The sequence below is a fragment of the Lycorma delicatula genome, chromosome 3 (assembly GCF_047948215.1).
Source record: "Lycorma delicatula isolate Av1 chromosome 3, ASM4794821v1, whole genome shotgun sequence".
In the NCBI taxonomy this organism is placed as follows: domain Eukaryota; kingdom Metazoa; phylum Arthropoda; class Insecta; order Hemiptera; family Fulgoridae; genus Lycorma; species Lycorma delicatula.
Genome location: NC_134457.1, coordinates 168,925,160 through 170,016,651, shown reverse-complemented (window position 1 = coordinate 170,016,651; position 1,091,492 = coordinate 168,925,160). Strand labels below are relative to the sequence as shown.

Genomic DNA, 1,091,492 nt, shown 5'->3' with positions numbered 1-1,091,492 from the left:
ACCACCCTAATTGAATGACTAATTACCAAATTTATCATATACATCAAAATAAAAGATATTAAGACAGATTCGCTTTATAATTTTTTCATCCAGATTAGGATGCCAAATTAAAATAACTTGATCAAAAATTCAACAATTTTCTCAAGAATTCTTAAGACTTGAAACTATAACTACAGTGGCTTCTTCAAAACAAACAATATAGTACTACATTCAGAGTTGTACCTTACTGTGCAATGCCTTATCAGTAAAAGCATCTTCAAGGAAAGAATTTTGTTTAAAAACATTTCATTACAATGAATAAACATTGAAAAGTATTTTTTTTGAAATAATAATTGCCTTTACACAGTCATTTTTAATATAGTTTAAAACAATCATTTCAAAGACACTTAATGTTAAACATTGCCAATAGTAATATAACCTCAGTGAGTGAGATCACCTATGATCTCACCATTTATGTTCCATTTACTTCTGTTGGATTATATAATTCTATGATAGGTTATAAATTAAAACATTATGAAGTGTTTATAAACATTATATTAACACTAAAAAACAGTTGAAGTTCATACTGTTCAAAAGACCTACAGAATTTCTTAGGAAAAATCTCATAAAAGTTGTAAATATACAAATATGTATTTAGAGCACGTAACACTTTTTGGCAGTAACAGTAGATAAAAATCCTGAAAGAAAAACAACAGAACCTTCAGAATTTGAATTACATTGTTCAATGTTGAAGATTTTGTACCTAATTAAAAAAAAAAAAGTTTAAAACATTCGTTCTCAACGTGGGCGATAATGCCCCCTTTGAAAATTGGAGGCATTCAAGCTGTCTAGGAAGGTGATGGCTGATAGGAAGGTGACAGCAAAAATTATGTTTTCCTGATATTTCAAATTAAAATTAAATACCTACTAAAGTATTTTTCAATTGAAAGCTTTGTTTTAATTATTGTATTGTTATATTGAAATGCTATCACTATTGTTATATAACTATATATCGTCATTCATTCTGTGAAACCTCCTATGTGTCTCAAAAATCAATTTTGAGTTATATATCACTGGGATCAGCTTTTCAAACTCTGCAAGTCTATGAAATCCCTTATGTGGTGAAAAAATTGTAGCTAATGCTATAATGAAAAAAGAAATCTCCTAAGCAAAAACAGAATATTTCTCAACTTTAGAAACCTCTTATGTAACATTAATCCACATGGGAGTTTCCTCTATTTGATATTGTTATGTTGATAGATGGCTTAGGGGGAAATATGTTACGTGAACCAGATGTTACTTAAGAGATTTCACACAATAAGCTTCATAAAGTTTTGTTCACTACCATATTATTAGCTTTTATCTTTTTTCTTTCAGGTACCCCAGATCATTCCAGATCTGTTGAAGGTATATTGAAAGCAGTGGTAGGTGCAAATGCTAGTATTGAATTAGTTCAACAAAATGGATCATCTTTTGATGAAGCCAATGAAGATAGAATTCTTTTTTGTAATTTACTGATACCTATTTCAGGTAACACTGCTGTCTATAACTTTTTAGATTTTTAACAATGAATATTCACAAGAAAACAAGAGTTCCTCAGAAAGCATTACTATCAATAATACTGTTGCTGAAGAAAAAAAAACGAGATACTCGATGAAAAGATTACAGATCAGGCATTCCAATTTGAAAATTCATTGATGTTCTTTCTGATGAATCAGTATAACTGAGGTTGTGGAAGACCACCTGGAATTTATTGATATATTTGTCTCAAAAAACACACCAAATAATAATTCAAGAGCTATTTCACCATTGATAGACTCAGATGTTGTAAGTTGGCTCAAATATTCCTACTGCGACTAACACCTTTGATGGTTAGAAAGCAAAAACATTTAGTGTTACAGAGATAAAAAACCATGAAACATAGATTAAAAAAACAAAACAAAACAAAAACATAGAGCTTCAGGAAAAGAGTATTTGGGAGATAAAAGAGTTGGAACAAAAGTTGTAGGAACAATTGTAAAGAAAGCTAGGTCCCTAAAAGGTAGATGTATCCACGTCTTATTACCCGAACCTTCGAAAAGAACAAATCAAACTTTCTTGTGCACTACGGTATCTGATACAAAGCGACAAGAAATATTTAATCATTTTTGACATAGTCCTACCTCATGGAAAGAAAAACAAACATTTGTGACAACTTTAGTTAATTCAAGGCCCATTATTAAAAGAAGCTCCACCAAAATACCAACATCTGCAGGAGCTTAAAGATAAAGACTTTTGGCCCTTCTAGATGGTCTTCCATTCAGTTGTGCAGGAAAAAGAGGAGCATTTTTAGTTTGTAAACGTAATCGTAATGGTAATGGTAATAATTCAATACAAAGTTTAATTTTTTATTCACAAAAGTCTGATTATGTTACATTATTAATTTTTCAGTTAGTAACATAAGAAACTAATTAAATATCTCTTGTAATGTTACTATAAGTTTGTAACTGTTACTGTAATTTTTAAGAGTGTTTTTATATTTACAGTGTACTAATGAAGCAACAGTTATTCATTAAACCTAATGGTAATTAACTAATTAAATATCTATTGTGAGTGTTTTGTGAGTAATGTCTTTTACTTTCAATCTCTACAATTATTTTGTTTCCTAGTAATTTCAATAATTAAGAAAAACATTTTATAATATAAACCTAATAATATCATGAACACTTGTACTAGGTTTCAGTTTAAGAAAAAAAAACAGGCAAAATTAATCCAACTATAACTAAAACACCCACGAATAAAGTTCAAAAGGCTCTATGTAGCCGATCACGATTGTTTGAAATCACCTACGTAGCAAAATAAACATATATGTATTTTTTTGAATTGTATATAATCTTCTAAGCGAGTAGTAGATGAAAAAAAGGATTTATCTTAAAACAGGTAATTAGAAATCTTAGATTAAATTTATGATATAACTGTAATATTACATTCTGTTAATTCAATTTCAAAGGTTTTTCTGCTTACCTGAAAAATTTAGGTTTTTGCAGATAGGAGATTACATAGAATGAATGATGAGATATATATATCGCATATGCCACATTTAAAAACAATTGCAGTTGCTGCTTTTAAGAGTACATCTTAAAAACAGCAACTGCAATCATTATTTTTAACAGGTGGTAAGTTTTAGGCTAGAAACGTTTTGATTCTCAATGTGGGTGGTGGGTGAAAAAGTTTAAGAATCAATTGTTTAAAAAAACATTACATAAAAAAAAAAAAAAATTGTGAATATTTACACTGTACAACTATGCTGGCCAGGGTTTTGAATGAGGTTTGTCAAGCTCTTCATCATTTGGCCATTAACATTTTACTTTACTTTATAATCTTCAATTTCCAGGATCTTATTCTGCACATTATTGTGGAATCATCATACTGTTAAGGATTTGTGGTAGGATATTATCTAACCCAAGCCTCCCTCCCACTGCTGAGTTAATTATAATTTAGTAATGGAAAGAATGATCTACCATAAGATATAATGTTAAGAATTAATTAACATAATGGTATTTATTAAACACATTGAGATCAAATGGTAAGTAGAATTTTGGACAAGTGTTAAAGTGACATAACTTGAACTTATAATCACAAAAAAATAAATTTTGAGTTGTATTGTAAAAGGGAAAAGTTAAAATTTGTTTTAAAACAATTAAAACAAAATTACAAACCTTGGGGGAAAACTGATTCATTAACCTCTTCCATTTTTTCTTCCTTTAAAACTCTGAATTCTAGTTTTAATTGTCTAAATAAGATTTTAATTTTAATTAATGAGTACATATTAGCTTTATAGTTTGACTACCAGTTTCAAATTAATGAAGCTCTTGCTTACAAAATGCCTTATGCAGCTAATTACTGTCTCATTCTCATATAATCCAAGAAGCCAATAATTAACTAAAATTGACATCGAAGAAAAATTACATTAATCTGAATAACTTTAGTTTTGTAATTTTTGCATTTCACAAAAGCATTATTACAAATGTTTATAAAAAGTTTATAAAAAAAATATTTGAGGCTTACATTTAGGTAATTTGTGTGAGGAAGTAAATGTAAATGTTCAAGCATTTCGTAAAGTACAAGTATTAAACACTAACCAAACCATTCATAGATAGCTTTCTTGCTCCTATCTAAGGTGCTTATCCGTCCGGATCCCTCCCTTTACATAGAAATACATGCCGACCTCGTTTTCCACGTTACCGGCGTGTTAATCTGTTGAATGGTTAACCTTGCTGGGGACAGCCTATCAGATCCAGACTCGCTTAGCACATGTCCTTCCCGCACTCCTCACAGGTTCATCATATGTCGAGTTTCACCATTGCCACCATAAGTAAGCCCTGATTCCCCACTGATGCGTGTGGGTGGAGAAAACATAATAGCCATAGCGTGAACCCCCCCCCCCCCTAATTACACGGTGCCAGTTTTTTGGGATCACCTAACTGAAAACACGATGGGTTAATCGGAAACCGTGAATGAAATGATAATGAATAACCGGCGCAGTAAAATTGGAGAAATTGCAAGTGAAGATAACGACTGCGAAAGTATTGTGTATGCGAATTCTTTAAAGATAAGCTTGGTTACCCCAACATGTGTCACATCTGTTGACCGACAACCACAGACATCAAGTTTTCGCATCAGCTCTTTTATTTTCATCAACAATATTCCATGACTGGTCCACATGTTTTGAAAGAAATCCGCATGCTGGATGAGAGCTGGGTGCTACATTACACTATTTAAACTGAATGAGAAACACATAAATGGATACACAAAAATACAGGCAGTCAAAAGATATATATAAACATGTAGGTTTGTCTTAAAAATATATGTTTGTTTAATAGACTGGCTGTACCTTACATTCTGATCGTCCCTCTTATTGTACTCACTGTCAAGCAGTCCTCAAAGCATCCATTTATAAATAAGTAGGGTGTTAAATGATAACAATGACATCTGAAACAACAAAAAAAATAATAATTTATAAGTATTTTAATAGTCTTAAACAAAAATTTATGATTTTATTATTAATTTATGTGCGTATTATCGAATAAAATCTATTAATCGTATAATAAATAAAAACTGTTAGTTAATGTGAAGATGGTAACAAAACAGTACATTACCGCTATTTAAATTATACTGAACATGATATATTAATCAGCTCGAAAGTCTTGAAAGTGGCATAATTTTAAAATAAGTACAGTACTTAAATGACAAATCATGCATCTGAAACACAAATAAACATATTTTTTAAATCTCAAACAATAATCAAATATAATATTAATTAACTATACATGGATGTTTTACAATAAAATCTTATAATTTTAAATCAATATGTTTAAACCAACAAAAAATATAGCACTAAGTTACTGAGAAAAATGTTTACTACCGTTATGGAATTAATACTGAACATCATGTATTAGTCACACCGAACAGCTCTTTGAAATAGGATGAATTTAATATTAAGCAAACATTTCTATACATGTAACATATGTACCTGAAAACAAAAAAAAGAATTTTATTCATCAGAAATATTATCTTCATGATATTAATGAAACAATAGTTATATTATCTAATAATCATCATAAAAAAATTATTATTACCTGTTAGAAAATATGCTGATGATAGTGAATACGTATCACAAATATTTTCTTGAATTTTAGGATCTGCATTAGAATCAGGCTGTACTTTTGAAGGGGTGATCGTATATTTGTATCCTAAGAACATTCTTTTTAACAATGCGTCAACTAAGCACACACAGAACATGCTCAATACATATGCAAAAACCAAATAACTACACAACTCACTCTACTAAAGCTAACCGAACAACTAAACCAAGGCAATACAGTAACCTAAACATTTATTAATGAATAGAGTTCTACAAACAGTTAAACATAGCATATATGATATTACAAAAATATCAGAATTAAAGAAAATCGCCATAAATATTATTTAACGCGAGAAGTAAATTGTATGATCCGGAATTGGAACTTTTCCAAAAAACATGCATGAAAAATATTTTTTTTCCTCCTATTTTCAAGATATAGTCATGTTTTACATACCTTTTATACAGCTAATCCTACAATATAATAATCAATAAAAAAAATTAAAATCCTGTTTCTAATAACTTTCACCAAAGTGTACTGTTTGGGATACGAACACGACTTAAAACTGAAACATAACCGAAAAAATTAAATGCATAAAAAACCTGAAATACACACATGTATAAAAATATATGAATAAAAAATAAACACAACCTACAGTGGGACTTACCTGGGCGAACACGATATTTTTCTTAAAATACCATGAATATATTTATTATACGAATATTCACATATTTAAAAATATATATAAATAAGTTTGATGATAAATCTGTAAAATAATTAGTTTAACATACTGGAAAAAGAACCACCTGCTACGAAATAAATATTCCTCCTTTCAGTTGATAGTATTACATTAACAGAGATAAATATTTAAGTAAAGTTAACGGTGTTCAAATAATCCACAGTCTTTAACCTATTAAGTAAATTGCCTGTATCGTACCTGTAACAATAGAACAAAAGAATTATGTTAAAAGAATAATTTTGTAATTTTTTTAATAGTTATAAAAAACAACACATCTGCAACACCATTCAAAACATAATCGTTTAATCAATCACCACAAATTATAATCATGAGAAAAAGTACAAAACCCTATTTATTAATAAAATAAAAAGAAAATTACTATTTGTCAAAAATAAATATTTCATAACTATTAAATATATAAGCAACAATTACACCGTATCTTTCAAAATCTACAAATTCAGAATTCAGTTAAAAATATACTATCTAATAGAACTGCAGATTTAAATCTTGCACTGATAAAATTAGCTACTTACGACAGTATTTAAGAAAAGAACGTAATATATTCTGAATATGAGCCAAAACGGGCCAGAACTACAATTTTTCGAAATAACACGATCCCAGCGCCACCTACCGGATCCATTTTTTACAAAAATATTTCGTTTATCTTAACTAATATATATTTTTCACTTTTCTACAAATATAGAGATGAAAGAAACTAAACATGAATATAAAATTATATTTCATTAAAATTAAAATCTCTTGATATAAATGAAAAATATAGTAGCTCAGAGCATAAATAATGTAATGCGGTGTAACTATTGTATGTTTCTATCTCTTAAATGATTTAAATTTTTTGTTACGAATAAAAAGGGGAAGTTCCGTCAGACTTCAAAAAAAGTGTTATATTCATGATACCAAAGAAAGCAGGAGCAGATAAATGTGAAGAATACAGAACAATTAGTTTAACTAGTTGTGCATCAAAAATTTTAATTAGAATTCTATACAGAAGAATTCGGAGGAGAGTGGAAGAAGTGTTAGAAGAAGACCAATTTGGTTTCAGGAAAAGTATAGTGACAAGAGAAGCAATTTTAAGCCTCAGATTAATAGCAGAAGGGAGATTAAAGAAAAACAAACCGACATACTTGGCATTTATAGACGTAGAAAAGGCATTCGATAACGTAAGACTAGAATAAAATATTCAACATTTTAAATAAACTACGGTTCAAATACGGAGATATAAGAACAATTTCTAACATTTACAGGAACCAAACAGCAACAGTAATAATTGAAGAACATAAGAAAGAAGCCGTAATAAGAAACGGAGTCCGAGAAGGATGTTCCCATCTCAGTTACCTTTTAATCTTTACATGGAACTAGCAGTTAATGATGTTAAAGAACAATTTAGATTCGGAGTAACAGTACAAGGTGAAAAGATAAAGATGCTAAGATTTGCTGATGATATAGTAATTCTAGCCGAGAGTAAAAAGGATTTAGAAGAAACAATGAACGGCATAGATGAAGTCCTACACAAGAACTATCGCATGAAAATAAACAAGAACAAAACAAAAGTAATGAAATGTTGGAGTGTCGCTTTATATGGAAGTGAAACTTGGACAATCGGAGTATCTGAGAAGAAAAGATTAGAAGCTTTTGAAATGTGGTGCTATAGGAGAATGTTAAAAATCAGATGGGTGGATAAAGTGACAAATGAAGAGGTATTGCGATAAATAGATGAAGAAAGAAGCATTTGGAAAAATATAGTTAAAAGACGAGACAGACTTATAGGCCACATACTAAGGCATCCTGGAATAGTCGCTTTAATATTGGAAGGACAGGTAGAAGGAAAAAATTGTATAGGCAGGCTACGTTTGGAATATGTAAAACAAATTGTTAGGGATGTAGGATGTAGAGGGTATACTGAAATGAAACGAGTAGCACTAGATAGGGAATCTTGGAGAGCTGCATCAAACCAGTCAAATGACTGAAGACAAAAAAAAACAAATTAGATAGGTATCTGTTATTCCTTTTACTTTTATTTACCTATATAATTATATATATATATATATATTGCTACTAGGTTATTCCAAGATTTCTCAATGTATATTTATAATTTAATAATATTATTGTAACATGAATATGCATTAAATCATCATTCTGAATATGTTCTAGTCCCAACTGACTAATAAAGTATTTGCTGTCTTAACTTACTATTCCATCTTTCCTAAATTGCTCTTAAGTCTCCTCTTATTTCTTTTCTAGGTGGCATACAAAACCAGTCTAAGGTATATCCATCTGGTAAACCGGCACCTTCTCCTAAAATCTAAAATATAAATCTTTTCTAATTCAACAGCTTAAGTACAAAATACTATAACTTCTGATAAATGAACTTTTACAAATAACTGTGTAACAAGTACAGAATTGAAAACAATATCATTTTCAGTATTTTTTCTCATTGTGCCTACACATCATAATATGTCATAATTCTTCATTTTATAATAAATATTTATTTTGAAACCATCAAGAATAGCAGTGAAGTTTTTTTACTTAGAACAATATGTTATTTTGTTTCTTGAAATCGCCTTAAAATCTCTTAATTTTATCAATTCACTGATTAAGAAAAACATTTGAGAAGCTCAAAACATTTCAGAGGTTCTCAATTCATCTTTCAATTTTTTATGTTCATTGCAGATTTCTCTTAGTATCCCGTTGCAAATTGTTTCACATAACTGAAGTAGAAAACTTTACAATGAAAAATTATATCGTCTACGTAATTAATTTTCTGTATAAAAATTTAAGAAACTTCATCGGAAAAATCTTAAGTAAAATTAATACACATTCCTACATTATAGAAATCCATAAAATCTTGCTCGCACAGTAGTCCCATTACGTTCATCAAATTCCTTATCTTATTTTTGTTAAGTTTCAGGTTTTTCACCTGTGTGTTTCATGAAAACATTCTATTTTTATAATATGGCAGCATTTTTGTAAGCCCATAAAATAAAGAAAAACAAAAAAAATGGTAAACTAAAGAAGTTAACTTTTAAAAACTAATATATAGATTGACTTAAGAAACATATCTAAAAAAATACCTTTTCAATTCTTTAAATTTTTAATTTCTGATCATTATCCAAAATTAATGGTTACCTGATTTAATCTTGTGGAAATAAAAAAAATTATTTTCTTTTTACTTTTTTATATGTTTTGAAGTCGACCATTAAATTCTCCATTAAATTCCTTCATTAAATTCCATTAAATTCTTTAATAAGAGCTGTCCATATTTTCAAGAGTTTCTAGAATTTGAGACCAGACGACACATCCTGGAAAATCTTAAAGCACTACAACCTCACAATTCAGTATTGTATTGTATTGTCTGTTTTCACAAAGGTCATTATAGTTTTTTTTTGTCTTCAGTCATTTGACTGGTTTGATGCAGCTCTCCAAGATTCCATATCTAGTGCTAGTCGTTTCATTTCGGTATAACCCCTAAATCCTAGTAACATCATAGTAACAAAAATTTTTAATTTAATTTTGTCTACTGCTATTATGTAATGTAGATGTTTTTGGTCTCATTTGTGTAGTCTTGATTGACTCAGGCAGTCAAACTTTTGCGCATATGTTTGCTCACAAATCAGGACTTCAACTCAAAAGATTTACCTATTTCAGGCATAATGTATTAGTTGAATCTGATTATAGTGTAGTACTTACAACTAATTTATTTATATTTTAATTGGAGTCCAATTTTATTTAAATCTTATTTTGTCAACTCCGGCTAGATTATTCAACAATTCTTAAAGGAGAATATTCAAATATTCCAACTTCCGTTCTGCCAAAATTATTTTGTATGACCTATTTAAATTCTTAAATTTGGAAAATCTAAAATCAAACATTTGTCTTTTCATCCGAACAATACATATCTTTATCATTATCATTCATTCCATCCTCATCAGTCCATTTTGGTAGCTTATGGGAGAGCACAATTAAAACTGTGAAATATCAATATCATCAACCTGTCTTAATCTCATCCCATTTCTACTGTTTCTACAGATCATAGGGACCCAGAACCATTATCACCTGGACATTTTCTTATTGGTTGTGCACTTATGTCTATCGGAGACATTATCTCATATTGGAGAAATGTTACTGATTGAGAATATTAAAATAATTTAGTTAATATATTTATTATTGTATGTTAATGTGCTTTAAATTGTGATTTATATTATGGTCATAAATGTTACTTAATGTAATATTCTGTATATTTATATCTTACTCATATGCTCTTCTAACACTACTCCGCACACACACACACGCGCGCGCGCGCGCACGCATTATATGCATATGTTAGATGCAATAAGTCACTAATCATTATTTACACTTTCTATCCAATGGCACCATGGTTAGTTACTCGGACCACTGGACACATCTACTGAGTCACGTTATAGATTATAGGTACAAGTATGCAAGAATACATACATTATGTACATTATCACGAAGCAATTAATAACTTATAAATTCACCTTCCTTTAAAATGTTACACAAAACATTACTAAATTTATATCTGTTCCAGCTAGACAGTATGTTTAACATACATTTATTTAAAAATGGGTAAACTAAAGTATGAAATTATTGTGATTTAATATGATTAATTAATTCAATGTAAATTTAAAAGTAAATAAAGAAAGTGTAAATTATCCATAGTTGATTTGGCAATTAGTGTATTCTATTACCACAGCTAACATATAGATAGAATGTCTGTACACAAAGAGTTTCAGTGATAATGATTGATAATTAAATTATGAATGATAAATTTTGTAACAAGTATTGTGAGAAAAGACTTGAGTAGGTACACCACTAATTGATATGATGAATGAATTTAAAGGTTTTTAAATAAGTCAAGTCCGATACTAATTTCAGATTGATAGCTTTGTTAGAAAGACTAAGCGTGAGATAAGCCTTATCAATGAAACACAAAAAGCATGACAAGAATTGATTTAAAACCTTGTTCTTCTGCCTGCCATGAAGAATCACAATTTGACAAATTGAATCACATTACTATTTATAAATGAGAAATCAATGGATTCATTATTGAAATTACCTAGTAAACTTCAACATTTACCAAAATACCAAAGATTATTAAAGATTGGTCAACTCTAATCTAAAATATACAATTATTTGATGTCCTGCTAATATATCTTTGATAGCATTTATTATAATAGGATGTGTTTCAGTGTATCATAATTGCCAATAACAGCAAATGATGTAGCATTAAGAAATTGTGTTCATCGAACTGCAATTAAATTTACACTGCTTAATAGACGAACAGATATTCTTAATAAATTTAAATAAAGATCTTTTATGTTTTCATTGGTATTATTAACAACTACTTTGTTTGTTTTAACTTCATCTAATAGATGTTTCAACTCAATTTGAAATTGAATTGCAATTCAAGCTGTTGCAACAATATGTCTTCAACACAGAACTTATTTCATATTTTAAAAACTAGGCTGATGTGAACATCTCTTATTTTACCTTTTCATAGTCATTTGAGATCTTTATTTAATACTGAAAATAACCTAGCAAAAATCTTGTATGCAGTAGCATATTTGTTAGGTCATTGCTCTAACCCGTAAAATGAATAATTCAAATTTTAATAAATTATTTGGCATACTGGTGTATAAATGATTACTAGATCGGGTTATACTTGTTCAGATCCATTCCTAATCTTAATAGTCTATATTATTAAGTGTTGACCTTATAAATGGTAACTTATAAATGGTAACTTCAATAAAAACCTTACATTAATATTTGTTATATTGTAAATATATAAGAACTCAAAAATAATATTTCATCATAAAAAGTTATTTGTAAATTTAATTTCTATTTATTGTTAATGAATAGAAAACATTAAAATCTCCATAACAGTTTATCTTGAAACCAATAGAGAATTTTATAAAAGTTATTTTAACCACCTTTGCCATTCCTGTCAATATCAAATACATGACTGTTCTCACTGCGCAGTTTAAAGAATTTTAAATAACTGAAAAAATGTTAAATTTTACAGTATTATAATAATCTTCACTTATTCCACAATTAAATTAAGTTAATGAAAGTACCTCTTTGTATAGCAATTGTTTTTAATAATAAAAATAAATTAAAATAATATGAATTTTTGCAAACCAAATTCCTTTGATTTGGAAATTTCCAATATCCTTTCTTTGTTATTAATAATGAATTTAAGTACTGAATTGTAGAACCTTCAATATCCGTGGTCGGAGGACCAAAATATGTTCGAATAACTAACCCGTTTCGGTGTAATACCTCGTAGGTGTTACCCCTTAGGTGTAATTAATCTACATAATAAATTTGCTGGTTCATATTTTGTAATAAATAAGATATTGTCCAGTTGATGATTAAATATTAATTTTAATAAGTTATAACGACCATTACATGTTAACATTTAAATAATTTTACATTACATTATTGAAAAAAAATATACATTAATGAGTGTGTATGTTGACAGTACGAGCTCTAAATTTAGCCTGAACAGTGCATTAATAATGAATTACTAATATACAATATCAGCTGATAAAATAGGCTAGCTGAATATACAAATTTAGTTACTTTTACAAAAGAGTAAGAAGTTTACATATTTATAGATTTGTAAGAAGAAATATCAATTAAATGCCAACAACTTAACAAGTAAGAAGCAATTCTTTTAATTATAAAAATAATGAAGAATTGATATTTGAGTCTGAACACCTATAATCAAGACTGGGATATCTTTAAATGTGTTGTTAATGATGCAGGAGAAGATGTGTCCAGTGGTCCTAACAACCAATAGTAATAGATCAAAAAAATGTACTGCAGCCTCACTACCTTTGAAGTATTGTGTTGGGTTACATGAAACCAGTCTGGTCTGATTACAGTGGATTTGTTCTATTTTTTTAGTAATATCTCTGTAAATAAAAAATAAACTAAAATATCTATAAAAATAAAAATTTTTGTAATCTACTGTTAAGATTAATTAAAATGTTGTAGTGGCATGAAATTGACATTATTTTTGAATAAACTTTTCTAGGTTAGAAAAGAAATATTATTTTATAAACTACAAATATTGCTCGGTAATTGAAATCAGTAAAACTAGAAACTAATTTATCACCGCATCGATGGCAAAGGCGTACTATTCTGTTGTATGGAAGATCCGAGTTCGATTCTTGGCTTTGATCAAGAAAGTGAATAACGAATCGGTCCCAACTAAAGATTTTAAATCATCTAAAATTATATAATAATTGTTTTTAATACATAAACCACACTTTACTTACCCCAGAGTTCAGTACGTTTAGATTGAGCAATAATTTTATATCCTCAGTTAATTATTTTATTGTTCTATTAACCTAAAATTTATTATCAGTCGCGTAACTTCTTTCTGTTTGTTTATTTTTGGGATATTACTTCACCGGTATTATAAATAGAAAACAATTTTTAGAAAAGTTTGAGAATACGAAATAGTTCATTTATTTTGTAAAAATAAGAGTGCAAATTGTATTTTAAAATTAATTTCGTGATAAGAATGCATACAATAGGCAAACAAAAATAATGACACTTATTTTAAGCTATATTAAAATAATATTAATGTAACAAATTACTTACTTCAATCGATAACGAGGGCCATCTATTTAAAATAAGCAATGTATAAGATATAATAATAACAATAATAATAGTTAAACAAGACAGACTAGACACGAGGATCTAAATTGAACTGTCAGTCAACCCAAGATGACCGCTGGTTCCATAAGCTTCATTCCCTGTCACACACATAATTTTCTTTGTCGCTCCCCACCACTGCAATTACCGTCATTTCCTGATAAAAAAATTTCTTCAAACGTCACAGCAAAATAAATTATGAAAATAAGCGCACTCTCTAAAATGTACATCCTACGCTGCACTGTTTCATCTCATAACAAGCGACCGACCGACAGTTTAATATTAATTTTTTCCAGATTTGACAACTTAATAATTATACAAAATAATAATTGAAACCAAATTTTCGTTTAAACGTATATACACGTTAACAAAGGAACGTAACCAACGGTAATAAGGTTTTCAATTATTTCTTTTTACCTAATTCAAAAATTATATTTAGAGATCACAAAGTAACTTATAATTTTTCGCGTCTCATTTCATTTTTCAATCGATTTGTAACCTCGGTAACGGAATAGAGAAACCGGCTGATGTTCTGAAAGTCACAGGTTTGGTTCTCGATTTAGACACCGGATCACAATTTGTTTAACCAGGTTTCACATATTAGACATAAGAGTAAACTGAAGGTCTTGGGTTCAGTTCTCAGTTTAGAATTAGTAATAATTACACCTACGTATAATGCTTGTGAGAAAACAACACAAAACTAATTAAATAAATGAGCCGGTGAAAGCAAACATAAAGTTACATATTTTTATTTTTTAATTGTTTAATTATTTTGTTAATCGTCACTAAAAATCACATTCTATAAAATTTCAGACTATTTATCTTCCATCGCGTGTATTGTTTATTAAATTTTAATTCACTTCAAAATTTCAATACCGCACACAACCTCCAACCGAATATAGTGAATATTTAACAATAATAAATTATTGAATTAAAATAGTATTATCGTTTCTGCGAGCAGAAAAAGTCAGATTTTGTACTCGACGAGTTGAAGCATATATAATTTCCATTTCTTATGGTTACAACTTCTGAACTATTCTTTGTTCAAAACAAATTTTGTCAAATGGAGAACATAATATCGATTTTAAATATTTTAGGAATTTTTTATTTATTTTTTATTAATAATAGTAAAATTATAATATACTGATTCGTTATTAAATTTTAAAAAAATAATAATAAAAATTTTACCATAATATTAAAAATTATTTTTTTTAATCATCTTCCTTACTGGTTAGCTTGGAATATGTATTCTATGTAATGTATTAAATAAGGCAAATGCAATGCAGCGATTTATCTGATGCCAAATTTGGCGGGTTCGGGGCCAAGGGGGAAGAAAAATCAGGTCAACTAAAAATCAAATGGCAACATAGCATCTGTCAATCGCAAAATGTTAGAACTGTGTTCATATACACCTCCCTATTAAGAACTCACTCACGCGCGCACAATTTTAATTATATATAAACACTGAAATATACTATTCTATACAAATATAATTTTTTTTCTCACTCAAAATCTGTTTTAGCTAAACCTTTGTAATTATAAAAATAATGTATTTGTAAAAATACAAATGTATTTGTAAAATAATAATTGATAAAATTTTCACATCGTATTTAATCAGTTTTAATACACGAGATTCAATTTATTAATAGTAAAAATAAACAGTATAAAAAAAGATGGCTTCGGAACAACGTTAGAAGAAGGGTAGAAAAAAATTACTACTGTGGTAAAGTATTGGAGACTGTGAGAGGGAGTGTGCTTAGAGAATGGAACAAGATAGCATTACTATTCTGAATGCATTTGACTCTCTCCTCCTTCCACCTGGTTCGTCAAAAACAACTGCGTGTGTCAAAATGTGTGTGTTACGTTAATGAAAAATTATATTTGTTTATAATATTATTAGAGCTGTTTCTATTATATTCAGCGATGTAGGAAAATAAACAAATCTTACACTGTAATATTATCTAACATTTTCTTTTTGATAATTTATTAATCGAATAAAAGTGTTTTTAACGATTAACGTTGTCATACAGTAAAAGTTTATTTCATTACGATCTGTTGTGGTGGTTTTAAAACGGTATCAAATTTTGTTTACTTGATTATTTATATTTGGCGTATTCAATGTATTTAGATGTATTTTACGTGAATCTAAACAACTGTTAAGAAAATAATTATACGTGTAAACTAGGTAAGGTCTTTCAAATAATAATATTTTGTAATAACAAGAATAGTACACAAACAATATGATTTATTGACAAGAAGGTTAACTTATTGGCAGGAATAATGGGAATTTAACGTACTACCACTGGCACATTTTGTTTTGGCAAAAATTATTATTTTTAGCTCAGCCAAATATATTTTTATTCTTGTTATTTTAATTAAAATTAAGTACAGATTACTTTATAAAAATATGTAATTAAAATAATTTGATTTCAAGTAAGTACCGATACACTAGAAGAGGGGTTGCTGATTCTTTTGTAGACCGTTTTATTTACGTATTATTATTTCTATTTAAATGTGCTTTACTTATTATTTCGGGTATCAATATTTTATTAAAGTTCTGTTTTTTGTTTAAAAAAATTTAGATTTCTGTTAATAACAAAACATTTTGCCTGTGTCTACATTTGGTGATTAATAATTAGCTATCTATTTTAAAAAGGTAAATTGCCTTTGTTGTTCAGTTTGAAATACTTTACAAATATTTTCTCACCTTTCTTGAAACTTACATTGATGTGTTCTGTAGATCAAAACTGTAGGTTTTTATGTTAGATGGTCAGACTTATTAATTTTTTTCGGAAGGGTAAGTTGACTTTATCAGCAACGAGATTTTGCCATTTAGCGCATCAAAAAAATTGTTATTGTCTTCGCGTTACTATAACAAATTCTCAATTGACCCATCTAAATTAATTAATTAACGAATATGCTTTATTTTTGTCTTAATATAAACAGTTTAGGTTACCGAATTTTCTTCTTTTTTTGTATGAAACGACAGAACCTAATGAGAAAAATAATAAGACATGAAATAATTGTTAACGACATTGATCTCAAACACAACACACATACACGCGCGCACACACACACACATTTCATGGCGGGTAGTAGCACCTTTCTCTTCAATCAGAAAAGTTTTGAATTCAAATTAAAAATATATATATATATATATATAATTATACACAGGCACGTAGCTAGGAATTTTTTTTCCGGCGGGGAATAAGGGGGCTGATGATGATTATAAAATAATAACAATGAAAATCATTTTATATTAAGTTTTTCTTTGAACAAAACCTATTCGTATTCAATGTTCGTTAACCCCTTGGAAATCGACTTCGATAAATACATCTGATTGCTTCTTTGTATTCATATTTCTCGAGAAATATGAATATTCATATTTACATTTTCTCGAGAAATCATTGAAATTATTTCACGGTGCGATTCTGATCGATTAAAGCGAACCGATCCCGACTGTCGGTTAGAAATACCTCTTTTTGTTGTAAAACTTATTTATTAAATAAAAAATACCATTTTAAATATATTATTATTGTAAATATTTTAAAAGTAAACGACATATTAATGTAATGTTTATTCTAAAATTTAAACCAAATAATTCTATGTTAATATAGAACTATAAGTAACAAAAAACGACATTAAAACAAAATAAACGATAAAGAAAAAGAGCGGAATAACTTTATATAGTGTGATTACGGGAGACGTATATAAGGACAAAAGAAATAGTTTATATTGTGTAATTGCTTTGTGTGCATTAATACGGCTAGCTTCTATACCCGGCTCGTTTGCTGTTTTTCTCATACGTTATTTCTCTCTTTCTGTACGATTCGTACCGCACAGTCATCTGAACTACTACATGCACCAAAACATGTGTCGGTTTAGACATAGACATTCGATGTAGACGATATCTCTCGATATATACAACTACATTAAATCTAGTAAAAGAAGTTTTAGGTTATTTATCGCATGTTTTTTTTATTTATATACTAGTGATAAGGATGAGGTTTAAACTGTAGTAAACATTCCGGGGGTCATAAGAAGAAAGAAAAGTAATAGCGAATTAATATTATATATTTTATTATATAATTTGTCAAATATAGTACAATAATTTATTTAATTCGTACAAACAAATTTAATGCCGAGTCCGCTAGATAAAAATTTGCTTTCTAAGATTACAAAGTAAAATAACTTATTTTAAGTACGAGTACAATAAAAATAGGAAAACCGGTTTATTTTGTGGATTAATCTTGTTATTTAAAATCATATTATTATAGGGATTTTAATTATAAGATTATCGGTTAACCGACTTCTCTCGTTCATTTATCCGAACGTTCGCGTTGTTTTCAGTATTCTTAAGTTAACATTAAAAAAATCTCTTTGTTTCCCTTTCTGTAGCTGAAATAACATTAAAATATCTAAATTGAAGTAAATGTTTTTTTTTTAAATTAATATCTGGAAAGGAGTCAAATTCATTTCTGAATTTAAAGAAATTCTTTCACGATTTGTTTTTAAACGAATTCCACATGTATATAATTTTAGATATGTATTTTTAAATGCCGGGTGTAATATTAACGGATCTAAATCTATCAAAAACATGTAAATCTTGATATATGTTTCATTAAACTAGTTGAATAAATAAGATGAACAGGTTAATTTTATTCTGAATTCCAAGTAGTATATTCATAATGTGTTGGAAGGTAGGTAAGATAAGGTAGATTTTATTAGAAAGCTGCCTATTGTAATGGATACCATGATTCGACTTTGGGAAAATTTCGTTATATCTTCGCGTTTCACATCCTCCAAACTCCAAAGCCACCGTCAGCTCAAAAGCATATGTATACATTTATATAAATATATATATTTAACTTTTTCGTGTACACAATAACTGTCGTAATTTTCCGCAAATCATTTTCAAATTGTTCCCTAAAAAAAAAATGCTACTCAAAATATCGAACGAGTTTGTTAACGGCCAAAATCGGACCATGGGGATGGAAATAGGCGGCTTTTTCGAAAAAACAAAATATTGCTATAACCTTTTTATTAAGTAAAATATCGAATTCGTTTGTTATTATCGAATAATTCTGAAAAACGACAAAAAATATTTGTTTTTCTTTCTTTTCTTACAAGCACTTTTTCAGGATATAGTAAGTTAGCGATGTGAAATTTAATATTATTTCTATATTTGATGTTGTAGTCAGGTGCCTGTGTAGGCTATATGAGAGGGTGACTCTAATGGCATCAAGTTTGAACTCGCTCACCATTGTTACTAGTTGCAGAAGTACATATGAAAAATATACCACTACTCAGTCAACTTAACTCGGTTTGAGATTACGTTGTTTGTTTTCGATATTAAATTGAGCGTAACTAAAAAACGATTCAATCAATCTTCATAAAATTTTCTTGTGCACAACTTCAGATACATTACGACAGCATATCTAAATTTCAACGAAATCGGTCTAATAGTAGTGAAGATTTTTGAGTGTAAGTATTTTACAAGTTGGCCTACATATACATATATATAAAAGGAAACTGATTTGTATTTTAGTATTCCTCATACCTTAAATCGTTAAGAAAATTAATTTTCTCCCCTCAATCTCACCGTACGACAGAAAATAATACCGTACTTTTCTTTGAAAATTCGGTAAAAATACCCTAGTGTACGTATATAGTGTATATATATATATATATATAATTTCCCCTTTTGCCGGATCTCAAGCTACTAAAGGGTTTTCCCCTCAACAGACAAATACTTTAATAAGAAAAATTTAGTGGAACGTTAAAATATGTAAGTAAGTGATTTGTATTAAAAAACTATTCTATTCTTTGAGAAACTTTTTAAGATTTGGCATCCAAGGGGACTACATCTCCCCACCCCTTTAAAAAATTTCGAAAAAAATTTAATTACACCAATTACTGATATTCAAAAATCATCACTCTGCAGACATAAGAAAACTCATAATTGATAAAAAAAAGGGGGTAAAAATTATACTTCTTGTCCACCTCCTAAAATGGTTGCACCTCCTTTAGAATGGTTGTACCGTAATACATAAGCAAAGTTACATGATAATTGAATGGAATGATCTATTTAGTACAAGACGTTTTGACTTTCAGTCCAGAGATTTAAAAGAGAAAATCATTTTTTTTTGCTCTTTTTTTTCTCCTTTTTAGAGTTTAGAATAATATCAAACATAAACAGACATAAAAAATCGAGTTACTGGATTGCTAAGGTCCATATCTCACCGCCAATTTTGATCAATCATTATAAAAATAAAACGGCATGAATTTTTTTATATTCAGAAATACGAGTATCTTGCCAAATTTTATTTCATCCTGTGTGCAGATATAAAGCAAAAACTAAGACAACATATATACAGAATTGTTCATGTGTTTTTTTTTTTTAGAGATGTCATGGAATTTCAAGTTCTGCAACAACTCTGACGTGTAAAAATCTTATCCAATTTGTACGCAGGGCTTGCTTCAATCGCCACCACCCATCGACCCTTCTTAGACTCCAGGAAGGGAACTAATATCCCGTTCCTGGGCTTCCTCTGCGATCATAATTATGCATATGAGAATAATACTAATTAATAACAATTAAAGCCTATTCAATTTATAAAAACTAATAGTGTGTTGAATTTCTTCAGAGCAATAGTGTGTTAAGTACAGGACTCAAAACCTTTTGTTCAGAATTAAATTCTCTACAAGTTTTGTTTAAAAGTTTTACTCATTTAACAAAATTATTGTACGTCTAACATAAAAGACAGGATTTTTACCCCAATTTATTCAATCTCACAGCAGAATTCTCAATAGCACCTGCATATACGGTTCTGGGACCTATTTGATTCCGTTTTTTCAGGTTAAAAACAAAACAATTCACTAATTTTGTCCCTTAATTAACGTATTAAAAATTCCAGTATGACATTATTTCACCGGGGTAGCTGAAATCCCTATCTCCGTTACTTTTTAATCTTTACATGGAACTAGCAGTTAATGATGTTAAAGAACAATTTAGATTCGGAGTAACAGTACAAGGTGAAAAGATAAAGATGCTACGATTTGCTGATGATATAGTAATTCTAGCCGAGAGTAAAAAGGATTTAGAAGAAACAATGAATGGCATAGATGAAGTCCTACGCAAGAACTATTGCATGAAAATAAACAAGAACAAAAGAAAAGTAATGAAATGTAGTAGAAATAACAAAGATGGACCACTGAATGTGAAAATAGGAGGAGAAAAGATTATGGAGGTAGAAGAATTTTGTTATTTGGGAAGTAGAATTACTAAAGATGGACGAAGCAGGACGATATAAAATGCCGAATAGCAAAAGCTAAACGAGCCTTCAGTAAGAAATATAATTTGTTTACATCAAAAATTAATTAAAATGTCAGGAAAAGATTTTTGAAAGTGTATGTTTGGAGTGTCGCTTTATAAGGAAGTGAAACTTGGACGATTGGAGTATCTGAGAAGAAAAGATTAGAAGCTTTTGAAATGCGGTGCTATAGGAGAATGTTAAAAATCAGATGGGTGGATAAAGTGACAAACGAAGAGGCATTGCGGCAAATAGATGAAGAAAGAAGCATTTGGAAAAATATAGTTAAAAGAAGAGACAGACTTATAGGCCACATACTAAGGCATCCTGGAATAGTCGCTTTAATATTGGAAGGACAGGTAGAAGGGAAAAATTGTGTAGGCAGGCCACGTTTGGAATATGTAAAACAAATTGTTAGGGATGTAGGATGTAGAGGGTACACTGAAATGAAATGATTAGCACTAGATAGGGAATCTTGGAGAGCTGCATCAAACCAGTCAAATGACTGAAGACAAAAAAAAAAGCTGAAATCCTACGTAACTCGCAAACGAAACAATTTAGGACAAATGTTTATTATTAATTTTTTCCATTATCTTCGCGAGTAGAATAGGTTGTGAAAGTTCCTGTAGAAATTTGTGATACACTTTGTATAAGTAAATAATTGTATATATAATATAGATAATACATTACCGTGAAGATAAAAATTTATTTGAAATTCAATGCGTCAGTTGTATAAATTCTTTTTTCTATAACTGATGAATGATTCACCATAGAACCTTGCAAAAAAGTTACTACAAAGAAATGTCAAAATAAAAATTTTAAGCATACGGAAAATGTTACGCCTGACCGCTATTCGAATCTGGGACCTCCAGAAGAAATGGCGAGACGTTACCACTCCGCCACGGTAATCAGAAGAGTGGTATATGCTTAATTTATTGTATCAGTACGTTTTCTAAAACGTTTTTAATTTAATTCTTTTAATATTAATCTATTTTTTTTTCTTTAAATAAACATGTTTATGTTTATCACTTTATTTTACAGGTATTTTAATAACGTCATTTTGGAACTCTGGAGAATATTCAAAAGACTGTGACCGACCAGTTAAAAGCCCTACCAGTTGAAGCCTTCCAGCGCTGCTACTAGGAGTGGGAACAACGACTCCGCCGGTGCATAGCTGCCCAAGGGAACTACTTTGAAGGGGATAATATTGTTGTTTGAAAAAAAATAACTTTGGTAAGTTCTCGCATACCTCGTAAGCGTATTTCATATTAGTAGCGATGATGGGTTAAGTACAATTTACCGGTCTTAAATTGTGGAATCGACAGATGCGTAATTCCCGTAGAACCAACGGACGCGTTAAGCGCTACAGATTTTTCATCTAATTAAGCTATCTTTGCAGGAAGTTTGTCAGTCGTTGCAGTATCTTCTTCCAAAAGGGCAAATCTCTTATTCCATCATTCTATTCCAAATCATTCCTTACCATCCCAATAAAAGTTAGCTTCTTGTCTGTCAACAATGTAGCAAGAAACAAACTTGTAAACCGATTGTCAAAGTTACTTTTCTGTTTGTATTAACAACTGGTTCTTAGGTTTGTTCTTCGAAGTCATCTATTTTTACTTTCTTGTACGAATTAATGTGATCGCGAAAAATTCATTTTGACTAGTTTCGGCGTGACGTCTGTATCTCGCACAACTCAAAAACGATTAGCCGTAGGATGTTAAAATTTCGGATCTAGTTATACACCCCCGTTTTTGATTGCAATCAACTGTACCAAAAATCTGGATTTTGGACTTTTTCATAACTGCAGCAACAAGTTTCAATAAGAACTTATTGGTACCACTTATAAGTGGTACTTATTTTCATTAGTTTCAGTTTAATTAATGAAAAATTTGGATCATACAAGGAAACCGTTTTTTTTTTTTTTTAATTTAAATGTATTGATTTATTAAACTCAGATTGTAATAAATAATAATCCAATATGAAAAAAATATATAATTTAATATAAGTACAAGCAAGTCCTACTGTGAATGTTACAATCTTTTTTGAGAAACCTCCTATGGCCCAATGAGATATGGATGAAATGTAAAATGAGGGAAAATTTAAAATAAAAGGTCAACAATTCCTGGGATGTGTTGTTAATCGAAATTCAACCATTAAAGTAAACTGATACACTATATACTATTCAAATACGTAAAAAAAGTAACTTACTTATACTAGGATTTGAACCTCAGAACCTTTGATTCGAAAATCAGTTGTTAAGTAATTTAAGCATTAGACCAGTCTGATGAAGCTTTACGCCATATTTGGCAAGTATATTGAATCAATGAACAATTCTCACGATATCCATGTAATATTCATCTTCAGTAACAAATTCAGGTATTATAATAATTTTTAATATTTGCCATAAAATATTTCCCTAATTGCCGCTAGTTTATTGCTTCTGATCACATGTGAAATATGATCGAATGTAACAGGTATTAAAAGAAATAAATATCTATATAACTTCCTACAGCTCTAGGTAATAGCATACCACTCCCATGTTCTTTTGTCATTAAGAAAACCTCTTTTTTTATGTTTAATAAGATTCAGAGTAAAGCTCTTTCTGTTTCTGTTTAGCCCCCAGAACCATTGTTAAGATTACTTTAGAGGAAATCATTAATGTGAATGGAGTGTAGTCTTGTAGTCTCAGGTCGACCATCCCCAAGATGTGCGATTAATTGAAACAGCACCAAAGAACATTAGTATCTATGATCTAGTATTGAGATTTGTATAAAAATAACTACCTTACTAGGATTTGAACCTTAATCATTATTTATAGAGATTGGTATACACAGGTAATTTTATTAAGCATGGCCCATTGTTATAAGTACATAATTATAGTTAATTTACAAAAGCCAATTGCTGCTAAGCAGTCTTTTGTATATTAACTATAATTATGTACACAGGTATTTAATGACAACATAAAAATTGATAAAGTTTTGTTTTGTATAGGTACAACCTGACTGTACCACATAATGATAGCAGTCCATCCCTGAATTTGGTTTGAATTTATTTACATTAAATTAGGATTTCACACATTATTATTTTAAGGATGTGGTGGTGCAAAGGATGCACACTTGTTTGGTTTAATGGGTTTTATAACATTTTTATTTATTACTAACTTATTTTATAATAATTACTAGTTCATAACCAGTTTTAAATTATTTATAAATTCTTTGTTTATGTGTGTGCATGTTTTATTAGTGCTTGTAATTTTTTACATTACAGAAAAAAAAAACTTTTTTAATAAAATTAAACTCTCATATTATGTGGATATACATGTTTTAATTACATAAAACAATCAATATTGTAAATTTAAAAAAAATTATTTATGAGATGAGAAAACAAACAAAAAGTGTCACAACATAAGTACTTCTCATTATGAAAGGTTAATTTGTTATCACCATATAAAAAATTATGTTTAACTGTGACTATATTTAATCAGTTTTTGCAAAGATATATTCTTTTGTAAGATAAGATTTTACATGTTGATACAACAAAAAAATAATTGATATATGGCAAAAACAAAGTTGTTTCTTAGTTGTTTTTAGAAATAATTTATTTAGGTGATAATTATTTTTATCAATTAAGGTATTCTTTGTTTAAAAAAAAAGTTTTTTTAATTTGTAGTCCTACAAAATATTTTTCTAGTTACTGTGCTTATAATTCCAGTTGCGTATTACATATTTTATATTATATATTTGGAATCGTGTATATATATATATATATATACACACACACTAGTATACAGTTAAAATATCCAATAAGAATTGAAAAGAAAGTTTTCTAGATTAATTTTTGTTTTTTAATCCAATAACTTCATGAAGTCAATGACTGTTGACTTTGATAAAGTCATCTGCTCTAAAGGCAACTCTTCTCAGATGAGTCATGCAAGCACAAGATTTCTACTATCTATATAATAATTAGCTACAGTTTATTTATATAGTCAGTTATTTTAGTTAGAATTAATTTATTTGAAAAAAAAATGGTAATGCTGACTAATTAGTTGCAGTAGAATATATAACAAAAAAAGATTATATTATTTTTCAATCAAAAAGATTATTTCTTTGACTTAAAAGTCAGGAAAAGTCACTAAACTAATAAGCCATAAAAAATACATATTTTTATGAAAAATGATTGCTTTATTACTACAATAATTTAAGTAAAGTTAATTTCAGAATGTGCAGACATGGAAAAGACTGAATCTAAAGTAGCAACTTTAACACACACGAGAGCAGGGCATTGTGGGATCAGTTTCTTCAAGCATCTTGCACTTACAGTACACTTTGATGGAGATCCTCACCACTCAGGAGAATTTGTGTATAATATTTACAAGCAATATATATATTTCAAATGCTTGAGATTATTTTAATGCAATAATCTACAGACTGCAATTCCATGTACAAGCCTTCAGACTTTTAGAGTAGATTATCAAACAAATAGAAAATTAGAAGGCAATAGCACATTAGAATACTTGATGATTTTCTAGTAAACATCTTTAAATTATTAATTTATATAAAAAATGTTTAATATAACATGATTAAGGTTAAAGTATATTAGGTACTGTACACATAATGATTATACATGTTCTGACACAAAACAGTTACTTCCAAATGATACTGCTATTCCAAGCTATTTCGAAAAAATGGGTCATAAGCACTAAGAGATTTAAAGATTGACTGCCATGACAGTTATGTTAGCGCCATTATTGCTATAAGGGGTTATCATACCCCCCAGATAAAAGTGTCGCTACTGCATTGAAGGGTTATACAATCCCTCACATCAGCTAATAAGAGAAACAGATTGGGTGTGTTCAGATATTCATACAGCACCAGCACATATATATTAAACTGCGTAAAACACTCCAAAGAATATGAAAGTGCCTTAGAATTAGGAAAGCATGATTTTAGTAAATTTTACAACCCACTAAATCAAAATAATAAAATCTTACCTATTCCCTAGGAACAACTTACTAAACAATAATGTTTTCATAACTTTTTATTACATTGGTTGAATAGACAATGTAATTTTAATTTATGAGATTTGTAACAGATCAAGATGTATGTTTTCTGTTGTGGTTTGTGATTTGTTTATTTGATGTAGTTACAAAGTATGATTATAAACAAACATGTATATTACCAATTTTGATAAATTAATTACCAATATGCTTTAATAAAACACATGCTGCAAAAACCTAAGTAGACAAGAAAACAAAATTAAATGGGTGATGTGCTTTAGTGAATTTTACATTTAGTGTTTTATAGCGTATTTTCTTATATCCCAGTAGATATAAGATATAAGAAAAGATATAAGAAAAGTCTTTTAAAAGATTCGAGTCGTACAAAATTACGGTGAACAATATTTCTGCAGATCCTAATTTATTAAACAACATAATTTTTAGCGGTGAGGTTATATATTTTTTTTTAACTGCTATTTAAATCTCTATAATCGTCGACACCGTACGATAAAAGTACACGTAAAAATAAGTAATCAAATCTTTTATTTTAATCGGTACATACCGATCGCGTCATTATAACGTGAATTATAAAAATCAAAATTTAAATTACAAAATAAATAATAGCTGTCATTAACGCCCGTATTTATTATTTAAAATATAAACACGATATGAAGATACCGAATAAAACAAATATTTATAAAACGATTCACAATTCAGAAGGCATTAATAAAAATTATTAAACAAATATTAATGTACGCGTTCAACGGAAAACAGTTAATTCCGGATTTTTAAAAAACTTTTAATTATTATTATCGTTCGGGTTTCGGTGAAGGTTTTATTCGATCTATAGGTGGACCCTTTATTTTAGCAGATGTAAACTGAATTCGAATCTTTTCTTACGGTTACACGGTTTTTGTTTTATTATTACGCACGCTCGGTTTTCTATTTTTGTGTAATCTTCTCGGTTTTGTAATTTGATCTATAATTATTTTTTATTTTAATTCGTGATTTTTATTGTTTTGTCTTATTTATGTTTATTTATTCGTAATATTTCCGTAGGGGGAGGAAAAACGTCTGCCAGCCGCCGTCAGGCCGGCTAACGGCAGTGCAGGGCTCTCACCCGCTAACAAACCTCCCCTCTTATCAAGCAGGGGCCGGATCTAAGCCGTACCGTATGTACAGACCGTGCATGATCACCCAGGCGCTCTACTATCGGAATACGGATGACCGGAAGGCGTCCACAAATCCCGCCACCCGTCACGCCAAGCCGTGCAGAGATCGTCAGTTGCTTCGTTTCTGTCCTGTCCGGCCGCTATTGAAGCTCTCATTTGCGATTGTAAGCGGCTATAAACGTCTAATACGTCACAGCGGTCGTCTACGTCACAGTGTATTTCCACAGTTAGTATGTCTCTTATTTTTGTAATAATCTTCCAGAGGGTTCTATTCTCATTCATTATTGATTCTGTTTGTCCATAAGATTTTTAACATTTGGCTATCGAGTTATGTCTTAAATACTTCTAAATACTTTCTCTTAAATTTTTTTTGAGTTTATATGTGTCTGTGCATAGCATTCTCTCTCTCTCTCTCTCTCTCTCTCTCTCTCTCTCTCTCTCTCTCTGTGTGTGTGTGTGTGTGTGTGTGTGTGTCTCTGTCTCTCTCTCTCTCTCTGTGTGTGTGTGTGTGTGTGTGTGTGTGTGTGTGCATTTTTATGTAACTGATTAATAAATAAAAAAGTTGTATTAGACTTATTTCTTCGCAAAAATTGGATGATTTTTGAACGAGTTCAGAAATTGGATCGGATTTAGTTCAATGTTTTTCCTTTTATTAAAAATGGTTGTCGTAGATATTTTTCATATTTTATATACAGATACGGTTGGGGTACCCGTACGTAGAAATACAATAAGAGAGGTTTTCTCTAAAGGTCGTTTCATCGCAAAAAAATGGATTCTGAAAACATTATAAATATCTATTATTTCTCTTAAACTAAATACCTTATACTACTTCTCTATACGATCGCCGCATGCATTAAGACATTTATCGTAGCGATACACCAACTTCATTATACCGTCGTCATATTCTTCCGCCGCCGGTCCATTTAGCCACTGATTAACTGCATTTTTAAGTTCATCGTCACCCGCGCGAATCGCTTACCGCTCAAACATTCTTACACTTTCCCAAACGAATGGTAATCAGAAGGAGGTAAGTTCGGACTCTACGGTGGGATCGTAAATTTCCCATCCAAATGTTCTCAGTAAATTACGTGTCAGACCCGCAAGATGTGGACATGCATTATCGTGCAGCAGGAAGACGCCGTCGGTCAGCCGCCCACGTCGCCGATTTTGAACGGCGTGCCATAACTTATGTAAAGTTTCGCAGTAGGCTTCTGCATTTATAGTCGTTCCACGCGGCATGAAATCGATCACTTTTATGCCAAACCGATCCCAAAAGACTGTGGCCATCATTTTAGTACAAATGTCTGTGGCTTGACCTTTGTCGGTCTCTCTCTCTTTTACTGTTTAGCCTCCGGTAACTACCGTTTAGCTAATTCTTCAGAGGATGAATGAGGATGAAGTGTAGTCTTGTACATTCTCAGTTCGACCGTTCCTGAGATGTGTGGTTAATTGAAACCCGACCGTCAAAGAACACCGGTATCCACGATCTAGTATTCAAATCCGTGTAAAAATAACTGGCTTTACTAGGACTTGAACGCTGGAACTCTCGACTTCCAAATCAGCTGATTTGGAACCAGACCTTTGTCGGTCTGGTTGGTGATTAAGGATGACGCCATTCGCTTGACTGTCGTTTTCTCCTTGGCACGTAATATGAAATCCACGTTTCAATGCCGGTAACAATCGAATTAAGAAACTCGTCGCCTTTTTCTGAGTAGCGCATCTTAAATTCCAAAGCAGAGATTCCATTCGGATTTTTTTGTGATGTTTAACGTCCAGCAGTAATCGGCTAGCATGTTAGCATTCCGTTTCCATTTATAGCAGCTTTGCATCACCAAATTGTCTCGGTGGAAACGTTCACTGTGTTCATCACTTACGTCTCCGAGGTTGACCGGGGAAAAATCCAGATGCGAGTGGAGGAAATGTATTTTCAAAGACATATTACATCCCACAGCTCTGTACGAAGCAACAAGTTGATTAACAATATTGTGGTTATTGTCGAATCTTTATTTGCGAGAAGAGTTTTGCAAACGTCTTTAAATGAAGCCCAAGCAGCACATTCTACATTATTTAACATCGAGTTAAATACATCATCTTTGACCGATTCTTTTATTTGAGAAATTTTCAATTTATAAAATTCATTATTTAAAAAAATCATTTAAACAAAAAAAATCAAGTAAAAAAACACTACTTTTTACGTAACATTACTTTCTAAAATCTAAACATACTGTAAAATATCGTTCATTGCAATCTGCAATTAGGCCTGTGCCTCGCTGTGAAATTATTCAATTTCCTGAGCCACCTGTGAATGTATATTTTGAAAGCAGCGATGAAGAATCAGGCAGTACTGAAGAAGACAACAATGATTTCGATTTTGAATTACCTTCCGATACCGCATCTCATATCACAAGGTAAATTAAACGACTCGGTTAGGGACTTAAACTTATCAAAAAATCAAGCTGAATTGTTAGGATCAAAACCGCAAGGTTGGAATCTACTTCAAAAAAATACTAATATTTAGGGTTTTCGAAACTGACAAAAAGAATTTTTTCAATAGTTTATCGATGAAAATAATTCGGTTTACTGGATAAACATTGATGAGCTTATGTCACATTTAGGACAAGTGCGATTTCATTCCATTCCATTCCATCATTAAGGCTGTAAGATAGAAATTGATACGAGTCTATAAATCGATACGATATTTTATTCTAGAGTCAAAGATCAACAATATAAAGAACGATTGACAGCTGACGTCATGTTATAAGAAACGGGATTCCCCATGACGTCATCAGCGGTATATATAATAAAATACAATAGGTAAAACCTCATGGAGCATCTCAAGCATATGTTTTACGACGAATGTTTGTCACTAAATCAACTGTTTCAACATGTAAATTTAACGTGAACACACATTCATTATTGAAAGCAACCGTTCTTTAATATATTCGAATAAACCCGTGAAAAAACACGTCCAGATTCAATCGTCAATTTCTTAGTTGGTTCTTTGCTGTAATTTTGGACGCATCTCAAAGCCGTGTTTTGCTATATATTTTGCAGTAAAACCACTCTTTCAGCGAGTAAATTTAACTACAAACAGGGGATAATCTTGGAAAACATACGTTGAGGTTCTGCCTCAACTTAGACTAAAGGGGCAAAGGTCAACATGACGATTGAATCTGGACATATTATACTACTAATTATCCAATTAATTAAGTTTTTAGCTGTTTTGGACTAAGCACTCTTTTCTAGTTTAACTCTCAATTAAAAGTAACGATCGATTACTTTTCCTGGGCACTCTTAATTTTTTTTTTTAATATTAGTCATTTAATTTAATTGTTTATGCTATTTGCATATTTACTTGAATGAAATTCTCAGTACGTTAAATAATTTAAACAATATATTTTTAAAAAAAACAATTTCTGAATCTTGGTTACCGCTGATATAATTAATAAATTATTATAAAAGTAAAAATCCACCTTACCAGCAAATTAAATGTGTCTTTCTAGATTTTCCAGTTCTAAGAGCATCGTCAGGAAAATAAAATAATGTTATAAAATAAAGTCAAAAAATTAAAATGATTAAGCAGTCATGGCCATCAACTGCCATACTAGTTAACCGTCATGACTGCTTAATCATTTTAATTTTTTGACTTTATTTTATAACATTATTTTATTTTCCTGACGATGGTCTAAGCACTGAAAGATCAAGAGAGACACAATTAATTTGCCGGTAAGGTGGATTTTCATAATTTTAATAATTTAGAAAACATACAAAAATATAATTATCACTTTTGTGCATAATACATAATACGTAGGAGGAAATTGAAGTAGAACATTGAAATATGTGAAGATGCATGTAAAGAATATTTATGTATAAAAATCATTCTACTCTTTGAGTAAAATTTAGAGAAACGGAACTTAAGGTGATCGTATCTCTCCACGACCCTGAGTTACTGTGCTAAAATGAATTGGCATCAATGCTCCATATACAAAACCATTCTCACAAATTTCATCCAAATCCCTCCCTCCGATTTAAAGATATCAACAAAAAAAAAAGTAAAACAAATAAAATAAAAAAAAAAACATTTATACATGTGTATGTAAATCTTTCTGAGAATTTTGAATGCTAAAATTATAGATATTTTTTTTTGTTTTTGAAATGTGATCTGCCAAAACTCCGAGAAGTAACATTTAACCAGATTGTCAAACATTCACATGCATTGTATAATGCAACACCAAATGCTGTTATTATTAGTTGTAATAATGTTATGACTCGTATGCTATTATAGCTAAACAGTTCAAGTATATAGCCAGGAAATGAAAAATATTAAAAAATGTAGATATACTATCTGTCAAAGCCAAGCCTGCTCTTAACTGGAGCGAGCAGAATACCCTACACTTTAACAATCGTTACCACCAATATATTGCTATTTCAGCAATCAAACAGGTTAAAAACGTGTCTGACAGTGATATCATTTTTTTTTTTTACCCACCGGGTTGGTCTAGTGGTTAACGCGTCTTCCCAAATCAGCTGATTTGGAAGCCGAGAGTTCCAGCATTCAAGTCCTAGTAAAGCCAGTTATTTTTAAACGGATTTGAATACTAGATCGTGGATACCGGTGTTCTTTGGCGGTCGGGTTTCAATTAACCACACATCTCAGGAATTGTCGAACTGAGAATGTACAAGACTACACTTCATTTACACTCACACATATCATCATCTGAAGAATTATCTAAACGGTAGTTACCGGAGGCTAAACAGGAAAAGAAAAGTGATATCATTTTATTAAAAACAAACTTCACATCATTTCAGTATAATCACGCATTTTATATAACTATATTAATGTGATGTTAACTGTTTGAATAGAAAATAACACTTTGTTGAATGTATCAGTAATGCTCGGCGACTGTTCAATTTGTTTACCGTGATTTTATTATGACAGTGGGTCACTCGGGAACAACATATGAAATATATTTTTTTTTTATCTATGATACGTAGTTTAGTAAGGAAGACAGTTTTGGAATGTAATTCGTTAATTTACTTGACTTGACACGGAAAAGTCAGTATTCTGACCGATCTTATTTTGTTACTAATGATTTCTTCGGTGAAGTTTTACTTTAGAAAGGAATAAACCAATAGAAAGGAAAAAATGTGCCAAATGCCGAACTGAAGGAGGTAGTATTAGTTGCAGTAGTTAAAGAAACCCGATTGTTCTACCCATCCATACAATGGACCCTACTTATCTCACTTGCACAACGTTTACTATCGAATGATCCTTCAGCACCTTATGCAGGACAAAAACTTGGTTACAGTCAGCAATGACAGAAAATCGGCTTGTCGGTCTTTGCATGATAAGTGTGCATAAAAAGAGTGTTCTGGAAGCTAAAAATAAATTTGAGAAAGAAATTTTGTCAGGATTAACACAGAACTCTCATAGGGTAGTGCTGAGTTATGATTTAGATAGTTTCGAATAGCATTCCAATTATTACTTTTGGCGTTTTAAAATGTTCAAATAAAACCATTTTTTAACAAAAAACATTTTCATATTTTCCCCCTGGAGAAAATCCTGGCTACTGCTTATGTTATTATTCAACTGCACTTGCCATCCTGTTCCCAGAGGTTTATTTTTTATAAATAAAGTAATAGTATCAGATGTTTTGTAAACAGTGAATGAGGATGTCTTGAAAAGATTCGTGTATTAAATGAGATAGAAAATAATATAACAAGTTACTACATAAATCTAATTTTATGGTAGTATTAAAGTAATATTTTAAACCCTTATTTATTAAGAACAAATTTTGTTCTGTTTTAATTTCAAATATCAAAGTACCGACTAATGTTTAATAGTACTAATTCTAGTTTGATTTCATTTTCTCTCTCTATTTTCTTTGATAACTTTATCTCGCAACTGTATTTAATAAACATACTGCTACATTTAGTGTTTGGTTAAGTAGTTTATATTCAGTTTATGTAGTTCTAAAATTCTTCATGAAGCCCAAACCAGTCCTCAGCTGATTCCTTAGTATCTAGAAGAAAAGCATATATTTGAGGTGGTCAAAACATTAAATAAATAATGCATAAGATTTTTGAATAAGCTTGTATTGTGGTCAACGTGAGAACTTCTCAATCTAGTGTTCAGCCAGATGCCTGTTAGATCCAAACCAAGGACACTATGAGGATCAGCTTGAGTTGATGTATCCTGGTTTTTGGGATTTGATCAGTACATCTTTGACTATGGATCTACCCGTGACTCTTTAACATAGTTTGTAGTTGTAGTATCTCAAACTAGGACTGTAGGGTCCTTAATTAAACACACATTACTTACATATATATATATATATATAGTGTGTGTGTGTATTTTATAAACACAACTTTGTTGTATGCAGTCATAAATTATTACATCAAATGCACCGATTGTTTAAAGAATGTATTTATTTATTTTATTAATTCCCATGACCATTATTTTTTTTAGGTGCCTTATTTAATAACTTAATTTATGTTTATGTAAATATCCTTTAATTATTTATTTCTAATATATAAAACTATTCAGTTGTAGGTATTTTTAAACAAAAATATTTTACAATACAAAATATTAAACTTCACCGTCAGTGGTTATCAGTTTAAAGAACCTACATCTTCAAACCCTGAATGTATTGGTCTTAGGTACTGTTTGCAACATCAAAATATTCACACATATGTAAGTTCTGAAATATCTAATTAGCCTTCTCTTTATGGTTAATAGCATTACAAAAAAAGTTTTGCTTGTAATGATTTATAGTGTATATTTTGTGTAAAAGTATTTAAATATATTGTGTGTAAAGAGTTTACCATTTATTAAACTATTTTATTTATATAGTCACCTATATATGAAAATGGTCAAAATTCAAAAAAAAAACACAAAACCTTTTTATTTTCCCCATAACTTTAACATTTGTCTATCCTGATGTATATTTGTTCAGTCCAAAAATTTATTTGTTGAATAAAGTTCAAAAGCTGCTGTAATATTTTAGCTAAAGCCTGCAGCTGTTTTAATTTTTTATTTTATTTTATAAAAATTATTTACTTTGGAAAAAACCATTATTAATTTTTAAGATTATTAAATTTGAAGCTATATTCAAATAAATAATATTTCAAATTGACCAGACCGTTTAACCACTTATTAATTACTGAACGGTTATACTCGTGGCAGTAGCAGGGTCCAAATTGCTGGAATATAAGTTGTAAATGTTGTAGATGAGGAAAAGAAAAACTTTCCGATATATCGAGGTAAATGTTCATAAAAGAAAAATGAAGTAATTCTCACCAATGTCACTTGTCACACATTAATTTTCAAACTGTCCTGATGTGCTCAGCATTGTAATGGGGGTTTTCTGAACCCCAGAATCTGATGTTTTATTTACCTTTAAAAGTAAATGAAAAGTAGCCTCATAAGATCGAGTTATTTCAATTAAGATAATTGTCATCATCAAACAATCAAGCAGAATTCTTACAATTAATCCTATCTTGTTGTGTGATTGGTGGCACTATTTGACAAGAACAAATTTTAAAAGGTTCCTTAACACATTATGAGTAATTGAACGAGGAATGTTTAATTCAGGTGCTGCTTGTTGTGTTGACTTGTGCCAACTGTATAAGTCCTTAAATAATAATGAAATAATAAGTACTTATGCTAATTCAACTTTTTTCCCTTCAAACATTTCATATGTTCAACAGTTTCCAATGCTATTCACAGGCCGTAATTGTGGTGATCTTTAAATCACGTTTTGTAGTTAAATTGAACCACAGTGTCCTATTGTTTCAAAAAACCAGTCAATACATTTTCAAATTTTCTTTAATCCATTGTCACTCGATAAACATTGATGTAGATATAGTAGCGTATTAATTAGAATTTGGTCGGTAAAGTTTAGTACTTTTTCATTCCTCCATTTATTTGGTATTACAATAAAATTATTGATTTTATTTGTGACTATTAAGAATTATAATAAAATATATGTTGTGAGTAAATTGCAATTTACTCACAACATAGGTACCAATTTATCTATGCGGTATGAATTATAAATAAATTCTGGGAAAAGAAACAACTCCCGCAGTCCTTCAGAACTGTTATGGGAAACAAAAAATAACAAAACCAGTTGTATTAGTAAATATGCTGGAACAGGATAATAACAGAATAGCGTAGTGCATTAATGAATTCAATTCAAAGAAGATCGCATTAATGAATTCGAAAATAAAAGTACACGTAAGCAACTTAATATTTAAAAGGTTTACTATAACATGAATGATGCTACTTATACATCTATTGTGCACAATTCCTGTCAAAAAATTTAAGAGGCTCTTGATATCCATGTGCATGGTTTGGGAGCTGCTAAAGTAACAGATTTAGTATATCTCTCATATGCAATTCAGATGGTGGTTTGAATTATTCAAATAACAATTAAATAACCCATAATGACTTTTATCCAGATACATGGCAAGAAGGTCTTTATTGTAGAACATGTAGGAAGAGATTAAGAAATTATAGCTCCAAAAGAAAGTATTGATAACGGATCGTTTAGTATGGTTTTTGTCAGTGATTGTTTATCAGTGAATAGAACAGTGTTTGCCTGATCAATAAATTAAAACTGCAGTTAAGTGGCAAGGACAGTGCTGATAAGTCATAACGGATGCTAGGGTATAAAATAAGGGAGGTTTTAAAGAGGATACTGAAGAGAACTGAAAGTGGTCGTGGAAAAAGTAATTAACTATTTAATGAAGGTCAACTGGTGGATGAAGAGGAAGGAAGTATAAATATTCAATGATAGCATTTAATATTACGATGTACTTTTTGTATTACTTGCCTGAAAGTTAAAGATTATATTCCCTTTTTAAATTATTGAAGATTTTTATACTCACTAATACATGTGAAACAGAATTTAGAGTGGTTTATGCAGTGTTTTCAAGAAAATAACACTTTGTGAGAGCCAGAATATTAGAAATCACATATACTATAGAGCGCAAAAAGGAATTTTTAACAAATTATAAATAAGGATATGTTTTTCCTATGTTTTTTTGTGTAACTTTTAAATGCGATAATGAATTTTAATGAATTAAAATTAATAACTATAAATATTATGTTTTATCAACCTGGTTTACGTAATCAGCAACTGGAAGTCAGAAAAAGATGGAAAGGAAATACATACAGGTACATTAAATGTAGAAACATTTTTGCAAACAAAGAAGTTAGAAAATTTTAAAAGAGAGTGAACGTAAACATAGAAGTAATGGAACTGGAGTAAATAAAGTGAAATGAGAAAGGATGAAGTTATTAGAAGATGATGTTACAATTCAGGAAGTAAAAAAGTAGAAGTGATGTAGGAATAATTCTAAAAAAAAGAAATTTAGTTTACTAGGATAGTTTTTACTAATGATAGGAAAAGTGCCGTCAGAATGAGAATAAACCCAGCAACCTGCTTTCAATAAAAGTTTATATGGCAACTAATCAATATGAAGATGGTACAATTGAAGTACTGTATTAAGAGAAAGAGAAAATTATGGAAGAGTAATATAAATATTGTTATAGAATAATAATATGGAAACTGGTGCTGTAAGGCACCCAAACGTACTTTGGAGGGATGAACAAGCGAAAGGAAACAACTGAGAACATGTAATGAAAGTGGAGGAAGGATAATAAATACTACAAAATATACTAATAATAATGGTAATAATATAAGGCTAGTAAAAAACCTACAAAAGAAGGCTGGAGATTTCAAAATCTCCAACTTCTTTGGTAGTTTTTTAGAAATCTGCTGGAGATGAAAACAGATAAAAAACTGACTATTTATTTTCAGAAGAGAAATTGAGAAATGCAATGAATCAGATATGTAGACTGCCAGGTGCTTTTATTGATAGTGATCATAACAGTGCGTTCAAAAAGTCACTCTATATTTTAGAATCATGTGGTGCATTCTGGTCTTTTTATGTTAGGTTGGTTGCCCATGGTTCATTGGGTATTGCTCAGTGATAAACTAAGACATTAGATGTGATTTATTGAATATTCTTTTTTTCATTTTGTGTTGTTTCGTTTATCAGAATCAACAGTTGTGAGAAAACAAATGATTCTTTTAATAGAGGAATACGCTTTTCACGAAAGACACTGAACATGCCTTTCAAGAAGGTGACAAGTATACTGAATTAGTGAAGCGCAATTTTTCTGAAAAGTTTTCAGATACTTGCTGTTCCTAAATGCAATGCATTTCAAACTCTTATCGAAAAATTTCGAACAACAGGCTCTGCTGAAGATGCTGATCAAAGTGGAAGACCACCTAAATTAACAAACAGATATTTCAGATGCTATGGCAGAAAGTCCATCAAAGCTAATGCGTAAGTTAGCGAAGCAGCAAGATATCAGACATGCTAACACACATAAAGGTGTAAGAAAAGATGTGAAACTCTTTTCCTACAAAGTAATGTGTATTCAAGAACTGAAACCAACAGATCATGCCAAAAGACTAAATTATTGTAAATAGTTTAAACGTTTTATTGACCAAAATTGCATAGGTATACTGAAGGTTAGGTTTTTTACAGAAAGAGTGGTTTCAACTGGGAGGATATATTAAATTACAAAATATACAACTGTGTTTGACTACTAACCTCTTCTGAATTGCATGAACAATCTTTATATGACGCAAAAATTGCAGACTGGTGTGATGTGAACAGAATGCGCATTGCGAGTTCAATTGTTTTTGAAAATACAGTTGATAGTGGTCATTATTGAACTGTTTTAATAACTTTCATTAATCAGTTAACAGAAGTGGAAATCAATCATGGCTATCCCAACAAGATAGTGTCACAGCTAAGAGGTCAATGATTTTTTATGAAATATCATTGGTAAACAAACCATTTTGAGGGCTTTTTGGCCTGCACAATTGCCTAGTTAGACTCCCCCATATTACTTTCTATGGAGGCAGTAAAAATAGCAGTGTATCGCAACAGAACACACACAATTGACAAACTAAAAACTACAATAACAGCATACGAGACATTCCAGTACATCAGTTAGTTAATGTGTAGGAAAACAAACTGAAACATGTGCAACGTTGTATTAATGTTTGAAGAGGTCATTTTCAACACCTTTTATAAACTATTTCAGTTATTGTAATATCCATTACTTTAAAATAATGAAATAAACATGCAAAGTAATAATTAAGAAAGTTTGTTTATTACACTCCCATAATTCCAGTGCACAGCAACTTTCCAAATGCACTGTAATTATGGTAGTAGTAATAAAAGTAATATTAAAGGGAGTTAGTTAAAAGAGCTGAGAAATTAACTAAATGGAGGGTGGAACAAATTGCATCAATTGGATAAGAGAGAATTTGGTTTGCTTGGCATTTCCCCCACCACCACCACCACATTTGGTCGCCTTAAAGCTTAAGACTGAATGTCTGTGCCACAAACAGCTACTGAGCCTCAAAACATTTAGCAGCCAGTGTTCCAACTAGCTTCTAGAGCTAAAAATGTAAGAAAATAGGCAATTAAAAAAAAAACAGCAAGGTTGAAGAAGTTGAGATGTTCTACAGGAAATTGAATAATGAATCAATAAGATTCAAAAAGCAAATGAGAAATGTCTTGCAGATGAATTATCACATACAAAACATTTAGAAAGAAATGGATAATATGAACTACGTGTAAAAAAAAGGAAAAGGAAACGGATATACTTAAATGGTGGAAGACATATACAGTAGAATTGTACTGATCTTATAGAAAACCACATAATCTTCCTGTAAAAGATCAAGTACAAATGTAACAGGATGAAGTAGGAGCATCAATCAGAAAATAAAAAAGTAATGAGGAGAGTGAACAAATTTAGAATCTTGATTAGATTATGGACAGGCTTAATTCAGAATAGGAAACCTAATTGTCCAAGAGATATCGTGGGGAGAAGGATTGACTAAAACATTGCTAGAAGGATCAGCAGAAGGTGAAAAGAAGAGAGGCCTAAAAGATCAAGAATGATAAAAATTAAAAGAAGTTGGATCTACAAAGAACTAAAATTTTTTGTTGAAAATATAAAGCAATAAGAATCATCCATGGTGCAAGGGCCATATATCAGACAAGTATGAAAATCATGATGAGTTGTGAAAATAATAATCTGTTTAGCTTTCAAACTTAGCAGCCTGTTGAAGAACAGGTTAAAACAACCACTAAATTAATCCCTTTTATGTTTAAGAATTCACTTTATTCTGCTATATTTTGTTCATTTGTCATAATTGACAAACTTCCAACATCCTTGACATAATCATTTAACTTTGTGAAAAGTTCAAGTCATTTTTCAAATCAAAGAATCATTTGTGTTTTTTACATACTAGATTTATACCTTACAGGTAGATGATTACAACTTATATCACAGATTCAATTAACTCTCTCTTTCTCTTCTGTTTAGCCTCTGGAACCATTGCAAGGTGGTTCCACCTTATTACAGTGGAACCACCTATATATATCCTGAGTCAGGAAATATCATCCTGATTCATTTATATCAGGATGATATATATGAATGTAAATGAAGTGTAGTTTGCAGTCTTAGGTCGACCCTTCCTGAGATGTGGTTAATTAAAACCCAACCACCAAAGAACACTTGTATCCACAATCTAGTATTCAAATCCACACAAAAGTAACTGAGTTTACTAGGATTTAAATTTAACACTCTTAACTTTGAAATCAGCTGATTTGTGACAAGTTAACCACTAGACCAGCCTCTCTCTTTTTTCCTGTTTAGCCTCCGGTAACTACCGTTTAGATAATACTTCAGAGGATGAATGAGGATGATATGTATGAGTGTAAATGAAGTGTAGTCTTGTACATTCTCAGTTCGACCATTCCTGAGATGTGCGGTTAATTGAAACCCAACCACCAAAGAACACCGGTATCCACAATCTAGTATTCAAATCCGTGTAAAAATAACTGGCTTTACTAGGACTTGAATGCTGGAACTCTCGGCTTCCAAATCAGCTGATTTGGGAAGATGCGTTCACCACTAGACCAACCCGGTGGGTTACTAGACCAGCCTGGTGGGCTACATTCAATTAACTACTCTTCATCATATTAACTCACATGTATATCTGATCTGTCTAAGGAACATTACAATACTTTCTTCATTGATTCATTGAATTAATTAAAAAAGAAAATAATGTATGTCTTTTATTATTATAATATAACTTTACATATAATTATTCAGCAATAGAATAATGAACGCTATGCTCTTTTATGTTGTAACGTTCCTTTCATTTGAAAAGCTGAAAAAGAAATAGTGCCAATGCAACTTTTATCAAATTCACTGTGCACTTCTATGCATACAAACGTAAATATAACAGTTGTGTTTACAAAGATGAATCAGTACAAATAAATCGTATTTCTAACGGAATTTATTAAAAAATAAACAATTGGGCACTTTTAGATTAAGCAGCAGTTTTAACAACAGACAAATAATTTAATGGCTTTTATTTGCACAAAGTATTTTTAGATATATTACAATAACGGTTTTAAAATGCTACATTAAAATGAATGAAAGTAAATAAGTTCTATAACATCCACTTTACATCTATAACATCCAAGGAATTTGTCCTGTAGCAGCCCCTTTAAATAACACCTGTATAACAGTTCTTTAGCTAACCTTTTTCCTTTTGTATACTGACAATGTACTTGCAGATTTAAATTTCTGACTTCTAATATCAGACAAAATTTTCAGTTACTTACATGATGAAATTTTCAAAATTTACAACATTTAAAAATCTTTATTTCATCTGTAGTTTTGTGAAAAATATAATTTAACTTTTGTGAGGGAGCTGTTTATAATTGTAGCCCAAGTAAATGTTATTCTTAAAAGACCAAAAAAAGAAAATTAGGAAAAAAATTATAATTAAATGGATATAAAAATAAAGACAGGAAAATATTTATTTCAAACTGAATAGTTTTGGATTTCACAAACTTTAGTCCAGGAGAGTAATATTCCACACCTTATAAATAGTAAACTTTGTTGCTATTTTAACAGCTATGGATGATATAAGAAAAAGATTGAAGCAAAAAGATAAGGAAGAAATACCATCTTGAATATTACTTGCTACTGGCTTCATAATATGGACACTGTGAAAATCAAGGGGTACTGGACATCTGGAATATAGAAATTAGTACAAAGATATTCAAGGTAATAGTGTATACAAATTGTTGCAATGTAAAAGAAATGCATATATTTGGATACAGTCATTACAGAAAGTAGAAGGTTTAAGGGGCAAGAATACAAAAGATGAGCCATTTCAAACATTCTTTATAAGAGTTGTTGAAGCACAGATACGTGCCTTTAGATTTCTAACTGCCTGTAAATCATACTAGTCACTGATCTTGACATAAAAATTAGGAACATAAGTTCAAATAAGTAGTAAAGATAGAAGTAAGCTACAAATGTCAAAATAAAGTTTTTGATGCGTGTAACAGGGAAAACTTGCAACCAAATGACTGCTACTTTGTTTTGTTTCAAATCATGATCCCCATTGGTGACATAAACACAGTAAGAATAATTTAATAAATATTTCATGGAAACTGATTCAGCATTCATAGAGAGTGGCAGCGATAAACAGAAATACAATACGATTACATTTAACTCCTCAAGGTGTAATCGATTTAAGAGTTATTAATTACATTATTTTTTTTTTTTTAAGGTTTTTAGGGCCATCGACTACTTTGGTCATTAGTGACACTGAATCACTCCTTGACTCGACATTTCCTGTACTATTTCTTCTTCTGTACAGTTTAGAAGATCACGGCAAACAACAACTCCTCTGCATGTGTTAAGGGTGCTATGCGGTTACATAGATACAGCAAATTCACCGATCTTCTTCAATGCCTGGACTTTCTGGCGTTGACTGTCGTTAATAGTTTCGACGTGCAATCCATTAAAAGTCTTCCGGATTTCTTTAACGGGACCATCAGCACAATTAGCAATCTCTCTAGCGATTAAGAATGGACTGACCTTTTGGAAGTTTCCATTCTCCTTTAATTAAAAATCTTGGTTTGGGAACATTGTTTCCAAACAACAAGTTTCTCAATTCTCTACTGATTCTGTCAGCATCTTTCTTGATTTTATCTGACTCCTTACTCTTTTTCCTCTTTGCTTGTGGCGAATCGGCGGTTTCTAAACGAGGGTATTTACGTGCACCCTCTGCCACGATTGGTGTTCAAGTGTATTCATTTGAAATTATCCCTTCTGTAGCAAGGCTAGCCGCTGGTGTACACACCCACTCCAGGGCTACTAACCTTGGAGGTCCGATCCGGTACTCCGGTGGAACCGGCATATGTCCTGGCAGAGAGCGAATACGCAATCTCTGCACTGACTCCAGGCTCCTACTCAACGAAGCTTTCAGAGCTCCCATGCACCGACATACATGGCCACCATTGCTACATGCTTGCCATCGCAGGGGGCATGTGGACAACGGAAGGGTCTCCGTTAAACCTGCAATAACATTGACCCTGGCCGCCACATCACCAGCTCTAAATATGGTGTGAGTCCATTTCCAAATCGTTTATTTGTCCATGTCCTACAGGTGGCCGAAAAATCCAGTCCGTCTGGTGACCTGAAGTTAGAAACAGGTCAAAAGTAAAAAAGCAAAACCGAGGAATTTACTCGGAACCCAGTTAGCCAGCTATGCGTATTGTACATAAGTACAGCTGTTGCCGCCCTGGACGTGGAACGTAGATGTTGTGTTCCGGACGTGGGGATTACCTAACTCAGGAGTTATTATTATTATTATTATTATTATTACTCTGCCAAAAAAAGGGATGTTATCCTCGCTGCCGCTGGTGAGTTGGTGGTAGCTGAGAAATTCAACTCCAGGGCGGTAGACTGGGATATGGCGCATACCAACTCCAGAGGGAAATACATTCTGGACATGGTGGCACGTACTGGACTCGTGATTCTCAGTACAGGGAACACGACGACGTTTCGCTGCCCAGGATATTTGGAAACCATTCTTGATATTACCCTCGCCTCCTAAGAGCTGGTCACGCTCGTTCAGGACTGTAGAGTTCTCGAGGATTATAGCGGTAGCAACCACCAATATATCTCATTTAGAGCCATAGATGGTACACGAGAGCGCCCGGGGCCCCCACGGCTGGTGAAAAGATATAACGTCAACAAAATCGACGAGAATAAATTCAACAGAAAGATCTCCTCAGGGGTGGTAGCCCCTGAAAACTTCACCAACGGGGGACGGGGGGGCCGAAGCACCAGAAGCGACCCGTGTACTGGTGGACACCGGAGATTGCGGGGTTCCGCCGAGAGTGTATTCGACTAAGACGAGTTGCGCAACGTGCGAGGAATCGCATAGACGCGAACGCCAGGTCAGCCGAGTATAAGACGGCAAAGGTTCGTCTCCGTCGAGCCATCAACGTGAGCAAGGCACGCTGCTGGAGCGAACTGACGGAGACCGTGGATGCAGACCCTTGGGGGCTAGGTTACAAGATAGTAACTCGGCGATTGGGGATTTCGCGGTCACCAGCTCCACTAGACGAGGCTAAAGCGGAACACGTCGTTAAGATGTTGTTCCCGGCCCACTCGGTCCGTGCCGAGCGGGACTTCAGCGACATGGGCGACTTCCCTATCTTCTCGATGGAGGAACTGGAAGGAGTCCTACGATCGCTGAAAAGCAAAAAAGCCTCTGGTCCCGACGGTATACCGGCCGAGGTACTCAAACTAGTGGGGCGCTGCAGCCACCGTCTTCTACTAGATATCTATAATGCATGTCTGAAGGCTGAGTCTTTTAGCGCCAGGTGGAAGACCGCGCGTCTTGTGCTAATTCCCAAGGGAAAACAAAACCCAGAGTCGCCGTCCTCCTACCTCCTCCTACCGCCCATTGTGTATGCTTGACACAGCTGGGAAGGTATTGGAGAAGCTGTTAAAAGACCGGTTACGGCGATGAATCAGGCAGGTGGCCTCTCACCTAACCAGTACGGTTTCCGGCAGGGTCGGTCGACCCTAGACGCAATTCAGAAGGTTGTTGAGGCAGTGCGGCGAGCAGAGGACCACAATCATTTTTTGCGACGTGTTGGACGTAACGTTACGTTGGACGTAAAAAACGCGTTCAACTCCGCACGGTGGAGCGTAATGATTCGGGCCCTGGAGCATTCATTCCATGTGCCTCAATATCTTCTCAGAATGGTAGACGCATACCTGAGGAACCGCGGTCTCATTTACGAGACCGCAGCAGGCTGGCGTAGGACTACGATAACGTCAGGGGCGGCGCAGGGGTCGATTCTCGGCCCCGACCTTTGGAACGCCGTCTCCGATGGCTTGCTGAGGCTGGAGATGCCTAAAGAATCTGCCTTGGTCGGGTACGCTGACGACGTTGCGCTACTTGTCGCAGACCGGGACGTGGAGTGCGCCCAACTGAGGCTCAGTCGAGCCATGCACAGAGTGGGTGCCTGGTTGGACGATCATGGATTGTCTCTAGCCCTCAGCAAAACGGAGATCGAGGTTCTCACAAAGAAGCGTATCGACAGCCTTCTCTCTCTGCGGGTCGGGGTAGAGGTTGTCGAAACTAAGCCGGCCACAAAGTACCTCGATATGATGATCGACTAGAAACTCAGCTTTGCCGAGCAGCTTCGTACAGCCGCCGACAAAGCTGCGAGAGCCGTAACTGCTCTCAGCCGGCTTATGGCGAATGTCGGCGGACCGAAGGCCAGCAGACGGCGATTGCTGGTGTCCACGGTGCATTCCATCCTGTTATACGGATGGGAAGTGTGAGCCAAGGCATTAAGAGTTGCGAGAAACCGGAAGCGGCTCGCGCAGGTGCAACGCACCGCAGCCTTGCGAGTCGCTTCCGCGTATCGGACGGTCTCCGAGCCTGCAGTACTTGTGGTCACCGGCGTCATACCCGTTGCTACTTTAGCAAGGGAGCGCCAGGTGATCTACAGGAGGCGACGGGCAGGCGAAGACCGGGTGATCGTTGCCAACGAGGAACGCACTCGCACGTTCCTCGCACGGCAAGAGACCTGGGACCACGAAACCAGAGGACGATGGACCGCATGGCTTATCCCTCTGGTCAGACCGTGGACGGAGCGACGGCATGGAGAAGTGGAGTACTACACGACCCAATTTTTAACGGGTCACGGGTATTTCCGCGCTTACCTCCATGTCATAGGGAGAGCAGCGCCGTCCCCCGACTGCCTGTATTGCCCCGGTGTACGGGACGACGCTGAGCACACCTTTTTCAAATGTGCTCGGTGGGCGGCAGATCGAGGGACACTAGAGGCGGATACCGGAGCACCGAGTCCCCACAACGTGGTTGCGATGATGCTCCGTGACCTGAGTAGCTGGGAAAGTGTAGCCCGATTCGTCGGCAACATTCTCAGGGCCAAAAAGGTTGACCTGGATAGTCCTGAAAATTAGGTAGCACCTAATCAGGCTAGTATAGGAGGACTCGACCGGAAGTAATGTGTTAAACGGTTCCGGGTCGAGTCCTGGTAGAAAGGGGGTGGTTTTAGTCGGTAGTCTGCTGATAGTGATTGGATAATACCATCAGCGGGAGCCCGACACTCAGTGCGTAAATGCATTTCCACCTCACTCCTCAAAAAAAAAAAAAAAAATTATTATTATTATTATTATTAGTGGTCGACCTGAGACTATACAAGAATATACTTCATTTACATTCAATCATATTATCTCCATCAATTTTCTGAAATAATACTTTATAGTGGTTCCAGAGGCTAAACAGAAATAAATATTAATAAATAAATATTCTCCAAGGAAATTTCCAACTCCAAGCGATCAGAAAAAAACCACTCGATTGAAAATTCCTAAAAAGCTATAACATTAAAGGCAATGCAAATGGATTATAAATGATACTACTTCACATAAGGTGCACTAATTGTTACCTTACCGTTATCAATTATGAAAATTTTGCAAAATACTCAATTTTCTGCTACTTGTATTTGATGCTTCTATCATTTAAATTTCTTATAAGTATCGGTTCTGTCAGTATCAAAAAAGTTAATTACTGAATCGTTCCTTCACGAATGACTATTTTACCTATTTTCCCATAAAATTCTCCTAGAAATATAACTCTTAATTGTGAACAATATAATTCATTAAATTGTATATTACTTCGTTTTAAATGTGTTTTAGGAAAGAAATTTAGAAGAATACTTTATACATCGGTTTTTTAAAAAACAGAAGTGACTAACGGGGGAAGCATTGAAAATGCTGCTGATGAGTGATTCTGTTTAATAGTAGAAGCATCCTACAGCTGTTACAAAATTAAATACAGCATCCTATAAAAAATATTTTAAAAAATTAATTAAAAGTGTAATTATATAGCGAATTAAAATTTTATTGTTACAATAAAAACAAAAGTAACAAAAAGTGCTTAACTATCCTTTAACCGTTTCTTTTTTTAAAATTTTTATTTTACTTCTGAAGCAAAACAGCAAAGCATCTAGAGAACTTTAGATTTCTAGTGTGTCGTATAAATAAAAGTTAATAATAATTAAACTATTCCGTTTAGTGAACTCTTGTATACCGGTTAAAAATGTTAATTTCGACCTAAAATATTCAGCTTTTATTATTGGATTATTTGGTGAATAATCAAAAATTAAAAAGAAACAATCATACAGGAAAAAGAAAGATAACATAAAGATATATATCTCAAAAAACGACAAGAAGATGAGTATGAACGGGAAGAAAATGTTAAAACCAAAGACAGAATAAAAAGATTAAGAGAGGATGATGAATATAAAGAGAGAGAAAATTTGAAAACTAGAGAACGAGTACGCAAATTAAGATCAGAAGAATTATATCAAACCGAAGAGCGATTAAATGATCGGTAACAAAAAACAAAACGAAATCACGATCAACGATTACGATTTTATTAAAAAAAAAAAAAACTATCGATTAACTTGCATAGATGCATATTTAATATGTTGATAGCGTATGATAACCGTTAAAATTGACCGAAATTCAAACTCGGAGCCTTACAGCAATAATGAAAAACATTATTCCACAATGGCGGTAGCAAATTATTTTTACGTCTTAAAAAATACAATAACATATTTTCCTGTCTTTTAACTCCTTCATCTGCATGTGATATCGGCTGTGATAACACGTGTCTGCTTGTGTCAGACGTGAATGGCACAAAGTTTGGAGAGAGTTAACAACGAAATTCAACGCCGTGAAGGACTCTCCTCGATAGTAAAATTTTGAGAAACGAAGAATGTGCTATTAAGCCCTGCTGTGTTTTCTTTATGAAACGGATCTCTTTTACAGTACTTAAATTTAATTTTAGACGGCATTTCTTCCGGATATAAGTTTCTGTATCCGGAGAGAAAATTTATTTAGTTATTTTGTTTTTACGTCTGTTTTGAACCGAACGGGACTTTTAACACCCCATGCGGTCGAGGAGCTTTTATCAAGGACTAAGTATCGGTTTCTATGCGTGCGATCTTTGTGATTTTATATTTTCTTCTTGTGTTGTCCTTTCAAGCCGATAGGGGCTCTTTACACCTTTATCAGTAAATTTATTATCTTTTAGTTATAGTTTTATTTTAAGAATTGACAACGCCTAATGACCTTGATAATCGACGCCCGATAATTTAAGAAAAAATTAATAACGTGCTGTTTCTGATTAAAAACCAGAATTTTTTTTCTTTTCGATAATTTTAAAGACTAAAATAATGGAGTCTATTATTTTATAAAATTTATAAACGTAACATCGCGATCTTTTTGAAATCTTAATAATATTTTTGATAATTAATTAATTCCGTAGATTTTATTAAAACTTAAATAGTATAAATATTTTAAACGTACTTTATAAATATTTTGGATATTAAGTTTTAAATAGTTCATTAAATATTATTTTCTATTAATTTAAAAAAAAAAAACGGTAGTTTGTACTCGATTTCGTATTGGCATTACGCGCGCACACTCACGCGCAAATACGCACGCACGCGCACACACATTCATTTTAATATAAATTTCTTTTTTATGGTCATCTTGCATAACATCTCGGTAAATGGAAAAGAAAAGTCTTTTTTACTTATTAATTTATCAGAAATATTATTTATTAAACATTCCTTTTTTTATTAGCACTACTAAATTTGTATATCTATTAATTTCAATAATGTCTACAAATTCGTATTAAGTACGTAAAATTTTTATTGATTAATTTACCTGTTCTTTAATTGAATAATGTTTATATTAAAAATTGTTGATAAAAACCCATGTATATACATGCATGTGTGTATGTGTGTGTACTTTTATTGTTAAATTTTCACATTTATAACGGTTAGTAAATATATTATTTTATTTATTTGTTACCACATATATGCCTAATTTAATATCTGCAGACGACAACGGTAACAACTCTGGTTAACTTGAGCACGGTATATGTACGCGCTGGTACAAGCATCACTCCCGCCGCGCAGATGACCGCGTAGTTCTCCCACAATAGCGACGCTGCGGCCCCACCACTCTCAGGCTCCGATAAAAGAGCGTGCACGACAGTGAATTTTCAATTCATCGTCGAAGACCAAGAAGAAGAAGTAGAAGAAGGTGAAGGAAGACAGAAGAAGTTCCCTGGCCGCACAACGTGGCACCTCCCGGGGATGCCAAGATCCCCGCCGGAGCAGTAGGCCTGGCCGGCCCGCCGAGGTAGCCGCTGGGCGCGGACGCTACCTTCCGGCTCTAGCTCGCCGGGTTTCAATCGCCCTGGCCGGCTGACTCAGCGACAGTAGCCGGTCTAGCGTGGGATCGCATGGGGAGTAGCGCGCCGGCGAAGGACAACCGACGCCGACCCGACATTGCGGGGCTCTGGCAGCCATCAGTGTCACGCTGTAGCGGGAACCCAACTGCCGCCGAGGGAAAGCCCGGTCAGACTTCAACGGGCGAGCCGCTACTCTCCGACTTTGCCGGAGACCAGCTTCCGGACCCAACAGCTCTTCTCAGAGCCAACGCAAAAAACGACCCTTTAAAGGCTACCATAAGGTTAGTAAGTGCGAGGTGCCATCGAAGCCATTCTGCGACAATACATAAGATATATTATTTCTTTTGCTGTTTTTTTCGCGATTCATAAATTTTCTCAAAAAAAATTACTATAAATAAATGTAAAACTGTAATTTAGTCCGTCATATATATTAAGAAAAAAGGAAATACAGAAACTATAATTCAATAAAATTGTTGAATTTGGAATATCAGATAGTACTGTGAATATTCTTAATGATAATGCCACTTCTAAGTTGATCGGGGAAAACGTTCCTTTAAATTTTTTTCATTTTTTTTTTAACCTGTAACAATAAAATATTGTCATTCAATAACAATCTATATAATATAAAATACAAACTGCGAGGAGAAAGAAAATAAAATTAAGTGAAAAAAATGTCACGTATTACAAAAAAATAAAAATTTAATAGTTATGTGACAAATAGGGTAAATAATTACAATAGCATTTCACAACTTCCAGTAAATTACAAGAATCATTGAAAAATTATTCAAAGGAGAATTAAAACTTTTGCGGACTAACAACTCTGTGAATATGAAGGGGGTTTGAAAAGAGCAGATTTTTGTCACTCAGAACAAATCTTTATTTTAATGTCGATAGTACGATGTCTTAACTTTTAAGTCTCGATAGACAGAAACTCCGTAACTTTAAAAGATATAAGACTAAATTCTAAGATTTTAAATCAAATTAAAAGGCCGTAACAAAAAAAATTTAAAAAGAAAAATACACGGGAGGTATTTCAAAATCTATCAAAATCGAAACGGGACAAGCTCTTGCTGTTTCTATTTAGTTGTATTTTTAGATAAAGTAATTTGTGAATGGCGAAAAGGAATCGAAAACCTAAAACTTCTAATCGCAGGAATCGTAAAAAAATACAAAGCAATGTCGACGGACGTATTTCTTTGGCAGATGATTTAGCGATCTTCGCCGGTAATGTAAACACAGCCCGAAAACAAAACTAAGTTTTGAAGAAAATCGCTGGAATAACTTAACGTAAGATTTCATTTGAAAAAAACGGAAAATATAAATGAATACCCCAGAGAAACAGAAACAAATTTGTAAAACTTAAAGCGGTGGAATAATTTAAATATCTAAGCGAAGACAGAAAAAAGAACTAAATTTAATGTCTTTAAAAAATCGGGCAAATAAAATGGAAATAATTTTAAAACTAACAGAAGTCATAGGAACAATCAATTTCTTAGAATTTAGACAATGCAACACGGATATACTTTCCGAATACTTTTCGCGGCAAAAATATAATATAACCGCAGAAGTCTAGAGAATATTTTTATAAAATAATGAAAGATTACGATGAAAAAAATATTAAAAATAGTTTATGAATTAACGTGGAAATTTGTAGAAAATTTGAAAACATAATCGACACAATTAAAAAGAAAATAGGAACGAAGGAAGAAAGATCGATAAGAAATATTTTCAACTTCTTCGATAATTTTAAAAGTAAAGACTTTTAGAGATCGGGATAAGAGAAGAAGACATATTAAACGGGGAAATTATCAAGAATATGTACGTGGATTTAAAAAATGGCTCAAAACGGAAGAGAAAATAACAATAGAATCACAAAACAACACAGAAAATACTAAGGAAAATGATGACTGAACAAGTGAAAAATATTAAAGCCTAGAAAATAAAATTTAATTTTTCACGCGGTTCAGAAATAAACAATTCGAAAAAAGCTAATAAAAGGTATTTAAATTATTGTATTTTTTAAGGTAAAAAACATAAGGGACCAATATTTATAGGAATACTTAAAAATATTAAGTAAAAAATACATAAAGTCTATTTTGAAAGAAATATAAATTGGACGAAAAACCAACGACTTCTAAACGTTTGTATCGAAGACATAATTCAACGTCTGTATTGAAAGAAAATTATATTTTATCGTTACTTGTGTTATAAAGGTGGATCTACAAGAAATGTCTGTCCTTGAGAAAAAAATTTGTAAAAATTCTATAGGCGAGAAACTTTCAAAATCTAAAATTGTTTAGAAAGACTATTGGCTTCATTTGCATTAATGTTTTGGGTGAGATATTAAGTTTTTACACTATTATAAAACTTAGCATATTTATACATCATTTTGTGACAATCAGCATAAAATGTATACCTATTTATAAATACAAAATATTTTTCAGTATTCTTCTTTAGAAGACCGCTTTTAGTAAATTACTTTTTAAACTATTTAGTTTTGTTTTTAAAACAAAAAAGTGTTGACCGATAAAAATCCTAGTTTTCCCGTGAAAGAGGTTAATTTTTTCCAGATAGACAACCTACTTATACTTTAATGTGCAGCTCCTCGATACTTCATTGTTATATTAACAATTTATCCTAACCTGGTTATCCTGTTTAATTAACATAGTAATAAAAAAAAATTAATAATTTCCATAAAAAATGTACGAAATTATGCTTACAGTTTTTGAATACATTTGCTTCACGTAAACACTGAATACACTGCATTTATTTTATTTATTTATAACAGTCTTTCTCAAAGTGGGCGATAACGCCCCCTTGGGGGCGTTTGAAACCTAGAGGGGGGGGCGTTAAGGGGCCCAGAAAAAATGGGGGGCGTTGATATGGGTTAGGGGGGGATGTATAATTTGTAGTATTTTAAATTTCACTAAAATTAAAACCCACCTACTACACAAGTACGAATAATTAGTTTATATTTCTACCCTGTATGATGTTATATAAACTTAAAATACTTAACATAGATTTCGTAGCTATGACGGGGTGTCAAAAAGGATTTATATCGTACTTAAAAAACAAAATTCCTGATGCGATTGCTGTACATTGCGTTATACATCGACAGCATTTAGTTGCTAGAAATTTAAGCGAACGACTATTTCAATCATTGCAACATGTCATCAGAGCGGCCAATAAAATCCGAAACAACTCTTTAAATGACAGATTATTTAATCAGCTTTGTGTTGATAATAATGAAGATTTCAACAGATTGATCTTTCACACAGAAGTGCGTTGGCTATCAAATGGAAATTGTCCGACTCGTTTTTACAATCTGGTTGACTCTGTCATAGAGTTCTTGGAAAACAAAGACACAGAATCGCGCGAAAACCTCATCGCATCAAAGAATGATATCGCATACCTGACAGACCTTTATACGTCGCTTAATGATATGAATCTCCAACTTCAAGGCGATGACTTGAACTTAATAAAAACAAAAATGTCGTCGCTGCTTTCGTAGCCGAGCTGCTCTTACACAAGAAGAATATCGGCAGACGTGAGTTCCATAATTTTGCCAATTTATCAGTATCCTGCAACAACGACGACTTGCTCGTCTACTGCCAACATTTGGAAATTTTCACAGTGATTTCATCGAAAGATTCCAGGACATTTTGAAATTGGAAATACCGACCGGGTGTTAGATCCTTTTTCAAATGCCAACATAGCAATATCATCCCGGTTGGAAGAAGAACTTATAGAACCGACAACGAACGAGGAAATAAAAATCAAATACAAAAATGGCTACCGACAATTTTGGCTACAAAAGTCAATTCCGCAGTTGTACCCCGGATTGTGGTCTATCGTTGAACGATTTTTGATAGCATTCCCATCGTCATATTTGTGTGAACGTGGATTTAGCGCTGTGACAACGCTGCTTACTAAAAAGAGAAATCATTTGCAGGTTACCAAACGCGGCGACTTACGACTGTTTTTAAGTAAAATCGAACCTGATATCAACAAACTTATTAAATATCATCAAATTCATCCGTCTCATTAGATTAGTATAAAGACGAAAACCGATTACATATTTATATTGTTTCTTTTAATTTGATTAAAATATTGGGTTTTATTTGTTCTCACTGGTAAAAATTTTTAGTTTAGAATGTAAGTTTAAACATCAGAACCGACTAATATAACTAAATTAATTAAAGTAATGAAATTGTGGTTTTTAAGTTTTAGGGGTGTATAAAAAATGGGGGCGCTGAAAAATAATTGATTTTCAAAGGGGGCGGTAAAAGAAATAAGTTTGATAATCACTGATTTATAGTATATGTGTGTCATTGAAGAGCGGTATGAATGTTTCATAATACTTTTATTAATAGTCAAAAATAAAGGGTTTATTAGGTTCAGACTCGCTCAACGTACACCTTAAATATTAAGCTAGTTGTTCAATTATCAGCAAGAAACAGTCAAAAATATAATTTCAGGTGGTTTGCAACAATACAAATAATATACCGGGTCTTCAGGTGTTAGCATATTCATGATGGATAATCGAGTAAGATCAGATCTGTATTAATAGAACTGATTACGAGGTAGAAGTGTTTAACGTTAAAGAAAAGGAATATTTAATAAAAACGGGTAATCTACCCCTCAAGGTAGTTTATTATCATGTCTTGGACTAAATTTTTGGAGAAAGGAAGAGCACATCTATTGATACAGAGATTAGAGGGATAATACATGGCAGTGAAATATGAACGAGTATATATAAATGTATAAAGGGAAAATAATTATGAAGTCATGATATTTGAAAAACAAATATATGTTGATCTTCAGAGAAAAATTAACAATTAGGTTCAAACTTTGTTTTAAAATTTTAAATTATACTCGATTAAAATTAAATTCAATAAATTAAAAAATCGATTACTTTATTTACTTTGATTAAATTTAAATTATGTAACTTGACCGGATTAAACCAAAAGTAAATTTTAAGGAGTTCACGTTGTGCTATTTAAATTACTATTGCTCAGAGTAGTCTGTAAAACTTTACTAGCAAAAAAAAAAATATCGGATTACATAAGTATTTTATTATTTAATTTTGGAGAAACAACCGTGGTGGTTAGCACAGGAATAACCACGGTGGGGCAAGGTAGGGTGCTCTTCTACCCCCTGGCTCATTTAGTTAAACAAAAAATTATACATTAATATCAATAAGTTATAATAGTATTAACGCGGTAAGAAAGCATGTTTAAATCGTGGCGGGAGCGGTCTCTAGTGAACGAGTGGGGAATTGGCGGTTCAAGGTCTTGAAAATATAGAGAATGTTCGAGGATGGATTTAGCGGGAAATTTGTAGCAACCTAAAATGTTCAGGAAACGCCAAGTCTGTTTTTTGGTTTGTAATAATAGTGATTTAGATGTCGTTTTTATTATTGAAATTTTAAGAAAAATCATACGATACTAAATAAGGAAATAATAACAATATGCCCACTCTAATAATTTTGAGTAACGATTGAAAATTGTAATTAGCTATTTTTTCAGTTCTCCTAATTAGATGATTTCGAATTTTGAAATGTTTGATTTTACAAATAGCTACATCTGCTAAATGCAAATAATGAAATACCATTTTACAGTTACCATACCGTTTAGTTTTATTAAAAAAATACCATCATTCAGTAACAGCCCTGCGGCAACGCAGTGCCAAATACCTGCAGAGACTTGAAAATCATGCAAACCACTTTGCAATTAATCTACTCGATAACAGCAAGGACGTCCAACGGTTGGGATGTGTCCATGCACTCGAATTAGGATCTGCGTAACAGTCTGGAGTCTGACAGGTTTAGTAGTATGGTATTTAATTTCTTTGTTTTTGCAGTTTCTTTTGTTCTTTTTTTTCTTTTTACCCTTTGTTATTAATGTTTGTTTTTGTGGACGATGTGATGCTGAAATTATTGTTTTGTAATTTACGACTGAGCTTGAAATTTCATATTGGACTAAGTTTACTTGCAACAATTTATCGTGTATTTCTTATTTTGGGGGTTCCTTTAATGACCCTCTTTCACATGCTTTTGTCAGTAGACTTACTTATGTCTCCGGAGGAGAGCTGATTTTAATTATAATTGTTATTGAAGAAAAAAAAATCCAAAATAATAAAAAACATTAAAGTTCGATAACTAATAATGAACGGTTCAAAATTCATAATAATCCAAATTTTTGTTGTTATCAACTTCAATTACTACAAAAACTAAGGTTTTCAAAACACAATCTTGATATAGAAATTTTTAACTTTAAATCAAAACCAAATTGGTTCAGATTAATTTCATTCTGTGCACAGCTAACATTCTGCTAGATTTGACCATTCTACCATTTTGTTTGTGTTTTTTCTACATATTCACTTGTACACTTTTGTACAAATTGAAAAAAAAATGGCATGTTAGATGGTTTTGAAACCCAATAAACCCGTATTTAGGTTAAGAATATTTTTCACGAACAAAAAACGAATTTTTACTGATTTTCAAAACGCTGTAATTTTGTGAAAAGTTATTATATGGAGACGATAAAAAAAAAAAACATTTTTAAGGTTGAAGTTTCTAGTAGAGATTCCGTTCAGAATCTTAAATTCTTAATCGCTTTATTTTTTTGGGGAAGTATAGTAGTAGTAGTTATTTCCTTTTACGGAGACAGAAGAGGAAACAACCAGATACGCGAAAGCGATAGCGGCGGAGAAGAAAAATCGAAACAGAATTTTGGTGAAAAATCATGTGGAACTTCGCTACCATCTGGTTATGTTGTACAGAATCAAACGTATTTTGATATCCATGTTATCAAAGTTATAACTTTGCTACGGATGCTGGGCGATTAAAAATAAAATTCAAATACAGCTGGTTGGAGGATTATGCTCCTCAGCTGGCGAACTCCAAAAAATTAAAGGGCATCTTTTGCATTTACTGTGTGTTGTTTCCACCGACTAATGCGATTGATGTTTTGAGTCATTTCATAGTGAGGCCCATTATTCGCTATAAAGACATGCACGAATTCGTGGAATTTCATACATCTCAGTGATATAAATCGGCGGCCACAGCACAAAATTATTTTATTGAAAATATAGCCGTTGATGTACATCTGATTTCTGTCCACCAGCATGAAATAGAAGCAAACAAGAAAATTGTTGCATCAATAATTTCGACTGTGATGTTTTTTTGTACACGTGACCTACCTTTATGGGGCAAAGAAAATCATGAAGGTGTTTTTGAAGACTTAATCAAATTCAAAATTGACGCTGGTGGCCACATTATATAAATAGCACATAGAAAAACTCCCCTTGTCAACACGGATTCAAAATGAAATAATCTGCCTGTGTGGCGACCTCGTTAGAGACGAAATCACTACTGACGTAAAGAAAGCATGTGCTTACAGTATCCTGACGGACGAGAACAGTGAAATATCAGGGAAAGAACAACTTTCCATCGGGATTAGATTTTTTGACGAAGAAAAGATGATCGTGAGGAATTTCTAGGTTTTGTAGAGTCGACTGACATAGATGCAAAATCGGCAGCATCTGTAATTATCAACTTTGTAGAAAAAGGTAGGACAAAACGTGCGTCGGACAAGGATACGATGGGTGTTCCAGTATGGCAGGAAAGGATGGTGGTGTCCAGATAATTATTCGAGAAAAGTATACGAGAGCGTTATAAATAGATTGTCTCCAATGAGATTTTCAAGGGCATTATGTTATCTATAAAAAAAATGTGACAGTAATAGTTTTCGTAATTACACCAGAGTTTGCCTATTTATTAACATTATGACACGTATATCATCTGATTCATACAAACAAGGCCACTTTAACAAAAAGCCAGTTTGTCAGTTGGGTTTGTCACTTGTAAGTAAAATGTTATTAAACGTATTAATTGGTTAATTTAATCTATTAATTGATCTTATTATATTTTTTGCAAAACCAAACTTACCAATCTTTTAAATAATATAAAGTTTGTTTGATTTTATAAGCATTCAAAGTAAAAATAAATCAAATGGACAACCAACTTAGTAAAGTGTCAACAAATAATGTCCAAACAAGTAGATTACTAATTCTTTCTTTTGATTAAGAATATTTATTTTAATTTTTTTATATGGGATCTTTACTGTGTTCATTATTGGCACAGCCAATGTAATGTAATGAACACCATTATTGTTAGAGAAAGCATCTATTAGTGACATTTATTCCTTTGATGATTTATGTATGTATCACAAGAAGAATTGTAATGTAAAACAAAAAATTTATATATTTTTTTTACTGATGTATTTTCACAAAAACTAGTAATTTACAGTTTAACAATAGATTTAAATATTACTGAGAAATTATTTTCCAATCACAATATCATTAATAATAAAGGCAAACAAATTTCAAACCTTATTATTCAATATAACCTTTCTTTAAATAATGTTTTCAAACACTATCCAAGAACTTCCCTCCTGGTTATAAGCCCGTATTTGAAACCAAATATTAACACATAGCAGTTAACGAAGTTTATACAAAAAAAAATTTAGAACATTCTATCAGTTTTTATTTTTGTAATTACAAAGGTTTTGCTATAACAAATTTGAATGAGAAAAAAATAAATTTATACAGAGTAATACATTTCAATATATATAATTAAAATTGTGCGCGCGTGTGTGATTATACAAATAAATAAATAATTAAATTAATATATTATTTATAAAGAGATAATAAGGTTTACTTAAACTGAAAATTACTTCAAAATTATGTAAGACACCCGTTCGGTTCGGTTAACGTACAGACATTAATATTTTTAATAGGGAGTTGTATTCATAAAACACACTTCTAACATTTACTGATGCTATGACAGACGCTATGTTGCCATTTAAACTGATTTTTTTCCCGCCTTGCCAGTGTACTCGCCACAGTTGGGTATCAGATAAATCGCTGCGTTGCATTTGTCTTATATCTTATTCAATTCATTTTCATAGAATAAATCTTCCAACAACCTAACCAGTAAGGAAATGAAGAAAAAAATTTTTTTATTACTTATGGTAAAATTTTATAATTTTTTTCTTAATTTAATAACGAATCATTATATTATCATTTTACTATTTTTTATAAAAAAAAATATATAAAAAAAATAAATAAATTTCCAACAATATTTAAAGTTGATGTTATATATTTTCCATTTGCAATACGGTTGTACTACTTATTTGATATTTGTCGTTTATGTAGTAGTATTAAAAACTTAAAAAATCATACTTAACGTTTTTATTTTATATAATACAGCTAATAAAATAATCACTGATTTTATAAATCCGACGTTTCAGTTAACCGGACCTACATATTTTATTTACTCGTAAAATTTACATAAATTATTGCTTATTGCAGTATTCGAATTATTTTAAAGATTTTCTTGTTATAAGATTCAGAGATTAATTATGATTCAAATTATCTGAGATTAATGTTTATTAAAACGTCGATTATTCGGACCTCCATATCAAACATTTTGCGACTTAAAAGCGATGACAAATCTACAAGAACTTTAACAAATCTTAAATAAGTTTTTTTGTAATTTTTTAAGTTGTATAAATTTTAAGTTGTATATCGCTTTTCAGATTTCAACCAAAATATTCATTTTGACCATCCCTGAATCCATTTGACAGTTTCGGCGTGACCTCTGTACTTATGTATGTATCTCGCATTACTTAAAAACTATTAACCGTAGTATGTTGAAATTTTGGATTTAGGACTGTTGTAACATCTAGTTGTGCACTTCTCCTTTTTATTGCAATCGACTGAACCAAAAGTGTCCAAAAAAAGCCCACTATTTCTTAACTGCAGTAATAAGCCCTGATTGAGAGCTTTTCAACGATATATCATAAATGGTACTTATTTTCATTGGTTCCAGAGTTATAGCCAAGTAAAAGTTTAATGAAATATTTGGATTTTACAAGGAGAAGGCACATCGGTTTGAATCAGACTTCATCTCCTTTTTTTAACTTCTTTTATTTAAATATGTTGATTTATTAGTTTATTAAACTCACATTGTAAAAAAACTTTTACTATGAATAATAATTCAGTAATAACCAAAAAGAAAAAAATATCATGAATTTTTATGAAATAAAATTACATACTTTTTCATTTTAAAAAAACGTGTAAATATAATTTAATTTATTAACCTGTGATTGTAAAAAAATTACAATAAATAATAATTCAATAATATGAAGAAAAAAAAATCAAAAAATTCTTTATTAAAGAATTAGAGGATCGTATTTCACTTTCAAATGAAATAAGTTTATACCAAATGAAGCAAAAAATGTGTATATGTAATTTAATAGGCATACAAGGAAGTCATGTGGTGTCCCACATCAATTTTTTTTTTAATTATGACAATGAGGTAGATAAATATTTTCGTACGTAAAAAATTATCGGGATTCGGATCCAGAACCTTTTGGATATAAATCAATTTTGTGATACATTTAATCTGATAAAGTAAAATGAAGTGTACATTGTTTTGTCAACCAGAACGGTAGTAATAAAAAAAAAAGAAAATTGTATCCTGTTACCATTTTAATACGTATTATGTGTTGACTGTTAGTGAAGCGTGTCAATTGATTTAATTTCTAATGCAGTAAATTTTTTGTAAAAAAATACTCTTCCCGTACATTTTTTGGGTCAATGAAATCAAAAGAATGAATTCGTGATGTACAAAAAATTTCAAGTTTTAAGTCTGTTGCGTAATTAAAGAATAATGGAGTGCGCGCGCGCTCACACACACACACACACACACAATGTTTTATTAACTTACTCGTATGTATTGTTAAACCAGTCAGAGTGACGTTGCATCTGAATTAACGTTCTTTTTGTATAGTAAAGAATTCTGGGTTCGATTTCCGGTTACGTTATCTTACATTATTATCAAAATTCATAACATGAAAAATTAAAAATCATAACCTAAATAAAATTGGGTGAATAGTAACTGACGTTTGTCGGCCTCCGTGGCGCGAGTGATAGTGTCTTAGCCTTTTGTCCGGAGGTCCCGGGTTCGAATCCCGGTTAGGCATGGCATTTTTACACGCTACAAAATTATCATTTCATCTCATCTTGTGAAGCAAATACATAACGGATGGCCCGAGGAAAGGAACAAATATATATATACTTTGTATGTTGTCAATACGATTAAAATAAATTAAAAAAAAAGAAATGGTTATAAAAATATTCGTTTTATTTATTCAGAGATAATTTTACAAATTATACTGCGCTATCGTAGACAAAACTGCTCGCCGACGCGCTGTCTACTACTCCAGTTGCTATGAGACGTACAACTGTTTCAAGGTTAAACTACACAACTGCCGTCTCGAACGCGCGGCTGCATAAAGCACGTTTAACAATAATAATAATTTACAAATGTTTAATACTGTCTAAAGTAAAGTCATTCGGTTTATTTCTTTTTCACACCCTCCGAGATTTTTATTCTACTTTTTATTTTTTTATCATTTTTATTTATTTATTTTATATTTTAAATACACGTATAAGCAGCATAAATTGGTGTCGAAGCCGATAATATCAACCCTCATCTCTCCAGTATATAAGTTTTTTTTTTGTTTTTTTAATGGTTTTATAAATAAATTTAAATGTATGGAGACCAAATTGATTCTAAACTAAGTATTTTATAAATATTAAAAATGCGATTGTGTTTTGAAATGTGATTATGTTATGAGAGTCGATCCCAGGATCTTCAACTTAAGCTTTTTTTAATAATGATACTCGGGTATATATTACTAATTGAACTCAACCGGAAATCAAACACAAGACCGTTCACCATATCTCTCGATTTTTTTTTAAATATTGTTTTTTAACATTAATGCATAGTATTTTTGAATTAAACTGTATTAAAAAAATAAAAATAAAACTGTTCTGAAGGAAGATCAAGTCTATTCTTTAACGTTACTTAATATTTATTTTTACATTTAGTATGTGATTTTGTGCTGAAACCTAGAATCGAAATCGCGACTTTCAACTTGTCAGTCTTCTTTAATAGGTCTTTAATAAGTCTTTCTTTAATAGGTAATATCAAAATAAGTATTTTTAAAACCAAGAATCGAACCCACTTACTTCCAATTACACCAATCTTTTTTCTTTCCTTTTTTAGGTTTTTTAATTAACTTAGTTATATAGACAAAACCTACATTAGAAAAATTGAACTCTGTGAGAATCAAATTGAGTCTAAATTTACGTACTTATTTTTTTTATAAGGATTATGCGTGCAATTTATAATAGAATCTTCAATTTACGGTTATTTTTTTAATGCGTAAATCTCATACAGATATTACACATATGGAGTGTTGTCCAAGCTGTAACCGAAGCCGAAAGATTAAATATAAAATTAATACAAAAAATTTAATCTTTTTTAAAAATAATTCCTAAATTCTTTTTTGAACAGAGGAAGGTTAAGAAGTGTAACGATAATAACTGAAAAATATATAACACTTCAACTCGACGAGTACAAAACCTGGCTTACTCGCAGAAATGAATTTACTATTTTAATTCAATATTTATTATATTAGGTTGGAGGTTGTGTGTGGAAGTATGGTATTGACATTTTGAAGTGAATTAAAATTTTAAGCCTGACCGGTATACGAAACCGGGATCTTTCGGATGAAAGGGAAGATATTACTACTCCATCTCGGCGATTGGCGAGGTGATTAGTTGATACGTGCTGAAGTATTAATTACATTAACTTATAAAGTTAAAAGAATTGTAATAAAAAGAACAAAGATAGAAGATAAAAAGTATAAACTTCTATAGGATGTGATTTTTAGTGAAGATCTAACAAAATAATTAAATAATTTTTTTTTTAAGTAACAGTAACAGTACAAGTAAGTAAGTAACGGAGTAACAGTACAAGGTGAAAAGATAAAGATGCTACGATTTGCTGACGATATAGTAATTCTAGCAGAGAGTAAAAAGGATTTAGAAGAAACAATGAACGGCATAGATGAAGTCCTACGCAAGAACTATCGCATGAAAATTAACAAGAACAAAACGAAAGTAATGAAATGTAGTAGAAATAACAAAGATGGACCGCTGAATGTGAAAATAGGAGGAGAAAAGATTACGGAGGTAGAAGAATTTTGTTATTTGGGAAGTAGTATTACTAAAGATGGACGAAGCAAGAGCGACATAAAATGCCGAATAGCACAAGCTAAACGAGCCTTCAGTAAGAAATATAATTTGCTTACATCAAAAATTAATTGAAATGTCAGGAAAAGATTTTTGAAAGTGTATGTTTGGAGTGTCGCTTTATATGGAAGTGAAACTTGGACGATCGGAGTATATGAGAAGAAAATATTAGAAGCTTTTGAAATGCGGTGCTATAGGAGATTGTTAAAAATCAGACGGGTGGATAAAGTGACAAATGAAGAGGTATTGCGGCAAATAGATGAAGAAAGAAGCATTTGGAAAAATATAGTTAAAAGAAGAGACAGACTTATAGGCCACATACTAAGGCATCCTGGAATAGTCGCTTTAATATTGAAAGGACAGGTAGAAGGAAAAAATTGTGTAGGCAGGCAACGTTTGGAATATGTAAAACAAATTGTTAGGGATGTAGGATGTAGAGGGTATGCTGAAATGAAACGACTAGCACTAGATAGGGAATCTTGAAGAGCTGCATTAAACCAGTCAAATGACTGAAGACAAAAAAAAGAAAGGGATTTACGACAAACATTTGTTTTATAAGTCATTACTTACGTCTTAAATACGGTAACAATATATTTCAAATTTTATAAAAATCAGATGCCATTCCATAACAACTGTATTATCATGCAATTCTAAACAGATATGAAAATAATCCCGTTATTTAAAGGCTATTCTGTGAAACGAGAATACAGATCTATGATAATTATGTTAATACATTAAAATAAGTTTAGTATTACACAAAGTGAAATGTAGAAAATTATTATTTTAACCAGCATTAATGAAAAAATATTCTAAAATACGTTTCGCAAGCATTTATAGTGTTTTGTTTACTTTCCTTTTCTATCTTCAACGGTGTTCATTTTCCTTCGGCTGATCATATTACCGTACGGAGTAAATTAAAGTTTGGAAACAGGTTGAAACCGTGTATGGTACTTACGTATTAACGCCACCGCAGCTACAGCTTTATTTAAAAACAAAGTATTGTTTTTAAATTTTTAACCGAAATCCGGTGGAAAATGGGCCGATAAAGAGTTTAACATAGATTCAAAACAGTATCTTTATTAATTTTAATAAATGGTTATTTATACTTATTTATTTTATAAATATAATTTAACCTACGCTCGCTTCGCTCGCTAACCTTGATTAATTTACAGGAGTGTTTTGATTATTTAAATAATAAATGATTGCAATAATTACTGAATTTATTAAATAAATACGGTGTTAATTAATCAAGGTTAGCGAGCGTAGGTTAAGTTTGGTTAAAGTATATTTATAAAATAAATAACCATTTATTAAAATTAATAAAGAGACTATTCATTTTCCACCGAAATCCGATTGACTACTATGTTTTTAAATAAAGCTGTAGCTGCGGTGGCGTTAATACGTAAGTACCCCGTGGAATACTAGGAAGTAGAAATAAATATGGATCTACGTAGTTAAAAAATTTCTACTTTATGAAACTTTGAAATCTTTTGTCAGCCATCTTGAATCCGCCATATTGAATATATATATATATATATATATATATATATATTTTAAACAGGAAACGATACGTGATTGTAATTGAATGTATTACGGGAAAAACAATGGCGAAAACCATTTGTCGATCAACGCTCTCGCCTTTTAATTATGAGCAATGAAATTTTGAAAAACGGAAAAATCGCGATAGAAATAAAACGAGTTAAAATTCCCCCGTAGTAACTTTTTTATTACGTTTTACCTTCAGAATTACATCCAATGACAAACATTATTCACTAACTAATTAATTAGATTCGCCTAATTAGGGTCATATTTTATTTAGGCACATTTGTTAACGATTAAAAAATTTTTTTTTTTTTTTTTTGTCTTCAGTCATTTGACTGGTTTGATGCAGCTCTCCAAGATTCCCTATCTAGTGCTAGTCGTTTCATTTCAGTATACCCTAAACATCCTACATCCCCAACAATTTGTTTTACATACTCCAAACGTGGATTAAAAAATAACATTTGAATAACATTAAAATCTGGAGTTAAGCTTCCCTCATCACCCCTAACATATGGGAAAAACATCAATCGGTAGGTAAGGATTTTCAAATAAAAATACAAATTGACTGTACTATCAGAAGAATAAAATACATATACATACACAAACATGCACGGGCGCACGCAAACTCACACAAAAATACAAACAAAAATCAACAATAATTTGATGTTTATAAAGGATTAGGACACACACACACAGAGAGAAAGAAAGAAAGAATGAAAAAGAGAGAGTGTGAGAGAGAGTGACCGAGCGAGAGAGGGGTTTTAAACAAATTATTCAATACTACTTTTTAAAATATAATACAAAAACGTAATACTTTACATTCTATATTAACTATATAATTAAAAAACGAAACATAGGTGACCACTTAAAAATTAAATATATACGTATTTTAATTAAAATCCTTATGTTTTAATAATTATGCATTAGATAGAACAAATAAAATATGTAAAAAAAAATACATACCAAGATGTTAAAATAAAGAGTTAATTTTCTCTACACAAAGCAACACACACATTGATGATACGTAAATTTAAACCTCGACTGGATCGGGTGAGTTAGACTGTATACTGTATGTTCGTTCATCTCCGCGTACAATCGGTGATCTTCGGTTATACACGTTTTCTTAACTTGAACAATATAGATTAATGTTACTGTTCTTGTGGTAAAGTTTTATATGAATTACGTAACACACGTGCGCGCACCCTCACATATACACTCGAGATCTATTTAAAACAAAATAAATGATTAAATAAATCTTACAATAAATTGTTAAACATAATTTAAAATTCATTGTATGCGTAAATATTTTTATTTATTAATAACAGTTAAATAGCTAAATAAAGGTTTATTAAAAACAAAAAAAAATAGATTAATATCAAAAAATTAAATTAAAAAACCATTTAGAAATCGAACCCAGGTTTTAGAAAATATACTGATATAAATTAAGCATACCACTCTTCTGATCACCGTAGCGGAGTGGTAGCCTCTCGGCATTTCATCTGGAGGTCCAAGATTCGAATTGTAATCAAAATATATTTGATTACATATAAAAAATTATTTTAAAAAAACTTAACTAATATTTATATTAACATTAATAAAAAAAGGAGACATATTATAAAACCCCTGCAAAAAGTAAAAAGTAAGAATTAAAACAAATTGAAAATTTTAAACAAAAAAGTATAAAATATTAACAAATATAAAAAATAAAAGAATACCTTGTGATCTGGGGGTGTCCAAGTTAAAAATCGATCCAGAGACCTTCAGTACATTAGTCATTTGCTGTACTATCTCTACTAACTGTGTTACGATAACAGTATATTATCAAAATGAAAATGAGACACAGTTAAATATTTTGTTCAATGTTAACAGCTAATTACTATATAAGAACGAAGTAAGACAAAATCTGAACAAACATAGATTAAATTTCAAACATTACTTTTTGTTAGATTAATAAAAAATAAATCACTCTTTGTGTGTGTGTGTGTGTGCGCGCGCGCGCGCGTAAAGTAGTAATCGGCTACGATAGATAAATTTAGAAATAATGAAATCATATCATTACATCCTTATGTACCACTCGTTAATCTTTTCTATAATCTATAATAATTTGTAGTTCAGCTGTTTTTCTTTAAAATAATTAGCTATTGAAGAAGTTACAATCTAATTGTGGAAAATTCTTCACGTACTAATCTGGAATCGAACCCAAAACCTTTGGTATATTATGTAGCAAGGAAGTACGCTTTCTGTGACACGGTCGCGGCGACATTACATTTTTATTGTTAATTATAATATTCGATTTTTTAAATTTCTGCTTTAAATTAAAATAAATGTTTAGTAAAAAAGAAAAAATTATAAAAGCACGCACGCGAATGTACTTTTATATATATGTGCAATAATCACGTTTACGTGCGTGGTTATAATTAATTGAATATTAGGTAAAATTAAATAATTGACAGCCTCCTCATCATTACTCGTTTATGTACCGTTAGCCATGTTCTTTAGCTAACAGATACAAGTGAATTTAAAAAATTGCTTTCATTTATTCATTAGTCTAGTCTTTTTTTAATAAAAAAAAGTAAAAAAAATGAAAAAGAAATTAGAACAAACATTTTGGCTAAATTTTTGTCGAAAAAAAATTAATAATAAATCTGACCATGTAACATAAAAACCGACCGTTTTGATCTACAGAACATATCAATGTAAATTTCAAGAAAAGTGAGAAAATATTTCTAAGTATTTCATATGAATAACAAAGGCAATTTATCTTTCTAAAATAGATAGCTAATTTATTAATTACCAAATGCAGACACAGGCAAACGGTTTTGTTGTTAAACAGAAATCTAAATTTTTAAAACAAAAAACAGAACTTCAATAGAATATTGAAACCCGAAATAATTAATAAGTAGTGCACATTTAAATTGAAATATTACGTAAATAAAACGTTTAGTCTACAAAAGATTCAGCAAAACCCCTCTTATAGTGTATCGGTACTTACTTGAAAGCAAATTATATTAGTTACATATTTTTATAAAGTAATCTGTACTTAATTTTAATTAAAATAACAAGAATAAAAATATATTTGGCTAACCTAAAAATAATCATTTTTGCCAAAATAAAATGTCTAGTTCATTAAACTCCCAAATTCCTCCAATATGTTAACCAATATAATCACATTATTTAATTGTGTACTAATTTCTTATTACAAAATATTATAATTTGAAAGAACTTACCTCATTTACACGTAGAATTATTTTCTATACGGTTGTCAGATTCACGTAAAATATATTTAAATATACTGAATTCTCTAAATACAAATAATCAAATAAACAAAATTTGATAACGGTTTTAAAAACACAACTACGAATCGTGAAGAAATAAACTTTATTTACTGTATCCACAACGTTAATCTTTAATAACACTTTTAATATATTAATCACTTTTAATAGATTAATATCAGAAAGAAAATGTTAGATAATATTATTATGTAAGATTTTTTGATTTTTTTACATCGCTGAATATAATGGAAACAGCTAATAATATTATAATCAATTATAATTTTTCATCAACGTAACACACATTTTGATCTACGTAGTTGTTTTGATGAATTTCGAAGCGAACCAAGGAGAGAACGTGAGAGTCAAATGCATTCACATTCAGACTTTTATTGAAGATAAATGAAGTTGTGTAAGTCTCGACATTTGTTATATTACACGGTTCTGGAAGCAGGTCGTGTTAAATGTAATTAAAATATTTAATATTTCCTTTTTTAAATATGAATGGAGATTCAGGCAATTCCGATTGTCATTTAGTATTTTTGTTTTATTTCACCAATACGTAACGTTAAATTTTTTTTGTTAATCGATGCGTTCCCGTAAGCTGCGAGGTAACATTTTTGAAAAAAGAATGCAACATAGTAAAATTTCTTATGTGAATGTGTTTACTTTCAATAACAAAGTTTAATATTAAACTGTCTGTGTCGGTCGGTCGATCGTTATTATGAGAAATGAAACTACAGTGTAGGACATTTTAGATGGTGTGGGTACTTTCATAATTATTTAGCTGTGGCAGTTGAGAAATTAGTTGTTGAGCGACGGAAATTGCAGTGGTGGGGAGCGACAAAGATATTACATATGTGCAGTATGGAATCCAGCGGCCATCACGGGTTGATTACACAGTTCATTGACTGCGGTAAGTAATTTTATATTATTTTAATATAGCATAAAATAAGTATCATTATTTTTGTAACTATAGTTTACCTATTGTACCCATACTTATCACGTAATAAATTTTATAATACAATTTGCACTCTTATTTTTACAAAATAAATTAACTAATTCGTATAGCCAAACATTTCTAACATTGTTTTCTAATTCTAATACCGGCAAAATAATACCCCAAAAATAAACCAACAGAAATGAAATGACTTATAAATTTTTCGTTATCCTGGTTATAAGTTTTACGTTAATCGACCAATAAAATAATCGAGGAAATAAAATTATTGAACAGTCTAAACGAACTGGTTAAGCAAAGTTTGTTTTATGTGTTAAAAATAATTATTTTAATGCTCTCATGTAACCCGACACAATACTTCAAAGTTAGAGAGGCTGTGGTACATTTTTCCTAATCTATTACTGTTTGTTATTAGGATTATTAGACATCTTCTCTTGCACCATTAACCAAACATTTAAAGAAATCCTAGTTGCTATAGTTTATAGGTGTTCAGACTCAAGTATCAATTCTTCTTTATTAGTTATTTCTTCTACTTGATAAAGTATGAAATTGTTACAAATTTCAAATCAACAGCTGACATTTACTTAATATTTCTTATAAATCTATAAATAAATAAACTGTTTCATTCTTCTTACTCTTTTATAAAAGTAAATATTCAGCTAGCCTATCATATCAACTGATAATATTAGTAATTCATTTTTATTAAGGTACTGTTCAGCCTAAATTTAGAGCTCTTACTGACAACATACACACACATTAACATGTATCTTTTTTATCAATAATGTAAAATTATTTAAATGTTAACATTAAAATAACTTATCATCAACTGGACAATGTCTTTTATTGACAACAAAATATGAACCGGAAAAGTTAATATGTAGGTTAATTACACCTAACTGAGATATTACACCGAAGCGGTTAGTTATTCAAACATATTTTGCTCCTCAAACACGGTTATTGAAGGTTCTACAATTCAATACTTAAATTCATAATTAATACCAGAGAAATGATATTGGAGTTTCAGATATATTAATCATTGGAATTGGGTTTGCAACAATTCATATTTAAATTTATCTTTATTATTATCCAAAACAATTTGTATACAAGAGGTACTTTCATTAACTTTAATTTAATTGTGGAATAAGTGAAGGTTGATACTGTAAAATTTAACATTTTTTCAGCTATTTTATCAAAGTTTTTTTCTTATCTGCTTTTTTTTCTTAAGTTTTTTTTCTTATAAGCTAGTAAATTAGTATTAGAAATACTAATAAACTAGCTTAAATATAGGATCAATGCCACTTTTTTTTTGTCTTCAGTCATTTGACTGGTTTGATGCAGCTCTCCAAGATTCCCTATCTAGTGCTAGTCGTTTCATTTTGGTATACCCCCTACTATATTTTTAATTAACTCTTCTTTCTACAGTAGTAATCTATGCCTTTGTAATTGTCATTTCAGACATTGTAAAAAGACAGGAGGAAATGTTATAAGTACAGCGACTTAAAACAAACTAATAGTAACTTACTGAGACAGGCTTTCTTGCGTGACCCCACATCAAAATGAAATAAAGTTTATTGAGAATGGACCTGATACAAGGTCCTCAGATATTATTTGCAAACAAGTTTTCTTCAAATTTATTCCCGTCAAATATTCCATATATTCCTACATCTACTTCAGAATTAAAAAACACGATTCAAACAAAGTTTAAGTAGAGAATAGTTTAGAATTTAAACATTTTGTTCAAGGTAGAAAAAATTATTTATAGAGAAGATATCTAAAAATATTAAGAGATAAATTATTATGGAAATTTTAAATGTCTTATATTCATTAAGAATAAATAAAAATTAGATTTTGCTATTGAGAACCAAATTTACAAATACCTTTTTATGATGAAATATTATTTTTGAGTCCTTATATATTTACAATGTAAGGTTTTTATTGAATTTACCATTTTATTTCAATTCACATAATTTTCAATTGATTATGAGAAACATTAAAGAAATTTTTCATCTGCTTTAAAAGTTATATAAAGCACAAGTTTTGATTAACAAATATTTATGAATGTGTGACAAGTATCAATGTAGGTCTGCATATTTTAGATAACAATACAGAAAAAACATTCTTTGGAAATTAACAATTTATTATAAGTTCAACAATTAATTATACAGACCGTTAAGGTTAGGAATGGATCTAAACAAGTGTAATCCTGATCTAGTAATAAAATTTATTTGATTTGAATGATAGTAAATGATTTGCTATCATTTATATACTACTATGCTAAATAATTTATTAAAATTTAAATTATCATTCATTTTATGGGTTACAGAGCAATGACCAATGAAAAGGTAAAGTAAAAGAGATGTTTACATCAATCTAAGATTTAAAATATGAAATAACTGCTTATATAAGCGTTATATAAGCGATTCGCATAACGTGAAAATGTTTCCTGCGAAAATGAATATGCAAATCGTCATTTTCCCAGAAACACACAATAACTGAAGGAATTTATCTCGACATGATAAGTGAATGGCTAACGCTTCAACTTGATGACGACATTGAGAACTTAATTCTTGTACAAGATGGAGGAGATCCGCTTCACCGGGACAAACAGGTTAGAAATTATATTGAAATATGTTCTAAGAGATGGGTTTGGTCGAGCGACTGACGAAAACGTGGCGTTGATCTGATAAGTCCACGCATAATGCCTTGGGATTGTTTTTTATGGGGTTTTAAAACGACTGAAAATTTTCCTCTTCCAGTGAGTGTAGATGACTTAAAACTGCATGTCAGAAATGCCGTTTGTATTGTTGAAGGAGATAAGCTTTTAAATATTTGGGATTACTTGGACTGCTATATCGTTATCTATTTTGGGACTCGCAGCTTACACACGGGATAATTAGATAAAATCTACAGAAATTTCGGTTTTTTCTTTTGCTTTTTTTTTAAGGGTTATTGGGGAAAATAAAGAAAAAGTTCTTATAAACATAGGTTTGGATACTCTTCGTTAGCGAGTGTCGGCTGGCGAATGTTTTCGTCCTCATCGCTTCCTCTTCGGTAAAATTATGCCAGACTCTAATTCCAGAGGCTTAAATTAAGGGCTAAATTTTGCGGTTTTATATTAAATTTGACCTGAAAAAGTTTTTAAAAATAATTCCCAGAACTCTATTTTTAGTAATTTTCGATAAAAATGAGGTAAACTACAAAATTTGTGGTCGAAAAAACATATATTATATTTTGTGAAAAATAACTTTGTTAAATGGCTAATAAACACGTTACAGGTTTAAATAAAACCGTACAGAATTTTGTGTAACTTCACAGAAACTATAAATATAAATGTAAGAATTCTGAAGTTTATTTAAAACAAAATATTTCAAAATGTGGCAGATTTTAATTAGGCATTAAACGAAGGAAAATGTTATTTAACAGCAATAAATATTTGCCGCTAATCAAATGCAAAACCTTATCGTTGGAATCAGTATTGTTAAATAAAATATTTCAAATAAATTTAAATTTTAATTAACTTTAAAAATGACTAATTGATTGTTTTATTGATAGTTCGTTTATTTTTCTAAAATATTTAATTCTTTTTTTTTTGTAATTTTGTTTCGTTAGTAACCCTGAAAAAAGGTTTTTTTTGAATTTTTTTTTGTATTTCTTCGTACAAGAGTTGTATATCCATAAAAGAATTTATGAACAACCATAAAACTGTAAGATATGTATAGTCTAAAACTCTTTTTATAATTACACTGCCGCTTGTGCTAAAAAAAAGAAATTTTCAATTTTAATAAAGCGTATATAAAAGCCAATTCTGACCGGAATTCGAACCCAGAACTTTCTGTCTACCAGTACTACCTACAATTCTGGTAATAATAACTAATAGACTTACTTACAGGGCTTTAATGAAACGCTCCTGTAACCAGACGGATAAATGAATGATGGACTGTATCGAGCGGTGACCCGTGTACGGACTAATAAGCTACGCATCTGTTGTCTACGCTGTAATATAAAAAAATGTATAAAATGTAATGTAAAAAAATAAATACTTCATTTTATTTTGTTTGAATAAAATTTTATTCCAATAATACTAGTATAAAGGATCCTTTAATTAAAATAACTAACAAAAGTAAATTTATTTGAAAATATTCAGCGATTTACAAAGTAAATGTCCATGAACTGGTAAAATGATTGTTTTCTATTTTGTATGAACCGTTTAAAACGGTTTACTTTAGAGAAATATAAATATTTAAATTTTTATTACCGATTTATTTAAAACTTTTCTCGACCTCTGTAAATATTAATTTTATAATATCGCCGTAGGTGGTTATAAAGTAAAAGTTGGAAACTGCAAATCGAAAAGCATTTAGATTTTAAAAGGGTAATTATGATTTATTTAATTTACGAGAAAAATTATATCGATATATTTATAGTTTGTATGCAATAAAAATATAAATTTATGTATTTAGTTTGTTCTTTAGAAAAATTATTTAAATTAATATAAAATTCAATAGAAGTAGTAGAATTTTTTTTTTGAAAACTTAATATAATTTTAGAACGTCTGCATTCATTTTTGCTAAATGATATTAAATTTTATTTATATACTAGCAGACCCGGAAAAGCTTCGCTATGTTAGATTTGAGTATATATATATATATATATATATAGAGAGAGAGAGAGAGAGAGAGAGAGTGAGAGAGAGAGAGTTTAAATGAACACAATTGTAAATAGATAAAAAAATTAAAAAACTAAACTTGACAAATTTTACCTTTCACTTATTCTCCTTCCCCTTTTCCCTTTCCAACTTCTCCCTTTCACCCTTCCCCTCTCCCAGTTTCCTTTTTTCCCTTTCCTGTTTTCCCCTTTTCTCTTTCCCCTTTTTCCCTTTTGTCCGCGCGTAAATCGGTCATTTAGTTTTTTGGTCTTTAGCGGACACACATACGAACTGTCTTTTATATTATGTATATTTATATATATATATATATATATATATAGAATAAAAAAGTCTATTTGTATATTTCTTTGTTTGTTTCGTAAATATCTCGACACCGGCCCCAGCTAGCGGGTATAATTTTTACAAAAATATTTCTTTTCACGTAACTAATATTCATATTCTGAATACGAACCAAATCGGTCCGTAAATATAATTTTTCTAATATCTCAACCCCAGCGCCAGCTAACGGTTCCATTTTTTGCAGAGATAATTCTTTCCGTGCAAGTAACACGTATTCTGAATACGAGGCAAATCGGACCGTAAATACAATTTTTCAAAATATCTCGATACCAGCACCACCTAGGGGGTCCAAACAAATTCAGAAACCTTAGCGAGCGTGCGTCCAACCTTTCTCCAAGTTTCATCGCTATCGGATGAACGGGATAGGAAGGCATAAGAGACATACAGACAGACAAACATTCATTTTTATATATATAGATTTAATTGGCGTACAAGGAAGTCATGTCGTGTACACATCGATTCTTTTTCAGATCAAAACTAAATAAAACTACGATTTGATTTAGTTAATTTCGAAAATAGTATGAATTTTGAGGCGGATAAGATTTCGGAAACTATAATTGCAAAAAGAAGTATTTGTACGAGATATGAATTTTTTTCTTTATTAACGCGTGTAGAACAACATATCCTGTAAATTCTTCTCCATTCTTAATAATACACTTTGTTCAAAGCTGATCACAGGGCTACATTAAAATTTATTTTTAATAAATCTATAAAAACGATTGACAATATTATTTACGTTATTTTCTGGTTATCTACTTTATTAATAATCTACATTAAAAACTATCATATGTTTTTACATTTTATTACTCTCCAGTAGTTTACATTTAATTTTTTTTTTTAATTATGATGATTTCTGCCGAATAAATTTGGTTATTTGTTATATACAAAGAGTTTTACAAAAAAAAAAAAAAAAAAAAAAACGGAATGTGTTCTAAAATTTAAAATAAAAAAAAAAAATACATAAATATGAATCTTGAAGTGCTGCGTTTTCGAGTAATAATTTATGAATTATTTCAGCCTGATTTTTTTTTCTGAGGATAAAATAAAATCTATATTGAAAACTTTGTAATTTAAATGGAGATATTTGATTGTTCCTTTGATATTTAACTGGAAAAATTGAATAAAAAATGTCCAGAAGAGAATGGAATGCTTAATCATTTTTTTAAATATTAAAAAATTTACTTTTGTTTGTAGAGTACAAACACTACTTTTAATCTAGAAGATTCTAAGTTCGAATCGCGGTTAGGTTTTCATATATTTTAACATGCTAAAACAATTTTTCTTATCCGGTATAAAAAAAAATAATTATTAAAAATAAATCCATTAAAATAAAAAAAAATAGATTGTAATAAAATCTTTACGGGAAGGAAACGAAGCTATATAAATATATTACTAGGATGAAAAATTATGATGCAAGTGTTATCGCACATAAAAAAATATAACAAGACGGTCAGGAACCGCTTTGCTGGCCGCTCCCGTGTTACTAGAGAGCCTCCTAAAATTTTTAAATTTACCATCTGTTAAAAACAATAATTACAATTACTGTTTTTAAGATGCTTTTTTTCTAAACGGCAATTGCAATTATTATTTTTAAACATGGCGTATCTTAGGTTAAGCTGAGAGCGGGTGATACTCGGTCCGGTCACAGTCTTTCAATAGATTTAAATGCCTCGGCACAAAATGAAGGAAAGCCAAAAACTGTGACGCTACATTAAAGACTTCACAATTTATCATTAAAGCTAAATCATCTATATGAAAACCCTTTTTTTTATTTATTTTATCGCTACGTTGCTTAGATAGGGAGATATGCAGCGTTAAAAACAAAAGTAGCCTTTTACCTTTAAAATGGAACATTTCCGTTTAGCAAAATCGGAAAAAAGAAATTAAATGTAAAATTTTAAGATTTAAACTATTTTATTGCAGTTCACTTCTTTCTTTTTCCTGTTTAGCCTCCGGTAACTACTTTTCAGATAATACTTCAGAGGATGAATGAGGATGATATGTATGAGTGTGTACATGAAGTGTATGTAATCATCTTTTACAGTCTCAGTTCGACCGTTCCTGAGATGTGTTAATTGAAACCCGACCACCAAAGAACACCGGTATCTACGATCCGGTATCCAAATCCGTGTAAAAATAACTTACTTTAGTAGGATTTGAACGCTAGAACTCTCGATTTCCAAATCAGCTGATTTGGGAAGACGCGTTCACCGCTAGACCAACCCGGTGGGTTATTGCAGTCGCTGATAAACTTTATTTCCCCTATGGGCTCGATCAAACACGGAGAAATACTTTTAAATTTTTTTAAATGTTTTTTCTCGCCGATCTTTTTTTTAATTTGATTATTTGTTTAAATCTGAAGTATACGGTCAAGAAGATTATTCAAGCTTTAATTTTTTATTTATTTGCCTTTTTAGACCTGTCGGTTGCAAAATTAAAGTAGTTTGATCAGAATCATTTTTTATCGTGACACATAGGTGTCCTTCTAATTTTTACTTCTTGTACGAAGTAAAGGAAGTATAACGATCAGAACAAATTTCGGTTTTCATATTTCAACGGAACTATTCATTTTGACTAGTTTCGGCGTGACGTCTGTACGTACGTATGTATCTCGAATAACTCAAAAACGATTAGCTGTAGGATGTTGAAGTTTTGGATTTAGGACTATTGTAACTTCTAGTTGTCTACCTCCTCTTTTGATTGCAATCGACTGGACCAAAAGCGTTCAAAAAAACGCAAGATCAATAAAATTTGGATTTTGGACTTTTTCTTAACTGCAGTAAAAAGTCCTCATCGATAGCTTTTCAATGATATATGATAAGTGGTACTTATTTTCATCGGTTCCAGAGTTATAGAAAAATTAAATTTTAATTAATGAAATAATTAAATTCGGTACGAATCCGACTTCGTCTCCTTTTTTTTATCATTTTTTTTAAATTGATTTGTTAATAATTATTAACATCTGATTGTAAAAAAAAATTACGATAAATAATAATTCAGTAATAACAATAAAATTTTTAAAAAATGAAAACCTTTCAAAAGTTATTAATGAAATAAAATTTTACGTACTTTTCATTTAAAAAACTGTGTATATGTAATTTAATAGGCGAACAAGGAAGTCAGGTAGTGTCCGCATCAGATTTTTTATGATTAATTCACCATATAAGATAGAAACTTCTGCGTGGGAATATAAAACGGAAATTTTGTAGACTATCTGGCCGGGATTCAAACCCGGGACCTCCGAATAAATGGCTGAGACGCACTATTATTCCGACATGTGACCGGAGGAGTGGTATAATTTAAATGTTATATAGATCCGCACTTCTGTATTCCCTCTAATATCCCTCAATTTAATATATGAAACCGATTTTACTTTTAATATTTTATATTTTATACTTTATTTATTATTTATTTATTTATTATTTTATATTTTATATTTTTACTTTTAATATCTTTTTTTTTGTCTTTAGTCATTTGACTGGTTCGATGCAGCTCTCCAAGATTCTCTATTTATTGCCAGTCGTTTCAATTTCTTTTACATATTCCAAACGTCGCCTGCCTGCACAATTTTTCCCATCTACCTTTCCCTCCAATTTTAAAACGACTATTCCAGCAAGCCTTAATGTGGCCTATAAGTCTATCTCTTCTTTTAACTATATTTTCCAAGTATGTCGGTTTGTTTTTCTTTAATCTTCCTTCTACTATTAATCTGAGGCCTAAAATCGCTTCCCTTGTCCCTATACTTTTTCTGAAACCAAATTGATCTTCTCCTAACACTTCTTCCATTCTCTTCTGAATTCTTCTGTACAGAATTCTAGTTAAGATTTTTGATGCGCGGCTAGTTAAGCTAATTGTTCTGTGTTCTTCACATTTATCTGCTCCTCCTTTCTTTGGTATCGTGACTACAACACTCTTTTTGAAGTCTGACGTAACTTACCCTTTTTCCTAAATATTACCCACCGGTTTAATATTAACCTATTAAAATGTGATATTTGAGGAATGTTCAAATTGTACAATTTTAACATAGGTGTGGAACAGAAAAGTCTATTGAAAAAAAAATTGTTTAACCTTTTCCCATCACAATGCTCCGCGCTTCTTAGCGCTCCGCAAAAATAGTTGGTATCTGATTGCCTCTCTTCATAGTCTTATGCTACCCTCTTGTGAAAAAATTTTCAAAAAATTACAGTATATTAACGAGATTTAACAGATTCTGACAAAAAAAAAACCTTACGATTGGATATTTTTTATGCCTGTAACAACAAAAAAATTGAAACCGTACAAAAATTACAATAATTTAATTGCAGAATTTTTTTTGCGCATTTCTACCGCGTTTTTTATTAGCGAATTTTTTTTTTTTTTTATTTGTGTTTATGAAACATAGTTTGCTGATTAAAAAAAAAATACTTTCAAGCAAATCGGTTGAAAGTTTGGCAAAATATGATGAAAAACCCGTGTCATAAATTACAGATTAATTAGCATATCAGTTTCGAGAAATTTTTATAGTTATTTATTTTTTCTTAGCGTTACATATAATGTAAAATTTATTTTAAAAATTATAAGACTTCCTTAGAGCATTTATTACGTAAAAAAACTTTTTTTACAACAGAGTATTGCTGTTACACGCCACGGGGGGGGGGGGGGCAATAGAGTTCATGAAACGCATAATAATTACCCCAGTAATTACAAGCTATTCGGTACAAACAACAGTTATTTTTTATGTTACTATGTATATAAAATCGTAATATATATTATATATATATAATATATAAAATAAGAAATTACGAGCGCGCACTAGTTTTTACACCAACATATAAATCGCAATATGGAAGATTCCCCAAAAAAACAAAAGAATGAAATAGATGAAAAATAATAAATAACCTAAACAAATAAAATGAAGTAATAAATTTATAAATAAAAAGCTCTTACCCCTAGTTGGTGATATTTTGGCGTGTGTGATACACGAGAAAGCATCCATCTATACAGAGTGGTACCTCACAAGCCACACACCTCCAGACTGATCTTACGCGAATGCCGTTTGCCGAGCACACAACGCATTGTCTAAAACTGTTTGTTCCCTCACGTTTAGGAAAATGTCTTGCTTCACAACTTTCAAGACGTAAAAATTCACGATTTCTTACATAAGATCCTCGTGCAGAATACCTCGTAGGAGATGATGAAACAAGCCCTTTCAAAACCTCATTTCGAAACCATCAGAAGGATTGGTTCTTCTCCATCTTATTGCCGTATTATTTATTATTTATTGTAAGCCGTATAAGCATTGACAAGGAGCATATCAAAAATGTGGAAAAAGAGCATATCAAAAATGTGGAAAAAAAGTTTTTTCGTCCATTTTGTCATGCGCCTATGTAAGTAATAGCTTGAAGACAGAAGATAAGATTGATCAACAGCCCCCATATAATTATTGTAATCTACAATCATTACAGGTCTCACGACATTTTCTGTACCGTGAATTGTTACACTGTATTTACCCTCTTCAGCAGGCCCATGAATAGAAGACAGAAGTGTTACCATTCGCTTGTCATTGAATAGAATACAAGATATTCCATCCAGTGTCGTACGACAGGCTAACCGGTGTCTGGTCAAACCTAATTGTTTACGTCTGTTTCGTGTGAATTCAGCTGGCATTCCAGCACGATTGGATCGAGCTGTTCCACAAGCTAGAATTCCCACATCTTTCAGTCGTCGATATAATTGCAGGGATGAAAAAAAATTTTCCATATACAAATGATATCCACAATTTTCATAACCTGCAATTAGATTGATAACTACGTTCAGTAATTTTTTCGTTTACATTTTGTTCCTCTCGTTGTCTCCCGAGATATACATTCATATCCAATGTGTACCCAGAATTATCGAAAAGTCTGTAAACCTTTATCCCAAAGCGCTTTCGTTTACTAGGTATATACTGCCGAAACAAGACTCTACCCTTGTAGGCGCATAAAACCTCATCAACTACAATTTGTTGTCGTGGATTACAGAGTTCACGAGATTTCTGACGAGCAATTTAAAATATTTCGCGTACTCTCCAGAGACGGTCATAGTTACCAGTTTGCATTTCTGATTCTATTGGTGGATCCTGGTTAGTGAAGTGTAAATACTTCAAAATATGAAGAAAGACAGTTCTCGGTAATGTATTCCCAAACCAAGCGAAATGGGAAACCTCGTCAGTTGACCAGTATTCTTGTAAAGTGTGTCTTACAGTATGACCCATTTCCAGGATGATTGCAAAGAAACGTTTCATCTGGGCAAGACTAACGTCACCTTGAATTCTGTCCTTAGGTAATGGCCTATCAGGTCTACGGCTTTGAAAATACAAATTAGTTTGTGATGTTACTTTTTCAAGGATAGCCCCAAAAAACAACATAGATACGGCAAACGGCGTCTGCCCATGAATACGGGGATCAGGAATATATTCAGGCACATTGTGTAAATTCCTACGACGCTTCTTAGGCCGACCTCTCTTATGAGGAGCGGATTTAGCCAAAAGGTCGGGATTCTTTACAAATGCACCTGGTTCCGGACCCATAAAAGGCAAACTGTTTAGTGTGTCATATTTACACCTATCAGTACAAACTAACCAGGGATTTCCAAGAACCGGCAGACGACCTTCCAACTCGTAACCTTCGTCATCTGTAACTATTTCGTCATTTTGGGCCCGGTCAGTTGGATTTTCTTGTAACTCCGCCGTGTCAAGTTCCTCATCTTGGAGAGGAAATTCAACAGCTGGTTGCATTTCAACATCCAACTGCACTGGAGAACGATAATGGATTTCATGAAATATATTACCGTTTCCTTCAGCATGTGGATGTAGAAATGAACCGGCTACATTTATTTTCTGTTCCGTGTCAGTATCACTAATCGAATGACCTGGATCATCATCGTCGCTACTAAAATTCAGGAGATGCGGTTCCGAAAAATCGTTACTCCTAATTTCAGTATTTTTGATGTCGTCCAAGCCCTCAAGGTCGTCACTGTCATTTTCGTCATAATCTGAAAGTTCTTCGTCAAGAGCAAACCTAATCTGTTCGTCATTCATTGTCTCGATAAAATAAAAATTACGGCAAATAAAAAAAAATCACAAATTTAAAAAAAACGCCCTATATGTGAAAAAAATCGCACTGAATAAAAAAAAAACCGATGTAATTTTGAAAAAATAATGAAATAATATATTACCAACGGAACGCCGGTTTGCGATAGTAAGTTACTTACTGCAGTTCACTCGTACTCACTCACACAATAAAGTACATATGTTAGTATAAAGAAAGAGATTCAGTAAAAACTACGTTTTATAAAAATCCCCTCCACTTAAAAGGCTATTCGGATTGACAAAAAACTATTTTTACTGTATACTGTTATTCATTACGAATCGGTATGTGTTTCATTGATGCCGATATCTTTTGTCTGAAAAGATTTATTAGGCCTCAAATAAAAGTGACACATTTATGACCACAAATTCCTTTTTTTTTTGTGTGTGCCGTATAACATAACTTATTATGTGTTTCAATACATCGTTTTGTTGCTAATATAATAAGCTAGTTTTGTAAATAATAAATAAATCCGTAACCCTCATAGCAATTATAATACACCAGTCACACACACACACACAAGCACATTTCTGAGAAAAAAATGGTCATATTCTTTCTTGTCCAAATAAAACATTTTAATTCGTATAACTATAGTTCAAATTGTATAATAAAACTGATTTCTTTGTGTATATAAAAAAATATAACCGACTTAGATCCCATATAAAATGATTTTGTAACAGCGTTTTAAAACTGTCACCGCACAGAGCCACTTTACTGGCTTCCTGATCTGAAAAGGTTAAAATTTTAATAACAAATCATTTTTATTTGTCTTTTTTTATCCGGTATTGATTTACATGTTATTTAAAACCCTCCAACTAGTAAAAAGATAGACATCGACGACAAAATGTTGTCAATTATATTTTTTCATCGTCAAATGAAAACGCGTAATGAAAATTAATAGATCTCATTTTATATTTAATTATTTTACGCCATTAACATTACATAATTACAATAGCAATGTTATATCTTTGCAGATTAGTTTGAAACTTAATAATTTACTTCAAAATGTAGGTACATTATTACGCATTTCCTAGTTTAATTTTTACATGTCCGTGTAGTTATATTGTTAGGTGTAAAAATAGTATCGTTATTTAGGATGATAATTAAACCCACCGGATCGGTCTAGTGGTTAAAGCGTCTTCGCAAATCAGCTGATTTGGAAGTCGAGAGTTACAGCGATCAAATCCTAGTAAATCCAGTTATTTTTACACGGATTTGAATACTAGATCGTGGATACCGGTGTTCTTTGGTGGTTGGGTTTCAATTAACCGCACATCTCAGGAACGGTCGAACTGAGAATGTACAAGGAAGGACTACACTTCCTTTACACTCATTCATATCATCCTCATTCATCCTCTGAAGAATTATCTAAACGGTAGTTACCGGAGGCTAACCAGAAAAAAGAAAAAGGATGATAATTAAGTATAAAAACGGTTCATGTTTTAAATCGAGGGATACTAGGAGATATAAACAAGTGGAGAGCTATATATAATTAAAAATTTTGTTAAATATCTTCATTCCTAAAGTCTTCAGTTAAAATTTGGACCAGGTCTACAGATCTGTCTCCTTTAGGTTATTTTTGGGGTTATGTCAAATATAACGTATGCGTCACCGTGAAAGACCGATATCTGGCAAATTGTGGACGTTCTCCGGGAAATGTCAACACGTACCAATATATCGTTGAAAAATCGAAAATATTTATTTATTCCGACCTAAGCCGGTATACGTCAACAAAAACAGATAAGCTCCGGTGGGATCAAAACGATACTAAAAATTAAAAAAAAAAAAATCTGTAGGTAAATAAATAGATTACGAGAAACCCTTATAAAAAATCTGATGTGAACACATGTCTTTCTTGTACGCCTATTAAATTACTTATACACATTTTTAAATTAATACGTAAAATTTTATTTCCCAAATAACTTCTGATTTTTTCCCATATTTTTTTTATTGTTATTATTTATTGTAATAAGTTTTTACAATCAGATTAATAATTATTAATAAATTAATATATTTAAATAAAAAAAAAAAAAAGTTAAAAAGGAGATGAAGCTGGATTCGAACCGATGCGCCTTCCCTTTGTAAGATCCAAATGTTTCATTAATTAAAATTTTATTCGGCTCTAATTCCGGAACCGATAAAAATAAGTACCGCTTATAATATAACGTTGAAATCTCTTAATGAGGACTTATTACTGTGGTCCAAATCCAAATTCTTTGATTTTGGTTTTTGTGGACGCTTTTGGTCCAGTCGATTGAAATCAAAAGGGGAAGTGCACAACTAGATGCTACAACAGTCCTAAATCCAAAATTTCAATATCTTACGGTTAATCGGTTTTGAGTTATACGTACGTACAGACGTCACGCCGAAACTAGTCAAAATAGATTCAAGGATGATAAAAATGGATATTTCCGTTGATATCTGAAAACCGACATTTTTCGCCATACTTACTTTACTTCGTACAAGGAAGTATTAAATTTAAGCCAAACATAATCTACGTTTGCTCAGCCCACCGGGCGGGTTTAGCGGTTAATTCGCATTTTTTAAACCTAAATTTTTTTTATTAGTGCTTGTCACGAGTGTAATAATAATTATGCATTTTTATTAATTAATTATTTTATTGTTGTTATTAAGATAAAAGTTAGCGCTATATTTTCCGCTAAGATCACTATATTAGTATTTTGAGTACCGTTTACCTTTCTTTAATATATGTCGACGCGTTTTGGAATAACTTCATTATCAAAACTTACTGCACTAATAGTTTTAAAATTCTGTTAATCGTTATATAGCGTATAGTCAACGTCCCTCCCTTTATTTGACGTCATCTGGCCTTCTTCTTGTTTATTTGTTATTAACGGTTTTAATTATATTTATATATTTCCTCTTTTCAATAAATTAAGGTTGTTAAAAAGGACATCCGTCTTTTCGTTTAGTTGTTACTTTTAATTTAAAGATTTCTAAATTCTCTTAAACGATCGATGTTCTTGGTTTAACGCTTTTGAGAATTAGTTTTTTCGATTCTTCTATGTCCTTTTTCTACTAAACGCGTTGTATAATTAGAATCGTTTTTTGATTTTTAAAATATCTCACGTGTTCGTCATATCTTAATTTCAATCTTTTTCCTGTTTGTCCAGTATATGTCGCATCGCATTTGCATTTTATTATGTATATACCATTACTGTTATATATATATCTTTTTCTTCCGTGTTACTATTAAAAATCTTTTTCAGTATATTATTTGTATTTATAGCCGTTTTTATAACTAGTATAATACGATATAAGATCTAAAAATATAAAACAAATATTAATAATCTAGAATTTGAAATTTATAGAAACGAAACTTATACAGATAACATCGTAGCTTACGATTCGAATCGCCCGATGGAGAATAAATTAGCGGCTTTTAGATTCACGATAGATGGACTACGTAAATTACCGTTAAAGAAATCGGCATATAAAAAGTCGTGTGAGACTGTATCGGGACGCACAGCCGTCTATAACGTTAACGTGAAACGTTATAGACCTTGAATGAAATTCCTTCGAGCTAGAGTTAAATGGGAGAGCCGCAGTCATATTTTTTTTAACAAAACTGAAAGTCTCCGAAGGAGAATTTTAGTTCCTTCATTTGGCCGACTTTACAGATAAATTGGTCGGTCTGTTCATCGGCAAGTAACTTTTAGTGTATCGGATCGAAATAAAAACAAAACGTTGATCGCGTACTAAATTTAATTTTAACGTAAAACAGACAATAAATGGTACACGATATTTATTTCGACTAATATTCGACGTCAATTTTGTTCAACATCGGTCTGTGATATGAGAAATAAGAGACATAAGGCATAATAAGCGATGGTACAGGTTCTCGCGCCGTCGGCGTAATTCGCCGACCGCGCCGTGCAGTTTTGCGACGCTTCCGAAACAGTCTCGCTCGCTCGGGATCGGACATCTGGGTACCTGTACGTGGCTCATAACCTCCCCTTTTCCAACGATATGCGTAATTTATATTTCCGGCTGAGTTTTGCGCGGGCTGAGGCTGACATAGAATCTTCATACTTTGTTAGAGTTTAATTAATTTTTTTACGCGTAAATATTGTTTAAAATACACTTATTATTACTTAAATCGATGTATCTCCACCGATTGTAAACGCAAATACACGAAACACCTCGCGATTACGTCTAAGTCGTGACCTACACTGAATGAAAATGAGCAAAAGCGCCGGTTTTACCGGATCTGCGCTGTGCCCGCTCCCCGCCAATCCGCTAGCCAGTGATACAAACTCAAAGCTGTATCGGCGAGCTGACCGTGTAAGTTATAAAATGACACCGCTTGAGACTAATAGTTAGGGAGTTATTAAGGCAGGACGATATAGTCCTTTTCGTTACGCTACAAATTTCTGTTCTGGTACCCGTATGTTTCGGTGTGATTTTAAAGACGTTTCACGTCAAAAAGAGTTAAACAATATTTTTTCATATAGCAGAAAAATAACGGGTATCAAAAAGAAATGATCAGAAAAACAAATAAAAATAGAAATAAAAGAAATGAAATTAAAAGAACAAACGATAAATAAACCTGTAAATGGAGTAAATTAAATTTTATCGAGTAAGAAATTTGTCCATTTAAACAATTCTTTAGTAAGTATATATACCTATTCGAGTACCCCCCCGCACTTTTTTTCTTGGAATCTGAGAGAAAAAATAAGGGTGCGGGGATTTAATTATAATTTTAATTATTAACATCCTGTTCATATTATCGATAGGAACGAAGTTACGGTATTTTTATAAAACCAATTCATTCTGTATAGGCTGCATCCGGTTCTAATGACGCTACAGTTACAGTATCGGTTACCCATCGTCGTCTTGTCTATTCGCCATAGTCGTTGTACTGTTTGTATATGTGGTTATGTGCGTTTTATCTGTTTAGTTTATGTTGTAAGTTTAATACGGTGATTTATTTTAATTACGGCATTTAAATGAGTACAAAAGGACAGCGTCTACCATCTTTTACGGTAAATGAAAAACTGCGCGTTATAGAAGAGGCTGAAAAAATTGGAAATCGGGCGGTAGGAAGAAAATTTGACGTAGATGAAAACTGCATTCGAGACTTGCGTACGAAGAAACGACTTCTGGTGAAAGGCGCCGGTAATAAAAGGGCTTTTCGTGGTTTAAAACCAAAATACACAGACGTAGAAAAAAATTGTAGGGCTTTATGGAAAAAAGGAAATGCGGTTATGCTGTCACGACAGAATTTTGTCGATCGTATGCTCGTGAAATCGCTAAATCGTTGAATAAAGTTGATTTTAAAGCGAGCCGTGGATGGATAACACGTTTTTTTTTTTCAAGAAATGATATGTCAATAAGACGAAAGACGACCGTTTCTCAACGATTTCCAGACGCTTATGAACAACAAATATTACGTTTTCACAAATACATGATAAATCTTAGAAAAGATTTAGCGTAAGAAAATTTCTTTCTTACGCCTACAGAAGGAATCAAAAGCCCAGATTTTAACCGGATTTGTGTTTGGATAACGTATTTCCACGGAATTAGTAAAAAATGCGGAATGTAATGAACTTGATGGTAGTAAAGACGATTTACCTTTGGCAGAGCGGCGTCGAGACTACCGGTAACTCTTCTACAACCATTGACAGTGACGGTGATTAATTAAAAATAAAACCCCATATTAAAAAGCGAATTGAATTATCTTTTTCATCGTGGTACTTTCTTTTCGTTTTACTGGCCTACTGATTCTGAGCTAAACTAGTACTTACGGTAATTAATTATGAATGTAATATTAATATTGTAATTTAAATGAACGAATTAAACGCTTTACTTTCTGAATATTTTCGTATTTTTTTAATCATATCTATTGCACTTTAAAATACCGGTATGTACTCGATTTTTTTTTTAGATTTTCGGTCCAGAAAATCGTGGCGCGGGGCTTATTATGTGGCGAGGGGTACTCGAATAAATACGGTATATATTTTTATATTATAATAAAATTAAAAGATAAATGCTGTGAATAATAACAAATAAACAGGAAGAGGAAGGTCCGATAAGGTATGACATCAAATAATGGGAGGGGCATTGACTTAACGTTATACAAGAAAACTGGGAGAGGGGTGAGGGAAAACGGTGAAAGGAAAAAGTTGGAAAGGGAAAAGAGAATAAGTGAAAGGTAAAATTTGTGAAGTTCAGTTTTTAATTTGTTTTATCAAATTTTCAATTGCGTTCATTTAAACTCTCTCTCTATCAATATCTCTCTCTCTCTCTCTCTCTATATATATATATATATATATATATATAAAAGCATTGCCGCTTCTGCTAGTATCAAATAAGTATGAACAGTGGTCACGTACAAGTAATTTGTTATATAGTTTTTTTATATGCTATTGACCTTGAAAACATTACATATAATAGCGTCTGTATTTTTGTTTTGACTACACTGTCAGTTTTAACTGAAATTGGACCGTGTTGACGTTGCTTTGTTGCTCATTTTTATTGCGACGCACAGATTAAGAAAATAAAACTTATATCTGTAATAGCTTTTGTAAATTCCATAGATATTAAATTCGTATAAAAAAAAATTAGAACAAGATCCTTCATTTGCTGGCATATTTCTGTCTTAATTCTTTGATTTTTTTTTCATTTTTAGCAATTAGATAGAGATTTTTAATTACTGTGTTTAATCCCTTATTTGTTCTTTATTTTAGTCGAAAACCATATTATTATGCCCTTTATTTTTTCACTAAACCTTTGTTATTTTACCCCTTAATTTTTTCTTTCGCATTTTTTTTTGACAATTAAATTTGACAAAAACTAATTTAAGTACTTATTTAAGTACTTTTCTTATCGTTCAGTTTAATGACGAAAAGTATATAACGAACCTACTGGACGTGATGTTGACTGAAATATGTGCATATACATCTCCTATGTATGTAGTGAATGTTATGTTAACTGACAGCGGTGTTGAAGAGATCGTTTGCCGAATTAATAATTCTTTCACGGGCCCGGATTATATTCATCCTCTTTTAGTGAAGAAATACTCTGCCGTTTTGTGTGGTATTTAACTAAGCTCTTCGATCGTGTATATGTAACGTATAATAAAATTAAACTAATGTAATTTATAAAAACTAGGAAGCCTAGACTATAAGTCTGTCTCTTCTTTTAACTATATTTTTCCAAATGCTTCTTTCTTCATCTATTTGCCGCAATACCTCTTCATTTGTCACTTTACCCACCCGTCTGATTTTTAACATTCTCCTATAGCACCAAATTTCAAAAGCTTCTAACCTTTTCTTCTCAGATACTCCGATCGTCCAAGTTTCACTTCCATATAAAGCGACACTCCAAACATACACTTTCAAAAATCTTTTCCTGACATTTAAATTAATTTTTGATGTAAACAAATTATATTTCTTACTGAAGGCTCGTTTAGCTTGTGCTATTCGGCATTTTATATCGCTCCTGCTTCGTCCATCTTCAGTAATTCTATTTCCCAAATAACAAAATTCTTCTACCTCCATAATCTTTCTCCTCCTATTTTCACATTCAACGGTCCATCTTTGTTATTTCTACTTCATTTCATTACTTTTCTTTTGTTCTTGTTTATTTTCACGCGATAGTTCTTGCGTAGGACTTCATCTATGCCGTTCATTATTTCGTCTAAATCCTTTTTACTCTCGGCTAGAATTACTATATCATCAGCATATCGTAGCATCTTTATCTTTTCACCTTGTACTGTTACTCCGAATCTAAATTGTTCTTTAACATCATTAACTGCTAGTTCCATGTAAAGATTAAAAAGTAACGGAGACAGGGAAAACCCTTGTCGGACTCCCTTGCTTATTACGGCTTCTTTCTTATGTTCTTCAATTGTTACTGTTGCTGTTTGGTTCCTGTACATGTTAGCAATTGTTCTTCTATCTCTGTATTTGAACCCTAATTTTTTTAAAATGCTGAACATTTTATTCCAGTCTACGTTATCGAATGCCTTTTCTAGGTCTATAAACGCCAAGTATGTCGGTTTGTTTTTCTTTAATCTTCCTTCTACTATTAATCTGAGGCCTAAAATTGCTTTAAGGCCTAAAATTTCAGTAATATTAAAATAAAATTTTGAATATATGTACGGTGTAACAAAAAACTGTAAAGTGGTACTAAAAATGCAGTGTGTAGAAATTTTCTTGTATAATTAGTTTAACAAAGGCCTAAATATACATTGTTTTTGCTAAATGAATTAAAAAAAAAATCAGTTAAAAAATCCAGTAGAATAAAGATCGATAAAAAAGTTCTTTTGAAACAAGTATTTATTTGAATAATCTTTAAATTTTTCTAGTAATGTATTATTATTATTTTTTAATTACTTAGTGCAAATTTAAGCGTTGTAGTTAGTTGGACATCTGGAAAACTGATGCTCCACCGTGTTAACTTTTCATTATGTAAATTTTGGATTTACATGTCAGCTCTATGACGCCATTTTTTCCCTTACTTTGAGTAAGTGTCCTTTTATTTTTGATTACTGTATGGAGTTTTCGCTACAACAAATTAGACGGTTGTCTTTAATTATGCCAAACGTATGAAAAGCCTCATCGCTAAATAAAATATTATTAGGATTATTTTCAATACGGTGATTACCTCTGTAGCAAACTGATATCATTGGCGGCAGTCATTTGATTTAATGTGAAGAAGCGGTTGTAATGTGCACTTGAAAATGGAGCGTTTATGACCGATGTTGTGAACGGTAGAAAAATGAATCTTCAGTCCGTAACTAGATCGCATAATAGACTTATCTGGCAGTGAATGTATCGCTTACTTGATCCACAGTCTCTTAACTGACTGAAACCTGATGATTTCCGGTTTGTGAAACCCATCTTCTGGTCTCTTAAAGTCATATCTTTGGAATACAATAGATTTGGATGTAGGAGAATCGACATTCAATTCGGTTCACACAAGCCGTTGAATACGCATAACCGATTAAAGCAAAGCATAAACTGAACATTTTTTGTGGGGGGGGGGTCCACATCTTGATGGACTGCAATTGCATTCGATTAGGTTTGTGTGCACGCGCATATTCTACTGAATCTGAGAGTATACCGAACAAATCTTTGAGATATATTCTGTCGTTTGAGCCTACAGTTAAGAGATTACAGTGACCGATTTCTTAACTGTAGGCCATTAGTTTTGGATGCTTTCAGCCCAGACATCCTGTGTGTACAAAATTTTATGTATATGAAACGTATGGGTTTGTAGGTCTGATCAACATGTATATAGATAAAACGTGAATAAATATATATTTACCTGTTATAAATTTGCCAAATAGTTTTGTTTTCCTAAAACATGTATACGATAATAAAATTTCAGCCAAATGTGTAAATATACCGCAAGATAAGTAAAGTTCCTTCTTATAACTTATAAGATAAGTTAACTCATCGACGATTAATTAATATCCAAAACCGTATTGATTATGAATATGTTTAAAATATTCAATATTTTTATACGTGTTTAGTCGCTTTTTACAAGGTACGATACTTAATTTTATTGTAATTCAAATAGTTTTACGTTAAAAATAATTACCTTTGAATTATTAGTTATTTTTAATTTACAGGTTATTATTGATAAAGGCACCTACAAGGGAAGTACCAAGAATCGCATTACTCGTAAGAGGTGTGTAAATAATTCAGTATATGATGGAATTATAAAAGAAAAATCCAATGAATATAAGCGTGCATACGGTGAATGTTACAATAGAAAATTTAGCCAAGGATATAAATGGTGAAAATAAGATACTTACGCGGAATGATTTTAAAACACGCCTTATTACACGTAACAAAGAGAAAAATTACGTATGTAAATTTTGTCAAAAGTCATTCAATTATAAATGTTATTTAGGGAGACGTGTTAATATTCATAAAAATGAGAGAAATTATGTTTGCGACTTTTGTCAATTGTCATTTAATTTTAAAAGCGATTTAAAGAAACATCTTAATATTCATATAAAAGAGAAAATTTATATTTGTACCTTTTGTCAGAAGTTTTTTAATCAAAGATCTCATTTAGAATTACATTTAAGTATTCATACTAAGGAGAAAAATTATATTTGTAACTTCTGCCAAAAGTCATTAATCGCATTTGTGATTTTAAAAAACACATTTATTTCCACTCTAAACAAAAAATTAATGTTTGTAACATTGATCAAAAATCTTTTAAGTCTTATAAGCGTGGCATTATCGGTATATAATATTATTTGTACGTAGAAAATCTTTATTTTAGAAAGACATTTTAACGTTAATTAGAGAATCATTTTGACCTTTAAAAATCGTATAGTAAGAAAATCGATTAAGGAAAAACTAATAGCGTTCTTTCAAGCGCGTATGATTTTTAAAATTCGTATAACAAAACTTATCTGATGTTTATAATTTAACATTACATTTTTCTCATTTTTGTATGTTACAACTAAAGGTGGAGAGGTTTCTACCTTGTACGCTTCAAACATAGATTTATATATTACTGTATTTTAATAATGTACGGGTATGTTTATGAACATTTTAAGCCCAGAACCACGGCAATCAGAAAATGCGGTGTAAAAATGAGAGCGTAAAGTTCTTAAGCGGGACTTGTTATACAAATCACAAGTTACATCTGTTTTTCTTGAACGTTTTTTTTCTCAAGTGCATTTTCACAAATAACCGTGATCTTGAATGAATTTAAGGCTTCGTTCTGATTTTATATTAAAGTTAACTTTATATCGCGTGTTTTACATTTTAGTAATGTTTTCAAACAATAAAACCGCACAAGAAGTGTGTAATCTGATATCTGTGCCGCAACTAGTTTCAATGTTTTCCTCCGTGCTTTTATGAATACCATCTTTTAATTGTATTCTTTATACGATTAAAAGTGTCAAAAGCCTCATTACCTTATGTTTGATTTTAACGGTTCTGAAAATTCAAAATAAGTTAAGTATAGATTATTTGTAAGCGCCTGCAAATATTTTCAGTCTGTCTGTTTTATAAAAGATAAAATACGATTTATCAGTATCTTTTGTATTTTAAAATGTTTTTTAAAAATGACGTGTAATCTTACCCTTTCCATTTAAACTGTTTAGTGTCCTAACTACGGGGGGTTTGAGTATGGTGGCCTCATATCAAAAAATAGATTGTTATGAATTGTAGCATTTATAAAAATTTCATTTTTCCATATGTAATGGTCGAATAGTTATTACTGTATGCGTTTATACTACTCCTTATACCTACTACTCCTTATACTACTCCTTACTCCTTATACTATTATGTTATTAGTGTAATCTTGTAATCTTTACACTAATTGATGATTAACTAATCATCATAATTTTAAGAGTTGCACAGTTATTGAGTCCCCCTCCCCCTGGATGCTTCATTATTTTTTTGAGATCATTTTATATAGTTTTTATTTGGGAAACTTAAATTTTCTTTAGTTTAAATCTTTTATATTATCCAAAAATAATAAAAAATGTCTTATTTGTTTTCATTTTTATTTATATCATTTTTCTCACAATTAAATTCTCTACAAAGTTAAGTAGATTTTTTTTTGTTTATCGGTAAATAACAAAGTTACTTTATCCCAAACCTAAAAAAGTGTATTTTCCAACAAAACATTTTGTGTTTTTTTTTTAAACCTAAGTGAGAGATAGGTCTGGGACCATTTTTATTTTATTTTTTTACATCAAAAACTATTGCACCAAATTTACCCCTTGATTTATACCCAAGAATTTTAGTACTGTTTAATTTCATAGAGAAAGGAGAAAGCCGGGGTAAATATTTTGCGGGCCAAAAGTTGCTTATAACCTGTTTTCTGACCTATGTTTATATGAATTTTTTTATATTGTCTATAGAATCATCTCCCGATAGATTGCCGTGAAATCTTTAATAACTATGTATATATATTTTTCAAACATATTTACCGCTCTATCAAATGAAGCGACTTAAACTATTATAATATTAAAAACACCAGACACTTGTCAGAATAAAAAGGTAAAAAAGAAAGATTAACATAAAACACAAGTAATTAAGTTATATAATACATTTTTTCAAAGTAGTTTCCTTCTGTTACCGCACTCTCTTGCCAGTTTTTATAAACTTGTAAACATTTCTAGAATCCATTTTCAGATGCACCCGCATTTTTCATCGCATCAGCCATCATGTCATCGGCATTTTCATATCTTTCTTCTTCAGAACATTTTTAAGCGAGGAAACAAATAAACAATAAGCAGGTGCCAACTCAAAAAACTACGTTGGATGCTCCAGAGTTCGTACATAGTCTCGTGCCAGGTATTACGATGAGCGTGGATATGTACTGTTGCATTATCCTGCAAAAGAAAACAATCCTTTATTTCCTATTCTTCAAGTTAAATTCTTTCTAACACTCTACTGCAATTCTGTGCTTTGGCCTCCAAAAAGCCCAAATTTGACATCCTCTAAACATTTTGTACAAGGATATGTTTAAAACATTGTCTACAGTAAAAAAATCAGGGATGTACTTTTATGATAATACATCACCACTGCTATTTTGCCACAGTTAAGCCTGCGATGATCCATCAGTCCTGGGCACAAGTTGATTATCATCTGGATGTTTGTACAGCAACTGACGCAGCTCATACTGGAATATTCTAAGGTATGTAGAAAACTTTGAGTCGGTGAATTTTTAAAAAAAATATTTGTTTGATTATCTTTAGAAGTTTCTGAGATATGATTTTTTTTAAATTGAAGCAACTTTTTTCGATGACCTGTATTTCTTATGCGGTAGATTTTATAATGCACAGAATAATTAGGAAAAATTACACAACCGATCTGCATACATAACCACAGTTATTCATGCTAACCATAAATGACAGTGACTTACAAATAGTGTTGTGATTTTACACCGCTAATATTGCAGCGTATCTATGACACATAATTACACATATAATTTAAGAAAAAATTAAGAATTTATTAAGTGATAATTATCATCAAGTAAAGAGAATGAAAAATGTGATGGTGTGACAAATAAAATGCATTAGCAGCAAATAAATATGAAGCAAAGTATTTTTAAACTTATGTATATGAATATGAAAAATATCTCAATATCAGTAGTAGCAATTTAGGGAGGTGAGTAAAGTTATAAAACAGTACAATGAACTGAATTTCTTATTACTTCACAAATTTATACTTTTGTAATAACATGTAATAATTTATTTGTTTTACATAACAAAATAAAACTACAAATGTGTGTGTGTACTATTGAGAATAATGGGCTTAAAATTACTAGGTTTTAATGATCTGCCAGTAAAGAGAATGAATAATTTTAAATTTAATCAAATTTATATTTTCAAACAAAAATCAGTAAAATTTTGTAAAATATTACTTAAATTTTTAATGATGAAAATAATTATAATTTCATTACTATTAATATTAAAAAAAAACTTTTTTCATACCAAGCTAAGACAAAAATTAAAATACATCTACAAATTTGTTTCTTTTACTTCATTATTACAATTAACTATATATATAATTTATCAATTCAAATATATAATTGACCCTTCTATTTTAATTCTAGGATAAATGAGTTTTTACATACCAAAAGAATGTGCAAAAACTTTTACAAATGAAATTATTTCAAATTTAAATTTACAATTTGTTAAAAGTTGTCTATTTCTGTTTAAAATATGTTAATTTAATTTATTCATTTATTTTGTCGATAAAATAGAACTTTAATGAAAAACATTATTTTATATCAGTTGTCATTAGCTTGTTCTAATAACAGCAAGAAAGATTCTGTTAAAAAATTATCATTTCCACTAATCGTACTGTGTATAGTAGGATATTTTAAAAATAATTTTATTTTTATTATTTCATTTTTTTTTTAATTTATAATCTACAACCATGTAAATAACTATCTATCATGCTTGGAATGATTTTCTAATAAAAAAATCATTGATGTACAACATTTGTATTGGAAATCTTTTATTTCAAATCAGGTGAGATGTTCACAAACTCTGATAGTTATTATAATATCATATGATTTACACACAATATTATTATTGACATCAATAAAATGTTAATTTGAAAGTAATGCAATATTTGGGGAAGAAATGAAAAAGTAATGCGAGAAAATAAAATATGTGTTAACCGAGTCACTAAAGATAAGTCACCTCAAAAAAATTTACTACAGCAAATAAATTATTGGAATGGGCTTAGAAAAATATATAAAATAAAAAGGGAGTGCCACAGCATGGAAATTAGCGATTAACTATGTAATTTGTAACAAATTCAGGAAATTTATTTTGTTTTTCATCAATAGCGGCTTTATTTTTAATCGCATGTAAAAATAAAGAGCACCAATAGATAGCTGAGAATTTTCTAAGAGCAAACCTAAAATTGCTAGCAAATTTTACAATAAGTACCAAAATCTTGCCACAGCTACCACACATAACTCGAGGGCATGCAATAAATAAACTTTGGTAACTCAGTTCCTATTAGATAATTAAAAAATGAAAAGGTACAGATTCATAAGACTCAAGGCTATAGATTAGTCAATCTTTTAAAGTATTTTTAATTCTGATCGCCTTTTAATCCAGATAATGTGAAAATTTGCAAGTTGTTGATAAAACTCTTATAACAATAAACAAATTGCAAAAAATTAAAAATTCAATATAGCATTTTGTCTTGAGCTTACTACCTATTAGTTCCATTCGGTATAACTCTTTTATTTGTTTATTTATCGTCATTTGAAAATTTATTTTTTAAGAAAAAGTGTGTTTTGGTACCTTGGCTAATGGTCAAAAGAGATCATTATTAATTCAGATTATTCATTTAAAAAGTATTTTAATTGTTAATTGTAAGGCAAAACACATGTACTTTATGGCAGAGATGGTTTTTCAAAAAATTTCAATAGGAAGTAAAAAATATCGAGTTTTTCATTTATTGAAAATCGATGAAATTATTAATTTATCCATTTAGTCTATGATATAAGATTTATCGGTGCCTTTATTTTTACATGCGATTAAAAATAAAGCAAAAAATTAAAACTTTTTTCCTTAATTTGTTAATAAACAAATTAAATAATTATTCGCTCATGTTTGCTAGGACACACTTTTATTCTATATACTTCTTCCAAACCCATTCCAACAATTTATTTTCTGTAGTGAATTTTTTCAAGGTATATGCTCCATGAGAATATTTGGTGCTCTATGTGCTTCTTATTCAAACATTTTCAAAAATAAAATTACACCTCCTTTTCATCTGAATTTACACGACTGGATTTCTTTCTGTTTTCAAAAATGAAAACTACATTGAAAGGAAACTGTTTCCAAATAATGTGAGATAAAAAAAATTTACTATTGAATATATAGATATACTTCTACAGTAAAAAAAAAAAAACCTATTACAGTCTGAGAACACTAGTTCAAAGGTGATAAATCTAACTAAACTGTACAAACATAAATAAAAAATTTTGTTTTGCTGTAGGCAAACTTCTTATCAATAAACAATATTATAATAGTTTAACGTTACCTGAAGTCGTGTCTATTTTTTTGACTCTGGTACCACATTACAAATTAGAAATACGTATAAAGAAAATTATTTTATAAATACTTAATCATTTTACAATAATAACAGAAATCTTATTTAAAATCACAGAGATAAAATATTTATTAATATCTAATTTTATAATATAATTAACATATCGATTACGATTAACTCATTAAGCAGGTCATTCCCAGTTCTTATACTGCAAGAATGTAATCGAGTAAAAGCTACATATAAAAACTAACCAAACATACTACTTTATACAATTTTAATATTAGTTTATATACCTGCCGGTTAAAAAAGTACAGGGTTTAAACTTAACCAGTTTTTTATTCAAGTTACATAAACTGACTTTATTTAACAAAAATTAATTTTTTTGTACAGTATATTCTTTTAAGAAAACATTTTTCTTATTAAACCTATACCTAAATTACATACGCTATCCTTCTAGATATTTAAAAAGGATTAATCAAAGTACCTTTTTGATTTTATGGAAAAAGAAGTGTGCCAAATGATTTTGTATAGTGTGAGATAATATATACAAATCTGGATCATGGACAGTCAAAAAAAAGTAACCAAATTTTATTCAGGATGTTTTTTATTAGATATATTTTGAAATCTACAGAGGGGTCCAAAACGATGTACTCACTGTTTGCTAGTCCATATCTCATGACAAATCTGACTTAAAGTGACAATTTTTGGCACTAAGAGAGGCTTATGGTATGTGTTAGAAATGACCACCAGCAGCTTCTATACAACGCCCATGGTGCCAAACTGCACACCAAACTACAGCTGTTAGTGTATCTGGCATAATGGCAGCACACAGCTATGACTTTTTCACGTAGGTCATTCATTGATTGTTGCAGATTTTTGTCAATACATGTCAGTTTTGACGGTCCCCCAGAGGTAGAAATCCGGAAGTGTCAAATCAGGAGACCAAGATGGGTATTCAACAGCATCTCAACCCATCCACCCACATCCAGGTAGTTTTATTGAGATACAACCTGACATCTAGATGGTAGTGAGGCGGGCCTCTGTCACCATACAGATTTTGGATGGCAGGCGAAATCCTTGTCTGAAGCATATCAAGATACGCACCACCAGTTACAGTACCCTAGAAGAAGAAGGGATCAATCAAACCATGCACTTAAAGACTACACCATACAGCAACCCCTGATAGATTCACTGCCCTGTCCACATGAGCGTGAGGATTTTCAGGAGCCCTGAAAATCATGACGCTCCTGAACCATGTGGGCTCCTGATTTTCAGGAGCCCACAGGAGTACCGTTAATTTTGAATTGCGCCTCATCAGTCCACACAAACTTCCCTGCAAATTCCTCATCCTCATCAACCATGTGCAGAAACCATTCACAGTACTCCATCCTTCGATCTGGGTCGTCACAGTCTTGGAATGTACGCTTTCCACTCTTCAGAATGTGTCTTACACTTGACCGGCTCACCCCACATTTGCGTGCTCTCTGGTTCACTGATTTTTACAGTGATCGAGCAAAATGTTGCAACACCGCAGCACTGGATGCTGGACCTGTAGCTGTTCACGTTTGGTCAGATTTATCCTTATTCCAAACTCTATCTGCCACTGGCACTGTACCTCATGAATGTTCTTGTACTTCTAGTACCACTTCAGTACAGCCTTGCATTCAACAAACGATAAGCGAACCTCAGCCATTGTTACTACTTGACTGTCTTCTGCTGCACTAGCTAATATGACTGACTCATTCCACTACTGGCATAAATTGCCAGCTCTGCCTACCACAACAAACTTAATATCTTACAACTACACATTACATTAGTGAGTGTAAGTCTTTTTGTTTAGATACTATTTAATTATAAACAGTGAATACATTTTTTTGGACTCCCTCTGTATTATTGTTTCTGGTTTTCTAAACAAATTTGAAATGATTTTTTTTTAAACAAAAATGAAATTCTAAAAAACTTTGATATTACATTTTCTAACTAATATTTTTACAATTACAGTTTACATTATGAAATTATTTTAAAACAAACAAAGAAATCAGAAAATCTCTTTGAATTCATTTAAAATAATTTATTAATGTATATTGTACAATAAGGATATTGTTATGTGGTATTTGCTGTAAAAATTCATTAAAAAATTAGTTTTTGTCCTGTTGGAGATAATTGTAAAAAAATAAAACGGAATTACCTAGCTTGGTTAGAAGTCAGTATTAAAATACTTGTATATTTATTATACAAGAGTTAAAAAAGAGATTAAAGTAAAAACTAATTGGTTTTTTCTGAACTAGGAATAAAATTAAAAAAAAAAAAAATTAAGATCAATGACTATATTTGTATAAATACTGAATTTTCAACATTATTACATATTAAAAAATATTTAAACTCAATAAATACACAATGTTTTTTTTTCCATGCAAATATATGATAAAAGGTGCGACATAAAAACTTGACGGTTTTAATTAGCTGACAGCACAGGCAGTAAATGGAAGGGAAAATAGGTAGGGCCAACTTCCTACACAGTGCCATTTTGACAACAATGGAAGTGCAGTCGTGTTCATTGTATTAATTTTTTCAAGAATGGTGAGTCTTCTGTTACTACCCAGCGACAGTTCTGCCTACACTTCAGTGCTGAACGTTGAGGTCATATTCCATCCTGTAACACAATTTTTTTACAAGTACAGAATTTTATAGTAAATGTTCAGTTTTAAAAACAGAACCAATCTGAAGATCAAGGTCAGCAGGAGATCGGAGAACATCGAGCATGTTAACAAAGCAGTGGAAACTACCTCCCATCGCTTCAAAATTACCTGATACCCAAACTTCAAAAGAGATCCATTACTCGCAAGTCAATTTAGTAAGTGTTAGGGCAACTATAAGCCCAGCTACCGCTGCAATGGATTATTTGAAACAGAAATTTCTTGCGTGCCTAATCTTTTGATGTAGATAATGTTGCTTGGCCTTCTTTCATTCGGCACATGTGATTTTTTCCTATACAGGTTTCTTAAATCCAAAATATACTTGAATAAACCCTGTAATTTGAATGAAGTTAAAAAGGCCATAAGTCAATTACCAACTGCTGCATAAAGCACTGCCTGGTGAACATCATTTGAACAATATAATTTTTAAAACTTAACTTTTTTTTCATACTGTTTGTATAACTGAGAAATGCAATTACACTAACGACACCATATCGGGAAAATAAATTTTAAAATATGTTCAGTAATTAAACTGTTGTCCGTTAAAAAACAATCAAATTTTTATAATGCACCCAACATTATTATAATCTTTATTTATTATTTTTAGTTATAAACCACTTATTTAAATTAAACTGCATACAAAATACGATGCAAAAATCATTTCACAGACAATTTTAAGTGTAAACATTCATATAATATTAGCAACTTATTAAGAACAATTATCAAAGATTTATATAAATGCTACTACATCCCCATCACTTATTCCAACTACAACATGTATTACTTTTTTTCCCACAACTAAAATGACTGATAATCTTATCGGTTCCTTCCTCTAGTTCCTTTGTATAATAAGACAAAATAATATATTTAAACATAATATTTTGAGTGAAAACAAATAAAAGCAGCTAGGTAAGGTAACCGACAGAATTGGAGTTCATTTTAGGAACAAAAGTAAAGGTAAGACATGACTGTGTTAGTGATGAGGTTAGAAAATATTACTGAATTATGATGCAGCTTCATATTTGTTACAAAATGAAATATTACGTCCGATACTGTTTGGAATAGTCTATACGATGGTTGTTTATCTTTAAAAAAAAATTTGCCAATAATATTATACATACATGGTCTTTTATTATGCATATATAGGATAATTTTATTATTATCAATATTAATATAAAATAGAGTAAATAAAACATCGTCTCAACCGAGACATCTTTAGATCCTTTGAGATCAATTTCAGTCTTGATTTTTTAACACAACTTAGACGCACATCTTTCTAATGCGATTATAATAAATCTAAAAACGAAAAAATAAATGGAGATAGGTAAATAATATTTACTCTTTATAAATATACAATTTATCCCTGATTTTAACGTCAATACTTGTTCATTTTATAAAACTCTCCTATGTTTTTAATACGATTAAATAAATTTACAGTGTGAAACAATTAAAAGAAAATAATAAACAAATAAACTACTTGAAACTATAAAAAAAACATATATCACCGATTAAATTCAGATTTATTTTATTCATTTGGAATATTTTATCTTTCTACTACCAGAATCTCATTTTTAGATTATTTAACAGATAGACTACCAATGACACATTTGAATAAAGGTGGGCCATGTGAACCAAACACGAGTCACAGTTCAAGATTTACTTCCAACCCTTATGCTGCATTACTGCATCGCATAACAATGCATTACAAAATAAATTTCAAAATTATAACCTCACAGAATATAGTAGTTTATTTACCCTGCTTTCTCCCCCAAGTGAATCGTGTTAATTCTTAAATATTAATAGATATATAAGATAGAAGACTAAGGAGTAAAACAATTTTTTTTCTTTAAAAGAAAAAGTAAATTTAATGAGCTGTCATTAAAATTTTGATGATAAACAGAAACCATATTTTATGGAAATAATTATTAATTTAGCATTTACCATATTTTACTTTAAAAATTTTATTTCAATTACATTATGATTTTACAACAAGAAAATAGTTTCTTATTAGAAATCATTCAATTTACTGTAAAATCTAAAAAACAACTTCCTTTCCATGTCCGATAAAAATTTGAACAACAAAACTTATCAAAAGCAGTCAAAGGTTCATTTCAGCAGAACCAACAGCATTTACTGACACATTGTCATCAGGCTCATCTACATACATCAGGCAGAATATTGAACCTGTATTTAAAGTTTTAGAAGATTATGCTCATCGAGGGCTGTATTTTATTACTAGTTACTGCGATTTTAAAACGTTACAACAAAATTATTTAAATGTTCTTCAAAGATGAACCAAACAATTATCCAATTATAATTAAAATATTCAAATGCGATAGCCCGAATGGAAACGTTCACAGATATTATATGGCAGTAATTTTTTTTTATATAATAATATTACAATTTTATAAACTAATACATTTAAATCATAAATAACACTTATTTTTTTACATTCTATAACAGAGAATTTCATAAATACTGTTCTTATCATCTATTATCCACAACTTAAAATTTCCCACATCGTAGATTTCTACATATGCATATACACGTATTAAAAAAAATAATAAATATAACTTGGGTTGGATTGTATTTATTTAATCCAGAATTTTCACACACTACTACAATTAATATTAAGAACTTAATTAAACAAAATATTATGTTAAGTGGATTTTATCCACTATTTTTTTTTTAACCATCTTGCAAATTCTATACTAAATTTAATCTTATGCATCTAATTTTAAACATAATTTTATAATAAAACTTAGATTGTAAAAAAAAATCAATAATTTTACATTATGCAGATGTAAATTTAAAAATTTTATAAATCAATCTGATTTTTTTCTACTGAACAGAATTACATAATCAACAGTAATCGAATTTGACCTGGCACCATCAAATTCAAATAAACAAGTTTATAATGCAGGCCTACCTATATTAATTCAAACTGGCTTAGCCTGAACAACATTTTTTTATTATTTTTTTTTTAAAGTACATAATTTGTTTTTCCATGTGTTTTTTTTACCTATTTACTACAATTTTTTTCTTCTAGTAGTTGTCATTCTATAAATAGTCAATAATTAATAATTAATTAAGAGAAATTGTACATCTATTATTTCATTATTTTTTTCTAATATATATATATATATATATATATATATACTTTACATGCATATGTATACACACCTTACTAAACAAAACACTTTGTCAATATATTATTAATTGGCCTCCTGTGCCGAAAACAACAATCTTCACTTTCATATCGATATATTTCTGATTACGTTGTAAACTGGATTATGGTGTTTATAACGACGATGATGACAAAGAAGATGTTAATAATGATAACAGCGATAAACAACAGCAATGAAGATGATGCTGCTGGAACCACGTAGACACAGGTATTACTTACATCTGTAAAAACAAAACATTGATAAAAGAAAAATGTAAACAATAACAATCATTGTTCAATGCAACAAACGGTTACTCCAAAATTAAACTATTAAACTTCTATAATTACACCACTTAAATTTCAATATAACAAAATGGTCATTGCAGAAGAAAGACTGTTTTCTTTTTCTCATAAAACCATAAATTAATAAACAAGGGTTCAATAATTAAAGAAATGAATGACTGTAGAGAGATAATTATTTATTCTATAACAATGGAACTAATAATACTTTTCAACATAATCCCCAGCGACACTTAAGTATTTGTCGCATATTTTTTGTCAGCTTTGTTATTCCAGTAGTAAAAAATTCTTCACCTCATTGCCTAAGACATTTTTGTACTGAAATCTTGACCGGCTTATTGTCATAAATTCGGTGTCATATAAAAACTCTTTGAAAGGACCAACCAAACAAAAGTTTATCGGTGCAAGTTTAGAATGTAAGGCCGATGTGGTAACACATTCCACCCTGACTTTTGAATAGTTTTGAGCTGTATGGGAACAAGCATTTCATGCAAAATAATAAGGCATTTTGAAAGAAAACCAGGATGTTTTCTTCTATTTCGCTTTATATTTTAGATTATCACAAAAGTACTTGCTGCTGACTGTAGATTGTTCTTCCAAATAATTGCAATAATTTTGAACTTTAGCAGCTTTTACTGTGAGCAGAGGACAGTGGCCTCCTTGTTCCCCAAATTTGTCTAGCTGCAATTTTTTCCTTAAGGTTATTTAAAGGATTGAAGTTTATAAATCAAACTTCTCCACTATCGATAACCGAGTGTGAAAATTCACAATAAGAGACTGAAGTCATCGAAAACATTTTGTGTCAGGTGACTCTCAGCATGACTTTAGCATTGATGCATCAGCTCAACAAATAAAAAAAGATAAAAAGATTGAAGTGATTAAAGTCTATATTAATTGTTCATATAAAATAAATGAAATAATATTAATGTAAATATATAAACATAAAAAAATCATAAAAAGACAATTTATAATTCCGAAGGCGGTAATGAAAATTAATTTTGAGCATACATTTATATATATTTTGTTCAGAATGCAGTTCAATTGTGCTTCTTTTTTGTAATTAGTATTATTTGAAAATTTATCGACAGAGGAACGTTGTTTCTGTAAAAGAAAATTATTTAATTGTATTATAAATAAATTGGTGGGAAGATTTTTTTAAAATGATTCAGTAATTCAGAATCACAATAAGCCCCTTACTTGTAAGATGACGTATTGTGTTGAGTTATATGAAAACAGAACTGTTGTCTGGTTCAGTTAACAATTTTTTTTTTCAGCAAAGATTGCGTATTCATAAATAGAAACACAAGAATAGAATAAGCTATTAATTTTCTAAATATAGGTCTACACGATTCATACTTATAAACACCAGAGAATGATCTGACAGCCCTACAAAGAATGAACCCTAACAGACTATGTGCACACTTTAAAAATCTAAAAAATAATAACAACTGACTAGAGAAACTGAGAGAGACAGAAGAAATGAAAATAATTCAGGAAGACTACAAAGAACATTTACTGTGAGAAAGAATTGCAAAATATCTGTTTCCAGGAAAACAAAAACCACGGAAAAAATATTTTTTACCCGGACAGAAGAAAAAAGTAAAATACTGGAAAACGATGAAGGAGATATGGAAGAAAAAGAAACTGAGCAAGTGAAATAACATGTATATAAAAAAAATTGATCTAACAAGCGAGATTAGAACTACAATTTAACCAAACATAAATCATGTAAACTTTCTGATATTAATATAGTTATTTAACCCCCTTACCGGTTTTTGACAATATAATTTGTCAATAACTACCTTGATAAAATAATTTATCATCCGCTTTTTTGCTGAAAAGTGCTACTGACGAAATAATTTGTCAATATGAATTGACTTTATTTATTCGTTTTGTTGATATGTTGCTGCAATGTGCAAGATTAAAAAAATTTTTAATCTTTTTAATTATTATGACTATATGTTTTTATATATTTACAACTATAAGTTTTAAATTTTAATGTGTGATTTTTAAAAAGAATATGTTTTATTAACTGATGATGGGGGAAACCCTCGAAAGCGCTTTTATATAATAACAACATACTTAAGGTGAGGCATTATTGAATTCTGTACTATTGGTGGTAAACTTTTTATACTTTTGTCTTTGACATAATCAGTACAGAGGGGAAATACAGACAAATCCAATAACAAAAAAAAGACTGATTCTTCTAAGATATACATATACAGAAACAATATATATATATATATTTGTCTGTCTGTTGTTAATGCATCAAGTGAGAATCAACTGACCAATTACTTTCAAATTGGCAGGATACATTCATCTTATCCCAGAGAAGCTTTTAAACCATCACCCAAGGCCCTGGCTGCCTTGTAAGTTAAAATATAACTTAACTTTGCCCCCAAGGTGGGTGAAATTATTTATTAAAGATACTCATTAAGGAAAGGAAAAAATAGACTAATCCTTTTACTTTATTATTATATTTCTGCACCTTGCAAAAAAATAAGAATTTTTTCATCGTCAAAGGTGTGTGTCCTTTATTTACCATAGTTCCCATTATTCTCCCTTTTGTAATTTAGGTCCTTTTTCAGATTTCTGAAAAGCCTGAATACTATAACTATTATTTATCAGTATTATTCTCATAACCATGAGAATAACATACAGTGCGGGGGAGTCTAGGATATGGAGTCGTCTGGTGAGATGGAAATGGCCACTGAAGCAAAATCTGCAGGTGTCTAGGACACCAGTTCCCCTGGAAAATTGGGAATGGCAATCGAAGCGATTTCTGCAGCCATGGGGTAGACCTTGAGGTGCCCCTGAGTTGGCTCTGGGATTCTCGCATGGGTTGACCTGAGCCTCGAATGGTCCAGGTTCTGGTTAGACGGTTAGTCTCTTATAAGAGACCTAACATGTGTTATCCCTTTGGGCAACCAAGTTACAGGGTTACAAAAATTAGAAAAAGTTTTAAATGATTATATTTGAATATACACTTTTAATAACATTATAATATTGTACAAATATAAAACCCTCTGCGCTACTATCATATTTTTGAAATTGCACTAGCTAGGGAAGTTATGTCTAAACATCCATTTTTAAAAAGAAAATAATCTATCCCCAACTTTTTATTTATTCCGTTGAGTTGTTTCAACTGGCTTACTATTCTGCTAAATAAGTTAATGGCTTTTGACTACAAATTTACCTTCTTTTTTAACTGAATCTATATATTTACAATAAAACCACATCATGTCAGCTGAGGCTATTATCACTAAAATAATTGTGATGTTGAGCAAACCTATTTTCATATACTGAGAGAATATTAATAGTCGACCAAAAAATACACCATTTGTTTTTTAATAAAACAGAACAATAAGTTATATTTACATATTTGTCTAATATACACATTTATAATGAAATTGATGTACTTAATGCAGTTATAAAGTCATGGAATATTTTACTGTAGGGTAAGCTACAAAAATTGAAATTTGATAGATAGGATTTATCCTATTATGTGACTCACAGAAGCAGTAGCTGGAAAAATACCAGCAACCAATAGAAAAAATCTTTACATAACTCTATTATTAGACAATAAAATAATGAAAAATTCAGCTGGATAGTAGGAAGAGAATGAGTAAGAAATGGAAAGAAATGAAGGAAGTTTTGCAATGTATATACCATTCAAAAGAATGTTGATTTACAAATTTCAAATGGGTAGTTTAAAAAACTACTTTTGGTTACAAAATGTAAACAAAATTAAAATTTTATCCAAATTTTGCTTTGCTAATGAATGAATTGAACTATACTGGGTCTAGTTTTCCTGCACACTTTAAACATTCACAACATGTCTAGTAATTATACCACTTAATAGAATTCATTTTATTTTGGTTCAAAATTTCATCTATTTAAATGTGATAAAGCAATTATTTTGTGCAGTTTTCAGTAAAATGAAATTTAACAAAAAATGACAAAAAGAATTCATTAAAGCAGATGGAAAAAAAGTAATTTTATGTACTACAAGCAAGTATACTTCAGAATCAATTTCTGTGTCCATCTGAGTATAAAAAACAAAATACTTATCTGTTTGGAATTTGGTACAAAAATTTATTTCATCAATATTGTAACATAAGCACTCTGTGCATTTACAAGTTTGTCATAAAAAAATACATATTAAAATATTTGATTCTGTAGCTAGTGAGCATTTTTATATATACTTTTACTCAGATATACAAATGACTTATTTTACAACAATCAAGCTACATATAGACTTTTTTAAATAAAAAATATTACGTATTAAACAATTTAGTTATTAATAATCAGTTTATGCATTTATTTTATAAACTATTGTAAAGTTTATTTAAATCCTCATGTTATGACAACCTTCGTAATTTGAAGGATCCTCTTGTTAATATCAATGTTATGTTAATTCTCAATAATCAGTGGTAGGCAGATGAATTGTAGAAGAAATCTTGCCAATATTAATTGTGATAAAAAAAGGGGTGAACAGCTTTGTAAAATCTATAAAGTAATTCTGCATGGATGTAAGCCACCTTATGAAGTTCATGGAGAAAAAATTACTACATGACATTATCTGTGGAAATTTTGCAAGGAATAAATTAATTTAAAAAATTTGTATACTTTGTAAAATGCCTTTCCTTCCTCAATAATAAGTAGTGATAAGTTTAGGATTAGATTTAAACTTAGACTTGCCCTGTGAGCAGTACAGAGTTACTAGAGGATAATTTTACAAAAAAAAAATATTTTATGTATCTACATTTTTTTCCGTTAACAGTAATTCAATTTAGGTGACTGCATTTCATTTCTTTCTGATCTGCGCTAATTGTACAATACTTGTACTCTATCTGACCGTGTACTATACTCTTCACAGCAAATGAAACATTTTAACCTTTGTCTTCTGTGATTTAAATGATTTCTTTTATTATTTTTAGGCTTTCAATAGTTACAGAGGTATTAGACCTGAATAAAAGTATTTTTTTTTTAACATGAAACTAAGACTCTTTCTAGATATATGCATGTTATTATTCTTCAACATCTTTATGAAACTATTACCCATGCACATTTTCAGTGCTTTTGCAGAAATTTATATTATTGTTAACAGTATTCAATTTGAAGGGGTTAGCAAAACACATTATTGTATAATTAAATATACATTCATCTCTTTGTGTTAATAATGTTGCCGTTTTGTCTTATATAATGTAAGTAATTATGAATTGCACATTTTTCAAGCATCTTGAGTTAATAACTTTTGTAAACTATGTGTAACATATAGAATGTGATAAAATAATTTGTTTCAGTCTTGAATAGTCATAAGCAAAGGGTGATTCTATTGTATGTGGAGCCTGTTTATATGTTTTGCTCATTATCAGTAGATCTGTTTTTACAATATATTATTTAGTGCAGCAAATACAGTGTTATGGTACGTTTCAAGAAGAATCCGCAGGTCCCGGGTTCAAATCCCGGTCAGGCAAAGCGTTTTCACACACTAAAAAAACGATCATTCAACTCATCTTCTGAAGTAATACCTAACAGTGAAATGAAAAGAATACAGAACAATGAAAAGAAGATGCCTGCAGTCGATCTGTAGTTAGTCAGTTATCGTTGTAGTGTTAGTTGTTAGATGGCGCCACTGAAAGGAGAAAATAAATAAATTAAAATGTACTTTATATAATAAATATTAATACTTACTTACTTTATATAATCTTATAAAATTTAATCTACATAGGTTAAGTTTGGTTCGATTATATTTATTTAGTTATTTATATAAATTTATTTTACACTGCACCTTCAATTTACGTGGATGTTACGTTCCGGAAAGTATCCGCGTATAATGAATCACGTAAATTGAGATACATTTAATGCAGAAATACAGGTTAGGAAACCAAATATAGGATGTTAAGTTATACAATAAATTACTGTACTTTATTTTACTGTTACAATATCATTTATTATTTTAATCAGATTACAGTACAATGTATGTATTTAAAAAGAAAAAAATATGTACTATTTATTTTCTCCTTTCAGTGGCGCCATCTAACAACTGACAACTACAGATAGGCTGCGGTCACCTTCTTCAATTACCGTGATTATGTGGTTGATAAATTCTTACTTTAATGTTTTTCTCAATACGATCAAGCTTTAAAACACCATATAATTAATTTTTATGACTACGTAACCGAGGCACTCGGTTTAAAATTCTACTTTTAGTAATTTAAGTTTTGTAGATGAGGCAGACAACATACCCACCAGCTGCTAGCGCTATTTAGTAGATCGTGTGAACTAGGCAGTAGTGTGCATGTTTACTTGGCGGTATAAGTACAGTGATTCCAGGTTATGTTTGCTAGGTAACGGTAAGAAGTTACAGTTTTTTCTCGTAACATATGTTGTATTGTTTTTTTTGTGCGTTTATTTCGATTAAACCTTAATTTTAATCTTAATTAAATTTATAATTTTGGAGTACAAATTTTAGGTTAGGACTTCTTAATTACAACGAATTGTTCGAATAATAAATATATTATTTTTTACTTCTGTTATGTGTATAATTATGGCAAATTTACTGAATATGATAGTTAGATGTGAAACCCATCATTTTTCATCTGCTAATCCACTCTATAATCTCTTTACCGGCTCCACATGCTTTTAGAATTTATTTTACTATTTCAGCCATAAATTTCCTTGGAACTCCAAAAGATCACATATTAAATCCATGAAATTGAAATTGTGGCATAGTTTTTGTAAGATATTTGCTGAGGAGTGCCAAAAAATACTCGCATCCATTGCTTGATGAAGCTACAAACCACTGTCCTTTAAATTTTATAGTTGCTGCTGGTTTTGAGCTTGTGTGTAAAGGCAAATTCAATTACTGCTACCGGCTTGCCAGGCTTGATGTTGCTGCAGATGTGAGTGTAGGGGTACTGGTAAATGTAGTCTGGAGTATTCAGGTTGACCATTCCTAAAATGTGTAGTTAATTCAAACCACTAAAGAAAACTGGTCTCCACAGTCCAGCATTCTAATCTATATAAAAGCAACTGCTTTTGCAGGGACTTAAACCTTAGAAATCTCTACATCAAAAATCAGCTGATTTTGTGATGATGAGTTTAAACTACTAGATAAACCCGGCAGGTTACAAAAATTAGTAATACAAGCAAACTGTTGTAGGACTAACATATTTTTGATAAATAGAATCATTTCACTGAAGTATTGAGCATTCTTAATGTTTTACTGTATTACCAAAGTGTTACATGTAAATTTTTGTATTTTAAATAAGGAAGTTATCTCACATTAAGTAACAGCCCCCTATTACTTTGGAGTGCTTTATAAAGATTATTAACCTTGACTACCAGTCAGTGGTAACCTTCATTTAGAATGCAAGGGTGTATGTTATGTTTGTATACTTACTTGTTAGGTGACATAACCAAAAAGATTTTAGGTGGCCTGAAATAAATTGAGTCACGCTTGAAACAGGCTTATCAATTCTCAAGGTAACGCATGTCTGGCTTAGTATCATTGGTGTTAAAAAGTCATAAATTTGGAGCAACAAACTCTATCATCTTTTTTCATTTGTGTACGTTTGCACATTTTCATATTTTGTACACTTGATTTTAGCAAAAATTTATATGTTCATTAAAAATTCATTAATTTGGTAAGAAAGGAAGCAAGTAACAAGAAAACAGTTTTTAATAAAAATAAAAAAATAAAAACTTTTGTAATTACGAGATTTTTTAGTTAAATATGCGCACATTGTACTTAACTACATTTTTAGGTACTTGTGCATTAACCATCGCGCATATTTTTTTTACATATACAGCTGTATGTTTCTATAAATTTGATTAAACCCGTGATTTTGCATAATCACTGATGAATTTGTTTAATCGTCTCCAATGTCACCACATAATCTTGAAGCTTGTGCATGGGATATGGAAATGGAATTTTGTAGCGTATGAAAAATGCCATGTCTGACTGGGATTCGAACTCGGGACCTCTGATTGAAATATTTATAATACTTCTATATTCAATGTTAATTAGACAAGGAGTGTAGGTTATGATTGGTTAGATTATCATAACCTAAAAAATATATGTGCTGGTTAATGCACAAATATCCATTTTTATTACCTTTCCATTTTGTGTTGCTGTATTAGATTTTAAATAGTTTTGATTAGAAGAAAAAGTAACCTATAATTGATGATTTTTTTAATACATCGTCACCTCTGTAATAAAATGAGGGACAGTTATAGAGAAGATTCAGTTTAGCAATATCTATGTTGCTAAAACGAATCCGTTGGCCAATTACATTAATTGCAGCTTTATTTTCATGTGGTATTATTGTTGGACTTAATCGGTCCTTAGAAAAAGCTGTTGATCTGTAATGCATTACACTTCCATAATCATAAGGCATTGTTTCTGTTAAGTCTGGTGAAGTCTTCTTGTAAAAATTAAATTCTCTTCCTAAAAACAGAAGAAAAGAATGGTTAACCTATAAATTAGTTTTTTTATGAAAAATTGAACTATATGCTTGTTCATTGGATGCAAGGTAAACCTATTTTGTCTTTGAACAAGTGTGAATTGTATTGTACATTGTTTGAAATAAAAATAAAAGAAATTTTAAATTGTTGAACTATAGCTAAGGTAGTTAGAATAAAACTTTTAAAACCTTCATTTAAAGTGTTCTGAGCTAATAATTTTTTTTTTAATTTAAAAAAAATCTGCTGTATTAAATGTTATAAATCAATGTGGTATTTACTACAATAGATCGCATGCAAGAAAATGCTCAAAAGCCAGCTGTAATGGAGCATTTCTTTGAAACTGATCAGTTTTATTGAACAGCATTAGAGAACCATTAAGAATTTTAAATCTCTCTTATTATCCCCCTTACATTTTTTCTCATGCTATTTCTGTCATTCTTAAGATGAATTTTTAACTTATTCATCCCAAAAGGAGGGGGGTGCATTAGTTTTTAGCTGTTTTAGCTTCAGTCATTTGTATTTATTTTACTATTATTCTAAAAAGTGTTAAAAGTACTCAATAATAAGAAATTTTAAGTACAGTCTTTCATAAGAACTGTTTATTTGTAAATTAGTTTAGTATTATTTTGTTTGTTTTATTATTATATAAAATGTAAATAAAAAAGAAAAAGTTAATTTACTAATTCTGTTATGTATAATATTTATGATCTAAATTACCATCTAACTGCAAAGCTTTAGTAAAGTTTTGTAATTGGTTTTTGATTGTTCTCGAACATTAGAAAAACTCTCAAGAATCGTTTAGCGTAGCTCTTTGTTTCCAGTACTTGTATTTACTAATGTTTCCAATCAAATCTCTCAGTATATAAATTAATATTATGTAATATTAATATCAATAAATAAATGTATATTATGTAATATACATTAATATTATACATTACATAACTTATTTCATACAGAAAGTGGTTCAAATGTTCTCTATTTTCCTGAATACTATGTGTTTTATATTTATTTTTCTAAAGGTATCCCCCTATCTGCCCTATTACCATGTTTTTCTTTTGGATCTGTTACTGTGGTTCTGTTTTTTATATTCATTACACTTCAGTAAAGGTATCGTTAGTTGAATATTAAATCTTTGTGCTTTGAATCTATCATGAACTAAGGAGGTGGTAATATTTGCTCAGAAGAGTTATTTAGCAATTTTAAATTATTTATCTTGCAATTTAAATTATTGACTTTTTTGTGGTGACTATAATTTTATCTACATTTTTCTTTAAATAATATGGAATCATTAATCCTCGGAATACCAAGCTTTCTTTTGTTGCACTGATTACAAGGGGATACCATATTTCCTGGGTTTTCTTTCATATAAATATTGAAAGGGCAATGTCCTCAAAAAAGACTCACCATTTCATCTAGTTATATTTATTTCAGGCTTGTAAAACATCATGAAACTGTTGTTTACTTTTTCAAACATTTTTACAGAAGGCAGTTAACTTATTTATTTTTTGATTGGTCTGAATTTTTTTATTATCAAAATGTATAAATTTTAACAACACTTGAAATCTTATTCAATTCATTGTACTGTAGTAGTCACATCGACCATTCACAGGGGACCACAAGTTAACATACTTACTGGTGTATCTCTGTTAGTTCCCATACTGCCCAGTTTATTGGCAACCCTATAAATGCATGTAATTCAGTTTCATTTGTCAGTTGTGTATTACATCTTACTGCCTCATTGTTTGTATGTAAAACAACAAATTAGATGGCAAATGATGATATAAATAAATTGAGAGCATCTTGGGTTGTTGAAATGATATCCAGTGTCTTTTACACCAGGATGTCATTTTACAATGTTTGCCACATTCCATCTAGTAATTTTAGGTGTACATACAACCGACCAGACTTGGCTACAAATTTTTGGAACGTTCTTCCTTTCTCATAAGCATTATCATCACATTTATGTTCACTTCTAAAGTCTAAAATATCATCTTCATTTTCACTCACCACTTCCCCATACTAATACTTCACACTCACTATCAGATTGCATCATAAAACTATAGATAAATGGGTTACTAAAACCACAGATAAATTCCCGGATTCCTAGAACTCATTTCTTATTTGTGCATAAACAAAACTGCAACATAATAGAAACTGATGAATAACAAATATCCAAGATGGCTGTAAATGAAACATTACATTAGTTGATGCAAATTGCAGGTTTACCATAATACTAACAAAAAATTATGGCATAATAAAAACATTGTCTAAATAAGCCCTATATTAGTTAAAAATGAATCTTTAAAGAAATAGAGCTCTTGTATGTTGTAAAAATACTAGTAGTTTAAAAAATTGACATTTGTATGTGTAAAAAAAAATTGTCACACTGATACCAAGAAGGGGGTTTCAAGAGCCCACTTGTAACTTTTCTATCTGTTAAAGCGTAGAAATGTGCATTTTTCATATTTCTTTTACCTTTTCCGCAAAAGTGATTTTTCTTGATACATAGCTTAATAGTAATGATATTAAAACAAACAATTTATTTAAAGTCGATGAAAACATAAGGTGTGGGCAGTTGGAACCCCGCTTGATATTCCAATGGTTAAACCTCAACCATATTTTCAGTTAAAAATAAGAAAATGTATTTAATCTTGTGTGCATATCATCAGCACACCTTAGTGTATGCACATGGGTGGATACTTAGTTTTTCACAGAACAAATAACAAGCAAAAAAGATTTATTTTATACCTCTTGCTACATTTCCCCATATGATATTAACGTATTTGTCCCTATCATATCTTGTGTGTTCATGCCAGAATCCAAGAGCATGCAGTAGTTCATGTTGAATGGTACCGGTTCTTTGACATTTGTAACCTCCAAGGAACAAGTGGAGTGGGCCGTCAACTGCGTAATAACCAATTGGTGATGCACACCTGTTTTTATAACAAAAGACAAATTTAAAATATTTTCCATAATCAGGTGCTATTTGAAAATGAGGAATTTTGTGACATTAGGAATACTGTTATTATGTAAAACTGATCTTTTTGTTTGCTTTGTTATTGCCCATGGATGTTAAATATCTAATTTAAAATAAATTTAAATGGATTATTTTGCATTCTTGAAGTAGGTTGACATTGGAATTCACTGGCCAAAAAAAATAAAAGTTATAAAAAATGAATTAAAGTAAATTACATGAATATTAATTTTACAAAATTAGAAAAAAAAAATCATTTTTATGAATAAGGTATCATTTCTTAGTCATATGAGTAAGTCAGAGTGAATCTGAATTTTATGAAATTTTAAATTGTTAAATATTTGAGACATTACATGATAGTGAATCATAATCAGATTGTTGAATCCCACTATCCTCGTACATTGGACTATTGAATCTTACTTTGTATGGCTCTTTTTTTTAATTCTTGTTTTATAATAAATATTTTAAGCTTCTCTGTATGTAGTTTTGTTGGCATTGTAATTCCAGCCAATTTGTAGCTCTATTTTGCAAGATCATACTTATTCAGAATCTTATCAAGATTAAGTTTATTTTTATTAATTTTCTGTAAAATGGAATTTCAAATTAGAAGATTACAATGGTTAAAAATGTCCAACGCAAATGGGTGGTGTTTCCAGGTAAGTTTTAGAAATGTTGTAATAAATAACTTTGAACTAGCCAAGAATATGGCTATCAATCTGATATAGTAATCTAAAACTATTGGTCTGTCAGTGTTATTATGAAATGTTAGCATTCAGGGTGTATGTTTGAACACAGATAAGATAGATTTTTAATTTTGCACTTTTATGTAACGTTAGTTTTAAATATTACCTTTTCATTTCATTCATTCCACCTTTTTTATTATGCTTTTCTTTTGTCTGAAGTGTTGAAGTATTAAAAATAAACTGTGATAATGAAGTCTGTAAAAGTAGACAAAGAATGTTGTAGAGAATGAATGAAGTGTAAGAAGAAATACACTAGCAAATAAGAAATGTTCTAGCAAACGTGTGAAACTACATATGCAAAGAAGATTTTGGTTCTGTTTGACATGTCATCACAAATAACTGATAAGAATGCACACTATATTGTCAGTTTCTAGTGTCAAGAACAAGTCTGTATATAGTTTCAGTTCTACCACAAATTTTTGGGTTGTTATTTAAATGAAAGATATAGCTTTTTCTCTGTATAAAGTTGTATACTTATAAAGACTCATTTATTATTATTTCTTCTTTGTAGGAGCACAATTAACTATTGGTTAATCGTAACCAAATTACACTTTCTAGGAATTTTGATTATTAAATTTTTTTTCCATGTGTGTGTGTTGTATATTTGAAAAAGTAACTTCCACAAAGAAAAATTAAACAAATTTATAGTAAAATTGAAATCAGTGGTTTCTGCTAAAGATACTAATGCTATTTTCAACACAGTAATAAAAACTTTAAAAATTGTATCCGGTTAAGAAACGTTTTAAGTTTCCTAAGATTAGTTTTTTTATTTTTATTAATCTAATTAAGTATTGAGTTATGCATGGTAGAACAATAATAAAACACTTATAGAATAACTAACTTAAAAAATATAAAACAAATTTCAAAAACTTACTAAAACATAATATTCTTTCAGTTCTTCTAATTTTCACTCGGACATTGATGCCAAATGTAAACTAATAATTACCACCAGCTTACTAACATCATAATCATACTAACATCATAAACGGGGAAATAGAGTTGATGTTTAAGATTTGATGTTTCTAGACATTCTGCTTATAATTCAAGAGCATTGATGAATATCTTCAAATAATTTTTGTAGATATGTACTGTTGATTAAAATATTTTATTTCATGATAAAAAATACATAAGCTAACACAAATAAGATCACCAGAGGAGGTTTCTCTATAATATAAAAAAGAATCATTAAAATAGAATTTATTGAAGAGGAAGGCTTAAAGGTAAAAAGATTGAGAATTTTCTCGTTTTATTGACTGAAAGTCATGAAATCAACATGAAACATGAACTAAAAAATCATTGAAATAAACACAGTTTTGAAACCTGATTATGAAAGGTAAACCTTTATGAGGGTACCGCTCATAATATGAATTTGAATGAAATTATTTACAGTCTAAAAGTGTGATGTTTATGCATGCATTTTTACCAATTGTTTGATAGTAGTAACTTTAGTTAAAGCAGTATTTTATGATATTTAACAACAAAAACTGCTAATTATGCATCAGACTTTTCTGCATTAAATTTTTTTTTAAAGAAACTGGACCTCATTTTACTAAGGAATGATTTTAAATAAAAATTGGTGGTTAAATATTCCGCTCCTGGGTAAATTTTTTCAATTAATCACTATTTGTAAAAGTTCAATAACTTCTTGGCCAAACAAGAGCTCCCACTTACACATTTTTAAATATTGAAAACTCAGTCTAGTAACACTGTAAAGTAGTAATTTTGAATTTCTATTCAAGGTTTGGATTCTCATGGTTGAATTGTATTTTCATTGTGGGCCACAGTCATTGGAATCATTCCACCCTCTTGCAAAAGGGTAAATAGAGTTGATTGTTTCCTGACAGCTCCAGAAATGGCATTTCTTGCTATTTTAGGATGTTAAGATTTAATATTTTTTTAGATATTCTGCCTATAATTCAAGAGCATTGATGAAAACGTGCAAAAGTTTCTAAATCAAACTTAAAATTATTAAAATTTCATTTCAAAATGGTTCTAATTATGATTATTAGTGAATTTTTACTTATGTAAATTCCATGAATGGAAATGTATAAATAAAAAATTATTTTGTTTTTTACTAACCAATAAAGCTGGTAGTATATTTATGTGAATTAATATTTTTAAGTTACAAATTCTTACCCTATTTTTGGTATATTTCTGAAATATATATAAGTTGTTGTTGTTGAATCACGACGTTTAAATTTTATGCATGTGTATTTCTTGAAATCTATTATGGCTTCTTCAATTAATTGTATTTGTTCATGACTAAATTCGTTCATTGCATAATCGTAGAGCAGTGTTTTATTTGGCCATAGTGCTTCATCATTCACCAGATTATTAATTGTTCTCAACTGAAAACCAATAAAACTATTAAAATTCTTTTATTTAAATAAAAAAAAATGTGTGTGTGTGCGTGTGCACACACATTTGCATGACTTATCTTTTTAATTTAATTAACCAGAAATGTATAATTATATCTTCTTAATTAATAAAATTTTAGTAATGATTTGTTAAGTGTATGACTTGCTTCACTATTATATTGTACTATTACCACCATGCATGTTTGGTAGTTAATTTTTAAATTATGATTGATTTTCTATATACTAGCACTGTATTAGATCTTTTCATAGTACTGTGCAGTTTTTTATCAGTGGTGTTGTAGGGTAGTACTGCATTAGTACCCATCTTTGAGCGGCTCTTTTGTTATTTGGTTGAATTTGTTCAGTCTGTGTAATATGTTTTCTTGTCAAATTTAATGGGTTTGTAAATTTCTTATTGTTTGAGTGTGCAGTTTGAAACTTTATTTGCTGTGTGTAATTTGTGTGTTGTGTGCATCTGTTTGTGTGTATGTGTTTGCTGCCTGGTTTTTATTAAGAGGTTATGTGATGCCTAAGTGTGTTCATTGTTTGCTTATGATTCTGAAAATAGCACGATGACATTTTTTCCTGTAACATTTTTGTGGACATTTGTTGGCTGTTAGCATTTTGTATTCTTTGTTCTAGATGTGTTTTTTTATTTTGTTTGACATAAATAATTTGAGTATTTTGCCCTTAACAAGTGTTAAATTTTTTTATTTATTGAACTTTTTATGGAAGTTGATAGCTAACTTGGATGTCCATACAGAAATGCAATGCTATCAGCATTGGAAGACACTATAATAGATTTTTCTTCTCATTTAAAGTATATTTCTGATGTAAAAGAATTGTAAAAGTATTTCTTCCAAAAGTCTAGAAAAAGTTAAACTTTCCATTGGTAAGCTGAGATGTGTTATATTATTACTATCTCTTGTTTTCCTACAGAGAGTAAACAGACCGATTTTTGTGTTGTGAATTTAATTGTTAGTGTATAAGTTAACCATTTTATTTTCTTACAATTAATCAAATGATTATAAAATTCATATCACAAGAACATTTCCAGATGGATAAAGATCTAAAGCATAATTTTATTTTTATCGTACAAGACACTTGTAAAACTCATCCTTGATGTGCTCACTCATGTAGCTAACTACTGTGGAACATAATTTTTTCATTAGTTTAGATAACATCTCATATCAGGCTTATGAGGAAACTAAGGCATGAAGTAGTTTCCTTTTTCACTCGGCTAAACATAGCCTGCCAAGACCATCAAAAGCAGATGATAATTTTAGATTTAATTACATTAAAAAATTTTTTTTCATGAAATTTGATATATATAATTTTTATTTATTTTTTATAATTTGAAAATTCATGTAATTTCAAAAGTACTGATACTGAATGCAAGTAATAAGAATTATATTAGACAATTTATTTAATTTTGATCATCAAGCGGGTCAAAAAAATTATTTTTATGTGTAGTTTCTGTTTATCAAAGTACAATTAAGTACGTATTCTGAATTGAAACGTATAATCAGTCAGTCAACTGTGTTTTAACTAATGGGGCATGTATTGTAAACAGTGTTTCATCTGTACAGGATTTAGTTTAATATTTTTTTAATTTTTTTGTGTATTGCCATCTGATTTTTTGCAAGTTATTTATTTAACATTTTTATTTAGTAGAATTGTAAGTCTATAATCTAGTACGGGTGAACTAGTGAAGAAAAATCTGCAAATAATTCCAATTTTAACTAGTTAACTAAGTTTTTAGGTAATTTCTTACATTTTTTCTTATTCAGGAAAGAAATATTTTACATGATAAACAATAGTTCATTTATTGTAATAACTCTTGCACTTATAATAATCATTACTGTGTAAATAATTCATGTTATCGTTTGTTTCCCTTATACTTACAAATGCGATGTTAAAATAAACATTGCTTGTTATTATTGCAATTATTTCAAGTGTTTGTTGCTATTACTGTCACACTTGTTGGCAATGTGATACAAGTCACAAGTAGTTTCCAAAAATGTCATACCTAGGAACTTGCTATCATGATCATCATTACTATCGCAGTAAATGACTGAAAGTGTTTCAAACTTCAGATACTTTCACATAACCGCTGTAAGACTGATAGTACAAAGCAACAAATTGCTGCGATCATTAGCCACCAATATATGTCAACAATATATTGTGAAATTGCAATGACCGAATGACAATTAATGAGAACACTATTAAATCTGGCATTGGGCATTGGCATTTTACTTTTATAACTTTCAATTACCAGGAAATTATTCCCTGGTGTTCAATATCATTCTCAGTATTGCATGTGGAACATCAGATTGTGAGTAATACATTTTACCATCTTACACAAAATTCAGTCCATTATATAATCAAACTGGAGAATGAAATTCTGCATACAGATATTATCGATGCCTAGTATATATTAAATGTAGATACTTTCTTACATTTTCATTCAGTTTCTGATTACCTCATTCCGTGAATTTTAGCAATAAATTCAATATTATAGTTTTTAATATTAAAACTTGCAAACAAGAAATGACCGTGTAAAGTTTTTATTTTATTGTACTAGTATGGTCGCAGAACCCACCAGGTTGGTCTAGTGGTCTTCCCAAATCAGCTGATTTGGAAGCCGGGAGTTACAGCGTTCAAGTACTAGTAAAGCCAGTTATTTTTACACGGATTTGAATACTAGATCGTGGATACCGGTGTTCTTTGGTGGTTGGGTTTCAATTAACCACACATCTCGGGAATGGTCGAACTTGAAATTGTACAAGACTACACTTCATTGACACTCATACATATCATCCTCTGAAGAATTATCTAAACGGTAGTTACCGGAGGCTAAACAGGAAAAAAGAAAAGAGTTGTAAATCGGTCGGTTTTTTCGTAATCGTTCCGTTGTACCTATTTTTGTTGCATTTTTCTAATCGTTTCATGAACATGGAAAAGCGTTTCACATACGACGTAGACTTTAAACGCAAGGTTATTTTATGCGTTGAACAGATCGGAAATCGTGCCGCCGGTAAACAGTTTTCTGTAAACGAAGCGAATGTGCATCGGTGGCGCAGTATGAAAGAGAAATTATTTGCGTGTAAACGATCGAAGAAATATATTTCGGGACCAAAACACGGAAAATATCCGGAAATCGATGCTGCTGTTTCGGCCTATTTCAAGGAACTCTACACAAAATGTCTTCCAGTGACAAGAGATCGACTGATGTTAAAGCTCAAGAAAATTTCCAGGAATAATGGTCTTCAGTTTAAAGCTAACCGTAGATAATATGAGAAATTCATGAAAAGGCAGTGTCTGTCATCGCGTCGCAAAAACTCCATTTGTCAGAAATTACCATCAGACTACGAGCATAAATTAGTGCGATATCAACGTTACGTAATCGATCTACAATTAAAGAAACAATACAGTCGCACTCAAGTTGCTAATGCCGATGAAGTTTCTGGGTTCTTTGATATGCCACCAAATTACACCGTAAGTGAGAAGGGACAAAACAATTAACGGTAAAACCAACTGGATATGAGAAAGTAAGAGTAGCTGTTACGTTGAGTGCTATTGCCGACGGAAGTAAATTATCGTCTTATGTAATTGTGAATAGGAAGACTGTACCAAAAGAAAGGTTGTGTGATGGTACAATTGTTCGAGCTCAACAGAACGTCTGGATGACCAGCGATTTAATGCAATATCGGTTAGGATGTCTATGGGAACGTAGACCGGATGGACTTCGGTAACGAAACAGTAGGCTACGTTAGAGTTGGATGCTTTGCGTGGTCATGTGTCTGATAACATCAAAACAAAACTGACAAACGGAAAATGTGATTTAGTTGTAATTCCTGAAGGTACGACAAGTCAATTACAACCACTGGATATCGGGGTTAATAAATCTTTTAAATATCGTATTCGTGCACAGTACAATCAGTGGTTGACTGGAAAACAATCATCCTCTTACACCGAGCGATAAAATTAAGCGATCCGTCAGCAGCTACGTAGAATGGATTTTGAAAGCTTGGAACGATTTTCGATCAGAAATAGTTAAAAAGTCATTCTTGAAGTGCTGTTTGTCGAATGCATCGGGTGGTTCTGAAGACGATGTATTTTGGAACCACAGTTACGCAAATGAAACTGACGACGACGACGATTCGACCACAACATACTGTTTAATCACGGGAAATTACTTGATTAGTGATAAAATACAGGACACAGCTAAATACGTACGTAGCTTATTAGATTACATTTGAGGTACTGCAATACAGAATATAGTGTTAAGTGCTTTCGATTTAGATGTTTTACTGCGTATTTGGATTATTCAATAAATTGTTATAAGTAGCTACTATTTAACTTTTTATATTCGAGTTTCAAAATAGAATAAACTTAATGAAAAACACTGATATATACAGAATACTTAAATGACACTGCGATTTATAATAAATAAATTATACAGTATTTTAATATTTCTGTTGTATTTTTTTTTTTCCAGAAATTATCTACTAGATTTAGGGTGCGTCTTAAATTCGAACTACGGTAGTAGTCTGTATACTAACCGCTACCTACACGGAGTTTATCAGCTTTTTTTTTTCAGTTTAGATCTGCAAAAAAATTGCTGCTTCTTAAAAAAACTGATGAGAGAAATTTAACATGAATTGATAATCTCTCGCTTAGAATATTCAGTTCTGTTTTTTGGGATTATCATTTAAATAAAATTTAGAAGTAGTTTTCTGGCAACTAGAAATCAGTTAGGTGTACGGTACAAAAAAAAAGAAATTTATTGGCAATATTTTAATGGCCTGTAATTTAATTTATTCCGTTATTTACTTGTGAAGCGATGAAATCAATTGTAGGCAAACAATTGATTTTAAAAGAAAATGACAATAATAATTATACTGAAGAAATTATCCAAGTCCTTAGAACGTTTGAATAAAGAATTTTTTTGGACATTTCTTTTTGAATTTTTAAAATTAATTAGTATCTGTGATAATAAAACATGTTTTATAAAGTGGCCATCGCTGGGTTCACAGCTTTTAATTGAAAAAGGTTTTAAATATTTTTGAAGGATTTTTTCCCTCCTTAATCTTAAAATAAGTTAGAACGGTATACTCAATACCGATGGATGAGTATACTCATCCATCGATTAGAAAAAAGTTCAGTATTTGAATGGGTTTGAATGGGGTTTGTTTATTAGGTAATTTCTTTTTTAATTCGGTTGCGGTTAATAATCGTACTCTGTAATTTAATAGTAACTTTTGATTGCCTATTATCTATTTATTTACTTCTGATTTACTGTAACAGTAAATAAAATTTTGAAAAAGGTATGTAAAAAAATTAACTTCACCCCGTAATTAATGTTGTATTCCACAGAATTAAACGTATAATTTATGGGTTTAGGGGATAATAATCAGGAACATAAAAATTGTTTCCATTATTTGTATCATTATTGTTTTTTTAGATTGCAATTAATAACGAAGTAAATTTTCAAAATTGGTACTGCGGAGCGAAAAGAAAATACACATCCGATAAATCATCAAATCGGTCTGTGGTTTTTAAAGCATCGTTACCGCTAAATCGATACCGTTAGTTGTTTTTGCTAACAAAGTTTAATCCTAAGGTTTGTTTCAACAAATCACAGTTGTACTTTTAGTTTGACGTCGCTTCTAAAGCGGTCAGAAAAGTGTTGAAATATAGGTGCTTAATAATAATACATTATTACCTCCGATATATGTTTCGGCAGCATGATGATATCGCCTTCGAATAAGTCATCGCTATCTTTTTCGTCATCATATTCTTGTTGTTCAGCGAATCGATCCGTTGCTTTTGTACAGTGGAATTCTAACAAATAATAATTTACGAAACACAATAGAAAATAAAAACTGTTATTATCCATGTGTCATATTAATTTTGTTACATTAATAACAGTAGTGTAATCGCCTTGCCGGATTAAAACTAAATGCTTAAATATATCTTCAAACTGAATTTCTTCGCGTAGGTACGCATAAAACTTGTTGCTGTTTAAAAGTTATCTTTTAGGAGCTTTTGATAGTGTACCGTTTTTGTTTGTGTTCTTTGTTCTTCACTTAATTAGCATTCCCGATGGTTTATCTCATTACTGATATACTAATTCGAATTTAATTAAAAACGTATTAGTGAAGCGTTATGCTCTTATCTTTATAAGAACAGTATAACGTTTTTCGGCTGTATATGAATTATTACGTGCTCAATTGTACATACGTTGCATTGTGCGCGGATAATCTTTTAAGCAAGGGTTTAGCATAAACTTCAGTCTGCTGCTTTGTAACTGTACAGATCTTGGTTTAAAATCAAAGTTAAGATGCAATAATATTTGCACATTATTTAATGTTTCTGTAGTATGGTGATCAAAGGAGTTCAATTAACACACTTAAAAATTATAAAAATTGATGAGGACACCACATGACTTTCATGTACGCCTATTTACATATCCACATTTTTTTTAAACGAAAAGTTCATAAAATTTTATTTCATTAATAACTTCTGATATTTTTCCATATTTTTTTTTATTGAATTATTTATTGTAAAACTTTTTGCAATCAGAGGTTAATAATTAATAAATCAATACATCTAAATTAAAAAAAAGAGATGAAATCGGATTCGAATGGATGTGCCTTCCCCTTGTAACATCCGAATATTTCATTAATTAAAATTTTATTTGGCTGTAACTCTGGAACCAATGAAAAGAAGTACCATTTATGTTATTGTTGAAAAGCTCTCCATCAGGGCTATCCAACGGCTAATCGTTTTTTAGTTATGTGAGATACATACGTACGTACGTACGACGTCACGCCGAAACTATTCAAAATGGATTCAGGGATGGTCAAATTGAATATTTCCGTTTAAATCTGAAAACCGAAATTTTTCGCGATCACAATACTTTCTTTACTTCCTACAAGGAAGTAAAAATTATTAATTTAGGGACAAAACATGTTCAGTTACATTGTGTGAAGAAGTAATCGATCTGTATGTAATTTTCACAAATTCTAGTTTTACGTTTTTTACGCAAAAATATTTTCAATTACGCCCAAAATAGCAAAATTTATTTAAGAATTAAATTAACTGGTGGCCTGGTCACCTGCCTACCTAACTGATAAATTTTTAATTAAAAAGTGGTAGTTACCGATCAAAGGTTATGGGGAAGTGTTCTTGATCATTTGTGTTTTTTTTTTTTTTTGTTTATTAACGACTGTCTTAAAATCTTGATCTGTTCATTATACTCCTTTTCGTGGACGACACAACTGTATCTATATCTGAAGATAATTATTTAAAAGGAATTAACAATTTTATGACTTCAGCTCAAAAAATTATTGACTGGATGGATAGATTGTAACTTTCTAACTCTAAATATTGATACAATCGTTGCATCGTGCTTATCGGTGGATGTAACATTACTGATAGCGTGGATAGAATTATCATTAATGATAACGATAGTATTTCTGTTGCCCACAAAGCGAAATTTCTGGGTGTTGTATTACATGACTAGTTCTTGTGGGATAATCAAATTGATTTCGTTTGTAACAAAATCAAACAGTACTGTTTTGTTCTGAAGCGCCGTAATAAAACGCCAAGCTTGTCATCATTATTAAATATTTATTATGCCTACATACATTCTTGTGTAACGTTCTCTTTTGGGGCTTCCTCACAGGGTTTTTAAGATATAGAGATTGACTGTAAGATCATTAACTGGCGTCAAGTATGGATCATTTAGACCGATATTTAGAAAATTAAATATTTAAGAAAAAAACAATATCCAACAACACAGAACTATTTTTACGTAACTCAACACAATTTTTTGGCTTACCAGAAAGGGCCATCATATTGTTTTCGTTGCCGTTTCTAATACATTTTTGAACATTTCAAAAATGTTCCCAACAATTTATTTTAAAATATATTTTTAAAAATCTTCTTTTACAGAATCAATATTCTGTCAATAAATTTTTAAATATTAATTTAAAAATACAAAAAAAAAAAAAATTAACGTTTAACGTGTATATAAATTTGTTCTCAAAATAATTAATTTTCAGTAACAGCTTCTGAATTGTAAATTATTTTGTAGAAATTACTTGTATATTATGTATTTACCTTAACATTATTTCGTGTTTTTGTATTTAAATAAATATAATTAAATAGAATAGTCTGGGGGCGGAGCTCCTTGGACTGACTCCCACTATGTTTATTTTCATCATGCATATGAGAATAATAATATTGATAAATAACAATTAAAATCTGTTCAGTTTATAAAACTAACAGTATATTGTAATTTCTTCAGAACAACACTTTCGACAGCACAGGATCTAAAACGTTGAGTGATCTGATGTCTGCGGGTTTCAGGATAGTCAGCTCTCATCTTAAAAATAGTATTGCTGGTTACCCGTCCTTCATACATGTAAAAAAGTATTTTGCACGGTTCTTAGCGTTACCCGACAGACAATAAGAGGATTTGATCGTACTTCGTTTTTCATTTTTGTCAATTTTTCCCATTTTATCTTTTTAATCAAGTAACTGGTGGACAAAAACATTATTTGAAGGTCTTATTTCGCCCTTTCAAGATTGTGGCCGTTTTAATGACTGGCGGTAACAAGCGGATTGATTACGTTCTTTGCTGATATTCATCTTTACTACGGCCAAACCGTTAGTCAAATCGAAACCAAAAGAATAAAAAGCCTTTTTTGCATTTAAGTTTTTTTTTAGTTTATTTGAATATTATTTGGAGACCTTAAAATTATTTGATTTTTATACATTTTCTTTTTAATACCAGTAATAAAAAAAAAAACTGACAACACAGTCGTAAGACTTTCCCGGCGGCTTTTTTGTGATGCACGCCTTACAGACGTATAACCTAATCTAAAATATTTATCATTTTATTTAAATATATTTTTTGTTTATTTAATTCAATGATTCTAATTAAAGCGCACGTGTAAACCCTATTTCATTCGTGCGGGTGTGGCAGTACTAGCAGCTACTGTAAATACGTTTTTACACGTTAAATATTATTCATTTATTTAATTCTACCGCTTACCTGTGACATCATAACATAGCAGAAGAGTGCAACAGTTTTATGTCAGTGCTACACTAGCGCGCTCCTTGTGGTGAGAGGGGATACTATTAACGTAGTATACCCACTAAGCCACTAGTTTATTTAGAGCATCTTTTGTAGTGGGGGTGCGATTTTGCAAAACTTTTTTTGCAAATATTATTATTTTTTAATTTTTAACAAATTTTCCTTAGAAAAATAAGACCTTAATTGGCGAAATCTCGAGATACTGAGGGTAACCTTTCTCTACAGCTACACCTTTTAAATTGAAAATTTAATGACATCAATGCCCCATATATAGAATTAATCTGACCAAGTTTGATCAAGCTCTGTCCAGCAGTTCTACAGATATAAGGCGATTTAGAGGGCGACACCGAACATACACACGTGACCGATTACATAACTTTCCCTTCTAAAGCTATAGTGAGAATAACGGCTCACGCTAGAAGGGAAAGTAATAAATAAAATAAATGAATTAGCAATAAAATCATTGTCCGTAAAATAGGATGGTGCGTGGTTTTGTTGTATGTGCTCGCATTTTGTAATTTAGCTGCTGTTGGCGTAGAGCGGACCAATGGTGTTGCGCCGGGCGGCTGCGCGCAGCGCACGATTTTTTCATTCGTTTGAAGGATTTATACTTCTTGATACGAACGATTTATCTAAAATTATATTTGTATTTTGGGGATAAAAAAGGAAAACACTGGGGTCAGAGCTGTATTAAAAAATTTGAACTCAATATTCAGAAAGCGGTGGGCCGTAGGCCCGCCTTTTTCCTAGTATCTTTTTATTCAGAGAGTTTCATCACTCAGCTCGCTTAACTTTTTTAGTCACATCGCACACAGTAACAGTGGCAGTGACTATATTGGTTGACCCGCTGCGCCGTTCAATGACGCACATTTAAAGCTACTTTTCTTGATAACCAAAAGAGATACCGAATAAGACAGAAAGGATTTTTTTGTAGAAAATTTAATTTCAAATACTACAAGTGGTTGTGGTTTCCGAATTCGATTTGATTGACGGTTTGATCATAGTAAAGTTGAATATCGGCAAGGAACATAATCCGGTTGTTACTGCCAGCTATTAAAACGGCCACAATCTTGAAAAGGTGAAATATTTCATAACCGTAATAGTTCTATGTTCTTTCTAGGTATAAAAACTATGTTCATGCAAAATTTCATCTCAATCGGTTGAGTGGGTTTTTGCATGAAAAAGTAACAGACTTACAGAAACCACTACAGTACAATTAAATATATATTTATATATAGTGTAACAAGACCAGTGTAACAGACCTGAATAACAGATTCCTGCCAATTAAGAAGAAAGTAGTAGAAAATATAATAATGGACGGAATCCAGAAGGGGACTAAAAGGAATCCTTTTTCTAAGGGTAACAAGTCTGTTTAACAATCGTTCTTTGTAATACTGATCAATGACATATCCACCACTGATGTTCTATGAGAAGAATTACTGGACCAGAGTAGGAATTCATGGGAAAATGTAAGGACTCTGACGTTGGTATTCATGCTTCAACTTGGGACTGGTTCTGCAGGTCAAGAGGATAGAAATATAAATATTCTAGGAAAGACAAGTTAGGTCAGTTTAAGTGAGGAGTTATTACACGAGTCAGTGAAGAAGCAAGATTGTGCATTTTTGTACATGTTAAGTGATGTTACAAGCATTCTGTGAGATCAGAGGTGACTGATGAGTGAGTATTGACAGTTAGTGAAAGTGATAAAGTATTGAACTCAATAAATTGTTAAATTGATAAATAGTTGATAAATTGGTAGGGTAGTTTTATTTATAAATAGTTAAGGTATATGTGCAGAGAATAGAATTGAATGAACTTAATACTTGTCTTTTATATTGTATTGTTGTAGTTAATACAGGACTAGATGTTAAAGGTGTAAATGTTAGCAGTCAGTATAATGTCTTTTGTCAATTGAACTGAATTCTGGTTTTTACAATTTACTACCTGTAAATAAATTCTGACCTTGTATTTAAATTCTATCTTGTATGTAATCATTGTTTATTATTATTACTGACAGTTGACATTATTGTTATTATTATTTGTTATTGTTTATTATTATTGTCATTTTTGTTATTGCTGATTGGTCTTATTTTATGTATGTTCTACATTGTTAAACTAATTGTAATTATATAAACATTCTTAAATTGTTAATCTTTCAATATACTGATTGAGCCGTGAACACGCGACAGTATATATATATATATTTTTTTTTTATAAATAATAACAATGGTACACTTAATTACATCCAGTTTTTATCTTATAATTTGTTGATATTTATGTTGGACGTGATCTACAGAGTGATTCAGGAGAAAAAGGGAAATAATTTATGATCTGATACTAGAACTTGAAATAAACCCACCGGTTTGGTCTGGTGGTGAATGCGTCTTTCCAAATTAGCTGATTTGGAAGGAGAAAGTTCCAGCGCGTTCAAGTCCTAGTAAAGTCAGTTATTTTTACACGGATTTGAATACTAGATTGTGGATTTGAATACTGGATTGTGTTCTTTGGTGGTTGGGTTTCAATTAATCACACATCTCAGGAATGGTCGAACTGAGACTGTACTAGACTACACTCCATTTACACTCATACATATCATCCTCTGAAGTATTATCTGAAAGGTAATTACCAGAGGCTAAACAGGAAAAAGAAAAAGAGCTTGACATAAGAAAAAAAATTATATAAAAATAGTACGAAAACACTTTGTTATTGAGTTGCGGTTGGTGAAAAATTTCACCTGGATTTCATTCCCCCTGTGAAATGACGTCATAGTAAAATTTTTAAGGTGTTATATGAGGGGTAAATTTGATAGTTTGTTATGATTTTTGACTGGGAGAATCAAATAAAACAGCTAACAGAACTGTATCTTCCATAGTTTTCATATCTAACATAAAACAGAAAAATTTGGTGATGAAGAACTTTTTTTAGGTTTGAAGTACAATAACTTTATTAAATGACTAATAATGCATAAATTTTATTATAAAAACTTGTAGAGAATTTAATTCTGAAAAATATTTGTATAATTGAAGTCTATGAAAAACAAAAACAATCAACTTTTATTATTAAAAACAAAACTTTACAGAATAATGAATTTGTAAAAATTAAATATGGCTGATGGTAGTACAATAAGTATAGACCTTTGAAAAATTAAATCGGCGACACTAATTGTATGCTTCAATTTTATGTTGGATATCATGAAAATTGCAGGAGATCCAGTTTGGGTGCTGTTTATATGATTTTTCAGGTCAAAAACTTAGAAACCATCAAGTTTACACCTTATATAGTGCCTTAAAAATTTCGGTATGTCTTCATTTCACCAGAGAAACTGAAATCCAGGCGAAATTTTTCGCTAGTCATAACTTTATAACAAAGCATTTTTCGCTGTATGTATGTATAGCATTTTTGCTTATTTCAAACTAGAATCAGTTACCAAATTATTTCCTTTTTCTACTGAATAATTCTATATTATTTATTATTACATACTGATAAAGCGATTTTTTTTTAACTTGGTTGTTTGCAGTTTTTGTTAAAAAAAACATGAAAAAATTTGCCATAATAAAAGTTATCCATTAATAACTAAACAATGGTTTGATGAATAAAATGATTTCATGGATTTTACAAATTTCACCTAGCTTTCACTTAAAGTAGGCAACATTAGCGTAATGAAAGCAATTTACACACGCACATGTATATATATATATATATATATATATATTTTAAATTGTCAGTTTACAATATCTGTCAAAATTCCTGTTTTTACCTTATTTATTTATTTATTTTCTTTGTTTCAGATATTAATTCACTTTGTAATGGATAAAAAAAGAGATAATGGCAGTCCACAAACTGCAAATGGCTCATCCTCTGTTTGTTTACATGGAGAAGATTGTTATAGGCAGAACCCTAAGCACTTTGAGGAGTATTCACATCCTCACTGCAAGTACCACTTATTTTTAGATTGGTGTATAATAAGTGTATTAAATTTGCATTATATCCATTTTATAGCGATATGTTTAATGTTATTTATAATTAATTCATTATTTAGTTTTGCATTATTATGTTTTAAATATTTTACTGATCTATTAATTAAAGGGTTACAAGTTCCTATTTTTTTATTCCAAGGCTGAAATGAGTTGAAATATATATTATAGTGTCTTGTTTAGTCGGTTTTTTTGTATATGTCTATGTCAGTTTTATTATTGATAAAATTTTTGTTAATGTTCATATCCAGATAATTAATACTATTATTATTTTCCCTGTTTAAAGTAAATTTAATATCATTTAAAGAATTCATTTCTTCAATTATTGTATCCTCTTCATTACTAAACTGTTAATTATAAATTATTAATATATCGTCTACATATCTTTTCTGTAAAACAATTTTGTGTTTGTTAATTACATTAGGCAGAAGAGTGTTTTCCAATTCATTCATAAAGATGCTAACCATAATAGCAGAAAGGGATGATCCCATAGCTAGAACATTTTCTTGTTGATAACATTTATTGTTAAACTTAAAATAATTATATTTAACATAATTTTAATAAATTTGTTTCATATATTATTATCTATTTTTAATTTGGTCAATGTATTATTAATAATATTTATAGTTTTATTAGTGTCAGTATTTATGTACATGTTTTTTTATATCTAGTGTTATAAATTTAGTTGTATTTATATTATTATAAAAATATTTATATTTATAGAAATTATTTTATCCAAACACTTAATTAATTCCTTACAGTTTTTTTGAATCTGCACCAAAACACGATCATATTTATGTGGTATTTGAATGGACCTACAGGTGGCGTATATAATAAGACATAATATCGCAGATGGAAAAGCAATCAAAGCACATAAATATGAATTCTTTGATGTAATATCGGTATTGGTTTTTATGAATATACTTGTATAGTATTATAGAACAAATTTGTATTATATTTAGAAATTAATATTGTAGAAGCAGGTGCCAATTCAAAAAAGTGTCTATGGAATTAATTATTTGGACAAATTATTTTTTACATTTTAGCATACTTTGATGTTCCAATTTTTTTTTTGTAAGTACTTATTATGGTTAATTAATTTGTAAATATAATATTTTTCTAATTCTTCTCATATATTACAATTTTTGTTATTATAATCTCAGATTTTGTGAAATAATCTTTGTTTGTCATTTTGTAGTTATTAGTTCTGCCAATAGTGTTATGGAATATGTAATTTTTTATTGTGTTCTTTTTGGCACTTCATTTATGAATTTTGTTGTTATTTATGATCTTAGAGATTAAATTAAGAATTTTGTTAGGAGAAATGGTTCCAGAAAAATATTTTATGTTAAAAGATTGAATGTATTAATTCATGATTATTAAGATTAAACTCTGTCTGCATGTTTTATTTTAATGATTCTGCAGTTTTTTCATGATGAGATAAAATAGCTTAATACAGATGAGGTGGGCTTGTTTGTATCAGGAGTTTTTTAAATAATAATATGATGTATTAAAGTTTTTTTTGTTCAGTTGTAGAGTTTGTGAATAAATATTAATTTCTCTAGATGTTATTTTTTGCCTTATTTATGTTAATCATGAGGCTTTTTAGGTGTTCATTAATTGAAGGGGCAAAGAAATGTCAAGTCCATCTTGACAGCTTTGTATATTCTTCTCCTAAAAGGAAATTAAGATCTTTAACTTTAAAAAAGTGAAAATTTGTCAAATTGGTTGTGTAGTTGTGATATTATCTTTCAAAAATAAACAATCTACTTGCTTGTGTATTCGTATAGAGACTGTTCAGTCTCTATATGAATACTACATGTATGACTGTTCAGTCATACAACAGGTTGTAACTCCAAATAAAGTTCTGCAGTTGGTCTTGTCCAGTTTCAGGCTTGACTAAACTTTTAAGAAAGTGCCTTTTAATTGAACTCTGGTTACCAAGGCTTAGAGATTCAGAGATTTAAATCTGTCACAGGTTTTGTTTACTAATTTTCTGACAACATCCTGTTGTCCAGTAACAGTTTTTTAACACTGTACAGTGAAGTAAACATGCTACACCTTACTCAGAAATTGAATAATATTAATTTTCAGGTATTGTTTGTTATAGCACAGTATGCTTCATAAATTATATTCATATAGATTTGATTTAGCTTTTAGAAGTGATGAATTTGTTAGAAAATATTTTTTGTGCAATATTATAATAAATTAAGTTAATTTACTGTAAATCTGTTTTTTCTTAGTGGAAGACCTAATATCAAAAATGTCAGAAGATGAAATAAAATATCCGCCTGGCTATAAGCAAAAAATAAGTAAACGTATTCTAGACCTTCAAATTGGTTTTCAAAGAAATATAAAAAAATATGGTGTTGCTGTTAAAAATGATAATTTGCCAAGTAATGAAAACAGATCTACCAAAACCAATAAAAGTAATCATTCTAATTCTTCAGTTAGTTCATCTTTAGCAAGTGTAGCCACAGTTTCACATTCAAGGTGAGAAAAATGATTGTATTAAAATTATGTTATAATAAAATTTTATTTTTTAATAGATTTATTTTCTCAATTGTATAATCTATTGTTTAAGTTGGATTCACACGTAGCCCACATTTTTACCTTGCTGGATATTATGAAGCCTTACTAAGGAAAATGTAGTAATTCACATGTAGCACAACTGTTGGTAGATTAAGCCAATGGATTAAAATGTAATTTTAAAATTTCATTTATCTAGTCCTTCATTAGTGGTATAAAATTTATTTATAATCATAGTGATATTAATCTGATAACTGACGAGCATAGATGTGTGCAGATTTTCTTAAAATGAATCAACAGCAGAATAAGTTTATTGTATTAAATTTTATTTACTTTTCATGGCTGTTTTTCTTGCATGAGTGATTTTGTATGATGCTTTATTACATTCTAGTAGATAAAAGTAAAGTATAACAGTACTGAAGATTTAAGTTGTAAAGTGTTAAACAGTTTTAATACTTTTTAAATTTTTTACTCATAGATGAGTGAGCCTAGTGTGCTCTGTTTGAAAATGGCAAATAATAACCTCCTCTCGACAATTATTCCTGCATGAGGAGCTCCACGGTGACACTGTGTTCTTAACTGGACGAAATTTATTTTTGATAGTAGCATTCCATTCACTTGGCAAAAAAAGCCTCTTTTGCTACACTATCCAGTCTTTTGCCTGAAATTCCAGTCTCACAGTTATATTATGTTGAGTCATTTGAGAAATAACATAGTCAACCTTACAGACAATAGGGTGTCTGGAGTACATGTCACCATTTGCCTGTAAGGCACTCATGGAATCTGAGCAGACAAATAAATGTTGAAATGTTGGGCTAATTATATTTAAGACCTTACTAATAGCTTACAGCTTTGCATTGAAAATACTGATGATACTGGGTAAGTCAAACGTGTATGTTTTGTTGCTAACCAAAAAAGCACAACCAACAGAATTAACATTGGTAGAGCCATCCGTATATATTATAGCATCAGAATTTACGCTATTCATAAGATTATGGAATCTTTCTCTAATTTAACTGGATTTGTGTTCTTATGATAGTATCAAAGACTAAAGCAGTAATTTACTAGAGAAGGCTACCAAGGACGATAATAACATGAAGCAACAGTAAGAACTGGAGGTAATTGTACATTTAGAGCTAGGCGCTGAGCTCTGATCCTCTAGTGGAGCAGTAGATGATAGCCTCATCTCAACATGCTGATTAGAGATTACTGCATCAAAGGTGGTTGCACTGTAATGCAAGCTACAAAGGAGCAAATCATTTGCTTTCATCAATTCAAAAGAGATGATTTACCACTGCCCACCAGCAGACTTGCCACATGGCTTAAGTGAAAAACCACAGGGCTTTTTGCCTGTAGCAAGGCAAATAAATGAATGATCGACTGCATTGAGGGTCTTTAGAGCAGTGGCCTGAACTGACAAATAAGCCATGCAGTCATAGTCTAAGGTGGAATGGACCAGAGCTCAGTAGAAGCGCAACATGTATATACGATTGGCTGTCCCAATGAGTATTAGACAGAACTATCAACATGTCTAATATTTTTAGACATTTTACCTTCAGCCCTTAAAATGTGTTACCTATGTCAGTTGTTGGTTAAACCACGGTCCTAGAAATCTAATCTGTGTGCATATTTCAACTGATTCACCATGTAAAAACAGTTGAGGGTCAACATATTTCTTCAATCAGGAAAAGCAAATGCATTTCATTTTCTCTGGAGAAAACATGCATCCAGTCGTTTTACACCACGATTCTGAACGGATTATTGTGTATTGAAGCCTGTCTTTCTCCTGTAGCTAGAATTTTAAATGATATGTAAATTGAAAAATAATCTACAAATAAAGAATACATAACGGGTTTTAACTTGCAGCTTGTTATACTATTTATGGCTATGGCAAACAAAGTAATACTTTGGACACTTCCCTTGGTACTCTGTTTTCTAGGGTGAAACCTTCGGATACCTTCTGATTCTCGAACTCAAAAGGACTGACTACTGAGAAAACCCCTGATAAATGCAAGGAAATTTCCTTGTGTACCCCATTCATTAAGTGTATTTAGGATTCCTCTTCTACACGCCATGTTGTACGCCTTTTACAAATTGAAAAATACAGCAACCAGGCATTGGTGAAGTAAAAAGGCATTGTGAATTACAGTTTCCAGGATAACTATGTGATCAACAGATGATTTACGTAGAAACTGCATTGTACTGGGGTAGTTAGGACGTTTCTTTCAAGGTATCACACTAGATGATGCTGTTTACCATTTGTTCCATCACCTTACACATAGTACTGGTCAAGGATGTAGGATGATAAATTGTGGGGCATGATTTATCTTTACCAGGTTTCAGTATGGTTTTTTACCAGGCTTCACTAATGCTTCACCAAGTATCTGGAAACACCTGGTCAAAGAATATTCTATTATAGATACACAAAAGATGTAGTGCAGTATCTGGGAGGTGTGGTAGGTAACATACTGAGCATGATATTATCATTTCCAAGGGAAGTGTCATGAGAATTCTTCAAGGCATACCTTAGCTCAATATAAGAAAATGGTATGTTTAATTCATTTTGCAGGTGTCCAATCAGAAATGATATTTTTTATCTGCTATTTATGTGTCACAAACTCAGAAGATTATGATGATGTAAGTGAAACTGTCCTAAGTAATTTTCCAAATGTGTTCACCACATCAATTGATGTGGTAACAAGGATTCTGCTACAACAGTTCAATAGGCTGCGGTGACTGTACTAATCCACATATGGCCCAAACCCTTCTCCATACAACAGATGATGGTGTTGTCTGAGAAATGGAGTTAACATAATTCAGCCAAGATTTTTGTTAAGCACAATGAAACACTCAACGGCAAATAGCCCTCGCATTGCGGAAGGCACTGAGCAATTCAGTCATAGGTCTTTGATTGAAATTATTAAAGCCCTGCACTGGTCTCTTACCTCAAGCCTGCAGTTTTCATCCTACCAAGGAACACCTTAGCTTTGCAGATGTTAAAGGGATGAATTCATTTGCGCTGAAGGGAATTTGGTATATAAAGTTAGCAAGTTTGTAGATCGTGCTACCACTCTTGTCATACTGGCCAAAGGAATCCTTGTATCTGATCCAGTCTGCTTTCTGAACCACCCACCTCCATGGGTGACTCTGAGGTAATCACTATTACTGACTGAGATAACAACTGGTCTATGATCGCTTCCAAAGAAATTTTTGGAGACACATCAGATAAGTCATGGAAGTAGAACATATGATGCATGAAAATGAAGAAGATACAAACATGTCATTTCATAGTTCAATAAGCGGAGATCTAAGTTCTGCCTCAGTTGATCATCTATATTGCCTTGGGAAGAACGTGATGTTGAGCCACATGATAATGATTGGCATTGAAATTGGCAACTACTAGGCATGTTAAAGGAGTCTGGGAAAATAGACTGGACAGATCATTTTAACAGATTTTGGAATTTGGAGAAAGGTATAAGTTGCAGATATTCATTTTGAATGGCGCTAATAACTTCACTGAAACTGCAGGGATATTAGTTGCTAGCAGAATATGGACGGCTGTTAAGTTTTTAGAGGAAAACAGCTACACCTTCACATCCTCTCCCCTCAGTTTGATGGTCATGTCTTTGATGGACATTCCTTCGAAAGGACATATTATCTCGGGAATGGAAGTGAGTCTCCTGCAGACACAGTATTAAAAGATTTTCTTCTTTTAGTAGGATTTCAATATCTTCAAGAAGAGAACGGATACTGCAAACATTCCAATGAATAATATAGGTACCCATAAAAATATTCTTCTCTTATTATATGCAAAACTCTGCATGTAGATTATTTGTCAAATACAATCCCGCTTTTCTTTTTGCTACTGATAACATTTAAGTAGTGTTTTGCTTTTTCAGGCACTTCATCGGCCTCTATATCCTTGAGATGGGAGTGGGGACTTGGAAGCTTGGAAGGTCAAAGATACTGTACCAGTAGCTAGTTTTTAGTAAATTTCTTCATAGGGATCTTATTAGTTTGCTGCGTTGTTGGTGCAGTGGGAAATTTCGTTGGTGGTAGTTTAATTGAAATGGTTTTCGGTAAGCCACTTTCAGACTTTGTAACAAAAGTTGCCTTCTTGCCAGTACTCAATGCTGTAATAGCAGCCGTGAGGGACTTTACTTGGTCTGATAAAACTTCTTACAAGATCTGGATTCATTCTCTTTTTGTATATTGTTTGAAGAGAGAGCTTGAACAAAAAACCAGGTTACACCAAAGTTTTACACCAGGTTGAACAAGGTTCCCCATGCTGTGGGCTTTCTGTAGTCTGTTGAGCCACAGGAAAGGGAATGTTCTGTTCAGTATGGATCTTCAAAATAGTTTTCTGTTTTTTGTAAATGGACCATTCTTGAGACCTTGCTGAGTGTGGACCTTTACAGTTTGCACATTTTTCTATCTCAGCGCATGTGATGTCATCATGTCCCATACAGCTGCAATGCACACAAACTTGTTCTTTTGTCCAACCATCTTTGTTGCGGCCAAAACCCTGACACTGGAAGCAGCATTTGGAATTAGGTATATATGGTCATATGTGGATACTAAGGTAACCTACTTTTATTCTGTCAGGAATAGTCTGACTTGAAAAGGTTAGAATTAGTGAGGATACTTGTACATCAACGCTATTCTCCCTTCTCATTATCCTCTGCACTGACTGTGGTGACAAATCATTTGTAATTTCAGATGATAGCCAAGTTACAGCAAAAAATAATAACCCCCTTGATGAAATTCAGCCTCTTATGGGGTTCCACTACCACTCTGTCTTTCCCTACATATTAAAGGGCTAACAGTTTTCAGCATTGTTCTTCAATATTTAATTCAATAAGCAGGATGCCTTTTCTTAGCTTTTTAACAGATTTTGGAAAACTGCAAGCTTTTACAATACACTTATTTATCAGGAAGGGAGAAACTTTATCAAACAGTTTACCTTCCTCGCTGTATCTCATTACAAGAAACCTTACACAGGAAAATTTCACCCCCTCTGTAATGTTTCTTGTTTCCTCACCACTAGCTAAATCTTCGGCTGACAATGTTGGCTGAAGTCTCTTGTAACTCCCGGGTTTGTTGGTTTTACAGGTGGACCAACAACCACTGAAAAATTTTTAAGTGGGATTGACATTCATTTCCCATGACGATGTAACTGACTACTCTAGCAGAACTTGCATGTACTGGGGCTAGGGCTGCATACAACTGAGTTACCTGGTGCCTAGAGGACATCGTTAAGACTTACTACGTAGAGCCATCCACTCATTTATGGTTTATTAGGCTGAAATAAAAGTAACTGTGCATATTTGGGAATGGTGGTAAATATGTTCTGTTAGATAAAACAATAATTGACTCCTGACTTAATATGAATAATTATTAAAAATTCCAGTAATTAATATGTACTGCTAAAACTACTTGGTCATCGGTTAGAATTCAAAAACTCTTTTACGTTTTTTCTTTACTTCAATGTGGGGTATCATCCCCTGAATTCTGAAATAGTTTTTGTAAACACTGTATAGGTTGAAATGTGTTGCAAATTACATAACCAGAGCAACATAACTATTAGTACTACATTTCATTTTGTTGTATGATTAACAATTTCATGAAAATTATTGCATTCTTTTGCATTTTTGTGATTATGAAATGTAACTATTATTTGTTAAAAACCCAAGTGTGAACATGTTCAATAGTGTTTTGTTTTGTTATTACTGATTACTAGTATTACTACTGCTACTATTTTATAATGTAACACTAGTAATGTCCATCTTACAGTATATTGCTAACAGTTTTTGATTTTACATTTTTTGAGTATTTCATTTTTTTTGTAAATATTTTTAAATCGTATGTGAACTCTTACATTAAAAACAAAGTTTTTTGTTATTTATTAGTTTTTAATTTATTAGATTTATTCTATTTTATGATTATTTTATATATGTCTTGGTACTTCTGTAATAAACAAGCCTTTTAGAGTTTTTCTCTGTTGTGAATATGTATGTATAGTTATAATTTGTTTAATGTGTATTTATATATCTTAAGAATAAAATATACTATTTAGATGGTTTTTTAATTGACTCTTAGTGATTATATCTGAATGATAGGTAGTGATATTGGGTTAAATTAAGATTTTGTATGTTTGAGGAGTTTAGTAATTAGAATGTTAAAAATAATTATTTTATAAGAAGCATTTGTGGTAAGTAAACCAGTAAAACCTTATGGTAAATTAGCAGCAGTGGATATAACTTTTCATGTTATATTAAGACTAATGGTTGAGTTAAGGAATATTAATATATGTTTAAAATATATTTCATGTTGTTTATAATCTGTGTTACTTGTATAAAATTGTTAGTGGATCGTTATTTGGTAATTTTTATTTTTATTTGAAAGAACTACTTCTGCATCCAGAAACTTTCCCTACCATAATTTGATGTTCCTTAAGAAATATGCTAATACGTAACAATAATCTAATCTGTAATTGGTAATCAATAATTAAATCATCTAACATTAGAAATCTTACCAACTTATAAAAAATAAAAAGAATTCTATTAAATTTGTTAATGAAGTGATATCAACATTGATACCATGCAAGAAGCAAGCTGATTTTATCAATAGGTTAACAATTGTCTCCAGTGTTTGCTCCTCAGAAAACCAAATTGTCTCATTATTGAAATTCTGTTTTCTTGCAAGTGATCCATTAATTTATTTCACTTTTTATAAAAATGTTCTAATTTTTTTATTCACTTGGTGCAACCATTTGAATTGTGGATTATTACTTCATTCATGTCAAGTAACAAATCCAAATTGCAAGTCCTGAATTGTCAGTGTATTAAAACTTCTAGTTTAATGTAATCAATTTATGTTTTAAAGTTTCTAAAATATAATTTCACATAATGCTAAATTATTGATTAGTAATTGCAATATTTTTAAAAATTATGTTAAAGATAATTTATTGTTAAGTAATAACTAAATTAAAATTTAGTTTAAGTAATTTAACTAAATTACTTAACATGTAATTTAGTTAATACTTAACTAAATTTATACTAAATTTAGTATAAGGAATATATTCTTTTTATATAAAGAAATAAAAAGAATTTATTTCTTTTTATATATTCTTATAAAGTGTTTTCTATTTTATAGAGGAGAAAGTAGTTCTAAAAACAATACACAGGCTCAGAATTATCGATGTGTTGTTATGGATAGGGTAAAAAATAATATTGATGGTAAATGGAATGATGCTGCTCCATATTATTTCTTTTTATCAGCTATTTCAGATTCTAAAGAAACACATACTGAACGTCTGACTGTTCACTTTCCAGGTAAGATGATATTTTTGTAACATCTCATGTGTTACATTTAGGTTAGCGATTGCAGTACTGGATCAAAAATAAATTGCTGGTATTCTGTATTTTTTTAAACATTGTACCAGAATACTAGTTTTAATGCCAATATTAGGGCTTTTTCAAAAAAAGGTACAGAAACACAGTTTTTCGTTGCGTATTTATGAGTTATGTCCAAAAAAATGCATAAACTCAAAAAATAAACAATTTTGTTAAGTACAAGTATAAAATAAAGGAGCCATGTAGTGTTATTATTAAGAAAAGTAAATATCACATAAAAATCTTGTTGTGGTGTAGTCTGTTACGTATAATATCTATTAAAAAAAACAACTAATTTATTAACTGCATATTTTTGAAATGTGATTGTAAAAAACATAATGCATGTATTGAACTGTCATTAAGCCTGAAATGCATTTTTGTGCATAAATTACTTACAGTTGAAAATGCGTTTTCTGCATCCATGTTGGTTAGTATGCTGTTAATAATGAGCAATATACTTCCTTTAAATATTTTCTTCGAAATTCTTTATCTTCCAACAACTCAGTCTCTCATATAACTGTTTTGAATAAATCTGTTTTTTGTATTATTGCTTGTGGCAGTTTTTTATTTATAACTAATTGTAATTTCTTTTTGAGAGACAATTCTTTTCCGATATTGACATCAACGTCATCTTCAACGAATTCTTCTGGATAGGTTTTTTGTTTGCTTTTCATAAATCCTATTTGTGCAAATTTAATTAATTTAATGATGAAATTTAATTTAATTTGATGAATTTAATTAAATTTGACATTGTTTAGCTTCTTTTTTCCTTTTCGTTTTCTTTTCTAAAGTCGTTGTTATTATGTAAATACTTTAAAATATTTTCTGTCTGGTTCACTATGCCGTTCCTCCATGCGAATTTTCAGTGCACTGTGTAATTCCTCAGTTAGTGGCATGTCCTGATCTTTAAGTGATTACAACATAAAATTTATTGTTGCATTCACTGTTAATAAATTGGAATCCTTCCGACATAATGCCTCCACAGCCAGCTCTATTGGAAGCAGAGTTGATACAGTTTTAGATATTAAATTGAATTCAGTGTCGGAAAAATTGGATTTTTTAATTTCAAAAATTGTTCCATCATTATGAGCAAACTGTTCCAGTGTGTTTTAGAATTTAACATTAGCATAAGTTCTTTTTTCATTTCAGAAGTATATATTTTTGTAAAACAGCATTTTCAGTAGGGAAACATTTAAATATCTTAACAACTTCTTGACTTTTCTTAATTTTAGGAAGCAATCCTTGGTAAATTGATATTTCATCCTCATTACTATTATCTTCTTCATATCCAAATAAGGTATTTCTAACAGTTGCATTATTATTTTCTTCAGTGTTTTGCCTCTTCTGCACCTGATTTTGTTGATATAGCACATTGATTACTCCAAGTTGAATTCCATGAGCATAGCATAGTTGCTGATTTGCATCAATTAACATCCAAACTTTTTTCATCACCATTGCTCTATCAATAGTTGTGCAGACAATATCTTCTTTCAGAGATAACCCATATTCATCGAATTTGCAGTTAACTACTTTTACACATTTTGTAGAAGCATACTTTCTGAGACAAGTGTGAGTCCTACATCCCAAATTTTATTTTCTGAATGAATATTTATATTTAAATAACGACTGGTTTATATACTTGTCCATTCATCAAATGTGAGACTAAATTTGAATTACAAAATACTTTGAATGGCAAACCATTTAATGCTGTCATTCTAGATAAAGCATCATCGAAACAGTCATTTTTCTATTAAAAAAAATCTGTATTTTCTGACGTCTTTGGTTTAGTAATATCATTTTTAAGTGAGTTAGAGTTTGTCTCAGATTCTTCCTTTTCAAAATATTAATATTATGACGTGTTTTTAAATGCCTATGTAGTCCGCTTTTACTTCCTTCAAAAACTTTAATAATCCTTGAACATGTTTTTCATCTTGCCAGCATATTTTTTCATCATAAAACCAAGTCGAAGTATTGTTGACAGATTATTTTTATGTTCTTTCAAATCATTATTATTTGTTACTGATAAATAAAACTTAAAACAAATTGTTGCAAATGTAAATGTTTTGAAGAATAAAGTCTAATATAAAATGTGTACTAATTTGTGAAAAAGGAACTCGCCAATTTAAAAAAATATCTCATTGTTTAAACATTTAAAACACTATGCACAATTTCACTACAATATAAAATGTGAGGTTAGGTTTCATACATGCTTCATACTTGACTTTGACATTACGCAGACAAAGAGAGGAGATCAGAACGGAAGTGAGACAGCAAATGATTAATGTTGGTGCTGCCACATCGATGATAAAATACATATTTCAAATAACAGTAGATCCCCAATAAGTTAAATTAAACTCTTTAAAAAAAAATATTTACTATTTATAGCTAATACTGAAAATATCAGTATTTTAACTTAGTAAATACCGGTTTCATGAAATTGCAAAATAGCATGAAATGCTGGTATTTAGTATACCAGTGTACTGATATTGCAATCACTAATTTAGATGTTTATTAATATAGTTTTTGATTTATTAGATTTTTTAAAATTTTATATGCATCATTGTATTTATCTTGTCTAATTTGAGATTAGATATATGATTAAAAATCCCTCTTTAGATATTATTATATATATAATATTATATAATATAAACATATAATATTATGTATGTTTCCCATTGCTCTTTTTTTTTCTTTCCCTGATCCTATTTCCTTTCTTCCAGTGGTGTTCTTTTTGTGAATTGTGCAGCCTAGGGATCAAGCTGGAGATTCTCCTATCCAGTGACTGAACAAAAACTAAACTGGGGTTTAGTTTTAAGTGTTATCAAGACAAGAGCTGCTAATTCCCTCTAATAGAAATAATAATGAATACATTAATTTGTTTTTACAAATATCCATATTAAGTAATAAACATTTGTATTAAAACTTTCCATGAAATGATTTTAAATCTCATCAATCTGATATACTTATATTTTGTACTCTTGTTATACAGGTTATAACTTTTTTATTTTGCCATGTTATTCTCTTTTTCCTGTAATTAAGACTACTTCATTTATTTAGATTGATTTATATATGTTGTACAGTAATTTTTTTATTAAAGAATGATCATTTATTCTAAAATGAAAATTAATCATAATTTTCTTTTTATAAGTTTTTTTTTTTAAATATTGGATGTACCAGATCCAGATACTTATAAAACAGAAATAATTACGAGGAGAGGAAGGCTGATAAATTTGTAGTTGAAATGCTGTACTGAGAGCTGTGATAGTGAACTAGTGTTGTGTGCACATTTTACCAATGTTTGATACAGGCAGCCAAGTCAAGTTGGGAGAGCAAATTCTGTATTAATTTATGACTAAAAAAACAAGTTTTAATTTACTGTATTGTACATGCAAACCATTAAACTAAAAATCAAAACTACAATATACCATATAGGATTTTTTTCAGACACAAATAACAGTAAGTTTCACATGGAAAAGCTTCTTTATTCTAAAATTTTATTATCAACTGATTTTAAGCTTATAAGGTTGAGTGTCTTAGTAATGATAATCAATCGTTAAATTTACATTAAATTTATTTTTTCAGAGCTTCTTGACCCAAAGCTTGGTGATCTAAAAGCATCATTGCAGTTTACATTTATGGTGGAGATTGGATGGTTGTTAGCTCAGTATCACATTATGGGACATAAGTAAGGCTTACTTCAGAATTTACAGTTTTATTTTATTATTAATTAGCATATGTAAATGTTGTATTTATGGTCAGAACCTGATCAAGTCCTTATCAGTTTTTTAATGTTATTTTTTTAATGGCTCAGTCATATTTTATGTAAAGTATACAGTACATTCAATTATGACCGTTAAAGTAACCTTTTATAGGAAGTAACATGAGGTGTCATGCACCTTACTTGTTTTGATTCAGTCATATATGAATCAAATATAAAAATTCTTAATTCTGTTTAAGAATTGAACCTGCTAATCTTGTATCATTTGCTGTTACCGGCTTATTCTATTTTTTTCTTAAAAAAATGTACAAGTAATTCACTTGCTCATTCATCAATTTTCTTCCTGAACCCTTTGCCTTAGAAAATTGAAATATATTGGTGGTATCCATTAGTCCAAAACAACCGTTTTAAATATTTTAAAAGTATTTAACTCTCTAAATTTATTATGGGTAAAATGAGCTTACTAATCAAACTTATTGAACTAACTTATTTACAAAATAATTTACTACTGTGAAAAAAAATACAAAATTGTAGATTTTGATTTATTTTTACATATTATTCAGTTACTATAATAGTGAATCTGTAAGATTAAAATGTTTACAATACCTCATTAAATTTTCATATTTGTAATATTTCGTATAGCTTAAATTATGAAAACCAGCATAGTTGTTACACAAAAGTTATTGTGAGAATCTATAATCCATATCTTTCTTAAGATTCTTTAGAAAAATCTTAAGCGTGTAAAGTGGGACAAAACCCTTCTCTCTTTGAAATATTTACTAAAAACTCTACTAATATGATCTGAGTTTATTTAGATTCATTAACATATATTTACTTTAAAAAATAAAGATTTTTTTAACCATCAAGACAGTTATAATTACTTAACCTGAAGTTATCCAGTAGTAATCCAATATTACTGTAATCCAATGTTATCTATTTACATAAATTACCACTCTGATAAAAGTTTTATATTCAGTAGATATTTGATTTTTAGTGATTGAAAGTTCAGATTGAGTTTTAAATTCTAGTATTTTTTTTTAATTGGTGATAGTAATGATAAAAACAAGAACATTCAGGTTATAGTAGTAATCAAAAATTCTGTGTTACTTTTTTCTTTTTTTTTATCTCCAGGACCATTGTTAGGTATTACTTCAGAGGATGAGATGAATGATTTGTAGCGTGTGTGAAAATGCCATGTCTGTCTAGGATTTGAACCCAGGACCTCTGGATGAAAGGCCAAGATGTTATCACTTGCACCATGGAGGCCGGCTGTCTTACTGTTTAAAAAGTTATTTTTTGTTGGTGTGCATGCACGCGTACACACATACACACATTTTCATTTATCCCAGTAACTCCCAGATCCCTAGACCTAGGGAACTGAAAATTTTCAAGAGGATTCTTAGGTCTTAAAGAATACCAAGAATGTTTTACAAAATGATACTCTCAAATATGTGCAGAAATGATAATGTGGTGATTGTGATTTTGAAAAGCTTAACATAATGAACATGAAGACTATATTCTATGTTCAGAATTTTAAAAGGCTCTTCTGAGTTATTTATTTCTATTTAATCAGTTATGTACTTTAAAATCATTTTGTATAGTTAATCATTATTAAGGTATGTAGAGGAGATGTATGTAAATTAATAATCTTGTCATATGTGCTTAATATATTTATATTTATAAATTTAGAGCATGTGTATGCATAAATATTTAAATCACAACTTTCCATTAGTTTTGCACCAAGTATCTTCTTTTTTTAATTTTTTAAGTAAATTATGTTCAGCTAAAAATGAACATCAGAATACTTTGTTCAAAAATATTATTGTACCCGTATATGTAAATGAGAAAGATTGTTTATTTACTTTTATTTTGAGTGGAATAATATTAAATACTAAAAAAGATATAGAACTTAATGAAAGACTATCAGAGGAAAGGATGACTTCATTCTTTTTTTGTGATTCGCAGAGCTCTGTAATATAATTTGTCGCTGGGATCATGCTATCTACTCAGTTCATCTGTAATTTTTTGAAATAACTGGAAGAGGACATTCAGTACTAATGACCTCTGAATTGGTTGTTTCATCATTACCTTGCTTGCTTTCACTAGTTTTTGAAATGCACTAGTTATGTTGCCATTTCAACATGATTGATGTTTTTCATTCTCATAACACTTAGTGTGATCAAAGAAATTTCTTTCTTTTCCTGAAGATAAGATTCTAGCTGAGGAATCACTATTTTAATAATATTTTAGTCATCATTTTGATGTTTCAATTCAGCATGTATCATAATTAAAATTATTGCTTAATTAATGTTTAATTGTTTGCTTAATTTGTTGCTTAAGGAAGAAAGGACTTCCTGATAGCATGCTAAGGATACATAAACCCTGGGAGCAATGAATCCCTGTGCAATTTGACTATTTGAAATTGATACAACTGTCTTTAAAAGTAGTACATTATTTATTTTTATAAGCGTAGTCTTGAAATGTTTGTCATATTTATACTATATTTAGACTAGATTAATTATTGTAACATTTTATTTTTTTTATTTTAGAGGCAAACCAATGACACTGGTATATGGTGAGGGTGATGATGATATGGCAAGATGTCCTCCACATGTTACACCTCTATTAATTAAGTGTCCTAGTCCATTTGGAACACATCACACGTGAGTAAATTAAAATTACTTTCAATATTATGTTTTAAGACTAGTGTGTATAAATGTCTTTATGTGTTAAAACAGTTCTAAATTTATTTTTGTTGTGATTGAATGTTTCAAAGTTTTGATGTGATTATTGTGAAATGAATATCTATATATCATTATTACACCACCAAGTATAGAATGGTTGCTGATCTTGGATTCAATACATGACAAGTGTCAGCCATATCTTTCATCCATCTTATATGCCTTATTAAAGCGTGTGTGAAGCTTTTCCAAAGTCGTCCAGAATAAGTTATACTTATACTGAAGACTCTATGTGTAAATTGTTGTGTTATTATGTGATAAGGCATTAAAAGTAAACTTTTATTTATATAGCCATGTGTTCACGGCTTGATCAGGATATTGAAAGACTAACAATTAAAAATATCTATATGATTACAATTTATTAGTTTAAGAACAAAAAAAAATAAGATAAATCAATAATAATAATAGTGAATAACAACATCAATAATAATAATAAATGTCAATAGTAATAATAACACTGGTCAACATGATTTTTGTCTCATGAGTACCATTAGGTGTACTTAATGCAGTTTTTATCCTGTTTTCAAATATGTATTTGGAATTTCTCCATCACCTACAGTTTTTTTATTTTAATTTTTTTAAATATTTTAAAACGTTTTTCATCCATTTGTCCATTGTCAAGTAAAACCTCCTAGAGCATTGTAAATATGATGGAACCAAATGAGGTAATTTAAACTGTACAACAGTAGCAACGCTACTGTTGTGCAGGTTCAGATGTGTATAATCATGTACAAATGTGATCTAGTGTAGCATACATTCATCGGAACAATGCCAGTTGTGAGATACTAGTGAACCAGTAAATACGTCATTGTGAGTGCTTTGTGTGTCTGAATTATTGTTATTACATATTTACAACTTTATTTCTTTTAATTAGTCATTAATTACAAAATGCCTAGAGTTTGTTTAAATCATCCTAACAATTTTTGTTATATATGTGGTGAAGTGACGCTCAAGTCCCAAAGGCAAAACCTTACTCCATTAGTAAAAATGTATTATGAACTTTATTTTGGGTGTAAAGTTGGAGACTAAACAAGGGCCTGGGCCCCACATATCTGTTGTTTACAGTGTTCTACGCTTCTCACTGCATGGGAAAAAGTTACATGCCACTTGCTATCCCTAAGATTTGAGGGAATCCAAAGATCATTCTTCTGATGTGTTATCTTTGCTTAACAAACATTAAAACATACAAAAATCAAAACATACAGTGGTGTACCCTAACTTACAATCTGCAATGAGACCAGTTCCACACTGCAAAGAATTGCCCATATCAAACCCTCCAGAACATGTAGCATTAGATGAAGAGAGCTCAGAGTCTGATGGAAGTAAGGAAGAAAAAGAAAAAAATTCTGGTTATACAGTTTTTGAACAAAACAGTTCATCTGAGCCTCATTTACTGACTCAAGAAAATTTTAACAATCTCATTTGAGATTTAAAGTTATCCAAAAAACAGTCTTAAATGCTTACTTCGTGGCTAAAAGGATAGAATTTTCAAAAGAATACAAAGATATGTACTTATCATAATCGTCATTCTGAATTTAAAGGCTACTTTTCTGAAGAAAGTGGCTTAGTGTTTTGTAATGAGATTTATTCTCTTATGGAGACACTTTGTAATGAACATAACTCAACAGAATGAAGCTTGTTCATTGATTCCTCTAAAGTTAGTTTAAAAGCTGTGCTTTTGCATAATGGCTGGCAATAATTTCCCATCAGTACCTGTGGCTTATACTCCTAGTATGAAAAAACATGAAACTTTAAATTTATATTGGAAAAGCTTCAATATGCAGTGTATAAATGGAATATTTTTGGTGACTTGAAGGTAATTGCACTTGTTCTTGGTCTGCAGCTTGGTTACACAAAGTACTGTTGTTTTTTTGTGTGAATGGGGTAGTAGAAACAGAAAAAACTATTTCATTAGAAAAGAATGGCCTAAACATGAATCACTCATTCCTGAACAGAAAAATGTGAAAAAAACCCATTGTGTAATCCTAAAAATGTGTATCTATCTCCACTACATATCAATCTAGAATTAATGAAGAATTTTGTCAAGGCCATGGACAATACTCCTTGTTTCATGTACTTAATACTGAAGTTTCCTAAAATTAGTGATGCAAAAATTAAAGAAGGAATATTTGTGAGTCCATAAATATGATCACTAATGCCTGACCAAAAATTTGATGAACTATTGAATCCACCAGAGAAAGCAGCTTAACAAGGATTCAGAAATGTTACTAAGAGTTTTTTGGGAAATCAACAGGCAGAAAATTACTGTGATATTGTCAACAATCTTGTAACATCTTATAAAAATTTGGGTTGTAATATGTCCTTAAAAGTACACTTCCTGCACTTGCATGTAAATTTCTTCCTGGAAAAACTTGGTGTAGTGAGCAGTAAGAACAGGAAATACTTTATCAGGAGATTTCAGCCATGGGAAAAGAGGTATCAAGGCAAATGGAATCCTAATATGCTGGCTGATTATTGTTGGACCATGAAGAGGAGTGCTCAACAGGTGAAATATGGCAAAAATCGTCATTTCTTACTTCCAAGGCGAGTCAAATGTTTGAATAGAACTACCGTAACAATCTATGAATGAGTTAAATACTTTATCTTTTTCATTAATTGTTTATCAATAACTCACCAAAAAACTTCCTGCATTCACTGTCCACACTAGAATGCTTGTGATGTCAGATTGAATACACCCTGGAGCACTACATGCTTAATCTTGCTTCCTACTGACTGATTGTCCAACTGGTCTGAACAGTGTTTATATACCCTGACCTGCAGAACAGGGTACATTCCTTAACTGTTGAAGCATGAAAATTATCGTCCACACCCTTACATTTGCCCATAAATTCCTACCCTAGTCCAGTAATCTTTCTCATTGAACCTCTGTTGCTGGTGTGCCATTGACAGTATTACATAGAATGATTGTTAAACAGATCTGTTGGCCTCTCTTTTTTCCATTTAGCCTCTCGAATAATCATAAGGTATTACTTCACAGAATGAATGAGGATGATGTATATGAATGTAAATGATTCATTATTAAAATATTCAAATCTGTATAAAAGTAACTTGGTCTGAGAAAAGGATTCCTCTTTGCCTCCTGAATTCCTTTCATTGTTATTTTCTCTTACTTTTTTCTTAATTGGAAGAAATCTGTTATCCAGGTATAACCCACTGGGTTGGCCTAATGGTGAATGTGTCTTCGCAAATCAGCTGATTTGGAAGTTGAGAGTTCCAGTGCTCAAGTCCTAGTAAAAGCAATTATTTTTGTATGGATTTGAACACTAGATCATGAATACCGTTATTCTTTGGTGGTTGGGTTTCAATCAACCTGACATTCTCAGAAATGGTCAACCTGAGACTGTACAAGAACTACACTCATACATATGTCATCCTCTGAAGTAATACCTGACAGTAATTCCCGGAGGTTAAACAGGAAAAAAGGAAGGTCCATCTTTATACTGTTCTTGTTAAAATATTGTAAGATTTTGAACATGTATTTTCTGCATTTGTACAAGGAAGATGTGATAGGTAAAAACAATGCCAAACCTGGCGGAGGAAATGAACCCGAGACCAAATGATCTACAAGCCAACATGTTAACTTTTACACAATTTTTTTGACCTACCTTTTTTTTTTGTACAAATAGAGACTCGAGTTGAAATTGATATGTATATCAAGCTTAAACGTTAAGTTGTATTAGTCTCTATATTGTTATTTAAATAAAGTTGCAAGACTTGAGGTTTATCTGCAGTGGTATAATTCTGTAACAAAAAGAAAGAATTCAGGAAGAAAGTGTGATTATTTAAAGTTTAGATAATTTTGTATTTTCTATTTTAAAATTGGCTTCACTTCTTGTCTTTGTGATGCTTGTTTTTAGATTAAATACTCAAAAAACTAAATTTATTTCTTTAAATACAAATACAACTATTTATTGTATAGAATATGAATATTGAAGGAAAGATTTACTTCACTTCTATAATTTTTTTTTTTTTTTACTTCTGCAGAATACTATTAATGTAGAGAATTAATTATTTTTAGTGTTTGTGTAGAAATCAGTATTTTATTATACAACATTAGAAACAATAGAAGTAGTAAGGACAGGAATCTCAGTTAATGTAACTGGTAGTTTGTCTTCGACAGTTCCCTAGTATTTAGAATAAGATCTGTTAAGATACATTAATACTAGGGATAATGTTCCCTAGTTTTGTTACCTGATTTGTTGTGAACATCATCAGTCAAGCAGGTTTTTTTCAAAATTATTTATTTACTTATAAAAATTATTTTTGAGCTAAGCAAGGTCCTATTTTAAGCAGATCTTTTGGCATTTTGTTTGTTGATGTGTTTGTAATGTAATTATGGGTGAATTTGTTTTTTTTTTTTTTTTTATGAAATTATTAAGTGGAATGATGCTGTGTAACAAATTTTATAAAATTTTCTTATTTCAAAATAGCAACCAGTACAGTTCTAAGGCTTATAATTTGAAACATGATGCTTTAATGAATGATTTTATCAAATTTCAAAGCCCATTTCCAGTGTGGAGAATTACATTTTCTACAATTCTGCTTAAGCAGTAATTCTCTACCTATAATGGTAACATATTTTTTTATGGAAAATAAGTATTTACTGAAGTAAAAAAACACTTGCACAATAATGTACAATATTTAATTTTAAAGAGAGAATATGAAATTTAAATGTTTATTAGATTACTTATTTGGGTGCTATCTTTTTTAATAAGGAGCAGTGGAGAGGAGTAATAGATGTGTTACTATTGCCGACAGCTGAACATATAGTTTTCCTTCTATCCCTGAAGCAACTTTACTGTGCACCCTTCCTTGGGAAATATTTAGACTGCTTAGTGTTTGTACTACAGCTGACTAGGTAGCATCATTTCTGTCTTTAACCACTGTACTGTGATTTAATTAGCATTAGCATATTGCCCCTGCTAGACTTAACCAGTGTGCTTTGCTTTACACATATGTTTTCACTTCATTAATTCAATTTCATACAGCTCAATTTATTAAATTATGTTCAAAATCGTCTACTGTTTGCTGAAACGTGTATATGTAAAATAAATAACATGTTTAACAGAAGTTTAGAAGCTTAACAGAAATTTACTTAGTGTGATGATATCTAAGGCTCATACACCTACACTATATTTTGCACAGAGAAAAGTGAAGCCTAATTTTAGAACCACATACTTTATCAATGCAAACAGATAGAAATTTTATGGTCTTTTTAGTTTATTCTCTGAATTTAATCAACTGTAATATTCATTATAATTTGTTTTTGTGTTTTAAATTTACAGCGTCTAATGAATAGATGACTATTAGTTTTTTTTTAACATTAAATGTTAGTAAATTAATTTTTAATTCATATTTTGATTTTTTTTTTGTTTTTTATTTATTATAATTATGTATGGTTCTAAAAGCCAGGATAAATTTTTTTCTGCAGTATAGAAAGGAAGTACTGAAAACTACAAAGGTTGTGTTGCTCTACAAAAAAATATATTCTTGAAATAAAACCGACTTAAAAATCAGATCAATATAATAATCCTTTTTCTTTTTTAAATTTTGATTTTTTGAAATCAACATCAAATTAAAACAACTACAACACTTGCTTACCTGTAATTTGGTAAATTACTTGCTTACCCGTAAATTTAAAGATAAATTGAAACAGTTTTATTTTTTACTTTTTAGCTGTTTTGATATGTCTTACAGTTATTTTAATTTTATTTAAAATGTACACAGGTCTACAAAAAAAAAAAAATGAAACAATAACAATTTGCAAGAACTGCAAAGGCAGTAATCTGCATCTTGATAAAAATAAGATAAAGAAGGGAGAGAATTAATGTACTAGTGTCAAACATGAATAAAGGCCCTCTGCGATGTAGGAAATTCTTTTTGTTCTCTAATTTTATTAAAGTTTTACATGAAAGTAGTTTGAATTTTAGAAATATCATTAATCTATACCAAACTAGAGTAATTAATAAAATGACAAACAATGAAAATATACTTCCAATCATATACACAATCATGTAATTTCTCATCAAAATATTTTCAACTGAAGATGTCTGAAAGAACCTTACTAGTGATCATTAGAAGAACAACCAGATATAAAAAAGAATTTCAATTCAAAACGACCAAAAATTTTAAAATAATTATTCAACACTAATATACAAAATTAAGATTCTTTTCTATTCGGAGAAAATAAATAAATTTTAAAAATTAAAAAAAAATTACTGAAATTGGTGCATTTAGTTATAAGGAGTAAGACTTAAACAAAAATAATAATAAAAAATATATTGGTCAGATGGAGAATCTTTTTTTTTCTATATTGATTAAAAGAGAATATCTTTTTTAAACCAAGACCATATTTTTTTATTTAACTTTTTTTTGTCAGTATTCTTTACAAAATGAAATGGCTTAATGATTTTACATGAAATATGGTCTGTTTTTCTTAATTTAGTTAGGCAGAGTGTATTAAATTTAAGGATTTTAATTAAAGAGTATACTAACTTCTGATAAAAGAAGGTAACCTCTGATCAACTCTCATTATTAAAGTGACAAAATTATTTTTTTTTGCAAATGTAATTGCAGTGGTTAGATCCAGTGTGATTTAAAACTGATAAATGATAGTATAAACCCTTGAATCCAAACTAGATGAAACTGGAACTGGATGTGATTTGAATGAATAAAACCCTGAATAATCTGGAAAGTCCTTACAGCCTTTAGAGATCATAATAATGTAATTTGTAAAATAGAGAAATTATTTATATTTAAATCATTTTTCATGTTCATATTAATAATAAATTCAGACTTTTGTAATAAGAGCAGTTTGAAGAAAATAGGCCTATAAAATAGGAACTAAACCATTTTATTTGAAAAAAAATTGAATTTTTTTACTAATTTTTTACTTTTTAATATCAAATTAAAAAATCAATCAAAAATTATGAATGAAATGCAGTCCTGAAGTTTTATTAAAAATAAATAATGTATGTATTTTATTAAGATCATATCAATCATTTGGGTGTCTGGATTAATGAGATCTAAATATATGGAGTTTTACTAGATATCTTGATGTTCACTTATTTAAAAAAAAAACAAATTAAATTTTATATTTTATGATAAAATATAAAATAAAAAAGTAAATAAAGATATGATAAAATAAAAATATAAAATATTTATTTAGTAGAATTTCATTATGTTTTAATAACTAAAAGTTATATTAATGGAAATAATATAATTTTAATAAAATTAAGTTGTTTTGTTGTTAAGAGGTCATATGTATTTCCTCAGATAAACGCTATGAATAAAAATAAATTAAAAAAGAATGTTTAGTAAAACAGTGTTGACAATGTAAGTGTGCCATCAATACATTTTTGTTTAAGTGAATGAAATTAATTATATTTTTATATGATTTTTTTTCAAGTGGAAGTATTTATTTCTTTCTTTTTTTTGTATAGGAAGATGTCAATAATGTTGTATACAGACAATAGCTTAAGAGTTATTGTATGTACTGGTAATTTGGTTGAATCTGATTGGGACAACCGAACTCAAGGGTAAATATTTTTATCTTTTCTGATTTATATATTATTAGGAAAGTATAAATTATTAGTTTAAAAACTTGAGGTGTAACCTTTGGTTATGCCTTTAGGGATTTCTATTGTAGTTATTATTTTATGCAGTACCTATAATGTATGAGGATTGTTCAATAATTAAATACTGAATGGCAACTGCGGAAAAACTATTTAATAGAATACACTGTAACTGCCTGATATTCAAGTTGACACCTTTGACAGAAAATATCAACTGTTTGAAAAGAATTTTCATTATCATATCCTCTGTTGTTTGTTTCAAATTGTTAGCTCGGCTGGAAAAATAGCATACTGTTGAAGTGGATTGAACAGATTTAACAGTTTCAGAAAACATGTCACTGAATTTTATCATAGCGGAAATCTCAACGGATGCTTTGCAAAATTGCATTAATGATCTTATTTGCAAGGGCAGATGTAAAAGTTTGGAAAACTGCTGAAATTTTTAGTGTGAGTCTTGGCACTGTCCGTTCCATTATTCTTATTAGCTGAATTACTGCAAAATGTTTTCAAGATTGTGAGTTCCATGACAGTTGGCTCAAAATCACAAAGACTTCACATTTGTATGGAACTTAAACTACAGTTTTTAATGGAAGATAAGGCTTGTTGTTTAAGTTACATAATACTTGTAATGTAACTTGTGATGAAACTTGGACTTATAATTTTGAGTCAGAATCCAAATGTCAGAGTATGGAGTGGAAACATCCCGAGTTTGGTCCACAAGAAAAAATTGAAAAACTGAGTTACCTGGTAAGATAAAACTAACAAGTTTTTGGAACTATAAAGGTCTAATTTATTGCAATTATTTAAAAGAAGATACAATCAACAATGAATAGTATTTTGACATGCTAGAAAACAAAGTAAAACCCTCAATAAGAAGAAAATTTCCTAATTCTCACTCAAAAGCCGTAATTCTTCTGCTTGGTAATGCCCTTAAGATGCTCAAAAAGATGTGGGAAGCTATACAAAAGTTGGATTGGAAAGTGTTGCCACATCGACCTTTCAGCCCTAATCTTGCACCATCAAATTTTTTTTTTGGTCTTCAAAGAAATTTTATGTGGTATCAAGTTTAGCAGCAATGAGAAGATCGAGAATGCAGTACAAGGATGGCTCGGACATCAGAGTAAACGGTTGTTTACTTCTGGAAAAAACAACTTAGGAAAGATAGGACAAGTGTCTAAATGTAACTTGGGGTTATGTTGAAAGGTAGTGTTAGTTTCATTGAAATTGAATAATAATGTCATTTTTTCTATTGTCATTTTTCTCTTTAATTATGCACTTTTGGTCCCATGTTGTGGGTTTGAATATAATTATACATTAAATATAAATGTGTGGTAGTTTTTAGAGCGAGGTTGGACTGTATGTTCATAGGTGATGAATGAAGATAATTCCTTGTTGCTTGTTGAATAATGGTGTAATAAATTGTCATCTTGACAGTTAATGAAATGAATTGTAACATAACGTATAACTTGACATATAAAAATAAAAAAAATATAAAATTAAATAAAACATTAATGCTAACGTTCATCCGAACAAAGAATGAAGTCCATCCGGACTAAGAGTATGATGTGACTGCCTTGGATCAGATTCGAGCGCCAAATGCTAGTATGAGCGGAACTCTCTGGTGAGTGCTAGCATCTACTAGATTGCAGCACTGGACGGCTCGACGTGGAACGGAACAATGTGGAATAGGCTGAATAAATGAGATACCATGTTATAAATAATAATTTGTTGAGAGCGCTGATGATTAATGTTGCAACTCATAACAGTTATGAGGTTTTCAATAACTATAACCTAGAATTCATTTGGTTTTTGATCAGGAACAGAGTAGATAATGAAATTGATAATCAGCACTTTTGATGGTTCACATTAACTGTTTGATTTATCAAAGACATTCAACATTGACCCCACAAACTCATTCTTATTGTTATATGGAATAAATAATAAAGAAACGCATTCAAAGATACAAAACTAAAGGATATGTAAAACTTTTATTATGCTGAAATTTTATTAAATGTTACAAAGAAAAATAACTATTTGAGAATATTTTTTAATTATCATTGTTTAATAGTTTAAATTTGGTAGCCGATTTATATAACTTTGATGTATTATTTTTTATCTATATTTTTTTTGGGGTAGTGTCTGGATTAGTCCTCGTTGCCCTCCACTGAAAGAAGGTGTGGACACTGGTTCAGGGGATTCACTAACACATTTCAAGAAGGATTTATTACAGTATATTTCTTCTTACAAACAACCAGGACTTCAGGAATGGGTGGGCCATATACGTCGCACTGATTTCTCTGAAATTAGGTTTGTTTATAATATAAATTTACTTATTTTATTTTATATTTTTCATTTTAGTATTGAAAATATTGAATATTTGATTTTATTTATACATTTTTCTGTTGAAATAAAAAAAATTATATATATATATATAAAATAGTTTTCACGCACATATGCACACAGTCGAACCGCTATGTAACAAACCTCGATTTTACAAATTTTTTTACTGCACTGTGACATGTTAATAAAGCTACATATAAATTTACTTCTCTTATATAACGTATTCATACCTCTTTATAATCAAATGGTGACATACTGCATATTATCATAATACATTATGTAGTAAAATACAGCAATTTTTATAAAATATTTTTTTTTTTTAAATAATGACATTAAATTTACTATTTTGGACATTTAAGTGAGTTTAAGGCAGTTATTCTTTTGATTTTTGTACCTGTATACAAACACAAAGTATTCTTGACTACAGTCAAGAATGACAGGTTATTTTTATTGAACAGGTAATGTGAAAATTCTCAAGCTTCTCTTATAATCCATTAACAATAGAATTTTAACAAAACATTTAAATACATGTTCTGCAGTTACTGACTGCCTATACATTAAAGTAGCGGCATTTCCTGAAATCCATTAACTAATGCAGAGCACTAAAATTATTGTGCAAACTTTTATTCATTTGTCTTAAGTTTTTTAAGACATATATCTATAGTATGTAGACATAAAAAATAGAATTCTTAGAAAACATTTAACACATACTCCCTCTATTGTTTAGTGCATACATACAGTTCAGCAATAATATTTCCTGGGATTAATTCAGTTGGTCTTTATAGTTGGATTATGTTAGTTGTTATCGTATAGTATTGTACTGTACTGTTTCTTTAGTGTGTCATATACAATGTCAAAACAAAAGTACCTTAGTGCTTTGGAAAAGATTTGCATTATACACTAAGTTGACAAAGATGTTAAAAAAAAGGTATCACGCAAAAGTTTGGAATCCCACCATTATCAACAATTTTAAAAAATTGGGATGTGATACTACAAGAACCAGACCAGTGTAAAGAAAATCTAGTGAGAAAAAAGTAAAAGATAGCATATATGATAATATCAATGAAGCCATTTTAAAGTGGATGACAGTGATGTGCAAAATAAAGCTTCTGGGACATAAGCTTCTGGAAATAAAGCTTCTGGTTATCTGGGACATAAATTAAAGAAAAATGACTGGAATTTGGAGCTGCATTAGGACAAAGATTTCCAGGCCAGCAATGGGTGATTAAGGAAGCTTTTAAAAAACCATTGTGTTATTCATAAAGTAATTTATGGAAAAAGTGCTAGTGCCAGTGTAAGTGACTGTAAAACTGGGAAGCAGACTGTGTTGAAACCGATTTTAGAAGAATATCCGCAAAAAGACATTTTCAATGTGGACGAGACAGTTTTATTTTTCAAATGTTTACCTGACAAAATGTTAACTTTTTAAATTATTTGTGCTTTGGTAGTAAACAAAGTAAATTAAGAATTATGGTGTTAATGGCTCCAAACATGCTAGGGACTGAAAGATTAAAATGTTGGTAATTGAAAAAAGTAAAACTGTGTTGTTTTTGAAGAGTTAGATCTCTAGAGGTAGACTACACTTTAACAAAAAGGGGTGGTTGACTACCGACATTTTTAAAAATTGGGTAAAAAACTGGACAAACAAATTATCAGACAGAAAAGAAAAATTTTACTTTTTATTGATAATTGTACGGCACGTCCTCAAGACATTAATTGTGTATTAAATAACTTAATAGTATATTTCCCACCAAAATTAACATCACTTATACAACCAATAGATCAGGGGGTAATTAAAAATCTTAAATTGCACTACAAAAAAAGAATCCTGAAAAAATTGTTGTAACCATTGTAGAGAACAACAAGACTGTCTCTGTTAATATTGTTGACCTCCAGGAGTGCATTTCTGAATTATCAAAAGTAAAAGGTGTTAGTGATGAAACATGATGTAAACATGTTTAACATGAAACATGTTAGTAAATGATTTGGTAGAATGACAAAACCCAAAAAATAATCATTTAGAATACCTATCCATATATTCAGGGAAAATCTTTGTTGCTGGCTACTTTGGAAGGTACCATGAGAAGTCTCATTACTCTAGATACGCTGGTTGTGATCATTTTAAAAAGCTATTCCTGTTGAAACAAACTTCATTTTTACATTATTAACATGATCATCAGTAATAGTCGCTGTGTAAAATTATTCAAAAGTAAAAAAATTAATGTCAATTGTTTTATTATTTTGTAATGTTAAATTTTATTGTGAGAAGATTATTACTTAATTTGATATTAATTTACAATTTTAGAATTAACAATAAATAAAAACAATATGTAATCAAATTGAACGTAAAGTGGAGGACATGAAAACAGATACAGAATTCATCAATTTTCTGCCATAACTACTTGTTAAACAATTTTTAAAAATAAAATGACATTTTATTCAAAATAAAAGGCTTAATGTTTTAGTAAAAACATACATTTTGATAGAACTTATATTTCTGGAGATATAATGGCTTGAAAAGTAAACATAGCCACCATTTTGTAATTTGGAAAGTATTTAAGTCCTGATTTTTTGGCTAATTTTAAAACTTTATTACAAAGATGCTTACAAAATATTAATGTGATTCCTCTATCCAAACTTGAGATATAAATTTTTATATAAAAATAATGGGGAGAGAACGAAGGAGAAATTTCCATTTTTCGTAATGATATTTTTTGTTTAGTTTTACAAGTGGAATTCAAAAAAGTACAGCCAGTTCACCATTTTAGAAGCACACTATTTATATATATATATATATAAAATGAAATATAAACCACCAAAACAGAGTAGTAGTTAAATTAATCTTACTGTATTCATTTCCAAGAATCAATTTTCACAGTAAACCCCCATCTTCAGTTAGTATTGAATTCTATAATTTATATTATATATAATTCTTTTAAAAATTTTGTTATTTTAGATAGTTATGTTTTAAAAATGTTGAATTTAGTATTATGAACGCATATACAAATTTTGCTGTTCTGTACTGTAATCTGTGTTAAATTTTATTAACACATTGTTAATAAATATATATGTGTATATATATTTCTTCATTTTTCGGTCAGGCTGTTTTGAGTGCCCCACGCCATCTATATTTTAGCTTGTAGTAGCTTTTATTTCTCTAACGAGATTTTGATCTAACTTAAGAATCTACCGATCATTAAAACACATTACTTATTAGTTTATTAGACACCTGTTTATTTCTTTAAATTAATTCATCATTAGTAACTTGATTATATGATAAATAAATAATTATTTTATGACAATTACCTGTGACTTATGATATTACAAAAACTACCAGAGAAAATATTAAGTTTATAATTAATTTTTGATTTTTTAACTATATAATTGTATTACTTGTACCATAACAAATATACCAATTTGAATTGAGAACTTCTCTTATAGTACAAAAACCATTTGTTCGCATTAGATAATAAATATACTTATAATTTTATATTACTACAGAAAAATTTATTTGGATGAATTTTAATTAAAAGAATTGTATTTGTTTGGGAAAAGAGTAATATACATAATATTTACAAATCAGTGAATAAATTTAAACTGATCTTCAAATAACCCAAAATCAGTACTTAATAAAATTATAAATAATAGAAATAAGTACTAATTAAGTGATTTGTTGCACTTTTGATGGTTTACATAATAAAGGAATTCTCATTTTATTTATTTTTATAGAGTGTTTTTTGTGGCATCTATACCTGGTACATATAAGGAACTAGAGAATGATTATTGGTCTCAGGGCAAGATAATGTATATTCTTAAACGTCATGCCACAATAAAGCCATCATCTGCTGCTAGAGATTGGCAAATAATTACACAGTGTTCCTCTATTGGTAGCCTTGGACCACAACCAAATTCTTGGCTCACTGGTCAAATTATGACAACCTTCAGTGCTGGGCAAGGACTTAATTTTCCATCTACTTCAATCAATGTGGTAAGCTATATTATTTTATAATCCAATTTTATCAATGTTTGCTCTGATATAAGAGTATTTTTTATTTCTATATTACTTGAGTAGGTACTAATGATTATATAATATTTGGTTGCTCACTGAATGTAAATACTGGTTGTATAATACTTAGGAAAAAAACAGCTATTGTGTGGAAATTTTTGCTACAAGAGATCCAGTGGTAATTCTCTTATATTTCTTATCAAAAGTACCCTTTCTTTTTCAGTAGCCATTTCCTGTTGCCATAGGGTCAAGTATGCCTACTATATCAAGGCATTTAAAACAATGTTTGTTAATTGATTGAATTTTTAACAGCCAAAAAAAAAAGAAAATCCTAGTGGTGTTCATTGTCATTTACAAGTCGTTTATGGTGGTGAAATTGTTGATTGAGCTACAGTGAGTGGGTAGGCAATATAATTCTGTGCATAGGGAACTGCTAAAGAACATTAATACATTCTGAGGTTGATCTCATAGTTGTCAACTAGTTTGTATGACTAATGAAAAGCATCAGGAGATGGTGGAAGAATTGATTCAAAGTGACCAAACAGCATATCACCATTCAGTTACGTAATTGAAAGGTTAATTTTTTGGTAATATTAGTCCACCAAAAATCAGTTTGCCATGAATGCAGTGCAAACTCGCCAAAGAGAACAACTGATTATGAATTCAGTGTTGTGACAGGAGAAGAAAGTGGTTGCATCATTATGGCTTAAAAGGAAGAAAAGGCAAAGAATTGGAGTATTAGGACTTTGGTTCCTTGTAATCCAAGAAATTCAAAGCACAACTGCTTATAATAAACCTAACCTTGACACTGTTCTGGGATGCCAAAAAATTATGCAAAAAGAGTACCTGGAGCCTACAGAGATTGTGAATTCTGTGCAGTACACAGAACCATTAAACACTTTTTATTTTTTTTTGTTTTATTTGAATGTGTTGTTCCATTTGTGAGTTATTAATGAATTTATATTGCTTTTTATTCACCCCTTGTATAATTTAAGAAAACTGTTTCTCATAATTTTTTTTATGTATAATATTATTTTATATCTATAAATAAAAAAAAAAAATTATACTTGAAATAATAAAAAAGATTACATTAGATATAAAGGGTATTAGGAAAGTTTAGCCATACAACTTTATTTTTTATAAATTTTCAAAGTAATTTCTACCATATAATATACATGTATCCATCCTTTGAAATGGGTTCCTTCAAACAAACCCTGCCATGTATTGTCAGAAATTTAGGTGTATTCATCATCTCAACTCCTTAGGAGGTCATCATCGCTTGCAAATTTACCTCCCTTTTAGTCTCTACTTTAACTGGGTAACAGCATGGTCACATGGAGCAAGATAGGATTGTAGGGAGAGTGTTGTAACAATTTTAATCCAGTGTTGGCCAAATACTCCAAGTAAACTTTTGGAGTGTTATTGTGGTAAAGAAACCATTTGTCCATCCTTGAGTTTGGTCACCTTCTTAATAGCTATGAGAATTTTAGAAAGGCATACGATTCAGTATACCACTTCCCTGTAACTGTCTTCTGAGTTTCCACCATAACTTTCTCTAAAACTCCTCTTTTACTAAAAGTTAAAGCCACCAATTTCTTCTTCACTGATCTGAATTTTCAAACAGCAATGAGGATCTCCTCATCTTTAAAACTCACACTTTGTTCTGAGCCTCATTCAGGACATCATAATAGTACAGCCAAGTTATGTCATCTGTCACAATAATGTTCACAAAGGGAGATAGCCCATTTTCAAACTTTTTTGCCGTTTATGGCACCATGAAACACAACGTGCCATCTGATTGTTGGTCAAGTTATGCGGTGGTTTATAATTAGAAGGTGATGCCAGAGAATAGCACAAACTGCTGGGACATTGATGCTTAAGGGCACCTATATTTGGTGGTAGGTCGCATGCTTGTCTGTGTCAAGTGTTTTTTGTACTTTAGCAATGTTTCCGTCAATCACAGACAAAGCCAGTTGACCTGACATTGAAGCATCCTCAAGGCCAAAATTTCCTCTTTCAATCTCTTGGTACTACCTATATAGTGTAGGATGAGGACAACTTTCTCCAAGCACAGGAGTCATTTCCTTTAAACACTGATTAGTACATAACCCACGTACAAAATTGCCCAGTATCAGTTCTTAACCTTGATGGTATCACTACCTCTATTCACCAATGTAGCTAAAAAGCAGATGACAAGAGTGGCTAAAATACAGGTTGGGACCTTTCTAAACATGTGTTAATTTGTAATCCCCTGTGATGATTCATTCTGTCACATTACAAAACTTTTCTAGTGCCCTTTCTTAATTGGCCAAATAAAAGCATTAAAAAATATTATTTTATAAGATCCCTGTCATGGAATCTTATTCTTTAAGACTTCAGGGGTTGGTGTCCGCATATTCCTAGCCTCTGCAGCTGTCACATACACTATACCAAGAACACTACACAAATTACAACATATACGTTTACACAACAACACCTTACACTTTCTCTTCTTGCACTTACAATTGGTGGTGTTGCGACACCTTACGTAATGCAACCGTAACCCAAGGTGGAGATTATCATACCGATGGGTGGATGGCTCTACGTAGGGAATCTCAAATGATGTTCTCTGGGCACCTGGACGAACCCAGTTGTATTTAGCTCTAGCTCCAGTATGCGTGTGCTCTGCTGGAGTGGTCTGTTATATCACCACTACTTATGGGAACTATATGGCAGTTCTTAATAAAACTCTTTTGTTGGTTGTTGATCCACTTGAACCAAAAAAATGGAGGTCTGAAATGACCTCCAATGACTGACATGTTCAGCTGAAGATGTGTCTAGCAATAAGGAGACAGAGCCTATGTTATCTAATGTAAGATTTCTTTTAGTGAAATGCAAGGAACAGGGATTATTCTCTAAGGTTTCCCCCTTTTTAATAAATAAATGCTAAACTACTATCTATCAACTACTACTATCAAGCTACTACTATCAACTTCAGATAGTAGTAGCTTGTGGCTCATCGAAATTAATCAAAAAGCTTAGGAGTAACGCCCTCTGGATTTAGGTGAATAATAATGAATACTGGAAACTCGTAGCCCTTAGGTACATATGGAAAGAGGAAGTGATAGTGAGCCACATAACATGCTAAATTTTAGCAAGGTAGTGATCTTTTCCCATGACTTGGCTGATTTTGAACTATTTGAGATATCAGAAGAGCTGTTACTGCAGTTTGTCACTTCTGTGTAGAGGTTCATGAGGAAGGATAATGGTGTTGAATTGCCACCATTCTCACTTATCTTAACCTTTTCTGCTCCAACTGTTCCAAGAGAATAAGAATTGGTTACTTATCTGTCTGTGTGCGACCATATATTCCTAACCTGACATGCTACTTTCAGTGTTAGGGTTTTGGGCACAACAAAATTGGTTGCACTACGAAGCAAGTTTGTGTATGTTGTAGCTGTACAGGACATGACAATAGCGCTTGCACAGAAGCTGAAGTGTATAAACTGTAAGGATTCACTTTCAGAAGATCCTTGAGAATGCCCTGTTTATTAAGTGGAACAGGCTACATTGAGGATTTATATTGAGCAGAAAGTCTCCTTTCCTGTGGCTCATCAGGAATACAAAAAATTCCCTCACTATGAGAATTCTTGTAATGCCCAGTGTTAGTTTTGCACAGGTTCTTTCTAACAATGTGCAAAAGAATAATGAGTGTGCATTGTGCAGAGAACCAACAAAATTTGTGCAGACTTTGTCAAACCAGGTACAATCCCTCACCTTTGCTATTGCATTGTTGAGCACTGGTAAGAAGAAGGATAGTTTTGGTGGAAAGACTGGCAATGGTGTACTGAAATCAACTTCAGATAGTAAAGCATCAAATAAAACTCCTGCTGCACCAACAACGCAGCACACTACTAAGATCCCACTGAAGTGATGTATAAAAAAGGCATCACCTGGTATGGTATCACTTGCCACCTAAGCATCCAAATCCCCATCGCCATCTTGAGGTCTTTTTGAGGATAAGGAGGTGGATGAAGTACCAAAAGAAGCTAAGCACTTTCTGAAACTTTTAAACAAAAAAGAAAAATTGGATAGTATTCCACAAGTAGTTTGTAAGCAGAAGTTTAATATATAACAAGAAAAATGTATTTCCAATGGCTACAAATATTATTCTGTGGAATATTGAAATCCTTCCAAAGGAAGAAAATCCTTTATTACTGTGCATTAGACTCGCCTTTGTCTACAGGATATGTCCTTTCGCAGATACTTTTGTGAAAGATGCAACTGTCAAACTGAGGGTATAGGACAAGAAGGTTTGGCTGTTTCCTAAAGGAAATAATGTTGGCCATACGGATACCACTGGATACAAACATCTCTGCAGTCTCAGTGATCTCAGTGATTATAGTTGATCGACGGAGGCAGAACTTAGATCTCTGCTTATTAAATGGTGGAATATACACATATATGTCATCTTCATATGGTACATCTTCGTGCATCGATCTATCCTTATGTTCAGCAACCTTACACCCATGTCTTACCTGGTGTGTTTCTAAAAACTTCTTTGGAAGTGATCATAGATTAGTCGTAATCTCAGTTTGTAATAGTGATTTGCCTCAGAGTCAGCCACACAGATGTATGGTTCAGAAAGTGGACTGAATCAGATACAAGGATTCCTTTGTGGTAAATAATGTAATATAAATATAAAATAATATTTTCGCTGTGCTGAACAGATGACCTAAAAAAAATAATACCAAATGGAAAATGATTACACAGTGTACAATGTAGGTGGAAGACAAATCTAGTATTAACAGTTAGTTTTTTCATTTTGTTGAATTTATTACTTTATTGTTAAAAATTTTGCTTCAAACATAAAAGTACTTCTATATAAATTACATGATGCAGAAGTAAATTGTGAAAAAAAACCATGACGGTGTCCCATTTATTTTCCGTTCTTCATCAATGATATTGTTCTTGATGTTCTACAGAATATGAAGATGGTAGAAAAGAACCGGTTGTTAGTAAATACTTAAGCAAAGATTTTCAGATTTGGAAATTCATATTTCCAAAAGATCATTTTATTTGGACATTTTTCTTGATATTCAAGATGTGCAACTACAGTATTTCCATTGCAGTACCCATACACAAAAAAAGGTTATCCCTAATTGTGCCTACACATCTACAACTGCCAAACTGTTTTGTTGTTATGCAGGCATAATTATGTCTGTATATTCTTGTTTGAAAATTGAAAAGGCAATTTTAGAAAGTGAGACTCGATTTTATTCAATTTTGAAAGCATACAAAACGATCCAAATATAATGAGGGTTGTCTGAAAAGTTTTGAGGCTAACATAAAAAGATGTATTTTTTCTGTCAACTATAGTTTTATTTTTCGACAAAGTCTCCTTTCAATTTGAAACACTTTTTCCAGCAATGCACTAATCTCTTTAACCCTTCCAAAACGTAGGTAGCGACTTTCTCCGCAAAATAGGTGTTTACGTATGCAGTAACCTCCTTGTCCTATGAAAATCTCTTTCCTCCCAGCGAAACTTGAAGTTCGGGAAACAAGATATGTCGCTTGGGGCCAGATTTGGTGAATACAGTGAGTCAACCAATTTAAAGTGCAACTCATGAATTTTAGCCATGGAGATTGTCGTAGTGTGAGCAGGCGCATTGTTCTGATGAAAAAGCATTTTCTTCTTCTTCAAATGTGGTCATTTTTTTTTACAATTTCTGCCTTCAGCTTGTCAAGTAATGATGCGTAATACTGTCCCATTATTGTTTTACCTTTTTTAATATAATTGGAAAACAAAATTCCTTTAGTTTTCAAAAACTAATATATGTATAAAACTTTAATATATGTATGACGTCGATTACGATAAACAATGGTTAAAACATTTTTACCGTATACAAATAGCGAATACATTTAAAGTTTTTAAACACGAAATATAGCTTTTTTTCGTAAATAATGAAACTTCTTAGCAGCTAGTTTTATAGTATGTGTATGTAATTACTTTTTGATGTATCAAAAAATATTAATTGTTAACAATTATTTTGCTGTGCAAAAATTAAAACGGTGTATTTTTGCTTAAAATAATTTTTCATTTTATTTTCATTTATTTCTGCTGATTTTCATTAAGGATGACGAAGCTAATGCCAACTCAAAAAAACAGTCATCATCTTTTCGGCCAATGGAACCGTCTTTGCCTTTTTTAGAGCAGGTTCACCCTTTGCAATCCATGGTTTTGACTGTTGGTTCGTCTCAGGAGTGGTGGATCCATGTTTCATCTACAGTTATGAATCGACGCAAAAAAATCTGACTCATTTTGCTTAAACTGCTCCAGCAGGGCCTTGGAAATGTTCATTTGAATGCATTTTTGGTCCAAAGTGAGCAAACGTGGCACCCAACGCGCAGATAGCGTACACATATCCAATTCTTTAGTTAATATATGACAAACATGTTCTTTCAATATGGCCATATCCTCTACTATCTCTCTAACCTTAATTCGTCGGTCATCCAGTACCATTTGGTAAACTTTTTCAATGATATCGATGGTGGTTGCCGTTTTTGGCCATCCCAAGCACTCATCATCAACTAAGCTGGTATGACCATGTTTAAATTCAGCTGCCCGTCTTTTCACAGTGGCAAATGATGTGACAGAGTCCCCGTAAACAGCATCCAACTGTTTTAATTTGTGTATATGTATTGACTTTCAAATACAAGTATTTATTCATGGCACGATATTATATTTTTTCCCCATTTTCACAAAAACACCCACAATGACTTACTCAAATGATTATCAAACAACAATTGAGCGTCCAAAATGGCTGAAATTTCAATGATTACTTTTCAAAACATGCACAAATATATCCTGACAAGTGCTGCCATCTTCATGTTGAGGCTCAAAACTTTTCAGACAACCTTCGTACAACAAATTGTAATTGTTTTCAGCTCTTAATACTCTCAACTTACAAAATAAAAAATTCTTCAATTTATTTTTTCATATCTGTTCTTAAATAATGAATTTTCATTTCGTAATATTTTTACAGAATACAATGAAATTTAAATAACACTATTATTTTTATTTATATTTAACTTTCCTTTTTATTTATTTTTAATGATTTATTTGATTTCTAGATATTTTTCTGTTTAATGAAAATTATTTTTTGGTTGAATTATTTTTGTTTTGTTTTAAAATTATAGTGCAATATTTAGTCTTATTTTGGACTGTTTTATTTTTATAAAAATCATTTTTCATAAACTTGTCTCATGTTAAGTTGACATTACTTGTATAAATTTTCTTGAATTAGGTTCTTTACAAATTTTGTTGTAAAATTGTGTTTTTAATTGGCAATATAAGAACCTAAAAAATTGGATCTTGTGAAAACGTTTTTGTTTTTTTACAGTAATCTCATATATTATTAGAGATACAGTTGTGAGCATGTTCTACTCAATTTCTCAGTTGAAAAATTATATGAATCCATCAAATTTATCCCCCTTAATTTAAATTTCAAATATATCAGTATAGCTTCATTTTACCCTTTGAGAAGAAATGGGGAGGACCAACATTTTTTTGCCAGCTATAGCTTAAAAACAAAGTGTTTCCAAACCAATGCTTATATGAATCTTTATGTTTATTTTCACTTATAGAAAATGTCTACTTCAAATTATTTAAATTTCGCTATGAGATACCTTGTACAAAACCCAGACAGAACTGACTAACTTATAAAAAGGAAAAATACAAATTTATGTTCTCTGTAATTAGATGCAGTAGTAAACAAATATTGTTTTATTTTTGTTTCTTATTTTTCATATTAGCCCAGTGGGCTTGGTCTAGTGGTTAACTCATCATAAATCAGCTGATTTCAAAGTTCAGAGTTCCAAACTTCAAATTCTAGTAAAGGCAGTTACTTTTATATGGATTTTAATACTAAATCATTGATTCTGGTGTTCTTTGTTGGTTGGGTTTCAATTAACCACACATCTCTGGAATGGTCGACTCTAGACTACAAGACTACACTTCATTTACATTCATCATATCATCCTCATTCATCCTCTGAAGTAATACCTTATGGTGGTTCTAGAGGCTAAACAGAAAATAGAGACTTATTTTTTATATTAAATATTCTCATTGCATTATTAATAATAATTATTGATCAGGACTATTTCTTTTTAGTTTTTAATTTAAGTTCTAAGTAATAAGACTGAATATGATCTAAAACTGAAAAATGGCTTGGTTGTTAAATTCTGTTTTATTACCATATCAAGCGATTCATTTATTTGTATTGATAATATATGAAATGCAGAGTAATTCAAAATGATACTTGATTTCATAACACTATATTCCATATTAAGAACTAATGACAAATGTGAAGTATATTATATTTGATAATACTCACAATAAGTTTTACAGATACAATTCATAAATGTTCAATGTAGCCCCCTCTGGCTGCACAGCACACATCTAAGCAGTAGCTGAACTCATCCCACATGCGAGGAAACATATCTTGTTTTATTGAGTTCACCACTGCTGTGATACAGTTCTGCAGGTCAGCCAAATTTGTTGGTAGAGGTGGTACATAAACTGCATCTTTCACAAACCCCCACAAGAAAAAAGTCACATGGCATGAGATCAGATGATCTTGGAGAACAGAACTAGTGAGCTTGGAGGGAAAATATCCTGGTACATTATCGCAGTAACTATATATTCTGCAAAAAGAATGGTCCAAAAACCTTTGTTTGGAATTGGGCACAAAACATATTAACCTTGGGGGAGTTTCTCTTGTTGCACTGCATCATGGGGATTTTATAGACATCCATATGCAAACATTGTGTCTCTTACACTGAGATGGAATGTCGCTTCATCACTAAAAATTAAACGTGGAAGAAAAGTGTCATCCTCCATGTTTTTAAACATTTGATCACAAAATTCAACATGTTTTGGTTTGTCGTGTCTGCGAAGAGCCTGTAAAAGTTGTAGGTGGTATGGCTTCAAAAGTAAACAACGCCTCAAAATACGCCAGACAGTTATTTGAGGTATTCAAAATTCTCTGCTTGCTTTATGAATCGACTTTCTTGAGCTTCATACAAAGATTTCTTCAATTTGTCTCATGTTCTCTGCCGTAAGTGGTCGGCCTGTACCCCTGCCTTTACAGAGACACCATTTGTTCAAACTTGTGAAACCAACAACATATGCTTTTTCTTGTTAGAGGGTCACTGTTAAATCGGAGAAGAAATGTACGCTGTACTGCATTTGCCAGGTGAGATTTACTTTACTCAAGAGCACAGAAAACCTTATGTTGCACTATAGCCATCTTACAACTGACGCATAATTACGGTGCAAGCACTAGCAGTCATTTATGCCATTACGTACTCTTTAGTGATGTTATTTGAAACTTTTGGACCAACTCTCTCAACTACTACGTAAATCAGTCAGGTACAATATATACTTCAGGAAGTGTAGAGTTTCTAAATTGAGTCAATCATTTAGAATTGCCCTAGAATAAATTCTGCATTTCATTTTAAAGTATTTGTATATAAGAGTAGCTAAAATTAAAATATGATAAAATTAACTCTGATGGCTAATTTATTATTAACATAGGATTATTGTTATTATTTCGTTAAAAATTATAAATAGAGACCGGATTATATGCATTTGCATATTAAGCCCATTCTCACTGTTTATTGCATATTTTCGCTATATTTACAATATTTTTGGGTAGGGTACCTAGTTAATAAATGAAATCTTACATTATAGCCGGCCAAACCTATTAGCCGCATGGGTCTTGGAGCGCATTTACCAGCTGGGCATCTATGGTTTTGGTAGGACAATATTATTATGAGGCCAAATAAAACACAGACTCACATGAGACAAAGATGGATGATACCTTTCTGCATCACGCATGCTTACTGCAGCACTCCTCCCACTAGGTAATTAAATTACCCAAGTTATATTGTTGTTGTGCTTATTGCATTAGTTTAATTTTTTATTTATGTGAGCAAAGTTTAATGTGAACCTTGTCTCCCGAAAAAAAAGTGCCTCTTCATAGATAGCTGACTATCCGGAACATTTACATATGACAGAAATGTTTTATATTGTCGAGTTTGCAAGAAAAATATTTTGTACACAAAATGTTTCAAATAAACCAGCATGTCAAGACAAGTCTTCATATCGCAGGATTGCAGAAGAAAGGCCCATAAGAATAACTTATAACAGCGGCAAGTAGCGGTGATTTCACTTCAAAAGGTAAAAAAAAAACTACTTTAGCATGGATTTATGTGAAGCATTGCTTACAAGTAATATTCCTCTTCACAGACCTACAAATCCTACCTTCAAAGATTTTCTATGAAAATATTGCCTGAATCAAAATATACCAGATGAATCAACATTGCGTAAAGATTACATACTAACAATTTACCTACATGTTCTGGAAGAAATATGCAATGAACTGAAGGAGCATTATTTTGATTTCAGCCAACGAAACTACTGATAGTTGTGGCCGTTAAATTGTGAATTTAATTGTAGACTAGAGACTTCTTTTTCCTATCTGGTGGCCTAAAAAGATCTTTAAAAGACAAATCATTCTACGATCACCAGATTTGTGAATGAGCGTATTAAAAAATATTTCCTGAATCTTCTGCAGATGAAAGATTGTTTATATTTCTCTCAGATTTTGCTTCCGGTATCAAGACAGCTAAAGCTCTCTAAGTATTTTATCTCAATTTGATTCATGTGATGTGCTTTGCTCATGGAGTACATCGATTCGCTGAAGAAGTATGATCCACATTTGGGAATGTAAATAAACTGATTTCATCAACAAAGAAAATGTTTCTTAAGGCACCTGCTTGTAATAAGGCGTATAAAGAAAAACTGTCAAATGTGCCTTTACTTCCTGAACCAGTGGTAACATGGGGAACGTGGCTGGCTATTCTGTTTTACAATGAACATTTCAAAGCCATCAAAGGTGTACTAAACAATTTTTATAGTGCAGAGGCTATGGCATATGTCAGTCCAAGGAAGCGTTTAACGATTCTAGTATAAAAAAAAAAAAAAACATAGCTATGATTAGCACTCATTTTTCCCACATACCTGCGAGTATTAAAAAACTTGAAACTCAAAGTTTGGTGTTGACTGAATTTATTCAGTAATTGAATAAAATCCGTCAAATGAACTCCACATAACCAGCGGTATTCCCTAAAGAAAAATTAGAAAATATTTTGAACAATAACCCAGGCTTGAACCTTGGTCAAATTGATAGTTTTATTAATGGGATGAGTGAACTTTTGCCAGAAACAATAAGTGTTAACATAGCACCCAAATTCAAATACTGCCCAGTTACCTCAGTGGATGTTGAATGATCCTTTTCCACTTTTAAAAATATTTTGAGTGATCGAAGACACACTCTTACTACTGAACATTTGTAACAGTACTTGATTGTTTACGTTTACAAAAGTTACAAAATGTTAAATAATTCTTAATTATCAAATTTATTGATATATTATTCAACTGCTTACTAATTGTATGCTGATTTTGAAATAAAAAAAACTAAAAATGACTATATTTTATTATTTAAAGCTGCATATTTTGACAATTTTCATACATATTTCAAGCATTTTATGTTGCTTATAATCCGATCTTTAATTATAAATTAGTAGGTATGCTCAGCAAAAGAAAGTTAACAAAAGCTATTGTGATAGTAAATGCAAGGTTATCAACATTATGATTGTACTGAGAAGAGTTATACTTAACTGTTACAAAGAATTTTGTAAAGCCAATTATCAGAACTAAATAGATTTTAAATAAAAACTGTTATAAATGTAACAGAATTCTAATTTTGTAATAAGAATTATTATTTTTTAATTTTATAAAAATGCAGTACATTTGTTTCAACCAAAAAAAAGATTAACTTTACATTATGTTAAATAATGCAATAGTTTAGAAATGCAACATTAAAAAAAAGTTATTTTCTTGTGATTGTGAATAGCATAGTGAAAGATTTAAAAAAAAATCCTATTAAATAGGATTTTACAATAAATGTCATTTCATTAAAAAAAAAAAAAAAAAAAGACTTGTTAAGGTCCAGAACCCACTACAACCAAATCAAAACAGGATGGGAATCCGTATTTTTTATTGCAACAGCTGGTATATGACACGAGCAAATTAATTTTCATTGCAAGATGTTTAGTTTCTCTGTCAGTCTTTGTGATTCTTCAGATATACTGGACTTGGAAGGATGTACAGCACAAATACCAAAATGAAAATGAAGTTATTCAAAAAAAGTTTGTTAAACAAGAGAAATATATATTAAATTTTATGACACCAGTTAGTTATGCATTAAATACTAACACTTTCTCTGTTAATTTTATGTGCTCAGTGGCAGTGTTTTAATTTACAGATATATCCTAGTTTTGAAGATGTAGCTGCTAGTCATGATGGTTTACTTGGAGGTGCTTGCCTTCCTTATTCACGAAAAACACACCAGAAACAATTGTGGCTTCATAACTACTTAAAGTAAGTATATATATATTAATAAATACCATTTTATTAATTTTAAAAATATATAATTCATACATAAATCCTTATGATGGTACAATAAACATTCATTTTTTGCAGTGAAGTATTTTCTGTAACTTTGTTACATTGACTTGATCAAGACTTGATATAAGATCTTGTCTGATGGTTGTAATGGTTCATTATACTCAAATCAGTTACTTTTACATTTACTTTAATTTAAAAAAATCTTACTTAAAATAACAACTTGAAACAGTACCTAGATACAATTTTACATTGTATCATTTATTTTAAAAATTCCACTTGTTAATTAATTTACAAAGTACATTTTATAGTACAAAATATTCTACGCTTTTTTTGTTTTAAATCATTGAAATTAGTTTATTGCATTTGATACGATTTATTTAGTTTGTTTTATACATCCCATTTTCAACAGCCTGTAAAATCCAGCTTAACATGATAAGAAATAAAGTTCAGGACGTTTCAAACACTTTTTTTCTTTTTTACTTTTTACTTTTAAACAATTACTGCTTATTAATTTAACATTTTTAGTGTATATTAATATCCCAGGCAGCATTCATATTTCCTCCATTTAATAATTACTTGATATTCCTGATATAACAGTTTATTTAATAATAAACACTTAAATTCCCTCCCTTTCATAACAGTACGATTGATAATAATTCTTGATTCCAGTTGCATGAGCATTATCATTAACACCAATTGTATTACATCTAAAAATGTTACTTACTTGTAACTAACTCTATGAACTATATATAATTGACTTTTAGTTCTGCATATATCATTTTAAATAATCTTTTCATATTTTTTTAGTGAGTGGAAGAGTGATAAAAGGTATAGAACCAAAGCGATGCCTCATATTAAAACATATTGCAGAGTGTCGCCTGATTATAAAAATTTATCGTGGTTCCTGTTAACTAGTGCTAATCTATCAAAAGCTGCATGGGGCAATTCAAAAACTCCTGGAAAAAATTATGTTATGTCATATGAAGCTGGTGTACTCTTTCTTCCAAAATTTTTGGTAATTATGAAGTTAATGTTGATATTTTCATATTTATTTATTGATTACAACAGGTATAACAGGTTTATATTAATTGATTAGTATTAAACAGGTGCTTGATTGTAATTTTTTCTGATGATGGTGTAGGGATGAAAAAATTTTAAATTATCGCAGAAATTAAAATCAGCACATGTAATCAAGGCTGACTGTTTTGTAAAGTAGTCAGCTATTTTTATTGATTACTGTGGGATTCTTAGTGCAATGTGACACCTGTTACTGCTCACTTGTAATTTTATTTTGATTTTTAAGTCCCCATCGAAGATAAATTGATAATCTTTTTTAAATTAAAGTTAAAAAAAGAATATCATCTATGATTGATGATGAAAATGATATATTACTTATCTGACAGGTAGCTTTCTACCTAATAATGAAACGTTTTTTAATACAAGTATCATTAAAAGATTTGTTAGTAGCAGTATTACGAATAATATTATTTATAAAATGTATATATACATGTCTGGTATTGCAACTATTTCATGGCAAACAATAAAGGACTGCTATATAGTCTACAACAGTTTAAAGAATTTTTAAAGTGATTAATAGTAATGGAAATGGCATATATTAGTGGAGAGATTGGTAAGGGAAGTGACAAAATTTGAGTTGGATCAGTGTTCTGCTCTACCATTTTGTTGGTATAATTTTTTTTTAAATAGTGATGGTTCCAGTGTTAAAACAGAAAGAACTTTTCGTTAAAAAAATTAAAATTTAATAATTTTTTATTTATGACAATCACTGATGAAAATGATGTAAATTTGAGATTTACCTTTTATAATTTTTGAGTACAAAGTATATAAATGTTTAAAATATGTACTAAATCTACTACAGATATTTGTCCAGGGGTACTGGGACTTCTTGGACATAATGCAGATTGTTGTAATTATGAAACCTTTTTACTAATCTCCTAATTTTAATATAAAACTAATGTTTACATTATTTATGATGCATATTTTTAAAATTATAAACACCATTCACATGAAATATTATGTTGAAACATATGTAGGTTTGCAGCTGTTAATACCTAATATTTTAATTTGTAATTACTGATAAACACAAGAGAGCTAAAATTATAATTTATATATGAGTTTTACAGGTTTTCCATAACCTTTGTCCAGAAGTCTGTCAATGAAGTGAAAGACATCTAATGTTAATGCAGTCAGTAAATAACCTTTATACTTATATTTAAATTTGTGTCAGGGGGTCTACTATAGCCTCCTGAACAGCATACTATGGTTTAGGATATAAACATAAAATTCCCTTCATGTCATGAAGACTGACTTTGGGATAACTCAAGAAAACAAGTTGAGGTCACATTCCATAATCTTCATTTCCTTCAGAACACCCCCAAATTTCTCAGCTACATTAAGATCTGGAGGTTATCTGGTCATTCATCACTTTCATAGAAGTCAGTACTACTTTTTTGCTTCAGTTTCTGTGTTTTCATTTGACTTTGTACACCAGGTTTTGTCATAAATAAAATTAACTTCTGGATTAACGGTTATTGGTATCAACAAAATGGAATGTATTTTGTTGTTAAATAAGCTCCTGAAATATTCATTATTTCAATATTTATCCTTTTCTTTGGTAAATCACATAATTTTCTTTATTATGAAACCAGATAAATATTTTGACAACTCAGTTTCGTAAAACTTCTGGTAACATTCATCATCTGAAGGAATAATAATTCGTTCAAAGAGATTGTCTGGATATAGGTACTTCAAGTTCCGAAAGTCCGCATATAAATTTGACTGGAAAAAGATGCGATGTAAAATTATAACTTTACATATTTGTTAGGAAGTAATCACCAAACCATATCCAATCATCATTGTTTTAACACTGTTTATCACTGTTTCAAAGATGGAAAAGATTTTTTTCCTCTCAGAGTTTTGATGAACATCCTTTACTGACTTCAACTTTGTAGTTTTTATTATCCTTTTTCCAGGTTCAAGTAACCCAATTACAATACCCATCAGTAATCCATTTGTGATTGATAAGTTTCACTCCAGCCACTGTCTCAAAAACATATTAGCTTGCATTTGATCAACAAATCATTAACCTTTAGATTTATTCATACATTTACTATGGTTGAGGTATTACTAAATGCATAAAAAAATGATATTTCTCTAGAATAATTTCTAATATGATATACATCATCAGCTTTCTTCAAACTGATAAAAGCCTGGACAATTAAAAAAATAATTCAATTGAAATAATTTTTTTTGAACCTATTAGAAAGTAAATGGTTTAAAAACTGTTTGATAATATAATATTTTACTTTCTAATAAGTTCAAAAAAAAATTATTTCAATTGAATAAATTTAAAACTATTTAAAAACTATTTTAATTTAATTTTTGTAAAAATTATTAAATATTTTTTTTTTAATGAAAAAGATTGTTTCTAATCTCCGAATCATTAAATTATATTAAAAAATTTTTTGTTGAAGGTAAATAAGGACACGTTACCGATACACAACGATACAGCTGAAGGTGTTCCTGTGTTTCCAATGCCATACGATCTTCCACTTACGCCATATAAGAAGTCTGATATACCTTGGTTTTTTGAAAACTTCTGTTGATAAATGCATTTATATTATTACTATTATTTATTTTTTTTAATGTACTGCCATTTTGTATTTTAAAAATATCATTTTATATTAAGTGTTATATTGTAAAAATGGTTATTTTTATTTACAGCTTTGTTACTGATAAACTTGCTTGCAAATTTATTTATATTGCTCTTATTTATTTTAGTATTACCCTGTTTATTTTATAATAATCTATTTCCTGTTCTGAGCAAATTAACATTCCTAAATAAAACACCCACTTGATTATTAATCTGTTCACTTATAGTTTTTCACTATTTTTAATTCTAAATTTTCTGAAACATTCAATCTTCTTCCTTTTGCACAATTGGGAATCAGTTTCAAAGTCCTATATTTTCAATGGATGTGTCCTTTTATTAAATGTGTAGCATAGTTAGAATCTTGTTTTCCGTACTTAAAAGATCTCATACGTTTATTAAACCTTAATTTTAACTTTCTTCCCATTCGTCCAATGTATATTGCATCACATTAACATTTTATTTTGTATAAACCATTATTGCTATAAATATCCTTTTTTTCTATGTTTTTATTAAAAATCTGAAGTGTATTATTTGTATTTACAGCCATATTTATGTTAAAAATGGCTTACTGAAAAATTGTTTGATCAGGTAAACTTCTTTCTCTGTAAATGTTAATCTAGTCCATTTATAGGTTTCTTTATTGTTTGTTTTTTTAATTCAACTTCTTTTATTTTTTATCATTCTTTTAATTGTTACTTTTTTAAGCCATTTTCTACTGTATGAAAAATAGTGTTAATTTTTTTTATAGGCTATTTTTTTTAATAGCAAAGTTTAATCTACCTATCATATATCTGAAAGTCGCTTATTTATATTTCATCAGAAAATTTGCCAAGTGGAAGAAGCACCTGTACAGTGAGTTTTGAAAATTGAGTATATCTGAAATGCATCAACATATGGAATTTAATTATGACAAAGCTAAGAAAGGTAGATAATTTTACTCTATTCAAAATTTATGATAATCTTAGGTATCTTATGATAATCTTAATATATATATATATATATATATTATAATGATTTTTTTAATCATTATTACTTACTTCCAAAATCTCTAAATTATTTTTTCAATCAGAAATACTATAACTACTACACCCTCACATTGAGACACTCTTGTTAAGCAACAGACAGCCTGTCTCGAGGCTGAAAAATTCCCTGGACCACCATCAAGCAAGCCTCTCTCAATCTGAACTGGGTGGGAATTGCTAACAAACTCTCTACCAGGTCCTCTGATTCCAAAGACTCCAGACCCTGATCCAAAATTTGAAGTCTGGTCAAAAGAAAGTCAGTAAATTTATTCCAGTCGGCTGGCCTGTACAGGAAGTGACCCTGCTGAACTGGAATGTTACATCGGTAGCGCTCATTTGAGCCACCAACAATCTCGTAAATAATCAGTCGATGATCACTCTGGCTATCATCCACCACCTTTCAGTTACAGACATTGGCAGGAATAAACCCACCAATGGTAACATTGATGTTCATTCCACCAAATAACCAACGTCCATGTATATAACCTGTGTAGGTGGGCAGCTCACCTGGTACATTGAGTACCTGTAGACTCTGTTGGGCTAAAAAGCCCTCAATTAATTCACCGACGTAATCTGTGAAGCTGTCTGCCACAGTAGTGACATAGCATTCACATCCACACCAATCAGAATTGGACTGGTATCAGCGAATCATAGGACTTTATCCCAGATCTTAAGATGACAATCAGGAGGGTCTATACTGAAAGTATGAAATTGCAACATATAGATGCAAGTTTTTGAACATTCACACAGGCATGATGATTCACACAGCTGATGTGCCATTAGAACCACAATTGACTTCTTCGCAAAATGTTTGCTTTTGTGAAATGTCTGCAGTTTAAAAAATCTCTGCAATTCTTAATCTTCAGGCACTACATAAGTATAATATACTCAGAACATTTGACCAATTTAAAAATCAATACAAAAAAAAAATAACATGCGATAACTCTAATAGAAAAGAAAGAAAAAAATAGTACCTGTTGTGGTAAGTACTTTTTATAAGAAAGACACAAGTCAAATGACACTACTAGAGTTTAGTGAACTTGCAGGTGAAATATCTGAAATGCTAGTGAATATTTGATGAGTGTAATAAAAAAGCACTCATTACAAAGTAAGTTGCTTGTGTGTAAATATTACACAATAATACAAAGTAATATTTGCTTGTGTTAGTCCTAGAAACTGATGAGATTTCAGCTGCAGAAGCAAGTACTTTTTTTTTAAACCTCCAGAACCATTGTTATGTATTACTTGAGTGGATGAGATGAATGACAGTTTTTGTAGCGTGTGAAAATGCCATGCCTGACAGGGATTTGAACCCAGGACCTCCGGATGAAAGGCCGAGACGCTATCACTTGTGCCATGCAGGCCAGCACAGAAGAAGCAACTACTGCCTACACTGATTTGCTTTCTAAACTTAGAGAAAGACAATCATTACTTTTTGTAGCATTCTCTGTAAAACAGCTACTATCATAATTAAACAAAATGGTATGATTAATGAGGAAATGTCTTTGAGTAGTGTTTTGTCTTTTAATGCATCTGCCACCACTTATTGGAAGAATGGGAAAGTAGCTTTGATGGAGTAAATAAATTTCCATATCTTAGTTTAAAAGGTTCACTTGATTGGCCATAACAAAAAAACGCAAGTAAGTAAACATTATTAATGAGAATTCTATAAACTCTGTTGAGCTATTTGATGAAAGAACTTCCATAAACCTTACCATTGAAAAACTCAAACCGCATTGTTTAGAAAAAGAAAGAAACCAAGAACCAATTACTAATGTACAGAAATGGCAGTTAGTTTTTGATGCTCTTGAACAAAACAACACAGCCTATACAAATATGTTTAAATTGGTAGAGTTTTGCTTGTGTTTGCCAGGAACCTGTGCTCCACTTGAAAGAATTTTTTCGATAATGAACAATATTTGGAATGCAGAAAGGGGAAGACTAGAAGTACTGACAGTGAAACAGTTAAAAAACAAAATATAATTGCCAAATGACATGCTCAGAATTTTATGATAAAATTAAAGGGGCAGAGCTTTTTTGAATAAATGCATCTAAAGTGAAAAGTACAGGAAATCTGATGGTAAAAAAGATGAGACATATGCAGTTACTGGACCTAGTACAAGCAAATAGACTTTGGTTTAATTTAATAATAACATAATATACATTTGTGTTTCTTTTTGTGTGTAAATTGAGTAAATTTAAGCTACATTACTTCCAATTATTTTTGTTACATTCTTAAGTACAGGGGTATGTTCTTATCTGTTGTTTATTTTTTATCCAATTCCTATAATATTACTATTTATATTAAATAAGTAAATTCAACTCACATATGTAGTATTAAAAAGTTAATTTCAAATAAATTATTTGGAAAACTTCTACTATGTTATTATAACAAAGTCAACATGTCCTCACTTTTGATGATCTGTCGGCTTTATTCACAATAAAGGACTCAGTAACACTTAAAAATCATGGTAAGCGTAACTATGATAGACATATAACCTTGTTCTTATGTTGATACAATTCATTCCTTCAATGAGTTGAAAGCAAAATTCAGCAAGTATTTTTCCACAGCAGACTGTAAATTGTAATTGTTTAAAAACAGAAAACCTATGTTGCAATATTGAAAAAATAAATTAATTTTTTTATAACTTTATGAATTTTCAAATTCAACAAACATGATAAGGTGGGTTAAATTGTAATAATTAACTACAACTGTCAGCCTCCGTGGCACAAGTGGTAGCATCTTGGTCTTTCATCCAGAGGTCCTGGGTTCAAATCCTGGTCAGCATGGCATTGCATACATGCTACAAATCATTCATATCATCCTCTAACACAATACCTAACGGTGGTCCTGGAGATTAAAAAAATGAATAAAAAATTAATTTCAACAATTATTTGTTTAAGATGTTAAAACCTTTTTGATGCTTTTCTTTGACATGGATGAAACTGTGTAAAATTATTATTTTAAATTAAAGCATTCTAAAATTTTCTTTAAATGTACCCAAAATGAGTTTATTAATCAAAGTGACAAACATAATTATATAAGTATAAAATTGTTATCAGTATTCAGATAACTTCGTTTCATATAAATAACAGCTAAGCAAAAACATTTTCAATGGGTCGCGAGTTTTTGAAATGGTAACGCGGTATTTTTGTCGTATTGAATTTAGGCATTTAATTTTTTTCTTACATTTTTAAATGGTTCTAAAAATTGATTAAATCGAAAACCAAAAAATTCAGCGGCTAAAAACGTAACTTAATTTTTTATGATACATTAAAATATTCTGTAAGAATATAATTTTAAACATATAAATAACTATTTGAGAATACATTTTATGTGATAGATTCTATTTTATTTCGGAATGATAGAGGTATTTATATATCTGTTGTCAATATGTCTGGTGGACTTGTTTTTTAATTAGTCAACTTTTTTTGGGCTAATATCGAGTGTTGTTCCCTGTTGTCGTTGGTCGTTGCCAGGCGTTTGTTGGAGGTGTTCGCATTTATTGCTTCATGCTATTTATTGAAGTGCTCAATTCTCTGAAAGCATTACAGCATTACTGTTGTGATGTCTTCAGGGACAATTGTGTTTCATTTTACAGTAATCAATGGCAGTGTTTGAGAATAACGCTCGAAGAAAAGTTTGTTTAGATGATACGATAGAGTTACGTTGTTTGATAGTAAATACACAATACATACGAGGTCATACGGTAAGCTTCGTTATGAAGTTTATGTTTTTTGATTGGTTATTGAAATACTTCGGTAACCGGTAACTGTACTTGCAGAAGTTTTATTATTATTAATAACAAATTAAGATGATATAGAAATTATGATTAGTTACATTTGACAATAGCTCTTGTGTAGTTGCGTAATTTACTTAATGTTCATAACCTACAAACGTCATTTATTTTGAGTAGTTAATGAAATTTATAATTACGTATTAGTATTAATTAAAAGTTAGCTGCATTCGTAGAATCGGAAATGGTATTCCGGTGTTTGTTGTAATGTTTGATAATTAGCCTGAAAATATATTTTTAAAACGATACATTTAAAAATGTTAAAAATTCATAAAAGTCTAATTAAAATATTGCAGTTGATAAATGCTACTCCAAATCCCGTGACATTTTTTCCTGATCTGTAGCAGCTAGATTTAAATGTACCGTAGAGTTTAGCAGAAACGTTTTGTGTTGATAGGAGTTTATTGAAGGATGCTTGAATCAAACAAAATCATTTTATAATTATAGTTTATTCAAACCTAATTTTGTGCAGGTGTATAGTTTATCATTTTCTGATTTTTTCCCTCATACTTTTATTTACCAAAACTTACTACAGAAACATCTGTTACCAATCACTTATTTTGAACTTTTTTTCTGATTGCACTAGTAGTACGTTAGATAATGTTTTTTATGATCGTATGAAAGATTAATTTTGTTTTTATACTCGTTTGAAATATGTGAGTTTCATAAATTAAAATAAAACTACATCGTCTCCTATACCCCAAAATTCCTTTATAATATTCCGTTTCTGGGTAATAAATATCCAACAATCAAATTGAAGTTATTGGATAATGAAAAATGTTTCTTTTGTAAAAGGTTTGTTTGACAAAATAAACATTATAAGTCAATTTTAAAAAAATATATGCATTTTGTAATTAATACACTTATTACCAATAAGTGTATTTAATTTTGCAAGTTTTACTTTCTTCACACATTGAGGATTAGATCCTCAATTGTAAATTGTTTAAAATTATATTTAGTAATCTAAAATATTCATAACAAATTATAAAATTTTATTAAAGACATGGTAAAGTGTTAGTACATTGTTTAAAAATCATGCCCTGACTTGGTAAATATTCAATTTAATGTTTATCATCAAGGGTACAATGACAATCTGCCATTGATGTTCATTGAATCATTACAATGGAGATAGTATTGGTTGTAGAGATTATCTAACCTTACCATAGTAAGTTCGTAAGATGAAAACTTCCTTCTCCTCCAGCTATATGTTTAATGTACTCCCTCAACATAATAAGGTTGAATAGCATATGTTGGATTCATTAGTTTTGTACTATGGATGATCTAGTTGATCACATGCAATGGCAGACAGGTAATAGTGGTGCAACCAGGAATAAGCAAGCAAAATATGGCTTGTTGAAATTTTCATAGGACTTGATAGCTGATTTATTCATTCATTTACATAGGGAAAATTGCAAGGATGTGAATTCATATGCACATTTTTTGATAGTGTGTAATGAAGCAAAAACGTTTACTTTCATTTTCAAACATTACTGTGTCCCAGTTGTAATAACATTATACATGTTAAATTTTTCATATTTTCTAATTATCTCAAAAATAAAAATAATGAATTTTGTTTTTATTTCAAAAAATATGTTTCAACTGAAATAAGAATAGATATATAGTCAGTAACACTAATCAACAAAATTTAATTTTTTGTTTGTTAAATGAGAGTGAATGGCTGATTTTTTAAAGTATCTTTTATGCTGATTTCATATGTTATTTTTTTAAAATAAAAAATGTTTGGTGAATGTAATATGATAATACATTACATGCATTTTGTAGTCACCTAAAATCTGTTTCTTTTGGATTTTCTGCTGTAATTTGCTGTAGGTTGATCCCTCGTTAGATTCCAAAACTAGTCGGCTAACATTTTTGGGTTCCATTTTCCCTGGTAACGTATTTCCATTGCAGATATCTCCAGATGAAAGCATTCTCCATGTTAATCACTAATAGTGCCGAGATTGTTAGGGAAAAAAAACGGATGTGAATGTAAATGGATTTTGAGTGACATAATTACACCCACGTTCTTTGTAGTTCTGAAGGAGTTCACTCACAACTTCTCTGTAGTTATTGGCCTTACAGTTTCCAAGGAAGTTGTTTACCACATTTTGAAATTATTTCCAAGCAGCAAACTGCAAGTCATTCAAACATTCTTCAAACCCGGATCATTTGTTAGTTTTCTTATTTGCGGTCCAACAAATATACTTTCCTTTATTTTAGCATCCCTTATTTTAGGAATTTGTTTTTTAAAAACTGAAACTCTGCACCATTATGATGCATTGATTTAACAAAATTTTTGAGTAAACTTAGCTTAATGTGTCGTAGTGGTAGATAAACCTTTTCTGATGGTAGATAAAACTTTTACTAATGCCTGACTAACAACATTCTTCTCTCTTGTACTCAGTACCTCTCTCTTTGGCCACTGCTTTTTTATATAATGGTTCTTCCTATCCCTGTTGTCCCACTCCTACAAAAAGCAACAAAATGTAGAAAACTGCTATTAATTCACAAATATGTCATAAATGTTTCTCATACTGAATCCTGCTCAATAAAAGTTTCATATTTTCATAAGACTCCTTCTTTTGAACAGTAACTAATGATATTGATAGGTATTTATTTTCAATGTGAAGTAAAACTGCTTTCAAAAAAATAAGCTTTGACGAGTCTATAAAATGTCAGGATGGTGTATATGTCCCAAAGCTTCCAGTAAAGTTCCACATCATTACAGTATGCTAAGGTTTCATACTGAGTGAAGAAGTGTTCAAATTCTGACTGTCTGTCACGGAAAGCACTTATTTTAGTGTTTGGTTGTAAAAAATGCCATCTTTTTCAGTCTTGATGTCAGTATTTCTGCTTGATTCTTTGATAAATTTAGATCATGAACTAGAGCATTTAATTCTGATTTATTAAAATGGGTTCTCAGTAAATTTTCTTAAAAGTTTGGATCTCTTTCTTCATCACTAAAAGTTAGCACAAGATTTGACATCTTCATCCAAGTTCCATGTTTTTGGTGGTACTGGAATTGGAAGCTCTTGGGTATGTGGCACTGGCCGCATGGTAGAGGGAATATCAGGGTATTTAACAGTACGTCTAGTTTTAGCTGTTATCCCAGAATTCTTTTTACACAAAAATAAAAGTTGGTGGTGTGATCCTTCGGTTTTCTCCAAACCATTGGAATTGCACTCTACTGAACAACACACCCGCAAACACAAAAGTCAGCTACAAAACTGAATGTTACACACTTGAAAACTTGCAGTTGATTGAGAATTAAAAATATCTCTCTAGTTTGCATGATAGTTTATAAGTAAATATAATAATGACAGAAATAACTAATGAGTGGATTATATGTTTACAGTAAGATGAAAATTCTTGTTCATTCATTTTAATTAGTGTGTAAATATTAAACATGATTACTAATGTCTAACAATTCAATGTGACAACAATTAAGGGACTGTGATAAATAAACAAAAGCTATTTAGTTGATAAATAATATAATAAAATACGTTCATAAAGTGCTGTGCTTGTGGAGTTCATGCACGATACTATCAGAAAATGAGAATGCTAGTTACAAAAAAACTAAGGCTGATAAAAGAATTCTGATTTCATGTTTAAAATCAGCATAAAAAATACTTTAAGAATCAGTTATTCATTCTCATTTAACAAAATCATTGTTGATCAGTGTAATTATTGAATGTTTTACTATTGTAAAACATTCTGATTGAGCTAGAAAATAAGAAAGAGAGGTATTAGGCAGTTAATATACTTAAATTAATATTTCTAGATTAATTTAGTATTGTATATGTGATGTTTTGCTAATATTTTAAGGTTTTTTTTTCATTAATGGGTGGTATTGATTTTAAGTAAAAATTGTAAAAATGAAATTTTTTGTTCTCTTCATGAATTTTAATTAATAATTTCATTTAATTTTGGTTATGTAACAAAAAAATTGCAAGACATTGACAGAAAAGTGAATTTAGTTAGAGTTCGTTTAAATTTTTATTAAATTAAAATTTTTTTAATTCATACAGTTACAGAAGGCAGATACACTATTCATTATAGCTAGTTTCCTTTTTACACGACTTCCCAAAAAGGAGTGTAGTGTTTTTAGGGTGTATGTATGTATGTTTGTTCCACTGTAGCAGCTCAACAGCCCAACCGATTTAGATGTATGACCCCGTGTTGGAATGGAATCCTTATGTTTTGGGGATCGTAAGGTATATAAATATGTATGTTTAATTGTAATGACAAGGCAAAAAAAAAAAAAGTATATATATGATAAGTGGATAATCAATAGTATTTTCAGTATTGATTTATTTATATCGAAAATAGTTGTGTTTAAAGATATGCTACAATATTGAATGAATGAATTACAGAAGTAAAATTTATTAATTTATTTTATTATTATTATTACTGTTGTTATTTATTATTTTAAAAATCTATCAGATGAATGAGTCATTTTTGAATAACTCGCATTTTATGTATGAGATACGTGGTTTCCAAATCATTTAGGATGAAGCGTTGAGATGCAAGTAAATCAAAAACAACTCATTCATCTGATAGATCTTTCAACTCTGTCATGTGATAGACCAAATGATCAATTTTATTCATGTAACCAACGTTTTTATACAACTGTTCAAAAAGGAGTGTAAATTGTTTATATTTGTGTTTTATATTTATTGTTTATTTATGTATGGTTGTACGTTTGTTTCATTGTACCAGCTCTCAACGGCCGAACCGATTTAGATGTATGACCACATGTTGGAATCCTTACGTTACCGGGAGTGTCATAGGTTAAATATAAAAATGATTAATGTACAAAATTGTCATCCGCATGCTTTTCCCTATCCTGTATTGAAGAGCAATATTTGTCAGGAATGTTTTTTCGGCAGTTGTGTTTTTTAATTTTCATTGTTTATTTCTTGTTTAATTATTGCTTCTTGAAATTTTGAATGCAGAATAGCTATGTTTAATTGATTATATTAACTATTATGTTATTTCTACATTGAGAGTGATTGTTTATTTTACTTAATGTGACCAGAGTAATTAATGTTTGTAGTATGAATATAGTTACAAATATTCCTAAAAATGGTTCTTGTAGTTTCTATTTGAATTTAAAGTACCTAAATGAATTTTTACATTTTTCCTCACCACATAGTTTTATAAACTCTTTTACAGATAATAAAGTAAAACATGTTTTTTATTATCTTATTAAGTTTATTTTTTTTTTTATTAAGGAGCATTTCTAAAGAAAACTTAAATTACCCCCACAGGATAAGGGAGACCCCAAAATAAAAAAAAAATGTTTATCTGTAATTTGCAAATTTTGATGCTTAAATCTTACTTTTGCAATCATTATAATCAATAAAAAAGCCCAGTTGATATGGAGGTTCCAAAATTTTTAAAAATTCAGAAACTTTGTATTGTTACTTATATTTAAACATTTTTTATGAAAATAAAAATAGGACTTTATTGAATGAATTATACAATTATTACAAATATATTGTATAATACAATTATACAAATATATTATAGTTTATATACATATTATATATAAACTATTATTATATTATAATAAGATTAATATTAATACATTTATAATATATATATGAACATTATGTTAATCCAATCAAATCTAATTACAGTATAATGTAATAAAATAGGATGAATACCTACTTTATTCCAAGCATGGAATGAAGTATTTAATTCAAGCTCTATATATTTTTTCAAATCATTCATAACAAATTACACATTAAAATTGAAATTAAAAATCCTATACTATACATTAGATTTAAAATTAAAAATTGTTAAAATATCCTTTATCAAATTAAAACTAAAAATTTTTAAATTCAAAATTTTTTTTAAAATTTAAATTAAAATTAAAAATTGCATATAAAATTATATATATATATATATATATATATAGAGAGAGAGAGAGAGAAATATAGTGTCATTTAATAAAATTAAATTAAAAAGTCAGTTAAAATCAATAATAAAAGTAAAATAGAAATCCATATGGACTAGCTAGCCAAAGTTATATGTGACTCTGTGACTTGTGTCTCATAACTTTGGCTAGCTAGTCCATGTGGATTTCTATTTTATTTTTATTATTGATTTTAACTTTGACTTTTTAATTTTTTAACAAAGATAAATGTTCTAATTTTATACTATATTAAAGGTAATTTTGGATTGAGAATGGTCCTGCTCGGTACAGTTAATCATCTGTCAACTGTATTTGAATTAAACATAAAAGTAATGAAATGTTTGATGATGATATACAATTCTTGAATAAAAAAAATGTGATGTATTTTATACTTCTTATTATCACTTAACATTTTAATTATTTAATTTTATAAATAAATTTAAAAAAATGTAAAATAAAAAGTAATAAAATGCTGTTATCAATTAGAAAGGAAACATATTCTTGCAGCTTTAGCAGCTGGTTAATTTGTTAATAATTATCCTATGCTACTCCTTTTTCATTTGGGAGACCCAACAGGCCTGTGTAGTAGATTAGTTCCTAATTATCATGTGGTAAAATTGATGGGGGAAGATCATGAGTCCCAAGACGGATTCTTATTATTATATTCTTCATAGGATTGTGCTTCTGTTTTGTGTCTCTTGCTTGTGGGAGAGTCTACCCTCTCCCTATTTTCTCTCTTTCCTTATCCTTGCTTTCTTCCTCCTGATAATACAACAAGGAAGCACTGATTTCCAGGGCAGCATTTATGAAAACAAAAGGTTCACTCTCCTTATGCTTGTATCTATTTCATAAATACACTATAGAACCTTGTAGCTCTGAGCTATGGCTTGTAATCCTATCAGTATACATTATAAAAAGAACATCATGTTAATAACCTATATTACTCCTTTACATCTATTTTAAACATTCACTTTAAACATCATCATTTTAAACACTTTTAGTGCAGATTGTGGTGTCTACTTATGAATATAACATGTTCTTACCATTCTAACTGATTTCATTACATTTACTTACTACATACTGTTTAGGACTTGAATCATAGCATCTGATAAAAATAATCTGTTTGAGGAAGAATGTGAAAAAATCACATTGCTATTCTCTTAAATGAAGTTTGAACTTATGATAATAAACTAAGGTTGTATTTAGAAAATAACATCATTTTAGGTAAATTAGTCCACCAGCAAAGATATGAACAGCCTAAGCATTATGATGGAACAAGGGAAATTGTGGAAGAACCTTGATTAGAATAGCATTACAAAATACACAATCGCAGTAAGTGAGTTTGGCCTCACATAAAAGATGAGGCTAAACTCTAGAAAACGATTCTACTTAACATACTGAAGAAAAAATGTCCCGTGAACATAGGCCCAAAAACGCATTTTGTGTCTGCCATTTTTTGTGTTTTTTAAGAAAAAGATATTTTTTAAAGCACGGTTGGAGATAATGCAATAAAATTTTGTACTTTATTTTAAACTAACATTTTTTAATAGGAAAAACAATAACTATAGTCTTCATTGACTAATGAATAAATAAATTTCAAAATGGCAGTTGTTTTAATTTTTCAATATTAAAGAGCTTAGGAATTATTGGATATGTCAAATTGTATTGTACTTTAAAAATTATGAAGCATTTTTTTGTGAACAAAACTACATCTTAGTCATAAAAATCCGATGACAAACAACAGAGTTATTGCAAAAAGTTAAACTAAACTGATATGGCAGCCATTTTGTTTTTTTATTGTGATTTATTATCGTGGTTTCTGATTAAAATTGTTAATCATAGCAATAAAATTTAGCAATAATTTTAGAAAAAGTCAACAAATAGTATCTTTATTTTTCCTATTAAAAAATGTTAGTTTTATATATATATATATATATTTTTTTTTATATAGGTTGTTAAATTCTGTGTTAATACATGAAAATAATCAATACTAGTATATAAAGTAACAGTAACAAATATATAAACATAATAAATAAATTAAGTCATTACAAAAGAAAAACATTACTTAGAAGGTAGTTACAATGACTTAGATTGTGGATAATGGGAAGGGACATTATAACACATTATTATTTTTACATATTAAACAAAAATGATGAAAATTCAGATTTTTAAATAAGCTTTTTATTTAGTATTATTTTTAAATGTTATTTTTTTAATAAAAAAATTAAAGATTTTCAACAGAGTTATGTGGGCTTTATAAAAGGAAATATTTTATTTTAAATAAACTGGTGGGCAGTTCTTTACATGTAATTAAATATGTATTAATAAAATAATGATATATGCTTATCTCCTGGCAGAGTAGTCGCATCTCTGCCTTTCATCCTTAAGTTCTGGGTTTGAGTTCCAATAGGCATGTCATTTTTCATACTCCTAAAAATATTATTTATAATCCAACACAGTAACTGTTACTGGGCATTAGCCTGTTATTTTTTATGAATAATAAACCTCTTTCTCATAGAGCAAAATGTCATGCTTACATAAAAATAGTTCTACTATATGATTTTATAGAGATAGATCTTATTTTTTTGGACTTTTTCTTTTCTTTCACTTTTACACAACTGCCCAGAAAGAAGTATAATGTATTTAGGGTGTATGTTTGTTCCACCATAGCAGCTCAACCAGCTGAACCGATTTAGATGTATGACCCTGTGCTGGAATCCTTGTTACTGGGAGTGTCATAGGATACATAAATATGTGTATGTATATATACATTTTAAAAAATTTGAAAAAATCTGTCAGATGAATGAGTCGTTTTTGAATAACTCAATACAACATCTCAACGCTTCATTCTGAATGATTCAGAAACCTTGTATCTTATACGTATGAAGTTCTTGTCTTACTAGTGTTTTTACACGACTGCCCAAAAAGTATTGTATGTATATTTGTTCAACCGTAGTAGCTCAACGACTGAACTAATTATCACCTCCACACTTTAATTATCCTATGTTAAAGAGCAATTTTTTTTTGGCTGTTATGTTGTTTAAATTTTAATATTTGTTGCTTGTTTTTATGATAAGAAATTTACTTCAGTGAGTTGTGTTGTAACGTTACTCATATTAAATATTTGTTTCTAGTTCATTAATTTCTTTTTTCTAGCTAATTTTGTCTGTTTCAGGAGTATGTAATAAAAGTTTGTAAAGGTTGTGGTAACGATAAGTGTTGGAAAGTTTATAAAAGGTACAATGACTTTGTTGCACTACACCATGCATTACAGGCATCATCTCTTAACCTACCATTACCTCCAAAAAAGTATATTAATAATCTTGATAGAGAATTCATAGCTGAAAGACAGGCTGGCCTACAGGTAAATATCATTTACAAATTCCTAAAATTTACTTATTTCAAAGTTGTTATCATTATGCGAATAATATTGATCAATATTTTTAATTATGTATTGGTATCATCATTATTAACCTTCAGTGGAGTTTTTTTGGCTGAGCAGTTTATCCTTAAATTTGTTATATTTCCTGTGCTGTAAATTAGTAGAATAAAGATACCACTGCTTTTGAGGGATCATGGAGAAGGTTGCTGATATTTTGCTTCAAGGAGGCTTTGAATTAATGCTTTGGTTGGGATTGTTTGCCTTGTTTTGAAGTTCTTCTACGGGTAGATCATTTTTTTTTCATACACTATTTCTGTAATTTTTTTATTTCTTCCTCCCTGTTTGTGTTATATGGGTTCTAGTTAATGCTATATGGATTCATGACATGATTGTTTAGTTTTAAGTGTCCTGATGGAAAGGATCTGGCTATATACTATCTAGAAGCTGTAGAAAAATTCCTTTTACCATTTGGTATACATTTAAAAATTTTTTTTATTACATATGATTTTTTTCACTAGATCTGTTAGATGTCCCATCCAGAGTATCTTGCTTTTCTTACCATTTTTGTAAATTTTTTATGTAAGTATGTAATCAGTTTGAAATATATCCATGTAATATGATAATGATTTTTAATGGTTTATGTGAATCATTTGGTTATCTTCTTGTGATTTTTGAAATGTGTTAGCTTATATCAGATAATTCTTCATTCAGAAATTACCTGCATTGCCCTTTTATTATTTTCAGTCCAGCTGTTGCTGATATTTTGCCATGATTACTTTCACCCACTACTATAAAATTTCAGTCACTTAATATAATGCTGATGCTTGTTTTTTCATAATTCGTGGTGCTACACTTATAGTATTCTTTTCATCAATATATATATTGGGTTGTTGGCTTATATTCTTGAATTATCATTAAAGTCTTTTTACCTCAACCTTTACAACAGTCACTTATTATACACATTAAACTTTCTTCTTTCCTTAAGTTCCTTTCCCAAAAGTTGGTTTCTGTTATGATCATGTAAATTAGTTTTTTTTATGACTGCAAGTGTTAGTTGGTAATCAATCCTGCTTTCTTGTTTTTGGTGTTGAGGGGTGATAATTTTTGGTTGTTCCCCCTTCAGTTTAAAAAAAAAAAATCACCTCAGATCTTTTGGGTTATTGTGTGGTATTGCATGTATTGTACTGACATTAAATTTTCTTTATGGTTTACTGGTGCATCCTGTTTAATTAGTTATATATTAATTATATGTTTTTAAAAATGTTAGTTATCTTCATTTTTTGGAAATTTAAAGTCGGCTAGCATGAAGTAGCAGTAGTATTTTTGTGTGTGTTTGTGCATAACTTTTACATTTACAGTAATCAAACTTCCTGTTATTTTTTTTGTTGCATTTTTGTATTTAAATTTAATAAAAATCCATTGTTATTGGTGGTAATCATTTAATCATTATCTGAAAGAGTCTTAATTATTTAATATAGCTCATCACATTAGGAAATTGCAAGTAAGTATAGGATTAACAAAATATTTCTGTGAGATGATTTATTCAAAAACAAAATCAAAATATTATTTAATTTTTTGTTATTCAGAATCTGCCAGGCATTCTGAACTATTGGAATGTTTTGAAGTTCATTGTCTAATCATGCTGCATAATGTTATTTTAGATTACATTCTGATAATTCATTATGTATCACTTTGACTTTTAAATATATTGTTGAATTGGAGTAGGTAAAACTGTTCTGTACAGCTTGTAATGTGATGTTTTATGTTCTATTTAATTTTTTTGTGGTTTAGGTTCTCATTGGAGTCAATAATTTCTGGGAATTTTTCTTCTTTTCCCAATACTCTCCATTCTTTTAGCCCTCTGGAGTCTCTGTTACTCTGTGATATTGTAATTTCTCTGTTTCAGAATTTAATTTTTTCTTGTTTTAAAGGATAATTTTTTCTTCCATGTTCAAAAAAATTTTAATCAAATTAAATCTTTATACTTAATGTTTGTGGAGATTTTCAGTTGTTTGATTATTAGCATTTTTCCGCAGTTCTACTGTTAATTTTTAAGAGTTTGCTGATCTTACTTCTTTTATGGTTAGAGGGATGATATTTTCCAAAGATGTTTTATTTTTTTGTTTGAAGGTTGAAGTTTAAGAGATTACAGTTCAATAACTTCTGAAAGTGATTTGCTAATATTTGTGCATTCTCCATATTATTTCAGTTTCTCTTCCTTATTTTTAAGTATTAGGGTTGGAGGGGGAATATTTATAAAGGCGGGATTTAAAATTTTTATAAAAGTCTATTTATGTTTGTTAAATTCTTCTTCGATAGTATCTAGGATAGATTTTTGATGCTTGCACTTCACTCTTCTTATCTTTTTTGCTGCCTTTTTTCATTCCTCTAGCAGGTTTTTAAAAGATTCTCTGGTCTCCTTGTTTTGATGGTACTCTTGGAAGCTACTCTTGGTGGCATTTTTTATGATCTCAAAACATTCTTTGTTCCACCACTGATGTTTTTCTTTGTATTTGGTGGAGCGTTTTCTTCAGCAGTTGAGTTTACTGGTCAGTTCTTCTAGTCTGTTGTTCAGTAGGGTTTTAGTTGATTCTTTGAATGTGTGATTGTTTATTATTTTTGTGGGTTCGTATTTTCTTTTTTCTTAGAATTTATTATTGTTTATAGACTTTCATTTTGGGATTAGTTTTTTTTTATTTTTGAAATGTAGTGATCCGAGTGTATGTCAACTCTTCTTAATACTTTTACATTATAGATTTCTTCATGATAGTTTTTGTCCATTGCATGGTCTAGTTTATTTTTCTCTTAAATCCTGAAGTCTTCAATATTAGGTTGTTTTCTTGGCAGAGGTTTATCAATCTTAGTTCATTTCTATTTGTATGTTTATGTGCTCTCCATCTTCCTGTAATGTTTCTGAATTTCTTTCTAGATCAATTCATGCGTTAGACCCCCACCAGGATTTTTATGTGATTATCAGGAGTATCACTTAACGAGTGATCAATTTCTTCGCAAAATTCTTCAGTATTTAGTTCCTCTTTTGCTTTTACATTTTTATTGTTAGGGCATGGACATTTGTTATCATATAGGTCTTATTTGTCGCTTTAAAGGTCAATCTTGAATCTGAGTGCTATCTTTTCTGGTCATTGCCAAACGGTGGAATTTTCCTAAAAGACTTTTCCATCTTTGACTCTCAGCTTGTCAACCACTATGGAAATAAATTTTCAGCTACTTTTAATAGAATAAATATATTACTAATAATTGTTAAATTAATTTTGATTGATATAAATATTAATTATAATGTTATTCTTTTACTTCTAACTTTTAGTTAATAAATTAATTAGTATTTTCTTCAATTGAAGCAGTACACAAAAAGAGTAAATTGTGTTTTAAATTAATGATTCTTAATAATGCTTCAATAAAGATACTAATAAAGATACTATTTGTGAATGAGACTGCTTATAGTGTTTTATAGTTAATGCTTACACATAATTGTATTATTATGCAACATTTATGAAGTGTGATTATAATTTAAAATTATTTATTTTTTTCAGAAATATTTAAATATAGTTCTAATGAATCCTATATTAGCATGTTCATTGCCAGTTAAAAAGTTTTTAGATCCTGAAAATTACACCATTCCTTTTCAAGGTAATTTTTTTGTAATTATAATTTTATTTGTTTTAATTAACTAATAATTTTTGTTACTACATATTTGACTGAGAAATCTGTAAATTCATGGTTTTAGATGAAAGAAAATTACCACATCACATTTACATTAAAGTGATAAAATGAAGCATCTTGACCATGAATGCTATAATAGTCTCTTTGCTTACTGTCTGAAAGGTTCTGAGTTCAAATTCTGGTGACATAGCATTTTCACACTACAGAATCCACATCTCTTTTCCAAAAAAATAGAGGTTAACTTTGTTTGTTTGTTAGCCTGTAGGTACCACTGTGAATGTGTAATAATTAAATACATTTTTTTTAGCTATATGTTATTTAACCAAAGCCTCTTAATTTATTTTCCTAAGCGTACGAGTTGTTGTTATCAGTGTCTGGACACAAAATTATTGGACTCCAGTAATTTTATCTCCATTGTGCCCATTGGAAGAGATGGGCAAAAACCTTTTGTAGTAATTTGAAGGCCTGCTGAAGAATATATAGATGCAAAACACCCTCGTTAACATCTTTTCTGAAACAAGGTATAGCTAAAAAATGAAAAATGTGTAGTTATTTTTCTGTAGACGGTGAATATTAAATAAAGATTTTTGGTAATTTGTGATTTCAAAAAAATTTCAATTTTTGTAAGAATTTTTTTGCTAAAACAAGATCTGAAATTTTGGAATGAAAATCTGAAATTTTATTTTGGCCAAAACTACCCCACCCCTTCAATAAGCCTTCAATTACTGATATTGAAAATATAGATCCAAAATACTCCCATTAACTCCTTTTCTGAAGCAAAATATAATTTAAAAAAATAATATTTAGTAATGTTTTTTTGGAGGGGTAAAACTTCTTTAAGTAATTTGTGATCTCAATAAAATTTTTCTAAGAAAACGTTTTGCTTAAGTGTCTCAGTAAAGATTTAAAATTATATTTTGGCCAAAATTCCCCACTGCTTTTTAAAATTTTTGTAAAAAATTAATACTTTCTTTCCCCTTCCCAAAGGTGTAGTACCAGTGTACCAAAGTAAATAACATAGGCCAGTTCCAGTTCAAGCAAAGGTCAAGATCGCCTGACATCACAGGTTAGGGAAGAGATGTTGCCTCAGGTGTGTGGTGTCAGAGATGTGGATGTCTCAGTTTTTCCCTGGATGCACAGTGAAGTCCACCAGTGCCTGGACAAGATATTTATACTGAAAATAAATGTTAAAAATTGACAATTAAAAATGAATTAAAAACTAAAATCCTGCATAAAAATACTGCATAAAAGGATAAGGTCTCTGACAGGCTAAAAACAAAATAAAATCACAAGGAAATATTACATTAATAATCTCAGTTAAAATATTAGAATTACCATATTTTATAAGCTAAATGGTGTAAATAGCTGAAATGCACTACAGAAAATTTAAATATATGAATATAAATGGACGACCCAAAGAAATCATAAAACATAAGATAACATCATTTCATTACCTCCTAGCATATTTTGCGTGTTAGCCCCTACTTTAAACTTGTAATGCAATGCTGCATAACAGGTAATTCACAAGGATGTGGTGAATATAAGAAAGTGGATCATATTCTTAAAGTATATTTTTTCATTTAAAATATATGTGTAAACTACTTCTTGCTTGAGCTTAATTTTAATTCTTATTATAGTCTAGCAAATAAAGAAATACATCTGAACTTAGACTGCACAAATTCTCATAAATAATTCAGTATGTGTCAAACCAAAGCTTATTTCTTTCTCTTTTGTACTTGTTTATAAAGAATTTATTCAAAGAACAATAAATGTGATGTTTACATACTTGAAGGATTTTTGTGGTCATTTTTTATATGTACCATTTCTGACCTCTAGAATTTCAACAAAATTTTTAATTAAATGTGATGATGTATTTTAAAAGAAGGACCCCCCCTACTACCTTCATCCTCAACTTTCAGATAGTTTCATTAAATATATATCTTGACGTAGCAAATGTTTAAAAAAATTGTTACCTTTACATCTTGTTGCAATATTGAAATGATTTTTTTCTCATTAATAAACAGTTGTACAACAGAAATTGAACAATAAAGCTGTTCTTAAAGGAAGATTCATATCTGTAGAAAATTGAAGTAAAATGGAAATGTCTATAAATTCCAAGATATGATCATTTTTTGGTATATAATCAAGTACACTGACTTGGTTATTTATGTTAGAGAATCAAGTACACACTCCATGACTATGTAAATTGCAGCCTATCAAATTATCAATATCAAAACATCAATAAGTTATTAATAGTAAAGATGTTACTTTTAGAAATAACATCTTTTTTTTTATCTACTCTTAAAGTACATTTAGGACAGTTATAAAGACATGGTCAAATAAAATTTATATATTAAACCAAATTATTTGGAAATACTTTTAAAAGTAGCCCAATTAACAATGACTTCGGTAATATGTGTTACTGAATGGACCGGTATGACTTCTGTAATATGTGTTATTTGACTACTTATACTAGTTTCAATTTTTTTTTATTGTTCTCATATACTGTTAAATTGAAATTCAATATTTACTCTTGCATACATGAGTGTGCATCATGTATATACACAAAATGCAAGAAAAACTGAAAATTGCTGTATCATTTTTTTCTTCTATTAAAACAGAGAAAACAAGGTGAGACAACTGCAAAATACTCCACTTATAGTTTTCAGTTTATTTTGCAGACATTTGATTTATTGAAAATGGTAACATATATTATTGTTTATTATTACAACTGCTCATATTTGTTTTGTTTCTATTATAACATATGTTGTTTTAAAACAAATTTATTTTGTTACTGCTATAACTAAATAATAAACAAGTTATCAACAGTTAATACATTATAATATAGTTCATGTATGAGTGCGCATGTGCATGCGCACACGTGTGATTGTAATTATGGCCAATTAATTATCAGTTATTACAATTAAAGGAGCATAATTGTAATCATATAAACACACGCACCCATTACAATTATATTCATGCGCATAATTATAATTGTTCTTAAATAAATGTAATTTACATAAAACTGGTAGTTTACAACCATTATACTAATTGAAATATTGGCCTGAATGAAACAATTGTTTTTGTTGATAATGAATAAGTTTTCACATAACCTTAAATTAAATAATTAACTTGAGCTGCAAAATAAATAAAATCATTAATAGTTTTATGAAATGTGAATTATTTATTAAAAACAAATAAAAATTATTTGCTTTAATGTTGATGTAATCTAAAAAGGTTAATATATGTTTATAAGCAGCTACATTTCAGTAATAATTCAATGAACAGTGGGTGGTGACCAACATGGGGAAGTCATGATTGACAATGGAACAAGCCACTGAACAGAAGTTTTGAAATGAATTTGATTTTTAATTGACTTCACTCTTTCTTTTTAATATAAGTCCGAATTTCGAATGTTTATTTTAATGTGTTTTAAAACTTGTTATTAATGTGAAAAAATCATTTTGTTAACGCAACATAATATGAAGATAGTAACTTTTTATTTGAAGACCCACTCAAGCCAAAATATTGGATGAAGTGACTTGAAACTTATGAGGATCTATACTTTTAACATATGTAAACACCACATTCTGCAAAAATTGTTTGTCAAAGTTCTAGAGGCTAGAAATAGATAGTATATAGAAGTAAGGTGGCAAAAATTGTGTTTCATGCATTTTCCTAGAAAATATTAATTGTTTATGTTTGTTGTTGTTTGAATAAGTTCTTTATAAATTAATGTAGAAAGGAACAAGCTTTGGTTTGATATATGAGGCATGTTTTTAAAGCAAGTACCATTTTGAAAATTAAAAAAAAACAAGTACACTATTCTTAACAATTTTGTTTTTACGTGAAAGCCTGTACTTTAATCTACTTTTCTACAGAATTGCCACCAATATTAAGGCACTTGTATCATGCAACCAGATTTTGAACTCCGTCATCATAGAAGTCTGCCGCCTGACTTAATAACTACTGCAACATGGTTGCTTTGACACCATCATCGTCAATAATTTAAGCGTTTGGTCACAATTTTATAGACAACAGTTCCTGAAACTTGAGGAAACTCTTTAGATAGTGAAGAAATCATAAAGCGTCTGTTCTCTCTCACTTTTTCATCAACTTTCTCCACCAAATCTTCAGTAATGACAAAAACTTGTCATTTATAAAGAACTTATTCAAACTACAACAAACATAAACAATTAATATTTTCTAGGAAAATGCATGAAACACAATTTTTGCCGCCTTACTTCTATATACTATCTATTTCTAGCCTCTAGAACTTTGACAAACAATTTTTGCAGAATGTAGTGTTTACATATGTTAAAAGTATAGATCCTCATAAGTTTCAAGTCACTTCATCCAATATTTTGGCTTGAGTGGGTCTTCAAATAAAAAGTTCATCTTCATATTATGTTGCGTTAACAAAATGATTTTTTCACATTAATAACAAGTTTTGTCCATTCCATTCCTCATTATGAACATTGTGGTGGTCATCTTTAAAAGCTCTAACCCATTTTCGTACTATTCTATCACTCATAAAGTTTTTTCCATACACTTTACTGATCCGATGATGAATTTCAGCTGCTTTCACATCATTAGGACTAAGAAAACGAATCACATCATATATTTAATGGTCGGCAGATTTCTTGACTAGCAGAGGCATTTTAAATACTCACAAACAAACATAAACACAGTTGAATATTTCCGTAATGGCATCTGTGGCTTGCCAACAGATGCAGGTACACAGTGCGCATGTATGGAATACCAACCACAGCGTAATTTCAAAACAGTACTTTTTAAAAACATGCCTTATATATTGATTTTTTGATTTTTTTATTACGGTTTATTGAGAAACGATTTCAGTCTAAATTCAGGTGCATTGATTTTCATTTGCTAGACCAAAAGGAAGTGTCTGTTATAATTATTATAGGTAATATTAAAAAACAAACTATTTTATCAGCTATATAAATTGTAGTTTTGTTTATTTTTATTTTGTTGTTTGTTTTATTAATTTAGAGTTGGCTTTACAGTATGTGTCAATAGCACTTAGAGGGGATTTAGATTTTGATGTTGTTAAGTCAATACCAGATATAGGATGGCGTATTCGTAAACATTATTTTCAAGTTAAAAAAAAGAATGTATCTAACAGTTCAAATATGAAAGATGAATATATATTATCTTGGTGTGAATATGGACCAGATAAATATGTTAGTGACAAGGATATGCATGCTCTTTTTAAGTCTCTGTCAACTTTACAGGTATGTGTGAAAATTTACAATCATATTTTTATATTAGTCTTGTATAGTTTATAGTTGATCAGTCAGTTGTTTACTTTAATAATTAACTTTGTTATCTGTAAATTAATTGTAAAGATAAAAATTATTTGTTATTTCTGTTCGAATTTAGCAGTAATTTCGTTTTAATTGTTACACATTTTTTTCTTTCAGATTAAAAAAAAATTTAATTAGGAATTAAAAATTCATCAAAATAGTAATATTGTTTCTCTAAAGGAAAATCTCTTAATTATATTTTTAATAAATTGGTGAGAAGACCTTTTTTAAATGGTTCAGTAATTTATTGAAATGGCTACAGAAGCATAATAAGGTCCTTTCCATACGCTCAAATATTGTTTTGTTGCACAACAAACATTCTGTTATTTGGCTTTGTAGAGTGATGGACATGTTATTTTTTTGAGAAAAATGACTGATTATTTTGAATAATTAATATAAATCCATGGATTCAAAATCTTTTTATATAAATTTGCAAGTTTATACTAAGTTGACTATAATGGTTCATTCATAGGGGATCTTTTTAATTATTAATTTCAGTATGGTAGATTGCATTTTCAGGAAAAATATGATGCATTATGCACAGCCCCTAACCAACCAATTTTTCATTGTGAAGAAAATGCCAAAAATTGCAATTACTATATTTATTTTATAAGAAAAACAGACCTCCCCCGTCTTATTACCTTACACTGATTGATATGTGCAGGATAGATCAAAATTAGAAAAATTATTAAATAAATTGAATTTTGTAAATAAATAACTAATTTTATTATTAAATCAATCATCCAGCATTGGATTTTAATCAATTTCTGTAACCATTTCATAAATTCCTGTTCTCCTTTTCTTATCTTTCTTGCTATTTTTGTGATACATTCCCATTCTACCTATAGTTATCCTTATCTTTTTTTCCTTTCTAACTCTGCTTCGAATACCTGCCATGGCTTTTTGTTGTAATCCATTCTTCTTAATTGACGATATATTGTAGTTGTAGAGTTTTAGTTCTTTTTTACTATCATGAAGATTTAAATCTTGAAATCACTATCAGTAACATTTATTGTCACCCAGTTTGGCACTAAGATATTCCCTTACATCTTGCTTAGTATAGAATTAAATGTAAATAAAGTAAAAATGTTTCATAGTTTTTTAGGCAAATGAAGTGTTTAAGTTGACCAAAGTTTTTAGATTCAACCACAAAACACCTAAAAGTTTTGTATACTTTCCAGAAATCATGAAGCCAAGTATACATGTTTTAACTGTTCTGACAGGTTGCCAAGTTAAAAATGTTCCAGATTGTACATGTACTATTGAATGATGTCCTCCAATATTAAAAGAGATAAATATTTTATAGTAAGAAGTAGAAATTAAAATTTTAAGTGATTTGAAATCAAAGCCCATTTCACTAGTAAAATAATAAATATCAATTTGGAACTTTGTTGGCAGGGCAATCATATGTAAAAAAAAGTGAATTATTTCCATATTTTGTAATCAATGAGTATAGATGATAAGAACAATGTGAAAATTACAGATTTATTTGATTTTACTGTTCCTAATGGGAGATGAAAATATTGTTTATGTCTTGGGTTATCCATTTAAGTACTAATCTTTTTATATATTTTTTTGTGTATTATAGATAATGAAAAATTAATGTAAAACATTAAAAATAAATAATTATCCTACGTAGTAGATGATGTAAAAAGATATTTGTGAATTAAAGATAAAAATACTCAAAAACCACTAAACTCAATTTAAGGAGAACACAGTTTGATGTGGTTGGCACACCGATCTTAACCATATGAAAGAAAAATGAGTCACTTTTGAAATTACAGTAGAATGTTATAATATTAACATTTGATAGTGGATGTATAGATTTTATTTTTGTGGAAACATTTAAGATTAATACTTGAGTAATTGATAGAAAATTTATCTTTCTATCAATTTAAAAATATGTTGTTTTTTTAATATTGATTATATACAGGCTTACATTATTATACTTATGTTATATTTATTTTGAATTTAGCATAGGAATATATCAGAGATTGAATCCTGTGGTTCTGTTGAGAGCGGTGCATATGTTATCAGAAAGTTAAAACCAGAAGGCACACTAAGGGATTTAATATGTCATGCCAAACCAAAGTTACCTTTCTTAAAAAAGTATGCAAATCCAAAACAATGTAGTGCCTTGCCAACACAAAAAGTTATTTTTTATTGTAGTCAAATACTTCATGTTTTAGTATTTCTAAAGGATAAAGGAATACTGTACGGTGAGTGTGTTCCTGTATTTTTCAGTTTGTTTGTCTTAAGAAGTTTCAGTTGTGTAATTTTTATATATGAGTATTTTGTTTTAGTTGGTAAAAGATCTGTGCTTTAAAGGCTTATAATTTCAGATTTTTTCATTTTTTAGGTATTTCTTTAATAGGTCAGGATGATTTTTAGTTTAATTCTTTTAAGTGGTTTTTAAAATTTGAAGTTAAAAAATTGAACGTTTACATGAGAAATACAAAGAAAACAATTTTTTAATCTATTTAAACAACTAAAAAAAAAAGTAGAAATAAAATAGATTTTTGGTTTCATTTAACTTTATTCGGTTTTAATTTAATTAAGTTCAACCAAGATCAACAATAAAAGAATATAAATATAATTTTAAGAATATCATTATGTTAATATCAATAATACTTAACCTTCATACATTGTTGCTGCAAAAAACTAGTGCATAGAGAATACAGAAGTTATGTAGTCTGAAACAGTGGCAATAGAATAAAAAAATATCTAGGCATTCAGTATATTTTATTTCCTGCAACAGTAGAGAATTACTAGAGAATTTTTAAATAAAGACAGTCATATATTTTTATTTTTTGCTCAAAATTGTCAGACTATCAAAATGAGCTATTGGGATTAATATGTATTTTATATAAAAGTGTAAAAAGATGTAAAAAGATTTATAAAATATATTAGTTCATTTCTTGAAAACTACCTAACCAATTTTCATGAAACTGAAGTTAAATGATTGAATTGCAGTTCAATTAAATCTGTAGACTGCTTCAGGTAATTATGCTACATCTTACTGCAGCTATAAATGTAAGTTTATTACAATTACATTGTATATTTGTAAGTTTATTACAAAACTATCAGAGGTAAAGCAGAGTTTTATTTTGAAAACAGGTAATTTAACTGTATTTCTAGCTCAAGATAACTGAAATTTTAAGTTTTAGTAATTAACTAATTATGAACCTGCCAATAAATGAAAAATGTTCATTATAAATAAGTTTTTTCTTCTTTTTTTTAATGAGAATGGGAAAAGTATATTTTTATTATTTATTTGTTACATTTCTTGTTTACTAATGTGTTTTCTAAATGGTTTGTTCCCCTTTTTTTATAATAGGTAATCTGCATACTGGCAACATTAGTATTGAAAATGATATTGTGAAGTTATTGGATATTGAAAATGGGATATTAGGTGTGCCATCATATTATCGTCCATTTTTCATGCAGCATCGTAAAATATCAACATTAGAGGCAGTTGATGTATATTGTTTTGGTCATGTATTGTATGAAATGTTGTTTGGTCGGCCTCTACAAGTACCTGTCTGTGATAATTATTTACCTGATAGCTGCCCAACTGAATTGAGTAAGAAATTTTTTCTATGAGCACTTTTTATTATCAATAATTTAATATGTTAAGTTATTGAAATTATATAATATTGGATGTACTGGTTGTATTAGACTTAATGATACTTAGTTTTGGGAGAATGGTTAAGGATCAACAAAACTGTTCAAACTGTTGAATCAACAAATCAGGTGGTTAAAGCTTTATTAATGCACTCCTGTTTCTCTTCGTGTGCAATGTTAAATAAATGAATATTTTATTACTGTTTTGTATAATTTGATCTCCTTATTTCAGAAATGTAAAATTATGTAAAAATATTAAGCAATATTATAAAAGAAGTAATAAAAGATAGTTGCAGAAGTAAGTGAAAGAAGAAAAGGAAGTTCTTGTTGTACTTGTAGCTATAATTGTACAGGGCACTAGTACTGTTTAAATAACTATGCCTTAATTATTCTGAACTTACGGCGCTAGATCATTTATGTCTTTAAATAAGTTGATTGTTTATCAACTTGTTTATGTTGTCTATTGAAAATATGTTTATTTAACACGTGTTTATGTTGATTATAATATATTTACACAGGATATCCTTTACATTTTATGTTAGGTTATATTATGTTTAAATAGTGTACATGTAATTCATTATGTCCTTATTAGTAGAATAATATATTTATATTTACTAAGAGTTAAGTTACATGTTTGTATTAGAGTAACAATACAATAAGAAAAAGATAATATAAATATCAGCTGTTAAACTCATTAACTTAAATAAGAAATTTTATGTGTTTTATGAAGTAAGAAGAATAGACAGACAGTTTGTTTACCATTAAATAAAGAGAAAACAAAACATGGTACTGAACAAGTACAACCATTTTATACCAATGCTTACACTTTTATTCTAAAATTGGTATTCATATGTTGAAGTTGCTATTCATATGGAGGTTTGAATATTGTTATTAACTCATTGAATGATTTGAAACCTTGATTTTCTTGAATTATATTAGTTGTTATAGGTTTTGAGTATATGGTGTTCAATAAGATATGAATTATTTTGTTAGCTTCATGCTAACTTTATATCAAAGTAAACATTTTCTTTTTAATAGAAAAAAAAGCTATTTAAAATAACCTAAAGATTTCAAATTACATCTATTGAATATATAAAACTCAATTTTGCAATAATTAAATAAATGCTGAATAATCTGAAGAATCACATTACATTATTGTTCATCATATTACATATTAAAGTATGAGTTTGTAAAATAACATGGATATTATTGTTTGAAGAATTCTTTTTCAGTAAAATAATTTATTAATTTTTACTTAAATGTGTGTTAGTTTATAAAATAATTATAAATACACATCTATTAATAGAAGTTGTAATTTTAAAATCTATTTTTATAAATCTATAACAAAAGAAACTTCACCTCAACAATTTTTAGTTGCTTTTCATTTTTAGGTTATTACATTATATTTGAAGCTTATACATTCTTTTTTATGTTTGTTTATAATTATTCTATTTGTAATTATTTTCGTACTTATCTTGATTTGTTTATTTAATTTTGGTGAATGAACCCTTTTTGCAACCTCCTTAAATTTAGATTCCAAGAGGGATAATAAAGATATCAGTTTTTAGTTTTATAACTTTTGTTAAACCCTTGAATAGGAAACAAAGTCAGCAGACAGCTCCATTGGCAGATGTTGTAACCACATTGAGCCCCACTAAAGTCCCAGCTACCAAATGGTATTTCAGATAGAACTGTACTGGCAGCTGACAGAATTCTTATGTAATCTATCTATCCAATTAAGAGAAGGTGAATAATATGAAAGGGACTACTTACTGGACCTCTTAATATTTTATATTTGTAGTCTTGCATACTGTTGCTTATAAAATGTTTTAAGTTCTTTTATGGCATTTTTTTTTTATTGTATTTACAAAATTAAGCATCTGATTTATCTTAAATACAAAGGGGAATAGGGAAGTATTGCATTGACTTAATTTTTTTATAATTTTTCAATATAATTTCCATCATATATTATACACTTCTCCATCCCTTGAAACCAGTCTTCAAAGAAACCCTACCATGATAAATCAGAGATCTGAACACACCCTTGGTCCCAAGCCCTTAGGAGATCATCATTACTTGTTAAATGCCTCCCTTTCAATCTTTTCTTCACCTGGGGAAACAGTGTGAAGTCACATTGAACGAGTCAGCAGTGTAGAGAGGGTGCTCTAATAGTTTTTTTCCAGTGCTGGTCAGTTACTCTAAGCAAAATTTGGAGCGGTGCATTGGAACATTAACTTGGTGAAATCTTGTGTCCATCCTTGAGATTGGGCGCAGTTTCTTGAGAGCTTTGACAACTCACAACTGTCTTGTGAGTTTCCAACTCACTCTAAAACTCCTCTTGCACCAAAAATACATTCACAATTCTCTTCATCTCTGATCTGGATTTTCGAACGCTCTCAGGGGCCTCCTCATTTCAAACACCCACACTTTGTTCTGAGTCTTGGTCAGGATATCATAGTAGTACAATCAGGTTTTGTCACCTGTCGCAATACTATTGATGTAGAGAAATTTCTCATTTTCAAACTTTTTCAGTATTTCACAGCATCATGAAGCTTGATGTTACATCTGACTGTTGGTCAAGTTGTATAGCACTCAAAGGCACTGCATTCTAACTTGAGATAATCTCGCAGAAAAGCATGAACTGCTGGTGCATAATGCTCAAGGACACCTCTACTATGGTGGTATGTCACATACCATGGTGCTATGTCACTTACCACCAAATGTTTTGTCAAGCATTTTTTATACTTCTTTGTTTGTATCAAGCAGCAATGTTTTCCCTTAGTCACAGATGAAGACAATCAGCTTGATCTTGGAATGTCCTTAAGGCTAAAATTCCCTCTTTCAAACTCTCCCTACCACCTAAATATTGTACAATGAGGAAAATCCTCTCCAAGCACAGGAGTCATTTCCTTTAAACACTTATCAGCTGTTAACCCATGCACAAATTTGCGCAGTATTCAGTTTTCAACCCTGACAATATTATTACCTCTTCACGAACACAGCTAAAATGTAAATTACACTGAGATGTTGACTGGAGTGGCTACAGTGCAGGATGGGACCTGTCTGAACATGGGCTAACTTGTACTAGCATAAGTTTTGATACTTATAATAAAAAAAGGAGAGATTGACTTATATGTTGGAGCTTAATATGTTTGCTTACTGTACCCACAGTTCTGTAGGTGACTTGAGTTCTTTCCAGTAGCTTGTTTGTCAAATTTCTGGCTTATTTAAAGAATAGATTTTTTAAATATAATTCCATCTTTAAAGAATATATAATGAAACAATTATAAAAAAAAAAATAGTTTTTATTTGGGAAAAAATTTACTAAAAATTATATTATCTGTTGTGGAGGAAAGTTGTAATTGAATCACAGAAATATTTTTTTCATGTAATAATAAGACTTTAAATGTTAATTTATTTCAGTGTAACAATTTTTTTTTTAAATATTAATTTCAAATATAAATATCCAGAGTAATCAATTTTGAAACTTATTAGTATTGTTTGCTATTTATGGTTGATAAGAAACAAAGATTCATTATATTTGTTCATAGACCATGACCACGGTCTATGACACCATAATAGGTGTCATATATCATGTTTTAATATTTATATAACCTTATTTTTTGTTAACAAAAGGATCTTATTTAGAAGAAAGAACATGGGAAGCACAATTAGCGTGTAATAAATTTGAACATTAATTTTGTACACTCTGTCAAGCAATATTTGAATGTTGTCATAATAAATTTTTCTCTGTAAAACAAAATTTACTTTTATATACAAAGGTAAATCAAATATAAATTGGAATTTTTGTTTTATAATTTATTGAAGAATAATAAAAATACATACTATATTATTTTTGTACATAATTTCCTCTTTCAGAAACACATTTTTCCCAGCGAAAAATGAAGGTGGGGTGACGTCAATCAATTACGCACGAACACTTCAACAGCAGCATAGTCATCAAATTTCTGTCCTCCAAATGCTTCTTTTAGTGGCCCAAACAAATGATAATCACAGGATGATAAGTCTGGACTATATGGAGGGTGCTCCAGTTTAGTCCAGAATAAGGATGTAATTTTTTCTTGAGTTAGAGTGCATGGTATGGGGCCCAGCATTATGAAGCAGAATGATGTCTTGGATTGGAAACTGATTTCTTTTTTGACAGTGCGAGTTTTGCTTGTCTTAAAGTTGGCAGTAGTACGTAGAATTCACTATACAAAATTCATTGAGAAAATCAATATGCAAAATAACTTTGAAATCAAAAGATGCTGTGGTCAGAACCTTTCCATCTGATAGTCAAGTTTTGGTTTTAATGGATGCAGTTTCTCTGTTTTTTCGCCACTTCATACTTGCCTGTTTTGATTCTGGAGAGTAATGTGCACCCAAGTTTCATCACAGGTTATGATTCAATCCAAAAAAAATTCTTCGGCTTGGTAACTACTCCACAATTGCTGGCACCTCTAGCTGGACCTCTAGTCAATTGAACTTTTTTGACCTTCAGTGAGAAGGTGAGGGACCCATCGTGCTGTCACTTTTTAAATCCAAGATCACCAATAATGATTGCCTGAGTACTGCTGTAGCTTATTCCGATAGCAGAAGCAGTTTCTCCAATTGTTAATCGATGGTCATTCTCAATAAGGCGATAAACTATGAGAGTATTTTCAGCAGTAGCTTGTCTTTGGGTGACATTTTTAACCTCATTTTCAACTGGTTCTTGTCCTTCTGAAAACTGTTTATGCCAATCATTGTACACTTGAGCCTTTTTAAGTGCGTTGTCTCTGAACTGTGCCTGAAGTCTTCTCAAAATTGCAGTGGTTTCACACCCTCTGCCGTGAGAAATTTAATAATAATACGTTGCACAGTGTGTGATGATACCTTCTGCTCTGACATTGTGATAGTGACTAGAAAAAAGTAGTGAGCTGGATTTTTAAGAGTGGGATCCCCTCCATGCATCCCTATGTAGAATAATGAGAAGCCACGCCCCTCTCCATTAATTGTGAATCAATGACAACAAAAATTCCGGTTTATATTTGATTCACCCTCATATGATTTATAAGGGTTATCTGAAATGGAAATGGAAAAAGTTAAGTATTTGGGATACACCTAATAAATGTTGTGCAGCAAATGTGTTTAAATACTTTTAATTTTTCTTGTTTAGTCTTATGAATTACAAACCTTAATTGGTTTACAGAGACATAAATTAGATAAATAGTTAATTAAAAAGAAAATTCTAATTCAGTGATTTATTTTCGTGTGATTTTCATATGTATTATCATTTATTAGTAAAATAAAAAAAGTACTAAGTGTTGGTAGATTATCTCTTTATTTTTTTTGATAATGTTTATATTTTATACTAATCATTAACATTTTTTTTTTTATTTACATTGTATTTGGATCCTGCTTCATTATTGTTTGATTTTAATTTCTTTCCAAGTTTGCAACTTTTAACAAAGGATTGCATATTGTATGCTTTACTTTCATTACAAAAATACCAAGAAGCTAACATTAAAATCAAAATATGTTATTAAAGGATCAATAAATTTGAAGATTAGTAGCAATGATGGATGTAATAATTTACAAAACATGTTGGATTTTGATACCTATGTGTGTGCTCTCATAAATTTATACTGTGTGTACTTAAGAGCTTGCTGTGCTTTATGGAAAGGTCATGAAATAAGTGATGAATACAGTCATCAGAAATTTGAACTTATCTGTATGACAGGTCCCAATTTGTCTCTTTAGTCCTACATCTTGCTCTTTAAAGAAGTTTAATTACATGTCAACCTGTATGTTATAGTTATGGTAGTTTAATTTGTTTTTTGATACACTTTTACTTTAGCACTTTAATGGCATTCATATAAAAAACCTTTTTTTTTTTAACAGGAAATAAAGATGCATAGTGAATGATGTAGTTGAGTTATGACTAAAATTACTTTTTCTTCATTACAAGAAAATTATTTTAATTTTTCACTTTGTTAGTAAAAATGGTAAATAAGGAATATATAGTACAGCTTTTTCATATTATTTCTCATTTATATCCTTTACAATAAAGTTGCAATTTGTAAGTTTTAAAATATATCTTTATATGAATGCAGGTTTATATATTTTATTACTATTTTTGTATTTATTTTTAATCTTTTTAATTATGATAATAATGTTTCTTTACTTTTTCAGGGACAGTATTAGAGGGAATCTTGTCACCAAATGCTTGTAGATCAGGCTTACCAACTTTAGAATCTCTAATAAGTATGCCTGTGTTTTCCAGCATACATTATAGTTTGCCAGAACGTCCTCATATTAAACTCTCTACTCATGTGAAAGAAATACTTAAAGAATCTTGCAATAAGTTTGTGGCAAGAATGGAAGATGAACAAAAAAAAGTAAGTGATGTGAAAAATTTATATCATTTTTGTGATATAAAATGCGTCTTGTAAATTACCTAAATACATAACAAAGGTTGAGATTGGAGATTTAAATATTTGTTACTTATTCACTGTACTTAAAAATTTTCTGCATTTAATGTTATTACAAAGTTCAGTAAGTTTCCTTTTTAATACTGTGAGATTTCACTATAATGAATTCCATTTTAAAATTACATTACAGTAAAACTTGAATAAATTTTTGCTGGTTATTGCAATAGATACAACCAAAGTTTAAGAAACCTTATTCTATGAGGGTTATTTTTTTTTTAAGGTCCGATCGGTCACGAAATTAAAACCACAGTGAAAATAAAAAATTGTTTATTTGTAACAAGTACTTAAATAGTTACGTTATTTCTCTACATAGTCGCCACTCCGATTTAGACATTTGTCATAGCGTGGTACCAACTTTCCAATACCCTCGTCATAGAACAGAGCCGCCTGTGTTTTCACCCATGTTTCTACGCTGGTCTGCAGCTCAATGTCTGTGCCAAAATGTTGTCCTCCTAGCCAGCATATCATGTAACCAAAGAGGTGAAAATTGGATGGAGCCAAGTCTCCAAACACTTCCCAACGAAAACGCTGCAGGAGCTTCTTTGTTACAGCTGCAGTGTGCGGCTGAGCATTGTCATAGAGAAAGACAGTGCCTGATGACAACATTCCTCTTCGCTTATTCTGAATTGCCCTTCGTAGGGCAATTCAGAATTCTTCGTTGAAGAGTCACGCAGTATAAGACTGCAGTGATGATCGTACCACGTTCCATGAATTCCACCAAGAGCTGCAGACCAGCGTAGAAACATGGCTGAAAACACAGGCGGCTCCGCTCTATGACGAGGGTATTGGAAAGTTGGTACTACGCTATGACAATGTCTAAATCAGAGTGGCGACTATGTAGAGAAATAGCGTAACTATATAAGTACTTGTTACAAATAAAAAAGTTTTTATTTTCCCTGTGGTTTTAATTTCGTGACCGATTGGACCTTGAAAAAAAATAATCCTTGTATAAAAGTAATGTGAAAGAAAAAGCAAACAATTTTATAATGTAACGAAGGTTTTATTATTCATATGTGATTAACTGTTACTTAATAGATTATTAATATATTATTTTAATAGATTATTTCTGAGGAAATGCTATTAGAATTTATGTTACATTTCCTTTGCATAAAATAAACAATGGGCCTGGTGAATAAAAATAAATAATACCTTTTACTTTGTGTTTTTCAAGTACATACTGAAGAAAATGAGAATAAAAAATAAGTATTTACTAGTGACTGTACTTGACTTGGCAGCACATTTGTGTTTTGAATGAACTATTTAGATATGAAATGAATGTATAAGGCTATTAAAGTTAGATGTTCAACTGTTTGTTAGATGATGTATACATAGGTTATCATTAAGTGAATAAAATAAAAATACATTGAAACATGTTTGAATGCATTCTATAAGTATACACTTTCTTATGTCAGTTAGTACTGATTACTTCCGGTACTACTAACTTCATCTGCCAGTACTAACTGGTCAGTACTAGTAAACCTATTGTTACCACAAAGACCAGTACTTACTTTCATGCATTACGCCTTAATTTATTTGACAAGTGCTTACTTTGTCATTTCCCTTCCTTTTAGTCACGTCTGTCTCAACATTTGCATATATATATATATATATGTGTGTGTAGTATAGTTAATATTAATATATATGTATATATTTTTTTTGTCTAAAATTAATATATATAAATAACATATCAATCACACATACTGTGTGTGTGTGTGTGTGTCCATCCAGAATGGAAACGTGTAAAACAGGGAATCCTGTTACCCCACTTAGATACCAAAACTTTTCCTGATTTGATGAAAGGAAATTTATTCCTTCAGTTTTGTTTTGTTGAGCTTATAGCTACAATTTAATTTTAATTTGTTAGTTTATTAAGAGTGCTGTATAGTGGTTTTTTTAAAATATAGATCTTAATGAGTATTTACCATTTACAAGTTTAATAGTTTATAATTATTACAGCGCTAAAATATTCTATTTCTGTGTTCATTTTAAATGCAATTTTTTTAACCTTTGTAGGATTTTATTTCATAGAAAATGTCAGTTTAAAAAAAAATGTGGCTACATGCTGAAACTTGTGAAAAAATAATTAATTTGGCAAACAAGTAAGAATTATTTCTTAGTTATTTTAAAACTTTTTTGGCCATTTTTAGATTAAAGGAATCGAAAGAAATATTACATAACATATATTTTGTTTACTTCAAAGTAAAGTGAAAATACGTTATTTAATATCTAACCAAGAAGAGCTTTTACCCAATAGCAGCCACTTAATGATAGTTGTAATTTATTACATATGAGAAATTCCAAGCCTGACTGGGATTTGAACCCAGTACCTTGAGTAGATAAAAGCCGAAATTGTTACCTCTCTGCCATGGAAATTGTCAGATAATACAGACGAAACTAGTAAAAAGGAAGTTTAGTATATATTTTAATAACCAGTTTTTCAAGATTGTCATAAAAAAGTATACACACAGTATGTCTAAAAAGTTCCCAAACTAAATTAAATAAAATTACAAATTTAAAGATAAATGAATTTACTCACATCAGCCCTCTACATAGATCCCTTCTCTAGTTGTATGCTCGTTGCAGCACCGGTAGAGCCTGTCAAATGCTCTGGAGAAATCACTTTGTGGAATCGCCTTCAACTGCTCAGTACAAGCCCTTTGAATGGCTGGAATATCATTGAAAAAGCAGCCTTTTATCTTCAACTTGAGTTTTGGGAACAGAAAATAGTCTGCTGGAGCCAAGTTGAGTGAATAGGACTGGTGGGATAAGACGGTGATTTGATTTACAGCTTAATAACATGGTAAAACTGTTGCCATGTGTACTGGGGCATTGTTGTGCAAGAGAGTCCAACTGCTCGAATCCTAGTGCTTGGGCCAGATTCGATGAATGCGGCGCATCAGGTGTTTCATTACTTCCAAATAGAATTTAGAATTCACGGTTTGACCAGTTGGGACAAATTCATGATGAATCAGGCTCTTTGAGTCGAAGAATACAATCAACATCGTTTTCTCTCTTGATTTTTGCTGGCTGACTCACCAGTTTTTGTGCTCCAGGACTCAACCAAGCAGGAGATTGACGCTTCATTTGAGGATCATTCATGAAGCACCAGCTTTCATTCCCCAGTTACAATTATTTTCAAAAAATTTGAGTTGCTATCAGCAGTTTCAACTAAGCCTTGAGCACAAGAAAGACGCACCTGATTTTGTTCTTTGGTCAAGAAGTGTGGAACGAAACAAGAGCACACCTTTTGGCAGATCATTTTTTCTGTTAAGAGTTGTGTGTACCACATTATTACCACTTTTTAGCTCTTCTGCTATGTCCCAAAAGGTAAGATGAGGTTGTTCGAGCACTTTCACAATGTTTTCTTCGTGAACAGCTGTTGATGGCCTACTGTTTCATTCATCATCCAACGAGACTCTATACCATCTTTAAACTGCTTCCACCATGTGTGTGTTGTAGTACGAGATGTGACTTCATCACTAATGCTTGCTGTATCATAGAATAAGTTTCAATGAAAGATCTTTGAAGTCAAAGAATCATTCTTCTCTGTTTCATGCTGAAAGCTTGCACAAGGTCACATGAACACAATGTACGCGATCGAGTATAACTCGCGGCTGGAGTGATGAAATTTTATACACACACTTGTTATACATCGTACTACATAGATCCTTGGTTGTCCGAGAGATGGCGCGATACTTGTATTGACTACAGAAATTTAGTTTGGGAACTTGTCATACTTACTGTGTGAGTAAACCTAATAATCAAATGCAGGTACATTCTTCTAATATATACTATTCAAAGATAGCTTAATGAAAAAAGGGATAAACTTTATCATGATTTCATTTTTGACATTAAAAATTTCACATTGAAAAGATACATATTTCAGACCAACATTTTATTCAAAACATAATTGGGAAACAGGACCAAATGCTGGATTTTAGTTTGTAATCTACACATCACATTTATATCATTGCGAGAAACATTATATAAAGCCATAAGGACTTAGTTCAAATATGGCATAATATTAATGTGGATTATTTGTAATCATATGACTGGCAATAGAAAGTTTGAGAAAATTACTGAAGTCAGTAATGTGCAATCTAGACTGAAATGACAAGAAAATCTTTAAACTCTGATTATTGTTATTTGAACTGAAGGTTTATTTAAGAGAAAAAGAGGAACTAAAAGAGAATGTTAAAATAATTTTAAAACCCTGATAGACATTCTCCATTGATCTCAAATAAAACTAAAACAGACTAATTATTGAGCAATTAAGAAAATCTGTTGCAGTACAGAAGTATAATTTAATTACCTACATGGAGGCAGATTTCTTAAATTTGATGATTTGGTGATTGAACTTTTTGATGCATTGACTGTAAAATCCTGATCCTGTATTAAACTATGTTGCACAGGCTTTTGCGTTATTATGACAATTTTTAAGCTTCAACTAACTTATTCTATTTTGATTCTTTCATATATATTTGTTAATGTTTGTGTGTAAAAAATGTGTTATATTAACTGCAGCTGAATTACTCAAAACTTATTTTTGTATTTTTTTCAGATTCGTCATCAAAAAAGACTGGTTAAAATGCAGCAAGTATTAAGTGGAGAGGGTGATCAAAAGATTGAAAGAAAGAAGAATAAAGCAGTAAGTTGATTATGATTGGATTTTGTATCAGTTAAATTTTAAAATTTAAATTATTTATTACATTTGTGCCCATACTTTAATAGAACTTTAACTAGTTAGATATCAAATTGATATTTGTGGAGCTGTGTCACAGGTGAATTTATTATTTTCTGTTCCCTCATGCTGACTGGTCAGACTTTCATCTATGTTAATTTTTTATACATTCTGTGGCTTTACAGATTATTTATTATAATGTTTTGTCGATTTCTCTGGTAGACGAATGTAATTAATATATATATATATATAATTACTTAGTTAATTATAGAGATGTATTTATCCATTCATTTCTCTTCTATTTTTGTCTATTTAAATGAAATAGGCCTGTGTTTTCACATTTGGATATAAGCTTTTCAAAAATGTAAAATGGTAACAATAAACTTAAGTCAGATATGGAGAGAAATAAATAGACTGATCTGTTCACAGATTCATTTGAATATCAACAGACTCAATTTCTTTTATAATTTATTTTTGTAACATTTTTCTGTAGCAGTTATAAATCACATATATTTTATAATCTATAGTAAAGAATTATTTCAAATTTGTATGTAATGAACAGAAAAAAAATTTATCTGAAAGCATTGAAAATTCAGTAAAAATTCTTAATTTAATAACAGTTTATATTAGGAATTTTTGTTTTTTATAATTACTTTTTTTAATATAATTACAAAAAAGATTATTTTCAGTTATCAGTGTTACATTAATGTGATGGAAAAAAATCAGTGGCTCACTTTGCTCTCTACCAATAGTTTATCATTAACGTGTGTAATTCGTAGTAAAAATATTTAAATTTTACTATTTAAATTGTACTGAAAATATATTTTAAAACATAGCTAATGATTTTTTATCAGTACAACCTGATTTTTTATCAGTACAACCTGGATCAAAGTTCTCAGGCCCACTGTGAGAAGCTCCAGAGTTGTTAGAAGTAAACCTCTCTACATGATAATACTATATTGTAATACAGTAGACTCGCGACTATCCTGTCTCCATCTTATCCAGTTCGACATAATTACGTACAATATGTACAAAATAAGTAAATAAAATTGCTTAGTTTTGAATGAAAACAACTTGTTGCAACAATTGTTGCAGATGTTATATGATAGTTGTCTGAGGTGTGGGAAGAGATACTGGGCATATTGCTTATGAGGTCATGGAAATTATTAGTAGATCATAAGGCCAGTAACAAGTGGGAAATTGTAGAAAACACCAGTGTTACAAAGAAATTACAAAAGAAAACAATGAACTTGTTTCATTGCTGTAAAATTTCCCAGGCGGCTGATTTGAAGGATATCACAGAATGGATGGAGCAGGATGAAGTTGAAGAAATAACTGGTGATGATATAGTTGTGATGGTATTAAATGAACAGACAAGTGAAGAACCTTCGAAGAAACACCCAATCTGTTACTGCACTGTGAACCTCTTAAGGTGATAGAGACCTCGCTAAAGTCACAGGAAGAAGTGACACCAGCAGAATCATGTGCTTATGTAAATAGCAAGACCTTTAAGCAAGGAAGAGAATGCAGCAGATAATGCAAACTTCAATCAAAGACTTTTAAGTTTTAAATTAAGTAAGTCGGTATGTACTGTATATTTTTATTGACATTAATACAGTACATTAAGCATTCAGATTATAGAGTATGTTTTTCATTAACATAAATTAAATTTAGAATGTTTCTGTTTTTATCTTTGCTTCATGACACAAATAATTTTTAAAAAATGCACTGTAATACAGTAATTAGTTTTTTAAAATATACTGTATCTGAAACAAGGCTATATTTTGCAGTACAGTATGTATGTATAAAGATCGTCAAACTCATGGTAAATCATTAAATTTTGAACTTTGCCAAATCTGGCTTTTTTGCTATCTGACCTGGCTGCCTGCCCTATTAGGTTGGATAGTCGTGAGTCTACTGTATTAATTACTTATAATCCATAATCAAATATATCTTATTTTCTACTTGTTCTGCTGTTCTACATTAGTGATGTACCAACTCACAATTAGGCTTGTTTGTGTACTTTCAATATAACATTATCTAAGCTTTAGTGAGTTGTCATAAATATTCTTTTAGCTTTGTGTGTAGTTAAAATTCCAAATTTTGTTTGTAGTTAAAATTCCAAATTTTGTTTGTAGTTAAAATTCCTATCAAGCCAATTTTTAATTTTTATTGCCATTTTGTAATATTATTTTTATCTAAAATTTTAAATAGATGCTGTTAAGCCTTGCTTAATTCATGGTTTTAATTTTGTACTTTATATTCATGGAATTATTTGTACACTTTTTTACCTTAATTTCATTCAGAACTTCATCCCATATCTTTTCATTCGGTGCCTGAAAAAACTTTTTTTTCATGTGACATTGAGTTTTAATATTTAAAGATGTTATGTAATAGTTAATCATTTTATTTTTGAAAAATTTCAAAATGGATCTAGCTATTGGAAACTTGATTGGCCTTAGATTTCCAAATATCTTGAGTTGTGGAATACTGTTGTACTCTATTAAGTCATAGTTATTAATTCCTGACATTAATTAATAATTATCACTAATAAAATTTATAGATTTTGTTCTGTGAAATATAATTATTCAAAACAGTATGTTTTATTGAGTTTTAATCATAGATTTCTATTTTGTATTGTTATTTAGAAGACTGTGGAAAAGAAAATTAGTGCTGATCAGACATCTCAGATTAATGGTCATGACACCAATAACTATGGCCTTACTAATAACGGAATATCACCAGAAAGATCAGATAGCCCAAACAGCACAAGCACCGCCACCTCTGCTGGAACGTTAACTCCTCCTGCTGGTAAAACTTTTCCTCGTACAGTTTACTATGATTTTTTTCACAGTGTATTTTGATTGACAAAATGATTAATTGTTCACATTTACTTTTATCCAATAAGGAATTTAGAAAGGTTCTTAATAATTCTGGATTTCATAAATTTGTTGCATAAATTAAAACTGCATCGTGCATATATAATTACCTATTAATGTTCTTTAAAGGTTAAGAAATCATGTTTAGTCATGAAGTCATGATTTGCTTTTGAATTAGATTGCTTTTCAAATTTATATATGGAAATAAAACTATGAAAAACTAAAATCATAAAAGTATACTAACTAGATACGAGGTGTTACCCAAAAGTTTGGGGAATTTGAATTTTGTGCACGAACCATTGCTGGTACGACCTGCTGCCGCTAGATGTGGCTAACAGTACTCTTTGTGAATCAGTGTTCCAACAGCTATGACTGTGAGAGGCTGCATTGTTGACTTTCGTGCGGTTGTGTAACGTTGTGTTTTACTGCTTCGGCGAAGTTCTAAATGCCAGATTTTAAAGAGCAAAGAACCTGCATCAAATTTTGCTTCATACTTAAAAAACTGGTGCAGAAACCCATCGCATGTTTGTGGAAGCATTTGGTGACAATGCTATGAGTAAAAGTAAAACTTTTTGTGGTATAAACGATTCAAAGATGGACGAACGACAGTTGATGACGATGAGCGTTCAGGAAGACCATCAATAAGCGCAATACTGGAAAACATCGCGAAAGTGTGAGAGGCCATTGTTGCAGATTGTAGACAAGCAATCCGTGATGTTTGTGCAATTATACAAATGTCATATGGGTCCGTGCAACGCATCTTGTTGGACAGCTTGAACATGAGATGCATTGCTGCAAAATTCATACCAGTTGAACAGTGAACAGAAATAAAATCGATAGCTGTCAGTAATGAATTGAAAAATTCAGCAAGATATGACCCTAACTTCATCTCCAACATCATAACCGGTGATGAGACATGGGTGTACGGGTATGACTCTGAAACTAAGCAGCAGTCGTCGCAGTGGAAGTCGCCAAGTTCATGATGATTGTTTTTTTCCACATCAAAGGCATTATCCATAAGGAATTTGTTCCTCTTGGTCAAACTGTCAATGGGATGTTCTATTGTGAAGTTTTGAAGCGGTCACGTGAAAGCATTAGGCGCAAACATTCAGATCTGTGGGGTAACAACAGCTGGGTTCTGCACCATGACAATGCGCACACATCGCTAGCCGTACGGAATTTCTTGGCTTCCAAAAAGATTGTAGTGATTCCCCACCCACCCTATACGCCTGACCTTGCCCCATACGACGTTTTTCTCTTTCTGAAAATAAAATTTCAATTGAAAGGCTGTTGTTTTAACACAATTGAGGAAATTCAGGAAGAACCACAGAACGTGCTTTGAATACTTACACCTGCAGACTTCCAGGGATGCATGGAATCATGGGAAAAACGCTGGGATCACTGTATCAATGCCCAACCGGAGACAGTGGAAATTATAAGTTATGGAGAGCTATTTTATTTTTTGGTAAAATTCCCCAAACTTTTGGGTAGCACTTCGTATAGTGTAATTATAAAATTATAATTAGTTGCTAATATCATTACTCAAATTTATTCAGTATTAATTTCAGTTAAGGGAACTTGTTTATATAAATAGTATTTTCTGCTTAAAAACATGATCTTTTTTATATTTGCGTTATAGCTGTCAATATTATTTTTATTCTTAGCTTTTTAAGATCTATACATAATAAATATATAAAGGTTTAATAAATCCTGAAAGGCCTTTTTTTTTGGGATGCTCATAGACTTTCAGCAGATTAACCTTAAAATCTTTAGCTTAAATTGTTGCCCTTTGAAAGAGGATTTCAGTTTAAGAGATTTAAAAAATATATTGAAGCCCACGACAGGTAAGTAGAGGATGGCTTATGTTGTATATGATTGGGTTCGTTCATTCAAAAGTGGATGAAGAAACGTGCATGACGAAGAAAGTAGTGGCTGTCCATCTGTGGTCAATCATGAACTGGTTCAAAAGATTGATGTCAAATTGCGTGAAAAATCGACGATTTACCATCTTGGAGCTTTCTGTTGAATTCCCGCAAATTTCTAGAACTGTTTTGTTCGAGATTTTGTGATGGAAAAGTTAGGCTACCATAACTTCCATAAGTAAGGAACAGGTGGGAGATTTTTTGGCAGCTGGAATTTCTAAGTTAGTGACAAGGTATGATAAGTGCCTAAATTTAAATTGTAATTATGTTGTAAAGTAGAGGAAAGATGTAGTTGTAAGATATATATAATAAAATGTATTATTTACCTACAACTGTGTTTTATTTATAACCAACTGGAGGTGGTTACTTTCCAAATGGCCCTCGTATGTAAACAAAATATATTTCAAACTAAATTTCATAGCTGGTTGCAAACATATAAAGAAATGAACTTTTTTGATGTTGTCAACACAAAAGCAAAATAATCTTTCTTATTATATATAAAATTATTAGTCATTAGTCATTATTGTTGTTCGCAGGGTCTCAAATCTGAGCCCATAAGGTAAATTATTTGTTTTAAAAGTATGATTCACAGACTAGCTCACTCGGATGTAAGAGCACTCTCATTGACATAGTCGTAGACAAAATAAAAACAAGATAAACAAAAGAGAAAATACATCATGTTAATATATATAAACAAAAGACTTTCAGAAAGATTTAAAAAAAACTTTCTCTGCTTACATTGTGAGCTTTAGAACAATAAACTATTACACACAAAAAACAATCATCAAATAAGTATAGAGCCCTTTATTATAAGGGAATGTATAAACTGAACAACTTCAACTGTATAGTGTTCTCCATTTGTTAAATTGGACACAGATTCAAACATAAATGTGGTAAAAAATGAAATTCCTGGATAGGAATACAGGGTCATACGTGCCTCTTTTTTTTTTGCAACTTAAGCTGTATTTCTATTTGGAAGACAGCATTGACACAAATTCTGTGTTTTGGATGGCATGTTTAATACTGATTATTTGTAATTGAAGTTTTCTTCATGGGTTTGCTATCCTGTTTCTCTTGCTTTTGTTCCAAATGGGGAATTAAGTTAATTCCCCATTTTATATGGGGAATTAACTTAATGTTCCTGGAAATAGTCTGATCTGCCTTTAATAATCTGTTTCAGCTATTTGCAGGGTTTCAGTAAGAATCTAAAGGTTTCTCTTGTTAATGTACTGTTCTTTAAGTGCCCACATTAGTAAGTTCTATGATTTAGTTGAAGGAGTTTTAACACAATACTAATTAATCTTTAAGTCATAACTTAAACATGTCTCAAAGATATGAAGACATCCATAACTCAAGACTATTTTGCCAAAGAACTTCAAAGATGTTTTTATTAAATGGATATAATTTGTTTAGGAATATTTGTGATTGTAAGAGATGGTAGAGATTGCTATGTTTTAAATTCAACTTAGGGCAACAGTTATTTATTCTCAATTATATTGCTTATGGTCTGAATTTATGTTGTTTTTTCCATATTGTTTAATCAAATTAAAAAAAATTATCTGTTTTGTTACTAATCACTAAAAATTGGTTTTACATCAGATCTTGAGGGTCCTCTTAGTCTAATCCTGAATGATTCGTATTAATTTTGAGGGTGATATCAGGCAAATCATGCTTGGTGAATCATGAGTAGTTTCATGTGTCTGGTTTGACTGCTAGTATTCAGTTTTTTGCATTTATGAAAGTATAAATAGAAATGAAATTAAATAGTGATGAATTTCTACATGATTTGCATTTCATTGTTTGGAATTCTACTTTATTATGAAATGTTATATGGATCCTGCTAGATCTAGATCTATATAGTGTTATGGCCAGTAAGAGTTAGAAAGAATTTTCCTTGAGCGACTTTGGCGATGTGTGGGGCCAGAGGTTCAGCTTGAGCAGTTCGGGTTCAAAGAGGGCCACTTGACGACCTCCAACTAGTTCGACTGGTGGGTAGGCTTGTCGGAAGCTTCAACAGGAAAGTGGTGACTAGCCGTTTTCTTGTATGTGGCTAAAACCTTTGATAAAGTTTGGCATGACAGCCTACTATATAAACTTGCTTATACAATGGTCCCTGGCTGCCACATCAAGCTAATATGTTCTTACCTACTGGGAAGACAGTTTGCAGTATATGTTGGGGGATCCTTATCAACTACCAGTGTGTTAACTGCTGGGGTTCTGCAAGGAGCAGTCCTTTCGCCAATTCTGTACACTGCATGTACAAACAATATGTCATTGTAGGAAAGTGACAACACCTCTTTATACACTGATGATACAGCATGTTACTACATATCCCGAAATGCCACTCCAGTGGCAGCTGGATTTACTGGAGCCGGATTTTTGTGTCCATGCTATTCACATGCAACGTTCTCCAACCAGACTGTTGGAAATCTCAGGGGAAAAATACACTTTGAGACAAAAGTTAAGTATCTGCTAGTGGTCCTGGATAAACGGCTTACCTTTGGGGAACATGTAAAATATGTGACGTAGAGGGCAAAGGCCATCAGGGCTTCCCTATATCCAGTCCTTAATCAAGCCAAACTCATTTTGCTGGTGACTAAGATATATACTGACTCTGTCTTGCAAATTCTGACATATACCTACCCAGCATGGGAGGAGGCTGTGTAGTGCTTCATGTTCCAGAAAAAGCTGGAGGTCGTCCAAAACGTGGCACTGTGGATGATTTTCAGAGCACCAATGTTTGTCAGAAATGCCACTCTTTGCTACGAAATGGACATAAAAACTGTCAGAAGTGGGTTTAGTACAAGCACATGGACTGTTCAGGAGAGTGGCTGTGTCCGAGCACAGCCGTGTCACGTACATCTGCCAAGAGGACCCTACGCCGCATGGTGTGAGGAAAAGGCCTCACGCCATGTCAGATAAACCACCATGAAAAAGTGGGACAAGGGTTTGTGTTTGATAAACCAGAACAGGAGTCTACATCAAGTGAGCTAACACTGAACTCCCAGAAATGGTTGCGGGCCTTTAAAAAAAGAAGGTTATTAAAAAGGGATGTCCGTATAAAGTTTTTATATTGCACATAAAGCTGTTACAGTTCATAAATGTATGGACATACGGTTGTTTTTTTTACCAAAATTAAATCAATTTTATTTACCCCACTCCAGTATCATACAATACTACAGAAAGAGAAAGTATAATATAACACCCTAACTAGAGCTTAACGAATAATTAAACATTTAATTGTATTTTATTCAAATTAAATGTAAAATAAATACTTGAACCAATATTAATTTAATGTACCCCCATTATAATATCCTACAATAGTTTAGATAAAATTTAATGTCCTAATGAGTACTTAATAATAATTGAACAATTAATAATTGAATGGTTTTCTTGTATTATGCTCTGCAGGTGTCCTTAACAGGAAATAGATAAGATGCTGCTCTCTGGCCGGACCCTTTTTATTATCTACGGTCAAGTTAGTGGAAGTCTTCAGTTGGATAAACAAAATAAAATATCTTTAAACATTTTATTCAAAATCCATTGACTTGGTATTATGTTGATCCCATCCTAATTTAATATTCTTTATTACTAAAGGAAATATATCTTACCTGACCAGTGTTAACTACTAGTAAGTAGAACACTTAATTATTCAAAATAATAATTAAATAAATTGTTGTTTACTTTCAACTTTTATTGAAAACATCTGAATCTAAGCCCATATCATCCTAATTAATATTTTTCAACATTATTAGGGTTTTTCTTGCGCACGTGCGAGCGGGAATGTTAAGAGCAATTTTGCCGTGCTTCCTAAAAATTAAATTTTATAAAAATTTAATATGTAGGTAGGTTGAAACATGACAGGTTTGTCATATTGTCCTTAACGAGATCTGTTATATCTTTCTTGCATTATAGAAAATGCCTTTTATTATGTCTGTTTCAGGTAAACTAGCACAATGATGGTGGCCACGCAATCCCTTCCAAACCCTTCCCGGACACATGTGTGTCTTGAAGCTTCCTCCAAACACTAGGGCCTACACAGAAGGAAAATTCCTGTTAAGACTGAAATGCGGTAGCACTGAAAGAACTTCAGAGGACGGATTGAAGGGGAATATTGCTGGGAGTACAAACCATATACACACTTTCCCTGTATCAGCCCCAGTCAATTATTTCTCATTGGTTTAAAGGACCTGAACGCAAATACCAAATCCATCCGTAAATAAAATAAAACAAATAAAATTTATAACTGCCACTAAACAAAATAACCCACCAGATAAAATAAAAAGACACAGCAACAAGGGACATTTGTCCAGGTTCTGCAGTTAGTAGGTAGAAAACAAACTTCCGCTATCCTTGCGTTCTGTTCTGTTCCGACCAGTAAGATTGAACCATAAGTGCACCTATTATAATAGTGTAATGGGCTAACTATCCTGGAGTTAGTTGTAATCGGGATACATCTGTTATGAAGATGTATGTTTATCTGTGATTAAACATTTAAAACATCAGCGGAGAAATGCTAAGATTAAGTTATGTATTCTTTTTTTAATTGGTGATTGGAGACATTTAAGTTATGGATGCACAGAAGGATAAAAAAAAGATTGAACACTTTTTGCTAAGTTGTAAACAGGTAAAGCTGCTACCAGAGATTAAACTACTGGTTGCTTCATTAATTTTTTATGAGACATTTTATTTATTGGAACTATATTTTTATTTCTTTAAATTTAATTTTTTATTGTTTTAGTTGTCCCACCTCCACCCATTGCACCTTCATTCACATTGTCATCACCAGTTGAGACAGCAGTAGACCAAGAAGGAGCTGTTGTGGATGATAAAAGAAGTGCTTTACTGGGATCAATTTGTAATTTTGATAAATCAACACTTCGAAGAACCAAAAAAACCTCATAGTTACCTAATTTTATTACGAGGTAATTTGACATGTTATTGTCTTGAATTATACTTTTTTTTTTCATTGAATTAATATTTTTCTTAAAAATTTTTTATTCTATGAATTTTTTGTATACCACCTTTATCATATAAAATAAGATATAAGCCTTCAAAACAGTAAATAGATAAATTAAATTTACCATATTAATTCATTATTAATGCATTTATATATGTTTTTTTTTTTTAAATTTCAAATGATTCATTAACATATTGACTGACCACTGTGTTAATAACATTATTAAATTTATAAAATTTTTACCCCTATATACCATCACCCCCAAAACTCACTGGGCTATCAAAATTACATAAAATAAATAATCTTATAAGACCTTTAATAAATTTTTAACCTTTAACAAAACCTGTATATTTTGTAGTTAAACTACATAGAATAAAAATAAATTTTGCCTGTAAATATAACTTAAAAATTGGTTACTAAGTCATAAATAAATTAAATTCTATTAAAGTAAATTATGACACAAAAACAGTTAGTTTTGATATCACTAACATGTACTTTAATATACTAATTGACAAGACAGTAGAAATAATAAAAAGTAGATTAAATGAAACCCTGGAATACACCTTGCATTAATAACTATTTATGAAACATTTGTCTTCAAAATTAGTTTGAGTATGAGAAAACGTCTTTAAAAACAAGTGGGATTGCTTACTATTATATTTATACAAGAATTTGAAAGTAATTTGATCGATGGCATATTAAATAAATATTATTGTGGATAAGATATGTAGATGATATTTTAGGCATATAAATAATAAATATTTGACCATTTTTAAACTTGATAATTACAATAAGAATTTAAATTTTCATAAAAAATATAAAATAACTGAAAAATACATTTTTTAGATATTGAAATCAAAATAAACATAGCGTATGTAGAAACATCAGTTTATAAAAAACCCACATCAAATAATATTACAATATATTTAAATTCTAACCGCCCAAGGTCATAAAAGATTAATACATATTAAAACATATTTAAAGATATTCATCTTACAAAAAACAATAAAAAATATATGAAATAAAATAAAGAACCAATTAATAGTTGTGATGATGAAATTAAGAAAAAAATTAGAAGATAAAATACCAAGATAATTAATTATACTAAAATACAATAACAAACAAAGATTAATAATAATAGTTTTTACCTAAAATACAATTACACAAATAAAATAATAGAAAAAATTATTAATGTATATGATAAAAAAATTATAAAAAAGCATATAAACCAAAATAATCACATTACAAAATATTTAAAAAATATCAATCATAAAAATAAGAGAAAAAATTAAGAGGAGTATATAAAATTAAGTGTAATGAATGCAATGATATTTATGCTTGTAAAACAAATAGATCATTTAAAAAAAGATTTATAGGACATTACACAGCATACAAAAATAAAAAAAAGAGGTAAATCTAATGTAGCTGATCGTTTGTTAGAATACAAAGATATTTTTTTTCAACTTTTATGACTATATAGGATCACTTTATCATTATCCAAGTCTCTGTAGGGACTGTTTCGGCCTTACAACCTCCCAATACGTTTTCATACATTCTGATCTTCATGCCCTTTCTGCTGTTGAAAATGTCTGTGTTGTAATTTCTTTACGAGTGTGAAATGAGTATTTTTGTTGTCCTTGATTTTTTCATTTAATTTTGTTTTTTCTGTGATGTCTTCTGGTATAAGCCAATTTCCTTCAGATCCTCTCTTATTTCTCTGATCCATCTGCATCTTGTCTGTGTTTTTCGAGTCAAGTTTGTACTGTATCAGCTGTTACAGAAGTCTCTAATTTTGCAACTTCATGATGTGTCCAAAGAATCTTAATCTCCTTTTACACATGGTATCGGAGATTGGATCTAACTCTTGTATACAACTTTGTTGGGCACGACCCATCATTTTCCATCTTTCTGGTACTTTTTGTTGTTGCAGGTTCTTCTGATTTTCAGTCTTTGATTGTTCATTCAGGTGGGAGAGTGTTTTTGCTGCTTATGTGTTTTCCAGTTTTGTAACTGTGTTGTAGTGTCTTGTTGAATTTATGGGTAGACATGTTTTACTGTAGATGTACCAGGTTAATTTATGTGGCTTAGCTAGTTTTTGTTTGGTTGAGGTTTTTTCATTTAGGTTGTTTATTATTTTTCTGAGGTATTTAAATTGGGTACGGTTTTGACTTTATTACCATATATGTTTACGTCTTTTAATTATGTTGGTTTTTGGGGCATAATTTCTGTCTTTTCAAATGTTATTTTGAGGCCAATTTTATTTGCAGCATTTTGAAGTTCTTAGTATCTGTGTTTTAGCTTCATCGATATTGTTTGGTAGCAGTGCCAAGTGTTGTTTTTGGTAGGAGTGAGATTCCCCTGTAGTTTGTTAGGGTCCATTTTGTGTAGCAGGTGGATGAGGACTGTTGTCTAGTGTTCTGGTAGTTTTTCTTTGATCCAGGTGTTGAGAAGCTGTTGATGAAGGGCGATTTTTGCTGGTCTTCCTGCATGTTTCAAGATCTATACAAAGGTCTGTTCTTCTCCCGCCACTTTATAATTCTTTATCTTGCTCAGGAATTGGTAGACTTTTATTGTGGGAGGGTTGAGGTTTTCAGGTGGTATTGTTATTAGGGTGCTGATGTTGAAGTTCAGGAGTTCTCTTAGTTCTTCACAATTGTGGGAGTCTCTAGACTGAGTTTGTTGAATTCTGTTGATTTCAGTGTGTCTTTATGGTATTGTCTTTTTATTCTCCTTAGGATTTGGGTGTTTTTTTCCTTTATTTTACTAGATTTTGGAAGGATGTTTCTGATTGGTGTAACAGCCACGTTTGATGTCTCTTCTCCACTGTTTCATTATACTTGCTGTTCCACCATTGATATTCTTTATGGAGTTTTATTGGGGCCAATTCTGTGATTTGTTTAAGGTTGTTGACTACGTCTTCGAGTTTATCCATGGTTGTTATTTTTTCGGTTGCTTTTTGGTGATCTTCAATTTTGATTAATTAAAAGGGATCTATTTTTCTTTTAGTTTTAGGGGCTTGGTTTTGTTGATTCCTTTGAGGAGTGAATTTAATCTTATTTTTAACTATGTAGTGATCTGAGCCTGTGTCTACTCCTTGGAGGATTTTACATTGTAGATCTCTTTGTGGTGGTGTTTGTTGATGAAGACATAATGCAGTTGCCATTCTCCTTAAGTATAGTTGTTTCCAGGTATTGAGGTTTTCTCTTGAAATATATGGATTTTGAGATTAGGTTGCAGTTTCTCCAGAGATCTATGACTGTCATCTGTTTTCATATGTTCTCTTTTGGACAGGCCATTTTCCAATGATTTCGCAGTCGTCTTTCTCTGCCTAATTTGGCATTAAAGTCTCCGATTAGTTATTTAACTTGATTTTTGGAGATGTTATTTATGGTCTGGTCGAGTAGGTCCCAGAACTTTTATGTTTCTTTATGATCTTTTGGAGATTTTTTTTATTATTAGTGGGCGAGTGGGTATTTATTTTGGTGTAGATTTTATTAGGTACTTTTAGGGTGAGTGTTGAGATTCTCTTGGGGATTGTGATTGGAATTATTATACACAGTTTATTATTTTGAGGCTGACCAAAAAGCCTGTTCCAAACTGTGTTATTACTAATATAGTAAACATATTATGCAGTAAACATAATATTACTGATAAAAAAATTATAAATAGTGTTTATGATAAGAAAATGAATACGCTTAAAAAATATAAGTATAAACAAAAATGAAAAAATTATGAACCACTAGATCACGTTCATATATGATGATTTAATTTAAAACATAATAAAATTGCAATCTATTAGTTGGAAATAATAATAATAGTTGGAACAAAGGAAAATATACTACATTTTAAACATTATATCATTCCAGTACTGGACAGCAAAATTTAGTTATGTGTTCATACTATTTAAAATTTTTAAAACCAGAGATATATTTTTAGAAAAGATATATAAATAAATGTAAACTTAAAACGTTTGTTCCTATGTATCTTTACAATAATTTTTTTTAAAGGTTTTTTTTTAAATATGTGTTAATATATATTAAATTATAATTTGTATAATTGTATGAAATAATTAAATTCTTATTTTAAATTCTTTATTTAAAAAAAGTTCTCATTTCAGGCCTACAGACTTGATATCTGCTACTAATTTATTTATTACAGAAATTACAATAAAAAATTCTATGTATGCTCTTTCAAACTACAGAAATCTGTAAGAGCAAAATCAAAATTTACATTTTAGAAAAGTCTATTAAAGCACTATTGCATGGTATTGAATTGTGAGATTTATTGAGCGATAATTATGTGGAAGAGATAAATATGCTGTCAAAAATTTGTGAAATTTATATTCTATCTAGAGTGGTATCATTTCCTTGGTATTTAAAGTGAAGAAATTCTTGGTTGAGATTCTTAGAATCTGTAGTAAAGATGAGTATCATTGTTGCTGAATTCTTTGCTGAGATAATAGCACAAGATTTTACTACAAAAGTGCTTAGCTAAAGTGTTTAATATGAGTTCACATTGATTGCAGTACTATCTGATTCAAATTAAAAAACAAAAAAACAACAACTTTGTATCCTAATTTTTTATTAGATATATGAAGTTAATTACAAATAATTGTTTTGGTAAGTATTGCTGAATATGATTTTTTCCGATTTTTGTTTAGGTAGATGCTTGTGCAGTCTATAGTGTTGGCTACATTGTGCATTTTCTACAGTATCGAATTGTGGGGTGAATCTTTTATATTGATGTAGCCTAATCAAATCTTCTGTTTTTAAATATTTTTATTAAATTTTATATTATATTAATCAAGATGCTGTTATTGTAATTAATAAATATTATTTATTCCATTTGTAGTTGATATCATTCATTGTTATTTTTCAAACTGGTTGCTTGTATTTGTAGAATTTGGATGTATTACTTTAAGATTCAGTTTTTAAAACCATTAGTAATTTGTCCATCTAAACAGTAAATACAACGAATATATTTTTACTATACCGGTTTATTTTGTATTTATTTTTACAGCTCTTCCATCATTTCATTTTTTAATTAGTTCTTAATTTTAAAAATTGCATATTTATTATGAACTTCGTAGAAAAGTTGGCAAAATAACATTACTTTTTTGTTAGTTCTTTATCTTTCCATATTCTTGATGCTCATGTAAGTTTTAAAATTCACTCTTTGTTAAAAAAGAGCTGTTTGTAGAAGTACCTCCAAAAGCATGTTATTCACAACAACAAAAAACAATGAATATATTGGTAAGAATTTATTGTATTTTACTGCTTAGGTGGATTTTTTTTTAATATTATTAAATTATGAACCAGTGGTGGTATTATACACTATAAGTATAACAAAATCATATATACAATATATTATAACAATATACTAATAATATATAAACCATTGTGCTCTTAGTGTTCAGTGTAGCAGCAGTTGTTTGGTGTTCCTAGGTTTCATAAATAATTTTGCTGTAATTGAACATGACCATAGTTTGGAAATTAAAGAATAATAAATTGAAAACATCTTGTTAAAAGTGAAATGTTGCATTCGTTTGTTATGTGTTTTCAAATTATAAGTAAAGTAAAATTTATAACGATAGAGGAATTTGCTTAGAAATCTTTAAGATTATCAGTCTTTGTTGATACATTGGTTGAAGGATAGATATTTTATATGTATATTCTTTGATGTGTTTGAATTTAAAAATAGGAACATCAAATTCAGTTAATAATAAGGGTTTTTTTAAAAATAAATTTTCATTTAGATTATTTTTCATATAAGATTTAATCATCAACGTTAGAAAAATATAATCTTTGTTTCATTTATAAAATCATTTTATCAGTAAAATATAGTGTTTTGTATAATTTGTTAGGTTTTTAACATTAGTGAACTAACCTTAGATTGTGTAACATTCATGTATTTTATTTTTATATTTATAGTGAATGCATTTATTATATCATTATAGGCTGGGGATACATTGACATAATTAATATCTGATGAAAAGAGTGCAACTTGAGTTGCAAAATTAAATTAATTTAAATTAAACCTTTTTATAAACAAATGTATATCGTCTTATCTATGAGATACATGTTCATTCACATATTTCTTGTTAACTTGTATAAGTACATTATACAATTATAGAAGCGTATATGTATTTAATGTATGTAGAAGCATATATGCACTCATGCAATGGATTGAATTTTAATGCAACACTACTGCTGCTGTTTTAAAATTAAATGGGTAAAATATTATTGTAATTTTTTGTAAATTTAGTTAGCTGTCTTAGAAATTGAATGTAAAAAAAAAATTTGTATCCATTGTCACAGACATTACCTGTATGTTCACATGTCCCCCCAAACTTATGGTGTGTTGATAAGGCTGGGTATTTGAAATATATGGTCTATTCAGAATCGGTGCTCTTATTTGATGATTATATTATTTATTGTAAATATTTAATTATTTTATCTTGTGTATCATAAAAGCTTCTACTGTTAAAATTAATTTTAGGTTATAGTTTTGTTGTTACTTGTTAAATAATATTATATTTATATAAAATTACTAGCTGGTCAGGGCTTGCTTCGCTTGCCTGATCGTCTAGCCAGGTGGTTGCGCCTTCTGTACCCCTGATGCGTTAGTTATCCTCATGGTTGTGAGAGTATTAAATACTTTACAGATATTCATTAAAGAAAAAAAAATAAGTGAGTCATTTTACTTCATTATATCTCTGTTGCCATGGTGACAGAACTATAATGAAGTAAAAGTATTAATTTTTTTTAATGAATATCTTAACGTTACTCTTATCTTAGCTCCCAAGAGGGCTAGGGCCTCGATCTGTGGCTTAAAACCTTTCCTGGGGTAACAAATGTATCCTGAAAATTTGAAAGTGGTTGGTCAATCAGTTGTTTCTTGCGTGATGCTGTTGTAAACAAACAAACAAACTTTTGCATTTATATAAAAGATGCATCTGAAATGTAATAATTAATGTATCTTCATGTATGTTATGCGGCTGCATCTTCCAGTTTTACAGCTTTTTAGGTACTGTTTATTTTATGTTCTGTTATTAGGTGTGTAATTCTTTGAGCTTTTTCTATAGCTGGTAAATATTCATCTTTTCAGAAAACTGATACTTTTCATCAGGTTATATAGTGATCAGCATACTGCACCGAAACATCTAAAGCAGCTGATTTTTGTCCCTATTCCTTCTAAGAATTTGACATATTTTTCACCTGTCATCTCATTCAACTCATTTTCCTTAAAATGCATATCATAAAAATAAAGTTATTACTGTAAAAATGTTTTGGATTTTTATCTGTTAAAGGTTAAAAAGCTGATGGTTGTATGCACTCTCCGTATTTCATTTTTTCCTAATTCACAACATTATATTTTACTGTAACATACAATAAAACATGTTTGTATTAGCAACATATTCTGACAGTCTTGTTCTGTTGTTTTGTACGTTACTTACTTCAGTGTAAGTGAAAAACTACAATAAATATTGTGCTAGATTTTATGTGCCTTCCTGAAAAAGGGTAAAAAAGGTGCTTCCCTTATTTTTCTTATTATATTTTTACATGTCAATCCATTGGGTAATTTATTTATTTCCTACCTTTTTAGCAATCTTGGCTCTAATCCATTAAACATAGATTAATGTCCACTTCATTATTCTTTTTCTAGTTGAATTCATTGCCTGTAATTTATAAAAGAGGAAGTGTATTATTTAACATATCCGCTTAAAAATTTTCAGAACTCTTTAGTCTCTCGATTCATGTAAGGCCCAGAGAACTTTTCCTGCTAAAGGCTTTAGTTATTTTATTATAATTATATGACAAAATAAGTACAAAACTAAAGAAATTTGTTAATCTAGTGCTAAATTTGTGTTAAAATAGCTTTCTTGTTTTCACAGAATAAAACTATTGAGCTTTACAATAATATATTTGTGTGGTTATTTATTTAAAATTTATTAAAATATAAAATTATATCAGTTAATATAATTAAGTATTAAATATTATTTTAAATATTTTTAATGTTAATTTACTGTGTTTATGATCGTGGATGGGTGTTTTTGTGTTGCTGGGAACACATTATATGCATTTCTAGTTCTAATCCACAGACTCTTCTGTTGTAACAACATTCTTCAAGTATTTTAAGCACTATTCTGTTAGTCTTCTACTGCCAGCTCTGTTTTTCATAATCAAATTTCCTTCTCCCTTTGTTCTGTGGGTTTTTAAGAGCACATCTGCTTGAACTATTGTAGTCTTTGTTAATTTGGATATCAAATTTTACTGTATAATCCACCATTCAGTTGTACATGTTCACTTGTTCTAACTACTTTTTCTTTTGTCTCTGACTTGCCCTTAATGCTATCTTTGTTAACTAATCGGTAAACATCACACTAAAAATCTCTGTTATAAAACTATCTTATATCATTGCAGAATTTTCATTCTCATCTTCACTTTCAACCAAAACTTATCTAGTTTTTTGTATTTTTGGGATGTTTTAGCAGTTCACATTCCGGTTTTTATTTGCATATATAATTTCATTAGAGTAAACTATCGAGATATCTGATTGAAGGATTATTTATCTCCAAGAATTTCACAAGATAACATCTTATAATTTCACCTTCATTTTTGGGCTGCTGGGGTAGTTGGCATATGCTGAAGATAATCTTTATTTAGTGGTTTTAAGATAAGACCCTTATGCAACTTATGCCATTGACTTTTACTGATATGTCAACATTTGTTTTCTTTTCTTGCAGTTGCTGCAATCAGTGCTATGGTTATTCCATCATCTTCTGAAACTTTCACATATTCATTTAGCTGTAACATGATTAAATGATATAGGTTGCATCATTGTCACTTGCAGCAGGAAGATGATAAGCGTTAAGTGTTGCAGTAAAAACTGTAAAAACTTGATTTAATAAATATATCCAATTGTTTGGCTTACTTCACATCCTAAGACATGAAGATAGTCTGAAGTTCCTCTACATTCTGAAGAGCCTTTTAGAACTTTGTAAATTTGCTAATTATACTACTAGTTACTCAATGGCCAAATATTCATTAATAATAACATGGAAGTATCATGAATAGCAAGCTTTAATTACAGTTGAGAGTTGTGCAGGAAAGGATATTACAGTTATCCAGTTACCTTATATAGGGTACCTATTACATTTTATTGCACTTAAAGTATTTTCAAGATATTTAATAGTTAGTACACATGCTTACCCAGTTACTAAAAATCTTTATTTTCAATAATGATGTAAGATAATGCAAATTTTTCTTGGAAAAATTAAATCTAGGATCAGTTGAAAGAATATTATGTTAATGAATATGGAGATTTATATAAATTTATGAACATTTGATTGAACATCAAGAGATACAAACTTGTTAGTTTGATTTTTTATGGAAGTGAAATGTCTGTTTTCTAGTATATTTAGGCTGCAACCTATTTTCATGTTTTGACAATTGGACAACTTACATGCGCGTATTAACACAAATTATATTTATAGATTTTTTACAAAATCGTGACAATATTCTACACACACATGCGTGCGCACCCACTCACCCACGCATACACACACACATCAGTTCCATAAAAACAACTGTAAAACCTCTAAATAATTCTACAGATTTTATGTCTTATTTCACTGATTTGTCTGAATTTTTTATGTTTTCCATGTTAATTTTTTACTCAGAACAGATATGTTAAAGATAAATTTGTAATTTTTTTTTATTTCTGTTTTATTTTTTATATATGTATATTGAATATATCCATTTGTTAAGAAAATTTGTATTAATATTTGCTGTAATTTTTATCAATATAAATATGTACAACATGTTATTTTTTTGTTTAATGCTGGTTTCAGTAAGTTTTTAATGACTCACTATTGAACTCTTGTAATTATGTAGTTACATGCTGTAAGTATTTTTATATTAAGTTAATTTTGCATTTAGACTCAATTCAGTTTATGAATATCCCTGTTGAATTCATTAAATTTTCTGAACAGTGTACTTTTATATTGCTTTGAGGTGCAAGTTGTCTTTTTTCTTTAAAAGTAATTAGTAATAAAAATACTGTTTTCTATAACAAATGTGTACTTTAATTCATTGGTGAACTTTTAAATGTAAAAATCAGTTCTGTATGTAAATTTGTGATGTATGTACTGTATATATATATATATATATATATATATATTTAGTTTAGTAAAATATTATTTATTTGTTCATATTGCTGCAAAATTTATAAAGTTTATAAGTTGTATAACTTTTATCTTATCACAATAATACAATCTTATTTATTTGAATCATTAAACAATAAAAACACTCTAAATGATTGAAGTTCCTTATCATGTGTGCAATGTAATTTCATCTTTAAACTGGCCAAAGAGGCTTTTCTTCTATTTCGGTGTATATTTGGTGTATAATCCCTTTGAACTTAGTTTTTAACAAATATTAGAGTTATTTTATTCATAGTTCACAGATGACTGATGTATCGTTCTTTTAATACTTATATATTTCTTTATTAATTTGTTAAATATTTTTAGTCTATATTTTTTGTGGCATTAATTTGTTTTAAAATATTAGTTGGAATCTTGTTAAAATTATACGATTAATTTTATATAATTTATATTATAGTTAGCCGTTCATGTTATTATTATTGTTATTGTTATTATTGTTAATTTTATTGTAAATTCTACAAGTGCCAATGATTAGTAAATTAAGCTATAATAATTATTAAATTAAAAATTTAACCTTTGTCATAATAAAATCACAATATGGAAATTTAAACCAACTTGTATTAGCACAGCCATCTCGTTATATGAGTAGGGTTGTTTTTTGTTTTTTTTTAAATGAGGTTTTTATTCCCAAATTATTTGCAACATACAGTTTTATTTTTTATAATCCAATTCATTGATAAAATAGGTAAATTTAATTAACTCTTTTATAAATTATACACCGTATGGGATTTATAGCATGTCAACAGATTATTGATGTTGTTTATACTTTCTGAATCCTAATCATGATCTTAAATTTACATTTGAATTAGCTTATCTCTTGTCCTTCAGATCACACTGTAATTAGGTCATAATTTTTCCAACAAATAAGTTACAGTATTAAGTGTAGATTCACATTAATATAAAATATTTTATTTTTATTTATGACTTGAAAGTATTGATTAAAAAAGTAGAAAACAAAATAACAATAAGCAGGTAACTGTGATAATTAATCTAACAAAAATTGAAATGTAGACAAATTTGCTACTTTTTTGTGGTTTATTACAGATTTACAATTTATAACAGATAGCTTTAAAAATATTTCAGAAAAAATTGCTAGTCATCAATTATGTTTGTATATTATCATATGAACAAGGTATTTCAGTAATAAAGGCATTAGGAGTTATTTTTACAGTGTGACACAGTTCTAACTGATAAGTGTTCTGACTGATACTCATTCTGCTGAGCCACAGTTCAGTTGATGCTAGAAACCAAAAAATTAGTATTCAGTATTCTAAATTTTACTTAATTGTTGTAAGCATATAATAAATATTACTTCATTATTTGGATGTTGTGAATGATCTGTTGATAAAACTTTGTATTTTTACAGTATGACTCATTTCAGAATAAATTGCTGATACTTAAAGTTGGATTAAATTTAAAATTCATATATTTAAATTTATTATAATTAATCTTATAAATGTTTTTAATGTTATAATTGTGTGTGTACCTTGTGTCCATAAGAATGTGTCTGTTATTTACTAATTGATAGTATGAATTCATTCCATTTAATAAAAACATTACAAACTTTGGTATGAGGGTCATATTATGTTTTAATATTAAAAGTAATTTAACTTTATTTAAGCAAACAAATTTTTTTTTTTTAATTAGATTTTGTTTAAACATATTAACTGTGGATCTCTTATAATGTATGTAGTAATTTTGTTCAATACTAAATGTAATGTGTATGTTAGTTTTATGTTGTACTTTTTAAGTTTTATTGCTAAACTATAACTGGGGAAACTAAAAAATTGCTGGACAAATTTATTATCGCTGTTTGTTTGCTAAATCACTTGATTTATAAATTTGTATTGTAGTGTTCTCAACTTTTTTACTTCTAGTAATTAGCTAGACAGGCAGTCTGTCTGTCTCATTGTTACATATATGAAAAAATCTATATTATGTGATTAAATGAAAAATGGGAATTTTTGTGTTTGTAGATATTCAAACTTGAACTTTTATTACCTTTTCTTCTTTTTTTTCTGTTGAACATTTAGGCTTTTTGTGTGATGAAAGACAAGAAATGTTTCATCATTTTGTGTTTAAACATGAAGCAGTTTATTATATAACAATACAATTTAGTGGATCCACAGTTGCATGCAAAATTAATAGTTATTTGTTATCTTTTATCTTGCTGCTTATTTATCAGACTAATTATAATAATAATATTACTGTTTGCAGAAAAATTCCCAGTGTACTAAAATTATGTTATTGTATTTATTAAAATACACAAAGGAGGTGAAACTGAAATTACTGATAAAACAGAGTTAAGTGACTAAAATAAAACTGGATTGTTACGAATGATTTTTAACTGTGGGACATTAGATTAACATTAGATCATTTTTGAAAATTAGTTTTTATTAATTTTTCATTAAATGTTTTTTCGAAGGGTAATTTGCCTGGTGTTTTCCTCCTCCATTCTGTAATTCGTTCTTTTCCTAATCCGTTATGAACAGTGAATAGTGTGTTTGAATGATGATTGGTCTGAGAAAGATGCAGTATAACTTCATTACAATAATAAATATCAGTATTACTTAAAAATAACAATTTTTTTAAGGTAGTGCTATGCAATTGAAATCATGTGAAAGTGTTCATGTCAGTATTGAGATATTAATATCAATAATTTTATTTTAAACACTACTTACTTAAATTTTCAAATTTAGTTGCTTCTAAAAATGTAATAATTTTTGTTTTATAAATAAACTAGCCAGTCAGGGCTTTCATCGCTCACCCGACCATCTAGTCAGGGGCTCTGCCCCCTGTACCCCGATGCATTTGTTATCCTCATGGTTGCGAGAATATTAAATACTTTTCAGATATTCATTGGACCAAGGGGTCTTGGACCTTGATCTATGGGTTAAAACCTTACCTGGACTTATACAAATATATTTTGAAAATTTGAAAGCATAGGTTGTTTGTTCTCTTGTGATGCTGTTGCAAGCAAACAAATAGACAAACTTTTGCATTTATATATAAGATTTAAAATGTGTTAATTTATTTTTTTATATGTTTATGAACTTGTGTTGTCTTTATTGCAGCTGTAATACAATTTCTTGTTAAGTTGCTTGTTATTAAGTGAAATTAGTTGTTTTTATTATACACAATATATGATGCTATGTTCTCTGTTGTAAAATATTTTTTTTTTGTTGCTTTTAAAACTAAAATTTTTTAACATTAACATGTAATTATCGTTAGTTGATAATTCAGTTAAATTATAATAAAATACAGTTACTATTCTATATGTTTATTCAGAAAGTGTATAATTATAAAATATTGTATTAAACCTGCTTGACTAAGAAATGTTACCATAAATTAAGTAAAAAATAAATTGGAATATTATTCTATGTAATTTTTGGTTCCAGATATTTACAAAAATAAAGTTGATTCATACTGCTTCTTACACAATTTTCTCACATTCATTTATTCAATATTAAAAATTGTGTACGGTATGGTATCATCTTATGTACCTGTTGAATCACAACCTAGTTAGTAGAAATCGATACACCAAAATTACTTGAAATTTTCCAGTCATGTTAGTAACAACAGTTGATTCATTAGTGTTATTTATGTTGTATAGATTTAGTTGTGAAAAATTATTATTATTACATGAGGATCAGTGAAAAATTACTGGATGTATTTCACATGAATTCACAAATTCAAATTGTGAATTTGAAATAAATAAACTACAGTAGTAAACGCCACAGGACTAAATTTCATAATACATAACACTTAAAAGTAGTGCATGTTTGAAATAAACCTTTTTCACTTAAAATGGCAATGTAGGTTTGTAAGTAAACCTAAATATTTTTATATTCGATTAAAATATTGTTTGTACTGAATTGCGTCCCTTAAGCCATTACAGATTAGAAATATTGGCCCGAGGGTGAAAAAAGGTTTAAGTCTTCTGATATAATAACTTTGATTATCTAAATTTCAACAATTCTGTTTACTTATTTGTATATAGATTGTTTGATCAAATTAACATAAAAATAATGATAATTTTTGTAATTAATCAACCTAAATTAGTTATATAATGGAAATTCTTTTGTTTAAACCTTTTAATTATACAATCACTGATGACGGTTACATTCAAGTAACTAAAATTATTTAGTGCATTAAGTACACCAATGAAGTACTATACGAGTCATATGTAATGTGGTATCTCAAAAGACCCTACATACAGATGGGGGTTATATAGGAAACAAAATTTTGAAAATAAGTTATCTTTAACCAAACTCAAAAAGGAAGCATTTAATTCATATTACAAGATAATGATTTTCTATTTTAAATAACAGGTAGCACTTATAGATTAACCTAGATACCTTTTTATAGATTGTAGGAGTATGTACTGGAATTTTTTGTGTATAAAAAATGCCATGGCTGACTGGGATTATATCCTAAGACTATTTGGATGAAAAACTGAATTTGCAACCTCTCTGTCTCTGAGGGCTGCAAAAATGTTAATGTTATTCTCAAGAAGAACTCTATCTCTTTCTGGGAATAATTTGTGTCTCATGTCATCACCTACAACCAGTATGGAATTTAATATACCAATTACTTGCGAGTCAAATCATTTTTTAATTCAGCTTAATCATGGATCTATTGTTTATTTATTCATTGGTACACTAAAGAACAAATAAAAATTCAACATTTTTATCTGTACACTTTTAATTATTCTATTAGTTTTTTTTTTGTGGTATTCCAAATGACAGAATTTCCTTCTGAATGAGACGTAACAGAGTAATATAAATTGACTATTCTTAGATATGACTTAAAAACATTAGTGTTTCTCTTAATAAATCACAAATTTTCATGTTTTACTAACCACTGATCTTATGAGTGATTTGAATTAAAGTCTGATGAAAATTGATCAATCAGTTTGCTAATTTACTTTAAAACAATAATAGATTTATTAAATATGTGAAGTCTTTTTTCCCCTATTTAGCATCCAGGAATCATCAGGCATTATTTAAGAGGATGATAGTATGAGTGTAGTCTTGTACAGTCTCAGGTCGACCATTTCTGAGATGTGTGGTTAATTGAAACCCAACCACCAAAGAACACCGGTGTCCACGATCATGACATTTTTTTATAAATGTTTTGATAGTATTATTTTGCATTTTGATAGTATAAAAAAAATGAATTTACCTTTATTCTTATCGTATACTGAAAATAGATTTATTGTTTCGCCTTACAAACTTAAATTTAAATCAATGAGGTGGATATCTGATAAGTAGGCAAGTGCATTGATCCACAGCTCATCTGTCATTCATTCACAGAGTTCAAAATAGGTATCCTTTAGGAACACCTGCACCTCTGAATGAATGTCAAATAATCTGCTTAATATTTCTTATTTTGAAGCCATCTCACTTTCTGTGTGTGGCAGTGACTAAATACATCCACTACCCACTTCAGAACACAGTTTAGAGAATAAACAAAAGCTTAATGACCAAGATTTAATAAATTGACCCCCTGGAGAACATGTTTAAATTGTTCAGATATAGCAATATCTCCATGTTTTCCAGTCAGCTTGAACACCAGAACAAAAATCAATGCACTGCTTCCAGTTCAATCCATTTTCTGTAAAAAAAAGTCGTACAGCTTTTTTAATATCTCATCGGTGGTAGTTTGTATTGATAGCTCATAAAAAATTAATAATCATCCTTAATTGTACTTTAAGTACATACCATACCTAAACAATAAGTTGAGCATAGATTCTTACATCTATGCTTTCATCGAGTTGTATGATGAAAAAACCACTATTTTTGCTTTGAGTTATTACGTTCCCGTTAATGTATAATGCATGCTTTCAATTGTGCGGTGCTCTGCATCATTTGACAGTGGTATCATATCTAGCTGTTTAGCTGACGATTCACCCAAAATACAAGTCACCATATTTTTCGTAGCCGGTAACAACAGCTCTTGACAGATTGTATGAGCTTTCCACATTTTGTATTTGCTATTCTTAAGCTCGCTAAGAAAGGTACCTCAATTGCTTTTTGAATACTGCCTATAAAAGACTGCATCATTTTCTTTTACCATTTTATTTCTGACAATTTTTGAACAAAATAAACCTTTGGTTTGTTTTCTAACATTGAATGTTTAGTACTACACTGCTGTTTTTTTGGTTTGAAAGAATTTCAAAACATATACATCAAGGTCATGCGTGACTATATCTGCTTGTCAATGAGGACTGATAACTGCAGTTAAAAAAAAAAAATCCAAAAAAATGGATTTTGGGCTTTTTTCGAGACACTTTTGGTCCAGTCGATTGCAATCAAAAGGGGAGATGCACAACTAGATGTAACAACAGTCCTAAAAACAAAATTTCAAAATTCTACAGCTAATTGTTTTTGAGTTATGCTGGATACATACATATGTACGTACATATATATGAAAGTACAGACATCATGCTGAAACTAGTCAAAATGGATTCAGGGATTGCCAAAATGAATATTTCATTTGAAATTAGAAAACCAAAATTTTTGTGATCACAATTCTTCCTTTACTTGTACAAGGAAGTAAAAACTGTGTGTAGATTGATAATATAATAAAACTATTTGTTTTAGTAAATCATTTTTTTTTCCTAATATGTACATTGCAATCTATTCAGCTAGTGTATAGTAAGCAATCCTCCCTCTGGCAATAAAGATGAGGATGATATGTATGACATTAATATAAATGAGGTGTAGTCTTGTAAACAGACTCAGACTGATCATTACTGAGACATATAGTTAATTGAACTCCATCCATCAAAGTAAACCTTATTTAAATTTGGTCTAGTATTAAAATTCATAACCACCGGGTTGGTCTAGTGGTGAACGCGTCTTCCCAAATCAGCTGATTTGGAAGTCGAGAGTTCCAGCGTTCAAGTCCTAGTAAAGCCAGCTATTTTTACACGGACTTGAATACTTGATCGTGGATACCGGTGTTCTTTGGTGGTTGGGTTTCAATTAACCACACATCTCAGGTATGGTCGAACTGAGAATGTACAAGACTACACTTCATTCACACTCATACATATCATCCTCTGAAGTATTATCTGAAACGGTAGTTACCGGAGGCTAAACAGGAAAAAGAAAAGAGTATTAAAATTCATAAAAGTATGTCATAAAAATTATTTTTACGTGATAATCTGAAAATTGTTTTGGAAAAATTTTAATTAAAAATTAAAGGAATGAATTGCATTTAATTGAAAATAAAAAATTGTAATGAAAGTCCTGTAATAACTTAACAATAAAATCCACAAAAATATGAATAAGGTTAAAAATTGGTTAATAAAAAATAGAATTAAATTATTGCTGCTGCATTTACTTTCAAGAAATATCTTTGTATGTTAGGTATTATTTGGTTTGAAGAAATCCCTAGTGTAACAAATTTAGACCTAACAGATTACAATGATATTAAATTTTTTGATCAAATTATTTCAACTTGGTATTCTAATTTGGATGAAATTTTTAAAATGATTCATTCCAAGATCTATTACTTACACTGATGTCCCTCATAAAAATTCAGCCAAAAATTATTTGACTAGAGCATTCTTAAATATTAATGTGTAAATTTCTACTGAGTTGATGCAAAAGAGGTAGGAACTAGTAGAAAAAAGAAAACTATTTGTTTCTGATAAGCCAGAATAAATTTTAAAGAATTATGATTTGGTTGGTTTGCATATTATATTTTATTTTTACTAATAAAAATGTACAGAATTTTAATATTCACATTTATTTAAAATTTTATCATTCATTTTTTTTTCTAAATCAACATAATTGTGTGAGTCTTTCAAAATCAATTCCTTTTTTTATATTACAAGGTGTGTGAGAAAAGTAATGAGATTGGTAACACTTCCAGCAGCTCGTACTGAGCATGTTCAGCAAACACATTTTTTTTGACAGCGCCATCAGTGAAGTTGTGTTTTTGTTGTGTGTTAACGAAAATGGAGCATCGGAATTAAGAACAACGTTGTACAATCAAGTTTTGTGTTAAACTTGGGGAATCCGCGAGTGTGACCTTTGAAAAGTTGAAACAGGCCTATGGGGAACATTGCTTATCAAGAGCACAAGTTTTCCACCGGCACAAATCATTTTTGGAAGGCCGAGAACATGTTGAAGATCAACCTCGCTCAAGGAGACCTTCAACTTCAAAATGTGACGAAAACGTTGAGCATATGAGATCAGACTGTCGTGCAACAATAAGGATGATGAGTGAATAGTTAAATTTAAACACTTTCATCGTACATGAAATTTTGACAGATGATTTGGACATGCGAAATCGGTGCCAAAAAACCTCACAATGGAACAAAAGGACAATCGAAGAAACATGTGCGTTGAGAGGATTGACAATGACCAAGAATTCTTCAGTCGTGTGAACACAGGTGATGAATCCTGGATATTTGAGTACGATCCTGAAACAAAGCGGCAAAGCGAAGAGTGGCACATTCTGTTATCTCCTGTACTGAAAAAATGTCGAATGAGCAAATCTAAGATCAAAACCATGCTGATTTGCTTTTTTGACAGTAGGGGTATCGTGCATAAAAAATTTGTTCCTCCAGGACAAACTGTCAACCAAGTGTTTTACAAAGGTGTCCTTGAAAGGCTCAGGAAAAGAGTGATTTGCGTGAGACCAGACATTGCAGACAAGTGGATGCTTCATCATGACAATGCCCTGTGTCACACGGCCATTTCCATCAAGGAATTTTTGACCTCAAAACGCATTCCACTTTCAATGTCTTTTGCTTTGTTTTTATTTTTACTAATTTCATTTATTATGGTTTTTCAAAAATTAATTATTTATTTTAGTTGATCAGTAAGCATAATTATTATGACTTTCTTGGTTACAGCTTTATTGCTACTGTAGGAATGTAGCTCTAAATGGTTCGTTTAGCGATCGGCCAAAAGTTTGGTTATCAGGGTTTTTGCAGATGTTGAAGATTCAAGAGCCCCATACTGAAAAAACGTAAAAGTTAATAGAAATTTCAGAAAAACATACCTATGTACATTTGTATACTGTGATATATTTTGATTAATATCTTCTGAGTAGCTCAACATAAATTTTTCAAAAATGGCTCAAAAATTTTCTATATCTGGGGAATTAAATTTTTAATATAATTAGAATAGGAGAGGGAAGTTTTGCCATTTTCAGTTTTTGACTTCTTGAATAGCAGTCGTAGAAAACTCAGTTTTAGTTTGAAAGAAGTACTTATTAACCTATTTAAATTCCAAAGTTTTAAGTCAGTCAGATTAAAGGTTGGGGGATAATATTCAACATTATTTCAAAACAGTTTTTACCTTATATTTTGAAAACACGTTGAACAAAATTGTTACAAGCTCTGCTATTGGTATTTTTCAGTTTTATTTTATTTCAACTAAGCAAATCTAAAAATTGGGATTTGATGAATTTATTTATTAATGTTGTGAGACCAGGAGTATGAAATTAGTGTTACTGTGAAATGTAAATTTAGCTTAAAAACATTTAAACCACTGAAATCTCCAATTCAGATTGTCCACAACTTAATGCACACTGGCTCTTATATAGGTTGGATAAATTAAACATATTCAAAGAAAATAAAGACAACATGAACAATAAACAAATTAAGAGTTAACTCCAATAAAAAAAATATTTAGGGGAGTGGATAACCAACCATTCAATGTTATGGATGAAAACCTTTTCAAAAAGATTTTTAATAAATTCAGAAAAAGTATTATATAGCAGCCCTTCTTTGTTGTTTATCAATGATTATTGATAAAGTAGGTTTCCTTCCTACCTAATTCTTGTTTATTATATACATTTTTTTCCTAATGTGTTTGTTTTGCAATCTGTTCAACTAGTGAACAATAAGCCAACCCCCCACCCCACCCCATGGTCAAATGAGACGATGACCTGTAAATGAAGTTTGTCTTGTACTAACCTGAGATGTGTGGTTAATGGAACTCCAACCACCAAAGTACCCTGGTATCACTGTCTAGTATTCAAATCCATACAAAAGAAACTAGCTTTTATTAGGATTCAAACCTCAGCAGAATCTTCGACTTCAAAAATCAGCTGTTAAACAACTGATTTTTGATGAGTAACCGTTAATATATTAAACCGTTATATATATTTGATAACAACATTTTTCTAATTAATTTTGAAAGCAGGTAATGCTGGGCTACAGTCAATTTCTCCAGTATTATATATTTATGAGCCTAATGCTCCTTCTTTCTAGTTTCAATCTTTCTTTTAGTTTGTCCTAAACTTTCATTCTAATTTGAAATTATTGTTTTTACAAATCAGTTTCTAGACATGACCATGGTAACATTGAAGTTACAATTTTTAAAATAATTATTACTTTGTTGCTATATGGAGAGTAATATGCAGGTTTAAAGATATACAATTTGTAAAAAAACCATAGCTCTTTATTTGTATTTCTTACTGTTATGAAAAAATGTGTACTAATTGTGAGTCATATTCAGTATCTGTTCAGTAATCTATTTTTTGTGATTACTAATATTACAGGAATTAATAATTTAAGTTAAGAAATAGAAATTCTAGTTAACATAAAGAATAAGAACAAGAATGGTGTTATTCAAATTACATTTTATTACTCAACTTTAATATAATTCAACATAAATATTCTTTTATTACTTGAAAAAGTCACTAAATATTACTCATTCGTTTTATATATATATTTTTATAAACTGTTAATATTATAAATCTTTGTTCATGGTGTTAGTCACCATGCCTTAACTGTTAATGCATACACTATGGATCTCAGCAAATTATCTGATTTCTGATTTTTTTTTTTTAGTTTCATATTAATTCAGTTTCTGAAAAAAGTTATTTTCAATTATTAATAAAAATTAAAAAAAACTATGAAAAGTATAAATTATTATTAAAAATAATTGCTCAAAATAATCGAGTTTACTTAAATAATTACCAGGTGGAATCTAGTTTTTTTTAATGTAATATTTCTTTCATATTTCATTAGTTTACTAGTTAATATTATCTGTGGTGATGTTGGGTCAACAGCTGTGTTGAAGACACTATTGAAGTGGCAACACTGAATGATAACATATTATGTAACCAACACAATAATAACAAAGCTAATATATTAAATGAACTGTTTGATAACCCTGCTGAACCAGTTTGCATTGCAGCTGGACTCTCTCCTGTAAAAAAATAATAACTATATAAAAGTGAGGAATAAAATTCTTAAATTGTTATCCTATTGAACACCATAAATAATTTTAATTATTTACCTAGTTAGGTAAAACCAAATTACATATGCTAATCCTTTACACATGCTCAATGTAAAGCAGTAACTTCTTAATATAGTTACAGAAATATACAATATACAAGATGATACTTCAATTAGCAAGATAAGGTAGCATACCAACTAGAGAATCATTCATCAAGCCGCAAATTTTAACCAGTTTGGATTGGTTGTCAACCAACATGTAGATAATAAAGTTATCATCTTTAATGTTTTTTGTCATTATGTTGGGTGAATATGAGAAAGACTGTAATCCAAATACCAAATATAAATTCTAAAAAAACTTTTAAAAATTACTGGATCATTTGACTATCAGATCAGATCGTAACTAGAAGTTTAGGTAACAGTGTCAAGTCTAAAATATATATTTTGGCATAATAATTTAAAATTTATTTTATCAAAAACAAAAAGAATTGTTATTTTGCTTTTTAAAATGTTGAAATCATGAAATTAATTACATTTAATAGACTAATAAATTGTTTTCACCAGTAATTTATGATTGAGTATTTTTTAATAAAAAAAAAGTAGGTATTACAACTGAGGTTAAGACTGTTTTCTGCTAAGTTTACTTCTTCTTCTGAAAAAAATTTTACTGTTAAAAAGATGTGCTTTTAAGAGTTTCAAGATTTTTGAATAATTTGTTATATCAAAATTTAGGTGTTTATTGTCTTTAACATTAGCATAAACTCGTTTTTAACAACATTTTGATGTATGAAAAAACACACATGCAGACATGAAGCTATCAAAATGATTATTTTAGTAGAAGAAAAAAACACTGAAATCTATGAAAAGAATGTGAAAATATTTTGTAGATATTTAATGTATATGGAAATATTTAGTCAACAAACGACATTATATATATTTGTAAATCTAATTAAACATTACAACTTTTCAGGAAATATGATTGCAGTGATTTGATGTAATCAGACATAGCAGTTTAGCAAACACCATTACATCACATCAAATGACTGTGGATTTGGCATTCATGGGACAAATAAAGTTTTTGTTGCTTAAGAAACATGATATGCAACATAAGAACAATGGCATAGGCACAGGCTGTCAAAGAACTCAACTGAAAACATTCTTGGTGTAATAATTCATTGATCTAAATAAAATACATTTCTGTAAATAAAAAGTGCCAGTAAGATTCGATCAACAAAGTAATTATTTACATTTATTATTGACAAGTAATTATTTACACCAAACAATAAGAACTAACACTTTGTAAAGCAGAAAATCATAAAAATAATCCAGGTGAAAGTGAATCCATGAATTGAAATCAGGTGTTAGTTGATCAAATATATAACTTATCTGTATCAGCCAAATTTTTATCTATTATACTACTACTTCTATATACTAGTTTAAATTATATTACAATGTACAATCAATTAGGACAGACATGACATAATGTAGCATTATCAGATAATATGAAGAATGTATACATTACTATGTTAAACTCTAAGATATGATCAGCAAAGGCATTTACTCTCATTAGCAATTCCTTCAGTGATTTTTAATGTGCTATAGCTTGGTAACAACAATTAATTTTTCCTCTGCTCAGTGCTTACATTTTAAAAAACTTATCAGGATTAATCAAATAGTCTGTAAAATCCAGCTGAATAAGATATTATTTGCTGGCTACATCACTTTATTCTGTATGGAATTTACAATCAAAACTGATTTGTGCCAAAATAAGCTATGAATCATTGGTTTTTGAATGAAATTTCTGATAAAGAAGTATTAATTTTAATTTGTCCTCAATTTTTATTATATTTATTAGCATTTTTAATTTTGCGTGTTGTCCTTTACATTACCTAAACTGAAAACTACCCAATGCTACAGCTCCCTTCATCTAAGTAATGAAATCAGGACAAATTCCAGTTTAAGGGTTAAACCATAAAAAAAAAGAAACATTCTCTTATTACTTAATATTTTCAACTAATTTGGTAATTTAAGTATCTGAAGAAAGAATACAATTCTTTAGATCACCGAGTCAAATCTATATGCTGTTAACATTTATTAATGACTATATTAGTTGACATTATTTTATAAATTTATTAAAAGAAAGAAGTTTAATGCCAATCTCATCATAATCATTAATTTAACTAGTAGGCATGGACTTATCCTGTGTTGAAGTTATTTATAATCAGTTTTTGATGATAAATTATCTAGGTGTCACTATCAAATTAAATTACTTTACCTTTTAAAATGTGAACTTGAACGCTGGCAAGATCAGCATTAGAAGGGCTGCAAGAATATTTGCCAGAATCTGGCTGTTGAGCATGTTGCACCAGTAAATAAGATTTTGTAATATCTCCTTTTTCAGTAATTACACTTACTCCACCTCTATTACTGTCGTAGCTTATCACCTGAAACAAATAATTATTTCTTTAAAAAATACACTAATATGTATATCAATTATATGTTGTTATATATCATTAACATGATAAAAAATTTATATTCAAAGAGAATGTTAATACCTACACTCCTTAAGTAATTTATGATATCAATAATTTTCTGAAAAGTGGTTTAAATATTAAATAAAATCTGAGAGTCCTATGATATCCTGTCAGCCTTAGTACATTATATAATAAGTGATTAGGTGTAATGCTGAAATTTATTAGTTTTTTAACTCGCACGTTGTCATTTACAAACTATATTACTCCTTCATAGAACCTCTGTTCTTATATAGTAAGGTCTGGTAAAGTGATTGTGTAGTTAATAACTTGACCATTGAATATCAATATTTGACTACAAAAATTATGATTAGCATTGCTGATTTAAAAGAAAACAAGAAAGATGTCTGATTTACTAATGTAAAAATAAATAAAGATTGTAGCAGTTTTCAGAGTATAATGAGAAAATCTCATTTTTCCTCTAGCAACAGAAGCAATAAGTTGTAACACATGCAAATTTAAATAAATAAATGAATAGAATAGGTCACTCTTGAAGGAAAATAAGCTGTGTGTATGTGGTATAAGGTGTATCTAAATCTGCTAGCAGAGGCTCTCAAAACAAAAATGTTATAATTTATTCACAGAAAAGAACTACTAAAAAAAATTCTCAATCATGATCTACTCTCCTGAGGAGAATTAGCCCAAATTAAAAGAAATAACTTATATTAAATTGTTTCTATAAAATTAGTGTCTAAAATAAATTAATTGTTTGCAAAGGTAAATAAAATATTTAAGTAAGAAAATGTTAGATAGATTTTCCCAAGTAACAACTTTTCACCAAAAAGTTACAATTATGTATGAAAGGAAATTTGTACTATATCACAAAATTTTGCTCAACACTGAAATTCAGAATACTCTGAATGAAAGATTGAGATGGTTCCTCTTTGCCATAGCCATATGTTGTTAGGAGCTACAAATATACAGCACAAAAGATTGTGGGTGACAATTTGCTACAAGCCATCTTTGAAATTGACACAACTGTTCTCAAGATAACAAGCATTGCATGCCAGCCTTACCTTACTAAGGAATGCAAAGTGTGAAGTGCTTCACTGAGCCAAACAAATTATAGCACATTATTATCATTATGCCAGTCCTAACCAAATCCAGAATATTTTTAGTGCTACAAGTGATTCTTTCATTCTGTTCATCACAGGGAATGGTTATATAGGGTGATAACAAATATATAATTGTAGTGAATGGTTATATAGTGAACATCATTATTCTTGAAAAAGCAACTCTTACTAATGCCTCAGACCTCAAGTACTTTACACACATCACAGCCATAAGAAAAACTGTAAGGATTAATAAGGATGTAGGGAACTGTTAAAAATTTAAGCCCAAAAAAATAGAATTAGTTTCCTGAACAGTGAATAAGCTTTACAGCTACTTGGATGGAGCCAGATTACTATTTAATTAAATTCAGTAATAAAAAAAATTCCCATCATAAACATCCTAGCATTCTAAACTGTAATTATTTTAGAGTATAAGTAGCTTGCTAGATTATAAACAATTCATCTACATATGAACCACAATAAACAAGGGTAATAACAGTCTCAAATCCCAGGTACTAAAAATAATCTACGCCAAAATTCTTCAAATAATAAAATTTTCAAATATTTTATCAAATCCCTTGAAGGATTGCATAATTTTTTCATGTAAGGCCATCACCCAGATTAATTTAAGACAAGTTATGCAACTAATTTGTCCAGTTATATACATGCTTTCTACATGGTCATCACATTACCATTAACCAGTAACATCATGCACTGATTTTATAGCTCTATATCTTTATTTTATAGCTCTATATGATATTTAAGTTTAAAGAATTTGACAAAAAAATTGTTTGGTTTTAAATTAATTTATTATTATCCTGCTATAACTAAATTATACAATGAGATTATTTAAGTCAGCTTGCTGGATTAAAAACAATTCATGCACAATCTCAAAATGCAAAATCCATTTAAAAATCAAGTAAGATTAGAGATTTTGTAATTACAGGAAAAGTTTGGTCCTGCCCTTAAAACAAGTTGTAATTGTTAATTTATGTTTCATCTAATCTTTATATGTATCTTTTTTTTAAAAAAAAAACCTTTTGTCCAAAATCAACTGAACTGGTAGGTGGACAGCTTTATTTTGTGTAAAATTTCAAAGTAATGTTCTATAACGGGTAACTTTGGACGTAAACTTTAATTAAAAAACAATTATATAGTATCTATTTAATATCAAAAAGTACAAAGATTATATAAAATGAACTTAAATATGATTATTATCTTTGAATTACATTTTTTTAGAAATACAATTTGTTAAAAATTTAATTGCACTTATTCCTTACACAAATACAAAGTAATCAGCTCTAGAATAAAATTGATCTATAGTTCATACGGAAATGCATATATGCATTTGATTGATATGCATTTTAGTGGTTTAACAACACACTTATAATGATCAAGTTTAATGTTTGCTTCATCTTCCTCATTCAGAAAACATACATATTTATGGCTTTTGTAGATTTTCTCATGAATGAACATTTCAACTGACTTTTTCCCTACAATTTTACAAAGAAATTTATTTTGTATGCTTCTGTTATTTTACTTCATGTAGCTGAGCTCAACTTAACATTATTGAGCTGATCTCGTAACAAAATTATTGTCATTTAGGCTTTCACAATCAGTATTCACAAATTCTTCATTTTCTTTTACAAGCACTGATGTCTCAGAATCATCAACCTCATCTAATGAGATTACAAATCTTCATTTGCAGCTTCATCTTGTTCAGGTTTCGTAGCTTTTTTCTTTTGTGTTCCGGTTATTGGTAGTTGAGGATCCTCAGAATTGCTAACACTTCATCCAGCAGGGTTGTTCATCTTAACTCTCTTCTGCCTTAATAAGACAGGAGTTATTTCTTTCTCATATAGCTTTTTAAGAATGACTCAAATATATTATCAGTAGATCACATTCTGATTTGGGTCAGCAGTGGCTGGTTAAGAAATGTGTTTTAAGATATGGATTGTAAAGATGAATTCCTATTTCTTTAAATCCTGCAATTAAATTTTTTTCTCCATTGCCATGTTCATTCATATCATCCAGACACTTCTTTAATAATCTAGGCAAAAGTCTTTAGGAATTTTTCCTATGTTTTTTAACTTCCATTCAGTCAAAACTATTCTTCATTTAGATTTCAAATCCCTAAAGCATACAGCAATGTTAACTAGCTGTGTAGTATGAGTGCTGTTAAAAAAAAAATTTAATATTATTTTCTTTTAAGGAAGATATGATTTAAAAAGTTGTTGCAGCTCTTCTGCAACAACTTTCTTAAGTTGCTTTTTAGAATAATTTGCTTAGGATCTTCCACCAATTTTTTCTTATTTAGAAATGACAGTTATTCTTCTTTTTCACCCGTTATTCAGAAACTGCAGTTATTCCATCAGTAAGCAAATTTTAAGTAATATTAACTATATAAACAATAGATCAGCAGAGTTTTATTAATTAAGTTAAATGTCTACCCAGTGGAGTGGCTTTGAACATGTCCAAAGTCACCCATCTCAGTGCACAAAGGAATAAATGAAGCAAAATATAATTTGAGGTTATTAAATACCAGTTTTGGCAAAACTTAGGTTATAAAAAATCAACTAATTAAACATGAGATAGACAAATGGAAATTAAATTCTAATTACTTTCTTGTCTACAGGAAGAGGTCAGAAGACATAAAATTCTGGTTAATTTATGATTTAAACTTTAAAAAATTCAACTACAAAATCAGTTGTAAGAGTACAAAATCACAGTTCAGAACCCAGAGTTGCCATCAATAACTTGAAAGTAACAAAAATATTGTACAGTAGACATCTCAAAATCAACAAAAAAGTTTCTTTTTTTTTGTTGAGTCACCAGTTTTTACAGTACTGCAACATTGTCTGCTGCTAAGAATCCCTTACACCTTTTCCATGGGAGAATATGATGGATGGTATCTACAGTTAGCATTTCAACCAGCAATTCTTGTCCTAAAAATACTACATATTCCTTCTTATAATTTTATATCTTAAGTAATTAAATATCAGAACATTCATATATACCCTTAACAGTAATAGAATAAAGCTCAATTACTGCCTTTTGATCCTTATACCATTTTAAGTCTTGATTATTGAAATTTACATTCTTTAAATGTAAATCAGTATGTAATAAATTAAATTTTATTAAACTTCATCAATATGATTAAGAGATAAAAATCACAGAACTGACCAGTGACAAAAGATTTTTTTTTTTTTTACAAAAATATATTAAGAATGAAGGTAAATTATAATAAAGACTAAAGAAATGATCTAAATATTGAAATATGTCTCTCAGATGGTGATTTGTATTCTATTAATGTATTTGATCATTCTTTTATTGTGATTCTGATAATTAATAATATGCAATGATATCAAGGATGAGATACGAGGGTAAATCAAATATAAACGGGATTTATGTTCCTGAGCGTTTACGGTTGGTAGGACTGGGGCCCGCGCTTCTAGTATGCTTGGGTGGGGTCATTTGGTGTGGGGAAAGGCAACCTTTCCATACTCCCAACCAATTCGTCAGTAACGCTCACAATGTCGGAGCAACAGGTGCAGCGTTCTACTACGCAACGCATAATTATAAAATTTCTTGCTCGTGAAGGAGTTCAAGCGACGGAAATTTTCCGGAGATTGACTGCACAGTTCGGGGACCAAACATTGTCAAGGACTCGTGTGTTAAAGAGTTCAAGGAAGGACGAGAATGAGTGGAAAATCAGAAACGCGATCGTCGTTCTCGGACCAACATTACAGACGAAAACATTCGCTCGCGCGGTTCGAGACATTCTTGAAGACGATTGACGGGTGAGAGTATCCGAAATTGTAGAACAGGTCGGAATAAGTTATGGGAGCTGTCAAGCAATCATCACAAACGACCTACAATTCCGTAAAGTGTGTGGCAGATGGATCCCTCGCCTTTTGACTGCAGATCAGAAGTTGAGACGTTTGGAGGTCTGTCAGAGGCTTACAGCAAGGTTTTGCGAAAGAAGGTGATGCATTTGAGTCGGATCATCACCTGCGATGAAACATGGGTCCATCACTACACTCCCCAGTCGAAACAAGCCTGTATGGAGTGGCGGAGGAAAGGGAGGGCAACCCCAGTGAAAGCTAAGACTCTACTGTCAGCTAGCAAGGTTCTTTCAACTGTTTTTTTCGACCGGCGAGGCATTTTACTCATTGATTTTTTGCATTAGCGACTCACAATCAGTACTGCTTACTATTGCGAGCTGTTGAACAAGGTGAGGGCTGCATATGCCAAAAAAGAGAAGACCATCGATTCGAGAGACCATCCTTCTCCACAAGAATGCCAGGCCCCATACTGCAGCTCTAACGGTCTCAAAACTAGAAGAAATGCACTGGACTCCACTTAATCCTCTTCCCCATAGCCCGGACTTATCGCCCTGCGATTTTCATTTGTTTGGGCCTGTTAAAGAAGCTCTAGGAGGGCAATGATTTGATGATGATGAGGACATGGAGGGATTTGTACGCAATTGATTGCTGACACAACCAGGTTCATTCTACGATGTTACAATAAAAACCTTCTTTCTTGCTGGGAAAAATGTATTTCTAAGGCAGGGAAACTATGTAGAAAAATAAATTATATTTGCCTTTTATTTTTCAATAAATAAATTTAAAAAAATATCCTGTTTATATCAGATTTACCTTTGTATTAATATATGTTAATATATAATATATCAAGGTGTATGCAAATTTACAATAAATTTAGTAATTATTATTTTGTAATTGCTCATGATAAATGTTATATTTCCATACAGCAATACTACTCTAGTACTGAATTAATTAATTGTTTGTTTTGCTCTGACTGCTGCAACTTAACATCCAGCAGTTTTCTCCATCTTTTAGCCAGGCAAACCTTAGCTACTAATGAACAAGCAAAAAATAAAATGAAAGAAAGTTTAATGTAACAACTGGTTTTCACACAACAGATTAATTTTTACATTTTCTCAGTATTTTATGGTATTAGCTGTAATTTAGAAATTTATAGTTATCAAATACCTCATCTTCATGATACCAGAATATGAAAGCAGGTGGTTGAGGACTGTATAATACAATACATGTTAAATTAATTGTACTTCCATGGTCTATATGGAGATCAGGACCACCTAATATAACAGCACGAGGAACTGAAAAAAAACAAAAAACAAATAATGAATTACATAGTCTAAAAGAAAAACAACTAAATTAAAAGTATATATTGATTTATTAAATCAAACTTTCCTTTAGCAAATCTAAATGAGTTTTACACATAAATAGCCACTTTGTGGCATAAGTCTTTGTTAGTTGTCATTCATGATTCTCAGTTGTTGTTAAGTACTCACAATAAATTTATTTTAAATATTTTTAATGTTTAAACTGCTTTTAATAATTAAATATAATCTCTATAACAGAATTTGAACTACTATGTTTAGATAGTACATACTTTAATTTTCACCATATTCTGTTTGTACTGAATTACTATGGTTTTTAAATCATTAATTGTTGTGTGATACTTTATACGCAATTGGCAGTGATTTCTACAATGGACAAGTAATATCATTAAAATTTATTTTTAATAATTTTATTGATGAGTCCAATAACCTGTAACTTTTTGTGGAAAGCATAGAATATCATATCAGTATACAATAATACAATATCAATACAATATACAATATCATATTTCAAGATATTTTTACTTATCTTTGTGGAGAAATTTTATTTGTGGTTAATTTTTGAAGAGAACAGATAATACCAGCTAAAAATATAATTATCAATAATTATTTGTTTAACAGTATAATGAAACTTGATAACACTTTTAAAATTATGGAATAAATGTTGCACTTTTAAAATACTGGAAATTTTTCTTTGATAAGCCCTTTCAAATTTATTAAGAGGAATATTTTTAGTATTCACTGGATTATTACTTACACTGCTATTAGTGGCCCAATCATTATGTATAAGTATATTAAAAAGAATACTTTTTTTTTTATGCGTGGATAATCATCCAGATTTTAGACTGTCAAACTGAAATGGAGTTGTTCATCATTAATGGGAGCAAGATAAATAGAGTAATGGGGTGGATAAATATAGTGTTTTCTTTCTTTCCAAAAGCACAAAGCGGTAATAAAAAAGCACAAATGATAATGACTGATTCAATAGCTAGAGGAAAGTGCATGTGAAAAAATATTCCTCAGCATGAAGTGATTAGAGATACAGATTACCTATAACAAAAGTTTCAAGTATAAAAGAAACATTCAAAATTATTGAATTTATTGTAAAGAAAACAAGAAATCATTCAAGTTAGTTTGAACTTAAAACCAATTCCTATAAATTTATAAATGTGAGATTCCAGATGGGCCTCCCACCTCATTGTAACTGTACATACATATATATATATATATATATATATATATATATATACATAAATTAGGAAATCATAGTAAAATTTTCAGGTTAATAGAATGAAATAGCAAAACATAAAAAATAATTTTGAAACTCCTACAGTTGTGTTATATCCTTCCTTGTAAGAGCTGAAAACTTTTCCTGCCTTGAAATGCTCCATTTAGAAAAAAATAAGAAAACTATGTTGGTAGAATGATAAAAAAAGACTTAAAATATATTTATAGAATTTAAATATACTGAATTATATATTATAATTTAAATATATTTTAATATAATAATAGAATTTAAAATATATTTATTTGACTTTTTCAACTTTTATGGGAGAGTGCTTCTTAAAAAATACATTTCAATGTTAATATTTTTTAATAAATTAAAAAAATTATCCACAAGTAAAATATTAAAGTCTAACTCCTATCTAAATATCAAATCCCTATGAAGTTGAACAATTTTTTTTTTTTAATGTAGTAGAATCTGTTTCCTTAATATACATACTATGAATAAGAGATAAAATTTAATTAATGTAGGTTAAACTCTTCTAAAGATGTAAAAATGACCACCAACACACAAGTGTATATCATAATAAAGTAAATTTTATGTAAAATCAATTGGTAGGCTAATGGAAAAAAGTGGAAATGAAATATATTTTAAATATAAAATATTGACCCAAAGCTTTTACCCAGAAAAATAACAGAGAAATCTTTTCTGAATAAAATAATTTTATATACATACCTTCTTCCGAACTAAAATTTATTTGCCTCAGTAAAATTAAATGATAGAAAGAGTTAATACATCTTCACCCAATTGCTAAGGATCACTTTTGAGAAATGATTATTTATGGGCTTTTTTTCTAAATTCATGTTAATTTTTTCCTAAGCAAATTTACCAGAAATATATTTATATGCAGACTTTTTTTAAAGGTTTTAATTTTTTTTGGAACCAAAAGATAGTGTTTTGGACCTTGAAACATTAAAATATAAAGGAAAAGCAGGGTCATTTAATATTGCCAGCAGAGTACTTTCTACTTATATCTGCTGTTTTCCATTATAGCCAATGAAATGGCACTTTCTTTAATCAGTAGCTATACAAATTATTCAGTACTTTCTTTTCTTATAACTCTGAATGTTTCTACTCAACACTCAGAATGGAAAACATTATTACAGCATTATCGTAACTTTTAAAATTATTATAAGAAAGTCAGTTTGTACTCAATTCTCTTTATAAACTATTACCTAAAATTATAACATACAAGTACTTGTTACTTATTAGAAGTAAATTATGAAAAATTATTGGTTTATTAAAATACTTTTATTTTTTGTAAGTCATTTGACTGGTTTCATTTATTCTTCTCCATTCTGTGACAATCTTTTAATTTCAATACATGTGTTTGTTATGTGTAACAATTTTAAATATTTATAACCTATATTCAGTAAATAAATTTAATCTAATCATTTACAATACTGCTAATTCCTGTTGGTCTTTTGGTATAATTACAAACAAACAAACAACTTAAAATTCTATTCAGTGATCTGCACTAAGGCTCTAATTCAATATATTCTCTAGAACTTAGTGCAGACTGTGATATACAATATACTAAACAACCAAACACAACAAAGATTGAAATTCAATTACATAATTAAAAGGTTTCTCACTCTTTATAAGGCAGTCACTGCTGGCAACATGCTACCAGATATCTCACTGAAAGGGGAGCTGAAATAGATCTAAAGGTTTAGGTCTAGGTTTAGAAGTACAATTTTATTAATTTGAAACTGACTTTTTTAATATTTAATCATTTTGAATGGTTTTATTATTTGATTCAAAATAGATCTTACCTTTAGCCGTCTAATGACTTCATTTCTTTGGTTTTGTTTTGTATTAAGTGATATTTGATTATATTTCATAATGGCATAAGCTAAATTATTTAGATTTTATATATTGGAGTGATTGTTGTTATTTTTTAAGTTTCATTTTTTTAATAAACACCCTGCAGTACTTCATTGATATAACAAAAGTCATTGGATGTATGTGGTATTTTAATTTATGTGGTAGAACATTGGTTTGCTTTAAATTGTTTCTGTTTTTTTTTTCTACATACTACCATTGCTGCTTCACTACTATTTTTAAAATCAGAGACTATTGTTACTGTAGTTGTCTATAACTATTGAATATAATCTATTTACCTTTTTCAAATTTAAGATTTGAATTTTATTTTCAAGAGTTTATATACTCTTAAAGAAAAAATGAAAAATAAAAACATTTCATGAATTAACATACCGACAACATTTAGATTAATGAAAAGACTTCGTACAGGTTGTGTACTGATTTGACATTCATAAATGCCAGAATCTCTTTTCTGTGCCCATTTGATTTGAAGTATCCAGTTATCATTAATGCGATTATTAACAGCCATAAATCTTTGATCGGATGTATATGTGTAACTTCCTACCGTTAATATATGAATATCTCTGTGCCTTACCCATGATACCTGTAACAAAGATGATATGAATTAATGAATTTTACTTTATTTAATTTTCTTTTTTTAATACTAAATTGCTTCTTTTAATATTTTATTTTATTTTGTAAAACTTGATGGAATGGCTTTTTTGTTACCTGGTCATTAGTTCATCATTAAGAAGTGACAGAATTTAATTAAATGTGTTGTCAGTGGCAGATCAAGAGAGGTGGAACAATTGCTGCTTAAATCTTTGATGTATTTAAATATTTTGAATTTATATTAAAAGTGAAATATAATTTTTCACTTGATACTTGAATTCAATGTTTCCACAAGTATTCAAATAACTAATACTGTTTTTACAACTATGAGAATAAAAATCTGATCAGTAAAAAAAGTCTAACCCTGTCCTGAAATCACAGTATAGGTCAAATTGACTGTTTAAAACACATTTTAACACTGATGCATGTGAAGTAAAATTGATACTAATTTATTCATAACATTAGAGTATGTGATTATGTTTTTTGGTTGAATGGTGGCCAAAGATGAAGATGGGAAAAGATATACTGTGTTTTTGGATGTGTGCTTTACCATTATATATTTATTTAAAATTCAATTTTTTATGATCTTTGAATTTGTAAGGCTGTTTTCTTGATCCTATATACATGATTTTTCCCCAGTATTTATTTTTCTTTATTGTTATTAATTTATAATATTTGTTAATTATCATCAATACTTGTAACATTTTGGCAAATCTTATTTATATATTTAATTATATTGAACAACTTTTTTTATAATTGTGAGAGTATTCTGAAAACCTTTTTGAATGACAGATGGTTTTACTAATACATATTTGCTTGTATTTATTTTATTTGACTAAGTGAATAAATTAATTTTTTTTGTGTAGTTGAATACATATTTGCAACATGTGTTTTATGGTATTTTTGTTTCATCCTAGTTGTGTGTTTCATCTATAATTTTTTGATCATAAGTCTTTTGATTTATATTTTCTAGGTTTATTAACTACTATTTTTCTTTTATTAGCTAATTAAGTAATTGATAAATTCTTCAAAATGTGAAGAATTATTTCCTGATATAATCAGAAAAAATATTCGAATGATTGATTTAATCCTACAAATTAATATTAAATATTCTCACAATAATCACTCAAATTCTTTTAACATTCTTTTGGCTTCAATTAATTTTTATTTGTATTTTTTTGTTGAAATATTTTACTGCAATTTTAATCTGATTTTCACACTACACTGGTTTCTTTCATGTCATATACCGCTATTATTTGTATTACTAGAAGACATTTTTACATTTCATTTTGTCTCTCCCCAATCTGCCCATTACAGCATTTGGATTATTTCCTCTCTAAATCTTATAATAGTCTGTATCTCTGTGTAAGGATTGACTCAATGAAGAATACTATGTAGACGATCTGATTTTGGAAGAAAAGTATTATATTGTTGGTTACCTTTCATGAAAATCTTTAGTAGGATTTATGGTTTTTAAGTATACATTTAACCCATCGGGTTGGTCAAGTGGTTAATGCGTCTTCCCAAATCAGCTGATTTGGAAGTTGAGAGTTCCAGCATTCAAGTTCTAGTAAAGTCAGTTATTTTTACACGGATTTGAATACTAGATCGTGGATACTGGTGTTCTTTGGTGGTTGGGTTTCAATTAACCACACATCTCAGGAATGGTTGAACTGAGACTGTAAAAGACTACACTTCATTTACACTCATACTATCATCCTCATTCATCCTTTGAAGGATTCATATCTGAATGGTAATTACTGGAGGCTAAACACGAAAGAGAAAGAAAGTATACACTTAACATAAATATATTTTATTTTTTCTGTTTAGCCTCCAGAACCACCATATGGCATTACTTCAGAGGATGAATAAGGATGATATGTATGAATGTGAATGAAGTGTAGTTTTGTACAGTCTCAGGTCGACCACTCCTGAGGTGTGTGGTTAATTGGAACCCAACCACCAAAGGTGTTCATGATCTAGTATAAATATATTATGGTTGAAAAATATGAAATTGATGTATTTAATGTGTGCTGTGTAAATGTATGAAGCCAATGTTTATAATTAGAAAACCACAGCACCCATCATGGTGGTATTAGACTCAGGTTAATGAATTCCCATACTATCAGAATGAAAAGAGATTCTGAAGGGAAATAAAATTAATTTTCTTATAAGTAAATGTAAGTATTATTCTGCAGATTAACATAAACTTATTGAACAGAAAGCACTTTTGTTAACAACATGTATTTAAAAATATTTATTTAATATTTTGCGATCACTCTGCCTCTATTTAAATGTACATTAATATTTCTAAGTATTTTGCATTTTTGGGTTTCAATTAACCACACATCTCAGGAATGGTTGAACTGAAACTGTACAAGACTACACTTCATTTATACTCATACATATCATCTTCATTATTCGTCCTCTGAAGTATTATCTGAATACGATAATTACTGGAGTCTAAACAGAAAAAACAGAACAGCAAAAAGAGGAATTATCAGATAAAAGAGCAAATTTGAAAACATTAATTATTATTTGTACAGATTACTGGTTGAGGGGCTGTACTTACAAACCTCCTAAGCATCTCTTTCATAGGCTAATGTGAATGGATATTAAATTCTAGTTTGCAAAAGTATTTATAACACAGAAATATTTTTTAGTATTTATTTCACAAAAATATCAATAAAATGATATAAGAAAAATGTAGAGGATTAAAGAATGTATTTATACTTTTGAATTCTTCCGAATTTATAGTGCAACATGTTAATAAAAATATAGATCTTAATAAGTTGGTAAAACCTGATAGTTTTACAATTCTTGTAAATTATCTCAGGGATTATTTTCCTGTAAACTTAATTATGTAAAGTAAGAATAAATTACAAAATTTAAAGCTACATTCAATAATAAAAACAGGGAACATTAGTTTTTGTAGATCACCAATTTTAAACAATGGTAGGTGAATTTTCATAGCATATTGGCATTTGTTGATGGCTAATTATCATAGCATGTGACATGAAAAATAAGTTGAAACATAGCCAAGAGAGACAATATTATTAACATGCCATTAATAAATGGTAATGTCTGTAATAGAGTGGAAGTGATGAGAGGATTATATAAAAGAGTGAAGACACTTTGATGCTGTGGGATAAATAAATGCAATAAACAAGAACTAAATAAGAGGTATGTAGGGGATTGGAGGAACCATGATGGAGTAGTATGTTGGAATGTATCCTCTTAGAGTCGAAAAAAATGTTTTATAGAGAAAAGTTGTTTAAAATTTGATGGACATTCTGTTTTGTATGTATAGAGAAAAAATAGTCATTACCCCTCAAAAATACAATCTATATTAAGGTAAGGTTTCTATTGGTTCAAAATGATCCAAAATCATTTTTTTATCATCAATTATTTTGTATTTAGGTGAAATTTGTATATATTTTTTTCTCATTCATTAGTGTACGTAACATGTATATTTTCATGTTTATATTTATAAAATTTTTATCTGTAAAATATATAATAATTATGCAGTTTTTTTTATGATTACTAGTCCTGTGCATAATGTATTTGTAATTAAATTGGTTCTTAGATTTAATTTTTTTTTGTTTTTCTGTTTTATTTATTGAAGTATTTGATATTGTTCATAAAAAATTATTACAACCAGTTTCATGTGCTAATAAACTAATTTCATAATTTAAAACTCTTCTTCTTGTTGGATTTTTAAAAATAATTAAATATTTAAATACTAGATGTGTTACATTTTGTTTATAAATTAATGATAGATTTTATATGAGTATCTGCCAAATTCTTCATAAATTTTATATAAACATAATTACAGCTGCCGGCCTCCATAGCGCAAGTGCCACAGCCTTTCATCTGGAGATACTGGGTTCGAATCCCAGTATCACACGCGCATTTGAATCACACACGCTACAAATCATTCATCTCATCCTCTGAATTATACCTAACGGTGGTCCTGGAGGTTAACAAAAAAAATAATAAATAAATATAATTACAGTTAATAATAACAATGAATTTGTATAGGTAGTAGATAAAATTACTATTTTATTCTGTGACTGAAATGATAAAACCAAAAATTAAATTTCTAAGGTGATTAAATAATTAAAATTATTCACTGTTGATTGAGTGAAATAAATTAACTCGCAAAGTAAATTAATAAAGTAATTAAATCACAATTATCTATGATTATATTATGGAGTAATTTATATTAATCATTAATTGATTTAATAATCAATTAGGTGAACAAATTATTAATAAAAACAATTATTTTCATTCTATTCAGAATTATTTTTCCTATCTTCAGTCTTTCAAAAATAATAAATACAATTCTTACTGTATATTAAAAAAAAATGTCAAAAATCTCTTATTGCATAATTTTTTTTAGATATCTTCTTTTTACTATGTGTTATATAACTGCATTGTTAATTTTGATAAAGGAAGTTAATAATGCAAAAAGTAGGGAATGAAGTACAATACATGATTAATAACAAAAGCCATCGTAATACAATCCTAAATTAACTATTATTAAGGGGGAAAGCAAAGCTTTGAATACAATTCTTGAATACACAGAACGGTAGTAATAGGGGAAATGGAACAGTAGGGGAAAAGGAAAGTTGAGAGAATACTGGGTTTTATTCTGTTAGATTTAAGTGAATTACTACCACTACAGAACAGAGTAGGGTTGAAACTAAGTCAGAGATAATACACAAGAACAACAAATGCCACATAAGGTATTTAGAACCTGCAGTATGTACAATATATTTTGTAGTATATTCATTGCTGTATTAACAAACAAAAGAAGCACATATAACAATGACTAGAGTGTATTATAAATACGCATATCCAATTTTAAATATGGAACGCACGGCTGTTAGAAGTTTGAATATAATGTCAGCTCAGCGTTACAGAGTAAAAGGAATTCTAAACATAAAATTTCTGAACAGAGTTCACATTTAATATTACATTAATGAAAAAATTTGATATGTTTAGCCAAAGAAACATTAAAGAGGGTTAAACATCATCATTTATTACATACTAGCTGTACCCGCCACGCTTCGCTGTGGCACATTGTGGTTGCATGGATGAGAAATGAGAAACAAAACAAAGCATACGTTTCATAGAAGTTTAATTTTGCAATACTTGTGGATATACAATATTTTATGTTTTTCCACTGTCTGCGTAGATATAAAGGCTATCTGGTTTGCCAACTCGGGAACACGCACATACAGTTGTCCATGTGAGAAGCAATCCGCATCTAAATCTAAACCACACAATTCTAAAGACTGACCTTGAAAGGCCCCCGTTAAAATCGTTATTTAACAATTTCGTTATACGAAATTTCCGTTATACGTTATTCATCAATTTCTTAACTGCAAGTCGCGTGCCGTTGCAGAGTTTTGGCTGATTAATATTCCGCAACAGGATAATTGGCACACCTATTTTCATTTTTAATATGTGTGGTGGCATTTGAAAATATTGTACGTGGGAGTCTCGATGATTTGCATGTTTAATGGCAATTTCAGAGCAGTCCTTCCACCTGGTAACAATGTCACAGCTATTCCCCGACGAATCAAGAGCTATGTCATTTTTTGATCGAACCGTTGCTAGAATCAATCTAATGAGGAATGTTTTCCCAGTCCCTCCTGTGCATCCAAGAAGAAGGTCCCCCCAACTCCGTCATTTATCATTTGCATTATGCGATCATAAATGTCTTTCTGTTCACGCGTTAATTTGGGAATGTTTGATTGGACATATGACTGAAGATCACCAATGTTGTAACTCTGTTCACGGCGTAAACCCACATCAAATGAAGGAATCGCAGCTCGGGTGGGTGCTGGCATTCCTAATTGACTAAGAACTTTATTTGCATTAGCTAAGCACTTGTCTTCAATATTTATCAATGCTTCGTTGTAAATGCCTTCTGTAAATTCAGACAAAAGTGAATATTTGACCTAACAAAGGATTTTTTGGTCATTATGTAGGGATATTATTTTCTGTGTATTTGGTTATTTCGATTTTTTTGTTTGCATAGTCTTAAGTCTATCTGGGCTATAACAAAGTTGGGTGTTCTAATTTATTTACTGTAAGTCATCCTTCTTGGTGGCTTTTTTTTTGTTTTGGTGTTTATTTTTTGTTTTTTTTTTTAATAAAATACAGATGTTTTAGCTGTTAAATATAATTCAAAGAAATTTGTTACTTAATCAGTTGTGATTTTGTTTACATTGGCAACGGCCATACGGGCTCTTTGTGATTGGTCGTTGTGTTTGACAGCGGCCATCTTGCATTGATCTGATTGGTTTTCCTTTGTTTACATTTCCAAATTAAAAATGTTCAAATTAAAAATAGATAGATAGATTTATTAAAAATAGATGAAAACAATCTTTGATGCGGGTTATATATCGTGCTAAAATTTGAGCTCAATCGGTGCAGAACATTTTGAGTTTTTGAAGCGTACACAAACGAACTTAACATTTTTATATATATATATAGATTACAAATAATGAACACTATTATTTACAGATAACAAATTAATATTTAATTATAATTTTTGTAATATTAGTTTTTCAAATTAATCAATACAGAATTTTAAATGATCTTATTGATAATGGCTTATGTAACATAAAAATGTATAATATAATAAATAAATTGTATCTCAGTTTAATTAATTAAATTCAACAATATTGTTCCGCAATACTTAAGTCATCTCAGAGGCTGCCTAGAAACTTGAAGGGTACAATCACCAGAATCAAAATAGCTTTGGTGTTTTAAGTTTCCCTGTTTTCTATTGATATTTAATGAATAATAACTAATTATAGCAGTCCAGTTCTATATAATAAAAACACGATTGCTTGATTAAATAAAATTTTGAAAACAAATTAAGACAATTAACTTTCCAATTGCCTTTTTTTTTTGAAAAATTATTCAGAATTTATTACTGCATTTTATCATAAAAAAAAGACGATGTGGACACCACATAACTTTTTTGTATGCCTATTAATTTACATATCCACATTTTTTTTTAAAATGAAAAGTACATAAAATTTTATTTCATTAATAATGTCTGATATTTTTTATATTTTTATTTTTTATTTGTTATTGTTATTATTGAATAATTATTTATTGTAAAACTTTTTTACAGTCGCAGGTTAATAATTATTAATAAATCAATATATTTAAATAAAAAAAAGGAGATGGATTTGAACCGATGTGTCTTCCCCTTGTAAAATCCAAATTTTCACTAATTAAAGTTTTATTTGGCTATAACTCTGGAACCAATGAAAATAAGTACCACTTATGATATATCGTTGAAAAGCTCTTAATGAGAGCTTATTACTGCAGTTAAAAAAAAGTCCAAAATCCAAATTTTTTGGATTTTGGGCTTTTTTGGTCACTTTTGGTTCAGTCGATTGCAATCAAACGGGGAGGTGCATAACTTTATGTTACAACAGTCCTAAATCCAAAATTTCAGCATCCTACGGCTAATCGTTTTTGAGTTATTCGAGATACATACATACATACAGACGTCACGCCGAAACTAGCCAAAATGGATTCAGGGATTGTCAAAATGAATATTTCCGTTGAAATCAGAAAACCAAAATTTTTTGCCATCACAATACTTTCTTTACTACGGACAAGGAAGTAAATATAAGTAATGTATTTATGGGCTAAATAGTAGTGATAAAAATATATTTATCATATGGTGATTCTATTATGTATGAAATATCTATTATGTTTGAAATATCTTTATTACATACATACATACAAATAAAGAACAAATTGAATCGACCGTTTTTATTAGTTTGTTCAAAACTGAAAGTGTATTTGGTAAATTGGTTTTCATAGACTATGGAGGTTAAAGATTGCAGGATACTACAGTTTTCCCCGTAAGATAAAAATATTGATAAAAAAATAAATACAAAGAGTAAAGAGTAAGAGTATAAATACAAAAGAGAATTAATTGATCTAAATTGTTCTATTCAAAATAGAGTGTCTGTTATTTAATATGTAATTATTTAAATTAAAATTAGGAGTAATGCTAATTAATTTTCATAATGTAATAAGTGATGTTAAGTTAAAATTATTCAACAGAGATAGTATTTAAATGATTATGAACATATCAAACATGTTTGTTGTATTAGAATCTAAGTATGAAAATTTTATTTATTATCGATGATTATAGATTTTCCCAGTCGTAATTGTTTTATTATAAATCTTCTTCTTCTAACTAGTATTAAAGATCAGGTCTGTCCTTATCTTGTAAGATTTGTTTAGAATATTGTCATTATATCTTCCTGTCAGAAAAAGATTTGGAGTTTAGGCATAGTCTACTTTTGCTATTTTTAATTTTGTAGTCTTGCTTAAATTTGTTTATATGACATTTTTTCCATGAAACAGCAAGCAGCATCATTATCTTTGTTTACATATTTAAATTACTAACCTGTCGTCACATGTTCCATATTCATGTTATATGAATATAACATGAATATATCATGTACATATTTCCATATTTAGTCTTCATTTATAAATACTTTTAATGTTTAACGATAAAAAAATAATTGAAACGGCCAACTTATTTGACTTTTTTTTTTATATCACGTAATCATCCTGAAATATGCTATCTGTAATTAATGATTACAAGTGTTATGTTAGTGACTTAATTGTACTATATTTTTGTAATACGCGTAACCGATATTATATTACACGATGACATGGAACCAAGAACACAAGCCAAACATGAAGATGTGAGTTGTAGCCACTGATTTTCTACAGACAGAAGACATATACTCGTATTATGTGCAACAGTTGCATTCTTATTAAAATGTTTATAAAACAATCACATCTAATTCATTGGCGGTTGAGATGTACTGATTACTTACCCGTATGAGAGTTTTTCTAAAAAATGATAAAATACAATTTAATACACTATTTATTTATACACAGCATAATATAAATTTACAATTGATATCTATATTTTACAACAAATTATTTTTAATTAATTAAGATAGTTCACCAGAACTTGATACAGAGTACACCGTATATTATTTAAATAACATATTTTATTTATATCGTATAAAATATTCATAAAAAATGCATATTTATAAGTAGTATAGTTATGCCGATTCTGGGGCAAGGTCAAAGGTTAAAAATGTTGACATCTTAAAAAAAATTCCATAGAGGAAATAGGTCATACCACGTGATCGGATAATTTTAGGGAAATATGCACAATGCACGTGCTTGCTGACATTGTAATAACCTTATTTAGTACTTTCAAAGTTATCAAATGATAATATATTTGCGTCATTATCAATGATTAACGGTTTTGTATAAATACCCGACAAATTTTCATGTATTCATTCCACGTCCTGATCTTGTTATACTGCTACTGCACGGTATTTACGTCATCCAGGATTCTATCAATTATTTCTTTACAATACTTCATTCAGGCGAGTGAAATAATACGTAATTTAAATAATTATACGCTTTAGTTAGTAATAGTAATAATTTTAAAAAATTATACTCATTAAATAATTTTAGGGATAATTACTGAAGTACTTATAGAATTTCCATAATAATTATTATGTCTGTTTAATTCCAGATTAATTAGTAATTACATATTAGAAAATAAAATTAATATTGTTAGAGTTAGAATGGAACTGTTTAAATAATTATACTTATTCTAGTTTAATTTCGATAGGAGATGTTTTAAAACAAATAAATATATGTATTTGCTTAATTCCAACTTAATTATGTATTAGCTTTAAAATAGAATGGATTATCTATTAAATTTAAAATGGTATTAGATTGAAAATGGAATTATTTAATTATGTATTAGATTTAAGTTATAATGAAATAGCGCTCTTTCATTATAACGCTTTATTAGTTACTATATCAATAACATGATTTATTCATATATTTTCGTTTTTTATTTCATATTAGAAAATAAAATTAGAATTAAAATATAACTGTTTAAATATTATTAACATGTAATAGTTTAATTTCGATAAAATATACTTTAAATAAAATAATTATTTGAATTTGTTTAATTCCGACTTAATTACTAAATTAATAAACACTAATTAATTAGTGTTATGTTGAAACTAGTTTATTAATCATAAATGAAACTATTTGCATTATCTTCTTACTTCTCATATACTTTTATTTTAAAAGATATACAGCTGTTGCAGATCACATTGTATATATCTTAGTTTAACAGTAATTATATAATAACAAAAAAATTAAAAAAAGGTCTAATATAAATACATAATAATGAATGGAATAGTATTTACTTACTGTTTTATTTCCCAAGTTACGAACTATGCAGGAAAGGTAAGCAGTTTTCCCAAGCAGTGCAGTAACATTTGTAGGTGTCAATGGATCAAAGTATGGCTGAGGACCGCTAATAGTACCACTAGTAGGTGGTGGTGGAGGGGGTGATGTATCTGCTGATACAACCAAGTTAATACTAGATGACCCTTGGCTGCTTCCAGTGTATGAGCTATCTAAAAAAAAACAAACATAAAAGAAATTGATATTTTATATATATATAGTGGTTAATTATTATATTTATATACAGTGTCCCATGAAGAAATGGAGAAACTTTCAGGACATATTCTACTGGTGAAAATAATGAAAAAAAGCTCATACAAACGTAGGTATGGAAACGTTTTGTTTTCGAGTTACGGCTAGCGAAAGATTTCACCCGGATTTCAGCACTTCTAATAAAAAATAAGCCCTACTCTAAACCCAAAATAAGAAGTAAAGTTGGTGATCTCTTATGTAATTTGAGAACTTAACTCCAGTAGGTTTTAAGATATCCGATGTAAAATACAAAATTCGGTGTCGAAAAAAGTTTTTTTAATTTTGTAGAACAGTAGCTTTGTTAAACGACTAATAAATGCGGAAGATTTAATATCAAAATTTGAAGAGAATTCAATTATGAGAAATTAATGTAAATATAGCTGATAAAAAGTAAATAAAAACTTTTAAAAATCCGACTTTTACTTTCTCGTACAAAGTAAAAGAAGTATTGTGATCGCGAAAAATTTCGGTTTTCAGATTTCAATAGAAATATCCATTTTCACCATCCCTGAATCCATTTTGACTAGTTTCGGCGTGACGTCTACGTACGTATGTTTGTATATCGTATAACTCAAAAACGATTAGCCGTAGGATGTTGAAATTTTGGATTTAGGACATTTGTAATATCTAGTTCTGCAACTCCCATTTTGATTGCAATCGACTGGACCAAAAGTGTCCAAAAAAGCTCAAAATCCAAAAATTTGGATTTTTGATTTTTTCTTAATTGCAGTAATAAGCCCTCATTGAGAGCTTTTCAACAATGTATCATAAATGGTACTTATTTTCATTGGTTCCAGAGTTATAGCCAAATAAAATTTGAATTAATGAAATATTTGGATCTTACAAGGGAAAGGCACATCGGTTCGAATCTGACTTCATCTCCATTTTTTTTTAACTTTTTTTTTTTTTAATTTAATTAAATTTATTTATTAAAAATTATTAACCTCTGATTGTAAAAAAATTACAATAAAAAATAATGAAAAAAAGAAGAAAAAAAAGAATAATATTAAAGTTATTAATGAAATAAAATTTTATGTACTTTTCATTAAAAAAAAAAAAATGTGTATAAGTAATGTAATACGCGTACAAAGAAGTCATGTAGTGTCCACATCAGGTATTTTATTGAAGCAAAACAGACGAAAAATAAACAGAAAATCATTATTATTTTTCTGTACCAAATAAACATTATTCTTAATATAGCATAGAAAAAAAAAGTAAATAAATAAATAAAAATAAAATACATGAAATGATAAATGGTAACAGAGTAACAGACCTCAGTTACAGTAATTGTTCGAAATTTTCTCCTTACAATGTACAAAGCACTCTCCCTAATGTAAAATATTTCCGTACCACCTCAGGATCGTTTCGTATAATTACATAGCGTTTCGTATTTTAATGAATAACTCTTGTTAACTCTTATTTTTTTCTTTTTGAAGAAGAGTTAGAGTATTTCTTCTTCTTTTCTTTTTGTTAGTATACTATCATTTTCATATAGTTCCAAATTAAATAATCTAGTGGCGTTAAGTCAGGTGATCGTGGTAGCCAATCGATTGGTCCACTACATCCAATCCAGTTTAAGAAATTAGCATTCAAGTGATTTCTAGCTACTAAAGAAAAATGGAGCGTTACAACATCGTGCTGGAAAATCATTTGCAGTCTAGTTTGTAAAGTTTCATCCCCCAAAAAATCCGGCAAATTATTTTTCAAGAAATGAAAGTATGCATCTCTCGTAAGGTTTTCATTGAAAACAAATGGTCCCAGAATTTTGTCATAAATAATGCTATATCAAACCATTAATGTGAAATTTATGTTGGAAACTAGTTTCTATAGTACTATGTGGATTATCTTCGCTCCACAAATTATTATTTTTAAAACTGAATGCTCCGTTAATCGCAAAAGTGGCTTCATCGGTAAATAAAACTGAATTTACCTTATCAGCGTTGTCTAGAAGCCAATGACAGAAGTAATCGTTGGAGGAAAATCTGTTGGCTGAAAATTTTGAACCTTATGTAGGCGGTAAAGGTAAAGGTGCTCTTTCTGTAGGATGTGCTACATTTTTTTTTTTTTTGACAAAACTGTGCGACATGAAATTCGCCTTGTACTAGTGTCTAGGCTACGCTGAATCACACGATGTTCATCATTACCACGATGATTTACGTGGTGTTTAACAGAAAACGAACACGTTGGAAAAGGTCCTTTCGTCTTTCGTTCGTAAATGCTGATACACTGAAGAAAAGTTTTTTTTGTATATAGAATCAGCCTTCCAGGAAATTTCTCCTGATATTCATATCGAGCAACTTCAGAATTTCCGTTACAAAATCCCTAAAGAAAAATTATATTGGCATATTCCTCATTAGAAAATTGAAACAGTATTTTTACACTACGATATAACACTACACTTCCTTTAACTGTATGGTAATTTATGACGACAGATTCAAACGAAATACACAACTTCATTCTTGACCTGCTGTTAGTATTGCCAACCTGTACAATACATTTTTTTTTTTAAATATTTCTAACGCAACATACATTTCAATTCAGTTTTTAATGTAATTATTCGTTTTACCTGTGTAAATTATTGAATATACACAGATAAAATATTGTTTTATAAATTTTGTATTTTTTTTAAAATTGTTTTCAGTAATTTGGGTTTTTGTTTTTAAAAAGAATTTTTATTAGGTACAGAAAGAATGATACGACTTTCTTGCTATTTTTCGTCTGTTTTGCTTCATTAAAAAACCGACTTTTAAAAGTTTTTATTTACTTTTATTGGCTAAGCTATTGTACTACAAATCAAAAAAAATCTTGTTTTTCGACACCAAATTTTGTGTTTTACATCAGATATCTTAAAAATGACTGGATTTATAGTTCTGGTACCTGTTTTACCCTATCTCCCACCTCAAATTACATAAGAAATTACATAAGAACATTACTTCTTATTTTGGATCCCCAATGTTTTTCAATCAGGACAACGCGGCTCACATTACATTGTCTGTCAAGACGTTTCTAGCTAAGTATAATATCCTAGTGTTAGTCACTTTATTCTCCTGACCTGGCACCATGTGACTTTTATCTGTTCCCCAAGGTCAAATCTGCATTTATATTAACATTGACTTATATGTACAGAAAATTACAAAGAAATGATTGTTCATAATTTAGAATAGAATAAAAGAATATGCTGACCAGCCAAACATCATTTGGACTAGGTATTAGATATCTTGATTTAAATATCATTTTTCTTTATCTGTTCCTTTTCTAGTTTTACAAAAGAGAAATTTAGGCTACAAAAAATGATATATGACATAAAAAATTGAGATAGAGACCATCATATTGTAACTCATTTTGCAAAAATAAAAGTTTCTTCAACAAAATTTATAAAAAAAAATAAATAATAGGAACAACATTTAATCAATCAATACAGTTTTAAAAATTATTATTCTTAAATATGACATAGTATAAGCATGAAAATAAATTATATCCAGTCAATTGATTTTTGGAGCTGAGAAAATGATATCCTCAATTTATATTTAAATTAAATTGCAATATCAAATCATTAAAAAAAATATTTTTACACAGCTAGTGAAATTTTTATCACAATATCTTTTTCTTAAGATAAATGCAGATGAATTGTTTGGGAAAAAATTATAAATATCAAAGACTAGTGAATCTCCTTTTTACAAAACTTCTTGAAAAGAGGTATAATGTATTTAGGGTGTATGTATGTGTATGTTTGTCCCACATAGCAGCTCAATGGCTGATGACCATGTATTTAGATGTATGACCCCACAATGGAATCCTTATGTAACCGGGAATGTCATAGGATATATATATATATTATGTTTAAATAAATTTAAAAAAAACGTTATACTATATACAAAATTGTCACCTGCACACTCTTTAATTATCCTATATTAATAATTATTCTATATTAAAAAGTAATGTATATTTCTGGCAGTTGTGTTTTTAATATTTTATAATAATTGTATATTTTTCCAGTGAAGGAGAGCTATCAAAATTGAATTTTTGTTGGGGAAGCTTTTTACACTTTAAAACAAGTATATATGTATTATATTTTGAGTATTATACTATATTGTTAATGAAATACATTGTTAGCATATAGCCACAATAGAAGCGGTGAGCAGTGAGTAGTTCACAATGAACAGCAGTACAAAGCTGCAAGTTTATGTATAACAGTTATGATCTGTAAAAGTAATTTAAATAGAAACAATTATATAAATTTTATATGCCTTTGTAGGTAAATAGAGGTAATGCAATGATATTAATTTTATTTTTCTGTTGTTTTATGTGGAAAAAAAGCTGTGTGATTATGAAATCCATTGCCTGCTACTCATATCATAGTTCCAACCTATCATTTGATTTTGATCATTTAATATTATGTAGGAATACTGGAAAGATTTCACCTTTCTCTATTTCCCCCTTCTTATTGGTTTTAATATAACATTAAAATATGCATAAAATTTTAATTGTACCAATCAAAAACAGGTGCACGGTTTCAATTTAATCTGCCATAAATAGGCTGTTTGCCTGGTAACTTAATACATTCTTGGAAAATATGATACAGTATATGCTCAGTTCGATCCAATTTAATGTAATGGAAGCGATTTTAAAATGATTAATGGAAAACAATTCAGTACAAAAAATTGATTTGAAAGCAATAACAGTTACAGTTTCAGAGACAGCTGGTCTATCATTCATGGTTTGAATAATGAGATCAATCTTGTTCAGTGGAATGGGAGATAGAAAAATGTCAATCAAGCTCAAAAGCAAACACAAATAATAAAACAATAATATTAAGGAATCGTAGGATTAAAAAAAGTTTGAATAAGATGAACTATTTTTCATAGTAATTGTTAAATATATGAAATACTTAATTTTTAAATTCTTATTTAATTTTCCTCATTAAAATAAAATATATATATATATATATATGTATTTAACATACTCGGTAATAGTTAGTATTTTGTTAAAAAATTGTTTAAGCAGTAAATTTAGCTCAAGATCTATTTTTTATATCTATAATAAATTTCAAAACTAGTTAGAGGACATGTCTACTGATAACTTGAAAATGCCATTAAATGGTTCCATTGCTCCACATTTACACAGCTTGATTTACAAGAATGCTGATGAAGGAGGTGTATAACAGCTCAAAAAAGTTCTGTTGGAATATATTTCCATATATTTAGAACATAAATCATGTCGTAGATCAGCATGACAAAATGAGATTTACAATTTTACAAAATAATCTAAACGCCTATCTACTCTGTAAGTACTAGAAATATTTTCAGATAGTTTTTAATTATTTATGAACCACCTCATTGAGTAGTTCCTATTAATTTAATTATAATTAATTAAAATTTCATGCTGTAAAATAATCTGATATCTTCACCTCTTTCTATTTCTGTAACAAATCTGAGTGTTACAATAGCTTCATAGAAGAAAACACTCCTTGGTCCTCCTTGGCTCCTTGCTATATTAAAGTAGTAAATATATTTTACAAATAATTTTCAGTCTTTGAAACGCAATCGATTGGGTGAGAGCAGTGTTATGCAAAAATAGGGTGGTTTTTTCAGGTAGTCTAAACATAACTTGCACAGTAGTGCAATTTTATGTTACTACCAAAATAAATTACACATTTCAATTTATTGAAATAAATAATTTTGCCCAATTTTGACTTCCAAGCATTTCTCCTGTGTTAATTAAATAACATATATATATATATTTTAACATACAAAATATTTATGTACAGAATTTAGGTATTTATTAAAGTTTATAGAGAGAGAGAAAGTGAGAGAGAGAGAGGGACTGAGGGGGGGTGACCGAGAGAGGTGAACTCCACAGCATGTTCTAAAATTATTTCTATTATTACAGGCATAAAGTGAGTGAGTTAAACCCATCTTTTATTATAATAATAATAAAATTGAAAATAGAAATTCATAGTTAGTCAACTCCTTGAATAAAATAGGTAAATCCCTGAAAAAAATAGGTAACTACTGTTACCTATTTTTTCTTTACTTTCATCTACGTATTATTCGTATTATAAGTGATTGTTTTAAGTCTCTTGTATATGGTTTAACTGGAATTCTATGAATTAATCCTTTTAATAAATTCTCTTATTCTAAGTTTTACATATAATAAATTTAATAATCAGCATGATGGAATATAATTATACTCTTTAAAAATATAAAAAAATTATGTCAAAGTTTCAAATTGCAGGGAATCTTTCATGAGATCTTTTTTAAACTAATTATGTAGCTTCATCAACAGTGGAGTCACTGGTGCAACTTAACCATTTTAAAATTAGTGCAATTATTTGCAGAACTATCAGTAATTCTACTGATAAAAGAGTTGCATAATTAAATGACTCTAAAAGAACAATTTCCAATTATTAATAATTTTTAAAACATTTTCAAAGTGCAACAAATCATTTAACTATTTGTCAGAGTATAATTTAACAGTAGAATTGTTAAATTATTATGAATTACGATTGTAATGGTTTTATTAACAAATAGTTTATCATTATTGTTGTAACATTATTATTTATTCATTATCAATAATAAATTAATTATACTATTGGATAAATATGTATGGATAAATTGATGGGATAAATTATACTTACAAATATAATAAATTAAATTTAAATATTCTCTTAATTAAACTAAAATAGTTTAGTAAACGTTACTATAACAATTTACTGTGTATAAGAATAAGCGTATAAGAATTATGGTTTCACTATCTATTGTTTGATCATTCATACTTATTTACGTATATATTACTCATTTTGTCTTTGTTATTAAAATGTGTGTATATAAAGAGCATGTTGAAGGATATACTATAATAAATGAATCCTTGAGAAAACAGAAAATTGTCTCCTACAAGTCAATGGCTCTTCAACACCTGAATATCTTAAGAAGTAGCATTTTGGAAATTGGAGGGTGAAAGAAAGCTACATTTAGTTGAAAGTGTAAAGCTATATTTTTAATGCAGTAGTTTCTCTAGGTCATGAAAGTTAGAAATACTGAGTATGTAGTTCGCTACATATATTTGATATATTTTAGCGGAAAATGACCGCAGTAGTTACGTAATAATCAATGCCAACTAAAACAATTATTCGATTATCATTTTAATTTTTCTATGTTAAAATTAAACAGAATAAATGTTATAATTTCATACAATTTGTTACATTACTGTTATTGACTAAAATTTTTTTTCTTTAAATTTGATAAAGAACCTTTCATACAATAAAATTTATTTTTTTGTATTTAAATTTTATTACTTAGATAATCTTTGTTTTATAATTTCGTTGAAGACTATCTAATCTTTTGAAATTAGATAGTGCAAATTAAACAATATGCACTAGTTATTTGATGAGAAATGCAGAATTTTGCAAGCGAATTCAGATGAGAGCTAGTTTTCAAAAAGGCATAATTAAACAAAACTGTATTTAAAAGTACATATATTTTACATTAAACTGATATCCAGTTGATTAATTGAAGTTAGTGATGTATAATTATGTGATCAGATAATTAAGTAATTTACTTTATTAATTTAATATATAAAAAAAAAGTCTTGAATAATATGTTTAGTGTTCCCAGAACACTGTGGTACTATGGGGAGGTTTGAATTGAATGCAGTTAAATCCCAGCAGATTGGTATGGATCAAAATTCAAATTGAAACCATGAATAATTTAAACTATTCTGTAACTATAGTACGATTAATAAAATCAATAATAATATTATTATTATTTACTTTTTGTTTATTAATCTAGTTGTAGGACTCCTAATCACCCCTACACACTATCTCTAATATCAAACATAGAACAATTATTCAGAGAAACATTGAACTCATACACGAATACTAATAACTTAGAGAAATTACATCTGTACCTATAAAGCAACTTGTCCTGACCGACTGACTGAGTCATCAACGCCCAACAAAAACTACTGAATATAAATTGATGCAAATTTGTATACAAGTTCTTCTTACGGTGTAAGTGTCCACTAAGAAAGAATTTTTTTGAAATTCTGAGTTTAAAGGGTTAAAATAGAGGAACAATAGAATTTATTATTGTTTTAATTTCTCGGTAAGTAAAAAATGAAGATATCAACTTGATTTTTGGTAAGTGATTCTTCAAGTTGGTATCTAAAATCGAATTTCTGAATTTGTTAAATTCCGAGTTAAAGGGTTAAAATGGATTTAGAATTGTTTTTGAAACCCGGCTATTTACTTTTTCTAAATTTATCGGTAACAATAGAAGATATAAACTTGATTTTTCGTGTGTGTTATTTTCATGTAAATATATAAAAATGAATTTCTAGATTTTTCGAAATTCGACCATTAAAGTAAGGAAGAAAAGAAAAAAATTGAACAATGATTACAAATTTTCCTCTTTTCCGACTATACTAAACGAGATATTCATTACAGTATTTTTTTTTTTTTGGTAAGCGGGTACCATTTTTTTCTCTTATTTTTCTTCAGAAAATAAAGAAATAACCGAATATTTTTTTTTTGTTTGTTTTTTAATAACCAAATTAACCTCGGAAAAATACTTTTTATTAAAGTAACCTTATAACCCAATAAACTCGTTTAAGTAACTTTAATTAGACGAGGTTAGCGAGCGAAGCGAGCGTAGGTTATATTTTATTATACAACAATGATGGCTACTAACTGTTTTCCACTCACGTGTAATAAAAACGTTTTCCAGCCTTTCTCGACCGCTTCGTCCTTTTTCAATAACTAATTTCATTTGATGTATTTTTTACAAACTCCTCCAGAATGTATAATTAAAAAAAAAAGAAAAAAGTGGTACCCGCTTACCGAAAAAAATCTGGCAAATACTCTTCAATTAAATATCTAAAAACCATTTTCGCGTATTTTTTAATTTCAATTTTTTAAAGGTGCGACGGTACCTTTAGCAAACGGGCCCGGTGGCTCAACCAACACAGTCACTACTCTCCCTGTTACTGTCTGTGCGATGCAACTGGCTGCACCTGCCTCCGGTTACTTGACTAAAAAACATAAAATAAAAAGAGATTGAGCAAGACTGGAAGCGCAAGTAACCATGCAGCGCAGTGAAACCGCGACAGGGATGCTAGTATATATATATATATATATATATATATATATATATATATATATTGTACTGTTTAATTACACAGAGGGAGAAAAAAGCAGGGCTTAATGTTTCACGAGCCGAAACTCGCTAACGAACCATTTCTCACCTATGTTTTATGAACTTTTTTTATTATTTTTTACTATCGAATTAACTCCTGAGAGATTGCCGTGCAATTTGGAATCATTATGTATAAAGTATGTATCACGAAGTTTTCCCAGAACTTTCATAACGTATTTTATTAGTGAAAATAATTGAAAAAGTTTATATAAGGATATGTTCTAAAATGCTTCGTTTGCGAGTTACGGCTAGTGAAAGATTTCGCTCGGATTTCAGCTACCCGGTAAAATGAGATCGTACTGACATTTTTAGGATGTTAATTTAAGAGCAGAATTAGTGATTTCTTATGGTTATTGATCTGAAAAATCTAATAAGGTTGGTCCAAGAACCATATCCGCAGTAGTTTTTAAGAAATCTGGAGTGAAAACCAATAAATTGGGGTAAAAACCCTGTTTTTTTTTTGACGTACAATAACTCTGTTAAGTTGGTTATAAACAAATAAGAATTTTTAAAAAAGTTTGAAAAAGTTTAATTCTGAACGAAATGGTGTAAGAAAAAATTAATTTGGTTTAAGATTAAGTTGAATTAAACAAAGAAAGAAAAATTCGTATTCTATTTGGAAACATTATATTACTACAGAAAAGTACTTTTTTAATGTAAACAAAAACCAAATTCTTTTTTGGTGATGGTAGTAAAAATTTGTAAAAACAGAATTTATTGTTAAAAAAATTAAAAATAACTGAAAATTACACAATTGTAAAACAAAAATTACTTTGAGAATAATGTTTTATTAATGACTGAAATTCAGTAAATTATTTGAAAAATTATTATTTCAAAGCTGCCAATAAAATAACAACAGCTGATCAACAATGCTCGATGCTGTATTAGCGTTTAGTTCATTCTGTAAGGTGCATGAAGTGTATCGAGTACTGTGAACTCTGCTGTCGTTAGCGAAGTTTTTATGTGAATTCTAGTTTTAGTTTAAAATGTAATCGGTTTGCCGTTGAAGTAATACTGTACTTATTTACAACAAAGGGATACGCTGATATGACATTCATTTTGGGTGTGTGTAATGGTAATGCTACAGCTGCTGCAGTAGAATATGAAGTACGTTTTCCTAATCGCAGGATTCCAGATCTCAAAACAATTAATGTGACTTTTCGCAATCTTCGGGAAACAGGTTCACTACCTAGCATTCATATAGCTACGAACGATCTGTCCAACACTGTTATTGATGAAACTATTATCGATGCAGTTCAGCGCACTCCATGTATCAGTACACGATCTTTCTATGCGGATCGGAGTTTCGTATTTGTTAGTTTGGAGGACATTTAAACAAATAAAGTTTTATCTTTATCATACACAGCCAGTTCAATATCTACACCCAGGAGTCGGTCCGCTTCGCTTGGAGTTCTGCAACTGCTGGAATACAAATCGACAACTCTACAGGTATGTTTTGTTTACTAACTAGGCAAATTTCACTCGAGATGGTCTCAACAACTTACGCAATGAGCATACACGGACTGAAGTAAATCCTTATGAAGCGGTGAAAGGCAATTTTAAACACTGATTTAGCGTCGCTGTACAGTGCGGCTTTCTTCACAATCAGCTGTTTGGACCGTTCATTTTATCTGGACGCTTAAATTCTGAGTTCTACTTGCACTTTTTTAAGAAGAAACTATTCTACTTGAACATGTTCCTTAAGCGCTGAGACGCAAAGTATACTTCTAGCACGATAGCGCGCCTCCCCACTTGTGCCGTTATCTCTCACTTAAATCATAATTTCTACGAGAAATGGATCGGCCGCGAAGGTCACCAAGATCGCCTGATCTCTAACACCTTCAGATTTTTACGATTGGGGATGGATGAAAAATATTGTAAATGTAACAAAAATACGTTCTCGTGAAGAATTAATTGATCGCATTATGGACGTGGCTGAGCAACTTAAGGACATTACAGAAGATAAAAAGAGCAACAAAAGAAGTACGTAGAGAAGCGTGCCAAGAAATGAGTTGAAAATGGCGGGCTCATTTTTGAACATTTGTTCTAAACTGTTCGTATAATGCACTTAGGTCTAGTGTACCGTTTCCAAATAAAATTCGAAATTTTCTAACTTTTCTTTGTTTTATTCAATTTATCTTACACAACTTTGTTTAGAATTAAATTCTTTATAAGTTTTGTTTAAAAGTTTTATGTGTTTATTACTCATTTAACAAATTTATTGTACGTCAAACATAAAAGAAACAGGGTGTTTTAGTTCAATTTATTGGTTTTCCCCCAGATTTCTCAAAACCTTCGGCAGATTCGGTTCTTGTACCTATTTTATTAGATTTTTCAGGTCAAAAAGTAAAAAAAAAAAAAAATCGCTTATTATGCTTCTAAATTAACGTCCTAAAAATTTCAGCACGATCTCATCTCATTTTACCGGGGTAGCTGAAATCCGAGCAAAATCTTTCACTAGCCGTAACTCGCAAACGAAGCATTTTAGGATATATATTTAGCATTTAGGATATATATTATTTATTAAGGTGAACTTTTTCAATTATTTTCGAGATTAGAATAGATTATGAAAGTTCTGCGAGAACTTCATGGTACACTTTGTATACAGAGTGATTCCAAATTACAAGCCAATCTCTCGGGAGATGTTCTATAGCTAAAAATAAGAATAAGTGCATATAAACATAGATAAGAAAATTGTTCGTTAGCGAGTTTCGGCTCGCAAAACATTAAGCCCTGCTTTGTACTCCATCTGTGAAATTAAAGCGCATTAAAGTTCTTGGGCTACTAATCAATTGGTAAATTTGACGGTTTTTAATGCTTTTTGATCTAAGGAATTTAATAAAAGCGGTCTGAGACCTCCATCTCATTCAAGTTTTAAGAAAAACGAGGTAAAACATGAAAACGTTTTGTCAAAAAATACACTTGTTCAGGTTTCGAAAATATATAATATATATATATTTCATCTCATTTTCATCACGCTATTATTTATGAGTCTACTTTTAAATTTTGGCATTCTCTCGTTAAAAAAGTCAATTTTTTAACATATGTTATTAGTCATTTCAATACATCTATTCAGTGGTGATATTTCCTTATCAATATTTGCAACTTTTTATACCTTCTGATAAGTCCATAATATGAGGTCTGTAAATAAAGTAATGAGACTGGTTCAGAAAAACATTTTATTTACAATCCAGTTATACATGGACTCTTATCACCTTTGAAATAAATAGTTCCCTTGGGAAGCCACACAACGCTTCAAACGGTTTTCTCATTCTTCATAGCAGTGTTGGAACTCAGAAACCAGAATATCCTTACATTTACATTTTTTTTAATGCTTTCTACTGTTCCAAAATGGTGTCCTTTGAGGTGTTTTTTAAAGTTGGAAACAGGAAAAAGTTGCAGCGACTCAAGTCAGGTGAATAAGGTGGTTGAGGAAATAAAGGAATGTTTTTCTTTGCCAAAAACTCAGTAATTGAGAGTTCAGTGTAACAAAGTGTATTATCACGATACAGCATCCAGTTGTCTTTGATGGCTGATCTCACGCAGGCAACTCTTTTCCACTGTCTTTCAAGAATTTCTTGATAAACATATTGATTTACAGTCTGTCCTGTAGGCAAAATTTCCTAATGGACAATGCCATTAGTATTGAAGAAACAAATTAGCATGGTTTTGATTTGCTCATTTTGCTTTTTTGGAACATGGTGAATTTGAAGTGTCCCACTCCTTGTTCTGGCATTTTGTTTCTGGGTCATACTCAAATACCTAAGGTTCATCACCAGTAGTAACATTTTTTAGAAAATCAGGATCAGTTTCAATTCGCCCTAGAAGATCGTAGCACACTTCAATCCTGTTGGTTTTCTGTTCAACAGTGAGGTTTTCTGAAACCAATTTTGCACAAACTTTTTTCATGTCAATTCGTTTGTCAAAATTTGATTGGACTGTAGTATGGTTCAAATTCAATTGTTCTGCAATCATTCTGACAATTAATTGCCGGTCGTACTGTATAAAGTCTCTGATTCACTCAACATTGTCATCACTTTTTGGCGTTAATGGTCTTCCAGAGCATGGATTGTGCGCAATTGATTCCTGGCCATCTGAAAATGCTTTAAACACCTAAAAACATGGGACCATGACAAAGCATCTTCTCCATACACCCTTATCAAATTTTGAAAAAGTTTCAATAGCATTCTCACTGAGTTTAACCCAAAACTTGATTGCACAACTTTGCTCATAATTTGTATCCCTCATTTTAGTAAAGCACAACAAAAACTCGTTTCATGAAAAGTTTGTTTATGTCTCATGTGGCAACAATAGACTAAAAATATTGTAACCTAATATAAATCAGCTGTTTATATAACTATATGTTTACTAGTAATTTTACAATGTTGCCACTTTGGCTGCTGAAAAAAAACTAGTCTCATTACTTTATTTATAGTCCTTGTATACTCTCAGTCCTAAAGTAAAAATATCACCATCAACATAATTATGCTATAATTTATATATATATATACTGCATCAACATTTCTGCACCTCACATGAAGAAGGTGTTGATTTCATGAGACTGCAATATTTATCATAATTCTCATCCAATTGTAAACCTTTACCAGTTAATATCTGCAGAAACCTCTTTTGAACTTCCTTTTGAGCAGAAGTATAGTACCAATTGCTATTTCAAATATTTTAACAGTATTACAGCACCAATCTAACATTTGTCTGAAACAGCTGAATAACTGACTCAGCAAACTGGAAGTTTCTACTAATACACTGGATTATCCAGGATTCTTTCTGACCCTAGAAACTTCCTACTGATATGTTCAGTAAATAGAAACCGTTCATCAATATGAACACCCACATCCAATATAGAATCGACACATTTATCATGCCCAATCAGGTAATAAAAATTTAAGCAGAAGTGTTTTTGAGCATAAAAGGTAACTGCTGTTTTGCTTATGTTCAAATTCATAAGGTTCTTTATGGGCCACAGACAACCTTGTTTATATTAAATATTCTACTGCTGAGACAGGAGTGAATCCTATTTTATTCTTCTGTGAACTCTAAGTCTATGAAGCTTACTCAGCAAAAAACTCTTGGGAATGATGTCAAACACTTTAAGTCAAATATATTGTATCAATCTGATCTCTATTAAAACAGTAGGCATAACAAAATTTATCATGTCCATAAGGTTAGTAAAATTTGACCATTGTGGAAAAAATCATATGTTCAGGTACAATGACAACACAAACAGTTATCCAAATAAACATGAATAATTTTCTCAAAAACTTTTAAAACCACACAAAAACAGAAATAGATCAGTAATTACTAATCTCATTCAGATTTCCTACTTATGAACCGGAGTAACAAGTTCCTGCTTCTACACTTTTGGAAAATCTCCTGTTTTCAGACTTCAGTTAAGTATTCAACACAGAACTAGAGCAATCAGGTCACTAATTTCCTTGATAATGATTGCAGAAAACTTATCTATCTATCAATACCAACTGCAGCTGTGACATTCAAAGTACAAATTGCACACTGTACATCAGAAACAGTTATCAAAGGGATGTCAACATCTCCATCATTGATATCATCCAGACTTGGATAAACATCAGTAGGACAATAGACTGAGTGAAAATATTCACCAAAGTGCTTGCATAATAGTCCAGAATCATAATTAATACATACATATAGTATACTGCATGCAGAGTGCTATATGTTCCGATTCTTTAAGCACACTAACTGCTATTCGGAACAACAACATGGCGGATGTCCTTATCACAAACATCCTGTATATTCTATATGGTATTATACTGAATGGGACAGCAATGTGTACTGAAATGGAAATGTAGACGAAGCTGCCAGAATGGCAAGAATTTTTAAGAATATGGATGTAATCTCTATTTGTGTAGTGGATGTTAAAAACCATCTAACTAATGCTCAGAAACATGTGGAGTAATGAATGAAGAAGACATAGTACAAAATTAAATGCAATTAAAACTACTTCATATAAATGGAAGAGCGATGGGAAATTGACTCGTCGAGAACAAGTGGGTGTGATCAAACTCAGAATCGGTCACACACGAATAACAAATTTATATTTAACTTGAGAAGAAAGACCAATGTGCAGAGTATGTGATAAACCACGTACTACTAAACATCAACCAGAAGAATGTATAATATATATAAACTTATGGAAGAGGTATAAACTAAGAAATAATATTGCTACTGATTTAGAAAATGACAAAGAAGAAAAAATAGTTGTTTACTTACATCCAGCAGACTACTAACAAGTTTATAGAAAGTCTTTGATGAAGTCAGTATGAGATATGTTTGACTGACTGAAAATCTTCTATGTGAAGGCATTTTTACCTGAACATAGAGTTCTCATATTTATATGGTATTGTCAAGACTTTTTTTGTGCATTTTATTTTACTAGTGTTCAGTGTTTAAGTTTTATTTTTGTGTTTTGTGTAAATATCAGGCTCTTTACACTGTAAATGTTATATGTTACATTAATTTATTTTTGTGTTTTATTGAAGTGTAACCCTGTTCATTCTTACATTTGACAATCTTGCTGATGATTTAATTCTTTTTCAAAAACTGTGACAAGAGCAATGACCTTAGACATAGATGTGCAAATAACCCCTCCAAAAAAATTATTGTTAATATTTATATCTTTATCAATATAATGACCTGGCTTGCCTTAATTTATAATTCAGGAAAAATAAACTAACTGAAGAGGCTGGAAAAAATTGAATAGGAATAATGGATAGTAAAGGAAAGTCTTGTTGAATGTTTTGTTTTTGTGCTAGTTATGGGCATTAATGCAGATCACAGAGAAATAGAATAAAAATTAAATCTTTTTAAAAATAAACTACTGCTTATAATTTTACTCTTTCTAATCTTGTTTTTAGTCTCATTAAGGGTTAGAATTTTTTCTAAACATAGAACTAGAAAAATAAAAAAACAAATTAAAAAGTAAAAAAAAAAATATAAATATTTTGGTCTTTTATTTTAAATTATATATTTTAAATTTCTAAATTTTTATATTTTAAATTTCCGTTTTTGAAGTCAGTGCTGAATTAAGAATAAATAATACCAGTAATTTATTAACCCTTTACTGCCAGTTACAATAGTAATTCATTAAGATTGTTTGAATGGACCTATTTTGTTAACTTCTTTTTTTTAGTGAGTTTGTGAAGTTGTCTTTACTATATCTTTATTTTCAATTTAGTTATATGCAAAATTATAAAAATATTTGTTATGAATATTTCTGTTTACTTTCTTCAACAAATTAAGTCTTTCTAAAAAAAGAATTTTGATGTTCAATTTCTTAAAAACAATACATATAATTAAATCTTTAATAAATTTGAAGCGATAGGGAATAATAATTTCTTCTCTGTGTACTTTAAGCACCTCTGTTCAGAAGTAAAAAAATATTAAGTAAAATTACTATTTTTCAGTGTAAAGGATTCCAAATTATTATTGACTGCTCTATTTCGTAAATACAGATATTTTATAAATACAGCTGAGCTAACTGAGCTTTCACAATAGGGTGGTGTTTTAACTTTTATTTTACAACTAATTTTGAATATAAACAATATTTGATGAATTGAGACTGCATTACACACCTGAAAAGTGTATAGAAGTAAAACCTAATGTAGACATTAAAGTAAATTAGCACATAAAAACTCTGCCTCTGTGGTAATTTTTTTACTTGGTTGGGTAAGGAGAATAAATTTATGTACTGTGTGTTTGTTGATTGCAGCTCTAAGATAGTTACACCAACTTTCATGATTAAGGGCTCTTTAATACCAATCCTATAAGAGACAATGGGTACTGTTGATTTGAATTTAAGGTTTTTTCAAAATTTATATTAAATAATATGGCTTAAAAATGAGTTATAAAAGAATATACAATTTTTTCTATAAGGCTACACAACTACAGAAATCATGGAGAATACAGAATAGTGAAGTTCTAAAAATATTAATAGCAATTGTAATATTTCTACATTCTTCTTTGTCATAAAGTTCTAATTTTTGTTTGTTCTAATTCAAAAAATTCTGTTCTATTTTTTCAAGTGGATGTAGAATAAAATTTATTAACTCTGATCCAGCAAAGAAAGAAGGGAGCTCCAAAGATCGAATTTCTTAGGCATACTCCTAGCAGTTTCAGGAAAAAATGCCTTGCAGATTTTCATTGATCTATTACTGTAATTTACAAACAGCATCTTATCTATAGAGTAACTTTTTAAAATGATTCTTGAACATACATCTCCAGTTACAAAACTAATAATTTTTTAAGACTATGTCTTCTCAATCCCAATAAAAGAATTAGAAAGTGTTTTTACAAAGATTTCTTAGTAAAAATGCTATAAACGTGTGTTACAAGTTTGATTTACAACATTTCTTCAGAAATTCATTGATTTATTTCAGTTCTGGTAAATTTATGCTCATGTCATAGAATTATAATATCAATTTATGGAGTTCTTGGTCTCCTGGTCAGAAGTCAGTCCTCTCACTATTCTGAATTCCTGAGTCCCCATATATCCATGTAATTCTGTATTTTTGAAGGAGATATCTAAAATACTTAATAGCATTTCATACTAGAAAAAGATTAAATTGCTCAGTTAAATATTTAAGTACTTAAATATTAAGTTGCCAAAGTATTGAAGTGTTACAAATTATCTGGCAATATGATTATATGTTTATCTACACAACCCAGATCGAGAAACAAAATCAAGCATATGTAAGTATTTAAAGTATATCTGCCTGTAAGATTTTAGTATGTTTTCCAAAACTGAAAGTAAGACTAACCTTTAGAACTCACCATAAATCCCAGCTTTATCTTTTACCTTGCCCATAAATGCAAGTCGTCTTGTAAAAGACAGTTTGTTTGGAATAATTTTTGATATCTATTAATTCTCTTTACTTGGAACTTTGAATTTCTTTGTAAGAAGAGGTCAGATTTAATTTTCATAATAGAATTATAACCATCCTATTAATTGTAACTTAGTACTTCACCAGTGTGGAGTAGGCTGCTAGTCTTAACAGCTGAGTATATCATTAAGGAGGTTCAAACTCGCTAGATTATTTACCATTCATTTATATAAACTTAGTGCAATATTGAAATCAACTCATATCAATATATTATTAAATATTACAACATAGAACATGCTAACAAATGAAATGGTGCATGCTTTTTCTAAATAAAATGATTTTAAATAAAACTTACCAGAATATTTTCCAACAAATAAAAGAAGCAACAATGTTATACACAAAATAGAGCCCATCACACAGAGTATCCGTATTCCGATCTTTCAATCAAATCATTTTGATTAGTCACTTAGTTTATTGTGTAATTCACATATCAATATTTTAATTCTCAACAAATTTCTATTGATGTATGTTTCTGAATGAGAAAATATTAAAAATGATAGTAACACATTTTCATAATTAATGAAACACCCATTTTGTTTTGTCATAGTATAAATAAGTTCAACTTGTTTACCTTAGAATTAAACATCTTTTGAGGAAATATTAGTAAAAAATTTTAATTGATATAACATTACAGGCATTAGTCCAGTTACAGTTGACAGTCAGCATTGTCCAGACTCTGATTGATCAGTACTAATCAGTACCATTAACTTAACTGCAATGGCAAAAATATTCCACTAGCATAAGAAATCAGATTCAAATAAAATTAATTACAATAAAGACTAGTTAAACTTATAGTGAATAAATACAAACAGTAAATGTAATGTGGTACTACTGAGTCATGGCTTATTAGTAAAATATTTTTCTGATAAAAAAGAAATTATGTGGTGTTCTAAACAGAGAACTTGCAAATTTGTTTATTTGGATTCTACTTTATCAGAGACACTAAGATTAATGTAGTCACTGACAGAGAGCCTTCTTGTTTATGCTTATATTCAGTTTAAGAGGGCTTTATATATGCACTTTTACACTTCTTTTGTAAAAATTATTTTCATTGGCATACTGAGAGTAGGGTGAATAAAAATCTGAACCTTTGACTCTAATATAATTTCAGATCTACAACATTTTAGAAGGGAAAGGTGTTCATTTAAAAGGAATGAAATAAAAAAACATATCAATTAAGTTACTGTATTTCATAACAATTTTTATTTTTAGATACTACGCTGTATGAAAATATCTCTATAAAATTTTTCCTCTTTTGTAAGATGCCGTTATTGCAAAAATTTCTCTATGTAAGATGGTTCCACTTTTTGCATCACAATTATGAGTGTCTAAATTTCTTTCAAAATCTGTCTAAAATAGATTATTGTGTCATAAATAAATAAGAATTTTCATTGATTGCACATATTTTAAGATTCCTTACTGGTTTAATATTTCCTTACCTCTACCCAGGTATCTAATTACTTTTTACTGTAACCTAAAAATTCTTCAAAATGCTATCTTCATCAAAAGCAGATTTTGATAAAAATTCCTATAATACTACTCAGTAATGTAGAGTTTCAAAATTAATATTGGGGTTTTAAAGTTATGTAATATTTATTAAGTTTTATTTACATTGATAAATTGTATATGAAATGAAAGAGCAACTCAGTTTTTCCTATAAGTGTTCAAAGTGAGTACCATTAGTCAGATAGCACACATCCAGCCGATAGGAGAGTTCATCCCATATTTTAATCAGCAAGTCTGGAGTAATTGATGCGATAGCTGCTTCAGTCCTGTGTGTCAAGTCAGGTAGGTCAGCAGGTAATGATGGCACATACTCTTGATCCTTTATAAATCCCCAAAGCAAAAAAAAAAATTGCACAGGGTCAGATCGGGTGAACGTGGAAGCCATGGCAAACAAGCCTTGTCATCTGGTTTCTGGGAGAATTTCATTCAACCAATCACGTACAGTGTTATGCCCTATGTATGTATAAGCACTGTGGAACTGCAGCACTCCCTATTCCCACTTGATATTATCGATAAAATTTAATATAATGAGTCCTTTTTTCTTTAATTCTTTCTTTATACTTATACAATATATAATCCTTAATCTTAATGTCAGTGGCCATCCCTCAGTTTATGAAAAAGATACAAAAATGTTTTCATGGAACTGTGCATTTCACAGTTCCAGCGACATGGTGTTTGGCTGTTATGCACATGCACACGTAGGAAGCTGCAAGGGAGAGAGAGAGAGCACTGTCGCTCCCGCAGTGCTAACCCTGGGGTGCTGGTGGAAGGTAGTTTTTTTTTACTGTGTATGGAACGTTCCTTGTTCGTTCCCTTTTCTAGTTTTGTCAGTGGAAGGAATATGAAAGTTGTTCAGTTGTTTTTTTTAATAGTGATCAGAAGATGGTGGAAAGCAAGGGCTCTTTGATTGCCAAATGTGTCCAAAAACACGCTGGAAGGGCAAAAGAGAAGATAATTAGTAAAAACTAATTATGTATTTGTTTCTGTGTACATAGAAAGTTAAATAAAGCACCTATAGTGTTTAGTATACTGACTATAGTGTTTTTAAGCGGACATTTTATTAAATTATTATCTAATAATACTAAGAAATATTATCTGTATTGACATTTTATTATTTATTCGGTTAAATCGTACCATATTCTTGAATGTGATAAAGTGTAGAATTAGATTATTACCCTGCTTCCTGCTATTCTATTCGATTCATTTTTTCGGTTGTTTTATTTTATAGAAAACTTTAACCGTGGCCTTGAAATGCCAGAAAAAATTTTCTGGAGCAGCACCCTCACTAATTTCAGCTAGGAAGCCCACCATCTTGTTGCTAAATATATTTCTGTGGTTCATATTGCAGTTGAAGAAAGACTTTCAAGGCCGGATTTCCTAGGACTAGGCACAAAAGACGCTCTTACACGTTCAACGTTGTCTTCGGACAAACTCGGTCGTCCTGTGCTCTTTCCTTTACAAATACAGCGAATGATTTCAAATTGCTTATACCATTTACGAATGTTTTTGTCACCCGGGGGTCACAACGTAACTTCTAACGGGACGCACGTTGAACAGTAATTGCAGATTCACACTTCACAAACTACAGAACACAGAACGCTTTCTGTTGGGGGGTCGTCATCATCGCTACTAGCGCTTTCAAGCGGAAGGTACAGGAAATTTTTGTGAGCTTGCACGTAGCTAAAACTGTTGCTCTTTCATTTTTATAGCTGAGGTGAAACTTGAGAAATATTACATAGCTTTAAAAATCCCAATATTCATTTTGAAACACTCTGTATATTGAGATTTTCAATAATTAGTAAATTAGTCTTATTATTTTTACCTAGCCAAACCTAGATGTTAATGTTAGAGGAAAAATATCTAAGTGTATTTTTTTTGTAAATATAACGGTCATTCCAAAAGAAATAATGATCATCAGTAACTACACAAAATAATTTTCTAATTAAATACTATAATAAATCATATTTTATGGTATAACTATTTATTTTCTCATTTCTATTTTTATTTTTTAAATTAACTTTTCTCATTAAGTTTTTCTTTTTTATAAAATGGTATGTGTCTTTTTATAATACTTTATGTACTAAACTACTATTTTATATTCAAGTACTTCCTCTTATTTATTTTGTAATAAATCAAACTTTATTTTCATTTATTTCTAGATAACACTGAAAGAGATTTTTTTTTCAACATGTATACTATAAAAGTTTTAATATATGTTGTGCCAGAATTGCACAGATAGATAGTATTAGTCTTTCTGACTGGGAAAATGATGGAGGCTAGGCTGAATTTTAACAACTTAATACTTTAGCAATAAAGGTTTCTTCATACTGTTCCTGGCAATCAGTCTGTTATGGGGTCCTAATTAACAGCGCATCTTGGCCTGGTAATTTATGGATATAACAAGCTGACTTGTTACATGAACAAAGGATGCAGCTACCCACAGCTCCAAATCAAGAAAGCTGTGCTAAATATCTGAAGACTTTTGCAATATCACATTTGTCAATCAAAACTACCTACATATATTATGAATGAATTTCATCAGGGATGTATTGTCAATGTTAAGTATTGTTTTAAATGTTTTTTTTTATTTGAACGTCGATTGTAACTATTTCATATTTATATTAAAACTAAAACTAGGCTTTGGAATTTAGGTAGTACAGATAGGTAACATTAGCCTTTCTGACTGGAAAGATGACAGAGGGTAGGCTGAATTTTAACAAGAAAAGTTTCTTGATACTGCTCCTGGCTATCAGTCTGTTATTGGAGAGTAATTAGTTTCATACTGATTGTAACTAATTGACATTTATATTAAAATTAAAACTGGGTCTTGGAATATTTCAGCTAATATTTTCACACAAACTGTCTGTTTATACATATTTGTGTGTGAATATAAGATTGTAGCTAAGTACCGTTAACACTTCAATAATTTAGGACTAAAAATATGTAGCTACTTCCATCTCTCATTTGTTTTACCCATTGTTTCGTGGCTACATGACATAATTTAAACCATTGATTGACTGTACTTGTTAAACTTATTTTCTCCAATTTTGTTAGACCTATTCTCCAAACTAATAGGTCTATATTCTTCTTATAGTCTTATAAACGAATAGATCTGCTTTCATGTAGATTTACTTTCAGTAATTTTTAATAGATCATGTTATACTTTTTAAAGCAAATTGTTAATTAAAATTTCTAATTCCCTAAATTATTTTAGAACTGACTAAATAAAAGATTTGTTGTTTTTCAAAGACTTATCGAGATCAAATTCAAACATGGATTTGAATCTCTTGTATCATTACAGAAACTGTTTGATGACAACATTATTTTGGTAACTTTGAAGTGTAAAAAGTAATAACACTTTTTAAAATGATAATTTCAGTAGGATCAAATAAAAGGTAGATGTTTTAAAACATCTACCTTTTATTAGGTAAGATGTTTTAAAACATCTACCTTTTTGAATGTATTTGCTTTATCTTAAAGAAAGATAAAACATATTTTTATTCACTAACAACTGACTTCAGGGAGGGAAATAATAATAAAAGATTAACCACAAATGTAAACATCTACAATATCTACACCTCTGATTGTTCAGAGAAAGTAAAATAATGAAAACCCCTATTACAGCTTTTCCCTTCCTTTAAGTAAACTGAGTTTTGCCAATTTCCAGTAATTCTGTGATTGGAATTCATTAAAAAAATCAACTTGTAATTTGTTTTAAAATAATTCACTATTAGGAAGTGCTACAAATGGTAAACTGTTCCGTCAATTGGTTTAAGATAATTATTGACCTTTTATAAATTTGATTAACATTTTTATTTATTATTTTTGAAATTTTAAACCTACTGATATGAAATGATGAGCAGCAAAGATAAATGAAATTAGACCTAAACACAAAAAAAGAAAAATTGATGAATTTCTATCCAGTAAATACAAAATTAATAAAATTTTAATTGTTGAATTGTGCTTACGTTCTATTGTTAGACATGAATATAAACCTAGTGCACTCGGCTTTAATATATTTTATTTTAATAAAACGTTCCTATCATCCTGGTCAGGCATGGTATTTTTCATACACTACAAATTTCCATTCTCATAGAGCAAAATGACCGAAGAAGTCGATGCCCGCATGTCAAAAAGAAATTCCAAAAAGAGTTAAATAATCTCTATTTCCCAGCATCCGTAATCTTTTTGGGATGTAGTCTTTATTATGAATTAAAGAAATAAAAAGAGAATGAATTCTAATTTTAAAATTTACAACCCGAAATAACCTCTTTCTCACTTCAAACTAATGTTGATATCAGATCCTTAATAAAGCTTCAAGTACTACAAAACATAATATCGCTTATAAAGATAAACCAGCACGGAAGTAAGTTTTATTGCCCTCGAATCATTTTCCTTTGGTAAGGGAAATTACATTCCTTAAAAAATTCATGTTTTAACTTTTTTCATATGATTTATATGACGGTGCTTTATTTATTCAAATCTGCCCAATAAAATTACAAAAAGTAAGATTTAAAAAAAGGTTTAACGTTTTAAATATGTTACAATAATATAATATGTTATTAATATAATTCAATCGGTTAAGAATTTACACCTGACTACTACACTTATTTAAAATTATATTAATTTTATAACAAAAATTTCGAAAAAATATAGGCTAATCTACAATAAAAACCCGTGCATTTCCATTATATTTAGCAAACGAGTAAACGTGCTCTTCTGACTCCACGGTTACTTAGAGAACTAATGTAATTTTTTAAAAAATGGTTACAGATTTCATTCCATTTTTCACCAACACGAGACTTTTTATGCTATCGGTAATTATTTTATAGCAATAGTAATTAAAACCTTTTATTTATCAATATAAAGAAATACTCAACTAATCTCATGTCAAATAATTTTTTTTTTAAATTATAGAAAAACAAATTAGTTAAACAAGCAAATTAAAAACAAATCTAATTATATAACGAGTGATAATTCTTTAGGAAATATGTTATTGTAAAAATCCGACTATTGAAAAATATGACTGAATGAATAATAACCTATTAACTGATGCTAGTAGAAATACATTTACATAACATCTCATCCATCTCAACTATTTCATTTCTAATCGGAGTAGACAGCTAAACATTTTTCTAATTAGAAAAGTATTATTCGTAACCAATTAAAATTGTATGTTTCGATTTTTATTAATGATTCTTTACGTTTAACAGAGACTGTATACCAGTGGAAAACGTACTAAGTCAGTAGTTATGATTTTACGGTTATGATTGCCGTACCTCATAAATGTCAATTGTATTAGCTCGGTAAAAAATATCAAATAAAACGATATTTATGGAGTCACGATTACGACTATTAAGGAGTTTTAATTATACTAAAGTTGAGAGACAAACGAATGATTATCTAAGGAATGGTAATTTGTTATCATCATCGTTAATTGGCTATTTTTATGACAACTTACAGTAATTACTGCTTCAAATGCAAATAGTAGTTTTAATCGGATCCGAAAGATTTATAGGATACTTTGATCGTTTTGATTTAATTAACGGAAATATTTTACGACTATTTGGGTTGAGACCGTAGAAAACTGATTGTAAAACAGTCAATATTTTCTAAGCCTTTATAATTTCAAGTTGTCGAAGGACATTATTACTAATTGATTGAATTTAATGCGTTGTTTTAAAATATTGAGATTTGTTCATTTATAGAGTATTTTTAACTCTGACTTGTATTTATATCAATTTACATACCTGTTACATAACAGTACTCAAGTTATTTTATATGTGGATAGTCGATTGATGTTTATCTCTAGAATTACCACAATGAGAAATTTTAAGTATACTTATACATTTAAATTAGTCAAAATGTAACTAAAATAAACTGAATCAAGAGATTATGAATTATTTAGTTAAAATTCTATTTTCCGCTTTTGATAATGATACATGCATTAATTACCTAAGTTATCACTATTTGAAGTAAATATATTTATCTGAGTGGATTCACAAAAAGATTTTTAATAGTTTGAATGTGGATTTATAACAGAATAAAAGAAATTATAACAGAATAAAAGAATTGAGTTCGAACTCAATTTCCAATTTTTTAAATGATACGTATATTAATTGCCTGTTATCACTACTTGAAGTAAGTATTTTTACCAAAGTGGGGGAGTCACAAAAAAATTTTCAATAATCTGATTAAGGATTTAAAACAGACATATATTTAATATTAAACTATCACTTACATATAAAATAACAGCGAGTTTTTATGAATACATGTAAAATTTTTTTACTGAAAAATTGACGCCATGCATGTAATATATTTGAATTTTATGATATTCCACCACAAAATAACAACCACGGAAACATTAAGTTAAATTTTATACTTATTTTGTTAACCTTGACTGCTTGAATTTTTAAAAAGGAAAGATTTTGTAACTTAACAATACAGTTACCGTAAAACGATTTGAAAATTATTTGAAGTCGCAAAAAACAATTTATTGCGATAAGGTGTAGAAATTTTTATACTTTAATTTTATGACCATAATTTATTTAAAAAATAAAATTAAGGTCAATAAACATCTTTAAATAAAGATTAAGTGCTTGAAATCTTAGTAATATATATAATAAAAATTAGAGAGATTATTAATATTACCCATATTGTTTCAATTTTTCTTAGAGCATGGTCATCTCAGTTTTTTTACTATAAATATATGTAAAAATATTTTTTTTATTACACAAGAAAATAGTTATATTTACAATGAATTTGCTATATTAATATTATTTGATAAAAATATTTTCATAAGAAACTGTCAGTAAAGTATATTAAAAAATATTTTTTTAATTGATTATGAATAAGGGTTTGTATTTTGTAATTTAGATTTACTTTAACCTAATTATTAAAACCCTTCAACTTCATATTTAATCCGATTAATAACTTTACGTCTTTGATGTTATATATATTTTTCAACACCACAAGGACCGTGACAACACAAAAAGATGAAAAAAATACTGTAATTGCACGAAAATAATCGCTTTAGAAAACGGAACACTATACCGTTCACTTGTCCGTTAATTACGCGTTAAACTACACGAATACATAAATAAACGATTAACATTTATCGCACCGGATATATAAAATAAAAAACGTCCGTGGACCGTCATCACTTCGAGGACTTACTGAGAGGGTGCGGCGTCACAACGCTGCTACGAGGCGGCGTCCGAACCGGCCTGTTCATCCCCACTATTTTCAGAATCCAGGAACCCATTGATTGTAACCCCCATCGCCTTCCAGTGGCTTAGCTCTTGTGCTCTCACTGCTCACAGCTTCCGTACCGCCCGAACGCGCACGCGTCTACTACACATGTATACGCACGCACAAATACTTGTTTACAAAATGTGTTAAACTATCCACCCTCTTTCTTTATAATCGTATAAAAACGTTAATATAAAATATATTTTGAAAATTTATTAATTACTGGAAAAAAAAAATTACTGAAATATTTTTAAAGAATATTATTTTTGTAAGAAAATACTATTTTTATAAAGCTAAAAAGAAGATAAGCAAAACTTATTTAAAATTTAAAAATCCATTAAATTTTTCTCATTTCTAAAATTGGTGGATCCAACTGGGCAACCATTACTTTTAATAACAGATAGCATATATTAACAGAGTTTATTTTATCATATAATCATCAAAATTTATGAGTAGAGTACCTCTTTGAAGACCATCAGATAACATATTTTCCATATTATATTCAGTTATTCAAACAGGCAATTAATTTGCTTTGTAATAAAACTATCAGCTTCAAACAAACCGATTGATTTAAATCATTTAATTATATAATACTTCTGCTCTTCAGAAAAAGTTTAGTAAAATACTTTTTCAAAAATCACTTTTGTTTAGTTGAAAAAATGTACAATTCGTTGTCCTTTTCAGTACCGGTTCAAGTTTTTAAAACCTCAGCTTTGTTCTGCAGTGTGACCTGACTGTCTCAGTGCAATCCTGACCGAAAATATTGTTTTTTGTTCAGGAAGTGCTTATTCTATTTAACTGTAAAACCTAAGAACTAGAAGAAGAAGCTATTACTGAGAAGAAGCTTACTGCCCACCTGTTACTTTATCTTGCCTCATTACTTAACTTTAGTATTTACTAACTGAATTTTAAAGTATCTCGTAAAAGTTTTGGTACATTCAATGGATTATTATATTTGCTAGTTATTCATAATTCCTTGCTTTATTAATTATTAACTCATCGGTTTTATCTTTGTGTATAAGGACACAATGAAATATTGTCTAACAAATTTTATTATACGTCTTTGTGGAGAACGTTTGTGGTTAGACCAATTAGGAAATGGAATTATAAATAATTGTATAAAATTATTAACAGTTTCTGAATCGATTAATCAAAAATTTATAAACCTTTGTGACAACGAACAACTGAAATCATACATAACAGTACATTTTTAAAAGCTAACTTCATAATATTTTTAGTAGTGTTTGTAAACATCCTCAGCGATTCAGTCACAGAGGATGGTGTTTGTGATTATAAAAACATTTTATTATGAAATTTGGTTAAACATTTCTTCGTCAAATTTATAAAGATTAAATTAATATAGTCGTCAACGCTTTCGCGTTATCATCGCCCGGGTTAAAATAATAAGAGACTTCTTGGATATTAAAATACTCGTATTAGCAAAACACGGTTAAAACTATGATGAAAACTAAGATAATAACAGGAATAAAAATGAAACAGTAAAAGAGACTCAACAATTTGGATAACACATGAAACGTGGTTAACAAAATATCAAACTTTTGTCGGGTTAAATCTTATTAAGTATATTAGTTCTTTTTAAAAGTAATAATATCCGGTATTGTACATTCTTGTCATTTCCTAGGACGCGCCGTATATTCCTCGGGAATTTAAATTACCAACGTAAGGCTGCAGAGCATATGCAGTCCGCAAGGATGTGGTTCACAGTCACTCGACATCGGACGCACGTGATGCGCTCTCCGCTGACATCAGATATCTGTGAATAGCTTTGGTACGTCCTAATCGCAACCGACACTGGACCACTTCCTCTCGGCGAATTTTCCTGTATGAAGAGTCCTATGGTAACACCATGTCTTTTATGTGTCGGAGTTTATTATCCGCTGTAGCAGTCCAGTCATCTTGCCACCTTCGTAGAAGTGTATGTTTAATGGAATTGATGAAATCGGTAGTTGTAACTCGAGTGGAGAAAGACCGTTGGCTACATGCATCTATAGCAGCGGAATCGGCACGTTTGTTACCCACGATTCCCACATGGCTAGGGATACAGTAGAAATTCATCTTTGTGTTGTGACGATTTAATTGAGCGATTGTATTTTGTATTTACGTAACAATAGGATGTCTGGAATACAAATCCTCTAAAGCTTGGATAGAACTATACGAATCACTATAGATAAGGATGTGACGATATTCTGATCTAATGATAGATATTCAAGGCCATTTTGATGGCGTACAGTTCAGCATTAGACACTTGTACTACCAGGTAGACAAACACATAAGTTTTGTCGTTTACAAAAAAAGCGAATCCTACGGTATCATTCTGCTTCGACCCATCTGTGTATACTACTACGTCTGGGTTTGTCTCTGATAGAAAATGGTAAAATGTTTGCTGAAAGACGAGAGTACTTGTAAATTTTTTATTATACACGGTGAGATCGTCATTAAAATTAATGGGATCAAGTCTCCATGGGGGATATGTTCAGGGATAGGTTGGGAAAATAGATATGGTGGGTCAAAATGTAGAAGGTACATTAATCGGCCGGTACGGACACCCATTGGTGCTGTATTACGTGGATGGTTTTTATGCCGTTGGAAATGAAGGTTTGCGAGAACTGCTTTAAGAACCGGATGATTTGGTTATCGTATAATTCAAGTAAAGTAAGATGCTACTAGCTGGTCCTGCCTATCCCAAAGTGATGGCTCATTGCAATCAACAAGTATGCCTGCGACAGGGCTTGATCTAAACGCACCAGTGGCAATAAGAAAAAAATAGGGGTGTATACCATCCAGCATATTAAGTACGGTATGACGCGCTGAATAGTAGACAATACCACCATAGTCTAATCGGGATCGGACTAAAGAATTATAAAAAACGTAACATATATGATCGGTCAGCCCCCCACTTGATGTTGCTAGAATTTTTAAACATTTAGCCATTAACTGTTTAATGTGTTTGGCCTACGTAAGATGACTGTCAAAAAAGTAAACCTAGAAATTTAACGTCAGGAGAGTTAACAGTTGGCTCTCCATTGAGCAGAACTTGTGGACTGAAACGGTCTCGCAGACGAGAAAAGACTACACATTTTATTTTCTCCGGTGAAAACGTGAAGCCGGTGACTTTGGATCAAGTTTCAAGGCAACATATAGTATTCTGTAGTAGTCTCTCAGCTACGGCTGTTGAACGAGTCGTGGTATATGTAAATATACCAAAATTATCAACAGATAGTGAACATGAAACAGATTACATTTAGTAATCTGTTTCATGGCTATAGTAAACAAGATGACACTTAATACACTTCCTTGAGGCACTACATTCTCCATGGTAACACTACTCGACACAGAATCTCCAACACGAACACGTATTGAAAGGTCATTTAGGATACCCCTAATAAAGGCAAACATATTACCCACGACTCCCCGTTCTTTAAGGGTGTTTAGAGTACCTCGTCACCAGGCTGTGTCGTACGCCATCCTGATGTCAAAGAAAATAGCAACGAGTTGCTGGCGGAACAGAAAGGCACTTTGGATAGCTTTTTCTAGTGATACTAAATGATCAACAGAAGATTGTCCTTCGTGGAAACCACATTATTCTGGAGATATCAGACTGTGGTTCTCTAAATATCAGGTGAGCTTTCAGTTCACCATTCTCTTCATCTTTTTGCACAAAACGCTCGTCAAGGAGATAGGTTGGTAGTATGAGGAGTTCTACCAGGTTTAAGGACTGGTACCACAATTGCTTCCGACCAGATGGATGGAAAGACTTGCGTGGAGAACAAAACATTATATATACGCAGTAGGTGATGAAGGACCGAATTGGGAATGTTTGAAAGCATACTGTGACGGATGTTATCAGGTCCAGGGGAGATGTCACGTGAGTTTTGTAATGCATGCGATAGCTCGTTGATTGCAAAGGGAGTATTTAATTCGCCGAACGAATCGCCAATTTTTAACGGTATCTTTTCCATTCGTATCTTATATCTCTGGAATTCATTAGTATAAGATGAAGTTGAGGACACTGAACAAAAACAATCAGCTAGGTTAGTAGCAATTATAGAAGATGACGTAAGGAGTTCTATTTCATGAATAAGGCGAAGGATGACTGTTTGTGGGATCCGCGAATTGCAGGAAGTTTTCTCCACACAGTAGACATGGAAGTAGTGCGTGAGATGGTATAAACTTAATTCCTCCATGACTTTCTCCTAGCTTGAATGAATACGCGACGACATTCCGCTCTAGATATACGATGTAGATTTAGATGTTCATTTGTAGATCTACGATTAAATTTATGCAGAGCCTGCGGTCGTGTTTTGGCAATTATCATTCCACGAGGAATGAAAGAACGCCTTGTATTTCCTGATGTTTGTGAAATTAATCTACTAATTCTCGAGTACCAGGGAAGTAAAAGAGGAAAGTTGATGTAGGACGTCAGCACTATCGCCATATTGTGATGGGAAGGCTTTATAGTAATGTTCCAATTTGCTCTTTCAACAATCCACATCCGTGGTCTTTTGTTCACCGCGCGGTCGGCACCAAAAGCAATAATAATTGATTTTGTATCATTTTAACGGGACAGAGATCTCTGTGGCGACTGCAGGGGTGTGGGTATCTTTGTAGCCGATACCCTGTCCTGGATGAAGATAGCAACCCCGTCACTTTCTCTTCTATCAACAAGTTGTATTTCTTACAGAAATAGCTTCTGCGGGTTACTGCATCTTTTTGTAGAAGATGCGTTACCTGGAAGCACATTACTAAAGGTTCTTGTGGACGTATCAGTATCTAACATCTTTAATCTGGGAACGAAGCCTTCAAACGTTCCACTGGATAATGTTCATAGATGGAAGTAACTATATATATATATATATCAAATTTTGGATATATAAAATTTATTGATAGGTGATTCTGATTTTCTGTTGTAATTAACATTGTGTGCAGATTATTTATTGAATATAATTCGGTTTTTCTTTCTTGTGTTTATATCTTTTACGATTTTCTTGGCTTCTTTGGGCACTTTATCCCCTACCTCGCGGGGACCTCGAGATGGTGGAGGGGATTTGGAAGCCTGTGGAGCTGGAGATACTGTACCAGGCATTGATGTTTTAATAGATCTCTTTAAAGGGATCTTTTTACTTTGCTGCGTAGGTGATACAGCGGGGATTTTATTTGGCGGTTTAGAGATTAAAGTAGTTTTCGATAAACCACTCTCGGTTTTTCCATTAATAATATCTTTATTCTTGCCTTTACTCTTACATAGCTCTGAAATAGTTGCTGTGAGCGAGGCAACTTTATCAGACAAAATTTGATAGAGCTGTTTTAATTCACTGCGTGTTCCACACTGTTTTATTACCTGCATTTGCAGGAGCTTGGCTTCATGTAGTGGTAGCAAAAGAGACGTCTGAATGATCTAGGTTCCGGGAGTTCAGTGTCATTTTGTATTGTGCGGCCGGAAATGATAGTTTCTGCTCTGTACAACTTTTTGAATTGCTTTTTCTTCTTTAAAAATTGGACAATCTCTCTAGCGAGTAGAATGCAATCCTCCGCAGTAAATACATTTTTCTTCCTCCTATTAGTCAGTATCTTTGTGGCCTTTTTTTGCACATCTAGCACATATTACAGTGTTCGGGCAAGAAGTTGTGGTATGGCCATATCTTTGACATTGGAAACATCACCGTGGGTTACGGATGAATGATTAACCCACCAGGATGGTCTAATGGTGAACGCGTCTTCCCAAATCAGTTGATTTAGAAGTCGAGAGTTCCAGCGTTCAAGTCCTTGTAAAAACAGTTAGTTTTCTACGGATTTCAATACTAGATCGTGATACCAGTGTTCTTTGATGGTTGGGTTTCAATTAACCACGCATCTTAGGAATGGTCAAACTGGGACTGTACAAGACTACACTTCATTTATACTCATACATATTATCTTCATTCATCCTCTGAAGTAATACCTGAATGGTAATTCCCGGAGGCTAAACAGGAAAAGAAAGGGATGACTGGTCATACTCTAACCAACAGGTATCCTACTTTAATTTTTTCCAGTGGTGTAGGAAGTTGAAGATTAAAATAAAGGAGAGAACTTGTATCCCACTCCGATGTTTCATTATTCTTTTCACCTCTATAACACCATGGGAACGAAGCTCTTCGGCAACTTCGTATGGCTCTAATGTCCATCTGAAGAAGATCCCAGCAAAAAATTACTCCTCTGTTAGCATTCAAGGTTTTATGACATACCGCACTAATACTTATATCGCTCATATTGGTTAAATGTAAGAGCGATGTACTCTGCTCATCATTGAAAGTCTCTATTAGTACTGACCCGTCTCTCCGCTTTCTTATATTCTTGGGGGAGCGGCTTGAACTATTGATCAGGAAAGGTGAAACCTTCCTGATTATTGCGTAGAACTACAAATATGATATTTGCATATTGCAGGTGTGATTTGTCACCATTTAAATTATTATTTACCTCAGGAGAATTATCATCAAACAAAGTTGATTGAGATCTTTTCACGAGACTAATATTTATGGTTTTTCAGATGGACTACCAACCATCACGGGGTTTATCTGTGGAGTACTAATTTTGATCCCACGAGTACCGGGGAAATATAGGACCACCTCTACAGAGCCCAAATGTACAGAGGCTAGAGCTAAATACAACTGGGTTTGCCCAGGTACCCAGAGGACATCGTTCAAGACTTATACGTAGATTTATCCACCTATCAGCATGATAGTTTCTACATCGGGTTACAGTTGCATTTTATAAGGTGTCACAACACCACTGAATGTAAATGTAATGAGAAACAGTGTAGAATGTTGTTGTGTAATTGGTGTAGTGTAATATGGTGTTCTTGGTGTAGTATATGTGCATACCGTAAAGTGTTCTGCAGCTCTGTGTGTAGTGGAAAGGCAAGCTGCAAAAGCTAGGACTGTGGGGCTACCAACCCCCAAAGTCTTAAAGAATAAGACTCCCCATTGGGGAAACATGGAGTAAAAAGTGGAAAATTTGTTAATCCCTTATATTTATTTAATTTTTCCTTTTATAAAAAAAAATTATATTTAATGTTAAAAATGACTTATTCTTTAGGTGTTTTTGGACAATTCTTTCTCAAAGGATTGAAAAATAATCATTTAAATCAGACACGTTATCAACTTGAAGAAATACAAAACTGTACAAAAAAAAGTTGAAATTAATTCACAATAATATAAGCATGATATTGTGTAAATCAATAATTTAAAAAATTACATCCAAGTTAATTACTTAAAAAAAAAATTTAATGGAAAATATCCATTTTCAATGTACATTTTAAATTATACGTAATGATGTCAAGAAAATTTAATAAAATATGAATTACTTAATTGAGTTTAGACAATGAAAGATTTATGATGTTTCATTCTTATATAGGGGTGAGTTATGAGAAAAAAAACAAAATTTAATTCTTCATAAGTTAAGTTTTATTTGTATATTTTTTTATTATTATTTTTGGTTGGAGTATAACAACAATTTAAAACCTAATTTACAATTTTTTATTTATAAATACTATTTACATGTTATATTTTTTAAATTTATTATTGTGAAAGGTTAATCATATTTTAATCAAAAAAAGAAAATAATTAACTTCTTATGGTGATTGTCTCACTGATGATTACTGGAATACCACTTAGAAGAGCAACTCTGTGAAGATAAAATATCTATATTGTGAAGTCTATGGACAACAAGCCTACTGACTGACCAATGTCAGTCAGTAGGCTGAAATTTAGGATTTTTTAGATTTACTTTTTATAAATGTGTTGGACAAGAATATATTGCATTGAAAGCTGGCTAACTAATTCATCAGACTACACTTCTAGATATACAATAATGGATGTAAATATTGCACAGAAAAAATTTATATAGATGTTTATATTACTTATAAACAATGATTTGAAGTATAGTGATAATGGTGAAACACAACTCAGGATATTATTACTCTCATTCAGCAAAGTGGGTGACATACTAATCCCTATTAACATCCAAGAGAAATAGGTTTCAATTACTTGTACAAAATAACTGATAAAATCTTTAAAAAAAGAGATGACTTCAGAAGAAATATTAGCAGACTATTAGACCTCCTGGGAATAAAATAAGATTTAATAACAAATATTTATGAAAATTAATATGTGAAGTAAAGTATGAAACTTAAAATATGCATAGAAAATTTATTTATAAAAATTGTAATTTTATTAAACTGTTATGCTGAATGATAAAAAATTAAATACTACTCCTGGTTCACGGTGTCACATATTAGATATGAAACTATTTTATGAAGTGCCACATCATGTTGTAATTTACAAAATATTTTTAAAATCTAGAAAATTGCCATTAGAACTCTGTTTTGAGACAAAGGTAACCATGCGCAAGGTTGATATGCAATTCTAAATTTGTACATATTATGAAACTATTATGTATATAAAATCTTTAGCTTTATAAAAGAATGAAGATATTCACTATAATTATCATATTACAAGACATAGGTCAATATTCACATTGAAAAACACAATTTAATGTTGTTTTAGATCCCATCTTGCATGGGAATAAATAATTAGAAAAATATTTAAATATAGTAAAAATTTTAAATATAGAATTCATTCAGTATCATTAAAGACATTTTTAATTGATAATGAATGTATTCTATTCAGTTGATAAATTACTTTCCTCATAGAACTAGATTTTCTGTATTAAATTATGCTGTAATTAACATAATATATATTACTGAAATCGTATTAGTGTTAAATATATTAAATTTTATTGGTAATGTCTTTTTCTTTAGCTGTAGGTTTCTTTGTCTATTCATACACCTCTTTGATTAAAAAGAAATGGGTACCTCCAAAAGAAAACATTTAAAACTGAGGTGTGAATTTTTGTTTCCAATTTATGACAATACAGATGACATTGAATTTAACAATTCATCAGTTTTGTCTGTTGAAAGGAGCCCTAACCATTGTATGTGGTTTACACTTCTGTGGTTAAATATGTTGCAAAAATTGAAGTAGATTTAAATAGACTTTTCAGTTATAATGTGGCAACAATTATTTTAAGACAACCTTTATTTTATAAGTCAAGTGATGGCCATCCCAATTTAAAGATTGTGGTGAATACTGGAGATTTTGAAATACGGTTAGTTTCCACACAATGTTATTTAACTGTAAATAATAATCTGCACATTAAAATTCAAAGTTTTGCAATTTATTATATATTACTTTATAGAAATTAATCATTCTAAGATTCATATTATTCTTCTGTACTGATAAATTAAGACAAGACATGTCTTATTTCAACATTCTGTACTAGGTACTTTATTTTAATAGCAATATACATACATACATATATATATATATATATATATACATAAAGTGAAGTTGATGTTTCAGTTATCTTTCAATGGATACCATCTCACATTGGAATTGAAGAAAATGGGAAAATTGACTCATTGGCGAATGTGGAACCCTAATAATCATGAATAAAACATGTAACTTATCATATCACTTCATTAAAAATGTTATTAACTGAAGGTTTAAACGAAAGTTCCTGAACTATCTAACACCTCAGATGGAAGGTAAATAGTATACAGCTGTAATTAATGGCAAGAATATAATTCCTGACAACCCTTGAAGGAAATCTGAGGTAGTCTTCAGGATGATTATGGGTCATTACTGCCTTGCAAAACATCTTTACTAGGATGAGAATCCTTGCATCTCCTGAGTGTGTTATCTGTAGAAATGAAAGGTCTGTTATGAATTCGCGACATTTAAGAGTATGTAAAGAACTGATTCATTATAGAAATATGTCTAATGGAACACTACTGCAAGGCTAGAAATTTAATGACATTGTATCAATGGCTTGAGCATTGAATAAATAATAATAATTATATATTTACAGTATATATATATATATATATATATATATATATATATATATATATATATATATATATATATATATATATATATATATATATATATATAATAGCTAAACTCTACTCTTTGGTTAGAAAAATATAAAAAAAGGAAGGGTTTTCTGCTTTTGTTTGTTGACTTAATGAATTGCATTAGAAAATTTTCTATTAATTTGGATAATTTTCTAACTTATTTAGTTTATATATAATATATAATATATAATATATAATTACGGTATATATATATATATATATATATATATATATATATATATATATATATACCGTAATTCTTCGAATTTAAGATGTTAGCGAATTTAAGACACACCCTTAAATTTAGTAGATAATTTCTGGAAAAAATAAAAATCCAATATAAATATTAAAATACTGTGTAATTTATTTATTATAAATTACAATAAGTCATATAAGTATTTTGTATATATATATATATATCATCAGTATTTTTCATTAAGTTTATTCTATTTTGAAAAATAAATATAAAATGTTAAATAGTAGCCGCTTACAACAATTTATTGAATAATACAAATATGTAGTAAAATACCTAAATCGAAAGCACTTAACACACTATATTTTGTATTATAGTACCTCAGATGTAAAGTAGTTAGCTACGTACGTATTTAGCTTTATAAGAACGGTATTTTATCACTAATCACAATAATTTTTCCTGTCTCGTTATCTTTCTATGTTATTGTCGAGTCGTCGTCAATTTCATATGAGTCGGATACGTTTGCATCAAACTGTTTCCAAAGTACATCGACTTTAGAATCATCCGTTGCATTCGACAAGCACCACTTCAAGAATGACTTTTTAATTATTTCTGTTGGCAAATCGTTCGAAATCCATTCTACAATCGTAGCTGCTGATTCTCATTTAATTTTGCCGCTCGGTTTAAGGGGATGATCGTTTTCAGTCAACCACTGATTGTACTGCGCACAAATACGATTTTTAAAAGATTAATTAACTCCGATATCCAGTGATTGTAATTGTCTTGTCATACCTCCAGGAATTACATACAACTAAATCACATTTACCGTTTGTCAGTTTTGTTTTAATGTAATCAGACAAATGACCACGAAAAGCATCCAACACTAACGTACTGTTTCGTTACCGAAGTCCATCCGATCTACGTTCCCACACACTCCTAACCGATCTTGCATTAAATCGGTCGTCATCCAAAAGTTCTGTTGAGCTCAAACAATTATACCATCACAGAATCTTTCTTTTGGCACAGTTTTCCTGTTCACAATTACATAAGGCGATAATTTATTTCCGTCGGCAGTAGCACTCAACGTAACAGTTACTCTTACTTTCTCATATCGAACTGGTTTTACCGTTACTTGTTTTTTCCCTTTTCACTTACAGTGTAATTTGGTGACATATCAAAGAACCCAGAAACTTCATCAGCATTACCAATTTGACTGTGACTGTATTGTTTCTTTAATCGAAGATCGATTACGTAACTTTGATATCGCACTAATTTATGCACGTAATCTAATGGTAACTTCTGGCAAATGAAGTTTCTGCGACGCAATGACAGACATTGCATTTTCATGAATTTCTCACACCATCTACGGCTAGCTTTAAATTGAAGACCATTATTCGTGGCAATTTTCCTGGTCTTTAACATCAATCGATCCTTGTCACTGGAAGACATTTTGTGTGGAGTTCCTTGAAATAGGCCGAAACAGCAGCATCGATTTCCTGATATTTTCCGTGTTTTGGTCCCGAAATATATTTCTTCGTTCGGTTACACGCAAATAATTTCTCTTTCATACTACGCCATCGACGCACATTCGCTTCGTTTACCGAGAACTGTTTATCGGCGGCATGATTTCCGATCTATTCAGCGCGTAAAATAACTTTGCGTTTAAAGTCTGCGTCCTATGTGAAACACCTTTCCATGTTCATGAAACGGTTAGAAAAACACAACAAATAGATAGAACGAACAGTTACAAAAAAAACGGACCGATTTACAACTACAATAGCGCTTGTTCAACATCGAATGGATATTAGACAGGAAACGTGAAAGAACGTTTGTCATCATGCTTAGAGCACATGCACAAATTCCAAAACGATGACTCATCACTAAGTTACAATGTCAACAGCGATAAAGCTGCTGAAATGTAAAGCTCTTCGATTTGAGTCATCTTTCTACAAATTTGTGTACGTTCTGTACACGATGACAAATGAGAATATTTATCACTGTGTGAAATAATTCACATTTCCTGTCTGGTCTCTATTCAATGTTGAACAGGCATTCGACTTTCAACTGAAAACACCCCTTGAATATAAAATGCACCTGACATTTTGACCCTTTAATCTGTAAAAAAAGTGCAAGTTAAATTTGAAACATATATTTTATATATATATATATATAGCTGAATGTACATATATACAGCAGCATGCAAATTAATCCGAACACAGATGTAAAAAGTAGATTTACTTACAAAAAAAAATCATACCAGTACAACTTGTAAGATTAATTTCGAAGTATTAATATGTCCTCCTTTATCCATAATCACTTCACGTACTCAAATTTGATCGATTCAAAAGTGTACTACATATTTTTTTGGTTTCATCATGAAAGTATATCGTTATTATTGCTTTAATAAGGTCAATTTTTCAGGCACTATTCACTTTTCTATACGACTTTTAGAGTCGTTTTTTGATTATTGCTCAAAAATTAGAAAATTCCATGTAATAAAATATGTCTTTTAAGAAAAAAACATTTCAATGTTAAATTAATAAATAGTTCATCACTTCAGTATCTTTATTTTGGGTAGTTCTCACTCATAAAAGTAGTTGTTTTTTTTTTTTTTTAATAAAAAAATCCCTTTTTCAGTGTAACTATTTTAAATAAATATGATTAATATTTATCTTTTATCTAAGTTAAGAATTAAGTGAATACACTTATCAAAACAGCACAGTTTTTTCACTGTGTTGATATGATGTTGGATGGTTAGGGATAATATCATACCATCACATTTAACATTAATTTTTTTTTTTTTTGTTGACAGTAGATTCCTCACATAAGCTTGAAGCTTCAGTGCAATGGGAATATGAAATAGAAATTTTGTAATGTTTGAAAAATGCTATACCTGCCTGGAGTTTGAATCCAGGACCTCCAGATGAATTGTATAAAATGGAATCGTGACTTTGCTACAAAATTTCATAAAATGATTGTTTCTTACAGAGAACCAAACTTACAGAAATGAGTGGTCTTAACGTACTATGATTGTAAATAATAATTTGCATATTAGAAGCAAACAATTAATTTATGACAACAGAATGATGTTGGTAGATAACCTAAAAATGATAGTAAATGGAATATTATAAGATAGTTATAAATATGTTATTAATGTGTAGATGTTTAAATATGAGTGAAAATATCTTAAGTTGTGTAAACATTTTGTGTTTCTACAACAGTAGAACTTTGGTAACAAGGAAGCATATCTTAATTTTTTATAGATCAGATGGTGACATAATGGCTGTCCTAATTTGAATGTGGTAACCGTTATAGATTTTGTAATAACTTTAACATTTTTTTTTTTTACAATTTATTCATAAATATGAAGATTCATGTTAAAAATTGCCACAATTTAAATAATAATTATTTTGATTGGCCAAAACTAAGATGGTGTAAAGTTTATGAACAAATTAATAAAAAAAAACAGTTACTTGTACAGAAATTACTTAGACCCTATATCTTTATAAATGACTTGAAGAGAAGTTGTAGATAAAATAAAAAGATTGTTTACAAACATTTTATTAACTGTAACAATAGCAACAACATTAGATTACATTAATTCAGGTTTAGACTTGGTTTCATTAATCTTCTACATAATTTTTATTTGGAACACATATTTTTGTCAAGTAATCTAATATTGTTTTGTTTTGTTCATGCATGTATGTGCTCCTGTGAAATTTGCAAATTTGACGTTTTCTATAACCAAAACACCCCTCTTTAGCAATGACATCCACTTCTATATAACAACCTTCTTTAGACAAGGATTAAATCTGGGTGTTAAATAATGCATATTTAAGTGCTCTGAATTAATCCAACTACTATTATTGCAAAATAAAATTCTTAAAAGTTTTATTAAAAATGTATTTATTAAAAAAAAATTTTTGATTTTATTAAAAATTACTGGAATTTATTAGTCTACAGCAAAAACAAAGTGAAAACTCATACATAATTTTTTATTATTTAGAAAAATGGAATGACCTAAAACATTTTAAAACTATATTCACTACAGATGTTTATTTTATTACTATCCACCATTATATTAAACTAAGCATAAAAAATTGTAGCCAATAAAAAAAAAATTCTAAGCTAACATAGGATGAAACTAACTGAATAAATTGTAACCAGACTGTGGGTGTTACTGCATGTGATTGTTCAAATGACTTCCAACAGTACAAGAGTTAAATATTAACCTAAAATTCAGAAGAGGAAAATACAACAAAAAAAGCATTGTGGTTCATATAACCAAGTGAGCATATAAATCTACTTGCTATTTTTAACCACTGACTCACTTTGTGACCTCAGTTACAAAATACAAAGAATAAAATATTCTTTATTTCTATTTATTACATAAAAATTAAAATATAAAACTACACATAAAATTAAAATACACTAACTATATTAGAAAAAAAGACATATCAGAACATCTGCTTCCTTACAGTTATTTAAAACTAACTAACCATTTTTTGCAGTCACAACTTATCTCCCAAAAGAGAAAATCTATCATCATTGTATTTTTCTTTGATGTTAAGTTAAAGTCTGAAAAAAAGGTCATAATAATCTAATACAGCTACTTTTTTACCACAGCTTTTAAAAGTTAATAACCAAAACCAGTTCACTGGACAAATTTTCATTACTTAGCTTTGTTCTTATCCACCACCTACATGCTGAATTAACAATCACAATGAATAAAAGAGTAGAAACATGTCTTTCACAATAAAAATGAGTAATGCATTTCTTTGCCATAAGCAGGATAACAATAACTGGAAAAACCCCTTTTTTCTGACCTCTGTGGCCGAGTAGGTAGTTTCAACATTTCTTTTGGAGGTCCCGGGTCTGAATTCCGGTCAGACATGGCATCTTTTCATACGCTACCAATTTCCACCAGGCTAATGTAACCGTAGCTTTTGATGCCCACTCTTTCATAATAAAAAAAGAAGATTTTAAAGTATTAAAAAATATTTTAAACATAACTTGATGTCGGTATCAGAGACAACTTCAATCAACCATGAGTTTCATTAAAAACTGATTAGGAGTAGTACCTTGAGAAATTGTTTGATCTTTGTTTATGTTGTATATAAAGTATTTATCATGCCCATAACACATGTGAATCTTATTATACAGGATTATAATGTAATTTTTTTTTAAATTCAAGTAGTGGGATATAATTATGATCTAAAAAGACAAGAAACTATATACATCGTTTGTCTAGGGGAAAACTCTAATTTACAAATATTGATAACAGTATAAAAATAATGATACTGCTATACTACTAAATAAAGTGAATCCTACTATGGGGTAAAATTACAGATTTTAGTTCATAACATAGGAAGGAAACTACCCATTAATTTGTTTTGTATTTCAGGAAGGTTTGTAGATCCAGGTTTACCTTAAGTTTTTCAGTTGTAAAGGTCATTTAAAAAAAAAATACAATTCTAGACAAATCCATAGGCAAAAGCAGGAAAGAAGTATCAATAAGAAAGGATATTCTACCCATGGACAAACTGCACCATCTCAGTGAGGTATTTTACCCCTTTCCAGGTAGCAGGGGCTTGTCCACTTGTCTGCTCACAATCCTTTCAGAGATTAAAGTATTTTTTACCTGAAGTAGAAGAAAAAATTACTCATCACATACCATCTTAAATTATATGCTTTTGTCTTTCTCCAGAAATGAAAGAATAGGCTCAGGTTTCTTGAAGAAACCTGAGCCTATTCCTAGATTAACAGATAGATGTAACTAGATATAATTCTACCCTATTCCTAGATAAGTGTAAGTTGTGAAAGTGATCATTTTAAATACATAGTAAAATGTTGTTCTCCTTTGCAGATTTTAGTGGCAAACTGGTAGTGTCTCGGCCTTTCATCCAGAGGTCCCAGGTTCAAATTTTGGCCAGGCATGGCATTTTTCATGTTACAAATTTTCATTGTCATATTTCCCAAGCACAAGCTTCTTTGTAATTTTCTATGGTGAATTAATTCATCAGCCAAAAAAAGAAAGATAGATTTTTACTATATTCATCCCTAGTTGTTTTAACATAGGTCAAGAAAAACCCCGGACGACAAATGAGACATTTTAAATACTCACACCAATATATGTCATGTTATTTTAAATGCAAATTCATCAGTCAAAAAAAAGAGATAGACTTTTTACTACATTCATTCCTAGTTGTTTTAACATAGGTCAAGAAAAACCCCCAGAGGATAAAGAGACATTTTAAACACACCTTTACATATCATGTTATTTTAAATGCAAATAAGATGAGAAAAATGGTGTAAAGAAAAATCACTAAAGTATCCCAAGCTATAAATAACAGGATGACAATGTTCAGATTTATATAATTTAAAAATTTCTTTCATATAAAAAATTTCATATTATATTAAAAATAATTAATTAATATAATTTCATATTTTTGAAAAATTGTACATCAGTTAATTCTATACTACATCTTGAGGTTTTGTTATGTGGATAATATTTATTATATACCTTGTAGGAAATAATCTTTTTTCTTTTTCCTGTTTAGCCTCCGGTAACTACCGTTCAGATAATACTTCAGCAGATGATATGTATGAGAGTAAATGAAGTGTAGTCTTGTACATTCTCAGTTCGACCATTTCTGAGATGTGTGGTTAATTGAAACCCAACCACCAAAGAACACCGACATCCACGATCTAGTATTCAAGTCCGCGTAAAAATAACTGGCTTTACTAGGACTTGAACGCTGGAATTCTCGACTTCCAAATCAGCTGATTTGGGAAGATGGGTTCACCACTAGACCAACCCGGTGGGTTGTAGGAAATAATCTAAAAATAATAAACCTACCACTTTAAACAATCCTTCCAGGAAAATTAAAAATCTAGCATAATTAGCAACCAAAATTAGATGATATCCCATTACATTGATTATTTTTAAAAACACAACCAAAAATGGTTTGAATTTTAGGAATGACTTAATCTTAATTTATTTTCAAAAATAAAAATATCATTCATCCACTGACAATATGCTGCTCCATTAATTTGGCTGGATACAAAGTACACTTTTTGATTTCTGATGTTGGTTTGGATTTCCATTCTACAATCTATATTTCTATTTAACATGAATGAGACTTCATGAGTAAAAATTATACTGTTTAATAACATAAGTATGTTATCCATAATAATCTGCCAATCTTGAAGGTGGAACTTCTATCCAGAAGTTCTGGGTTCAAGCCTTCATCAGATTTAGCATTTTTACACACTATTGTGCTAAGATCTGCATCAATGCTGTTCATAATTCACAAAACATAACCCTATGATCAAAATCATCCTCCTCAAGTTCATGGACCAAATTAATTATTAAGAGTTGAGATTTATTTATTGTTGTTTAAATCATTTTCCTTTGTCTTAGATCATGTTCTTTTTTACTCTTGTTTGAGTACAGCAATGGATATTTACAATAATATTTTGCATTAAATCTAATGATAAGTGATCTAGTCTCCTAGTGTTTTTTTTAATTTTAATGATCTTAATGCTTTCTGTTTTTTCAAAGTACTGAATCATTCTGTACTTTCATACTTTTACATTAATTCTAAATTTTTACTTTTGTTTGGTAATAACTTACAAATTATTTCCATCCTGTGAATATTATTTTAAAAATGTCTTTGATGTCAATAAGGTCATCATCAAGATGAAAGGCTTTGATAACAGAGTAAGTCGTATTATAAAGTTAGTGAATTGTTTCAAACAATGCTCGTTTTCAAACAGAGGCATGAATTAAGACAAGCACTGAGCAACTCACTAACTTCATAATGTGACCTAACCCTATTATCAAAGCCTCTCATTTGAAGATAATGTCCCTGTTAACATAAAAGACATTTTGAAAATACTGTTAATAGTAACACTTGATAATAAGTTCATACTTATTATCAAGCAAAAGTAAAAATACTAAGTTTGTTGTTTGTATCAAACAAAATACATCATTCACATAAACTATCAATGTAAAAATGAGACACTTTAAAGGATATCTTTATAACAATGAAGCTAACTCCAATTCAGACAGCAATTAACAAGTTTAATATCTGAAAATTTAATTAATTTTTTTAAATCAGATTTTATATAATTTAGGGTTACCTTGGAATTGATAACATGTTAATCATTGTTCTTAATTGTTTTACTGCAAATTTAATGGTATTTTTAAATTATTTGAATCATTATTTAAAAAGCTTTATTTAACCTTATGATGTATGTATCATGTCAGAACCAAATGGTGCTTTCATCTTCTCACTAGGCTTAAATCTACTATTTAGCAGATCTAAGTTTATTTTAGGCATTTAGTGTGATCTTCTATAAGAGATGAAAGCCATACAATTAACTATTTTGCAGTTAAATTGCATTTAAATAGAGATTAGAATTTTGTCTCAACTGTATATTTACACATTTTGTAAATATAATATACTTACTTTCAGAATATAGTTTTATTGATAATATCCATTTATGCAGTGTATTTGATTCTGAAAATTACAAATATCAGAATTGCCTCAGGAGAAGGTTCATCTGAGCTTACACAAAATGAAAACTTTTATAAACATCATTCTCATTTTTGAGTATATTTCTCAGAAATGAAAAGATATTTCCATTAACTTAGGTTAGTGGTCATTGTTACTGATAATTAACTCACATGACAACTCTTATTTGATGCTGCATAAGCCAGCTTTGAAGACATTTTATGGTGTAACTAAGTGAATTTGAAAAATGAAGGTATTGTAATTGTTTTTTGTGGTTAGAGTTCAATTTAAGGCACTGCTCAAGTATCTGTTACCTTAGCCTGAATATTACTGCTTTACTTCACTTGAAGTGCTGGAAATAAGTAAAATTTGAACAAAATATTTTTATGAAGAAGCATTATTCAACAGAGAACTATTTCCTAATTTAAAATTTATGGCAAAAATATTAAGAATCCATTAAAATAAGGAGTATTTAATGTTATTAGTTTGAAGGGTGGTATGATCTTAATGATATTAGCATTAGCAGCTACACAAAAGCTATGAAGAGGTATATACTGGTGAGGTGTTCAATGCCAAGATTTATGAGATAGCTGATTGTTACCTTTCTCTTCAGAACAAAGTAATGACAAAATCATTTATACGACAAAATTAAGATACTTCATGACATGTATTGACAAATTATTATCAATCAGCAGTTGTTACAATCCAAAGAAAGAAAAAGAAGTTTGAAATTGTAGAGAGGAAATAGTTTGATTATGGTTTTTCAACATTTACTATGAAAGATTTCTAAAACTGATCGTAAAAACTATTATTCTAAATACATAATGTTATTTAATGAATATTATTCAATAATAATAATTTTAATAACTGTTACTATATTCAATAACATGTACACTTAAATCAGTATAATTTTTCATTTTATATAACATATACTGTAAAACAGAAATAATTAAATAATAATTAATTAATATATTATCAATTAATATATAAAACAACTTTTTTCAAATAACTTAAAAAAATAAAAAATAAATGAATGAAAACAATAATTATTGTCTTTGCAGACATTTTTTATTATGAAAATATTAATAAACAACAACTCATTTTTCATATCATCATAATACTGTGATAATAAATGAAGATAATGTCTTCTGTAAATTAACATAAATTCTTCACTTTGTCCATTATTCATCACTAGAACTATTAATTATCAATTATCTGCCTTAAACTTCTCTTGAATAAGAAACACCACTTGAATCAAACATGCATTAGTTTAATCATTAAAGCACCATGATTATGTTATAATTATTGTGTTTATAGTAATAGTAATAATATCAATAAAATATAACATTACTTGTAGTTAATTAATAAATTGATCAAATACATTATTTAAATAATATTAATAATTATATCAATATTAATTACAAAATATACATTAATATTTTCTTTATAAACATATACAATACACAATTAATTCTTAATTTTTCATTAATTTCTACTATCATAAATCTAATAATGATAACTATATAAATAATAGTTAATATTTAATGACATATGGTTGTTAAACAATTAGCTGATATAATTCTATTAAATTAAGCTATTTTTAATATTAAAATACGTATATGTGTATAGTTAATGACTGAATAAAATAAAATGGTATGCCTAAAAATGTGTCATTTTTATAGTACAGAAGCCAAATTAATACTCTAACCTAAGTCATAATATGAATAATTAATACAATTTTCCATCCCAAATAGATTACAATTTTGATTGTTGTTCGTTTTAATACTCTCTACCTCAGAATATTTCTAATAATAATAATAATAATAATAATAATAATAATAATAATACAGGGAAAAAATAGTTCATTTTATGTTAAAAATTATAACATTAATAAATTAATTTTAATCTTCACAATCTTTAAAATGTTGTCTTTTTTCAAATATTCTTAATGCTGATGTTCTATCAGATTAATCTTAATGATTCTTTTATTTTTTGTAAAAAATTCTTTTGATTTTGTGATAAAATAAAAATAGGTGTACAGAATGAGCTATTTATATCAAATATATTGTTATTACTCTCAGACCCTTAATATTTTAATTAATTTACAATCCCTATTGCAGTGTTGATGGGAAATATATAATATAATATCATGTAACACGCAATTCAAATTTTGAATGAAGATAAATTTTTAATTTTATTCTAATAAGAAACTTCACAAAAAATGAATTTGGAAAATACAGTGCACTCTTAACATTATTTCAATTCAAATAAATAACAAGTGTAAAATTTATTTTATCTTTCAAAAAGTAAAAGCGAATATAAGGCAGAAAATATATTTTAAGAAAGTATTTTACAAAAATATTATTTTCAGAGAAATACATAGAGTCAGGAGAGGTGGCAGAATGTTAAAGAGGGAAGTTGGAGTTTTAAATTCATCCTCAATTTTTCAGTCTGGGTCAATAGAAAGTATGGGGAGGTGGACTTCTGGGCAGCTCAGTGGGTGACGGGTCATGGGTAGTATTGGGTTTACCTCTGCAGGATTGGCAGAAGACAGACTGATTGCTGTCAGTACTGTGGGGAGGTAGACATGGTGGGGCACACCTTTTTCGAGTGCCCCAGGTGGAGAGAAGAGAGGTCTTGAGACAGTTTGGACTCACTGGAGGGAGTTGTGCGGTTGAAACTCTCGTCCAGTAAGGGATGGAATACTTGCATTAACTGGTTCAGGAGAGTGCTTTGGCAGAAACATTAGAAGAACAAGAGGAGGATAGCAGGATGTTGGAAGAGGGTGGCGATGGGCCTTCGGGGGTGGGTGGTGGTGGTGCCTCGGCATTGTTCATTGATGGCACCCGCAAGATGAGTTCCTTGCCATCTGAGGCTGACATCACTGAGCGGGTTCACGACATAAACACGTGTAAACATAGTCTACATATATATATATATTGCTTGTAAATATGGTGTGAATGAGGAGTAAATATTTTTGTATGAATGTGATGGGTGTCTGCAAAACATGCGGTGTTGAAGTTATGCCTTTGATGGCAATTTGAGCACCACGTTGCATGAAGGAGTGGTTGTTTAGTGGATCCCACCATGATAGGCGGTGAATCCTAGACACCCAGTATGTATGGACTGCTGGGCATTTGGTTTAGGTAAATTTTAACACTTCCAATGAAAAAAAAAAGATTTGATACAGCATAATTATAAATTCATTACCACAGAAATTATTGCAAAATTAAATCTACTACTTAGATTGATGTATCATAGTCATGAATATTATAACAGAATCATTTCTATGAGCACATGTTTATTTACTAATGATAAATGATTACAAATTATAAATAAATGCATTAAAAATAAGAGGAAATTTATGAAATTGACTAGGAAACAACAATGATGTTGGGGATAAAATGAAAAAATAAAAATCAGAATCAATAAAATCTGAGGCTAAAAACCTTTTATAATGACAAGTGCATATTACAGCAAAACTATCTGAAACATGAATAGAAAAACACAGATAATCAGATGATGTGTGCAAAGATCGAAACTGTGTAATAAAAAAAAGAAAAAAATAGTGGAGAAATTCTAATTTAAGAAGAAACAGAACAGGTTATGAATGCGTCAGTGAAAAAATACATTTTCAATAGAGGTAAAACTTTAACCTTGAGACTCATAATAACATTTATGAAAATGACAAGACCTAAATAAAAAAATCGCTCTTTTCAAGAAACAAGGTATCAGCAAGTTTGACTTACATTAACAACTAAAAATTAAGTATATGACAATACAATTACAGAGAAATTGTAACTGTTTTAAACATACAAATTAAAAGGTAAATAATTAAAACCTTTCTCCTCGTTTATTTAATTGCTTGTTTTCTTCATTTATTTTACAGACTTATTTTACAGTTACTAATTATGCATATTACAGAGAAGATTACAATAGCAATTATATTTTATTCTTTTAGTTATCTGTTAATTAAGTACATAGTTATTTAGACGTATAACTATCAACAAACAATTTTAAAAAAAAATAATAATACAGGAATTGTTCATTTAAGTCTTACACTTTTAATAAATTAGAACCTGAAAATTTGGCATTACAAGGCAGTTAAAAAAACAATTATTAAATAACAGTGCTAGCTGTTCATGCTCCCAGACTAATCCTCAAGTTAAAATTCGATGTACAATGTCATTCATGCCATCAACTAGGGATAATAAACAATTACAGTGATATTTTTTTTAAATAAATTGGGTGAATGATAGATTTTTAAATTTTATCCATCTCTTATATACAGCGCTTAAGAAACATCAGTTTTTATTACTACAGTCAATGGTGATCTTTGAACATAATAGGTTTTTACATAACTGGAAAACAACATAAAGGTGATGTAATATCTGTAAATTTCTATCAGAAATACAACAGCCTAATTTTTTTCTAGTTGTTATATGTAAGTGCATATAAAATAGATTTATGATTAGTTATTTGTAATTAAATTAATCAGTTATATTAGATGTTTGTTGTTATTTTTAGTGTTGTTTATATGACATTTAACACAGCAATTTTTTTAGAGAAAATTATTCTAAAGATAATGAATTCTGTTTTTATTTCAGTTTTAATTAGTAATCATTGTTTTTCTGATTTATATAAAAGTGTTTGCAACTGGAGATTAGAAGAGATTTGTCTTAGTAATAAAACAAATTTATTTTGATACTATTATTTTTAAGAGCATTTATTTTTAATTACAAAGGTATTTTAAACTATATTTTTTATTTGTTAGTGGTAATTTTATTGTTTATTATATTTCTTTTTGAAGTTGAATATTAGCTATAGTAGTGAATGGACGTATTGTTTTTGTTGTCTCTATTGCAATTATTAGTCCTAATTAGCCATGTTTGTATTTTACATGCACAAACAGAAATTTACTAATATATTTATAACATTTACTCAAATAATTTTTCTTACTTTTCTTTATAAATTTTCCTTTTTTTAATTAGTTATTTATTTTTGTGAATTTCAAATGGGTAAATTTGTGATGTCACAAATTTTGTAAGGTGATAAACAAGGATGTTCTCAATGTTCACCAGAGAATATTTTCACTCTTTAAAATGTAATTTCAGATGTCCAAGTTTAGAATTACTGGAAGCCTTGGAAGGTATAATCACAAAAGTATTTAACGAGAAATTAAGGACTTTGGTTATTAAGAATGACTTTGTGAACTAATCGACTGACATTTGCAGCATAATTGAACAGAACAATATGCTGAAAGTAGAGGTTCAGCATTTAAGAGAAGAAAATACATTAATTAATTAAAATACATTAAAACTAGGTTAGAGACTCTTGAAAATCATGCTCAAAAAAATAATTTAATTTTCAAAGGCTTGAAATATAACAATAAAAGGGACTGTCATGACATGGTGAAAGAATTTTGATGACAGTACTGAAGTGTGACAGACAGATAATAGTACTGAGCTCACCTACTAGGAAAAAGAAAAGACAATACACCAATTATTGTCCTCATTCCTGCAGAGAGTGACATTGCTTGTATATTGGAGATTACAAGGAAAGGAACTGATTTCACTGTGAATAAAAAATTTTGTGCTGATACAATAATGAAAAGGGGAAAGCGCTTTGAAAACAGATCACTGTTTTCAAAGACAGAAAACAGCAGCTGTTTTCTGTCACAAACAGCTGTTTGTGACAGAAAAATGCTGTTCATCCTAATTATCTGTTGGTGGAAAAAAGAGGTTTTATTGGTCATCTGATATGAAGCCAGAAAAGAAGATGAAGCTGTAAAATTGTGTGAAATACTTAATCATGACTTTACAGAAATTATTAAGGACATAAAGGAGAATAAGAATATTAAGTAGCATGAGGTTGTCTGCCAAGATAATGATAATGGATGTGTGAGCATGTTGTTGCATAATGTAGTGGGTCTCAGTAGTAAGTTATTATGTTTTGATTTTTTACTTTTTATTAAAAAGTATGAAGTTTTCTGTATGTATCGAAACACATGTTAAAAGACAGAAGTGTGAGGTTAATGATACATTTTTTTCAGATTGTAAAACAGCCTGGATATCTATCACTAGAATTTCTGGTTGTGGCAGAGGCTGTGATGGATTAATGATAGCTTTTAAAATTGGTTCTAGGATTGGATATTTTTGTGAATTTCAGAATGTAGCAGGGAAACCGATGTTACTGATAAAGTATGATAATTATAAAATGTTTTATGTGGTGCCGGTTTACCTTAGTGGGAGTAGTACATGGGAACCAATCCATTGGATTGGTCTAGTGGTGAATTCATCATCACAAATCAGCTGATTTCAAAGTTGAGATTTCAAATCCTAGTAGAGGCAGTTACTTTTGTAGGTTTGAATACTACATTGTGAGTACCAGTGTTCTATGGGGTTGGGTTTTCAATTAACCACACATCTCAGGAATGGTCAACCTAATACTGTACAAGACTACCCACTTCATTTACATTCATACATACCATCCTTTGAAGTAATATCTTACAGTGCTTCCAGAGGCTAAACAGAAAAAGAAAGAAAAGTGCATGGGTAAGAAATTTTCTAGTACCCTGGGCTACAATGAGGTATGTGTATGGTGTATACAGAGATTGATGAGAAATCTCAGAACAACTGTGGATCAAAACAGGGATGTTTTTTGTTACCCTTACTTTTTTCTTTATTTATCAATGATCTAATAGGTTGTTTGGAGGAAGATTTGTGGTTTGAATGCTTAAATGTCAGAGGATGTTTGTACACAAATGATGGTAATTTTTGTTGTATCTTCAAAAGCCCTCAAAAAAATGATAAAAATTTGAAGAATTATTGTGAGAGATGGGGAATAAGAGTAAATATGGATAAAACAAAGAACATGGTATTCAGGAAGGGTAGGTGACTAGCAGCACATGAGAGATGGCAATAGGGAGGGCAATAGATTGAAATTGTAAATAAATATACATATTTTGGCATGGCATTCAGGCCTTTGTTATTGTTTTGCACTCATGTAAATGAAAAAGTGACAGTGTAAATAATATGTGGAATAATATGGTTATTAAAAATGAAATTCCATTGAAAATACGTTTCAGATATTTGATGATGTGACAAGAGCAGTGATGAATTATGGAAGATAAGTTTGGGGTTATACTGCATATAAGGAATTGGAGGCACTGCAGAAATTTTTTGTTAAAAAGTTATTCATGTTACGCCTAATTACTTGATTCATTTAGAAACCGGGAGGGAACTGATATTTTATTATATTTTCCAGCTTCATTATAATTATACATTAAAACACAATGCAAGATAAGATGCCTGCCACATATATTAGCCATTAAATTAATTAAAAATGGATAGAGTGGTACAATGAATGGTTGCATTTGTGTGAGAAGTATGAAAATGAAATAAGTAATGATGTGACTGGTGTAGTATTATGCAAAAAACAGCTTTGCAGTTTGCCAAACAATAAGAGAAATGATTTTTGGGAAAAATGTGGGCAATGGGCACAGAGAACACAGTTTAATTCAATGTATAGCTGTTTAACATCAGATCTGACTAGTAGAAATTATTTTAAGGGTAATTTTAAATTTACTAGAAACTATATGTTTGTTGTTTTCAAATCCCAGCTTGCGCTGTGGTATTTTAGCCTGGGAAAGGAAGGAGTACAACATTTATATACGTTATGTAATAAAAAAGAATAAGAAAAATTTTATTGAAAAATGTCCAGTACTTAATGAGAAAATATTGACTAAACTGGGCACCACCATGTTAAATAAAAATCCAGCAGGTCATATTTGAATTATTAAATAGTAGTGACTGGAAGGAATTGACAGGATTTGTTAGATCAGCATGGACATATAAAAAACTCTAGGGAATATAATATATAAGGTAAATATGTGTGAACTAAGCATCTCTCTCTTTCACACACACTCACTCTCTCTCTCTCTCTGCGCACGCGCGTGTTTTGAGGCCAACTGTTTTTAGTTTTTTTAGTAGCTGAGGCCCATTGCACTTTTTATCTGTTTATTTATTTTGTATAATTTTTTTGCATTGAGTATATTTTTTACTTATGTCTGTTTACAAACAGAGTCTTTTTATCACAACAAAGATAAAGAATATAATTATTAACTTAATTATTAATAAATATCATTAAATGAAGAAAAATTCTGATCTGTTTTGTTACTTATTTACACTAGTTGCTGTGGTAAGTTGTTCTGGTAAGCTTTAGTCTTTAGTTTCGGTTATTTTACTCTTTTATCATTATTACTGTTGTTATTTTATGGGTTTTTCCTTTCTTCTTTTTGTTTTATTAATTATTACAAAGAGAGAGTCAATGGTTTATTTATTTATTTTTATCTCAACTTGGCAGATAGCCGATGACAGTCATATGTATAAAATTTTGTTTCCTTCTTTTGTTACTTTTATTGCATGTATTATTATTTAAGAAAATAAGTTTTATTATTATTATTATAAACAGGGATTTAGAATACATTACAAAATATAACTGAACAGTTTTATATCAAAGTTAAATAAATTTTTCATGCCTTATATTTATGAATAAAACAATTTTATATTTTATTGGTTATAAGATAATAATGAAAAAAAATTTTTGATCAGCAAGATGAAATTTGATTATACTTTTTAAAAACTAACTAAAAACCAGCTTCTCAAATCCTAAATACATGGAATTAAGCTTCCAGAAGACAATTTATAAGCTGTTATGCATTTCTACATCAACTGTATTACAGGTATAGCTGTTAGAGCTTGTGAGGAATGATTCCAAACACATTAAGAGTGGTTTTTTAAAAATAATTAATAAACAAGTAGAATATTAATAAACGAGTAGAATGTAATCAGTTAAGATGAAATTTATTTTAGATAATTTTTATTTATGCAATCAGTTAACATTAGTTCATATTTACTTTTCAATAATCAATAAACTCTGCAGAGCTCCACGTTGGAGTGATAGTATCCTGGCTTTTCATCCCAAGGGTCCTGGGTTTGAATTCCAGATAGGAATGAAATTTTCCATATGGTGCTAAATTTCTATTCCATATTCCCATGAGTAAGCTTCAGGAAGCTTTATCTTTATTAATCATACAAAAAAGAAAAAGTAAGTATGTAAATTTTCACATAATATGTGTATTAATTATTAATGAACACATTTGGACTCATGATCCAAATAAATCCAAAAAGACTAAATAAACAAATTTTCACAAAACTTTGGAGAATAAAAATTCAAACATGCCACATAAAGCAGATGAAAGATGAACCTCAAAACCTAAGGATAAAAGAGGAGAACTGTTTAGGTAGAATGAATTTTAGAGAAATAATTTATAATGCAAAGACTCATGTGGATAAAGGAAGAAAGAGTACCAGAAGAAAATGGACTGAAGAAGAAAAATGGGTGGACTTTGAGAAAATGAAGGAAATATGGAAAAGAAGCAAAACAAAATGATATTGACATGGTTCCTAGTAAGTTGCTTCAAGGGGAAAAAAATAGATAAAAAATAAAAACATTACAAAGTATAAAAATCTGGCAGAAAAATTATCTTTGTAGAAAATAAATCTATTTGTTGTATTACAACAAAAGAAAACAGAGTTTGATCTTACTTTTTTAATGATGGAAGAAACACTGAGATTTATTTTAATGAACATTTATTTATTTATTTATTAACTGTTCATTGAAGGCACTCTTCTTAACTCTTAACAGACTTATAAATATAAATAGATATTTATATAAACATAAAAATCTTAGACTAATTTTTTGTGAGTTAAATTGTTGTCGATAACCACTGACAGAATGAAAATCTAATTTTAATCTCGACATCTTCTAGATGTCTAGTTAAAAATGAAGATTTTTATTTCATCCACTGCCGGAAAATAACTTTCATTACTAAATGAACAGATTATATCACCAAGATTGCACATTACAAGAAAAATTAACTCAATTATGTTATTTACATGAACATACTCTTTCCCTACCGTCATATCAGCCATGCACTACCAAACACATAATTCTAAAATTCTTTAGTTGGCTATTTGGTGCATGTATTAAATTAGGGGAAAGAATAGTAGGAAAATAATCAAAATATAAGCAAAATTTTAATAAATTAATTAGGTTTCATAACATTATGTAAAATTAATTTTTTAACTTATAATACTAATACTACAAAATAATTTTTAATTACATGGAATTTTGATTTTAATTACACACAATAAACCACTGAAACCTTTTTCATTTTTAACTTACTCTAGTTGTAATATAATAAATATTAATTATTTATTCTTATATACAAAAATATACATTATGTACTTTAAATTTATCACATAGATAAAAATAATCATTCATTTTATCATATTTACAATGTTATTTATTATTATATGAGTGTATATATTACTTACAAAGAGAATTACATTTTGTCTTAAATATATTTTTGAACATACATGTAAGAAAGCAAATAAATAGTTTTTTAATCTTTTTAATATTATAATTAAATTATCGCACATTTAGACATTTAATGGAGTTTTTCATTAACTCTTTTAAAGTCAGGATTCTATCTATTGTAAATCATGAATTGTGCAACACCACTTTTGAAAACTGTTTCAGTGCTCATGAGAAGTCTTTAGGCTTTTCTTATGCCTATGATGATACAGCTCAATTATGCACAATTGGGCTTACTGCAATGAAATTATGCATATATTAACATTTAGTTTTTCCTTGAATGGATTTATCACAGAATATAGAACACACATCGAACTGTGCAACAACCTTTACAATGATTTTTTTTAATAATAATTTAATCCTTTTTTAAATTCTTTTTTAAAAAAATTCCATAAATATGTATCACAATGCTATGAGCATTTTCAAAAAATATTTATGTTTCTAAAAAGAAACAGGAAACAATCTATGTGACATTGGTGTTTTAAACACTCTGTAAGTAAGAATTATGTATAAATCTAGTGAACAAATGAGATATAATTTCATTTGACTCATTTTGACAAAATCATTACATAATGTACCATTTAATATAATTCAGTCACTAAAGAATATTCATGGGAATATTATACGAGTATTTAGCTGTCTGAATGTTTAGATTTAAACATGGGCAAAGTATCTAATAGAAGAGCTTTATAGACATAAAGTGACAATAATGCAGTTAGTTACCAGATTGGAAAATTAATAATTAGTGTATTTAAAAAAAAACATATTTATATGATACCTTGTATTATCACAGTTTACTTATCATTACATTTTATGCATTACACAAAAAAATAAAAGGAAAGCTTGTTAGGTATAATATTCTTAATAATTCTGTGTAAAAAAATGTTTTTCAAAATTATTGCCTTCTGTATTAAACATTGTTAGATTCAATAATTCACTTGGCTACAGTCCATTTCAAAAGTATCTATTTCTAAAAGAATCATAGATAAACTTTGCAGTTATTTCTTCAAAATATAAAAAATTAAATGAAATTAAATCAACATAATACCATTAGAGTAAATAATAATGAATAATGGTAATCAATTAAGTATTATTTAGCTGCCCTAGCTTTTCTCCATGAAAGAAAAGCCTTTTGAAGAATATCCAGCCATTAAAACGCTAATTAAAAAGATTCAGAAACTGAACAGATATTGAAAGTGTAATCTCAGTACTTTGCTAACATGTCTGTATCATCACACAATAACTACATCACATAAAACTATTATGAGTAAAAATACCTTCTTCTCTTTTCTCTCTACTCTTCCTCCACTGCAGCTTTCTTTTGATTCTCAATACTTGAGTACATACATTTGATACATTTCAAACTGCTAAATAAAGAATCATTAAATAAAAGCAATATTTTCTCTTTTCAGCTAGTAGAATGCCTATAAAATAATTATACATTCAACTAATTCCTGAATCTTGAAATGTTATAGACATAGTTATAGGTTTATAATAACAATAATGGAGATAAACTGTAAATGTACTATCGAATAATAGAAATTTTAGATATAAGTTAATCAGTGAATTAAATTGGCTATGGAAATATTCTCATATTTACAAAGAAAAAAATGACTTTCAAAAATTCATGATAACAGGAAAAATAATTAAATAACTGTATTTAAAGTTAATTATATATATATTTTTTATAATCACAGTAACATAAATACATATAAAGTTATTAAGTTTTATACAAAAAAGAAACCAAATCAATATAACTGTTATCTAAAGTAAAAATTGTTAGTAATCTGTACATGCACACAACTAAAAATGTAAAAATATAAAGCTTGTAAAATAATTAATTACATTAATAAATATTTTATTATCAATCGTAGAAAAGGTACAGGGTAATAGTTAATGAACTAGCATTATTTGAAAACAATGTTATGCTACTGAAGAATTACTCAGTTAATGTACAAATAATACCACTATTGTAGAAATAAATATAAAAATAATAATTTTATGTATTTAAACAGAATAATTGCATATAGCACTTACTATTATACTAAATATATTACATTATATCGCTACATTATCTGATCTAATCAAATCTTTTCTATTACTCTTCACTGAATTAAGACCAAGACAAAAATATTTAACTCCATATTATTATTCTGTTACTTATTCATTAAATAGTACAGTATTCGTTATCTGCTGCAACATATTATGTCAATTTAAAACCATGGAAAATGACTGTTCTTAAAATCGAGAATGCTAATTCCAATTCTGATTACATATTAAAACATATATTTTCTTTTAAGAACATCTTTTCTAATAATCTGTACTTCAGGATGAATGAAGACTTGCTACAATAGAAATTTACCTGTAGATAGTAATTTTGTGCTTTTCCCTTTATATAACTTCAGTACATAAACTGTTAGTTTATTGTTAAATATAATGAATCAAGGTTAAAATAATGATATATATGTACAGAGTCCGTGTACTAATGATGTTCAAAGATAGCAGCATGAATTGCGCACAATAAAGTTCTGTAAGTTCTGGTGCAGCCACTTCTTCATAATAATTAGTATTTTTATATAATAATAATAATCAGTACTTGTCATTATGCTATTTATATAATTATAGTTCAGTTATTTTTTAGCTATTATTTCACTATCCTTTACTTATTAAATGCATGCTGTTTTACAATGCAAATTTGATTAATTAATGTTTTTTAACTGTAATTTTCTGTAAAATAATAACCTTCATTTCAGTTACTTGTTTTACTGCAGTATTATTAATAAAATTATAAAAATAAAAAATAATAAAATGCACAGATAAAACTAAACTTTTCTTAGTTTTTAATCTCTCATTTCATTTTTAATAAATAATTACATTAACCAGCCTTATCTTTTCCCCAAAATAGTCTTTATACTTATAGTTTATAGCAACTCCCAAATCTACATTGTAAATATTTACAGACTCAGAATAAAGAAATTAGATTCATATTAAAACTGTGGATATAGTTGTATTAATATATATTTATTAATTATTGAAGATAAAATGGATGTATATGAGGGAAGTTACAGAAAAAGGTTTTGTAAGTACTATAGCTGTAACATAAAAGGAGAAAATAGATACACAGCAAAGTAAAAGAGTTAACTGTGTATGCCATAAAACATTATGATTTATTGATATACAATAAATTAATTTTAAATCTGTTAATCACAGTGTCAATAATGCAACTTCTAATGTTGCATTAAAATAGTCTATAATCACTTAAAAAAATAATTGTTTTCAACTGTTTCAGTAGTGAGAAACTGTTTCACATAATAATAATTTTTTATTCATTCAAAACTACATAATATTATTGATTTCATTAAGATAATAATGTTATTTACTACTAATGTAAATTTAATTACTTTTTATACACTGCATGTGTACAGAAATATCTCTACACCATTTGAAGTGCAACAATAAATATGTTAGTGACTCGCTCACTATCAATAGAAAAATTATTTTAGAATTGCCTTCTAAACTATTTTTAATATTATTAGTATCATAACAAAATAGTATAACATATAAAACATATTTCAGTATATAATTGTAAATGGAATGAAATAAGTTGGAAATTTTATAAACTGAAATTAGTCGCAAATATTATAAATATTCTTAACGTATGAGCAGTTTGTACCACAACATTCTTTCATTTATTATATCAGACAGCTCTACTATATTTTGTTATAATTGGCATACGTATTTGTAATTCTTTACAAATTAATTTATGAACAAATGTAGCCTTGCTCTAATTAATCATGATCAAATACATAATGATGAGAATGACTACGTGTTAGTTGTTCTGTGCCTCAGGTTTAATTTCACTTTACCATCAGCAATTCGTTTCATTAAGCTCCAAGCTTCTATTCTTGACATTGAAGTAACATCTGTTCCGTTTACAGCCAATAATTCATCACCAGCAAATAGTTCACCACTTTTTTCTGCACAGCCTCCTAAGATAAAACAAAGAATAAATAAATAAATTAGGAAAGCATAACAAAATAACTGAATTAGTGAATATTTAAATTTTATTTTGAATGTAATTTTCCAGCATGGTTTTAAAAAAGAATGTTAATGGGAAGTGAAATAAAATTGTTTATGACAAGAATCATGTATAACATTTGTTGATTACGTGCTAAATCTATCTTTGTTAAAAATAGTTATTACAGAGTAAAGGTAAGTGCAAAATATTTCATTATGATTGTGGAGATAAATGGGAAAAAATAAATGAATGGATGAAATAAAAAAGTGAAATAGTTAAGAGTAACAGAAAAAGCTAGAGTAATAAAAAAAGAAGAAAATAATATACAATCTAAAAAAGAAAAAAATAACAGATCAAGTGTTATCCTCTGAAGGTAAATATATTTCTAGGAAAACTATTACTAATGAGGTTTTTGGCAAATTTACATGTAAATGAGCATAAGACATATTAACTTTGAAGTAATATCAATTTCATTTGGCTAACATTAATGATTCAGACAATTTTCATGTAGTAAAAACTAAAAATAAAACATTTAAAAAAAGGTCTCAACTAAATGTCCTCGATTTTTCTCACTCCTGAGGAGCTTCCTTCATTCTCTTATAGCTTCTTCTCTTGTCTGTAAGCCTCTTCCCTTGTCATAATACTATTTTTCCTTTCCTACCCTGCCTTTCATGTTACCTTCTATGACTTTCATTGAAGGCAATTTTTGGTTGTAGGGGTATGCTATATCCAAGATGTTTTCTGCTTCTTTATTATATTCATAAAATTCTTCTCTTCTATTTTTTTATTTCCTCATTTTTTATACCAATTTCACATTTCCATTTTTCTCTACAACCATAATTTTAAAATTGGCAATGTAGTTTTTATTTTTTATGACCATTCAAAGCTCAAATCTTAATGATATCTCACTAAGTGATATCTCGTTCATTACTTAAGTAATGAGTTAAGTATTAAGTAGTAAGTCAATTCCTCAGTTCAGTCATCATCTTACTTACTACCAGCAATCCTTTCATCTCTTTCTCACAGTTATTCTGTATTTTAATTCCTCTATACAACTTCCACTCCAAGTCATCAGTTTCCCAAATAGCTTTACCATACAATAATGTTTCCTTCCAGCAATATACTTTCTTATCAATTTCCATTCATCCTACATTTACCATAATTCTGAATTCTTTCCACACCTTTACAATGCTCCTTATTATACACTCCTCTGATTCTGCCAACACTATATTCTTGATTGTCTTTAATCTTGCTCTTCTGTTATGACTTATTATACATGTAAAATATTAGCTTAAAAAAAGTCAGCAATCATTTTTCTGATATGTATACTACCCACAAAAATTAAAATATATTTTTTGACACCTGTATAGAAATTTTATAAGTACCACAATTGTATTTTTAAACACATAGCAATTATTTCATGATTTTTCTTTTTAAGGAGATGTAATGCTAAGAAAGGTAAGAATAATGAACTGTCAAAAATGATGATTAATCTGGCATTGCATTCACTTGCTGCAAATGTTTCTCACCTGATCTATGATATGCAAAATATGTTAGACCACTATATATATTTTATATGTATAGAATCTTACATTATATTCAAAACATGACTGTTTATACCCAGTTGATACAAATAGTAGAAATAAAAACAGATTGACAAAAAATGTGAAAAATCAGTGTAAAGAAAAAAATATTTAAAAATGCAGATTTTTTAATTTTATGTTATATTATCTATTTAAGGCATTCAAAAGATGATTTTTTCATTTTCAAGAAAACACCATAATTAGGCTTACCATATTTTTTTGGATCCAACCTAGGACATATTTTTGAAAATACTTAAAAGTCTTAACAGTTTACTGAAACATTAAATTTGATTTATTCAGTTGTATTTTTCACCAACCCCAAGTTGTGTTTTTTTTTTTCAGTCAACCCCTTTCTGTAGATCAACTGTTCCCTGTAATTGAAAAAAACTCTCTCAACTGGAGCAGATGTCCCATGCAAAGACATCAAAAACTCAACTATTTTAGAAATATTGCAACTAGAAATATCAACACATTAAAAAATGCTTTCCACTTCTCTTCAATAGTATCTGGTACTTTTTCAGAATATGGGCCACAACCTACCCTTTGGTTTTGAATCACCTGGTTCAACAATGTACGTTCATCAAATAGGTCATCAATATTTATGGAATCTTTTATAGTTTCACTAAACTTGTGCACTCTCTTCTAAATCAGACCAGGAAATTTCAGTTCATAAATTTATCCACTGAAACTTACTAACTTTATCAAAACTGGTTCTCCACAACTTTAGTATTGGATACTAGAATTATAAAAATTGTTTATGCTTGAGAAGAATTTCTGTTCCTGAACATCATTATTTTCTTTTTGAGTGCATAGCAATTCTTTGGCAGAAGATGATATAAATTTGTGGGTTTTTCTTTCCTGAAGTTGACAAATTAATTCAGAATATGTCTGAAATGCTTCTGTTTCTGTGTCAGAATTACCTTCCAATTTCAGAACTAATTATTAAATAACTGTAGACTACCATATAAAATTTTCAAAAACTGTTCACTTTCTGGATTTTCTAAAAAAATCAAATAATTTTGGGCACTTGTCACAAGATAAGAAGTATGATTTTAAAAGTAAGGAATTCTATCCATCAAAAATGGAAAGAATTCTTTTTATTGCAGGAACTTCAACCTTGTGCTGCTATGAGACAATACTTTTTTGTAATCTGTTTCCACAAATTCACAGCACTCTTTAAGTTTTGTTACTCTTACTTTTATATGTGAAAATATTTATAAACTTTATAATAACTTCTATGTCCAGGGTTAGAGAATCACATGCTGTTTGTACTGAATTGTGTACAATGTGGGCTGAACAACCAATTCCTAAAATAGGTCTAAATCATTTTTAACTTTTCTGAACACATTTTCATTCCCCTTTCTCTTCACATCACCATAATTATTGTTAGTGTAATCAGCAGTATAACAAACCAACTTTTTTCAAGTTTGTATTTATTCACACACTGCAAAAGATACTAAGTTAAAATTTGAGCAGTTTCACCTGACACTTCATCAAAATTTAAAAGTTTAACTTCAATTCCCTCCTCCAGACTGAAATATGTACAACAAGCAGAACAAGTTTTATTTCACTTCTGTTTGAGCTATCCATCGTTACTGTTACATAATTAATGCTTTCCAAAGAATGCAACACATTATCAAATATAAATGGTGAAATTATGTTAACAATAATTGCTTTGGTTTTGGTTCTAGCAGATGAAAATTTTGGGTCATATAACTTTTTAATCAGTTTAGATGTACAGTCTGATGTTTTTTGAAACTGAATTTGTGTCTAGCAGTGTTGTATGAAAATGCAGCTTCTTTAGCAGCATACTCCAGATCACTGTTATTGTGTTTATTGTTACTGTCATTACACAATTTCAAAAATTTGTATTCCTGTTGCAGGTTAACATTAAACACACATTTTCTTTTGCCCATTGCTAAACGATAGACAAAAAATGAATAGAGATATAATTATCAAAAATGTGTAGACAAGTTACCTTTACACACAAAAACAATATAAATACATTGCCCTTGTTGTGTTGCCAAATGACTAAGTAAAAGGTTGTGGTGAGATCGGTAGCCACGCCTCTGTCAAAATCGACATCAGCACTTGCTCCAAGGTCAGCTGAGAGATGCACGGCCATAAGAAAATGTTTAAAAACACGATGTTAAACATATAGGTCTAAAATTTTAAAAAATCCTTGCCAGTCATAAAATTCTCAAACCCCAGACTTTTTTGTAATCCTGGACATTACCAGTCCCTGAACAGCACTAAGAAACCAGGACTGTCCAGGTTAATCTCGGACATATAGTAAGCCTAACCATAATGATCAAGTTAATTGTCTCATTTAAGAATTATAATGTTTTATTGAAATTGGTGATTAGACACAGCAAAGTCTGGTCAAAAGATATGCAAGCACTTTTTTTGTACCAACAACTGTTTTATATATGAGAACAAAGTTATATGACCTAAATCCTTAACAAAAACAATTTAGTCTGACAGCATTAAAATAAAAAAGTTTATTATATATCTATTGTTTGGAGTGTCGCTTTATATGGAAGTGAAGCTTGGACAATCTGAGAATCTGAGAAGAAAAGATTAGAAGCTTTTGAAATGTGGTGCTATAGGAGAATGTTAAAAATCAGATGGGTGGATAAAGTGACAAATAAAGAGGTATTGCGGCAAATAGATGAAGAAAGAACCATTTGGAAAAATATAGTTAAAAGAAGAGACAGACTTATAGGCCACATACTAAGGCATCCTGGAATATTCGCTTTAATATTGGAAGGACAGGTAGAAGGAAAAAATTGTGTAGACAGGCCATATTTGCAATATGTAAAACAAATTGTTAGGGATGTAGGATACAGGGGATATACTGAAATGAAACGACTAGCACTAGAGAGGGAATCTTGGAGAGCTGCATCAAACCAGTCAAATGACTGAAGACAAAAAAAATATATATCTATCAGAGGCTGTTAAAGAGATCCAACATATAACACCATAAACTTACGGCAAAATGGAAATATGACAAAAAAAAAATCATGAAAGACATATTACTTCGAGACAATTTTATTACTTATTTATTAACAAATGCAATTTGTTGCATTTTTTCTAGTTTCTATTTGAGCACACCAAACTTCCAAATTCATAATTAGTTCCACAACAAAACCTTAAAATGGTTTTATAAACTTCAGTAGGTAACAATATTATAGCAGTACTATATTAAATCATTTAGTAATAAATTCAACAGAAAAACAACAATAAAGATAAACAAACTACATAAATTAGATGAGAATTTCATATTTTCTTCAATAAAAAAAAATTACCATGGAAAAAAAAATAATGCATTTATGTTTGCACTGATAATACTTTATCAGTAACAATTTAGATAACAAACAGACAGACAGATTAAACAGTAGTCTCCAAACGTAATGAAACTAAAAGAGCATTGTATTTGTCTATATACCATATTTTTATGATTATCAGTGATTTCAGTATTTTTTCTCTTAATTGTCTGGTCAAAGGTGGAAGTCCAAATATACAGTACCACCAAATATATGTATTATAAAATACCTGTGAATATCTTCTTTATTGTAAGCGGCATGTCACCAAGAGGTGAATCTTTTCCTCCTTCTAAACTGAATCCAAGTCCTGCACCATCTTTGTTGAGACAGACCGTAACAGCAGGACCCCATGAGACATTTTCTAAACAAAATGATAAAGAGTTAAATGTTTTCAATGATATGATCTGTGAAACATAACATGTAACATAATAAAAAACAGAAAAAACACCCAAAAAACATTTACATTAAGTGAAGATCACCTTAATACATTATAAAAGTTTCAAAAACTAATATATACTACTCTAAAACTTTATTATTCAAACATATTACTAAATTAGTAGATTTATAAATCTTTCATACAATCTAGTGATGATGAATGCTTTAAAAAACATGAGTTAAAGCTTTTAAGAATGCTTTAAAAGCACAACATTATAATTTTAAATTTGCATTGTGTGTATAGTAGAGAAATTCTTATTAACTGAGCTAGAACTCAATATACTTCAGTAATTATTGGAATGTTACCTTTATAAATTAAATAGGAAAACACTAACTTTGGCATACAGAAGGTTTAAGATTTGATTCCTAGCTTGGGCCTGGCACTTTTTCATTACAAAAAAATTATTTCATTACTTATCAAGTAAAATACTTATTTAGGAGAAAAACCATAATAATATTCTTGCATGCTGTTTTCCCGAAATTTATGCTGGAAGGAGATCTCTTACTATCACTATACAGTTTGTTAGAAAAAAGGAAGAGAGAAATATTATTTTCTGATAATAATTAAAAAATGGTTGAAATACTGTGCTGCAATAATAGTGCTATAACACAAGTTTGTCATAAAAATATGATATTTATTTTTTGCAAATAAAAAAGTTTGCAGTTTCTTTATTAAGTCTGGCCTCTGGGTTCATGAACAAAAACATATTGTTTTTTACAAGTCAGTAAATTCAACTTAATTTAAAATGGATGTTCATAAAATTTAAATTTGGTGTATATTTGGATAAAAACAATTCTTTTGTACATATAGGTAGATTTATACTGTAAAAAATGTTAACAAATAAATAAAAATAAATCAAATATAAAAAAGTATTATAAGAAGCTGAAACTGTCAGTGTACTACACAGCAGTGGGCAAACAATTTTCCAATAATGGAGACTGTAGGCTGTACTGATAAGAGTATTGTAATAAAAAACATAATTCTTTTGAAATTTGATCTCAATCTGGTAACTTTACTCAACAAAGATTCATTTACTCTTTTTTGAACTAATAATAATTCTTATTTTTCTCCCAACTTTAGTTTAACATTCTTTATATATGTATGTATATGGTCACATATACATAAATTTTTTTCTAAAAATTGTTGATTTAAAACATTTTTTAAAGACAAATCTTTCTGAAACAACACTTACCTGAATATACTTCAACTGAAGAATGCATTTCTTTATAGAATAAAAGTTTGTAGTAAAAGCATGGGTGGGAGATTTGCTTTATTTTAATAATATAAATATTGCTTATTGAATCATTATTCACTCTCTATATTGTTATATATTAATCATAAAATAAAATAAATAGAAGTACATTATAAATTAAGTATGAATAAATCATTATTATTAATGCTTGCTGTTATTGATGGCATTGCTAAGTAAGAAAATAATAATGTTACCTGATAAGTAGTATAGTGCATAATAAACAGTAACAAGTTATTACTGCATTTACAAATATTGTAAAATTTGCAATGAAATATTAATAAGTATATTATAGGTAGAATAACGTTTAACAGAAAAGTAAATAGTAGCAGTGGATTTTTTTTATTAACAATAAAGAAAACACTTTTTTAAACAATATAATAACATAAAATCTGGATTACCTTACTTTGTATATAAAAACAGAATTTCAAGTAACTGGGGTCATTTATTCAAGATTCAAATTTCCCTATGAACCATAGACATAAAAGCCTTTAATATCTTTGGAGTTTTGCTAAAAATTAGTTACTTTGAAGTTGATTATTTTCCTATCAACCAATCAGTTGTTTTCTAATTAATTTTTAAAAATGTAGAAACAACAAATCTGAACTGAATTGTTGTCTGTGATGACACATGTTCTAATATCAGTTCAAAATTTAAATATTTTAACTACTAAACTCAAATCTGTAATTTAAGTTAATTTATAAATTTGTAATTTGAGTTGGTTTAAGCATCTTGTCATTTGATATATACAAAATAATTGGAGTATGCAAAATTACATATAAAACTAATAATAGGGAAAGAGTAATGTAAGTATAAAATAATAATAAAATCTACTACAATTGAATAAATGATTAAAAACAAACTTTTTTATTCTTAAGTATCTATTGAACATAAAGTTTACTAAAGATGTACTTGATTCTAGTATATAAAAAATGGCATAGTACAGTGATGACAAACTTAATGTAAAGTTGAAATAAGAAACAATGAATACACAGAAAATGGATAGATTAAATTAGATTATTTATTGATCATAATATTGGAGGATAGATCTTTCTGTATTCTTATTGTTATATTATTATTACTTTTAGCTTCATAAAAATACCTTTTTCTGTTAATGGTTGTTCTACAGTTACATCTACTGGTTGTTCTGGAATTCGAGGAGGTCGTAAATTATTTCGAAGACTTGCAACTAGTGGATCCTCTTGGTTATCAGATTGTTGTCCTTCAGGACGCCACCTTGATACAACTAACACGACCTCTGGTCTTGGTGCCTGAAAAATAAAATTTCAAATTAAGTTATCTATATAAATAAAAATGTAAATGTCTGTTTGTTCAAAATTTAATTCTCCAAAAGTTCTTCACCGATTGCCTTGAAATTTTGACACAACTTTGCATTCGGATATACGCATGTTTTTACATACCTACTATTTATATACCGAAGATATCACACCTGTGACAGGTAAAAACATGCTTTTTTGAAAAACAGTGCTATCTGTTGGGCATAAAGCAAAGCATGCTATACTAAATATTTTACAATTCCATTTTAATGTTTCTGATATGTGTGTCCGCTACAGACTAAAATACTGGACTGATTTATACGTGGGGAAAATGGAGAAAGGGGAAAATTGAAAGAGGTAAAAGGGAAGAAGGGAAAAGTGGAAAAAAGAAAAAAGGAAAAAAACAGGGAAAAAGAGATAAAAGAAAAGGGGAAATGGGAAAGAGGAAGAGAAAATGGGGGAAATGGAATATGGTAATAATGAAAATGGGGAAAAGGAAAATGGTGAAAGAAGGGAAAGGGAAAAGGGAGAAAGGGTAAAAGAGAAAAAGGGAAAGGTTAAATTTTGTGAAGTTCTGTAATGTTCATTTTGTTAATGTTTTATCAAACTTTCAATTGTGTTGATTTAATCTATATATACTCAAATCTAGCAATAGCGAAACATTGCTGGGTCTGCTAGTTATTAATATAGTGTTTATTTATATACAGTGTCCTTTCAAATTTCCGGATGCTTATATTTGAGATAATGTCATAAACTGAACCCCAATTTGCAAGCAAGGTATGGGAATGAACAAAATGTAATGTAGAAAAAAGCAACAGAGGAGAAGAGGTACTGTTGAAATCAGCATGTGGTTATTATGTTTAAACAGAAATATTGAAGCAATAGTTAAAATTAGCTGAGTTTCAAAACAATATAGAAACTCTTACAGTACACAATATGCAATAAACAACTTCTGTAGCTGATGATGCTAGATTCACATCATTGAAAAATTTAAATTATTTGTGAAGTATTCAAAAAAGTGAATTGATTATGATTTTAAAAATTATTTAAATGATTTGTAGAATAAAACAATATTTGTTTATGATGTTCTTACTGCATGATGGTTAACTAGTTCCAGTTTTGATTCTATTCAGAGATCTGGCATTTGAATGATTTTAAATAACATTAAAAAAAAGTTACTCCAATGGAGATATATATGTTGTAACTATTCTATACATATTTAAAAATTGGTACATGAACATAACTACATATATTAAGAAACATTTTATACAATTTAAAAAATGATAAAAATATCAGTTTCATTAACTTCAATTTGAGGAAACTTTCCTGTATTCACTTAAATTTAATTTATTTTTATCTGTATTTGTAGGAATTATAATTTTTTTCATTTAACCATCAATATCTTAAGAACATAAGACTTCATTTTAATGAACCCAAAATCAAAAATAAGATGTAAAATATTTTAAAATTTTATTTGCTAGCATTTTTTATTTGTCACTCATAGAGTATAGAATTAATTGGCTAATAAATGTTAATCTCAATTTTTTGCTTCTTACAGTAGTGATTATCTTTATTTGACATATGGGGGATTGATATCTTTAAATACAATAAAGTAGCAAATGTAATGATAGATATCAATCTATTTGTGATAAAGCAGTTTCAACTTTGCATATAAAAATAAAATATTTTAATCAATTAGATAAATAATCAATATTATGTTTATTAGAGGTCAGAGATCTTAGTTTGAGGTATTATTGGTACTCAAGAAGAGCATATTTACTATGATGAGAGGCACTCCTAGTGAACTACAGAACAGATGATATCATTGTTTTGCTATCATATGAGTTCAACTGCTATCATATTACTTTAAATAATCAGTTAAATAATTTGACAGACTGTGTTTTATTTCTTTTTGTATTCATAACAAATACTGCATGAAATTAATTCATAAATTTTAAAAGTAAACAAAATACATACACTTATCAAGATAAATGATACTTTTTATGCTGTATTAACTGACGAGTTATTGTTTGAGTATAGTGATTCTATGATGTAAAATAATTTGTTCTTAATTCTGGCAAAAATGGAATATAACGTAAAATAATACATTCCAGTGAATATAACTATAGTATATACACTAATTTAATAAGGGTCATTTTTATTTTATTGTAACATTAAAAATTTAATTTCATTAATTAGTGTTTAAAATATTAGATTTTGAAATATAGAACATTTTTTACAAACTTTAATATATAATCTCTTTGTTTTAAATAAGATAAATGGGGATTTTATGAATTAAAAGCTTATTATTAATTTCATCTTTTATGGCTGCATAAGATCACTTTAGTCAGTTCGTTATCCAAGTCTCTTTGAAGGGACTATTCGGGCCTTGCACTCCTCCCAGTGATTTTTCATATGTTCTGATTGCCATCTGCATGTTGAAAATGTTTGTGTAGTGAGTTTTTTCTTGTGAGTGTGGAGTGACTATTTTAGCTCTTGATTTTTAAAAAAATTATCTTGTCTGTGGTGTCTTCTGATGTAAGGCCAATTTCCTTCAGATCCTCTCTTATTTCTCTGATCCATCTGCATCCTGTCTTGGTGTTTTTCAAGTCGAGATTGTAGTATACCAGCTGCTTCAGAACTTAAATCTTGCATCCTCATGATATAAGAATGATATAAAGAATCCTAGTCTCCTCTTATGTATGATATCCATGATGGATTCTAACTCTTTGTACGTGACTTTGTTGGGCACATTCCACCACTCCTGTCTTTCTGGTACTTTTTGTTGATGCAGGTTCTTCTAATTCTTCTTTTGATCTTTTGGAGTCTGTCAGTCTTTGATTATTTGTTTAGGTGGAAGAGTGTTTCTGAGAGGTGAAAGAAGAGTGCAGCATATGTGGTTTCTGATTTTATAACTGTGTTGTAGTGTCTTACTTTTGCGTTTATGAATAGACATTTTTTACTGTAGGTGAACCAGGTTAATTTTTGTGCTTTAGTGAGTTTTTCTTCATATTTTGAGGTCAATTTTATTTGCAATGTTTTGGGAGTTCTAATATCTGAGTTTTAGCTTTCTCTATGATGTTTGTTAGCAGTGCAATGACATTGGCGAAATCAAAGAAGTTTCTTTTGATTTTTTGGACTATTTTTATTTTTGGAGTGCTTTTATTGAGCCATTCCCTCATTACCATTCTCACAGTGCAGTTGAGAGTCATCGCCTTGCCGCAGTCTGTTTTGATTTCAAATATTTCCAAGAGTTTGCTTCTGAATTTCAATTTTGACTTGTTTGTGTGGGTTAGTTTTATGATATTTATTAATTTGGGATGTAGTTAAAGGTATCTTAGAATTTTTAGTAAGGATTCTCTGTGGATGCTTTCCTGACATCTACAAATGTTATCTCCATGTCTCTGCTTCTTTTTCTGTTATAATCCATTATTAGCTTGAGACTCATGATCCAGTCTGAACAGCTCCTCCAGGGTCTGAAACCTCCTTAGTGTTCTACTTCTTTCTCAAGTTGTAAATCGGTCCTGTTGAAGATGATTCTTGAAAGGATTTTGTATGCTGTATCTAGTAGTGGGCTTCCCCTGTAGTTGTTAGGGCCTATTTTGTTTGTTTTTTTGTGTAGAAAGTGGGTGAGAGCTCTCGTCAACTGTTCTGGTAGTTCTTCTTTGATCCAGATGTTGGCAAGCTGTTGATGAAGTGTGATTTTTGCCGATCATCCTGCATGTTTCCAGATCTCTACAAAGGTCTGATCTTCTCCCATAGCTTTGCAATTCTTCATCTCACCCAGTAGTTGGTAGATTCCTATTATTGTGGGAGGGTTGATGTTTTCTGGTGATGTTGTTGTTGGGGTTTAGGTTAAAGTTTAGGAACCCGCCGGCTTGGTCTAGTGGTGAATGCGTCTTCCCAAATCAGCTGATTTGAAAGTTGAGAGTTCCGGTGTTCAAGTCCTAGTGAGTCAGTTATTTTTATAAGGATTTGAATACTAGATCGTGGATATCAGTGTTCTTTTGTGGTTGGGTTTCAATTAACCACACATCTCAGGAATGGTTGAACTGAGACTGTACAAGACTACACTTCATTTACACTCATACATATCATCCTCATTAATCCTCTAAAGTATTATCTGAAAGGTAATTATCGGAGGCCAAACAGGAAAAAGAAAGAAAGAAAGGTCAAAGTTTAGGAGTTTTGTTGGTTCTTTGCAATTTAGGAATTTGTTGAAATAGTTGTGTTCTGTGTTGTCTATATCAGGATGAAAAGGTTATATCAATAACTATAAAAAAGTATAGTTTTAACAAATGTACTCAAACACAACTGTAGCACATAAATAAATATAATTCTTTGGAAAATTACTGAATATAAATGAATTACTTTCATACTAATGGTGCCCTTCTTCTAATGGCCTTTTAGAGCTATTTACCAGCCCTTTTTCAGTGGAGTATCTGGTAGCAATAAAAACTTGAAAGTGAGCTACTTAATATTCAATAATTGTTAAGTATTATCAAGTTTTCATCATGCAGTTAATTATTACCAGGTAGTATTTACTGTTATTACAGTACATAAAAGATTCAGTTTTGTTTGGTTTTGATTAACCCAAACCAAACTGAATTTGAAAGGTTGGCAGAAGACTGAACAAACAACAAACTTTTTAATGCAGCAGAAAGAGATTAAATTTAAATTGATTTAAAAAAAAGTAATTTGTAACCAAAGGTAAAAAAAAAATCTACTTCAGGTAATCTCAAATGAAAAAAGAGAGAATAACAGCATTAGCATAATCCTTTGGCAACATCTTATACAAACATCCTCGAGTATAAAAAAGAATTGAGCAAAGTACACTTTCTGTTTATTATCATAGTAATATAATTTAATTTATTTGAAACTCAGTTCTATGATAAATTTATACAAAGTGTAATAGGTTTTTAGCCATAAAGAGTTACCATGAAAAGTGATTTTATTTATTGATAAAACTCCAACATATTCACAAATGGAATTTAGGTGAATTTTGGTGAAGTGGAATTTATAAAAAATTCTACCCACCATTACCAATCTGATGCAACCAATGGATCACAACACGTGCTGTAAAAAGTAATTTTCATGGAATTTTATTATGCATTGAATATCATTAAAAATCCCATTTTTAGTAATAATAAATATGAAAAATATTTTTTACTATTATGCCCAAACATGGCAGAAACTAACATTTGGAACAAACATACTAGAAAGTATTAAACATTTTTTTAATACTTTCTATGTAATATGCTTCTGGTTAAAAATAAATTTCTTACATTTTTGAGATTTTTGGTGAAATTCCTGATGTTTTAGAGAAAAGCAAGCTGTATCTTATGATCATGCAGATAAAATCATGTACATATTCTTTCCCTTAATTATTGGTACCTCCAAACAATGTAGTTGCTTACAGTAAGAGTTAGGCATTTCAGATTTTATTTTTTTCCACTAAAGACACGAATCAATAACCACCAAGGTAGTTGTTATGAAATTTTAGTATGACAGCAGGAAAAAAGTCAACTAAGAATGAATTCAAAATAAAATCTCTGATCTCTTTAAAAAGAAAAAAAAATACATTATACTCTCATTTTCATGCACAAAACTGTGATTTAACTTTCAGTTAACAAGGTTTTTATAAATTTTTTCTATTGTGTACTTTTAATATTTACAATAATTTTCTGGTATGTACAGAAATTTATAAGATGTTGAAGTTAAATTTTTGGAACTGGAAAATAGTTTCATTTTTCACTTAACTTTTTAAATTACATAAAAAGACAGTATATAAGACACACACACACACTCTCTCTCTCTCTCTCTCTCTCTCTCTCTCTCTCTCTCTCTCTCTCTCTCTCTCTACATATGGGTGTGTGTGTGTGTGTGTGTGTGTGTGTGTGTGTATTTATTTTTTATTTTTGAAAGTGTACAAGCCAAGTTTTTAGCATGTATTCATTTTTATGTCATGTGGCTTGTACATATACATATAAGAACAACTTCAATGAACTTAAGGAGGAAACTGGATTCCTTCTTTTGCCAAATTTTTTTTTAACTAGATATGTATGGAATTCAGTTCTCATCTGACTTTTATAACTCTTTGTTAAATATAGTAAATTATAGCTTTTATAAAATATTTTGTTATATCCTACGTTACTACTGAAGGCTTTATCTGTTTTTTACATTCATGTTATTTTAATATGATATTCATTTCTATGGCAGTTATTAATTACTTTTAAACATATAAATCACCTTGAGTATAGTAAGCGATTCTCGATGAGTCATGCCTTTCATGCTACGTCCATTAATTGATAGTATTCTGTCTCCTTTTTGTATGCGACCATCTCGATCAGCAGGACTACCAGCCAAAACCTTATGAACCTAAAAGTTGAAAATTTAAAACCTTTAATAATACAAAAAATTAATATGAAATTATTATGAAGTGATATCAAACAAATATTTTCTGAACACGGAGTTGAAATTAGTTGGAATTCATTTATATCATTACAATAATTTTTAATACCTCGCTAAGTAGTATTCAGTTCTGTACAGTTGCTGGCATGACAAACAAACTGAACACAGTTTATTTCTTACAAATAAACTTTAGACTATGACTAAATATAGTACATGTTTACAAAAATAGTCATACATAACTAAACGAGTTACATGTGGCCTTGTTAAAAAATCCCTCTTCATCAGACTGCATACTTTATTGATTATTTTGTTTAACATCAGAAATCTATGAGAATGTTTATTTTTCAAACTTACGTACCCATTTTACTTTAACTTATGTAATTTACAGAAATCTATTTACAGTTCATTATCTCTTTGTCTCAGGACTGAAATTATTATTATTATTGGTTGAAAGGATCAGACAAATGAGGAAGATGGTGGAAACAAACAATGAGAAAATTACATAGATATTGAAATTCAAATTGTTAAGAAGTCATAATTTAAATTAATTCAAACAAATATGACTAAATACTGAATGATGTTTATCATAATCATAATTTTTTCATATGTATACTCATATATATATATATATATATTTCTCTATTCCTTTTCTGAAATATGTAATATACTCACCAACTAAGAGATGCGTCAAAAGGAATTATCCAGAAATACGAAAAACAAACAGTTGTAGATAGTACATCAGTACATCATCAGTTTTTATAGGTCAAACAATATGAAAATTTTAGATAATTTACCATATTTTCTTGACATTAGCCACTAATTATTTCACCTTGCTCAGAATTGATTCTGAAATTGCAGTAATATTAGGACCTGAAAGAAGTCATCTAGCTATCAAGAAATCAAGAAGCTCAGTTTTCAAAGAATAGGTACAAGTTTACAAAAATTAATGTTCAAAAATGTGTTTAGCTGAAAAGAACTACTTTTAAGAAAATGAACAAATCTTTTTACTGTACACTTTTGAATACTGAATTTACACATTGAACAATTATGAAGCGGTATGTAAACAGACAAATAATTTTTATTTATTTATTCATTATTTCTCCTCTCCTCTTTTTTACATAATTTCATAGCTACATTATATTTTCATACAAAAAACATTCTTATATCAAATTAATTGTTAGTTGTACTTAAAACCTAGTAACACTAGTTACTAGTTTATAAACATGACATGTTAATAATGATAATAAACATTTATCATAGATTAATTTAAAAATACTTATGTAGTAATAAGCAAAGTTTTATTATAAAGTTCAATGTCATATATACATATATTTGTAATTTGATAATTAATGGTAGTTTGCATGTCAGTAGAGACAAAAGTAAATGTAAAGAGGGATTTGAGATGTGGCTGTGAAAAGATAAAACTGAGAATAAGGTAGTTGACAAGAGTTCAAAATAAATCACAGAGGAAGAAAGTTTGAGCAAAATCTTGAAAAAATAAACTGGTGGACGAGAAGAGTTAGAGAGTCATTTATTAAGCTATCAAAAGTGAGTTAATTTGATAATGATAAACTTTTAAGATAAATAATTTAACAAATGTATCTTTAATAAAAAAAAAAAAACGTTACCGTTATTTCTTTAGCCTCATAATCAGCACCACCAGCTAAAGTGATTCCAACACTTCCACCTGAAGTATCTCTATGCAATATTACTACTAGAACTTCATGGCTGCAACCACTGCCACCAGTAGTCTCTTCTAAAGTTTGATTGGCGTCATCAATAAGCTGCTGTAACTCCTTTATAACACAAGTAATTGGACTATATTAAAAATCATAGCAACATAAGATAATCAATCAATTTTTGCATAAATATATTTCAATTGTAATATTAAAACTAGATATATTTAAAAAAATAAAATTGTAAATATATTTAAATTAATTCTTTTAGGTAGAGCTAGAATAAGTGAATCAAGGCATCAGCCCCCAGACCTCATCATTTTAATTAGTTTCATCACACCAAAAATATTATTTAAAAGTACATAAAAGACACTTTGTCTATTTATAGTACTTCTAGTTAGGCATCATAAGGGTCTCACCTTATATAAACATTACTCCCTTGTAGCATGCAATACTAAAGTACTCTACTTTACAAAGTAAAGTGTTTCACCACATTTTAATTCATAGACTCAGATTTCTGAACTAGTTAATCTACTCGTTATTATATAAAAAAATTCTTATGAAGAATAAATCTTTCTGCAATAAAAATCCTTCTATTGATGAATTAAGATTGTAGTCTATTAGAAAGAAGAAATAAAAAGAAAAAAAACAGTGGAGCAGTGAAAATTTTCATAGAAGTTCATTTTTACCAGCTCTCCCAGGATTCAGTGAGTACACAACACAGTAAAAAGTGTTGGTAATTTTATGAATGGGAGGGAGGGGACACATTTGTTTTCAAACATCATTAAAAATTTAAGTTTATAAAAAAAAGCCATATCTATTTTAAAAGTATTAAAATTCCGCAGTCTGTTTTCTGTCAGTGGCTAAGTAACAAAAGTTGGTTGAAGTAAAATATTTGAAATATTTTCCTTCTGAAAAATGTAATTTTAATTCTTCTTTTATTATTCACTTGAAAACAAATTTTACATGGAAAAACTGTTTAAAATGAAACTGATAGCTTCCAAATTAGCTTTTATTTGATTTCTATCCATTACTTTATGACAAAAACTAGCCACGTTAAGTCAAAAAAATTTTTTTTATAAAGAAATAGTACTATGTAATAAAAATAACTCATTATAAAGTGATTAAAAAAAAATTAGTATGACATTTTAGATACACCAGCACACACAATAGCAGAAAAATTAATTCAGAGAATTTCTATGTATATGTTTTTATTTAGGTAAAAAAAAATAATAATTGTAATACTATGTCCTGCATTTTTATATTCTGTTCATTCACTTGTTTTGGTATTGATTGATTCAATGACTGACTGTCTTACTTAATTTTTTCATCATGAAATTATACTTCTATCACATATTCTGTCAAATTAGGTTTTATAGAGTAATCTGACGAGCAATTTTTAAAAATTTTTATCGATGCCACAGTTCTATTACTGGGTTTATATGCATATCTGGGGAAGTTGCCTAACTGATGAAGCCCTTATAATTTTTTCCTGAAAAGAATTCCATTGCTTTGTGAATTGTGTGACAAGGAGCAAGGTCTTGGAGGAAATCAGATTTTCATTTTGTACCTATGTAATTATTTGATATTCAAAATATAAAAATAACTATTATTCTACACTGTTCCTTCAACAGGTACTGACATACCTGGTCCTTCTTATGTAAAACTACCTCAAAATATTTTATTGGACTAAAATTCAGAGGACTGATACATATGAGCAGGAGACAATTCAGTGTCTGATGATTTTCTTACAAAAAAATCCTCTGGCTCTCATCTAAAAAACAACACATTTTCCATTGTCCAATCCTTGAACTTTTGTGCCCAGTAAAACATCTTTTTCAATTTTTTAAAATTTTAAAATTTATGTTTTTGCTGGTTCTCTTATCTTCCTTCCAGCTTCCAGCAGCCTATCTCCAACTGTCCTGATATGAACATTCATGCTCCTGACTTCTAAGTAATGCTTTAAGTTTATCAATTTATTATATAATTATTATTTTTAGCCTTGGATTTATTACACTCTTTCTGATTAATAAAGGATCTAATAATAAAGGAATTGTTTTATATTTACATCCACATTTCCCTTAAAAAGTAGAAGAAAATGATGCAAACTTTATGACTATACCTGCCCCACACTTCTTTCTTGTGCTAACTTCTCTGTAATACATTTGCATTCTACAACTAAATGCCAAACATAGATAATTTCCTTGAGGTTGTATTCATTTCATTGCAATAAAATAAATAAGGAATTTACAATATTTTCAGCAAAAAGAAAGATAAAAACACTAAAAAACAGATGAGAAATAAAAAATAACAGACCATAAAAGCAATAAAAAACCTCTCATAATCTCAAACACTTACTTCAGGCTGTAAGACATGTGAAACCAAGGCTAAGAAAGAAGGAAAAAATCGTTGGATTCATTTTTCTGCTATTGGGACATATTCTCCATAGAAAACACATTAGTACAGGGCAAACAGTTTTATATTATTAAATATACGCCTTAGTATGAGTAATATGAAACAAAAATAAATAAATAAACAAAACCCAAAGAACTTACCTGTTGTGAAATAAGACTTGTGGATGATGCCAATGAAGTGATACTTCCAAACTGTTGTTCCTTTTGTAGATTTGTTATTGAATCATAGTGAGTGGATGTAGGTGCACAACTATCCTCACTTGTTGTGGAATCTAGAGACGAGACTCTTGCATGGATATGGTTAAGATTACTATTATTAAAATGATTAGAACCATTTGATACAGGTGGTGTCTTTACAATCCTGCTACTGATATTACTAACAGATGGAACATCTGGTTTTTCAAATGCTTTTCTAATGTCATTAACACTAACTGAGTGTCTACTGTTTGTAGATAATTTGACTGAAGAAGGTGAAAGTTTCGTATTAACATTTTCTTTGCTTCTGGAATTGTTTCTCTCTTGTTTATTATTGTTTATAATATAATCAACATCATTATCATCATAAACATCATTGTACATTTCTTTCTTTGATTTACTGCCAGCTGAATCCAGACTAATTGATTGTGATGGTAATTTTGAAACAGTTTTACTGCTTTTAACAGGACTAACACTATTACTGTTATTGATTCTTCTATTCAGTTTGTCATCAATATTTGAATTATTACATTTATTATTATTACTATTATTATTATTATTATTATTATTACTATTATCATTATTGTTATTTTTATTATTACTACTATGACTATTAGAATTTTTCAGATTATTTTCTTTTGTTATTCTTTTAATAAAAGGTTTTGAAGGAAGGTCACTTTCTTCAATTGTGGACTCACTATCTCTTCTATTATTTTTATTATTAATAAATACATTGTTTATATCTTCCTTAAAAACACTGTTATCACATTTTATTTTGGTATTATTTTCACCATTATTATCTTTATTGTAAGATATTTTAGAATCTGTAGGATAATCAAAATCAATTCCATCCATACTTGGTGGACTGCTACTACTACTTGTATCTGAAAATTTTGACTCCAACTCATTAGGAAGTGAATCGGGTCCATCAGTTACTTCCATTTCTACATAGGCTACTTTTGTTGAAGGAATGACAGGGAAATCTTTCTCACATGATGATGGAGATAATAACTGATAATGTATCATATCATTTTCATTCATGCTCGTTAATGCCGCTTCTTCATTTATACCTTCTTCTTCTTCTTCTTCTTCTTCTTCTTCTTCTTCTTCTTTCTTTAATGTTTTATTAAGTTTATTGATAAAATTATTGTTCTCATTATCTTTCTCATTTTCATTTTTATCACAGTGAACATTACCATCAGTTATGTCGTTTGAATTAGGATTTTCAAATTTCCTTCTGATTAATGGTGAACCTACTTTTAAATCTTGTCCGCTGCTGTACCTAGCCGATGATAAAACATTTTTCCTGTTTATGGCTTCAACGCTTTGAGCTTTCAATACTCTTCTATTTAAACTATCGCTAGAAGAACTGCTGCAGCTAGCTTGTGATCCTGAAGTTAGGGTCGATCCAGTAGAAGATGCCGCTGATGCTGTTGTTTCGGATGATAATGTTCTTCTTAAAGTTCTTCTATCACCACTGCTAGTAGAATTTGATGGTGAAACGAGTAAGTGTTGGCATTCTGAACTCAATGACGACTGTTCATCATCGTTAACTCTTTGATGATTGTCAGGCAGTGGTGAAGTCGGGGGTGAAAAATCATGTGAAATACTTGATCTGCTTGAACTAACTGCTGAATCATTATCACTTTCTTCTCCACCCGACCTCCTAGAATCAGCAGATAAATGATTTTTACTACAATTTGACATTTTTATTAATGGTGTTACATGTGGCTCATTTATACCACATTTATCATTATTACTGACACTATTATTAATTTTATAATTAGACTGTCTAGACTTCATTGAATCTTTTTCCTGCCTGGTAGACATCATTTTAATGTCAGGAGAACTAGCAGTACTGCTAACAAATTCAAAACTTACATCCGATCTTGTAGGAGACGTTATACTTTCTAATGATTTTGGCGGTTCATTATTCTGTACTAACGAAGGTGTATAAGAAATATCTGATGATTGATAATTTATGCAATTATTCTGTTGACTATTCAATTTGGTGTGTTTATTTGATGATTTGTTATAATTATTTGTAACAAAATTATTATTATTGCTGTTGTCAAAATAAGGTCTTAATTCTTCACGACTTGAACTTAATGATGATGAAACTGATGATGCAGAAGATGAGATTCCATAAAGTGCCAATGATTTTCTTTTAAATGCCGGAGAGTACTTTGGTAGATCATTCACAGTGGCTGCTTCATTCTTCCATGGTGGTGAAGTCATCAGACTTTGAGGAGTAGTCGGTGACTTAATGTTGTTTGGACTTAAAAAGTTACACCCTATTTTATTATTATATGAACTGAAACAATTTCTTGAATCAGTGCTAACAGAATTACCATTTTTCTTTGATGGTAAAACAGAATCTTTGCTGATAATTTCTGGAAGATCAACAATGGTCTGTTGCATAAGAGGTACTTCAGCTACTTTTTCTGGTATAACTAATCCTCTTAATTTTGAAATGCTACGTCTTCGTTGCTCAATAAGAGCATTTAGAGAAGCCCTTCTTGCTTCTTCTGTGCTGGATTTGTTCAATGAATTTGGCACACATTTATTTAAATTAGAGCCGACATCGACAAGACTTTGAGAACGTGAATGTAATTTACTTCCGACAGTAAAACTCATTGCTCGTGACAAACCTGGCTTATTGTCTAGACTAGGAGGTTGTGTCGAAGTCAATGACGTTTTCCGTTCTGTGTGGTGTTTCCTAGGCAGTGTACTTGAATATCCGACCGCATAAGAAGGAGAAACAGTGGGTGATAAGGATGACTCAGGAGAACATGAAGAATATGCTGATGATGAACACGACGATGATGATGACAAGGCAAGATCCACTGAACTCTGAGCTCTATTTACAAAATCTAAAGCGTTTGACGCAATTTTATTTTGCTTCCCTGTAACATCTACCATACTATTGTAAGTCGATCCACCCTTCTTCATAGTCGATCTACAGTTTGGATTAGAAGAATCTGACTGATGTAGACCTGATGTGACTTTATCTACAGACATTACTGACTTTGAGAGATTTCTAACGGAAGGTAAGGTACTGGAAGAATCTGTTCCATTAAATACATCTTCTGAACTTTTAAACCTATTGAGTTTCCTAATAGCAGCCGGTTGACTACACGGTGAAACAGGTGATTCGTCGTTTACGTTGGAGAACATGGCAATTTTATCTCTGACGCTCTTTTCACTTTTTTCGTCGTTACGCCAACAGGCTGAACGTCCATGCGGTTTTAACGGTATTTCATCAGAATTTGATGTTATAGAACCACTCGAATACTTTCTTAAAGGCTCTTGTTCGTCTACAGTATTCGGATGGAACTGTTTCATAATTACTGGTGGCGGGGAACAAGGTAAAGGCGGAGGTGGATGCATTTTTGAATTTGGATCCGGAAGAATCCCTTTTTTAATGTTCGGCGGATCAGGACAAGGTTCCTGGTAGTTGGGAGGAAATTCGTGGCCATCGGGCGGCATCCGAGAAAAGCTCGGGGGTGGCGACAAATTCAGGGTGGCAGCAACAGACGAAGCCGAGTCCATAGCTGCATGTGAACCTGAAATAAAGAGAGAAAACTTATTACACTCTGTGTTATTCTTCTAGAGAATGTTATTTTCAGGAATGTTTATCAGTCACATCAGTTTGCCAACAACCGTTTGGTTATGACTCCTAATAACAAAATTATTCTTTTTCAATCATACTTAATAGTAAACATCTGTCAATAAAGTACTGATCTAAAGTTAAAGTCAACCACAATTTTGTATAAAAAAATGCCAAGAAACAAACTGGATAAGAATAAAATTTGTGAATTTTTAAGTAAAAAAGGTGGAGATGAGCAAGAGTTGAATTCCAATTCCGATAAAATCTTGGCATTTCTTTATATTCGTTCAATTCTTATCGTGTCTAATAAACATACTTTTAAAAGGTTCTTCGCAACTTTGGGAATAAAAAAATTAAAATTGTGTCTGCAAAAGATACTGATGTACACCTCAGGGATTAGTGAGATGAAGAAAGCAGATTTTTATATTAAAAAATAAAAAATACTACAGTTAAAGGAAGTAAACGAGACGGAAGATATATTTCAATGGATATGTTTAATAAAAACAACGTTAGTGGGAACAGAGGTAAAAGTGTACAAGTAAAGGAGAGGACTACATTTAGGTCGAGATTAAACTTGCAACGGTTAGAAAAGATCAGCTAACATGATAACTGTTCTATTAGAGTTCAGGAGCCCGGTTGGAAGTTGAAATTTCGTTAACAGTTGTCTTTCTTTCTGTAAGATGAATTTTTAAATTTAACTCTAAAACTGATTTTTCTAAAATACGGCCCCCAAACCATGATGATCCTAAAAATACAGTTATTCTCTCTGGATTTTACAGAATTTCTTTCTGGGGAGTGTAAGTGGAAATTAGGATAATAAATCTGTTCCCCTCAAATATGATTACGAATATTTACATTCAAAAGATAAATAGCAGGATGAAAGGAAACTATTCTGAAAATACTGATAATTTATATTCTGTATTTATTTTATCTAATGCAAAATTAAAATAAATAATTCCTGTTAGACGGAAAATTTGGTTAGGTTTTAATTACGTCAGGCAAAGATGCCGTTAGAATAATACTCAGATTGTGTATTAAGATGAATATAAACATCACCAGATTATTTTACTTTAAAATAGAACCCAAGGAGTTGATACACGACAAAATAAATCGTTAACTAGTGTATTAAACTAGTATCCATCCGGATCGAAAGATGAATGAAACGCAGCCGAGGGAGCAGGGGGGGTCGATTGTAATTCGCAGAGGGACCGCCATATAAGGTGCCGACTTGTTACGAGTTACAGCCACTTTTACTTTTCTTTTGAAACGACGCACAACAATCGAGCGACTGATTAATGATTTGTCATAATGAATTCTTTTATTCTTTTAACAAGAATGCAACCGCAGTTTCTGAGGTCAACTAGTCAGCCGGCAGACTAATGTTAGCCATCAGATTTACTGTCCCCGCCCCACATTAGCAGAATAGGCCCCCCACACTTCTTACATAACTCAAGGAAAAATAAAACGACGAAGATCTCAAAAAGGATTTAGACTAAAGGACTGTTCAATCACGACAGTTTAATTTTTATTTGCAAATTAACCGACTGTTTATTTTGTAGATAAAAAACATCCCTTTCATTCGCGCGAAACATTTATTTCAATTATCCTTTGTGTGTCTTTTATTGTCTCTCTTTCTGTTGAAAAGGAAGTAAAAACAAACTTTTTTAACGAAATGGAATTACTTTTCTACCATGCTTTCTTACAAACAACATTTTCTGACACTTACAAATCAAAACAAATTAAGGCTTCATAAAGAATACTAAATTAAGGGTAAACATCTGTGTTATTCTAACTCGTCTTTAACTCTTATAGGAACACGCTTTCTCATGTGTGCAAATGATTTTACATAATAATTATTATTATTTCGCGTATAATTGATGACAATTTATTGTCGTTATTATTTTTTTTAAGTAAAAAATTAACATCTCCATTTTCTACGTTAATTTTGTTATCAAGGAATGGGGAAAAGTTTAACGATCAAAATTATAATTTAGACGAAATCTCGAGATACTGAGGGTAACCTTACTCTACAGCCTCACTCCCTTTACCTTTTAAGCTGAAAATTTAATGGCATCAATTCTCATTTATAGAAGTAATCTGACGATCCATCGTTCATCAAAATCGGTCCATAGTTCTGGAGACATAAGGTGATTTAGAGGCCAACCCGAACACACACACGTACTTACGAACATTAACATCCGGAAAATTTCCATCCGGTTTTTTGGGTTCCTTAGATGTCAAAAGTCAAAATCCGGTGAAAACCGGATATGCCCAAATTGGACCGATTACAATACTTTCCGTTCTAGAGCTATAGCTCTACTACAGCGCTATCTAGACGGGAAATTAAAAAAAATACTGGGTGAAGGACTTACTAATAATTTGAAATACAGATACAAAAAGATACTAAATAAAGATACAGATACTTTATTTTGAAATAATTACAAAATAAATAATTCAGAAGCGGTAATGAAAATTATTTGAGCACATAATTATGATTACGACTCACGAAGATGCAGAGGATTCAGATTTTTTTTTAATTTTATTTATCAGTGTTTCTTAAAAACTTTATAAAAGAGTAATATTGTTTCTATTAAAGAAAATCCTTTACTTTAATTTCAGATAAATAAATGTTATTAAAAACAATGCTTATTATACCAGCATACGCGCGCGCGCACACACCCACCCACACATTATTTGCCGATGGGTACTTACATATTTATGAACGCTTAACCAAATACAGAAATTATCTATTGTGGAATATTCCAAGTAAAATCAATATTAAAAGATAATTTGAATAGCCGTAATAAAATGCTTATTTCTAACGTATCTCCTTCAGTTAAATATTTTTGCAGCATCTAAAACGAACTGAAATATATGCATAAAAAAGTTTTTGGTTTTCTGAGCATTTTTAATATATTTTACTATTGCACTTTCTGCAAAAATTAACGTAGCATTTAATTAAATTTTTATTTTGAAATATAATCCTATCTCGTCACAATTGATTTTACATTCTATACAAATACAAAATATTTTATTCTAAATTTTCTTAATGAGTTTATGAAAACAAATATACTACATTTTTTTATTTTTTAAATAAAAAATATTTTTGATTGAATTAATAATTATTTGGAAAATAGTTGTAACTGAAAAACTTTCGGTAGAAATATGCCCAAAATGATCAAGGACTGTGTAAAAAAGAATAGATATTAGAAATTTATAATAGTACATTTTTTAGAAGTTTTCGTATTTTATACAAGTGCTAATTCTGAATAATAATGAAAAGTATTCAAACAAAAGAAATTTTCTTTTGTTTTCCTTTAGTTTTATGGAAAAGAATTTAATTAACTAGATCAATCAAAAAAAAAAACGTTTGTGCAATAAAATTTATTTTTTTTATAATTATTTTGGAGCGCGTCTTTTAGCTTTAAACTTATCGGGAAATACGCATATATAGTATAACCAGTATAGAAAGTGAGAACAATGTAAAAACGGTGTAAAAGTCACTCGTGGTTAGAATTTTATTTTCCATTGTTGTAATTTATGACCGAGTTGTATAAACCCTGAGTTACACGTGTTAAAAATTTACGGTACTTGTACATTAATTGGGGTGCATATTTTTTTATATATATACAGCATGCACATATATTTTACATTACATACGCTTTATAATATACAGCTATTACATACACATACGAGTTCTGTAAATAAAGTAATGAGACTAATTTTTCTTTGGCAGCCAAAGTGGGAATACCGTAAAGTTACTAGTAATCATATGGTTATTTGAACAACTGATTTATATGAGGTATTAATATTTTTACTCTACTGTTACCATGTGAGACGTAAACAATCTGTTTGTGAAACGAGTTTTTGTTGTACATTACAAATATGAGTGACACTAATTATGAGCAACGTTGTGCAATCAAGTTTCGTGTTAAACTCTGTGAGAATCAAACTTTTTCAAAATTGAAAAGGGGGTATAGAAATGACGCTCTGTCACGAATCCAAGTTTTTAGGTTGTTTAAAGTATTTTCAGATGGCCGGGAATCAGTTACGTCCCAAAAAAGCAAAAATGAGCAAATCAAAAATTAAAACTATGCTAATTTGTTTCTTTGATACTAATGGCATTGTCCATAAGGAGATTTGCCTACAGGACAGATTATAAATCAATATGTTTGCTTGACATTCTTGAAAGACTGCAGAAAAGAGTTGCCCGCGTGAGTCAAGTCAAAGACAACTGGATGGTGCATCATGACAATTGAACTTGTCACACTGTACTCTCAATTAATGAGTTTTTGGCAAAGAAAAACATTCCTGTAGTTCCTCAATCACCTTATTTACCTGACTTGAGTCCCTGCGACTTTTTCCTATTCCCGACTTTAAAAAAGCACCACAAAAGGCACCAATTTGGAACAATAGAGAACATAAAAAAAATGTAACCGACCATCTGAGGGATATTCCAGTATCTGAGTTCCAACACTGCTGTGAAGAGTGGGAAAACCGTTTTTTAAAGCGTTGCATGGCTTCCCAAGGGAACTATTTCGAAGGTGATAGAGTTCATGTATAATTGGATAGTAAATAAAAAGTTTTTCTAAACCAATTTCATTACTTTATTTACAGACCTCGTATATAGCTATTATATATTATTATTATTCATTATTTTTGTTTTGCGCGCTGTTATCGAAGTTATTTTATTTCTCGTCATCTCCAGTGGATTTTTGGGGAATTTGCAAAGATCTAAATCAAATGTTCATTGTCGTATTCTGCAAAAACGCTGCTGAGAATTATTAAAAAAAAGGTTGAATCGGGATCGATCACCGTATCGGATTGTTGGCGTGGTTATCGGCTTGATGAACTGGTGGCGGCTAGTTCACTCATCTACAAGTTAACCGTCGTTTCAATTTCATCAACCCGGAGATGAGATCACATACTCAGCATATAGAAAGAATGTGGGGATCAGTTAAATGGAGGAACATAAAACACCGGGGTACCGTTCGACGTTTTGAGTGTACCTCACATTTTGAGTGTGTACCTCACACTCAAAATTAAAAACAAATGTAGACAAAAATTTTAGCATATTATAGACATTAATTTTTTCTCAGCTTTTCAGCAAATAAAACAGAGATCCATAGAAAATTTAAAAATAAAATAACCGAATAAGTGAATTTTAAAGTAAAAGTATACTCCATGTTTACTCAAAAATTGTTTAATCTTTTTACTTTTCCGTCTAGATAGTGATGTAGCTCTAGAAGGGAAAGTACTGTAATCGAGAAAGATGAGAATTTGCGGTTTTCACCGGATCTTGACGCGTTGACACCTAAGGAATCCTTAGGTAGAAAAAACCAAAAAACCGGATGGAAATTTTCCGGATGTAAATGTTTGTATGTGTGTGTGTTCGATATTCGCCTCTAAATCACCTTACATCTCCAGGGCTATGGAACCGATTTTGAGCAAACTTGGTCAGATTACTTCTATGTATGATGGGGCATTGTATGTTGCCATTAAATTTTTAAATTAAAAGGTCGAAAAAATGAGACTGTAGAGTAAGGTTACCCTCAGTATCTCAAGATTTCGCGTAATTAAGGTCATAGTTTTCTTAGGCACATTTTTAAATTCAAAAATAACAATATCTGCAAAAACGTTTTTGAAAAATTGTACCCCTACCCCTAAAAATGCTGTTGTATTCGTCTGCTATGTTGTGACATCACACGTGGGCGGTAGAATTAAATAAATGTATAATATTTAAAGTGTAAAAAAGTAACTTGGTCAGACTGGGTTTCAAACTCGATCGCCCGTTCTACTCGGTACATGGTGCGATAAGCCTCGCGGCTACACCAGTTTGCCGACCTTAGCACTATTTGTTCTATGTACGTTGTGAAATTACATTAGTTAGTGCCGACCATCACCGCTAGTACCACCACACCCAACCCGAATTAAATTATGCGCGCGCGCTTTAGTTAGAATCATTGAATTAAATAAACGAAAAAGTATTATATTTAAATAAAATTAAAAATATTTTTAATTAAGTCGTGTGTGTAAGGCGTGTATCAAAAACAAACCACAGTTGTAGGATTTTCCCAGAACGTGGTTTTAGCCGCTTACCGGGAAAGACCTACAATTTTGTTGTCAGCTTTTTTTCTCTTTTGAAATAATTCGGAACAAATTTACTAACATGGAGAAAAAATCTGATGTGGACACCACACGATTTCGTTTTACGCCTATTCAATTACATATACACATTTTTAAAATACATAAAATTTTATTTCACTAATAACTTCTGATTTTTTTCATTTTTTATTACTATTATTGAATTATTATTTATTATAATTTTTTTTTATTATCAGAGGTTAATAATTATTAATAAATCATTATATTTAAATTAAAAAAAGAAAGTTAAAAAAAAGGAAATGAACTCGAATTCGAACCGATGTGCATTCCCCTTGTAAGATCAAAATATTTCATTAATTAAAATGTTATTTGGCTATAACTCTGGAACCAATAAAAATAAGTACTACTTATGATATATCGTTGAAAAGCTGTCAATGAGAGCTTATTACTGCAGTTAAGAAAAAGTTCAAAATCCATTTTTTTTTTTTGGAATTTGGCCTTTTTTTGGACATTTGTGGTCAAGTCGATTGCAATAAAAAGGGGAAGTGGACAACTAGATGTTACAACAGTCCTAAACCCAAAATTTCGACATTCTACAACTAATCGTTTTTGAATTATGCGAGATCCATACATAAGTATATACGTACGTACAAACGTCACCCCGAAACTAGTCAAAATGGATATTTCCGTTGAAATCTGAAAACCTAAAATTTTCGCGATCACATTATTTCTTTTACTTCGTACAAGGAAATAAAAACTTTAAAAATGATTGTAAATCCAACAGAAGAAAGCAAGACAAATCAGAAAATAAAAATTCATGAAATACAAATAATTTTCAGTGTACATAAAGACATTAAATTACAAGAATTTAGATACAAATTACATTTAATCATACAACTTCTTACTACAAAGAAAAGTAGTGCAAGAACGATGCAATTAAATACAAAAATTTAACAATACTAACATTTTTCTTATTTTCAAAACGGAAAGAAATCCGTTATTAGATTATAAGAAATTTATCTAAATAATAAAAGAGCAAATCACACATATATCCTAGCACTACAGACAAAATATTAGAAAACATAAAATGTTTCGTCGATATTTTATTATCAACACCAAATGTAGATTTTTTTTAATTCACACAAGATAATTTTATAGAAGAAGAAAGTAAAATTTCTATTATAATCGTGTAATCACGTTGATGATTCTTACCACGTTTACACGCGAAAATAAGTAAGTGATAATAATAATTTATTGTTTTCATTTGGGATAAAAACTCGCACATATTTGATTTCTTGTTAAAACAATAATACATGTATACTAGCTTCTCAGAGAACTTAAACGATTTTTCTCTCCTTCTTGATAGGATTATTTTCCCTCTCTTGCTGAAAATGAATGAAAGTCATAGCATACACAGATTAAACCTTGTGAGATTATTTTTCTGTTGTAAAATAACAGATGTCGATAAAATAAATAACAAATATATGATTTCCGTAGTGTGTTGAAATTAATCGGTTTATTTAGCCTTGAAAATTTAATAATGTTTGGAAGAATAACGGAACATCAACACTTTATTTTCCAGGTTGAGATAATTTTTTTTAATTTATAAAAATTTTACAAATGTAATATAAGAAAAAACGCATCTCAATTCAAATTTTGAACAAGTATAATTGCAGGGTTTCAGAAAATCTTTTGATTGCTTGGTTAATGGTTAACACACGTTTTCTTTCAATCAGTTTCTTCTGGTGACAGCTGATTCATCAACATTTACGCAAATATTTTTCTTTTCACCGCATTCTGCGTAATGAAAATTGGATTAAAAGGTAAAACTTTTTAATTATAGTTAATATATTTTTAAAAAACCGTTTACCATCAAATGAATTTGACGCGTACAAATTAATTAATTTGAATTAATGAATTAATTTTAACCCTCAGAAACACACATTATTCGTCATATTTGTAACAATAATTAAAACTTCACATGTTAATTGTAAGAAATTTATGATATTTGCGTAATTATAACAGCTGGTCCTCATATATTTAAAATTATGTTTATATACTTATACTAACGAGCCATGCTTAACAAAATTATAACATTTTTTGAATGAATTCAGCTGAAGGTTAAAAAAGTTTGACAAGATTTAGAAATCTCAGGGGAGGTAAAAGAAAAATAGTGTAATGAATGATAACAATGATAAATTATGTGTAAGGAACTGGAATGGAAAAGAGAACAAAAAAAGAAATTTTACGGATACAGAGGATCTGCGTAGTAACAAATGATGATAAGAATAAAATAAAAAGTAATCTAGGATACAAAAAATTGATAAAAAAAATCTTCAACGGAATTATGAACCGATGTAATGGTGAAGGCACTTTACTATTAACTAATGATATCAAGTGAAACCGTTTCTTACATTCGTTAACTTAAATATCACTTTCATTTCGTATGATGCGCTTAACACACAATGAAATATTATTATGGATATAATAACAACACCTACTCGTATATAGTTAAAACATGTACCGTTTTTCATTAAAATTTCACTTTCTAATATCTTTCTCGTAATATCATTGAATGTTACTACAACAGGGTTTTACGAGAATAACTGTTAAAAAAATTATTCTTCGTAGCATAAATAAAATTCAATCAGATACCGCCGACTGTTATACTCGTAAAGGGGGAAAACTAACGAATTTCAATAAGAATAATCCTCTCTAACTCGAGTATTAAATAATATTTTTTCCAAATATTCGATCCCACAAACGGGTTAAATTTTATTAAAATATTTTTTAATTTATTCTAGTAAGCTCACACCATCTTACCGATTTTCAACCGGTATTGGATTAAAAATCTGTTTAATAATCATCCTGATTCCGAACTGCTGCTCCGATTTGAATCTTAAACATCTGTATTTAAAAATGAGAATAGACAATAGGAAAATCCGTTTTTCTTCTACACTAAATAACTACAAATAAATCTTTATTCTGATCAGAATAGAGAAACATATCATACAGATCGCTTCAATAAGATAAATTATAAAAGATAAATAATAAGTAGAGGTGTTTAAGGTGTATATTATTTATTTAAATAAATGCATATAATAATGCTAAGGAAGATACATTGAATATAAAAAGAAAGTACTACAGAATAATAATACTCACAATTCAGGTGCTGCTATTGAAAATTATTTTGAGCACTTATTTACGTAACGTTGAACGGGATGCAGATTTTTTTCTTATTAATTAATATTAGTTAAAAATGTATCAGGAGAGTAATTTATTTCCGTAAAAGCAGATATTTTAATTATATTTTAAATAGATATGAGAAAAGATTTTTCAAATGGTTCAGCAATTTATTAAAAAAGGCAATGGAAGTATAATAAAGCTCTATCTTGTAAGTTGAAGTATTGTGTTGAATTACACGAAATAGTTCTTTTTTCTAGTTTGGTAAAAGTGGATATTGTTATTTTTAAACAATAAGTGACCACATTCATAAATATAAACCCAAGGATAGGTTATAATACTTCATTTTCTAAATATAGTTCAACACGATTCTTATTTATGGGTGCCAGATAAATATCTTACAAACTCTTTCTGACTTTTTGAGGAAGCCCGAAGAAACATTATATTTTATACGAGAATATTTGTAGGCGTAAAAAATACTTAATAATGATGAAAAACTTCACGTTTTATCAAGGCACTTCAGAGCAAAACAATACGGCTCGATTTTGTGATAAATGAAATCAATTTGACCATTCCAGGAGGTCTTGTCATTTAATATAATACCTAGAAGTTTCGTTTTGTCGGCAACAGAAATACTATTATTATCATTAATGGGAATTCTATCTACGCAATGAGCAATGTTGCGTCTACCTGAGAAACACAATGCAACATTTTATCCGTATTTAAATTCAGATAGTTTCAATCCATCCAGTAAATAATTTGTTGAGCTATAATACAATTTCTCATTTCCTTTTAAATAATTATTTTCCGATATAGGTACAGTTGTGTTGGCTGCGAAAATGGTTATAATGAATGGCTCAAGATTTTGAGGCAGATCATTAGTACGCAATAAAAAAAAAAGCAGGGAACCGAAAACAGTTCACTGAGGCACTCCGCGTTCTACATCTTGAAATAAGGACCTAAATTTTACATGTATATTATCAAAGGATGACATTTCAACTAGAACTGCTTGTTTACGATCGGTAAGGTATGACTAACCATTTATAAACAGTTCCTCTGACACCATATTTACCAAGATTTTTCATCATTAAAAGATGTAAGATTAAATCGAATACTTTAATGAGATCACAAAAAATTGAAAATTTAATCTTTTGTTAACTACGGAATTTAAAATATTTTCCAAAAACTGGGAAATGGCTGTCAGTTGACAAATTTTTCCTAAAAAATTCAATTTTTCATAATTTTTTTCAAATTCTTTGGAAAATACCAACCATAATGAACACAGAGATGTTTATACCATTGTCTTCGCCTGCAAAGCTTTCAGCTTTATTGAACAGGTAGAAATATAATTTCTCTGAGAAAAAAAGTATAACTGGTGCAAAATACGAGTATAAAAACATATTATTAATAATTCTTGTAATAAAATATATAATTTACGACGATATTAAGGAAGATTGTTATGCGGCATTGATGGCGGGGAGGGGCTAATGTAGCTGAACGCACGTGACTGCGTACGCGTCACATAAAATCAAAGCGAAGAAGAATCACTCTTCGTAGCAAATCAAGAAAGGATTTACACATCGAGGGTCAACGAACGATTGTATACAATTATAATTATAATGTTTATTATTATACCATAACCATAAGATGACGATGCGCATAAAAGTAATTAATAAACACTTAAATTAAAAATAAACACCTCCTACAGAACGCTGCCTATAAATAGAACTTAAGTTAACAACAAGTTTCAGTATATTGTATCGCGAGATAAAAATAAACATAAAGAAAAATGTAAGTAATATTGTTTCACCCACGAACTATTATCGGGCGATGCAGTAATGAAAATAATTAGAACCATAAAAAATTTGCTTCTAGGATGGTGTTTTCAGAATACACTATATAAAATTACAAAAGATAGTTCCTGTATCTTCTGTTTACAACTAACAATGATGGAAAATGCCAACTGTGTTCAGGTGAATAATAATACAATTACTAATTACTTGAAATAAATATGTAATCATTGGTCATTAAAATTGAAAGTTTACGTATGCAAATGTGAATTGAGTTTACTGGTATTTTACTGTTAATGAAGATAAAAAACCAGTTTCCTTAATACATTTATTTGAGACTTACATTGAAATGTAGAATATTTATGTCTTGGCACAAATTCGGTGATTCACCGAAGGTTTACCGGTTGATGATCAGGTTATAATTATTCCTATAGAGATTATTTCCTTTCCATCTTTCACTTTGAGTTCAACAACCAGCTAAACTAAAGTAACCACCTATAAAAAGACTAAAAATATCACCTTGGCCTAACAACAATGTATTTCGCGACAATTTAAATAGGATCGGCATGTCAAAAATGTATTTATTACTTAAAATCGAAATAATTTAACATTTATATATATATAATAAGACATATTTTACTTAAAAATACTATCTTTGCTAATCTCTTGGGTTAACAAATCAACTATACAAACTTATGAATTAAATTCACTACGTTTCACTTAGAATTCTCTAAGCTTCCTCAGGTGACAATACACATTCATACATATAGCATACAAAAATATTTTACATACTCTGGATATGTATTGTCACTTGAGGAAGCTTAGAGAATTCTAAGTGAAACGTAGTGAATTTAATTTATAAGTTTGTATAGTTGATTGGTTAATCCAGGAGATTAATAAAAATAATATTTTAAATAAAATATGTCTTGTTATATTTAATTCTATCCAATCAAGAGGAAAATAAATTTAAATAAATTACATTTAAGTTAATATATACATATGAGTAGAAATAACAAAGATGGACCACTGAATGTGAAAATAGGAGGAGAAAAGATTATGGAAGTAGAAGAATTTTGTTATTTGGGAAGTAGAATTACTAAAGATGGACGAAGCAGAAGCGATATAAAATGCCGAATATTACAAGCTTAACGAGCCTTCAGTAAGAAATATAATTTTTTTACATCAAAAATTAATTTAAATGTCAGGAAAAGATTTTTGAAAGTGTATGCTTGGAGTGTCGCTTTATATGGAAGTGAAACTTGGACGATCGGAGTATCTGAGAAGAAAAGATTAGAAGCTTTTGAAATGTGGTGCTATAGGAGAATGTTAAAAATCAGATGGGTGGATAAAGTGACAAATGGAGAGGTATTGCGATAAATAGATGAAGAAAGAAGCATTTGGAAAAATATAGTTAAAAGAAGAGACAGACTTATAGGCCACATACTAAGGCATCCTGGAATAGTCGCTTTAATATTGGAAGGACAGGTAGAAGGGAAAAATTGTGTAGCCAGGCCACGTTTGGAATATGTAAAACAAATTGTTAGGGATGTAGGATGTAGAGGGTATACTGAAATGAAACGACTAGCACTAGATAGGGAATCTTGGAGAGCTGCATCAAACCAGTCAAATGACTGAAGAAAAAAAAACATACATATATATAATTCCAGCTCATTTAGACATTGGTAACATAAATTTTAAATCAGTTATCAACAGACAACGCCTTTTTGTTTTACAGGACTGCCTGTGTACACAATTTACTACATAAGAAATGTACTGACTTTATTAAAATGAAAACAAATGATAAACTTATTTTGTCATTTTTATTTACTATTAGGTACAATAAATTTAAGTACTATTTCATTATAATTAGTATTTCATAATATATGTTGTAAAACAGTGCTATTAATAAAGTAGTCTCTGCATAATCTGGTTAACTTGTCCAAAATTATACTGTCAGTTATTAAAATCAGATCGAATAATCGTGTTGTGTAGTTTAGGGTTAATATCAGGCTAAATAAAAATAGGTAAGGTAATTACGTAATAGGTAATATTAGGTAGTCAAAAAGAATTGTATCTTTTGCGAACGAGATAGCGTTAGTGTGTTCTGGCAAAAGTTGAGGAAGACCGTGTAAGCAGCAATGACATCGCCAATAACCTAAACAACCATTACCAAACTGTTTTAAAACCATTTGGAGAAAGCTGGCTACACAAAGAAGCTCGATATTTGGGTGCCACATAATCAGAGTCAAGAAAATTTACTCGACTGAATTTCTATCTGCGAATCTCTACTAAATGTAACGAAATCGAGCCATTTTTAAAGCGATTGATCACAACTGATGAAAACTGGATAACCTACAACAACAATGTGCGAGAAAGATAGTGGTCAAAGCGAAGAGAGGCTCCACAGCCTAGGAAGGTTATTCTGTGTGAAGGGATTGGAAGGGCATCGTGCATCACGAGCTGCTGCCACCAGGCAGATCGGTAGACTTAGTCCTGTACTGTCAACAATTAACGCAATTGCACCTTTACTTCTTCTGTTTAGCCTCCGGAACCACCGTATTACTTTAGAGGATGAATGAGGATGATATGTATGAATGTAAATTGAAGTGTAGTCTTGTACAATCTCAGGTCTACTATTCCGGAGATGTGTGGTCAATTGAAACCCATCCACCAAAGAACACCGGTATCTACGATCTAGTATTCAAATCCATATAAAAGTAAATGACTTAACTAGGATTTGAAATTAGAACTCTCGACTTCGAAATCAGCTGATTTGCGAAGACGGGTTTTTTACCATTAGACCAATCCGGTGGGTTAATGCAGTTACTCCTAGCAATTCAAAAGAAACGGCCTGAACTGCTGAACAGAAAGGTTGTCGTATACCACGCTGACAACACCAGACCGCATACATCTTTAACGACCCATCAGAAATTGAGAGAACCTGATTTGGAGGTTTTAATATATCCATCGTATAGCCCGGACCTGGCACCATCATTTGTTTTGGTCACTGCAGAGTCCCTGAAAGGTGTTTATTTCAAAAGAGTTCTGTGAAAACCAAGTGTCGCAATGTTTTGACTAGGAACCACAGAAGTTCTATAGTAACGGGATTATGGCGTTGCCAGAAAAGTGGCAGAAGGTCATCGACAAAAATTGTGCACATGTGGTCTCATAATGTTATTATCCAATGACAATAAATATATTCTAAATTTTGGCTTCCAAAGACACTTTTTAGACAACCTGATATTATTACAATAAATTGTTTTTTCAGAGAGCTGAAGATGTATTATCAACTATCATTGATCGTGCAGTTACGGCACTGATTCCTATTTCCACATTTCCAATTCCTATTTTGATTTTGGTACTTAACATGAACTAAAAATACATAAAAAAAATACTTTTTTTTTAGAAGTTTTTTCTTGATGATATCGCCACATGAGTTTAAAGCTTGGGCGTGCGATATAGAAATGGAATTGTGTGGCGAATGAAAAATGACATGCCTGATCGGGATTCGTACCCGGGGCCTCCGAATAAAAGGCCGAGACGCTACCACTCTACCACGGAGATCGACAAGTTTATTTATTATCAAATTCTGAATGAAAGTATAATTTCCGTCTTTTTATTCTTATCGTCTTAATTTGTTAATCTATATCACTCAAAAAGTTAACTACGAATGTTTTCTCGGACTTATTTTCTTAATGTACCAAGGAAGAGTAAGAAAAAAACCTTGAAGTGGAATATTTCTCTACAAAAAATGTTTTTAAAAATTAGAATTTAATAATCAAATATTTAAATTATTTAATATATCACATATTTTTTGGAAACTTGAGAATAAATCAAGATGATGTTGAAAATAAGAAAATTTAATTCATTAAATCGACTGAATTCGTCAAAATTTCTTTTCTCTGGTATTTTTTTTCTCGACTAATTCCTTTAGGAATGTGCAATTTGCAATTATCGATAACATAATCGTACCTTAACTAGTCGTATTAGATATGATTCTAAAAACTTACAATCAATTGAACTAACGATATTAAGAATTCCAACGGAAATAACAATTATTAATATAGCTGAATTTTATGAATTCTAATTTATTTTTTATAAGTATAAAATTTTTTTTATTAAAATAGTTTATAATCAAGTAGATTCGAACAGATGCGCACAAGAAATATAGATTAGAATGTAAAATAATCAGGTTATTTTATACGTGGCCGATAAAAGAGAAAAAGAGTGAGAGAATAACTGGTACCGCGACGCATTTAAATATACAATATTTCAATGCAACCGGGATAAAATGATTTAAAGGTCGTTATGATAAATGCGTTCCGGAAAAAAAATCCTTACCTTCAGTAACACAGCAGAGTAATATTGTAGTCATAAAAGTTGTCGATCATATAACATAACATAATATTTCTAAAATTAAATAACTCTTTTAAGACCGAAAGACATATTTTTCAAGATCATATCAATACGTAAGAATGAAAAATACTAAATCTGTTCTTCATTACAAAATTACGAGGTACTCTTTTAGATTTCTTTTTCTTGGGCGAAAACGCTTTCGAGTTATCATCGCCCGGACACGATATATTAGTTCTAAATAAATAAATGTTAAAAATTGACAGGAAAAAGCCTGTAACGTATGGTAAAAGCGAAATAAAAACACAAAGATACATCAGATTACTAATCTAAATTAAAATATACCATCTGCTGTGCAGCAAATGGCATAAATAGCTGAAACACATTACACTAAATTCAATTATTTGAATATAAACGAACGACCCTAAGAAATCGTAAAACAGAAGTAAACATCAATTCATCATCCTCCAGCATAGCTTGCATGTTAGCCCCTAGTTTAGACTTTCGACGCAATGCCACATAACAGATACAATCTACAAGTATATACTGTAGTTGTACTGTTAGTTGGCAGTGGCAGCGTGCACAAACGAATGCATCTTTTTGTCATCAGATATCCATGAGTGAGCCTAGTGTGCCCTATTCGCAAACTGCAAACAATAACGTATTCTCGACGGTTATTTCTACATGAGGAGCTCCACGGTGACACAGTGTTATTAATTGGGCGAAGTCTATTGCTGATCATAGCATTCAGTTCACTTTGCTACTCATCATGAACCACCATCCTCAGAAAACAGACAAAATCGTTCGAAACAATGCGATTGGTGAAAGGAGGATGGAACCAAGTCTCTTTTGTCGCACTATCGGCGCTCTCATTGCCTGAAATTCCAATATGGTTGGGGATCCAATAGAAGCTCACAGCTGTATTACGTTGAATCCATTTGCGAAATAACACTGAATCTCACAGACAATAGGGTATTTGTAGTACATATCACTAATCGCCTGTAAGGCACTCATGGAATCTGAGAAAACAAGTACATGTCTAAATGTTAGGCTAATTATATTTAAGGCCTTATTAATAGCATACAGCTCCTCAACGAAAATAATGACGGTGCTGAGAAGGCCAAACATGTATGTTCTGTTGCCAATCACAAGAGCACAACCAACCTAATTAACGTTTTTAGAGCCGTCCGTATAAACTACACCTCAGGATTCATGTTATTTATAACATTATAAAATTTTTTTCTACTTCTGTAGAGATTATCTTCAATTTTATGTAGAGACTCCTTCTCTCACCGCACTTATTAAAAAAGTCTAGAAACTTGAATTTTTTCAGCAGAAATACTAGTGAAAAAAAAGTACCTCTTAATCGGACAGACCGAATTCCAGCTCATCATGTCTGTAAATTCAAAAGAAGTTATTGTAAAAATTCATAATTGACTCTTTGTATAGGTTAATTCTATTTAACATATCCTGAACTACTGCACTCACACAGACCGTGGAATGTAATCTAGGGGTGAATACTTTTAATCTTTGTAAACAAAGTACGTTTGTTTAAAAATGAATATCGAGTTTTTAAAGTTATGTGATAACTTAAAAACCACGGCAAACAAGCCCTGTCATCTGGTCCCCGGTCACCAATCCAGCGGTCGAGGAGAATTTCATTCAAGCGATCACGTACGGCATTTTGCTAGTGAGGAGGCGCACCATCCTGTTGCCAAATAAAGTTCTGTGGTTCTTATTGCAGTTGAGGAAAAATTTCTTAGGACGGATTTCCTAGGACTACGCATTAAAGACTGTCTTCCACGTTCAACATTGTCTTCGGACACATTCCATTCTCCTGTACTATTCCCTTTACAAATACAACCAGTGGTTCCAAATGGACCGTCTATGAATGTTATTGTCACTCGGAGGACCACAACGGAACTTCAAATAGAACGCACGTTGAACGGTAATTACAGATTCACACTTTGCAACTGCAAAACACAGAACGTTTTCCCACCGTTGGGAGGGGGGGGGGGGTTTCTCCATCTTTACTTTTAGCGTTTTCTAGAGGAAGATACAGAAAACAGTTTGTGAGCTTGCGCACAGCTAAAACTGTTTGAGTTTCTAATTAATTTTATGTATAATTACTAATCAATATACCTGAAACTGGAAAAATATTACACAGCTTTAAAACCCCGATATTCATTTTGAAACACTCTACAAAGACTAAAAGTAAATAATACACTCTATCTCTGCACTTGACATTTAATTTCTCATTCTTAGTCAATATTTCTGATGTATGTAGAAATTTATACGGTTTTTAAAAAGACAGATTTTATAGCTAATTATAATAAACCTAAAAATTAAAAACAGATAAATATATTTTAATAAGGCAAGTGTACTTCAAAATAATTTAACAATTATTTAAACCTGCAACATTTGATTTAAACTATTCCCAGCGTTGCTATCCCAGAGATAAACTATTACACCAGAGATAAACAGAACTACAAACAAAAAACCTGACCTTTTATTTGCGATCAGATTATAGTAATATTCGATTAAATATTATTTGTTTCACATAATCCTTATATTCTTTCTTTATTTTTTCTAACATAAATACGGAATATTATTCTACTTACATATAAAATACTTTTAAGAAAAAGTTAAACTTACCCGAATTAAAATGGTTAGGAGGAAGTTCATCAATATGGAATAGAGAGCCGAAGGGCAATATTACAGTATGAATATTAATGAAATTGTCAAAAGATGAATACGGTATACTAAAAAAAATAAATATTGATACAAGTTACAGAACAGTAGCCTGTGTTAAATAATTCAGTTTGCAACGGCCGAGCGGTTAATAAGTTGCTCTTTAATGCTAAAAGGCAGGAGAAACGGAGGTACTATATTTTGTATACGTATATGTGAACTCATGCGCGTGGGAGCGTCTGGAAAATGTCAGTCGCCTCCGCTTTCAACAATACTGTTTAATGCAATTCATTTTTGAAAGAGTAATTTGTCTTCGGTTAACAACTACAACAAATACGGTCATCGTTTTAGTCTTCTTCATCTTCATTTTCATCATCGTATTCATCTTTGTCTTGTTTATCTTCAAATCTTTTTTCTTTCTTTCCATTTTTTAATGCCGTTACCGGAGGTCAAACGACCGATCGACCGTCCAAAGCGAACGAACAACGGATATACAACTAGGAGTAAAACACGTACAGACCCGATATGTCAATGTCTAAACCAGATATTTATTCACTCAGTCATCCACTCTAGTAAATATATGCCGAGTCATTCGCGGGGGCACAGCTCCCAACTCTATTACTTTTTGACCGATGACTTCATCAACAGTCTTCTACTTTGTTTATTTATATATATATTACATTCAAGTTAACATTCCTAATTATTATTATGATAAAAATAAAAGATTAACAATAATAACAAAATAATTACTCTGTACATAATTTACGCACGGTGATATATCAAAACGACGTTGATGGAGAATTTCTTGAGTTTTGAACTTTCTTGTTATTTGCCCTAATGAAGAAGTGATCCAAAAGAATGTCATGGATTCGAAAGGTAGCCAAATAACGTTAATAAATAATATTAAGCAGAACGAGTATTATTTGAACCATGTAGCTATTATATAAACTAAAATAGTACCTATAAAATAGTAGTATTAATTAATAATTAGTAAGTAGTAATAAGTGCATCCGGAGGTCCCGGGTTTGAATCCCGGTCAGGTGTGGTATTTACACACACGCTAAAAAATCATTCATCCCATCCTCTGAAGCAATATCTAACGGTGGTCCTGGAGGTTAAAAAAAATAAGAGTAGTAATAAGTAATTAATGATACGTAAGTAGTTTAATAATAGTAATTTATAAAATAGTAGTACCTATCAGTTTTTATTCTTAACTAAAGGGTTCTAAGAAAATCGTTTACGATTTTTTTGGAATTTTTTTTCCAATCGAATTGACAAATTGTAAGTTGCTATCATTTAAGTAATTACGAAATATAACAGTAAAACGTAAAAGTAAAAAATGGAATTTTTTTTAAAATTATCTTGAAAGAAACTAAGTCACGCACTGACCAAAATTGCATCGTCACCTTCTGGTAAAATTGGCTCAGTATTCTGGTTAAGTTAACGAGTTGTAGTTATTTTTTTTGATGTAGATTACGAAAGAAACAAACATTACAGCCGATCACGTACTTTATAAATAAAAGATGTCAACGAAAGCAATGAGAGTTATAAATTATTTTTGTTAAGGAAGAAGAAAATTACATTATTTCGAGATAGTGGCATTTTCAGGTCCAGTAATGAGTTTAGAACTTTACAAATAACAACTAATGTTTTATTTTTTTTTTAACTGGCATACATTCACTGACACAACAGAATACAGAAATACAGATACCGATACCTTATTCATGAAAATTTGGATTAATTAAAATGTTATTCAAAATCAATCATTATTCAAATACTGCTTTTTATTATTTTTTCTTACATGTACTTTGTAATCTGTTTAACTACTGAACAATAAGGAACCCCCCAACGGCCAATGAGATGAGGATATGCATAACATTCAAATGATGTGTAGTCTTTTACAGACAAAGGCCGACCATTCCTGAGACGTAAGGTTACTTGAACCCCAACACCAAAATACACCGGCATCCAATGCTAATGTAAAAGCAGTAAAACACCCAAAAAAGAAAACTTGGGCAGAGCGAGTTCCAGCTCATCATGTTCGTAAATTCAAAAGAAGTCATTGTAAAAATTTAAAATTGGGAAGAAAATTGAGATTTTGATATTGAGTCATCAGATAACCATGAGTATGCCTACTGCGCCCTAATCGCAAACGGAAAATAATAACCTCCTCTTGACGCTTATTTCTGCATAAGGAGATCTACGATGACACAGTGTTTTTAATTGGGTTTAATTGGCCGTTTGTGCTCGCTGCGACTGCCAACTAACAGTGCACCACATCCTTGTGGATTGTATTAGTTATGCGGCATAGCGACGCAAGTTTAATCTAGGCGCTAACATGCGAACTACGCTAGGGAAAGGCTCTCTCCCAATCGATTTAGTGGTGAAAGTTCGGGCAGTTATGTGTAGATTGCGAAGAGGCCGGGAGGCCGAGGTATTTGGGATGCGGTTTCGGGCCGGGTCAGTACCGGAACGGAACGGTGATCACAATGCACCGGATCAAAATTTCGTTCAGTTGCCCATCTCCCGCCTGCGGAAGAGGCTGCAGAGCTTCGCGATGGAACCATGGCAGCTGGAAGGGGACATCACGACTAAGGGGAAGATCCCTGTAAAAGTTTATACGGGATCTGGGAGGATGGCATGCCTCGAGTTCGTTTTTAAGGGCAAAGGGTGTCCAGGTGCTCACCAACCATGTTAATTTGAACCAATATCTGTTTCGGTTCCGCCTGGCAACTGATGAGCTGTGCGTCTGCGGGGAGGTCCAGTCAAATGAACACCTGATGTTTGACTACTCTGCTCTTGGAGGGGCCAGAGACCGGGCCACCCTGGAATTTAGAGGTCAAGGGGAAAATTGGCCACTCACAAGTGGCGAGTCAATGTGGCGAGGGCCGCATTGTCGGATCGTGTGAGAGTTCCTTGATGCGGTTGCTATGTTCAACCGACATCAGTAGTTTACTTAAGGGAAAGACTCCTAACGCATTGATTTGGGAAGCTAACCTTGAGATATATGGCTGACCACCAGCCATTCAGGGCTCCAAGCGCTTTAATGTGGTGGAGAGGTACTTGTTGGCATTCAGCGACCTAGGCGTGGCAGCGAATTGCTGTCTTGACAAAGTAAATTTTGGATGTCATATATATTTTTTTTAGTTGACCGGGTGCGCCTACCCATTTTAGTAAATATATGACAAGCGAGTGGTTGGGACACGTAAGCCGGTGGTGTATGGCACCGCGCATAGTCCAATCACGCTGTTAGGTAAGCTCTAGGAGCTATTTAGGACACTGATCGCTAAACTCTTTCGAGGCTCAGTAATCTTTTGTGGCACAGACATTCGGTCTTATGCTTTAGGGCGACCGAATGGAGTGGTGGCGGGAGAAATGCCAAGCAAATTAATGCAAATTATGCTAGTGGTTAGTTTAAGCTTTACAGCTGAATTTTTATGAGGTATATCAGGGCGTTCATTACCTGAGATTTCAATATGGCTGGGGATCCAACAGAAGCTCACACTAGTATAGTGTCACAACAGAATAGAAACACAGATGAATATACTTTATTCATGAAAATTCAGATTACTTTAATTGCTATAAAATCAATGATTTATTCAAATACTGTTTTTTAATTTTTTTCCTTATATGTACGTTGTAATTTGTTAAATTAGTAAACGGTAAGCAACCCCCTGCCACACGGACCAGTGAGATAAAATGATAAAAGATAATACCACGGTGCGGTAGTCAGAAAATTAACTTATTAATGATTTTTTTTTTGTTGTTGGTTTTTTGTATCCACTGCCAAATCCGTATAAAAGCAACTAACTTTTACCTGGATTTGAACCTTAGAACCTTCGTTTTCGAAAATCAGCTGTTAAACAACTGATTTGCAACGGTTAGTTTACTATTAGACCAACCCGGTGGGCTAAATAATATTGTTTAGACTTTAATTTATGTAACAGGTTTTTTTTCTTTTTTTTTTTTGGTAACAAGGTCGATATATTTTTATTAATTCACAGTGATTCAATTTAAATTTTCACTTCTTACCATTTTCCCCGTTTTTCAAGCACTTTTATTTGATACCCCAATCGGCAAGTATAATTTTTTTTTAAAGAATGGCGTCTACTGGTTACACTGTTTATAAATGTTACTTGGGTAATGAATTTTTTTTTAATAATTGGTATATTGATTAGCATCCTGGTTTCTAGATCGGCTGGTCTCAGGCGTTCGATTTCCGGAGAAGGTCTTGAAAAATAAAAATAACATATTTTATTTTAAGAAAAAAAAGAATTTCCATAAATTTTCAACCTAGTTACAATTTTCTTTGTAATAAAAATAAATAAAACCAAACATACAGGAACAATTTGCATGAAAAATTTGGTATGGTTCTTTTTTATAATTATTTAGTTTGTATTTCTTTACAATTCACTATGCTTGGATTAAAAATTAGTATTATAAAATAGCGGAAGAAACATAAAGAGTGGTTGGGGGCGAGTGACTTGGTTTTTTATCTCGTAAAGTAAATAGTATGATTTTAACAGCAGTACGACTATGGCTTGTGTTATTGTAAGTTGTGTGCGGTATTAAAAGTTAACGGGAATATCAAGTTCGTAAAATTACTTTCGGTTGACAGTTTTATAGGCAGAACAAGTATGATCTAGAATAAGGATCTAGATGAAGAATAAGAAATGGAGCGGGCCTCCTCTTTTAATACAAATGGCAGTTCAGCGCAACTTATATTAAAGCCGGTGATAGAAATCACAGTTCGGAAGCAAAGCACCATCTGTAGTACAATAGCTTCTGTATTACCTGCAGTAATAAAGATTATACTGAACTAAACTAAAACCACCCACAGACAAAAAAAAAAATACTTAAATTAAAATAAAACAGTACAATTTATGTGTATCTACGTAAATTATAAGATTAAAATTATTTGTAAAAACCACACACAAAGAAGTATGGTATAATACGTGCGCGCGCGCACACACATATACACATTCACACTGTCAAATTTATGTCCTCTGAATTGAGGTGAGTTCATTTAAAAGCATATTGAATATACATTGAATAAAATGAAAAAAAAAACCGACCAAACGCTATTTCTTATTTTTACTTCCTTGTACGAAGTAAAGGAAGTATTATAATGGCAAAAACTTTCAGTTTTCAGATTTCAAAGGAAATATCCATTTTGACCATCCCTGAACCCATCTTGATTAGTTTCGGCGTGACATCTGTACGTATCTCGCATAACTCAAAAACGATTTTCCGTATAATGTTGAAATTTTGGATTTAGGACTACTGTAACATCTAGTTGTGCACCTTCCCTTCTGATTGCAATCGACTGGACCAAGTGTCCAAAAAAGCTCAAAATCTAAAAAAAATTGGATTTTGGACTTTTTTAAACTGCAGTAATAAGCCCTCATTTAGAGCTTTTCAACGATATATATGTGGTTCTTATCTTCATTGATTCCAGAGTTATAGCTAAATAAAATTTTAATTAATGAAATGTTCTGATCTTACCAGGGGGAGGCACATCGGTTCAAATCCGACATCTTCTCCTTTTTTCAACTTTTCTTTTTTTAATTTAAATATATGATGATTTTTTTATTAATAATTATTAACCTCTGGTTGTAAAAGAAAAAATTAAAATAAATAATAATTCATCAAAAAAAAAAAGTTGAAAAACATCAGAAGTTATTAATGAAATAAAATTTTACGTAATTTTCATTTTAAAAAAAATGTGTATATGTAATTCTATAGGCGTACAAGGAAGTCATGTGGTGTACACATCAGAGTTTTTTGTTAAGTTAAATGACAAAACTGGTTTGTGTGGAATCTTATAGGTTAAATAAATAATTATGGGTGTTCCGATTAGAAGTTGTAGGAGATATTTTTGATACTCTAGGAATTACGTCCAAATCTAAATCAACGAAGATTTTTAAAGAATTTTAATGTCAGTAATAAATGCGCACTTCTAAAATTTGAAAGGGAATTTGATAAGAAATACTGAATTACAAATGGTGAAATTAGAACAGATCAACTTTCAAAATATAAGTGGGCGTACATCTACGTTTAGTGCACTGATCTCAGTAAATAAATAAATAAATAAAACTTTCGTAAAGAACATTTATTATTGTCAATTAAAATTTAAACGGATTTTTAAAAATTTAATTTTAAATTTTCGTCACGGTCTATTGGAAGTTTTTAAAACCTAATAAATTTCATTTTTGTTATAAAACTAACAAAAAGGTTTGCTTGTATTCAAGTAAAGAAATTAAAAAATGCTCCTCATAAAATATTGCCTACCGATAGAGAAGTCCGACCTCCTTTCAAGTCAAAAGAGGTTCCGGAACGTCAAATTAAGGCATATATTGGTATTCGAATCGCAGTGGTCGGTCTTGTAATAGTAAGAGGACGAAACATAAATCTCTTTAAATTAGAAACTTGGCTTCACCTTTCTTGCTAATTACTCAAAAAATTTAGATCAATACGGTAGTCAGTAAATTTCCTTATTAAAAATCCAGTTTAAAATTTAACAAATTTAAACGATTCGATTTCAAATTAACGAAAAATCTTTTTCTAAAAAATCTGATGTGGACATCACATGACTTCCTTATACGCATATTAAATTACATATACACATTCTTTTAAAATGAAAAGTACAGAAAATTTTATTTCATTAATAACTTCTGATATATTTCATATTTCTTTTTTATTGTTACTAATGAATTATTATTTATCGTAAAAATATTTTTACAATCACTAGAAGTTAATTATTAACTTCTAATAATAAATTCGAACCAATGTGCCTTCCGCTTGTAAGATCCAAATATTTCATTAATTAAAATTTTATTTGGCTGTAACTCTGAAACCAATGTAAAGTACCACTTATGATATATCGTTGAAAAATTCTCAGTGAGGGCTTATTACTATCGTTAAGAAGTACAAAATCCTATTTTTTTTTATTTTTGGCTTTTTTTGGCCACTTTTGGTCCAATTGATTGCAATGAAAAGGTATGTATTCAAGATACATACGTACACATATACGTACGTACAAACGTCACGTGGAAACTAGTCCAAATGGAATTTAGGGATGGTGAAAATGGATATTTCCGTTGAAATCTGAAAACCGAAATTTTTCGTGATCACAATACTTCCTTAACTTCGTACAAAGAAGTAAAAACCTTTCTGTGCTAATTACCAGAATTTTTTTTAGTGGGGTAACAGTAAGCGCTATTGTTAATGGTACCGTTTTAAAAAAACCTTTTAATATACACTAAGAGATTGTTTCGGTGCATAATTTTGACATTTAAGAAAGAAACAAGACACACACACACACACACACAAAGAGAGAGAGAGAGAGAGAGAGAGAGAGAGAGAGAGAGAGAGAGAGAGAGAGAGATATTAACCATAACAAACAAATTTTACGCATATCACATTAAAATCAAATCTCAACTTATTTAATAAGAAGTTTACATACTAAATTTGACAAAAAAAAAATTAAACGAAAAAACACGCACATATATGATACATTATTTCATTACTTAGTAAAGGGTTTCCTAAAATTTTAAGGTGGGTACAATTAACATCAGCTTTACCGGTAAATCTATTAAGGAAGATGCTGAGAAATAGCTCCAAAAATTGCTTTGAATGAAAAATTTTAATTTACGTGAAAACGAGTAGTATATAATTTTTAACTACTTTAATGTATTAAATGTTTATTCATTTTGTATCAATACATTATAATTTAACATTTTCTTTGCAGTCAAAGATTCATAAACATCGGATTTGTAAACCATTTTTCAATGAAGATATCGTATGGGACGTTAATGTGAGACGAGTTTTCGGTATTTCGGAGTCAGCCGCGGAATTGGAAGTACAAAAGGAAGAAACCCTCGATTAGGTTTTAAGGAACAAAGATTGCAAGGGGCGGTTCTCTTCTGTATCTGTAAGGCCCATAAATAATATGCAGTTCCTCTTTTTAGAGAAGTTTTTTACAAGGAAAAAGCTTTCTTGGTCAAACTAGGCAAATCAAAGAAAAAAATTAAGAACTTACTATTGATGGATTAACAAAATATTTCTCATACTAAAAATGTAAAAAAAAAAATTATACAAACAAAATTATTGAAGTTCACATGTTCAAGGGTTGAAATAATCTAAATTTAATAAAAATCTGCTGGATTTTTTTCCAGCAAATAAAAACCGTAATAAATACACGAATTAACAGTTTTACATAAATTAAAATCAGTTTTTAAAATCTGTAAAAAAAATTTTACTCTTTCATGCTACACAGCAAATATTCTATAATAACATTTTCCATAGTTATTATAAAATTGTTGTGACCATATTACATTATTTACAGGCTACGTACATAATTTTACTACATATAGAACGAATGTAATTTTACGGATAGAGATCATCAAGATGATGAAGACAAGATAATACAAATTAATTGGGTTATGCAGAGCAAAAGCGTATTAGTCTTAAAATTTTGTATTGTGTTGTAAGATGTTACTATAATACAAAAAAATACAGCAAAAAAATCAACGAATAAGTATAACAAATTAGATAGGGCAAGGAATAGAAGTAAAATGTGTACTACACAAAAATATAAAAAGAAACAAAAGGTTTGCCGTTGTGCGGCGGGCGGTGAGTTCAGCGAAAGGTCATAACCGGCACACTGAGAAATATACCGGAACAAATATACCACGACAGTCGTAAGAAAGAGTCGGCAGTGAAACAATATAAATGAAATGGAAACGCTAGGATAAGATAGAAAGATGGATGATAGATAGGCAGGAGAGTTAAAAATTAGCAGAAAGAGAAAGAAACGGTGCTGAATAAAGGAGAGGATGATGAGCGAGTGTCCGGTACCCGGTACATCGGCACTCTGTACAGTGAATGGTGGCGGTGGCGTTCGGTAAATTCGTCACGTGAATGTACTATACATAGTATAAAGTACGACTGTAAGAGAAGGGGAATTACGGACATTATTTCTTAGTTATGCGCCGAATGCCAGTCGCCGTTGTCCGCATACTATTCATCTGCACATTACATCTAGTCAGGAACTACAGCTAAATTACCCAAATTATGTAGCTCGAATTATCACCTTTTTAGCTATTGTTAAATAAATACAGTTACGTCGTAAAACATTTCTTATTTTAATAAGATTTTTAATTTAATTTCAGTGTTGTAGAGGCCCATCTAAACTTTTCACTTTCTTTTTCCTGTTTAGCCTCCGGTAATTACCTTTCAGATAATACTTCAGAGGATGATATGTATGAGTGTAGTCTTGTACAGTCTCAGTTCGACCACTTCTGAGATGTGTGGTTAATTGAAACCCAACCACCAAAGAACACCGGTATCCACGATCTGGTATTCAAATCCGTGTAAAAATTAGTGACTTTACTAGGACTCGACTTCCAAATCAGCTGATTTGGGAAGACGCGTTAACCACAAGACCAAGCCGGTGGATTAGGTCTATCTAAACTGATAGACCTAATAGTCTAAATGTATGATATATCCACTTTTACTTTCTTGTAAGAAGTAAAGGAAGTATTGTGATCGCTAAAAATTTTGATTTTCAGATGTTAAGGGAATCCATTTTGACCATCCCTGAATCCATTTTGATTAGTTTCGGCGTGACGTCTGTACGTACACATGTACATATTAGACGTATGTTAAAATTTTGGATTTAGGACTGCTGTAACATCTAGTTGTGCACCTCCCCTTTTGATTGTAACCAAATGGACCAAAAAGTGTCCAAAAATATCCAAAATCTAAAAGATTTGGATTTTGAACTTTTTCTTAACTGTAGCCCTCAATGAGGGCTTTTCAATGATGTATCGTAAGTGGTACTTGGTTCCAGAGTTATAGCCAAATAACATTTTAATTAATGAAATATTTGGATCTTACAAGGGGAAGGCACATCGGCTTGAATTTATTTCCTTTTTTTTTAAATTTTTTTAAATATAAATATATTGATTTTTTAATAATTATTAACCTCTGATTGCAAAAAAAAAAGTTTTACGATAAATAATCATTCAATAATAAAAAATAAATAAAAATTAATATAATGCAAAAATACTAAAAGTTATTAAAAAAAAATTACGTACTTTTAATTTTCCATGTAATTCAATAGGTGTACTGTGTATATGTAATTTGATAGGCGTACAGGGAAGTTATGTGGTATCCACATCAGATCTTTTGTCAAGACATGAGTTAGAATTCCGATCTATTTAAAATTGAAATGTTTTAAAAAAATAAAAATAAAGAAAATAGCTAATCTTGTAACTATTTTTTTTTTTTTTTTTTAATTAAAAATTTTTTATTTAGTGAGAAATAAAACAACAGGGATAATGATTTCAAGAAAAAAAATCAGATTGTTTACCCTGATAATAAACGACAATTTCACAAATAATTTTGTTTAGGTTGAGAATTTTTTTATTAAAAAGTATAAGGATATTTTATAAATAAAATAATTATGTCAGGCTTGACATAACGTAAGGATTGATTAAAAAGTTCAGTTTGGGTAGAGTTTGGTGGCAGGTTGACAGTCTAGAACGAAGGATTGAAGTAAACGTATGTTCAGATAAATTACGAACAAATTTTTGATCCGGTTATAATCTTTATTCTTTTACATAAAATTTGACCGATAAATAATTTATTTAATCAAATTATAAGGCCGAAGAAAAAAATTCTTTCAGGATTTTCATGATTTGCTACTTCGATATAAGTGTCGCTCGCCTTTGTAAAGAAGAGGGGTGTCTGCAAAAGGTTTTATAGTTTGCTTTAGTAATTCCAGATGCTACACGATTCAGGGTATGGGGAAGGTTGTTCTTTACGTAATCCTGCACCTGCTGTTGAATGGATATTTTATTTCTGGAGGCAAAACAATTTTTGTTGTAGCACATAATGAAACTGATCAACGCAAAATCGGTGGTCAGTAATGTGCTACTCTCATGCGGTGTAAAAATGCATTTATTTATTAATTTTTTTCAGATTATTTGTAGTAATTAAATAAATCTCAATTTTCCAACATAAATAAAAAATTAACTACTATATGCTATATAAGATTACTATACATAATTGATCATATAAAATCTAACTAATCATAAAAATTACAAACCTATATGAAAGACATAACCGTAGTGATTTTAGGGGATCTGACATAAATCCCAATTCATTAACAAATCCTTCAAGAATTACAAACATTCCATCATGCCAGGATTACTAGGGTAAATTAAAAATGAAGTAGTCTCCCATTGTCTTCTTCACTGAGCCAAATGTAGTTTTGCATGTTAGCACTCCAATCCTGACGAATTTCTGCATGCGACACCTTCACTCTGTTCATTACAGGGAATAGCTGTATAATTAACATTATTACTTTCAGAGAAAGTAACTTTTAATTTATGCCTCATGTACTTCAGGTACTTAAAATGCGTCACAACCGTAAGAAAGGCTGGAACAAATACTGATTTGCTGGGGCAGCAACAAACGAATATGTCTCTTTCCGTTGTAAAACAATGCGTTACCCTATTTCAACTCTGCAAGATATTCAACCCTGCGTACGGAGACCATCTGTCGGCTTGATCTTATCGGGTGGGCGTTGGATCTCCGTGTAAACTGGAGGAGCCAGGCCGAATGGGCAATAGTGGAGAGTTTTATAGTGTTCTTAGCAAAGGAAAGGATTACTGAAGAGATCTAGAGCTCTGCTTGGATTTCTCTTGTATTCTGTTTTTGTTGATGTTTTGTTTTATAAATTATGTTTTTGTTGTTGTTGTTGTTCTTTGTTTTGTTTCAATATTAACGTGTTGTTATCGTTCTGTGTAAGTTAGGTATTTTCAGTCACTTTAGACTCGGTGAGATGTGTTTTGTTTTGAGTTTATTTAATAGTGGTACACCGATGGGGATGTCACTCGTGGCATTCGCATCGGTGGCTTCCTGGTCGAGGCGGACTGGAATATGTCAAAAGCCGAGATTTCGAAGATGACCTCCGGTAAAGTCCATAAGGGTTCGGATCGGAGGGGGCGGCGGAGGATGTCTTCCCCTACGGGGTCAGGATGCAAGGTAAATAAATAAGTCGTTAATCGGTAAAAGCAGAAGCTAAGCTTATACATCAGTAACCACTACTCGAAGGCAAATAATCAGACACTAACAATTTTACTCACCAAGAAAAACGGAAATAGAAAATAAATAATTTATCTATTTTTATTTATTTTTCATTGGTTTTAACAGTGCCTTCTCTCAATACAAATGAGGTTGCATACCTTTTTAATACACAATATATTTTTTTTAAATTATAATTATTAAGTTAAAATAATAAATAGTAGAGCTTTGTGGCATTCTGTCCTTGAAAAGGTAATTAAACTGCCAAAAAACTAATAATTTAACTATAATAATAAATATTCGTACACTATATAACAAAACTAAAGTAGGTTAAAATAGCTATATAACACTTAAGTAATTAAGCAATATAACAGAGTATTAAACTGATATTTTTTGCTGTAACTCGTGTATTTGTCGTACACTCTTTGCGTCACGGACCTCCAGTTTCTCTTTGACAAAGCCATCAGTTTAAAAGTAATTTGGTAAAATAATTATTAAGTTATTTAATTTAATGATGAGAAAGTGGTATGAAGGTGATAAAACGTTTAAATTAATATTGTGATCGGATCCCAAAATTTAAAATATAATAGGGCGTATATCATAAGTGACAGAAAAATCTCGTTGCATTAATAAAATATTCGAACAGGGAATGTGTAAAAAGAAAAATGTATATTTTTTAAGCATTTAATTTAGTTAATTTATATAACGATTGAATTAAATAACTTACCTATTTCATATTTGCGTACAAACTTTAAATAACCACTTATGTTTTATCAATATGTAAAAAAAAAAAAAAAACAGCTTACCAAATTCCAGTTTAATTTCCTCGAGCGTTTTCGGCTATTCTGCCATCTTCAAGAGGAATATAATTATGATTAAAATTATAAAACTACCATTATATATGTATAAAAAACTGATCGTCATCTTATTCGTCACAAGTTAAAGTTTAAGTCTAAGTGACTACGTCCGTATTGTAATAGTTTCTCAATTGTTATGAGCTCTGTAAATTGTGGAATCAATTTAGTCAAGTTAATTATTATTGTTTATTATCTGCTTATACAAAATATTATCATCGAACTTAGTTGTTAATTTATTAATTTGCTATTATTATTATTGTATATATGAAATTTTTCGAGATTAAAATTGTTATAATAATCATTAGAATAATTCAATATTTCCATAAATTTATTTGAATCATAATTATGCTTATTTTCCAATATATGTTTAGCGAAATTTGAACGGTCTTTATATTTCTTTGTTATACAGTTAATGTGTTTCTTAATTCTAATTATAAATGATAGATTGGTCATTTATCTATATATATATATGATTCCATTTTAAATATCAACAAAAATTATTTGGTAGAAGTACTTTAAATTTCAATGTCCACATCATTAAAGAAGTTGGGTTCTCGAGTGCGAATATTATATGAATACATTAAGAAAATCTGAAAGGGGTGTCTTCATGATTAAAGAGAAAGTCAGAAACTTATATGCATTAAAGTTAGGATTCCTTTTAATCTCCTCTTAATTATTTTCAGATCTGTGTATATATATGGCTTGCTAGAACGGTGCTGAGGATAACGAGACATATAAATGTATTCTTAACGTTATCTGATAGGGGAAGGTTTGTGTAAAAATCGACCTGGTGAGCGAGTTTCCTGTCCAGGTGACTACACAAGCAACGGTTTTAAGTACGTAGCGCGTAAAGCCGGATCTTCTAATCTTTCCTAGCATAAGATAAATACCCATGAAGAAACAATAAATTTAATTTCTAATTGCAGTGCGTTCAATAACTTCATTTTATAATTTACGTAAGTGGCAAATACATAAGTATGAAGTTACATATTTCATATTTAAAACAATGTTAAAGGTAAACCAAAACAAAATATTTAAAATAAACTTTCATCTATATATGATATCTGAAAATACATTAAAATTTTTTTCACATCAAATTTTCGTAAGATTCATATAATTTCAAAAAGACTTCTTTTTTTTAATTCTTAAATTTTTTGTCACGTCCAACCGTGTGTGAAAGATTGAACCAAATAAAAACAAATTTTATCAGCGTCTGTTCATATATTAGTTACGGACCGTGAGAAAAATAAATCTTTTGTTTGATTTTAGTACATATTGCATGCGGGGGTAAAAAAAGGGAAAGTAATAACAAAAGACACGGGGGTTGTCATTAAGTATACGTGATCGAGCATTAATCTTAGTTCAGTTTTCCCTGAAATACGACATCAAGCGTACACTAACATCGAGCTGTGCTGTCACACTCCTTTTACACTTACAACATCCAGTGTGACAAATTGGCTTCAATTTGAAATGCAGCAAAACCAACTCAATATAATTAAATTCAAGCAAGCGGTAAACTAAATTAAATTATGTGTAACTTTAGAAAAAAACTTACAATAAACTAAAGAGAAATTAATTTAAATGCACTTTTTTTTTAACTTTTATGAATTTTAATAAAAATTAATTAATTAATTAAAATGAAATGTAAACTTTTACAGCAAAAGCGATATTTAAATCAGAGGAAAACGTCAGTTGGAGTTAATCGTATAATCAGTTAAAGGAAATCGATTGAAGAAAAGGGAAGAAAAAACTGAGAAAGATTTAAAAAACTTACAATTGCAAAGTACTCTTAAATAGAGTAAGATACTGTATTACATATATTTGAGAAAAACCTGCTTACATTAGGTGACAAATAAATTGATTAAAAATACATGGCCGCATTAAATTTTTAGGGTTGGACATAAAATTACCCCATTCTTAAAAAGAAACATGTTAGTTTAGGTTTTTGTTGGTTGAATTAATAATTTGATAACGAATCGATGATTCTTATGCAAGTTCTTTTAAATTAATACTACAAATTACAGGTTTTGTATACTGGTTAAAGTTGTCATCGCAAAATAAGCTGATTTCGAAGTCGACAGTTCTAAGGTTCGAGTCCTTATAAAGGCAGTTGCTTTTAAATGAATTTGAATAATAGATTGTGGATACCGGTGTTCTTTGGTGCTTGGGTTTCAATTAACCACATCGGGAAGGCATGGCAAACAACCCGTAAAACCTGCCAAGAAAATTCCAAGGAACTGGAATCACGAAAGGTCGAACATGATTGAATGGTTAAATTCATTTATTTCATTATTACAGAGAAAAGTTCATAAAATATATGTAAGACCCTCCATTTTAGATACTCTTTACGAATTTTAATGCAAATCGCTTTTAAACAAAAGCAGAATAAGTTCTTAGATATAAAAAACATCAGCACATCAACTCTATGTAAAATCAAAGAATTGAAATTTTAGGAAAAATGTATTTTACATTAATTTTTTTGGCTAGCTAGATGGTTAATCCATCAATATCGCGTGTTCTGTTTGTGAGGAGGAGAGGTAACTTCTCGCGTGTTCAACTTCATGGAGTTTTCATCTCGCATATTAATAGCGTGCGATACTTACGACTGCATATGGATATTCGTCTGACGTGGTGGAGCATGTCAGGGAGAAAAGGGTGCGGCTTAACATTAAGTTCAGGAAGATATACTGATTGCTAGGCAGGATGTCGCAACTCTCATTATATACCAAGCAACTGCTATACTCATCGATCCTGAAACTGATTTAAACTTACGGATCCAACTAAGGGATACGACAAGCGAGAGTATCATCGAAGTCGTACTGCGATTTCAGAACAAATTATTACCAACAGTTTGAGAGGAGATACGGCAATTCCGTACAAGATAAAAATGAGACTGAACAAACATGTGAACTGGCTCGCGGCTACCTCCTGGGTAACAGGGAAGACATTAGGCACCTAAAGCGACTGCATAATTAGATCTGTAAATTCTCCGAGATTTGAAGTAAATCAGCTACTCAAGGGTGTTGTACAAAATTCTTCATTTTGTTTCTCCAGTTACTTTTGTTAGTTCTTTGATTTGTTTCACTGTTTCTCTGTTTGATTAGTTTTTCTTTGTGTTATTGATAAGACTATGTTTTGGTGATCTCTTTGCTTTCTATCTTCTGAATTTGATCAATGATTTTTGGACTCATCTTTGTATATAGTTATGTTTATTATATATATCTATGTATACTGAATGTATACACATACAGTTCTTTGAGGGATTTTATTTAGAAATCGCTCCCTGCGTGTCATTTTTTAATTATGGTTCCGGTAAACTGGAACCGATTGTAAATTAAACATTCGGAAAAAAAATTGCTGAAAATTTTGAAAATACAACGGTTTTTGGAAAATTACTAAAAAAAATAAAATATGTTTCATATTTTTCAGTAAATGTTCACTTTCTTAAATCGTTATCAGATTAAAACAAAATAGAGATATTAATTGATTTTTTTTTTACTTTTTAGTGATTTTATTTTTATTTAAGGTTGTGTTTTTTTTTAGTTTTGATTAAGTAAAATGTGAATTGACCATGAAACAATGCTGCCCGTTTGAAAATATATAAAAAAGAAGGCAGAGGTAAAGGAATTATTACTAAGGATGAGTTATTGTTGTCTGGAATGCAAAATGAATAAATTACTTAATATATATATATAATAAAAGGAATGAATATTTTTTTAAATCAGTTTTTGATTTATTTTATACATTAGTACGTTGAATGCGAATCTTCACACTAATTTTCTAGAAATTTCGACTGAATACTTCAGGCTAAATATCATTACTCGGTAAAAACACAATATTGAGTAATTTAATGATAATGTTTTTTACTTCCTTGTACAAAGTAAATAAAGTATTGTGATCGCAAAAAATTTCGGTTTCCAGATTTCAACGGAAATATTCATTTTGACCATCCCTGAATCCATTTTGACTAGTTTCGGCGTGACGTCTGAACGTACGTACGTATGTATCTCGCATAAATCAAAAACAATTAGCCGTAGGATGTTGAAATTTTGGATTTAGGACTGTTGTAACATCAAGTTGTGCACAATAGTGTCCAAAAAAGCCCAAAATCCCCAAAAATTCGGATTTTGGACTTTTTCTTAACTGCAGTAATAAGTTCTCATCGAGCGCTTTTCAACGATACATCATAAGTGGCACTTATTTTCATTGGTTTCAGAATTATAGCGAAATAAAATTTTAATCATGAAATATTTGGATGTTCCAAAGGGAAGGTACATCGGTTCGAATCCGACTTCATCTCCTTTTTTTAACTTTTATTTTTTTTGATTTAAATATATTGATTTATTAATAATTATTAACCCCTGATTGTAAAATTTTTTACAAAAAATAATAATTCAATAATAACAAGAAAAAGAATATGAAAAATTATCAGAAGTTATTAATGAAATAAAATTTTCTGTACTTTTCATTTTAAAAAAAAATGTGTATATGTAATTTAATAAGATGTACAAGGAAGTCATGTACTGTTCACATCAGATTTATTCTTTTTGTTTGGTCTCAAAATAAAATTTACAATCGCTTACACTATTACAGAAACCATAAGTAAATATGATCACATACAATCATATCATAGAAGCTCCTCAAAAGTTGCTAACTAATATTCCTACACAGAACATTTAATGTAAGTATACACATAAAGTAACGTCAGCGTTGTTATTGTAAAAATTATTTGATGATGTTAAAATAAATATTTCTTCAAATCATCGATGTAGACCACACAATTTTTCGTTTTAAAGATTATTTAAGTTGTAGAAGAAACTTATTATGGGATTACAGATATAAACTTTGCTAAATAAGAAATGAATCGTTAAAATTGATACATCATTGATTAGAACGTAAAGACTAAGAACATAAAAAACCTACAAGCCAAACAGTTTATAAGTAGAATCCATCGTTTTTTTTTTTTTGAATTGGTTAATGTAGTAGTTATCAATTTAGTATTATAATATATAATACATACTAAACATTATTTTTCATTGTAATACGATTATTCTGAGTTGTCTAACTTTTGAAATTTTTTTTGGAAAATTTAAGCTATATTTTACTACAAAAAGGGAATTAAATAAATAAACAGTTCATATTAAAATATTAAGGGTGTGTGTGCGTGTAAAAAATTTGAATTGCATTTATCTATGTGTAATTTCTACACACACTCGTAGGAAATACATACACAAACAGGTATTACACACACGCGCGCGCACACATACATATATTTTTTCTGCTTAAATTGTCGGTTTTTTTTTTGCAGATATGATATTTTATCACAAAAAATTGCATAATTCAGCCTATGCATGCATGCACCTTGCATTTCTCCTTGCACATAATCCGCTGCTTAGTCATAATTTATGCATGAGTAAACTGAAATTTTTCAATTGAACTTTCATGGCACGAAATTACCATAACTAATGTTCTTTTCCATACTTGTGAACAAACCAAAACATCCTTGAAAGATAAAAGTATACTAAATCTTTACTTATAACAACAATAAAAAAAAATTGTTCTACAATTCAAGCAAGAAACTTATTTCCAGTGACTAATTTTTTCTCAAAGTTTAATATACATTGTACGAAATAAACTCATATAAAACGTAAGCCAAGCGATTCAAACAGAAATAAAACTACAGCAAAAAAAAAAATTAATAGTATTACTCAACCCTCGCTAAAACATAATCCATACCTTTAACTTAACGGGTGGGTCTACAACATACTTCCACTCACCTTGAATTTTAAATATTATACTGCGTAGGCACAAAATGACTCATAATACCTCATGGTTTTATTTATTTATCTCTAAATTTTTCTAAGTTAAATGTATGCTAATTTAAAATTTTATAAAAGGTTTTTGTTACGGAATTACATTATAAAAATATTAGTTTATTTAAATGTCTTCAAAAAAAAAAAAATTTTTAATAAAAAAAAATTCATCGTTCATATTGGTAATTATGTAATATCATATGATTTAAATTACTTTGTTTGTTATAAAACCTATTGAAATGTCATGTTATAATATTATGTGTTGCAGAAACCGGTTGATAAATTTATTATAAATATATCTGTATCTGTGTCATAAGTGTAATAATAGTGATCTTTACCTTTATCGTTTGTTTTGCAAATAGCACTGTATCAAGAATTGTCAATGATATCATGAATTGTCAAGCTGATTCTTAAAAAGAACAATTGTAGAACTGATAATATTAAATTTAGAATTCGTTGCAAGATAATGCAATTTAAAATAAATGATATACATGGAAATAAAAGTTTTCATGCTTTATTTTTACACCGTTTATTTCAACAATGAACATTTATAAATTACCCAACATGGTATTTAAAAACATGGAAATTTCCACGCTTCAAAAAGAATTTAAATACTTTAGCAAGCATCACAAAAAAAAAAATTCTTAAAATATCACAAAAATTCAGAAACTGTAAATCATATTAATTACTTTGAAACGACTCTACAGTTGACGAAAAGATTAGTACAGAAATATTTAAACAAATTTCAGAACCACACAGTGGCAGCTCATGTATAAGTGCTGTGGAACTGCAGCATTCCCTATTTCCACTTTATATTATCGATAACATTTAATATAATGAGTCCTTTTTTCTTTAATTCTTTCTTTGTATTTGTACATACAATCCTTAAGCTTAATTTCAGTAGCTATTTCCCAGTGTATGAAAAAGATACAAAAATCTTTTATGGAACTGTGCGATACACAGTTCCAGCGGCGTGGTGTTTGGCTGTTGTGCGCATGCGGACATAGGAAGCTGCACGCAAGGCTGCGAGAGACAGAGAACACTCTCCTTCCCGCAGTGCCGACCCTTGCGTTCTGGTGGAAGGTACTTTTTTTTTACTCCGCGTGTGTTGTGCTTAAAAACCGTGTACCATATTCTTGAATGAGATAAGCTGTAGAATTAGATTATTATCCAGCTTCCAGCTATTCTTGTTTATTAATTTTTTTCGGTTCTTTTATTTTACAGTAAATTTTAACCATGGCCTTGAAAAGGCCCAGAAAAAATTTCTGGAGCAGCACCCCCTGCTAATTGTAGCTACCAGCCGCCACTACTACAATAACTTATATATAAATAAAGATTAGGGAGATCAATTTAAAATATCAGCCACTCAACAGATTATTTATGGAATTATATTATATTTACAGCATTAAAAGGTATACAATTGCTTGTATTACAAAAATGAAAATAAAAATATTGTGACGATAAAAGTATGTTTTAATCAATCATTTTAACTGTTAACAATTTTATCCGTAGTTAATCATTAATTAGGAAATTTCTCATGATTTTTCAGTTTAACTCAGAATTTGCATGCTAAACATGGCATTTTTCATTTAGATCTCTTTAAAAGTGAACTTTCAACCAATCTTCTAGACAACTATGATTATATGAATGTGTGAGACGTGAATTTTCTTCATTTAGGCTCACTATTCTTGAGACAACAATGTTAAAAAAAAAATAAAATGATTAAAAATTTCGAACCAAATTGTATCACCAAAAGGAACATGCTTATAAAGTAACAGTAATTATATTTATATATAAATTTTCACCTACAGTCCAAGGGATACCTGTTTTAAAATAGGCATACTTGAAATTTTTCTGTATGATTGCTAATCTTTGCTTTAATGCCTCCAGAGTGTTATCAGAAGTGATTATTTCGTTATGCGCCAGTTGAAAAAGATGTGCTTGAATTTTTATTAAAAATAATTGCAAAAATATTCATAAAAAAGTTCCGTAGAAAAATTTCCTAGACCTTCTTAATTAATAGATTTAAAATTTTCAAAATGCATTTGAAAGTTTAAGTGCTCTTCTATAGGTAATTAAATTTTCAAGTATCTAGAGACTTTATTTCAGGCTCTACACAATTTGGAAAAATCGCTTTTTTTAAATCTGGATTGCAAAATTAATTGCAAAAACTGTCAGACCAATTTTGTTAAAATTTGGCGTGTTGGTTTATCATATCAAAAAGTTCTTTCAGGCAAAATCTGAAGATCCTATATATAAGTACTCGAAAAAAATTCCCAAAAAATTTTAATCTTTTTTTCATTTTTTTTGACAGTTATTGCTATTTTTGCATCTATAATAACGTATTTTTCGATTGCAACCGATGATATTGTGCGTAAAATTTAATAACAAAACCTTTTTCTCTCTCGATATTTTCTCTAAATTGAACAGTTATCGAGTTATCTAGGGAAATAGGAGAAAAAAATGGATATTTTTGCGATCCTTTTACATTTTGTTTAATAAAAATTGAAATAGATCTTTTTCAACTGGCGCATAACGAAATAATATTTTCTAATAATATTACGAAGGCATTAAAGTAAAAATTAGCGATCATATAGAAAAAATACAACCCAAAACAGATACTGCCTGTATTACTAGGGTTTTGATTTAACAGTACAAATTATGATAAGATAATTCATGATTTTATTCACTTATTTGGTACAGTTATCTATACGCAGTAGATTGACTTCAACTATCAAGCGTATTTTAAAAACGAACTATTTCGTTTTCCAATCGATTTAAATAGAATTTACTGAACAGTTAGTTTTACAGATTATAATAAGTGGATATTGAGATCGGTAAAAGGGTTCGGAAGAGAGGAACAGAATGTATTGAATTTAATGGAATAAGATTAGATCGAATATGGCCCAACCACTTTTTCACGCTGTAAACAATATTAAAAAAATAAGTTCGGTTATTAAATTATTGAAAAAATCTCATAACCCATTAATAGTGTATAAAATTAGCTTTCAGAAAAATGAATGTAAAAAACAATTTTAACAAAAATAAATTAATGAATATATCTGAACTGTAGCTAGATAATCACTTTTAGTCTTCTTGTTCACTTATAGTTAATTTTAATTTACTTTTTAACGACAGATAAAAAAAAAGTATAACCGTCACGAAGTTTTGAATGTGCGGAGTAAAAATTTTAATTTAAGCTAACCTATAAATTATAAAGTAACGTTAAAGAATTACGTGAAACAGATTTCCGCTTGGAGATAGAAGTATTGACTATCAAGTGCAGCGGCGGTAATTTCAGTAGTACGGCTACCGAACATAAGGCAGCAAGAGATGTCCAATTCAGGAGAGGTGGCTGCCCAGCTGCTGACTGCATCGAAAGCACATTAATCCGATGACGGGACCGATCGAATTTTGCGCGATGTGAGACCGATCTAAAGAATTTTACGGTCGAAAGCATCTACTTTTTTTACGTTACGCCTCTTCTTCCTAACTTAAACTAAGAAAAAGATCATCGAATAAAATAACAATCGCACAAATTCAACGGAAAGAAACCTCCAGAAAGATCCGGTTAAAAGAAAACGGAGGTGATAAACTAACTTTTAATGCGACCCAAATAAATTTTGTAGATATCTCAAATCATAGTTGCACTTCATCGGCTACTTAAAAGCAAACCTTCACTTTCCAACGAAAATTCATAAATTTATTTGTGATACAAAAGAATAAGTCACATATTATTGAAAGCCAGGTCGTACTAATTTCACCAGAGCTCAAATCTGTTACGGTCAGAATATTAAGTGTTAACTCTTTCTTGTAGCATTTTAATACTTACAATTAAATTACGATATAAAAGGATAAGATTATTTTAAAAGTAGTAAGTAAAATGTAATGTTTTTCTTCGAAGATTACATTTATTCAAACTAGTGTTAATGATTAAAAACCATCACAAGAAATACATCTTTTAACTACACGTCAGCTGTTTTATGTGCAATGTGTCCCACGAATACGCTTTTGATTTAGTATCATTCGCTCATTCCCCCACCGATTCTATTGAAACTTTACAAATCTTTTAACGAAGGTTCAAAAAATGTTCTGTGAAAATTTCAACCTTCTTGAATTTATAAAAAAAAAAAAAAAAAATGGCGGCTTAAACATCAATTTCAGATAAAACACATTTTTATACAATACAAAATAGCTGGTAAAAATGATTAAAAACAGACGATGTGTTGTTAAATAGCTGTTAAAATTGAATACAGCAAGTTAATAATTGGTTATAATCATGACTAATTATCTAACTGTTGTTATTATTCTATTTCTAATTATCATCTGTTTTTAATCATTTTTACCAGCTATTTTTTAATGAATAAAAAGTCTGGCTTATCTAAAATTGATGTTTCTATTTGAAAGCTGCCATTTTGTTTCTGTAAATACTAGATGGTTGAAATTTTCACAGAACAATATTTGAACCTTCGCTATAAATAAGGTCCATAAAGTTTCAATAAAATCAGTGGGGGAATGGGCTGATGATATTATATCAAAAGCGTATACCACTTCGTTTGATACAAGATACAGTAATAAAAATTATTTAAAAAAGAAAACACGCAACCGGAAACAGAGTGACATCGATTACTGAAAAAACTTACTTAGAGAGGTCTCTCTGTCGTTTACCTCACAATAAAATTAAAAAAAGTAAATAATTTATTTTTAAATATATTTATCAAATAAAAATTTATTTGATTTTATCACTATCACAATTTTTCTAATAATAAGAAATGAAGACTAGTATATCATACGTTCATTTAAAATTAAATAAAAAAAAAAGCAAAAATCAATATTCTTTTCTTGCAAACCTTCAATTTTTATAGATAGTGATTTCATATTGTTTTCATAGCAGTTTAAAAGACAAGCGAGGGAAAATTGTCAACCACTGTGGAAAGGTAACTCTTTCCCTTTCATTCGGTTTGCCAGTGTTTCAGGTTTGTACTTTGACAGGTATAACGTTTTTCTCGTGCTAGAACAAAATACCACATCATATTCTAAAATTTATGCGATGAATTATTCATGTAATAATTGTAAAAATATATAAGAATTACATAACTATCGAACAAGCCGATAAATATCGAGTGCGTTAGTGTAATACAATTAGATTAAAATAGACATAATTAGCTATTCACCGGCGACTTCTTGCGCGAGTAAGTAGGTAATTTAATTTTAAAATTAAATTAGAAAAAAATGTGAAAATGAATTATTGTTCTTATCGTACCGGGTGGATATTTGCGTTTTACTAAACTCGATAGCTTTACAGATTTTGTAAAATATGTATAGAATTTAAATATTTAATTGAAATTAAGAAACAATAAAAAGAGAGTGAGAGAAAGAGCCGGTCGCCATCCATACTATACATCTGTGGCACGATATTTTTCTATATATAAACGATAATTGTTATTTTACAAAAAAATTCCACAAGAAAATGGTTTATTTAAATAGAAGTCATTTCTGAATTTACAGTTGTCATGAGTGTTAAAAACCAACGGGATAGGTGATCTCTTATAATTTTGGCGTGAGACGTCTTTAAAACTATACCGAAACATACGGGTACCAAAACAGATATTTGTAGTGTTACGAAAAGGTCTATATCGTCCTGCCATAATAACTCCCTAACTATCTATAAAACATCATGAAACTAATCAAAAACATCATAAAACTAATGACATCGCATTTACGTCTCTGAGACGTAAATGCGATGTCATTTTATAACTTACATGGTCAGCTCGCCGATACGACTTTGAGTTTGCGTCACCGATGAGGGGGTTGGTGGAGAAGGGGTACAGCGCAGAACTGGCGGTCTCGCTCATTTCCATTCAGTGTAGCTCACTGCTTAGACATGATAGCGAGGTGATTCATGTGTTTAGAGTTTGTTGAGCTAGATAGATTTAAGTAATAATAAATGTATTTTGGACAATATTTATGTCTAAGAAATTAAAGTAAACATGTAATAAAGTATAAAAATTCAATATTTCAGTCTCATCCCGCGCAAAAGCCAGCGGAAATATAAATTACGCATATCGTTGAAAAAAGAAGGTTATGGGCCACGCACAAGTACACCAACGTCCGATGCCGAACAATCGAGACTGTTTCGGGAGCGTCGCAAAGCTGGCACGGCGCGCTCAGTGAACGACGTCAACGGTGTGAACACATCTACCGCTTTGGCCAAGGAATTTTAGTTCCATTTAAAGAATTCCTTGGCAATTTAAAAGGAATTTAGTTCCAACTAAAATTTTCCATTGGAGACTTCCAGTTTTGTTAAAAAATACGTCGGTGGCTCTCCCATTTAACTCTAGAGATTAGTTGATCGGTCTCTAGCTCGGAGGAACTTGATCCAAGGGCTGTAACGTTTCACGTTAAACAACGGCCATGCGCCCCGACATAACCCCACCCGATTTTTATCACTGAGTCATACTAATATAACTTGGTTATTCCAAACGAAAATTACGAGTAATATTTTTTTTATTGCAATTCAACTTTTACATCTTAAAAATAAGTATTTAATATTTTTAAAGAATTTAAAAGAATACAAAGAGGAAAAAATAAAATTGGAGAATAGCCGGATCGACTTCTTCTTCCGATTATTTGGAATAATTAAAAAGGTTGATAAAATGTCTGAAAAATCTTGTTGATTGACTAAATTTGATCAGTCTGTTTACTATTTTACAGATTTTATCCCATACAGATTTTAATAAAGTATTAAATTTAATTATAATAAATCGATTAACTTTAAATTTAAAATTAATTTAATAAATTCTAATGAGATATAAACTCTAGATAGTTATCAGTAACCAGCAACTTTATTTTCCAAGACGAAGGTTCTCAGGTTCAAATCCTGATAAGATTTGATTGCATTTTTACGGATTTTAATGCTAAAAAGAGGATACCGTTGTACTTTGGTGGTTGAGGTTTAACTAATCACATATCTCAAGAATAGTCGGCCGCAGTCTATATAATACAACACTTCATCTACATGTATCATCTTCATCTCACTGGGCCGGGAAGGGGGTTGCTTATTGTTCTTTAGTTGGACAAATTGCAACGTACATACTAGGAGAAAATATGAATGATAATAAAAAAAAGTAATAAAGATCTCAAATTATATCTAAAAGCAATTGTGAAAATAAAAAATACAGTTTAAAAACTTTAGAAATCGTTATATTTTAAGAAGCAGCTGAACTTGAGGAAGTATTATGTTTGGAGTGCATTTTAGAATGGAATGGAACACAAGGATAGCAGGAGATTTATGTATCCCTCCTACTAATTGCAGAGTCAGAACAGACGTCCCTTGCTGCTAGGTCTTCTTATTATCGGGCGGGTATTTGTTTATCTTTGTCAGTTAACATTAATTTTTTTTATGGACGGACTTGTTGACTGCGTTCCGATCTTACAGAATAGTTTGAAACTTTACTTGTGCTGACGTTGGGAACTAGCAATGCATTTGCGTCGTTCTCCCGGCACCATTTCCCTTCTTTCCGTCAACTGAAGATCTATCGGTGCTAGCGACTTTCTGCCAATCAGGAATGCGCCTGATGAGACTCTAGTTCTTTGATGTGTATTTGTTGTAGGATGCAATGCACTTTCCTCGCCGGAGGGAGTTACACGTACGGACGATGAACTAAATTATAAGTTGAAGGAAAGGTAGTGCGTATGTGAATCATGGATGCTAAGAAAAAGGGAAGAAGAAAGGATGGAGCCATTAGGAATGTGGGGATGGAGAAAATTAGAAATGTAGAAATAAGAAGCGTAAGAAGGGAAAGAAGCTTAATCAGAAAAAAACTAAAAATGAAAAAGCTAATTGGCTACGATATATTATGGGATAAGAAGTATCAGTAGAAACCCCAAACAAGATAGAGAGAGAAAGATTAACAATCTTAATTGATCTAAAAGGAAACAGGAGCTATCAAGAACATGTTTTGCTAGAAATAAAAGAAAATGAAGCTCATGGTGGATAGCGTCTGTATCAGGACAGATTACATTATGATAATCAATACATTTCATTTGTTACTACATAAAAATAATTATTTATTTTATTTTTCTGTTACTTAAAAGTGTAAAAGTAGAAGAAGAGTATAAAAACCAGAGAAGTCAGTCGACAACATTGCCGTTTAGTTGTTTCACGTACCACTGTAAAAAGATTTACGTATTTTCTACTAAAACTTGTTGACCAATTCATTTTCGATAAATTATATGGCATAACTAAACATTTTAAAAGAAAAAAAATTAAATATAACCCATCGGGTTGGTCTAGTGGTAAACTTGTCGTCGTAAATCAGCTGATTTCGAAGTAGAAGTTCTCAGGTTCAAATCCTAATAAAGGCAGTCACTTTTATTCGGATTTGAATACGAGATTGTGGATACCGGTGTTCTTCGGTGGTTGGGATTCAATTAATTACAAGTCTCAGGAGTAGTCGACTTGAGTTTGTTCAAGAATACAAATCTACCACTACAGTAACATTACACAGATAAGTCGCTAATGACTTTATTTGCTGATGCGACTATAAAAAATAAATACATGATGAGATATCCGGTACCAACGTTTTGTTGCATAAATTAAACGTAAGTAAACGAAGAAAAATTAATTACGGTGTGTAATATTACTTTTATCACATTCTAATTTGTTTTCTTTAATTAAAAATATATTGTTGTTTCTTTCAATATAATTTAAAAGAATAAAGGAGAAAAAAATCGAATCAGAGAACAATCGGTGGGTTTTAATAACCGTTTGATTGAATTTTTAAATTTTGTATCAGGTTTGATACGGTATCAGATTGATAAAGATATTAAAAAATATAAACACTTATTAGCAGACTTCATTTTATCAGTCCCTTATTTTTCAATGGAATTAAAAATATAATTGGTAAATTATCAATTAAGAAAATATCAGTTTAGGTACAATTTGTCGATTGCTTAAGACTATTCATCCCTCACGTACATAATTATTTTGAAATCATACCTAAATGATGGACATTTTTAATAATTTTAAATTAAATTTCATAATTAAGATGCAATAATAATTTCATTGGAGTTTTACTGCATTTAATCGTATAAAAAAGGAAATTAAAAACCAGAGCGAAATTAATTAATCGAACTCAAATGTCGTTGTACTGGAATCGTTAATAGAAATCTCTTCTGACCGTGAATGTCATGGAGAACGTCATGGATGTCATGTTCACAATGAATGTCATGGATGAATTTTTGGAGAAAAAATTGAAAGTCACTAGTATCTCCACTACAAATTAAGTGACTTATGGCATCAATTTTTGTAAATCATATTTTACTGGCGTTTTTTAGGAATATTATATTTACAAACATATTTGCTCTTGTATCTTTTTAAAGGAAACGTGTTATTTTTTTTAGTAAATTATTCGTGCAAAATGTTCGTACCTGATATGTTTTTAATGGCTTAAGGTGTTTTGTTACGAAAAAGGGAATTGTTTTAATTTTTTTAGTTTAGTTCTTGTTTCTACACTATTTAAAGGAAAAAACGCAGATGTATTTTTTATAAAATTTAATTTTATAGACCGACTGGATAGTATAATTTTCACTTTTCGTATACTGTTTTTTTTTTAAGTTAGTCTGTTATATCAATGAATTAATTAATTAAATGATCGGCTTTACCTTAATCTACAGTTTATATTTCCAGATCTTCAAAATTGTCTTGGTTTTTCTTAAAGCAGGGACAGAATAAAATAAATAATTTACAGTCAAAGAGTTTTTTCATTTGGTTCAATAATACCAGATAAAGAGGCGAACAGTCACTAAAAAATGAGTAGACACCTGCCTGCATTCCCTATTTACTTAGGATGCAGAGGGAAAGGCAGGTGGACTCTAATGGCGACCGCAGACATGGGTATTGTCTGGTAAAATTAACTTAACTTCCGATAGCCGGAACACTCACTTTTTAAATTTTCAAATTCTAATAAATAAAATCAAGAGAACATGATATTGTTAAGCCTAGTTTATAAAAATTATTCAGAAACTTAAATAAAACTTTAAAAAATTGTCTTTCTAACGCTATTAGATTTTGCTTACGTTATAATAAAACATTTTAATTTGTATAATATTTTCATAGTGATTTAATAACCGAAAAAATTCAAATTAGAAAAGATTTCGAACATACCTTATTTTCCGCGATCCAACAATTATTTCCAGAAATACTTTTTTACTTTATTGTAATAATTTCAACAAAATCAATTTATTGTTATAAAAAAAATATTAATTAATACTTCAAATAAAAAGCAAATCTCAATTCTAAATAATTTTATTCTTCTGAAACTCTTAAATTTCAGTGATTCACAACCTTTTTTCAGATATGATAACTAGTCCACACGCCATAAAAATCTTAACTTTTAGAACATGCAAATAGCCAACTTCTAAATAATATTTAAAATTAAACACCAAAATTTTCCACGTTCTCGTAATCCTTTTTAAAAACATAACCTATAACAGGTACAGTACGCCAAATCTAAAATCTTAACAATCAAAAGCACCAATTAAACTAAAAACTAGAAAATTTTAAATTTTGGATACCCCACAGTTTCAGAATCACATAAAAAACTGTTATTTTTTTCGATGAACTTATTTTTTATCTACTACAAAATATATATAAATATATATTGATATAATATATCTATATATACATATATTATATGCATAATATCTATTAAAAAAAATATATTTAAAATTTTTATCTATTACATTCAAACGTGTGGTAGTTTCTTTTCCATTTCTTTTGGAAAATCTTTACGAAGGTTTTGGGTTTAAATCCCGTCTAATGATATGGAATTTTTCTCAAATGTTACTGTAATTGGGTGGTATGATTTTAGATGTGAAAATAAAATAAAAGCTAACGTATCATTATGGCCGTTTCGTAAAATGAATCGAGAATTAAAATAAAAATAAAATGAGTTTTACGGATTACGTAAAATAAATTCATGTTACAATTTAATGGAAAGCATAATAACAGACTTTCACGTAAACTATCATTCACAATCGCCCGCTAATGTAACTAAACTACCTTAATCTCCCACCTGTGCATGTATATTTAACGTCTTCATCTATCAGCTATTATGTGATAACGGATGAACAACATTTAAATTCAAATAAAAGTAATATTTTTATTTGGATTCGAACGGTTTAATGAATAAAGAACATCGTCTAACAACGGGCAACAATTTTCCAATCAATTTATATAGTTGATCAATCAAATTTAAGTTAATTTTAGTTATAGAATTGTTCTGAACCAGATCAACTTTTAGGTTAACTAGATTGATATACTATTATGAGATTACATTCTGCGTTTATTAAAATATGGAACTTTTCAGGAAATATTTTTGAGTCGTAATAAAAATCCCAAAAGCTAAAAAAAAAAAAAAATACAACAAATAGTTTAAATCTGCAAATAACGAAATGATTTTTTTTATTGTAACAAAAGTTTATTTTCTTTTTATTTCAGTAAAGATCAAGTTAAGTAACTTCCTAGACCGTAAACCAATCTTATCTGTTTTAGAAGTCAGAACTACAGCCTATAATTTAAAACAAAACAAATAACCAAGCATCGTTTTTCTAGTGTGCAGGTTTACTTATATACTACATTATAGCTTATAACTATTTACATCCGCATTACCGAACGTAATCTAACAACAAATTATTTCGACTATCTTCCGTCGTAACGGTTTAAAACTAAATAAACCTTTCTTATATTAAATGAACAAAGACTTAAACAAAAATATAAACAAATTCTCAGATAAATCTCCAAAAACCTTTGTTTTTTTGATTATTTCCACTGTCAAATAATGTTAAATTCACCATGAATAACCAGTCTACAACATAAACAGCAGCTATTAATCAGTCCAGTCTATTTAAGTTGTAGCTATTTGATCGTTATTTAGTAGAAAATGCCATACTAACCTCGATCTTTTGAAATTGAGAATAATTTCAAAAATTTCGGCCATTTAATTTATAGATTTTAGTTTTTTTTCATTAAGTTTTTCCATTCAATTTACCGATCGTGATTAAAATCTCCTAACAAAAGTTGAAACTAAATTTTCTTAGACATATAAACTTAGAAATTATAACAGATATGCTGTAATTATTTCAGTTACTTATAAGTAGGTTACGTAGACCCTCCACGTAGTTATTGGTATTAAAGAGTTAAATCACCGGCGTGACAACGCTGTGATTAAATCAGTTATATTTAAATTTAAAAAATTATTTTAAAATGTAAATTAATGCAGTAGTTAATTAATACTAACCAAGGTAAAAACTTTGAAGTTATGACAAAAGTTTACATTATCTCTGCAGAAAAAGTTAGTTTAATCATAATTATTATTTTAAATACGGTATAAATTTTAATATTACTATTGATACATCACCAAACAGAATGACCAGTAAATTCCAGTAAATACTTATATGTATCCATGAATCTGCTCTGCAGTAAACATACCTGAAAGTAGAAAAGATACAAAACAAATTAAAATACGTCTAAGATAAATACAAAATTTAATAAAACAGAATAAAATTTGATCCGATATATGTCAACTTTTCAAGGAGTAGCATTTTAACTAAATGAAGGAAGGATGAAAAAACTGCCAACAAAGATAAATTTAATAAAATAATTCTACCAAGTCATCGAAGTTACACAAAATTTTGAGCGCAAAAAAAAATTAAAAAAATTTTAGTTGGATGAATATAAGCGTTCTTTCTGATATTTAATAGTTAAACAGTAGAGCTTTTAAAAGTATAAAACTTATTAAAAATCTATTTCAAATTTAAGAAACCTTTTTTATAATTCAGTACAGATTAGTTGTATATTGTAATCAGTCAAAAATCATTATTGACGAAAATACTGTTTCTTTCAAAATTCAGGAAATATGTAAAATAAATAATGGGACGGATTAAATAATGGGAATCATTTAAAAAAAAGAAGTTATTTATTTATCTTTATTTAGGCTATTTAAGTATCTCTACTTATAAAACTACTTGTCCTGACTGACTGAATCATCAATGCCCAATAAAAGCTACTGAAGATAAATTGATGAAAGTTTGTAAACACGTTCTTCTTACGGTGTAAGTACACACTAAGAAAGACAATTTTGAAATTTTAGATAACAACATTAATATCTAAGATAGCAATAGAGACCTTCATACTGATATGACGGATGTTAACTTTATTTTACCTTTGACAATTAATTGTTATATTTTTATTCTTTAATAATTCAATTTAGTATAATTAATGATATGTGAAGTAAATAATTATAATGTGTAAGACTCGAGTATTACTATTAAAGATTGTTGGTAAGTGGAAAATATTATATATATAATTATATATTAATAACGGGCCATGCTTAATGAAATTCATTAACTAGAAATTGACTAAAAAATGAACGGTTAATGTAAGAAAATTTTACTGTTTGTAAACGATTCTGTAGTACGAATTTCAGTTTTAAAAAATGAATTGGTAAGTAACCGAAACAGTTTATATCCATAAACTTAATGAATATAAACATTAACAGATCTTCAGGAAGATTTAACAAATAGTCTCAGAAGGTTTTGTAACAATCCACTGAAATTAAGTATAAAATTTCATTAGAAAAGGTTTATGAGGTATGGAAATATTCTGGTATTTTCTGTATGTCGCTGAAGCAACTGTAACACAGTTTTTATATACATATTATTATTTGTTAGTTTTATTATTATATTTATATATAATTATTTTTTTGTCCGAATTTACTTATAGGATATTGCAGTAGATTATTTCGAATTGTTCATATTTTCAGCACTGTTGTAATTTTTTCATTATTTATTTTATAAAAAATAAATTAGAGTATGATTCATATGTTTATAATTAGGTAAATGTGGAGAATGTCATACCCAACTGGGTTTTTTTCATGTTTGGTGAGTATTTTAATTCCGTGATCACCTTGAATCATTTTTTCCTGTTATCAGGTATTTACTGGAATATTTAAATTTCAATATCACACAATTTATTACAAAAAATTTAATCTATCACTGTTCATTTATATTGCACTGTACAAATACCCTTTGATACAGACATATATTATAGTTTGTACAGCATTATAGCTTCGCATACACCCTTATATATAACATGCATGGTTCTGTAATTAAGTCCCAAATCGGGATGAATTGCTCTCCAAACACCGAAGAAAGCATTTTTGGCAGCATATTGAAGTTGCTCCTTGAATCGAAGATTCTCATCAAGGATAACACCTAGATACTATATATACGTATCTAGTATCTAGATACTTCGTAGCCCATTCTTGGAAAGTGCCAGATATGCAAGTATTTGGACGACAGGAACTTATTGGTATACAGCAAACTCTTCGCTACTCGGAATGTTTCTGCGAAGAGAGTTCTTATATGTTCAGACACGTTAAGTGCAGTTACTGCCATTCGGAACAAGAACGTGAACGTGAATGATGTCCTTATTGCAAATATCCTGTCCATTTTATATGTTTTAAATCGATGAGAGTAGCGATGTATATTTGCATCGCAAATGCAGGAAACGCTTTCGTTTCCTGCAAAAGCGCAGACGAAGCTGCCAGAACGGTAACAGTCTGCGATAACTTGGATATAATTCCTGTTCGAGTGGCAAATGCTAAAAGTTGTCTAACACAGTAAGAAACAGGTGGAATAATGAATGCTAAAAATTAAATACAAAACTAAACGCATTTAAAACTTCTCCACATAAATGAAAGAGCGACGTGAAGTTGACTCGCCGAGAATAAGTAGCGGTGATCAGACTCAGAATCGGTCACATGCGAATAACAAATTCAAATTTGTTAACTGGCGTAGTTACCAGTGTCCGGTGTTTGTAATAAACTGATTACAGTCAAGCATCTAATGAAAGAGTGTACCATATATGAGGACCTCAGAAAGAGATTCGGGCTAATAAATAATATTGGTGCTGATTTGGAAAATGGAAAAGAAGAAAAAATACTTGCTTATCTGCACGCCAGTGGACTACTAACAAGCCTATAATTCAATCCAATTTGTTGTGTTTAAGGTGGTTTTACTGTAAGTGAAGTAGTTTTTGAATGAATATGACATTTTTTAATAACTGTATTGCTAAGACTTCCGTTTTTCCTTTTTTGATTTTATTTTAGTATCAGGGCCCTTTACACCCTGTAAATGTTATCAGTGTATTAATATATAAGAGTGTCTAAATGCTTTGTGTTGTTTTTATGGTGTTCTTAAGTAAAATGTAAGGGCCCTTTACACCCTTACATATGACGAATCGTGTGGTGGTTTAATTTCTATTTTAAAGCATACTGACCATAGAAGTAGATGCCAATATAAAAAAAAATAATAATAAAAAATAAATAAAACGGGAAAACATTAAAATAAATATAATTTTTTTATTTATTAACGTAATCGTAAAAGTATATAAAACTGTCAAATAATCTGATTATACTGGAGTCAGAGTTGGAAATAACTTTTATTAAAAATAACAAACGATTAATTATTTATTACCTTATTGAGTTTGATAGCAGCGTCAAGTTGGGCTTTTTGTAGAGTGCCGAGTATAAAAAAAGGAGTTTTCGCATAGATTCATACGTAGATCATCATATTCATATTCTTAATCGTTAGCACAGTACCAGTTGATGCCTACTAGAAACCCACAGAACACCTCGGCGAAGAAGAAATAATGGACAATCAAAAGCAATTAATAATGAAGAGAATGACGATCTGGTAGCAGAGGGACCGCGAAATGACACAAACACACCCATCCAAAAGGATTACCTAAAGTCAGTTCAGGTTATGGTTGTTTATTCATTGCGATTGTATAATCCAAAGGAAATCGGAATTAGATATTTCATCCAGAATAGTTACTTTTCTAATTAACAATAATAACTTTAACGGTTTTTATATATATCAACTCTAAAGAGTTACTTTTCTTCTAAATATAAAATTCGAGAACAATCTGTTCACGAACGGTTTAGTCGTAAGCAAAGCCGTTAATCAAACTTCAATAATAATCTAAGTAGATTTTTGTATCTTGATCCTATAACATCACAAAATATCTGTCATAACAGCTGGTGAAGATATCAACTTGCTCAACGATGGGGGTTTTAGGTTTTGTTTTTCGTAAACGGGATACTAAGTTACTTATTTAGAAATGAAGAAGAAGACATCTCGAGTAGGATATTGTTTGAAGTTTATTGATAATGATTGAATATAATTTTATTAAAATTATTATCTCCTTCACTTATTAGAAGAATAGTCTTTAATTAAGGTATATCATGAGTTAATTAAAAAAAAAATGAATGATTTAAAAATAGAACACATTGTTAAAAAAAAATTAACTTATGAATTCTCTCTCGCTGTAGTGTGTGTGTTTGTATTGGAGTAGAACCCATTTAGTTGTTTCATCATATCTTTACATTTCCTTTTCGGTTTATACAAATACATGGAACCATTAACTACTAAAGATACAACAATAATATATATATATATATATATATATATATATATATATATACATCGTCCATCTTCACCACATTTGCATCCGAAAAAAGCTGTCGCAAAGATAGATATAAATAAGTACTCCTGTATGATAGCCCACACACAAGAAACCCACGTAGTAATGTAAAGACTCAAGTTATACGAAAATAAAAAAAAACTGCAAAAGAATTAAAATACAATATATCATGATTGATGCGTTTTCCATTAACAAAAAAAAAATTTGTTTTATTTAAACATCATTTTATAATACACAAAAAAATAACAAATTGCTTTTTTATACAAAATAAATAATCATATGCGATACATTAATAAAATATTTGTTTGTATTTCAAAATAGCATTGGTTTATATTAAGAAAAGAACAATAATTTTACTACATGTATTCATTAAAAATTTGAAGTTTTATACAATATTACCTTCCGGCCTACTATTAAACTAGTAAGATTAAAAATAAATAACTGATAAAAGTCGATCGTAAATAGAATAGAGTAAATAAAATAAATAAATATAAATTAACGCACAGTTTACTTAATTATACGTATAAAAATTATGGAATTTCTTTATTTATGAAATAATCTACAATTTAAAGTGATTCATCATAGAAAATAATATAAATATTCAATAAATTAGGACAATATCATTAAGTAAATTTATTTAAAGATATATAAACTTTCATAAAACCCAAAGTTGAGGTGCAGTAATTACAGCGATACTGTTCACGTCTCATTGAGAAAACAAACCTAAAAGCTACTATATAAATCAGATTTATCAATATAAATCATTTTTTTCAAATTTTTATTTACGATCGGTTACATTTTTGTAGGAAACATAAATAAATTGTATCATATATATATTAAAAAGGAGACCCCATAGAAATTCCTCAAAAACTATATACTAATACTATGTAGAACTGGGGGTAGAACGTAAAAGTACAAAAGATAGCTTTGAAGAAATGTTTTATTAGTAATACGTTAAAAATTAATAACAAAAATCATAAAAACAGCAAATTAATGAAACACTTAAAAAGAAAAAAAAGAAAATAAACGGCAAAGTGGTTAAAGTGAATTTAGCCGAAGTTAAAATTTCAAACTGAAACGTTATTTTCTTCCTTGATGTACCGTAGACCCAAATATTCGTGGATTTCACTATTTTTTTTTTTCAAACTTCGACGCCTCAGCTATACAACTCGCTAGTTTGTTATAAAATCACTGTATGATTTCAACACTTGATTTTATTGTTATCTTCTATAAATAAACCCCATTTATTCATATTGGTTTCAAAATAGCTGAACATAAAAGTAGCTGCTTATTAGACAAAGATAACTCAGACGTCCTGTCCAGCAACCAGTACATTTCCTTCAACTCTATGTTGTTTCTTTCTCTTCTCCCTTACATGAATCTTTCACCCAAAAGACGATTCAGATGAAAACCAAGGTAACGAACACTTTCAGTATGCAGGATTAAAACGCCGTCAAGGTGAACTCTTGGACAGTCTCGTCTCCTAATTGTGAACGTCACACGGTTCGATGTAACTTGATTAACCCTTATCTTCTATGTACCCAGAGCCACCTGTTGATTAGATTTAATTCGGATTCTAGATTACTTAAGGCCAGAGTTGGATTGTCATCAACAGCCAGAATAGCCATATCATCGGCAAAAAAAGCCACAGTGACTACATTCTCAACTGGAAGATCGGCAGTGAAGATACATTATAAATAAGGTCTCAGTTCTAAGTCGGGAACCCCAAATTAGTTTTAAAGAATGAAAATAATACTTGATTATATCTTACATGGAGAAACGCTCCAGTTAGCTACGAAGAACAAGGTTTGAGAACAAGTTTGAGGAAGATTCTTTTAAATTATCTTCAATAAATTTAACAATGTAAATTTGACCAAAAAAAAAACAATTTAATTCTTTAATTAACAAAAACAATGTTTTTAAAACGCACAACTTTTTAAAGATTTTTCGTAATAATACAGAATATTAAGGATTTTTTTTTAAATAGCAAAGTAAATGAAATTTTAAAATTATCAGGGAATAAGGAGAAAGGTGATTAAAAGGAAGGAATATGGAGAAAGGTGGTTTGTAAAAGGCAAATCCACTTAACAATAAATGGTGTAGATAGTAACTGTCGTATACATGCAGATGTATATATAAATATATATGTATATTTGTTCGTAATCCTTTAACATACTTTAACAAAAAAAAATTCAATTCAACAATTTAAGACAGCTAATATTGCCTCATCCACGGGAAAACTCCAGCCAGATTCAAAATAAAATTAACAAAAACTACTGAAGTAAATACTAATTTCTCAACATTAAATTCTCTATAACTTTTGAAAATAAATTTTACGCATTTATTAATTATTTAATACAGTGTTTGTATTACAACGTGTTTTTCGTCAACAAATATTTCTGTTTTATATCGATATTATGAAAACTACAGTAGATATGGTTCTGAAACCTATTTTATTCTATTTATCAAGTTAAAAACTATAAGAAACCATCAAGTTTACTCCTTAATTTGGGTTTCTAAAATTTCAGTACGGTTTTATTTCAATCTTTGCCCAGGAATCAGGGCGAAATTATTCGTTAGCCGCAACTCGCTAACGGAACGTCCCCGAACCCACGTTTATGTGTTTTTTTTTCGTTATCATCGCTAATAGAATGACCTCAGAAAGCACCGGTAATACTACGTGAATCACTCTGTGTAACAAAATACTCTTTCATAACCTATAAAATTATTAAATAATTTAATATATACATTATATTAAGGAAGGAAAGAAGGGATTCTCAAAATAACCAATGGACTTATATGATTTAACTAAACTTAACATGAAATGACTACATACATACATTTTTTAAAAAGTAAGCGTGTAATTATTAAAAAAATCCAAAATAAAACTTTGGAATGCTGCAGTGCCAAGCAAAAAAAAAATAAAAAATACTTTTTAAGTTTCGTTAATTTAGAATGTTACATCATATATTAGAATATAAGTATAGATCAAATCCAATGTCGTCCAATTTTTATTCTAAATTTATGTATTTAAAGTTGTTCTGTCAAAACTATAGTCTAATTGATTCCTGTCGTCTATTGGAATTCAAAATGTAACTTAATGTAGCTTAAGGTATTCAAGCCTTACATAAGCAGTGTTAATTTGATAAAAAATTTTATTTTGATTTAATTTTTTTTAAAAGAATTAACAGTAATCTGTTTATATAAAGTGGAATGTTTGACAACACAAATTCCAATAACCAAATTATTGAGGTTTTTAAAATCATTAGACTTGACCGACGGTCCTATAGTTTTGTATCAAGACTGTTTCACACACAAGTGTAAAATAAATTAAAAAAGAATAATAAACAAGTTACATAAATCTACTCGTATACGAGCAGCTGGTGGACGCGGTCCGCTTGTCTTAGGCAGGAATAAAACAGGATGAAATATCTCATAATATGTAGGCCTCTGAAGCTAGTAGTGTCTGTTGAGAGAGTAGACGTTAATAGGGAATGGGAATGCCAGGCACTTCCTGTTTTAAAAAATCACAAAGAGAGCAATAGTGGGAGGGAATCTGGGCGGGGTAGAGTGTGGGGTGTAAGACATTGAGTTCGGGTGGTCAAGAGATCGTTTGATCCACATTCGAATACGTTAATAACAGTATATGGGTATAGTACCCATCACTATAACCTTTTTAAATAACTATTCGTACAACTTGCAATAAATCACCGGTACGATAAAATGATACGGTAATAATATATTGTAAAATTAGAATATTTCAGCTACATTAAATTTTTATTAGCTCTACAGTCATGAAAATTCACGTTTATACTTCATTAAACTAAAACATATGTTATGCTTTATGTCTAACAATAGAAAAAAATCTTGTCTGTTTTAATATTTTAATGAACTCATTGCATGCGTTTAATTATTTGTTATACTTTATAATATAAATAACGGATAAATTTCAATTATTATGTAAAATAGTATTATCTGGATCAACAATTATGTAGGATGAATGGGGAACATACGATTCAGAATCTCAGAACTAAAATCACCTTCAAGGTTCAGTGAACCTTGTTAAAATCTAAGCCCACAAATAAGTTACGTACGTACTGGGCCATACGTAAATCATATTAACAAAAAGTAAGCATAAACAGAGAATTGTTGGATTAGTAACAAGGTACTATTCCAACAATGTTGGAATTCATCTGGCGTCAGGGTGAAAAAAATGTGGACTTTAATGAGCAGATATCTAGTGATATTGCAGCATACTGATTTCCGTCTTTATAAATTTCATACCAGTTAATGATTTCATCGATAAACATATCAGTTAACTCGAGGCTTGTTGACTGATAACAAATAAGATCCTGAAAAACATACATCAATTTTTCGGGATCTTATGGAAGGGATATTAAAGATACGTAGTCAAAGGTTCCAAAAGTAGCAGTTAAAAAACCAAAAGCTCAAAGAAAAAAGTGGCAAAATCTGCTAAATTATTGTTTGAATAATAATAATATACAGTTTTAAAACATTCTCAAGACAAAGAAAACAGAGTATCTAATAAAATTAATATACGTCTAGTAACTGCAAGCCACTATCGATTAATCAGTGACATGATGCCGAAAGTAAACAAAATTGCACTACTAAATAATACCTAAGTTCCATAATGTAATAAACGAAATGTTTTTCAAATATCCTTACCGAAACGACAAAAATATTCTAAGTTACTATTAATGTTTTTAGGGGGGAGGTTTTTTTATTAATAGAGTCGCTGATTGAAACATTTATTTTTTTACATATTTATCATCGATGATACGGCAATAAAGGGTAGGATGTATCGTGTACATTGAAATCAAATTATAAAGTAAGGTTAATAAAAAGTAGAATGTGTTACCTACGAAAATTTTGGCATATGTATACCGATTTCTATAACCATAATGGTTATAGACAACCGCAGCTATTTCTTAAAGTGACATAGGTTTTTCAAGAACAAGAAGTATCCTACGCCTAGTTTACTTGGAAAATTGAGGCGCGAAGTAGTTTCCCGTCGTCTTCTTTACTGAGTTGAATTACTACTCCACCCACTTTGTGAAAAAGGTTATTCAGTTCTACAAGTGATTCCACCTCGCTCGCCACGGGAAGTGATTGTGTAATGTAAAATATAGTTAAACAACATTGTTACTTATTATTATAATTACCGAAAGCAATGCTTACGTAAACTTCTATATTGAATTTGATATGTCATTTTGGTTTCCGAAAGGATTTTTTTAAATTTTAACACCTATTTCCCAAAAGAATTTTATTCGGGAAATTCATTTCCTGGTATAAACAAAAGTTTTTGAGATAGAACAACAATTCCGGTTTTATTGTTGGCGGAGTTACGTGTTTTCCTATGCAAAATTTAATCGAAGTTAATTGATTCAACTTCAACGACGGTCCAACACGTTAAGAAAGGATAGAAAATACAAATTTTTATTTTTAAATTCACTCTTTTTGAAAGAGAATCTTACTTTAACCATTCCTATTTAAAGGTTCCTCAAAACTCATTAAATCGATGTAAATACCGAGATCTAAATTTTTATGAAATGAAAAAGTTTTATTACCTCAGTCAGAATTAATTAATTATCAACTAATTAAGTATTATTTTAGATTAAACTTAAATAAAAACTAAATTATATTAAAAAAACAAATAAATTGGAATGTTTCAAAACGTATGTATAAAAATTATATACGAAAATTTATTCGAGTGTTAAAATTTGCAGACGTTAAATAATTTATTTATAGCTTCTGGTGATAATTTTTACAAATTTGCTTTTAGCTGACACCTTCATTAAATGCAACCGCACCTATAATTTGTCGGTAAAAGCGCTCGACAGACCTCACGCAACGTTCATCAAGTTAATTCTACTGTATGTTTATCATTAACTTTGCAGTTGTTGCATAAATAGTCGCCGCATTTTATAGTTTAAAAATCGTAAATTACATTAAATATGGCTGAAACAAGTATCTTTGGTATTAGAAAAAGGTTAAGCCTATTTACGAATATATGAAGGTTACACCTCAACTCGCTTCGTTCACCAACCCCAGTGAAGGAATTTCTTTCCGGTACCTCAACGTTCCGCAACATGTATCCCCACGGTACCAAACTCATCTTTATATAAGCTTTTAATACCACGCCAAAGTTACATTTCTGAAATTAACATTTTAATAAAAGAAATAAAAAATAATTGACAAAACTGTAATCCTTTTCTGGCTTGGATATTTATTCTTATGTAGTGGAAAAATAATGATTCATGAAAATAAAAAAACATTTTTTTAAATTAAAAAACCTTTTAACCTTTTTAGGTTTCCCACCTTCAATATTGTTCTCAAAGTATTTTTCTTTTGATCAGTTGCACTTTTTATCTAGGAAGATAAAAAAATATAAAAATTCGGTTAAAAAATATGCGATAAATAAAAATATAGTTTTTTTCAATTTTTGGAGAACGGGAATATTGGTGAAAATTTTTTTAATAATGCTAAGATAAGCGCATAAACGTAAGTGCTGAGCCTTAAAATAAAGGTTAGGTTTGAAAGATTTTTAGAAAATTGATCCCAAAAAACTATCTACCCCCAACTCCTGGAGCTATTGACTTCAAAATTTTACTAATTGCACTACATACGAGTTTCTGTATCAAATTTCATCAAAATCGGTTTATCCAATAAAGGATTATTAAGCTTCAAACACGTCACCACACGAACATATGTACGTGTGTACAAAAATAACATTAACCTCCCCTTTTTTTATTTTTTTGGGGTCCCTGGGTCATGAAACGACGATAAATGCAAAAATATTTATACCTCATTTTTTATTGATTACCATACTTTCCTTTTTCAGCATACATTTAGAGCTATGATGTTATGAAAGTAAAACTAATTGTATCAACGGATTTGGAAGAATATTAATAATTCACAGAATAATTACGTGTACGTAACAATGTTTTTGCAAACGTGATTTTGTCATCTATATCTATTGAAAAGTAAAATTTAGACAAATAAAAATATAATTTTACAAATAATCAAAATAAAACATGATTTTATATTAAAAACAGTATATTTAAACAGTGTTTAAATGATAATCACGTAGTAGAAGAAATTAATAACAAATAAATAATTCATTTCAATAAATAAAAAAACGAATGAAAAACAAGCTTTTAGAATTAAAATTATATCTTACGAAAAATTTTATTACACTAAAACGTAAAGAAATTTAACCTAACGTTTCACGTTATTTCCTAACAACAAGTTAGGAAATAACTTATGATAACGATAAATGATCTTAGTAACGCCTGAAAGAATAGTTATTAATTACCAAAGAAGTTACAAAAGCTGTTATGATTTTCTTGAGTTTTGTGGCTTATATATTCGCATACAAATCAAAGAATTATGAAAACTTATACAAGAGTCGATAACTGTGTGTAGTTGATATGGGAAAACAAAGTCGTCCATACTTATGTGTAATTATATAACTAATAATAAAATATTTATTGAATCGTCTGTCATTTGACTGGCTTGATGTTATTTTCCATTACTTTATGTTATATTATATTATATAACTATTATATAAATTTTAATGTTTCAAAAAAATGAAAAAAAAAAAAAATACATTTTGCCGGCATATATTATTTCCTACGACACAGTTTCAGTAGTACTAAATATTTTACAAAGGAAGTTAACGGCAATTATAACTTCCCGCCAAAAATTAGTACGAAAAAATGTGATCAATTAGCGAATATTATTTGCAAAATAATTAATCAACGATTAGGTTAATAAATTAATGATGCATAGTTTTTTGCATCGCCAAACTTGGTACAGTGGTAAAATTGTAAATTAGTAATTTTTGTAGTTAATGAAAAGTGTCCTTTTAGGCACTGAAATATTAATATCAGGTGGTTTAAATTATTAATTGATTAATCGTTTTAGGATGTTACAGAATTAATATTCTTATCTAATTAAGGGTTGTAATTGCTAATTATTTAAGTAAATATGTTAGTGGCATATTCTGTAAGTTGGACAAAAATTAACGATCTTTCCCAGGTTTGAAATTGTTCACAACTGCTGAATTCTAATAATGCAGAAATGTGTTTTACAGACTGTTATGAGGCAATACCACGATTCCATCTACCGAGAGTTTTATGACGATTAAAATGGTAATAGTTAAATATTCACATCAAAACTAAGTAAATAAATTAAACTTATTTCTTTAAATAATTAATTCTGTTGTTTGAGTTCAACAACCGAATGGTACTGTTTTGGGAACAACCGGCGTAAAAATGAAAAATATAGTTTATTGAGCTGCAGTATTATCTTTAAGTAATGGAAAATAAGAAATTTACAAAAAGGTCAATATTATAATGCAATTGTACAAAAACGAAAGTGTACGATATAAATAAACTAATAAACGTTAATAAGCAGTTCAAGTTTACCTTTTTATCTTTAAAAGTATGCGGAAAACTCGTTGTAGTCGAACATATATATATATATATATATATATATATATATATATATATATATATATATATATATATATATAATAGGCCTACACCCAAACAACCTCAACTCTGAGTGAGATACAAATAGTTTGACACAAGTCTATGTAATTAATATGTCACACCTTGAACTTAAAAAGAGGCGAAACAAAAGACATCTAAAACGTCCTTTACTAATAAAGCTACAGGGTATGTCTTATTTTTGTATCATTGATATTATTATTACTACTTTTGTTTTTATTATAATAATTATGGTGAATTTACATGTATATAACATTAACACACACCACGCATACATTTTCTTCTTTTTTTTATCTACAATATATTTGCATACAACACATTCTTTTATTATTTTTTTATTTATTGATGCTTTTACCCTTTTAACAAACCGGATAGAAGTCATATCTATTTAAATATGAACAAATCTACAACAGAAATATATTTCAATTATCGGAATTTCAAAGAAAAAAAAAATATATATAAAGATAGATAATTTACTACTTTAAAACACTGGTACGAAAATAATAGTTAAAAAAAGGAACTGACATGATTATAGGAAGTTTATCAATAAATGAATAAGACGAACATTAACAAAAGATAAATATTAGAAATTAAAAACCACCACTGCCAAAAAAAACATTACTCTTTAATATAAGATAATTAAAGACCGTATTTTGTATGTAATATTTGTGTACAGTAAAATTTTTTTTAAATTTATTTAAACATATCACACACTCATTTTCGGGCAGTCGTGTAATAATAAATTATTAGAGTACAAACCATAGTGAGTATGTTTCAAAAGTAAATTAAAAATATTTTAATTTTTCAGAGGTCTAAATTTACTGTTCTAAAAAAAGCAGTTTTTCATTTTTACAAGTTAATCAGATTTTTTTTAAAAGTTTATTATTAATAATTTTTTTTTTCTTTTCCATAGACTTTATTAAAACAATCTTCTCAGAATAAAATCTTCTACATGTTTGATTATAAAATTTACGCGTTTATTAATCATTTAACAAACCTAAAAAATGTATTTTGTCACCAAATTTTTCTGTTTTTCGTTGGATATCATGAAAAACTACGAGAATTACAGTTCTTGGACTTATTTTAGTCGATTTTTCAGGTCAAAAAATATAAGAAACCATCAAGTTTACCCCTCATACACTGAAATTTTACCGGTGGAACTGAAATCCGCGCAAAATCTTTCGCTAGCCGTAACTCAATAACAAAGCGCTTTTGGTTAGTTTTTTGTTATAAACTTTTTTCCTTATTTCAAGCTCCAGAATCAATACTTAAATTATTTCTCTTCCCTTTTGAATCACCAGTATATATATATGCAGCTTGTGACAGTATATATATATGCAGCTTGTGACATTCCCGGTAACGTAAGGATTTCAACGCGGGATCATACATCTAAATCAGTCAGCCGTTGAGCTGCTACGGTGAAAAAAACATACATATATACACATTAAATACATTACACTACTTTTTGGGCAGTCGTGCACAAAGCGCTTTCCCAATCAGAAGAGTTAGTGTTAAATGAATACGAGTCAACACCTTCAGAGTGCAACTAAAATATACATTTATAATAAATGGGTGTTCTCTATTCGATACCAATAATGCAAATTCTTAATTTGATCCAAGTTAGTTTTAATAAATTATAATTTTTAGTTAAGATGAGATCACAACATATCCGGTATCATGAAGCACATAGTATTATTACGGTAACCTGTAATGTTCAATATAATTATGATCCTTCTTGGAATTATTCCAGGCAGCTCAATATCTTCTATCATATGGAATTTCAAACTCAACATTATAAGCATACCCCAGAAAAGTCAATCAAATTTAAGTTTTGTATATTTTTATGAAAACTATTTGATTGGAGTATATTAAAATCTTAGTTCTAAATTTAGACTTTGAGATAAATTGTTTGGAAAACGATGTTTTTTACACCTGGTAATTTTTCTCTCGACAGAAATAAAAAATAATTTAAAACTTTTTTCGATGATTTACGGGACTCCAACAAGTATTCACCATATTTAAAAGACATTTTCACCATCCTTCTACCTGACAATAGAAAATAATAAATGTTATCTTTTAACTATTAAAGAATTGTTAAGGTCCTTGAACAAGTAACTGCGGATGTTTGGTTAATTAAATTTAACGGTTAACATGTGCATACGGTGCGGTCTACTTTCATCCATACTCCTCCCACTGTTTATAGTTATTCTGTACAGTTTAATAAACTTTTCTTTTAACTATTTATAAAAAAATGTCAGCAAAAACAAATTGGCCTTGACACCGGTGCGAGTTCATAATTTGATCACATAATATGTAAACATGTAAGATATTTACATTAATTTAGATTTATCCATACAAATATAACGAATAAAAATATTTCTATGTATATACAGAATGTTTCTAAAATGGTGGACTAGCTGTATTTTATCGAATTCTACTTATAAAACTAAACAAAAAGTATTCTTAGGAAAAATGGCAATTTCTCCTTCGCTCTACCTCTGCCCGCCATTTTTATTATTTTTATATCAAAATTTATATCTCAAGTTCGGATAGAGGAATCACTTTAATATTTAGTAAGCGTCTTAGTAATAAATTTTTAAAATTGCAAAAATTCAGTACTTAAATTTATAATTCACAAATTATAAAATGGCGGCCATGTTTATTATTCAATCTGTTATATCTCCATAAATATTAGGTTTATCAAAAGGTATGTTTGATAAAATATTACCCCTTTTATTTTGAACAAAATTACATTTTATTTTTTAAATCTGTTAACAAATAGTCGAGTTATGGCAGAAAATTTTTGTAATTTTATGTCTGTTTTCATGTCCTCCACTTTACGTTCAATTCGATTAAATATTAATTGTTTTTATTTATTGTTAATTCTAGTATCGTAAATCAGTATAAAATTAAGTAATAATTTTCGCACAATAAAATTTGATATTAAATAATTTCCTCTAACCAAAGACTGCGTGTAAAGACTCACTCAAGCAATGATCTGAGCGAATAGTCTAATTGAAGTTAGATATAGTTTTTGTTTGAAACTGTCGGTGTGAGAGGAAGCCGCGGGGATCGCGCTTCCGCGAATCGGTTAATTTGAGAGTTGAGGGTTTTATGTAAGTTATGGTGGGTAGTGGTGGTTGGAAAAGACCATGCGAAGGCGATAGTAGGCTGTGTAAATACGCTGATGTAAATGTCCATCAGCGTATTTACCAATTTTAAGTATTTTTGAAAATTTTAAGCTGTGATGGTTATATTTTCTCTATAATACACATTTAATAAAGATTTTATACAGGATTAGGTCGAATTAGTTTAAGACAACCATCTAGAACGGTTAATTTAGTGCTTACGATCAAAATATACCGATAACGAGTCACTGAAATCCAATGAAAAGTAACAAAATATTTAATTAGATGTGAACCGAATTCAGCAGTATTAGCCGGTAATACAATAATATTGCATTATTATTATTGTATTAGCCGGTTGTCAATAATTCTAATCGGTGAGTAAATGATTTTTTCCACGATAGAATTAAAATAAACCCCATAAAAGGTTAAATAATGAAAAATAAAATAAATTATTTTTATTCATTATTTTTTATTTACTTTTAAGTACAGCTTGTCCCGCTCAGACCGCTTAATTCAATGCGGTTATGACATTAATAGGCAGAAATACAACAGGCGGTGGTTAATCCAGTTTTATTTCTTACTTTTTTTTTAAAGAAAGATTGATGTTGCTAATAATTGCGAAATTTAATTTATTCTAGATTCCCGGTTTGCCCACAATAAGTCGTGTATTAATTATTAACCCAGTGACCAATAATCATTATTATTACAAATGAGATAAAAGAATTTATCCGATCGAGAATGCTGTCAAAATAAATAAAAAAATGTAAGTAAATTTATTCATGTAAAGTATATCAGATACCGATTACAACATTAATAAATATAAGCATATATGAAATAAAAATATTCCAAGCGATATTACTTTTAAATGAATTTTATCATTTACGAATTCATACTCCATAACGAGCAGCAATGCAATAAGGAGCATTGAATAAAATGAATTGGAATGAGATACCGGGAGGTATCAGGCGATGCACGATTCCCACGAGATAAGTAACACTTTTATTAATAATAATATTATATTATTATTATGTTAACTAGGAACAAGAGAGGAAAAAGTAGATAGGGAGGAAATTGCCAAACAGGGAGTGAGATCCTTATGATTATTCGTCGCGGCCGAGCGAACTACATTTGCAACAGGAGGTAGAGTTGTAGGCAGACAAGATGGGTAGGTAAGTGCCGTACCGTAAGGTCTTTCTTATATAGTTCGCGTTTCCGACGGATGGGAGCATTCGGTCATGGTATACTTCGGGCAGGATTTAACTTTCACTTTCTTCTTCTTCTTTTTATTATCATTAGTATTATTATAAACAACGTAAACAAAATTATAACGACATTATACCTTTAGGAAAAGAAATCACTACAATATTTATCTTCATCGAATGGGATAAAAATAAATCTATATACGTATATAAACAAATAATAAAGCACGCACATATGTCTTAATGTTAATAATGTGGTTAAAATAATGGAAAAGAAGCTCAAAAGTGAATTAAGGATAGGACGAATCCAGCAAAACTTCTCCCAAACAAGCAAAAAAGGCACTAGATTGTCACATATTCATTGACAATCTGTTATATATATATATATATATATAGAATTACATTATTCCCACAGTCCCTACCTACCCACCGAACGGCGAAAAATTTGTTTTTCCAATTTTCAAACTGATTTTTCGTGTGTAAAAAATGTACACACTTTCATATTTTGATTGAGGGTCATTCTCAATTCCAATTTATTATAAATTAATTACTTCTTCTTCTTGTTAATAACAAAACATTATAATTAACGAAAAATTAAACCATATATTTTAATATTTTAGGACGTTCAAATACTTTTAATACAATAAAAGTATAATAACAGAACATATGATAAAATAATTTACTTTTTTCAGTGAAATCAAAAAATAAATATATAAATCTATTTAAAACTGAAATAAAAATTTATTAACTCCACTATTTTTCTTGGTCTGTTTAGAACAGTTAACGGAAAAAATTATACTGTAGTATAATGGTAACAATAAGATGGCCTGATACCATTGAAAGTAAGATATTTCACAAAAAGCTACTCGATGTAAAAAAAGAACATATGCAAAAATAACCTCTAGTTAAAGAATGGAGAATCCACAACAATTTAATTTGGAAACCAATGGATCTACAAAGGAATAAAGCTGTAAAGTAAAAAATAACGTTATAAGTAAACAGGAAACCCAACCCCAAACAAAGACTGACATTGCTCACTATACTGTCCCCTTCTAAGTCGTTACAGACTATATAAAAGAATATATCTAGCCGGTTATAATTCTTACGTTAACTAAATGAACTCGGCTTATTACAAGGGCATTCTATCTGCAGGGTAAATGCTAGGATTATGTAAAAAAAAAAATGTAGTTTTCAGCAAATATAAATACATAATCTTAACGACACAATCACAACAAAAGCCCAACTCACTTTTTTTTGGGATATTCCTAATTAAAATTATTAATTATGTTTATATCAGATATTTAAAAACATCTTAAAAATGATCACAGTGGGGAAAAAATAGAGGAATAAGATAAAATTAGACCACGCCCAGGGATGGTAACAGAAAGTAGCCATCTCAGTTTAAGATGATTAATATTAATTGCTATATTAATTAAGTTAAAAGTTAAACTAATTTTTTGTCATAAAGAAAAATATAATTACTGAATGTGGAGATACAGATAATTTTTCCACCAGTGTATACAACAGCAAATACAAGATTCAAAGATAGTAAATACTACTATAATCACATCGTCATGTGGTATGTAGCCGACAGTTAAATATAATATACTTACCTGAAAGATAACAGGTTAAAGATTCGAATTTCACTTTTAAAATAAAGAATCAAAACAAAGAATCCAACTGCTGGCCACCACCTGAAATATAACCTAATAAGCCTACACTTGTCTCTTATGAAATAAGTTTATAATAACTTGTTCGTAATGGTTTCAGGGAAAGTGCTATACAATGGTTACTCTAATTAAAACCGGAACAATTCTACCACATTCTCAGTTTATATCCTATTTCGCTGGATTAATCAAAGCAGATTTTTTAAAAAGTTTATATATATATATATATATATATATATATATATATATAAAGATAATACATATATAAATGTATTATCTTGCGCGCATGTACACACACACACACACACATATATATATAAACATGTATGTATTAGTATTTTCAGTGCTTAGCTGAGTTATCCAGAGTTAAAAAGGTTATCACATCCTATTGTTACGTTAATGTAATTGTTGTGTTAATTTCACCAGTGTGAGGAGATAAAAAAAATTATTATTATTATTATTATTCCCTCATTTCTGAACCAAAAGTAAAAACATATATATTTTCCATTTTGATGAAAATTAATAAAGCAGCTTTAGCTTTTTCATCCGATTAATTTAATTATACAACATTTTCCTAAATACCAAGCAGATTAACCTTTTACAGGTATTGTACTGAACTACATCCGTAATGATAATTTCAATTAAAAAAAAGAAAAAAACAAAACAAAAAACGACGATATTACAGTAAAATCATAATAAAGCGCATCAACGGTGATTATTAAGCTTTAATCTCAGTGTAACGCATTTGTTACAGTACAGTTTGGTTGCTGAATGTTGTATTAACAACACTATCTCACTCTATATACATATACATATATATTTAATAAGGAAATTTTCACAGTACAGACAACGTTACATTCTTTTATTTTTAAAAAAGTGGATGAATTCATGTTCAAAAATAATATTGGTTAAGAGATAAAAAATATAAGTAAAAAAGGAATATAAACAGATATATAAGAAGTATTTAAAGAATGCTCCATGATCCGTGCACAATTTAAGTTTAAGTAACCGTCATGGAATGAATTAAAAGGTCACCTCGCATAGATAAACAAAATTATTGTCCATTAAAATTAGTTAAAAACAAAAAAAAAAAAAATTGCAATAAATAATCTACTAGTTTTCTAATCTTATCTTAAGTTAGAATTAAAGCAAAACTAATTTAATATATTATTAAAAAAAACTATTTAAAACGTAACAAATTGAAAGTAATTAATTTTTTAATCATCTCGTGCGAATAATTTTTAAACTTGTAATTTTTAAAAACAGTTTTAATTACCGAGTGATAGGATTACAATTTGTGATATTTAAAATTAAAAAAAAAAAAATTGGTAATAAATTTAAAAAAGACGACTAAAAAAAGACCGACTTTTTGTATTTAATTTTTTTTCTCTTGAAGAATTAACAACTCATTCTAGCCTACTAAAGGGATTTGTATATGTATGTCTGTCTGTCTATGTGTACGTCCGTCCTTTTTTTGTTCTCGTTATTTTCCCCGCACCCCAGAGCCGGATTCCCACTTAAGCATACACACAGCTCCAGAGGGAGGGGGGTGCCAGTGCCTCAAACCACCTGAGCAGCAGTAACCTTGGGCCCAGCTATGCCATTCCGAAGGCCCCACCCAGGCAGCCGGGACTCGATCTTTTCATGCCGTGCCCCTAGCAAGGAGATCCCAAAGGAGTTCCCTCACCGGGACTTTACGATGCCTTCGCTTCAAATGGGGGATCCCCGAAGTGATCTTTTCCTTATTTTTCCTTTTTTTTTCTCTGATCCTCCTCCCAAAAAAATTCAAAATCCGGCGCCTATGCCTAAACCGATCTAAACCAAATTTAATTGGGAAGATTTACTGATAATTTTTCGCTTTTCCTTGATCAATTTTCATCATTAAAAAAAAAAAAAACATTTTTACACAAGAATAAAGCTGTAATTAAAGATCAATTTTGAACACCTAATAATCTCACTCCGAGACGCCGTCCGCCAGGGCAACCCGCCCGGAGGTCGTAGCTGAAGAGGGCGTACCGTAGGCACGCCAGGAGAAGCTAGTTCTTGTATAAAATTTTACAGAAAAAAAATTTGATCCATAAAAAATAATTACACGTCAAAAAAGCAAAAAAAATTAAAAACGACTAGTTTCAACTCATTTACCATTGTAACTCTGTACCATTGTAACTAAAATAATTTTTCGGCAGTTATTAAATTGAGTGTAACTCAAGAACGACTAAACCAATTTTCATAAAATCTTCCCATGCACAACTTCAGATAAACTGCTAGAGCGTATCTAAATTTCAATGAAATTGATTTAATAGTTTTGGAAATTTTGGAGACCCAGAATTTTATACATAGGCATAAAAAATGAAACCTGATTTTAAGTAAATGGTATTTTCGTACTCCTCATACTTCAAAATGTAAAGAAAATACCATACTTTTCTTCAAAAAGTCGTAAAAAAGGAAACCAACAAAAAAAAACACTTTTACGTCAATAAAAAATGAATTATCATCAGTAATTATAATAATTATTTTGTTTTATAGACATCTAAAAGTTTACTTTTATAAAATTTAATGATAATAACTTGTCTTCTTGACTTCCATTTTTAAAGAATTTCTTTTGCGCTTGTTTTCTAGGTTGCATTACCCTTTTTTTTCAAAGGTAAAGGATAGATACAAAGTAAAGGATCTTTATAAATATAACTAATTATAATTTGTAGAAATTTAAAAATGAAATAAATGCTTATGGCTTTTTTCAGCAACTAGTCTGTTAGATAGTACGAGTTTACCTTCGAGCTAATCAGTTGTTACTAGGTTCGATTTCAAAGAAAAATTAGGAATTTTTTATCAACAATTTTGTTATCATAAAAATAAAACAGTTGAAAATCGGGTGCTTGTTGTGATGAAAGAAAGTTTTTTTTTTATATAACTGTGTAAAACATAACAATTTATCTTTTATACGAGAAATATAACAATATTTACAACAGAAAAATGTAATTTAATTTCTTTAGCTGGCAACACTAATCAACCAGGTAACATTCAAAATCAAGTCATATCCTGATATGTTTCAAAATTTCATATCTGGTTTGATGCTTTTCAACAATTACACAAAATATTCAATAACCTTTTCAAAAAATACATACAAACGTATAGAATATTGATGCCGAAAGTTCAAAACGGATTCATAAACTATAAAAACGCAAAAAATAAAGTTACTAATTTTTATATTTATTATATACATTTTGATAAATAGCATTTAAGTCGAAGATAATTATTAAATAATATAATATGTTCATATTGTATTATTTATAATATAATAACTCACTGTTAATAACTTTTTTTTAATGATAAGCCATACAATAAATTTATATTTTGGTTTTTTCTTCATGACTGCTCGAATAGTTTCGGTAATTCACTCAAAATATTTTTTGATGAAGTCAAATGTGGGTGTTTTGAGTATTAATGATCTGAAGATAAACCTAAATTAAAAAAGTTTTTCAAAAGATGAAACTTTTACGAACAAGCGATCTTATGATACAACAATTCGATTAAAAAAAGGAGAGTTTTTGATTTTATAATACCCCAAATTCAAAAGTGGAAAAAAGAAAATATAATACATCACGGCAAAAATATATCGTCTCTTTCAATACGATCAGCTGAAATTGCTTTATATAACTTTAATTTTATCGAGCTGAGATCCAAAGCAGTCTCAAGCGAAAAATTCAGAATATATTATACATTTCTATCGTATCATCTTAACGAATCGTAAAGGAAAAAAGCGCTCAGTTATCACAAAGTCCAAAATGTGTAAATTTACACCTAAAAAAATGATGCGAACAAAACAGGAGCAATGCTATCGCATATCGACTCACATTCATCATGATCACATCGTTCTTTCTGATCTACGCTAGTCATCGGCAGTAATGAGCGTACAGTCTTCCTGTTACCATGGTAACGATCGCTCGTTATAACAAACAAAATAACAAAGACTTAGAAAAATTACGTTACGAAACTTTTATCATTTAACAGACAACTCGATCAAATTTAAAGGTCAGAACCATTATTATAAATAATAACAATAATAATAAAAAATATAATACATAATAATCTTTTTAGTAAATGTAACAGCATCAATTTATGTTATAAGTTAGTTTTTAGATAGTAAATTAATAAATTTAATTTACACCACTTCGTCATTTAATCAGAAAACTAACTGTTGCTGAGGAAAATAACCTGTAATAAAACTACAGTAACGAGTTCAAGGTATTATTCACAACAAATCCCTTTTACTAATTATTAAGAAAGAGGGTTTTAAATTAAGTACCGTAAGCGATCAGTGAAACTATAGGAATTTAAGAAAATAATGAAAAATGAAAAAATAATCAGCGTACAGTTCTCAACGTAGGGAAACTGATATAAAATAAAGGACATTAATCTAATATGTTCAAAAATATTCGCTAAAATTTCTTGTAAAGTAACTTGACACTCGTGAATTAGACCAACGCCCAGTCCATGTATAGTTACTGTGCTTCGGTGTAACATTCATCCATATTCTAGTCCGTAAATTAAACAGTCATTCAAAAGTTGACGCAAATTTCTATAAAAAATACATCTTCTCTTAAGATCTATAGTGGTGTATGCAATGTTCTATTTTTCCAAAACTTGATCATCAATCTATTGCCTTACATTACCTGTTTCAGTAAATTCTATGACTGTGAAACGTAAAGCTGCAGAGGTAGACAACCGGTAACACTTCACTTCTTATTTTCCGTAGTAAGTCTAGCAGCTATAATATTGTAAGTATGATGCCGTTTTCGGTAGTGACTGTGGTGCATTTCACATCACCTACAACCGTATGAAAATATGGTTATGAAAACGACCGACGAAACATTATTAAGTGTACTTCTATATAGGATATTATTAAATTTGGGCTCATATTTTTAGCACCAGTAAACGATGTTTTTTTAAAACTACGAAAAAATTAATTTTTTGGTTTTAAAAATTCCACGATATCGGCATCATATTGGTCTGATTAAATTCATATGTATATACATAGTAATGTAACCAGCAAAAATGGATACATACAGAAAGGATACGGTAGCCCGAAAACAGGTTTTTTTCAAACCCGTGATCCCAGGTTCGAATCCCAGCCAGGCATGGCATTTTTCATACAAAATTTCTATCTCATATTCTCATATCTCAACAAGCTGTAAAACTTATATGGTGAATTAATCATAGAACAATAAAGTTCTTATATTAACGATGCGAAACGCGAATAAAAGGTTGTTATTATAGTAAATTTCGCTCAGACAGTTAAAATAGAAAATTGTATAAGCAAAATACAGATTAAAATAAATTTTAATCTGTATTTATCTATATCCAAGAGTATTGTTAAATAGAGATTAAAATACACTGTATTTTTATATTCAAGAATATATTGTTATCTAGAACATTAAATTTCTGCAAGATACATTTAAAGCACCAAATAATTTAAAATAGATTTATTTTCTGTTTAAAGCCCAGTGTTTCATTTTTTAAATTTCAAAGATATTGTAAAAATAAAACTACTCTGAGGTCTTCATATTGATGCAATATCAAAGTTGAATAAAAATAATCCATAAAAAATCAGATACGTTGTAATTATAATCTATGTAAATGGATATGTACATTAATAACTATAACAAATACTCTACAGTCTCACTCCAAAATTATCAAAGAAAATTTCAGAATACCCGAAAATATTCTTTTAGGTAGATTTCATAAGAAAGCTACCTATAGTAATGGGTACCATGATTTGACTTTCGGAAAATTTCGACATTTCTTTGAATTTTACATCCCCCAGAACGCAAAACCACCGTCAGTTCAAAAATTTATATATATATATATTTCATTTTCTTGTGGACACGATAACTGCCGTAATTTTGCGCCAATAACTTTCAAATTGATACATAAAATATAACGACCCAAAATATCGATCGAGTTCGTTAATGGGCAAAATCGGACCATGTGGGGGGGGGGTGGAAATGGGAGGGCTTTTTCAAAATCACAAAATGTCACTATAACTTTCTTATTAAGTAAAATGTCAAATTCGTTTAAAGTACCTTCTATTATTTGGATAAGGGCCTAAAACTTATATAAGTAAAGTTTTTCCATATCACCAACCATTGGTCCAGGGGGTGGAAAAAATGGGGTTTCGAAGACAAAGAAAATCATACCTACCTCCCTTAATAGTCACAGTATCAAATAGGTTTAAAGTGGTCTTATTAGTCATCTAAACGTTACCTAAAACGTTTGTCTGAAACAATTTTTGATATGACCAACCCTTACGGCAAGAGAAGATTAAAATATTGCTGGAATTGTAAGAAGATGGGGCTTGAATGCTAAACATGAGAAACATTTTTTCACATGCAACCGTTGTCGTATTGAGTAAATTTGAAGTTTTTCCTAACTTTAAGGTGGAAATCTTTTTTATCCCCTACTTAACACCGGTGAAATCTACCTTCGCGTTCCGGCGTGCCGAGAGGAACTTTTTTTTTAATTAGATAATTTTCATTTTTGATAATTCTAGAATTATAAGAAACTCCTTTTACTTGTAGTTAAAGATCAAAATAAACACATGTGTGCTTCATATCAATATTTATTTTAAATGCATTTTTTGTTTTTATGTATTGCATAAAGACGCTAAAAATATTTTCTTTAGATAAAATTTCATACGTTATTAATAATTTATATATTACGATAGTCGCAAAACAAGTAATAGAAGCTAATACTTATTAGGAATTGTATATCTTATACTGACCTACATATTTATGAAAAAATGCAGTTGGCGCAAGTGTAAAACCTTACGGCATATGCATTTATATAAAATAAATATTTTTACATAAACTAAGTATTAAGTAAACAAAAGTATAATTGTGATAATAATTTTACAAATCATATGGAATTTCAGTTTGGGCCGAGTCAGATATTCAAACTAAAACTGAAAAGTTTTTAATTTCCTAATTCTCAATCGGTAACAATAGGGTACCCGTTTCGTCGTGCTCAGAGACTGCAGTTTGGATGTAGATTATATTTGGTCTTTTTTCCTTCCACTCACTCACTCACTGTATTAGTATTTGACAAAAATTAATTCATTTAATAAAATAACTCATCGGAATTTTGATACTGAATGCTCATTATTCTGTAAAATTAGGATGAAGAAAGATTTACTTTTTATAAATAAAAAAATAAAAAACTATACCAATAAAATATTAAGTAAAAACAAGCAGAATAAGTTTCATGAAGAAAATAATATCTTTTTCCCTAACTATGGATTATAATTGTTTAAAAAAAAATTAAATAACTAGTGAAATCATTCGATCTAAAATTCATTTTTATATTGAATCCATGAGATTTAAATAATAATAATAATAATATATATTCCCTTATGAAACAGACTGCTTTTATTTGTCGGAGTACCTGAGAAGAAAATTTTAGAAACTTTTGAAGTGCAGTGATATAGGAGAATGTTAAAAATCAGATGTGTGGATAAAGCGACAAGTGAAGAGGTGTTGCGGCAAATAGATGAAGAAAGAAGCATTTGAAAAAATATAGTTAAAAGAAGAGAGGCCACTTATTAAGGCATCCTGGAATAGTCGCTTTAATATTGGAGGGACAGGTTGTAGGAAAAGATTGTACAGGCAGTCAACGTTTAGATTATGTAAAACAAATTGTTAGGGATGTAGGGAGTACACGGAAATGAAACGACTAGCACTAGATAGGGAATCTTAGAGACCTGCATCAAACCAGTCAAATGACTGAAGACAAAAAAATAAATTATTATAATATTTCTAATTTCGAAAAATATCATATTTCCTGTAATAATAAAAATTAAATTAATGAACAAAAATAGTTTAAAGATGATATATTAGTTAAAAATATACTAAATATAAGAAATATTAATTTAATCTAATAATTTTATCCTTGATAAAATGGTTCCGTTTGATTTCATGTAATCCATAAGAGTACGTATATATTCCTTCAGTATACTGTTAGGACTGGACAGTCAAAACTATTAAAACATTTTAACGTATGATTTTTTAATTTTTTTGACTTGTGTAATATTTTTAACTCCTGATGATGGCTTTCAAGTAAGCTGAAAGATAAATTTATTTCAATATGCTAGTAAGGTGGATTTTAGTAATTGTTAATATTATCCAAAAAAATTACAATGAAATTGTAAACGGTACGGTAAGAGTCTCGTAGATATCATTCTTGCGCTCAAAAAACAAAAATTTCTGTAATATAAATTAGTGTAGGAAGATGTTGAAGAAATTCCCTTACGTAATAAAATATAATTCGTCGAATTATAAGGGAATTCGTCATTCCCTTATGTAATAAAATATAACGAATTAATTTTCCACAACGAATAAATAACTTTGACGTTGTCTAATACAAATTTAAACCCATAAAATAGAATTTGTATTCCTTTCATAATTTCACTTTTTCGGCCAATATAATATTTAAAATTAACTCGGCCAATATAATAAAATAAACATACACTTATACAAAAAATATAACCCAAAAAATATCGTTTTTTAGATGTGTCTTCATTAATATTAGAGGCGTTTTTTATGACTTAAGGAAGACACACACACACACACAGAGAGAGAGAGAGAGAGAGAGAGAGAGTATTTAATACTAGATCAATATATTTTCTTTAGCTGAAAGCTTCCTTCACGAAAGGAATTTTGTGATTAATAATTTAAATTAGTACACTGACTGTTGACTAATAGAACGTTAAATTCAAAGGAGAAAAATAAGTCATCACGAGTAAACTAGTGAAACCACTGAATACAACTTTAGATGCTCAAATACAGAATATATTGTGCGCATACGCGCGCGTGTGTAATGTATGTGTTCGTGTGTAATGTATTATAGACTACATGTATAAGTGATAAAGGTAAAGGTAGGAGCGGGCGTGCAGTCCAGTCCAGCCCCGAACCGGACCAGTCCCGGTCAGAGCAAACTCAAGAGATCAGGAGAGGTTGAATAAGAAGAAGAAAAAGAGGAAGAAGAACCCGTTACTTCACAACCGCGATTCATTATTCTATTCTTAATACACTTCGACCTCGCCCCCCGCGCTCCCAATCAACTCAAGCATTCTCTCTTAACCAGGACTTCACTGCAGTCCATTGGAAGACAAAGCCAAATCTATAATGAAAATACAATCATCTAAAGAACTACATATTCACATAACGCACGAGCAACTACACACCCACACTCGATTCAATGTATGTATGAGTGTATGCTCAATAGATTTATTTATCAACAACAGTATTAAAAATAACAATTTGGAAAACATTAATCTTAATTAAAAGAGAAGCAAAGATTTTTTAAGACCACATAGTAATTAGTAATTTTAGATTGACGACGGCAGGTTAAAAAATAATAAACTCTTAAGTTTTCAAAAATTCAGCCTAAAAATTACGAGGTAAACAATTGCTTACCCAATTAATTAAAGAAAGATTTTTGATTTTTTTCTTTTACTGATTGATTTTATCAAATCCCTGATCTACGAAAAGAATCCTACTTGTAAATTAAAAAATATGCCTAAAATAATTCGGACTAATACATCGAGGACCAGGAAGTTCGGTCCGGTGACCAAACTAGGTTTGGCACATTAATGTAGATATCACTATCTCTAAAATTCTTTATTTTTAAATATATTATTACCTTTAAAAAAAAATATAGATAAAAATCTTGAGAAAATGTTCAATATCACGAGGGTGCCTAAATATAGCAATGCAAAACAAATACGAGTAACGTGCAAGACATTTTCTCTTTCTGTACAATTCTTATGTTGGAACATGTTAACACAAAACTAAGAATAGGATCCAAAATATTTTGATATTACTTCTAAAAATAATTTATATTAGTTCAACTATAAAATTATATTTTTAATTGAACTCGAATGCCAATTTATCGGAATACTTTACGTAATGGGATTCAATTAATGCTATTACTTCAAGAATGTTTAATAAATGAACTGTAATAACTGTTAAACTATAATATGTCAAACAAACTGTTGAAAGATAATAAAATTAATTAAGAAAAAAAAAGTTCAACTCCACTTTAGTCATTACAGACAACCGCATATCGTAAAGTGTTGAAGTAAAACTAAAGAAAACAGTAAATACGAGAAATTAAGATATTCCTTTCTACTAATCAAAAATATTTCTAGCGGTAATTATTTCTTTCCTGTATAAATAAACAAGGATAAAGATTATTAAAAAAAAGAAGTATCCTGTCCTTCAAAATGAATCGTCATTGTCGCTCTACGTTAAAAGTAATTTAATGAAAAGAGAAAAATAAAAAAAGTCTACTATTGCTGTCCGTGCTTATGCTCATCCTTGACAATGACAACGCAAAAAGTACAATGATGCAGGAATTGAACAACGGTGACGGTAAATTTAAAACACGTGCAAGAAAAAAATGAATAACCACCCTCATGTAATCTTTAAATTTTAAACAACAGTCGGCTACAGCCACCAATAGTTGTGAATCCTGCGTTAAACGAAGCAACGTTACAAAGCACATTTAATAATGATTGAAATTAAAAGGTCTGATGCGGACACAGCGCATGACTTCTTTCTCTACTTGCATGCAGTTCTTTGTTTTTTGTCCCGTAATTGCAAATAACATGAATTTCAAAATAAATATACGATGATCGTTTTCTTATTTATCGTGTTATATTTTCTCTGCTTATTAAGTGCTTTCATTGAAATTCATAAAAACAAAAAATGAAGACTTAATTAAATAATGTAAATATATCATGAATAATACGAATAAATGATTTTTGTAATACACTCAAAATTATGACAATTTAACCTAACAGTAAAATTGTCTCAATTGTTGAAAAACATCCCACGCTAATTTTCTGAAAATTCCAATAACATTCATAAAAATGATATATATATATATATAAATTTGTCAAAAATGATCTATTAAATTTTTATTTACATTAAGAATCTATAACTGAATGGGTACAACTTTCTACAATAGATAAGTAACAAGAAGCCTGTGTTAGGCTTAAAAGGGAAACTTAATAATAAAATGGTTTCCCTTAGCCTTCTCCAACAAGGTAAATGTACTATCAGTACCTTAATTCCGCTGGAATTCCGATGATATTTAGCCTAACAAGTGGACGTCCATTCTGTTGACTAAAGGGGCTGGCTGTATAATAAACATCATAACGCTCAGAGAAAATTAACAACGTTGAAGGAAAATAGAAGTTTCAGCATTCTTATAGAATCGGTTGAGATATAGTTTTATAGAAAAACTTTAAATTTTCATAAAAGTTATTTTGGGTCAATGTAAGAGCCATTGGTTAAACGGTTAATTTTCTTACTAAACTCGATTAAGTATACCGATCACTTCTACAACTATTGTGGTGATTCGATTTTTGAGCTCACCATAACTATTTCCTTTCTACCGACTGCTTCAAAATTTTTAAGTCCCTCTTTATGTTTATAAAATTTTAAAAATATTACCTCGATTTTTCTGTCGGCATGTTGCTTGAACCATTAGCAAAAAACTTGCATGATAAATTTTTTTTTAGTTTTTAGGATTTTCAGTAAGCGTATTACAAAAAAATTCAGTTTTAAAAATATAGTTAAATCATTTTGCATATACTTTGCTTTTTCATTAAAAGCAAATAACATTTTTTTTTAGAAATATTCTCAGGAAATATTTTTTTCGATGGAATGGTTTCCCATTCTAAGAATAAATAAGAGATGGTAATCAAAGAATTCGTTACCATTTCTTATTCAATTAGTAAATTATAAAGATTAATTTTTACGAATATGAAATAAAAGTACATTTAAAAAAATTTGGATAAATAAAATTAATTACGTTAATCAAAACAAAAAAAAAAAAATTGATGTGGACATCACATGAGTTTCTTGTACGTCTATAAAATTATATATACACATTTTTTTTACAGTCAGAGGTTAATTAAAATATATTAATAAATCAATACATTTAAATTAAAAAAAAAAGTTAAAAAAGTTTTTAAAAAATCGTTTACAATCAGAGGTAATTAATTATAAATATATCAATATATTTAAATTTAAAAAAAAGTTAAAAAAAAGGAAATGAAGTCGGATTCGAACCGATGTGCCTTCCCCTTGTACGATCCAAATATTTTATTAATTAAAATTTTATATGGTTATCTGGAACCAATGAAAATAAGTACCACTTATATCGTTGAAAAGCTCTCAATGAGAGCTGATTACTGCAGTTAAAAAGTCCAAAAAAAAGTTAAAAGTTCGGGCTTTTTTGGATACTTTTGGTCCAGTCGATTACAATCAAAAGGGGAGGTGTACAAACTAGATGTTACAGCAGTCCTAAATCCAAAATTTCAACATCCTACGGCTAATTGAGTTATGCGAGATACATACATACGTCACGCCAAAACTAGTCAAAATGCATTCAGGGATGGTCAAAATGGATATTTCTGTTGAAATGTGAAAATAGAAATTTTTCGCGATCACTTTAATACTTATAAATACTTTCTTTACTTCGTACAAGGATGTAAAAATCAGAATATTCTGAAACTACTATTGAAGCAAGTTACCTTTGTAGATTAGATACCCAGAATCAGTTAGAAAATTCCCGGACCATTGATAAACTTATGGCTGAATTTTTTAAAAGTTAGATTTAGCCTAACTTGAGTTTTTAAGAATTAGTCTTTTTAATCATTATTAGCATTTTTAACGCTGCTAAATCAATTTCAATAAATTTTTTATAAAATTTTAGGAACATCAGAAATGTTGCTCATGCTACCTTACGAAACAAATAACCGATTTTAACAATAACATTCCGAATAAGAAAGAACCATATTGTAAGATAATAAAAACTTCATTTCAATCGTACATATGTACATGTCAAAACATAGTGTAATTAGGTACCTGAAACAAAGCACTACGTAACCGAATAATAAGGATAAATAATTTTATTTTTCTACTGCTGTTATTATTATTATTATTACTTAGTTTTATTATGCGGAAGGAAAGGAATTTAAGCCGCTAAATTATATTAGAAGTATGTGTTGGTATTTGCTGTGAAAATATTATATTATATTAAATGTAACTAAAAAACCACAACGTAAACTATTCCATCAGCATCACCACCATCACCGAATAACAAAATTCAATCCTACATGTACTTGAGGCTAGCTACATACATAGCTTATCTATTTGACCGCTACACTACCTGCACCGGTTATTAAAGTATTCCTTAAAACCGCCGTCTGAAAAATGCAGCAATCCTTTGTAATAATATTTCATGGTCAACAAATAGAATATTTATGGTACACTATTATGTTGTTGGTTCAATAACACCATAATGCGTACGGTACGATATAACCGACCGAGCTTTCTTTTCTGATCCACAAATACCGTCCTTATACATGAGTATGTTCAGTTTTAATCTGAAAGCTATTTGATATATCTAACGTTACCATCGACTGTTGTAAAAAGCCTAGACAGCGTTAGCGAAATGTCACCTAAACTTTATAATGAGGCCGATTAATTTATTTTTTTTATTTTTCCTTACAATTTGTTTATTTATAATCGGTTCGAGTAAGGAACCATAAGTATATCGTATTACAAAAAGCACATGATGAGGGTATCCAACGAACACCCTCAATAAAACGAACATATACATAAAGATATAAAATAAAGTACATACATACACATATAATCATATTTGCACTGAATAAAACCATAGAGGTATAAGAGTTCAAAGAGGTCTAATGAAAAAAAAATTGTAACATCATTAAAAAATACACAAAGACAAATAAATAGCAATATAACAAGCTTATGGAGATAAATGGAAAGAGGCTAGGCTCCTCATCATGGCATAGAAAGATGCTCATCACATATGTGATATTGAATCAACTTAACAATCACTCAGATTCCCTCAAGTGCAGAACATGTAGGCGTTTCAATCCCTGATCATCCTCGCTGTTGTCTAGGAGTTAACTGCTAGAAAGTTCATATGATTATCTAACCGTTGTCTATATTTTGAACCGAACCGTTTGAACTCTTCGCAAACATAAGATAATTCTACGTAGTCGTGAATTTCTTCGTTCCGTGCGAACCACGATGCCAAAGTAATGGAACTCGCCAACTTATTCGAGAAATGTATAATCTCATCATTTTCCTTGCTCGTTATACCACATATTTCTTTATCATATGGTTTTAAAATCAGTTTGTATATTAAAAGTTTGTTGGACCGTGACAAGGGTGAATTCCTTAACCCTCGTGTTTAACTGTTTTCTTTTTTCTCTCACGAGGAAACTTCCACGTTTTTTTTTTATTTAAATAAAATTTTATCCGCTAAATATTTATTCATAAAACATGTGATGTATATTATATGCTGAATAGTACTTATATTAAATTACCTAAAATATTGTACATAATATTGAGAATGAATAGTGGTTTTCATTAGTTGTAGAGAATATTGAAGTTGTATTCATTATTTAGTAATTTTGCGTTGTATCCAGAAATTTAGATGTTTTATTTTAAATACCATTGAAGTCAGAAATAAACACTGTAACAGATTATATTTCTTACTGCCTGAAAAACCTTTGGATAAGCTGGTTATTTTCTTAAAAATTAAAACGTTATAAAAAGATCCTTTTATTACACTGCATAAAATTTATTTTTTCCTTTTTTTGCTGTAGAACAAAAATTTACAATTAGTTTCTCCTGACGAAACCATAAGTAAATATGTTAAAATATAACACATGAGGGAAGGCCATCCAATGATGAACTCCCCCAGCCACAAAAAAAAAATTAGTAAATGATTATAATAATAGTAAACGTCCATGTTAACAAATATACTTATAATAACACTAAGCTGTAACTTGACACTAATAATGTGATAAGTATCATTATTGGGTTCTATAACTTACCCAATTTATGGATTACATGAGAATTAATACATTCAGTTTGACCGGCATGTTTTTTATCAAATAAAAATCATAATGAACATATAAATACAGTTAGATAAACGAACGATTAAAAAAATTAAACAGACATAAATAAAACGCTGATAAAATGCAACAATGGAAACAAAAAAATAGTAACAGAAATAGATAAATGCATAAAGTTACAAAAAGTACCAAAAAAACGTAAATAGAATATCTTCAACGACCATCACCAATGTCTAGCACATGAACCCTTTTTTATTGTCTAATGTCCATCATCGTTGTCTAGCAAGTTCAAAGCAAGGGGATTTACATAATAAATTTTTAACTTAGATTTTAGTTGTTATAAAAGAAATATACATGCGTCTTCTAAAACTGGTAATTATCCTTGTAATTATTTTATGTTATAAAATTGTATTACTTAAAATCAAACAGGGTAATATTGTATTAAAAGTTTTAAATGTTAGTTAAATAGCTCAATAACTGCATGATTAAGAAATTTATGTAAAAAAATTACAGTTAGTCTGTACAAAAAAAAATGAAATAATTTTTTCCACAGTTATTCTGAAGTGTACTAATGCAATTAAATTAATATTCTATTTTTTATCTTAATACTGGAACCCTAGAGATATAAGCTTTTTACTCATATCGTAATGAAAAATATGCAGTGTAATAAATAAAGGCAAAATAATGTCATTCTTCTATGAGAAACCTAACCCAAGACCGTGTGTACTAAAGGCACCAATAATTCCGGCCTTTATATCAATAATAGATTTTAAAAAAATTAAATAAAACATAAAATGTAGAAGTTTTTCCAGAATACGAGAAAAAAATAAAATTTATGAACTTAAAAACTATATGGTTTGTTTGGTTACATTCTGATAAACAAGGGAAAAAAGGAGGTGGTTCTTCTTTTTTATTGTAGGGACTCTTTTCAAAAATTAATTACGTGGTTACGGGCATCTATACCAAGTATTTATAAAGATAAAAATGTAAACTAAAAAATTAGCATACCTTCATTATGCTCTTATTGAGAAGTATTTGTCAGTTTGCATAATTGTAACCAAGTTATTTTCCATAACTGGCTATACTTTTTTGGGGGGAGGGAGACGATTTTTTTTTCAAGAAATAAAAATAAGCTCAAAGATAAAATTTGAACTTATCAAACTGTCTCAATTTTAAACAACACTGAATTCTCGTAAAACCTTTTTTATAGTACTTACAGCAGACACATTATATATTTCTTTGTTACTGCTACATCTTTTCAGGTTAAGGATATTAATGTATTTTAAATTATTAATGCGGTTGAATTTTCAACGGGTAAAAGGCATTAACCGCAGTATAAAGGTACCGTTACAAAATATAATTATTTATATTATAAAATTAAAAATTACTTTATTTATTGGTCTCTATATACAGATTAATAAATTTAGTGTTGTCAATTAATTATAAGGAAGGACACTTTATACAGTAATAGTCATAAGTTGTGCAACAAGACAATAAGAAGTATGATAGAATAGATTTAAAAATAGATGACGTAACCCAAGGAGAGAGAGAGATGAAGAATATTATTAATAATAAAAAAAGAACAACCTGCAAAGCGATACACAACAATGGTATCAAATGACATAATGTCGGTGTTTGAATGAGGCCTACGTATATGTAATTAATACATAAAATAAATGTTTACACCCACCACAATTAAAATTAAGCGAATTAATTCCCTTATTATCCGACAAGAAGAAATGCATGAGCTATTATTTATGAATAATCTATTATAAAATAAGTTTTATTATTTAAAACAAAAACCTCCATTATCTATTTTTTGTGTCACTGAATATAAAACTAAGCGGATACGACAAAAACAGGGCATATTAATCTCAAGTACTATTAAGGACTCCACCCCTGCTCCACCCGTTGGCGATTATAAACTGTCCAAACTAAGGCCTCACCCTGCAACATCAACCCTGTCAATGATTCTCAAGTAGAGTGATCCAATGTCATTCAAGAAGAAACAGTACACTAAGGGTATTATTTCTTCACTGAATGTAAATTCTTGTTTATATGAAAACAAGAAAAATATAGGAAACATTTGTGTGAAATAACATTCTAATGATGACCCTAATAAATTCAGAAACCAATATAAGTCAGTTTTGAGTAACCGTTAGTCATTACCGTTTTTATGATCAACTATCTCAATTCATTCCATCATTTCACCTACCTCTGTTTTGGAGTGTTGGTGTGGTGTTTTTGTCTTTTATCCAGAAAATTCAACATTAATTCCAATCAGGTTTGATATTTTTCATACGAAAACTATTTATCATAAAAAAAAAAATAAAATAAGAAGGAATTATGAAACTGGGTTAAGCCTGTAGTTACCGGAGAGAGTAGAAATAAATAAAATACATTCGCCAATACGTAAGTGAAATAGTTGTGAAGACTTCACTTTGATGTACATTTACAACCTTCTGTTCTCAATTGTTATAACTGTGTGCAAGGGTATGTGATCTGTACATAAATACACACACACACACACGCGTGCGCACGTTCGCTCGCTCGCTCAGTCACTCAATCACACATATAAATATGTAAGTTTGAGATTTCGTACTGATTCCTGGACAGAGTGAAATAAACCCATACTGAAATTCTAGGAACACAAATGAAGGAGTAAACTTTATGGTTTTTGACCTGAAATACTAATAAAATAGATTTCAGAACTATACCTCAGATAGTTTTCATAATATCAAACGTAAAACAGAAAAATTTGTTGTCTAAAAACACGTTTTTTTACTTTGTAATACAAAATGTTTGTTAAAATACTAATAAGCGTAAAATTTATTATGAAAACTTGTAGATAATTTAATTATGAGAAAGTTGATTTAAATAGCTCAGTAAAAACCAATACAAGTGACGAAATTTGATTTTATTTCACTCATTGCCGAGGAATCAAAGCAAAATCTTTCGCTAGCCATAGCTCGCTAGTGAAGCGTTTCCGGACCCACATTTAATGATCTTTTCACATTATTTTCACGAGTAGAATGAGCTCTGAAACCGCCGGTAACATTACGTGAAACACCCTATATATATTTATATAATTAAAATACTCAGCCTTAAGAAATCGGAAAAATATGCCTAAATATTAAAATTTTTTCTTTCGATTCAATTTGAATCAATTCATATAACAGATTGGACAAAAAAAAAGTTGATTAAAATGTCTAGGGACTTTCGGTTTCACTCTCATGTCACTACGTGTTCTAAACATATCGAATTTGTCTCTTCATCAGAATTACCTTTACTTTTAGCTTACAAGAAATAATTCTAAAATTTAATGTGCGTAGTTACAGTAGCAGTTTTTAACACCATCATCGATTATAAAAATATTAGTTTTAGCATTTATTTTAAAATGATATTATCCTGTTATTAACTAGAATTAAAAAAATATTAAAAATAATAAAGATTTTTTATTACTAGGGTAATAAAATACGTCTACGTTTTCGCCTAACTGTAAATAAAGTTGTATTAAATCTTTGTATCTTAAATAAGTCTCTAATTTAGCAATGACATATTTCCCTGAGTCATATAAAATGTGTGTGAGAACCAATAAAATTTATATTAACGTCATGTGAAGTCCTGGATATTGCATTTTATAATTTGTAATACCAAACTTCTTATTTAATCATGCATAAAACTTCTTATTTCATCACGCTTTATCGATTGGAATAGATTTTACGTTATTTAGGAATAAAATCAATTCGATGAGTTATACTCAGCTAATGGTTGACTGGGTAGTTATTTACTACAGTACAACCTTCTTCTATTCCTAACGGAATAGAAGAAGGTTCTAAAGATATTTAATGGCATTCATTTTTTTTTCATGTAAAAGCAGTGAAAATCTTGCTTGAAAATGCTGATTATATAGATTTTGCGAATACGAAAACTTTCTTTTCTCATCAACAATTGTGAAATGCACCCTTTTTCAATGAAATAACGACCTATGTACTTTTCATATTTTAGTTAAAAATCCTATCAGACGTTACACAAAAAAGCTTATTTGGCTTAACCGAATGGACATAAAATGTTGCCCATTTTTGCCATATCTCAACACATTATTTATCAAATCGCTTACTACTGTTTCCTCAACTAATTACAGCTCATATTTGCGTATATAAAATATTAAAAGTTTTAAGCTGAAACTGATCAGCCTACTTTATAACAAATAATGTTCTTTAACCAATTTCAAGTGAAAATTCTACCACTGTTATAAAATTGGATCGATTTTCATAATTGTGAAGAAGTTTAGATTACAAAAATTTTAAAATAGGTTACATTTACATAAACCTTTAGTAAATTGGATCAGATGATGATAAGGAGTCCTCAGCGAAACTCCTCAAAAATTACACTCTAGTACAATAAAAACTTTTATGACATTCACATACAATTAACAATTATGAATGACACTCAACATCACTAGAACAATAGAAAGCAAAATAAGATATAAGTAGAAGTAAAAAAGATGATGAATCAATGTAAAATAAGAAATAAAAAAAAGTATATGTAACAATTTGAAATTAAATGTCGAATTGATATTGCACAATACTCACAGTCAAAGTTACTATAGACCCATTAAGACACTACAGGGACACGTCTAGAAGTGCAGTCGGTTCGACCTTCTAATGTCATCCCCATTGTTTAGTAGGTTTACTGCCAATTGATTTGTTTAATAGTTAAGCCGTTTTTCGTATTTTGAACTGAAACGTTTTATCTCCTCCCACACGGACCGTAAACCTGAATGATCATGGATCTCATTGCTCCTTGTAAACCAAGATGTCTCTATTTAAACCTACTCAGGTAATGAGTGTAAACCTCACTATTTTGGAACTTCTGTAGGATGTCGCAGTGCCCCATAGTTCGATACCATAGGTCTAGTTAAGTTTCAGAATTGTTGAATATACCAGCAGCTTATTAGACAAGGACAAACGAGAACGTCTGCCTAATAACCAGAACATTTCCTTTAACTTTATCTCAAGTGGCCTTCTCTTCTCTCTTGTATGAACTTTCACGTTAGTCGACGGTCAAGCTGTAGATGTAAGTATCTTACACTCTCAGTTTGCGGAATAACAACGGTATCAAGGTCGTCGTCTGATGCCCAGCTGTGGGCAGTCATACTCCTCATCTTGAATGACGCATTGTTCGATTTTACTTGGTTAACGCGTATTTTCCATACACTCAGTCACCTGTTGATTAAATCCAACTCAAATTGCAGGCTATTCGATGCTATCTATAGTTGGGCTGTAATTACAAATAACTCCAAAAATTTCTCGTTGTATTTTAAAACTTATTTTTTTTACATTTTAGAATTTTTTTATCGTTTACATATGAATAGATTGATTCTGGAAATAGTGATTGCAGATAAACAATTTTTTTCGTAATACTAAGTTCAGATTATCAGTTACTATATCAGGAATGAACTAAACCTTTAAAACTTCTTATTTTTATGTTATTCTACACCAAACACTAAGGAAAAATGATAGAAAATCGAATGATTGTAGTGAAACATGTTATTAAAACTTAGAATTAATTAGTAAAAAGCAGCAGACATTTTTTCAATTAAAACTTTTAAACTAATATTATACACACTGAACAGTAAATCTGCAATTAATTTACGATAGAAATTTAAATTCTGAAGAATTTGTAATCTGGATACAGCAATTTGAAGTGATGGTATTATCTATTTATTTTAATCTCTTGCCTACAGTAAACACTGTAACAAACAACAATAAACACCCGATCCTCATTGATGGAACAGGATACATAACGTGCATCACTACGGATTACCTGGCTTTTCCAAGAATTCAAACTGCGCGATAACAAACAGATAGCAATAACAGATAACAGATAGGCCATAAAAATATATTGAAAAAAACAATCATTGTAAGAATGTGGATGTATAAGTGTGTATTGGTTAACTGGAAATTTATTTTACTATATTATTTACGAGTTCTTCTAGATATATTTTTACACTTTAATTTTTTTTTTATCGCATAACTTTAATACCTGACTCTTTCGAATTGTTTTTGTTATATTCTTTTACTTCACTTTTCTATGCAATTTTCACTTCCATGAAACCAAGATTCGCAAGTAAATAATAATATTCTTACTTAAAGCATTAAAAAAAAAAACAACCAACTCTATTCAACGGCTTGTTATATTCGTAATTTCACAATAGTAGCCATGATTTTGTTAGACTACCTGTTAACTTTTTGAAATTTTGCTGTAAGAAGTCTCTTGAATATTTTGTATCTTTTATTTTTAAATCTTCAAAATAAATAATTCCAAACAGGATTGTTTTTTTAAAGAAAATTTATCTATCGAGTTATTTTATTAGTAATATATTTATTTGTAAGGGGAGGTACAACTGTATGACATTCTGAACTTCTATTATTGAACAAAAATCTTTGGCGAGTTTCCTCCATTGAAATATCAAGTTAGTCAGAATCTGTCCCCCAATGAAGTTATATAAAGCAAGTGCCGCCTTCTACATCCTAATTACAACAGAAGATAATCACATGCCTTCCTTTTATGGCTGTAATTCACAAACTCTGTGGCATCAAACTTAACCGTGAAGTATCAGCTGCTATTTACAACTGATTGAAAGTAGGAAGTAGCATCTTTTCCTAATAGTTACATAGATATCAGAATAACCCCAAGGATATCCTAGGAACTCAGAGCAAATTTTAGTGGTATTCATTCATCAGAATTGTCAGGTGCCAATCAAAATCCAGCTGAAATTCAACATGTGTATAAGAGTCCTCCCCGGCACCGATGGTGTTTCATCAATTGTAACAGATTTTTGTCGGTAACGCAATCTTACCAAAGCGAATTTGTACTAAATATGGTAGGCTGTGCTTTTTAAGCAGCAAAAAATATTTAATGGAAATTTACTCAGAAGAATTCTAAACTACAGATAATTTTTAAAAAAAAAGAAGCAAAATGTAAATTAATTAATTACCGAGGAAGATAGAAAGAGCGAGTGGAAAAGTTTTGAAGCAAAAAAAAAAAAAAAGTAGATTTGGTCGGTGCGTAATTAAAAATTAAATGTTTTGTATTAGATTTGAGTATCTGAAATATATTTCTATTTTAACAAATATCAGATTTCCCTGAGTCACATATAATATGCGTGAGATCAAGTGAAATTTATATTAACATCACGTAAATTCCTGGATACTGGATTTTGGGGCGCTGTTTTGGGAGGTGCAATGGGGTGCTTTTATAATATTTTTACAAACAATTATCCGATTTTCAAAATTCAAATGGGGAATTTTTTAGAAGCTTGAAGGCTAACTTTTGCATGCAACAGGTACACTCTCGATCTAAAAGATCACTGTTATTCGAAAATATTATTATATCTTTGCAACCAATCTAACTTTTAAAAATTTGGAAAAAATTATGGTTTATACAAAAACTATATACAAAACTGTCGCTCTCACGCTCTTTTATATCCTATATTAAAAGCAATTTTTTTTTTTGGCAATTAAATTTTTTTAATATTTATCTCTTGTTTTCATCGGTTGCAATAAATGTATTACGTTACATAGGAACAAAATCAATTACTCAGTTTATCAGAACCTTATAAATATCAAGTTATTCAGTCAGCAATAGGAAAAGCATAAAATTTCTAACAGCTTCAATTACTGTTCGGAAATATGCTTTGTACGCCTACTGATGTCTTAATTATTGCAATCGTACAACAATCTAATTCTAATCGATAATAATAGTATTAAGATTAATTAAAAATAATAAATGTACGATATAATAGAAGAACAATTTTATCAAAGCACCAAAAGGCACGTTCATAAATAATGAATTACGCATAACGGTAGTAACGGCGAACAATCCGTTATTAAAACAAACGCAGATGTGAGATGAGATGAGATGAGTTATGCCGATGTGTGTTTGTATACGAAGAGTAGTTATGTGTGACAAACAGTAAGAGAAGTTACCAGCTGTCGTAGTCGCAAATTCCTTAACTGCTTTAATCATCTGTTCAATGATAATTAAGCAGGCAGGCACTAGTTGTTTCAATTCTTTTCAAGATAAGTTTTTATGTTAACAAACGGCTATCTATCTAAAAGAATGACAATAGAAATAAACTATATCTATAAAACGTTGTTTGTTAATTGATATAACAGACATCAATCCCCTCTTCAAAAAAAAAAAGATTCCCTCCATTCACTAACATAATTTTAAAAGACAATTTAACATACCACATTAAAATGAAAGCTGAATTACGATTGAATAGATTTTTTTTCATGACTTATTGACGTTGATCGTAGTAATCAGTCCTAGATAAAATATCTATTAAATTCAAATTGAAGTCAGATTAATTGAACGATTGTATGTTTGAATGTATTTACTATCTACTAAGTTCGGATTTTGATGTTCTCATTTTTTTTAATATTCTCAAAAAAAAAGTTTGTTATACTGATACACCAAAACGATCAAAAATTTATTTTTTGAACTTAAAAAGTGTTTTGTTCAGAAATGTAAAAGAAAAAATTCTTTGATTTTCCGGACTAAAATGTAAATTTTTGGGTTTTTCTTAATTTTCTTGGATTCTTAACACACTACACATTTTATTCTATACATTCTACACATTTTAATTGTGATTTTGTACTCACATTATTTTGATAATTTTTCTTTCATTGTACATATTTTTGTTTTTCACAACAAAACGGGTTGATCGATTAGTTACAATATTTTTCACAGTTTTCCCTTAGCTGCGAAACATGTAAAACATGTGATATATATATATATATAAACATAAAGTATCAGTCAGAGAGTTGTTATATTTATGAATAAATGTTCATTATACAGTTAACCTCTAAGGTTAACGCAATTAATGAATCATTTTTACAAGTGAACATCACTTGTATTTTGATGGGCTTACCATGATGATTTGAAAGTTTATTAGAATTAATTAATACGTTAAGAAAAAAGTACTTTGATTCCATTTCTCTAATAAGTTTACCAAAGGAAGTTAGTTATTCTTAGTCGCGACAAAACTAATTTCAGAATTGATTTGTGACAGACATGATAAGTTGAATGTCAACTGCACACTTATAGTACATACCAAATAGATATAGCCTAATAAATGTAGCTAATCTAATCATACTAACTAATAACATGTCTCATGTAACTGTAATTTTTTTAATTAAAAGCTTTATGGTCTGATCTTTGATTATCAATTAAAGATTGAAGAAGTTTCGTTTGGACTAAATTTTCAGATTTTATTTCAAAATGCTTATCAATTGCGAACCATAATTTAAAGTTAAAAATCAAAAGCTAAAACGGAACAGACGGGAACTATTTAGAAAGTAATTTTAAATCCTTATTTCAAAGTTTCAAACGACAATCTTTTTTTTTTAATTATTCACACTTCTTCAATGTTCCGATTCCAAGATCTCAAGACCGTAAATATTTGGGTTTTCATCTTAATCGACGACTTACTTGAGCGAAACATATCACCTCTAAGCGGAAACAGTTGGATGTCAAGTTTAAACACATAACTGGCTGGTAGGAAATAGATCTCGGCTTTCAGCAGAAAGTAAATTCTTGATTTACAAATCCGTTTTGAAGCCTGTTTGGACTTACGGGCTTGAATTGTGGGGTACAGCGTGCAACTCCAGTATTGACATGAACGCTTCCAAACAAAAACACTGCGGAAAATGCTCAAGATACTCGGATTCATAACTAATAGCTTTATATATAATGACCTTGTTGCTAACCGTTCGGCAGGAAATCTCTCAACTTACGGTATTAAAATCGTTTGGATCGGCCCCGGAATTATTCGGTGGTTAAATTGTTAGATACGATTACTGATGTTTCAAGATTGCTGAGGAACAATATTCTTAGTTTGCCTTATCGCTTCAATTAGGTGACTTTATGGTCTGGCCGCAAGGAGTGCTCATCTATTCCATTATTAAATCGTAAGCCGCTGGGTCCCATACCAGACTAAACTGGAACTCCTCATCTCACCCGAAATACAAATAAGCTTCTTTCTTTTAAATAATTTATGTAACGATCACTTATAATCAGTGTAAAGATTTTGGCGATTTTAGCTAAAGTTTCATAGTAATATGAAGAGATCGTACATATAAAATAAACGCTGTCAAAACTTTCTATGTTATAACTGTAGATCAATTAAATATACTAATATCAGTGTTATTGGAAAAAAAAATTATCAGAATGAAAATTCAAACGTTTTTTTAAATAAATATTACCAATTTGCAAGCTCTGTAACCATGCAGTACAATTTAGCTTACAAAAATAATAATATAAATAATGTAAGTAGGCTAATATTTACACACACATTTATGTGTGTGTGTGTGTGTGTGTATAAAGCAATGTTTTATACATTCTATGTTTCTTATTCGATTGTTTTTCCTAGTTTTCTATTTTATTTTCTACAATTTTAATTTTACTATTTTAAAATATTGAACTATGTGAATATATACATCGCTTTGTTTAACAAAAAAAAAAAAAAAAACAAAGTGTACGTACAAATCTAAATCTTATTTTTGGTATAAAATGTGATTTTACACCATTTAATTTTATTCAAATAAAAGACCAAGAGGAAATCTGATGAAGAGGAAATCTAAAGACGATGATACATTACGTTTCCAAATTATCGCTCGTATAGTAAGCATCATTAAAATTTTCAAACAGCCAATCTTCAACGCACTCATTAAAGGGATTTGAAATATACAGTAACAGGGAAGTGTGATTTAATGTAATAAAATCACGTTATGGCTGTGAAAACCCTTTCATTGAATTACAATCGTGATTATTAACATCGTAAACTTACATTAGGCCTATAAGAATCTAATTAAACTAAATAAAAAGCGTGCAAAATTTTGTATTATGTTACGTTATTTAAAAAAAAATGTATTTACCTAGATTGTTAGTTTATTTTTATATTACAGAACAATAAAATAAAAATGAGCAAAAATAAAATTGCGGTCTGCTATCTTTTGTTTGAACATTATACTTATGTAAGCTTTTTATTTGTTTATGAATTTATTTAAAATTTATTATCGTATCATATTATATGTATTATTATCTAGTTCTTGTAGCAGAACAAAGCATTATAATATTATTAGGGGTAAATAAACAAACAGAAGAGATAAATATTATTACGGTTAAGCATATAATCTACCCGTAATTTAATATGGTTAATTTTATTTAAAATTACAACAAACAATTTTTCATTACATCGATAAAGTAATACTATTACTTTCATAATTATAAACATTTCTGTAGGTTTTTTCGGATTAGTAGTGAATTTTGTAGTGTACAACTTATTGCTATATTTATCAATTCATAATTATTTTAAAATAAGCCTAGACTCATTTAAATCTCATATAAAAATTGTTTTGCACAAAGTAATTTTAAATATAATTTCCATTCACAATTGTTATGTAACTCTACCGACCTTTGTAAAACGTTTTGACAAAAAATTGTTAAAAAATTATTACCCGGTTAGAGTTTTCTGTAAAAGTACAAAAACTATGTTTTAAATAGAGCCTTTGAAAATATTTTAATCATAAACTATTATCCCACATACGAATAATAATTAATTAACTGTACAGATACGTGTTAACTACCGGAGCCATTGAAGATATAACTTAATTCCTAATTTTTAAAAAATAATCGTATTCCAGTTGCTAGTTTGTTAACCTATTAAAGTGTATATACACACACGAAAGAATTTACATATTTTGTTTAATGCTATTACTTATATAATTAAACAATTACGTTACTATGAAATGAAATGAAATCAATTTATTACTTAAGCAGGGATAATTAACTTGTCTAATTGCTTATTGCTTTTGCAGGCTATATTCTTCACAGCAGCGTTGAAGATTCATAAATAGTTTTTAAAACGTTTACAAAACATTAACACAGATAAAAACAATCGACAATTTACATGTTTTCCCACTTAAAACATTTTTTAATTGTTAAATACATTGACCACAAAATTAAATCTTTTTATATTTTATGTATTTTATATTTTTTAATTTTCTTACAAAATATTTTATGAATCATCTTTTGCTGAAAATGATGATTAGCGATCTGCAGCGTTATTTATTTAATTTGTAAGAATAAATTAAACAGACCCGGCGTAAACAGTAAATATATAATTATGTATATTCTAAAAAGATAAAAAAAATCATTTTTTTCCTGTAATACTAAATAATCTTTTTTCAAGGTGTACCTTGAAAAGGTATGAAAATGAGTACAATAAATTAAAAAAAAATTAAAATTAACTTTTGTTAAGCTTTCTTTTAAAATTAACCCAAAACAAGTAAATACACAAAAAAGAAAAGTCGCACATAGATATAATTCTATCGAAAGAGAATTTAAGCTACAGTTTAGTGCTTGAACTACAAGTAAGTTTAAAAATATTTTTTTTAAACCAGCCTTTCTTAAAAAAAAAACTTAGAATAAACAAACCTTATAATGGCAGTAAAAACAATTAAAAGCACGTTTATATAACATTTTAAAATGAAATTTTCAATAGAAATATTTTTTACGTAAAAAAAACGCAACAAACATTTTACATGACTTTTTATACAGTCAATGTCAGAATTCCATTTCAGAAGATGTGAGTGTACCCAGATTTTTATCGAAATTAAAAGTACGCAGTAAAAAAAATATTTTTCAAAACAAATTAATCAATAAATTTGATAATGTAGAACTATATTTAATTATATTTAATATTTACACTATGGTTAAACGTAAAATCACAATTATAATATTAATAATAGAATTATTATTAATATCTTCAATAGAACTTAAAATTCGAAGTAAATCGATTCAATGACTAAAGTTAGAAACAGAAAATTTGTTTAACCAACTATTTAACATGCTGTCTGCTACATTTCTAAAAGAAAGATGGTGGACCCCTCATGACTTCCTTGAACTCCTATTAAATTACATACACACATTTTTTTAAAATGAAAAATACAGAAAATTTTGTTTCATTAATAACTTCAGATATTTTTTCGTATCGTTATTATTGAATTTATTATTAATTTTTTTTACAATCTAAGGTTAATAATTATTAATAAATTAGCATATTTAAATTGAAAAAAAGTTTAAAAAACGAAAGGAGATGGTCTGATACGAACCTATGTGCTTCCTCTTGTAAGATCCAAATATTTCATTAATTAAAATTTTATATGGCTTTAACTCTGGAACCAATGAAAATAAGTACCACTTATGATATGTCGGTGAAACGCTCTCAATGAGAGCTTATTACTGCAGTTAACAAAAGGTCCAAAATCCAAATTTATTGGATTTTAGACGTGTTGAACACTTCGGTTTGGTCCATTCGATTGCAATCAAAAGAGGAGGTGCACAACTAGATGTTACCACAGTCCTAAATCCAAAATTTCATCATCCTACGGCTAATCCTTTTTAAGTTATTCGACATACATACGGTCGTACAGACGTCACGACGAAACTAGTCAAAATGGATTATGGATGGTCAAAATGGCTATTTCCTTTCAAATCTCGGAACCGAAATTTGTCCGATCACAATACTTCCTTTACTTCGTAGAAGGAAGTAAAAATCAAATTTGGATTGTTAGTCTGTTATAGCAAACCTTAATTTTTTTTTTCTTAAATCGGTTTAAACGATTTTATTCAAAATCAGTAAAAATACACAGACAGATTAGCGATTGTATTCGTGAAGAATAATTGAAAAATTAAGTTCAATAAATTTGAAATAAACAAAAAAAATAAACTAAATATGCGTAATCTAAACAAATATATTTCTCCGCCCGACAGTACACACGATGAGATTGAAATTAGGTACATATTAACTAAGTTATATTACTGCAACTGTCTATCTTTTATAAAGGTTCAACATATTCATAAATGAATAAGTTCACTTTAAAAAACCGCACATGAAATATTTTAATAAACCTCAATTACATATTATATTTGAAAGAATAAAATTAATTTTACACGTTGTTTAATAAAATTGAAATTGATAGTACAGTTTATTTTACGTATGAATTATTTGCCTAATAGAGTTTAGGCAAATGATAAAATAATTTCGTAATTACACTTATTCTTTAAGTTTTTGTTAACAATTGATTTGAATGTTATTTTCTGTCTTTCCTAACATTGTCATTCTTTAAAATTCTTTTTATCACTTTAGTGCTAAACGTAGTTTTAAGAATGGAGGTACTCCGAAACTACAAATGTTAGTGTGACAGTGCTAGAAAGGGCAAAAAATAACACTTATATCAATTACGATAATCCTAGCGGAAATATAAAATATTGTGAAACTTTTTTCACTCTTCCGTTTTATAATTTATTACAAGATTCTATGGAAATGCAAAAAAATAAAAATGTGCAACGATAAAATTTCACGCGTTAATAAAATACTGATATAAATTATGTAAAGAATTCAATTAAAAATGATAACATTGATCTCTAACTTACAGATTTAATATGAATTATGGATTGATATGAGTCGTGAATGAAATCATTTTAAATCTCATTTTCATTGTGTAATAAATATGATAAAAGGAAAAAATATATATTACAAAACATTATTCAACAGCCACGTATAAACATAAAATCTATACAACTAAAAGAATAGAATAATTTTAAATATTACAGGGATAAGATATCTTTACCTAATTTAAAGAAGTAGGTAGATAATGACTGTATAATTGTATTGTAATTTATATTTAATATTAATTAGTACTTAATATTTCAAATATTAAACAAAATTATATTTTAAAAATCATGAATAATCAAAAAATTTACAAAAGGTAGATTGTATTAAAGAAAAAACTTAAATTAGATAAAAAAATCCCAGAATGCATAACCTATAATATAAATATCCGTTAGGCCATAAAACTTGTTTCAGCATGTTTGGACTCTGTGTTATGATGTACGCGCTTGTTGGATACAGCTCCACTGTTCTTCAACTGGTAAAGGTTTACTACTTATACAAACAGCTATAAATTAATAAGAGGGGTTAACAAACTCAAAAGTATATTATAAATAACACAAATGGCTACGCTACCAAATATTACAATCAATCATTATGTTTATTTTTTATCGATTTACTTTTATTTTTTTACGCCTACGTAGTTATTATGACGTAAAACAGACAGAAATCAACAAGTTTTGACAAAACTTCTTTATGAAAGGATTTAACCCGTTAAAAATCAACAACAATCCTATGTTTACGGTTGATACCAGTTTATTAGATTTTCACAATATCCTGAAATAAATTTTTTATTCATGTCTGAAAACTACTTTATAACACAGTATGCTGTATTCAATAGAAGCGTGACATTTTTCTTGTTGAGATTTAATTCTTCCTGCCAGAGTTCCATTAATTGACCCTACAACAAAGTCATAATGATAACACGCGTAATCAAACATTTTTATTAAAGAAGACCTTGAGCTTTGTACATAAAAATTATATTTTTAACAAGAAATAGTAGTAAGTTTAATTTAAACCTTTTTTTTTAATACTTCCTTCATTTTATTTTTACGAATCCGTATGATTAATTTTTTGAGGAAGCATGTTTCCTTACATTCTGAATGTGAGACGTAAAAATACACGCGCAACAAAAACGTTAACGGATTTCGAAGGAAATTTATTCAAAAAATTTATCATTATAAGTTTTTATTTTCTGAAATAATTTTTTTTTTTAATTTTCTAATCAATGTAGAATTAGACCTAAATAAATGCTAAGTTTACATTTGGGATGCTGAAAAGTAACATTTCTATCTGGACATTAAAGAAAACTTTACATACAGTGTATGATTTCATAACAGTATGGTCTAATCATAAGATCTACGGAAAAAATTACCACAGGGCTTATATATAATAAACATAACACATTTAAGGCTTCATTATTTTCACACAATAATTTTTCAAAAAAATAAAAAATACAAATATAATAAATTTGATAAAATCAGTATATAAATACCTGTTTTGAGATCATGTGATATTTAAATAATTATATATAATTTATCTTATCACTGCACATTTATAACAGACACATTAACAATTAACTCATAATTAAAGAATGCACAAAAATATACTAATTTACGAACATAAATAATGAATGTTTTAACACATCAAGATAAAAAAAAAAAAAAATAATAAAAGTTATATACAAGGAGGGAGGATCAACGTTAAAAAACTTAATACAGAACACGAACGTGCACCGGCTGCGACACAACGAAGATACAAAAGTGAAGACTGAAACAAGAAAGCGACTATGACCAGACGTTTCTCCCCACCAGTCACCACTACCACCGACTAAGACCACAGAACACCTGGAGTAGAGGGGATAAACGAAGAGAAGCAAAGCAAAGGTATGCGCGCGATCGGTACGCGATCTGGACGATGCACAAATGACTCACCGGAACAAACCAACATTTCTGGTTCAAAAGATTCGCGCAGGTCACCGGCCGGCTACAAACTCTTATGGTAGGGAGGAATAACCAAGGGAAAAGGGGAAAAGAGAAAGAACTCCGAGAGGAGGAACATTACAAGATTTGTCAGCATATAATACAATACTATAATAAAATAAAATAAAAAAATTTATAACGACCTTCAGACAAACTTCAAAATAGTATCATCATCAGTAGCGTTAAATAAAAATAAATAAATACGTAATAAAAAATAATACGTATATGTAATAAAACTCCGTTCATCCGAATCCTGATAAACAAATTACTTTCTTTTAACAAATATTACGAAATAATTAATCGTTTAAAAAATATATATGTATATTCAAGATGTATTTTCCTTATTTGTTTTAATTAAATGATATTACGATACTGTTTAACATGCAATAAAATATCAAATGTTTAGTAGAATTATTTTTAATGTGATCTGTAAGTTTAAATTGTTTAAGTGTAATAAAGATAAAGTGTAATCATAACACAAAACTGTCATTCACAAATAAAATAATAATTTAACAAACGTTTTATTGTATAAGATGACAAAAAATGATAATGTAATTTAAACAAAAAAATTTCGTCTTTATTAAAACTTAATATTTTTATCATTTTTGTATTAATTCACTTTTTCACTATTTAACTTTTTTAGGTTTTATTGTATGATTGATTTCAATTTTTGAGTAGGTTTTTGGAATTTCGTAGCCAAAATTTTTCACATTTTTTTTCGCTAATCATTATACTTTAAAATATTATTTGGTTGTATATTTAACGTTAATTAGACGAGGTTAGCGAGCGTAGGTTAGGTTAAATACTCGTACGTACGAATCCGTGTACTGACGCGAATCATAAGCTCGCTAACCTCGTCTAACTAATGTTAAATATACAAATTACAACAATTTGTTTTGCAGTAAAATTCCGGTAAGTACCCATTTTTGAGAACCAAAATCTTTTTAGACTACATGAAATTTATGTAAGTTAGAAAATAGGACGAATTTTTTTAATTGTACATTTTTTATACTGAATTTACAATATGCTGTTATGAAGCGCCGGTTAGTAAAAAATAAAAATATATAAAATATCTTTTATTTAAATAATAATTTACGGTTGTGTGCTTTCCGGTGAAAAAATGAATTACAGAACAAATGAAGTTTCACTTTTATTTTGTCAAAATAATAACTTTTTCACTGCATGTCAATACATTAACATAATACTTTCACTTTTGCATACTTTTAAATTTAGCACGTAGGGTATACATTTGTCAGTGTGTTATTAATTAAACATGTCTATAAACCATGTATCTTACGAAAATAGGAATATATAAACTCACGTAAGAACACAATGTCCACTTCGGTGTTACAACTATTCCACAAATCATAGGTTAATTTGAAATACTGTGGAAAAAACGGTTGTATAAACCTTTATCCAGGTTTTTTACGGTTAAATATTACTGCATTTGTTAAGTATGGGGAACAGATGCTATTACCAAAGAATCGAGAATCAACTGACTTTTACAAGTATGATTACTTAAATTATATATGAGGTCGGTGATTAAAGTATAGGCAAATGAACGGGTAATTATTAAATAGATATTCAGATCGTTATATTACATAGCAGGCATGGGTAGATTAATTGACGGATAAATAAACTGCCTAAAAACGTTTTCCTGTTGGGTTGATGGAAATCGTATTAAATATTGATCACGGTAATTTCACAAAATTAGTTTTAAAAAAAAAGATAAATAATTCATATTTAAAGTTAACATCATACACAAAAATTGTATATATGAAATAATAATAAACCAAACATTTGAGAATATAATTAAACCAATAATCTTGTTTTTTGTTTTTTTTTTATTTATTGACAATCGGTTACATTTTTATATTAACCTTAAGTAAATTACTCGTGTATCACATATCACAATAAAAAGAAATCCCATTGAAATTTCTCAAAAATGATATATTAGTACTATATGGAACCTTGAGAGTAGAACATAGTACTCGAGTGTAAAACAGTAACAAGAATTATAAAAAATATCAGATTGATAAAATAGTTGGAAAAGAAAAAACAGACCAAAAAATGAAAAATGAAAGTAAAAACAGAAAAGAAGGAAATGAAGGACTGATTAATGCACAACACTCAGCGGGTGTAATTACATATAGATTTACTGAGATCCAAAACGTGTAGCGGTTTAAGTTTTCTAAAATTCTCACCGTTGTCTAGGAGGTTTACGACCAAGTAGTTAACGTGTCATTTAGTCGAAGATCATATTTCAAACTGAATCGTTGTATTTCTTCCTTAAATAAACCCAGATATTCATGGATTTCAATGATTTAGCAAACCACGGTGCCTCGCTAGTTTGTTCTGAAACCGCTGGATGATTTCAATATTTGACTTGTTTGCCGTGCCCCATAGCTGGATGCCGTATTTCCATATTGGTTTCAAGGTAGCCGAGTAAAAATGTAGTTTATTAGACAAAGATAACTCAGATCGGCAACCAGTACATTTCCTTAAACTTCATATTAAGTTGCTTTCTCTTCTCCCTCACATTAACCTTCCACGTCAAACGACGATCCAGGTCGTTTGAACTATACTTTCTGTATGCGGGGTTAAAGTGACTCGTGAGCAGTGTCCTCTCCTCACTGTCAGTGTCACATGGCTCGAAAAAACTTGATTAACACCTCCATGTACTCAGGCACCTCTCATTAAATTTCATGTAATTTAAAACAATAAATAAAGCTAAAAATCTGATTATGAAATAATATCTAATCAATCCAAAACATCGGTTAGCAAATAAATTTAAAAAAATATTTCCCATCTTTCGCATTTGGGGAAACCTAAGTTCAGTTCTAGAAATGTTTGATGATACTTCCGTAAACTAACTGTACAACTATTGCCTAACGTTAAATCATATGATAATTGAATGTGTACATTGTGAGTAATAGTGACAAATTTAAACTATCAAACAAAAATGATCGTATCTTATTTGATTGCTTAATCGAAGTAGAAAAACTGTAAATTACTAAGTTATTATACTTTCATATTAAATTGACGTACGACACTCTCATCAGCGTATCTAATTTTGTATTTATTTACAACTAGCGTTAACCACAAATTAAATTATTAATATAAACGGGTAATAATAAATTTTATTACGTGAAATTATTTTTAAATAGTTGTTTTAGATTATTACTGAGGAAAAAGAAGAAAGTAACACAAAAAATTAAAAAATGTATTAAATTAAAATTTAACGTCCAATTTAAAAAAGTGATTTTCTTGTTAATTTTCTAAAAAATAAAATTTAAGAGAGAGAGAAATTTAAGTTTCTAAACAAAATGAAGACAGCACGCCCCCAACAAATATTTTGAAATCTTACGTATATAGCTCAAAATTTAAAAATAATTTTTATTAACTAAATTAACAAAACATTTTCATAAAAACGGATAAGTAGTTCAGGAGTAACCACCTGATCAAATAGAGTTTAATTTTTACGCCTATAACTGTTTGTGTTTTCCTCGGTAAATTACTTATTTCAGTACGGCTTAAAAACTTTTAATGGAATGATACTCCTTTTCTGTTGTTATTTAATTAATACATACAGCTCTGTACTGAACTATTTTGTATATTATTATTGTAGTAATAATTTTTATTAATAGCCTTTTAAAATATATATTCGAAATTAGAAAACGCTCAGAAACGTTCATAAAAATGTATTTAAAATTTAAATTGATTGCCACTTTTATTATTAGGTAGTTATCATCAGTAAATGCTGAAGAATTAGGATAAAAGAACAAAATGTTTAGTAGAAATAAAAGAAAAATAATAATGTTTTTTATATATTATTAACAACTAAATAAATTATATTTACGAATACTACAAAAAGAGATTATTTTATATTTATTAAGTAAAAATCACTCTTGACAACAAAAAAACCTACGAAGTAAGATTACGGTTTTTATCAAAAGTTAATTTAATTTTTTTAACACAAGCACAACTCTTCTTTGTGTTTGGTAAGAATTGTTTATCTAGTTTTATTATTTATTTATTATTTCATCATAACAGTTTTTGTTAATTATTATTTTTTTTTACTTTTAACTCTTATTTTTTAGTACTGATGATAATTATTTTACAATCCAAATGGTGATCTATTTTAAAATTTTATATGATATTTTTATTAATTCTTTCTCACCATTTTGTAATTTTGAACTTATCAATATTTTAACAACCGTTTAGCCCTTTCTTTGTATCTAAGATTTTATAAATAAATCTATAGAGAAAATGTTTTAAAATTATCAAAATTAATAAAATATAATCAATAACTCGTAAGATTAATCGACGAATAGGAAAGTTTTTGAAAACAATTTTTGGTAAAAATTATGAGATAACGGACATAAAAAATACTACTTAACGTGCCCGGTTTCTAGGACAGCGAAATGTAAAACACGGCGTAACATGCAACCATCGGCTCAGTAGAAAAGTCAAGGTCTTAGTCCGTGTGCATGATACGAAGAAAAGCAACTATAGTGCGAGTATTAAACAGCGATGGATGTCAGCAAGCAGCCTCTGTCAGGATGTCGATCGTATTCCTACACCAGTAAAGTGAACGAAGACAGTGCATGCAATGTATATGTCGCATTGACGTTTAGCCTTGGAAAGAAAAAGAAAGAATGCGGGGAGACAAAAGTCCGGGATTTGTCTATCTATCTTTCTTTCTAGTGACAAAACTAACCTAGTGATATTGTAATTCAATCGAAAGTAATTTAATATAACTCAATTCATGTTATGCCAACAATCACTAAATTACATGTAACACGACAGGAGCCAATATTTGTTGTTATTTAACTGAACAAGCCTACTTTCAAAAATATCTGGCACGCGCGCGCGTGTTTAGGTATATATGTGTGCATATATCTTAGTCCTACTTTGAAAAAAAAGAGTCCCAGTAACTATATTTATATGTGAAAATGTTCAGATGAAACAGAATTTTAACTAATTCAAAAATTTAAAATATCTTTTGAAGCAAAATATCGTTCAGATTGTCGTCAGTTGGAAACTTAACCAAACTTACCCTACGCTCGCTAACCTTGACTAATTAACAGGAGTGTTTTGATTATTTAAATAATAAATAATTGCTATACTTACAGAATTTATTAAATAAATACTCAAAAAATTACGGTGTTAATTAGTCAAGGTTAGCGAGCGAATTGAGCGTAGGTTAAGTTTGGTTAAATTATATTTATAAAATAAATAAATATAAATAACCATTTATTAAAATTAATAAAGAGACTATTCATTTTCCACCGAAATCCGATTGACTACTTTGATTTTAAATAAAGCTGTAGCTGCGGTGGCGTTAATACGTAAGTACCCAAAATTTACGTTAAGTCATAATTTTATATAATTAAAATCTTTGAAATAAAAATGGTTTTATGAATTTTTGTAAAACGGATAATGATATACGTGTTAGTGAATAGAGATATGAATTATTTAATGAATGTTTAATAATATATAAATGTTAAATTTTTTATTTTTGTTAATGTAACAAAATTTTTATCGATTAAATCTATACTCTTCTTTTGAATAGAATATAAAATTATTGATCACGAATTTAATACTAATTTTTTCTTTGTGTTCAATATAACGATGGAGTCAAACTTACTTAAAAAATTATTAAAAGTTTGAATAATATGAAACTACAGAAAAACGTTAAAGGTTTGAAATTAGTGGTGTTACAAAACCTATCATACATTAATCCATTTTTTTTTTGGTTCCTTGTACAAGGAAGTATTGTAATCACGAAAAATGTCGGTTTTCAGATTTCAACGGAAATGTCCATTTTGGAGCTATCCAAAATCCATTTTGACTAGTTTTGGCGTGAGATACGTACGTACGTATTATCTCGTATAACTCAAAAACAATTAGCCGTAGAATGTTGAAATTTTTTATTTAGAACTGTTGTAACATCTAGTTGAGCATCTCCACTTTTTATTGCAATCAACCGGACCAAAAGTGTCCAAAAAAGCCCAAAATCCAACAAAAATAAAGATTTTGGACTTTTCTTAACTGCAGTAATAAGCCCTCACTGAGAGCTTTTCAATGAAAGCATATGTGGTAATTATTTTCATTGGTTCTAGAGTTATAACCAAATAAATTTTTAATTAATGAAATATTTTGATCTTACAAGGGAAAAGCGAATCAGATTTCATTTCCTTTTTTTAACTTTTTTTTTTTTAAATTTAAATATATTGATTTATGAATAATTTCATAAATCAAATAAAAATTTCATAAATTTATGAATAAATTTTACAACCGCCGTTGTAAAAAAAAGTTTTGCCATAAATAATTCAATAATAACTATAAAAATAAAAAATAAAATATGAAAAAATTTGAAGTTATTAGTGAAATAAAATTTTATGTACTTTTAAAAATGTGAATATAATAGGCGTACAAGGAAGTCATGTAGTGTCCACATCAATTTTTTTCTATTATACCTCTGAAACTATTTTATCTTAATCTAACAAAATACATTAATATTATTTTAACGGCTATTTCTTATCTCTTATTAGTTTATAATATTTCAGTGGAAAATTGTAACAAAATTTGATGGCTTCCATAAACAAAATATAAATTAAGAAAATAGTTATATAATATTACAAATTATAATTAATGATATTATTCACTGTTAATAATAATAGAAACTATTTAAAAATTCCAAAAATGTAGCCCCCGGGCTGGTCTAGTGGTTAAATTGTCGTCCAAATCACTTGTTTATTAGCTGGTTTTTGAAGTCGAAGGTTCTGAGGTTCAAATCCTAGTAACACTTTATTAATTACTATATTATTAATTCCTGTGAAAAATTGATTTAGTTTTAATATGATTCGTATTTTTATATGGATTTGAATACTAGATAGTGAAAGGATAACGGTGTACTTCGGTGGATGGAGTTCAATTAATCACACGTCTCAGGAATGGTCGGCCTTATTCTGTACAAGATTACACCTCATTTACATGTCATATAAATCATCATTTCATTGGGTCGTGGGAAGGTTGCGTATTGTTCACTAGTCGAACAGATTGCAGCGTAAAGATTAGGAGGAAAAATTCCGAAAAGTAATGAAAAAAAAAACTGTTTATATAAGAAGATTGGTTCATTTATTAGTGCTAATTTGTTAGAAAAATAGTGGAAACAGTGTACCAAGTCATTGTGGGGAATTAGGATTATTAATCGGTATTGTACTTGTATTACGAATAATCTTTGCTTAAATTGAATTTTTTAAAAGTAAAAGGTTTTATTCAACATTTATTGAACTTAACCTATTATCTATATAATCTATTATCTATAGGTTGTATTGGAAAAACTGTTTTCTGTTCATAATGATGACGGCGATACGATCAATACCTGTAAACAATAATTTTCAGAAGAGGAAACGAGGATCAATAATAACCGGAGAGCAACACGTCGTAAATTGATGAGAGACGATATAATTGAGAGTTTTAGCGATTTCTCAGGGAGTGAAGAAACATTGTGAGTTTCCAAGCAAACAATATACCACGGCAAACTATACCTACTTTGCTCACACCAAGGGTTCGCAAACTGTTTTTAATAATGACTTAACATCTTCAAATCAATATGAATACCTTCCTATGGAAAAGGCTGGCAAGCAAACTAACCAGAAAGAGAATGTTAAACCCCCACCAATAATCTTGTATCGTATCACTGTTATGTTAAAAGTCTATTAAATGTTAGAAACAATGGTGACCAAAGCCGACTGCAGTGTGTGTATGATTAAAAGAAAACAACTGCGAATAAATATGAAAAACACAGACGCTTATAAAAAGGGTTATTCAATTGATCAGAGAATGAAACATTATAGGACGTATCTCTACCAGAAAAGACAAGAGCGCGTTTCGGGTAATTCTAAGGAATTTACATTACTCGATTCCGATCAATGTGATCGAAGAAGGGATTAAAAATCAACGACGCAGCATTCGAAATATTTGTAACGCTTGCAATCGGATTACAAAAGAACCGATACCGACTTTGTTATTAACCTGGCACCAGAAGATAATAATAAAGAAATATTCAGTTTGAGATATATTTCCAACTGTAATGTTAGGTTTGAAGAATCTAGGAGGTCTCCAAAACCCACCGGTTGGTATAGTGGTGAACGCGTCTTTGCAAATCAGCTGATTTCGAAGATGAGAGTTCCAGCGTTCAAGTCCTAGTAAAGGCAGTTACTTTTATACGGATTTAAATACTAAATCGTGGATACCGGTGTTCTTTGGTGGCTGGGTTTCAATTAACCACACATCTCAGCAATGGTCGACCTGAGACTGTACAAGACTACACTTCACTTACGCTCATACATATCATCCTCTGAAGTAATACCTGACGGTAATTCCCGGATGCTAAAACAGGAAAAAGGAAGGAGGTCTCCTGAGATTTTCCAATGTATGCGTTGCCAGCAATATGGGCATAGTAAAGATAATTGTATGAGACTACCGTTGTGTGAAACCGTGTGCATAGAACCTCGGATTGTCAGAAGAAAGATAGAAATACTTCGCTTACCTGTTCATTGTGTTATTTAGACCATCTCCCGAACTATAAAGGATATAAGGAGATTCTAGAAAGGAAGAATAGATTACGCACAAAAAAACACTTCTCCTAGAACCTTTCAAGGTGTACAGGACAGATACTTTAAAATGAATAACAACTTCCCCGCTGAATCAGGGATCAACTAGGAATGTGAATGCTCATCTTGGCTCAACTTGGAATTTTCAACCTCAGTCATTTGCTCAGAAAGTGATGCGTAACAAAGTTGATGATTCTTCTACAGAGGATAAATTTCAGAAGTCGATGTTGAACAACGCTACGGTTTTCTAATGCAAAAAATCGGGAACTTCATAGGTCTACTGACTAAAGTGATAGCTAAATTCTGCTGATGGCCAAGGATTTGAGAATCGCGACAAATCATATGCAACTATCCGTATAGACGCTGGGCCCCCATGGTGGTACTGCGCTTCTGATCAAAAATGTGTACATTGAGGAGTATTACTTATGTTGTGTTTAGTCATACTATCTATTAACATTGTTTAATTAATTATTAATGATTTTGATGTCGGTTGTTAAATTTTATTCTATTTTCTCACTTATTACTATTATTTTTGATCTTATTTATTGTCTCATTTGATTACTTCTTTTTAATTTAAAAAAAATTATTAATTTTTATTTGTTCCGTTATCCATCATAGTGCTGGTACACTCTCATTATGTGTTATTGTTGAGAAATAACGTATATTATTAATCTTTGTATTCGACGAGGAGTACCATTGAATAATTTTCATTCATGTTATAGTTTGTAAACCGATTTGCTTATGGTTTCAAAGTGTGTAGGAAACCGATTGTAAATAAAACATAATAGCAAAAAAAAGGAAGAAAATCTCAAACATTATCGCGATTCGAATATCAAAATTACGAGTTGAAAGTAGAGAAGCTACAACTCGGTCATGGAGGCCGAAAGTTTACTTATGAACCCGTCATCCAACTCGTATTTATTCTACTTATTTATAAATTAAAAATCAGTTTATTTAATTATTAGTTTTAACTGCTTTGATAAAAAATATTACAAAATACAAATAAAATGTAGGCTGTTTATTTGTGTTAAATTTATTATTTAATTGTTTTGTATAATTTGACGACAACTTCTAAAAATAGACGATTAAATATTTACATTACAGATAGTAAGGCTAATGTTCATTTGAAGATACGTAGACAGAAGTACAATTTCTGAATTAAATAGGGTGATTTCCTTCAAAAACCGTCATTAGCATTAACTCACTGTATGTTATATATACGGAGCGATTAATCCATATGTGAGTATGTATAATAGGATATAATTAATAGCAAACGGTAAAAATACATTACTGATTTATAAATTGAATAAAATTAGATACGTTGTTTTTAAAATACTTTGTATGACATAATTTTATGCATGTATTTTAACAAGGAAGATGAGATGAATGGAAATTATAGTTAAAAAATGACCGGCAAACTTTTGTCGGGAATCATACTCACGAATCGCTGTTCTCAAGCCGACATAGCGACTACAAACTATCCTGCCAGTTGATGATGTGATAACATGTCTATCTTGTCACATCACTTTTTCTTTGCTTGCGTGAATTTTAAACATTCTCGTTAAATTTAGCATACCGACGAAAATTCTAAAAAATAAAACTATAGAATATATATAGCAGATTTCCGGTAATACGAAATTTTTTAATCTCAAATTCTAAGCAGTAACGGAATTTTAGTACATGATAATCCTAGATAAAATAATTTTATCCCAAAATGTTTTCTTTTTTGAAACTGATGAAAAAGATTTATTTCAAAATAGTTATGAAACGAAAGTGAATCTAATTAAAAAACAAAAGGAAAAATGAAAAATTGGTTTTTCTGTACAAAAAAGTTATTAACGTGTATGTTATAGTTTTGCAATATTTTATGCAATAAAATTCTGCATTTAGCCAATTTCACTTAAGATTGATTGTTTATTACAATAAAGTTTTATTTTATTGCATGTATGAAAAAAATATATAAAAAAAGAATTGTACGCATTAATACTTAAAAAAAAAATAAATAAATAAATAAAATAAAAAGAAATTCATTTTTCAAAAATAACTTATTTCTACAATAATCAAAAATACTTAACTTAAACGTGTTTTTCTTTATAAAATCATTTAGAAATGTAGTTCCATATTTAGTTTTAAAAAAAATTAATATCTGCTTTTATCTGTTAAATTAATTATTTTAAAAAGTATTATTATAAAGTTTAATTTTGTTTAACGTAAATAAACGTTGAATCCGAGGAACGATGCTATCGGTGCTGGGACATAGGACACCGGGCAGGGTCCTGCAGCGGCTCCAATAAAAGAGGGCGTTGTTTTAATTGTGAAGCTGAGGGGCACCTCCGGAAGGACAGCCAAACGGAGGCTAAATGTTCGTTAAGTAACACTCGCGGGCATTCACTTGGGGGTCGGGGCTGCAGGGCCAGCAGCAAAATATGATTCCCATATTTTGCTGCTGGCCTTAAGGTTTGCTTGTGGAGAACCTAAGGTTGGGACGGCCCCGTTCAGGAGAGGTGGACCGCTTAGGTGTCCCACTTGTTGACTGGACAGGACTCTCTTATGTCTTCAATATGGGGGGTGGGCAAAGTAAGACCGTAGTCCCGGTAGGGGATCCCTTTGGGGTCGCCTATTTGAGGCGTGGAATCAAGACCGGAGTCCCGGTGAGGTAGTTGTGAACTGACGAGGTAGTTTGAAGGGATGGCACTCCCTGGAGGTGAGTAAATGCTTAATTGCAAAGCCAGCTCCGGGGGGGGGGGGAGAGATAAACAAATGATATACTCAACAAAAAAAATTGAACAAAAAGCAAGTATTTATTTATAATTTAATTTTTGATTCTTGGATTTAAGAGTATACAACCTTCTTAGTTCCGGATTAAACACTAATCTGAAACAGTCAATTTCAGTTTCACTAATCTGAAACAGGCTTGGTTATAAAAAGTTCGGATTATCGGGTATCGGCTGAATAAATTAATTAAAATTAAAACGACCCACTTAAATCTACCGATACAGCATTACATCAACGCATACCTGTTGAAATAAAACACCTACATACCAACATGTTAATAGAATAAAATAAAATATCTAAAGACAAAAACGAATTTATTTTATTTCCGTAATTAATGAACTACAAATAAATATTTCTATCAAAACATATACCAAGAAAACAATAGTAATAATACCCTGCTGCGTGTATTTATATAATTTATCTTATTCTGAATACCAGGGTGAAAACATATAACATTTATTAATTTGTAATGAAATAAATGCCCTTGATATTTGCCAACATATTATTTATGCTCATGTAAATGCGTTTGTGTGTATGCGAATGTAGGCATGTAAAAATAATATTCGCTACTTGGCATAACATTGTTATTAGTAATGTATAAAATTGTCCGCTAAATCAATAACAAAAAGGTCAGAAGGAATTTCAATACCGACACTACCTTAAGGATTTCATCAGTTTCCGTTATTTATCTCGCTCAGACAACGTATATCGATCTAAAGGACAGTCAGTTTCCATATTTGATACTTAACAATACTAATGTTTTTATTATTATTAACACCATATTATTAAAATAAGGAGCGACTTTGTAATTATTATCGAATATATAAATGTTAAATAATAAAACAATCCAGTTGAAATTTAATTATCGTTTACTGAATTATCGTCAGGTTTTATAAACGATTATTACAATAAATAATTATCTCCTACACATTTGAGAAGAGTTTAAAACGTCGTCTATTTTCCACATTCCTTATTATTTTTTTCCACGAATCGTAGAGCCTGTTGCAAACCACAAAAAGTTTGAAGGGGAAATGATTGACGTAGGAGGAGGAAGAAAGAACAGAAGATAAGTGGCGCGGAAGGTATTATACTACGTACGAACATTGATCTGAATTGCTACTAATTAAATTAATTTTTTTTCACGACATATTCTTTTAAACCCGCCCAAATTTTTTCAATCGGATTTAAGTCCGAGAACATAAAGGCAATCTCAAATTACTGTGACCTTTATCATTTAAAACTGAATCGATTTTAAATGATGTAACAGTCAGCTTAAACAGTTTAATTAAACTGTACAGTTTTGGTTTCAACATTATATTTGTAAATGACAAGTTATTTTGTATAAGCCAATCGATCATGTCTGCTTTTCGCGTATTCGAATTTAGAGCGCGGTTCAGATACACGTTATGGTACGAAGCACTATCTATGACGATAACTGAATTAGAGGGTAGATTATGCATTAACTGTTGTTTTAGCCACTGTTCGTAATCAACAGAATTTATAACGTTTTGTGTGCTAGATTTCAATATAAGAAGCGCGTTCTTGACAAACTCATTTTCAAAACCAGCATGAACAATGCAAGCACGTTTGTCCTTAAAAATCGGAGAAGTAAAGTTGCGGTCAGAACCGTCACTCCAAGATATTGGTTTGGTATGTAGTGGCATGTACGTAGGATTGTGGGTACTCTTTAATAGCCTTTAAATAACGTAGCCTCAGTTCCGTTTTTCTAATTTTCCTATTAAAATTTTCCTGTTATCTATAGTTTTTTTTCCCATTTGAACCACATGTGTTTTGCTATTGGGCTATAAGGCAAAAGACTTCATTAAAAATTGATTTTTTTACGACAGGTACTAACGATCGAAGAATATCGCGTTCATCTTTATTAATATGAAAATTATAAATAGTTTCACGAATGACACTTTTATCAAAGTGTGCTAAAGCCTGATCGGGATTAATTTTTTCTTCGTTTAAAATTTTTTGAACACTACTGACTGAAATTCCGTAGCTTAGGTGATACGTTTCTGAACTTGTTTAAGAAGGATCGGTCTATCTTGAATTTCCTTTGTCATAAAATTAAAAACATTAAACACAACTTCTTTCGTTTCTTTTTTTATCCTTCTTTTTCCCCTGCCACCCAGGGCGGGATCCTCATTTACGCATAAACACGGCTCTGGGAGGTGCCATCGCCTCTAACTACAGGGAAGGAGCAGCGCCAGGCCGTCCGTTCCCACCGTTCCCAGCCGTCCCAACCCAGTAGTCCCTGATCGGAGGGTCCATCGCCCTTTACGAGCAGCGTCCCACCGAGTTTTCCGTTCAGCAGTCATCGTCTCAAACGAGTCCTTTCGATCGCCTCCTTCGTAGAACCTCACCCTGTGTCGGGCCAGCTGCTGCAGTGGGATGAAACCCGCAACAACCATGACTGCCCCTGTGGACACGGACCTATACGCCGCTGTCACCCGGAGCGCGATTCGGCGTTGAACCCTCTCCTGCAAGCGTCGGTTGCGCCCAACTTCCAGTGCCCTGGGACTTTGTACAGGGCCACAGAATTACCACATGCGCATACAGGGGACGCTCCGAAGTACTTGCGGCCACCACTCTTCCCATCAGCTTGCTCAGTCCAGTCACCATCCGGTCTGGCTTCTGGTTTGCTTCCTGTACGTGGGTTGTGAATGTTCGCCGGGGGTCCATCCATATGCCGAGGTATTTGATCGACTCTCGAAAATCTACCGGGTGATCCCCAACCCGAAGGATAATTGGTGTTAACCTCCACCTCCCCGTCAGCACAATCACCCTCGCCTTCTCCGGAGCCAAGAGCAGGCCGTTCCGGTCCAACTAGCTCCGCACTTGTTCAATGGTTTCATTTGCGGCCAGTTCCACATCAACCTCCCTCTTCGCCATGACCAGTAGGGCAAGGGACTTCTCTCGTTTGGTAATAGATAAGTTTATGCCCCCCCCCCCAATTTTTTTTTTGTATAACCCCACTACTTTCACCTTCCACTATAATAAAGTGGAATTATAGTACTATCGTAAGTTAAACTTATTGTAATGTAAAGAAACAAAATTTGTTAATAGAAAATGTAAAAATTAAAAAAGTAACGAAACCGATAATATTCGTAAATAAAACAAAGTTAACGATGTTTTTACAAAAGTAATATAACACACTCATACAAATACAGTAAGAAATAACTACGACAGCGAAGAAGCAACTAACTTACCGGGTTGGTCTAGTGGTTAACGCGTCTTCCCAAATCAGCTGATTTGGAAGTCGAGAGTTACAGCGTTCAAGTCCTAGTAAAGCCAGATGTTTTTACATGGATTTGAATACTAGATCGTGGATACCGGTGTTCTTTGGTGGTTGGGTTTCAATTAACCACACATCTCAGGTACGGTCGAACTGAGAATGTACAAGACTACACTTCATTTACACTCATACATATCATCCTCATTCATCCTCTGAAGAATTATCTAAACGGTAGTTACCGGAGGCTAAACAGGAAAAAGATAGCGAAGAAGCAACTGAACCAATGCATACCCTACTGCAAAAAGTGTATTATTTCTACGGAAACGCTTCAAGGATAAACGTATTGTGGTTTGCAACAAGCTCTAACCGGATGTTAAATCTTAAACAGCTATCAAAAAATAAACACTAAAATGTGTCCATTACGTACAGTTATTCACTTTTGATTTCTATTTCTCCAAAGATTAAATAGAAATTAAAAAGTGATTTATATTTTTAGTTACAATTTGGAATACAATTACCATGTTGTTGATTATATATATCAATAAATACTACTACAACGTTTGATATCAGAGTTGTATTTATAAGGATAAACCCCATTTTTTTAATTGATTATACATAGATTGTAACTTTATGGACCGAAAGACAATTAAAAGTCAATCGTTGTTCATATTTATAAATTTAAATGTATTTAGTGTAACATAATTTTTTTTTGTAAACAAAATAGTGAAAATTTTATTATAGAAGCATCGAAAGAATTAAATAAAAATAAAACTAATGTACTCATACAATCAAAATTTATTTTAAGACATACTGGTGTTATTAACCTTTTTCCTTAAAATTATTTTTCAGACACTTCTTATTTTGTTTGATAAAAATAAATAAATATAAAATCAAAATTTACATATTTATGTATATAAAAAAGTTTACCTACTTTTCTTCATTTTAGAAAAAAAAATTGTTTCTCCCGATGAATCATCACGTAAATTTTCGCCATTACTTTAGAATGTATATTTATATTTTTACATTTATCTAATTTCAAAATGTGGTAAATCAATAAGCATTAATCATTCTTGAGAAAATCCCATCATAGACTTACTAGAATAAGTAAGTATTAAAGTTTTTTTTTTTTGACATGCAATGCTATACCCGCCGAAATGCAACTGATATTAAAAAAGAAACTGGTTTTATATGCACATCATTATTCTCAGAGAAAACATCTCAGATTATTGACACTTATATTTCAAATGATTTAAATGCGCCAATCATAAGAAAGACTGGGACATACAGTGAGTGAAAGCAAGAAAGAAAAATTATGTCTCTTGCTAACATGAAACGATGGCTCGTAATATATTTCCAATATTAGTATGAATCTATGCTTATCAATAGTTAATAAATAAAATGTATTATTATCTGTAATCAAACAGTAAAATAATAACAAAAATATTTTTTTTTTAATTTTCAAACCGATACATCATTTCTTAAGTGAAATATGATCGGAATGAAATAATAAAAACAAAAAGATGATGAGTGGAGAATTGATTCTATTATTGTTATTATCATCATTTATTTTTCAGGAAGAGATATCCTACCGGTACGTTAAGAACAACGAATAGGATAAAAAAAAGCGGGTGAGAGAATGTCGGTAGAGACCTATTCTGATCGATGATGACTCATACACCATTATACGGCAGTTGCAATCCAGTCAGATGATACATCCAACCTGTATTAGTGGCGTGATCATAAATTCTTTATTCTTAACCTCTAGTTTAGTTGGTAGACCTGATACCATCGAAATTAATAACAATAAATGATCAAGAGTTTGGCAGCAATCTGATAATTTGATATTAAAAAAAAAAAAAATACCATTTAAAATTTAAAAAGATATTGTTAAATAATGTAATCATTTACTTTTATCTTTATCTACACTTTTTTTTTAACTAGTATTGTATTACACTTAATATGTATTTTTACATAAGGAACAATAGTTTGTTACAAATTCAGGGTTTTTTTAACTTCGGTGATTGCGGAAACCGATTTATTGAAGTGGATTTTTTTAGAAGCGTGTTTAAAAAATCCCAGAAATGTGCAAAGTACAGTATTACGGAACACTATTAATTGCTATTACAGCAATAACTGAAAAAAAGATTAATAGCTGCAATAATATTCTAAGTGGTAAGAAAAAATACTCTGAAGAATAGCACAGTACAAATTTAAATTAATAGAATCTCTGAAGAAGATTTAGAGAAAAACCAAGAAAGTGATAGTTCGATTATGTAAAGGAATACTTCCTAAAAAAAGAGTGGATAAAGTTTTCAAAGAAAGATGGTGGAATTAATCATACTCATCTAAGGTCAAAGTAAATTTTTATACGTTCTAGAGAGTGATCTAGAGTAGAAAAACTAATTTCTTTAAAAAAGAAGGCAAAGAATTTTTTCAGGAAATTACAACATTTTAAATTGATTTGTAAAGACAATAGTTGCAATTTAGAATACCTAGGAAAGATAATAACAAGAGATAAATATTAAAAGTTAAAAAACACGACTGCCAAGAAAAAACACATAGCTCTTTAACATAGGATAATTATTAATGTAAAATTATTAAAGAGCGTGCGGGAACGTACTGTGTGTGTTTATATATATATGGATATATCGCAAGGAAATGATGAAAACGAAGATTCAATCAAATTCGTAAGGTAGAAAAGTAATCAATTCACAAAAGATGGTTAAAATTACAACTCTGTGTGGTGATTTCTCTAAAGAAAGTAAGTGATTTGATCAAATCCCTTAACTGTTTTATTGCAAAGATGAAATAATGTTGTTTTGATATTAAAAGTATTTATTTAGTAAACCATGCATTATTAAATGTAGAGTAGCTAATACAACAATAGTCATTGAAACACAAATTATTTATTCGAAACTAACAAAAGAAATAGGTACTTAAGCTGATATTTTTAAAAACAAAAAGGATATTTTTAGTGAATGTAAATAAATAATACTGTTCTTTCATTTTTATTAAAACACGTTGTTGATTTGTGACATCTCGAGTTACAAAATACGTTACTTTTTTACAGGCACATTTTTGTGTTACATTATATTTTGGATTGTTCACAGAAAAACTTCATAAATCCTTGACCTCCAAATAAGGATAATTATCCTACAATCTCACGCAGACTTAGGTTGGTCCGTGGAACTGTTTCGGTAAAACAAGCGGTTTAAAAGTTTAAGTTAAGTTTAAAAGTTAAGTTTAAAAATCGACTTATTTCACCTTTTCACTAAAACAGTTAAGGGATTTTATTAAATCACTTACTTTCTTTAGGAAAATCACCCCACAGAGTCATAATTTTAGCATCTTCCGTGAATTGATCATCTATAGGGATTTGATCAAATCTCCGTTTTTATCATCTCCCTGCGACATATGTACAGCCTTTGACACTCCTGGTAACGTAAGAATTCCAACACAGAGTCATATGTTTAAATCGGTTCAGCCGCTGAGCTGCTACAGTAGAACAAACATACATATATAAACCCTAAATACATTACACTCCTTTTTGGGCAGTCGTGTAAAAAGTAATCGATTTTTAGAAATCATTTTAAAAATACAAAAAGAAGAAAACAAAAGTACAAAACTTAGTAAAAATTCCATTAATACCTTAATCTAAAATTATATGAAATTATTAATTAATTGACGGTCATTAGTTTTTTCTAAGATTAATTTCATTATAATAATATAAGTAATTAATTTAAATAAAATTGAAGTAATCTGAGTAATTTCTTAAGGCATTCCTTCTATGTAAATTACTGCTTTATTTTATAACATACTGAGTCTCTTCTTCTTAAGCAACGTTCAAATGTTAAAAAAAATAAATAACATATTTAAAGCATTCTTTTTTAACCGGGAAGGAACAAGTATTACTAATGTAGTTAAACGAGGCTCTGCTGTACTTTAAATAAAGGTAAGAAATACTGGATTCCTTGATATGATCTCTATATAGAAATACGTAAATAAATATAAATTTATATTGCAACGAGATGTAAACGTTATGTAGAATAACTACACTACTTGTGAATGCATTCTACATTCTGTTAATAAATGTATTTGGAGTCGGTATGGCCGTAGTGAACCTACTCGTATTATTACATATAGTTAGTCTTTTAAGTATATATATATATATATATATATATATATATATATATATATATATATACTTAAAATATATATATATATAGATATGAACAGAACAGTTATTTATTCATGTCTTTTATTTTCTTCATATAACGTTAATAACAATCGTAATGGAAGTTGACCAAGGAAGGAGATACGGATAGCGAGGTCGGCCACACGATGACAGTCATCGCTTATTATTTTCGCCGCGCGAGACAATCCTTAGATTTATGTGTCTACAATCACAACCATGCATTGTCGTCGACACAAGTCTCAGTACCTCTTCGTCGCGGTACAACCAACTTATAATCCTATTTGATGACTAGATAATAATAATATTACAATACTAAAACTACAATCCATATATTGTGTGAATAAAAGATTAAAAAAGGTCATCAAATATTTGCTTGATGAATTGGAAAATGAACACTTTTTGTCTTGAATTTTTATTTTTATTTCGGATTCGAATTAAGAATCTATAGAGAATTACAAAAAATATACAAATGGCCGCGATTGGCCTCGGGTTAACCTCAAAATGGCCGCCAATTGTAATAATCATTACGCAATAACGGTGTAAGCTATCAAGTTAGTTCAAACGCGTTAATACAAGATTTACTAAAACGCATAAAATATATAATTATCAATATTGTAAATTAACTGGAAGACCTCAAAATGACGGAATAACTAATTTTTTAATAATTGAATAAACCATAAACCCGCCAAAACACGAGAAAAGTTAATTATATAACTTAGCGTAAGTAGAAGATAGAGATAATAACTTTGTTAGAAGTGAATTAATAATTAAGAACAGTAATAATAATAACAATGTTCGTTCGGGAAATTTTTACTAGATTTTTCATTGATAACTGATTTTACAATTGAATTATAATAAAAAAAAATATTTATTTTTAATCTTTAATAGGAATTCCACTGTTTTCAGTTGAAAGAAATTAAATGATCATATATCCCTTTTATCAATTTCAAATCGGCATGTATGAAATATCCCTTGTACGATTATGATAAATAATGCCTTAATTCATCAAAATCGGTAGAACATATTTTCCTTTCAACCAAAGTCGAGTAAAGAAGGTTTTGTTGAAATCAGAACAAAACCTTTTCTTAATAAGGAAGATTCTGGGTTCAAATCCCGACCAGGTAAGGCACTTTGCATACACTACAAAATTCAAACCTCAATAAAAAAAAATTCAAGTTACTATAACTGAACATAAGATGTAGTTGCCAATGTGAGTAATTAATACTCTCATTAAATTTGCCGTAAGAAAGTTCAAAATCGCTATTTTAATTATAACATGGCTTAACGTTGATTTGCATAACTATTACTACTAAAATAATGTAACTGTTAAAAATATAAGACAGGTATGTTAACAAAGAAAAAAGTTAATTTATATTTACAAAATTTGATTATTCTTTAACTTTCTTTCTGAGCAATAAAGAAAAACACCTATATCGGAAACAAATGAAGTTCAGAACAATTGAGAAGGTGAATCGAATATGTGCTGCAAAGTAGAAAAAACACGATGAAAATCCAATCTTTTTTAATTTGAATCTAATTTTGTATGAGTAATAGTATCTATAAGAAATATTTTTACAAAAAGAAAAAAAAAATATTACATTACGTTACATTAATAAATATTAAACAAAAGAAACTGACATCTGAAAAAAATGGAAATCATGAAAAGTGAGTATTAAAAAATTCATGATTAGACTTTTTTAATGATTTTTTTAGTTTCTTCTAGTGCCATAAGAAAACGATCTGAAAATAAATGAGACAGATAACAAAAGCAGACTAACAAAGCGTAATATTTTTCAAAAAGCAGTTTACTCACGTCCTAGACTGATCAACACTTTAATTTCAGACAGATTTCAGAAACAGAGAATTGGGGAAACTGGAGACGTTAATTCAAAAGTAATACATAGGTTTGAGTTTAAACTATTCTAATAATAGTAAAGATAATATCAAGCTATATTATTAGCCTAAAAGCGACCGAAAATATTCTGCAAGTCTGTATTATGACTAAATTAGTAAAAGGGACGAAATAAATGCGCTGTACTAGCGTTTAATAAATCTCGGAATTCAATAGGTCCAAGGCATTCATAGGTCATTTTATTCTAGGCTACTGGTTGTTTTATCTTCACAAAAAAGTGAAACTTTGGACGTCATAAAAAAAATAGATGATGTAGAATTAAAGACTACAGAGATCTTAAATGAAATATAACCGCAACACTATACAACAGCCACAACAATAATGCAATCTTAACCGCAATGCTACCGAAATTCAGTGACGCTTTATTTCATCTTAATCAAAATAAACAAAAATTAAAAAAAAACGAAAAACTAACAATGACAGAGCTAAATATAACACACACAAATCAATAACGGCAAAATGTACGAAATTACATATATAATATTTTTATTCTACATGGCTATTAATTTTTTTTTATTGGTATTCCTTAGCCTGAATAAAAACATTTATTCCAGTTAATACAATATCTAAATGCTCACTTATAAATATTATTACTAATTTTTAAAAAAATCATGACCAAAATATTTGCATATAAACCCTTTATAATGTGTTTTTTGTACTATTTTTGATGTATAATTTTAAAACTACGTAAGAAAAATTAATTTTTATAATTTAATAATTTTTTTTAGATTTTTACCGAGAAATAATAAGATACAGTGGAAGAAACAACTGCAATAAGGAGCATGACCATTACAAAAGCATTTAATACTCTTTTGCATGTAACTTACTGTATCACTGAGATATGAATAATTTACGAAAGACTATCAGAAAAGTTTTCCTGGTAGTTCATGTTCCCTTTTTTCAACTTCTGCCAGTGCTACGGATGTTAAGAAAACTGAATACAAAGAAAGAGAGAGATGGCTGCCACGCAGCAATGCGTGTATATTATACTGTTCTAGATCTTTTGCTCCCACCTAATCTTAAAAAAAAAAATGTAAAAGGGTCATGAAGGAAATAAAGTTTTCTTTTAAAACGGACGAAAAGGTATGTCCTCTTTTAGGAAAGAGTACAAACGCTTCTCAAAAGCATGCAATACAGCACAATCATTGTTTAAAAAAAATAATACGAGGGTTATTTTTTTTCAAGGTCCGATCGGTCATGAAATTAAAACCACAGAGAAAATAAAATTTTTTTTATTTGTAACAAGTACTTACATAGTTATGCTATTTGTCTACATAGTGGCAACTCCGATTTAGACATTTGTCGTAGCGTGGTACCAACTTTCCAATACCCTAGTCATAGAACGGAGCCGCCTGTGTTTTCAGCCATGTTTCTAGGCTGGTCTGCAGATTGATGTCTGTGCCAAACTTTTGTCCTCCTAGCCAGCCAGTGTTTCATGTGAGCAAAGAGGTGAAAATAAGATGGAACCAAGTTCGGCCTATATGGTGGGTGAATAAGAATAAGCGGAGAGGAATTTTATCATCAAGAATTGTCTTTCTCCATGCTCGGCCGCAAACTGCAGCTGTAACAAATAAGCTCCTGCAGCGTTTTCGTTGGGAAGTGTTTGATCATCCATTCTTTGTGTTTTAACCAATCATAAGGTGAGAGTAATTCTTATCTTTATCGGGCATAAAATTCCAACCAATCGTATTCGTTGTTTTTTAACCAATCATAAGCTGAGTGTAATTCTTATCATCATCATAAGTGAAATTCGCACACTGCAGCTGTAACAAATAAGCTCCTGCAGCGTTTTCGTTGGGAAGTGTTTGATCATCCATTCTTTGTGTTTTAACCAATCATAAAGTGAGAGTAATTCTTATCATTATCAGGCATGAAATTCCCCCCAATTGTATTCTTTCTTTTTTAACCAATCATAAGGTGAGAGTAATTCTTATCTTTATCGGGCATAAAATTCCAACCAATCGTATTCGTTGTTTTTTAACCAATCATAAGCTGAGTGTAATTCTTATCATCATCATAAGTGAAATTCGCACACTGCAGCTGTAACAAATAAGCTCCTGCAGCGTTTTCGTTGGGAAGTGTTTGATCATCCATTCTTTGTGTTTTAACCAATCATAAAGTGAGAGTAATTCTTATCATTATCAGGCATGAAATTCCCCCCAATTGTATTCTTTCTTTTTAAACCAATCATAAGGTGAGAGTAATTCTTATCTTTATCGGGCATAAAATTCCAACCAATCGTATTCGTTGTTTTTTAACCAATCATAAGCTGAGTGTAATTCTTATCATCATCATAAGTGAAATTCGCACACTGCAGCTGTAACAAATAAGCTCCTGCAGCGTTTTCGTTGGGAAGTGTTTGATCAGCCATCATCCAGCCCGGACTGTGCTCCATTCGATTTTCACCTCCTTGCTCACATGAAACGCTGGCTAGGAGGCCAAACGTTTGGCACAGACATCGAGCTGCAGACCAGCGTAGAAACATGGCTGAAAACACAGGCGGCTCCGTTCTCTGACGAGGGTATTGGAAAGTTGATACCACGCTACGACAAATGTCTAAATCGGAGTGGCGACTATGTAGAGAAATAGCGTAACTATGTTAGTACTTATTACAAATAAAAAAAAAATTTTTCACTGTGGTTTTAATTTCGGGTCCGATCGGACCTTGAAAAAAAATAACCCTCGTATTTGTACAACCATTTAATTCTGGAATACTGAAAAGCGGTGGTATAATTTTCTAAAAGAAACCCGAGATTAGGAGCAGTTTTTCATTTATTTTATTTTTCTTGAAACATTTGTATGTATCACAGTAATGTAATAAAAAAAAAACCATAATTAAATGAAACACTGAATAATATTAATTTCCTCTCTACTGAAACAGATATTTTTTTAATTAATTTTGAAACCACCGGGCTGGTCTATTGGTAAACTCGTCATCGCAAATCAATTGTTTAATAGCTGATTTCGGTTTCCCCAAAAAGAAGTGTAGTGTATTTAGGATGTATGTATGCATGTTTGTTCCACTGTAGCAGCTCAACGGCTGAACCATATAGATGTATGGCCCCCACAATGAAATTCTTATAATATCGAGAGTGTCGTAGGCTATATATATATATTATATGTTTAAATTTAGAAAATTTGAAAACAAAATTATATTGTCTACAAAATTATCCTATATGAGTACTTATTCTGTACTAAAAGCAATGTTCGTTAGCAATAGTTTTTTTTTTTGGCAGTCCGGATTTTTAATATTTATATTTGGATTTGAATACTAAAACATTGGATACCGGTTTACTTTGGTGGTTGGGGTTCAATTAACCACACATCTCAGGAATGATCGACCTAAGTCTGTACAAGACTACACCTTATTTACATGCCATGTATAACATTCATCTCATTGTGCCATGCTCCTCCGCCTTGGTTGCTTATTGTTCAGAATATTTTTTTCAGTTGAAAATACCCCCAAGGCAACCAGTCCGGCAATTAAGCATCACTCAGTCACCTCAGGGTGTCGTGGCATCAGCCTGCCATCCCTGTCTCTGTAGGGGCATCCCACCAGGATTTCCCTAGCGTCATCAGGACACGCCGACTTCCTTTTCTGGATAGCCAGCCCATCCCTCAGCTGAAGAGCTACCCTTCCCGTCCCTAACCTTTTCTTTTCTTTTTCCTGTTTAGCCTCCGGTAACTACCGTTTAGATAATTCTTCAGAGGATGAATGAGGATGATATGTATGAGTGTAAATGAAGTGTAGTCTTGTACAGTCTCAGTTCGACCATTCCTGAGATGTGTGGTTAATTGAAACCCAACCACCAAAGAACACCAGTATCCACGATCTAGTATTCAAATCCATGTAAAAATATCTGACTTTACTAGGACTTGAACGCTGTAACTCTCGACTTCCAAATCACCTGATTTGGGAAGACGCGTTAACCACTAGACCAACCCGGTGGGTCCCGTCCCTAACCTAAGAAGCATTAAGTGTGCGTTGCGCACATCTGGTGCTTAACCCACGCGATTCGTCCCCTTAGACCTTAAGGCTCCTCCATACCATCATCAGGTAGCTCCGACCGCGTCCACTCTTGCATGTGGGCAGACCACAACTCTTAGGTATTACCTCCCTAGCCCTAGACGTTGCCACGCTTTGTCTCAGGCTTTACTATTAGTAGTAGATGCACTTCGGTTCCATGAAAGGCAGTGAGTGGAAGCCATTGTTTAGTAGTCGAAAAGATTGCAACGTAAAAATTAGGAATTTAAAAAAAAAAAAATGTTGAAACCGCTCTATGAAACCAATAATCGGAGAATTTTCAAAAAATACGTAACCGACTTATAAAACTAGGATTTTAAATATACTTAAATACTCATGGTTTATTTAATCTTTTCATGAAATTATGGTACATTGAAATTGCGGAACCGAAAAAACAGGCGAAAAACGATTGAGTTTTTATAAGTAAATTACTTTAATTCCAATTTATTTTCTTCAAATATATTTACATTTAAAAAAAATAATGTAGAAAAATTAAATTTTAATATAGCATAAGTTTTTTTTTCCATCAAGAGGTTCATAAAATATAATTCTTCAAAGACATGCTTTTCATTTCGTAACGAATACTATCATTTGGCGTAAGTCTACTGTTATCGGATGTGACTAAGCTGCCAATCGTAGACAGTTTTTTTTTTTAACTTTGACGTCAAAGTTCCGTAGATAAGTGACATATGTTTACATATTAAAACTCAATAATGAAACATCGACAAACAAGAAACGTTGTTTGCATGCCAGTTGATTAGCTGATAATTCTCTGTACAACTTGTTTACTCTTTTTATAACCATGATGAGAAAATCCAATAAATATAGACTGAAATTAGGAAATTATTTTTTCTGTTCGTGGTTTTCTCTAAATATTAATATTTTAATTTACCCGTAAGTTTTCGGGAGAGAATCAGGTAATGATTAAAATATATATATATATTTTTTTTTAACAAAGAACGATTGATTATTTTCACACTTATATTCGTATCTATGTATAAAACCTTTTAATTTTCAATGTAAATAAATTGTACTAAGCTATATTAACACACATGCAGAAATAAAAATGTCTTGCATTCGCGTTTTTCTTTGCGACCTGAATGATGATAAAATCAATGATTAGTAGGTCTAAATAAGGAAACAAAAGTGGGTTCGGAGAATTGTTTTTGCAAGTAGGCTAATGTCAGTAATTAAATTTTTTTTATTTGTAAAAAACTGTATTGTTGAATTGTTTCGCCTTGTGCTTTTATTCAATAAATAGCATCATTATATTTTATTTTTTTAATCGTTGAAGAAAAGCTGAGCATTACTTAAAATATTAGAAAAAAAGTAATAAATAATATTATGATTATGACAACTTAAATGACGATAGACAACAATGATTACTGGGTTCATTTCTATTGTCCTTTTTTTTATTAAAACTGTAATCGCTATGAAGGTCAAATTCTTGGCTGGTTTTTGCGACTGTTCATTAAATAAAAAGCGAAAAGAAAAAATTAAGGAAAAACATTTTAGACATTCCATTCCAATCCTTTCTTTCCAACTGAATTATCATGGTTTATATATTTTTTCTCTTTTTGTTTTCTTTTTAAGCCGATATAATAAGGTGTTGCATAGTGTTTCCGAGGTCGAATAATATAATCCATTAATGCATTACACAGGTGTACTTATTCACACATAGAATTGGATCAAAATATATTTAAAAAACTTCCATATGTTTTATCAATTTTCTATCCAAGTTAAAAAATAAACATTTATTTCTTCTCATTATCCTAAAATTCTGAAATTCACGAAAAAAAATTAAAAAAGGTAATATGAAAATTTGAAAGTTGATCTTGGACTTATATGGGAGTATAACGAATTAAACCTAATCTTCTTCTATGAGATATCCAAAAAGAAAAGTTCTAAACTTTTCAAAACATCGTTATATCGTTTTAAGGAACAAAAATTTGATTGTAGATGTAAAAAAAAAAAAACTGACAAAGTAAATATATCCAAGTTTACCAGTTTTAAATTTCATTCATGTTTCATCATAAATAATTAAGTAAAGGACCCTAAAAAAGAATATTAAAATTTCAGTTTATTATGAATACGAACCTAATTCGAAATGCTTGTCCTTGTAAGTAAATTTAGATAGTATTTTGTAAAAGCTGAAACTACCCTAAATTTTATTAATATCTTCCATGTTTCGAATTTAAAACAAGATTTATTGCCTATCAAGATGGAAAATAAAGATTAATCCAGCTAAATGTACGCATATTACGTTTGCAATGAGGAGTGGTAACTACTCGCGAGTTTAGCTTAATGGTGTTTTCATTCCACATGCTAACAGTTTGTGATACTTAGGACTACATCTGGATCGCCGTGTGACGTAAAGGAGTCATGTCAGGAAGAAAAGGATGTAGCTTAACATTAAGTTCAGGGAGATGTATTGGTTGTTAAGCTGGAAGTCGCAACTATCATTATCTAACAAGCAATTGTTGTACTCAGCGGTCCTGTAACCGAGTTGGACAAACGGAGTCCAACTGTGGGGTACAACAAGCGAGAGTAACATCGAAATCGTACATCGATTCTAGAATAAACTATTCAGAAATATAACAGAAGCGCCGTGGTATGCGAAAAATATCGAAATACACGATTATCTGGGATTGTCAACCGTTCGAGAAGAGATACGGCGATTACAAGATAAAAGATGAGACTCAACAAGCACGAACTGGGTCCTGGTTAACCTCCTGGACAACATCGAGAGCGTAAGGCGCCTAAAGCGATTGCACGTTTTAAATTTGTAAGTTATCCGAGATTTGAGGTAAATCAGATACCCTAAGCGTTTTGTGCATCGTCAAAATTTTTCATTTCGTTTCTCTTATCTTTTACATTTTATGTTCTGAACTTGATCAGTGTTCTTTGGACTCATCTTTGGGGATGTACTTATTTATGTTTATTATATTTTTACGTATACTACGAGTAAACAGATACGTGTACGTAAACAGATCTTTGAGGGATTTCAATGGAAACCCCCCCCTCAGCATGTAATTTTTTTATCAGAGTTACTTACGGTTCCGGTAAATTGGAACCGATTGTAAATTAATGCGGAAAAAAATTAAACTATTTCTGTATTAAATGAGTGGTCTATTTAAACATTTTAGCAGAATTAGTGTAAAAGAGATTCAAGTCAAGATATAATCTACAGCATATTGTTATTTTAGATTAAACATAATCTATTTTCGTCAGTTTTTGGGATGAGATTTGTTAACAGTTACGATTGTTATGATTTTTTTCATGTTTTATTAATTTATGAATGCTTCCAAACTCTGTAAAAGGATTTTTAAAAAATAGGGTTCTTTTCATTATTTACAAAGTTAAAATTCTTCTACCCTTAATTAGTTTAAAAAAACGTTCATGGATAAATATTTGTTAACTTAGGAATTTAAAAAGGCCAAGTGCTCACACTGCAAACAAATATTTCCTTTTCTGACAACGCAGAACATTATAATCACAATTATTTGAAATTAGAATTTTTTGTCTGGAATAATAATATTTTATACGAACAAAATACGTAAAACCGCATCAGTTTAAATGGCGAGACCTGTTAATGACTACATAAATTCTCCCCCTCCTGAAATAGAAACAACTATTATAGAAGGAAGTTGGAATGTTAAGAAAAAATCTACAGGAATTTAATAAAAATATACAGGATAAGGAATCTTAGCGGAAATACTTTTATTGAAACCTGTCTAAATATAAATGCATTCTTCTATTACAGAGGAAGAATAATTAATTTAAAATAATTAAAAGTTAAATTGCTCTTACTTAGATGTTTGTATAATGCAACTTATTATTTATCAAAAACCGTTTTCTTAATGTAAAAATAAAACAAAAAGGAAAATATTTCGTTAATCATCGGTTAATCTTATATTGTTAATATGTTACTCATCGTCGAGAAAGGTCACCCAGTTGTGAATCATCAAGGATTGAAACAACAACTAAAAATACTATTATGGTATTTGCGTAAATTTATCAGGATAATTATTTATGACAAAGATCATTCGAATATCCATTCAGATCAACTACCCATTCTGTGAAAAAAACAGACATACATCATGTTAGATTAGGTACAATTCACAAAACACTAAATAAACAACCAAGTTTAACTAGCAGAAGATAAATGATCATTATCTCTTTAACATCTAAATCACTCACTATAAACGGAAATATTTATTAATTTCTTATGATTAAAATATATCCATTTTTTTACTCATTTTATGGAATATTAATTTTATTAAAATTTCAGACAATTTTTGCTATAAAATAAATGGAAGAGAAAATACTGGGAAAAGTTAATATTAATAAAGGAGCTGATTCATTTTGAAATTTGAAGGCCTACGTTATAATTTTCATTAAGATAAATTTATTTTATCTTAAGCAGCAAAAAAAGAATCTTCTATGATATTCTGAAATTTTTCAATTATAAATATCTAAATTTTCTTAAACAAGAAAGTATAACTTATCACTTTTAAATCTTGCAAATGATAAGATTTTAGATATACCAACCGTACTCACTGGGTTGGTCTAGTGGTGAACTTCGTCATCGCAAATCAGCTGATTTCAAAATCGAGAGTTCTAAGGTTCAAATCCTAGTAAAAGCAGTTACCTTTATACGGCGATTTGAATACTAAATTGTGGATACTGGTTTACTTTGGTGGCTCGGTTTCAATTAACCACATATCTTAGGAACGGTTGACCTGAGAATTTACAAAATTATCCTTAATTTACATTCATATATATCATTCTGATTCATCCTCTGAAGTAACCTTAAGGTGGTTTTGGAGTTTAAACAGAAAAAAGAAAGATATACTAACCGTCTGTTAAATCTCACTTTTTAGAAGTATTTAGAACCGCATCCAACTTCTTTATGTCTTAATTAAAACCTTTCATCAGATAAGATAGTATACCAAAAATTAAAGAGGAAAGGATTTCTGCATTTAAAACACTAAAAAAGGTGAAATTCATTGTCTATTATCCTGGTAGTCGTAATTTATTTTTAGATATGAATATGAATCATTCTGAACGTGAAAGAATTTTAATTATGAAGAGTTTTTTTTATTAAACTTCCTTTTTCATATTCTAAGGGAATATTTTAATTTTTATCGTTGCTACATCTATTTGAATTAAGAAATTATTTATCTCTAACGAATTTTTCTGTACATCGACAAATATCCTTTTTGGTATTGATAAAGAAAATACTTCGGAAACTATTTAAGGTAAATTTTGTGATACATTTACTATAAATCTATCAGAATGAGTTTTGTAGAAGTATATGCTACAAATTACAAAAAGAAAAAACTGAGTATGTAATTACAACAAAACAGTAAACAGTTCTCTTTAATGAGGAAAGAGAAGCAGTTTAAATGGTAAAAGATCATGCATTATATTGTAGTCATTGTGTTTGAAGCATTTTTAATAGTTAAAAAAGACAAAATTTGATAAAAAGAAGAGACAACACCTTAAAACTGTACTGACAAGCGGAAAAGAATCATTATACTTTACATTTATTTTCGGTAATACAAGAAAATTATATATACTTGGCAAGAATAGCTATGTAGATCAACAACCTATAAGAATATAAAAAAGTAAGGCCCACTACACCAACAATACAAAGGTTGTACGCATGAGCAAGGCCAAGGTATAGACTGCTTCCGCTGCACAAGCTTTTCCTCACTGAACCAATTCCCACAGTATCAAACAACTAACCGTACACATATGCATGAATGTGTGTGTGTGCGTGCGCGCGCGTAATAAATTTGTAGTTAAAAAACTACCGATCCATGACTTCAACAGGCAATTACTCACTTAGTAATACTATAAATACATGTAATTCTTACTAATTCATAAATCTATCACCAGAAAAAATTTATTACGTTTATTCTAAGCAAGGAAATTTTTATTCTATGAGTTTATATGATTTTTATGCAAAGTAGTAGTAAAACGCACCGATGAACAAAAGAATTTACTTCACTTAATAATGGCAAATTATGATAGAATTATATTAATTTTTTGTTAATATTCATAGCAAATAACTAGTGAATACTTATTCGGTAATGTATGATTTTGAGAAGAATAAAACTGCTATTATGCCATCAATTTGAACCTAACGTAAAATAAATGATGATCGACATTCGTGTTCGGCTTCATAAAGCATTAAAATGATATAATGGTAACATTAATGAAGCTCAATCCTTCCTTCAATTTATTATCTTTTACATAAGGAGTGGCGGACCCAGAAGGTTGGACATGAGGGCCGTGGCCCCCCAAAGGCCCGAAGGCGTTGCAGTTTGAAAACCCACTTGAAAAGAATTGAAACATTTTACCAATACTGTATTGTCAAAATAACCAGTTGCAAGTTGCAACTTTGTAATTAACGGGAATATATCTTTTTTCTTAATAGATAATTAAGAGAGGCTGACGTCACATGCTCTAATGCATATTCATAACGACATGCAAGTTAATATATATCGCGTTATTGATCGGTATGCTAAGATGCGTAATCATCCAGATGAATTTATTTTGTAAATAGAATATTGTATGAAGTAAAATGTATAAATCTTTGGATTGTAATGGATTACTTATAAATATTAAAATTAATGAACAAATAAATATCAACTTAATTTAAATCATCTTATTATTTTTTATTCCATCTTATATAATCTTGATTGTTTGCATGGCAGTTTTGAGTAAAGTTGTTTGGACTATACAGTCAGAGCTTAAAATTAATTTTGTTTCTGCAGTTCCCGTGAGTGTCACTTCGAAAAGTTTACAGCTTAATTTTTATAAATCGAAATAAAACTGAAGAAACTTAAACACGTTGAAGTTTTGCCGAAACCGTCCCTTTTTGCCTCTTTTATAGCAATACTAATGATTGGCTAAACGATTTTTTGTGTTTAAAAATAGTTGAGAAATAGTACAGAATAGTTCTATTATATGTATAATAATTATATAAATAAATTATATTATACTATTATTATATTATACATTTTTATAACTATAAAAATAGTTCACTTTTGTTTATCCAGTAAAAGTGTATGAAATATTATATAGGCAACCTAATTAGAAGAAAGAATGAAAATGTGACCCCTTGCCACTCCCCAGATGGTCCCCCAAATTCAGTTTCCGGGTTTGCCCCCTGACATAATGTAATATAAAAAAAAATTTATCTAATCCTTCTTTGTTTTCGAAATAAAGAAAATTACTCAAGATGTAAAAAAATCTGGGAAATTTAGCTTAAATAAGCGTGATATTTCGTGTTGAAGATCCAGATAACCTCGGAAGGGAAAGTGGGGATTTATTCAGCAATGGCCCTCTGAATTATTTATAACATTTACACTTATTTTGTAAATGTAAAAAAAAATGGAATAGATCCAAAATTTCCGTTAATATTAATGTATTCAAAAGTACGAAATTATTTTTTTAAATGTACAATTACGAAGTAATATTGAATTATAATTCATTAATGCAATGTGTTATTTTTATTAGTAACCAGCAGACCCGGTAATGATTCCCTGTTGCTAGATTTGAGTATATATATATATATATATATATATAGATTAAATGGATATAATTGAAAGTTTGATAAAACATTAAAAAACTGAACATTACAGAACTTCACAAAATTTAACTTTTCACATTTTTCTATTTCCCTTTTCACTTTTCCCTTTCCCCCTTTCTCTTTCCCCCTTTCCGTTGTCATCTGTCACCCTTTCCCTTTTCCTCTTCCCCCTTTTCATTTTCTTCCTGTTCACCCTTTTCAATTATCTTTTTTCTCTTTTTCCCGCGCGTAAATCAGCCCAGCAGTTTTCATACAGCGGACACAGATACAAACATTGCCTTTTATACATATAGAAGAAGAACGTCTGTTCGTATATTTTTTTTGTTTCGTAAATATCTCGACACCGGCGCCACCTAGCGACTATAGTTTTTGCAAAAAAATTTCTTATTCACGGAACTAATGTATATTCTGAATATAAGCCAAATCGGTCCGTAAATAAATTTTTTCAAAATATCGCAACCCCAGCGCCATCTAGCGGGTCCAAACTAATTCAGAAACCTTCGCGGTCATGTACACAACTCAGTCTCATCGCAATCGGATGAATGGTATAGGAACGCATGCGGGACAAAAAAATACAAACATTCATTTTTACTTCCTAGTATGAAGTAAAGGAAGTATTGTGATCGCGAAAGATTCGGTTATTAGATTTCAAAGGAGATATCCATTTTGACCATTCTTGAATCCATTCTGACTAGTTTCGGCGTGACGTCTGTACGTACGTACGTATGTATCTCGCATAACTCAAAAACGATTAGCCGTAGAATGTTGAAATTTTGGATTTCGAATTGTTGTAACATCTTGCTGTGCACCTCCCCGTTTGCTTGCAATCGACTGAACCAAAAATGTCAAAAGTAACCCAAAATTCAAAACAATTTGGATTTTGAACTTTTGCTTATCTACACTAGTAAGCCCTCATTGAGAGATTTTCAATTTTATATCATAAGTACTTATTTTCATTGGTTCCAGAGTTATAGCCAAATGAAATTTTAATCAATGAGATATTTGGATCTTACAAGGGGAAGGCACATCGGTTCGAATCAGACTTCATCTCTTTTTTTTTAATTTAAATATATTGATTTATTAATAATTATTAATTTCTGATTGTAAAAACATTTTACGGTAGATAATAACAATTCAGTAATAACAACAAAAAAAAATTAAAAGTTAATAATAAAATAACATTTTATGTACTTTTCATTTAAAAAAAATGTGTGTATGTAATTTAATAGGCGTACAAGAAAGTCAAAATATAGATCGAAAATAAAATCAAAATAAAGATTGATAAAATCTTATTTTCTCGTATATTTGAGATAGGATTTATTTTTGAGCCCATTCTCTGTTATTATATAATAAAATTAAAATAAAAAATAAAAAAATTAAAAAAATACAATTTATCTAAAGCCTATAAAGAGGAATTCAGATATTTGTAATTCGTTCAAATTAAAATAATTTTCCTTTTTAGCTCAATTTTGAATCATAAAATTTTCTTGATATTTTATTCAACGCAATAAGTAAACATCTTGGAAAGGTGCTCCAATAGAACAAAACTGATCGTGTCGTACCTCTCTCTTTTTCCTGTTTAGCCTCCCGGAATTACCGTTCAGGTATTACTTCAGAGGATGAATGAGGATGATGTGTATGAGTGTAAATGAAGTGTAGTCTTGTACATTCTCAGTTCGACCATTCCTGAGATGTGTGGTTGATTGAAACCCAACCACCAAAGAACATCGGTATCCACGATCTAGTATTCAGATCCGTATAAAAGTAACGACCTAATCGTGTCGAATCTACCCGGATAATTTTTGCACGCTCTTCATTATTCCCGTAATGACAATGATGATCCTTTAAGAATTGTACATCCCTACTTTAGGCATCGTTAATCTTATTTCCTGAAGAAAATAAAATTTTTTGTAGTGTATATTAAGCTGATCAATACAAAAACAGTGAAAAGAGCCCGCATATCCATTACTAAAAATTTCGCAATATCCCCAGATGATGTGAGCAAGATAAACACCCGCTGTCTAAAGGGACATTAAAGTTATACTTGTAATAAAGTTGTTTGCTTTATCCTACGCTTCCTTTTTAAACAGATCGTCTTTCCTCAGCATCCAATTTTTTCCCTTATCCTTGATTCTTTCTTATCCAGTTTGAAATTTTTGGTGTAATTCATGTAATCGGTAGATCCATATTGAGGATGTGAGGACCAGAACCGACGGCGATACAAGGTTGGTTTGATCAGGTGACGAAGTTTTAAGTAGTTGTCCGAGATCTGTTTTCTACAAAGTTGGTGGCTATAATGCGGGTTTATCTTTATTTTCCCTAAATAAAGTTTCCCAAGAAAATGTATAGAACCGTGAAAAAAAGAGGACTGATTAAATGTTACAGATCAGCGAAGGGTCGGATGATTTCTCTTTGAGAAAAAGTTAACATTAAAGAATATTTTACGTCGTACTGATTCTAACTTCAAGATATTCTATTAGCTAATATTTGGTTCGTTTGTATGGCTCATTTATAATTCCGATAAAAAAGATTAATTAGATAACATTTTCAATTACATTACACTGAATACTCCGACCGTTGAATCCGAGATTATAAAATTACATTTTTAAGAATATAAAACATCGAACAACATTGATAATATTACATAGTGTTATTAAATATCATATTAGTTACTGTTTATTTGGATAGCTTTTCTCATGGAAAACTCTAGGATTAGAAAACAAAACTAGCGTTGATAGAACTCAAATCGCGAAGGAGAAGGACTAAAAATATAGAGATATTTAATCAGAGTAATATCCTACTAATTTATATTTTCACTAATATTCTGTAGTTGTAATCCGTTTGTTATTTTGATAAGATTCTGTGTTTCTTAATTTACAATTCCAGAAATTTTATAAATTATCTGTAAACTATAACTTTCCAGATATAACCAAAAAAGTGCCAAGGAAAGTGTTATGCTGTAACACGAGTTACAAGATTTGAAATAATCTGAGCTATTTAAGGAAATCATGTAAATATTTAAATCTTCTTCTTCTTCTTCTTCTTCTAGATGTTAGATGTCATACCCGGTCAATGAACGTCATCATTGTTATGCCACCAAAAATTCCACCGAACTCAGACTTACATTGTATAGAATTCTGATGGATGTGATGTGCTTATTGTTCTAGGATGTTTTGCTCGCACAGTTTCCTTATATACCAAAAAGAGGACTGTATTCTTCTTGTCTCATAACTATAATAATAAGGAAATTTTAAAATTTTAATCGATCTCAAAAATCTTTTGTTCGACTATACTCTTAATTTGTTATTAGAAGTTCAAAATATCCAAATTTAAAACTCCTAAAATAGTATACAATTAGCTATTTTTAACATCATAAAGTAAGATGGAATAGCTAAAATATCTCAATAGATATTAGTTATTATTTAAATAATGATAAATAAAAAATCATAATTACCAATATACACTTTTCATTGTACAAGTACAATAACTTCGTAATCAATGCGCTGAGAAGATAAAAACAAGAGACGTCCTTCAAAATGTTGATAAAACAATGAATTATTCCATTAATAACACGAAGTATTGTTACAAAATATTGTATAATTTTCAAAATGTAGGCCAAATCTCTAATTTGTTTTCTAAATATTTCGATTGAATCACCGGACGCCAGTTAGCCTTTAAAACAATATAAATATTAACTTAATTAAAATATCAGACTTAACTACATAATTTTTATAAGAAGAAAATAATTAATTAATTATAAAATGAAATAAAAGTTAAAATACACTTACTGATCAGTAAGATAATCCGAGTAGATTAAATCAAAGGAAATCTAACAAATATTAACGGTAAAATTGCAATTAAAAGCGGAAATATTACGCACGAAACTTGTTTAATTCTGTACAAACGAAAGGTACGTTTTATGATAGAAAAAGAATAGATGAGCAGATAGAAAAAAAAAATTAAAATAGATAAATGTACACACGAGCACAAATTAATCGTTATAAAGACAGACTGAGATTAAATCTTGTCCTTACAACATAAATAATTAAAAATATCTCATTGACATTAAAGAAATAATTTTTTATCAATTAGCACATTTTATTACGTTTTTAACAAGCATATATAAACTCATGTATTTTACAATAAACATAAAGAAACTCTTGTTTGCATGCAAGTTAATAAAACACGCTAGTATAAAATAATTGTGTGAAAAAGATTGAGGGCAAAAGAAATCGTACGAAAAGTACTTTCAAAAGAATTTTCGTTGTTTTTTTAATTATGCACGATTAGATCTCTTTAAATTAATTTGTTAATTAGACTAGAGTTAAATTTGTTTTAACACAATCAAACCTATTTCAAGATGTCAATAAATTAATCTTCTTTTTTTCTTATAATTAATTTAGTATAAGCTAAGAATATAAAGTAATCGATCGATTTTAAATACTTTACTTATTTTTTTATTACTTTTTATGAGATACAAAATTATTTAGGTTTACGGTCCGTGCGGGACGAGATACAACGGCAACGTTTCAGTTCTAAGTACGAACTGCGCCCTAACGCACAAATGAGAAAGCAGTGGACCTTCTAAAAAAATGGGGATGATGTTGGAAGGTTGAACCGACCTACGTTCTAGACCTAAGTGTCCTTAGTAGCGTTCAAATATTTTCTATAAATTTCAAAATTCTTTTTTATTCCTAAATTTTAGGAATAAAACTACTTCAACATTTTCCAGTGAATTTTAAGTTTATTGTAATTAAGTTTTAAAAAACATGTTGCGATATAAGTTTATTCATTAACGAGGAATTACAAATAACTGAATGTCTAAATAAAGGACAATATATGTTTATATATAAAATAAAAAAACCCTCAGAAGATATGAAAGAACGTAGCTTATAATGCAATAAGAAACGTAATTTTAAATATTTTTCTTCAGTAAAATATACCTCATATATAAATTAAATTTAGTGCAACTGCAATTTAGATTACATAGAATATAGGCAAAAACAATAAAGAAAAGTGTTGCTTTAAAAAATAATTCAATCCCGCATTGAACGAATATGGGATTGAAATAGGAGACGAACTAGCTAGAATAATCCTTTAATTTTTATTAGTCTATTTAAATGCACATGTAGATCTTTTAGCTTCTTATTTTAGATAATATGTTAATTTTGAATAAATAAGTAATTTAAATTAAAAGATCAATAATTAAACACAATATTTTGTTTACCAATCAATCTGCCGCTTGCATCATCTATGAACAATGCTCTGAACAAATTGCACAAAATATTAGATGCTTGATACTATCTCTATATCTTCATGATAAGTATATGTGGTGTCAGCAATGAATTTTTTAAGCCTCCGGGTCTGCCGTTAAGATTTTTTCAGAGGATGAGATGAAATGACAATTTTTAGCGTGTGAAAATGCCATGCCTGACCGGGATTCCAACCCGGGATTACCGGATGAAAGGTCGAGACGCTATCACTCGCGCCACGGAGACCGGCTGCAGTGTTTAGTCTACAAAAACTTCATCGTAAAAAATGCAAAAAAAAAATAAAATAAAATAAAAATGCCAAAAAATCGAAAACTGAAGCCGTCATAAATATATTGGATAAACGATTAAGTTTTGCAATTAATTACCCAAGCATTATTAAAATATATAAAATAGATTAACTTTAATTATACACCAATAATACAATACAAAATTATTATTCGGGTTGAATTCGTAGCATAGTTTTTTCTCAAAGTATTTAATATTATAAATAACTTATAGTACTTACAAACTAAAATATGAAACGTCAGATTCTTTCTCTTATGTAGATTTTTTAAGCAGGTACCTGAAACAAAAAAGAAAAAAAATCATATCAGTATAATAATATCATGTTTAAACAAAATTGGATTAAAAAATATTGTATTGTAATATATTTAATAGTTATTCATAATTCTTATGCAAAACCACATACTGGCGTAATTATTTATAAGGCAAAAACTGTAAGAAAAGTACCATATTTACAATTTGTAAACCATATGGTTTATTTTTTCTTTACTTAACAAGTTTTAAGTATAAACCACATAAAAAAATGTAATAAAATCCAGTTCCAAAAATCTACACTAAAAATAATATTTTTTCTTTAAATTTAAGCTTTTCGTAGTAGGTGCAAATTTAAAACTACCTATTCATCTTTAATTTGGATACTTATTAACCTTTAATTTGGTATCGGCTTCAAAAGCCAAATATTTAAGGAAGAATCTGAAAATTAAATCGTATTATTCTTTAACTTTTAGTTCAGTTTTACGGTTTTGAAAGTTCGTTATATTTTTTGTTTATAAAGTTATCTCATTTTATATTTTTACTTAAAATATGGATGGATAGTTGTGAACATATATTTACAGCTAAAAATTTATTTTACATTATCAAACGTTTTGTCTAAACAAATTTCATTACACAAACGTTGAAAAAATGGGGATAAATCTGAATTTTAAAAAAATAAGCCAGATCCGAAGAAATGATGTAAAAATGCGGCTATTAAGCTATTTAGAATGCTAGAACATGTCATTATTTTATTGTAAGTTTTCCAGTTAAATTTCCTGAATTTTCCAGCAAAAAATACTCAAAATGTTAAGATTAGCAAGAATAAGGGATGATGGTGGCAAGAATAGTGATGATATCTTGTACAGTCTCAAGCTGACCATTCCTTACACGTTTGATTAATTGAACCGAAATTACCAAAGTAGATCGTATCCACTTTCTATTATTCAAATCCGTGTAAAAGTAACGAACATTTGCTAGCATTTGCCCCTCAGAACCTTCGACTTTGAAAATCAGCTGTTAAACAACTGATTTGCGAAGACGTTAACCAATAGACCAGCCCGGTGGGCTATTAAATACATAAATAAATAAAACATCCAATGACTTGAAAAATAAATGAATATCGCATTTTTGGGCTTTTCTGATTGGAGATTCTAATCTTCCGCACGTCACCCTCGCTCATATCTTATTATGTCTTATATAAACCAGAAAGAAGAAATAGTAAAATGTGAAAGCAGTTTAAAAAAGAGGAATAGAATAGAACACCAAATAATTAGATCTATTATTTCATAAATGTCTTAGGAAATGAAATGAAATTGTTATATAATTCCTTGGTGTGGTTCTCCAAGAGAATTCTTTACAAAATGAATAATCTTTTTTCGTTAAATAACACATCATTTACCGAGTGTAGGTAAGAATAATTTATTCAATTCTTTAGAACTACAGTGTTTCCAAAGAACAATTACAAATGTATAAAATAAGAGATGTCAAATGACAAAGAAAAAGTTAATGCAATCAATTTTAGATTTCTCCCGATTTACAATAATTGAAATCCTAGATTTTTATTGATTAATAGAGATATATTTTAAATAAAGAATGGATACAACTACCAGTCCCTAATAAAAGTATCTTAATAACGGTAACTTATTGATAGTTATACGGACACAAATAAATATATATGTAAAAATGAGAATTAAAAATAAATTTTATAGCAGTTACGTAACCTAATTGTAATATAAGATAATAATTACAGTTGTATTACGCGCTTTGTGACATAAGATCCTATTTTATTATTAATTATTTAATCTTAACAATTCTGATTGAACGTCGAATTTAATGACATCCATTTGTTTGCCTAGGCGTTGTGGTATGAGGTAGTTATGAAGAAGGACAACCAGTGGTATATCATCAGTGACTTGTAAAAAAAGACACAATGTGTAGTGTATAAGTAAAATAAAAAAAAATCCTCTGACCACGCTTCTAAATGATAACTAATCTTTTGTAAGTACGTGGTGAAAGTCTATACACTTAGTTGTTTTAATATTTGTCTGACAACTGTATCAAGCATTAAAACAGACAGTTTAATTTTTTTTTTTTGCTGCTGCGTTCAATTTACAATCGGTTCCAATTTACCGGAACCATAAGTAAATTTGAGTACAAACAAAAATGACATGCAGAGAGGAGTTTAATCCGCCAAAGAATTCTATACGTATATATATGTATACTATCTTATAAGTATGTTTAAATATAGAATAAATATAAATAGTACAGACTAAGTTGAGTCCAAAAATTAAAGCCCAAAGTTCAGAACATAAAAAGCATAGAAAACACCAGAAAATAAAAAAATAATACAAAGAACCAGTGAAACAAATTGAAGAACCAACAGAAGTAAGTCTAACGTAATGAAAACTTTTGATAAAGCACATCATCCTAGGGTAGCTGTTTACCTCAAATCTGGGAAAACTTACTGATCCAATATATGCAGTCGCTTTAGGCGCATAACGTCCTCACTGTTATCCAGGAGGTTAACCGCGAGCCCATTCATATGTTTGCTCATTCTCATATTGTATCTTGTACCAAATTGCCGTATCTCCTCCAGAATGGCTGACAATCTCACATAATCGTGTATGTCGCTGTTTTTCGCAAACCACAGCGCTTCTGTTATATTTCTCAATATTTTGTTTTGAAATCGCTGCACGACTTCGATTTTACTCTCGGTTGTCGTACCCTATAATTGAATTCCTTAGATCAAAATCGATTTCAGAACCGCAGAGTATAGCAGTTTTTTGTTAGATAATGATAGTTGCGACCCCCTGCATAGAAACCAGTACATCACCCTAAACTTAATGTTAGGCTGCATCCTTTTCGCCCTGAGATGACGTCTCCACGTCGAACGGAGATCCAGATGTATTCAGAGGTATCGCACGCTGTTAGCATGCGAAATGAAAACGCTATTAAGTTGAGCTCGCAGGCAGTTCCCCTCCTCATCAAAATCATATTTCTGTAATAATAAATGGGTAGTCATATTAGCGATATGCGGCTCTTGCGGAGGGGGGGGGGCAGTGACCGGGTCATCCTGGAACTTAGAAGTCAAGGGGAAAATTAGCCACCCACAAGCAGCGAGTCAATGTGGTGAGAACCGCATTGACGGACCGTGTGGGAGTTCCTAGATGCGGTTGTTTTGTTCAACTGGCATCAGTAGTTTGCTTAAGGGAAATACTCTTACACCATTGCCGTGGGAAGCTAACCCTGAGTATGGCTGACCACCAGCCAATTATTATGGCTCCAAGCGCTATAAATTGGTGGACAGGTACTTACTTGTTGGCATTCACCGACCCAGGGGTGGCAGCGAATTGCTGCCTAGATGAAATAAATTTTATTGTGGATGACATATATATATTTAGTAGTTGAAGGGGTGCCCCTACCCATTTTAATTTATGACAAGTGAGCGGTTGGGACACGTAAGCCGATGGTGTATGGCACCACGCTTAGACCGCTCACGCTGTTAGGTAAGATCTAGCAGCTATGTTAGGATGTTGATCGCTAAACTGCCGTTTAGCTCAGTTGCACAGTTTGTGCTCAGTTGCACAGCTCAGTTGCCGTTTGTGGCACAAACATTTGGTTTTATGTTTTAGGGCGACCGAATGTGGTGGTGGTGAGAGAAATGCCAAGCAAACCAATATTAGCGATATGTTTTGGTAAGTTATTTCATTTAATGGTTATTTAATCGATTTCAGAAAGGAAAAATTAAATTTAGAATGTAATTTAAACAAAAATAAAACGGCTTAAATCCTAATACATAAATGTATCGAGTAAAAAAAAAGTAATTTTAATCAGTTAATAAACTTTGTTACTCACTGGTATGCAGCGGGTAATTAAAAACGAAATAAATTTTTTTTAATTTTCCAATAATTTAAATATTTGTCGTAAAATTATATACGTTACAAAAAAAAATCTTAAAAGAAATTCGTATAATGTTTTATTTCTCAATGTTAAAGTTTTGAAACTAGAGGGCTAGTTTAGTTTGAGATATCTTGATATCTAGAAAGCACTGAAAAAGAGAGGAAGATGATCTGATGGTGCCAAGACTTTGACATAGGATCAGGAGGGATGGGGAATTCTCTACACATTTATGTCAGCAACAGAAAATGAACAGAATACTTAATTTACGTCGACAGAAAACTTAATTATAAAATGATCACGGTTTTTTTACCGGACATATCCTTTTATTTGATAGGATAAATTGGTTGGCAATGAAGTTTAATTAACTTTCTAGATTTAATTTTTTTCCTAAATTCTGACTGCTTGGAGAGGATTGATTGATTAAATAGTATTTTAGTTATTACGTATTTCTCTTCGGGTTTGCATCTTCACAATTACGCTTTGCACCATTTGCATCGACTTTTTGTAAAAAAAAATAATAATAATAATAATAATAATGAAAATGACTAATCACTCAAAATAGATACGATAAAAAAATTAAAAAAAACCATTAGTAATATAAGTATTTATCATTCTATGCAAATTTTTAATAATCTATCTAACAATAATTGGTTTTTGTGTTGGAATATTTACTCCGTTCAAACAAAGAATTATGTAATCCTACTCAATAGGATCAAATACAAATAAATTTATCTTTCCCTTTTTTTCAATAATACGGGTGATTCGTAATTTTAAAACATGTTAAACAGTGCCTATATCTTGCATAGTTTATCGAGTCTGAAGTACGTAAGCTTAGGTCAAATCGTTGACGAAATAATACAACTGACACGAATCTGAACATTTCATTAATCACATTTAGTGTTGATCATACTTTTTTTTTTTAATCTGAGACATTGACTGAATAATATTCTTAATTGTAGAAGTTGATAATGCAATCTGACAAATAATATTTATTTCACTGGTCTTCCTATGTCCTATAGAATAAAGTTTGAAAAAAAAAATTAATAATAATCATAATAAGAAGTTAACAAATAATTGACAAGCCTTTCAAGGTAAATGTAAAAATCCATGTCCTAAATCGTGTTCTACCATGACTCTTTAACTTTAATCTTTTTGAAAAGCTAACTGACTTACACCATCTGCCTATCTGTATTTGATAGTTGTATTTTTTTACTCCTGGAGCCACTAAAAGGAGTTTAAATAACTTTTCAGTTAAATAAGATATTTTTATAATTAAAGCAATTATACTTTTAAAAGTTATAACATTTTATTATTTAGCACACGAAAATAAACTTATAATTGCTTTATTTTTAAAAAGTATACATTTTTTCATAATGAATTAAATTTTGATTTAACAGTATCTAAACCCAGCAAAAATATTTGTAAGAAGAAAATTGGTTTGTAAGTTATTAATGCAATATATTTTTTATATTTTTAAGAGGTTTACATTAACGTAAATTCCAAATATATAAAACGTTTTTTTCTGCGAGTTTTATTCGATTTCAAAGAAGGATATCATTCTACTTGTTTTGTATTTTTTATGTATCTTCAAAGAAGTATTATTTGACCTTGAACTTATTTTCGTTTATATTTTAATGAGGAAGATGAGATGGGTGAAACGATAAGAATACTATACTATTGCCAGGCACTGGACCCGAGGATAGCATATCTGGAAGGCAGTGATTATGATAATCACTTTTTTTAACCGTATTATTTTATTTTTTTATAATCTAGATGGCATGTGTTTTTAAAAGAAATATTACACGGCCTATACAGACGATTTGAATTATTTATTTATTTTATATTATTTTTTGATTGTTGCTTAAAACTGGATTATTATAGGATAATAAAAATGGGATGATTTATATCATTCCTATATTAAAAATATCTTCCTGCTAAACTTAGTGGGAGAAAGTAAGATAAAAAGAATAGTACATATTCTAGCATTTTAGACAGCGTTTTTTCAGGCTCGGTAGTTGTCTACGTTTTTTCTCTTGACTCTTTTTCTTTTTTAAATCATGACTTAGGTTCTTCGACTTTTATTTGTTACAAACAACTCTTTTTCATACGGTTTGGTTTTTTTATTAAGTCTACCAATGTGTTAATAAAAATTAAAAATAAAATATGTGACAAAAAAAAACTTAAGCTTAAACGTAATAAAGAATGAAAAATAATGTTTTATTTAAATTCTTACATTCCGTCTTTTTGAAGTCAGCTCCCGTTTAGGGATTAATAATTTGTTTGTAGTTGTTAATTTAAATTTGGTCACGACTTAAAATGTTAAAATTTAAAGAATTGAAAGAGTAGTATTTTTTGCGATTTATTGTATATTTTAAAAAATCGTCTTATATTTTATTAAATATTTTTTATTTTTCAACACTTTTGCAAGGATGTTTAGTCATTAAATAAAATTTTATGTAAACTATATGGACAAAAAGCTAATCAGAAGTTAAGTGAAACTTTCTTAGTTTTCTAAGCAATTAATAATCCATGTTTAAAACAATATAAAAATTTTGCTTAAAAAAATCAAATGTAGCATTAAAATAGTGACTTAGAGTTTTGTTCTTTGTTAAACTTCCCTTAAAAATAATGGATAAATATGAATTTTAAAGCGGAAATAAATTTAAGCACACATTAACTGTGAAGTTATTTTATAAATTTAGCTTTGAAATATTGAAAACTACTTGTTGTTTACATCATACAAAAGTAAAATTGTATTCGTTTAATATTATCTCTGAGGACTATTTTCAGGTAGACATACAATGATGACTTAACCGTAATGCTTGTAAGCGACCTGACATGAATCACTAATCACATCCAGAATTACACAGCCCATAAAAAATTACAAGCATTTCATGATAGACTAAATAAACAAAAAGAAGAGTGAATTAGTTTTAAGGTGCCTTTTTTACTGAACCGAACATCGAGTTGCACGTTATCATACCGAACCTACCAAAATGCAAAAGATACTCATCGCTACAAGTGACACCTACACTTTCTTGTATAGTGAGCATCTTTACTCTCAGCCTAAGCAACCCTGACTAATACTTCTAAAACCCTAAAACATGTAGGATGCCCTTTCATCCACTTCCTCTAATTTTTTATTAATTATAATTAATAAATATAAAGATGATCAACAGCAGTATTATTAATCAGACTGCTCTCAGTTAACTGATCCTGAGTTCGAATCCCATTAAGAATCAACGCATTTTTTCATTTCATTATCACAAAAATTGTAAGAAAAATAAGTTTCTCTAATTCGACCATCAATCTTTAACGATTTAATAATTAAATACATTAAGTAAATTAGTGTTACACATAAAACTGGTATTACACAATGATAATTTAAAATAAAAACTAATTTTTATTCTGGAATTATATTCCAAAGTGTTTTTTAAAACGTTTTAACTTAAAATGGATTGCATCGTACGTAACTTCCTAGACGCAAACATATTTAGGTTTTTTCTAGAATGCATTTCCCTAAAGGATTTATCTCAGTCTTGTTTATCTCGATGATGATAATATTATGCAGAGATGAGGCAAAATATTTCAGTCAGGTTCATGTACAGTTTAGACCACCCTTGAAATTTATTTGTTTATGTAGAATGTGTGTGTGTACGCGCGCGCGCTGGGAAAAAAATTAAAGGATCCGGCAAGTTTAACTGTACTAGCATATTATATAACGGCCATAACTACTAAAAACTTAAAACAGCATCAACAAAAAGCATCAAATTCCTTTACTGAAGATAATGACTGAGGTCATTATGGTGCAAAATTATACGGCTGACATTTAAAACAAATTGGTTGCAATACCACCTGAATACTTAACTGCGAACATCTTTTACATCATTCTGTTCGCTGACACAAAATAAGAAATAGTGTAATACTGAAAAATAAACTAATCGAAATCATTGAAAATGGACACTGCTTATCCTTTAATCACGTTGTTCTACAAATCGTTTGTCTCAGATCGTTAAAAAAAACTGCCCAGCGTTTTAATTTCAAGTTATCTTCATATTTTCTTATTTACTGCAAAAAAAATTAAAGGCACCAAAAATTTTAACAAATTCGGGAATTTATAGGACATACTACAAAGAAAAAGAAAATCACATGTTTAAGATTAATTAATAATTTCATGTTGTACATTTATAAAATTAAACTTTTTCCAATAAATTGTTTAAAATATTTCTGTTTTTCAAATGTTTTGCGTTTCGTATAAAACTCAAGCAGATTAGTTTTCATTAAAAAAGAGTTTTAATAAGCAATTTTCTTTACGAAATCTTTGTCTTAAAAAATATTTTTTATTTTGAAATGTATTTAGTCCTGAAATTAGACAAATTTAATGAATTTTCAGTGATTTTAGTTATTAATTAAAATTGCTACTATAATTAAAATTATAAACAACAAATACTGAATAATAGTGTAAGGTTATAAATTAAAAAAAAAAACTAATTTCTACTTAAGTTAACTTTATTTAAAAATAGATGTATACTGTTTACAGCGAGCATCATTAATCTCAGCCAAACCAATACTGACTAATGTCTCTTTTGATGCTTTACATGCGTCCCAGACATAATAAAACTTAGGACGAATAGGTCCTTAGAACGAAGTTATAAATTAATGTACCCTTTTCTGTAAATAGCGTGTTTTATACCATGCCTCAATACCACTTTCTTATTGTTAAAAATGATAAAATATTTAAAAAAATTTCATTTTGTTAATTATATTACAAACTGTCTATATGTAGTTTGTTTCCAGCTCATGGGCCAGTATACATATATATTATGACAAATATATTTGCATTTGTATTAAATCGACTTGCTTTTATTTGCTTAAATATCAGGAAAAAATGGCCAAACTGATTCACTTAAAAATTGCAGTATATTAACCCTGAAATATTAATTTTTTAATTATTTGTAGGACGTCTACTCGCTGAATAAAAAGTAATCTATTTTTTTTACTATCGCATAATGAAGTGAAAAATCATTGAAATTTCTCAAAGAACGGTATATGTATGCATACGTATACATATTTTAAACAGTATACATAAATATGTATTAAACAAAAATAAGATCATACAAAGATGAGTCCAAAGAACACTGATCAAAGTCCAAAGTTCAGAACATCATAAAAAGTAAAGAAAACACAAAAAATAGTCATATCTATAACAAAGAATAATTAATCAACAAAGAAACAGTGAAACAAATTAAAGAACCAACAAAAGTAAGTGGGGAAACAAAATGAAACATTTTGACGATGCTCAAGGTTTCTGCTGATATACCTCAAATCTCGAAGATCTAACATATCTAATAATGCAGTCGAGCTCCTAACGCCCTCGATGTTATCCAGAAGGTTAACCAAGAGCCAGTTCACATGTTTATTTAGTGTAGTTTAGTATCTTGTACTGAATCGTCATATGTCCTCTTGAACGGTTGGTAATCCCAAACAATCATGTATTTCGGTGTTTTCCGTAAGACACTTCTGTTATTTCTCAATAGATTGTTCTGGAATCACTGTACGACTTCGATGTTACTCTCGCTTGTCGTACCTTACAGTTGGATTCTGTAGGCCCAAATCTGCCTCAGAACCGTTGAGTATAGCAATTGCTTGTTAGATAACGGTAGCTGTGACCCCCTGCTTAGCAACCAGTACATCTCCCTGAGCTTAATGTTAAGCTGCGTCCTTTTCTCTCTGACATGACTCCTTCACGTCAGACGGCAATCCAGATGCAGTCGTAGGTATCGAACGCTGTTAGAATACGGGATGAAAACGCCATTAAGTTGAACTCGCGGGCAGTTACTCCTCCTCACTGCAAGCGTAACTTAGCCCGATTAAATTTCATCTTCCATCTAGCTATATGGAAGTCGTCTCCCACTCAGTGTGATACGACATTTAGAGAAACTGGAAGCTTAGTTTCACAAAACGGAAATCATCCAAAAGTTTCAGTTAATAACGCGACTGTGCATCGTATACGCGATGCATTCACTGCCATTCCTGAAAAGGTAATTAGTTAACTCCAGATTCCTCGTTCCACTGTTCACAACATTGATAATAAGCAGCTCCGTTTGCGAGCGTACATGTTACAACTACTTCATCGCATTAAACCAAATGATCGCCAACTACGACATCAGTTTGCTGCAAAAGCAATGCACCGTGTCGAAAACAGTCCTAATTATCTTGATAAGTTATTACTTTTTTCTTTATTTTTTCCTGTTTAGCCTCGGGGAATCACCGTTTATTATTCAGAGGATGTTATGTATGAGTGTAAATGAAGTGTAGTCTTTACAGTCTCAGGTCGACCATTTCTGAGTTGTGTGGTTAATTGGAACCCAAACACCAAAGAACACCGGTATCCACGATCTAGTATTCAAATCTGTATAAAAGTAACTGCCTTTACTAGGATTTGGATGTTGGAACTCTCGACTTCAAAATTAGCTGATTTGCGAAGACGCGTTCACCACTAAACCAATCCAGTGAGTGATACGTTGTTATTTACTGATGAGATAACCATATGTGCGGGAAAGTAAACAGAAAAAATTGTAGAGTTTATGGTATTGAAAACCCCCATCCTATAATCGAAAATGAAAGGGACTCACCGAAAGTCAATGTCTGGTTAGAACTGCACAAAAAGTCGTCATCGGTCCGTTTTCTTTTTCACAGAACTGCTGCAAGAGAACACTTGTATCTCGACATACTAGAGTACTTTGTTTCTCAGGATCCTGCAGGTTTCAGTTTCCAACAAGAAGGTGTTTCACCAAACTTTCTTCGAGATGTTACTATGTTCTTAAACAACACTCTCTTCGGATGTTGGATCGGGCGAGAAGGTTCAACTGCAAGGCCGCCTAGATCTCAAGACATCACTCCTCAGACTTTTTTTCTTAGGGATTTATTAAAAGTTGTTTGTACCAAAGAAAGGTTTGAGATTTGGACGTTTTAAACAAATAATTGTTGAAACTGTCAGTCTAATAATATCGCAGATACTCTTAAACACCTGGCAAAAGTTAGATTATCGTCTAGACGTCTGTTGAGATACAGAAGTTGTACAATTGAACTTGCCTAACCTACATTAAAACTTGGTAAGTTGTTGTGTTTATTAAAAAAAAAAAAAGATATTAAATTATATTAACTGGTTTTCTTAATATAAATTGTTATTTTTGGATATCTTTACCTGGAGATCCTATATTTGTATATATTTCTATCAAATAAAAAATATCGAATATATTGTTCTTAATTTTACCCTTGCCCACGATGATATTTCTTCTACTATGATATTTCGGCTCCTAAGATCGTAATTTTAAGATCATCAGATATAAAGTGATGTAGTTTCTAACAGACATAATCTAATTAATGAATGTTATGGTACGGGATAAGTTTTACGATATACTTTTATTTATTAACGAACATTACTGAAAAACAACAAGTCATTCTTGTGAAAAACATTTTTACACTAAAATAGAGTTTTATAGTATCATATCAAAGTTAATGAAATATATTAAAGACAAGAAAATTAGGTGATTTAAATGTTAAAAAAGAGAACATGATATTAATGAACATTCAGGAAATGTTTATTTACTTTTTCGTAGAAAAATTTTAAAGTAGAAAATTTAAAAATTTTAAATTTCAATATGGGAAAAACCAAGATAGCTCTCACTTAGAAAAGAAATATGGCGGTATCTACCACAAAATTGTAGAATTTTTTTAGAGAAAATAAAAGCACCTGGATAGCGAAAAAAAGTCGATAAGAAAAAACAGAAATAAAGTGTTTTTAAATACTATACAAGAAGAAGAATAAAATTTAGATAGAATGGTTAATTACGAAATAAAGAACTTTTAAAACGAATTATAAAAGAAAGGTTTATGAAAAAATCTTGCATAAACAAAAAATTGATGCCATGTGCTTACAGTATAAAAGTTATCTTCAACTACTATACAGGTTATACCGTATAACATAGTCGTACAAGTATAAAGGCTCTTAAAAGCAAGAACAAAATTTAGAATATATTTAACAGATAGTTGAGAATGAAAAATTTAGTAACAATGTCGAGGTTAAGAGATAGCGTAGAGCAAAAGGTTTTGCAAAGTGCATCAAACCAGTCAAACAACTAATGAAAAAAAAAAAAATGAAATACTACAAATAGCTTATACCATCCGACCTAATTTATTGTATAATTAAAAGAACAGTTTCAAAGGAACTGAAAAATAAATAATGTCATTAATTTTACGAGTGTCGCTAGTATAAGCATACACATCTATTTCATCCTCGAAGGTGCTACCGAAGCGAAAAATATTATGGAAATATTAAACAGAAAACGACACGGGCTGTAGTACCAACGCTAAGCTTAAGAGAATAACTAACCAAACTACTTCTGACTAATCTACGACTCGATAATTAAGAAAAAAACAGGCATCTTTACGAGTATTTACCGTTTTCTTCCGCATTCTAATAAAGGAAATGGGAAATACTAATGCTATTTGGATATTACAGTAGATTCCTTGAATAGTGTAGTCTTCCTTGAAGAGTGAATCTAACATAATATCTACTATGTTCGACAAAATTGAGTAATTTTGATATTACAATAGACTAAATACCAAGGATTGATTTCCTGTGTTAATGAAAATGAAATAGCAACAAAATTACTTTCAAATAGATCGTTATGTGTACCTTATAAGAGAAAATACATCTGTTGTATTTTTTTATACAATTTATGAACTACAAAATCTTAGATTAAAGAGTTTAAAACGTCTGCCTCGACCGGATAGAATTCTTTTAAAAAGTGAATTGATGTAAGGAATAATAGCGTAATGGAATTTTATTATTGAATACGATTCAGGAAACGACAAATCAATCAATATTTGTTATAAAATCTATAGTAAACTGACGTTGAATAGTCTATTAGATTATCTATGAATTCAGTCAATCGCTTGAAATATAATACGCTGAATGGCACACACCTTTTAATAGGAACATTACAGATCGGGAGTAGATGGAATATAGGAGGAGAGCACCCATCAAAATTGTGAATAAAGAATCACCTATTCGCTATCAACTACTACCATTCATATGTTTTGACAGGTTTTCACAAGAACTTTCACGATCACGAAGTGAACCGATAACTTAGACAACTATAACAAATAATGAAAATAAAGACCATATTCACAATGGAATCATTTACATTTCCTACCACGACCAAACCACTCGTGAATTGGAAATGAAATGGGAAAAGTAAATTATTACAACAACAATATAAGCAGTAAGCATTCAGTAGTATTGTGTATAGCCTATGTACACGATCCGGCAAAAAGTGAAATAGATAAAATACAAATGGGCTGGACTACATAAATAAATAAAACATGCAAATCATTATCAGAAGGTCACACTCAACGACGAAAAAAAATTACACCCCAGTATTTGTACGACTTTCTTTTCGAATAAGTTTTTAAAAATTAGATTGTATTGTTATTTATTTAAGTCTATATATTTATAGACTTAAATAAGTATATATATTTATATGTATTTTCTAAATTAGATAAACACGATAAAATAATAATATAACATTATAACGTAATCTAATATATTAAACCATATATAAAACAACCATATATTAAACAATTAAAAATAAATATTCTGGTCAACATTTCGGATAAAATGATGAGCTCATTCAAGTGTTAATATAACAAACATAAGTCTACGTTATTTATTTTATTAGCTACCTAACCTACTGGACGAAATCAGAAGATTGTGCGTTATACCTTAATGCAAAAATCTAATGTGAACACCACATCACTTCTTTGTATGCCTATTAAATTACATACACACATTTTTTGTTGCACTTCATTTAAACTTATTTCATTTGAAAGTAAGATGCGATTCTCCAATTCTTTAATAAAGTGGACAATTACACAATTGCATTGTGGTGACACATATTGCATCATTTTTTTTTTTGTGGTGTCCGTATCAGCATTTTATGTTAATTTTGTTTCACGTCGGTCAAGTAATTATGTGGTGTAAATGAGGACGTGTCGGATCCGTAACCCTGAATACACCGGTTCGAATCCGACTTCATGTACATTTAACTTCGGGATTTTTTCATATTTTTTGTTTTCTATTGTTATTACTAAATTATTATTTATTGTAATTTTTTTTACAATCAGTGGTTAATAATTATGAATAAATCAATATATTTAAATTTTAAAAAAAAGTTAAAAAAAAATGTATGTTTAGTCGGATTCGAACTACGTGCCTTTTCCTTGTAAGCTCCAAATATCTCGTTAATTAAAATTCAGATGAAAATAAGAACCACTTATGATAGATATATCGTTGAAAATCTCTCAAAGAGGGCTTATTACTGCAGTTAAAAAGTCCAATATTTTTTAATTTGGGCTTATTGGACACTTGACTGGACTATTGGTCCAGTCGATTGCAATCAAAAGGGGAGGTGCACAACTAGATGTTACAACTGACCTAAATCCAAAATTTCAACATTCTACGGCTAATCATTTTTGAGTTACGCCAGATACATACGTACGTACAGACGTCACGCCGAAATTAGTCAAAATGGATTCAGCGATGATCAAAATGGATATTTCGGTTGAAAACTGAAATTTTTCGTGACCACAATACTTCCTTTACTTTGTACAAGGAATTAACAAATCAATATGGATATACAATGATTTTTTTTTCTTTTCGTTCCGACCACTACGGATCACGTTTGCATAGTTTTGACTTCTTTTTATTTTCCTAAACGGTTTTTATTCTAGTGTTCTGATGTCGCCTTTCTTCTACCCATTTATTTAGGTCTATACTCTTCTTTTTCTTTCTCTCTGGAAACTTTCATTCTCGAATCACTTTTCTAAATTTATCTCTGTCTTTAAACAGATCATTAGAAATGTTTAGTGTTTTTAGATCTGTTTCTATTTCTTTAAAGTGGTAGGTCTTAGTGGCTCTGTTTATGTAGAAATCAAATATTTGTTTTGTCAACCTTTGGTTGTTCATTCTGCATAAATGACTACTGATATAATAGATGAATCTTTTACTTTATATATATATATATATATATATATAGAGAGAGAGAGAGAGAGAGAGAGAGAGAGAGAGAGAGGGAGAGATATTATATAGATTTAGATTATATATGCACTTTAGCATCGGGTAGAGATACGAATAAAAAGAAAAGGGTACCGCCTCAGCATTTACTTGGATGACTCAAGAATAACCATGGGAAAACCTTGATCAGAATAGCATCATAAAATACAAAGTTAATAACTTACATGAATAATCAAAATAATACAAATACAATATAGAAATAATTTTAAATATGTTAAGATGCTAAATATATAAAATAACTACAAAATACATCATAGTTCAAAAGACGTTAATGAAAGTTATTTGAGCGAACATGTTCTTTGACGTTAATAAAAGATGCAGAAAATTCAGAATTATCTTTATTCATGATGAAGTAAAAAAAATCAGCAAATCTCACTTTTCATCTATTTTTTATTTTACTTTAAGTTGCATCAAAAATCATAATCATTTTGTACTAAATTCCAATACCTTACAATTATATAACATAAAGGAAAATCTCACGTTTCACTTCGTTGATCTGCGGGAACCGGTCTATTAAACAGAATTCCGCAGAATCACCTTCAGAGTTACAATAATTTTTCTTTTTAAAATGTGTGGCTAATCATTTACTTTCTCTTTCCGGTATTAGATTCGGATATGCAATTATTTCTCATTAAGTTTAGAATTACATCGGTAGTTCTTGATATCTGTATTAGATTTGTATTTTGTTTTCCGTATGATTTCCACGAACTAAATTAATTTCAATATGTAACTGATTAAGATAGCTTATTTTGGTAACTGAAAACTGTCTTTTAAATTCGTTAAACTATGTATTTATTATGTATTTTCATTATTAATTAGCTAGTAAAATTCTATTATAATATTTAGTTAGCTTTTGTAATAATATTATTATACAAACAGATTAAAGGTGTGTTAATACTTTGGCTTAAAAACAGAATTACAATTTTTTTGATTTTCAGAAAAATACATTAGTAAATTCTTCAAATATAAAGTAAGACATTCAACAATATTTTTTTCTTCTAAAATATGAGCAATAATATTTAGTTCACTAATTATTTTTTTGTTGTCTCAATAAGACAACAAAAAAATTTTATATATTTTAAAAAAGTTTTGTTGTTTTAGTATTATTTCTGTACGTCTTTAAAATTGATTAAATTTTTTTTTAATACAATTTTTTTTTGTATTGTAAATAAGTAATTAAACAGACTGCATGTTAACAGTAAATTAAGTTATTAATGTTAAGATTTTTTTCATTAATACTTATTCTTTTTTTTCACTATTAACAAAATTTAAAAATTGCGAACTATAAATATAAGTCCATAGTAAGGAAAAGCGGAAAATTATATTTTTCAAGCGTTAGTTTACTCAATGTCGTCACAATTCAGTAGTTATTTAACAGCTGATTTTTGATATCTAAGGTTCTGAGGTTCAAATTCTAGTAAATTTTAGTTGTTTTTGTACGTATTTGAATACTAGACAGTAGATACCGATGTATTTATGGTGGGGTTCAATTAATTACACGTTTCAGGAATGGTCGGCCTGAATCTGTACAAGACTAGACTCGTTTACATATTACACATATCATCCTCATCTCATTGGGCCGCGGGGGAGTTGCTTATTGTTCACTAGCTGAATAGATTCAACACACACATTAGGAAAAAATAAATTTTATTTGAATAATTTGAAGTAGAATGGATGTAAAGAATATATAACGTATATGATCTTGTTCAAATCCTAAATATATAAAATTGTTTTATTGTAACCTAGCTAATATAATTTTTTTTTTTTTGGCAATCTAGAACCGACTAAGAAGGATAAGGTAAAATTATTTAAGATATATCATTTAAAACATTGGATAAAATTATTTCAGAATTTTTCAAAGTAGGCTATGGACCGACCACACAGGTGAACAGCTGGCTTAGACCAGATGGCAAATAATATTAAATAATATATCACTACAAATATGGCATCTGCTGGGCGACTCGATTACAAGCCACACTTGAGACGACACCGCTTTTTTTAAGCACCCTAAATAAGTGGGTGGTCTCCTGCAATATAAAATTTATATCATAACATTGCTATCATTTGCCGAGTTGTATTTTACAGAATATTCTAAGGATATGTTACAGAATATTCTTCTACGTCTTTCTGTCATTCCAAGGAAAATATATTTTCTATCTGGCATTAGTAACAACGTTTTAGCTTCTATCGTAAATAAATTTACTAACATTAGTAGTAAATAATTCCCTTCTTCAATAAATAATAGGTTACTTATGATAGGAATTATTTTATTACAACAGATAGTCTCGTAATGAAGTCAAGTTTGTTAATTAGATACAAAACGGCAACACTTATTCCAGCGGATGGCACTGTCGTCATTGAGACTTAGCTCATCCTCTTTGTAAATACCGCAAACAGTAATTAATTAATTAACTTAGTGAAATACAAAGAAATATTTTCAATTATTAACTCAAACAAATAAATCATTTAATTGTAAAGAAAATTAGAAGGAAGATAGCTAAAAGAAATTGGTGCGATGTTGGTGGGGAAAAGAACTCTTCTTTAACTTTTAATTCCAATTCATTGCAATGAATCACTTATTATTTACATTATATTTTGTGACACTCGAAAAATTACGGGAAATTTTGTAAACATTAAAGTAAAATTATATAAAGAAGTTTTTTTTAGTAAATTAATAATACAATAAAACTAAAATACAATAATTTTCACAAAAGTCTGATTTCAATTATATAATTAAGTTTGATTTATTATTATTACAAATAAAATGGAATAGAGATATTTTTTTCAATGGGCATAATCTGATGATAATTCAATTTTCTTCACGAATTTTTTAATAAATATTTTCATTTTCTGAGTAGGTTATCAATTCGACCATAACATAAAAAAAATACCGCTTCAGTTTGAGTTGCAACATTTTTTTCAAAAAATAGAAACAGTTCCTAAATGAATTGGCTGTTTTTTTTTTTTAATGCAATCTACAATACATTCGTTAATTAATTTAATTTTTAAACATGTGTAAACATCTTATACATATAAAAAAAAAGAAAAAAAGATTATAATTCGCTTACTTAAAAACATCCTATTCCTTACAAATAACATCCTTTACATAAACTTCATTTCGCTACACGCTTTAGGTAAGTTTATTACAAAGTTCACTCATCCTCCACAGGAACACCTCCACAAGAATTCGATTAACCTCTAGCCGGATTTGAAACTTCATCTCCTGAGTTGTAAAGGAGTGTTTCAGTATTCACAAACCCACTTAGGAAAAAACTTATTAACTTCGACGTAAAAATTTTATGAAATATGTAGAGTTAATGTATGTCAAAATTTTTATTTTTACCTTCCTCAATTTCAGTTCGTCTAGTTAGTTATTTCGACAAGTAACAAGTTAAACTCATCCTTGACTGGGATTCGAACCAGGGACCTTCAAATCAAAGACAGAGACGCTACCCATTCGCCACGGAGATTGGTGGATCACAATGGAAAGCACTTACATGCTTTCTTCCATTATCTAGACCAAAAAAAAAAAGGCTTTGTAGCAAGCTTTAGGTAGCAGTAAAGCTTCGACCTTTAGCAAATCAAACGAACTAGTAGTCTAAACCAAACCGTGTGATTCATTGACAGATCTTAGCAATAAACGGTAGAAGCATAATTTATTTTTATATATAAAACTGAACCTGAACTTTTGTTTTATTTGATTTCATTAAAACCTTTTTTATACGTGATTTTTAAGTAATTAAACACTTTTTAAAATATGTATTGTTGCTAAGATAATGAAATAAATATCTAAAATTTGATGATGATAAAAGTAAATGCTACATTTAATTTCAATGTAACCTGTATTCCTATAAAAAATTTCTTCACAGATCACATATATATTTTGAGTTGTTTAAAAATAAGAAACTTAAAAATCGCATATTCAAAAGAATAGTATAAAAATATTGTTTTATTTATTTTTATTTAAAAATAAATTGTAATTTTTTTCGTTTAAATACATTTTTTTAATTCATACAGAAAAGTCATTTCTGTTATGGATCAGTAATTTTTTTTGTAATATGATTTTTTCCGATGACTTGTTACAAAATATTTTTAGATCAACATCGTTTTTTTTTGTTATCGCGCGCACATACATAAATATCTATGTATATTTTTTCCAAAAGAAGATTATTTTATAAGTAAGATTATGAACAATTTTGCGAGAGAGCTGCTCGAACGGTTGAAGTAGAGGTCAAGAATAGCAATAAAATCAAATATATAACTTTGAATTTTATTCAATATTGAATAAACACTACCTATAATGTGAGTAAAAAATTTCCGCTTTTCGATGAATTCCTACGACATTGATAATAAGGAAGAAATATTACTGCCAATAAGGGAGTTGGGTGGAATGGTTTATTATTAAGAAAGCTAGGTGGAGGTTTAGGCAGTTCATTTTCTGGTCGCGCACATTTCAATTATATAAAATAGGTGTGTAACAAAATAAAAACAATGAATGGCGTCTGAAACAAATCACTAATACTCAAAGGCTGCCAAATGTTTCTCCAACAAGCATCTGCCAATTTATTCACGTCCAAACCAATATCGCATGCATGTATATTTATTTAGAAAGCATAGAAACCACTTCCCACAACTGGTTTAAGTAATATATAACAATGTATTGATAAATGGATAAAAGGCGTGTTCTGTTATACATTTATCATTTCCGGCGGTGATATCACCATCTTTTAAAAATTACAATTTATCCGACATACGCTTTATATCAGCTGTATGTTTCGTCCATTAATTAATTAAAATTTTGAGGAAAAAAAATTTTGTCATCAGGAATAAACGAATTTTTTAGATTAGCTTAATATTTTCTGAAGTCAATCATAACATAAATTCATATGAAGAATTTTTTTCTGCATATCACTAAAGATTACTAGGTAATCTTTTTTCATTTTTTGCGCTTGAATAAACAGCCTTAAAAAAACGTGTAATTTTCACTCTACTTGGTATTTTCGGTTGAAATTATTTTAATGTAATTAATACCTATCAGCGTTTTGTATCTGAATCTTCAGGATAGTGTAGATAAAATAATATTAATTTAGTGCAGCAATTTTTTAAATCTCTCCCTTCATTATATACCTTCATATCTATACATGTACAGATAATTATAATTCTATAATTTTTGGTTTTTGATTTAAAGTTAAGAAATAGAATTACATACTGATCAAACATCAAACAGTTTGGGAAAATAAATTGACTCGGTTTTAACATAGTTTGGATTCTTGGAACTCCTTTATTGAAAGGTTCTTTATTAGTACGTTTGAAAAAGTCTTCGTTATTTTGCTGCAGAACTTAACTGAGTTGTAGTAGAAGGGAAACTTATGAAAAAAAATACAAACTTTCTAAATAAATAATGTACCTTTCCGACTTAGCTTGGGATTGTAGGGAAAATATTAGAGAGAAGTGATAAAAGGGGAATGGAAAACAGAGAGAAAGGACGCTGTCAGTTACGTAATTGTAATATTAAAACATTTAATGAAAATATAAAGCAAAAGTGAAAAAATGATAAAAGTAATTAAACTACTTCAAATGTAGCTTTGTGGTATAATTGCAAAGAACAATAAATCTTGCGTTCCAATATATTTAAAAATATTTCTACGCTTTACATAGTTTGCGAGATTATATAACACCTTTCTTATGTAGATACATCAAATTTACCTTCACGCATATTCAGAGATAACATCGGCTCATTGAATTACTCGCAAAAAAATATTCTTATTCTTAGAACAAATAGAAAAAAAAATGATAAGGCCATAACAGAAGCGTGACAAATAATAAGTACAAAAGTTTGGCTGACACAAACAGTAAGCTTAGATTTGATGCTTGACATGCAAGTCCTGCTCGACCGGTACAAGGCGAGGGCGTTACCTGGGAGAAATGGAGGTGTGTGTATATACTAGATATAACGATTTCCCACACAATACAACACAGAGAAGAGATCTGCGTACAGATTAGTAAAAGTACGTAGGTTCCTATCTATATAACATGTCAAACTGCAACAACTCAGCAGGGAGGGTGCAGCTGAAACAAAACGTAATAAAATATAAAGAATGACTTGTACAAAAAAAATAAATAATAAAAATCAAAGAGTAATTTACTTATGTCAAAAATGAAATATAAGTTAAAAAAATAGGGAAAGTTTGTTTAATTTGCAAACATTTTTATTAGCGCAAAATAAGTAAACGCTGGTTTAGAGCAGCGAATTTCAAGTTTTGAATTCATAATTTTGAATGGATGTAGAAGGGTCTATCGAGAAAATAATAGAAAAGCTTCTCCCCAGAGAAAAATTATTAGACTAAGCTTTAGAATGAGTAGATTTAGTGCAGCTATTACCATGAAAGACCGATATTTGGCAAATTTCTATATTCTCCGGTGAATTCTTTTTCTTTTTTTTTTTGTTATACCAAATACGTCGGTGAAAGACAGAAATATTTGTTTATTCGGGCCTTCACCGGTTGTTTCGACAAGCACAGATTAGTTAGGGTGGGGATCGAAACTATAACTATAAATTAAAAAAAAAATTAGCCGATACCAATCTTTAAGGTAAGTCGATTACAAGAAACCTTAATAAAAAAAAAGTTTAAATTTAAAAGTCAAGTGATTTATACTTTCGTTAAGATGCTGGAAAATTATTATTATTTTTTTTTTAAATTAATCATTTATTTTACAATTATGTCAAAAGAAAATACCTTGTTAGGGATGATCAACCTATTGGTATAAAAAGTATTATTAAGTTAAGATTCGAATTAAAATTACAAAGAATATACTTTATCATGTATAGTTAAAAATCTAAACATTGTGTTCAGAATCAAACACTCTAAATATATATAAAGACATGCTACTATAAAAATTAACGGTATAAAAATTAAAGTTTATCTTTGAAGGACTTTAGTAAAAAAGAGAAAAAAAGTGTAGGGTAGCACTGAACAAAAATAAGGAAAAAGGAACAAAAAAAACGAAAAGTAAATACTCAGATTTACTTTCTCCTTTTCTCGCAAAGGGCAGAGAGATGTTAAAATGTTGTAGACAAAAACTGTTGTTGTCTCATAATGACTTCACAAATACGATACAATAGTGACCGACTCATTACAACACCCTCGTCTTCTGCCATATACAAAGAATTATAATAGTCAGTGCATCTGGCACTACACACCCTAAGCATAAGTCAAACTCGTGTACACAACCCCAGGCACAGTCGTTCTTTGTAAACATCTACTACCATATATATATATATATATATATATATATAAGACTGGTGTGCATATAATATATATATATATATATATATATATATATATATATTGTACCCATTATTTCACTCTAAACAATTTTTTTTCTTGTTAAATAAAATCAGAATATTCACATTTATTTAAATATATATATATATATATTTATATAATTTTTATTCTTTTTTTTTTAAAATGAATGTCTGTCTAATATAAATGAAATAGAGTACAAAATATGGTGTTTGTATTTTCTGTGATATAATAATTGAGTAATCCAAAGCTGATGCATTATGCTGATGTAGATCGTTACGTCAAACTAACATGTATGCCAATAATAATTTATAATAACGGTTTGTAGCGGACGGAAATTTAACACGATGTTTATATATATATCTTCTCTTTTGAATAAATTATATAAACCTAAAAAAAAAAATAAATAAATAAAAATCCTTGGAAATCTTTTATCTTTTGATGTGTTATAATACAAACATAACACACATACACACACACACACACACACACACACACACACACACACACACACACACACACACACACACACACACACACACACACTTGAAAGATAAAAATATTGACGTTATTAATATTTTGTAATTACATGTAAAATTAATTCACAAATGTTTAATAAGAATACATAATGAAAAAAACTAATGCTGACACGAAAAAAAAACAAAATGAATGGAGAACTGTTACCTTCCACTATTATTAATTAATTATTAAATAACTACACTCTACTATTAATCATAAAAATCCTTAATCAAAAAATCATAAAAATTAAGTATTTCATATATTTTAATCTTTTTCTGTACATTTCTTTTATGGATTGTTATTACATTTAACCGTTCAACAAGTTTGTGTTTTTTTTCTGGTAATAAACTAAAAAAATAAAAATAATGTATACAGAAATATGAATCATTTTCATAATATAAAATTATCAATCGATTTCTTGTTATAGCTAGTATTATTTTATTATAGCTAGTATAAAAATTCAGAATTACTCTAATTTCTTCAGGATATTAAATCGCCTGAATGGTGACAAAGAAATAGCAGTTTTTTCCTAGTTCAACATTATAGTTCAGCAACTGCCTTGACCAATCCTAGCCTGACCACACCAATCATTGAATATCAGTTCATAGTTCATCAATGTTCGACGACAAAAATCTAATAAAAAAGGCGTTAAAAACAGACATGAAAAAAACAATAACTTCTTAATTATTTTTAAATTTCAATTTAAGTCGGCGTCAAAAATAACAGAATATTTGCTTTTAATTAACAACATTAAATAGCCGAAATTTTGAGAGAAATAAAAAAAATATTATTTTCATACATCAGTGCGTTTTCTTGGATTCTGGGTTTTATGTTTATTCTACTTAAACATTTTTAATTTTATGTTTACTTAACTACGGGTTTTAAAAAAATCGTTGCCCGTATAAAAAAATTCGTTCCCTTGAAAATAATAAAGGTAAAAATTTGCAGCTCTTTGTAGATATATGTAAATTTTGCAAGTGTTAGCGAATCGGCCTTTTCATCCGGGGGTCCCAGGTTCGAATCCCGGTCTGGCACGAAATTTCTCATACACTAGAAATTATATATTTATATATTTATAAACACGATGACGATGTAGAGAGGTTGCGGCCGAGTGTATTCTAAAACTTCCGGAATGCATGAACATAAATTATTTTTAACCAAAGTATTCCAATTTTTTTTTGGAATTTTCACTCGAAATTGCATTAAATATTAAAATGACATCGTTATATTTATAAATCAAGACAACGTAATTTATAATTTAAAAGATACAAAAGAAGACTTACATTTGGAAACACAAGAAGAATTTTCTATACAAAATAAAAATGTAATTGAAATCCGTCATTTGGTGTATATGTAACTCTGAAAGACCGATATCTGGCAAATGTCGATATTCACTTTTGAATGTCGACACATAGCAAATAACTCGGCGAAAGACCGAAATATTTGCTTATTACCGGTAAATATTTACTTATTATTACCGGACCTTTGCCGGTATACGTCGACACAGATAAACGCTGGAGGGGGTCGAAACGGAGAAATTAAACACAAAAATCACCAATGTCAGTCTTTAAGGTAAATAGATTACGAGAAAACCTCGTAAAAAAAAGAAAGTTTAAATTTAAGCCAAACATAACCTACGTTCGCTTCGCTCGCTAACCTCGTCTAATTAACGTGAAATATACAAATTATGTATGTTATTCTCCGACACTGCAGGCGATAATTTAAATTAGGTTCAGCAGCAATATTAAAAGATAACTTTAAGAATGTTATTAGCGTCAGTACTAATTATTTATCTTTTTAAGATTTTAAAGGTATTTGATTTACGAGAATTTTTTCATGAATTCTCAGTTTATAAAAATTAATGATTGAAAAGTTAAAGTGAAAAACGTTTTAAATTGAACAATTGTAAATAATATAAATAAAAAAGATAATTTAAAATAATTTGTTACCGGTATTCCTTAATTCCAATGAATACTGTAATTTTTCGATTTCCGAACTAATATTAATCTCTTAAAATTTTTCACAAAAGAGTAACTTTACATATAGATTAAAATCAAATATATTTCCGGAAATAAATTATGAACTATTTCAAAAAAGCTTATAAATTTTTGATTTTAAGATGGTTAGAATTATATAATAAAAAAACAGATATCTTTTTTGAATTGCTATAGGAATTTTTCCTCAGTTTATTTTCTTTTTCTTTTAATTTCCTGGTCGATGAAAATATGACTGCCAAATTCCATCATCGTAAATCGTTAATAAATGACCCTATTTGAGCAGAAAAAGATTATATACAGAAATTTATTCTTTATGTTTTCTCACTCTCTCTCTCTACATATATATATATATATAAATATAAATAAAATTATTATTACTATTATTATCAGAGCTGGTTTTACAATCGCTGTTAAGGAAGGTGTGAAACAAACGATCGTAATTAACACAAAACTGATAAAACAAAAAACATGTAGGATAAGACCCTTGACTCGGATGTAGAAGATAATCAAGAATAACCCACGTTGTTATATTTAACGGGGATTTCAAACCACACATACAGATATACATGTAAGCAACATCAATAAAAAAAAAAGGAAAAAGCTGAAGTAGCTTCTGTGGTCATGGAGATAGTAGCTAGTGCACTCTGCAGGCTACAACTACGAACTACCTAATCCTACCAAAATAGGAAACTGTTAATGAGAAAAGATGTTTAACTTTTGTTTTGTTTATCACTTTTACATTATTATAAATAACGGTTCAATCTAATCATTAAAATTGTATTTTAAAAATAAATAACGTGTTACTTCAAAGCTCAGAACTCAAAACAATAAAGTAATCTTTAATTAACGAAAAATGAATTATATTATAAAGAATATTCAACCGGATTTATACCGTAAGATCTATAGAATTAATAATATTTAGATCTTATTTAGGATACAAATAATCCACAATACTTTTAATTGAAATAAAATTTGGGTTTAGGAACTTTAATAATTTAGTTTTTGTTTGCTTAACACGTACAAAACACTTCAATAGTGTGTTAAGTACTAAACACCCAATTCCTTTTCATATTAATTAATTAGGCCACACAGGTATTAACCAAATCAAAATAATTTTTTTGATGAGGCTGATGACATGAAGTTTTGTTACATTTGAGAATCAAGGATTCTAATTTAAGGTTTTTTAGACCACTAATAATTTTAACCGCTTGTAAGATTTAATATACAGTATATCATTCACATACACCATACTTACACCAGTGAAGAACTTCAAACAGATTACATATCCTACGGGTGATTATTAGAGTTATAGTATATCTTTGCCGATGAGTTTGTGCTTAACAACTTACTTCATAATGAATTAATGATACTGTGAATGCAATTAATTTATTCTTCATTCATTATATACTATTATAATACAAATTACATTATTATATTACATTATGTACTGAACTACTAAATTTTATTTCAGTTCATTAATTTTTTTTTTAACTGAGGAAAAATGAAAGAAAAACATCCTACTTTAATTCATTTTTAACTTTGAGTTTACTCCTTAAAAACGTAAAAAATAATTTTTGTAATATATCTTTTTAATTATTACATAATATGAAATTTTATTTTATTTTCCTAATGTGTGGGTTGTAATCTGTTCAACTAGTAAACAATAAACAACCTCCCATGGTCCAATGAGATGAGGATGATATGTATAACATGTAAATAAGGTGTAGTCTTGTACAGATTCACAGTCGACCATTCTTAAGACGTGTGGTTAATTGAATCCCAACCACCAAAGTACATCGGTATCCATTGTCTAGTATTCAAATCCGTAAAAAAACGATTTAATTTTACTAGGCTTTGAACATCAGAACTTTTGACTTCTAAAATCAGTTATTAATCAATTGATTTGCGACAGAATAACGTGAAAAATTGAATAGAATTTTCTAAAATGTCTAAATTTGGGAATGTATTTGACAAATTAAAAGTGTTTTTTTTTATCAACGGTTTTTCAGTTACCGGAGATTTTGCAAACAGTAAGTATTTTAATACGTTTAAGAGTTCCTTTAATTTTTTAAAGATTCCAGCAAAATAGAAATCGGTTAACAAAAAAGCGATCGGGGAATAAAATAAGCCTACGTCAGGAATTTTAGTATTATTGTGATCAAAATATTAAGTTTCAAATTCATCGTAAAGATATAACGCAATTCTGCAAGCATTCAGCGCGGTCATAAAATTTTATTAGAGTAACATTGAAATGAGCTCGTTTTATAATACGACTATTTGCTAAAATGAGCAGGCCTTTGCAATCAGATTAGATTATTATTAAAGAGTTACTTCCTTCAGCAACATCCGCAGTTTCAATCTATGGTAATAACTAAGCTATGGAATATAAGTATACAATATTCTAAAATTAAAAATCCTAGCCTCATCATAAATTTAATAATCACCGTCAAGTTAAGTTTAATAAATATTAGAAAATTCCATATATCATCAGCGAATACATTATAAAAATCATATCTCTTTCTTTTAATAAACCTATTTTCTAAGCAAAAGGTAGGAAATTGAAAAAAATTTAGATAAATGACATAAAACTTTGATGGAATATATTGAGAAAAAAATTTGAATTATTTTGTTTCGAACAAATAAACTATTTGATGAACAGGTGAATCTGAAGGCGTGATATCACACAGATTACTATGAATCTCCATAGTCAGATAAGAATTTTTATAAATGAGCCGTTACGAATATTAAATATAAATATCTAATGATGATCTTATACGAAGTCTGAACTCATGTTCTGCCCCCTGAAAAACTAATGGTGTGATTTACCAACGACTAATATAAAGATAATAAAATTTTAATTTATAGGAAAAGATCTTTTTAAACGATATAGATAAGAGTCTTCTAGGTTTAATTCATTTGATGATAGAGGGAATAGATGGTAAACACAGATTGGGGTTACAGATTGAAGAAACAACTAAGTACATTGAAATTAAAACGTTAGCACAGAACAGAGAGGAATTGTGAGTAGCATCAAATCAGTTAAACGACTGATGACTTCTAATTTAAGATAGGAGACTTTTTAATTTACTAGAACATTATTTTTATTACGTCAATAACCGTAAAGTTTTGATGACAAATATAAGACATATGTCACTCTTGAAAATTATAAATTATTCTAAAGAATAAAAAATGACATATGCCACAACAGAGAAAGAGAAAATATTTCATTTTTTTATTGAAAGACATCGCCATGCTGAAACCTCATATGTAGATTATGTATATTCCCCCCCCCCCATAATTTATACGTTGAAATCTGTACAACTAGTGAACAATAAGCAACGGGCCCCAGAGCCCAATGAGATGAGAATGATATGTAAGACATGTAAATGAGGTGTAGTCTCCGTATATATTCAGGCCGACCATTCCTGAGACGTGTAATTAATTAAACTCCACCAAAAATACACCGGTGTCCACTGTCTAGTATTAAATCTGTATAAAAAGAACTAACCTTTACTAGGATTTGAACCCAAAGAATCTTTGATTTCGAAAATCAGCTGTTAAACAACTGATTTGCGACGACGAGTTAATCACTAGACCAGGTGGGTTATTTATATTTAACCAAACAAATGGCATTTTCACACTACTCTTTATTGGAACTGACTGTAAGTTGGACTTATTATTATAAGAAAAACCATCTATTATTAGTGCTTTTTGTACCTCAGATGTTTTACATATCGTACAACCGTAAGAGAGACTGGGACAGATTAAAGAAAAAAAAACGTAATATTTCCTATTAATAAACAATTTCAAACATTGTCAGTAGGGGAATATTCGAAGACAATGTAAATTAAAATAAAGAAATATACTTCAGTTTACAAATGTAATATATTATAACGTATAATTTAATAGAAAATACACTCATACAAGTATACATTATCTCAAAAATCATTGTTACCGTAAAATAAAACAGTTGAAGGGAAGTGATTCAAATTAGGCATATATTATTAAGTTTCAAATACCCACAAGCGTACTGTAAAGGGTAGGAACTTGCGCGCGCATGTATGCACGCACACAAGTACGAACATACACGCACACGCACGCACGCACGGTATGCAGACTCAGAACAAAGAGACGTGATAGATGGTGCGTAACGGTGATTTGTCGGTCAGAAGAGCATAAAATCACCCGATACAAACCGCAGCCGATAAAAATAAATTGCAACAGAATGGCAGGCAGGCTTCGCCTTGTTCCACCCGAACAACACACTAAACAAGTAGCGCCGCCCGGATGTTGGTATACTAGTTTTGTGACTACCGCCGATACGGTGGCAATAGCCCAGTCAATTTTCATTTTTATGTATTTTTTTATTTCAGTCTGGAAATTAAGAAACTGAGAATCGTCTTATTTTTTAACAATACACAATTTACTCAGGCTTATTCAGTTTTAAAAGCAGCTTTTTTAAAAAAGCAAAATTCGAAACATATCTGAATATAGTTATTAAAACCTAATTTTGCACATTTTTTTTTATACTTAATATATATACATATATATGTAAAGATCAGTCGGTCGGGACCCAAGTGAACCCCGGGCCGAGGCTTCTCGTGGACACGGAGCCTACCCTATCGCCATAGAGCACGCTTCGCTCGCCGTTCTCGTCTAGCCAGAGGGGTCTGTCCTCTGGTTTCCAGCAGTGTTCGTTACCCTCAAGGTTATGAGAATTATACTGATAAATAACAATGAAAATATTCAGATTTTATAGAAACCTAAGAAGAAACTAAATTACAAAAGACAGAACAGTAGCAACTGCGTAACTAAAGTAAACACACCTTTGACGACGAAAAATTCATAACTTATTTCTATTACCATGGTGACAGAAATATAATAATGAATTAAAAGGATTAATCTTTTTTACCTATAATGAAAATCATTAATTCAAAACTACAACCCCCAAAGGAGCTAAGGCCTAGATTTATGGCTGAAAATCTTCTCTAGAAAAACATGACTGTATCCTGCAAATTTTAAAGCAGTCGTCGGTTGGTTCTCGCGTAGTGCCAGAACAAACAGACAGGCAGACAAACAAATTTTCAGATTTTTATATCGAGGGGCGTCGTTAGCGTTCCATCTGGCAAATATGACAACGTCAGAGACAGGTGCAGTCGCTATCTATATAATCTTTAAAATAGAGTACCCTCCGTATCTTCAAATTCATTTTATTAAATAAATAAGAATGATGTGTTTATGAATGACTGTGTTTAAGAATCCTGAATAAAACGTAATCTTATGCTCAAAACAGTTTTTCGATTAGCATTCTTTTATTTTTATTGGAGAACATAAGTCACACAGTAACTATTATAAAAATATTCTAACTTCAGAATTTTTCCGATCGAAATCAGCTGATGCTAATCGGTCAAGAACGACTCAGGAACCACTCAACCAATTTGCCGGCCTCCGTGGCGCGAGTAGTAACGTCTCGGCCTTTCATCCGGAGGTCCCGTGTTTGAATCCCGGTCAGGCATGCCATTTTTCATACGCTACAAATCATTCATTTTATCCTAAGCAATCGTAAGCAATACCTTACGATGAGTCCGGAGGTTAAGACAAAAAAATTACATAAAATTTTAACATGAATATCTAGATTTCAATGAAACAGATTATACATAGGCGTATATATATATATATATAAATCAAATCCAGTCAAGTATTTTTCATGATTTATTTAATATTTATACTGAACTCTGTTCACACATATAACTACGCTTTTTCAAAACAGAAATTTTTCGCCGAATTTATTTTCAAGATAAGTACGTGATAATTCTCTTCTTTTTTTTATAAAAACAAATTATTTGTGAGCAAGTATACTACGTGAAAAGGTAAATAAATTACGCATAAATTAATGCGTATATATGCACACGCATACGTATACATCCGTTTAGTCTGCATAAATTTTATGGCATTTTCCAAAATAATTCTTTGGGTTGATTCATTTTTTGATTTCTTTCACGTCACTTTGCTAAATAATATTTTACAGCTGAATTATAGTTATGTATAACATTTGTCAATTTCTTTTCAGGGATGAAACTGAAAAAGAGGTAAGAAAAGGTTCTAAATTTGACTTGTATGCATTTAAGAAATTTTTTTGGGCCTTTACTCTTGGATTTTACGATACTGATCAAACGTATTATTTCAAAAAGGAAGTTCTTCTGTTATTCCGAACAACGTTTTTTTAGATAAATATAAAGAGAAAACTTTTAAAACGAAAAATTGATCTTCGTAAACAATTTGACGATAATTTTTAATTAAAAATAAATATAAAAAATATAACACTGAAAGAACATATACAAAGTAGAAGATAATTTTTTTTTTAAATTCTTTAAGTAAGGCTTACAGGAATGTTAAGTAAATTATTGGTGGTTTTGTAATTTAAAGATAACTAACAGAAAATTGAAAAATAATTATTTTTATTACAGTGCGGTTTATTTAACAAAGTATTATTTTTTCAATATTTGTTTTATTAAAAGACGAAAGTTGTTAAATATAAAAAAAAGTTGTTGAAAATGAAATTTACAAACGTTTATTTATATTTTCTTTAATAGGAACACATTAGCTATTTATTTAATAAGAAAGAACTGTTAACCAGAGCAATGTTGGATAATTATACTAAAAATAAAATTACATGAAAATAAAAAATTGGCTACTTAAAAGAGAACAACTGAACATAAGAAAAAATATTTTTAGTGCATAATAGACTACAGATATGTAAAACAAGAACAAAATTTAAGATGAGCTACATGCAAATTCGCGATTAAATTTGCATATAAATTTGGCAAACATAAAATTATTGTAATCAATCTACTTATCTTCTTAATAATGTTTATACGACTACCCGCAGGCAATATAATATTACATTATAATACTCTGTAAATGAATTATATCTTCAGTCCGGACAGCATCTTTTAAACGAAAACATGATTAAATTGATTCCTGATAAATAAACTTTTGCCTACACCTTTCATATAATAAATACATAAATATGTCAGATTTCTTAAAATTTGTGTAAATCCACACCATGTACATTTATATAAAGATTGTAGCAAAAAAAAAAAAATCGTATAGTAAGTAGTATTTTTTTTTTTTTTGTAGTATAAATAAAAATTATTGTGATTGTAGCGGAAAAGTTGTCTACCTTTTGTTCTGCGAATTTCTAATAGTAAACGATGATCACTTTTATGTAATTTGGGTTTATATGTTCATAAACCCTAAGTACTTGAAATAACCGTTTTATTTCAAGAACTGGAGTCACAAAATTTATGAAGCCAACAACAGTTCCTTAAGATTTTTGTCAGTATGAGATCAAACTGTATTTTTATTACAATTAAAACATTCCTCTAAAAGTGTTTCATTCTTTTGGAGAGAAGGTTCACTAATAGTGGAGAGTCCTCTATATGCTCTAACGCAAAAAAAAAATTAAACTAAATTGTACACATCTTTTACTGGTGTTATTTCTACTAACTACTAATTAAAGTGATTTTTCAGGTGTAAGAATTAGATTACACTCTAGAGGAAAATAATATTTTTCATTTTTTCTTTTTGCTAATATATTTAGATAATAAATTTTGCAATTGTGTGGATATAGCCCACACAAAATCGTTGAATAATAATGTGTTACATCTAAGTAAAGATTACATGATTTCCCCGAATAATTGTGTGCAGTTGTTATGAAAGAACGTACATCAACAGCTACAGGTCATTAGCCCAGAGGAAATTGATAGCATATGCAAAGATGCCATGCCTGATCAGGATTCGAACCCGGGACCTCCACACGAAATGCTGAGACGCTACCTACTCAGCCACAGAGGTCGGCAATTGTAACATAAGGAATATGTTACACACCCTTACATAGTATTTTATTTTATTTTCTCTGAGAATAAAGTACCCTTTCCCAACACCCATCCCTTTTCCTAATCATTAGTTTCTTTTCCTCTATAGTTTGTTGTATAGGTGTAAAGTCCAAAATGTAATCGCTACAACCTCGGTTTAGTAAATGTAATGCCTAGAGCCCGACTGAGTAACTTCGTTTTCGTACGGTAATAGTAAATAATAAGTCTACTTGTAGTTAAAGCGCCTATCAACGGAACTTGAACTTTATAATAATTCCTCCTAAAATAAACAAGAAAAATACACTACGCTGTTGTCATCAGTTTTACTAACGTTTACAAATAAGTTTACAGTAAAAATTGAAGAGATCGAAATGTTTTAATCTTTAAAGTGAAAGCAAAAGTCTAAGGTAAGTTTGTATTATAATTTTTTCCTCCCATCATTATTAATAATATAACTCTGTTAATTGTTGGTTAATTTTTTATATAGAATAGACAGGGAGAGCGAGGGAGAGAGAGATTGATTGTTCTGATTCTAGTAGAAAATCTTCAAATTTTTTAACTTTAATTTTGAGAATTTTTAACAATAGGCGACGGTATCTTTATAGCAAATACATATTTTAATCGTTATGTCTCCAAAGATGGCCTATTAACTCTTGGTAAATTAGTAGCACATTATTCTTAAAAATGTTATTTATTATATTAACTGAATACTCCTCAAGTCCACAACAGACTAAATAACTGTTTTTAGTAATCTATTTTATTGAGTTTCAGTCGATATTAATAGAATACCATTAATTTAAGTCTAACGGTGAATTATTATAATTTAACATACGGTCATAGAGATCTAATTGAAATCACACTGTTAACTAAACGTAGATCTTGCAACATCAAGAAACAGCAACTAGCGCAGTACCTGAAGTTCCAGGTACTGGGTTTATTGAACCTGTTTAACCATACCAGTAGCAGAATTTTGTAAATTCTGTGGCTGATATGATATGACAGATTTAATAAAATGGACGCCAGAATTTTCTGTAAAAATACCAGGAGGCAGAGAAATTGCTCGTTACCTCTCGTTAAAATACATTATATAAAGATTTTTCTTAAGATATTCATAATTTGAATAAAGATCAGTAATATTTAACATAATTAGAATAAGCTAATGTCGTAAAAATATAATATCTAAAAATATATTAATACCATAAGTAAAACGTAATATATTGGTAATAATAATTACTGCAATATTATTAAGGTTTATTTCTTTTTTCAGTCAAGTTTTATTCGAATGGACGCAAATAAAATTTAAAATTATTTTACGTACATATCTTTTTTTTTAAATTTACAATTTAAACTAGGCATTAATTTAATGATTCGGATTGAAATAACTTTACGACAAAATAATGATTTTAATTGCTAAGGTTAATTAAGTTAATAAAATCATTTATGTATCGATGAAATAAGTAAGTTACAGACTGTTTATCAGATTATTCTTTATATTATAAAGCATTAAAGAAATAAAATTAAGAATAATTTATTTAACACAAGTAGTCTAAATATATCGGAGTTAGCGTGACCGTTTGAAAAGAAATAAACAAGACATAAAACACACACGTATTAAATTTATACAAACCGGTTGCAGCATGCGTGACAACCACTCTTAAAAAAATAAATTTAAAAAACGAATAAAAAGAGCAAAAACGAATTAAAATCGATAGCGTTCAAGAAAAATGAAGAGGCAGGGATAAGATAAAGGAGAAATAGTGAGACAGAAAGTAGTGTTGTCCGTCCACTAGCAGCAGAAAACAAGTCTTCTATCAGCTAAAAAGTTCAAGACCAGTAGCCAGTAACCGCTTTAGTCTGGCTACTAAGCTAAACACAGAACACACCACAATTGACAGGGTAGAAGCTGTGTTGCCGACATTGCAGTATTACCCTCGATCGACTCTACTCGGTAGTTACGTCTCCTTGTACCTATCAGATGTAGACGAACCGATGTAACTGGTAAACAATAGTCTTGTTTTTATTATGTTGCAACACGTACCTCGGTCATTGTTTAGGTTATTTTCTAGGTTTTGTACTGATGTGTTGCATTTTATTTTATGTTCGCGAATAAAGATACCAGAAGGTAGCCTTGTGTTATTATTCATAAAACAGACCTGCATAGTAAACGATTGCGACACAAGAATGTTAGTGTCTACAAAAATGTCCATGAAGCATCTTTTCACGTTTGCAAAATAAAAATAAAAACCTTCATAAAAAATATACAAATAGAATAATCATCGTTAAAGTATAGAAAAAATTAGTTAACTGAAAAATAGCAATTAAAAGCCAGATTCAGGTTTTGCCAAAAATTTGTATTAGTCCAGACGGTATCTGTTTTAAAAAGGGTATATTTGGACTTTTTCTATATGATCGCTAATTTTTGCTTCAATGCCTCCGGAATATCACCAGAAATGATTATTTCGTTATGTGCCAGTTGAAAGAGGTGTACTTAAATTTTTACTAAAAAAAAAAAATTAAAAAATTGGGTAAATGTCCATTTTTTCTTCTATTTACCTAGATAACTCGATAACTGTTCATTTTAGAGAAAAGATCGAGAGAAAAAATTTTGCTATTAAATTTTAAATACAATATCGTCGGTTTCAAATCAGAAAATACGGTATTATTAATGCAAAAATAAGAACAACTGTCAAAAAAATTAAAAAAAAAAAATCTTTGGAAATTTGTTGAGTAATATACGTACGACCTTCAAATTTTTCCTCAAAGAACTTATTGATATGATAAAAAAGCAACACGCTAATTTCCAATAAAATTGGTCGGATAGTTTTTGCACAATAATTTTGTAATCCAAATTTAAAAAAAAGCAATTTTTCCAAATAGCGTAGAGCCTGAAAAAGTTTCTAGTAAGTTGAGTGATCTTTTATCATATAAAAGATCACTCAACTTTTCAAGTGCATTTTGAAAAATTTTAATTAATTAATTAGAAAAGGCTAGGGAATTTTTCTAGACATACTTGTAATATTTTTGCTTTTAATCAAATTGAATATCTTCACGAATTTTAATTTAAATTGATTTTAAAAAGCACAGCTTAAAAGTACTCGAAAAGAGCTTATTTTAAAAAAAGAAAGGTTTCCATTCGTTAATTATTTCCGGAAATATAACAGATCAAATTTGACCACCATTGCGCAACTTCTGGAATAAATTAATATCGTACATTAATAGACCAATACTTAGCAATAATTCGCGCTTGCCAGTATGGTACTTAAACATTTTAGCTTACAGGACATTGATTTAAAACAAACAAAAAAAAAATTATTTTTTTTTAAATTTGCAATTTTTTAAAAATTGCATGTTTGAAAATTGTTCCTAGGCTGTTCTGATTAACCTATTTAATTATATCCTATATAATATGTATTTATATACCTATATAATTAAACATTATTGTTTTTAAAGGAACCAACAAAAAATGCATCAGTTTAACTTAAAAACTACAATTCCAAATTACAGGCAAATATAGAAAAATTCCAAGTAACACAAGTAGTATCTTTTCATTAGACATTCATAACAAGTTGAACATTATGTAATAAACATATCTATTTACTGTTTGCAAATACACAGTAATGTGATTAAAAAAAGATAATTATCGAAAAAGAAAGAATTTATCTTGTTTTTACAATAATTTTTAATATCAGAATTTAAATAATTCTAATTCATAACACCTAACTTCCTTAATTTTTTTGCAAGCATATATGATAATTTCTAAAAAACCATCACAGCTTTTAATAAATCGCAGAAGAAGGAATATAATTAATTGATAAACTGATTTAATATCAGGCGTTAAAAATTTCATAGTTGAATTTTTCTCTAAATACTATAAAAATTATAAATAACAATTCAACTACTAATCTTATCTGATACATATATAAAAATTAATGTTTGTAAGTTTGTTGCGTATGCGTTTCTATACCATTCATACGATTGCGATGAAACTTTGGTGAGTTGTACGCACGCTCGCGAAGGTTTCTGAAACAGTTTTGACCCGCTAGGTGGCGCTGGGATCGAGATACTTCGAAAAATTGTATTTATGGTCCAATTGGGCTCATATTCAGAATATGAATTACATACATGAAAAGAAATACCTCTCCAAAAAATGGACTTGCTAGATGGCACTCGGGTTGAGATATTTGGAAAAATTTCATTTATGGTCCGATTTGGCTCATATTTAGAATATATATTAGTTACGTGAAAAGAAATATTTTTGCGAAAAGTAGAAAAAGGAAAAAGTGGAAAAGGGAAGAAGAGAAGAAAGGGAAAGAGGGAAAGGTTAAATTTTATGAAGATTCCGTTATGTTCAGTTTTTTAATGTTTTATCAAACTTTCAATTCTGTTCATTTAAATCTATACATATACTCAAATCTAGCAATAGCGAAGCAATGACGGATCAGCTAGTTATTAAAACATTTTTAATAGACCTAAATTAAAATTTTAAAAATGTTATTAGTATACTTCAAAAAAATTATTTAAAATATTAAAAAAAAATGAAAATTGTACTTAGTGAATTTTATTCTACAAGAAAAACAAACACTCATAAAAAAAATTAAACCTGATTAAAAAATTTTTCAATAATTATAATGAATACACATTTAAAAATATCTGCAAGAAAAAATTACCGCAATTAAAAATTTATAACCAATATTCTTAAAAAAAGTAATATAATCTTAATAATAATTTTGCCCACAGATTTTTTAAAAATAATTATTTCCAAGTATAAACAGCTTTTTAATTTTATAAGAATTTCTAAACAGGTCTTTTTTTAAAATAAAAACCTAAAAATTTTACAGCGGTCACAATAAGCCAGCGACATATTATTTTAATTAACTTCATCTAATCTTTAACAACATAAAAACATGAACAGGCAGAGTAAATAAGATTGAATGTTAAAAGTCCGAGTAATTTCATAAGATAGACTGTGCCTCAATTAAACGAGACATTCATTATCGGTTAGCGAGCGAAGTAGACGTCGCAGTAGCAAAAGAACTAAAAGGAATTTAAACGACGAAAAGGACTGTGGGAAACCTTAACGCTGGTATACGACTCTATACGTTAACTCATTCAGCCAATCGGAAAACAGATTCTCTCAACGAAGTCGACTCACGATTGCGGATCGGTAATAATCTAAAAAACGTACGTGCGTGCGAGTGGACGTACTTGCACGTTTATATATTTGTTTTTTTTTCTTTAATTTCAAATGAATGACAAATATAAATAAATACGTTTAGACTACTATAACCTCTCTTTTTAAATGGAATTATGTACTTTAAAATTAATAATTCTAGCACACAAAAATTATCATAAATCTTTTTTGACCGTAATTTTCTATATCGATGTTTACGTATTGATATTAAAATCTCGATCCAAACGAAGAAAGAATCCATAGCTTTTTTTTTCTTTAATATTAAACCGTATTACAATAATATTATTTTATAGATAAATAAAATAAAGTCAGATAGATTTAACTGTGAAAACTCCGTGGGTTTTTTAATAAAACAACATATTTCAGAATTCCAGAAGGAAAACTTCTTCAGTTAGCGAAAACGTTTTATAATTAATAATGCTGAAATTGTAGAATGAATATAAATGAAGTTTTCAACAACAAATGTTGGTCACTTTAGGAGGGTGTACGTTTAGAAATCTACAGATGCACTCTTTGGATTTTACTGCAAAACTAGAATTTTTAGGCATTTTTAATAATTAAAAAATTGAAATAACAAATCATTCATGTTTATTTTGTCTTATATTATATTTTTGTCTTATTATTTTAATTATGAAATAATTTATAATAAATCGTCCTTTAAAATATAACATTAAATAAAATAGATTAAAAAAAAAAATACCGAGGTATTTAAATAACCGATTTTAAAATAAACTCATTAAAATTAAAATAAAAAGTAGTCACTAATTTGTTAATTACATGACTGCCCAAAAAGGCGTGTACTGTACTTCGAGTATTTATGTATGTATGTTTGTTTGCTCCACCGTAGCACCTCAACGGCTGAACCGATTAACATATATGACACTCCCTACGTTGGAATCCTTACGTTACCGGGAGTCTCATATATAATAGGCTATATAAAAATGTTTTATATATATATATATATATATATATATATATATATATATATATGTGTGTGTGTGTGTGTGTGTGTGTGAGTGTGCGTGTGTTAAAATAAATTAATTTTTTTTTTTTTTATAAAACGACACAGCAACTTTACAATCTGTTCAGCAAGATAATTGAACAATAAGTAAATAAGATCTATATTTGAACTAACATTAAGTAGTCACAGACCCATTGGCTGGTTAACGGTAACAACGAAATGAATAGAGAGCACTCTGTATAGCCAGACCATAAACTTTCCTAACTGAAACGTAAAAGCAAACCAAGCAGAATATTGTTCCTTAGCAATCTTGAAAAATCACTGGTCGTCCAATAAATTGACCGCCAAATAATTCGGGTGCCGATCCAAACGATTCTGATACCGTAGGCTGACCAGAGAGATTTCCTGCCGAACGTTTATTCGAGCAATATACGAGGCTATTACTTATGTACCAGGGTATATTTAGCATTTTTTGTCTGGTAGCGTTCAATTATGTCAATACTGGAGTTGCATGCTGTACCCCACAATTCAAGCCCGTAAATCCAAACAGGCTTCAAAATTGATTTATAAATCAATAATTTACTGTAAGCCGTGATCTATATCCTATCAGCTAGTACATATTTTTAAAGTTGAGATTCAACTGTTTCCGCTTAGATTTGATATGTTTTGCCCAAGTAATTCATCGGTCAAGATGAAACCCCAAATATTTACAGTCCTGAGATCTCGGAATCGGAACATTGAAGATAGAAACAGGAGGACAGTGTTTAAAAAGTTTGTAAAAATTGTACTATAAACAAAATTGTCACCAGCAGGCTCTTTAATTATCCTATATTGCAGAGCAATTTTTTTTTAGCAGTAGTGTTTTTTTAAATTTTTAATATTTGTCTCTTGTTTCAATTTTTTGAAGTAGACGTCAAATTAAATCCAAAAATTTACCAATCCTTAATCTGTTACCGACTTAAAAGTTAAAAATAAAGAAAAATTACATAAGAATAATTTTTTAGGTATTTCTGAAATCAGTTTTCTTATATTTTTAATTACAATATTTTGTTTTTACTTTTGTTTATTAGCGTTATTTTTATTTGTAAATTTTTTAATTTTAATTTAAAATATAGTTCTGGTTACAATAAACATTCTCCATATAACAAATATCCTCCAAAAGAAATATAATAAAGGGATATGTGTCTCAATAGATACTAGGAAAAGCGTTAGAGAAGATTTAACGTAACACCTAATGAACACGAACTAAGGTGTACTAGAATGCGCTAATATATACTATATTTTACCTCAAGTTTTCCAAAGGTTCCATGAAAATTGCGTGAAAGTACTTTGAAAATCAAAAGGACTTCAGGCTGCTTTTTTTAACAATCCAATTCTAAGTAATGAGACTGCAAACAAAGATTTTAAAAAAATCTTCAAGTGATAGTGAAAAAATTTTCTGTAAGTTCTTTCATCGATGTTATTTGAAGGAAATCTGCTTGAGAACCACAAGAAATACGTTTACAAAATAAAGAGATCAATGGGCTTAAATAAAAAGGGTTCAAAAAGAATCGTAGGGGAGAACTGAAAACTCCTCTTCTTTTTGAAGTCTGTTAAAATTATAAAATAATACAATCATTTTGTCGAACTTAGAAGCTGTTTAGCTTGCTAATAGGGCTACGAACTGAAACGTAAACTGCATGATTTCAGTTATTTTATAAACTAAAATTTACTACCAGTCCACTATAAAACTTTTTCGAACAATTTATTATCTATTTTATCGAACAGGTTGATTTTTAAATAAATGATATACAACAACCAATACTTATTCCAATACAAAAAAAAAACAACAAAAAAAACTAGTATTACAGTACATATTTTAAACCAGGGAAAAAATATGAAAGGGTTATGTACTTAATTTACATTGCAAGCGTTCAAAGCTGTTTAGCAAAATAATTATGTACGTACAAGTTACCTTGAGAAGGAACCTAGTAGTGCGAACACAAGTGATTTATGCTATTTCTTCCAGTGATTTATTTCTAGCGTTACGTTAAGTAATGAACTTTACTTGGACAAGTGTGATTCTTATGTATGAGGTACTGAACCTTTGTATATTTTAATGAGGGGTTTCGTCAGGGATCTCTCTCCACATGATTATCATGACTCAAATTTACTTATGGTCACCTATGAGGTACCGATTGTAAATGCTAACGTTGGACAAAAAAAAAAAGAAAAAGTTATTACTTTTTTATGATTACTTCACAAAAACGCTCGAAGCTTCTACCATGGGAATATTAAATAAAAAAGTCTGTTTCAAAAAACAAGGCCTTGTAAACTCTTAGTGTTATTTCATATTACTCAATTTTTTATTTATTAAAACCGTTACAGCAGTACATTAAAAAAAAAAAAACTAGTGATTTGACATTAATTTGAACATATTCTTTATTTATTATTCTTAATGTGTACGTTGCAATTTGTTCTACAAGTGAACAAATTATCTCCAATAATGGCAAATATCTCCAGTGAGATGAAATTACGTACAGTATATAAATGAAGTGTAGTCTGGTACACACTCAGGCCGATTATTCCTGAGATATGTGGTTAATTAAACCTCAACCACCAAAGTATACCGGTATCCATTGTTTAGCATTTAAATCCGTATAAAAACAACTAATTTTTGCTAGAATTCGAACCTGAGAACTTTCGACTTCGAAAATCAGCTGTTTTGCGACGACGAGTTTAACCAAAAGATCAGTTTATAAGCTTATAAATATTTAAATAAGACTAACAGAACAGAAACAGCTGATGGTTTTATAAAAGAATTGATATGGAAACCACATGACTTCCTTTACTTTTCTTTTTTTTCCTTGTACGCCTATTAAATTACATATACACATTTTTTGAAAATGAAAAGTACATAAAATTTTATTTCATTAACAACTTCTGATATTTTTTCATACTTTTTTTTGTTATTATTAAATTATTATTCATCGTAAATTTTTTTACATTAAGAGGTTAATTTATTCATAAAGGTTATTCATAAATCAATGTATTTTTAAATTAAAAAACAAAAACAAGTTAAAAAAAGGAGATGAAATCTGATTATAACCGTTGTGCCTTCTCCTAAGATCCAAATATTTCATTAGTTAAAATTTTATTTGGCTCTTAATTCTGAAACCAATAAAAATAAGTACCACTTATGATATATCGTTGAAAAAAGTCCAAAATCCAAATGTTTTGGATTTTGGGGTTTTTTTGGACATTTTTGGTCCAGTCAATTGTAATCAAACGGGGAGGTACACAACTAGATGTTATAATAGTTCTAAATCCAAAATTTCAACATTCTACGGCTAATCATTTTTTAGCTATGCGAGATACGTAAATGCGTACGTATGTACGTACAGACGTCACACAGAAACTAGTCGAAATGATTCAGTGATGGTCAAAATAAATATTTTCGTTGAAATCTGAAAGCCGAAATTTTTCGCGATTACAATATTTCCTTATACTTCGTCCAATGAAGTAAAAAAGGTGTTGGGTGGGATAAATATTTAGGATTGATAAATTTATAACTGATATTATTTTGAAAGAAGAGAAAGAAATTAATTAATATTTTTTTCCTGAAAGAAAGCCAGAATAGATATAAGTGTGACACTGCTACATTACTATCAATTTAATACTTCATCCATTTAAAATACTAACTGGAGTAGTTTATTCATACACAGAACATGACTTGAAATATAGACTAGGTAATGGCCAAACTTATTTTTATTTTTTAGACCGATGAAGTAATTCACCTCACCAGAGAAACTTACAAAGAAGCTTGTACTTGGGAATATGAAATTGGAAATTTGTAGAATATAAAAATTCCCTGCCTGACCGGGATTTCAACCCGGGACCTCCGAATTAAAGATCGAGACGCTACCACTCCGCCACGGAGATCAACATAACATCATCTTTTCATATTTTTCTTAAAAAAAGAAAAGTTGAAATTATCTCTGTCAAAGATTGGATGCTATTTTCCAAAATTGTGGCCTTATGTATGGCTGTACGAATTTTAAAATTTAAAGTTTAAGAATTATTTCGGAAACATTTATGTCTCAAATATATAAAACGTCTTTTGTTTCTGTTTTATTTAAAGAAAATTCGGTCTTGCATGAAAATCCTTATAAAAATGTATTAAATATTACACCAACAATATGTAATTCTAAGTAATTTCACCTAAATAATATCTTCTAAATATTTCTCCTATTTAATTTTTTCAAATAGTATGTAAGTAGTACACCGACCCATCATGATAATTTAAATAACATCAAAAAAAGCAATTATTGTAAATGTATTTAAACATTAATCTATTTCATTAATTTTATATTTAAACTTTTGCAACAGAACTTCGAATCAAATTGTATAATAAATCGTTTTCTAAAACTTCTAAATATTTCAGTCGTCTTTCTGATCATTCTTATTGCTGCTGCTATTACCACATGGTCTAAGCTGATGTTAATAATGGACAGTTTTTATTAGTTAAGCAGACACTGTTAAGAATGTTGTCAAAAATTAATTGATACATTCTAATTATTTATCTAAAAAGAATAAAAGTTTTCAAGCATTTTCGGTTCACAGGTAAAAGAAGCGGTTACCGATTCAAAGTAAAATTTATTTTCTAGATCTAGACATCTAAGGGAAAAATGGGATCAAAGACTACGAGTTACTTGTTACGTGTGATGGTTTTCAATACAATTTATATTATAGAACGCAAAGTATATTAAAACTGTGTTAAATAATTAATTACTTGGAGAGATCATGTAAGGAAGAAAAGAAGATTGCTTGACATTACGTTTAAAAGGCTGTAATGATAATGTGGATATTGGGTAAGAAATCTCAATTTTCTTTGCCCAACAAGGTTCTTCTACATCTTGAATGGACTTACGGAATCGGAGCATAACCAGTAACAGCAAAGTGGAGCTCATTCAACGGTTCCAAAATAAAATACTACGGAACATAACACAGCGCCGTGGTTCGCGAGGAATACTGAGATACACGATTACACAGGAATTCCGTACATTCCAGAAGTTGAACGCCTAGTTTCAACATACGTGGCCAGGTTGGAAAAGCATGTTAATCATCTAGCTTTGAATTTACTTGATAGCAGTGCAGATGTTAGGAAGCTGAAAAAGTTCCATGCGGTTTTTCTGGTTGATAGACAGTTATGATCGGGTTTGTTGGAAATAGAATTCTTGTTATTGTTTTATTTTCGGTTATTCAAATTTATGGATGCTTGCGTTCATTATTTATCTATGGCTACCTTGAAGTTATTGTTTTATCTATTGTTGTTCTATTTACGTGTCCGACTTGATTAATGGCGTGAAGATATGTATTAGTTCTGTATTTAACTACATTATCACGTTATCTCATAGGTACTTGTATTTATTCATATTAATTGTTTTATACTCGTTGTGGATTATCACTGGATGATCTTATTTGAAGTTATATGGAAGCTGATTTCAAAAAAAAAAACGAATTCATAAAAAAAAAATAATTACACTTTAAATCAAGTGAAATTTAATTTATTTTTTTAACAAAATTACAAAAAATCCGAGCTCTATTTTCCTTTCGGTTCAACATCCAAATAGAAGATTGTTGTAGAATGAAATAGAGGAGCATTACCCTGTAGTCATCATTTATTTATATAATTTGTAAGTTTGTTCCGTGTTACGTCATTAATGTAAAAAAACACAGCCACGAAACAAAAACAAATAATTTAAACCTGGTGCAAGTTTAGTAAAATCTTGTGGATGCCGCTTATGAACAATTTTTCCAATTTAATATTAGTTTATTTAAGACATTTTTTGTAAAAGAGAAATATGAGAAAAGAATAACACTGAAAAAGATAGAAAGAAAGATCCCAAGTTTCATCATTACCGCCGTGTTTTATTTGTAATAACGGGTCCGTTGTAAAATGAGACGAACATAATAATAATAAAAAGTACATTTGCTACTGTGCATTGCGTTGCGCATAGCATAAATTGATGTCGTTTATTGCCAGTGTTTCGCGGAACATAATGAGAATGACTGCTACTATACCACATTGCTGTTATTATTAATACAATTTTGTTAGCGGAGGAGAATAAAAAGAAGAAAAGATGAGTAATGCACAGTAGCGCTGATGAACCTCTCTTCTACCCTACTAACTGCTCTCTCTGTAAGCTACTTCGTACTCCACACCATGTCTCCCGACTGAAGACGGTATATACAGTAAATGAAACTGAGCTGAACGTTGTACGACGTTCATAAACGGTTCCTTGTCCTCTTGAAATATAAGCCTATTCGGTATTTCTTTGAAGTCTGCGATCATTTTAATACGATACGACATGAGAGTATATCAGACAGTTACATAGAAGGAATGCTGTATAGATAACAGTTCTTCCTTAGTTCTAACTTAGCCAGTGTTATGATTATATCATATCATATATTTAAATAACACTGCATTCGTTGCTCTGTAATCTGTACTCTATAGAATACAACAAAACTAATAGCGTCATGTCTTTGCTGATGAATTTTAAACTTAACAGCTCGTTTTACAATAGCGGTAAAAATGATGGGATGCTTATGTTATTCCGCAAACAATTTTCTCTTACATCCACAATTTTATTTCATTTATAAATATTTGCTTAAAAATAAATGAAAAATAAAGAAAAGTCTCCTTTTTTATTATGATTTTACAAGTAAAACTATTGAAAAATAGTTCCGCTGATCTTTACAGCGGAGTGGTAGCGTCTCGGCCTTTCATCCGTAGATCCCGAGCTCGAATCACGATGTGGCATGGCATTTTTCATTCATAGGCATGGCTAAAAAATTCCATTTCCATATCACACGCAGAAGCTTCATGCTTATGTAGCGATATAAAAAAAATATATATGATACATGGCATTTTATACCTTTATCTATGTAATAAATTTTTTTTCCATTTCCTCACGAAATTTTGCCATTTACTGATCTATGGTATTCTTATATCATACATTTTTTACGTAAAATTAGCTCCTTCAGGAGTGATTACTCCGTGAAAACTAATACATTCGTTTTGAAAAGATGAACGAGATAATGTAAGTGATTTAAAGATGTAACGAGTGATTTTAAATAGCCGAGAATAGTAAATTAAATTTAACAATCTTTTTCTTTCATATAATAAGGGTTTTTTACAAATGTACAATCTGAAAATGTTTTTAACTAAAAACTCGTAGGTGCAGTTTGTTTAGTTCTGCGATTGTGTTATTTATCACATGGATTATTATTCTTTCAAAACTAAATAATAAAAGTGTAATTTTAGATTCAAAAAAAGAAAAGATTTAGAAAAAGAAGAAGACAAGTTCACTATTGTAAATTACTAAGATGTACATTGTGCATTTCAATTTATCGCTTTGGCTTGTTCATTGCATCCGATGAAGTAAATCATATCTCAATTTCATCCGTCAATCAATACTTTTGTGAACAACCAATCACCTACATCGGATAATAAGTAAACGTGAAAGGGATTAATGAGGAGAAGCAAGATACTCTAAAACATGATAATTTCGCCAGGAAAACATTTTAGAAGTCTTAAAGTAATTAAAAAATTGTACAAAAAAAGTTGTAACTTTTAAACTCACCAATTTTTAGCGCCACAAAGAAAATAAAGTCCTTTTAAAACTAATTAAGAACTCCTTTGCAGATAGTACATACCTGTAACAAAAATGAAAAAAATTATGTCGAATACTATAACAAACTAGTTATTAAAAAATCGAACAAAGAGCTTACATACAAAAACTTTTAATATAAAAATACCTTTTATCTTTGCTCTCGTCCTTGAGTCTCAAATTACACACATTTTAATGCATGCATATTAGATAATTCTTTTATTTTCCATTGCATAATAAAAAAAAAAAAAATTAAAAAGTGACGTATTTTCATTGCACCGAAGAAACTATTTATAAAATATTTCATCTTTTTATACATTCTACTAAAATTATTGCTAATTAAACATAAAAAAATAAGTCGCTGCAGTGATTATCACATTACAAAATGTGATAATCACTTTTATATTATATTAATTTTCATTAAATAAAATTTAAAGAACATTACCAGGATTAATTAATAATGAAGCTAAAAAAATAAGAACAGAATTGAAAATAATATACTCGTATATCGAGATATTATGTCTAGAATGGAATTGGCCCTTTTCTTGAAAATTCAACTCTTGTATGTTTTTAGACTAATCAGAAAATAATAAAATATAGTAGGGTTGAATCTGAACAAAACCTTTAATTTAAATAATATCTCTGATAATAATTTAAAAATATATGATTTTTAATATATATATATATATATATATATATAAGGTTGAAAAATAAATAAAATGTTAATTTTTATCATTCAGAAAGGTCTACATTTTATATTCAATGAAATTATCGCGAAGGTCCAGCAATATTAATGTCACATGTAAATGATAGTAAGCCTTTCTACGGAAGAAAATTCCTCTTAAAATTCCAATCGATGAGATGGGCACGAGATGGAAATTTTAATTAAATATTCTACAATTTTTTTTCATCAGATTCAGTAAGGTACCTGATTTTCCACATAATTATACCATGCAAGATATCATGAAGACAATTATCTTAGAGGAATTTTCGCAATATTTTGTATTTCCGCTAGGATTATCATAATTGATTTCAGTGTTATTTTCTGCCATTCCTAGCAATCTCACACTAACATTCGTAGTTGATGCGTTTCGTGGTACCACCATTCTCAAAACTACTTTTAGCATTGATCCTGAGTTGAGATCGTCAAATAAATAACGACGAATAAATAATTTATAATTCTGAAATTTATAAACAGTATAGAATAAAAAGACAATTAGAACAAAAATGGAGTATACCACATAAAATGTGATTGTTACGTGATGTATATTGGTTAAACGGGAAGAACGTTTAAAGCAAGAAGATTTAATGAATATATAAGATCGTATAAATACGAGAAAAAAAGATTCAAATTATGCAACACATTTGATAGAAAAAGGATATATTCCCAATGAATTTAAAAAATCCATGAAAATATTATATAATGCAAAAAAAAGGAAAACGTTTAAATATTCTAAAAAAAAACATGGAAATATTCAAGCAAAATTAAAAGGACAAGTGATAATTAATGAACGAACAAACACTCAATCCGATGTAATATTTAAAAATCTAAAATTGTTAAAATGAAGAATCAGAAGGATTTTCAAGAAATTGTATAACCGTTAGAGCGGGAGGGTCAAGCAGAAGAGGCCGTAACTGCAGAGATGGTAATGGAAGGAGCTTAACATCGCAATTTATTCGACGATCTCAACTCAGGAAAACTCAGTGCTAAAAGTAACTTTGAGAATGATAGTACTCCGAAACGCGTCAATTACGAATGTTGAGTGACAAAACTAGGAAGGGCAGAAAATAACAAAAATCAATTATTGTAGATGACTCCACCTCAATGAAATTCCATAATTTCGAAAAGGTAAATAAAGAAGATAATACAATGAATATTTATTTTGTGGTTTACAGCAATGTAGATCATAAATCATCTTTATCCGTAAGCAAAACTAAATCTGTCCATTTTTAAGCCTCTATTCATCTTCTTCAACAATCTAGAATGAATGCCCATCGAACTTGGGTGGGCTAGAAAGCCATCCATCAAATTAAAAATATCTTCAGATTAGAAATATACTGATGAGTACCAATTCTTCCTTTTATAAATTACTACCCATTAATCCAATCACGAAGGAATTTTTTCAACGTTTAAGTTCAACTTTAAAGAAAAAACGGTAACTCTAATTTCAAATATAGCTAATGATAATTGATAAAAGTAAAAATAAATAGTCTAAGTTACATTATAATTATTTATTTATGACATTTTTACACTAATATCTTATAATTTATCGGAAAGTATTTAAAAAAAAAAAATCACATTTATACAACGGACATTTCAATACGAATGACTAATGATTTAATAATTTGTAAAGTAATTATTGTAATTTGATTTTAGTACTGCGTGAGACCACCCGCAATTTTAATAACAATCAACTTACAATCTTTTTGCCATCAAATAAAATGTTCAGTTAGTTACACACAAACATACAGCTTAAGATTTACTTATAACAACATAATCACAGCGATGACCGATATGCTTCCTGTTCAGTGCTTACTTGATCACAAGTCCTTCGAACACATAATCGAATCGCATACTTTTAATATAAAATAAAGTTTAAATTACCCTTAATATAGAAATATACATTAAGATACTTAATAAACTGAAAAAAATTATTAGTAATAAAATAATGGTTCCTAAAATAGTGATGGATAAATTTTGAAATTACTTAATACCCAAAAAATACATGACCTTTTGAAAAAAAAAAGGAACAGAAATGAATATAAGCAGGTTTAGTACCAAGTACGTTGTGTCTAAGCAGAAGAAAATCCATTGTATTTTTACTGTTTATAACTTTTGTAAACCGTATTTAAAACCGCAGTTTCTGACCTTTTCCTGTGCAACATCTATCAAAGAAATATGTTGTTCGAACATAAGATTTAAATTAAATATGAAAATATTTAAAGTAGACTGTACGTACTCGTATTTTAAATCGTGTGACTTCCGAAAATTACATAATCATTTCCAAGAATTTCATATCAAGCTTATAACGGATAATGAGGAGTTTTCTTCTTGTTTTCTTCTTCAGAGAACCGAATATATGGTTGTATATACACTGTATATATATGGTTGTATATATATGCACTGTAACCCATTACAGTGCAGATTATTTTCAGCACTTCTAGTGACACCTTTAAATTGATAACCGCAGGGATCAATTTAAAGGGCTGCACAGAGAACATCATTACAAAACGAGAAAGCGATTGTGATGGGTGCCTTAACTTCAGATATTTGCAGTACTTCACAGTAATAGTAAAAGAATACACTAGGATTGATAATGTGAATTAAAAAATTAATGAACATTCTTTCTGTTGTGAAGCGTTATTAATAAATTACAAAAAAGATATACAAATGTTGCTATGCTATTTACACAACAGTACAGACAGTTTTAGTAATACACTAAAATAAGCTTATCATAAAAACAGTCGCAAAGCAAGTCAAAAATAATTAGTAATTATGGATTGCGTTTGACGGAATTTTTAAAAAAAATCAGGAAATAAGTCGGTTATATACCAATGAAAAAATTATTAACGTGGTTTTTTAAATCCTTAGTCCATCAAACTAAGAAACTACGGAGTGGCTCACCGTTCATATTGCTCACTGCTGCTGGAAAAGATACGGAGGATAAGCCGTGGTAGGGATCGTCCGGTACGTTCTTTCGTGGTGGGATGACCTTAGTCGTAGGCGAGTGTGGAACGACGTCGGATACGAGTGCTTTTACTGTCGAAGAGCTTTTGTTAGCTTATGTATGGGTTCACAAACGTTCACACACTGGTAAAACATTATGGATGACTTTAAATCCGTAGATTTAAAATCATTAAAATCCTTTTCCTTTAAACAATTTCCTTTAAAATACTTTGATTTTGGGAAGTCGTCACTATCACAGCAAACGTTACTGACATGGGAAAAGAAGGCTTTTTCAACGGGAAGTATTCCTAATGCTCCACAGAGTGGGAGGCCGAGCACTCGATCAGACTGCTCGCAACGTGTGTTGCTGTGGAGGCATCGATTCAACAAACACGATAAAATCAACGCGCAAACGTTCTTATTAGGCATTTCAAGATTGACAATGCAAGACCATATACGGATGGACTTGTAAGTTAAATGTTTTTGTCCAACCACAGTTAATGAATTGAGTAACAATGACCTTGATCGACGTGTTTATGATGTTATTTATTGTTTGAACATTTTCCGAAAGAAAACGATAGTCATGTTCGCAGACAAGTGTGTGATTTATCGAAGCTCTCGTAACCGAAATGTTTTTTTCTGGGTGAAAGACAATCCTCAATTTTTGAGGAATCGATCACCAACCTCCTCATATTATGATTTGGGCTGAGATGACAGCTGAACATCTCTTTAGTCCTTATTTTTCGTTGCCACAGTTAATAAACGCAGTTGTCCGAAAAGATCGACGGGTGGTTGCTTCCAGAATTAACGGCAAAAGGGATCACTGACATTATTACGTTTCAGCAAAACGGTGCTGCAGCACATTTTGCTTTGAATTTTCACAGATGTCTCATTGAAATCTTTTCGAACGTTGGATCAGAAGAGTTACCGGCTTCAATGTCATGGCCAGCAAGAAGCTTTAACCTCACCATTCCTGAAAATACACTCTGGGGTTTTGTAAAAGAAGAGATCCGAAAACGCAGATACATCAACAACGGCAGCTTCAAGACGCTGCTTGGTCAGCATTTGAAATTATCATCCCTAATACGTCGTCGCGGATTAACAACCGGACAGGGAGGTACATACAACTGCGGTTTGAACATTATGGAACCTACACAGGAGTTTTAGATCCATAGAAGGTAAGCTGCACCTATTCCAATAATTTAATAACTAGCGTAAAAGGACTTTCCGGTTATCGTGTAGATAAAAAGTCTGAGACAAAGTTAGGTTCACACAGATCGTACTAAACAAAACAAAATGTTTTCAGTGGTTTTACCGTTCTGTTCATTCTATACTCGGTAAACTCAAATTTTCCTACAGATAACTAACTATCCCTTGATTAATTTCAGCGCTAGGATGAGTCTATTAACCAAACAAGTACACTGAACTCGCTTCCCAAAAAATATTGTAAACGTGAAAATCAGCCAAAAAAAACCTGTTGAAAACTTTTTCAAATATATATAAATTTGCATGCAATTGAATTTCAATTCAAGAAAAAATTGAGTTCTAGTGAAATGACTGTTACATAGATGTTTTTAAATTATTTTTCTTGATTTTTCAATAAATAGGTTTCTCTAATTTAATTTTAAAAATAATATAATTATAATAAAAGATTTGATATGAATTTATGTTTTATTGGCATTTGACAATTTTTAAAACAAGACGTCAATAAAACATTATATCAATAAACCATTATATTCGTGTTCAAAAATCGTTAATCAGATAATCAATATAGGTTATTTAGTTAGTTTACTCTCTTATATTTCTACATACTAAAAATTTAACTGAAAAAAATCATAAATTATAAAATATTATATAATGTTAACTCACGACCTGATTAGTAATCTAAAAGCAAACACATATTATTAACTAGCTCATAAATACTTCCTTTATCAATGCCAATTTCATTTTGAATATAAAGCAAGGTAAATAGCATACGCTGAATTACTTTATTTACCTTCTCCACGTAAAATAGCATTAATAAAAGGTGTTTTACACCTTTCGCTATTTAATTCTTGTGAAGTAATTCCAAAGTAGGCAATAAAACGTTGCCTGTGAAAGTTAAAAAATAAATTAAATATTTAACTACCTATAAAAAATTATTGTTAGGCTAAATTAACATGTAAAGTTACAAGTAAATCATAATTCTTATACTAGTTTTTTTATGATAAAACAAAAGAAGTTTTTACTGCTAAACTAAATAAATAAAATCACGATCACTATCTTTTAATATTTAAAGAATTATTCTGGATTAGTTAGATATGCTACCCGCCCCAGCATTATTACGTTAGTTCACCAGTATGCTGTTTCTCCTTTATTGCGTGTATTGTTTACTACGAAGACGTATCCACCTGACAAATTACATGATGAATGGAGGCATATATTTCCAGTTCTTAGGATTCTCTCAATCTAGGATAGTCTTTTTTATTTTTTATTCACTTCGTAAATCAATCTCTGAGTTTAATAATTAAAAAGTCACTACATAATGGAGGACGTTTTGAATTATTATTGCCTATACTAAAAATAAAAATTATTATTAAATATTATGATAGCCTACATTAAAATATTACTAAAAGTAAAGGAAAACAACAAAATTTAAATGTATTAAAATTTTAAATCCAGTGAATACATATTAATTCAAAACAGCATACGAGACACATTCTAGTTAACGTTTATCCTCGTACATTACACAGAATTTTTAACCTTGGTGAAGAATCAGTATAGCATTTACCAAAGGTAAGAGTTGGTTCTAAAGACAAAAATATATTTAATTTGATATAAATAGGATTAATTTTAATGTAGAATTAAGTGCGAAAATTTCGAAAATAAGTGACTACTTCTTTTCTGGAGAGTGGAGTATTTCAAGACGCATAGCGATAGAGTCATTGTAATAAGGATAAATTCAAAACCTAAACCGACAACGATTGTTAACGTCTATATGCCTACAAGCGCCCATGATGATGATGAGGTAGAATGTGTATACGAAGAGATTGATGAAGCAATTAAACACGTAAAAGGAGATGAAAATTTAATAATAGTTGGAGATTGGAATGCAAGCATTGGAAAAGGCAAGGAAGGAAATATAGTGGGTGAATACGGGCTGGGCAAAAGGAATGAAAGAGGGGACCGACTTATAGAGTTTTGCACGAAGTATAATTTAGTAATTGCCAACACCCAATTTAAAAATCATAATAGAAGAATATACACTTGGAAAAAGCCAGGCGATACTGGAAGGTATCAGATAGATTATATCATGGTTAAGCAAAGATTTAGAAATCAACTCGTTGACTGCAAAACTTACCCTGGAGCAGACCTTGATAGCGACCATAATTTGGTGATAATGAAATGTAGATTGGGGCTTAAAAACCTGAAGAAAAGGTGTCAGATGAATCGGTGGAATTTAGAGAAGCTTGAGGAAGAGGAGGTAAAGAAGATTTTTGAGGAGGACATCGCTAGAGGTCTGAGTAAAAAAGATAAGATAGAAAATGTAGAAGAAGAATGGGAGAATGTTAAAAAGGAAATTCTTAAATCAGCAGAAGCGAACTTAGGCGGAATAAAGAGAACTGGTAGAAAACCTTGGGTTTCAGACGATATATTGCAGCTGATGGATGAACGTAGAAAATATAAGAATGCTAGTGATGAAGAAAGTAAAAGGAACTATCGGCAATTAAGAAATGCTATAAACAGGAAGTGCAAACTGGCGAAAGAAGAGTGGATTAAAGAAAAGTGTTCAGAAGTGGAAAGAGAAATGAACATTGGTAAAATAGACGGAGCATACAGGAAAGTTAAGGAAAATTTTGGGGTACATAAATTAAAATCTAATAATGTGTTAAACAAAGATGGTACACCTATATATAATACGAAAGGTAAAGTCGATAGATGGTGGAATATATTGAAGAGTTATACGGAGGAAATGAATTAGAAAATGGTTTTATAGAGGAAGAAGAGGAAGTTGAGGAGGATGAAATGGGAGAAACAATACTGAGATCTGAATTTAAGAGAGCATTAAAAGATTTAAATGGCAGAAAGGCTCCTGGAATAGACGGAATACCTGTAGAATTACTGCGCAGTGCAGGGGAGGAGGCGATTGATAGATTATACAAACTGGTGTGTAATATTTATGAAAAAGGGGAATTTCCGTCAGACTTCAAAAAAAGTGTTATAGTAATGATACCAAAGAAATCAGGGGCAGATAAATGTGAAGAATACAGAACAATTAGTTTAACTAGTCATGCATCAAAAATCTTAACTAGAATTCTATACAGAAGAATTGAGAGGAGAGTGGAGGAAGTGTTAGGAGAAGACCAATTTGGTTTCAGGAAAAGTATAGGGACACGGGAAGCAATTTTAGGCCTCAGATTAATAGTAGAAGGAAGATTAAAGAAAAACAAACCAACATACTTGGCGTTTATAGACCTAGAAAAGGCATTCGATAACGTAGACTGGAATAAAATGTTCAGCATTTTAAAAAAATTAGGGTTCAAATACAGAGATAGAAGAACAATTGCTAACATGTACAGGAACCAAACAGCAACAGTAGCAATTGAAGAACATAAGAAAGAAGCCATAATAAGAAAGGGAGTCCGACAAGGATGTTCTCTATCTCCGTTACTTTTTAATCTTTACATGGAACTAGCAGTTAATGATGTTAAAGAACAATTTAGATTCGGAGTAACAGTACAAGGTGAAAAGATAAAGATGCTACGATTTGCTGATGATATAGTAATTCTAGCCGAGAATAAAAAGGATTTAGAAGAAACAATGAACGGCATAGATGAAGTCCTACGCAAGAACTATCGCATGAAAATAAACAAGAACAAAACAAAAGTAATGAAATGTAGTAGAAATAACAAAGATGGACCACTGAATGTGAAAATAGGAGGAGAAAAGATTATGGAGGTAGAAGAATTTTGTTATTTGGGAAGTAGAATTACTAAAGATGGACGAAGCAGGAGCGATATAAAATGCCGAATAGCACAAGCTAAACGAGCCTTCAGTAAGAAATATAAGCTGTTTACATCAAAAATTAATTTAAATGTCAGGAAAAGATTTTTGAAAGTGTATGTTTGGAGTGTCGCTTTATATGGAAGTGAAACTTGGACAATCGGAGTATCTGAGAAGAAAAGGTTAGAAGCTTTTGAAATGTGGTGCTATAGGAGAATGTTAAAAATCAGATGGGTGGATAAAGTGACAAATGAGGAGGTATTGCGGCAAATAGATGAAGAAAGAAGCATTTGGAAAAATATAGTTAAAAGAAGAGACAGACTTACAGGCCACATACTAAGGCATCCTGGAATAGTCGCTTTAATTTTGGAAGGACAGGTAGAAGGGAAAAATTGTGTAGGCAGGCCACGTTTGGAATATGTAAAACAAATTGTTAGGGATGTAGGATGTAGAGGGTATACTGAAATGAAACGACTAGCACTAGATAGGGAATCTTGGAGAGCTGCATCAAACCAGTCAAGTGACTGAAGACAAAAAAAAAAAAAAAAAACTTCTTTTCTTCAGTCTTCATCTCATCTAGTTTAGGGCTGTCAATAATTTTATGAAATAAACATAACACTTTACCAAAGGCAATAACGGTTCGAGAATTATTTTACAGAAAATTTCTGTGGTGGTGTAGAATTCAGGTTCAGATTCAAGATAGGATTTTTTTTAATCTGATGATGCATGCCGACATACATCATTTGTATTTGCTTAATAAATTGTGAGTGATGGAAATATTCCCAATAGAAGTAAGAAATTTAAACTGTGACTTTCGGTTTATTAATTAGTTGTTATAACAACTGAGGTATGGAGGATCTGAATTTTTGATCGATATTTTCTGCTAATTACGATTAAATAACAGTATTCTTTCCGAACAGATCATCCTGCATATGAACTACTTTTTTTTTCTTTTTCCGTTTAGCCTCCGGAACCACCGTAAGGTATTACTTCAGAGGATGAGTGAGTATGATATGTATAAATTTAGATGAAGTGCAGTCTTGTACAGTCACAGGTCGACCATTCTTGAGATGTGTGGTTAACTGAAACCTAACCACCAAGGAACACCGGTATCCACGATCTAGTAGTATTCAAATCCGTATAAAAGTAACTGGTTTTACTTGGATTTGAACCTTAAAATTCTCGACTTTGAAATCAGGCGATTTGCGATGGCAAGTTCACCGCTAGATCAAACCCGGTGGGTGCATATGAAATACTCCTAACTTAAACTACATTTAGCCTAGAGTGAGGCAGTAGAATCTCAAAATATCTAAATTATAATTAAAGAAGTAAAAAAAAACTGAACAGCAGAAAAAACAGTCGGGATTAACAGCCTAATAAGCAGAAAAAACCCTTTCGTCACGCTGGAAGGCGGAGGTAGACTTCACCAGTGCTAAGTAGGGGATAAAAATGATTTCCACCTTAAAGTTAAGAAACACTTCAAATTTACTCAATTCGACAATGGTTACACGTGAAAAAAGTTTTACATGTTTAGCATACGACAAGCCTCATTTCGTACAATTCTAGCAACATTTTGGTCATTCCTTGCCGTAAGGGTTGGTCATATCAAAACTTTTTTCAGACAAAAGTTTAAGGTAATGTTTAGAGGACTAACGACCACTTTAAACCGATTCGATACTGTGCCTATTATATTATTATTATATTATTTCTCTTCGAAACCCCATTTTTCCACTCCCTGAGCCAAAGGTTGATGATATAAAATAAACTTTACTTAGACAAGTTTTAGGCCCTTATCTAAAAAATAGTACGAACTTTAAAAGAATTCGATATTTTACTTAATAAGAAAGTTATAGCGATATTTTGTTTTTTTCGAAAAAGCCCCCCATTTCCACCCCGACGGTCCAAATTTGTCCAGTAATGAACTCGACAAAGATTTTGGGTTGTTATATTTTATGTATCAATTTGAAAGTGATTGGCGCAAAATTACGGCAGTTAGCGTGTCCACAACAAAGTGAAATATATATATATAGGAATTTAATATGGAATATTTTAACCACATTGAATTTATAATAGAATAAACATAAAATAGACGAGATTATTAATTCGACCCTTGATTTTATATTTTTTATGTTCAGGCCTTATTCACAAAAAACTGCATCGATATCGATGTTTCTTTTTTTATTCTTTAATGAAAGTTACCGGATAGTTCCATGTAGCGTTCTCTCCACTTGCATAAGAGAAAGATAAACCAACAGTGTAACATTTAAATCAAAATTAAATAGTCTCATAGGCGATTTAAAGATTTTTTATATTAACACTACTTTGTATTTATTACAGCGTATATAGCCTCATGTCAGACTAATATTTAAAGTATTTTAACGTTAAACTCAAAAAAAATATCACTGGAAAATTTGAGTCGAAAAATTATAAATGTTCCTATAGATCAGAATATCTTTGCTCACGCTTAGTGGTATTTTAACTCATGTTTTAAATAAAATAAAATTTAAAAGTAATAATAATAAATGTAAAAACAGTTGCTTTCATATGGATTTGAATGCTTTTTTACTATGGATACAGTTGTTCTTTGATGTTGGGTTTCAAATAACCATACGTCTCAGGAGTGGTCGACCGAGTTTATTCCAGACTAAATGTTTACCGGTACATTTTACACTTAGATTGCACTACTTCTGCAGCTACGTTAGGCCTGGCAAGCCGGTAGCCACAATTGCATTTGTCTACACACACCCACCTACCCAGATTACTCGTCCCGACATCACGGACAGGAGTCCGGAACAGAGCCCAGCAGAGATGCGTCCTGAAAGGCAGCCATAACAGAAGTGGATGAAGAGCTTCTACACAACCCTTCCTTTAAAACTTACATATAAATTAACTTAAATCAGCAATTGCGACTCCTCCGGAGAAGGGGGCGCAATGCTCCCTCCATATAGTTGGTGCCCCGTTGTGGCGTATTCCTGCTAGCCTATGAAGCGTTAGCACCGAAAGGACTTCAGTGGACGGTCTGAAGGGGAATTACGTCGGGAGGACAGGTTTCATAAGCCTAGCCTTCCGCGGTCAGCCCATAAAATGGGTTCGATAACGCTGGTTTAACAACGAATTGGAATGCAATTAAATCCGTCCTTAAAAATACTAAATATTAAATAAGACAAAACTTGAAAAATTAGACCCGTCACTTAAAATAAACCTTTTAAAAACACACCCGATTGAATCATCCAGGAGCAAGGGACTCTGTCCAGGTTCTGCGATACGTAGGGAGAATCTATAAACTCCCGCCAACTTTGCATTCCATTCCATTCCTACCCAGATCGGGCAGAATCTGGAAAACTGGTTGGAAAAACAAACAAAATAATAATAAAAATCAATTTTAAAAACGCAGAAAAATTAACTCTTGTTTAAATTTTGACTTATTGAAGTTCAAGCCAGATTAAGGATTTGTAAGTTGCTGGCTATTGATATAGCGTCTCAGATCTCAAAAAGTCAAAATTTAAGGAAGAACTGAAAAGCATAATTTTTTTTTTTTTAATAAATTTTTATTAGCAATTTAAGAAATTCTTTTTTTTACGTTTATTTAATTTTTGTTATTCTTTAAATACATGTAATTTTTTCTATGAAAACTTTAATCAATAGAATTTATTTTCAGTACCAGGACAGTTTATTATGTCATTAATTATAATTATTATTTATGTTAATTTTTTTTCTTTGAAAATAAAACTAACAATGTCAAAAAATGTTGACTTAAATTGCTAAATAGATGAAGCACAATGTAATAAATTTACAAGTATACTTTTAGGCAATCTGTCATTTGAGTGGTTTTATTCTATTGTGTCTATTCTTTCTATTCTGTAGTAATATTTTTGCTAACATCGCAAATGTATGTTAGGGATATATATATATATATATATATCCCTAAAATAAATCTGGGTGCCTGAGTATATGGATCACTGCTGCTCATTTTTTCAAAATTCTTTCACAATTTTTCTATTATCTTGTTCGTCTTAAAAGCTTGCCATTTAAATTTAAAATTCTTCCATAAAATAACCAACAATTATTTTAAAATTATAAAAGATACAATTTATTATAAATTCGATAACCTACCAAAAACTTAAATGGAAGTGGAAAGGTCTACTCTATTATCTAAGATCGAACCAGGCTGAATGAAGAAATTTATAAATAACTTAGTTTTAAAATATTCTCATTACTCTATGCATTAATTCAAAATATATATATATATATATATCACAACTTAAAAATATCAGTTTAAAACAGTTAAAATTAATTATAGAATTTAGTTGCCGCTTCTGCTAAAATAAAAAAGAATGCAACTTTTTATCGATTGGAATATCTGACAAGTGTTGGATGCCAAAGAATTTAAGAATCGGAACTGAATTGCAAAATAAAATAAATACATGGGAACAGAAAAAAAAACGAAAGAATGTTGTAAAACGCTCAGATGATTCGGGTGGGAACGACAAACAATACATGTTACAGATCACTGTCAGTTTGCGTCCGGCTAGGTGTAGTACAGTGTAAGGAAGGCTTCTTGCCAGATGCACTTAACATAAAATGAGGGCGGCTCGGAATGCAATGGGCTGGGCAGTGTGTTGGGTGCCGGGCGCTGCTGGGCGATGAGGCGTGCAAAGCACCATAAACAGAATGTCTTACGTCACGTGATGTGGGCTCAATCAACCAATTTCATTTTAAATTGAATGGCAAGTAATTTTCTATTGTTATATTTTGCATAATTATGAAATCTGGAACATATAGTGTAACACTAATAAGTACGTAACAACAAACAAGACCGTACTGACTGTAATAAATATGGTAAATGGCACTAGGTTATTCTGTACGGGCTGCATTAATAAAACATAAAAATGCGTATAACTAAATGCAAAATAAAATCTATAACATTCATTGAACGCTAAACGAAAATACTAGAAAAAGTAGAGCAAGAAATATAAAAAAAAGAAAATTAAAATGAACATTTAACACAGCTGCCGCGTACAATTATCTTGGAAAAAATGTAAAAAAAATTTTCATTCTATTTCCGATAAGCTTTTTTACAAGATATTGTGTTATGGTGTTTTCAATTAAAACATTATAACACATACAGAGAGTATTATAGTACTATCTAGATAATAATGAATGACGCATAAATCTGCAGAAGATTTATATTGTAATAAATAATCCCCAGCTTTTGTTTTTTCCTTTAAGAATTTCAATTATTAAAACTGAAACTAAAAAAGAAAAATTGCACCTATACAGTGAATAAAAGGAAAAAATTTTATAAAAAAAAAACGATCAAATATTTTACATTCTAAATAAAATCCTACTTTATCAAAAGACAGATAAAAAGGAATAATACTAGAACATTTTTATGAATCTACTTATGATTTTCTAATTCAAGTAAAGAACTGTACTGCAATTTCCACTTAAATAACTTTGAATATGATTGATTAAATTACCCTAAACCAAATAAGTAAACTATCCAAATGTCCGATACTTACTAAGAGAATAATAGAAAAATGATGGTGAGACTAATTATGGAAAACCAAAAAAAAATTAATGAATTTTCAGTATTCTCTCAAACAATTATTTCTGCTATTTTCAAAAATTAGAGTTAAATTCTCATTTAATAACATGTGTAATTACTATTATTATTATTATTATTTATATAAAATTATTATAATAATTGGTGTTAAACCAAAATTATTTAAAAAAGTTTCTTTCTACCCTCTCTATTTTCCAGGTTTCTTCTTTATTATTCAGATTGTTACATTTATAAAAATACCTGCATATTCAGAATCCGAATTATACATACTCCTATAAAAAGATTTGATTTAAAAATTTTTTGGGGGGGAAATTGAAGAAACCCTTTCTATTTATTATTTTTTTCGAATAACCCGTATAGAGGGTACGATAAATCAACTTTGGTTATGTTTCCTTTGTGACCATACTTTTTTCATCCGTCCAGGGTCGTTCCTTCTCTTCTTGTGTTCACTTCCTTCCTCAGGTTGATTTTTCCTTTCCTGAAAACCTGCGCTATCTTAATTACCTATCTAAAAAGGACTGTCTTTTATTGTATCTGTGTTTATTCTAATGTTTTTCTTTTTTTTCTATTTTCCAAAACCATGTGGGCTTGGATTTATAACTTCTTAGCAAGTTAAAAATCTGTTTAGTTAATCTGCCCTACCCTTCTTATGTATATGTTCGTAGAATCGTAACCTTCTTTTCCTTATAACATCTCTCAGTTTTTCAACTTTCAAATACAGTTCCCTATTAGGACGTAATTTGAATTCCGATTCCCAGCTACTTTAAGGTACTAGTATTTTCCTCAGAATTTTTCTTTTGATCTTTTCTAATTTCAAGATCTCCAATTTTGGCTAGTTTTAGTGTTTTTGCTGCGTAAATTATTCCAGATGTAACCATTGTTTGACAAACCTACCGGGTTGGTCTAGTGTTAAACGCGTCTTCCCAAATCAGTTGATTTGAAAGTCGAGAGTTCCAGCGTTCAAGTCCTAGTAAAGTCAGTTATTTTTACACGGATTTGAATACTAGATCGTGGATACTGGTGTTCTTTGTTGGTTAGGTTTCACAACCACATATCTCAGAAATGGTCGACCTGAGACTGTACAAGACTACAGTTCACTTACACCCCATACACATTATCCTCATTCATCATCTGAAGTAATACCTGACGTTGATTTCCGAAGGCTAAAGAGGAAAAAACCAAAAAAAAAACCGCTGTTTGACAATGTCTCACTCAGTTTTGTGTTTCGTGATGGAATGTCTTTTTATTCTTGTAATGCGAAATGCTCTTTCCATTTTTTTTATTCTAGTTTCTATCGTCATGTTTTGTTTTGTGTTCTTGGATGTTAATTCTACAAAATATTTAAAGCAATTCGTTTTAGATATATATTTCTTACTTATGAAGATGCATCGTTGACGTTTGTCATGAACGGTGTTTTTTCAAAGGACGTTTGTATTTCTACTTTGGTCCTTGTTTTTATTATGTTATTATAATAATTTATTATATTATTTTTAAAGTGAAAAACCAAATAGGTTACTTTTACCTGAGAAACACGAGTTCTATATTATTTCATATTACTAAAACGTTTAATGAAATTTTGATAAAAACTTATAAAATATAGTGCACACAAAAAAAAACCATTATTTGAATTTATAATAAAAAATGAAGAAAATACATTAAAGTATCATCTTACAGTGTAATGTACAGACTAGACTACAAATTAATAAAGTAGAAATTGTAAAGTTGTTATGAGAAAATCTTTCACTTTCTTTTCAAATTATGTAACTACTTTGTTGGCTTTATATATTTGTAAAGTTTCAACGGTACTGAAAGCAAGAAATGTAGGAAAAAAGGAAAAGCTTAGAACAGTAAGGAAAAAGAGTAGACCGAAGTAATATCTAATATTAAATCCATTGAAAAATCAGTGAACACGAAAGTTTTCCTCCTAACCACTCCAATTGTTTTTTTGTATGATTCCTGTTTTGATACAAGAAGTCAACATCAGTTTTACTGAAGGTTTGAGTACCTTCAGTCAAAATTATGGAACATTTAAAACGTAAAAGTATTTGAACATTAAAGATAATGAACATTTAACTAATCAAATTTTTTCAGGTTCCTAATGAAAAAATTGAAAAAAATCCTATGAAAAGTTTTTCCCTAATGAAAAAAATTTGTTTTTATTTGCAGCAAACACAAATGCGTTAAGTAAACGTCTAAAACACTTCAGTTTTCTTTGTAATTGATAAAAAATAGAGGAATTGAATCTTACGTACACAGTAAGATTCATTTCATCTTCATAATCAACGTTAAAGATTTTTACAAATAATAAGTGTAGGATAACGGTATACCTTTACTTGAACGTACATAACTATTGATCTCAGTAAATGAAAAATAATCGGTGAATATAACAATGACAAAATAAACTAGAATTTTCCTGACAGATCCTTAAATAAATTTTAAATTACTTAGGATGTTGCAGTTATAGTTATGGAAATTTTTTACTAGAAATATTTTATGTTAAAGTCAACATCAATAACGTGTTTACGTGCGTATGTTTAGGTAGGAAAAGTACGTATAAAAGGTTAAACTAACTTAGGTTACATACCAAGAGAACTGAAAGAGGCAAAGGAGGCTGGTTAGTTGTAGCAAAACAACTTGTAACAACAAAACAAGTACGGCGTACGTTTTATCTATCTCTTACGGAGATCTGCAATATGTACTGAGTAGGTATAGGTAACGTAATTAATAGTTAATTTTATAATTTCACTTCAATCGAGAGGGTAAAGGAAACAAAAAGTAAATCGGAACCTGTTTTAGTGCACATAATACACAGGTGTGGGCCTGGTACCGGATTCCAAGTTACGTCATTCTGGGGCCGTGTACATCAACAACACACACACGCGCGCGTGCGCGCGCATACACATACACACAGGAACACATAGCTACTTAAATTGATCTTTTGCGATGAAACGACTGCAGAAAACTCCAGACAATAAAGATAAAAAAGTAATATAAAAGAAAACATTTAAAAAAATCTCATGTTACATTATTTCAAAAATCAAAGGTCAATACCCTCATCTCTAACATCTTAGATCTTGCCCTTTAATAAATATTTCACTTATTTTCATTTTGTCTTATTTCTTTTTTTTTTAATTACAAAAATATCTTATACATACGCTTTAAATAATCTATATATATATATATAAATGTTAAGTTCGTTTGTGTACGGCTTCAAAAACTCAAAATGTTCTGCACCGATTGAGCTCAAATTTTAGCACGATATATAACCCGCATAAAAGATTGTTTTCATCTATTTTTAATACATCTATCTATCTATTTTTAATTTGTACATTTTTAATTTGGAAATGTAAACAAAGGAAAACCAATCAGATCAATGCAAGATGGCCGCTGTCAAACACAACGACCAAATTTCTTTGAATTATATTTAACAGCTAAAACATCTGTATTTTATTAAAAAAAAAAACACGATAAAAAAAAATTTTAGCACGATATATAACCCGCATCAAAGATTGTTTTCATCTATTTTTAATAAATCAATCTATCTATTTTTAATTTGTACAGTTTTTTAATAAATAAGAGGCTAATAAATCAGATGGAAATGTAAACAAAGGAAAACCAATCAGATCAATGCAAGATGGTCGCTGTCAAACACAACGACCAATCACAAAGAGCCCGTATGGCCGTGCCTATGTAAACAAAATCACAACTGATTAAGTAACAAATTTCTTTGAATTATATTTAACAGCTAATACATATGATTTTATTAAAAAAAAAAAAACACCAAAACAAAAAGAAAGCCACCAAGAAGGATGACTTACAGTAAATAAATTAAAACACCCAACTTTCTTATAGCCCAGATAGACTGAAGACTATGCAAACAAAAAAAGTAGAAATACCCAAATACACAGAAAATAATATCCCTAAATAATGACCAAACAATCGTTTTTTGGTCATTTAGCGTTCTTTGCTACGTAAAAGCAAAGAACATAATTCACAAATAGTAACACTGAAACCACACAACAAAGTGTTTTTGTTTTTTCTAACCTCCGAAACCACCGTTATGCATTGCTTCAGATGAAGATATGAATGATTTATAGCGAATGAAAATGCCATGCCTGACCGGGATTCCAACTCGGAACCACCGGATTAAAGTCCGAGACGTTACCACTCGCGCCACGGAGGCCGGCAAACACATTCGTTAGGAGCCGAATAAAAACACGACTTACCAATATGGCGTTGTGTGTCAAACCAATTTTATACGGACTATAATTACTTTTAATACGCGAAACCCTTTGCAATGAATGAACATTAACTTAAACCTCTTCAAAAATTATTCCTTTTGAACTAAGCCACATTTTGATATCATTGTTTTTCTATAACACGGCTGGAATTCTTTTCGTTTAATGATAAGAAGCGTTGTCGAAGACAATAACCGAATTCTCTTCCAAAGGACATAATACACCGCTAAACTATTTCTAAATAATTCAAATTCGTGTAATTTTTTTACGAATCGCGTTTTTATCAAAATCTCACCTTTTTCTCAATTGACCTGCGGGGTTTTGTTTTCTTTGGAGACCGTAATTCATTAGTAGATTTATACTCGAGAATCACGTTGTACACTGAAGCAGAACAACTTCTACTTACGTTAGCAGTTTATTAATATCTGAAATCAACGCCGTTTGATTATTCTGTAATTTGTAAGCATTACTCTGCTTTTGTAAGCATTTAGATTGATGTGTTTTTTCGCACAACATAAGGGCTATTTTTTCGCAGCCCACAAATCTTTATATATAAAAATGTTAAGTTCGTTTGTGTACGCTTCAAAAACTCAAAATGTTCTGCACCGATTGAGCTCAAATTTTAGCACGATATATAATCCGCATCAAAGATTGTTTTTATCTATTTTCCGCATTAGTCACATACCTGCGACTGCGAGAAAACAGTTTTTTTAACGGTCAGCTGTGTACCAGTGACCGCGCCATCTGCCGGAAGCGAGGGGAACACTCGCCATACTAGCTAACGACAACCGCAGTCACATGTGAAACAATACCTGTACCCAATTACATTGTTTATTAACAAAAAAAAAAAAAAAAACGTATCCACTTGCATCTGATTCAGGTTATCATACAATCTGAATTAAATATTCACTTTAATCGAGGTACTTTTGTTTGATCGTGTCGTGATTGAGCTGCGCCTTTCACCAAGCTCTGAATTTATTAGAAAACGACCAACAGTGGGATATATGTATTAATGATGCGTGCAACACTGCACATCCAAACCAAATTCGCGCATTATTCGCAATTATATTGACCGCTTGCTTCCCTTCATCTCCCACAGAGTTATGGGAAAGATATCGATCGCATATGGCTGAGGATATTTTGCATAGAGTACGCCTAGAAAATACCAATATGACCATGGAATTTACAGAAGGCATTTACAACGAAGCATTGATAAATATTGAAGATAAGTGCTTAGCTATTGCAAATAAAGTTCTTAGTCAATTGGGAATGCCAGCACCCACCCGAGCTGCGATTGCTTCATTTGATGTGGATTTACGCCGTGAACACAGTTACAACATTGGTGATCTTCAGTCATATTCCAATCAAACATTCCCAAATTAACGCGTGAACAGAAAGGCATTTATGATCGCATAATGCAAATGAAATGACGGAGTTGGGGGGACCTTCTTCTTGGATGCGCCAGGAGGAACTGGGAAAACATTTCTCATTAGATTGATTCTAGCAACGGTTCGATAAAAAAATGACAATTATCCTGTTGCGGAATATTAATCAGCCAAAACTCTGCAACGGCACGCGACTTGCAGTTAAGAAATTGATGAATAACGTAGTGGAAGCAACGATTTAACGGGGCCTTTCAAAGTTGAAGATGTCCTCATTCCTCGAATACCCATGATCCCCACCGATACACCATTTTAATTTAAAAGATTGCAATTCCCAATTCGATTGGCATTTGCAATCATAATCAATAAAGCTCAAGGTCAATTTTTAGAATTGTGTGATTTAGATTTAGATGCGGATTACTTCTCACATGGGCAACTGTATGTTGCGTGTTCCCGAGTCGGCAAACCAGATAGCCTTTATATCTACGCAGATAGTGGAAAAACAAAAAAATATTGTATATCCACAAGTATTGCAAAATTAAACTTCTATGAAACGTATGCTTTGTTTTGTTTCTCATTTCTCATCCATGCAACCACAATGTGCCACAGCGAAGCGTGGGAGGTAGAGCTAGTATTCTATAAAATTAAAATTTTTCAAACCCACCGGGTTGGTCTAATGGAAAACTCGTCGTCGTAAATCAGCTGATTTCGAAGTTGAAGTTCTCAGGTTCAAATCCTAATAAAAATAGTTACTTTTCATTTGGATTTGAATACTAGATCGTGGATACCGGTGTTCTTTGGTGGTTGGGTTTTCAATTATCCAAACGTCTCAGGAATAGTTGACCTGAGTTTGTTCAAGACTACAAATTTACCGGTACAGTTACATTACACTGATAAGTCGCTAATGACTTTAATTGTTGATGCGACTATAAATAAAAAAAAGTATTAAAAACAAGTTTTCTAAATAGATTTTAAAATATAACTATTTATAAATAAAGCTACAGTAGATAGGTTAAATAAATAGATTATTTATTTATAAAAATATAATTTATTAAAATAATTTCTTTTTTTTGTGGATGATTAATTTACCATATAAGCTCGAAGCTTGTTCATGAAAATATGAAATGGAAATTTTGTAGCGAATGAAAAATTCTATGGCTGACTGGGATTCGAACTTGGGACCTCCGGATGTAAGGCCGAGACGTTACCATTCTGCCGCGGAGATTGACAATTATAGCGATAAATAAGTACAAATTATAAATTTTTATGATGATTCTAAAAAAATAACAAATATTAATAATGTAAAAAAATGCGGCACAAGAAAAAATATGAAGTAACAGCCAACATCCATTCCCAATTTTCTTTATTTTTCCCAGAAGGTGAAATTCATAAAATTTACGACTGGATATATTGCTAAATTATCAATTATGTTACAAAGGTTAGTCAGTTGGAAACAGTAACATTATTAACTATTGTACACCATGATACATGGGTGTAGAAAATTTCAAGCCAAGAGGATTCGAACCCAAACTCCTTCAGCAAGGTAAACAGAGATTGGCTAAAGATCGGATTAGTGGTACTCTAATAACTTATTTATAACTAAAAATATTTGTATTAAAAAAGTATTGGTTTTAAACTACTTATAAAAACAAGCAATGTTTTTGACGTATTTTAATAATGGAAATAAAAAACCCTTCTTATTTTTTGTACTATCTATAATGATAGAATTTGAATTTAAAAGTTAAAAAATATATTGAATAAAATTATAACGCTTTTGAAAAGAGTAAACATAAATTTTTAAATAATTTTCGATTACAAAAGTCTTTTCTAGATTTCCTTCGGGAAAACGAAATTTTTTTTTTGGTTTTATTTATGCGACATGTATCATACAAGAAAAAATGTATTACATATATATTTTTCCGTCCATTTAGCACATATTTCTGAAAATGTGAATCGAGAGAAAATTATTCTCAGAAAATTAGATTTAAAAATAATAAAAATAAATTACGTCATCATGAGTGAAAAAATAAAATATTGACTAGAACAATTCAGTATAGCAGTCAAAAGGGATTGTTTATTTCTTAAGAAATAGGAAACTAAGTAATTTCAAGTAGACTGCATGATATAAATCCGCGTTTATGACCTTTACAATAGCTATTATGACCCCTTATTAGCTGGAACAAGACCAAGAAATCGAGCTGTATTTTAAAGTGGGACAGATCCATTCACCCTTACTTCAAAACTGTTCTAATACACTCTCGATTATTGCCCAGATAGCTAAAGCAGTCGGTCACATTCTAAAGTGGATGTGGATAACGGATAAACTTACACGAACATTTAATCGAACTATTGATATTCTGCTATAATTATTTACAGAACGCTATTGTCCTGTCCGTATCAAGGACACGCAAGTGTAGCTTTTTTATTGTAGCCTAGCATCATCCTTGTCGACCTTAACCTCAGAGGCTGGCTTATTTGTCTGTCAGTCCGTCGGCTCATCAGTTTGTCATCAGAACTGCAGTTTAATATATTGACCTTTAAAGGTCATTCGAAATTCTCATGTTATCTTTACTGGATACTAACATATGTTTATAAATAATACCATAGTTTTACCGAACATAGTTTGATTCCAATATACTACAAACTTTTCTTCACTGGTTAATCATTTATAGAAAGTTTCATGAAGTTTACTACAAGCGATAAAGAAGAATTCCAAAATATTTAGTGTGTCAGTTAAGAATCGATCATTACATAGTTAAATAATTAAAGCAGGTTTTTATCGAGTCAAATTTCATTTCATCCACGTTCTCTAATCTTTTAAAATTACAATTCTGAAGCCTATATAATATCAACAAGAAAAGTTGACTGATTTAAATTTGGTCGGAGCAGGGATTATAAAACAGTAAAAAATTCAAAAAGATGAAAAGAAATTGATCCTAAAATAAATTTTCATAGATGTATAAAAGGTTTAAATCTAGTTTTTGAATCTGTGGTAGCTACTCAGGCAATGTCCCAGATAGATAAGCGATAGATAAGAGATTGAGCTCTCTTTCAAATGAATCGAATCTTTTTATTTAATGATTATATGAAGGCGATACATATTTTCATCTAGCTGCCTTCAGATGGATGATTGCATACGCATCGGCTTCGAACAGATCTGTTAAAATTTCGATTTACGAAAGATTGCAGCGTAATCCATAAAGTTGAAAGAAACAGATGAATAAAAAAAATTTGACAGTTGAGGACGCGACTTTCTTGAAAGAATATAGATAATATATACAACTGGTTGTGAGAAGTGTGAAATGTAACGTTGGGGAAAGGTAACAATAGGTCACAAAAAAAAACGAAGTCATCTAAAAGTAATCATTATAGAACAATTAATGATGAAAAAAGATTAATAATATTATAAATATGAATTTACAGCTTGTTCTAACATGACTACAATGAGAAGAAAATAACTAGCAGATATATAAAATTACAAAGATCGATATAAACAATGTACGTTGCGGTTATCTGTAAAACGGTATTGCTGTATATACCTACACTTAAGCTAAACAGTACTAACACTCTGTAGCAGACATACATACACGCCACATGAGGTCACTTTATAAACGCCATCAAGGTCAAAGATCCGTTAAGAATAAACAGAAAGAAACAATTGCAATCATATACACAAACACACATACACAGAAATCATCATCATCATCTAAATACATACTATGCATACAATAGCAAAATTTGGCACTTGAATTGGCGATGAGAAGCCAAAGTGACCGAACTCAGTTCGTCGGCTGGATTAATATGGATAGAGAGGTCAGCCTCCTCTTCAGCGTTTGAGGTGTTCATTGGATTTCCCTAACAAAAGAAAAAATCTGGTCATGTGCCAGAATATTATGCGTTTATATTATTCCAGCACCCACCTTTTTGTAGTTTGACATTCCTACTCATCATAAATTCATCAGGTTAACTCAAAACCTGGGAAAATATAGAATATGTAAATTATAGGCTATAATCTTAAGATTATATTAGGCTAAATATAGCTGCGTATTCGTGAATCAAACCTCCATTAAATAAAAATTTTGTACAAGTATCATCCAAACACCCAGTTTGGATGATAATCCAGAACCCGGATTAGATAGCAACCCTTATTACCTGATGGTTTCATAACGCCTGGACATCTCAGATAGTAACATCCTGAAAATTGGGAGGTGTAAAACAAGGAAAAATGTCAAAGAAAATTTACTTGTGAAAATTCGGTTTCTACAGATAACCGAAGTTAAAGATACGTTGATTTTTTTGTTTTTTTAGAGTTAAATGATCACTTCTCTAGTCAATTTATCACTGGTTGGATGCGCAGTAGTTAGCAACAAAGGTGATCAGACACCTTTTATTAGCCGGGTGCTGCGTTACCCTATGGTAAGATACGATTAAAGACATAATTAATTAGAAATTACTAGAAAAAGATCTGCTATTAGAATCACTGTTACTTTTCACCGTTGGTATTTAATTAACGGCCGTTAGAAATTAAGAAAACTATCTGCTAAGTAATATAAAAACAGAACCCAGTAATCAATTTTAGAATAAAACTTTAAAAAAATTCGCTTCTACAATATTAAACGGCGTAATTAGACAATTATGGTTTTACTTCTTGAAATAATGTTCAGTAGATATTTTCCAAAGATGTAACGGCAGAGAATTTTATAATTCGTGAAGGAATGCATCAAATTTATTTTATGTTCATTTTTATTATTTTCTATAGTACAAATTTGAAAAGATAACTATCTAAAAGTTAGCGAACAGTACGTCGATCTTTTATGTTACAACATAAAACATCGTGTTATGCCATTTCATCGCATCCCACATGCCTTCTATTAGTTGTATTTAAATATTCTCTTCAGGAATCTAAAAAAATAAAATCAAGATTTATGGTTGGTTACCCTTCGAATTTAATACCTAGTTGCAAACATTCCTCAAATTATACACAAATTATATATATATATCGTACTTTCTAACATTTTTTCATTTTGGAAGAAATCTTGTTTTTCATTTTTGTTTAATTAGTAGTAATCAGTTAATATAATAGATTAGTTATTAAGTTTTAGATTAGAAGTTACTAAAATGGTTAATATTTGTCTTTCCGCGGAAGTCGACAATTTAAGGATAAACAAGACCATTTATTTATACTTAAACACTAATGACTTCTAGATCAGTTTTTTTTATTTATTGTTAGTTTGAATTTAACAATATACCCGGGCCTGCTCAAGGTGCTAAACAGCTGTGTCCGAATTAAAAAGCCGCACTAAACGTCTGGAGACAAGTGAAGTATCATACAGATCAACCGGTTTATATAAGTTTACCGATGTAAATCCTGTAACAATATAAATACAAGTGAAAAATAGCTTGTTTCAATAATTATTTAGAAGGTAACATAAAGTTATAAGACAAAATGAATTAAAAATTAGTTTAAAAAATAGTAAAAAAAGACAATAGATAAGAAATAAGCCTTTTGGAAAACGCTTATAAAAATAAAGGCTGATTTCACGATGATAATTAAAGAATCATATTTGAAACAATGTAAAACTATTTTTTTTTCTTGTTCTGCGTTCAGAATTAAGTTAAAGTTAAATAAGCTTATTTACTCGTAAACGAATCGTTTAGCAATCTTTCTGCACCAGAAAGGACAATTCTTGATTTTTTAAAAACCGAAATACGGAGTAAAATTTGGACTAAATCCGGGATGTAACGAGAAAAACAAGATAATCAAAATCCAGAAATCATTAAGATTAGATTGAATATCATATGATTAAATTTCAATTGTGGTTTCATTTTCTTCTTATTTTTAATTTTAAAAAGAAATATTAAAAAAAAAATGTATAAGAAACTGGAAAATATATTACTTATTGTTTTAATTTATCTATCAATTTACTGATAATTTATTTATAAAATTCAGTACAGAAATTCAAATTACATAGTATTTAAATAAATAAAAAATCTGCTTTCAAAATGCAATGAGCAGGTGAAACCATCAATTTAAACATTAAACTGTACAAATATAAATGCCAAATAAGGTAATGTCAACAAAAAAAACTTTATAATTGATTCAAAATCTAATGTACTATCGATATAAATTATTCAAATCATAATCTTGCTATACATAAGCAACTATATAAAGAAACCTTTTTTAAGTACATCTGTAGAATTAAAGTTCTAGAAATCAGTATTAAACGCCACCAATAATAATCAGATCAGTATTATAAATACTCTTTTTGATTAACCACAGACAGATAAATATATAGATTCTTAGAACAATGCCTGGTATTATACAAAAATGGAATAAAATACAAATAAATTTTTATTTTTATAGATCAACAGTAATACTTGCTTTAAATTTGTCATTGTTTATTTCTACATTACTTACTGTATAAACAAAAAATAAAAAATAAATAAAATATGTATTGTATAAAGTTTAAAAATATTATATTTTATATAATAATATTATGTATGTAACATTACATAACATAATACAGATTAAGAAACATAAAACCGAACCCATAACATAACCGTTGCAGAATCGGTAGGTTATGTTGGAATGAAATTTTATGAATGATACAGATAATTTGAATAAGAAAAACATAAAACGTAATTTAAATGTTGCATTTACTTACCTTATTGTTACAAAGGTGCTCAAAATGACCACCCTTCGCATCGATGCACTTTTGTGCTAGACTGATCATATTGAGAATCGTCTGTCCCAAACGTTGTTATCAATCGCGTTGATTTCTCGTTGAATGTTCACATTCAGTTCATCAATATTGTGCGGATTAGATGCATAAACTATAACTTTGGGGAACGTGGAGGCCACCGTCCTCTGCTGACAGCTCGTTCATTTGTGAAAGCTGCATGAACGCGATTCATTATGTATGACAACGTTTGATGTATGACACGTTGCTCCGTCTTGTTGGAAGAAGCTGTATTGTTTTGCAATATCAGTTAATTGTGCATAGAATTTTCGAAAATTGTGAGGTAAACTTGTGTATTGACAGTCCGGTCAAAAAATATTGGTCCCACTAAATTACTGGAAATCGTACGAAATTTCCCTCGTGAAGTGGACGCTCGAATATCTCGGCAGGATTCCTCGTCATCCAGTATCTGGTGTTCTGCGAATTAACATGGCCGGATAAATGAAGCCAACTGCAATAATCAAGTCATTTCGATTTGTCTGACTCCTTCAATTGCTGCACGCTTGTAACGCGGGATGATTTCAATTTTAATTCACGAAGAATTTTACAAGATGTGTAAAACAATAATCAGATTGTTGGGATAATGATTTTTTTGAACTGGCAGTAATCCTCCTTTCAATATCGGCAATGGCCTGGACAGTCCTAACGGAAGGTTGCCTATTTTGTTTTGCACTTGAAACTGTACCTATTGTACGCCATTTTTTAACTAAATCTGTATGCTACTCTTTGCTGGGATACAGGCATTCGGAAATTTTTCTACGAATAGTTGACGTGATTCTTCAAACGATCCAGAACGTATGTAGGCCTCAACTACAGCTATCCTTTCCTGGATTTAATAAGGAGGCATTTTACACAAACACAACTGCACTCACAATACTGCACTACTACAAAACGTATACTGCACTGACACGTAACCACCTGACAAAGACAGCAACAATCAGTAGTAACATATACATTTACTAGTCGCGCTAGTTGAGAGTTTTTCATAAATAGTGTTGGGTAGTGGTTTCATTATGAGTTTGGTTTTATGTTGTTTACCCAGTATTTTATATTGTATCAATGTTTAAATATGTTTAAATTATAAAAACGTGTAAAATTTTAGGGATATATAAATATTTTTTTCTTTCTAATGTGTACGTTGCAATCTGTTCAACTAGTGAACAATAAACAACCACCGACACCTACCCCCCCCCCCCCACGATCAAATGTGATGAGTGTGATACGTATGACATGCGATGAAATATAGTCTTGTACAGACTCAAGACCTCAACCTTTTCTGAGATTTGTGGTTAATTGAACCCCAACCACCAAAGTACACCGATATCCACTGGTCTAGTATTAAAAATTAACTCTTACTAGGATTTGAACCTAAGAAGAAGCTTCAACTTCGAAAACTGGCTGTTAAACAAGTGACTTTGTGATAACGATTTTACCGTTAGACCAGGCCGGTGGGCTATATTGTGAAATATGAATTTTTTTTTCTATTAATTTTTTTGTAATGATGAATTAATTCACCACAGAAGCTTCAGAGGCTTGTACTTGAGAATTTGGAAGTGGAATTTTGAAGAGTATGAAAAAGCCATCTGACCAGGATTCGAACCCGGATCCCCGCATGAAAGGCCGGGACGCTATTATTCCCCCGCGAAAATCATGGCGGAGACAAACCTCATTAGTAAATGAGGGTTTTTCAAATAGATTGTCAACAAAGAATTCATAGAAATCACTAAATGCTTCAAATAACAGTCTGCTGTATTACTTACTCCAAACAGTTATTAAATAGATTAACTGACTGCGTAGTGCATAATAAATTAATCTTGACTATATACCACGTAATATTTTTTTTTTAAATTATAGTTTATAAAAAAGCTGCCTAAGTTTTATTAGAGTTATAAATATATGGACCTTACTTCAGGAGTTAATAAAAAATGCGAAAATATTTTACATTACTAGCAAGAGTCAAACTTGTTAAAATTAAACTAGCTCAGTTAAAATTAAAATTCTAAGCATTGTTATAATATGAAAAGTAACTTTTTATTATGAATCACAATTTTTCTACTTTATAAATAAATTAAAATACTTTGTCATTCAAACTAGTGAGATTTTTTAAATCACTATAATTTTTTTAGGGTAATCATACGTAAAGGTAAAGACAACTTGAAGAATTTGGGTAAAAGAACGCCGCTTATTTTGTAACAGGATCAATAAAATATAAATTGAAAAGGCAGTATTAAACTTAAATTCTCAGCATTTGGTAATGTAGTAATGGAAAATTTCATTAAAAAAATTCAATTTTATAAATAAATATATTGGACAACTGATGTTTATAAATCATAAGAAATTCATTTCCTACAGCAAAATGATCAGATAACCGGACATGTTACACGATCACCATCCTAAATTCATCGGCAATCATAACCCTTTCTCTCCAGCAGAAATAATACGTTTTAATACTCAAATTAACCGGCTATATGATTCGAATCAATTCCTATTTTTCTTGTTTAAGGTTCTAACTCTCGATCATGGATGCACTAGAAAATACCGTTTCATAGAATGATTTTATTGATAATAACAAAATGATCACTTGTAGGAAGTTATTAGTAATATAAACAACACTAGTAATGCTGCATTTTCAAAAATAAAGAGAGATAGATGAGTAACAAAATCGATTAAAGGAATGAAAAACTTTCACTGCCGATGGACATCACATTATGTTATATAAAATATTTTGCTTCGATTTCATATCTTCATTATTAACTTATTATTTATAAATAACAGTTCTGAGTATAATAAATTAATTTCAAACTTTCTTAAAAAAATAAAAAAATTATCCGTACGATAAAACCTAGGAGAAAACTTTCTTTAACTGTCTGAAACAGACAACAGCGTCTGATGGTGTCAATATATATTTTTGTTAATGTGTCTTCGAATAGGTTAAATTTATTACTAAACTGCTTTCTGCTGTCTGATATATTTTTGATAACAACATATCTAAAGTAGTCTTAAAGCAGTAGTTAAAATATATAAAGTATTATACAGAGTGATTACAGATGAAATATACACTTTCGATAGCTTATTAAACATTTATTTTTTAAGAGTTGAGATGATTACTTACGTAAAGACTACTCTTTAAGTTTTTATTTATAAATTGTTCACTGTGTGCACTGTTTGTAACACGACAGATTGCAACACGGTAGTCTAATTCGTTTCAATCACATGCAAGCGCATGCCGGTCAACCGTAGCAACAGCAACTGCGTTGTTTTAAATCGTCTACAGAAAGGAGCGGTACAAAACCTTTGTCGTTTACATAACCCCATAAAAAGTTGTCGCGAGGCGTTAAGGTTGGACTATGTGGTGGCCAACGTTTAAACACCATGGTTTCCTCACTTGCGAGGCCAATCCATCTTCTGGAAAGGCGTTTATCCAGATAATTTCTGACCTGTAAGTGCCAGTGAGGCGGAGCTTCATCTTATACAAAAATGAAGTTGCCACTATCTTCCTCGAGTTAAGGCACAGGCCATTCACTTAACATGTCCAAATAAATTACTCTGGTTACTGTCACTTCGTAAAAAAAGAACACCCTTTCACGAGATACAGCGCAAAACACGTTCACTTTAGGGGAATCGTGTATGAGTTGTAAAGTTTCTCTTGGGGTTTCTGTACCCCATATTCTTACATTATGTCTATTACTGTTTCCACTAATGTGAAACGTACATTCATCACCAAAACTTAGGCGATGAAAAAAGCCATCGTTATTTTCAATATATTCCTGCAATTCCACACAAAAATGTTTACGAAAGACTTTTTCGTCAACATGTAAACTTTGTACTAACTGTAATTTATAAGGCGCTATTTTCAAACGTGTCCGCAGAATTTTCCAGACGGTCGGTTGAGAAATTTGCAATTCTAAACTCGCTGATCTAGACGACTTGCCTGGGCTACGTTGATACAAATCACGAACACGATTGATTTGTCTTTCGAAATAGATCTTCAGCAGTTTTCTTTTTACCCAGACACCCTGTGTTTTGAAATTGTTTAATCCAGTCGTAGATTGATTTTCTTGTTGGTGGTGATTTACCATATTTTGTTCTGAAATGTGGCTGCACGACAGTAACCGAGTTTGTTTAGGCTAATTCGAGCACACAAATAGCTTTCTCTGCTATAGTAGCTGCCATCTTCCCAAACTGGTAACATGAAACATCAATCAGTGAAATTAGCAGTAGAGCAGATATACCAACATAAACTTTAAAAAATTCTCTGTAAAACCGTATCTTTTACTCTATTCACACACACCAGTTTAATTTTTGATATGTTATCGAAAGTGTATATTTCATTTGTAATCACCAAGTATAATCCTGTATACTACACAATGTGTATGCTTTTTATCTAACTCTTTTTCCAATAAAATTACAAAAAAATAATTATTTTTACTGCTTTTTATTGTAAATTTACTTTAAGCCTGCATAAAATCTACATTAATTACTTCGTTTCCCACAGTCACTCAATTGCAATATTCTTGATCAAAATGTTTTTAGGTTTTTGACTCATTTTTCAAGAAATTTCTTTTGCATAATAAAAAAGAAAACCGTTTAAAAATATTATATTATACCTTTTGAAAATATGGCATATTGCAAATATGATGCAATTTTCAATATGCAATATGGCAAATTGAAAATATGGCATAATAGCATGGTTAAAATTAAATATTTATATTAAAGATGACCAAGGTATAAAAAAAAAAATTGACAAAAATATTTTCAATAAAATTAATGTATTAATTGATTGGCGTTAACTTCCATTTATTCGCTAGTTTGAAGATGACCACCTACAAATGTGTACTGAAGCGAATTGATCTTTTACAGGGTTCAGCTCTAACGATTGTATAGTGATTCTAGCATCAAAAATGTTGAACTATTCCAATATCAGATCATTACAGACACTTCAAAGTCCAATGGATCAACAGTAAGAAATATGTGTCAGAATATTTTAATATTTCTAAAGAAAAATACAGAAATTTCCAAGATTCACCGACAGATATCATCGTACGTTACACAAATTATTTGACTCTTAATCTGTTGAAAAATAGATAAACTAGCTTTAAAAGACTAAAAGTAACAGTGTACACAATTTAATGTAGAGAATCCTGAATTATGTAGTTTCTGTTATTATTTTTAATTGTCTCCTGTGTGTGTATGTGTGTGTTGCACCCATAAATAATGTCATTGTTCAGTTAGTAATACATAATTTAATCATTGTTGAATATGTAAATTTTTCTTATTTATTGTTATTGTTCATCTAGTTACTACGTTTAATTTCAAAGGATTGTAATTTTGCTGATTACACAAAAACAAAAAGATATATATATATATATATATTCTAAATTTTATTTTATTTCATATTTGTGCTTTAGAATATCTTTACTTTCCCGGCATCATAGCTCTAGAGCTATGCTTCAAAAACCCCAAAAAACAAATAAAAAGGAGGGGAGTAATGTTCGTACGAACGTATGTACGTGCTGGCGTGTTTGAAGAACTTTTGACTGGATAAACCGATTTTCACGAAATTTTGTACAAAGATTCAAGATATGAGGTAATTTCTTGGCAAAATTTTGGGTCGATATCTCCCGGGTGTGGATGAGGGGGTTTATTGGTCAATTTTCTCAAAATTTTTCAAACTTAACCCCACTTTACATCAGTAAATGTGTATATGCTTATCTTACCATTTTTTAAACATTTGCTCCAAAGTTCCCCCTTTCTCAACAATTGAATAAAATTTATCTACTTATTTATTGTATATTTTTTAACTTATTTTTTTATGTTTTCCTAAGCATAGCGGTAGTGCAGGCGACCCCAAAAAAATACTTTGGGGAAAATATTGGGGGTGGGGAGCCGATCAAAATTTTAAAATATCGATCTTTTAAATTGTTAAAGTTATTTTTGGTTTATTTAAAAATATAATGATAATTTTACAATAAAATTTAATCAAAATATTACCCACACCCCAAAAAAGAAATATTAGATAACTTATTAGTTGTAAAATGTTTTGTGGAATTTTGCTTACTTTTTTACATTTAACATAGTAAACGTAGAAAAATCAAAAATGTTTCTTGGAAGGTAATTTTGGCGGGGGGGAAGCGAAAAAATTAAAAACATACCGAATTTTCAAATTTTTTTTTTTATTAAATATATAATGATTATTTTTACCATAAAACTTCATCGTAAATTACCCCCGCTCCAAAAAAGAAATCTTAGGTGACTTTTTTCAACTATAATTATTTTTCCACCACATAAGAATAAATAACCAATGTCAGAAGAGTATAACAACTTTTTTGTCAACTTCTTTAAATGAATTTTTATCAATATAAAAATTCCAAAAGGATAGTTAGTTCCAATCTAAATTATAAGAAAAAATCTTTTTCAAAAAATTTGTTGAAATATATACATTTGTAACCTCATTTTCCTTTTTAAATTGTTTGAATATTAAAAAAATATTTATTTTTAAATATTTCTTAATAAAAAAAATCACAAGAAAAAAATTTCTTAAAGAATTAAATCACAAGAAAAACTACTCGTCAAAGAAAAATTTTACAATTTTACGAGGAAAATGATAATAAATATTACGCAAATTTATCTTTAAACTACTAATTTCTGGTAAAATAGCACATCAATGAATAAATCGCAATAAAAGCCTTTCATCATGAAGGGCCTGGACCCCATAAATACCTTACTTTAAATTTTAATACTGTCCAAATTTCAAACAGAAATAAGATAAACTCACCGAAAAACAACTGTCAAGATCAGTTTAACTGTAGTTACATAATAAGCAAACGAATTTGAATGTAATTAAAACAGATAATTTGAATATAATTTTTGTGAAATATATAGACAGCTGAATATTGAAAATTAAAGAAAAAACACAACTAAATTCTTGTATAAATCGGTTAAATTATTTTTCTTAGACAATTTTCTTCAGTAAGTTTTTTCTTAATTTCTTTAAGAAGGGTTATTCCTTTTTTTATTCGAAATAATTTATAATGAATTCAAACACAGTTAGCATTAATTATTCTGTAACTAACTAAATTACTGAAAATTTAAGGAAAAACAAAATAAAAAAATTCGAAGAAAAAATAAAACAATAAAAGTAGTTAAAGGAAAGAAGAGTTTATTTAAACAAAGTAAAGATAAGAAAAAAACTTTGTCAACGTATTATTTGCGCTATATTTACGCTAAATTGAATTAAAATTTAAAAAAAAAAAACATAGTACAGTAACAACAAGTAATTTATCTTTTAAACATGTGGTATGAAAAAAAGCGAGAATGAGTTTAAGTAATGCATAAAAAAAAGTTAATATGTAGCCTGAATCGTTTTTTTCCGACACGATCACCATTTTGGTCCACATCGCATGCATGATTATCTTCAATTCCTTTTATTCCCAATTCTTTATGTCAAGGATCTATTTGTAAACTGTAAGTTTTACTGTATGTATACAGCAAACAACGCGAATAACGATTATCAATGCGATGTCAGTATTTCACAAACGGAATACTACAAAAAAACAGAGAAGGAATGAGAGAGAATCCGGACGCCTTCTAGCGGTTAAAAATTTACATTACCGTAAATAAGGTAACTAAAGAAAGACATCTGCAGGCCACAGAACTTACCTCTATTATCTACCTTCAATTTGCATCTTAATTGTATACAAATCAACGACATACATGGCCAACTTATTTTCCCCTCCCCCATCTAATCTTTACATTCTTCTTTCTCTTTCTCTCCTAACACCTATCACCATCGACCTTTGTTCAGAACGTTCACTCTAACGCCTTCATACTTGCACAATGATAATCTATTTAGTTTGCATACAAACACGTGCGCGCGCGCACTCAGGTTATATCACATTTTTCTACAATGGTTCTCTCGCATACGGCATCTTTTTAGTTGCTGTAAATATAATTATACTACTTCTTAAAATTCCTCAAAGATTTTTTTGTAATCGACATTTCATTGTCTCGATGCAATTTTTTATTTCTTTCTATTCAGCAGTAATATTAAACTTCAAACAGTTTATTATAATCCATTCCCTCAACCATCTTACTTAATTTGTTTTTTTTTTTTGGACGCAAAACGTAGAGTCGTTGTAGCACCTAAGCAATGCTTCTACAATAAATATAGTAGCTCAACACCAGACGCTAAGTATCCCGAATGTATAAACAAAATAACATTAATATAAAACTAATAAAATTAACGATCAAAACATAAAATATCACAAGCAAAATAGCAAAAATCTAAAACACATTACAATAGTTATTAAATATTCGAATATAGACGCACGGACTTAAGAAATTGTCATATTTTTCCCTAAAATAGTTCGGATTTCAGCCGCTAATTTAAATCTCCGACTCAATGCCGCATAACAGATACAGTCAACAAGGATGTGTACCGTTAGCTGGCAGTCGCAGCGAACGCAAACGAGTGCATCGGTCTGGTTCATGAGATGTCCATGAATGAGTCCTAGTGTGCCCTAATCACAAACGGCAAGTAATAACCTTCTCTCGACGGTTATTCCTGAATGAAGAGCTCCGCGATGACACAGAGTTCTTAACTGGACGAAGTTTATTGTTGATAATAGCATTCCATTTACTCTGCCACTCATCATGAACCACCCTCTTCAGAAAACAGACAAGATCGTCCGAAACAATGCAGTTAGTTAATGGAGGCTGCAAACAAGCCTCTTTTGTCGCTCACTGCCTGAAATTCCAATGTGGTTGGAGATCTGCAGAAGCTCACACTTCTGTTACGCAGAGCCGTTTCACAAATAATAGACTGTGTCTCGCAGACAACAGGCTGTCCGGAGTTCATGTCACTAATAGTATGCAAGGCATTCGTGGAATCTGAACAGACAAGTACGTCTCGAAATGTTGGGTTAATTATATTTAAGGCCTCATTAATAGCACACAGCTCCGCGATAAAACCACTGACGATACTCGAAAGGCCAAACATGTGTGTTCTATCGCAACTAAAAAAGCACAAGAAACAGCCGTCTGTATAAAATATAGCACACGATTCATGCTACTAACAATATTATAAATTTTTCTCCTAAGATAACCGGATTCGTGTTCTTTTTTTGATATCGACAAACACTAACGCAATAATTTACGAGAGAAGGCCAAATTGGCTTATTTATTTGTTCTAATTTTCTGCTACTGAGCGGGGAAAATATATAAAAAATTATTTAATGAAGAAAGGAGTTCATTATTTTAACGTTACCTTTCTCAAACTTGAAATGTATTTCAAGTTAAAATATCTGAAGTAGCATTATTCATTGCTGTTATTAAAATATTAATTGCTATTATTTTTTCTCATAAGATCACTGTAATTCCTTCGTTGAATGCTGTTTACCTTTCTTAGATTCATTCTTTTTGTAAACTTCTTGTACTCTTGGGTACAATAAGTTTTAACAGTGAAGTGGTTCCGAAACGTGTCAACATGTGATAAAAGAGTGAAGCTAAGAAAAGTAAACAGTACTCAACGTAGCATTATTCATAGTTATTTTTTCTGAGTAGTTATGTTTATTATATAGCCAATTTGTGTGATGATAAAAATGGTTTTCTTTGTATATCTAAATATCACTTCTGTTTCTGAGAGCTTGGTATGCTGATAAGCAACAGTATATTTGGCTCATTGATGAACGCAAAGGAAGGGAAATTATTTTTTCCAGTAATCATGACGTGAGATCTTGTTATTCTTAAGAATGGGTACGCAATTTTCATAAGCGATTTGTGTACAAATTAAATTGCCTACACCTGTTAAATTATAGTAGCCAGAATAAAAGCATATTATTTTACTTTAAAATATTAAATCCTTCCTCTCCCACAACTCCCTCTTTATATGTATTCTGTTTACTGTAATCAAACGGAAAATCTTTCTGTTTTCTACTTCATAAAATCTCTTTTTATTAATTCATCGTACATTCTATAATCTTCGACATCGATTTTAAAAACTTATGAATTCTTTGCCTTCTCCAATACCATTTTATCTACTTCTTTTTACTCAAGGATGAATATTTACCATCGATAAAAAAATAAATCATAACAAAATTATCTCTATTTTTAAATCTATTCCGTACTGTTTAATTTGTTTTCTGTCTAAAAGATTGTCTTGGTTGTGGTAGTCCGCAATTAACGTCTGCCTTGTTTGTTGTATTACATCGTTGCTACTAAAATATAAAAAAATTAAAATTCTGGTCTGATAAATAAAAATTTTAATCAGGCATGTCTATTTTACCGGTTAAAAAAGGAACTATACTAGCGTTTGCTCAAAAGATCGATGAATTCGATTGAAAAACCGCACTAAAAAAATGTCAATTCTTTTTAATTCGAAATTATATTTTTAAATTTCTCTTTATATTTAGTTTTTTAAAGGTCAGCATAATTTAAAAACAATTATTTTTAAGGTAAAAGTGATGTGTTTCGCAAAAATAGTTCTGTTTAGTTTGATGATAATAAATACTGCTCTTGTTAAACGACGCCCAAAAAAGAGTGTAATGTATCTAGGGTGTATATATATATATATATGTATATATATATATATATGTATGTATGTTTGTTCCACTGTAGCAGCTCAACAGCTGAACAGATTTAGATGTATGGCACTGCGTTGGAATCCTTATATTACCGGGAGTGTCAGTAGAGGAAATTTGCCGGTTGAAGCACGAACTATAATGAATTGAATTAATGAACTGCGAGCTTTATCACTGTGTGTGCTGGATTTGAACTGAATGAATCGAATCAATTGAATGAATATTAGAGAAATAATAGAATTAAATTTACTTATACAAAATAATATTAAATAAATTTCTAAAAAAATGTTTAAGAATAATGGGCTTCCCGTGAGAACCGCGTATGAGGTTAGAGTAGTGAGGTGATGCAAGCATTTCGTCCGAGCCTAGAACAATCTTCCCCATCAACTGGTAACAAACGAAGTGTCTCTGGGGCGCTGTTTTTGAAGGTGCAATGGGGTGCTCTCATAATATTTCTGCAAACAATCGTCAGATTTTCAAAATTCAAACTTAGTTTTTGTTAGTTGGTTGAAGGCTAACATTTGCATGCATCAGGTACACTTTCGATCTAACAGATCACGGTTATTCAGAAACATTGTTATATCTTCGCAACCAATCATCCTATTTTCAAAATTCAAAAGGGATATTTGCTAGTACAGTAATACAAAATCACGGTGGAAGCAAAACAGAACAAATACTATTACAGGACTGTCCAAAAAGGAGTGTAATGTATTTAGGATGCATGCATGTATGTATGTTTGTTCCACCGCAACCTCAACTGCTGAACCGATTTAGATTTATGACCCCGCGTTGGAATCTTTACGTTACCGTGAGTATCACAGGCTGTGTAAATATATGTTTAAATAAATTTAAAAAATTTGAAAACAAAACTCTACTATATACAAAATTGTCACCCGCTGGCTCTTTAATTACTACATCCTGTAACAAAGAACAATGTTATTCTGGCAGTCGTGTTTCGTTTTTATTTTTAATATTTATCTCTTGTTTAGGATAATAGTTTTTTTTTCAATGATATATCCGTAAGTATAAACTCATGGAAATGATAGGAATTTTAATTTACTAAATACCGGACCATAATATTCATATTCCCGGAAGCTTAATCTAAAAAACTGTTGGATGAGACTATATTGATTAATTTAACGTTTCATATTTAAAAAGATTTATTAACTAAAGAATTGAGTAATTTTTCAATTCCATAAATACTACAAAGAAATAATCATCCAGTTCTACATTTTTTTATTAAGAGTTAGTCCTCGCCAACACTAAGATCATAAACCATAAACACAAATTAACAAATTATTTTTAGGTGTAAAGAAATATGTTTTAACCTTGCAGGAAAATTGTGATTAAAGCTAAAATAACGGAAATTAAAATTGCGAGAATAAGAAAAATAAATACAGTTAATAAAAACCCTGTTCTTTTAATATGAATAGATAATTAAAATAAGTAAAATTGATAAAAAATTTGCGAGAAAAATATAGGAATTAATTACATCGTGTATTTTAAATTTGAATACTATATATGCAGTTCAGCTTGAAACAATAAAAAAGCTGTAGTAAATATTAAAACAAAAAACCTTCACATGTTTTTATGTTTAAGTGAACTAAACTGTGTGTAATTAAATATTTACACTGTTAAGCTCTTCAGAAGATATTGCAATAAGTGGAATAATAACAGCGTTATGAATATGAAAGATAACAGGTAAAGGAAAAAAATAAAAACATATCACGCAATTTGCATTCTAAAAACATAGCCTAATTGATAATAATAATAAAAATAATAATTTCCAATCACACTATTGCATTTGCGCGCGCGCACAGAGAGAGAGAGAGACCTATTAAAAAATTAAACAGGTATTATATAAATAAAGTTTACATGGCCATTTATATGCCTAATTTAATATCGGCGGGAAAACACGGTGGCAACTCAGATGCGATCCGGCGCACAGTATACGGATGCGCTGATACAAGCATCACTACTACCTCGGCGCAGATGACCGCGCAGTTCTCCCACCATAATGGTGCTGCAGCTCCACCAGTCTCCGGCTCGAATAAAAGAGCGTGCACGAGAGTGAATTTTCAATTCATCGTCTACCACCACCTGGAGAAGACCAAGAAGAAGAAGAAGATGGAAGAAGACAGAAGTTCCCTGGCCGCCTCAACGTGGGACCTCCCGGTGGATGCCAACATCCCCGCCGGAGCAGTAGGCCTGGCCGGCCCGCCTAGGGAGCCGTTGGACGCGAACGCTACCTTCCCGCTCCAGCTCGCCGGGCTTGAATCGCCCTGGCCGGCGGACTCAGCAGCAGTAGCCGGCCCAGCTGGGATCGCTTGGAAAGAACCGTCTCGGCCGCGCTGGTGAAGGATGACCGACGCCGACCCGATACTGCAGGGCTCTGGGGGCCACCACTACCACGCAGTAGTGGGAACCCAACTGCCGCTGAGGGAAAGCCCGGTGTGACTTCAATAGACGAGTCGCAACTCCCCGACTTCGCCGGAGACCAGCTTCCGGACTCAACAGCTCTTCTCAGAGCTAATGCAACAAACGGCCCTTTTCAGGGCCACTACAAGGTTACGAATTACGAGCCGTCGAAGCCATTCGACGAGAGCAGCCCTTCTCAGGGCTACCATAAGGTTAGTAATTACAACGACCTGTCGAAGTCAATCGACGACAAAAACGGCCCTTTTAAGGGCTACCATAAACTTAGTAAGTACCACGTGCCGTCGAAGCCATTCGGCGACAAAATATAAAATGTGCTTATCTAAACTTAATAGTAAAAAACCTATCTAATACGAATTCAAAAGTTACCATTTTGGTACTGATAGTTACGAATATTACTCGTATTTTATTTAACTTCAAAGCAGAAATCTCTAAAATAGTTCGTAGGTGTAGTTTTATAGCTGCTATTATTGGGTAGAATAGGTTAGAACATATTTTTAGGTTTTGGTTAACATATTAACTGTAAAACCTGCTCAGTCTTAGGTCTTATAATATCTAACATTTGGTCTTGTATAATAACCCACAAAAAATAGTCATAAGACAAAAAAGTCTGGACTTCTTGGTGGCCACCATATCAAGGCCATGTTTTTGTCACTTGCACGAAAAATCCAATCTCTTGCAAGGTGTTCGTAAACCTCTATGAACCTGTACATCCTGATCTCCGTAGGGAAAAACACACGCCTTGTGACGCTCCCGGTCTCCAGACCATTCCTTCCGTTCTTATCCCTGATGAACTTTACCGGAGGTCGTCTTTTAGACCCACTAAACGTAATAATACAACACATTCATAAGTTTTCTTTCTTTCAGGATCCCACCGATGCAAATGACCAGGTAGGAAATTCCATCAGTGTATTTACACAACTTGCTATCGCCTTCGTATGGCTTCTTCCAACCAAGACCACCTACCATAACTTACAACCCTCACCTACCAAATTAACCGAATCGCAGAAGCGCGATCCCAGCGCCTTCCTCTAACACCAAAGATTTCACACAAAACTCTTCCTATATCTAACTTCAATTAGACAATGCAGTATGATCATTACTTGTTTGAAACGCTGAAAATACTATCCTAAAAACCTTTTTTCGATAGAAGTCATCTTGCTAGACTGGTTATGCATCTCACTAGTTATTGGCATCAACAGCAGTTGTACAAAGTTAAAAACATTCTCTCTTTAACCGTATTAGTTACTCTCATTACAAATAAAAGCTACACTTTTTCTATTAACCATCAAACACATCATCTCCAAGTGTCATTGTATATCGTTTTATTTTCTTACTTCACTCAAAATTCAAATTAATTATTTCGATTTCTGCTTATTTTTTACTATGTAATAACAACAAACCGGTTAAAACGTATCTGTATTCTTACTCTTGTTTAATTTTTAGACTATACAAAACTCAACTGTGAAACAGTGCCTATTTTTCCAAACGAAGAATATATTTAATTATTATTTTGTAAATTATACTCTCAAAATGGATTTGGCAAAGAATTTTTGCAGAAATTCTACGCCGAAAAAAATATTTAAGAAATTTAAAAAAAAATTTCACAATTAAACAACTTCTGTACGAACTTAATTTTAATTTAGAACGGAAATACATCAACTGGAAGTATGACAATTTAAATAGTGATTTATAAATACATTATAAAAAAATATAAATTTCACGTAGATTTTGAAGAATAGTTTTGTGGATTCTGTTCTGTATAGTCTTGAAAACCTAATTCCCCCAAAAATTACTTTAAAACACATTTTAACGACTTGGTCAACACAACCATGTGTTGACCATGGTATCCACGAACGACATGGTCGGGCCCGGATACCTTGCCCTAGGGGTTAGAGGCAGGCTCTGAAACGATCCGTTAAAGTGGACAATCCCCTGGACTGTGCTATGCTTCACGATTAATAGAGCCTAGGGGGTAGGAAAGCAAGCTACAGAAAAAAGAAAAAAATTAAATATGCCCTATACAGTCCAATAAATTCTAGGAGAAAATGTTTAAAACGTTAGTAGAGAAATTTAAGGAATTTTCCGCACTTAAACTTTTACTCAGCAATAGTAGTTTAATAAACTATAATAAACAGCCGTGAAATAAGTACAATCAAAGTAGTTTGAACGCTTGAGAAATCATTTTCAGAAGAATTGTATTACGGTTGTAGCTAAATCTTTTAAACAAATAGGACAAAAAATACATATTTACTTCCTAAAAACCACATTTTTGGATTATTATAAAACAAAAATATTTGAATCAAAATTTTTCTGGATCACAAAATCAAACATTTAGAAATAAAAGCCAGTTATATTTTCTTACTCTTAAATAAAGATACTAAATTCTATCAACCAGGTAACATAAAAATTAAAATTTGAGTCACAAAATTATATTTATGTATTATGAAATTAAGTTTTAATTGGCCACAGGTAATATCTGTAGGTTAAAAACATCTTATAAAATACTTCTGAAACAGAAAACGATAGATAAGTCATATCTTTTGCATTTGAAATATCCAGATTTAACTGGAAAATTTATGTAGATATAAAGCTAAATTATTGCAATGGCTAATCATAATTAAATAATACAAACAACATTAAATAACTGCAATTTCTGCTACGTAACAATGCTATGCTTATATACTTATTTTTAAATGGAGAATAACAGGACATTTATGAGTAAATGTAGATAAAAGTGAAAGGAAAAAATGCATAGTTTACTAGTATAAACCAGACAAAATACCGGTATAAGGCATCGACCATAATAATACTACTATATTTATCAGATTTTTTTATTTTGTTTTATTAGAACGCCGCATGTATTCATATGTGTATAATGTAGTCCTTTAATGTAAACACAAACAACAGAATTCAATTTCAAGGTCTAATACAATAATTTATCACACTTAAATAATATCATGAACAAGGATGTACAAGGATAAACATCTTTTGTGTTACAGAGATTCTCATTTAATTTACTATTAATGGAAGGTCGTAGCGGTAAAACAATGTAAAATTGCTTAAGGGTTCATGAAAATTACACTAGCATTGTTATACTATAATAAAAAATTAGCTTTGAAAATGTCTACATATTCAAATTTTTGTCCGCTTTTTTGTTATTCGCTCTGAATATAATGAAACGCTTCTAGACATGTCAAAGATATGAAACTGAAAAGATCAAAGATACAAACAAAACAAATCTTTTGATATCTGATAGTTTCATTTAGTGCATACAGAAAAAAGGAGTTTAATTATTATAAGTTATTTAAATTCAAGATATTAGTTTTTTTTTCAAAATTTAACATGTATTCCAGTACAATTTTATTGATTAATGAACATGTGATAAATTTTATGGCAACGTAGAGAATGATACGTAATGAAAAGGCAATATCATCTCAATTTACGTATTTTCCTGCTGAGTCGAAGAAGTGTTAATTCGTTGATTCCCATTAAAAATAAAAATAAAAAAAGGTTCATTAATTTGCTGCTTTTAATCGTTTTGATCTTTCTTACGATTGTGACGCGTGCAAGAAAGATGAACTGTAAAGCTTGAATAGCGGCATTAATCAGAATTGTTTTATCTGAAAAAAAGAAACTGAAGCTGTTATTTTTTCTGTTTGACACAATCATATACAACAAGAAAATACCCAAAATTTCCAAAAATTCCCAACATTTTTCACTGAAAAATGTTGGGAATTTTTGGTAAACCACTTTCGCTTTTTCTAGTAAGCTTGTCATGAGATGCATATTATTTTAGGAAATGGAGTACCAATTCAATCTATTTTATGAGATATAATACACAATCGTTTAAATATTTTAGATTTTAAATGTTACATTATGAAGAAAGTATTTTTTATTTATCATGATAAAGAAAAACAAAATCCAGAAAATCAGCAGATTTTCGTCGTAACTTAAGCTAATTAAGTTGTCAGCTGATTTCAAAGTCGAGAGTTCTCATGTTCAAATCCTAATAAAGGTAGTTGCTTTTATTCAGATTTTAATACTAGATCGTGGATACCGGTGTTCTCAGATGGTTGGGTTTCAATTAACCATATGCCTCAGAAATGATCGACCTGAGTTTGTTCAAGCCGACATTTATCGTTACAGTTACGTTACACTGATAAATCGTTAATGACTAACTGTTGATCTGAATATAAATAGAAATATTAAAAAAATAAAACCAGAATTTATAAGAAATTCTAAAATATTGAAATAAAGAGAAAAGAATCAATAGAAATATAAAGATGCCATTGATTTATCAAAAAATAAAAGGTTTTGTATATTATAAAAAAAGACAGTTCCTAACCAGTCTTTTCTCTGAAACATACATCAGAAAGGACAGTCCTCTGCTCAAAAATATTAAAATATAATAGTTATATTAACCACGGACCAAATGTTAAAAGTAGAACAAAGATATTTTTTAACGTACGAATAATAAAAAAAATACAGATTTCCGAAATCAAAATAATCTCTCTTTTAAAAAACCCTTAATTTGTTCCATATAGTTCAAATGATTTTTGTAAGATTATTATTTATTTTTCATATTTAAACAAGAGAAATCGTTATGATATCGGGGAACATACATAGCTTTTAAAATTCCTTTAAAAAAAAAAGAAAGGAAATATTGTTAATAAATGCAAGATAATTTATTGCAATAATTAATTTTGATATTATAATGAAAAATATAAGAAAGAAGCCAAATGAATATATTTACTAAACTCAGTTTGTTATTGTATTTTATTACATAATAGAATATCTTTATTCGTCTAAAAATGTGTTCCAGTATGTAATCACATCGGAATGAGCACTGTAGACTAATAAAACATGGCTTCTTTCCGTCATAAGTTATAAATGGACACCAGACAACACGGCTTCATTACTTAGACTAATAAATACTTAAAGGTAGTCTACACTTGAAAACTTCAAATCGTACATGCATTTAAAACGTGATTTCAGTTCTAGTTGCCTATATAATACTCTTACTATCTGCAGGCAATATCATCATAACGTATTAATATATAATTTAGCATAAAATGAAGTTCGCACACACGGGCACGCACGCACATTTAAGTGCAAACAATGTAGTTCTCAGTTAAATTAAAATGGAATAAATTACTTAAGAGGAATCGCAGTTAACTATATTTTATAATTTAGTTTTAAATAAACTACAAACATAGATTTATTATATAATTTATAGGTTTAAAGTATAATTTAAAAAATAAATTTTTTCCAACATAATAGTACAAGTAAAGGTGATTTAAAAGGCATTGTTTTTTATGTATGTGTCCAGTTACCCTTCTCACTACTTAAATGGAGACATACTACTAACGTATCACAATGTACACCCAACCTATATACTTCAAAGTAATTGGAATTTTATTGGGTGAGTAACATCCTTTGTACACACTAAGAAATTCTTCAAAAATTCAAATCTTGACAGATAAAACTAGGGGTTAGAAAGAGTTACCGTAAATATAAATTCTTGCACTTTCTAAACTGTAAGAAAACAAGCAAAAATTATAGATTATTGTTTATTTTACTTACTGTTCACCAAGAAGAACTTTTAATTATAAATTATAGTTAAAAGGTTTTCAGACCTACCAAATAAAATTCCCAAATTATATTAAATTTCTGCGTAAGTTAAATTGTAGAATTCGGCATAATTTTATTAGAGAAAATATGGAAAAATATAAAACCAGATCTTTAAACTGCCCGTAATTTAAAAAAAAAAAGAGTCAAAAAGCAAATAATATAGCTGTATAGAATTAACCATATAAAACGGATTATTTATTAGCATTACTACTATAAAAATATATATTTATTAAGTCACTTTTGATGTATAATTTATTTAAAAAAGTTAACAGAGTTCAGTTTTTAAACAAAAAAAACCTTGTAAATATAACCAACAAAACTTAAAAAAAAAAAATGACGTTTAGAATTTTATTTTAACGACTTATTTTTATACACCAAGTGTAAGTTATAATTTATACTTACTTATACCTAAGAAAATTACACTACATTTAGATGTGCTTCATAACGATACCAAATGAACACGACTCAAGGGAAATTTTATGTATCTATTAATGAATACAAGTAAATTTTATAAGTTTATGATTTACATAATTATTATGAATGCAACTCTACAGCCTGTGGTTCTAAAAGAAGTAAAATTTTATAGGAGTTATATTTAGATCCTAACCATCGGGTAAGAACACTATTTTTTTAATTCCATCCTGAAAAACAAATTTTATTTATATTGTGGTTATTCACTCGTTTGTACGCCAACACAGTCCATATGGTCGTTTTAGAATTTTAGAATAACTCTCTTCAGTTATGTTTCTTACAAAAATTTTGTGTACCAAAAGAAACCGTTGCAAAGCCTTATAAAATGAACGATAAGTCTATAACGTTTCAATAACTGAGTTTGATCTTTTTGGAGGATATCAGTAAACTTAATAGATTTTTGGGATATTTTGAACATTTCTTTGTCCCACATTCTTATCGGTCTTAGACTCGATGGAATCAACTATTGGTCTTTAACTCCGCTTATCATTTTTTGTGAAATTGTTTGACTTCTAAGAAAAAAAAGGAAAATGATTAGGTTTTACGTATATGCATATGTTGGGTTATGTACTATAACCCAACAACTTGTAGTTGAAATGTTAAGAGACATTAAATCACTCCCAAAAATAGTATAATAATTCCCGATAATAAAAAGGATTCTACCTATATTTGATTTACCAGAGAAAGTAAAGACTGAAGTATTTTCTCAATTCTTTTCTTCACGGAGTTGAATGTTACTATCCTTGTATATTAGCATGCCGGTTCCATTGAATTTAGTTGACTTTTAGCTCTCAAATAATACTTTTCACTGTATTCATCATAAAAACTGGCTGTGTATTGAACAACATTATTTTCAGAAAAAATAAATCTGACTAGTACTCCTTGTACTTCACATGCTTGCGTGTGTTACAACTAAAAGAAAAACTGGACAATTAGAATAAAGATAATATCTATGCATCCCTTTTTTTGAAAACAATGCATTTATTGTACTACTGTTTTAATTCAACGGGGGGAAACAATTAGATATATATTTATTTATATTTAAATACAAACATAATCTCTTTTACAATTAAAGAGCAATGATAAGGTGATCGATATAAATTGGAGAAAAAAACCGTTTACAAAAAGTTTACAAAAATGTAAAAAGAGGCCATTTCGATTGTTAAATAATTATCAGCAATAGACGGTAAGGAAAAATATAAAGACATGTATATAAAATAAATAAAACTAAAATTTTGTCATTGCATGTGATTCCAATAAAAAGCGTAAATTTGGTTTTAAAATATCTGAACTATTTAAACATTCAATTTAGACTATCCATCACGATTTGGTGCATGTCTCTTTTAACTTAAGAAAGATGAAGACAGCGCGAATTTTAGATCAGTCAATGAGATATCTTCGTTCGTGAAATAAAGGGTCAGGGATAACAGTTTAGCTTCATGATCCAAAACTTTTACAGAAGTTTTTTTAACACAATTATGCTGCTAGATGTTGATCCAAAAAAAAATCGATTTAAAAAATTGAACAAAACAACCCTACTTTTCAGAATAAAATAGGAGAAGGTTGGAAGAAAACATGGATAAAAATTACACACTCCTCTCCAGACAGGATTAACGTAAAGAATATTATTTTTAAACCCATAAATTTAACTTACTGTGACTACATGTAGGAAATTGACCTCTGTCCTCGGAATATTGAACCAATCGAAAAAGCGGAAATTCATAAAGTGATTTATAAAATATTAATTGCAATTTAGGACTCTTAGGGCAAACTAAAATAAACATTGAAATAACATGAAAAAATTATTTGGTCCATTTTAAAAATAGAAGTCCAGAAAAATCGGTTATAAACGAAGGTTTAAAAAAATTTACGTAATAAACAGGAATTGAATATTTGGAAAACGTTTCCTTAACAACAGTGAAGCTGGAAGTCATTATTGAGCAGCAATATAGGACCAATATCCGATAGCCTGAAATTTAAATTTAAAAAAAAAAAACTTTTCTGAAAGTTTCCAGTCATAAGAACATTACATTTCCATTCCCACCATTAATAATTTGTTTACAAGTTGGAGGTTTAAACCGATTTGGATTCTTTTAAAGTAAATAAACGTTTTCTACTGGGATTGCCTAGAATAACCGTTATTGGTATTTTGTTATGTTTTTTAACTTAAATTTTTTTCTTGATTTATAATAATTCTTAATACTTGAGTTGTAGTGTTGGACAGACTTAATGTAATGTTTATTTTTCAATTAATACTGTTTATTTTATTTTTTTAACACATACATACATACACACAGAGAAAGAGAGAGAGAAAGAAAAGTGAGGGAGAGAGAGAGAGAGAGATATTTAAAAAATTAGATACATTTCTGTAGTTTATTAATGATTATTTTCTAATTGCAACGACCATCTAGGTTAAATGATTTTATGTAAAGTTTTATAATATTTAATGATTTTGGTAATCTTGTTTTTCAATTTACTTAATTCTTATTTTATTTGAAAAACACTGTTTGACTGAATACGCACAATTTCATACAGGCAGCTTTTTGAAAATCGAACAACTGTTTAATTTAAACGTAAACGTATATCACTTTCGTGTTATTGGTTTTGCATATCCATACTTATAAAGATTACAAAACACTTTGGGTAACATATGTAACGAGACCAGTGAAACGGGTTTCTTTCAATTAAGGTAATATAAATAAAATTAAGAAAGAAGAATCTAGAAGAAACTAAAAGGGATTTTTTATTTAGAATAATGGGTCCGTTTAACACTCTGTTCTTTGTAATACGATCATGGCACCTCCAAAAGCTCCTGTTCGACCAGAAGGATTACAGGATCGGAAAAAACTTATTGAAAGATATAAGGGCGCGGACAATGATAATTATTACGCTTCAACAATAAAAAGAGAGGGTAGCGTGCTGGTTCTGCAGGCCAGAAGTATAAACACTGCCGGGAACCAGCAGACAGAGTAAATAATTTTTCAAGCACGAGTTCGGTACAGCGTTGCGATAATAGTGATAACAGTAAGCGTGTAGTGACAACAACCGAAGAGTACGTCACGAGTATTCCATTTCGGACAGTGGGTGAAAACAATAAGCGTTCGGCGAGTTATTAGTAATTAGGAGTGAAAGTGATAATATTTCATTCATTCATAAAGGGTAGGGTAGGTCTTATGTAAATAGTAAAAGTAATAATACTAGCAGAAAGGGAATTGTAGATTTGTCTATTGTTGTCATATTGTTAATGCAATATTAGTTTCATCAGTTATTATAAGAATTTTTGTAAGTTTGACGGTATTTTAGTAATCATAATTTAACTGTCATTAAATCAATTTTTTTTTATTACTATATTTTGTTATATAAATTTCTTATTATTTATTTCATTTTATATAAATTTAGAGAAATAAATTATATTTATAAGAATTTTTTACCTTTGTTAGTCTGTTAATATTCTTGCCAAACTACGAACACGCGACAATATCATAATCGGGTGATTCAAAAAGGACGTCACAACTTTAAAAGCATATAAAAATTTATTTAGATAGCTTACAGATTTCTATACAGGAAAAGAAAGAAGTGTGTTTTGCAAAACAGTTGAACTGCATTTGCTGACTAGTAAATGCAGTTCAACTTAATTTTCATAGACAGGGAGCCTCCTAGTAGGCATAAAACTTACTCTTGGCACCAAACCTTCGCTGAGACAGATTGTTCTGTTAAGTATACAAAATCACCAGGACGCCCACGCTCCCCTGAAGCTGCTTTGGAACAACTCAGAGAAAGCTTAGTCCGAAGAAATAAACTCTACGTGCGTCACGTGAGACTGGCATTCCACAAATGATTGTTGGGCGCGTGTACGTAAACGATTACACTCGAAGCCATACAAAATAATCATAATTCAACAATTACAGATGACAACAAAGTTGCTAGGCTGCAGTGTTGTTTGGAAATGATGAATAGAACTGCAGAAAATGTAATTTTTTAGTGATGAGTGAACGTTTTACGTCAGTGGGAAGGTGAACACAAATAACTGACGAATATGGCGTAGCGAAAATCTTCATGAAACTGCAACTCATTCGTGATATCCTAAGGTCAATTTTTTTGTTCCTTAAGCAAACAAAGATTGTACGGCCCCTTTCTTCTTCCAGAAGACAACCGTAAATTGTATCGTACATTTATACGTACTTCAAAATTTTCTAATTCCTCAGTTACAGATGATAACCAAGATGGACGCTATTAATATCAGCAAGATGGGGCATCACTCACTACCTCTACTAGAAGTTCGAGATTTTCTTAACAATCGATTCCCAGGTCGGTGGATCAGTCATGAAGGTCCAATTGCAAGGCCACTTTGCTCCCCAGATTTGACCCTGCTAGATTATTTCTTGTGGTATTTTATTAAAGATCGGGTTTCTGTAATACCTTTCCCTGCTAATATTGTTGAACTAAGAAGTTGAATTAACCCCTCAGCTGCACAGGTAACGCCCGATTTCCTGGCTACAGTTTGAAATGAAATAGACTTCAGATGGTATATTAAGTTGTATTACAAATGGAAGCTACATTCCACCAAAGTGAATGATGAGTGACAAACTTGATGTGTCTTTCTTTGAAATTAGATCTCAACCTAATTTGTAAGTTATCTCAATAAATTTTTATAAGCTTTTAGAGTTTTGAAGTCCCTTTTTGAATCACCCGGAACATTATAGCCTCTTACATAATACCTATAACAGTAGCACATTTAAAATTTAAATTCAACACACTTTTTTCACACTGAAAGCGTTTAAAATAATAATACTAAAAAATCGTATCATCTAAAAAAAAAACTTATTTTTTCCGAATAGTGAATCATATTCAAGAGTGCTATGTTATTTCTAATTGTATAGAAACAATAATGTAATAAAATGTACTTAAAAAATTAATTAAAGCAATTAAACTGATAAGATAAGATTAACTTGCAATTTAAAAACATAATCATATTAAGTATAAAACACCATATAAAAAAATAAATGTAACTCCATATACATCCACTATTTCCTACATTATAACTAACATAACGTCGATAACAAATTACAACAAAATAGTTTACAATAAACAGAAAATTAGATAATCTTTGCGCGATGATACAATCAAGTGACAGTGATAATCTATCACGACATGGGAGGTCGTGAACGTGACAAATCCACACTCCACATACGTCATTATACGTCACGTGGTGGTTAAGAATCATGCTATATAGTAAGGTGAAACGTGATTTACACAATTATGTTACAGATCACGCTCTTATAATTTTATATCCCGCATATCAAGAACATGACAAAAACACACACATGACAAGAGATAGAAGGTGATATAGATAGAAAAAGAGAACGACGACTGACATTCATGTAATTGTCATTCATAATAGGATGTGATAGGCAAATTCCATTCCATAGCGTGTAATTGCCTAATTGTTTTTATTTTTTAATCTTTAATAATAGTAATAATTTACAAGGTTTATTCAATTATTACCTTTCTCATTTTTTAATTTATTTTTTCTCTACTTACTTTAAAATGTTTACAATCGACATGTTGGTTAAAAAACAATAAATTTATTAGTAAATTAGATCTGTTGAGGTCTAAAATGGTCTGTGGATACTCATTGACAGAAAGATGTTGAAAGAAACGAGCCGTATAGTGAAAGAAAGCCAAATTAATTGCTTCACCATTACAAATATTTATATTAACCAAATCATTTTAAAATTGGAAAGTTCCTATTTTTGTGAATTCTAGCCGCGCATACTTTTGAAATTTCATGTATTCGCTATGGTTTTGCAAAATCGTAGGAGTGTTTCTCTTTTTATCGCGACCTTGGTCGCATACCTCTCAGTTAGTTACAGCTGGAATTTTGTCATACGTGAAAGTAGTAGGAAACAAATAGTAGCATCTATATCTAATCAACTGAGTTTATAAAATTGCTTACCTCAGCACAGTAACTGATTGGCAGCAAACGCAATACAGAATACTCAGTGACATGTGAGTTTTGAGTAGCATAAATGTACTATTATTCAACATATATTCATCTACACTCTGCTGCCTTTCTATTCACAACTATCTTTTTTCCCATAATTTATGCTAAATAATAAAGTGAGTTTTACTTTATTATTATTTTATTAGCTATAATTATTTTAAATTTCTTTAATTGTAGCGAAGAATTTAAATTTCTGAAAATGTATACGTATATGCAGCTTGATATTACTTAAAATAAATACAATAAACGGTGATAAAATTGTGAGCGTAATCATACCTGGAATCCTTATTTCAAAATTCTGATTAACTTAAAAAAATTGAGTAACATTTTTTATTACTTTATCCAATCTATTTTATTATTTTATATATATATAAAATATGTCACTATTTTCTCCTCTAAAGATTTCCTTAATTAAAATTTTAAATTCTAATGATATTTAGATTACTGTCTGCTTTTAAAATATATTAATATATCATAAAATTGCTAAAATATTTATGGTTCGTTGCCAGATTATTTACTTCTTCAGTCATATCCTTTAAGCACTTTCGCTCCCTGACCTTGAACTATACAAGTTTCTATAAGTGATCTTGGAGGTTACAGAAATTTCTCCACTGAGAAACACTTACTGCAGTAATTTCACGAGAGATTAGTATTTTTATGTCCTCTGTTTTTCATCCATTTTAGAAATGCTAAGTTGTGTGCTAAAGATAACAACATACTTCTTTGTTCACAGTATATTAAATTTTAAAATTTTTAACCAAACTATGTCGAGTTGTTTTATTCGATTGTAGCTAAATATTTTACAAACATTTGCCCACAAATTACCCATATTATAATTTCTTTTGTACACATTACATATCAACTAAATTGATCTCCTGCTTATCAAATTTAGTTTTAAAATTATTAATTTAGACTTCAGATTTTAAAATTAAACCGGTATGATTTTAAAACACTTCGTACTGTACAATGTGCTGCATGGTAACACTGTTTTTGTATCTAACAACATAAACCACTTAATTTTAACAATATTTGTAATCAACTCCGATCGCATTGTTCTTAATAAGCAAATACTTTAATTACGTGCATAGGATATTCATAGTTCTTTATATCAAGCGGTGTAATTAAAAAGCTATGATGTTCATAAAATTACTTTAGTAAGCATTTCAAAAAATATATATTTGGACTTCGGGTGACCTAAATTAATGGAACAGATCTAATCAACAAATTAAATATCTAAATTATTGTTCAACATTATCTCATAAATAAAAATAAAAAATAAAATACCTGAATCTGTGGAGTCCTCAGTTCTTAAATTTTTATCTCGGCTTACAGAACAGGAATCAATTATTTTTTGCACATCTGTTGTTGAAATTTCCGCTTCATTAAGCAAACAATGAGGCTCATTTTCTGTAAACAAAATTTAACAAAAAAATTAAAAATAAATATATACCGATATATCTAAAAATTAAATATATATATATTTAGATGAATGGAATACGTACATTTTTAAAGAAACAGTATTAATAACAATAATAAATATAGTAAGCTTCCTTCCCTAATGTATACGTTGCAATCTGTTCAACTAGTGAAAAATAAGCAACCCTACTATTGTGACAACGAGATGAGCATATGTATGACATGTAAATAAGTTGTAGTTTTGTACAGACTCAGGCCGACCATTCCTGAAATGTATGGTTAATTAAACCCCAAGCACCAAAGTATACCGGTATCCATAGTCTAGCATTCAAATCCGTATAAAAGCAACTAACTTTTAGTAAGATTTGAACTTCAGAAACTTCGAAAATCAGCTGTTAAACAAGTAATTTACGATGACGAGTTAACCGTTAATAAAATAATAACATATTTTCATTGTTGCCCAAAATTAATTTAATTCAAAACTTTCATTATGTTGATGGACAAAATAAAAATTTATTATCACTGAAGTACATACTGTACGTAATACAACGAGAGCTTCAGTGATTTCTTCACATGGGCACTCATGTGTAGACGCTTATCTTACATGAAACACGAAGCAATGAAATTTTAAACTATTACGTCATTGCATCTATTTATATTTTAATATAAAAAATAAAAATACTTTTTCTTTTTATATTTTTTAAAAGTACTAGTACCAATCCTTAAGAACAGCTGTTACATTATAATATACACAATAGTAACATTCGAGAAAAACATAACATTTTAATTAACATTTTGTTTACTGTTGTTACAACTACTGTTATAAAAATAAAAAGTATGATTTTCAAACGTTTTAAAATCTGTCGTAATGAGTAATAAAATGAGGAATCATAAGCTCTTAAATGATAATTAATATCATTATTTATTATAAGTGTTATATAGGTACTTAACAATTACTTACAAGTGCGCGAGGTAGACTAATCACATGATAAGATGGGAAAAAATAAAATTAAAATAATTTCATTGCATTAATGATAATAAAGTAATCAGTATCATAATAGCGTTTGTTTGTTTCTACCAGCTTGAAAAGTACTGTTGTTGCATTCTTAAGGAAGACTAATTGGATATTTTTTATTTTCAATTTTTAAAATGCCCTGCATTCCAATACTTTTTAAAAACAACAAAAATTTATTAGAAGAAGGGATGTCAAAAATCTTCCTATTCGAAGCAATAAAGTTTTCATCCCAAAAACGAACTAAAATGTAACATCTGTTTTAAATACTTAGCATTCATTTAATTTCTATCGTCTTCATATTTTAAATGCTTCGTAAAAAAAGTCAGTTAAACGATTTTTAAATATTTCCTATTATGGATAAAGCTTTATAAAGAGAAATCACTAGGCGCTTCTTATCCAGCAGAACAAATTTTTATCTCATATGGAACTGGTCTGAGATCATAAGGTTTTTATACATTTCACTAAAAGGATTTAAATCTTATAATTATAATACCACTTCGATCGGTACTTTTTTAAAAAATATGATTTAAATTTATATTTTTATATATATAAACAATTTATATTTTTATGAAGTGAAATTATAGTTTTGTTGTACATCAAATATCGAAGAAAATACATGCCATGAAAATTCAATTCAATAAGTAAAATTTTTTTATCATAATTCCTTTATTAATAATCGGTTCCAAAAAGGAACCACAAGTAAATAGAATTATAATAAGCGCTTGATAAGGGGTTTCCAATGTATCTCCTCAATAAAACATACATACACACATACATTCATGCAAAAGACGGTAGCTCAAATGTGATGTAAATATGAGACAATATGTAAAGACATAAGAAAATATTAGTTCATTTGTAAAAATGCACCTGAACAGATGCCCTTCATAAAAACTACAAAATTCCGTAAAACTCAAAGAAAAAACTATCATATAATATTAAAGGACAAGGGGGAAAAAACTGTAACATAATTTCTTTCATGGGAATGACTTTCATGGCAATTTCTTTCACGGGAATGAATAAATTTCAAAGGAATGTCGTCCCAGGTCCAGCACGTGAAGGTGTTTAAGTCGACGGACATCCTCATTGTTGACTAAGAGATTCAGCCCAAAAAGTGCAAAGTGTTTGCCTAGCCTATTTTGTGATATGAAACGAGTCGTATAAGGCAATCCCAGGTAGTTATAAATTTCTTCCTTCCGTGCAAACCATAGCGCCTCTGTAATGATTCTAGTTATATGATTATCTGTGTAATTATAAATAAATCACGTCAAAAATGGGAAGGTGAACAGGTGTACTACCTTTTTGATAAAAAAGAAAATGCTCTGATATTTGTCTGAATCGAAAACGAAAAGTTTGGCGAAATAGAAAAACTTTTATCAGAACAGCGTCACAAAATTAATAATTAAGGAAAAAGAAGAAAAATTGTTGAAATCATAATAATGCATGGAAATAATAAATATATGAAATAGTAGTACAGTAGTTAATAAATAAAATACCCGCCGGGTTGGTCTAGTGGTAAAACTCGTCGTCGTAAATCAGCTAATTTCGAAATCGAGAGTTCTCGGGTTCGAATCCTAACAAAGGGTAGTTGCTTTTATTCAGATTTGAATTCTAGATCTTGGATACCGGTGTTCTTTGGTGGCTGGGTTTCAATTAACCACAAGTATGGTCGGCCTGAATCTGAAAAAGAACACCTCACTTGCACGTCACGAACAAGGGATGCGACTGCCTACGGGCCCATGGGATATCTGGATTCTTCCGGAATTTTCATACGAAAATAATATCAATACAAAATAAAATAACTAAGAATGTAAAACAATTAAGAAGGCTTAACTGAAATGGTAAGGAATGTTCAAACCTTTTTTGCTTTTTCTTCTAAAAGCGTTCTACTTTGAAGGAAAAGTCAAAAACACATTGTATTAAAGAGTTTAAATATCTCTTGTTCTTAAATTCTTCAGCTTTCCTAGCGTGTTTTAATTAAAAAAACTAAAATAGTGCAATATTGTAACTGTTATTCTGAAAACGTTCTGCTACTCTTAGAGTTCTGTAAAAGGCTAACAATCATACAATTATGCTCTTCATCAAAATAGGTTTTTTCCATTATCATAAATAATATATCTATACATTTGACCGTATTCAAATTGTTCTATTTCAAATCTAGTTTTCAAGCACAAATAGAAAAGCAAAATAATTACAAAGACTTCTGAATTTAATTTTTTTTGCCTTTCTAGCTCTCTCTATTACCAAACATTTAAATATTGTGAAATTCAAACAGTTTTTCTTCCAAATATGTTCTATTGAACGTATTTGAAAAATATGTTCAATAGATAAAATTAGAAAAATATGTTCTATTGAACATATTTTTAAAAATTTGGATCTTACCTCTCTAGTTCACATTTTATGAAAATGACTGAAATATTTCATCGATTCTTTCATCGAGCAAAGTATTCCGCTCCTAAGGACTACTAAATACCTTATGGTATCAAAAATCAGTAACCTCCTTAGGTCCTTTAGCCAGTTTATTAAAAAAAAAATCGAAATATCTTTAAAATCTAACATTTGTTTTAAAGTAAATAATATTAAAATTTTCTAAGAGCATTATTTTTCAAAGCTACGTAAAAAAATCTTAATAATATCAAAGAAGTTTGACCACCTTCGCGCTGCTAGACTAATTGTAATTTTTTCCAGTAATTAAAAATTGAAATACTGCGATGTAATTATTTTTTCTCAAAACTACTATTTACTATTTCCTTAAAATTTACTGTTTTTATAAATAAAAAAAAGAACTAAATGGTATAATTAAAAAAAATATAGGTTCTTCTTTTACTCACGTCCTCTACAATTATTAAAATTACAATTCTATTAGCATAAGATTCTGAATCATTGAAATCTGTATTTATAAAATTAAAATTCTGTATTCCTTGCAATAAGGATTTAACAAGTTGCAGAATTAAAATAAAATCTGATGAACCAGCCAATTTTTTTACCATTAATATTAGTTAATTTTTATACACTAAATACATAACAAATGGATACTAATTTTACAGAAACTTGCACGGAAAATAGAGTTTAATCATGATATAAAATATATCCAATCTTTTAACGTAAAAATTTATGGAAGAACCACCATTGTTATTTTAAAAATTTTTTTTATAATTTAAAAAATTGTAGTATTTGCAACAGTAGAATTTATAATAGTTTTGAAATTTCAAATGGGATTTTTTCTTCTACGTGTTCAAAAAAAGAAGTATTTTCAGTATTTACTTGTCGAAATCCAATTTTTTAAAAATTCAGATTTAATTTTTTAAAACTTTTTTATTCAGATTAAATGATCTCCTTAGCAAAATAATTCTTAAAAAACATGTATTTTCTGTTTACTTTTTAATTTTTTTAATAAGAATCACCACTGTATATGTAGCCCTACCTGCTTACCGTATTATACATGAATAGACCCAGGTGAAGCCGAGTGGAGGCCATTAATATAACTTGCTCTAGCTAGTATTTATTTACCTTGAGATCACAAGACCCAACCCACGACTGCAAAAAGTAAAGATTAAGGTTGAGCCAAAGTAAATTTAATGATACTATGTATAATTTTTTTGGAAGGAATGACATTCATTAAAAATTTTAAAAACGGACTGAATTTACTGATTATTCAATTCGAAGCCTAATAAATAACCTTGAAAAGGAATTAATAAATATTCTTATGCTTTTTTTCTACAGAATTAAAATAAAATCATCATATTCTTTGTTTTCTTAAATTCACCATATTTGCAAACACATCAGATAAAATTAAAAAAAAAACAAGATTAACTCAGAGGAAATAAATAAAAATATTATTAAGATTATTCTTTGAATACATGACACCCAGGCATGGGATGCTTTTAGGTAGATTTCATAAGAAAGCTACCTAAGCTTTAATGGGTACCATGATTCGACTTCCAGAGAATTTCGACATACGTATCATCGCGTACCACATCCCCCAGACCCCAAAACCACCGTCAGTTCAAAAGTTTATATATACATTTATATATATATATGTTTTACTTTTCTGTGGGCACTGTAACGCCGTAATTTTGCGGCACTTTCAAATTGATACATAAAATATGACGACCAAAAATCTCGGTCAAGTTCGTAAGTGGGCAAAAGCGGACCATCGGGATGAAAATAAGTAGGCTATTTCGAGAAAAAAAATATCGCTAAAACTTTTCATTAAGTAAAATATCGAATTCATTTAAAGTTCCTACTATTCTTTTGATAAGGGGCCTAAAACTTATCTAAGTAAATTTTTTTTTGTATCACCAACCACTGGCCCAGAGGGTGGAAAAAATGGGGTTTCGAAGACAAAAAATATTATATCTGCCTTAATAGGCACAGTATCGAATCGGTTTAAATGATCGTTAGTTCCCTAAACATTACATAAAACTTTTGTCTGAAAAATGTTTTGATATGACCAACCCTTACCGCAAAGGATGACCAAAACTCTGCTGGAATTGTAAGAAGATGGGACTTATCGTATGCTAAACATGTCAAACATTTTTTCACATGCAACAATTGTCGTATTGATTAAATTTGAAGTTTTTCTTAACTTTAAGGTAAACATCTTTTTTATCCCTAACTTAGCACCGGTGAATCTACCTCCGCCTCCCGGCGTACCGAAAGAGATTTTTTTATTTTATAAAAATGATTATGCAATTTTCAGGATTGACTGATACCTCATATCAATTCTCCTACAACAGTTCATTTATAAAACATAAATATGCATCTCTTCTAGTTAATTAATATTTCTTTTACCATAACTCAATAATAAAAGGCTGTATATTTTTTCTTGTGGAAACTAAATTGAATAGTGCAAATTAAAGTGGTAATAAATCCCAAAAAAAGCTCGATTCAGCGCTGGAATTTCGAACAAAAAAAACGTCAAACAGAATCAAAAAGCGGAAAGAAATGAATAAACCGTGTTAGACTTTTTTTTTCAAAATTTAAATCTATTTATATCCTTTTTAAACCTACACAATTCTACAGTAAATTATGTAAATGATCTCATAGAATAAAAAAAATATATATATATATGCATTAGTGAATTTAAGTTAGTTCTATAAATATGACGGCTACTGTCATGCAGATTGTATCCAGTTTCTAAATAGGCTGCTAGAATGAACAGTAACAGAACTCTTATGGTAGCTATTTACATTCATGTCAAATTTAAGGCCATATTTCTCAGTTATAATCACGTTTTTAAAAGTATTTTTAACGTATAAAAGAACATGAATATAATAAGCCCACACATTTTTTAAATACAAATAACAAACGAAATTAATGAAAAAAAAATTATATTCTCTGTACCAAAAGACAACAGCAAAGTAAATCTTATCTACCCCTCTAAACACTACATAATACGGTGACTAATATATTAATCAAACAGTCATGTACAACAAAAATATTGTTATTTTATTATTACTATTAGATTCTTTACCTTAATCGGATGCTTAAGGTCGTACGTTGAAAAATGCTGCGCGAATTTACTTCAACACCTTTGTTTGTATCATTTAAAACACCTACAACGTAATAAACTTAAACAATATATTATAATAAGAGTATAATATTACAGTATAGAAACGGCCATTTAAAAAATTAACTGATAATTATCATTTACTATATAATACATTCGATCAATCAAAAAAGAATACTGTATTTCACTTCCCGTAACGCTAAATCACAATCTCTTAGAATTAATACTGTAATTTAAATGTTTATTTATTAACAAGGCCATTTATTTAAAATAAAATTACTTTTATATTAATAGATGATTGGTTTGTCTTCTTAAAACCAAATTGTAAAAATGAACTCTATTATATTATTTAGAAAAAAAAGGAAACGTTAATAACCCCACCTAGGAAGTGTAAAACCTTTTAGTTAGGTGCATACGTGTTCTATTGATACTGAAAGCTGTGACAAAGCAGTTTAGCTACTGGCGGGGCATTCCAACCTAGGCAGATCGAAGACTAGGAAGTATTCTCCGGAAGCGTGTAAGAACAGCCGCAATAGCTTCTGTCACCAAGTTAGGGACAGATAATGTATAAATAAGATACGAGTACAATGGAATATTATAAACAACATATTCACGTTTCAGAATCATTCCACAGGGAGTTATAAATGGAAGTATAAGATATTGTGAAAAAATAAACATAATAAATATTAAAGGATTAAATAAAGTGAGGTTGGGAATAAGGTGAGATTAATAACGGTGATATTAATATGAATTATTCAAAAAATAAAGTAGGAAAAAATTGGAAAAGGAATCATTCTGAACAAAAGAATAGAAAAATGTGAGTAAAAGAAAATTTTCATTAGTATTAGGATATTTTCTGTCAGGGTAGGAATTAATTAAAAGGATTTCCTTTTATGATATCTATAATTTAATGATGTTATGAAGGTAAATAAATAAAAAAGGAAGATTAAAGAATTTTTGACGAATCAGAAAATTGCTATAAATTAGTGAATATACAAACTAATGATTTGACTTAGGAAACGAGTAGGGCAAGGATGTTGCTAATCTCCAACCTTGTATAAAAATTTACGTCAATCATAAAATTAAAAATTTTCTAGGAGATGAATGGAAGAATGTTACGAGAAGAAAATTAAATTATATAAATTTTACAAATATCACGGTGATTTTAGAAAAATTGAAATAAACAGAGTATGTTCAACGGATGATTTTCAAAATCAGAAGATATTATGACAGAATCTGAAATGATAATTAATTGTTAAGGAAACAAAAATAACGAGATAAAAGACAGTTAGATGATGAATTTCTTTAAAAAATGTGATATGGACACCACATAATTTCCTTGTACGTCTATTAAATTACATATACAATTTTTTTTTAATGAAAAGTACATAAAATTGTATTTCATTAATAACTTTTGATATTTTTTCATATTTTTTTTTTATTATTGAATTATATATTATTCATCGAAAAATGTTTTTACAAAAAGAGGTTAATAATGGAATACAATGACCGTTAATAAAGAAATATATGAATCAATATATTTAAATTAAATAAATAAAAGTTAAAAAAAAAAGGAGATGAAGTCTGATTCGAACCGCTGTGCCTTCCCCTTGTAAGATTAAAATATTTCATTAAGATTTTATCTGGCTATAACACTGGAGCCAATTAAAATAAGTACCACTTACGATATATCCTTGAAAATCTCTCTATGAAGGCTTATTACTGGAGTTAAGAAAAAGTCCAAAATCCAAATTCTGTTTAATTTTGGATTTTTTTGACACTTTTGGTTCAGTCGATTGCAATCAAAAGAGGATGTGCACAACTAGATGTTACAAGAGTCCTAAATCTAAAATTTCAACAACCTACGGCCAATCGTTCTTGAGTTATGGGAGATACGTACGTACGTACAGACATCACGCCGAAACCAGTCAAAATGAATTCAGGAATGGTCAAAACGAATATTTCCAAGTACGTCCATGTATTTCCTTGTACTTCGTACAAGGAAGTAAAAAGGGTAATAACAAAAAGGTTATTACCCTTTACGAAAAAAACGAATTTACGAAAAATAAACCGATTATTAATAGAAAGAAACATAGATACTAAAAAAAAGGGAGAAAATTTATTAGAAAAATTTGGAAATATAGGCATGGAGAAAGTGAAATGCACAAAGTGAAAGATGAGGATAATCAACGAGAGTAGAAGCTTAATCAAAACAATTTGAAAACTAATTAGTAGAAAACGTTTCATAAGAGAAGTATCGATTAAAATAATACTAAAAAATATTATTCAAACAAAGAAAGGAGGCCGGAGACGATAAAAATGACAGACAATCAAAAATGAAATGAGAACAATAAAAAATTTAACTGTTTACCTAGAAATAAAGACCATGGAGATGGAAATTGAGCAATGGGCTCATTTCAATACAGATAACTGTATAATGATGATTAAATAAATAAATGAATTATTCTACTTAACGGAATAATTCATTTACTTTACTGACTGAAATAAGAAACATTTATCTTTATAATAAAAAAAAAAAAAATATATATATATATATATATAATTAAAAAATGTAATTATGCTTTTTAATTAAATTTTCATAAAAAAAAAGAAGTAGAGATCTCTACGAAATTACTCAATGGAGATTAAAAAAAGGAAAATCAGTAAATAATTTTTAAAAAAACTAAAGATTAATCTTAATAAAATAAAAATTACATTCTGTTGCTGTACGCAGTTTGTTAAAACTAGTGATAATTTAATATGCAGGACAGGGAGATTTACCTGCATTCTATTTAAAAATAAAAACCTTTTATTTGTCGCCAATAACACAGCAATAAAATCAACATTAATAATTTATAAATTAATAACGTGTACCTTTCAATCGTAATAACTATATAAATTAATTTATATAAAAAAACTTTCAAGGTTAAAAGTACATCGTTAACTATTAAACAAAATATTTGCTTGGTGTCACGCAGATTTATAATTTACTGTTTGATTTAAGCTCTTTTATCATGAAATTTAAAAAGAAAAAGAAAAAACACCGGATAATGTAAACTAATTAATTATAATCATATATATAAATAATCATTACGCAGAAATGTTTAAAAATAAGCAAGCATAAAACATAAATAGTTCAAGTGTAACTTGTCAGTATGTTTAAATAAACACACTACTTTACTACAGAAATATATAAAATTAAAGGCATCTAGGCCATTGATTCTCAACCTTTTTAGCTCCAAGACCCCCCCCCCAAAAAAAAAAATATATATAAAATAAATATTTCGCGAAGCTCCAGTCCAATGAAGTTAAAATTATTTAGCTAGGTTGATAATGACAGATATGAATATGCATGTATGAATTGTACAAACATGAGCAATTTACAGGTTCCAAATTGATATGAACGTGCTCCTTGTAATTTGGTCTTCTTGCGTAATATTTTCCGTGAGAGCGTCCTATTCTAACATGTATGTGATATATTTGAATACGTCGTGCTTTCAGCAGTAAAAAAGTGGCATAAGGGATTGCAGAATGCTAGTTTAGTTTTGAATGAGAAACGCGCTTCTGGTGACTTTATTTAAAAGCGTATTTTCATTGAAAATAATAATAATTGAGGATTCGGGTTTTTAGTGCGAGCTCAAACAGTGTAACTGTTTTTTTTTTCATGTAGATTCTTATGCAAAATGGATAAATTTGTGAAAAAACGTAGTGAGCCAGAACAATGAATACATCCAATGAATCGATGGGTAAAAAGACAAGATTGTATAATGACAGTTATTTAAATTATGGTTTTACCTCATTGGATAGAAAGCCACGGTGTGTTGTTTGCATTCATCGGAGAAAACTTGAAATTTCTCCGATGAATGCATGAAACCATCAAAACTAATTCGACACATGGATTAAAAAATCCGAATAATAAAAAAAACCCTTAAAATTTTTCAAAAGAAAATCAACAAGCTTCTTTTTGTAAATCAAGCAATACTGATAAAAGTACATTTGAAGCATCTTATCTTGTAGCATAAAATGTAGCCAAGATGTCCAAATTCCATAAAATCGGAGATAACTACATATTGCCTCCTGCAGTCGATATGGTTTGTTTTAAAAGGGGTGGAAGAAGCAAAACAAATTGAAAAATTCCGCTTTCTGACTACACAGTATCAAGGTGAATCGATGACATAGCTGTCGATGTTCGCGATTAGATAATTCAGCAACTAAGTTCAAGTTAATTTTTTAGTATTCAATTTGAAGAATCAACAAATGTGGCATACAATTCTCAGTTCTGATGTTTTATGAGATATGAATGATATTATGAGATAGGGACAGATGAATCAAAGAGAATATGTTATGCAAATCAACAGCCGGTCATGCTAGAGGACAATGGTTTTTTGATGTTTTTTATGAAGCTACTAAAAACTATAACATAGATTGAAGAAAATGTATGTGCAAAGGCGATAACACAAAAGAACAGTGGATTTCTGATAAACTAAAAGATGGTCTTACACCAAGGGAAAATTGGACGCACTGCTTCATTCACAGGCATGTTCTTACCGTAAAAAAATATGCCGGAAAATCTCAAACAAATGTTTTGTAAAGCTGTAAAAATGGTTAATTTTATTAAAGTCGAGCATTACAGAAAAGGCTGTTTGCTAAACTATGCGATGAAATGGGCGAAAAGAAAAAAATTGCTTCTTTTCCACGCAGAAGTCCGATTGTTATTGCGTAGGAAAGGTTTAACCCAGTTATTGGAATTGCGAGATGAATTAATAATATTTTTCTGGAATAAACAAACGCCATTCTCAATGTTTTGGCTTACTTAGCTGATGTATTTTTGCATTTAAACGATTTGATTATCAGTTTACAAGGACGTGACAAAAACATTTTACTAATGACTAAGTCAATGTTTACATTAAGAAGTTTGATATAATTATTCGCCTTCAAAGCAATAATTTTGACATGTTTCCACTCACTTCCGATTATATTGAGAAACATTTGGATGAAGAAGGCACTATTATTTACCACAGTTTGGATAACATGAAGATGCATTTGCGTGAGCTAAAACTTCAGTTGGCGAAGTATCTCCCCGAAGATAGAAGTGATTTCTCGAAGAGATGGGTACTGAATCCATTTATTGAAAACCTTGTTGCAGCTGCTAAGTTACCGGTTGAAATTCACGACCAGCTCTTCAAGATGTCTGCCAATGAAAAGTTACAACTGCAAATCAAATATAAAGATTTAGATACTTTTTGGCTTGCCCGTCGAAGTGAATGTGGAAATTTAGTTACCGAAGCATTGAAACATTTATTAATCTCTTTAGCCATGTTTACCTCTGTGAAAAGGGTCTTCCGTCTACGGTTGCGCCAAAAACTAAACATTGGAATCGTAATTTATCACTTAAAAACAATTTGAATTTTTGTGTTTCTAGCATAGATCCACGTATGGAGAAACTTTTAAATTAAAAACAAATTTAACTATCTCATTATCTAATTTTCTTTACACGTGTATTACTTATAAATGTAAGTAAAATGTTTATAATAATTTTTTTCTCATAAACTGATTTCATTATTGTTTACGTGTAAAGTTGCAGATTAATTCTGGGACCCCCTTTCATATCAACGCGACCCCAGGTTGAGAAACGCTGATTTAGGCGTACGGAGCTAAAATTAAACGCACAATCCGCGTCCGCGAATCATTCAGTCTTTCGCCATTGAGTCAAAAAAGATAATTATAGCAAATACAGATAAAAACGACAAAACTATTTTTCACTTATTTATAAACAGTACCAACAGTAGAAACAATAGTAAACAATAATTATTGTTTACTAGCTGACCCGGCAATGCTTCGATATTGCTAGATTTGAGTATATATATATAGATTAAACTAACACATTGAAAGTTTAATCAAACATTAAAAACTGAAAATATGGAACTTCACAAAATTTAACCTTTCCATTTCCCCTTTCACTTTTCCCCCTTCCTTTTTCCTTCCCCCTTTAACTTTTCACATTTCCCCCGTTTCTATTTTTTCTTTTTCCCTTCTTCCTTCTTTCCCATTTTCAATTTTTCCCTTTTCCGATTTTTCCCTCTCTCCCTTTTCCCCCGTTCCTCTTTTTTCTTTTTCCCTTTTCAGATTTTTCCCTTTCTCCCTTTTTCCCCGCGCGTAAATCGGTCTAGTAGTTTTTTTAGTCTATAGCGGATACACATACGAACATTGGCTTTTATAAATATATAAGAAAGTTTTTTTTTTTTTTTTGTAATATCTCGAAACCGGCGCCATCTAGCGGGTATAGTTTTTGCAATATTTTTTCTTTTCACGTAACTAATGTATATTCTGAATATGAGCCAAATCGGACCATAAATACAATTTTTTGAAATAACTCTACCCCAGCACCACCTAGCGGGTCCAAACTAATTCAGAAACCTTTGCAGGCGTGCGCACAACTGACCAAAGTTTCATCGCAATCGGATGAATGGTAAAAGAACGTATACGGGCCAAACAAATATTCATTTTTATATATATTTATATAATATTGTTCCATTAAATGAACACGAAACGTAAACTTGAACAGGTTTTATAAACAACGTTAAGTAAATTTAAAATAATTTTAAACTACAGTTAATAAAATAAACTACAATAATTATAAATCCTGTCATACACTACTTTGCTTTATTATTATTATTATTATCATTATTATGCCCTATTACTATGATCCTCTCCAGCGCAATTCCGGCGTGTTCTAAATTATTTCGTGTTGCTGAGACCAAGGGGATTGCAACTTTTAATGATGGTAAGTACCCGATTATTCTTATTATTGGTTTTTTATTATATTTTTTTACTGAAATCATAGATAGCTGATTTTTCTGCAATCGTGGTATGGTGTGCTTTGTTACTTTGTTGGTGATTTTTTGTATACCTTATTTAAAAAACATACTTATTAAATTCTATGAGAATATTCACCTAGTCACAGGTTTTTAAATAATTGGTATGAAAATACATCATCTCAGGCAAAAAAATAAAAATAAACTTGAGCTGGTAACTTTATTACTTTAACTTTACTGTTTACTTACTTTACTTTTTTACTTTAACTTTATAAAATTTATCAACTGTAATGTTTTTTTATTGAAATAATCTCTAAAGGTTTCATATTACAATTAAAATTAACAAAATATATTCGTCCAGTATTTGTAAATTTGTTTAATATTTAATGAAGAAATGTAATCTGCACAGAAATAATGAATTTGGAAAGTAACGAGGAGAAAGCCGTCATACAAATTTGTTTGGAATGTGATGTAAGAGAAAAATATCTTTATTTTTATTAACTGGCGTAATTTTTTTTAATTATATTATCTATTAATTTAGGAAAAGTTTAATCTGTCACTGTTTTTTGTTATTATTATTATCGCTTAATAATATTATTTCACTTACTTAAATACGCGCACGCACACACACACACACACACACACATATATATATATAAAATTTCGTTTTAGTGGCATTAATAATGACAATATTAAAAGTAACATGTAATTTTTGTATCATTAGGGATTAAAAAAAGCTTCGCAAGTAAAAATAAAATAGAATAATTGAAAGGAAGATTAAAATAAACCATTATATAGAGGATAAAGAATGACAGGTTTTTCACAACAATGTTGAGTAAATCTTTAAAGATTTTCATAAAAGTTAACAAAAATATTAATTTTGGTTTGAATAATTTTGCTATTATAAAAGGATTTGAATTAGGTTACTCCTTATAACACTTTAAAAAAATTCCTTGATAACTCATGGATTAATATAAGTAATGCATATTAATAATTATTTTCAGAGTTCTCTAAAAGTAAATAATGCTAACAAGAAGTTGTTAATACATTATGTAGCAATCGAATAAAGAAGCAATGTCGGACGACGCAGTATGACACGCTCAAAGCCTAATTACCCCTGCCACTATCAGCCGTTGGATTTGGTTCATATATTTAGACATCATTTAACAAGCTAAAAAAAATAAAGATACATAGATTATCAAAGGTTCCGATTGGACAATGAACTATAAATGTATTTAAAATAAGGGCGGTTCATTCTAATTTTTTATCCAGTAAACCGATGGGTAATTTATGTCACATTGTGCAACATATTACAACTTTTTGTGATATTACATGTTTCAGAATGATTGGCTTAATGATTGTATAAGACTAACTGGACTGCGATTTATTGTGATTAGATTTTCAGGTAATTACGAAGCAGTATAAACTAAAACCAAAATCATTATTTTAATTTATTTATTCTTAAATGTAAACAACACAAATATATTTATAAAAGAATGGTTTACCTTAGCCTAGTAATAAGTGAATAAATAAATCTTTGTTTTTTCATGCAAGTAACAATTTGGGTCGATGAAATTAAGCTGATTTAAAATTACATAAACAGAATCCAACTATTGTTTATGTTTGTTTTCTTTCGGTAAATACATATAATTTTCAATAATGTTTTATGTAAATGATAGAAGGTATATAATAATTTAATGTACTACATTATTTTGCCCCAAAAATAAACTAATGTTAAATATAAAATACCATCTATAAATGCAAAAACAAACAATGAGGTGAATTTGTGAAATTCTGGTCTATCGACTGGTTGTTAGCCATTTCTTTGACATGACGTGTGTGCTAGAGAAGAGATGATTAGGATGAGGGTGTTACAAGTTTTGTAAAACACTGCAGGGTACATTTTATTTTTATTCTCTGTGACTGTAACGATACGTTTAACAGTATGTGAAAGGCAGATAAAGTACAGTTAAAAGTTAACATGCTTTTATAATACACTTTAACACGCAACATCCCTTATTAAATGCAATCGTGTCAAGAACAAATAGTATTAATAGCAATAATGATTTAAAATACCTTGGTAATTTCAACGCCTGGATGGTCTAAAAATAAAACTGATATATATATGTAATATAAAGAATAACATCTTACACAATATATAAATTGGTATTCATACTGCTAATCAATATTTCAAAGTTGAAATTTGGTACAAAATTGCATTTAAGGGTTGTATCTTAGACATAGAATAAGTTTAACAACATGTAAATAACATGATCTTTCTCCTCCATAGGAGACCAAAATAATATGATACTTTTCAACATTTAAAATTAATTTTCAATTGAACTTTATGTCGAGTTAGATTCAAGTTGTTTTCCACAGAGTCCAACTTAAAAATTAACAGTTTTTTTCATATTCAAAAGAAGTATGTAAAAAAATTAATTAGTAAATGTGGCCTACCAATAAACTAATTTAATCTTGAATTTCAAAAGGTACAAATCTTGAGTAACTTAAGTAATCATATTTATAAAAGACAAGCGTTGAAAAAAAGAGTATGAAGGATGCAAATAAACAATAAATAAGAACTATAGAGGGAAGAATAGAAAATTTAAAAAATAGGAATCAAGGATAAGGTATCGCCTTTTGATTAAAAAATAGAAATAATTTTTACCACATAACAGTTTTATAAAATGTAACAACAGATACGTACAAATAAAAGCTATTTGTTACTTTAATTGTTAATATAGCACGACTTAACTGTCGTAGGTGAACAGGTTTAGTTAATACAAACTCACATTACCTACATATATATAAAATAATACAAGAAAAATATTATCTTCAGTTACATATAAAATAAGAAAAATGAGACAAGTTTATGTTTTTTAGACCACATTTGAAGTATTATTTATTGCAAAAAGAATTGTTACATGCGTCTAGACACATACCTAAGCCACAAAGACCTCATAACAAAAATAGTAATGATCATAATAAAAATTTGCAATTACATTTCGCAGAACTATATACAATTAAACTGCATAAAGTGCCTACACTTAAGTTCGAACGCGCAATACATACACATGCTAGCAATTTATATACAATACAAATAACAATATTGTAATTGACTGGCAAGCTCATTTGGTAAATAGTTTGTTAATAGCGAATTCTGTGACCTGGTACTGGTTGTTAGCAATGGAAAACCATACTGGCAACACATCAGGTGCTTTTGGAAGACAGATCGTTAGCTTTTAAGTTCGCGTGTTAGCAAACTTAATGTGAAAAAATACATCGTAAAATCTAAGTGTATTTTCTCAAAATATTTTGTAAACTGTATTGAGTTTGGTGACGCTAAAACAGTGTACTTTTGACTATCTAGGATGTTTCTAAACACCCACCGGGTTGTTCTAGTGGTGAACGCGTTTTTCCTAACCAGCTGATTTGGAAGTCGAGTATTCCAGCGTTCAAGTCCTAGTAAAGGAAGTTAGTTATTTTATACGGATTTGAATACTAGATCGTGAATACCGGTGTTCTTTGGTGGTTGAGTTTCAATTAACCATACATCTCAAGAATGGTCGAACTGACTGTACAAGATTATACTTCATTTACACTCATAAATATCATCCTCATTCTTAATATGAAAATTCGTAATATCTGAGCGGTAATTCCCGGAGGCAAAACAGGAAAAAGAGAGGATGTTTCTACAGATGGTCTCTTTTTTGTATATAAAAAGTGATTCCAGCAAATTGCACGGCAATGTTTCGGGATACGATATAGCCAAAAGTAAAAACAAAATCCATATTAACATACATCAGAAAACGGTTCGTTAGCGAATTTCGGCTCGCAAAACATTTAGACCTACTTTCTGCTTCCTCTGTGAAAACTAAAACGTACTAAAAATTTTAGGGTACAAATCGAGGAATAGATTTAATGCTTCCGTATGGTTATTGATTTAAGAAGTTAAGTAAAAGTAGTCCCACACTTCTCTTAGTTATATTTTTTTTTTAAATTGGGTAAAACACGAAAACGTTTTGTCAAAAAATACACTTTTTTAGGTTTGGAATAAAATAACTTTGTTAATTTACTAATAAACAAATAATGATTTCTAGCTAACTTTGTAGAGAATTTAATTCTGAGAAAATTTATGTAAATAATGTTTATTAAAATGTAAAAACAATTGAGAATTTCAACTTTAATTAGAAACAAAACACAAACTGGATCGGAAACATTATACGATTTTAAACAGAATAGTTTTCATCAACGTTTGAACAACATAATATAAATGAAAACAAATAGAAAACTTATGAATAACAGAAAAAATGAACAAAAATAGATTTAAAAAAATAAAACTCACACAATTTTAGTTCTTTTACCTAAAGTAAAGAAAAAGTTCATGTTTATACGAATATGAACGTTCTTCTTATTTTTGGCTATGGAATCATCTCTCAAGAGATTGCTTTGCATTTTGGAATAACTCTCTATATCAATGATATTTTAATTTAATATTATGTTTGGTTTTTCATTATTTGGTAATCATGTTCAAAAGATAACGTTGTATGGTAATAAAAATTTTTAATTGAAAAGGAAATTTAATGAAAGTATAACAAAAACTATACAAATAAAGAAGTTTTTCAATTATTCCAAAATATTTTCCAATTACCATCAAATAAATTAAGTAAAGGATGGCAGGTCATCCCATAAAGTGCCGTAGGAATGTGGAATTCCTGCACTGAACAAATGTTTCTTTAACATTTTATACGATGATTCTAAAACATATAATCTTCGTAGAAAAATTTCGATAAACATATACAAAACATATTAAAGTAAATGAGGTAATTATTCTTTAAATCAAGCACTTTGGGCAATTATTTTATACAGTTAGAAGGTAAGTGTACTAAAATTTTTGCAAAGCCTAGAAACTAAATCATTTTTAGGGATTTTAGTTAATCATAGGGATTTTTTTAAATCACCCCAAGTTATAAAATATAGTTTATAAGTGTGTTTAAATTATTATGGGGTTATATATGTAATATTAATTCTAATACAGGAAAAATGACATGTTATTTACAATAAATTATGTTTTTTTTACCTAATTACAAATTTTTTAAACTATGAAGGCCAACATAAAATTTATATTCCTTCAGGGGATTACACTACTAAGCTATTATCATAAACATTTATTTACATGCTGCTATTTTATAAAAAAAATATCATAATATATAGTTAATATGATTCAAATAGATTCCTTGATATTGTTTACAAAACACAATTTCGCTTATACACACGCACGTGCACAACACAAAACTATATATAAAAGACGTTTCAAGTAAGAGCGAGAAAGGACTACTAGTAGTTGGTCATGTAAAGTGGGCGATTTCCGTAATTAACAAGGCATAGTGTTCGTTCCTTGTATTACTTGGGCGAGGTGTCTGGCAACCCACGACTACTTTTCTCGACTGACTTGTCTTGTACACTTCTTTATGACCATGGGTGTCTATTACAAATGCGCGTCACTAGTGTTGAGTTACTGAAATGATCAGTCACTAAATAAACATAAAATTTCACTTAATTTATATAAAAAAATAAATAACAATGAGATTATCTAAAATATCATGCGACTTCGTAACTCTTATGTAATTTAAGTATTTAAATAGCCGGCCTCCATGGAGCGAGTGGTAGCGTCTCGGCCTTTCATCCGGAGATCCTGGGTTCGAATCCCGGTCAGGCATGACATTTTCATACACATTAAAAATCATTCATCTCATCCTGTGACGCAATACCTAACGGTGGTCACGGAGGTTAAAAAGAAAAAAAATATATATATATTTAAATAAATATACTACAAAATTTATAAAACTTAAATAGTTTATGTTTTCCCACAGTGAAGAGTTGGATGTTGATTTCTCCAGGAGCTTATCTGTGCAGCTGTATTTAGTTGAAACCGGCCGTTATTGCAACATAGGTCCGTGTAATGGCAGTAAGACTGTAACTATGTTATGTCCGCAGTTTACCATGCCAGAATATGTATTCAATTACCATGACATGTCAAGAATAAATACTAACCGAGGAACAAAACCGATAGTATTCAAATTAAACCAGCTTGAGTAAACATCAAATTCTGCACAAAAGGATAAACGTTGACTTTTGCTGGAACGAACAGTGTGACTTCTAAGACAGGCCGATGACTACGATTATACTTCTTCCTTTTTTTTTTATAAAAGTTCTTGGATTAAACCATACCAATAATTTGTATATCTAAGGATTTTTTAAAGTCTAGCCAAAGAAGAGTTTAATTCTTTCCTGGAAATGATAAGCATGTAATTTAGTAAGAAAAAATAAATAAATGAAAACTAGAAAAAATACCCCTGTGATTCAAAAAAGAATTCACAATTTTAAAAGCATCAAAAAATTTATTGAAATAACTTACAGACTCGGTTGAGGTCTCATTTCATAGCAAAACACACCACGTTTTGACTCACTAGTTCATTAGTACTAAATTCGGCCATCAGCGCTTTCACTAGAGTTGTTAAAAATGGATACATTTACTGGTGCGGAGCGTGTTCGCTGTATATTTTGGTTTCACGATTGCAGTCAGAAACTGCAGTTCAACGTAATTTTCTGAGAAAGTAATATAGAAAGCCACCTAGTAGGCATACAATTTACTCTTGGTACCAAACTTCGTTGAGATAGATTGTTCTTCTTTTAGAGAGAACAGCTGTTTTTCTCCCAAGAGGAAGCCGTTAACGGTATCGTTTATCTGATCACGCTTCAAAATGTTCTAATTTCTCAGTTAGATGATAATGACCAAGATGGACGCCATTACTATCAGCAAGATGGGGCACCATCTCACTACCGCCTAGAAGTCCGAGATTTTCTTTATACTCGATTCCCAGGTCGGTGGATTAGTCGTGAAGGTTCAACTCCATGGCAACCTCGAGCCCCAGATTTGACCCCGCTAGATTTTTTCTTATGGGGTTTCATTAAAGACCGTATTTATATACCTCCTTTGGCTGCTGATCTTATTAAACTAAGATTTTGAATTAACACCACAGCTGCAGAGGTAACATCCGACTTGCTGTCTACAGTCTAGACTCAAATCGACTAAAGATGGAATGTCGCATTACAAATGGAAGCCATATCGAACCGAAGTGAATGTTGGGTAGCAAACTTGTGTTTTTCTGTGAAATGAGACCTCAACCTAATCTGTAAGTTATCTTAATAATTTTTTTTATGTTTTTAAAGTTACGAAGTCCTTTTTTAATCACCCGGTATCGTTTAACATCAGCTGTTGTTACCTGTAAATTATTAGCTTATAATAAAATTTTACGAAGTATCCAACTCGATACGATCAAACTGAAAATCGATCTCTTTTTATTCATCTAGTACTATTTAAGACAAGTGTATAACCACTATTTATATATATATTATGTTTATATTAAGCTTAAAAAAAACAAAACATTTTACTTTAAAATAGTGATAATTTTTAATATTTCTGAGAATGTCGTTAGCTGTTTATTGCCTGCACGATTAAGCCTATATTTGCTAGGAAGTAATCTTCAAACAAAATGAAAATATATTTTAACAGATTAATATTTGAATTATACTTCTACAGTGGCGTGTCATTTTTTTTTTCATTAAAAATTATTCGCGTCACTAAACAATACACATACCATTTCCTAATGGTATTTAAATTTAATCACCTATAGAATTATCTGTTTATTTATAAAAACGTTCTATCATTAGACAGTCCACCGAATAAGACTTCCTAAAAATATTTTCCATTCACACAACTAAAAAAAAGAAAAGAATTTTAAAACACATATTATATTATGAGATAATATTATGACATCCAGGTAGGATTTTATATATAAATATATAAAATAAAAAGAATAAATAATATTTTAGTCAGGTTATAAGTTGTATTTATTTTATTTGATACCGGTTAATTGATTTCTTAAAAAAAAATTGCGATAGTCGTGGCTTGTTTCTGCGTTGGATTGTAGCCTATACTATAGATAACCTTTAGGCGATATTTCAAGTTTCTATCTTTTTTTTTTATTTATAATTTTTTTATTTAACCCACTGTACTTCATTCCATCGCATAGAAGCTAAAAGGGGACTCCCATTATCTGTCATCCAGTTCATTCGCTAAGCGAATTGACGGGAGGTGAAATCTTCTTCAGCATAGAACAACGAACGATGACCCATCGTCCGCGACTCTTAATTATCTGCAAAACTGGATCTTCGTATCGTATATATATATATATATGAAATATTTAACGCTTTCGGCTATATATATATATATATATATATATAAGAAAATATTTGGCTGAATTAATATTTATATTATTTTGTACTATATAATAACATTTAAGTTATCTCCACCATGACGAGGATATAGACTTACGTGTTGTTATATAGTTTTAACAGCACTATTATATATTTTTGTTGTTATAATTATGAATTATATAAGTATATAATAATAAAATTATTATTTATTACAGATGATTATATGATCCTAATGATCAGAATGTTAGAAATAAATGGGAGTAAAAGATTTTAAATTTGTAACCCTTCTTTATATTTTGGCTTTAAATTTCCTATCAATTTATATTATATATTAGATGATACCGAATTCTTCAACTACAAGTAGGTATATACGAATTGATTTATAAGTAGATGATGACCGGTCGACTAGAAAGCCAGTTTAAGTTGTATGCCAACAAGTTGACGCTATACATTACACCATCGGTATAATGGTTAGCACGTATTTTGTAAATCAGCTGGTGTCGGATTCGATTCCTGGCAAGAGAATTACTTTTTTCATCTAAGTTAATTTAAAACAGAGTGATTAATCGTATCTCATTATATTAAGAGCAATAATGTTTCATCCAAACAGCAAAAAATGTACGGATTTCCCATTTCAGAAATATCATTAGATTAGTTATCAAAAATATTCTTCGTGGTCTTATTCGTTCCCCCGAATATATATGGTAAAAATTTAATGCTATTTAAAATTTAAATAAACTCTCTTAAAGGTTGAAACAAATTAATAAACCTGTCCAATGAATATATCTATCTACAAATTCACAACACACTCATATACACACGCGTATGCGCGCATACACACAACAAATAATGGCTCCTTCACAGAGTAATAAAATGAGGTTGAAGCTTGTTTATTTTTTGAGTTTCTACACTGGACGAGTAGCGAAGCAGACAAAGCTATACTTGACATCAATTATTTAAATTATGGCAAGATCTGTTCTATTGTTTCTCTTACCGACCGGACAAGGAATATATTATAATACAATAATAAAATATAATTTATGAAATATTTTTACTACTGAATACCTGCTACCAGACATTTCTTTTTCCTGTTGTCGTTATTACTGTCATTGCATTATACAACTTAGCAACCTGCATAAATTTTTTTGCATATAATAATCATAATCTATATTTGCAGAGTTCGGCACCTGAAATAAGTAAAAAAAAAATATACTTTTTTCCTAACGACTGTTGATAATGATTGTTCTACAATCGAAAACGGAGTTTTTGTAACACCCTTTTTTGGAGTTATTATAAACCCCAAAGTTTAGGAGTTTAAATAACATTTTTGTAAAAGTTTTTGAATACTGTAAACTCATTTTTTTGTTTGTCAATTCATTTCAACAACTGTTTAATATAGTTATTTCTGTACTGTTATTACTGTTAATCTATTATCAATAATACATTCCTCTTAAAAAACGATAATTATAATATTTTAATAATATGTTGATTTTTTTTTTTTTTTAATTTAAAACATTTTTTTTATGTAAGTGAGAGAATAAACGTAAATACTCATAATTATTAATAGATTTTATTAATAAAGAATTTTTTAAAATTACACGTTCAAATGAACTATTACCATTTGAAGATATTTATTTTTGAATTTCACAGTATGAGAAAATTTTATTTCTTTTTTAACTGACGTCAAAAAACAAGGTTATATATTCCATCCGTATATATATATTTTTTTTATATTTGTTTGCGTATAACTTTTTTCCTATTAAGCCGACTGAAATAAATCTTGTTGAAATCGACTCAGCTGCTTTTTGCGGTGGTACAATGATGTGGTAAAACCTTTTAAGACTCAAAAAAACGGTCTGAAAATTGACAAAACAAATTTTTTCGCCGTCCGGCAAGTAGGTAGGAAGACAGTGGGAATCCTGATATTCTATATGTATGCATCAAGTTAGATGATGTTATATGGTCTTCTGTAGGGCAGGTAACGTGAGTTTCAGCACAAAATATGTAGTAATGTTAATAAAATTATCAAAAATCGAGATATCTCGTCTGAAACCTTTCAGACCCAATATACATTATACAGAGTGAGCCACATAAAACCGAACCCATAATGAAACCGCTACCCAACACTATTTTTGAAAGACTCTCCACAACCAGCGCCATTAGTGGATGTATACGTTACTACTGATTGTTGCTGCTGTTTGTCAGGTGGTTACGTGTCAGTGCAGTATATGTTTGGTTGCAGTGCAGTATTGTGACTGCAGTTATATTTGTGTAAAATGCCTTATTCATTACAGGAGAGAATAGCTACAGTTGAAGCCTATATTCGTTTGAAGAATCACGTCGAATATTCGTAGAAAACTTTCTGAAGCCTGTATCCCAGTGAAGAGTATCATACACGATTTAGTTAAAAAATGGCTTACAACAGGTTTGGTTTCAAATGAAAAACGAAATAGTCAATCTTTTGTTAGGACTCCACAAGGCATTGCCGATGTTGAAAGAATTACTTCCAGTCCAAAAAAATCACTACGCAAGTTATTCCAACAATCTGGTGTTAAATGCACATCTTGTCGTAAAATTCTTCATGAATTAAAATTGAACCGTACCGTGTTACAACTGTGCAACAACTGAAGGAAACAGACAAACCGAACCGAAACGACTTGATTATTGCAACTGACTTCTCGAAAACATTGTTAGTGGACAGATATAGTTGTCTACTTGCGATTTTTTCCTTTGAGGCTACTTAAAGGAAAGAGTTTATGAATTTAATTCCCACAATGTTGATGAACTGAAGGTGAAGATTTAACGAGAAATCAACGCAATTGACAACAACGTTTTGGGTCAGACGACTCTCAATATGATCAGTCGAGCACACAAGTGCACAGATGCCCAGGGTGATCATTTTGAACATCCTTTGTAAAATAAGGTAAATAAGTGCAACATTTAAATTACGTTTTATGTATTTCTTATTTAATTTATCCGTATCATTAATAAAATTTCATTCCAACATAACCTACCGGTTCTGCAGCGGTTACGTTATGGGTTCGGTTTTATGTTGTTCACCTGTATATAATACAGCATTGGGGCAGTTTGAATCTCCTAATTCTACATACGTGCATCACATTACATGGTCTTGATGTCAGTTCCATATTATTTTTTTTTTTTTTAATAATTATTCTATATATATTTCAGATTTATCATAATTAAAATTGCTACCTTTAAAGTAGAGAAAATATTAATTACTCTGGCTTCCAATAACATTCAGAATAATAAAATAAATTTTATTACAAAAACAGTTTTACAACTAATAAGACTAAATCACCGAATACAACATTATCATTACAAATATAAACTTTGATTAATGAAAATCTGTCTATAAATGATGAAGTTTAACATCTTCAGTTAGCATTAGAGAAAAAATTTGCACGAAAACTATTAAAATAATTAAATTGGTGGAATTTATCGGTTACTGAATAGGATGTCAGAGTTATCTTAAAATATTTGACTGTTATTATTGTATAAAGTTGATCTTACTATATCCAGTTGTGGTGTTCCAAATTTACCAGCAACGTCGAAATTCTTCAGAAAGTTTAAAATAAAGTACTGAAAAACCTATAAGATGCTCTGTGTCTAAAAGAAATAGGAATAATTTAGATAAAACCCATTTGAACTATTTAGCTTTAGATTTGCTTGATAACAGTAAAAATGTACAAAGATTAAAAACGCCATAGAATTTTCCATATTTTATGGAAGACATGTACAGAATAAAATCCAATAAATTTTAGATGTTATGTTATAATACAGTTTCCGGGTCAAGGATATCCAAAAATAATGGCCTATATTAAGAAAAATAGTCGTCAAAATCTCTTTAAAAAAAAGGCTCAATCGACAGGAAATATCTTCAAAATTTGTTCCGCATCTCTCAAGATCAACAAAATACGTATGCATAGGCAAGCCAACTCACAATGCAATTGTAGTCAGTCGAGATGTGGACCCCACAACAGAAGGTTCAGTGCATGCTTTGGTTAGCGGAGTTTCAATCAGTTAAGCGTGTTCAACGGCGTGTACGAACTGAATGAAAAATCCATCTTCCTACATCCTAGCCTCTTCGTCAATGGGATATAAATGACTGAAAGCTTGGTTTCACAAACTGGAAATCATCTAAAAAATTCAATTAGTGACAAGAATGTGAATCGTGTACGAGATTTAATCACTGCCAGTCTTGGAGATTCAATTACGCGAGCTAGTTACGAAATGCAAATTCCTTATGGACATTGTCCATAAGTGGCTCCGTTTGTGGAGTTGCTTATGAACTTGTACATTAAGTAACTTGTACTGTACAATATATTGTTAATGTACAACTTGTAACTTGTACATTAAGTGTACAAGTTACAACTCCTTCACCATATTAAACTAAACGATCGCCGCCTGCGATACAGTTTGCTGCAGAGGTAATGCACCGTGTCAAAAATAATCCTAATTATACTGTTGAGTATGATGTTTGAGTGATGAGGCAACCTTTCATACGTGCGGGAAAGTTTGAAGTTCTGAAAACCCTCGTATAATAATAAAAAATTAAACGGCACGCCGAAAATCAATGTCTGGTTAGGATTACACAAAAATGTTGTCATCATCCTTCTGATTTTGACAGACCACTTTAACAGGACGTACGTACCTCGACGTGCTTGAGAATTTTGCTGATCTCAGATTCTTGCAGGGTTCAGATTCCAACAAGATGGTGCTCCACCACACTTTCGTAGAGATGTTACCATGTTCTTGAATTGAACAGTTTCCCTATATGTTGTACAGAACGAGGAGGTCCAAATGCGTGGACCTCTACATCTTCAGATATCCTCTTTTGGACTTTTTTGCTTAGGGATTATTAAAAGTTGTTTTTACCAAAGATAAGTTTGAAATTTGGACGATTTAAATAGTGAATTTTTGAAGCAATTCGTTTAATAACGCTGTAGTTACTCCTAAACACCTGGCAAGAGTTAGATTATCGTCTAAACTTCTGCCGAGCTAAAATAACGTTCTCAAATTGAACTTGACTAACCAACATTTAAAATGAGTGAGTTGTGTTTATTAAAGAAAAAAACAATTATTAAATTATATTAACTGGTTCTTAATATAAGCTGTTACGTTTGGATTCCTTTAGCCCGGACACCCTATGGCGAAACATTTAATATAACAAATCTTTGTGGAACTGTGTAGTAAACACTCATAAGATTGGGTATTATAATTAAAAAACTTTTATTCATCTTTAAATTAGTGATAATACATATATAAGTTGTAATCTGTCTTCTTGGACGGTTTTTAAAATGTGTTCTGTAAATAGTTAACGAATTTCTTTCAGCAAACAATTAGCTCATTGCTTTTACAGTTTAAGTAGAGAAAATTCCTTTTGGAGCCTACCTCCTTCACGTTATATAGATATAAATGACATCACAATAATTATTATTAACTGATCACAAATAACAAATATTAATGTTATAAATATCACTACACTAATAATTCATTTTATGATTCTTCATCTAAGGGTATGTACCAAGAAGGTAACATTTTAAGACGGTATATTTCCAATCATATAAAAGATACACAGACCATATGGTTGTCACCGTTTTATTTATTGTCATATAATTACTAATTGAAATAAAATAGAAATAAATATATTAACGAACCCATTTTCACATTTTGTTTGTTGTTCTCTATTTGTGTCTTTACATAGTTAAATTATACAAAACTGTGTCGGTAGACCAAAATTAAAATACTGCATGTCACGATATGCAGTATTTTAATTTGCAACGACCACATATGATGACTCTTTAATATTATTATTATTATTATCATTAGTATTGTTCCAGTCCGTTTGTTGAAAGCAGACAGCGTTATAACTAAAAGAGACTGTTAATTAATTTTCTATTCCATATATACATATAGCTTAATAGTATTATTTTATAGTTTAATGACAATCCATTTTAATGACAGGACATTAAAGAGTTAATACTTTCATCACGATGTATTCTGCAATAGGAACAAAACATAGCCGATATAATTATATGCGCTTGACTATACTTAATTACCATGAAATGGAAATGAATCACCACACTTATTGTAATATATACATGCTTTTTTTTGGAATTCAGAAGAATAATATAGAAAAACTGAAAGTCTATTCTTCATATGAACCACAAAATTTCCTTCCGAGCACGTGATTCTATTATTATTAAAATTATTAATGTAATATTTAAGTAATAATATAAATAACTAGGGTACCCCCTGGTTAGCATTTTTTTACCAGCATTTTTCTTACCAATTTATAATATAGGGAGGATATATTACTCCAGCTGTTACTAGAAACGAAATTGGGTTTATCTGGAGTGAAACTCCTACATATAATATTATCTAGGACACTTTTTTCTTCTGCCTAATTACTTGTATTATAGAATTGCTAAAGTCAAGTAACAAAATATATTTCCATAATATTCATTTTATATTACGTTTAAAACTATGAATTTTGGATCTGACCTATTTTTTTTAAACATTTTTTAAGTTTTTGTAGGATGTATTACCACGAAAGGAGCTAGAAAGATACTGGAAAATTTTCATACTATCAAGAAATTTCCATGTCGTTCGCAAAATATTAACCAAAACCTTTAACCAATACTTAAAAATCAATTCTATAATAGTTTGATTGAATCTAATGAACCATTTAAATATAATAATGATGAAAACACACACCCACGTTAGAAATGAAAAACGGATAAAGTTTTTGTCATTAAAATAATATATCGTAAAATACTATAACGTTAGGAAACTTAGGAGATCCGGTTCTCCAAGTAAACCAAATGTTTTTCTTCTTTCAAAGGCTTGAAATAAATATACGCGCCACCTAGCGCTGGGGTCGATATATTAAACTAATTCAGAACCTTCGCGGGCATACGCAACACAACTCACCAAAATTTCATCGAAATCGGATGAATGGTATAGGAACGCATATGGAACAACCAATTAAATATTCATTTTTATATATGTAGATTATACAGATTATATATGTAGATTATATCTCTCCAAGATTCCCTTTCTAGTGCTAGTCGTTTCATTTCAGTATACATCCTACATCCCTAACAATTTGCTTTCGTGAGGTACACTGAATGGAAATGAGCGAGAGCGCCACTTTTGGCTGATCTGCGCTGTGCTCCCTCCTCGCCAATCCGCTCGCCAGTGACGCAAACTCAAAGTCGTATCGGCGAGCTGAGCATGTACGTTATAAAATGACACCGCATTTACGTCTCTGAGACTTATAGTAAGGGAGTTATTAAAGCAGGGCGATGTAGACCTTTTCGTTACGCTACAAATTTCTGTTCTGGTACCCGTATGTTTCAGTGTGATGTTAAAGACGTTCCAAGTTAAAAATATATTTGAATATTTCGTAACCTCCCCCCAAACCCAAACAATGAAACATAGTTAAAACTATTTAGCTGCGTTGATAACGACGGTTATATGTATTACGAAGTGTATCGTGTTCATTTGTTACGTAACATGAGCGTTTACATGTTCAAATTTGGTGTATACAAGCTCCTTCTAATTTGGTATGGTTGCATAATATTCCATGCGATAGCGTCATATTCGAACATGCATATGATACGTTTGAATACGTCTTGTTCTCAATAGTACAAAAGAAGCGTAATATTTGGACAGGTATAAGGAACGTCAGTTTGGTTTCGAAGAAAAGAGTTCGGTCACAGAAGAATTGAAAATATTAATCCCGTTCGCCACGTCTTACCTCTGTGAAAAGGGTCTGTCGTCTACATTTGCGCTAAAAAATAAAGATAGGAATCGTCTTTTATCACTTGAAAACAATTTGCTTTTGTGTATTTCTAACATAAATACACGTATGGAGAAATCTTTAAGTGAAAAACAAATGCAACCGTCTCATTTATTTATTTTCTTTACATCTGTACCGTACATTTAATTAAACTGTATAATAAATTATTTTTTCTCATAAAATGATTTCATTATTGTTTACGTATAAAGTTGTAAGCTAATTTCGTGATCCCTTTCATATGCCCGTGACACCCAGGTTGAGAAATGCCGCCGTAATATATTTGGGAATTCGAAATGTAACTGCACTTGCAAACAAAAGCATTCAAATCTCAATCAATAAAGTAATAATTAACTTGTTTTGTTAAACTGTCAGCAATGAAACTACAGCTGATTTTGTTCACAGCTGATATCCATATTTCATTGCTGACAATACTTTTTATTCCTATAACCTTGAAGGTTTTGTTTTCAATGTGTGATAACGGTTTTAAATCTTGATATTATAATTTTTTTTTTGAAATTATATTTTATTTTGTTATAGAATACGTGAAGGAAACGTTTTTTAAAGGTGCCTGGACACCGATGTTCTGGCATCGCAATGGTGAGAAAAACTCGATTCGTTTAGCTCCGAGAAATTTTACTTGCGTCCGAGTCCGAAAGACCACCTATCCTGATATTGGATATCGGCTGATATATCTGATCGCATAACTGAAACTCCACAAAAAATATCAGAAAATCGGCACAACAAGCAGAAATCTCAAGCAGTAGCACAAAGCATTAATTAAATGTTTAAAACTGTACTCGTACAAAATTACTGCAGTACATCGTTTTCCAGTGGTGGCTCGTAGCTAAAATTAGTGGGGGGTGCTGCACCAGAATTTTTTCCCTGGGTTTTTTCAAGGCCACGGTTACAGTTTTCTGTAAAATAAAAGAACCAAAAAAAAAAAAGAGTCAAATAGAATAGCTGGAAGCAGGATAATAATCTAATTCTACACTTTATCACGTTCAAGAATACGGAACACGGTTTTTAAGCACATTGCGCTTAAAAGCCGTATTCGGTTGAACCGAATAATTAATGACATGTCAATAGAGAAAATATTTTTTAGTATTGTTAGATAATAACTTAATAAAATGTCCTCTTAAAAACTGTATAGTCCAACGGTGCTTAATTTAAATTTCTATGTACACATAAACAAATACGTAATTAGTTTTTACTAATTACCTTCTCTTTCGCCCTTACGGCGTGTTTTTGGACAGATTTTTCGATCAAACAGCCCTCTTGCTTTTCACCATCTACCGATTACTGTTGAAAAACCAACTAAACCGCTTTCATACTCCTTCCGCCGACTAAACTAGAAAAGGGAACGAACAAGGAACGTTCTGTACACACGCGGAGTAAAAATAGAACTACCTTCCATTGCCACGCCAGGGGTCAGGGTCGGCTCTGCGGAAGCGACAGTGCTCTCTCTCCCTCGCAGCATCTCCCTGCATCGCGTGCAGCATGTGGGCATGCGCACAATAGCCAAACCCCGCGCCGCTGGAACTGTGAACCGCACAGTTCTATATAACGATTTTTTTTATCTTTTTCATTAACAGGGGGATTGCTACTGAAATTAAGTTTAAGGATTATATATTGTACAAGTATAAAGAAATAAATAAAAAAAGGACACATTATATCACATTTTTTCGATAATATCAAGTGAAAATAAGGGGTGCTGCAGTTACACAGTGCCTATACGCGGGCCGTCACTGTCGGTTTCATTCTACTGATTTTCCTTGCATGTTGAATACTGCCGGTGATCTATGGATTTTTTACAGAGTGATTCAGGAGGAAAGGGAAATAATTTGGAAATTGATTCTAGGGCTTGAAATAAGGTAAAAGAGTTAGTCAGAAAACGCTTTGTTATCGAGTTACGGCTAGCAAAAACCTTCGCCCGGATTTCAGTTCCTTCGGTGAAATGAGGTCAAACTTAAGGCGTTATACAGAGTGTCTCACGAAGAAACGTTCACGACATGGTCTACTGGTGAAAATAATGAAAAAAAAGGTCATATAAACATACGTCTGGACACGCTTTGTTTTTGAGTCACGAATAGCGAAGGATTTCAGCTCTTCTAATAAAAAGAACCCCTAATATAATTTTTGGGACCCAAATTAAGGATTAAAGCTGATAGTTTCTTATGTAATTTCAGCTAGCAAATAGGATAAAATAAAATCCCAGAATTATAACTCCAGTAGTTTTTAACGTATCCGACGGAAAATACAAAATTTGGTGTCGAAAAACAAGTTTTTTTTAGGTTTGTATATGTATTAGGTCTGTTAGAATACTAATAAATGCGGAAGATTGTGTAAAATACCTTGTACATATTCTTTCTTTAGTTTCCGCTATTGTAAAATTTTACACAAAAATTATTTACGAAGTTAATCTTTTAATTGAGTCACTAAAAGAAATCCCTTCAATTCTGTTTTTTTTTTTCTTCTCTGAATGTCTCTTTCATTATCTAGAGTTATATTGAAGAGAATCAAGGAGAGTCCTCCACGTTGTCTCAAGCCTCTATTGATTTCAAACGGTTGGGAGAGTTAGTCTCGAAATTTCACTTTGGATTTTGTGTCCATAAGTGTTTGTTCTAGGATGTCTCTATTTTCCTATCAATTCCAAATTATTACAAGATTTTGATTAAGCTTGTTTTGTGTATAGAGCCATATGCTTTTTTAAAGTCAAATAATATTGTTATATGCGTGTGTAATATACACATAAAAAATACATTTTTTGTTTACTTCAAGATTTCCATTCACTTTTCATTGAATTATTACAAAAAATAATATGAACATCAGAATGAAATCATAAAATATATATATATATCATTACGCTAAAACAGTTCACTATTAAGCAATGATGACAAAGGATAAAAATTGTCTTCAAATATATTGCGTAAACATTGAAATTTTTCATTTAATACCTTCCACCTATGTTACATAAATAACAAATTAGGCCATCAAAGAACTTTCTCCAAATTTATTGTAGAATTGATAATCACCTACTGCTTCTGAGACTGATTAAATTAATAATTTAATTTATTTTAATTAATAATTCAAATTTAATTTGAATAAATGACAATAAATAATTATTGGCTCTTAGTGAAAATATTGCATTAGATATATTTCTTAAATTCCTTACATTACTCGTAATTGTACTATAAATTTGTCAGGGGTTTTGAAGCTAAATAAACGTTCTTCACAGTAATGATAAAAATAGCGTTGGTACTCTCATTTTATAAATCTGACCTTTGTTAACTTATGAAGTATCATTTTATTACTTTAATAAAACATCATTTGGTTTGGATTTCATAGTTTTATGAAATTCCGTATCTGACTTATGGTGACCAGGTGGGTAGTAATAACCAGATTAATGGTAGCCTGATTACTGAAACAGTTATTTTATACTAGGTTTTGAATATATGTTGGTGTACTTGGTTTTAAGTTTTAGGAGTATCGACTGCTACGGTCATTAGCCCCTCCCACATCAAAAGAAAAAAAAAATTACTTTTCCACCCTGTTAGAACACGAGCGACTTAGTCAGTAGACTAGTGTAGTTATAACAAAAATAGACTTGTCAAGTTATATTAAAAAACCCCAAAAGAAACACAAAATGGCAAGGGTGTAAAGGGTTGTTGCCATTTAAAATCACTAAAAACTTACTCATTAAAACACTTCAAAAACACTTTAACTCTTCCCAATAGAGTGTTTTCAGATCTTCAAAAACTGTAACAATATCACTCGATTAAAATTATTTTAGTCTCATTCTTCATGCTATCGCTTGGGCTTTCCCTTAAGCCAACTTTTTTTGTTTCTCTTCTCCAACTTTCAAAAGGCCTCGATGTCAAATTCCAAGGTATCTGAGGCTTCGGAGATGGAATCTACAGATCCCTCACCCGAAATCGCGGAGGATCTCCTGCTGCCGGCATCACATGACACCGACTCCGGTGGCGCAGTGAAAAGTACATCATGGAATCTACAGATCCCTCACCGGAAATTGCGGAGGATCTCCTGCTGCCGGCTTCACATGACACCGACTCCGGTGGCGCAGTGAAAAGTACATCATCCTGGCCCTCGCAATTAAAGGCCTTTGTAGTTTTGGAGGTTCCATTTTTGTTTTTTCTACGTCTTCTTTTTCTAATAATTTTACTGATGTTTTCTCTGTTCCCTGTTTAGGGATTTTTACAATTTCTATCTTAGCTACAGGCTTCCTGTCCATTATCCGTTCATTCTTCTTTATCTTGGAACTTGTCGAAGGCTTATTCCTTGGTGGAGATGAACTCTTTCGTTAAATAGCGTCAATTTTCGTCTTTGACGACTTAAGGCTGCTTTCTCTACTTTGACGATTCTTGATCTTCTAATATAATAATTTGTTTCATTAAATTAGTTAAGGTTGGCGCCTGTTCAGTTATCACGTCTTTTGGTTAAAGGTGAAAATAGGGGCGGGACCAACCTGTGCTTAGGACGTGACCTTTGACAATTTTCTGAGGACAGTTTTCCTGGCGTCAAAGTAATTGATTTTTTCAATAGTCTTTAGCTCCTATATTGCCAATTCTTCCCAAAATTTTGGACAATTTCTTGACCTCTCCGAAAGATGTCCGTTACAGTTCACGCAAACTGGTGTACAGGCGTCATCTGGATGTAATTTGTCCCCGCAAGCACAAAGTTGTTACCTTGTAATTCGCGAATTAATAACAAACTTAATAAAAAAAAAATCTTATGAATTTAAACAAAATAAACCAGAAAACTCTTTTTAGTACAATAAATTGAGACCTTTGACAAATTAAAATAATTTAAATTAACTTTAAAGTGTGGTTTTATATCCTAATAATTTATTTCACGACTGCCCAAAAAGGAGTGTAATGTATCTAGAGTGTATGTATTTATGTATGTTTCTTCCACTGTTGCAGCTCAACGGCTGAATCGATTCGATTTAGATGTATTACCCCGCGATGGGATTGTTACGTCACTGGGAGTGTCATAGGCTGTATTAATAATTTATATACACGTTTAAATAAATTTTAAAAATTTGAAGAAAAAATTATACTATGTATAAATACTATATACAAATTTGTCACTCTCACGCTCTTTAATTATTCTTTATTAGTAATTATCCTTTATTAAAGAGCAATGCCTTTTTTTTGGCAGTCCTGTTTTTTTAATTTTTAATACTTATCTCTTGTTGTACATTTATTTAATGATCTGGCACCTCTATGGTGCAATTAATTAGTCTTACAATACACCAAGAGGTAAGATGCGAATCTTACCTCTTGGTGTATTGTAAGCGAATGAACACACCATATTGAACACGGCAAATTTTATGTTAACAGTTTTTATATGCGGTTTTTGCCGTACCTCGTGAGAGTTTGTCGAACATTTATCAAACCTTTTGTTTTATTGCAGTTGTTTTAAAAATGGATTCTCCTTATAAAACTGTATTGTTATTTATATGCATTAATATTTGGATATTTTGCTACCTCATAAAATTAACCACGTGAAAAATGTATGTTGGGTGTTCTTATTATACATACATATTAATATACAATAAATAATATAAAAATAATTATAAATTCAAGGTTAAAAATTAAGATATTATTAAATTTTAACATCCGCTTATAAGAAAAAAGTAGCTATTGTACTTGTCCAGCAAGTGAAGTGGTTCGATTGTATTAAATTATTTCTTGAGGTTATAGAATATTTAAGATTGCTGATAATATATTTGAATGGAAACATAAATTTAAATTTTATTATTTTCGGTTTTATTTTATTGCGTCGATTACGGATTATTTAATTATTAAATTCGTCGTAGCCTATGCGTTTATATATAGAAAATTGCTTTATATATTTTAAATTCTACCGATGATTTTATCTTTGATATCCTCTTATCTCAGTCTATTATTGTAAAATTCTTATTTTGTTCAATAAATTTATTTCTACATCGAGGGTGGTAGAGAATTGATGTTGTATGTTGTCGTCTGAATTTAGGAACCTGTCTTTCTCTTTCGTTCCTTGTATGCCTATTGGTCTGAATTCACTCTTGTAGTTATATGCAAATAGCATACATAATATTTTTTTGAATATATATGAATATTATTATTATAATCGTTAATAACAATCATAACAATAACGACGTTTAAAGAAAGGTGTGTCCAAGGACTACTTGTATAATTCATAAATACATTAGGCCGAATCGATTTACAGTTGAATCGATTTTTATATTGGATGTAAAACATAATTTATTCTTTTTAAGAAATAATAAATCAGATGTTTTATATATTTAGAGTAATTCAGACATTGCATTATATTATAGTATATAATCTAAACAATTTTTAATTATTTTCATAAAAATGAATTATACTGTGTTCAATGTAAAAGAGCTATCCTAGTTGTTTGTAGCGGTGAGATTTTACTGCAGCGTGTGCGTGTGTTTAGTGCCATAATTTACCGAGTGACTCAATTTGTTAGTCCTCACTAGTATTTATATAATATTTTATCATTTCATTCGTGTATTTTTTCAGCGGTGATATAAATTTTTTAAATGTAGCTGCCACGTATTTAATTCTTAAATAACTTGATTCAATCGGCGCCAAATGAAAACATCAAACATAAATCAAGAATAAAACATGTAATTTGTACGCGTAACTTTTGAGACAGTTTCTTACAAAGCCACGCGGTTTGTACACCGCGTTACAAGTGAAACGAGTGTATATGGTTTTAATGATACAGTTTACGTATTTATTTCATATACAGTTACTCTGAATAGAGCTAACTTCCACAAATCGGTCAGCCAGGTATAAAAATTAACCATTTTGGTTAAATATTATGCGCAATGTATAGTAAAATGAGTAAAAAATAAGTTAATTAAATAATAATAATAAGTTAATTGTAAAATGAGACTATTAAACCATTTAATTGCCTGTAAGTATAAAAAAAATGACTACAATAAAAAATTTTATTAAGAAAAATAAAATTAATAAGAAAAAAAGAATAGAAATAAAATTTATAAATCACAATTCATACAGCATAAAAAATCGAAGTGAGAGTGATTAAAATTTTTTAAATTTATCGAATAAAAAAACAATTCCAACCTGTCAGATACTCGCAAATGACGGGCCATACGAATAAAAAGGGAGTTTTCTTTAGAAACTGATTTACCCCTTAACTGCTGTAGTAGATAACGATATTTATATGTCTTTTCGAATCTGTTTGACCTATTATTGAGACGTTGATGTTAACATTTAAATTAAACTTTTAATTAATATTTAATTATTATTAAAATCAAAATAAATGGAACTATTTGAACTTAAGCCTATTTTCGAACACTAGAAATCAGCCACAATAACAGGTGATCGGCAATAATATTCGCCATCACCACCCTTTTTACACGACACCCAAAAAGAAGTTTAATGTATTTAGGATGTATGTATGAATGTTTTTTCCACCGTAGCAGTTCAACAACTGAACCGATTCAGATTATGACCCCCACCTTCGAATCAATACGTTGCCGAATGTCATAGACTATATATATATATATATAGTCTATGACACTCGGCATATACATATACATATACATATATATATATATATATATATATATATATATATATATATATATATATATATGTTTAAATAAATTTAAAAAAAAATATATATATATACTAATTATAAAATTGTCACCAGCAAGCTCTTTAATTATCCTATATTAAAGAGCAATGTTTATCAGCCGTGTTTTTTCTTGGAAGTCCTTTTCTTTAATTTTTAATATTTATCTCTTATCTCACTTAATTTTGAAATTAAGGTTTTACTGGATTGTTTTTTAGTATATGATAAGATTTTTTTAATGTTTACTATACTACGTATATACGCATTATCTTTTCTAGACTATGCACAAACATAAAAGATACGATTAAACTAATAGAAATCCTAAGAAAACACATAGCTAAATTCAGTCTACAGATATCAAAAGAGAAAACTAAATTCACGTCCAACGAATATAAAGAAAGAAACACAATATGCACAAACATAGGAAATATAAAAAGAGTACAACATTTTTAAATATCTAGGAAAGATAATAACGGACAATGGAATAGAGAAGGAAGTAATTAAACTTCGAATAGGTAAATTAAACAAATCTTAACACAGAAACTATACAATAAAAATTGAATTTCTAGAAACGCAAAATTGAAACACTACAATGAAATGACAAGAATAGAAATACAATACGGAACAAAAGCTCTCTCCCTCAAAAACAAGGGACTAGTAAAGAAAGAAAGAGTGATCCTGAGGAAGATTCTAAGGTGAACAAGAAATGTAATGAAAAAATATCTATCAACTTATTAAATCTATACATTCCAACGGGGGAAGACACCCACCTAGCGACGTTCCGGTCGCCTCCCCCCTCGTTAATGCCCTATTGGGCTTAAACGGGAGTCGTCTATCGTCCTCTGACTTTTTACATCTCATAGTAAAAAGCCTGGAGTTTTTTTACCAAATGGATTTTTTTTTATCAAATTTTCACCCATGTCAATGAATGTTACATTTCATTGTGTATATAAAATCTCTGTAAAACAAATTCGTGTTTTAACCTGTAGTGTTGGTCGTATTCAGGAGAACGGACAGACAGATGTGGCTGAATAAAAGGCGGATAGTTAGGGCTCATGCAGGATTCACACCATCACAACATTTTGTATGCTTGCAGAGACTCTTTAATACAGTACCGATAACTAAATATTAAGCAACTCATTTATCTTACAAATCTTCCAGCATTGCATATAAAGAGACAATCCAAATAATTTCTTAAGAATTAATCTTATGGTCGCAGGCAATCTTAAAACTATTTATAAAGCTTAGTTGGTCTAAAAACTACGTACTAACAAGCTATATACTAGGCTCTAAAATCGATTACCGGAATAAATAAAGTATATATTTCTTCATCTCACTTAGTCATTTTACTTTGAAAATCTTTCAAAAAATTTTACAACTTTGAGAATCAAAAATACTCTTAAAATGTAAACATCCTATTAACTTAAGCTCAGTTGGAAAGCAGTTACTATCATTGTTGATTATCGAATCTCAAACAAGTTATTGCGGTCCAACTAACTTGCAAGATCTGATTAATTGTGTGGTTGATATACGTGTCGCTGAGGTTTAATTACCGGTCTTAGGACTATTCGGCTTGTATTGCGATTAGAAAAAAAATGAACTATTCGGCTTACAAACCCAGTTCGTATGACTTTATATGGTAATGTAAGGCTTAAAAAACAATGGCGTTGAACAATGGATGAAAATAAAGGGACTTTTTTTTCTTTTTACTTTCCTGGCACCATAGCTCTATGAGCTATGCTGCAAGAAGGAAAGTGTGAAAATCAGCCCAAAAAAAAACAATTTAGTACTGGTTTTATTTTCATTTTCGACATTTCATGACCCAGGGACCCAAAAACAAATATGTACCAACATGTACATACGAATGTACGTACATATGTTGGCGTGTTTAAAACTTAATAACTTTTGACTGGATAAATCGATTTTGATGAAATTTGGCAAAGACTCGTATTTATGGGACAATTTGTTGGTAGGAGTTTGGGGTCAAAACTCCATGGGGTGAGGTAGATAATTTCTTTGGGGGTCAATTTTCTCAAAATTTTGCAAACGACACTTTATATTAAGCTCAGTACCTGATTATCTTACATTTTAAATAGAATTGCCCCAATATTCTCTCCCTTCCCCAAAAATGGAAAGAAGCTTTAATTATTTCATATTTTTTAACGGAATTTTTTTATGTCTTCCAAAGAGTAGTGGTAAGCAGTAGCAGCAGTAAGCAGTAATAGTGCAAGTAGCAAAAAAAAAATTCTTTGGGGATAACATTGAGGGTGGGGAGCCGATCAAAATTTCGATTTTTTTTAAATTTTTTAAATTTTTTCAAGCATTGCTATTTTCCCACTACATAAATAACCAATGCGACGACAGTGTAATATCTTTACTGTCACCTGTTTTTTATATATAAAATTATTTCAATGGAGATTTTAAATTAATTACATTCACATAATAAAAATTAATAACTAGGATTGACCTTTGTTAAATAACTACAGAAATGAATTTAAGTCAAGATGTACGCACCCTACCGGAAAAATTAAATAATTCTGATCAAAATTCATTTGAAATTTTATTAGCAGCTGTGTAATGGTAGTAATAGCCTCAAGCAGGAATCAGTAATCCATTCAAGATCCATGTAAATGTTAACCGCTACCAGTTTTTTTTTTTCAAAGAAATGTTTTCGAACAGATTAACTAAAGTTACATAATTTAACTTGTAATATTAGCATTAAACATTTTTTAATTAATTGATAAAAATACTCAAGGTGGATCCTTTGTAGCATTAACCAAATTTATTCTACAATAATAATTATAAATTTCGTAGTTATTAGAAATAGAAATAACATATTTTTAAATTATAAAATTGAGGTATACAATTTAATGCCTATTAGCTAACAGGCTTGATAATGCAAAAATTTTAGAGCTTAAAATAATATTTTATAGCTGAAAATTTAAATATATAAAAAATTGTAATATACTGAAAACTTCTAATACTACAAATAAAATGAAGGTTAGGCTAAATTTAACTTTGGCTTTCACTGCTTTTAACAAAGTTGTATTATGTTTTACATTTCAGTTTTCTTCCATATAAATACATATAGCATTTATTATGCAACGCTTCGTTAGTGTTGATTGCCCATAAAATTTTTTAAAGAAGTACAACTTTTGATTTTTTTTAAATTCCATTACATCTATCATGATAGAGTAATAATCAAAATGATTATAAAGTTATAAATTTCTATTTTCAGTTAACATCTCTTAAGAGTTTGTTATTTTATATTTTTTTTATTTATTTTTAATTCGTGATTCTTTAAAATTAGTAAGTTAATTCCTTTAGGAAAACACGTTTTTCCACTGCTATTGACAACAGAATTATTATTATATCTACTGAATTTAAATCATGTGGATCACTAAGAATTTTTTTTCTGACGCTATAAGAGAACATTTAAACTACTTTTCATACATAAATATAAAATTTATAATATTTTAATTTAAACTTAAAAATGATCAAAAATCGTGACAGTTAGACTTCAACCATGATAATCCGATAAGTAAGAAAAAATGTACTTGTTTTTTTCATCTCGCATTCCACAGTATATACATAAAATAAAAGAGGTTTTATATTAGTAAAAAATTATATCAACTTTATAAAATGCTGATGAATTAGACCACCCGTCTGTCATTAAAAGAAATATATATATATATATATATATATATATATATATATGTGTGTGTGTTATTTTAACTACAAAATAAATAACAGACAGATAACTAGTGAAGGAAGGCTTGATTATTCTCAAGAGTTATTTATTTATTCAATTTTATCTTCTTTACAACAGAATGAAAAAAAAATCTCTGATTGTAAGACGAAAAAATTTTCAAATTAAATGTTAAAAGTACAATAAAATATTTTACACCATTTCAACTAATTATTTTCAGCAGATTACACACACAATAGACTATAATTATCCTAGGTAGATCATCAGTACTATATTAATTGGTGAAAATAGTCGTCACCATATAACTATTCTAGAGGATGATGAGATATTTTTATCTTATGTATTACGGTTTGTTAGGGCCGTCCGTTTATACTCAATAATTTAAATTACAGTAGCATGTATCAACTATTCATGCCAATTGCCTTACAGCAGTTTGAAATTTCAGTATTTTAATTGAGAAAAAATTTAATATACAAGTTTGTTATTTTTACATCTAACATGTAGTGACCGGGCGTGATAACGCCGAAGCGTTTTTCAGCCTGTACAAACCAAAAAAAAGTTTTCAATTTTTTGTTTGTTATTTTTATTTTTAGTCGCATCAATAATTAAAGTCATTGGCGACTTATCAGTGTAATGTAACTGTACCGATAAATGTCTTGAAGAAAATCAAGCCGACCGTTTCTTAGACGTGCGGTTAATTGAAAGCAAACCACCAAAGAACCAGTGCAATTCTTAAGTGCGGATCCGGCCTCGGAAGGGGAGGTGGTGAGATAGGAGGTTTATTCGGTAAGGCACACATACGCACTTTTAATAATATCTTGCGGAACCTGTTAGCGAGTCCGACACGTCGCCCGTAAATAGGGTTAGTCCGACTCACAAAAATAAAATCACCAAAGAATACCGGTATCCACGATCTAGTATTCAAATCCGTATACAATCAACTAACTTTATTAGGATTTGAACCTTAGAACTCTGAAATTGGAAATGACTGATTTAAGACATCGAGTTTACCACTAGACCAACCCAGCGGGTCAAATTTTTATTCATACTCTTAACCAATCCTTTTGTTATCAATTTTTTTTCTCGCTGCCTCATAATGTTGAACTGATAGCAAGCGTTTCTGGATCAATAGTCTCTAAACGAAAGACTTCATTCAATTGAAAAATCCAGAGCCAAGTATAACTTTGAGAATTAAACTTTTTTACATATAAATAAACAAGAGATTGATGAACCAAAATATCAGTTTACTCATTACCATCATGCGGTTATCTACTCAAACAGATCACTTATATTGACCCATTCTCCTCTTTTCCCGATTAAACATTAAAGATCCTTTCGTATCCTATTTCCTTTAAAATTATTTCTAATTTTTACTCATTCTCTTTTTTCTCCTTCTACTGACTTTTCTAATCAAATCTATGATGTATCCCAGACAGTTAGCTTTTCCATTCTGAAATGCTAAAAGAACATTTCTATTTTCATTCATTTACTTAAAAGTGAAAAAAATTTGTGATGACTTGGAAATAAATAATGTCTAAGTACTACAATCTCATAATGTATTGTATGACTGCATTATTTAATACCATATAACCATATTAGTATAATTTAAATTTATAATAAGCCTAAAAGTTTACTATTAGCTCTTTTCTAGTGTTGAGTGCATTTAATAAAAATTTTCTCAAACGTCTTCTATAGTTGAAAGGTAATTTCCTAAGATAAATTTGATTTAACTTAGAAATGGAAATATTTTTGCGACGGCAATTAAAAAATAGTCACAATAGAGTTGTAATAATTATTTATCGTAACACGACAAAAAATAATTTATTACAATTTTAATTATAAACTTAATTTTAATTATAAAATTACATAACAACATATTCGTATTAAATCTTATAGGATTCATAGTACGGAAGATGTAGTATAGTATTGTAACGTAAATCTCAACGGCACGTTAGCCAAGGAAATTGCATGTAACAACAACCAGCAAAAGTCTTCGCTATACCAACAAGCAAGCAAGCCACAAAATATTATTTGTAGCCGAGTCGATGCAATAAATCAGTCAAGTTCTAACAACAAACATCGTACAAGAAAAAGAAGAAGATATAGAAGCATAAGAGGATGAAGAGAAACCAATGAACCAACCCGAGGGTCATCAGCCATCTAAGCAACACACCAGTACACATAACACGCATCCACAGCTAACCAACGCTAACATAATCATGAAGTGTAAGTTATACTTCATCATAATAGCTTCAATTTTTAATTAAAATGTTAGTTATTTAGATGTACTTTAATATTCCTGCTGCATAACTTCACTTGTATAAGTAAAACCTTAGTAATTTAATTGTTAGTCTATACATAACATGACGAATTAAAGGAAACACTAATGATAACTGTTTATTACATATGTAAATAACCCAACATTCAAATCACACATACACGCGCGCGCGCTCATAAACACACAGGCACAGTTTCTTTTGGTACGTGCACGTCAATGTAACATAATTATTCATTTCCATAAGCTGAATATGTAACTTACGGTAACGGGATAACAGATAAGTCTTAGCCTACTGTCATCATTCATATTATAGCGTAATATTTATCAAATTAAGATTTATTTATCGACATTACTAAAGTACGTATCCAAAACGCACTACTTGTATCCATATACATTACAAATAAGAAATAGATTAAAAAAAAAAAGTTTATAAAGATGTTATTAAAACCAATAAAAATAATGAAACATTGAAAGATTTGAATCAAAAATTATTATAATTTTTTTTTTTAATTATTTAAACCTTATTCTTTATATTACACTAAATACTGAAAAATAATCACATCCTTACATAAGAAGATTAGGAAGAATATCTAAAAAAAATAGTACACCTTATTTTAATAAAAGGAAATACATATATATTACCTTGACTCCTTTTATAAGGTATGAAAATACATGAATATACCCGATTTAGACAGCAAACATAAACAGTGATTTCGATAGATTAAAAATCTGATGTGGACACCACATGACATCCTTGTACACCTATTAAATAACATACACACAAATTTTTTGCTGCAATTTATTTAAACTTATTTCATTTGAAAGTGAGATACGATCCTCCAATTCTTTAATAAAGTGGACAGTTACACAATTGCATTGTGGTGGACATCACATTGCATCACATTTTTTTGTGGTGTCCGTATCAGCATTTTATATTAATTTTGTTTCACGTCGTTTAAGTAATGTTGTTGAAGTGAGAACGTTCGGACCTGTAACCATGCACACATCAGTTCGAATCCGACCTCATAAACATATAATTTTTTTTAACTGTTATTTTTTTAATTTAAATATATTGATTTATTAATAATTAATTACACTGCCAACAGAATTTAATTTTTTGTTTGTTAAGTGAGAGTGAATGGCTGATTTTTACAGTATTTTTTATAAATAAAGTTTATTTATAAAACTTTACTCACCACAGATGTTACTATAGTTTTAAATCCAAAATCAACATTCTATATCTAATTGTTTTTGAGTTATGCGAAATACATACTTACTTACATACGTATGTACAGACGTCAACCGAAACTAGTCAAAATGGATTCAGGGATAGTCAAAATGGATATTTCCGTTGAAACCAGAAAACCGAATTTTTTGTGATTACCATACTTCTTTACTTCGAACAAGGAAGTAAAAATTGCAATAAACAGATTTTATTCAATAAAACATAATGGGGTGTTTTTCTATTTATATAAAATTTTTAACAATTTCTGTTAATATTATTTTTATACTATTTTAATATTCTAAAAATATTTAAGGGGAATCCATTTGAGATGCCATTACACTCCTTCTTATCCGACGCTTTTCATCATCATTCTCTAATGTTCATCCTTGCAAAATCATCCTCCACATCCACAATCCTTTGCCTCTTTGGTCTCTTCCTCAATCTGCGCCCCCCAGGGTTTCCTCTATAACCCTTTCATCCCTGCTTTCGTTCATCAGCTCCACCAGTTCCAACCAACTTAACCTTCTCATCATAATACCACCAACAAATTCCTGCCTGCCAAAAAAATCCTGCAATTCCTGGTTTGAAAATGTTTTCCACTCCCCATTTTTACATACCGGCCAAATATTTTCCTCTTCCAGATATGCAGTATCTCCTCATTCTTCTTTGTCAAAATCCATGTCTCCGAATCATACAAAACTACTGCCTTAATTACAGTGTTATAAATCTATATCTTAAATTTCCTAGACACCGCCCTTGATGACAGAAATTTTTTCAAGCCATAGTAACAGCGATTTCCAGCTGTTATCTTTGTCTTTATATCAAAGTGAAGCAAGAAAATTAAAAAAAAAAAAAAAATTCTGGCGCATTTTTGCGCAAAAAGACCGACTTTTCGTTATTTTAATTTGTTTCCTTTTGAAAAAATAAGAAATCATTTTAATTAAAAATTTTATAAAAAAAAAGTCGTTCAAAGTGTTTGACTTTTCAATTGTATTCAGTATGAACTAAGGAAACTTTAACTTGTAAAGAAATTTTGTAGTAACAAGGAATAATTGACGTGAACTTAGTGAAAGATATACGTAACGTAAAAGAGAATACGTAATATATAACATAGGTCTTGGTCGCGATCGGGTCGAGGACTCGCTGTAAAGCCGCTAAATTGACATGTGTATAAGACCAAGGTCACGGTGACATCCTAATATAACCTCGGTCTCCCACCATCGCTCGTCCAGCCAATTATGAGAATAGTAAAAGCTAAACTTATAAACAATCCTATTGCACTTGTGTAGCAAAAGGGAAATGCACTTTAATGGCTTCAAACATCAATCATTCGCCAGGGGTTGGCTTTCGCAACACCGTTTGAGCGGCGGTTTTTAAAACACGTTTGTTACTGCATACAATTATTACCTAATGACATGGTTTAAATTCTAAAATTACTAACTCTGAGGTTATAAAGCTTACATTATGGACAAAATATGTGATTTTATTATTGTTGTTTTGATTGACCCTTCAAGATCCATTACTTATAGCAGGAGCTCAATGAAAGGCGTTTCTTTAGGTAGGATGCATTATATCAAAGATGTTACAGAAATAAAAGCAAATTACTTTTTGAATGTTTTGAAAAAATCATGGAAGAGTGTCTTCACGTGATTTAAAATCTGCTACAGATTTCCTTTATTCATTTTTAATATACAATTTAGTATTTGAACTACTGAGCTGTGATTTCGAACGAAAATAAAAAAAAATTAAACTTCAGAGTTTCTGCAGAAATACAAAGAAAAATATTTGCGAATATATCATTCGAAGGGAAATGTTTTACGCTTGTGCTACGTAATCTTAAAAATAATCCGTATAACAAATAATGAGATTTAAAAAAATCATACTTTTTTTAATAGGTGCCCACGTAAACCTGCCTGTTTTAGTCTAGCGATTAAACTCATCATCGCAAAATTACTGATTTTTGTAGTCGAAAATTTTAAGGTTCGAATCCTTGTGAAGGTAGTTGCTTTTATATGATTTGAACGTTAGACTATGAATACTGGTGTTTTTTGGTGGTTGGGTTTCAATTAATCACACGTCTCAGGAGTGGTCGACCTTAGTCTATTCCATACTACATTTTTACCGGTGTATTTACACTTACATTGCACTACATCTGCATCTATGTCAGGTCTGGCAAACCGATAGCAGTAATTAGATTTATCTATAAACCCACCCAGACCCGGCAGTAGCTGGAAAACTGGTCGGGTAAAAATATAAATGCCCAAGGAATTTGTATAATTCACATGTTTGATAACCAAACAATATTTATTAAGACAAATTTACTACTAAATATCGAATCATTCTAAAGAATAATTAGTTTCACCAATCCTTGTGAAACTAGCCAGAAAAAATGAAGAGGTTTATCATTTCTTCTTCATTGACCTAATAACATCTTGATGAGGTTACTGAAATCCATGGGTTATTCGTCCGCAGAAGTGCATTTTTACTCCGTTCAACATAGATCTGCTAATTTCTAGAGTGATAATTTTTAATAGAAAACTGTAATTGGCGTTTCATATGTATGTCACACAGACTTAGGAATGACCATGAAAATTAGCGTAAAGTTACAAAATAAAAGTACTCCTTTCTTTACGAAAAATGTCGTTTACATTGTGTAGATATTGTGGAAATATCATTAAGGGAAATAAAACCCAATGAACCAGATTAAATTACGAAAATTTTCATAAATATAAAAAAATGGTTATATGCGTGATTTGCCTCTTTTCAATTTGGATGGAAAATAGTTATACGCATTACAATTGTAACAGCAGATTTTGTTCAAAGTCAAGCTTGTAGTTTTGTGTAGTGTTGATTTTTATGTGAACTCTTCATAAGTGTATTTTCATGCGTTTTAGTATGTCTCCTGAATATTTATAATAATGTTTTTTTTTGTAAGTCATGATTAATAGGCCGAATTGCGTGGCGCGAGTTGTAGGGTCTTGGCTTTTCATCCGGAGGTCCCGGGTTGAATACCGGTCAGACATGCAATTTTACACGCTATAAAATTGTCATTTCATCTCATCCTCCGAAGCTATACCTAACGATGGTCCCGGAGCCTAAAAATAAGTTATGATTAGTAAATAAATACGACCAATAAAATTGTTTATTTTTTCATTGTAAATGGTTTAAATTTATTAATTCGACTTTTTATTCAATACTTAAAAGTCAACTCATACATCTGTTAAAATGTTTTTATTCAGTAAATAATATGAAAGTTAGATTTCAGGGAGTTAATAGAATCAGTTGGCTGAACATGGCGGGAGATAAATAAACCTGAGAACAGCGAAGTATCTAAATAGAATTATACTTAAATAGTAACACATATATGCTGGAGTTCCCATAAATACGATTGTATTTAAATGCAGGACAGTTCAGCTACCAGAAAATAAAAGTAGAATATTTTACTAGCAAAGTAGAAGAAAAGGAAAACTCAGAATAAAAGCCATAATAAGTTAGTAGAAGTTGCAGTTGCGAAAAACAGTGGCATTCATTGAACAGCCGAGATATAATTATAGAGAAATCGAATTTTAATGAACCAACACACAAGAGTGGTAATTAAATAATTCTACGGCAAATAAATTCCTCATGAAACGATAATAATAATTATCCACTCTGCAAGATAAAAGAAGAAGAAAAATAAGTAATAGCAGGAAAGAGGATGCATAATGCATAAGCGTCGGTCTTGGGACTCGATCCGGTTGCCGCCGTCCGTCCCCGCTGTAAAGCAACAAAGTCGGCGACTCGTTTAAGTTCAAGGTCACAATGACGTCCTAGCATGACCTTGCTCCCCCTCCCACCTATGTTCAACCCTTTAAGAGAACGCCAAACGCTTAAGCCATAAACAATCCCATTGCACTCGTGAAACTGCAGCAGAATGAAAATATTCTATAATTACTTCAAACATCAATCATCTGTCGAGGCTGACTTTCGATGGATCGGTTTAGATGCTTTGCAACGTACGAGTAGTTTGCATTCATGTTGTAAAATTATTTAACTAGTGGATAATATGTCTATATAAAGGGCAAAAGAATTAAACATACCTTCTTAATAAATAAATAGCAAACCTACGTTTTGGTAATCTCCGAAACCAAAAAGTATTTTTTATTTTTTTTAATATATATAAATTAAACCTAAATCTACAATATTAATTATTTATCACTCCTCGTCCTGTAACGAAATCAATGGCATTTAAAAAAATATCTGAAAATTTACTCATTCCCAACCCGATAAAATGTTCGGATATTGTTCTTAATACAAAGTTGGGAATTTGAATGACAATGAAATGAACAGTTATTGAAATAAACTAGAAAATAAGGTTACGTTCAATCAATCTTTTGCAAAAATTTATTTAAAAATCCAAAAATAGAAGTCCATTTCAATTTTTAAACAACCATCATCAGTGAGACTTAAAAAATTATATATAAAAAAATAAATAATTAAATGAAAAAGAAGAAATAAAAATATTAACTGATAATTAAACAGAATTAAATTTTTTTATCAGTGTTTTTAGAATAAGAATAAAATGCAAACAACTGTAGACGTTTTAAGCGATCCCAATATAAATCGTAAATCTAGCTTTAAAACCACTTTAATTTTCAATTCTGATTTACTCATGACTTAATACACGCCTCTTAAATAAGTCAGATATATAAAAAACTTATCTGAAGGGAAATAAAGATAGATTGATCTTAAACCAATCAGGTTTGTTATGGGTGGGTATTCCCATCCATAAACAAAATTTAAGTGACTGGATAACTGTTTAATGTTTTTATGATTAAAAACTTTAAAAGTATAGTTTTTAATCAATTTATTATTCAAAAAGGCTAACAAATAATGGCCCCATACCACTATTCAACAATGAGGTTTCTGCAACACTGCTAATAATGTAATTTTTCCACCAATCTAATTCCTAATTATATGTAAATTTGATAAAAACTATTGGTTTTAAAAAACTAAATTTTTACCAAGTTTCCAGGCAACTCTAGGCAACGTGCCGATTTCTCTGATCTGTGTTAACAAAGTCAACTGTTTTTTTATTACACTACTGCCCAAAAAGGACTGTAATGTATTTATGGTGTATGTATGTATGTATGTAAGTCTGTTCACCATAGCAGCTGAACGGCTGAACCAATTTAAATGTATGATCCCGCGTTTGAATCTTTACGTTACCGAGAGTGGTGTATGATATATATATATATATATATATATATGTTTAAAAAGATTTAAAATATTTGAACAATTATAATACGTATAAAATTGTCACCCGCACGCTCTTTAATTATCCTATATTAGTAAATATCCTATATTAAAGATTAATATTTGTCAGCAATGTTTTTTTTGGTAGTCGACTTTTTTAATATTTATCACTTGTTATACTTTTTCCTACGTATTATAAATTGCATTTATTCTCTTTATAAATCAATTCAAAAATGTATCCTCTTGGAAGGGATTTAAAAACGTTGTGTGTGTGTGTACACAGAGCATACGTATGTATAAAATAAACGATAATGTATAGGTCATAACTGTAAATCATAAAATTTAGAAATAATGTAGTGCATTCACTAATTTATATGGCGGGGAAGATTACACTAATATGTACCCTTCTCCTTCCACTTAAACCCTATAAATAAAAATCTCCCCAGCTCAATTTCACTTTAATATTTAATTTTCATACTAAATTTGTACCGAAACCAGCATCGATGTGTTCCATATCACAAAGCAACAGTTGCGAAGAAAATTAAATGAATAGAATTAATGAAAAATAAAATTAAAAGTAATATAAGATTTGTTATTTCCAGTTAAAACATTGTAATAAATAATATTTTATAACTTGAAACAATTTTGTAATTGATTAAATGATTTATAATCGAATCGGCGAAAGTTATATTCGGAATCAAAGCTCAAAAAACAGGTTCTTTTCTGATTTATCAATATAATCTTCATATAAAGCGGCCTGCAAAAACCTTTTTAAGGTCATATAAAACGAATACAGTAAATTTTTACGTTTACTTTGTGAAAACCTGATTGTTCATTTCTGAGACTGTTATCTTCAAAAGCGACCGCGCATAGTATTTAATCGTGAGGAAGGTATGTAAAAAGACTCTATCTCATCTATCTTCCTCATCTATCTTACATATTTTAAGAATCTATGTGAAATGTTTTAACTAGTAAAATACAGAGAAATATTACTAAGTTCTTGTATTTATGTGTGATATTAACTACACTGGATAATTTCAATTACAGAAATATCTTCTAAGGTTGAAAACGAATTATTGGTTATGTAATATAAAGAATTTTTCTTTTTAAATATGTTGACTTATAAAACAGGTAGCATATTTACCTTGAATATTTTTATTAATTTATTTTTATTTTTTTGCTTATAACTGTACTACTATTCGTGTGATTTTTATGAGTTTTATTAGTTTATAAAGATTTCCATTAAAATAGACTTATGAGGATAGATAGTTTCGTAGTTTTAACTTTGCATTTTTATTGAAACAGGTCAGTCATTCTTTCCTCTGAGCAACAAAAAAAAAACTAATACTTACTTTAATGAACTGTTTCATTAAAGTGCTTTATGTAAAAAAAGTGTAGTACGTATACTATATAAAAGACAAAACTAAATATTAACTTACAGAATTAATGTGTGTACGTGTGTTTGTGTTTGTGTGTGTGTATGTGCGTGCGTGCGTGCAAGAGAGAGAGCGGCGTGCGTAAATACACACACACAGAGAGAGAGAGAGAGAGAGAGAGAGAGAGAGAGAGAGAGAGAGAGAGAGAGAGTGAGTTAGATAAGGTGGTACGTTAAGAAATAGCTTTCATTTTTAATCGTTTAAAGAAAGAAAGAAAATGAAAAAGAAGCAACGTGGGAGAGTATAAAAGAATACTCTCATCAGAATGGAGGAGACAGATAACAAAGTGATGAAGAAGAGAAGCAGAAGAATAATGGGCGACTCAATTCTTCAACTCAACTCGTCGTCGTCTTCAACATCAATTATTACAGACGCTTAATGGTCACAAAAGTAATTATCCTTTAACCTTGGCCTTCTGTGTTACCCCCTCACCCTCGTAACACAATCTATTTCATTACTATCAATAGGACTCTCTATATGCAACCCCTCTCTTTCTTAATAAATTCACTACCCTTTCAATTAATGTTATACAGCAATTGAACGTCTACTTAACAATGTTGAGTAAAACTGTAACCAATTAAATAAACAATTTATTGATATGTATAAACACATAAATGCATACGCGCGCGCTCAGACACACAAAAAATATGCATATTATATATATATAGATAAACAAATAATGAATTCTATTTAAAGATTGATTAATTAAAATCTTCTCAATAAGATGTACGTTTAGATAAACTGCGCATCACAATGCTACTTATTCTTTTAATTTTTATTTAGATTTATTATTTTCAACAGCAAATAAATAAACAAGTTAAACGGTTATAATTTATTTCAATTGAAATATAACTAATAAATGTTAAAGATGAAAAATGACAGCTAGTGTTAGACGTGTTATGTAATTAAATCAACTAAAATTATTTTTAATTATTTTAATAAGTATGTACGTATGTTTCTAAATGAATATCGGGATTTTAAAGTTATATAATACTTATATAGTTTATTTATATTGATAAAGTTTACATGAAATGAAAGAGAAACTAAAACAGTTTTTCTTATAAGTGTTTAATGTCATCACCATTCGTCACACGGCACACACCCAGCCGATAGGAGAGTTCATCCCATACTTTAATCAGCAAGTCAGGAGTAACTGATGCAACAGCTGCATCAATCTTGTGTCTCAAGTCGGGTAGGTCAGCTGGTAACGATGGCACATACACTTGATTTTTTATAAACCCCCGAAAGAAAAAATGTCATTGGTCAGATCGGGTGAACGCGAAAACGACGGCAAACAAGCCCTGTTATCTGATCTCCGGTGATCAATCCAGCGGTCGGGAAGAATTTCATTCAACCGATCACGTACAGAGTTATACCAGTGCGTTATGCGCACCATCTTGTTGCCAAATAAAGTTCTATGGTCCTTATTGCAGTTGAAGATAGAGTCATAGTTGTAGCATATCAAGGAAATTCATTCCAAACACACTTGCTTCCGCGAAAAAGAACGGCCCGTAAACTTCATCGGGATACGACACAAAAAAAACACTCAGTTTCGGGAAGTCTCATTCACATTGCAATATTTCGTAAGTATTTTCTAATCCCCATATACGCACATTTTGAATGTTTACTTTTCCACTAATATGAGATGTTAATTCGTCACTCAATACTATACGATAAAGAAAGTCTTCATCGCCACGGTGCATCATTTCATTTGCGAAGCTAGCATGCAAACCATAATCTGTAGGCGTTAGATCTTTTAACAGCTGTAAATGATATGGACGCAGTTATAAGCGATTCCTTGGAACCCTCCATACAGAAGTCACTGGAATTGCTAATTCGCGGCTAATCTTCCTAACGGATTTTCTAGGCCTACGCACAAAAAACTCTCTTACATGTTCAACATTGTCTTCGGACATATTTGGGCGTACTGTGTACTCTTCTCTTTACAAATACAGCCAGTAGTTTCAAATTATTTATACTAGCTACGAATTTTATCGTTACTCGGGATATCACAATGGAACTTCAAACGGAACTCCCGTTGAATGGTATTTACAGATTCACACTTTGCAAACAGCAAAACACAGAACGCTTTGTAGGGGGGGGGGGGTCGCCATCCTTTGTTACTAGCGCTTTCAAGGAGAAAGTACAGGAAACAGTTTATGAGCTTATGGGCAGCTGAAACTGAGTTGCTCTTTTCATTCGTGTACATAATTAATGTGCGTGAAATTTGAGAAATACGACTTACATAGCTTTAAAACCCCGATATTCATTTTGAAACACACTAATGTACTTTCACTTAAAACTGAAATAACAGGATTCAGCGGCCATATTAGGCGTACTGACATTAATGCAAGTATACTTATTAGTCAATTGTATACTATATACAAGTGTACGAGTAGTGTAAGGTACATCTTTCAAGTTCGAGTTAAATTTTAAATTATATAAATAGCATTTTTAATTTAATCTTTGATTTTAAATGAATTATGAAAGAGATTAAAAAAACTGCTAAGTAAATTTTTGAGTGGAATAACGACCCAAGGAGAAAAAAAAAGATTTTAAAATTTACCTTTGTTAATTGGACGGATTGGAAATGAATGAATGTTGGAAAATTATAAAAATGATTTACGAATCTTGTTGACATTTGGTTCCTCACAGTTAATTTCCTCAAAAAGCTTTGAAAGATCTAATCAGATGTAGACCCTAGTAATCAACGGTACATATGATTTCAGAACCTCTCACATTCTCAAAGGAATACGAAAAACGTAGCGTTGACTGGCGACTATAATTATTTTTCGTTATAATCAAAATATATTAATAATTACTATGACAAATAAAATTTAGTACAAAAATTCATTATTGAAATTTTTACTTAGTCCTTAGAATCGACTACACCAATTTCCTTAACCGACTGATTCAAAATAAAATGAGGTAAATTTATTTAAATATGTAACATATTTTAACCAACAAAAAAGAAAAGAAAAGAAAATTTTTGCAATGTATGAAAAAATCTGTTCCAGTCTAAAAAAAAACAAATATAATTTGCTCCCAACCCCTTTTTATGGAGGGTTGGATAGAACGAAACACCATCAGAAAGTATCTTAGAATGTTTCTAAGACATTAAATTATTGAAAAGATTTACCTGTTCTTTGAGTAAAATTTTGAGATAGACGACCCATGAAGTCCGTATTTCCCTGCTTCCTTGACCAAAAATAAAAGGCATCAAATGCTTCCTATACAGAAATCATAGCGCCAGATTTCATCAGTATCGATCTAACCAATAGCAAGATCAAGCAAAAGATAGGCCAACATACGGTAATGCATACGTACGAATGTATAATGCGTACAATGAAAATAAAAGCTCGTGTTGGGGAAGGTCGATACTGCATTACTACCGAACCTGAAAAAAATTTACACCCATCTAATAGAATAACAATGATATTCGTTGTACGTTTATTTATGCACGTTTAATTTATTACCGTTATCATGTTTTATTAATTATAATTCATTATTACATAATTATTGTCAATAATTCAACAGACAAAGATTGCAAAAACAATAATTTTAATTTAGGTGTATTTTAAAACTAAAAAATCTTAACTAATGCTTAAAGGTATATTTTATCCGTAATAATTATAAATTAGATGTGCAATTTCTATTATACAAAATTTACAATTTTTTTATTATTCAAAATTTTCAATTTTTTTTTGTACGATTGTTTTTATTGTTGATTATACATTATTATTATTATAAACACTTATTTTAAATTTTCATTAATGTCCAGTGCAAGTTCACAAACTTCTCTCTCTTCATCGGACAATCACTTTCACTACTACTGCCTGGATGTAAAATAAATTTATCCATTATTTCGTCGATTAGCGGTTCATTCTTCTTATGCTCAGTTTCAGCTTTTTTTTTTTTTGATGTTCCCAATATGGTTTCCAATCATCCTTATTCATTTCATTCATTTTTTCCTCAGCTAACTTTTTTAATATCTGACATTAAAACTATTGTATTATTACTACTAACATCTTTTCAGAGCCGATCATACCATCTCGATCGAATTTAAATCGGGATGGTAAGGTGGAAGTCGCAGAACCTGATGTCCGTGTTTTTTTAATAGTTCATTAAAACCATGTTTTTATTTTTTTATTTTCTATGCGCTTTAATTATGTCATACAATTGTGGTTTTAACACTGTTTTATTAAGCGGAGCGGAATATTGTTTTTTAAACCAATTAATCATGCACTTTTCCTATCATTTTAATTCAGAGGCTTCTCTAGAAGTGAATTGGTATGGCGCATAATCGGTAACAACCACTGAACCACTGATTGGGAGGGGATACTAGGCATTAATATTTCAGATGCCCACATCGTGAAACTGTAATTGTTGACGCTATCGTGATAGTCACCGCTTTTTAAACTCTCTTCAAATTAACATCGGAATGAACACCATTTCTCCTCCAGCGTGGATAATGATTAACCAATCACCTTTGTTAATCGGCATTTTTACTCCTGCACTATTGTAATCCGACCATGATTTTGTCGTCGAATGGGAGGTTAAAATATACGATTCGTCCAAATAAACAACGGAAGAATTTTTTTTTCTACAATCGGTAATTTTTCTTAAATATTCTATCGTCTTACACGGAATGTCTTCTTTTGCAATCAAAAGTTTCTTATTATTATCAATTTTACATCGCTTAAACCTTAACTCGTTCAGGATAGCTGCTGGTGTAGTTGTAGAACCTTTAAATTGAATATTCTTTTGAAGTTCTTCACGTAATTTATTTAATGTAGGTAGTTCATTAAGCTTTCCGTGAATCTCATTAACTGTTTGTCTTACAACGCCTTGATCAATATTATCAAATCCACTAACTGGTTCTGAACCAGTTTATAATTTTTTGGTGTGTTAAATGAGCACGAATGCGATTTAAATTTAAGAAGATCCTGCTTTTCTTTTCGGAGTTTACGAACTTGTAATCCTCAAATCTTACAAGGTGCAGCTGCAGTGCTTCTTTTTTCACATTTTTGAATGCGTGTTAAACGTTTGTCATCATTTAATTTTCCTAACTTTATAGTTTCATATATATTATAATTTATAGTTTCGTATCGTATTCATTATTAACTGTTTCACGAATTTGACTACGGAGCACCTCCACCCAAAATCCCCTTCATCATCCACCTACCTACTATCCAAGATTTTATTTTTATCGTACGCACTGTATGTACATACAACTTACCGGAATTTTTTAACGGTAACCTTTTTTTTGTTAGAATCATGAAACGTCAAGATCTGCAAAAGCCCGGCGTGCAAAATTTCATCCGGACATCATACTTTTCTTTGTCTAGTGTACTGTGTAACTACAAGTATTAATATATAAAACGGAGAGAGTAAAAGTATACTGTTATAATATTTTGTACAAATACTAGCTGGATTACTTTTTAATTATTAAAAATTTAGTTCAGTTTAATTGGAAGTACTGAAAGATAAACATACAAATAGGATAAAAATATTTAACTTTTTAATACAATACCGGTTTATAGAATCCCTGATTTGATTCCTTGCACAACCCTTAACAATATTTTTTTTTATATTTTGTTTTTTAAATATTCTACGGCTGTCAATTAAAAATCACTCCAAAATATTACATCAAACTAAAGATGGGAATAGACATAAGCACAATAAACTAACATAAGTGATAACACTTATAACACTTATAAGTTGCATATAAATGCAACTCTCCACAAAAATAAAATTACAAAATCTAACTGTAATAAAAGTCTAATGAAAGAGAAAATTTATGATCAAATAGTCACACCAACAGTCATGATATGCAAATTTTAATCGTATGGCTTAGTGCATCCTTAAAAATATACATGTTAATGTTATCATAAAACAAATGATAATTCAAATAATATTTCTTTTAACAAATAGGCCACTACAAATTAATGATAGAAATTTTTAAGTAATTCTTCAAGTAAAAATTTACTTGAAGAAAGAATTGTAACAAAATTCTATTTAAAATTCATAGAGGATAAATTATAACTTTATTATAATTTTGTAACCGTTTACGACCATTTAACTTCAAAATAAGGTAATTGTTTGTTACGTTAAATATAAATGTATGAAGACCTACTTTACTACATAAAGATGTAAGAATAAATTCGCATAAATCCGCTAAGTTCCGCATACACTAGTAAAGTGATTCCACATTCACGTATCAATTATAACAGTTACTTCTTGTTATATAGTTTTCGATAAACTGCCAACAACAATCACAAAAATAATACTGATGAAGACACTTAATAAAGTACAGAATACAAAAAGTGACCTGGTGTATTTATTTGCAAATTTACATGCTTAGCACAAAACTGAGCTACGTTATATTATGGCATAAACACTCCATTTTAAGTCAGCAGGTCACGAAGATTGACAATACAGGATATGACATCGTTAGCAATAAACACAGTATACACGCTTTTTTTTACAGCAATGGCCTGTATATATCGTAAACAAAGTTACAAATTTACATTAACACACATAAAATAAATTACAGAGGTTATGTAATTGTCCATTACATTAAAATAAAATGTAAAACTTGACATACATTAAGTGTTAATCGTAGTAAAAACCCATGAGCAACAGTACACAAACGCCCACAAAAAAAAATCGTATCTATCTAAACGCAGTTTAAGTGGAATACAAGTTAAACTGGGAATACCGATCTATATAATGTTATATTAATTAAATTTGTATTTTCTCCTACTGATTGGAATCTAAATATACGATTTTTTGCTACATTAATTTGTCACTTTACACTTTCTGACCCTGTCATTATGACGGCTGTTACGTACTTAAAGCTTCTGAGGAACAAGAGATACCAATAATAAAAGCTTTCTCTGAAAGTAATGATCCTTATAATAATGTAAGTCTCATTCGAAACGGCAAATTTCATTTCCATTTCGATGGGCTTGACTGATATGCTGTTCGGTAAAGAAGAAAACGCAAAACCACCTCAGCTTCAATTTTCATAGCAAGCCTAACATGGAATGTTGCTCTTCTTCAAAATTACTGGACTGATAACGGTCATGACCATTATCAATAAAAGTTAAGGTTACAATATCTGACTTAGAGCAACTTTTAAAGAAATCCCTCCTTAAATCCTGGTTTTATACGTCCAACAGAGATCTTTATAGAGTAGACCGAATACTTGTTCATTAATAAATAACAAAGACCATGTGTGAATTCGTGTCTGTGAACGTATTTCAAAACTGTAAACCGATATATTTCAAATACTACACCAAAATTAATCCTTAAAAAACGAAAACTTTTGCTGCGTATGAGAAATGTCTGACCGGGATTCGAACCCAGGACCTCCGGATGAAAGGCAGAGACGCTACTACTCCACCACGGAGATTGGCAAAACTGTTTTATTTCTCAAGTGTCTTAAACAAGTTGTTTTTCATATGAAATTGTTATTTACAATTATTTTCAACCATCAATATTCTACTCTTGGCAAAGACATCTTAAGAACAATATAAGAAACAGTAAAAATTTTTTACTGTTTCTTATATTTTGCGCGTTTGTCTTGTATTCTCTTTCCACTTATTTAATCCGAACACCTCTTTCTCTAAGGACCTGTATTTCTCCTGCCATCAAATGGTATCAATTCCGTACACGTCGAGTTGTTTCCGAGTTACACCTCCTACCCGACCCAATTACCCATTACACAACCAGCCCAATTCCACCAATAATTTTATTTTTTTTATTTTTTTCCACCAATAATTTTATTTTTTAATAATTTTATTATTTTATTGGTGGAATTGGGCTGGTTGTGTAATACTTACATGTATGTAATACTTACATTTTCATTCTCTTTTGAAAACTTCATTTATCTGCATACCACTCTGCATTATGTGAGTGTTATACGGGTATCAACTTATGTTAACTTCATGTGAGCAATGTATCCAGAGATCTTCACTTGTATCTCTCTCTTTAATCTTTTCCTGAATTTTTTTCTACATATAGTATTTCCTACCTTATGGTCACTGCATTTAATTATTTTTTACACTGTTCACCGTTAAGAATTTTACTGCCTAAATAATAAAAATTCTTTGATCATCATTATTTAGGATAAAATATTTTTTAATGTTTAACTCATTATTATTAGTAATCAATTAGTTCCATTTAATAAATTTTGATTTATTCTCATTTAATACAGACTAATTATCTACCAATCAAGCCATAAAATTCAATTTTTTTTCTCTCATTTTTTGTTTCATTTACAGACCAGATCTATAAGCAAATTTTAAGAGTTAATTTTTTTCTCCTTCGATTTGTGTTACAAAATTTGTTATGGTTTCTGTCATACGTGAGGATAAATATAAAGTTTGATTATACTACTCTTGTTCCTCTCCTTTCCGTGTCAGTGCTTAACTTTCTTGATCTTTTGCTCCTCATAGTAACCTGTTCTAGAACGGGGAAGTATATAAATAAATTTTCCTTATTTACATTTACCCTAATATTGGTGCATATAACTTTTAGCACTTTTTACTTCCTTGTACGAAGTAAAGGAAGTATTGTGATCGCGAAAAAATTTGGTTTTTAGATTTCAACTGAAATATCCATTTTGACCATCCCTGAATACATTTTCAGTACTTTCGGCGTGGTCTGTACGTACGTATGTATCTCGTATAACTCAAAAACGATTAGCCGCAGCATGTTGAAATTTCAGTTTTAGAACTATTGTAACATCTAGTTGCGTACTTCTCTTTTTGATTGCAATCGACTGGACCAAAAGTATCCACAAAAAGCCCAAAATCCAAAACATGTGGATTTTGAACTTTTTCTTAACTGCAGTAATAAGTCCTCAATGAGAGCTTTTCAACAATATATCATAAGTGGTACTTATTTTCATGGTTACAGAGTTATAGACAAATAAAATTTTAATTAATGAAATATTTGGATCTTACAAGGGGAATTCACATTAGTTTGAATCCGACTTAATCTCCTTTTTTAACTTTTTTTTTTAATTTAAATATTATGATTTATTAATTATTAACCTCTGATTGTAAAAAAAAATTTACGATAATAAAAATTCAATAATAACAATAAAAAAAATAATTATCAAAAAATATCAGACGTTATTAATGAAATAAAATTTTATGTACTTCATTTTTAAAACTACATTTTTAAAAGATGTGTATATGTAATTTAACAGGCATACAAGAAAGTTGTGTCCACATCAGATTTTTTTCATTTTTCATCATCATTTTAAATCAAAAAACGCAATTTTGGTAGCTATACTGTTCTTCAATTTGCCTACTAAGATTAATTAGAAATTTATAACTAACGTAATCCTGTGTACCCAACCTACTTCTGAATCCAAATTGTTGCCTATCTCTGTGGCGGAATGGCTGCGTCACGGCCTTTCATCCTAAGGTTCCAGGTTCGAATCCCGGTCAAGCATGGCATTTTTAATACCCTATAAATTTCTGATTTCATATACATAAATACAAGTTCCTTTGTAAGCTTCTGTAATGAGGTGAATTAATTCATCAGCCAAAAAAAGAAAAAACACAAATTGGCCATTATCTAGTTCACATTCCACATCATTTTCTGTTTATGAATAAACAATTAATTTATATGGATGAAATATTAAATTGATAATGTAACTTGTATGTATCCTGGCTTTCTTACGGAAAAAGTTATTAATTTCTTTGTCTTCCTCCACAACAATATCAGTTATAAATTTATCAATCTTTCTAAATATTTATCTCACCCAAAAGCTTTTTTAGAAAACCGTCAGTTCTTTCTATTAGTCTTAATATTTATTATTTTTAACTGTAAAATATATTCTACATTAAATACGTATTGTAACAGTAAAATATATTCTGCAAAATATATTTATTTAAAAATATATTTATCCCTCCAGGCCGATCTTGTGGTTAAACTCGTCGCAAAACAGATTTTAGGTTCTCAGGTTCGAATCCTAGTAAACGTTAGTTGCTTTAATACGGGTTTAGATTCTCAATAGCGGATACCGGTGTACTTTGGTGGTAGGAGTTTAATTAACCACACATCTTTCAGGAATGGTCCGCCTGAGTCTGTACAAACTTGCACCACATTTACATGTCGGATATTTTCATCTCATTGGGCCGAGAATGGGTTACTTATTGTTCACTTGTTGAACGATTGCAACGTAGACATTAAGAATAATAAATTTAAAAAAATATATTGAGATCAATGTCGAATCACTAGTATTTTTTTTAAAAATTGTACTACAATTACATGATTTTAATAATGAAGCTGACAACACAGCTATACAACTGTGTATTGTTTCTGATGCACGATTTACACACACAAATTAATTAAAATATTTATAATTTTATTAAAATATAATTTATTTTTCGTTTATTTTATTCAATGTTTCTAACTAAAGCCGTGCGCATACGGTATTTAAATCGCGCGGATGTGGTAGTACTAGCGGTGACGGTCGGTACTAATTAAACTAATGTAATTTCACAACTTACATCGAACAAATTTCGCTTGTACGGTCGGCAGACTAGTGTAGCCGCAACGCTTAACGCACCAGGTACCGAGTCAATCGGGCGATCGAGTTCGAGACCCAACCAGGCCCAGTTACTTTTTTACACATTAAATATTATTTGTATTTTTTACACTTTATTTATTTAATTATCATCTGTGACGTCACAATATAGTTGTAGTTTAGAGCACTTTTTTGCGATTTTGAAAAATTATTTTTATAAATATTACTTTTTAATTGTCAAAAAACGTGCCAAAGAAAAATATGACCTTAATTTATGCGAAATATAGAAATAATGAGGGTGACCTTGCTCTACACCCTCAATCCCTTGATCTTTTAAATTGATAATTTAATGGCATCAGTGCCCCATATATAGAAGTAATCTGATAAAGTTCGATCAAAATCGGTCCAGTAGTTCTGAAGATATAAGGTGATTTAGAGGCCAACACCGAACATACGTACGTATGTCATTACGTACACACATACGTACGTATTAACATTCGGAAAATTTCCATTCGCTTTTTCGAGTTCTTTAGGTGTCAAAACGTCAACATACGATGAAAACCGCATATGTCCAAATTGGGCCGATTACAATACTTTCTTTCTAGGGTTACAGTTCTGCTACACCTCTATTTAGACCGGAAAAAATGAATAATATTCAGAGTTTACAAGGCCTACTTTTTCAAATACAGATTTGTAGTTAACATTTCATTGTTTTGTTTGAAAGAGAATATGAGATTATAAAATTCAATGAAAGCAAAGAAATATTCTTTGCAGGATTACTAGCATGATCGTTGGCGTGCACAAAAAAATAATTTTTCTTTTTCGATACAGTTGTTTTGTATCACAACCGGATCACATTTTATCTCATTTTGAAAACTGCAGTTAGATATCACTCTGCTTGTTTCGTTTTAATTAACAACAAATCCGTTCTGGTGATCCAAGATGTAACCAAGGTGCAGACATACTAACTATACGAACAGGTACACATCTGTCAGTGGACCCTGATGTAATAAAGATGTATAATATGTCCAGACATATTATACTTGCAAATCTCAAACGAAACATTCGTTAATTATTTTAGAAGGTTTTTTCTCAGTAGAGATTTTATTATTCTGTCAGAAGAGAAATGAAGTATCTGTAAGCCACTATTACTATTGACAGACAAGGTCACACTTGCATAATGCTGATAATACTACCCTGGACTTAATGTTAAATGATACGGTCATTTTAGAGAAAAAAGATTACGGTTTTCAACATTTTATTGGTATGATACAACGCTAAATCATTCCTGATCTGTCTTAATATTTTAATCATAAATATGTATTTTTTTACGGCTGTATTATAACGTTTAAATTACGCGGCTGGATCCTGTATCATAATGAGTGTCATTATGAAACAGATTTTCATTATGAGGGATAATAATAATGAGGGATTATAAAGGAGTTCAACTAATCAAAAGCCTACTCTTTTCAATTACTGACCAATCAGACGAGGGCGTTGTTTAATGTATCAGCTGTTCTTTTACTTTGAATTTAATCCGATTTAGTAGTTAGCATGCAGGGGTTAATATGAAAGTACACCAATAAGTAATAAGTTTTTATATTACACTGTTAATGCTCTTGTTATTACACTGTTTATCCTTTAACGCCGGTCGATATTAAAGAGAAAACAGAACTTATGAATAATAACCTATTGCCACAGAGATGTATTTTAAAAATATTTTTTAAACAATGTACTCTATCGTTGATTTAAATCAATAATCCCATTATTTTCTCACTAGTAGAAAAAATACAGTATGCAAAATAACTTGCGAAGTTTTGTGACGCTTGCCAAGGCTCGTGTCGTAACTTACTTCGCACTCGTGCATCAATGGCAATCATTATAGGCTTGTTGCATAATGTATTATTATCCTGCACCTAAATAATTTGCTGTATGTGCTTTTTCTCTTCTTATTGGTTTTACTATCAATGTGTCCTTTTGTTACCAAATTAATTTACTGTGTTATATATGGTCAACCCAACCTAGTTCTTCAAGAGTCAAGTTCTCCAAAAACGCTTTTCCTTCTTTGATAAATCTTAAAAGCTCTTCATTTTAAATTTTACCACTTTTCACAATGTTAATACCCAGCCATATAATCCTATGTATTTAATTTATTTACCTTTCTAGTTTTATTTCTGATATGATATTTTGCTACCCTAAAGTTCACAGTGCTTAGAAATTAGCAAACTGTTATCCCACTGAATCGAAAAATCTTGTGAATACTTTTCTTCGTCTAAATTCTAATCTTTCTTTTTTTATGAAGACATTTTATAAAAAAAGGTTTCTTTGCTTTTAGGTCAAGGTCGTTTATTGTTCCCCGTTTCTTTTTTTACTGAGGAAATCTTTTTACTGTTCTTTCATTGAAAGACTTCCTTTTTTATTGTTATAAGATTAAGTTTGTTTTATTTTTAAATAAAAAATGTTATTCGTAAAACATTTTGAGGTATGCTTAAACATTACAGAGGTATCCATAAAGTAACGTTACATTGTTTCTTAGAGGGTATCTTTCTTTCATTATTTAAAAATATTATTCTGGAATATTTTTATAAGATTATAACTCGGAATAATGAAATTAAGTATTGAATACAGTTTTTTTATAACAAGTCTTTTTCTCTTGGTTCGAATCCCAATCAGTCTTGGCGTTTTTTCACGCGATAAAAAAATTCATTTCTCATGTATCATAAAAAGTAGCTGTAAATGAACGAGGTTATATTTTGTTGCAGAAAGGGTAAAAATGGATTGTTTTCTAAAAGGAAGTACGTTAATTTTATTTTTTCATATTATTTGTCTCATCGCATCGCTGTCTAATATCAGGGCCGGCCCTAGGCAATAGGCAAGATAGGTAACTACTTACGGCGGCAAAATTTAAGAGCGGCAAAACCGCCTGAACTAGAGTGTAAAAAAAAATACAACCCGCGAAAATATATTTCGATTACTTGAATCATTCAATTGAAATATTCAATAAATAATTATTCAATAAATTGAATTGAATTAATTATTCAGTTGAATTATTTACTATTTATTAGTACAATAATCATTATTGTACTAGCGTTGTTCATTGTTTTAAAAGTATATTTAAATTATATCTGAAAATAGTAGGTACTACTTTTACTTTGTAAGTTCGTTGTTAGCTCGTTAAAAATGTACATTTTTTTTTCGATAAAATAATTTTTCCGTAAATCTGTATTAGCATTACTGTCTTAATTCAATTGTATGTCATTTTTTTCTGGTTAATATGGTTCTTTTATAATTCTGATTTTTTTTTTTAAATTTGAAAATTTTTTTGAAGCTTGGGGGCCGCATTTTTTGGGTTTGCCTACGGCAGCAAAAAAAGCTAGGGCTGTCCCTGCTCATATAAAGCATCTAAGGAATAAACACTACTTACATGCTATCTCTAAGTGTAATTACCCTTCATTATACAACCAGTCCTAAGACAATCAGAGTGAAGATAAATATAAGGCTGAATATACTACGATATTCTACGTCATATTTGGCTCATTGAAAGAAATAATAGGAGACCATTTCACACCTTAGTGTTTTACTTACTACATGCACTTAATAGTTTTGAGAATAAATTTTGGAATTTTGGAATGAAATCTCAGAATGAATGTATTTTTTTGGTAGTGACAACATATCATTTATGTTTTGTTTCTTGTAAAATTATATTTAACCTTTTTACGAATTTTGCTGCAAGGTTTACCAGAAAAACAAACAGCTAAAATTAACTCACATTCATCAGAAATTATATGATGTCTGATTTTACTATTAAATTTATCATAGGCTGTCCTGTGAGACGGAGAAACGTTGAGGAGATATTCTACTAGTGAAAATAATGAAAAAAGTTCATATAAAAATAGGTCCAGAAAAACTGTTTTCAAATTACGACTAGCGGAAGATTTCACCCGGATTGCAACTCTTGTATTAAAAAAGAAGCCTTACTATAATTTTTAGGACGTAAATCGTCTTATGTAATTTGAACTGGGAAATAGAATAAAACAGTTCCCAGAACAATAAGTTCTGTAGTTTTTAAAATATCAGACATAAAACATAATTGTCGCAAAACAATTTTTTTTTAGGTTTGTAGTACAATAGCTTTGTTAATTGACTGATAAATGCGAAAGACTAAGTAACAAAACTTGTAGAGAATTTGATTCTGAGAAAATTAATGTAAATACAGCCAATAAAAAATAATAAAAACTTATAAAAATCGTTTTTTTTTTAAGTAGAACAGACAAAATTATTGTTTTTTCTGTACCTAATAATCATACTTTTTAAAAATAAAAACCAAATTACTGAAAATAATTAAAAAATAAATACAAAATTTATAAAACAATGTTTTAGCTTTGTATATTCAATAATTTACGCAGGTAATATTGTAATCTAATATTAGTATTAAATCTCTCTTTCTCTTCTCTTTTTTTTCTGTTTAGTCTCCGAAACCACCGTAAGGTATTACTTTAGAGGACAAATGAGAATGATATGTTTGAATGTAAATGAAGTGTTCAGTCTCAGGTCGACCATTCCTGAGGTGTGTAGTTAATTGAAACCCAACCACCAAAGAACAGCGGTGTCTACAATCTAGTATTCAAACCCGTATAAATGTTTCTACTAGGATTTGAACCTTAGAATTCTTGACTTCGAAATCAACTGATTGGCGATGACGAGTTAAGCATTAGACCAGCCTGTGGACTGATCTACTCTTCTGGTGGTCATAAAATCTACTTTTAAAAGTGTACACTTATTTTACTAATTAATTTATACTAATAATTATTGTACTAAATACTACTACATACTATTATTTAATACTTAATAATGTGCTGTAATGTAGTTTTTTGTCCATTTTTTATGTCATATTTTTCATTTACCATTTAAAATGCTTCGTTTAACAAACTCCTGTCGTGTCTCCTTGAGATTTTTATTAATGACCATGTCTGTGCACGACAACTCATAATAGGAAGTTACAAATTAACATAAAATAATAGAAAACAAAGAAAAATCCAACGTTGTGTTCTAAAAGTTTCAAATTTATGATTTCAAGCAGGTTTTTTAATTTTTTTTACACACATTTTATTCAGTCTTAATCATTATAGCCCATTATAAATGCTTTTTATGACACATAGAAATAAACTTTTTTAATGTGTGTAAAAGTCGCAATCCTGACTTTGATTCGTACCAAGATCTTCCAAATGAAAGGCGAAGATACTATCGCTCCGCAACGGAGTGGATGCATTATTTTTTTTTTTTAAATATTTTCCCAAGAAAAAGATACTTTTTTATTCCTTTGTGAGAAATTATTTAAATTAAGCTTAGTTATTTTTAAAAGAATTCAACTTTTGAATTTATTTTACCTATAGAAATTTAAATAAATGACTATCAATGAAAAAAAGTCACGTGTGAATCCTAGAATATATAATCACCAAAAGTTATACGAGTTCTATTTTTCCATTAGCTTAATGGTTGTGTAAATTTATTTGAAAGCTTCCCTTTAAAATATACGTTCTTAAAAATATTTTACGCTCGTAAAAATAATAATTTATATGTAAAAGTACAAGGAAGATATAAAAACAGTTTTTTTTTGCATCGATGACGGCCAGTCAAACATTCGGCTACTAATACGTATCTCAAGTTTTTTTTTTTTTTTAATAATAAAATAAATTTTTAAACGGTCTTCAAACAACATAAGAATAAAAAAAAGAACGGAGATATCTGAGCGTTGCTAATCGTAGGCTACCTCAGCGACCGGCCAGGAATTCTTTCTTGTAAAAACGACCAAGGCTGCCCGTTTCTACCACGTTTCTACTTTATTGCTTCTATCCATGTTAAACACCGTGTCAACTCTTTTACTGAAAAGTAGCATTACATCTGAACAGAAGTAATAAAAATAATACATTTTAGCTTATCCGTCGGAAATAAACATACATATATAAAAAAAACTTTAAATATCTTCCAAAATAATAAAAAAAAGTTAATTAAAAGGCTAAACAGAACGGAATATTCTGAAAATGTTTTATTATTTTAATTAATTTCAAAAAATAGTTATATATAAGTACTGCTATTTGTATAGGCAGTGTTATTAACCTTAGTTTTTGATTTGACGTAAGAAAAGTTAACCATACATAGGACAATGCACCTATGTCAACCTTCTTGGTCGACTGATTGGAAAAATGTAAACACAGTATTTTATACTACTTTTAGTCAAAGCAATTTTCGTATGAATTTTCTGAAATTAGAATTTTTTAAGTTTTATATTAATATAAAAATCAATTACTATTTATGAATTGTGCATATTTTAGCTTCACCCAATTCACGGTTATTTAGTAGTTTACGCATCACCTACTTCAATAAATGAACTCTATTTTCCATAAAACAATTAATGGTAATTAACATGTGTTAATTATTATTTTGGTTTGATAAAAAAAAATGGTTTTTATGGACAATACAATGTACGCGCAGTATTATAGTATGGTTTAGATCAATATAAGTTTTCATTGAGATGAATGCACACACCTTTCTTTTTTAGTCTGAATACACCATGTACAGCCTAATCTCCTTTACGTAAAATCAACAATAACATAATTATGATCTATAAAGTAACCGTATCATATTAAGAAACTGTGGATGTAATTAAATCAAATTTATTTTTTAACAATGGTTTGGATTCAGGATAGTTTAGCGTTAATGAATATTCCGTAAAGTAATCTAACTACAAAATTAATATTAGAAAAATGTAATTTTACTACAAAAAAATACATATTTTTTTTATATTTCCAGAATGTTCTTAAACATTTATTTAAATCATAGTATCAGTCCTTCCGGAACAAATACATTTTTCACCAACTTCCCACGCTATCCAATTGATAGGAAAATCTGAAAATAGTTCATTCCCAGGGGGAATACAATGAGTCATATGATTAATCATAAATGACATCAATCAATTACTGAAAATATATCAAAATAAATGTTAGATGGAATCCACAAAAAACACAAAAAAAACTGCTGTAAATCATTTGAGCTAAAAAAAAGATAGAGCTACTTTCTTTGAGAGTAATGATGTACGAGTATATTAGACAAGTACGAGTATAAACCGTGCCTATTGAAAGATATAACATATCTTTCTGTAGGCACGGTATATTGGTGTTCGAATCTGTATTTGGCGCAAAGGATAAGGCAACGGGAAAAATTACGTGTTACTTTTCTAGTGCCCATGGTATGAAATATTATTTTAGAAAATAGTACATTTTTTTTAAAGAAATCAAAAAGTTTCAAATAAGATCACCTTTTACCGTTGGTTATACAATGAATTTACTGCACTGAATATTTAATACTGAAAAAATTATATCTTATGTTTGTACTACAATAGAGTATTAATAACGGAATTTTTTGTTAACAAAAAAAAACAAAGAACGCTTCTTATAAAATGCAAAAAATCTTTAAAATATATATTTTTTTTCTTAAATATCAGAAGAAAGTTCGTTTTATATGCTTATAAATACAAGCATGACGTTTATCCTAACAAACAGTGAGAAGGGATTTAAGATTTGTTAAACCATCGAGTTCATTTGTAACAAGTACATTACGCTTTTAATTTTAATTATACATAAAACCACCACTATTTCAATGGCTTTAAATAATAATTTTTTTTTTTTGTTATTAAAAAGCGGGCATCAACAGCTATGGTCGTCAGCCCGGTGGAAACTGGTAGCGTATGAAGCCGTGAGGTACAGCGCCATCTCGACGATGGTAATTTAGGTGTTGAAGTAAATGTCACGCAGGACTCTGCGATGGAGCTGAGTGGGAGTCGGCGGTCTGTCCACCTCTCCCAGGTAGACCGGACCGGAGTCTTTGGTTATAATCTAATTGAAGGGTTAGATCAGAAAGAGCTGAGAACATTAAGGGAAATAGGAATAAATTCCGTTGTTGCGATCAACATTGCTGGTAGTATGCATTATATTTACCAATTAGACTCGTACGACATGTGACATTTACAATCACAAGTAGCTTACTTAAAATGTAGAACTAGGCGCGGGGTGCGTGCTTCCGCGAACTAAGTTAGCTAGTTCAGAGGGCAACAATGTAGGGCAGTCAAGATGTACGGAAGAGACCTGCAGCGATGGCAAAAGCTAAATTAAAAATCACTGATGTAAATGTCTACAGAGGCATTTACATCGGTGGCATCCAACCGAGACCTAACTTATTACTCTTAGGTGTAATCAGTTAGTGGGTCTGAAGACGACTCCCGTTAAAGCCCATCAGGGCTAGGAACAGTGGGGTGGTGTGGTGTGGCAACCGGAATCGTCACAAGGTGGGTGTCTTCCCGTACGGGGGTTGGGATGGTAGCGTATGAAAAGATGCCATGCCTGACCGGAATTCGAACCCGGAACCTTCGCACAAATTAGTGAGACGGTACCTATTCAACCACATTGGGCGGCGACTTTTTACTTCATTTAAAATAGACTAATTCTTTAAAACTCTTAAAATGTTTAAAACGAAACTTCTTATATGTTTTTAGAAATATTTGATATTTTAGGTATTACTTCGCATGAATATTTTTTACGTTTTGAGGTATGAGGAATACAAAAATACCATTTACTTAAGTTGGGGTTTCCTTATATATACATAAAGGGGCCTATGTATAAACTTTAGTGGCTCGAAAATCTCCAAAACTATTAAATCAATTTCACTGAAATTTAAATATTTTCTAGTAGTATATCTGAAGTTGTGTATGTGAAACCTTGATGACGAGTGGTCGATTCGTTCTCAAGTTACGTTCAATTTAAGGTCAAAAAATTTGAGAAGACAATTATAGAAGTGTGGTTCGTTATGATCTGCAAGTTGGAACGTTGACATTTGTTTGCGGTATCTATTGTTAGAAACATTAAATCGAATTAAAAAAATGATAAAAATTAAAGCCAAATTAGATTAACGAAAAATCAGTCTTCTTGCCCACAACTGCACAAGATTTTTTTTTTCTTAAATGCATCTTTATTGTTCACTATTTTGATAAATTTAAAAAATTCTTTGTATAATATAATCATCTGAATAGTACTTTCGGCATTATTACTGGCTAAAACATTTCTTTTTACTGTCATTTTAAAGAAATAAAAAAAGGATTATAAAAGAATGGTAGAACTGACAGAGACGACTGAACTAACTTTTTTTTTTTAATTTTTTAGAAATTCATTAAGAAATTTTAGTAAACTTTGATTACGAAAAATCATGTGAATTAACTGAATACTTACGGCAATACTCATGTAACATCAAAATTTCATTCTCATATTTCTATGTACGTACCTGAAACAAATAAATGTTCATAACATTATAATTAAATTCTTCAAACCAGGATAACATAAATTAATACTTAACATCTTATATGCGCTAATAAAATACAAATGTCAATCAGTCAATGTATTGCCTATTTTTATTTTTATTTTTTTATATTTTTTGTGTGATCCTAATGATGTTTTTAGAACGTTTGTATTTCTCCCTCTTTACAATTCCACTTTTAATAAAAAGTAACAAAAATAAAGATCCTTAACATCTGCATAAATATCTGTTATATTAAAAATACCTTTACATTAAATAAAAATAAATATTTATCTTAAATATGTTTTAATGACATTTTATTGTGTACCATAATAAAAATATATTTTCTTTCCTTTCAGGAGAGTTAAGAGAGAAAAGATATTTTGACATAATTAGGTTTTAAAATAATAAAACGTGGTTTACATAATTGAATATAATTTTTTCATAGAGGATGCTTTTAAAATCAAAATTCAAAAGAACAAAATAACTATCAAAATTTTAGATTAACAAAAGATGTCATATAATATTTGTAAATTTTAAAACAACATTAATGGGGTTTTTCACATAGAATTGATTTAATAAATTAAATTTATACGCGTGACGCATTGGATAACACATATACTCGTAGTTATTTTGGAATACTTTGAGATAAAAAATGCTAAATTCATTTCATTGTGGAAAATATATATAAAGATAATTTTTTTGCGCATGTAAAACAAAAAAGGGTCCCTTCTATTAATAAGCAAGCATTTCTAAATCTACACAGAAAGTAAAAGAAGCCTATTCCACCGCGTAGTAGCCAGCATGAGACACTTCAAAAAATGTTTCACCCGCTCTGCTGTAAGTTTGTTCCTTAAATAAAACGAAAAAATTTGAATTTGAATCCCATTTATAAGGAAATTTAATCAAATTTTCAGTATTTTATAAACTGAAAGGGCCAATCAGGGTATACGGAATATACTAACTGCATGGATGAACGATAACGATACAAATAAATAGTTAGACGGTTTGTCCTTTGTTCAATGTTTTTATAAAGATATTTTTATATATAACACACACACATATATATATATATATGTGAGTGTGTGTGTTATATATACACATATATATATATAGTATATTCTCTATATACACAGTAATTTGTATATTTAACGTTAATTAGACGAGGTTAACGAGCGTAGGTTATATTTGGGTTAAATTCAAATTTCCTTTTTTTACCAGGGTCTCCCGTAATCTATTTCCTTGATTGATAGGGTGAATTTTTTCAATTTCTAATTATCGTTTCGACCCCTACAAAAGCTATTTGTCTTGTCGACATATACCGACGAAGGTCCGAATAAGCAAATATTTCGGTCTTTCACCGATGTATTTGAAACAATAGAATACTGACATTCTCTAATTTTTCGGTCTTTCACAGTAACATATACATAGATTGTGTTCCATTGAATTCAACATAATATTTAGCTTTATAAATATAATAAAACTGTAATAATATTCAAGTTTTTATACGTTTATTGCAAAATTAATTTTAAAAAAATTAATTAATCGAAGCATGTGTAATAAAATCTGCTTGCAAAATGACGAAAATCGAAATAAGTGAATTCCGATTATTTTATCTAAGATTATTTCACGCAAAATATCTTCATAACCTTTGAAACGTCAAATTTATTATTTTATCTATAATATTTCTAAAAACCTATAAATCAATACCACCATGTATACTACATATGGAGATATAAACAAAATTTTTATAAAATTATGAGATCTTAGCTTATTCGAGTGGCGAAAATGAATACCACTGATTATAAGTAAAAGTATTTTTTTCAAATTAAATGGGTATCCAACATACTGTATTTTTATTGGACACTGAAGTAAGGTGGCTATCCAGAGGAAAATCATTGTCGATATTGTTTAAACTCCCTAGCGAGTTAATGCTTTTCTTTTCATCAAAAAATTTGGAGCAAAATTTCATTGAATTTTTAACAAATGCTACATGGTTAATGAGTGTTGTTTATTTAGCAGATACATTTTCTTAGTGTAACGAGGTCAAAATCCGTTATATACCCAAAACGCTTAAATATTTCTCTATAGACTTTTACTGCTAAGAGACAATTGCAAAAGGTTTTAAATGATTAAAACAAACAGTTATGGTCAGTTCTTGGATACTTATCGGTTATTTGCCCGCCACGTACAATCGTATAAATCAGTGTTTTAAACAAACCGTTAGTTCTTAGATGACGCCACTGAAGCGCTCGCTGTATTGAAATAAGAAAATAAATAAATAAAATTATAAATATAATCCAACCAAATTTAACCTACGCTCGCTTCGCTGGATAACCTTGACTAGCGAGTGTATGTTATGTTTGGTTAGATTATTAAAACAGTATTTATTGTTATTATTATTATTAGATTAATAGAACAGTAACTAAAAAAACATTGTTTTACAAAGTTTAAGCGTTGTGGGCATATAATGGATTTTGACCGTGTAACGAAATAAATTTATTGTTACAAGGAAAAACCATTTTCGTTTTTAATGTAATGAATAAAATTGCGTATTTCATACGAAAGTTTATATCCTGGATTTCTTCACTAGAAGAAAATAAATTTGACCGTTCTCCTACCTTAGATGACTTTTAATCGAAGAAGGTTTAAAAATATACAATAAAGTTTACAATGAAATTTTACGATGTTTAAATTTTTTGCAATTAACTCTTGATCAATTTTTCTCACAGTGCCAGAAGACAATTCTTGGATTGGAAATCCTTTCACGGTGACAGCTAACCGAAGAGATATGAGAGCAGCTGATTTCGAAAAATTAATTGATTTGACAACCGATTTCGGCATAAAACAAAGATTTAAAGAACTACCGTTTAACGAATTTTAGATTGGTTTTCGAGAAAAATACCCGCACTTGTGCTATCAAAATAAGCTATTCATATTTTACATCCTTTTGCGACAACGTATTTGTGCGAGACAAGTTTTCAAAATAAGCTGCAACAAAATCCAAATATAGAAACCTACTTGATGCTGCATCTGATATAAGAATTCAGGTTTCTAATATTGCGTCTGGCATTAAAAGAATTTGTAATTAAAAAATCCAAACACATCAAAATCATTGAAAACTAAATATTTAAATTTTTTTTTTTTTTTAATTTTTTTTTTCATTTAATTATTTTTGTATCAATTTTTGTAAAATTAAAAACTGAAGTATGTTTCTTTTACAGATATGATATAAAAATTGAAATAAATGTTTATTCTGTTTATATATGTTACCATTTTTTACAACTAAAAACCCAAATTTAATCTAATATTCCTTAAAAATTATAGAACTTAAAACGTGTTCCGCGCTGAGAAACGTTTGAGAAACAATCCTTAGATGAACCAAGAACTTGACCTCTATTCGTATCTTTTAACAAGATTTATATGTAATTTAATGTACAAGGTAAATGCAAGACAATTCACGGTCTAAGATCAAACAGACAATAGGATTCAAGTGTGAGAACTAGAAGTAGAAGCACATGGTTTTAATATTAAATTATGTTTGGTGAGAAATTTCCAACACATTAATTATAATTTAATTTACTTACAACGTTTTACTTAGCCTACTATTAAATTATTATCATTATAATTATTTTACAGCAGAGAACAGTGAAAATAGTACCGATTTACGGGCTGCTTCTAGAATAAGTGGTTGTACTACCAACAGAATATAGCTGATTCAATAGATTATTCGGTAGAACGTCAGACTGACATACCATACACATCATATTCCCAGCAAAGGCTTGACGTTCGTTTTACTACCTATGCGTTAGCAAACACGAAGAATAATTTCTTTATTCACTTTTAAATTTATATCACCCTAAAAATTCGATAAATTTTCTTCGAGGTTCAAATGAAAAATTCCTTGAGGAATAGTCAATAAAATTAAACTCTTTTTTGTTGTAATCTTGGTTTTGATTAAAGCTTAGACATAAATTTTTAAAATAGACTATTTTAGCTAATGATTTTTTAAATAAGCCGAGGAGCGTCAACCCCCTCCCCTTCCAATGGGAAATTACCCCATTGATTTCTCTTGGGCAGAATATTTTAATTTTTATCTCTTGAATGTCGTTTTAGTAAAGACAAAAAGATAACGAAGATTAATTTTTTTGATAACTTTTGTAAAAGTTTGCAATACAACAATTTTTCGACAACTGTTTGGTTCTACATTTATTTTGTTTTGCCACTATAAAAATTATAAAATGGTTAATTTTTATGATTGTTTAGATTGTTAATTCGGTTTATATTGTGCATACAACTAAATAGTGATTATTTAATTTTTAAATATCTCAAATGAAATGATCTTTGGATTTTAACAATTCTAATACTAAACTTCTTGAATAAGGTTATCTACATTTCTATAAACCCCACTCCTATTAAAATTTAAATTAAAATTGAAAGTGTAAAAAAAGATTATATGTATATTACTTGTTTTATTAAACAAAATACACGAGAAAAACTGTTGAATAAACGAATTATGAAAAACAAACAATTTTTTTCTCTTTAAATCGTAAAAAAAACAAGATGTACGATCCTATGAATGTTTCAAAGTAACGTAGAACAGCTGTTTGAAATCAGACTGACCTTTTCAAATACAAATAAATACTAATTTGTTGTTTATTTATAATAGGTAAGGAAGAAGTTGGTTTGATGGGCAGGTCTGACAAAGAATGGGAAATACAATAATACCTTTAATTATCTTTGAAGTAAAATAACACATAAAAATATCAATTTTATCTGTTGCTTCATATCAAACGTTCAAAAAATAATTTTTTTTTTTAAATATAATATAATGTATATTTATATTATATAAATATATATATATATATATATATATATATATATATATATATATTTACATTATATAATATAATGTAAATAGTAAGTAAATTCTTTATTCCCTCATGTAAAAATTAAGTAAATTATCATGCCATGATGAAAAAGAACTTAAGTTGTTTTATATGTATATATATATATATGAGTGTGTGTGTGTGTGTGTGTGTGTGTGTGTGTGTGTGTGTATGTGTGTGTGTGTGTGTGTGTGTGTGTGATAACTTAATTCAATAACATAAAAATAGTGTACAAGAATCCCTTGAAAAATATATTTATTAGTGGACCTATAAATTTATTTTGTTATTTTTTGAAGAATACAATTTTACATACTGTTTATAAACTATCTAGCGTAGGAAACCAGTATAAACAAGCAAAGACTTCAGCAGAAAAATCTATTAAAGTCAATTTTACAAAGAAGTATTAGATTTTTGTTTTATTACTCACTCACATACAGCGTAAAAGTGATTAAAAATATTTCATTACAAAATATAAACATAATTATATATACGCGTATATATTCGTTTTAAGTTAAAATGAAGAAGTTTTAAATAAATTGAGAAAAATATTTGAAAGAGTTGTACGCCTAAAAATAGACAAAGTAACTCATAAACTAACTTGATAGTTATTTAACTTTATTACTAATGGAATTCGAAAAGATGAGAATTTAAACGAAAAAAAAATAATACAGGTATTTTAAAATAAAGTATGATACGATTAAAAGATTCGTTCAAAACAGATTACAAATAACACTGAGAAGTTCACCAAACCAGTCAAACGACTGTTTACAAAAAGAAAAAAAAAATTAAGTAATAAGAACATGTTTTGTACATCGTAATTTTGCAGGAATTATGAAATTCTTTGAATCAGATGTTTCAGTCAAATGTATTGAGTTGGAAAATAATTGTTTTGTTCAATGTCACCAGTGGAGAGTATTACTTAAGTTACGTAAGAAAGACCTTACAGTCTTAATTGGATTACAAAAATTCCCCGACCCAGTAAAATACGTTCACTTATTCATAGTAACTTTTTAACTATCACCTTATGCAGCATTAATAATTTCTTGCATTATCTCACTAAATTTCCTATTTCTAAAGATCTGTTTCACTGACCATGTACCGTTTGAAATAAAGGTATTGTAACCACAATTAATTTTATAAAATTTATTTTTTTCTCAGTTTAGCCCTTAATCTGTTTCGTAATAAATAATCCAAAATGTATGATAACCTTGTTTAATTCGAGGTTTATTTTCTAAATCTACAATCATTTAAACAGATACTGTTTTTTAAACAGAGCAAATCTATACGAATGTCAATAAGATAAAACGTACCAATAACATTAAATCAATTTTTGTTCGTTTTGAAATATACCAAACATATATAATACGAAGTGTCCATTTATCAATTAATAAATAAAAGAAAATAAATATGTTATTTGACTTTCATAAAATTATTTAAAAAATTACAACAGCTGTTTTGGCACACAGTATCTTCCTCAGGTGAAACAAACAGAATACAGTAATACAGTTAGTATTCTGTTTTTTTCACCTGAGGAAGATACTGTGTACTAAATAGCTGTTGTGATTTTATAAATAATTTTGTGAAAATCAAATAACATATTTGTTTAACTTCTTTTGTAATGAAGGATATTCATCAATAAACGGCTTTACCCATCGATCACCAATTAATTGTAAATAAAATTGTACTTTCCAAAAAATAAAAATAAAAATAACCTTCAGACTAATTATAATTAGGAATTAACAAAAATTATATCGCAAAGCATATACCTAACTTGTTTTTATGGATAAAATTATCAATTAGTATTCTCCCTGGCAGCAAGACCCTTACTTCACCTCTTTCTCCATCAATTACTGTCCCAAGCCTTCTCCTTCATCCCTCTGTAGTTTCCAATCTTTTTAAGGATACATTAGTTTAAAATAACAGAATTAATTTCTATATTAATTTCTAAATAACCGAAAACTTAATAAATTAGCCTAAAAAAGCAAACCCTAAAAATGATTGAATAGCTTTTTTGGAAGGAACGGATTTTGAGACGATACAAAGCCATCATTATACTTGTTACGCAACCGTCAAGAAGAAAAAATATTCCCTATCCGGCTCATTTCTATCCTCTCTTTCAGATACCAAAGATGGGGAATATTAAGGATAAAGAAAAATGTAGAAATGGGTGGATGATGATATATATTTTCCGATGAATGACTTTTTCAAACTACTGTGCGCGCGCGCGTGTGTGTGTGCGCGCGTGTGTATGTATGTTTGTATTAATACTTAATTTAAGAACGAAAATTTAAAAATAACATTCTTATTCTATTAAATGAAGTTTCAAAGAGCAATACAATTACCATAGATATTTCCTCTCCACCACGTGGCTTATATAGCAAACAATCGTACATAACCAATGATAAAATTGAAAAAGGGAGTTCAGTTCTCATCAGAAAAGATTCTGATAACTGACAGATAAGTTTCAAAGCGCATAGCACATTTTTACAAAGACAACTTCACACTTCAAAAAATTTGGAAGAATTTTAATTCTCTTAAATCATAAAACACCAAATCTTCCATTATAACCTCTGATAATAAAACATAAAAGTGCTATAAAAAAACCTGATTATTCAGGGGAAACCTAAAATAATTTTTGAAATAAGGAAACCTGAAATAATACATAGTTATATTTTCAAATTGCACAGCTAAATGTAAGAGCGTTATATTATTATAAATTTGTATTGCCTACTAAAATGTTATATTTTTCGTATCAAATTTAATATTTCATTAAACCAGTTTAACAGAGATATAAGTCTGATACTTGAATATTTTAAACGCCCTATATGTGAACATATAAGGAACTTAATAAAACGTAAATATGACAGCAAATTATATTTAATTGGCTATATATTTAGCTACATTGTATATAAGAGTTAATACAAATTCATTGCTACCATATAACAACAGCTTACATATTTGAGTGTAGTTATAACAGAATAGACGGAACTGTTATTAAAGATGCGGGTGTGGGATGTGAAATCGTTCGATCGGCGAAGCGTGTCGCAAGGCCACTCGTCCAGATGCAATAAAGAGAGGTTCACCGTCTACCATCATCGGTATGGTAAGGCATAACACGTCAGGGCGCAGAAAACACGGCATTGTCTCAGTTCAATACACAAGTATCTTTAACTCGTCGTCTTGCATTCCATTCAACAAAATAAGGTATATAAACGATTTAATCCGAAAAAAGATTCTAAAAAACTTCTTGCATTTCCACTGTTTCTATACTCTCACCTGACGCATTAAAATATTTTTCTATATAGTTTTTTTTCTATTTACACTGTCAAAGAGTGCACCAAAAATGGAATCTGTAAAAGTGTTCAGTCATTTATCCAGCATTTAAAGCAATAATTCTTGAACGAGTTATCCATTTGTAATGAAATATTCTATTAGGAATTTTTTCCTAGCTAGCTCGAAGATCAAAGATTACACGAATCTTCAAGAATTTACTTAATAAACATAAAATAAATGTAAATTAAAACACATTTTCTCTCTGCAATTACAGAGCTCGCCAACGCCTCAATATTATAATACATAATTCCGTTAATAAGTGACAACCTCATCGAGATTCAGTGGCAATATCTCTTGTTTTTTTGAAAAATGTATTATTTATTTATTTTTCATAGAAACTTAAGGTTATTTTTAATTATTAATCGATTAGTTTGTTATTTAATTTTTTCAATTGGTTCAAAACGATGTCCATTTTCTCTGCTTTTTTTTAACTTCTGGGACCACCGTTAGGTATAACTTCAGAGGATGAGATGAAATGACAATTTTTGTAGCGCGTGAAAATGCCATGCCTGACCGGGATTCGAACCCGGAACCTCCGGATGAAAGGGATAATTTTAATTTACTCTTCTTGGCTTACAATTAATGAACTTTAGTTTTGAGGTTTCCGCATTTATTCTGCAAGTAATTTTTCATTTTAAATATCATCTATAGCCGTTGACCTTGTAGATAAAGCAAAAAAGGTTTAATAAACTGAAGATGAAAAATCTATATCGTAGGCAGTGGCAGAAAAATAAAGATGAATGAGATCTGAAAAGTAAGCTGAAAAGACGATGGTAAAAAGTACACTTGTAAGCAACCGTACATATAACCGGTATTCATATGCAAATAGTCATACGTAGAATATTGATACCCCAATGCATTTTACAGAAGCATGTAAATATAAAAATGATAGCGAATAAAGTGTTTTATCATTAGGAGTTACACATTTACCTAGGTATTTTTTCACTAAACGGTCATTGGTACTGGAAATTATAACACTTCACCAAGAACCAACTGCAGATAATAAACAAATAATAATAAAATTTAGTTTTTGCTATAAAATTCTAAATCGCTGTGTATAAAAAGTAAATCAGTTTTTAATGAAACATTTTATTGACAAAAAAAAAATGGCGGAGGAAACGTTTTTAGCAACAAAAAAAAAGAGGTTACCACAATTATAACCACAACTCATTGTGATTACACAGTCGAGGTTGTTTCATAGTTTTTCATAATGGCGTCACAGGATTTTCCCCATGTTCTGAGCAAAATAAAAAAAAATTAATAAACAAATTTATAATAATATAAATTTAATTTTCTACAACCCTTCGTAATCTAACTTTTATAACGAGAAGGAAAAAATAATTACATACTATATTACTAAAAAAAAAAATAAGTAACCTGAGTAACTAAAAACATGTTACTACCACTATAATAAGCGTTATTTCTGCCCTACGTGAAACTATTGCAACATGAATCTTCTGCCCGTGGCAACTCATATACATATTATAGGTAGGGTACGTTATAGATACATAACAATTCTAATTCTCTAGATATAAATATATTGATTATGAAAAAGATAAGGGCAGCGGATAATTGATACGAATACAATTCTGGTAGCGCCTAAACACAAAAACATAGAACATTAACACAAAGTGAATGTGAGTGACGTCATATGAACTATATACCATCAGCCTTATGATACAAAATTCATTGAATAAAAATAGGAGTAGTAAAGAGAAGAATAGTGGAAGGAATGTCTGAGGAACATTTCAAGGCGAGAGAACTGTGGTTAGAATCGTAAAAAAACTTAAATGCTGATAACTTAAATATCGTGAAATAATTTGGTTCCTTAAAAAGCAAATTATGCTTTTTAAAGAACTATATTCTTCTTTTGAAGAATGACAGATTATTTCAATCGATGGAAGCAATACCTGGAAAACAAATCAATACAATTAAATCCTGTCCTATTTCGAGGTTACTCGTGCATTTGCCTGTAATGAAGAATCCTTTCCCTGGCCGCGTTACGAATGCTGGACAGGGAAGTCCAGTGGTGGGGCTGCCGTCTTAGAGCCTTCAGACGGCCCTGAGTTTAAATTTGGAGACCCACTTCCTTGGCTATTCCGCCCTCTCCGTCGATGGGAATTTCTTCCTCATCCATCTTTGAGGCCGTTGGCTGCTGGTCAAGCTACTGTCTGAATGGTTTACAATGCAGATGCAATTGTCTCGCTGCAGTTATCTAGAATTAAATATCATCTTTGATACGGACACTGATGTAAAGAAGAAAGTAAATAAATTCCAAACCGCGTGTGGTACCACACGCAAGATGTTGAATAACAAAGCTAGAAAAGAGACAGAAATGAAATTCTACAAGAATAAGTTCTTCTTCATGGCAGCGATTCATGGGTCCCACAAAAAGATAAGAAAGTAAGATACAGGCAGCGGAGATGAATCCACCGAGTTGATCTAATGGTGAACGCGTCTTCACAAAACAGATGATTTGGAAGTCGAGTGTTCTAAGGTTCAAATCCTAGTAAAAGAAGTTAATTTTACGTATAAAGTATTACGCATACATATAAAGTATTCAAATCCGTAGATTTGAATACTAGATCGTGGATACCGGTGTTCTTTGGTGGTTGAATTTCAATTAACCACACATCTCAGAAATGGTCGACCTGAGACTGTACAAGACTATACTTCATTTACATTCATACATATCATCCTCATTCATCCTTTGAAGTAATACCTTAAGGGAGTTCCGGAGTCTAAACAGAAAAAATAAAAAAAAAGGCAGCGAAGATGAGATTTCTAAAAGGCTGAAGGGCTCAAACGGTTAAATCAGGGTACTGAATGAAGAAATAAGATTCAAATTATACCATGAACGAAAGAGTGACAGATTACCGCAATTACATACATGAACAGAATATCTAATATAGAATTCCCATACTTTCTTTTTCCTGTTTATCTTCCCGTAATTACTTTTCAGATAATACTTCAGAGGATGATTGAGGATGATATGTATGAGCGTAAAGGAAGTGTAGTCTTATACATTCTCAGTTCAACCATTCCTGAGATGTGTGGTTAATTGAAACCCAACCACCAAACAACACCGGTATCCACGATCTAGTATTCAAATCCGTGTAAAAATAATTGACTTTACTATGACTTGAACGCTGGAACTAGAACTCTCGACTTCCAAATCAGCTGATTTGGGAAGACGCATTCACCACTAGACCAACCCGGTGGGTTTAAATATTCCCATACTAGCATAAAATTATCAGCTACAAAGAAGGAGAGACACTGGAAGACCACGAAGAAGATGGCAACAGCTGATTGTGAGTTCGAAACATGCTTGTGCCTGTCCAAAGAAATAAGAAGAAACATATCTATCTGATATTTAACATTGCCGTTATACTCTTACACAGTAACTTGTTGAAATGTATTTCCTTTTTAGTTATAAAACACAAATAAATATACACATACATATGATATTTTTATTAACAGATATTTTTATAAATCTTAGATGGATTTCGTGATTGTAAATATTCGTCATGGAATGTTTATTTTTAATAAATAATCATAAATTTCAGGACCCTAGCATTCAAATTTTTTCTGCCAATAAAAAATGACTAAAAAAAGAACGATTTTATGAAAAATTATTTAAACCATTTTTCTAATGCTTATCAGTGTAAAATTACTCTAAAGAAAATGGAATATTCAGAAAAATTATCGTACTAATTCACACGTTACATTTGTACTTGACATTTTTATTTCATTTAAAGAAGTTTGTCCAATATTTTTGGATTATTTACTTAATATACTTAAATTATAATATCTTTCTACAATATAAAATAATTGGAGTATACTAATCACTTCTCTTTTCCCCACTTTCGCTCGCTTCCCCCTCTTTCCCTCTCGTTCTTTCTCATTTCATAGCTTACAGCAAAAGGAAGAAACAATTATTTCTAGTACCGCCGCAATTAAAACCGCTAACGACAAGTTACGTTAGAATGATTTTAATATTACTTAAAAGCAATTACATTTTATACAAAATAAAAAGAAACATATAAACGACAGGTATTTAGGTCGTTTAAGAGAAAATATAATTTAAAAGTAAAAATAATAATGAACATGAAGAAGATAACGTCTAATTTTAATAATGCGGACTACTGTATTAGTTTCTCACATTACGTAAATTAATGAAAAGAAAGTAGGAAGTCTAAACTTAACTTGTAATCGTCTTTAATAATAAAACTGGAACGCGCCAACACGTACTATTATTAATTCTATATTACCATTATTGTATTCGTATTACTGTAAATTAGATCAATTTTGTTTTATAATGTACAACTTAATTTATTCCTAATAGACCATACGGTGATTGAAAGTAGTCTATCTCTGCGGTGTAAAGCTTAAACCGCTTTGAATTATTCCGTTACTCGGTACAAAAACAACGTATAAATTTATACAACAGTAACAGACGTTTTATTTCCAGATTCTGTTATCTCATAAAAAAAGCTTTACGAACAGTTGCAGACAAGCAATTAGTCTTTTACAATCTCATTACTGGTTATTTAAACCAGAGATAATACATCAAACCAAACCGCAATGGCCAAATTAAACCGGTAAAGCAAGCACTCAAATCCAATTACAAGTTACTTCAGCGGATTTGAAGCCGAATATTTCAACACCAAGAAAAAATATTTATCGAAAAAACAGTGACATATCCAAAACATAAAATATTTCAAAAATACGGTTTAAATAAATATATTTCGGTTCTTTGAAAGCATGGATTTATGTATAAGAAAATTTAATTTGAAAATAAATAAAACTAAAACAAAAGTACTGAAATGTACAGAAAACAGGTTAATGAGAAAATAAATAATAAAATGAGAATACAATACACCAGAAATGGAAGAATTTTGTAATTTAGGATGTAGAATTACAAAGGTTGAACGAAGTAACTTAGAAAAAAAAAGCAGATTAGCACAAGGAAGAAGAGCTTCCTTTATAGTAATCGAACATTGTCATTAATAGAGATAAAAAAGAATACCAGTTGAAAAGACAATGCAGTTGAGGCAGGCAAGATTATGTTATCATTATATACGGATCTTTCTTTTTCTATTTAGCCTCCGGAACCACCGTAAGGTATTACTTCAGAGGATGAATGAGGATGTTATGTATGAATGTAAATGAAATGTAGTCTTGTACAGTTTCAGGTCGACCGTTCCTGAGATGTGTAGCTAATTGAAACCAACCACCAAAGAACACCGGTAATCACGATCTAATATTCAAATCCATATAAAAAATAACTGCCTTTAGTTTTTGAACCTTAAAACTCTTGACTTAGAAATCAGCTGATTTTCTAGCTGAGTTAACCACTAGACCAACCCGGTGGAAATTATATACGGATGACAATCATCAAATAAATTCAAGTTCCTGGAATATACAAACTAAACTGTTCTGAGTACACAATATTCTACACTGGTCAAACGAGATGTAGTTTGAAAGAAAGAACACTTAAAAAGATCCTTAGAAACTTGGAATCATCATTTTCCAACCATCTCATAGACAATAATCCATCAACATTGACAACAGCCTTCAAATTCAATACATACTCAAAAAAGGACCGCATCCTAACATACTCCGTACTTGTACATTATACAACGATGTTATACTAAACGAATAAAAGTAATTTAAATCAAAAATATTTTTCAATCATATTCTAAATTCTTAAATATATTCATATTCTGCCTAGTTAAAAAAAAACATCTGAAGTAGTAACACATAAGATGACGCCAGTGTGAAATAAATACCAAAAATATTTCTGTAGAGGGAAGTCGTAAAGATGACTGATAATATTCTGATGTTTTTAAATAAATTCTCCTATAACATTTCGAAGGAAAAACTATCCATATTCGAAAAATCTGTCATGTAATATAATCTTAAATATATGTAATAGGTGAGTATAATATTAAAATGACGGCCAGGTATTGTTTGATACTGCAGAAAAAATTAGAATACTCTTTGTTTTGTAATTCTAAAAGTGTATACATTTAAATTATTAGAATGACTGCCTTTAAAATGTGATATTGAAAACTAGCGGGTTGATAAAATTTAAATTGAAGAGGAAGAGACAAAGGTTTGAGGCTGAATGGTGTAAACAGGTTTGTTGGTTTGAGGATAGAGTATTTTTGGTACTTAAAGATTCAGTCAAGTAATAATCTGGGTGAATAGTCTAATTTAAGTTAGGTAAAGAAATAGTTTTGTGTGAAACCTTTAGTGTTAGAGGAAGGTACGGGGATCGGCACTTCCGCGAATCGCTTAATATGGTAGTTGAGGATTGTAAGTTATGGTAGTTGATCGTGGTTGGAATAAGCCATACGAAGGCGATAGGAGGTTATGTAAATACACTGATGGAAATATCTGCCGAGGCATTTGCATCGGTGGCCAAATTGATGACTGTGTTGTGTTATCAAGCTTAGAGGGTCTAAAAGACGACATCCGGTAAAGCACATCAGGACTACGAACGGAAGGACGCGACTGGAATCGTCACAAGGCGGGTGTTCTTTCCTATGGGGGTCAGAATGTGTCGAACTTCTTGTAAATAGATGAACATGACCCACACTTTCATCCGTGTGTTAGGATACTTAGGTTTAATTAATCAAGGTGATAAGGAGATGTTTAGAGGGTAAAAGTTGTAAATGTAGACAAAGAGAGAGATGTATGAAACAATCAACTGAGGATGTAGGGTGCTGTAAGTATTTTGAGATTAATAGGTTAATAAGGAACAGAAAATAATGTAGAGCAGTATTAAACAGCTTAATTGATTGATGACTTCAAACAAGTTATTATACTTCCCTGTCATTGGATATTTATTCTTATATAGTAGAAAAATAATGACACATGAAAAAAGTTTAAAAATTCAAAAAAATGAATATTTTTTTTATTTTTTCTTGCTCCCGCACCCCAAAATTAATTCACAAGAAAACTGTTTGATTTGTCCGTGTTTACTACGTTAAACTAAAAGAAAAATTGCATAGAAAAATGTACAACCAATAAAAAGTAACCTAAGATTTCCTTTTTGGGGATTAATTATGAGGTAATTTTATTTTAATGTTATTATTAAAAGTTTAAATAAACTACAAAACGTTTTAAAGAATTCAAAAATCGGTATTTTAAACTTTTTAAACTATTTTTAAACCTACCCACAATATTGCTCTTAAAGTATTTTTTGGGTTGTTTCACTACTACTACGTCTAGTAAGACATACAAAACATTCTGTCAAAAATACGTATGGAGATATTGATCCTAAAATTTTACCAACAAATTGCCCCAAAAATACACGAAACCTCTAGCCAAATTTCATCAAAATCGGTTTATCCAGTCAACGAGATTTTTCATTTTGTTCATTGTTTAATTTAACATAATTATCGACGAAAGCTGGAGTAGTCATCAATTACGTTCAATGTAGATCGGCCTTTTTTGGTGGATCAGAAATGTTATGCATCCATTGTAGTATATTTTAATTAAGCTTCAAATGCGTCAACATACGAACGTTACCCACTACCATTGAAATGTTATATCTCCACTTCCCACTTTCTTTTATTTTTTAGGTCCCTCGGTCATAAAACGTCAAGAAATGATAAACCTAACCCCATTTTTTGATCGATTATCATACTTTCTTCCTGCAGGAAAGCTCTAGAGCTATATGATACCAGGGAAGTAAAAGAAAGCTTATTTCAACAGAAAGCTGTATTTAATTGTCACTTATTCCAAGCTAGCAAAAAGGTAAAATTTTAATATGAAATGCTAATTACAAGAATTTTGGAAGCCCTAATTGTTTTTAATCTAAACATTTTATTCTATTCCAGGGTAAAAATAAAATTAAAGTAAGAAACCTGGACCGGTGTAGGAGTTAATCGATATTAATGAGCAATGCTTTTAATTAAACTACTATAATAAAAAAAGATTACACCGATCTAAATAAATAAGTCAAACTATTCTACGTTTTTATACAGTATCAATGAATAACTAATCGGTATATTTGTAGGTTTGTATTTATTTATTTTTCGGACATAGTTTGGGTTTTCCAAAAAGGAATGAAAAAATGCACCGGCATCAAAAATTTAACCACTAGGAGTCAGAAAAATTCCTAAAGTAATATTAATTATTTTTATCTTCTAGTTTTCCATTTTCCCCATTAAATTTTTTTTTTCCTAATATGAAACTATTTTCACAAATGCAAAATTAAAACCATTTAAATTAATTAAAAAAACATAAGAAATAAACTTAATTTTAGAAAATTTTGTATATGACAGAACCTCTTTTTTTAATTTATTTAATGTTTCTGTATTTAATTGTCAGATACAATAATAAACGTACATGATTAAAATGTATCTGATGATTTCATTGAATGAATTCAGGACGTAAAATACTGTTGAAGATTTTAAATATCTTATTACTTTATGCATGATGCATCTTTAGATAATATTTTGTTGTCCGTTCGGAAATTGACATACAATTGCTACAATTTATCCTTTATCATATCAGATTTAATGGAAAACAAAAATAAGGATTTTACTTGAATATTTTAATTTATATTAATATATCAAATAATTTATTACATGGAAATAACAAATTAATATTAATTTCCAAAGTATAATTAATTAAATATAAAACTTAAAGAAATTAACGGTTGAGGTCATCTACATTAGCAGGTAATATGATATGCTACAAAAATAAAATTAGATTTTTTTTCTATTGTTTCAAGTAATTACGTTATAGCTTACACTTTATTTCATTTCTATCTATTCTCTTTTTCTAGATGATGAATTCAAACTACTGCATTACAAGGACGCTAAAAAAAAATTAACCCCTTTTTACAATCAGATCTCTAAGTTTGATCAGTACAGTACAAGGGATTTCATCTGTATAAGATTTACTTAATTTTTTTTTTTAAATTTGTTTGGAAACACCTAGTTTTCTGAACATCCTATAGGATCCCTTGTACGTCTTTTAATGGTCAAGATTTTGGGCTAAAGTTAAAATCCTGCCAAATTGCAACTTGCAGCTACATTAGCATGAAAGCATTATTTCTGTTGCGGACCGAGAACAGAAAACGTAGAAACTAACTTTTATTTAAGTTAATTGTAACATTATGTGTTTTTAATAGGTTATAAATGTATTAATTTCCTGCGCATGTCTGCGTCCCTTAATATATATATATATATATATATATACATATATTTGTACGCACGCACGCGTGTGTGTGCAACTAGTGCAAACGCTAAGCGAAGGAAAGTGTTGTCGTCGGCATTTTTTATTAATAAATAGCAGGCAAACTGAAAATCACTTCCTTTCGATCCGGGTTTTTCTCATATGATCCCAGCTGAATGGACGATTTCTCCCACGCTTCCTTTCCCACATATCAATTGACCTTGAAATGAATATGCATATATATCTGATCTAGAGTGAGAATCTTATTTTTTTTCTTTTTAATTTTTTATTTTTGCAAAATAGGCTGCTATGTTTAATGCTTTCCTTTACAATTTTTTTTTTTTTTGTTAATCTTTTCTTTTTTTGTATATGTTCTCGTTGAATATAAAGGTAAACATTTAATTATCTACAGTAATTATTGACAATAATTTCCTAAACAAGTTACATTATTCAACAAATGATCTGTATGTAAAGAAAATATTTTATACATAAATATATAAATGTAATTTTTTGAATGGCCTTAATCATCGTATAAAAAGAAAACTACCTACTAGTTGGTAATTCAATCAATTAGTTTAGTTAATTCTATAATACAATTAACAGGTAATTTATCTTATTGTAGATTATTGTTCGCTTTACCATACACCTTCATCGTACTCCAGTTATACTGAAAACTTATAACCGTAAGTAATTTTACCTTATAAAATTATAATCAAATACTCATTATTTTATCATAATACGTGACACAACACGTACTATTGGACACTTTACAAATTCCGTTGCTTTCATATGACGTATGGGGATGAATAATGGTAAATAATAGTTTTAAAATAATCATTAAAACAGGAAATGAAAAAATTTATGCTGATTAAGATATATAAATAATTTCGAAATATTTTAGGCAAGAAAAAGGCAAAATAAACAAAAGCATTTAAATTAGTTTTGAGAAAAATTTCCTATAATTTGAATTAGGAAATTTTTAATTTTAGTCTTAAAAATATCCCATTACTTTAAAGAATAGAACGAGAAAAAAATCAAAACTACTTTTTTCAGATTATTATTTATATTATATGAAAATATACAGATATGGAGATAACATTTATACCAGATTTTAAATAATGGTAAACCGCCCAAAGATTACCAAACCAAATTTACGATTCAAAATCGTAATCAGATAAAATTATAGTAACTCGTGATTTTTAATTATCTAATAGGTAAAAAAAATATAATAAACAATTTTCATACAGGACGTCAGATTACAGTTTCTTATATTAGTAAATAAATAATGATTGTAATAAAGTGTTAAAACGAAACTGAAACAGACACAAGATGTAGTAAGAAATAATTATTAGTTTTCTACTTAATTAATATAGGTAACGAATAGGAGGCAATTTAATTAAGAAAAAAAAACACTTACGTCTTTTCATTATATCAAAGTAGGTCTGCACTCTATTTATACTTAGTATGACAAATAAGGAAAATATATTAATATAATTCTGCGCTAAGTGGCAATGATAACGATATCAGTTAGATACAATTTTATAGATTGTATAATAATAAAAAAAAAAATGTTATAAAAACATAAAAAAGGTAAAATTATTATATTATTGTAATTATTATTGTATTGTGTAGTATTATTGTATTGTAATTATTACAGAACAGTACTGTATTATAGTACAGTATTGTAAAATTATTATAGTATTGATTATTATTAGAAGAGTATTGTACTTAAAAAAAGGTAAGATTGTGCAAACCGAGTTTTTCTTTCCAATTTCATCGAATTAAAATACATGATTCTAATCGAAATAGGAGAGATAAAAATTAAATGTGGAACAGATTTTGTAAAAACAAGACAAAACAGAGCAATCTTAGCAGTTATTAATACAAGTGAAAAGCAAACGATATAAAACAATAAACAATTTAAAAATTGTACAAAAATCATTTCCTCTGCATTTTATTTTTAGACATGATTCTTATTTATTATCAAAATTCTTTCAGAAAGTGTGATAAGAATATTTTAAAAACAATAGATCAATTAATGAGTGACGTTTACAGCATTTCGCTGCGGTAGAACGGATGTACAAATAACCCGTAACGTACGATAGCCTTTGTTGCAGTTTGGATGTCCAATTAGCTAAAATAATAATACTGTTTAGTTAATTTTAATTTTACGTTATTTTATCGCTAAGAAACTATTAATTGAAAAAAAATACAAGATTCACCTATTTTCATTTACTAGATTCTTAATCCTGATTTAAAAATATTATTATAAAAGAAATAACGTAAATAGATTACAATAAAACTACCACTGAATAATCAGTTTCAAAACTAAGTATAGAAATCTACTTAAATCAGTCAACGAAAGAATTCAAGGAACCCCTGATTTCACGATATATAAACAAGTTCAATAAATGCATGTGTTCGTAAAAAATTTTTTTAAATAAATTACTTAAATAAGTAACTTGATTTTAACTTAGGTAATATTCCTTAATTATTAACAAGCCATTACGTAATTAAAATTTTACGTTAAATAAGGAAAAGTATTAAAGTGAAGGTAAAGAGTAAATAAAGAATTAGGGTCCAAGAGAGATGTTAAAGCAGAAAGAAGATTTATTTTAATTACCAATTTTTATATTTAAAATAATTATTATTGCTATGATATACAGAGTGTTTCACGAAGAAACGGAGAAACTTTCAAAACATTGGTGAAAATAATGAAAAAAGTTCATATAAACATAGTTCTGGAAACGCTTTGTTTTCCAGTTACGGCTAACAAAAGATTTCAGTTTTTTTAATAAAAAGAAACCCTACTGTAATTTTTGGGAATCAAATTAAGGATTAATGTTAGTGATTTTTTATGTAAATTGAGCTAGGAAATAGGGTAAAATGGATCCCTGAATTGTAACTCCAGTAGTCGTTAAGATATCCGACGTAAAACACAAAATTCGGTATCAAAAAACAAGGTTTTTTTTAGGATTGTAGTACAATAGCTTTGTTAAATGACCAATAAATTCGAGAGATTTAATAAAAAAACTTGTAGAGAATTGAATTTTGAGAAAATTAATGTAAATACAGCCGATAAAAAGTAAATAAAAACTTTTAAAAATCGGTTTTTATTGAAGAAAAACATGAAAAATAAACAGAAAATTGTATTATTGTTTTTTTACCTAATAAACATTATTCTTGATATAGCAAATCAAAAAAATAAAATACATGAAATGATAAATGGTAACAGAATAAAAAAACCTCAGTTACAGTAATTGTTCGAAATTTCCTCCTTCGCAATATACCCTGCATTCTGCCTGCCACTCTGTTTCACCGTTTCTTCGTGGGACGTTCTGTATATAAAATACTCTACAATAGAGTAAAAAAGAAATTCTACCCAGGAATTTTTTTAATACAGTAAATCAGTTATAATTTAAGTTTTGCTGGAACGTTACTAATTCATTGCTTTGTTGTAATATGTATGGTATTTGCATGGTTGCATTTATATCTAAGTAATATTGTAGTTTTGAATTACACAACGTCTTGGTTCACAGTAAACGAATGCACGTCAACAGACTTTGTTTTTGTTTAATTTAATATCATTATCGAGGAAAACTGGAAGTACTCATCGATCACGTTCGCCCGGGTTCGTATATTTTGTGTGAATCAGCCTTTACGGTGGATCAAAGCTTTCGTGCATCCATCATAGTATATTTTAAAAGATAACCACATTGACTTATGAACAAAGTTAACTGTATCCGAATATAGTAAACATATAGTTTACACAATCCTAAAATATATACAAATTTGACGCATTTTTTTCAATTTAAACGGGAAAAGAAATAGAATAAAGTGAATGTTCTCTTTATTGGGTGAACTTTATAGATAATGCCAATTTAATTGTGATAGTACTGATATTTTACATCAATAATACAGTATAATTGACTACAAGAAAATCCTAGAAAAGGAAAACTTAACAGTAGTTTTTTTTTATGTATTTAATGAATAGATTATTTACATGGGATATACTCGTTTATTATTAAGATATCGTAATATAGTTATTGGATATAACTTCAGAGTAGGATTGTACTAGCCAGGCGTGGCCAACAGTTTTTGCCTGCGGGAAAAATTGGAAAGAAAACTTATTTCACGGGCCGAACGAAATATTAAAATTAAAAACTGTTAAATACAAAAACGATTCATTTAAGTAAACAAAATTTTATTATGGAATTTGTTGTATTTTTATTTAGATTTATTAAAGAAAAAATTTGTTCGTAAATATAAGTTGAGCTGAAGATTACTAAATATTTCTTTGCAAATGTTTTTAAATTACCGTATTTTCCATTATTCAATTGCTTATAGAGAAAACAAATATTGAAAATTTTTTGCGAGCCGCGTAATTAATTTACGTAATGAATTTATGCGCGGGCCGCATAAATTCATTACGCGGCCCGTTCCGGCACGCAGGCCGTATGTTGGCATGTCTGTACTAGCCGATCACTTCCGAACTATCCTGAACCCCCTCTGTGTTCATTATCCTCATGGTTATGAGAAAAATACCGATAATAACAATTAAATTATAAAGACTTTACAAATACCGGAAAAAAACTATGTTACAAAAGACAGTATAATACTAACTATAGTACCGAAAATACACAAACTTTTGACGAGGAAAAATTCAAAACTTCACTCCAAGGGGGCTAGGGCCTCGATCTATGACTTAAAATTTTCCTTGGGATAACACAAATGTTTCCTGAAAATTTGAAAGTAGTCGGTCCGTTGGTTCTCGCGTGACGCTGTTGCAAATGGACAAACAGCACCCGCTGCCGGCCTCCGTGGCGCGAGTGGTAGCGTCTAGCCTTTCATCAGGATTTCCCGGGTTCGAATCCCAGTCAGACATGGCATTTCCACACGCTACAAAAACTGTCATCATTCATCTCATTCTCTGAAGTAATACCTAACGTGATCTGAAGTTAGGTACTGTTTTTAAACAGTACCGTTATGTACTGTTTAAAAACAGTACCCGCTACAAATTTTCGCATTTACATACTAGATTGTGTTAAATAATGGAATTATGATGTCACGTACTAAAACGGAACTAAAATTTTGTATATCATAATTTCCTGACCATTAAGATTAATTCTAATTTTAATGACCCAGATTAAGTTACAGGTGTCAATCCCTTTCAAATAAAAGTTTAATGAGGATTTAAGTTAAAGTTGTTTGACAGTTTTTCAATTTTAAAAACTACTTTATATCCGTATTCTGTTATTGAGGGAAATTTCACCTCTATCACTAAATAACCTAATATAACCCAGCCTAACTTATCTCCAGTATTAATTTTACAATTTAATCGCCTTTCTGATGAATCTGTTTATACTGAAGTCAGTATTTTATACGAATATCGTATCAAAAATAAAAAAACAAGTAGAAAACAGCAAAAGCAGTATAGAAGAAAGAGCGGACAAAAATTCGTTTTGTTGTTTTGTGTACGAGCGCTCATCAGTATGTGTTATGAGTATACTAAAAGAGAACATACATACTTACGAGAAGTACGAGTATGTACATATTCTTAAACAAAGATAACAGTTATTTTAAACTGATTTATATAAAAATTGTTAATTTTTACGATTACGGAAAGAATGATTATATGTACTGTATTGTATCTTAATGAAAAACAACTTGTGCGTGGATCGTGGAAATGAAGTTTTATAGCTTGCAATAATATGCCATGCCTTACCGGGATTTAAACCCGGGTTCTCCGGATGAAAGGCCAAGACGCTGCCACTCTGCCAAGGAGATTAATATTTATTTACGCTTTCTCTATCATTGGTTAATCATCCAGTTACCAATCGCAATCTAGTTAATATTTCATTAAATAATTGCGATATTTTATAAAAGTGTAACGATAAACTGATGAATAAATGGGAAATTAATTAGATCGTATAAGATTGTGTTGAAGTAATGGTGTTTCATAAGTTTATGAAACTAAGTTGATAAACTAAGTCTATCGGGTATTTTTTTGTACATCGTGACTTTGATTATTCTTGAGGTAATTTATTTATCTAATGCGATGAAACAATTGTATTTGGCTCTGTAAAGAAGGTAACGGGAAACCACTTCATTCCTCATTTTCTCCCACAATAGTCTTGACGTGGGATGCTTATTATTATGAGAACAGCTATATTGTTTTCGGGAGTCATTTGGGTCATCTCATTTATCTTCAACCATTATGATTAATATAACTGGTAATTTTAAAGAAATGGTTCGCACTAGAACTATTAGAATTCAAGTTATGAAAAAAGTTACAAGCAACAAGATTAGCTTATTTAGGTACAGGAAACAAAAAATAAACACATAAATAATGAAAAAGATAATAAATTTACTTACCATTCAAAGGAAGTTTCCGCTTAGGAATAAGAGTTTTTGGTGTTAAGAAGACAATCCTTGGCTCCATATGTCCATTCGTTATATTATACCGATAACACCAATAAGAACCGTATACAGTTTATTATTAATCTTAATTATCATTAAAAATTAATAATTTTTTTTATTTTCTATCTGTTTGATTTGTTCGCACAGCACTTAATTACAGGTACTACTATAAAACAAAACAATACCGCAGAATATAATAATTTATTTAATATATGCGTAGGTAATAAAGACAGCTACAACTACATACATATGTACACACGCACGGCTGGTATTCAAATATTCGCCCTAGACCAAGGCCGTAGCCGCAAGCTACATCTGATTGCTCGTATAATAATGTATTACTGAGTAACTAAATAGCAATAACTGACTTAATCTACAGCAAAAGTATTACAATCAACTACAACGGCTGATAACGTTATCCAAAATAATGTGGTAAATCGCGTAATTATATAACAAAACAGAATGATAACAGAACAAAATAATAATAGTACAATAAAAATCTAATTGATAACAAATAGCAATAAAATGTATAACAAAGTAATTTGAATGTTTAATAAAAAATATTTATATTTTTAATTAATTAAAATTATTTCCAATTATTTTGACATTTACGTCAGTTAAGGTTATTTCTGGCATCTAATAATAATAATTAATACATAAATAACAATTTTATATTAGTTTTTGATTAAAAATAATAATTATTATTATTATTATCGCAAAATATTAGAAACAAAATTTTTATACAATAATTGAAATTCAATTACTTATCCTATTAAAAAATTAAACGTATTCATAAATATTGAACTAAATTTTCGTAATTCTGATGTTTCCTGTTTCATTAATCTGAAAGCAGTTGAATTCAGACGAAAATATTAATTTCATACTTCTAATAGCTTATTGATAACTAATAGTAGCTTACTGATGAAACGTGTAAGCAATAATTTATTACCAGTACAGGTAGATCAATCGTATTAATCATGAATTGATTAATTTAATACTTTAATCTTTTTTAAATTTTTTCTAAGAAGCTTGTATATATCACCACTTAAGCTTGAAGCCTGTGAGTGAGATATAGGAATGGAAATTTGTAGCGTATGAAAAATGTCATGCCTCATCGGGATTCAAACCCTAGACCTCTGGATGAAAGGCCAAGGCGCTACCATCCCGCAACGGAAATCGGCAAGATTGAAGATGTTTTTAATAAATTAAACAAAAAACAAAAAAAAAGATAAAAACAAAACAAAATAAAAGATAAAAATAATAATAATAAAAAAAAAACTATTTTTAATCTGTCTTGTTACATCACTTATACCATCACCACCTTCTGATAAACATTTTCCGTTACATCCTATTTTTGATAACATCTGTTAGTTATAAAACTTTTTACAATACTTTCATTATGCTTTTGATAGATTTGTTCTATAATAATCATTATACTGAGAAAATTATTTTGTAATTGTATAGTGTTTTTGCTATAAACTTGTTACGTTTATTTTTCAAATTGTTATCGTCATTTTTTAAAAATTTATGAAAAAAAAATTGTTTCAACAAAAAAAAATTTCTTCTAAAGGGAGAAAACATTCTTTCCTAAAACATACTTATTTGTAAGTCATACAATTTTATGAACGTTTAACGAGTATTACTGATAAATAAACCAAATTGCTTTGGATGATTTAATTAAAAACAAAAAATATCCTACCCAAAAGTGACAAGATATCTCAAAAGGAAATTGAAGTAACTTTTTCTTAAATTATAAAGGAGTAATATAAAATTTACATATAATAATGTACATAATATATTTAAATGTACATATATATAATCCAGAAATAAATTACAACAGAATACAAGGAAAATTATTTTTTACTCAAAACTTAAGTGCTAATAATTATTAAAAATTAAGCTCATTAACACTATTGCAGCATTAGAATAATTAGTTTTTGGAATATGAAGAGGGTTAATGCTATTGCTCCTTTACATAAGGTTGAGAGTTCGAGGCCAGCTGTCAATTCCCTCCCCCTAGTGTCTCCCGGCTGTCATTCTTTGTTGAGTTCTAATTAATACATCCTGGCCAGATGATTCAGGGATGTAATATGCCAGATAAATTTTCTCAACGAAGAAGAGTCACAGCTGCATATGGAGTCAGAGTAAACAAAGCTGCACTCAATATCCAGTGTCAATGAACGAATTAATAAATTTGTTTTATTTGATTTTTAAAACTTGATTTATTGTTCTTTTTTTCCAGAAGCTTTTCCTCTGCTGAGTTATTTCTTTTCATCTAATGGCTGGGGCGGATCCAGGGGCTTACGACCGCCCCTTACCCGAAGGCCTTGCATTTTGTAAACCCAGTTGAAAATAATTGAAACTTTTATCAATATTGCGCTATCAAAACTATCAGTTTCAATTTGGAACTCTGCAATTAGCGTGAATATATCTTTTATCTTAATAGATATTATGAGAGACTGATGTAACTTACTGTAATGCATATTCTTAACGACATGAAAATTGTATTAGATTAGGTTGCCGATCGAGGTGCGTAATAATCAAGATGGATATATTTTTTTAAATAAATTCTTTTGTTATTATTATTATATTATTATCACTGTTGTATGAAATAAAATATGTAAAGTTTTGGATTTTAATGGATTAATTACAAATAATGAATCGAATAAACAAATAAAAATCAACCTAATTTAAATCATCTTATTATTTTTTATCCATCTTATATTATTACATAATTTTTTTGTTTGCATGACAGTTTTGATTAATGTTCGTTAGAACTGTACAGCCGAACTTAAAATTAATTCGGCTTCTGGAGTCCCCGTGAGGGTCACTTCGAATATCTTACAGTCTAATTTTTATAAATCGAAATAATATTGAAGAAACTTAGCACTTTTGCCCCCCCTTTTTGGCTCTTTTACAGCAATAATGATCGGTTAAACGATTTTTCGTGTTTAAAAATAGTTAAGAATGTAACTAATAAAAATGTATGAAATAATATATACTCAACGCAATTAGAAGGGATTGGGAAAATGTGCCCCTTGCCCCCAATGCCCCCCAAATTCAGTTGCTGAAAATCCATGCCTAAAGAAACCTTTCAAAAATTCCCTTTCCGTTTTTTTTTTCGATTTAGACCAGGGGTAACCAACACATGCGGCCTGCTGGAAGTCATGTTACGCGGAGTTGGGTCAAATGAACATCAATGTTATTGTACATACCACCAAAAGAACATTACATCATGAGTCGTTCGTACCATATATTATTAAATTATAGCATAGAAAAATTTGAAATATCTCGCAGTTTTGGAAAAATTCACTGGTTTGAGCAATTTTAAATATCCCGCTATTTGACATCCAAGGTTACTTAGTTTTTCCGACGCTAAGTGTTAATAAAATTTAATATGAGACTTCAACTTCCGTTATATATTTTCTGTGGTTCTTGGCGTTTAATGGAATAAGTTGGTACTTAATACAGTCTTTCTTTAGTATATTAATTAGTACTACCCATGGTGTTTATTTCAGTTAAAAACGAAGACATTCCATGACGTCAACTAGTAAAGACGTTAGACCAAAAAAGAGAAGAATTAAATAGTTTTCAAGACTGGTGGACGGATATAAACCATTTTTTCGTGGAAATTAAAACAAAGCTCATATGCTTGATATGCAACGAATGTTTATTTTTTGAAAGAGTATAACATCAAACGGCACTACGAAACTAAACATGCAAATAAGTTTGATAAGTATAAAGGGCAATGTCGACAAGACCAAGTAAATGACTTAAAAAAATTTTTCTGCACAACAGAAGAAAGCGGGTTCAGAGTCAACATGCTATGTAAAAGCTAGTTATGCAGTAGGCATGATACTAGAAAAAAAATCGAAGCCATATTCAGATGGTGAAATGATTAAAGAATGAAGATTTTTTAAAAATAAGTCTGTCTCGTCTGACTATTACTAGGAGTGTGGACGACATTGGAAAACATATTGAAGATAAATGGAAAAGTCGAGAATCTGAGTTTATATTTTATGCTCTAGCATTGGATGAGAGCAGAAATATGGCAGATACTGTCCAACTGGCAATTTTTATTACGAGTGTTAATGTCCATTTTAAAAAGACAGAAGAATTAGCGGTACTGTATTTACTTAAGGACGCTACTAATTCACGAGATTTGTTAGGGGCAGTTACATCGACATTGAATCGCTTTTCGTTACAACTTATCGGGCTTAACAACGAATGGTGTTCCAGCAATGGTTGGGAAACACGAAGGTTTGGTAAAATTTACTGAAAATGAGGGCTCCAAAGTCGGTGGTACTTCAATGCTAAATTTTCATTGCATTATTCATCAGGAGAATTTATGTTTAAAATCTCTCAAATGGACCATGTCATGAAAGTCGTCGTCAAAATAGTGACTTTCATTAAGTCGAACGGGTTGAATTATCGTCAGTTCCAAGAATTTCTAAAGTCTTTGGATTCAGATTATTATGACGTTACATTTTATACAGAAATAAGATGGCTGACCCGTGCCAAAATTTTAAAAAGAGTGTTTGTTTTGCAGCAGCAATACAATCATTCTTTACAAGCAAGTCAAAAAGTATCCCAGAGTTTGAAGACAATGAATTTGCGACTTTACATTTCTGGTCGATATAACTAGCCACATAAATGATGTTAATACTCGTCTACAACGGAAAGATCAATTTATAAGATGTATAATCATATTGCTGCATTTCAAATGAAACTTGGCCTTCGGGAAAAAGAGTTGACAACAAAAACCTTTACTTACTTTGCTACTTTGTCATTGCAACTAGACGTCACACAGGAAGCGGTGGATAAACTCGCTTCTTTGACTTAAACCTCGAATTTGAAAACTAATTTTAGGATTTTAAAAAACATCACATGCTTTTTTGTGCATTTGCAATGCCATTCGCGGTAGATGTGAATTTATTACCAGGAAGATTATAAATGGAACATTGTGAAATGTGTTGTGATACACAGTTACAGGAGAAATTCCATCATGTTGGTTTGGAAGAGTTCCATAAAACGTATTTGAAAAAGGATATATATCCTGCGTTTTACAAACATGCTCTATCGATAGTTTCGATATTTGGAAACACTTATGCGTGTTAACAGCATTTTAGTCGCATGAAGCACATCAAGTCATAAGTGAGAACACGAATTACTGATGTTCATTTGGAAAACTGTTTGCGTGTAGCGACATCAGTCGAGATCAATTCTTCTACAAAAAAAAAAAAAGGTAGACTTCTCACTTTTAAATATTTTTAAATTGTCTAATAAATATGTTTGATTCTCCGTTATGTTTTATTTTCTTAAAAAAAAAATATATATATATATACCTATTTCTTGTTTTTTTTTTTTTTTTTTTACATTAGACCAGGTAATCGTTTGACCACGATCTCACATGCTGGGAAGCGACGATGTGGTCGAAGCTGTAGCATTGCGCTTGTTTGCTTTAATTAACAAAAGAAAAAAAAATTTGGTGCCTGGCCCGGCAGGAAATATTATTTCTGAAATTTGTCCCGCCTGCTGAAAAAGTTGGCCACCCCTGATCCAAACAGTAATTTTCTTTAATGTTGAACTCTTCTTTGATGAGCTTAATATAGCCACCTTAATCTTTATAATTCCAGAGTTTATTGAAAATCTATTTGTTTAGGCTTGATTTAAACTTTTTCTAACAACTGTGCTATAAGACTTAATTTTGTAATTTTTATAGCAACGGTTCTTTTTATTTTAAATATTTTTTGTGTAAAAGTTAAGTTATTTTAATTTGTGTTTTGGTGTCAATAACTTGTTTATCTGCTCCGTTTCAACTAATTATTTCTCCATGATATTTAAAATTCGTCATTTACTGTTTTTTTTCTTGATGATATTGCCACATAAGTTTAAAGCATGTGTGTGGGATATAGAGATGGAATTTTGTAACGTATGAAAAATGCCATGCTTGACCTCGATTCGAACTCGGGACCTCCGTATGAAAAACCGAGACGCTACCACTTCGCCACGGTGATCGGCGATTTTATAATTATCTTTTCCAAATTTAAATTTGATATTTTTCCTAATTTTTTTTATAGATATGGAGAACAAAAAATAAAATAATTAAACTGTACAAAGAATCTCAGGAGATTATATGAACAGATTTATTAAGAAAAAATTACAATTTTTTTTTAAATTTCCAAATTTTATATAAATAATTTAATATTTGACTGAAAATTATTTTTTTATGCTATTAAAACTAAATGTAAATCATTGAATAACTCAAAAATCGTGACGTATAAAAGTATGTGAGTCGATCCATAACCCTGCATCACAAATTTTCATATTACACTTGGCCCCCTGCCACCCAATTACATACAAACTGTAATATCTTAACAATCTCAATTATTTTAAATGAATTGGAAAATCACAAGATTTGTATAATTTACCGTTATAATAATTAAGAAGATATAAAATACATCTGTGAAATGATTGAGATATAAGTAAAAATATGTAAGAAATTGTACATGTTTTCTGTGAAAAGAAAATTCATAAAAGCAGCACAGCCAATTTCTTTAACGATTAAATTTGTTCGAGGTAGATTCTGTTATTAATGGAGAACGAAAGAATTCGACTTAATGTCAGTTAGACTGGTCAGGACCAAGCGACATACTACAACAACATTTGGCAGCGAACTCAGCTCCTGAGTTCATGGAGAACGATAGGTGCTTAAAAACCGGCTTCTAGATTCGAGACGAGACAACTCGCACAGAGGACACGCCTGTGTATGCCAATCGTTCTAGTAGGAGGTGAGAACTGCATTCTACACGTATTTATATAATACACGTACAACTATAAACACCGTCATCCATAAAAAACAATTTCGTAAAATGTCACCTTTCGTAAATATTTTAGCCGGTCATCAATACTTATAAAGCAATGTACTCGAATATTAATGAATTCAACAAGAAAAAAATAAGGTCGAGATAAGAAGAAACATCATACTAGTTTTTATTATTCTCAGTCCTTAGTTGTAATAGCAGTAAAGAATTAATTGAACGAAAGAAGAATGGATTTACTTGCCATTTTTACTCCATCATATTTTATCTGGTACTTTATAATTTCTTAAAATATGAAGTGATTTAACTGAAATTATGTGGGTAAATCCATTTTGATCCATTTACAATTTTCAGTTGACATATTATAATAAAATGGTATTCATATTAAATTGACATACTCAAATATTCCAATCTTAACTCGATTTGAACTCCTATTCGGCCACATAATAACCGTAACAGCTACATTACTGAAGATTAATAGCCGATGAACTGTAACACAAAACGTAACCTAACTGAATTTTTTTTTTTTTTTTTATTTTATTTTACGAAGATAAGGAAAAAGCAAAAAAATAAAACAACCGTAATAATTTCATAATCAAGACATATCATTAATATAATATGTTTTTAGCATCTTAAATTTTTCTGTATTTTTAAAATAAAAGAACGGTACAAAGTTGAAAGATAATAGCATCAAATAACGATGACAAAAAAATTTCAATAAAGACTATTCTTTATTTAGGCACTAGAGAGATTTGTTATATTTTTTACTGAAATCTATATAAAATATACAAAAATAATTTTAGAAGAATAGAACAAAACGAGTAAAATAATTAAAGTAAAATAAATATTATGTAGAATACGGCATTATCCGTATAGTACGAGAACAACACTCATTCTTTCTTTCTGGCCGAACAGACAACGATTAGTTGAAATGCATATTTAAAATCAGTGCTACCACTATTTTAATTATCACTAATTATACCGCTCTTGTAGATAATTACGATATTTTAGGCATCCATTAAAAATAATCTTCTGAGCATCCAATAAAAAATAGGGCTGCATTCATGCTATTTGGATATTAATGTATATTCAAAATAACAATATCATATACATAATGGAGTATAGTTGAACGACTATAATAATAATTATAATTAGTGCTTGACGAAGCGTTGAATTAAATTAAAAAAACCTTGACAATCACTATCAGTTGTATGTTTGTTTTTTTTTTTAAATTCTCTGTTTCCCTCCTCTACAACACGTCTCTTTTCACCCCTTCAACACCAACAATAAAATTCTGTGTTATTAATTTTGATTTATTGCAGACAATATTCGCTCTTATGATTCTGCTGCAGGCGTAAATGTGTTATTATAGTGTGTAGGCTGAGTATGAATATTAATACAGTATTGTGTTTGTGTACATTTTAACTCAACTCACCAATTTGCGTGAAGACCACTTTCTATTAAAAATAATAACTATAGTAACAAACGAGTGAAGTGCCGGCGCGTGTTGTCTCTTCTTGCTTATTATTATTATTACTATTACATTTAATTAATTTTTTTAAGTGGCTATGACATTGATTTAAAAATGTCAAATTTTAATAACAAAGAATTACGTTAAAACAAAAGATCAGCGATAATAACTGTAATTTTATTAAAATTAAACTAAAAATTCTTTCAAATATTAATTTATTTAAATTTATTACCATTCTTAATTATTGTTGCTGTTCCTACAATTATTATTCTGTCAAAATTAATTTACCCGTTTGTTATTTATTATGTATTAAGCCTGAAATGGAATATAAATAACAAAATTTCAATCAAATTTTATACACAAAAATTAAAGTTATACACACACACACACACACACACACACACACACACACACACACACACACACACACACACACACATACATACATACACACACACACACACACACACACACACACACACACACACACACACACACACACACACTTGTTTAACGCAAATATGTTCATCCATTAAGTGAATATACCAAGTGACATTAAAACTTAATTAAAAAAATTTTTGTCAAAATGTTTATTACATAATTCTATATAAAACTCAGTTCCTCTATCTTGTCTCTATTCGCGCCTGAAAGATAACATTTCAACGCCCCAACAGCCTAAGAAAAAAGTTAAAAAAGACGTGTCTCGGTAATCCAAAAATTTCTAGTTAATCTTGGTATTCAAATGGTCTAAATTTTTCACAAAAATAATAATTTATTTTTATATTTAAGTAAAAAACAACATACGGTAAATTGTAAATGATATCAACGAAAACCAATAGGCTATTTCTCTTCTCGATTTACTTAAATTTCAATTTTTAAATAAACTATATTATATAGTTACACCTTGAAGTAAATATATTGAAACATTTTACGAAAGATTGCACAATTGATGTTTTATATAAAATCTAAAATTATATTGAATCAAGCTTACTAAATGAAACTTTTTTTGTGGTTAAAACCTATAACTTTTTTCAGGCTGTGAAATTAGCATTTAAAATTAATTAACTTATAAATTAATGATTTGTTAATAATTTAGACAGTTTAATAAATTTAAATCAAGGAAATTAATTAATTAATGTTTCTTGTATTTTAGTACTTCAGTGTATATATAGTATACATACAGGTAATACATATATATATTTATACATCCAGATACAGTGACTCCAAATTACAAGGCAATCTCTCGGGAGATGATTCTATACCCAAAAATAATTTTAAAAAAAAAACCATATAAACAGAGATCACAAAACGATTCTTTATCAAGTTTCGGCTAGCGAAACATTAAGCCCTGCTTTCTGCCCCCTCTGTAAAATTAAACCGTACTAAAATTCTTGGGATACAAAATCAAGAGGTAAATTTGGTGCTTCCTTATAGTTTTTGATTTAAGAAATTGAATAAAAGTAGTCCCACACTTCAAATTATTTTAAGTTTTAAGAAGAGCGTGGTAAAACACGAAAAAATTTTGACGTAAAATACACTTTTTTAGGTTTGAAATAAAATAACAATAAACAAAATAAAATTTTTAGTTAACTTTGTAAAAAGGTGCTAAATACCCGACCACAACGTATAAATTTATTTAAATTGCTATTTACTGATTAAAGAAACTGTATAACTATTATAATGAGGACAATGATATTATCAATATATTTTCAATATTATAATATTAATTAATCAACGATATTATCTTATCAATATCAAATTAAAAAAGAACTCATTATCGAATTTAATTTGTGTTTTAATTACAAATTAAAGCACCAAATTTATCCCTCGATATGTAACCCCAAGAAGGTTTATTTAGCCTCCGGGATAACCGTTAAATATTGCTTCAGAGGAAGAAATGAAATGGAAATTTTTTAGCGTGTAAAAATGCCGTGCCTGACTGGGTTTCGAAACCAGAATCTCCGGATGAAAGGCCGAGACGCTACCATTCGCGCCACGGAGGCCGACAACCTCCGTGGCGAGGTTTTAGTACAAGGGCTAAATGTTTTGCGAGCCAAAACTCGCCAAAGAACTGTTTTTTGACCTATATGTCGCATATCATAGATCAGAAAATTTAATTTTGAGAAAATTGATGTAAATAACGTCTATTAAAATTAAATACAAATTTAAGTTCAACTTTAATAAAAAAAACGTAACACAGAAAGAGGATTGGAAAAGTGATACGACTTTAAACAGAACAATTTACATACAAATGCTAAAAATAAATTTCGAAGGCATCCTTCTAAAACGTATTACAATTTTTTATTTTTTCACAGATTGGCAATAACAGCTGAACAAATAAATTTAGTGTCTCTCATTTGAATATTCAGTTTGTGAGTTTTGTTTTTAATTGAAGTTGAACTTCTTAAATTTGTGTTTAATTTTAATAGACGTTATTTACATAAATTTTCTAAGAATTAAATGCTCTACAAACTGAACTAAAAATTTGTATTTATTTACTGGTAAATTAACAAAGTTATTTTATTCCAAACCTAAAAAAGTGCATTTTCCGACAAAACCTTTTGTATTTTACCACCTTTTTCTTAAAACCTAATACAGATAGAGTATTTATTCAATTTATTAATTAAAAAACGATAAGGAGGCATCCCGTGATTTGTACCCCAAGAATTTTAGTACGATTTAATTTCACAGAAAGCAGGGCCAAATGTATCACCAGCCGAATCTCGCTAATAAACAGTTTTCTAACTTTTGTTTATAATAACTTTTTTCTTATTTTTTGCTATAGAATTATCTGCCGAGATGATTTTATTTTTTGTAGTTTGGAATCACCTGTATATATAAACAGTATATGAGAAAAAGTAGCGAACTAGTTTCGATATCAAATATAATAATTCTCGCTTATGAAAAGGCGGAAAAAATCTTGAACTACTACTTGCGACAGATTTGATGTTAATAAATTATTTCTTTATTTTACAAATTTTTTTTCTAGTCTCCAATGAGAAAGTTCCCACTCTTTTCGTTTTATATATATATGAAATTTTAAAAGCAACAAAGCAACTAACCTTTTACCTATCATAAAATAATTGAGTATCTCATTCAGTGTCAGCACCAGAACAGAACTTTTATACAATTGAATAACGATGAATACCTGCTGAATCTCATCATATCTTAAAAAATAAAATTTATTATAACATTTAACTTTGTATAATTGTATAATATAATTTTTTTTTAGTTTGAACTAAAATACATTATCAATAAAATATGTAAGCTCTTATTCTTGTTTGTTGAAAGGTGTGTTTAATACCATATAGTGGTTAAGTAACTTTTTATTAATGCACACTCTTAGACTAGAAATATATATATATATATATATATATATATATATATGCGTAAAAATGTAAACACACTCAGCTATTTCATAATAAAAAAATAACAGAATAAATATTAGATGATTTATAAAAGTGATGAGAGCACGTAAGAAACAAAACATAAATAAAATATGTCTAGTAAAAATTATGTCACTAGATTGTATCTACAATAAAAATTTAAAGATAATAATAACAACAATAAACGTAAAAAAAACCACGGTTACAAAATATTATTACTTTTACAAGTGAATGCAGTCTCTAAACAGCGGCTAAAGCGCAGTTGCAGCGTAAATGTCAAGGAATTAAATAAAACACAACAGGGGGGCAGACAGCCCTTTAACCAATAGTAATTGTTACACTACCAAACCGGCTGACAACACACTTATCTAAAAACTAATAAATAACAATAGTTAAGTTTGTCAGTTATTTATATTGTTAGGTAGTTATAGTAAATAAAGTTAAAATTTTACGATAAATTCTTTTAAATCATCAAAATAATAATATTTTGAAGGTTTTAATCTTAATTTTGATTATATAACTGGATAAAGTTGATATTATTCTACTTACTAAATTTATTTTTATTTATTTATTTCTTAACAAAATTGAATGACATTTGAAGGATAGACATGCTTATTATTATTATTGCAGTGAAGAGGTCATTACTATTACAATCATACAAGAATGAATTGTTTTATTTAATAACGAAAATTAACTTTATTAATTTTTTTCTTTTACCAATGAAACTCAAAATTTCATAATTTCTAAAACTATTTATAGAAAAAAAATAAAGAATTATAAAAAAAAATAAAAAATGCAACTTCAGTATATTTATAATAAATAAATAAAATATCTTTCACTTTTTTAAACAATAAATAAAATTACTCATGAAACAACAAAAATTCTCTCAATCTCTTTCAAAAAATACTCCTCTCCCCAATAAAAATTATGAAACTTTTATGATAACCCTTTTTTATATTTCATTTTCAACTAATATGATATTACATATTCAAATATGCTATTACAGTTCAAAACTCTTTATCTAGAAAACAAATATTTTTTATAGTAACAGTTCTTACGGGCCATCATGTTTGATCATCGCAGAACAATCAACGAATTGCAAGAAATAACTGGTATTTCCTGACTTCATGCCAAAGAATCCTAACTGAAGATTTTAACATGAGACGTGTCGTTGTTCAAAGTCGAAGTTTGTTCCACCACCGCTTTCCGATAATCAGAGAGAGAACCGTCTGAGAGTATGCCAGGAATTGAAAGAATACACAAACTGACCCGGATTTTTGTTAAAGGTTATAACAGGGGAATCTTGATGTTACGGATAGGAATCTGAAATCTAAACAACAGTTCAACTAGTGGAAGACAGCTTCATCGCCCAGAAAAAAAAGCTGGCAAGTGAAATCAAATGTGAAGTCCATGACAATTCGTTTTTTGACACCAAAGGAATCGTTCACGTTGAATTTTTTCCTCAGGGCACCACACTGTGAACCAATATTACTACTACCTGTAATGTTTAGCGCTTATTATCTGTAAGTGCTAAAACAATTGCGTGTAATTGAAAATGCATTGAAAATCAACCAGTTTTTCATGAAAAACGGCATACAACAGTTTCTCACTCCCCCCTTACGCGCCTGAAATAGCCCTCGGCGACTTCTTCTTATTCCTAAGAATGAAGAAAAACCTAACGGCAAAGCGTTTTCAGCACGTAGAAGAGGATAAGAAAAAAATCGTTTGAGGTACGTAGCATTAGTTCAGAAGAATATAAAATACATTTCTAACAGTAGAAAAACCGTTGGGACAAATTCATATCATCTATTGGAGAATATTTTGAAGGGGATTAATGTTTTCGTTATCTTAAAAAAAAATTTAATAAATAATTTTCGTTTTTTTACCCTCTCGGTATTCCTGAAACTGGGTTAATTTGAATAATTTGTAATTAGCCAAGAAACTCACAGGTCATGATTTATAATTTTTATTTTTAATATTTTAAACATCTCAATAATTTGGCTGTTCCTCATATTGAATCATTTTTTGAGGTAAATATTAAACCAGACTTTTTTAAAACTGCCGTAAAATATTTAACTATTTGATTAAATTTTATTAAAGATTTATTTAAAATGCCATAAAATTTATTAGAACTGTATTTTTTTCATTTTTATATATTATGAAGACCATTAACGTGATGTCCCGATAATTATTTACAAATTTCGATTTCATCGTCGTACTGTAATAATTAAATTAATTATTAAATGTGCATTCTTTTATTCATATCTAGTAACTCAATGCCCTGAGGTAGGTAATCCCCACATCCGGAACACAACATCTACGTTCCACGTCCAGGGTGGAAACAGCTGTACTTATGTACAATACACATAGCTGGCTATCGGGGTTCCGAGTAAATTCCTCGGTTATGGTTTTTACGTTTGACCTGTTTCCAACTTCAGGTCACTAAACGGACTGGATTTTTCGGCTACCTGCAGGAAATGGAATAATAAACGATTTTGGAAATGGACTCATACCACTTTTAGAGCTGGCGATGTGGCGGCCAGGGTCAAGGTTATTGCAGGTGTAACGGAGACCCTTCCGATGTCCACATGCCCCCTGCGATAGCAAGCATGTAGCAATGGTGCCCATGTATGTCGTGCATGGGAGCTCTGAAAGCTTCGGTGAGTAGGAGCCTGGAGTCAGTGCAGAGACTGCGCATCCGCTCTCTGCCAGGACATATGCCGGTTCCACCGGAGTACCGGATCGGACCTCCAAGGTTAGTAGCCCTGGAGTGGGGGTATACCCCGGCGGCTAGCCTTGCTACTGAAGGGATAAACGTTCATGAATATTGAACAAACTTACGTGGCAGAGGGTGCACGTAAACACCCTCGTTTAGAAACCTTCGATTCGCCACAAGCGAAGAGGAAAAAGAGTAAGGAGTCAAATAAAATCAAGAGAGATGCTGACAAAATCAGTAGGGAATTGAGAAAGTCGTTGTTTGGAAACATTGCTCCCAAACCAAGGTTTTTAATTATTACAAAGGATAATGGAAACTTTCAAAAAGTTAGTCCATTCTTAATCGCAAGAGAAATTACTAATTGTGCTGGTGGTCCTGTCAAGGAGATTCGTAAAACTTTTAATGGATTGCATGTCGAAACCATCAACGACATGCAAAGCCAGAAAGTTCAGGCGTTGAAGAAGATCGGTGAATTTGCGGTATCTGTCCAACCGCATAGCATACTTAACTCATCCAGAGGAGTTGTTGTTTGTCGCGATCTTCTTAATTGTACACAAGAAGAAATTGTACAAGAAATGTCGAGTCAGGAAGTGACTCAGTGTCGCAGACTAACCATGCGAAGAAATGGTGAAGTTGTTCCTTCGGCCTCGCGTATTTTAACATTTAATAGGCCGAACCTTCCTGAAAAGGTACGAGCTGGTATCCATCGGCTTGATGTACGAGCTTTCATTCCGCAGCCGATGACATGTTTTAAGTGTCAACGATTCGGATACACAGCAGCTAGATGTGAAGCGCAGGAAATATGTATATGTGGAGAGAAAACACATGAGGGTGACCAATGTAAAGCCCCTCCAATCTGCGTTAACTGTAAAGGGCATCACAACTGTCGTTCAAGGAACTGCCCTACATATAAATTAGAAACAGCCATTCAGGAAGGTAAAACACTTCAGAAGGTCAGTTATCCTGAAGCGAGGAAAATTGTTAATCAGCGTACACCACGACCATCGAATTTTTATGCAGAAGCAGCGGCTGGCCCTTCCACATCTAAAATTAATGTGGAGCAGTTGCTTAACACGATGGCTCCAAGTCTTGCGACAATGATTGAAAGAATCATTGATTCAAAGATTGAGTCGACTCATCAGAGAAAACAAAGTAAAGATGGGACGGCTCATCCCCGGACTGACGCCGTTGACATGAGAGACGTACCAGCGCCGTTTAAAAAACCAGCCAAATCTGCGATCGTAAAGCCACCAACTAGCGTAAAAATTAAAAATCTTGACTTATCTGACAAAGAGAAACAGATCACTCCGTCGACTAGTCACAAGCCTAATTGTGACAAGAAAATCCGAGTCTACCGAAATGGAGGTGCAAGTTATAATTGAAAATGCACCAGACGCAGATGATATTAAAACTGCAACAATGGAGCCTCCAAAAGCTCAAAGAACAGCTTCAGCGGGAGCATCTATTTTAGCTGGACCCAGCACTGCAGTAGAGATAGAATCCAGCTCATCAGCCGCCGAAAGTGTATCGCTTGCTAGTCTAGATTCAATTGCAACGATGCTTACAGCACCAATGAAGCTTTCATCACCTGATGTAAGCCGGCGAACGTCATTAGCATCAGAAAGAGAAGACGATGCCATGTCCGAAGCCTCAGACACACTGTCATCGGAAGTTAAGGCCGTTCGCAGAATGGAAAAACGCAAGAAAGGATGGCCGAAAGGAAAGCCTAGGCGGTAATTTTTGGATTTGAAATTATAGAAGAATGTAAAGTTTTGAACATTTTTCGATACATGAAAATGTGAATTATTGAACTATTTTTAATTTTTTTTTTTTTGAGTTGGGGTGGGGCTAATGACCAAAGTAGTCGATGACCCTAAAAACCTCAAAAAAAGAGAAAAAAAGTAACTCAACTTTTTTCTTTAATCTCCATAGAAATATTATTACTACTATTAAAGCTTTCTGCCTAATAAAGTGGAATTTTAAAAATATCAAATCTAAAAATGAACAAAACGTTTAAAATAAATTGTACAACTATTATTAAACTTTATGTTAATCTTATATTTCTTTAATTATCTTTTTTACAAATCCGTAAACAGGTAAAAAATTATTCTAACCATGGTATAACACATAAATTAAACCGTTGGTTAATAAGATTTTACATTTCCTAATTTGTGTAATATTAACATTTATCATATGTATCTGCTTTATCGTACCAAATTTGGATTATTAAACAATAATTTGTTTTTTCATAAAAAAACCTCTAAAGAAAAATATAGGATTTAAATAGATTAAAAAATACCTTAAACGTATAAAGCCGTAACTTAGCCATTTATCAATGATTTCATAAAAAAAGATATAATAGTATTAATAGTAAATCTTGGATTTACAAATACACTCATCTGGCCATATGAATATTCAAACTATTTCACTCCCAAAGTTGAAATTACACACGTCATCTTTTCTAACATTTGTTTATGTATCCATTAAGTTTCATATCATAAATTTTAATGTTACACTTTAACCTCTTTCTACAAACAATAATAATCACGCATATATTTTATAATAAAAATTCAAAATCCATTTAAATGTAATTATCAGTAACTAAATTAAAATTTAATTTTGCGGCATCACAGAACAATTAATTGTTTCTATGTTAAGAACACACTTTCTATTAAGAAAAAACGCTCTGAAATAGTAATGTTGTAAACGTTTTTTTAAATTATTATTATTATATTTATTTTTAGTAATGTGTTTCTAATTTCGGAATAATTTTTTTATTTTTAGCAACTCAAATTATTTTAACAGGTAAGCTAATTGATTTAAATACTTATAAATCAGTATATCAAAAAACACAAATGTTTTCTAAGGTATAATTTTGGTACGATTAGTTTTTCTTTAATATATACTTAGTGTGTAACAATTTAATAAAACTAAAAAATGACTGTAAATAATTCATTATATAAGCGGCGAATATGAAGTATATCTCATAAAAAATGTTTGACTCGGTTAAATAACAATCTATGTTCAAGACTAAAAAGCAGAACTCTAAAAACACCATTTTTCCCATTCGTTTAGAATTGATGGTACGCGTACATTTTTTCATGTGTTTAGAAAAAATACTACAATAACAAGCAACTTTTATTTTGTTTGCTTAACATTTATTGCTTGTAGAATATAGTAAAGTAAAAATAAGTCAACGGTATAGTATTTATAAAAAAAAAAGAAAAAAAAAGGCGTCTGATGGTTGTTTATTTGAAGGTTAGTTCAATAATAATAAAATATAAGCTAATAAAAATAAGCCTTTACACATTTGGGACAATAAATTTTAAAAAAATATTAAACCAATAAAACACCCTTCACTGGAAAAAATTGAAAATAGTTGGCTACGGGATTACAATATTCAGTATGAAAAAATGATATTAATTTTTATAATACAAAGCTAAATTCTATTACAGAATTCCACATCATTACATTCTACGAGTAAATGAATCAGATATCGAAAGAAAATTTTCGTTAAAAGTAAAATCCGATGTGGAGATCTCATGACTTCCTTGTGTTTTTCTTATGAGGGTCTATTTTTCAGTCACCCTGTAGTTAACTTTAATGTAGATAAAATTAAACAGAAATTCCAAAAATAATACGATTCTAAATTATAATTTTCAATTAATATTGAATAATCAGATGTTTCACCACTTTATTTATTTAGCGTAAGGCACCAAGACACAACACAAACTATATGTTTACACGAAAAAGATTTGTTTCAGCAAATCTGTTACATATACACATATATAATAACAACTATTAAATTACATATACAAATTTTTAAAAGTACATAAAATTTTATTTCACTAACAACTTCTGATTTTTTTCATTTTTTTTTATTTTTATTGTTATTATTGTTTTATTATTTATCGTATAACTTTTTTTACAATCGAAGTTTAATAATTAATAAATAAATATATTTAAATTAGATAAAAAAATTAAAAATAGAAGATGACGTCTGATTCGAACCGATGTTCCCTTGTAAGATGCAAATATTTCACTAATTAAACTTTTATTTGGCTATAACTTTGGAACCAATGAAAATAAATACTACTTTTGATGTACCGTTGAAAAGCTCAATGAGGGCTTATTACTACAGTTAAGAAAAATTCCAAAATCCAAATTCTTTTTGGATTTTGGGCTTTTTGGATGCTTTTGATTCAGTCGACTGCAATCAAAACGGGAGACGCACAACTAGATGTTACAACAGTCCTAAATTCAAAATTTCAACATCCTACGGCTAATCGTTTTTGAGTTATGCGAGTTACGTACATACATTATGCCGACGTACGTGCTGACGTTACGCCGAAACTTGTCAAAATGGTTTCAAGGATGGTCAAAATGGATATCTCCGTTGAAATTTGAAAACCGAAATTTTTCGTGATCACAACACTTCCTTTACTTCGTACAAGAAAGTTAAAATAGGTTCAAGATTGTTATATATAAAAGAATACATAAATTTAAAAAATAGATATAGCAAAAGTAAGTCCACCATTTCATAAGACTACAGGAAATTATTATTTTATTTATATACTCGTAAATCTACAGCCCAGCAACAACCGTTTCACAGTTCAAATTATTCCACAAAAAGATTTCGTTACAATTCTAGGAGTATTCTTGGTTAGGAAAAACCTGAGAAGATTAATCAATGAAGAAACAACTTGTTTAGTGACGCAGTTGAAATATATAATATATACACGTAACAGCTAACATGACAATTTTTATATTTATTTATGCTTTTAGGTTTTAGTAAATGTAATAGAAATTACTTCTAGAGCTTTAAAGAAAGTTACATTACAACCGAAAATTGTCTACAAATAATCGTACAGATATCTATTACATCGAATTTAAATATTACATCTATATAAATAAAACACAATGTTAGTTTTGTGTGTGCCCTAAAAATTCAAACACTACTTAACCGATTTCGCTGAATATTTCACAATTTATTATTATTTGTCCCGGAAGTGTTTGCATGTTATTAGTTCCATAATATTTAATAATTAATAACATAAAACTGTCTGAGATTATTGACATAGACAACGATCGATATAAACGATATCTCTCGATAAATTCAACGACATTAAATTTAGTAGAAGAAGTTTTAGATTATTTTTTATACCGTTTTTATTATGATTAATGCAGTAGGGAGATTGGTGAGATTTGAACTATGGTTCATATTCTGGCAATAGCGAAGCATTGCTGGGTCCACGTAGATACGTATAATGAAAGAATGATGTGTATCGAAAGAAAAATTAATGAATTAAAAAAAAAAACGAACTGTTTCCGTTTTCATATAAGTACGTAAATTGGAAGATATAACAGGAAATATCTGAGAACCGTGACGTAGAAAAAAATTTTCATATTACAAAACGGAATAAATTACGTCATAAGTTAATTGGAAATTAGAATTATCATCGATGAACAAACTGCTTATTATGCAAAAACTGTTAGGTCTATGTGCACTTAAAAATATTCTGTCTTTTAATACGGATTTCATTATCGTGTTATTAAATTATTTTGATATTCAGTTAACGACACTGGGCATTACAGTGTTTGTGCGGTTTGTCTAAATCGACAAAAGAAAATTTACCTAAGTATAACAGAAATTAGAATAATGGGAATACATATATATATATGTATTATACATTTATAACAATATATGTTATTTATACATATATATGTATAACAGAATTGAGATTATGTATTTTTTTCATTAACAATTAAGCAAGTTTTCTGTCAAGTATGTATTCAATTTCGAGTTAATTTATCTTAATATTTAATTTTCTTTTAGCTTAGGTAATAATATTTTTCATTAAAGTGGTAAAAATTACAGTTAGTTTTAAAGAAAATCAAATTATGAAAATTACACACTTATGCGCATTTTCGGCCCTCTTAATGGCGATATTAAATTAAAAAAAAAAAGTGGAACCGACGCCAAGATCATATAATGTGATGCACGTATATATGATTCTCACTGTCCCTACCAATATTTTGTATTATATATAATTAAAATTGGGTATGAAACGTTTTAAGACGAAATACCTCGATTTTTGATCTTCTCCAGAAACTCACATTACCTGCCCTATAAAAGACCATATACAGTATCATCTAAGGCGACGCATATATAAACATATATGGAATATCAGAATTCCCATTGTCCCTAACTACCTGCCGTACCGCAAAAAAACTTTGTCAATTTTCCAATTTTCAGACCGATTTTTTTTGTCTAAAAGATTTTTTCAACATCATGGTACCACCGTTAAAAGCAGCTGCGTCGATTGCAGTAAGATTTATTTCAGTCGGATTAATAGAAAAAACGTTATGTGCAAACAAACATAAAAATAAATATACGAGTCGAATATATAACCTCCTTTTTTGAAGTCCGTTAAAAATAGAGATCATTTTATATACTTATCAATCCTACTGAGTAGAAACAATATATAATGTATTGTTTCTAACAAAAAGGGTGGAATTAATTTGTTGTTTACAATATCGGCCCCTAAATTTTTTAAAACCGTATTGTATATACGGATTTACCAATCACAATTATTTTTTCAAAGATTATATATAAGTATATATAAGAGAATATTCATTTAACCTTCAGTCATTGCGGTGAACAGATCAAAGGAGTCACTTACTTGTAGATATGAATATTACCTGAATATGTGGGCTTGGTAAATTGATATATAAGCCCACTGGTATATAATATAATTGAGTCAGTGAAGAAGTTTTAAGGGAAATCACTTCGCTATTATTATTAAACTCGCCATTTAGTATATTTTTTTTTTATTTTTGAGAATGGCTGTATTAGTTTTAGGACGTGTCCCTTTTATATCAGAACGCTTAAAGCTGTTATGGCTGTGGTGTTTAAACATCTTTTTTTATAAACGTCGTAGTAAGGCAAGCGTGACTTATCTTAAGACCATCCAAAGTACACATGAAACAACAATCTAAACTGTAACCAGCGAGAGAAAATAAAACTATCGTTGGCTTTTTCCACGGTCGGATTTCTTAATGTAAATATCCGGTGTATTATATTAACGAAATATGTTTTAAAATATAATATTGGACAATAGCATCATGTTATGCCGAAAGCAAAATTTATAAACCTACATTTGTGAGCTAAATAATAAGATTTATCGTATATAATTTTTTATTTATTTTTTAATAATCGAATAACTTTGGACCGTTTCGTCGTCATTTATTCAATGACGATAAAATAAAGCTAAAATTATAACTTAATACGATCAGTTAAATTCATAAACATAAAAATAATAAACTAAAATTACTCTTTTTGTTCCCAGTGCAAACTGATCTAGGCTAATCCTAGCAACGGATTTTACTACATACATCTTAATAATCATGATCCAACGGCGTAGAGAAATACTGATGTACATCAGTATTGCTCATATCTTATTGGTGCAACAGGCATCAGAACAAACAAGGCTAGAGTTAAAATGGCAGAAATAACCTAACCTCAATAAAATAACAACATTTACTATAGAGTAACTCTTACTCGGTTTTATCTTCAGCAATACCAATACCGTTCAATGTATTCACGATTTCCTTTAAAACAGGACAACATTCCTGTCTTCAATCAAGTATCAACTCTCCTGACCGACTCGACTCGATATACCAACCGACTATTCCATCTGCACCGCTCTCTCGCATGCAATTTACAATTATACAAAACATCTCTCTCTCTCATCTATTCCGCTAGCTATTATAAACCATAAAATCGATATTAAATTATTATAAACAATAATACACTATTATTTTCTTTTATACTCCTCTTTTTTTTACTTTCTCAATGTGATGAGACCTTGTAAAAATAAAAATAAAATAAATCGTGATTTAAATTTGAGAAAAAAATAATTTGAACGTAATAATATATTAGTACGAAATTCGTTCTTTTATAGATTTTTATTTTTCCAAAATAAAGTATATCACCTGTATTTCTTGGAAAAAAAAGACTTTTGTTAAAATATTTTTCATGATTTAAAAACAAAAAATTAGTTATTAACGCAATCCAACTTAACTCTAAATTTGAAAAGAAATATGTTGTATAAAACAAAATGTATATTAGGAAATACGGTACATCAATCAACAATGTGAAAATATTCAAACATAACTGATCTTCCCAAGTTGAAATACTTTATGTAAATAGTAGTGGTGCATTACAAAACAATATAAAAAAAAAATTAAAAGAATCTGGTGGACACCACATGACTTCCTTGTACGCCTATTAAATTACATATTCACATTTTTAAAAGTATATAAAATTTTATTTCATTAATAACTTCTGATATTTTTTCATATATATTTTTTATTGTTATTATTGAACTATTATTTATATAAAAAAAAATCTATTTACAATCCGAGGTTAAAAATTATTAATAAATAAAAATATGTAACTTAGGAAAAAAGTAAAAAAAAGAAGATTAAGTTTGATTCGAACCGATGTTCTCTTGTTAGAAACAAATATTTCATTAATAAAAATGTCATTTGGCTATAACACTGGAACCAATGAAAATAAGTACTACTTATGATATTGTTGAAAAGCTCTCTATGAGGGCTTATTACTGCAGTTAAGAAAAAGTCCAAAATCGTTTGAGATTTTGGGTTTTTTTTGGATACTTTTGCTTCATTTGATTGCAATCAAAAGGAGAGTTGCACAACTAGATGTTACAAAGTCCTAAATCCAAAATTACAACGTCCTACGACTAATCGTTTTTGAGCTATGCGAGATACACACGTACATACGTACAAACGTCACGCCGAACCTAGTCAAAATGGATATTTCAGTTGAAATCTGAAAACAGAGATTTTTTGCGACCGCAATACTTCTTTTACTTCGTACAAGGAACTAAAAATTATTATGTAATAAAAAAAAATATAAAGTTCCAACCTTTCTTATGGCTCTCGCGGATCAAAGCTCCTGAGGTATAATAAACACCCGAGAAAATTTTTGTTCTTTTCGAGTAATGATGTTCACCGAGTAGAGTGGAAGTGTCATACGCTGGGCAGAATATCACCTGCATTTAAATGAGTTTAATACGCAATGATAAATGTATCCAACGGTACATTTGGCTCGGTGAAAAAGGCAACTGAAAACCACTTCACCCCTCAATTTTTCTAGAAATGTATGTTTGTTATTCTTGAAGATGACTATGTTATTTTTGGGAATGACTTTTTATTGTTACAACCGTTTTTACAAAAAACTGAACAAAAAGCAACCACCTGACGATTTATTTGAATCGTTATCTTTCATCCATGCAGTTAACATATTCGGTATGTTTGAATATGACTTTTCAATTTATAAAATACTGAAAATTTTATTACATTTTTTTAATAAATGAGGTGAATTTAATTAATCGCCTCCAATGCTGGAGAAAACGTATATAATTTGTATATTTAAGGTTAATTATACGAGGTTAGCGAGCGAGAGCGTATTTGTAAATTTAAACTTCCTTTTTTTACGAGGGTTCTAGTAATCTATTTACCTTAGAGACTGATACTGGGTGATTTTGTTTTTAATTTCTATCAATTCGACCCCCACCATAGCTTATCTGTGTTCAACATATAGCGGAGAAGGTCTGAATAAGCACATATTTCGGTCTTTCACCGACATATTTGGTATGTGTCGATATTCACCGTTAGACGGTGAATATCGACAATTACCATATACCGATCTTTCACAATAACATATATAAATATTGTTCTTTATTTATTTATTTATTTTTATTTTTTGACAAATAACTATAGGAAGAAAACTACTAAATACTCTCTCTTTTTTTAATGCTCTCTTTTTTTATCATTTAAAAAACTGAGGAATTTAAATATTCCGTAAAACTGTAACGTCATTTCTGACGTCTGACTTACACAAAAAAGAACCAACTCCCAAGTGTTTTATTTTACTCACTTATTTGAATAACGGTTGACTATCTGTTATTATATTTACTTGAGATAAATAGCAAAGAGAAAATACCAAATTTTGTTTGCAAAATATTTAAGTCTACGACTAGATATATATTTCATTTGTCAATAGATAATTAAGAGCCAATAAAAATACTATAGAAAAATCATAAAAAAAATAAATACATTTATAATATTAAAATAAATTTGATAATAGAGAGAGATTAGGAACATTTATGTAGTACTACAGAAATATTCTATTCTACATTTAAAAAATTAAAAAACCTGTAAACTTAGAAGTGAAGAAAATTAACAGTCCAAATTGTTCTGAGATGTTGAAAGAACCAGATTCAAATCCACAAACGATTAATTAAAAATTTAACTGATTTTAAATATAGAAGTTAAAAGTAATCTTTGTTGTGCGGCTTTAATTAATAGTAAAACACTATAGTTTTTATAATAAAAATTTAAAAAAACTGAATTTCCAGAATACTGAAGCGATCGTTCTACAACTACAAAAAAGAGTTTAAATATCATTTTAAGTTAACCAATAGAATATTTTTAAAGTATAATTTTAGTTAATTCGGAATTTTACGGAAATTTTATACAAAGCGAATAATTTACACAAGGTAATATCAGTGCACAACATAGTTCGATCGGCGAGACAGATGCCCTTCTTAACGCCAAATTAAAAGTAGCTGGAATAAATGACGTAAATGGAATGAACCATTCACTCATACATCATACCTGATGTTTCTTAACATCAATATTCTAACGGGAACCAGTATGTTAACAAGACTAAGGCCGTTGAATAAATTCAAAATAAAACGATTATTCAAGGTGATCAGCATAACTATACATGTTTAATAATAAGGAATTAAAAATAGTCAACTTTTCAGTATTATACTGTTAACTAGCATACGGTGTTGTTTTTACATCGAACTTTAAATTTTAATAAGGAAACGATGATAATACATTAATTTAAAAATTAAAAGGGAAAAAGATCAATTTATTAATTCAGTCTTAATTAATATTTTGTTACTTCAATTATTGCATGTGGCATACAATAAAACGTTTATTATAATCTATTATCAAAATTGTAATTTAATGTATATTACAGTTATATAAAATACAAATGTAAGTAATAATTAGCTGTTTAAAGAAAAAACGGATATTAAATGTGAAATAATTAAAAAAATAATAATATTTAGTTTAATGTTATAAGGATACATTGTTACTGACTATTCTTTTTTAACTTAATTCATAACTATCTTAAAATTATCTTCACAAGAAGTTAATCACATATTTAAGAATTAATTGTAATAGATTTGACCGTGCACTTTTTAAGGTAAGTAATAAAAAAAAAATTATAATAAAACTTTAATAGAGAATTTATTACTTAATCAACGTAAATATTCCGTTAAACACAATTTACAAAATTCGACGCTGAACAGAATTTTAAAGAATTATAAAACAATCTGAACGTGATATCGTATTAGCACAGATTATAAAACCAATAAATTTTGTTTTCCTCAGGCAGTGGGTAGACCACATAAAATAAATCATATGAATCGGGCATCAGTCTAACTAAGGTAGTAACTTATATTTGATATAAATACTAAAATACCTTTATAGACAGATACAAAAATTTTATTTGGTATATGGTTCTGATAATTAATCTAAATGATCTAGAAAACATATTTGAAATTTTGAAAATTTACACAATTTTTTTTCCAAAGTGACAAACTAAATACACATACTCCGACACTGGGCAAAAATACACTTTGAAGCATTTACTCGGTGATACAATCATGCTAAATATAGAAAACAGGTTACAGGTTAATGACATTCTAAGAATCGTAAATAAATAAATAATTCTTTTGGCCTCCGAGTAACAAAATTTTTACAATAGCAGATATATCTTACTAGCCGCATTTAAAAAACACCCGCGGGTCGAGGCGAAAGGGGAAAGGAAACTAACGTTTGAGCTTCTTATATCGTGGGCGGAGTGAATTAAATATATTCGATTTCGTAGGCGCAGCAGAAGGAGAGGCACCTGCCTCCGTAACAGAATATCGGCCTGATGTTGCAGAGCTTACCGGTTGCCGTTTACCGCCGTTTTTTGTTTATCTTTATACTTCAAAGCGTGAAATGATCATGAAATAACATACGGAAACGTTTAACTATTTATAATTAACGTATACGTCGATAGCGCTGCGTGGCAAATTTTTTTTTAAATAGAAAAATACTACCGAAACTTAATATAAATTAAAATTATAACAAGGAAATTCAGAAAATAATATTTTTTTAAAAAATCACCGCGCAACAAACCATAAACAGAAATAATTTACCGTGAATGTAATAATATATATATACATAATTAAAAACAAAATAAATATATTAACAACATGCGGTATCATTAATTTATTTCAAACTGCGTATCGTATATTACTTAGAAATGAAAATAAATAAATAAATATAAAAACGCCTCCTACGATTCCTCAAATAAATTCTTCCGCATAGAAAGCGAGAAAAATCGTACCAAACAATCACTATACAGAAAGAATTAAAATATCAGATCTGTCAGCTAGGTATTTGCTGGGGTATAGCTGTAAAATCTCTGAATAAATCTTATAACAAACTGTATTGTATTGTACAAACTACGTACTTGTCTTCTGTAAGCAACTGAGTACTTGTGTCTACTGTGCTCTGTCTGGGTAAGAAACGTTTAAAACTTTTCAACGTCTCAAAAGGCTGAAAATTAACAGATAGGCTATACATACCTCTAGACCTAAACAGATGTGATGAAAAAAAAACAAAAGGATTATAAAATTCATATAAATATATTGTTTTAAATATTTATTACATTTTTTACATCTCATTTCTAAATAAGGGCTAATATGGAAAGAAAAATTTTTATATTCAGAGAAAGCGGAAAAAGAAATTTAATAAAATATATATTTTTTTATTATTATTATTTAGCTTTATTATTTTTTTACTTCGTAACTCCAGTTAACTTTTTAGCAAAGTAACAAATAGCATTTTAATGGTATGGTCATGATTATACATAAAAGTTGCTGAATTACGTATGGGTTTATACCTGTTAAAAAACAAGCAAAACGTCCTTTATCTTATCTATACTCGATTTATAAAAATACATTGTTTAAATAACTTGATTTTTTATCAACTAAAATTAAATTTTATTAATTTTATCAGGAGAATGACGAAGGTACAGAGGTTGACTGAGAAATTTTAAAAATTAATATAAAGAAACAGGACTTAACTAATATAACTATTTTGATTTTCATCAGAGATTAAGGAGCAGAACACTAAATAAACTTTCGCATCAAATATAATCTTGTTGTTTATTTTTACTTATTGATTTAGTTTTTTAGTTTTTTTTTTTTTTTTTTTTTATGAAATTACTATGTCATTAGCCCTATAGAAAATGACAGCGTATGAAAAGATGCCATGCCTGACCGGTATTTGAATCCAGGACCTCTGCACGAAATAAAAAAAGATAAATTTAAAAAATAATAAATTTATATAAAAATAATATCACCACGCCTAATTAAATGTATAGTTTATAAGTAAAAAACACTTAATGATGTTTCTAAAAAAATAAAAACACTGATTTTTTTTCAAAATAAACAAACGTAAACCTAACAATCCAGTGACTAAATAATTTACTCTTTAAACTTACATTTAAAGAACCAATTTACTTAAATAACAATTTATATATAACAATTTTATTATTATTATTATTATAATCATCATCAAAGCAAACAAATTAACATTCATTGTAAAAGATTTAAAATAGAGAAGTATCAATTGATTATCATTAGGGTATTTAAATAAGGATCTTAGCTCGTTATTAACGAAAATAGGACGACAGAAAAAATAATTAATTAAAAAAAGACAAAAAAAATTTCATTTAAAAGTAGAATTTCTAAACTACCGCAGATTTGTTTCCTATAACACGATCATAAAATCAATACAGAAACGAAACATAAATATTCAATTAATAATCATTTCCTACAAAAACCTAACAAAACTAAATTGATGGAATGAAATAAGAGCTTAAAAATTACGTAAGTATAAACTTTAGTTAAACAAACGTTACATTTAACCTAATGTAATAAATAATAAGCTGTGCACCCTACACTCGTAATCAATCCTAGACTCTTTATCCAATACACTGTTAACACTACCCAAAATCTTACATATTTCTATTTTTTTAAATATTATTTTCCTAATGCGTACGTTGCAATCTGTTCAACTAGTGAACAATAAGCAACCCCGCACGGCCCAATGAGATGAGAATGATATGTATAACGTGTAAATGATGTATAGTCTTGTACAGATTCAGGGTGACCATTCCTGAGACGTGTGGTTAATTGAACCGCAACCCTCAAAGTTCAGCGGTAGCTACTGTATAATATTCAAATATGTTTAAAAGCAACTCATTTTTATTAGGATTTGAACCTCAGAAAGTTCGACTTCGAAAATCAGTTGTTAAACAAATGATTTCTGGTGACGAGTTAACCACTAGATCACCCCGGTGAGCAAATTTTACCAATGACTAGATAAAAAATACAAGATACAAATTTTATGTAAATTTATCGATACTGTTCGTTTATTTTATGTAAAATTTAAAATTGGATCTGAAATTAGAATTTACGGGAGGGGAAATAAGTTTCAACACACGAACAGAAAAATTCCCATAAAAAAATTTGGGTATTTTTAACGATATTGTAAAAGATTACAGTTATTATTGAGATTCTTAATAGTAGATAATAATAATAACAAAAAATATTGTAAATAAATTTTTTATTTTCCTAAAAATGATAAAATTATTAATTTTGGGAATTGTTTTTATTTATGTTAACCTACAAAGCAATCAATATGTAAAATATTAGAGTATTAACATGTTTCAAGCTATGTTAAAGAGTTATGAAGTTACATAAATTCCCCATTTTTAAACCACCACATCTGTGTAACCCATATAACATTTAGGTCATATACATTTACGACAGAGTAACAAACAAGGAACAACAAGCAACAAACAGAAATTTTCAGACCTAATGAAATAATTATTAATCGTTTTAAAATATGCAACTCATAATTTAATTGATCTGATGCACTACAACCAATTTAAAAAAAAAGGAATTAAATAAACTGTTTGAAATAATTTTTACTTAGCACTATAATTCATCGAAGAATCCATTTTTTTTAGAGAAGTGAAAAGATTTTAATACTAACCATCATGAATGTTTGTTATTTTGTAATATCTTTTATTGTTACGACTTCAAAAATTTACAATTGTTACGAACTAAAAAAAATAATATACTTCAAACATTATCTTTGTTTAACTCAATAATGTTAATATCTATCCAAGTTATTATTGAATATTGTTTATACCATTTAAACTAACTATTTATAGCTTATTTTTATTTTTTTATTTTAAGTTTATTTATAAAGAAAATTTCAATCTAGCAAAAAAAAATTATATAACAAATAATTTATAAATGTATAGTTTTATAGCATCAGAAATTTATATAATTGATTTATTAAATAAAAAAATATAATTTTTTTCAATTTTTTTTTAATATATTGTTTTTTATCATTTAATATACATTTATTTAATTAAAATTATTGGTTATTCAATAATTAAAACGCGATTGATGAAGACCATTGCAAATTTTCTAACCCATCCCCAAAGATGTTTATATTAAATGGATCTTCATTAACTTCCTACTTTTGAAAGGTTATGGTAAAACATATTTCAAACTTAAACAGTTTAATAAAATTCAAACTTAATTTATGCAATTAAAGTACATACTTATTTAAATTTTTAGATATTAATATTACTAGCGACATTGAACTTATATTGACCTTAAAAAAAGGGAAAGTTTTGCTATAATAAACATGTAACATACTTTTAACTCATAAATTTCTAACAATTGAAACAAAATAAGTTTTTTGGGGGGTTTTCTAGGTTTCTGGGGTTTATTGAAAATTTATGCATTTATAATGACCGAATAGTCGACGTGAAGTAAATAAAATAACTACAAAATGACAAGATTAGTCATTTAGTTCGAGAAAAACAAATTTACCAAAAAACCAGGAAGTAATATTTTTCACCAAAAACGGATATCGACTTCAAATTCATTACTTTACCTATTACTGCAACGTATACATATTTTTAAGCAATTACTGCAATGAACTTATTAAGTATATAATTACACAGGATAATCAAATATTTTAAATTGACTGAAATAACATGCTTACATAATTTTTTTTTTCGCTTACTGATGCAGAATTGAACAATTCTTTATCGTATTCAAAATAATATGGTAAATATCTGTTCTACATGTAATGGTATAAGTAAAGTAGACATGTTAACATATATTTGTGACATATGAAGTAATTTTAGTAAGCTGATTTGAGTATACAAAATCTAATTACCGAAGGAATACTTACTTTTTAAAGACAATCTTTTTAGTTACAACATAAAAGCCTTCATGGTTTACATTAGATTCTATTTTTATAGAAAAAAGATGGTAATTATTAGCCGATAACGTAATAGTCTTACCATCAGAAATATCGCAAGATCTTGTTTAATTTTCGCCTATTTGAGGTAAAGTTTCATACAGGTAAAAGTTTAAATTTGAAACAAGTCCTACCTTAAAACTTTGAAGTAGTAGATAGGTAATATAGAGAATATTCCTGAATGAAACACTTTGATAAGATATTTATTAAAAATAAATTTCCAGGAAATCAAAATTCAATAAATAAACTCTTTAATAATAATAAATTTGTTTTAAAACTGTTATCTGCCGAATTAAAATAATTCTATTGGACGAACCTTCTACACCGAATTTGTATGATAGCTCCAAATATGTGAAAAGTTAGCTGTGTGTAAAAAAAATTCAAAAAATAACGTGGTCGTCAAACGTTGTTATATTTTTTTTTTACCTGCATGTAATGCAATAAGACCTGTGCCAGTGATCGTGGTTAGGGCGAGCACCAAGGAGACATGCACGGACTGGTTAACAACGCGGAGGACTCTATAGGATTCGCAGAAGAGCAAAAGAGGATCGAACAACGACGGGCAACGCAGCGAACACCGGCCACAACACTAAGACACAAACTGCCCGAGCGACAATCCATGTAAGTTAAACCACGCGCTGCGTTCACTTCTCTCGGTTCGGCGCTCGCCAGCAAGCAAGTAAGCGGTGAGCGGGAGGGCGAGGGGTGGGGATATACTTCTTTTTCTTATCATTATTCTCCCCCTTCACCATTACATATAAATACTCGTTTACATTCTTCTTTTTCTTCATATCGTTGTTGGATACCCAATTTATTAAACAGGCTGGTATAGACTTACACCATAAATATGTAAAATACAACAAATGTGCAAATTACTTTCGGCCCAGGTGTAATTAACACGCGCTCATGCACGCGCGCACTTACGTATGTATATATATATATACACGCTCAATCTTGTGTATTATACAAGATAATAAATGAATAAATAAGAAACAAATTCATATATGCAATCATTCATCTACTCACTCCATTCATTAATTTTGTCTTGAGTATACATAATATATATATATCGATTCAGACCCCTACATTTAATTCGACGGGAATATACTATATCCACGCACATACCCATATATAATATTCGTATACTAATAAAATTTGAAAAAACTGTTTTTACGGGAGAAAAAATTATTAAAGAATGTTTATTCTTTCCAAAAAATTGGTTAAATTAATACATCTTCAACATCTGATAACCCCTAATGTTTTTTTTTTTTTTGGAAGTTTGACCCTAAAGAGATGTCCCTCTTAAAGACAAAACGGCCAAAAGATACCATCAAAGGACATACTGTAGTTTGTACGGAAGCTATAGATTACTTATATGGTTTGGGACAAACCTATTATATTGACGAACAAACCAAGGCCTGATTTTTGGCAAGAAAGAACTTTTAGAAGGAAGATCTTTTACTTATTGTATTGCACATATTCACGCTTTTTGTATTACTAATTTAGTTCACCTCAAAAAAGTATGATAGAGTTTTTTGTTTTTTAATTAATAAAATAGATCCTTTTAATTCAATAGCAATGTTTTTATCATAAAGAAACTACGAGTATGTACCCTAGTTTGACTAGTAAAATAGAGATTTTTTTTGAAATAGTTTATTTTCATACGTCTTACGAAAAACTAAATCTCAAAACAAAATGGAGTCTAATTAACTTGAGACGAAGAATAGTATCCGGCTCTGAAATAGTCGTACTTTCCTCACGATAATTCGTAATTAGGTAAGTAAATAATTCTTAGTTTCCTCAGGATCTTTCCCAAAATAGTGGGTAAAAAGTCTTGATCTGCCGGAAATTTGTGGGCGGAGTTGTTGGTCACCGCCAGGAAGGAGGCCTCAGCTATCTTCAAGATGAAGTTTCACGTGTGCTGCAGTTATTCCTTTAAGGACAGGTCTGTTTTCTTTAAGGATGGATGGTGATCCGTACCTTAAACGAGAAACTTTCAATTGTATGAGTCTAGATCAGGTTAACGTTAGCTCTATACTGAGATACCGGAATTAGTAAAGCCGGTAGATCTTGAGAGTGATTTCTGGGGGGACTGCTGCCAAAACGACAAAATACTGTATCATTTCTGATTGCTACACTATAAACCTAATGGCTGAAACGTATACCGGATTAAGCCACCTTCTAAGTCCTCACTTAATATAAATATATGTATCAACAAGATCCGGATTCTCTTTGAAAATTTTTCGGAAAAGGCATCTACACCTTTAATAAAAAGAGTATCAATATGTGCATAAATGACTATACACTAAGTACCACAACCGTGATGGTTTGGCATTAAATACGCGCTCATGTACGCGCGCATATATATATATATATATATATATATATATATATATACGCTCAATCTTGTATTATACAAGATAATAAATGAATAAATAAGAAACAAATTCATATATACAATCATTCATCTACTCACTCAATTCATTAATTTTGTCTTGAATACACATAACATACACTCCCAAAAATAGTTAATCACTCGCAAAAATGCACACACATCCCCAACAATAACAATCATCTCATCCCAGGCTTAGTGGGAAAGTGGGAAGCAGTTTCTCTTCGGCTTCTTTAGTGAGCCAAATAAACAGTTGCGTATAATCACACCACCGAAATGTAGTTATATTCCGCCGTATAAGTGACACCTTCATTCTGTTTACGGAAGAAACTGTATAGTGAACAACATTACTCTCACAGAAAGCAACTTTCACTGTTGGCTAACTTGTACTTTGGTGCTTTCCATGCGTTGTAGTAAAAAAGGGATATACAGGGATATACATAGAACGCTATCTATACAACTGGGATATATAATGAAAACAACAGATCATGTACGTAAATAAATATGTTTTAACTTATTTCATATAAGTAATAATAGTATTAATAAATGTGATTTGTAAATATTACAATTATTAATAAAAATCTGATGTGGACACCACATGACTTCCTTGTATGCCCATTAAATTACATATACACATTTTTAAAAGTACATAAAATTTTATTTCACCAATAACTTCCGTTTATTTGCATATTTTTTTATTATTATTATTGAATTATTTATTGTAATTTTTTTTTATAATCAGAGGTTAATAATTATTAATAAATCAATATATTTAAATTAAAAAAAAAAGGAAATGAAATCGGATTCAAATCAGTCTGTCTTCCCCTTTAAGATCCAAATTGTTCATTAATTAAAATTTAATTTGGCTATAACTCTGGAAATAATGAAAATAAGTTCCACTTACTACATATCGTTGAGAGGGATTATTACTGCAGTTGAGAAAAAATAAAAAATTCAAATTTATTGGATCTTATTTGGCTTTTTTGCAATCAAAATGGGAGGTGCACAACTAGATGTTACAACAGTCCTAAATACAAAATTTCAATATTTTACGGCTAATCATTTTTGAGTTAATCGAGATACATACGTACGTACAGACGTCACGCCGAAACTAGTCAAATGGATTCAGGGATGGTCAAAATGGATATTTCCGTTGAAATCTGAAAACCGAAATTTTTCGCGATTACAATATTTACTTCGTACAAGAAAGTAAATATACCTTTGAAAAAATCATTACATTAAAATCGCATGATTAAAAAATTATAATAAATAGATTTTCCATTCAAATCTATACAAATAAATAAATAAATTAGAATCTATATAAATAAAAGAAAAAAACTGTATGTAAAGTGTTTGATTCAGTGTTAGTCAAGATAAATTATTTATTAAAACCTTTCTTCTTTTTCTTCTTTAGATACAAATAAATGACACGTTATTCTGTTTACCGAAGAAACTGTATAACAATCAACGTCACTCTTATAGAAAGCAACTTTCACTGATGATTCTTGTACCGTGTTGCTTTCCATGCGTTGTAGGAGAATTTAATTATTCAAATTTTTATAATTTTTAATCATGTCTAATGATTAAGAAATATACTATAATCGAAAAGACGATTTTATATTCTAGATATTTCGGTAAAATTTGGAGATAAGAACCATATTTCATTAAAAAATTTAAAATTCAACACTATGATTACAAATACCATATGTATTTATCCATTTCATTATTGCTAATGCCATAATATATACATAAAAAAAACATCGAATATAAGAAATTGCTGTTTAGTAATCATTAAAAAAGGGATCATAGTGTGTATTTTTCATTATCTGTGAATGGTTCTTTAGCGTTTATCTTCAGTATTTGTATTGAATCAAATTACTGAAATGATATTTTCTACACTAGATAAACATCGCATAACCTAACTTTAGTTAGGGTTATTTTAGATCAGTAATTCTCAACCGTTTTAACTCCACGACACGTAAAAAAAAATTATAATGAATATATCGCGTTCCCCCAAACCGAACTCAATGAAGCCTAGTTAAAACCTTTTTAGCGCGTTGGTAGCGAAGGGTATGAACACCCATGTATGAAGTGTGCAAACTTGAAGAATTTACAGGTTCCAACTTGATGAGTACGTGCTCCTGGAAATTTGGTCTGCACAATATTCGCTGTGAGAGCGTCATGTTCGAAGATGCATATGATACGTTTGAACACGTTGTGCTCTCAATAATATAAAGAGGCGTAAGGGATTGCAAAACGTCAGCTTAGTTTCGAATGCAAAGCCTTTATTTAAGTGATTAAAGTGTATTTTCACTGAAAATAATAATAATAATTGAGATTTACATTTTTTAGGGTGCAGTCAAACGGTATAACTATGTTTTTTTTTCAATTAGATTCTTATGAAAAATGGATAAATTTGTGAAAAACGATGTAAGCCTTATACATTTAGTGAATCGACTGATAAAAGAACAAGATTGTACAATAACAATTATTTGAATTATGGTTTTACGTCACAGGATGGAAAGTCACAGTGTGTGTTTGCTTTCAAGTCCTCTCCGATGAAATCATGAAGCAATCAAAATTAACTCGACACTTGGAAACTAAATATCCGGATCTTAAAAGCAAATTCTTGGAATTTTTCGAAAGAAAATTACATATTTTGAGAAATCAATAAGCCGTAAATTTGAATTTGTAAATCAAGCCGTACTGATAAAGGTACACTTGAAGCATTTTATCTCTTAGTATTAATAGTAGCTAAGTTGTCGAACTTTGATTGATGTCGAACAAATATTTTTTTTTTTAAATATTTGTATTTCTAGAAAAATTATCTTCTGTTATAATAAGAATGATTTGTAAACTATTAATTTCAAAATACTTACTTTATCCTTCAAATTTATGTTTCTACTTAATAAAAATAAAGTATCTTTCAAATGACATACTTTTCTTTTTATTATGGGGAAGTAATTCCAGTGGTAGAAAAAGTATAGTACATAACTCGAATTGTAACACATACTACGCACTCGTGAAAATACGTAAATTTTCTAACTTGTGCGTAATATGCTTCTTACAACTCTTGTTACATAATATACTATCCTAGATCAGTATTATTCGTATCTTCGTGAGTTGCTGATTAACAAAAGTTTCAGATTTCTGGTGTGTGGTATAAATTAAAGTTAATGATAATTAAATTATTCCATTTAGTGAACTCCTGTATACTGGTTAAAAATGTTAATTTTGGCCTTACGATGTAAAATATTAAATTTCTATTATTGGATTATTTCTTGAATAATCAAAAATAGGTTTAATAATAACAACAACAACAACAATAATAATAATATTAAAAACTGATGTATTGATACTTAATAAAACTGATACTTTTACTCCATCCTAATATTTCAGGTAAGACTGTTGAAGTAATAATTGCATAAATATTTGATGTTAATATTAAAGAACTGAACGATCGTATCTCACTTTCAAATGAAATAAGTTTAAATGAAGTGCAGTAAAATATCTTTATGTGTAATTTAACAGGCGTACAAGGAAGTCATGTGGTGTTCACATCAGATATTTTTAAATAACAACATCCATAGAACCATTGTTTTGTTCTGAGTTGAAGAAATACACAAATAGAATGCAGTGATTTTATTACGTAAAGATAACTTATAAAACATGCAAACTAAACTTCATACAACCGAGTGATTGTGTGGTATAATATCTTATGGAGTAGTAAATACCACATTATATTTATATAATATGGATGCATTGAAAACATCACAAAGGATTCACCACCTCACTTGCTGGTTACATACACCCCCTCGTCATTGCCATTGTTAAGCAAGCGTGCGATTACCACCAACTCGCTACAACCACTAACAAGATTTAAATATTACTGCGTATACTTCTTCACCTTAGTATATTCTATTTGCGTACTTGAAAAATTTTAAAAAAGATTAAACGAATTATCAGACAGCACACGTAATATTTTAACCTTGCTAATGTATGGTGATGCAACAAATAGATGAACTACATACCACGGGAAAAGAGTAAAGGTCTTTTTCAAAAACAAAAAAAAAAAAACAAAACATACCAAAAAATAAAATAAATAACTGATTTCAAATCCGGAAATAATTTTAATCAAACTAATAAAACTGATGTAAAATTAAAGCGATATAATTTTATTATCACTTTTGAAATTCCAAATAATTATCTAATTCGAAATAGAAAGACGTACAGCTATGAATAAAACTATATAAGTAGTTTAATTAAAGATTCACAGGCAAATAAGTTTTTTACTTCTTTGTACGAAGTAAAGGATGTACTGTAATCGGTAAAAGAGTCGGTTTAAAGATTTCAACGGAAATATCCATTTTGATTAGTTCCGGCGTGACGTCTGTTCGTACGTACGTATGTATCTCGCTTAACTCAAAAACGATTAGCCGTAGGGTGCTGAAATTTTGTACTTAGAACTGTTGTAACATCTAGTTGTGCACCGCACCTTTGATTGCAATCGACTGAACCAAAAAAGCCAAACATCCAAAAACAAATTGGATTTTGGACTTATTCTTAACTGCAGTAATAAGCCTTCATTGAGAGCTTTTCAACAATATATCATATTGTTGAATCTCTCTGTAACTCTGGTTCCAGAGTTACAGCAAAATTACATTTTAATTAATGAAATATTTGGATCTTACAAGGGGAAGGTACATCGGTTCGAATCCGACTTCATTTCATTTTTTTTAAACTTCTTTTTTTTAATTTAAATATATTGATTTATTAATAATTATTAATCTCCGATTTTAAATAAAATTCTATAATAAGCAATAATTCAATAATAGGAATAAAAAAAATCAGAAGTTATTAGTGAAAATTTTATGTACTTTTAAAAATGTGCATATGTAATTTAATAGGCGTACAAGGAAGTCATGTAGTCTCCGCATCAGATTTCTGCTAATAATTAATTGAAAAACATGTGATGATTACCCATTTAATACACTTTCTTCTTATTACTATAATTTTATTAACAGTAGATCAGCTGAAATTGTATCGTACTCTAGAATTAATCATTTTAAAAAAAAAAAATTATTATTACACTTTAGTTTAATTTACTATAGTTCGACGGTGTCCTCAAATCTTGCAAGCATATACTCATTTCCAAACGTCATACAATGGTGAAAGTTTTCACAGTCGGATTACGATACAATATTCCACTGTTTACACACCTGCCCAAATAGTAGTGTAATATACTTAAGATGTATGTATGTTTGTTTGGCCGTAGCAGCTCATCGGCTGAATCGATTTAGATACATAACCCGCGTTGAAATTCTTACGTTACCGGGATTGTCATAGGCTATATATTATATACGAGGTGTGTGAGAAAAGTAATGAGACTGACTTTTTACTTAACAAGTTTTTTTTTTCAAACAACAATATTATCCCCTTCAAAGTATTTCCCTTGGGCAGCTATACACCGCGGAGTCGTTGTTCCCACTCCTGGTAGCAGCGCTGGAAGGCTTCAACTGGTAGGGCTTTTAACTGGTCGGTCACAGTCTTTTGAATGTTCTCCAGTTCCAAAATGACGTCCTTTTAAGACATGTTTCAATTTCGGTAAAAGGAAAAAGTCACAAGGACTCAAATCAGGTGAATAGGAGGGTTGAGATACCGTAGGAATGCGTTTTGAGGTCAAAAATTCCATGATGGAAATGGCCGTGTGACACGAGGCATTGTCATGATGAAGCATCCACTTGTCTGCAATGTCTGGTATCACGCGAATCATTCTTTTCCTGAGTCTTTCAAGGACACCTTTGTAAAACACTTGGTTGAAAGTTTGTCCTGGAGGAACAAATTCTTTATGCACGATACCCCTACTGTCAAAAAAGCAAATCAGCATGTTTTTGATCTTTGATTTGCTCATTCGACATTTTTTCGGTCGAGGAGATGACGGAGTTACCATTCTTCGCTTTGCCGCTTTGTTTCAGGATCGTACTCAAATATCCAGGATTCATCACCTGTGATCACACGATTGAAGAATACTTGGTCATTGTCAATCCTCTCAAGAAGATCAACGCACACGTTTCCTCGATTGTCCTTCTGTTCCGTTGTGAGGTTTTACGGCACCAACTTCGCACAAACCTTTCGCATGTCCAAATCGTCTGTCAAAATTTGATGTACGGTGAAAGTGTTTAAATTTAACTGTCACTTATCATCCTTATTGTTAAACGACGGTCTGATCTCGCAAGAACCCTCACACGCTCAACGTTTCGTCAGATTTTGAAGTTGAAGGTCTCCCTGAGCGAGGTTGATCTTCAAAGTGTTCTCGGCCTTCCAAAAATGATTTGTGCAAGCAGAAAACTTGTGCTCTTGTTAAGCAATTGTTAAGCAACTTTTCAAAGGTCACACTCGCGATTCCCCCAAGTTTAACACAAAACTTAATTGCACAACGTTGCTCTAAATTCCGATGCTCCATTTTCGTAACACACAACTTCACTGATGGCGCTGACAAAAAAATGTGTTGGCTGAATGGAGTTGAAACTCGTACTGAGCATGTGGAAGGGATGAACAAACCGGTCTAGCATGGTAGCCACAGCATTGTCAGATCGCTCGCAGTGTTACCAATCTCATTACTTTACTCACACACCTCGTATTCAATTAATATATATTTATTTATTTATTTATAAATATATATGCAAGTGATTCAAAAGGAAAAGGAAATAATTTAGAAACTGATACTAGAACTTGAAATAAGGAAAACGTTCATACAAACATATATCCAAAAACGCTTTGTTATCGAGTTACGGCTAGCGAAACATTTCGCGTTGATTTCACTTCTCCCGGTAAAATTTTAGTATATTAGGGATAAACGTAATGATTTCTTATATTTATTGACCTGAAAAACCGAATACAACAGGGCCCAAAACTGTATTCTGGGTAGTTTTTATGATATTCAACGTAAAGCCGAAACATTCAGTGACGAGAAAATGTTTTTAGATTTAAAGTACAAATAACTTTGTTAAATAACTAATCAATGCGTAAATTTTATTATCAAAATATGTATAAAATTTTATTCAAAGAAAAATTAATTCAATAAAGTTTATGAAAGACCAAAAAAAAACTTTTATTAATAATAAACTTAACAAAAAAATCCTACAAAAAAAACAACAAAAAAACAGCTGATTTTGTATATTAAATTTAGACCTTTGAAAAATAAAAATATCTTTAATTTAGTTATAAAAAATTTTAATTATATATGTCTGTTGCACAGTAGCCAGCTCAACAGCTGGGATTTTAATATAACTAGCGTACCTTTTAATCATTTGGTTAGCTCATAATCATATAACCCATGATTAATGGGTTAAATTAATTATCTGATTTAGATATAAATAACTAAACAAAAACTAATTATCCAGATTAAAATAAACACCCACCGAGTTGGTCTAATGGTGAACTCGTAATCGCAAATCAGGTGATTTCGAAGACGAGACTTCCAGCGTTCAAGTCCTAGTAGAGTCAGTTATTTTTATACGGATTTGAATACTAGATCGTGGATACCGGGGTGTCCTTTGGAGATTGAGTTTCAATTAACCACATATCTCAGGAGTGGTCGACCTGAGACTGTACAAGACTATACTTCATTTATATTCATACATATCAACCTCATTCATCTTCTGAAGTAATACCTTACGGTGGTTTCAGAGGCTAGAGAAAAAAAGAGGATAACATGAAGACTTACTTGTTAGTTTAAATACTTAAAATAAGTACGTTACAGAACGATTTTATAACGTAAGAGAATTTAATTTATTAAAATATTCAAACAACTCAGTTTTGAAGAAGAAATAAAAACCTTTCTTTTCTTAATTTTTAAAACATGCTTTTCTTCAAACAATTATACAAAAAAACAAAATTCGTACAAAAAAGTAAAAAATATTTTTTTGAAATCAAAACTACTTTTTACTTTTTAATTTTTTTTTGTTTTTTCTTTTTTTAAAGAAATTCTTGGTTTTAAAAATTAAAAAAAAAATGTTCTTAAATTCGATTACTTACATTATTAATACTGATAAAAATATCATAGTTTTTTTTTTACACGTAATAATAAAATAAATAAGAAAATTTTTTTAATGTTATCACAAACCTTAACATTAAAATTTTTTTAATGTTATCACAAACCTGTACATATTTCGTTTATATAGGAAGATGCAAGTTCCTTTAAAAGGTAAAATTATAATATATCATACATTTTATTTTAGTTTGGACCCATTTAATAGTTGCATTAATAAATATGATTGTCTATTTTCTTTAATCACCTAATATAAATAGAATAACGCGAAAATTATATTGAGTAAAGATCTGTAAGGATAATTAATTTCAACTCATAGGTTATATATTTTACATACAGGAAACCATTATGTTCAGATTAAAAGTTTCACGGTTGGTTTCAAATAGAAAATGAGGTTAGGTTAGAACTTTACTCCTATCTCTCAACGAAAGACATATTTTTTTATACATAGATCTACAAACAAAATAACACTAATTTAAGTTGTAAGTAGATATATTGTTACTTACATAATGCTGAAAACATAATCACTAAGTTACGTTATGAGAACATATTTTAATTACCTGCTTCTCCTGAAACAAACATAACATTTATTAGGGATAACAGATTTAGAATAAAAATTAATTTTGGAAAAAATTAAATAATAAAAGTAATCCCAACTGCAATACAGCAAATTGTTATCTCCAGTCTAAGACTGAAACCAGACGATCAATAAATCGAGTTAATGACCATTAAATAAGTTAATGTAACTTAATTTTAAATCATGGTCATCAAAAAATCAGCTAATTGTACCAATAAGTTTCCATAAATAATATCAACAAATGCATGCAGCAGATTGTAAAACTGTTGAAGAAATAGACAAAGAAGAGACAAAAGTGGGGAAAAACAAGAAGATAGAAAAAAAGAAATATCCATTAATCCATTATATATATATATATATATATATTAAGATTTTTTGGAATTTTGAGATTAAAGGATTAAAATGGATTTTGAATTTTTTTTTAAATCCGGCTATTTTTTTAAATTTTCGGAAAAAAATGAAGATATAAACTTGATTTTTGGTAGTTTAATTTTCATGTGAATCTATCAACAAATTTCTAGATTTTTCGAAATTCGAGCTTGAAAGGGGTGAAGAAAGTAAAAAAATTATGAACAATGTCTGTTAGTTTTCCACATTTCCGACTAAACTCGATATCCAGTAGATTTGGACTTGCAATTCCAATAAGTATCTGAAAACTATTTTCAGGATTTTTTAATTTAGTTTTTTTCAGGTGTGCGACAGTATACTACTGCAGTATACTACGGCTGCTCAACCAATAGAGGTACCGCCACTGTTACTGAATGTGCGACAAGACTGATTGCTCCTGCCTCTAACTACTTGACTAAAACATATTATAAAAAAAGTTTTAATTCTAAAAAAAAAAAAGAGAAACGAGTTCTGTCACCTCCTAGTGGTGTTTGTCAGGTAACACTGAGAACCGGGAAAAAAATATTTTTATCGGTACGAAAGACGGATAACCATTTATATTTAGTACTTTTAACATGACTTCTTTGAAACCCTCAATCTTCAGATCACTAAGAGTTTCGGGTCCTGTAATGATCAAATTATTGCTCAGAAGAAATTTCTATACACTGATATTTTTTATTACTTGAACAGGGTTTAATTTTTATTTATCATTAATATTCTCACAAGTATAAGTTTAATGAACACAGGCATTCCAGAGGGCAGAGTCCCCTGGCTAGACGGGAAGGGCGTACGAACGAGCAAAGCTAACCATGACTGTTAAACTTCCCCTATCCATGACGGAAAACGCAAGTAACTAGAAAGCGCCGGTGAAGCCGCGACGGGATGCTATTTTATATACATTTGTATAATTTATTAGAGTATCTTAATTCAGTGTATTGCGTAAAACTTTGTTGAAACACTGTTGCTGATAAACGATTTATCGATTTAATAAGTGTTTTTGAAAATAAAAGAAAATCAGTAAACTTCTAGAACATAATTATACATAAAGTTAACAGTTTTAAAATCAAGAAACACAAAAAATGTATGTCTAACTTGCAATGATCAATATTAATCTTATAAGATAACAGTGAAATTTAAACTTCTAGTAAGATATTCCACTAAGATATACTTAGAGATTTCATTGTTGAGAAGAAAACTAATGTAGATAAGTCTCTTTCCTTTAGAATCAAATTACCTAAAACTATCATTTGTTTTACTTAACCTGTTGTTTTATTTTATTGATTAATTTACCACATAAGCTTCGAAGCTTGATCGTGGGAATATGAAATGGAAATTTTGTAGCGTATGAAAAATGATATGCCTAGCCGGAATTCCAACCCGGGACCTCCGATTGAAAGGTCAAGACAGCATTTTTTTGTGCACTGACGAAGGTGTATAAATTAAAGTTCCACTTACCAACAATTTAAAAATATATTTCTAAGTACTTCGGAGTCGCTACTCCATCATCAAGGATTTTGAATAAAATGTTAATTCAAAATTCATAGGTCATATATATAATTATATTTAAATTAAAATTGTTACGTTCATAGTAGTCGGTTGTCAAGAAATAAAAAATAATTATCATGTACGTAAGATGTTTACGACTATTATGAAATAGTACCGACCTATTTTATACATCTTACGGACATGAAAATTATTTTTTATTTCTTGACAACCGACTACTATGAACGTAACAATTTTAATTTAATATAATTATACATATGACATATGAATTTTGAATTAACATAAGAAATTGCTGATGATGGAGTAGCGACTCCGAAAGTACTTGGAAATATATTTGAAAACTGTTGGTAAATGGAACTTTATACTATTAATACCAACGGTGTCAAATGATTAGAAAATTAAACTTAGCAATGTGTTTACTGGTATAAAACGCTCATTCAACTGTTTGACAGTAATTAACAATTAAACAAAATAAAATTTACAATAATTTTGCAGCTCTTCACACGTTGCAAATATATATAATTATTTATTTGAAATGAGAAAAGATTATCAGCGAAAAAGCATGTCCTCCGCAAATATCACTCCGTACCCAAAATATCGTGACAGAAAATAGAATAATAGACGAAAAAGTATTTCAAGCAACTGTAATTGAATCAAATAATGAAAAACGTTTAATACCGTCTTATCCTTATTTGTAGCGACACGTGTAATGCACTCTAAACTTTAGATTTATATTCTAGATATCCTATCCCCAATCGTCACCAAAATCTATAATACAATCTCCGAGTTGAACTATCACAACACACAAGTGAGTGTCTGCTGTATCCCTAGCTACGTGGGAATAACGGGTAATGAACGTGCGGATCCACTGCTAAAGACGTATGTAGTCAACCGTCTTTCACCAGTAATGTTATTTCTGCTGATTTTACGAACACCGTTCGAGCAAAGTGGCAACAGTGGATTGCTACAGTAGATAATAAAATGTGGCACATGAAAGTTACTGTGCTTCCATGGGAATTCTCAAATACAAAATTTCGCTGAGGAAGTATCGATTGCGGCTGGGACATACCAGAGCTACTACGGATATCTGATATTATCAGAAAACGCACCGCTATGTGTACGATGTGATTGCTGCTTGACTGTGCGCCATTTCCTTGTGGATTGCATATGTTATGCAGCCTTAAATTTAAATTGCCGAGAAACAGTCGCCGTATCCTAGGCAACAGGGAAGATGAACACCTATAACTGCCGAATATGGGCTAGCAAAGAGCCTCATGAAACTTTGCGGCACGTTTTTGATATCCCTAATGTCAATGGTTTTTGTGCTCTAAGCAAACAAAGACTGTACAGCCCGTTCTTATTCCAGGAGGCAACCGTAAATGGTTTCGTTTATATGAACACGCTTCAAAATTTTCTAATTTCTCAGTTAGACAATAATTACCAAAATGGACGACGTCACTATCATTAAGACGACATTATCACCACCTCACTATCGCCTAAAAATCCGAGATTTTCTGGATACTCCGTCAGTCGTGAAGGCCCAATTGCATCGCCACCCGCTCCACAGATTTGACCTCGCTAGATTTTTTCTTGTGGAATTTCATTAAAGATCTGATTTATTTCCTTTGACCTTTGCCTTCTTATCTTGTTGAACTAAGACTTCGAATTAATGCCGCAGCTGCTGAGGTAATGCCCGACTTGCTGACCACAATCTGGAATGAAATCGACTACAGGATGGATGTATGTCACATTACAAATGAAAATCATATCGAACCAAAGTGAATGTTGGGTACAAAATTGATGTGTTTGACTATGAAAAGAGATCTCAACCTGATTTTTTTATATGTTTTTAAAGTTTTGAAGTCATTTTTTAATCACCCGGTATGTATTGTACTGATGACGAATGTATCACTCTAGTGACGTTTATAAAATACAGTATTAAAAGTATTTCAGTTTTATTTTTTATTGATAAGCAAATTTGTTTTTTTTTTTTAGAAAATTAGTAAGAAATAAAAAATTACAGGAAAAGTTTAAAAAAACCGGGAAAAGTTAGCAGTCCTTTATGTAAAACGAGTATTGATATTTGACGATTTTTATCATTCTCGTCAGAACATAATATCACACAACAAATCAATATTAACAAACCAGATGATTAAATATTAACACATCGAAATTATATATGAGTACAGGTTTTATATGCATAAATACACAACTAGTAAAAAATACAAATTCACAAACACATAAATAAAATTAACAAAAAAATTCAATGTAACAAATAATCCTTTGTACAGCCGTGAAAAAGAAACAGCAGCAGTGTTTTTTTCAATACGGCAGTGAAAAAATTGAATTGCGATTTGCTTTTTCCTTTTGATGCCATAGAAAAAGTGATTAAAGAATAATTAATGAAGGTTATATTTTTAAAAAGTCTATAGAAACCGAGTATAGGGGGATCGTTCAATGGCAATTAAATTGGCAATCTTCTGGTGTATCGGACGATTATTCAATGAAACTCGTTTAATAACTGCACCAACAAAAAGAAAAGCAGTAACGCAGTAGCAACCATCCGGCTATTAAAATTTGCATACCAAATCGCTCTCACAGCAAACACAATTCAATTTTTTTTTTTTGTTTTAAATAAATGTTAAATGGGTAGTAATTAAAATTTCTTATATAAGAAAGTATTAGAGAAAAAATATAACATCAAAAGCAAAACTAATTCTTAGGTAGTTATTTTAGCTAAACAAGTTTGAAAGAGTAGATTTCAATAAATTATTACTTAATTTCTTAAATACTTTTACAGATTTTTTTTTTAATTTATTTTCTTTTCTACTATCCAGATTCAACTCTTAACAAAAAAAAAATTAGTAAATAATCGTCTATGAAAATCTATTAGTCGTTCAAACATTGAAATTTGTAAACTACATTATTACATTTCGAACAGTAGTTTGTAGAATCTTCGTTTTGACTTTATTAATTGATTTCGGAGAAAAATAACCCGTTAAAATAAATCAGTTTTCTAATAATAAAAAGTCTTTAAAAAATTTAACAAATAAATAATATCCAAAAAAATTACAACGAAATTGTGAACCATACGGTAAGAGTCTCGCAGATATCATTTCTTCCGCTCAAAAAATAAAAATTTCTGTATATAAATAAAACAGTTTTTAACAAAACGATACTGATATTAAAAAAAAGTAAGATACTACATTTCTATTATCAAAATCTATTATTAATTTAGGATTTTCTTTAAAAAAATACATGTTAAATATGTGTAACAGATAATATATGTCAATAATAAATAATAAACAATGTTTAAGCGTTCCATATAATAAGGAAAAAATTGATAAAATTTTTTTTTAATTTCTTACCGGCCCGATTTCATTTATTAAACAACGAATAATCAAAAAAATTGTATTATTTGTATAAATGTGATATGTATTACATATAAATGAAATCGAGCCGGTAAGAGTTTTGTAACAAATTTTTCTTTTTTATTCTGATTATATGGAACGCTTAAACATTATTTATTATCTATTATTGTATACCTATTGTCTATTATATATATTTAACAAGTATTTTTTTTAAAGAAACTTCAAAATTAATAAAAGATTTTGATAACAGAATGATAACAGAAATGTAGTGTCTTATCTTTTTTTGATATCAGTATCGTTTTGTTAAAAACAGTTTTATTTATATTACAGAAATTTTTGTTTTTTAAGCGGAAGAAATATCTGCGACATACCGTACGGTTTACAATTTCAATGTAATTTTTTTTTGGATATCACTGCGTTTTGTTAGCTTATTCTCTTATTTTTTTATGAATTACTAATTGTTATTTTATGGATTTATTATTAAAATTTATTTCCTTTCTAGAACAAACAAATTGAATTTCTCAGCCAATTTTTTTTTGTTGATAGCCATATCATTCACTTCGTTCCTTATTTTTCCTTTTTTAATAAAACTAGTATAATGACCTTTACGAATCGAAGATTCATGATGTAATATTGCATTTATTATTTTGTTAACTGTAACCCTCAATTTTTATCGTTGAATTCGATTTTAGAAATCGAATTTATTTCTGTTTTATTTATTCCTTTCTTTAATAATTAGTATAATCTCTTTTAAACTAATACTTTTATTTTTATTTTTTTAAAGAAGTAGGGAATTAAAAAAATTGTTTCATCTTCAGAACTTTCATTTACATAAGAGCATTTACTATTAAAACAAGCTGTAGTATATTTTCTTTTAAATTTTATTATATCAGGTACATTATCAAGTTTTTGTACGCTACCTAGTAGTATCAAGTACTGCTATCTAGCGGCGCGATTCGTAAAGGTATATTAAAAAAAAATGAATAAAATGACATATTCCAGTCCCGCGGTTCAACAAATGGAAAAAAACGTTGTCGTACAAAATTCGAGGTATTTTTTAAAGTATTCTTTATAACTGAACTGAAATATAATGTTTTCATTCTTATTTTATTTTTCCCCATTTTCATTTCACTGTTAGGTTAGGTCATGTTTAGAATTGTAAACGTAGTACGTTGACTTCGTCAGCTCGTACCGACGAAGTTCTAACGAACTCCGTGATTTTTCAATTCTTTAAATTTCGACATTTAAATTTAATTTTAGCGTTGTAAAATTTAAACCACTATTAACGATGCCAGTCTTTAATTTGGCACCAGCTTAAATAAATATTTTAATGAAGTATATTATATTAATATTTACTATTAAGTAAAATAAATATTTTACTTTTAATCCTGTATACTATATCTTAAAATTATATTTCAATTTTTTTTGTTAGGCAAAATATCGGCCGACTTACACATAAGTACCTAGTATTAAAAAGGTTCATTCGCAAGAAATATAGTTACAATGGGTTCCGGATAATCGGATTACTTCGAGAACGGGACCATAATGACGCTTTTAAGAGACATTAATGAAGAATCAGGAGAGATTAATAAATACAAATACAGAACATACTAATTATTAAACACGCTTTAACGTTTTATTATACCAAATTTTATTTATAACGCAGAATTAAAGTTAAATAAAAATTTTTAAATTAAGCAATTATTAAATTTTTTTATGGTCTTACACCATTAATAAAAAACAAAATAGAGGTACAAAACAAAATAATAAGTGCATTTTATGGTCACTAAAATACAAAAATATGTACTTTAATGTTTCTTATTTGGTTTAACTTCTTAAAAAAATTCTTCCAATTTGCTCTGTCATCTTTCTTTACCCTTTCATTAACTGGCAGTCTACAAATTTGCCATAGATTCGCTGTTCTGCTAGCGAGTATCCATCAATACTTTCTTGCATAAAACACTGCTGAAGTCTGTCAGTGAATTTTATAGCGTTTAAACAACGGTTAAACGACTTATGTTACTAATAAAATTGTATTATTTTGCTAATAAAGTAAAGCAACAAACAAATTAATGGGCCTTATAAACGGCATTCTTAGCCGTTCAACCCGGCATAATTTTTACCGTTATATTTCTGTTTTTAGAAAACTGCCCCAATTAAAAAGACTGCTCCGAATTAATAGGTGGTCCTATTAATCGGAATTAACTGTAATATTCTTAAAACAAAATTGTTTATTTTTTTTAAATTAAAAATTAAAATGTTGAGAAACGACTTAAAAATAATATTATTGAGCATGAAGTAAGGTTGTCTAGAAAATGTGGTTACATATTGTTTTGTAATACACGTCTGTATACAGAAATTCATATAAAAAATATTAAATCAAATGATTACTTTTAAATATATGTTTAACAATTTATTAGAGCACATTAACGCACACTTTGTGAATAATTTTTCTAAATTATTGGATAAAATTACTTTAAATATCAGATTAATATCAGGCCATTTACAACACTATAACAATTCAATGATCCAAAATAAAAAATATCTTTTAATCTGTTACGAGAAAAAGGTGGGCCTTCGGCCCGCCTGTTAATGTTACATGGTTTATGTTTCATTACACATGATTATGTTAAATGTTTATGCCAACTATAACAAATAACATTCATGAATTTAGTGTACTAACAACAACAAAAGCTTTTACAAGGAAAAGCTAATCATTTTTAACTGTTTCTTGAGATGTGATTTTTTAACACAGCTTTAACCCCAATTTTTATCCTTTTTTACCCACAAAACACAAATATAATTTTAGAAAAATCGTTCGTATAAAGAAGTACAAATCTTCGAACGAATGAATCATTCGTATGCTGCGCGAGGCACTACTCATCTACTCTGCGGCAACAGCAGCTAAAAAAAAACAAAAATGTGAGCACAAACAAACATCATTGTACTTCGTACAAGGAAATTCCGCAATTAAGGAAGCACATTTTTCGCGATTACAATACAAGGTAGTAATTCGTAATCGCAATAAATTTCGGTTTTCAAATAAAAAAAGTTTAATTAATGAATTCCGACTTCATTCCAATTTTTAACTTTTTTTTAATTTAAAATATTTATATATTAATAATTATTAACCTGCGATTGTAAAAAAAAATTACAATAAATTATAATTCAATAATAAAAAAAAATTAAAAATATAAATATATAAAAAAACATTGTAATTTAATAGACGTACAAGGAAGTCAAGTGGTGTCCACATCAGATTTTTATGAGAATGATGTAGACTGTTTGGTTTTTTTTTTTTAATATTTTACTCGTTGTATCAAAGAAACTACGAACCACTAGAGGATGTTTCTGTAAAAAATAAGAAAAAATAAAAACGTGTCAAATTGAAAACGGTATTTTATTCTATTTTTATGAATTCTTAAATTCACAACTTGAAGTTACTAATGACATATGTGTGCGCGCACGCACGTGTGCGTAAGAGAAATATATTTGTTAGTGAAAGAATATTATACCTTTATACCTACGTTGTTTTATACTTTTTAACAAAAATTGAGTTAAATTTTCTGTACAAAAAAACATTAAATATTAAATACTTACTGGATGAAGTTAGATTTCCTATAATACAGATCAATATTAATAATATTATATAATACTGATATACAGAATATTTTTTTTAACTTTCTTCATTTATAAATATTATGAAAACAGTAATTTGCCGGCTACAACAGACTATTTAAATTTATTCAAACCTACGACTTTCCGAGTTTCACAGTTCGGTATTATAAAATAATTTCTTATGAACTGTTTATTAAATCTGTCTTAAATTGCGGTCGGATATTTAAAACACGGTGTCAATGTGGGCGCACAAATGCATACGTGGGTCTCCAATTAATTGTATAGAATTCAAACCGACCAATCACTTTCAGTGACAACTCGCTTCACCTCCTCACTTCTCACACGAATGCACAATTTTTCTCCCTCCAATGAAAATTCCACTGGTTATTATTATTACATAGTCGGCTCTACGTTACAAAAAAAAGAGATATTAAGATAAAGACATTATTGTACACCTGCGTTCAAACTCATCCGATATATTTTATTTCCTTCCAACACATACGACTAAAAATAATTATGAACATAATAAACTGGTGGTAATTATTTAATTTTTATATTCCCAATAAATTATTTTCAGAAATTTTTCACAAATGTTTTCATTTAATTCCAGAATTTAATGGAAAACCAGAATTTACTCGTATACTAATCACGTTACACATTTGCTCTTGAATTTTAAAGAATAACACAAAACAAAAAAGCTTTATACCTCAATTATATATTCCTTCTTTAAACATATTTGGGTCTCGCAAAGGCTCTAAACCTTATCGGCAAGTGCTCATTCAATACAGTACAAATACAGAACAAAATACATTTATAATTACATCAAAAAAAAAAAAAAAAAATGTTAAAAAGTAATAATATGTACTAGTAAATTTATTATAAAATAAAAACCAAATAAAATTGTTTATTAATAAAAACAGAGTCTACTAAGTTTATAATAAATATACTATTAATTATGAAAAATATTTAGTGGCGTCGTAAAGTGGTTGCGGGTAAAATATATACTTCAATCGTAGCGAAATATTAAAGGATTTAACAGTTTGTTGCTTTAATATTAACAGCTATTCTACATATTTGCTGTTTCAGAGGCTAGCCATGAAAATACTTCTTTCCTAAACAAATTATAATTTGTCATATCTTTTATCTCATTTGGTAACATACGAGTATTATATAATTATATAATTTGGGAACAATTTTCCACCATATAAATTATTATATTTAGAAACAACAAATAGATCTTTATGCCTAGTTTGATAAGTATTTTTTTTTTTAATTCATTTTTTATACGAAACATACATTATTAACTGATAAAAACCTACAGGTGATAATGTTGATACAGCATTAAAATACTCCTTCCTATAATTCGACGGTCTTTACTCAAAATTATTTTAATTACTCTATTGTGAGCCTTTTTAATTTTATCAGCTATATAATTTGGTATTGAACTCCGTACTTCGACTTCATACCTAATTAATGATTCAGAAGTTGATCTATATAATAAAATCATTATTTTTTAAGGTAATATATGACTGAGACAGCAAAATTTACTAGCAACTATATGAAGTTTTTTTTAGTAGATTTGTTATATGACTTTTCCATTTTAATTTACTGCCTAAAGCAATTCCTAAATATTTAAATTCCTCTACATTTTGCAAAATTTTACTATTACATTCGTTATTATTCATAGCTAATACAATTATTACAATCATGAGCTTTGCAATTATTACATCATCATTAATCATGAGCAATTATTACAATCATAAGGTTGTGACTGGTTCTAAGTTGAACCGCAACCGTTTTATCTTTATTTAGGCATAGTTGCCTTTCCTGAGTCCATTTAATAAAAAAAATTAAAAACTTTCTGAACACATGATTCAGCTGCATCAAACAAATTATGATCAGTCAAGACTACTAAGTCATTCGCACATATGAAGACTCTTACAGTATTTTAGTTCGCGGTAGACTATATCTAAGTATATTAAGAACAATTTCGGCCCAACATAGTCATTTAGATTATCTCGACTCGCATAGAAATAACCTAAAAAAATTACAGGTAAAAAAATTAGAGGATAATAACTTAATTCAATTGTTTCGTTGATCTATGCCATTTCATTTCATTTTTGAAATTTTTCTGTAAGAAACTGAAAAAAGATAAGTACTAATTTTTTTTAGTACATTTAGCTTAATATAAGTTATACTACGTGAAAAAATATTAAAGAATTGCCTTCTTAGTAACTAAGTTTTTAAATTATAATTTTCCTTTCTTAATTTCAGTATTTCGCACTACCAATGAATCGGGTGTTTCCTACGGGTTTTTTTTTAGGTAATCAGTCATTTTTCAAGCAATACCTAATGTTTAAATGCAATATCATTAAGGAAAGATCATTTTTGAAAATTAAGAAAAAAATCAGTATACTCAATATAGATAAACTGCGTAAGAAAATCTAATAAGTAAACCCTTATAATAATGGAAAAAGATGGTATTTGAAATTAAAGTACACGAGGTCTGTTCAAAAACTAACCGTACTTTTTTAATTACGCGCCAACGGAGGTATTTAGTGACGTGAGATAGATAGTACTGTGTTCCGTATAACCTCCTTTGTAACCATATGTTCTTGGATTGTTGATATCTCGTTTAGTTTTTGTGTTATTGCTGTTTGAGAATAACGTAAGTGTTAGTAGCAATTTTTGTAATGTGCAGATTTTTGATGACTGAACTTTTGTCTCAATGTCGTAGCCGAAAACCCAGCTTTCATCTCACGTTATGATGCTTTGCATGAATGTTCCATCGTCATCGGCTTGTTAAAGGAGTTGTCGACAATTGTCCACTCGATGTTCTTTCTGCTGTTCGGTCGTCAAACGAGGAACAAACTTTGCTGCAACTCAATACATGTTCGATTTTTCAGTCAAAATGTCATGGCATGATCCAATCGAGAAGCTAACCCTTTCTGTAAGTTTTCTGACAGTCAATCAGCGATTTGCACGCACCAGATCGTTGATTTTCTGGACGTGTATGTCATCAGTTGAAGTCGAAGGCCTTCTTGGTCGATGCTCATCTTCAATTGATTGACGACCCCTTTTAAATCGTGAAAACCATTCGCAGCATTGCGTACGACCCAGAGCATAATCTCCGTAAGCTTGTTTCAAAACTTGAATAGTTTCTGTGAAGGTTTTCCACAGTTTCACGCAAAAGTTTACGTTGTATCGTTGCTCCCGAAAAACGCACCTTACAAAAATCGCTACTAATACTTAAACACGTTGCACTCACATAACAATAACACAAAAACTAAACGAGATATCAACAATCCAAGAACTTATGGTTATAGAGAAGATTATGCTGCCAACCGCACGTCACTAAATATCTTTGGTAGCGCGTAATTTAAAAAGTTCGGTTATTTTTTGAGCAGACCTCGAATATATTACGTTCCCGTCTAGCACTATAGCAGAAGTTGAGCTATTACAGCGGTAGAAGGGAAAGTATGGTAATCGTTCCAATTTGGGCAAATGTGGTTTTCATCCGATCTTGACGTTTTAATACCTAAGGAAACCAAAAAACCGGATGGAAATTATCTAGAAAAATTTGACACCAGAAAAACCGGTATCGCACTCTAAATCACTTTATATCTCCAGAACTACTGGACCGATCTTGACTAGACTTGATCAGATTACTTCTATATATGAGGCAATAATGCCATAAAATTTTCAACTTAAAAGGTCAAGGAGTTGAGGCTGTAGAGCAAAGTTACCCTCAGTATCTCGAGATTTCGCCAACTTAAGGTCTTATTTTTCTTCAGCACATTTGTTAATAATTAAAAAATAGCAATATTTGCAAAATTGCATCCCCACCAAAAAAAAAAGAAATATTCTAAATTAGTGGCTAGATGGGTATACTGCGTTAATGCAGTATAACACCCCTGTCACCACAAGGAGCACTAGTGTAGCACTTACATGCTAAATTAAGTTATGTGTGTACGGGTGTGTAAGCCGCATGAAAGGAAAATTCAACAACTGTGTTGTCAGCATTTATATGTATAAATATATTATTTATACATAAAGAACATGGATTAAATCTTATGGAGAGAACGGTATATATTAACAATCACGTAATAAACAGACAACATAACTGCTACAGTGTGATGTTCATTAGACAGCACCTGTCTCATCATTTTCTTGCAAAATTTATTATGTAGCGACCATACTGGAGCTAAATATTTAATCACTTTTATCTTATAAATATCATTCCATTTGTAACTTATAAAGATCATTTTCATTGTTAATAATATCAGTATCATACTCAGCTAATCCATACGAACATACCGGTTTTCTTTTTTAATTTAATATCTATTAAAAAAAAAAAAAAAAAAAAAAAAAAAAAAACAGGCAAAAACTTAAAAATAGCTGATTAAGAATATGGTGCGAGATAACCAAGAACAAGGAGAAAAAACTGGTTTTTAAGTTGGAATTACATAATTATAAATTGTTTAAAGCATTTCGCATACACGTAAAGTAGAGTTGTATAAAGAGAGGTAAAAAAAAAAAAACAATTACTGTTAGTTTTTCTTCAGCTACTCATAAAAAAAGTTCAGTAGTTAAATATAATTAAACGAAAAAATAATGTGAAATAATAACAATAAAACAAGATCATTCTAGACATATATATTTTTTTTTTTTGTTTTAGTTATTAAACTTTATGTACGTCTCAATCTATGGGAGGATTCAAATCTGGGGAACGTTTAGTGATAGCAATATTAAAGTGATCCAAACGTCACAGACAGGATATTGAGGAAAGTGATCAAACCGCCTTGGTTCGTCAGAAATTCTGAATACATAAATATCTTAGGATTCCGTATATTTAGGATGACATTGACTGTTTCAGTTTTAAATAAATGGTTAGGATAAATAAACATGTAAATCACCTTGCATTGAATCTGCTAGACAACGATGATGACATTAGACGATTGAAAAATATTCATGTGCTGGACCTTAGTCCATGCTCGTTGAAGATACACTATTTTCATGTTTTTTGTACAGATACATTTTGTACCTTGTGCATTTACCTGTTTCTTTTACTATTTTTGTTTTCAACTGCTACCTATTTACAACTGTTTTAATGATATTACTGTTTGTTGTATTCTTGCTTTGAATTTATCTATATTTTCTTATTTTGTCAACCTTTTATGTCTGTTTAATCTATTATTGGTTCGTTTATCTACCTGTGTTTTTATGTGCATGAGGATCTTCTGTTTGATAAAATACATCGCGTACGAACTGAATGTGTTGAACACACGTGGTCCATAGATTGGAAAAGTTCTAGAACCCATATATAATAAGCTGGAATTTAATGTTTTACACAAAAAAAAAGTCGCAGTGAGATAACGCAATTTGTATAGTCTCCTAAAAAAATAATTTTTTTAATCCATTTAAAAATAATTTGATTTTTCAACAATTTAATAAATTCGAAATGGTTTACGAGTTGAATGCCAAAATGTTTATAATTTTATAAAGATCATTTAAATTATATTACATTACGCGAATAATAAACGAAATCATTCCTCTAATGTAAACCTGTATTATATATACAAACAAATGTGGCATTAAATACCTGGCTTTTAAAGCAAATATCTCTGTTTAAAATCTGCAGACAATTTTTTTAACAAAAAAAATGATGTTTGATTAAAGAAACAAAATAAAAAACCAAATACACGAATTACGTTCCCATGTTAGCTACAATTCAGCTCACCAAATTTTTCCGTTATAAGATCTAAGGGCACAATTAAAATGAAATCAAATTAGATACCGGAGGTGTGTATTTAACGAGATTTTAATTCGGTAGAAACAGCAAAAATGTGCTATTGGATAATGGAATGCGGACGACGACGACTTCTGTATAGTGACATAAAAATAATAGTATACTTAATGACTTACATCCCGCTTCACAAACATAAGATTATTACATAATATTATATCATAATTTACTCTGTTATTATTTTGGCATAAACCACGGACACAAAATATATTATACAAAGATTACCCTTGCTCTTGTATACTTTCGTTCAAACATAAATAATTTTTTTTATTTGTATTAAAAAAATAACTATAGCATAGGTACGTCAAAAAATACAGTAGTTTAAGACACTAATTATAAATGATTCCGCACTTAGAAAACGATTAAACATTAAAAAAAGTAAAGGAATGTTCACAAACACCATTCTCAGAGGATTATGGATTTTCATGTAAAATAAAAATACTTTCTCCCACACCAAACGAAGCAGTGAATAATTATCTGGTATTTGGAACTTTACTAAGAAATAAAACGGTTGTAAAATGATCCAAAGTGGGAGCACTAAACTATTTTCTTAAAACCTTCTCCACAAAGGAAAAGTGTCATTTTTCTAATTGTAAGCACCATACCATTAAGGAAATTTAGCCTAGTTAGCATTAAGAATTAAGCAAATGGTTTTGACTTTCTTGTTCAGGAACACCAAAAACGAATGTAATTAATTATTAAAACCTGATGTATTTTTTCCATTCTTATCTTTATTTAGTGCAACATTAAGAAATTATTAAAAAGTAATTCATCGTTCATGAACTGCAGTAATATAAAAAATTAGCCAAAATTAATGTATTAACAAGGTTATATTTTTTCGAAAAAATCATATGATCCTCAAATATTGTTCCTGACAGACAAATGAGAGAGAATTTTCCTTGCATATTATTAATTGTGACTCCGGAATTACTGTAGTCAATTTCAAAATATGTATTTGAAAATTTCAAATGTAGGACTAATTTTTTTAAGTGATCGATTTATAAGTTACACTTCGATCCTCAATTTAAAAATAATCATTCCGTTATTTAAAATTATCTATTTTACACTGTTTAATTATACCGTTGGCCGGAATAGATATGCATTTAAAACAAAATAAAAAAAAAATATATATATATATATATATTTTCCTTCAATTATTATTATTTCACAATTGGCTGAATCTACTTGTTATTTAGCTAATGAATAACCTAAACAAAGTGGAAAATAAACAATTTGTTAATTAAATTTTGAAATTTTCCACTTTAAGATTTTCTTTCTTTTATTTATTTTTTTGCATGCTTTTCTTTAATTTACAATGGTTCAACCGTGTCCTTAAATCTTGCAACCTTAATTAAACTCATTTTCCGATGTCATACAATGGTGAACCTTTACTCAGTGACGTCGGTTGACAATACAATATTTCATAGTTAATTTCACTTATTTTTAAATCTTTTATATATGATTATGTCTATCACTTCGATATAAAAGGATGATGCGTGGGTTTCTTTGTTTCATTTATGGGCTCACATTTTTATTTTAGCTACTATTGGCGCAGAGCAGACCACGTGGTACGCCGGGCGGCTGCGCGCAGCGCACGAATGAGTTATCCTTCTCGAATGATTCATTGGTTTGAACGATTTATCAGAAATTATATTTGTGTTTTGGGCATAAAAAGAAGAACATTGGATTAGAGCTGTATTAAAAAATCGCAACTCAAGAAACAATTAAAAATGTTCAGGATTTTGAAGCTCTCGTAAAAGTTTCTACGCTAAATTCAAGAACGTTATTAAGTAACAATTGGCAAAAAAATTTAACAAAATCATATGTAGTGAAGCATAAACCATATAAAATTTTCGCGGCGGGCCGCAGGATCGCTTTCTTCTAGTCATTTTCATTTATAATAATGAAAACTAATTATCCAGGTTAAACTAAACGTATAGTAGTGAACGGTCTAGTGGTGAACGCGTCTTCCCACATCAGCTGATTTGGAAGTCGAGAGTTCCACCGTTCAAGTCCTAGTAAAGACAGTTACTTTTATTCAGATTTGAATACTAGATCATGGATACGAATGTTCTTTGGTGGTTGGGTTTCATTTAACCACACATCTCAAGAATGGTGGAACTGAGGCTGTACTAGACTACACTTCATTTACACTCACACATATCATCCTCTAAAGTAATAACTGAACTTTATTTTCCGGAGGCTAAACGGGAAAAAGAAAAAAAGTAAAGTTAAACTAAACATAAAAATTTACTTGCCAGTTTAAATGCTTTTACAATTTAAAAAAAAAGAAAAGAAATAGTGGTAAAAATTAACACTATACGAAGAGATTTTATAACTTAAGAGAAATTAATTTGTTCAAACAACTCAGTCCTGTGAATGAAATAGAAATTGGAATAATATAATTTCTTAAAAATTACTTTAATAAAAATTACTTTCAAGAGAATTACTTTTAAAAAAATTTTCTATTTATTCATGACTAAAAAGAAAAGCATGGTGGGCGCTCTAATTATAAAGTGGTTGTATATGAGAGCGCACCACACGCTTTTCTTTTTAGTCATGCATAAATAGAAAATTTTTTAAAAGTAATTTTCCTCAAAGTAATTTTAAAATAAAAGCTTCCACCTTTTTATAAGTAAGATTCATAAAACAAATACCTGAAACTAAAGATAGTGCCAGTTTTTATTAATGATATTTTAACCAGTTTTTTTTTCAAAATATCGAATTTAATTATAATTCTAAATTATGATTAGAAAGACAATTTACACTGAAGGATGTCAGGAAGTTAAAAAATAAACTACATTTTTTTTTTTTTTTTTAATAAAGTCGCGAAGAAAAAAGTTGTAAATAGAAAATAAATTAAAAAGAAAAGATTGTTTGGATACTGGTTTATTTAAACATGCGTAAATAAAATAATTTCAGTGATTTCAATAATCACAGTTCATGATTAATTCAGTATATGAGTGTAACTCTGGTTTTTTAGGAAAATTAGCAAACGTTAATACAGACGACAGACTTTTAAAATATCATTTTTTTGTTTAAACAAAAAAGAATTACTTAAAATATATACATATTTTTTTTTTAAATAAAATTACGGTATTAAACAGGATCTAAAAGAAAATTTCTTTATTAAAAATGATGGAGAAAACTCACTACCAGATAATTCTATTTATAATACAGATTTTAATTGATTTAAACAATTTTTATTAAAAAAAATTTTTCGCAAAATAATAACATTATTACAAAAAATAATTAAAAAATGTTATTTGTTAAAAATATTGTTTTTATGAAAATTATGATACCATTAAACATCTTTTAAAAGGTTTCGCGTTTTATCTTTAAATGTTTAATTATCTTTGAAATCTCATTTAAAATGTTTCTACAATGTTTTTTAATCTTTAAATCTTCAGTGTTTTTTAATAACCATTTCTAAATTTTTGTAAGCATAGGGGTTATTTCTAAAACGATCAAATGCTAACGATAACCGACTTTCTTTGGAAAAACATTTATTTTATCCAACCCTACTTAAGAGTGGATTCATGAATGTAGAGTTTATTGAGTTATTGAAACTGAATTTAACAGTAAATAATTTATTTTTCACTTTAATGTCTAAAATGAAACTATCATTTTGTAATAATTTTTTTTTTAGAATAATGTTTACTGTAGTACAATTACTACTGAATTATCCTGGTTTTCTCGTATTTTATTACGGTAGATTTTAATCGTATTGTACTTTCCTAGTGCCTATCATAGTTATCGGACTTACAGAAGTTATTGCTGGAGAAACGCATGAAACATATTTCAGTATTATTATTAGAGTGAAAAGTGTGATTCTCAAGTAATCAATTATAGGAAACCTACTGTAAAACCCAGAAATTTGGGATAAATAAATTAATGTAACATACATACGTCCTTCCAAAATTATTCAAATTTTTTGAACAAATTTATAAACATAATTATTAGATTAAGTTTATATTACGCTGTTCGTTTTTCTTAAAATTGTTTGCTTATCATACATAAACATGTTTCTATAAATGTCAATCGCATATATCCGTTTAGTAAATAGCAATTATAAGTTACCACACGGTCGGTGCGCAGCTGAATAATGTTGGGATAGGTTAAACAGATCAAACAACTACACAACAAGAATAAACAATTAAAATATCAACAACAGCATTAAGTGCGCCCACCGATATAATAGTTTAGTATATATGCAAGCGTGGAATGCGTGAGGAAACGCCTGCCGCGCAGGTCCCCGGTCAATCGAGCGGTGCTAAAGTGCATAACACGTGTGCGCTAACCCGCGCGATAGCCGTGCGCTCGAGAAAGAAAAGGTCATTGCTCAGCTGGATTCAAGGTCACCGGCCGACACCCATCTATGTTGTTCCACCCTCCGCCTTTGACATAGAATCCCTTCACCTAATATCAACCCTTTATCGGTTCGTATTATATCAGACTTAAATATATTTACAATACAAAAATCATAAAAACTGTACTCAGAAAGCTTGTTCCGTTTCAGAAAGACATCCATCAGTATTAGTTGAAATTTATCAGATTAACGACCCAAACCCGGTAAATAAAATAAAAAACCTAATTTTTTAATTTGGGGGAAAATAGTAATTAAAGGTTAAAATATTTTTAAATTTGTTTTTTTTTAAACAAATACTTCAGATTTTAAACGCGAGATTATTTATCTTTGTCACATTAAGATGGAGAAGAAAAGTTATAGAAGCTATGAAAATATATTTCTAAAATCCGTTAAAATTAATTTTTACTTTGTGGTTAATTCAAAACACACAAGTGACATATTTCTAGTAAAACGTACATCAATATGACGTACGTCATATAGAAGTTTAAATAAATACCTAATAAAAATAAAATAATAGTTCCCACATGTATTACAATTTTATAAAAAAAAGATTAAAAAGATTGTTCAGTCAATCACTCTCCCTCTCACTCTCTCTGTCTCTCTCACTCACACACTCTCTCTCTCTCTGTCTCTCTTTAATAGAAATACTTACTGCAGAATGAAATTTAATTTCAAATATTGGTTTTCCAGTTTTAATGAAAAAAAACTAAATTTGCCACCAAATAACTACAGCGTTGCATGAAATCCAACCACTTAGGTCGCTTATATGGTGATAAGTATAATATGTTTGATGTAATGTAATGTGATCATCGGACTTTAAAATGTTTTAGATGAATGTAGCAGGCACTTTGAGCATAACTAAGTGCAGTTATTTGCACGTCACAGGATAGTTGTCCATAGTAATTCATTCACCACACAGTAATTCATATATATATATATATATATATATATATATATATATACATAGATCTATTAAGTAATTCAGAATTTTGAATGATTACATTTAATGTTCATATTATCTGTTTACTGTCCTTGATGCACCATCTTGGATATATGAGGCATAATTTTCTCAACTTGTAATACACATTACGTTTATCTACCAAGTACTTCCATCTACTTTTTCCCTTTCCAGACGTTATTTACAACAAATCTAGGCAGCGTTGGGTGGTGTCTGATCAACTTTTCTTAAAAATATTTGTATTTCCTAATACGAGACCTATACAATTACATTCATAATGATTTTTAATTACCCTTTCTTTATTGCACCGGTCACATAATCTTTATATTTCTGAATTTAATTATTAAACGTTCTATTAAATTCACCAACGTCACAAGTCAATATAAAGAAATATCTACGTAAACCGTAAATTGGTATGCGGTAATAGCCATAGCGATATCAAAAAAATAATAGTACCAGTAATAATATTAATAAAAAATGTAAATTGTAAAACAGAAAGTGATAAACCTTGTTTTACTCTTCTGATCACTTTTTTTTACTCAAATCATTGACCGTTATTTATAATAATTTTTTAAATATTTTTCAGAGAAAGCGAAATTAAAGAATAAGACACAATAATAAAAAATTCCAGTATATTTTGTTATAGTTGTTTATATCTCAAGCTCGGCTATGTCAACAAAAAGCGAAAGAGAAGGTAACAGTGAAGTACAAAGAGGGAGGGGAAAGGCATGACAGCTGAGATAAATATCACGAACTCCGATTAAATATTTTAACGTTATTGTTTGGTTTGTTTACCGGTAATAAGTAAGCAATTTTCTTTTCTTTTTTCGTTTTAAATATAAGTTGGGCGGATGCCAAAAATCTGGCAGCAGAAGTACTGGCAGAATAGGTTCGTTGAACAGGCTCGGTGGTCCCGCCGTCTTCTGCAACGTAGATGCTGGATGGCGACCGACCGAACGGGGAGTTCACCGTCCATCCAAATCGCATCGCTTTACAAGAAGTATTGCTCCAATGAAACTGGCCGGACCAGTTTCAACATAACGCAAACACTTACTTAATATCGACCGATAGATGAAGAGGAAGGATGGGGAAGTAAAAAGGATAGACGAATAGTGAGCGATTATCGTTTCCTTTCTTTTCATTTATTTCTTCTATCTCCTCTCTTTCCTACATCGGTCCTCGTTTCGTAGCTAACTGACCCCATTATTTATTTTTATTTATATTTAAGCGATATAATAAATAAAGAAATCTACATCTTCTAGAAACCGATGTAATAATTACAAAAACAAAGATGTAAAATATTCAAATGTATAGAAGGTTCTCGTAATTTGGCCGTCAATTATAATTCTCTAAAATTAAAAAACAAGCCGATTCCTCACCTTAAAGTAACAATATAATGATTAATTAAAGAACAGCTCACCAAAAGTTTACAATTTTTATGATCGTGATCTCATTCTTTCAGTTAGCTGAATGTAAAAGTAAAATTATATACTACACACTGCTTCAAATTCCAGTGAAATTCCCACTAAAATGCTACTTTGTCTTTAGTTCGAAATACTAGGAACAGTTAAAAGGTAATGTTGAATCTGCACTATCAAAACTTAGTCAAATAATATTAACAGTAGTTTTAATCTATTATAAAGTTTTAAATTTTACTTGGATTAAATATAACAAATTATATTACATGCAAAATGAAACTGAAGTAACTCCAGATCTAAAGTTATACGATAAAATTTTTTACAAATTTTATCTTCTGCCTACTATTAAAAGAGGGATAATATAAAACAAGCGCGCGTAAACACAAATACTTTATTTATGGCGATTGTATGATGAAAGAGAATCAGAATATTTTTTACTTGATTTTTATAGGTTTTTTAAATAAAAATAAATTATTTTTCTGAAGATTGTTTTAGAGAAACACAAACAATTTTTTTTTTTAAATGAGTTATTTGGGTTTTGTCAGAAGTGGCAGAAAAAGTAAAAAAATTCTGTTTTATATAAAAGTTTTCCCTTCGTATTAAAAAAAAACTTGCACAGTTCTACGGAAGAACACCGACTTTCGTTTCAATACTTTTCGCAGTTAGAAACGCACTAATTTTCAGAGTACAATGCACTACATACGTTCGCTTAACGAGTAGAACCTACACTCAAGCATAAAGTTTCAACTTAACTCATCACCACCGCGACTCACTAAAAAAATACACCACTACATAATATACATTACCTCAAATTGATATTTTGTTATCTGTTGTCAACCACGGATTGAGCGTAACAGAAGAACGACTCAACCAATTTTCATATACACAACTTCAAATACACTACTACAGCACATCTAAATTTCTTAGAAATTGATTAAGAGTTTTGGAGATTTTCGAGTTATAAAATTTTATACATGAATAGTGTTTTTGTACTCCTCATACCTCAAAATATAAAGAAAAATTAATTTTCATCCTCTACTCCCACCATGCGACCGAAAGTAATACCTCAAACTGAGGTTATATTGTCTGATGTCGATTTTAAATTGGGTGAACTCAGGAACGACTCGACAAATCATCAAATTTTTACTTGTATAACTTCATATACACTATTAAAACAACTAAATTTTCGAGCACAACATGGAGATTTTCGAGCTAAAAGATTTTATACATAGGCCTATATATATATATATATATATATATATATATATATATATATAAGGAAACCTAATTTTAAGTGAATGGTATTTTCGTGCTCCCATTACCTCAAAACAAAGAAATTTTATTCTCCACCATGCTATCGAATATAATACCGTATTTTTCTTCGAAAAGTCGGTAAAAATTTTTGAACAAAACTTCATTAAAATTGATTTTATTTACAAAAATAATTGCCGTTATATTGAACGACGTCATCATTATCAGATAGAAAATTTAGTACAAATTCGCAACCTTATATAATTCGACCAGTAAAAATATGCGTTAATAAATTTTTACTTTCCTTAAATTATAAATTTGTTAGAAAGTTACTAAACTGTTTTGTTTTTAACTAACAAATTACGGTGATTTCATAAACTTCATTCGGTTGAAAGGCAATGTTAAAAAATTTTAACTAAAAAAAAAATATTTTTTATGGATTTATGAATAAATTTATGGAATAGATTTTTGGAGAAATTTTTAATGACTGAAAATGATGATTCTATTTTATTCTTTGTGGATAAATTTAACTGTAAAAGATACAATATACGATACTTAAAAATAAATTGAATACTCAGAATACAAATACAATATACAAACTATCTTAAAATTCTGTCTAAAAACGGCCAGAAAGAATGTTTAGCTGGCAAATAGCCCATCATAATGGAAGCAGTACCATAACACTAAGGTCGATCAACTGTAGAAAAAGAAATTTAAACAAATTTTATACTAGGAGCGAAAAGAATAAAACAGCATACAAAATGTACATAAACAAATCGTATTTATATGTCTGTGAAGCTAAATTTATTGAAGTAAATGGATTTATCAATATATTGAAAATTGTAATAAAAAATTAAATTATAACGTTTAACCTTGATAAATCTCAAAAAAATATTTACGCAATGGAGAAATGACAAGTAAAGAAAAGAGAGAAAAAAATTAACTCAAACAATTTTCAGGTAAACATTGTATAATTCAAGAGCACAACAAACAAATTTCTTCAACATTATTCAAAAACATGAGAATTTTCATTTTATATAATTGGATTCCAAATAATTTCTCCATTGTATAAATGGATTATTCATATATATTCATGATATGATAACAATCTTATCAATCATTATCATCTTGCTAAGTCTTGCTGAGTCTACGACTTTGTAACAATAACAAAATATTTTTTTAAAAATAAAAGTAGAAATTACAAATCTATTATATTTTTATATTTTTCTTTTTTTCTTCTGCAACGATACGGTGGATGGCGTCAAACCGAATATGTTGTATACTTAAGCCAAAAACGGCTGTGTGTTGTTATACAATGCAACAAAAGCGATTGACTGCTATGCAACTATGTCGTAGTTTTGTTAGATAGTTTAACAAAACTGAAATTAATTTCAGTCATGTCGATACTCAAAATTTTGTTTAAAAAGCTTCATCAATTATTCTGCGATAAAAGAGATGAAAAGCATAGGTAGTCGAGTTTTTGAAAACATATCATGAAATACTTTACAATAATATTCGCAAAGTTTACCTTAATAGGTTAAACAAAGTCCTAAGTTTCTCAAACAAGATTGAAAATAAATTTTTACGAAACTAAAATTAATGTTTTTTTTATTTTCTTTTACCCATCGGGTCGGTCTACTAATAAAACTCGTCGTCGTAAATCAGCTAATTTGAAGGCCGATAGTTCTCAGGTTAAAATCCTAAAAATTAAGACGCTATAATTCGGATATGAATACGGTTGGTGGATACCAGTGTTCTTTGGTGGTTGGGTTTCATTTAACGACAAGTCTCAGGAATGTTCGGCCTGAGTCTGAAAAAAGCTACACTTCACGAAAAACGGACGGGGCTGCCTATGGACCCCGAGTCTAGAAAGCTGCATAGAATATCTGGAGACTTCGGCATATTCATAACAAATGCCAATCTCCGTGAAGGAGTGGTCGGCCTTTCATCCGAAGGTCCTGGATTAAAATCCCGATCAGGCGTGGCATTTTTCATGCGCTACCAAAATTCCATATCCCATGCACAAGCTTCAAGCTTATGTGGCGCTAACATAAAGAAAAAAAGTAAATACAAAATAATATTATTTTCTTTTGTTTAATGTAGTCAGTACAACCTACAATCAATGGCGAGAAAAATATGAAAGTAACAACTATATGAAAGTAATATGAGTGTTTAAGAATATCTTTTATATTAGCTTTGATATTACATCTGCATTTCCCTTTTATTTTTAAATTTTCACTCGTGAATAATTAGTTGGTATTGAGAGAATAAATTTTAATAAAGACTGAGATGGTGAATTATAAAAAAATGCTAATCCTAATACAGGGTTCGAGCTTCATCCATAATTACGAGTACATCAGCTAGAGGCTGATTATTATTCTTATCATAACTTCAACATTCTATCTCATATTCAAAGACAATGACAGGGGATACAAAAATATTAAGTTTGTTTTGCCGCTTCTTCTAACACTTTTTTCCTAAAAATGTAACTTTATTTTCATCATTAAAAGCACAATAATTATTTCTCCGCCGACATCTGTGGCGAGTGGTAGCGTCAGACTTTCATCCAGAGATCCCGGGATCGAATCCTGGTCACGCATGGCATTTTTCATACGCTATAAATTTTCATTCTCACAAGCAGAATTACCAAAGCGTCGATCCCCGTCATCTCAAAAAAAAAAGAATATAATTCAAATCAAATAATCAATAATACGATTACAATATCAATAGTGACCTTAAAATAACATAAAAAAATGTCGTAATCAGTTGATTTCGAAGTGCATATTATCAGGATCAAATCCTAATAAAGGTAGTCGCTTTTATCCTGGTATAAAACCTAGATCGTGGATATCGGTGTTCTTTAGTGGTTACCCACACGTCTCAGAAATGGTCGGCCTGAGTTTATTCAAGACATTTACCGGTACAGTTACATTACACTGATAATTTGCTGACTTTAATTGTTGATGCGACTATAAATAAAGTACTAAAAAAATATCAAATTTAATTAAAATGAATTATTAATATTAGGAATTTTTCTTCATAAATGTAAAGAAATCCTAAGTAACCAGTTTATAAAACTTTTTATTTATATTAATCGAATGCCGAAATAAAGATTTTCTTTTTAATTTTGCTAAACAACCAAAGTTAACAATACAGTAGGGAAATTATTATAAAATAGTTCTTCATGAATATATGAGGACATTTTTTAATTTCATAAAATATAGGCGAATGTAAAAAATATTTGCCTAAGCTTTGAACTGATTTCTTATTCCACCTGGTGAAATTCGAATACGCTCTTCGATAAGTGCAGTCCGTTAGGTTCTTAACTGTTACTTTACCCGCAGAAATTCTAACACGGAAAACTGACGATATTCTAGATAATGATTTGGATGAAATTGACAAATGTTTAAATTTTTGAAAGTTCTCTGATATATTATTGTCTGAACTTAAAAATATGTCGTTCTTGACTCACATGGGAGCTCTTTTTACACATCCAACAGGATTATTTTCAGCTCTAAGTATAAGTACACATTTGCCTTATTTATTCCAAATATATGCAAATTTTTTTCATTTGTAAATTTTTTCGTAATGTTTCTTTCTTCATCTAATATTTTGTGTTGATTGAATCGAATTTTTACGAAATTTCAATGCCATTTGTACGAGTGATTTTCTTAGATCGTTCTTGTTTGGTTGGAATATTTAAAATATGTTGTTTCATTTCTTCCAATGTACCCCTTACTAGAACATTTATTTTTTGAACTTTAATGGATTTTCCCTTGATGATGTTTGTGCAAAATTAGATTACTTTTAAGATAGTCTGTCGTAGACATTTTTACTTCCTTGTACGAAATAAAAAGAATATTGCGATCGCGAAACATTTCGGTTTTCAAATTTTGAAGGAAATATCTATTCTGACCATTCTGGAATCAATTTTGACTAGTTTCGAAGTGACATCTGTACGTACGATTGTATCTCGCATAATTCAAAACCGATTAGCCGTACGATGTTGAAATTTTGGATTAACAACTGTTTTAACATCTTTTTTGAAGATATTAAAAAGAGGAGTTGTGAACCTCCTCTTATGATTGCAATCGACAGAAATATAGTGACCAAAAAATCCCAAAATCAAAACAGGTTTGGATTTAAAAATTTTTCTTAACAGCAACAATAAGCCTTCATTGAGTTTTTCAACGATAAATCATAAATGGTACTTAATTATATTGGTTTCAGAGTTATAGGCAAATAAAACATTTATTAATGAAGTATATTTGGGCCTTATGAAATATTTATTTCTATTGATAAGAGAATAATTTTAAACTCGATAAAACACAATAAATGATCATATAAAAACCGATGTTCAATAATTGTATTTATTAATAATATAAATATTTAAATGTTGATCCAAATTGTAGTAAAATTTATTATAGTAAATTACCTGTTAATTAGATTCGAAAGCATACGCTGCTAGCTAAATTTGTTTTATCCTAACACGTAACTATGCTACATTACAGTCTGTCTAATAAGAACCTTTATTTGCTTTTCGACCATCAACAATAGAAGTTTTCATTTTTCTGTCGCTGTTAAGAGTCTACGTAAGTGTAGACTTAATATCTCAAGCCGATCGGTTGGATATTTAGCCATTCAGCAGATACAGGATACGCTCGTATTGTCATAGTTAGAAGCTCAGTTTTGCGGGGCTCTTTTTTCTGTTTGGCCTCCGGAACCACCGTAAGGTATTACTTCAGAGGATGAATGAGTATAATATGTATGAATGTAAATGAAGTGTAAGTCTTGTACAGTCTCAGGTTCACCGTTCCTGAGATATGTGGTTAATTGAAACTCGACCACCAAAGAACACCGCTATCCGCGATCTAGTATTCAAATCCGTAAAAACATAACTGCCTTCACTAGGATGTAAAAATCAACCTTTTCGGTATATAAGTGCGCCTGCAACTGTTTAAAGGTAAAATAATCTTATAAAAAGTGCTCGCTCCACGTGATAATACATGAGATAATAATAGTGATATATGTACTTACATTCCTGACTAAACACTATTTTTTTTTTTATTTGCGGGTAAAAGTTATGTACGGTTTAATGTAGAAAAAATGGTAGCAAGGTAGCCGACAAAATTTGTAATATTATACCCAACCTAACTTACGGTAGATAGCCGAGTCGTAAAACGTAAAGAGATTAGTGGCGGCATTAAATTTAAAATTTTATGCAGCCAGCAATAGTTATTTCAACATAATCAAAAACCATTTATTTTATGTTCATTTCTAAGTATACATAGGTTAATGTAATAACATGGTGACGTCGTTTTTTACGATTGCATTACCGACCGTGTTATTATTGTATAATAAAAATATTACTATTGTATTATAAATATATACTGTAATAATGAACTATATTACTTAAGTTTATTCTCTTGATATCTACCTGTCTTTTTTCAACATTGCATTGTTAAAAATTATATGACTTCTGCTACGCTACTATTCGCGGTTTAACTCTTTCGGTTATACACCAGTTATCATATATAGCCTAATGAAGCAATATATATATATATATGTATAATATGCGCGCGCGCGCGCGCGTGTGTGTGTGTGTGACTATGTATGTATATTAAATATATGTGTATGGTTTTATAAATGAACAAAGGAAACGCACAACTTGCACGCATTCATATTATTAACAATATTTTATCCACAATTATTTACAGTGGGTTTATTGTAACGCACAAAGGAAGGAAATAGGTAAACTAATGTACACTATATAATATGACAACTAATAATAACTAATAATCTGACGTTATTAAATATTACGTTAATAACTTTTTTTATTATTATTGACGCTAATTTTACATGTCTAAAGAAATTTCTTCTCAGGGGATGCAAAAAACGCTTTTGCGTTATTATCGCTCGGAACAAAATTATAACAAAATATCCCCTTCTCGGATATCAAAAATATTAATAAGATGAGATAAAAACTAAAGACGAATACTACAATAGTAACAAGATTAAAATTAAAATAATAAAAGAAAACCATTAAGATAAAATATAAAACACGAATAACAAAATAAAATCAAAATCTGTGGTTGGTTTAAATTAAATTTTATGAACTGTATTGATACTTCTTAGAAGTAACTAATACATTATTATCATTGCCTAGGATGTGAGGAATATTCCTCGGTAATTTAAATCTACGACGTAAGGCCACATAACATACGCAATCCACAAGGATGTGGCACACAGTCAATTATAAGTCACATCGTACGCATAGTGGTGCGTTTTCTGCTGACATCAGTTACTCGTGAATAGTTTTTTCGGGGAATTTTTCTGCATGAAGAGTCCCATACTTAGACCGTATCTTTGATGTAGGGGAGTTTATTATTCACTGTAGCAGTCCAGTCACCTTGCCACCTTCTTCGAAGAGTACGTTTAATAGAATTAATAAAATCGGTAGTAGTAACACGAATGGTGAAAGACGGTTGGCTATATGCATCTTTTGCAGTGGAAACTTACTTGTGTGTTATGATGAATAAAATGAGCGATTGTATTATGAATTTCGGTGACAAGAGAACTATATTTATTCCTAACAATAAATGCACAAAGAACCGGCGGTAACGTTTTTAAAATTAGATTTTCTACTATCGTTTTCATCGATACCGCTAAAAATAGAAATTTATTTAGATTATTTTTAATATAACATTAGGGAGTTTTATAAAGCTACTAGTAGAATAACAACGTGAGTACTAAAAATATAAATGTTTTTATAAACAATAATCTGCCTATCTGTGCAGAGTTTTCTCAAATTAAATTGGTTCTTATTGGGAGACCAAAACTGCAAACTACATTTATTTGGAGAATCGAACTGTTGATATGGAATGTATTTTCGTAGCAACAACTACGCTAACCCACCTACATTCCACCCGATTTCCTTCTAATCAATACCAAACAGTAGATATTAGTATTGTAGTACATACACCTACTGCTTACTATAACAGGTCTAATTTTCTGCAAGCAGTGAAAGTAAATAAATAAGAACCGTACGCGATATGATTTTTAACGAATAACACTGCTATTAAAATGGAAATTATTTTATGTTTGACTAATTTATACATTTAAAAATTCACTTTTTCTTACATTAAATAAATATTAAGTTAGTTTTCAGTAGTTGTTTCTCAAATAATTGTTTCTTTTCCAAAAATTATGTAATTTAAGTAACTACACTTACTTTAGAAATGCCATGCCTTAATAACTTCCTAGATTCATCGATACGAAATTGGTCATTTAATGAGTTCTCGATCGACCTACTGCGCACGACTGTAAAGAAAAGCCAACGTAATGTCGCAATTTGGCTGTTTATTTCTAATTTATTTATTTTATTCTTCTCAAATTCTAATATAAAATTATCATATGTTGCATCCAATTTAATTTCAGTAAATATTAACAATATAATTTTAGTAAGTGGGCCAGCTATGTCAAGAAGACAAAAATAAACACTTTGTGAAATGTTATTTTAGGGTTTTAACTTATAATCTTTTTAATTATTTCTATATTTTTAACTAACTGTAAGACAAAATGTCTTTTCTATTACAGAAAAAGAAATAAAGGAAAAAAGTAGACATAGCTTGCATACAAAATTAGTTAATTTTGTATGCAAGCTATATATATAATTACCTGTTAGTTCTAGACATGAAAAAATTAAATAAAAATATGGAAAAAAATTCTACATCATTATTTTCAACATATTGGTTATTTTATTAAAGATTAAATAAACGTTGTCAGTAGTAAACTCGATAAGAAAAAAACTGCAGCTATATAGATTAGATACCACTTACTGAACCATTCGGCCAACCTTCTAGGCTATGATAAAAAAAAAACACCGCTTGTAATTTCAAAAATGTAAAAAAGTCTTGAACTTGTAACTAAATATTCTTTTTTATCGACTAATTATTGAAAGAAAAAACATATAACATACGGTCGATTAAACTTTAATAAAATATTAAAGTATAAATAAAATATTTCTACAATTTTCAAAGAAAATTTCTATGATTTTTTTATCGCTTGCTTCATTGGAGGAAAAAATATTCCTAGAAATAGTTAAAAAAACAAAACTTGAAAAGACATGTTTAAAACAAATGGCTTACTTTACACAAAGATAAAATCAATTAAAAATAAATGTCACTAGAATATGATAAAGAAAAGAAACCGCAACAAAATAATCCAGACACGATTATATGGCCTCAAAAGACTCGTTTAAAAACTACGATTAATAAGACATAAAAATATTATGACCTAATGATAAAAAAAAAACAGCTCATTAATTTTTTTCGGACTATACTTCACTCTTACATAATTATTACTAAATATCCAATTTGAATCAAATAATAGAACTTAATACTCAGTATCGAAATATTCCTACAACTTAAAGAAGCTTGATTGACGAACAAAGTCTAGATTAATTAAAACACTCTTGAAAACGTTGATAGAAAAGAACTTCAGTGCATTTTTATTTTCCAAAATTTATGGATAAAATTAATCTTGTTTGTTCATTTCTCCCTAGCAGGTCATAGAAAATATAGTATTTTTCATACACGCTTACGTAAGTAGAACATATATTTTTACAAACTGCAACACTTTTACTCACATATTTCTGTGTTACACACACTGGTAAAGTAAAAATCCGATTACAGCACAAACTAACTTGTTCCGGAAGTTTTAAACCCAATATATCAATAAACATGAACTTATAGATTTATATGTTCACATGCACTTACATGAAATGTAAGCATAGACAGCTAGCTATGCTGGCATTTTCTGCACATGTAATTACAAAGATACAAATTCAGTTTGTGTGTTTCATATTCCCGTTTTTTACTTCCTTGTACAAAGCAAAGGAAGTAGTGTAACAGCGAAAAATTTCAGTTTTCATATTTCAACAGAAATATCCATTTTGACCATCCCTGAATCCATTTTGACTAGTTTCGGCGTGACGTTTTTACGTATGTACGAATGTATCTCGCATAACTCAAAAACGATTAGCCGCAGGATGTTGAAATTTTGGATTTAGGACTGTTGTAACACCAAGTTGTGTACCTTCCTTTTGCATTGCAATCGACTTGACCAAAAATGTCTAAAAAATCCCACAATTCAAAAACTTTAAATTTTGGACTTTTTCTTAACTGCAGTAATAAGCTCTCATTAAGAGCTTTTCAACGATATATCATAAAAGGTACTTATTTTCATTGGTTCCAGGATGATAGCCAAATAAAAGTTTATATAATGAAATATTTTGATCTTACAAGGGGTGGAAGGCACATCGATTCTAATTCAACTTCATTTCCTTTTTTTCTTAGCTTCTTTTTTAATTTAAATATATTAATTCTTTAATAATTATTAACCTGTGAATCTAAACAAAAAAAAGTTATTTGCGAATTAAAATTTTAGGTACATTCAAAAATGTGTATATGTAATTTAATAGGTGTACAAGAAAGTTACATCGTGTTCAAATCATATTTTTTTGTTTTTCACTATATTCGTTCACGCTGACTTGACTGAATTTACGTGAACTTCTACATTAAAATCAACTGAACTAATTACTGATCGTAATAAATCATTCACGATCTAGTGATCGTACCTGCATCCGACTAGAAGAATATAATAATTTAAGACGATCATAAAAAGATTTCACGCTACTTTGCTAATGTGCGCACAGAGAAATATAAAAAAATAAAATTTCAGATCTTCGGTCGAGCAGATCAAACAAAAAAACACCTTCGTAGCCCCGAAAAACAGTCACTGGTGCAAATATTGACTTCCAGCAATATACTTAATGGTATCTAAAATATAATTTTTACAATCATCTCTTCTCCTCGTGCTACCATAGGGGTGTTTAGTAAAAAGTTAATACAACTCTTTTGCCAATCACTAATCGCTTTTTGGTTCATTTTTGACCATTTTATCACAGAAAGTGTGAATACGCATTTCTGAGCAAAATTATAAAGGAAAAAATGTGATTTTATAGACAAGTAAGTTTATTCCCTCAAATCGCTACTTTCTCTGCCTGATTTAAAATCTATATTCTCTAAAATGGCAACGGCAGCAGTTGTAGTAAGAAAATTAAAAAAGTCAGGTAAATGAACATTTTGCAAGTTTCTTTTTCAAATTCTTGCAAAAACCAAAATGCATCCTTCATTCCTTAAACTTTTTGCATTAGTTTAAGAAAGCAATAATTTTTTTGAATATATATCGTTAAAGTGTGGTGAATAAAAGAGATATTAAAGGTACATAAAATTAATTATTTAGTGTACAAATAAGGTTAATTATTTGCCGTGCGGAAGAGGAAATAAAGAAGACTTAATAAATATCTATAAATTTTTGATAAGACATAAAAGTAAAACCAAAAAAACTGCAACGATTAACCAGACAACATCTTAGAATGTTTTTGACTTCTTAGTTTTTGGTAAGAAGAATCAGAAAATTATCTTTATACATCTTATATATAAAAAAATTGGGTTATAAACCCATTTTCAGTCCGTGAAAATAGGACGGATCGGGCTAATTTTTTTATTATTTTGCTCAAAATGATCAACTGGTATGTTCAAGAGTTAATGGTCCCCATGTTGAGACTCTTCTGAGAAATCCTCATTTATTCCTTAATTGAGGAAATTTCCGAGGTTATTACTCACAGGAAAATCACTGTAGAGGTCGGTCGATAGTTGATGATATATATGTGGGCCGTCCCAAGCAGAATAGAAAGGAAATCAGCCCAATCCGTCCAGTAGAACGTCTGGAAAAACTGGAAATAGGTTTTTAGCAAGCATTTAACCTGCGGTAGGAAAGGGAAGAAAAAAACAAGGAGGGTGGTGATGAAACATGTTGTAAATGGAATAGGTTTTTAGGCCATTTTTTAAAAATATATAACATTACTTTGTAGTAATAATACTTCAAAGTAGCAAGGGCCACTAGTTAATTTAAAATAATACCAATCCAATTTTTTAAATTTATTATTTATATTTTAATAATTCTGAATAAATAGTCATTATACAAACAACTTTTGAATTTAAAAAAAAAACCATTACATTAAATTTTAAAACTGAAATTAAGATAAACTACTGAATTTCTCAACTATTCGGACATAGGTTGAAAGAAAATTGCTTAAAAACTCTGGTACTTCTGATTAATTCATTACAAAAGCAACGTATAAAAATAACATGTGGCTCTGAATGAATAGAAAAAATCTGACGTGGACACTACATGACTTCCTTGTACGCCTATTAAATTACATATACACATTTTTAAAAGTACAAAAAATGTTATTTCACTAATAACTTCTAACTTTTTTCATATTTTTTTCTTTTTGTTATTATTGAATTATTATATTGTAAAGATTTTTTTACAATCGGAGATTAAAAATTATTAATAAATCAATATATTTAAATTTTAAAAAAAGTTAAAAAAAATATATATGTGTATGAAGTCGGATTTAACCGACGTACCTTCTACCCTTGTAAGATTAATAATAATATCTCAATAATTAAAATTTCATTTGGCTATAACTCTGGAAACGATGAAAATAATTACCACTTTTGACATATCTTCGAATAGCTCTCACTGAGGGCTTATTACTGCAGTTAAGAAAAAGTTCAAAATCCAAACGTTTTAGATTTTGGGCTTTTTTGGACACTTTTGGCCCAATTGATTGCAATTAAAATGGGAAGTGACCAACTAGATGTTACAACAGTCCTAAATCCAAAATTTCAACATTCTACGGCTAAACGTTTTTGAGTTATGCAAGATACATACGTACGTGCGTACAGACGTCACGCCGAAACTAGTCAAAATGGATTCAGGGATAGTCAAAATGGATATTTTTGTTCAAATCTGAAACCGGAATTTTTTGCGATTACAATACTTCCTTATACGTCGTACAAGGAAATAAAAATGATAACAGAATACCGAAATCGAGACTCGGTGTACAGATGATTAGTTATTATAATATACAGGAAGGTGAACTCCACAATGCAACATATCAATCAGTTCACCTACTTCTTCTTTAGTATCAGAAAATCGTGACAGTTTACACGAATGTTTTAGAAAATGAGTAAGCGATACGAGTAACCAATTGGTAGCTGAATGGGTGAATGATGTCCACCAAAAATTGAGTCACCGTTCTACTTGTTATTTAACAGTTAACTTCAATTAATGGGAGAGAAGAAAGCGTATGATATTGATGATAACTGATTAACTAATTGAACGTAATAGAAGTTCAATATAGCACGCGCAATAAAAGAAAAAGCTTATCTTCTGAAGACTTGTATCTTACGAGTCATTGACGGAAAATGATTTAGCAATTTTTATACTGTATTAAACCTCGTTATTAATGCGTGTTTTTAAATTGTTTAAAAATAAAATCTTTATTTTTGATATATTATTCAAAAGGAATAAACCGACTTCATAACTTAATATTTCATTAAAGAGAAGTAAAAATTCTTACCAAATCACATAATCAAGATTGATTTCATGTCTTACATGTGACACCAGAACCAGCACGGACAACATCAACGCGATATGAGGTTTCTCCCAGATGCGTAGGAACATGTCACGATTCACCAGTCGATTCCATCTGATATTCGATGTTTAAGATCATCGATATTTACGGGTAGCGGTGGACGAAAAACAAAATCTTTAACATTATCCTCACAAGAGAAAATCACAAACGGTTAAATCAGGAGATCTCAGAGGCCTAGCACAAAGTGCAAGTTCTTGGATACCGTTTCGACCAATCCATCGGCACCGTTGGAGGACTGTTTCATTCAAAAAAGCTCGTTCCATCAGGTGCCGATGTAAATAGAGGGGGTGCTCTATCTAGTTATAAAATGAAGTCATCTGAATCTGCAGTAATGAGAAAAGCCAGTTTTGGGGCATGTCGAGAAAGGTTTGTCCTGTAACAGTGTTTCACTCGAAGAAAAAGGAACTGTAAACGTTTTCCTTACACACTGCACAGAACACATTCACTTTAGGAGAATCTCTCTCATGTTCAACTGTTACATGTGTGGGTAACTAAATGCGAACATTATGACGATTGACTGTGCCACTTAAGTGAAAGTTCGCTTCATCAGAGAAAATTAAACGTGAAATGAAAGTTTCATCTTCCATTTTTCTCTAACATTGATTCACAAAATTCCAATCGTTTCCTTTTGTCGTTAGGAAAGTGCTTGAAGGAGCTGCAGTCTGTACGTAAACGTTCTTTTAGCACACGACAGATAATTGGTTAAGAAATTGCAAGCTGACAGCTATCTCTATTTGTGGACTTATGTGGACTACGCTAAAACGCATCACAAATTCTCTCCACTTCCTCCGAAACCCGTGGTCGTCCTGGACTTTTTCCTTTAAGAGACATTCAGTCTCCTCAAACTGTCGAAACCGCCGTCGAATGTTTTTCGGAGGAGGCGGATTAATGTCGAATCACCTTCAAAAAGCACGCTGCACCGTGGTACCGAATTTGTTTTCGCGAACTCGAGAACACAGAACGCCTTTCGTTGTCGACTCGTCATTTTAAGGTCATTTTATAACTAACGCGTTCATGCGGTAGTTAATCGAAACTTAGAAAGCCGTTTCTGTAACGGTTCTACTGTACTGAAAAATTGCGTATTGAAATTGGCTCATTCTTTTTGAATAACCTGGTATCTTAAGATACTTTCTTTCTTTAGAAGTTCATTTTCAATGTTCCATAATTTAAACAGTTATCTTTTTTTATTTATTCTCTAATTGAAGTTTGTTTTAGAACTGGGTTTTATCTTTCCTATAAATATTTAAAAATAACTTCATGTTAAATCATGATATAGAAGCTTTAAAAAGTTGTTGTTTCGGATCTTTGTAAAAATTAGATTAATTCTTTGCACTGAACCTTTGATTAAACAATTTATACGAGTACTCTCGTACATAGTTTAATAGTTCTAATTAATAACGGGTTGGAAAATGCAAAGAGAAAAAGAATTTTCATTAAATTTGCACAAAATCTCAGACGACTGTTAGAAAATATTCAAGCAGTGGCATCACGCAAGCGTAGAATACCATACAGCCTTCGTATTTGCACCTGAAAAATTGTTTCTTTGATTAGCACTGTAAAGCATGCTGCTACATTGATTTTATAACAACTGTATTTTATGTTTTTTTTTTAACTATCACTTGCTGTGATTGCCTCCTGAGTACGTAACTTGCATGTAATACGAATATACATATTCAACTATAATACAAAATTTCAGTACTTTTCCTATATTATTAAGAATGTTTTCAACAGAAAAGAGATTTTTACTATATTTATTTTGTATTTTATTTTACATAAGCATATCTACACTTGGTACGATTTCGGTGGAAGTTGTTATTAGTCCAGTCTTAAATGGTCTAATTTTATTTAAATCCGTTAAATTTTGGTAGTTTTTTTAAACCATTAACTACGATTATTGGAATCTTTTTATTTTCTAACAAAATTCTGTCAAACTAATTAAATTACTTAATTAGGGGGAGAATTTTTAAAATTCGAATTAAGTGGTCGTTCAATCATGTAACTGAAGAAACTGAAATAAATAAATTGATTTTCTTTTATTTCATACTGAATGTAAGTAATTTAAGCTTTCTTAAAGTAGTAATAATTATATTTTATAAATTTAAAAAGTATCTTACTATTGTTAAAAAAATTAATTTAAATTTACGGCAGCATTATTTAAACTTGACTTATGATATCCACAACTGCCATAGACTAATAGGAAATTTTTGATCCCGCTATTTTTCCGGTTACGTTACGTACAGTTTTTGAAAGTGAAATCTTCGTTGAAATTAATTCAATATGAATACGATATTTTATTTTATAATTTCATATCATATTTACTATTAAGTAGCTATTAACCGTTTACTAGCATATTGTTTTAAAAACGACGAGAAATATTATATTACGTAAGGAAGGTAAGATTTCTATTTTTTTAAGTAAATAAGTAATGAATAACATACCATAGACTGATACTAAATTGATTCAATCATTATATATGTCTAAAACAATAACTGGTTTTGTAACAAACAAATAGAATATGAAAAAATTGGCCAACAAGAAAAACTTGTTACTAAAATTTGTACAGAAGCCTTTCATTATAAACAGACTTCATACTACCATGAATGAATGGTTCAGGCACGCCTAACCTGTCGCCATGTAACAGGTAAGAATAAAATTGCATGCACATCAATCAACAATTTTTTGGCTACTCGTATTGGGCTAATGCACTCAAAATTGTAAAACCTACAACTGTGGGTTGTTTCTGACGCACGGCCTACACACACACACATACACACAACTTAATTTAGATTATTTATCATTTTACTTAAATTTAATATCTTTTCCTTTATCTAATTCAATGATTCTAACTAAAGCGCGCGCGCATACCGTATTTAATTCGCGCGGGTGTGGTGGTACTAACGGTGTACCGCCACTATTGGCACTTACTAAACTAATGCAATTTCACAAATTACGTAAAACAAACTTCACTTCATCTGTGAGGTCAAAACATAGCAGAACACTACAACCTGTACGTCAGTGCTACCAATCTTTGAAATATTAACTAAATAAAATAAAATAAATAATTAATATTATAGTGTAAAAGATAATTTGGTCGGCAACCTTATAGAATTTCAAAGTTCTCTGTCCAAGGGACGAGCAAAAAAGGAAATTCTCACAGGGAAATAGGGAAATTCCAAGATGACGGACTGCGTCACTAGCGATCCTATTGATGAAAATGGGGTACTGTTGACGCAGTAATCCACTAGTTTAGAACTTTTTTTTTTGGTATACGAGTAGGGTGCGATTTCGCAAATATTGTTATCTTTTGATTGTTAACAAATATGCCTAAGAAAAATTTGACCTAATTAGGCGAAATTTCGAGATACTGAGGGTGACCTTGCTCAACAGCCTCATTCCCTTGATCTTTTGAAAATTTAATGGCATCAGTATCTCCATATGTAGAAGTAATCTGACCAAGTTTGGTCAAAATAGTAGTTGACTAGAAATATAAGGTGATTTAGAGGCCAACACCGACCACACACACGTACATACGAACATTAACATCCGGAAAATTTCCTTTCATACGGTTTAAATTACATGGATTACATAGATTTTGAGGTTTCTTAGACGTCAAAAAAGCAAGATCCGGTGAAAACTGTAGATTCCCAAATCGGAGCGATTACAATCCTTTCCCTTCTAGATCTATAGTGCTATCTAGTCGGGAAAGTAAAATCGAATAATGTTAAGGATAAATTTGTGGGTCAAGTGTGGGTGGGTCTTTTGATTTACAAATTGAGTATTGCATTAATAATATAGTAAATTTCGAAAACTACCTGGACTATGCTGTGAGCTTTTTCATTTTGTGTCATATCATTTTTGAATTAATAGATCGATATTGACATAGTGGAAAAAATTAAGTTAACAATCTTTGAGAAAAATGTTTTATTCCTTAGAGCTCAGTCAATTAAATAATTAAAAAAATGATTGTAATATTTTTACGATTTCGCTGAAAATTTCGTGTCTTTTCAAAGTACCACTGCTTAATTTTTACACGACTGCCCAAAAAGAACAGCAATGTATTTAGGATGTATGCATGTATGTATGTATATATGTTTGTTTGTTCCACCTTAGCCACTCAACCACTGAACCGATCTAGATGTATGACCCCGCGTTGCAATCCTTACGTTACCGGGAGTTTAAAAGGCTATATAAATATATAATACATAATTATGTAGTAGTTAAGATTTGCGCGGTTGAAGCACAAATTTTAATGAATTGAATAATGAACTGTGAATTATGAGCCTCTATCACTGTGTGAGATGGGATGGACTGAATGATTCGAAAAAAAATATTACAAAAACAATAGAATTAAGTTAACGTTAAAGAAAAGAAAATAATATTAAAAAGTTTATGTTTAATAATAATGGACTTCCCGTGAGGCTGTTAGTAGATTGGGTTACTATCACATGTATCAGGTACACTCTCGATTTAACAGATCACGGTTATTTGGAAATGTTGTTATATCTTAACGACCAATCTTCCAATTTTCAAAATTAAAACGAGGTATTTTGTAGTATAATATAAAATCATGATGGAACGAAACCAGAATAAAAATTATCTGATACACTCAGAAATGGACCTTATTTCACAATTTCCCAAAAAATATTGTAATGTACTTAGGGTGTACGTATGTATGTTTGTTCCACCGCAGCAGCTCAACGGTTGAACCGTTTAGATGTATGACCGCGCGATGGAATCCTTACGTTACCGGGAGTGTCATAAGCTATCTATATATATATATATATATATATATATATATGTGTGTGTGTGTGTGTGTGTGTGTGTGTGTGTGTGTGTGTGTGTGTGTATGTGTGTGTGTGTGTGTGTGCACGCGCGTTTAATAAATTTGAAAAAAAATTATACTATATACAAAATTGTCACCCACACGCTCTTTAATTAGCCTATATTAGTAATTATCCTGTATTAAAGAGCAATGTGTTTGTTTTTTTTTTTTTGGCAGTTAGCAGGTTTTTGGCAATTTTTAATATTTATTCTACGTTTAGGGTTGTTCAATATCAATTCAGAAAAACAACGAATAATATTATAAAATCAAGTTTAACATAATCCTAAAAATGTAAGAACAGTAGGCTGATTTTTTTTAATTCGACATAGAATGAAGCCAACTTCATTTATACTACACCGTCTCGGATCGATTGATTTGTATCTCTCAGTTTAAATTTATACTACGCAGTTGAATAAAATTTTATTAACTACTTAATAAATCAGGACTTGTTCTTCATTAATTTTTTTATTATTATTTTAGCTTTATAGATCATCTGACATAAAATAACAGATGACTGACTGGTAGCAATGCTAATCGATGACCTATATCAGACGACAATTGTTAACAAAAATTACCGGTAGGCCTATATTTCGATAACTTGAATTCAATTGAACCATCAGGGCTTATTTATTCTTTAGTGATTTCTGGCTCAGGTCCAATTACAATCACTTTATCAATTTTATTTTTCTTTAATGACTAAGATGAGATTAATTTCGCAGCAAAAACGTGACCAGATTCGGATCCAAAAGGCAGATATAAGTCATTATTTTCATACTAGGCAAGATCAATTTCTAAACGTTAATTAAGTCTATAAAATTCCACTACGTATAAAATAATTAATAAATGAAAATTTTGAAATAATAAAGAGAAAATTTTTATTAGAAGTTTCTACATTTAAATTTCGATAAGATCTGAAATTCTTTCTCATGATGTAAGAATGGATTAAATTCAAGGTAAGAGCGTTAAGTTGATATATTCTGAATTAAATTAAAACACATAATAATTACAGGAATCATAAAAAAAAACCTTATTATATAGGATATAAAGATAAATTTCTTTCTTCCAGTTAATGAATGCAAACTTAATCGTTACTAACAGTACGGTAGTGGATTGATAAGAGCAATTCTGTTGTAAAAATCTGTTGTAGTATAATAAAGTCTGCCTTGAAATTTATGTTTTCATGTTTCTTTATCAGATTAATAAAAACATTAATTGTAAGGACTTGTTAAACAAAAACTTTTCAATATACAGTAACATTCATATCAGCTTTTGTTTCATCAGAACGGTACAACTATTTTTACATTGATCGCAGAATAGACGTTGAATTTATGTGCATTCAGCTGTTAGTAATAATTTTTTTCTGAGCATATTTATACTGATAAAAAATTAATCGATTTCTCATATATCATCAGTAAATAGCTTTTGTCTGCTTCATAAATACTGTCTAGGCTTTTCATAACATTAGTAGTAGAATTAGTAACGATATCAATATTCCGATTGATAATTTTAAGGCAACAAGTGTTGCGCCGGTTTAGTGTTGTATTCACGTATTACTGCTCAGTTAAACAAGAAGTATAAATATTAGGCGCACATACAAACAACATTTAAGATTACTGAACATAACGTAATACAACTGTATCAAAATGTAATACAAAAAATCTGATGTGGGTACCACATGACTTCCTTGTACGCTTATTAAATTACATATACACATTTTTAAAAGTACATAAAATGTTATTTCACTAATAACGTCTGATTTCTTTTTTTATTGTTTTGAATTATTTATTGTAATTTTTTTTTACAATCACGGGTTAATAATTATTAATAAATCAATATATTTAAAGTAAAAAAAGGTAGAAAAAATATATTAAAACAAAAAAGTTAAAAAAAGAGATGAAGTCTAATTCGAATCGATGTGCCTTGTAAGATCCAAATATTTCATTAACCTGAAGAGGAAATATCAGAAATCCAGATTTCTGATGTTAATAAAACAAAATCGAGAAGACTTGATATTTTTTTATAGAAAAAATATCTATTCTTACAGAAAAGTCATTTTGGGGACTTAAAATTCTATTATCAGTTTACATAAAAAGAATTTTTAAATATGATTTAGCCCACCGGGCTGGCCTGGTGGTTAACTCGTCGTCGCAAATCAGCTGTTTAACAACTGATTTTTAAAGTCGAAAGTTCTGAGATTTAAATCCTAGTAAAAGCTAGTTGTTTTTATACGGATTAGAATACTAGTGGGTACCGTTGTACTTTGGTGGTTGTGGTTCAATTAACTACACGTCTCAGGAATGTTCGGCCTGAATGTATACAAGACTATATCTCATTTACATTTCATCCATATCATCCTATTTCATTGTGGCAGGGGAGGTTACTTATTGTTCACTGGTTGAACAGATTGCAACGCACAAATTAGCAAAAACAAGTTGATTTGTTATTTTATTAGATTTAAAAATACGAGTAATTAAATAATATCTAAAATATATTACAATAAAATAATAAAGCACTCTTTATAAAAAAATAATGGTGCCTGGGTTTGTTTGATTTATTATACGCTTACACTTTATTTTAGCTGTGCTATTAGCGTAGAGCGGAATAATGGTGGTGCGTCGGGCGGCTGCGCACGGTGACTCACATCGTCTCTCTCCTGCTACAAGCAGTCCGTTGTCAGAAAATTTTCAGATTATGTAATTTAATTTCTAAGCGTATATTATTTTTATTTAGATTTTATATTTATTTATTTATTTACTAGTTATTATTTATTTATTTAATTTTATTAATAAAAGAAAGGGATTATTAGTTAATACTTAGCAGTAAAAGAAATTCTTTATTTAGCTGGAGAGAGTCGTAGCGTGCATCACGTGGTCCCCGCTCTGTACCAACGCAGCAGTTGGAGTGGTAACTAACACAACCTCACACGAACACACACAAGACTAAATGAAAAAGACGGCGTCTCCAAGCCATTTCTCTATTATCAATATGGCTAGCGTTAAAAATTATATTTTTATTAAAAACTATTAAATTCTGTATCTATTCACTCCTGAAGCCTATTTTAAATACAAAAACACCAAAATTTCCAGAACAATGTTCTCTACACACTGATATTTCTTCTTAAAATATTTCTGTAAAATACTAAATATTCTCACGCACATGGACATGAGTTTGTCGAAGGTCCAGGGGGCAGAGACCTCTGGCTAAACGAGCCGGTCGGGGCTCGCATCGCTCGCCCGACTGTCTAGCCAGTATTAAACATAATAAACTGTACTTCAATTAAAGAGAAATAAATTTTAAAATTAAAAACCGCTAATCTCTGCAGCGGATTAGTTGTACCTCAGCCTTTTATCCGAAAGATCTCGGCTTCAAAACTTACCCCAGGAATGGCAGTTTTATAGGCTAAAAAAATGTTAATTTTATGTTCCCAAGCTTAAGTTTCAAGCTTATTTAAATGTTTATTAATTAATCAAAAATAGATCATTTTTCTTAAGACTTCTTTTAATATTTATTTAACTCCCTGGAATATTATCATAACGTCATAATTTATCTTATACTAGTTTTAGAAGTTTCCTTTCGACTAGTAAGAAATACAGTAAAAAGATAAATTGTTTTTTTCATATATGTTATTTTTTAATGATAAAAACGTTTAAACAATTATCCCGTTAAACTTTAAAATGCTATCGTTAAACGTAATAAGATCCGTTTTCCTTTACTGCACAATACGAAACTTAAATGGAATAATAAAAGCAATAAGGAAAATGTAATTTTGTGATCACTTCTGGTACAATAAATAATATAAAATTATATTTCTGCATCTCAGTCATACTAACATTTTGGAAATCAATTTATACCACCGAAAAATCCCTGCATTTGTAGGGATACGTTCTGATTCTATTTAATTCTCCAACATTTTTTTTAATGTAAATAAGGTTCAAGTGAAACATACAGCCAATAAGTTTATCGTTTTGGTTTAATACCTCGGTTCCACAGATCTTTCCGTTATATTATCATACTAAGGTCCCTAAAGGTAAAATATTATTTTCATGCACCTGATAGTTAGAAAAGTCTTTATTAATTACGTAAGGTGATATCTTGATAGACAGGTAGCCGAGGAATGTTGTGAATTTTCATGCAGTCTGGAATAAAAACGCACGCGGAGGATAGAGTTGCCCCTACCCCCTAAGCAACTACAGGTGCCTTTTGGTGGTGTACAACAAAAACCAGCCGGTCTATCAAATGATCTTTTGAGTATCATATGACACCCCGGAGTAAGAGGGGAGAAAAAGGAGAAAGATTTATAAATGTTGAAATACGATCGTAATAACAAAATACGTACCATGCCATATTTGAATATAAAAACTTCCTTCACCTATATATATATATAAAACTAAGACCCTCGTACGTTCTATTCTTGATTTATTTTATCTATGAATAATTAAGTTCTTTTTTTAAATTTGAAATGACAAATAATTTAAAGAAATAGTGCTTGCAACGTGTAAGAACGATTCTAATAAGAATCAAAGTAATACTTCTAGTAAAAAATAAAGTACAGTAAAAACTAATTTTTCGTAATATAGTCACTTGATATTGAACTTAAAATATGTTCACAAACAAACCAAGAATCCTGGAAAAATCAAACGCAACCTAATAAAATTCCATCGTTTCATAAACTTTTGAAGAATTTTTATAAATTTTATAATAAAGAGTATTATGCATTATGTATTTTAGTATATAAAACAAAATATGCATGTAAAGAAGCACGATGCAGCTGAACGCTGATAATTTCCATGATAATTTTTTTTTATGAAACCTTTTTTTTCTTTTCACTGGTAGCCGTTGTTATGTTTCATAAATATTCAACCGTTTACAAAGATAAGACCGTAAAAATATAAACTTTCCACAATTTTGTTCACGTTGACCTCAAGAAACATTACAGTAGATTAAAATTAACAATTGTTTTAATTCTTCCTTTTTGTTTATAATTCATGAAAATAGTTCATTTTAATAGATTCAGAGATATACCACGAATGACTACTTTGGTAAAAAAAAAGCTTAGTACTCTCTTATCTTATTTACAAAATATACTTTAACAATAGTGTTGAAATTTGCGAAAACCTGCTAAATATTACTACACATGTTAATAGTCGGTCGACCTTTACAAATTACGTAAACAACATTTGCGAAATATAATTATGAAAGAAGATTGTGAAACAAAGAATAGAGTTTATTTTGCTTGCAAGAGATGCATCGCCGGGGCTTCATCTTAAATTAATAATTTTTAAAGTTTACATTTTTTTAACCATCTTCAAAAAAGGAGGAGATGTGTTCGACCCGAATACATATTTTTTTATGTTTGTTCGCGCATAAGTTTTTCCTATTAATTCGATTGAAATAAATTTTGTTGCAATAGACGCAGTTGCTTTTTGCGGTGGTACTATGATGTAGAAAAAACTTTTTAGATACAATAAAATCGGTTTGAAAATTGACAAAAAAGTTTTTTTCGCCGTCCGGCGGGTTGGTAGGAACAGCGAGAATCCTGATATTCTATATGTATGCGTCACGTTAGATAATAATATATGGTCTTTTGTAGAGCAGGTAATGTAAGTTTCTGCACAGATATATAGCACCGTTAATAAAATCATCAAAAATCGAGATATCTTGTTTTAAACCTTTCAGCATCGATAGGGACAGTGGAAATCTTATGATTCTATACACGTGCAACACATTACATGGTCTTAATGTCGGTTCCATTTTTTTTTGTTTTTTTAATTATTATTTTAGAACTTATCACATATCTAGCTAGATGAAAATAAGAAAGAAATTAAAAGAAAATAAGAAAATTTTTAAGAACAAAAACAGGTAAATACACAAGTTTAAAAAGTAACGAAAAAAATATGAGAATTAGAGTATCTTGTTCAATTCAAAGATTACGTTTAAGATTTTCATACCTTATACGTAAAATTTCTAAATTCGTTAATTTTGTACGTGTATTGCATAATTTTCAAGGTATACTATTTATTTAATTAATAACAAATGGTAAAATTATTAAGTAATTAGTACTTGAAGCTAATTTTCTAATGATTTTCTAAGTAAGACATTTTAAATTACCAATGCCTATTAACCTTCATTCATTTATTTCAATGTTAATAGATTACCGAATAAAGATAATCTATATAATCTAATGAAACTTATCGACAATTAAATGCAGTCTTGTGCAAATTAATGTGAACAAGAGTATATTTCTAAAAATAATCAAATTTATTACATACGAGTTTAAAGAATGTACAGTATTTATTGCAGTATTTTTTAGTATTTAATATGCCCTTCTCGCTCTTTAATAATCATTCAAATTCTTTTAGAAATTGAATCTATAAGTATTTTACATATTTTTTTTTTAATTTCTTGATCGTGAAACCACACATTTAAAGCAACATAAATCATCTTCTATTTGGTAGTGCAGTTCATTTTTTCTCAGGCTTTTCTTCACAATTGCCCACAAATTTTCAATTGCGTTCTGATCTGTGAATTTCACTGAATCCCTTTTTGGGACATGAAAAGCTTAACTTTCTTTGATGAGTGGCAAGAGACTAAATAAATTTTGTTAAAAAACAGCGTTTTCGACTCCAAAAAATTCTGTAAGATTTTGAAGTTCTGACAGAGCCCTATTTTCCAATAATGGGATGTTCTTTTCACTGTTCATCATCCCAGAGATGGGTACTAAAGTTTTAGTTCCAAAGTAGCTGAAGCTTCCCCAAAAATCTTCTTTAAAGAATGCTTTACAACTTGTTTGATTTGTTTTGGCGAATCCCGCTCATCATCGCTTCTTCGTACATGTGACACGGTTACGCCCTGAAATAGAAAATGACTTTTTTCAAAGAAGAGGACTTTTAACCAAGTCTCAGCACTCCATTTTTTTGGAACACAGAAATCTTTTCTTCGTCATGACGTCCGTTAGAAATTGTTTTCTTATAGGCCTTTGTTTCTTACAACCACTTCTCAAAAGTCTTCTGCGTACAATAGAATCGTGAATTTTCACACCAGCTGATTTTAAGTCTTTTTGTAACTCAAAATTATTTTTCTGAGGATTAATTTTACTTATTCTACGTAAAAATGCATCATCTTTTAAGGTGGTTCTTTTAAGGTACTTCTACAGTTTTCTTCCACACAGATTTTTCGTTGAGGTGAAATTGTACCCATCTCAAGATTTTGTCTAATTGACTTATGGACTAACTTTACACTCTGCTGCTATCTGTCTTTGGACCATAAGAGTATGTTCATTGAGTGTTATTGTCTTGCTTCTTTTCTTAGAAGTTAAATCCATATTTCTACTTTTCTAAATTTATTACCGAAATCACAAGATCATTTACACTATAAGAACCAAAATAAAATAGGTAAGCATTACTCATAACCTCTCAAAACAAACAAGATATTTGCAAGCAATAAATAAAATGGGAAAAACAACTGTACTATATCTGAAATCAGAGATACAACATAACTAACTGAAAATTACCTCTTGTTCACATTAATTTGCACAAGACTGTACGTTAGCTTTTTGCTTTACGTTATTGTTTCTTTTTGTTGCGATACATGTATAGCAACTGAAGTATAATAGACAATAGATGGCTTTCTCTGAAATTTATATTGTTGACTATTAAGCCAGTCTCTGAATAGAGCGAAGAGGACAATTCTGAAGTTGAACGTCTGAATTTTGGTGGGCGTATCTTCCTAAAATGTAAAGATATATTTGATTCCATAGAGAAAGTGGTAGAAACCAATTTACTCCTCACTTTTCATAGTAAGTATGGCATGGCTGATGCTTGCTTTTCTTTGAAGAACGTTCCATGTTATGGCTAAGGCTGAACGTTCCAACTCTGATTAATAACAATAATTTTGGTTACGTTACTTAACACATACATATGTTATTTAATAAAAGTTTTGTATTTTAACTATAACTGGCTTGAAGAGGAGAAAGCCCAGCCACAACTAATTTCTCTATATGCCGTTTTATTCTAGTTGGTATCCTATAACATCTGCCGATGGATGATGAAATGAATTTTTTTGTAGCGGATATAAAAATGCAATATTTGACCGGGACTCGAACCCATAATCTCAGAATGAAAGGCAGAGACAGTATCACATCGCTACGTATAAAGGCCTCAGTATACATGGGGGTATATTTTTCATTTTTTCATAATTTAATCATCTACACATAATATTTTCTTTTAAATTTTACAATCTGGTTCCTCTTTAAATTTTAAATGAGAATATATATATGTGAACTTAGTAATGAAATAATAATAATGTTTTTTCAAATAATCCTACCTCTATTGTGTGCACAATACGAAAACTTATCAGTGTGAACATACCTGAAACATAAAAATTGTAATCAAACACAGAATTAATAAAAATATTTAGTTACGTTAAATTTTACTTAAATTAATAACTATAACTTAAGCTAAAATTTCACAATTTTAATTTCATAGTACGTTGGCAATAGTAATTTTTTGGTTTCCAGTGACACATTGGAAACCAAAAACCAATGCGTCACTGTATATGGACTCGTCCAATATTGTTGAACATATGATTTTTTTTTTTTTAGTTGCGCTTGAAAAATCCTCGCATTTATGGCAAAACGTATTAGTATTGTTTTGTATTTTGGGTACTTACGTATTAACGCCACCGCAGCTACAGCTTTGTTTAAAAACAAATTAGTCAATAGGATTTCGGTGGAAAATGGGCGGATATAGAGTTTAACATAGATTCAAAACAGTATTAATTTTAATAAATGATTATTTATAATTATAAATATAATTTAACCAAACTTAACTTACGCTCTCTTCGCTCGCTAACCTTGACTAATTAACAGGAGTGTTTTGATTATTTAAATTAATTGCAATAATGCATATATACTGAATTTATTAAATAAATACTCAAAAAATTACGGTGTTAATTAGTCAAGGTTAGTGAGCGAAGCAAGCGTAGTTTAGTTAAATTATATTTATAAAATAAATAAATAAACAACTATTTATTAAAATTAATAAAGAGACTGTTCATTTTCCACCGAAATCCGATTGACTACTTTTTTTTTAAATAAAGCTGTAGCTGTGGTGGCGTTAATACGTAAGTACAACGTATGATTGAATTTTTTTTTTTAGTTGCGCTTGAAAAATCCTTGCATTTATAGCGAAACGTTGTAGTATTGTTATGTATTTTGTTTTATTTTAAGTAATAATATTAAAATATTGTAAAATTGTTATTTTTACCTGAGGAATTATAAAACTGGATATTTGTAATTTAAATATTTATCTGCAAATTTAAATTTATTTCTATTATTTGCGTAGTGACTTATTTGGGATCTGAATGTATTTGTTCCTGTTATTTTAACATCCAAACGAGAAATTATCATTTATGATTATTATTATTATTATTATTATTATTATTATTATTATTATTATTATATATATATATATATATATATATATAATTTATACAGAGTGCACCAGTACTTGGTTTACAGAGTACTTGTGAAAATAATGGAAAGAGAACACATATAAATATAAATATATCCTAAACGGCTTCGTTTGGGAGTTTCACTGGGGTAGCTGAAATCCGAACGAAATCTTTCACTAGCCGTAACTTGCAAACAAAGCATTTTAGGACATATGTTTATAAGAACTTTTTTCTTTATTTTCACAAGAATAATAGGTTATGAAAGTCCCGGGAGAACCTAGTGATACACTTTGTATATTAATATTTATATGCTCAAGTTTTGATCATGGCCAATTAATACAGAGTTCATACGATGAAATTTCCTAGGTTGGATGAAACTCGTAGTTTGCGTCATCCTTGATTAATTTCTCTGCGATTCTGAAAGACTCAAATTCAATTCTAGGTATGATACAGTTTTAATTTGAACTCCCATATTACGTAATAATTTGATCGTTTTAGTTTAGGGTTTGTATTAATTTAAGGATTGTGTTACCCTGCACCTGAATAAGACTACAAACAGTAAAATAAAATCAATTTTTGGCTGGGGTATCTTTTATTTCTGCTATTTTGCTTTATTAGTTCTATAGATAGTCTATATTAAAACTTTTTTGTCATTCCAGTTTTGTATATCGATAGTTTTACAATTATCCTACACCAGTAAACTGTAAGATATTTCTGAACGTTTAATATGAATTGTGGCTGCAATTAGTTATATACCACAATTATAACCTTATCTTTCGTTCTTATAGAAGTACCACAACTATAAAATGTTCAAATCGTGTCTTTTTTACACATTTAATCATTAGGATGCTAGTAATGTGAGAGAAACCTACTGTCCCTAGATTATACTAAATTTATTATTATCCCTTTACATGAGAAGCTGAATAATAAATAAACAAAATAGAATGCTAGCCGGTAAACACAGTATTAACAGAACATCATATTTACTTTTTGCTCAGCAGACTGAACTTGAGGTCAGACAACAAGAACAATGAACTGGAAGAGGCTGAATCTTCTTCCTCTTCTTTACTACGTGCACACAGGAATACGCTGATATACGTACGGACTCACAAATAGAAAACTCCGTTTCCTGCTACATTATAAATAGTCAGCTCTGTGTTATTTATTCAATTGAACTGCGGCATTCTATTTTCTTTTTAATACCGTACATATATTGAATGTGAAGTTTAATTGGCACTACAAGATATTGTCAGTACACTTTATGTCTTCTTTGTTTACCGGACGGTGCAAAGATAATCAAGAAGCATAAGTTGGGAGCCATGCATATGCGTGTGGGCTCACTTCTTTTGCTCTTTCATATACTCGGTAATTCAATTCACACACTCGCAAGCATTATACACCCGCATTCAAGTCTGGAAAATTTACAGAAATGTTCATTATCTAAGCAAAGAGAAGATCTCCAACTGTTGTTAAGAATATAAACAATGAATCCTAATCCCATTTAACAACAAAAGGAGACCATTTAATACAAATTATTAAAGATGAGGCTGGATTAACTTTAGAAGTATAGATTTGGCAATATTAGGATCCGGCAAATATAAAAAACTGAGACACATAAGAAAAAAAATTCTTTATGAAATATTGTTTCTCAAAATAATAGTAGACATGAAAATATCACCATTTGATAACGCGAAATCTGGTGGAAAATATCGTTTCTAAAGGCGAATGTGCTCGAAATATTTACAATTAACCAATAATGTATTTTTATTAATGATGAAAGAGTAAAAAAAACACGGAATACAGATCAGTGAAGGAAGTGCCATGAAGTTTTCAATAAGCCCGTTTTCCTAAACGTAGATCAAGTTAAAAAAAGTTATTCATGATAATGTATAGCCATATTAATAGCTAGTTAATAAGCTATCAAAGATGCGTCAAGAAAAATTCTGACGAAGTTATTTTAATCAAAATTATTTAATTACTTCACATCGTTACATAAATTCTTCTTTAATTAAATAGAAATTTATTGAATTAACAGACCTTTACTGAATTATTATTAAGTGAAACTAATAATAATTCATTATTTATATATATATATATATATATATATATATATATATATATATATATATATATATAAATCAGACTTATTGTAAAGAGATGACGGCATTTAGCAATGAGCTCGGCAAGCTGAAAAATTATCTAGCAGTTTCTAATCAGCCTGATATTTTTCTGGTTTATTGTAATGAGCCCATACAACTTGAGGCTAATTAGAAAACGTGCAATTTTTTGCACATTTTTTCTTCCGAATCACTGAATATTTGAAGGTATTTGCAGAGAAATTATAAACATAATCTAACTAAACTTAACCTTCGCTCGCTAGTCAAGGTTAGCGAGAAATAAGCAACAATGCTTATATTGGACCTCCATTTCTCATCAAACAATAGCACATTTTCTAATTAGCCTAAAGTTGTATGAGTTCATTACAATAATCCTAAAAATATCACGCCGAATAGAAATTGCTAGATAATTTTCCAATTTGCCGAACGCATTGCAAAGTATCGTAGGCTCTTTACAATAAGTTGATTTTTCAATTCGCCTACATATATATATATATGTGTGTGTGTGTGTGCGTGTGTAGTAGCTGATATATATATATAAAATAATTATTATTAATAATTATAAAAATAACAATAAAAAAGAATAAGAAATTTACAAATTAGAAAAAATAGGGGACTTAATCCGGAAAAAAAGAAGATTACAGTTATATGGATATTTACGCATAATGATCGACTACAGACTGCCAAAAAAAAATATTTGGTTTCTACATAAACAGAGCTACAAAGACCAACTATTTTAAAGAAATAGAAACATATCTAAAAACATTAATCATTTCTAAGGATCTGTGTAAAGTGAATGTAATAAATGTGTATAAATTTAGAAAAGTGATTCGAGAATCTAAGTTTCCAGAAAGAAAGAAAAAGAAGAATGTAAATCTAAATAGATGGACGATGAAAGGCGAGAACAACAGAGTAAAAGAATGAAAACCTTTTGGAAAAAGGAAAAAGACGTCAAAACTGTCTAAATGTGATCCGTAGTGGTCGGATCAAAAAGAAAAGTAATAATTATTATTACTATTATTAGATTTTTAATGAACCATTTTTTAAAAAAAATTTCAAAATCAGAAAACAAAATAAAATTTTATTGTGTTAGATTTTATTAGAAGTATCTTAAAAATGGGTTATTAAAACAAAATTCTGTCCAACAAAATATTGAATAAGATTAGCATTATTTTAAATTAAGAATTTTAAACGGTTTTCCAAAAATCCGAAATAACCGGAAAAAGTAGCGTTAGATGATTGACAGTTGAAAAATATATAATGAAATCTTTTTCTGATTTCGCTCCATCTGCAAAGTCAATAGTTTAAATGCTCTTCAACTCTCTACCATCCCTTTCCGATTTTTTTACTGTACGAAAAAGATAAATTAAAGCAAAAGATTTTAAATGAAAAATAACGCTTCTAATACCGGTTTAAAAGCTAACATAGCCCTAATTTTCACGGATTTAGTTAGGCTACTAACTTCTGCTTATTAAGTAATCTACTATATTAGATAATAAGTAAAATATATTATTTACTTCAGAATACACTCGTATAGGTTAGTACAACACAGGTTTTGATTTTCATTTACCATCCGTTTTAATATGCTGATTATTAACGATTCCAACAAACTACTGCACAAACGCTGCGTCATAAAGGGATTATAGTTCATCAAAACACCATTTTAGACACATCTTAGAACGTGAATAATAATCGAGATAATCGGATATCTGATGGAAACACTCTACCATCCATCCTTCAGTCACCGTTACTATCATCAAATAAGGCGAAACATTACAAGTGTCATATTTGTACAAAGAGCAACTGGCAAGAAGATAAATATATAATAAAAGAAATTCTACCGACCTACCTGACTCACAATATAATTATATGAATATAATGATGAATAATTATCAATAATGCGCATGAATATAAAAAATATTATTAACACAAAAATTGTAAATTGTAATTCATTAATTTTAACTATTTACAAACTTTAATTTAAACAACAATTTGTGTTTTTTTATAAGCGCGCGCGCGCACACACGCACACACAAAACATTAGGCTTATTATTAAATTCCAATTATTAGGTTTAGTTTAAACAATCATCTGCTAAAATCTGAGCTCAAATTCATTGCCTTACCAAAGTAATGAAAGTGATATCTACACTGTTTCTCTAGACGTTCTCTCGAATATTCTTTCAATTGTAGCTAACTGAATAAAATCAGAGTATTAAATAATAATACAAGAAATTTTTATTAAACCTAATCATTGAAATATAATAATAACCCTAATGTGTGAGTGTGAGACACACACACAGACACACATAAATTAATAATTTAAAAAAGAGACCAGATAACAACTATCATCTCGTTTGCATCCAAATACAGCGTGCATCCTAAACCTATACTTTATTATTTTGATACAATTAAAGTGTATTTTAAACATTTTTAACTGTTTCAACATATTTTTTATGGATCTGCTATAAGAAAATTTTTGTTAATCATTTTTGCTTAATCAACTTGCGTTAAACAATGTATGGCTATCCCATATTCAAATTCATTTAAAAAGTTACATTATTAACAGGATAACATATCCTTATTTACCAGTACAATAAAATCAATGAAATGCAACCGAACGGAAAAGATTAACGGAATTATTTCAAGATTGGTCCCCTTATCACTGAATAAGATATATATCGCGCTTCACTGAGAAAACTTTTATTGAGAAAATAAATAATACATAAAAGCAGTATATACCCACTGTGAAAAAGTAACGTTGTATTAAAAAAAAATGTTTTGAAGATTAAAAGATTCCTATCTGCTTTTATTATAATGCAAAGCACACGACATCTAGCTAATAATATTAAACCTATAGGTTTAAGTTTAATAACATTAAACCTACAAAAATATGTGCATTTTATTCACAACCTTATTTGCGTGAGAGGCGATGAGCAGCAGATGAAACGACAATATTCATGTGTGGTCGCCACCCACGTTCAAAAAATAGTTAAAAACGTTATATTCTGGACACATAACACATTAACTAATGGAATATATGTAGATGAAGTCGGGCGAAACGTAAAAAAAACATGTTCTAAAAATAAACAGTAGATTCTGATTTCCTAAAATTAGTATATTTCTCAAAGTGAATATTAGATTAAGCAAGGAGGTGCAAAGATGCATGCGTAGGCAAAAAACACCAAACAAAACTCTATCTCCGGTAATAAAGAGACGAGAATAAACTGTAACAACAAAAAACATGGCTTTATTTTTAATACTTAATCCTAACTCCAGAAAAAATAAACGATAATCCAAATAAAATTCTATCTAGAGAGGTAGAATATAAGGTCATCCACCCGGTGAACAAGTAGTGTATTTCAATCCCTAATTTTATTAAAGTATATATTTCAACCTGAACAACAGAAAATCGTCGATCAGTAATTCAATCCTCCAATTTTGGATGATGACACGTTGATATTTCGAAGAATTTCAGGCGAGATGAATGGAAACTATGCAAAGGGGAGAATTTTAGCACCTCTTCCAATGCAGCTGTTTGTCTATTTAGGATCTCTTCACAATATAGAACATCCCTTTCTCACTACTTACCCTTTTCATTAAAAAGGAATCCTTTTCACACATATATTTGTGTTTCCTTCCTCTCCTGAGGTGTTATGTAGGTTTTAACTATACACATGTGCAGCTACATACTTAATATATAAGTACAGAAACGAAAAAAAAAAGATAATTACATTTTATTAAAGAACGTTCATAAGTTTGGAATGCAATTGTTAAAAAGTATATCCATTTCGTGTTTAAAAAGGTTTACTTTTTGGTTGAGGGTGCATTTTTTTTTTAAATGAAATATGTATCTGTAATCGAAAATAATTAAGAAACCTGGAAAGATAGAAAAATATTCCAGATACAATAACGTAGCAAAAATAATAGAAAAAGGGGAACTTTTTTCCTGAATAGAAAAATATCGGGATTATAGGTAACCTTTATACGTTACCTATAACATTATAATATCCCATGACGGGATTATAGGTAACGAACAACGTAAACTTTAAAAAGTCGCGTTTCTCGTAAAATAATCAACAATCTGCAATCTGTCTATGCTTTTATGCTACGTAAGTTTGTTAAAAAAGCTGAAAACAAAGTTGTAATACTTTACTGGCGTTGGTTATTTATTCTTATATAATGGAAAAATGAAAAAAAGTTACTTAAGATTTCATTTTTGGAGTAATTTATGATGAAGTTTTAATGTAAAATTATCATTATAAGTTTAAATATAAAAGAAAATTTAAAAATTTAAAAAATCGTTATTTTTTTTTCTGCTTCCCCCTCCCAAAATTCCCTACTAAGGTTTTTTTTATACTTTCACGATTGCTTTGTTAAATGAAAAAAACTGAACAAAAATTTCACTAAAAAAATACCACCAATAAAATGTTATCTAAATTTTTTAAGGTGGGGGATGAATTATGATAAAATTTTATTGTAATATTATAACTTGAAATAATAAATTTTTAATAACAATAAAGTTTAAATAAACCAAAAACGTTTTAAAAGTTCAAAAAAATCAATAGCTTTAAACTTTGATCGGCTCTCCATCCCCAATATTAACCCCAAAGTATTCTTTTGGGGTCATTTTCAATAGCTTAGAATACATAAAAAAAGATAGTTTTTTTTCTATTTTAAGAATAGGGGAATTTTGGGGCAAATGGTAGGTAAGATAAGCATGCATGCATGAATTGAACTTTATAAAGTGAGATTATGTTTGCAAAATTTTGAGAAAATTGACCGCAAAAGACTATCTACCATACCGCTTGGAGATATTGACTTCTAAATTTTACCAACAAATTGCTTCATACACATAAATTTCTGTACAAAATTTTATCAAAATCGGTTTGTCCGGTCAAAAGTTATTAAGTTTCAAACACGCCAACACACGTACGTACCCCTTACTTTATTTGTTTTTTGGGGTCCCTGAGTCATGGAACGTCGATAAATGCAATAAACCCATACCCCATTTTTTAACTGATTACTACACTTTCCTTCATACAACTTAGTTACGATGCCGGGAAGGTAAAAATTGATATTAACTTAAAAAATTAAGTATATTAAATATAGAAGGGCATTTAGTCTTTGGTTTCTCAGGTCAATGTACGTAATGGCCATAAAAAGTTTAAATTTCTTGACTTAAAATATTTATATTACCATATTCATGCTGTATTATATTTATCATGCTAAAAACATGACGGTTGACAACGAAATACCTGTCTCTTTATTTGTTATTCCAGTTCGTAAAATGTAATGTAGCAATTATATAGTAAATGCAACATCGAAAAAGCTGTATAACTGACCGTATCAACGTGTGAAATATGATACTGCAAACACTAAGAGGCCTATTTAAGAGCAGCAGATGTCTGAAACGTATAATACAGTCTATTCAGCCTGCAGCAAATGACGACGTAAAGAAGATAAAAACTGATTCGTTGGTCGATAGTCAATGGCCATGATCCATTGCTTTTATTTACCAATTCTTCGGCTTGGTACATTCATTTTTAGCAACGTTCAAAATCTTTCACTCTAAGTGTCTTTCACTAAGTGTAGTGTATAAAATAATGTAACATTACGCGTCGCTACATATAATTTAAAGGCTCAATATCTCGTTTCGTATTAACGGTAAGGAATTACCGTTTCTATCGAGAGAGTGACCTTGTTTTATTATGCATTCGCTTCACTATTAACTTATGCAATTTCATTTCATTACTGATATTTGTCTTCAATAAATTGAAAAAATATTCTTTTTTATTACTTTTTAACCTTACACGATTTAAACTCGTAAGAAAGAAATAAATAATACTAAAATATGACATATTAATTACCTAATAAGTAATTTTTCTTATTCGGCAAACGTTTAAAAGATTTCAGGCAGGGTTGTTAATGGGTAAAAAAAAGCGGTGAACAGTAAAAAAAGTAACCAACAAAAAACTAATAAAGTAAATGTTGACTTATTCAAAATTTATCAATTCAAAGGTGGTCAAACAGTTCACGAAATACAATAATTTACGGAAGAAATTATTAACCACACTTATACGCAGCGGTCTACATTGTAATCGATATTATTAAATGATGTGCAAAACAGTTTCTTCTCAGCAATTCATTTAAAAGAATTTACCTTTAGAATATCCCCTTTCCTTGACATAAAATTTGTCACTTTCAATTTTCATTTTATTCACATTTTTCTGTTTTTTTTTTTTTAAATCAAATAAATAATTTTTTTTTAAATTATTGAAAATAACCATTCTGGCTGAAGTAACTGTCAATTAAGGAATGTCACACAGCTGAAAACCTGTTCATCCAGAATAGCCAAAAAAAAGGTGATTTATCAGAAAATTAATAGTCACATTTTTAGAACTTTTCCCTGCGTCTCATATGAGTGAAAGGGTAAAATATAGTAAAAAGGTTTTTTTAATCCTTTTCTTTAGTTTTTGAAGGTAAGTTTTAATAATAGAATGAGAATTTGTAGACTAACAGAAAATTGATCGGAAAATAAAATAATAAGGCACGTAATTTTTAACCGTTATTATTAAGCCTGAAATTCATCGACAAAGAAACAGCATCCTATAGTAACAGAATATGGTAGACAGCAATATATTAAAGTAGGCTACATAATTTAATCCAATAGATAGAATATTTACCACTCATGAATTCCCTTTCAACGAACTACAATAAAGATTAATACCTAATAAAATACTAATCTATTAAACTATAGATTACCTCAAAGAAAACTAAATTCTAATTTTAACGGGGTTCTTGGAACTGGTTTTATATTTTATTTATTCTTAGGAGTCGATCCTCGAATTTCTAAAATTAATATAAAAATAACACAAAACCTAAAGGTGCAGACATATATAAGGATTTTAACTGAATAGAGAACAACTGAAAAATATATTAAACGTCAACCTTAATTAGCTAGTGATAGAAATTCGTTAGGCTTAAAACGCCAGTACACTGACACTAAGCAAGAGAAGCGACATTTAAAAGTTCTTCCGTAGTAAAAATATGAAGAGTACTATTAAAACTAAAATCCACACCACACTGACTACTGTAATTAAACACAAGTCAATAATGATATTATTAATGAGTTAGTAATTATGAAATTAATATAATATAAATGAATTGTATAATTTTATATAGTACACCACCAAAAGAACCACCGTGACTGATAGTAAACTGGTTTAAAATTTATGGTTAACAATAAGGAAACGAAATTTAGTGTTTCCTAAAAAATATTTTTCAAAACAATAAAAATTCTAATAAATCTGCGATTACTTTTTTTTTCAAATTTTTATCTACAATCGGTTACCTTTTTGGTAGGAGCCTAAGTAAATTATATTACGTATATATACATTAAAAAATAATCTCCATTGAGATTCCTAAAAAAATTATATAAAATACCATATAGAACTTCTTATGGTAGAACGTAGACTGTACAGAACTTAATTCTAAAAAAACTGTTCTACGAGCAGTATAGTAGAAAACAAAAACGAAAATCATAAATATAGCAAATTGATCAAACACTTAAAAAAAAAAAAAAAATCATAAAAGAACAAAATTAAAAATGGAATTGAAAACGAAAACAAAAGTAAGGGATTGAAGGATTGATTAATGCACAACACTCAAAGAGTGTAATTACTATGAAGTTATTAACGCCCAGAACGTATAACCTCTTGTTTTCTAGCATCTAACCGTTGTCAAGGAGGTTTACCGCCAAGTGAATAACGTACTCATTTAGCCGAAGTTCATATTTCAAACTGAAACTTTGTACGTCTTCTTTGACGTACGTAGAAACAAATATTCATGGATTGTATTGTTTTTAGCAAACCACGGCGCTTCAGCTATACATCTCCCTAGTTTATTCTGAAACTGCTGTATTATTAGGCCGTTTTTCTTTACAGAGCGATTACGGCTACCTAAACATGCTTCAATTGTTTATTTTTCCCTAAATTGATGAAATTAATGAAAGTTGTAAGATTGTGTTCCACAATGAAACATTACTATATTTAGCTTGGAAGTTAGATATGTTCTGAAGAAAAGGATTCGTAGTCGGCGGTCGCCACATAAAATTATTAATATAAGTAACAGAATTAATGTTTTCTAAAAACAAATTTGATGTGGACATCACATGACTTCCTTGTACGCCTATTAAAATACACATACACGTTTTTTAAAATGAAAAGTCCATAAAATTTTATTTCATTAGCAACTTCTGATACTTTTTCACATTTTTTTTTTTGTTATTGAATTATTATTTATTGTAAGTTTTTTTTTGTTACCATCAGAGGTTAATAATTATTAATAAATCAATATATTTAAATTAAAAAGAAGGAGATGAAGTCGGATTTGAACCGATATACCTTCCTCTTGTTAAGGAATAAATATTTCATCAATTAAAATTTTATTTGGCTATTAACTGTGGTTTTTATTTTCAATGATGCATCATTGAAAATAAAAACCACTTATGATATATCGTTGAAAAGCTCTCAATGAGGGCTTATTACTGCAGTTAAGAAAAAGCCCAAAATCCATTTTTTTGTTTGGATTTTGGGCTTTTTTGAACACTTTTGGTCTAGTGAATTGCAATCAAAAAAGGAGCTGCACAACTAGATGTTACAAGAGTCCTAAATCCAAAATTTCAACATCCTACAGCTAATTGTTTTTGAGTTACGCGAGATACATACGCACGTACCTACAGACTTCACGCCGAAACTAGTCAAAGTGGATTCAGGGATGGTCAGAATGGATATTTCCATTGAAATCTGAAAACCGAAATTTTTCGCGTTCACATTACTTCCTTTACTTCGGACAAGGAAGTAAAAACACAAACTTCTTATTTTCACTCAATAAAAATTATCTTAGCACGAAATGTGATTATTTTACGGAAACCCTACATTGCGAATTATTTCTGATGAATTGGTTTCGTTTTATTATTCATTTTAGATTTTTATCGTGCCTTTACTAATCACCGAACACGTACATAACGGTAACCACCTTTCATGAATGATGTATTAAGCGAGATCGGAATTTCCGATACGGCTTAGTTTATAATTAGTTTACAATCGGTTCATTCCGCCGTGCCTGTCAAACAGAGGTACAAAACAATATAATATTAATATTCTTGTTTTGTAAATAAACAATCCTTTCCCATTATATGCAAATAATGACCATGCACTAATTGAATAAGAGATTAGAATTGGACCTTCATCATCAGTTATTCTTTTTAATATTTAAATAACATCAAGGTCCATTCATCATCTCCATTCACGCAGACTACCAGGTGTATCAAAATGTTTTATGACAAATTCATAATCAGTAAATATTTAATAAATTGAAAGTTAACAATGAATTTTAATTACAGAATATTCGATTAATTTATTTTTACGGAAATAGAAATTCTTAATAAATATTATAAAGATTGTATAACACATTATATGTTTTATCAGCTGTAATGATTCGCCATACTATTATCTACTAATAATTTGTTTGATGTTCTGCCTATTTTGATATTTCTTGGCAAGATCCAAAAAGCATTGAAGGTATCAATCTTGATTTCATATTTGATTATACAGTATCTTTATTCTACGATAAAGAATAAAGTATTGAATCGATCTGAAAGCATACTTTCAAGTTCGTTCAGCGTTTTCCTTCTAGCCGGCCAATGTGGCGCGAGTGGTAGCGTCTCTGTCTTTCATCCAGAGACCGAAAAGATCGGCTGGAAACCGAATAATTTAAATGATTATTGTAAAAAAAAAAAAATTGCGAATTTTTAAGGAAAACTTATCATTCACTTCATAGTAATATTTATGTTGAACAAAACACAAAAAAGAAAGTTACGTAAAGAAAGACTGCTAGAAAATAAAAAAATTGACTTTAAAAAATAAAATACAATCCCAGAACTACTTCAAAAAAAATTCTAAAAATAGGAATTCGAAAAGAACTGCGGAAGCTTGGAAAATTGAAAAGACGTTTTTTTATTATCTTTTAAAATATAGAATAAAGCTATAAATATTAAAAATACATTACAACTATTTTATTTCATTTTTAATGTATTTTCTAACGAACCGGAGTTTTGTGACTCGAAAAATCTTCGGTTGATTAAATAGATAACAAGTGTAGTTAACAATTGTTCAGATCCAGTCTAAGAATCCACCGGGTTGGTCTAGTGGTGAACGCGTCTTCGCAAATCAACTGATTTGGAAGTCGAGAGTTCCAAGGTTTAAATCCTAATAAAGGCAGTTAGTTACTTTTTTAATTTGAATACTAGATCGTGGATTCCGGTGTTCTTTGGTGGTTGGGTTCAATTAACCACACATCTCAGAAATGGTCGACTTGAGACTGTACAAGACTACACTTCACTTACACACTAATACATATATTCCTTATTCATCCTTTGAAGTAATACCTGACGGTGATTCCCGGAGGCTAAATAGGAAAAAACAGATCCAGTGTAAGAAATAATAATTTATATAATTAATTTGAATACTGCTCATGTTAACAGTACTTTATGCCATTCTGATTCAGATAAGAATTCTGTAGGTAGAATATTGGTTCGTGTTTGTGCAAGAAAACTGTTGCAAAACTTGCAAGATTTTGTATTCTCAAATAAATAAACAATAAAAAAAATATAATTTGTAGCAGCTGAGAAAAATGGGATATTATTAGTTGTACACTGTTATTGTTAAAATACTAACGATTATTGTTATTTAATTAATAATAATACACGAATAATATATATGTATATTATATTATTATATAATATATATTATATTGTAATATTGCTGAGATCTTATTTGATGTAAATATAATGTATAATAACAATTTGAAATTCAAAATCAACTTATCCCATGAAATAGCAATAAAAATTTATTCTACCCATAAAAAACACTATACCATTACTGTTAACAATAAACTTTACCATTACAATTGTAATAATAACGGTAATTAATTAATTATAAATTAATATTAATCTATCAATCGATTTATTCCATGAAATACTAATAAAAATGTATTGTACACATAAAAAACCACTATACCATTACTGTTAAGTAATAATAATAATACATTCAACAAAGTGAGAGATTCTCAGATCTTAACCCAGATTTCGATTACTTGTTTATTTCGTAATAGTAAAATTAATGTCTGCTAGCGCACAGTTAAATGCAGAAATAAAAAAATGTTTAGGACTAAAAATATATTAGAAAAACAATAGAGTAATATTTAGAAAAAACAGTTGAGCCTCAAAATTTACAATCGTTTATGCTGAACTTGAACCTTCAGGCTTCAGTAATAAATAACTGAACATTTTTTAAAAAAAAGAAAAAGAAGCCATTACAGTATTTTCGTGCAAAATTCTTCATCCAAGTGCGATTTAAAAAGAAAATCTGTTGCTATGATGTAATATTTTCAAATTTTTTTGGCGTAGGACCCTAACAGACTGAAAATAACCATTTTATATTATATCAGGAAAACTTTAATAATTAGTTCCAAACGCTAAGAATAATTTTCCGTAGTCTAACAACGATATGACTTTATCAAGATTAACAATACCCTAATAATGTTACAAAATTATAGTTCAAATATATCTACGTTTGAAACAAGAAAATCCTGGTTTATCAGTATATACGTTTAACCAGAAATATTTCTGTTTCTGACTGATGAGTTTGATCCATCAATACCAAATTAGACAAAATATCTCAAGACTTTTTGTACAGAATCAGAAGAAGAAGAAGAAGAAAATTATAGGCACTATTTTCGTATAATAAACAGGATAATATTAGTTATCGTAGACTAACATCTAAATATATGTTAATATAAGAAAAAAAAAAACTTTATGTATGAAAATATTTTTGTCTGCTATACGATTATAAATGAACTTATGATATAACTTATATGATACGTGAACTTTATACTATCGTTTAATACTTTTTTCTTGGAATAATATTTAATTTTCTAATTATTTTTTACAGTTTCGTATGAATTTGCGATCGAATCATTAACAGCAGAAACTGTGAATCCAACGAATATTTTTCATCGCTTAAAAGCGGTTTACGGTAGTGAAACTGTTGACAGGAGTACTGTGAATAGGTAGGCGTTCAAATTTCGCAAATGTGAAGCTGGTAAAGCGACAATTGAGGACGCATCTCGCAGCGGACGACCAGTTTTTTGTGACTGACGGGAAACATCGAAAGCAGGTGGACGATTTCCTTCAAAGTGACCGAAGAATCAATCACCCAGCAACGCATCGCTATTTAGTTAGGCATATCTGAAGAAGAAGTAGACCATATTATCGAGCAACTGGATTATCGTAAAATCTGTGCACGATGAGTACCGCGCAAATTCTGATGGCTCTCCGCAAACTGAAGTTTGAGCCTAATCCGCATCCGCCATACGCATCGGATTTAGCTCCGTGCGACTTCCATTTCTTCTCTCATCTCAAGAGGGATCTCAAATGTAATCATTACACCAGCGACAATGAGGTGAAGTAAGCTGTGGCCATTTGAATCCACGAAAGACTGCCAGAAGTTTTCAGTGACGGAATGCAAAAACTTGTTACACTTTAGAAAAAGTACTACCAGTGTAAAGAAGGATTATATTGAAAAATAAATAATGCATTTATGTAGCTAAAGAATTGTACTTTTATTCATTTTTTATTTCATTCCAATATCTCTTTTCACTCCCATGCTACGAATATATGTGCAAAATTTATCAGCCGAGCCTCGTATATTAATTTAGAAACTCAGTTCAGAATGAGAAGAGGAAAAATTTTAAATATTGACTCAGCCACTGCCCCAAAAGAGACAAATAGGCAGTTTATTTATTTTATGGATTGGTCTAAGGATTTCCTGACCAAATCCGAGTACGGGAAAATTATGAGACAAGAGGCTAAATTTACAAAAAAACGGGTGCTTTTGAATTATTAGACGTTCATCTCCTCTATTAAAATCATCTCTATATTATTATGCATTATTCTTGTAAAAGAACCAATTAAAACCTGGGTGACGAGCAGGAACTGACGCCTTAAATCTAAAATTATTTTTATTTTCATACTTACACCTGGAGCTATCAAAAATCTAGAAACTACGCCATTCATGGTACATGTTAGATGTGTTACATGACATGTTACATGAAGATAATATCCTCCTGTAAATGCCGGTCTGTCAAGAATACTCATTAATATAATTACAATCATGAATGTAAATTTGGTGTAACCCTCTGTAATACCACAATGGAAATGATTACAATATCTATACGAATCCTAATCTTCAATTTTTTAGTTCAATGAGAACCATGAAAAACACTAGCTTTTAAAAATCCTTATAAAAAATGTGATGTGGACACCACATGACTTCCTTGTACGCCTATTAAATTACATTTATACATTTTTTTGGAATGAAAAGTAAATCCAAAGTTTCAACATCCTACGGCTAATCGTTTTTGAGTTATGCGAGATGCATACGTAAGTACAGGCATCACGCCGAAACTAGTAAAAATGGTTCAGGAATGGTCAAAATGGATATTTCCATTGAAATCTGAAAACCGAAATTTTTCGCGATCACAATACTTCCTTTACTTTGTACAAGGAAGAAAAAACACCCTCACTCACCGAAAGACCTGGAGATCTCGTGACCCAAATCATGATATGATTTGGGACATCCTTTACTATGATTATTAATTTTTTCAATTTTTTTGGAAGAGAAAAACCTTTTAAAAAGAAGAACGCACTTTCTCTTTAAGATGTTCCAAAAATTTTACAAGATTTTAAATATAAATCAAAAGAACATTATATATTTTTTAATTAAATCAAAACAGGTTTTTCAACTTAATAAATGTTTCTGGTTCGACTTACCGTCCGATTTTCTTAGATGTTTGATTTCTTCTGGTTTTAATGCTTTGGTATACATAACCAAATTAAATTAGTACATATGCAGTACTAATTTTCCCTGTTGGTAATCCTGAAATTGTTTTTTGAAAGCAGTGCACCTTTACGTGGTATTCTGTTTTATAATGAAGCATTAAAATCAATGAAGTCTGATATTTACAAAACTATTTAGTATCATTTACAGCTGTTTACAGTAATGAAAAGCAATTAAGTAATTATATTTTATCATATCGTAAAATCTATTTAATTAATTAATTTAATATGTAATTAAATGCTAGAATGAGGGACAATATTGAAAAATTACGCTATTTTCAAATTTTAATGATATTATCCCATAAAACCATAATAAATAAACACTTTTTTACCTCTTATGATTTTTTTCGAAAAACTCTTCTCGAGATATAAACTACCTTTTGCTGAGCGTGTTTTTCACACGTTCAGCAAAAGGTAGCCGGAATGCATCGCGGCTAGTACATGTATGCGTTACCGCATGAACATTACCATTCATGAACATCCAAATTTCTATTTAACGTTTCTAAATAAAAGAAAAAAAATTATACTTGGCTAATTATTGAATGGTATAGTTTTGAAAACAATAAATAAGCGCAAAATAAAATAATTATTAAAAAACAATAAAATGGACTAATAATTAATTGTACACATCTACTTAGAATAATTATGAAAAACAAACAAAAAATAGTTAAATAAATTTTCTTTAGTCATTTTTTCAGGATACAATAAGTTAGTCAGCGATGTGAAATTTAATATTACTTCTACATTTTATGTTGCAGTCGGGTGTAGGCTATATGAGATGGTACTTTAATGGCCTCTAATTTGTTAAGACTAACAGACACTTGAATACAACAATAAAATGTAGAAGTAATATTAAATTTTACATCGCTGACTAACTTATTGTATCCAACAAAAATGTCTGTAAGAAAATAAAAAACTTTTTTAACAATTTTTTGTTCGTTTTTCATAATTATTCTGAATAGGTAGTAGATGTGTACAATTAGTAGTCGGGTTTTTGTTTTTTAATAATTATTTGATTTTATTTTACCAGTACCTATGTAACTTCTACAGACTAGCTACTACATCCTACTATAACGCTTACTAAATTAATAACAATTGTAATTAATTTTAAAACATTAACGTCAGCAGTTACAGCTTGATTTAAAAAATAAATTTTATTAGATACAGATTTTAACACCAAGAAGTGGTACGAAAATTATAGTGCAACTCTTATAATACGATCATTATGAAAATTGATCAAAGACTATAAAACATTCAACTTAAATACCATTTAAAAATTTAATTTATAACAAAAAATACGCAGATTACCACGAAATAATCACAATCACTATAATAGAATACCGACTCAAAAATCAACATAAAAAAATTCTTCGAAAGTAAAAATGTAATTAATATATGTTTTTTATATACCAAAAAATAAGAATTAAGGCTTAATAATATAGTTTAAAAAAAACAAAACACAATCTTATCTGAGAAAAAAAGTGTAAAAAATATTTCATTCGTGAATTTGTTTATTTTTAATGAATTTTACGAAAAATTTTAAAAAGAAAATTTGTTAATCCAAATTATTACCTGTGAATTCAATGAATTAAGGGGAGCTTTATTACAAAAGATACGAATGAAAAATCGAGTAGCTAATGGCATTTCATAGAGAAGAGTTTCAGATTTATCCGACACATCTGAGCAGAATCAAGCAAACCACAAAAAATAAACAACCATAAAACGAAAAAATTTAATTGAATTTTTAGAAATTATTAAAATTGTTTAGAGTTATCTATAATGCCGATATGATGAAAAAATAAAAATAAATCTTGACCACATCTAGATGATAATAATGTTGTATCTAAATTTGATTTTATTATATATATACCAAGAACAAATAAATTAAAAAATGAAATCAATTTAAAGAAAAAACCGCTAAAAAATAATAGTTTTTTAAAATCCTTTGTCAAATTTCAAGTTTTTAATTATGTGCCATATTAAAATTCAATTCCGCAAAGCTTTCACCCCGATTTCAAAACTTCAAAAACAAGAATAAAATAATCTTTATTTTAGGAAAATATTCTTTTACTATGTAATGTGTTCTTTTGAAATCTTTTTCTTACTATATTTAAGTTTATTTTAAACTAAAACTTTATTTTTTTATTTACCCACAAATTACAAGTTGGCCTATAAAAACGATTCCTGTGTGAAAAACAAGAAATAAAAATGGCAAGATAAATCGCTTGGATAAAAGAATCAAACCAATTAAGGAAACATACATAAATAGATTGGTACAGAGCGTGAGCTAAAATATAAAAACCTGACATTTCAGCTGTACAAAACAACTGTGGGTTTTTCCTGATTCATGGCTCAACAAACAACTTAATCTAAAGCATTCATAATTTTATTTAAACAGAATATGTTTTTCCTTTTTTAATTCAACGATTCTAAACTAAGGCGAGCGCGCATAACGTATTTAATTTGAGTGAGTGTGGCGGTACTAGCGGCGACGGTCGGCTCTAATTAAACTAATGAAATTTCGCAACTTACATAGAACAAATTTCGCTTATACGGTTGGCAGACAGGTGTATCCACGAGTCTTAACGCAACAGGTACCGAGTCAACCAGCGTCAACAGGCGATCGAGTTCGAGACTCAACCAGACAGATTTACTTTTTTACACCTTAAATATTATTCATTTATTTACTTCTACCGCTCACCTGTGACGTCACAATATAGCAATAGTTAAATCAAGGGTGATTTTGCAAAAAAACTTTTTCCTTATATTATTATTTTTCAATTGTTAACAAATGTGCTCTTTTAAGTTGAAAATGTAATGGTATCAATTCTCCATATATAGAATTAATCTGACCAAGTTTAATCAAAATCGGTCCAGTCGTTCTGGAGATTTAGGGGCCAACAACGAACAGATGTTCATACGAATATTAACATCCGGAAAATTTTCATCCGTTTTTTTTTTTTGTTCCTTAGATGTCAAAACGTCAAGATCCGATAAAAACCCATATGCCCAAATTTGACGGATTACAATCTTTCCCTTCTAGAGCTATAGCGCTGCAATCTAGACGGGAAAGTAAAAATATGTTTTATACGTTACATTAAGTTTACATTCGTAGCAACCTCCGCGACGCGAGTGGTAGCGTCTCGGCCTGTAATCTGTTCGTGTCTTGGGTTCGAATCCCTGTCAGGTACGCCACTTTCACACGCTACAAAATTTTTATTTGATCTAATACTGTGCAGCAATACCTAACGGCCCCGGAGGCTACAAAAAGTGTATTTTATAGGTTTATATACGTAAAAAATAGAAAGTCGAAAAACCTTTTTTTTATTTCTACTTTTATGATTCCGGTTTTATTTTGTAGAAATAAATTTATGAACCACTTTTCTTGGGATTTTGCGTGAAAATACTTTGAATATCGCAGATTAGGCTAAAACAGTATAAAAAGATAGATACTAGGCCACTTATAAGGTATATAATGCTTAGTTTAAAAATCTATTTTACATAATACATTATCTGGAAGTAACTTATTACGATAGCAAAAGGGACATCCTCTATTAAATAAATAAAAAATTATTTAACAGATCTAATCCGGTTGTTAAGGAAGTCTATTTGACTCACTTAACATTCAATAAAATTGAACTTTTATCAGTATTCAGATAGATTGAATCATATAACAGAAATAAAGATAACGCATGAAAATACAAATGAAACTTCATTTACAAAAGAAAACATATTGTTGCGGTTATATTTAGATAGTAAACCGCAACGATTGTGTCTAACCCATAAATTAGCCGTTCGCAAGAATAAGTAGCAACCATTGGAAACTTAAAAGAAAAAAGTGAGTTATTGTTTCCTATTTCCTTCTTAACTGAATTAAATTTACTATTTAATCATTAGCGTGAAAATTTCAATGAAATAAAGCTGATACTCAGTCTAGAAGTTCACTTTATACTACACATCACAGATATTAACTAGATCACAGTTACTCTAAGAAAAAGCGAACAAAAATGAACCGTGAGTTCTTTCACTCAAAGATGTTTTATACGTGTTATACCTATAACAAAAATTTGATGTGAACACCCACGACTTCCTTGTACGCCTATTAAATTACATATACACATTTTTTTAAAGTGAAAAGTACATAAAACATTATTAACCACTGATACTTTTTCATTTTTTTATTTTTATTTTTTATTATTGAATTATTATTTATCGTAAACATTTTTTTTACAACCAGAGGTTAATAATTATTAATAAATCAATATATTTAAATGAAAAAAAAAGTTAAAAAAAATATAGGTATATGAAGTCGGATTCGAACAGATGTGCCTTCCTCTTATAAGATCCAAATATTTCATAAATTAAAATTTTATTTGGCTATAACTTGGAATCAATGAAAATAACTACCATTTAATGATATATCGTTGAGAAGCTCTCAACAGAGCTTGTTACTGCAGTTAAGAAAAATCCAAAATCCAAATTGTTTTGGATTTTGGGCTTTTTTGGACACTTTTGGTTCAGTCATTTGCAATCAAAAGGGGAGGTACACAACTAGAAACAACAAAAGTCATAAATCCAAAATGTCGATATCCTACGGCTAATCGTTTTTTAGTTAATGCGAGATACGTACATACGTCACGTCAAAAGTAGTCAAAATGAATTCAGGGGTGTTCAGAATGGATATTATCGTTGAAATCTGAAAACCAAAATCTTTCGCGATCACAATACTTCTTTACTTCGTACAAAGAAGTAATTAACAGTTGGGATGAATAGTATTAAAGCAGTGTTTCTCAACCTGGTGGTCACGAAATTAGCATACAACTTTACACGTAAACAATAATGAAATCATTTTATAAGAAAAAAAAATCATCATTATAAAAATTTTACTTATATTTATAATTACATATGCAAAGAAAATAAATTAATAAGATGGTTGAGTTTATTGTCATTTAAAAGTTTCTCCATAGGTGAATGGATCTATGTTAGAAACACACAAAAGCAAATAGTTTTGAAGTGATAAAAGACGATTCCTGTGTTTATTTTTTAGCGCAGCCATAGACAAAAAACCCCTTTTCACAGAGGTATCCTTCTGTAACTAAATTTCTAATTTCACTTCGAGGAGCAATCCAAAACGTACCTAAATCTTCACATAGTAACGTTTTATCAGCAGACATTTCAATGAGCTAGACATAGCAGCTGCAACAACGTTTTCATTAAATGCATTTAGTACATTTAGCTCCCACCTCTTCAAGAAATCATTTTTATCGTCCGGGAAATACTCCGCCAACTGAAGTTTTAGCTAACGCAAATGGATCTTCATGATATTCAAACTGTGCTAAATAACAGTATCTTCTTCATCCAAATTTTTCTCGATGTAATCGGAACTGAAGGAAAACATCATAATTTTTGCGTTAAGAAGACGAATAATCCAGTTATCATGCTTCTTAATGAAAGCATGAATTTTATCGCATTCATATCTCACAAAAAATAAAAACTGAGAAATGTTTGTCACATCTGTTAATTCATCAAAGTAAATACTAAAAAATCTACTTGCTGAATTATCTGATCGCAAAAATCAACAGCAATTTCATCGATTCGCTTTGATACTGTGTCGTTAGAAAGCGTTTTCAATATTTTTGCTTCTTCCACGCAAGTTAAAATATTGACCATATCAACTGCAGTAATATGAGGGTTTCTGCGATTGTAAGGAGTTTGGATATCTTAGCTACTCTTAATGCTACAAGATAAGATAATCCTTCAAGTGTACTTTTATCAGTAAGGCTTCAATTACCAATTGAAGCTTATTGATTTCTGTAAGTATGTTATTTTCTATCGAAAATTCCAAGGATTTGCTTTTATGATCTAAATATTTAGTTTCCAAGTGTCTAGTTAATTTTGACGGCTTCATTCTCATCGGAGAGGACTTTCTTTCTTTCTTTTTTCCTGTTTAGCCTCTGGTAACTACCGTTTAGATAATTCTTCAGAGGATGAATGAGGATGATATGTATGAGTGTAAATAAAGTGTAGTCTTGTAAATTTCTCAGTTCGACCATTCCTGAGATGTGTGGTTAATTGAAACCCAACTAACTACCAAAGAACACCACCAGTATCCACGATCTAGTATTCAAATCCGTGTAAAAATAACTGGCTTTACTAGGACTTGAACGCTGTAACTCTCGACTTCCAAATCAGCTGATTTGGGAAGACGCGTTAACCACTAGACCAACCCGGTGGGTTCATCGGAGAGGACTTGAAAGCAAACAAGACTCTATGGCTTTCCAGCCGACGAGGTAAAACCATAACTTAAATGCTGTCATTGTACAATCTTGCCTTTTTATCAATCGATTCATTGGATGTAGATGGCTCACTGTTTTTTTTTCACAAATCTATTCATTTTGCATACGAACCTAATTAAAGAAAAAAAAACACAGTTACACCGTTTGACCGCAACTAAAAAACCGAAACCTCAATTATTATTATTTTCAATGAAGTAATTAAAAACTAAATTAAAGGCACCAGATGCACCCTTCGCATTCGAAACTAAACCTGACGTTCTGCAATCTCTTACGCTTCTTTTATACTGTTGAGAGCACGACCTGTTCAAACTTATCATACGCATGTTCGAACATGATGACGCTCAACAGCAAATATTATGCAAGCAGACCAAATTACAAAGAACACGTACACACCTAGTGGAATCTGTAAATTGATAATGTTTGTACAACTTCATACATGCATGTTCATGCCCGTCGCTATCAACGAAGCTGAATAGTTTTAAATAAATCTCATTGGATTGGGTTGGAAGGTCACGAAATATTCATTATATATATTTTTTTTAACTTTTTGGGGATAGTGGAGCTAAAAAGGTTGAGAATCACTAGTGTAAAGAAACAAATTAATATACCCCGATCTGTTGCGATACGAAACAATGCGTTAGACATATGCCTCAGCTCAGTCGGGGAAAAGGAAAACTAAACAGTACTTATTATAAAAAGAAATTTTTTAAATAGAAAGAAATAAACACGATTAAATATGGATCGTAAATAAGTTTTATTCTCTGTTGTGTAGGTAGATACATTACTATAAAAATTCATTATGTAGTCGGCACTAAATTATGCGTTATGTAATAATCTCTACTCTGTTATATGCTGTGAGATTTAATATGGTTGTTTACTTTTATGCGCCGATTTTACATTAACGTAATTTACAAATGAAAATATACGGATCAAGCACACCACAGTAATTAAACTCAAAATAAAAACAAAACAAAAAATTATCTTCAACGATCGTAATTTCTGACGTAAGGAGAAAATATGTACCAGATACAATCAATAAACTTTATATTTAACATCTTTTTGTATTTTCTAAATGTTGTTCTATAAATAGAAGTATAAAATGTCAAGAACGTGTGTATAAGTTAACATTACATTGAGGTATAACAGCTCTGCTGGTAGTGACAGACATAATGGAACTCATAAAAACATAATACATACGTAATGAATCAAACATAAAATTTCTTATATTAACATAATGTTACATAAAGTATTAAAAGTAAGATGACGTCTACGCCACCTTAATAAAGGAAAATAATTATATAATATTTTACAAATATTACTCTGTAAATAAAACTAAAATAAAATAAACATACGCACTTAATACACTTACTACCTAAACCTTATTTATCGAGACTTGAGAGCCTCGATCTGGCAACATCAAGCTAAGAACTAATTACACCTAATTCCTGCCGTCCCTATTTTTTATATTAAAAAATACATTTAATCATTAAAGGGAAATTAATTTTGTAGCGTTTAAAAAATACCATATTTTACCGCTTAATATAAAATTAGGAAGAGAAAAGATTACGGAGGTAGAAAAATTTTGTTATTTGGGATGTAGAATTACTAAAGATGGACAAAGCAGAAGCGATATAAAATACCGAATAGCACAGGCGAAACGAGCCTTCAGTCAGAAATATAATTTGTTTACATTAAAAATTAATTTAAAAGTCAGGAAAAAATTTTTGAAAGTATATGTTTGGAGCGTAGCTTTATATGGAAGTGAAACTTGGACGATCGAACTACCTGAGAAGATAAGATTAGAGGCTTTTGAATTGTGGTGCTGCAGGAGAATGTTAAAAATCAGATGGGTGGATAAAGTGACAAATGTAGTAGATGTGTTGCGGCAAATTGATGAAGAAAGAAGCATTTGGAAAAATATAGTTAAAAGAAGAGACAGACTTACAGGCCACATATTAAGGCTTCTTGAAATAGTCGCTTTGATATTGGAGGAACAGGTAGAAGGGAAAAATTGTGCAAGCAGGCAACGTGTGGAATATGTAAAACAAATTGTTACGGGTATACCGTAATGAAACGACTGGCACTAGGTAGAGAATCTTGAAGAGCTGCATCAAACCAGTCCAAAGACTGAAGACAAAAAAAATTAATTTTTTCGAGACAAGAACAAAATCATTAAAAAACAGTTTATTGATGTATATCTTTATTAGGTTACCTTTTATGGAATATGAATATATTTATGCATACTTTCCTTCTGTATGAGATGTAAATTTTTTTTGTACTTTACTGTTTGCAGATGGCTTCTGATTATCTTATAGTTTAGATTTTGAACGACAGATTGCCTTATCTTTAGATCAGGATGAAACCTTTATACGACGTTTTACCAAGTAAACCTCATTATTTAAGAGTATTGCACATTAAACTGTTAATCTAGAAAATGTCATTCAATAAAAAAATGTAATCACTCTTTTAAATCTTTAACAGAAAGTATTTTTTGTTAATAAGCAGCTTATAAATGAAAAGGAAAAACAATCAATTTTTAGAATACAAACAAAACTCTTACGCACACAAACTCTACTATACACAAGAATCAAGTTTCAACTCGCTCACCGCTGTGGCTCATTGAATGAACGCATATGAAACATTTACCAATATAAAGTCAACATAAACTCAAATCGAGGTTTTTGTTGTCTTTTATCGAACTTAAATTGAGTATACTCAAAAACGACTCAACCAATTTTCGCAAAATTTTCACATACACAACTTTAGATACATTATTACAGTATATCTAAATTTCAATGAAATAGTTTTCGAGATTTTGAGCACAAATTTTATACATACGCCTATATATATATATATATATATATATATATTATAAGGAAATTAAATTTTTTAAGTGTATGGTATTTTCGTACACCTTTAACCTGAAAACATATAGAAAATTCAATTTCAACCCCTTATCCCAATCTCCGTCAAACGGAATAGAAAGAAACGTAGGGATAACGGCAGAGCTTAGACAACAGTCCCTTGTTCCTGAGTCTTTCTTATTATCGGGTGGGCATTTGTTTATTTAATGTTGGTTATATATTTATTTTGTTTATGAACGGAACTGTGGATTGTGTGCCGATCGTTATAGATCAATTTGAAATCATTAATTCGGCAACCCTTGGGAGACTAGCAAGGTAACTGTGTATTTCTCCCGGCGCGGTTCCCCTTCAGTTCCCCGACCACTAAAGTGACTGTGCTAGTGCCTTTCCATCTAGCAGGAATGAGTGTGATGTAACCCTAATTAGTGGCGAATACAATGCATTCCATTCGCCGGAGGGAGTCACATGTGCTAACGATTGTAAGGAAAGAAGGATAGTTGGTTAGTGAATTTATTTTCTTTAAAACCTTAAAATATAGATTTAGGATATATTGGATGCAGAAAGGATGGTAGCTTTTTTTAATGGATTTGAATACTAGAGCGTGGATACCGATGTTCTTTGGTGGTTGGGTTTAAATTAAGCAATTTCTACACTTCATTTACATTCATACTTATCATTCTCATTCGTTCATGCTCTGAAGTAATACCTTACATTGTTTCCGAAGGCTAAACAGAAAAAGAAAGAAGAAGGATGGTATTTTTTATCTGATGTCTCTTAAATTATTTCATAGTTCGAGTATGAGGGTATGTGTGAGCACTTGCGCGCACGCATATATAGAACACATTAATTTTATTATTACATTTCAATTATTAAGTTTAAACATAGGATGAAATTTAAGCGAAAATTTATTATCTTCCTTTGGTTTACATACATTACTGCTCTAAAGGTTCTCTCCAAACAGTATCAATTGTAGGTAACTGAATAAAACCACAGTATTCTGATTTAATGAAATAAAGTAATAGTGTATTTGATATAGCCAAGTGTCTTTAGACAAAGGTCAAAAACCTTTGAGGACAGTTATAATAAAATGTTTAAAAGAATCTGAAAACATTTGAATATTGAAAGATCTGCATACTTATAAATGTTTAAACTCATCACAAAGAGAAAATAATTATAAAAATAGAACGGAATGGAAATACGATTAGTGTCAGAAATCTGCCATTAAGCAAAAACACTTGCTTACCATTATGAGGCCATGTTCATTTAACTGAATATTAATTTAATATATTTATAAGTATTATGTTTTAATTTTTATGGAATTACATTTTACATTTTAGTATTCCACTCATGTGATGCGGTATTCAGATTATCAGTTCACTCGTTCCAACGGTATGTAATACAATAGACAACAGTTGCCAGTTGGGTGGTGACAGCACCCGGGTGGTAAGTCGGTACACCTTATTTGGATACTGGTGGCTTACGGTGTACTCTTACTTAATATAAGGTATACCATATGCGGTAATGTGGTGAAGGTAGTATATGTAAGTAAGTGTGCGCGCGCGCGCGTGTGCGTGTGTGTGTGTGTGTGTGTGTGTGTGTGTATGTGTGTGTGTGTGTGTGTGTGTGTGTGTGTGTGTGTGTGTGTGTGTGTGTGTGTTACTGGGTTGAATCTTGTGTCCGCAATACATAAAGTTGTTATTTTATAAAGTAGGCCTAACCATGCATAGTGCAAATGTCGAAGTAATTTTAATTTTTTTTTTTTTTTTTACTTATATAAGAATTATTTACAGATAATGTAAAGCAAACAACATAACATCATCAAGCGAGAAAAAAATAATTATATATACTTCCTATATATATATATATATATATATATATATAGTAGAGAAATATTTTCATATTCAATAGCAAATTATATTTGTATATTAATTCAAAATTTATCGTACATTCCTTTATAATAGTAATTCCCAAACATTTTCCAACTGATTTTACCATTTAGAAAAAAGAGTTACACGAGCATTTTCTTCGATAAACGTAGTCACAGAAATTAATTTTAATTCTACAAACTTAATAAATCACTCATTTATAATTTTTTTTAAATAATCTTACTAGAGTCCAGTCAAGGACGTCAAGTATCCAACACGTAAAATTAAACTCTGATATACATTTATTTGATTTTTTCTTTTTTGGTAGTGTATGGTATGTGAAAAATATTTTTCGTCGAAAAGCAAATTTTACTGTACAACTGCTTAGAGATTAAATGTGTTAAGTTTTTCTTGTATTATTTCTTATTTGATTCTGAAAACCATTGAAAAAATGTTCATATCTTAAAAATAAGTAAAAAAATTTCGGCAATTTAGGTTGAGGTATTGTTACCTTATCAAACACGTCCTCTCCACGTTGAATAAAAAAAGATCAGCGTTCGTTTAGAAAACCTTAATTGTGGTCAGAAGATGAATTAAGAGCTGAAATTTTTTTATGGTTTTACCATAAAACGGAAACGGCGGTTCGTTTACGAAAATATTGAAAATTCGAATAACGTTCATACTAGTATTATGCATTAATAAACAAGATGCTATTCCACAGCAATAATGAATGACTGTAATGAGAATCTGCTAAATTTACATTTACTATGTTATATTTAGTATTACTGATACATATATATTACGTGTAAACGAGTATAATTGGAATTGATAGGCAATGATAGTATTAACAACATTAATTATATTTTATTACATTTTAGCATCGCAATTTAGCTGAAAGTTAGATCATCAAGTTGTAAGGATTCCAATTTACCCAAGACCCTATAGCATTTAATCATTGTAAAAATTTACATTAGGAAAATTAGTAAGAAAGAGAAATGAACTAGAAGCTTTTAAACTATTTTGCTGCTAATGAAGAACGTTTAACTTTGGTTTAAACGTTAGAACGTTTTAGTTGGTTTAATGAAATTTAAATAAATGGAAATTTTTTTTAACCAACAGATAAGACGAAGGCTGGTAGGATACATATACCAAGGTTTGTACGCTTAGTTAATTTAGCAGTAAAAGTAACAGAAACAATTTATTATGAAGTTTCAAAAAAATGTATACACACTTTGAACTGTCATAGAAGATTTATTTTCCTACCAACAAGGTTAAGTTTCTGGGAAAAGTAAGACTATAGACCAATTTAAAAAACCGAAAAATAAGTGTACTTTCTGATCAAACTGAATGTTCCAAATGGTGGTTAAAATAAATATTCAAAATGGTAGCCTTCACACGTCTACGAGACAAATTCGAGGCCAATGAAACAGTGTGTGATGTGCAGAAAGGCCGATCAGGGCGACCTCGCTCGGCTACAAATGATGAATGAAAAGGTGCGGCGATGGAACTATTTCAGCGCTCACCACAAAAATCTGTAAGGCAAGGTTCTCATAAGAGTGGGGTAAGTTTTAGCAGTGTACGTCGCATTCTAAAGAAAGGCAGTTTACGTGTGTACATTTCAAGGCTAGTGCAATAGCTAAGTGACGACGACCCAGATCGCAGAGTACAATTTTGTGGATGGGTTCAGGGAATGGGTACAAGTGAACCGGGATTTATGGGTAGCTTTGATTGTACGGATGAAGCACAATTCAAACTTAACGGAACTGTCAATAGGTATAATTATGTGTACTGGACCGAAGATAATCTTCACGTTACTGTTGAAAAGGCTGTGAATTGTCTGGTGTGAATGTGTAGTGAACTTTGCCTCCTAAGGGAACTCATCGCACCATTCTATTTTTAAAATACTGTAACTGAAGAAAAGTACCTAAAAATCCTTGCTGATTTAATTTTCCCTTCCTTTCGTGCAATATACGGTAAAGACAGGTGTTATTACTAACAAGATGGCGCCCTGCTGCACTATCACAGGGATGTACGAGGAAACCTGGTTCAATATGTACCAGGCCAGTGGATAGGACGCAGGGGATCAATTGAGTTTGCTGCACGCTCTCCAGAGCTTACGCCGTTCGATTTTTTTTTATGGAGCATAGTAAAAATGAAGTTTACCATCGTAAACCAAATAACCTGTACACACCCTTTGGGATAAGATTGGCGGCGTGGGCATAAAATCCCATTAGGCACTTTGCTGCGAGCTACAGAATCATCGTGACTCGTACTCACTTCATTTATCGATGCTGAAGGTCACCATTTTGAACATTTACTTTAACCACCATTTGAAACATTCAGTTTGATCAGAAAATACACTTATTTTTTTCAAATTGGACTGTAGCCTAACTTTTTCCAGAAATTTAACCTTGTAGGTAGAAAAATAAATTTCCTATGACAGTTCAAAGTGTGTCTACATGTTTTTGAATCACTCTGCAAAATTAAAAATGTAACTGGAGGTACAAGAAATACATTGTGCTTATAAAATCAGCGCAGAATGGAAGAAAGAGGTAGACGAAGTTCATAAAACCAGCTAAACAGCAAATCAAAATAGAAAGGAATGGTTAAATTCATCATACTAATTGAATGATTCAGAAAAAAAATTATTAATATTTTAGGCAGAAAAAATTGTGTGTATAGTTGTAGGTTTTGTGTACTATATATGGTAAGATTGAACTTCAAGTGTCATGAATTAGACGAGTAATCCATGAATTTCTGATATGAGTTGATGTAAATCAGGAAATAATTTTCTCGAGTTAGTTAGATAATAACAAAGAAAACGTTTTTAATGACATTACATCTTATTTATAAATCTTTTGACTCTTTAGAATGTTCCCATAAACTAGTGAATTTAATTACTGGTCGACATAATAAAACCTTTTATTTATTTTAAAAAGATTTTTACCAAAAATAGTAAAGATATAGAATCCCATCACTTTTAAGAAGAACGTTATTCTTCAATCAATTTTACCAATCAGTTTACACCTACAACTTTATTAATGTAACAAAACCGGCTCTTTACATTGAAAAAAAAAAAATTTTGGAATTAGAACCTATTCTAAGTGATTTTGGCAACAGAACAAAATAAACAACTTAAAGGAAGTTTTTAAATAATAAAAAGGAGTGGTATCTGGTGATTTAAACCTTAGACTGTGTTCATATAAATTAAAACAAACAAATTAGCATACAGATGGATTTACAGAAGTATACCATTAATAAAATCAGCACTTCTTGACACATGTTCTGTCACTGCCAAACTTCTAAATCTTAATGTCAAAATAGGTGATAATGATGTCTTGGTAATAATATAAAATCTTTCGTGCTTGTTACAGAAAAACACCTGATTAATCTTTAAGACTTAACATTAATTTATATAATTATACTTTATTTACTAGTTTATGAACTATAAATCTATTAATATAACAAAATTATAACGGGATATCCACACTAGATCCCATTTCCATCATTTTAAGTTAGATAATTTATTACAGATTTAATTTATACTTTTTTATTTAGTTTTTACTACCTTGTACGAAGTAAAGGAATTACTGGGATCGCGAAAAATTTCGATTTTCAGATTTCTATGGAAATATTCATTTTGACCATCCCTGAACCATTTTGACTAGTTTCAGCGGGACCCTGTACGTACGTACGTATGTATCTCGTATAACTCAAAAACGATTAGCAGTAGGATGTTAAAAGTTTGGATATAGGACTGTTGTAACGTCTAGTTGCGCTCCTTCCCCTTTTGATTGCAATTGATTGAACCAAAAGTGTTCAAAAAAGGCCAAAATCCAAAAAAAATTTTTCTAGTCTGTTTTTTCAACATTTTTTTTTTAATTTAAATATACTAATTTATTAACCTCTGATTGTAAAAAAAGTTTTAATAAATAATTATTCAATAATAACAATAAAAAAATATGAAAAAATATCAGAAGTTATTAACGAAATAAAATTTTATGTAGTTTTCATTTAAAAAAAAAATGTGTATGTAATTTAATAGGTGTGCAAGGAAGTCATGTGGTGTCTACGTCAGATTTTTGTTCTAACTTTGCTAAAAAAGAATGACCTTTAGTTTAAACAAAAAACAAAAAAAACAGATTTATAGGACGATTTTATCATATCCCGATATTCAACTAGACTCCATGATCGAGGTACACTGGAGTAAATAATCATTGAAGTAATATTACTAAATACTATTTCCTTACCTTAGCAAAAAATATAGTTTCTTTTATACGCCAAGCATAAAAATTCAATTCTGAAAAATTTTCAAACATTATCATAAAGTATTTTTAACTTTTATCGCAATTAAATGTATATTTTTCGTTTTTAATCAAGCACATTTTTAATCATAATTTTTTGCCATCTTTTTGGTGAATGTTTTTTCTTGGTTTACTTGGTTATTCACTTATATTATTTTAACTTCAGATTAATATTAATATAATTGATCTAATAATTCTTAATTAAAAAGTGAATTAAGAATCGATTTGGTAAAGAATTATAATTATTTTCGTAGTGCAAACCCGAAAATATGTGGTTAGTGCAATAGGTTGGAAACGGAACAACTACAAAGGAAAATCAGAATAGATAAATAATCTTTCTTCCAAAAGAATCTAAAACCAAATACAAAGGTGTAGCACACAAATCTCAATTTTAAAATAATAATTATTTTTTTTTTTAAATTTAATCCATGAAATCAGCAACCCAAAACATAATTGAGAGCGGAAAAGATAGTTTTTATTGCCAGTTTTTCTTTTTTGTTTTAATTAAACTTTGTATATTACTTATTTAAGTTCAAATGGTTAAAAAAGTCGGAAGTATTTAATGTAAATTTGGGTAAAATAGTCCAATTATTACACTGTTGAAGTGGAGAGATCGATAAACAAAATTTAGTCTTCTCAAATAATCTTTATTCTATACTTGTTTTTTCTCAGGCTAATCCCAAATTTTAATTTTATTTCGTAAGAAAGATGAGAAATGAAGCTGGTGATATATAAGTAAATCCAAAGGCTAATCAGGATTCGAACCCAAAACTTTCTGAATGAAAAATGATAATTTGATCACGGACATCCGATGGTAATAAATTAAGATTCCCGACTTGCACACTTCTGTCTAGATTTCTTTATATATATATTAACGAGTATTTATAGAAAATAACTCATTTAAATAATTGTTAATTTATAACTTTTTTCTGCTAAGATCGTCCTAATTTTTATATTTAATACAATTATCAAAACTAGCTTTGTACAGCAAGTTTTGAAAATAGAATATATCCGAAACACAATAACATGTGATTTAGTTATAACGAAGCAAAGAAACGTTAACTGTACTCAGGATAATAAAAAAAAACAACTGTTAATTTAGTATTATAAGTATTATTTATTATTCTAATTTACTGTTGTTCGGGGATCCATTTACGTCTTTTTGTATTAATTTTTTTTTATCTTTAATAAAATATTTATTTTTTACATTTTTTTATTATTATATTCGTTTTTTGTGGGTAGTGTAAAAATTTTTAAACGTGTACATTTCAGATATATCCTTTTGATTTTTGGGGAACAATAACCTATTAAGTTGTACGCCTATCAAAATGCAGAAAATAAAATAACTAATATATTAGAAAAAAAGAATTCAGACAATAAATGTATTACCAGTTTAATACTGTGTAAGTGAATATTAAACAATATATTAATTCAAATTATGATAATGTACCAATAAAAAGTTATTTTAAAATAAAGAAAAGCTGATTAAATACAATTGTGATGATGAAATACATTTCATAATCTCAAAAAGGTACTTTTTACAAAACAATACATACTCCAATGCTTTATTGTTGCTAAAGAATTTTACCCGAGTACTAAAATTTGTTTTTCACTATAACATTTCGAATTTTTAATTTTTAATAAGGCTACCAACGTGTCCAATTTAGAATAGATCACAGTCTAAACTAAACAACTACAAAAAATAACTTTATGAATGTTATTAAAATACAGAGTAAAGCAAACAGTGGGAAAAAGCAGATATATAAAGAGAGTACTTTACTTAGGCACTTTTTATTAATTATTGTGTTTGGTACATTATCAGATGTAATTAAAATTTATCAATGTCGATTATGTTTTATAAGAAATTTGGGATACTATAAGGTACCAAGCAATTTTGTACCAAGCAAACTTTCGTGTCTTTTTCAATAATTATAATAATTCAAAATAGATCCAAATACTTTTCCAGGCCATAAAAATTGTTTATTTATTAGGAAACGTTGGAATTAGGGCATTTCATTGAATTGTAAAGCATAGAAACAAATCTAATAATAGAAGATTAATGAAGAGGACTTTTACCTCAACAAAAGTAGTTCAAAGTCCACCAGTCGTTCTTGTTAGAAAACGAGAATTTATACACAGTAAATCACTGGAAGGGAGCGCGTGCCGCGGCCAGATCAAAGTACTCTGGTACAGAAGTGGACACGGCCACAGTCGGAATGGAACTGGTAAGATTCTCGAGAATAACAACGGTTTGTGTATATATTCAGAGCGGTCTCGATCCTTTGTCTATCCAGCATCCTTCCTGAACGCATCCCCGCTGCTTTTAACCGACAACCGATGCTATATATCGAACTGTAGTTCGGCATCGTTCGCCGATAAACTCATGCCGATTCACGATTTAGTGAGTACAAAATCAATAGACCGGAACGGTTAATTATGAAATAATAAATGCTGATAACTGGCCCACCCCTATTCATTAATTACAAACAGAAATCGAAAACACATTAAGTAAAACCGGATACCAAGTTAATATTGCAAACAAATTATTGTACTACAAAAAATAAACATTCCGACAATACACAGACGAATCTTTTCAAGTGACTATCAGTATCGTAATTTTTTTCTGACGATTAGTTTATTGTAAAAGTTCAAAGCTTTGCGCGGTGATATAGCATAGCAATTAACAAAAGCACGTTAATACATAAGGTAAGTTTCTGAATTCAGAATCTACTCGAGAAGAGAGAGAGAGAGAGATGTTGAAGTAAACCGCATATTTGTAATGTTATTGCAAAATTATATGAGTACGAGAGAACAATTTTAATTTTAATTAATAAACAATGAAGCTGAACGTCATTATCTCTATCTAGACAAGTCGCTGTTCCAGGAAGCTATCTTATTCGTCGACCGTCACTTCAACTACACTTATAATGGCATCTTCACGGTCTTCTCTAGTACATAACATTACATGAACCAGTTAATTATCCGTACTGTTCTTCCACCATATATCTTCCTTTTTTTGTTACATTATTTTATCGTAATTATTATTATTATTATTATTATCATTACTGTTACATTACGAGCAGTTTCGTTATCGACGTAAAACACAGTAATGTCATTGTAGTCGGAGCTTCTGCCATAAAAAAAAAAAATATGAAAACTTGTCTAAAGTAATTATAAACCTGGAAGTATTACCCAAAATAATAATTACACCATTAGGTTTCTTGTATATCATAAAACAGAATTGCAAAGTGGACGAGTCCATAGTAAAGATCTTACACAAGAACTTTCTAGTAAGAAATGAGGTATAATTATACATGAAAAATTAGTGAAAATCAAATCAAGGACCTGCTTTGTTATCATTAAATTAATTGAAATCAACTACGACTATTATCATAAAATTTCCATTAAAGAAGTGTTCTTTGTATCTTTTTTTCCAACAAAATACAATAATTTAAATAAAGCAGATAATTCCAATTAGATAAAATAATAAAAATGTTCAATTATGAGTCTTTCTCCTTCATATAATGTCTCGAAAATTATAGAAGAATTAAAATAAAACTATTTCATAATAGAAAGCCGAATAACAGTTCATTATGTGCAACTTTAAATATGTATTCACGATTCATATCCATTAATTTAACATTATAAACATTTTATTCTTTAATTCCGATACTATATAAATTTAAAATTTCACTATAAATTAACTTTTACACTCGCATTTAATACCTTTAAATTTTAAAGTTACGCTAAATTCAAAATATAAGACATATTGACTAGAGTGAATAATAAATTCCTAGAAGATTACTACAGTTCAAAATTCCTAACTAAACTTCATATTACCAATTTGACCAAAACAAAAACACAAATATCGGGAAGAGTAGTAATTTGGATTGGTAAATTTTTAATTCCTTGTACAAAATAAAGCGGAAATATTGCGGTCGTGAAAAATTTAGGTTTTCAGATTTCAACGGAAATTCCATTTTGACCACTCCTGAATCCATTTTGACAAGTTTCGGAGTGACGTCTGTACGTACGTGTGTAAGTATGTACGTATGTATCTCGCATAACTCAAAAACAATTAGGCGTAGGATGTTGAAATTTTAGATTTAGGACTGTTGTAACATCTAGTTGTGCACCTCCCCTTTTGACTGCAATCGACTGTATCAAAAGCCAAAAACATTTGGATTTTAGATTTTTTCTTATCTGCAGTAATAAGCCCTCAATGAGAGCTTTTCAACAATATCATAAGTGGTACTTATTTTCATTGGTTCAAGAATTATAGTCAAATGAATTTTTAATTAATAAAATATTTGGATCTTACAAGGGGAAGGCCCACGGTTCGAATCCGACTTCATCTTCTTTTTAACTTTTCCCTTTTTTAATTTGGATATATTGATTTATTAACCATTATTAATCTCTGATTGTAAAAAAATGTTACAATAAATAATAATTCAATAATAACTAAAAAAAAAGTATGAAAAAATATCAGAAGTTATTAATGAAATAAAAGTTTATGTACTTTTTAAAAAAATGTGTATATATAGTTTAAAAAGCGTACAAGGAAGTCTCGTGGTGTTCAAAACAATTTTTTTTATTATTATAGTATAAACAAATTTTAAAATATTTTATTTTTTTGTGAGTTTATTAATAATGTTGAAGTACAATAATTTTAATAATATATTCCACAGAATGATTCTCATAATAATACCGGCGCTTTCTGAGTTCATTTTACTTGCAAAAATAATGAAAAAAGTTCATAAAAATATTGGTTCGGAAAGGCTCCGTTTGTGAGTTACGACTAAAGAAAGAATTCGTCCTGATTTCGGAGCAGAGTGAGAAAAACCATTGTGAAATTCTAGAAACTGAAATTGAGGGATAAACTTCATGACTCTCTTGTGATGGTTTTAGACCTGAAAAATTGAATAAAATAGGTTCAAAACCATATCTCCATTATTTTTAATATCAGTCGTAAAACAGAAAAGTTTTTTTGTCTAAATCACGTTATTTTACTTTTTTAATTAAAAACTTTCTTAAATGACTAATAAATGCAGAAGATTTACTATTAAAACTTATAGAGAATTTAATTTTTAGGAAATTGATGTAAAATAGCTCAACAAAAAACTAATACGAGTTCAAGGAATTTGATTTTATTATCAATACTACAGTATGAAAATTTTTAAATGTTATCAACTTTTTCCCCCTACATCCTCGAGCCGGACATCCAATTAAGTATACTCGGCTCGGGGACGTGTCCTTTCCGGATCTTTTAAATGCCTGCCTCTAATCTCCAACGGAAGAAACCAGGCCCGGCTATGCCGTTCCCAGCCCCCCCCCCCTCGGAGACCGGGTCTCAGTCTTTCCTTTTGCCAACCTCAAACCGATGGCGCAGGAGCCGAAGCCACCGAAGCGTATCCGGGAACCCACACCGCCGGCCGGGTCTCGGTCTTTTCATTAATTCACACCTAACGGACCCCAGGAGTCCCCGCTCCATCACGGGAACCCACACACCAGGGCATGTGAGCCCTCAGGAACGGGGCTGTCCGCCCTACCCTGCTATAAACTAAAACCCTCAGTATCCCAGTCGTCTTGCATCATCTTCTTTTATTTTGAGGACTGCTCTTGCAAATATTGCAAAATTATGCCAGTTTCCAGACATAACCAAGAGCCACTCCGAGAGCTGCTCCGGTCGGGTATGCATCAGTCCTGCATTTGTACGATGTTCCTCCCATCGTCTGCACATGAAAATAGTGTGTTCGGCATCGTCAACCGCATCGCAATAACAGCAGATGGGTGACTCTCTCCTGCCAAACCTATGCAGGTATTGTTCAAACGCACCTTGTCCCGACATGAGTTGCGTTGTGTGGTAATCTAATTCGCCATGAGAGCGATCTAGCCAAGTATCAAGTTCCGGGATAATTCTTCTGGTCCATGCGGCCACTGCTAAATGTTATCAACTACAGAAAATGAAGTTAACATAAAATTGATACAATGTTAAAAAAATAAAAATCTAATTGATACTTTAATAAAGCCCACATTATAAATTTAAAAAAATCAATTTGTCAGGCCAAAATCCGTAAGAAACCGTGAAATTTATCCCTTAATTTGGATTTTTAGTTTCAGTATGGTTTGTTTTCACTCAATGCCCAGGAATCAGGGCGAAATATTTTTTCGGCGTATCGTTAACGGAGTGTTACCGGACCCACGTTTATTCATATAAACGTGGGTCCGGTAACGAAAATAATGAAAAAATTTCATAATTTTTTCATTATTTTCGTTAATAGAATATGAGCTCAGGAAGCGCCGGTAACACTTTGTGAATTACTCTGTATTTAATAAATAAACGGATTTCTATTTTGCTGATATATTTCATTGTAAAGCAGATATATATTTTTATTTACTATTTATTAGTGAAAAATAATGCTTATTAGTACACTTCATTTACATTGCAATGTATGATTTTTTTTTAAACAGAATTATGCTAATTAATAAAACTATTTTTCATGTTATTGTAAAGGTACGTGATGACGAATCTTCTTGACTAATCAGAATTAAAAATTTGATGTAATTATGATAAAATAAATAAATTACAAAAAATCAATTTTTTATTTAAAAAAAATTAATTAACGTTACGATGACTTTAAAAAATAAAATTTACTTATTTATAAATATTTACCTATTTATTAATAGACACCCTATGATTTTCTAACATAAAAATTTAATAATGAATATTTGTTTATTACAAAAATAAATATGCATTAAAGGTCATACATAACAAACAAATTACGTCGTTAATACTTAAGTAATTTTTTTATTAATGATCTCGTTGGAAAAACAATCATTTGTAATTTCTTTCCAAGTTGGAGATACAATAGCTGAAAATTGCGGATTCGGAAGATAATAGCAGCTGCTATACACTGCCTTCCTTCGGCAATCCAAGAATCACCGCAACAATTAAACAAGTCATTCCGGTATTCAGTATTTAGTGAATTCATTCGTGCAAAAAAGAAATTCATTATCATAAATTTCCGTAGAAAGATAGTTATTGTTAAACAAAAATTACTTTGATTGTGAAAACACAGTTTATTAGAAAGATTATTTGAAATAGCAAAATAAGCTGCATCACTTATTGAAAAGAGGCAAAACGGTAAATAATGTACCGTTTTCTATTTTATAACCCCTTCAAGAATTAAAATCAAATTATTTACTATTACAAATTTTTTCTCATTGAAATAAGTGGATTAATATCGTGCTTTATTATATCTGTTCCAGTTTTTTTTCTTTTACGGGCTGTGATGAACATGAAGTATTGAGGGCTTATTTTCTCTGAAAGTCGCTGTGGTGAATAGATGAGATTTAAGTTGTCTCTTATATGACCGAATTATCGTTTACGTTTCAGTCGACTTATATGCAACAGTAAACATCTCGAAGCGAAAAGGGCATTTGGAAAATAATTCGCACCTCACTTTCTCTGATAAACCTGGATGGTCATCATTTTTTATAATGCTTTTCCTGTGCTGGATTCCTGTACAATTTTCGACAATAATTTTTGTTTTTTATCAGATTGCCAACAACCTTACAAAAGGTGTAACACAAATGGTATCAGTTTTTATTAATTTAATGTACGCAGGATTAGAAAATAGATTTACCCTGTAAACTAAAATTGTTCAGCACGCTAAATAAAAACGTTCCATCAAAACAATTAGCTTCTAATTACTTGAAACATCAAATTACTTTGATGACATTTTTGTTTACTTACTGTTCTTTTGTTATTAACATATTCATCCGATGCTAATTAATGATAATTTGACAGGGTTATTTTACCATCATTTAATTAAGATTAAATGCCGGCCTCCGTGGCGCGAGTGGTAGCGTCTTGACCCTTCATCCGGAAGCCCCAGTTCAAATCCCGGTCAGGCATGGCATTTTCACATGCTAAAAAAACTGTCATTCATTCAACCGGTTACCTCATAGTGACCGTTGATAACATCAACGTTTAATAAAAAATTGTTCCTTTTCAAAGTTCAATATCACATCGGCTGCAAGTAATTAACACAGTCATTATTAGCCAGGCTTAACGTTTATATAGGTTGAAAATCATTAAAAAAAATTATACTCAATCTATTTTTAAAAAAAGCAGCAATAGAAAAGTGGATCAACTATGTAAAAAATAAATAATTTACTACCAGTCAGACAATAAGATAAGTTGACATGTACCACTGAAATGATGCAGGATAGTACAAAAAAATTTATTTTATCTCGCACAGACGTGGATACACATTCACATTAGCGTCGTAAAATTGGATTTGGAACAATAAAGGTCAATAGATCTGCGATTAAAAGTCGTATAGTATAAACTTTTTAATATACTGACCGAAGACAAACCACAAAGTATGTTAGTCTGCTTTATCTGAATGACGGTTTCCAGCATTTCCAGTAATATTTATGTACAAATAAATAAATCAAACCGTCGACCTAGCTACATAATTATACTTTAACGTTTTCAAAACGAATTAAAAAATAATATAAAACAAAACGAAGCAATAAAAGAATAATCGACTTGTTTCCTATCCTGTACTGTTCCTAGTGACCGTAATTCTAGAATATCATACCCCAGATGACGGAGTTACTCTGCCTTCTTACAATCTACATTTACTTTTTTTTATTCATTAATTGCACACATTCCATGTACTAAAATAATTTTTAATTAAGTCACATGTAATATAAATGCATAAAAAGAAAAACAACCAATAAATTATTCGTTTTATTACAGTTCTTATATTTTTTCTTTCCTCTATGACCTGTAACTGTTCTTCAACAACGTACAATTCAAATATAAAATAATATTTAATATCATTAAATAATCATACAGTTAAGTTTAGATTTCAAGATTCCTGAATTAAAGTAATTACATCTAAGCAAGATTTTTTTTTTTTTTGTCTTCAGTCATTTGACTGGTTTGATGCAGCTCTCCAAGATTCCCTATCTAGTGCTAGTCGTTTCATTTCAGTAAAAATTTCAGCAAGATTAATTAATTTAATTAACAACTGATACAATAAAATATACAGTGCCGAAATCCGTGGTAGAGCAGGTAGAGTAGCATCTTTGCAATTCGTGCGGAGATCATGGGTTCGTATACCGGTCAGGCAAGACATCTTTTCATACCCTACCAATTTCCACCGGACTAATGACCGTAGCTGTATTTTTACTATAAGAAATTTGCCGGCTCTTTCATAAAAAAAAAAAAATCTGATGTGGATACAATATGACTTTCTAGTACGCCTATTAAATTACACATACACAATTTTTTTTTAATGAAAAGTACATAAAATTTTATTTCATTAATAACTTATGATATTTTTTCATATTTTTTTTTTTTTTATTGTTATTACTGAATTATTATTTATCGTAATTTTTTTTTACAATTAGAGATTAATAATTATTAATAAATCAATATATTTAAATTAAAAAAAAAAAATTAAAAAAACGGAGATGAAGCCTGATTCGAACCGATGTGCCTTCTCCTTGTAAGATCCAAATAATTCATTAATTAAAATGTTATTTGGTAATAGCTCTGGAACCAATGAAGATAAGTACCACTAATGATTTATCGTTGAAAAGTTCTCAATGAGAGCTTATTACTGCAGTTAAGAAAAAGTCCAAAATCCAAATTGTTTTGAATTTTGAGCCTTTTTGAAGATTTTTGGTCCTAAATCCAAAATTTCAACATCCTACGGCTAATCGTTTTTGAGTTGTGTGAGATAGAGAGGTGGATCAAAAAGTAAATAACACCCTTGCCGTGTTCTTTAACTGAAAGGGATATATTAAGTTTTGTGGTGACAGCACTGGTGTTGTCTTCACGCTCCCCCTGCATCAATTCTGTACGACATTCAGTACGTGTGCAGTATCGTTCGTTGTCAATATGGCGTATCCTCTAGAGGTTTCGTCCAGCATAGAAGTGCAATCAGTAGTCCGATTTTTGTGGGTAAAAAATTACAATTGTTGTGAAATTCATCGCCAAATTGTTGAGGTGTACGATGAGAATGCAATGTCACGCCTGATGATCACAAAATGGTACCAAACAGAAGAACAAATGTGAGTGACGAACTGCGTGCTGAGCGTCCTTCAACTGCAAACACGACGGGTAACGCGAAACGCATGAATAAAATGATCTTGAGTAACCGGCTCGTTAAAATTAGAGAGATTGCAAGTGAACTTAACATAAATTATGGTAGTGTGTTTGTGATTATTCACGATAAGCTTGATTACCGTAAGATGTGTACACGATGGCTGTTTCATCTGTTGACCGACAACCACAAACATCAACCTTTTGCGTCTGCTCTTTCTTTTCTTCAACGTTATTCCAGAACTGGTCCACAGTTTTTGAAACAAATCATCACAGGGGTTGAGAGCTAGATGCTTATTACACTACTGAGACCTAAACGAGCATCACATGAAATTAGAGGATGAGTTAAATGATTTGTACCGTGTGTGAAAATTCCATGCCTGACCGGGATTCGAACCCGGGACCTCCGGAAGACAGGCGGAGACGTTAACTGACGCTTTATTATTTGCGTATTATTTGCGTATTAAATTATTTGCGAATTCAAATAATTTGATGGTTAAAGGAATACCAGGTTAACCGATTCACGGAAGCGCCTTCCGTGAATCGGTTAATTTGATAGTTGAGGGTTGTAAGTTATGGTAGGTGGTCGTGGTTGGAAGATACCATACGAAGGCGATAGAAGGTTGTGTAAATACACTAAAGGAAATGTCTGCCAAGGCATTGCATCGGTGGCATCTTGAAGGCCAAACTGATAACTGTATTATGTTATCAGGCTTAGAAGGTCTAAAACACGACCTCCGATAAAGCCCATCAGGACCAGATTAGGGCTCAACGGAGGGGGTGGTGTGGCAACCGAAATCGTCACAAGGCTGGTATCTTCTCTTACCAGAATTAGGATGTCATCATTAAGGAAACGAGCTGAATTTATAAATATTATAAAATCACTCGTTATTATCAATAAAATATATATACATATAAAAAATTCATTTTAAAGAATGCTGATTATTATAAAATTATTTTTTTCGATATCCATTAGAAACTTTGGCGCTACACCTATTAGCGGATACCTACTACAGCTTTTTGTAACTTGGCAAGAATTAGATATCTGACAAATTTTTAATTGTTTTTAGAACATTCAGCATTATTCAATTTAGGAAGAACGGGAATAACATCATCAAATAAATCTACTCGCAAGCCCAGTAGAATCCACTAGACAATTGTATTGACTAAAATACGTCACTATATTTAAGAGTTTAGAACAGATATTTGAAATAGTTGCTTAATCGTTACCGGGCTCGTTAAAAATAAATTGTTCGTTAAAAAAAAAAAATAAATAAAATAATAATAAAAGAAGATTTACATCCACATCTAACAGATTTAATCAAATAATAATAATAATAATTAAATTTAAATTAAGAATTAAACGCTCAAAATTTCTTGCACAATTCAGTAACTTGAAGGTCCTTAGTAATGGCTTTTAACATAAAAAACGGGCTGCGGCAGATAATTCCTGCATTTTCCCATTTTCTATTTATTCTTCAAGAAATTAAGAACCGTTCAACTGAAATAATAAGTTTAAAAATTTTGTTATATCTATCTAAATCGTAATAATTCTAATCATTTATAAAGTTATATAATAACTATAGAGTCGTATTTCTTGTAGGCCTAATTTACGCCACAGCTTTTTTTTAAAAGTCGAAGAATCAAAGACCGTTAAATTTGTAATTGCAAGTCTAATAATTTAATAAATGACATCGCTACTGATTTTTTTCTTCCAATTTTATCCTAACAAATCGAGAAGGTATTCAAATAGCGATGGGATAATTGTTTATGAAATGTTTAACATTCTTTACTTGTTAAAATATAATAAATTATAAGCTGAAATTTTTTTTATTTTATAACTAAATCCATGATTATAAGTTATACTCTCCCCACTTAGTACAACGCACATTATAAAAGTATTTACAAATTAAAAAATTATTGAACGGACTTAAATGTTATTTACTGAAGAGTCAATGACCTTGTGCGACATTTTTATTACCGTCTAGGTCAAACTAGTGATGTTGTCAATTTATTTTAAAAAAGTATACGGAAAAAATCTTCCCGCACGACAACGAGACGATAAGTGACAAGTAATCCGATATGAAAAGACTACTTGTTGGTATGTCTTGAGACTTAAAGTGGTCAACTACAGAATGCAATACGGTAGCGGATAGGGGTGAAGGAGTAAACTTACGGCCGGGGATAACATTTTTGCAACCGGCCGACGTACACGGGTTGGATCCGCTACTGCTGGGCCGCGCGACGGGACAAATGAAGAAAGGACCAGTCGGGTAAGTCCATACTTTCATACCTTCCTTCTTATGTGTTTCTTATTAACCGCTCACGGAACCAGTTCAGAGGTAAAGAATCGCGCGCTATTACCGTTCATGACGACGATATAGACGGTTACGACTATTTCTGCTTCCTCTTCTACATGTATTATTGCAACGAGTTAAACGACGCAAGACATTTTTTTTCTACTTTTTTTAATCCGGGCAAGACGCCTGGAGGTCATTTACTCTCTACCTCCATCATCTTATTTTCTTTTAGATATCGCTTTTGCTGTTGGTATTCCGTGTCAGGAGACATTTCAGCTCTCTTAATGGGAAATTTTCTAATGGCTGTTTGACGACACCGCTCGACTCGGCTCACCTCCGCTCTGCTTCACCCGTCCATTGATTTATCATACAATTTAAACAACATTAGCCTTTCAAAGTTTCTCTACGCAGAACCATCGTTTCCCGTACTAATACGGGTAAACTCAATCTAATTTCTATTTCATTCATTTGTAGTTTATAATGAAAATATAAAGAAAATACCATAGTAACAAAAGTAGTTTAACAGTGAGCGATAACTGCTGCGTAAGCAACCAATCACCGGAAGACATCTCAGACATCCGTTGTCGTTACTCCTTAGATGTAACAGCACAATTTATACGCTGACTAATCCAAACAACATTATGTTGATCGAGCGACCATTATAAATAGAAAATTATATACTAAAAGATGAATATTACTGTAAAAGATTACCTCGAGCGTAGAAATAAAAAGACCGGCCAAAAGAATAAACCCAAACAAATATATGTTTAAAGCAGGTGAATATTCTATTCAGAACTATTATCAAGGGCAGCTCCACGAGTCCCTCCTTTTACACGCTTTCTTATTGCCCTTCAAGTGCTAAAATTTGTTGTATGAGAAAAAAAAAAAAAGATAAGGAATGATCATTATAGGAAGAAACTAATTTTGTCGTTTTCGTCATACATTCAAAATTTATAAAGAGAAAATATATTTTAAAAAGTAAAATAAAAAATTATAAATTTATAAACTTATAAAAATTATTAAAATTCTAATTCTAATACCCGTCTGAGAAATTTCGATCAATTTTTTTTAAAAATCAGTAAAGATTCTGACAATAAAAAATTAAAATTTAAGATAATGTTTTATTTTTAAAACGAGTCGTCTCCATAAAATCAAACAACCAGTCCAATATTTAAATAGTAAATCTCAATGCTGAAGTCCTCCAGGAATTCAGAAAATATTAAAGCCCAATATTGTTTTTTATTATAAACATAAGAAAAAAGGGAATGTAGTGATTTTTTTTAATCTGTACTAGTTCTGATTGGATTTAAAATTGTTTCCTCTTCTTTAACTGCTCGTTGGGGAAAGAGAATTAAGTGAGTGGATTGGAACAGTAAAATGATAATAGAAATAACTGCTGTTAAAAATAAGGTCAGAAGATGTAGTAGTACGCCCTCTTACAACCGTCTGTTTAAGGTTGAAAATTGTTTCAGCCTGAAAAAGCCTATTTAAAAAAATGTACATACAAATAACTAAAGTTGACGGGTTAAAATATGATCCTCGGTTATAAAGACCATTTTAGGGTTACGGGGTTTTGAAGTTCTGATTTTTTGTCGATCAACTAGAATCACGATAATTGGACTTAGCAAGTAAAACTTGCTAAGTCCAATTACTGTTCAGTATATGTGATCTTCACCATTATTTTTCCTCCTATTTAGTACAACATTTTTAAAAAAAATAACACAACCAATCTTCCTAATTAACATTCTACACGAATTATATAATTTTGGTGTAACTGAGTTTTTCCGAGTTTTAACGCAAAATAGAGACTAACAAACTCGCATACATGTATGAATTCATACATATACACCACACGCGCGCATTAATTATTCTAAAATGAAAAAAAAAAATGTTTAAGGTTTTATTACATTTTTAGGTCACGGGAGAGAAAGCGCAAAAAAAATCCTTGAGGTCATTTTGTTTAATTTGATCGATATCAATAGTTTTCCTGAGCTATATAAAGTCCCCATTGTAAAAGCCAGGAAAAAGAAAAGTGATTTTATATATATATAATAAATCACTGGAAATTATGAATTTACATCATGAATAGCATTTTTTTAGAGAAGAGAACAAATATTTTTTGAAGAATCAGGTGCAATTAAGGTAAAATGTGTACCTATCCAGGCTGTAAGCTCAAAACCAGTAAAATATGCTGTTTCTCATGATTTTATGGGAAACTCAAGTCCCTCAATTTCAACATTAAAATTGAAATTATAGAATTTTAAATATATATAGAGAATGTATCACGAAGTTCTCCCGGGATTTTTATAACCTATTCTGTTCATGTAAATAATGAAAAAATTCATATAAACATAATCCTAAAATGCTTCGTTTACAAATTACGGCTAGTGAAAGATTCCGCTCGAATTTCAGCTATCCCGGTGAAAAGACATCGTACTGAAAATTTTAGGATGTTAATTAAGAAGCAGAATTAGTTATTTTTTATGGTTTTTGACCTGAAAAATCGAATAAAATAGATCCCAGAACCGAATCTGCAAACGTTTTTGAAAAATCTGAAGTGAAGACCAATAAACTGGGCTAAAACCCCTGGTTTTTACTTCCTTGTACGAAGTAAAGAAAGTATTGTGATCGACAAAAATGTAGATTTTCAGATTTCAACGGAAATATCCATTTTGACCATCTCTGAATCCATTTTGACTGGTTTCGGCGAGACGTCTACACGTAGGTATGTATCTAACATAACTCAAAAACGATTAGCCGTAGGATGTTGAAATTTTGGATTTAGAACTGTTGTAACATCTAGTTGTGCACCTCCCCTTTTGATTGCGATCGAATTGATCAAAAATATCCAAAAAAAATCCCAAAGTCCAAAGAATTTGGATATTGATTTTTTCTTACTGCAGTAATAAGCCCTCATTGAGAGCGGTTTCAGAGTTAGAACCAAATAAAATTGTTTATGATAAGTTTCATAAATAAATAATAATTATAAAATACATTTATTAAGTAAAGAGCATATGCCAGACAATGACTCCATTAGTAATAGGCATTTACCCACAACTGCCATACAAATATTATATACTTCAATTACATCTATTAATACTTTTTCATTTTTTCCTGTTTTATCATCAGTACCAGGTTTTATCGTCAGGTATTACTTCAGAGGATGAATAAGGAAGATATGTATGAGTGTAAGTGAAGTATAGTCTTGTACAGTCTCAGGTCGACCATTCCTGAGATGTGTGGTTAACTGAAACTCAACCACCAAAGAACACCGTTATCCGTGATTTAGTATTCAAATCCGTATAAAAAAATTATTGTTTACTAGGATTTGAATGTTAGAACTCTCAACTTCGAAATCAGCTGATTTGTGAAAATGCGTTCACCACTAGACTAACCCGGTGGGTATATCTATATATACTGTGTATCTATATATATATATATATATATATATTCGCGCGTGCGCGGTTATCTTTATACTAAATTAAAAAATATGTTGTTTATAAATATATTGGAATAATTATAATAAAAATTCGCTTAATTTTAATCCAATGAATTTTACAATTTATTTATCACCACCTACTACAACCTATTTATCTATATAATCCAATGCGTTGGAAATCTTTAATTTTTTCAGGCCTGATTTTTTTTTCTGATATATTAAATGTAAGAATAAATTCCATCAAAGTAATATTGAGAATGATGGCTGCACCTTACCTGTCTTCAACCTGTACGATTACGGCATAGATCTCCGTATCATTTATTTTTCTTCCGTTTCATAGCTAAACATCGGCTGAATTTTTATTTAGTCTTAGTAAAATAAACTTTACGGTACTGACTTCTTTCTGAAACTACTACCACCAAGTTTCGAAAGCACAGTTTCTACATCACTGCCTCCAATTATATCAATGCGTTGTAGAATAATCAAACAATATGGAATAAATTAAAAGGACTGTGGTCAGTTTATTAAGCGAAGTTAATATATCAAATAAAGGCAATAACCTAGTACGAAAACTTAAGAACTACGACAAACAATAAGTAAATAAAGACTGGGTGGAGGACACAAGAAGGTCGACATGGTCGTTGACTGTTCCAAGAACACGGCAAACAAAGAGCATACAGTAAATACTAGTACTGAAGAAGGAATGATTGCTGCCAAACGAGATTTACCGCAAAATCCCGGCAACGTATACATATAGTAAGTTTATACTTAACCGAGTAAGTATGGTGGCAGAGTAAATAAATACACACACTTCCCCTTGTCGCTGGCAGACACTAGCTGTTCTTCCCTCAATTTAATTATTTCCGCAAACCAACAACTATCAACATGAGCGTCAAAAAAAACAAAACTAACAGCATTCCCGTCTAGTTCTTTCGATCACCTACGGTTACTAAACGGGTAAAATAATTAAAGATTCGTTAAATGTTTTTATGTCTTATTTACTTATAAGGCGATAACAATTCATTTAAATTCCTCTTATAGAATGAAAAAATTATCACAATTTAAAAATAAAATTAAAAAGCATCCGTAATTTAATTCAAACCAGTTAGGAATGCAGCATAAATTCATATATAAACAAACTAATATAATCGGAAATAGATCTCTACGTAATTTTTTTCCTTTTTTAAATTTTTACATTTTTAAAACAAAATAATTTATTATACAAAATATAAAAACCGTAATAATGACATCTAGATAGAAGATAAGGTTTAATGAATTTTTTTATTTTAAATCATTAATAAATCGAAACTATGTATCACAGATATTTTCATAAGATATTCTGGAAAAAGAAAGAAATTTTCTAATTTATATTCAAAAACATCTAAATAAATCTAAAATGGAAACAATCAAAATTTATTTTTTTATTTTTAAATAACATTATATTTACCTATCGTAGTCCTATAGTTTACATACTTATAATAAACTAATTTTCCTGATTAATTTTTCTTCAATTCGAACCAATAATCAGAAAAAGGCTTTTCATACGTAATACTAATTCAATAAAGTTCGTTTGTGTTTATACGTACTTCGATTTCCTCTGACATCTTTTTACTTTTTTGTACGAAGTAAAGGAAGTACTGTGATGGCGAAAAATTTAGATTTTCAGATTTCAACGGAAATATCCATTTTGACCATCCCTGAATTCATTTTCGCTAGTTTCGGCGTGACGTCTGTACGTACGTACATATATCCGTATGTATCTAGCATAACTCAAAACCGATTAGCCGTAGGATGTTGAAATTTTGGGTATAGGACTGTTGTAACATCTATTTATGCACCTACCCATTTGACTGCAATCGACTGTATCAAAAGCCAAAAACATTTAGATTTTAGACTTTTTCTTATCTGCAGTAATAAGCCCTCAATGAGAGCTTTTCAACAATATCATAAGTGGTACTTATTTTCATTGGTTCAAGAATTATAGTCAAATGAATTTTTAATTAATGAAATATTTGGATCTTACAAGGGGAAGGCACCCGGTTCGAATCCGACTTCATATTCTTTTTAACTTTTCCCTTTTTTAATTTAGATATATTGATTTATTAATCATTATTAATCTCTGATTGTAAAAAAATGTTACAATAAATAATAATTCAATAATAACAATAAAAAAGAGTATGAAAATATATCAGAAGTTATTAATGAAATAAAATTTTATGTACTTTTCATTTTATAAATATGTGTATATGTAATTTAACAGGCGTACAAGGAAGTCATGTTGCGGTGTCCACATCAAATTTTTGTATCCATTGTAACTTTTCTCCAACATCATTATTTATTTATTTAATAAACGCTAAATATCTTAATTTTTGCATAAATATTATTACCGAGTGTCCGGACTAAAGATAACAATACCGTACTGAATCATATTTATAAAACCAGTTGTCGTAATCTTAAACGTAGGCTCAATCGACTGGAAATATTTCCAGGATTTTTCTGCATATTCTCAAGGTCATCGGAATACGCATGCGCGGGCAAGACGTCTCACAATGCAATTGTAGTCAGTAGTAGTCTGTCAAGATGTGAATCCCACAACAGAAAGTCCAATGCGAGCTTTGGTTAGCGGAGCAGCAATCAGTTACAGGTGTTCAACGGCGTGCACGAACTGAATGGATTATCGATCCTCCAACAACCAACTCTATTCATCAGTGGGATACATCTTTTCACAAGCTAGAAATCATCCAAAATTGACGTATCGACGAGGAGGTCCATGCGCATTGCCACCAAGATCTCCAAATATCACTCCTTTGTATTTTTTCCATAGGGATTTACTGATTGTTGTGAAAGAAAAGTTCGAAATTTGCACGATTTCAAACAGGAAATTGTTGATGCTGTTGGTCTAGTAACTATGCAGATGCTCCTATACACCTGACAACAGTTAGATTTTTGTCTAGAAATCTGCCGAGTTACAATAAATTCACAAACTGAACTCGACGAAAACTTAACGGTTGCAGTGTTTATTATAAAAAAAAAAAAATAAAATATATATATATTTACTGGTTCTCTTAATATAAATTGTTACTTTTGGATACCTTTAGCTCGGAGTCCTCCATATACGTAATTCCCACAACTGCCAATCTCCGTGACGAAGTGGTAGCGTCTCGGCCTTTCATCCGGGGATCCCCGGGTTCGAATCCCGGTCAGGTATGCCATTTTTTACGCGGTCAAAATTCATTTATCATATAGTAACTGTAAGCCTGTTGTTACTACATAAATAAATAAAATAAGTGTACGTAAGGTAGATAAGTCAAATTTTTTTAACTATTTAAAGAATTTTTTATTCTAAAAATCCTTTTTTTAGGGCGATATATTTTATGTGGTCATTTCTTTTAGCTACAATGTATTTTTTTAAATTTTCACTTGCTGCAGTAGTAGGAAGAATTCTTCTTTCTTGGGCGGAAATGCTTTTTATATAATGATGGCGGCTGACCTAAACCAAATTAATGTTAAAATATTAAAACGCAAATGATAAAAATAATAGCATTATAAAAGTTTTCACCTTCAAGTTAACAATTAAACGTTGCATGAGTGGTATCTGAATAATAATTTCTTATCCGCATAATAGGGAACTGTTATTTTGCCGCAAATCTATCTCGATACAACACAATACACTTAATGGTACTGCGTTTTAAAAATCTTATGCATAAGATACATAACGATGAAACAAATAATTTTATCATATATACCCTAATTAACAGACCGGAGTAAAAGTAAAAGTAAATTGAAGTAAAATCTATAATGTTTTGATAAAACCGAACGATAAAACTGATGCAAACAATAAATTTCATTAGCACTATAGCAGATAAGGTACATGTAAATGGACTATGATGGCATTCAGAGAAATAAAGATGAACGGTAACAAAGATGCTGTTTCAACCGGATAGTGTTTTTACACACTTGTTAACGTATCTGCTATGCAGAGAGCAGTAAGTAATCTACCTTCTGCATGACAAAACACGTTAACACAAAGATATATTTTACATTCGAGATGATAATTGTTAATAAAATAAATGAACCTGACATTTTACTGCGACATGAAACAACATATTTTTCACATTGTATCTAGATTTATTATGCGTAAAATAACCCGTTATTAAATGTATTGCTATAGATAGTAACTTGTACAGTTAATTATATATAATAAATGTAGTAATCAATACGATGTCAATTCTATTTTCTGTACTAGAATATTAAAACTATAAATACTATGGTCGATTTAAATATATCGGAAATTTAAAAATCCTGTTAAAGCTAATAATGTTCTGTTGAAGCATTGCTTAAAATTAAGAAAAAATTTCCTCCTGGACCTTCTAAAAAAAAGAAATACAATATTTTAAAAAATTGCGTGGAAAATTTAACCCGCATCTAGAACAACGAGATTACATGATATGTGATACAACTGCAAAAATAAACCGTTTTCATGTCATGATAGGAAAAAAAGTAGGAGCAGATAAATGTAAAGAATACAGAACAATTAGCTTAACTAGTCATGCAACAAAAATCTTAACTAGAATTCTGTACAGAAGAATTGAAAGGAGAGTGGAAGAAGTGTTAGGAGAAGACCAATTTGGTTTCAGAAAAAGTATAAGGACGAGGGAAGCAATTTTAGCGCTCAGATTAATAATAGAAGGAAGATTAAAAAAAAAGCAAACCAACATACTTGGCATTTATAGACCTAGAGACTACTTACTTGATATTTATACATACTTGGCACTTATAGAACGTAGACTGGAATAAAATGTTCAGCATTTTAAAAAAATTAGGGTTCAAATATAGAGATAGAAGAACGGTTGCTAACATCTACAGGAACCAAACAGCAACAGTAATAATTGAAGAACATAAGAAAGAAGCCGTAATAAAAAAGGGAGTCCGACAAGGATGTTCCCTATCCCCGTTACTTTTTAATATTTACATACAACTAGCTGTTAATGATGTTAAAGAACAATTTAGATCCCGAGACACAATGTAAGGTGAAAAGATAAACATGTTACGATTTGCCGATGATATACTAATTCTTGCCTAGAGTAAATAAGATTTAGAAGAAACAGTGGATAGCATGGATCCATGAAGTCCTACACAAGAACTACCGCATGAAAATAAACAAGAAAACGAAAGTAATGAAATGTAGTAAAAATAATGTAATGAACCACTGAATACAAAAATAGGAAGAGAAAAGATTACGGAGGTAGAAGAATTTCGTTATTTGAGAAGTAGAATTACTAAAGGTGAACAAATCAGGAGCGATATAAAATGTCGAATAGCACAGGCAAAACAAGCTTTCAGTCAGAAATATAATTAGTTTACACCAAAAATTAATTTAAACGTCAGGAAAACATTGAAAGTATATGTTTGGAGCGTAACTTTATATGGAAGTGAAACTTAGACGATCGGAGTACCTGAGAAGAAAAAATTAGAAGCTTTTGAAATGTGTTGCTATAGGAGAATGTTAAAAATCAGATGGGTGGATAAAGTGACAAATGAAGAAGTGTTGCGGTAAATTGATGAAGACAGAAGCATTTGGAAAAATATAGTTAAAGGAAGAAACAGACTTATAGGCCACATATTAAGCCATCGTGGAATAGTCGCTTTGATATTAGAAGGAGGGACAGGTAGAAGGGAAAAATTGTGCATGCAGGAAACTTTTGGAATATGTAAAACTAATTGTTAGGGATGTGCGATGTAGGGGGTACACCGAAATGAAATGACTAGCACTAGTTAGGGAATCTTGGAAAACTACATCAAACCAGTCGAACGACTGAAGACAAAACAAAAATCATCTTATATAAAAAGCCGAAAGTTTGTCTGTTTGTTTGTTCTGGCATCACGCAAAAACCAATCGATCAATTACACTCAAATTTTCAGAATATATTCGTGTTATCCCAGGGAAAGTTTTAAGCGTAGACCGAGGCCCTAGCCTCCTTGGTGAATTAGAGATATTCATTAAAGAAAAAAAAGATTAATTCTTTTGTTTCATTATTATCACCACGTCAACAGAAATAAGTAATAAATCTTTCGTCGTCTTAAAGGTCTGTGTACTTTAGTTACCATGGTTATTACTTTTCTGTCTTTCGTAATTTACTTTTTCTTCTCAGGTTTCTTTAAAGCCTAAGAACTTTAATCATTAATTAGCAGTATTACTCACACAACAAACACTGCGGGGGTCCAGGGGGCAGGAATGCCAATCGAAGCTAGATCTGAGGCCCTGGGGTAGCCCTAGGCCGGCTCCAATCCCTGGCTTTATATTTATACATCCATGATTTTAATTGTATAACCTATTTACTTATGGAGATAACGCAGACACAGCATAACAATAAATAACATTATACACATTAAGAAATAGCTATTAGAAAAAAACTAAGAATAGACTTTTGTAAAATTTTAAGATATTTCTAAATATTTTTAAACCTTTTTCAAATTAGATGTTAATAAAACCTCGACAAATAATTTTTCTGCTCTGCATTAAAGGGTTTCATCAAATTTTTATTTATTATTCACTGATAACTCAATCAATTGTAAAACAGTCAGAGACGAAAAGTAATAGAAGTTAACTGCTAATGACAAATAAAAAAAAAGCATTTCAGTTGCTTTGAATGTTCAAATAAAAATTAATTTTTTATCGAATAAGTAATAAATGTCATTTTTTGGAACCTGAAAAGTTTTGGGAAGGAAAAAATTTCTCCCTCCAAAAAAAAAAATGTAGAAAGGTGTCTACTGATATAAAAATAATCTGAAGGATGATTCATTATTTCTGAAATTGTAAAATTAATTACATACTAAAATCTTTCTTGGAAAAGACTAGGATTAAAAAGCATTCTAGATTCAATTCAATATGTATTATGAAAATAATCAATAAAATTCTTCAGTTTTTCCCTGCATTCTTGACAATTAAGACAATTAAAGTATTTATATTTTTTTGGTGCCGGTAGCTCATGTGTATTCAGTGAATAAAATAATATTATTATGCAAATGCCAGTTCCGCTGCTTATCTTCTAAATCTGCTTGCTCTAATAATGACACCTCGGAAGTAGCAAAACATTGAAATTTACGTACAGGTCGTTGTTCTCGACCAATACTGGTCGCTCAAAACATATAAACATACACAACAATGAAAAAATCCGGACAATTTCTCAAAGAATATCTTGCAAAGCCTAACTTACAAAATAATATATAGAAATACATAATGTAAAATAATATAGAAAATACATAGTGTTTACCTCCAAATTTCCTTCTAATCTTTCAGTAGGGGAAACGGGTAAATAAGTTGAAGAAATGTGAACAAAAATACAAGTTTAAAGAATTCTAATAAAATACTGAACAAGAAATAAATATTAAAAGTTAAAAAACATGACTGCCAAAAAAAATGGCACTTTAATAAAGAATAATTACTAATACAGAATAATTACAGAGCGTGCGGGTAATAATTTTGTATATAGTAAAATTTGTTTAAATTTATTTAAACATATATATTATCTGTGACACTCCCGATAACATAAGGATTCCAACGCGGGTCATACATCTAAATAGGTTTATCCGTTGAGCTGCTACGGTGGAACATACATACATCATACATCCTAAATACATGATACTCCTTCTGAGCTACGTAAGAGTTTCTGTGGTTAAGATGTGCTCCTTACATTACTGACGGACATAATAAATTTTATAAAAAACTGTAATTTTCATATTTATAATTTTTATATGTAGCGCCAAACATTCATAATTAAAAAACAAAGGTTTTGTCTATATTTTCTTCATTTTTGAGGAGAGATGTTCAGATACAACCGAAGTAAACCTGAAAGTTTTTAGGTGTTAATTCTTAGATCGCATTCTTATTCCCAAATTAAAATTTGGGAATAATAATAATTTGCCGCACTAGGTTTACCCAAAATGGAACCAGAGAAATTCTTGTATAATGTACGCTTTTTTTATAATGCTAAACATAACGTAATATAATGTTGTATAACATCGTTTTCTGAAATGAAAGTTCAGAAAAAAATGCGAAATAGAGAGATAAAACACCTCAAAGAGAAATAATACCAACCAGGTTGGCTGGAAGTGTACCAAACTGGTACACTTGTGTTAAAGTGTTGACGGTGGATGGTTGAAATAGGCATCTGCGAATAAATAACTAGGCTCCTCGATGTAGATATGGTTATACCAAACATGTTATCTGGAGTCGACAAATTTAGGGCTGTGTCAAATATACAACAGCACAAAGGCAATGACGATGAGGTAGCGAGGGGGTGATGGTGATGGACAACGTCCTGTGGAGTCGTCGTTCGTCCGGGCTTGCCGGGATGGGCGACAATGATGAGACACGAGGACTCCGTCGCCCTCGAGCTGTTAAGACTGAGACTCGACTGGGGCCCCCTCGGGGGAGCCGGTTAGAGACAGGTAACTGTTACGACAAAGACCCACCCGGGTCTCGGTTAGGTTGACTTGATGACGACACCTCCCGAAGCTGAGTTATGCTTAATTACGGGTCCGGCTCAGGGAGGGGTGTATATAAAACCGAAGAAAAAACCTGGTACACTTCCAATAACGTAAGGATTACAACGCGGGGTCATATATACAAATCGGTTCAGCCGTTGAGCTGCTACGGTCGAACAAGCATGCATACATACACCGTGAATATATTACATTCCTTTTAGAACAGTCGTTTAATTACGTAATTAACTGAGTACTTATAGCTAATATTCTCGAATTTATGAGAATAGTGTGCAAATTTAATTAATATCTGTCCACTTTTTAGAAATTAGGAAGAATGTAATATAATAATATCCATACAAATTCTCAAAGAAATGCAACAAGATAATGCTTTCCTTCAAAATTTGCCGCAGTCGGGCAAAAGTAAAAATATATTATTAAAGTCAAAAACTATAAACTAAATTTATTAACAACGAGTTTAAATTAATAAATACTATAAAATTATAATAATTTGAACATAATAACAGGATTGAATTGCCTAATGCTTAAGATATTAATTTATTTACGAAGTTAAAAAACTGATTTACTTTTTGATTTCTATGATAGTTTTACTGTATTTTATTTTTTAATTAGGACCGGTAAACTGAGTCTTGAATGTAGGTTATGGTATTCATTCAACGGGAATATAGTATTTTGAAAGACATGAATCAACAGTCTAACAAAGTTAGCCGTTTTAAATCCCTACAATTAAATGGATTGCGGTTTTTGGTTAACCGTTTAACCGAAGTAAACAACCGTAATTTATTTTTGTAAATTGAGCCGATGAGCGAAGAAGACAACTAGGATTTATTATTAAATTCTTATTTTAACAAGTAGGTCTGTAACAAATAAACAAACAGTATAATGAAAACGTATACGTCTTAATTTACAACTTAGTGAGTAGTCACCGAGGAATCCTTATTCGGCCGAAGAAGACGTCTAAATTGCACTCGGATAAACCTTTTGGAATGCTTTTACACCATTTCTAGCGCAAAACATCGTTAAGAATATATTTTATCCGTGAATCGTTCTGTCTGTGCATTTAACATTTTTTTTAAAAATAACAACAATAATAATAACCGTTCACCTAACTCCTTCCTTCCTTTCTTGCGGTTACCGGTTTCAGTCTCCACTCAATAAAACTGGAACATAATTCATTTCTTTGCCAGGGCCAGCGGTCGGTTATTGTATATTATAAACGCAAGGAAGATGATTTCCTTTAGTACACCTTCCTGTATCATCACCAATTACTTTTTACCGCACTGCAGTTCGTATAAATCAAATAGTATAGCGATCATTGTACATTAGACAGACTACTATTATGATACTATAGAAAAAAGCAGTAATAAAAATACGCCAAGAAGGCGAACCAATTAAATCATTATACTACGCCCCTTATAGACAGAAGATTATTTTATCGCTTTGTAACAGCTACTAAAAAGTCAGTCTGATGATACATGTACTTTTATAAATATTACGGTGTGAAAGAGCGACTTATTGGGCTAACCTAAAATAAAATGAATCCTGTTCCATTTTTGTCACTAAAGGAAGAAGCAGAGATGAACTTAAAAATGCCTTAAATTCCATAATATAGTACAAAGAAATCAAATTATATTTTTAGCGAATATAGTTTATTAAATTTCATATATCATGTGCCATATATTTTAGTAAAATAAATACATATAAAATATGGGTTTATATTTCAATTTTAAATTGCATGAATAAATATTCAGTTTTTATATCTTCTTTAAATTTGATCAACCTCAAACAAATCTCTTAGAATCTAGTCTAGGTATCTCTGCAGAATTTTTAAATTTTGAAAGTGGTAATTTCCACAAAAAAATTGCAGTTAATTTTAAAATTACGACAGAAAAAATTACTTAACATTATATATATCATGATCTATCATAATTCTACCGAAAGAAAGATATTTTATTCTAAAAAAAACCAGTACATTAAGATACTTCATGAATACAAATGATGTATATTGTTCAGTTAATTCTAGATTGTAATATTTATTTGTTACTGGCTGACCCGGCAATGCTTTTTCATTGCTAGATTTGAGTATATATGTAGATTAAATGAACAGAAATGAGAGTTTGATAAAACAAAAATACTGAACATTACAGAATTTCGCAAAATTTTAACTTTGTATTTTTCCCTTCTTTCCATCTTCCCTTTTTACTTTCTTCTCTTCTTCCCTTTTCCACGTTTTCCTTTTTCTACTTTTCGCTAAAATATTTCTTTCATGTAACTAATACATATTCTAAATATGAGCTAAATCTGACCATAAATACAATTTTCCGAAATATCTCGACCGTAGTGCCACCTAACGAGTCCAAACTAATTCAGAAACCTTCGGGGGCGTGCGCACAACTCACAAAAGTTTCATCGCAATTGAATGAATGGTATAAGAACGCATACGGAACAAACAAACAAACATTTTATATACGATTATATATACATACACAATATTATAAGTCTATTTTTATAGCTTTATTACTTATACAATAAATTTAAATTAAAATATAATAAAATTATTTATAAGAAGTATTTATTATATAGTTATTAATTGGTTATACAGATATTCTTTTAGTGAGCACGCTTATATCCAAATATAAGTCAATAAAGTGAAAGAAAATTATTAGTAAAATACATTTTATATGATTATTTCATTACTATTTACTTGTGAACCCGGTTTCATCTGACTCTGCATATAATCTACCCCATACCTCTAAATTCTCAGAAGCATCAAATAAATAATGCTCCGATGATAAACTTTGATAAGAAAGAATAGAATCTTAATTTAGATTTTATTATGTATAACACCCATATACACAAGTAAACATGAACAGACATGAAAATTAAATTCACAGCAAGGCAAAGAAGGGACTTCACTCATAATATGATTTAGAAAAAATATATTGATTTCTATAGAACGTTTCATGAATTCTTTTTTTTATAAATTTCCTGGTAAAATTTATTAAATTTTTTTGGGTAATTTATTTTTACAATCGAGCACAAAAGGATTACAACCATAAGTAAAAGTTTACGCCAAGAGAAACGTGTCAAGAGACCATCCAAAGAAAGCCCACCTAAAAAACAACATTGATAATATGCATCATCTTTCATGACTCAAACGATGCAAAAACAAACATAAAAGTTAACAAATAAAATAAAGTCAGATAAAACCAATAGTCACAAAACAAAGAAGACCTCGAATTTTCAGCAGAAAATCAGACCCCCCCCCCCCCCCACACAGAGTCAACCACCATTAGCTTTAACGCATGTTAAATTCCAGTATAGAATCTTAGAGTTTTTAAACTATCTTTGATGTATCAGCTCACGGGTAATGGACTCCAATGATCAACCGCCCTCAAAGGTCAGCGAAATCCAGCACATGTAGACTCCTCTATCGCCTTGCTACCCCACCATTGTATAGCAGATTCAGCACCAGCCTATTCAAATGACTGTCCGGCTAAGATATGTAATCCCTACTAGTTCTCTGTATCTCCTTACAACCACTTGGCATTCCAAGACACCCGTGCACCTCATCGTTTCTGATGAACCGTGGAATCTCTGATACCATCGTGAGCACCTCGTTTTAAAACTTTTGGATGATTTCTACATTACTATTACAAGAAGTCCACATTCTTCTGCACCATACTTTCATTGTAGTTTCAGGATAACCGTATGCAGCAACAATTTATTCGTCAAGGACAAATGAGATCGATCTACTAAGGAGCCAGTACATTCGTGCAACTTTAGCATTCAGTTGTCTTCTCTCTGCCGTGACCCTTCCAGGTCAATCGACGATCTAGATATAACCGTAGGTATCGGATCGTATCCGCGTCAGGAATGACAGTATTGTCTAGTTAAACCCGAGGGCAATATTTATTTAAATAAGAAAACATTAAATATCGTACTCCAATTATAAATGTTAATAGAATTTTAAAAAAAATGTATTTGAACAGTAATCGAGTTTTTCCTAAAACATCAATGAAACCACACGGATAATTTCTTGTATGCATTTTTTAGACTTTAGCAAAGCAAGAAAGATGGTTTTATTATTCCACTATTATTTAGTTTACGAATTTTTTTACGATAGTTAAGTTTATGATAAACTTATTGTGATCTTTATAAGGATGCAACCAAGAGATCAATCGAAAATTTCTACAAAAAATAATATTATAGATTTTATACAAAATCTACTGAAAATTTTATTGAATTTTTATTGTTCTCACAAACTTTCTGTAAATGCATTCTTCTTATGTGATAAATTAAAAAAATTATTCTTATTAAAAATAGGAATATAATCCCCAAAGATAATGTTAGAAAAAGTTACAACCTAAGGTTTAAAAATTTGGTTATAATAAAGATATATTTCAACTAGTGTCAAAACGATTAAGTCGTAAGTAATTTAACCAGATACGAAGAAATTAAAAGAAGCAAAGATCCTAAAAATAGCGTAAAATTCATCTACATCGCGATAAATTCCCTAAAACACGTGATCAAGTAATAAAATAGTCACTCAAAAAAATTTAAAAAATCTGATGTGGATACCACATGACTTCCTTATATGCCTATTAAATTACATACAAACATTTTTTGTTGAACTTCATTTAAACTTATTTCATTTGAAAGTGAGATACGATCCTCCAGTTCTTTAATAAATTGGACAGTTACACAATTGCTAAAATATTAGTTTTTATTAACATCAAATATTTATGCAATCATTAAATCAACAATCTTGAAATATTAGGATAGAGTAAAAGTCCCTTTATTACTCGTATTACTAGATCAGTATTTTTGTATCTTCGTGAGTTACTGATTAACAAAAGTTTCAGATTTCTGGTGTGTCGTATAAATAAAAATTAACAATAATTAAACTAGTCCGTTTAGTGAATTCCTGTATACTGGATACAAATATTAATTTCGACCTTACGGTGTAAAATGTTCAGTTTTTATTATGGATTATTTAGTGAATAATCAAAAATGAAAAAGAAACAATCATACAGCAAAAAAGATAACATGAAAAATACGAGTATATCTAAAAAAAAACACAAGAAGATTAATATGAAGAGGAAGAAAATGTTAAGACCAAAGAAAGAATATAAACGTTAAGAGAATATAGAAAATATAAAAAGGAAGACCAAGGAAAGAATAAAAAGATTAAGAGAGGATGATGAATATAAAGAGAGAAAATTTGAAAACGAGAAAACGTGTACACAAATTAAGATCAGAAGAATTATCTCAAACCAAAGAGCGATTAAATGATTGGTAACAAAATACATATAAACGAAATTATGATCAACTCCGACTTGGTGAGAATATTCTCCGACAATATCAGAGAATTAATGAACTAAAAATAAGAATTTTTTGCAATTTATCAAAGATCGAGCATGCATGCCTCAGTGTATATGTTGTTCTTGTAAGGGTCTATTTTCAGTCACTCTATAGTTAACATTAATGTTGATAAAATTAAACAGAAATTCTAGAATAATTAAATAAAATTAATCAGAAATTAAACTAGAAAATGCAAAAATAATACGCTTCTACATTATAATCAAAAATTAATATTAAAGAATTAGTTGTTTTACCAAATCTATTACATATACACATATGTAATAATGCCTATTAAATTACACATAAACATTTAAAAGAGAAAATAAAATTTTATTTCACTAATAACTTCTGATTTTTTTAATTATTATTATTGAATAATTATTTATTGTAATTTGTTTTTACAATCACGGGTTAATAATTATTAATTAATAAATATATTTAAATTAAACAAAAGAAACGAAGTCTAATTTGAACCGATGTGCCTTCCCCTTACAAATCCAAAAATTTCATTAATTAAAATTTAATTTGGCTATAAATCTGGAACAAATGAAAATACGTACCACTTATTATATATTGTTGAAAACTTCTAAATGAGGGCTTATTACAGCAGTTAAGAAAATGTTCAAAACCCAAAATTTTGGATTTTTCAGCTTTTTTGGACACTTTTGTTCCAGTGGATTGCATCAAAAGGGAAGGTGCACAACTAGATGTTACAACTAAATCCAAAATTTCAACATTATACGGCAATTGTTTTTGAGTTATGCGCGATATGTACATAAATACGTACGTACAGACGTCACTTCTAAACTGGTCAAAATGGATATTTCTGTTGAAATCTGATAACCGACATTTTTTGCGAACACAATACTTTCTTTATTTCGTACAACGAAGTAAATCAGAATAATTTCTATTTAGTTAAATGAGATTAGCAAGTAACTTAATTGAATGAAAAGTAATCCGGGTAAAATGAGATTAGGAATATCTCTAGGAAACACGAGCATTGTAATTACATTACATGCTCAAAAAATAACTCCTAGATTATAATTTTCACTGCCATAATACAAAAAAAAAATGTAAGACAAGATATAGTCAGGCGGAAATTATTACCGATATCGCAACCACACACTAGTTACAAAATAATCACCTCCGTACAAGCAAAGCATATTTTCTTTCGTCCCAAGGTGACCATATTCTTAGCAAAAACACAAATTCTCATATAAAAAGCTCTTAGAAGGACCCAGTAAAAGATGGAAAACAATTTTTGTAATTTCTTTTTAAATTAGTTATACACCTGTTTTCCATTTTTTGAAAGAATTTAATTTTCTATTTTTTATTTAATGTTCTTTAATTCATTAATTTTACGGAAAAATCATGCACCGGTCTTATCTGGTTTCTTGACTGGACTGTATATCATTTGATGATCAAAAGGAGAACAAGAAAATTAGGATTTCCATGAGGACAACAAATGTTAAAATAGTCGTAACAATATAGTTGCAAAAAGTGCAATGACCTTAATATAATTGGCAATAAAAAACAAACAAACATAACGTAACGTAACCGCGACAGAGCAGAAAGAATGGACTTGCTAATTAAACGACTTTATATACACCACTACTTGAAATCTATGTTAAACGAGTTCGCAAACATAAAACTCAACAGGAGCACATACTACAGTGTTCGAGCACGACATAGGATCTGTTACACTTCAGGCAGTGGACAACGTAACGCAATACGGTATTGCGTTTTAACTGCATTACTAACTTACAGTAAGTAATTATCGTATTATCACGGTTACTGTACTAGTAAATTCTTGTACTTTTTTGTGTTACATGATGTAAAAATATATCGTTAATAAATTCAACGACTACCTACCCAACTAAATTTGCGTTCACGCACGTGAGATATTAATCATTAATGATTTTTATTACGAATCTACTACTATGCTTGACCCAATTTTATATTAAGGCTGTTAATGAAGAACTGCTAATTAAAATAGAGGTTGACATCTTCAGTCGTTTACAAGTTCAAATGTTACCGGCTGATAAACTACACCAATTATTTACCACAGTATTCTGAGATTTAAACTGGGAAATTTTAAAGAATTTCGAGAGGGAAATACCTGCAAAGATTCACACCGGTCTAATTACTTTGATTTTATTTATAATTTTAAAAGTTTTTTATAAATTAAAATATAATTAATAATTTTAAAGCGGATAATAATCAAAATAAAAGGTTCGATTGACGTTTATTTCTTGTATTCAGATTAAGATTCTTAGACGTATTTGCTTAACGATTTAAATGTTTTGGTTTTAAAGATCAGAAAAATCTGGCTTGAGACAATGCTGTCTCAAACCAAATTTCTCTGGACTTTTGTAATTATAATGAGTCAAACTCTCCATTAAGAAATAACATTTTTTAATCTTAAAAAAAATTGAAAGTAAAATAAAGGAACGTTCATTATAAATAGAATAAAAACTAGAAAACGGTTCTGCAACATTAAAAAGGAGTTGTACTAACAACTGGTCATAATTAGATCTTTCGAAGTATTCAATTCAACAATACAATTTAAGAAAAATTTATACAAATATGTAAAAAATTCAACATTTTTTCTTGTACGAAGTAAAGGAAGTATTGTGATCGCGAAAAATTTTGGTTTTCAGATTTCAACGGAAATATCCACTTTGACCACCCCTGAACCCATTTTGACTAGTTTTAGCGAGACGTCTGTACATACGTATGTACGATGGACGAACAGAAAGTAAGTTACACCTCCTGTATGAAACTAACACATATTTATAAGACAATTATTTTTTCTATTGAATAAAAACTACATATTTTTATCTATTTTGCGACATGATCACCAAGTTTTTGTAAATAGTTTTCATACCTGGTGACAAGTTTTTAAATTCCACTCTCATAAAAATTTCAATAAATATTTTTATTTTAATCTAAAATGTTGAATTGGGGGAAAACTTCAAATAATCAAATGTAGAAAATTAAAAATAAAGAGATTTTAACATTCATTTTCTTTAAAATATAGTAGCTATAATAATAATTTAAAAAATTAATTCTATTTCTACATAAAAAATACGTAAAACATAATGAAGACGCAATACTTTAGCCTATTAATGCAAGTGTAAAACAATATCAAGGTTACCAGCTACAACTTAGTCTGAAATAATTAATTATGGGCTATATATTTTTATTTCTTTCACAAATTGATTTATGAGTGACTATGAATTTGACTGATTTATGAACAAAATAAAAGAAAATGTGGAATTAATAAAGTCCATTTATTATATAAATCTACATTAAAATAATATATTTTCCTCGACTTAATAAACAACGTTCATAATTTATAAAACCTATATTTATTTTGCATCACTGATTATAGGGGGTTCATATTTGAATTATGTTATAAAACAGGTTTATTTGACAAGACAACACTGACCAATCAAGAGAATAATATTAAAAACTTTTTGCTTTTCTCACAATATAACAGAATTCTTCAGATATTTAAAAACTTTTTGCTCATTTCTGAGCAAGAAGACCGACTTTTCGTTATTTAATTTAGTTTCCTTTAGAAAAAAAAAATCACCTCATTCTAATTTAAAATTTTAGAAAAAAAACCTTTGATCAATAAAAAATAATTACAGGTCAAAAATTCACTGCAATAAAAAATAAAAATTTCAGTATATGAAAAAATAGGTCTTGTTTAACTCAACAATAGATAAAGTTCAGATAAAGAAGTGTCAATATTTCAACTTGCAGCATCATAACAAACTACGCTTCTAACTATCCCCGCTCAAACTTTTTCGACCTGAAATATTAGGATAGAATAAAAGTCCCTTTATTACTTTTTAAATAAATGTAAGTTTTATATAGATCTAATACTATGCTTTTTAAATTATTATGATGTAACCATCAACAAAATGGAAACAAAAACGAATAATCAGATGTTTCACCAAATCTGATGTGGACAACACATAACTTGTTTTTTTTTTGTCTTCAGTCATTTGACTGGTTTGATGCAGCTCTCCAAGATTCCCTGTCTAGTGCTAGTCGTTTCATTTCAGTATATCCTCTACATCCTACATCCCTAACAATTTGTTTTACATATTCCAAACGTGGCCTGCCTACACAATTTTTTCCTTCTACCTGTCCTTCCAATATTAAAGCGACTATTCCACGATGTCTTAATATGTGGCCTATAAGTCTGTTTCTTCCTTTAACTATATTTTTCCAAATGCTTCTTTCTTCATCAATTTACCGCAACACTTCTTCATTTGTCACTTTATCCCCTATCTGATTTTTAACATGCTCCTGTAGCACCACATTTCAAAAGCTTCTAATCTTTTTTTCTCAGATACTCCGATTATCCAAGTTTCACTTCCATATAAAGCGACACTCCAAACACATACTTTCAAAAATCATTTCCTGACATTTAAATTAATTTTTGATGTAAACAAATTATATTTTTTACTGAAGGCTCGTTTCGCTTGTGCTATTCGGCATTTTATATCGCTCCTGCTTCGTCCATCTTTAGTAATTCTACTTCCCAAATAACAAATTTCTTCTACCTCCATATTCTTTTCTCCTTCTATTTTCACATTCAGTGGTCCATCTTTGTTATTTCACTACATTTCATTACTATTGTTTTCTTCTTGTTTATTTTCATGCGATAGTTCTTGCGTAGGACTTCATCTATGCCGTTCATTGATTCTTCTAAATCCTTTTTATTCTCGGCTAGAATTACTATATCATCAGAAAATCGTAGCATCTTTATCTTTTCACCTTGTACTGTTACTCCGAATTTATCATTAACTGCTAGATCCATCTAAAGATTAAAAAGTAACGGAGATAGGGAACATCCTTGTCGGACTACCTTTCTTATTACGGCTTCTTTCTTATGTTCTTCAATTATTACTGTTGCTGTTTGGTTCCTGTACATGTTATAAATTGTTCTTCTATCTCTGTATTTGAACCCTAACTTTTTTAAAATGCTGAACATTTTATTACAGTCTACGTTATCGAATGCCTTTTCTAGGTCTATAAACGCCATGTATGTTGGTTTGTTTTTCTTTAATCTTCCTTCTACTATTAATCTGAAGCCTAAAATTGCTTCCCTTGTCCCTATACTTTTCCTGAAACCAAATTGATCTTCTCCTAACACTTCTTCCACTCTCCTCTCAATTCTTCTGTATAGAATTCTAGTTAAGATTTTTGATGCATGACGAGTTAATTTAATTGTTCTGTATTCTTCACATTTATCCGCCCCTACTTTCTTTGGTATCATGACTAGAAAGTTTTTTTGAAGTCTGACGGAAATTCTCCTTTTTCATAAATATTTACATAAATATTCTCCCATTTCATCCTCCTCAACTTCCTCTTCTTCCTCTATAACACCGTTTTCTGATTCATTTCCTCCGTATAACTCTTCACCCATCGTATAACTCCACCCATCTATCGACTTTACCTTTCGTATTATATAATGGTGTACCATCTTTGTTTAACAAATTATTAGATTTTAATTTATGTACCCCAAAATTTTCCTTAACTTTCCTGTATGCTTACTTGTACGCCTATTAAATTACGTATACACATATTTTTTAAAATTAAAAGTATATAAATTTTTATTTCATTAGTAACTTCTGATATTTTTTAATATTTTATTATTATTATTATTATTATTATAAAGGTTTTGTGTAACTGTTCTGTTGCACAAACAAAGCAAATAAACAAATTATTATTATTATTGAGTGATTATTTACCATAAAATTCTTTTACAATAAGAGGTTAATAATTATTAATAAATCAATATATTTAAATTTAAAAAAAGGAGATGAAGTCTGATTTGAACCGCGCCTTCTCCTGCTAAGATCCAAATATTCCATTAATTAAAATTTCATTTGGCTATCACTCTGGAACCAAAGAAAGTAAGTACCACTTATGAAATATCATTGAAAAGCTCTCAAGAGGACTTATTACTGCAGCTAAGAAAAAGTCCAAAATCAAATTTGTTTGGATTTTATGCTTTTTTTGACACATTTGGTTCAGTCGATTGCAATCAAAACGGGAGGTGCACAATCAGATGTTGCAACAGTCCTAAATCTAAGATTTCAACATCCTACGGCTAATCGTTTTTGAGTTACGCTAGATATATACTTACATATATGCGTACGTACAGACGTCACGCCGAAACTAGTCAAAATGGATTCAGAGATGGTCAAAATTGATATTTCCGTTGAAATATGAAAACCCAAATTATTCATGATCACAATACTTCCTTTAATTCGTACAAGAAAGTAAAAATATATCTTGTTTCCAACAAAAAAATAAAACAATAGAAAGTGATTTAATAAAAAATAAAAACAAAAGATAATGTAGAAGTTTAAAGCACTATGTGAGATGCATAATTTATTGGCAAATTTTACTCCTATTTAGGTTCATTCGTAGAGTAATGTATTCTAGAGCTAAATCCATATCCATTTAAGTAAATAATTGAATTGAAACACATTCTCTTCAAAAGGGGTATGAACCCACGTTTTCAATGCTTTTAGATGTACCTATGAAAGTTATTTAATATCTTATTTGTTTTAATATTAAACCCGACGAACGCTTTTTGAAAAAAATTTTCATTAATTTTTTTTCTCTATAAACATCAGTTCGAACGTTTTAAATAAATACTCCAAAAAAGTAATTTCAAATATTATTCTTGTTCACTGCTTAAATTCTTAACGCTGAGAGTGAATATATAAAAAACGTCTTGCGCAAGAAGCCGACCTTTCGATATTTTATTTTGTTTAATATTTTTTGTATAATTATTATGTATAATTTTTTGCACAAGAAATGTGTAAAGCATAAATTATATGAGAAAACTACACGAAGTATTTTTTTTTCTATTATTTAATATTAAAATATATTTTCTGTTTATAACAAAATTAAATTATTATAACCATAATTTTATGAAATAATTAATAATAAATGAGTACTCCCTACACGCATGCATCAAATTTAACTAATTCACCATTGTGACTCATTGCATAACCACGTTTAAAAAATACAATACTAAGTCAAACATAACCTCAAATTGAGGTTATGTTGTCTATTATCGATCTTAAATTGAGCGTAACTGAAGAACGACTCAACCAATCTTCATCAAATTTTCACGTGAACAATCGGATACACTACTACAGCATATCTAAAGTCAATGAATTTGATCAAGTAGTTTTGGAGAATTTCAAAACACAAAATTTTGTACACTAATGTTATTTTCCTTAATCCTCCATACGTAAATAAACATTCAATTTCATATCTCAATCCGATCATGTGACCGAAAAAATACCTTAAATTGAGGTTATGTTGTCTGATGTCGACATTAAATTGAGCATCAATCAATCTTCATCAAATTTTTACAAGCATAATTTCAAATGCACTATTACAATACATCTTAATTTCAATGAAACTGATGATCAAGTAGTTTGGGATATTTTTGATACACACATTTTACACATAGGACGATATATATATATATATATGTGTATTATTTCAATTGAATGGTATTTTGTGTACCTCATACACTACTAAGTAAATAAAATTAATTTTTACCCTCCAATCCCACCGTGCGACTGAAAGTAATACTGTACTTTTCTTAGAAAGTCTGTAAAATTCTGTAGAAAATCAGTTGAGCTATTCTTGTGTTATGCCCAAACAAATATTTATAAATCTAAACAAATTAATTTTGTTTCATTTTGAATAAAACACAAAGAAACCATGGTGAAAACGAATTCTAAGCAACCTGCATTTAAACTTCAATTATGTTTTTTATGTAAAAATATACTGTAGAAGAAAACAAATAAAAACCCCTTTAATTTGTGTTTAAATGAAATAAAAAAATAATTAAAACAAACTAAAAATTAAATGGATCTGGCGTAACAGGACCTGTTAAAAACTATTCCTCATTGCTAATCTTGCTTCGTTAGACCTATTTAATAATTCCATACGTTATGTTCGCCATAAATATATATTAGTTATCGTCTGATCAAGCAAGGAAAGACTTTTAAAGACAAACAAAACGTTCCTTGAATATTAAGGTAACGTATACCTACAAAGGAACTGTTTTACATAATAATTATAACGTATTATTTGAAAGAAGAGATAAGCTAACAAACAATACAATGCAACGCAATAATATGTTATTATGCCGCCTCTACGCTTGTTAAATTATAATAAAATTTACAAGACAAAGATTTACGACGTACAAACATAACAAAAAAAATATTTTTTATAAAATGGATTACTTTATGACGACTTCACCCTTACATAAATATGAAAATTGATTAGTCTGTAAGTTTACACTTATACGTCTAAACGCATATGCATAAAGTTTTACACATCCTTTATTAAAAAAGCATTTGTACTTTTAATTTGTTAAATTGCAAAATTTCTGATAAAATTAAATCTAAGGTAAGATTAAATGTTATTAATATCATTTGTACGTATTCCAAATTAGTAAACGGATGAACGGTAGACCATCCGCTTACTAAAATTTTGTTATTATTTTTACTAAATGAAAATTTTGTAGAAGCTACCGTATTTATTCCAGTAACCCCCGCCAACGAATAAGCCCCGCACATCGATTTTCCGAACCGAAAATCTAAAAAAAAATCGAGTATATACCTGTATTTTAAAGTGCAACAGATATGATAAAAAAAATACGTAAATACGAATATATTCAGAAAGTAAAGAATTTAATCCGTTCATTTAAATTACAATATTAATATTACATTAATAATTAATTACCTAAGAACTAGTTTAGTTCAGAATCAGTAAGCCAGTAAAAAGAAGAGAAAGTATCATGTTGAAAAGGATCAATTCAATACAATTTTTAATATGGGATTTTATTTTTAATTAATCACTGTCACTATCAATGTCTGTAGAAGGTTTACCGGTAGTCCCCAAGTCGCTCTGCCAAAGGTGATCGGCTTCACTACCATCAAGTTCATTAGATATTCCGCTTTTTTTTAACACTTTTCCTTACTAATTCCGTGGAAATACCTTCCCAAGTATCTTTTATACAAACACAAATCTGGTTAAAATCTGGGAGTTTGATTCTTCCTGTAGGCGTGAGAAAGAAATTTTCATCAGCCATCCACTTACTGTACAGTTGTTTTAATGCAGATTTGAACGGTTTATTAATGCAGCCATCTAGTGGTTGCAATAGAGATGTCAATCCGCCTGGAAATACTTCTTGGTCTGTCGTACCCTTCTTTAAAATGTATTTCACTTTATCAGTCGTATGCCCCCGATAACTATACATTACTAGCATACCGGTACTTTTTTTTATTAAGTAAATTTCCTGATCGCTTTTGCTAATAAAATACCCCTGATCCTATCTAAAATTAAGGTTTCGTCCATCCAACCTGATTCCTGTACTCTGATAATAACTCCATTTACCTGTAAGGTAGGAAGAGTTTTTCTTTTAAAGACAATGTACGGACGTAATTTTGATCCATTAGAAGTAATGCAAAGCATAACAGTACACCTTTAACTTTCATTACCACCAGTGCGAATCGTAACACTTTATTCACCTTTTTCGTTTACGGTTTTGTCAAATAGCATTTCAAAATATACCGGGGTTTGATCCACATTTCCTATTTGAGAAGGCAAATAGCCTTTATCTTTACTAATATTTATTATGTATTTGTGAAAATGTAATATTTTTTGTTCATAAGCGTCTGGGAGTAATTGAGAAATGGTTCAGGATAATAAATTATCCTGGCAAAAGGCTATGTTTCAAGTAAGCCTCGCACCGTTACTTTTTCTCTCCAATTCCAAGAAAAAAAATGCGGGGGTAATCAAATAAATACGGTAATTCAATTTGCTTATTTAAAAATATAGTTTTAAAAATGTACTAGTACACATTACGAGTATTTACTGTAAGAAATGGGCGTGAAGTCTCTTTACATTGTAATAAATCCACCTTAATCAGGCTCTACTGCTGCCAATTCTTACCGCTGATTTTACCCACTGCTGCTGAAAACGTGGGGAGAATAAGCTGTGGTGGGAATCGTCCGGTATGTTCATTCGTGGTGGTATGATCTTACTCGTATTAAAGTGTAGAACGAGAGCGGATTAGTGTGCGTTGTCTGTCTAAGAGCGTCTGTTAGCTTGTGTGGGTCCAGGAACGTTCACACGCTAGTAAAATATTGGAGAACATTATGAATGACTTCTTTGTGGGTTTGGGAAGTCGTTACTATCACGGCAAACTTTACTGACATGAGAGAAGAAAGCTTTTGCAACGGAAAGTGTTCTTGATGCGCTACGCAGTGGGAGGACGAGCACTCCAGCTGAGACGTGTGCTGCTGTGGTGGCATCGATTCAACAATCTTCGGTGAAACCAACGCGCAAACGTTCTGCAGAGTTAGGTATTCCAACATCGACAATGAGAGATCATATGCGGAAGGATTTGAAAGTTGAATGTTTTAGTCGTCACGGTTAATGAGTTGAGTGACAATGACCTTGTACGACGTGTTTATACATGTCAGTTATTGCTTGAACGCTTTCCGAAAGCAAACGATAAAAAGAATGTCATGTTCTCAGACGAGTGTACTATTTATCGAAGCTCTTGTAGCCAAATATATTTTCTGGGTGAAAGACAATAATCACTTTTTCTGAGGAAATCGAACACCATCCGCCTCTTATTAAGATTTTTATGATGATTCTTATTATGATTTTTTTGCGATGGTGCAGCTAAATCAACACAGTTATCGAGAATGATCGACGAGTGGTTGTTTCTATAATTAATGGTAAAAGGGATCGCTGACATCATTTTCAGCAACACGATGCTCCAGCATATTTTGCTCTGAATGTCCGCAAACACCAATGAAATTTTTCCGAATCGCTGAATCTGACGTGAGTCAGAAGAGTTACTGGCATCATTGTCCTGGCCAGCAAGAAGCCCTGATCTCACCACACCTGACAAGCACTCTGGGGATTTGAAAAAGAAGAGATCCGAAAACATAGATACGTCAACAACGTGCAGCTCCAAGACGCTGTTTGGTCAACATTTGAAATGGTCACCTCTGATATTATGCTGCTGCAGATGAACAAGCTGTTGCATATGGAGGAGCATAAAGCTGTGCTTTGAAAATGGTGGAACCCATACAGACGTTTTAGATTCATAGAAAGTAAACTGCAACTATCCTAATAATGTCATAACTAACGTAATTGGACTTCCGTCCACTCCGTATACCTAGAAATTGTAGACAAAGAATTAATTTTATAATTTACATGAATTTAAGTTAGAAATAAAGTTGATTCCGACCATAATTAATAATTTTCTAGGTGAGAATTAAGTTTAGCTAGAATTATGTATTAAAAAGAAGATTCTATTAGACAAAACATATTTGTTAAAATAATATTTATGTATAGAATACTACAGTTTGCCAACTAAAGATATGGTTTGCGTAAGAGCTACTAGGACGTTCGGAAAGTTTTCGGCTAACACAGCGCAAGTACAAACAAATGGCCATGACATTTTCGTTTTAGAAGTATGATACTTTAGATAATGTGCTGCAAGATTTCAGACGAGTGAGTTTAGTTTCTAGTCCGTGGCGGATTCAGTAAAAAACGAAAGAATTTCGACATTTTCTGAAAAATGGGTAAAATTGAAATTTGAGCTGCTATTGAAATGAAGTACGCCCAGAAAAAGTTGTATTACACTTTAAAGAATTTTCCTCTTCGTTTTTGGCATTAAAAAAAAAGTGGGCTGCTAAAGTGAAATGTGATCAAATATAGATTCAAAATAATAAACGCTCATGACCCCAGAAACCACTACGACAATTGAAATATCGCAAAAATTCACAGTGCCGTATTATATTTTGATGATTGAAGGAACACGAGCTTACTGAAATCGCAAACATTTAGATAGATCGTATCCACTACAATTAACACGATGTTTTGGGTATGAGCTTACTGGTCGAAGGATACTGCGTTTGTTAAGTTAACAAAATTGCATTCGACTGAACACTTCTCAAGGGGGTGTATACTTAAACGCGATTACGCTGAATTTCTTCAAATTTTTATAACAACCGATAAAACATGGATTCTCCATTACACATATCGGGAAGAGATAAAATAGGAAGAGACAAAAAAGCAAACCTAATACTGGGAGCGGGTTAAAGTTTGTCAAAGAGAGCGAAAACGGTTCTATCTGCAAGAAAAATCATGGTATTTTTGAGATTCTCGTGGTGTGGTGATCATAGATTAGCTGGAAAAAGGCAAGATAATCACAGTAGTATTTAATTGATTGAAAAATGCTGTTCAGACTAAAACTCTAAATATGACCAAAAAGAAAATGGTCTTTCACCATAATAATGCGCCTCTAAAAACGTCTCGGGTTTTGCTGCAAATGTCTTCGAAGTTCTCCCAGTGATTACTTCCTCTTACCAAACCTGAAGAAATGGCTTTCCTTTCTTTTTCCTGTTTAGTCTCCGGTAATTACCTTTCAGATAATACTTCAAAGGATGATATGTATGAGTGTAAATGAAATGTAGTCTTGTCCACTCTCGACCATTCCTGAGATGTGTGTTTAATTGAAACCCAACCACCAAAGAACACCGGTATTCACGATCTAGCATTCAAATTCGTGTAAAAATAACTGATTTTACTAGGACTTGAACGCTGGAACTCTCGACTTCCAGATCAGTTGATTCGGGAAGACGTGTTTACCACTAGAACAACCCGGTGGGTGTTTAGAAACATCTTAGATAGTCAAAAGTACACTGTTTTAGCGTCACCAAACTCAATACAGTTTACAAAATATTTTGAGAAAATACACTTAGATTTTACGATGTATTTTTTCGCATTAAGTTTGCTAACACGCGAACTTAAAAGCTAACGATCTGTCTTCCAAAAGCACCTGATGTGTTGCCAGTATGGTTTGCCATTACTAACAACCAGTACCAGGTCACAGAATTCGCTATTAACAAACTATTTACCAAATGAGCTTGCCAGTCAATTACAATATTGTTATTTGTATTGTATATAAATTGCTAGCATGTGTATGTATTGCGCGTTCGAACTTAAGTGTAGGCACTTTATGCAGTTTAATTGTATACAGTTCTGCGAAATGTAATTGCAAATTTTTATTATGATCATTACTATTTTTGTTATGAGGTAGACCAATCCGGTGGGTTTGAGGAAATGGCTAGCTGGACAAAGATTCACCTCAATTGATAAGATCAAAGCTGAGACAGCCACTTATTTTATAGAGCTGAACAAACAGCATTATACTGAAGGTATAATGCTGAATTTGTAACGACTTGCAAATTAGAAAGTTTGCAAGTCGTTGTGGACCTAATTGTGTGGAATTGCATTTGTTGAAAAATAAAAATAAAAAAAGTCTGAAAAATCTTAATTTCTTTAGTGGTGTCTTCTACGTGACGACACCATTATACTGTACCGTACAAATTTACCTTTTTTTGCAACCAATACCTTTATATTAGTAAATCGAATTTATTAGAACAACGGGTAATTGAAATACATAACAATTAACAACATTTGTTTTTAATATTATTAATCTTATTTATTTATAAAGCTGTTGAAATATTTTTTTAATAATCAGTTATCTGCTAAAAATGACAGTTACGGTAATTCAGGAGTAAACATGTAATGTTTAATTTACAAATAAAATTTACAGTTTACATTTTACAGTTAATGCATCAATTTTCATTATTACAAATTATTTAATAACAATTAGAGGATAACGGAGGTTGTAATTACTTACAAGAACAGTATTTTTTTTAAATATACAAGTTCATATATTAACAAAAAAACCAAAAAAGGAATCAATGGCTGTGATTATTTTTATCTGTTAGTATTTAATACGTATCTAACAAAAAAGAGTCTTAATATTACTAAGAAACTAATAAATATTTAAGCAAATTAGATTTCTTTATTCAAATTTACATTTTGGAAAGAATAAAAAACGGGCAGGATCCAAAGAAAAACGGCGCTACAGAAGAAGAGTTTTCATATGATATCTCTGAAGTCTCCAGATATCATGTACAACTATCTTGACTCAGAGCCAATAGACGGCTGCATCTTTTATTCGTATTTCTGTACCTACCTGCATTTTCATGCTAGAAAGTGTTGTTTATTAAAACCAAATAACAGAATACTGGTTGAAAGAGATTATTGGGGAACCGTTAATGGTGTATTACAAGTTTGAAGTATTTAAATTATTTTTCTAATTCCATAATTAAATTTTTATAATCGTAAGGAACAAACAACGTCATGTTACCGTGAAGCTTTCGCTAAGTGAAATCCATGTATGCCAGTAGAAAACAACCCATTAAACGATTTAAAAATCACTTAGTCGAGTTAAAACTCAAACAAATCATAAGAAATTTTTCAATAGTAAATGCATATAAAACTTAAAATCTGTAATCCTCTTACTTCTACTTTTTTAAAGTCTGATATTTTTTTTTAATGATATAAATTGTGTTTCTCTTTCCACACTCGAAATATAAGCCATTACTAAATAAAACTGTGATGATTATAATCACATGAGTAAGAATGATACATAAAAATCACTTTATCTTTATTTATTTATTTATATACATACAGAGTATGTCACGAAGTTCTCCCGGGACTTTCAAAACCTATTCTACTCGTAAAAACAATGGAAATGTTCATTAAAAAAACATATGTCCTAAAATGATTCGTTTGCGAGTTACGGCTAGTAAAAGATTTCGGTCGGATTTCAGCTACCCCAGTGAAATGAAGTCGTACTGAAATTTTTAGGACGTAAAATAAGGGCCAGATTTAGTGATTTCTTATGACTTTTTACCTGAAAATCGAAAAAATAGATCCCAGAACCGTATCTACAGTAGTTTTGAGAAATATGGGGTGAAAACCAGTAAATTGGGATACCAATTAAAACTATAAAATTAATTTTTTCTATTATTTTTACGAGTAGAACAGGTTATGAAAGTCCCGAGAAAACTTCGTGATACACTCTATATAAATGTGTACATGCATTTAATTAATCTATATATCTAAAAATGTTAAGTTCGTTTATGTACGGCTTCAAAAACTCAAAATGTTTTGCACCGACTGAGTTCAAATTTTAGCACGGTATATAACCCGCATCAAAGATTGTTTTCATCTATTTTTAATAAATCTATCTATCTATTTTTAATTTGTACAGTTTTTTAATAAATACGAGGCTAATAAATAGATGGAAATGTAGACAAAGGAAAACCAATCAGATCAATGCAAAATGGCCGCTGTCAAACACAACGACCAATCATAAAGAGCGCGTATGGCCGTTGCCAATGTAAACAAAATCACAACTGATTAAGTAACAAATTTCTTTGAATTATATTTAACAGCTAAAACATCTGTATTTTATTAAAAAAAAAAAACAAAAAATAAACACCAAAACAAAAAAAAAAAGCCACGAAGAAGGACAACCGCAGTTGGTGATGATATGAATGATTTATAGCGTATGAAAATACCATGCCTGACCGGGATTCCAACTTGGAACCACCGGATTAAAGTCCGAGACGTTACCACTCGCGCCACGGAGGCCGGCAAACATATTCGTTAGGAGCAGAATAAAAACACGACTTACCAATATGGCGTTGTGTGTCAAACCAATTTTATACGGACTATAATTACTTTTAATACGCGAAACCCTTTGCTATGATTGAACATTACCTTAAACCTCTTCAAAAATTATTCCTTTTGAACTAAGCCACATTTTGATATCATTGTTTTTCTATAACACGGCTGGAATTCTTTTCGTTTAATGATAAGAAGCGTTGTCGAAGACAATAACCGAATTCTCTTCCAAAGGACATAATACACCGCTAAACTATTTCTAAATAATTCAAATTCGTGTAATTTTTTTACGAATCGCGTTTTTATCAAAATCTCACCTTTTTCTCAATTGACCTGCGGGGTTTTGTTTTCTTTGGAGACCGTAATTCATTAGTAGATTCATACTTGAGAATCACGTTGTACACTGAAGCAGCACAACTTCTACTTACGTTAGCAATTTATTAACATCTGAAATCAACGCCGTTTGATTATTCTGTAATTTGTAAGCATTACTCTGCTTTTGTAAGCATTTAAAATGATGTGTTTTTTCGCACGACTTAAGGGGTTTTTTCTCAGCCCACAAATCTTTATATATAAAAATGTTAAGTTCGTTTGTGTACGCTTCAAAATGTTCAGCACCGATTGAGCTCAAATTTTAGCACGATATATAAACCGCATCAAAGATTGTTTTTATCTATTTCGCATCAATCACATACCCGCGACCGCGAGAAAACAGTTTTTTTAACGGTCAGTTGTGTACCAGTGACCGCGCCATCTGCAGGAAGCGAGGCGAACACTCGCCATACTAGCTAACGACAACCGCAGTCACATGTGAAACAATACCTGTTCCCAATTACATTGATTATTACACAAAAAAAACGTATCCACTTGCATCTGATTCAGATTATTATACAATTTGAATTAAATATTCACTTTAATCGAAGTACTTTTGTGTGATCGTGTCGTGATTGAGCTGCGCCTTTCACCAAGCTCTGAATTTATTAGAAAACGACCAACAGTGGGATATATTTATTAATGACACGTGCAACACTGCACATCCAAACCAAATTCGCGCATTATTCGCAATTATATTGACCGCTTGCTTCCCTTCATCTCCCACAGAGTTATGGGAAAGATATTGATCGCATATGGCTGAGGATATTTTGCATAGAGTACGCCTAGAAAATACTAATATGACCATGGAATTTACAACGAAGCATTGATAAATATTGAAGACAAGTGCTTAGCTATTGCAAATAAAGTTCTTAGTCAATTGGGAATGCCAGCACCCACCCGAGATGCGATTGCTTCATTTGAGGTGGATTTACGCCGTGAACAGAGTTACAACATTGGTGATCTTCAGTCATATGTCCAAGTCCAAGTTGGTCCAAGTCCAAGTTAAAACTGATTAAAATTATTAGTTAGATTTTAAAACAGGTGTTAATATGCAGATGTTCAAACCATCTTAAATCCTGCTCAAAATTTATTTGGTGGTTTATTAAATTGAAAATTTTATATTTATAAATGTAATATTTTTCCAAATTTTTCAGTCTGTTCTTAACGTTATACATTTCCAATATTTTAAGATCATTTACTAAATTTGTAATTTTATGTCCATTTGAAATCAAGTGATCTGCCATGTTCGAAAAATATTTCTTATTATTCTTAAATTCTCTGTGATGTTGCGAGATTCTTAGTTTGAATGATCTAACGGGTTTACCTATATAAATATATGGCATTACAGTCTGTGCATTTAATTTTATATATGCCACTTAAGTTGAATTTCTCAACCATTCTCGGAACGTCTAAGAGCAGTTATGAATAATAAAAAATATTTTTCGAATGTGGCAGATTACTTGATTTCAATGGACATAATATTACAAATTTAGTAAATAATCTTGAAATATTGGAAATGTGTAACATTAAGAACAGACTGAAACATTTGGAAAAATATTACATTTATCAGTATAAAAATTTCAATTTAATAAACCACCACATAAATTTTGACCAGGATAATCTATTTAAGTTGGTTTGAACATGTGCATATTAACATCTGTTTAAACATCTGACAAATAATTTTAATCAATCTTAACTTTGATGACAAAGTACCTCAGTGCTTTGTTAATTATGTTTTAATAACTGATGATGGATCTGAGAGATTCAAAAAGGCCTTATAAACTTGAACAAGAAGATCCAACATTTAAGTGAGAAAGGATTTTTAAAGGTTAACTTGAAGGTAAGATCAATCTTGCTTTGTAAATGTGTATCTGGTGGTTTGTAAATTATGAATAATTAATTATATTTCAACACACAAGACAACATGTTTGAAAAATTAATATATATATGTGTGTGTGTTGTGTGTGTTTGCGAAAGATGATAATTTGGCAGAAGCATCATTTTTCATAGGGCATATCATTATCTACTTTATAAATCTGTGTTTATGGATGAATACTCCGACACACACGCTCATTTTCACACACTTTTCTCTGAATTTTGCATAAATTATGAAAAATATGAAATTTATTTATTTATCTTTTTTTTTTTAATAACTCCTAATGTGGTAATTTGTATTTGTATTTATAAAACGAGAAGTTAGCAGTATTGTAGCATTAGTTATAATAATAAGTATCATATTTCGTAATTTCAGAAATAGCACTGCCAACTTAACAACACAATAAGTTAGTTATGTGTAGGCGTGATTTAATAAACTAGACAATTGTGGCCAAAACAACTAAAAAAATATATCTCCTTACATGTGAAAAAAAAAGAGGACAAATATATCTTCTACCTCTTTAATACCTTCTTTTTTTTTTTAATTTACTGTGGTGATTTTATAAAATAAATTAACATACGTCTGACAATTCAGAATACCTGATTTTTTTTTCTTATTTTAACACAAAAACTACGCAAGGACGTCTTATTTATAAATAATACGTGGGTAAAATAATGGGTTATAGCACTTAATGATAGAGACGTGCGATACAAATATTATTTTATAGTACTTGTGTTTACTTACTGAATAACAAGACGCTCAGATTCCAATTATGCCAGAAAATAAGGAAGGATAGGTGAAAAAGACTGAGATAGTAAGAAGCAGAGAAAGAAATAGGATAGAATAACATGGAGTATTCGTGTACCGGTACCGTGAGAGTTTAAACAGATAATGGCAATAAAAACTCGGGTAAAAGTTACAAGTTCAACACCAGATGTACACACATCATATAATATATAAAAACATACTGCATTTATATATATATATATATATATATATATATATATATATATATGTATTACAACTTATAAGTTTATATATGGCTAAACAACAGAACAAGTCGTCGATTATTTCATTTTCATGTGAGATGGACTCTGCAAACCTCCACGTATGAACGGTGTTTTATTAAGCAGTTAATATTACCTGCATTGCATATTATGACAGAAAATAAAATTTACAGTAACATGTTATCAGCAGCATTACCCTAATAAATTCTTTTTTTAAGTATTACAATCTACAGCCTGAACTTTTTTTGTATTATTTATTTAACATAAAGTTACTATTATTTTATTGCCGATGCACATATTACCACAACTTCCTGTATCGCTGTATTAGTCCAGAGAAATTGTTTTTTTAAAAAGGTTAAAAGTTTCATATAAAATATTGCGTAAAATTTTTAAATTTCGCAAAGAATTACTTGCAAATACAGTACATTTAAATATACAAAAATTAGCTTCATTTTAGGGAAAGTTTTATCTCAAGAAGTGTATCTCCGTGGCAAAGTGGTAGCGTCTCGGTCTTTCATCTGGAGGTCCCGGTTTCGAATCCCGGTCAGGCATGATAATTTACATAAGCTACAAAATTCCATTTCCATATCCCACGCACAAGCTTCAAGCTTATGTGGCGATATCAACCCCCAAAAAAATTCTAAACAACAGGGATAAGGTTTTCTAATAATCTCGTTCGCGATACATCGGATGAAAATGCTTACTTCATGAAAAATCGTAAGAAATAAAATTTTATAATCGAAGTCTGAATGAAAATTTAGCGAAACGCTACCATTCGTATGTAATAAGTGGGAGATACATGTTTTCATAAAATCACTGGTGACAGAAACTCTTCTTACATTTTTCTAGACGACTTAAATCCAATACAAATTGAAATTTTTCTATTGTACCGGAAATTTAATATGATATTATTAATTGGTATAAAATTTTACTTTTATTACAACTAAATTTAAGGTAGAATTGTCTAAAATAATTTTAGAGATCATCACAATTATTATTTTTATACGAAATATAACTGAACATTCATAAAAAAGATAGACTGCAATATAAATTACACAGTGGTTTAATACCTCTGTTTCTCTTTTTTTCTGTTTAACCTCCGGAACCACCGTAAGATATTACTTCAGAGGATAAATGAGGATGACATGTATGAATGTAAATGAAGTCTAGTAGTCTCAGACCGACCATTCTTGAGATATGTGGTTAATTGAAACCCAATCACCAAAGGACATCGGTATCAACGATCTAGTATTCAAATTGGTATAAAAGTACTGCCTTTACTAGGATTTGAACCTTAGAACTCTCGACTTCGAAATTAGCTGATTTGCGATGACGAATTAACCACTAGTCTAACTCGTTGGTTATGGTGATTTAATACATTACCCGTAACATACCTTTATCCTTTACCTTTTTCATAGATTACATTCTTATTATTTCGTTTCTAAAACTCCTAGTGAAAAGACGATTAACTTTTATATTGGTTTCAAAATGTTGTAAAGAATTTACAGCAATTTTGTGAAGTCTCTCAACTTCGAAATAACGTAATGTTATTGAAAAGTGAGAAAAAGTTTAATTCATTCCTCTTTAGACGTGTTATCTCGCTTCTAGTTGAGAACAAGATAACTCAGAAGTCGAGGTTAATGAGAAAGCTAATTTCTATCCAAGAAGAAAGGAAAAACTCCACATATTGTTTCTGAGCCAACGTTAAAATTAGCATTATTTTATATACAAAAACAGTCAAACAGTGGGTTTCTAAAAACATAGAGAAACGCTGGGAAACTCAAAATACAGATTTATATACGTTTCCCTTCCGCGAATCTACTCTACAGGCAATTACAATTCTACTAAGACTGGACAAGAAAAGAAAATTACTATTTTTCTAAACGATTATTAAATGTTCAGACCATACGAAAATTATGAACAATAATTAGAAGTATAATAGATTATATTTTCAGTTTAATCAAACAGAACCTAAGTCTTAGTTTAACTGACTGTGAAACCGCTGACATTTTTCACTACAATTTGAGAGGCTTCAAAAGTAACTCAATCTTTGAAAATCACTCTTCTTAAAGAAGCAGAATATATAACTTAGCAGGAACTTTTTTCTCTAAGCCTATACTTGGAGAAGAAAAAATACAAGAAATAAATATTAAAAATTAAAAAACAGACTGTCAAAAAAATCTTGCTGACAAACATTGTTCTTAAACACAGAATAATTACTAATGCAGGATAATTAAAGAGAACGTGCGGGTGACAATTTTGTATATAGTATAATTATTTTTCAATTTTTTAAAATTGATTAAAACTTATATATAGCCTACGACCCTCCCAGTATCGTAAGGATTCTAACGAGGAGTCATACATCTAAATTGGTTCAGCCGTTGAGCTGCTACAGTGGAAAAAACGTGTACGCATACACACATACGTACACTCTACATACATTAAATTCCTTTTTGAGCAGTCATGTAACAAAGACCCAATCGAACAAAGATCCTTGTTCAGAGAATCGTTCAGTCCACAGAACGGTCATTTTTAAACAATTACTTCCACTAGCGCCGGATATATTTATAATAATTCAATAATAAATTACGTATAACCAACCAAAAATTTAAATTATATTTCAAATGTCAAGTTTTTTAATTGTGAGATTTATTTCAACTTACTTTATTATAATAAAGAAAAATATATAAAATAGATTTGATTTAATGAATTATGCTAAGATAATTATTTTATAAAATGGAAACGATTTTTTCAAAATACAAAATTCTTTAAAAGAAACTTTTCCGCGATAATATTTTAACAATTAAAAGGTTTTTATTAGATTACATCGCACATTCTACCTACTGACATAGAAAAAGGACGCGCCAACACGCTTATATATATATTGAATGTTATAAGAAGAGTGGAGGTATTTGATTTGATTTAATAACTTCCGACAATAGAAAATACTCTTTAGTATTAATAGAATAAAGTAATGGGGCGGTGCGGTTACTTAATACGAACAATGATAGCGAATAAATAAATGTATTATAAGCATAGTGTAAAAAAAATACATCTTTGTACGTCAAGTAACTTCTTATCCTTTGATAATAATAATAAATAAAAATAAAAAATAATAAAAATTCCTTTGGCGGCACCCATTGTTCAGGTGATCTTATGATGATTATAATGACGATGACTATGAGATTACAGCGAGAAATAATTCAAACAAAATCCCTCTTAATTAATAATAAAGCTAATGAATATTGCTAATATTACTTAGCCTACTTACCAGCAATGGTGCCCATTCTTCCATAGCCCAAACGATCTAAGTACTCCTACGCCAAATTCTACTACCGGTATCTTGTTTAGGTATATATACACAGCTGTGGAGTAATTCTACATAGACAAGGCGTGAAATAACTCTTAAGAAATTAACATACAACAAAATTTGTTAGTTTTCAAAGGATTTAAATTTCGGAAAAAATCCTTTAAAAAATTTAAATATAACGTTTATTGAAAGGCACGGTGTCTTTTAAAATAAACGAAAAATTTTACGAAAAATGTGTTTAATTTATTTTACACAACTATATTAACAATGAATACGCTTTAATCTAAATCAAACTATGAAATCTCCACTTGCACCTAACTTTTAAAAATTAAAATTTATAAATAAATACCCTTTCTTCTTTTCTTTCTTTTTTCCTGTTTAGCCTCCAGTAACTACCGTTTAGATAATTCTTCAGAGGATGAATGAGGATGATATGTATGAGTGTAAATGAAGTGTAGTCTTGTACATTCTCAGTTCGACCGTTCCTGAGATGTTTGGTTAATTGAAACCCAACCACCAAAGAACACCGGTATCCACGATCTAGTATTCAAATGCGTGTAAAAATAACTGGCTTTACTAGGACTTGAACGCTGTAAATCTCGACTTTCCAAATCAGTTGATTTGGGAAGACGCGTTAACCACTAGACCAACCCGATGGGTTATAAATAAATACTCTAGACTAAAATTTCGTAACAGAAAATTTTAAAACCTCCATTCTGAAAATTAAAATTCCCGCTTCAAAATTAGTTTAGAAGATCACTTGAAAAAATTTTTATAAAAAAATCAACAAAGAATAAAACGTTATGATTCACAAGGATTTTAAAAAGGATGTTTGGAAATACCAACTTTTAAAGTAACCTACAGAGAATTTTCGGATTTTTATAGTTAAAAAAAGCTGCCAACAAAGTTGTTATACTTTAGTGGCATTGATTATTTACTCTTACAGCGGAAAAATAATAACATTAAAAAAATTACTTTTTTTTAATTCAAAAAATCTATATTTCTAAACTTTGATCGGCTCCCCATCCCCCAAATATTGCACCCAAAGTATGTTTTGGTCATTTGCACAATACTACTACTACTACGCTTAGAAAGATATAAAAAAAATCGATAAAAAATTTGCAATAAATAAAAGATTGATTTTTAGCCGGGAAGGGGGCTGCCCTTTAACCAGATCAGGGCATGCGTTTCACACACCCATCGTTCCATGTCACGACACACATACCACGTGGATCCCTCACGCTTTCATCGGTACGCCCGAACTCCCCCACTCTTGCATGTGGGCGAGCCCAACATTCTAGACACGGAGGCTGCCTCCCTAACCTAAACGATCCCGTGTTTCAATCCTCATAACATAAGTCCTTTTTTTATCGGTTATACAGGCTCCTCTTTGCCTTTTATTCTTAAAATGGTGCTAAGCAACCTCCATCCAGCCCTCCTTACTACCTAGCATGTGTTCAATGACAGCCTGCGGTGTAATAGGCACCGATAATCTCCTCCTGCCACATGTCCTCCTCCGGTCGCAGTTAAACACAGTGTGCTCTACACTATGTTTCTCCGAGCAGTTCCTGCAAGCCGCCGATCTGCGGCGTTTATATCTCAGCAGGTAACTACCAAATTCATCATAGTCAGTCAACCATTGGGTGAGGCAAAAATCAACTTCCCCATGACGACACCCCAACCATTGCTTAAAATCAGGTATTAATTATAATTATCATGACCATCTGCCCTTGTCACTTGCATTCCACCGCGACTGCCAAATAGCCATAATTTGTTCTCATGCCGTTCCTTCGACGTCCCGCCGAAGCGAAGACCCCGCTCTTCCGCCGAAAGATCGATTGGTGCTGTACCAGTAATCATGCAACTATCGTCATAGGAGATCGTCCTATATGCGCATGTAACGCGCAGGAGTAGTCTTCTATGAAGCACCTCCAGCAAGGTTCTATACTTATGAATTTTCAATCCCTTGCACCACGCGGGGGAAGCGTACAGGAGCACAGAGGTTATCACAGTCGTAATAACCTTACATTTCTTCTCCCTAGGGCCGACAGTATTAATGAACAGTCTAATAATAATTGCTAGCAACTTTTCAGACTTCCCTTTAATCTGCCTGATATCGGGCTCAAACGAACAATTCTTAATCGATCCAAACCTCCAGGTTTTTGTCTTATGAAGCTGCCTAATCAAGGAGCCGTTAAGGGTGAAACGCCTCCTATCCGAGAATACCAAAGCTTCGAACTTCGTATACACATGTACTTAGCTTAACATAAAGTGGTGGTAAAGTTTTGAGGAAATTGACCCAAAGAGACTATCTAACCTATCCCTGGAAGATACTGACCCCAAATCTTTATCATTGCCCCAAATACACAAATCTCTGACAAAATAAATTACATCAAAATCGGTTATTCCAGTCAAAAGTTTTTAAACTTCAAACATACCAACAGACGAACATACGTACGTCCAAACATTCTTCCTCAATTTTTTTGTTTTCGTCTTTGGGGGGTTTAATTTTTAATAATAATAAAAGCTAAAATAAACAAAAAAAATTTAGAAAATTCAAACAAAATCGAAATTTTTAATATTTGATCGGCTCTGCCAACCCCAATACTCGCCCCAAAGTTTTTTTTTTTTTTTTGAGAAATTTGCTCTACTACTATCCCTAGGGATATAAAAAAAATTCCGTTAAACGATATGCAGTAAATAAAAAGAAACTTTTTTCGATTTTTGATAAAAGGAGAATTTTTAGGAAAATTCTTTTTAGAAATTGTATGATAAGCATGCAGCACGTACTGAGCTTAATATAAAGTGGGGTTATGCTAGTAAAACTTTGAGAAAATTGACTCCAAAATAAATCTACATTCTGGAGATATTGATCCCAAACTTTAAACAACAAATTACTCCATATACACGAGTCTCTAAACAAAATTTCATCAAAATCGGTTAGTCCAGTCAAAAATTATTAAGCTTCAAACACGCCAACACACGTACATACGTGTATGTACCTATGTACGAATATTACCCACCACTTTTTTGTTTTCTGGGGTTCCTGGGTCATTAAACGTCGAGAAATATAAAAAAAATCCAAATCACATTTTTTGACTGATTACAATACTTTCCTTCTTTCAGCATAGTTTTAAAGCTATAATGCCAGGAAAGTAAATAAATAGGAAAATATCCATTAAATTTTTAATTTCCGGAACTTCATCATAGACTCTTTTTGGTGGAACGTGGCCAACAATGAATATCAATTTTAATCAAAAGGATTTTTTTAATTTTTATACAGAAATTATGGTAAATAAATAAATACCATTAAATATATAATATTCAGGGAAATAAACTTTAGAGAACATTTTAAAAATTTCACAACACAACTAAAATATTAAATAATAAGAATCACTTACTATTGATTCTACGAGTTGATATTGTACGAGTTTTGAAATGTCAAGTAAAAATAAAAACAAAAAAATATTAAGCCTACGTAAAAACCAGTCGTTCATAGAGAATTTCATTTAGTAGTATTTGAAATGCTTTCTGTGTGTGTGTGTGTGTGTGTTTTTTAATGTTCAAAATATATAAAAATATATTCATTTAAATAACATTCAGTTACCTGATCCCAACTCGTTTATATCTTCCTCGTTTTTATTTAATATACGATTATAATTATATAAACTGTTTATGATATATATATATATATATATATATATATATATATATATATACTAGCGCATGCGCATGTGCATGTGCGCGAGAGAGCGAGAAAGAGACAGACAGAGAGCATGTCCACGTGGTTATTTATACATTCTTAACTCCCATATACACCAACTACTATCAACGAAGTAATTTCAACCAATATGATCCATGGCACATCCCATAAAAATATTACTTTACTGTTGTCAAAACATATTTCTGATATTTGATGAAATTATGAATAATTTCTTCAATTTGTTAAAAAATACAATCACATTCTGAATTACGGATTACGGAGGTGAATCAATTTTTAAACAATAAAAATGAATCTATTAAAGAGGTTAAACAACATAAGACAAATATGTTCAAACTAGGTATACTCGTATTATTAGGAGGAATTAGTTAAATAGATTTGAAAAGCCCAGTCAACCAACAAATTGAAAGTAATACAAAGGATTTCAGACACAGTCACATCTTCCCAAATTAAACAATACTAAGGATGACAATAAGGCCACAAGTTAGAAAAAAATTAAAGTCTTTCTTAATATCAAAACCAATTGATTTTGTACTCCCTTATCATTTATAAAAAAAATCACAAACATTTACTTTAATTTAATTTGTTTTTTTTTTTTAATATTGGATAATATTCTCTGTAAGTTTTACATTATCTCCAGTTGGGAATATACTAGAAAGCAATTAATTAAATGAATTAGTATTTTAAATAAATACATATCTTAAAATAATTATCGAATAAAATCATTAAAAGCAATTGCTTTGGCCTACCTGGTTTAGAAGATTCCTTTTCCTTTAAAGCAACGTCATCTTCTTTTAAAATCTCTTCTTTGGTGTCATTTACATCCTCTTTATTATCACCATCGTCGTCATCATCATCATCATCATCATCATCATCATCGTCATCATCAATATCATTTGATGATGATTTCATTTCTTTTTCTTCAACGGGCATATTTTCATTAATAATTTCTTCAGTCGGTGAGCAGATTTTAATGACATTATCATGGCATCTGTAAACACACAATAAAGTACTTACTGCAATGTAATTATTCGGGTATGATTAACTTTGTTAATAATTTATTGTACCCCACAGCATTTGAAAATTACATTAGGTAAATAAATAGTATGTTCATTTTATTAATTAAAATAATAGTATATATAATTGTTATTATAATGCGTAGTTTTGAAAACTAATTACATTCCTTCTTTTACTTAAATGTTTTGAAACGTTCGCTGTCATTATAACACATATTTTAATTATCAAAAGACAGAGATTTAATAAAGAGTGAACCTATTCGTGAAAAATTAAAATTATAATACTTCATTAAATGAAAATAAATAAACAAAACAGATCGGCTACTCCACCGATCGCTGTGGCAGAGTGGTAGTGTCTTGGCCTTTCATTCAGAAAGGCCGATCAGCCATGGCATTTTTCAAACGCTAAAAAATTTCCATTGTCATATTTCCATTATAAGCTTTGAGCTTTCGAGGTAAATTAGTTCATAAAGCAAAAAAGTGGGAATATAAGCAAATGACCACGGGTAAAGAACTTAAAAGTTATTAATACCTTATCTGGATTTGAGTGAGTGCATAGATCTGACAACCAAAAGAGTGATTAAATAATTATTGATGGTGCAATACGTTAGGTACCACATTCAGTGAGTATGTCATAAATATTTTAGGTATGTGTAAGATACTACACTTAATTTACATTCATACATACCATCTTCTGAAGTAACACCTTACGGTGGTTCCGGAGGCTAAACAAAAAAATCTGATTTGGACAAGACATGACTTCCTTGCACCCCTATTAAATTACATTTACACAAAATTAAAAGTACACAAAATTTCATTTCATTAAAAACTTCTGATATATTTTCATTTTTTCTTCTGATATACTTCTGATATATTATCTTTTTTTTTTGTTATTATTGAATTATTATTCATCGTAATTTTTTTTTACAATGACAGGTTACTAATTATTAATAAATCAATATGTTTAAATTAAAAAAATAAACTAATATTAAAAAAAAAGTAGACGAAGTCTGATTCCAAATATTTCATTAATTAAAATTTTATTTGGTGGTAACTCTAAAACCAATGAAAATAAGTACCACTCATAATATAGTTAAAAAAACTCTCAATGAGGGCTTATTACTGCAGTTAAAAAATATTCCAAAATCCAATTTTTGGGGGATTTTGAGCTTTTTTGGACACTATTGGTTCAGTCGATTGTAATCGAAAAGGGAGGTGTACAACTACATGTTACAACAATCCTAAATCCAAAATTTCAACATCGTATGGCTAATCGTTTTTGAGTTTTGCGAGATACATACGTACGTATGTACGAAATGATGTCCCGCCGAAACTAGTCAAAATGAATTCAGGGATGGTCAAAATGGATATTTCCCTTGAAATCTGAAAACCGAAATTTTTCGCGATCACAATACTTCCTTTACTTCGTACAAGGAAGTAAAAAGTAAGACAGAAATATTTTTACGATACATCTAATAATAATTCATTGCAACTTCGATTAAGATTATAATCTTCGAATTATTTTATAATTGATATGATCGATTTGCAAATATATATAATATTTTCTAATTAAACAAGTGTTTCCAGTATTTATCCTAATTTTTCTAATGTCAGTTACGAATATTAAGCAGCTGAGATACAAGAAGCACGATCAAAAGTAATAAAATAAAAAATTCAGGTGCATTAGTCTTTATTTTTTTCTTTGAACTGTTTTTCTGTTAACTATGAAATTTCATTTTATTCCCTTAATTTTCCTTTTAAAAAAAGGAAGGTTAAGAAAAAAATAAAGATTTCTTTTAATTATTATTTTTTTTACATTCTATTTAAGCTGATTTTACCACCGCGTGAAATGCACGAAAAAATTATTAAAATATTCCTAATTAACTGTGTAATAACCTGCCATTATTTTCTTATTACCAAACTGGGTGGTTTAAAAAGCATCATTCTATGGTACTCTAATACTATTAGTTTTCTTTACAATTACCGGCCATTTTTTATAATTTTTTTTAAAAATAATGAAAATCATTTTTACATCGCGAATGGATTGATATTTGTAATAAAGATCTGAATAAATATTTGAAGATTATAGAATCCGTAGGTTATTTTAGAAGGAATGATTAGCCAGATAATTATATTCTAAGCACCAATTCACAATTGTAATTGCGCAGTTATGTTATACCGTGATGTTATTGTACTTAATCCTTACCAATCAATTTATATTATAGATATTTTTTTTAAATTAAAAAATTCAAATACCACTATATTTCATGGAGATAATGATATCTTTTAATATTTTACAAATATTTTCTTTTTCAGCTAATCAAAGCAAATATACTACCTATTAAGCAGATTATCCAACATATTTTTATAATTATTTTATGTTACGGTACTTTTCTAGAATTTATATTTACATTAAAAAGCAATTCAAAAATTTGTTTTTTTTTTTAAGAAATAATTTCTATAATGATATAATTAAACTATACAGCTTAACACCGAAATATCTGCTAAATTTAATTGAATCTCCCCAGCAATAACAAAGTTATATAATTCGATAATTTTTTACATACAATTTTACAGTAGTCTAAACTATTACAATTAACATTTTCTCACATACATAACAAATTTTTATTTTGAAGATATATCACAATTAAACTTTGGAATACATCCTTTATTTGTCCAAGAGAATATTTGCAAGAACAATAACGAAAAATACTAGTGAAGACATATCGAGTTCGAATTAATGTAGAAAAAGGAAAAAAGATAATTCTGTTTTTTGTCAGTTTATACCGGATGACGCAGGCAGCAGTTGAGTTATCTCTAAAAATGCAACATAATAATAGCGATTTAAAATTTAAAGTCTAAAACCACTCGCCGGTCGAATAAAAAAAAACATCGTAGGCTAAAACGTGTAGGTTTTCTTCTCGGTTGAAGAATGACAAGTTACGTATCAGATTACATTTTATCCAAACAGGTATACATACTGCTATTCATTTTCCGCAATTTAATAACAAATTTCATTAACTGATATCTGTAACGGTTATCTAATTAAAAATTCAGTTGAAATACGTAAACCGTTTACGTGTAAGAAGTACACGGTATTGTATACGGGCTATAAAAGTGACGAGTGATAGACAAAACGTGACCACTTCAAGTAATACAGAGGACTCATCGCGGTCGAGTCGAGTCGATTTGTTGTCCAATTTATTTAATGAGGAGCAATATATACAACACAACACAACGACGCGAAGTGCGATGCGATGCAACGTAACGTAATTCGTGACTCGAGTGAATTGTGTCAAAATAAATCAGCATCTTTTCAAGTTAGGACTGCGTTAACAACTTAACGATCGACGCAGCTCTCTACTTTCTGTTCTGTATCTGACTCGTACGACTAACAACATATAACGGCTTCTACGATAGTAAAAAATAACCGCAACAAAACATTAAATTACTTCCACCCGAAACAAATTTAAAAGCTGAAATCAATTCAAGTGATACTGTTAACCAAAAAAATTAAGAATTATAACAGTTAACTAAATTAGCTGTAAATTGAAATAAATAAATAAAGAAGATTTATCTTTATTAAAAACCTCTTATGTAACAGATGATCGAGGTGCGAAGATGAAAACCAGTCTGTTATGACCCTTAAAAATTACTACGTTTGCAATAAATTCAGTTGAATTTTTAAGAAAAAAGTTTTATTCATTTTATAAAGTTAAATAAGAGGAAAAAGGCCAACTGTTTGACCATTTAATTAAATAAACAAAAAAATATTATGTCAATAAAATGTGTTAATGTAAGTTATTCTCTTTTACCATTTCAGATTATCATTTGATATTTCCGCAACAATATTTTGAATTAAGTTGTTTGCCTAAGCCATGTATCAGAAACAACATACAGTTGTAGGACTTTCCCTAAACGCGGCTTTATCCGTGTGACAGGTAAGTCATACTACTATATTGTCAGCATTTTTAATTTTCTTAGGTGAGCAGAAGAAGAAAATCCTTTAAAAACGTCACTATTCTATCACCTTTCATTATTTAGAAGGCGGGCGGCACAGTATAAAAAATCTTACAGATAAATTTACGGAAATTTATCGGGTGCGAATTATTCTGGAAAAAAATAATTATAAATTACGTATTACATAGTCTCATAAAAACATAAGTCAACTGACCTGCTTGTTAAAATTTCCTGAGCTCAAAACAAATAAATTCCACTACACGTTCAATAATATTTGTACCTATTTTAATTTTATTGTAATTTTAACAAATTTTACCTATTAACTACTTATTTTTTTATTTATATAACGCTGTATAAGAGGATTAGCGAAATTCGAACCCACACGGAAGGTCGTTCGGCGAAGGCTAGTTTACACTCTTTAGCGTTCCGATCGATAACTGTACAAAGATTACATTATACTGTCGTACATTGGTCTTCCACCAATCTTTGCTAGGTTCGTAGCTTAAGAAGAAACTAACCTCATACGTACACAACGAACCTGATATACATATATAATTTTCAGTAACTTACGTAAAGCAACCTTTAACAGCAGGCTAATGTTAACGTTTTTTCCGTTACAGGAGATTAAAGCCAAAGAAAAAGGTAATTAATTTATGTTGTGCAACAAAATAAATAAATTCTAGTGATTACTCTTCTAGAGTATCACTGAAATAAAGACTAAAGCAGAATGGTCTGGTATACACATAACAAGATATTTGGTATTCTGTAAACAAATATGGAAGTGCAGTAAACAAAGTTAAAAAGAACGATACAAAGATAAGCGATAGATAGTGACAGGCTGACCCGAAAACGTGAGAAGCGCACGCATATACGCACAGGCGCAAGCACCATTTTACTTACAAAATCAACAGTTATACAAGAATCCAAGACACTCGGTACAGTGGCTACTCTACTGTAGATTATTTCTTATAAGATCTGATAAAACGCTTACAAACAATTGTACGTTTAAAAAAATGAGGGAATGATATTAATTTCATTTTGACTCGAACATTCCCGTGGGAAAACGAACAAAAGTTTCGGCAAACCTTTATTTTGTAAATAAATACCAGTTAAAAAAATAATTAAACCTAAACAACAAAACTACGAATAATGATCGATCATTGTTTGCCTTTTATAGGTGGGTATTTAAATTTTTAGTTAGAAATAATTGATGAAGTCTAGAATTAATTTAATCTTGGCACCAGCTACGTGTTCAATATAACTTAAAAGGACAAGATTGAGATCAGGAGATTACATTCCTTTGAATCACTGCAATTAACCTGAACTGCATTGCTCTATCAATTCTTGCATTACGCCAAGTAATTATAAAACTCTAAAGATTTTCAAATTCGATGAATTGAAAAACTAGTAATTTCAAAATGATAATTGTAAGTTATTTTCTTTACCATTTCAGATTATAATTTTTGATTTCCGCAACAATATATTTGTGATTTATACAGGATCTGAAAATTAATTAAAAGAGATAATGAAATTGAAATTAATTACTGGTGATATCTTTGATTTCTAACCAAAACATTCCATCACCTTTGTTTCTAACAACAATCATATTTATGTTAATTTTCTTCTTTTTTTGGTTATTTGTATACTTAAACTGATAAAATTCTATATTCGAAAACTTCGCATCTGGTTATTATCAGTACATATTAACACGTTTTTCTTAATCAACAGTTAGTTAACAGGTATGACGAAATTCTGAATTCCTTTCTATTCGGATGCTAATTTTTGAAATTTCACTTCCTTTATTTATCAGCGTCTGTCATTACACTTTTGACATGACACACTTCCTTTCTTAACAAATTAACTAACTATTTCGTAAATCAGTTATAATTAATTGTTCGGACAGAAAGTTCTGGTATTTTTTCACCTTTCATTTTTAAGATATGGAAATGTTTGAAGTTTTATCTAAAGCTTTCAACTTGTACCTAATTGTTTTAAATTCTTCTGACACATTGCATTTAAAATGTTTGCTACCATTTCTCCTGATTTTTATAATTAAATTAATATTTCATTTATTATGATCGGTACATAGTAATATATTATATATATCACACCATTATACGATAAATATAAACAAGATAAAAAATAGATGTCATTAGTGTCTAAATTAATTATTTAAATATATATATATATATATATATATATATATATATATATATATATATATACAATAAATAATGTAAGGTAAATATATTAAATATAATAATTACTATAAAATAGTTCATCATTCAGAAGGAAATATTGAAAATTATTTTGAGCAGGTATTTACGCATACGTTGAACGAGGATGCAGAAAATTAGGGATTTTTAAACTGGTTTAAAAATTCGTCGACAGAGTATTATTCAGTAAAAGAAGACATAAAGAATATTTTTACAAAAGAAAATCTTTTAATTGTATTTTAAATAAATTGATATTATCTCTTTATATTAATACTTGTTAACGACGTTCTTTTTCAGGCTTCCTTCAGTAACTATTATTTTACTTTAAATTTGAATCTTTTCATTAATAATCACATTTAGCATTTCTTTTAATAATCTCAATTATTTTTATTTATTTTTCTCCCTTATACTGTAATTCCATTCCCATTATTCCTTCAATTCCTTAACTGTTACGTCAATATACAAGCAGAAAAGAAGAGTTAAATTCTTATTAATATTTTCAGTAATACAACTTGGTCCTACAGGAAAACAATTAAAAATAGGAGGAAAACTAATGTAAATTTATATCCGTTTTGGTAGCCTAATTAATATATTAGTCAAAATAATTTTAATATAAAATTATTTCACACTTCATTTCAAGTTAATCATAAAATCTGTTACATCGATAACATATGGAAATAATTGATGTCATTAAAAATAATAACACAGAACGTGATGAAATTTACAATCAAACGGTCAATATATAGCTAACTACTTTAATAAGTATATTAATTATGTACTTCACTATAAACCTAGGTACGAATAAGTAAGCATAAAAATAATTACAGGGCAAACGTTAAGCACAAACGGACTGATTTCACTACGACGTGACGGCACATTAAAAACCCATAAAGGAACCTCTCTTTACAATTACTACCATAAAATAGTACCGATTCAATTCAACGTAAACTAATTATGAATTTCTTGCGATAAAATCAAAGTTATTTTATGAAGATTGAATTTAAAAGGTTATTAATTCATCCTGTATAAAACTGAGGAGGATAAAATTTACCACATACACGTATATTTATCACTAATTTCAATGAAACTTTCACTGGCGCATTTCCAATCAACTAACTGAAATTTTTTTACACTATAATAGAGTTATTAATTTTTTTTCTTTCTTAAGAAAGTATTTTTATACAGTGAGTTCGGAAAGTTGCAGTGCAATATGCTTTAGAATTATGTGGTGCATTCTGTAGTTGCAGTGCAGTATGCATTAGAATTATGTGGTGCATTCTGTTCTTTTGGTGATAGGTTGGTTGTTCTGTGGATTTGTTGGGCGTTGCTCAGTAATAAACCAAGACGTCAGTTATTGAATTGTGATTTAACGTGCTTCGTTCCGTTTCATCTACCGGAATCAATAGTTGTTTTTTTTCTGTCTAGCCTCCAGAACCACTGTAAGGTATTACTTCATAGGACGATATCTATGAATGTAAATTAAGTGGAGCGTAATACAGTCTCAGGCCATTCTTGAGATGTGTGGTTAATTGAAATCCAACCACCAAAGGACACCGGTATCCACGATCTAATATTCAAATCCGTGTAAAAGTAACTGCCTTAACCTTAAAGTAACTGCCGCAACGTGTAAAGTAACTAGGATTTTAACCTTAGAACTCTCGATTTAGAAATCAGCTGATTTGCAGTGACAAGTTCACCACTAGAACAAGTTGCGAGAAACGTAATGGTATTTTGGTTAGAAGAACGTATTTTTCTCGTTGAACAAGTCTTTCGTGAAGGTGACAAGTATACTGAATTAGTGAAACCATGGTTTTCTGAAAAATTTCCATATACCCCTGTTCCTCACTGCTATGCTATTCGAAATCTTATCGAAGAATTTCGGGCAACAAGCTATGTGAAAAATGATGATCGAATGGAAGACTACCTAAACTAAATGAACTTAAACTGCTTGGTATTTCGAATGTTATGGCCGAAATCCCATCATAGTCAATGCATAAATTACCACAACAGCAAAATACCAGACTTGCTACCGCACGTATATCTGTAAGAAAAGAACTGAAATTTATCCCCTTCAAAGAAATGTGTATTCAACATGTGAAACCTACAAATCATGCCAAAAGACTAAATTATTGCCAATGGTTTATTGACCAAAATTCTGTAGGTAACCTTGTCATTACGTTTTTTACAGATTAAGCGTGGTTTTATCTAGGAAGGTATATAATATAAATTCACAAAATACACGACTGTGGTCGATAATTAACCCCCATGAATTACACGAGCGATCGTCACACAAAGCGAAAACTGGGGTCTGAGTCAATGTGAATAAAACGCTCACTGCAGGTCCAATGTTTCTTGAAAATACAGTTAATAGTGATCATTATTGTGCTGTTTTAACAAAGTATATTAGTCAGGTTACGGAAGTGGAAATCAATCACGGTTGATTCTAATAAAATGGCGCTACAGCGCACACAGCTATCAAGCCATAACTTTTTTACGAAATATCTTTAATTAACTAATCATTTCGAGGGGTTTTCACGAACATCCAATCTGACTCTCCCAGATTACTTTCTTCGGTTGGGGGGGGGGGGGGATCAGTGAAACTTGCACTGTATCGCAACAGACGGCGCACAACTGACGAACTAAAAAGAGCAATAACGATATACGTATGAGAGATTCCACTACATAAACTGGTTAAAGTGTTTGAAAACAAATCAAAGGTGTACAGAGCTGTATTAATATTCAAGATGAACATTTTCAACACCTTTTATAAACTATTCCAGTTGTTGTAATAACAGTAAATGTATTAATAATTATTAATAAATCAATATATTTAAATTAGAAAAAAATAAGTTAAAAATAAAAAGAGATGAACTCGGATTCGAACCGATGTGCCTTCCTCTTGTAAGATCCGAATATTTCATTATTTAAAATTTTACTTGGCTATAACTCTAGAACCAATGCAAATAAGTACCACTTATGATAAATCGTTGAAAAACGCTCAATGAGGGCTTATTACTGCAGTTAAGAAAAGGTCCAAAAATCCAAAAATTGGATTTTGGGCTTTTTTGGACACTTTTTGTCCAGATGATTGCAATCAAAGAGGAGGTGCCCAACAAGATGTTACAGCAGTCCTAAATTCAAAATTTCAACATCCTAAGGTTAAACGTTTTTGAGTTACGCGAGATATAAACGAACGTAGACGTCACGCCTAAACTAGGCAAAATGTAATCAGGGATGATCAAAATGGATACTTCCGTTGAAATCTGAAAACCGAAATTATTCGCGATCACAATACTTCCTCTACTTCGTACAAGGAAGTAATAAAAGGTAATAATTAAGGAAGTTTCGTCATTACATTTATATAATTCCAGTGCACAGCAACTTTCCGAACGCATTGTAATAATTATGGATATAATGAATCTGTCCGTAGATTGATATTATTTTAGACGTGATAAGAAACTTAAAAAAAAAGAATCATCAGTTTTATTTTTAACATGTATTTTATTTAAAAATACAGTAACAAAATCTCTTAAATGTATTCGTTTCTCCAAAGTTTTAAAACTACTTTAGAATCTTCTCTTTAAGCAACTACTTACAAAAAATACCGTATTTATTCGCGTAATTCACGCACCTGAACGTTTTTAAATATTCAGTCAAATAAATATTATTTTCTCAGTGATTATCACATTTTAGTTTCAGAATAAACCAAAGTAAAATGGTTCCACACATAAATCACGCACTTACTTTTACATAAAAATTTTATCAAAAAGAGTGCAAGAATTACTCAAATAAATCCGATATTTAGTAATCTGATTTTTTTTTGATTATGATAATATTTGGCCATTTTTATTTTGGTTTTCTGTCAAAACCAATTTTCAAATACCTTTTTTTTATATTATCACAAATATATATATATATATATATATATATATATATATATATATATATAATATAATATATATATATATTATATATTAATATAATAATATTATATATTAATAATAATATTATAATAATATAATAATTATAATTATAATTATTATAATTATTATAATATAATATTATATTATATTATATTATTATATTATATATATATATATTATATTATATATTATATTATATTATATTATATTTATAATGCAAATTGTCATTAATATCAACTCACAAAAGTGAAATAATATATAATACAATATATATTTATAGCTTAAAATGTTCATTATAGTTAACATCATTACTATTAACACTGATAACCGCATCCATGATAATAATAAAAATAATCAATAAATTAACAGAGGGCCACACACGTGGTTTGAATTTATAGACCGGCAATTATACCATCTAGAAGCGGCAAAGTATACCGACAGATATACAGCTCGATATATTATGCTGTATAAACTGACGACGTAATGGCGTCCATTGTTTACTTACCGACGACTACTACTAATAGCTAACGATGTAGGATGGAAACAAGACCTAAGCCTATCAAATGAACACGGCCGGACTCCGTTGTGCCGTTGTGCAGCGACTACGAACTGCAGTGCGGCTCGGTTCCCTCCTAATAAAAAAACCATTCCGCGTATGTGCTCAGACTACAAAACCCGGAAACTATCAGCCGCATCACAAGTAAACTTTACGCGTATGTGTGAGTGTGACAGAGAGCGCGCACATCCAGTTTATAATCCCGTTTTGACTCTTCCTTATCAAAGTAAAACCGCCTCCTTCAAGAAGACGTGCTTATACCTCCAACAATGCTGATATAAACTACAGTAGCTTCAAAAAGGATAAATCAAAGAATAAATACGAATATTTTCAACATAAATCGTCAGTGTTAACATATTTGTATACTAGGTAATTGGTTCTGGAAACATCAGATTATTAAACCGAGAATATGTTGAATAACACTCTCCGTGCACGGCATGAATACAAATTGTGAAAATGATCCGAATACAACATATGCGAGTTATGTAAACATATAAAGCCAATTGTAACGGTAGACCAAAAAATGCTTGTCAAGAATCACTTAAAAGAGAATATCGCCGAACACCGTATGTTGTAATTTTTTTTTAATTTAAAACGATTCTTTTTTACGCGATCTGATATATTTTCCTTGAATAGAATGCTCTTTACAAGGTAGTCGCAATCAGACGAAAGTAAAATTGCAGTTAAAACCTAGTGATCCACCGGGTTGATGTAGTGGTGAACTCGTCATCATCAATCAGCTGATATCGAAGTCGAGAGTTTTAAAGTTCACATCCTAGTAAAGGCAGTTACTATAATACCGATTTGAATACTAGATTGTGGATACCGGTGTTCTTTGGTGGTTGGGTTTCGATTAACCACACATCTCAGAAATTGTCGATCTGAGACTGTACAAAACTACACATCATTTACATTCATACTTATCATTCTCATCCGTTCATGCTCTGAAGTAATACCTTTACGATGGTTCCGGAGGCTAAACAGGAAAAGAAAGTTAAAACCGAATAATGTTAAAATGTTTATTTGTTTTCCAAACGTTCAGTGGGGTGCAACATATGTTTGTAACATATATATATATATATATATATATATATATATATATATATATATATATTTGTTTGTGTGTGTGTGTGTGTGTGTGTGTGTGTGTTTCTATGTTTTCGAACCCGGTTAGTTCGGCCCACCACCTGCTGGTTTGTAAACTTACATCCCTAATATGACAATAAAATTCAATAAGATGTAAAGTTTTCTCGTCTTCTTAAAAATGAAAATACGAATTGCTAGTTTCAAAAATTCATGCTGTTCATTTTTCAACGGCAAAAATCTAGTAGTAATGGAAAATTTTGCCTGTTTAATAAATTACAAAAGAAAAAGAAATCATTTCATTAAATGCAGCTTTCCTGCTGTTTGTCGAATCGGACTTGACTATAGCGAGGCTTTGTATTCAAATCGAAATGTAACCGAAGACGGTATTTAACACGCAGTCACACGTTACGCCCTAAGGGGCCAAGTCTCGATTGTAGCCTATTCAGGGTGTGAAATTGTCGACTGATAATAATGGAAAATATTAAGAGTCGTGATTCTTGTATAAATTGTATGCTAAAATAAAATAGCCGAGGTGCATGCAATAAAATCACGATTTCGTGTGTGCAGTGTTTTATCCCAACGTATATGCATGGTTTTTATAAATAAAAAAAATCAATAAAATTATTATAAAGTGCATTTTATTTTTTTGCTTATGTTACTGCCGACATTTTTAACGCTTTTTCATTAATAAATATTTCTTACCTACGACAAATTTTTTTTCTTACATTTTTTCTACATTAACTACAAATTGCTGTAGACCTATCCATTCTCTTTTGGGTAAAGAAAGGCATTTGGCAATATTTCATCAAGGTGTAATTAGGCAAGCCAGCCCTCTACATTTTCTACACACGTAAGTTCAGGACCTAAAAAATTCACAATTTTTCGGAGAATTTAATTTTTATTAATTTTTCGGAGACCATAATCCGGAATTTCAAAACTGAATTTATTTATTATCTTTCAAATTAGTCAAATTTTGTCTACAGACTTATACAAATAAATTAGAAAAACTGTAAAGTGCTACGGCAGGTTTCAAACAAACGTCATTACATTTCAAAAACAAACTAACAAAGAAATTAGGAAAACTAAAACAAACAGTGAATATTAAACATATAATGAAAAAATCTGATGAGGATACAATATGACTTTCTAGTACGCCTATTAAATTACAAAAACACTTTTTTTTTAATGAAATGTGCATAAAATTTTATTTCATTAATAACTTCTGATATGTTTTCACATTATTTTTTTTTATTGTTATTATTGAATTATTATTTATTGTAAAAAAATTTGTACAATCAGAGATTATTATTATTAATAAATAATATATTTAAATTAAAAAAAATTAAAAAAAGGAGATGAAATCGGATTCGAACCGATGTGTCTTCCTCTTGTAAGATCAATATATTTCATTAATTAAAATTTTATTTGGCTATAACTCTGGAACCAATGAAAATAGGTATCACTTATGATATATTGTTGAAAAGCTTTTAGTGAGTGCTTATTATTGCAGTTAAGAAAAAATCCAACATCCAACTTTTTGAATTTTGGGCTGTTTTGGACACTCTTGGTCCAGTCGATTGTAATCAAAACGGATGGTGCAAAACTAGATGTTGCAGCAGTCTAAAACCCAAAATTGCAACATCCTACGACTAATCGTTCTTTAGTTATGCGAGATACATACGAAGTCACTCCAAAACTGAACAAAATGGATATTTCCGTTGAAAACTGAAAACCGAAATTTTTCCGATCACAATACTTCCTTTACTTTGTACAAGAAAATAAAAAATGTGTTCGTTAACAACATTTTCTGATACGTTTATTTATTGTATATTTTTCATGTAATTTTTACTTCCTTGTACAAAGTAAAGGAAGTATTGTGACGCGAAAAATTTCGGTTTTCAGATTTCAACGAAAATATTCATTTTGACCATCTCTGAATCCATTTCTACTAGTTTCTGCGTGACTTCTGTACGTACGTATGTATGTACGTATCTCACATAACTCAAAAACTATTAGCCGTAGAATGTCGAAATTTTGGATTTAGAACTGTTGTAACATCTAGTTATACAGCTCCCCTTTTGATTTTATACAGCAATCGACTGGACCAAAAGTGTCAAAAAGATCACAAAATCTATAATTTTGGATTTTGAACTTTTTCTTAACTGCATTAATAAGCTCTCATTGAGTGCTTTTCAACGAAATACGAGTATCACAAATGCTGTTTATTTTCATTGGTTCCAGAGTTATATACAAATAAAATTTTAATTAATGAAATATTTAGATCTTACAAGAGAAGGCATATCGGTTCGAATCAGACTTCACCTCCTTTTTTTAATTTTTTTTTTAACTATTTTTGGAATTTAAATGTAATGATTTATTAATAATTATTAATCTGTGATTGTAAAAAAGTTTTACAATAAATAATTCAATAATAACGATAAAAAAAAAAATATGAAAAAAATTCAGTAGTTATTACTAAAATAAAATTTTATGTACTTTTAAAGATGTGTATGTGCAATTTTATAGGCATTATTACAGATGTGTAAACGTAATAGATTTGGTGAAACATCTAATTATTTAATATTAATTGAAAACTATAATTTAGAATCGTATTATTTTTGAATTTTCTAGTTTAATTTCTGTTTAATTTTATTTAATTATTCCGGAATTTTTCTTTAATTTTGTCTACATTAAAATTTACTACACAGTGACTGAAACATAGACCTCACAAGAACAACATCTACACTGAGGCATACATGCTCAATCTTTAACAAATTGCAAAATATTCTTACTTTTACTTCATTTACTCCTCTGATGTTGTCGGACAATATTCTCCCTAAGTCGGAGTTGATCATCATTTCGTTTATTTGTTTTTTGTTGCCAATCATTTAATCGCTCTTTGGTTAGATATAATTCTTCTGATCTTAATTTGTGTACACGTTTTCTCGTTTTCAAATTTTCTCTATTTATATTCATCATCCTGTCTTAATCTTTTATTCTATCTTGGTCTTCACGTTTTCTTCCCCTTTACAATTATCATCTTCTCTTAATCTTTTTATTTTGTCTTTGGTTTTAACATTTTTTCCTCTTCATATTCATCTTTTTGTCGTTTTTTTTTTTGAGATATATTCCTTCATGTTATCTTTTTTCGTGTATGATTGTTTCTTTCTCATTTTTGATTATTCATCAAATAATCCAATAATAAAAACTTAATATTTTTACACCGTAAGGTGGAAATTAGCATTTTTAACCAGTATACAGGAATTCACTAAACAGAATAGTTTAATTATTATTAACTTTTATTTATACAACACACCAGAAATCTGAAATTATTGTTAATCAGCAACTCACGAAAATACGAATAATACTGATCTAATAATATGAGTAATAAAGGGACTTTTGCTCTATCCTAATATTTCATGTAAGATTGTTGAAAAAATAATTGTATAAACATTTGATGTTAATAAAAACTAATATTTCAACAATTGCGTAACAGTCCATTTTATTAAAGTTTTGGAGGATCCTATTTCACTTTCAAATGAAATAAGTTTAAATGAAGTGCAGCAAAAAATGTTTGTGTGTAATTTAACAGGCTTTCAAGGAAGTCATATGGTATCCACATCAGACTTTTTGATACATACTTATGATTATTAAAATGAATCCATTAACTCCATATATTTAAATAAAATTTCACATCTAAAAAAACACATTTAGATAGCTTGGAACATGATACAAATCTTACATGTTTTCAAATATTTTTGTTAAAACCAACAGTTCCTCGACATTGGTATCTGTCTAAGGAATAATAAAATTTAAAAAAAATAATGATTTGATAAAAATATCTGTAAAGATGTTCGCTTGTTTAACGTGTGTAACGGTTAACATTTTTATTCCACGGTTGCGTTACAGCTAGTTTGTTTTCATTAAAGAAAATATCCACAATTTTACATCATTAATGTTTGTATGCTGCTTTAGCGATATTATTATATAGTTTGGTTGGTAAACCATTCGTGCAAGACCACTCATGTTTTTAAGTCCCAGCTGCAGATAATAGTAAAGCTACCAAGTCTATGACGGGGCGGCTACTCAAGAGATAACCTACCCGCTTTATAGGTTTAATAAATGTATTTCACTCCTTATTAACTCAAAACCAAAAAATATATTATTGTTTTTATTATCTTATATCCTTAAACTGTATGAATAAAAATCCAGCTAGACTTGAAATAAAGTTGATTTAAAAGAATTTGAGATTTCCCTTCCTGATTTTCCTGGCTAGAATAATTTTCCTCGGAATGTAACTGTTTTTTGAATGTAAAAGAAACCCATTCCTTAATTCAAGGTCTAAAAAATGTACTCTACATAAACTTAATTTTTTTTAAATTGTCGTTTTTAAAATCTTCGTTAGTTTCCGGCTCCAGTTTCCTTTTGCCACAATTTTCTTATATTCTTCCGTTTTGAATAAAATAATTAAGAGTCCCATTATTCAATACATAGTTCTTAGTACGTGGAACCCAACAAAGTTGTAATTTAGATTACATTAAATATGACAAACAGAATTATATTTTTTTTTTACAAATATTTATTTGTATAAAATCTAATTTATCTTTTCTTTTTTAAATTAATTTTTTTTCAATTTACTTTAATACGTGTTCAATGTTTTTCTTTTCTTTAAACATAAACTGTAATGGTTTACAGACTAACAGTAAATTACTAGTAAATATAACGTTTATTATACAGTATAAATGTGACATAAAGACATCCGGTAAACAACAATTACGAAGTTAAATGCTTGTAGGGGTCTCAGTTTTATTTAAGATCAAGATGGAGTACGAGATGAACCGGGCAATAATATTTGTATTATGAAAACATCACAAGAGGCTTCCAGCTACGGACGCCACTAGTATATCCCATTACTCATAAATTACATAAAATATTTCCAGTCCAGGCTGACTTTCATACATTATTATGTATTATACCTCATCCAACTTTCCAGTGGGACTTAAAACAATGAAGTTAAGTTCTGTCCACGGTCATAAAAAAGAAGAAAACACGGCGTCTGTTACCACGGTCAACCCCCGTAGAGTGCCGTGACCAAAGGTGTGTGTTGTATAAGAGAAGACGAAACAAACCGGTTGATCGTGACCAACGATGGTCCAATGGTCGTAGTTGTCACACGGTGGTTGTCGATAACAAACACACGCACACACAGACAAGGAGAGGAAAGAGAGTCGTAAAAGCTAGACACTGGGCCCAACAGTTAAGATCGTGAGCCGATTAACGAAGTATCGCAAAAGCTAACACTAACAAAAAGTAATAATAATAAATAGAAAAAAAAACAGTTGTATTAAAAAAAACAAATAAATTTCATAAAAGCAAAGTTGTATTAGGAATGAAAATGCTAACAAACACGTAAGAATCTTAAGGACTTTAACATCTGCAAGCTTACTACATTTTTGTGGAGTAGCTGAAATAAAAATTTCAAAACTCTTGAGTTATAGATTTGGGAGACATCTAATGAACTTTCATACGAAATACGTTTTACTAATTGGGCTCAATAATTAATCTTTTCATTAGAGTTTCCTAATTCTACAAAGTTTACAGATCATATTATAATCGTGTTTTCTCTCAAAAAAAAAATATATACTGCCATCTATTATGCAACCTTAATAAGACTTATTTCTCCCAAAAAAATAACCCCAATAGAAAAAAGATTTTTTGGTCAACATGTAAAACATTATACCTAACGTGTTAAAAGACTAATCATTATAAACTGGAAACTTAAATTTTGAACCGATTGAATCTGAAATACAATATTCTGTGTGTCTGCGCGGACGCGTGTGTGTAAAAGGTATCTAATTTAGAATGGAAATTATGAATAATATTAAAAAGGATTTTCAGATTTTAAAACATAAAAATCTGAAAATGCATATTTTCAGATTTTCAGCTGACCAATTTCAGACGATTCTTAATTAAGTTCCGAATTCGTGAAAATTCATGCCAAATTCACTCGCTTCAGCAAAAGACTTTGATTGAATCTCTTTTATATGGGTTAAAGAGTTACGACGCCAGTGAATCAATTTTTAATAAAATCAATTGAATCAAATAATAAATTGTCAATTTACAGTAATAGATTTTTTTAATCATTTTATAACTCTTTATATATATATATATATATATATATATATATATATATATATATATATATATATATATATATTTGTTGCTATAACTCTTATTATTCTGCAAATTTTATTTAATTTTTTTAAATATTGTAATACGTATAGAATTTTTTTTTAAATTTACAAAGTACAAAATATAATTGGTGTATGTTGAAATTGTACCACGAAAGAGAGAGAAATAAACCTCAGCTGATGTAAAGGAAGGAAGGTTTGAGATGAAATCATAATAAAGAGAGAGATGGAAAGGGGCGTTAAGGCTCAACATCCGCGTTAGGCAACCACGTGACTACAAAGAAAAACCGCTACACCTAATAAAATACAAAATTTATTAAGCAGTTTGAAATTTTAAAATTTTTTGTTTCTACTTTCATACACTCCATTGAATAATGTTCAGAATTAGAGATGAAAACCAAAAAGAGAAAATTCAAAATCGTTGCCTTTTTGTGGATTTTGCCGTAGAGCAAACTAAATAATTACGTATTATCAACAAAAGTTACAACTTTTTTTGTCTGTTGATTCTTTTTTATCAGTTTTATTATTTTTTAGGGGTTTTTTTTTTTGTAACACACAAGAATGCAATTGATCTTTGCTGATTTGTTTTTCGAATTAATTTCTAATTTGTTTCAATAGAAAAAGCGGAGTTTTTCAACAAAAACTGTATCATTAACCATAAATTAAATGTATACTTAAGAATAAACTGCAAAAGTACTATTTTACAGAAAATTTTCAGTTTACTCACTGATTTAGTTAGCATAGCACCTAAGCAATGGAAAACATACTGACGTGAGCAGCACAAACCCAAACATCCGATGAAGTGTAACTAGTTCCTACCAGTTCTAATACACAAATTTAAAAAAACAAGTATCTTCGGCGACTCAAATCTATTCCCTTAAGTACGAAGTTTATTTTTTTCATATTGAACATTTAAGCTATTCTTCATTATTTTTGACATAACATTTATCATTACTCAGTAAAAAGATCGTTATACATTGTCATTAACAAATTAATTTAAGAACTCCGGGTTTTTCAAAACGTTTATTTATCAAGAAAGAAGTCAACTCGAATTACTACCATTAATTAAAACTGTGCAATAGAAAAAATTATAATAACGTCAAAAACGAAGTAAACAGAAATTAAACGAAGAAAAACAGAAGAAACGCTCAAATGGTGGAGGGGAAATGAGAGACAAAGAAAGAAAGAAGAGCATGAAGCAATATTAATTGATACTAATTGAGTATACGATGATGTATACCAAGAAGTATTGTAAGTAATTAATCATAGACTATTTATTAGCCTTAGTGTGTGGGATTAGAATCTCAGGTTTAACAGTACAACGTGGCCACCGATTCGACAGGGCGGAGAATTGCGAAATGTATACACGCAACTACTGTACGTATTTCATCTACCTGCATAATAATATAAAAGAAATACGAAGTTAAAATGGAAACAAAACTAATCTTCTGTTGTACATAAATCAACTCCTATTAAATGGAAAAAATTAAGAAACATAAACAAAGAAATTTAATCGAAACAAAGTGATGCTAAGTTCAGCGGATGAAATCATTTTTACCTGGCTATTAGACTACTATTAATCCAAAGAAACAAACAATATAAAACGTTTTAAAAAGTCAATGATGTACACGAATCTACGAAGACCAGTAATTATCGAGTAATTATACATGTGTGTGTGCGTGCGTGCGTGTGCGTGTGTGTGTGTGTGTGTGTGTGTGTGTGCGCGCACACATACACACACACAAAGAAATCTAATGGAAAAATAATGTATTATTACAACTAAATTTATTACATTTTTTAACAGTAAATAATACCATCAATAAAAACATTTGCTAAACATGATAACTGCATCGGTAGAAAATTTTAACAGGATGAAATATAAAAATTGAAAATTCTGAGTCTAAAAACAATTAAAACATAAGACAATCGAAAACAGCGACAAGTTAAAAAGAACCATCAGCCCGCTAACGTTTAACTAATTGTATATTTCTTGTTTTCTAACCTCCGTGGCTGAATAGCAGCGTCTCGGCATTTCATAAAGAGGTTTTGGGTTCGAATCTCGGTTAGGCATGGCATCTTTTCATACGCTACCAATTTCGACCGTGAATATACGTATATTTGTTGTTTAATTACACCCTTACTTCTCAAAATGCTTAACTTAAAATTAGTTTACATTATTTGTATTAAAAACTAACATTTTATGGAATTTTCAAAAGAGAGATAGCAACAAAATCCTTGGGTCTAAAGGAGTCTTCCGAAATTAAATTTGTTTGTATATTGAGTACAAAAGTGAGATTATATTAAAAAGCTTATTTCTCTTCAACTAATACTCCGGTTTAGATTTGCGAACTAGACCTGGTCAAAAACGATGTATACTTTGAGCTAAAGGTTGTCAATTATTTTTATTATGTTATTTATTTAGGTCATTTCGACAAGTTTTTATCGGCTCATTTATGTTATTTATGGAATAAGATAGATTCCTTATTAATATTAAATGTTTATTCAAATAACATCCCTGAAACTTCCAGGTACAAATAAAAATGTATGTATAAATTTTCAAATGTTCTGACCCGGTTTCCTAAAATTTTGTATGTCATATTTAATAGAAAAAAAAAATAAACGAATATTTAATGAGTATAATTAATAAACCTTAATCTGTTGAAATTACATCTGAATGATTCCTGATTTCGATGATTATAAAATTAATTCCAGGTAATTAATTGAATTATGAAGCTGCGAACGTAAATACTGTTTAAACCAAACCGCTTCCAAAATTTATCTTTAAATTTTTATAATAATATTAACTATCTAAAATTAAAGATTTGAATGAAATTTTGAAACATCTAAAGAAAAGGTAAATAGACTTAAAAATTTTCATAACGTTTTAGTAAACCTTTTGTAAATTTTATAGACGTTCAAAATTAGAATTAGCTCATTTCAAAATTGCCATAATTTAAATAGAAATCATTAGAGTTTATACATCGCTGATAAAGTAATTTTTAAGAAATATTATATTTTTTTTACATTTTACATATATACTATACTGATAATAAATGCAATAATTAAAAACACAAATTAGTTACTAATATTACAATTACGTGATTAATTAAAAGCATATTTATAACATAAAAATTTTTAGACTTCAAGATGTTAATTTCAGAAAAATAAAAAATTGAAAATTTAATTAATTTTTTTCGACATACGATCGCTAAGGAAATTAATATCTTGATTTTATTTACTACATACTTCAAGATGTAAATTCAAATAGTAGTAGACATAATATTACATGAAGTGACACTAAAATTTAGTTTAATGTAAACTGTTTGAAAACACTTTTAAATTTAAATACCCAACAAGAAAAGGCAACTAAGACGTATTTACGTAAGAAATATATTAAAGCTTTAACATCTAAAAGTTGTTACGTACGACGTTCAGGTAATACAAAGCATACCTTATAATTAAAACGTTCTTTATAATATTACTTATACGTCTTATTTTATTAATCCAGTAATTTTTTTACTCATTATTACTTTTTTAACCAACTAATATTTAACAAGAAATTTTTACCTATAAAAAAAATCATCAAGAATGATGTAACCACTCAAAATTTCACAAAAACGTTGTAGACAGAAATACTTGCAAATGTTAGAAAATTTTACCATCCGCATTTACATTTAAAGTACGATTTATTTTTAGCAATAAAATATTAAAAATCATTTTTATCAAGAAAAACGAGAGTGTAGCAAACAGAAAAATAAACCTGCCGGTTTTAATATTAGAAATACGATTCTTAGCATTACTTAAATTTGTATGAATTCGTTCCATTTATTTCCAGGCCAACTACATTAATCAGAGACAAAAACTAAAAACTAATGAATACGAATATATATCGCGAGTTAATCGCGGAAGTTAAGAAAATGGAGCGCAATCAAATATGAGAATTTCGGAATTGTTAACGACAGCTTTTTATTTCTAGAAAAATTGAAAAGACTAGATAGAATAAAAATGTATTCAGAAAAGAATAGAAAAAAATATTCCACGTCATAAAAACACCAAATATCTCTTAATTACCAATCTTTTTGATAATTCTTATGTAATTTTTACCTACTTATATTCTTTTAACTTAGTTGCAGAGATATTTAATCTCTAACACAAATATTAAAAGATATTTAAAAAGAAAACAAGAATTATAACAAGATATATCTGTAAAGCAATTAATTTTATAATCACATGTAATCTTTAAGTCAAGGGAAACGATGTGTTATGTTTTAAAACGGTGTACTAAACCATCTTATATGAAGTTTGCAACCACGTTAACATTTTTATAATTATTATTATTTATTATTATCATTTTTTATTTATTAACCACGTTATTATTTTTATAATTTTTTTTTTTTATAATTCTGTTCTTCTATTTCTTGAAACGGTAACTGCTTGAAATACGTTCTTCATAGTAGACTACATAGCAAAATCAGTTTAAAATTAGCTGTTCAAAATTTTCTTACAATAATATGAAATAAAGGAAAAATAGCGTGGTCTCAGTAATAAGTATAAACAGCAGTATATTACTAACATACTAATTCCAGTAATATACAAATAAAATTTTCATAATACAGGACCATTATTAAACTTATTCTACAAAAATACATAGGATTTAAACACACACGCGCGCGCGCACACACAATCACTATCTCTCTCTCTCTCTCTCTCTCTCAAATACAAGCTTTGGTAAATGTCTGATCAAACTTCCAATATTTTTAACCCCCGACGGTTCACCAGAACGAGTATATGCATTTCAGTAAGGTTTTTTTATTTTCTTCCTGTACTGTTTCAACCGATAGATTAATTTCTATATGTTTTACCAGATTGTTTGTGCTTCCTTTAGAAAATTTCTGAATGTTGAAAATTCAATTATTGGTTATTTTTAACAAACCGTTTTTTATTAAAAGTGCGGCAATCCTCATTCATATATATGATTGCATTTATACTCGAGGGAAACCTCTCGCTGATTATCACTTCCGTTGGGAAATAATATACCTTTAAAAAAAAAACCAGAGTCGTTGTGGTTATTTAGAACGCACAATCCTGTAATAATATTTTATAAAACATTATTTCTTATTAATATTTACTTAGGCATTTTTGCATTTTTTTTTTTTAGTTAAGGTTATTTTTATTTTGTTGACATAATTATGAAAGAATATGCAACACGAACTTTTAGGAAAAGAATGAAAGAGATGATTAATGTCATCAGAGCTCTTCATACGCCACATAGTTTACGTAAAGCTATTAATTAAATTATTGAACATAATGTTAGGTGTGGCTGTAGTGATTAATTAACTGGATCTTTAGAAGGGTGAATCCCCGCTATATGTAATTTTACTGATAAGTTTACATCCTCACCCTAAACTTATCTTCAGTCACGAAATAATTTTGTTATTACTTTTCAATCTTCAAAAATACAAAACAGTACTTCAATATTCTTTTATTCAGAGACAAAATTATAAAATCTTCGGTACCGGTGTAACAGATGCCAAGTTGGTTTATAAAGTGATATATCTTATGGTTCAGTTTTCTTTCTTGAACTATTTACCACCTTTACTTCACAATTTACAACTTTACTTACACAATTTACACCTTTACTTTCACAATTTATATATATATATATATGTGTGTGTGTCTGTGTGTGTGTGTGTGCACACACACACACACACATAAATATAATGTATCCTAACGCGAAAAAACTCAACATTGAAATACTTACTCTTAATTACCTAAATCCTAATCTTGACAGAAAAACAGACCACAAACTTATAGTACTTTCTTAGCATTGGTTATTTATTCTTATAGAAATAATTATATATGAAAAAAGTAACCTAAAATGTAAGGTATCTGGGTCTTCACCTGAATTGTCGTTTGGCGTGGAAGGTTCAAGTAAGGGAAAAGAGAAAGCAAAAAACCGTGAAGTTTAAGGAAATGTGCAGGTCTGAGTTATCTTTGTCTAATAAGCTACTTTTATACTTAGGAAGTTTGAAACCAATAAGGAATATGGCTCCAAGTATGGGGCATGGCAAGCAAATGTTGAAATCACACAGTGGTTTCAGATAAACTACCGATGTGTAAGGCTGAGGCGCCGTGGTTTGCTAAAAATAGTGAAATTTACGGAAATTTGGGTCTACGGTATGTCAAGGAAGAAATACGTTTCAGTTTGAAATTCCTCGTTAACCACTTGGCCGTAAACCTTCTGGACACTGGTGAGGATCTTAGAAGACATAAACGACTACACGTTCTGGACCTTAGTAATTCCATAGTGCAACTCTTTCTGTTTTCAAATTCATTAAATTTTTTTTTTGGTTTATGTTTTTAATTTCTAAGTGTTTCATCAATCTGCAATTTTTGTGATTCTTATTATTGCTATTTGTTTTCTAATATACTTCTGAAAGTACAGTTCTACAAAATCATCTTTTGTACGTTCCATGTTCTACCATCAGAATTTCTACATAGCAATAATATGTAAATTTGAAGAGTCTAAATGGGGATTCCTTTTTAATGTGAATATATGTGATTAATTTACTTAGTTCCAATAAAAATGTAACATATTGTAAATAAAAATTTGAAACAAAAAATAAAATATTACTTTTTCAGGTGGAGTAAAATAATGAAGTTTTATTATGAAATTATCATTATATGTTATAAACCAAAAAAGGCTTTAAAAATTTTTTTAATTTGAATTTTTAACTTTTTCTGCTCCCCACTTCCTAAATAACCTTCCAAAATTTTGGAAGATGACTGTAAAATGGAAGAAACTAATAAAAATTCTACTAAAATATGTACAACCAATAAAAAGTTACTTTTTCCAAAAAAAATTCCTTTTTTATGAATGGGTGAATTATGATGAAATTTTATTTAAATGTTATTATTAAAAACATCTTATTTTTAATAATATAATTTTAATGATATTAAGTTTAAATAAACCAACAAGGTTTTCAAAATTTCAAAACCGATATTTTTATATTTTGTTCGGTTACCCCACCTTCAATATTCCCCACAAAGTATTTTCTTTTAGGCAGCTAGCCGTACTACTATGCCTAGAAAGACATTAAAAAAAATTCGGTTAAAAGTATGCAATAAATAAAAATATAGCCTTTTCCATTTTTGTGGAAGAGGGAATTTTAGGGCAATTTAAAAAAAAATGGCAAGATAATCATTCACACAGGTACTAAATTTAATAAAAAGTGGGGTTATATTTGAAAAACTTTGACAATATTAATCCTCAAAACGTCCCACACTGGAAATATTGACCTTAAAATTTTAGTCGCAATTGCCCCATATATACAAGTCTGAAAACAAAATTTCATCCAAATCGGTTTATCGAGTAAAACAAGCTTCAAACACGCCAACACTCGTATATACTTAAGTAAGAAAATTACTTTCCACATTTTTTTTTTGTTTTTTAGGGTTGCAGGGTCATGAAACGTCATGAAATGCAAAAAAAACCACACCCCATTTTGTCTGATTACTATGATTTCCTCTTGCAGCATAGATCTACAGTTTCAGAACCAGGAAAGTAAAAATATAGAACAAAGATTCAAGGGGAAACATTGTAGACAAAGCTTTCAAGTCGGTTCGGCAGGTTGAAATATACAAAGAAAATTTATAAAAAATTAATTTTTATAAGGAGGTTTTATGAAAATCTATTCTAAAATATGTAATATGTTATGCTTTTTATTAGAATTTATATGATGATTATTTTGATTAACACAAAAAGAAGCACATCGCTCCTACGCCCCTTCGTCCTCATCCGACTAAATAAAAGCTCAAGTTACCTCACGAAATTTCATGATCGCTGATTAAATCCTAAGACATTTAAATGGAATAGCAGTTAACACATTCACGATGAGAAAGTGAGAGAGAGAAATGCATACATAATTAACTTTTTAACTAAGATTTTAGTACTTCTGAATTCAGGGTAAATCAAATCTTCGATAAATACAAAAATAAAGAAAGAACTCCAGTTTTTAATCGAAAGGATTACGTTATTTTCACAATGTACATATGCGTGTATATATATAAATATATATATATTTATCTACCGATATCTATATATAATATATATATATATATATATATATATTAATGCGGTTAGAATAACATCCAACAAAGCGTACCCACCCACATTTTTTTTAACGTTTATATTTGTAGTATATTACAATTACTTGGTGTAAATATTTTTTTTTTGAAAGGAAATAAAGTTTGATTGATTTGACTGATTATAACAATAGGAAAAGTAAATTAATGTTTTGTATTATATGTAATCTATACGCAACATTTTATTTATATAATGTACTCATATAATAATGTACATATATAATGTACTCATATTATTTACGTATGTACTCATATTAGATTTATTCAAAAACTAGATTACTTAATTTTTTTAACAATTTAATAAATATATTAATGAGTAAGATGAACTTATTTTTAATTGTGGTATAATTTTAAAACTGAGATAATTTCTTCTCATTATTAGAATTTATTTTGAAAATTTCGTAACAAAAATATTTTATATGTAATTGTTTTACTAACGATGATTTACTTAATCACTTGTAATTTAGAAATAAACAATAATTTTTTTAAAATTTAACCGTTTGTATAATTTTTAAATTAAATAAAGATTTCATACAGAGCTATCCTAAACTATAAACAATTCTTTATATTTTTGCTCAGAGCCTACATAATTTATTAATATCACCGAAGTGGATGATGGAGGTGAAAGAAAAATGATTTAGTTTAAAAATATGTTTTCTTTTGTTTTGTTGGGGGAATAATATTGTACACTTAGAAACATATAATTTGTTTTTTAAATAATCTAAACGATACATCTTATGTACAGTAACGACGTATTTTTTCACAAATTTTTGAGCAATTCACTCTTGGTATTGCCAGTACGTCCTTATTTATATTTGAGATCTTAACGGCAAGAAATAATCAAAATTTCGATTAATAACAAAAAATCAACTTAACATACTTTATTTTAAAATTATAACAGCTGCTAGGATCATTACCCACGTTGAAACTTATACAATCAGCATCCAACAAAACAAAATGTAGCATTCTTAACAGAGAAACATATCTGTAAAGCATTTTCCAAAGTCGACTACATTCCTTTCAGTAATGTCTCTTGCAACAGGGAGGAGAAACTAAATGGAAGTATTTAACTACCCCCTTTCGGTGGGAAAAAAATTAATTGTTTTGCATTATAACTGTAGTAGAAATACAGCAATCATAAAAATACAAAATTTTGCATAAAAACTAACAAACCAAAACACTTCATAGTTTTGAGTAAACTGGAGAATATATCCATTTTCTTATTTAACTCAAAAAAAAATCTAAACAGATTTATGTTAAAAATAATGTAAAATTCATCCGAACCAGTTGTACCCGAGAACGAAATCCGTTCTTGGGTAATGAATTTAAGTAATAATTAATATCACAATATATTTTTCATTTAAACAATATAATACTGATAACACCATTGAATTTCAATCAAATAATTTCTAAACTCCTTATTAGGCATACATTAACAGATCTTTGAATTACACGAATATATATCCATAATTACAGTACATAAGAATTAATGGATTTGTTATTTTAAATCTAATGTTGTCGGTATCAAATCCAAAACTCATGGAAAATCGTATCTTATAGTTTATTGTTCCTTCTGAGTTAAGGCAATGGATTTCAGGGTGTATCTGGTTAAGAGCTGACGGTTACTGTCTACAACCAGCCTACGTGGATTTACGTTACAAGAGAACAGATGTTCTAAATAAAAAAATAACTACTGTTATACGGCTAGTCGGCTAACTTGGTAAGGGTGGGTGGACGACTGTTGCTATCCCCTACTGCGCGGGCGCCTTTTCCTCCCATCAACAGATAAATACAGAAAAATGCATACGTAGTAAAGAAGCTAACTTTTTTGTTTTTTTTTCTTCTTAAAAATACCTGAAGGTAAACCACTAATATATTGAAGTCTTGGGTTCGATTCCTAACTGGGTTGAGTATTTCGTAATTGTCTTTTCTTTTAATTACTTTAATGTAAATTTAGCGAATATCCACAGATAAAATTAAATAAAAAGGATATTAAAAATCGTCTCATTAGAACTAAACTTGCATTAGAAATAGATTATTCCAACAAAACAGGGTCTGTTAAATTACAAATAACATTTTTTTTTTAAATGAAAAGCACATAAAATTTTACTTCATAGTAACTTCCGATATTTTTTATTTATATATATATATATTTTTTTTATTATAGAATTATTTATCGTAAAAATGATTTACAATCGGAGGTTAATAATTATTAATAGATTAATATATTTAAATAAAAAAGAGGTAAAAAAAGGAAGATGAATCTGGTTCTAACCGATGTACCTTCCCCTTGACAGATTCAAATATATCATTAATTAAAGTGTTATTTGGCTCTAATTCTGGAACCAATGAAAATAAGTACCACTTACGGTATATCGTTGAAAAGCTCTCTCAATTAGGGCTTATTACTGCAGTTAAAAAAAGTCCAAAATCAATTTTTTTGGATTTTTGGCTTTTTTGTACACTTTTGATTCTGTCGATTGCAATCAAAAGGGGAGGAGCACAACTAGATGTTACAACAGTCCTAAATCAACAGTTTCAACACCCTACGCCTAATCCTTTTTAATTTATGTGAGATATGTATCTCACACAACTTAAAAACGATGTCTGTACAGACATCACGCCGAAACTAGTCAAAATGAATTCAGGGATGGTCAAAATGGATATTTCCGTTGAAATTTATAACCCGAAATTTTTCACCACACAATATTTCCTTTACTTTGTACAAAGAACTAAAAACAAATAAAAATAAAAATTATCTAAGACAATTTTATTATTTAAATTTCACTGTGATATGTTTAAAATATGGTTAAAAAACGAAAATTCATTATTTAGAAACAGTTTTGAAAAAACAAATAATTTTTTTTTTTTTAATTGATAGTATTATCAATTGATCAATTGAAATAGACGTATTTCAATTGAATGGTTTTGTATGCTTTCAAAACGGAAAAAATACAGTGCCAAAGTATCACTTTCTAAAGATGACAGTTTTCAAATGAAGAATATTTTGACGTAATTTTTGTTTATGAAGAATACTGTAATGAAAATACGCTGGCTGCACGTCAAAAAAATAACGAACTATTCTTTAACAGAAAGATTCGAAATCCGGAAATCTTTTCTTCAGTATTTCAATGTTTACGCATAATTGGTTCCATCATGTTCTTATTCTTTTGAACTACAAGCATTACAACGATGAAGAGCAGAATTTTAATTCACCCATGTTCAACGTAGCCTGGGGCTCAGTACAATACAAATTAAATCGCACCGGTTTGTCGCACAGTTCAGTATGGCGAATACTTTGTAAAGAAACTCCTACCACTTGCAAGAAATTCAAAGGTTATTACTTGGAGACTTTCGGTTGCTCACTTTAAGACAACTCTAACAAAGAATATTCTATTTTATTTACTGAAAAGGGGATTTTTTTTCAAGAAAAAGAGCAAATAATTTGCAAAATTACTGGAGTTTCGAAATTCATATAACAATATCAGTATAAACAGTAATAAAAATGTATTTTTCATTAATTTTTTACTTCAATAAATAACACCATCAGTAACATTTATTACGTTTATAAATTATTATTATTATTGTAACCAAGTTGCAACACAACTCTGTCAAAATTATTATTTCACTATTAATAATATCACAAAAAGTATCAAAAATAAATGATTTAATCTCAATTTGTAATAATAAATACGATAAGCAACAATAATAAGACAAATTTTAGTTAAGTCTTATTTTTGTAGATAACACAACTGCACCCAAAAAAATAATTATGCACCAATAACGATACTCAATTCTCAATACACAAGTTTACTACATTGTCTGACCTCTAGCGGAATTATACGAAACTATAAACAGCGTTCATCTATCTACTAAAAACAGTACTTCTGCTTAACCTACCTATAAAATTACTTTTTTCTATTTCGTAATTTTGATACAAACTTACATAATTTATTTATTTTTGATGATTTATAAATAATTTATTAATAAAACTGTAATCATAAAAACTATAATAAAGAAAATAATAAATATATTTTAATAAAATGTAATAATTATTTTAAAAAATTAATTAACTGTAAATAATTTCATTTAACTTTTATTAGCTGTAACTGATTTTATTTTATTTTACTAATAAAAATAATTATAATTTATATATTTAAAGATAAAATAAATAAAACCGGTATGTATTGTCGAATTTGATGAAAACAAATAAATAAATATAAATAATGATCAAATATAAACAATTAAAACGAGATATTGACGAAAAAAGAAAATTAAATGAGACCGTTCCGTAACAGAACTTCTGCATTGTGTGTCGTCATAAGGATTCTGTCTTAAGACACTAAAAATTTCAAACAGGAAAAAATAAAAAGCAGTGGTGTTTTTAGCAATTTGGCCTAATACTCAGACAAATTATATAATTAGTTATTTTAACCCTTTTCTATATTCACTCATTCTCCCATTTAATACTATACGGTAATACTATTATCAGAACTTCCGGAAAAAGTTGTGCTAACAAAGATGAACACAATTTTATTTTTTTTAATCAACAAAACTTCACTATAAAGTGATCTCTATAATTAGACTAGCTGTCCCGGTAATGGTTCGCCATTGCTAGATTTGAGTATGTATATATATATATATATATATATATATATATATATATATATATACATATTAAATGATCAGAAATGAACGTTTTTACTAAAAAATTAAAAAACTGAACATTACGGAACTCACAAAATTTAACCTTTCCCGTTTTCCCCGTTTTTCTCTTTTCCTTTCTTCCCTTTATCCCTATTTCCCTTTTTCCATTTTTTGCAAAAATATTTCTTTTCACATAACTAATATATATTCTGAATATGAGTCAAATCGGACCATAAATATAATTTTTCAAAACGCCAAACAAAGCGCCACATAGTGGTTCCAAACTAATTCAGAAACCTTCGCGGACATGTGTACAACTCACCAAAGTTTCATCGTCATCAAATGAATGGTATAGGAAGGCATACGGGACAAACAAACATTCAAAATATATATATATATATATATATATATATATATATATAAGATTAATTGGTTTATAATTCTACAAGGTTGATACGAAGACTTAACAAATACATTGGCATCATAATAAACCTTTCACAGGCCAATATATTTTACCTTTCACCATCCAGTAAGAGATGGAAAGTAACTGGGATTTTGTAATTTATTTAGCCATATTTTTATATCTATCATTAAATTAACCATCATAAGCACATAATTTTATCTTAGTCTCTATACCTTTTTTATTAATGCTATATATAATACGAAAAAATTGCAATAATAAAAGATAATCTATTTTCATTTTTTAAATTTGAAAAAAAAGATAAATAAAAACTGATAATCTTATAACACTTTTCGATAAATATAAATATTACACTTAACGTTACAGTAATACGAGAATTAAGTTTATTTTTTTTCTTTATTTCTTTCATAATTAGGATATTTACAATGAGCTCCTTAAGTGGAACCACAAGTAAATCCTTTGATAATAAGCAAAGGATATGTAGTTCTTAAGAAACCATAAGTCAATCCATAACAAATGTTATCAGTAAGCAATGTTCTTAAAAGTTCATTAGTAAAAAAGCTGAGAACACGGTTTTTTTTCTGATGCACGGCTTATACACACACACACAAACAACTTAATTAAAAATATTCATCATTTTATTTAAATATAATATTTTTTCATTCATTAAATTCAATGATTCAAACTACAGCGCGCACCGTATTCAAATCGCGCGGGTGTGCCGGTAGTAGCGGCGACGGTCGGCACTTACTAAACTAATTTAATTTCACAACTTATATAGAACAAATTTTGCCTGTACGTTCTGCAAACTGGTATAGCCGCGAGTCTTATAGCACTAGATACCGAGACAACCGGGCGATCGAGTTCGAGACCCAACCAAACCGGTTTACTTTTTTAGCCTTTAAATATTAACTTATTTAATTCTACCGCTCACTTATGACGTCGCAACATAGAGGTAATTTAGAGTATTTTTTGGTGTGGGGATGCAATTTGGTAAAATTTTTTTTTTGCAAATATTATTTTTAATCGTTAAGAAATGTGCCTAAGAAAAATATGACCTTAATTAGGCGAAATCTCGAAATACTAAGGATGACCTTGCTCTTCAGCCTCGCCAGTTGAATATTTAATAGTATCAATGCCTCATACATAGTCTTATACTTGGTCAGACGTATTCTGACCAAGTTTGGTAAAATCGGTCCTGGAGATATAAGGTGATTTAAAGGTCAGCATCGAACACACACACACACACACACGAGCATTAACATCCGGAAAATTTCCGTCCTGTTTTCTGGTCTTCCTAGGTGTCAAAACGTGTTGGTGGTCATCCCCCCGATTGACGTTCTTTGACGGCAATAGGTAGAGAGGAGAGGGGGGATGGATGTAAAGCGAATACAAGATTTGCTGATGAGGCAGACCAGATGGGTGGATTCAAGTAAGGGTGCTCGGACTCGACGGCTGCTCCCTGCGAAAAAAGTATGGATATAGATGGACTACAATGAGGTGGGGTACGAGCTGACTCAGTTCCTGAGACGGGAAATGGATGTTTCGGCTCGTACCTAAATAGGTTTATCCGGACGGTCTCTGACCTGTGCGTCTATTGTGAACCGGTCGATCCCCTCGAGCATTCAATATTCGAATATTTACATTTGGAGTAGCCGAGGTCGGACTGTTATCGGCATTTGAGTGAACTGAATGCAGATAAAACTGTGAAGTGTATGCTCCTGTCCAGGAGGAACTGGACGTTGATTGAGTGCATGATCGCGGCGATTATCAAGGGTAAGCTGGCGGATGAATAGTGTGGGACGGCCAGTCTCCCGGAGTAGGCGACAGAGGCCCTTACGGGTCGTTATCTGCCGATGACCCCCGGTGAACGCCAGATCCTGCTGCTTGGAAGCCAGCTGTTTATTTATCCGCACCCTTCAGGTAGGAACAGTGTTCATGCCTTGCAACCAGGTCCAGTTCCTATGGGAAGAAGGGAGAAATTTTTAGTCGTTAGAGCTCGACACTACCGTATATTGAGAGCGGACGGTGGTTTTCCTCCTCCAACGAAAAATGTGTCAAAACGTCAACATCCTGTAAAAACCGCATATGCCCAAGTAAGACCGATTATAATACTTTCTCTTCTAGAGCTACAGCGCTATCTGGACGGGAAAGTAAAAAAAAATATATATATATATATATATATATATATATATATATCTACATTCTCTTCATAAACTATAAAAACAAATAATAACCAATAATTAAACAAATAGTACTCTCGTCAGTGCTTTTATACGGAGTGCAGATTTGGCAGGGAGCTCTTTCCAGGGCTTAAAATGGGAGTCGACTGATGAGGCTGCAACGTAGACTTAATCTACGGAAAATCGCAGGATACAGAACCATAAACACACAGGCGGTATCAATGGTGTCAGGGGTTCCTCAGGTGGATTTGCCAGCTAGGATCCTCATTTTGAACGGTAGAGACAGGAGGTCAGCAGTAGATGAGCTGTACACGGAGTAGAACGGAAGGTGGCAAACGACACCCAAGGTTAGATGAACATACGAGCTCATCAGAGATGTCAGAAGTGGGATAGACAGGAGCCATGGAGACACGAACTTCGAGTTTACCTAATTCCTGTCACTGGCCAGACAATTTCTGTCTCGGGTGTTATCGAAATTACTTACAACAGATGAGTAGGGGTATCACCAATCAATGTCATGATTGTGGGAGACAGGACTCCGTGGAATATGTGGTGTCCTCCTGCTCAAGATAGCGAGATTTGAAAGTCACACTGGTGTAGCAAGGAATAGTGGACGCGAGAATATAATAAGAGTAATGCTTAGCAGTAAGGACAAGTGGGATAAAGTACTGACAGTGGTCTCCACCATGATACGTGAAAAGGCGCATGTGGAAAGAATTTTACAGAATATGGATTAACGGATAAACTGAGGAACGGAGTCCAAAGACGAATGATCATGGGGCCAGCCTCTGAAAAGGTTTTTTAGCGGGTGAGAGCTCCGCACTTGCTGTCAGAATGAGCGTGGCAGAGCTTTTTCCTCCCCTACGGAAAAAAACAAATAGTAAATAAAAACAATCAACTAATCAAACGATAGCGAGTCGATAGATACATAACAATGTAGACATTCACAAGAACAATCTCGTGCAACTTGTAACTATAAACAAAAAGTAATGCCGTAAATAAAAATAACTAGGTTTGGCGATAGTAACTAAAAACTGTCATTCAGTAGCTAAGTCAGATTTTCTAGACTTAGGTTAATAATTTTTACAATAGTAAATAAAATTGATGAGATTTTTTTCCGGAACTTTCTTTTAATTAAACCGATAACTAACCATAGATTTAAAAAGTTTTATTACGAATAATCCTAATTTAAATATATTTTTTTATCTTTTATTACACATCTTATACAAACTTAAATGAAAAACAAAACCATTTAAATTTACATAAATAAAATATAATTGAAATACGCGTGGGCTGCTCTAAACTGATATCAACGTCAAGTTTTTTAAAGTTTCCCGAATATTTGTAATTATAAAATAGGTTACAAATACAGGGATAATTAATTAAAAATTAATTTGATTGTCTAATTTAAATTTACAACAAAAAAGATTTAACTTAACTATCATTAACTCGATAAACTTGTATTTGTATAAATTGAAGATATATATATAATTAAAGTATAGAGTGTAATTACTGTCCGGATCTTGATCGATATCCTACAACTTTCTAACAGCATTTGTACACATTTGTAACAATAAAATTAAGTATGAAACGTAGCAAAGTTTCTTACACTTTTACAAAATACAACTAAAAAAAATAAACACCATCATTTATATTCTTCTCTAGTTGGATAAAAAAGTGTAATATGTAATACTCATTCCATGTTCTACACTACTTTCTAAATCTAGCTATTTTAAATTCTCCAACGAAATTTTTCAATATAAAAATACTAACCTAATTTTTTTTATTTTTAATTTTAACAACAGGTCATATTATTTTACAACACTATATAAGAGTTTACAATCAAGGACGAGCTTGTTCAAAAAAGCGGAGCGTCCAGCCACTATACTTTTCTGATTACATTGGAATATGCTTTGAGACCTTTTATTGATGAACGAACACGTACAATTTTGTTGAGGAAAAATTAATAAATATTTTATTCAATGAATAGATTTCTTGTTTTCATAAAATGGCGCTTATAGATCGATATGTAAAACTGCATTACTTCTAATTCTATCGCACAAAACACCGCAATAATTGATACATTAAAGATATCTACATGAAACTCTTAGACTCTGGACAATTTCATCTTCAACTCTATGCAAAAAATGAAATCAAATCACATTCTATCAAGCTTAAACTTTCATTCGATCGTTTTCCTACCACATGAGGTTTCTTTTATATTTCAATATAAGGCATTTTATTCTACATATAACTGTATGCTCAAACATATTTATGTTGAGCTAATATTTTTTTTCAAACCATTCATTCATATATTAGATCTCATGAAAGAGATGTGATGAACAAAATGAATCACAACTTATTTTTAAGTAGTATTTCTAGTAGTTTTTCGTATTATACTGAATTCATTCTGTAGACTTCGTTGTGGAATAAAAAGAATATGTCTCGTATTAAAATGGGATCCCTATAAAAAACAGAATTCAGGTCTACTAGGTTAGCTCGTCGACGCAAATCAGTTGTTTACCAGCTGATTTTAGAAGTCGAAAGTTCTGAGGTTCAAATCCTAGTAAAAGTTAGTTTGTTTTTATACGAATTTGAATATTAGATAGTAGGTACCGGTATAGTTTGGTGAATGGGGTTCAATTAACCTCACGTCTCTGTGCCAGACTACACCTCATTTACATGTCATACACATCATCCTCTTCTCAATGGGCCGTGGGGGCAGATTGCAACGTACACATTGGAAAAAAAAATTATTATTTTGCATAATGGAAAATGTTTCACATTTTTATATCGATTTAATTTTTTTTTAAATCTATCGGTGTAAAGAATTATATTTGAAAAGTAATTCTAAATTCTGAGAAATATTTATCAGTATCCGAATAAGTATTGTAAATTTTTTGGTAAGTTTTATATTTATGATTTAAGAAAATTACCTACTTGCGAATTAAGAAAATTAATTTAATCTCGTGGCTTAAAAAATTATAAATTCGATTGATATAAGTTAAAAAGATATTTTTTGGAAGTAAGTTGGGTGTTGGCTACATTATTATCAAGATTAGTCTGTTATTAATTTATAATGTGATGAATCCATTTTGAATATTTTCGACGTGACGTCTATGTACATATGTACGTATGTATCGCGCATAACTAAAAAACGATTAGCTGTAGAATGTTGAAATTTTTAATTTAGGACTGTTGTAACATCTTGTTGAGCAACTCCCCCGTTTAATTTCAAACGGCTAGACGAAATGTGTCCAAAAAGCCCAAAATCCAAAAAGTTTTGATTTTTGATTTTTTCTTAACTGCAGTAATAAGCCCTCATTGAGAGCTTTTCAACAATATAGACAAGTGGTACTTATTTCATTGATTCCAGAGTTATAGAAAAATAAAATTTTAATTAATGAAATATTTGGATCTTACAAGAGGAAGGTACGTCGGTTCAAATCAGACATCATCTCCTTTTACTATTTTTTTTAACTTTTTTTTTAAATATTATTAATAATTATTAACCTTCGATTGTAAAAATTTTTTACAATAAATAATAATTCACTAATAACAATAAATAAAAATAATATTTTAAAAAATCAGAAGTTATTAGTGAAATAAAATTTTATGTACTTTTCATTTAAAAAAAATGTTTATATGTAATTTAATAGGCGTATCAGGAACTCATGTGGTATCCACATCTAATTTTTTCTAAATATTATATAATTTATATATATATATATATTTAAATTCTGATAACTCTAAAAATGCGAAATTAGTAAATTTTGTAAAAAATGATGGATGATTAAGAATGTATACTATATTTTATTAAACATTTTCCCGTTTTTAAAATATGAAATTCCATATAAAAATAAATGCAGATAAATGGAACACGAAGGGTTTAGGATGTGTTTATACAAAGGTTCATTTTTTCTTGTTTTGATGGCCAGAATCCTTCAAGAAATTACGAATTTATGTAAATTTTTTTTCTGTTTAGCCTACGTAACCACCGTAAGGTATTACTTCAGATGATATGGATGAATGTAAATGAAGTGTAGTCTTGTACAGTCTCAGGTCGATCATTAGTAAGACATGTGCTTAAGTGAAATCCAACCACCAAAGGGACACCAGTATCCACGATCTAGTATTCAAATCCATATAAAAGTGACTGCCATTAGTAGGATTTGGACCTTAGAACTCCCGACTTCGAAATCAGCTGATTTGCGATGACGAATTAACCACTAGACTAGGTGGGCTATGTAAATATATTATATATTTATAAAGTGATTTCCCATTATCATTTCATTTATAGAAATATATTGAAGTGAAATGTGATAGATGTAAGAAACTTTTTAAGCCGGAAATAAAAATTACCGGCCCACCGGGTTGGTCTAGTGGTGAACACGTCATCGTAAATCAGCTGATATCGAAGTCCAGAGTTCTAAGGTTCAAATCCTACTAATGGCAGTTACTTTTATACGGATTTGAATACTAGATGGTAGTTATCGGTGTTCTTTGGTGGTTGGGTTTCAATTAGCCACAGATCTCAGGAACGGTCGATCTGAGGCTGTACAATACTAAAATAAATTCAAATCATTCAGACTACATTCATACAAATCATCCTCATTCATGCTCTGAAGTAATACCTTACGGTGGTTCCGAAGGCTAAACAGAAAAAGAAAGAAAAGGCCGGTAATTAAGGACGGGATCTTCAATAAACAGTCACCGTACGCTAAATGCAAAACTTACAAAGTGATTCAAACGGTATAATGCATATGGTGTGCGTAAGAGATTGTTTTGCAAGCACACAGTACACCTGCTGTCTGAAATGAACAGCAACATTGAAAGAATTTTTATTACGAAGGCAATACTATTAAACAGGACGATGTAGCTTTTAATTAGTTCCAGTCAAATACAACAGAGGATTTTTTTCAATTTAATATACTTTCTAAACGACATGCGTGCGAAGTGCGGAATATATATATATCAATCGTACGTGGTCGACGCCTTTCTGTAATAGTTCCCCTCGTCCCAAACAGTATACGCTATTGGTGGTCCAAAACGTGCTTTATGGCATTTTCAACTTTATGGGGGCGTGTGTAAACCATAATACTTTATTTTCTAAAGTAACAGAATGAATGTAAATTAAATTGGCCATTGCAGAAAATATTGCACAATTTAAGTAGTATTCATGGGTCACGAATGTTTTGACGGGCAACGAAATGAATTAAAGTTAATGTACGAGTACAATAAACTTAACGCGGTGTTAAGAAGAAACACAATAGCAGTTAACTTTCATTAGTCTATTACCCTTAACATTAACAATCGATCTACCCTCCTAGACAAAACAATGAAATTACCATTGTAACATTGAACTAAACATTTAATTATTATTTAAATAAGCGAATAAAAAATAAATAATACAAATTAAAAACACGACTGCAAAAAAAATATTGTTCTTTAATATAGGATAATTACACAACTGCCCAAAAAGAAGTGTAATGTATTTAGGATGTATGTATGTATGTATGTATGAATGTTCCATCGTAGCAGCTCAACGGCTGAACCGATTTATATGTATGCCCCGTGTTGGAATCCTTACGTTACTAGGAGTGTCATAGGCTAAATAAATATAAGCATATATATGTATCATATAGCGTATTACACTCCCAGTAACGTAAGGATACCAACGCAAAGTAGCACAACTAAATCGGTTCCGTCGTTGAGCTGCTACGGTGGAACAAACATACATACATATATCCTACATTAAATGGTGTAATTAGCCTGTATTAAAGAACAACGTTTTTATTTTATAAATATATATACATATATATATATATATATATATATATATATATACATATATATATATATATATATATATATATTTTTTTTTTAAATAAATTTAACTTATTTGAAAAAATCTATGATATGAAAGAGTCGTTTTTGTATAACTCACATCTCAACGCTTCATTCTGAACGATTCCGAAACCTCGTATCCCATTCGTATGATGTTGTTGTCTTACTAGTGTTTTTATTACACAACTGCCCAAAAAGGAGTGTAATGTATTTAGGATGTATGTTTGTTCCACCTTAGCAGCACTACAGCTGAACCGATTTTGATGTATGGACCCCGCGTTGGAATCCTTACGTTACCGAGTGTCATAGGCTCTCTCTTTCTCTCTCTCTCGCTCTCTCTCTATATATATATATATATATATTTAAATAAAAATTTGAAATAATAATTATAATATATACAAATTTGTCAACCGCAAGATCTTCAATTATTTTATATTAAGAGCAATGTTTGTTAGCGATGATTTTTTTTGCAGTCGTATTTTTTAACTTTTAATATGTTAAAATCCTCTTGTTACTAATACAGAATAATAAAGAGCGTGCAAGTGACAATTTTGTATATAGTATAATTGTATATAAAATAAGTAAGAAGAAGCAACACCAGCAAATAAGAGCAAAAAGAAAGAACATTCTCAAATGATCGAACATACTGCCCGTCAAAAAATCATATGATCTTATTATATATATATATTTATGCAGCCTATGACACTCCCGGTAAAATAAGGATTCCAACGTGGGATCATAACCTAACTCGGTTCAGCCGTTGAGCTGCTAGAGTGGAAATACATACATATACCTTAAATACATTACACTCCTTTATGGACAGTCGTGTAGTAAAGATATATTTCTTAATACGCATATATGATAAAATTAAAGCTCATGAAACGTAAAGGGAAATTCATAAATATTTATCAAGTATCATACGAAAAGATAAACCCTAATTAACGTTAATTAGTTACACTTAACTGACGAGGAAAGATGGACCGAAGCTTTTAAAATGTGGTGCTACCAAAGATTGATGAAAGTTCGACTGGTGAATAGAGTGTCCAATGAGATGGTGTTGAGGAGGGTCGATATGGCGAAACCTTATTTCCTAAATATTTTAAAGCAGAGAAAAGGGAAATAGATTGATTACTTGTAAAGGCATGATGGCCTTAAACAATAATAAAAGGTAATGTGAAGAGAAAAACACTAAAGGTAGGCCAAAATCGATTGTGGGTGATACTAACTGTGGAACTTCATGAAGTTGAAGGGGACTTGCGGAGAATCATGATAAATGTAATAATATAATATCTTTTTATTTATAGTCGCATCAACAATTAAAATCATTAGCGAGTGGAGTGTAACTGTAAATGTACCGGAAAACATGTAGCCTTGAACAGACTCAGGCCGACCATTCCTGAGACGTGTCGTTAATTGAACTCCAATCACCAGAGAACACTGGTATCCACGATTTAATATTCAAATCTGTATAAAAGTAATTTACCTTTACTAGAAATTGAACTTAAGAACTCTCGACTTCGATATCAGCTGATTTACGATAACAAGTTTTACCACTAGACCAAACCGGCGGTTGTGATGTATGGAAAGATCAGCGCATCAATCATAGGATTGACAACAAAAGAAGTTATAATTACCAGATATAATTAAAGTCAATCCATATTAACAGACATGACGAATAATTAGATTAACATTAGTAAAAAGAAATGGGATCTCTTGAAATATTAAAATCTAATGAAATTGATTCTAGAACTGTTTGCCATAATTAAAATAATAGTCCTTTTTAAAAGATCAGAAGAAAAAGAAGTTTTGTCAAACATCATATACACAAATTTCATGTTATGTAAACCGATTCCGATAAAACCCAATCAATTAAAACCAATCATTCCTCTGAATAGTTACATTTATTTGACTTGTGATTTCGGTGTGGAAACGTGATTTTCTTTTTGGTAAAACGTGAATTTAGTATAACAGTTTCGGTACTTATTTTAAAATGATTACAAACTGATATTAATACAAATAAAAACAATGACAATCGAAATTTATCATTTAATAATTACTTTGTTAATCACTTTTATCATATATTACTTCATTTTTTTCGATAAATGAGAAAATCTAATTATTTTTAAAATATTATCTGATAATTTCCTTATTGCTATATAAATGTTAGAAATATAAATGAAAATTCTATTATTTTAATCTTACTCAGATATAAAAAAAATCTAGTTTTTACCTCTGTTATATCATCAACCACAAGAAAGGGATTATATCATTGAAAAGGAAGCAATAAGATGTATGTAGTTCTGTCATTCATATATATTATCATTCATATTATTCATATATACAAAAAAAATCTTGGTTTGTTTAAGTAGTTTATCTTTCACTTTCAATATTTCATATAATTTAACATGAAATTTTCTTTTTATATAATAATTTTAAAATTGAAATTTCATTTAATTAAAATTTTGATTCGTTCTATTGCAGTACATTTGTTTTATTTGTCTGTTATCATGAGTGATGTTGTAAAATGAGTGTTCGGTATTAACCCACTTTCAAATTATAAAAATGATTTAAAATAATGAAAAATATATATTTTTTAAAATTGTTGTTCTTAAAGAATACCACCAATATGTTTTACAGCAATAAGTTTGAGAAAAGTAAGTATGATTATTAAACAAAACGTTATCACCCCACTTTTATCTGTTACACTGACAACAGTATCGAGTAAGTATATAATGAAGGAAACGCTGAGAAATAATAGACGAACATAAAATAAAATAATTACTCTTACAAAATACTTAAGACAAAAGCAAAATGGAAACGATATTTAATCAGAAAGTAGCTTTTTAATTGTTTTAAACACGTAGGCCTAATATAACAAATCTTTATCGCAAGGTTGTAACAACTATTTAAAACAAACAATATTAATATTCATACCGGATATCCTATTTGCAACAGGTTATTTATCAAAATTAATCTTAAAATTGATGAAAGGAAAATTGCAGTACTCTACTCTTGTCATTATTCAATTTGAATACTTTTGCAATATCCCATTGTAAAGAAAAGCTAGGTGGATTTTATTTTCAACTTCATTTAAGTTTTACTTTCAAATCATTTAAATAATTGCAATAATAATAAATGTAATAACACCTACAATTATAAATATTTTAAGTAAAATACTTCTGGGTCTTGTCAAACAATCAACTAAAAAAAAAAACAAAGGTACGTAATTATTATACAATACATTCTTAGAAATATTTGTCAGGTTTTAATGCACAATCCATATTGATATGCTGCAATATATGATGCACGTTAGGTAATTCATAATCTACAAGGGAGTCCTAAGAGAGATTTTTTACTAAATCGTAGTTCATTTTTTTTGTAAATATTTTTTTCTTTGGATCATCACCGGTCACTATATTACAAGTTTAACAGGTAATTTCTAGATGGACTCATATTCTTACAACTCTCCTTCATTTTGAAGCTTTTGTTTCTTTCTTTTATCATCATTTCTTATTAATACTCTGTTTGTTTCCTTTCTCAATTCCTTCTTTCTGAATAAGTTTGCGTTTTCTGTGTATGTATCTTTTATATCTGTAATTGTAAGATCTTCTTTGATTTGTTTGAACCATATTAGTTTTGTCACAATTACATTTATCAAAAATCCTCTTGGATTTTATAAATGTAGTAAATAACATTTTATTTATACAACCTTTATTATTATTTAAAAGAAGGGAAATTAACTATAACTGGAATATATGATCCTATTTTTTGTCCAAGTGACTTTCATCGCTTGTGAGACTAATTCGTTTATATAAATATGAATAATAATAAAGACAAAATACATTTTTCTAAATAATTCTATAAATTCCTTAGGAGATTCAAAGAAATTAATATGATGGTAAATAGAGAAAAACGTTTTTAATAATCTTTTAATAAATTATTAATGAATTTAACTTCTTTTCATCAGCTTCAACTTCTAATAAATAAGTTATGGATTAATATCAAAATTTACTAAATAAAAGAGAAAAATAGAATAAAGGTTAGATTTTTTCAACTAAATAAAAAGATATTACAAAAAGTTAATAAAACTTACATTTCTTCGACATTTTTAGCGTTTCCTTCATCACCACCCTCGTTCTCAGTTTCTCCAATCGGTGGAAGCTGGATACCATGTTGTAGGTCGTCCGCGGTGTCAGAGGGCAACGACCATTCTTCTGTGATATCATCTTCATCTTCATCACCTCCCTCTTCTATTACGCACACTTTATTTTCCTCTTGAACGATCTCGTCGTTATTAGGCTTACCGTTTATCAATTCGAGCAGCCTTTGACGCTGTATCAACAACTCCAGTTGATTTTGTTCAGGATGTATAACGTTCGGTACGACTACATCGGTGCGATCTTTGGGTACGAAATCTATAAGCCGAGGAAGGTGATCAGATATATCTCCATTATCACCTAAATCATCTCCTGCTTTTATCGATCTCGGAATATCCTGTTCCAACGGAGGATTGGGACAAAGAGGCCGGTCGCTTCTCGGAGGTGGTGGTGGGGGCGGTCGTTTTTTACCGCTTTTAAATTTTGATTTCAGGTTGAGATCTTTACGCGGTGTCGGTTTAGGCGGAAGTGCTGGAGCATTCTCAGTCAAATCGCTTTCCAACTCGTCCATTTTATCGATCGTGGTCTCTTCTTCTTCGCTCGATGATTTACATAAAACGTTATGAATGGTTCTCGGACCAGGTTTCATTATGAATGTATATTCTGCACATTCTTTTTCGTCAAAAATATCTTCTGAAGAATTTTCCTTGTTCGACTCTTTTTCTAAATGTACGGGAGAATCCTTGAAGTTTTCCGGCGGTTGAAGAGCGGCAGTTGTTTCTTCATTGAAACCTGAAGAAGTACGTGCTAGAGAATTATGAGGTTGCGGTTCGGTTAAAGCCACTAACTTCGTGAATAATGAATTTTCTACTATCGTTGCACTGGAAGAGAATTCCCTTTCTAGCTGTAAAAACGGTTCCAAAACACGATCCAGATCGAAAGTCGGACAAGAACCACTAGTCGTCGGTGTCGGTGGTGTAGTGATATCCAGGGAAGTAACCGATCTCACGTCAGAAAAGCTCGAATTGGATGAGAGGCGATCGACTACGGTCGATATACTACTTCCTGTGTCGTCGGATTCGGATTCACCGGGTAACGCTTCCGCCTCTTGAGCCAATAGATCTATGTATACTTCGGGTTCTGGGACTTCCAGAGTATTATCTCCGGTTTGCCTACCGTTACTTTTAGGTGATACGGGTTTACCGTTCGATGCACGAGAAGCGACACTATTATCGGAGTCGGCGAAACCGTCCGGAGGACAAACGATGTTGCTGGTTTCTTTAATAGCCGAACTTCTTCTAGGGATTTTTCTTGGAGGAATAGGCGGCGGTACGGATTGTTCTTCTGTTTCGCTTTTAACTACCACGTTGTCCTTACGTAAGGACCTCACACGAAGTTTAATAACAACATTGGATTCTTTAAGAGCGCGTACACAGTCTATACGTGTCATGTCGCGTACAGGAAGACCGTCTATTTCTAAAACTTCATCTCCGGCTGCCAACGGACCCCAAGAAGCCCGAGTGCGGGATGCCGGACTGTCGGGCGCACATGACTGAATAAAGAGTCGACTGACACGTTCCGCTGTTTTAAGGCCGCCTTCAAATTTAAGACCGAATCCTAACCTTTCACCCGGAAGACGGTAAACCAAAACGTCTTCAGAGCCCGGTGCTGCGGATTCTGATGTTTTTGAATTGTTGTCACCTATAGCGAGAACAGTCACAAACGGTGACGGAACGTCAGCGGGTTCGACCGCGACAACCGTAACGAATTCACCGCTCACGTTGCTAGCGAATTTCGGCTCCGATATGCAAGTCAACGGATCCTCCGCTGCCCAATCGATATACGCTCCGGAATCGTGACTCTGTTGTTGTTTATGTCCAGGCTCCATGATATCGTTCTGTTCTTTGCTCTCCATCATTGTTCTATCATTACACTTTTTAATCTTTACACTAGTACACTACTTTTTATTTATAACCTTGTGCCTGTCGCCTGGTTAACCGCAATACAGGCAGACAACATCGCACACTAAACTAATTCACAGTTATAATACGGTGCCCATCCGTATTTCTCACACATTATTCTGAATTAATCCACCTCGATTTAGTTTTGTTCTAATGAACCAATTGTGTCTTGTTTTTCTCCACAAATGGTTCCGTCATTATTATTATTATCATCATCACCTGAAACAATAGAAATAAAAACAAATTAGAAATGTATAATATATTCTTCCCGTAATATTCTTAATGAATAAAATAAAGAGAAAAAGAGGACTGGAATTAAATTTACAAGAACATTATATATAAGAACAATGAACATTTTATAATCTAATATCATAATAATATACATAATACCAAAAATAAATAATACTATAATTATTTTATCAACTCATATAAAAATACCGTTACTAAAAAACGTACTTTTTTTACTGAGTTTACACACCTTTTGGATAAGCTTTTAATAGAACATAAAATTTCAATTTCGTTTCTGAAAATTCTTTCTGTAGAAATCCTAAAATTAGCGAGTATGTTGAGAATTACTTTAATTTTGTGAATTTATAATTACGTAAATAATTATCCTTTCTTACTGAAAGACGGATACTAAGGAAAATCCTAGGCAGAGAAAAACTAACTACGGTTGAAAATTAAAGAAGAATGAGGATGAGCTTTACTAGGAATTACAGTCACGGAAGAAATACGTAAATGAAGACTGGCATTTTACGAACTCTGACAAGAATAGACTTACGAAGAGAATTTTTGACAAGTGTAATGGTGACAAGACGAACGTTAAATGGTTCTTAGAGACCTAAGAGTAGCAAACATAAACATAAGGGATTTAAAAGACTGAAGGATGCTTAGGTTAAAAATCTTACAATTCAAAGGGATACAGAAGCAGAAAAAAGAATACGCTAACTTAAAGCGGTCGGAAGAAAGAAGGAAGCGGCACAGTGAAAGAATTAAGGAATATTGGAAAGCTAAAAACTAGCCAGAAGTTAACAACTATTCTATGCAGCCCTACAGGAATCGGTATCGAAAAAAATTTGATTCTTTTATATTTACAATATTGCTTGAATCGTACAATATTAATTATTCTAATAATGTATTAAACATTACGATAATGAATAAACTTTCTCCTCGCAGAGCCTAAAACATGTGTATGACCTTGTGTAATTTAAATTTAGTTTAATAATATATCTATGCATATATATATATATATATTTATTTATTTTTTATTATATGTGTAATTATTATTTAAAAATACAAGGATACGTCATTAAAGAATGCTCTTTTGAAATGTATTGAAAATTAAATAAACAATTTTTATTAAAATGACCGCATAATGAGCTTAATGATGAAAAACATAAATATTCAATTTAATAGTATATGTTTATAATTTCTATTAAATTATATTAATTATTTTTATGAGAACTTTATGTACTTTTTTAAACAGAAAATTTCTGAAAATCACCGTACTTTTCATTTTTCGTCTAGGTACTATTTTCCGAGTATTAGCTATGTAAATATTTTTTTTTAATTTCAAAACTTTTCAGATGTTTACTCTCTTTGTTCTAGGTTTGGAGTTTTACAAATCTATCTTTAAGTCGTTAGCTAAAAACGTGCTTTAATTTTTATTTATTCTGTTGAAGCAAAATTTTGGTAATGAAATGAAACAGAATAAACTGAAGAAAAACTGACAGGAAGATAATATAGACAAACCATCCTCGATTTTTTCCATATTAACCTTCAAACTTATCGGCATATATCCCTACACGCTTTCTGCCTTGCAATTACCAACAATGTCACATCTCTCCTGTTGTTATTTACAGAAAGAGGGAACTGCAGAAGGTGTAAGGATTTGCTCTTCTCTTGAAGCTTTGGTTTAACTTTTTACTTTGTAAAGAAACAAAGAAAATTATAAAGTTCATAAAATTAAAACAAACGTTTCAACAACTCTATAACTAAAACCACATATCTCCTGATAATTTAAGTTCTTTTTATATCTTTCTGCTTAGGATGTTTGGCCAAGCAAAGGATAAACCCAGTTTTAGCAAGGGATTGATCTCAGTAACAAACAGAAAGTTCCTTAAATTCGAATTTCTGCTTCTAAGTGACGGTCGAATTTAGTTTTAACCGAACCTCGACCATCAAATTACACTGTAGAACCAGAAATTCGAATTCGGTTAAAAATGGCTACATAGTTAGATTTTGACAAGAAAATTGAGCTTTTTTGATTAAACAGTTAAATGGATGTTCGTAATTTATAGCTGAAAGTATATAAAAGCGTTTAAAATTAAAAATATATTGTTGCAATCCAATAAAAATGTTAATTTGATTGCGAATGTAATCTATCGAGTTTACAGTCTGTTGCAAGGCGCTATAACTTCAAATAAAATGATATAAAGACTATTATAATTCTAGAATTATATTATCTAACTTCTTTTCGTAAATAAATCAAAATTTATTTTCTTGTCTAATGAAAATATTAACTTAGCTTCATAACAGGATGGATTCAGATAAGACAGCCCAATTTAACTAGATGCGTAGGGGCGAATTTTCCTTTTTTTTCATGTAGTATAAAGCTGGTTAATTAGTACAAAAAAATTTAGGAAAGGGATCACGATGAATTCAAAAATAGTGAAAATTGCAACGAAAATATATAGAATTATTATCTTAAGCGCACGAAAAGATTTTAATTCCAAATATCTTATAAGCTAATGAATAAATAAATATCTCATATTACCTTAAGAAAAAATGTGTTAATAAAATGATAAGTTGAAACCGAATTTTAAAGTTTAATAAAAATGTTAAAAAACTCATAATTTAAAAAATTAGTTATTTTTACTTCCTTATACGAAGTATTGTGATTGCGAAAAAATTTCAGACGGTAATATCCATTTTGACCATTCCTGAATCCATTTTGACTAGTTTCGGCGTTACGTCTGTACGTACGTTATGTACCTCGATTAACTCGTAGCCGTAGAATTTTGAAATTTTGTATTTAGGACTGTTGTAACATCTACTTGTGAACCTCCCATTTTGATTGCAAAAAATCCAAATAAGATCTAAAAAATTAGAATTTTGGATTTTTTGTAACTTCAGTAATATGCCCTCATTGATAGGTTTTCAACGATATGTAATAAGTAGTACTTATTTTCATTGGTTCCAGAGTTATTGACAAATGAAATTTTAATTAATAAAATATTTGGATCCTAAAAGGATCCAAATATTTTATTATTTGCTTTTTTATTTAATTTTTTTTTAAATTTAATTATGTTGATTTATTAATAATTATTAACCTCTGATTGTAAATAAGTTTTATGACAAATAATTATTCAATAATAATATTTTAAAAAATATGTAAAAATATCAGAAGTTATTAATGAAATAAAATTTTATGTACTTTTCATTTAAAAAAAATTGTACATGTAATTTAATCGGCGTACAAGGAAGTTATGTAGTGCCCACATGAGATTTTTTTTTAAAATCTAACGGTTTTTAATTATATCACACTAAACAGTTTAAGTAGGCCAAAACTAAACAATTAGACGTTTCAGCAGACAATCCAACGCTTAGGTCGAGATAATTTTTACAGCGCCGACGTATGTGGCGGAGTGGTAGTGTTCCAGCTTTCATTCAGAAGTTCCCGATCTTTAAAAGCCAGAAATTTTCCATTCATACGGAATTTTTCAGATGCTACAAAATTATTACTACTCACAACTTAAATAGTGAAGTAACTATACAAAAAAAGCTCATCAAGATTTAAAAATTCAAAAATTAAATTTGTTATAGTTGTAATAGTGTATGGTGAAATAAATATTGTTTATTTCTTTTTCCAAAGAATTAAATATTTTGAAGTATGTAACCGTTGGACACCATTTAAAAGATTTTCTTTGGGTTTTCAAGTTTATTCTAAAACGTAATATTTGATAAAATTTTAACTAGAGGCACCAGTTCTTTGTTAAGGGAAAATTCAATGTAATAGGCTTTAAAAAAGAAAATAATAAGCTGTTAAAACCAAATTTAATCTGAATTTTTATTATTCTGCATTAATGGTAATAAGTTTATTTTTAGAACTATTGGATCGAGTTGCATGATATTTGTTTAACCGTTAAGAATCTTCTCCCTGGTAATTCTACATACATTTCCCCACGCAACACCTAAGTAGTAGTCACGTAAAAATTCTAAAAATGTTTCCTCTGTATACCAGATAAGAAGAAAAAAAAATGATATTAGGAACAATATTTAAAGTCAGTCAGTCCATCATTGAAGTAATTATAACAATTTTAAAATATTGAAAAACCTTTTACAAATATACGCCTTTGGCCAAATTTTATTTGTGTATATAATGATGTATATAAAAATAAGTTTTTTTTTTCTATTTTACTTAATCAATGTTAAAAAGTTTGTTTACACACTGTGCGCAGTATAGAGAAATCAGAATATAATTTCAAATAATGTATTTTTTTAACATTTTGTGAAAACTCTAACATTGGATTACTTTAAAAATGTGTTAAACAATAATTTTAAGGATAGGACTATAACTGACAGTAAATAACATCTATATCCGGGAGGCACTTTCCAGAATCTTTTTCATGCTTAATTGGGGATCTGGTTCCCGGAAGCAGTGTTTAAAAAAACATCCATCTATTACTAACCGTCTTAAAATTTAAAATTGAGTAATCTAGATAATTTTTCGTTTCTCCCATTTTTCCTTTTCCCCTTTTCCCTTTGACACCGGCGCCACCTAGCGGGTATAGATTTTGAAAAAATGTTATTTTTACGTAACTAATATATATTCTGAATATGAACCAAATCGGACCATAAGTACAATTTGTCAAAATATCTCGACTCCAGCGCCACCTAGCGGGTCCAAATTAATTCAGAAACCTTCGCAGGCGTGCGCACAAAAACACACCTAAGTTTCATCGTAATCTATATTGTTGTTCCTTATGAAAAGCCTCAGAATTATTTTATTGCGAAACAAAATAAAATCTATAATTATCAGAATAATTAAAATAATAATTCAATTGTTGAAATAATAATAATAATAATAATAATAATAATAATAGAAATAGGTTGTACACTTGAATCTAGTGGATGAAATGGAATTAATTAAAAATGTGTAGAAAAAAATAAACATACAGTACTGTTATTAATAGCCATGAGTATAAAAATAAAATAATGCAGTGTGAAAGTTAAAATGGAAGAAAAAAAGCGGGACAAGTGGAAAGAAATATAAATTAATACTTCATGTATAAAAGGTAAAACATCTCAAGATTTGTTAGTATCAGGCAGTACGGTAGATAAGTAGGTGTGTATATATTCAGCCCAACTAGAAAGGAAAAGTTAAGTTTTTACATCCGTATTAAATTAATAATTAATAAAATGTGTCAGTCAGAATGTTATTAAAAAGAAGAAGAAGAATAAACAGCAAATTGAGCTTTTATTTTATTTCCCACAGCATGAAGTAAAAGAGGATGACATCATTTTTTTTAATCTAATCTAAGACTACCGGTCGTCGTGGTCGTGAACGGTCGTATTCTGCACGATTATAAAAAAAGAAGGAAATAAAAAGAAAAATAGAAAGTGGGATGTACCCCGGGGCGCCAGGGACTAGTCTTCTTATATGCAGGTCACGGGTACAACTAACTCTTCGTATCGCAAACAACCAGAAAGTCAGAGAGGTAGAGTAGAGTAGAACCAACACGTTATTACTGGTTGGTTGCTTGATCACCGAGTTAAAAGTACTGTGTATTACAGACATCAACAGTTGATTACGATCCTCATCTCTCTTCCTGTATCATTTCACATTATAAATTAATAACAGACTAATCTTGATAATAATGTAGCCAACACCCAACTTACTTCCAAAAAATATCTTTTTAACTTATATCAATCGAATTTATAATTTTTTAAGCCACGAGATTAAATTAATTTTCTTAATTCGCAAGTAGGAAATTTTCTTAAATCATAAATATAAAACTTACCAAAAAATTTACAATACTTATTCGGATACTGATAAATATTTCTCAGAATTTAGAATTACTTTTTAAATATAATTCTTTACACCGATAGATTTTCTTAAAAATTAAATCGATATAAATATGTGAAACATTTTCCATTATGCAAAATAATAATTTTTTTTTCCAATGTGTACGTTGCAATCTGCCCTCACGGCCCATTGAGAAGAGGATGATGTGTATGACATGTAAATGAAATGGAGTCTTGCACAGAGACGTGAGGTTAATTGAAATCCAATCACCAAACTACTCCGGTACCTACTGTCTAATATTCAAATTCGTATAAAAACAACTAACTTTTACTAGGATTTGAACCTCAGAACTTTCGACTTCTTTTTTTTACGACTTTTATTTTTTGGAAATATCATAACCTATTGTACTCGTGAAAATAATGGATAAAGTTCATACAAACATATGTCCTAGAATGTTTCGTTTGCGAGTTATCGTTAGTGAAAGATTTCGAACGGATTTCAGCTACCCCGGTGAAATGAGGTCGTACTGAAATTTTTAGGACGTTTATTAAGGAGAAGAATTAGTGATTTCTTATGGTTTGAAAAATCTAATAAAATAGGTCCCAAAAGCGTATCTGCAGTATTTTTTTGAGAAATCTTGGATGAAATTCAATAAAAAATCCTGTTTTTATGTTTGACTACAATAACTTTGTTAAAGGGATAATAAAAAAAGAGAATATTAAACAAAACTTGTATTTAACAAATTTAATTCTGAACAAAATTATGTAAGATAAGTCGAATAAAAAAAATAATAAATGGTAGAATACTTCGAATTTTATTCAGAAACAGTACCATGTATATATTAATCATGAAGCTTTTCAAGTTTCGAATAAAGTAAGTATAATAAATCACCTGTCGAGAATATTTTAAAAACAGAGCTACATTACAAAAAAGGACTTAATGAATTTAGAATTACAGAGTTAATATAAACTAAAAATTTGATATGGACAGTACATGACTTCCTTGTACGCCTATTAAATCATATATACAATATTTTTTTTAATGAAAAGTACTTAGAATTTTATTTCATTATTAACTTCTGATATTTTTTCTTTTTTATTGTTATTATTGATTTATTTTTTACGGTAAAACTTTTTGTACAATCAGAGGTTAATAATTATTCATAAATCAATATATTTAAATAAAAAAAGGAGATGAAGAGTGAAAAAGGAGAAGTCTGATTCGAACTGATGTGCCCTCCCCTTGATCCAATATTTGAATTAAAAGTTTTATTTAGCTATATCTCTGGAACCGATGAAAATAAGTACCACTTTAGGATTTAACGTTCAATAGCTCTCAATGAGGGCTTATTACTGAAGTTAAGAAAAAGTTCAAAATCCAATGTTTTTTTGATTTTGGACTTTTTGGACACTTTTGGTTCAGTCGACTGCAATCAAAAGGGATGTTATAAATCCAAACTTTCAACATCCTACGGCTAATCGTTTTTGAGTTATGCGAGATATATACGCACGTACGTACAGTATCACGCTGAAGCTAGTCAAAATGGATATTTCCGTTGAAATCATAAAAATTGAAATTTTTCGCGGCACAATACTTCCTTTACTTCGTACAAGGATGTATGAACTAAGGTAGAAGACATTCTTAAGAGTCTGGATTCGTTGCTAGAAATAAATTCAGCGTTACGCTCGCGCTTGCACGCGTGTAACGCTAATACGAGATCGAGAAAAACAACTTTTATATTCTAACAGAGGAAAAAATGACCTGATGATACCTACTGACTTTATTCACTTTTTACCAATCTTTATAATTTTCAAATTAATCGTGAGGGTTTCGGAGCATCACGCGACAACCAACCGCTGCTTTCAAATTTTCAGAATACATTCGTGTTATCACACGGAATAGTTTAAGACAAAGATCCAGGTTGTCGGTTGGAGGGTATGAGGGGTTATCAGAGCTTCTATGTCAAAAACAAGGGAAACGCCGGAGAAAAGAGAGCTTTCTAGGCTTTAATTGTTATTTATCAGTATTATTCTCGCAACGATGAGGAAAAATAACACGGCGGAGATCCAGGGGGCGGTGCCCCCTGGCTAGATGCAAACGCCTGATCATCTATTTTTTTTAAGTATTTGTTAAGGATTGTAGTGTTTTATTCCAGCAGAACTTGGTCTATAAGAAAATTTAAAAATAAATAAAGCATTTAATTTGTAATTTTATGGAAAAGACATGTTAGACGAATTGATAAAGTAAGAAGAGATTTAAACGAAATAAGAAGAAATATCTGTTACTTCTGATAAAATTTTGTAAAAGGAAAAATTAGCCTGGTTCGTAATATTTTAAGATTTATTAATATCGTACTAGAAAGTAAATGAAAGCGTAATAATATTAATAATTCAAATTAGATTAATGTACTGGATTTATATATACTTATTCAAAGTACAGGAAGGATTAAAGTAAAAACTTTAAATGTTTTTTTTTAAAAAAAGCGTAGAATACATCAAAGAAATAATGATAGTAGTAAAATGTAATCAATTTTTTTATTATAAATGTTTATACCAATAAAATGTTCGTACCTTAACTTTAAAAAATGTACATTAATCTACATAAATAAAAAACAATCTTCGTTTGTATCTGCCAAAATAACTCAAAAACTTCTTAACCGATTGCTTTCAAATATTTAGGATGCATTCGTATTATCCCAGGGAAGATTTTAAGCCATAGATTGAGGCCCTATCCCCCTAGGGTGTTAAGATATTAAAGTATCTGCATTGCATTTCTGAAAGTATGACAGCAGAAATGTAATGAAGTAAAATGACTAATTGTTTATTCTTTAATGAATATCTCTAAAATATTTCGTTTTCTCACAAGCATGAGGATAATGAACGCATCAGGATGGAGGCAGCTGAGGAGCCCCCTGACTAGACGGTCGGGTGAGCGGAACGAGCCCTGACCGACTAGTATCTTATATTAACTAACTAGTATCTTATATTAATATCTTTAAAATATTGCATAAACCTGCCAGATATACATGAGTAATAAGTCACCCTAATTTACTGTAATCCTAGTTTCTCGAATTATTTTTGTAATTACTAGATCTACATTAAGTAACTGATAACTACTATTTTTTCAAAAAAATTCTCTTTTTTTCTGCTAATCTACATTTAATATCTTCAATCCTTTGTAATTTTACTATCCATATAAAACTTTTTATGAATTATCTACCTTTATGTAGAAATAATTACTTTATGATAAAAAAATAATAATAAAATTTAATCTTGTAAGTAGATCAGTTTAATTAAAAATCTAACGTCATCTACGAAAGAAAAAAAATTAACGTAATTTAACTCGACTGTTCAGTCCTAGAGATAAAATATTTAGTCATCATGTATGCGTACAGGCTAACATGTAAATATTTAGTCGAAACCGATTTAAATCTTTTAAATCATTAAAAAAACTGACACTTGAATTTTGAATACATACGTTTTCTTCATGATATTTTTACATTTACATATTTTTACATAACACATTTTTATTTCTCAAATATGGTACTGCTGATATGTTTAATGAATAAATTAACAAATAATGTAACCTACCCTACCAGCACGTTGATATGTACTCACAGATACTACTACTCAAAGCTGATAGAGTACATATCAACGTGCTGGTAAGGTGGATTACGTTAATTGTTAATTTAATCACATTTTTCATTCAATCTACTTTCTTTCTAGTTCTACGTACATAAGCATCTACACCAAAAATTATTTCCGTATATAAAAAAAAAACAATTGAAAATATTGCCTCAGGTTTATATCAAATTGCCATTACAGGAATTTCAATAAATCTTTCTCACGAATAACACCATAATTTAGCATTCATAGTTTATATTACAAAGTATAGTGTGTACTATTGTCTGAAGAAAAACAATCACGAAAACTTATAAAAAATTTCAGCGACTTCAGTATACTACATACTTACATATTAACACAGATTTACAGATTAATAAAATCAATAATCATCGAACAAAATTAGTGAATTGATCCGGGTATACAGTAATCAACTCGATTCGAGCCGTTATCTGAGCAAATTTAAGCTAAATTAGAGAAGAACGTGAATGGTGAAGTTACGCGAAATAATTAAGTAAGGATGAAAAAAATGACATTTTTCAAATTTATGGTCCAGTTTTTGTGATATCTTCAAATTATGAAGACAAATAATGGCACTCTGGGAATGCTTGCAGCAAACATATGAAAACAAATATATAAAAAGAATTGCATTAAAACTTGTAAAAAAGATAGATATAAAAGAATACATTATTATTGTTTGGATTCTAAAATAGAAGACCTGAAAAATATCGAAATATAGGTATGAGAATTAATATTAAAGAAATGAAGGAGAGAAAGTAAAAGGGTTGAGAAGTGTTGAGAATTTTTAAGGACGGAAACTCACTTCTATAAAACAAAACAAATCCAAGCAAGGAAATACGGTAAGAGAGGATAAAAAATCAAGATGATTTTAATTATAAAGACGAAGGAAAAAATTTGAAGAAGGTGAAAAGATATTCTCCACTATCCCCTGCGATAAAGATTATACCGTTATAGACAACTTGAAGACAGTTTCACCATGATAATGATAAATGACAACGGGCTTAGCCGAACTAACTGGCTAGGACGATTACAGATTACCAATATCAATCGCCATCAGAACGATAATTTAATGTACGACAAGGCTTAATTGTATGCTGCTGATATCACAGGTTTATGCCATATATGACATCCGGCCAATAAATTTCCACTTAAAGGCTAGAAAAACTGGGAAAAAGAGCAATTATTATTTTATAATTTGTTACTTGACTTGTTTTATGAAATTCTCCACCTCTTACAATTTTCCATGAATCATTTTATTCAACGAAATTTTACCATCCTGCCAATAATTTAATTACTTGCCAATTTCTCTTTCATTTTATTCCTAATTAATCACAATCGATCGATCTTTCGCGGTTTTAACAATAAACACGTTCTTCCACACCAGATTAATTAATGTAATATGCCTTAATTTAGGGCCGATCAAATTAATATTTTTTTCTAGAGAATTTTAAACAAAGTATCTAAAATCTCTTGAATATTTTTTAAACAATAACCTTCACTTCAAAATTGATCTAAACATCTAATTTTATACATACTTCCAGGAGTTTTAATATTTCCCGGGTTCGAATCCCGGTCAGGCACGACACATTTTCACACGCTACAAAATTGTCGTTTCATTTCATCTCCGAAGCAATACCTAACGATGGTTCTGAAGGCTAAAAAAAAGGTAACGTATATTGTAGCTTTTTACTGCATCTCCTCACTGACAAGGTATGAAAAAATAACACGAAAAATTTTTTTTAAATTTAAAATCGTTAAATTAGTAAAAAATTTCAGTTCTGTATTTTATGAATAGAACAACGGAATTAAAAAAAAAATTTCTATATTTTCTTATTTTATATTTTTCTTTACAACAATGAACCAAAATTTTCAGTAAACCCTTTTTTATAATACAGCTTCTTCATTTCAGTTTTACTGAGAAAATCTATCACTTTCAAAATTACTATATTTTAGAATTGTACTTTTTTAAGAGTTAGTTATTTTTCTTCACTAACTTTCCGTATATTGAAGATAAGAGCCGTCTACAAGAGAAGGTAATACATAAGACAAGTATAAATTAAAAGATCAAAATACCTTTTGGGTTTACTTCTTAATAGTTTTGTACCTAAAAAAAAAAACCATTAATAGCTTTATTTTGAGCCGAGTGAGAGACTTTTATAAAAGATTTTTGTTTAATATCTACACAACTTAAAATTTAAAAAAAACTACGCATATCGTGCAAAAAGATAAAATTCCTTAATATTTTGTACACATTACATTTTGTTTACATATTTTATAAACATTACGTTTTCCCGGATTTAAAATGCACAGTCTACTGTAACTATTTCCTTAATTTGAATTTATAAATTTTCTACGTTTAGAATTTTTAATTTAATTGTATTCCAAAAAGAGATAAACTTGTTTAGAAATTCGTTGCGACTGCATTTTAATAATTGAGGTCTATGATTCACAAAACAACAAAGTATTTCAATAAAATCACTACGATAAAATAAAAAATCATTCCAGTGGAATCAAATAATTCTTTGATTTTATACTACACATCACTGAAGTAAAGAAAGTTTAATCAATAACGAAATAATAACTGTTTAGCGAAAGTTAGAGATGTATGAATTAATAAACATATAAACTACAAGCTGATAAGCTCGGTAATATTATTAATAATAATAATAGTCCATAATAATAATGCAGGTTGATGAATAACTCAGTGTAGGTCACGGCTGGTTCAACGTAGCACTGCTGTAATGTTTCTTTTTGCTTTTTCAGATCATTAGAAACTTCATAATTATTTACATTTAATATTCTTATTAATGATTTTTTTATGAATTTAATTAAACAAGGGCAATTTTCTACTTAACAAACATTTTGAAACCAACAACTCTTGTAACCTGCCGCACTGAGAACATCAGTGTACTTCAATCGTACAATTTTTTTAATCTCAAATTATACTTGCAATCAGTTTTGTATATTAGAAACCATAAGTAAATTTCATCACAATAAACTTATAAAGGAGTTTCCCTAGAAAGACCCTAATTAAATACTTTCTAGACATCAACAATAAATCAAAGGTAGTATAAGCATTGATAAATTCCAGCCAGTAATCAACTAGAAATCATAATAATGTTCAATACTATGAATAAAACAACATAAAAAGAGGAATATCATGGGAACAAATTATATTAAAAACATAAATGATCATAAACGTAAACATTAATCATTTGATGACACACAACTTAAGAAGAGGTCTCGTCCTGAGTATTACTAGCTTCGTCCTAGGTCTAATACATGTACTCTCCTTTCGTTGTTACGTACGAACCATGGCGCCTGTGTAATGCATCACGCAAATTTGTTCTGGAATCGCTGAATAATCTCTATATTGGTAGTACTTGCCGTATCCCAAAGTCGGATTCCGTATGTCCAAACAGGTTCTGTACAAAAGTAACTTGTTAGGTAGGGATAATTGCGATTTCCTGCCTAATAACCAGTATAGCTCCTTAAGTTCGATATTTAGCTGTTTCCTTTTTTCTTTAATATGAACCTTCCAAGTTAGACAACGATCTAGGTAAACACTTAATTACGGTACATTTTCAGCTCACGAGATGTAACCTCCATCTAAATGGATTCCTGGGCAGTCACCTCTTCTCATAAACGTCATGCTAGTCGATTTTGTTTGATCAATCTTTATTTTCCATTTCTTCAACTACTCGGCTAGAAGGTCTAACCCAGTTGCCATTTAGTTGAAGATTGAGTTCGGATTATTATCCACAACCACGATTGTGATGTCGGCAAACGATACATTATTGGTATTGCCTGTGACTGCAGCAGTGAAGATGGAGTAGATGTAAGCCCCAACACTGAATTCTGAGGAACACCCGTGGAAGTATCAAAGAATGCAGATAAATCCTCCTTGTATTTAATCTGCGAGAAGCGTCCCTCCTAGTAACCAGGCAATAAAAGGGTGGAGGTAATCTGTTTTTAGTTTGTGTAGCACACCAAACAGCCAGATCTTACAGAATGATTGCAAGATATCTAGAAAGGCAGCCGAACGGACCTTTTCTCCTCCAAGTAGTTGATCGTACAATCTTGTTTAAATAAATTGCAAATCTTTGAGATCATAATCAGATGTTCTATCTACAACACTAGTATCTTACAGAATTAATGCCTCCAAAAGATAGTACCAGACCAAATCGTACTAAAACAGACTTTTTAATAATTTTATAACATAAAGGAATGGGAAACCCAGGTTATAATTTAATAAAAGAAGTTTTAATTAAGAAGTCATAAGTTCTAAATTTTTTTTATATCTCCTACATTTTTTTATCAAGACGCAGCCCCAAAGAGTAAATTATGAAAATCTACCTTACCAAAAGATGAATGTCCCGTTAACAAACATTTTTCAAAATGCTTCAGCATTTATTTAATTTTTTTTTACTTATATGTTTATAATATGCAACCTGACTGATTAAATTTTTTTAAATTACTATGAGGAGCGCCTAGAATATTTTTAACAAATAAGTTTAGAAAAATTTAGTAAGTTTTATTAAGATCTTGTAAATGTCAAAACATTGTAAAATATAAGCTCGTATGGCAAAAAGAAAAGGAATGAAAATTTTATTAATGTATTTATTTAGAAACATATTTAATATTTAAATTTCCATTGATTTGAATATTCTGATGGCATCGACACCAACTTGCAAAAATTGAAAACTCCGAATTTATTGAGGCTTAATTATAGACTTTAACATCAATATCAACTTAAATTAAGTTATAGCTAACATTAACTAGATGCAAATTTACACTTACTTAAGTTTTCAAGTAAAAAATTTTAAAAATTAACACTTACCAATAATAATAAGATAAAGTATAGAGACTATAAAAAAGAAAAACCACTAGAAAAGATAAACATTAAAGGGAAACCAGACGAATTAAAGAAGAAAATTCATTAACACGTAAAGGTTAAAAAAATTTTCAATGATGTTACTGAAATTTCCCCGGGGTTTGACTGGATCTTATCATTTAATAAGTTACTTAAAAAGAAGGTGTAAAAAATCTATTCTATAATTTTAATTAGGTAGAAAAAAATATTCCCATACTGGTAGGAAGTTATTCATTTAAAAAAAAAACTTTAAAAGTATATTTCAGTTCAATCGATTAAAACAGCAATCAATAATTTAATTTATAGACTTGTGTACGGGTAGGAATCCTAACATCAAATAAATCATTTTTACAATAACTCTAACAAAACCAATTTTTCTATACAGAAAAATTAATTATATAAATATTTCACTAACTTTAGCAAGCAGCTTAGAGTATATTTTTTTTGTTAATTGTTTTGTGGTTACATAGAAATGAATTACTAAAACTAATCGATTCCTAAATCAATTCCACGACTATAAAACAGTATGAAATAAACATCATTTCGGTAACCACTTAAGACTAAAGAGTTAAACTGTTTTGAAAATTATTCTTCACATAACTACTCAATTTGTATCTATATATAAAAGAATATGTGAGTAAATCATAATCAACCCCCGGCAAAAATTACTGAAGATTAAAAGATGACTACTGAAGATGAAAATTTGTATACACGTTCGTACGGTATAAGTGCATACTTACAAGTATGTTTTGAAAATCCGAATTTAAAGGGTTAAAATGGAGTAACAATGAGGTTTACTATTTTTTTTTTTTAAATTATAGTAACAAATGAAGATATCAACTTGATTTATGGTGTATGTAATTTTCATGTGAATATCTAAAAACCAAATTCTAGATAATTGAAATTCGACCTTAAAAGAGATAAAGAAAGGTAAAAACGTTTTGAACAATGATTACAAATTTTCCCCATTTCCGACTACATCAAACGAGATATTCACTAGATGTGTACTTGCAAATACTCTTAAGAAAAATCATTTTAAATCTAAAAACCATTTTCATCTTTTAATTTTGAATTTTTAAGAGATGCTACGGTGTATGACGGTGGCACAACCTAAACAGCCACTTCCACTATTACTATATATGCGACGCGAGTGGCTGCACCTTCCGGTTATGTGACTAAAAATATTAAATATATATAAAATAATATAATTTTTAAAAAATTAAAGAATTTAAAACTAGATTAGAAATGAAGAACGGTCACCTCCTGGTAGTGCTTATCGGGTAACGCTGAGAACCGAGCAAAGTAAATTTTTAACTCGCTATATCTATCACTTTTAAGATGGAGGCCGACTATGTTGAAACCCGCATTCATAAGATCACTCAAAGTTTCGTGTTCGATACTGATTAAACTATTTCTCTGAAGAAATTACGATACACTGGTAGTTTTTATAACAGAAGATTTAATTTTTAATTATCATTATTAATCTCACAAGCATGAGATTAATGGAAATGGGATTCCCCTGAATTCCATCTCTTCATTAGAGCAAGGGGCTCTATTCCCTAATAGAGCCCCTTGCTAGACGGGAAGAATGAGTGAAGCGAGCCATGATCGGCTAAACATCTACTGACCGCGACGGGAAACGCAACTTATAGCAGTTATATAGCGCGGGCAAACCGCAACGGGGATGCTAATATATATATATTTATATCTTATAAATAAAAATCTGATGTGGACACCACATGACTTCCTTGTTCGCCTAATAAATTACATATACACATTTTTAAAAGTACATTAAATTTTATTTCACTAACAACTTCTGATTTTCATTTAATTTTATTTTTATTGAATTGTTATTTATTGTAAAAAATAAATTACAATCACAGGCTAATAATTACTAATAAATCAATATATTTAAATTAAAAAAAAAGAAAAGGAAATGACGTCTGATTCGAACCGATGTGCCTTCCCTTTGTAAGATCTAAATAGTTCATTAATTAAAGTTTTATTTGGCTATAGCTCTGGTACCGTTGAAAATAAGTACCACATATGATATATCGTTGAAAAGCTCTTAATGAGGGCTTATTACTGCAGTTAAGAAAAAGTCCAAATCCAAATTTTGTGCTTTTTGGAAACTTTTGGTTCAGTCGATTACAATCAAAAGGGGAGGTGCACAACTAGATGGTACAACAGTCCTAAATCCAAAATTTCAATATTCTCAGCTAATTGTTTTTGAGTTATGCGAGATACAGACGTCACGCCGAAACTAGTCAAAATGGATTCAGGGATCATCAAAATGAATATTTTCGTTGAGATCTGAAAACTGAATTCGCGATCACAATATTGCCTTTATTTCGTACAAGGAAGTAAAAATGAATATTTGTTTGTCCCATATACATTCCCATACCATTTATCCGATTGCGATGAAACTTTGGTGAGTTGTTATGAACACGCTCACAATATTTCTGAATTAGTTTGGACCCGCTAGGTGGCGCTGGGATAGAAAAATTGTATTTATGGTCAGATTTGGCTCATATTCAGAATGTGCGTTACTTACATGAATAGAAGAAATACATCTGCAAAAAATGGACCTGCTAGATGTTGCTGGGGTGGAGATATTTGGAAAAATTGCATTTATTGACCGATTTGGATCATATTCAGAATATATATATTAGTTACGTGAAAAGAAATATTTTTCACAAAATGGACCCGCAAGGTGGCGTTGAGGTTGAGATATTTACGAAACAAACTAACAAATATACAAATAGCTTTCTTCTTCTTCTTCTATATATATATATATATATACGTATATGCAAAAGTCAATGTTCGTATGTGTGTCCGCTATAGACTTAAAAACTACTGTACCGATTTACACGCGGGTTTTTTCAAAATGGTCCGCGTTGCCCGGAGAAGGTTTAAAGCTATTTAAACCCTCGATCTGACCAGTAGAAAGAAAGTAAGGGGTATTTTGAACCGATTACTGTGTTAGAAAGTAGTTTGAATTAAATCCGATAGTTAGTGCTGTTCTGACAATTGGATTTATTTAAATTCTGACTTGCATAAAATTGAAAGTTTTTTTTGTGAAGTTCCGTTTAGTTCAATTTTTTAATGTTTTATCAAACTTTCAATTGTGCTCATTAAATCTATATATGTACTCAAATCTAGCAATAGCGAAGCATTGCCGGATCTGCTAGTATGTATGTTAAATAAAACAGAAATACAGAACATAAATACGAGTACATAACTGACCCACTAAAAAAAATTACCCTTGTTCAAGTCTTTTCTTCCGTTTATCCTCCGGAACCACTATAAGGTATTAATTCAGAGGATGAATGAGGATGATGTGATTAAAATCATACTTAAGTATTTATATTTTACTCTGAACCCGAACACTACATAAACTTACGTTAATTCAATAATAAAGCTTATTCAAACATTTGTGGATACAATCTACAAAACTAATAAATCTGTCTACTGCTTTATAAAAATTTATTACGGAAAAATTAGAAAAAATTGGATTGTTGGATTAATCAAAATTCAACCCGGGTTATATATATATATATATAGTAATATATTACTATTATTAGATAATAATCCACATCAAGAAAATCAACAATCAGAAGACATAAAAAATTTTCTCTAAAAATCAAATACGTATAAAGTAGCCAACAAATCTGTTCAATTGACTGAATCTGTCCAACATGGAGGAAAGATTCGAAGTTGTCTTTTTCAAGTAAAGTAACACTGATTTTTCTGAATTCTACAGTTTTTAAATTTCCAGTTTCAGTAACTTAAGTACATCAGCAATAATTATTTATAGATAATCAATAACTTCAAAAACAATTTTTATCATCAATTTTATGAACTTTTCATGAACAGGAATTGAATTCTACATCGACAAAATACGATTTCAATAATAAATTACAAATCGCTATAATTTTAAATATAATGAGAAAGTACATGTTTATGTGTAAGTAGCATTCTTGCATATGTCATTGAATTAATTCATAAGGAAATAAAACTGCGTCAAGTAAAAGTGAAATAATAAATTCCGTGATAATACTCGTATAAAACACAATCATAAATAATAGTATTATTCCATAGCTAAACAAAAGTAATATGTAAAATACGTTATTAATTTATTCCTTTCGTACTATTCCACCTTCCTTCTACCTAAAGGCAGACTAAACAATTTTTATAGTGCAATAAAATACATAACGCGGACGGCATTTAATCTCTGTCTGCCGTCTATCCGTCAGTCTGCCTCTGCCCCTCACACCTCACTTCTTTCTTCTGGCTGTCATCTTGTAACTGCATTCACCACCCTTTCCGTTTCTTTCATAATAGTCTTCTTTATTCTTACAGTTTTTCTTTTTTATATGTAAAATATTTTTAACTTCGTTCGTTCGACAAAATGTCTTTGTCAGAAATTCCATGCAAACCTACATGTAAGTGAAAGAAAATCATTAAAATCATACTTAAGTATTTATATTTTACTCTGAGCCCGAAAAAACTACATAAACTTTAGTTAATTTTGAATTAATAATATGAAATTTAAATATGAACATAAAAAGGATAATAGATTTCATTAAGGTACCTTAACCGAATTGGTATCAGTAAGGTACCTTAACCGAATTGTTCTTGGCGATCTGGCTTCAGACATCAGTAGTTCCCGAAAATAGTTTAACCTCTCCCAAGTCTAACAAACACCTCATGCCAGGCCTATAAGGAAAGTAAACAAATGAAGTGAATCACTCTACGATGCGCTGAACATAATTGTATATCATCATGTCAAGCTCAAGCGAAATGCAAGTGATATTTATCCTAAAGAGTGACAAAATGTTGGTAAAGTAAAGCTGTTGGTTGAATTAGATTACCGAAAAATTTCGTAAGTAAGGTCCTGCATTCTTCCAAAATTCAATAATTACGTTGTTTTTTTATATGTTAAGTAGTTAGTGTGTCATAGAATCTAAACACGCTAGGTTGAACTCGAGAAGGAATCATTCCAATACGTGCATTTTTCAGAACTTGTAAACGCAAGTTGTTCTAATTTTCTAATATAAACTAAGGTTTTGTATTTAGTATTTTATGATACTTAATTACATAAATCAGTTAGAAATTTTGGCATTTTTTTCCTTTACTGTAGTACTAATTTTTTTTTTTAATCCCATGTATCATACTGACTGACATCTAATGATAAAAGACTGACTCCCTCATGATAAAAGAAAACGTAGACTTGAGTCCTCTTTTATTTTATATTAAAACGTATCTCAGTAATACTCTTACAGTCATAGTTTTACATAGCCTGCTGAGTAAGGGCAGCTTTAGTATAATATTCGTTTTTAACTCTCTAAAATAAACTATAATATATATTTTATTTAAGTTTACATGAAAATTGATAATAATATTCAGGGTTCTGTACTTTTTAATAAGCAAATTTTTTTATGCGTTATTTCTATAATGGACTGATCTCGACACAAGTGTAAACTATTTAATCCAGCCTTTCTTATTGTTTTGATGCAAGTAAAGCACCTGAGGTAGTAATGATGTTTCCTATACAGCTAGTTCCTGCAGTGAACATAGAGAAGATGTCCTTGCTTGCTTGCAAATCCCTAACTAGCATCTGAATTGGATTGACTTCTAAGCCCGTACGCTGCTGTGGGTGCCAATTGTTGTCTGATTTCATCAAGACGCTCCCATGCATGGCCATCCATGGCCGTTGTCCTAGGCTCATTAAGGTTTAGCCTGCGATTTTTTATATCATCATCGATCTGCTTGATCCACGTTTACTTTGGAGCTTTTCGTCGAACTCTCCAGTGAGTGGATCGTTCATGCCAGAGGAGTCTATATGGTAGTCGGTTTCCTCTCATTCTGCAAACATGGCCAAACCATCGAAGTCTTCATTTTTGAATTTGTTCCTCAATTTTTGCTGATGATCACAGCGATGGTGGGTATCCTCATTTTGGATGTGATCACGAAGTGAGACTCTGATGATCTGGAGTAGGCATCGCATTTGGAAAACTTCAAGTTTGCTCAGGTCTGTTTTTGGTTAAGTAGTGTCCACGTTTCTACTCCATACAATAAAATTGGAAAGATCAAGGTCAGAAAAAGACGAACTCGGATCTTCAGCGAGATGTTGCTTTGTTTCCACAAGCACCACTTCAGGAAGCAAATACTGCGGTTGCTTGACCAATTCAACTGTGGATCTCCGCTACAGTTGCTAGTTTCTTCTCCTAGACCAGTGAGCCCAAATATTTGAATTCTTGCACTTGTTCAATTTGCACACCGTCCAATTGGACGCTTGAGCGACCTGTTGTTAGTTATCTTATCCGCATTTATTTTCAAGCCATGAGATTGGGCAATGCCGGATATATCACACAGAATATCAGTGCCCTCAGCAACACTGCCAGTAAACACGCCACTATCGTTGACAAACAAGTCAATCAGAAAGCCATCCTCTCCAACTGAATTCCTTTTCTGCCCTGAAAAACTCGTCGCATTTTGGGGTCAACTACAATGTTAAAGAGAAGTGGGGAGACAACATCTCCCTGGCGGACACCGGTCCGGATAAAAAACTCCTCAGATAGCTCATTTCGAATGCGTGCCTGACTCGACGATCCACTGTAGCTCTTGTAGAGCTTATCTTTTCCTGGATTTCAATGAACTTGGTATGCCGCTATTCAGCACTATGTTCAGTTCATTAAAGAAAATAATGGGAAACCGCTTCATACCTCACCTTCAACATAAACACGGCACAAAATACTTGTTATGTTGAAAATTCCAATACAAATTACATTAGTGCCTTATCAAGTCAACTGTAACCTTTTTTGTTACGGCAGCTAATATATATATACAACCAACAACTTTAATCATTATTATATTTCAGTAATTAAGGAAAATTTAATGAACTGAGGAAACGAAAAATAGATCTAGAACATAAAAATACAGGTTTTATAAAGAGCACGTCGGTATGGAGAGTAACGTAAATTTTATTATTTTATTCTGAACATTACACATATATTTTATCTTAAAAATCATTTGCTGTCAAATAATTAAATGTATAGTAATTTTTTTTTATACATTTATTTTTGTTTTACTATTTTTGGATTGTTTTTTTTAATGATTTCACTGTTTTTTATCACGTTTCATCACAAAAAATTAATTTGTCACATATAATTTTATCTAATAATAAAAGCTATATATTTATCTAACAATTATTAAAAAAAATATCATTTTTCAAAGATTTCTCGTGTTAATACTCTCGTAGTAAGTACTCTTTAGATTTATTATATGAAAGGTAATTTTGTAACTTTTTAAAACAATGTACAATATTTTGGTGGAATTAAAAATATCAACAACGATTGCTAATTTTCCCCATTTCCGACTATACCAAACGAGATACTCACTAGATGAGGGCTTGAAAATACTTTTCAGATAAACAATTGGAAACCACTTCCGGGTTTTATTTTAATTTCGATTTTTTAAGGGTGCGATGGTGTATCTCACGGCGGCTCAACCAACAGAGCATTGCCAGTGTTAATACTCTTTGTGCGACGCGACTGGCTGCACCTGCCTCCGGTTACTTGACTAAAAAAATCTGATGTGGACACCGCACGACTTCCTTGTACGCCTATTATATTACATATACACATTTTTTTTTTTAAATGAAAAGTACGTAAAATTTTATTCTATTAATAACTTCTAATATTTTTTCACGTATATATTTTTTTTTTCTTTTTTATTGAATTATTATTTATCGTAAAATTTTTTTACAATCAGAGGTTAATAATTATTAATAAATCGATATATTTAAATTAAAAAAAAGAGATGAAGTCCGATTCGAACTGATGTAAGATCCAAATATTTCCCTTGTAAGATCCAAATATTTCGTTAATTAAAATTTTATTTGGCTATAACTCTGAACCCAATGAAAATAAGTACCACTTAATATCGTTGAAAAGCTCTCAATGATGGCTTATTACTGCAGTGTTAAGAAAAGTTCCGAAATCCAAATGTTTTGGATTTTTATGACACTTTTAGTGCAGTCGAATGCACTCAAAAGGAGAGGTGCACAACTAGATGTTACAACAGTCCTAAATCCAAAATTTCAACATCCTACGACTAATCGTTTTTGAGTTTTGCGAGAAACATACGTACAGACGTCACACCGAAACTAGTCAAAATGGATTCAGGAATGGTAAAAATGGATATTTCCGTTGAAATCTGAAAACCGAAATTTTTGCGATAACAATACTTCCTTTACTTCGTACAAGGAAGTAAAAAATATAAAATAAAAATTATCGACCACGATAGGAAAGCAAGTAACCCGGGCGAAGCCGCGACGGTGATGGTTTTATATGTATATGTATTATATATATTACTGAAGTTATGAATCTTAATAAATTATAAAAATTGAAAGCGAGTGTTTTTATATGGTTCTCGAACAAAAAAATCAGTAAGTCATTAATTATTTCTCAAAACAAATAAGGTATCCACATACTTTCTCACTTTCTCTACATGAGTTCAGTTTGGAATGGCTATACTCTGAGCATTATTACTGTCAGGGAAAACAAACTGCACTAGTTCCACTTTCATTTTGGTTCTTTTACATATGTTAAAATCATAAGAATGTCTGGGACAATTAATGTTACGCAAATCACTGCTCTCCTGCCTGTTACTTAACAAAATAAATACTGTCATATAAATAAGTGTAATGTTTAAAAGGCCACAATTATTAATTTAGGTCAATTTTTATTTACCTTGCAATCAACTCGTAAAAACTCAAAAAATTATTAACCTCATTAATCTAAGTTAAAAATAATATAGTTGTGTAAACATTTTCGTCATATCTGAATAATTTACGACAAATCTTATGTACTTTATACAAAGCCTTCAGCTCGCCACTTTATTTCTCTAATAGATTTGAATTTAAATTTATTTACTATAATATATTATTAAAACACATAATCAAAACATAATTATAAATTAAAAATTATTACATTACAAAAAGTCATAAAAAAAATAACAAGACAACACATGTTGAAAACTTGTTCTTTGGTTGAATGTTGTACAAATATATAAATACTCATAACAAAATTAAAATTTTAGTAGAATAAATTTACGAGAAACTAATTTCAAAAAAGAAATCTTCCAGTAAAAGATGGCATTTATGGAACTATAAAAATGGATAAAAAATAAATAAAATAAAAAACACTGAATAGTAGACTGCTAATAATAATATGAAATACGTAATAAAATCATTTCAAAATAATAAAGAAAGAGTTTTTAATAAAGAAAAATTTCTACAAGTATTTATTATCAAGACGTAAACATTAAAAAAAATGTGGTGGCCTTCAAACCATATTACACAGTGGAATGCACAACATATTGCAACAATATATTCTTAACCGACTTAATAGTTAAAAAACGTAACTTATTTTGAAACACATTTTACGTTTCATAAAACAGAATGTAATTATGGTCAGGTGAAGCGTGCCATCATTTTTTCTTTTTTTATAATTTCTGTTCGTTTTTTTAATAATATTTGGCCTATATTTTTAACTAGATATATGATTATAAAACCAACGACATCGTTCAAAGGATATGTTAATGTTATTCTATGAATAACATAAATTTATTATCATCCATTCCAATCAAATAAATATCTGTTTGATTCCATAAATATTAAAAATTTAACTTTTATAATGTTGTGTATAAATAGTTAAACTAATTAGTTTAAATTTACAATTTTTTCTAAAAAAAAAAAAAAAAAAAAAAAACGAGTTAAGGACTTTCCAAGATCCTTACTTTTTCCCAAAAGTCCAAAGTATTGTCTCACATGCTAGAGTGTTATGTAAATAATCCTACAGTTAGGTCCAATAAGAGAGAACTGGTAAGTTGAATTAAAGTAAATATATTTATAAAAAAATGTAACAAAGAAGTTGTAATACTTTCCTGGCACTGGTTATTTATTCTTACGTAGAGTGGAAAAATAATTATTAATGAAAAAAGTTACCTAAGATTTCTTCTTTGGAGTTATAATGAAGTTTTATTGTAAATTATCATTATGTGTTTAAAAAACCAAAAACGTTTTAAAATTTTTTTTATTTTTTCTGCTCCCCCACCTACAAAAAAACCTTCCAAGAATTTTTTTTGATTTTTCTACGTTTGCTAAGTTAAATAGAAGAAACTAAAAATAATTCCACTAGAAAATGTACCACTAATAAAAAATTACTTAAGATTTCTTTTTTGGGGGTAAGGATCAATTATGATAAAATTTTATTGTAATATTATTACTAAAAGTTTATTATTTTAATTGTTTAACATCCAGGTGATTCAAAACGTACTTCAAAAGCATATAAAAATTTATTTAGATAACTTACAAATTCAGTTGAGGTCTCTTTCATAGCAAAACACATCAAGTTTTGACTCACATAGTTCATTAGTATCGAATTCAGTCACCAGTGCTGTAACCAGGCTTGTTAAGAATGGATATATTTTCTGGTAGGAACGTGCTCGCTGTGCGTTTTGGTTTCACGATTTGCAGTAAGCAACTGCAGTTATCCTGGTACAGAATTTACTCTTGGCACCAAATCTTCGTTGAGACAGGTCGTTCTGTTAAACATACAAAATCATCAGGATGCCTAGCGTATCTGAAGCTGCTGTGGAACAACTCGAGGAAGCTTTGCAGAGAAAGCTTAGTCTGAAAATATCAACTCGGAGTGCATCATGTGAGACTGGCAATCCACAAACACCTGTTTAACTCGTAATAAGTAAACACTGAACTTGAAGCCACCCAAAATAACTATGGTTCAACACATGACAGATTACGACAAAATTGCTCGGCTGCATTTTTGTATGGAAATGATGGATACAATTGCACGTAACGATAAATTTATGGACAAAGTAATTTTTAGTGGAGTCAACGTTTCTCATCAGTGGCAAGGTGATCACCCATAACTGCCGAATATGGAGTAGCGAAACTTTAAAACACATTTGTGATAGCCCTAAGGTCAATGATTTTTGTGCTCTAAGCAAAGATTGTACAGCTTGTTTTTTTTCCAGAAGGTAATGCTATCTTTTATTGGCTATGCTTCAAAATTTTCTAATTCCTGAATTAGACGATGATGACCAAGCTAGACGCTACTACTATTGCCAATCACTACCGCGTGGAAGTCTGAGATTTTCTTGATACTCGATTCCCAGATTGGTGGATTGATCATGAAGATCCAACTGCATGGCTACCTTGCTACCCAGATTTCACCCCACTAGACTTTTTCTTGTGAGGTTTCATTAATCAGGTTTATGTACCGTCTTTGCCTGCTGATATTGTTGAGCTATGACCGAATTAAAGCAGCAACTGCAGAGGTAGCGCCCGACTTGCTTGCTGAGTCTGGAGTGAAATCGACTTCAAATGAGATGTATGTAGCATTATAAACGGAAGCCAAATCGAACTAAAGTGAATGTTGGGTGACAAACTTGATGTGTTTTTCTATGAAATGAGACGTCAACCGAATCTGTAAGTTATCTCATAAATTTTTATATGCTTTTAAAGTTGTGAAGTCCTATAATCACCCGGTAATATTAAAATTTAAATAAACCCAAAAACGTTTTGAAAAATTAAAAAAAAATCAATATTTTTAAACTTTGACCTGCTCCTCCACCCCCAACAATGCTATCAAAGTATTTTTTTTTTTTTTTTTTTGTTACTTGCACCATCACTACTATTACGATTAGGAATTTTTTTTTTAAATTTGGATAAAAATATGGGATAAAGAAAAAGATAGCTTTTTCGATTTTTAGGGAAGGGGAAATTTTGGGGCAAATTTTTTTTTTTTTTAAATGGTAAGATAAGCATACAAACATGCAGTGTGTTTAATATAAAGTGAGGTTATGTTTGTAACCCACCGGTTTGGTCTTGTAGTAAACTCAGCACCAAAAATCAGCTTATTTCGAAGGTGAGATTTCTAAGGTTCAAATCCTAGTAAAGGCAGTTATGTTTATACGGATTTGAATATTAGATCGTAGATACCGATGTTCTTTGGTGGTTGGGTTTCAATTAACACGCATCTCAGGAATGGTCGATCTGAGACTGTACAAGACTACACTTCATTTACGAGTACATTTATACATGTCATCCTCACTCATCCACTAAAGTAATACCTTACGATGATTCCGGAGGCTAAACAGAAAAAAGAAAGTTTATGATGGCAAAATTTTGACTCGCAAAAACTCAAAAAAATTTTTATCCCAAAAAACCCACCCTTGGAGATATTGACCCCAAAATTTTACCAGCAAATTTCCCCATATACACGAGTTGCTGTACAATATTTCATCAAAATCGGCTCATCCAGTCAAAAGTAATTAAGCTTTAAAAACGCCAACTCACGTATATACGTACGTACGAACATTACCCCCACATTTTTTTTGGGGGGGATTCCTGGGTCTTGAAACGTCGACAAATGAAAAAGAACCCAAATACAGTTTTTTGACTAATCTACTTTCCTTCTTGCTGTGTAGCTCTAGAGTTATGATTGATGTCAGGAAAGTAAAAATACAATGGTTTAGCTAACTGTAGCATACATTATGATAAATGCAGTACCTGGAAAACGTGAATATTACCGAATTAATATAACTCTAAACCGCACTTACCACGTGGTGAAAGTATAAAAGTGTTACGTATACAAAATGAAAACCGCTGAACTCTTATAGAAGGTTCTTAGTAATTTTTTAGGTATTTCATAGGCTATGTGCATGAAAAATAATTCAATTCAAATAAGTAGTCGATTAGTCACATTGTTAGAAACATTACTTACATTTTTAACGAAAATTACAATAGTTAAAAAATATTTTTCGTAGAAACAGAAAGGACAATGTTAATTTTTTCTACATAAAACGAATTTCTCTTTTAAATTAAACATTACTTTTTTATTTTAGAAATGATTCAACATCTTGCTACATTATTTTCTTTCATCATGCGTGGTTGGTTAATTATTTGATTTTGGTAAATAAAAATCTTATATACAAAGCCGTAAGTTTGTCTGACTGTGTTTTTGTTCCTGCATCACGCAAGGACCTATCAACTGATTGCTTTAAAATTTATAGGAAACGTTCATGTTACCCCAGTGATGGTCTTCAGCTATACATCGAAGCCACAGCCCCCTTGTGGAAGAAGTTGTCAATTAAAGATATTCATTAAAGAAAAAATCTGATATGGACGGATGCAACGTGACTTCTTTGTACGCCTATTAAATTACAGATACACTTTTTTTTTAACGAAACGTACATAAAATTTTATTTCATTAATAACTTCTCATATTTTTTTTTTTTATTATTATTATTGAATTATTACTTACCGCAATTTTTTTTACAATCAGAGGTTAATAATTATTAATAAATCAATATATTTAAATTTAAAAAAAAGGAGATGAAAAGTGAAAAAGGAGAAGTTTGATTCGAACTGATGTGCCTTCCCCTTGTAAGAACCAAATATTTCATTAGTTAAAATTTAATTTGGCTATCACTCTGAAACCGATGAAAATAAGTAACACTTATTATATATCGTTGAAAAGCTCTCAATGAGGGCTTATTACTGCAGTTAAGAGAAAGTTCAAAATCCAATTTTGTTTGGATTTTCGGCTTTTTTGGACATTTACATTTTGGACTTTTAGTCTGGTCCAATCGATTACAATCAAAATGAGAGGTGCACAACTAGATGTTACAACAGTCCTAAATTCATAATTTCAACATCCTACAGATAATCGTTTCTGAGTTATGCGAGATACATGTGTACTTACAGACGATACGTCGAAACTAGTCAAAATGTATTTAGGGATGATCAAAATGGATATTTCCGTTGAAATCTGAAAACCGAAATTATTCGCTATCACAATACTTCCTTTACTTCGTACAAGGAAATAAAAAGAATTTATCTTTTTACTTTATGTTTATTTTTCCGCCACGTTGACAACAGAAATAAGTTGTGAAGTTTCCTCTTCAAATGTGTGTATACTTTATTTACCATAGTTACTACTATTCTGTCTTATGTAATTTAGTTTCTTTTTCAGATTTCTATAAAGCTTGAATAATTAAACTGTTATTTTTCAGTATTATTCTAATAACTATGAGGGTAATGAACACTTCTGGACCACTGGGTCCAGGTGGCGGAGCCCCTTGACTAGACGGCAATGGCAAGCAAAACGAGTTGTTGAAGGATCCAGGGGCCCTGTAATGCCCTAAGGATGACCGGGCTGATCACGGAGCCTCGGGATGGGCCAGAGAACTCCTGGGTGAGTCTGGGGGTCTACGAGGCGGAGCCCTGACCGGCTAGTAATTATATAAATGGGATCTAATCCTTTTACAACAAAAATAAGTCTAATTTAAATTTTAAAAAAATCATAAAAATTTCCATCACACCTCTTTTTGGTCTCCAGTAAAAAATATTTATAATATTTTGCTGATGTACTCATATGGATCATAGGTAGATAAATCTCAACTTTTTATATCAGCAAGAAACCTTTTTGGAAAAAAGAAAGGAACGAGAAGAGTAGATCAGGAATTTATCTTAAGCTAAAACCCTGTTTACATGTCATTCTATTATAATTTAGTAAGAGGGTAAGTAATATCATAGATTTGAATTGTTGCTGTTATGTGTAACGGCACAGAAAACTATATTTCTCTGTTTTATACTAACAGTCACTGAAAATTTCGTTGGACAATGAAGGTAAAATATCATTTTTTACAGTATTTGTAACTGATATTTGATAAGCAAAGTCAACTGTAGTTGACTTTTTTAAATGAAAGATTTAACAGGGTATGTAAAAATAACTGATATTCATTGACTAACTACTTGAGGACAGACAACGTTTAGTATCAGAGTTATAAATATGTTAGGCTACAACCGTGCATGTGAATAAAGTTAGCAGCTTACCGCTGAGAATAATAATAATGAAAATAGTCATAATCACAATAGTGCATAAGTATTTGTAAGTATAAAGGAAGTAAAATGCCACATGCAGATGTTTTAAGAAATGAAATAGCAACTATACACAGAATAATAATGAATATTATCGACCCCATTATATAAAAATGCAGAATTTATTTCTCCAGAGTAATTTTAGCTCCTTCAGTATAATAATAACAATAAATCAATAAAAAATATTTTTCTTAATGAGAAAATCGTTTACAATATTTCTACAAATATTTTTGAATTATGGTGTTTTAGAGCCAGAATGTGAATCATAACCAGCTTCGGTAAAAACGTAAACCCGCAAACCATCCTCCACCCAGTACCACTCTGATTAACATGTGAATAAATACATATATACAATTGTGGTATATATAAAAAATACATATATAAAAATATATTAATTTTTTTTAAAGTTTTGGTTTCAGGAATATGTAAAATAAGGTTGAAAATACTGCTGTAAAATAAAATTTATGTACTTTTAAAAATGTGTATATGTAATTTAATAGGCATTATTGTATATGTAATAGAGTTGATGAAACATCTACGTAATATCAATTGAAAATTATAATTTAGAATCAGGTTATTTTTGCATTTTCTAGTCTAATTTCTGTTTAACTTTATCTACATTAAAGTTAACTTTAGAGTGACTGAAAAATAGACCCTCACAAGTACAACACATACACTAATGCATACATGCCCGATCTGTAATAAATTACAAAATTTCTTATCTTTTAGTTCATTAATCCTCTGATATTGTCGGACAATATTCTTCCGAAGTCGTACACGGAAGCCATGTGGTGTCCACATCAGATTTTTTTTTTTTACAAAACTGGATACCCATTTTTTTTGCCCTTCAATTTAAAAAAAAAATACGGTCAATTTTTGCAAAACTACGTAACGTCTAATTGTTTTTCTTATTATCCAAACAGAATAGCGATATACTCGTAAGTCAGATATATTTATTTAAATATAAATGATATTTAATGTATTCATTTTGATAAGCTGAGCAAGAAATTATGCAATATAATAATAAAAAAAAAAACAGTTACGAACAGATGAAGTGATATTTGTAAATAAGAATAAATTAAATTTTGTGTCAGCAGAGATGATGTACAATAATTTTAGCAAGAAAAATGATTGGTTGCTGCCTTGTTCACAAAATAATAGTTATGAAAAGATTTATAATTTATTTTATTATGCGATTGTTGCAGTAATTTATCTCCTTAGTAGTTTTCTTTTTAAATACCATTTTAAAATGACTGCTAACCAAAAATTGGTATAGAAGTGATAAGAAAAGTCTAAATTAAAAAATAAGAAATTAAAGTTATTTAGCATTAACAGAAGACTATTCACAAAATTTATTTCGGCGTTAAATCCGATTAGGTAGAAAAATAATCAAGTAGAGTGTTGCGTTTCGGTTTTTTTTTTAAGAAAAGATTTTTAACGAAATAAAATTTCATAGATTAACAAAAAAGTGAATGGAGAATAAAATATTATTTTCCTTCATTCTTTACCGTTAATATTTATTAATTTATTAATCTTCAAACCCATCCAAAAAGATATAATGAGTATTTTATAAAAAGAAATTTTTTTTTTAAATGAAAAATTAATATCCTTTGTCCGTGGAAGAAGTGTACACAAGCACTGAGTGAAAGCAGTTTATATTTATAAGGCACTGTTTCACGACAGATAGAGGTTAATTAACTTGTTGTTTTAAACTACTATTCCCTGCCCTTATTATTACTGTGACACAGTAAATCGCATGAAGTACAAGAATTACCAGTTACTTTATAATTATGTTCACTATATAGCAATCCCTGCGATGAACAGAGGGGTCATTTGTAAGGTTACTTATCACCTGCATATCAGAGAAATCTGTATAATGATTTAAAGTAGTATGTTCGGTTCTGTAAAATGACGGAAACATTCTTTCCATTTCTTCTGTAGAATGCCAGGCATGGGATATCCATTATTTTTTAACATAGCTGTGGCATTTTCGAGTTTTATATATATTCTTAATTACTTTTACAATAAATAAACGTTCTTTTATAGTTCTAGTAAATGTTCTTGACAATATATAGATTAGGTGTGTATAATAATATTATTAAGTGTCTGTCAAATATATTATTGTGTGCGTGTGCGCGCGCGCGTGTTTATTAAGGTGCGTGTATTTATATATAAAAAAAAGAGAGGAGGCAGTAACATAAGAAATCGACTAACATTTAGCGATACCTAAAATTCAAAACTTCCTCATTCATTATTTTCAAGCTTTTGTATAGGCCTCGCTATGCTTTGCCAATAGCAATTAAAAGATCCGTAGATCATTTCACCGAGCAGTAATAAATAATTTTACAAAAATAATCGCATAGATAATTTTTAGCACTTAATCAGTAGCAGATACAATTCGAATAGACATAAAGCAAGTAACTCTTCAATCTGACCTTTGTATATAAGAAATAGGATAACTCCAAATACTTTAGAAAGAAAGCAATGGGAAAATATTTAATAAATAAGAAAGATTTATAATTTATTAATAAATAAAATAATAAATTAAGTATTTTGATTAAGAAGTAATATTTTTCTTTGAAGACAATGTTGTTATACCTTCGGAGAAAAGGTAAACATTTTGAAAATATAGATATTTTTATTTAATATTGAAATAAGGAATCGCATAAAAAATCAAAATTAAAAATAATGCAAAGTTGTTTTTAAATCTCCTTGTTTAAATTTATTTATTTATTTTTTTTTTTAGCCGTTACACAAACTCATAGCTCGTAAATAAACGGAATTTAGAATTAATCGGTGCATAACTTATGTATTACATCACATTAGCTTCGATAACATAATCTACAACTGTACAAGGATATATTCTCTAGAAGATTTACTACTGGTATTAATACAGAAATAAATACTCTTGTACATATATATATATAACGTATTATTAAATATATAAAAGCTCGCATTACTTCTGTTAAATATCAACTAGGATTAACTTGTGGCTACTTCAGAAAAGAGAACCGTATAATCATCTCAAAATTTAATTACGTCATTTCAAGTCAAAAATGTTTAAATAGGATAAAAGCCGAAAACTAAATACTGTTAAATTAATTGTGAGGAAGGATGGAGACGTGACATGTTAGGTATTAAAGTATTACTACATTAAAAAAAAAAAAAAAACAATAATTTTACTTCCTGACTGAACCATCGGAATTGTAATCAACTTCGTAAAGTAGACTTAAAAGAATTGAAAGAGGTAAATGACTTTTGATAAAAAAAAAAAAATCATCGGTCACGGGATAAAACACAACCGTGCTAAATAAAAAACAAAAACAAAGAAAAAAGCTTTATTCGGAAAATAATGGATTTCACGGCTATTTTGAACACTCCTCAACTTCCCAATTCTTTATCTAGAATTCTATCAAATGTTTTTTCATTATTCTTTTTTTAATATTAATATTAAAAGAAATTTGGAACTAATACCAATAAAAGACATGGTATTTTGATCAGAAGAACGCCTTTTAAGAAGAGATAACGTCTTTCCTCTTAATTTCCAAATCTAAAAGATTTCTCCAGGATTATCTTTTTCTTTTATCAATCAATAACAAACTGATAACGCTTAAACGCATAGGAAGACCACAATGCGAATTATGACGAAATTTTTTTGTGGATCGTTCTACCATATGTACATACTATATACACACGCGCGCGCGTGTGTGTGTGTGTGTGTGTGTGCATGTGAGTGGGTGTGTGTGTATATACAGAAAGTATAACCACTTATAAAACATAAACTGCTTAGAATGTTGAAAAAATTTAATTTCAAAATACGAGTATTCCTTTATATTCCCATATCTTTTTTTATTTGAAATTATTCAAAATCTGATAAATAAAAATAAACTAGCAGTAAAAAGTTCAACCATTTATAATACGAAATGGTATTGATTTTAACGAATTTTTTTATTTAAAACCCCTTTCTCTAAATCCCCAAATCAATTATTCTGGAATTTTTCTGATTACTTAACCTAGTATCTTAAAGTCTATATTTAAACTGTTTGACACAGATATTGTAGACTATTCATTCTGGCACAAGGAAATAAATGCATATAGATAAAGAAACTGGCTGTTGTGTAACTATTGTATAATACCATTATGTGATTGTAAAAAAAGAAAAAAAATTAAATTAATAAAAAGGTTATAGGTTATGATTTATCTGCAATAAATTTCCAAGCTAAGATGAGACGTACGCCTGTGGAAAAGATCTGTCATAAAAAGAAACAGGCTTAATTACGAATTTCGCTCTCTTTTTAGACATTAATCTCGATGTATTATAAGGAAAAGAATACAATAAAAATGAAATATATTTATTTTTTATATGATATTAATGTAAAAAAAGAAAATATCATGAAAATTAAATGAAATTATTCAATTTTAGTATTTTAATTTTAAATGGAATTTATTCTACCTTCCCGCGTCTAACTTTTATTGTAGTCTTTGTTATGTTGAATTGTAAATTAGTAATGTATACCTCTCACTAATCACGTTATGGTGTGAGTGATTGTAAAATTAGATTCATTTATATTAATGGTAAGTATACTTCTTTTAATAAAAAACATAAATTTCAAAGTGTGTTTATATAAATATATACATACATATATTTATACCGGGTGATATTTAAGTACGGAAACCGCTTTATACTGCAAATCTGGGAGGTATTTAGAGGCAGAAAGAAATGGGGTTGAACATGTTAAAAAAAGATCTGCATTATAGTGGGTTTTTAATTATTGTTCACCATCTTGGCTCCGCCATTTTGAATCAAACTTTTTTTTTACAGGAAGTTGGACATAGTTTCAATTTAAAATTTTACAAAAAAAAACGGGGATATCCGTTTTTCTATTAATGCCTTCGTTATCAAGTTATAAGCATTCAAAGTTGAATGACGGAAAAATCGTGTTAACAATAAAACGAGGTAAAACGCGCTGCATGAACAATTTTATTACCCTTTACATTCATAATGCATACAATAACGAACTTTAAGCAGTTCTATAATACTGATGATAATAAAAAACAATAACATAGTTAAAAACACAAAACAAATTAAACGGCTATATCAACTGATATTATTAACTTTAAATATTAAAATATTTATTTAAAAATTTTAAATAAATGTTTTGATTGTAAATTATTAATGAAGTAAATTTTGAAAGCCTACTATTCATTCCAGAATAGATGTTCAAAAGTTTCCCCTCTACACCTTGGCCGTATGGTAATCTCAAGTAATATCCGTCTGGTGATACACGAGCGGATTCGTCAATTTTATCCTTCTTTTTTTCAATCTGCCAATGATTGCAGATTTTTTAATAAACATTATGTTTCAGGTACCACGAAAAAAAGTAATCCAGAGGAGACTGCTCTGGGGACCTGGCTCGCCATTCTATGGCTCTTCTACGACCTATCCAGCGACTTGGAAATTGTTCATTTAAAATTAGCTGTCCTCTTAGATAATAATGAGTTGGTGCCCCATCTTGCTGAAGCCATACGTTATTATTTAATTCTTCTCCAAATCTTATCTGGTAAAATCCCATCGGCTAACAAGTTGCAGTAAGCATCTTTTGTAAGAGTGTCATATGAAATAAAAGGCCCTACAATTCAATGACCTACGATTCCTGCCCAATCGTTTACTTTCTGAGGGTGTATTGTATGAGCTTCCAACATCCATCTGGGATTATTATCGCTCCAATATCGATTGTTTTGCTTATTCACATAGCCATTTAACATAGAAATCTCTTATTCACTAATTATTATTATTCAATTAGAAAATTTTGCGTCTACGTCTAATTTTTGCATTATAATATCACAATACTCGACTCGGACATGAAAATCATCTTGCACCAGGTGTAGTTTATAAGGGTAAAATTTATTTGTTTTAAGAATTTTTTGAACTGAAAAATAACTGCATGTCATGTTGGACAACAGCTTTCCGAATCGATGAATGAGGGTCTTCAACGAATGTCTGCCATACATCTAATGACTTTGCATCAGTTGTGACAGTTCTTGGTCTACCGGTGCAAGGATGATTCTTTACAGTACCGGGTTCTTCAAATCGCTGACCTGTCTGGATCACAGTCGATTAACTTATCGGTTCCCTGTTTGGAAATTTATTACTAAATAAATCACATACCTCTTGCAAAGGCTGAACTTTGTCACCATACCCCTACATCATCAAGTATAATTAAATTAGATTTATTTAATAAAACTAGATAAACGAACGAAAAAAATAATAATATAACTTTCACAAAAAAACAAATTTGAACAACTAAGCTTACAACTTAATTTTTACTAGCAATATCAAATTTTACCATTACAAGTATGTTGAAATAAAAAGGTGAAATGAAGTGTTAATAGATTCCATTGTTTCAACGCAATACAAACTGCATTATTGTAAATTAACACCTGATAAGTAAAAAAATATCAGTAGATATTAATACTGGAAGTTAATTTTTATTTAGTAAATAATATCAGTTGATATAGCCATTTAATCTGTTGCTGTGTTAATTATTAGTCATTGTTTATTATTACTAGTATTATAAAACTGTTTAAACGTCGTTATTGTATACAGTATGAGTGTAAAATGCAATAAAATTGTTCATGAAGCGCGTTTTACCTCGCTTTATTGTTAATACGATTTTCTATCGTTGCAAATTTGAATGCTTGTAAATCGATAATGAAGGCATTAACATAAAAACGGTACCACCATTGTTTTTCTTGTAAAATTTTAAATCAAAATCTTGTTTCATATGACCACTTTCCTGTTTAAAAAAATTAAGTTTGATTAAATATGGTGAATCAAAAATGGCGGGCAAAAATTAAAAACCCTCTGTAAACTAGATTTTTTTTTAACTATGTAGAAGAATTCCATTTCTTCCTTCCTCCAAATAATACCTCTCAGATATGGAGTACCTCTCAGTATAAAGCTGTTTCCATATTTTTATATAACCCGCTCTATATATATATATATATATATATATATATATATATATATATATATATATATATATATATATATAGGCAAGTTCATTAGAATAGCTCCTCCATTTTTGGTGTGATCGGTGAGAAACTGTTTCACATTTCATCAAATATTTACTGCATCTAAATAAAATTAAACAGAATAAGTTGTTATATATATATAGGGCGTTATATATAAATATATATATATATATATATATTTATAAAAATATATATTATATATGAAAAAATTAGAGTAAAAACAAATATAACTCAAAAATTTACCACAGATAGTGAAAGAAGCAATATTAAACTAAAGCATTTAAAAAACTTTCACCTGATTGTATTGAACATCAGGTTTCACGGAATTAATATCAAATCCGTTAGTAGTATGTGTACTCATTTTAGTGTTAATTAAATTAATCTGATAACATCATTCGTTCAATTTTTCAGATGTACAAGAGTAACTTGTTAACCATATTTAAATAGAAATTTTCATCATAACCGGATGAACAATTTATTCTGTTTAATTTTATTTAGTCGATCTTAGCAGTAAAGAAATATTTGATGAAATGATACAGTTTCTCACCAATCACTCCAAAAATGGAGCTATTCTAATGAACTTGCCTTTCTTCCGATCTCCTTGGCGGAATGGTAGTACCTCGACCTTTCGTGTGGATAATTCTAGGTTCGAATCCCAGAAGGTTTTACATTTTTTACACGCTATGAAAAAATTTGAATTGCAATGAAATGAGGAACAGGAGTATTTGGAAATTTTTTTCGGAAAACTTGTGCTTGACTAAATCATTATACTCATCACCTTCACGAAAGACGTGTTCAACAAAAAAAAACGCGCTCCTCTACCGAAAGAACCGTTATGTTTCTCACAACTATTGATTTTGATAAACGAAACAACACGAAACGAAACGAAGCACGTTCAATCACAACTCAGCAACTATAGTTTATCACTGAGCAACGTCCAACGAACCCACAGGGCAACCAACCTAACACAAAAAGAACGGAATGTACCACGTAGATCTAAAGCATACTGCACTGCGACTTCCCGGACGCACTATAGCTAAATTAAGAGTTATTTTATAGTACTAAAAGAATCAAACAGTGATAAAAGTAAAGTACTAAGAAGTCAAGTTCTGATTCAGAAAGGACTGATACTAGGATGTAGTTTAACATCGTTACTTTTCAGGTTGTTCATAAAAATCAAACAGGTATTAAAAATAAATTTGAAAGTGGCGTTTTCTATCAAAGGATAGAAAAAAAGATTTATGATTCGCGGATGACATTGTCCTTTAGTAGAAACCTAATTAGGAAAATAAATACTGAATGGAATTGATTAATGGATAGAACAGATTTTCAATTTATAACAAAAATGATAATAAAAGGTAATAAAAAAATGTTATCACATTTTAGTAAGTATTGGTCCCAAAGTATTTTTTTGAGCCACTTGCACTACTACTATGCTTAGGAAGACATAAAGAAAACTGTTAATAAAACGATAACTTTTTGCGATTTTTTTACTCTTTGCGCGAAGTAAAGGAAGTATTGTGAAAAATTCGGTTTTCAGATTTCAACGGAAATATCCATTTTGACTAGTTTCGGCGTACGTGCATATGTAACTCCCATAACTCAAAAACGGTGATAAGGTCTTGTACGATTATCTCCAAAATGGACCTCATGAAATACTTATCACACTTAATGGCGCTGAATGACCCTTAGAACGGCCCCTAGTGGCGCTGAATGGTAATAAGGAGTCAAGAGCATTTACAATAGAGCTAATAAAAATGTTCTTAATTTTATCTTACATGTGTTAAAAATCTTAATCAATCATAACTTAATAAACGGTAATAATAAATTTCATTAATCAACTATCAATAAAAAAAATACAACTTGTAATTTTTTTTAGAAATGTATAGAAATTAATTAGGACTTGTATGTTAAAATTCGTGACCTCTTAATTAACTCTCACTTAGCGCACTACTTCGTACTTTGGAGTCATTATATCTTTCTTTTTTTTTAAGTAAATAATTAATGAACTCCATTTCACTTCTCACTATCTTGTAATAAGCGGAAAAACGTTGTTGAAATAAAGTTGGCATACCACAGAACACGAGTTGGAAAAGTGTGGAGATCACTGTAATAGGATTGGAGTGCGTATAACAGTTACTATAAAAGCAGAATGTAGTAAATAATTTACAGTCATGAGATTAGGACAAGAACAGAAAGGAATTGAGAAAAATTGAATTCACCAAACGAATAATGAACCACTCAAAAAAAAAAATTTGTTTCTACACTAAAACTCTAAAATTTCTTTTGTTTCTTATCCCATTTTGGAAATGTACCGAGGAAAAGTAATAGTTACGCGCTCACCTTTCCGTGTATTATAGATATCAAGTCAAGTCGTACTACATATTAGGAAACAGTGAATGAGGAATGGCATCAAGCATTCAAATGAATGATGATCCCGACACAAAAAATCGATTTTGGTCCCTGGAAAAATTCAATATTATTCATTCGTATTAATACGTGTATAATTCGAATACATTATGAACTTAAAGAATGAAATGTACCATTTTGAAGCAAACAAAAGGTGAACTAAGTAAATAGAAAACTGAATTTGCCAAAATTCTCTTAAAAACATTAAATATTTATCAAAATTTCAACCACACGTATTTTTTAATTTAAAACATAAAAATCACTAGCCCAACGTAAAAGAAGTTCCTTAGTCTGTTATTTGTCCTCAGTCTAATAAAGCCACCCATTTGAACCTCATGAAAACCCGTGAGGTTGAATTTTATAGAAAAGCAATTACTGACTATATAAAAAATTTATAAAAACAAAGTAAAACCACGATTTTGTCAAATTAGGAAATAAAGAGAAAAATTCAAAAACGAAAAATCCTCAAATCAAGTTTTATGGGTAATTTAGAATTTTTTATTCGATTTTTTCTTTTTTTTTTTAACCTCCGGGACCACCGTTTGGTATTACTGTAGAGGATGTGATGAATGATAAGTAGCGTGTGAAAATGATATGCCTCACCGGGATTTGAACCCGGGATCTCCCGATGAAAACTGCGCAGTGGATATCGTAAATGAAGTTCATTTGAGGTGCGGTTATTGCTAGTTGAAATTTTATTCGAATTTATATTTACTTTCAATTCTTAAAAATAAAAATATCTATTAATATTTTTAAATTATTCGTCAATACATAACCAAGAATGTTTTTACATTCATGGAATACTTCAGATTTATGCAAGAAAGAAGTAAGCTTATTGTTCTAAATTATGCACGGTCACACAACACGTTTTACCAACTAATAACCGATTTCAACTAGTAAAGTATTTTTTTTACAATGACTAAACTTTATATTATTAGTATGAAATATGTTTTGATCCTTCATACAGGGATTTCATTTGATCGAAAACTTCTGATTTCTTTATTAATGAAGAAATTCACAAATAAAAAAACTAGGGAACAAAGTTTAAAAAATATATATATATATAACGTTGGAATGATTTTAGTAAAATTTTCAAGGAGCTAAAATTAAAATTTCTATATTTCTACAAGGAGTTCCCATTCTGGTTACAATATATAATTTATATTTAAATTAGAATTTTTTACAGGAGAAAAAGTCCAATTTTAGGAAATAATATTAATTTTAACTTTCATAAAATGGAAACGCTACAATATTAACTTTTATAGATAACAAAAAGATTAAGAAAACCTCCATACATTTTAAAAAGAAGATTATAGTAATGAAATAGACCAACGAAAAATAAATAACTGACAACAACAATAAAAAAATTTAATGAAAGTTGTAGGGTTAACACATCATCTGACAAAGAACAAAATTAAATATATTTAATTGGTAATACATGTATATATATATATATATATATATATATATATATATATATATAAACAAGTTTACTGGAATATTTATAAAAAAATATTTTCGACAGTTCTGCGCAAGACCTAATTTTCGTTATCTTGTTTGTTTCCTATTGAAAAAAACAAGTATCAACTCATACTTGTCTAGAATTTTGCAAAAACCCTTTGATCCATAAAAAATAGTTACACGCCAAAAAGGTACTACAATAAAAAATTTAAATAAATAAAAATTTCGAATATTGCAAAAATATGTCACCAGATATCGCAGATAAAGAAACATCAACGTTCCAACTTGCAGCATCATAACAAACCACGCTTCTAACGTGCTCTGCTCAACTTTTTCAAAAGTAAATTGAGCATAAGTCAAGAACTTCTAAACCAATCTACATAAAATTTTCAAATGCACAACTTCAGATACACTACTAGGACATATCTACAATTCAATGGGATTAATTTACTAGTTTTGGAGGTATTCGAGTCAGAAAATGTTATACATAGGCCTATATATATATATATAAGGAGACCCCAATTTAAGTGAATGATATTTTCGTACTCCTCATACCTCTAAACTAATTTCACCCCGCACTCCATCATACGACCGAAATTACTTTACTTCAAAAAGTCGGTAAAAATAATTACTGATTTTGATCAAAAGTATGTTGCGGTCTCAGTATGGATACAAGCTTAAATTTTTAATAATATACTCGGAAAAAAAAGAAGTATAGACCACTCTATTTACGCTTTGCGCATAAATTTTTTCGTTAAATTTTGCCCAAAAAAATTGTTAAAATATTATGAAAAGGAAGCACATACAATGATCATTTTGTGATGAAAAATGTACTAGCAATAACACGAACATATAGCAATTACACAAAAGTCGCTAAACTTAATGTAATCTGAATTTCAACAGAACGTTTCAAATGGTCCCCATAATTGAAAATATTATAAATATATAACCTACTATGTGTGGATCAGTTAATTATCAACAATAAAAGAATATTACGACTTTTTGATGTATTAGAAACCAAAATAAAAATTGTGGATCTGTTCTAAATTCTAGATCTGCAGGAAAAAATAAAATTACATTATAGCGTTATTACCTGTGATAGAACAATATCTCTCATAATTAGTCCTAAAATCGACAATACAGCAACTTCAGAATTAAAAGGAAGGATGAACCCAAAATAATCTCCAAAAGATATAATTCATTAACCGTTTTCAAATTATGGCTCCTAATATGATAACTGTATTTAATACAACGAATTATTTTAGAAAAAAACGATATAATAAAGCAAATAGACGTCAAAAAAAAGCTTGTTATTTTCCAACAATTAAAGAAACTTAATCAAAATGTTCATTCGAATTTCGCCGGTAAGAGTCCGCAGAACTGTAAGGCACGGCTAGGTCAACAATTATAATTCTAAAGACTTAAACGTGAAATGAAAATGGGAAAAAAATTAAAAAATAAGCACGAAAACATTATATTTCAGTTCAATTAGATTTGTAATAAAGAATACTTTCAAAAAATATCTTGAATTTTGCTAGACAACGTTTTCTCTTCCATTTGATGAACCGCGGGCTCGAATGACACTTTTTCCTCAAAAAGGTGGGTTTACGAATCGCGCCGTTAGGTAGCAGTGATAGTACTAGGTAGCGTACAAAATCTTGGTAATGTACTTAAAATAATAAAATTTAAAAGAAAATATACTACAGCTTGTCAATGCCAATGCTCTTATGTAAATGAAAGTACCGAAGATAAAACAATTTTTTTAATTCCCATCACTGGATTAAAAAACAGTAAAAGTATTAGTTTACAAGAGATTATAGCTGGTAATAAAACACAAAAAAAAATCATGAACAGTTGGAAAGTGTTGCACATGTGGCAACAAAAATATGTTGCATAAAACAGAAATAAATTCGATGGGTAAAATTCTTATTCTACAATTAGAACTATTTGAACTAATTGATGGAGAAATAAAAAAAATTAATTTAATAATAATGTGAAAAGTGTGTCCACGGATACAATAAAAATCGAGGGTTAGACTGACAAAGTAATAAGTGCAATATTACATCACGGATCTTCGATTTGCGAAGTAATTACGTGATAGTAATTATACTAGCTTTATTAAAAAATGGAAAAATACGGTATGAAGTGATTATCAACAAAATAAACTGGCAGAGAAATTTAAAAAATATATATTTTTTTAAAATTCGCTTCTATAATAATTATATTAAAGAACCATAGATACATTAATATATATAGCCTACCAACCTTACTCTTTTCGTATAAATTCTTCTGTAAACTCCTCTCTTCTACAGTTGATCTTAAAATATAATCTTCCGCATTTAGTACTGTATCGATCTAGTTAATTTCGACATACCACATAACACAATACTTCAAATTTCTCTATTTCCGGCTTGCCTGCTGTACTTATTTGGTTAAAGCTCTATTATCGAATTTTTTTTAAGAACCTCTTTCTAATTATCATTCTGTGTTTTATGCAGGCAGATTTATATTCTGATATCTTTCTTAGTCCATCCATTACAAAATAGATTAAAAAAAAATCAAAATTGTATAATTACAATAACTTTTCAAGTATAGTATTTAACTGAACTTATATTCGTTTCTGTCGAAATTCAATTTTTTTTTCTTTGATTGGACGATCGCATTAAAAGAACAACTTTGCATTTTACTTCCTTTTCTGCCTGCACTCTTTCACTCTCTCAGTAACTTTGTCTCTCTTTTTTAGAAAATTTTCGCCCCCTGTTTTCCTCTTGGTTTTTCTAGAAAACATTTGGAATTTTATATTATTTTTGAAAGTACTTCAATCTAAAATTATCGCTTCTTATATTACACTACAATAAAACACTTTTTAGATAATTTATTTCTCGAAAATGTTGTTTTTAGTTTTTTAATTTTCACCACTTTAAAAAAATAAAAATAAATAAAAGTACTAGTTTACAAGAGATTATACTAGTTTTATTAAAAAAGGAATAAACAAAACAGAAATAAATTCGATTGGTAAAATCGAATTTAAGGATAAAAATCGAGGGTTACACTAAAGTAATAAGTGCAATATTTCATTACGGATCTTCGATTCGTAAAGGTTATTACACTACTTTTATTAAAAAAGGAAAAATATGGTATGAAGTGAACAACTATCAACAAAAAAAAATTGGCCGTGAAATTCAATTTGTTTGTTCTAGAAAGGCAATAAATTTTAATAATAAATTCATAAGATAACAATCAGTAATTCATAAAAAAAAGAAGAATAATCTAACAAAACGCAGTGATTCCAGAAAGATTACAATGAAATTGTAAATCGTACGATAAGAGTCTCGCAGATATAATTTCTTCCGCTCAAAAAACAAGAATTTCTGTAATATAAATGCACTGTTTTTAACAAAATGATACTGATATCAAAAAAGGTAAGACACTACATTTCTATTATCAAAATTCGTTATTAGTTTAGAATTTAAAAAAAAATACATGTTAAATAAAACTCTTACCGGCTTCATTTATTAAACAACAAATAATAGTAAGAATTGTATTATTTCTGTAAATGTGATATGTATTACATATAAAGGGAAATCGGGCCGGTAAGTTTTATTTAACATGTATTATTTTTTTTAAATTCTAAATTAATAACAGATTTTGATAAAGAAATGTAGTGTCTTACCTTTTTTTATATCAGTATCATTTTGTTAAAAACAGTTTTATTTATATTACACAAATTTTCGTTTTATGAGCGGATGAAATGATATCTGCAAGACTCTTACTGTACGGTTTACCATTTCATTGTAATTTTTTATTTATTTGTTGTTACAACCTGTTTAAGATTTCTTGCAATAATCTCATTTGTGACGATCGATAAAACTCTAACACTTTAGCTGTCATGTGTATCAAAGTGATACGTAACGATTACTTCTCCCACGGTCATGTGTATCAGTTTGATACAACTATCTGCGGATATAATACCTGCATTCTTCACAGAAACATATATCAGTTTTTTTTGCATTAGACTGAAGATACGTAAAAAACACTAAAATTATTAAAAATGTAAGATTGCTGATAATATATATATATATATATATATATATATAAAACTTTCTAATTCTTTATTTATAAAAGAAGATTTATTTATTCTTTATTTATAATGTGCATATAAAATTTATACATATGGCCTGGTATAAAGAAATTTACATTCTCATCTTCAAACCATGTGCATAAAAATGACATACAAATGGGAATTCATCTTGGAGTTCATGCATCTTGGTTTGATAGAAATCTTAATTTACTATAATTTTTTTATAACCTTAATTTACCACATTTTTATTTTTAGTAGAAAAAAAATTTTTGTGGACATCCCATGACTTCCTTCAACCCCTATTAAATTACATATATAAATTTGTTTTAAAATGAAAAGTATGTAAAATTTTATTTCTAAAAACTTCTGATATTTTTTCGTATTTTTTTTATATTGTTATTACTGAATTATTTGTCGTAAAAATTTTTTTACAATCGAGGTTATTAATTATTAATAAATCAATATATTTAAATTAAAAAGAAAGTTAAAAAAAAGGAGATGAAGTCTGATTCAAATCGATGTGCTTATCCCTTGTAAGATACCTAACAGCATTGTGAGATATATAAATATCAACACAAACTTTATTTTTATCTAAGTAAAACGAGAATAGCCTAACAGGGTTTTAATTTTTTTTAATAATTCTAATATTTTAGTTTCAAAATTTAGCACTAAATATAATATAATACATTTATATCCTAAATAATATTAAGTCAGTAATTAGATTAAATACGCAATCGACAACAGTGAAGGTTGTACATAAATGCATAAAACTTCATTCATAAAAATTCAGTCGGTGCATATCGTTAAAGATGACAATAAACCACACTTTTACAATTCGGCCATGGATATTCTTGATAAAATGAACGAAGATAATGCGTTTTTAGAAAAAGTAATATTCTCTGACGAAGCTACCTTCCATGTTTGTGGTCACATTATCGTCATAATTGTCGGATTCTGGGTAGGAAGAACCCTCATGCTCTTCAAAAAATACAGCGTTATAGCCCAAAAATTAACGTTTGGAGTATGGTGAGACTGCTTAGGAAGTGATCGGACCATTCTTCTTCAACGGTAACTAGCGCTAGTTATTTAGACATATTACAGGAATATGTGGTACTACAGATTGAACATCGGCAACCCAATGTTTACTTCCAACAAGATGTCGCACCACCACGATGGGATTTACATGTTAGAAACTACCTACATGAACAACTGAATGCATGAAACAATTTCCTCAACGTTGGATTGGCCGTGATGGATCGATTCCCTGGTCACTTCGATCCCCTAACGTTACGCCATTCCATTTTTTCTGTGAGGGTTTATCAAATACAAAGTGTACGCAAAGAGAGGATTTTCAACATCGATGAAGCAAACTTAATGACGAATTGTAATTAACGGAATAAGTCTACATATTTTTCGTAATGTGTGGGATGAAACTGAATATCGACTATACGTGTATATACATGAACACTATATATAATTAATATATTCAGTGAATATCGACAAACTATTTCACTTCTTGGTGAATTTCGTTGTAATAGCTACCTAATAGTATTGTGAGATTTATAAATATCAATACAAACTTTATTTTTAGTATACTAAAAAGAAAACAGCCTAATAGATTTTTTAATTCCTTTTTAATAATTCTAATATTTTAGTTTCAAAATTTAACAAGTATAATATAATACATTGTATGTCCTAAATAATATTATGTACGTAATTAGATTAGAAAAAATAAAGACACGCTCTAATAACTAACTTATACTAATGAATATTAAAAAAAAATTCTAAAAACTTAGTAATATGAGACGCACAATAACATTAAAATTAGCCTCTACACACCTAGTTTTATTTACAAAAACCTTAACATTAATTTTAATTCTTTGGGTATAAAATCAGACTCTATTATATTCTATGTTTCTGTGGTTACTTTTTGGGGAAATTCTAATTACATATATATTATTTAAAAAAGCAGGTTAACAGGATTGGCGCTAGTTACAGGATTTCAACTTGCAAATTATCTTTAAATTAGTGGGATGGAAACTAGAAAAGATTAAATGTAATCTATAATAGGACTACAGCCTGTTGCGAGTCAGCAGAAAAACATTAACACTACGAAATTCTATGAATAAATTTTATTATGGCTATTTGTTGGCTTAAAAAAATTACTTTTTTCTTCGTAAAAAGAGTGAAAATTTTTCCGTGGAAAATCATATACAATTTTATTGAAACCAATGATGAAATAAATCTTTTCAAAATCTATGTAGTTTTAAACTTATCATGAAAAGATAGCAAAAGCAGCACAAAATTACTTTCGTTTTAGAAAGTGTTATTATATAGAGAATAAAATAAAAAAACAATTTTTTTTTAATTTTTAGATTTTTTCATCGTTTTCTGCGTGCACAAACATAATTGATAAATATAACAGTTTTCTATTAATGCTAATGTGACATATTTTTGATTTTATTTACGTATTCGTGCTAGATGTATTAAATTCTTGTAACCCTATAATTCTTTTTACTAATTTTTTGCCAAAGAAGTATTTCAATTCATAGAAAACTTATTAAATTTCTTAAAAGGGAAAATATAATCTTCTTTTTTCGTTTTTATTGGATATGAGATAAATTCAACCTTGTACCATAAACCCTCTAATTTCACTGACACCGACGACAGAGGCAGTAGAAAACTTGAAGCCTGTTCCCAGTACTGAGATCAGAGGATAAATAAAGTGATTGGAAACTAATTTCACAACAAAAAGAATAATAATATGTTTGTGAGTGTTATCGGTAACTGACAAATTGATACCATCTTTGGCCAGATGTCTTATTTTTCTACATTTGTTGTTTGTCAGAAGATAATTTTGGATTTAAATTAATTTATCCAAGAAAGAATTAAGGGATCTCAATTATAATAATTATATACTCGTGAATTACATTGAACGTACACTTTTTTCTGAAGGTTATCGTACATTAATTTTATGGTTCTATCATTTTTACGGACGAAGAAAGTTTAAATGTGATGTACTGTTTTTTTTTCGTTTTTTCTACAGGTTGATAGTGATTTGTTCAACATTAATAAATAACTTATCTGTATAGGTATTACCAAACATTATATTTGAAGTTATTATAAATGTTTTACGTCTTAGCATATGAGTTTAAGCTGATGATAATATACTTAAAATAAACACACATTAAAACCGCTTAAGGGGTGTTTTTTTGGATTTTTTCGTTTACCTCCGGGACCACCGTTAGGTATTGTTTCAGAAAATGATGAATGACAATTTTTGTACCGTGTGAAAATTCCAAGCCATGCCTGAACGGGATTCAAACTCGGGACCTCTGGATGAAAGGCCGAGACGCTACCACTTGCGCCACGGAGGTTGTTTAAAATAATTTGATCTGTAATAGAAAACCGAAAGAAAAAAATATTACGATAAGCGGTATACAATCTACGATGTATTTTTCAGTATAGATATTTAATAAAAGTAATATTATACATTAAAAATATTCAACATTGATAAGGTATAATAAGAGAAGAGATAACAGAGAGAACACTTACAAAATCACAGCACTTTCGAAAAAGTTTCTTGTCACCAAGTTACAGAATATACTCAGAGTTGTATTTTTAGTTTTTTTTGAGAAATGTATCCTCTGCGGCAGGGGACATTTTCAGTATTTTATTATATTGTGTTTAAGTTGGTTTTATACAGTTCTGGAAATCTGGACGAAATCTTTCGCCTGTCCACACTCGCTAACGAAGTGTTTCGAACGTGTATATGAACTTTCTTATTTATTTTATCCAGCAGAACATGAAAGTTTGTTATATTCTTCGTGACACATTCTGTATAGAGTCATAAAAGTTCATCCGGAATTATCATTTCATACATTATTCTCAAAATTCTTTTGTTTATTCAAAATGGAAATTATTTTTTAAAGCGATTAATGAAAGATATTTCTAAAATTTGTTTTCTAATAATTATTACTTATTTTTATAATTTACAAATAATTTTTTATGTATGTTTTAAGCGTTTATCTACACAAACATTTGATTGCAATCATTAGAATTTATTTTTCAAACTCCAGATAAATCATACTATAATAATTTATGATAATATTTTAGTAAACTTAAATATTTAGTATTTTTAACACACGATAAAGTAATACTGTGTATTTAAAATGATTTTGATAGAATGGTATTTATAATATTTGATAAATTAATAATATTATTAAAGGATACGGGACACTTATGAGGGATCGGATAATTAATATTATAAAATAATTAAAATTAGAACGGATACGAAGTGCTGAAAAATTATTATTTTATAAGAAAAAAAAAACAAGAAAATTTAACGAATAATCTTTTAATGAAATAATTTATTTAATTTTCTATTTCTGTTTATTGTTCAGTTCAGTGACCTGCTACATTTAAAAATTTTTGTGACCTGCTACATTTAAAAATTTTTGTAATTTCCTGTTTAAGAATTTGTTTACGTGTCCAAGATTTAGTTCATTAATTAACTTTTTTTGTTGAGAAAATAAAAACTATATAGCGTTTACTCCATTTACTTTAGTTTAATGATTTAACCAAAGAGCTGAAGGTTATCTGACACGAGTCACAGAAATGGTATAGACATTTTCAAGAATAGCAGTCATATTATGCCAGGTTTACTACAGATAATGAAGAGTTAAGTGATTTCCTACTGTTTTCTTTATTCAGTCAATGATTTTGTTGCATACCGACCTGATAAGTCCTTTGGAATGGTAATCAGTCCATAAGTGGTAACTTCACTCTCTTCACCACAGAAAATGAGCGAATAATGGACGTCATCACTGTCAGAGAAGTCAACACCGATTACTGCCAATCATATTTTGTAGCCTTTAGAAATGTCACAAGGGTAAGAATATTCAGATAGAGTATAAATCAACACATCAATGTACCACTTTCTTTGGGAGACAATCCTATTTTGAGAGAGAATTAATTTGATTCATCAACATGACTACTTACATGTTATAAAATTAGAGAACTGATATTATTAAATTAAAACCGGTTTAACTTAAGCAACATATACCAATTAAATTTATTAGTAGCCGGCGTTAAATTAAAACTTACAGCAGGTATAATAGGATTTCTTAAGAAGTATTTATGTCTATAAGGAACTAAGTGGCTAATTTGAGTACATAGAATTAGTAACTGAAAAAAAAAAAAAATATATATATATAAGAGAGGGAATGAAAATATTCTATTCAGATAATTCACATTATATCTATTTTATATCAATTTAATAATTGTACAATATCGTGATGGTAACGGTTTAATTTCTATTAAAATGTTGGTTTTCAAGTGAAAAAAAGAAAAAAACAGCTATTATGAAAATTCTACTTCCTTGTAAGATTGTTCGAAATAAATACCGCGTTAAATTACAGAGAGAAAATCTACAGATCCTTTTATTTATTACAATAAAAAGTATTTTCTTTTTTTTCTAAAGAAAGTTGTTTTAAAAACCTCAACTAATTCATTTCAGAAGATCGAGATGTTGAATGAAAACATAATCTGTCAAAAAAAAAAGTAGAAAAAATATTACATTTGACCGACTGGTGCAACGAAAATTTTCAGATTTATACAATAATTAGAAGAAGTACTTAAAAGTAATTAAAAGAACTCTATTTTAACTCTAGAACTCTATTTCCTTTTTAAAGAAGGATTTATTTTTTTATAAAGCTTTTAATACTTTCAGAGGCATCAACTGACACAACTATGGTACCCAAGAACAATACCATTTTAAAATCGGGTACAAAGAATGCCAGAAAATAATTAGAATGGTTAAAAGAAAATACCTGAAAAACCGAAAATCAAAAAGTAATATGTCTTTGAATTAGAATTAAGTTATATCAAGTTTAATTATAAAAAAAGATGAATAATTTATACGTCGGGGAAAAACTTTTTACTGTTTATGTATTTTGCAGCACAGATTTGTAATTTGTTAATTGTAGTACAGTCTATCTTTTTTCGTTAAGAATATTCACTTAAAACTCGTCCTCAAAAATCAGTTGTTTAACAGCTAATTTTCGAAGTCGAAGGTTCTGAAGTTCAAATCCAAGTGAAAGTTACTAGCTTTTATACGGCAGTGGATATCGGTGTACTTTAATGATTAGGGTTCAATTAACCACTCACCTCAGGGATGGTCGGCCTGAATCTGTCTGTATATGACTAGACCTCATTTACTTGACATACTTACCATCATCTCAATGGGTCGTAGAGGACGGGGATTCTTATTGTTTACTAATTGAACAGATTGCAACGTACAGATTAGAAAAATAAAATAAATAAAAAATAAAGATATTCTAATTGTTGTTTTATTATTATATGATTATTGTTTTTTAGTTGCATTGTAATGAAGATTTAAAGCCACCAAAGTTCAGTCAGTTCACATTTTACGTCCAAACACTCCTTTAATAACTAATTAATGAAAAAGTGCTAACCAAAGGTTCCAGGATTGAAAAATTTATCGGTACACTATTGACTGAATAAATTAATTGAAAAAAAGAGGGAAGAAAATAAGGCACTGTAAGTTCCTACAATTATATTTTCAGTTTTCTATCAAAACCAAAAAAATGTCAATAATTTTTTGATATAGAAAGTGACTTATCAATATTCTATGGATTTCAAAGTTTGAAAGTAGAAGTACTAGTACAAAACGTTTGGGAGAATCGAACGATTTATATGTACACAAATATATCTGATGAAGTATGCAGGATTTATTAAATTTATTAATAATAATACTATAATCTCTCCGATAAAAAAGCATGGTGCGTTGGTTTGTTTTATGTATGTGCTCACGTTTTTATTTTAAATGGAGTGCACGAACCTCTTGATACGAACGATTTATTTAAAATTATATTTGTGTTTTGGGGATAAAAAAGGAAAATATTGGTGATTAGAGCTGTGTTAAAAAATCGTAACTTAAGAAATATCTAAAAATATTCAGGATCTTGAAGATTTTCGTTGTAAAGGTTTTTTTTTTATTAGTACGCTAAATTCATGAAGGTTATTTAGTTAAAATTTACAAAAACATTTAAAAAAATTATTTGTAATGAAAAATAAACTATATAATATTTTTGCGGTAACCTTTTTTCTAGTATAGAATAAACGACAAAAGAATAATCCCAAGTATATTTCATATCTTCATTGTAGTATAATTTAGTTAATTTTTACTTTCTAATTTAGATAATTCTAAATAAAAATGAAAACAGTAATAAATAAAAAAGTAAGTTGTATAAACAAAAAACTATCATATGATCAACCGTGAAATAAGAATTTAAAAAATATTAAAAATAGTAATAAAAATAGAGATATATAATGTACGAGTTCGTACGTGTTTAATGTACAATATTACGTATTATTAGCTTATTTAGAAGACTGAGGGAGATCCTTATAACCTAAAGGTCATGTACGTTTCCTTCTAGCTACAGTATTCCTATTGCGATACAAAAGTATGTCGTCGAAAATCCGATTAGAAAAGAATCCCCGGTGAAGACCAAATCAACCCTGTTTACGAGTTAAATATATGTATGAATGTGTACAGGACTTTGTCGACACCCGGATCTCCTCGACATATGTTCTGTCTTTAATATTTAAGATAAAAGTGTTTTATAAAATGATAATAAATCTTAAACTTAAAATACATATATATTTTTTTTTTCAGGTAGGGCATTTTAAATCGTCTTATTTCGTTAATAAATCACAATAATTTATAAGGTCGTAAAAAGCATTCATTAACCCAGATGAATTTCTGATGTAATAAAAACTTACATTACTCAATCAATATAACATTTTTATTAAGCAATAATAAAAGGACAAAAAATTTAACGTCATTCATAACTTATAGCTAAACCAGGACTTTAATTATTGTTGTTGAACATGTTTTGTACAAGAGCAGTAAAAAGTACCTGAATTTATAGTCTGGAACATTTGAAATAAAAAACTTAATCGGTTGTTGGATTTATTTAACCCATTCTCTTCTTGCTATCAAGCCTCGAATTGGTATGTAGTTAAGTCTTCTATTCTGTGCTTTCATCTTAAGTTCACGATAGATTTAACGACAACTAGAATCATTCATATTTTGTTTTATATAGAGTGATTCACGAAGAATGTAACAAACTTTCAGGATATGTTCTACTTGTTAAAAAAAAGTCATAAAAACATAGGTTCGGAAACGCTTCATTAGCGAGTGTTGGCTGGCGAAAGATCTTACCCTGAATTCTACCCTTTCTATAAAATTTAACCAAACTGTAATTCTTTAGACCCAAACTAAGGGGTAAATTTAGTGGTTTTATTTGAAATCTCTCCTAAAAAATTGAAAAAGTAGATTTCAGAACTGTATAAAACCAACTTACAAACAATGTAAAACCAACTTCTCTCCACTGCTTTGGCACTGGGAGGAAATGTAATACTGTAGACCCGGTGGAGGTCCCTTTTGGGGTTCCTCATTAGAGGCGTAGCATCGAGACCGGAGTCCCGGTGAGGTCATTTCTTCGGGGGTCCTCTCGCTGAAGCATGAAATTCTAAGACCGGTGTCCCGGTGAGAGGTTCCCTCGCTAGAGGCATGGCAAGACCGAGTCCCGCCTGCCTGAACGGCGTTAGCCGGGCTCAGGGTAACAGCCGAGGTAGTTTCAGGCGATGACACCCCCAGAAGCTGTGTTAATACTTAGTTGCGGGTCCGGCTCCGGGGGGCAGAGTAAATAAAGACGAAACTCAACAAAAAAAATTACAAATAATAACATTTACTGCTAAAAATAAATAAACCGCCACAGAGGATATACTTCTCAAAAATTACTAACAATACAGTTTTCAGACATACTTTTTTTCAATTTTTCACGTCTGACTTCATATAAATCCAATAAATTTATTCCTTAATTTGAGTCCCAAGAATTACAGTCCGGCTTAGTTTATCAAAGGGGCAGATTGAAAAAAATAGAACCCAGAACTATATTTTGAATAGTTTTTGAGAAATTTGAGGAAAAACAAACAAAACTGGGATCGAAAAACATAATATTTTATGTTCGGCATAAAATAACTACGTTTAACGAATAATAAAACTTTTAAGCAGAACTTATAGAGAATTTGATTCTGTATAAGGTCATATAAGTTAGGTAGATCAAATTTCACATAAAACCACAAAATTTACCTCTTAATTTGGGTCCCAAGAATTACAGTTGGCTTAATTTTGCCGAAAAAATAAAAGCGAATCTTTCTCCAGCCGACACTCAATAACGAAGCGTTTTTAAACCTGTATTTATTCGATTTTCTTATTTATTTCAGGCGCTTAAGAAAAACATAGTCACAGCCTCTGGGAGGTGCTGTCGGGGACGGTATAGCCAGACAGCTAAATCTTTTAAACCTGTATGTCAAAAAATAGAAATATTGCTAAAGAATACAATTTTATTACTGTTTTCATAATTTTTTAAAAATTATTTTTCACAATGCACTAAAGCGTTTTTTTTATCTCAAAAAAGAAATAAATGAAACTTAAATTTTTTTTCATAGTACGTTCTCAAGAGGAATTATTCGGTTTTTTATCATACTATATTTTTCACAGCAAGTAAATTCAGTATTTAGGACCTTTCCAAAAAAAAAAGCTATATTTACTCGTAGTAGCCTTTTTACTTTCCTTGTACGAAGTAAAGGAAGTATTGTGATCGCGAAAAATTTCGGTTTTCAAATTTCTACCAAAATATCTATTTTGACTATCCCTGAATCCATTTTGACTAGTTTCGCCGTGACGTTTGTACGTACGTGTGTATGTATGTACGTACGTACGTACGAGTATATCTCGCATAACTCAAAACGATTAACCGTAAGATGTTGAAATTTTAGATTTAGGACTGTTGTAACATCTAGTTGTGCACCTCCCCTTTTGATTACACTCGACTGAACCAAAAGTGTCCAAAAAGCCCAAAATCCAAATTTTTTTGGATTTTGGAATTTTTCTTAACTGCAGTAATAAGCTCTCATTGAGAACTTGTCAAAGATATATTATAAGTGGTACTTATTTTCACTGGTTCCAGAGTTATAGCCAAATAAAATTTTAAATAATGAAATATTTGGATCTTACAAGAACACATCGGTTTGAATCAGACTTCATCTTTTTTTTAATTTTTTTTTTATTTAAATATATTAATTTCTTAATAATTATTAACCTCCGATTGTAAAAAAAAAATATATAAATAATAACAATAAAAAAAAGAAAATATATCAGAAGTTATTATTAAAATAAAATTGTATGTACTTTTCATTTTAAAAATAAATGAGTAAGTATAATTTAACAGGTGTAAAAGCAAGTAATGTAGTGTCCATATCAGATTTTTTCGATTAAAATGAATTCTTTATAATTAATCTTATGATTATTTAATGTTTACCAAGACGTCAACTAGTTGAACTAAAATAATGATTTACTAATCCAATCTCCTATTCAAATCTTTTTCACTACCAAAAATCAAAAACGTTATAAATTGAGCAGCTACATTAAAAAAAAATTTTCTTCATTTACAAATTGCTTTTATTGAAATATCTATTTAATATTTTTGTGTGTCTGCAACACATTCTCACGATTTAAACCGATGAATAAATAAGTTTTTAATATTTTTCCATGTAAAACCAAAATGATTATTAATATAAATCAAATATAATTTAAGCTGTTATCAACTTTACCGATAGTCTATTTAAAAAAAAGATTTTTAAACTAATTATTAGACTAATTAGTCTAATTTTTTAAGCATTTTGAAGTTCTGTATGATGAATATTAATAGATATTAATAGCAAAAAAGATATAATAGCAAAAAATTTAAATCACTTTGTTTTATTTTGTTAAAAGAAAGCCGTGTAAAAAATCAGTGTATACGTTATGAAGCAAGTCCAACAAAAGAAACATAGACAACATTTTTGATAGACATAAAATGTGTCCTTTTACTTCCGATTTCTAAGAGGGGTTAAAATCACAAAAATAAAAAATAAAATATGACAAATTATTAAAAAAAAACAATAAATATTACATTTTTTCATGTTATTATCATTTAAACATTAAGTTTTTATTCTATAAAAATAATTACAAACATAAGAATTTATTTAAGTAGCCAAGCTAGTACTTAATCGAAACAGTAATATGTACTTTAATCGATTCGCTAAGAAAATATGTTGACCCTTCAATAACTCAACCTATAAAATGCAGAAAATATATATATGATATTCAGTGACCTCAATTCTCCTTTACTTCTCAGTAAGAGAATCGTTCCTCCTCATTTTAACTGTTCACTTAAAAGATTCTAAACTGTATTATTGTTATAACTATGCCTGCCTTCCACGCGTTGCCAACTCTCATGTTATTGTTATTATTATCAGACCTACTGATGATGTTCGTGCAATCTTCATTCTTCTCGTGATAATAGACATCGTGTAAGAAAGAGTAATACTTCAGCAAAAAGAAGTAAATGCAAGAGCAACCAACGGTATTTAATTAAAGTAAGACCGGTTTCGATACTTCTTTAAGTTATGTAGTACCACCGAAGAAAGAAAAGTTTATTCTACTCTCCACTCAAAGAAGAAATTCACTCGCGGCAACACGTTTCTCGGTACGGACGTAAGCGAATGTCGTGATCACGCTTACAAACTATTTATAATAATAAGCACTGTAAAAGTATAATACTGTACTAGGACGGTATTATACATCTGCATGTAAACTTACCGGAGATAGATAAGTATAAGATAATAAAACAGTATCGAAATAATCGTTTTTATACGAATATGGTTCGCAGCTTAAACATAAATTCAAATACAGGCAATTCACGCGCGCAAAAATACACACATACGTACCTTTTGGCTACAGGCTATTTTTAGCAAACTCACGTTTAGAGCTTAAGAATACTAAAATGAAAAATTATATATAGCCTTGATACAGTGAACCATTTTCTTTTACTTTACCGAAAAAATTCCTAACCGTGACTAAGCAGATCGTCCTACAGCTTCAGGCTAGATATTTGCAGTCACCAACAAGTAAAGATAACTAAATATCATACTGTATTATAAACGAAAACCAGTTCTTTTCTTTTTGAACTAAAAATTTGAAGTGGATACAACATGCCTTCCTTTTTTCTCTTTTTTTTTCTTTTACACGCCTCCCGGAACCAAACCCGCAATTAGGCATGAACATTGCTTCGAGAGGTGCCGTCGCCTCAAACTGCCTGGGTAGTAACCGAGGGCCCCGTTATGCCGTTCCCAACGCCCCCATTCAAACAACCGCATTTCGGTCTTCTTTTCCTCGTCTTTAATAAGGGGCCCAAAAGGGGTTCTCTCACCGGGGAGAGGACCCAGGTGTTATTATTGAATTATTATTTATTGTAAATTTTTATTTCACAATCAGAGGTAAATGATTATTAATAAATCAATATATTTAAATTTAAAAAAAAAAAAGTTAAAAAAAGGAGATGAAGTTGGATTTGAACCGATGTGCTTTCCTCTTGTAAAATCTAAATATTTCATTAAGTAATGTTTTATTTGGCTATAACTCTGGAACCTATGAAAAAGTACCACTTATGATATACGGCTGAAAAGCTCTCAATGAAGGCTTATTACTGCAGTTAAGAAAAATTCCAAAATCCAATTTTTTTTTGGATTTTGGGCTTTTTTGGGCACTTTTGGTCCAGTCGATTGTAATCAAAAGGTGAGGTGCACAACTAGATGTTACTACAGTCCTAAATTAAAAACTTCTCCTAACCGTTTTTGAATTATGCGAGATACATACGTACGTACGTACAGAAGTCACGCCAAAACTAGTCAAGATGGATTCAGGGATGGTCAAAATGGATATTTCCGTTGAAATCTGAAAACCGAATAACTAATTTTTCAAATTGAAGCAAATAAATAATCAACATTTATAAAAGTTCATAATTCATCATAACCGAGTTTATTTTGTGTAATGGATGATTCAGTTACACTGATATAAAATTAATTTATCTATCCTCTTCATATTTAAATAAATATACACCCCCGAAAAAATTCAGAACTCGAATAAATAGGGAATAAACATTACGTTTACTCAAGTACTCGTATATTTCATTCACTAAATCTTACAGGGAGTTCATCTTATATGAATTTAAAAAGTCCCGTTCTAAGAATATTTTTGTGCGACTTAAAAACAATTTTTAGGTAAATGAAACTTAATAGAAACAACGTTTTTGAAAAAATATATTTTTGGTTATACGTTTACAAACAGATAACAATTATGCTGAACTACCCTACCGTTTTCATACTCATTAAAATTCAAGCCTCCTCCAAGATAAAATTTTAATTTATGAAACAGTAAAAACGGGAACTAAAGAAAAATTTATGGAACTATTGTTTTAAATAGTTGAGGTATTTCTCTTAGCAAATTAATAAGGTTGAAAGCTTCTCAAACCGTATTAACTGCTCGTTTACAAAAACACATAAAAGTAAATTGAATAATGATGAATTACTAATGATGACTTATGAATTATGATCATGATTAATTCATTAACTCACAATATGCGGATGAATTTTGTAGCATATGAGAATCTCATACCTGACCGGAATTCGAACCTGGGGCCTCCAGATGAAAGGCCGAGACGCTGCCACTTAGCCAAGGAGATCGGGAAATAGATTAATGCTACCATCCCGCCACGGAAATTCGTTGAAAGAGTTAAAAGTTAAAAAATTATTTTTCTAGGAATGGAGAAACTTTTGAATTTTTTTTAATGTTGCCACTTTTCCCCTCAAGATAATATTATATTAGCTAAGACCATGTGAATCCCTTCCGGTTTGTATTCGTGCAATATCAACTCATCGTTTTTTTTTCTACATTCAATCTGTAAACCTCAGCCATTATAAACACTAGATTTCATGTTTATAATTAAAAATATTCCTTAGTTAAAAAGTCGAATAAACAGCAAACATACACACATTAATACAGTTTATTTAATCAAGATTTTTGTATTTTTTGACAACTGGGAACTAAAATAGTCGAGAAATTATAAACATCTGGAGAGAATATGCTTTTAAACCGATCTTAAAAAATGAGGATCTCAATTCGACCCATATATGTTTTTTTTGAGTCACTATAGAATAGTAAACTTCTGGCTACTTTTTTAGTTTTCCAATATTCCTTCATTCTTTTACTGTGACCCTTCCTCCTTTCTTCCGAACACTTAGCGCATTCTTTCTTCTCCTTCTGGATCCCTTTGAATGCTAAGATTTTTTTCCTCAGCACCCTTCTGTCTTTTAAATCCGGCACGTTTATGTTTGCTACCCTCAGGTCCTCTTTAACTTGCTTCAACCATTTAACGTTCGTTTTGTAAGCGTTACACTTTAATTTCTGTCAAATATTTTCTTAGTAAGTGCGTTTGAAGCCATTCTTGTCAGATGCTCGTAAAATGCCAGTCTTCGCTTATTTATTGCTTCCGTGATTCTATCTAACTCCCGGTAGTTATTCTTTCTTAATCTCCAACCGTCGTTAGATTTTCTGGTCCCAATGATATACCTTAGTATCCCTGTGTCAATGAATTCCAGTTTATTTATTTCCTCTTGGTTCAGAGCTATACATTCTGCGGTGTGTAAAACTCCTGCTCGGGTTACCGACCAGGAGTTTTATACGTAGATTACCGACCTATATATGCACGTATAAGGGTACATATATATATATATATATATATATATATATATATATACAAGCATAAATTTACACAAAATAGAATGATTACTTTATTTATTTTTCAAAGAAAAATTCCTCTGGTACTTCCATTGTACGTGTTTATTTTTACAAATTAAATGGAAAATGTTTTAAACAAAGATTTTCCGGCCAAAAAAATGAAAATATTTTTAAATTATTCGAAAGTCTTTAGTTAATAAAGTAACAATATTTGCTTACATTTTGATCCGCTAAGCTCGTATTATTCTGTTAATAACATATTTCTCCATTTTTCTTTTAATTTTATCAAGAGGCAGGTTTCTAGACTTTACGTTTCTTGCAACAGCGTTTTTCATATGGAGTGCGTGTCTTACACCTATCATATGTCAGTAAAAGTAATTAAAAATATTAAAAAAAGCTTTAAAAAATTCGCAATTTAAATCACCAAATAAAATTAAAATATAATGTTCTTTCTATTTCTTAAATTAAGAATTGTTGAATATCAGGGTCAAATTTAAGATAAAAAAAAATATTGCTATATGAATTCAATTTCGCGCTATTGTCAAAGTGAAAAAAAATTATACTTTTCAACTGGTTTTGCGTTTTACTGAAGTTTTTTTTTTATTTTGTTACTGATGGGAATACATTTCCTCCGTTATATACAACAGGTAGGAAAATAAAACGCAAATTACTTCAATTTTCTGAAATATATTCGTTTTAAAACAAAGTGGCGTTTAGTGTTCAATGAAAAGAATGATTTGTCGATATACTATTTTATCATCTTTGCCGATGAGTTTGAAGATTCATAATAAAAATAAAAAATTTAAGGTAGGATTATTTTATTCCCCAAACGCTTTCTGTTAACCTAAGAAACTTTATTTCATTACTCAATTTTTTCTTCAAAAAACTGAAATATTTATTTGGAAAATTTGTAACCTCATTCTTCTTTGCTTCAATTTTAACAAATTAAAATGTTACAAACATGCCCCCGATTAACCGTTTAATTGCTACTAATATTTTAAAAAAATTTCTCATCCGAATTTTTTAACAGCGGCTTTCCAGTTATTACTATTTATTTTTTCAATGTATCAGTCACAAGTAGTAATCTTTCTGAAGTGACTATACCGGATGATTCAAAAAGGACTTCACAATTTCAAAAGCCCATAAATATTTATTTCTATAACTTACAGATTTGTTTGAGGTCCCATTTCATAGCAAAACATATCAAGTTTTGACTCACATCGTTCATTTGTACCGAATTCGGCCACCAGCTCTGTCACCGAGTAGTTAAAAATGGATACATTTACTGGTTCGAAACATGCTTGCAGTCAGCAACTGCAGTTTGACGTAATTTTCGTAGATAGTACGGTAGGGAGTCTCCTAGTAGCCATATAACTTACTCTGGGTACCAAACCTTGTTTGAGATACATTGTTCTGTAAAATATACAAAATCACCAGAATACCCTCGAATCCCTGAAGCTGCTGTGGAACAACTCAGAGAAAGCTTTGCACGTAGTCCGAAGAAATCAACTCGACGTGCGTCAAGTGAGACTGACTTTCCATAAACAACTGTTTGGCGCGTATTACGTAAACGATTGTACTTGAAGCCGAACAAACTAACCGTAATTCAACACATTAAAGATGACGACAAAGTTCCTCAGCTACAGTTTTGAATGGAAACGATGGATAGAACTGTAGACAAAGATACATTTTTAGACTGTAATTTTTCTAATGAATCAACCTTTCACATCAGTGGCAAGGTAAACATCCATAACTGCCAAATATGGACCTCATGAAACATTGCAGCACGTTCGTGATAGCCCTTCGGACTCGCTAACAGATTCCGCAGATGTTAGCCTGCGCTCTACCGACTAAACCTCCACCTCACCAGCCCTCCCTCCCGAGGCCGGAAACCACATTTAAGCATTAGTCAGCCCTAGGAGGTGCCTTCGTGCTCAGTATGTACAGAGTCCCTGTGCATCATCGTTGTCGCCCATCCATATAAGCACGAATGAACGCCAGCTCTGCTGTATATTTTTTACTAATTGGCACATAAATGTACGCTTTTTGAATAGTAATTTTGCTAGTTTTGCGTTCATCTATATAGTTTATTGGGAATATAGTTTATTGGGAAAAACGTTCATCGTTATAATACATTACCGGCCTTTTCTTTCGTACTTTTGCAGTTTAACTAACATTTTTGTTCCTGATTGAATTAATATTTTATTCGGGGTAAAAGTAATCAGTTTTAAAATTTGTAGTACACGACAATTGTGCTTCACTTACAATAAATGTATACACAAAATTACAGTTATAATTGTAAAATGAATATTACGAATATAAACTAAAATTTTATGTTAACTATAAATTAACTTAAATTACACATTAATGCAATAGCCATATTCTGTTTTGAAATTAGTAATTTTGTTATTAAGGAATAATTCAAATTTCCGGACTATAACAGAACAAAAATGTATTTAGTTTCCGCGGATGGTAAATGTATCGTCTCGATGTACCCATTTAAAATAATGTATTTTGCCTGGAGTTGAAAAAAAATGGAAGGGAGAGATAGGTTTTTTGTTTCTGTTTAGGGGGGGGGGGAAGCAAGTAGATCGTTGGGGAAATACGTATTTAACAGTTTGTATTAACTGTAGTATTAATCGTGAAGTAGATTGTTAAGAAAAGGTCTCAACATGTATAACTCATTAATGGCGTATCATTCCCCAGCAATAGACTGAACTTTTAATTTTTTTTTTTTTTAAATAACACTGAAATAGGAGGGAAAGTTTGAATTTTATAAGATAAAAATATTTGTCCCAATCGTAATAGTGACATGATATTTGAAAAAATAAATAAATAGTGGATCACGAACAACAATTTATTCGTTCGCAAAATTAAAAAAAGACAGCCTATCCTTCTCAATTATCAAGTGATTTGAAACGTTTCCTCCTTCTATATAAATATTTTATTCTTTAGTAAAGTAAACTGGCCGTCGATGTATTTTCACAAACATAATCCATTAAAGTATCGTGATTTCGTGATTCAGTAGTTCTTCGTTTACTACTAAATTTATCACCCTACAACTATATATATATATCAATTTATATATTCCTTAAAATATTTTATAGATTCTACTTGGTGAAACACATTTATCAGATATTCAGATATCTCTATAACGGGAAAAGGGTAATATTCTGAACAGTTGAGAACGGAACCGCATCAATTATCCAATCTTGTTTCATATGCACCGTTACGCACACATTCACTCGCAAGTTTACAAAATATTTTTTTAAGTATGAAGATAGAGCATCTTTAAACAAATTTTACTTATTTTTTTTTCTATTTAATGAATTAAATTCACAAAGAAACACTCCTTGTCCGTTTTCTAATGTCTATCAGCGGAGGCATACGGGCACATGTTGTTTGAATGAGCTAACGGACACTCTTAAATAATATTAAAGCCGTTACGAATAATAGCTACCCATATAAACACAAAGCACAACACAGTAATACACATTTGAAATCATAACAATGTACTACTCCACCACTTTCCTCATTATAACCAGCAACCATTACGCTCATTCATATTATCACATTCAGTTCTCCTTTCTTCTTTCACACACCTAATTATTATAGTACTGGTAGTAATAACAATAATAATCACAACAATGATTATAATAATATATAATAACGTAATAACACTTCTTTCGTAACTTTACATGTTAATTTGCTTTCATAAAATTAATAATTATCAAATTATCATTAGATATAGTAAATTAAATCTGACCCACTACCACGAAATTACTTAAAAACAACTATTACCGCTACAAATATTATCTATATTATATTACCTAAAACGAAGGTAAATATTTTCCATATATCAATTACACTAATATTAAAAATGGCCTAACATTTCAGTATACATTACATTATTTCATTTGAAACTAATATTTCACTCAAGCAACTGATAATTGTACAATAAAACCGGGATGAAAATCCTAGACTATGAACAGAATAAACTACATTTTTCTAGCTGCATCTACTTACAACTGATTTCTAATTTTTCAATACCTAAAACTTTTAGAAAATAGCAAAACAACAAGAATTGAACGAATACCGTTTAATTGAACTTTTCGTTACTGATTACCAAAGATATGAAATCTCACGAAACAAAGATATGAATTCTCACTTGAATCGGGTGAAAGTCCTATACCGCTGATATTAAGTGACTAATGGTTATAGCGATCAATAAGATTATAAAAAATAAGAACATTTGTTAATTATGAAGGTTTATATAATTTTTGCACGTTCATGTAAGATAATTAACATTATCTACTTTTAAATTCTTTTAATTAAAAAATTACTGTAATATAACATTTTGTGGTAAGAAGTGATAATTCTTTTTCGCAGATATTTACAAAATTTTTAATAAGCAGACCAACCTTCTCCAATTAACACAGCCACCATTTAAAAAAAATCTGATGAATACCACATGACCTTGTACGTCTGCAGTACAATGACTCTGCAGTGACCCGTCTGCAGTGACTCTAGTCACATAAACACATTTTTTTTTGAAGATGAAAAGCACATAAAATTTTATTTCATTAATAATTTCAGAGATTTCTCCATATTTTTTTATTGTTACTATTGAATTATTATTTATGGTAAAACTTTTTTTTACAATCGGAGGTTAATAATTATCAATAAATCAATATATTTAAATTTAAAAAAAAGTTAAAGAAAGAGATGAAGTCTTATTCGAACCGGTATGCCTTCCCCTTGTAAGACCCAAATATTTCATTAAGTAAAACCTTATTTGGATATAACTCTGGTACCAGTGAAAATAAGTACCACTTATGATATATCGTTGAAAAGCTCTCAATGAGGGCTTATTATTGCAGTTAATAAAAAGTTAAAAATCCAAATTTTTTTGGATTTTTTCCTTTTTTGGACACTTTTGGTTTAGTCGATTGCAATCAAAAGGGGAGGTGCGCAACTAGATGTTACAACAGTCCTAAATCCAAAATTTCAACTTCCTACAGCTAATCGTTTTTGAGTTATACGATATGCATACTTACGTACGTACATAAATCATGCCAAAACTAGTCAAAATGGATTCAGTGATGGTCAAAATGGATATTTCCCTTTAAATCCGAAAACCGAAATTTTTCGCCATCACAATACTTCCTTTACTTCGTACAAGGAAGTAAAAAATAATAAAAATATTTTTTTTTACTTAAATAATAACATATTTGTTTTTCTGATGCGTACATTGCAGTAAGGTAAATTATGATGAAATGATAATATACCAGGGAGGTGAAAGTTGATTAAAATTTTAAAAGAATTCTTAAAGAATTCTATTTTTGGTTAATCAATAGATATCCTAATAAGCTTGAAACTTGTGCAAGGGAACATAAAATTGACATTTTTTTTAGCGTATGAAAAACGCTATTCCTGGGGCGGGATTCAAATCCGAGACCTTTCGGATAAAAGACTGAGGTACTACTAATTTGCTATTGAGGTCAGCGGTTTTTAATTTGAATGTATCTATCTGTTACTGAAGTTCAATTTATTATTTTTAATATTTATTGTTTTATTCTAATATATTTGAGACATATTTAACTCTTTAAGATTTTCTGAAATATTAAATCAAACTTTTTTTTGCTAATGTGTGAGTTGCAATCTATTCAACTAATGAACAATAAGCAACCCCATTCCTTCACCTCTCAATGAAATGAGGATGATATGGATGAAATGTAAATGAGATGTAATCGTGTACAGATTTAGGCCGACCATTCCTGAGACGTATAGTTAATTGTATCCCAACCACCAAAATACATCGGTATCCACTGTCCAGAATTCAAATTCACATAAAAGCAACTAGTTTTTACGAGGATTCGAACCTCAGAACCTTCAACTAAGGAAATCAGCTGTTAATTAATCACTTGACCAGCCCAAATAATAACTATGACCAAATAATAACATATGACAACTTTCTTTAATTTCAAATCTAAATACCTACACATGCAATAAATATTACATATAAATCAAATATCTTTTCCTTTCTTGACCGAGCTTTTAGGTCGTCCTTAAATAAATCGAAAGTTTCATCGTAAATGTTTCACTGAAACCTAAATATTATTATAATTAAACTGAAATTAAGTAATCAATTCAGGTTTAGAAATATCAGTTATAATTTTTTTTACTTTTTTTAATATTTTTATTTATAGCCACACCAGCAATTAAAGTCATTACCGACTTATCAGTGTAATGTACCGGTAAATATGTAGCCTTGGACAAACTCAGACAGTGGAGGTAATGCTTCATGGTGAGCGGAACTGGTCAATAGTCAGTAAGGTAATAGGGAACATCATCCAAAAGACGACTGGAAAAAGTGGAAGATTGGTGAGGGATATTACCGTTAGGGCAGGGAAGACAGCCCCGTTCAGGAGTGGTAGGATGCTCCTGCATCCCACCTTCAACGATTGAACGGGGACTCCTAGGGTCCTTAGGTTGAGAAAATAATGACCGAGACCCGGTCTGGGGTCCCGGTAGGTGACCCCGGATTGGAGGCAGGCGCCTATTAAAAGACCGAGACCCAGCCACTGGGGGTACTGTCAGGAACGGCATAGCCGGGTCTGGCATGACCTCCCAGGAAAGTAGAGGCAACTGACACTCTCAAGGCCGTGTTACACGGGATCGTGGGCCGGGCCTTGAGGTGAAGGGGAAGGGAGAAGACCGACCATTCCTGAGACGAATAGTTAATCGAAACCCAATCACCAAAGAACACCGGTAACCACGATCTAGTATTCAAATCTGAATAAAAGCAACCACCTTTATTAGGATTTTAACCTGAGAACTTACGACTTCGAAATCAGCTGATTTACGACTACGAGTTAACCACTAAACCAATCCAGTGGGCTGATTGAAAATTACTTTAACTAATATTTTCAGGCGACACGATAATTTTACTGCTAACAACATGAAACAGAAAGTGATAAACCGTTGAAACGGTTTCGTTATTAACTTCAAAACAAAATATTTCACAAAAAATTTTTATTTTAATAAAACACCATTTTATTGTATACTGTCATTTATAGTAAATGTAAAAATTATAAAATTTAGGATTAATAATGCTTACAATAGAAAGTTGGCCATTGTTTTGACCAACCTATGGCACATATGAAATTCCAAATAACCTCGCAATATTTAGTATGTCAATCACATAAAAATCCTTCGTTTAATACTGTAAAATTATGTTATTTCATAATAAACAGAAGTTAAGAAATTCATTTTCTTATCTTGATTAATAGTTAAGCCGTTATTTATTACTAGTACAGAAATTTTGAACATAATAATAAACACGCTACGTTATGAATAGATACTGATATTAAATTATAAATGTTTTTTCTTGACATTAAAACTGTACTATTTTATACTGAAAAAATAACCAATAATACTATTATTGGCTATTAAATTAATGCAAAATTAGAAAAATACAGAAAAGAGATAATGCTTTATTTACAATATATATTATAATTACGCGTTTGAATGTTGTGTGTGTGTGTGTGTGTGTGTTTTGCATTAATATAGCATACATGAAAGAAAGTTGATACATTAACTGCTGTTGTAGCTGGTTGTTATGTGGTGTGCCGTTGAGATAGGGTGTGGGCAGAAATGCCAAGGTCTATAGTTCACACACGAACAAGGGACCCAGGTACCCTTCACTCCAGTACAGCTTTATGGTAATTATTATTGTGTATAGTTCTCTTCCAGACCGTGCCGCGTATATTGTGTATACATTCCTAATTATACATTAACTTGTAATACAACCGGATTTCACTAGAATTTTCTATTCAAAAAACAGTATGTCTAAATGTAGTTTATTTTTAACTTCTTTTCTGTTTACTTTTATACTTTTAGATTTTATTATAAAAATGACATTTTAATAGTACAAGTGAAAGTTTTTTTTTTTTAGTCAGTAAAACTTAATCAATTCATTCTTTAATTTGGAAGGTCACTCACTAATGGATTAATATCAGTACATTGGCTGGAGGTACACAAATCAACATAGTTATTCTTAACTTATAATTAAAAAATGAATAAAATCGAAAAATAAGAAGTTATTGAAGATTTATTTTAATAAACGGGATTTTATAAAATAATTAACTTAAGTAGAAAGAAGACACCAATAACCTTGAAGAGAAAAGCCAAAACATTACATTTTTTGCAATTTTTTCATGAACGGTACAAGAAAAATGATCTAATGTAAATAATTGAAGATCTTATAATCATCATATAAAACTTAAAATTCATTAAATAAAAGAGTAGAAACTCACAGTTATCATGATCTAATAAACTGTTCATCTACAGAGTTATACTTAAACCTATCTGGAAGTTTGGGATTCAGCTATGGGTACGACGAGTAACAGCAACAATAAAATAATTTAAAAATTCCAAAATAAGTTGAAGAGGACCATAACAGAGGCGCCGTGGTTTGTTACAGGTAGAAATACTCATGACTATCGACGATTACCTTCTGTAATCCAAAAATTTTGCGTGCTATACAAACAGAGGTTAGACCATTCGTTGTCAAAGTGGGCAATAACGTCCCCTTGTGGGCGCTAGTGGCCTTCAGGAGGGGCGATAGAAAGCCCATAGAAAATCGGGGGCGTTCAGGCGGTCTAGGAAGGCGATGGCTAATTAAAAAACAAGTAAAAAATTATGTTTTCCTGAAACTAAAATTAAATACCTACTATACTAGTATAAAAAAAAAATTAAAGAGACATACTTATATTTTATGATAAAAATGGTTGATTGTATTCAAATAACATTAACTTTGCAGCCAAGAGGCTTATAGAGAAGAATATATATAAAATTAAAGCTTGAATATTCTACTCTTTGACACTATACTTTAGCCTTCAGAAATCATCAAATTAAAAAAAAAATCACTGTGAAGAAAAGTTTTAAAAATTTGAAATTTTTCCTTCGTGTTTGATCGAGCGAATGGAGGAAACGAAATTTTTTCAGTAAACTGCATTATAATCATTTAAAAGCTTAAGACTTTGGCTTTAATTTGTTTTTTTTCTGTCTTTTTTTTGTATTTTTCTGAACCGAAATGTTCCACTTTAAAGAGAAACGGTCACTTTTGTCTTTAATGCTGCATAACTTTCAGTCTAAGCAATGTATTGATACAAATAAATATGGAAATTAAAGGGTTTTGATCTAGTTTTAATAACAAATTGTGAGGTCTTTAACGTAGCGTTGCAGTTTTTGGCTTTGTTCATTTTGTGCCGAGGTACTGAAATCTTTAAAGATTGAGATTGCAACATGTATCACCCGCTCTCAGCTTAACCCAAGATCAATTAAATATGCTGTCAATATTGTTATTATATAACTATATAGATACAATTGTAATTTTTTTGAAAGAAATTTTAATAAAAATACTTTCAAATATGATTAAATATGCATTTTTAATTGCTCTCATTTAAGATGTAAATTTCAACTCCGAAATATGCCACGTTTAAAAACAATAATTGCAATTGCTGTTTTTAAGACCGCATCTTAAAAACAGCAATTGCAATCATTATTTTTAACAGATGGCAAGTTTAAAAATTTTGTGGGCGCTACAATATTTTTGATTTTCAATGTGGGCGGTGGGCGAAAAAGTTAGAGAATCAATGGGTTAGACAAACACGTAAATTATCTGACAGTAAGTAAATCTATTAAACAGCAATGACATCAGTCGATTAAAATATTTTCATGTGCTGGACCTGGGAGATGTAACCAGAGGAAGATGTAACACAATTGAGTTGAATGTACAATGATAGAGAGAAAATCGAATCACGGTTTTGCCACTGGATCTTGCTAACTCATCAATTTTATATACAATAAAATTACTTTTAATATGCAAAATCCTTTGCAATAATTGGATATTGAGTTCATCCTCTTCAAAAATCATTCCTTTTGAACTAAACCAAATTTTTATATCATTCTTCTTCCTCGACACGGCCGAATTTTTTTCTTTTATACTTGTATTATAAGAGGCTTTGTTTAATACAATGACCGAATTATCTACTTATGCTAGCAGTTTATCAACTACATCTGAAATCAACTCGGTCAGATTATTCTGAATTTGCTTTTGTAATCATTTAAAATTATGTATTTTTCCGGACGACTAAGGGCTTTTTTCGCCGCCTTTTTTTCGGAGGGGATATCAATAAACGTGCACTATTATTATCTGAATCGGTATCAGACATGGTGTTAAAATAATGGTATAACTCAAACCGTACAGAAAAATCTAAGAATATACTACACTCACATGTCAGTAAACGTAAAAAAAATTGCATTATACTAACTTTAAATATTAACATTACAGTAAATAAATAAATAAGAGAAACATAAAAATTGAACACAATAACAAAAGAGTGATCATGTGAAATATCGATAGTTTTAATAGAACTGAGAATATATAACGTTACATAAACTTTTGATTACATTGACTTTTTTTTGTGTGGAGGCATTTGACTGGTTTGTTGCAGTTCTCGAAGATTCCTTATATAGTGCTAATAGTTTCATTTCGGTATACCCCTACATCCTTCATCCCTAACAATTTGTTTTACATATTCCAGCACTGACTACTATATGACAAATTAATTATTCGGCGACTAATATATGAGTAATGATTATAGTATTGTATATAGATATGACCGCGTTGTGAATCGGCACTGATACAAAGGACGTGACTCAGCAGAATCATGACGAAGTCACTAACACAAAGTAACGTTTGTTTTTCTTCACTCTACATAAGCTAACTGAATTCAGTACAGTGAATGTCACTTTCATAGCCAACGAATTACAGCTATTACTATTTGTTTACCAAAGATTATTTTTGTATATTGGTATTGATAAAATTGTTTATATTTTTTTTTCTGTGATTTATTTATAGTGTTATGTTAAGAATTGAACTTTACTTGGACCACCTATACAATTACTTTTCCTACATACGAGGTGTTGAAACTTGGTATGCTTTAATGAGGGATTTCGTCGGGGGCCTCTCTTCACGAGATTATCATGAATGGAATTTACTTATAGTCCCCTATGAGGTACATACTGTAAATGGTGTAAATAGAATTTTTTAAATTCTCAAATTTTTCTTTTTGAAGGCGTTAAATGAATAACGATTATCTTTCTGAGAAAAATTTGAAAATATTTTTAATTTCTACTGCTGAATACAGCAGGAACTTTACTAGAATAGACTTGGAACGTCCTATAACATCGTATAAACCCGTATAAAGAAAATCTATTCGGCAGTGCTTGTGTCCGTTTATGTGCGTCAACAAATTTTTCAACCCGATTACTAATTTACGAGTATATTGCTCTTAAATCGACTTTGCATTAAGCGCATTCAGCCTTCTATAACGCATTCCAAATAAATAACATTTCCTTTTTGGTGGTGATGAAATGCGTGGGCTCTCGAGCCCCTGAGCTAAAAGACAGTCCCAGCGAGACCGACTCTACGAGAGTGTCCCCGTTAGAGGCGAAGCGCGAAGGACCGAGTCCCGGTTGCTGGATGATGGAGGCCGAGAACAGCATAGCCGGGTCTGGCGCTTCCCTCATCTGGCGGCTAGAGGCGAAGGCACCTCCCGGAACCGTGTTCATGCTTAATTGGAGGTCTGGTTCCGTGAAGCAGAGTTAAATAAAAAATAAAAACCATTAAAAAATGTTTATAGTTATTATGAAAGCAATTAAATAAACGTAAAGACAAATATACTCTTTGCATTACCGTTTTCTTGATAAAAAATATAGATTATTAATATTTTATTTTGAAAGAACTATTTTTAATTTAATACAAGTTTTATTTTAAAACTTCTGAACAACTGATTAGACACAGTAAAGTTTTTATAGAAGTTTTCATGTGAGTATCAATTTTGCCATCCGGTAGTCATAACTGGTATTGAATAGAAGGATGAAGTTCATAAAAAAACACAAAAAGAAATAATAAAACCTAATCAGAGCCATTATCTTTATGTTCACTTTCCGGTTTATTTTGGGTATTTCATAGGAATAACTCTTTTTGCTCGTATATATATATGGTGAATTGAGTCCGATTTGTATCACTTACTTTGACCGGAAAGAGGAAGAGATCTAAAGAGGAAGTTAATTTTTGAAGTATTCCTTATGTAATAAATTTTTTAAACTCACGACATAAACAGCCTTCCATACTATAGCAGTAAGTACTAAAAAGGGCAGGTATACGCAATTAACCCGTTTGATATCAGAGTGCCTGTGGCTTCATTATTTGAGAACGGATTTCTTTAACAAAAAATGCTTTCGAGAAAGCTGTTGGTTGTTAATCGTTACGTGACGCTTAAGGAGAACAAACACTAAGAAACAAATTATAAGCAAATAAAATTAATTATAAGTACTTTAATTTCATTCAATCTATCGGTGGAAAAATTAAATGAAAACTTTTAAAATTGTCTCTGTTATCAGTTAATATATCGACCATATTAGTTTTTATAATAAATTAAACAGTCTTTTTTTTTTATAACTTTCGCCGTTTTTTTAACAATTTCTAAAAACTGGTAATTCTTTAAATTAATTTCCTTAAAACTGGAATTTTCTTAAGCACTCGAACATGTCGTTATCATTCGATAATCGATTTGAAATTGTTGCTTACATTGATTATATGGACCCGGAACAATGGGCAAGTTTAGTTTATAAGTATTTGGAATGGATATCAGTTGTTAAATATTTTAGAATAATATACCAAAATGAGCAATGTGATCGATGACCAATGCAAAATTACAATCTACCAAATATTTAAGTTAAGAAATTAAGTTTCTTTGATTTAATTGATTTTAGTGATACGGGTGGTGATACAATGATAACAGTTGTACTTAGCACTGACATGGGAAGATAAATTTCATCAAAAGCACAGAAAAAAATTTAATTAGGAAAAAGAAACATTTTCAGATTCATATTGTACAAACAGAATCTTTGTATTAAATAAGAGGTTACTTATTTTTTAAGCAATAAGTTTAAAGACTTATTTCCCGCTCATCTTACAGTAAATTTAATGAATGAAAGAAAATAAAATAATGAAGAATCCCGAAAAAATGTTTAAATGTATGTTTTTACACGAATGGTTTATAGAGGAGAAATAAAAAAAATCACTTTTGCTTAAAATTAATTTAATTTTCGTTAGTATGTGCATGTATATATTATTAAAACACTAGCCGGTCGGGGTTTTACCCCCTGAAACCCCGTGGTACAGGTCGACGCAGGCGAGCCACGGGACCGATCCCACGGCCACAGAGTTCCCTTCGCTCCCTATTCCCGTCTAGCTAGAACCCCCGCAGTATTTCTTACCGTCATAGTTGTGAGAATAATACTGATAAATAACAATTAAAATATTAAGCTTAACAGAAACCTATAAATAAATTACAAAAGACAGAATAATAGTAACTATTTTATCCTGTTTATTCCACCTAAAAAAATGTACATTATAAAAGCTGTTATACATTCTAAAAGATATTTTTTATACATTATAAAAAAGTTTTAAATTGTACAAAAAAGTCAAAACCTTTTTGGACACTTTTGGTCCAGTCGATTGCAATCAAAAGGGAAGGTACACAACTAGATGTTACAACAGCCCTAAATTCAAAATTTCAGCATTCTATGGCTAATCTTTTTTAGTTATGCGATACATACGCACATACGTACGTACGTCACGCCAAAACTAGTCAAAAGGGATTCAGGGTTGGTCAAAATGATATTTCGGATGATATTTGGAAACCGAATCGATTATATAATTAATACTTAGTGTCCGAATTAATTATATAATTATTTTTGTTGTCATGGTGGCAGAAAATAATATAATTTTTAATTATTAATTTTTTTTCTTTAATGACAACATTACCCGCAAGGGGGATAGGGCCTTCGGTCTATGGCTTAAAATATTGCCTGGAATAACACTAACGTATCCTACAAATTTGAAAGCAATCGGTCGGTTGGTTGTTGCGTCCAGAACATACAAACAAACAGACAGACAATAAACAAACTTTTGGTTTTATATATAAGATATTATAACGAACAATAAAACATTTATCATAGATATTTCTTATTTCTATTTACATTACCTTTTTCTACGTATGTTGAACGTTAAACATTAACATAAAGCGTAAATAAACACAACATACCGTTAGCTAGAGCTTTTTATTACACACTGGAAATTTAATACACTTCCTTATAATCTTTGACAAAAAAGTAGTTCGTTCTTTACCACTGCTCTCAATAAAATATAAAAAGTTATACACATCGTATCTAATTTCACTTTATAAACAGAAAAACATAAAAACTATAACCGTTCATAACATAACTACACAAGGAATTTTTAGATAGGTGAATACAATAATAATAACATAATGGTAATACAAAGTTTCGGATTCAAAATCTTGTTCGGCTTGAAATTGTTTCACTCTAAAGAATTCAACTCTCATCATTATTATCATCATATAGTAACTGTAATTTGTTTTAATTCCCTTAGTTATGTAAAAAAAATAAACACTAATAATAAAATTACAATCAGATGATAATACAAAATTTTAACTATTACAAAAATCAAAACGTCATATCTACTTAAGTGAAAGAATCTCAAAGGATTTTGAAACCTCATTCTCGTTTCTTAGGCTCCCACATCTACGTATTTTAGACACTTTCTTAAAGCATTTGATTACTACAAGAAAGTATTTTAAAAGATAAAAAACTTTCTAAAAAAATAGTACGGTATTACTTTCGGTCACACAGTGGGATTGGGGGGTGAAATTGAATTTTGTCTACGTTTGGAGGTATGAGGAGTACGAAAATATCATTCACTTAAGATGTAATTTCTATATATATATAAAATTGTATATAAATAAATAAATAACCTGCCGGGTTAGTCTAGTGATTAAGCTCGTCATCGCAAAATTAGCTGATTTTTAGTCGAGAGTTCTAAGATTTGAGTCCCTATAAAGGCAGTTGCTTCTATATGGATTTGAATGCTAGACTGTGGATACTGGTGTTCTTTGGTGGTTGGGTTTCAACCCAACCACCAAACGTCATAGGAGTGGTCGGCCTAAATCTGTTCAAAATTACAAATTTACACTTACATGTCAGACCACGAATTGAAGCCTTGGAATCTGCAGAGTGCTGACATCACGTCACTGTGCTGTTACTAGGTAATCTTGAATTACTTAAATAAATGTGTGGCATGAAAATCTCCAAAACTACTCGATCAATTACATTGAAATTTAGATGTGCTTGTTGCAGTGTATCTGAAGTTGTGCATGTGAGAATGTGATGAAGATTGGTTGAGTCGTTCCTGATTTACTCTCAATTTAAAGACGACAACTGGCAACATAACCTCAATTTGAGGTTATTTTGACTTTCTACTGGTGTATTTTTCATACACGCTAATGCAGACAGTCACAGTGATGAGTGAGTTAAGAGTTGATGGTTGTGTGCAGGGTCCACTCATTAATCGAACGAATGAAGTGCGTTGTACACTGAAAATTAATGTGTACCTGACTGCGAAATAGTGAGGGCGTCAGAAACAAAAAGTCGATCTTCTTGCAAAGTTCTGCACACGATTTTTTTATAACATTTTTTTTCAGACGCAATTCCGAATTTAAATTGAATTTTTTAAATTATAACTGTTTAACAGAACAAGGAAAATGATGCATGTACAAAGTTTTTTTATAACTTTTCATTCGGTCACCATTTTATGACAAAATTTCAACTTTTCACAATTTTCCAGGCAACTTTTATATTGTAGGTCTTTCTTTTTCTGTTTAGCCTCCGGAAACATCGTAAGGTAATACTTCAGAGGATGAATGAGGATGATATGTATGAATGTAAATGAAATGTAGTCTTGTACAGTCTCGACCATTCCTGAGACGTGTGGTTAATTGAAACCCAACCACCAAGAACACCGGTATCCACGATCTAATATTCAAATCAATTTTTTATTTTCTCAAAATCAAGTTCGTTCTGTTTTGTGGCCTTATCAGCCTACTAATCTTTCTGAAAGAAAAATCTAGTGAAAATATTTACCCCTATTTACATTGTTTTTATGACTTTTTCCTTTTCTTACTTTACAAAAAAGTACTTACAAAAACGAAGATTTCTTTTTTTAATTTGTATGTAAAGAAAAATATATGTAAATATGTAAAGAAATTTTCATTAATGGATTTGCAAGTAAAGAAAAAGAAATATACAGTTACGTACTAATTTGTAGAATAATATTTTTATTTTATTTTGTATGACCTTATTGCTTACCGCAGATTTTAAAATATATACAAATTTAATACTGAAGGTATCCTACTTAAAACATTATGATTTGGAGTTACACGCAATTTAGTAATAGTAAAGCTTTCCACGAGCCAATTTCTCCATTCCTTCAAACATTAAAAAAATTTTATAAATTTACTTATTTTTTTATTAATGAAAATTGAGTTAATTGTTTATGTTTGGTACTTAGGCGAAGATCGTCATCATAATTACGAGAGTTAGCATAATTCGTCGGCATGTAATGATAGCGAAGTACTGTGAGTGTGGACGACCGAGCAATTCTAAAATGAAAAAAGGGATTACGCCAATAACGGTAATCGAATGTAAATTGGTTGGCAACGATCGCCAAGTCAGTCGCAGTCGATCGTGAGACGTGACTTAAAAGTGAATGCACGCTTTGTTTCGTCGGTAGTATAATATGAAGGTATTTTAGTGATGGTTAAATGAAAGAATATTTCCGTATATTTAAATCATTAAGCTAAATCAAGCTTCGGTATTAACACGAAATAATAAGAAATAAAAGGTTACTGCAATATATTTAGCCTATATGGATTACCGCAATATGATGCACTTTTAAGTAATAACATAAGATATGCAGGTGAAAGATTTCTGGAAAGATACAAGAGAATGTGATTCGACGAATTCTCCACTCCAAGAATAGTTTTATAAGAAACCTTCATGATATTTAAATAATTGTTAAACATAATTCACGTATCATGCAATATTTATAAATAATCTACAAATGTCAGTTCCCTGCTTATCCGTCGTCAAATTTTAGTGATCTTTTTACATCACTGGGAACATTATTATATAATTACCATATCGTTAAGAATATGATGTAATTATAACTACCATCAATTGAGCCTTTTAATGGAGGATACCCATTTTAAATGTTGGGCACGATCTTGAAATATCATTTGCATAATCTAACGTTTTTTAAATCTGAAAACCCAATAATTTATGTTTATATATTTACTCCACAAATAAAAATACATTTATAATGTAAACATCCCCTGACGGAAAACGCAAGTAACCATATAGAGCGGGCGAAGTCGTGACCGGGATGCTAGTATATAAATAAAATAAAACGTTTTAATATTATAACCTGTGACTACCATATAACTAAATTTCATCATATTTACGTCAAATGAATGATATTTTGTTACATACCTTCCTTCCTGGGATCTACCAACATTTTGAACATAAAGTTAGCATGGAACCTCGGTAGCATTAATAAAGGATTATATATGGCTCCCATACAAGAGTCGTAATATGATCCTAACTGCTTAACCACGACATAGATATTTAGGGGAATTTTATATTCATATCGAAATACTAAAATATATAAAATAAAGCAAATAACTGTAATTTTTAATTTTTTTTACATTTTAGTATATAGAAAATAAGTTTTTCAGGAAATCTTAAAACCCAAACTATTGGTAAATCTTTTATACTAAAATAAAATATCCTAAATAATTTATAAGTTGAATGACAAAAATAAAGCTGAATAACTCATTGTAAAATGGAATAGAAGGGTGAAGTTAGGTAAGTTACTATAATTTAACTATTTGAAATAAATATCTGTATTTAAAAAATAGGTTCGCATAGCGGTCGTTTTTCTGTGATCTTGAAAGAGAAAAAATTAGAATAGTTTTTCAAGTACGTAATTTTTTTTTATTTTTAGCAGAAAAATGAATATTAATTTAACTTTTATATTTATTTATATCAAATGCATATCTATTTAAATAAATGCATAATTTATACGATGTAAATAGATATTCTCAAGGCCTTAGCTAAAACTGTACGTGTGTATATTATGTTTATCAATTGTGTGCAATTATGTTTATCAAAGAATAACTAAGCGTTATAAACAATAACCGCCGTGGAGATATTTGTTGTCCTCAATGTTTTGAGGTAACGTAATTAAAAAAAAATATCGTTTACAAAATTCTGTAGCAATGTACAAATTTTTGGTTTATTTACTCGTACATGCTTCTGTGTTTTCACAGAACCAGTGAATTTAACATATAATACTGATATTTGGTAGGGAAGTTAAATTAGAAAAGAATTACCCGAGGAAACGGAGAAGTACTGAGGAGGCTATATCTCAAAGGGACTTGACTTTTACAACAAAGAATCAAATATTATCACCGATTACCAAATTATTAATAAACAAAACAACTTGGATGTACTCTACATACCAGTGGAGTACATCAGGTCAAAGTAACGTTTAGAAATGGATAGAACATCAGAAATTCAACCTCAAATATAAATCCCTTCGAAATTAAGTATGGAGTTCCTCAGACCTCTGTCTTGGGACCCGTATATACTCCACCTTTACTGCAGACCTACCGACTACAGACGAGGTTAGTGTCGCTTCTTTTGCGGATGACACAGCTGTTCTCGTAGCTGATGCCAGCTCAACTATAACATCAAAGAGCCTTTAATTTGAGTTGGATTTAATGAACAGATGGTTGAGTACATGGAGCATACGCGTTAACCAAGCAAAATCAACTATGTGCCAATCAAGATTAGGAGAGGTGACTGCCCACGCATCTACTTTGATAGCATTGTAATTCCGCAAACTGAGAGTGTGAGGTAGGTCTACACCTTGATCGTCGACTAACGTGGAAAGTTCGTACAAGACAGAAGAGAAAGCAACTTGAGATAAAGTTCAAGAAAATTTTCGGTTGTTGGACAGACGTTCTCATTTGTCCTTGTCTAATAGAGTGCTGATATACTCAACAATTCTAAAACCAACCTGGACGTATAGGATCGAACTACAGAGCACCACAATCAAAAGCGATGTCTAGATCTTACAGCGGTTTCAGAATAAACTAGCGAGATGTATAACAGAGATAGCTTGGTTTACAAGGAATAATGAGATCCACGATTATTTATAATCACAATCCGTGTGGGAGGAGATACAACACTTCAGTTCAAAGTACGAACTTCAGCTTAACTACCACACAAATCACTTGGCAGTAAACCTATTAGACAATAGTTATGATATTAAAAGGTTGAAATGACGGCAAGTTTTAGACCTAAGTGCCCCTGTAGTATCTCTTAATGTGTCTACAATAAACTCGGATGTAAAGTATTTGCGAATTATCTATTCAATTCTTAATTTCAAATTTGTTACATATATATTCTTGGTTTGTTTTTACTTATACTTGCTATAATATCTTACTTTGCTTTCTGTTGTTTTAGTGCTGTTGAGTGACATTCATAATTGCTAATTGTATGCGACTGGCATAAAAGTTTGTACTATACTAGTGTTTACTTTTGAGGAGTTTAGCTGAGGACACCTTATCAAGGAATTTGGGATGTGATCCAATTTATTAAAGGTTTATATAAATGTAACCGATTGTAAATAAGCTTTGAAACAATAAAAATAAAAAACAAAAAAAATATTTTTTATATATATATATAAATAGAAAAATTTGGATTTATATAAATCCAACACCGTAATGGAAAATGTAAACTCTAGTTTACATAGAAAAGTTAAATACAGTGTAAGAAAGAAAACTACAAAATCACGAAATGAAGTTTTGTGTGTGTGTGTGTGTGTGTGTGTGTGTGTGCATATTGATAACAGTTGAGCTCCCAGAAAACTAAGTCGATTTCACGTTACTGAGTTACACTAATAATTCGCCACTGATTTTGTAATAATGATTACGATTCAGTAAAGAAGATACCCAATCAATATTAAATTATTAATACGTTTATCTAAATCATATCACATTAAAAATAGCATTTATTGTTCTACAAACAGATAGTAGATATATTAGTGATTTAGCTCTCACAAACAAATTTTAACATTTATCAATTATTAATTAGCAATATGTATCTAAAATCAATATTAATTACGAGAGAAATAAAATGTTAAACATTTGAATATTACGTGCAATTTTGACGATTACAATTTTTTTACGTAATTTTTTTTTTAACTATATTTAAAGAAAGTGTTTTAACTATATTTATAACCCAATTAAAGTGATATATGAAGGTATCTCACAAAGTCATTATATTATTATTTGTTTTGGTAAATCGAGTTGTTCGTCCTTTTTACCGTCCATTCGAAGCGAAACATTATTCTGCCGGCCCATATTTCGAACGCATTAATTCTCCTCCACTCTTCCACCTTGATGGTCCAGGTCTCAACGCCGAACATGACTGCTGGGAAGACTACTTGACGCAGTACCAGCTTTGTATTTCTCATGGTTACCTTATCCTTCCAAAAAACGGCTAACTTCGTGAGCGCTTCCTTTTCCAAGCGCTTTCTTTGTATTTCCGCCGAAGACTCCCCCTCATGTTTATTTTATCTATCGTGCATGCTAAATATACGAAACTATACATCTTTTTGAAATCAAACAGCGCATCACTGATTGGAAGATCGTTGGCTCTGTCTACGATCATTAATTTTGTTTTTCCGATGTTCAATTTCAGCCCTAGTGCCTCACTTTTTTGCTGAACTCGGTTGAGAATCTTAATTTCAACTTCAGAGCCTGCAAACAGGGTCTTATCGTCACCATTAAAGTCGGTTATTCGCCTGCCTCCTATTCGTACCCCGCCATGCCAGTTTTCAGGCTCTTCCGTGTGATATATTCGCCGTAAATGTTGAACTCACTCGACGGGGAAAGGATTATGACAAAGATGTAAATATAAATAATAACCGCAGTAATAATATTATTTAATATTATTTATTTGCTTACACCACACCAAACTATAAAATAAAATACAGAATTGCAAAGTATTAATATTTTAATACAAGAAGTAATAATAGTTTATTATTTTGTTTATATATTTATAGAACTACCATACAGAAAAATTTAAATGCGCCGACGAAAATAGAATTAAACTGACATTAAAACATGAAATACAGAACATCAATATTTTTTTTCATTTACTAAAAATAAAATCACAATGTCATACAACCACAAATATGGTGTTAAGTATCGTAATGACTACCTATACAGTAAAATATGACCTCAATTTTACTGAGACCATACATAGTCTTCTTTTTTAACATCGCATAGCAGAGCCTAGTATCTTATGTATACAATCAGTACACAAGTAATAAATTAAATATGGTAAATACATGTGATGCAAATTAAAAAGAAGAAAGATACTCCCTACCTGAATAAATTAAACACATCCATTTCTTTTAATAACATTTCTTATGTCGCTATTTTCATTTTAATGCAAAGTCACGAATACGTAACACGTAAAATAACAAAAGAAAATAAAACAATTAGTAATTTTTTAGTAATTAATAAAATAATTTAAATAAGAATGACGATTAAAGATAACACAGACTTAAAAAATCGTAAAAAATGGATATGAAGAAGAGCAAGTGAAATTATTATCACAAAAAAATTACAAAAAATTATTTGATTACATATAAAACATTATTTTTTAAAAAAAGCTTTTATTTAACTAACATTAATATTAACACAATAAAAAAAGGAAACAAATTAGAAAAACCCACTAAAAAGTAAAAAAAAAGAATTAAAAAAAATAACCAAAAAATAAATAAATGTAACAATTATTAAATTTTAAAATTAAAAGTAATGAAAATATTTAGTTAAATAAAAGCGTGGCGCAGTTTTTATTGTTTAATGAGGATGTCTAGTATATGTATATACTTTTTTTATCTGTAATAAAATAACTCTAGTTTTAATTCTTTGATGGTTCAAATTTGCACCGAGATGACCTTTAGGGTTAATAAGATTAAAAATAAAAATTAAATTTAGAAATCTTGCACAAAGTTATTACATTTTGACGGTATCATTATTATAATTGTAATCGTAATTATGAATTCATTACATAAAAATTCATAATTAATTAAAATGAAACTTTTAGCGGAAAGAGTGCTTCAATTTGGCTTAAATTACAAGCATAATTCGAAGATGAACTTCAACTATGTGAGAACACGTACAAAGAAAGCGAGTGGGTGCATTTTCCCAGAATGTTACTTGTAGCTAGTCAGTCTCAACTGGAGAGGTTTCAGCAGACCTTTCCGCCTTCTCGCGTCGTTATTGAAAATGAAAATGAAGATTAATTTTTGTAAAAATAAATGTTGTGTTGTTTTAAATAAATTATAAAAAAAACTGCGTCACGCTTTTATTTAACTAAATATTTTCATTACTTTTAATTTAAAAATTTAATAATTATTACATTTATTTATTTTTTTATTTTTTGGTTATTTATTAGATATTTATATAATTTATTTTTTACTTTTTAGAGGGGTTTTCTAATTTGTTTCCTTTTTTTATTAATGTTAATATTAATATTAGTTAAATAAAAGCTTTTTAAAAAATAATTTTTTATATACAATCAAATATATTTTAGTAATTTTTTTTTAATTTTTTTTAAGACCAAAAAAAGGAAAAATATTTATTTTTACACATTGAAGTTACATACGTGTACCAAATTTCAATCATTTTCATACAATAGTTCATGAGAAATGAAAATGTTCAACTAAATGCATAAATTTAGCGTAGGGGTAGTGCGTGGGAGCGTGTCATATCAAATTCCGACACCGTAGTGCTGTATTGTCATCAAAGTTACATACGTGTACCAAATTTCATTGATTTTCATACGTTAGATCAAAAAGTATAGCAGTTGCAAGATTTGATTATTCCTAAAGCGAGTTAAATAAAAGCTTTTAAAAATGAATCGAATTGATGGCTAATATCCATTTTCCAGAAAAATCTCACACTCCACAGTTCAATAAACTATTGACAGGTACTGTTTCTCATTTGCGTACGAAGAACAAACAATAAATTCAAAATTTTATTCATGATTTTAAATATAATTTCAAAGGAATTCAATTCCCCTTCCCCACAATATTTTTAACGAATTCTATAAACGTCTTTTATATTTAAATTTTAATTAGCACCAAATAAATTAATACCTTTAATTGATTTTTTCAGGTTCAAAAAATCCTTTATCATTTTTAAGAGACAGCATTTTGTTCTTAAATCTTTAATAAAAAGAGAACACAATAGCTACGATAAACTAGAGAAAAATAAGTTCAACATTTATTTTCTAAGACAGGTATTCAGTCGTCGGATAGCATGCATATTGAAACCTAAATTTTAAACAAAAAAAAAGATTAAGTAAAAGAAGCCGATCTCCAAAACGGAGTAGTGGCGTTTCTGTTTTTCATTCGAAAGTTCGGGGTTCGAATCCTGTTCAAACAAGCATTTTTCCATTCGCTACAAATAATTTTTTGTAGCGAAGTTATTGTTGATAATTTATTTATTATCATCTACTGCAATGGCAGATGTTATACAATGTTAACCAAAGTGGACAGAATATGCAGAAGTAATTACTGTTGGGCTTTTTCTTTTTAGAGACATTTAAGAACATTTACTGCATCTATTCATGGTTCTGAGGGAACAAATTGTAGATATTTAACGAAATTCACGTTATTACCAGTCTCTACCATGAAAAGACTGAAGGTAGAGCTTTAAAACTGAGTATTACTACCATCTCGATGGACACAGCATGTTAATCATGTTTAGCTCGGTGAAGAAGGAAACGTAAAACTACTACATTACTCACTTCTCCTAGTAGGCCTAGCACGAAATAGGTTAGTTTTGTTTTGTAACATTTAACCTGCGACCTTAATGATTACCTAACATACAAATAGCAAAAATAATTCAATTTTTTGAGAAAAAAAAAAGTGTAATTGGCAAGTGTTACAGAAATCAACGAAATCATCTCCATATAGAACACCAGACGATAAAATGGATAAAAATACTACGTTTTAAATACCAGTTGAAATTCATTTGTTTCAATTTACAGTACTCATTAATTTCCAATGCGTGTTTATTTTTGAATTTAAAATATAATTTTACGTTGGTGACACCAGTGGAGTCGTCTCAATAGTCCAAAAAATCATAGTTTCACTTTCATTAATGATATCATAGACTAACATCTATATTTTTTTACTTGAATGTAGTAGTTTGCTTACAGGAAAATAATTAATATATTAGCAAAAAAATCTGTTATTTAAATAAACAGTCCAAATTATGAATTACTGACTTAAAAATATTCATCTAATAAATATTTAAAATAATAATGATAGAATTTTAAAATAAAAATTTGTAAATAAGGACAACTTTCATAGAAAATTTTTTAAATAACATTTAATTTCCGTCTGCTACCATTTATATATATATAATTAGGTTGTTTTACGTTATTACAAAAATAAACAGACACAATTATTTCCAAGAAATTAAAAAAGTAAGACTTTAAAATAAATTAACAATAGAAAGCCAATTACTTTTTATTTTATTTTCTATTTAAAACAATTCATTTGTCAGAAAAGAGAAAAAAAAGATGCACTTCTAAGAGAAAGTATATACCAATGTATTCACGAATAATAGTCGGGCAGTTTAAACACGGCGAAAAATGGGATCACCGTTTGTACTGTTGCGCACCTTTTACAGACGCGGCAAAAGTTCAGTGATTACGTCACAACATTAAACTCTCGACCCTATGTAGTGTTTTATATGTGTGTTCGTGTCTGCTGCACGGGCGTGCGCGTATATAACTCCGGGTTTGTAGTGAAGAAGGAAAAGGTAATACAAGAAACAGGAGGACGAAGGTGGTCGGACTTCTGCATTCCTACACAAACCTCTCACTCGCATAAAAATCCATCACACGTTTTACTTTATAACGGTAAATTGGTAAAATATATGTACCCTATATAATATTCATAAATAATATGAATAATGGGAATTATTTTTATACGATTAAAATTATAGAACGGATGGACCTATCTTTAGAGGGTTAACGGTGGCTTGTTTGTTATTTATCAAGAAAGTTTTATATTTCCATATACTTGTGATTTATAAAGTATCATATTTTCAAAGAAATTAATGAAAAAAACTAACTTAAACATCTTTAATTTCTTAAACATCAGTCCCGGTTATTTCTTAATTTTTATCAATTTAAAGGAGAGGTATACATTTACTAATCACTTCAACACGTAAGATTTAAATATTAATTGAGATATACCATTCAAATCATTGATTATTTTGTAAACAAGATAAAATAGAATTTTGTAAAATATATTTTTGACAAATTTTTGGTACCTACCGTATCGTAGCCTATTTTATGTTACCGTAAATTTTATAAACATTATTCGAAAAATTATAAAAGAATATTTTTTGAGTAAATGTTATAAGAATCCGAACCCACGTAGCCCATTAGATTACTGACCCGTGCGTAATATTTTCTTAATTTTTACTGTTTTTAATTTTATTATTTTTTTCAATATTTCCTTTTGCAAAAATGTGAAAAAATTCGTATCTCTCTTGTTAAAATTTGTAATATTTTAAAATAATTTTGTATTTTATTTACACCAACAAAATGATTTAATATATGTATTCAGCAACGTCAGTGATCAAGAAGAGAGGAAATTTATATTTCGAATAAAAACCGCTTGGTTATTATCCATTGCCCGATCTTTAAGTTACTATTTGATAACCTGCCACCTTAACGGACTAAAAATTAAATCGTTTGAAGTAAATGTAGTGAAAATTTAAATCAAATCACATATCAACTTGAACAATCAAACAATCCTTGAAATAATTCATGGGAAATGAAAAATGTATGACCAGAATGAAAAGTTTTTATGTTTAACTTTTTTTACAATTGTTTGTAGTCTTTTGAGAAAAACGTAATTATGAATATTTTTTATCCCAGCTGAAATTAGGATTATTTTTAATAAAACACTAGTTATTTACATTTTATCAATATTTACTTAGTATAAGGATATTTTAACGAAAATAAAAACGAATTCTACAAAATAATTTATTTTAATTAATTCATTTTTACTTACTTTTAATTAATTAATATACTCCCAGTTATTTAACTGTCAATAAGAATTACCTTACAAAATAACCACTTAATTAATTTTCCTAGGAAAAAACAAAATAGTAGGAATAGTAATTTCAAAACAATAAGAAAGATAAGATTTAAATAAACGTTGAATACTTTTTAATTTAATATTTTTCATAACTTGTAAACAATATGAAGTCGAGAATGTTTTTATGCCCCACAAGACCACAAGACAGTTAATCAGGATATATTTTTCTGCTAATTATCACTTATCTATTAACTAATTACGTGACCAAAAAAATCACGATTAAATATCAATAAGTTACGTAAATGATACAAAATTAAACTAAGTATATATCTGGGAAAGGCTAACCGGATCGGAATGGCTAAACTCTGATCGGCGAAACCAAATCAAGGTTAAAAATTGCAGTATCTGTTTTTACAATATTACTTGCAAGTATTTATTTATTTAACTGAATTCTAGCGCTGGTTTATAACAAAATCATCTCATACGTATATGAAATATTATATTTATTTTGACAAAATATATTCCTAAAGTAAGTCAGATTCATCCCACGACATCTGCATATACATCACACTCACGAATATATATACAGAAAGTTTCTAAAATTGTGGGCTGGCTATACTTTTTCGGATTATACTTGTAAAACTAAATAAAAAATATGTATATGTGCGAGTATCACGAAGTTCTCCCGGGACTTCCATAACCTATTTTACTAGTGAAAATAATGGAAAAGGTCCATACAAACATACGCCCTAAATGCGAGTTAGGCTAGTGAAAGATTTCGCTCGGATTTACGCTACACCGGTGAAATGAGGTCATACCGAATTTTTTAAAACGTTAATTAAGGGGCAGAATTAGTCATTTCTTGTGGTTTTTGACCTGAAAAATCGAATAAAATAGGTCCTAGAACCGTATCTGCAATAGTTTTTGATAAATCTGGGGTGACTTATCTAACATCACGTTCAGAATTAAATTCTCTACTTAAACTTTGTTTAAAATTTTGATGTTTACTACCCATTTAACAAATTTATTTTAAGGTAAACATAAAAAACAGGGGTTTTTACCAATTTATTGGTTTCCCTCCCTGATTTCTGAAAAACTACTAAAGATACGGTTCTGGGACCTATTCTATTCGATTTTATGGTAAAAAAAATTCATAAGAAATCATTAATTCTGTCCTTCAATTAACGTCCTAAAAATTTCAGTACGACCTCATTTGACCGGGGTAATTGAAATCCGAGCGAAATTTTTCACTAGCCGTAACTCTCAAACGAAGCATTTTATCACATATATTTATATAAACTTTTCCTATTATTTTCGAGTAGAGTAGAGTAGAATTATGATATATTATGAATAGAAGTCGAACTTCATTTTGAAAAAAGTATGATTAAAGGGAGATCCGATTGTTGTTTAAATTATAAGTATGAAGATATTCTGATCAAATCAGTTACAGATAAACATTCCTGAACGTCTGCAAGTCATTGTCAACTTTTTTTATTTATAAATGTTCAATTAACACCATTCTCTCTCTCTCACACACACTCTCTCTCTCTTTCTCTCTGCGCGCGGGCGCGTGTGTGTGTGTGTGTGTGTGTGTGTTTGTGTCTAATATTTTTTAACAATGTTAAAAAACTATTTTATAAAACCTACAAAATGTATCTCAAAATTTAATTACAATTTATTTATTTTTAAAAACCAAAGGACTAATAACGCCAAACTAAAATATAGTTGAGTAAAAAACAAAATTGTATGTGACTGGCGGATAAAAAAAGATATTTCATTCAAAATACGCCAGCGATCCATCAATGCTTGTTCTGAATTAAAAATGACTACATGAATAGCAACTGAGCAGCTATACTACACGTATTACATGTTATGTACTACTAATCCATACCCGATGAATGCGTAGGAAATAATTTTCAATTAAAAAACTTGATATAAATTCAATCTCCGAAGTATAAAATACCCGAGTTTTTAATTAAACTTTTGCTCGAGAATCTCGAATTGTATGTCAGAGTATGAAATATACAGCACATGTGTATTTATTAAATCAATGATTGGTTAGAAATTATTTTTAAACAAATAAATACGCTCAAACATTTAATATCAATCTGTAACGTAATGAAATGTTGCAATTATTTTAATAGGGAAAGGAACTGACCAATTACAATACTTTTAAAGTAATATAAATTTCTAAACTAATCGCATTAAAAATATATCACTATTAAATAAAAGATACCGATAGCCGGAGTTTGTTAAGATAGGAAAATATATAATAATAAAAAAATCTCCAGGATATCTTATTCAGATTTATTTAGTCGGGTCCCATAGATAATGTGTGTTTTGTTTTTGATGTGAAAATTTACATAAAGATTCCAAAAAACTGCGCAGCTGGTTGGTGTATCAGTTAGCATGTTGTTTTCTAGATAATCTGACCTTGGGTTCAGTCCCTAGCAAAAAACTAGCATTTTTTTTACTGTCATTTTATTCATCTCATCTACCTCTTTAAAATAAGTTCAAAAGGAATGTCCGTGATCGTAATAATAAAATAACATTACACTACAGAGTTAAGTCCGGTTACTTAGTTGTATTGTTAATTAGAATCCACTCGAAAATTCTGACCGCGGGACGGAAATAAGTAATCAGTGTTGAAATCAATCTAATATATTTTTCAGCGGTGTAGTTTTTCACTGGATAATCCACATTCAAAGAAAAACATGTAAAACTACTACCTTCCACATTACTCATACTTTAGAGCTCATTGAGCATATATCACAAGATTGTTTACAAACATATCTTGAAGTTAACCGTTATATTTTAAAAAAGAAGAGTTCATCATGTTTTTTTTACTTTTTTAATAATGGTCTCCCTTCCTTTTGTATTGTTCTAATCTTTTATTCTCAACATGTTTATTACATACAAAATATATATATATATATATATATATATGGGTGATTCAGGGAAACGGGAAATATTTAAACTTTTATTGGTAACCCTGAGCAAGTGTCAGAAATGAAAACCCTATCTACAGATGCCAGCTCACGCCATCTTTCCGTTAGTTATCATGGATACTTGGAGCGGTGATTTTGCCATTAAAGCACATTTTATAAAAATAATGGCATTGTGAAGGCTGCGCGTAGAGAATTTTGCTGCCAGTTTAATCTAGAGACCACGGTCTTGTACCGTCAGCTCATTAAATTAACACACGGTTACGTAATTTTGAAAAACCAGGTTCAGCAATGAAAAAGAAACATCAGATCGTCCAGGAACTGAAACCAAACGATTACATAATGCGCCATCAATTCTGTGAAAACAATTGTAAAGGTTAATGAGGACAGTGCCTTTATTAACAAACTGTTGATGTCGGACGAAGCCCATTTCCACCTTAACGGATTATTTAGTAAACGAAATTTTTATTTTTGGGCACAACAAAATCCTGCACAGTTACATCAGTGCTCGCTACACAGCAACAAGATTACTGTGTGGTAAGATGTAACAAATAAAACTAAACAGAAAAAGGAAAGGCTGAATCATCGAATGGCAAAGTGGTCCGTGTTTTGTTTTTCAAAACGAGAATACCTTCATGACTAGTCACATCAGATTGATATGTTCAGAAACTTTGTTGTGCAAAAACTACAGACATTTCCATAAATTACTGACAACGCTTGGTTTCAACAAGACAGATCAATAGTTGTTTTGACAACCGTATAATTTCGAGAAATGGTTACATTCCATAGCCTTCCATTTCTCCTGATTTTTTAGTGTGCGATTTCTTCTTATGGGGTCATCTTAAAAGTATATAGTAGTAGAAGTAGTAGTAGTGTATAGTAGAAGAAATAAAAGCCAAGGTCCGAACAGCAATTGTTGAAATTCCTGGGAAATATTGCGTCGAACTATGCAGCCACCACGAGACTGCAGAAACGGAGCTCTCTGCAAGAAATGAGCTTTAAATAAAAATAAATTATTTTGCGTATGTATTCATAAATGGCATGTTTTTTCCTGTTTAGATACTATAAATAAATTTATTTAATATAATTGTTTCACAAGAATAATTAATTTTCAAAATTTCCCGTTTCCCTGACTACCTGTGTATATATTTATATACATATTACTAAAATAATTTTTAATCTCTATACATCTATTTTTTACCAAATTAATTAAATTTGAACATCTTGATATACAGTAATATAAAATTAGATCATAATTTCAATCTTCTGCCATAAACGTTCCCCAATATTCGTCTTAAGAACTTTTAATTTTGATGTTTATCAATGAGACAAACTTTTTCAACATACACTTGTTACACCATATTTCAAAATTCTCTATTCTTTTCTTTTAAATTTCTCCTATTGCTCGCATTTTACTTCATCAAAACACTATACTTAAAAATATTTTTAAAAATTCTCTCGACCCAAGTGTAGGCCAAGGTACTGTACCCGATCCGTGTGAGGGATGTAGACGCCATTCAGGTCGACCCATGGACAATCATCCCTTCTCATAGTACATGTTACATGGCTCGATTTGTTCTGATTGACCCTCATTTTCCATTTCGTCAGCCACCACTGATCTCGTCTAACTCTGATCGTATTTAGCGGAGGTTTGATTCGAATCTTCATCAACAGCTAAGATTGACGTGATCCGGAACAGGAAGGTCTGATGTGAAAATTGAATGTAGAACCGGCCCCAGAACAGTGTTATATATGAGATGTTGAATCCTTGTTTGGTTTAATGAGGGGTTTCGTCGGTGACCTCTCTTCACGTAATTATCATGAATCAAATTTACATATGGTCTCCTTTGAGGTACCGATTGTAAATGCTAACAGATTGACAAAATAATGTTCTCTCTAATTCCTGCACTAATATTTTTATTCGAGTAAATTATTTTCTCCAAAAAGCTCTTTTTGCTTGTGCATTTCTGATACCACATAATTTTTGGTAGTTAACTGAACCGAATAATATATTTCTAAAACTGTAAAGTTATTTAGATTATTTTTTCAATATTAAGTTTCTACGAGAAAAGAAATCGCATGATTAAATATCTTAAAGCACATGATTAAATAAGAAACGGGATGAGAATTGTTGGGTCAGCCAAGAAGATAATACCAATTAGAATTATAAAAGAGAAGCTAAAAATTTGCTGGAAAGTTATTCCTAACCAAGATCGGTTAGGATCAAATATCCCCAAAATATTAAAAAGTACTAAAATTATGAGGAGTTAGTATTGTCAAAGTTTTTAGCGTATTAAAAATATAAAACGAAAATGAAAAAGGGGATTTTTTTAGTCAAATTCTTCTTTCATGCAGATTAAACAAACAAATAAAACAAGAAATAAAATTTTGTAATGTAGTTTAATTAAGAATTTTTTAAAAATAATACCAGTATATTTTAGGTTAAACAATGGAGAAAGTCACGCAATTGTAAAGAACCCGCATATTTTTATATAATGTAGGTCTACTTAAAACAAATTAATCCTACTAAATATATCAATAAGACCTTATTAAATATTTAAATAGCACAAAATTTAATTATACATTAACTTTTACTAATTAATTAGCTAAATTAGATTACTTGTATGTGAATAATTATAATAATAAAATAATAATAACATCTATGTTAATTTTACACTGAAAAATATTCGTATGACATTAGTAATTTATATATAATATGTCGTAATTCATTCATAATCAACGCCCAGCAAAAACTACTGAAGATAAACTGATGAAAATCTGTATTTGAAAATGTTTACATCTCCTTACGGTATAAGTGCCCACTAAAAAACAGTTTTTTTTTGTTGAAATTCCGAGTTTTGAGTTAAAATGGAGTTGCAATGAAATTTTTTTTTTTAATTTCTCAGTAACAAATGAAGATATAATCTTAATTTTTTATGTGTGTTATCTTCATGTGAATATATAAAAAAATATTCTAGATTTTCAAAATTCGACCTTGAAATGGGTGAAGAAACCAAAAAATATTTTGAATAATGATTGAACATTTTTCCTCATTTTCGACTGTACTAATCGAGATATTCACTAGATTTGGGTATGCACATACTTTTCAGTTAAATATCTAAAAACCATTATCGGGTTGTTTTTTTTTTTATTTCCGATTTTTTAAGGATGCAACAGTGTGCGGCCCGACAGTCCAACCAACACAACCACTGCTACTGTTACTGTATGTGCGACGTGATTGGTTGCACCTACATCTGGTTACTTGATTAAAAACCATAAAATAAAAAACGTTATAAACTTTTAAAAAAATGGGAAACAAAATCACCTCCTAGTGGTATTTGTCAGGTAACGCTAAGAACCGGGAAAAGTACATCTTTACCAGTATGAAGGACGGATTAACAGCTATAAATAATGTTTTTAAGATGGGCCTACTATTTTGATACCTCCATTCTTCAGATTACTCAAAGAAATCAAACCTGTAGAAATCAAACTGTTGCTCTGAAGAAATTACACTAGACTGATAAGTTTTATAAATTGAACAGTCTTTAATTTTTATTTATCATTATTATTCTCACAACCATTATTTTAATGAATACCAAGAAGCACAGCTCCTGGCCAGATTGAAAAGCGAACGAAGCGAGTTCTGACCTGCTAAATATCCTCTGACCGCGACGGAAAACGTAAGAGCAACGATGAAGCCCCGACGGAGATGCTAGTCTATTTACATTTATCCTAGAGATAGAATATCGAGCATTCCGCTTGTTCAAAAATTGTCTTATTCTTACTAGTCTACAGCACCAGATGAGAGATAAAAAATTTTAAAACAATAGCGATATCCACTTGCAACGTTAGATAATTTCCTTTTTAAAAATACTTAAACATATACTGTAAAAATAAAAAAAATAAAATATTAATGCCTTGGAAAATAACAAGACTGCAACTAGTGCAACAGTAACTTGAAGCGATGAAAGTCAGTCGTAATTCTACTCGAACAATATCTAGAAGACAGATGAACACATGTCCTCATGTTATCTGCGCGCGCTTACCCAAACAAACATGAATAAACTAAATAGTGAATTGAACAACTTAATCTATAATATTTAAATATATAAAAAAATATAAAATATCCTTAACCAGAAATATTCATGCTATAAACTGTGTTACAAGTAAAATACTAACTTTTATTTATTTACTTTTTAATTAACTTAACTGTGACTAGAACATTTATAAAAAATTTGTCCCTTGGTCAAATCGTAAGAACTATTTAAAAATAAAATGTATCTTAATAAAATATAAAAATATAAAATATTTGTAAGTATAAAATATAAAAATACAATTAATATTATTTATAAATAAAAATTAATTTAATTTTATACTTGAAATGTTAATCTACTACTTGGGGAATTTTCTATGATTTTTAATCTGAAGCAAACTTTCAAATCGTTGTTATCGACCTTCGAGTATAACAATAAAAAAAAGATAAGATTTTCAGAAAGAATATTGGGTTATTTACTGATTATCACACGCCCGCGAGCTCACATTCATTTTATTCATTTGCTTACTAAATGTATATAGAGAGAAAGAGAAAGTATCTCTCTCTCTCTCTCTCTCTGTGTGTGTGTGTGTGTGTGTGTGTGTGTGTGTGTGTGTGTGTGTGTGTGTGTGCGCGCGTGTGTGTGTCTAAGGTATATTAATTTATGGCTTCACACTATTTGTCTCTCTTACGAAAACGCATGAAAATCATCTAACGTACAAATGGCGCTAGTCTGGTAATTGCTGTCTGCTGTATTAGTGTTCATTATACAATTAGTAAAACGATAAGGTTTAATCGTTGGTCTGAATAAATCACCTACGTTTCAATGGGTTGGTACACTCTTCTGCAACTGTATGTTCGGCTCAGTAAAGAAGGAAACGAGAAATTTTACTTCAGACAGAAAGCCTGGTTTGTGGGGCTTATTATTTTTGAAATTTCTATGTAATTTTTTGATATTATTTTTTTCATGATGCCTACAACTGTTTGGATAATGCCATCTACGTATCTATGTGCACTTTGCTTCTTTACATCACGCTTGCACTAGGTAATTAGGCTAATCTAAAACCCGGCAACTTGGTTGTTTAAATATTTTAAAATTGGAATGGAATGCAAAGTTGGCGGGAGTTTATTTCTCCCTACTTATCGCAGAACCTGGACAGAGTCCCTTGCTGCTGGATGATTCTAATCGGGCGTGTTTTTTATTTAAAAGGTTTATTTTTTAAATGGCGGGTCTAATTTTTCAAGTTTTGTTTTGTTTATTTAGTATTTTAAGGACGGATTTAATTGCATTTTAAAATTCTACAATTGAGATAAAAATTTCAACTAAGGTAGAGGTGACGTCAGATTAAATGATATTTAATAATTTTCGTATGATTTTTCAGTATTATTCAAAATATTACAAGTAGTTATGCCCAAGCAAAGAACGATACTTATAGAGAAAGAAGTGAGGCTGCCACTTCATAAAGCTCATGATTTCTGATAGCTTATCCCGAGGAAAACCCGAATTGAAAAATGTCCTAGGGTGAAAAAAAAATTCATTCTAGGACGCATTCGAATCTTTTAAACAAAAAAGCATGGATGACTTAACCATAAGCCTCAAAGTGACAGTTTTTAATATACACTAACTCAGTTAAACCCTGTTCTCCTTTTCCATTGTAAAGGTTTCTCAGTCGAAAATCCCATATTCGAGGTCGATATTTTTTTGAGACTCTTCAAAGCAAGAAAGCGAAAATGGAAATAGTATTTATCGAAAAATTCATTTTTCTTATAAATACTGATTTTAAATTCATTCAACCAGGTATTTTTATTAATATTTCCAGTAACAACAAATACAATATTAGGAAACTGTTATCAAAAAAAAACTAGTAAAATCCGTACTTCGTACAGATTTTAATTTTTGAAATAATTTTTACGGAAAATAAAATCATTTATTCGCTGAATAGACATTTAATATAATTCAATAGCTTAACACATGCGCCGGATAAAAAATAGAAATGAAGAGGAAAACAACAAAATAACAAAACGGAAATACCTTACAATATCCGGTTTCCGCAAACAACCATAGAACAATCTTTTTGTTTTATTTAATATAATATACACACACCCACAACTTTGCGATGATAAGTACAATGTTTAAACCATAACATACACTTTACTTAAGAATACCGCTTGCATAAAATAGAATACTTAAATAACACGAATTAAAAACCCACCATCAAGTCCTTCGCAGAGAAGTTATTATAGAATTATAAATTATAAAGCATAAATCATCATCAAGCATGTTATACAGGATATCATTTTCATGAGAAACTCAAATCCTTGATAAAATACATAAACAATTTAAAAATTATCATAGAGTCAAAAAATAGTTAGCCCAGCAGGCTAATTTAGTGGTTAATTCGTCGTCCCAAATCAGTTGTTTCACTACTGATTTTCGAAATTGAAGGTTCTGAGGATTAAATCCTAGATAAAACTTTTAAATTCTAATAAAGCTTTTATACGGATCTGAATACTAGTCAGTGAATACCGGTGTACGTTGGTGATTGGGATTCAATTTACTACACGTCTCAGGAATGGTCAGCTTGAGTCTGTATGAGACTACACTTCACTTAATGTCATATATATCACCTTCATCTTACTGGGTAATGGGGGAGTTAATTATTGTTCACTAGTTGAACAGATTGCAGTATACACATTAGAAAGAAATTAATATATATATATATATATATATATATATATATATATATTAAACGGATCCATCAATTAGATATATCTTTAGTGAACTAATTTAAAAATAACTTAATTGATTTACAATTATTGATTGATATCAGGTGACACATGTTAGATTTTTCACCACGTAAAAAGTTTTCTAACAACAAAAAAAAAAAATGACATCAAAATCGTTAATAAAATATGAAATAACAGTTTCATATATAACACAAATTAATTATGTACGTTATGACAAAATTAGAAATCGTTTTTACTTAACCACAAATCAAAGAGGCAGCTTTCCAAATCAAACTTTAAAAGTTTTAATCGCATATGTTACTTTTTAAAACAAAACTAACATCGCCTTGATTCCACTTTGGTATTTAATAAAATATATTTTTCATCCATTTCAAATTGTTTTGTAACATATAAGGCTTTTTCATGAATCTGATGAAATGTCCGTTCAGGACAACTACTTTTTACATCCGAAATTTTACTAGGTAAGAACTATGCAACCACAATCATAAAATACTGCAATTTAAGTAATAAAATTGCTAAACAAGGTAACAAAATTTCTCACATCCTTTAAATCCTTTAACTCCTGCGTATTATTATTTTGGTTTAAATTATAAGAATCATGAAAATAAGAAAATAATTATAGCAAAAAATAGAGAGGGTGAGATCACAGGCTAGTCTGATTTCATCCTTCAATTATTTTTAGTTAACCTTCATTTCATTACTAAATGAAACTAAAATATCGAGGTTTAATATATCTTCGTTAATTTGCACTCTTCCTCGAAAGATAAGGCACCGAGAAAACATTTCCTTATGAAAGTAACGAAATGTTCTGCATCTACCATGTTGACTTTCAACATTTTATAACGGTATTATTAAAAAAGCCCACAACTGTGGATTGTTTCTGATGCACGGCTTACACACAAATACACATACAACCTAATTTAAAATATTAATTATTTTATTTAAATATAACATTTTTTTCGTTTATTTAATTCAGTGATTCTACCTAAAGCTTACACGCATACCGTATTCAATTCGCACGGCGGGTGTGGCGGTACTAGCGGCGACGGTCGTTACTAACTAAACTAATGTAATTTCACAACTTATATACAACAAACTTTGCTTGCAGAATCTGCAGACTGGTGCAGCCGCGAGGGTTAACACACCAGGTACCGAGTCAACCGGGCGATCGAGTCCGACATCCAGCCAGACTGAGTTATTTTTTTACACTAAATGTTATTCATTTATTTAATTCTACGATCACCTATGACATCACAACACAGCAGACGAATACAATAGCATTTTTTGTGATGGGGTGCGATTTAGCAAAACAATTTTGCAAATATTGTTATTTTTTAATTGTTAACAAATGTGCCTAAGACCTTAATTGATGCGAAATCTCGAGATACTGAAAGCAATCTTGCTCTACAGCCACTCCTTCACCTTTTAAGTTGAAGGTTTAATGTCATCAATACCCCATGTGTAGAAGTAATATGACCAAGTTTGGTCAAAATCGATCCAGTAGTTCTCGAGGTATAATATTATTTATAGCCCAACACCAAACACACACACACACGTACATTAACATCCGGCTTTTTGGGGTTCCTTAGGTGTTAAAAGTTCAAGATCCGGTGAAAACCGCATATGCCCAAATTTGACCGATTATAATACTTTCCCTTTCAGAGCTATAGTTCTACTATCGCGCTATCCAACCGTCCAAACGGGAAAGTAAAAATTTCATCCGTAATCTAATAAATTACAATTTTTCATTAATATTCAAATGCTTCTCCATTTTTTTTTTTTAATTAATATACATATTAGATTTTTTTTTAATTTTTACAATAAGCGTACTGAAAGAAACCTTTTCAGATCATGTAGCCACTAAACTGGCTATGTATGGCGTCAGTTTTAAAACGCTGTTACAAAATCATTTATATGGCATCTAAGTCGGTTATTTTGTTTTGTATTCACAAAGAAATCAGTTTTATTATTCAATTTGAACTATGTTTATACGATGTAAAATGTTTTATTTCGACTAAAAAGAATATGACCATTTTTTCTCAGAAATGTGCTTGTGTGTGTGTGACTTGTGTATTATAATTGCTATGAGGGTTACGAATTTATTTATTATTTACAAAAATAGCTATATTACTAGCAACATATCGATGTATAGAAATAGAGAAAGACATAATAAATTATGATATACGGCAAACAAAAAAAAGGTATTTTTGGTCATAAATACGTCACTTTTACTTGAGGTCTATAAATATCTTTTCGGACAAATAATATCGGTAAACATGTAACACATAACGATTCGTAATGAATAACACTATACAGTAAAAATTGTTTTTTGTCGATCTGAATAGCCTTTTGAGTGGTGGGAATTTTTATAAAACGTAGTTTTCTGAATCTCTTTCATTTATACTAACATATCTGTGATTTATAACACGGGTTTTTCATCTTATTTGCTCAATTTTCAACCGATTTGCTTGAAAGTATTATTTTTAAAATCAGCAAAATTTTGCTAATAAACAACGCGGTAGAAATGCACAAAAAAAATTCTGCAATTAAATTATCGTAATTTTTGTACTGTTTAAATATTGTTGTTGTTACAGGCATAAAAAATATCCAATCGTAACGGGTTTTTTTTGTCAAAATCTGTTAAATCTCTTGAATATACTGTAATTTTTGAAATATTTTCACAAGAGGGTAGCATAAGACTATGAAGGGAGGCAATCAGATACAAACATATTTTCACGGAGCGCTAATCAACCACGGATTATTGTGATGGGAAAAGGTTAAAAATGGCCGATAGCTAGAACTGTAAGTTTAAAAACGGGTAATGAAAAAATATTAGTCATTATGCAGTACAAATATTTAGTTTTTTTTTTCACATGGGTGTAACAAGAGTTGTTTAAAAAAATATATTAAAAAAGGTTACTTTAAATTAGTTTTTCTAGTTTAAAATTTTGTTTAAATTCAGCGAAGTGAAATAGTGTGAGTTGAAAAAATATACATTTGAAAACTAAAAAAAATCATTTGAATCGAATAATTAAGCTTCAAACCAATCGGTAAAAATATTCTTATCAAGAATTTTGGTTTTTATCTGCGTAATTATGAGATACAGTTCAGAATTTAAAAAAAAACAGGTAACTTTTAACAAAATAAATACCTGTTCCTAACTTGTAAAATAAAAATTACCATCTTAAAATCAGGGCGCAATGCATCTTTTGTTCTACCAATATAACATTCAAATTATTTTCGTGCACGTATCAAAACTTGCAGAATGAATTTATTTTAACAACTGAAATCTAGACCATGACAATACTGTAGTACTCGCTCCAGCGTAACGAAAATTTATTATTATTTATTTTATTTTACATTTATGCGGTAAGAGTAAAATCAATGAAAAGAGAAAAAAAATCTGATGTGGACACCACATGAACTTCCTTGTACGCCTATTAGATTACATATACACATTTTTTTTTTAACGAAAAGTACATAAAATTTTATTTCACTATTAACTTCCGATTTTTTTCATATTTTTTTTGTTGTTTTATTATTATTTATGAATTATTATTTATTGTAATTTTTTTTACAATCGGAGATTAATAAATCAATATATTTAAATTAAAAAAAGGAGAAGTCTGATTCGAACTGATGTGTCTTCTCCTTGTAAGACCAAATATTTCATTAATTAAAATTTTAGTTGGCTACAACTCTGGAACCAATGAAAATAAGTACCACTTATGATATCGTTGAAAAGCTCTCAATAAGGGCTGACTACTGCAGTTAAGAAAAAAAAACAAATTTTGGGCTATTTTGGACACTTTTGGCCCAGTAAATTGCAATCAAACGTGGAGGTGCACAACTAGATGTTGCATTAGTCCTAAATCCAAATTTTCAGCATCCTACGGCTAATCGTTTTTTTAATTTTTATGCGATATACATACGTACGTACTAACGTCACGCCGAAAATAGTAAAAATGAATTCAGGGATGATCAAAATGGATATTTCCGTTGAAATCTGAAAACTGAAATTTTTCGCGATCACAATACTTCCTTTACTTCGTACAAGGAATTAATAGAAGTTTGTAAGATTTAAATTAACAGGAATGATAAATTCTAATATCAAACGAGAACTCCAATCAATGGTGTTTACTGATGATAGGTTTTATTCAATCTATGACATATTGCAGCAAAAAAAAATCCAAGAATCAGAATTTAATACAAACATACCTTCGGAGAAAATATTTTTCGGAATTTTGCTTAACGATCTCTCCTTTGAAAGTATAATAAATCTACTGAATCGACTTGATCAAATGTAATTTTTTCATGAAAACTATATTTGCCAAAAGTATCAAAAATATTTCACTTGTGTTAGTGGCAAATCAGGAGCATCGGCCAAAGCCGTGAATAGTTGTTAGTAAGAAATGAAACCGATTCTTTCAATGACGTTATTTTTAAAGTAGCATTTTAAACAATAGATTATTACACAATTAACTATTGACAGTTTACATTAAATATTGCATACAATTTTAACTTTTTTTACAGTACACATCCAATCAACAGGACAAAGTTGTCTAGATGTATATTTTTGCTAGCTTTTATGTACAAGTAAAATTAAATTAGGTACAATGAATGTCTGTTATTTAACGATCGTAATAAAGATGACGCAATGAAATTTTTGCAAGAAAAGAGAATGTTAAAAACTGCCGATAGGAAATGCAAAAATGATCACGATATGATATTTTATACAATTCTTAACTGTACGGTATGACGTTGCAACAACCGTTCATGCCCTTCTAATGTTAACGTGCGTGTCAGAGCTTGGTTTGCAAATTCAAGTAATTTAACAGTAATGACTGTAAGATATAGCTGAATTTATCGATCATATTTCAGGCTATAAAAATAATATTAATCACAAATTTGTTAATTGTGTAGTCTACTAAAAAAAAAATTATTAAAATCCTCTGATTACTAATCCATCCAAATAAAAATAAATGAAAAATTATTATTATTATTGTTACTGCTTTTTTTAAGTTCAGAATTAAAAGAATGAAAAATCTTTAAAAAATGAACGACCTTTCAAGTTACCATTACTCCAGGCATTATTAAATAATCTAAATAAAATTAAAGAAGACATGAATATATTAATATTAACTATCATTACTGGAAATTAGCTTCAAAAAAAGCTAAGAAAAATAGAGAGGAGAAATATTTTTCTGGTTAAAATATTTAAACAAATATAAATTCACCCTGAATGAAGGAATCCGGTTGTTTTAACTTTATTATTATTCACACTGTCTTATTCAGCGTTATCAATACGAAAAATAGGTTAATCTTGACTTCTTTTAATTATTAAAAATATCCATTCCTGAATGAAATAGCTATTACCAGAAAAAATAGTCGAGAATGATAACTGGAATATAGTTGATCGAAAAACATCAAGGCAAAAAAATCTTAAGATAAGGAAAACGATAATAGTGCGGTAATCAAGTGATTAAATGGAGATATTAAATCTGTTGTTTTGTACTTCACCTTAATGGATAGTCAAAATAGTATAAAAATTTGTCAAAAAGGGGAACTTATCTTAATTTTTTCTTAATTTTCTAGACGTAAATCATAACAATAAAATAAAATTATTCCCTCTGACAGAAAAATATGTAAGGAAAAAACAAGATGAAGTCAGTTGTTAAGCTTCAAATTTATCGGCGAAATAGCACAACTAGTTAACAATTAAAAACTTCAACAGAAATAATTTTACTAATTATTTATACAATCAACATTTTTGCTATAGTAATAATCATAAGTAAAATCTTATTAAAGTTTAAAGTAAGACAACTAAACTTTATTTTATAAGTTACACTTGTGTAAATCTAGTTAACAATAGTAAAAATAAACAATTTTATGTTTTAACACCTACGATTGAAAACTAATTGCACTTAACATGGAATTCTAAATATTAAGTAGCACATATGTTTTAATCGTAAAGCAGAAAATGTTTTAAATAGAAAAACCAGTTACACAGAACAGAGAATTATGTATGAAATAATGTTGATGCTTACCCATTTTGTAAATTACCATCGGTGATTAAAATGTCAGCTTTGATACGAACTAAGCCTACTCAATATAGTTCACGTAATTCTTTTCGCTGGAACAAATCATACAATTCTTTTTAATGACAAAAAAAGAGAAAACAACATAAATATTCAAACGATCTAAGTTTATTTAATTATAAATCATAAATATTTTTAAAAAATGTAGAAAAATGTGTATGTTAATACATAAAATAGAGTTTTAATAATGCAAAGCGCTCGCTTATGTATACACACTTTTTGTTTTTATTTAGATGACTTTTGACGAGTATGTGAATAACAAATAAGGCAAGATTAATGTAGTTTTGAAACAGTATAATATAATTAACCGAATAAATGTTACAACAAAGTTTGAGTCATATGTAGATTAATCGGAGAGAGGTTTTACCTAATGGATGTTAACTGTCAAGACTTACCGCTCTTTCCCACGAACCTTAGCTGCATGTCAGAGCTTGACATTCGTCTAGCATCTGGCCGACAATGTAAATAAAAATTTGATAGGGAAATCACAGGGATGTGTATGCGCTCAACGTTTACAATATATTTTGTATATATTGCATGTTTCTCCGTCGAAATGTCAAAAACGCTAGAAATTAAGGAATGTAAATAATTTCCAGAACTCAGAACAGAAAAAGATGAAGTTGTCCTCTTCTTAAACCAAAAGCTACAAAAACTGATACTAGTAGTGTACCTCATTTTACAACCTCATACAGTGCCTTATATACAGATACAGTACCTCATTTTACAACTAGGGAATGACGCGACAAGCTTCACGCCACCAGATTATTTTTTACTCCCTAAACCGCAAATTAGTAACCGTAACAACCAAATATGTTAGAAAGATATCACGTTTATTAAGTTTTAGCTAGATTAACCAGCATTCTTGAATGGATGAAATTGAATTACAATATTGCATTTAGACTAATGGTTATTAGTTACAAGTTGATAGAGTTACCTATTTATTTCTATTCTATAATCATAATTAAATATATACTCGCACTCAAGAAAAATAATTACATATTCGTTACCACTATTTTGTGCGCGAATGTACACGCGCACGCGTTCGCATTAAAAAAGTGAAATGTGAAAATTTCAATAAAGTTGCGAAGGTCAAATTCATTTACAAAGTATGTAGCTATAAACGAATAGGCCACATATAAAATACATATTTATTAAAACATTAACATAATTATAAATGCAACCTTGCACGGTAAATTCCTTCCTTAAAACTGCACATCTGGTTCAAGACCGGTTCACAACAGTACAGTAGTAGTAGTATTTAATTATTTTAAAAGTTCTCTCTATGTAACGTTTGCCTTAACTACAGTTAACTTTGACTTACTATTGCAGTAACTGGTATGAGCGGTGGTAAGTTCAAGGAAAAAACCGGCGGCGTCAGTAACAGCAACCAATTAAAATTCTTTTTATTTTCTTCCTATATTTTTTTCATGGTAAAGCGGTTTTTGCTATTAGATACGAACAATATGTGCTCTTTGTTCAGTCGTTTATGTTATTCTTATATACTATCCAGCCTGTATACGATAATATACTCATAAAATCGGATTGTGTAACCTTGAATCTATAAAATGTCGACCATTCCGTTAATGCTTTTAGAGAATAAAAATAATGAGTATAATGTATTGTAGTCGAATGACTCCGCCTAGAATGATGCTCTATAAAACCACACAACCGATAGAATTGCAATGTAACTAAATTTATAAAGTAAGACTATTAGATTCATTTAATTTAATTTCACACGGCTACCTATAACTTTATTCTTATAAACAGTGGTTTAAAAAAAAAATTCATTCTAATCTAACTTCTATCTGATTATTATGTGCAGTATAGTTTGAGAATTAATATTTTGGAAATGGAATATTCAGATTTTCCTAAAATGAATGTAAAGTCAGCTTATTGCTTTCCGTTTGTTAATTTACTTGTTTTATTACTTTTTTTTTGCATATGATTAAGCCATCATATAAACTATAAACTTAAGCATGAAAATACCGAACGGAAATTTTGGAACGTATGAGAAATACCATGTCTATCCGAAATTCGAACCTGGGACTGCCGGCAATAAAAACCTAAGACATACTTACCTCTCTGCCGCAGAGTTCGATTAAGTGTCTTTAAAAATATTTTATTACTTACCGTCTAGATAGTGCTATAACAGAGCTATATATATATAGTATTGTAATCGGTCCAATTTGGGTACATGCGATTTTCACCGGATCTTGAAGTTTTGACACTTTTGAAGTTTGACACAATTTGAAGTTTTGACACAAGAAACCCAAAAATTTAAAAAATAAAACGGCTGTTAATGTTCATACCTACGAACGGGTGTGTGTTATGTGTTGGGCTATAAATCATCTTATATCCCCAGAACTATTGGACCGATTTTGACCAAACTTGGTCGGTCAGATTACATCTATATATGGGGTATTGATCAACTTAACAGGTCAAGGGGTGTGTCTGTAGAACAAGGTTGCCCTAAGTATTTTAAGATTTCGCCTAATTAAGCTCATATTTTCTTAGACACATTTGTTAAAAATTAAAAAATAACATTATTTGAAAAAAATATTTTTGTAAAATTGCACTCCCACCCTAAATAATGTCCCAAAAAGTGGCAAAGTGGGCATACAGCTCAGTAGTATCCCTTGTCACCACAAGGAGCGCTAGTGTCGCAATTCGCCAGCATGGAATTACCATTTTTCCCTGTTGGAAATTCCATTTTCCTTCGCCCTCTTGGACCGGGAAATTTGAAATTTCACAGGGTTGCCAACCAAATTATTTTCTATACTTTAAATATGAATAATTTACTTTATTTAGTTAACATTTCAAAGGTTGGTAGTACTAATTACAGCTGTTGTAGTCGTATGCTATGTAGTAACGTCACAGGTGAACGGTATAATTAAATAAATGAATAATTTTTAAAGTTTAAAAAAGCAGCTCGTTTTGGCTGGGTCTCGAATTCGATCACCCGATTGACTCGCTACCTGATGCGTTAAGCCTCGCTGCTACACCAGTTTGCCAACTTTACAAGCGAAATTTGTTCTATGTAAGTTGTAAAATTACATTAGTTTAGTTAGTGCCGACCGTCACTGTTAATGCCGCCACACCCACACGAATTAAATACGTATGCGCGCGCGCTTTAGCTAGAATCATTGAAGTAAGTAAACGAAAAAATATTATATTTAAATAAAATGATGAATATTTTAAATTACGCTGTGTGTGTCATCAGGAACAACCTACGGTTGCAGGACCTTCCCGGAACGCGGGTAAAGCCGCGTTCCGTGAAAGTCCTACAACTGAGTTGTCATTTTTTTTTTAAGGAGGGGTTTAGGTGAATCCGAAGAAACCGGTGGTGATTTTCGTAACCACATCGTTCCAATTTATGAAACACTCCATAGTACTTAAATAACAAGCCAAACTCCTATCATAAAATGTATTTCCATTTTTTAACGTTTTGTAAAAGCTATCTTCTAAACTATAACTAGTAGAGATAAAGAACAATATGTGAATTCTGTTTTTACATTTCAACTTATTATTTAATATTACAATATTAAAGTTACGTAATTCTCCATGTAAATAACCTAGTCATCTCATTTTCACCGTAGAAATATATAAACAATAAAAAATGAATAATTTTTTTTAGTTTACTTTTATGTCTAATAACAGGCTGTAAATCCAGCTCGATATTTATTCGTTGAATAGACTCGACAGAATAAATCTCCAATAAAAAAAATAATAACTGTGCTAAAACCACCAATAGCTTCTGAATAATTGTTAATAAAAGAATTCAAAACAAGATAAATATAATAGTAATAATAATAACGTAACGGTTTCTGTAATAGATTCCGATACAATCACAAAATGGCTGATCGGAAAGGATGCTGATCACTAAGCTGGCTGTTGATTTGGATAAGAAATATCAGATAAAAGTTAATAAGATTAGTTTAAAAATAAAATAAACTGTAAATATATTATACCATTTCACGTAGATTAAACTCGGAAGGGTAAGCTTTATAAATGAAATGAATTTTATCTGATTTCAAAATATTTACTTCTATTATTTAAAATAGATACTTAGAAATTACGTATAAAAACAGAGATTACTTTGTAAACTTTTTCCAAGGAGTAATTTCAAGGTTCTATTCTTGTATTTAGAAAGAAATTATAACTAAAACTAGTTTTTTTTTTTCAACAGGTATTGTATTTTTTTTAATCGTATTCATTAACTTTTTGCTACATTTCGATCAACAAAATCCTTGTTCCACTTCCTTGATTTTTAAAATTAAAAACAAATGGCTCTTCGTGAAGAACCGTTGTTTATTTCATGAACGTTTTAAGAAAAAACTTTAGCTAATAAAAAGGGGAGTCAGAAACGTTTCTTCTAATAATTTGTTGATTTATCGCTTCTCGGCCTCTTGGCTAAGATCAAAGTGTAATAATTTGTTGATTACTCAACGTAAAATTACATTTACAAACGAAAGAACTAAAATGACTGCTTTTTCTTTACTTAATACCTCTAAATAAATATTCTTTAAAAAAATATATATTATAAACAAATAACTAAAAAACTTCTTTAATTCTGTACTATAGGTCGTTTTCAGATAATTATAACTTATATTCTCTTTAAATCTGTTAAAACATTTTGCCAAATTTTCAGAATACAAAATAAAAATATTTTCCATTTTTATAATGAAATAATCAGTGAAAAGTTTTACAATCAAATTATAATTTACATAAAGAAATTAATACTTTTTAACCTTGTTTTTTCATTAATTTTCCTAAACTTTCGTCAATTTTTTTCAGCAATTAATTAAAATGCGAATACATTTTATATTCAAAATTTTATGTAAGAAATATTCAATTTTCCCACTCTTAAAAATAATTTAATAATATTAATAATAAAGTTTTGTTCCGCTAGAATGTTATTCGTTATGTGTTTTACACTAATTCAAAAAACAACAAAAAAAACACTGAACCTACATCATACAGCGTGTATGTACTAAAGAATTGACCATCAACAATAAATATCTTGCGTTGGCATCCTTTCCAATCAGCCTTTTTGTGATTGTATCGAAATCTATTACAGAAACTGTTACGTTATTATTATTATTACAATTATCTTGATTTGATTTCTTTTAACATTATACAGAAGCTATTGGTGTTTTTAACGCAGTCATTTGTTTTTATTGTAGATTTTTAATGTAATGCAACTGTAAACAAATTATTATAAGAGTGTCAAGCGCGAATTCTCTTGGTACACAATGAACAGTTAGTTATCTATTGGATTACACCGAACAGTAGAGATTTTGCTGTTTTTTCTGAAAAATTTTTCTGAAAAGTTGTCTGCCTATGTCAAAACTAAGGGACGAGCAAGTTTTTTTTCTTTAGGAAACCTTTACTTGTCCCGGATGGTTTTTTATTTAATTTATTTATTATTTTTTTAATAAATAAATAAGTAGATCTTTTTAATGGAGGGCAACCGATCACGCGGAAGACTGCCGAAAAGATGGCTGGACCGAATTGAAGAGGCGACTGGAGAAACGTTAGGCATATTGATTCGAATGGCAGAGAACTCTGAGCTATGGCGGGATATGAATCGGATCTGTCATGAGAGGAAGGATCACTAATAATGATTTTTTGTTGGTAGAAAAACAATTTAGTTGTACATAAACGAGTATTTAAATAATAGTTGATTAGTACTGTGCCACTTCCACTCTGGAGTAAAAATCAAGATTTGGGCAGATTGGTTTTCTGTTACCAGGAGGGGTTCTGGAGATGCTCCAGGTTAAGGTTGGCGATTCCTCCATAGACACTCAATCTCACTACCCACTACTTTACCTGATCTGTTTGATTCCTTCTTTCCCGACTTGAATTATGTGGATTTATGTCGCGCTCTGCTCAGCCGACTCTGAGGATGCCTTGTTGTCTACAAGCCAGCGCAAATGTCAAGGTTGCTGCCTTTCCCTTACATTATTTAAGCTATACTTGGATAAGGTGTTGGAAGAATGGCAGAAAAATTTAGAAGGATGGGAATGGAGGTGGATGGTGATGGAGGTAATATATATGTATATATACGTTGTTGTTTGAGGTGATCATGTCGTAGCATCAGATCGGTTTAATATTAGCTACATGATAAAAAACTTGATGGAAGCCTTTATAAAGTAGGGTTTGAGGATGAATTTTAGTAAGGCGAAGTATCTAGTGGCTAGTCCAAAAGGAGATGACTTGACTGTAGATGGGAATATCATCGAGGCATGTGAGTACTTTAAGTATCTTGGCTCCATATTATCACAGGAAGGAAGTATCTTGGCTCCATAGTATCACAGGAAGGAAGTAGTTGGTAAGATATAAATCATCGTATTGCTTTGGGGCGAATGGCTATCCAGAGGTACAATTCTTTGTGATGATCTGAAGACATACGAAGGCAACTAAATATAGGTTGAACAAGGGTGTTAGAGCATTTTATTGTAAGGGTCAGAAGCTTGGGAAATTAGAAAAAGAGATGAGAAAAGGTTATTGGCTGTAGAGATGGATGTGCGGCGCAGGAGTTGTGGATTTTCTACAGTGTATTGCGTGAGAATTAAGGATATCAGAAGAAGAATTGGGGCAATCGGTACAGTGATTGATGTTTTGAAGGGAAGATGACTACAATGGTACGAGCATGTTCGGAGAATGGAGGAGTACAGGTGGTCTAGGAGGATACTGAAATTCACTCCAGGAGAGAGGAGAAAACGTAGACGACCTTCAGTATGGAATGATGCAGTCGATGGAGAGAAGGAATTTGGTAGAGAAACGTTGGCGGCTGGAATGTAAGAAACGGCCTGTATAGCTGTAAACACTTGCCTAGAAGTGAGAAAAGTCTCTGCTTTCTGTCCAAGACCGCTCCATAATACTAATTATTCAAAAAACTGTCGGGTAAAGACGGCTTGAATCACTCCTAATATACAAACTATAATCCTTATTGTATTAACAATTTAAAACGACATAATGGAAATAGACCTCTCTTTTTCTGTTTAGTCTCCGGAACCACCGTAAAGTATTACTTCAGAGAATGATATGTATGAATGTAAATGAAGTGTAATCTCAGGTTACCATTCCTGAAATGTGTGGTTAATTGAAATCCAACCACCAAACAATAGCGATATCCACGATCTAGTATTCAAATCTGTATAAAAGTAATTGCCTTTACTAGGGGATTTGAACCGTAGAACTCTCGACTTCGAAATCAGCTGATTTGCGATGACGAGTTAACCATTAGACCAGCCCGGTGGGTTGGCGAAAGTACACCCACGGAGCTTTAAAGTCCTTGCAATACGCTTTTTATTAAATAGTTTGTTAATGTCTTTACTATTTTCGATAGCTTTTGCTATCAGAATTTTGTAATCAATATTTTAACATATCCATGTGTTAATGGTTGTGCAACTACGTTAAAAAAAATTGCATTTATTGTTTAAAAAAATAATATCGATATCCATCAAACCAAACAGCAGAAATCTTTTTTCGAGTAACTCAACATAATTCTCGTATTTGGGCTTACAGCAAAGTGCTTTATTATTGCCGATTTTTCTTCCATTGCTATTTATAATAGATTGTCATTTAAAATATTTTTCCACCAATTTATTTTAAAATAAAACAAACTTACACCTTCTTTCTTTTATAAATAAAAAAAATATGTATTTATATACTCGTATATTATTGTTAAAATTTTAGATAATACAAAATAATTTTTTCCTTTTAACTTAAATCCTCTGCGTCTTCGTTTAACGTATAAGTATAAATATGTGTTAAATAATTTTTAACAATGTTTTTGAATTGTTTATTTAATTAGTATCTGCATAAATTAAATTTTCTATCATTCATGTTTTATATGGTTAATATGGGGATTAACCAATCTACTTCTTATTTTATAATTATGTATTTTGTGAAATTGTGGTAAGTTTTTACCAAGGTATCTCTTGATCAATCCACCCAAATACCTGGGCAGTTCCTTTTTTATGTGTAATCAGCATGCAGCCTACTCCTGATACAATTTACAACTACCTATACAATTTACAACTACGTACTAATCAAAGTAAAATGTTTTATTTAACAACAATTTGTTTGGTATTCTCCATCAAATCATACATCCAAATATTTTTTTTTTAATGCTATAACTTGTTTTCATTCTTGAGAGTTTTAAATTTATTTTATTTTTTTAAATTCGCTTCTATAATAATTATATTAAAGAACCATAGATACATTAATATATATAGCCTACCAACCTTACTCTTTTCTTATAAATTCTTCTGTAAACTCCTCTCTTCTACAGTTGATCTTAAAATCTAATCTTCCGCATTTAGTACTCTATCGATCTAGTTAATTTCGATATACCACATAACACAATACTTCAAATTTCTCTATTTCTGGCTTGCCTGCTGTACTTATTTGGTTAAAGCTCTATTATCGAATTTTTTTTTAAGAACCTCTTTCTAATTATCATTCTGTGTTTTATGCAGGCAGATTTATATTCTTGCTTAGTCCATCCATTAAAAAATAGATTAAAAAAAAAATCTAAATTGTATAATTACAATAACTTTTCAAGTATAATATTAACTGAACTAATATTCGTTTCTGTCGAAATTCAATTTTTTTTTCTTTGATTGGACGATCGCATTAAAAGAACAACTTTGCATTTTATTTCCTTTTTTGCCTGCACTCTTTCATTCTCTCAGTAACTTTGTCTCTCTTTTTTAGAAAATTTTCGTCCCCTGTTTTTCTCTTGGTTTTTCTAGAAAACATTTGGAATTTTATTTTATTTTTGAAAGTATTTCAATCCAACATTATCGCTTCTTATATTACACTACAATAAAAAACTTTTTAGATAATTTATTTCTCAAAAATGTTGTTTTTAGTTTTTTAATTTTTTTAATTCCCACCACTTTTAAAAAAAAAATAAAAGTATTAGTTTACAAGAAATTATAATAGTTTTATTAAAAAAGGAATAAACAAAACAGAAATAAATTCGATTGGTAAAATCGAATTTAAGGATAAAAATCGAGGGTTACACTTATACAGTAATAAGTGCAATATTTCATTACGGATCTTCGATTCGTAAAGGTTATTACACTACTTTTATTAAAAAAGTAAAAATATGGTATGAAGTGAACGACTATCAACAAAAAAAAATTGGCCGTGAAATTCAATTTGTTTGTTCTATAAAGGCAATAAATTTTAATAATAAATCCGTAAGATAACAATCAGTAATTCATTAAAAAAATAAAAGAATAATCTATCAAAACGCAGTGATATCCAAAAAAATTATAATGCAATTTTAAACCGTACGGTAGAAGTCTCGCAAGATATCATTTCTTCCGCTCAAAATCAAACATTTCTGAAAGATAAATAAAACTGTTTTTAACAAAACGATAATGATATCAAAAATGGTAAGACAGTACAGTTCTATTATCAAAATATGTTATTAATTTAGAATTTTCTTTAAAAAGAATACATAATAAAAAAAAATAAAAATTTATTAAACTCTAACCGGCCCGATTTCATTTATTAAACAACGAATAATAAATATTAATTTATAGAAATAATAAAATTCTTATGACTATTCGTTGTTTATTGAATGAAATCGGGCCGGTAAGAGTTTTGTAACAAATTTTTCTTTTTTTTATTATTATATGGAACGCTTAAACATTGTTTATTATCTATTATCGTATATCTATGTCTATCGCATACATTTAACACGTATTTTTTTAGAGAAAATTCTAAATTAATAACAAATTTTGATAATAGAAATGTTACCTCTTACCTCTTACCTCTTTTGATATCAGTATCTTTTTGTTAAAACAGTTTTATTTATATTACAGAAATTTTTGTTTTTTGAGCAAAAGAAATGATATCTGCGTGACACTTAACGTGCGGTTTACAATTTCATTGTAATTTTTTTGATATAATATAAAATTTACTTAAATAAACCTAATTTTACTCATCGATGGTTAAATGATAACACGGGCAATATGAACTAGTTCATAACATTAATCAAATTTTTGGTTTTAATCAAATCAACATGTAAATCCCCCTTCAATCCAAAATGTCTCGCATAATACGAAATAAGTACTGTTATAATATTATGATACAAATAAACGACCACAAAACATTTTATTTAATGATAATAGTAATAATAGTGATGTAAAAACGTAAAATTAACTATTCTACAAATGTCAACAGTTTAACATATGGGACTGCTTGCGTCATGCGATATGTACGTATATGTTATAGTATCAAATACGTTTTTCTTTTTTTATACGAAGAAACACATGTTTATTTCATACGTTCTTTATTTACTATAGTCTGGGTTATGTCTTTAACCATGTAGGATATGAAAACGGACCTTTCCAAATTTTCTAATGCGATAAACTAAATCTAGAATGTTATCTGATATTGATAATTTAAATTTAAAACATCTATAATTAATAAAAATAAAACATAATAATAAATTATTCATACCAAATATGAACTTCATTTCTTACAAGCTTTTACTGGATTAAGAAATTCAACAAATAACAAAATTAGTTAACAAATAATTAAACAAACTATAAGTAATTTTTTAGAATAAATAATAGTAAACAAATACTTAGTGAACAAAAGATTTTCAAACCAGCCTTTATCCAAGCTGTGTAAGATTAAAAAGGATTTGATCTCATCGTAAGATTACTTCCATTCTTCGCGAAAAATATAAATATTTTTAACCAGTTAAATGCTAAGAAGTACATGTTGAAACCAATCTGAATTTCTGTATTTTTGTTCCTGTGTGTAAATTTTTAATCCGTTGAAATTATACAATAAAAGTCGTTATATACTGTAAAGTTTACCGTCTTCAAAAATGATTTAAATATAAATTTTAAGCTAAATGTGAGTTTAAAAAATAGAAAATAATGAAAGTTTTCCTAAAATTTCAATATTTATAAGTCAAATATTTTAGAATTTTTAAAGATATAATCCATTAGTATTTATATCAAGAAAAAATCTAAGAATTCTATGCCACCTTACTATTTTACAGGTTGAACAAAGTTTTTCAATTGGTAAAAAGATGGAAAGGGTATAAAAACATAAATGATTTCATAGATAGATTCTCTTTAATATTCATGCTAAAAAAACTTAAGACTAGACAAGACAAAAGTTATGATCAAGGCCATACTGGCAAACACTTATTCCAGAGTGTTCAAAAAGTGGCGCAACCTTACGGAAGAATGTTTGCTTCTTTTGTTGCATGTTTAATTGAGGAAAAATGGTTGCATGTTTAATTGGTTACGCAATGCAACAGAGAATATTCATTGTCTCCCAATACAGATGTGATAGTTATGCCCAGACCCAGAATGCCTTCATAGAAAACTATGGTGTAGATGCACCAAACAAGTCCTCCATCAAGCGGCTGTACGACAAATTCCTAGACAAGAAATGTGGTAGATGCAGCCAAAAGTGGTCGACCGAAAGTGCTAAATTTGATCGACGTACAAGCTATATACTTTGTTAGTTCCAAAAGGTCTTTGCGACGCCTATCTAACCAGTCTGGTGTCTCAGTGGGTAGTGCCCACACGGCATTGCACAATCGTTTAAAGACGCATCTGTACAGAATTTGTGTTGTTCACGGGTTGTTACTTGCAGACACTGGAAAACGTGTAACACCAGATAGGGAAGAACTCGATGACTGATTTTGGTCTGACGAGACATGAATGGATACGTGAATGCACAGAATTAATGCATTTTGTGTACGAAAAATCCACATCAGTTGCATGAGTCTCCTCTGCACGGACAAAAAGTGGGTGTTTGATGTGCAATTTCAGGTAAGCGAATCTTCATGACATTCTTTGACGTACAGTGAACAGTAAGGGCTACATAAAGGTGGTGCAACAATTTGTAACCTGCAGACTGATAAGAGTACTCGTGGTTTCTGCAGTAGTGTTGGTTCATTCAGCCAACAACACTATGACTTTCTTGGATCGCTGTTTTCATGGACAAGGGATTTCGAAGAGATTGCGGCTCCCTCGGTCTCCTGATTTATCCCCTCCTGACCTTTTCTTGTAGGGATACCTTAAAAATGCTGTTTACAAAACCCATCCTCACACCTTTCCCAAATTGCAGAACGGAATTGAACGATGTGTCGCTGCAATTCCTCAACAAACACTACAACGTGTGTTTAATGCATATATATTTTTAAAAAATACATAAATAATAATATATATTATTAATTAATAATAATAACAACATAAATATTATATATATTCGAATAGTTGCATGCAGCTATTATATTTGAATCGCATAATGAAGGCTACTTTCTACTACTATTGTAACTTGCTCATTTTCCCACAAGATTGTGTCACTTTTTGAACCCTGTAAAATTTATTGGTAAAATTTCCAAATTGTTCGATATGAAAACTGGAATCAGTTAAGAAGATTCTTTAACCCTGTTCTTCAACTACGCTCTAGAAAATGTAATCAGGTAGTGGAACCGAATACTGAATGAAAACAGCGGAATAAAAATAAAAACAAAACTTTTGAAATGTAATTCTCTACCCCTGCCGAAGATATCGCTATTCTGGACAAAATCTGGGAAGAACCCAAACTGCAACTCAAGCGGCCAAGATCGGATTGAAAATGTCTTTCGAAGAAATAAATGAATGACCTCCATAAAAGATGCACCACAGTCATCTGTAAATGACAACCACAAGATTAAAAAAGTATACCGATTCTAGTATCTAGGAGAATAGATAATATGGAACGCGTCCGAAAAGAAACCGATGAAAAAAAAATCGCAGAATATGGAATAGTACTCCAGCTGACCAAAAATACCTGTAACAAAAAGTAATTTCCATGGAACTGCAAAGTAAGACACTACGGAACTAATAAAACTAGAAGCTCTGTAAGAGCTTCTAGTTTAGTCTAAGAAATTCTAATTATAAACAACAAAATATAAATTAAAGAACTAGAAAAGAAAGAAAAATAATCAGAATGATTCTCGGTCCAAAATTCCAAAACTGCGAAACTTCTGATATAAAATAAAAAACTATAAAGAAAAAATTTTAAACTCTCCAACTCGATGAGGAGAAAGAACATAGCTACTACTGCCACATCAAAAGGATGAACCCAGACAGAATGAATAAACAAATTATCGAATTCTACATGAACAGATAAACCAAAATACTAATATTAACTAATATTTTGCTAACGGGTTCAATCACACTCAAGAAGATATGAAAGAACTAAGGATCCATGAAAACATCACCAACCGGCAGAAGATCAGAACGACGCTGAAAAATAAAGACCTAAGATTTCAAGATAAACCTCAGCCATAAGGGAATTTAAGATGACAAAAGATAAGAGGAAAGCCACTCGGAAAGAATGAAAGATTATTGGAAAAAGACAAAAAAACAACCCATTAAGGAGGTAACTGGGTCTAACGTACCCCTAAGCGGGTGAATTAAAAACAAAAAAGGGGAAAAAAATTTAAAAAAAAAATTCGAGTCTTAAAAACCTGTTTTGCTTACTCTTAGTTTGATAAAGCCCCAATTTCCTCACCAACATATATATTACACTTCTTTTTTTTTATTTTTGGGTTACATATTACTTTATACCTTAAAGACACATACACGCAATTGCCATAAATCAGTTTCTCAAACAAATGATTTTGATTTTTCTGGAAATCATTATGTATATGATTGGATATGGATAAACATTCATTTTGAAATGTAAATTGTTAACGTTTGCATCTGAAGGAAAATTCAATTGGCCACAAACTCTTTAATTCTTAGCTGAGAACACTAATCCCAGATCAACAACAAGACTTTTCAGCAGTTGATGGTAACATAAAACTAGACAAATCAAAGGCTCAACAACACATATACAGCTTCTTTCAGGGAGTAAAACTGCATTTTTAGTGAAAATTTTTTAAAACTATAATAAATAAACTTGTTTTAAATAATTCTCAATTTTTGTACGTTTCTTAAAAAAAAAAATTAACTAACTATAAGGAAATTTAAAGTATAGTTATAAAAAATTATGTACAAATTGTATATCCCGTACATAAATTGGTTTTTTCAGGGAATCGAAACAGGACCTGCCGATCCGAAGCCAGCTCGCTGATTACAAAACCAAATGGTCAGTAGGTTCATACGTCGAATTCATATAAATTCGAAGAGGAATGGGGAGAAAGTCTATGAATCTGACCAAAAAATAAAAATAAAACTGACAAACCGACGCGGTTGTGCATATGGATCACCTTTAGGTGTCCCCGAAATAGTAGTACGGGTTAATTTTGACATGAAAATAGTAAGAAATTTTATATACATATGTAGAAATATAAATTTAAAAAAATCTATGTATACGCCACATATATCCTTGTACGCCTATTAAATTTCATAGTATATACTTTTTCAAATGAAAATACGTACATTAAATTTTATTTCATTAATAACTTCTGATATTTTTTTTTTTTTATTACTAAATGTTATTTATCGTAATTTTTTTTACAATCAGAGGTTAATAATTATGAATAAATCAATACATTTAAATTAAAAAAGGAGATGAAGTCTGATTCGAACCGATGTGCCTTCCCCTTGTAAGATCCAAATATTTCATTAATTAAAATTTTATTTGGTTATAACTCTGGAAGCAATGAAAATAAGTACCACATATGATATATCATTGAAAATCTCTCAATGAGGGCTTACTGCTGCAATTAAGAAAAAGTCCAAAATCTATTTTTTTAGATTTTTGGACACTTTTGGTTCAATCGATTGCAATCAAAAAGGGAAGTGCACAACTAGATGTTACAACAGTCCTAAATCCAAAATTTCAACATCATTTCAACATTATTAACAATATTCTTTCGCTACCCATATCCTGGGCACTTTACTACAGACTGACCATCATTCATAGTACGGGTAGGATAGAGTGAAATATATTTTTACACTTAAGAACGCTTCTAAATTTATTAAAATGCAATAATAGTTATTTAAAGTAAGCCGAAATAGTAGTGAAAATTCGATGTACCACCCGCGCAAATTTTAACGTTAATCGGAACAGAAAATTTTTTTTTATAAATTTTAATAAAATAATTCATATTTTAATATTACATATCATTTTTTACTTTCAAATCATTGTCTTGATTCTAAAACTACTGCCAAAATAATTAAAAAAATAAAAAATAAATTTTGAAAAATTTATAAAATTAGTTAAAACTAATTCGTTAAAACTATAAAATAATCGATATGAAGAAAACCCAACGATAAATAATCTTTTTATTAAGCTATTATTATGCTTTGTCTACCTAAAGGCAAGGGAATGTGATTCCATAGAATAAAACAGAAGTAAATTATACCTGACGAAGCATATTTAATGTGCATGTGTAGAAAACAGGTGAATTTTCTTTGTTTGTAAAAATTTATCGGCATATGCATCGTATACTATTATTATTTTCTAATGCGTTAACTATATACATATGCACGTACAACTGCAGTACTTATTTTAAATGCAGTAATTTTTTTCTCGTATTATAACTAACAATTTTGTGAAAGGTTGTTTGTACCTGTGGGAAATATTTTTATGAATACATAACAATAATATCGACGAATATTTTTCAACGGCATAATAAATACTGTTGTAGCAGATTTATAATTAATAAATTGTAAGAAAATTTTAATAATTGTAATCCTATTTGACCTTATTCATTATAATTATAATATCGTGAACAGTTGCTTAATTAGTGTAATTGTCTGTATATGTACTGTACTCGGCCTGAGTTAACTGTAATGTTACCATTATAACTGTAATCTCTCTGTAATAATGCACTTAGTAATAATGATTTAATTTATAATTTATTACGCGTACAAGCTACCTATTTGTTTTAATTTTATATAATTACATATTTTTTTTATTTTTATTACAAATACCAGAAAAATTATCTTTCGTACTTCGCACGCGCTAATTATTTTTTAAAAAAATAACAAAACTATAACCGGTAAACGTTTCTTATTATATACTGTAATTATTTTTAATACAAGATAATACTTCACATTTTAAATCTAACTGAAACAGTTGTAGTTCAACAACGGTTTATTCCATGGCCATGCCGACTGATTCTAAGACAGCGTCATTAGGTGAACACTAGCAATTAAATTACTTCTAATAATGAATAATATTAACTTGTCAAAAAAATAAAAATAAATAAATAATATAAATTAGCAAGAAAAATGCACCGCTGTAGAATACAAAACAAAAATAGTAATCGAATATTCTTTTAATTCTTCGATAAGAATGAATTTTAGTAATTGCGTTTTATTTTTGCCGATGAGTTTCAAGCTTAATCATAATAATATTAAAAAAAAACAAGGATGAGCTTATTTCATTTCCTCATTCTGTCAGTCTATGAAATTTCATTTCATTACAAAATTCGTATTGAAACACAAAAGAAAATCAAAGAACAACCCTTTCAAGCTATTTTTCAACCTATCTCGACCCTCTTCGCCAGAATGAAACGTTCAAAAAATTCCAAAAATATACCTTATCTCAAGTATCCTCATTCCGTATGACCATTTTGACCGAAGCTTTTTTCCAAATAAAAATTACTTTAGTCAGAAATTGTTGTTCTAAAAATTAGATCCGGTTAGTTAATTTTGATAAAATGAATAGGAAAATGTGCATAGAAATATTAAAATCATTCTTTCACACGTCACATACGGAGAGGCACTGGTTCCAGAAAATTTCTCATACCATATTCTATTACAACTAATTGTAAATATGAGAAATTAAAATGAAAATTTATTTTTTTCTAGAATTATAAACCTAAATATTCTTATTCTGTCAGACTAGTTTCTTTTAAATGCGCTACCGACTGATTTCGATGATTATGTGAACTTTTTTTCTTTGGTTTTAACTTCGGTCTCTTGTACGGGTAGAAAAGAGGTAAACGTAATGACGAGAGTAAGAGGCTCGGGTTTGGTAAAATAAAATTAAGAAATTAGCTTTAAAATTGTTATTATATATTTTTTAAAAATAATTCTAGTTCCAAATTAGAAATGAATATTTGGATGCTAATAGGAAAACAAAAAAATTAATTAAGGAGAAAGGGTTAAACTGGTACCTACTTAAATATTAAGGAATACTTTAACTTTTATCTGTTGGTAAGTTGGAAATACTGCAATTTTTATCTTTGGTAAATAATTTCAAATGAAAAAAGTCTAATGCCGGAAGAAAAATCGTGTTAAATCAAAAAGTAATCAACAAAGAAAATTTTCTTTAGTTGTTCTCTAGCTTTTTCAAATATAAATTTTAAAACTGAAATAAAATAGCGTAATTCAAAAGAAAATTGATTAGGAAACAATCATTATTTCTCGATTTGTTATCATTATTTCGAAACAAGCTATTGTTTCGCTTAAAAAATCATTCATAACAATGCAACACATTTTTATTCAGAATTTTAGTTATTTTTCATGTTACTAAGTTGTATGGTTCCAAAGTTACAAAAAGATATATTTTTTTTACTTTTTTTTCTAACCTAAGCATAAATATGTTTTTTGTGTTTGTGTATGTGTGTTGTGAAAAAAGAATTTATCAACTTAAAATACTGGAAAACAAACCGTTTATTACATAATATAGATCGAAATTTACAAAAGCGAGGTATTTTATGAACAGTTTTTTATGAAGTAAGTACGATTCAATCTATCGCCAAAGATTCATGATGAGTGCATTCTATAAGTTTATATCAAATGCCACGGTGGGCTGACAACACAGTTGTAGGACTTCCCCGTAACGCGGCTTTTTTCTTATGCATGGCACACCCACACAACTTAATCTAAAATATTTATCATTTTATTTAAATATAATATTTTTTGTTTATTTAATTCAATGAGAACTAACTAAAGCGCGCGCGCATACCGTATTTCATTCGCGCAGGTGTGGAGATACTAGCGGCCACTTTAAATAATTTTTTATACAAAATATTATTCATTTATTTAATTCTATCGCTCAACTGCGACGCTACAACATAGCAGACAATTGCAACAGCTGTACATCAGTGTTACATTAGCCCTCCTTGTGATGAGAGGGGGTATTATTGACGCAGTATACCCACTTATCGCCTAGTTTATTTAGATAATTTTTTTTGGGGGTGCAAATTTTTTTTTGCAAATATTATTTTTTAATTGTTAACAAATGTGCCTAAGAAAAATAAGACTTAATTAGGCAAAATCTCGAGATACTGAGAGTGACCTTGCTGTACAGCCTCACCCCTTGACCTTTACGTTGAAAATTGAATGGCATCTATGCCCCATATATAAAAGTAGACTGTCCAAGTTTGGTCAAAATCGGTCCAGTTGTTCTGCAGGTAAAAGGAATGCAAGACCGAACACACACACACACACACACACACACACACACACACACACACACACACACATACATACATACATACATATATACATACATACGAACATCCGGAAAATTTCAATCCGGTTTTTTGGGTTCCTTAGATGTCAAAACGTCAAGATCCGGTGAAAACCGCATATTCCCAAATTAGACCGATCACAATACTTTTCCTTCTAAAACTATGGCTCTGCTATAGCGCTAGTCGGGAAAGTAAAAATATTGAGCCTTTAGATATATAATCCTTTATATATTTAATCTTATTAAAAAATAACATTATGAGACCGACCACAAATGCACCATTTTTCCGACATCATAATCCCGCTGCTATAGAACTTTTGTGGTTTCTGGTCAAAAAAAATTGACGCGTGGGTTTCATAGGCCTTTTTTGAAACTATCACACCATTCAGGAAGTTCTACAGAGACTGAAACAAATGACAGTAGTCTGACGGTGCCAGGTTCGGGCTACACGGTAAATCAATTAAAACCTCCCAGTCAAGTCCTATCAATCTCATTAAAGATGTATGCGGTCCGGCGTTGTCAGCATGATGTACAGCACTCTTTCTGTTCACCAATTCAGGCTATTTCTTTTGAATTACAAGGTGCAGTCGCTCAGGTCGACAGAGCAGGTCTAAGTCTTTCGTTCTGCCTGGTAGCACGATGCCTTCCTAGTCCTTCAAAACGCACAGTATAACCTACCTAGGCGTCAGTATGGGTTTTGCTACAGACTTTGGAGCTTCTTCTCGCTTCGACCATGATCTTTTTCGCACATTGTTGTCGTAGATTACTCAGTTTCAATACTCGTGATCAACTGCTTCAGAAATGGCTCGATATTGTTACAGTTCAGTAGAGATTCGCAGATAGAAACTCTACTGATTAAATTTTTCTGTATCAGACCATGTGGCACCCAAACTTCGAGCTTTTTTTTATAGCCAGCTTTCTCCAAATATTTTAACACTGTTTGGTAATGGATGTTTAGGTCACTGGTGATGTCATGATTCCTTACATTCCGGTCTTCCTCGACTTTTACCAGAATACACTAACGCTACCTCGTGCGCAAAAGACTCAATACCTTTTAGACTTCCTATTAAATATTTAATGTTACTTTTTATGCAGTGAAAACGTTTGAAACTTTTTATTCTAATGATATGATTAGCGTTAGAAGTGATGTATTTAACTTTTTTTTATTCTTTATTTGTTATGTAATCTGTTCAAGTTTAGTGCAGCCTCTGTGGCTGAGTAGGTAACGTCTCGTCATTTAGTGCGGTTTCGAATCCCGGTCAAGCATGGCATCTTTTCATACGTTACCAATTTCCACCGAGACAATGATAACAGCTGTTTGATGGCCGTTCTTTCATAATACAAAAAAAATTTAATCGAGACCGAACGAACTATTTAAAAAATAAACCTTCGGAAATATTAATTTTAATTCTGTTTCAACGATTGGCAATATGCTGCATCAACATTTGTTTTCACAATTTTTTTCCTTAAGCTTTTATTTATATTTTATTTAATTTACAATTATTATTTTTTATAATTTGAGTTTAGGAAAATTTTAACTTCTCCATTGTTTAAATTCTCCTTTACATTTTTAATATCGTTGGCAGGCCTTCATTTAAAAGAAAACTTGTTGAAATTATTTTTGACTCATTTTAATAAAAAAAAAAGAAGTTACTCATAAATAGGAATAGTATCTTTATTTGTAACTAATGACAATTAACAACAATAAATTAAATCAAAAACATAAATTATTTCGCTTGTAATGTGTGTCGAAAACGTAATGTACACTTTGGATCATCCCACTTCATTCAAGTACAATTCATTGTCGGTTAATCTAATCTATATATTATACTGTGCACTATATAATAACTTATAAATCTACTCGATGACAGTGGCTCGTGCGTGATAGCACGATCTGTTAGTACGGGTGTTGGGAGACACGTGGAGAATAGGGAGAAGAGTAGGCAACTATAATTCAATTATTTTCCAGTTACTGCATCAGAAGCAGAGACGGCGGTGTTGACTACAGGATGTGGTCAATTATAATCATTATTACCGTCGTCATGAAGTACATCTAGTTTATGCCTATCCTTAAATCTATTTGTATCTGTATCATCTGTAGACGTCTGGATGTGAAGGCATTTTAATAATTAAGGTTATGATCCGACTGCTGGAAAAAAATACACATTGGTTAACGTGCGTGTGGCTATTCTTCTATTAATATGCTTAAAATATCTCCCGCCCATTAATAATTCTTCATTGCACAATTCATTTTTTTATAATCGGTTATTTAAATGGACAAAACGACTATCCATTTTATGTAGCTGTAGTTTATTTAATTACAAAATTACTAAGAACTACAACACCACTTTCCTTCACCGGTCAAATGCCATTAGGAGCTTGACCCTTTATTTCTCCAACATCGATACTAATTTAAAAAAAAAACAACAATTAATTAGATCAATTACAACGAATACTCCCTCGGAAAGCTTAATTAATTTAATTGAAGTTAAAGTTGTGAGATTTTCATTAAAAAGACTCCTTAAAAACGTCATCTTCTTTTTTTAATTTTACTTTCCCAGCTATTATAGATTATACTACAGGGAAAGTATTGCAATAGTATAAAAAATGACCCATCGAATTTATATATACATACATTCCTGACTCAGATGGACCAAATAAAACGCTGAAAATCAGCAAAAAACCGCTTACTAAATGTGATTGTTTTAGCTTCTCTTTCACTTCACGACTCAGTTAGAGGTTGAAGTAAAGACTTGAATTCTGAAAGGATATTTTTTTATAAATGGGGCATTGATATCATTAAAGTTTTTTTAATGTCGTTAAATCCGGGATGGGCAAACACAGAGATAGAAATTGTGTATCTCGATAATAACGTCGAAGCGTAAATTTTGTTCTTAGCTATATGCAAAATAATATTTTCAATAAATCATTCTTCCCCAAAAATTTCAAATATAGAAGTTTCAATGAATTTTGATTTTTTTTTAAATTTTATTGTATTTTATAATATAATTAATTGTTAGCGTAAAATATTAGGTATGCTAAAAACTTATTTTGATATAACATTGATAATATTTTAAAAGGGATATGTGTGTGGGTAACAAATTTCAGTTTTAGATTTTCTCCGAATGAATAAATGAAATGAAATGAAAAGAATGAATAAAAGAAATTCGGTAAAACTTCCATTTATGAAACACTGATGCCATTAAATTTCTTAGAAAATTTATCGAAGGATGGAGAGTACAGATGTAGTGATTTACATATCTTAATTGGTGTCCAAAAAATTACGTTTTTATTTATTGCCCTTTCGATACAATTAATATTTGGGGGGGGGGGGAATGATTTTTCAAACAACCCCGCCATCACGACAAAAATTTCAACCAGTGTTAGTGATGCATTAACTCTATTGTAATTTAATAATTACTTATTTCTCTATTTATAAATCTTAAAGTCTTCTACGCTTATAATGATTATTTGAAAAGAAGACGCTAACGAATTGATTTATTGCTCATATCTCGGAACTTTGTTACGTAAACATTTGAAATCTGGAAAAGCGACTTAGAAAAATATTCAAATCGTTACCTTCTTTGTCACAAAACTTTGTTATCAAAATAAATCTCATGGAATGAAGTAGCTTTTTGCGTGAAATAATCCATTTATGTTAATCTTCTGTCGTTTAAACTGTACGAGGCTTAGATATCGATTAAGATATTACTACACTGAACCTCTCCAAACATCCAAATAAGTTACTTACACACGCCACTCATTACTCTCCGTTCCGTATCCTTCCACATCCAGATGTTGCAGTTCTTATGAACTGCATCTGGTAATATAATGGATATGGTAATGTAGCACCCATAAGAAGCATTTCAAAACTCCAAGAAGAGTCCACATTCATCAAAATTTATCAAAAGAAGTGTCCACAAAAATTAATAAATAAAATTAAAACGTTACAAAACAAATGCATTGCAGCACGTTTTTATACATTACGGAAAAATAAACTACTCACTAGAAGTAGAAAAACTGTAAAACTTTTTTTTTATAATTAGAAAGATTAGGAGAGCGGGTTTGCCTTATAAGCATCTCAGCTACAGTCGGGCTTTATGTATTGCCAGCAGATAGAAAAAAGGATCCATGGAAAAGTTCATAGGTATAACTACCGCCATTAAACTACACAAATCCCAAGAAAAAAAGTTTTCCGAAGGTCACACAGAACACCATTCGATAGGGCTACGGTTTGAGAACGAGAAAAACTAGCTTTTCGAAAAAAAAATAAGGATCATGTCAAGCAGTGAGCCATCACTCGGCCCGCAATCAATTGGGATATCTTTTCCTAGATGGGAACATCACATTATTGATGAAGAGTTTTTTCAAAGGCAGACTAAAATATGAGCTGCAAAAAAGTTATTTTCTTCCGAATACAACGTGCCACTTGAAAACAGTTTAAATAAAAAGTAATTTTTAGATATGTAAATTATAACTAAATTATATCGAATTTGTACATTGAATATTAGGAAAAGAAATAAAAATTGCTATTATTTTGTGGCTTATCATTTTGTATTAATTTGTTACGCTTCTTAAGCAGGAAGATTGTATATTTTTCTTTAAATTTGAGGAAACTATTTGAATTCTTCCTTCTGTTCCGTAAACATAACACCCATCTTTTTATTGTTTCAAACACTATTATTTTATAGTCGTTAAAATAGTACGTAACATGTTGTCCTTAAAGCAATATTTTGTTATTAACACTGTTTCCGTAAAATTGCATTGTTATATTAAGTACTTTACCTAAATAAAATATAAGGATAAAATTCCATGAGATTAATAAATGTTTCAGTTAACTGAAATTTAATACTGCCGTCACGGAAACAGTCAGCCATTCATTCACCATTGAAACTGCAGATGAGGCTCCTCTCCGGTTCCATGGTTTCTGAGTCGCTGTCGAGTTAACCATGCAGGCTTCACGGTCTACCGCGCTCCAACGAGCCTGACGACGAGAGCTCCCTATCGACATTACCCCCGACTGACCATGACAGACCCTTTCCTTCCCTACTCGTCCCGACGACACCGTTCTATATCCGCAATTCTCATCACGGTCGTTTTCCTTTGCAGAAATTAAAAGGTTTAAGCAAATAGCGGTTTGTTTTCATCGCCGACAAACAATCCCAAATAAAAACAAAATTTTATTTATATTATAAAACAAGAAGTTATAACAAAGAAAAATAAACACAATCACTTTTTTAACGTTATGACTGCAATAAAAAAGCATAAATTTATGTTTAATAAGTTTAAAGTTTTAAATTTCTTAATCGGATAAGAAATTTAAAACTGTAATACATAAACACTTAAATGCACATAAACTAATCAGAAAAAAACAATAAAAAGTACATGCCAAAAATGATGAAAGGCTGAAAAGTTTTAAATGCATTTTTTATAATATAAGCTCAAGTAGACAAGTGAATATTTTTACTTGAATTGTAATATTTATGTTATTGATTTTTTTTTTATAATAGGATTCAATTGATAATACTGTCGCAAGTACTTTAGAAAAACTGATTCTCAATTTACAATGTAACTGTACCGTTGTACGACAGTAAACCAGAATAAATATTATTTATAAATAATATAAATATTTGTTAAAACAAACAGGCGTATGGAAATTAAAGACTTTATTTTATTTTTTTATTTTTTTAAGAGACAACAAAATTATTAAAATTTATAAATCAGTAAAAGTCTAATTTATAAAGCTAAATTTTAATGAGCTAGACACTGTTGTTTTTGGTTTTGGCTTGTGAAGATCCCCTGCAACCATTACGGCTGTGATACCACAACTATTACGGGAGTATTAACCAAGAAATTTAAATCTATTTAACTCTAGAGAGAGTTTGTCTGTCTAACTCTCTGTCCCGTTAAAGCCCATCAGGGCTATGAAGGGGGGGTTGGTGTGGCGACCGGAAGCGTCACAAGGCGAGTAACTTCCCCTACGGGGTGGGACGTAGAGTCAGACAAACCTATAAGAAAAAGCTAGTTGTTGAAAACTAGTAGAATGATAAAAGCATTGCAAGTACGGATGAAGGAATATGCGATGAAAATAAATATGAGGAAAACAAAAATTATAAAGGTGAATGAGAAGGAAGATATGAATGTTGTAACAGCAGAAGAAAAATTAAGTAAAAATATACAAATATCTAGGGACAGTACTAACTGAAGACTAGCGACGTGAATAAGAGATTAACAAGAATTTCAATAGCCAAGGAAGCCTTTTTATAAAGAAAAACCTTCTTTGCAGCAACATGAATCTGACTCTTAGGATGATATTGGTAAAATGCTATGGTTTGACTATACTTATATACGGTAGTGAAACGTGGACACTGAGGAAAAAGGAAAAGGTAAGGCTTTTGAGATGTGGGCCTGGAGGAGGATGGAGAAGGTAAAATGGGTGGTCAGAATAAGTAATGTAGAAGTACTAAGAAGAATAAATGAAAGAAACAATATTGACGACTGTCAGGAGGAGAAAAGGAAACAGATTGAATGGACGTCCGAATGACAGACAGCCAAAGATACTAATGAATATACAGGCAATAATGAATATACAGGTAATGAATGTACAGGCGAAGATAAAGACCGGAAAGCGAGGGGGTGAAGGACAGCCCTCTGTGGAACCACCGAGCACCCTTGCTTATGCGGATGGTCGTTTGTGATGAGGCTCTGGGAATATGGATTCCCTGAACTCGAAGCCACCTCCCGGAGCCGCGCAATGCTTAATTGCCGGTTCGGTCCCGGGAGGGGAAGCTGGTGAGGTGGTCGGTAAGTTTAGTCAGTAGGGCGCAGGCATACATACGCGTTGACCCACCGGGTTGGTCTAGTGATGATCGCGTCTTCCCAAATCAGCTGATTTGGAAGTTGAGAGTTCCAGCGTTCAAGTCCTAGTAAAGTCAGTTATATTTACACGGATTAGAATACTAGATCGTGGATATCAGTGTTCTTTGGTGGTTGGGTTTCAATTAATCACACATCTCAGGACTGGTCGAACTGAGACTGTACAAGACTACACTTCATTTAGACTACACTCATGCATTTCATCCCCATTCATCCTCTGAAGTATTATCTGAATGGTAATTACCGGAGACTAAACAGGGAAAAGAGAGAGAGAGAGGTTTTAATACGTACGAGAGAGGTTTGATACGATTTAAAAACACCTTGCGGAACCTGTTGCGAGTCCCACACTGCCCCCTTGGGGGCGTACGTAAATGGTATTCCCCCTCCTCAACAATACAAAAAAAAAAAGAGAGATGGAGACAACAGTGGTGACAGGATCCTGCCAATAGGCAGAACACCACATCCCGATGAACTCATAAAATCTAAATACAAATAAAGAGCTAAACTGTTATTGAAATACATTGGAGAAAGACATAAAATTAAACAAAAAAGAATTACAACAACAGGAAATATCTCCATTGTATACTCTCAAGGTCAACGGAATACGCAATCGCAGGCAAGCCGACTTACTATGCAATTGTAGTCAGTCGAAATGTAGACCCTGCAACAGAAAGCTCAGTGGGCTTTGGGTAGCGGAGTTTCTATCAGTTACACGTGTTCAACGGCATGTACGAACTGAATGAAATATCGATCCTCCTACATCAAGTCAATGGGATAGACTTTAAGAGAGATTGTAAGCTTGGTCTTACAAACTAGAAATCATCCAAAAGTTTCAGTTAGTGACGAGACTGTGGATCGTGTACGCTATGCGTTCAGTATCAGTCCTGGACAGATAATTAGGCGAGTCAGTTACGAACTGCAAATTCCTTGTTCCACAATTAACGACATTGTTCATAAGCGAGAAAACAAGTTACAACTCCTTCCACAATTAAACCAAATGATCGCCGCCTACGATATCAGTTTGCTGCATTGGTAATGGATTGTAATACGAACCTTATTATCTTGATACGTTGTTATTTAGTGATGAGACTACCTTTCATACGCGCGGGAAAGTTAACAGACACAATTGTCGAATTTGGGGTACTGAAAGCATTTAGGGTACAGTAATCGAAAATAAAAGGCATACACCGAAAGTACCTAGTTCTCCAGATATCACTCCTTTGAATGTTTTTGGCTTGGGGATTTATTAAAAGTTTTTGTGCCACAAAAAAGTCCGAGATATAGACGATTTAAAACAGAATTATTGAAGTTTTTTGGTCTATTAGCAACGTAAATACTATTAAACACCTGTCAAGAGTTATATTATCATCTAGACGTCTGCCGAGTTACAAAATGTGCACATTGAACTATAAACATTTTATATTTACGACATTTCTATTTAAAGATTGTTTTCATTAACTTGTACAAAATAAATAGAAGTAATCCTTTTGTTAAATCTTGAGTGCAATAAATTCAGAAGAAAAATTAAATCCTAAGAATTCAAAACAATTTTGGAAAATATTTTTAGGTTAATTTGTTAGTACTATGATTTATAGGTGAGTTGTAAAAAAATGGATTGATGTGTGTGTGTGTGTGTGTGTGTGTGTGGGCGCGCGCGTGTTTGTGAAATTATTCGGTCATTTTTTTAAACATGGTTTCTTGTTCTCTTCTTTCAGCTGAAGTGTTATCTTTTTGAATTGTTAATATTCACTGAATTTAATAGACTCATTGTTTCTGCGCAGGTTCGTTTGTAGTAAATTTTTAGCTCCATTTATTATTTTTAATAACAATATTGATTTCTTATACAGAGACGCGTAATTGATAATATGACTCCTTTTCTTCGACTTATTATTATTATTTATTATGGAAAATCGCAATACAATACAATTCAAAGCGCACACTCATGTCCAACTGCATTCAGCAGCAATAGTAATTTTTTTTTGGTAATATCATTTTACTGACAGACAAATAACGTGTATCTATAAGACGTTTTTGCTCTCAGCGTTTTCCATTCTATTCTTTTTTTCCTGTATATTTAAAACTAAGTTCCACCCGAGATGGTTTCAACAATAGCAATTTTCTTTTACTAATAATAATAATACCAGATAAGGCCAACATATTACATTTTACCTTTATAACTATAACTATTATTATCGATTTTTTTTTTTTAACTAACAGTATTAAAAAACGGTAATACTTCTGCTTGATAGGCAATTATATTTTATTTTTAACATTATATTACAGGAATTTCCATTGTTAACATTTGTTTATTATTATTATTAATAATAAATAAGATTTAATACAATTAACTAAGTTTAACCGCTGGATAATAAATTAAACGAATTTTAAAACATTACATTACGATTATCTCTTAGAATCTATTTTTTTGAGCGTTATTCCATTGTAAAAATTAAATAAACAGTTTTCAAATGCATATATTTTCCTATATTCTTCGATATTTATAATATATTTTACAAAGAAAATGTATTAGTAATTAAAATTGTAAAAACCTCTTTGGAATTATTTTGAAAAATTTTCGTTTTTTCTTATTTAAATAACTATCAGTCTATTTGCAAACTGATTAAATCCCGAAATAAGAACTTGGGACATCACAAAGAATAAAAGAGGATCAGGAAAAAAGAAAGTAATGCTTATATAGGAGTGGAAAAATTTAATGTATTTTATAAAAATCTAACATTTATATTAAATTTGCTATTATTTACACGTTCGCGACGTCGTGCGCCCGTACGGGTACACTTGTTCGTTTTTAAATGATGTCGTGTACCCGTAGGGGCGCACTCTGCCCATTAGTAAATTCCGTCGTGCGCCCAACGGGGTACATGTTTTCACAGGTTTCTTATGGCATTTATTTGTAGTCTGGCTACACTTTTCTTTCTTTCTTTTTCCTGTTTAGCCTCCGGTAACTACCGTTTTTGATAATACTTCAGAGGATGAATGAGGATGATATGTATGAGTGTGAATGAAGTGTAGCCTTGTACATTCTCAGTTCGACCATACCTGAGATGTGTGGTTAATTGAAACCCAACCACCAAAGAACACCGGTATCCACGATCTAGTATTCAAGTCCGTGTAAAAATAGCTGGCTTTACTAGGACTTGAACGCTGGAACTCTCGACTTCCAAATCAGCTGCTTTGGGAAGACGCGTTCACCACTAGACCAACCCGGTGGGTTAGTCTGGCTACACTGTAGATGTTTAATACCACACAACGGCATATTAGAAGTGTCATGAAAAGAACTATACAAGTTTTCAAATAAGTATTTTATTACGGTAAATATATATTAACCCACCAAGTTGGTCTAGTGGTGAACGCGTCTTCACAAATCAGCTGATTTGGAAGTCGAGAGTTCCAGCGTTCAAGTCCTAGTAAAGTCCGTTATTTTTACACAGATTTGAATACTAGATCGTGGATACCGGTGTTCTTTGGTGGTTAGGTTTCAATTAACCACATATCTCAGGAATGTGTCTAACTGAGAATGTACAAGACTACACTTCATTCACACTCATACATATCTTCCTCATTCATCCTCTGAAGTATTATCTAAACGGTAGTTACCGGAGGCTAAACAGGAAAAGAAAGAAAAGGTGTTATATATTATAACAAAGGCGCGTCATACACCCGACAGGGTATACGCAAAAAAAGTAAAAAAACGTATGATTGGAGTTTTATTTCTTTGAAATTATGCTTGTTTCATGTATATATCATCAAATATAAACTAAAAAATTAAAAATAAAATTTCCAGGTTTTTGTAAGAATACGTGTAACTACGGCAAACAAATTATTTTGGCAGCCGTCGCGAACGTCGTTACGGAATCACCAAAATTTTTTTTAATTTTAAAACTGGTAAAAGAAAATGAGGAGATGGAAAATATCTATAGAAATGAGGAGAAACAAGTGAAGTTGAAAATCAGGTGAATAGAATCGAAAAGACGAATTAAAAAACTTATTACCTTTACAAAAAGAAAAATTAACCTGTAGATCTTAATATCTTACTTAAATAGCACTTAAGATGAATTTGTTTCCTAATTTAGAACAACAGAAGGAAAGTAGTGAGGATAATTCATACAAACGAGAAACTAGAACTTAATAAGTACACTAAGTATTATAGCAGAGTAAAAGAAGCCAGAAAATTGATTACAAAAAATAATCCTTGAAGGTCGTAACGTACACACAATGGAATCGTTTATTCCTCACTGAAAACCACTGAAATAGAACAAAACTGTAATTAAAAATCTAATAACTTCGAATCAACATATTTACTATTAAAATGAAATATCTTTTATATTATCCACGAAGTAAATTACAGATTAAGTTTACACTGAAGAAAGTTACTAAGAGATACGTTTCACTAGGAAATGACGCTATAGAATCAAATAAGTAATTTTATGAAAAACCGCAGAGCTCAGTTGTAATTCATTTAACAACTCTCAAGTGACCTACAAAAAAAAAATAATAAAATCTTAAAGCAAAAAGAAACTAGTGAATTAAAACTATTCAAACCTCAGAAAAAAAATAATTTTGTTATTTTTAAAAAGTTGTAAAAGGTACAACCGGCTATCGAAAGAAAACACCAGAATTGAACAGTAATAAATTTGTTTAAGTTGTGAGAAATCTTATTATGAATAGTAATATAGCAGGTTATTACTTCTTTTTACGAATTACAAGGAAATATTGCAATCCCAAAACATTTCGGTTTTCAGATTTCAACAGAAATATTCATTTTAGCCATCCTGAATCCATTTTGACTAGTTTCGGCGTGTTGTCTGTACATACGTACGTATCTCACATAACTCAAAAACGATTAGGCGTAGTATGTTGAAATTTTGGATTTAGAAATGTTGTAACATCTGGTTGCGGACCTCCCCTTTTTATTTCAATCAATTGGACCAAAAGTATCCAAAAAAAGGCCAAAATCCAAAACATTTGGATTTTTTACTTTTTCTTAACTGCAGTAATAAGCCCTCATAGAGAACTTTTCAACGATATCAGTATCATAATTGGTACTTATTTTCATTGGTTCCAGAGTTATAGCCAAATAAAATTTTAATTAATGAAATATATGGATCTTACAAGGGGAAGGCTCATCGGTTCGAATCAGACTTCATTTCCTTTTTTTTAATTTTAAATATATTGATTTGTTATTAATTATTAACTTCTGATTATAGAAAAGATTTTACGATAAATAATAATTCAATAGTAACAAAAAAAAGAAAAATATCAGAAGTTATTAATGAAATAAAATTTTACGTACTTTTCATTTAAAAAAAATGTGTATACGTAATTTAATAAGCGTACAAGAAGAAACTCATGTGGTGTCCACATCAGATTTTTTTATATTATTTTATAAAGGATTCGTTTAAATATGTCAGGAGAAACCAAGCGGGTTGGTATGATAAAAATTTGAGGAAGATGTGAGAAAATTTAATGAAGAGAAATTATTTTGAAGAAGGTTAAGTAGAGATATATGGAGAAATGACCGACCCGAATAAGGCTAGAAATGGGAACGGATGTAATTAAGCGTATTTAATTAAGTTGCTATTGCAGTTTTTTTTTTTTTTTAAATAGCGTAACAAAAGGTCAGGGTTGCTAAAAATATTTCCTTAAAGAGGGGTTATATTTTTAGACGATGTACATAAAATTTATTTTATAATAATAATTTATTAAACTTTTATTCCAAAAGGCGTAAGTAAGATCTCTTTATATTCCATTAACCAAATTTGAGTGCATTTTACGAATTAAAATTTAATAACATCTATTGTTAAAAATTTGGTAATTTTTTTGAAGGTAAAAAATGATTTTTAATCAGCGATTTAAATGAAAGAAACCGAAAACACCAAAATGTGATACGAGCAAAGTACGTGATATTTCACTAACAAATACAAACAAAAGGATGATAACTAAACATTTATTTATTTAAAAAATATATATTTAACGGATTTTAGGTTAGGGTATATCGACCCTACACGATGTTCTCTGGTTATTTATTATAAAGTATACCAAAAATTTGTTGTTAAGACCAACACAATTAATCGCATCTCATAACGGTGCACATATCTTGATTCAATGTAGGACTATCCTTTTCTCTTTACGGTCGCGTCTACTCTCCAAAAGCTGAACAATTTAAGAAATGTAAAATAGACCTCAAAAAAATTAAACGTTAAATAATCTAATCTGTAGGTGAACTTTTAATTGAGCTACATTCATTGATACTGTATCGGAATTTCACACAAAATGTTTATATTTTTTTTAACGATATATGACAAGTCGTACATTTCTTCCTGTTTAGTCTCTGGGAATCACCATCAGGTATTACTTCAGAGAATGAATGAGGATGATATGTATCGACTGCAAATGAAATGTAGCCTTGTAGAGTCTCAGGTCGACCGTTCCTAAGATATGTGATTAATTGTAACCCAACCACCAAAGAATAATGGTATCCACGATCTAGTATTCAAATCCGTATAAAAGTAAGCCTTTACTACGATTTGAACGTTGGAACTCTCGACTTCGAAATCAGCTGATTTGCGAAGACGCGTTCACCACTAGACCAACCCGGTGGATGACGAGTCTTCTTTCTTTCCTGTTTAGCCTCCGGTAACTACAGTTTAGATAATACTTCAGAGGATGAATGAGGATGATATGTATGAGTGTAAATGAAGTGTAGTCTTGTACATTCTCAGTTCGACCATTCCTGAGATGTGTGATTAATTGAAACCCAACCACCAAAGAACACTGATATCCACGATCTAGTATTCTAATCCGTGTAAATATAACTGACTTAACTAGGACTTGAACGCTGGAACTCTCAACTTCCAAATCAGCTGATTTGGGAAGACGCGTTCACCACTAGACCAACCCGGTGGGTTGGGTGACGAGTCTAACTTATATCAACATAACCTAGGCTCGCTAACCTCGTCTAATTAACGTTAAATATACAAATTATATACAACAATGATGCGATTTTTAATGATGACTAAATAGTTTTTTGGATTCTTATTTATGTTAATTTCTATGACATATCAGATATAAGGATGAGGAAGGTTTGTTCAATTTGATACTTCAACAAATTAGAGAGTTGTTTCATCCTGTAATATAATTATTATCGTTTTGTGAAATAAATATTGTATTGTGTTTATAAACGTAATTGTAATTATTATTTATAATAAATGTTATATTTAAAAATTTATTAAATTAATTTTAATTATACTCTCGTTTATCAAAATAATTTTATGTAATCATTAAAATGATGCATTTTTTAATGAATTATGATATTGCACAATATAACAAAACATATCGTTAAAAAATAAAAATAAAAACATTTTGGGGGAAATCCCGAAAGAGTGCCCATTCATTTAAAATCGTTCACTTTTTTATCACTTAAAATTAAAGCGAGCCGAATAAACAAAGTAAGAATTACAGCAAACAACAATAAATAACAAAACACATTACGCTTACAGGTAGCGTATTCAGTACTTATTATATAAGAAAGATTATGATAATGCACTTCACACAATTAATTCCTAACAGTAGTGCAGTTTAATAACAGTAATAATGGACAGCTATATTCATACAGTAATAACGGTTGTTACCTAAATAACGGATGTCACACCTGTCACACTATGTAACGTAAAACAACAACAACATTAAACACTTTAAGACATCACACACCCTATTAAAAAAATACTTGTATGAGATATTTCATTAATAACTCAGGAAAGTAATACAGATTTAATTTCGCCAGAATACGTAAGGGGCAATTATCACTTTTTCTTACTTTATTAAAAACATATATTTTTTTTAATGCAAAAGTAAAACCCGAAATTAATGTACAAAGAATAGATTAAACTGATAAAATATAAGAAAAATAAATATATTGAAGAAAAAAGAAAGTAAACCGCATCAAATCAAAAATTAATAAATAATCCAAAAGAAAGAAAATTATTAACGAATATTATTATATACAGAATTTTATAGAATATTATAAAATAATATTAATATAATAATACTAATAAATAATATATCATTATATATTTACAAACGGCAAGAATCTCAAAGGAATTTTTACTAGAATAGACGAAGGATGAAGATACATAGATAAAAATTAGACGGAACAAAAAAATTCAAAATCACAACGTATTAAGTAGCATTTTGAAGAAAAAAGCTTATGGAAAACTATCCCAATAGAAAAATCAGATGCATATTATGGTATTTCCGAAACAGAAGGAAATTCATAAGTTAAAACTGCAAAAAAAAAAATATACAATAGTTAGATCACCCAAAATTATGCTACATATTTGTAAACTCAAATATGAAAATAGAAAGATATGAAGAAATAATTCAATCGAGCAAATTATTTAAGACTATTTATAAATAAAACCTATATAAATTTCATAAATAGAAACAAAGAAAAACCATTACGAGTATGTTTTATAGAATTTAAGTAGCAAAAGTGCAATACACACTATGAAAAGATGAATTGAAAGTAGAATAATGAAGAAATTCAATAACCAAATCAAAAATGGTAAGGATTTTATGGTCGAAGAATTAAATCCTTAGCGAATCATGACATTTTTACACTTGTCATTCAATTCATTACAATATTTACATTAAAAGACGGTATTGCTTTATTTCGGGTCTTGTAAATAAAAAACGTAAAAGGAATACCTGAAACGTAATACTAAGCAATCTTTCAGATCGTTCAGCCGTACAGCTACGCACAGGTCCTTGGATGTTGAAACTTGATCATCAAACCAAACCAAACCGGACATAAACAAAGAAAGAAGCAATCCTTGTATTTAGCTTCGATCTCTACAAAATTAATTTTTTTTTTAAATAAACAGAATAATTAAAAAAGCCATCAAAAACCTAAATAATAAAATTAAAATAGTCTTCTCGAAACTTTATTTATTCTATATCTATATAAAAGAAATTAAAAAAATATTTATGAATATATTTTATTTTTACATTAAAAATGTACTCGCCCGCAAATCTATATATATATAGATTTGTTTGAAATAAATAAGCTAAAGCATATATATATATAAAGTGTCCCACGGAGAAACTGATAAACTTTCAGGATATGTTCTTGGTTAAAATAATGAAAAACGTTCATACAAACATAGGTCTAGAAACGCTTTGTTCTCGAGTTAGCGGAAGTCTTCCGGCTAGCGGAAGATTTCGACAGGATTTCAGCTCTTCTAATAAAAATTTGTGAGACCCAAATTAAGAAGTAAAGTTGGTGGTTTCTTATATAATTTGAGCTGGTAAATAGGATATAACAGATTTCAGAACTGTAACTCCAGTAATTCTTAAGATATCCGACGTAAAAATACAAAATTCTGAGCTGAAAAACAAGTATTTTTTAGGTTTCTAGTAAAATAACTTTATTAAATGACTAAGAAATGGGAAAGATTTAGTAACAAAACGTGTAGAGATTTAATTCAGAGAAAATTAATGTAAATACAACCAATAAAAAGTAAATAAAAACTTATAAAAATCGTTTTTTAAAAGAATCCAGTTTTTCATTTCTTCAAAAATAATTTGCCGGCTTTATTGGAGAATGTATTTATTGTATATGTAAGTAGTTTACAAACTAAATTGCAAATGATTTTCCAGCTCGATGGTGCAACTCCACATTTTTCTTTAGTAGCTAGAAATCACTCGAATGTTAACTTCTTAAATTGGATTGGACGCGGTGGACCAATGGATTAGCCACCACATCACCTGACAACGCTACTAGATTACATCACTTGAGGCCATATGAAAACGATAGTATACCAAAAAACAGCGAATACTAAAGAAGATTTTCTCATAAAATAAGAAATTCTATCGAATTTACACGAAGCTATCCTGAGATGATGCGGAAAGCAACCGGGAATATTTTCTGTCGGGTGAGTGTACATTGTGAAGGAGGTAATTTCGAAGAATTACTTTAACTGAAGTTTGTTATTCTGTTACCATTTATCATTTCATGTATTTTATTTTTTTGTTTTGTTATATCAAGAATAATGTTTATTAGATACAGCAAAAGCCTAAAAAGTCTTCCACATTTATTAGTCATTTAACAAAGCTATTGTACTGCAAACCTGAAAAATATTTGTTTTTCGACACGGAATTTTGTTTTTACGTCGAATATCTTAAAAACTACTGGAGTTAGAGTTCTGAAACCTGTTTTATTCTATTTCTTAGTTCAAATTATATAAGATACCGCCAACTTTACTACTCAATTTGGGTCCTACAAATTTCAGGAGGGTTTTTTTTATTAGAAGAGCTGAAATCCTGTCAAAAATTTTCGCTAGCCTTAACTTGAAAACAAAGCGTTTCTAGATCTATATTTATATGAACGTTTTTCATTATTTTAACCAGTAGGGCAAGCCCTGAAAATTTCTCCGTTTCTTCGTGGGACGCTCTGTATAGATATATTTTTTTAATTAGCATGTAATGACATAATATTAAACATTCCAATTTTACTTTCTTTCACAGCAAAGTATTCCACTTTTTGACATATAGCACTAGAATGAAAATTGAGAGTTAAACTGCGCTTCGAACTGTTGGACTTGCTTTGTTTTATAGAAATATGTTCAAGCATTTGAAAGCATTAATCAAAAAGTGTTTCAACAACAAATAAATATTACGAAATATTAAGAAAAGAAAAAGTGTTATAAAGCTGAAAAATCTAATTCTGAACTTTCTGATTCCATTATTTTAGGGAAAAGCACTATAGAATAGAAATAAAGTGACATATTACAGATCATTTGCTGATGATACCGCGATCCCTGCTATTAATGAACACCCTCGACTAGCCTCGGGGAAATTTCAATCGGCGTTAGACCTGTTTGTCGAGTGGCAAGCAGAGTAGTGAATAAAATTAAATCACAATAAATCGAGTCGTGTCACGTTTGCGATAAGGAAGGGTGACTGTCCCCGAATCAACCTAGACGGCGTTTTCATCCCCCATTCTGACCGAGTACAGTACCTCGGGTTCCACCTTGATTGTCGCTTGATGTGGAAGAACTGTGTGAAAGAGTAGAGAAAACAACTAAACATCAGTTATAAGGAGCTTTGTTGATTACTAAGCAGAAATTCACATTTTTCGCCGTTCAACAAACTCATACAAGGTCATTCTGAAACCCTTTTGGACGTATGGGGTACAGTTATTGGGTACAACGAGGAAGAGCAACATTGAGGTTACATAATGTTTCCAGAATAAGTTGGCGAGAATCATTTCGGATATTCGGAGGCGCAGTGGTTTACATGGAACGAAGAAATTCATAACTACCTGGAATTACCTTATGTACGAAAGGAAAGCAAGCGATTCGGTTCACATTACAAACAAAGGCTAAATAATCATGTAAACTATCTAGCGCTAAATCTCCTACAGTGAGGATGTCTGGCGACTGAAACATCTTCACGTGATAGACTTGGGGGCGTCTGAATGACTCTTGGGCTAGGGTGCTAATCCTTAAGTGATGAGCATCTTCTCTATACCTGTTGAAAGGACTAAATTCCTTAATAAGCAAATTATGTTACTGCTTTGTTCCTTAATTTGATTTTTTGTTAGGGTTTTTATGGATTTTCATACTTTTTATGAAGTGAATCTATGCAAGTGCATTTACACAAATAAACTATTGTCTTATGTGTTCATATATTGTCTTAAATTTTTATCACATTGTCTTACATTAATATCATATTTAAACTATCGTCTTATGTACCGTATATCCCACGAAGAAGTATACGCTTTTGATTTAGTATCAATCGCCCACCCCCCCTCCATTTTCAATTGAAACTTTACAGACCTTTTAACGAAGGTCTGTTTTTTTAAATTTCAACCTTTTAGGATTTATAGTAACGAAATGGCGGCTTTCAAATAAAAATATTCATTACAAAATATCTGATAAAAAATAATTAAAATAAGATGATGTACTGTTAAACAGCTGTTCAAATTCTATAAAACAGGTTAATAATTATTAGTCATAACCTTGCTTCACTTTCCTATGTAAACATTTAATTGTTAAAATGGGTTTTACAACTGAACAAAAAGTTAAACGTTGTGCATGAGTCATATCATTTGACAATCTAGCAGAGTCCATACGATATTTCAGAGCTGAATTTGAAAACCGTCATTTTGTTTTTATATAGCCTAGAAGGTTGAAATTTTCACAGAACATTTTGAAAATCTTCGTTAAAAGTTCTGTAAAGAATCAATAGAATCGGTGGGAGAATGAGCAAGTGATACTAAATCAAAAGCATATACCTCTTCACAAGACATATATGTTTTAATGAGCGGATTCATTGGAAACCCCTCATCAAGCACTTATTGTAATTCTATTAACGTCTGGTTCCTTCTTGGAACCGATTATAAATAAACGAATTGATTAAAAATATGTATAATATATACATTACAGATCCATATTATTTTTAAATATCCTCTTTTATTTTAAAATAAAGTAAAATGAAACAGGTTTTTTTTTTTAAATAAACTTTTTTACTTAAATCAAAACAACACAAAATTCAGGAAAATCTCCAAAATTAAGAGCAAGTTCCGGATATACTAAAATGTAGAACATCAACATTTATTAAATAATCATTCTAGGGTTATCTATTGTAATGGAATCTCAAGAACAGCAATATAAAAAAAAAAAAAATATATATGAATGCAGTCAAAGCACCGCAGCACATGTGGACGTCCCACAAGTGGTCGACAAGTTATCGGTTATCGTTTCCCACACCCTTACGACAGATTCAATAACAGTCTAGTCAACACTCCGGAAAGAAGAGTACCAAAAATAAGACAAAAGATAACACTGAAAAGCTAAAGCCTACTCACAGAAAGAGCGATGAAACAACACAACCCTACTCGAAGCATAGAGCGGTTTAAGGACTATTCCTGTCGGTGAACATCAAAACGTCCCGATTCAATTTTTCGAGAGATTAAGATACATTTCGAATGAAGAGTATATCACTGATCAAACATTGTCCTTCAGTCACAATAATTTACAGTAGCAAATAGATTTTCCTATAACTACTAAAGTACAACCCGAGAGATACTGGTGTTTTTTGTTGGGTTTCAATAAACCATACATCTCAGGAATGGTTGATCTGAGACTGTAAAAGACTACACTTCATTCACATTCATAGATATTATCCTCATTCATCCTCTGCAATAATACCTTAGGTGGATCCGAAGACTAAACGGAAAAAAAGTTTCTACTATTGTCTTTTTATTAAGTTCCTTTTTCAGGTTTATATAAAACCTGAATAATCTAATTGTTATTTACAAGTATTATTCTCACAACCATGAGGGTAACTAACACTGTGGGAGACCATGAGGCAGAGCCTTCTGGCTAGACAGGAATGGCGAGCAAAATAAGTTCTGCGGGGGTTCCAGGGTGCGGGTTCCTTGGCAAGACAGTAATAGCAAGCGAAGCGAGCTCTGCAGGTGTGGAATAGGACCCGTGGCCCCGGGGAGCCCCTGGGTCGGCTCCCGGGGTCACCTGGGAGCCCAGGGGCGAACCTCCGACCGGCTAGTATATATATATAAATAATATAAAAGAAATAAATATTATAGCGCATGAAAAATTTGTCAACCCTGACCTGAATTCAAATCCAGAAAATTTTATATCATAATTAGAATCTCTGCCACAAAAGGTTGGTGGCTACAGCAATATTTTAACTTTCTAGAACAATTGAAAGCGTTTTTTACGGGAAAAGATATTACTTTTGTAAAAAAAATATGAATGTCGATCATCGTATAAAATAATACAACATATGCAATTACATTAAGTTCATCGATTAAACAAAGACATTGTTTTACCGTTTTGAAACATTGTGAGAACTGAACAATTCTTTTTGATCAGTACAAGGAAATATTAACGGTAATTGCATTTTTTCTTTAATAATTATCATACTGTGCGTACTCCAATACTTTTGTCTTGAAAAAATATGAAGAATTCGCAATCGGTAAAAGAAAAAAAACTAGAAATAATAAATAACGGTGTAACCAAGTATCACATAACATCATTCATCCTACTACGACTTCTCTTCCCCCCGCTATCTCTTTCCCCCTCTCTCAATCTCTCTCTCTTCTATGTGTATACATATGCGCGATCGCAGACGATTTATTCTTCCTAGAAAATAAATAGTGAATCTCGTTTGCATAAATACATTATACCTACGCTTAATGAAGCATACTAACGGTTTCTCGCTCTTCTCAAACTACATATTTTTTCATGTATATTAAATTTTTAATGATCATAAACTGAGTAAATAACCAGGAATCTACAACGAAAAAAATTATATCTGAGTGATTTTCACTAATATTTGAAACAGATTTTAATAATTCCTTTTTTAATTTTTAGTTGGAAATATTATATGTATCCTGTTTTAACCGAATATTGATGTATATGAACGTGAATAATCTCGTAACTAACAAAAAATGTAAATAACAGAACAAAATTTTGAAAAATGTTTGAAGATTAACAATTACCCTCGTTAGACCAACTCATAAAAGTGAGGAGTGAAGTGGTTTCCGATTGATTTCTTCACTGAGCTGAATGTACTGGTTCCATACACACTATTCACGCTCACCGAAATGCAGGTGATATTCAGCCCCCTCAACGACACCACTCTGTTCGCCATACCATTGGCTGTATAATGAAAATCATTAATGTTAATGAAAGCACTTTGGCTTCTCTGTACTTCAGGTAGTTTTTATACGTTACAACCACTGAAGACAGTTAGTGTAAAACAACAAAGTAGCGCCCAGTTTCAGTTGTGAAATAATGCGTTGTACATACTGCTTCAACTCAGCAGGGGATTTTTTTATGTGTTTGATAATATGCCATACCTTTTAAAACGCAAGAAATTTATTCCATTCATTTAAACATTAGATGTGCGTGTAAAAGTAAAACGTAAAAAATCCTCTAAGGTTTTGGTCAATTACAAAAATAAATACACATAAATAATTTAAACGATTTGTACTACGAAATATGATTAATTTCAAAATAATTAGATTTTTTAACTTAACGACTTGTTTATCGCTTTATTTCTTAGGTAACTATTTACATAGCAAAGAAGTCTCAGAGACCTGACGAAAAAATTTGTTTCTCCAATGAAACATATATAAAAAGGAATCTTTGTTTTTGTATAACTGATAAGTCTGCCTAAAGCTAAATAAATTATTTATGTACCAAGATGAATTCCTAGGTTCCCAAAAATATTTTCTAATATAAATATCATCGTTTTTGAACCCAACTGAACAGGCTAAAAATCCGAAAAAGGTCCGTCCTCCACTTACACCTCAGCACGAAAATTTTCTCCACCAGTCTGTTTTTTTTTAATTTTGACACAAATTACCTTATCTTAATTTTTCCTTTTTAGTTAAATTTCCAACTGTATTAAAAAATTACTTTCATTACTCTTTACATTACAAAAAGTGAAGTAAGAATACAACAAACATCAAAAGCTGAAATCCACTTCAACCAGTTTTTATAGAAATCAGGAATTTTTAACGCCTCTTTTTAATTCCCTTAAGGAAATCTTTTATCCAATCGTGGATCTATTTGGGATAAATATTACGATACAGTCGTAACATTATAGCTCTACAGAACTTCCAGAAGTGTTTATTTTTTGGCTTCAACATAGGAGAGAGCAACTAGCTTTTATACACGAGTAGATGTGATAATTTGGTTTCGAGCGTCCACGAACTTAAATCGTAGGTAGATAAACCTTTATTCTAAGAAATAATGTAGTGGACTATTTTAAATAGAATTTAAACCATTAACGATTATGTACATAATAATTTTATCAAATTTTTTAGATGTAAAGAGATTTCAAATGTTAAACTCATTCATTATATGACAAAGGTATCATACTTTATGCAAAAATGGTTCCAAACTTCTAAATTCATTTTTATTCTTATTTTATAACTTAAAAATTTTTTCGTTTTTGTCTACAGCTAAAATTGTTTCTACTCGATAGATTGTATATTAAATGAAAATACGGTAAAAAAAAAAAACAATTTTCAGATAATGAAAAGTAAAAAAATTAATTAAAAGTAAGAGAAAAATTGATTGAAAACACAATTTTTTATGAAGAAAAGAAAGTTTTTACTAAGATAAAAATTTATTTAGATTAAATCAGAAATGATTAAACTGAAAAAATAAAAAGTCGGATAGTGATCTAAACAATCACGTTTCTGAAAATAAAAAAAATGTTTCATTCTCGCGTTTTAATAATGAAATTTTCTTAATAGAATGGTGAGATTTTAGATATTTAACAACTTTTTATGCCATGGAAATAAAAAAATTAACAGTTTTTTTAAAAATATTAATCTATCGATGAATATTGGAATTATTAAGAATAGATAATATACTGAATGCGAAGGCCCTAACTCGAATGAAAAAGTTTGAATAAGCACATCAGGCGGAGTTTCAAATGTACAATATCTCTGACATACTGGACGGGAAGATACTGGCAGATACAGTTTTTTTAAATCCTCGGATATCATGGCTGAGAAATCTAAGAGGAATGATTCAATTGTACTTCCATTGTATTTTTAGAAACTCAATAGAGGAAAATGAAGATAGATTTGATTGGTAACCTACAAATAATAGAAAGCCCATTTACTCATTCTTTTTACGACAATCATTTCCTTAATCTCATCTTGAGTGTAAAATTATAAAAAAAGAAACTTGCAATTAGAGGAGCCACCACAGAAAATTTAAAGTAAAGTACAGCTTATTATTTATTTTTGTTTTTTTTTAATCGTGGTGCAGATAACAGTATATTCCACGTTTATTTTAAATCAGCTCAGTGTTTTTGTTTTGATAATATTAATTAATTAAATTTATTCAGACGTAGCTGATAGAAATTCTAATAATGGAAAGAAATACTTTTTTATTTATAAAATATGTTATTTTATAAACAAAATAACATATTTTTATTTATTTTTTTTAATTTCCATTGATAATATAATAATTAGATATCAAAGCCAAGAGATAGACTGGACTGGCGCCTACATAAAATAAAATACAGGAATAGAAGAAAAAACTAGTGAAGAGTTCCGGTATTAATATACAAAGATTGAGGTGAACGAGATACTCTGTAGGTAAATGAACATCTCACATCTCAGAAAATAAAACACCGGCACACATACGTACTCTCTCAATAGACGGCCAGTCACAGTTTTTAACAGCCAACCGACCAACTGCACACACAAACCGTGGATTTAAACCGAGAGGACTACTTTCTCTTCATTTCTTCTTCTACTTCTTATTTTTCTTGCATATTATAATAATAGTAATATAGAAATTTCATTTTATAAATCGCACGGCGTTTTAATTCTATATAAATGAATTACACAGTCAGCAAAGATCGACTGACGACGAAGATGAATTCATTAACACTGTTATTTATTTTTCTCCTATTCTGACTTCTACCTATTTATTAATCAGGTTAAAGAAAATAAAATAAATAGATATACAATAATTAAGCTTTACATAGAAAAAAAAATTTATAATATAAATATATATACTCTTTTCACTTTTATTTATTCTTTATTTAAAAATGTATACAATTTACGTTTATGGATTTTTATTGAAAGGTAATCATTTTTTTATATATATATATATATATATAGCAACAACAGGTTGATTACGTTATTAATGCCTTAAAAGGAATTAACCTTTCAATTTATTTTAGTTCAATTTAATAAATAAAATCCTAAAAGAAGCATTGTTAGTGCAGTTGACATCATCCGATTAAATAATATTAAGGTCAAATGTGTATGTGTTTACTGAGTTTGTGCAATGTATTCCCAGAGGAATATATTATCGCAACAAAAACATTAGGCTTTAAAGAATTGAAATCGAGTTCCATTTAAACAAAAAATTAAACGTAAAATAACGTGACACGCTTAATCCATCTTATCTAGCAAAATCGTTAATTATTTTGTCCTTTTTACAATCATCTAACTTAATCTAGTGCAAATATTTAGAAAATACGGCTTTACTAAGAAAAAATTATGATACAGTTGTGACTGTATCCTTTCTTATTTGCTTGCCTTAAGGTAAATTTAAAGAAATAACAATTATTTTTTAGCCCTAAAGTTTATTGTATTAAAAAAGGTATAATTTTTAAGCTATCATACCATTGATTTAACCTACAATAAAACTTAAATATGATAAAGTCCCGTCACTTAATTTAGTCTATAAATAGTATTTTATTGGTAAACACTATCGGTAAACACTTATATAATAATTTACAGAAGTTGTTGAAGATGATGTCCATCCACTTCTACGTACTTGTCAACAAGTTTGATCGTGTTCTTAGCTACTCTTGTTAGCTGTATCCTGTCTATTTCCTGGATGGCATTGATGCTGTTTGTCTTCAATTCCTAAAGGGTGTGTGGAATGCTCCTATAAACAATTTCTTTTAAATAACTCAACAGAAAGAAGTCTGGACTAATCAGATGAAGAGATCTTGGAGGCCAAAATCCTTAGAAATGATTCTTCCACCAGAAAAATCCTGTAGCATCTCCATAATAGAGCGATCTGTATGACAAGTGGCGCTGTCCTCTTGCAACCAGCGCGAGCCGTTACGCTCACCCTCTTGCAGTAAGGCTATAAATTGTTGGATAATTCCTTGCTAGACCGCAGCATCCACAGTTTTTTCAAAAAACAAGGGTTCTGATTTTGGAGCCTTGAAACCGCACACCAAACGCCTATTTTTGTAAGTTTAGTTTTTGTAAGTTCAACGAAAATGTGGAAGTCCAGTAGTTCTGACTATTAACATAAACGGTGAAACCACATTTCATCTGTGAAAATTCCAATGTTATCTCTAATGAAATTCTTAAACCGTTGATAGTAGAAAACCCTTTTAGTAATAAGCAGTATTATTTAGCTATGGAAAACCTGCATCCGATAAGATAACATTTCAGCATTCTCTTCATTGCAGTGGGGAGGCAAAACCTAGTGAAATGTTCTTTTCTCGGCTTAGTCTCCTCAAAGATTTACGGGGAGATCTTATAACTACCGTTTTATTGTCCTGTACGACCTGAAACATTAAAACTGAGCGTGTCGGTACGTTTCTGGTCTAACACCGAACCTGTTCACGAAATTTTTTAATTAACTTCTGAATAACACTTTTCACTGGTGTGTGCTTCCTTTTCAAATTTCTCCCTGAACTTTCGTCGACACACATCATGAGATTTTTTCCCTAAATAAGTCTTCGCCACTAATACACGTTCTTCAACAGTTAATCGCATTTAACAAACAACACATGATTATGCAACCTTTTTCAAACGCTGCTGACAATACTCAAATATGCAGGCAATAAGCAGTCCTCCCCAAAACAGCTCCAGTCGTGCCAACATCTTTCTCATTATTTTATCCATTTCATAACAATATATGCATTTCAACAAAAATATGAATTTAATATAAACTACTGAGTGATAAGGCCATTTTAAGTTGAACATTTGTTGTATGTTTAATGATACTACATAAGTTGTTTTCCACCATTGAAAGTGGTCTTCAAAAATAGACTCGGTCAATAAATCGCTAAATGAATTATCCTTCACAGATTATCGAAAGTTGACTAAATTCAAATTTATGTCGTATGAAATTTATGAATCGAATCTATATGAAATTTATTATTCTGTAACTGTATTGTTTGTCGGTGACTAAAGAAACATAACAAATTTGGAATCCTTTTGCATTCAAATACCGAATAAACAAAAAACTGTTTGTCTAAACTACACATATTATTTTAAAACCAGTAATAAAAGAAAGAATCCGTCATCCTTACCCCTTATTGTGCTGCATATTAATAAATCTGATTACTTTTAAAATCGAGTTTTAATTGGAGAACAAAGAAAGCCAGAAACTAAAAAGGAGTTGAAGGTTAAACCTCCAAAAATCTGTCTGAATCTGTCTCTGTTTGTCCGGTAAACCAGTACGATTCTCTATATCTCAAGTAACGGATAAAATAATTTACTGATAAGCCAAAAAATAGATTTTTTGCGTGTACGTGTGTTTTTATTTGTTAAATTCACGGGTCTGTTTTTTCACGTCGAATAATATATATAAGATAGCAGAATTCACCAGATCAGGAGGCAGATTTCGCCTGTTTGTTTGACTTCACAACGTAAAAACCACATATATTAGTTATTGTTACATTTATTTAATATTTGAAATAAATTCTTCCAAAAATAGGAGAAACATCCTCGTACTTTTTTAATAAGTAGTTTTTGGAAAAACGAAGAGTTCGTTCTTTGTTAGAAGTAGTTTTTTGAAGAACTCGCTAAAGACCGAATTCCTCCTCGGTCTTTTGAATGTTATCTTTCGAAGTATCAGTTAAAAAGATTGTAAGTATACGTACGATACCAGCAATACCGTACAAAAATTCGTTGGTGATTAAAATCGAACGATAAGATAAGACTAAATTTAATTGTCAATTTACTGATTTTTTTTTTTTTTTAATAAGAAATAAGAGAAAATTGAATTTAGTCGAAAAGGACTTACGAGATAACGCCTTACCTTTCCGTTACTGCATTTTGCCTCAGTTCTCTGCTTCACTCCATAAAATCAAATAAAACCATAAATTTTGTATAAAAACTAATTAAACGTAATAAAAGACTAACAATTTTCATAAATATTTGTTTCTAACTGATCTCATTTGTATTCTTAATGCAAAATAATAGTAGTAAAAACACGTACCAAAAAATATACACACGTAGGTTGAATGACAACATATTGTTAACCTGATTAGAATCTACTGTAATACAAAACTATCAACTTTTGTGTACAGAAGTAGGAAGAAATAGAACACAGAAAATCAATGGTAGTTGATCTCTATTTAGAATTCTAATGATTTGGTAATCTATACCTTGAGTTCAATTGAATTATTATTTCTCGTAATTAATAAAATTCAAAAGAAAGTTCATAAAAAATTGGAAATATTTTTCGCCTTTTCTGATTATTTGTTAATTAATCCATTTTCCGAAGTATGAGACGTAACTGTTGACTAACATAAAATAAAATATTCATTCAAATAGATTTTATTTTAAAACAGCAGACAAACAATGAAAAACATTTCAAAAATTGTACGTTTTTGATTGTGTAGTTTTAGTTTCTTAACAGACGTCATGTTTTCAATTTACTTTTATGTAACAACACCGACAAAATATATAGGTACAGAAATGAAAAGATAAGCGCTCTTATCTTCAATTTTTATTTATTGGATTTAAATAACTATTTTTTTAACGATGAATAAAATTATAGAAATTCTTATTAATTACATTTTATAAATGCAATAGTACTTTATTAAAAACAAATATGTTATTTATAATCAAGCAAAATTTTCTACATAGTTTTTAACTTATTCAAAAATTATACCTTTTTGGATAAATTAGCATAGCCCATCGAGCTGATCTAGTGGTTAACTCATCGTCACAATTCAGTCCTTTACCAACTGATTTTCGGAGTTCAAGGTTCTGAGGTTCAAATCCTAGTAAAAAGTAAGTTGCTTTTATACAGATTTGAATACAAAGTACCGGTGTACTTTGGTGTTTTTTTTCTTAACCTCCTCATCTACCGTTAGACATTCTTCAGAGGATGAGATGAATGATTTATAGCGTGTATGAAAATGCCATGCCTGACCGGGATTCGAACCCGGGACCTCCGGATGAAAAGCCGAGACGCTACCACTCGCGCCACGGAGGCCGGCTACTTCGGTGGTTTGGGTTCAATTCACCCCACGTTTCAGGAATGGTGAGCCTGAGTCTTATACAGATAAGATTAAACCTCTAATTAAACAGATTGCAACGTACACATTAGAAAAATTAAATATTTAAAAAAGATTTAACTTAAAAAAGATCAGATCGTACGATCTATACGTTGTCAGCTGATAGTTCCATACCGTAGAATAATTTTTTTTATGTATTAAGAAAATTTCCGATCTGTATGGCGTTGTGGTAGCCTCTCAGCCTTTTATCCGGAGGTCCCGGGTTCGAATTGCATTTAGTCATGACATTTTTTATACGCTACAAAATTTAATATCCATATACCACGTACAAGCTTATGTGATGATACCAAGCAAAAAAAAAAAAAAAAAAAATCGGCTTTTTTTATTAATTTAATTTTTGTCAAGAAATTAGCAATGTAGCAGAATGCAAGATCGGACACATATCTTTTACCTAATTATTGTTGTCAGTTATCTTACATTTTACTAAGACGACGTATAAATCTATAAGTGTTAAATTTTATCGGTTACGTTATACAGGTGATTTTCAAAGAATGTAACAAACTTACTGGTGAAATTAAAGAAAAAGGTTCATATAAACATAGATTCGGAAACACTTCGTTAGCGTGTATCGCCTGGCGAAAAATTTCGCCCTTACTTCTGCGCCTTCGGTAAAATTAACCCGGACCATAATTCTTAAGACTCAAGAAGAGGTAAATTTAGTGGTTTTATAAGAAATCTGAACTGAAAGATTGAAAATTATTAGTAGTTTTCTCGAAATCTAGAGTAAAAGAGAAAAGATTGGGGGAAAATTTATTTTATCTTTGATATAAAATAAATTTGTAAAATGGGTAGCAAATACATAAATTTTTTAAACAAAATTTGCATAGAAGTTGATTCTGAGTAAAGTGATTTTGAATAAAATCCACAGAAACTAAATACAAAGTAAGAATTTCGAAGTTTATTAAAACAAAACATACCAAAATTTGCAGATTTTAACTAAATATTGAATGAAACGAAAAGATTAATATTACAAAAAAAGAATTAAATATTTTAGAAAAATGTGCAATCAAAAGTAAAAATAAAATAAAGTTATTCTTCCAAGACATTTCTTGGTTACTGGCTCGTGCTTATCGGATATTAATACTTAAATTCTTTACAAAGGGCACAGTGTTCCACATAATTCTGGGAAAGAAGAAATTATTATTTTATAAAGCTTGTTCTTAAGTGTGCTTCTAGTACCAGGAGAAAAATTAATTTTTTCTGACATAACTGGCTGATTTAGGCGAAATCGTACAATAATAATTTGCTCCCGGATTCCGTGCCAGGGATCCAACTATTATTGACTGTATTTGTATAGGCTTCTTTATCTGTAGACCTTTCTGTAATTCCTGTTTCTATCGATGACTAAATCCAAATATAGACTGAGGTTCTTTTTGGACAAAACTAGGACCCGTAGTCCACATATATGTATGAACATATAAAATTTGAAGTATTTTATAACTCCAAGGTAGAAAGTGTGTAAAATAGATTCCCTGATAAAATACAATCAAACAATATGATCGTTAACTTTACGACCTTTTTATAGAAATGTAATGTAACGGACTCCAGACAATCAGAATTCAACTTGGACTTAACCCGAAAAGTTTTTATAAACATTTTAACAAACGGAAATATTATCAAAAAATATCAAAATAAATACTGAATGGAATCTGGAAATGATAGATTAGTGACACACACGCACGCGTGCCTGCAACCTGTGTAACTGAATTGCTGAGGTGGTCTGCATTCCTACTCATCAGTAGTTTTTATTTTCGTCTATGAAAATAAATTACATAAGAAAAATGTTGGTATAGATTACAATTTAAAAATTACTAACTAAAGTATAACTTACATGACATCAAATGAAAACGGATACCTTTAGCAAACGCATGACTGGTAACTGTATAATGTACGAATATTTAGAGTCAACAGCCTTTTTCTACTTCCATGACAAGTATTTTACGCTCGGTAAGTTTTATATAGTTACGTCCTATGTATTTTATTTCTTATGCATACATAAATAGTATTTTTTTCACATTACTAGTATTTTATTTCTCTAAAAAAAATAATAAAGTATTTTGCCTGAGAAGAAGCAAATATCTGAATAATAAAGCAGCAAAAATCTTGTAAGTGGATATTGCAACACGGATTAAGACAGGAATCTAACATTTTTACAATAACTAAATGAGTAAGGCAACGAAAAATATTAAAGTAAGATAGATAAGATAATTTTTAAAATAACAAGCTTACTGTAATTTAAGTAAAAGATGTCCGAATAGTACACTACATACTTCTGAGTTAAAACAGTGTTTAACAAATAGTTTTGCATTCTATCTCTTGTACCTTTAGTGCTTTATATTCACCCAATGTACAAGAAATACCAGATCCAAGGCTTCTTTCTCTGTCAGTAATGATTTTCACTATATAGCCAGTTCTTCTGATTAAAAGACTGAGGGTATCACACCCAGATAATACGGATTAAGAACGATGTCTTACGTTTAGTAGTCATAATTAAATTCTATATTTTCTCCTTGAGCCCACCGGGATGATCTAGTGGTTAACTCGTCATCGCAAATCAGTTATTTAACAGCTGATTTTTGAAGTCGAAGATTCAAATCCTAGTAAAATTTAGTTGCTTTTATTCGAATTTGAATACTAGATAGTGGGAACCGGTGTACTTTGGTGGTTGGAGCTCAATTAACCAAACGTCTCAGAAATGGTCGGCCTGAGTCGGTACACGACTACAACTCATTTACATATCATACTTATCATCCACATCTCGTTGGGCCGTGGGGGAGGGGGTACTTATTGTTCAGTAGTTGAACAGACGAGAATAAAGTTTTTCTTTTAACAATTACCGTGAATGGCAAGAACTTAATTCTTTAGGTAACGAGAGAGTCTTTGGAATTTATTTAAGGTGATTCAATTCGTTTTTATTTATCCTTATTTAAATCGATAAAATAATTCAATTATTTTAATTTCTGTAATTGAAATTAAGATCGTATGGAAGATTTAATTTTTTTTTTAATAATAAGTGAAAATCTTTAAGATTAGATCGTAGATAAGAATCAAATTCTTGTTAATTGCAAAATTAGTACAGGAAAACTATTTAGAGCCGGGAAAATATTTGGCTAATACTTCCATCCTATTTTATTTAAAAATTATCAAATTTTATTCCATTCATTAAGTTATTTAAAACAGAATTACTCTCATATTTATAGATATTTTTAGTGTTAAATAATGGCTTTAAGGAAATAATGATCAAGATACGATAAGTAATTTTAAAATTGTACATTTTATTCATTCTGATCAAAAAGACTGCTAACAATGAATAGTGTTTCCAATTTCCGTTTCATGTGTAAAAATAAGTGTAAATTAATATAACAATTTGAATTAATTTTTAAACTTTTAGATAAAAGCTAAATTAAATAATAGGTCATTAAAGGTGTGAAGAAATAATTAAGATACTCTAATTTCTTTTGCATTCACACAATTTATAAACTATTTAAAATTATCACAATACAATTCAGGTAATGTTCCACGGCCTTACATGGCATCAGGGACAACGTCTTCGAGAAACCTTTTATCCCAAACAAAAGAAAAGACCAAGTCATCCTAACTCGGCTGAGGATTGGGCACACAAAGCAAACCTACGCCCATCTGTTCGGCTCTCCTCAGCAGAACTATGCAATGTAAAATGGTCCGTAAACCACAAACTAATAGACTGCCCAATGTTCGGGCCAATTAAACCTGAGTTCATATGTAAAGCCTTTACTCAACCGGAAGAAATACATCAAAAGACAGTTACAGGTTTTCTGTGACAGTGGGATGAAAAACTTAATTTAGCGGTTTTGCTCCAATATTTGTTAACCATTTGTTTTTCATGTTCCAGTTTGTTATCCAATATTTGGTGCTTATTGTCTAATTATTTGTGTTCACTTAGTTTTATTTAAATCGCTAATGGCTGTTATTGTTGATGCGACTATAAACATACGATGGAAAAAATTTGAGATCCGCGGACATGACCACTATCCGGCCCGCCATAACTTATTTTGATTACATTGTAAAATTTATAGTGTAATCAAAATAAAAACCGATTAAGAAACACAATAACTGACATATATAATGAAATTGAACATTTTAACTGTAATTAATGATATGAGATTTATCCTAAAACTTACAATAAGTGACGTACATAGGTAATTCACATAACGAAATTAAATATTACAATTATAATTAATGAGATTTATGTAGCTGTAACTTTCCACTGGCAATTGTTTGTAGTTATGGCTCAAGTTTACTAGCGGAAATTATCAGCAGCGACTTCAAATATTCATCAGTTAATTTGGATCACTAAATATTTTTTGTACATTTCATTTTTGAGAATGTTTTTTCACACAGATAAGCAGTGCCGAACGCGGAAAAAAGCCACGAACAGATTTACACAACAGATCAAACTGTGTGAATGGAAGACACAAACTTTCAACAATGAAAATTCCAGCAATGATGAAAATATTTTTCTTTAAAAATATCGCTACACTGCAAATGAATCATTTCCATTTGAAGCTCTGGGGCAAGGGTTTTTACATCGGCGTTAAAAGGATTCTGAAAAATCTTGATATCGTTTGGAATTTCATCAAAATCTGAAAAACGACCTCAAAATTTATTTTTAAAGCACCCAAATGGCGAAATTTACCGGAAATGGAGTCTCAGTTTGCTGACTGAATGTTTGGCACGTATTAAAATGCGTAAAACATTTTTTGTTCAATTGAGATAGAAACAAAACAATTTTTTGTCGAAAGTACTTAATACGATTGTATAAATCAGGTAGAAGCTGGTTTTCTCGTTGTAATTTTAAATTAAGGTCATTCATACGTTTAGTTAAATCTGTATAAAATGATAACTTCCATAACCACTCATTGTTTTGTAACCCGGCCAGTGGAGATTCCTTTCATTTAAAAAAGATTTCGATTATTGCTCAGAGCTCAAAAAATTGGGTTAGAATTTTTCCGTAGCTAAGCCAGCGCACTGCAGTATAGTATGGTAAGTTATTTTCTCCAATCTCTTCAATAAACTCGCGGAATTGACGATGATTGACCGCATGTGATCTGATATAATTAAAGCTGACATATCCAAACTTCTGCTTTAAAACTTCTGGCATATCCAAGTATTTTCCGCACAAAGACTATTGATGAATGTTGCAATGTACGATTAATGGTTTTCAACCACCGTCATTTTCTACGGCCTTTGATACGAGAGCAACGACACCTTATCTTCTCCAATGGCAATGCCGTGAATACTATGAACGCCAAGCTCATCATACACTTCATAATTTTTACCTATCCCTCGAATAAAATGTAACTCCTGAGCAGTATCTGAAACATCTGTTAACTCATCCAGGGCCGGAGAAAACAACTCTAAGTGTCGATTTTTGTCAGATAATAGAGTTAATATATTTTCTGCAATATGATCTACTCTTCGAGACACAGTGTTTGCTGACAAACTGATGTTTTCAAGTAAATTAGCTTTTTCTGGACACATTTCTTCTGCTGCTGCAATCGTGCAATCCTTAATTAATTCGCCGTCAGTAAATGGTTTCCCATGTTTCGCTATTGGATGAGCCACTCGGAATCTAGCAAGAGCAGCTGCTTCTTGTTCAGCAACTACTTTCTTAGTCAACAATGCTGAGATTCAACCCGCATTTCAAAGATTCATATTTTTTTAACCGTAGGCTTCCTATAAATTTAGAGTAATCTGAGAATGTTTAGTCTCATAATGACGTTTTATATTGTATTGTTTGGGGACAGATATTGTTTCATTGTGGACTGATATTGTTTCATTGCAAATTATACACTTTGCCTTATTACTTGACTCAATCATAACATATTGATATACCCATTACTTTTTAACTGTTCTGCACTCATTATCTATCTTTCGTTTATTTTCCACATTTATACAAATCCATACAAAAGGGACGCAACTCCAAATCGAAATAATGCGAATTAATACTAAAACAGGTGTTCCGAGTAAACAAATTGCACTGGATTTATCTTTAAGGACCTTTGAACTGTATTCAACACACTGTATTTTCACTAAGAAACTATAAACTGTTTCATAAAACATACTAGTTGCACTGTATTTTGCTTTTCATATCGCTGTACTACTGTAGATTTGCCACGTCCTGCAATAAACATCTCTACTCTCCGCAAGATGTCACTACTATACATTTAACATGGTCGCAAATAGTAGTAACAATACATATACACCACGCTCATTGACTATCTCCGCCGCAATGAAATGTCCTTGATACTTGCCCGTAAGTAAAAACCGAAATTGTGAACGGAGCGGAGTCCATCCCCGCGCTACGCGCAATAGATATCTCACTAGCCGGCTAGTCCCGAAACAAAGGTTTGCGCGTAATTCAAAACTACAGTATGTTGATATGATGAGCTAGCTAAGACTTGGCCCTACCCACCGAGCAGATCTAGTGGTAAACGCGTCTTCGCAAATCAGCTGATTTTGAAGTTGAGAGTTCTAAGGTTCGAATCCTGTAAAGGATTTTATTTAAGATAATATTATACGGATTTGAATACTAGATCGTGGATACTGGTGTTCTTCGGTGGTTGGGTTTCAATTAATCACACATTTCAGAAATAGTCCACCTGAGACTATACAAGACCACACTTCACTTACACTCATACATATCATCCTCATTCATCCTCTGAAGTAATACCTGACGGTGATTCCCGGAGGTTAAACGGGGGAAAAAAAGCTAGGTCTTGGCCCTTGGGACTTAGTGGAAGAGTCAGCATGGCTCTTAGGCTAAAAAATTTAGAGAAACTTGTTCTATATGATCCCTAATTTTTGATTTAATGCCTCCGGAATATCATCAGAAATGATTATTTCGTTATAAGCCAGTTGAAAAAGGTGTGCTTAAATTTTTATTAAAACGTAAAAAATCGCAAAAAAATCCATTTTTTCTCCTATTTCCCTAGATAACACAATAACTGTTCATTTTAGAGAAAATATAGAGAGAGAAAAAAGTTTCGCTGTTAAATTTATACACAATATCATCGATTTCAAATCAAAAATATGTTATTATTGATGCAAAAATAGAAATAACTGTCAAGAAAATGGAAAAAAAAAACAAGATTTTTGGGAATTTTTTCGTTTGCACATAATTTTGCAATCCAGATTTTTAAAAAATGCGATTTTCCCTAATTGTATAGAACCTGAAATAAAGTTTCTAGGCACTTGAAAATTAATTCACATATAAAAAAAGCACTTAATTAGGAGAGCCTTTTTTTTAAATTAGGAAAGCCTAGGTTATTTTTTTTTAAATCGATGTCTTGTAAGTTAAAAAGATCAAATATCACACTGGCAAACGCGAATTATTGCTAAATATCGGTATATTAATTTATTCCAAAAGTAACACAATGGCGGTCAACTTAGAGCGATTATATCTCCAGAAATAATTAATGAAACCAAACTTTTTTTCAGGGAAATACGAGAAGAAATGGATATTTTTGTGATTTTTTTACATTCTGTTTAACAAAAATTTAAGCAGACCTTTTTCAACTGGCAAACAACGAAATGATCATTTCTGATGATATTCCGGAGGCATTAAAGCAAAAATTAGCGATCATGTCGAAAAAGTCCAAATATGCCCATTCCAAAATGGATACAGCCTGCAATATTACTATACAATAAGAAATTAGTTTATATCGTATGAAAAAATGAACAATCGAATACAGAATCTCCGGATAAATGGCAGAGATTCTACCACTATGCCACGGAGAGGAGTGTGAAAAATTAAGTGATAGAATATTTATTCAATCACGAAACTAATTTTTAATTTTATATGATATGCAAAGATTCTTTGAAAAAATTCATTCTGAACAATGTGCCAGAATAACGTCAAACTTATTTAAAAACAATATATTTACCATCAATCAATCCAGTAATTTTCCTTAATTTATTCCTTATAATTCATTCCCGAGAGTTGTTATCTATTATTAAATAAATATTCTTAAAGCTGCTAATTAAGACGAGATTAATTTTAATTGGATCTGAAAACCCAGTTGTAACTTAGCTTTGGTAATAAATAGGGGTTAAATATACTTCATTGTCTCAGGAATCACGATGAGTTTTAGCTATAACACAATCTTTGGTGTAAATAATAGTTACCGAAATATCCTGTTCACAGAATTATTAAATATTAATAAACATTCTATATTTCAATTTTCAGAAAAATAAATAAATATTTAATCACAATTAAATAAATGACACTTTGATTAGCTACGAGAATAACTGTTCATTTTATAACAGATGCGACTACAATTAATAGATCTATTGTTTTGAGATAAGATATCAGTGATTACAGTAGAAGTTTACAACAAACATTTCATTCCACGTGATTCTAGTCGATGTTACATACAGTTTTAGTTAAATTAAACAAAACATTTTTGTTGTTTTGTATTATAGCGTATAATTAAAAAGAGGGTTATAATAACGAAGAACGTGAAAGAAAGAATTGGTTATATGAAAAAAATAACAGCTACATTTTAAATCAGAAAAGATCGGTAAAAATAGTTACAAAAATAGTAATTATAAGTTTGCTTATAATGAAAGACAAATCAAATTCACCATTTTGTCAATGAAGTTCAATCAATAGCACGGCTTTAGGACTGATCAGTCGTAGTTATTCTTTGTTACAGTAATTCTTACCTTTAAGTGATACAAATTATTTTCACAAGTTTCACTTTTCAAAAATAGCAGGAAATCATTACAACTGAATTAAAGAAAAGCATCCGTAATAATAAATATGCCTGATTGGTTATAATCGAAGAACGTTTTATTAAAACATAACCTCCATGAAATTATATGTTTTCATAACTTATAAGTGATTTTACACGGTTTAGCAAATAAATTTATTAAACTATTTTAATTATATTACTTACTTTTACCCGTAAAATATCGATGCAATTCGAAATATTCTAAACGATAATATTGCTCATAATCGTTTTTTTAACGAAATTAGAAAAATAATCAAAATGTGGGACAGAAATCAACTTAATTTTATAACTTTAACAACCTCTGTTTTTGTATATTCCAAGGGAGATAGGTATTTTTTTTTATTTTTCACACTAGTTCGGGCTATCAACTCTAAAACAGCACAACTTACTGTTAAATTAAATTGTGTTTTATAGTTTCATGTATTTATCTCTGTAGTTGAACATTTTTATAACAGTACAATAATATTTTAATCCAGATGTTAACTATGTATAAAAACAACAAACGAAAAGAAAGAATTACCTATAACTAAATTCTGCTTTCATCTATTTGACCGAATCTATTTATAACCGTAAACAAAATAACGTAAAGAAATAATATTTTAATTTTTCAAAACAAATAAGTATGAAATTCATAACGACTTTGTTTATATATTAAATACAGAGTTCATGTATACGTAAAATTAATAAAGTTAATTACAAACTGAGAGTTATTTTTTGTCAGTACATACCTGTAATAAATATATGTAATCCTTTTTCGTAGATATATAAATGAGTACACACAAAAACACGACAACCACAGTGATCAACTAAGATTAATACAAGTTAAGACAGCGATAACACAACTACTACTTAAACTTTACTCACGAACAGATAATATTTCTCTGTTTAGTACTTATTCATTTACACAATGATATTTAAAAAGCACATTTCTACGAAAATCTACAAACATTTGTGTTAACGTTACAACATGTACGCGGCCCGATATTTGTTTACTACTACATCATGTGCGAGCTGATGAGAAAAACAGAGAGTAGGGATAAAACACTAAGAGGTTATGATGACATGAACGAAGCGAACGAGTTGAACACAGAACAACACGCGCACCACAGACGGCAATGAGGATAGTCGAATGTACACACGGTTTGACGGCCGGGTCGGGAGATCGAGTCTGCTGTCTTCCCCCACCGCTAAAAGATTGGAGAGGCTTCTAACATCGCATTGTTGCCACTTCCTCCCGCACCCAGTAACCGCTCTTTCACCGTACTAGTACTACGGCTACAGGACGGGCTACCTAAATCTACATAGCGTGTATTATACACATAGACAGGTACGGAACCCGGTGGTAAGCAGAACAGAGCCTGCAACAACTACTTGTCGGTTCCTACACCACATACCCTCTTGACATCATATCGTACAGCACACCCTCTTGTTTACCTCGTCACTGAACCAATCCGTCTGCCTATTTTTATAAACGTTTGATTTTTTTAACAATTTTACGCAAAACAATTTAAATCCATTCATCGCCCGTAAAAATAAATTTCCTTAATTTTTTATAACTCAATAATAGACAAAACCGATTAACATTAATTTCGTTTATTGTCAGCAAGTTATGAACATTTTATAATGATAAAATAAATATAAATTTGTTCAAAATGTCTATGTTAATAATAATTATTATGTTTTAATATATTTTTGATATTTAATTTTCGTTTACCCAGTTTTACCGGGATTAAGCAGAAGTTTGACGTAGATTTTCAGGCCGAATGTACCCTTCCTGAAACCAGTCACAAGAGGATATAAGCAATACGTAATAAAAACTTCTAATTACTAATTACGTTCAATGTTCATGTTCATCCATTGAAAATTGACAAATTAATAAATGTAATAAATGTTAGAAAATTCAAAATTATTCTAATATAAATTTTAAATACATTACTCGAAACCTACATCCATGTAAAAGTTCCAATGTTCTTATTTATTCACTAGTATGTTCATTTCTTTCATTTCAATTAAGGCCAAAATAAATTGAGCCAACTGAGTCCAAAATGATAACGTAATGTTACAGGAAGGAAAGAAATATATTTTTTAATAAAGTAATATTATATCTATAAAATCAATTTCATTTAGACTAAATATCAATCTATCTTTATACGTTTCAAATAAAAATATAAATTAACGGCACTGTTGTTTTCGAATCGGCTGAGCACTTTATGTTCTAATTACTAAATATAAAGAGGTAATTAGTATTATTATCTAAGTTCTACATTGAAACTATGTTTAAAATATTTGCGATAATAACCAATAAAATTACAAAATCGCGTAACTTAGAAATTATTAAAAATAACCAACTTCATCACATAAATTTGGAATCATATTAAAACTATTGTTTAAAAAGTATATTTATACTCATTAAAATTTGTTTAAATTAATTCCTTATAAGTAAAAATTAAACAAGAGAATTTATTCTAATAAAACGGTGGGTGTATCAGCACAACTTGTATTCAGACTTTCTCCCTACAAACTGTGTGATTCGAGAGACTTGACTATGACCTTGATTTTTAACCCTTATACGGTTCTACAAAAACAAATTAAGCCTACTTCTCCTTTTCAAACGTATTTTCACAAAAATTGGAATAAAAAGGCTTTTAATTAATTTTCTATATTACAAAAAATAGGAAATTAGAACAGTAATTAATTTTTTAATAGTCATGCCTATATAAGAATTTTGATTTTACATAGGTAATAATAATTGTCGACAATTAAAGAACTGCAATGCTCTAGTCGGGAATTGAGCCCAGAACCATCAATACGTCAATCGATCGTTCTATCGACTTAGAAATACTAAAACGAGTGAAAAAAATGGTAGACACCTTCAACAAAATTAACCGTAATTTTTTTTTTTTTTTGAATATGAGAAATAAAACATGTGACGAATTAAACAAACTAACCAACATTAATTTTTTTTTTACATTGTTTAGGCTCTCATTGGAACAATTCTAGTCAGTGTTGGGAAGATCATTTCTGGGAATTTTTTTTCCCAATACTCTTTCATTCTTTTAGACCTCTGGAATCTCTGTTCGTCTGTGATATTGTAATTTCTTTGTTTCGGAATTTTGATTTTTAATTTGTTTTCTTGTTTTTAAGGATAATTTTTTCTTTCCTGTTCAAAATCTGTTCTTTTGTAATTTTAAGTACTTTAAGGCCTTCTATTTCTTTTAAACAGTTGACTTTATTTTTTGTTGGTAGCTTAGTAGTTTCTTGGTTAACCTTTCTTCTGTGAGCCTTGCTAGATGACTATAGAAGACTAATCTTCTTTTCCTCGTGATGCACAGTAAGGGTTCGTTCTGTGGATAGACGATTTCATAAGGGAGAAATCGATATTTTCCATCTATTATGTGTTTTTTTTTTTTTTAATTGTTCTTAGAATTCTTCATTCCACTTTCTGAAGTTCTTCTGTTTTGCTTTTGATTCTAAGATTGAATAGTGCTTCACTTCAATCTGTATTACTTCTGGTCGTGTTACTGTGTTATAGTGTCTAATTTTTGTCTTGATAGACAGGGACTTTTTTTTTGCATGCTGACCATGTTGTTGCTGACCATTCTGTGCAAGTCGGAGTTTATTGATTCTATTTTGGATTGCTGGTTTTTCATTTGTTTCTTGATATTATTTTTCTGAGAAGAGGTTTTTATTACTTATCGGTTGTTAAGTGTGATATGATTCGGTTTATTCTTGGTAATGGACACATTATTTTTAGTCTTCTCATAGGAGATTTGCAATCCGACTTTCCCTGCTACGTTTTAGAGGACTTCTATTTGTTTTTTGATTTCCTCCCGAGTTTCTGACCGCAACGCAAGAACATCCACAAACGTTAAACAATTCAATTTTTATTTGTTTCCCAGTTTTGATTTCATTGTTCTGCTTTATCCATTCCCTCATGATTTTGTCCAATACGCAGTTGAAGAATGGCGGGGAAAGCCCGTCTCCCTGTATTTTCCTTGTTTCTATAATTAATGGTTTGAAGAGTTCTCCTCTAAATTTTATTTTGGAGTTTGTGTTTTTAAGTGTTGCTTTAATTTGATTTATTAATTTTGTGTTGAGTCCAAATTCTTTAAGGGAGTTTAGTAAAGATTCTCTATGAACAACATTAATTATTTAAAATAAAGAAACGTTTTTATTATTGTACTGCTTATTTTCGTTTATCATTTATTTTGTTCCACAATGTTTTTCTAAAATTCATATACGTCTTAGATTAATCAATGTTCGGCATTGAAACTACAAACTAGACCTAATAACTTTTTCTAAGCCCTCCAAACTTCCTACTCATTATTTCGTATTGTCAATCGGCTCCTAATAATAGACCCAAATATACCGACTAGCCAGGGTGAAAAACAGTAAATTTGGGAGTTACCAGAAAATAACTTACCGAATTGACTGCTATGTGAATAACAAATTAAAAGGATTTTAAGGAATCTTAAGAAATTTCTTGAATTTTTAGGAAAAATCCCCCCCCTACCATTTGAGCAGAGATGATTTTATGTCACCTTCGATCCACACGGCAGGAAATCGTGCTTAAGACAAAAAGAAAGTAGTTATTTTCTTCCTATACAAAGTAAAGCATCGATCATTAGTTTCGTATTTAGTCATACATAAAAATAAACTAACTTTCTCACTTGTTTTTTACCATGTTAAGAAATGGGAATGAAGATTCGACTATAGGCATACAGATATTCAGCTGTTAGACTCCATGTTTGCTTATCTATATTCTTAACATCGAAACTCACAAATCTCTTTTTTTTATTTAGATTTCGACTGACTAACTGCATCCTGAGGGAAAATACAAACCACCTTAAGACCATTCCGGCCTCTACACTAATCCATTACGTTCCCAGCAAGAAGGATCTTACCGGATCATTTGTAAAATACTTGATTATATATCTCACTACCGGTTTAGAACTTAATCATAAAAAAGGCGTTTGAAAATCCTTTTCAAATGCCATTTTAAGCGTTCTATTATTAAAAAATAAATGCTAATAAAATATATTCACAATATATAGTCGTAATATTTTTCAGGCGCTGTAAAGTAATATACGTTATAAAGTAATTAATTTAATTAAAAAATTAAACTGTCACTAATGTTATTTACAACGACCAATAAAGAATGTTAGCTAAAAAAACTATAAAAATCTCATGGCTTCTAACACAATGTACTAGAATATTTTACACTGCACTTCTTACAGTAATATTCCTTATTTCAATAATTAAATTCATACAAAAGACGGTATCAATATTTCCAAGCAATCACACAGTGGCTGTCATTAAGTAACACCTCAAATCTGTAACAGTTAAAAAATTTATATAGAAATTTTACCCATAATTCACTTAAAATTGAGCACTTTGCAAAAAAATGAAACGCACAGTACTCTTATCTCGAACTTTATAACAAACATCTTTTGTTCTGGGATCTGATAAGAGCACTTGTTTAAGTATAAAATTCAGTTCTTACCTTGAAAAAATAAGAAGTTTTATATCATTTAACAAATAATCGTTAATGGTACTTAATTCCTATATAAATACGTTTTCGTGCTGTTCAATAAATTCTGTTTATAACAACAGGTAATTATTAAATCTCTAACACTTTCCAGAATAACTTCATAATTTATCTCATTAGATGAAAACTTTCCTGTCTCTACTTGGTACGTATTTTAGAGAGTGTATCACAAAATTCTCCGGAGCTTTATAACCCACCCTACTTGTGAAAATAATGGAAAAAATTCATTAAACATATGTCCTAAAATGCTTCGTTTGCGAATTACTGCTAGTGAAAGATTTCGCTCAGATTTCAGCTACCCAGTGAAATGAGGTCGTACTGAAATTTTTAGGACGTTAATTAAGGGGCAGATTTAGTGATTAGCAGATTTTTGACCTGAAAAATCGAATGAAATAGTTCCCAGTACCTTATCTGCAGTAGTTTTTGATAAATCTGAGATGAAACCAATAAATTAGGGTTAAAACCCTCTTTTTTTATGTTTGACGTACAATAACTTTGTTAAAAGGGTAATAAAGACGAACTTTTAAAAATAACTTGTAGAGAATTTAATTCTGAACAGAGTTTAATAAGATAAGTTGAATAAAACAAAGAAAATTCGAATTTTATTTATAAGCATTACATTTGTCAGAAAAATACTTATTTAATGTAAATAAAAATAAAATTCTTTTTTGGTGATGCGAAAAACTTGTAAAAAAAATTACTGTTAAAAATGTTTTTAAAACTGGAAATTATACAATTTTAAGATATAAATAAATAAAAATTACTTAGAAATAATTTTTTTATTAATCACACAAGTACAGTAAATTATTTGAAAAATTATTCTTTCAAAGTTGACAATAAAATAACAAACGCCGTCAACAATGCATAATACTGTATTAGTGTTTAAATCATTATGTAAAGTATATTAAGTATAACGGGTACTGTGAATTGTGCTACTAAGTTAGCAACTTTTTTCTGTGAATTTTAGTCTGAACGTGATCGGTTTGTCATTGAAGTAATGCTGTACTTATTTACAACAGAGGAACACACTGATATGATATTCAATTTGGGTGTGTATAGTGGTAATGCTACAGCTGCTGCAGTAGAATATGAAAATACATATCAGGATTCCAGATCCTAAAACAATTAGCGCGACTTTTCGCAATCTTCAAGAAACAGGTCCACTACCTAGTATTCCTACCAACTAAGAACAGTCTGTCCGACACGACGCTGTTACTGACGAAATTATTATTATCGGTGTAGTTCAGCGCAGTCCAGGCGTCAGTACACGACGTCTTTCTAAACGGATTGGAGTTTCGCATTCGATGGTTTGGAGGACACTTAAACAAAACGAGTTTTATCCTTATCATAAACAGCCAGTTCAACAACTACACCCACGACACGGTCTGCTTCGCTTGGGATTCTGCAACTGGTGGAATACAAATCGACAACTCTACAACTTGTTAACCGACGAGGCAAATTTCACTTGAGATGGCGTCAACAACTTATGCAATGAGCATACATGGGCATAAGTCAAACCTTCATGAAACGGTGGAAGGCAATTTTCAACACAGATTTAGCGTCAATGTATGGTGCGGCCTTCTTCACGATCAGCTGTTTGGACCGTTCATATTACCTGGCCGCTTAATTTCCGAGATCTACTTGCACTTTGTTCAAGAAGAATTGAATATTGAACATTGAAGATTTTCCTGTAGCGCTGATACGCAAAGTATACTTCCCCATATCTTCCGCATCATCTGGTGTCGTTTCCACTCACTTAAATCATCCTTTCCCTGAGAAATGGATCGGTAATGGAGTTCCACATTCCTGGTCAACAAGATCGTCTGATCTAAAACCTTTAAATTTTTGCCTCTGGGAATGGATTAAAAAAATATGTATACAAAACAAAAATATTCTCGTAAGGAATTATTTGTCCGCATTATAGAAGCGGACAATAATAGTCTTAACCATAATTTTCTTTTCTGAACCATAATTTTTTTCGTATATTTACCCATTTTGCCAACTCTTCTAAATACCATACATTATTTTGAATTTGTTTAGATTAACAATTAAATTTCATTCAATTCAGTTTTATTCAATCATTTATCACTTTTTACAGCATAATCTTACATGTCGTTAGTAAATAAAATCATAATTTGTTATGAACTCTTTTCAAATTAAAAATTAAATAGACACCACCGTCTAAATATCCATTTAGATCAATCTATAAAAAGAAACTGAAAACAGCAGCAGATTTAATAAGCACTCTTTTTTTACGCCACCGTGAGTTTCAAAACTTCTAACAAGACGGTGATTCCATAACACCACCGATGTTCCAGGAAATAACCTTTTTAATAAAATTAACACTTAGATTAACAATCCGAGTTAAGAAGTTTTTGAAATAAGACACACCTAACCACTCGATCATAAGCAGATGACGATCTACGAAAAAAGGTAAAAAATTATAACTTCTAATTTTTAATTTAGTATTAACATATTTGCTAAATTAAATTTCCACTTACCAAAAATTTAAAAAGTGTAATTCCTAGTACTTTCGAAGCTGTTACTCCATCTTCAGGGATTTTCAAGGACGTTAATTTAAATTCAAATCAATAATTGTTTTTCAAATTAAACTGCTATGTTTATAATAGTCGGTCGTTAAGAATAAAATTAATTCGTACGTCAATAAGACAGTAACGTTATGTGTGTAAGATGTTGGCGACTATTATGATAATAGTCTTCGATAGTCTTCTAGGAGCAAACTATAGTCTTCTTTCGATAATCTTCTTGATAATAGTCGCAGACATCATACAAACATGACGTTACTGTCTTATTGACGTACGAATTAATCTTATTTTTAACGACCGACTATTATAAACATAGCAGTTTAATTTTAAAAACAATTATTGATTTGAATTTAAATTAACGTCCTTGAAAATCCCTGAAGATGGAGTAACAGCTCCGAAAGTACTAGGATTTACACTTATTAAATTTTTGGTAAGTTGAAATTTAATTTACACAACTGTATTAACACCAACGGTGCCAAATGCTTAGTAAATTAACATACTTATTAATGCATAACTATTTTTATAATTGAAGACTCCGTTAGTTTATTATTTACTGCCGCATATATATTTTTCTGAAACTTCTTTAATAACTATTTGACCCTCCATCCAAGAAGTTAACCTATTCAATAACACATCAATGAATATTGTTACTAAAATATATCGCTTGCTAGGCAGGTTCCTTTCTTGTAAATATACTAGATATTTTAAAACTATTTTGAATTATACCGGTTTTATACGCTTTATTAAAGCGTAAGGCACATTTTACTTCTGCCTTAAACTCTGAATAATATATTCGTTGTAAAATGTATCTCGGGTAATAACGGCTAAAGTGTCTTTCAAAAACTTGCATTTCATTCGAATAGTTCTTCATACGTGGCACACAATTATGAAGATAAGTTTTCCTCCAGGAATCTTTAACCCGTCCTCAGATGGCTCTTTACTATGTGAAGAAAATCAATCTCTTACAGTATATATTTGAGGCGTTCGATGCCGTTCAAATTATTCTCGAACAGCTGAAGAGTAATAAGGTTCATCCATTCTGGGTAGATATGCTGAACTGTCGAGATTTATAAGCAGAGGAGATGCTCACAACCTAAAGTGGAAGAGATAAGAAAAAACTACTTTCGTTTTGCAGTTTTTGAGGGTTTTTCTCCCTACATCCCCGGGCCGCACATCCAATTAAGTATACTCGGCTCGGGAAGTTTTTGAGAGTTGGATTATTCTTATCTCACTATCCACCCGTTCAGTGTATCGTAACTAGACTGAATCCGTGCTATCGGGTTGGTCTAGTGGTTAACGCGTCTTCCCAAATCGGCTGATTTGGAAAGTCGAGAGTTACAGCGTTCAAGTCCTAGTAAAGCCAGTTATTTTTACACGGAATTGAATACTAGATCGTGGATACCGGTGTTCTTTAGTGGTTGGGTTTCAATTAACCACACATCTCAGGAATGGTCGAACTGAGAATGTACAAGACTACACTTCATTTACACTCATACATATCATCCTCTGAAGAATTATCTAATAAGCGGTAGTTACCGGAGGCTAAACAGGAAAAAGAAAGACTGAATCCGTGCTAAAGTTTTGGGGACTCGCTTTAGTCACCAAATAATTGATAGGAGTAGCTCGGCCAATCCATCTGTTCTGGACCGTTTTCTATCCAGTAACTTTAAAAACTGAACCTTGAAATGAGGTTAAGCCTCAATATACTTTTTTTTTCTTTTTAACCTCCAGGTCCGCAGTAAAGCAATTTTTTCCGCAGAGGATGAGATGAATGCTTTGTAGCGTGTGTGACAAATGCCATGCCTGACCGGAATTCGAACCCAGGACCTCCGGGTGAAAGGCCAAGACGCTACCACTCACGCCACGGAGGCCGGCGTGCCTCAATATACCTAACTTTATTACCGAATCTTTATTCTGTAAAACCAGACTACCTAATCTCTTCCAATAAATGTCACGAATTAGCCTTTGAATGGACATTCAACTATAGCATAAAAAAATAATAAAAAACGGAAATGAATAACTCATTACACTATATGTTAGTATTTATCTAGTAAACATTTGGCCGTACGACAGTTCAGTCATCTTCGCTAAAATAGATGTTTAGCACGTTCGAGGTCGTAAATGTAAAATTAAAAAAAAAAACAATATACTGATGGGAGTATATATCATAACTAAATATTTTAATAGCATTTTGATTTAAAACATTTTCAAGCAAAAATTAAAAAAAAAAACTAATGGGAAAACTTAAAGTACATAATTTCACATCTGAAAGACTTAGCTCACCCACGGTAACGATCTCTTTAGGTAGATATTTTTAATTTTTATAAAGAAGTTTCTTCTCTGCATTTCTAACGAGCGCAATTTTTTCTTACTTGTACGAAGTATTTTCATGACGAAAAATTTCGGTTTTCAGTTTCAACGAAAATATCCATTTTGACAATCCCTGAATCCATTTTGACTAGTGTCGGCATGACGTCTGTACGTACGTATGTATTTCGTATCAACTCAAAAATGATTAGCCGTAGGATGTTGAAGTTTTGGATTTAGGACTGGTGTAACATCTAACTGTGCACCTCCCCTTTTGATTGCAATCGACTTGACCAAAAATATCCAAAAAATGTGGATATTGATTTTTTTTAACTGCAGTAATAAGCCCTCATTGAGAGCTTTTCAACAACATATCATAAGTGGTACATATTTTCATTGGTTCCAAAGTTGTAGCCAAATAAAATTTAAGAAATATTTGGATCTTACAAGGGGAAGGTACATCGGTTCGAATCCCACTTCATTTCCTTTTTTTTTAATTTTAATATATTGATTTATTAATAATTATTAACCTCCGATTGTAAAAAAAAATTACTATAAATAATAATTCAATAACAAAAAAAAAAAAAAATCAAAAATCAAAAATTATCAGTGAAATAGAATTTTATGTACTTTTCATTTTAAAAAAATCTGTATGTATAATTTAATAGGTGTACAAGGAAGACATGGTGTGTCTACATCAGATTTTTTTCCAAAAGAGTAGCGTTTTTAATCGCCTATTCAAATTTTAAGTAAAAAATTAAAAGTAAAATAAACCCGACTTCAAAAAAGTGCCCTAAAACTAAAATTAGGTTTTCTTTTTGAACTCGAAGCAAAAATGTGTTAATAAGTAAGTGTAGTATTTTTAATGAAGTTTTTGAATTCAATTTCACGTTTGTTTTGAAGTTTAATTTATTGTATTACGTAACAAAAGAATTTAAAAATAGTTAATATTTAAATAAAAGTAAGGTACAGTTCCCTCACTTGTAATACAGAACCTGTAATCACATCAAAAAAATAAAATGTATTACAATTTTAGAATATTTTTGAAACCGATTATTGGATTTTAAAAATATACATAAATCTATTAAAAAATAGTTTTTTCCCTGACAGTAAGAAAACAAAAAAATAGATTCGACGTACAACCTTCCTTCACGGAAGGTTGTACGTCGCGTACGATATTACACGAAAAAATTAAATAGGTTTATAAAAAACAACAAATACCCGTAATCGCGCGACGGATAAAGGTCACATTAACCAGCAATTAAAAAAAGGGAAAAAGAAATGAAAGTACAAAGGTTCATCGATCGATGCGCCGTATTTATACAGCTAATATGTGTATATAAGTTAATAATGATGACGGTGTTTAGAAACACGTTCTTGAAGCACCGTTATAAAAGCGATCCTCCATCTGTCTCCTTCTCTCGCTTTTTCTAATACTATCTACCACAGTCCCGGCTCAAGAATAACAATAATTATATATGCAACATCGGTGAATTCCATCGGCGAGAGCTGCCCGTTGTTGATGCTCTAAGTTAGTAGGATGGAGATGCTGATGACGGTATGAGATTGCGGTATGGAGAACGGCCCACTTTCTGTAGCGGTCGACGAGTAGTGGTATAGAATAAAAATATGTATAATACATAAAACAACGCGACTATGATCTCATTCGTTCACTGCTGCTATCTTTTTGTGCAGATAGATGGCAGTTTAGTATCGATACCAGGAAATAACTGTTACTTTTCTGTTAGCTCTACCAGGAGATTATTAACAAGTAGACTTCTAACCATTCACAATAATTCACGAAATTTAAATGTTGAGGTAACAAAAAAAAATGGAGACGTATAAAGTAATAGCTTTATTTCTAATAAACTAAAATCAGCTGTTAAATTTATTGTGAAAATTAAGACCACTACAAAAAAAAATTAACTTTTATTGCCAAAAGTTAATTTTTTTAAGGGACTTAATAAATACAAACTTTTCACATAATAAAAAACCAGAAGTTTAAAAAAAAAATTAATTTGCAGAAACTCTGGAAAGGAAAAAGCATACGAAAACTAATATACAACAAATTTCAAAATACAGTTTTAGAATAACTATAACATTCAAATGTATGCGATTGCCCAAAGGCTGAATCAACCACACCAATGTTACCACATAGACTGCCTGAAGAGATTTACTAGGCCTGAAATTATCAGTCAATATGTAGTCCCTTCACTTTCAGAAACATTTGTTAGTAACTGAATGATGTATTAAATCAAATTTTATAATTAATAAGCAATCAATTAATAGAGGTAACTATCAGAATATATGGAAAAACAAGAATTGTATATTTCATTCTACATATGATAAAATTACAATCTCTAATGACATTCATACAGATGAGTACGATCTTAAATGGACTGATTGAATTCAAATCATACTTTAATGTAACAAATGGTTACTTGTAAAAAGCTGAAAATATTCACTATATAACAGCGATTTAAAACAACAGCTAATGGTGATAGTTATAACTCAAGCAAATCGATTGATTTATTGATATGAAGAGGAAAAAACAGATTGTTTATAAAACATGATCACAGGATTTTTTTTCAAAACTATCATTTTCATTTTAAGAAATTAATCGCTTATAGTGCAATTAACGACAAGCTATGTGTCGGGTGTCTAGACAATTCAGTTTATGACTGAATTACCACTTTAATCACACACCCATAGCTTTTAGATGTTCAGACTATTATTACCTTCAAGAAAAAAAAATCTCAGTGGTGCTATCAATGGAGCAGCATGCATGAATACACTTTGTACTAGTTGAAGTTAAGAATAGCAGAATTATGACAAGAGTATCAGTCATTTGAGAACATTCACACCGCATCAAACTGAAACTAAAATGTCTTATTTCTAAACTGTCTTAAACTATTCCTTTTATTCAAGTTACATTGGCTCACCCCGGTTTCTGGTTACAGTTCAGGAATAAAGATCTTATCCGTTCTGGAGAAAAAACTGAATCGATTCATTTTTGATTAAATTAAAGAAACACAAAGTCCTGTTTAAAAAATTTTATTTTCAAAAAAAAAGAAAAACTCAAAAATGTTTGAACAAGTGGCAATTACCAGGTACTTCATAATCATAATTATAATAATAGTAATAATAAAATGTAATTCAACATTTACAAGTACAATAATTAATTAATAATTCAAAACAAATTTAAATTTATGAGGCAATTTTACATTCGGTTTTGATATTTTATAAGCTAACCAAAGCTTAAAAACTTTTGAAGCTTAAGATCTTTTCTTAGCTTTATATTTTATTTTTTTATTTTTATTTTTTATTAAAACAAGTTTAATGTACATATATAATAATAATAATAGTCATTTATAATAATAACTTAACTTTAATAATAGTCATTAACTTAACTTTATATATCATAATAATTATCAATCACTAATTAATATTACTATTTACACATTTATTTACTTAATTTTATTTATTTAATAACTATGTGATCTGGAGTAGGAACTGTATTTACTTTACATAGGGTACAATGTGACATGTGAATATGAAGATAACATATTCATATGAAGACAAATATTATGTTTAGTGATAATGATTATGTGCATGTGTAAATAAATATACACACACACCCACACATATATACACACATAGGTTTCATAAATTCATAGTGAAATTACAAATGGCTACAGTAATTTAAAAATCATAAAGCAGCAAAATAAAAAATAATATTTTACCTGAGAGTTTAGGCAAGTTTTATACATACTTCAATTACAGCTCGACACACATTAACTTAATATTCCAGTTTCTGTCATACATCAGCAAACCCAACAGGAGTGATATACTACTTTAAATGTCCCAAAATTAGCTTAATTCATTAAAACTGTAACAAAATGAACTCAGAATGACAAAAAAATTTTACTGTGAAACAAGACAGTGTTCCTCAATGATTCCAGTACTGTTTGGAATTTCTTACATGGAAATTTTCATACAGATGCACCAAAAGAAAGTGATTAGAAACAATGATTATGGTGTCTAGATTTCAATCATCTGCATCTTTAATCACCATAATAAACTTTTGATTCAATTAGATAAGATGGATCTACCAGAAAGTTTGTGGATAGCATCGTAATTAAGTTGTTATGTAATGCTGCAATACCTGATTCAAAATCAAGAGTTGGAATTGACCATTTTTGTGCACTTGATTGGAGTATTTCAGTCCATGACAGTCATTACAGTACTATACTACCAAATAATTGTCAGCTTAGGCAAAATTAAATGCTGAACAACAAGACTAATAACCAATTGTAAGGCAGTATAATGATAACTTTAAAAAAAAAACTTTTATCAGTTACAATGTATGAAAATAAGTACTTAAAAATAAGTATCAGTTGAACAAACAAAAATCTAAAAAGCTATCGTAAGCACAAGTGAAATTAACTATCAATATCTTGAGTTTAGGACTCTGCTCCCAGACAAAATGGTAAACTACTCCAATCTACTGAGGGACATCATTTTATGGAATAATTTTTCTTTTCTTCAACCATCTTCCTTTTTTCATCTATAAAGGAACCATGGAAATTATTTCAACCTCCTTACTGGCTCCACATGTAAGGCTACGGAAACATTAGTCAATGAAGCAAATTACTAATGGCTTGAAAATAATAATAATAATAACTAATAGAAAATAATGCCAGCCTCCTACTTCTCCAGCAATCAAATTTTCACAGATTTCTGACAAAACAATCACATATCTTTATATCTGATGGTATAGTTAATAATTTACATACAATAGTAGAGTATAGTTTATATGGTATATTATAATTAACACACAATTATGAAAATCAGATTTCATAAAACCAGTTCCCAAAAATCATTACTGTTTAATTACGCTAGGGACGGTTTTAGTAAGATTTTGAAGGAGAACTTAATTTGCTGGAAAACTTTATTAAACATCAACAGTGAATCATATTTTCATATCTAGTACATTCAAGTACATTTGATATGTTTATTCTAATTGTTCTAGAGTAATGGAGTCACTAATTAGATGCTGTTGACCATTCATTGATGCAATTAGATGTTGCAGTTAGGCATTCATTATTATACTGTTAAATTTTTTAATAAATTTATCTTTAATAGTTTCCTACCTAATTCCCATCAGGCTACTTTCCATCAATATAACCATTTGAAATCACACTGAAAAGACATAGACACGCTTTATGTATATTGTGACATGCACAAATATTACAATAAAAAAATGTATACCAAGTTATTATTACTGGTTAATAATTACCTATAACCAATGTACAAATTAAAAATTTTCATAATTAATCATCCAATAAACAACACAGTGATAAGGTGGACCATTTTATAATAATAATATATATATATATATATATATATATATATATATATATGTATTTATAAAATATTATTCATTTGTTCTTTTCATCATTCATAAAATGAAAACATCTAACTCTCTTATATACTACTAACTTATGCTAAATACATGTAATTTTATAATAAACATTCAGAAAATTTATTTACTTTTATTGCCTCAATATGTTTCTTTTTTAATTTTTTTATTTTACTTTTAATCAAAATTACACTTAAATTATAGGAATCCCTTGCTAAACATAGTATATTTGTAAAAAAAAAACTTTTATCCAAAAGTAAAAGAATCGATTCTGAAAAGAAACCACATGTAAGAGAGGAAGAATGAGGTAATAAAGCTTTTTTCTTTACAATTACAGAAAATTTTATAATTTACTAACACATAATAAGTAGTACCAACATTAAAAAAAAATTAATAGTGTTGAAGACACGAAATCAAAAATACATTTATATCACATTTTTATTCCATACAAAGAAAATTTTGTTCTAATATCACTTAAAAATCACTCTTTCATAAGTAGTACTTTTAAAATCTTGTTGGCATTTTAATCCACAGCCAAGCTAAACTATCAACACACCACAAAATTTAAATCATTTGATCACTTTTCAGTGTAATAATAATGTGTCTGTTAATTTTCATTTGAATATTTATCATAATTTTGAAATGTGAGTGTATTTTATATTCAAACTGACCTCCCCATTTTGTCTATCATTTTTGCATAAATGTGCCTCTGTATTACCAAATTTCTGAACTTCAGACCTAATCTCAATATTTTTATTCCTAACCCATTCTGCAAGTTCCTGATTTAATTAATAATAGCCTCACTATCAATCATTCATGCCTATGGGGTCAGGGTCATTCATGCCTTGCACTAGTCCAGATTTATCCTCGATATGTGTGACAAGCATTTAGTAGATTATAAAAACATGTATACAACCGTTATCCTCTCTAATCACATTTATTGAGGCTATGCATACTGTCAAAATTTCTGTTATCATAAATCTATACCTTACATAAATAATTGCAAGTTTGCATAAGGTGCAAAAGCATGAGATTCCTATATATAAAACTGATATTTCTAAACAAAATCATGCACAAAATAAGAGAAACTATATACAATGATAAGAAATATCAGTCTCACCAAAAACAAAAAACCTTACTTGTTAATTTATAATTAAGATATTAATTAAATTAAAATAGGATTCAATAATATATTTTACTTCTTAATAAATATAGCAAAATATAAACAACTACTTCAAGTTCTTTTTAAAAATACTTTATACATAATACATACTACATTATTACAATTAGAAAATCTGTACAAAATAATTATAATAACAGTAAAAAATAAAAATCTACTGTCAATGTCATAAGGCTTGTTTCATAATTTATATATTATCATAAAAAAGCAAAAAAAGTACAATACGTATACTAAGGACATTTACATATAAATTATGATTTTCTTTTTTTACAAAAACTGCTACATCCAGCAGACATATGTTATTATTTTTTATTATCATTATTATTATTACTACTATTATTATTATTAGTACTAATTCTAGTAAAAATAATTAAGCAAATGGTTACAATGAAAAATAAAACTTACATATTTACATATTTAAAAAGAAATTATTACATATTACTTCTTCACTAATCTTTATATTATTGAAAACATTATACAGCATGAGATTACTGCCCTATTTTTGAAGGTGTATTAACAATTTTTTTCAATAAACTGGAAATACACAAATTTCAGTAAAATAAAATGTATATATTTTTATAATTTGGTAACTAATATTTATTAAATAATACATTTTTTTTTATTTAATAATTTTTTTCTGAACAGGTTGTTAAAAACGGCACTGAAAAGTCACAAATGAAGAAAAGTCCAGTTAACAACTAAAAATTTGTTCACATTAGATATCACGTCTTGCCAAAATCAGTTCTTGTAATTATTTACACATGAATGGAAATTGGAAATCAGGGGTGGAAAATGGTAAAAGAAGCTTACTCACACCCTTAACAAGCAGTTTACATTCTCACAGTATCAGGCACTCATAATAAGGATCATATATATTTAAAATTACAAGGATTATTTTTGGTTCAAGTGCAGGAAAAACTTTAGTTACTGCAGAAGCAGAGTTCAAATTGTTAAAATCCATTAATAATCATTTAGTAAGTACGCAATCAACAAAACATATGGGATGAACATTTTGCAACAACTGTAAACTGCTAAGAGTTCAAATTAAATAATTTATTAATTAGAAAAGAATATTTTTATTGGAATACTCAACAAATGTAATGAATACTACTTTAACTAATATTTAGTAACATGAAATTATGATTTAATCCACATGTACTACTATTGAATTCTTAAAACAGAATTAGTCAAAATTCTTGAAACAGAAAATCTTATAAATTTTCAACAGAAAATACAACTAAAAACATCAGATAGCACCATAGATGGCTCAGCCAATAAAATTAACCAAAAACCTTGGTCAATAGCTAAAAAATTATTGCACCATACCTTAACTGCAAAACAAAATGTCATGCATTTTTTACATGCTTTTAACAAAATGAAAATAATTAATAAACTACAATAATAAACTTAAAAACATTAAAACTTAAAAACGTTAATTAATTATTTTAAGATAATTTTGATTATGAATTAAACCCATTATTATTAAGATTATAATTATGTGATGTGGAAGGGCTATAGAGGCCAAAATTCTATTTTTTCCCCAGGAAGCAAAAATTCTCTTAGTTATTTTTATTTATGCAATTCCTAAAATAATGTTAAAGAATTGAAACATTTATCATAATTTTCAACTTATAACTGTAATATCAAAAATTACTATAGTAGCACATATATTGACAAACCCACAGCAGATGACAACTGCTGTTACACATTTCTTAAGACCTTTATAAAAATCTAATGAAATATCAACACCAACAATACAAATTCTTTCAATTAAGTGGTATTTAAAATATATATAACTGATAAACACAATGTAGTAATAAATTATATAAGAGCCAATAATATAATTTATAATACTGAGATTAATTTCCATGATCTTAATTACTACACATGACCTACTTATAAATTTCATGAGATTATTTTTTTAAATGCGAATTATTAATAGTATATTTCATTAAGTATTAATAATAATAATGAAATGTAACAATTGTTCTGTTTAGTATAACTGTTTTTTAAACAAAAAATAAATAATAAAAGATCAAGATAAAAACATAAACTAGTACACATTTCCGGAAAAATTAGAAAAATGGCAAAAATAAAAAAAAAGTAATAATTAAAATTAATAAAAATCAAATAAAATGATTTTTTTATATTTTTGCAGCAATAATTAAGTTTTCAATCATTTTCTGAATTACTATTGATTTAAAAAGGGTAAAAATAAGCTCATTTTTATATTACTACCACAAATTTAGTACAAAAAAATTAAATTTTAATATTGATATGTTATATGTACAAATATTACAGTTCAGAGAGATATGTACATACTAATAAACAATGTAAATCTTTTTTTTTTTACAAAGGGGTTTGTGAACTGATAACAATCTTCAACTCTTATAGAAAGCTATACTATGGCTGCTTTAGAGGGCAAAATACACACCTAACACCAATATTTGAGGGTATATGCATCCACTCATCTGGACTTTCTGCACCCATCAAATTTCATAACTAGAAAACCATAAACAAGCTGATTATAAATCAGATAATAAAAGGAATTACCAAATGATTACATTTTAACATACTTTGTTGTATTGGGTACGCAGCCAGAAAAATACAACCCACCACATTTTGTCATATTCAATACATATATTTTAACAAGCTGTCATATATTATCCACCTACAGAAAAATTTGAACTGAACTGACTGGGGCCAAATAATATAAAACAGTAAAGATATTTCTACATATTTACTATTTCAAGTAAATAATTGAGAGGATTAATTCAGAAACAGATGTTTTTGATAGTTCCTTTTAGTGGTCCATATTTCAATAATTTAGCTGTTGCTTGGTGCTTAATTTATGTTTACATTGTGGATAAGTTTTCTTTTATTTGTTTCCTTTTGATTACTGTAGGTAGGATTTGTTAAATGTTTTATTTATGCATTTTAAATTATCTTTTATCTATCTGTTTATTTATTTTGTTTTCATGATCAAAATAATAAATCAAAGCCATACCATAATCTCATATTTAATTCAATGATACTGTAGTATAAAAAAAAGAATAAATATCTCAAACAATCCCCTTTCAGGATTCATTTCTGCTTTGCTTAAAATAATCCTTCACAGCAAGTAAACACACGTGCGTGCACACACACACACACACACACACACACACAATGCATTGCTAAAAATTGTGAATAATTATTTTTTCAACAAAAAAACAAAACTTTATCTAACCACATGATCATGTGTAACTGACCATTTTCAGAAAATTGTAAAAAAAAATTATTTTTATATATTTTTTCAATAATTTTAACAACTTATTAACTAACAATGCTATGACTCCATTAAATAATTCAATATCACCAATTGAAAAAGATATAATTTAAGCCAACTGAACTGCTAAAGAAATATAATGAAAAAATCTTATAACTTAATGCAATGGTGAACTACTGTTATATTTTCACTAACAAAAATTTTACACAGAATACTTTTTGAAAAGAAGTTAATACTATGAAGTCACAAAAAGACCTTGAAATGCGGAGGACATCACAAAACTATTCCAAATAGATAGTGATTTTGATTAATGACATAACATCTAGAATCACATTCCAAAGAAGAAACTAATAAATATCAAGAATAAAAATGATAAAATTATTGACTTTGAGCTGTTATAACTTTGCAAAAAATAATAAATCTTACTACACACCAAATTAAAGCTATTCTAAATTATGTTATTTTATTAGCTCATTTAAACTATAAAGAATGTCATTTATGTTTAAAGAAAAATATGAATAAACATGTTTTACAACATTTTTTGTTATATGCTATTCCCAGGCCCTTTACTTTTATTTAAAAAAGGTGGTAAATTAATTAGTTAATATATGTTCCAAAATGTATTTAAATTATTACCTTGCCAAATTTTTTATTATTTTGGCAATAGTATCCCTTTAAGAAAAAGAAGTGACATTTTTTAAACAGTAATAGGCAATTTAAAAGCAGCAATTCATAAATGTGACAACTGTAAATTAGAATAATATGTATCAAAAAGATATTTTAAAAGTTCTTGAATAATTTTCATAAGATTGTTCACATGAGAGAGGAAGTCAAATACATTCAATATTGAGTAACTGTAGCCTATTACAAAAAAGTTACCATCTTAAACAATAATCAGCTATCATTTAAAACAATAAAAATTTTCCTTTTATACTTAATAGCTTGAATACAGCCTTCGAAAATATTGAGATATACTAATTTATGGCAATAATATATTTTGTAATGCTGAGAATAAATAAAGATAAGTGAAATATACATTTAATACTAACACAAGCTGGATTTTTATTTAATACAAGCATTTAACTAATTCTTTCCTAATATAGCTGAATTTTATTAACATTAATGCTTTAGAACAGAAATTTTTGAGGTAAATTTTCATGGTTATTCCAGTGGTAATAATAAGTAATTTTTGTTATTTTTATATATATATATATTTCCTTAATTTACTTAGGGAATTAATAAGGATTTTCCTTAATATTCCATTGAATTATCAATAAGCAAACAAAAAACATCACTTACAAGATCATAGCAACAAATCATAAAGTTTTTATCAATACCTGAATGGAACTACAGTATTTTATAAAAGGGCTTTACTTCACATTTTAATTATTTATACGAATAAATCACCTGATAATTGTAAAAAATATCTTTTCACAAACATAAAGAAGTTTAAATTTCAAATATTAAATATCTGAAATGGAAAAATTTTAAATAAGTCACTGTACATACTTGTAAAATTATAGATTATTTATACATCCATAATATATGTACACCAGTACACAAATGTATTTACATGCTGAAATATCTTACATTATAATTATTAAATAGAAACCAATAATCAAAAAGAAAATAACAATATTTCTGCAATGTTATGAATAAATCATCAAAAAATGTAGCTAGTAGGTTCTGCACAAGAAGGCTACATTGATACAATATTACTTTCTGCATTAACTGAAAGATTTAAAATAAATTTTTGTTTTCATTAATTTTACAGTTTCTTTCAACCACTATCAAAATTTATTAAAAGTGATCCTTTTGAACTTCTGTAATTAAATAGTAAAAAATCATTTTATTACCACCAACTAGAGAAAGATATACCACTTTATTTTTCAAAAATACATAATCACTGAATAATTGAAATGATAAGAAATTTAGTGAGGATGAAGAAAAAGTGATAATATTTTAACTTAATTTTAATTATATATTTTACCGACCTTTTTATCAGTTACAGAGTTCAGAAATTTCACGTACCAAAAAAGACATAAGACAGTTTTCTTTCCTATGTTTATCTTGAAACTTAAAGAATATGTTTGTTGTTACTTAAATGCTATTTTAATATAATAATAACAAGAGCACGTGTTATTTATCTTGAAATTAAAATGTTTTAATTAAATTTATAATATTCTGTTTTTTATATTTCTTGGTTATAAAATTATAACAGTTCAAGTGTCTTCTTACATTGACCTGACTGTTCTGCCTAACAATACACTCAACTGAGTAATGTATGTAACATTCATTCTTACATTATAGAAATGAATGATAATAAATTAATGGCAGATAAAAAACCTGATGAAAACAAAAAACAACAGTACATTGTTGTGAAAGTCACTTCTCACAGTAATAAATTTCCCTACTAAGTGGATTTAGACTTCTTTACAACTTTATTTTTCATACATCATCCTAATTTTTATTAACAATTCTGTATAAAGGTTATTAACAATTCTCTGTACGAAGGTGGAGGAATATCGACGCCGGGGTTACTAGAGTGCTAAGTGTAGGGAAGGATGAACAGCCCCGTCTCGGAGGACCCGTATGCTTAGGTGTACCTGTTACCAGTTCCTGACGGAGGGGCGGGGAATGGCATAGCCGGGCCCTGTTTCCCCAGCTGGGGATTAGAGGCAGGCACAAAAGATCCAGAACCGGGGGGGTTGACCTGTCATGCCGGTGGATGGAAAGACCTCCTTAAGAGTCGGAAGGACATGTCCCTGGGCCGAGTATACTTAATTGGATGTCCGGCCCAGGGATGTAGCGAAAAAAAAAAAAATTACTAATGGCTATAATAACATAATAATGTTATATTATATATAATAATATATATTTATATATATATATATAAATATATATATATATATAAAAATAATTATATATAGTTATATATATATATACACACACATACACAAGGGTTGTCTGAAAAGTTTTGAGCCTCAACATGAAAATGCCAGCACTCGTCAACAAAAGTTAGGGATTGCATTCGCTCATGTATTGAAAGGTACTCACTAAAATTTCAGCCATTTTAAATGCTCAGTTATTGTTTGATAATCTTTTGAGTAAGTCATTGTGATCATTGTGAGTGTTTTTGTGAAAATGGAAAAAACCAAATATCATGCCATGATTAAATACTTGCATTTGAAAGGCAATACACTTACGCATATTAAAACAGAATTGGATGCTGTTTATGGAAACTCTGTCCCATCATTTGCCACCGTGAAAAGACAGGCAGCTGAATTTAAACATGGTTGTACCAGCTTGGTTGATAATGAATGTTTGGGATGGCAAAAAACTGCAACCACCACCAATATCATCGAAAAAGTTCACCAAATGGTACTGGACAACCAACAAATTAAGGTTAGAGAGATAGTAAAGGCTATGGACATATGAAAAGAGCGTGTTTGTCATATATTAACTGAAGAATTGGATAAGTGTAAGCTGTCCACGCATTGGGTGCTGCATTTGCTCACTTTAGATCAAAAATGCATTTGAATGAATATTTCCAAGGGCCTGTTGGAACAGTTTAAGCAAAATGAGTCAAATTTTTTGTGTCAATTCACAACTGTAGATGAAACATGGATCCACCACTAACCTTCTGAAAACAACAGTCAAAACAGTGGACTGCAAAGGGTCAGTAGAAAGTAAACCTGCTCCAAAAAAGGCAAAGATGATTCCATCGGCCAGGAAGGTGATGGCAACTGTTTTTTGGGACAGTAACAAAATTTTGTTTATCGATTATCTTCAAAATGGTAAAACAATAACGAAACAGTATTACGCATCATTTCTTGACAAACTGAAGGCAGAAATTGCAAAAAATTACCAGATTTGAAGAAGAAGAAAGTGCTTTTCCATCAGAACAACGCGCCTGCTCATACTTTGACAGTCGCCATTGCTAAAATTCATGAATTGCACTTTGAACTGATTGACCACTAACCATATTCACCAGATCTGGCCCCAAGTGACTTTTTCTTGTTTCCTAACTATAAAGTTTCGCTTGGAGGAAAGAGACTTTTATCGAACGAAGAAGTTATCACATATGTAAATGCCTATTTTGCGGAGAAAGACGCCAACTACTATTTGGAAGGATTAAAAAGGTTAGTGCATCGCTGGAAAAAGTGTATAGATTTGAAAGGAAACTTTGTTGGAAAATAAAACTATATTTGACAGAAAAAATACATCTTTCTATGTTAGGCTCAAAACTTTTCAGACAAACCTCGTATGTTATATATATATAACATACGAGGTATGTTATATACATAAAATACAGTTGCAAAAACATTCACTGTAGTTTAAAAAAATATTAGTAAATGTAATTCTTTTAATCTCTGTACCCACCATAAATGTTTTATAAAATAAATAATACAATTGCAATTATAAGTGTTTTACCTTGTTAATAAACCGACCAAAATTCTTTGATAGTTTATAAAAAAGTTGTATTTAAAATTAAAAATAGTCACACTTGCCAACTGTTTATAATTAAAATATTTTCATTTTAATCTTCAAAAAATCAAATAGAATAATTAAAGTTTTAATGATTAAAACAAATTAAAAAAAAGGAAATCTGCAACAAATTTTATATGAATTTTTTGTTATATTATAAATAAAACACGTTGTACTTCTGGTTTTGTGAAATATATAAATAAATACATACATATACATCTAGAGCATACTGAATCCTGATTAACATACAAATAAGGTAATTACTACACACAAGGAAAAACTAGAAACCTTGTTGGTGAGATAGGTAGAGTTAAACATGGTAACTGAAATTCCATTAGATTGAAATATTGAAAACTTTAAGCAATCAATAGTGAAAGATTTAATTTTAAAAAATTCATCCATATTTTTTGGAGTTTAGTAAACATTGTTTCAATCAATAGTTCCATTTCCATTCTCAGGGCCAGTCAGCTTAATCATGTGGTAGGGTAAGACCAACTGTCTAACTAACAGCTAAATAATAATTGTGATAGTAAAAATAAAGAGTGATAACAGGTTTAATGCAAAAACATGACATACATTTCTGAACATCAAAAACAGATTTTTAAAAACTTTTCTCATCAATTAATACAAAAAGTTGGCAATCATGATTAAAGTTTGTGAGGTAAATACTATTGCTTTTATTTTACTTTATATAGATCAAATTTATGCTACTTACATTCTTTAATATTATTATTAATTTATTTAATGTAACTAAAACTGGATTACATATTAATTTTACAATAATCATATAGATTAAGATTTGTGACTAAACTTTCATAATAATTTTTATACCCTTATATTTTTTTCAACACAAAGTTAATTTAATTCTTTGGTAGTTTTTATTTTTGTTTTTTCTCTTTATATTCATGTCACAATAATAATTATTACATCATTTATTATTGGTATTGCGAGGTATCTGTTCCTACTTGGTAAATTACTATTAATTAATTAACATGTAAATTCTATTAAACAATAATAATAAAGTATTTATATAATAATGTGAAATACATTAACTTATATATTAATCAACTATAACAATCAATTCATAAATATTATCAGAACAGAAACATAATTATGAAGTCTATACTTTTTTCTTTTAATTATCAATATAACTTGTAATTTAAAGTAAGAGTATAGGAGATTTACCTTACAGCATCAATTAAAAGCAATCTCTTCAGAACAAAAGTATCAGAATTTTATTAACTGAATTTCTCTTGACTGTTCCCAATTGATTCAAAATAGTGTACAAGAATAATTATATAAATTATAATAAGAAACATGTAATAGATGTTTCTGTGAAGTTCAGAAAACAAAAACAAAGAAGAGTTAATACAATAAAAATAATAATAATAATCCAGTTCATATCTAACTAAAAAAGACAAAATTGAACAAGTAAAATAAAACACATAAGCTTAGGTGGTACCATGTTAACTGCATAAGTGAAAATCAAAAAGAAAACTAAAGACTTGAGAAAGCAAATTTATGAGAAAGTGTTTCATTTGGAGTTCACTATTTTTATGGATATAAAACTAAGTAAGTGGAAAAAATAAAGGACTGAAGTATTTGAAATTTGAACATGGAGGAGCTTTACATTATAAAGATTAGAGCAAGTTTCCTCTTTTGCAAGCTTTTAGGTTTTCACTCAGAATATTTAAAAACTTCCTCATAAAAAAATATGAATTTAAAATATTCTATTTTAAATAAGTATATAGATTATTAATAGTAATAAAAAGGATTTATATTCCATAGTAATACCCATTATTTTAATAGTATATATTTTTTTCATTCTCATTAATATAGTATCTTTCTTATGCTTTCTAAAGTTTTCCATGGAGAGAAATAGGAAAATTTTCCATCACAGTCTTAACATTAAATACACATAACTTGAATTTTATGAGACTGGACTAGTCCAAGGAAAATGATATAAACAGATTTTATAACTGTAATCAATGAACATGACTGATACTAATTGCCATCAACTAGAAAATCATAAGTACAGTGATATCTAGTACCTTACTAACAATAACAAATTATATATAATGAACAGGTTTAAACTTTAAGATATCCTTGTCCAAGAATAATAGGAGATCTAACAAAATTCTATTTAAATCACAAATTAAAAGAAAATACATGCCTAAACTCATCAAAATATAACAGGTAAAATCTCTAAGTACTTAGTTACAAGTTTATTGTCCTACAACTAATAAAATTGAATCAATCTGTGGCAAAAAAATGTGAGAAAACAAAGCAGTAAAAACCTTGAAAAGTTACATACGTAATACATCTGCTTTCTGGTCAGTATCAAAGTAAATAATGATTAATACTTAAAAATCAGATATTT

General features: G+C 30.1%; 7 protein-coding genes and 2 long non-coding RNA genes across 12 annotated transcripts in view; 2 read left to right on the top strand and 7 right to left on the bottom strand.

Annotated features, from left to right (window-relative positions):
• Nucleotides 1–14,201, bottom strand: part of LOC142322194 (G-protein coupled receptor Mth2-like) — a 60,611-nt gene extending 46,410 nt beyond the window's left edge. The window contains exon 1 of one of the 2 annotated variants that reach the window (XM_075360992.1): nt 13,987–14,201. The gene's annotated coding sequence lies outside the window, so the exon portion shown is untranslated. The remainder of the gene's footprint in view (nt 1–13,986) is intronic. The other variant, XM_075360991.1, reaches the window with a different exon arrangement.
• A 43,655-nt stretch (nt 14,202–57,856) lies between these two features.
• LOC142322195 (uncharacterized) lies at nt 57,857–67,614 on the bottom strand. Its single transcript, XR_012755797.1, has 3 exons — nt 67,180–67,614; nt 64,916–65,175; nt 57,857–58,230 (listed from the first exon to the last, which is right to left on the bottom strand). It is a non-coding gene; the product is annotated as an uncharacterized LOC142322195 (long non-coding RNA).
• A 23,852-nt stretch (nt 67,615–91,466) lies between these two features.
• LOC142322193 (uncharacterized) lies at nt 91,467–107,814 on the bottom strand. Of its 2 annotated transcripts, none has more exons than XR_012755796.1 (3): nt 107,681–107,814; nt 101,697–101,921; nt 91,467–92,627 (listed from the first exon to the last, which is right to left on the bottom strand). It is a non-coding gene; the product is annotated as an uncharacterized LOC142322193 (long non-coding RNA). The 2 variants fall into 2 exon arrangements; XR_012755795.1 differs by lacking the exon at nt 91,467–92,627 and adding an exon at nt 98,130–98,470.
• Nucleotides 107,815–107,816: 2 nt separating this feature from the next.
• On the bottom strand, nt 107,817–124,387 carry LOC142321248 (low choriolytic enzyme-like; the record flags this gene model as incomplete). The annotated part of the gene is made up of 6 exons (XM_075359247.1): nt 124,375–124,387; nt 122,254–122,372; nt 116,305–116,516; nt 113,200–113,384; nt 110,156–110,434; nt 107,817–107,842 (listed from the first exon to the last, which is right to left on the bottom strand). Coding segments are annotated over exons 1-6 (834 nt in total), but the record flags the coding sequence as incomplete, so codon positions are not given.
• On the top strand, nt 108,033–176,221 carry gkt (tyrosyl-DNA phosphodiesterase glaikit). 2 transcript variants are annotated; one of them, XM_075360983.1, is made up of 12 exons: nt 108,033–108,332; nt 129,423–129,564; nt 131,852–132,101; nt 139,293–139,471; nt 143,114–143,216; nt 145,799–145,912; nt 153,454–153,549; nt 155,722–155,892; nt 159,655–159,913; nt 172,303–172,418; nt 173,253–173,460; nt 175,940–176,221. In XM_075360983.1, exons 2-12 carry the CDS (start codon nt 129,441–129,443, stop codon nt 176,069–176,071), a joined length of 1,752 nt encoding a protein of 583 aa, XP_075217098.1. In that variant the 5' UTR covers nt 108,033–108,332; nt 129,423–129,440; the 3' UTR covers nt 176,072–176,221. The 2 variants fall into 2 exon arrangements, with proteins under 2 accessions (XP_075217098.1, XP_075217097.1); XM_075360982.1 differs by having other exon boundaries at nt 108,033–108,338.
• A 4,382-nt stretch (nt 176,222–180,603) lies between these two features.
• Nucleotides 180,604–230,653, top strand: LOC142322191 (PX domain-containing protein kinase-like protein). Its single transcript, XM_075360981.1, has 11 exons — nt 180,604–180,850; nt 190,033–190,221; nt 193,791–193,887; nt 198,934–199,175; nt 201,223–201,466; nt 202,585–202,830; nt 209,046–209,251; nt 213,906–213,992; nt 216,674–216,836; nt 223,568–223,751; nt 228,447–230,653. Exons 1-10 carry the CDS (start codon nt 180,749–180,751, stop codon nt 223,729–223,731), a joined length of 1,740 nt encoding a protein of 579 aa, XP_075217096.1. The 5' UTR covers nt 180,604–180,748; the 3' UTR covers nt 223,732–223,751; nt 228,447–230,653.
• Nucleotides 230,654–244,685: 14,032 nt separating this feature from the next.
• Nucleotides 244,686–286,900, bottom strand: LOC142321031 (zwei Ig domain protein zig-8-like). The gene is made up of 6 exons (XM_075359026.1): nt 286,704–286,900; nt 267,997–268,205; nt 257,470–257,680; nt 253,816–253,943; nt 247,496–247,664; nt 244,686–245,191 (listed from the first exon to the last, which is right to left on the bottom strand). The coding sequence occupies exons 1-6, from the start codon at nt 286,759–286,761 to the stop codon at nt 245,025–245,027; spliced, it is 942 nt and encodes a 313-aa protein (XP_075215141.1). The 5' UTR covers nt 286,762–286,900; the 3' UTR covers nt 244,686–245,024.
• A 27,990-nt stretch (nt 286,901–314,890) lies between these two features.
• Nucleotides 314,891–1,065,289, bottom strand: LOC142322190 (uncharacterized). Its single transcript, XM_075360980.1, has 11 exons — nt 1,065,082–1,065,289; nt 1,008,375–1,008,460; nt 905,228–907,411; nt 861,693–861,934; nt 587,623–587,745; nt 346,822–350,441; nt 344,219–344,386; nt 342,429–342,557; nt 336,005–336,173; nt 333,447–333,578; nt 314,891–328,279 (listed from the first exon to the last, which is right to left on the bottom strand). The coding sequence occupies exons 3-11, from the start codon at nt 907,147–907,149 to the stop codon at nt 328,113–328,115; spliced, it is 6,672 nt and encodes a 2,223-aa protein (XP_075217095.1). The 5' UTR covers nt 907,150–907,411; nt 1,008,375–1,008,460; nt 1,065,082–1,065,289; the 3' UTR covers nt 314,891–328,112.
• LOC142321247 (EPM2A-interacting protein 1-like) lies at nt 1,060,797–1,071,895 on the bottom strand. The gene is made up of 2 exons (XM_075359246.1): nt 1,071,892–1,071,895; nt 1,060,797–1,061,242 (listed from the first exon to the last, which is right to left on the bottom strand). The coding sequence occupies exons 1-2, from the start codon at nt 1,071,893–1,071,895 to the stop codon at nt 1,060,797–1,060,799; spliced, it is 450 nt and encodes a 149-aa protein (XP_075215361.1).
• Nucleotides 1,071,896–1,091,492: the final 19,597 nt, after the last annotated feature.

What these genes read in the sequence shown, in the direction of transcription:
- gkt (XM_075360983.1), top strand. Translation starts at nt 129,441, where the DNA reads ATGGATAAAAAAAGAGATAATGGCAGTCCACAAACTGCAAATGGCTCA. An exon ending in GGAGTATTCACATCCTCACT is followed by an intron (nt 129,565 to 131,851) that starts GCAAGTACCACT and finishes GTTTTTTCTTAG; the next exon opens with TGGAAGACCTAATATCAAAA. An exon ending in CCATTTGGAACACATCACAC is followed by an intron (nt 145,913 to 153,453) that starts GTGAGTAAATTA and finishes TTTTTTGTATAG; the next exon opens with GAAGATGTCAATAATGTTGT.
- LOC142322191 (XM_075360981.1), top strand. Translation starts at nt 180,749, where the DNA reads ATGGCAGTGTTTGAGAATAACGCTCGAAGAAAAGTTTGTTTAGATGAT. An exon ending in AATACATACGAGGTCATACG is followed by an intron (nt 180,851 to 190,032) that starts GTAAGCTTCGTT and finishes TGTCTGTTTCAG; the next exon opens with GAGTATGTAATAAAAGTTTG. An exon ending in TTACACCATTCCTTTTCAAG is followed by an intron (nt 193,888 to 198,933) that starts GTAATTTTTTTG and finishes TTATTAATTTAG; the next exon opens with AGTTGGCTTTACAGTATGTG.
- LOC142321031 (XM_075359026.1), bottom strand. Translation starts at nt 286,761, where the DNA reads ATGGGCTCTATTTTGTGTATAACATTGTTGCTTCTTTTATTTGTTGGA. An exon ending in CATTAATCTAAATGTTGTCG is followed by an intron (nt 253,944 to 257,469) that starts GTATGTTAATTC and finishes GTTTTTTTTCAG; the next exon opens with TTCCTCGTGCTGTTATATTA. An exon ending in TCTGGTATCATGAAGATGAG is followed by an intron (nt 247,665 to 253,815) that starts GTATTTGATAAC and finishes TATTTGTTTCAG; the next exon opens with GTGATAAGCTACGACAGTAA.
- LOC142322190 (XM_075360980.1), bottom strand. Translation starts at nt 907,149, where the DNA reads ATGATGGAGAGCAAAGAACAGAACGATATCATGGAGCCTGGACATAAA. An exon ending in GCTAAAAATGTCGAAGAAAT is followed by an intron (nt 861,935 to 905,227) that starts GTAAGTTTTATT and finishes GTGTGTTTACAG; the next exon opens with ATGCCATGATAATGTCATTA. An exon ending in ACAACCATTAACAGAAAAAG is followed by an intron (nt 333,579 to 336,004) that starts GTATTTTTATGA and finishes CATTTTGTTTAG; the next exon opens with AAAATGTCTCATGGGGTCCT.